The sequence below is a fragment of the Hemitrygon akajei genome, chromosome 27, assembly GCF_048418815.1.
Source record: "Hemitrygon akajei chromosome 27, sHemAka1.3, whole genome shotgun sequence".
NCBI lineage: Eukaryota > Metazoa > Chordata > Chondrichthyes > Myliobatiformes > Dasyatidae > Hemitrygon > Hemitrygon akajei.
In genome coordinates this window covers 21,704,777-22,858,209 of record NC_133150.1, presented here as the reverse complement: position 1 = coordinate 22,858,209, position 1,153,433 = coordinate 21,704,777, and the positions used below count along the sequence as shown (strand labels likewise).

The 1,153,433-nt window shown below is 40.4% G+C and overlaps 1 protein-coding gene across 1 annotated transcript; it reads left to right on the top strand.

The window, feature by feature from the left end:
* Positions 1 to 279,959: 279,959 nt before the first annotated feature.
* Positions 279,960 to 957,381, top strand: LOC140717184 (chemokine-like protein TAFA-5). Its single transcript, XM_073030476.1, has 4 exons — positions 279,960 to 280,487; positions 403,051 to 403,200; positions 520,949 to 521,076; positions 957,001 to 957,381. The coding sequence occupies exons 1-4, from the start codon at positions 280,394 to 280,396 to the stop codon at positions 957,070 to 957,072; spliced, it is 444 nt and encodes a 147-aa protein (XP_072886577.1). The 5' UTR covers positions 279,960 to 280,393; the 3' UTR covers positions 957,073 to 957,381.
* The last annotated feature ends 196,052 nt before the right edge of the window (positions 957,382 to 1,153,433 follow it).

Sequence of the window (1,153,433 nt, the reverse complement as noted above, 5' to 3'; positions counted from 1 at the left end):
AATTCCTTTCCTGTGTAAAATCATTGGAAAGACTTTTTGGATTTTTACTTTATTAAAACTTTTCTGCTACATTGCTATTAACATTTCTGTTTAAATGTTTGCCTGCAGCATCAATCAATTAACAGAAATTAACATTAAAAAACAGACTATTTTCTGCATTGGGGACTCCAATCTCTCTGGTCTAAGTTCAGATCTTCTTCCCATACCTCTGTTTTACAGCAGAATCAGTAAGTCAATAGTTAGATTTACACAGACGAAAACAAAAAAAAAACTTGTATCTGAATTAGAGCTAAAACTTTGCAAGAGCCTCGTTTATGTGCAAAAGTATCCCTAGATGCTCTGCAGGATCATAGAAAGAAATTCTGAAGCAAAGCCAAGGTTGAAACTATTGGGAGGGATAGCCAAACATATATAGGTTTAGGATACTCAGAGGATAAGAAGAAGGTTGGAGGAGTTAGCAGATGGAGGATTGGATAGCCACATGTGAGACATGTGGACCCAAGTTTGAAGTGAGCACATAATTGAAAGGAATTGGAGAACTGGAAGAGGGCACAAATAAATTGGGAAAGGTTTCAAAGCTAGGGATGGGTACTGCCACAGATGGATTCAAATAGAAGCAAGAGAATTTTAAATTCAAATAGCTAATTATCTGGGAGCAATTATACCTTAACGAGATTAGGGCAAGGTAATGCACAATTCTGAGTTGGACCTATAAATGTTGTTTCATATTAAAACAGAAAATTCTCGAGGATCAGGTAGCATCTTTAAAAATGAACAAACAGGCAACATTTTGGCTGAGAACCCTTTTCAAGGCTGGAAAAGAAAGAGGAAGGAGCCTGAATAAGAAGGTGGGTCATCAGGGGGTGTTCAAAGGTTCATTTTATTATCGAAGTGTGTATGTAGAATACCACTGTGAGATTCATCTTCCACAGATAGACATAAAATACAGAAAAACCATGGATGTTATTGAGGCCCTCCCTTCCCGCACGATAAAGAAAAAGAAATAGGACTCACCTACTCAAAACACCCCCAATCTCTCCCTCGCACAAAAACTAACAGATTGCCCACCCCGACCATTGACAGCCTCCTTCGCATTCACCTGGATGTTTCAATCATCCTTGACTTTTCGATTGGTGAGAAAAGGAGTCAATCAAGACCCTGTGTCCCATCTTTTTCCTGTTTGGGACAGCTTGTACTCGTGGTCCTCTCCTGAAATTTTCTCGGGGAACAGCAGAGCACGAGATCACTCAATTGAACTCCAAACTGTAAGCCACAGGCTCCGGCAGTTTCCAAAACACAACTAAGATTAAAAAAAAGTGTAAGTAAAGGCATAGAAAAAGTGTAGTAATTGATCACCTGGATGATGATACCTGATTAATTATTGTTCGTTCGCACCATCTTGACCAGTGGCTCCAAGATGAGGGGTAGTTTCCTGGTAGAAGAGAAGAGGTTGTTTGTCACCCTGGTCATTTGTCAGTTTCTGTTTATGTATCGCTTTTCACAAATTATATTGTTTTCTTTATTTTACTGTAAATGCCTGCAAGAAAATGAATGCCAAAGCAGTAGATGATAACACAAATGTACTTTGATGATAAATTTACTTTGACTTTTATTATTGGGTCCAATTCCATCAGCACTGCAGTTCTGCAGAAGTTCAAAAAGATATTTCACTACCATCTTCCCAAAGGCAAATAACAATAATCAATCTTTTCCAACTGTTCTTTAATTCTGCAAATATGTAATACAGAAAACAGATGTGGGACAGATATGAGAGAATAAATTTGGAAAAACCTGAAGCTGAAGGATGGACTGGAAGCTCAGCTCGAATCTCAATAGAACACCTTTGTGTAATTCAGGCCAAGGAATTGGCAAGAAGGGGACGGATTTGGTGGCTGAGAGGAAAAGCAAAAACAGAATTTTTAGTTCTCTCCTGAAAAGGGCTGTGATTCTTTTGCAAGTTATCTCGTGGGGCTCGAAGCAGTGCGGCAGCTATTTGGCCTATTATTTTCTTATTTTCAGTTGTACTCCTGGAGGCAGCTCAGGGCAGTAAATATTAAGTGTGAGTTGCATGGGAAGAGGCCTGTAGTCGCTACCTTTAGTACGGAGGCAAGGGAATTAATCTTGTACCATCAATACGGCAAATAAGAAAACTCAACCCTCTGTTTCCACTGGCAGCCTTCAGAAATCCCTTGTACATGTTGGTAGTTGATGGAACTGACCACAAGTTGTGTTTTTCCATCAAGTATAAGTCAGGTATTTGGGCCTTATTTTTCATTTCTGAAATGCTTGATGCCTGTTTAAGATTGTGCTTCAGATACCAGAGGCAAAAAATATCTGACCCATTATACAGGGGGTGCACTGAATGAGGATGCATTCTGACAATTACATACGATTCTTGAATCTAAAGTGACCATTGTGGAATTCACCATAGGCAAATTTTCTTCTGTGGGTATTTTACACATCTAAAGCATAGAATATATACCTAAATGGGTGTGCACTAATTAGATCCTTCCAATATCCAAAGTCCAAGTTCCTTCTGTCTCTTTTCCTAAATTATTTAGCCATTGCTTTCTTATATGTAGTTTTGACAATAGGATCTATCCGATTCCAGTCAGTACCCTTGTGTTTATCTTTAAGTATTAAAGAATTGTGAGGTTGAAGCAGGATTATTTGAACATAGAACATAGAACATGGCCCAGTACAGCACAACACAGGTCCTTTGACCAGTTGTGGTGGCCTTTAAACCTACTTCAAGATCAAAATAACCTTTCCTTCCCATGTAGCCCTTCATTTTCCTTTCATCCATATGCAACCAAGAGTCTGTTAAATGTCTGTAATCGATCTACCTTTACCATTGTATCTGGCAGTGTGTTCTATGTACCCATCATTCCTTGCATGAGAAATCTACTTCTGACATTTTCCTATTTGTTCCTCCACAAACCTTAAAGTTATGCCCTCTTATATTAGCCATTTCCACCCTGGGAAAATGCTTTTCAGCTTCTTACCTAACTCCCTATATTCACTGTTTAGGACCTCATACCTTTTCCTACCTATATTATTGGTATCTACATGTACCATGACTTCTGGCTGCTCAAACTCCCCCCTTAAGAATGCTGTGGACCCAGTCTAAGACATCTCTGACGTTGGTACCTGGAAAAGAACATATTATCTGGGAGTCATTTTCACTTCCACAAAATCTCCTGTCCATTCCACTAACTATTGAATCCCCTGTCACTACCACTCCCTTCCTCATATCCCCTTTCCCTCCTGAGTCACACAGCCAGACTCACCGCCAGAGACCTAGTTACTGCAACTTTCCCCGGTGGATTGCTCCCCCTAACAGTATCCAAAGCAGTATACTTGTTATTGAGTGGAATAGCCACAGGGGCACTCTGCACTTTCTGCCTATTCCCTTTCTCAATCCTACAGTCACATAGCTGCTTGCCTCCTGCAACTTAAATGAGGCTGCCTCCCTGTAGCTCCACTTAGGATCTCCCAAATGATCTGTAGGTCATCCAGCTCCAGTTCCCTAACATGGTCTGTAAGGCTCTACACCCAGATGTAGCAATGAGAGAGACTGGAGATATCCAGATGTGCCACATCTTGCAAGAAGAGCATGTCACATGCTCTGGGATCCACACTCACTACTCTAGCTAGGCACTAGTAAAGAAACAAATAGAAATTTGACGGAGAAGTGCACATAAAATGCTGGAGGAACTCAGCCCCAGCAGGCCAGACAGCATTTATGGGAAAAAGTAAACAGTCAACATTTGGGGCTGAGATCAGATCTGGAAAAGAAAGATGAGAAGTCAGAGTAAGAGAGGAGGAGGAAGTATAAGGTGGTAGGTGATAGGTGAAACTGGGAGGGGGAGGGGTGGAGTCAAGAGCCATGAAGTCGATAGGTGAAAGCAATAAAGAGCTGGAGAAGGGGGAACTTGATAGAAGAGGACAGAAGACCATGAAAGAAAGGGAAAGGGAAGGAGCACCAGAGGGAGGCGATGGGCAGGTAAGGAAATAAGGTGAGAGAGGGGAATGGGGAATGGTGAAAGGGCGGGGGGGGTGCAGTTACTGGAAGTTCGAGAAATTGATGTTCATGCCATTAGTTTGGAGGCTACCCTGACGGAATACAAGTTGTTACTCTTCCAACTTGAGTGTGGCTTCATCACAACAATAGAGGAAGCTGTGGACTGACATGTTGAAATGGGAATGGGAAGTAGAATTGAAATATATGGCCATGGGGCGATCCCAATTTTTCTGGAGAATGAAGCATAGGTGCTCAGTGAAGCACTCTCTCAATTTACTTTGGGTCTTACCGATTATACAGGAGGCCACACCGGGAGCAACAGATACAGTAGATGACCCCAACAGATACATAGGTGAAGTGTCGCCTCACCTGGAGGGACTGTTTGGGGCCTTGAATAGTGGTGAGAGTGGAGGTGTTAGGGGCAGGAGTGGCACTTGTTTTGCTTACAAGGATAAATACCATGAGGGAAATCAGAGGGGAGGGTTGAATGAACAAGTGAGTCACATAGGGAGTGATCCCTTCAGAAAGCGGAAAGTGGAGGGGGGTGGGAGAGGGAAAGATGTGCTTGGGTGGTGAGATCCCATTGGAGATGGCTGAAGTTATGGAGAATTATTTGATGGACACGGAGGCTGGTGGGTTGGTAGATGAGGACAAGAGGAACCCTTCCCTGGTGGGGTAGCGGGTAGATGTTGGATGAGGGCAGACTTGTGCACAACGGAAGAGATGAGACTGAGGGCAGCATGGTGGAGGAAGGAAAGCCCCTTTCTTTGAAGAAAGCTGACATCTCATTAGTTCTGGAATGAAACGCCTCATCCTGAGTGCAGATGTGGCAGAGACCGAGGAAATGAGAGAAGGGGATGGTATTGTTCCAAATTACAGTGTGGGAAGAAGTATAGTCCATGTAGCTGTGAGAATCAGTGGGTTTATAATAGACATCAGTAGATAAGCTGTTTCCAGAGATAGTGACAGAGAGATCAAGAAAGGGAAGGGGGATGTTGGAAATGGACGAAGTAAATTTGAGGGCAGGGTGGAAGTTGGAGTCAAAGTTGATGAAGTTGACAAATTACGCATGGGTGCAGGAAGGAGCACTAATGTAGTCGTCAATGTAACATAGGAAAAGTTGGGGATGGACACCAGTGTAGGTGTGGAATAGACTATTCCACATAGCCAACAGAAAGGCAGGCATAGCTGGGACCCATGTGAGTGCCTGTGGCTACACCTTTTGACCTAACCTCTGTCTCTATAACTGAAGCCTCGTGAGCCAAAGGTTCATTTATCCACTCTGATTCTGTCCGCTCACACTATGACCACTCTCATAAAGGCAGCACTGCTTAAACCAAACTTCTTTTTATTGGCCGTTGGTAAGTGCTTAATAACCCAAATGATCTCAAGCTCGACAGAAAGTCCCAAGAAGCCCCAATCACTTTTTAAATCCAGCCCCACTCACCACAATTAACCATCCCCATGATCTAAAGTTCTGCAATTGGTTCATCTATAAATGACTTCAGGAAGCGTATTTACTTTCCCATGTACTGTACATGCTGTTAGCAATGGCGATATTGATCCAGAGATTCTTCAGAAATCAAGAATGAGGCATAAAACTTGTTGCTTATGACCATTTATTGACTGTTACAAGAGCAAAGAAAAAACAGAGAAATAAACAGGAAGACTAAAGCAGTTGTGGTCATATACAAAAACTGCAAAAATAACAAAACATTCCAATGATAACAATTAACCTATAACATAGGCAAATTCAAGTGTCATGACACCTGCTATAGAAAAACTAGAAAGCTTCTAGAAAAATACAGAAGCAGTTCAATTACTGGAAAATTTACCAAATTATTACACATATATGGATGGTTATATAAAAGTGAAGTGAGCATAGGAAAGATTAAACCACAGAAAAATTGCAATTTGACACTCTTACCCAATGTTGCTGTCATCTATATCATCAGTTTTGCCCTCCTGGGTGCAGTCTTGCCACATTTCTTTGCTCTATGTTGCCAAGGCACTGCAACTGTGCATCTTATATCTGATGTTATACTGTACATAATAGTGTTATGATTGTGTAAATTGTGCAGTTCCTGTTTGATCTCCAGCCCAGAGCCTTCAAATCATTGATGTGGAACTGACAAAGCATAATCTAAGTGCCTCTTGAGCCACTTTACGAAATGCTGTGCACCCCACAGATATATCGACCAAGTTTTACAGTACTGAAACTGAGCTCCGTGTGTGAGGTATATTATGATCGGGTGAATTCTTCTTGTTCCTGCTACAAATAATGCAATTTCAGGACCAGTAGTTTTCTAAATTGCCCAAATCAGTGACTAATGGCTTGTAGATTTCAATGCAGTTTTACGTTAGGAACAAATATTTTTCCATCTTTCTTTCTAAGATAAAATGTAGCTGAAGATTTAAGTTCCTATCTCTAACAATGTTCTCTGATTATTGGACCAAGTCATTAACATTATAAAGCTGTGCTAGCTCTAGTGAATTCCCCAATTGCAGCATGACATGTAGCACAGAAATATTCAGGTCTAAGGTCAAGCAGTGCAGTAATGAGAGAGTATTTTTGTAATGATTAGTCCAGGGTTGGCAGTATTCTTACTGAATCAAAGGAATAGCAGTGAAACAGCTGGTGTAGTTGAATGGATCCACAGGAAGAAGAGAAATGAAACCATTTCAGTAACTTCTTTCTGATTTTTTGCTCAGAATGTTTGTCATACTTTATTCTGAAGAATCAATCTTTGTGGTGAAATATTTGATGGTAAAGTATATTCATACTTCTCTCATCAAGGGCACATTTATTACTCCACTGATAGTTAGAATTGTCCACAGTATCGCCACAGTGTGCTGATAATGTTGATTTGTTTCCAGCATGCTGCAGGTGACACTATCTACCCCCTTCCGATTTCAATAACAAACAGAAATCTTTCAAATTTAGGTCTGCCCCTGATTTCCCCCTTGCAATGGAGAAAGAAAGTTGCAATATTTGCATTCCTAGTCATCAACCATACTATGTGCCTTTGGTCATGCTTTGACCTTTCTCACCCAGGGTCTTCTCTCTTTCACAATTTAATTTTTCCCGAATCTAATAAAGGTGGGTTAACATTGAGGGAGCTAGACAATGACCTGATGTTTGAATACATATGTGGTGAAGAAAAAACTTTCAATGCAACGAGATAGATTATCAAGGGAGGTTGTAGAGGGTATGTCGGCAGAGAGATCCTACACAGATAGATTATCAAGGGAGAAATGTGCGAGGAATGCCCCCAGAAATTAAGGCCCAGTAAACAGTCCTCTTCTTATTTCTCATCTTCCTGCTGCACCTCAGCAGCATCAGCCAATTGTTCAGTGCTATTTGTAAACCCTTTGACTTCTACCCTTGTCTTAGAACTACTTAAAGATCAATATCTCAAAGATCAGCTGTGTTTGCAACATGTACATCGAAATATCAAAATATGCAGTGAAATGCATTGTTTGAATCAAATGAAATCAGCAACGATTGTGCTAAGCAGCCACATTTCTGCACCAACATAGCATGCCCACAACTCACTAACCCTAACTTGAATAAGTTTGCAATGTGGGAGGAAATCAGAGCAGCCGGAGGAAATGTATACAGTCACAGGGAGAATGTACAAACTCCTTATAGATAGTGATGGGAATTGAACCTCATTTACTAGAGATGTAGTAGTGTTATAGTAACCCCTGTTAGTCTCAGTGGAGGAGAGTGGAAGGACATCCATCACCCTCCACTCACTCCCATTGTTTTTACATCCAGTACTGATAAACAACAGTTTTTACCAACCAAGTAATAGTTCATTCTGAATTCCATTCCTACTTTATTAACATCACTTTCCTTGCAGGGAGCTGTATGAAGCTATCGTGTTATAAACGATATTGGTGTAACATCTGGACCAGGAATGAGCTTCCCATTATTAATCTATGGTTTTGTTGTAATTAGTCAGTTACACTTCAACATCACTGTACCAACTGCTGCTGAAATCCTGACCCACACCGTTTTCACTTCTGCACCTGAATACTCTATTGCCGGACCAGAATATTCTAACGTCAATCTCTCCGAGTCAAACAAGACTTCAGCTGTCTGTATTTTACCTCAGACCAAATCCCATTTTAGCCATCACTCCTTGTTCAGTGATGTAATCAGTCCCTCAGTTCAACAATTCTTACCCTCATTTCTAAATGCCTCCATCGACTTGATTTTTTCTGTCATCTTCTGTAGCCCTACAACCTTCCGAGTAGGCTGTGTTCCTCTTGAGCACCTTGGATTTTAATTGTTCCACTGTTTCCCACTTTGCCTTCAAGAGTCAAGGATCTGAACTCCAGAATGAGAGAGGTAAAAATCACCATCTCAGAATCAGAATCAGAATCAGGTTTAATATCTCCAGCACATGTCGCAAAATTTGTTGTTTTTGGGGCTGCAGTACAATTCAGTACATAATAATAAAAAAACTGTGAATTACAGTAAGTGTATGTGTATATATAGTTAATTTAAATAAGTAGTGCAACAACAGAAATTTAAAAAAAAGTTGTGAGGTAAAGTTCATGTGTTCAATGTCCATTAGTATCTCTGAGAGACTAACCTGGACCCAGCATCTCGATGTGTCTATAAAGAAGGCAAGACAGCAGCTATATTGCATCAGGAGTTTGAGGGGATTGGTGTGACAACTAAAACACTCACAAATTTCTACAGATGTATTGGGGAGAGCATTCTGACTGGCTGCATCGCTGTCTGGTATGGGGACACAACTGCACAGGATCACAGTAAGCTGCAGAGAGTTGTAAGATTAATCAGTTCCATCTTGAGCACTAGCCTCTGTAGTAACAAAGACATCTTCAAAGAGTGGTGCCTCAAAAAGGCAGCGTCCATTATTAAGAACTGCCAGCACCCAGGACATGTCTTCTTCGCATTATTAGCATCAGGAAGGAGGTATAGAGGCCTGAAGGCACACAATTCAGGAACAGCTTCTTCCCCTCTGCCAGCCAAGAACTAGGAACTGCTCACTCGCTCCACTTCTGATCCCTTCATGGGGACTGGTATGTGTTCTCTCATCTTAACCTTTCCAAAGTCCACAATTGTCATGAAATTTGTTAACTTTGCGGTAGAGGGGGTGGTGTGGCTCTGTGTATAATAAATAATATTAAATCACTGGAAAGAAATGACATAGGATTGGAAGGTGTAGAATCGCTATGGATTGAGTTAAGAAATGGTAAGGGTAAAATGACCCTAATGCAGTTGTACACAGGCCTCCAAACAGCAGCTGCAATGTATCTGCCTAAATGTTGTTTACATGTAGTAATTGTTATCACCTTTACCATTTGCTCCAGCAGCTCATTCTATTTATGTACCACCTTCTGTGTGGAAGAAGTTGCCCACCAGATCACTTTTAAATCTTCCACCTCTTACATTAACCCTATGCACTGTCCAGGATGCTGCCAATTAGTGTGTAAGTTCTGCCCTAGTTCAACCTACCAAAATTAAACACTTTGCACTTGTCTGAGTTAAATTCCATTTACTATTCTCTGGTCCGTTTCCCAAGGTGGTTCTTGAAACTTAGATGACCTTCTTCACTGTCCACTAACCACCGATTCATTCTCCCTCTCCCTCCCTCTCCCCTCTCCCCCTCTCTCTCCCTCTTCCCCTCCCTCTCCCTCTTTCTCTATGTCTCTCTCTCACTCACAGCAATGCAAATACACCAGTTAAAGCCATCTCCCCCATATGTGCTTTTACTTAGTTGATATATAGTTGTGCACACACACAATAAATTGGTAATGAGTATGAACCCGAATGTCAGAAAATATCACAAATGACACCGACAGTTACGGGACAAAACAGTGAGAGTTAAACAGCACGAGAAAGCTGAAGGACACCTGATTATTAGACCATAAGACTATGAGACATAGGAGCAGAAATAGGCCATCTGGCTAATCGAGTCTGCTCCGCCATTCGGTCATGGCTTATCCTTTTTTTTAATCTCCTCCTCAACCCCATTTCCTGGCCTTCTCCCCATAACCTTTGATGCCATGTCCAATCAAGAACCTATCAACCTCTGTCTTAATACGCCCAACATCCTGGCCTCCACAGCTGCATGTGGCAACAAATTCCACAAATTCACCACCCTTTGGCTGAAGAAATTTCTCCGCATCTCTGTTTTGAAAGGGCACCCCTCTAACCTGAGGCTGTGCCCTCTTGTCCTAGACTCTCCCACCATGGGAAACATCCTTTCCACATCTTCTCTGTCTAGGCCTTTCAACATTTGTAAGGTTTCAATAAGTGCCCCTTATCCTTCTGAATTCCAGCAAGTACAGAGCCAGAGCCATCAAGCGTTCCTCATATGATAACCCTTTCATTCCTGGAATCATCCTTGTGAACCTCCTCTGGACCCTCTCCAATGCCAGCACATCTTTTCTAAGATGAGGGGCCCAAAACTGTTCACAGTACTTAAGGTGAGGCATCACCACTGCCTTATTAAGCCTCAGCATCACATCCTTACTCTTGTATTCTAGACCTCTTGAAATGAATGCTAACATGACATTTGACTTCCTCACCACCAACTCAACCTGCAAGTTAACTTTCAGGGTGCTCTGCACAAGGGCTCCCAAGTCCCTCTGTATCTTAGATTTTTGGATTTTCTCCCCGTTTAGAAAACACAGTCCGCACATTTATTTCTACTACTGTAGTGCATGACCATGCATTTTCCAACATTGTATTTAATTTGCCACTTTCTTGCCCAATCTCCTAATCTAAGTCCTTCTGCATCCTACCTGCTTCCTCAACACTATCTACCCTCCACCAATCTTCATATTATCCGCAACTTGGCAACAAAGTGACAGATGCTCTGAATTTAAAGTGTAAACAAATGTGGCGATGGCTTCAGTCAGGAATTCGATAGTGCTAAAGAAGGCTGGGAGTTATATACTGAGAGAGTTGAACTGTATTGTGACGTGAACAATGTGAATGAGCAAAAGAAAGCCCCTACACTTCTTAGCTTAATGGACCCAAGAACATACAATCTCTTACACAACCTAGTAACCCTGGCAAAGCCAGCAAGCAAGGCGTTCCATTAAACTGTTAAAATTTTACAAATCACTTGAGCCTTAAACCATTGGTAATAGTTGAGATATTTAGATTTTACAAAAGGAACCAGTCAAAAGATGAAAGCAGTTCTGAATACATTGTGGAACTGTGCAAACGTCCCCAGTACTCTGACTTTAGAGAAGAAGGAATTTTCTGATGCATTAAGGGACAGACTTGTAATGTGACATGCAGAGTCAAAGCACTCAAACGAGGCGACTGGCAGAAAGACATATAACCTTAGAATGGGCTTTGGCCATTGTAATATAGTTAGAGACTGCAGCAAAACTACAGAAAAGGAGGTTGAAATGTGAAATGCACAAGGTGTCCCTGAATGGTTGTGGTGAACTACATATACCTGTCTGGACACGCCTCCCTGCTGACTGCTCCTGTGGCTCCTCCCACTGACCGTGGCTCCTCCCACAGACCCCAGTATAAAGGCGATTGAGGCCTGAGCCCTGCCCTCAGTCTCCAGGATGTAGCATGGTGGTCAATTGCTGCTTGTTCTTTCTTCCAGCCAATAAAAGCCGATATCTCGCCTCACGTCTCAGAGAGTTATTGATGGTGCATCAATGGTGCAAAAAGCCAAAGATGTTATCAATGTTATCAATGTGGCAAAACCTCCCATGATGCAAATGACTGTTGGTGCAACCAAAAGGCCCTTAGTCTAGTATGTGGAATAAAGAAGTTCCACCACTAATTCTACAGACAAAAGATGACATTCGTGACAGATCACCAGCCCCTTGTGTCCATTTTTAATTGTAAGAAGGGAATTCCAGTGATGACTAGTACCTGGTTACAATGTTGGACACTATTCCTAGGAGCCTACTCTTAAGATGTAGAGTTTAAGGGTATCAAACCACACAGCAATGCTGATGGCTTGTCATGTTTCCATTATTGGTAATTGAAGAAGAAAAGTCTTCATACTGTGACCCAGCAGAAGTGTACCACACCGCATTAGTGGAGCAGTTGTCAGTAACAAATTCTCAATTACAAGGTATGACCCAACATTGTCAAAAGTCTATGAAATCACCATGGAAGGATGGGCAGCTCATGGAAGCCCTATGTTTCCAGAGTTCTCAGTGAGACAAGAGCAACTGCCGGTATGTCAAAAAACACATGTGTGGATCTTGTGTCATGGTTCCCTCAAAACTGCACACCACAGAGTGTTATAGAATCTGCATGAAGGATACCTAGATACAGTCAAGATGAAGAGTCTTGCCTGGAGCTACATATGGTGGCCAGGAATAGATAAACAGATTGAACACTAGGCCTAAAGCTATTTGGGATGCCAAGAAACTCAAAATGCACCCCCACAGGCATTGTTACACCTGCAGGAGTGGCCGTTGTCACCATGGAATAGAGCACCTAGTGACTTTGCTGGGCCATTCATGGACTCCATGTTTCTGATTGCTGTGGATGCTCCTTTGAAGTGACTGGAAGTTATATGAATGAATTCAACCACATTGGCAAAGACTGTCTGCTCCCTAAGGTCTATCTTCACCAGAAATGACTTAATGGACCAGAATGCATATCAGAAGAATTCCAACTGTTCATTTCATTTTAAAAATCTTTTTTATTAATTATTATTGAAGATTAACAAAAATGGCCTTAGACATTTCAAGTCAACTTCTCACCACCCAGCAACGAATGGGTTAGCTGTAAAGTTTATCCAAACCTTCAAGAAGTCCATTAAAGTGATGGACAAGGAGGACATTTCTCTACAGCACAAGGTGGACAACTTCCTTTTGGTGTATCAGAACTCTGTTCCTACAGTGACAGATCAAACACCTGCAATCTTATTGATGAGCAGGGATCTGAGATCTCACATAGACCTCCTGAAACCAGATCTACTGAGGGAAGTGCAGAATAAACAGTTCAGCCAGTTGCAAAGTGAAGCAGTAAGGAGCTTCAAGGTTAGACAGAAGGTTCTAGTGTGATTAACGAGAAGACAAGTGGACATCTGGTAGGATAGCTACAAGAACTGGACCACTAATGTACACAGTGGATGTTGGAGATCAGAAATGGAGATGTTATGTGGACCAGGTACTGAATGCTCAACTGAAGAACGCACCTGAGTCGACTGCATCCATCAAGACGGACATAAGACCATAAGACAAAGGAGCAGAAGTCGGCCATTCGGCCCATCGAGTCTGCTCCGCTATTTCATCATGAGCTGATCCAATCTACCCTTTAATCCCACTCCCCCGCCTTCTCACCATAACCTTTGATGCCCTGACTACTCAGATACCTATCAATCTCTGCCTTAAATACACCCAATGACTTGGCCTCCACTGCCGCCTGTGGCAACAAATTCCATAGATTCATCAGCCTCTGGCTAAAAATTTTTTTCGCATCTCTGTTCTGATTGGGCACCCTGCAATCCTCAAATCATGTCCTCTTGTACTAGACTCCCCCACCAAACAACTTTGCCACATCCACTCTGTCCATGCCTTTCAACATTCGAAATGTTTTTATGAGGTACCCCCTCATTCTTCTAAACTCCAAGGAGTACAGACCAAGAGTGGTCAAACGTTCCTCATATCTTAACCCTCTTATTCCCGGAGTCATTCTAGTGAATCTTCTCTGAACCCTCTCCAACGTCAGCACGTCCTTTCTTAAATAAGGAGCCCAAAACTGCACACAGTATTCTAAGTGAGGTCTTACCAGTGCCTTATAGAGCCTCAACATCACATCCCTGCTTTTATATTCTGTTCCTCTAGAAATGAATGCCAACATTGCATTTGCCTTCTTCACTGCCGACTCAAACTGGAGGTTAACCTTAAGGGTATCCTGCAGGAGGACTCCCAAGTCTCGTTGCATCTCAGAGCTTTGAATTCTCTCCCTATTTAAATAATAGTCTGCCTGTTTATTTCTTCTACCAAAGTGCATGACCGTACACTTTCTGATATTGTAATTCATTTGCCACTTCTTTGCCCATTCCCCCAATCTATCCAAGTCTCTCTGCAGACTCTCTGTTTCCTCAGCACTACCGGCCCCTCCACCTATCTTTGTATTATTAGCAAACTTAACCACAAAGCCATCTATTCCATAATCCAAATCGTTGATATACAACGTAAACAGAAGCAGCCCCAACACAGAATCCTGTGGAACACCACTGGCAGCCAACCAGAATGGGATCCCTTTATTCCCACTCTCTGTTTCCTGCCAATCAACCAACGCTCTATCCACGTATGTAACTTTCCCGTAATTCCATGGGTTCTTATCTTATTTAGTAGCTTCATGTGCGGCACCTTGTCAAAGGCCTTTTGAAAATCCAAATACACAACATCCACTACATCTCCCTTGTCTAGCCTACTTGTAATTTCCTCAAAAAATTGCACTTATTACAGTCACTGGACTAACCTCTCAGTGACGATCGTGTCACTAACAGCAACGTGACACTGGAAACTGAGAACATTGTCTTAGACAAGACAGCTGCTCAACCCAATGCCATTCCACAGGCCCAGGGGCATGATGAGAATGTTAGCGTTGACAAGGCCCCTGCCAGACCTGATGCCACTGCACAGGTGCAGAGTGGCTATCCTTAACGAAACAGAGCAACACCCAAAAGACTGAACCTTTAGACCTGTGAAGTTAGTTACGGACTTCTATTGTGATAGCATGCTTATTTGGAATTTGAGTTGTGAAAGGGAAATTGAATGTTTTGTACAAATAGAGTTTTATGTTCCATTAATCTAAAGGGGGAGGAAGCGGAATGTATGGAACTATTGTTTTTAGAGCAATGACCCCCAACCCCCCTTAGCACTCAGTATTGATCTGTTGTCTATCCATGTGCCTTTCTCTCTCTCTCTCTCTCTCTCTCTCTCTCTCTCTCTCTCTCTCTCTCTCTCTCTCTCTCTCTCTCTCTCTCTCTCTCTCTCTCTCTCTCTCTCGCAACAATGTGAGTACACCAATTAAAGCCATCTCCCGTGGGTGTGCTTTTATTTAATTGGTATGTAGATGTGTACAGACACAACACCTGGCTTGTTTTTTTCAGCCTTTCTTGAATAAATTCATGACATTAGCCACCCACCAGTCTTCTAGTATCTCACCTGTGGCTATGGAAGATAAAAATAGCTCTCTCAGACACCCTGCAATTTCTTCCCTTGTTTCCCACAATGTCCTTGGATACACTAGGTCTGGCCCTGGAGGTTTGTCCATCTAAATATGCGTCATGACCACTCTTCCTCACTTCCTCTTTTATAGTGTGGATATCTTTCATGACATCACTATTTCTATTCCTTAATTTCTGAGTATACATAATCCTCTCCTCATAAATACAGAACAAGATATATATTTTTTAAGATGTCTCAAATTCCTTTGGACTTTATGCATAGGCAACCACATTAACCCTTAAGGGGACATTTTCTCTCCATGACTAGCCTTTTGATCTCCTATACTTGGCAAGTCTGTTAGGGTTTGCCTTTATCTGATTTGTCAGTGCTATCCCATATCTTCTTTATTCACTCCTGATGTTCCTCATATACAAGCTACAACATCTCTTCTCATGCTTATATTTTTATACAAAATACTCCTCTTACACTTCTTAATTTTTCATAATAAGTTTACCAATACCTGGAGTGTTGGTTGTCTGCCATTTCTGATGATGACATAACTGCACTGAGGAAAAGCTGTGGCAGAGGAGTTTTATAGTGAAAAAGCTGTTGCACTGTGGCAGCTCCATCCTCTGGGCCTCAAAAAATTTGATCCAATGGTACGAAAAATTGTCACCACTGGAGACTTCCTCGGCTGCAGTGGATAACCATGATGCCTTCTGTGCCTTATCAGGTCCTTCGCTCTCCGATGAAGCGTTGCAGCACCGCCTTTTTGGCTATTAGATCTCATCCACCCAATCCACCAGAACTGGCTTCACATGCCGGGGTAGGCAAATCCCTTTCTCACTGGGGATGGAGGTTCCCGGCTACCTCCACCTGGCTTAGCCCTGGCAATCTGGTGTTGTCGTTACAGAATCGAAGCTAATTAATTCAATATTTTAAATGTAACTTGTTACTTATTTTGATTGTAACTTGTAGATTAGGAATGAAGGTTTATGTGGAATGAGCTCAGAAGAAGAGCGGAGGCCAGTATATATCATCCGTCATTGTATTGAGCAGTGGAGCAGGCTGGCGGGGCATGAAGGCCTACTCTTGTTACCATTTCCTTGTGCTTTTGTGCTTAAGTAAGTGTAGCATTCAATGCTTTGGAACATTCAGATCAAGAGCTGAATTACTTCTACTTATTTCCTGGAGGAAGTGAAATCACATTAATTTTATTGGTTAAGGTCATCCACAAAATGCATGGATGTAATAAAAATAGAACATGCTGGATATACTCATTACCTGAAATTGTTAAGTTTAGAAGGCTCTTGAGTGTCCAGTCAGAAGGTGAGGTGCAGTTCTTTGAGCTAATCTTGAATTTGATTGTAATATTGCTGGAAACAAATGACAGAGAGATTAAATTGCTGCCAATCTGTTGCATAGTAATTACACTTCTTTATTCCATTTTGACATTCAGGACCAGCTATGATGTGGATCAAGGCACAAAATGTTCAATAAATGTACATGTTGGAACATTTCTGCATCACTTTATCTAATCAAATTACATACTAAATATATGGGAGTGTGAGTGGAATTAAGCAGGTGTGAAGAATCTTTATTTATGAAATGTGGATTGATTTTGCCATTCATCAAAACTCAGTCTTCGTGGCAAAAGTTTAATAAAGGGCAGATAGGAAATTCAAAATGTCTGAAGTACTTTGTGGAAAAAAATAAAGAATATTGAAATTAGAATATAAAGAAAAAGTACTCAGCAGGTGGAGATAGAAAAAAAGAGTTAATAATCTTTCAAGCTGCTATCTGTCAGAATTTGGAAATGGTGAATAAATAAAGATTCTTCATTTATGAAATGTGGATTGATTTTGCCATTCATCAAAACTCAGTCTTTGTGGCAAAAGTTTAATAAAGGGCAGATCTTCCGATATCCAGGCATTCTTTCTTTCTTTCTTTCTCTTTCTTTCTTTCTTTCTTTCTTTCTTTCTTTCTTTCTTTCTTTCTTTCTTTCTTTCTTTCTTTCTTTCTTTCTTTCTTTCTTTCTTTCTTTCTTTCTTTCTTTCTTTCTTTCTTTCTTTCTTTCTTTCTTTTTTCTTCACTTTTTTTTTCTATAGAGATATGTTAGGTGGGAGGGGGAAGGGCTGATAATTTCTTTTTTTCTTTCTGTAACCTATTTGAAAATTCAATATAAAAAATAAAAAATAAAGAATTTGGAAATGGTTAGCGATAAAGAGCTTTTAAGATGCAGATGGAGTGGAGAAGGTAGGAGAAACAAAAATGGAAGATCAGTGATTGAGCAGAAGAGCGATTAAATGATATAACAAAAAAGTAATAGTGAAAAAGGAAAGGTATTACCACAAATAAAAGATTAGTCTGGAGGAAGCATAAAGTAGAAATATCTAAAATTATGGAAAGACGATTACGTATCTGTCATGAAAATAGAAAATGCTGGAAATGGTCATTTATTGATTTATTGTTCATTGAAATAATATCATTAAGATAATTTTATGAATCTATGAGGTCACAACAATATTGCATGTTTTTCATTATGGCAGAAAGTAGCTTTGTCAATTGAAGACACGTACGCCACAGAATCAATGGCATTAAAGCAAAACAAAATGTAAACTGTGGAATTTGTACTTCAAATGAAAAGCTTATTTCAATATTATTTACTCACTACTGATTCAAATTACCAGAAGCTGTCATAAGTATATAAACATAACTGTTTCCTTTACTGCAGTACCAATATTAACATATATGCTATTCTACCTTGATCACCCTGCCAAAAAATCTGAATGAATATTGATATGCCCAGCATTATAAATGTCAGGATGTTCCATTCAGAATGGATTGTCAGGCATTCCCATTGAAGACCCTTTTAGGAGAACCACATACTTTGACTTATGAAACTGTTAGGAAACTCAATATGACACAAGTAAACAGAAGAGCAAGATTAAATTATTACTCACTTTATCATTGCAAATTTTGGATAATGGTTGCATTGAGAATGAGTGGATGAATAGTGGAAATCTGTACAATTTTATACACCATACATTGAATTTATTTATTTGTTTGTTTGTTTATTGAGGCCCTTCCGACGCTTTATGCCATGCTGACAAGCAATCCCCCAATTCAATCTTAGCCTAATCACCCGGACAATTTGCAATGACCAATTAACCTACCACCCAGTACGTCACTGAACTGTGGGGGAAAAGTGGGGCTCCTGGAGGAAACACACACGGTCACAGGGTGAATGTACAAACTCCTTACAGGCAGCAGTGGGAATTGAACCTGGATCGCCTGCACTATTAAGCGTTTGTAACACCCTGGGAAAGGTTTCGCTGCTAATGTAGAAGCAGTGTTTGAGTTATGGTTAGAGATAACAGATACTTTGGAATGTGAACTGGGTCTTTTGTTTGGCGTGAGATGAAGGGAGAAGACACTGCGGAGACCAGTCGTAGGATACGACCTGGTGGGGAGATCGTGATCCGAAGGAGCCAGGCACCAAGCTCGACTGAGGATCGATCAATTGAGCTCCAACTGGTTAATTAAATGGGCCCTTTTTGTTTTTTTCTTTCTTTTCTTTATTAACCCTTTAGTTAAGATTCATAAATATAATTCTTTTAATTGTACGCAGTATGCTGTCTGTTATTTCTTGGCATTGAGTGGTAACAGGGTTGCAAATTACACAGCATCTACACGAACTGGGGTTTGAGGTGGGAGAGCCGTTTCAATCTCACTGGCTTGGCGGGACCAGAGTGTGGCTTCCCTAGACTTATGCAGCCACGGAAACCAGGTGGTTTCATTGTGGGAGTATTGTTTGGGATCGATTTTGTTGGATGCTGTGTGATTGCCTTGAGCATTGATCCAGTGGGTTGTGTGCTTAAACCTGGAGACTGAGTCCTCATAAGGAATTTGGGGCTACCTGAGAAGCGTAAGTTGGCTGACCATTGGGCAGCCACACCCTATGTAGTGGAGAGTCAGATGCCAAACGTATCAGTTTTCCGGGTGAATCCAGAGGAGGGGAATGGGCCTGTCGAGATCCTCCATCGGAACCATCTTCTCCCTCTGGGACAAGAGGTACTTGTTGACCCAGAGCCCAACCTGTCCCCTACACCTAGTAAGAGGACTCTGCAGCGATGTGGGCAAGCTGAAGGACCAGTAGTAGGAAGGATTAGACTGGACCCCACTCCTGAATATGATACGGACTCGGAGGATATGCTGCCCCTCGCAATCTCCCCAATAACTGATGAAGAGATTCCCAATCTTTCTCACGCTGAGGCAGGTGAACATGGGGGTGGGAGGGAACTAGCAGTGGACAGGCAGGTTGCGGTTAGAAAACGATGGTCTAAAGTAACTGGGCACGAGGATGAGCTCGGACAAATGATGAGGGGCTCTGAGTTGTCTGGAGGCACGAGTAGTGGACAGGCAGGAGACTCCCCAGCGAGACAGGAAGGAGCACAGCTGAAGCTGAAGAAGTAGATGATGGAGTAAGGAGGTCCCAAAGAGTCAGGAGACCCCCAGACAGACTGGCCTATGTCATAGCCGGGGAACAGAGTGTGGCACCCATCCCCTTGGTGAGCTACGTCACTGCCATTTAAACCTGGGTTGGACTTTATGAAGGGGTGTCAAATAATCTCAATGTCATGAGGACATGACTAATTATGGTGGCCGGAGAGTGTAACACACTGGGAAAGGTTTTACTGCTAATGTAATGGTCTTTCTGTAAAAGTAGTGTTTGGGTTATGGTTAGAGATAATGGATGCTTTGGAATGTGAGCTGCATCTTTTGTTTGGCAGAAGATGAAGAGATAAGACGTGGAGAGAACCAGTCGCCGGATATGACCCGGTGTGGAGATCGTGATTCGATGAAGCCAGGCACCAAGCTCAACTGAAGATCAGTGAATTGGGCTCCAACTGGTGCACATTTGACTGTTTAATTATAATGAGCCCTTTTCATTTTTTTCTTTATTTTCTTTATAGACAATAGACAATAGGTGCAGAAGTAGACCATTTGGCCCTTCCAGCCTGCACCGCCATTTTGAGATCATGGCTGATCAACTACTATCAATACCCGGTTCCTGCCTTGTCCCCATATCTCTTGATTCCCCTATCCATAAGATACCTATCTAGCTCCTTCTTGAAAGCATCCAGAGAATTGGCCTCCACTACCTTCCGAGGCAGTGCATTCCAGACCCCCACAACTCTCTGGGAGAAGAAGTTTTTCCTTAACTCTGTCCTAAATGACCTACCCCTTATTCTCAAACCATGCCATCTGGTACTGGACTCTCCCAGCATCTGGAACATATTTCCTGCCTCTATCTTGTCCAATCCCTTAATAATCTTATATGTTTCAATCAGATCCCCTCTCAATCTCCTTAATTCCAGCGTGTACAAACCCAGTCTCTCTAACCTCTCTGCGTAAGACAGTCCAGACATCCCAGGAATTAACCTCGTGAATCTACGCTGCACTTCCTCTACAGCCAGGATGTCCTTCCTTAACCCTGGAGACCAAAACTGTACACAATACTCCAGGTGTGGTCTCACCAGGGCTCTGTACAAATGAAAGAGGATTTCCTTGCTCTTGTACTCAATTCCCTTTGTAATAAAGGCCAACATTCCATTAGCCTTCTTCACTGCCTGCTGCACTTGCTCATTCACCTTCAGTGACTGATGAACAAGGACTCCTAGATCTCTTTGTATTTCTCCCTTACCTAACTCTACACAGTTCAGATAATAATCTGCCTTCCTGTTCTTACTCCCAAAGTGGATAACCTCACATTTATTCACATTAAACGTCATCTGCCAAGTATCTGCCCACTCACCCAGCCTATCCAAGTCACCCTGAATTCTCCTAACATCCTCATCACATGTCACACTGCCACCCAGCTTAGTATCATCAGCAAATTTGCTGATGTTATTCTCAATGCCTTCATCTAAATTGTTGACGTAAATTGGAAACAGCTGTGGTCCCAATACCAAACCCTGTGGCACCCCACTAGTCACCACCTGCCATTCCGAGAAACCCCCATTCACCGCTACCCTTTGCCTTCTATCTGCCAACCAGTTTTCTATCCATGTCAATGTCTTCCCCTGATGCCCTGAGCTTTGATTTTACCCACCAATCTCCTATGTGGGACCTTATCAAATGCCTTTTGAAAATCGAGGTACACTACATCCACTGGATCTCCCTTGTCTAACTTCCTGGTTACATCCTTGAAAAACTCCAATAGATTAGTCAAGCATGATTTACCCTTGGTAAATCCATGCTGGCTTGGCCCAATCTTATCACTGCTATCTAGATATGCCACTATTTCATCCTTAATAATGGACTCTAGCATCTTCCCCACCACCGATGTCAGGCTGACAGGTCGATAGTTCTCTGTTTTCTCCCTCCCTCCTTTCTTAAAAAGTGGGATAACATTAGCCATTCTCCAATCCTCAGGAACTGATCCTGAATCTAAGGAACATTGGAAAATGATTACCAATGCATCCAAAATTTTGAGGGCCACCTTCTTTAGTACCCTAGGAGACCATCTGGACCTGGGGATTTGTCAGCCTTCAGTCCCATCAGTCTACTCATCACCGTTTCCTTCCTAATGTCAATCTGTTTCATTTCCTCTGTTACCCTATGTCCTTGGCCCATCCATACATCTGGGAGATTGCTTGTGTCTTCCTTAGTGAAAACAGATCTAAAGTACTCATTAAATTCTTCTGCCATTTCTCTGTTTCCCATAACAATTTCACCCAATTCATTCTTCAAGGGCCCAACATTGTTCTTAACTATCTTCTTTCTCTTCACATACCTAAAAAAGCTTTTGCTATCTTCCTTTATATTCCTGGCTAGCTTGCGTTCGTACCTCATTTTTTCTCCCCGTATTGCCTTTTTAGTTAAGTTCTGTTGTTCCTTAAAAACTTCCCAATCATCTGTCCTCCCATTCACCTTAGCTCTGTCATACTTCCTTTTTTTTTAATGCTATGCAATCTCTGACTTCCTTTGTCAACCACTGTGGCCCCCTTTCCCCCCTTTGAATCCTTCCTTCTCTGGGGGATGAACTGATTTTGCACCTTGTGCATTATTCCCAAGAATACCTGCCATTGCTGTTCCACTGTCTTTTCTGCTAGGATATCCGTCCAGTTAACTTTGGCCAGCTCCTCCCTCATGGCTCCATAGTTTCCCCTGTTCAACTGCAACACTGACACCTCCAAGCTGCCCTTATCCTTCTCAAATTGCAGATAAAAACTTATCATATTATGATCACTACCTCCTAATGGCTCCTTTACTGCAAGATCACTTATCAAATCCTGTTCATTACATAACACTAAATCCAGAATAGTCTTGTCCCTGGTCGGCTCTCGTACAAGCTGTTCCAAGAATGCATCCCGTAGGCACTCTACAAACTCCCTATCCTGGGGTCCAGCACCAACCTGATTCTCCCAGTTCACCTGCATGTTGAAATCCCCCATAACTACTGCGACATTACCTTTGCCACATGCCAATGTTAACTCCCTATTCAACTTGCACCCAATATCCTTGCTACTGTTTGGTGGCCTGTAGACAACACCCATTTGGGTCCTTTTGCCCTTACTGTTCCTCAGTTCTATCCACACAGACTTTACTTCTCCTGACCCTATGTCCCCCCTTGCAAAGGACTGAATCTCATTACTCACCAACAGGGCCACCCCACCCCCTCTGCCCACATTTCTGTCCCTACGATAGCACTTATACCCTTGTACATTCATTTCCCAGGTCTGATCTCCCTGCAGCCATGTCTCCGTTATCCCAACAACATCATAGTTACCCATTCGCACCTGGGCTTCAAGCTCATCTGCCTTATTCCTGACACTTCGTGCATTCAGATATAGAATTTTTAACCCATTTCTCCTCTCTCTGTTTGAATCGCTGCCTATTGTGCTTAACCCAGCTTCCTGAACTCCCATCGGGCTATACACCCCTAGAATTTTGTTGTCCTTCCTAAATTTACTTATTCTTTCAATACATTTAACTTCATGTTCCATCAGACCATCCCTCTGTACATGTGTCCTCCTTATCATTTGTTCCGCCTCACCTTTCTCTACTACACACTTAATATTCCGGAACCGTGTAGTCCCCTCCTGTCCTTTATTCTTCCTCTCGCTATCCTCTCTCACATTCTGGATCCCCGCCCCCTGCAAATTTAGTTTAAACCCCCCCAAGAAGCAGTAGCAAACTTCCCTGCAAGCATGTTAGTACTGCTCCAGTTCAGGTGCGGTAACCTTTTACTAACCTTTTAGTTAAGATTCAAAAATATAATTTCTTTAATCGTTTGCAGTGTGCTGCCTGTTGTGTCTTGGTACTGAGTTGTAACTTACACTGCATCCACACAAACTGGGGTTGGGGTGGGGCAGCCGTTTCACTCTCACAGGTTTGGCGGGACCAGAGTGTCTCCTCCCTGGAGTTACACAGTCAAGAAAACGCGGTGGGGGGGGGGGGGGTTGGTTTCACATTGTATTAACCACTGCACTACTGTGCTGCCCTTTTAGAAGTAGATTTCAGCACACAATGCAAGTAACATGCATAGAACACAATTCATGGATTTATAACCTGATCTGAAAGAAGACAACTTCTGTCACTGTAATTTATAAAATTTCACTTCCAGTCAGTCAAATGGTGGGCAAAACCAATGTCATATTTTCAGTTTTAATTGAACCAGTTAGGCCAAATTTTGTGTGGTGTTTTGCGAAATGGGAATGAACTGGGATAAAATATTACACTGAAGTGAGTTTAACAATCATACTTTTACAACATTGATCCATCTTGAATTGCAGAAATTCCAATTATATATTATATTAACTTTAAATAACTCTGAATGTTGTAGGTGGATTTATGTGTTACAATGTTCAAATCGCAAAGAGCATCATTTTTGTTTCAAATTCTTCTAGGTGGGCATACACAATACTATGCAAAAGTCTTAGGCATATATACATATGTAGGTAGAGTGCCTCAGACTTTTGTCAACTTGGATTGAAGAGCGAGTTTGCAAATCTGGTGGGAGCAAAGGATGTTAGGAATGGTGAGGGTAGAGCATGGTGGGAGTGGTGTGGGACCAGTGGCAGAGAAGGATTGCCAGGGCCAGGGCAGACACATTCAGCCCTGAGACATCAGGCAAGGTAATTTGATTCCAAGCAATTGGTGTATTGATCATTACAGAATGTCTCTCTGGTGATTCCTGCTCACTCCTTCTCACTTCTCCTTTTCCCAAACATGATTCCCCTCTCCCTGCTCCCTTCACACTCTCAGTCCACAATATAGACCCACATCAGAATCAGGTTTATCATCACTCACATATGTCATGAAGTTTGTTTCTTTTTGTGGCAGCAGTACAGTGCAATACATGAAGTTACTACAGTACTATGCAAAAATCTTAGACACCCTACCTAAGACTTTTGCACAGAACTGTCGAAATTTGACTTCCCGTAAATATTGCATCATAGATTATAAAAGGTTTATGGGCTATATAAAGTCTTTATTCTGTTTGATCTTACTCTGTTATGATAAAAATTGATACATAAATTAAATTGATATACCTTACAGACTTTCTTGTTGGTTTTTCGTATTAATCCCGTAAGTTCAAAGTTCAGAGAAATGAGAAGAAAGCTAATTGAAACTTACAAAATTCATAAAGGACTTAACATGCTGGATTCAAGGAGGATGTTCTCCCAAATGGTGAGGCTTGGACCAGATGATGTAGTTTAGAGTAATTGGTAGGTTGTTAAAGACTAAGATGAGAAGAGATTTCTTCTTTGCTTTCTGTAAACTTTTGGGATTCCTTATCCTAAACACCGTGGAGGTTCAGTCATTTATTTTGATGCATAGTGGAACAGGATGGCCTTTTCCTTCTGTTTCTTGTGTTTATCTGGTCTTATAAATGAACTTTCTTCCATTGACTAGGAGAATCTATTAATTGGAAAAATGAGAATTGTTCATCCTTCAACTCACTAAAATGAACTCCTACCAGGAGGTGGTAAAATGGTTAATAACACTGGGCATAACCTGTGAAGCATAGTTGATTTAGATTTTGCGGTTCAGTAGGTCCAATTAATATCTCCAGGAGTCAACAAGGACTCTTATGTGAAGAGAATATTAAAATCATTTAAATGTTCTAATAATGCAGCAGAGATCATCCGTTTCTCAAATATATTACAATCTCATAGTCTCGTTTACGGAACATTTCAGATATTGTTAAAATATATCCTAGCTACGTAATTGACTGCTGGATGATTAAGAAGGTTTGAATGTTTAAGGGTAATGTAGTTCTCATGTTACCAGTCCAAGGCCTGAATTAATAATCTGGAAACATGAGTTCAAGTTCCACTTTGTATATTCAAATGCAGTTAATTAAACAAAATTGAAATTAAAATGGTTGTATCAGTGATGGTGATCATGAAATTACCACGAGGTCCTTGTAAGGAAATCTGTCATCCTAAATACAGAGAGAAAAACACTGTGAATTTTATCAGAATCAGTAAAAGTTTTAAGTTCTAGAGAAGGGGAGGAGAGTGAGAACAAGGGGAAGTCTGCAATAGGTTGAAGAAAGTTCCAATGACAAAAGTGGAGAGAAACTGGCTGAGAATCAGTTGTGAAGGCTTTTTAATCACAGTTGGAAGGGGATGGAACTGGAAGGGACATAAAGGTAAAATTAAATCAATGCTCAAAATGTGAGATATAAGCCATTATAACAGCAATAAACTTGAAATAAAAGAGTTTGTTGGAACTTTTCAGTAGATTTGGCAGCACCTACAGAAAAGGTAAATTGTATTCTTTTTTATCTCTGCAATTTCAGACACATTTGATTTCAAACTCTTCTCAAATCTAATGAACATTCATTGATCTGAATGTCATTTCATTAACACTTTTTTTCTCATAAGTGTTACACACAAAATACTGGAGAAACTCAGCAAGTCAGGCAGCATCTATGGAGGGAAGTAAACAGTCAATGTTACAAGTCAAAACTTTTCATCTGTCTAGGCCTGAAGTGCCACCTGCTTTTTCTCCTGACCTGCTGAGTTCTTCCAGCATTCTGTGTATGTTGCTCAAGATTTCCAGCATCTACAGAATTTCTTGAGTTAATGATTTGTGGTCTCTAAGATGCTGACTGACCCAACTTTCAGATTTTCAGAATTACCATTCCTTTTTCTATTCATTCCAGTCTTCGTAACTGGTCTTAACACTTTAGATTCCAAGCAATATGAATCATTCAGTTTACAGGAATTTTGGATGAGTATTACATGCTGGTTGCTGGGAATATTCAAGTTCCAAGCTCAAATGAAAAAAGACTCTGAGAAAATAGAAATGTAGAAAGTGAAGAATTAAGTGGCTCTATAGGAGCATAAAGCAAACCCTTCACAAACAAAACCAAATAATATTCATATTCTCAGCTTGTATTGTTCTGATTTTCAAGAAAGACTATTATTTCCACACCATTCAATTGTGGGTGATATCCCTTTTAAGTTATTAGTGGGCAACATAGTAGTGTAGCGGTTAGCATAATGCTGTAATAGCACCAGTGACCTGAGCTCAATTCCATCACCATCTGAACACTCTCCACGTGACTGTGTGTGTTTACTGTAGAAGCTCCTGTTTACTCTCACATTCCAAACATGTCTGGATTTGTAGGTTAATTAGTCACATGGATGTAATTGGGAAGCATAGGCCAGAAGGGCCTATGCCCATGCTTTACCTCAAAAAATTATTCCTGAAAAACATCACTAGTTAAGTTTTGTTGGCATTCAGTTGACCCAAAATTTACATATTAAGTTCTAGATTTTTAAAAAAATGCTGCATGAGCAACCTGTAACGATATCTACGAAGTATAGCTTTGTTATTACAAGAGTCTGTATGGAGAGGCAATAATATCATGGTTTGATTCTTCCTTTTAATCATCTGATAAGAAAGCTATTAAGGTCATTTTCTTGAAGATTGTTCATGGGAAGGGAATACTTCATGGAAAATTGTTAAGAACTTAAATATAGGTTTGGGTCAAAACTCTCAAAGGAGTAGATTTTAAGAAAACGTTGCAGGATTTTGATGAAGTTACTTTATAACCGGCTATATTAATAAATAATTACTTAAGCTAATTATTAATGTTTATACTGAATCTGATCACCTTTATAAATGATAACTGACGAAAACATGTTTCACCTACTCTTAGTTAAATGTACCAAAATGAAAGCTGGAGATTGGCTTCCAGAAGTGAGTCAACAATCTACTGAAACATCTAGTTATAGAAGTCATTCACTTACCTTTCACTGTGAAAAATCGTGAGAGAAAATAGTGGGTTTTATTATGGGAATTGTATCTTCCTGAAATTAGTCTTAATATATTTTTCTAGACATCTTGTCACATATTGATTAAAAAAAGACAAATACAAAATTGTGTTCTATCTTGTTGTCAATCCAAGTCTAATTTGAATGCATAATATTACTGGATTTCATTTCTCAGGCACAGGAAAACTCATTCATTATTGTCACACTTAATTTCTAAACTAGATGTATAATATAACATGGATTTGTGAAAAAAATAAAATTCGAAACAGCAGAAAGAAAATAAATAAAGAAATCAAAGAAAACAGAGACAGATGGAGTTAATAAGTGAAAATAGAAAATTGTAAAAATTATTGAAGAGAGCTAAGAGGCTCGGTAATAAACTTAGAGAGCAGTGCAGAGATATCCATCTCCTTCCAGTTGTATTGCTCTGTGGACATCACTTTGAAATTGAACATCAAGATGAATCTGCTTAACAGCTCTCAAATGGTTCAAGTGGACCAGGATTCTCAAGGAAGTTTTGTTCTTCCATGTGCTAGTTTTGTTTGAGATCAGTTTGTGATATTGGCAGTTAGCAAATAGTTGGACCATTGGATATTGGTAGACATGTGTACAAGGGTATTAACTGCACTTCAACGTCAATGCGATCTGAGCCATGTTTAGAGGGCTTTCTAATAGAATTGGTACCTTATTCATTACCAGCACCTCCAAGAGGACCACAACCTTGTCATCGGGTTTGGAAGCATTCATGCCTCAATGGCCCAGAGAGCTTTGCTGGCTGAAGTCAGGGCCTTGTGCTTTAGCTCCTGATAGGATCACCTATGTGAAATAGGTCAAAGGATAGAGGCCAGCCCAAGAGTGGTCCATAGAATCATAGAACACTGCAGCACAGTACAGGCCCTTCAGCCCTTCATGTTGTGCCGACCCATATAATACTTTAAAAGAAGTACTAAACCCGCACTACCCCATAACCCTCCATTTTTCTTTCATCCATGTCACCTCTCCAAGAGGCTCTTAAATACCCCTAATGTTTTAGCCTCCACCACCATCTCTGGCAAGTCATTCCAGGCACTCACAACCCTTTGTATAAAAAAACTTACCCTGATGTCTCCCCTAAACTTCCCTCCCTTAATTTTGTACATATGCCCTCTGGTGTTTGCTATTGGTGCCCTGGGAAGCAGGTACTGACTATCTACCCTATCTATGCCTTTCATAATCTTGTAGACCTCTATCAAGTCCCCTCTCATTCTCATTCTTCATTCTTCTAAAAGTCCCAGCCATCGGTCCATCGGTCCACTAAAGTCCATCGGTCCTTTGGTCTTGGGGATTCTGCTCAGGGCTAACAACACTGACTGGTGAAAGAACAATTGTTACAGAAACAGCAATGACGAATCCTTCCATGAAGACGGAGATGAAGGACCTTCATTGCTGCCCTGAATGCCAGCTCCATAACATGCAGTAAGTAAATAAGTTATTATCAACTTATTATATTGTTTGACTAAGACTTATACTGAGAAGTCTTTAGGCAGTTTGTAAGAACATGGGGAGCCATGCTTGCTCAGTGTCAGTGACATTGCCTTTAGGTCATCCTTAGCTGAACACAACTCCGATCATGAGGCAATTCTTTAACCTGATCATGCAATACTATGCCACTGCTGAATATACAAAGATGAGTTAAGTTGTAAATGGTACGGCAGATTTGCTTCCATATAATGTACTTAGCAGTTTTCCAGAAAATACAACTCTATGCTTGACACTTGCTTCAAAATTCTGAAGACGTTGTTTGTAGGCTGTTGTAAACCTTGTGTGATCCGTTGGTATCTCAGCATCAAGCCACAGGCATTTTTTCTTCAGTTACTGATGTTGCTTAGTTGGAAAATGAAGACAGTTCCCTTGTTAGCAGTTGGGTCAACTCCCTAATTTAGGGAATAGACTTCAAGGGGACTGTAGATCCTAGGTTGCCACCAGTTTTATGCTGTACACATCTTTATAATGGAACCCTAAATCCTGATCAGAGATCATGGTGTTAATCTTGAAGGAGACTGAGACTGCTAAGTTTGAAGCCTAATGAAATTTTTACTAACAGCTGGTCCATCTGATACATCGATCTCTTTAATTATTGGCTAATCATAGTCCACACTGTACCAATGGGCAGCTAGTGGATCTGAAGAGTGCATACAGTAATACAACTGTGGTTTCATGCTCCTATGATACAAGGTAAAGGTTAAGAATGCAATGAAGGATACATCTGCATATGTCTGAGTTTTCCCTTTGTCCCTCGACTAATCATTAGGTAAAGGCACCTTGTTAAGTTGCTGTGCTGAGAGTGTGGAAACTCTTTGCACCTGAACCATCCACCATATGTCAGTCAAAGCTGGAGTATTTATCTGGACCATTTCTTTTCTTGTAATTTATTTTTTATTGAAGTTCATCATCAAACAAACATTTCCATAAGATGTATTTCAGACATTGTACATATATATCATATGATCATATATAGCACAAATCTCCACAAAGTATTTATCTGAGGTATACACTTATAAAAAAGAGTGGAAAGAAAAAACAAGCAAAAGGAAAGAACTATGTACAAGTAGGGAGTGCTCTTTTTTTTTACAACAGATTCATTGATTTGTGAGAATAAAATCAGGCCTATGAGGCATTATGTAGTTAAACCATTTTTCCCAGTATGAATCAAATTGTTCCAGCTTATGATTAACAGATGCTGTTATCTTCTCCATTTTGTAAATGTCCATTGTAATTTCCATCCATGCTCTCCTGTGATAACCATTTCCTAGTAAGAGTCTTTTTACCAACCACCAACAGTATATTCATTAAATATTAAAAAAAAATAAAAACACAAAATGCTGGCAGAACTCAGCAGGCCAGACAACATCTATGGGAGGAGGTAGTGACGCTGTTTCGGGCCGAAACCCTTCATCAGGAGTGAAGTAACATGGGATGGTCAAGGGGGGATAAGAAGTGGGGGGAGGGATAAAGTAGAGAGCTAGGAAGTGATAGGTTGGAGGGAAATGGGCTAGGGGGAAGGTGGAGAATTATGGGAAATAAAAGAGAAAGAAAGGTAGGGCTGGGGGGAGATTATAGTGAGGGGGGTAAGAGAGAGAAAGAGAACTAGACTGAAATAATAGATAGGGATGGGGGTAAGGGTGGGGGGGCAGGGGTATCAATGGAGGTCAGTGAGTTGGATGTTCATGCCAGCAGGTAGGAGGCTACCTGGGCAGGAGATAAGGTATTGCTCCATTGACCTGCGTGTGGCCTCATCTTGACGGTAGAGGAGGCCATGGACAGACATGTCGGAGTGGGAGTGGTCTGTGGAATTGAAGTGTGTGGCCACAGGGAGATCCCGCCACTGCTGGAGGACTGAGCGCCGGTGTTCGGCGAAACGGTCTCCCAGTCTGCGGCGAGTCTCCCCAATGTATAAACGGCCACATCGGGAGCACCGGATACAGTATATCACCCCAGTTGACTCGCAGGTGAAGTGGTGCCTCACCAGAAAGGACTGTCGGGGACCTGGGAGCACCAGTCCATTGTCTCCCAGACCATTTCCGATCTCATCAGCTCGGGAGATCTCCCATCCACGGCCACCAAACTTATAGTTCCCACACCCTGCACTTCCCACTTCTACCTCCTACCTAAGATTCACAAACCTGCCTGTCCAGGCAGACCCATTGTCTCTGCTTGCTCCTGCCCCACTGAACTCATTTCTGCCTATCTCAACTCTGTTTTATCTCCCCTTGTTCAATCCTTTCCCACCTATGTCCGTGATACTTCCCATGCTTTACATCTCTTCAAAGATTTCAAGTTCCCTGGCCCCCACCGCCTCATTTTCACCATGGACGTCCAGTCCCTATATACCTCTATTCCCCCACCAGGAAGGTCTCCAAGCTCTCCGTTTCTTTCTGGATTCCAGACCCAGCCAGTCACCCTCTATCACCACTCTTCTTCGCCTCACGGAATTAGTCCTCTCCCTTAACAATTTCTCCTTTGGCTCCTCCCACTTCCTCCAAACTATAGGTGTAGCCATGGGCACCCGCATGGGTCCTAGCTATGCCTGCCTTTTTGTTGGCCATGTGGAGCAATCTATGTTCTAAGCCTACACCGGTATCTGTCCTCCTCTTTTCTTGCGTTATATCGACAACTGCATCGGTGCTGCTTCTTGCACGCATGCTGAGCTCGTCGACTTCATTAACTTCGCCTCCAACTTTCACCCCGCCCTCAAATTCACCTGGTCTATTTCCGACACCTCCCACCCCTTTCTAGATCTTTCTGTTTCTATCTCTGGAGACAGCCTATCCACCGACGTCTACTACAACACTACAGACTCCCACAGCTACCTAGACAATTCCTCCTCCCACCCTGTCTCCTGCAAAAATGCTATCCCTTTCTCTCAATTCCTCCACCTCCGCCGCATCTGCTCTCAGGATGAGGCCTTTCATTCTAGGACAAAGGAGATGTCTTCCTTTTTTAAAGAAAGGGGCTTCCCTTTGTCCGCTATCAACTCTGCCCTCCATCGCGTCTCCCGTATTTCTACACTCACCCCATCCCCCTGCCAGCCCACCAGGGATAGAGTCCCCCTGGTCCTCATCTATCACCCTACCAGCCTACAGATCCAACGTATAATTCTCCGTAACTTCCACCACCTCCTACGTGATCCCACCACCAGCTACATCTTCCCTCACCCCCCCCCCCCCCCCCACTCTCGGCTTTCCGCAGGGATCGCTCCCTACGCGACTCCCTTGTCCATTCATCCCCGCCCATCCCTCCCCACCGCCCTCCCTCCGGGCACTCATCCCTGCAAACGGAAGAAGTGCTACACCTGCCCCCACACTTCTTCCCTCACCACCAACCCAGGCCCCAGACAGTCCTTTCAGGTGAGGCACCACTTCACCTGCGAGTCAGCTGGGGTGATACACTGTATCCGGTGCTCCCGATGTGGCCATTTATACATTGGGGAGACCCGTCGCAGACTGGGAGACCGTTTCGCCGAACACCGGCGCTCAGTCCTCCAGCAGTGGCAGGATCTCCCTGTGGCCACACACTTCAATTCCACAGACCACTCCCACTCTGACATGTCTGTTCATGGCCGCCTCTACCGTCAAGATGAGGCCACACGCAGGTCGATGGAGCAACACCTTATCTCCCGCCTAGGTAGCGTCCTACCTGCCGGCATGAACATCCAACTCACTGACCTCCGTTGATATCCCTGCCCTCCCCCTTACCCCCATCCCTATCTATTATTTCAGTCTCGTTCTATAATCTACCCCCAGCCCTACCTTTCTTTCTCTTTTATTTCCTATAATTCTCCACCTTCCCCCTAGCCCATTTCCCTCCAACCTATCACTTCCTAGCTCTCTATTTTATCCCTCCCCCCACTTCTTATCCCCCCTCGACCATCCCATGTTACTTCACTCCTGATGAAGGGTTTCGGCCCGAAACGTCGTCACTACCTTCTCCCATAGATGCTGTCTGGCCTGCTGAGTTCTGCCAGCAGTTTGTGTTTTTATTTATTTCCAGCATCTGCAGATTCACTCGTGTTGTCATTAAATATTTATCTCTTTTCAACCATTCTTGAGGTATATATCCAAAATATATGGTCTTACTCTCTAAGGGTATTTCACATTTAAAGATGTCTTGTAGGGCTTTGTGTATCCCCCTCCAATAGTTTTTGATAACAGGGCAGTCCCAAAAAATATGATAATGATTTACATTTTGATTTCCACAGTTTCTCCAGCAAACAGGGAGGTTACTATCATAATGGGATTTCTGAGAGGGTGTAATAAAATATCTTATCAAGTTTTTCCATCCAAACTCCCTCCATTTCTGTGAACTGGTACACTTCCATTGATACCTCCATATTGTTGTCCATTCTTCCTCAGATATAATTATCCCTCCTTCCTTCTCCCATTTTGTTTTAATGTATGAAGTCGAATGTGTTTTAAGATTTGACAACCCCTTATACATGCTTGAAATGATTCTACTACCATTATCCGAATTATATGCTTTTCTAAAGAGCTCTATCAAGCATGTATTTGCCTTGGTTACATTTTTAAACGTAGTGATCAAAAATATTTGGAAATTGTAAAAAGGCCTTTTGTCAGCAGGAGTGCAAAGACGGTCATTGGGGTAGTCCGTAGACAGGGCTTTAAGCTTACGCTGTCTGTAACCCAGATACCGCTCATGGCCCATCATGCTTTGTGGAAGGGCCATTGTGGAAATGCTGGCCTCGTTTTGGGATCCCTATACTCACCTAGTTCAAGCAATGGTCATGAGGTATGAACTGGGATCAGCATTGTCTGGTCCAGTGAGTTATCTGGCTAAGTCTAATTCACACTGAGTGTAAAGTTATGCCCCTCTTCACTAAACAGTTTCACTAAAGTAAATAAAACTTATTTAAGTGTTTTTTTTTCAATATACACTGACATTACAGGGGCAAATATTCATATCTGTGTAATTTATTTTGTTGTGTCATCACTGACGTGAGATTACTCAATTTGAATGAAAAGTCAGTGTTAGATATTTTATAATATGATTTTTTGAAGGTTTTCATGTAACAAATTTTATTTAGATTTAGAGATACAACTACAGGCCCTTCTGGCCCAATGAGACTGTTTACAATCATGTGACCAATTAACCTAAAATAAACTCTGATTGACAAAAAATGGCAAAACGCAGCACATATGGAAAGAGAAAGGAATAATATTTCAGGTTAAAGACTCTTCATCTGTGCCATGAGAAAGACTTTAGATCCAAAATATTAACTCATTTTCTCTTTCCACAGATGCTGCGTGACCTTCTGAGTGTGTCCAAAATCTTCTGTTTTTATTTTATTTTTCCTGATCTGCAGTTTTAAAATTTTTTCATAAGCTCTTCTTGGGAGTAAAGTCTGCTTCTCGTGAGAAATGAGTGTTTCTATGACACATTACTACCATGACCCTGTTTCAGACAGAATGGCTGTTGCTTGGTTTGAGAGCCTTCTGCAGTACCATCTCAGTAGACCCATTATAAATTGACAGGCTGCAGTCCAGTGACATGGAGTTTATCAGTTTGAAAAGGATAACGAGTTTCCAATAAGGGGGATATGTAGCTTGAGGACAGTGCTACAAATTAGTTTGAGATCCATATCAGATCAATATAAAGAGCAGGATGAAGTAAAGTGGCAGAAAATCTATTTCTGGGGAGTGGGGTCAGAATCTGAATCAGGTTTGTTATCACTGATATACAGTACATTGTGAAATTTGTTTGTTTTGTAGCAGCAGAACAGGACAATACATAAAGATATTGCCATAAGTTGCAATAAGAATGTAAACAAATAAGTGGTACAAGAAGAGGCAAAATAGTCAGTTAGTGTTCATTGGCTCAAGGGCTGATCAGAAATCTGATGACAGAGGGGAAGAAGCTGTTCCCACAACACTGAGTAACTGTCGTCACTCTTCCTCCGCCCTCTGAGGGGAGGGCATATCCTGGATGACGAGGGACCTGCGTGATGATTGCTGCCTTCTTGAAAGCAAGGAAAGATTTGCTTTAATTCTCATATGTACTTTGAAACATATAGTGAAATATCACGTCAAGTCACTTTTTATTGTCATTTCAACCATAACTGCTAGTGCAGTACATAGTAAAAATGAGACAACGTTTTTCAGGACCATGTTTACATGACACAGTACAAAAAACTAGCCTGAACTATGTAAAAGCAACACAGGAAAAAAAAATTACACTAGACTACAGATCTACCCAGGACTGCATAAAGTGCCATTTGCATGAAATCAAATCAGCAAAGATTGGCTGGGCAAGTGTTGCCACGTTTCCAGCACCAACATAGCCTGCCCACAACTCAATAACCCTAAATGTCCGTCTGTACTTACTAACCCTAAGGGTCTGTCTGAAGTGTGGGAGGAAACCGTGCAGTCACAGAGAGAATGTACAAACTCTTTACAGCTTATGAGGCATTCCCCTTTGAAGATGTCACTGATGATGTGGAGGCTCGTGCTCAGGATAGAGCTGGCTGCTTTCTATGATCCTCTGCATTGGCATCTCCATTGACAGTGTTACAACCAGTCAAAATCCTCTCCACGGTACATCTGTGGAAATTTGCCAGTGTTTGGTGACCTACCAAGTCAGTTATGCTGTTTGGACAATTGGAGAGAACCCACATTCATAGACAGTAAATACAAGGCGGAGGTATTTTTGGCTTCTGCTGATGGCGTTGGATTTATTCCACAAAAAAAAAGCAGGAGCCAGTCAGTTTTTTACCGAGGAAATGTTGTTCCATGTGTGGGTGGAGTTAATATTAACTGTTCCTCTGGATACTTATTTGGTTGGCTTGCACCAACATTTAACTTCACGGGAGGTTGAGTCAGAGATTATGCAAGTATAATCTGACTGATCAAATGTGTTAAATGATGAGCAATTTCTGAGACATTCTGAAATTGCACTGAATTATTTTTGTAAACTGGTATTAAATTATGATGGTGATAATGAGCCTCTTTTATTGTGATAACAGCATGTATAAAATATCAACAGCTGTTAGAGTGCATTGCTTTTCTAATTTATCATGTCTTGACCAGCAAAGAAAATGTGTTACTCAGTTCGTAAATTGACAATGATCAGGGTGATGTAGTAACAATGCAAAACTGCAGGGGGCAGTGTTTAATTTTATTTTGACGATCAACACTGGCGGTGAAATAACATGGCAGTAAATAGAAATGGCTGGATATACACGGTGGATGCATTAGTAACAAGAAAGTGGAATGAAAGACTTATGTTCTGGATCTGCTGACATTTTAGCCTTTAAAGACATACACATTAAAAAATTCATTTTATCCTTTAAAGAAATATACGTAAAAAATATCATTTTAGCCTTTAAGGAAATAACACATGCCTGCTGGAAAAATGGGGCAAGAGAGACTTCAGCTTGACATCCACTTGGGGTTTTAAAGCCAATTTCTGGGCAATATAAAAGCCTCTTGCAAACTGCAGAGGAAAAATACTTAATATTTTTCAGTGTGTGCAGGAATTAAATCTCGATTCCAGACTGGAATTGTAGTGTAGCAAAAGAACCTTCTCAGTTGAACAGGGAATACAGTGGTCGACCACTTTTGTTATTAAACAGCCTTTAAGTATTAATAGTGAAGCACAATGTTTCATACCATCCCTCACTTTTGATAGGTTTCACTTGCTGATGCATTGTTACTGGCAAAAAAAATTTCTAATTACCGTATTGCGAATCAGAAACAAAATCAGATTTATCATCAGCAACAAATGCGAAATCTGCTGTTTTGCGGCTGCAGTGTCATGCTATACATAAAAATGCTGTAAGTTACAATAAGAAATACATAATAAGTAGGGCAACAAGAGAGCAAAATCAGGAGGTAATTTTCATGGGCTCATGGACTGTTTGGAAATCTGATGGTAGAAGGGAAGAAGCTGTTCCTTAAGTGTTGAGCTTGATCTTCAGGTGTTAATGCAAACAAAAAAAAACAATGGTCCAATTATTGCACCAGGTTTGGAACATCGCTTGGTGTCCAGCAATAACTAGACTTGTCACATAGTCATAGAGAGTTTGAGCACAGAAAAAGGCCCTTCAGCCCACTAATTCCAATGCTGTCAATCAACAACCAATGTTCACTAATCCCGAATTCATCCCAAATTTTACCCCCGTTGAATTCTTGTTCACTTCTAAAAAGTCTTTAAACACAGCTCTTTGACTAAGATTATGATCATTTACCATAATATTTCTTTAATATGTCAAATTTTATTTAATATCATATCAGTGAAGCATCTTGGGATATTAAGGGTGATCACTAAGGAATTAGTAATAGGGAAGGGATTGTTGTAAAATTCTACTTCCCTTACCTCTTGTCCAGATGCTGGATAGAAGGGAGGCTGAATCAGGTGTTATCACTGACATATGTCAAAAAGTTTACTAACTTCAACCCTCAGAAATATCCTTTGGTTTCCAAGGACTGAGTGTTAATTGCTCAGACACTGCTACAGTCAGCCAAAGAAAATATTCAGAGCGTTATGAAAAAAATGTTCTTATTTGGTTTGTTTGTAAGTATTCGTTTATTAGCGAGCTATAACTATATAGGACTTGAGAAGAAGAACAGTTTGGCGCATTGGGATAGTTGGAAGCAAAGGATTTAATCTAAATTTGAATAATCACTTTGTTGCCTGGGTAATTTTGTTTGGATTGATGATCCACTGTTATCCATTGTGAGATTACTTGTGTCAAGTGTTGCAGATTCACATTATGTGGAGAAAGCTAATGGCGATGTGGACAACAAAATATTGGCTGGCCATTCCAACCGATGGGATGTTTCTCTGTAGGTCCTGAGTTTTTGCCTTGTCATGGGCTGGGAGTAGCATCTTTGCACTTAGCATCCAGGTCACTAGCTGTTTCTGTGTCCCATTGGTATCCATGAAGCCCAATGGGCCTATAAAAATTCAGATAATGAACCAGTTTATATTTGACATACCCAATTAACATGAGTGGGAGGAGCCTGCTGTCTGGAAAAAAGATAATATATTTAGTAATTTAATTAAAATATTTTGTGCATGATTTCTTCATTGTAATAAATGAGTTAAGTACTGTACTTTTGATGCCTTCATAATGTCTTAATATTTTGGCATTTCCCAACCATCCTTGAATATTTGTAACTGTCAGTGACATTCCAGAAACCTTTAACAAAAATCAAATCCTTGATAGTACTGAGGACAACACCAGCTGCCTGAGCCATCCTGTGAGTGTACCAAGCTACACTTGCACCAGTCATGGTCAAGTCCTGGAAATTGGGCTCTCAGTAGAAGACTGTGCCAGGGCTATAATGGAATAAACAGTGTGACCCAGGGAAAGGTGGTAACTAATTACAGGTTGGTGGAAGGTCTATACCACTTTTTCTTTAATTCAAATGAAGCAATTTGTTGTGGATTTAATATTTCAGTAATATTTGAGTAATATTATAATTATATTGTTTGATTAAGTATTTTGTTCATTTAAATAATTCATCATGGGTTCTATAATTGCATAAGTCAAGACAATGCCACGTGATACTTCCACACCTTGCTTTAAGATAAAACAAGTTAGTCTTACACTTCGGACTCTTTTATTTTCCTTCTAAGTTATTTTATGTTTTGGATTTACAAAACTTAACAGTGACAACAGGGTGTTTTTAAAATGAACCTGACTTGACTACCTACCTGTCGAATCGTAGTTAGGCGTTCAAGTTCTTTAAAAAAGCAGCACAGCCCATGTTCTTTGGAAAGGAATACATGACCGTTTAAAAAAAAGGCAGAAAATTCACAGATTCATAAACAGTGAGTACCAGGTGAAAATAATCATTAACAGAAACCAGAAATGGCTGGCTACATCGGAAAGATTGACACGTTTGATTGCACAAGAGAGAACTGGATATTGTATACTGAATGGATTGAGCAGTATTTTAATACCGGACTTTTAATACTTTAATAATAGAATAGCTGATGAGAAGCTAGTGGCAATTTTACTGAGTGCGTTGGATTTAAAGGCAATTTGCTTCGAAGTTGAACTGTTCCAACCAAACCAGCTGAAGTTATCTTTGCTGATATCATGAAAGTAATGCAAAAACATTTATAACAGAAATGATTGTTGATTGCAGAACCCTTTAGGTTTCAAATGTGGAATCTAAAGGAAGAGGAGTCTACTTCAGCGTACGTGGCTAAACTGAAGAAGATGTCTGAGCATTGTCAGTTCACCAATGCATACGAGAGATTGTTTAGTTTGTGGAACCTTGCCAGAAAGCATTCAGAAACAGCCCTTACCTGAAGCACAATTGTCATTTTAAAGAACAATTGAAATGGCTGTATTAATGGAAGAGCAGACAGAGAAGCAAACAAGAGAAAATCTGCAGATGCTGGAAATCCAAAGAACACACACAGTATTCTGGAGGAACTCAGCAGGCCCGGAAGCATCTTAGAAAAGAGTACAGCTGACGTTTTGGGCCAAGACCCTTTGGCCGGACTGAGAGAAAAAAAACTAAGAGAAAGATTTAAAAGGTGGGGGAGGGGAGAGAGAAACACAAGGTGACAGGTGAAACCTGAAGGGGGAGGGATGAAGCAAAGAGCTGGGGAATTGATTGGTGAAAGAGATACAGGGCTGGAGAAGGGGGAGTCCGATTGAAGAGGACGGAAGGTCATGGAAGAAAGACAGAGACTCAGTTGAGTTGTAGTCGGGAATGAAAGAGAATGTAAACAAAATGTTGTGCCAGGGGCTCACATAACACCAGACAAAAGCAGATTTAAATAGGAAACTTCCAGAAAATGCAAGAACAAAAAGGGCACATACAAAGAACATGTCAGGCAGACAAAAATACAAACGTAAATGGATTGCACAGGGAAGAGAAAAAGCTAAAAAGTCGAGCTGCAGTTTCAAAAAGAGCATTAATCTGCATGCCGCTGATGGCACATCTGATAATGATGAGAGTGACACAGGACTGAGTGGCCTTGGGATTTAGGTAATGAAAATTAACAATTGGCAAGCAACATACACAAATGCTGGAGGAACTCAGCAAGTCAGGAAGCATCTATGGAAATGAATAAACGGTTGACTTTTGGCCTGCAGCTCTTCTTCAGGACTGGAAAGGAAGAGGTAAGCTATCAGAATAAAAAGGTGTGGGGGGGTGGGGGGAGAGGGAAGGTGGATATTTGGAAAGTGATAGGTGAAACCAGGTGAGGAGGAAAGATAAAGGGCTGGAGAGGAAGGAATCTGATTGGAGAGGAGAGTGGACTATAAGAGAATGGGACGGAGGAGGGAATCTAGGAAGAGGTGATAGGCAGAATGGGGAATTTAAAAAAAAAGAGGGGGGGGGAGGGATTTCTTTTTAATCAGAAGGAGAAATCAATATTTATGCCATTAGTTTGATTGCTTTCCAGATAGAGTATGAGGTGTTACTCCTCTGCCCTGAAGCTGGTCTTATCTTGGCATAATAGATAAGCAATATGTCTTACACCAGAAGTGAACAACAAATTAAATAAAATGGAATTGGACACTGGCTCGGCTGTGTCAGTCATTCCACAAAATGAGACTGAATGGCATTTCAAAGATACTAAACTGAAGCCTGCAGATTTCCATATATGAGTTTATACTGGAGAAAAGATAACTCCTGTGGGAATAACAGCCGTAACAGCAAAGTACAACATCCATATCCTAAAAGCGGGAAGCCAGAATTTTGGGGAAGTGATTGGCTGAGATAACGACAACTTGATTGGAGATCCATCCATTTGCATGCCACATCCCCTGTAACAGACCCAACTGAAAACAAATCAAGAAAGGTGCCTGACGATGCCACAACTGTCTCCATCCTGTACACCATGAGCCATTGCCCAGCATAGGGCAAACAGGTACTGGTGCCAGCCCTTCTGCCTCTGGTTGGCAAGTGTATTGGACCAAGGAATGACCATTGTAAAGGTGATGAAAGCAGTGGTCCAACTACAAAGCTATTATAGGCAACATCTGAGAAAGCCGCTGATATGTTAATCAGGCAGTTACTTGTAAAATGTGACTTGGTTTTTAGCTGGAAAAGAGTTAAGGAAGTTCCAGCAAAGTCGCAAGCATCTGGTCAAGATGGTGTCTGTGATCAACATTCCTTTGGTCGACATCTTCTGGATAGAGCATGGAGACATATTTTTCCACTTCTTTTATGGCTTTTACTTGGCTTGGATTCTGGAACTGTTGGAGATGGTGTTTTGCTGTTTGGATGCTTCTGCGTCCTGCAGCCTCCGAGATCCTGGGAGACAGAGGCAGCGTGAATGAACCTTGTGGTGAGGAGCCTGCAGAAGTGTGTGCAAGCCAGCGAATGATCCCATTTTGTCAAGTATAGCTTCCACTGCTTGCCGATTAAGGTGACAAGGGCGATTGAAACACGAAGGTGTGAAATTTGGAGACTGTTTGGGTGCTCCAGCACTCTGCAGTCTCCGAGAGGATTCCAAGAGGCAGATGTAGCATGCACAAACATCATAGCGGGCCGGCTGCAGGATGGGGCACAAACCAATGTTTGGCTCCATTTTGCCAATTAAAGCTTCCATTGTTTGATGAGCGCAAATGGAGCATGGAAGTGAGGGCGGAGGATGAGATTCAACTTCCTTCCTTTTGATCACTCTGCTACACCATCAGAGAGAAGGGAGCCTGCCTATGTGGGGAGTGTTGTGCAGGTTTTTGCAGGGAGATGGGATTTGGGGGTTCATGATCGTTGTTGCCTTTCTTTTCTTTCTTGGTTTCACGGCTACCCAGATAATTGAAGAATATCAAAGTTGTATACTTTGATAATAAAATGAACCTTTAAACCTTTGGGAGCATAAAGAACCAAAATCTACTCTGCGTACATTAAGGTTATTGCATTAACTGCAAGGGGAGACTAAAAGCTGCTTGTAAAAGTAGATGCAAAAACCAAAGCCCAGCTAGATGAATGAAAGGCCAAAAAGAAAGGGGTCAAACGAGATATGAAAATGGAGGATTCGTCAGATGATGTTGTGAATGAAGAAACTAAGAGGTGAAATCAGATTGTAAAAGAAGCAATAGAGGGATTAATAAGAGAATATTCCAGTGAACTAAATACACCTTCCCAAGATCAAGATGCACAAATTATAGGAAAAAGGAAGGAGAAGAATGGTGCCCAAAGCTATTAGAACCCTTTCCTACAGTCTTGGTGTCAACTCCTACAACCTGGCAGAACCTGAGATTGTTTCACAGCACAAGTCCTCTCTGCCATAAAAGAAAGAAATCCTCCACAGGGATTAAATCATTAGGCTTGAATGGGACAATTTAAAAATTTACTATGCTGTCTATACAGTGTACTGTATATGGTTGAGATGCATTTTATATTGAGTTGGAGTTTATTGCTAACAAGTGAGGAGTGTTGTGTATTTAATATTTCAATAGTATTTGAGTAATACTGTAAATATATTACTCAAGATGTTTGGTTAAACATTCTTATTCATTTAAATAATTCATTATGGGTTATGTGTAAAAATAAGTGAACTGCATACATCACTACTACACTACCATGTGATATGTGCACATCTCATTTAAGGTAAAAACAAGTTAGACTCATTTCAGACCCCTTTGTTTTCCTTTCAGTTAATTTTATTATGTTTTGGAGTCACAAAACATAACACATTTCACGAGACAGAGCTTGGATATTTTTCCTGAATTGCACGCTTGTCTCTTGCCAAAATTTGCTGTATCTTTCATGGATAATCAATGATAGTATTCTTAGCATTGTGATTATTCTGACTGCAAATTCTCATTAAATATCGAGTATCTGAAAGTTTTCAATAAGGCAAAACTGATGTGGTTTTAAGCCAAGTGATTAATCAATTGTCTGAATTGAAGTAATTGGCTACAGAGACAAGTGTACCACATTGAGTATGTTTGAATAGATGATCGAGTTAGAAAACAAAAGATTGGTTCCATCCAGAGATAATAATGTATTCATAATGTGCCTTCTTTTGTTCAGCAAAGAGGAATTAGGGAAGGAGAGGAGATGTGAGACTAGGCGCTTCTCTCAAGCTCAGTGACAGTTGCAAATGACCTGGTCAGGTTTCCTAACATATCGGAGAAATGGGAAGATTTTAGTAACCAGTGCACAGAGGTAATATCAAGAAAAGTGATGATAATTTTCCATATAGAGTAAAATAAAGTATCTTCTTTTTTAACAATCATGATTATCCACTATTTGCAGTTGCAAAATGAATTAAAAATACATAGTAAGACATCTCATTCACTTTTGTATATGAATGTAACCTCTCCCCTGAATACCCAATAAAATGAAGCTTGGAACAAAAAGTTTGCTGAAGTTTTGAAATAAAAATGGAGACATGTTCAAAAGGTCAGGGGAATCTGTGGAGAGAGAAAAGGAAATAACATTTCAAGTTCTTTCCACAGAACCAGAAAGTAACTGTTTGCCCTCCATGGAGCCACTGAGCATTTAAAATGTTTGCTTCAAAGCAGCTTGTACTTCCTTTGAGCATAAAAGGAAAGGATATAATAGCTCAAAAGTAATAGGATCAAAGCTGACTCTTTTTAAGGAGTAGACAATTAAACCCCTTTTCCCTTTCTTATTCTTTCATGCATCTCTACAATTTTGTTCTCTTTCAAATGTTTATCTATTTCCATTTTGAAGGCTACCAAAGAGCTTTTATCTTCTATCCTGTTAGGGAATACATTCCAAAGCTTAACAACTACAAAAATAACCCTCATGTTGACTCTTAGTCCCTTTGCAATTATCATTATCTGTATTTTCCAGTTACCAAAGCTTGATCCAGAGCTCCTCCATGACTTGGTGCGTTCCAGATTCCAGCATTTGCAGCCTCTGATATTGACCAGAACGTAAAGTCATTGGAAACTGCTTATCTTTACTTACTCCCCAAAACCATGATGGGGTGGTACACTTACACAGAGACTAAAGTCATTACCTCAGCACCAGAGACATAGGTTCAATTCTATCCCTAGGTATGTCTATTAAGAGTTTGCAGGTGCTCTCTACTGCATGGGCTTCCTCCACATTCATGATCTACAGGTCAGTACATTAATATACATTTCACAGTGTAAAATTCCTGTGGTGTGTAGCTGTGTTATAGAATTTGGAGATGTTACGAATGTGGGGAGAATATAATGGGATTAATTCAAATGGGTGCTTGATAGTCAACATAGATGGTGGACCAAAAGGCCTATTTCCACATTGTAAACATTTGTATCCAGCACATTAAGGTTTCACATAGTCCTTCCAGGTGAGACTACACTTTACCTGTCAGTCATTTCGTATCATATATTGCTTTGTTAGGGCACTGAAGCAGGGACCCAATCACAGACCCAGAGCTATGCACACAGTGATATTAATTGAGTAACAAATCCCAAGGTGCAAACAAAGTCAGCGTCAAAGTTCAGGCAAAGATCAAAACAGCCAGAGAAATCCAAAAACCAGAATCAGGAAACAGGTAGAGTCAATATTCAGCCAGACACAGTATAGATACAAATACTGGAACAGCTCAGAAAAAATCATTGGCATAATCTGGCAACAAACAGGTGAAAACACAGGACTGAAATACACTGAGCAATAAACAGAGAGGCAGATGATAGGTGGAGCACAATGAGACACAGGTGGCAACAATACAGGTAATAATGAGAAGCAGATGAGAGGCGGAGTACTCAGTGATACAGGGGCCGGAGTAGAGTAGGAGTGGGGACAGGAGCACTTGGCAATTCAAAATGGCAGACTGACAGCTAGTGGGCAACATTCAGAAAGACTGAGCTCACCTGGAGGTACTGACATGCTTCTTCTACTTTGGTGAGACGTGCAGATTTGGGGATCACTTTGATGAGCACCTCTGCTCTGTCTGCCTCAAAAGTCAAGGTCTCCTGGAGGCTACCATTTCATTTCAACTTCCCATTCACATTATGATACATCTGATATGGCAGAGCATTGGGACAGGATGGTGAGAACCCCAGGGTCCTGAAGGAGTGTGCTCAGCAGCTGTGTGAAGTTCTCCAGCACATTTTCAATCTGAGTCTCAGCCTGGAAAGGGTCCCAGCTGTGTGGGAAACATCAGGTGTGGTCCCATTACCAAAGAAGGGCCAACTGAAAGTCCTGAATGACCTCTGACCAATACCCCGAAGAACCTAGGGAAGCTGCTCCTGGCTCAGCTCTGACCCCTGGTCAGATCAGACTTCAATCCCTTGCAATTTGCCTACCAAGAGCACATTGGAGTTGATGATCCTGTCATACATCTGCAGAACAGAACCTACTCCCATTTGGACAAGCAGGGCAGCACTGTGACAATCATGTTTTTTTGATTCATCAAGTGCCTTCAATACCATGCAGCCCTCATGGATGGGGAAAAAGCTCCATGCAATGCAGATTGTCACTTCCTTTGAATCCTGGATAATAGACTACCTGACTATTTGTCTGGCTTTAGAGCTGTCTGTCAGACATGGCTATATGCAGCACCAGGGCCCCACAGGGGGCTGTATTTTGCTCCCTTCCTGTTCATCCTTTTTACTTCAAACTTCAGATACAACACTGAATCATTTCATCTGCAGGAGCTCTCTGAGAACTCAGCAATAGATGGGTGTATAAAAGGTGGATGGGAGGATGAATACAGGACCCTGCTGGAGGACTTTGTCAAATGGTGCAAGCTGAATCACCTGCAGTTCAACATCAGTAAGACAAAGGAGATGGTGATGAACTTTAGGAAGACTAAGCCTGCACTGCTCCCTGTTACTATTGATAGTGAGGGTGTGAATGTGGTGAAGACCTGCAAGTACCTGGGGTTGCACCTGTATGTCAGACCTGAGTGGAGAATTAACACAGAGGCTGTGCACAAGAAGGGCCGGAGTCACCTCTATTTCCTGAGGAGGCTGAGGTCCTTTGGAGTATGCAGGCCTCTCTTTCACATGTTCTATCAGTCTGTTCTTGCCAGTACAATCTTCTGTGTGGTGGTGTGCTGGGACAATGACATCAACATGGGTGATGCCAACATGCTCAATAAACTGATTAGAAAGGTTGGCTCTGTCATAGGAGTCAAACTGGGCATATTAGAGGCTGTGGTAGAACAAGGGTCCCTACAAAAAATCCTGGCAATTCTGGAAAATGTTTCTCACCCTCTGCATGCCACCTTGGCTGAACAGTGGAGCACTTTCAGTAATAGACTAAGACAACTGCATTGCTCCAAAGAGCACTAAGTGAGGTCATTTTTACCCTCGGCCATTAGGCTCTATAATTAGTCAACCTATAGCTGGGGAAGTGATGACCCCCTCCTGTTAGACTGCTTGAAGTAAGTTTTTTTATTCTGTCTTACTTCTTTTCTAATATTTGTATATCTGTGCACTTGTAATGTTACTGTGACACTGTAATTTTCTTTGGGATCAATAAAGTACCTATCTATCTCTGTCCATGGCCTTCTCTACTGCAATAATGAGGCCAAACTCAGGTTGGAAGAGCAACACCTTATATTCTGCCCTGGTAATCTTCAATCTGATAGCAAGAATATCAACTTCTCTCATTTCTGGTAATTTCTTCCCCACCACTACCTCCCTCTCATCTTTTTTCCCAATCTACATTTGTGTTACCTGCTCACCCTTTCTCTTCTCCTCACCTGACATAATCTTCCTCTGGTTCTCCTCCTTCCCTTTCTTTCATGGTTCACTGTCTCTTATTAGATTCACTCTTCCTCTTATCATCTCCAAGATTCTTGCTTCATCCCCTCCCCCAATCACACACATTCCCCCTCACCTGGTTTCACCTATCACCTGCCAGTTTGTACTTCTTTCCCACCATCACCAGCTTACACTGGCTTCTTCCCCCTTCCTTTGTAGATGGGATGAATGGTCTTGGACTGAAATATTGACTGTTTATTCTCCTTCAAAGATGCTGCTTGAATTGTTGAGTTTTTCCCAGAATTTGTGCATGTTTCTAGGATTTGTTTATTTTTTTCTTTCTCTCTGATATGTAATACTAATTTTCAATATCTCTCTTCAAAAAATCTCACTTAGTTCCTTGGAGAATAATCCCTCCTTCTTCAGTTTCTCTTCCTGTAATTTTTCAGTCATGAAAATGTCCAGCAACTCTGTCTTATATTCTCATCAAAGAGAAGTGCAGATCACCTAAGGTTTTGCAAATAAAATTTAGTTGCTCTCATTAGATTCCCCATGTCTTTACAGCAATTAAATACCCAGGCAGCTTTTCCAGCTACAGATGCTAATTACCGCCCACTCGACTGCCAGAATTGGAAAATGCCAGATTGCATGTTTTAAAGGGAGAAAGTCTTTCAGATCCTTAATTCCATTGGGCCTACAGTTCATCAAGTTATTTTGGGGATTTGGATTGGTATTTCCAATTACTTTCTAAACATTTAACAGCAAGTGAAAATTTAGTGTGATTCATTTAATTGATTATATTAATGAGAATATTTGAAGCTCTGTTAAATATGTAGCTGGAATTACATTTGATAATATGTTGGATGACTGTGTTCATAGAACTGTACAGCACAGCAACAGGCCCTTTGGCCCACAGTGTTGTGCTGACCCAGCTAAAAAGCAAATCAAAAGCACCCAAACACCAATTCCTCCTACCTACATAATGTCCATATCTCTCTATCTTCCTCACATTCATGCACCTATCTAAATGTCTTTAAAAGCCTCTAATGTACTTGCTTCTACCACCATACCAGGAAGTGTATTCCAGGCATCCCTTACTCTCTGAGTTTAAAAAAAAATACCCCTCAGCATCCCCTTTGAAACCACCATCACTCACCTTCAATGGCATGCCCTCTGGTATTGGACAGTTGTTTCCTAAGAATGGGAAAGCATGTAGCATATCAAATGTAAAGATTCAGTTAAGTTGTGACTTCATTTCAGAGTAACTGAAGTATCTTCAGCAGCTCATTGCCCTTGACTTAAATTATATTGTGAGCAGAATGCCTTTTAAAGTCTGTAATGTTAAAGTGCTGTTATTCAAAATTTGCAACCAATCTTACGTGGTCAAAAGCAAATTTGAGAGAAATCAAATGGAAGTAACATTATTTAGAGCAGTTCTGTGGGCTTCTGTAGGAGAGCAAGATCACCGTTGCATGCTTCCCTTAAAATCAAATTAACAGGAGAGAATAGAATCAACAAGGATAACAGGATTCAACCTGCAAACATGAATTGAGGGTCAACGGCAATTATTTTTATTTTAGAAACATTGAAGTAAAGATATTTTCCTCAGCTATAATTTGCCAGACTTTTACAAATGGGTTCTCATTCATAAATTAACCAAGAAACAATAAATAAAAGTAAAGGATTTGGATAAATAAATGAAGTTGTAGATTATAAAGTTATTTCTAGTTTTATTGTCATGAAGGGGTGTATATTACAGTGGGATTTTGGATTTCAGCTGGGTTTTGCAGTTGGGGTATTTGTGAAGTTAACTAATGCTCATATGTATTAACATGAAATTTGGCAGTGTTTTTTTTCCCCCGGAGTCATGATTCTACCTTTGGAGAAAGAAATGTAGAAGTTTTTGTTTGAGTTGCCTGGCTCCTTCACAAGCCTCTCCTAGCAGTACCAAGATTTGGTGTGGGGTTGATATTTCTAAATGACAACTACCTCTAAAATGGTCTGAAAATGTTAAGACCTGTACATTCTAGTGTAGCTGGTATTTTTAAAGGAATTCTAAATTGCAATTATTATTATATGCACTCTGCCACTGAAAATTAACTTTTACAAGCATGGAACCTTATTGTTGGAGATCTAAAGAATTTTTAAAATATCACTTTTAAAAATACTTCTCTACTTACTTTTTGTATCTGGTTTTGCAAATAATTTTATTATTACAAAGTTACAAAGTCTATGGTGAGGTTCTGGCTATTAACAATTCATCAATCTAATTTATTGAAGCTGGTACGTATGAGATGACATCCAATTTAGCAGTCTAATTTGTTGTAAATTTCTGTGAGAAACCTCAAACTATGTATATGATAACAGACAGTCACATCTGATGTCACTAGTGAAATGCATCTTACTGCCTGTGAAAATGAATTTCAATGTACTAAGTGGCATGGTGATGTTCACAAGAGCCATGTCATAGCTGCTGTACCTTTGCTTCTTTAAGGCTGTTCTTCACCTGCCAGATACTCCCTGAATAACAAATAGCCATTGACTGAGATTTATCACTCAAAATGGACATGGCTACTAAACAGCAGCGATATTAGATGATGAAGGAGACAACATGCAAACCACTTGATTTCAGTCCACAATTAGCAGGTTTTTGTCTCACTGCATTTGGAACTATTTGATCTGACACACCATTTACTTCTTCATTGGATTAAGCAAAATGAACAACTCTGGTTCAATGGGAAAGACCAAAAGGAGGACATATACAGCAATGGTGAAAGACGAGAATGAAATATTAATCAACTGACACTGCTACATCATCTGCTAACATCAAAAATAGCCAGGATGATCAAAACATTCTTCCAGCTTGTGAATGGCAATGGGCAACCTAGTAATGGAGAGATGAAAGGGTGTTCCATGAATATACATAGCTTCAACTGCTGGAAACACATGTGAGCAACCAATCCAGCCTCAGGAAGTAGCATTGAGGTCTTACATGATCGCAGCGCAGAATCTGTTAATCCTCCAATTAAGCCTTTCAGTTGTGTTTATAACCCTGGCGTCTTCTCACCCCTGTGGAATATTGTCGAAATGACCAAATCAACAAGAGCCCATTTCCTCCAAATCAGCCTTCTTGCAATGATGTTAAACCTCATTAATAATACACTGAAACAACCTGAATTCATCAATCAAGTAAACTATCAATACGCAGTTTCCTTTTGGGAAAATCATTTCCTGACCTTGTTGCAGTTTTGGTCCAGACATCGATGTAAAGGCTGAATGTCAGACAAAGAGTACAAGTAGCTGTTCTCGATAACAAAGGACCGTTTGGCAAATAACAAGCAAGGAGGTTGTCAAACACATCGTTGTCAATAGAAGCCAGTCACCGCAGCCTCAGGATGTTGTTGCCAAAGTCTCACTAGAAAGCATGCTTGGCCCAATCAGTTCTCAGCTGCCTCATCAGTAATTTTCCTTTCATCATAAGGTTAGGTGTGCAGCTGTTAGCTGACAATTCCACAGTGTTAATCTCCATTCACAATGCCTATTTAAATAAAACAGCCAATGTCAGCCAGGTTCAGCACTTGGATGGTGTACAAGCTTGGCTGACAAATGGAGGATAATATTTTGTACCATGACCATCTTAATTAAGAGAAAACCAAATTATTTTCTGCAATAAAACCATCAACATTGTGCCACATGTTATTAACATACTGGATCTAACCATAGTCCAAGAAATGAGATGTATATGGCTTACCATGGTTACTTCACTGGACTTGTAATCTTGCAGCCTGGAGATATAATCCAGACATAGCTGGGGAATGTGATTTAAGTTAATGAAATAAAACCTTGGACTAGAAAGCAGGAAATTTAATTGAGGATGGAAATATCAGAAAGTCAAAAAAACCCTTCCAGTACCAAAATGTTCATTTGAGGTAGGAAATCTGCAAACCCTGCACTTTTCATCCTTTTGAACAACTCCAGATATAAAGCAACAGGCAAAGTCTGAGGTCTTCATTTTCCTCTATCCAGCAGAGGCTCGACTGGTGCAATGAAGGAGATGATGAATTTCATCTTTAGTTTTATCTTTATTGCAAGGTGGTCCATGGGAGCATGGTGCGGGGGGGGGGGGGGGCAGGGGAATTTTCAGTCTTCTAGCAGTGATCCTTCCTGACTTATGCTTCTGAGGCCTGGATTACTTACAGCAAGCACACCAAATTGCTGAAAGGCTACCACCGGTGCTGTTTCTGTGAAATCATCCAAATTCATTGCAAAGAAAAGCAAAACAACAATGTCCTTTCCTGGGCCAATATCCTTAATGTGAGGGGCACTCAGTCACTAGTGACTGGATGGGCTGTATCATTTGCATTCACAACAGTAGACTCCTGGAACAGACGTTCTGTTCCAAGCTCTGACACAGACAGTAAAGATGTACAACTGCTCCTCACTCCCCATCATTCTCAACACGGGTGCCCCCCATCCCCAGGGTTGTGATCTGAACCCATTGTTGTACACTCTGCTCACACCTGACTGCATTGCCAAACACCCAAGTAATCACGTAATCAAGTTCGGTGATGACATGACATGTGACAGTGGTGGGGCTCATCACCTACGGTGATGACAAGGCCTGTAGAGAGGAGGTGGAAGAGCTCTATGCCTGGTGCCTGGTAAATAGCCTGTTCCTCAATATCAACAAGGCATAGGAGATGGTTATCGACTTTAGAAGAACTCACACCATTCAGATGCCTCTTTATATCGGTGGCATGAGCAGCTTCAAACACTTGGGAGTGCACATCACACACAACCTCTCACAGTCCCAGAACACATCCTACACAATCAAGAATGTTCACCAGTGCCTCTATTTTCTGAGGAGGCTGGAGAGAGCTAGACTGTACACAGCCAAACTCACACCCTTCTACAGATGTGCTTCCTAACATGCTGCATCACTGTATGGGACAGGAACTGCACAACAGCGACAGGAATGCTCTGCAACAGGTAAGCAAAACTGCCCAATGCATCACCGGCACCAGCCTATCTGCCATAAAGAACCGATACACAGAAAGATGTCGGAAAACAGCAGCAACATCATAGATCCCAACCGCCTGCTCATGGACTGATTGTCCCAATCACATCAGGAAGGAGGCTACAAGGTGTCCATCCAAGGACCAGTAGGCTCAGAACAGTTATTTTCCCCTAGCAGTAAGACAGATCAATGCCTCCTCCCATTAATCCCTCCCCACCTCCACTCAACACATCCCAGCACCACTTCTTCATCATTTCCTCTCAGAGTCACCTTATGCACAAACATTCCTGTGCCTAGTGTCAGTTTATGGATATGCAACCAATCTTTGTATATAAGCTATCATATGTATTTATAGTTATTTTATTATTATTGTGTTTTTTTTTATTTTTCATGCACTGCATCGGATCTAGTAACAATTATTTTGTTCACCTTTACACTTGTGTACTGGAAATGGCATTAAGCAATCGTGAATCTTAAGTAGGAGGTTACTAGCCTAGACAAATCAAGTAATTCAAAGGTGTGATTAAAGTTTCCTTAAAGAAATAGAACATCTTTATTGGCTCTTGAATATCTCTTACTTCATGGTTGCTCAAATAGAGAAGGAGGAATTGGAATGATATTGAGAACCTCATGTCCATGCATCAGATGCACATGGAGACTACATAGAGTAAACAGCAGAAGGTGCAAACAGCATCACCAATTAACCCACCCACACCCCCCTGCCAACCCCCATCTTTCCACTCAGGCATACAGTCCGGTCTCATGTATGCCTTTTGTTAAACCAAGCATTGGGCCAGGTGAGAAGGTAGGGGCAGGGAGTGGTATGAATGTAGACAGTGATTGAGGTTAGGCAGACAATGAGTCTGGAAGAGAGAGTCAATAATTAATTAAAATTAAATCTGAAATTCATGAGGAAAGAACTAGTGAGGGTTTTTTTTCTTTTTTCTGTTTTAACCTCTCAACCCTACAATTTTATTTTTCAATCATCTTGAAAATCATTATTGAATTTCCTTCCTCTGTCCTTTTAGAGCTTTTGTTCTCCATCATAAATAACAATGTATAAAAACTAAGACTTCTCAATTCCTTCCTGGTTCTTTTGTCAAATATCATAAAAGTTTGTCACTGATTTACTGCCATGAAGGAATAATAGAATAGAGGACAAAGGAAATGGAAGTTAATTTGTGAAATAATATCATTATCCTTGTATTCTTGGTTCTTTCAAATGAAAGAGAATGTGCAATTTGGCCAAAATTATCACAGATTTACAATACAATGTACAGTCATTTAAATTTTTAAAGCCTTTCAGAGTTCTCTTTGTTCATTCAGTTACAAATTTTGATGGGAACCTACTTAAACATTATATTCTTCAGTAAAATTAAAGGTAAGGAAATGATATCATATGCTTTTATTTGTTATATAATGCAAGCTTTAAGGAAGTATGGATGTTCAATAGATCCCAGCAGTGCTGCATTTTCATTTTGGGTTCTTTTATGTATATTGGCGGGTTTAGGATATCACATTATTTTGACATATCTTGTGTAAATTTATACCATATAACAGTGAATACCTTGAACACTGAATATGTTGTAATTGATCTGAGGCTCTTTAAGGGATCCAACTCTATCTGTTGACTTTCCCAAGGACTTTGGGGCATTCAAACTCTTCCAGGAAGGTTATATCTTCAAACTTACATTATTAATGATTATTCCCTTCAACCCAACATTACTGATGTCATTGGGGCATCCTCCAAGGTGGGTTACATCTTTGAACAGTCATTATTAATAATCACACTCAAGCCCCCCACCACCCAATTCTGCCAACATCCTCAGGCATCTTGTGAATTTCGTAACACCAGTCACCCAGACTACAATCACCCAGGTGATTTCATCACATGTGATCTTCTCCCTGACTGACTTCAATCTTCCCAGCTGTTTCTAGAGTTTCCTGGCTTCCCCTCTACCACTTGCAATCTGTTGCCTGCATCATCTCTTCCATTACCTCCATTCTGCAGAAAAGCAGGAAATTATGGAGCAGATATCTTTATGAAGGCTGGTAAGGTACTTGAATCTTTTGTCCTCGCATTCCTCAGGTCCTCATATGGAGTCCACAGAGCCTCAACATATCTGGCACATGCCCCCTGCATCTTGCTGCTTTAATGATTACTGCAATATCTAAGCCAATGTTTCTTTGATGACATATGCAACCTTGTTAAAAGACAAAGCTGCAAAATTTGAAGTCTTGCCAAAATGTGTTCCAATTGTACTGATCTGTCCTCCTGAGCGTAGGGAATGGAATGCTCATATCAGCTAAAATTACAAGAATGCATTACGTTTTCAAGCTTGGGGACGAGTCTCTGTCAGTAGGACAGTAGCGAAGGAATAGAAGGGATCTGTGCTTGTTTATTGTGGTGCCAATCAAGCAGACTGCTGAATTTTGGATTGAACTAAGCTGTAAGTGTTCCTGCAGCTGCACCCATTCAGGCGAGTGGCGAGTATTCCATCATCATCCTAACTTAAATTTTCTGCGGCGGTTTGGAAGTTAGAAATTGCCCGTTTATCTTCTCAAGATAATTAAACATTTGGAGACCAGATGTTATTCAGCGTGATACCACTCCCACGACTATACTTGAATATGGGATACTTGAATGTGAAGCATCAGCTCACCTATGTGGTAGAGTATAAAGAGCTTTGTATATTTTTTAATGTTTATTCTCCTTTAACTTTAATCATGCACAGTTGTCGAAATTTTAGTGGTATAATAACTAGAGAAACATCCATTTGGATTCTAAAGATTGGCTTCTACTTCAGGGTTTACATCCCTTTCACAAATGTGAAAGCCAAAAACATGAGTTAATTCACTCATCAGAATTACAGATTACTCTTACAAGGGACTTATCTTAACTGGATAAAAACAAAAAAAGTAAGTTTAAGCAATTTACCCCCTGCTTCTCCATTAGTCAGTGACTCCTATTTGAAATTTGTACATTAGTTGCATGTATGGAACCAATAAAAAGTCATCTCAACACTGCAAATTGAATCATTTCATGTCAGATCATGAATCAGTCTGTTTGTATGAGCTAGCAGTGTCAGTTTAGATAGTAAAATATTGAATCTAAGTACTTCCAGCATTTTCTGACTTTTGCAATATTCCAGGGTTATTCTTGAGGTTTCAGATGAGTAAAATAGATGCCCAAATTCCATCCTCCCATTGCCCAAGAGGGTCACAAATGCCAAAATGGAATACAAGTCTCTTGCTGAACCCAAAACATGGCCAAATGCTTCTGGGCCATACCCTAGGGGAAGGCAGCAATGTAATGACATAGATTGCCTCTGTTTCTTCTTCGTGTTCTTCTAATTCAGTGGGTCCAAAGCAGTGTGTCTAAGTGTGGGAACTTGTAATATTTTACTGTTCACCCTGGTCCTCAGCAAATGGTAAATAGCTGTTTGCCCATAAATTTGTGATTTATGTTATTGTCATTTGTTGCTTTGTACATTGTAACATGGAGTTCCATAGTGACTTAATCACATAGAAAATCGAACAATTGCAAAGAATAGAAATCGGAAAAATAAATGCTGGTAATATTTAGCAGGTAAGGCAGCATCTGTGGAAAAAAATCTCGTTGTTCAGTTTGAGGATTGTTGGCCAAAAATGAAAAAGAAATGAGAAAACTAGTTGGTTTTAAGTTGCTGTGGATATGGATGATGGATTATAGACGGATTGGGCAAACTTTGATAGGATGAGATATAGGTTGCCATGGTGATGTTGGCGATGATGTCATTGAGTTAATGAGAGAAGTAAAAGCCTGAGCCTTAACCCTAATCTGAACCTGAACCCTGACCCTGTCTTTAAGTTTTACATTTTCTTCCCATTGTTATTGAATGCCTCTCCTGCATGGTCTGACTTTCAGCGATGGGCTGCTGCTTCGTTACACTTTTGGCATAGAAGCATAAGGATTTAGGCAGATGGCACTGATAAATCTGCAAGAAACTCTGCCCAGATAGAATGCAGCATCTTCCATGAATCAAAAAGGGGGGGGGGGGGGGCAGAATACAATTCACTTCATGTGGGCCTCTCTATTCTCCAGCTCACATTTTCTCCTATTTGCATCACTGACCTGGAACTCTGTGAGTACTTAGAGATCTGTAACCACCACTATTAGTTCTTCCATGTTCATCCACATTATGATCCAGCTTCAACTAAAATATAAATGCAACAATGTTGTACCTGCAAAGAGCAGGTCCCAGAGACCAGCAATAATTCTGTAATGCCCAAACCCTGGCTACACAGGTAGGTTATTTGGGTTCTTCCAATCCTGATGCCCATCATAGAGTCAAAGTCAGAGAACACTGCAGCACAGAAACAGGCCTTTTGGCCTATCCAGTCCATGCTGGACTATTATTCTGCATAGTCCCATTGACTTGCACCTGGACCATGGCACTTCATAACCCTCCCCATCCATATACTTATCCAAGTTCCTCGAACCCACATCCACCATTTCTGCTGGTAGCTGATTCCACACTCACACCACACTCAGTGAAGAAATTCCCCCTCATGTTCCCAAAAAATTTTCGCCTTAACCAATCACCTCTAGTTCTAGTCTCACCCAACCTCAGTGGAGAAAGCCTGCTCGCATTTAACCTACCCTTACCCTTCATACTCTTGTATGCCTGTGCCAGGTTACACCAGTCATGACTGTTGCCATTTGGTTAACATCAACCAGGTTATTGTGCGAACATTTCCAGACCACCTGGCTCATTTGCAGTCCTGTTTCGTGGATGAATTGTGCACAACTTGGTGAATTACAGCTTTTTCTGATTTCCCACATGGCTTTTGATCTACCTGTCACATTGCAAAGGAAACCAAATGGATAATATGCCATTCCAAGATGATACAGAGACACCATTGATGGTGTATTTAATGTTTCAGTGATATTTGTGAAATTTTGTAAATATATGGTTTGATTAAGCATTCTTTGTTGTTTACATAATTCATTACAAGTTACATGTAAAAGTACATGAATGACATACATTATTACCTCACCTCACCATAAGTGTACACCCCACTAGAGGTAAAAATAACACTAACCTTACATGTTATTCCCAGCTCTGTGTTTTCTTGCCATTAGTTATATGTTTTGGAGTTATGGAACATATCAGTGGTGATCAGTAAGTTTTAAAAGGAACCTGAGACAACGAACTACCTGTTGAAGCACTTAAAAGGAAGCACAACATATTTGTTTCTTTGCAAAGGGAAGTGAAAGACAGTTGAGCTAAAAAAAACCCAGATTAATTCACAAGTTCATTATCAATGATAATAACAATATTTTTTTTAAAAAGCAGACATGGTTGGCTATATTTGAAAGATAGACATATTTGATTATACAACAGATAACTGAATATTGTAAATAGAACAAATTGAGCAGTATCTTGAAACAAATGAAGTAGCCATTGCAAATCCAGGGGCAGCTTTACTGAATATATTTGGTGAAAGAGGATAGAGTTTGCTTAGAAATTTAACTGCTCCAACCAAACCAGCCAAAATGAGCTTTGCTGATAATGTGAAAGTAATGCAGGGACATTCAGAACTGAAATCATTGTTGATTGCAGAATGACACACACAAAATGCTGGAGGAGCTCAGCAGGCCAGGCTGCAGCTAGGGAAAAAAGTACAGTCGATGTTTAGGAGTAGATTTGAAAGGTAGTGGAGAGAGAAATGCCAGGCAATAGGTGAGACTTGGAGGGGGAGGGATGAAGCAAAGAGCTAGGATGTTGATTGGTGAAAGAGACAGAAGGCCATGGAAGAAAGAAAAAACTGGGGGTATGGTGTGTGGAGGAGCACCCGAGGGAGGCAATAGGTGGGCAAGGAGATAACATGAGAGTGGGTTAAGGGGATGGGAAATGGTGAAGTAGGGGTGGGAGATATTACTGGAAGTTTGAGAGATCAATGTTCATGCCATTAGGCTGGAGGCTACCCAAACAGAATACAAGGTGTTGTTCCTCCAACCTAAGACATTTCTTCGGTCTTGGAGTGGTGTTTCAAATTTTTGTGCCTAAATGGCTTGATTGAAACTTGAAGGATCAAGTGTGCCAGGAATGATTCAGAGAAGATGCCTACTGGAATGCAGAAGTATGCAAATCAGTATATTACATCTATTATGTATGAAGGAAGATGTACTGTATTCATATTTGTTTTTCTTGATTAATAGGTGACACTACAGGTGCCAACATTTTATGAAAACACTACATCAAATTATATCACTGCCCTCTTGAATTATTTATGCAAAATAACTTGGAGAATTTTGAAAACATTGAGATATCTATGTGTCATTAATGTAAAATAAGCTATATACAAGATTTTTTTTTCAGAATTTAAAGAAAAAGATGAATTCAAGATGTTTAGTCCAATATAAGTAATTGTGCATCTGCAACACAAAATAAGCAATAACGTTTTACAGTGATTTTCCGACTTTGAGTCTTTTGATTTTAAGTTATTTTTTGACATTTGCCTTACACAGTGCAGAGTATGTGTCTGTCAGAGGAAAATGCCCCTTTTAAATCACACCCCTCATTTTCTGAGTCCTGCTCTGCCTCATTCTAGGTGACAATCATTCTTACAGTTATTATTCACCCAGTAAGCATTACATACTCAGTGTTATTGGGTTACAAATGTCAATATGAAATTTAAAGGTCAGGTTCTTCATCTAAAATCACAATATTTCCAAAATTACAAAATTGGCTTAACCCATCATCCCTGTAAGAAAATGGTTGCTGAAAATGTGTTGCATGGTGAAGCTGAATTTAGATGTTGTGGTTTAATGTATCACTAGGTTTGTGGATCTAAAAATATGCAAGTACTCTTCAAACATATGTTTGCTTGAATAATCTTTAAGTTGCAATCTTGTGATTGTCCTATTGAATGAAACAAACTACAGTATTTTGCAGAACTGGGTAGAATAAAAATGCATCTCTTTATTTGAAATAACCCTCAGCAATCAACACAAACAATTGGTATTAATTTGCCCCTATTAAATCACTACCTTTGTGTTAACTATGGTGCCTTTACCTTTTCAGTTTAACTGTCTTCATGTCTTCTAATGCCATGAGTTTCTAGATAAATACTTCAATTGTTAATTCATCTACAGACTTCTATATTTTTGCAACCTCGTGTATGAAAATTCATGTATTTTTGATTCATTTTCTTCCTTCAAACATCTTGATTCCTCTATTATTAATTATATTTCTTTAAACATTCTTAATTCTTTGAACTGTACTATATAATATTTTTTCAGCATAGCTGAATTTCTTGAAATCAGATAAAACATTCTTGGATGTTTTTCAAACCAAAACATATTTCATGTGATGCCTAACCGGTAATCCACATGATTGCTGTAAAAAAGCAGCTCAGCATTTTTTTTTGCTGTTGGTGGACTGTATTTTCACAGGTCATCCTTATATTTAAAACATAAAACTTTACATTTTGTGTTAAAATGAGTCTAGAGCTTTATCTCCCACTCATCCTTTTCTACTGTCACTTTCTACACTCTCCATCACAATTCGCTACACTTTCTCGCTTAGTTTCATCTGCAAAAATGGATAAGTTCCTCTTTGCAAAAGTAGATTATTTAAATGCATTGATCCCAGGGGAACACCTTTTCCTGCTGGCCATCGATCTTAAAATATTCACTTTGCTGCCATCCTCTGCACATGCTATGCCACAGCTGCAACCAATTCTTTTTTTGAGAAACATCATGCATTTTGAGCATGACAAAATATAAAAACCCATTTTCTAAAGTCTAAGGATTTTCCATTTTATCTGAAATTACAACTCATATCGGATTTAAATAGTGTCATTTTAACTAATAGCAGTTTGGAAAATGACTTCCTTTGGAAGACTGAGGTATGAAATTAATAAATCAAAGTGATTGCTTAAGTCTTCAAGAGGGGAAATTCTGCAGATGCTAGATATCCAAGCAACACACACAAAATGCTGGAGGAACTCAGCAGGCCAGGCAGCATCTATGGAAGAGAGTAAAGAGTTGGCATTTTGGGCCGAGACCAACCCCCTCATCAGGGCTGTTTACTCATTTCCATAGATGCTGTCTGGCCTGCTGAGTTCCTCCAGCACTTTTTGTGTGTTGCATAATCTATAATTTCATGTACAATCTGTACAAAATGTTGATGTATTTGAACACCCAGTACACATACACACACCACTTAACTGAAGTGGGAATATTCTCTAATGACTGTATACTGTTCAATTCCATGTGCAGATATCCAGCAAATGAATTAGTCTATAACTGCATGCAGCAAGATTTAGACAATATTTAGGCATAGACTAACAAATGGCAAATAATATTTGTGCCTCGTGAGTACCAAGTGACAACTATATCCATGAAGAGAAAATCTAGTCACCTATGCTTGTCAACTGCATTACCACCACCATCTATGTGGTTGGGGTCAACATTAACTAGACATTCAGCTGGACCAGCTACAGATTTTGCTGTGAGTTACTTTTCTCTTGGTCTCAAAGCATTTCCAGCATCCAGAAGGTACAGATAAGAAATATACTGGAATAATCTACACTTACCTGAATATATTCGTCATCAACAATTCTGAAGAAACTTGATACCATTTAGAAGAAAATGGCCCACCATTAGCCTACTATTGCACTCATCTTTAATTTGCACCTTCCTTAGTACACAATGTCAGCACGTCTATAAAAGGCACTGTGGTTAGTGACATTGTTGCTTTTACAATTTTGCAAGCTGATAATGGCTTCTCCCCAAGCTATATAGGAACACCACTACATGCCTTTAACCATCCAGTTTGCACGTTGTCCTCAAATGGAAATTTAGTGTTCATTTCTGCTGATTGTAAATTCTTTAACTTCTTCCTTATGAACATTATGGAAGCATCTTTACTAGAAAGCTTGCAGTTAGTCAAGAAAACATCACTTACTCCAGGAAATTCTGGTCATTGTCTTCAAGAATCCTGGTTTGGCAATAATGCACAGCTCTTTGATTTCCTCAAACTAAACTAAAGAACATTTGTTAATGTGACTGATAATTCTGATGTACCCATTCTACCTTTACTTTATTAGAAGTTTAGTGGCAAGGTCATACTAGGTTTAGTACTACACAATGAACTTGTTCAGGTGACAGATCTCTCAGTTGGTATTTCAGAGACTGTGACCACAATTCCCTGACTTTTGCACAGCCTTGCACAGGGATAGGAAAAGATGATATGAGAATGTATTTAACTGGGAAAAGGTTTATTTTGATGCTATTAGGCAGGAAATTTGGAGCATAAATTGGGTACAGATGCTCTCAGAGGATGTGTTGGAACCTTTGAAAATCATCAATAAATACATCATTGGAGCTGATGGTATATACTCCAAGATAACATGGGAAGCAAGGGAAGAGATTGCTCAACCTTTGGTGATGTTCTTTGCATCCGATCTGGCCACAGGAGTAGTATCAGAAGATTGAAGGATGCCAAATGCTATTTCTTTGTTCAACAAGGTAATGGAGATAATCCTGGGGTTTATAGGCCAGTGAGTCTTACATCAATGGTGGGCAAACTATTGGAGAGGATTCTTAGAGACAGAATTTATGAGCATTTTGAGAAGTGTAGTCTAATTAGGGAGCATGACTCTGTGAAGGTCAGATACTGCCTTATAAGCCCCAATTGCCTTTTTTTTCCAAGGAATTGACAAAACAAATTAATGAAGATGAGCAGTGGAAGTTGTGTATATGGATTTTAATAAGGTGTTCAACAAAATTCCCCATGGAAGGCTCAGTCAGAAAGTCAGGAGACTTGGGATGCAGGAAAACCTCGGATGCAGGGAAACTTGGCTGCATGAATTTGTAATTGACTTGCCCACAGAAGGTAGAAGGTGGTAGCAGATGGAGCATATTGTGCCTGGAGATCGGCGATCTGTGGTGTTCCACAGGAATCTATCCTGGGACCCCTGCTGTTTATGATTTTTATAAATGAATTAGATGGGGAAGTGGAGGGGTGGGTTAGTAAGATTACAGATGATAAGAAAGGTGGTTTTGTGCTGGATAGTGTAGAAGGTTGCTGTAGCTCCGGAGACTGACAGAATGTTGAGCTGGACTGAGAAGTGGTGTGTGAAGCTCAAACCAGAGAAATTTGAGTAAGGTGCTCTTTAGAAGGTCGAACTGGAAGCAAGGATTCTTAATGGTGTAGAGGAATAGAAGTTTCTTGGCTCCCAGTCCATAGATCCTTCAAAGTTGTTTTGCAAATTAATAGAGTGGTCTAAAAGGCAGATGGTGTGTTGACCTTTATTAGTTGGACGACTGAGTTCAAGAACTGCAAGGTAATGTTGCTGGTCTATAAACTCTAGGACACATCAAAGGGCATGTTTCCATGGTGACTGGAGTAAAGTGTAGAGAGGACTTCAGAATTAGGTTTTGTACACAGAGAGTGGTAATTGCATGGAACACTCAGCCAGGGATAGTTGTCGAAATAGATGCATGAGGGACATGGATGAAAGAAAAATGAATGGCTACGTGGGAGGGCAGGGTTAGATTGACCTTGCGGTATTTTAAAATTCAACATATCATGATGGGATGAAGGACCTATATATTATTATTCTGTTCTATGTTAAAGAGGTTTGGTGTATCACCAAATACTAACAAATTTCTATGCGGGGTGTGGTGCCAGAGTAGCATGGTGCTATTATAGTATGGAGCGCTGGAGTTCAGAGTTCAATTCCAACGTGTTTGTAAGGAAGTTGTACGTCCTCCCTGTGAACACATGGGTTTCCTCCAGGGGCTCTGGTTTCCTCCCACATTCCAAAGATGAAGCAGTTAATAGGTTAATTGGCTATTGTAAATTGTCCTGTGATCAGACTAGGGTTAAATAGGTGAATTTTTGGATGGGGCAGCTCATTGGGCCAGTATCTCTAAATAGCTAAATAATGTATTGTTGAAAGTATCCCAACTGGTTGTATCACGCTCTAGTATGGTAACTTGAATGAAGGAGAATGTAGGAAGCTGCAGGGAACAGTGGATTCATCACAGGCACATCCCTCCCTACCACCATTGGTATCAACCAGAGGAAGGCAGCATCTGTTACCAAAGATTTCCAGCACCTATTTTCACACAGCTATCACTGGGTAAAAAGCAGAAAAGCCTGAAGCCAGGTTTAAGAACAATTACTTCCCATTAACCACTCAGTTCTTGAACCAGTTAGCTCAACCCATGTCACTACAGGTTAGCAACACAGTAAATATTTTGATCAAAATGGACTTTTTAATTCTAATTGTGCTCCTTCTTGTAAAAATTGTGTATAATTTATGTTCGTCCTGCGTCTGTTGCTTTCATTTCACCTCTGCATGTACATACTAGCGCATAAACTCGACTTTGACTTTAACTTTGCAGTAACATTCCTGTTCACTGAACACAAGGCTAATAGGAACCATCCAAATCTATGATTGATTATATTAATCTGGGAACTTTACAGGGGTTTAAGCAAGCCTGACAAGAACTCAGCTAAAGTGTTATATTGGTGTCCTGATGAACATTTCTGGATATTTATGGAAGTTGTCTGATCATAGTATCTTGAAGTAGCAAGGAGAACTATTCACAGTGTCTGGAGGAAACTAATAGAAGAGTTTTATACAGTGGAAGCTGATAGAATCAATACTCTCCCAAAATCTCATCTTTTTCTTCACTGTCATAACTAACTGCCTGGAATTTTCAGAGAGTGGCCAAATATAACAGGTATTAACAATATTGAAGAAACAGGTCCACATGTCTACAGTGGGGCCCAAGACATGGATTTTCTATTTACCCAAAATCATTCGTATTAGTGGCCTCTGGCTGTTCATCCAATCAGGTTGAAGGATTTTGACAGAAAGCAAAGCAGGACATTGAAATTAATAGAGACTGGCTATATTATTGAGAATATAAAAATCAAATCCAACAGATGGAAGTTTGAAATGTTATTCAGCTCTATTTGCAAATATAAAATTAGTTTCTAAGGGATAGGGAGGATGTTCATCAATAAATATGACTTGAGAGTAAAAATATTATTACTGAAAGACATAACATTTTCAATATTTTTTGTAAATATATTTTTCAAATATAAATAAAATGATTCTCTGTTGATTCCACTTCAGAGAGCAGAGTTCCCAGTGGAGGATCAAGGAATTGCTGACAACAGCTTTCAGATTTCCTCATTTTACGAAGCACATCAAATATTAGAGAGCATAATTTTAGCAGAGGAGGTTCAGAGAAGACCTGCGGGGCAAGTATTTTTACATGGAAGTAGTAGAAACAAGTAATATTGCAACATTTTGGAGACAGACACATGAACAAGGAATGAAGGAAAAATGATAATGGGCAGGCAGATGGGATTAGTTAAATTGGCATCGTGGTCAGCACAGATGTGGTGGGCTGAAGGGCCTGTTCCTGGGCTGTACTGTTCTATGTTTCCAAGGATAGATAAAAACTGATCTCAGTAGTTATTTATGCTATAATATTCTAGAAGTGCATTCCTATTTGACAAATTATGCATACGGTATGTTACGTTTATAAGCTCAGAATTGTCCTCTCTGTTTAGAGAAATAATGTATAACTCCATTCACATTCATATATTTTTTCTTTTTCCACACGGAAAAACCTGAAGAGAAAGTGTACATTACAATTGATACAGGACACACTATTCTGATTTCTCCAACAAAATCAGTTGTTGCCAATTTGTCAGAAATTAAGAAAAAAGAGAAAAAGCTGTTTGCTCTGAACATCCCAATGTTGTGCATTCTGTTACGTTTCACAAAAGGCTTTCAACCAGTTAAAATGCAGCATCTTAATAAATAACAAATCACTCTTTTGAATGCTTAAAATCTCAACCAATACAAATATATAGAGTTGAAATATAGGAGTCCCACAGAAAAAAGAGAATGTTTCATGAAAATATTGCCAGATGAAAATAATTCATTGATACTGTCATCTAAAATGTATTCTGTGTACTTCATTCTATGATCTACTGGAATGATTAACCATTTTCATTGGAAAATTAATTAATTAGCATTTTATATGGGAGAGTGAATGGATTGAATGAATGTTTATTCCATTTTATGTCAGAGTTCAACATTATATTTCAAAAATCTAAAACTAGGAATATTTTTGTACTTACCCAGGAGAAACCACTTTCAGTTTCAGATGTATTTGAAACTTGATTTCAAAATACTGAGGTGGGTTTAAATAACTGGGTTGTAATTTTCTGTGAAAGTTGTGCACATCATTTCTTCATGTGCTCTGTGATCAGCAAGGGGAGTGATTCTAACACCACACATTGAATGCTACCAATTTCTGTGTGGCCTTGAGAAAGATATACTTGACAATTTGGCCAAGAACATATATATCTGTAGTAACGCATCTTAACTGTACAGCTTTCTATGATATAGTGTAACTGTCTACAGATTATCAGTAATTAATATTATCATTGAAACTTTTCTAAGCAATCATGATTGACAGATCAAAGCATTTGTAATGACTTGCATCTGGCTACTGATCATATTCAAACTAAATTCTTCAACCGTTCAACAAATGCCAACAGATGGATGACACTACTCATTAACGTATAAAAGTCAAAACTTACAGCATTTGCCCTGTGGAAAATACCGTGCGGATTTTCCTCTGCTGCTAATTGTAGCCTGCAGAATGAAATTTAATATATTTTGACACAGCCCAAATCCCTTGGTGGTAGATGCTCTTTTAAAGATAGCAAGTTGGCATCTGCGAGTTCAGTGCTTGTGATGGTATGCTTGTCAGTCTTGACCCACTATTTGATCTTGTGCTGTGAGGCAGCACTGGCGAGTATCTGTCAATGTGTAGAATCTTAAGAGATATTCCTGAGACACATTGACTTTCTGGTATTGTAATGTTTTGCTTACCTAATACTTCCTTGTGAGAACACTTATGCTCCAGTGTTAGAGCTCATCTTGTTGATATGACTGAATAATTTAAAGAGACTGGCTTTATTTGTCACGTGTACATCGAAACATTGAAACATGCAGTGAAACGTATTGTTTGTGTCAATGATCAACACAGTATGAGGATGAGCTGGGAGCACCACGAAGTGTCACTGGGATTTTCGTGCCAACATAGAATCCCTGCAACTTATTAACCCTGACCCTAACCTGTAAGTCTTTGGAACGTGGGAGGAAACCAGAGCACCAGGAGGAAATCCACCTGGTTATGGGGAGAACGTACAAACTCCCGACAGAGAGCGGCAGGTATTGAACTTTGATCGTTGATCACCGCTGCTGTTAAGTGTTGTGCTAACAGCTACCCCGGTAGCAATTGATCTTTTTTTGCGATAATATTTTAGGATCCAACAAGACTTGCCTCCACTCCTGTATTGTGGGTTCGGAGGTGACAGGGAAGGGACATAAGACACTGACAAATTTAGTCCTTGGTGGGACAGGAGGTGCTCAGCATGGTAAGAAGTTAGGTAACTTCAAAGCTCCTCTGCTCTTTCTCCTCTTACAGTGGGCATCTGACGCCAGATGAAGGGACTCGGCCTGAAATGTTGACAGTTTACTCTTTTGCATAGATGCTGCCTGGCCTGCTGAGTTCCTCCAGCATTTTGTGTGTGTGACACCAGCCTGAATGGTCTCTCTCTACTTTGATAGAACTCTGTGGGGATGTTGCATGGAGGTTTAGAGAACATTTTTGAATCTTTTGTCTGTCCACCTGATGGATCAAAGTCAAAGTCAAGATTTTTGTCATATACACAGCTCCATATAAAGGTATGCATAGGTGCAGTAAAAAACTTGCAATGGCATCATGGACCCATAACATTTTGTAAATAGCATTCACTGGAAAAACATCAATCTATGTAAATTATACGCAATACTTACAAGAAAAACAATTAGAACAAAAAGGAACAAAGTCGATTTTAGTGCAAATTAGTCAAAAGTGATGCTAAATTGTAGTGTTTGGAAGGACTTGTACTGCAGTTTGGTGTTCAGTTTCAAATGACTTTGCCTGTTATCGCATCTGACTGAGTTTCATTATAACGTCAGTTTTTAAAAATATATTCATTCGAGGGATGGGGGCTTCACAGGCTGAGCCAGTATTTAATTGCCCATCTCTCGTTGTCTTTAAGAAGTGGCGGTAAGCTGCTTCTTGAAATGCTGTTGTCCTTGAAACAGACCCACAATGCTGCTCAAGAGTTTTACCCAACAACAGGGAAGAAAAGGTGATACATTTCTAAGACAGGATTATGTGTGGCAACTTCCAATTGGTGGTATTCCCATGGCTTTGTTGCCTTGGTCTTTCTAGCATTTGGAGGCCATGTTGTGAAGCTGTCCAAGTAGTCTTGGTGCATTCTGTGGATGATATAAACTGCAGCTACTGCATGTCAGCCATGGACTGAATGAATGGTTGTGAATGAGATGCCCATCAAGTGGGCTGCCATGTCCTAAATGGGTCATATTATTGAAGTTGTATTCATCCAGGCAAGTGGAGAGTATTCTGTCAGACTCCTTGAGCCTTGTAGATAGTGGATAGGCTATAGGAATTTAGGAAGTGAGTTACTCATCACAGGATTCTTAGTCTTTCACCTGCCCTTGTAACCAGTTCATTTGCTGGAGATGTTGACCTGAGAAAGGAAACTGACCTTAGACTGTTTGTCCTTCAAATAGATTTGGAGGTTTTTCTGAAGATAGCATTAGTGTTAACTCCCTAGTACCTTTAAGTGTTCCACTAAGCACATCCTGTCCCACCTATTACAAAATCCATTGGCCTCCACAGTCACCTGGGAACACATAGAAGTGGTGTGGAAGGAAATTATGATTGATCCTGCTGAACTTCCTACAACAAACGGGCTGCACTACAACCTTAGGTAGCATCCAAATACAAGTAGCTGCACGTCTCTTCAAGACAAAGTTAGAGACGCTTAGAAACTTCTGTCTCCGCTGAGATGTTCCACATATGTCATTGCTTCTCACCGCAAATTTTAAGAAAAGTCTCCGGCAGCAAAGTGATGAACCTTCCACTTGATAGATTAAACTGTTGCATCACTGCAGGAAGAGATACAGGACTGCACTGTATGCCTCCCAAAAGCACAGATGTTCATGGTGAGCTCTCATATGCCCTTGCATATACCTCCTCGGTTACTTCTTTTCTCGTCTGCTGTCTATCTCCACATCTTTGTTAATTTATGATCTGATGAACACAGGCTCCCTCCTCCCCGTCCTTTTACTTGCAAGATTTCTCCTGGCTCTTAGTTTTGAGGCTTTTAATTTTGAGGAGCAACCTGCTGACAGCATAAGGGGTTGTGATGACTGGGATTTCAGTTTGGGTCAGTCTGTCTGAGATCTGTTAGTTAGAAATATATCTCACACCTACCCTATGTCTCCAGGAAGGGAGGTGTTTAGCACTTTTAATTACATGCCGTACGAGTCCAGCTTTATTAAAGATTGGTTCTTCAGTGACTGAGCATTACTAGCCATGACTTGGAAGAGTATGTTTGAAAACCACTTTCTGGACTGTTGATGCCACTTGGATAAGCTCAGTGCTAGAGCCAGTGCTGGTGGACACAAAATCCTTACATTAATATGTCAATACTATGTCAATAACTGGTAGAGACTTACACAGTAAAACCATATCAGCTTGGATTTTCATGATAGAAAACCATTTCAATTTAGTTTTACTTGGTATGCTGCATTAGTTTTGTTGCCAATCATTGCCACTAATTTTGCATGTTACTGTGTTTATTAGTCTGTTGCCTTACAATATCGATATCTACTTTAAAGCGACTCATAGGAATCAATGCACTTCGTTGTTTTGGTATTCCATGTAAGTGAGATCACAAATATGCAGCAATTGTCGCTGCAATAACATTTGAGAGTTTGGGAAATTTGAGGATAATATTCCTTGCAAGTTATCAGGGTGGTGACCCAGATACATCTCCTCTATTATGTCCACACCAGCATCTGCATTTATGGGCTCAGCTTCTACCATCTGCATAATTCAGAAAAGAGCTTTCATCTTTGCCTCCATATCACTAGAAAGGCTGTCATTGTGTTATGTTTTCCTGCTGCTGGCTTTTGTGCTCGACATATTGAATAGGGACCTGACCTGCTATAACTAAGAAGATAAAAGAGCTGGGGAAAATAATACTGGAAAAAGGAAATATTAAAGAAAAACCTGGCTTGGAAATATTTTACACTGCTAATAGGGAGCCATTATGTGACAAGGCAACGTCAGTCTTGATTGTGGTCTGACAAAAGTTCAAAGCCTTAGGTGCCCTGATCACCCATTAGATACTATAATGTGCACAAATAGAACAAGGTGGGGACTGGGAGGCACGTGGTATTGGATAAAACAAGCGTCTATGTTTAAAAAGAATTAAAGGGATCTTCATAGGTTGAATTTGCCAAGGTTGGCGTAGAGCTTATTTTAAAATGTGCACATGCAGAGATAGCAGTTTGAAAGTCTAGTCTTTCCTCAGAACAATGTGACCTAATTTCTTGGGCAATGCTCCAAAGGAAAACACATTGTAGCGTAACTGAATTTCTGGGCCATAAAATTTTAAATTAAAAATAACTCCAGGAATAATTTACTGCCTTGTTGAAGCAACAAGACTCCACAGTTTGAAAAGTTCCCATCCAGGCCTTCAAGGTTGATTGACATGCCTGGGCTATTAATTATCTCATTAACAGTGTCTCCATACTAAGAAATCGCAGCCCCAAAAGTTCTGTGCTATGTTTACTTTGGATTCATTTCACAATTGAGAATGTGGATCAACTGAGTGCATAAAATTAATCTCAAGTTACTTACAATATTATAGACACCGTGATTGATTTGAGAGTTTGCCAATCCTCTCCAGATGGTTGGGAGTTGTGAGTGGGCTGGTGCAGGACACCACACTTTTTCTAAAAGCAATCAGGGCCCTGAGATTCTCTGTGACAAGAAGAAGAACCTCAAGGTAGTAGATGCTGACGTCTACATATTTTGATAATAAATTAACTTTGAATGTTGAACTTTGACTGTTCCTTAAAGGGGCAGTACCCATCTCCTGATAAGATAATAATTTACACTATGTTAGCAGTGTCTCTTTCTGCACTATTATTTCAATCCTGTGTCTTGTCAAATGAAAGGTTATTGAATTTAAACATCTCTCTCTGTAAATACTGCCAAATTTTGTTGTTGAGTATTTCCAGCAAATTCTGCTTCAGTGCAGAAAAGGAAGACTACAGTGTCCAATGGAGAATCTAAAACCTCATTAGCAAGCAAGTGGAGAGGATGTTCTTAGAACATCTCTCATTGTTAACTTCCAAGCACCATCTAATTGACCATGGCAACAGCATGCAATAAGATGGAAAGTTACTTAAGCAAGTGCAGACATCAGCTTCCTTTGTAGAACAAAGAAATAATCCACTAACAACACAGGCCTGCTGTAGATGTGTGAAATGGGTATTTTGACTGCTAACCCAATAGTGTACATTTAAAATCTATCTGTGTTTCCACCTTCTCAGTCTTTACCATTCCACCACAGATTTAGCTTAATGATATGGAGTATTTTCAAAAGCAAAACAAACCACTGAATAATAAAAGAAAATAGTTCTGCATGTTTACTCACGACCTGAACTCCTTCAGCACAAGATGAAACCAGCACAGATGAAAGATGGAAATGCTGAGCACTTAATGGTCCAAAAGGACAACCTTACATCATTCCTCCATTATGTAACTACACAAAGATACTGTCCTTGAAGGAGTTTGCTGGGATACACAGTCTGTGCTTGTCATTATGTCTCAGGTCAATCCAAACTTGCAGTCCTTTCAGCAATTATGGCCTAACTGGGTCACAAGTAGGATGTTAACCCTATTGATGCCAGTGAGCTCCTGTTTCTGCTAAAAATGTTGGGATACCTCAGCATTTCAGACAGCAATATAGATAGATAGATAGGATCTCCAACCTGAAATTGTATTTCTGCCTGACTCACTGATTGCTTCCAGCCTATCTGTTTCTATTTCAGATTCCCTGTCTATGCAGATTCTTTTTGATTTTCCTTTCCAGTTTTTGTAAGATTAATTCTGAAGAGGCACAAAGTATCCAGCATCTGACACTCTTTCTTACAAAAATTGCTGTTGGTTTTTACTTAGTATCATTGTGTAACCCTCAGGCTCACCCAGCTCGTGTTCATTCAGGGGAATCAGCCTTCAGGCCCACCAAACTGGGTAATCATGTTTGTTGTGTAACATACCCCCAGTTAAAAACCCCCAACGCAAGATACCAGACGGTACACCATACACAATTAAATGATAGACATTATGAATCTGAATCTGAATATAGGATTAGTAATGAAAATAAACAAAACAAAAAAAGGGCCAAGTCACAGTCAAAATTGCATTGGAGCTCACTCAGTAGTCATTCTTCCACCATTAGTCCCCTCTGAATGTGGCCAACCTTCAGACCCTCAGCTCCCAGTGCACTCTGTCCGGTGGTCTACCAGTTCTCACCACACGCGTCTTCCCTCTTCATCTCTCCTCGACAAAAGACCGCAAAAAACCCGGCTCCCAGACACACAAGAAAGAACAACATTCCTCCCATTGGTTAGCCACTGAATTCCAAAGTCCCGTTATCTCTAGTCATAATCCAAACATTGCTGCTTTACTAAACCATTACTTAACAGTGGAAAATTACATAGAAGCCATTACATTAGCCTTAGCAGTGAAACCGTAAGGCTTACAGTGTTACAATTGTTATTGTGAAGATGTTATCATTTTCCTGGAAAATTATTTGCATTTGTTTAATTTAACACTTTCAAAATACTCAAAGGAAGCTTTGTAGTTATCTCAAGGTCTCTGGAGCAGACTGTATTCCCACTGACAACACAAAACTTGCTGGTGAAGAGCCTCAGTCTCATGGTGTACATATAGGAAGAGATTAATAGATCAGTGAACCACAGAGATGTCATAATCATGACTATCTTGACCAATGGTGACCAAGTAGACAAGTCTGACAGAAGGATCTCCTGACTACCATAAAGACATAGGAGCAGAACTAGGCCATTCAGCCCATTGAGACTGCTCCACCATTCCATCATGGCCGATCCCAGATCTCACTCAACCCCGTACACCTGCCTTCTCGCCATGTCCTCTGAAGCGGTGACCGATCAGAAAATGATCAACTTTAGCCTTAAGTATACTGACAGACTTGGCCTCCACTGCGGTCTGTGGCAGAGCATTCCACAGATTCACTATTCTCTGGCTAAAAAATTTCCTTCTCACCTCTGTTCTAAAAGGTCGCCTCTCAATTTTGAGGCTGTGCCCTCTAGTTCTCAATATCCCCACCACAAGTAATATCCTCTCCACATCCATCCTATCTAGTCCTTTCAATATTAAGACACAAAGAGAAACACCTACAGATTCTTTCTTCACTATTTCCTTCCAAGGTTAAAAACCAGACCCTTGAGGTACATTGCAAATGTCGTCCATGTAGAAGCCTAGTGGATGATGTCACATTTTGGCTCCAAGAAACATCCCGTGGAGTATCTCACCTCTCAGAAATATGCCAGAAGAACTTATTGATCGATTGAGGAGAGGAATGGATGAAAATAAATGCACATAACTCACAGCCTAATTGTCAGCAATGATACGCACTCGCATTTGTGCTTCTGTGTCCTGGACCACGTACTTCAGGGAAGGCAAACTATATGAAAGATGCCACAAACACTCCCTCCATTAAACTTCTCCAGAATCACTGAGGGGATAAGAGAAGCAAAATCAGTGTCCTCTCTCTGGTCAACATCATCAATATTTACTCTCAGCACCACTGGAAAGGTCACATCGGTTGTATGCTCAACAGCAGACTTCCAAAAGAGGTGTTCTATTTTAGGTTCTATCAATGGGAAGAATTTACCAGGCAGGGGATAACATTAAAAGATGTGTTCAAATCTTCATTGAAGAAACAAAATTTTCACACCAACTTTTGGGAATCTCTGGTCCATGGTCTATCAGCACACGTGCACCACAACACAGTGTGCTGAGCCCTCTGCTTTACTCTCTTTACACTTATGACTGTGTGGCTAAGCACAGCTCCAATACCATGTTTAAGTTTGCTGATGGCACCACTGTCGTTGATCAAATCAAAGCTGGTGGCAAATCAGCATATGGGAGGGAGATTAAAAATCTGGCTAAGTGGTGCCACAATGGAGGGGAATGAGAGGTGAACAGGGTAAGTAACTTTAAGTTCCTCAGTGTGATCATTTCAGTGGATCTGTCCTAGGCCCAGCATGCAAGTGCCATGAAGAAGAAACCCTTACTTCTTTAGAAGTTTGTGAAGATTTGGCATGACATCTAAAACCTTGACAAACGTGTATATATGTGTGGTGGAGAGTGCATTGACTGGTTGCATCACAGCCTGGTATGGAAACACCAGTGCCCTTAAATATAAAATCCTACCGAAAGTAGTAGATATGCCCCAGTCCATCATGGGCAAAGCTCTCCCCACTATCGAGCACATCTACATAGAGTGCTGTCGCAACAAAGCCACGTCCATCATCAGGGACCCCCACCACCCAGGGCATGTTCTCCTCTTGCTGCTGTCATCAGTAAGAATGTACAGGAGCCATAGGACTCATACCACCAGGTTCAGGAACAGTTATTACCCCTCAACCATCAGGCTCTTCAACCACAGGAGATAACTTCACTCAACATCCCTTGCCCCTTCACTTAACAGTTCCCTCAACTTACAGACTCACTTTCAAGGACTCTAGGATTCTAGGGATGAATGGCTTATCATATGAAGATTGTTTGCAGGCTCTGGGCCTGTATACACTAGAATTCAGAAGGATTGGGGTGACCTCATTAAAATCTATAGAATGGTGAAAGACATTGATAAAGTGAATGTGGAAGGGATGTTTCCTATGGTGGGAGAGTCTAAGACCAGAGGACAATGCCTCAGAATAGAGGCATCCTTTAAGAATGGCGATGAGGAGGAATTTCGTTAGCCACGGAGAGGTGAATCTGTGGAATTCTTTGCCACAGGCAGCTGTGCAGACCAGATCTTTATGTATATTTTAAGACCGAGATTGATAGGATCTCGATCGATCAGGGCATGAAGGGATACAGGGAGAATGCAGGAGAACCCTAACCCTAACCCTAACCCTAACCCTAACCCTAACCCTAACCCTAACCCTGATGGGGAAAACTGGATCAACCATGATGAATTGGCAGAGTAGATTCGATGGGCCAAATGGCCTAATTCTGCTCCTATATCTTATGATCTTATGGACTCTTCATCTCATGTTCTTGATAGTAATTGCTTATTTATTTTTTATTATTATTTAATTTATTTGTATTTGTAGTCTTTTGCACTTCGGTTGGGAGTTTTCTGTCCTGTTGGGAGCAGTCTTTCATTGACTCTATCGTGTTTTCTGGATTTATTGCATATGCCCACGATCTCAGGGTTGTATATGGTGACATATACAATCATATGCTAAAGTCAGAGGCACATATATATATGTTTAAGACTTTTGCACGGTACTGTATATGTCAATGTGGAGCAGAGAGCGAGTTTGTAAACTCGGCCATAGCAAAGGATTTTGGGAATAGTGAGGGTGGAGAACTGCGGGAGGGGTGTGGGACAGGTGGCAGAGAAGGAGTGCTGGGGCAGGGGTGTTGCTGATGCAGACACACCCAGCCATAATACACCAGGCAAGGTAGTTTGATTCCTAACAATTGGTTTATTGATCATTGCAGAATATTTCTCTGGTTCTTCCCATTACTTTCCTTCTCCTTTTCCCTTTCCCAAACCATGACTCTCCTCTCCCTGTCCCCTTCCCACTCTCAGTCCACAATAGAGACCCATATCAGAAACAGGTTTATCATCACTCACACATGTCATGAAATTTGTTTTTTTTTGCTGGCAGCAGTGCAGTGTAATAGATAAAATAACTACAGTATATTTACTTTGAATTTTGCAAAGGAGGCATTAGAAGAACCCAATTGCCCAAAATAACCAGAGAAAGACGATACCATCTGATGAGTTGCATCTGCCTGCCCAGTCAGTACTTTGCCCGGGTTCTGATGGAGGGTTTCGACCTGACATGTTGACAACTTCTGTTCCCCCACAGATGCTGCTCAACCCATGGATTTCACCAACACCCATTTTAGACCTTGTGGTTCCCCGACGGCCACACAAGACACTAAAAGCTCATAACCTCAGAGTGGAAGCAGGGACTCGATCCCAAGGGACTGCACTAGATGTTGACATATACACATATCCATTTGGAAGCATTTGAAGTTGAAGGATCTTTTTAAATATTTCTGCTGTAGTGTATTCTCGTACACATAGTCCAGTCTTTTGAAGCAGCTTTTAACTCAACTAATCATCTCTGTTAGAATTAACTTTAATATTTCACAGGGTACAATGAACTCTTCAGCAGTTTCAATTCACACTTCTGAAAATGTGTAAACAATTGCTCTGAATGAATCAAGTTAACACCTCATTATCTCTCAGTAGTTGTATTTAGACAAGCCTTAAATAAAATTAATCAGCCTTGAATTGTGTTGGCTATCTAATATACAAAAAGTATTCATCCCCTTAGAAGTTTTCATGTTTTATTGTTTTACAGCATTGAATCACAATGGATTTAATTTGGCTTTTTTTGACAGTGGTCAACAGAAAAGACTCCTTTGTATCAAAGTGAAAACAGATCTCTACAACGTGATCTAAATTAATCACGAATGTAAAACATAAAATAATTGATTGTATTGTAGTGATGTACTACATACAGAGCTAGAAACAACGACACTCAGTTGGTAAGTCGTTTCGAGACTAGTTTATTCAAACTTCATGGCGCTGGCTTTTAATCCCTAGTTCCCGCCCTCTCCGGGTGGAAATGACATCAGAGGTGCATTACCAAAGTCTCTCCCCGCACGCGAGCTATTTGTGAGCTGGTTCGCCTGTGCAGAAAGTGGGTCGTCACAATATAAGTATTAAATCCTTTAATATGACACACCAAATCATCACTGGTGCAGCCAATTTGTTTTAGAAGTCACATAGTGTGACTATGTGACTAGTGAGATCACCCGTGTGCAGTCAAGGTGTTCCAATTGAATGTAGTAAAAATACAGTATTTTTAGTGAGTCAGTGAGTCAGTATTCTGGCAAAAGCTATATGGTGGTGACAAAAGAACACTCAGTGCACCTCTGCAAAAAGGCTACTGAAAGATACAAGTCAGGAGATGGATACAAGAACATTTCCAAGTCACTGATATCCCTTGGAGTACAGTTAAGTCAATCATCAAGAAATCGAAAGAATATGGCGCAGCTATAAACCTGCTTAGAGCAGGCTGTCTTCAAAAACTGAGTGACCGTGCAAGAAGGGGACTAGTGAGGTAGGCCACCAAGAGACCTATGACAACTCTGGAGGAGTTACGAACTTCAGTGGCTGAGATGGAAGAGATCTCGGAGTCCTTGTTCATCAGTCACTGAAGGTGAATGAGCAAGTGCAGCAGGCAGTGAAGAAGGCTAATGGAGTGTTGGCCTTTATTACAAAGGGAATTGAGTACAAGAGCAAGGAAATCCTCTTGCATTTGTACAGAGCCCTGGTGAGACCACACCTGGAGTATTGTGTACAGTTTTGGTCTCCAGGGTTAAGGAAGGACATCCTGGCTGTAGAGGAAGTGCAGCGTAGATTCACGAGGTTAATTCCTGGGATGTCTGGACTGTCTTACGCAGAGAGGTTAGAGAGACTGGGCTTGTACACGCTGGAATTAAGGAGATTGAGAGGGGATCTGATTGAAACATATAAGATTATTAAGAAATTGGACAAGATAGAGGCAGGAAATATGTTCCAGATGCTGGGAGAGTCCAGTACCAGAGGGCATGGTTTGAGAATAAGGGGTAGGTCATTTAGGACAGAGTTAAGGAAAAACTTCTTCTCCCGAGAGTTGTGGGGGTCTGGAATGCACTGTCTCAGAAGGTAGTGGAGGCCAATTCTCTGGATGCTTTCAAGAAGGAACTAGATAGGTATCTTATGGATAGGGGAATCAAGGGATATGGGGACAAGGCAGGAACTGGGTATTGATAAGGAATTGATCAGCCATGATCTCAAAATGGCGGTGCAGGCTCGAAGGGCCGAATGGTCTACTTCTGCACCTATTGTCTATTGTCTATTGTCCGGGGGCTTCACCAGTCACAGCTTTGTGGGACAGCGGCAAAGAGAAAGTCACTGTTGAAAAAACTCACACAAAATCTCAACTAGAGTTTGCCAGAAGGCATGTGGAAGACACTGAAGTCACTAATGATTCTATAGTGTGATGAAACCAAAATTGAGCTTTTTGGCCATCAGATTAAATGCTATGTTTGGCGTAAGCCAAACACTGCACATCATAAAAAACACATCATCCCTACTGTTAAGCAGTATCATGCTGTGGGGATGTTTCACTGCAGCAGGCCCTGGAAGGCTTGTTAATATAGAGGTTAAAATGAATGCAGCAAAATACAAGGGAATTCTGGGGGGGAAATCTGATGCAGTCTGCAAGAGATCTGCAACTTGGGAGAAGATTTGTTTTCCAGCAAGACAATGACACTAAGCATACAAACCAAGCTACACAGGAATGGCTTAAAAACAACAAAGTTAATCTCCTGGAATGGCCAAGTCAGAGTCCAAACCTCAATCCAATTGAGAATTTGTGGCTGGACATGAAAAGGGGTGTTCAATCACAATCCCCTTGCAATCTGTCAGAGCTTGAGCAGTTTTGTAAAGAGAAATAGGGAAATATTGCAGTGTTCAAATGTGCAAAGCTGATAGAGGCCTACCCACACAAACTGAAGGCTGTAATTGTTGCCAAAAGTGCATACTGGCTTGAAGAGGTTGAATACTTATGCAACCAATTATTTTCTGTTTTATATTTGTAGTTAATTGAGATCACTTTGTAGAGATGTTTTCACATTGACACAAAAGAATCTTTTTCTGTTCATCAGTGTCAAAAAGCCAAATTAAATCATCTGTGATTCTAAGTTGTCAATCAATAAAACATAAAAATTTCAAACAATAAAGTATGGAGACTTACAAGCAATAAAACACAAATACTTTTTATAGGCACTGTGGATTTATCATAAAGTATTGCATATGCATATATGTTTTAAATACCTTCTTTCAGACTGCAATCTATTTAAAATGCATTCCCCACATAAATTACTAAAATCTGAGAGATTTGTTACAAATACATATCCAAAATTGATTTATTTTTAATCACAAAAGATTTTAGACAGTCTTTAGTTGCTTAAATGCTTCTAACCAGAGGACACAAATTTAAAGGGATTAACAAAAGGATCAGATGATATGAAGAAAAGCATTTTATGCAATAAATGATTAAAATATGCAATGCATATCATGACAGGTGATGCATATAGATTAAGTAGTATTCCTGAAGAAGAAAATTGTTTATTAATTGAAGCAACAAAAATGTGTGCCTGACAAAGAGATGTTGTGTAAGTATTGGAGGGGGATGAGGGTTTTGAGGTGGAAAACCTATAATAGGTTGGGGTATGCTGCCTCGTGCTTATTGATCCCATTGCTCAGGTCATCTAAAGCCTGATTGACATTGGCCTGAGGTGGAATGTATACTGCTACCAAAATGATCCCCGAGATCTCCCATGGTCAGTAAAATGGACGGCACTCAACTGCGACATAGTCCAGGTCTGGTGAGCAGAATTATAACAGCACTGTTATATTTGTGCACCAAGAAGAGCTGTTCACAAGGAATACTACTCCATCTCTGCTTTTGAGAGATTCTATAGCTCTACCCTGACGGTGTATAGTAAACCCAAGGAACTAAATCGCTACATCCGGTACAGAAAGGGTTAACTAGGATTCTGTGAAACAAAGGACACACATGGTCCTAATGTTCTTCTGATTCCGCACCCTAGCTCTGAGATAATCGATTTAACTCATCAGAGACTGCACATTTGCCAGCAAGATAGTTGGTATTGGTAGTTTAAAACCCCGATTCCTCAAAATGCACTTCTATCCCTGATCCGCAGCCACTTTTTCTGCATGGAATCCGGCAAGGAGAGCGTCCACAATCGGCATTATTCCCATCAATTTTAATCAGTGGTAGTTCATTTAATCGCGTTAAGGTATCTTTGTTGACTGTGTTGACCTTGGAAGCAGTCGTGCTTTTTTAGCTGTATCAGACTAACGAAATATTTAATTGTATCCATTGAGAGTTCTGCTGCCACACGTGTTGCGTCGAGGCACCCCAGAATTTATTGGCCATTTTGACCATTTGTCCTAAAAATGTCAAATTGAAAATGTTTGTAAGATGCACTGAGATGTTTGTTTTATATTAGGGTTATAAATTACATGGAAGTTGTTGAAGGTTTTTGTTTTAGTGATTGCTAGTCACTGAGTAAGATAATGAGTATTTTCAACAAGATGAATTCCAGTCATAATCCCTTTCCAACCAATAGTGTTGTAGTCATTGACATTTTCACTCTGAACATCTAGAATGATCTGAAATTAAACAGGATCAGCTACATAAAAGGTCAGAGTATGAATGTTCAATTATAAATTATTGAATTCCTGACTACCATAGTTTCTCCATAATCTATAGATAATAAAGCCTGGTACAAATATAAGAAATAAGCAAGATTAAAAAAAAGCATTGACAAGGGTTCTAGAAAAACAAAGGTTAGTGAGTGGGTAAAATGTGTCAGAATATCACATGGAAAAATAATTTGATTTTGGCAGGAAGAGTAAGAAGCCTTCAGAACTACTTGTGAATGCAAGCATCTAATCAACCAATCAAGTGACAACTCAATGCATAACAGCATGCAGACATGGTCAAGTGTTTCAATTGTTGTTCAGAGCAAACATCAGAGTGGGGAAGAAGTGCGATCTCAGTGACTTTGACCATGGTCTGATTGTTGGTGCTACACAGGATAGTTTCAGTATCTCAGAAACTACTGACTTCCTTGGATTTTCATGTACAACAGTCTCCAGAGTTTATGGAGAATAGTCAAGAGACAAAAAAAAATTTATGTAGTAAGCGGCAGTTCTGTGGGCGAAAATGCCTTATTAATGAGAGGAGGATAGCCAGATTGGTTCAAGCTAACAGGAAGGTGACAGTAACTCAAATAACCATGCATTACAACAGTGGTATGTAGAAGAGCATCTCGAAATGAACAATACATTGAACCTTGAAGTGGATGGGCTACAGCAGCAGAAGACCATGAGCAAGCACACAGTGGCCACTTTGTTAGGTGCAGGAGGTCCCTAATAAAGAGGCCAGTGAGTGTAGGAATGTTTGGTTCAGCTTTCTGAATGATATAAAAGTCTTTGATATGTGAAGCACGGAAATATGGAGGTACAGCAAAGGGTTACTAGAAGGATTTTGTTGATAAAAGAAGAGAAGCTTTGTTACATTGCCATTGGGCTTTAGCAAAGTCACACTTTACATAGTATGTGCAGAGTTTGACCTTTGTTTCTAAGTCAAGTAATATCAGTCTTGGAGATGATGTGATATGGATTCACTAAGCTGATTCCTTGAATAACAGGTTGTTGTATGAGGAGAGATTAGGTACTGTGAGGTTTTATATTCATCAATGAGAAGAATTTGAGGTGATCTCATTGATTCATTTAAGATGCTGACAACTCTTGGCAGTTAAATGCTGAGAGGCAAGAGGTTAGACTATTGTTAACAAGATAGAATCATGGAAAATGGGAGCCAGATTAGAGAATGATGGGGTGGAAAATTGTTCGTGATCTCACTGACAGCGAGAGCAAGCTCTGTGAGTCATATGGCTTATTTCTGCTTCTATTTCTTATTTCTTTGTGAATCAATTGTGAGTTGGATGCAGTGATAACAACGGTTATAATTCTTTGACCCTTTTTGCAAGGTGATGGACTTCATCTTCAGCCTGAAATAGTTCTTCCCTTCACTTCTGTTCATACCAGAAATCTGAAATATCTTTAGCAGATAATGGAGCAAATATGCAATATTTCTTTGACAGAACCTCCCAAATACATGAATTCTAACAGTTAGAATAGGATTTACAAGGGAACATTATCAACATTGAGTTTGTTACATCAGTCTCTCCTCACCATTACTGATAAATGGTAGTTCACCTTGCACCAATATTTTTTTCTGAAGATCAACATAACAGATAGAAGGTAGAAATGCTGGTACACAGGTCCCCTGCTCCAGGTCTGACCCTGACCCTGGGTTCAGTCTGTGTGGAGTTATACTTTCTCCCCGTGAACTTTATCTGGGTGTACTGATTTTGTTTCATATCCTTAAGAGGTGTGTGTCAATAGGCTAAATATTGTTCCTGGTATGTAGGTGAGTGGTAGAATCTGGGAGCCAGGAGGGGGAAGAGTAGTCGAAGAGAAAATGGAGAGAATAAAATGGGAATAATACACAATACCCCCAGTATTTTTTTGTGTGTTGCCTGACCTGCTGATTTCCTCCAGCAACTCATTCCCACCTATCTTCCCCCTCTTACTCCTCCCCATCTCCCTGTCCATTTAATCTGGCTTCAGCTTTCTTTCTTATTGATGTGTCACCAGATTCCCTATGTCACCAAAGACACTCGCAAATTTCTACAGAGGTACAGTGGTGAGCATCCCAACTGGCTGCATCGCCGTCTGGTCTGGGTGGGCGGGTGGGGTGGGAGCCACTGCACAAGATCGAATGAAGCTGCGGAATGTTGTAAACTCAATCAGCTTCATTAAGGGCACAAGCCTCTGCAGCATCCTCAAGGAGCGATGCCTCGAAAAGGCGGCATCCATCATTAAGGACCCGCATCTCTTCTCATTGCTACCATCAGGGAGGAGGTACAGTTGTCTGAAGGCACACGCTCAATGGTTCAGGAACAGTTTCTTTTCCCCTACCATCAGACTTCTGTATTGACATTGAATCCATGAACATTACCTCACTACTTTTTTTGCAATATTTATTTAATTTAACACACACACACATATATATATATATATATATATACACACACACACACACACACACACATATATATATATATATATATATACATACACAGTATATACTTACTGTACTTCAGTTTTTATTATGTATTATAATGTACAGCTGCTGCATAATGACAAATTTCACAACATATGCCGGTGATATTAAACCTGATTCAGATTCTGATATTGATTTCTTTGTCAAGTCAAGTCAAGTCACTTTTTATTGTCATTTTGACCATAACTGCTGGTACAGTACACAGTAAAAATGAGACAACATTTTTTCAGGACCATGGTGCTACATGAAACAGTACAAAAACTACACTGAACTACGTAAAAACAACACAAAAAAAAACTACACAGGACTACAGACCTACCCAGGTCTGCATAAAATGCATAAAACAGTGCAGGCATTACAATAAATAATAAACAAGACAATAGGCACAGTAGAGGGCAGTAAGTTGGTGTCAGTCCAGGCTCTGGGTATTGAGGAATCTGATGGCTTGGTGGAAGAAACTGTTACATAGTCTGGTCGTGAGAGCCCAAATGCTTCGGTGCCTTTTCCAAGATGGCAGGAGGGAGAAGAGTTTGTATGAGGGGTGTGTGGGATCCTTCATAATGCTGTTTGCTTTGCGGATGCAGCATGTAGTGTAAGTGTCTGTAATGGCGGGAAGAGAGACCGCAATGATCTTCTCAGCTGACCTCCCTATCCGCTGCAGTGTCTTGCGATCCGAGATGGTGCAATTCCTGAACCAGGCAGTGATGCAGCTGCTCAGGGTGCTCTCAATACAACCCCTGTAGAAAGTGATGGGGATGGGGCGGGGGGTGGGAGATGGACTTTCCTCAGCCTTTGCAGAAAGTAGAGAAGCAGTTCCGATGAAGGGTGTCAGCCTGAAAACGTAAACTTTTATTTCCCTCCATCAAAGCTGCCTGATCTACTGATTTCCTTCAGCATTTTTGGTGGGTTGCTCCAGATTTCCAGCATCTACAGACTTCTGTGTGCCTCCCATATAACATGAGATTCTTGTGAGATTAGTGTAAATGAGTGCTTGATGGTCAGTGCAGACTTATTACTCTAAAGGGCCGTATGATGCTGACTCAGTGTGAGCTGATTCACAAAGCCAAGGTTTAAGTCACATTCCCTGATTATATTTTTGAAGAAGTTGCCAAGCTGATGAGAATTAGTAGCCTAGCCATCTAAGTTCATGTCAAAGAGTCATTGAAGGTAGTTACAACAGGCTGATAGGGAGGTAAAAGAAGTAATATGGCATACTTGATATATTAGTCTAGGAACTGAGTTCAGGAGAAGGGAAGTTATGTTGCAGCTTTATAAAAATTCTAGTTAGGCTGCATCTGAAGTATTGTATTTAGCTCTAGTCACCTCATTATAGGAAGGATGAAGAGGGTGCAGAAGTGGTTGACCAGGATCATTACGGAAGAAGTAATGAGAAATATGGTTAGAAATAGTTCCATCAGGCAGACACAGCATGGATTCATGAAGAGCTGATCTTATCTGACAAGCTTACTGGAGTTCTTTTGAGGATATAATGAGCACTGTGGATAGAGGTGTGGAAACGGTATATTTAGATTTCCAGAATGTGTTAAAGGCATATCCATAAGATAATGATGCTAGAGTTGGGGGTAACCTATTAATATTGATGGAGGCCTGGTTAACCAATAGTAAGCAGAGAGCTTGGATAAAAGGGTTCTTCCCTGGTTGGCAATCATTTGAGTGTGAGGTGCTGATGGGTTGGTGCTGGGCCCGCAATTATTCACAATATACACATCAATTTGGAAAAGGGGACCAAGCATATCTAAGTTTGATGATGACAATAAATAGAGTGGAAAAGTAAGTTTTGCAGAGGATGCGAGAGTCTGCAGAGAAATATAGATAAGTTAAATGAATGGGCAAGGATTTGGCAGATGGAGTACAGTGCTGGGAAGTGTGTGGTCATCTACTTTGGAAGGAAAAACAAATCTATTTTTAATAATCTAAATGTAGAAAGATTGTAGCATGCTGTTGTGCATTGGGACTTGGGAGGTATAGTGCATGAATCACAAAAGTTTGGATTGCAAGTGCAACAGGTTATCAGGAAGGCAAATGGAATGCTGGCTTTCATTGTTAGAGGAACTGAATTTAAGAGCAGTGAGATTATGATGCAACTCTACAGGGTACTGGTGAAGGCACACCTTTAGTACTGCCTGCAGTTTTGGTCTCCTTGAGGAAAGATACACCGGCTTTGAGGTGGTGCAGAGGAATTTCACCAGTTTGATTTCAGAGATGAAGGGGTTAGCCTATGAAGGGAGATTGAGTCACCTGGGACTGTACTCACTGGAATTCAGAAGAATGAGAGGGAATTTTAGAGTTGCATACTATAAAATTATGAAAGGGATAGATAACAGAGGCAGGAAAGTTGTTTCCACTAGTATATGATACCAGAACTTGGGGACATAACCTCAAGATTTGGGTGAGTAGATTTAGGTTGGCAATGAGGAGGAACTGCTTCTCCCAGAAAGTAGAGAATCAGTAAAATTCTCTTCCCCAGAAGGAAGTGGAGGTTACCTCTTTAAATGTATTTAAGATGCAGTTAGATAGATTTTTGCATAGTAGAGGAATTAAGGGTTATGGGAACAAGGCAGATAGTGGAAGCTGAGTCCATGGCCATGGCCTTCCCGAATGGTTGAGCAGACTATGTTCATGATGGCCTATTCCTACTCCGATTATTTACTGTTTTTTTTATGGAATGGAAAGAGCATTAGAGTTTGGTTCATTGATGTTCTATTGACAAACTGATAGATGACATCAGTCGAAGTGCCTATGTGAGGTGGGGGGTGTCTATGGGTTTCAGTGGGTGTTGAATGGTAGAAACATACTAGATTAATTTGTACTGGGGAGTGCAAGTGGTAATATAATACAATGCAGGTAAAAATATTATAAGAGCAACTCCACCCATGAGCTAATTTTTAATAGGCTCCTTAATAAAGGATGCTGGTTGGCAGAACGATCTGGATGTTGTAGGTCAAATACTCAAGATTATGTTTGGTGATCTGAGGCTAATATTTTAGGAGAAATTACTGAAAGATTAAATGAAAAACACAGTATATTATACTCCTTTTGTGGAGGGCATTGGAATCGATTCAATATATTTACCCCAAAATTCCCAGAACTCAGTGATTAATGTTTGCTCACTCACATTCATGCAACAATGGGCCTGGAAATTATTTGGATAGAATCCACTGGAGAGAGAACCCGGCGGGGTGGTTTGAATATCTCAGAAACCGCTGATCTCCTGGGGTTTTCATGCACAACTGTCTCTGGAGTTTACAGAGAATCATGCAAACAATTTTTTAAAAGCATTTAGTAAATGGCAGTTTTGTGGGTGAAAACAACTTGTTAATGAGCAAGGTTGGAGGAGAATGGCCAGACTGGTTCAAACTGATAGGAAAGTGATAGTAACTAAAATAACCATACAACGGTGGTGTGCAGAAGAGCATCTCTGAACATGTAGCACATCAAATGTTGAAGTGGATGGGCTACAACAGTTGAAGACTACAAATATAAAGCAGCCACTGTATTAGATATGGAAATCTTTATAAAACCCATTGTTCTATATTATAATAAATGTCTTTTAAGTTATTTCCTTAATTGTATAACAATTGATCTTGTGGTAATACTTCTTGGAAAGAGGAATAGAAAAGCAGAAGAAAGTGACACAGATCTTGTTTAAGTTCTGGCAGCTGGTCCTTAGCATAGAAGACTGAAGACTGCCCTGAGTCCTTCATTGATGTTTCTCTGACGACGTGATAAATATCCAGGCACTTGTGGTGCTCTTCCCTTTGGCAAAACTAGTCTCTGGACACAAATGGAATGAAAAGCTCAGATCTCGGAAATCCAAAGAATCAGATGGAAATTCCACAGAATATTCTCTTGACTGTCAACAGCCAAGTAAAATTCTAAATCCTATGGACATATTATTTAAATAAAATAGACTGGTAGCCTTGGGAATGCTATCACTGGCTTGCAGAAAATAAAATGAACATGTTACCAAATGAATCTGAAATGAAATAGTAAATGTTTCTTTTATTATTTTTCAGAAGAGAAAAGATAGAAATTAGCTTATCCCTTCCTTTTGAAAGTAATTTACCCAAGCAAGGGAGCTGGTATCTCTCTGCTGACTCCAGTTCTGTTAGGCTCAGGGAGGAATTACTAGGGTAAGCAAGGAACTGCAAGAAAGCACTGTAGATGTACATTTAGATAATGTGGATAGAAATCTTGCCCACTTCCAACACAAAATAGATCAGAGAATGAATGAAGCAAAGATATGAAAGATGTGAATGAATTGGAAATGAAAATTACTCGAACTGTCCCATTGTGCAAAAAATTGCAGGAACTGGATTTGTTACAACTGATTAAAAAAAGAGAGAAAAAAATAAAGTATTTGGCAGAAAAGAGAGTGAAGTTACAGAGTAAAGACAAGGTAACTATGCCTTACGCAGAATAGCTATATAGGATAGGCTGTGATTTATATTGATGCATCATGAGTTCACATAAACCATAGACCAGGTTTGTAGAGAAATTAGAAACATAGAAAACCTACTGCACAACACAGGCTCCTCAGCCCACAAAGCTGTGCCGAATATGTCCTTACCTTAGAACTACTTAGGCTTACCCATAGCCCTCTATTTTTCTAAGCTCCATGTATCCATACAGGAGTCTCTTAAAAGACCCTATCATTTCTGCCTCCATCACCACCGCTCTGCATAAAAAACTTACCCCTGACATCTCTTCTTCGTCAGGTGAATGGCTAAAGGATAAAGCCATTGTCGTCAAGGTTTTGCGCAACATTATCATTGTGTATTCAGTGATTTAACATGGATGTTGATCATTCTGACACCAAGTTAAAAAATGTTTTGGACTTTTCCCAATTTAAACTGCAAAACTTTGCCTGAGTGTCCAAGGCACCATCAAAGGTATCTTTAAGAGGCAGTGCCTCAAGAAGGCAGCATTCATCAGAAAGGACCCTCACCAGCTAGGACCCTTCTTGTTATAAAGGAGGAGATATAGGAAACTAATGCTCCACACTCAATGGTTCAGAAACAACTTCTCCTCCTCCACCAGATTTCAGAGTGGTCTGTGAACACTACCACATTATTCCCTCTATTTTTTTGCGCTGTTTATTTATTTTGTAATTTATTGGTAACTTTAATGTCTGCACTATATAGCCGTCACAAAACAACAAATTTCACATCATACAAGACCTGATTCTGATAATATTCCTTGTTTCTCTTATGCCAGCTGAAATACAGTGCATTATATTATTCTTATTTTCAGCTGACCAGAAATACTACTGCCAGTCTGATTAGATTCTATGTGAACTCCCATAGGTCAATCAAAATAAAATGGGAAATTAGTTAGGAGCCATGGGAGCAATTTCAGATAAGTAATTTTCTGACAATTTATAACTCATTATCTACTCACCACTTTGTTTGGAATTAGTACTTATAAATCAGAGAAATTCAGACTGATTTCTCATTTATTTAAAATTGCTATGACTTGAGACAGCTTTACACTGTAAGAAAACTACCAGAGATCTATCACTTACTGATTTTCAATTAATTTCTGATAGTTTCCAGACCACAGCCAAATCAGAGCAATATGGGATTCCTGTAATGAAATACTTAGTAGAAAGGAAATGGAAAATTACCCAGCGATTACAGTTAAACTTAATCATTGACATGCAGTGTAATTTCCACTACCAAAATATAGGGCTGACCAGCAAGACCTGAAGATAGTAACTTCTTGATTTGTGAAAGAATTAACTTTACTTCAGAGACCAGTTCTAAAATTTTGAATTGTGATCCTTTTAAAATTTATGATTATAGCAACTTTTATATTATTTAAATAAATATACAAAATTAACAGTGGGAAATTAGTCATTAGATTTCCATATATCTAGATCGTGCAGACTTATATCTGTATTTCATAAATATTGGCAAGTCATGTAGGCTTCTCATGAAGCCGTGAACATTATTTTTCAGCTGTGGTAGAACGTATGGAAGAAGTGATAAAAAGTAATACAACAAAGGTAGAGTAGGAGATAACAAAGCTTCTTTGGCAGAGAGAATTCAGCATGAAGGACTGCCCTAATTTGTAGTGTTATGACCCCAGCCCCCTCCTTTGTGAGAATCGCAAGAGAGAGAGAGCAGCCTTACGGTTTGGAATGGGGTCTGGTCTCTCAGCCAGACAAAAGCCAAGGACATGGCCATTGTCTTGGGAGACACCTTTGTGGAATAAGGGACTGGACTACGTGCAAACCCTCAGGGCAACGTGGGCTGGGTGATGGGGGGAAAGATTGCCTCACCCCCACTCTGATTGACATCTACAACCCTGCCAGTCCAGATAAAAGGTGGGCTGCCGAGGCGGGGCCTGAGACGCACCAAGGAGACACACGAAGAAGACACGATAGCGCTTCCTGTCGGAGCGGGAAGCCATTTTGAAGGAAGCCACGTGCGCTAGATTCCGGATCGGGAGTCTGTGGCTGAAACCAAAGGACAAACCGTTTCAACTAACAACTGGGATTTTCTTCGTAAAGACGATGGGCAAGTGTTCCTTCTTTCTCACCACTCTCTCTCTCTCCAACACGTGAAATGCCAGCGGTTCCCAAACGGAAAAGCCTGCAGATTTATGAGTGACTTTTATATTCCATTGGACTCAGTATTCCCCTAGACAACGATAGAGCTTATTTCTGATTGATTATTACTATACCTGTGCTTCAGATTGAGTTTTGACGATGTATATGATCTAAATGTTTTGTATTAACCATACGTTTGTGCCCCTTTATAAATAAAAACATTTGAAAATAGTACCATCAGACTTCAGCGGACCTCTCTATCTTTGCTGGTAAGTCACTCGGTTACTGGGAACGTAACAGTAGAAATTACCTGAATAAAGGGTCACAATGAACCAATGGTTACATACTACAGATGCTGGAAACCTGACGTAAAACTTAAAATGAAGGAAATACTTAGCCAATCAGGCAGTAGTTGATGTTAACAGAAACGCAGTGAATGATTTAGGTAGATAATCCTTCAAATTAATATATCAGGTCTATGACCATTCAATGATGCTTCATTTCCTATCAATGTCCTTCTTCCTCTTTGCCATGGTATATGAATAACCCTGTGTCAATATTTTTCTTTCAGAATGTAGGAAAGAGTATCCCTTTAGAGTTTCATAATGTAACTTTGATAGAAGCCCTGGAAAAATACACTTTGAAAATGGGATTTAATGGAACTTTGCAACCTGTTTCATCATGTTCAAAGTGCAAAATAAATTTATTGTCGAAGTACATATATGTCAACCCTTCAATGCAGAAATTTACCTCAGCTAACCCAACGGACTGCAGTGCAGCATTAAAAAAGGGGAGCTGATATAAAAAGTACCAATAACATTGGATTAACATTAAAGCGGCCCTGAGAATGCAGTGAAATAATCACGTGTGGCAAGAGATTGAAAAATGTTGATATTTAAAAGGACTGGGACACCTTTCTGTACAAGTTAAAGGAAGGCAAGAAGAGAAAAGGGACAACAGTTGTTAGAACCAGAAACAAAAAAAAACTGAATGCTGGAAGAACTCGGCAAGTCAAGAAGGAATAGAAAAGATTGCCAGTAGATAGCAGTCTGAGCGAGGAATGGGACAGATGTTGGTAGGTGTTAGTTGGAACTACATGGGGAAGTCATGATGGGTTGATGGAACAGGGTGGGGCGGGTGGTTGGATGAAGTGAATTGGAAAGGTGAACAAACACATGGTAAAATTCTGTCTTTGTTCGCTAGGTTTCTTTTCCCATTCTTCATCTCTCCTGTCTGCCACCTTTCAACTTACACTTTATGTTGCTTGACTTATTCCAGCATTCTGTTTCATGTCACAGGAGGCAACATGCAGATGCTGCAAGCAATTAGGAAGGCAAGCTATATCTGAATCTTCATCACAAAGTGATTTGAATAAGGAATAAAGATGCCCTGCTGCAATTATAAAAGCTTAGGTGTAACCACACCTAGGGTATCATGTACAATTTTGAACTCCTTATGTCAGAAAGGACATGCAGGCTTAGAGAGAGTGCAGTGAAGATTTATTAGATAGGTTGCAGAATGTGTCTTTTGAAAAGAGCTTGAACAGACTAGACCTGTATTTTTTAGACGAATAGTTAATAATCTCATTGAATCCCAAGAAGTTTTGACAGATTAGATTTAATGAGACTGTTTTCCCTGGTGAGGAGTCTAGAACCGGTGATCACAGAATCAGAATTAGCGTAGATCTAAGGAAGGTAATGAGGAGAACTATTTTTACTCAAGGAGTGGTGAGCCTTTGAAATTCTCTTCCACCAGCATGATGTGAAGACTCAGTTCTTGAGTTTATTCAAAACAGAGATTAACAGATTTATGGATAATGAGGGATTCAAGGATATGTGAATGGTGTTCACAAAATCTGGATAAAGTAATAGATCTTTGTGAATGGCAGAGCAACCTCGAAGGATCAAATGGCTGACTCTTGTGCTCAGTTTTTATGTTCCTATGTTAGGACATCCTGTAACATAATTTAAAGTCCAATATGCATGTTCTTGTGTAATTCTTTTGAAGGCAGCATTTTAAAGGTTCAAAGGTCAAGTTTAATGTCAGAGAAATGTACACAATAAAAATACATCCTGAAATGCTTTTTCTTCGGAAAACATCCAGGAAAACAGAGAAGTGCCCCAAAGAATGAACAACAATTAAACGTGAGAACCCCAAATCTCCCCCCAGCTCCCCTCTCCCACGTGTAAGCAGCAGCGAGCAGCGATCCCCTCCCCCCACCAGAAAAAACAAACGCGCATCGGTTCCATCACCGAGCCCAAGCGTGTGCTAAGCAATAGCAAAGACACAGACCAAAGTTACCCCAAAAACTTTGCATTTCATCTGAATTTGACAACCCACAGGTTCTCTCTCACCCTAGCAAGGGAGAGGGAGGTGTCCCCCGTTTTCACAGCAAGCGGGAGACATAACAACAACACACTGGTTTACGACCTTAAAAGTCCGTTTTGTCGCTTTTCTCGAGCTCGGTGTCTGAAGATCGCAAAGACCTCGGGCCTTTGGGCCCACAGCGAAAGATTTTCTGGCCATTTAATTTCTATTTGCCAACACACTCTGTATTGGGAATATCTTCAGCTACATTAAAAGAACATAAGAAAATTTGAAATACCCTGTAACAAATTTTCTTTCCCAATCCAGTATTGAAAACTAATAAACTATGATAGAACTCGATAAGGCAGTACTGCTTTAAATTTGTGATCTACTCACCTCTAAGAAACATCACACAGTACTTTATTTCCTTTTTCTAGGTGGTGTTTCAACCCTTTTATACTGGATTATCATCATCATTTGTTCCTCTCTTTTTAGGCTCCATCTCTTCTGACTTGTAGCACTGAAAGCTTTGTAGGTCCCAATATCTTATGATAGCATGATTCATGAATAGGATGGGTAGTTCTTTAATTTTAATTGGCAATTAGGATGGTTTGGATAGAAATAAACTGCATCAAGATGTTTCTGAAGAGCTGGTGTCAAGGCTTAATTGGGAATTATTGAAGTCAATTATGAGTCTGTTCCTCCAACAGTAATTTTCCTGACAAAGCTTTCACCTTCTTCATTTTCTTTTTATTATCCATTGCTAGCTTTACAGTGATTTTCGGATTTGAAGAACAAGTGAATTCTTGCTGCAATTTTTAATACTGCATACACGTGGACCAGTTGGAGTTATTCCATTTTTCATCAGAATGGTATTTTGATTCAGCAGTGACAATTTTGTTTTATTATTCAGAACTGTGATCTACAGTAAATTGGAGCAAGTGCTTCCGTGCTTTCTTCCATTTTCATTGTTTCAAACATCAAATTTCAAATTTATTACCTGAATATGTATATGTCACCACATACTACCCGAAGATTCATTTTCTTGCAGGAATTCACAGTAGGTACAAAGAAATGCAGTGGAATCAATGTCAAAGTTCAAAGTAAATTTTATTATCAGGTGCATATATGTCACCACGTACAAGCCTGAGATTCATTTTCCAGTAGGCATACTTAGCAGATTTATAGAATAGTAACAATAACAGGATTAACTAGAGTGCAGAAGACAACAAACTGTGCAAATGCAAATATAACTAAAGAACAATAGCTGACGAGAACCTGAAATAACAAGGTAAGGAGTCCTTAAAGTGAGATCATTGGTTGTAGGAACATTTCAATGATGGGGCAAGTGGCGTAATTATCCCCTTTTGTTCAGGAGCCTGATTGTTGTGGGTTGTAACTGTTTTTGAACCTGGTGGTGTGAGTCCTAACGCTCTTATGTCCTCCAGCTGATGGCAGCAGCAATAAAACAGCATGATCTGGGTGGTAAGGATCTCTGAAGATGGATGCTGCTTTCCTATGGCAGCGTTTCATGTGGATGTGCTCAATGGTTGGGAGAGCTCTATCCGGGATGTACTGGGCTGAATCCGCTAGCTTTTGTAGGATTTTCCATTCAAAGGCGTTGGTGTTCCCATACCAGGCTGTGATACAGCCAATCAATTTTCTCTCCGCTACACATCTGTACAAGTTTTTCAAAGTTTTGATGTCATGCCGAATCTCCACAGACTCCTAAGGAATTGGAGGCACCATCATGCATTTTCAATAATTTCACTTGTGTACTGGGTCCGGGAAATAGTAATACCCAGGAATTTAAAGTTGCTAACCCTTTCCACCTCTGATTCTCCAATGAGGACTGGCTCATGGGCCTCTGGGTTCCCTCTTTTAAAGTTTACAATCTGTTTGTTGGTGTTGGTGACTTTGAGTGGTAAGTTGTCATTACGACACGACTCAGCCAAATTTTCAATCTCCCTCCTGAATGCTGACTCATCACCACTTTTGATTCAGCCCACAACAGTGGTGTCATCAGCAAACTTGTATATTGTATTGGAGCTGTGCTAAGTTGCACAGCCATTGGTGTAAAGTAATTAGATTGGGGGCTAGGGACACTTCCCTGCGGTGCATTTATGCTGATGAAGATTGTGGAGGAGATATTCCTGACAATCTGAACTGACTGAGGTCTACAAGTGAGGAAATCCATGATGCCATTGCACATGGAGGCATTAAGGCCAAGGTCTTGGAGCTTATTGATTAGTTTTGAGGGGATGATGGTACTAAACGTTGAGCTGTAATCGATAAAGAGCATCCTGATGTATGTACCTTTGCTGTCCAGATATTCCAGGGTTGTGTGAAGAGCCGATGAGATGGCATCTGCTGTGGACTCGTTGCTCTGTTTGGCAAATTGGAGCGGATCCAAGTTGCTTCTCAGGCAGAAGCTGTTATGTTTCATCACCAGCTTCTCAAAACACTTCACCGCTGTGGATGTAAACGCAACTGGATGAAAGGAATTGAGGCAGTTCACCATGCATTTCTTGAGCACCGGTATAATTGATGTCTGCTTGAAGCATGTGCCGAAGTGGGAGGTTAAAGGTATCAGTGAACACCCCACCAGTTGATCAACACAGGTCTTCAGTTCCTGGACAGGCACCTCGTTTGGTCTGTATGCTTTCCTTGGTTTCATCTTTGATGCACCATCAATAACTCTCTGAGACATGAGTCGAGATAGGCTTTTATTAGCTGGAAGAAAGCACTGTCAGCAGCAAGAGACCACCACACAGCATCCTGGAGACTGAGGGAGGAGCAGTGCCCCCAATCGCCTTTATACAGGGGTCTGTGGGAGGAGCCACAGGAGCAGCCAGCAGAGGGGCGTGTCCAGACAGGTATATGTAGTTCATCACAATCCTACTGAAGGCAGCCCACACATCAGCTTTAGATACTGAGATCAAAGGATCATCAGGAGATGTTGAGGACATCTCATCAACAATAAGTATACTGTTTTGGATACTGTTGGTGGGGATGACCTACCAGGGACAAGTTGCAGTGGTTGTGTCTCTGGCACCGAGACTGGACCCTCAGCTCAGAAGGGAATGAGGGAAAAGAGGAGAGCAGTAGTGATAGGGGATTCGATAGTTAGGGGGACAGATAGAAGGTTCTGTGGAAGAGATCGAGAATCCTGGATGGTCTGTTGTCTCCCTGGTGCCAGGGTCCATGATATCTCGGATTGAGTTCTCAGTATTCTCAAGAGGGAGGGTGAGCAGCCAGATGTCATGGTCCATGTAGGGACCAATGACGTGGGTAGGAAGAGTGAGGAAGTCCTGAAAGGTGAGGTTAGGGAGCTAGGTGCCAAGTTAAAGGACAGGACCTCCAGGATAGCAATTTCAGGATTGCTGCCAGTGCCACGTGCAGGTGGGTTTAGAAATAGTAAGATAGTGCAGATCAATACATGGCTGAAGACATGGTGCAGGAGGGAGGGCTTCAGATTTATAGATAATTAGACAGTTTTCCAGGGAAGGTGGGACCTGTTCTGGTGCGACGGTATACATCTGAACTGGAGGGGGACAAGTATTCTTGCAGGTAGGTTTGCTAGAGAGGCTCCAGTGGATTTAAACTAGATACGAGGGGGGAGGGGAACCCAAGTGTAGGAACAGATGTATGGGAGAAGGAAGAAAAAGAAGACAGTAAAGTTTTTTGTACTGTTAGAGATAAACAGAGAGGAAGAGGTGGTAAATTTCTTAAATGCATTTATTTTAATGCTAGAAATATTGTAAGAAAGGTGGACGAGCTTAGAGCATAGATTGATACCTGGAAATATGATGTTGTAGCTATTAGTGAAACATGGTTGCAGGAGAGGTGTGATTGGCAACTAAATATTCCTGGATTTCAGGTGTGATAGAATCGGAGGGACAAGAGGAGGAGGAGGTGTTGCGTTGCTTGTCAGAGAAAATATCACAGCGGTGCTCTGGCAGGATAGATTAGAGGGCTCATCTAGGGAGGCTATTTGGGTGGAATTGAGGAATGGGAAAAGTGTAGTAACACTTATAGGGGTGTATTATAGACCACCTAATGAGGAGCGAGAATTGGAGAAGCAAATTTGCAAGGAGATAGCAGATATTTGTAGTAAGCACAGGGTTGTGATTGTGGGAGATTTTAATTTTCCACACATAGACTGGGAAGCCCATACTGTAAAAGGGATGGATGGGTTGGAGTTTGTAAAATGTCTGCAGGATAGTTTTTTGCAGCAATACATTGAGGTACCAACTAGAGAAGGGGCAGCGTTGGATCTTTTGTTAGGGAAAGAAATAGGTCAGGTGATGGAGGTATGTGTTGGGGAGCACTTCGGGTCTAGTGATCATAATGCCATTAGATTCAATATAATTATAGGACTGGACCCAGGGTTGAGATTTTTGATTGGGGAAAGCTTAACCTGGAGGCAATGCGAAAGGATTTAAAAGGAGTGGATTGGGACAATTTGTTTTATGTGAAGGATGCAATAGAGAAATGGAGGTCATTTAAAGGTGACATTTTGAGGGTTCTGAATCTTTATGTTCCTGTTAGGTTGAAAGGAAAGGTTAAAAGTTTGAGAGAGCCATGGTTTTCAACGGATATTGGAAACTTGGTTAGGAAAAAGAGAGATATCTATAATAAATATAGGCAGCATGGAGTAAATGAGGTGTTCAAGGAATATAAAGAATGTAAGAAGAATCTTAAGAAAGAAATTAGAAAAGCTAAAAGAAGATACGAGGTTGCTTTGGCAAGTAAGGTGAAAATAAATCCGAAGGGTTTCTACAGTTATATTAATAGCAAAAGGATAGTGAGGGATAAAATTGGTCCCTTAGAGAATCAGAGTGGACAGCTATATGTGGAGCCGAAAGAGATGGGGGAGATTTTGAACAATTTCTTTTCTTTGGTATTCACTAAGGAGAAGGATATTGAATTGTGTAAGGTAAGGGAAGCAAGTAGGGAAGTTATGGGAACTATGATGATTAAAGTGGAGGAAGTACTGGAGATTTTAAGGAATATAAAAGTAGATAAATCTCCAGATCCTGACAGGATATTCCCTAGGACCTTGAGGGAAGTTGGTGTAGAAATAGCAGGGGCTCTGACAGAAATATTTCAAATGTCATTAGAAACGGGGATGGTGCCAGAGGATTGGAGTATTGCTCATGTGGTTCCATTGTTTAAAATGGGTTCTAAGAGTAAACCTAGCAATTATAGGCCTGTCAGTTTGACGTCAGTGGTGGGTAAATTAATGGAAAGTATTCTTAGAGATAGTATATATAATTATCTGGATAGACAGGGTCTGATTAGGAACAGTCAACATGGATTTGTGCATGGAAGATCATGTTTGACAAATCTTATTGAATTCTTTGAAGCGGTTACGAGGAAAGTTGATGAGGGTAAAGCAGTGGATGTTGTCTATATGGACTTCAGTAAGGCCTTTGACAATGTTCCACATGGAAGGTTAGTTAGGAAGGTTCAATTGTTAGGTATTAATCTTGAAGTAGTAAAATGGATTCAACAGTGGCTGGATGGGAGATGCCAGAGAGTAGTGGTGGATAACTGTTTGTCAGGTTGGAAGCCGGTGACTAGTGGTGTGCCTTAGGGATCTGTACTGGGTCCAATGTTGTTTGTCATATACATTAATGATCTGGATGATGGGGTGGTAAATTGGATTAGTAAGTATGCAGATAATACTAGGGTGGGTGGCGTTGTGGATAATGAAGTAGGTTTTCAAAGCTTGCAGAGAGATTTAGGCCAGTTAGAAGAGTGGGCTGAATGATGGCCGATGGAATTTAATGCTGATAAATGTGAGGTGCTATATTTTGGTAGGAATAATCCAAATAAGACATACATGGTAAATGGTAGGGCATTGAAGAATGTGGTAGAACAGAGTGATCTAGGAATAATGGTGCATAGTTCCCTGAAGGTGGAATCTTCAGTGGTGGTGAAGGAAGCTTTTGGTATGTTGTCCTTTATAAATCAGAGCATTGAGTATAGGAGTTGGGATGTAATGTTAAAATTGTACAAGGCATTGGTAAGGCAGAATTTGGAGTATTGTGTACAGTTCTGGTCACCAAATTATAGGAAAGATGTCAACAAAATAGAGAGTGTACAGAGAAGATTTACTAGAATGTTACCTGGGTTTCAGCACCTAAGTTACAGGGAAAGATTGAACAAGTTAGGTCTTTATTCTTTGGAGCATAGAAGGTTGAAGGGGGGACTTGATAGAGGTATTTAAAATTATGATGGGGATAGATAGAGTTGACATGGATAGGCTTTTTTCCATTGAGAGTAGGGGAGATTCAAACAAGAAGACATGAGTTGAGAGTTAGGGTGCAAAAGTTTAAGGGTAACACGAGGGGGAATTTCTTTACTCAGAGAGTTGTAGCTGTGTGGAACGAGCTTCCAGTAGAAGTGGTAGAGGCATGTTTGGTATTGTCATTTAAAGTAAAATTGGATAGTTATATGGACAGGAAAGGAATGGAGGGTTATGGGCTGAGTGCAGGTCAGTGGGACTAGGTGAGAGTAAGCGTTCAGCACGGACTAGAAGGGCCGAGATGGCCTGTTTCCGTGCTGTAATTGTTATATGGTTATGTATGGTTATATGTTATGTTTTGTAATGGCTCCTTCATGTTCTGACAGTCAAAGCAAGCTATCCATAAAGGCAGGCATACAATGTGCAAAAGAAGACAAATATATAAATACAATAATAAATAAATAAATATTGAATAATATTGAGAACATAAGTTGTTGAGTCCTTGTATGTCTGTCCACAGGCTGTGGAATCAGTTCAGAGTTGAAGTGAGTGAAATTATCCATGTTGGTTCAGGAACTTTATGGTTGAAAGGTAATAACTTTCCTCAACCTGGCGATATGGGAACTAAGGCTCCTTTACCTCTTTCCCAGTGGCAACAGTGGGAAAAGACCATGGCTTGGATGGTGGGAGTCTTTGATAATGAAATCTGCTTTCCTGTGACAGTGCTACATGTAGATGTGCTCAGTGATAGGGAGGGTTATTTCTGTGATGGACTACTTTTGTCGGCTTTTCTGTTCAAGGGCATTGGTGTTTCGATACCACAACATGATGCAATAAGTCACAATACCCTCCACTGTGTATCTATAGAAGTTGTTCACAGTTTTAAATGACATACCAAGTCTTTGCAAACTTTTAAAGACGTAGAGGAACTTCCATACTTTCTTAAGTGCTGGTCCTAGGACAGATCCTCGGAAATGGTAAAACCAAGGAACTTAAAGTTACTGAACCTCTTCATCTCTGATCATCCAATGAGGAATGGCACATGGACCCCTGGTTTCCTCCTTTTGTAGTCAATAATTATTGCTGTTTGCTGATGTTGAGAGAGGAGTTGTTGCTATGACACCATTCAGCCAGATTTTCATTCTCCTTCCTATATGCCAATTCGTCACCACCTTTGATTCAGCCAACAACAGTGGTCAGCAAACTTGAATATGGCATTGCAACTGTACATAGCCTCACAGGCATAAGTATAAAGGGTGTAGAACAGGGACCTAAGCAAGCACCCTTCTGGGGCACCTGGGCTGTACTGTGTGTTGTTTTGGTACATGTCAGTCAAAGCCAATGAATTTAACATATTCATAAACACAATTTTGTTGTAAAATGTGTAATTAGCAAGACTATCCTTGAGACTCTCCATTGGCTGGGGAGACAACCATAGATGTTGCATCCCAGCTGTCAATGTGATACTTAATCCAGCATGCAAGACAGGACAGTACCATATGCAAAGTGTGTTGTTACACATTCAGCCGGCTCTCTCTCTCCACACAGCTGATGAATCCAATGGAACAGCAGAGGCTGAAGCAGTTTGGCACCTATAGTGTCGCATTGAACTCCAGCTCTGGATTTTCCCTCAGGGTTTACTCCTGAAGCCTGCCCCATGAGTGGGCAAAGCCTTAAGGCAATGGGCATTTGAGATCAGAGTTCTCCTTCTCCTAAGTGAGCTGCCAACCACAACTGATGAGCCCCATCTGCCCACACTGACTGGTTTTAAGGCACTAATAACCCACCTAATAACCTAATAACCACACTAATAACCCACGGTGCCAGGGTCCGGGTTGTCTCTGACTGGGTGCATGACATCCTGGTACGAGAGGGAAAGCAGGATACATGTTCAGAAGTCGTGATACATGTTGGGACCAACGACATAGGCAGGAAGAGGGATGAGGTCCTGAAGTGTGAGTTTCGGGAACTAGGGAGAAGGCTGAAGAACAGGACCTCAAGGGTGGTGTTCTCAGGATTGCTGCCAGTGCTACGTGATAGTGATGGTAAGAATTGGAGGAGATGGCAGTTGAATGCGTGGCTGAGGAGTTGGTGCAGGGGGCAGTCTTTTAGATTTTTGGATCATTGGGATCTCTTCTGGGGAAGGTGGGACCTGTACAGATTGGATGGGTTGCACCTGAACTCGAGGGGGAGCAATATCCTTGTTGGTAGGTTTGCTAGCATGTTTCGGGAGGGTTTAAACTAATTTGCAAGGGGGATGGGACCCGGAGCGATAGAGCAGTGAAAGAAGTGCATGGAGTAAAGCCAGATCTAACATATAGAGAGGCTTTGAGGAAAGAGAAGCAGAATAAAGGGTGTAAAGGGAATAAGGTAGAAGGGCTAAAGTGTGTGTACTTCAATGCAAGAAGCATCAGGAACAAAAGTGATGAACTGAGAGCTTGGATACATACATGGAATTATGATGCAGTGGCCATTACGGAGACTTGGCTGGCACCAGGGCAGGAATGGATTCTCAATATTCCTGGATTTCAGTGCTTTAAAAGGGATAGAGAGGCGGGGAAGGGGAGGGGGTGGCATTACTGGTCAGGGATACTATTACAGCTACAGAAAGGGTGGGTAATGCAGCAGGATCCTCTTTTGAATCAGTATGGGTGGAAGTCAGGAACAGGAAGGGAGCAGTTACTCTACTGGGGGTATTCTATAGGTCCCCGGTAGCAAGAGAGATACCGAGGAGCAGATTGGGAGGCAGATTTTGGAAAGGTGCAAAAATAACAGGGTTGTTATCATGGGTGACGTTAACTTCCCTAATATTGATTGGCACTTGATTAATTCCAAGGGTTTAGATGGGGCAGAGTTTGTTAAGTGTGTCCAGGATGGATTCCTGTCACAGTACCTTGACATGCCGACTAGGGGGAATGCCATACTAGATCTAGTATTAGGTAACAAACCGGGTCAGGTCACAGATCTCTCAGTGGGTGAGCATCTGGGGGACAGTGATCACCACTCCCTGACCTTTAGCATTATCATGGAAAAGGACAGAATCAGAGAGGACAGGAAAATCTTTAATTGGGGAAGGGCAAATTATGAGGCTATAAGGCTAGAACTTGCGGGTGTGATTTGGCGAGTAGGGTAAAGGAAAACCCCAAGGCGTTCTTCAATTATGTGAAGAACGAAAGGATGACAGGAGTGAAGATAGGACCGATTGGAGATAAAGTTGGGAAGATGTGCCTAGAGGCTGTGGAAGTGAGCGAGGTCCTCAATGAATACTTCTCTTCGGTATTCACCAATGAGAGGGAACGTGATGATGGTGAGGACAATATGAATGAGGTTGATGGTCTGGAGCATGTTGATATTAAGGGAGAGGAGGTGTTGGAGTTGTTAAAATAGATTAGGACGGATAAGTCCCCAGGGTCTGACGGAATATTACCCAGGCGGCTCCACGAGGCGAGGGAAGAGATTGCTGAACCTCTGGCTAGGATCTTTATGTCCTCATTGTCCACGGGAATGGTACCGGAGGATTGGAGGGAGGCAAATGTTGTCCCCTTGTTCAAAAAAGGTAGTAGGGATAGTCCAGGTAATTATAGACTAGTAAGCCTTACGTCTGTGGTGGGAAAGCTGTTGGAAAAGATTCTTAGAGATAGGATCTATGGGCATTTAGAGAATCATGGTCTGATCAGGGACAGTCAGCATGGCTTGGTGAAGGGCAGATCATGCCTAACAAGCCTGATAGAGTTCTTTGAGGAGGTGACCAGGCATATAGATGAGGGTAGTGCTCTGGATGTGATCTACATGGATTTTAGTAAGGCATTTGACAAGGTTCCACACGGTAGGCTTATTCAGAAAGTCAGAAGGCATGGGATCCAGCGAAGTTTGGCCAGGTGGATTCAGAATTGACTTGCCTGCAGAAGTCAGAGGGTCGTGGTGGAGGGAGTACATTCAGATTGGAGGGTTGTGATTAGTGGTGTCCCACAAGGATCTGTTCTGCGACCTCTACTTTTTATGATTTTTATTAACAACCTGGATGTGAGGGTAGAAGGGTGGGTTGGCAAGTTTGCAGATGACACAAAGGTTGGTGGTTTTGTAGATAGAGTAGAGGATTGTCAAAGATTGCAGAGAGACATTGATAGGATGCAGAAGTGGGCTGAGAAGTGGCAGATGGAGTTCAACCTGGAGAATGTGAGGTGGTACACTTTGGAAGGACAAACTTCAAGGCAGAGTACAAAGTAAATGGCAGGATACTTGGTAGTGTGGAGGAGCAGAGGGATCTGGGGTACATGTCCACAGATCCCTGAAAGTTGCCTCACAGGTAGATAGGGTAGTTAAGAAAGCTTATGGGATGTTAGCTTTCATAAGTCAAGGGATAGAGTTTAAGAGATGCAATGTAATGATGCAGCTCTATAAAACTCTAGTTAGGCCACACTTGGAGTACTGTGTCCAGATCTGGTCGCCTCACTATAGGAAGGATGTGGAAACATTGGAAAGGATACAGAGGAGATTTACCAGGATGCTGCCTGGTTTAGAGATTATGGATTATGATCAGAGATTAAGGCAGCTAGGGCTTTACTCTTTGGAGAGAAGAAGGATGAGAGGGGACATGATAGAGGTGTACAAGATATTAAGAGGAATAGACAGAGTGGACAGCCAGCGCCTCTTCCCCAGGGCACCAGTGCTCAGTACAAGAGGACATGGCTTTAAGGTAAGGGGAGGGAAGTTCAAGGGGGATATTAGAGGAAGGTTTTTCACTCAGAGAATGGTTGGTGCGTGGAATGCACTGCCTGAGTCAGTGGTGGAGGCAAATATACTAGTGAAGTTTAAGAGACTAATAGACAGGTATATGGAGGAATTTAAGGTGGAGGGGGGGGGGGGGTTATATGTGAGGCAGGGTTTGAGGGTCGGCACAACATTGTGGGCCGAAGGGTCTGTAATCTGCTGTACTGTTCTATGTTCTATGTACCTTTGCCCTTTCTGTCATTAGAAACAGCTTACCAGGCCTAGTGACTAAACCATACATAAAGGACAGGAGCTGGACTTGGTTGTCAAAGGTTATATGAGACATGCACCATGAAGAGCATTTAATAGATAGTGGGAGCTTATATCCACTACCTCCCCCAGCTATAACAACCTTAAGGAACTAAGACTATCCTTATTCCACAATTATTACATAAAGTCTGTCATCACAGTCCTGCCTAAAGCAATTAAAACATTGAAACAGTGTTTTTATGTACAATAACAAAATAGAGTCCTGTCAAAATAAAACCAACTCTTCCTTGAAACTGGAGCAGATATTCGATGATAAAATAGACGTAACACTCACTATATGCATCGGTGTAGAACATTAACGATCCACTGTGGAGTACAACAAATTTTATCATGGGAATGCCATTTGTCAAAAACAGCTGCTTGGCATTGAGCAGTGCAAATGAAAACTAAAATTTGATTAATCTCAAAATTTTTGCTCAATTAACTTTGAAACTTGGGAATACATTTCAGAATTTGCCCCGTTTGAGGATTTTGTGGCAATTCTCCTTCAGGAGAATATACTGTACAGGATGTCTCTGAGATGTTTTGAAAGCATAAATAGAATCCATCCTATTGAAAACATCAGATTGATAGAAAGAATATCTTTTTACCGTTGTGTATTTAGTCTGCAATGATTGCTCTGCTTATTTGATCATTATGATGCATGTAGCTGATGTTTTTCAATGGAAGTATCTACTTCCAATGCAGTACTCATCTGGGTTGTTCTCTTGCTTGCCACCAATCAAAGATTAATGAAGCACTTAGTAAACCAAACAAATCTCTCACAATTTGTCATATGTTGCTCACCAATCATAAATCCACTCAACCTTTCTATAAAATTAATTGTGGTAAATATAACAATTATTTTATTGCTAGAGTTAAAAACATCATCTTGCTGAACCATATGTTGTAGCTTAAAGATGAATGAAAATCCTAATTGATTATAATCCCAAAGCACAGTGAGTATCATTTCTGTTTAATTGATCAAAAGGAACACAAAATAATTTACAAAGGAACCAAACAGAAGCCTTTATTTATATATCAAATCTACCAGAATTTTTCTATTCTACACAGCTAAAATCTTCCATAATTGGAATAATGAGGAAAATTTGGTTAGGTGCAATGCTTAGATGGAGCCTACGCTTCATCATTTGGTTCTTTAAATGAAAATCTTTGAGCACTGCATCTAATTTAAGGCCTTTTGAGACATGTTCCACATTACATGCATACATATTCTTTTTTACTGGGAAAGTGAACAATGCTTTAACAAAGAGGTGCTTTTCAAATGAGAAATTTAAAGGGTGTTGATATTAATTCACTCCAGAACTTGGGCATGTGTTGAATGGAAGGAGGTTATGAAAGGTTATGAAATCTGGAATCAGTCGAGAGCTAGATCAGAGGCATTCGAGCCTGGAGATCAAGAATGCTACAAGAGGTATAGGTATGATCTACGGAAAGCCATCCCTCTGGTAAAGTGGAGATTCCGGTCTAGACTGGAATCAATGAGGGATTATCGACAGCTGTTGGAGGATTTGAATGCCATAATTTTCTACAAAGGTAAGTCTTACAACATAGGGAACAGCTTTGCTTCACTTTCAGATGAGCTCAATGCCTACAGTGCTCACTCTGATCACCAGAACAGGAAGAAACCATTGCGCACTCCCATGTCTCCCAAAGATGATGGGTGGATTGCCTTCACATGAGTGAATCTATGAAAGGCACCTGGTCCAGATGGAGTATCTGGCTGAGTACTGAAGACCTGTGCTGATCACCTGGCTGGTGCGTTCACAGATATCTTCAAACTCCCACTCTGGCAGTGTGTGATGCACATCTGCTTCAAGCAGGCTTCAGTCATACCAGTTGCCCAAGAAGAGCATAGTAACCTGCCTAAATGACTATCGCCCAGTGGCACCTGCGTCCACAGCGATGAAGTGTCTTGAGAGGCTGGTGTTGACGCATATCAGTTCCTGTCTGAGTGGTGACTTGGATCTGCTCCAATTTGCCTATTGATGCAATAATGCTATCTTGTTGACTCTTCACACAACCCTGGAACATCTGAACAGTGAAGATGCGTACATCGGGATGTTCTTTATGGACCACAGCTCAGCATCCCCTCTAAACTAATTAGTAAACTCCCAAGTCCTGGGCCTCAATACCTCCTTGTGCAATTGGATCCTGGGTTTCCTCACCTGTACACCCTAGTCAGTCTCGATTGACAGAAACATATTTTCCACAATTTCCATCAGCAAAGGAGCACTGCAGGGATGTGTACTTATCCCCCCGCTCTACTTGATTTACACCTATGTCTGTGTGGCTAAGTACAGCTCCAATACCATATACAAGTTTGCTGATGACACCCTTGTTGTGGACTGCATCGAAGGTGGTGATGAATCAGCACACAGGAGGGAGATTGAAAATGTGGCTGAGTGGTGTAATACCAACCTCTCACTCAATGTAAATAAGACCAAGGAACTGATAGTAGACTTCAGGAGAGGAAAACCAGAGGCCCATGAGCCTGTAATCATCGGGGGGATCAGCAGTGGAGAAGGTCACTTGAGTCCCTTTGAACATCAACAGTACTCAATCTTTGGCACTGACGTGGAGCTTTTATTCCATTTATCAGGACCACATAGATACTCAGCACAAATGGTGAAAGGTGCACAAGGGATCCATTACCTGCCCTGTCAGACATCTCCTACTCCATGTGAAGAAGGTCTCTAGTCCCACATTGGCTGACTGAGTTCCAACAGTACTCAGAAAACTGGAGTGCAAGCCAACTTGACCCTGGCAGCAATGAATATCATATTTGCCTTGCTGAAACAGTAATGTTCAGTTAACATCCCTGGTGCCAGAAAAATAATAAAATATTTTAAAAAGAGATAAAGAATAGGGCTGAAATGAGAGTGTGAAAGAGGAAAATAATGATCAAATCATTACACAGTGCATTGAGGTAGAACAAGGTAATACTTAATTTTGAAATTTTAAATTGGAAGTTAATTTTTAATCCCTGATAACATTATAGTAAAATATATTCCCAATTCAGTAGCACATTGCCAGCTGGTTTTACAAAACTATGAACTGCAGCTGGAGTTATTTTCTTGCTTGTTTGAAGGAAATTAATTTCCTTCAGGATATGTGTGATCCAAAAGCTCAAGGCGACTATGTTACTTATTTTAAAGGGTATTAACAATTCTAAAACTATTTAATGTATAATTCTTGGATTGACTTTTTGGCATACTGCATCAATGGTAATGATTTATTTTTGTCCTTTCAAGAATATGTAAGTTTTATAATTCTCCATTAATGCTGAGATATTCAAATCTTTTGTATAATTTGTTAAGTGCCTGGAAACAACAGAATTTGAATTAGCAGCATTACTTTAAAACAATTTCTTCAGTTAATTTGACAGAATTGTTTCAAGAAGTTGCTAGCAAAATGAAACAATAAAGAGGGAACTACTGAGAAAATCAATATTGCCCATATATGCATTCTGGAGGCAAAGGCCTGCTGTAAGCAGCTGCTAATTTTCCCCTCAATACAAGAAGACTGTTCTGTTTCGGTAATAATTTTGGTAATTTATGAAGAAGGATGTGGGTCCTAACACATTCAACGGTGTCATCACCATTACCACAACATGCTTAGCGCATGTTTCTCCACTTCAAAAATTCCAATATCATAAACTATCAGTGCAAAAATGCAGAGTTTTTATTGAATGATTGCCTTTGGAAAATATTACTAAACTTTTATGAGGTGATTAGTTTGCTGTGTGAATACATTTTGTTTGCTCACTGAGAGAGGAAGCTTGTGGAATTTTAGTACAGACATTAATTCTGGGATAACACAAATGACTACCAACTGTTAAATTTTAATTTACATGCAAGTAGTGTCACTTTTATTTTTCATGTGGATAAATTACATCTGTGTAATGGAAGTAATGTGTCCTCATAAAATAAATTGTAGCTTTGCCCTGTGAATAAAATACATGCATCTCACTGGTGGGTGATGCCAAAGCTTGAACACCAATAGTTTGATGAGTTTAAAGTTCTGGATGGAGCAATTAGATGAACCATCACTAAATACACAAACTAAATATTGCAAATGTAAATGCTGCGCCTGTGAACATGTTATAATTTTGAATTTGGTTTATTATTGTCACATAGACCAAGATACAGTGAAAGATTTGTCATACTGATCAAATCATTACACAGTGCATTGAGGTAGAACAAGGTAAAACAGTAACAGAATGTAAAATGAAGTGTAACAGCTGCAGATAAACAATAAATCAAAAGAATGCTGCAAAGTGTTTGATACTGAAAGATGAATATTACATCAGGTACAAAACTATATTCATACCAGAGCTATTTTTTTTCTCCTTGAGTCTGCTAGAAGAGAAATCATGTTATCTCACAGGTCACCCTTCTCTCACTTATACTTCCTCCCTATTTCAACCTACTGTCTCGCTGGAAGAAATATTTTATTTATTTTATCTTATTTTATGTAGCGATACTGTGTGGAGTAGGCCGTCCTGGCCCTTCGAGCCATATTACCCCAGTAAGCCCAGACAAACGCCTTTAACCCTAACCTTGACACGGGACAATTTGTAATGACCAATTAAACTACCCGGTACATTTTTGGATTGTGGGAGAAAACCAGAGCACCTGGAGAAAACCCACACATTCCACAGGGAGGATGTACAGAGACTCCTTACAGAACTTAACACTGAACAGTGGGACACGTTGAGGTGTAAGAGCATTGCGCCAACTGCTATGCTACCATTGTGCCCTCTAAGAGTGTTTCCAGTTAACAGCCTTACCCCTGAAGGAAGAAAATTTGCAATGTAGGTCTCTCTACTTTTTCAGAACAATTCATTTGCATTCTTATGTCTTCAAAATTCCCTAGTTGCCAAATGACGTACTTTCTATCTGTGCTGAAAGGACAGCCAGTCTCTTGAAATTTTCAGTACTTAAAACTCTTTACCAGCCTTAATCTTTCCATCCTTCTGTCATTTTTGAAGTTCAAGCACAGCATCAGCTTATTTTGATTTACCGCAGCTTCATTTTCTGTGTTTTTTGCCTTCGTACTCTCCTGTGTAATGAGTCTTGGTCATCAACACCTGATTTATGAATAAATCATCCATACAGGTAGACAATAAATAAAATAAAGAAATGTAGCAATAAATTCAAAATGAAATTGAAAATGGAGCCTCTCTTCACATCAGCAGACTGATGAGATGTGACAAGGCTGTTTTGACAGCTTGCAGCTCCGTCAGTTAAACTGACAAGCAGAACTGAAACTTCCACCATGACAGTGGCACTTCTGAGCTGTAAAATCACTCACTCTTCCCCACACTCCTCACCAACCCCCCCCCCCGCAGATAAACCAATCCACTGAGATCTGGTTTTCTAATTAAACCAGCCAATTTGACAAAACTCAAGGGAGGTTCTGATAAGTAGATCAACTAAGGAACATATTCCATCGTACCATCAACTTATTTTGAATAATAATAACTGAGTACAAAAATTAATGTAGCAGATTTTTAAAAATTGCTTCTGTTTGGCTGTACTTCAGCAGTTCAGGTGTTAAATTGTTTATATATACAGTGGTTTATGGTTAACTGGGACTCATCAGGACCAATACATTTTGGGCCAATTAAGCACCTGCCTTATTTAGCTGAAATAGTTAAAAATGTATAAAAAGGCAAACTAGTATTTAATTGAGTAACAAATTATATATTTTAATGAAATACAGAACGAAGTAGAACACTACCAATGCTGCTGATGGTTGCCCATCAGAAAATCAGTGCGGGTGAGGTCATAAAGTGGAAAGGCCATTGCACTGGGCAGTTCCACTCTGTCGACCTCGGAAGTCCAGGTCTGGTGGGATGAGTAGATGTCCAGCTATGATCTTCCCTGGCTGTAGTGGATAATCATGATTTCTTCTGTGCCTTGTTACGCCCTTTGTTCTTCACATAGTGTTGCACCACCACCTTCCCAGCCGTTGAACCTCCAAGTAGATCTCGCCCGTCAGAGCGGACTTCTCATGCTAGAGGGGCATGTCCCTATCTCATCGGGGTATGAGACCCACCAGCTACCCTCACTTGGTTTATCTCCCCCCTGTCCAAGTGGTGTTCCGGGGTGTGGCCACTGTCTCGTGCAAACAGCTACTTGGAGCCACAGACGAGAGTTAAGAGTCTGGTGGGGTGCAAAGGTAGCATTCAGGATGATGGTTGGTACCTTCAAGTTCTTCATAGTTACTAAATTGTTGAAGTAGAAAAATTCTTCCATTTTCCTTCCTGGCTGTTTCTGGCATTTCCAAGTCTGAATGCTTGAATCTGCAATGAGCAAAACAATTCTGGATCACCCAACTGCATATTTCTTGCCAGTTGTCAGAGACAAAAATCAACACACACACACACAAAATTCTGGAGGAACTTAGCAGGTCAGGTAGCTGCTGGAAATGAACAAACAGCTGGGGTTTCCGGTCAAGATTGGAAAGGAAAGAGGAAGACACCAGAATAAAAAGATAGGGGGATGGTAAGGCAGATAACTAGAGGGTGAAAGGTGAAGCCAGATTGGTGGAAAAGGTCAAGGACTAGAGAGGAAGGAAACCAATATGAGAGAAGAACTTTGGAGAAAGGAAAGAAGGAGGGGCACCAGGTAATAGGCAGGTGAGGAGAAGATGTAAGAGGGCAAAGTGGGGAATAGAAGAAGAGGGTAAGGAAGGGGAGGGGAAAAAAAATTACTGGAAAGTGAAATCAATGTTCATTTCATTAGGTCGGAGCCTACCTAGGTGGAATATGAGGTATTTCTTCTCCATCCTGAGAGTGGCCTTATCGTGGCACAAGAGGAGGTCATGTCAGAATGGGACTAGGAATTAAACCGGTTGGCCTCTGGGAAATTCCACCTTGGCGGATAAAGCAGAGGTGCTCGCCAAAGCAGTCATACTATTTACGACATCTCATCAATGTAGAAGAGGCCGTATCAGGAGCACCGAATATAATGGACGATCCGAACAGATCTGTAAGTGAACCATTGCCTCACTTATTATTTGGGGCCGTGAATGGAGGTGAATAGGCTGGTGTAGCACTTTGGCCACTTGCAGGGTTACACGCCAGGAGGGAGATTAGTAAGGAGGGAAAATTGGACAAGGGATTCATTCAGGGAATGACAGAAATCATTGCTTTCTGAACACAAACACACACAACTTGAAAGTGTACACAACTGACACTACTACTCAATGAATTCTATTTGAGATAGTGAAATCATTTGATTTTCACTCCCGGCTGTTTTTGGCATCGCCAAACATGAATACTCCAAACCATAGTGAACAAAATGATTTGAATTGTTTTATTGATTATTTCTCACCAACTAACAGTGACAAAAATCATTGTTTTTTAAACACAAACACACACAACTGATGCTATTTTAAAAACCGTTCACTTAAAGCATGGTGTAGCGTCTAATGGCCGCACAGTTTTACACAACTGACACTAGCTAGAAAATGTTCAGTAACAGTATTCTGTCCCAATTAAGCAGCATATTGTCCCAAATAAACAATGGGAATCCTGGCTATTTTCTCAGTACTTTTTGTTCTTTAAGACTTATCACAAATAAGCAGCTACCACAATTAACTGGAATCTGGTGTGTGTGTGTGTGTGTGTGTGTGTGTGTGTGTGTGTGTGTGTGTGTGTGTGTGTGTGTGTGTGTGTGTGTGTGTGTGTGTGTGTGTGTGTGTGTGTGTGTGTGTGTGTGTGTGTGTGTGTGTGTGTGTGTAGTAATTCATTTGTACTTCCAACTATTTTATTTAGTCAATCTTGAAATAAACTGGCATTTATGTTTTTTGTGGATGTCATTTCATTATATAAGAATTACATCACATTGATGACATCATCCAACAACACACACTATCACTAGCTGTTCCTTACAGTACAAAGTTGAATAAATTTTGCTTATAAATGCTCAGGAGTGCAAAATTTATTTTGTAAGATAATAGGATTTATCAGAAGTCAGCTTTATATAAACAAATTATATAAAATTTAACCCAGAAAGGAAATATTCTCCTAATATGTACAACAAAATTTAATGCAGTTTTCCCCTTGGGGAATTCTTGTGTTTCATTGTGTTATCTCAGCCTTATCAGCAAAATTCAACCTTACATCAAAAGTCAGAAGGTGCTAGTATACAGAAAATTATTTGATAAATATTTACAAGTTAATTCACTGAATTGAAGAAATTGCCTTATATGCTAATGCAAAGTTTTGTCTGTCTTTTCTTGCCATCATAGGGAGCAAATAGTTCTTCATCTGCTTTATAAATGGGTCTTTATCGACTTTCTTAGTAGATTTGTGGAAGGCAAGTGAACCAAACCCTGGGCTTCCACAATTTGTCTTAAGCCGCATAACCAACTAGATATGCAAGCCCCTGTTGCATGAGCGATTCAGTCTAGGCCATGAGAATATTATACCCATGTGGATAAGGTTAATACCCCATAATTTTTATGAAGTCCTTTGCAATCCAAGTTACAAAAATGTACCCAGATCATAGTCGGTCACAATTAACTCAGCTACCTTTGCTGCACCTGGATTTCTGAAGAATATTTACTCATGAACATTGTTCTATTGTTTCTTTAAAGACCAAATTATATCTCTTTCTTTTAGCTTCTTGACTAAATCCATAATCAGAGCAGATATTACTATAATGACAACAACATGGTCAATGCAGTAATGGATGAATTCACCAACATTTCATTGACTTTCGCCTTCTGATCTTGTTATGCTGATGGTCTATGATGGACATCAAACTAAAAGGCAAACTATAATTTACAAACATAGCAGCTGAGAGCCATGTTCATTTTGATATTAGATGTTATGACCATGCACATAATGCATAGCAGATTCTTTTTAAGCTGTGTTTATCTTGCCTTTGTCAGTCAATGAAAGTGATGTATACACTAGGGGTTGATGCTGATCTTGAAACTTTTCCAGCAGCCTGCTTGCTAATCCTCTTTGCACTGCTGTTTCATAGGTCATTCAGTTTCCTAGAATTGGTGAATTGATTTGCTTTGAGAAACCTTTACAGTATAAATATTTCCAAACTTTACTCTGCACAAAAATCTAGATTGGAATAGTGGCCTTTTGCAAAAAGTATAGATTTTCTATGCCAAATAATGTTGACATGAATTAACATTGGAAATTAAGTATTCTGAGAAGAGGCACTCAGTGGATCTTCATTGTATTTTGGTGTAAGTTATTTTATTGATATTGTCAAACTTACTGTTTTTAAAGTCCTAATTCTTATGTTACTTGGAGGCATGGCTGACAAAATAAACTGATTTCAATTGCACATCTACTTTGGTAACAGGTTCAAGTTCTTCTTAATTATATAAACATATCCCACTTTGAATGAAACTTGGATAATTATCACATATATCAAAAATATTGTAGGTTGGTTTATTCCTAAATAAAACAATGTCAAAAACCTATATCTCCATTCTACTCTGCAAAAAAATCTATTAATATATTATAATATCATACTGTGCCATTTTTTCTAAATAAAATTGAATGTTATAGTTTTTATTAGCACTCTTCAGGTATTAAGCAAATTTAAATTTACTATTTTTGATAATAATGATATGTTCACATAATTTATTAGTGCATCAATATGTGTTGTTTGCACTTAATTCTACTAGCTTTATCATATAATTTTACATTTTTGATTCTGCTTAACCAAAAGCCTTTATTATGTGCCTATTAGAGAGTTATGAAACAATCTTAAGCTAACATTTCCTTGGTATATAAACACATTTTCGCATTCTTGTGCAGTCACAATTTGTATTTCTAAACAGCATGTCCCAAGTGTCACATGTGCTGTCTGGTGTTGTTCAAATAATTACTGGAGGAATTTCCTGTGAAGACTCAAAGCTAAGTTGATTAGCACTCGTACTAATTGATCGCTGATAATATAATCTATATTTAAAAAGAATTATGTTTATATTTATGCTAACTAAAAACTAAAATTTCACTTGTTTTTGTGTGCTAAACTTTGTTATATTTTCCCATTTGCTAAATCATAGTTAACCAATTATTGTACATTGGTGGTCTTGGAAATTATTGCTTGTGTATATGTGGACAACTACTACTGCTTTCTTATCAATGTGCTGGCAATGTACAAGTAATCAGTGCTGTAGAAATGACCTTTTCATAACCTTAACACAGACCAGATCAGGCTCCATAATACCAGTGAATGCTCCTTGTCCATTTTACATTGGAAGCAAGGGGAGGGGGAGTGGGTACGGGACCATTAACCCCGTCTCCTACCCTGCTTCCTGCCTTGTTCCCCTCTCCTGACTTTCCTTCATTCTTGCCATGCTACAGCCACAAAGGAAGCTCTTTAAGAATAAACACAAGAAAGTCTGCAGATAACACACACAAAATGCTGGTGGAACACAGCAGGCCAGGCAGCATCTACAGGAAGAAGCACTGTCCACGTTTCGGGCCGAGACACTTCGTCAGGACCCCACAAAATGCTGGAGGAACTCAGCAGGTCATGCAATATCTATTGTCAATGCTTTAGGCAGAGATCCTTCTTCAGGACTGAGAAGGAAGGAGGAAGATGCCAGAATTAAAAGATGCTGGGAGGGGAAGGAGGCTAGCTGGAAGGTGATAGGTGAAGCCGGGGGGTGGGAAAGGTCAAGGACTGGAGAAGAAGGAATTTGATAGGAGAAGAGAGTGGACTATAGGAGAAAGGGAAGGAGGAGGGGACCCAGGGGGAAGTAGTAGGCAGGTGAGAAGATTTAAAAAGTCAGAGCGGGAAATAGAGGAAGGGGGGAATAAGTTACTTAACATAAGGAGAAATCAGTATTCCTGCCATCAGGTTGGAGGTTAACCAGATGGAATATAAGGTGTTGCTCCTCTACTTTGAGGATGGCCTCATCTTGGTCTTAACAATTCTGCAAATGCAGGTTTTGTCAAAGATTCGTTGAAAGATTAAAAGTCTATGGATCTTCAGGTGGAGACACCAGTGTCATCTGGAGGGACTGATCAAAGACAATACCCAGCTGCCCTTTGCTGCATCAGGGCCACAGTTCAAAGCATCTGTAATCTGGAGATGTCAGTGCATAGATGATTTGGTCTTTATTCTGTGCTGCCGCCAATAGAATGATAATACATAATAATGAACTAGTGACAATGTCCCATGCTTGGTTCATTCTTTCAGCACAATATTCAACTTTGAATTAATAACAACGTAGCCATCTTTTGACAAAATTCTGTCAGTAGTGATGGACTTAATCCGATTACATCATCAGATGTACAAAATAAAAAAGGACGTGAAACTTATGTTTTGAAGAAGGGTCTCGGCCCAAAACATCAACTATTTATCTATTACCATAGATGCTGCCTGACCTGCTGAGCTCCTCCAACATCTTGTGTGTGTTGCTCTGGATTTCCAGCAACTACAGAATTTCTCATGTTTAGGACATGATGCCTGCTTAGTGTGAATTACAACAGGAAATCCTTGGTTCAATTTTCCAAAGGATGGGATTTGGGTGGTTGTGGTAGCAACCAGTTTGAAATGCACAGAATGCATTTTCTGCATGGTGTGTGCGTGATAATCAAATTCCACTTTTCATGTTTCAGTTTTATAAGCTGTAGTCTCATATAATATAGTGAAGATATAATATTTAGGTTTACAGTAAAACTGCTGTGAATGTCAATTATTCAATGTCCTTCATTCTCTATAAATGGTGCATTAAGGAATAATAACACGGAGAATCTTTTACAAAAGATCTAGAGACTTGGACCAATGATTCAGTGACATTTTTCAATTTTATAGCAGCAAATTGGATGATTAAATTATGTTAATTTAAGTGATTTGTATCTAAAAATGATCTTTTCTTCCATAATATATATTTGTTTTTTATTTATATGAGCTATTTGTAATATCTTGTAGATGATCATATTCCCTACATTTTAGAAATGGTATATTGTATTGTCATTATAATAGTCTTCATTCAGATTTCTTTAAAAATTATTTTCATAATTTTCACTGATTCTATTTTCTTCACTATCTGTGGCTTTATCTTTGATAACTGTTCTTAGAATTCATATTGTTATATTTGTTATTTGTTATGATTGTTTCTTCCAATTTACTACATGGCTCACAAGGCAATGAATAAAAATTGCAGTTTGGGTAATGCTTTGTTGAACAATTTGCTCAGTCTGCAAGTGTTTTCACAACCTCTGGTTGCCATTAAAGCTCTGCCTCACTTCCCTTCTAAGCTCTACCCTTTGCCTGCTTTTCTGCCTCATGTCCCCTGACTCAAAATGGCGCCAAGTTGTGGTCCCCAGTGAGACTGTGACTCCGATGTAGTTGGTCTTTAAGTTTGTAGGGATGGTTTTGGGAATGGGGGTGACGGGTTGGGGGTCAGCTTAGGGTTTAGAAACAGTGATATTGGGGAGTTAGGGGTCAGATTAGAATTTAGAAGCAGGGATGAAGAAGAATTAGAGGTTAGGCCTCTGGTCTGTGCTTGAAGTCCAGCGATGTGTGTTGTGTAGTATGTGATGAATATTGTAAATGTATTGTTTGATTAAGCATTCTTGTTTGTTTAAATAATTCTTTACGGTTATATCTACAAAGTACGTGAATGGGAAACATCACCACTCCACCACATTTTACGCATGCACCTCTCTTAAAATAAAAGTGAACACACACACAAACTATCTCCTGGCTCCCTTGTTTTCCTTAAAATCAGTTTTTTGCTTTGGAATTATAAAACATAACAACGTGGATGGGTGACGAAGGACATCCACATTCTAGGCCTCCGCTCTGTGCCCGAAGGTTAGCAACATGGACGGATGACGAAGGGCGTACATGGATGTCAGGCTGTCCTAGGTGGGTGGGTCCGAGGATCTGATGTCCATACCAGCAGGAGGCACAAAGAGGCATAGGGTCTGGTGAGGTGATACACACAGAGTTCGAGCCTAGAGTTTGGGGTCCTATGATTGGCTATTTCAGAGGTCGGTACCTAAGATCAAAGCCCAAAGGTCAATTAAATGTCCTGAAGTTGGAGACTTGAAGCCCGGAAGCCTGTCCTGAAGTTGGAGGATGGTCTGTTGGTGTGGTTAGATGGGGCTTGTTTTGCTGTTGTTGTTTTGTTGCTTATTGAGAGCTGTGTTGTTTTGCTAGGCATTATGGGCCTGCTATGCTGGCACTGGAATGTGTGGCATCACTTGCGGGCTGCCCCCAGCCATGTTTGTGTTATCTGTTAACACAAAAGATGCATTTTACTGTATTCTTCAATATACCATATACGTGATACTAAAATCTGAATCTGTTTCAAAGTTCAAAGTAAATTTATTATCAAAGTACATATATGTCACCATATTCAACCCTGAGATTCATTTCCTTGTGGGCATACTCAATAAATCCATAATAGAATAATAACCATAATAGAATCAATGCATAACTGCATCAACTTGGGCATTCAACCAATGTGCAAAAGACACAAACTACAAATACAAAAATGAAGAAGATAATTAATAAATAAATAAACAAACAAACAAACAGATAAATAAATAAGCAAGCGATTAATATCGAGAACATGAGATGAAGAATCCTTGAAAGTGAGTCCATAGATTGTGGGAACATTTCAATGATGAAATGAAATTGAGTGAAGTTGCACACACAATGCTGGAGGAACTCAGCAGGCCTGACAGCATCTATGGAAAAAAAGTACAGTTGATGGTTCAGGCCGAGACCCTTCAGTAGGACCACCTGCGTGTGGTGTTGCTTGGAGTTCCAGCATCTGCAGATTTTCTCCTGTTTGCTGAGTGAAGTTATCCCCTTCGGTTCAAGTACCTGATGGTTTTGAGGTAATAACTGTTCCTGAATGTGGTAGTGTGAGTCCTAAGGCTCCTGTACCTTTTTCCTGACGGCAGCAGCATGAGAAAATGCATGTCCTGGATGGTGGAGGTCCCTGATGTTGTAGATCAATGAAGCTTGATGTAAGATCAAGTCAGAACAATGTCTCTTTCAAATGGGCAAATTACATCTTCCTAAACTTTGAAGTGAGTTCAAAACTTTCCCTCCTGAGCTCCCACCCGTGACTTGCTTGACTGATAGTAGTGGAAACCAAGAGGAAGTTACTGACATGATGAAGGAAGCTTTGAACACCATCAGGGATAGAGGAACTTCATCGCTGCCCTAAACCAGTGGCGTATCTAACATATGGCAAGTATGGCACGTGCCCTGGGCACCACTTGAAGGGGGTGACACTGAGCAGTTTCTATTAAAGTCAGACAAGCCATCCTCTGATAGTGAAAAAAGAATTTTCTTCAGATGTATGATCTGTCTTTGATTATCATGGGTGAGAGGCACTAGGATGGCCTTATTTCAGAGCATTGTGTAAGAAGACCATGAAATATTTTTTTCACAAAGAAGAAGGAAAGTGGAGTTGAAGGACGGAAGAGACAGAAGTTGGAGGCGGAAGAGGCCAAGAAGTCGAGCAAGTTCTTCGTGCCCTTCTTTGAAAAGCCCAGAACAAGTAGTTCAACACGTTCCATGGAGTCGCCTGCACCTGCTACAAGTTTGTTAGAATCCGAAGGTGGATCAAGTACAAATGCGTCACAAGCCGAGGAGGAAGTCAAGTCAGATAATCCGAGTATGACGAGATTAAGAGTGAGGCTGCCACAGAGAACGTGGACATGACAGGAGGGGAAGACGATGGTGGTGGTGGTGATGTTGAGTTTATTGATGGGATTTTACCTGACAAGATTGAACCTGACGACACTGAACCTAGTGAACTGGATGGTGTCAAAGAGCCTCAAACTGTCATACTAGAAGTGATTGAACAGCATGATATTGGACTTCTGAAGTTCAACAAGGATACTGGAAAAGCAATTCTGCCTGACGCATTGAGAACAGAAATAATAAAGCTGAGTTTGAAGTATTTCCAGAACAGTGAGGGGCCTTTCCTAAAAACAAATAACCGTTCAATGAACAAAACTTGGTTCAAGAGGAAATTGGGAAATGGTCGTAGTGAGGAAGTGACTCGCTCATGGCTGGTCTATTCCCCTTCTAAAAAGTCTGCATTTTGTATCTGTTGTCTTCTGTATTCCCCGTCAGACCATCAATCCTCATTGGAGCAGGAAAGTGGATTCAACCACTTGCACCTGAAAGCACCTGAAAGGATTAGTGTTCATGAAAATGCCAAGAATCACCGGGAATGCTTCACACAGTGGAAAGAAATGGAAAGAAATTTAGCTGGAAACAGAGGATTTGTTGACACGGTATTTCAGTCACAGATTGAGAAGAAAAAGCAGAAGTGGCGTGATATCTTGACGAGAATCCTTCACTCCATAAAATACCTTGTGACTCAGAATCTGGCTTTGCGAGGCCACAGGGAATCACTTCAGTTAGACGATGATTCCAATGTGGGAAATTTCCTTGGCTTACTGAAACTACTGGCCATCTTTGACCTTGTCATAAAAGAACACCTCACTCATTTGGAAAGTCATCCTGGATCCACGTCTTATCTTTCACCGGGTGTCCAGAATAATTCATCCACATGATGGCATCCACTGTTTGCCAGAGTTTACTGAGAAGCATTCATAAAGCCAAGAACTATCGTCTCATGTTCGACTCGACTCCTGATCAGGTACACCGTGAGCAGATGTCAGAAGTAGTGAGGTATGTGGAAGTTGACTTTGAGAGGAAAACAGTCCGTGTTAGAGAGTCCTTCCTTGATTTTATCGAGATAAGCCAGAAGGATGCTGAGAGCTTGGTTGAAGACATCTTGAAACAGCTAGAGAAGGACAAAATGGAGCTACAAGATTGTCGGTCACAGTGCTATGACAACGCTGTTGTGATGGCTGGACACAGAAGTGGTGTTCATCAAAGAATAAGTGAGAAAAACAACCTGGCAGTGTTTGTGAATTGTGACAATCACTCACTCAACTTGGTGGATGTACATGCAGCCAAGCAGGACACAATGATGGTCACGTTTTTTGGAACCATCGAAGCTCTCTATGTGTTTTTCTCTTGTTCAACACAGCGCTGGGAAAAACTCAAAGATGTCGTGCCTGTGGTTGTTAAGTCAGAGTCCAAAACCAGGTGGAGTGCAAGGACAGAAGAATGAAGCCATCAACAAGTACCTTGAGGAGGTACTTCAAGTTCTCCAGGACATGATAGACAATGAAAACGAGACCAGTGAAACAAGAAGTGGTGCAAGGCAGTTGTACAACCGCATATTGAGTTACAATTTTCAGATTTTGCTATGATTTTGGAACAAAGTACTCATTTGCATTGACCGTATTCAAAAGGGGCTGCAGGATCCTAGTATGAACTTCCACAATGTTGCCCTGGATTTGAAAGCTCTCTGAGATAATTTTTATGATGAATGAGAAGTGTTGGTCAGTGAGTCACTCGAAGAAGGAGTCGGTCTCTGTCAAGAATTAAATATTGAAGTTGAAAGACATCAGAGATGAAAGAAACGAATGGCTGATGAGAACTCAAGAGACGCTGGGTTAAGAGCTAAGGAGGAAATGGAAAGAGTCATGAAGGGAACACTCAACCATCTTCACAGAGAAATGGACAAAAGGTTCGCTCGTTTGCATGACACTGACGCCAAGTCTGGGTTGCTTCTCGATGTCGACGGACTGTGTTATGTCACCGATAGTAACGACCTAAAGAAGAAGTGCGAAAATTTGGGCAAATTGTACATCTCTGATGTTGATGGACAGCAGCTATATGAAGAAATTTTGGATTGCAGAATGTTGCTATCAAGGCGGGTCAACATGAAAATATCAAGACCTGAAGAGCTTCTTGAATTTATTGTTCAGTATGGAGATGAGAGCATCTTCCCCAATCTTCACATTGCTACTCAGATAATGCTAATCATCGCAGTTTCCATCGCCAGCTGTGAGAGAACATTCAGCAAGATAAAACTAATGCTTTCGTATTTGAGAGCTTCCATGGGTCAAGACAGACTCTGTGATCTTGCTCTGCTGAGTGTAGAAAGAGAAGAAACTGAAAATACTGACTTTGATCATATCATAGACCAATTTGCATCAGTGAAAGCAAAGAAGGTGCAGTATTAATTTTCATGTAGTGCCATAATTTGTTAATTAAAACATTAATGAGCTTGACTTGTATTTTTGAGCTGATATTATGGTAAAGTTATCTAAAAGATGGGTGTTAGATGTTTGGACAGGGGCGCAATTTCAGTGCTTGCCATAGGCGCTATTTTCCATAGATACTCCCCTGCCCTAAATGTCAGTGGTGTAATGGGCAGTAAGTAACTAAGTCAACAGTTTCAGATATCAGCTTTTCATTTGCCCTTGCATTGTACTTTTCCAGTTTTCAACTCCGGTAAATTCTGTTTCTCTCACTTACACCTTTTGCAGCCAGTCCCCTATTGATCACTGCTCTCCTATTTCGCTCTATTATACCTCCAAGCCCTCATTTCATGTAAGGGTTTTCCCCTTCCATGTAAATAAATTTTATGTTATTATATTTTCTAATTACTTTCTCTGCATTTTCAAACATGATTTTTATACAATTTTTCCCTCTTCTGAGGAAAGTGTATTGATTTGAATTGTTATCTGTGTTTCTCTACATATGCCGCCCGATCAGCTGAATATTTACAGCATTTAATGTTTTTATTTCTTTGAGCTAATTATAGGGCTTTCATAAATATTGCTCATGTGTTTTCTTTCTTTTTAACTTCACAATGCAAATACATTCCAATTAATTCTTCTCTTTTACTGCATAAGTTTAAATTTTATGCACAGGAATTATTTAAATGTTTCTTCACTTTAATTTTTACCAGCATTTTCTGCAACAGGCTTTTGAAAGATTTTATGTGATTTATTATAAATTAATTATTTTATTAAATGATTATATTAAATAATTTAAAGATAATCCCCAATTTTATTTGTTGGTCTGACTTCGCTGGCTGAGCTTTGACTTCAGCTAAAATGTCAAAACTAAACAGGGTGCACATTAAATCTCATGTTTTATTAAAATCTCACCAGAATTGTGGTATTACAGATTGGGATGTTGAAATAATTGACCTGACTGGAAATCCATCCACATGTAGAGTGCACCAATTGACAAAATGTTGGGTGACTAATTTAAAATGAGAACAAGCCCTTGGGAAAACATGGAAAAATGGGAAAACATACTCGCTCCATTTTCAAGGATCTGGAAGATGATGTTCTGAAATAAGCTTCAGGCAAACCTTCCAGGTGCTTATGAATCTCGGAGGCCATTTGATCCATCATTGTCATTAACACGAAAAATGCACAGAAAGACATTCTGTGATCCCATCAGAATAGCACAGTGAATGCTTCTTTCCATTTTCCTCAGTCTTTGGAATACTCAATAATTGCCCTTGTCAACATTTCCTACACTTCCTTTTAGCATCAGTCCTTCCACATACTCATTTCTTCCTTGTTCATTTCACACAAGCTGCCAGCAATGCTCTCTGTTCCAGAAGAAGTGTACATGATTCAGTTTGGAGCTGGGTTGTAATGTCATACCCACAGAACAGAAACAGGTCTATCAGCCTGCTGAGTCTGCACCAATCGTCAGCCTCCCCATTTACGGTAATCTGACATTAATATAGTTTTAATCTCTGACCCATCCCAAATTTAACTATTTATCTGCCCACTAGAGGCAATTTACAAAGGCCAATTAACCTACCAAGCCACAAGCAAGGTTAGTATTCAAACCTCATCTCTAGCACTTTGAGGTAGCAACTCTATGAGCTGCACCAGTGAGGGTTGTCTTGCATGCTCTACTGAAGCCACTGACAGCCAATGTCTTAGTAGAATAGCTTGTTAAAACTGTAGGTTTGTTGCTTGAATACCCTGAGTTATGGTTGAAAAACCTGCAAACAAAAGTCCTTTTCTTCACTTGGTAGATTATTATATGATATTGCTTCATTGCAACTAGTCAAATTGTCATATTATTATTGGCTTGGATGTTTAATAAATGTTTGACTTTTATAATGCAGAATGAAACATGTTGAACAAGACAAAAATGATAGTTAACAGAAAACTGTGCCATGGTTTCTAAATGCAAGATGCTGTATATCACTGACCCAACAATCATTTGTCTAGTTTTCCTTCATCTTCATACAATCCTTCTGTAAGGGTGTTTTTCGGGTTAGGACAAATTGCAAAATATTAACTATCAACTTCAGCAACTAACTTAAGCCACCAATCTTCAGATCTGAATATGGACTGTAGATTAAATTTAAAATGCAGCTCTGGACAATAGGTTTTGAAGAACGGTGAACCACTGTTAAATGGGAAATCATACAAGGCTGATTTAACATTCATTTGGGCATCTGTGGTGTTGGTGTGAAGAAGAAGGTGTGAAAGTTACATGTAATTAAAAGGAAGCATTGTAGATGTATTGTAAATATAGAATAGTCCTATGATCATCAGCATATAAAATGTCATGTAATGTTGGGTCAAGAAGGCCCCTTCCTCCAAAGAGTCTCAACAGGATGCCTGCAGGGTCTCATTTTCCAAATAAAGAGACTTCTTTATATCTACCAGCTGTGCGTCACTGGTGACTTTGTTTACGCGACAACATTTGCGACCTCGTTAGGGGATACCTGCTTGCAGCCCATCATGTGGTCAGTGATCTCAGCAGTCTATGCGGGTGAGTATTTTTAAAATTTTGAAATAATGAGGGTGGAGAGAAGTCAGCCCCAGGTACTTGAGATTGAGGGAGTGCAGCTTCCTCTAGATTTTCGGATGTTGCCAAACAATGAAGGTACTATCCTGGGGATAGACGCACGGAGTAAAGCAGATACTATCATTGACTTGGGGAAAAGGAGAAATAACATGGACAAGACAGGGACAGTGAGCGTGTGTGATCCACAAAACAGTTAGAATGGCCCACAGAGTAGACAGCAGACCCAAGCAGGGAAGAGAGAAAGGGAAAGTGTGGGAGGACCCAAGGGTAGGGGCACAGTCAGGAGCTGTTGGAAGTAGGTGCAGCTGCCTGAGGAGGTAGCAGTGATTAAAGTAAAGACTCAACAAGAAAGGGGATAGCAAGGAGCAGAAAGGGAAGGAGTGGGCAGATATCAGAGCAAAGAGGACAGTGGAATAACAAGAAGCAAAAGAAATATACAAGTTAACAGAAAGAAACTACAACTGCAAATTTAGTAAGATTGCATGGAGGTGTGAAGGACCATGGTAACCAGGAAACAAATTAAGGAATCGAGCAGAGTAGCAATGACACATTGCTGATCACAGAGTCGGAAGGAAAGGAGATAGTCCCCCCACAGCCCGGTGACCAAGTCACGGTGAGGGAGCAGTCTGAAAAGGTAGGATTTTCTCCCAGATGGATAGAACCATAGATGTAGTAGGACTTAGACAAATTGGAACAATTGGCAAAAATAAGGCAGATGGAACACAGTGTTGGAAACTGTATGATATGCATTTTGGTAAAAGCAAAGATAGTGTGGACAATTGTCTAAGTGGGGAGAAGGTTCAACATCAGAGGTGCGGAGGGATTTAGGAGTCCTCGTGCAAGTCTCCCAGATGGTTAATTTACAGGTTAAGTCTGTGGTAAAGAAAGTAAATGCAATGTTGGCATTTATTTGTAGGGCAATAGAATATAAAGGCAAGGAGATAATGCTGAGACTTTATAAGACACTAGTCAGGCCGCACTTGGAGTATGTCAACAGTTTTGGGCCCCATATCTGAGAAAGGATGTGTTGTCATTGGAGAGAGTTCAGAGGAGGTTCACGAGGGATTCTGGGAATGACGGAGTTAACATACGAGGAGTGTTTTGCAGCTTTGGACCTGTACTGACTGGAATTTAGAAGAATGCAGGGGGATTTCATTGAAATCTATGGAATGTTGAAAGGACTAGATAGGATGGATGTGGACTGAATGTTTCCTGTGGAGATGACGTTTCCTATGGTGATGGTATCCAGAATTAGAGGGAACAGCCTCAAAACTGAGGGGCAACCTTTTAGAATAGAGGTGAGGAGGAATATTTTAGCCAGAGAGTAGTGAATCTGTGGAATGTTCTGTCACAGACTGCAGTGGAGGCCAGGTCCATGGGCATATTTAAGGCAGAAGTTGATAGTTTCCTGATCAGTTGGGGCATCAAATGATGTGATGAAGCAGGAGTAGGGGGTTGACTGAGATCTGGGATCATCCATGATGGAATGGTGGAACAGACTCGATGGAGTGAATGGCCTAATTCTGCTCCTATGTCTTAAGGTCTTATGGTACTTTTCACAAATGGCAATTGTGTCTGTGTGCAGACTCAGTGAGGAAAGACTGGACTGGGGTTTAAGCATACGATCCACCTGCTGGTCATTCCCACAGACAGAGTGGGAGATCAGTAACAGTGTCATTGCAGAGAGCCCAAGCGATAAACGCCAGCTGGCTGCAGCAGACCTGACCACCGTTGATGGAAACACACTCACAGCGAACACAAAGGCAGAGGATACCCAGAGAGTGCAACAGAAAGCTGTGAATAGCATGTTACAGTGTAAAGGTAACACTACTCTCTAATGAAGCCTGGTTGCTGAAGTTAGATAATTAGTTGTATAGCATGGAATAGAAAAAAAATATTGGGGAAACTAGAAGGGAAGGGATCCGAGATCCAGCAGAGACCTCAGGTTCCACAACTTTGATTGCGTGGAAGACTGAGAAAGAAAAGAAATTGCACACGACATCTGAAGGCAGTTCACCCCCAGCCTGAATGGGGGGTGAATACAAATGAGCCGGGCACTTTTCAGTGGTTGGCCAGTGATCGACCGGACTGTCTGCCAAGTGCTGCCACAGGGAAGGGGTCCTGCAGTTGCTCACATAGAGACCAACCCAACTTTCCCTGTCCATCAAAGAGAGGTCCTGTGATCCTGATCTTCTTACTTTGCTGGTGCCCCTGGAAAGAGAGTAACCTCTGGTAGCCACTGCAGAGATTTAGCTATCAGAGAAGAAGGGGCGAAGATAAAGAATGTGATTAAGTTGCAATATGCCAGCAGTGAAGGGGGCAACAGGCATACGAATGACAAAACTGCATTTTAAAAACTATTGGTCAAATTTCTGAAACAATCCTTCTGCTAAGCGTCTTATAGGTAGCCATCTGGGATGATAGGGGTAGATGTAAATACATGTAGGGTAATTGGGAGGGATTCTGAAGTAGGGCATTTTTGTGCCCTATTTGAGTAGATTCTCCTTAAGGTTGGCCTTTGTCCTGATACAAATTAATTTTTGTCCAAGAGGGCCAAGAGAAGGGACTGTTAAGGCATTTCTGGGGTTAGGACAAATCACAAAATATTAACTATTAACTTCAGCATCTAACTTCAGCCACCAATCTTCAGATATAAATATGGACTGTAGATTAAGTTTAAAATGCAGCTCTGGACAATGGGTTCTGAAGAGCCTTGAATCGCAGTTAATTGGAGAACCAGACAATGCTGATTTAACATTCATTAGGGTGTTCATTAGTGTGCGAGCAAAGAAGGAGGTGTGAAAGTTATATGTAATTCAAAGGAAGCACTGTAAATATAGAATTGTCCTTTGATCATTATAATATAAAATGTCATGTAGTTTTGGGTCGAGCAGGCCTATTTCTCCAAGAGGGTCTCAGTATGATGACTGCTGTGTCTCATTTTGTTGAATAAAGAGACTATCTCACATCTACCAGCTGCTTCTCTCTGGTGACTTTGTTCATGTGACAGCACCTTCCTAACGGAGTTGGATGATGCACTGGCCAACTGCATTCTTCATTGCAATATGCAGTACATATTTTGATTCACTTTCTCCACATAACCCCAGACCGAATTGCTGCTTGAAGCTGTAAGTGCTTAGTTTAATATTATAGCTGGTACTCCTCTGGCAATCATTTGTCCTCTGATACACAGGTGTAGTGGGTGTAATGATCTGGTCCCATGTCTCCCCAGCGATCCTCTGAAATTCCAAGAAGAGTGATGTTATAGAGGAATGAATGAACACTGCAATGAATGGAGAAAGCACCATTGGTGCTCGCTGCCTGTGACATTGATACAGACTTGTGTATTCCTGCTTCAGTGATCACAGTGGCTCATCTTCTGGATTTACAACCACAAATGAACATTCAGTATTGTTACATACACAATAAAAGACAATAAATGTTGCAAATTAAGGAAGCTTCTGTCTAGTTAAACACAGCTTTTGATGCACTGCTTCTCTGAGACATACAGGGCAGTAGCTTTTGAGACCTTCTGCTGCATTTGGCTTTCTGCAAGCATCGTCAGCTGCACAGAATGAACAGAGTCATGTATTCATAGCGATACAGCAAGTGTTACCAGTAAAATTGGGTACTTGGCCTAACGTGACCATTGCGTGCAAGGAGCTCACCTGAGCTAGCCCCATTTGCCTGCATTTGCCACAAATCGCTCTAAATGTTTCCTATCCATGTACTTCCAGCTAACTGTTTTAAATGTTGTAAGCACACCTGCCTTTACCACTACTTCTGCTAGGTCGTTTCATATATTCACTACACCCTGTGTGATAAACTCATCCCTCAGGTTCACCTTAAATCTCTTCCCTTTAGGCTTGCTAGATTTAGACTCCCGTACCTTGGGAAAATGACTGTGATCCTCTAACCAGGTTCTGCCCTTCATGATTTTACCTCTATACTGTGAATGTCTATATGGTTACTCCTTAGCTTCCTACACTCCAAAGGGAAAAAGTTCCAGTCTATCCAGTCCCTTATTGTTCCAGCTCTCAGTGATAGCAACATCCTTATAGATCATTTTTGCACCTTCTCTAGCTTAATCACATCCTTCCTGTAGCATAATGACCAGAAAGGCACATAATACTCTTAATGTCACATACAGTTGTACCATGACAGCCCAGCTCGTGGAAGAAAAGCAAGTCATAGTCCCTTCTAGACTAGACTAGACTAGTCCAGTCTAGACTGGACTGCCAACACAGATGCCTTGTGCAGGAAGGCACAGAGTCGACTGTACTTCCTTAGAAGGTTGGCGTCATTCAATGTCTGTAGTGAGATGCTGAAGATGTTCTATAGGTCAGTTGTGGAGAGCGCCCTCTTCTTTGTGGTGGCGTGTTGGGGAGGAAGCATTAAGAAGAGGGACGCCTCACGTCTTAATAAGCTGGTAAGGAAGGTGGGCTCTGTCGTGGGCAAAGTACTGGAGAGTTTAACATCAGTAGCTGAGCGAAGGGCGCTGAGTAGGCTACGGTCAATTATGGAAAACTCTGAACATCCTCTACATAGCACCATCCAGAGACAGAGAAGCAGTTTCAGCGACAGGTTACTATCGATGCAATGCTCCTCGGACAGGATGAAGAGGTCAATACTCCCCAATGCCATTAGGCTTTACAATTCAACCGCCAGGACTTAAGAACTTTTTAAAAGCTATTATTAATGCTTTTTGAGATAGTGATTTAGATGCATATCATATTTTTTTTTTACTGAGTTAAGTATTGTATGTAATTAGTTTTGCTACAACAAGTGTATGGGACATTGGAAAAAAAGTTGAATTTCCCCATGGGGATGAATAAAGTATCTATCTATCTATCTATCTATCTATCTATCTATCTATCTATCTATCTATCTATCTATCTATCTATCTATCTATCTATCTTCACTACCCTATCTACCTCTGTCACCATGCTCAGGGAATTATGCACAGTGCTCTGTGGCAATTTTACATATTGCACTGCACTGCTGCTGCAAAAATAAATCAAATTTCATGATATCATGATGATAACCCTATTTCTGGTATGGGTCTCTATTGTGGACAGAGTGGGAAGGGGGCAGGGAGAGGAGAATCATAGTTGGGAAACGGGGAAGGGAGCGGTGATGGAGTGGGAAGAACCAGAGATACATTCCATAATGATCAATAAAGTATTTGGTATCAAATAAGCTTGCTTGGTGTCTCAGGGCTGGGTGGTGTCTGCACCCACACCATGCCACCCCCTCTCCCTGGCACTCCTTCTCTGCCACCTGTCCACACCCCTTCCGCGGCACTCCACCTTTGTCATTCCTAGCAGATGTACAAACTCGCTTCTGGTCCACGTTGGCAAATACAGTACCTTGCAAAAGTCTTAGCCACCCCAGCTACATACAAGTACCTACGACATTTGCACTGTACTGTGCTGGTACCCTGAGGTCACTTTGTTCTACAACACTCTTCAACATCTTGCTACTTAGAGTGTAAGTCCTGTCCTGGTTTAATTCATCAAAACACAACCTTCGCACTTGTCCAAGTTCAATTCATCTTCCATTTTTTGCCCACTTTTCCAGTTAATCTAGATCTTATTATAACCCTAGATAACCTTCTTTACTGATGAACCGTCTTGGTCCAAAATGTCAACACTTTATTCCTTATATGTACAGTGTACTGTGTTATATATACTCTGCTGTACATCTTGGTTCAGAGGAACATTGTTTTATTTGGTGGTACACGTGTGTGCGACTCAATGAATATAAACCTGAACTTGCAAACACCAGAGCGCATCTGTACAAAATTAAGGGAGGGAAGTTTAGGGGAGACATCAGGGGTAAGTTTTTTACACAGAGGGTTGTGAGTGCCTGGAACGACTTGCCAGGAATGGTGGTGGAGGCTAAAACATTAGGGGTATTTAAGAGCCTCTTGGCCAGGCGCATGGATGAAAGAAAAATGGAGGGTTATGGGGTAGTGTGGGTTTAGTACTTTTTTTAAGGATTATATGGGTCGGCACAACATGGAGGGCTGAAGGGCCTGTACTGTGCTGTAATTTTCTATGGCTCTATGTTCTATGGTTGAACAATTTTCATCTGGCCCTGCTGGTGTTACAAATGGTTGTTTAACTCAGAACGTTATTGGAAAAGAAAGAGATTCATACCATTTAACTTCAGTTTCTGTTGGAGTTGTAAATGCACGTATGGAAAGAAGTCAGTTTCAAGCTGGGAGAAGATATATTATGCGCAAAACATTTCAGATAATATATTGAATGTATTTTACATTTATGAGGTCTTGAAGGGTGCAGGCTGATGAAGGGGAGTCTTTACCTTCTCATAAGCTGAAAATTAAATTGAAGTCAAATCAACTTAGGAATAACTTTTAATAAAAACACAAAATGCTGGCAGAACTCAGCAGGTCAGACAGCATCTATGAGAGGAGGTAGTGATGACGTTTCAACCCGAAACCCTTCATCAGGAGTGAAGTAACAATGGATGGTTGGGGGGGGGGGGGGGAATAAGAAGTGGGGGGAGGGATAAAGTAGAGAGCCAGGAAGTGATAGGCTGGAGGGAAATGGGCTGGGGGAAGGTGGAGAATTATGGGAAATAAAAGAGAAAGAAAGGTAGGGCTGGAGAGAGATTATAGTGAGGGGGGAAAAAAGAGAGAGAAAGAGAACCAGACTAAAATAATAGATAGGGATGGGGGTAAGGGGGGGGGCAGAGGTATCAATGGAGGTCAGTGAGTTGGATGTTCATGCCGGCAGGTAGGAGGCTACCTAGGCGGGAGATAAGGTATTGCTCCATCGACCTGCGTGTGGCCTCATCTTGACGGTAGAGGAGGCCATGGACAGACATGTCGGAGTGGGAGTGGTCTGTGGAATTGAAGTGTGTGGCCGCGAAACGGTCTCCCAGTCTGCGGCGGGTCTCCCCAATGTATAAACGGCCACATCGGGAGCACCCGATACAGTATATCACCCCAGTTGACTCGCAGGTGAAGTGGTGCCTCACCTGAAAGGACTGTCTGGGGCCTAGGATGGTGGTGAGGAAAGAAGTGTAGGGGCAGGTGTAGCACTTCTTCCATTTGCAGGGATGAGTGCCCGGAGGAAGGTTGGTGGGGAGGGATGGGGGGGATGAATGGACAAGGGAGTCGCGTAGGGAGCGATCCCTGCGGAAAGCCGAGAGTGGGGGGGGGGGGGGGGTGAGGGAAGATGTGGCTGGTGGTGGGATCATGTAGGAGGTGGCGGAAGTTACGGAGGATTATACGTTGGATCTGTAGGCTGGTAGGGTGATAGGTGAGGACCAGGGGGACTCTATCCCTGGTGGGCTGGCGGGGGATGGGGTGAGGGCAGAGGTGAGTGAAATACGGAGATGTGATGGAGGGCAGAGTTGATAGTGGACGAAGGGAAGCCCCTTTCTTTAAAAAAGGAAGACATCTCCTTTGTCCTAGAATGAAAGGCCTCATCCTGAATAACTCTTCATAGGTTTTTATGACAGAACAATTGCTCTCACAACAATATGAAAGGAAGACATGTACACATCTTCAAAATGGAGAGACAAGGAAGTATGCAGATTCTGGAAATCTGAAGCAACTCATAAAAATGCAGGAGGAACTCAGCGGATCAGGCAACCTCAAAGGAGGAAAACAATTGCTCGATATTTCAGGTCCACATCCTTTGCAGAACTGGATATAAAGAGGGCAGAGGCCAGAATAAAAGGGTGGGGGAAGACGAGGAGCATGAGCTGATAAGACCATGAGATACAGGAACAGAATTAGCCTATATGGACTGTTGTGCTTGCTCCACCATTTCATCAGCACTGATCCATTTTCTCTCTTCCTCTCAGACCTTCTCCTTCTATCCCTTTATGTCCTGACCAATCAAGAACCTATTAACCTCTGCCTTAAATATACATAAAGGTGTGACCTCCACAGCCACCTGTGGCAATGAATTCCACAGATTCATCACTCTCTGCCTAAAGAATCTCCCCCTCTTCTCCATTCTAAAAGGACGCCACTCTATTCTGAGGCTGTGTTCTCAGGTCCCAGACTTTCCCACCAAAGAAAACATCCTCTCCACTCTACTGAGGCCTTTTAATATTCAATATATTTCAGTAAGGACACCCCTCATTCTTCTAAATTCCATTGAATACAGGTCCAGAGTTATCAAACGCTCTTCATATCACAAGCCATTCAATCCTGGAATCATTTTCATGAACCCTCTTTAACCTTCTCCAGTGTAAGCACGTTCTTTCTAAGATAGGGAGTCCAAAAATGCACACAATTCTCCAAGTGAAGCCTTACCAGTTCTTTATAAAGCCTCAACATTACATCTTAGCTTTTTTTATTCTAGTCCTCTTGAAATGAGTGCTAACATTGCATTCACCTTCCTTGCCACTGACTCAACCTGCAAATTAACTTTCAGGGAAACCTGCTCATAGACTCCCAATTCCCTTTGTGCTTCAGGTTTTTGAATTTTCTCTCCATTTAGAAAATAGTCTACCCTTTTATTTTTTTCTACCAAAGTGCATGACCGTACACTGCATAAAACTGTATTCCCAACTTCTTTGCCCATTCTTCTAATCCATCAAAGTCCTTCTTTAGGTCCACTACTAACTCAGAACTACATGCCCCTCCACCTATTTTTGTATTGCCCACAAACTTTGCAACAAAGTCTGCTGCCAACCAGAAAATTCTCCCTGTATTCCCACTCTTTGTCTCCTGCCAACCTGCTGCTGATTTATCCATGCTAGAATCTTTCCTGTAATACCATGGGCTCATATGTGGCACCTTGTCAAAGGCATTCTGAAAATCAAGTACACAGGATCAACCAATTCTCCTGTGTCTATCCTGCTTGTTATTTCTTCAAATAATTCCAAATGATCTGTCAGGCAAGCTTTTACTTTGAGAAAACCATGCTGACTACAGCCTACTTTATTATGTGCCTCTATGTACACTGAAACCACATCCTTAACAATTAATTTCAACACCTTCACAACCACTAAGGTCAGACTAACTGGCCTATAGTTTCCTGTCTTCTTCCTCTCTCCTTTCTATAAGAGTGGAGTAGCATTTGCAATTTTCCAGTCTTCCAGAATCTAGTGACTTTTGAAAGATCATCACTAATGCCTCCACAATTTCTTCAGCCTCTTTCTTCAGAATTCTGGGGTGTACGCCATCAGGTCCAGGTGACTTATCTACCTTCAGACCTTTCAGTTTCCCAAGAACCTTCTTCCTAGTAATGACAACTTAACACACTTTTGGCCCCTGACCCTCTTGAATTTCCAACATACAGCTAGAGTCTTCCACAGTGAAGACAGATGCAAAGACTTATTTGGTTCTTCCGCCATTTTCTTGTCCCACATTGCTACCTCTCCACATCATTTTACAGTGATCCACTGTGAATTCTCCTTTACACTTTATGTACCTGAATAAACTTTTGTATCCTCTTTAATGACTGTCTAGCTTACTTTTGTATTCCATCTTTTCCTTCTTAATGACTTTTTAATTGCCTTCTGTTGTTTATTAAAAGCCTCCCAATCCTCTAAATTCCCACTAATCTTTGTTCTTTTTTATGTCCCCTCTTTGGCTTTTATGTTGGTTTTGACTTGTCTTGTTAGGCACAGTTGTATCATCTTCTCTTTGGAATACTCCTTCCTCTTTGGGATGTATATATCCTGTCCAATTCAATTTTTTTCCCAGAAATTGCAGCCATTGCTGCTCTGCCATCATTCCTGTTCTTTCCCAATCAATTCTAGCCAACTTCTCTCTCATGCCTCTGTAATTCCCTTTCCTCCACTGTAATGCTGATACATCTGACTTTAGTCTCTCCTTCTTAAATTTCAAGGTGAATTCTATTATATTATGATGATTATCCCCTATGGGTTATTTTACCTTAAGCTCCCTAATCAATTCCAGTTTATTGCACAACACCCAATCAGAACAGTTGGTCCTTTAGTGGGCTCAATCACAAGCTGCTCTAAAAAGCCATCGTTTAGGCAATCTAGAAATATAGGTGAATTTAGATTAGAGGGGGAAGTCAGATAGATGCGAAGGAGGAAGGTGAAGTGGGAATAACATGAGAAGTGATAGGTGGATGAGACAAAGGGCTGAAGAAATTGGAATCTGGTAAGGGGGGCAGTGGACCATGGCATAAAGGAAAGGAAGTAGGGAACAGAGGGAGGAAAGTATGGATGATGGGCAATTCTTGAGAGCTAGGGACGGGAAAGAGAAGAGTTAATCAGGCTTGTGGGATAAGGGAAAGCAACGTGGGATGGGGAGAAAAAAGGGACATGGTTACCAGAATTTATAGAAGTAGATGTTGATGCAGTCCGTTTGGAGATTGCTGGATGGATTAAGAGCAGATTTTCCTCTAACCTGCATCAAGCCTTTGCCTCTCTTACCCAATACCTTACAGGTTCTTACATCATTCCTACTCCCTCCCTCCCCCGTCTATCTACCATTCATTCCCCCCACCCTCACCTAGTTCACCTTGTGCTATTCCCCCTTCACCCGGACCATTTAATTTTGGCTTCTGCCCTCCTCCTTTCTAGTCCTGATGAAGTGTCTAGGTCTGAAACATTGACAGTTCATTTCCTTCTATTGATGCTGCCTCATCTGCAGAGTTCCTCCAGCATTTTTTTCATGATTTCCTGCAGATCTGCAACGTTGCAATGAATACATTTAAACTTATTTCTTGCATTAGATCATGATAGGTGCAACAACTTTGTTAAAGTATCATGCCCCTGAGGTGTGTGGTAATCTAAATGCTGATTAATGTTATGACCCAAGAGCTTCCAATCTGCATTTGAGCATTTAGAAGATCCTCATATGAGGATTAATAAGCCACTCATGAGATGTCAATTTTTAGGATGAATGTTTTATCTGTGTATGTATTAAACTACGCTGGCTGGTACAATTACAGCATATTCATTAAAATGAATTCTGTACCATTGTATCTGAGAAGTAAATTCTGAGGGATTTCTTGCTTTGCATGATTGATGAATTTTCAGGATAGTTAGTGTTATTTGTAGAATGGGTGACCTTCTTCAACAGATTACATTTCTGTTCATTAAACAAATAAAACATATACCTTTTCTTTAAGCCATAATTTTATTGAGCCATGAACAAATGAGGTCAAGCTTAAAGTGCATATGTCATTTCCCTTACCTTTGGCAATTTCTGTCTGGATGGTGGTGACTGATCATATAGACATCCAAAGTTCCAAAAGGGCAAGGCACTTGTTTCATAGGTTGGGCTAACAATCACTGTTCTCAGCAGTTTGGATTGAATAAGCAAGTGCTGTGTGACGAGATAAGAGGATTTGCAGCATCATGCTAACACCAATTATGCCCTGACAGTGCGAGTAATGTTCTCCTTCTATGCCAGCATCACATCTCAGACTCCTGACAGAGCAGTTCTTGCCATTTGTTAATCAATATTGCCCACTGTCATTTGTCAAGTGGCAGCTACTTTGCTTGTGAATGCGTATCAGTTGTCAGCATCCCAGTACTGCCGTAGGGGAACTATAAACATGCTTTCATTGAAATTGCTGGTCTTCTCACTTTTTCTTACAAAATCTCTATACAGAAGTTTCCACTTGTGCAAGATAGTTATGGAATGTACTTGGTGTGCAACATCAGAAACACCAGAATGAATATACAAATACTGCATATTCTGAGATACCTGTAGATCGTTTCTAACCAATTTTAGACTCAATGATAAAAATCAACTGTTAAGTTCAAGTTTAGATGCACTGATTATTATATCTGATTTAATAAGGTCATTTTCTTTACAAGTGATTACTGTAAATATGATCTGGAGACAATGTTTATGTCCTAAAACCAAAAATCCCTTACAATTTGTTCTGAAGGCTATGTTGTGATTGCTATTTTGTTAATACCAATTATGCATTTTGAAAACATGATAGAGGTCAGCTTAAAGAGATTTGATAATTTTTCTTGTGTCTTTTGCACCTAGATAATTGACAACAGCGTATATTTATATAGGTGTTCTGATGAAGAACTGTAAGGACAAATGGACAATGGTGAAAACTAATCAAGAGACATACAGAAATGAACACACACAATTTCCAAGACCTTTAATATTACCATACTGAATTAAGCTTCCTCAGTGGAATCAGCCAGCAGTACCAAGTATCTACATTTTTAATTGGGATTATTAGAAGTATTGGACATATGTATAAAGTTCTCAATATTCAGCTTGTGAGAGGATAAATTTCATCAAAGTCCAATGACTTCAGTAAGGCACTTGACAAGGCCCCACATGGGAGGCAGGTCAAGGTAGTTCAGTCACTTGGATTTCAGGATGAGGTAATAAATTGAATTGGACAATGGCTTTATGGGAGAAGGCACAGAGTGGTGCTAGAGGGTTGCCTCTCTGACTGGAAGCCTGTGACTATTGGTGAGCTGCAGGGACTGATGCTGGGTCCATTGTTGTTTGCCATCTATATCAATGATCTGGATGATAATGTGATTAACTGGATCAACACATTTGTGGATGATACCAAGATTGGGGTTGTAGTGGACAATGAGGAAGACTATCATGGGTTTCAGAGGGATCTGCATCAGCTGGAAAAATGGGCTGAAAAATTGTAGTTGGAATTTAATGCAGACAAGTGCAAAGTTTTGCTCTTCAGTAAGACCAACCAGGGTTGGTCTTACACAGTGAAGGGTAGGGCACTGAAGGTTGTGGTAGAACAAAGAGATCTGGAAATACAGGTACATAATTTATTGAAAGTGGTAACCTACAAAGTACCCAGGACATCTTCAGGGAGCAGTGTCTCAGAAAGGCTGCATCCATTATTAAGGACCTTCAGCACCCAGAGCATGTTCTTTTCTCACTGTTACCATCAGGTACGAGGTACAGAAGCCTGAAGGCACACACTCAGTGATTCAGGAACAGCTTTTTCCCTTCTGCCATCTGATTCCTAAATTGACGTTGAATCTTTGGACACTACCTCACATTTTTAATATACTGTATTTTTGTTTCTGCACAGTTTTAAAAATCTATTCAATATACATAGTTGATTGACTTGTTTATTTATTATTATTTTTTTTTCTCTGTTATATTATGTATTGCATTGAACTGCTGCTGCTAAGTTAAAACATTTCATGTCGCATGCCAGTGATAATAAACATGATTCTGATCGATAGAAAGGATCATAAAGAAAGCTTTTGGCTCATTGGCCTTCATAAATCAATGTATTAAGTACAGAACATGGGATGTTATGTTGAAGTTATATAAGACATTGGTAAAGCCTAATTTGGAGTATTGTGTGCAGTTTTTGTCACCTACCTACAGGAAGGATGTAAACAGGGTTGGACGAGTGCTGAGAAAATTTACAAGGATGTTGGTGAGTCTGGAGGATGGGAGTTATAAGGGAAGATTGAATAGGTTAGGACTGTATTCTTTAGAATGTAGAAGTTTGAGAGGAGATTTGATAGAGGTATACAAAATTATGAGGGGTATAGATAGGGCAAATGCAAGCAGGCTTTTTCCACTAAGGTTGGGTAAGACTACAACCAGAAGCCATGGCTTAAGGGTGAAATGTGAAAAGTTTAAGGGGAACATGAGGGGACACTACTTCACTCAGAGGGTCTGAGAGGGTGGAATGATTTGCAGCACAAGTGGTCCATGTGAGCTCAATTTCAATGTTTAAGAGAAGTTTGGAAAGATACATGGTAGGGATATGGAGGGCTATGGTTCCGGTGGAAGTCGATGGGAGTAGGCAGTTTAAATGGTTTTGACATGGACTTAATGGGCCAAAGAGCCTGTTTCTGTGCTGTACTTCTCTCTGACTCTGATATGAAATTAATTGACTTGAGTGATATGAGGCTGAGACTGTCATATGTGTGAACTGAATAATGAGGAAACACTATACATAAAACTGAAGGTTAGTGGTACTTCAGGGAATGTTTATTAATGAGCTTCTTCAATATTCAAAGAAAGGGTAACATAGAAGCACATCTTAAATATAAAAGATGATCATGTGTTTTTAAGAAGGGTTCTCAAATGAGAAATGCCACAAAGTGCCTTAATAGAGTTTGTCTGCTGGACATTAGTCAATAAGTCTACCCATGTTGTTTCTGAGGACACAGAATAGATTCAGCTGGACAATAGAAGGGAGGCAGTGGCAAGTGCCAGAGGTTTTACCAGGCCAGATAAGGCTATGAAGAACAGTTGAAGTCAGCAATTATTTGAATCCATTGAATCTCACAATGTCAAAAGATTTCAGTTGTTTAATTTTGCTCAGTTGCTGAGTGCCGTTCCACATGAAATTGAGCACCTTCTTTACCTCATAACCTTAGATATGTTCAGTCACTTATATCCTAATTTGTCATATAATTCACTGCAGAGGAACACTTGCTATCAACCACCTTTGGGACTGCTTGCGTTTAATTAGGTTTTACTGTGACTCTGCAAAGTAAAGTTGTAAGGAAAGAGCTAATTATGATTTCTCATTGGTATAGTGGAAGTTCAAAGACAAAATGGTGTCAGTTTGAAATGTTGTGATAGTCTGGAGATCAGGACGAGGGCACAATTCCTGTGATTAGATATGAATGATGTTTTTTTCCTTACAGACGTGTTATCTGTTTTCCTAAATTGTGTGTCTGGGTTGAAGGTAAAGTGATAAGGTGGTGCAGCTGGTACTGTCAAGGGATAGAAAAGTACTGGAGTGATAATTACTGTACGTGCTTTGAAGCAGTCTTAAAGGATATAAAGAAGGGACACTTTCTTTGTGCAATGGGAGAATTGTTGTCTCAAACATGAGAAAGTCTGCAGTTGCTGGAAATCCAAAGCAATACACACAAAATGCTGGAGGAACTTAGCAGGCAGCATCAATGGAAATGAATAAACAGTTTCACGCTGAGACCCTTCTTCGGGACTAGAGAGGAAGGGAAAAGAGGCCAGAATAAACAGGTGGGGGATGGGAAGGAGGTTAGCTGGAAGGTGACAGGTGAAGCCGAGTGGATAGGAAAGATAAAGGGTAGAGAGGAAGAATTCTGATAGGAGAGGAGAGTGGGCCATAGAAGATAGGGAAGGAGGAGGGGACCCAAGGGGTGGTGTTAGGCAGATGAGAAGAGGTAAGAGGCCAGAGTGGGAATAGGAAAAGAGGGGAGGGGGGTAGGGAAATTATATTTACCAGAAGGGGAAATTGATATTCATGTCACTGGGTTGGAGGCTACCCCTCAGACTCTTCCATCCTGATGGTGGCCTCATCTTGGCACAAGTGGCATGTCAGAATGGGAACGGGAGTTATAATGTTTGGTCACCAGGAAGTTCTGCTTTTGGTGGATGGAGCTGAGGTGCTATTTTTTGGCTTAGGCTAGATCAGAACTGGTGCTGATGCTAAGAACAAGTATGCTGAGAGAGCATATGTTGAGTCAGAGTCAGAGTCAGAGTCAGAGTTAGAGAGAGAGTGAGAGTTAAAGAGACTGAGAATTAGAGAGAGAGTGAGAGAGTTAGGGAGAGAGAGAGTGCGAGAGAGTGAGAGGGTGAGAGAGAGAGAGAGAGGGTGAGAGAGAGATGATATATATATATAGATGAAGTTGGTTGGATCTGTGGCTCTTCTCTGACATGGCAGAGATTGGCTTGCTTAGTGGATGATTTGCTTTCTGCATTGCCACTATAAACTGCTTTCTTGCAGCCTTGAACACGTGCAGAATTACTGTTGTTTATGATTGTATATGAGAATACTCCGAGCTAAATCAGAAAAAATAATAAATTTTAAAATAAATTTTATTACAAAAGTTAATTTCATTTTGTGAACCTTCTGAAGAAGAGACATCAAACAACAGCAAGTGATTGGTGATGGCAGTAGGATACAAAATCATCCAAATCTTATTCCTACAATGAAGATGCTCTTTGATCTGATAGAGTCAGAAGTGATGAAAGAATATGGGAACTACATCAGACCTAAATGTCTAATTCCTCCTCCAACAGTCCTGTGACTAGCTGCTGCCTAACAACGACTGCCTATTTCTCTCTATGATGCTTCCTGACCCACTGAGTTCCTTTAGTATTTTATGTGTGTTGCTCTGGATTTCCAGCATATGAATAATCTCTTGTGTCTACCATCATCAGGAATTTTTGAGTCACCCAGATAATGATTGACTTGTGTAATCTTTTAATTGTCCTTTTAGTTTGCTTGAGAAATAGTTTGCTTTAGTTTGCTTGAGAAGGAGAAACAATGGACTCACATTCGTAATTTCTTTGACTAAGTTGCAGAGCACCTACTTGGGTAGACTTTGCCTTTATTGATTGGAGGGAGGAGAACTTGCGACGTACATTTCACTTTCCTTGCCGAGTCTGAGGATTTGTATTTCATTGACGTAAGCAGAAGAAAAAAACCTATAAGTGCTGATGTCAATCAGAAATATTTTTCTGCCAGACTTTCCTTTGCAAATGCCATCAAGGTGGAGGTTTAAAGCTAATCAGCAATGATTACAGTTGACTTCACAGACTCCCATGTTCATCCTGTGAAAATTGTCAGTAATTCTACACTGGATGAATTACAAAGCACCTGTCAGAAAGTGTGCCTGAGAAAGAACAATGAGTAGAAGGATACTAATATCCAAAGAATCCAGAGATGTCATAAATGAGTTTAAAAGCTGGGAAATCCAAAACTCATGGATTAGGCCTTCATAAGAAGGTTATTTCGCAGGATCCAATAAGCCAAAAGCTTAAGACCCACTTCAGCACATCACAGAAGTCTATCTCCAATTTTGTTCACGCTTCAGACTCCTAGATATTTTTGTAATGCAAATTGTATAATATACATTCTGCATTACAACCCGCTTTATTGAAAAAACAAAGTATTTTAGGCTAGAACAAAGTGTTCTTATGAACACTGTTTTGGGAGATCAATTACTCAGAGTGAATATTTTTGAACTGTTATCCTTCTGCTGTTGCTGTTGCTGAATCAAGTTAATGCATCAAGTGTACTTAAAAACATCCACAATCTTAAAAGCATTTTGAGGAATTGTGCCCATCCAAAATTTGGGATCACTTCTCTGTATTTAACTAGCTCTTGTTAACAGGTACACACCTTGAAATAATTTTCTTTCTCCGAAGACAGTGTGAAAAGCTTGTTTTGTATTCCCATGACAGGTGATCTAATCAATAGTAAATAGCTAAGTAGCACAGTAAACCTTGTTGCCACTTTTCTAGGCAAAATTCATTGACAAACTGTCATTTAGTTAATTTTCTTAATGCCTTTTTTATTTTAGCAACTCAGTTTCTAATTGGGGACTTAAATGAGTCTTTGAACCCTCACTAACACTGAGCGTTCTTCAAATGTTCAGCTGGAAAATAGCTGCAACAATGGCCAATTTCTGCATTTTGTTCTGAAATAAAAATATTTGTTCTGATTTTTTTTAAAACTCAGCATTCTTTCTAAATCTATTTTTAAAAGAAAAGACTGAAAAGAATATGAAGTAGTTTCAAATGTTTTGTGCAGAGCAAATAGAGGAATAAACCAAAAATATAGCGGTTACCAGCAAAAAAACAAAGGCCAAATTTACCATGAATTTACATGTATTTGCACACCATTTACATATTCATTACAAGTAAAATTGCAGTGATTAGTACTGATGCATGGCTTTGTATAATTAGCATAGATTATGTATAATTAATGACCAGAATTATATATTTAATACAGATGAGGGGAGTTTCTAGGGAGCTACTCTCTTTCTGGTAGTGGAATATTCAAGACAGGTTCTTTGGAAATGTTAAGGGATATTTCTCTTGAGTGGAACCAGAACCCACAACCTTTTGATTCATGAGCATCAGCACAACCCACTTATCCATGACTGACACTAATTTACATTTTGCTTCAATGTTTTCAAGCCCACTTCCACTTTGAGCACATCACATCACTGATTCCCTCAATCCCACAGCTTCACCAGGTTGCACAGACAGGTCTAGTAGTAGAGTCAAAGTCAAAGTCATTGTCGAGTTTATTGTTGTATATACAAATGCCTCAATGCACTGGTGCAATGAAAATCTTATTTGCAACAACATCCAGACACATGGCACCATTTAAGCAGCTTTCATAAGAAAAAAATATAAGTGAAACATAAAATAGAGAATACTTTTTACAAGAAATAATGCAATTAGATAAAGTCCATTTTAATGCAAAGTAGTCATAGTGTACTAAACTTTAGTGATTAGGGGTTTTCACATTGGTTAAAAACTGGATTATTGAAGGGAAGGAGCTGTTCTTGAACCTAGTGGTGAGGACTGCAGCCTTCTGTACTTCCTGCCCATTGGTAGCTGTGAAAAGATGGTATGGTCTGTGGGGATCTTTGATGATAGATGTTGCAATCTTGAAGCAGTGCTTCCTGTAGACACCACCAATGGTGGAGAAGAATGTGTCAGTGATTTATTGAGCAGAGTCCACAACACTCTTCAGCTTCTTACCTTCTGTCTACTTGAATTGCTGTACCAGACCATGATGCTCAGACAGAGCACTTACAACAATAAATCTGTAGAAGGTAGTTAGCGTGTTCAGTGACAAGCTAAACCTCCTTAATTTCCTAAGAAAGTAACAGCATCAGTGTGCTTTCCTTGTGTTGGCATCCACAGTATGTACTGGGCCCAGGAGAGCTCAACAGATTCGTTAATACTTAGGAACTTAAAGCTGCTCACTCTCTCAACTGCTAATTCCCTGGCGTAGAGTGGCATATGTCCACCATCCTTCCCCTTTCTCAAGTTAACAATCAGCTCTTTAGTTCTGCTGATGTAGAGCAAGACGTGTTGAGGCAAAACTCAGCCAGATGGCATAATTTGCTGACTCAGCACTACCTGTGACTTGTCCAGCAACCATGGTGCCATTGGCAAATTTGAAGATAGTATGGAAGCTGCACTTAGTCATACAACATGTGCACATAGAGACTAGATTAGAGGGCTAAGCATGCAGCCTTGAGGTACCCCTGTGTTGACAATCGTTCAGGAGGCAACTCAGCTTCCAATCCTCACTGACCGAGGTCTGCCAAGGAGGAAGTCAAATATCCGAAGATACGGATGCCAAAGTCTTGAAGCTTGCTGATAAGCTTGGATGGGATCACTGTGTTGAAAGCTGAGATTTAGTCAAGGAATATTCTTAACACTTTACTTTTTTTAAATTATTATTGATATATTGCTTAGCTTTGTTAATCAGTTATTTGCTAATTTAATTCCTTATTGCACATAATGACACATTGATTTAATGTATCTTTTTGTGTCAATCTTCAATAATAATTAACAAAAAGATTTTAAAATAAATAAATATATAGTCAAGGAATAGCAGTCTGGCATATGAGGTCCTGTTGTCGAGATGGTCCAGGGAGTGAAGAGCCAGAGAATCACATCTACTGTAAACCTATTGTAGAAGTAGGCAAATTGCAGTGGATTCAGGTCCCCTCTGAGGCTGAAAACATCTCTCCTCCTTTCCACTCACCGGTAATTAATACAGAGCAGCATCTTGGAACTAATGGCTTGTCCTCCTGTTCAGATTGTCATCTTCTGTACAAAGGTTCTACCATTAAGTCCTAAACCATTTCTTCTGCACCTGTGCTGTGTTTGGATGTATAGGCTTATTGGTACCAGTTTACTGAGATACTCATGTTTCTACACACCCTGGAATTCAAGGAAGACCAGTTGCTAAATGATGTCACAGTGCAAGCCTCCTATTTGTAATAAATCAGTTTTGCACTTCTTAAAATTGGGATACTAACATATTGTGAGTCATACGTCTATTGACCACTTTCTTCAAAAGTGTTTTAAGCTGATAAGTATATAAAGCCATTCAAGTAGAACAATTACTGACCAAACAAAAATCAAGAAATAATGAATTTGGAAAGGGTCTGAATTATTGATCTCTTCATATTTGCAGATTGATCAATATGTTTTGGAGGGATGTGGAAAAAAAAATTCTCTAGAGGAATTTACTTGCTGTAAAACCCAGTCCCATGCAGAACTATCATTTGTGTAACCGAAAAACATCAGCTAGCAAAATGGACGTTGCTTGCCTAACATTCTAGAGTTTATTACATTGACTTTGATGGAGCTGGATTTATGAAACCCAGAATTACTCACAATATTTCATCTGAAGATAAACTAATACTAGCAAAGATGTAGCATTATGTTCTGATTTTTTTCAATCTAGGCTTTTGTTTACAAAGCCATGTACTCATTACGCTTTATTAAACTGCATTGTTAACCTATGTGTCTCTCTCAAAATCTTGGACACAAACATCCCAAGTTTGTTCTCGCACCACTTTTAAAGGTGTGGATTGAGTTTATGTCTGTTAATTTTCTCTGCGGTTGCAATCACGGCAAAGCATTTTGAGTTTGCTGGCGATGGGAATATCGATCCTCAATTTATTTTAACAGAATAACGATGTTGACAATATCTGCAATATACATTTAAAAACAAGAAGTTTGCTATTAATGCACCTCAGTCCCCAGGACCTGACAGGTTTCCGATTGTGCTTTGACCCAAGAGAATAATGCAGTACTTTTCAGTTCCAGCTCTGCAAGCATTCTATGAGTCTGAGTAGCTTGTGACCTTTCCAAGCATCTTTTTGCCTTAAAGGGAAAATAGATCTATTCTTACACCAAAATGAAGATACTTATCTGTGGCTTCATTGTAATACATAGCTTGCAGGTCTGGCCGAGGTCACAAATGTAAGTGTTGGTCCAGCTTCTAATCTCTTAAGCCTTTCTCTTTGTGCTGCAAGCTTACCCAAGTACAGTAAATGCAAAAGCCAAATGCTTATCATCAGCTATGGTGCATGGTGTTTGGTGTTTTGCTTATTAGACTATTAAAAGATTACAAGTCTCTTTCTTGATCCATGTGTTTCCATTCTTTGCTATTATATTTCCAAACTGTTGAGGTTTTTGATATAGAGACCAGATTAAAATACTGTATGTCTTTCTGCCCTGCTCGCACAATAAACATGTGAAAAGAGAAAAAAAAGGGATGATCATCAAATTATGTTAAAAATCATGTAGCTGTAATATTGCCTCCATTTATCCCTGCCAGAATCCATTATTCCACACTTAGGAAAGACATAGTAGTGCTGGCAGAGGCTGCAGAGGAGAGTCACCAAGATGTAGCCTGAGACGGAGCATTTCAGTTATGAGGTAAATCCAAAAAGAGATTAAGAGGTGATGTGATTGAGATCTTTCAAAATTATGAGGGGCACAGACAGTATAGACTGCAGGAAACTTCTTATCATATCAGTGGAAGATAAAACATAAACTTGGGATAAGGAGATGGTGATACAGAAGGGATCTGAGGGAGACCACTTTCAGCACTGAATGGTGAGAACCTGGAGGACATAGCCAGAGAGATTGGTGGAAGCAGAAGTAATGAAGTAATATCAAGATGAGCACTTGAATTGAAAATGCATGGAAGTCACAGGCCAAGATGGGATTAATACAGATGGGTGTGCATGAGGCAGCATGGACATACTGAAAGGCCTACTTTTGTGCTTTATGGCTCTTTGACTCTATAAAATTCACATAACTGGAATTCCATCGATTAAAATGTACCCTTCCCACCAGCCTGGCTAGCCTTTGTTATGTTCATCACCAGTCTTTTTCTCACAGCCTATCTTTTTTTTGAGTCACAAACTTCAAAATTGTTCCCTGTCACACAACTCCAAGCTATTAATCTGTATCATGAACTGAACATCTGTGAGTATCACTAGTCCAAGAACAAAATGTTATTCGCCCATATTTTCTGTCTCTTTACAGATTTTATTTCCATCTCAGATCCCTTTGATTTGGCTGGTTGTTCTTCATTCTTTTCCATTCTCCTGTGTTTAAGAGGACTGGAATATTGCAGGCAAAGGCCCTCAAATGTTTTCTTTTTCCTCACTACCCCAGTGTCCACCCACCCACTTTCAGTACTGCTGTCTTTGTAAAATCTCCTCTTTATTTCATCTAGATTCTAATGATGTCCTTGTTCATTGCAAAGTCTTCTTTCTGACAAACACCAATACAAAGTACTCATTTGGTAACTCAGCCATACATCTAACAATAGGTTTCTAATTTGGTTCCTAATGTGTCTACTGTTCCTCTCATAGCCCTTGCATACACAGTACTAAGGGTCTAAAGTAATTTCAGTCACGTATCTTGGAGGTCAATTGAGCAGTCCTGATGAACTGGCTCAAATTTAGCGTATAATGAATTAATACCCTCATACGCTAATCTTAATTTTGTCTAGGATTACATTTAAAGGTCAAATCATTAGGCGTATATAAGAAAAAAGTGGGAAAAATATCCACATTTTCACTTCATTGATCAAGTTGTAATATTGAAACTTTCAGAAGACATTGATGCTGACAATTTTTTTACATTTGATTTATCATTACCATGGTGTGAAAGTTCAGATTTTTTTTTCTAATTGCGCTACCCTACGGATTAAAATGATCAATTCATTGAGTAATTTATATACCTTGAATGAGACTTAATATCTGGAACTACCCTGTGGGATGAAAAAGCACATTTTACAGGCACTGTAATATATATTTTACATACTTATTTTATTTCAGGCAAGATTTAATTATATTTCCACAGAGCACTGTCTATATTATAATTTTGTCACTTGCTGTTTTACCTGAATATTAAAACTTGCTGTAGATGTGTGATCCATTAATCACTTCTTTTGTTTTATATTCTGAAGAAGAGGAAATATATACAGCACCTCTACATCATTTTCAGAATGGTTCCAAGACGTCTGCATTCAATAAAATAGATTTTGAATGTAGCCATTATTGGAATGTTCGAAATGCAGGGAGGAATTTGTGTTCAGCAAGCTTCTGTGACTGGTGAAATGAGGACGACCAGCTGGATAGAATTTTAAACCGCTGGGTGAAGAATATATATAGGCTAGTAGACACAGATAACTCACTCATTCCTCTTTATTGGTATTTCCTATTCTTGTTTTATAATGAGTGCACACTTGCATCTGTCCAGATTCAACAATAAATGAGAAATTTTATGTCATTGCTATTACATTTGGGGAAAATCTAATGAAAATATGATACAGTAAAGTTTTTTGTTTCCAGTAATATTCAGATTAAACTTCCTCCAAATGGTTCAAATGAAAAATATTCATCTAGCAGCCCAATGAAATATATTTTGGCACCAGGTTGGTGGTTTGTCTTAAATTGCTCTGTATTATTGCTTCAACCTAGAGGCTCGAAATGGAGCTCATGAGAGACTCAACATTCAATTTGACCTCCAGCGTGAGAGTTGCCATTAGATGGAAAGCAGACACATGTACTACACAAAGAGTCTCATAACAAGCTGATTGCACAGGTGAGTAAACCACTGACGTGAACAGATGGTGCTAGTGTTGGCAACATGTTGTTCTTGGTTGGGGTAGCTGCCAGAGAGCAACTTGCATCTGTGAAATTAGATGTGAACTGTTGGAGGTAGAAGCACAATGGCAGCATGTACTGACTGCATTAAGAGTATGGCTTCCTGGTGATGTTATTTTTGAATTACAAGCTGCTGACTTGTAATTAAAAATAATAGGTCAGATTACTACAGGTATTAAAACCAAGTGATATTATACCACAATAAGTAAAATAAGTGAAATATGAAGTTCAGAAATAGTTATACAAATAATATTATGATTAAGAGGTGATAGTTCATTTTATAAATCGCCAGTTACCAGCTGTTTGATATAAAATATTTGTGTGGCTAATTCCTCGCTAAGGAGTGGGTGGAGAAAAGGAAGGACATGATTAATGTAATTGTCTCTCAAACTGAAGGGTGAAGCAGTGCATCTAATTAAATCCGGAAGACCGTCATCATTCAAGCACCATGTAGGCTGGATGACAACTGGAGTCCAAAGTTTGTGCATTCATGTCTGATGGTCCAAATGGAAAATTTGGCATTTGCGTAGGATGATCGTTTAAGTAAATATGTTTATATATATCTGAAAGTTACCGTCAATAGAAGCTGGTGATTTGTAATCTCATGAAATCTAAAGATTCTGGATTCATTAAAAGTAAACTAAGAATTGAGAATATTCTGATTCAGTCCATTTTGATGTTACGACAAATAAACTCTAAGTTCCAAAGTTTTGTTAGTAAGATGGAATTTGAGTTTTTGGATCTGTGTATATATGTTCTAAAGACTGAGGTGGCTGGGAAGGAGTCTGCTACATAACCACGCTGGAGTAAGGCTAGAGATTAATAAGGTATGTTTAAGTTTATAATGACAGCAGATTACCAAATGCCCTGGCATAGTGTGGGGTAATTGTAGTGACAGTGTGTCATGAGTTGCCAGTGGAAGTGGTGGATTCAGGTTCGATTTCAACACTTAAGAGAAATTTGCATAAGTACATGGATAGGAGGGGTATGGAGTGTAATGGTCCGGGTGCAGATCAATGGGACGAGGTAAAATAAAAGTTCGACACAATCTAGATGGGCCGAAGTGCCTGTTGCAGTGCAGTAGTGACACTTCTATGACTCTAAACATAACAGGTCTGTGCTTCAACAAAAAATATGTTTTGTGTCCATTAGGTGTAAATAAAAACAATATGCAAGAAAATGTGATAAGGTTGGCTGAAGAAAGGAAAGTATCAATGGAATACATGCAATAACTTTCACAAGTTGGGTCAAAAAATTCTATTTCTGTGCAGGGGGAATGTAAAAAATAATTTGGAGCCTGAGATCTAGAGTGATATTAAAGCCAGTAATTTTGCATATTTTTGTTAGTTTGATGGAGCAGAAGCATCAGAATCTGCTAATTGTGTATTGCATTTAAGGATTAAGTTGTACCTGGGGTTTTATCCAAATGTTAATTGTCAACAATGTTAAGTAGTTTGGCAGTACCTTTGTTGCAGATGTGCTTGATTAAATGGCATAAGTTTTCTCAGAACTGTGTAGCAAGCTGCAATAACTGGAATTTAGTTGATGCATGCGAGCAACTTAATTTCTCTCAATGAACATGTAATTGATCTTTTAGGAATCCAGAAAAAATCATCGGAAGTGGCAAGAAATGTTATTGCCTCAATGTTTGGCATATAATTAATAGGTATGAACAGAGCTAAGCACTAACAAATCTGACAATGGAAGGGAAGATGCAATGAATGAAAAGATGAGTAAATATTTGCACATCTTTTGGTTAATTGATATTTTAATTGCGTATGTTGTATTCCTAGTGCTATGTGCCTATGATCCGAGTGCAAATAAGATTTTAATTTCACTTGTGTACATACGTGTACTATACTTGTGCATGTGACAGTAAATTCAACTTTTTATTTTTTTTCCTTATCAAAGCACAACTTTATTTAGGGATAGAGTTAAGGGGGTGGCACAGGTAAGAGTTGAGTTTTAATCTTATGAGTGGTTGTGAGAGAAGCAGTTGGTGCTAAGGAATATGGGTGTTTTGATATGCAGGAAAAATGATAAGCACATTTTTAGAGTTATATAGCACAAGCAACAGGCCCTTCTGTCCACAGAATCTATAACAACCATATAGAACCCATTTACACCAGTCTTACACTGACCCCAATTTCATTCTTTCCAGTTTTCATCAACTCATCTCTGATTCTGCCACCAGTCAATTACAGTGGATAATTCCAACATTCACACCCAAATCATTGATGCAAATGGCAAACACAGAGATCCTAGTGAAATCCATGCCTCAGAGGCTTCCAATCAAAACAGTAACCTTCTATCATCACAGTCTCCTAAACCAAGCTGACTTTGCTTCCAATTTGCCAGCTTTCCTTGGATTCCATGCGCTCTGCCTTTTTGGACCAGCCTTCCATGTGTGACCTTGTCAAAGGCCAGACTGAACCCTATGTAGACTACATCAACCACACTGCCCCCATCATGAGATCTAGTTGTTTCCTCAAAAAACTCAATTAAATTAGTCAGGTAGTATTCTCTGCCAACAAAGCCATACTGATAATCCCAGATCAACCCTGGCTTTCTAAGTGTATTGTAGATGAAATTGGTCCCTCAGAATATTTTTCCAGTTATTCCTTCACCCCCCCCCCATGACATTAGACTCACGAGTATGCATTTATTCTGCTCATTCCTACTACACTTACTGAATAACACTTTCACATTTACTGTCCTCCAGTCATTTGGCAACTCACCTCTGGCCAGTGAAGATCTATAATTCTCTGTCAGCATCTCTCCCTTGCCACCAACTGCAGCCTGGGACACACTTCATCAGGTCTGGGTGATTTATCCATCTTTGTGCCATTTGAGACAGCTAATGCATTTTCTCTTTTAATGTCAATATGCTCTAGAATATCCTCATCTGAATCCACAACTACATTGTTGTTCTCCTTTGTCAATACAAATGAGAAATATTCATTTAAAACCTGAACTATGCCCTCTGGCTTCACACAAATTACCCTATTGGACATATTCTTACCTGGTTATCTCATGCTTTCATTGTATTTATGAGGTACCTTGGGATCTTCCATTACTCGTCTACCAGTGATATTTCATGACCCTTCTTTGCCCTCAGTTTTTCTGCAAGTCATCCCCTGCACATTACACATACTTGAAAGGCCTTCTCTGTTTTCAATGCTTTGTACTGACTATATGATTCCTTATTGTTCTTTAACAATCCCGAGCAAATTTCTACAGATCTGCTGTGTTGGCACGTGGCCAATTGGTTAAGGCATTCGTCTAGCTATCTGGAGGTTGCTAGTTCGAGCCTTGGCTGAGGCCTCCGTGTGTGTCCTTGAGCAGTTAACCACACATTGCTCTGCGACGACACCAGTGCCAAGCTGTATGGGTCCTAATCCCCTTCCCTTGGACACATTGGTGGCATGGAGAGGGGAGACTTGCAGCTTGGGCAACTGCCGGTCTTCCATAAAAAAAAACCTTGCCCAGGCTTGCGCCCTGGAAACTTTCCAGGTGCAAATCCATGGTCTATCAAGACTAACGGAGCCCTACTGTGCATCACCAGATACTCTGCCCGGTTGCATCACCACCTGCTATGGACTTTCCAATGTTCAGCATATTAAAAAAAAGCTACAAAAGGTTGTTAACTCAGCCAGCTCCAGCATCAGCACCAGCCTCCCCACCACTTAGGACATCTTCAAAAGACAGTGGCTCAAGAAGGTGGTCTCCATCATAAAGGATCCTCAACATCATGCCCTATTCTCATAACTACCATCACGGAGGAGGAACAGGATCCTGAAGACATCTTCCCCTCTGCCTGCCATATGACTTCTGAATGGTGCATGATCACTACCTCACAATTCTGCTCTCTTTTTGAACCATGTATACACTCAGTGGCCAATTTATTAGTACCTCCTGCACCGAATTCAGTGGCCACTGAGTATATGTATGTGGTCTTCTGCTGCTGTACCCCATCCACATTGAGGTTCGACGTGGTGTGCACTCACTGATACGCTACCATTGTTGTAATGTGTGGTTATTTGAGTTTTTGTCACCTTCCTATCAGCTTGAAACAGTCTGGCCATTCTCCCCAAACCTATCTCATTAACAAGGCATTTTTGCCCACAGATATCCCATTCATTGGATTGTTTTTTTTTGCTTTTCACACCATTCTCTTTAAATTTTAGAGACTGCTGTGCATGAAGATCCCAAGAGATCATCAAATTCTGAAATATTAAACCACCACATCTGGCACCAACAATCATTCCACGGTCAAAGTTCATTTATATCATATTTCCTCCCCATTCTGATGTTTGGTCTGAACAACAACTGAATCTCTTGACTATGTCTATGTATATGAAGTTCCATTCAATGCTACTTGACACTTCCATTGTATCCTGGATAATGGACTACCTGACTGGCAGACCACAGCTTGTCTGGCTTCAGAGCTGTGTGTCAGAGTGGCTATAAGCAGCAATGGGGTCCCACAGGAGACTGTATTTTTCTCCCTTCCTGTTTATCCTGTATACCTCAAACTTTAGATACAACACTGAGATCATCTGATGACTCAGCAATAGTTGGGAGTATAAAGGGAGGATGGGAGGATGAATACAGGGTCCTGGTGGAGGAATTTGTCAAATGGTGCAAGCTGAATCATCTGCAGCACGGAGGAGATGGTGATGGACTTTAGGAAGACTAAGCCTGAACTGCTCCCTGTTACTATTGAGGTGAGGATGTGGATGCGATGAGGACCTACAAGTATGTGGGGGTTCACCTGGATGGCAGGCTTGAGTGGAGCACCAACACAGAGGCTGTGTACAAGAAGGGCCAGAAATGCCTTTACTTCCTGAGGTCAATAGACAATAGACAATAGGTGCAGAAGTAGACCATTTGGCCTTTCGAGCCTGCACCGCCATTTTGAGATCATGGCTGATCAACTACTATCAATACCCGGTTCCTGCCTTGTCCCAATATCCCTTGATCCCCCTATCCATAAGATACCTATCTAGCTCCTTCTTGAAAGCATCCAGAGAATTGGATTCCACTGCCTTCCAAGGCAGTGCATTCCAGACCCCCACAACTCTCGGGAGAAGAAGTTTTTCCTTAACTCTGTCCTAAATGACCTACCCCTTATTCTCAAACCATGCCCTTTGGTACTGGACTCTCCCAGCATCTGGAACATATTTCCTGCCTCTATCTTGTCCAATCCCTTAATAATCTTATATGTTGCAATCAGATCCCCTCTCAATTTCCTTAATTCCAGCGTGTACAAGCCCAGTCTCTCTAACCTCTCTGCATAAGACAGTCCAGACATCCCAGGAATTAACCTCGTGAATCTACACTGCACTTCCTCTACTGCCAGGATGTCCTCCCTTAACCCTGGAGACCAAAACTGTACACAATAATCCAGGTGTGGTCTCACCAGGGCCCTGTACAAATGCAAGAGGATTTCCTTGATCTTGTACTCAATTCCCTTTGTAATAAAGGCCAACATTCCATTAGCCTTCTTCACTGCCTGCTGCACTTGCTCATTCACCTTCAGTGACTGATGAACAAGGACTCCTAGATCTCTTTGTATTTCTCCCTTACCTAACTCTACACCATTCAGATAATAATCTGCCTTCCTGTTCTTACTCCCAAAGTGGATAACCTCACACTTATTCACATTAAACGTCATCTGCCAAGTATCTGCCCATTCACCCAGCCTATCCAAGTCACCCTGAATTCTCCTAACATCCTCATCACATGTCACACTGCCACCCAGCTTAGTATCATCAGCAAATTTACTGATGTTATTCTCAATGCCTTCATCTAAATCGTTGACGTAAATTGTAAACAGCTGTGGTCCCAATACCGAGCCCTGTGGCACCCCACTAGTCACCACCTGCCTTTCTGAGAAACACCCATTCACCGCTACCCTTTGCCTTCTATCTGCCAACCAGTTCTCTATCCATGTCAATGTCTTCCCCCCAATGCCATGAGCTTTGATTTTACCCACCAATCTCCTATGTGGGACCTTATCAAATGCCTTCTGAAAATCGAGGTACACTACATCCACTGGATCTCCCCCACCTAACTTCCTGGTTACATCCTCGAAAAACTCCAACAGATTAGTCAAGCATGATTTACCCTTGGTAAATCCATGCTGGCTCGGCCCAATCCTATCACTGCTATCTAGATATGCCACTATTTCATCCTTAATAATGGACTCTAGCATCTTCCCCACCACCGATGTCAGGCTGACAGGTCGATAGTTCTCTGTTTTCTCCCTCCCTCCTTTCTTAAAAAGTGGGATAACATTAGCCATTCTCCAATCCTCAGGAACTGATCCTGAATCTAAGGAACATTGGAAAATGATTACCAATGCATCCGCAATTTCCAGGGCCACCTCCTTTAGTACCCTAGGATGCAGACCATCTGGACCTGGGGATTTGTCAGCTTTCAGTCCCATCAGTCTACTCATCACCGTTTCCTTCCTAATGTCAATCTGTTTCATTTCCTCTGTTACCCTATGTCCTTGGCCCATCCATACATCTGGGAGATTGCTTGTGTCTTCCTTAGTGAAAACAGATCTAAAGTACTCATTAAATTCTTCTGCCATTTCTCTGTTTCCCATAACAATTTCACCCAATTCATTCTTCAAGGGCCCAACATTGTTCTTAACTATCTTCTTTCTCTTCACATACCTAAAAAAGCTTTTGCTATCCTCCTTTATATTCCTGGCTAGCTTGCGTTCGTACCTCATTTTTTCTCCCTGTATTGCCTTTTTAGTTAAGTTCTGTTGTTCCTTAAAAACTTCCCAATCATCTGTCCTCCCACTCACCTTAGCTCTGTCATACTTCCTTTTTTTTTAATGCTATGTAATCTCTGACTTCCTTTGTCAACCACTGTGACCCCTTTCCCCCCTTTGAATCCTTCCTTCTCCGGGGATGAACTGATTTTGCACCTTGTGCATTATTCCCAAGAATACCTGCCATTGCTGTTCCACTGTCTTTTCTGCTAGGATATCTGTCCAGTCAACTTTGGCCAGCTCCTCCCTCATGGCTCCATAGTTTCCCCTGTTCAACTGCAACACTGACACCTCCAAGCTGCCCTTATCCTTCTCAAATTGCAGATAAAAACTTATCATATTATGATCACTACCTCCTAATGGCTCCTTTACTGCAAGATCGCTTATCAAATCCTGTTCATTACATAACACTAAATCCAGAATAGTCTTGTCCCTGGTCGGCTCTCGTACAAGCTGTTCCAAGAATGCATCCCGTAGGCACTCTACAAACTCCCTATCCTAGGGTCCAGCACCAACCTGATTCTCCCAGTTCACCTGCATATTGAAATCCCCCATAACTACTACGACATTACCTTTGCCACATGCCAATGTTAACTCCCTATTCAACTTGCACCCAATATCCATGCTACTGTTTGGTGGCCTGTAGACAACACCCCCGAACTCCCATTGGGCTATACGCCCCTAGAATTTTGTTGTCCTTCCTAAATTTACTTATTCTTTCAACACATTTAACTCCATGTTCCGTCAGACCATCTCTCTGTACATGTGTCCTCCTTATCACTTGTTCCGCCTCACCTTTCTCTACCACACACTTAATATTCTGGAACCGTGTAGTCCCCACTTGTCCTTTATTCTTCCTTTTGCTATCCTCTCTCACATTCTGGATCCCTGCCCCCTGCAAATTTAGTTAAAACTCCCCCAAGAAGCAAACTTCCCTGCAAGAATGTTAGTACCGCTCCAGTTCAGTTGTAAACCGTCCCTTTGGAACAGATCCCACCTTCCCTGGAACAAAGCCCAATTATCTAAAAACCTGATGCCCTCCCTCCTGCACCATCCTCTCAGCCATGTATTAATCTGTATAATCTTTCTGTTCCTTGCCTCACTCGCACGTGGCACAGGTAGCAATCCTGAGATTGTTACCCTGGAGGTCCTGCTCTTCAGCTTCGCACCTAACTCCCTGAACTCCCTACGCAGGACCACCTCACTCATCCTACCCACGTTGTTGGTCCCTACATGGACCACAACATCTGGATTCTTGCCCTCCCTCTTGAGAATAACCTGCACCCGATCTGAGATGTCTCGGACCACAGCACCAGGGAAGCAACATACCATCCGAGACTCCCGATCTTCCCCACAAAATCTCCTATCCGCCCCCCTGACTATAGAATCCCCTATCACTACCGCTCTCTTCTCTTCCCTCCTCCCCTTCCTAGTCTAGGGTCCAACCTCAGTGCCAGAGACAGGACCACTGCAACTTGTTCCTGGTAGGTTATCCCCACCAACAGTATCCAAAACGGTATACTTATTTTTGATGGGAATGGCCACAGGGGTGCTCTGCTCTCTCTGTCTGCTCCCCCTGCCTCTCTGGACTGTCACCCATTTGCCTACCTCCTGTCTTTTCGGTGTGACTACCTTTGGAGTGTGCAGACCTCTCCTTCACATGTTCCACCAGTCTGTTGTCACCCATATGATCTTCTATACAGTGATGTGCTGCGGCAATGGCAATGACACAGGTGATGCCAACAGGCTCAATAGACTGATTGGAAAGGCTGGCTCTGTTATAGGAGTCAAACTAGACACTCTGGAGGCTGTGGTGGAACAAAGGACTCTATGGAAAATCTTGGCAATTCTGGAAAATATTTTTCACCTCTTCACCTGTTAGGGTGTTTTTGGGGTTAGGACAAATTGCAAAATATTAACTATTAACTTCAGCAACTAACTTCAGCGACCAATCTTCAGATCTGAATATGAACTGTAGATTAAATTTAAAATGCAGCTCTGGACAGTAGGTTCTGAAGACTGGTGAACCACTGTTAAATCGAAAATCATACAAGGCTGATTTAACATTCATTTTGGTGTCTGTTGTGTAGGTGTGAAGAAGAAGGTGTGAAAGTTACATGTAATTCAAAGGAAGCATTGTAGATATATTGTAAATATAGAATAGTCCTATGATACTTAACGTATAAAATGTCGTGTAATGTTGGGTCAAGAAGCCCTCTTCCTCCAAGAGATTCTCAATATGATGCCTGTGGTGTCTCATTTTTCAAATAAAGAGACTTCTTTATATCTACTAGCTGCGTATCACTGGCGATTTTGTTCACATGACAACATTTGGGACCTCGTTAGGGGATACCTCCTTGCAGCCCATGATGTGGTCAGAGATCTCAGCAGTCTATGCGGGTGAGTATTTTTAAAATTAGCACTCACACCTGGAGCTGTTTGGGTCGGTGGTTACAGGATTGCGAGGTATCATGAACATGGTGGTGACTTGAACTGGTACATACTGTATATATTAGTGATAATAAATCAAATTTGGATTTTGTTTCTGAGTCTGCACAGCAGGATGAAATCATGAGTTTTTACTGGACTTTGCTTTGGCTCTATATCTAGGATGATGTGTTCATGTGTAGCTACTGTGCTTTAGAAAAGACGTGAAAGCATTAGAGTGGGTGAAGAAGAGATTCACTTAAGTGAAGAATAAATGATAAGAATGAGAAATTCCAGTAGTATAGTCAGACCAGAGGAATTGGGGGTTACTCTCTTTGAAACAGATGAGGTTAACTGGCAATCTGATAGAGGCATTTAAAATCCTGATGTACCTAGATAGATAGAAACTTTGCCCTTTGGAGGAAGAGTCAAGGACCAAAAAATAAACAAAGGAGATAATATCAAAAATATAACAATGGTGATAAAAGGAGATCTTTGTCCAACTGTAAATTAGGATTTGAAATAACTGTATCAGGTATCATGGGTGCAGATTAATTAATGGAATGCAAAAGGAATTGGTAAAGCATTTGAAAAGGGAAGAAATACTGTGCTGTAGGGAGAGGGCAGGATAATCTATATTTGTATCTGTATAGAGGCTTCAAGGACTTGACAGGCAGAATGCTGGAGCCGTTCTGTCATTATAATACCAATATTTAAATTTTACAGAAAAGAATGAAAATGCTCAACATGTCAAGCAGAATCTCTGGAGAACAATGGAGAAAAGCAGTTGAAGTTTCACATCAAACAGGATAAAAATATTTCTCTCTCCACAGATGCTGAGGACATGCTAGTATGTAAAATCAAGCCAGCCTATCATGCTAGCTCCACAAATTGTGTTGCTGAATCATGACACACAGGAGAGGACATCTTATAATTAAACAATTCTTCAGAGAGTGTTCATAAATATTTACATTGGCCTAACTGCTATTTCCTTCAACGTGCTAAAAGATACTGCTGATTAGTTTTATTGACAGCAGATCCATATAGTTCAGAAAGACCAGATAATTGGTTATGATGTGTTGTCACTTTGGAGGCAACAACTAATTAATTAGCAGCAGGTCTAGTCTCAAAACCTAATTAAGTTTTATGAAGAGCAAGAAAGGGAAACTGTACCTGTGTCTGCTCAATTAGTTTAATTGATAGCTTAAACAGATAGAATGATTTGCATTTTGAAACTGAATGGAAATGAGTAAGCTTTAAAATATTCAGAATTTTTGCACTATATTTTGTGGATGTTAACAATGACAATAAAAACAATTGAAATTGGTTGAAAGTTACCATTTCTCAAAAGAGGTGATATAATTATTACCAGAGTTAGAAATTCTAAATACAAACATTTGTACATTATTATGTAAACCTTCCTCCATATTATTAAGAGGAAATTTTAAAATTAAAGAATGGCACAGTTATAATTTATTGTGGAAGATCATTTTACCAGACAGTGCCTGAATTTTAAATTTTTTTACTGATTATGAAGACTGCAACAAAAGTTTCTTTGCTTTAATGAACATGTTGCAAGGCATTTTCATTTGATCAGTAAGTCAATAGCTAAGTTACTAACATCAGCATGCAGGTATGGTCCTCCTAGATTTGTTTGACTATCTCTGTGTTGAGCTAGCAAATCCCAGATGTGTAGCATTAGTGCTGCTGCAATTGGAATAGCATTCATGGATCTACCAGTGTAAAATTAGCCAGTTTGTTTATTCCAAGAATTAAACCAAAAACCTTCTGCTTGGAAGCACATGCACACAGACAATACTTAAAGGATCAGAACTGGCTGAGCTATCAAACAGACAGCCAATGCTTATTTTCAATAAGGAGACTGATTTGCACTTTGCTTTCTAAAGGATAGTGAAAGTCTGTGCACTGTTGACACAGGCAGAGTCAATACAGGCCACTTTCACCTCTACCATACAGGTGGGAAACTAAAGAAGAAGACTGTAGTCCTTAAAAATAGTGCTCAAAATTCACAATGGATTTTAATGAAATCCATTAGTGAAGCACATTGCCAGAATTAAGATCAGAATCAGGATTATTATCACTCATTGGCTTCTTCCCCTTTCCTTTCCAGTTCCGATGAAGGGTCCAGGAGCAAAACGTTGACTGTTTATTCCTCTCCATAGATGCTGCCTGACCTGTTGAGTTCCTCTAGTATTTTGTGTCTGTTACTTTGGATTTCAGATCAATTCAAGTTTAACCATCATTAAATCATACACGAATACTACAGCCAAATGAAACAGCGTTATCCTAGGGTCAAGGTGCAAAACATGGTACCAACAGTCACACACGGCACAAAGCACAGACAAAATAGCAAGCACAAATGGTATCGCAATCATGTAATAAAAGAGGCCCAAAACTCGCGCCATCAGTCCACAGTCGACCGCAATAGACCCTGTCTCTTGCCAAGCGAACACCGGGGGTGCTGACTCCAGCCTAGGGGTTTGGTGGTGGTGGCAGCACCAACTCTAGCCTGAACACTGCACCACACCATCCCCAGTTGAGTACTCCGGCTCAGATACCCCCCACCCCCGTGTCCGCCATGTGCCACCACAATCTACGGTCAACGGCAACAGATGTTGCCTCCTGCCGAGCGAAGCACTGGGAGGGCAGCACCAACTCCACCCTTTTGGATGTATGCCAGAAGTTCGATTCACTGATTTACCAGCTGAGAGCGGGGGCGGACGGCAAGGGGACCTGTGTGGCCTTGGTCGTTTCGACGACTGGACCTCCACCACAAGAGTCACCAGTTTGCAGCCGTCAGGAGAGCGACGTCGAAGCTGGTGCGCTCCATGGGGCCAGTGGGGCGCAGGGTCCAGGATGGAGCCGGTACTGCATTGCTGGTGTCTCGCTCGGCAGAAGGCAACATCTGTCGAAAGAGAAACGGTTAAAACTTCAGATCCAGGGCCCTTCATTACAACTCAATTATTCCTGTTCCAAGGTGTAATATCAATAGATGCTACAAGACATCTTTTTTCTCCTACTCAATCATCTTGCAATGAAGGGCAATTTGTTCGTTGTTTTGCCACTGATCACTGAGCTTGCATTTTATTGTATGGTGGTATGTGTATAAGGATGTTGATATCCAATATTGTTCCACCTCTCAATATTTGAAAACATAATTTGTTTCTATTATACTTTGCTATAATTATTTTTCATTTTTTTAATTATTCAAGTCCTGATAAGGGTCCTGGCCTGAAATGTTGACTCTTTATTGCTTTCTATAGATGTTGTCTGGCCTTCTGAATTCCTTCAGTATTTTATGTGTGTTACTCTGGATTTCCAGCATCTGTAGAAACTCGTGTGTTTTCATTTCTATTATTCTATCTTTCTGTAACATGCTGTCATGGCCTCTCTGTAATGTTTCACTACTAAGGTAATGGTTTCTCTGTAGCAGCAATGTTTGGGTTATGACTAGAGATAACAGGGGGTTTGGAATATATGCTAGCTAATGGAAGGCATGTTGTTCTTTCTTGTGCGTCTGGGAGCAGGGATTTTGCGGTCTTTTGTCAGCGAGAGATGAAGAGAGAAGATGCAAATGGAGGGAGTTAGTAGACCACCAGATGAAATGGACTAGGAGCGAGAGTCTGAAGGTCAGCGACGCACGAAGGAGGTCAATGGGGGATGTCGGGACATATCTGTGAGCTCCAACATATGCTCATTAGACTATTTCATTAATATGGACCCTTCGTCTTTTTATTTTCTTTATTAACCCTATAGTCAGCGTAAGATTTATAAAGTTCAATTGTTAAATTGCATATGCTGTACTGTCTGATTACAAATCAACCCCTGTGTTGATTGAACCAGTGGGTTGTGTGTTTAAGTCTGTGTAGGTATGGATGCTGGCGGGGTGGAGCGCTGGTGTGCCTCCAACGTGTTACCGGTAACGAATGCGTGAAAGTTAAGTCGGGTGGGTATTCGTACCCTGGATGAATTGTTAATTTGATTCTTGAGCGTGGTTAAAGTTGTTGGCAAAGTTGAGGTTGTGGCACAGAGGTCTGATAAATGGTGGGCTCAGAGCTTGTTTTAGTTCGGACTAGCTCTGACGTAATAGTAGTGGAACTGCCAGCATCTATCGGTGTACCAGGTGAGGCGGGGCCATTGGCCTGTCCATACTGTCAGGGAGGAGGAGAAGGTAGTCGAATGCTCCGAGTCCCAAGTCGAGCTTTCTGTAGCTGGGGCAGAGAATTCAAAGACAGGGTTCTATTGTTTCTAAGAGTGAGGGGAAACAGTGGTCGAATTTGGAATGCCTAATTAATCCCTGTCCCTCAGTGAAAAGTAAGAATTCTGAGGTAGTATCAACCCTTACCTCTCTGGCAATTAAATGGAAAAATGCCCAGGTTCAAAGTCCCTGCTACGGTGGGCTCCGCCTATTCTCTGAAATAACGCCCACCCCTAAAAGGGAAGAGCAGACCTCTCAGTTGTTAGATGAGTGGCAGAGTTCTGATGACGTAAAGCGACAGAGATTGGTTGAGAGTTTGAGAGTGGAGAGAGCTGTGAAACCATGGCAACCTGTAGCTAACCTTGCCGATGATCTGGGGCATTGGAGAGCACCTTTGATACAATAGGGAGCCCACTGGAGCTCACGGTGGGGTTTCAGAAATACTGCGTCAGGAGAAGGAGGAGAAGCTTTCTGCTTACATTCTTTGGCTAAAGAGGCAGCTAAATTGCTTGTGGTGCAGAGGGCTCATTCAAGCGGCTGAGTTGGATCAGTTAAGAATGGACCAGATAGCCAAGGGTGCCCAGTCCCAGGACCTGATTGATTGGGGTCTCCAGCAGTCCCGTAAGATGCGACCCCCTCTCTCTTTCGTTGAGCTGATCAGAGAGGTACGGGAGGAGGAGGACACGTCAGAGGCGCGGGAAAGCTCCATCAGCAGGGTACAGTCCTTGGTAGTAGCCCCTTGTGGTGAAGTGACCACGGGTAGCTTGCTCCGGGGAGCGGTAGAGGAGATTGTGACAGAGTTGAGAACGGAGATGTCTTGGCTGTTATCAGCAGGTGTGACCTCCCCCCCCATATGATGAAGCTGTTGTGGGGGGCAGATTCCCCAAGGGGACGAACAATGCAGAGGGCTGCTGGCAGCAGGTGTCATGCCAGAAGGAGAGTGAGCCCCCGGGTACCTCAGCAGGGAGTCGGGAAAACTTAGACGAGACCCAGTGAGGGAACGGCCTGGTGCCTCTGAGGGAATACGTTCCCAGCAATGTGCCAAGGAAATCCTGAAAGCCGGAGACCCTATTCCTGAAGGCTTAGTGGGACCATGCCCCAGTGCATCGCTACGGATAGAGGGTATTTATGCTGAAACCATACTCAACACAGGCGAGCAGGTCACATTGTTGTACTGATCATTTTACAACCTGTAGCTGAAGCATTTACCATTGACACCATTCAGTGCACTGGAGATCTGGGGTCTCAGTGCTGGTGATTATCCCTACGACAGTTATTTGTCAGTGAAGCTGGAGTTCTTGGAGGCTGATGTGGGAGTGTCTGAGGTCTTTGTTAAATTAGTGCTTGTTTGTCTGGACCTGGTTGAGAGGGTGCCATTTCAATGCTGGTGGGGACCAACACCCCTCTTGTGAGGAGGCTCATGGGAGCCTGCAAGGAGAAGGCTGGCGAGAGCTTTCTGCGATCATTGTCCATGCACCTGGTGTTTTGAGCTGCTTTTGAGGAAGAGTGTGCCTGTATTGGGCTGGATACAGAATTTAGACAAGGGACTGTGTGGTTCACCCAGTCAAAGCCAATAGTGGTACGGCCCGGGGAAGTGGTAAGAGTAATGAGGACCCCCAGATTTCCTGGAGTGCCTGAGGGCGAAGCCCTCTTAGTGGAAGCTCTGGAAGACCACGAGGGGGAGTCAGGATTTCCTGCTGGAGTACTGCTGAGGCCCAAACTGCAGACGCCCTTGGTTGTACAGGAGAGCAGGATGGCAGTGTTTGTCAGGAACACTGCGAAGACGGAGGTCACCTTCAAGTGAGAGATGTCCCTCGTACATTTGTTCCCAGTAACAGTGATGTCCAGTGTCCCTGTGAGACAATCTAGGGAGAAACTATTGATTAAAAGGGAGAAAGTTGGCAGCTGAGTCATTCAACTTCGGGGACTCCCTGGTGCTGCCAGGTTGGAAGAGGAGGTTGGTAGAGAAGATGTTGAAGCTGGAAGGTGTCTTTTCCACTGATGAGTTTGATGTGGGTTGTTCCAAGAGCACTCGTAACACTATCCGGGTGACCAAGGACACCCTGTTTAGAGAGCGGTCATGGAGACTGGCCCTTGCAGATGGGGAAGATGTTCGGCAGCATTTGTGTAAGTTGAAGGAAGCTGAGATCATCACCGAGTCCAGAAGCCCTATGCGTCCCCGTTAGAAGAATGGGAAGATACGAATGTGTGTGGGCTATAGAACTCTGAACAGGTGCACTGTCATTGACCAGTATACTGTCCCAAGTATTGAAGATGCACTGGCCTGCTCTGGGTGATGCAAAGTGATTCAATGTGCTGGATCTGAGGAGTGGATATTATCAGAACTCCATGAGGGAGGCTGACAAAGAGAAGACAAAATTTATATGTCCCTTGGGATTCTTCCAGTTTGAAATGATGCCCCAGGGCATATCGGGAGCCCCTACAACCTTCTAGTAGGTCATAGCGTTTGGATCTACCTTGAAGGAACATGAAGTGAGGCTACTGAAGGTGCTCGGCTGCCTGAAAGATGAAGGGTTGAAACTTTCCTTGGACAAGTGCTAGTTCTGTAAAACATCTGTTAGCTATGTTGGGCACATAGTCTTATGGAGGTAGTAGCTACAGATCCGACTAAGATCGAGGCCATGACCACTTGGCTAAGACCCCAGACTGCGAGCGCTCTGCGCTCATCCCTCGGGTTCTGTGGCTACTATCGAAGGTTCGTGAAGGGCTATGCAAAAGTAAGTCGCCCATTGAATCAGCTTCTATGTGGTTACCCTCCCTTGGGGAAGAAAGGGAGGGGGAGAAAAGGACAGGAGGGTGGAGAGTACCTTAGCCTGTTGGAGACCGTTGGACCAAAATGGGATGTAAAATGTGAAGAGGCCTTTCAGTCGTTGAAGGAGCTGCTGACCCAGGTGTGGTGCTGGCTTTTGTGGACCCCCAAATACCGAATGTACTGCACACGGATGCCAGCCAAGAGGGCTTGGTGGGGGGGGGGGGTGCATCCAGTATCAGGATCGGGGCATCACCATCTGAGAAAAACTATCCCACACACAAGTTGGAATTTCTGGCATTGAAATGAACGGTGGCGGATAGGCTGAGTGCCTACCTCTATGGGGCCAAATTTGAGGTGAGGATGGACAACAACTCCCTAATTTATATCTTGACCTCGGCGAAACCGGATGCCAAAGGCCATCAGTAGTTGGTGGCGTTGTCTGCCTATGATTTCAGCCTGAAGTGCCGGCCAGGAAGCCGGAACATTGATGTTGATGCTTTGTCCTGACGGGTGCATGAAGGAATGGACAGGGACGAGTAGTGGGAGACTGTTCCTGCCCCTGGGGTGAAGACCATGTGTCAGTTTGTCATCACCATGAAGGCAGAAGGAAAGGAGGGGCAGGATCGTGCGGTGGATCAATTGACAGCTTCTGATTACATCATCCCCTAAGTTTACTGTAACCTGACTGCTCTGAAGACAAATTAGCTACCGGAATTGAGTTCTAGGGAAGTGGCAGGTACTCAGCGAAATGATCTGGGTGTCAGTACCACTTGGTCGGCAGTCAAAAAGGGAGACATGGCTCAGACGGAGAAGATGAAACACAAGTCGGTGCCTCCATTACTGAAAGAATGGCCTCGGTTGGAGTTGCGGAGCCAGATCTTATACCGGCTCACGTCAGCCCCGGACCGACCTCGGCAGTGCCAGCTGGTTCTGCTGGAGATGTATTGAAGGATTGTGTTAAAGTCACTTCATGATGATTCTGGATATTTGGAGGCAGAAAAGACCTATGGATTGCTCAGATATCGGCTTCACTAGCCCCGGATGAAGTCGGAGGTCGAAGAATACTGCAAGTCGTGCAGTCGATGCATATGGCGGAAGACACTGCCTACACAGACAGCTCCCTTGTCCCACATGCAGAGTGTGAGGCCCCTGGACCTGGTACGTATGGATTTCCTGTCTATAGAACCCGATACCCGCAACACGGCGAATGTCTTAGCCATCACAGAAATGCACAGGCTTTTCCTACCAAGGACAAGAGGGCGTCTACAGTGGCCGAAGTGTTATGGGAGAAGTACTTCATTTATTATAGCCTTCCCAGGTGGACACATAGTGATCAAGGATGGGATTTCAAGAGCAGACTCATCCATGAAGTTACCGGGCGTGCTTAGAGTCGAGAAGTTGAGGACCATGCTCTATCATCTGCAGTGTGATCCCCAGCATGAGAGGTTTAATTGGAGCCTGCTAGATATGCTCAGGGCACTGGAGACCAGCAAGAAGAGCAGGTGGAGTCAACATATTGGACATCTGTTTCACAGTTATAACTGTACTCGAAATGAAGCTACTGCGTACTCGCCATATTATCTGATGCTTGGGCGCGAGGTGTGGTTGCCCATTGACCTTTGTTTTGGGACTGACAAAGGTGACTTACCACCGAGGACTTATCTGAAGCATGTGTCTGACATGAGAAGAGAGCTGGAAAGGGCTTATGAATTAGCTGGGGTCGCGGCTGCCAAGCAGAATCAAAGAAATAAGAGGAAGTCTGATCAAAAGGTGAGGTTCTCCCAACTCCTGCTCGGAGACCGGGTCTTCATAAGGAATTTGGAGCTACCTGGGAAACAGAAGTTGGCAGACCACTGGGTGACTAAGCCCTATGTGGTGTGGAGTCAAATTCCAAACCTACTAGATTTCTGGGTGAAACCAGAGGATGGGAATGGGCTGTCAAGATTCTCCATCAGAACCACCTGCTAACCCTGAGGCAAGAGGTGTAGGTAGACCCAGAGCCCGACTTGGAGCCTACACCTAGTAAGTGGACTCTGCGGAAACGCGGGGCGATGGCAGAGCCCAGAGCAGGAGAGGCTAGGCTGGCCACACCCCTGAGAGTACTCATTCAGAGGGTGAGGACGTGGATGTGTGGTATATGCTGCCTTTTGCTAACTCCCCATTGATTGAGGAAGAGACTTCCAGCCCTTCTCCCGCTGACTCAGGTGAAGTGTGGGTTGGGGGATGGTTGCTATCTGTGGACAGCCTGGGTTACAGCGGGACCCTGTGGGTGGGCACGAGTGATAGCTCAGGGTAGGAGGCGTTGCCATGTAGACCGGAAGTATCCCCAGTAGTGACTGAACCTGAAGAGTTAGGGGAGGGGATACGGAGGTCTCAGAGTATTAGGAGACCACCGGATAGGCTGGCCTACGTAGCACCACTGAAACAGAGTGTGACCCCTACCGTTTTGGGGAGCTATGTCACTGCCTTTTACACCTGGATTGGACTTGTGTTTTGCAGGAAGGGTTGGTAAATAATCTCAGTGTCATGAGGACGTGACTAAATTTGGTGGGGGGACAGTGTAACACGCTGTAAGGTTTCACTGCTTATGTAATGGCCTCTCTGTAATGTTCCACTGCTAAGGTAATGGTTTCTCTGTAGCAGCAATGTTTGGGTTATGACTAGAGATAACGGGGGCTTTGGAATGTATGCTAGCTAACGGGAGGCGTGTTGTTCTTTCTTGCAGGTCTGGGTGCAGGGATTTCATGGGTCTTTTGTCAGCGAGAGATGAAGAGTGAAGGTGCGAATGGAAAGAGTGGGTAGACCGCCGGACAGAGTGGACTAGCAGCGAGGGTCCAAAGGTCAGTGACGCACGGAGGAGGTCGATGGGGGGGGGGGGGGAGGGGTGGTGACGGGATGTATCCATGAGCTCCAACGTGCACATTAGACTGTTTCATTAAAATGGGTCCTTTTCCTTTTTATTTACTTTACTAATCCTATTGTCAGGGTAAGATTTATAAAGATCAGTCATTAAATTGCACATGCTGTACTGTCTGATGTTTTGCGGTTCGGATCTGTAAATGGGCACCACATCATGCAGCATCTACACAAAGGAGATTTCTCAGTTTGGCTGGGCCAGAGACCGGCTTCCCCCAGACAAACTCGCGCTGGCTGAACCTGAGGGTTACATTTATAAAAGACGTATATTAGAGAATGGAATACTTAAGGATAATTTGATACTTCTGTCTAACACCAATTCCAGATCCAGTGTGCTTTACTGAAATTGTAATGGCTGCTGGAAACATCCTTTCTTCACCTGTATTAAACAGGGTCTTTTCTCACTAATATAATGCTTAGAGCATGTGTGTCAGACAATTTTGCTCTGAAATGTGCCCTCACACAAAACTGGTACAGGTTCCCCAAACTTCTAATTCTGTACAGCAGATGCCTTTTCACTTGCGTTACAGAAAGAAAGGATGGATTTGGGGAAACTAAGAAGGAGCTGAGGAAAGTGGTTGAAAATTGTGCCACGCTTGTGTCTGTTACAGGTTTTGAGGATGATCTTAGATTATTTTTCCAGTATATATTATCCAAAGACAAGGTTATGAGGTGAAGAGGTGGAGACAGGTTTGAATCAATTAAACAACTAAGCTAGCATGTACATTGATGGGCTGAATGACCTGAGCTACAATAATTATTTGACTCTATTATACATCCAGATGAGCTCTTCCTTACCAGATATCAGGAAATATATTGTTGCCTGTGGTTGAACCAAAATCTTTGTTACTGTAATTAGTTGGCTGAATTTACAATGAGCTTCTTATGTCTTTCGCATTAGCTTTCTGATAGCAGAAGGATAAACATTCTTATTTTAATCTATAAATTACAAACAGATTTAGTAACGAGAAGTGAAAAATCATTTTGACAGGTTTCATTTGAATACAGGAGTTCTGAACTTCTGGTAGGTGTCTGTGAATCAACCGACAGATTCAAAGCATGGCGAGAGAGACAGAATTTACAATTTTATATGCCTTAAGAACATAAAACATTAAGAGCAGAATTAGGCCACTCAACCTATAAAGTCTGCTCCACCATTCCATCATGGGTGATTTATTACCCCTCTCAATCCCACTCCCTGCCTTCTCCCTGTGAATGTTGATGCCCAAATGACTTGTCAACCTCCATTTTAAATATGCTCAAAGGTCTTGGCCTCCAGAGCCGTCCTTGGCAATGAATTCCACAGATTCTCCACCGTCTGCTCTAAATGCACATCCTTCTATTCCGAGGCTGTGCCCTCTGGTCCTAGACACACCCACTATAAGAAATACTCTCTCCACACCCAGTCTATAAAGGCCTTTCAATATTCAATAATAGGCTTCAATGAGATTCTCTGTCCTCACCCTCGCCATTCTTCTAAACTCCAGCGATAGTTTAAGATTCAAGATTTCTTAATCTTCTTTCCAGTACACTGTGTAAAGAAAAGCAAAGTTATTGTTACCCAAATGTGGTGAACTAGATATACCTGTCTGACTGCTCCTGTGGCTCCTCCCACAGACCCCCGCTGACTGCTCCTGTGGCTCCTCCCACAGATCCCTGTATAAAGGCGACTGTGGCCTGCTGCTGTCCCTCATTTTCCCAGGATGTAGTGTTGTTCTTCAGTCAATAAAATTGATGCACCATCAATAACTCACGCTGAGACTTAGGAAGTGAGATATCGGCTCTGGAAGTCCAGCCCCAACAGCACAGGTGCGCACAGTCGAGGCATGACCAGGAACGCAAAGTTGGGCATGAAGGGCATACAGCTGGTCGAGCTGGGCACTAGCACACGTTCCCCGGGATAGGGCATCAGAGGGTTCATTGAGCCTGCCAGGCCGGTACAGGATATCATAATTGTAGGTGGAGAGTTCTATTCTCCATCGCAAAATTTTATCATTTTTGATTTTGCCCCACTGTTGGTTGCTGAACATGAACGCAACCGAGCGCTGGTCGGTCAGCAAGGTGAACCTTTTGCCGGCGAGATAGTGCCTCCAGTGCCTAATAGCTTCCACTATGGCTTGGGCTTCTTTCTCCACCGCGGAGTGCCGAAGTTCAGAGCCTTGAAGGGTACGAGAAAAAAACGCCACTGGTCTGCCTTCCTGATTGAGGGTAGCAGCCAGCGCGACGTCAGAGGCGTCACTCTCTACTTGGAAGGGAATGGTCTCATCTACCGCATGCATTGTTGACATCCGGGTGGGTTGTGTAGCGACATTGGTGGTGCAGGGCACAGAGTATCGGAACTTTGCGTTCCTGGTCATGCCTCGACTGTGCGCACCTGTGCTGTTGGGGCTGGACTTCCAGAGCCGATATCTCACTTCCTAAGTCTCAGCGTGAGTTATTGATGGTGCATCAATTTTATTGACTGAAATTACAACATGGAAACCGTTTTACGCCCAGAACGCCTGGATTTGGACCCCCAAGACCCTGAAGCTGCTCTTGCCTTTGAACACTGGCTTGTGTGCTTCCAATCGTACTTGGAGGAGGTTCGTGCCACCGACTCGGCTGTTCGGCACAGACTTCTCCTCTCGAGGGTCGCCCCAAAAGTTTATTCATTCATCAGGGACCTCACCACCTACGAGGGGGCACTTGCCGCCCTCAAAAGACAGTACCTGCGGCCGGTAAATCCAGTTTATGCCCGGCACCGCTTGGCAACACGAAAACAGCGGCCTACGGAGTCGACTGCTGAATTTCTCCGAGCTCTACAGGCACTCGTGCGGACTTGTGACTGCCAAGCGCTCACAGCGGAACAGTATACGGAACTCTTGGTCCGAGACGCTTTTGTGACTGGGGTCCGGTCAGTGTGTATCCGCCAGCGGCTGCTGGAAAAAGCTGATCTTACCTTACGCTCCGCGATAGAGACGGCCGATACGTTAGAGGCTGCGCAGCTGTACGCCGAAGCGGTCCAGCCGCGTGATTCCCCGGTTCCGAGCGAATTCGCCAACGCCGCTGCCAGTCGCGGTATCACGAACCCCTCGAATTCGCCAGGTATAAAACTCTGTTACTTTTGTGGGCTTCCGAAACATCCCAGAAACAGCTGCCCGGCCGTCGAAGCGACTTGTTCCAGCTGCGGGAAGAAGGGCCATTTCGCCAAGGTCTGTAAGTCTAAACCGCGCCCGGGGTCGAGCAGCGCTGCGTCTGAGACCTGGGGGCCGCCATTTTGCATGCCCGGATGTGGACAACCATCTTTGCCGGCGTCACCAGGCCCCGCCCCCGACTCGCCATCTTGCATGCCCAGATGTGAGCGGCCATCTTTGCCGGCGTCACCAGGCCCCGCCCCCGACTCGCCCCGTTCAACGCTGGCTTCCGTGACCCTCGACCAAAGCGCCCCGCACCAGCTCGCAAGGTCGATGATGGACATCCTGGTGGAGGGACACAGGACTAGCTGCCTGTTTGACACGGGCAGCACTGAGAGTTTTATTGACCCGGCCACAGTGAAACGCTGTGGACTCGTGACACGGCCGGTACGTCACAGGATCACCTTGGCTTCTGGGTCACATTCCACAGACATCCGGGTGGGTTGTGTAGCGACATTGGTGGTGCAGGGCACAGAGTATCGGAACTTTGCGTTCCTGGTCATGCCTCGACTGTGCGCACCTGTGCTATTGGGGCTGGACTTCCAGAGCCTATATCTCACTTCCTAAGTCTCAGCGTGAGTTATTGATGGTGCATCACCAAACAACACAAAAAGAAACACAAAGTGATAAAGAACACAACGATTTAAAAAAAAACACAATAAAAACTAACACACTGGCTTATATACATAGGTTGATTATATGTCCATAAAGTGATGCTAGGCACAGGAGTGTCTGTATATAAGGTGACTCTGATAGGAAATGATATGCAGTGGTAGTGTGGCGTGTGGTGGGGTGGGTTAGTGGGTGGAGGTGTTGCTCAGCCTTGTGGTGGTGGTGGTTGGCATCTGTCTGTTTCAAAGGATAATGGGTGATGATTATCATCATCACAAGCCTGGGCTGAAGGCATGGAGATCCTGAGATGCCCAGTCATCAAGATCCCCCTCTCAGCCTCATCAGTGTAGTCCAAAGGAAAGCTTATGAACCAATATATTTGGCACCAGCTTGGCAGGTTCAGCCTTACTGCCTAGGGAAAGGGACTGTTTTTGCATCTGGTAGTCCTGGTGTGGATCCTATGTGACCTCCCCCCTGATGGCAGTGGACTGTTTGTTCCAAGGACAGGGCGGGTGGGATCCTTCATGATGTTACTGGCCTATTTCCTGGCACCTTTCTGTATACAAGTCCTTGGTGGTGGATAGATTTGTGCTAGTGATGCATTGGGCAGTTTTGACTACCATATGTAGAGACTTCCTGTCCGCCACGGCGATGTTCTGTACCGTGCAATGACGCAGCATGTTAGGATTCCCTCTACTGCAAATCTGCAGATGGATGTGAGTATAGATGTGCATAGTCTAGTTACCTCCTTTACCCCGAGTACTCATCTAACAATGTTGTCTTGCCTAGCTGCCTTACAGGGGTTGACTCCCTACTGGGTCTTTGTCACATCTGCTGCTATTTCAGGCAGTGGCTGCTCATTTGGGAGGGGGATAAATTTCATGTCTGGTGTTGTGTTGCTTGCCTCAAAGCATGCATAAAATTTGTTTAGAGCATCAGGGATGGAGGTATCTCTGGTACAATTGACACTAAGCCAGAAGGCAAGCATTTACTTCCTTTCAGAGCCATACATAACACTTAAGACAAGATCTAACTATACAAATCTAGTAGTACTATATACTCTAAATGTTGTTACTAAGGGACTCGATAGCATATCTATGGCTTTTCTAATTACTTACATTTCCAGTATGTTAACCTAAAATTGAATTACAAAAAAAAGCTAGAACTCTGAAATAAAACAGAAATACTCAAAGAGATTTATTATTTCAGGTTCTGTAAGAACAGATGAAGTGTAACAGGTACATTAAGTTGCAGAAAGTAGGAAGGATGGAAAGAGGGAAAGGAGTCCTTGTGATGGAGATGACAATTATCCTGATAACAAAATGCTCCGTGGAGCCATCTGGTTAATCAGTAAAATAGAACAATTCGAGGGTGAAGGACAAAGAAAAGAGCTTGCTGAAATTGTGAAAAAGAGAACACGGCAGATGCTAGAAATCTGAAACAAAAGTGAATGCTGGATATATGCAGCAAATCATTGGTAGAAAGAGAAGAGCTGAGTTGAGCTGGATGATGTGACATTGGAAATGTTACCTGAATCATTACATATGTTCTCTCTGTCTCTCACTGCACTGCAGCTTAAAATATATTTTTTTTTCATTTCTCCGGTTCTGACTTAAAATGTTAACAATTTCTTTTTCCCAGAATGTTGCATGCCCTGAGGTGCATATCCAGTACCTACTATTTATATTTGTTAACACAATCATTTGTGCAATTGGTACCTCTGAAGACCCTAATGTTGCATTACTTTCTATCTTTCCTGCCAAGTGGAAAACTTCACACTTTTTTCCAAACTGTATTTTATTTGTTAATTATTTTTGTTTACTTTGCTGGTCTGGTTTCCTTTACAGAATATTTCACCCTCCTCACAGCTTCCTTTCCTACTGAGCTTTGTACAATTACTGAAAATACAGTTACTATCTTCATCTAAATCACCATTACTCTAAACAGCTGAGCCCTAAGCACGAATCCTCATGCTATCCTATAAGTTAAATCTTGTCATCCCAAACAGACTTGTCCTTCAGTTAAGTAGTTTTCATTGCCAATATATTAGTTCTAGCTAATAAGACCTAATTTTGGAGCCTTTTGAACAATTTATAATGGCACATGATAGAAAGCCTTTTGAAAACCAAGCATTCAGCAATCTAGAAGTTTCACTTTTAGCTATCAAGTTACTTAAAACCTTAAAAAAACATACTAAATACATTTTCTGATCCCACAGTTTTCTTTCCGTTAGGTCATAAGACATTGGAGCAGAATTAGTCTATTTGGCCCATCAAGTCTAGTCTGCCATTTCATCATGGCTCAGCCCCATTCTCCTGCTTTCTCCCCATTACCCTTCATGCCCTGACTAATCAAGAACTTATCAACCTCTGCTTTAAATGCACCCACTGACAGGCCTCCACAGCCACCTGTGGCAATGAATTCCACAGATATACCACTGTCTGGCTAAAGAAATTCCTCCTCACCTCTGCTCTAAATGGATATCACTCTATTTTGTGGCTCAGCCCTTTGGTTCTAGACTCCCCCACCAAAGGAAGCATCTTCTTCACATCCACTCCATCTTGTCCTTTCAACATTCAATAGGTTTCAATGAGATCTCCTATTCACTCTGCTAAATTCCAGCGACTACAGGCCCAGAGTCTGCAATTTCTACTCATATGAAAACCCTTTCAATTCCCAGAATCATGCTTGTGAACCTCCTCCGAACCCTCTCCAATGTCAGCATATCTTTTCTTAAATAAGGGGCCCGAAAGTGGGAACAATATTCCAAGTGAGGCCTCATCAATGCTTTATAAAGGCTCAGTATACATCCTTGCTTTTATATTCTAGTCCTCTTAAAATGAATGCTAATATTGCATTTGCCTTCCTCACCACGAATTCAACCTGCAAATTAACCTTTAGGAAATCCTGTACAAGGACTAGCAAACTTCTTTGCACTTTGGATTTTTGAATTTTCTCCCCATTTAGAAAATAGGCTTCACTTTTATTTCTTCTCTCACGGTGCATGACCATACAATTCCGGGCACTGTATTCCATCTACCATCTCTTTGTCCATTTTCCTAATCTGTGAAAGTCATTCTGCAGCCTCTCTGCTTTCTCAGCACTACTTGCCCTTCCATCTATCTTCATTTTATCTGCAATCTTGGCAACAAAGCCATCAATTTCATCATCCACACCATTGATACACTTTAAGAAAAGAACCAGTCACAAAACAGACCCCTGTGGAACGCCACTAGTCACCAGCAGCCAATCCAAAATGGATCCTTTTATTACCATTTGACCTCCTGCCAATCAGTTAATGCTCTGTCTATTCTGGTATATTTCCTATAATACCCTGGACTCTTATCTTGTTTAGTAGCCTTATGTGTGGCACCTTGTCAATGGTCTTCTGAAAATCCAAGTGCACAACATCCACCAATTCTCCTTTGTCTATCTTGCTTGTTATTTCTTCAATGAATTACAACAGGTTTGTCAGGCAAGACTTTCCCTTAAGGAAACCATGCTGACTTTGGCCCATTTTGTCATGTGCTTCCAAGTACCCCAAAACTACATTCTTAACAATTGACTCCAACATTTCGCTAACCAGTGAGGTCAGGCTAACTGGCCTATAATTTCCTTTTTTCTGTCTCCCTCCTTTCTTGAAGAGTGGAGTGACATTTGCAATTTTCCAGTCCTCTGGAACCATGCCAGAATCTATTGATTCTTGAAAGATGATTAAAAATGCCTCTACAATCTTCTCAGCTACCTCTTTTGTACCATCTCCCCAGTAATAGCAACTGCACTCACTTCTGCCCCTTGACACTGTCAAACAGCTGGCATACTGCTTGTGTCTTCCACAGTGAAGACTAATGCAAAATACTTATTCAGTTCGACTGCCATTTCCTTGTCTGCCATTACTACCTCTCCAGCATAACTCTCCAGCCATCCAATATCTATTCTCACTTCTCTTTTACTCTTCATAATATCTGGAAAAAAAATCGGTATAATTTTTAATATTATTGAGATATTATTGGGTAGCTCACCTTCATATTTCATCTTTTCTCCCCTTATTGTTTTTTTTAGTTGCTTCTGTTGGTTTTTAATAATTTACCAATTCTCTAACTTCCCACAAATTATGGTTGTGTCATTCTGTCTTTAGAATGCTTCCTCTTTTTTGGGATATGTCTATTCTGTGCCTTCCCTGAAACTCCAGCCATTGCTGTTCAGCCATCATCCCTGCTAGTGTCTCCATCCAATTAACTTTGGCCAGCTCCTCTCTCATGCCTCTGTGATTCCTTTTACTGCACTGTAATACTGATACATATGACTTTACCTTCTCTCTCAAATTTCAGGGTGAATACTATCATATTACAATCATTGCTTTCTAAGGGCTCCTTTGCCTTAAGCTCACTAATCATATCCAGTTTATTACACAATGCCCAATACAAAATTGATAATCCCCTAATGGGTTCAACCACAAGCTGCTCCAAAATACCATCTTGGAGGCTTTCCTCAAATTCTCTCTTTTGGGATCCAATAGCAACTTGACTTTCCCAATCTTTTTGCACATTGAAATCCCCCATGACTTTGTAACATTGCCTTTTTGACATGCTCTTTCTCTCTCCTGCTCTGATTTGTTGACCACACCACTGTTTGGAGGCCTGTAAATAACTCCCATCAAGGTCTTCTGACCCTTTCAGTTTTTTAACTCTATCCTCTATTCGTTGTCATCTCTTTCTAAATATTTTGTTTCATGTTTCCACCAGCAGATCAACTCCTCCTCCTCTGCCCACCTGCCTGCCCTTTTGACAGATTGGATATTATGCTCTCAACTACAATCATTTATCAGCTATGACTCTGTGACACCCATAGCATCTTACCTGCCAATCTCATATATTGTGTGCATTCAAATGTAACAGTCCTGTATTTCTCACCTTTTTCTATTCTGTCACCCTTTTACACTGCAACCCATCCCACTGATTGCAATTTTGCCCTATCATCTGCCTATCCTCGACCCCATCACTCTGCATCCTTTCCCCCTACTAAATGAGTTTAAACCCTTCCCAGCAGCTCTAGCAAATCTGTCCACAAAGAGATTGATCCCCCTTGGGTTCAGGTGTAGCCTGTCACTTTTGTACAGGTCATATCATCTCCAGAAGGAACCCCAATGATCCATAAATCTGAAACACTGCCCACTGCACCAGTTCCTCAGCCACGCATTCATCTGCCAAATCATCCTATTCTTGCCTTCACTTGCACATGGCACAGGCAGCAATCCAGAGGTTGCTCCCTAAATTCTCTTTTTAGGACCTCCTCTCTTTTCCTTCCTATGTCATTGGTACCAATATGAATGAAGATGTCTGGCTGCTCACCCTTCCCTTTTAGAATGTCATGGACACGACTCAAGATATCTCTGACCTTGGCTCCTGGGAGGCAACCTACCATCTGATTCTCTCTATCACATTTTCAAACTCTCCTATCACTCCTTTAACAATGAAATCTCCTATCACCACTTTGTTCCTCCTCTTGTCCCTTCCCTTCAAGACCCAGAGACCCAGTCACTGCAGCTCACCCCTGTAGGTCTCTCCCCCCTCCCCCCAATAGTATCCAAATTGTATACTTGTTATTGGGAGGTATGGTCACAGGTGTACTCTTTAATGGCTCTTTTTATCCCTTCTATCACCCAACAATCACACATATACTTGCCTCCTACAACCTAGGGCTGACCACCTCCCTGTAGCTCCTATCTATCATTTCCTCTTACGAGTTTCCCTTATGAATTGAAGGTCATTGAGTTGCAGCTCCTGTCCTTTAACATGTTCTCCGAGGAGCTGCAGCTCAATGCACCTGGTGAAGATGTGGTTATCCAGGAGGCTGGAGGTCTCCCAGAATTCCCACATCCCACACAAAGAACAAAACGCAACCAGTGGAGCCATTCTTACTGCCCGAACTATGAACACCTAGATGAAAAATGAGCAAGAAAAGAACTTACCAGACACTTACATCACCCACAGCTGCAGTCAATCAAGCCTGTAGAGCCAAAGCCAAAAGTCTCCTCACTCTAACACAGCCCCACTCCAACAACGGTGGATCTTCTTGCCCCTGCCTTATTTATATCTGACCTTGCTAAGGGTTTTTCCCAGGGCCGGAACAAGAGGGCTCAGTTTTAAGGTGCTTGGAAGTAGGTACAGGGGAGACGTCAGGGGTAAGTTTTTTTACGTAGAGAGTGGTGAGTGCGTGGGATGGGCTGCTGACAATGGTGGTGGAGGTGGATGTGATAGGCTCTTTAAAGAGACTCTTGGACAGGTTCATAGAAGAATAGAGGACTATGGGTAACCCTAGGTAATTTCTAAGGTAAGGACATGTTCAGCACAGCTTTGTGGGCCAAAGTGCCTGTATTGTGCCGTAGGTTTTCTATGTTTCTATGTTTTCTATGAATGATTAACTCCAATTGTTGATTGTTCAAGCTCCAAAAACAAAACAGTTACGAAATGCTGATATTTAAAGCTCTATCCTCAACCTGGATGAAGACACCGTTAGTTTCCACCTCCAAAAATCCGATTGGCCGCTGTTCAAGCTCCTTAAATAGTGTTTGCCAAATCATGATCCATCAAATTATCAAGATTGCAGCTTTGTAAATTATGTTTGGCCAGCATGACATTATGTTTTTCTTCCAAGAACTCCCAGTAACTGTGTGATCAGTGCTTACTGAAAGCTGATGCAGGAATTTTAAAAGTGAATGGCTGTATGTATGTGCTTCTGGTGTGGAGGAAAGAAATCTGTTCATAAACCACCCTACCACATAAAAATCCAAAAATAACATGTTCCTTTCCCTTAATAATGGTGAGAAGCATATCACAGAACATCTTTTTAATGGCCATTCTTCCATAAAATTAATCCAGAACAAGGACTTTCCAAATGAATGTTTAAGTTCACTCCAAGGTCAAATTACCCCGAGAAAATGCTGGATGCAAGTTCTTTCTATGCCCTTTAGGAAGCCCACATTTTAAAAAATGATCAAAAATGCTGCAATAAGATAAATAATTCAAAGTTGGGCTCTAACTATTCAAGATTCAAGATTGTGTAACGCCATTTCCAGTAAACTTGTGTAAAGAAGAATGAAATGTTACTCTGGATTTGATGCAGCACAAAAAAACACAATAAATATAAATACATAGATAACTTATATATACTGATTGACTACATGGTATGTCCATAAAGTGAAGTGAGGCATAGGAGTGTATGTACATAAGGTGACTGATAGGAAATGATAAAGTGGTGTTGGTTAGGGGTGTGGACAGGTGGGTTGGTGCATAGAGTGTTGATCAACTTAACTGTTTGGGGAAAGTAACTGTTTTTGAGTCTGGTGGTCCTGGTATGGATGCTCTGTAATCTCCTCCCTGATGTGAATGGGACAAGCAGTCCATGAGACAGACAGACAGACAGACAGACATCCTTTATTGATCCCGAGGGAAATTTGTTTCATTACAGTCGCACCAACCAAGAATAGCGTAGAAATATAGCAATATAAAACCATAAATAATTAAATAATAATAAGTAAATTATTACAAGTGGAAATAAGTCCAGGACCAGCCTATTGGCTCAGAGTGTCTGACACTCTGAGGGAGGAGTTGTAAAGTTTGATGGTCACAGGTAGGAATGACTTCCTATGATGCTCAGTGTTACATCTCGGTGGAATGAGTCTCCGGCTGAACGTACTCCTGTGCCTAACCAGTACATTACAGAGTGGATGGGATTCATTGTCCAAGATGGCATGCAACTTGGACAGCATCCTCTTTTCAGACACCACCGTCAGAGAGTCCAGTTCCACCCCCACAACATCACCGGCCTTACGAATGAGTTTGTTGATTCTGTTGGTGTCCGCTACCCTCAGCCTGCTGCCCCAGCACACAACAGCAAACATGATAGCACTGGCCACCACAGACTTATAGAACATCCTCAGCATCAGCCGGCAGATGTTAAAGGACCTCAGTCTCCTCAGGAAGTAGAGACGGCTCTGACCCTTCTTATAGGCAGCCTCAGTGTTCTTTGACCAGTCCAGTTTATTATCAATTCGTATCCCCAGGTATTTGTAATCCTCAGGGTGGTTGGGATTCTTCATTACGCTAATGGCTCTTTTCTGGCACCTTTCTGTATATATATGTCCTTGATGATGGGCAGGCAGGTGCCGATGATGGGCAGGCAGGTGCCGATGACGGGCAGGCAGGTGCCGATGACGGGCAGGCAGGTGCCGATGATGGGCAGGCAGGTGCCAATGATGCATTGGGCAGTTTTCACTACCCATTGCAGAGACTTCTTGTGTGCCACAGTGCCGTTTACATACCATGCAGTGATGCAGCATGTCAGGGTGCTCTCAACATGGCACAGCTCTCTTCAGCTTTCTCAGAAGGTAAAAGTGTTGGTGAGCTTTCCTGATTGTGTAGAATAAGTTCTGGAACCATGAGAGATTGTGTAAGCTTGCAGTGTGTTATCAGTTAAACACTCATAACTTTCGGTTTGTCTCTGGTACAATCTTGGAATTCACGTTGAAGAAACTGAACGTTGTGTTACTCCCATATAAGATAGCTTTGAGTTATGGAATTGACATCCCTGTGAACGTTTCCTCTTTATGACATAGATCTGGGGAAGCAGGAGCGCTGAAAAGCCAGGCAAAAAGTGAAATTTTACATGATATTCAGATACTCAGAGCTGTCTGGGCAGCAGCAGACCTTGTTTGAGCATGTTGTCAGAGTTACACATCATACCACTGCAGAGATGCTGGACGTGTGTTGTAGCATTCCACAGGGAAGACCAAAAAACATCATTAAAATGCAATGCAGCACTTACTGAGGCTCAGATAGTCCCAGCAGGCAGTTGATCATTCTAAGAGGCAACCAAACACTTCTGTCAAGTAGGTAAATTTACTGCCCAGTCTTCTAAAGCACAAGTAATTAGTGCCCTGTCTGCCAATAAAGCACATTCTATTACATTTTATGAACAATCCATTAATATTTATCTGACTGCAGAGATTCCATGAATTTTAGAAGCTATATCTAGTTCTCACATGACTATATAACTTTTCTCAGCTCCTACATTTATACAATCTTTATTTTATTTTATTTAGAGACACAGCATGAAACAGGCCCTTCCAGCACCACCCAGCAACCCACCAATTTAACCCTAGCCTAATCACAGGATAATTTACAATAACCAGTTGACCTACTGTCATGACCTCAGCCCCCTCCTTTGTGAGAATCGCAAGAGAGAGAGGGAGAGCCTTACGGTTTGGAATGTGGGCTGGTCGCCCAACAAGACAAAAGCCTTGGACATAGCCATTGTCTTGGGAGACACCTTTGTGGAATAAGGAACTGGCCTACGTGCAAACCCTCAGGGCAATGTGAGATGGGTGATGGGGGAAAGATTGCCTCGCCCCCCACCCTGATTGACATCTACAACCCTGCCAGTCCAGATAAAAGGTGGGCTGCCGAGGCGGGGCCTGAGACGCACCAAGGAGACACACGAAGAAGACACGATAGTGCTTCCCGTCGGAGTGGGAAGCCATTCTGAAGGAAGCCACGTGCGTTAGATTCCGGATCGGGAGTCTGTGGCTGGACCCAAAAGAAAAAAACGCTTTAACTAACAGCAGGGATTTGCTTCGCAAGGACGACGGGCAAGTGTTCCTTTTCTCTCTCTCCAACACGTGAAATGCCAGCGGTTCCCGAAACGGGGAAGCCTGCAGACTTTGAGTGACTCTTATATTCCATTGGACTCAGTATCCCCTAGACAACGATAGAGCTCATTTTTGATTGATTATTACTACACCTGTGCTTTAGATTGAGTTTTGATGATGTATATGATCTGAATGTTTTGTATTAACCATACGTTTGTGCCCCTTTATAAATAAAACGTTTGAAAATAGTAGCACCAGGCTTCAGCGGACTTCTCTATCTTTGCTGGTAAGTCACCCGGTTACTGGGGAACGTAACACTACTAACCGGTGTGTCTTTGGACTGTGAAAGGAAACACACAGGCACACAGGAAGAATGTACCAACTTTCTTACAGAGGACGCCAGAATTGAACTCCAAACTCTGATTCACTGAGTTGTAATGGCATTGCACAAATCACTATGCTATTGTGGTGCTCTAATATCCACCTTATTCGCTTAACATCCAATTAATATGTGACTACAACCACATCCTTCTGCAAGTCAATGTCAAACATGTAAACAACTGCCACAAAACCTTCAGCAGTCTTTTAGATAATGCCAACACATTGGTTTGCTTGTGGAGTCAAAAGATATTCAGTATCCTTGTGACTCTCCAACACAATACTCATTAAGTGAAGGAATACACCATGAGCTAAAATGCACACTCAGACATCAAGGATAAAATGATTTTTTAAACACTGAAACAGAGATTCAGATGACAAGTTAGAACTTCAAAAACCTTCATTAATAATTTGCAATTTCAATCATTGCAAAATAGCTATAGTTAAAAATGACAAAGATAATCACATGGAATAAATGAGGAATTCACAACAGCATTGATAACCTGGAGATCCCTGGCTACATCCTTTTAGAATACAGTAGCTGGGTTAACTCCAATGGTGCCACTGAGCAGAACCACCAGGGAGCTTGGGCTGTGGTGCTTAGGCAAGGTGTGAAACGGGTAGACACTGTAGATACAATACAGGTATCCAGAGAAACAAACAATCCACTGGAGGAACTCTGTGGGTAGACCTGCATCTGTAGGAGGAGAATTGTCAACATTTCCAGTTGTAAGACTGCATTCTGATGCAAGGCATGAAGCTAAATTTGTGGCATTCTCAATCTGACAAGATGTCCTGCTGCCACTATAAGAAGTCTGGCTGCTTATCCATCGAATTCGTTACCCTCACCATCTTCTAGTATCATTAACATTGAATTTTGTGCATCTCCTTTTGTCCTTCTCGATGTTGCTCAACTTTTACCTAATAGAAAAATGAAGAAGAAAGTTGACAGCATATTGTGAAATATAAAGGAAAGTTACAAAATAATGTAAACAGAGGATTTTTGCTGTAAAATAATGATCTTGGAATCAAGAATTCTTCACAACTATCTTTATGGTTAGCTTATAGGTAAGAGATAGTAAAAAGTGAACAAAAGGAAAGAGGAAAAATTGTATCAGCAGTTTTAGTTGAAACTTTTGAAAGAGAAATACAAGATTATTCCATATTCAAGGTTTTTTTTAAAATCCAGTAATTATAATAATAACGCAAAGTCATAAAATACACCATACTTTCCTAGAAATAGAAGGATGATCCAGTTTTAAAATCAATGTCCCACAAATTATATTCCGATTGATCCATTACTACAGACAGGACAATCCATAATAACTTCCCAAATATAACCTTACAGTATAAACAAGCAAGAACAACTTACTTAATAGATATAGCCATTCCAAACACACATAACTTACAGAAATAAATAAGTGAAAACAATGGAAATATGCTGAATTAAAAGAGGAAATTGAAAAATTACGGAAAGCGAACATTGTTGCAATAGTAATACCAACAACTGGTATCATCCCAAAGTCACTACACAATAGCATTAAACGGTTAGGCCCACATGGCAATATTTATGTAAATCTACAGAAAACCACAATATTAAACACAACTAGAATAGTCTGAAAGTTCCTCACAATTGAGAACTGAGTGTGCTTGGCTATGCTCATACCTCAGGTTTTCCCAAGAGCTGAGAAAAATAAAAATATAATAACAGAGGAAATTAAAGGACTATGGAACATGAACAGATGTACGTTTTCTCAATAGTAATATTTATGACAGCTGTCATCCCAAAGTTATTACAGAATAGCATCTAACAATTAGGACTACACAGCAATATTTTTGTAAATCTTCAGAAGGCCACAATATTAAACACCACTAGAATAGTCCAACAGTTTTAGCAACTGAGAAATGAATATGCTTGGCTATGCCCGTACTGCAGGTTTTACCTGCTTGAGCCGTGGAAAAATATAAATGCAATAATAATGATAATAAAGTTTGCATGCATTAGATAACCTCACAATAAATTGGGACTTCGTGTTGTTTCTACAAGTATTGGATTTCTTGAATGATGCAAATATAAGAGTGAACAAGTCTTTTCAGAATAGAGTTGGGTCCATGGCAAAGGCAGAAAAACAGAGGAAAAAAAACTGCTAGAATAACCCGCTATCCAAAGAGGAAATTGAGCATTGTCTTGAAGACAATGCAATCAGCAACGGTGTAATGGAAAAGAGCCACCTGTCCAGAATAATAATGTGAATTTGAAAAGTGACCAGAAGACTGCAGGAAATAAGGCACAGGTAAAAAATGCTAAAGCCAACTGTTAAGTCTGAATGCTGAAAGATCTGAAGAGAATGCTGACAAAAGAGCAAGGTAAGCTCAGACAGAAAATTGTGATATCTTTGGTAATCTAGTGACGATAACATGACACTATTGTCAGGAAGGTATTGAGGAAATGCTATATGTATGTTTGCAATGTAATTGCTTGGATATCATCAAAATACATTAATCACAAGCTGAACTTAACACACTTGCTTTTTTATAAGAAAGTGAGGAAATTGTTGAACTATTTTGTGGAGTCCATACTCCTTTAAGTGAAAAGTTCTCATGGCAACACAGAAATGATGTAGGAGAGGATGCACAGCAGAAGCTTTGAAAATTAATGATGCAGGAGGCAAGTATGGTATTTTGAATCAATACATCTATTTCTCTGTCCCACTGTGGCAATGATTTACAGCTAATGTAGCACTAGTGGTCTGGTTCAGTGAGAAACATGCTGGTCATGTTCCAAAATAGGCGTAGTGTGGGGATAGGTCTGTTTCCCTTTGTAGTCGTTATGGACTTACCACTGAAATATTTCCATGATAAATTTCTGGCAATGTAATCATTTTTGTTTTCCAAGGGACACAATTTTATCATTTATAGAACACTGCGATTGTATGGGACAGTTTTATGTAGTTGTGATTCTCTGCTGTATTACATGCTGTTATGAAGTATGCATTATTTCATCTTTTACAATTTTCTTTCACTTTTACCCAAGAAGCAGTTGTAATTTCATCGCACTGTCAAACATGAGTTCATTAAAGTCAGGCAGGGTTTCTAACAAATACATCTACCTTTTACGCCAATGATTCACTTACTTGAAGAAAAATATCCCCTTTTCTGCTTGTATTCATCAAATGTGCCAAATGAGGTGTGAGTTGTACAGTTGACCACAACTACAATTCTTCTCAGTTTTTCTTTCCAATTATGAAAGTCTGCACATCAAAAGATTCTTTTTGTCTGTAAATTAATAATCTCTGCTTTTGGGACAAAGAAACTAGCAAGGAAAGATAACTAGCTCATTAAAAACACATTGTCTTTGAACACTTTCAAATTTATTTTGTTAGTTATTTTGAATACATAATGATCTGATTCTATATCTAGGAAAAAACAACCAGCTCTTAACTTATGAGAGAGCCATTTACAACACATTATATAATAAACTTTGCCAAATGCAATAATCAGTCCCATGCATCACTTCATGTGTTGAATTGTGCTGATCTTTCAAGCAGAGGTGAAGCAATCCATTTTGGTTTTGCCCAGCTTCTGAAGGCACTGATTGCCCTTGGCTAACTGGTGAGCTGAGCAGTTTGCCATTTCATTCCAGATTGCATCACCGGCCCTTCTTGTGCGAGAACAAAGGAAAGGGAAACGAAATGAAACGCTGAAGAGAAAACAGAAGGTGCTGGAAATAATCAAAAAGGTCATGCAGAATTAATGGAAAGGCAAACAGGGTTTGCGATTTCCGCTGTTGTCGTTTCAGATATTTCACTTGGTCTGGAGTCACATGTAGACAAGGCCAAGGACTAGTGGCAATTTTTTCTTTAAAGGATACATTACTGTTACTTGGTCAGTAGACCTGGCAGCATCTATGGAAGTCTAAGCAGTCAATATTTCAGGCCAAGACCCTTCATTAGGACTGGAGACCTGCTGAGTTTCTACGGCATTTTGTGTGTGATGCTGCAATATGTAATGCTAACTGAATAGGAACATCTTGTCAGGGCAATGGGGAAAAGTCAGGGGAGTGAGACTAACTGGATTAGTCTTACATACATCTGGGACAACTTGGCAGGATGATTGGTTTCCTTTCTAGCTGTGTCCTTTCTTGTGATCTATTGCCATCACCTGATTATATTTATAGTTGTAAGAAACTAGAATTTTGAGGTTAGAGGTTCTTGCCAGGAAGGAGGGCAACAATACTATAGGATTAGGAGAAGCTCAGAAATAATCACAACATAATTTATCAGAAACATACAGAAGCTGACAAGGTGAGTTTTTCATTTAAAATTATAAAGTAGTAGGCCTCCGTTAGTCTTGATAGACCATGGATTTGCCCCTTGGAAAGTTTCCAGGGTGCAAGCCTGGGCAAGGTTTTTTTTAATGGAAGACCGGCAGTTGCCCAAGCTGCAAGTCTCCCCTCTCCACGCCACCGATGTTGTCCAAGCGAAGGGCATTAGGACCCATTCAGCTTGGCATTGGTGTCGTCGCAGAGCAATGTGTGGTTAAGTGTCTTGCTCAAGGACACCTACTTATACTGATCTTACATTAACCCATTTTATTTTCCCCAATTTCCCATCAGCTTCCTTCGGATTCTGCCACCCATTCCACACTAAAGCTGCATTACTGCAGCCAACTAACCTATCACCATACACATTTATCAGATGCTAGAGTGCAATGGAGCGTCCGGGCAAAACCCAACATCATCACAGGGAACACACACAAACTCCATCCAGGTAGCACCAGAGGTCAAGGTTGAAAGGTCTCTGATACAGTGGGGAAACAGCTCTACTACTTATGGCAATTTGCTGTGTCAAGAAAGAAATAGAACTGCAGAGAACATAACACACAGACCTAAATTTAGTTCAGATCTAAATTTAGTGTAACTCTAAAATCATACAACTCATGGTAGTTATTTTTATCGGTACCTGTTTAATGATGATTCTAGAGTGTTGTGCACCAGGTATCATAATCTGCTGATAAAGTTGATGTACATATCCAGGTGCTAGTTTTAATAGGAAATCCATAAATGCATCATGACTGATCTGCCTGTTGGTATATTTTCTTTTAAGGATAAAGATTAGATTAGCTTTATTTGTCACATGTAAACCAAAACATTCAATGAAACACTTCATTTGCATCAAATCAAATCAACAAAGATTTGTGCTGGACACCCCACAAGTTTTGCCATGCTCCCAGTGCCGACATAGGATACCCACAATTTAGTAAACCTAACCACACGCCTTTGGAATATGGGAGGAAACCAGAGCGCCTAGAAGAAAGCAATGTGGTCATGAGGAGAATGTATGAATTCCTTACAGAATTGAGTCCCAATATTACAGCTGGTGCTGTAAATCGTTGCGCTAATCCCTCTGCTGTCATGCTGCCCCCACCTTCTATTCTCAGGCTGAATACTCAATGCTTTTTTTTTGTAATTCAAATTTTTATTATTATTTATTCTTATTTTACAAAGCAGCACAGCATATCATAGAGCAGATACAGTACAGCATATTTATACAGCCATCCCATGACAGGAAAACATATAAAACTAAGAAACAGAAAAAAAAACTTCTAGTTTAAGTTTAAATTAACATACAACCAAAATTGATTCCACACATCTTGCACTTTTCCCTCACTGTTAACTCTTCCCAACATGTGTTCATATGATGAAATCTTAACCATTTCCTCAGTCCATTCCCTCACAGTGGGACATCTGGGTTTTTTCCAGTTTTGCAATATAATTCTTGCAGCTGTGATGAGACCCACCTTTAAAATAGTACCGTAGATGTCGGATTATAAGCCGCTACTTTTTTCCCACATTTTGAACAGCTTTGAACACTGCGGCCTTTACTACGGTGCGGCTAATGCATGATTTTTTTTCATGCCGCCAAAAACATTTTGCCTCGTAACAGTAGACCAATAAAATTGATGAGTAGTTCACAGAGGTCCAATGAAATTGTACGATAAATCAAGCGCACTTTCACAATTAAATTATTGTAAATCAGTCATTTGTACTCACCCTCATCAACATGGAAAACACTCGAAGAAAAGCATTGTGCTGCCTTTATGGCAGTTATTTAGTTTATAATATTTTCGCTTAGTAATTCATTTGTTAGTAATTTCTAGTTAAAGTTAGAAGTGTTTTAACTATATTTGTTTTCTGTACTACATCCCGGGATGCTATGACGTCACACCCGGTTTCGCCGCGTCTTGTGGGAAAATACCGGTTTGCGATAAACGGGAAGGTGGGGGCGAGCGGCATTAGATCTGAGCGAACGCTGCTTTTAAGTTAAAGGCGATCAATAACTTTTCCTGGTAGGCTGCAGTATATATATTTTTTACCAGTCGTTAGGAGATATTGGAATGTTGTTCAGTAAAAAAGTATACGCAACGTAATTTGTGTTACCGATACGTATGTATATTTAAAAGTAGCCGTGTTACAGGCACGGTTCGAAAAAAAGCATTTGCAATATGTATTTGTTTATGTTACCATATGGATTTAATTAAAAGTTAAAAAATCCTCACGTGTAATATCTTTCTGTGTAAATATCTCATATTACAACGTGGGACACCTGCGGCCGAAAATCCGGTGCGGCCTAAAATCCAGTGCGGCTTGTACAAGTACAAAATTGATTTTCTTTCTAAAATTAGAGCCAGCGGATTTTAATCAGGTGCGCTCTGTAGTGCGAAATCTACGGTAAATGTGTCATTGTTTACATTAGGTATCATTGTCCTATCACCCAGGAGACAAAGCCGTGGGCACAAGGGCAGTGTAGGACCCAACAAATTCCAATACTCAATGCTTTTTCAAAAATAGTAAAGTTTATGTGTATTAGGCAATTGTTCTGTAGATTTTAAATTTATAATTAAATATTCAAAGATATAGAGTGTTATGTTCGCTTCACTTTCTGCTATATAAATAGAGTGGACCAAAGTATACAAAGCTGAATTTTAGAACTTCAAAATGATGTGAAAGTTATAGAATGATAAGGAGAATAACAATAGGGTTAAGGAGGATAAATGACCTAGTGAGAAGGGCATACACCCAACAGAGGGATATGATGGAGCAAAATGCAAAATAGATCTTATTAGGAAGAATGAGGAGAGGAAATGTAAGCAAATTTTTAGGGATAAGTGGAACAGATAGAGCTTGGAACTAGTGTATCTGAATATTTGAAGGTGAAGAGATGACTGTTTAAAAATACTGTGTAAAGAGGGTCATGGATTACAAAGGAACTACACTCCATCTGTATAACATTGAGATTGATGCCAGCTGGAAAACAGTAAGCTCTAATTTATCTGAGCTTTATGCATCTGGAATTCTCATGCAACCTGCAAACATTTCTAAGAATATTAATGAATTTATTTTCATGAAAATAAGCACAAACAGTGAATTTTATTTCGAGTGCTTCACAAAATAAGTGTGAAAAAAATTAGTCCGTATGTATTTACACATAAGACCAATGCAGTCAGAGGCAATTAGCAGCAACACCTTTTTGAAAATAAGGCACTTTATTTAACACTGAATTCCGTTGCTTATTTGATATATTTAAACTTCAAATAAATTATAAATTTAAATCATTGAATTTTAAAGGTTTGTGCATAGGGCAGTATTTTGGGATGTACAGTTTTCTTTATAAATCAGTAATTCACATGCCACCTGCATGTTTATGCACCCAGCAGTCCCCATTTCCCTTGACTGGGATATACTAAGCATACTGAGGAAGAATATCAAATTCTTAGAGCACAGAGAAGATTAACAACATTATTGCCAAGGTTGAAACAGCTCCTTTGCATTGAGCAATTATATTTATTCTGCTTAGATCAAAGATGTTTTTTGCAGCAGAATTGTTTTGTTAAATTGGACGTTGTCTTCTCACTCCTCTACCCCAACATCTCACCAAGATGTGTATGTGTTTATTGTTTCCATGTGAATCTATATCTAACCGTCTGAATTTTCCGTAGAAATAAATTAACAGAACTGGAGATAAATCTTCATGACAGGCAGCACCTCCAGGATTTGCCACTTACCTGTTACTAACATGTCCAGACAGTTTAACACCAGAAGTTTATGAGAATTTATTTTCCAAGATTTTCTATTTTAGCTCTGTTATTAACCTATTTGTTGTCTGTCCATGATGCAACAATAGGAAACAAATGAAGCAGCAACGACCTATTCTATTATATCTGATAGATACTTGTAATTGTTTCTCCACAAGTGTTGTCATACATGACAGCAACAAGGAATGACAAGTTAAAGTGAAAGTGATGGTCATTATTAATTTCATCCTGATGGCCAATTTGTCTGATATCATTGGACTGGACTTAAAGGATTGAACTGGAAAGCAATAGCAGGAAAATAATTAAAGATGGCTAGAATTTCATTCATTGCGATCTCGATCATTTATTCAACTTCCTACCCTAACCAACTAGATTGGGGTTACTGCTGATGAATAATTCTTGGGCTTGTTCACTTACTTCTCATAATAGGGAGAAGAAAAGGTCTTCTGACTGGAAGAAGTGTCTTGGTTCAAAGCATCGACTGTTTATTTAATTCCATAGATTCTGCACAGCCGGCAGAGATCCTCCAGCATTCTGTGTGCGTTGCTCTGAATTTGGGAGCAACTAGGTGAAGGTGCTCTGGTTTGGGAGAATCAAAACTGGACTCAGTCAGACTGAGATGAATTACATTTAATGTATCATATGTTGAAGATGGATTCCTACATTTCTGCATCCCATTGTTATAAGATTATTGAAGAGGTTCCCAATATGATAAGATGGACTCTTGGCATCATAATGTACCTTGTTATGACCTTGTACCTCCACTACTCTCCTGTAACTGTAACTCTTTGTTCTGCACTATTTTGATTTTCCTTGTACTACCTCAATTCACTGTTCTAATGAATTGATCTGTATGAAAAGAATGCTAGGCGACTTTTTCACTGCATTTCACTGCATGACTTAAGGGTTATGGGGAAAAGGCAGGTAGGTGGAGATGAATCCATGGTCAGATCAGCCATGATCTTATTGAATGAAGGAACAGGCTCGACAGGCTAGATGGCCTAATCCTGCTCTTATTTCTTCTGTTCTTAAATTCTTATTTAATAGTGATAAATCAATTTACCAACTTAGACAATAGACTATCAGATATAGGAACAGAATAGGCCATTTGGCCCATCAATTCTGCTCCACCATTCTATTATGGCTGATGAATTATCCATCTCAACCCCATTCTCCAGCCTTCTCCCCCTAACCTGACTAATCAACAAACTATCAACTTCCCCTTTAGATATGCCCAATGACTTGGACTCCATAGCCATTTGTGGCAATGAATACCACAGATTTACTACCCTCGGGCTAAAGAAATTCCTCCTCATCTCTGTTTTAAATAGACATCCCTATATTCTGAGGTTGTGCCCTCTGGTCCTAGATTTCCCACTGTAGAAAACATCCACTCCACATCTACTCTATCTAGGCCTTTCGATATTTGATTGATTTCAATGAGATCCCCTCTCATTCTTCTAAACTTCGGCGAGTACAGGCGCAGAGCCATCAAATGCTCCTCATGTGTTAACCCTTTTGTACCTGAAAACATTCTTGTGATCTTTTCCTGGACCCTCTCCAATGCCAGCACATTGTTTCTTAGATAAGGGGCCCAAATGCTGCTCAAAATACTCCCAAGTGCGGTCTTACCAATGCCTTATAAAGCCTCAGCATTATGTCCTTGCTTTTTTATTCCAGTCCTCTTGAAATGAATGCTACCATTGCATTTGCCTTCCTTAACACCAACTCAACCTGAAAGTTAACCTCTGGGAATCCTGCACAAGCAATCCCAAATCCCATTGCACCTCTGAATTTTGAATCTTCTCCCTGTTTAGAAAATAGTCTATGCCCCTATTACAGCCAGTCTTCTATTCATGGTAATATCCTTCCAGTAATACTATGGGCTCATATGGTACCTTGACGAAGGCCTTCTGGAATTCCAAATAAATTACATTCACTGACTCTCCCTTGTCTGTTCTGCTTGTTATTTCATCAAAAAATTCCAACAGATTTGTCAGGGAATATTTCTCCTTAAGGAAAGCAGGTTGACTTTGGCCTCTTTCATCATGTGCTTCCAAGTACCCCAAGACCACAGGCTAAATGGCCTCTATTTTCCTTTCTTCTGCCTTCCTCCTTTCGTAAAGAGTGGATTGATATTTGCAGTTCTCCGGAACCATTCCTGAATCTAGTGATTCTTGAATGATCATTGATAACACCTCCACAATCTCTTCAGCTACCACTGTCAGAATCCTGGTGTGTAGTCTATCTGGTCCAGATAACTTATCTACCTTCAGACCTTTCAGCTTTGTAAGAACCATCTCCTTAGTAATAGCAACTATACTCACTTCTGACCCATAATACTCTCAAATTTCTGCAATACTGCTTGTCAGACAGACAGACATACTTTATTGATCCCGAGGGCAATTGGGTTTCGTTACAGTCGCACTAACCAAGAATAGTGTAGAAATATAGCAATATAAAACCATAAATAATTAAATAATAATAAGTAAATTATGCCAAGTGGAAATAAGTCCAGGACCAGCCTATTGGCTCAGGGTGTCTGACACTCTGAGGGAGGAGTTGTAAAGTTTGATGGCCACAGGCAGGAATGACTTCCTATGATGCTCAGTGTTGCATCTCAGTGGAATGAGTCTCTGGCTGAATGTACTCCTGTACCTAACCGGTACATTATGGAGTGGATGGGAGTCATTGTCCAAGATGGCATGCAACTTGGACAGCATCCTCTTTTCAGACACCACTGTCAGAGAGTCCAGTTCCACCCCCACAACATCACTGGCCTTACGAATGAATTTGTTGATTTTGTTGGTGTCTGCTACCCTCAGCCTGCTGCCCCAGCACACAACAGCAAACATGATAGCACTGGCCACCACAGACTCGTAGAACATCCTCAGCATCGTCCGGCAGATGTTAAAGGACCTCAGTCTCCTCAGGAAATAGAGACGGCTCTGACCCTTCTTGTAGACAGCCTCAGTGTTCTTTGACCAGTCCAGTTTATTGTCAATTTGTATCCCCAGGTATTTGTTATCCTCCACCATATCCACACTGACCCCTTGGATGGAAACAGGGGTCACCGGTGCCTTAGCCCTCCTCAGGTCCACCACCAGCTCCTTAGTCTTTTTCACATTAAGCTGCAGATGATTCTGCTCACACCATGTGACAAAGTTTCCCACCGTAGCCCTGTACTCCGCCTCATTTCCCTTGCTGATGCATCCAACTATGGCAGAGTCATCAGAAAACTTCTGAAGATGGCAAGCTTCTGTGTTGTAGTTGAAGTCCAAGGTGTAGATGGTGAAGATAAAGGGAGACAGGACAGTCCCCTGTGGAGCCCCAGTGCTGCTGACCACTCTGTCTGACACACAGTGTCTTCCACACTGAAGACTGATGCAAAACACTTAAGTTCATCTGCTCTTTCTTTGTCCCCTGTTACTACCACTTGTGTCATTTTCCAGCACTCTGATACTCTTGCCTCTCTTTTACTCTTTATTTATCAGAAAATAAATTTGTTGTCATTTTTTATATTATTGGCTAGCTTACCTGCATATTTCATATTTTCTCCCCTTATGGCTCTTTTAGTTTCCTTTTGTTATTTTTTACATGTTTCCCAATCTTCTAACTTTCCACTATCTTTTTCCATATTATATGCCCCCTCTTTGCTTTAATGTTGTTTTTGACTTCCCTTGACAGACACAAAGGTGCCATTCTCCCTTTAGAATTTGTCATTTTATTTGGGATGTATCTATCCTGTACCTTCCAAATTTCTCCCGGAAACTCCAGCCGTTGCTACTCTGCCATCGTCCCTGTTAGTAGCCTCCTCCAACTGACTTCGGCTAGCTCCTCTCTCATGCCACTGAAATTTCTTTTACTCCAATATAATACTGATAGATCTGACTTCAGCTTCTTCCTTTCAAACTGCAGAGTGATTTTTATATATATATTATGATCACTGTCTCCTAAGGGTTCCCTTACCTTAAGCTCCCTAATCAAACCTGGCTCATTACACTACACTCAACCCAGGAATATATTTCCCTCGTGGGCTCAACTGCAAACTGCTCTAAAAAGGCACCTCTTATGCATTCTATAAATACCCTTACTTGGGATCCTGCACCAACCTGATTTTCCCAATCTTCCTGCATATTGAAAACCCCCATAACTACAGTACATTCTGGGACAGATTTGTATAAAGGCTAATTGCAAGTCTCTTAAAAACTAGAGCCAGAGAATTCCCTGCACCCTTGATTACATGACTGCCAAAAACTCTACATACTGCAGGAGAGATATTCACAGAACCAGCCCATACCCAAACCTCACTAAAGCAGTTTTGGAACACATTCATCTCATTCTATTTTATATATTATGGTGTTTAAATATTTTTATAATTACTTTTTTCTGTAATATTTACATTTTAAAATATAATTTAAGTGCATCTGGTGACATACAATAAGAACTTTGCTCAGACATCTTTGAATCACCCTTACTCCTTCTCCTCATAATCCCTGGGTATGATAAAACTAAGAATTAAAATTCAAAATGTAAACTGTTTAAGTCAGCAGGCCCTTCTTTCCATGACTTTTATCTATAGATAAAAAGATGCATTTAGTAGAAACGAGCAGCAATTTTTATCAATCTCTATTGAGAGAATAGTAAACTTAATGGCTTGATTTTTGCTGTGGTATAATGCTTACTTGTGATTTTGAAGACACAAAAATCAGTAGGCTCTGGAAATCAATTTCTTCTAATCTAGTTATAGTTGATTGAGTATGCTCAGCAAAAATGAAATCACCCACAGATATATCAGCCAATCATATTTTAAAAATATGTGGGTCCATTTTTAATCATCCAGCTTGATAACAGTACATATTCTTAAAATGAATCATGAGCAAACTTCAAATTTATTGACAAATTATTTTCCTAAATCTCACCAAACTTAATCCATTTTAATATTATGAAAATGGAGAAACATTGCAGCTTACATTCAAGTTATTTCCTTTTAAGGACTTAATGTAAGAAATTTTCTAACTAATGCTCTTCATAAGCATGTAAACTTTTACTCTTCAGCTCAGCTTTATGACCAATTTCATCTGTATTGCAGTAGTACCATATATATGTTGTCATCTATATCTATTTCATCTATAATACAAGAAACTCGCTTGCATCTGAACTACGATGAACTCTTCCCTATTTCAATAACTGCTTTCCATATGTGTCTCAAAGGCAATTTAAAAGGACACCTGCTGTACAATAATTTATAACTATTTACTCTTAGCTGCTTGAGTCCCTGATTATTAGCTATCTAATTCACCACATAGGCTTCTATCTGGCATTGAGCTCCATACCTCTAGGGTAAGACAGTGTCAAATCATTTTAATTTTATATGTAAAAATTCTAGACATGAGTGCAATCAGTGAGAATGAAACAGATTGAATTATTTTCCTCAGGGTTTTGAACCAACATTTTAGCGTGCCTGCTGAGGGGCCATTTAATGAATATTGTCATATGTTAGAAGTCACTTGAGTTCTAGTTGAGGTAAAGCACAGAAGTGATAGCATTTCTGTGTATGTGATTTTAAATTCTGTGTGTTTGAGATTACATTCTGAAGATGTTGTAGTGGCCTCCCAAAGGAAACTTCAACCTAGAAATTAAACTTGTTCATGTGACTTGATGGAAAGATATCAACTTAATTGTCTCACACTTTGATGTTCTACATTCTAAATCAGGAAACTTGGGATTTAACTGTAAACTGCATGTCTAGCTGCTACTGACTTTCTACTTAGTAATGGCATTCAAAAATTCAATATAATTACACTCAATTGGCATATTGTTAATCTGTCCATTTCAATTTTCTTATTTAAAGAAAACAATAGAGTGGAGAATTTCTGTTAGAGTTCTCAATCAATGCAAGATACTGATCATTGAAAACCTTAGGGATACGCGTGTGTGTATGTATGTAATCATTCATGTCATTTCAAGCTGTTGCTAACCTTTCATCAATGCTATGATGAGTGATCTAGAAAACCCCTGTGCAAATTAAACTTGCCTATTTTTGAATGAGATGACTTTGCATATTGTAGAGAATGGATACTTGGTGCAATAATTATTTCCTATTATCTGTACCCAAATGAGATAACTATATGTCAACATGATGGTCCTCTTATTGAAGTTGTCATCTAATCCACTTAGTTCCTGTCCAGAGGAGTTACTGGTACAATAGTTGCTGTCTCAAAGTTTTGTCTCATCTTCTGATGATGATCAACCCACCACAAACATTGTGGCTAGACACACAAAGTGCTGGAGGAAATCAACGGGCCAGGCAGCATCTATGGAAAGGATGCTGATGAAGGGACTCAGCCTGAAACATTAACTACACTCTTTTCCACAGATGCTGCTGCTGAGGTCCTCCTGCATTTTGGGTGTGTTGCTTGGATGTCCAGCCTCTGCAGACTTTCTCTCGCTTGTGATTTGTCTACCTGGTTTTATGATTTACAAAACCCTAAGTCAGAAAAAAAATTAGGGTGGCAATTGAGGTTAATCTGTAGCATTTCTGGTCATTTTAATAACTTATAGTGCCACGGTAGCACAGCAGTTAGCATAATGCTATAACAACACCAGTAGTTACCAATCAGTGTTCAACGCCTATCGTTACTTGAAAAGAGTTTGTATGTTCTCCCCATGACAATGTGGGTTTCCTCTGGATGCTCTGGTTTCCTCCCACATTCCAAGATGTTTTGTTACTGTTAGTGAGTTGTGGGTATGCTATGCTGGTGCTCGAAGCATGGAGACACTTATGACCTTCCCAGCTCAACCCCCACTGGTTTGATTTCATGCGAGCGGCACATTTCATTGTATGGTTCGATGTGCATGTGACAGATAAAACTAATCTGTATCTTCTTTAATCTTTTGTAATAAAAGTGCACAGTCCTCTCTTTTATAACCCAGTGAGCTGAATTCCCAAAGCCGCCTCTGGCCTGCTTATTCAGCACTCAGCTGCAAATATGTTATCTGTTGGCAGTTTGCCATGACATACCTGCTGGCAACAAAATGAAAACATTAAACCAAATAGGGGGAAATTAGGAAATGGTCAGATGTCTCATGTATTGTGCAAAATGACAAACTCCAATGGTGTGGTCCAAGGTATTTTGAAACTGAAATGGCATTGATAAATCTGAGCTCAGTTCGTAATAATGTTCCAAACCCAAAAAAGCATTATGCCTTCAAATTCACTTCACATGAATGTCATAACTAAACCATAAATTTCAGGGAATGGGAGACTTCCAGTCAGACATGCAGGAAGTCATGTATTAACTATATTGTTATGTAAAGGAACTTGTGCCCATTAAAATAAATTAGTCCACTCTACTCTATCCAAAATATTAGTTGTTACATCACAATTGGGATGAAATCCATTGAATAGCTCTGAAAAACTGCACATAAACAAAGAACTATCCCCATCAAAACACCTAGCACGATAATGATCACTCTTTCAAAAGAATTTCATTTCCTTTGTGGCAATGGGCTAGGCAGTTCAGTGGCTCAGAGCAAGTGAACAGAAGTAGGACAGCAGAATCAATGGAATCTGATAGGAGTGTATCATTAAATTTAGTGGAAAAGCACAATTCACCTGATGTAGTTTCCAGCTGAAACCTATCTCAGCGGGGTAGCCTCCAACCTGATGGCATGACCATTGATTCTCTAACTTCCGTTAATGCCCCTCCTCCCTTTCTAACCCCATCCCTGATATATTTAGGTTTTTTCCACCTCCCTTTTTTTCTCTCTCTGCCCATCACTCTGCCTGTTCTCCATATCCCTCTGGTGCTCCCCTCCCACTTTCTTTCTCCTTAGGCCTCCCGTCCCATGATCCTTTCCCTTCTCTAGCTCTGTATCCCTTTTGCCAATCACCTTTCTGGCTCTCAGCTTCACCCCACCCCCTCCGGTCTTCTATCATTTTGCATTTTCCCTTCCCCCTCCTACTTTCAAATCTCTTACTATCTTTCCTTTCAGTTAGTCCTGACGAAGGGTCTCGGCCCGAAACATCGACAGCGCTTCTCTCTGTAGATGCTGCCTGGCCTGCTGCGTTCTGCCAGCATTTTGTGTGTGTGTCGCTTGAATTTCCCGCATCTGCAGATTTCCTCGTGTTTGTCCTACGTCAGTAGACTTGTAATTTATCAGAATTGTATCAAGGAAAATAAGTATCAAGAAAAAGACAAAAGTGAGATAGTTCAGGCTAATTCCCACATATACAGGATCATTGGGGGTGAGAGGATAGTGAGAAAATTAGTTGAATTAAAGAAGATTAAAAAGTTAGCTGATTACAGAGAAAGTATTTTGGGGAACAGTGATCATAACTCCGTAAGTTTTCATATTTGCTATGAATAAGCACAAAGCTGAAACTCAGACAAAAGTGCTAACTTGGGGGAAAGATATTTACAGCAGTATTAGACAGGAGTTGGGAGAATAGTTGAGAAGCAGCTCTTATTGGGAAAATCCTCATCTGACAATCATGGGATTTGCTGATAGAACTGCCGGTCAGAATTTGAGATCAATATGCTCCACTGAGGATGAAAGAAAATGAGGCCTTGAATGATGGGTGAGGTTGAACGTTTACTCAAAAAAGAAAATCAAAGCATCTGTAAGATTTTGGAAGCTGAAATTGAAAAGGGTCTTTGAGGAATATAAAGGAAGCAGGAAGGCCAAAAGGGATTATGAAATATTCTGGGTGAGTAGAATTAAAGGAAATCATTTGCTATTTACACATAAATTAAAAACAAAAGGGTAATTGGGGAGAGGGTAGAACCAGAGTGGAAGGAATATCTGCCTACAGCTTATGGAAGTGATAAGGTACTAAGCAAGTACTTCACCAAGAAGGACATGGAAGTCGGTGTGGTCAAGGATAGAATAAATTGAGGCTCTTGAAGAACATTAAAGTGGATAAGTTCTCAGGACCTGAGGGATCATGCTTATGTTACTGAGAGAGCAGAACAGGAGATTACTGGCATATTCACATTTAGGAGTCTAACATCCAATTATACACATTAGGGAGGATGGGGTGGCTTTGTTGGTAATAAATGAAATCAAATTCTTCGAAAGAAGTGGTTTAGGACCAGAAAATTTAAAATACTTGTGGGTAACGTTTAGACATTGTAAGGATAGACAGACCCTGATGAGAGAAACATGGAGGCCCCCAAACAGTAGGCAGGATGCGGAGTACAAATTATAAAGGGAGATGGGAAATGCACGTACAAAGTGCAAAATTATGATAGTCATGGTGATTTCAATATGCAGGTGGATTGGGGGGAATCAGGTTGGTACTGGATCTCCAGAGAAGAAATTTGCAGAATGCCCATGAGATGGCTTTTTTAGAGCAGCTTGTGTTTGAGCCCACTATAGAAAATGCTTTTCTGAATTGTATTAGAGCATGTTTAGCACAAATAGAGGATGAGTTTACCAATAATAAAAATTTTTCCCATTGCTCAGTAGATATAGGGCAATGCAATTCTTCCTGCCATTCCTTCTTAATTTTTTCTGATATATCCGGCTGTATCTTCATAATCATATTGTAAATGATAGCTACTAAACCCTTTTGATAAGGATTAAGAGTTAGAATTCTCTCTGTAATGTCCAGTGGACATTCTTTCGAAAAAGACTTTAATTCATTATATAAAAAATTTCTAATTTGTAAGTATCTAAAAAAATGGGTTTTAGGTAAATTGTACTTGTTAGATAGCTGTTCAAAGGACATAATGTTATCATCCAAATACAGGTCACGAAAACATTTTATACCTTTTGTTTTCCATAGGAAAAAAGCTTGATCTATAAATGATGGCCGAAAGAAATAATTAGATGTTATAGGACTTGACAGTATAAACTTATTCAAGCCAAAAGATTTACGAAATTGAAACCAGATTCGTAATGTATACTTAACTATAGGATTAGTTATCTGTTTATTAATTTTGAGTAACGAAAAAGGAAGTGAAGATCCTAAGATTGAGATCAATGAGAAATCTTGCACAGATTTACATTCCTAATACAATTCAAGGTTGTACATAGAGCCCATATGTCTAAAAATAAAATTGCTCGATTTTATTCTTATGTTAATCCAACCTGTGATAGATGTCATTCTGATATTGCTACATTGACTCATATGTTTTGGTCTTGTCCTTGTTTACAAAGCTATTGGAAGGATATTTTTAATATCATTTCAAGAGTTTTAAATATTAATCTTCAACCACATCCTTTTACTGCAATTTTTGGTCTACCTATGATAGATAATATGTGTTTATCTGCTTCTTCTCAGCGAATGATTGCATTTGCTACACTATTGGCTAGAAGATCTATTTTATTGAACTGGAAAGAAATTAATCCTCCAACTGTATTTCAGTGGCTCTCTCAAACCATTTCCTGTTTGAGTTTAGAAAAAATTAGAAGTGCGGTCTTTAACTCCTCAGTTAAATTTGAGGAAACTTGGAGACCATTTATTCAACATTTTCATGTGAGTTAAATGGTCTGATCCTGAACCTTATTGCTACCATCCTGAATTGTATAAATGGAGGTTCGGAGTCATTGGCACTGCTGTGTGTACTTAACATTATACAATTGCCCATGTTAGTTTTTTTTTATATATTGTTTTTTTTTCTTCTTCTTTTTGGGGGTTTTTTTTTTTTGTGCTTTTTGTCTTAAATTCTTCATATTAATATTATAAGTTTGGGAGACTTTTTACATTGATAATATATAATTGATTATTAATGAATCTATTGTGTACTCTCAAATGTTTTTTTTTTGTACTATATTTTACTTATGTTATGTTCTAAAAATCAATAAAAAGATTTAAAAAAGAAAATGCTTTTCTGGATTGGGCATTGTATAAAGAAACAGAATTGGATAGGGAGCTTAAGGTAAAGGAACACTAAGGAGACAATGATTATAATATAATAGAATTCACTACTTTTTGAGAGGGCAAAATTAAAATCAGATGTATCAGTATTACAGTGGAGTAAAGGGAATTTATAGAAGCATGAGAGAGGAACTGGATAAAGTTGATAGGAAGGATCATGAGCAGTGTAATGGTGGAGCAGCAATGGCTGGAGTTTCTGACAATAATTCGGAAGATGCAGGATCAGTACATCCCAAAGAAGAAGCATTTGAAAAGATGACGCAACTGTGGCTAACAGGCGAAGTCAAAGACAGTACAACAGCAAAATTGAGGGCATGCAATCCACTTGATCTATTAAGAAGCTAGAGGATTGGGAAATTTTTAGCAGAACAACAGAAGGCAGCTAAAAAAGAGCAATAAGGAGTGAAAAGGTGAAATATGAAGGTAAGCTACTCAATAATATAAAAAAGGATACCAAATGCTTTTTCAGACATGTAACGTGTAACAGAAAGGCAAGAGTGGACATCGGACCACTGAAAATTACACTGGAGAGGTAGCAATGGAAGACAAAGAAATAGTGGATGAATTATATAAATATAAATTGTGATAGAGGTGTATGAGATGTCGAGAGGCGTTGATCATGTGGATACTCAGAGGCTTTTTTCCCAGGGCTGAAATGGTTGCCACAAGGGGACACAAGTTTAAGGTGCTGGGGAGTAGGTACAGAGGAGTTGTCAGGGGTAAATTTTTTATTCAGAGAGTGCTGAGTGTGTGGAATGGGCTGCCAGCAACGGTGGCAGAGGCGGATACAATAGAGTCTTTTTAAGAGACTTTTGGATACGTACATGGAGCTTAGAAAAATAGAGGGCTATAGATAAGCCTAGGTAATTTCTAAAGTACTTACATGCTTGGCACAGCACCGTGGGCTGGAATGCCTGTATTGTGCTGTAGGCTTTCTGTGTTTCTATGTTTCTGTCTCCTATTCACTGTCACCATCAGTGCGTTAGAAATTCAAGAGCGTCAAGGGACAGAAGTGAATGTTTTCCAAGATAAGGTGCTTAGGATCTGAGAGGTCTGGACCTGATGCTCTACACTTCAGGGTTCTGAAGAAGGTAGCTGAAGAGATTGTAATAGTGATCTTTCAAGAGTCATTGAATTCTAGACCAGTTCTAGAGGATGAGAAAATGACAAAAATCACTCCACATTGTATGAAAAGTGGAAGGCTAAAGATAGGCTAATTACCCTAATCTCAGTGGTTAGCAGAATTTTAGAGTCCTTTATTAAAGGTGATGGCCCACCAGTGGTGTAGTGGCATTCGTACTGGACTTCGAGGGTAAGTGGTCCCGGGTTCAAATCCGGCCAGCTCATTGCATTCATTCCATTTGTGCTGGTTGAATGTTGGGTCAGCTACTCGGCCTTATTAACAAAAAACAGACAAATGCGAAATAAACAACAAGGTTGTTGCCCGATGCACCACAAGGCGTGGAGAGGAACAATCAATGATGAGGCTTCAGAGTACTTCGAGGCACGTGATATGCTAGGCTAAAATCGCAATGTCTCCTTCAGGGGAAATTTTGCTTGACATATCTGTTGGAATTCTTTAAGGGAATGAGACAGGCAAGCTAGTGTCAGTGGATGTTGTTTACTTAGATTTTCAGAAGGCCTTGGACAGTATGCCACACATGAGGCTGCTAAACAAGTTAAGAGCCATTGTATTACAGGAAAGGTATTAGATTAGACAGAAGGTTGGCTGACTGTCAGAAGGCAAAGTGTTGGAATAAAGGGTACCTTTTCTTTTGGCTGCCGGTAATGGAGGTGTCCTGTAGGGCTCAGTGTTGGGTCCACTACTTTTCACGTTATATATTAATGATCTGAGTGATAGAATTGATGTCTTTGTGGCCAGGTTTGTGGATGACATAATGATAGGTGGAGCAGCAGGTAATGTTGAGGAAGCACAGAGTCTGTGTAAGGACTTTTTCAGACTAGGAAAATGGACTAAGAAATGCCAAATTTCTTATGCAGTTTAGAATACAGTTTAGGGAAGTGTATGGACATGTACTTTGACAGAAGGAATAAAAGTGCAACCTATTTTATAGACAGGGAGCAAATTTAGAAATCAGATTGTGCAGAGGGACATGCAAGTCCTAATGCAGGATTCCCTGAAGATTAAATTGCAGGTTGAGTTAGTTCAAAGGAAAACAAATACAATGTTAGCATTCATTTCAAGAGAGCTAGAATATAGATGCTAGGATGTAATTTTGAGAATTTAAGATGCATTTTTCAGGCTGCAGTGGTTGTATTGTGTGCAGTTATAAGCCCTTTATTTGAGAAAGGATGTGCTAGCACTTGAGAGGGTCCAGAGGAGGTTCATGAGAATGATCTCAGAAATTAAGGGTTAACATATGAAGAGTATTTAGAATGAGGGGTGATCTTATTGAAACCACCTAAGATTGAAATACCTGGTCAGAGTGGACATGGAGATGATGTTTCCAATAGTGGGAGTGCCTGGATTCAAAGGGCACTGCCTCAGAATATGAGGTCATCCCTTTAAAACAGAGAATAAGAGGAATTTCTTTAGCCAGACGATAAACAGTGCAAATTAGTGCCATGGATGGCAATAAAGGCCACATCATTGGGTGTATTTAAAACAGAGATTGATTATTTCTTAATGAGAATCAGATATGCATAATCATGTATATCTAGGACATATTAAGTTAAGTAAGCAATGCAAAAACAGAGCAAAAATATTGAGGTAGGTGGAGAGGAAGAGCTGTTCCTAAAACATTGAGTGTATGCCTTCAGTCTCCTGTACCCCTCCTTGATGGTAACAAAGGGAAGAGGACATGTCCTAGGTGATGGAGATCCTTGAGGAAGGATGCTGCCTTTTTGAAGCATCACCTTTTGAAGGTGTCCTGGATGCTGTGGAGAATAGTGCCTGTAATGGAGCTGGCTGAATTTGCAGCTTTCTATAGCTTTTTCCAATCCTGTGCAATGGCCCTTCCATATCAGACAGTGATGCAACCAGTTAGAATGTCCTTCACAGTACATAAACAGAAGTTAGCTAGAGTCTTAGGTGACATACCAAATCTCCTCAAACTCCCAGTGAAGTATAGGCACTGTTGTGCCTTCTTTGTAATTACATCAATGCGTTAGGCTCAGGATAGATCTTTAGAGATGTTTACACCAAGGAACTTGAAACTGCTCAACCTTTTCATTGCTGACCACTTCCTGAAGTCCACAATCAATTTCTTTGTGATGAGAGATCTTGACAATGATCATTAGGACTCAAGTGTTGGAGTATCCAAGGCTAGGATTAAGACAAGTTCATTGATTTCCCAATGAATTGGCACTATCACCTTAGTTTAGGGCAAAATGGTGGTAGGTAGCTCCTCCTTGGGTTCATTGAACTGATGAGACAAGGCATCGGGTGTCTGGTTCTTTTACCCTGGTTGATAAGTCAGGTCAAAATTTAAATGGCTAAAGAGAAGAGACCATCTGGTCTGCATGGAATTCAGTCTCTTGGCCTCCTGAATATAAACCAGGATTTTGTAGTCTAGCCAGAAAATAAAAGGGTTCTTGGCCCCCTCAAGCCAGTGACACCAATCCTCCAAGGTCAACTTAACCGTGAGTAGCTCCCGATTCCTGATGGCATACTTATGAAGAGCATCCTGGAGCACGCCATTTATAAAGGCCTGAAAACCTGCTGGAGCATTCACCAGGCCGGAGAGCATAACCAGGCACCTGAAATGCTACATTGGTGTACTGAATGCAGTTTTTCACTCATTGCCCTCCTTTACATGGACCAGATTGTACACACTCCGCAAGTCTAGCTTCGCAATTACTCTTACCCCTTGAAGAAGCTCGAAGGCAGTATTTATGAGTGGGAGGGGGTAATGATTCTTGGCTGTTATGCTGTTCAACTCTCTATAATCAATGCTCGGCCTTAAGCTCCAATCCTTTTTTTTTGTACGAAAAAGAGGTCTGCACTAGTAGGTGAGCTGAGGGGCCAAGTGAAACCCATGGCAAGAGTCTCTTTTATATACTCTTCCATTGCGCCTCTCTCTGGGCCTGAGAGCACGTATAATTGACCGCAGGGAGGACAAGTACCAGGCAGTAGGTCTATAGCACAGTTGTAGGGCCTGTGCGATGGAAAAGTCAATGTCTTTCCCTTGCTGAAGCCCTCTTCCAAGTCCTTTTAGATGGAAGGGGTTCCGATCATTTGAGTGTTGCAATCTCCTCCAGACCTTCTTTCGGGGATAACTCTTGAGACTTCTTAGGTGTCAGAGTGAGTCGACCGACCTCAGAGTATTCTCCCCAAGTTCACTAGACTATTTCTTTAAAACAGTGGCCAAATCAGAGTCCAAATTTCAAAATCAGAGCTCAGTATTTAATACGATCATTCCCACAATCCTGATTGAGGAGTTGCAGAACCTGGGCCTCTGTACCTCCCTCTGGAATTGGATCCTCGACTTCCTAACTGGAAGACCAAGATCTGTACAGATTGGTGATAACATATCCTCCTCGCTGACGATCAACACTGGCACGCCTTAGGAGTGTGTAGATAGCCTATTGCAATACTCTCTATAGACACATGACTGTGTAGCTAGGCATAGCTCAAATACCATCTATAAACTTACTGATGATACAAGCATTGTTGGTAGAATCTTAGGTGGTGACAAGAGGGCGTACAGGAGTGAGATATGCCAACTAGTTGAGTGGTGTCACAGCAACAACTTGGCACTCAACGTCAGTAAAATGAAAGAGCTGATTGTGGACTTCAGGAAGGGTAAGACGAAGGAACCCATACCAATCCTCATAAAGGGATCAGAAGTGGAGAGAGTGAGCAGCTTCAAGTTCCTGGGTGTCAAGATCTCTGACAATCTAACCTAGCCCCAACATATTGATGTTGTTATGAAGAAGGCAAGCATGTGGTTATACTTTATTAGGAGTTTGAAGAGATTTGGCATGTCGACAAGTACACTCAAAAACTTCTATAGTTGTACCGTGGAGAGCATTCTAACAGGCTGCATCACTGTATGGACTGAAAGAAGCTGCAGAAGGTTGTAAATCTAGTCAGCTCCATCTTGGGTACTAGCCTACAAAGTACCCAGGACATCTTTAGGGAGCGGTGTCTCAGAAAGTCAGCATCCATTATTAAGGACCTCCAGCACTCAGGGCATTCCCTTTTGTCACTGATGCCATCAGGCAGGAGGTACAGAAGCCTGAGGGCACACACTCAGTGATTCAGGAACAGCTTCTTCCCCTACACCATCTGTTTCCTAAATGGACATTGAATCTTTGGACACTACCTCACTTTTTTAAAAATATGCAGTAGTTCTGTTTTTGCACATTTTAAAAAATCTATTCAATACTTGTTTATTTTTAAAATTTTTTTTTTTCTCTCTGCTAGATTATGTATTGCATTGAACTGCTGCCTCTAAGTTAAATTTCACGTCACATGCCAGTGATAATAAACCAAATTCTGATTCTGAAATCCCCATCTGTATCCTCAGGTGATGGCTGGGAAATTTAGAAATGGTCCTTGCACCCCCGGGAATGGGCTCCAAGGGTCTGTGTTTTGGAATCTTTCCTTTAGTCGGAACCCAGTGGCTAGATCCCTTTAGCTTAACTGTAAGAGTCCCAGACTGCTTGGGCCTCTCCTTGGTCTTCTCTTGAACTAAAGATTCCCTGTCTAACTCCAGCACGTCCCTGACTAGACAGGGTCAAAACTCGTACCATCCTGTTGGGCATTCAGCCAAGGGCTGCAGCTTTGGGCATTCAGCCTACTGGTGACCTGTCTCCTTGCAGTAAAGGCAGCAGCCTTATCTCTGATGCTGGGACCTCTAATCAGCGGAGAGCCCCCTGTAACTGATCTGCATGGGTTCAACAGCATCCCAAGCAGGAGTCAGGTCGGTCATGGTCCAAGATCAGAAGGTGGAACTGCAATAGGTGGAGGCCAGGCTCAGACAAGCCCTCTTCAACCTCTTGAGGTAGTCCCACCAATATTCCACAATTATCAAGGTGGATGGACAATTCCATAGGGACCTCTAAGTCACCTGCTGGCTCTCCCAAGCTGAGGGCAGCCTTTAGTTTGTCCCAGTGTCCATGGTCGTATGGAGTGGCCAAGGCATCCCCATTCCAGCCACTCTTTTAGGCCAAAGTCCAGAACTCAGCCACTGACCTACCACCCTAATGCACCTTCTTCAGAGGGTCCGAGGCTCGGCTTGTTCCGCTGGGATGGTGGTACATCTTCCTCCTGGTGGCCGTGAATTCCTCCGCTTCCAAATCCGTGCAAATCTACCACCTTCACTCCCAATGCACGGTGGCCCAAGTAAAGGCTCTCCCGGTCAGGAGAAAGATCAGGAAGGCCACTTTTCCATGTTTTGCAGGGAACTGGGATGACTGGAGTTTGAACACCAATGTGCACTGAATGAGGAAGCTGTGGCAAGAGCCCAGATCACTGTCAAATCTCTCTGGGGGGTCGGAAGATGTACTGGCCCCACAGAGCCACAGACAGCTTCACGCGGGTGACTCAGGCTTCCTGTTTGCCATAGCTGGCGTACGACGATCTGGAGGTCAATTATTTTCAGGCTTTATCTTGAAGTCCTCTGGCTGTGGCAGGCCACAGACTCTGACACCCGACTGGGTCCATGGTGGGTCAATCATACTGTGACGAGAGACCTTGACAAGGATGGTTAGGACTCAAGTGCTAGTACATCCAAGGTTAGGATTGAGACATGGTACGAGACTGAAACAAGAACTGAGCACTAAACAAAAAGTTAGACAATATCCAAGTTGAGCTGACTTTTCAGCACTGAACCTGTGTGCAGGTGCTCCTTAATACTGAAATCCTGGCGCCAAAACACGGCAGCCAGTTAGCGGGATGGTCCTGAATCCACGTTAAAGAGCTACATCTGCATTGTGTGTGCTTGTTTTCATTTGAGAGCGTATCTTGCAGAGCCTTTGCTTAATAAAGTTGAGAAGAGGCCTTATTTTGATTTACATTGATTGCACTTAAAACATTCAATTTTTGAGTCTGACACCAGGAAAATCTGAGAAAGGTACTAATGCCTATAGCTTTTGGACAAGTGCAGTTCAGTTTGCTACAAAACCGCTGTTCAGCAATTCTCCAGCTGTCTCCTCTTCATTATTCCTGATGCCAAGTTGAGCTTCTGCCGAAACAGCTGATTGATGGTTTAATTTGTCAGCCACAACTCCCTTGCACACCTGACCATTTCTCTCGATGCCTGATCAGAGAGAGGGAGAGACAGAGAGAGAAATTTAAAATTAGCATGGAGTGTATGCTTTAATGGTGTTTCAGGAAAAAAAAACAATACTGCTGAGATTTTAAAAAGGATGTGGGTGGATATTTTCAGCTCAATCTGTACCTCACCTCAATGAAAAGAGATGGAAATCAGTGAGAAAGATAATTGTATTTTTATAGAACAGAAAAACTGGACAGCATAGTGGCATAGCCTCTAGAGCAGGAGTTCCCAACCTGGGGTCCGTGGTGTCAAAGCTTAATGACAAGAAGCTAGAAGCACAACCACTACTGATGAAACAAAATTAGGTGAGTCTCAAAATGAAGGATGTAAAAGATTGGGATATCACAGAGTAAAGATATTGTTGAGTTCTTTTGGAGGGGGAGAGGGGAGTCCTGTGGAGAGAATGGGAATGGGAATGGGAATGGGGAATAAGAACGGGAATGAGAATCGGCCCAAGAAATAAGATGGAAATAATTAAAAATAGGGCAGATAATTGACTCATTTTCAGAAGAGGAAATTGTAATACATGAGTAAGAATTAGATTGGGTAAAGCTACGAGCAATATTGTTCAGAAATATATACCTTTATATAGAACAGCATATGGGAGGCCAGCCAGAGGAAGAGTGAAATGGCAAAGTCGAGAGTTAGCAAAAGTAAAGATGAAGGTTTCATCAGAAGCTGAGCTGAGACAGTTGGGAGCAGTGATGTTCCTGAGAAGAAATGAGGCCATATTTGTAAGGGAGAGCATACAGGTTAAAAACAAAAGCTTTCATATGATCTGTGGTGATCGTATAAGATCCACCACATGTAGTCCGGATTTCCTAGTGGGAAATTATCAGGAAACTCTTGGAAAGGATATGAGTGTCGTTATTGAATGTACTACATGAAAATTCAGGTCTGCTTCTCCTGCTGGGCTAAAGACCTCATTGTCTTAGTGTTTGGGAGATAAGTGACTTTCCATATGTAGTAGCATACAACAAACCATGCAATAAAGCCATGATCAACAGCAGCAGCCTGAAGTTAGGAAATTTAGAGTAGCAATGACCTTGACCTCTTTGGACAAAACAATAAAGCATACAACTGGGCCACGGCTTGAAGTCACATGATCTCAGTAAAGATATAAAGACAGTGAGTGTGTTGGTCATTTAAATAACCTGTTTTGAGGAGAGGCTGTGTTAATTAATAAAAACTAGCATTTATTTTAGATCAATAAAGTCAAAATTCTCACTGCAATCGAATGTGGCTTGCTGCATTGGAGGTGACATTATTAGGAAAGTTATAAGTCAGACACAGAATGATTAGACAATAGCAAAGATTCCCCCATTTATTTGGAAGAGTATGCCACTTAATTTGGACAAGAGACTGTTGCTAAACTATTTCTAACTAGTGTCAGCTGAGTGCACTTGCTTGACAATTAGGCAAAACACTGTGCTTGGAGTGAACAGTTTTTAAGTAGCATCAGTTGCTCATATTTGTGTTCAAAAGTCAGTGATTTTTGTCACTGATAGTTGGTGAGAAATAAGCAGTACGACAATTCAGAAAATGAAATGATTTCACTACTTCAACAAGTTGGGAACACCAATGAAATTGAAGGTATTGATCATCATCTTGAATATTACAATTAAATGAAGATACAGTCAACAAAAACATTGGATGAAGCAATCTATTATCTGCACTAGGGGTCTGTGCTGATTTTGTTAATTTACAATCAATCAAAAGAACACAGCAGTGTACACTTTATTAATTCCTCTGTTTATAATAACTGTTAGGAATCAATAAACTGTTTTATAGTACTGTAGTAAAATTGGTAATGTTCTAATTTGTTATGTATTTCATTTAAATACATAATTTGTTACTCAGTTAAATAATAGTGAGTTTTTTTTTATCCCTTTTAATCTATTTCCATGAAACTTTGGCTAATTGGGGCAGCTTCTTCATTGGACCAAGATATACTGGTCCCAATGTGTCCCAATTAACCAGAATCCACGGCACACATATCATCACAAGCCACTGCAACCTCATACTGGAGTTACCCAGCTGACTTATATATCCAAGTACCTGACCCATAGTCTGTAACTTTCAGAATATTGGCAAATATGGAGTTTAAAAAAACTGTCTAAATTCCTCTGTTCCCTTCACTTACGAGGAACGTGGTAAAAATTGACTGGAGCAGATAGCCAAGTTGAAACAGAAAGTGTGAAGCGGGAATGGCATGCCCTCTGAGTGGGAGACAAAAAACCTCATCAATAGGTACTAACTAATATTTGTACACCTGTATACCTGTATATGGCACGGGTCTAGCGCATACCTGGTTCCTGCATTACAGCAGTCATGTGAGCCTTCTTCCAGTTTATCTGGAGATTTAGGGTGCATCACTTCCATTGGGTTACACTGCATAAATATCTAAAGAAAGAGGAGAATAATATACCCAATGTTGTGTTCATGCTGAAGGCTGCTTTTGTATCAAGTTGTGCATCAACTTTATAGAAGTGATTGAAGTGATTCAGGAACAGCTTCTTCCACTCTACCATCTGATTAAACCCATGAACACTGCTACCTCACTACTTTTTAAAATTTATTTATGTTTTTGCACTACACTTTTAAATTTAACTATTTTAACATACATACTTACTCTAATTCTGTTTTTTTTCTATATTATCATGTAGCATCTATGCCCCCAATTTACCAATGGTGAACCGCTGTCGCCCTGCCAACAGTACAATACTTCAGTGTAAATAGCATGTAATTCCCCCCCAGTACACACTCGCAACACAAATATCAGACAATACACCAAAGATGAGTAAATAATTACTATTTTATAATTATTTTTTAGTGATGGGTTAGTAGAAACAGATAACCTAAAGGCGTCAAATCAGTAAGTTAATCAGTATGTGCACATAATATTTTAATACATGGGAGCTCACGCCTCCGATTCCATCCACAATGACCTTCCAAGCCTTCGGTCACTGTCTGAGCCGCCGAGGTCCAGTATCCGCTGCTGTGGAACTGCTGTCCGCTGCTCACACGTCCGTCCTCCTTGCTCGCCTCCCGAAAAAGACTGCAAACTCCTGCTCAGCTCACACATACAAGATAGCATAACAATTCTCCATTGGTTAGTTCCCCCCTTATCTGCAGTTATAACCCAAACATTCCGGCTACAGAAACCCATTACAGCATTAAGTAACATTACAGAGAAGCCATTTCGTTATAACAATACAGAAAAGCCATTTTGTTAGCCTGAACAATTAACACCACAGTTAATGGTACTGAGAGCCCTGCATCATGTATTGCATGCATCGTATTGCCCATGTTGTCTGTGATGAGCATAGTGATAAGCATAGTGCCTAATTAAGCTAATCACATCTGTCTGCACTTGATCCCTATTTCTCTGTTCCCTGCATATTTATTTGCCTACCTAAAAGCCTCCTGAATGCCAGCGTCATTGAATATTAGCTTCCTACACAACCACTGTCTCACACCCACACACACTGCTCTCAAGATGAATGGTCAGTGGACAAGACAATCAATCACCTCTTTGTGGTTTGTGTATTTACTGAAATGGTCTGGAAAAGGATGCAACATCCAGGTCTGCATTCGCCCAAACTGATCTGTGATGGCGGTTGCCAGGGATCTATACTGAGACAACCAGTTACTGCTGCTGGAAGAACATTGACTCGGTGAAAGCTACACTTTTGCTTGCCTGAAACTAGTAGTCTTCCAGTGTAAGGAAATGTATGCAAGATAATGCCGTTCACTGCTACGTTCCAGAGTTTGGGAATACATGTTGATGGATGAAATAATGGAGCAGGCTTGTTGGGCTAAATAGCCTAATTCTTCTCTGTCTTATGGACTTATGGGTGCACAGCAACAGCAAAGGCTCTATAAGGAAGGACCACAGTCCAAATCCTGTCATCACTGAACACTGAGGGGTTGGATTCCTTTAACATGAAATCTCTCCAATGTTTCATAGATGTATTGTTTAAGGAGGAAACATGAGTGCTCTTGACGCACCACATTAGAATGTATCGATTAGATTTTACAATGAATGAAGAGAAGGATATGCACCAATTCTATTTCCTCTATGTAATATTATGAACAATGTATATTTTTGAAATAGAGAAAGAAAGAAATTCCATCTGACCAGATTTTGTCAACGTTTCTTTTAAATATAACTTGATGCCTCAGGGTAAACATAATGAACTAATATTCATCGTCCCAGATCAGGGAAGGTTATGCATGTGCTGAACTGCTCCTCTCTTACATCTGGAATGCAAGCAATTTCGTCTTGAAAGTGGTGAACAGAAACTATTTTTAACATCATTAGCAAGCTCATTGTATCAACAATCTAGATAGGGTATGGGAAGGCTATACAGTATGTGGAAAGATTGAGAAACTAATGAAGGATTGTGATGTGTGATCATTTTGACCATGGTGTCAGAAGGTGTGCCGACACTCGCGGGTGCCCCCAGAGCACCTTTAGGTCGTGTTGCTTGTTAATGCGCCCAACACGTTTCACTGTATGTTTCAATGTACAGCACATGTGATACAGAAATAAATCCAAATCTGACCACTTTATACTACAATGTTCTAATTGTGTTCTTTCTTGTATAACTTCTTGTGTTTAATTTATGGTTGTGTACCTGATGCTATGTGCCTGTAATGTTGTTGCAAATCATTTTTTCGTTGCAACTCTGCATACTTGTGCATGTGACATTAAACTTTGATCCGTGCCTACTGCTTCCAACGTAAACTGCATCCTGACCTTGCACTAGCTACACTCGCCAGGAATACTGCAAGGCAGCCAGAGCTAACCTTGCAGGTAAGTGGCTACGAGTCTCTGTAGCTGAGCCCGTATGAGCTGACACCCCTTAAAGTTAATGTCTTTCTAAAAGTCAATCTGCACATCTGACTGGTGAGAACATCCATAATGGACCACATTATATTCCTGGCTGAATTCAGGTGGGAGAACAGCTCCCAAAGTATCCTTGACAGATATAGTCTTCTACTGAAAGTCTTCTTCTCCTCCTCTCTCATCTATTTGCCTGAATTAGTCCAAGTTGTTTTTATTCATTTTTCCCAATCATTCCGTTAGAGAAAGGTCTAACTAATCAACAACGTGGAAAATCTTAGAATCATACGACACATATGGGACTTCCAGCACACTAAATCCATGTCAACCATCAAATACCCATTTATAGGCCTCTTTACTGGGATCTCCTCTTCCTTTTCTGCTCTCTAAGTCTGGTAGACAAGATCTTATTCCTATTATTAAACTTACATAAAGAATTTGGTTTCAGTTTTGCAGATTTTTTGAATTAAATAATTTTCTCCTTTCTAGTAAAATATATCGCAACTATTTTTTTAAACCATCAATTTTAGATCAGGCTTTTTTAAATTTGGAAAACCAAAGGAATAATAACTTTTTTGGATTTGCTTATAGGGGATTGTTTAATGTCTTTTACTCAGCTAGCAGATACATTTGATTTATCCGATGTACACTTTTTTAGATATTTACAAATTAGGAATTTTTTACGTACTTTGCTTTCAAATTCCGCTTATCCATTTAATATAGTAGATACCATCTTCCAGGTTAAACCACTCCAAAAAGGATTAATAGCTACAATTTATAAATGGTTATTGAATTTACAAATGATATCTAATGATAAAATTAAAGCTGCCTGGGAATTGAAATTTCAAGAGTTACTTTCAGATAATCAATGGAGTAAAATTTTTCATTTGGTAAATACTTCACCTATTTGTGCCTGTCATTCCTTGATACAGTTCAGGGTAGTGCATCGGTCACATATGTAAAAGGACAAATTAGCCTGTATTTTTCCCAATATTAATCCTATTTGTGATCAATGTAATACGCAGTTGGCCACTTTAACTCACATGTTTTGGTCTTGCATAAAGTTGGAGAATACTTGGAAAGTTGTTTTTAAAAACTTATCAAAAGTGCTGGATCTGGATTTACAACCAAACTTATTTATAGCTATTTTTAGGATTATTCCATCAGAAGCAGGATATATTCCTGCTTCTGCTCAGCGGATGATAGCCTTTTCAACCTTATTGGCTGGGAAAACCATTTTCAGATTCAGATTCAGTTTATTGTCATTTAGAAACCACAAATGCAATGCAGTTAAAAAATGATACAACATTCCTCCACAATGATATCACAAAATCATATGACAAAACAGACTACACCAGAAAATCCACATAACGTTTGGCAATCCCCAATCCAGAGTCCAGAGAGGCTGCTGCATATTAATATCGCGCTACCATCTCAGCACGTTTCCCGGAAAGGAGCTCCAAACCCACCAGACAAAACAAGACCAAAAACTAAAGCTGCAAGACCTGCACAAAACCACATAGTTACAACACATAGTTACAACAGTGCAAACAATAGCATAATTGATGAAAAACAGACCATGGGCACAGTAAAAATAGTCCAAAGATGTTAAAGGCCTATAAGTTCAAAAGAAATCACCACACAGTTTCCACAAGTCCCCAGGGTCCTGACAGACTCGCCATCCCACGCCGGCGGCAGAAGGGAATACCCCCGCTATGGACTTCCACGGCGCCGCCCGACTCAGCCTCGCAGACCCAGCACACAATGAAAGTTCAGTCAAACCCAGCCTCGCAGACGCAGCACACACCGAAAGCGACTTGACCGCAGCGGACTCCGAGTCCGTCGAACCTCCGAGCCGACGACCATCCCCTCCAGCACAGCTTCTCCGAGCACCATCCTCTGCCGAGCGTATTAAGACGGCCCCGCCAACGGCCATCGACAACGCAACCCCGAGGACTGGGGGCCTGTTCTTCCCAGCAGAGTCCCGGACCTCACAGCAGCAGCAGCAATGAAGAAGGTCTTCCTGGAGATTTCACGATGTTCCTCCGTGATCCCACGTCCGTTTTCAATCGATTATGATTGCGCACAGCACCCCACTTCACAAATAACAGATAATCAGCTCTGGAGTGGCCGCTGCAAGCTGCGTTGCGCCGCCATCTTAGATTGCCTCCAATTTACTGAAATGGAAGGACCCTAACCCTCCTAGCGCCTTTTATTGGCTTTCCACTATCATGTCCTGTTTAAGTCTAGAGAAAATAAGAAGTTGACATTGGATACATCCTTTAAATTTGATAAAATCTGGCGACATTTTATTCAATATTTTCATATGATCTGATCTTTGTACTGATTCTCTTCCAGCTATTTTTTCAGAACCTTGGAATTGATCAGAGAGTATCTGTCTTCTTGGTTTTTCTCTCAGGATGGACTGCCCAGTCCTTTTTTTACTGTTTAGAATAGTGATTTTTCCTCTCTTTTCTTTTATATAAAAATTTCTAATAGTCCTTCCTTTCTTCATAAATTGATAACAGGAGAATTATACATTCTATATCAAATTTTTACTTTGTAGATCAACACTATGTGTGATTCTGATATTGTTTATTTTACCTTCTTAATGTATTGCTATTGACACATAAACCAGAGATATTCTCCTCCTGTCTGTATACATACTTTTAAAAAAATCAATAAAAAGTTTGAAAAAAGAAAAGAAAGAACAAATAGCCATTTATACTAATCTCACACTAATTTGCTCTCCCCACCTTTCAATCAACTCTCACCCGCCCATTACCCTCATGCTCGAGATTCTGCCACTGACCTGCTTATTAGGAGCAATTTAAAGTGTGAATCAAACCTACCAGCCTTTCATGTGTAAGGTCAATGATCTGTTTCTCACTTTGCAGATATACTGTAAGTACAGCACCATGCTTCTATTGCTGACCTGTTGTGGCACTTTGACCTTGTTTCCTAGATTATCATTACAATGTGACTTCTTCCTATTGCTAGGGAAGAGTACAGACCTCTAGGTCTTCATAGTATTCCAGCTACCCATTCAGAGAGTTATCAGCTAGCTGAAGCTCAAACTCTCCCCGAGTCCAGGATATCGTGAAGGGTTTTATAACCAATATGGCATCTTTTTCTTGGTGGTTTAGATACTGCAATGAAGTAGCAAAGCAAAACCAGCAGCCAATTTGAAAACAGCAAGATCCATCTTGCCCCCACCCCAAACAGCAATACAAACTGATGAAGATAGAGTGGTGATTGCGGTATGAACTTTAGTAAAGTGCTTACAAGCTTCCAGAATTCTGGCTAATCCAGAAATTAATCAGGCATAGAATCCATGGAAACTTGGCTAATGGATATGGAATCAGCATGCTCACTGAAGGTAGATTGTGGTTATAGATGAAGCATATTCTGCCTGGAGGTCCTTGATTAATGGTGTTCCACAGGGATCTGTTTCTGGTTTCCAGCTCTTTGTGATTTTTATAAGGAACTTGAATAAAGTAGGTTAAAGGTGCTGTGAAAGGTTTAGAAGGTTGTCAAAGGTTAAAACAGGATATGAACAGGATGCAAAGTTGGGTGGAGAAGAGGCAAAAGGAGTTAATCTAGGAAAGTGTGAGGTGATACAATACATTTTGGAAGATCAAGCTTCAAGATGGAATATGAGGTCAGAGGCAGGATTCTTAGCAGTGCAGAGAGACAGAGGGATCTTGGGCTGCAAGTCCATAGATTCCTTAAAGTTGCCATGCAAGTTGAGAGGGTGGTTAAGAAGGCATATATTGCACTGGGGAACACACACACACAAAATGCTGGAGAAACTTAGCAGGTCAAGCAGTGTCTATGGAGAGGAATAAACAGTCAATGTTTTGGGCTAAGACCTTTTTCTTTGGCCCAAACTGTCAACTGTTCATCTCTCTCCATAGATGCTGCCTGATCTGCTAAGTTCCCCGAGCATCTTGAGTGTGTTACTCTAGGTTTCAGGCATCTATGGGATGTCTTGTGTGTGTTGTGTACTGGCCTTCAATAGCCAGGGGATTCAATTCAAGAACCGTGTGGGAATGTTGCAGATCTACAAAACTCTGCTCAGCCTATACTTGTATCATGTTCCGTTCTGGTTGTCTCACTCAGATGCTGCCTGATCAGAGAACATTTCTCATGAGGAAAGGTTGTGTGAGCTAAGACTTGTCTCTTTAGAATGATGGAGAATGAGAGGCAACTTGATAGAGTTGTATAAGATTATGAGAGGCAGAAATGAAGTGGACAGTAAGTAACTTTTCCCCATGGCAGCAATGGCCAACACCAGTGAATATCCATTTAAGATGAGCGGCGGAAAGTTTAGTGAAGATGTCAGAGGTAGGATTTTTTTATTTTACACAGAAAGAGTTTGGTGCCTGGAATGCACTGCCAAGGAAATGGTAGAAGCTGATACAATACGGGCATTTTATACAGTCTCTTGCACAGGCACATAGATGTAAGAAACATGAAGGGTTATGATCTGTGCAGGGGGAATGGTTTGATTGATCATAGACTAGGTTTGTATTGGTTAGCATAACACTGAGGGCCAAAGGGCCTGTGCTGTGCTCTACTGTTCTAACAAAGCCGGACAGTCTATTTTAATATGGTTGTTTGATTAGAAAATATTGGACAGAAAAGAAATTCCCCTTCAGTTGTTTGAAACAGTTTTATATCCACCTGAAGAATACAGGTGGGACCTTCATTCAAATCCAAATCTCATTCAAAAGTCTGAATTCCACTAACACAATGCTCTCTCTGGGACCTGAAGCCACAATTTTGTGTCAGGAATAAGCATGCTGTCAAATGAGCCAAAAACTGAAATCTGAAAATAACATGACTTCCAACACATAATCTTTGTCCCTGTGGCTGGGTTCGAAGCCTCTGAAAGATACGCTCCACTGTCTGCCCGCTTTCCCACAAATCACATGTGAATATTCACGCTCCTAATGGGATAAAAATAAGCTCCGTGAAACTGGAATGTTCAGTGATTCAAATTGTCTGCCTGATCCATCTGCGTAATGAATTCTCCTGAAGTTGGATTTCATATTTAGATTTCTTTTGAATGAGTGTTAAATTGTTTACGTTCCACTAAACTTGCTTTTGAAAATATTCAGTCTGTCTCAACAGTGCATTTATTTAAACGGAGTGAAGTTTGGTGACAGTTACAACATGCCTCTAACCCTGGATAGCTATCTTAGTACCACGGTAACCAGGGAGGAAGTTCTAGACATTTGTGTTCGCGAGACTGAGTTCATTACTGCAACATTCAAGTTCAATAATTAAAGGGGAGGATCAAACATATGCCTGCTCCTAACAGGACTCAGATTTACTCTATTATGATGAAATTGATCTAATGATTTTCATTTCTGTCTCTCTTGCCTTGTGGAATAATCTGATAGTGTGATACACTCTCCTCACTTAGAGCTCCACCTCCTGAAGCTTGAGAACTTTCTACAAATGAACATTCAGATCTACCAGATGCTCGTGTGGGGAATTAAAAAATCTATCCCTGTGTGTATTTTCACTTCAAGGCTTTGATTTGAATTAACTAAAATAATGATTATCTCCTATCTGATGACTAATGAAGTGCAGACATAGAACCTGACCTTGATTCTAAGGCTACGTCCACACTAGACCGGATAATTTTGAAAACACTGGTTTCGGGTAAAAACGATAGGCGTCCACACCAGGCATCTTGGAAATACCTCCGTCCACATTATAACGGGTATTTGGGCGAATCTCCTCCTACTGGGCATGCGCAGGACACATCTACAGAAAACAAGCGACATGTTTGGTGTCGAATCACGCCGTGAGAAAAATGGAGTGCGTATGTCCAGTTACAGACTAGAAAAACTAAAAAGGAAATTGCCAAATGACAGGCAGCTGTTGGCTCTTACGCAGGAGGACTTAAGGCTGATTTATACTTCTGTGTCAAATGAACACTGTAGGTATGACATAGCTGCATAACCTACGCTGTACCCTACGCCCTATCCTATACCCTAGCCTGACGTGCACCTCTCCAAAAATGTAACTGCACATCGCGGCAACCCAGACCACAACAACTATGATTGGTCCGCTTGGTAGCATCGCATTTCCTCCTGTCTATAGGCATACTGTACGTACACTGATGCAAAATAAATGGTTGGAGACGATGAACCAAATCGTCAAATCTACCTGCCGACATCCGAAAATATTTGAAGTGCATTTCCTGGTCCATGTCTCTCGGTGGCCGGACAAGCACAGAAAGTTCACCCTCCTTCTACCTCAATCCACTCAATGGTTGTACACACCATCTCCTCCGACGTCTTCTCTCTTTTCTGCGTTGCAGTAATTTCAATAAAAGTAACCCTTGTTCAACATTCGTTAGCTCCAACTCCAACATGATGCGCTCAGTCACCATTGTTTGAAGTACACAAAGAAACTCTACACAGTGGCATAGAAACCCCACCGCCAACTAGCGTTTTTGCGGTGAATTGCAGAGTGACACAGACACACCAACGCACAGGTATAAATGCTCACAACAGCGCAGGCCACTTACAAAGGCTACGGCATAGGCTACTACGCAGAAGAGTAAATCAACCTTTAAAACTAAAAAAACAAATACTGGAGCATATGGAGGCAACTGACAGGGAGCTCACGGACAGTATTGGGAACACTTTCTACAGCCATAGTCTCTTCACTGATGAAAGGGACGACAGCTACAGCTAAATGCAATAAGGTTTGTTACTGGGCAAAAGTGAAATTTGCTGTTAGCTCATTTGTTTGCCTTTACTTTTGCCATGACTTTCTGTATTATTTTGCTGTATTTAACATGTGCAATAAAACGAGTTATTAGGCAAAAGCAATTTTATTTTTACCTAAGTAAAAGTGACACTTATAATTTTCCTTTTTCGGCCTTAACATTTTCACCTCTTTGCCAAACATAAGCTACTACCTAAAAATGACATTTTTGGAAGTAGTGACAATTGCGTCCATTGAATGTTTGCACAAACAATACATTAACAAAGTACCTCGTTAAATGTATAAAACATGTCTGCATCAGTGTTATCTGGTATTTTCATCCAATGTTACATTAGGCTGTAACACATCTATTGTCAGAGAAGTACTTGCATAAATAGGTAAACCACCTTCATACAAGCAAGGACAGTAAACGGCAAAGTGAGCATACTTATTTATTCATTAGGGTTATGGGTCAAAGTATTTGGTGAGTACATTTCTAACTCTTGTGGCTTCAGTCTCATTGCCGTCTGTTCTGAAATTGTTAGCTTGTGTGGGGGGAGGGGCTGAAATTCTCTGTCATACTGCAAAGCTGTAGTAATAGCTGTAGGGACAGACTCCTGAAGCCGTCCGCCATTGTTGCTGTGGTGTTAGAGGCTGCGTTCAAGATAACAATGAAGTGCCGCGCTGCCGCCACCATCTGTTCCAGCACGTCATGACAGCATTTTTTAAAAAGCTTTGGTTACCCTGTACACACTACACCGCCCAATCAGCGTTTTCAGATTTACACACTCTGGAGAGCATTTTAGAAAAGCTCCATTTTGGGAGGAGGAAAACACCATTTCAGTGTGGACGGAAGGTCAAAATGAAGAGAAAAAGCTTTGGTTATAGATTTATACGGTCTAGTGTGGACGTAGCTTCAAGCATACAGGTTCCCAGTAGAAAGTTGTCCTTAAATTGGTGTTAATTGGGCAATCTCAGAAAGATCAAACAAGATGGTGGCAACCAGTGCAGAAGAATATCAGATTTCTAAAGGGGTCTTATATCTTTTGTGGTTGGTTTAAAGGAAGATGTTACAAGGTTATTTATGTTGTAACTCTCAATTTCCCTTGCTTGGTCAATGTGCAGGAAAATAGCAAAGTTTTAGTGAGCTATATCACAATGTATCATCGAGTGCAAAAGGTAGGAAAGATGCTCTATGCCTTATCAAATGATTTTTGCAAGCTTCAAACAAAGTTTTCATAAGTTTTTTTATGTCCTGTTCAATGTTCCTATAAATTTAGAAGTTAGTAAAATTAAAATATCATTTCCAAAGCATTAACAATGGAAGATGTGTGATTATATGTAGCGAATGAAGTGAAATTTCAATTGCTCAGTCTATATTCAAATCCATGCTTTATAACTGTGCAAACAGCAATTCCACAATATGGATATGGAAGTATTATACACCTACTCATAAAGCTTTGTTCAAGTCAAGTCAAGTCAAGTCACTTTTATTGTCATTTCGACCATAACTGCTGGTACAGTACATAGAAAAGATGAAACAACATTTTTCAGGACCATGGTTTACATGACACAGTACAAAAACTAAACTATGTAAAAAAAAAACAACACAGAGAGGCAGCTACACTAGACTACAGACCTACACAGTACTACTTAAAGTGCACCAAAACAGTGCAGGCATTACAATAAATAATAAACAGGACAGTAGGGTAAGGTGTCAGTCCAGGCTTCAGGTATTGAGGAGTCTGATAGCTTGGGGGAAGAAACTGTTACATAGTCTGGCCGTGAGAGCCCGAATGCTTTGGAGCCTTTTCCCAGATAGCAGGAGGGAGAAGAGATTGTATGAGGGGTGCATGGGGTCCTTCATAATGCTGTTTCCTTTGCGGATGCAGTGTGTAGTGCAAATGTCCGTGATGGCGGGAAGAGAGACTCCAACGATCTTCTCAGCTGACCTCACCATCCGCTGTAGGGTCTTGCAATCTGAGATGGTGCAATTTCCGAACCAGGCAGTGATGCAACTGCTCAGGATGCTCTCAATACAACCCCTGTAGAATGTGATGAGGATGGGGAGTGGGAGATGGACTTTCCTCAGCCTTCCCAGTAAGTAGAGACGCTACTGGGCTTTCTTTGCTATGGAGCTGGTATTGAGGGACCAGGTGAGATTCTCCGTCAGGTGAACACCAAGAAATTTGGTGCTCTTTACGATCTCTACTGAGGAGCTGTCGATGTTCAGCGGGGAGTGGTCGCTCTGTGCCCTCCTGAAGTCAACAACCATCTCTTTTGTTTTGTTCACATTAAGAGACAGGTTGTTGGCACTGCACCAGTCCGTTAGCCGCTGCACCTCCTCTCTGTAAGTTGACTCGTTGTTCTTGCTGATGAGACCCACCACAGTCATGTCATCGGCGAACTTGATGATATGGTTTGAGCTGAGTGTTGCAGCACAGTCGTGAGTCAGCAGAGTGAACAGCAGTGGACTGAGCACGCAACCCTGGGGAGCCCCCGTGCTCAGTGTGATGGTGTTGAAGATGTTGCTCCTGATCCGGACTGACTGAGGTCTCCCAGTCAGGAAGTCTAGGATCCAGTTGCAGAGGGAGGTGTTCAGGCCCAGTAGGCTCAGCTTTCCAATCAGTTCCTGAGGGATGATTGTGTTGAATGCTGAACTGAAGTCTATGAACAGCATCCGAACGTATGTGTCTTTTTTGTCCAGGTGGGTTAGGGCCAGGTGGAGGGTGGTGGCAATGGCGTCATCTGTTGAGCAGTTGGGATGGTATGCAAACTGCAGGGGGTCCAGTGAGGGGGGCAGCAGGGTCTTGATATGCCTCATGATGAGCCTCTCGAAACACTTCATGACGATGGATGTAAGTGCAACTTACATGATGGTAGTCATTTAGGCAGGACACTGAAGACTTCTTCGGCACGGGGACGATGGTGACGGCCTTGAAGCATGTTGGAACAGTGGCGCTGCTCAGGGAGATGTTGAAGATGTCAGTGAGAACATCTGCTAGCTGGTCTGCACATCCTCTGAGCACTCTACCAGGGATGTTGTCTGGTCCAGCAGCCTTCCGTGGGTTGAGCCTGCACAGGGTTCTTCTCACATCAGCCACGGTGAGACACAGCACCTGGTCATTTGTAGGAGGGGTGGACTTCCTCGCTGCTACGTCATTTTCTGCCTCAAACCGGGCATAGAAGTTATTCAGCGCATTTAGGAGGGAGGCATCACCTGCACAGTCAGGTGATGTTGTCTTGTAATTGGTGATGTCCTGGATGCCCTTCCACATGCGCCTTGTGTCACCGCTGTCCTGGAAGTGGGTGTGGATTAGCTGGGCGGGTGCACACTTTGCCCCTCTGATGGCTCAGGACAGATTGGCCCTTGCTGTTGTTAAAGCTGCCTTGTCGCCGGCTCTGAAAGTGGAGTCGCGGGACCTCAGCAGCGCACACACCCCTGCGGTCATCCATGGCTTCTGGTTAGCGCATATAGTGGTGGTCTTGGACAGAGTAACATCATCAATGCACTTGCTGATGTAGCTGGTCACTGACGCTGTGTACTCCTCTAAGTTGGTGGAGTCGCTATCGGTTGCAGCCTCCCTGAACATGTGCCAGTCAGTGTGCTCAAAGTCTTGAAGAGCAGAGATGGCTCCTGCTGGCCAGGTTTTCACCTGCTTCTGAACTGGTCTGGAGCGCCTGACGAGCGGTCTGCATGCTGGGATTAGCACAACAGAGATGTGGCCTGAGTAACTGAGATGTGGGCGGGGCTCTGCCCAGTACGCATCAGGAATGTTTGTGTAAACCAGGTCCAACACGTTCTCCCTTGCATTGCAAAGTCCACATACTGATGGAATTTGGGGAGCACTGACTTAAGGTTCTTGTGGTTAAAATCACCGGCGATAATATAAACGGCTACAGTATAAACATGCAACAGCTCAGCCAGTACATGTCTAGAAATTAAATTATGTAATGTTGCTTATTTTGGTGCTCCACAACTGAGGGGTTGTTAGCAAGAAGTGAAATGTGATGGCTGTTATTTCCATGTCGTTTTGTATTACTCTGATATGAGTCACACTTGTGTGCCAACTCATTTTCTGCATCGACATCCATCACCTGTGTTTTTTTGTTTTTCCCTATGCAGTATTCCTCACAGAGTGCAGCAGGTAAAATTATACCATGTTCTCCCAGGCTAGTCATCATTTGGGACTGCATGGAGAGATGTCTTTACAGTGCGAAGGTACAAAAAGTCCAGGAGCCGTCTCTCAAATGTTTGCTTCAAATCAAGGCAAAGGTAAATTGTACAAAAAATAAAATGTGCCAATACACAAGTCAAATGATGAATTTTGTGACTTGAATTCTCAAGTGGAATGAAGTCCATTCTTGTCTTCATTAGGTTTCACACTGGCTTTGGTATCAGTGATGTTGAAATAGGAATTCAAGAGGCATTGGCCGATGGTAAAGTGGAGTCCCAGTAACCATTGGACTTAAATAATATCAGCATTGGGGAAAATTCAAGGTAACAGGGACTCAAGAGATTCTGCAGATCCTGGAAATCTTGAGCAACACACAAAATGTTGGAGGAACTCAGCAAGTCCATTATCCTCACTATAGACAGAAATAAACAGGTGGTGTTTTAGGCTGAGATCCTTCATCAGGACTGGAAAGGAAGGGGGCAAGAGCCAGTATAAAGTGGGGGGAGTGGAAGGTGATAGGTAAAACCAGGTGAGGGGGAAGGTGGGTTGGGGAGGAGGATGACAGAAGAAACCAGGAGGTGATTGTGTGAAAGAGATGAAGGGTTAAAGAAGAAGGAATCTGATAGGAGAAGACAGTGGACTATAGAAGAAAGGGAGGGAGAATAGGCACTAGAGTGAGATGATAGGCAGGTTAGAAGAGAAGGGGTGAGTGGGGAATCTGTCCTGTCCTGTCAGTAAGTTCCTTTTTCTGACTGGTTCATGACAAGTATCCTTTGTGATAGTTCAGAAATAGCCATCTAAAGTATGACTAGAATAGTCTCTATCAGTTGTTCTGTAAATGACAAGTATTCAGATATGTTTTATGATATAGAAACCAAGATTCACACTTCATTTTTTCAAAACAAATCAGTACTCATCTTGAACTGTTGAATAAAACAAGCTTTCAATTGAAATAATCAGTTTTGAGCATTTTCCTAGGAACAAATACTCCTAGATGTCATTTGCTCTCAAAATAAAATCTGCAGAGAGAGAGTATTTCAGCTATATTGTATACATTCTCTAATATTAAATGGAACTATTGAACCATTGAAAGCTTGATGGAGTTAAAGATTGTCTGAGAAGACTAAGAAGATATAAAAGGTGCACTTTGATGCTAAAAAGTAGAGGTGTAGTAGAGAGAAGGAAGTGTGCCTTTCCTGCATTAAAAAAATAATTAACCACTAATTTTAGTGGAGCACAAGATCAGAGTATTAGTAGGTGTAGCAATTCAAAGCAACCTGATGGAAGTTAAGGCAAAATAAGGGCTCCTCAGTTAATGTGGGCATTTCCTTTTCTTTCTAAGCAGAGCGCCAGAACCTCTACATGAGTTGCTATATCATGTGGGAAAATGGAAAAAAGCATAGAAACTGCAAGCTACATTCTGAGAGTCAAATCAGTTGTTTCCATAAGACCATAAGATATAGGAGCAGAGGTAGGCCATTCAGCCCATCGAGTCTGCTCCACCATTCAATCTTGGGCTCATCCAATTCTTCCAGTCATCCCCACTCCCCTGCTTTCACCCCATACCCTTTGATATCCTGGCTAATCAAGAACCTATCTATCTCTGCCTTAAATATACCAATGACTTGGCCTCCACAGCCGCTCATGGCAACAGATTCCACAGATTTACCACCCTCTGACTAAAGTAATTTCTCCACATCTCAGTTCAAAAAGGACGTCCTTCAATCCTGAAGTCATGCCCTCTTGTCCTAGAATACCCTACCATGGGAAATAACTTTGCCATATCTAATCTGTTCAGGCCTTTTAACATTCAGAATGTTTCTATGAGAACCCCCTCATTCTCCTGAACTCCAGGGAATACAGCCCAAGAGCTGCCAGACGTTCCTCATACGGTAACCCTTTCATTCCTGGAATCATTTTCCATTGTTCATTGGCCCATCTGATGGCAAACAACATGCCTATTGTTACTGATCTTACTTTCTTACATTTGTCCAATACATCTTTCTTCCTTTCCTCTCCATGCATCTTCCAAGTCAGGTCAAGTTTATTATCATTTTACTATATACATATATATCGTCAAATGAGACAATGTTTCTCCGAGCCAGGGTATAAAGTATAGTATTACATATAACACACAATAACCTATAAGAGTAAGGATAAAATCTACAATGAGTTATGCTTAAATAAACAAAGAAAAGTTCATAAATTAAATATTGTCAGGTATAGAACAGATTAATCGGTGACACTTCAAATGTGATGCAGCAGAGAGTTCAGAAGCCTGATGGCCTGAAGGAAGAAATTGTTTCCCATCCTGACCATTCTTGTTTTTATGCGTTGGAGTCTCCTGCCTGAAGGCAAAAAATCACAGAGGACGTAGGATGGATGGGTGGGATCCTTGATAATTCTAAGGGCCCTGCATACACAGCAATCCTGATAAATGTCCCTGATGGATGTTAGGGAGAACCCTATGATCCTCTCATCTGTTCTCACAGTCCTTTGTAGGGACTTCCAGTCCCATGCTCGGCTGCTCCCATACCAGATGGAAATGTACCTTGTCAGGACACTCTCAATGGCGCTCCGGTAAAATTAATTCAAGATGGGCTGTGGAGGGGTGCTTTTCTTGCATCAATCTCCTTTGGAAGTAGAGGCACTGTTGTGTCTCCATGCATAAAGCAATCTACCAAAACATTGATATATGAAACCATCTAGCAACTGATTGTGGACCAAAGGATGGATTATCCTGGTTAAATTATTATTGTCACTCAATATATATTATACCACACTTAATATTTAATACATTCCAAATGCAAAAATTTGACCTGCCTGGTGGTTTTCTCTTTTGTTGTTAGTCAACTATTCCTCTCCCCAAGCTTTAAACCTCACCTTTCATCAGCAAATTTATACCACTTTCATTCTGTAGTCAAAGTTTTCAGAAGCAGATCCCTGACCAAAGCTGTCACTGACACATTGCCAACACAACCAACAGGAGTACCCATTCTGGTGCATTTAAAATGCTTAGGTCACAGTGTAATGAGGTGCCTTAATCAATTCTGAAAGAGAGGTTGGCATATTAATAATGTTGATTATTTCAATAATCAAAGAAATAATTAACAAAATTAGATCAAATTAGTTTTTAAATGGCCTGTGATTATGTAAATTAGTTTACATCTGACCTTCTCACCAGTAAAATCTCTGACTTGCTTTGAAAGTCCAAATGATCTAAAATTACCTAGTGGGTAATGAAAAACAAATTAAACAGAAGATTTTAAAAGAAAATTATAAATGTGCTGCAATGCTGGAAAGTCAGATTATTTGGCACTGTGGCCTCGTCGTTTGGTATATGATACTATGACGTTTAAAAGCAAACTTCAAAATTTATGGTGATAATATCTATGGCAAGCTGCACTTCAATCAATGTTTACTGTTTTGTTTTGTGACCAAGAACATTAAATTTCAACAAAAGAGTGTAAAGATTAGTAGTAGATTGTATTAAGTTAGTTATTGAATGTATTTAGCATTAATTCAGTTCACAGAATAAAATCTCTTAATAAGGGCAACCAAAAAAGGCTTCTCATTGCTGATCAATAGCTTCCAAATGTTAGCACCGATTTCATTGGAACAAGTTATTTATAGATATCTTCCATATTCTTTTGGGATTCAAATGATTTCCTACAATTCATGAAAATAAATATTTTGTATTTAAACATGGTGAATGTGTCTGCTGGTAGCTCAGTACTCAACTGGAACCAAATCTTTGTGGTCACATTGGGAAAAAAATTGAAATCAAATTGCTAGAGACACACAGTTGAGCCGGCAGCATCTGTAGAAAGGCAAACGGGCCCAGAATCCTTCATCCTGACCTAAAATTTGATCGCCTTTCTTTCGAAGGATGTTGTTTAAATGCTGAGAATTTCCAGTATTTTCTATTTTAATTTCAGATTTCTGTCATCTGCATTTTGAAATTTTCATTTGCTTCTGCTTACAGGATAGTTACGCTTAACTAGAGGTGGCATGATAGCATGATGGTTAGCGTAGCACAATTACAGCTCCAGCAATCCGGGACCAATTCCCGCCACTGTGCGTAAAGAGCTTGTATACTCTCTTCATGACCACGTGTGTTTAAGGGTTTAAGGGGAATTAAGGGTTATGGAGAAAAGGCAGGTAGGTGGAGATGAGTCTATGGCCAGATCAGCCATGATGTTATTGAATGGTGAAGCAGCTCGACAGGCCAGATGGCCTATTCCTGCTCCCATTTCTTGTTTTTATTTTCCTCCAGGTACTCCGGGTAGTAGTAGTCATATGGATGTCTGAGTCAGGCTCATTGCACCAGAACAGCCTGTTACCATGCTGTATCTCTAAATAAAACAAAAATTCAAAAAAATATTTTTATTGCATTCAGCCACGTCAGCTGCTTTGGTCAATAGGTTTTCACTTGTGTATACCAGTTCAATACACTGATAGCTGAAGTGAAACTAGAATCATAATGAAAAGACCAAAATGATCCAAAATTCAATACCCTAAAGAATGGTGGAGGCAGATTTGACAGAAACTTGCAAATCAAAGTTGAATGGCTGTGAAGGGGACTGTGCCAAATGGCCTCACATTTTGATGTATTATTTAATGATTTCTATAAGCAAACTTTAACACTTTTTGGCAAAATCAGTAGCATGCCATATGTAAACAAATATTTTGTTAACATATCTATATTTTTCATCGTTCCAGAACATTAAATTGCTGTGAAGTATTTCTGGGTCACTAAAATAACCACCAGCCAATCACAGAGTTTTCAGCAGCCGGAAGAATCAACACACCAATGTCTCTTGTTTGATTGGTATAAGTACAAGACAAGTTTATCTGTTGAGCAGGTGAACATAGGCTAAAATCGGTATGATCATGCATCTCGTGAGGTTGGGAAGCAGGCTTGTGTGAAGCAGATTTGCCACTGTATAGGCTATATCTGGAGTATTGCATACAGTTCTGGTTGCCCCACTATAGAAAGGACATTGAGGCTTTGGAGAGGGTGCAGAAAAGGTTTACCAGGATGTTGACTGGTTTAGAGCATATCTGTTATCATGTGAGACTGGACAAACTTGTGTTGTTTTATCTGGAGCGGCGGAGGCTGAGGGGAGAACTAAGAGAGATTTACAAGATTCTGAGAGGCATAGATGGAGTGGACAGGGAGTATCTTTTTCCCAGGGCACAAATATCTAATATCAGAGACCATGCATTGAAGGTGGGAGGAGATGTGAGTGGTAAGGTTTTTACTCACAGAGTGGTGGATGCCTGGAATGTGCTGCCTAGTGGTAGAGGCAAATACATTAAGAGCCATTTAGATATGGACATTGTGTAGGTAAGCAGGATTAGTTTTAGGCATTTTTTGATTTACTTTTTGCCTAGTACAGCACAATGTTGTGGGCCGAAGGAACTGTTTCTGTGCTGTACGGTTCTACGTTCTATAACAGTTAAAATGACTGACTCAGATATGTGCTGGAGATGCTACTATGGGAATTTTGGTGTCCCAGAGATCATGGATATCAAAGGTAATGGTTGGAATGGAGTGGGCTGAGCTATAGTTATATCAATGAAAATTGTTAAGGTCAGGATGTTGGCTTCAACATATCAACTTTTGTGCTTCATCTAAGTGGATAATAGAATGGGAGCAAGCCCACTCCCCTCCTGACAGCTGCAGTCAAGCAAGGATAGGCCTTGATAGAAGGTAATTTCATGTATACCAGTTTAAAGTGGAAATGCCTCTCAAGTACCTCTTAATAACATCATCCCTTCACAAGACATCCTTCCATCACGTGCGATTCTCATTCAGCTCTCTCTGGTTTTAGACCAGGGTTTAGTGGGAAATTGTGTCTTCACAGGGCTTGACTGCCTTTCTTGCTTCTGGGCTCAGAATCCACTCCAGCTCAGGTCTGAGACTGTTGTTTATTGGCTTCAGTTTGGCGTTCAGGACCATCATTCCCCAGAAACTGTCCTCGCTGTGTCTCAACACCTCCCTCTGCAATGGGATACTGGACTTCTCAACAGTAAAGCCACTGTCAGGCTGCGTGGGCAGTCCCATTACGCTGAGCACTGACGCTTCACAAGGCTGTGAGCTCAGCCCACTGCTGTTCACTCTGCTGACGCATGACCGTGTCGTAGAATCCTGTTCAAACCGTTTGCAGATGATACAGCGGCGGTTGGCTTTATCAGGAATGATGATGAGATGGAGCATAGAGAGGAGGTGGAGTGGCTGTCGCATTGGCGTGAGGAGAGCAACACAAGCCTAAACATGGAGAAAACAAAGGAAATGATTGTGGACTTCAGGAAGGTGCAGATGAACCATCTCCCTCTGCGAAAACATGTCTCCTCCATAGAGAGAGTTAAGTGCACCAAGTTCCTGAGAGTTAAGATCATCGATGATCTTGTTAGGTCCCTTAATATCACCTCCCTGAGCGAGAAGGCAGAGCAACGCCTCCACTTCTTCAGAAGACTGAGGCAAGCAAGGCTGCCCCCTTCCTATCCTAACTGCATTTTACAGGAGCACCATTGAGAGCATCCCAACAAGTTGCATCTCCATCTGACCAGAAGTCCCTACAAAGGACTGTGAGGACAGTTGAGAGGATCATAGGGGTCTCTTTACCACCCATCAAGGATATTTATCAGGAGCTTTGTTTACGCAGAGCCTTTCGTATTATTTAGGATCCCACCCATCCATCTGGCATCCTCTTTGACTTTCTACCATCAGGCAGGAGACTGTGATCCATAAAAGCAAGAATGGTCAGGATGAGAAACAGTTTCTTCGCCCAGGCTATTAGGCATCTGAACTCCCTGCTGCAATGTATTTGAAGTGCCACCGGTTCATCTGTTTTGGACCTTAAAATATTTAATATTAATGCACTTCCATTTGTTATTTATGTGTGATTCATCTGTGGATTTAGTCCTTACCTTCATAAGTTATCGTGTGTTAGGTGTGTGATGTGTACTACTGCGCTTTACACCCAAGTTCAGAGAAACATTGTCTCGTTTCTATATACATTATACAGTTATATAAGTTATATACATGCATATAGTTAAGAGACAATAAACGACTTGACTTGACTTGACTTGAATCAGGCACACTACCATTCCAGCCCATTTGGGAATTACCGTTCTCTCTGATTTGGAGCAGCCATATTCAGTGTTAGGTATTGGTACATTGGGAGATGACTAACCACTCCACCCTGCACTGCCACCACTATTCCTGCAGTCAGAGAGCAGGAACGGTTGCTTTGTCATTAAATAACACCGCCCACTCTGCTGGAAGCAAACTGATCAACTGTCTCCAGAGTCTGGAAGTAGCAGGGCACTTACTCTATGATCCCACTTAAACTTCTTGAGTAGCTATTCATGTAATGCCCTGATTACGTTAAAAAATTATCAAATTTCTAAAGAATGCTGAGTCTCCACTCATTACGGCAACATAGCGTAGTGATTAGCACAACACTTTACAGTACTAGTGACCTGAGTTCAATTCCCACTGCTGTCTGTAAGGAGCTTGTACATTCTCCCCGTGACTGCCTGGCTTTCCTCCCACAATCCAAAGACATACCCATTGATAGGGTAATTGGTCATTGTAAATTGTCCCGTGATTAGGCTAGGGCTTAATTGGGGGTTGCTGGCTGATGCACCCTGAGGGGTCGTTAGGGCCAATTACACGCTGTGTCTCAATAAATAGGTATATAAATAAATAAATAAACAAACAAAAAAAAAGCAAGCAAGCAAAGCCAGCTCTTTCACCTCTCACATATCACAAGGTCTTGCATGACTTTCAGTTTCTGATTGACTATTGAATAAAATCAGGCCCAAATATATCATTTGGAATGCTCTAATGAAACAGTGAAACAGAAATGATTAAAATCCATTTCTCCTCTCCCCTCTCTCTCTTTCCCCTCCATCTTCATTCTCCCAATGCTTCACGCATTTCCCCTCCTCTTACCCTCTCTCACTCCTTCACTCTCCATCTCTCTCTCTCCCTCTCCCTCCATCTTCTCCCTCTCTGCCTCCCTCGTGCTCCTTCCCTCTGTGGAAAAGAGGACAGTCGACATTTGGGACCGAGAGCCTCAGCAGGACTTGAGAAAAAAGATGAGGAGTCGGATTTAGAGGGTGGGGGGTGGGGAGGGTGAAAGGCAAGGTTATAGGTGAGACCAGTGGGGGGGGGGGGGGTGGAACGGGTGAATTAAAGACCTGGGAAGTTGATTGGTGAAAGAGATACAGGGCTGGAGAAGGAAAGACGGTAGGAGAGGACAGAAGGCCATGGAAGGAGGAAAAGGGGGAGGGAAACCAAAGGGAGTGGATGAGCAGGCAAGGAGATAAGGTGGGAGAGGGAAAAGGGGATGAGGAATTTGAAGTGGGCGTGGAGGTGTGGGGAATTTACTGGATATTCAAGAAATTGATGTTCATGCCATCAGGTTGGAGGCTACCCAGATGGAATATAAGGTGCTGCCCCTCCAACCTGAGTGTGACCTCATCGCAACAGTAGAGGAGGCCATGGATTGACGTGTTGGAATGGGAGTGAGAAGTAGAATTAGAACAGGTGGCCACTAGGAGATCACGCTTTTTCTGGAGGATGGGGCATAGGTGTTCAGCGAAGCGGTCTCCCAATCTACGTCGGCTCTCACCGATATACAGGAGGCCACACTGGGAGCACCAGATGCAGTAGGTGACCCCAACAGACTCACAGGTGAAGTGTTGCCTCACCTGGAAGAACTGTTTGGTGGCCCTGAGTGGTAGTAAGAGAGAAGGCGTAGCACTTGTTCCACTGTCAAGGATAAGTGCCAGGAGGGAGATCCGTGGGGAGGGACAAATGGGCAAGGGAATTGCATAGGGAGCAATTCCTGCAGAAAGCGGAGGGAGGGAAAGGTGTGTTTGGTGGTGGGATCCAGCTGGAGATGGTGGAAGTCACAGAGAGTTATGTTCTGGATGTGGAGGCTGGTAAGGTGATAGGTGAGGACAAGAGGAACCCTATCCCTGGTGGGGTGGTGGGAGGATGGGGTGAGGGCAGACGTGTACAAAATGGAAGAGATGCATTTGAGGGCAGTATTGCTCCTCCCACCAACCCTCCAGCCCTGTATCTCTTTCACCAATCAACTTCCGAACTCTTTACTTCAGCCCTCCCCCTCCCCCACCAGTTTCACCTATCACCTTGTGTTTTTCCCTCCCCTCTGCCCACTTCCTTGCTCTAACTCCTCATCTTTATTTCTCTGGTCCCGCTGAAGGGTCTTGGCCCAAAACGTCGACTGTACTCTTCTGTAGATGCTGCCTGGCCTGTTGAATTCCTCCAGAACTTATGTGTGTGTTGCTTAATACTTCATCAAATCATTTATTGGGAAGAATTACTACATTTGCCAGGTGCTAGAGCATTAAAACCCCCTTTACTTGATCCATTATTTTATTTCGAGTATATTCCACAGCTTGAAATATACAGCAAACCAAAACTGATTTTAATTCTTCAACTACTAATAGAAGCAAATCCAGGAATGTGGAAATAAATTTCACCATGTTGATCTTGTAAATACAAGGGAATACTGAACAGAGATATGGCTCAAAGACAGCAGGCACTGAAGTTGTCATTGCATCTGACCCATTGCCACAAACAATAGTGGAAATAATCCCTTGATATGATACTCTACAGATGACACCTGAAGGAAGTGTTTGATACAGGCATTGGATATATTCAGTGACGAAAATATATCATTTTCGAGGACAGGCATTCTTCATTTGATGAATACAAAAGTTCACTAAAGAATAATTTCATCCATCTGCACTTCAAAGATGGAAAAACAATAAAACAATATTTTTTCTATTTGTTTAGATTGAACCAAGTGAATGGTCACTTCAGTTTGGACCACAGAATTAATATTGTAGGAAGAAAATATATAACTTAATCACAATGAATATGGCATGATAAATCTTTACAGGGGCAATTTTTAATTGCTCTGTGTTTGTTTTTCTGAGAGTTCAAAATGGAGGACACAAGAGGCATCTTGACTGCATCACTTGATGCAATTTTTCATGTTTCAATTAATTTTTGATTGATCTATAAATAGGTGAGCTCCAAGCTTGTCTGTTGCCAAAATGTTTAGTTAAATGTATAATTTGATCTAATATATTGGATTGTCATTTCCAGATAAAAATGGTAAAGTTACTGTACATACCATCCATTCAATCCAGGGTTTGATTGCCTAAAAATTAGTTCTTGAATCTCTCTACCCAAGAATTTAGTTTTGAGAATTTAAGTAACAGCAATACTATGGGGAGCACTGAGAGTTCATTGCTGACTTTGGCCTGGTTCCCATTCTCCTCAGAAATCTAACCTGGTGACTGGGCTCAACCTGGGATCCAGCCAATTTCCAGTTCCATCTCTCCCAATACAGCAAGCTGCAGATGCATACGCTCATTGGTATCCACTGTGCCCGTAGTTTACTGGTGCTAATTGTTCACTAGAAAGTGGCTTCAATCCAATCATGTTGGCTTGATGCGGGTATTCAGTAACTTTATGGCATTCTGGGCATTTTGAAAATTGCTTTGTCAAGTGCAGATAATGCAGTCCAATTTGCTTTCACAATTTTGACATTCAGTTAATGGTTAAAGATGCAGCCTTCACACTGACTGTTCACCTAATTAGTTACTTCAAAGATGACATTCACCTCACTGCTCTCCAATGATTGTTTTACCAATGAGTTCTGAGGTTTCCCTCATCACTGAAGTGTGATCATAAAGTAGAGGTCACAATGACAAATATCTGGTTAAATGACTAGCTCACTTAAAATAATGAAATATTAGTTCGTTAAATTTTTACTTATGATTTTCCAGATGATTTAAATTAATTAGTGTTAATGAATTACAATGCTCAGCTATCGTGAGCTATCACCAGCCCTTAACAGTTGGTTTGAAAGTATAAGGACTTGTTTCAGTAATGGCTGCAGTGTCATTACCATTAATAAGTTGCTTCTTGTCTGTGATTGCCCAGATACAATACTACTCCTTATAGCTATTTAAATACTAGGTTGGTCAAATTTTATTGGTGGCTGACAGCTGAGTTAATTTTGGAGTCATCAGCACTAAGCTATCGGCTCGGTTAGGTCTGTAGCACAAGTTTTCAAGTTCAGTATGTGAGCTGATGAAGCAATAAAACAAAATGGAGGGATATGCAATGTCAGGCAGAACCTGCAGTGAGAGAGTTTACTAACCTAAAACATCACCTCAAAAAGTCACCATTCCAAAATTATTACTTTGTATTTTTCTCCCCTTTTTTTGAGTTTCGATTTAAATTTCTAGCAGATTTTATTTTTCCAAGAAATCAAAAGAGCATGTTTGGATGATGACAAAGCTGTTGAACATTGAAATCACTGTTGCAAGTAAAGGTGAAGAGGGAATGACAAATAATTGAAGTGTAAAATGATTTCAATTATCAGTGCCTTTATGCAAACTCAAAATTTAATTCAGGTCTACAAGTTAGAGTGTTACAGTCTCGAACACTCAATAGTTTTCTGCCAGATTATTTTTTTTCCCACGTCTGTTGATTCCCTTCCTTATCTACTTGAATTCTTCTTGTTCTTTTTAAAAGACTTTGGTGCCATAGCGGCTATGATAAATAACCATTAACTCTTAGCCAGATTAATTATTTATTCAAGAAAATATGTACCGGCTCTATCAAAATTGGTTTCATTAAAATGGAATAAAATTGGAAATCAAAATGGCTTTTGAACCTTGTTTAATATAATTAGCAATTTATATTACTGTATGTGACAAAAACCCGGTGGACACTTTATTCTGTATACTTGTATACCTGCTTGATAATGCAAATATCTAATCAGCTAATCATCTGGCAGGAACTCAATGTATAAAAGCATGCAGACATCGTCAAGTGCAACAGGTCCACAGCAGATGTCATCTTATTAGCTCTTCAGTCAATTCTGGAAAATTTTGATATCAAAGATAAATATATCATCATGCTCTTTATTGATAACAGCTCATCCCTTCAAAACTAACTAAAAAGCTCCAAGACCTTGGCTTCAATACCTCCTTGTGCAATTGGATCCTGGATTTCATAATTTGTAGATCCCAGTCAGATCAGATTGGAAACAACATCTCCTCCTTGATCTCCATCAGCACGAGTGCGTACAAGGCTGTGTGCTTAGCCCCCTACTCTACTCACTTTACACCTATGACTATGTCACTAAACACACCACCAATGCCATGTTCAAGTTTGCTGATGACACCATTGTTGTGAGCCAAATAAAAGTGGTGATGGAGGGAGATTGAAAAGTTGGATGAGTGGTGTCATAATAACAACCTCTCACTCACTCAACCTGCTGATTGGAGGGTGGCTAATGTTGTCCCACTTTTCAAGAAAGGAGGGAGAGGGAAAACAGGGAATTATAGACTGGTTAGCCTGACGTCAGTGGTGGGAAAGATGCTGGAGTCAATTATAAAAGAGGAAATTACGACACATTTGGATAGCAGTAGAAGGATCAGTCCGAGTCAGCATGGATTTATGAAGGGAAAATCATGCTTGACTAATCTTCTGGAGTTTTTTGAGGATGTAACTATGAAAATGGACAAGGGAGAGCCAGTGGATGTAGCGTACCTGGACTTCCAGAAAGCTTTTGATAAAGTCCCACATAGGAGATTAGTGGGCAAAATTAGGGCACATGGTATTGGGGGCAGAGTACTGACATGGATTGAAAATTGGCTGGCTGACAGGAAACAAAGAGTAGCGATTAATGGGTCCCTTTCGGAATCGCAGGCTGTGACCAGTGGGGTACCGCAAGGTTCGGAGCTGGGACTGCAGCTGTTTACAATATACATTAATGATTTAGATGAAGGGATTAAAAGTAACATTAGCAAATTTGCCGATGACACAAAGCTGGGTGGCAGTGTGAAATGTCAGGAGGATGTTATGAGAATGCAGGGTGAATTGGACAGGTTGAGTGAGTGGGTAAATGTATGGCAGATGCAGTTTAATGTGGATAAATGTGAGGTTATCCACTTTGGTGGCAAGAACAGGAAGGCACATTACTATCTAAATGAAGTCAAGTTAGGAAAAGGGGAAGTACAATGAGATCTAGGTGTTCTTGTACATCAGTCAATGAAAGCAAGCATGCAGGTACAGCAGGCCGTGAAGAAAGCTAATGGCATGCTGGCTTTTATAACAAGAGGAATTGAGTATAGGAGTAAAGAGGTCCTTCTGCAGCTGTACAGGGCCCTGGTGAGACCCCACCTGGAGTATTGAGTGCAGTTTTGGTCTCCAAATTTGAGGAAGGACATTCTTGCTATTGAGGGAGTGCAGTGTAGGTTCACAAGGTTAATTCCCGGAATGGCGGGACTGTCATATGTTGAAAGATTGGAGCGACTGGGCTTATATACACTGGAATTTAGAAGAATGAGAGGGGATCTGATTGAAACATATAAGATTATTAAGGGATTGGACACACTGGAGGCAGGAAGCATGTTCCCGCTGATGGGTGAGTCCAGAACTAGAGGCCACAGTTTAAGAATAAGGGGTAGGCCATTTAGAACAGAGATGCGGAAAAACTTTTTCACCCAGAGAGCGGTGGATATGTGGAATGCTCTGCCCCAGAAGGCAGTGGAGGCCAAGTCTCTGGATGTATTCAAGAGAGAGTTAGATAGAGCTCTTATAGATAGCGGGGTCAAGGGATATGGGGAGAGAGCAGGAACGGGGTACTGATAGTGTATGATCAGACATGATCACAGTGAATGGCGGTGCTGGCTAGAAGGGCCAAATGGCCTACCCCTGCACCTACTGTCTATTGTCTATTGTCAATGTCAGCAAGACCAAGGAACTGATTGTAGACTTCAGGAGAGGGAAACCAGAGGTCCATGAGTCAGCCTTCATTGGAGGATCAGAGGTGGAAAAGGTTAGCATATTTAAATTCCTGGGTGTTACTATTTCAGAAGATCTTTCCTAGAACCAGCACATAATTGCAATTTTGAAGAAAGCATGGCAGTGCCTCTACTTCCTTAGGAGTCTGCAGAGATTTAGCATGACATCTAATACTTTGACAAACTTCTACAGATGTGTAGTGAAGAGTGTGTTATCTAGCTGCATCACAGCCTGGTATGGAATCACCAATGCCTTTGAAAGGAAAGTCCTGCAAAAGGTAGTGGATTTGGCTCAGTATATCACAGGCAAAGCACTCCTAATCATTGAGCACTTCCACATGAAATGCTGTCGTAGGAAAGCAGCATCCATCATCAGTAATCCCCACCACTGATGACATGCTCTCTTCTCACTGCTACCATCAGGTAGGAAGTACAAGACCCTCAGGGCTCGCACGACCAGGCTCAAGAACAATTACTACCTCTCAACCATCTCTTGAATAGAAGGGAATAACTATACTCACTTGCTCTGCTATTGAAATGTTCCTAAAACCAATTATCTGACACTAAAGGCTCTTTATCTCATTACTTATTGCTACTTATTTATATTTGCATTTGCACAGTTTGTTATCATCTATACTCTGGTTCATCTTCTATTGATCATACATAGTTACAATTCTATTGATTTGCTGAGTATTCCCACAAGAAAATGAATCTTAGGGTTGTATATGGTGTCATATATGTACTTTGCGAATAAAATTTACTTTGAACTTCAAAAAGGTTCAGTTGTTGTTCAGACCAGAAGTCAGAATGAGGAAAAATGTGATAATGTGATCTAAGTGACTTTGACAATGGAATGATTGTTGGTGTCAGAGTAGGTGGTTTGAGTATCTCAGAAACTTCTGATCCTTTGGGATTTTCATATATAACAGTCTCCAGAGTTTATAGAGAATGGGGCAAAATGCAAAAAAATATAAAAAAAATCCAGTGTACTGCAGTTCTTTGGTGAAAATTCCAAAGAAGGATTGGTCAAAGGAGAATTGGCAGGCTGGTTCATGCTGACAGGAAGGTGACAGTAACTGAAATAAACATGCATTACAACAGTGGTGTGCAGGAGAGCATCTCTGAATGCATAATACATCAAACCTTGAAGTGGATGGGCTACAGCAACCGAAGACCATAAGCATACACTCAGAGGCCACTTATCCATTGAGTATGGTAGCTATTAAGTTACTGAAGTTACCATAACTAGAGAAAAGGTTCTTAGGAAACTGAAAGGTCTGAAGGTGGATAAATCACCTGGACCAGATGGTATACATCCCAGAGTTCTGCAATGGTGGCTGAAGAGATTGTGGAGATATTAGCAATGATCTTTCAAGAATCACTAGATTCAGGAGTGGTTCCAGAAGTCTGGAAAATAGCAAATATCACTCCACTCTTCAAGAAGGGATAGAGGCAGAAGAAAGGATACTATAGGCCAGTTAGTCTGACCTCCGTGGTTGGGAAGATATTGTAGTCAATTATTAAGGATGAGTTCTCAGGATATTTGGAGACAGATGATAAAGTTAGCTGTAGTCAGCATGGTTTCCTCAAGGGAAAACCTTGCCTGACAAATCTGTTAGTATTCATTGAAATAACAAGCAGGATAGACAAGGGAAAATCAGTTGATGTTGTGTACTTAGATATTCAGAAGGCCTTTGACAAGGTTCCACACATGAGGCAGCTTAACAAGCTATGAGCCTTTGGTATTACAGGAAAGATTCTAGTGTAGATAAAACAGTGGTCAAATTTCAGGAGGCAAAGTCTGAGAATAAAGGGGGCCTTTTCTGGCTGGCTGCTGGTGATGTGGTGTTCCACTGGGTTCTGTGTTGGGATCAATTCTTTTTGCATTATATATCAGTGATTTGAATGATGGAATTGATGGCTTTGTTGCAAAATTTGCAGAGATACGAAGGTTGGTGGAGGGGCAGGTAGTTTTGAGGAAGCAGAGAGGCTACAGAAGAGCTTAGACAGATTAGGAGAATAGGCAAAGAAATGGCAGATGGAATACAGTATCATGAAGTGAATGGTCATGCACGTTGGTACCACAAATGAAAGAGTTGACTATTTTCTAAACGGAGAAAAAAAATACAGAAAAAAACTGAGCTGCAAAGATATTTGGGAGTCCTTGTGCAGGGTTCCATAAAGGTTAATTTGCAAGTTGAGTCTGTGGTGAGGAAGGCAAATTCGATGTTAGCGTCCCTTTCAAGAGGACTGGAATATAAAAACACTGGTGAGGCCTCAGTTGGAGTCTTTTGAACACAAAAGTGTCTTTTTCTGTTGATCAGTGTCAACAAAGCCGAACTAAATCTTCTGTGATGTAATTTGTAAAACAATAGAACATGAGAACTTCCAAGGGGGAGTGAATACACTTTATAGGCACTGTATATCGTGTGGTCTTTTCACTTCACCAGACTATTTAGCTGTTGAAGAAAATATGTATCACTTCTACCAAAATTGCTTTCAATTAAATGGAATAAAATTGGAAAACAAAATGACTTTTGAACTTTGTTTGATTTTAATATGATTAGCAATTGATATTACATGGCATATAGCTATATGGTAGCCAGGGTGCAATTTGTTATTCCTCAGTGCTACAGAAAAGCATTTTGATATTACCTTTAATTTTCAGGTGCTTCCCTGAATATGATTCACTGGATTGACTTAAATTCATCCCTAGAGTTTTTGAAATCTCTTTGGAAATTTCATGTATCATAATGACTTTGAAATACATCTGTGAAGCAAAAGGAATCTATTTTTGAAATGAGATTAATGTAGTAAGGACTTATTTTGGATTTAAGCATACAGCCGTATTCAGGAGATCTCTACTAGGGGACAAAATGGAATACCGTATGCCTCTTAAGCCTGTTATTGTCAATGATGGAAAGAATTATTTATACTTGATGTTGGGTACTTTCAGTTGTCTGCAATTCCTCGGCATAACAGATTGGAACTCTAATGGAAATCTGTTTGCAGATCATGGGTTTTGCACCTTTATTTTATTTAGAATATTCCTTTCATTATAAACCAAGACAAGTACCTGTAGTTAAGGTGAAATTTATACAGGACTTAATAGAACAAAGAAACAGGTGTAATGATTTGAAAGTTTGGCAATTCTTACTTCGACTATCCCTCAGTTTCAAAGAGTCCTGCTTTCATTCTGGTTCTGTGTGTGTTGGTGAAAGATGAGGGAATTGAGGGTTCTCCAATAGATGAAGACATAGGTGGGGTGGGAGGATAGGCAATACGTATGGCAATGCTTCCTTTTGCCACTTACACAGGGGTTCTCTGCACTTGCAATGTATGGACTCAAGATTATCAATGGCATTCTAAATGCTCCTTCTAAGTTTTGAGTGGTTTGAATTATCTTGGGGCATAAATTTATAGATACCGGGAATGTTTCATCTCTTCAAGAAAGCTTTGAGCATAGTTTCAATCCGAGCCTCAACTGCCTGGTAATGGTCAGCACAGAGACACAGCTAATAATGATGATGCTTCACAGCTCCAGTGACCTGAGTTCAATTCTGACCTCTGGTGTTATCTTTGTGCAGTTTGCATATTCTCCTGTGACCATGGGGTTTACTCCATATGCTTTAGTTTCCTTCTACGTCCCAGTTGGTAGTTTAATTGCTCACTGTACATTGCCCCATGTGTGAAGGTGAGTGATCCACACTGGGGCAGAAAGGAAGGAAGACTAATGACAATGCGAGTGGAATAAAATAGGATTAGTGCACTTCGAAGCTTATATTATCATTGTTAATATTCTCATCTCATTCTAACTTTTAAAACAGTCATGCTCAGTTAATGATAGATTAATTTTGTTTACCCACTCAGTGGGAACTGGTTGGGCAAGTGCCACAGTTGCCTACAGGAGGGCAAGGGGCCTGAACAATTTGCAGCCTATTTAGTTAAGGTTGCAACTGTGTGTGGTGAGCTGCATCAATCATTTTCCCTCATTTCACTTCATTATGTTACTCTTTTAAATCAGCAAGGTCGAAACAATCCTGAGGCAGAAAACATTCCCTTAGAGATTCAGTTACTGATCGAAAAAATTAAACCCTTTAATGTACTTTATAATTCTGGAAGTGACTATGTTTAAAATGTTCTGAACTCATGTTCTAAGATATATTCTTGGTTAGGCACAGCTTTCTGTTTAGCTCAACGTGGACATTGACAGTCAATTAAGAGACCCATGAAGTGCCACAGGGATGATTACAGTATACCTTTATCATTAGAACTACGCAAAGCAACTTTATTTACCTTTGTCTTTGCACCAGTAATATCACAAAGTTTCATATTGTGTCAGTGAAATTATACATTTGTCATATCAATAACATAATTATTTGGCAAAACAGCTTAAATAAATCTTGGCCATTATGAAAAAGGTTGATTTGGTCTAGCATAAATTCTCTAACATAAATAAAAAAATCAAGCCTATGGACAAAATTTTCCCAGCTCAAAGCTGGCTTTGAAGTATATTGCTTAACTGCTAGCTGCCTTCTCACTATTGCGTGACTTGCAATAAATACCCAACTGTGTCTCGGAAGTTTAAAGCACAATATAGGTATGTACACCAAGCAACAAAGTATAATTTAGTTTTGTGTTTTAACTGTAATGGTAAACATACAGGACAAGCTACTTGTTGGAGAGCACGCAGCTCTCTCCATCCAGCCAGTTCATTGGGAAATAACGAGTGAATGGCATGGGGTAAACAACTTAGTGTTGAAGAATACTCTGGACACAACGTTTTTCAAAGTACACTGCCCTATGAAGAAGAAAAAAATGCCCTATGGACCAGAAAAAAAATGCACATGGTAAAAATGGGTTAAATAATTACCTCTAATCTTTAAGCAACACATCTTGTTCACTTTCCTGGCTGCAAAATAGCCAGATTTTCTTGCCCTCGGTCTCCCATTTTGTTTCTACTGTAAAAACCAGCTGGCTATTGACTCAATAAATAACAAAACAAAATCTATTTCTCTTTAGTTGACTAATTTATATAGGTCCAGAAAAAGAATAATACCCATTTTTAATTAATTATGAAATTCTTTGTGATATATTTGATTAGCAGAAAACAAACAGCTAGAAAAAAATCCAATGCATCTTTTGAAGGAATTCTCCTTTTTAATAAAAATTAGGGAGCCACATTTTGTCTTGCATAAACTCAAACCTATTAAAAAATTTCTCAAGGATACGTTTCTATGTTGCCAATCTAAAAACTCTCCTTTCTCCTCTCTTCACAGCTTTGAGTGGGGTGAATTTTGAGTGATAAACGGTAATATTAGACATTAAGGGTTTCACAATCAGAAGTCAGGGTTTTGGATGGTGAATATAAAGGTTAGAAAGGAGGGTTTAAATAATGAGAAGTGCAATGGATTGGATGCCGCAAGGCGAGATTTTGGATGACAATGGGCAAGATTTTGAAAGAGCAGATTTGGGGTTTGAACTACAATGAACTAATGTGGAAAACAAGAATTTAGAAGAGGAAGAGTGAAGATTTGTGATAGCCGAAATTTTCAATGGTTGACAGTAATGGTGAGAATAGGGGCTTAAATGTTTAGGTGGTAAACAACTCAAATTGTTGAATTGTGCATTTACAAGGCACTTTCAAAAATGTAGCAGGAAGTTAAATCAAAAGCTATTTTACACTTAGGTTAAAGTTTTCCATCAAAGATGTAGTAAGTTGAACATTGCAAGCTATTACCCTGTCTAATGATGTTGAGGTTCTATCATGTAGACTCATTAAACAGCTGAATCCTGCTTGTTCTGTCCACTTGTATTTATATAGGAAGCAGTGTGCCACTTTGCTCTCGTTAAAGCAGCACTCTGATCAAGAATAATCAAGTCATTATGGAGGATTTTGAGTATTACTTAATGACCTATCTGTTTTTGCATGAGTTGCTGCTAGATATTTGAAGGGAGCTTTTAAAGCATGTTGCTATTCTTTCTGGGATGTTTTAAGATTGCACAATAACTGTGGCACTGGAAGAAAGGAATTGCCTTTCGCTGGGTCTGCTTAGATTTACAGAGAATTTGAGGCCAAATAGAACAAAACGTGCAATGGAGTCTGAATGTCACAAGGGTAAGTTGGACATTTTCCTTCTGCTCTGAATCCCCAGTACCATTTCTGAGAACTTAAATATTCTCTTTCTAGGACTAAACACCAATGCATATTAATTCTATCACCCCCTGCCAGGCAGCACTTCGATTCACTTTTTATGAATCTGGTAATTTTGTTCCCAGGTTCTTCAGAAGTCAAGAAAGAGGAATAAAACTTTGTGGCTTCAGCCATTTTATTAATTATTACAGGAACAAAGAACAAAGGAGCAGTATCATATTCAGACATGAGATAAATAATTCCAGTGATAACACTTAACCTATGAAATAGCCAGATTCAAGTGGGGTGTGACACCTGCTGCAGAAAAGCTGAGAAGCTTCCAAAAGCTACAGAATCAGCTGTGGTCTGATTCAGGTGCAGTGCTGCCTGGCTTCATGTCTTTCATTGACCTTTCATTCTGAATGCTGTTTGCTTACTTCAATTGTTTGCATGGTTTTTTATTTTCTCTCTGTGCATTGGGTGTTTAATGGTCTTTTATTTAGTTGGTTCTTTTCAGGCTTCTTTGTTTTGTGGCTGCCTGTAGGGAGCTGAATCTCAAGCTTGTATAACTCATACGTACTTTGATAATAAATGTACTTTGAAATTTGAACTTCAATTACTGGAAGATTTGCTGACCATGTATATCGGTGATGATATAAAAACACGAGCAAGCCTAGGAAAGTTAAACTATAAATGAAAACTTCAAAAAGGAAACAAATCTTCACCTTCATCTGACATGGGTGAGTCTAAACCACATGCATAAATCCAGGAAATTGCATCCAATGAGCACGTGAGAATTAAACATGCTATTATGTTTTTTTCCCAGTATCATGATCATCATGAGTTACCCATCCCCTTCACTACTCCCAACATCCACTGCTGAGACCCCTCTGCCTCTCACAACTTTGATTCAGGTGTTACTCAACATCAACACAGCATTTAATCCTTCATTTTGACCTCTGGCCAATGCTCCTACTGAGTTTAGTTACTGACAAGACTAGATTAAACCCAGAATAACCTGGTATTTTATTTTCATCTGTTCCTTTGGCTCCACTAATTTGTGCTTAATATAGATTGTTCTAGCTGCTAATTAATATAACCAATCAAACAAGCAAGGCTACTGTCAAACTTTACCCACTCAAGTAAATCACCATATTTAGTGACTTTGCACTACACATCCATACTTTAAGAGAGCTAATAAAATATGCATGATAACATATATATTCTATCACCATGTGCTTGTGAGGTTGCGGTTAAACTTAGATGCAAATAGATAGATAGATAGATAGATACTTTATTCATCCCCATGGGGAAATTCAACATTTTTTCCAATGTCCCATACACTTGTTGTAGCAAAAACTCATTACATACAATACTTAACTCAGTAATAATATGATATGCATCTAAATCACTAACTCAAAAAGCATTAATAATAGCTTTAAAAAAAAGTTCTTAAGTCCTGGCAGTTGAATTGTAAAGCCTAATGGCATTGGGGAGTATTGACCTCTTCATCCTGTCTGAGGAGCATTGCATCGACAGTAACCTGTCGCTGAAACTGCTTCTCTGTCTCTGGATGGTGCTATGTAGAGGATGTTCAGGGTTTTCCATAATTGACCGTAGCCTACTCAGCGCCCTTCGCTCAGCTACCGATGTTAAACTCTCCAGTACTTTGCCCACGACAGAGCCCGCCTTCCTTATCAGCTTATTAAGACGTGAGGCATCCTTCTTCTTAATGCTTCCTCCCCAACACGCCACCACAAAGAAGAGGGCGCTCTCAACAACTGACCTATAGAACATCTTCAGCATCTCACTGCAGACATTGAATGACGCCAACCTTCTAAGGAAGTACAGTCGACTCTGTGCCTTCCTGCACAAGGCATCTGTGTTGGCAGTCCAGTCTAGCTTCTCGTCCAACTGTACTCCCAGATACTTGTAGGTCTTAACCTGCTCCACACATTCTCCATTAATGATCACTGGCTCCATATGAGGCCTAGATCTCCTAAAGTCCACCACCATCTCCTTGGTCTTGGTGACATTGAGACGCAGGTAGTTTGAGTTGCACCATATCACAAAGTCCTGTATCAGTTTCCTATACTCCTCCTCCTGTCCATTCCTGACACACCCCACTATGGCCGTGTCATCAGCGAACTTCTGCACATGGCAGGACTCCGAGTTATATTGGAAGTCAGATGTGTACAGGGTGAACAGGACCGGAGAGAGTACGGTTCCCTGTGGCGCTCCTGTGCTGCTGACCACTGTGTCAGACCTACAGTCTCCCAACCGCACATACTGAGGTCTATCTGTCAAGTAGTCCACTATCCAATCCACCATGTGAGAGTCTACTCCCATCTCCGTTAGTTTGTGCTTTAAGATCTTGGGCTGGATGGTGTTAAAGGCACTAGAGAAGTCAAGGAATGTAATCCTCACAGCACAACTGACCCCATCTAGGTGAGAGAGTGATTTGTGCAGCAAATACGTGATAGCATCCTCCACTCCCACCTTCTCCTTATATGCAAACTGAAGCGGATCCCGGGCGTGCCTGGTTTGTGGCCTCAGATTCTGTATTATCAGATTGTTAATACAATCTGTTAATACAGATTGTTAATACAGATTGTATTATACAACGATCAGGGTAAAAAGGATAGAAATGGAAAGATGAAAGCTTATGATAATGGACACAGCAGAGTGAATTAGGGATTGGAGTTTGAGGTTTAACTGTCAGATGCTTCAAAAAATAACTTTGTGTCAAAATCTGTCCATGGCCAAAGAATTTGGACCTGGAGACCAGAGGATTAACTTGATATTAGGAAGTATTACAGAATTATTAATGTTAGTTGTGCAGGAACAACTCAGATAATTCCACCAAAATAGAAAGTAACTTGATTTCTTCCTGTTGTCTTAAATAACCTGATTTGTCAACACTGATTCTACTGAGATTATCTACAGAGGACAATCTATCAAACTATTGATACAAAATAGAACGATCAATAAGAAACTCTTTCACTTGTATAGCACTTTTTACATCACTTACAGCTTTCCAAAAGTCACTTGGTTGAAGTATCTCCGCATTGTAATGCAGGGGATCAAACAGTCAATTTATGTTTTACAAGCTGTCACAAATATACATACAAGATGATTTCATTTTTACTGATGATTACATGCCAAATCTTGGCCAAGCCACCAGGGATAATTTCTCTGCTTTGTTTTTCCCAGTTACTACACTAGGCTCTTACTTGGCTCTGAGGAAACTCAGATCATTCAGCATCAAGGCTCAACAGGTGATATCACAGTTTCTTTCCAATCATTTCATAGCTCTGTTCCACACTCTCTGTCAACTCAGTGTGGTCCATTTTCCTTTAAGCCTAACTAATTCTTTGGAGAATTTCTTGAACACTTGTGTAGAATCTAAGAAAAAAGTGAATTAGAGGATTGTCGGTGTATTAATAGGATCAACATCCAATACACTAAAAAAAATTGCCAATGCAGCACCACCAAGTATACGCAATGTGTCAGATCATTGGAGTTTTACTGTGAATGGGATCTTTTGGACAATATTTCAAGTTTATTGTCATTCAATCATATACATGTACATAGCCAAACAAGACAATGTTCCGTCATAGTCCTGACTGTACAGCAGCAGGCATTCAAGTTTCTACTCTCCACTTTCCCGGAGAATGGTTAGCTGCTGCTGGTTCTTTAAGATTCAGACTGTCTGTTATTGCCTGCCACATCCCATCATGGAAAGTCTGTACTTAAAAGCCATGTGCCGAACACTCAGTGCTCAATCATATGAGTTCCACTTCTCGTACTACTGTTTGTGATTTCACCTATGGATTCTATTTGTGTCATCCTGTTTATTTCAAGTCTGAGTCTGAGTTAATTCTAGAGCTTATTCTGTCTTGGATTCACCACCATCCATTGTTTAATGTTACTCCAAACCAAGGTGCACAACACATGCAGTGTAACTCACACACATAACACAAAAAGTAATATTACCACAAATAAATTAACAAATAATACAGTACATATGTGATACAAGTTACAAAATAAACAGTATAAAGCTATTGGTGCTTCATAGGTGATGAGACCTTGAGGTGGCAGGAAGTTCACTAGTCTAACAGCCTGGGAGAAGAAGTTGTTTCTCATCCTAACAGTTTTTGTCCTAATGTTATGGTACCTCCTACCTAATGGTAGGGGGTCAAAGAAACTGTTGGATGAATGGGATGGATCACTGACAACGCTAAGGGCTCGATGTATGCAGCACCCCTGATGAATATTTCCAATAGGAATAAATTATGAAGTATGCTAGTTTGTCATAATAACATTCAATTTTAAATGGCAGATATTGATATTTAAAATAATGCAAGACTCCAGATTACGAATGTTAGAATAATCTTTCTCCATCCTTTATATAGCAGCAATCGCCTCACATCTGCATGCTTAGTGTATTAATACAGTGAGATGCGGTGATGACAAACTATTTTTGCAACAGATCTTAATGGGCAGATTTATTTAATATGGCCCATGGTTTTGAATTCATGATGACATTTGCTGTTTGCGCCAACCCTTACCTTTCATTGTTGACCTTGCCATCCAAGAGCACTGAGTTAGATTTTGGGTTTAGCCATTGCATTTGAGGAAGGTTGAAGCCAGGGGCCACCAATGATGAAGTGCTTGTTCCCTCTATTGAGTATTTACAGTTCCTCTGGGTAATAAGTATGTGGCTGAATGTTGGCTGCTGTTTCCCAGAATGGTCAGAGAGATTATAAACTTCTTGGTGATGATTTTCAAGTTGTTTTATTGTCATTTCAACCATAACTGCTGATACAGTACACAGTAAAAACAAAACAACGTTCCTTCAGGACCATCGTGCTACATAAAACAACACAAAAACTACACTAGACTACCTGAAACAACACAAAACTACACTAGACTACATGAAACAACACAAAACTACATTAGACTACGTGAAACAACACAAAACTGATTAGACTTCAGACCTACCTGGGACAGGATTTTTCTAAATCTTTGTAAATGAGGAGATTGAAGTTGCCCCTTAGTTGGAATATTAAGTTCGTGAAGACCAGTACATGAAAATAGTGAACATTTAATGTTAAGCATGGGGAAACAAAATTGAACTTAGTTGTTGGGGAAACTCTTTATCACTTAATTGTGGACGTGCTCACACAGGGAGTGGTGCATACTGTATATGGGACAAGCTGCCAGAGGAAGTAGTGGAGGCAGGCAGATATACACTTTTATGCATAAGACATTTGCACAAGTACATGGATGGGAAAGGTTTAGAGGAATATGGGTGAAATGCTGGCAAAATTGGACTGGCTAAGATGATGGTCAGTATGGTTGAGTGTGGCTGAAGTAACTGCTTCTGTGGTGTATTAGTTTAGGACTCTGCTGAGATCCACAACCATTCTGGGTAAAATAAAGACATTGTTACAAAGCAATTCTAAAGATTGATATTAAAATAGCCAGTACATTTCATTTTTGTGAAAGATAAATGTTGTTTTGTGATGTTTATTTTCCCTCTAGTAATGTGTTTTCAGGATGTGGACATCACTGACAAGACCAGAATTTGTTGCCCATTCTAATTCCTTTTGAAAAGGTGATTGTGATCTGATTTCCCAAGCCTCTACACTAGTGAGAGCACTACCCGATTGTTGTTAGGGGCAGATCATTTGAGGATTTAGGCCCAGCTATGATGTAGAACATGTGAATAGTTTCAAATCAGGATGGTATGTAACTTAAAAGGGAACCAGCAGGTGATGGTATTTCTTTCAACCTGCTCCCATTGCTCATCTTGGTGGTAGACATCAGGGGTTTGAAAGGTGCTACTGGAGTAGCCAGCATGAGTAATTGAGTGCATTTTGAATTTGATGCACACTACAGCAGCTGTGTGCCCGTTCTGGAGGGAATGAATGCTTGGGATGGTTGTTGGGTCACAAATCAAGCAGGCTGTTTTGTTTCATTTGATGCTTATTCACTAGGGCATTTTGGTAGTACCAAATCGTTACTGTCTCCTCACCTCTGTAATTGAGCTCTTTTTAAAGTTGTGATGAGGTTTGGATCAGAGTGGTCCTGGTAAATCCCAAAGTAGGCATCAGTGAATAAGTTATTGGTCAGTTGCTGTTACTTGTAGAAAACACAGTGCAACACAAAAAATGGCGGATAAACTCAGCAGGTCAGGCAGCATCTGTGGAGAGGAATAAATAGTCAATGTTTTGGGCCAAGACCCTTCGTCAGGACTGGAAAGGAAGGTGGGAGAAGCCAAAATAAGAAGGTGGGTCAGAAGAGAAGATGTATAGGTGATAGGTGAATCCAGATGAGGGGGAAGAGGTGGATGCGGGAAGTGGATGAAGTGAGAAGCTGGGAGATGATAGATGGAAAATGTAAAGGGCTGAAGAAGAAGGAATCTGATGAAAGGGGATAGTGGACCATGGGAGAAAGGGAAGTAAGAAGGGGTACTAAAGGGAGGTGATGGGCAGGTGAGGAAAAGGTCTGAGACGGGAGCCAGAATGGGAAACGGGAAAATAAGAACAGAAGAGGAGTTTGGGGGAGGGGTGAGGAAATAAGAGAAATTACCAGATGTTAGAGAAATCAATTTTCATGCTGTTGGGTTGGAAGTTACACCGAAAGAATATGAGGTGTTGTAGAAAACACAGTACTGCTGATCCATCATGTATGGTCTGAACAGCAGTTAGCGGGATTGGATTCACCCTGCTTTTTTTGTAAACAGAACAGACCTCAGCAATTTTCCACTTCAAAAGTTCAAAGTATGTATGCTTTATACAATTTGAAACATGTCTTCTTACAGTCAAGTGGTTGCCCATTTTGTAACTACGTTGGAACAACTTAGAGGCACAGCTAAATCGTAACGACTGACATGATGTTATCTGGTCCCATTGCTTTTGCTGTGCACTCAGCCATTTCTTAGTATCACATGGAATAAATTGAAATGGATGGAAGCAGGCTTCTAGTTTAGCAGGGATCTCTAGAGGAAATGAAAGAATCATCTAAGTAGCAGTCCTGGTTTTAACATTTTTGCAAATGCTTCAACTTTGTGTTTTAGCATTCATATGCTGGGCTCTGCCGACATTGAGGACAAAAGTGTTCTTGGAGCATCTTTCCACTTGCTATTTAATTGTACGCCAACATTCACAATGAAATGTTAGTGAATTCTGGAGCTTTGATCTGGTCTGTTGGTTGAAAAATCGCTGATACGTTATATTTGCATCTATACTGGGCTAACATTTGTCATTTTTCAGTATGCCTGATGCTGCTCCTGTTTGCCCTCCCAATTGAACCTTGGTGCATCCTCCTGCTTTATTGTAAAGGAAATTGAGGAATATCTGTTTTTTTCCTTCTGCTGGTCATCCATAGTGCTTCATGGATGTCTAATTTTAAGCCAAAGGTTCTGCTCTGAATCTAACCAATTTAGCATATTTGAGGTACCACACAGCACAATAAAAGGCATCCATGGTTATGTGAACTATAAATGTACTAAATGCTATTGACCCAGAGCATGTTGGCAGATGAGACATTGTCACCACAAAGACTGCTACCGGTGCTTTCATAGACCTTGGGTGAAGAAGAAATCAGGGATGTTTTACGTTACTTCCTGTTGCTTCAACAGACTCAATCTGAAAAAAGTGTTCTTCAGGCTCAGATATCTTAGTCAATGTTATTGCTTTGTTGCCACTTGGTGCTGGGCATTTGAAGCTCCCACCCAGAGTATATTCTGTGGCCTTGATATTTTCAGTACTGCTTCAGTGTGATGTTCATTATGCTTGAGCAGTGGATTTTCTTGATGGCGTGAGACTTCATACAGTCAATGTTGAAGACTCCAAGAGCTGTTCACTCTTGTCTGAGTTGTACTGTGCCAATATTCCCTGGCAGGGTTGTCACATTAATGAACAAGGCATTCATTCCCAGAGAATATGATGGAGGTCCTGACACATTGTCTGGAAGATATGATTCTGTGAGTATGACATTGCCATCCTATTGCCTATAATAGTGATACCCTTGTGTCATCATAAAAGCACAGATTTAAGCTCTTTAATTTTAGAAACGCAGGGGTGAATTTTACTCTACTTGTCACATAGAACCTGCCTAGCTTTACTCTCCATTGAAGTCAGTAAGACGAAAATAAAACATAGTTTTTTTACAGCAATTCCAATCTCTTTGTGCTGAGCACATTGGGTTATGCATCCCTCCTGGGATTTGATGGACGTTTATTTTCCTGTCATCAACAATGTGGCTTCCCATTTTGAATTAAAAGAAGAAATCCTCTACAACACACCCAGGGAAGTACTTTTTTTTAAACTGCTTGCTTTGCTAATAAAAATTCTCCCTTTTAGTTTTGTAAATAATTAGAAAACTACACTTAGTTTCTTCCGGATCTATAAAAACCATCTTATTCATACAGAGAAATGCAAACAATAGCATACCTTGGGGATATTATTCTCATTGAATCAGGTAAAGAAAAATACACAAGAGGGTAGGTGTTATTTAGAAAGCTTTAGCTGACAACATATACTTACAAGATAAAAATAGTAAGCAATTAAAAGCATTATAGTTATATATTGTAATGTGATATTTAATCAGTTCAACAGCACTAAACTTAAACAGCAATACTGCAATGTTGTAGGTTGCAGCTCTGCTGGTAGCACCTCCGTTCCTGAGTTGGTAGGAACGTACAGAACATACTTGAAAGACTTGGGCTCAAAATTGCCAGTGCAGTTTCAAAATGGTAGATGATGTGGTGGTGGAGGGTGGGAGCAGAGTGCTTGATTTACCCCAACCTCAGAGATCTACTGGGCACTGCAATTGTGAAGACATTATTTCATCCATCATTTCAGTGAGGAACAGGACTTGCTGGCATCTTGCAAGTACAGGCAGCCTTTCACAGAAAGTCCATAAGGGCTCTAATTACTTACACCAAGCATTTCATCAATAGGAAATTGATTCTGGTGGTTGTGAATCATGAGCAATCAAATAATGGTCAACATGATGTTCCCAGTAGGACCTATGGTACCCTGTCCTCAGAAAGGCAGAATTGCCTTACATTTTTTCTGTTTAGCACTGCCCACAGGATGGACCTTAAAGCACGAGGGCTGTCCTGAGGAAGGGTCTCAGCCCGTAACGTCGACAGCGCTTCTCCCTATAGATGCTGCCTGGCCTGCTGTGTTCCACCAGCATTTTGTGTGTGTTGTTGTTCGAATTTCCAGCATCTGCTGATTTCCTCGTGTGAGGGCTGTTTTCTGTTTCTCTGCCTGCTTGCCCTTTTGGATTCTCCAACCAAAGAAGAGGATTCAAATAGCAAATGTGCAAATAAGATCAATGATATGAATGTCCAGGTCCCTTTCACTGAATTCATAAACTTTCCCTTCCACATGGCATGCACCATGTATGTTGTTGCTATTTGGCTGATGTGGAGAAGATGAACAACTTCCTTAGACTGGTGCACAGCGAGGTGTTGGAGGCTGTGTTCAACAGAGCGTGAACCTGTTGGAAAATACATCGGCCTCATTTTAGCACACTGTTCTGGGTGAAAACTACTTGGCAGACTTTGCATTGCTCTGTGGGAGAACCAAAGGAATGCCAGTGCTAGATACGATAATGCTTTAGCACACCGAACTAGACAAAAAAAAAACAATGGTTTTGATCCATAGCACATAAATTTCTTATTTTTAGAATAATTCCGACTTTAATGTTTGTGATTTATTGCTATTTTAGTGGAGTATTACCACAGCTGTGGAGATATAATTTCAGCTAATTATTTATAACAACTTCACAGTCTCAATATTTGCAATATAATAACAATTGATGATCCATTACACTACTAGTTTGCTTTGCATGAATTTTCAAGAACCCTTCTCTGGAAAGAAATTCCATTATACTGTTAAAATGATTAATGGTTTTCTTAAATAAATGCATCAACTTATACCTCAGAAAGCCATATACTACAGAGTTTTGTTCTATAAGTTAAATTAAAATAATCCACTTAAAATGCCCTGAATTAATATTACTTTTATTATTTATAAGGAACAAACTTTATCTTCACAGGGATTAAAGTCCATTTACCTCTTTAGTATAATAGAAGCACATTATCTATTAATATACTTTTTGAATTTAATTTATACCTCCTCATGCTAAAATGTAAATTGCCATCTGAAGTTAAATGTGAGTACTCAGGACGATATGGAAGGTAAACTTGTTACTGATCTCTGAATGATAACTATAATTCAGCTCTGGTCTTGGGTTCAATGTTTAAGATGACTTCTTCCACCTTGAAAACTGAAAGCACCAGTTAAACAACTGGGACAAAAATAAGAGCATAAGAATTGGATGATGGAGTAAATGTATAAATCTTTCAGCCTACTTTAAATTCAATAAGATCAGCAGATCTGACCTTTGGCTTCAGCTAAGATTGAGAAGCTTGACACACAGTTGTGCTTTGTATTATCGAAGGCTCCACAAACTCTGCTTGGAGATCTTTTATTGAGTCTGAGGAGACTGTTCAGTGAAAGATGGTACTACTCTGGTTTATCTGTGGAAAGAAACTTTATCTTTGTAGCATGCCGAGGACATGAATGCCTTTGTAAACATGTAAGAAATTAGTCCGGAGGTAATGGAGACAAATTGGTTGTAGAGATTTATTGGCTGCCAATGAAAGTTCTTTAAGGCAAGCCCAACTTTCCATTTTCCTTGCAGCAATCGCAGGGCAGCTGCAGTCTCTGCAGATATATGCTTATTGGGACTGGGTGACAGCTTTAAATGTGCAGCAGTCAGGGTGAAAACCACCCTAACATTTTAAAATAAACCCCCCATCTTTGTGATACTGGAAGGTCTCCCATTTGTGTTAGCAAAAACTTACCATACGAAACAAGGATGAAAACCAAATTCTAAGCATTTGTCTCCAATATAGCTAGACTTTCTGAAAATGTTTATCACAGGTGTTCAAAATTTTAAATGAAATACACACTTGCTGAAGATAAATCATAATTTATCTCCAGATGGATAATTATACAAGTGGAGATATGTTCCTATATATAGAACACAGAAAAATACTAGAGTCAGCAGCCAGACATAAATTTGGAGTTCTAGTTGACTCTGTCATAGAAATTTCTGATTTCCAATTTACTGATATCAATAGGAAATAAAATCTGGCAATTTCCTAAATGGAAATGAATGAAAATGTACTACATTCACAAATAATGTCCAAAATAATATGATGTGTCCAAAAGAATTGGCTGAATATTGCTACTTGTATATTCCCCTGACAGGAGAAGTGAATATTCCATGGTTAGTATAAATTTGCAAGCTTTACTGTACATGTTGGACTTGGAACTATCCCCTCACTTGATTATATTAATTACTTATTATTTCATTACAACAAATTAAATATATTATTTCTATTTCTGTTATAACGCACCTTCATCACTTCAGCTCATATTTTGCTGACTGTGAATTGTGCGACTGTTAGCAAATTCCTGCATTTGCAGCAAAATTTGGAAATCTAGGGGTGCTGTCAGCAGCATCTTTCTCCATGGGCTACAATATGGTAGGCTTTACTGTGGAGTCTCCATCGCGATCACTGTCATAACTTGAACCCAGGCTAATTACCGATTATTCTAGTTCTTAAAATGCAAGTTGAAGAAGTTAAGGCACTATCAAGAATAATTAATCTAACTGCCATATTAAGCTGTAATTACTGTTGAGCAAACACTCTGGCCCCATAAAATTAATCTGACAGGTGTGCAGTCGTATTCCCTTAAAATAAAGTTATAGATTATAGTAATAATATTGATATAGTTTTGTCCTTATCTTTCTTGCAACAACTGTCTTGATCTTTTCTTTAAGTACGGAGAAGGGGAAAGTTAATAGTCTCATTGTACAGCTATAGATTCTTCATATTTTTCTTGTTATATTGAAGGAAATAAATGAAGTAAAGCTTCCTGAATAATATTTCAAAGTGACAGCCAAATATTCTAAACTATTATTCAATGTGTTATCATGTTACTATTGAAATAGCGTGAACTTCAGGGCTGAAGTTCTGTAAATAAAAATACTGATTTTTTTTTCCTGGTTCATTATAAAGATTTTGTTCTCCCTCAGTAATCCTTTGATGATCATTCAGCTGAAGTAAACTCAGTGGCCATTTTACTAGAAACAACAGTTCACCTGCTCAGTAATGAAAATATTTAATCAGCCAATCATGTGGCAACAGATCAATGCATGAGAGCATGCAGTCATGGAAAAGAGGTTCAGCTGTTGTTCAGACCAAACATTAGAATAGGGAAAAAATGTGATCTAAGTGGCTTTGACTGTGTAATGATTGTTGGTGCCAGATCATGTGGTTTGAGTATCTCAGAAACTGCTGATCTCCTGGGATTTTCATGCAATCTGTAGAATTTACAGGGAATGGTGTGAAAAATAAAGCAACACCCAGTAAGTGGCAGCTCTGTGGGTGAAAATGTCTTGTTAATGACAGCGGTCAGAGGAGAATGACCAGACTGGCTCAAGTTGACAGTAAAGCAACAATAACACTAATAACCATGTGTTACAACAGTGGTGTGCAGAAGAGCATCTCTGAATGCACAACATGTCATGGTACCTACTGACTACTGAGTGAATGTTGGTCAAGTGGTCTTATTCTGAAATGGTAAGCAATATAAAACGGATGACAAACAAGATAGTAAGCTCTTTTCCTTTATAGCGGAACATATCTTTGTTCCATTATTAGGTAAATATTTGCTTTACTATGAATTCCAAATGAATAATTTTCTATATTCTAATGTGTAGCATGGCCATTATGAAAAGTGAAATAGGCACCAGAACATCCACTCACCAGCTGAGCACATGTGAAAAGACCATGCTTTTTAATCCTGTTATAGAATTTCATCCTTGTGCTTTGTGAACGATAAGTATGCAACTACGGGTTGTACACTGATTGTGGAATTTGATTTGTTCAACGGAACCAACTGTTGAAAATTGAGTAGAAAATGCAGTCACAGTGTTCTTGCCCCTAAGTTGAAGAACAGGATGTCACTGGATGTGTAATCAAGACAAGCTTTGCAGTGAGAGTCAAATGGGATTCCATCTACGGTATAACTATCGATCTGAGTAGTAACAAATAGAGACAGCAGTTGCCTTTCAGGGTTGTACCTCATACTGAAACAGGATTAGAAATGCTTGCTTTTGGAAGGGCATCTTCCACATGCATTCTGAGGTGAGTAAATCTGGACCCATCTTGCTGGCTGAACAACACATGGACTGACTTATCTGGACTAGCTATGGTGGTCCAATTTTGCTGGATGTCTGCACCCACAGTCAACCTTTGAGAGTCAGTCAGTGTCTGAACCATGTAGAGTCCAACTATCAACCAGAGGTACCATGTGTCACTCTGCAAGTGCTGAACTCATGGCACCTTATTTCACTTCAAATGGTCACTTAATAAAAATTTCCTTTGCTCTGGAACTGTTGGCCACAACTTCCATAATGTGGTGCTCATATGCATATATATGCATTCATTCATATGTTTTTAGTGATTATGGGGGGAGAGGTTGGGGTGTGTCTTAGTGCTTTCTTATCACTCCTCTCCTTCTCCCATCACCTTGTGCACATAGGCATTGTGGTTTTAAATGAACCAAAATGCCCAAGAGTATGCAAATCAAAGAAAAAGAGATGAACTGGATGAATCGGGGAAAATAATCTTTGTGAAAAGGCACAAAAATAAGTTAATCGACACAAACTCTTCTGAGTGATGGTGTCCGTACAGGGAAATGAACTAAAAAATGCTGGGATTACTGAAATTTGAGAGGAAGGAGTTAGCTCCCAATAACAAAAAGGGAATGTCAATCGGGAGGAAAAGGAACTCAGGAACAATTAAGCACCAAAAGACCTGAGGAAGTTTGCAAGAACTGTGCAGCAGTTTGAAAGGATGCAGCAGTAATGTATAAGATGTTGACAAATGCCGAACGTAACACTCACTGACACATTAAGAAGTTTAAGGAGATAGAAAAAGCTTGGTGCACAATTGAGAGGCCAGAGGGTGGTCATGGAAGAGAAAGTCTTGTGCAATGTCTGAGAAGATTAGAGTGAGACAGAAGAAAGGAAGAAACTGATTTGGAAAGAAAATTAAATAAGGGAAATGCAAATTCACTGGAATAAAGGAATCAGGAATTAATTGGAAACCACTAACAATTCAACCTGTATGCACAGTTCTACACTAAATATACAGATAACAGCATTGCTGTTTTTAATAACTGCAGTTCTTTTCCAAGCTTGAATGTAATCTGATCATTTTTCTAATCAGAGATAAGGGCCTAGGGTCAGTAAACTCCAGGATACAGCTGTCAGCCAGCATTTTAAAGATTTTGTTAACACAGTAACCAGCATGGAGAGAAACAATTAATGCAAGACAGATCTGAAGACTGTATCTAGCTCTAGGACTAGTGCAGGACTCTTAGATTAAACATTTCTCCAGCTTTTTTCTTTAAATATCAAAATACTTTCCAAAGATCATTATTCCTCAATAGAAGTATGTGTGAACAATTTGTGTCATGTGGTGCCAGCAACATAATAGAGTCCCTGGAAATTTCACAGGTGGAAAAAAGACTTGCTATTTCTACTTGACTATTTCTACAGCAATTCCAAGTCGCAGTAAAGCACTATATCCATCATTGCAGTGAATCTAATTAAATTAGGCTTTCTAGAATTGATTGATTATTTATTTATTTATTTATTTGTCTATCTATCTATTTATTGATACAGCATGGAACAGGCCTTTTTGGCCCATCGAGTTGCGCCACCCAGCAGCCCACCTACTTAGCCCCAGCCTAATCATAGGAAAATTTACAATCACCAATTTCCTACTAACCAGTATGAACTCGAACCGTGGGAGGAAACTGAAGCACCAGGGGAAACCCACACGGTCACGGGAAGAAAATACAGACGGCACTGGAATTTAACCCCGAACTCTGACACCTCCAGCTGTAATAGCATTGTGCCAAATGCTATGCTACCATAGGATTACCAAGGCAAAGGAAATAGCCTTATTCATGTTAGTTTTGATGGAAACAAAATGCAGAAGTTTATTTGGTCAGCCACAGAAGATGAGAGATTTAAGTGGAGTCTGAAAAATGCTGTTTTTTAATGAAAGAAATATTGAAAATATCTGCAAAGAATGAAGTCCAATAGCAATTTACTATGAGAGTAACTGAAGAGGAAAGTAAATTAGGGATGTGGAGGATTAGATTGAATCAAATAACTGACAATTAGATGAAAAAGTTCCAGAAAGTCTAAGAAGCATTTTATGCTGAATCATTATTTGATTTGGACAGAAGTTTAAATAAAGCATTTAATTATTGTCCACATCTATCATCCAATATGTTTTTTCTAACTGTGCTATGGCACTATCATTATAAACTAAAATGAACTGTGGTGTTGCTGCTATAAATACAGTGACACTAACAATTATTCATTGTAGCAGATAAATAAAAGTGAATTGTATTAACAAATTAATGTCTTGGGAGACAATAATAGTGCAGAGGTACAGTAAGTATGTAGAAACTAATTTCTCAGTAGTACTACAACATACAGTAAATAATGTCCCTTTTTGCCACTGATTTAGGTAGAGAAAATTGCATAAGAAATACAAGTCAGAAATTCAAATAGCCACAACACTGATGGATTTTATATAATACATTTGAAGTACCATGTTTATATCTTATTATCTTCAGTAGAGAGGTAGGCCATTTAACTCCAGATGTGCCTCCTCCCATATTCACTATAAATACCAATTAATATGTCCTTCTATTCAAATCTCCCTATGGTTTGTATCCAACATCCCTTTGAGTGTATTGACAGAATATGGATTAATTATGCATTCTGGATTATGATCTAACGTCGATCTGCCTCATCCAGTTTAAGTATTTAATGTACAGAATCCAAGTGGACATAACAATGGCTACTTAATATTTCTGGTCCCTAGTGCTGATTTTTGCTACAAGAGAATCATCATGTCAGAGTGGACTTACTTCCCCATTATCACCTCTCAGATGTCTCCATTTCCCTACACTTGCCACCAATAAGATCAAGTTGTCAAGGTGGGGGCATCCTAGACCCAATTCCTAAGGACCTGTGTGTCATCAATGGATTGTCAGTTGAGTTGAAGATGCTTTGACACAATAGCTTTGAAACAAGGAGAAAGCCTCTGACAAATGCTAAGGTCAGACCAACACTTATCAAAGTTGTCATTCTTTGGGAATGTCCCTAAAATTCAGAAGCATTCTAAAAGTCTTAAAAATAAAACAAGTAATCTTGAAGGAAGAATACTAATATTTATAATGAGAAAATAAAATCACCTGAGCATATCCAAGCTCACTTTTAAATATTTAAAATTGTTATTGCAAACACATGAGGTTTAGACAATTTAACTTTACAGATGCCATATCTTCCTTCCCTGCTGCTTTGAAATTATGCACAAACTGCATCTAATTAGGCACAGGATCCATAAGCAGATTATTTAGCATTAGGCTCAACAAAAGGTCTTGTATTGGATTGTACTGATGGACTTGCATGTAAGGATCCATTAGTAACCATTATTATTACTTTCTGCACCTTGTGGCACATCAGGCAACAACCTTGCCGTTTTTTTTTTAGCATTTTGTCTGATTTTTTACATGGCCAAGTTGCTAGCTCAATGCTCAACCAGCATGAATGGAAAGCGATCAAGGAGCAGGCCAGATTGAAACTCAGGACCACTCTCCTCAAAGTCCAGTGGTGATGCCACTGCAACCATGGGACTTCTATATTTGGCATCGAAATGCCAAACTTTCAGGCATCTGTAGGGTTAAAAATGCAGCCTAAATTCTGGCATAATTTGTTAATCTACCTTGGACAGTTAAAGGCCTCAATTATTTTCAAATTTCACTCAAAACCTCTTCCTATGATGATCACATCTCTTCAGTGGACCATTCACTATAAGGTAAGCAGATATTCTTCCTATACATTAACATAAGTACAATGGCTGTCTTGGTTAATTGATGCAACAACATGTGCTGTCAAAGCCTTCATAATATATAATAGTTATAGTGGCAAGTTTCCAGAGATTAATATTCAGGTGACTAGACACTGCAAGGGAATCATCATGGAAATTGTTGAGGAACTAATAAGAGAAAAAAATCTACCAATTTAAAATAATATTAACAATGGTAACCTGAAAATAAGAGACAAAATTTTGAAATAATTCTGCATTGGATTTTGTTTCCAGCCACTCAAAGTGTCTGAAGCAATTAGAACTTCCGAGCATTAGAAAGCTTTTCAGAAGAACAGGCCATTTAGCCTAACAAATCTTGCCAAATTTATATTCACATCATGTGTTGAAATAACTATCAAGTTTAGATTTGAAGTACTACTCTTACCTATACAACTAGGCAGTTTGTTCCATGTGTTCTCAACTCAGTGTGTAAAGAAATGCTTCCTGATGTTTGTTTGAAATCTCCCTTTAATCAGTCTCCACCTATGGCCCCGTGTCCTCGTTGATGGATTAGTTTTGAAGTAGCAGCTGACATCCACTTTACTTATACCCTTATGATTTCCAACACTTCTATCATGTTGCCTTCTCATTCAGCATCTACTTAGGCTAAAAATATTTAATTCTTTCAATCGTTCTTCATACCCCGCAGTGCTGGAATTGGTCCCATTGCCTTTATCTGAACTCTTTCCCAGTGCCTTCTCATCACTTACACAATATGGAGATTAACTTTGTACACAGTACTCAAGGTGTGGCCTAACAAGCGCATTACACAGCTTAAGGAAAACCCCTCTAGCCCTGAACTCCACTGAGGCCATTACATAGCTCAACATTCTATTGGCCTTCCTAATTGCTTCTGTGCATTTTCTAGATGTTGATAATGATGAGTCTACCAGGATGCCCAAGTCCTTCTCATACAGTGCACTTTCTAACTCAAGAACCCCATTTAATATTTCTACTTCCTATATGTAATATTTTACATTTACTTACATTAAATTTCATCTGCCATTTATCTGCCCACATGAGGATTTTGATTAGATCTAACTGTATGAATTTTGCTGCCTGAATATTATAAACCCTTCTCCCTAATTTTGTGTCATCTGCAAACTTTACTAGTTTATTTGATATGTGCATGTGCTTTCCAAATCATTAACTTAAATTAAAAACAACAGCCACAAAACTGATCCCTACACAACCCCACTTTTAACAAGTTCTAGGTGTGAAAATGATCCTCGCACCATAACTTGTTGTTCTCTGTTTTTGAGCCAATTCTGCACCCATTCATACTCCTTACCCTGAATCTCTACCTCCCCTGCAATTTGATTATTAACCTCTTATGGGGTACCTTGTCAAAAGCCATCTGAAAGTCCAAGTAAATGAAATCAACTGTTCTATTATTATCATAAACTTCAGTTGCATCTTCGTAAAACTCCAGCATATTAGTAAAACATGATTTCCCCTTTCTGAGCTCATGCTGGCTTTCTGTTAATGTGCCTGTTCTTATCGTTGCTTTTCCATCTCATTCTTTATTAATGTTTACTTTGCCTTACCTATGACACATGTTCAACTTACTAGTTTATAGTTACCAAGGGCAGTGCAGTCACCATTCTTATTGTATATACCGGGACAACATTAACCCATTTCCAGTCCTTTGGGATTTCACTAGTCTTTAATGACTTTTGAAAAATACATGTTAGGGGTTTGTATATATAATCACTGATCTTTTTAACCCCCCCCCCCCTTGGATATATGTTGTCCAGCTCTGGAGATTTATTAACTTTCAGCCTTTTCAGTTGAAGCAGGACCTCACTTTCTAAGATCTCTAAGTCACTTAAAACAACATTACTTTTCTCTACACTTACTGGTATATTTCTAACATCTTCTCTGGTAAATACTTTAGCAAAATATGAGCTATGTCCTTCTTTGTGTAACTTAACACCCCACTATTATTCCTAATCCACTTAATTTCCTCTTTGACTTTTCTTTTACTACTAAAGTATAGAAATTATCTCGTGGGGTCAATCTTAGTATTATCAGCAATTTTCTTCTCAACCTGCCTTTTGCAATCCAAAGTTCCCTGTTGACTATAGATCTCATATTTTCATATGCCCTATGGTTAACATCATTACTATTTTTTCTGTATTCCTTACATAGCTGTCTTTTCAATAATTTTATGCATATCTTTATATATCCATGTAGTTGATCTATTGTTTTTGTTTCTTCTCCCTACTTTGGGTATGATCATTTCCTGCAGTGTGTGTATTGACTTTTTAAATTGACCCCATTGCTCCTCAACTGACTCAACGTGAAGCAGTTCCTTCCATTTTACCTTCTGAAGTCTTTGTTGTATGCACAAACTTTCCCTTTCTGAAATTCAATGTAATGGCTTTGTTTTTTACTGGTATATTCTCCCAAGAAACTTTGAGACTAACAATTTTATGATCGCTCTTTCCTAAAGATTCAACAGCTTCCGTAATTAGAATTCTATCCTGATTGTTACAGAATATCAAATCTAGATAGGCCTCCTGTCTTGTTGGTGCATTTGCATACTGGGTCAAAAAACAATCATTCAACAACTCAATGAATTCAGTTTTCTGTAATCCATTAGTCACTGGGTTCTCCCATTCAATATTTTGGGAAAGTAAAATCTCCCATAACTATAACATTGCTCTCAGAAATTTTTTTCTAATATTCTGATACAGTTGTTTATTAAAATCACATTTAGCATTAAGAGGTCTATAATGTACTGTACACCCAATATTACTCCTTTATCCTTATAGTTTTCAATTCTCATCCAGATATCTTCAGTAAGTCTCGATTCATCTCCTATCATAAACAGCCTCATGTTTAAATTCTCTCTTGTGTATATGGCTGATGTTCTACCTTTATGATCTTGTCTATCTTTCCTAAGTAAAGTATGTCATTTAATATTACGTTCATCACCATCCTTTGAATTCAGCTAGGTTTTAGTTATTGCTATTATATCATAGTTATATGCACTTGCATATAATTTTAACTCATTTATTTTATTCTTAAGATGTCTTGCATTTATACAGTCCATTCTTAGTGTATTACTGATATTTTTCATTAAAAATAATACTCGACATCATATTAACATTATTTTGTACACCAGATTGCTTAGTAGTATTTTCAACCAAAATTGATTGTTTAAAGTCACGAACTTCCCTGAAAAATATTTTTCTTCATGCTTTAACTAGCCCAAAGAGATATTCCTTAATCCCTAAACAAGCATAGATTTTATGCATATCTCATTAAGGGAAAAGCTTTATTTTCAGAACTGTTGCTAATTATTTTGTGTCAATGTTTAAACAATAACGCATAAAACTACAGGAATCAAAAATTTACATATAAAATTTCTATGCTGTACCAGGTTCAGTTTACTATAACTCAAATTAAATGAAGACAATACATCAAATGGACTAGATGTACTTCAATAAAACTAATTAATAAGCTCATTCATTGCTTCAAATTAACTGGCTCTCAATTTCTATCTCTACACTGTGTTTGTTAAAGAATATAGAAAAAGGTTCAAGAGTAAACATTTGTTAAGATTGGGAATGCTGAAACTGGATTTCCGAGAACTAATCCCAAGTGATATTGAAGATGGTACAGTTGGGTGCTACAAAATTGTTTGTAGAACAAATTATGCCGGTCCCTGCACTTGTGAGGGCTATAGCAATGTGATCTGCAAAGACAACAGTAAAATGCATAGCGAGCAGTTTGTGATGACAATCTGCCTCCTACGAGGGGTGATTGATAAGTTTATGGCCTAAGGTAGAAGGAGTCAGCTTTAGAAAATCTAGCACACTTATTTTTCAACATAGTCCCTTCCTACATGTACACACTTAGTCCAGAGGTTGTGAAGGATATAGATCCCTTCTTTGTAGAAGTGGTCCACAGCAGGGGTGATTGAAAAGTTCATGGACTAAAGTAGAAGGAGATGAGTTATTAACTTCAAACTTTCTGCATTATCACTCAAAGAGTTGAACTGCGCAAGCATATAATGAGAGTGTTTTGGACCTCTAGGTGGTCCACAGCAGGGGTGATTGATAAGTTCATGGTCTAAGGTAGAAAGAGATGAGTTATACATCTCTCGTTACATGCACGTGCAGTTCAGCTCTTTGAGTGAAAATGCAGAAAGTTTGAAGTTAATTACTCATCTCCTTCTACCTTAGGCCATGAACTGATCAATCACCCCATGCTGTGGACCACTTCTGGGGGTCGAAGACACCGACTTCTACAAAGAAGGGATCCGTGTGCTCCACGACTGCTGGACTAAGTGTGTAAATGTAGGAAAAATAAATGTGCTAGGTTTTCTAAAATTGACTCCTTCTACCTTAGGCCACGGACTTACCAATCACCCCTTGTACATTGGCTCAGGTTTAGTTATTTATTTTACATCTGTGCAGCACTGGAATATATTTTTTACCCCTCCATAGTTTTCTGTTGAAAAGGTGGTGGAACTCCTCCAGCTGAATAACTTGCTGGACTGTTTCAGAAGGGGTTTAGAGTCACATATACACTCAATAACCTCCTTTAGGTACACCGGATTGTTAGAGCAAATATCTAATCAGCCAATCGTGAGGCAGCAACTCATTACATAAAAGCATGCAGACATGGTCAAGAGGTTTAGTTGTTGATCAGACCAAACATCAGAATGGGAAAGAAATGTGATCTAAATGACTTTGACTGTGGAATGATTATTGGTGCCAGGCAGAGTGGGTTGAGTATCTCAGAAACTGCTGATCTCCTGGGATTTTCACGCATGACATTCTCATAGAAAATGATGTGTAAAACAAAAAAAAAATCCAGTGAGCAGCAGTTCTGTGGATGAAAATGCCTTGGGTTAATGAGAGGGATCAGGGGAGAATGGTCACAATTGTTAAAGCTGACAGGAAGCAATAGTAACGCAAATAACAATTTTTACGACAGTGGTGTCCAGAAGAGCATCTCTGAATTCACAATATCTCGAACCTTGAAGTGAATGAGCTACAGCAGTAGAAGGCCATGAGCACAGAATCGGTGGCCATTTTATTAGTTGCAGGAGGTACTGTACATAGCATCATAGCTTACCAGCTAGTGCAGTCACTTTACAGCAACAGTGATCACCAATTGGGCTTTAATTCCTGTTGCTGCCTGTAAACAGTTGGTACGTTTTTCCTGCAACCGCATGGGTTTCCTCTTGGTACTCTAGTCTACTCCAACCCTCCTAAGATGTACAGTTGGGGTAGTAAGCTGTGAGCACGCTATGTTGGCACTGAAAGCATGGAAATTCTTAAGGGCACAAATGTTGTCATGCTTCCAGTGCCAACATAGCTTTAGCAAAATCCTGGCTGATTTCATTTGATGCAAATGACGTATTTTACTGTATGCTTCAAAGTTTCAATGTACATGTAACAAAAAAGCTAATCTTACATATATCTTAACCTTTAGTTTCAAGTTATACGGTTACTGAAGAAGTGATGGATAGAACGAAGGAAATACTTCTGGTAGGGTGAGGACAAGTTTGTTCTGGTGATGTACTATTCAAAAAGTCATCTGACTGATCAAGTGAAGAGGAAAATTGTAGGAAAGGACCCATAAATGATGTGAAAAACAGATCAGAGTTACTATAATGAACGGAAACAGACAAAAATAGAGAGGCTTGAGATTACTTTTTAAGAGTGCTTCTATTTGGCAGCGGAATAATACGTGATTTGCCAAAGGACCTCATTGTAATGTCCCCAATGGCAGTAAGGCTTGCAGATCAGTCCCTCACCCATTGATTGTGATCACAGTGGTCTGCTGCACCATCTGCTGTATGTATGAGACAACAGAGAATACCATATGACAGACCATCCAATGCTGATGATTATTGTGAGCAGTCCACACACACATCCAGCATGCATGCAGTGAAACACATGATGCCAGAAGAAATGAATAGATGAATGACTCACTGAGTCAATGTACCTGTTGCCAGAACCATTTTAGAAGATCTCTTCAGCACATATCAAAGTGAATGCTGAGACTTGAGATAGCCTGCTTTATTCTGCATGGTTTCAGAATTTTTCAGGCATAACTGCCAGCGAAGCAGCAGGTGAGATCAGAGGTCTGGCTAGGGACAATAAGCGATTCATCTTATGATTGTTGGCTTGCTGGCTGACAGGCAACAGCAAGGGTACTGGCAGACTGCAATTGGTGGAAGCATGGAAGTTGTCACCCTGTGAGACATTGCCAGCTTCTTGTTCCACAAACTCACTGTCATACTACTGAGGTGTTACCTCTGCAATCTTAGTTACATGTTAATAACAGCAAATAGAGGAATAGTAACAACTTTAATTGATTATTTTGCATTGCTTTTCACAGAGGAAAACATTCAGATCATTCAGTTACAAAAGATAATCTAAGGGCTATATGGTGGAAGAACTTAAAATAATTTCTCACAAGAGGAAAACATTCCAGGCAAATTAATGGAGCAAAAGACTGACTAGCTGGCTGGACCTGATAGAATGTACCCTAGAGATTTAATGGAAACTGAAGAGTTCACTAAAAAATTCACTAAATTTTTCTGGATTCTGGAGGGGTCCCTAACGATTGTAAAACAAATTTAAAACAGAAATAGGGAGGAAGTTCTCCCCACAGAGGGCTATGAATCTTTGGAATGCACTACCTTGGAGAACTGAGTCACTGGAACACAGTCAACACAGAATGGCAAACACAATCTACAAGGGTAATGGGGAGAGAGCAGGAAAGTGGTGTTGAGTCCACAGCCGAATCAATCACTCTGTTATTGAATTATGGAACTAGTTTAAGCAACCCATGAGACTATTCTGAGGACTGAATAGAGTTAATTTTTTTTAAAGTTACTTGATCTACAATTTGTTCCTCCAATATAGAAGGGACCATATTTTGAGCATCAGATCAGTACACTAGATCAGAAGAAATGCAGATATGAGCCTAATATCCCTATTGTCTCTCAGCTCAATTTTCTATCATATTCCCACTCTGGCATTACAGGCTTTGATCTCCTCCTACTGTGCTATTGAAGTCCAACCTAAGCTGAAGGAATAGTACCTCACCTTCCATTTGAGCATATTACAGACCTTCAATATCAATGTTGAATTCATCAATTTCAGATGGCTATCCTTTCCTGATCATGTCTTCCACCTGTTCCATTAACTATGATTTTCTTTCTTCACAGAAGTTACTTACTTTGTTGAGTATTTCCTGCATTCTCTTTTATTTTGCTGCAACTCACGTGTCCTAGAACATAGAACATAGAATAGTAGGGTACAATACATGCCCTTTGCTCCATGATATTTTGTGAGCTTTTAACCTACCTCAAGATCAATCTAATGCTCCCTCCCATATAAACCTTTATTTTTCTTTCTAAGTGTCTTTTAAATGTTTCTAATGTATTTCACATCCTACAATTTTTTCCAAATAGCTTAAAATTATTTTAGCATTTTTACCTGGGAAAAATGTGCTGACTTTCCACTCTATCTGTACCTCTTATCCTCTTATACACTTTTGTCAATTTGCTCCAAACAGAAAAGCCCTAGCTCGCTCAACCTATCTCCCTAAGACATGCTATCCAATCCAGGTTGCATCCTCCTAAGTCCTCTATACCTCACTTAAAGCTTCCACATCCTTCCTATAATGAAGTGATCAGAGCTGAATGCAATACCACATGTATAATCTAACCAGTGTTTTATAGTGCTGCAACATTATTTCATGGCTCTTGAACTCAACCCTTGACTAATAAAGGTCCACAGATGATTCACCTTCGTAACCGCCCTTTCAACTTGTGCAGCAAGTTGAGGGATCTATAGATGTATCATTCTGTTTCAACATTTTATTTCTACAAACTGCCCTATATTTTAACCACATTCAGATACATCAACTTTCATCAACCTCTCTTAGATGGCAACAATTTTGTCATGAGAATGTAATGTCCTGCTTATACCATTTCACAGGACAATCTTAAACCTCAACCTATCACAGCTCTGCTCTTTTTTAGTCTCCATCCCTCAACCTTTATTTTCTCACTTTTCCAATTCTGATGAAAAGCCAATGGTTTGAAATATGAATACAGATTCGCTCTCCACAAATGTTCCAGTGACTTCCTTTGGGGCTATAGCATTTGTATTTTTTTTTTATTCTAAGCCTCTATCATCTGAAATTTTGTTTTCTTTTTGACTTTAGAAAGCATTTGCTTTGGGTGCAATGGTAGCTGTAACATTATCATCATAGCTGGTTCATAAGTGTGTTGACTTACTTGGTCACTACCACCATGAAGTATGAGTTTAAACAATGTACAATGACTTGTGCTATGTTCATGCCTGACACTTCCATATCTTTTGAGATTATTTCTCTTCCCTTTGGCATGGATTTCAGAGTGCACTGGAATATATTATAGCTTTCTAACTTTTACACCATCAAAACCTTCTTACAAAACTTCTGCAGGAGAATTCATACACACAATCTGGCAACTGTGTCCTTCATGTCAGTGCTGATGGCTGTGAATGTGGAGTTGTGTGTTGGTGTTTCTTCAACATTGCAATCTTTCTGTTCCCCTTCAGCCAAGTCAGCTTGCATTTATTAAATACTTGAAATACAAATGACAGAAAAAGTGAATAAGCAGCAGAATAGTTTCTTTAAAAGTAATTTTAAATTCATGAAGTTTTATGAATGTTCATTTTTGCATACATCAATTTACTTTAGTTTCTCAGATTCGGTTAGAAAATTGATTATTTTTCTCTGCAAGATATCCTATTATGATGTTTCATTTCAAAATAATGTTATTTGACATTTTGGTATATGTACCTCTCTTCATATGCATGGGATGACATTTATTCTCCATTCCCAATTAGGCTTGGATAGCAGTCCCACTGTACTGAAAATTACTGCTTCTCAGTGATTTGTCAGTAATGATGGAGGAATATTTCCATAACTGGAAGTTAAGTTACTTGGATGTAGTGGCAATCTGATGTGTCTGCAGCCCCTGGTCCTTCCAGTTGTTGTCATGGCAAACTGCTAGAGTTCTCTCTGGCAAAGTTCTACATCTTGCAGCTGATTGTGGAAGAAGAAGAGACCACTAGATATAGTAAAGGGAAGATGGTTGCACAGTCAACCTAACATGACTGGGCATTGACTAATATGATTTATGAGCAGTTGTAATATAGGTGTGCAACCAGTAATGCACATCCTCACATCTGATATTTCAATGATGGTGATGTCGTTTTGAAGCAGTTGATCATAATTGTATCCACCATGTTGCCCTGTAAAATTCCTCAATGATATACTAAGGGTGAAATTAGTGGTTCCAGCAATCACAATCACTTCCTTTAAGAATGGCTTTTAAAAGTGAGAAGATTTCCTGATTCCTTTGACTTCAGTGTTGTTCAGATTTTTTGATGAAACTTGGTAAAATGCTAGCTTGATGTGAAGACAGTCACTCTTACTTCCCTACAGAAATTCAGCCTTCTCATCTGCATTTATAACATGGTCACAATAAAACCTCCAGGTTCTTGGCAAGGTTCAGAGTGTGCTCTGCTGATCAGATTGTTTGTGATAGAGCAAATGATCGCAAGTTCCAGCAGTTTTGTGATAATTGCCAATAGTTCCATGGTGGGGAGGAGGTGTTACTGAGCTGGATTTGTCAAGCTTTTTTTGGATTGAACATGTATGGATTTTTTTTTCACTTTGCAAGCTTATTCATTCTTCAAAATGAGATGGATATTGCTGGCAAGTACGGCATTTTCCCTCATCCCATATTACTGTTGAAATGAGTGGATTTCCAGTTGGGTCAACCACATTTTTGTAAATCTAGAATAATGAATAATAGTAAATTTCTTTCCTGTTATTGGAGACACAAGTAGAGGATGGATAGTTTTAAAACCATCTAGAAGTTTTATTACCACATCTCTAATTCTATCTTTGTATTGCAAATTTATTTAATTAAATGCCCCTTGCAGCAGTGAAAAGATTTGAACTAGTTTCCTAGTATCCAGACTTCTGCATTTTGGTCCTGCAATGTAACTACAAAACAACTAAACTCCTACATATTAATCTGTCTGTCTATCTATTCAAGAAAGTTGACCCAGAGCTTGAAGAAATAAAATAGAACCTTGTGTAATATATAGTGCAGTATTTTATTAAATTTTGTTCAGAATATATAACATTTCATAAACACACGAGATTCTGCAGATCCTGGAAATCCAGATGAACAAATGTAAAATACTGGATGAACTCAGCAGATCAGGCAGCATGTGGAGAGGAACGAACAGTTGATGTTTCAGACTGAGACCTTCATTTTCTGTCTCAAAATGTATAATTTCCATACATATTAAAAAGAACATAATTACAATTCTGATTCATTTTAATAGTTTGTTGGAAATAGTGAGAATTCATCCATTTATGTTGTTTGACAACAAAACCGTAAACCTCATCGTCATTGAGCCTTTGAACTGATATTACCTCTGGAACATTCACAGTGAAACAGAAAATCCAGAAGCTGCAGCCAGTTATTTCCTGCTCTTCCACAATTTATGCAGCACTTTTCCAGCTGCCTAATTGAGGGAAAGTCTGTGTGCTTACTGATGGATGTCTATTTGTGCAATACAAAAATTAGGCCTTTTTCCAGACTTACTCAGGCTCACTCCCTCAAGCCTGCAGTTATGTTGAATAACTATATTGATGTAATTTCTTGCACTTTTAAGAAGTCCATTATTCTTGCTGTGAGCTTTTAACCTGTTCTTATTTCTAAAGGCAGCATAGGACACAGAGCAGTACAGGACAGGGCAGGCTATTTGGCCCACAATGTCGTGCAAAATTAATTAAATTAGTAATCAAATGGCCAATTGAACTAATCACTTCTGCCTACACAATGTCCATATACTTTCATTTCTTCACATCATTTGCCATCTGAATGTCTCTTTAATGTATCTGCATCAACTAACACCCCAGGCAGCAGATGACAAGCACCCACTACTGTCCATGGACTACACTTCTCACCCTTCTATTCCTTCCTAAATTTCACCATATCTATCTCGATGTGTAGGCCAGCAACCAAAATCCATTACAAGTTTACAGACTCCAACTTTCCTGAAAGGATTTAATTCCATTCTTAAGCACATCTTCATTTCCTCCTCTTTTGCTCTCAACCCCTCTCCTTCCATCTGAGCAGAATAGGGTTCTATTTGTCCTCACCTTTCACTCCGCCAGACCACACATTCAACACATCATATTCAATACTTTACATCACAATCAACCCCATTTACTCCCTTCCCTTCCAGGATTCAAAACTTCTCCCTTCTACCTATTTTACTCTTCAGCCTCCAATAACCACCCCTTCTTATGGTACTTTACCATGTAAGAACAAGAGATGAAGCACCAGTTCTTTTGCCATGTCCCTCTGCATCATCCATGGACATGAAGAGATTTTCCAGCTCTAATCTGTTGTATCCTCTATTAATAGTGAAAAATGGCAGATGGAAGTTAATGCAGGCACGTGTGAGGTTTTGCATTTTGGGAGGACAAACCAGGGTAGAACATACACAGTGAATGGTAGGGTACTGAGGAGTGTGTAGAACAAAAGAATCTGGGAATATGAATCCATAATTCCTTGAAAGTGGATGACAGATAAATAGGACCATAAAGAGAGTTTTTTGGTGTATTGGCCTTCATAAATCAAAGTATTGACTACAGAAGTTAGGATCCTATGTAGAAGTTGTATAAGATTTAAGTGAAGTCAAATTTGGAGTATTCTCTGGTCACCTACCAACAGCAATGCAATCAATAAGATTGAAAGAGTATGGAGAAAATTTATAAGCTTGTTGCTGGTACTTGAGGACAAGAAATTTAGAGAAAGGTTAAATAGGTTAGGACTTTATACTCTGGAATGTGGGTATTTTGATAGAGGTAAACAAAATTATGAGGGGCATAGATTATAAAAGCAGGCTTTTTACACTGTGGTTGAGTGAGACTAGAACTGGAGGACATAGGTTAAGGGAGGAATGTGAAATATTTAAAGGGAATCTGAGGGGGGAGCTTCTTCACTCAGAGGATGGTATTAGTCTGAAATGTGCTGCCAATGAAAGTGATGGGGGTGGGTTCAATTGCACCAATAACAAGAAGGTTGGATAGGTACATGGCTGGGAGGGGTCTTGAAAAGCAATTGACCAAGCGTGGATCAATGGGAGGACTTGGCATAATAACATTTAGACATGGACTAGATGGGCCAAAGGGCCTGTTTCTGTGCTGTAGCATGCTATGACCCTATCCTGAAGAAAGTAAATTCTCCATTTAGTTAGTAATGCTGATCCGGAGTTTCTAGTCACCTATCATGAATTGCATCTCACTCCAACACTGACCTCTCTATCTTTGCCTACTTCATTGTTCTAATGGTAGAAAATACTCAAGGAATATCATCCCAACTTCTAACTAGGAGATTTACATGACTGGGATTTGGTATTTAATACAACATGAAATAAGCAGTCTTTATTGTGTACGTTAGAAATAGCCAGCTCTGATTTAAGATGATTCCCATGCAATATTGACTCAGTGCTTTCCTCTCCACAGATACAGCCTGCTATCTGGAATGATGACAGTGTTCTTTTTGTTTTGTTCAGTTTTGTTTCAGATTTCTAGCACTTACTGTCTCCTGCCTTTCACAGTTCCAACTTATTAAGGGAGCTAGGGCTTTACTCTTTGGAGAGAAGGAGGATGACAGGAGACATGATAGAAGTATACAAAATATTAGGAGGAATAGATAGAGTGGACAGCCAGCACCTCTTCTCCAGGGCACCACTGCTCAGTACAAGAAGACATGGCTTAAGGTAAGGGGAGGGAAGTTCAAGGGGGATATTAGAGGAAGGTTTTTCACTCAGAGAGTGGTTGGTGCGTGGAATGCACTGTCTGAGTCAGTGGTGGAGGCAGATACACTAGTGAAGTTTAAGAGACTACTAGACAGGTATATGGAGGAATTTAAGGTGCAGGGTTATATGGGAGACAGGGTTTGAGGGTCGGCACAACATTGTAGGCCAAAGGGCCTGTAATGTGCTGTACTATTCTATGTTCTCTATTATCTGTTTATATTTACTTTGAGTGGTCACTTTATTAAGTACATCTGCTCATTAATACTAATATCTAATCAGTCAAACATGTGGCAGAACTCAATGCATAAAAGCATACATAGTCAAGAGATGCAGTTGTTGATCAGGAAAAAAAAACATCAGAATAGGGAAGAATTATGATCTAAGTGAGTTTGCCTGTGGAATAATTGTGGTGCCAGATGGGATGGTTTGAGTATCTTAGAAACCACTAATCTCACACACAAGCCACTAGGGTTTCCAAAGAATGGTGAAAAAACAAAAAAAAAATCCAGTGCTTGGCAGTTTTGTGGGGGAGAAAAAACACACACTGTTAATGAGAGAAGTTAGAGGACAATGGCCAGACTGGTTCAAGCTGATGGATCGAGACTAACTCAAATAACTATATATTGCAACAGTGGTGTACAGGGAGCACTTCTGAATGCACAATACATCAAACCCTGAAGTGGATGGGCTACAGCAGCAAAGACCATGAACATACTGTGCACTCAGTGGTTATATTATTATGTACAGGAGATACCTAAGGAGCCACTTACTGTATTTCCCCCAATCTACCTCATTCATCTCTTACCTGGTCCATTGGTTAAAAACATCTATGCACACAAACACCACTGTTCTCCAACCTATCACTGTTATTTTTTGTTCTTTCTGCCCATTAATCTCAATGCAACAGGGGCACATTTGTTTTCTTGCTATTTTAGTTCTGATGGCAGGTTATTGACCTGTAATTCCTCTTCCCACAGATGCATCCTGTCTGCTTGAATATTTTCTAGCTCTTCCTGGTGTTATTTTACATTTCCAAGAAAGAATGGTCGCTGATGAAGTCAGCGTGCTGTACCTGTGCTCTGAATTTCAGAGGCAAGAACAATATACTGATATTGCTATATGCTGCTTTCCAGAAGCCAGGGTGATTTTCTGTTGCGAGAACTCTTCAACGTGAGTGGCTGCTCAGCCAGTTTGATTGTACCCTGTTTGCTCTAAATAGGTGATTGCATCAAATCAATGTCTGACAGCAACTGACATCTTAAAAATGCAGAAGTGGGAGCAGCTTTCTTTGAAGTGAGCACAAAGTAATATTGTTTCGCTATTGATCACAAAATCCATTATACTTGACTGAGATTGCTCAGGTACAGGAATGACAGACACAAAAGAGTAAATTTGGATGTTGGCTGATTCTCTCCGTTGAACGCTTGCGCCGGCGTTTCTTAGCTTTTCAGATCGTTTACTTGTTTTATGGAGATCAAAAACAAAATAAAACAGTCTATGCTGGAAATCTGAAATAAAAATAAATATTAAACTGAAAATGTGAGAACGCTGGAAATGCAAAGCAAGTCAGATAGCATCTGTGGAAAGAGACACGGTGCTAACGTTTCTTCAGAACTAGGGTTCGACTTCGCTTCACACTGATGAACCCAAGCTTTCACTGTTTTTACTTGTTTTATGCCGGATTATATGTGGAATCGGCACAGATCAACACAAGATTCCATCCCGTCATCTTTGTTTAAATTCCAAATGGTGGTGGAAATGTTTTTTTTTTGTGAAATGCTAATTGCGTTTATAGAAATCCTATCTCTGCTTTGTATTCAGTACAATATGTCTGTTTGAATTGAAGATAATACTTGAAATAAAATCTCTTTGCTAACAGTACAGAAGGAAGTAGCTTGCTACAATTTCAAGATTCGGTGTACACCCATTTAACAATGTTCGCACCCGCCTTACTGCGTGTAACAAAGGCTCGTTCTTACGTCGGTTGTTGCTGCTATTTTTGTGAGAATCTGACCTGGTGCTTGACACATCAGTGATTTGTAAGTCGTTAATTCGGCATCTTGACTTACGATGATGCTTTAATGCAATTGTGAATCCGCGAAAAAAACACAGGAAACATGGATATTCTTTTCCGTACTTATCAGCGTTGTTTTCTGAAGTGCCCACATAATTTAGAATGCAGGGAATGTGCCCGACCTGTGGAATTTACTTCACCGAGACCGTGCCTTTGTCGGGTACCAAGTCCTGAATATGGATTCCAGATAGATTCTGCCGGTAAACGTGTCTCCGTTAGTTTCGACTGGAACCATGTTCTGGAAAGGGTTGGTGATTTGTTACGTGCGGCCCCTTGAGGCATCTGTATTTTTCTTTTGCATTGTTAAAAGTTCATACATACCAGCTGCATATATCCGGCAGATATAGATGGCGCAATTGTCTTCTGACCTCGCCAAAATTTTCGATCATTTTCTTTATGCATTTGTTTTCTCTTCCGCCTTTCTTGTATATCTTCAACGCATGGATTGCCTTGTTGATTTCAGCTGTCTGTCCCAACCTCACTCCAACCCTTGGGAGGCTACCAGAGGGACACCCGTGAGTGAAATATAAACCAGTACAGATACACGTGATCCAGCATTACCCAGAGGCTGTGTTTAAATTAGTGCATTCTGTTTAAACTCTCCTTCTACTTTCGCCCCTCCCCGATCCCCACACTCATTTCTGATACTATTACAAAATAGATAACACTGCTCTTTGGAAACATGCGTCCAATTAAAGAACTTAAACCGATACTGACATCTACATCTCATATGCATCTACTTAACCCTGGAACTATAAGTTTATGAATAGCTCTGTTGGATGCGAGTGGCGGGTGCTGCGAGAGGTCGGTGGGGGCGGGGAGGGGGTGGTGGGGGAGGAAGCCTATAAATAGTATAGCTTTACTCTTGTAAGAGCTGACGTTTCCAGGTAGGTCCATTCACGGACATCTGCGCAAAACCTACGGATCGCGCGGTGTAATTTTTTTTGGAGATAACATTAACAATTTTCCTTTCAGTTTGATGAGTGTCTTTTACTTGTGCGGGATGTATGGTGCAATCCCATCTCGAGGCATGGTCTAATTTGGTTCATCCCGGGCGATCAGCGTTCAGGTTAGGGAAAAATCGGCAATTAAATCGGGCGCTGTCCAGAGTGCTGAAAGGAGATCTGTCTTTTGAAAAGCGAGCTTAATTCTGATCTTGAAACTGACTGAACAAACACCAAGAACTGGTACTAAATAGGCACGTGCATCACCGATACGTTTCCTGCTGGTTCCTGCCCTCTCTTTATCACAGTCTTCCAGTCTGGGCATTGTTGTTTTAAAGTAATCCTTCTGAACTCCTGGTTGTAGGAGTGTCGTCAGTTTATTTGTCCAAAACGTTACCGTTGAAAAGAAATATGACGACCTGGTTGTCTCTCAGTTCTATCGCTGAAGTTCACTTTTAAGGAAGGTTATGATATGACTACTTCAGATGGAAGGATACTGGCTGTAGCAGTAACATGCCATCAACTTTTTGGTTTCTAGCTATACTGTCAGCGCTTCTCATTGCCTTTTGTAGTAAGTATAAATTAATTATTTTTAGAGAGAATGTGGTTTGAATCTCAATAACATATAAATCTTGTGAATTGTGGATTATAATGACTGAATAACTTAATAGCCATTTCTATATTGAATTAATTTATTATAGTATCATAATTGATTTGCATGTGCATATTTCAAGGTTCCCCTTCAATTCAATAAAAGGTATAAAAAGGAACTCAAAGTAGAACATATATTTGCTGTTATTGAGAGGCTGCATTTTACATATAGGTTAAACATGTTTGAAATTGATTATATCATGTATGCTCTATTAGCAATAATGAAAATGTTGCTGAGAATTACAGGGTACATTCCAGCCTTATAATGGAATTCTAGGAATCCACTTTCTTCCTGTTTTCAAATTACAGGTAAAATCGTTCCAGATTTTACATACCTCTTGAAGATGAGTTATATTGCCAGCTTTAATACAACGCCTTTAAAATAAGTGTTGATAAGTCGAATCCGAGCATTGTCCCACTACTTCTCCCGCACTTGGCAGCCATTTCGAAATATCAGGAACTTAGACAAAATCGACTAGCCGCCTGGTGAGGGTCCGGGGTGGCGGGGGTGACTAGGTGGGCGGTGAGGGGTGTGGTGCTGTTAACACACGTCAACTGCTGCAGTTGCCTCTGTTCCATAGTTAATAGTCTGTCTTGTAACTCGAATTCCAATACACAGTGGTGCCACTAGTGGGACTCGAGATGATGAAAGACTTATAACAAGGACCAAAATGCTGGCTAGAATTGAATGTTGTGAAATGATCTGATGTTGGTCATTCATTGCACTAAGCTTTTGCATGACGCTTTAATAGTATCAGTATCAGTGTCGCCTTTGACTGATTTGACTGATCATAGAACAAAATTAGAAATACAGTAGTAGTAAAGGATAAAACTCACCACAGTGAAGCCATTAGTTCCATGAGTTATCAGAGATTATGTGGATATACAGCACTCTGAACAGCTGCACAAGGGGGAAAAAACTTACCAGTTATGTCTTTGAACGTAACAAATACTTTAAATGTGATATGCGAGGGGAGTAATACAATGACAAAAAATGAACACCGTGTGTTTATTTTTTTTTTAAATGAACAAAATTTCTCATTATGAATAGGAACACATTTGACCTTGTGATTTAGAAAATGTCACCACAAGTTGCAAATGTAGATCGGTTAAGTTCAGCTGCATGTTTCTAAACTAAATGAAAGAAAAATTCGTTTCCATGTATTCCTGTCTTTATAATAAACACAACAAAAATGAGTTCTTTTGGGACTTGGCCTGAAGATAATCAAATCAGTGTAATAGTTTTCGCATGCGTGTGGCATACAGTAAGTATTAGTTTCAGTACAAGTAATCATTCATAAGTGTTGAAACTTTCTCGATGGTAAAATGATTGGTCAAGGGCCAATTTCAATGCACTCTCAGTATATCTGGTTCACTGAGCAAAACATAGATGTTTCTTGTATGTGTTTTATGGGCTGTACTGTCCTTAAGAGTAGTGGGGGTACAAGCTGACGTGCTTCATTGTAGTTTTCTCCTATCCATTTGGTTTACACAGATAATAAAGTGCATGTGCCATCATACAATAAATCAAGACAACTACATATTTCTAAGAACATCAGCTGAATTAATGTTGCCATATAAGGAAGAATCCTACACTCACACCAATCATATCACTAGCATTATTAGAGGAAAATTCTGCAAACTCTATTTTAAAATGCAAAAGTATCAATTCTACTTATTTAGAAATAATATCTGTGTGCCAGGAGCTGAAGACAAGGTATCTGTAGGAAACTCTCAGCTTTCGCCCAATTCCTGTCCAGTTGAAAATGGGGAACATCAATGTTGTTGTCATTTTTTTGGTTTCATAGTTCAGTACAGCAGAGGAATGGGCCCTTCAGCCCATAATATCTGTTCTGACCCCTATCTCATATGGTCTAAATCCCTCATTCCCCTACCTCTTCATGTGTTTGTCTAAACACCACTTGAATGTTGCTACTGTATCTGCTTCCACCACCTTCCCTCGCAAGCATAGTTCAAGCACCTACCATTCTTCTGGTACATATATGGCATGAGCTGCCACCCAAAATGGTTGAGGAAAGTACAATGATTCTTAAAACCACACTTAAGTAAGTACTCGGGGCGTGGTGTTCAGGGAGATATAAACCAAATTAAAGCAAATGGGTCCAGCTTGATGTGCACTACTATCAGCATGGATGAGCTAGGCTGAAGGAACTATTTCATGCCATATTATTCTACGACTTTATATAAATCTCTCAAGTTAATCCCAGTCTCCATGCTCCAATAAAAAAATACAGTTTGTCCAGCCACTCATTTAGCTGATATTCTCTTATCCAAGCAACGTCCTGGTGAACATTTTCTGCATAAAGCCTGGACATCCTTTCTAAAATGGGTTGATCAGAATTGCGCACAATACTCCAAATGCAGCCAAGCCAAAGTCTTATATAGCTGCAAAATTGCTTACTGACTTGTGTGGCAGGTGGCTGCTGCTTTTCCATACTAAAATTGACATATTAGTGATTTGGAGATGAGGGTGAAGCTCTGTTGGTTAAGCCCCCTTTACTCTCATTGGTAGCAATTTCAAATTACAGCATAATAGAATGAGATGCCACTTCAGGGGACTTTCTGGAAGGCAAGGTAGAGGTTAGAATTCTTAGGCCCTCATGGGAATTTTGGTGCAATGGTCAGAGAATCTTCAATGACAGTTTAAACTATCAATATTAAATGTGCACCAAAGGTCTGAACTCAGGTCTTATGGTGACACTAATAACCTTGATGCCATTACATTGGTGTCAAAGAGGTCTGGTAAAAATGAATGGAAAGGGTTGTGGTTTTTAGGAATCTATATCTGCTTTTCAATGAACTTTATTCCACCAGAAGGTCATAAGTGGGATGTTCACAAATGATTGATTGCTGTTCGAATTCCATTGGTGACTCCTGGGAAACTGATGCAGTCCATGCCTGCAACATTAATAATGATACAACATTTAATGACACACACAAGTGAAGTGTAACATTTGCACTAGAATATAAGGGAATGGCCATCTTCAACATGCTGGGGGATCACAATTGACCAGAAACTCAACAGAGTCAGGTACCTAAACAAATTACCTTAGAAATTCAGCAAGGGATTCCATATCCTGAAGTGAACTAGTTCATCACCTACTATTCCAAGCCATTTCCCTAATCTAAAAAACACACACCAGGAGCAGAATGCACAGTTATCTGGATCATTACAGCTCCATCAACACTGAGTATACTTAACACCACCCACTAAATAAATAAATAAATAAATAAATAAATAAATAAATAGCTTCCCATGGGTCAGTTAGAAAATTATGTCCCTTCACCAATAATCAATCTGAATGTGCCCCATCTAAAAAATGCACTTCTCATGAGCTACTCCAAAAACACCTCCCAAACCTATGAATACACTTCTCAAATCTAAGGCTCACCCACGCTTCCATGTTCCTCTGGAAGTCACATATAATTCTGAACGTAAGTGATTCTGCAGATGCTGAAGATCCAGAGCAACATGGCCACAATACTGGAGGAACACAGAAGTTTAAGCAGTGGCCCTGGAGGGGAATAAGCTGCCAATGTTTCTGGCTGAGAACTTTTATCGGAGCCCTTCATCATTCCTAACGAAGTCTTGGTCCAAAACATCAGCTATTTATTTGTTTCCACAGATGTCGCTTGACCTGCTGAGTTCCTCCAAGATTTTGTGTGTGTTACATATGATTCTGGCTTGGATATATTTTGTTCTTCCTCCTTTGTTTTCAGGTGAATCTTCTGGAATTACCTACCCAGTAGTATCATAAAGTATCTTTAGTGCAGCAATTCAAACAGATGGCTCAGCCCAACCTTCTCAAAGACAACTAAGGTTAGATAATTCCCGGCAATACACGTAACTTACTTCCTACTTCGGTGGAGACATATCTGCATCAAGATCACATGCCAACACGATGACAATATGGGAAAAACAAATGCCACTTTTCTAGCACCTGAGCAGATTACCTTCCAAATAACAGGGATAAAACTAGATCATTTGTGGTCCATTAATCAGTGGAACGTGACAACAGTTTAGCTCCATGTAAGTGGCAATGTGACACTGAAACGTATTGCTATTGCACCATAATAAACGAATACAAACTATACAAATGTTGATTTAACATCGTGGTCACATATCACACGGAAAACTTCTCAATGTCTTTCAGATATTTTCTTTATCTCATATGTTTTGGAAGTTTTTCTAGTTTTACTTTCGGAGTATGATCCAAAATTGGGAACATACCAATTTTTTTTTGTGGATGGGGGGGGGGGGGGGGTGGGTTGGGGTTATTCCTGTGGCGCAACTTCCACCGTTCAAGTACTTGGATTTTACACGTATGAGTGTGGTAAGGCGCGATGCCAGAAATCTTATTGTCCTAATGTTGATACAGTTTCATGCAGGCAGGCAGCACTGAGGGCAAATCCCAGTCTTCCGGACTTTACTGGTGCTCTTTATGTTGCATCAAGCGGTTATTTACATCTGATGGGATGCAAATTTTGCTTTATCTCCACGAAGTCTTATCTTAAAAATGGAACAGGTAGAAAACACTCACCACCGCCACCTTGTGGCCAGTAGGTAATGGTTAAACGGAACACTTCGGCGTGCAGCTTTGTATCTTTGAAATAAAAGTTCAGATTATTATTCAGTCCATTTTTCCTAGCATACACGAGTACGATATCCAGTTTTGGTGGGCAATAATAGAAATATCGCAGAACGCGATTATGTAACAACCCGCATCCCTGGCGCATCAATTATTAGCTGATGTCTAGTGGCAGAACCCACAGTCGTATTCGAAAGTGGGTGAGAGCTCTATCCATTTCAGCACTATTTGTTTGAATGGAAAGTCGCTGTGGTGGCATTAATGACCATCTGATGTCCGATTAACTTTCAGATTGATGTTGCGCAAATTGGTGGAGGCAATAGCATCAGTCATAGCGACCAGGAGCTATCTGTCATTCTCCCTTTCAATGGCATTTCTTTGCAATGTGCGGGTCGGTTTCCATATTGATCTATACCTGCATTCATGATTGCACCATCGTTATATTCTAATTTTCCTAACATTTTATAAATATCCTCTTATCGGCGTAAACCCAATAGCAAGTCAATATTCTAAATCACTTCCTTTCTCATGTACAGCAGTTTCCGTATTTTGTTGGGATGCCGAGAATGGGGTTTTCAATTGGCTACATTGAAGACTAAAGGGGAATCTTAATTAAGTGCTTGATTTTATAAATAACAAAGATCAAACTCATGACGAATTTAAGGGAGTCCCTCTGGATATCTATCCATGCCCACTTTATGCAGTTCCTGGCTTCCAGACACCGCGATAAATGTAGCGTTACACGGAGCGACTACCCAGTGAAAGGTACTTAAAACTAAACAGGCTGATAATTAGAGTCGGTCGATAACAGTCTTAGTTCTGGGGAAATGTCTTGGCTACGCAGAGTACGAATGTGAGTGGTGCTTTTAGAGGGTTGATGCCGCTCAGAAATCGACTCGTTGTCACCTTTTAAATTAAAAACCTTGAAATATGTTCAGCCAGACTCTGCCACAGAGTCTACAAAGGAATGCTTTTTTAGTCTGCACTGTTCACTTCGGGCACTGTTTTTAGCATTATTTGTGTGCACTGTTGTGAAGGTATTTATACTCCGGAGCTGAACACTTCACCGCCTTGCTCCTTATATATACAGACAGAGAACACAAAGATTTCGCAAATTCCTCTCTGCTCTCTGATATCCTGGGTAGACTCAAACGTCGGAAGATAGGCATAATATTTTCACTGCATACAACTAAAGCACATATAAAAATACAGTCTTTCTGATCTACCTAATGTTCCATTACTCAATAAAGTTACTCCATTCAAAGAAAGACGTCGATAAAAGCATATAAATAGTTTTAACTGTGGTGCTATAGATCGGCGCCCCGTGATAATTGACGAGCGAGGTTGATATCTTAAAAGGGGTCAGTCCTAGCAACAAAAGAACGACTTCTGATGTAGTTGAAAAGATTGAAATTTATGGCAGAGAATGTGAACTGTGTAGTACGACACGATCTCAACACTTAATAGATGTAATTTTATCGAGTGTTTGTACTGAAGTTTAATGAAAAAGTCAAGTTATACATTATCCTTGTGAGGCCAATTTAAATGATTATGAAATTTACATCTTTCAGTTTAAAATGACCCTTTTCCGAGACCTCTTTAGAAAAAAAAACACACTTGGCAGTTCGTCGGAGGAAGTATTTGTTAAGTTTAACGTTATAAAAATAGCTGGACTGGTGTAACGTGATTCATGGCGGCTGTTAAGGAACAATATGCGAACGGGAGCACTTTGCTCGTCACGCCGCTGACTGGGCTACCTTAAAAACACAATCTGCAGCGGAGATGTATTTGTGCATCACGCGTTACACAAACTTTTCTCCCCGCTCCATAAAGAAAAAAAGCCAACCTCGCCAGCGTGAATATTTTAATGACACGCCAGTCAGTAAATTAAACACCCTTGACTTATTTATGTGCCGATCGCAGCACTAGCAGGGTTAATTACGCGCTGTTGCATATCTGGATAATTACAACAGGCGATCAATAGACGCTGCCAAGCAGTGACTAGCTGCAGTTGGAGACCTCATTGCTGCAGGGTTCAAGTAGAATGTGGTTCTTATAGCGTGGAAGAGGAGAAAGGGCAGCGATCGGGGCTTTTACAACCCAGATGCACATCGCGCCCCGTGGATCTCCTGGTGTGCGCTTAGTGGATTCGCGCGATCGGTGACAGTCCAGACTGGAGATTTACACAGGTGCCTTGTTTTTGGATTAGTGTTGTGTCTTTTTTTCCCTCTGAAATCGATAGCGACTTCTGGGGCTTGAATGTGGAGAGAGGATCTGCATGTGTGGTCTTGGTGCAGATGAGACGCACAGAAGCTGAGCTCTGAAGCCGGGAGATCCGAACATGCTGCCGGCCTGGAGGGGGCTCTGCACTGGGGCAGGAGCAGCCCTTTGCTGCCTCCTCGTCTGGATCATCTACTCGCACTTAGTCAAAGAAGGTAAATGGTTGCCTACCGTGATAAATAGCACTGCAATATTCTGTCACACCTTTCCTTAAAGCTAGCCCGATAAAGTTCAAGTGCTAGATACCGAGGAGGATTGCCGCCAATTACATTCTGTTCCTCATCTTTCTTCCAACAACCCTTGATTTCAGATGCCTTTACTTGTGTAATATTTGGGCACGGAACTGATATCACAACCATGCCAAACGGCTTTGATTATTGAGATGAATATACATCCTGCAGCGAAAAATATTTAGACACCTATACACGCCTGCGTAATTACAATAAATATGTACGCATTTTCTGGTGCGTACATGGGGACGGCGGCATCTATTCTGCACCGTGGTTACATGTCAGTAACTAAACACACTCGTGTACTCCAGCGGATTTAACCAGTGAAATAGGTGTGTTATGATAGGACACCAGTATGTTTAATTCCACACGGTTGCTGTCAGATGTTAAATTGGGGAATAAGAACTAGACATTGTTCCAGCAGAACTCTGTCTGCTTTTCGGGAATGCTTTGAGACTTTCAAAAGCAGCGGTGTTGAATCGTGGGCCTGGCGATTAAACCGTGGCACACAACTTGTGGGCCAGTATCTGAAAATGACTGGTATGTTAGACAGGTGAGCGAGAGGGCTGTGGGCGTTAGGCTGCCCCTGCACACGTGAGGACAGACCGAACGTTATTGTTCGCGTGTGTGACCACAAACGGACGGCAAAGTTTGACAGAATTGTCGCGAAAGCACCATTTACTGTGCGTCTCCCCCCACCCCCAACTTTCTAGCCGCTCAGGCACATAGATTATAAAGGCACGGTGCCGGGGCGCTGGACCTTTCGGCAGCAAACTTAGCATTGAACAGGAAATAAGAGCAATTTTGTCCTGTCAAGCCGATACAGAAACAAGCAACCACCTGTGTCCCGTGAACGTGTGCTAGGCTGTGCAAAGCGTGCCCATAGGTCTAATCTCGTTGCCTGATCCAGGTTTTCTGGTCCATTTGACAATTTGCTCTATATGATATGACTGCTGGGTACAACTTAATTCCAGTTTTTTTTTTGCAGACTCCTATTGCTGAAGCTTGGGGAAAGGGGGGTTTCCGTTCGAAACACTTTTTCTTAAAACACCCTGAAACTTTTCAGACTATATATAAATATAAACCAGGTATGCTCGATTAAATCAAATTATGTTTATTTGCTCTAGGGTGGACTTTTAAATTGAGTTCCACGATAATGCTCTTTACCCTTTGGGTTGGAGCAGATAAGTTTGCACTAGTGTGACAGAATGAATACCCATAACTATCCGTAACAAGGAAATGCTCGCGAAAACCTATTAATACATTCGGTAGAAGTATTTCGAAAAGGATTGGCGGTTCTGTCGTTAGAGCAAAGTAGTCAAATTGGCAGAAGGAATTTCTATTATAAATACTAGCCAACTCGGGATTCTCATCTAAATCCTATGGAGAATCCTTTACTTTCTCAACAGGATGCAGCTGTGTAAAAGGCTGAACGTGCTTATCATGTACGCATTATTATTGCTAAATGGGTCGAATATGAACAATGGCAGAAGGAAAATGAAAGTAATGACCGTTTCATAGTTTCTCCCTTCGCCACGCTCTCAGTTCTCCATGGAGAGCGCCTGCAGCAACCGTTTGGACTACTGTAATGCTATTTTGAACTGGTCAGTAGAGGGTGCACAAAGCAATGGGTTATCAGTCGAACCGTGTCTTCTCCAACCTAGATTATCCTCTAGTCAGTAGGTGCTGCGGTGATGGTATCAAATCGGAAATCTACTGAGTACTGAACTAATTAAGGCTGAAATATACAACATTTCCTCTGTCTCCTCTATCTTAGTTCTCTATGAACTGTAAAATAGTTGCCAATTAAGGAAATAACAAAGTCCTTTATTAATGGAAATGTTAAACTATACGACAGACTTTTCCAAATAAGCCACCTTAAACTTTCTGCAATTTGTCGTAGCGCAAAGCACGAGTCACGTGGTAAATCCTTAAATGGGTGACGGCATTCATCATCCAAAACTGTTCTGTATTAAAGTTGCATCCCTCTTTTAATAGTAAAAGCTGAAATATCCCCAAATCCAAAGGTGGTTCTCCAAACTGAAACTTTCTACTTTCAGACATGCTATTTCATCTTTTTGTAACGACTTTTCGTCATCATCTAGGGGAAAAAAAAGCGTGCGCTAGCTTGAAACAAAGCCACCCCTTGTCTGGACGAGTATCTCTGCCTTTCCAGAATGCGGCCCTTATTGGTTCTGATTCTCAGGAGCCTATCAGGCTGTGGCATTGGTGCTGTGTAGGGTTATAACAACTTCAGATTACTTCTGATGTCCTTTCTCATGTGGTATTTGCCCAATGAGAGATGCCCTCATTAATCATGACCTTGTACAATCAGGTATGTGTTGAGCCACTACTGCCTTCTGCCTCATCTGCTTTTACACTTTACCCTCGCTGTGCTTCAAGCATCTAGCAGTAGCAAGCAACCTTTGCTCTGGTGTTGTACCACTCTTTTGGCCATCTACAGTTCTTTTGTTTTCCCTGTAATTTTTTTTTGTGCTTCTGGTCTTGGCTGCCTTTCTTGTTGGCAGTTCTGGTTTCAGCTGTTTCATGTTCCTGTGCAGAGGTCCTTGTTATCTTTGATTAGAGCAGGGGTTCTCAACCTGTGTCCATGGACACCTTGGTAATGCTAAGGCTCCATGGCATAAAACAGGCTTGGGAATCCTTGGATTAGAGTACTGCAGAGGTAGGCTTTTCTAATTAAACGTCTCGCTGTAATGATGTCTTCTGCAAATCATTATCCACTGTCACATCGTTCTCAACCTTCCCAATTACCCTATGTTAAGTGAAGTGATCCGACTCTGTCTTTGAGGGGGAAAAACCTCAAATTCTCACTGGTCCTTGGTCTCTCTGTTCATTCATGGCCAGTTGATAATTTTATTCTGCAGAGCAAAACATTGCAGTTTGGGGGCAATAAACTTTGTGCTGCTGAAGATCAGGTCATTTTGAGTACATTGTTCAGATGTCACATGGAAGTGTGGTCAGGAACAGACTTAGCCGCAGGTTGTGTTTGTTTCCATTTTGGCTGAATTACTTAAGGTATTGAATTTTACCAATTTACCTAATATGCTCCTCATTCTCCAGTATCAATGGCTGAGAGAATGGATTTTCATCCTGCCAATTCCATTGTCTCAAACTCAGTGTTCTCATCATTTCTTGTTTCACTAGATAGGGTCACATAGGAGAATTGTTTGCCCAGCCATCATAAAAACTTTATATTTGTCTTTCTCCTCCCAGTTACCACTTACCTCCCAGCCTTTGTCATTAGATCCACTCCTCCATCCTCTATCAGTTCATCAAACTTCTTTACTTGGATTCACCTATTACTAATTTCACCCCTTGCCCTCATCTTTTTACACAGGATATCTGCCCCAGTCCTCTGAGTTCAGATGAAGAGATTCAATGAAACATTGCTCATTTCCTTCCACAGATCATTAAGCTCCTCCAGCATTTTTTTTATTTACTCCCTATTCCAGCATCTGTGTTTTGTATCTCCAATTTCTACAGCCTCTTTGTAACTTGGTGGTGCTGCAGCGATTATCTTGAGTGGCTGCGATTATTGTGCACGTATGGAGTTTTCCAATATGTTTATTGGTAAAATATGTGCAGAGCAAATATCACAGCCAGTAACTCCTTGCGCACAATGTGTCACTGGAACTGTCAGGGCTCTGCTTGAATTTTCTCTTCGCTGATCCTCCTGCTGTGAGGTTCTTTTCTGAGTCGTCTTCCTGCAGTGTCAGCTCCTTATCAGAGTACTCCATCATGCATTCCGCTGTGACTGATGCTTATGTTGGAGCAGTTGCTCACGAGTATTTAAGCAGGGCCACTTCACTATCGCATTGGTCAGTCGTTTAACTGGCTCACTCAATTGACTGAGATGGGACAGGAACATACTCATGCAATTGATAAAACCAAGTATTGTTCATCTATCAGGTTTGTTGAGCTCCATGTACTCTGCTGCCTTGATCATTGAAGGATATAACTTTGGACCATCTCTTGTGATTATGTGACCCATAATAGAGATTTTTTTTTCATATTGAACTTTTTTTTTCTTGTTCAACTTCATTTGCTTCTTTCTTTATCTGATCTCCAGGGTTCTCAGTTTGCAGCAATAGTCTAATTTTGCCTGTTCTGTTCATTTATTTTTGAAGGCCAATTTGTCATCAGCTACAGACTTTCCTGACTGAGACTTTTAATCACAGCATGCAGTATTTGTTGAGAAACCCTCCAGAGCTATGTTCATTCCAAGTGGCATTCTTTTGGAAAGGTAACGCATTAACGGTGAACTTCAAAGCATACTTGTCCTAGTTCTGATGAAGGTTCATTGACCGGAAACAATAGTTTTGATTCTTTTTCCACAGATACCCCCTGAATTGCTAAGTACTTCCATAATTTTTTTGCATTTGTATTAAATATTAACTCTTCATCAAATGTACATGTCAGAAATTATTAATCAGGTACAGTACAATAATAAAATGCTTCCTTTATGGGTAGCAAACATCTTTGCTCATCATAGGCTTAGGGTCCATTAAGGTCTCTTGGATCAAGGCAAGTTTAAGCTCTCCTCTTGATTTCTCAGCACATTCCAAGTTTATTCACAGGAAATAGGCCTCTCAACTGCGGCTAGAGAGACTGTCTTAGTCAGCCTGTCTATTCTGCTTTGATTCTACTTGAAAACCACTGGAACATTTCTTGGTGGATGATTTGTCTTGGCTTCAGCAAAGTATTATTTGCTTCCATTTTTCTGTTCCCTGAAAAACATTGCAAATGGATTTGTGAATTGTGTAGCTGAAGTGGATGCTGGTATTGAATCATCATTTATGATCTTCTCCTGTCTACTTTTGTTAGGCCCAACTGCTGTATGGAACTGCTTCTAAATATAGCTGTGACATTTTCTGCTCTCCTCCAATGAAAATCACATTGTATATTTTTTATTTCTCTCAGTTCATTCCCTTCAAAGATCATCTTCCAGTGAGCTTGTACACTGTCACCGCCTTGCGTGTTGAAATATATTACTCACTGGTTTCAGCTGAAACACCTAGTGTCTGGTGGCTTGGTTTGGGAGGACATTAAAAATTGTTGCAGAATGAATCTGTTTCCACTGTTAGCACTTGCACAGTTTGGTGTAAATATATCTGGTCTCTCGGATTCCACAAATATATCTGCTGTTGACAAAATAATTTTTGCTAAATCACAATCATCTACTCATAATCTTAGGCCTGATAAAGCTGCAAAGGATCTCCTCTGTTCTTGGTCACTCATAAATACTGGAAAAGCTCAGCTGTTTTATTTCTGGGGAGGATTCATTGAACTATTAATGCAACTAATGCATCCTCTAGAATTTCATTTGAGGGCTTTCTGCTGTAGTATGATTCTTCCTCCACATGACCAGCATTTATTGTCTGTTCTGATTTTTCTGCCATAGGCAACACAATAGGCAATCTGAACTCTTTCTTCCCTTCCATTCCTTAGAGAAGTTGCTTGCTTTATAAATTCAATTAATTGGACTGATTTATGTTCCTTTGTGATCTCACTCTGTCTGTGTGTGTGTGTGTGTGTGTGTGTGTGTGTGTGTGTGTGTGTGTGTGTGTGTGTGTGTGTGTGTCTCTCTCTCTCTCTCTCTCTCTCTCTCTCTGTCCTGTCAGTGTACCTCAATGTTTCTTAGTGCATATCCACACATAATCTCAATTGGGAGGCAGCATGATTAATGTTTGGTATTCAGAATCAGTTCCTGCATTTAAATATGACAGTATGCCTCAATTCTTTCTCATTTACTGTCCACAATACTGGAAAATAATTGGTAATTCAAACTAGATTAAAATCATCATATTAGATGGTGCAAAGCAAACTGCTGGAGGAGCTCCAGAGGTCATAGAATCTCAGCATAGAAAACTGGAGGGTTATGTAGGAGTGGGGGGTTGCATTAATCTTATTATAAGGTCAACACAACATCATGGGCTGAAGAGACTATACTGTGATGTAGTGTTCAATATTCTAAGTCAGGCAGCATCTATGGAGCAAAATGGAGGGTTGTGTTCCAGGATTCACATCCTTCATCTTGACTGAAAGGTAGAGGCAGAGCATACTTTCTGTGGTTTTCTTCCAAGCAGACAGACGTTAGAACTTTCTACACATTGTTACAGCTCTGGGATCAGTTAGTCATAACTAAGGAGACAGCAGTAGTGCCTGTTATTCTCCACAACTATTATTACAAATATAGTAGATCTCCCAGCTGTGTTTGTAAACAGTTCATCAATCTGTCATTAAGCCATGTTTGAAGAAGAGAATTGCTGTGAATCTATATTGTAAAATTGGCGTTCTAACTGAATTCTGTGAATTCCATTTTAATGTGGTCTTTATTAAAGTTGATTAGAAATATAACTTGTAGCACAGTCATCTATGATTAAATATCCCTTAGGTATGGAAATAGAAGGTAGCCCTTCAAAGACAGCTGATGTAAAACCTAGGAAATTATACTTGAGCTTGGTTTTCAGCTTTGTGTGTGTTTGGAGGAATTATGGAGTATTTTTGATGAAGCTATGAATTATTGCTGGTTTTCTGAGAGGTATTTGAAATCATGAAGGGTATACAGAGTGGATAAAATCTGTTGGTGGAAGGTCAGAAAGGAATGGAGATGATTGACAGAGAGATGAAAAATAATGAGAGAAGTCTTTTGTATGCTGACAAAAGTTAAGGTCTGGAATGCCATTGTGTCATAGAGTAATATGGCATGGAAGCAGGGCCCTTTGATCAACTCCTCCATGGCAACCATCAGGTTTGTCCTATTTACCCATGTTTGGCCTATATTCTAAACCTCTTCTGTGTACTAATGTCATTTAAGTGTTATTGATATACCTGCCTCTGCCAGAGTATTCCATGTGCTCAGCACCCTCTGCATGAAGTTGTTGCCCCTTTCAAATCTTTTACCTCACACCTTAAACTCTATGTGCTCCAATTTTTAGTTCTCCATCCTTGATCTCATGTTCACCCTATCTATACCCCTCATGATTTTATGTGCCTCTATATGATCACAAGATAACAAGACAAAGGAGCAGAAGTAGGCTATTCGGCCCATCGAGTCTGCTCTGCCACTCCACCATGGAGAAACTATTCTCCTGTCTAGTTCCAATTTCCGGCTTTTTTTCCCATATCCATTGATACCCTGACAAATTAGACACCTGTCAATCTCCGCCTTAAAAACCCTCAATGATTGGGCCTCCACAGCTTTATGTGGCAACGAATTCCATAAATCCACAACCCTCTGGCTAAAAAATATTTTCCTCATCACTGTTTTAAATGGGTACCCTCTAATTCTAAGACTATGACTTCTTGTCCTGGACTCGCCCACCAAGGGAAACAGCCTTTCGACATCTACTCTGTCCAACCCTTTCAACATTTGAAATACTTCTATGAGATCCCCCTCATTCTTCTATACTCTAATGAATACAGTCCAAGAGCCAACAAACGCTCCTCATATGTTAGTCCCTGCATTCCAGGAATCATCCTAGTGAATCTTCTCTGAACTCTCTCCAACATCAGCACATCCTTTCTAAGATAGGGGGCCCAAAACTGTACACAGTATTCCAAATGGGGTCTCACTAGTGCCCCATAGAGCCTCATCAACACCTCCTTACTCTTATACACTATTCCTCTTGAAATGAATGCCAACATAGCATTCACTTTCCTTACTGCTGATCCAACCTGGTGGTTAACCTTTAGAGTATCCTGCACTAGGGCCCTTAAGTCCGTTTGCACTTCTGATTTTTGTACTTTCTCCCCATCTAAATAATAATCTGCCCGATTGTTTCTTCTTCCAAAATGTACAACCGTACATTTCTCAACATTGTATCTCATCTGCCATTTCTTTGCCCACTCTCCTAAACTGACTAAGTCTCTCTGCAACCTTTCCGTTTCCTCAACACTTCCTGCTCCTCCACCTATCTTGGTGTTATCCGCAAACTTGGCCACAAAACCATTTAATCCATAATCTAAATCATTGATATACAGTGTAAAAAGAAGAGGCCCCAACACCGACCCCTGTGACAACCAGTCAGAATAGGATCCCTGTATTCCCACTCTTTGCTTTCTGCCTATTAGCCAATGTTCCACCCATTCCAATATCCTTCCTGTAATTCCATGGGCCCTCATCTTATTAAGCAGCCTTTTATGCAGCACCTTTTATGGTCAAGTACAAGAAAATTTCAACCCTTAAGTGTCTTAAGGGAGCTGCCCCTACAACGTGTAAAAGTAGCAGCAGATTCAATGGTAGCCTTCAGGAGAGTGGTCTACCTGAACTGCCATTAGATGAGTTAGTGAAGACTTGATTGGCTGAATATGCTTATTCAACTTAGTAACCAATCGGTGGTTCGCTGACAATCAAATAGTGATTAGATAATGCCTCAAAAGAACTCTTCAATCAAAGTAGGCACGAATCAACTGAGGGTTGTGGAACCTATTTGCAATTTTGACAGGACTTGTTTTAAGTGTTTCTTACTGTAGAAGAAGGGACGGGGTGGTTTATTTTCCTAGATCTACTGGAGGAGGACTAATTGTAATGACCCGCTGCTGAGGACTAGTGTTCAGACAACTTAAAAGTGGGAGACCAGTGTAGGTACGCTCAGGAGGGAGTGGTGGAACTGATCCACATTTTGTAAAATATTTTGTGCTGCTTGCTTGCTAGCTCTGATGTGAAAGAGAATTTTAATCAAACAGAAGTCCATGGCCATTCTATGCTCCGTGCGAGCAAAGTCTGGAATGAATAAAGCCATTGCTGTGCATTTCAGCAGATTAACTGAAGCAAGGCCAAAAACACAAGGTATTACAGAGGCAGTAATACTGTAGGTGTCCTTGATAATGGCGTAGATTCCATGGATGACATAGAAAACTTGGAATCTAATTGCATTCGTAAATACAAAATAGAAACTCACAAGAGAATTATTTTGCAATTGAATGGAAGCATACAGTAACTTCCCTGTAACAGTGTTTGAAATGTTGCACTTAAGTAGCAGAATGTATTTGTCAGAGTTCTGCTGTATTTTATTTATGTGTAGAGGAAATTTAAAAATATTATTTTAATACATTATTGTAAGAGTTTTAGGTCACAATTATAGAGTCATACAAATGGGAACAGTTCCTTCATCTATACTGACCAAGATGCGTATCTACACTAATACCATTTTCTTGCATTAAGCCCATATCCTTTTATTCCTTTCCTATTTCTGTACTTGACCAAATGCATTTGAAATGTTCTGATTGAACCTGCCTGTACAACTATCTCTGGCAACTTGTTCACAGACTTACTTGTCAGACCACAAAAAATCTCTCCATTTCACTATGCAAACAACAAAGTTCCTGGTAACAATCCCTGTGATTCAGATACTTAATTAATAGGTGCAAAGTTCACTCGAGGTTATGTGCTGTTTTCTAAGGAATGGATTGTGAGAAAATATCAGCAATCATTGTAGAATACTGAACAATATTGTGATTTACAGTATAAAATTTTAAGCCATTTGGAAACAAATATTTTGGTATTACTAACTTTTCAAGAAAGATGTGAACTTTTTTCACATTGGAGTAAATAGTTCCAGAGTCACAACTGAAATATCTTCACACTTTAAAGTGAAAGATGTTTGGAAAATTGAGAAATAGTGAATAGCTGAGGTAGGGGTTTGGGAAGAATGATAATCATGAGGTGTATCAATAAAACAAAGGTGTAAAATTTAAAGATCAGCCTTATTTTTCCCAAGTACATTAAATATACAGTGAAATGTGTTGTTTTGCATCAATGGCCAACACAGTCTGAAAATTACACTGGGGGCAGCACGCATGTGTCACCACTTTTCCGGTGCCAACACGTGCACACAACTTACTAACTCTAACCCATTTATCTTGGGAATGTGAGAGGAAACCAGAGCACCCAGAGGAATGCCACACAGTCATGGGGTGAAGGTACAAAATCTGTTCGGACAGTGGTGGGAATTGAACCCCAGTTGGTGGTGCTGAAATACTGTCAGACTGCAGATGTGCTACTGTGCCACGTGCATTGGAAGTAAGCGGTAGAACAACATATTAACAGCAATTGCAGACTGTTCTGCATTAACAGTCAAAAATGCATATTCAAATGGACATAAAAAAGAGGTTAATTAGACCTGCAAAGATAACAAGGCTGCATGATTTGTAAATTAATATAATTAAGTTCATGAGAGTTAAAATGCTTGTTGCAGTAAGTATTTATAATAACAATTTATTAACTGCATTTATTTCCTTAAATAAAATCAATATTTGGGTTCCCTTTTAATTCCTGCAATTATATTAGATGCATGAGGCTACAGATGCTGGAATCTGGAGCTACAAACAAAAAGCTGGACTTAGCTGAAGAATCTCAACCCAAAACATCAACTGTCCATTTCCCTCCACATATTGGACATTATTGATGAAACACATGGAAACCTGATTTTCAAAAACCATCTATTCCATAGACTCATTGTGATCTGGAAAAACCAAAGTAGAAATGCTATGTTAAAAATGTATGTCCATGGCTTTAAAAGTAACCTGACAAAGACAGAGCTTGCAGCACACACAAAATGCTGGAGGAACTCAGCAGGCCAGGCAGCATCAATAGAAAAGAGTATAGTCAACGTTTCAGGCTGAGACCTTTCATCAGAACTGGAGAAAAAAAGATGAGGAGTCAGAGTTAGAAGGTGGGGTGAAGAGTGAAACACAAAGTGATAGATAAAACCCAGAGTGGGGGGGAGGGAGGAAGTAAAAAGTTAGGAAATTAATTGGTTGAAGAGATACAGGACTGGAGAATGGGAAGCTGACAGGAGAGGATCGAAGGCCAGGGAAGAAAGAAAAGGGGGAGGTGATGGGGTAGGTAAGGAAATATGGTGAGAGAGGGAAGGGTTATGATCTCACTGTGGTGCTCCTCCCCCTTCTCTTTCTCCAGCACTGTATCTCTTTCACCAATCAACTTCTCAGCTCTTTATTTCACCCCATTTCATCTATCATCTTGTGTTTCTAACACCACCCCCCCCACCTTCTAACTGTGACTCCTCATATTTTTTTCCCCTTCAGTCCTGATGAAGGGTCTCAGCCCAAAATGTGGAGTATACTTTTTTCCATAGATGCTGCCTGGCCTGCTGAGTTCTTCCAGCATTTTGTGTGTGTTGCTTGGATTTCCAGCATCTGCGGATTTTCTCATGTTTGTGAATGATAGTTTGACCTTGGATGGCATTGAGCTGCAATAAGGATGGAAAAAGCACTCGGCATCCGCTGAATATTATGTCATTATTTCATCACATTCATTTGATGAAATAATAATTTTTAAGAATTGGTAATCTGCATTAGGACTTTCCATGAATATTATTTCCAGCTGTTGTTCTTCTGTGTTATCACCACAAAGAACAAACATCTCTTGTATTTGTCTGATTGACTGTTCATTGTAAGCATATTGTTTGGTGCCTTTTGAGATCAAGCTTTATAGGATAAAGTTAGCTGTAGAAGACTAACATGACTGCATTGTTTTAATAATTCATAGAAACAGTTCCTCCCTCCGGACATTGTTTTCTGAGCCCAATTGTATAGGTCACTTCCACAATGAGACTCCAATGATATTTGTGCAAAAAGTATTCCCCTTAACTATTCTAACCTTTTTCTTTGATTCATACACTAGTTTTTGAATTAATGGTAAAACAACATCTTGGTAGCAGCAAGCATCCACCTCTGACATCATCAAATCTGGAGACCTTTTGGTTTCCAGACAGTAAAGCATATTATATAGAATATAATATAGAATGTTATATAGCTGCTTCACAATATTATTTCCATCCATAGAAATTATGAAATGGCATTAAAAAGCATTGACCTGCTGTCAAATTTTTTAAAGGCGAATGAAAATTAACCACAATTAAAAACGTTACCAACTTCAAAACTAGTACATAAACTCAATTAATTAAAGTAAGTGTAAGCTGTTTAAAATGCACTCATATCCCCTGCCATCTCTATTCATTGAAACAAAAAAAGTACCGGTAGTTTGTTACTCCAGGTCTAACCTAGTACAGATTCAGAGTGGGTGCTGAGTCCAGCAGGGCAATGCAGTCAGCAAAACCTGACCGGGTGTTCCTTGTGAAGTTGCTGATATTTCTCAGGAGAATCCAGCCCCAAATTTATCCCCTTCTATTACAAATAACTTACGATCTTTTAAAGATTGTTAGTCAAACTGAAGAAAAAAAACTAAGGCCACTGAGATAAATCAGTGGGGGGAGTTTATTTTTTTATTTTGGTGTGCTTTTTCTTTAGTGGAACAAACTGCTTCAAGGATTGCTGTGGGGGACAAAAGAACGGAAGCTGTTACCTAAACCTGTACAAAGTCAAAAGGACTTTTGAGTCCTTTTGAATGAATATATATCTCTGCAAGCATACTTCACATTGATGTTAAAGAAATATAGATGCGGAAATCAAAAGCAAAAAAAAAAAACTTCAGTTGCTGGAAATCTGAAATATAAGCAAGAAATATAAGCAAATATAACCTGAAATGTCAACAATTCCTTTCCTCCCACAGCTGTTGCTCAAAATGTCAAGTTCTTCTAGCAGAATGTTGCTAGATATATTCCACAGTTCAGGTAGGATCTGAGGAGAAATGGTGTTAATATTTCAAGACTTTTCATCTACCTGCCCAGTTGATTTTTTTTTCCCCCAGCATTTTTTTGTTTGTATTCCAAGGAAAGCAAATTACATTAAGGTTTGCTGTATTTTTCTTCAAATGTCCACGGAAGTAACTTATTATATCGTGCTAAGAAATGTGGATCATATTAGAGTTCATTTTCAAAGTTCAATCCAAAGAAAGTTTGTCAAATTTTAGCCAGGATAGATCAGAAAATAGGGAAGTAGCTGCTATATATGTGCCTTTCTGTGTAAGTGCCTTTTTTCACATTTCTGTTGCTTTTGAATTTGTGTTGGCAATCAACAATTTAAGTCAAAAAGTTGCTCAGATTAGTATGCTTAATTCATCAAGCTCATAATGATTTAGTTGATAGACCAACTATTGCCATTATTATCATTTAATTACATTTATTGATTTGTTTTATTATAAATTAGAGGCAATTGCATGGAGTTAACAAATTTCATGACACATGTCTGATTCTGAATAGTAAACACCATAAATTTACTCCATGTATTTAATCTCTGTAATTTCTTGAGCCACTATATAAATAGACGGTTAACTGTTTTATGAAAGCCATGGGCAATATAGTCAGGTCCATAGAGGGGAAGCTGGTTTCCTTGATGTGCTGAGCTGTGTCCAATGCTCTCAGCAGTTTCTTGTGGTCTTAGGCAGAGCAGTTGCTATACTGAGCTGTGATACATCCCATAGGGATGCTTTCGATGATGCATCGATAAAATGTTATTTAATCAATGGTCATTTTAGTACTAATTTTGTTCTTGCAGAACACTTAGAACCCTAAAATTTTGTTTTGGATTGAATCAATGGATGAAAATTTGTAGTCTAACGGATTCATGAGCTGAAATAGAGCCGGGTTCCCCAACCTGGGGTCTGTAGACTCCTTGTTTAAAGGAATTGGCACATGGCATAAGAAATGTTGGGAACACTTGTCATAGAGCCCTAGAGGAATACCATGTGGATACAGGCCCTCAAGTCCAATGAGTCCATGCTGAATGTGGAGCCTACTCAGCTAGTCTCAATTTCCTGTGTTTGGCCCATATCTCCCTAATCCCTAAACTTCTCTGTACTTCTAAGTACTTCTGAAATGATACAGTTATACCTGCTTCAATCACAAGATCTATCCTGGCCAAACTATAACTCAGACTCTCTAGTCCTCGTATCATTCTCATAAGTATTTTCTGCACTCTTTCCAGTTTAACCACATCTGTCCTTAAAACAGGTGACCAAGACTGTGCACAGTACTCCTAATGCAGCTTCACCAACAACTTGTATGACGGCAACATAATGTCCTAACTCCTAAACTCAGTGACATGAGTGAAAACCAGAAATGCTAAATGCCTTTATCACCACCCTGTCAGGCTGTTAGTTTTAATGAACTATGCACGTGTATTCCTAAGTCTTAACTGTTTAATTACACTCTCTAGTGCCCCACCATCCATAGTGTCAGTCTTGCGTGAGTCTGACTTCACAAATATCACCTTGCACTTATCTGTGTTGAAATCCATTTACCCCTCCTTGAACCCACTTCCCTAACTGGTTAACAACAACAACCTTCACGATCAGCAACACCCTACTCTGCTGATCAAGCTCTTTGGATTTTCATTCAAATCATTTACACAGCAGTGTGCAAAAGTCTTGGGGCACATGTTAAAAAAAATTCTGTAAAGCTAAGATGCTTTCAGAGATGTTACATTTCATTATTTTTAAATCTCAAAAATATTCCAATAGAGAACAGTAAAGAACTAAATAAAATCAATACTTGGTGTGTCCGCCCTTTGCCTTTAAAACTGCATTAGGTACTCTGTCATACAGTTTTATTCGAAAGTTGGCTGGTAGTTTGTTCCAAGCATCTTGGAGAACTTGCCACAGTTCTTCTGCAGTCTTTGTCTGACTTGATTCTGTCTCTCCAGGTAATCCCAGACAAACTCAGTGGTGTTGAGATCAGGGCTCTGTGGAGGCTGTACCATCTGAAACAATATAAAATTCTAGGGTGCCTAAGACTTTTACATAGTGTTGCATAAATAACAAATAACAAGGGTCCTAACACTGACCCCTATGGCACACCTAGCTTCAGGCCTCCGTTTTAAGAAACCACCTACAACCTCCATCCTCAGCTTCCTATCTCTGATCCAATTTTGGATGCACAGAACTAGCCCTCCCTGGATTCCATGTGACCTAACCAAGACCAATCCATCATGTGGGACGTTGTTGCTGAAATCCAAATTGACAACATTCATCGAAAACTCTCATCATTTACCTATCATTGCAGACCAGTCTGACAAGTAGAACCCTTTTGATGGCCTTGCTAGAATCCAGATGGACAACATCCACTGAAAACTCTCATTTACCTTTTTTGGTTACCTCTTCAAAAGTCTCTAATGTATGACCTCCCATGCACAATGCCATGCTGACTCCACTTAATTAGATCAGGATTCTACCAATATTTGGACTGTTGTCTGTGCAAATGCTTGAGGATCCTGTCTCTCAGAATTCCCTCCAGTAACTTCCCCAGTACTGATGTCAGGCTGAGCAGCCTGTAGTTCCTTGGCTTGCCTTTGCTACACTTCTTAAACCAAAGAGCCTTGTTGATGGCTAACAATGAAACAAATACAGTACCTCTCGACAAAGGCCTCTGCAATTTCCGCTCTTGCCTCCTACAAATCCCAGGATGTACTTGGCCAGGCCCTGGGTATACATCTACTTTAATATACCGTAGTGCTGCAAACATCTTGCTGGTAATGTGCATGTCCTCCACAATATCTCCACAGTTCCCTTGTCCCTTGTGAACTGTTTTTATTTCAAATCTGAAGAATAATTGTAGCTTGACCAGACATAATTTCATGATGGGAGAGGCATTTTGAGAAAAAAGTTCTGAAAAGGCCACTGTTGCTAGGATACCACATGTAGCCACTGGTTATGAAATTGGCTGGGTATTCCCTTACATGGTTTCTGCCTATACTGAGCTCAGTGGACTTCAGCTTTGACTTGTTGAGAATGCAGCACTCCTCTACACATAATTAAAGATCATAACATTATTCAAAAGGTACTATTGTTCACAATATTCCAGCTAATTCTCTCCCCTCATGGCTGTACATGAGTCAGTCCCGTAAGCTTTGTTTTTGTGCTTTCATTTTTTTTGTTCCTTTTGAATTTTGTTGCACTTTCATATTACTGTTATTTTATTATATTCCGAAGTGTAGAATTTTGATTGCTGCAATCAAAATGTAAGATTTGGAAGGTATTTTATCTGGTCAATTCTCTCGGTATTTTGGAATATCTGACGAGGGTTGAGGGGCAGGCCTGTTGGCAACAAATGAGCTGCTAGGGCTCCAGCTCCTGCACCCATAAACCCAAATTCTGTACCTAGGGAATATATTAAGTTTTTCCATTGGCAGCTATGCATCAGTACTAGACAGTGTTGAAGACATGCCAAGACTTCGCGGGATAAGATCAAGTATATGGGTAGATTTGGCAGAACCATGAAGGTGAATTTATTGTTGAACTCCGAAGCATACAGAACTACTAATCCATCACCTGGTCACCATCCAATTACTAATTCAACAGAACCTGACAGCAGTGATAGAGAAATTAATGATGACAGGTGCTTAAAATTTACCTTTCCCAATGGGAATCTGGAATGGTATAAATTGCACTGTTCTTCTTTTACATGACAACATTCTACAAAGTGTAGAATTTAGTACAAATGGGTATCTGTTGATGGGTGAGGACTTGATTGGTGGAAGGATTTGTTTCCATGCTATATGCATCTAAGCCTTTGACTCTAAACATGTGTCCGCTCGTCCAATAAAGGACAATTTTTAAATACTTACTTGGACTTAAAGTTTGCACACTTGGCAAAGTCAAGGTTGTGGCAGAGAGTCTAGGTGGATTCTAAGGATCCTTGGCTGTTCTTTGCCATCCTGAACATGCTCCTCAATTACCTAATGTGCTTCCACTGGTTGGGGTCAACCATGGACGTTGTGCCCTAGCTGTCAAAGTCAACACACAAGCCAGTACATAAAGTCATAGAGGTGTACAGCAAGCCAGGACATTACAATATGGAGAGCAAGCTGTTGCCCCTCTCCATAAGACCATAAAACATAGGAGCAGAATCAAGCCATTCCATCATGTAGATCCCTGATCCCACTTAACCCCATAAACCTGCCTTCTTGCCATATCATATGATGCCCTGACCAATCAGGAAACTATTAACTTCCGCTTTAAATATACCCATGGACTTGGGTCAGAGCATTCTACAGATTCACCACTCTCTGGCTTAAAAAAAAATCCTTCTTGCCTCTGTTCTAAAAGGTCACCCCTCAATTTTGAGGTTGCGCCCTCTAATTCAGGATATTTCCACCATGGGGAAACATCCTCTCCACATCCACATTGTCTAGTTCATTCAATATTCGCTAGGTTTCAATGATGTCCTCCCGCATTCTTCTAAATTCCAGTGAGTATAGGCCCAAAGCTGCCAAATGTTCCTCATATGTTAACCCCTTCATTCCCAGAACCATCTCTGAGAACATCCTCTGGTCCCTTTCCAATGTCAACACATCTTTTCTGTGATACAGGGCCCAAAACTGTGGACAGTCCTCCAAGTGTGGCCTGACTACTGCCTTATAAAGCCTCCACATGATCTCTTTGCTTGTATATTCTATTCACCCTTGAAATTATCTCCAACATTGCCTTTGCCTTCTTAACACAGACTCAACATGTAAATTATTCTTCTGGGAGTCTTGCACGAGGACTCCTAAGTCCCTTTGCGCCTTTGATACTTGAATTTTCTCCCATTTAGATAATAGTCTGCACTATTGTTCCTTTTACCAAAATGAATATCATACATTTCCCAACACTGTATTCCATTTTTCCATTTCTTCCCATTTTTTTCCAACTTGTCTACGTCCTGCTGCAATCACCTTGCTTCCTCAGCACTACCTACCCCTATACCTAATTTTTGATCATCCACAAACTTTGTTACAGAGCCATAAGTTTGACAAACAATGTGAAAAGTAGCGGTCCCAATACTGACCCCTGAAGAACAGCACTATTCACTGGCAGCCAATCAGAAAAGGCACCCTTTATTTCCACTCACTGCCTCCTACCTGTAAGCCATTTCTCTATCCATTCCAGTATCTTTCCTGTAATGCCATAGGATTTTACCTTGTTAAGAAGCTTCAGGTGTGGCACCTTATCAAATGCTTTCTGAAAATCCAAGTCCAACCTGCTTGTTACTTCCTCGAAGAACTCTAATAGATTTGTCAGGCAAGGTTTCCCTTTACTGACTTTGACTTATTTTATAATTAGTCTCCAAGTACCCTGAAACTCCATTCTTAATAATAGACTCCAACACTTTCTCAGTCACTAAGGTTAGGCTAACTGGCCTATAATTTCCTTCCTTCTTAAAGAGTAAAGTGACATTTGCAATCTTCCAGTCCTCTGGGACCACGCCAGAATCAAGTGATTCTTGAAAGATCATGATCAATACACCAGTTATCTCTTCAGCAACCTCTCTCAGGGCCCCTGGATGTAGTCTATCTGGTCCAGGAGACCTAAGACCTTTGAATTTGCCTAGGACTTTTTCCTTTGTAATATCAATGGCACTCACTCCTGCTCCCTGACACTCATAGACCTCTAGCACACTGCTAGTGTCTTCAACTGTGAAGAATGATGCAAAGTACTCATTAAGTTCTTCTGTCATTTCTTTGTCCCTCATCTCTACCTCACCGGCATCATTTTCTAGTGGTCCAATTTCAACTCTCACCTCCCCTTGACTCTGTATATAACTGAAAATATTTTAGTATCCTGCTTTATATTATTATTGGCCATATTATTATTGACTAGTTTGCCTCCATATTTTATCTATTTTGCTAAAGTTATTTTTTTAGTTGCCTTTTGTTGGGTTTTAAAAGCTTCCTCAGCATCCAACTTCCCACACTTTTTACTACCTTGTATGCCCTTGATTTTATGCAGTCCTTAACTTCCCTTGTCAGCTATGGTCGCTTACTTTTACCATTTGAGAACTACTTCCATGGGACATATCTATTCTTCGCCTGGTGAACTATTCCCAGAAACTTCAGCCATCTCTGCTCTGCTGTCAACCCCGCCAGTGTCCTCCGTCAATCCACCTGGGCAAGCTCCTCTCTCATGCCTCTGTAATTCCCTTTATTCCCTACCTCCATACAGCAAATAATTCTGAAGGAATGGCAGAGACGTATACATTTAGCTACCAGTGGCATCATAGGAGTTTCCGGTCAGTGTTAAACTCAACATAGGACTACTTTAAGGACTCTAGCTTTGATTTTGTTTTTTTGTTGGCATTTACTCCCGAAGCCTTTCTGTGACAGGGTATCGCCACAAGGCAGCAGAGGCTCCAGTTCAGGGTTTTCCTTCTAGAGGAGCTGCCAACCATGGCTGACAAGCCTCATCTGACCAAAGCTATTGGTTTTAAGGGCCTTTTCCCCTTCTGTCAGTTGAAATGGTTCTGCCGGGCTAAGAAGCTAAGCTACACATGGCCAGGGTCTGGATTTGTTTGTCAGAGGCTATTTGAGACACATGGTGGTGGGAGCTAATCCCTACTACTACCTGCCCCTCCACCCCCCCAGCTATGACAACCTTAAGGAACTTTCAATTACCTAGTCATCTCTATTTAGATTGGAATCTCCAAAGATGGATGTGGCAGGATAGATTTCGAGGCTTGCCTTCCTTTCTTGTATGATTTAATAGTTTCTTCTGTATCCTCATGGGAATATGAGATGGGGAACAGAAGTCACTGCAGAGATAAGCACTTCTATAAAAATATTATGCACGCTAACATCTATTGTATCATGGTATTGTAATGTCTGTGTGTAGTCTGGCATCAGATGGTGAATTGAGTGACAAAGTCATATTTGAAAAATGATAAAAGTGCTGATAAGATATAAACTCAGGAATGTTATCAATGTATTCCTATTCCAATATTACAGCAGATTTTTATTTCCCACATCAAAAGAGATATCAACTTTTATAGCATTGTCTGTTCTGGCAATCAATAATTATGCCATCTACATGGCAAGCTGTCCATACTTGCTCCAGTCACAGTCAGATATTGAATCCAGCTATTGCTTGCATAGCCTTGTCCAAAGTGGAAGTGGCGTAGGTAAGAGTGTTATCTTCAGAAGGTGTGCGGATCAGCATGTGTTTTCACCCATTCATGTCGTTCTGATTTGCGACATGTTGATGTCACTGCCAAGCAAGCTCACCAATGCCTCTACATCCTCGGAAGGCTGAATAAATTTGTATTGTCCCTGTTGAGTGTTAACAATTTTTATCACTGCATCATAGTCTGGATACGTAATGACTTGGTATGACAACTTCTCTGCACGTGACGGCAAGAAACTGCAGGGAGCTGCAGTCTAGCGCACCACAGAGATCAGCCTCCCTTCTATGGACTCCAATGATACTTGCTGCCTCAGTAAAGAAGTCAGAATAGTCAAATACCACACTCACCTGGGGCATTCTTTCTTCGCCCCTCTCCCATCGGGCAAAGATACAAAAGCACATTCCACCGGGCTCAAGGACAGGCTCTATCCCCCTGTTATCAGACTCTTGAATGGGCATTTTGTATGATTAGATGGTCTCTTGTCCTCACTACCTACTTCGCCATGATCATGCATTTTATTGTTTATCTGCACTGTACCTTTTCATTAGGTTTTTTACTTTATTCTGTGTTGTTACCTTATTACTTGTGTGTTGTGTAATGATCTGTATAAATAGTATAGAAGACAAGCTTTTTACTATATCTTAATACATGTGACAATAAGATGCCAGTACCAATATCAATGCTGCATGGTAAAAGCTCCTGTTAGCCAGGTATAGTCTATTGACAATGGATCTCTCATGGAGGTTTATGGAATAAAACTGAAACTAGTAGTATTCCCTTGTGTTCCTGGCTACATAACAATTCTGCAGTCTATTTATTGGTGCCTTTTCTTATTTGATATAATCTAAAAGTAACAAAAAGAATTGTGTCCAGATGGCGAAGCAGATATGAAATTGCTTCTAATAGGCTAACTGGGTATTGAGTGAAACTTAACTTCAGGTGAAGCCAAGTTTTTAAGCATTTCTCAGATGATCAGTTGACTCTTATATACACTGAGTGACCACTTTATAACATAATGAAGTGGCCACTGAGAGAGAGATGTTCATGGACTTCTGCTGTTGTAGCCCATCCACTTCAAGGTTCACTGTGTTATGCTTTCAGAGATGCTCTTCTGCTCACCACAGTTGTAACACATGGTTATTTGAGTTACTGTTGCCTTCCTGTCAGCGTGGACTAGTTTGGCCATTAGCTGATTAGATATTTGCATTAATGAGCTGGTGTACCTATTAAAGTAGCCACTGAGTTTTAATTTTTTTGATTGTAATGTTCTAGATTTTCAGTCAGTTGTGAATGTCAAGCTAGTTCAATTAGACATTTAAGTTGTCACCTCTGTGGAACTGAACTACAAGGGGTGATTGATAAGTTTGTGGCCCTAAGGTAGAAGGAGTCAATTTTAGAAAACCTAGCACACTTATTTTTCAACATAGTCCCCTCCTACATGTACACACTTTGTCAAGTGGTCGTGGAGCATATGGATCTCTTCTTTGTAGAAGTGGTCCACAGCAGGGTGATTGATAAGTTCATGGCCTAAGGTAGAAGGAGATGAGTTATTAACTTCAAACTTTCTGCATTATCACTCAAAGAGCTGAACTGCACGTACATGTAACGAGAGCGTCTTGGACCTCCAGGTAGTCCCCTGCAAGGGTGATTGATAAGTTCGTGGCCTAAGGTAGAAGGAGATAGGTATTACAGCTCTCGTTACGTGCACGTACATTTCAAATCTTTCAGTGAAAATGCAGGAAGTTTGAAGTTAACAACGCCTACCTTAGGCCACAAACTTATCAATCACTACATGCTGTGGACCACTTCTGGAGGTCCAAGACGCCGACTTCTACAAAGAAGGGATCCATGTGTAAATGCAGGGAAAATAAATGTGCTAGGTTTTCTAAAATTGACTCCCTAGGCCACAAACTTATTAATCCTCTTATGGACATGTCTACTATCGCTTAGAGGTTCAAGATTCATCACTATTATTGAGAATACCCTATCTAGTCTTTACAGTGTTAAATAAACTTCACAGTAGAATATTACACTTACTGCTTTTGTTTCTAAAATTATGATGAAGATTTTTTCATTAGTAGGAAACCACATTCGTAATATACACATATTTTCATCTTGTAACATATACAGTATTTTCATCTTAAATTTGAGGCTAAGAATAACTAAACATGATGGTTCAAAACCAAGAGAGAAAATTTTCTTTTCTAATATTCACTGCCTGGTTATGAAAATTACTGGCGGAGGCTAGTATTTCCTGGCTCTTTTAAGCTACCTTTGGCATGATAGTAATGGACTGTTGTCTCAACATACTGCAAAAGTCCTCCACAGGCTATTCTACTCCTTAAAATGATATGGGAATGTATAAGGGAAGATGCAGCAGCTCAGGGCTTATCATCTTATAAGAAAGGTTTACATGGTTTGTGTACGGTTTAAAGATCCCGATGAAAATGGTTTGTATAGTTTTTGGTGTTATAAAGAGATAATAGTTAACAGCTTTTAAGCACTGCAGCTGTAACCACCTTCTCATGATATACCCTGCCAAGACTGTAATTGTGTCTGAGCCAGCTGGATCAAAGGTTCTTTGATATTTCCAAAGATGATCATTGAAATTAGATGCTTAATATTTTGAATGATGTTTTCCTGCCACTAATGCATTCTGATGACTCAAGCAGCCTTAAAAAAAAAAGTGAAATTATTATTTTAAGTCTTTGTGAATAAAACATATAATTGCACAATGATTCTCAGAAAAAAATTTCTCTTAGTGGAATTGTTCATGCTCAGCTGGATGTTGTAGCAATAAAGTACAGAGGTGATTCACCAAGTTTTTGCCTGGAATAGAAGGATATAGTTATAAGGCGATATTTATTCTCATTGGAAGTAAGGGGCTGAGGATTGACCTTGGAGGTTACCAGTATTTGAGATGCATACAGAAGATAGATGCTATGTTGAAGTTGTACAAGATGTTAATGAGGCCTAATTTGGAGTATTGCGTGCAGTTTTGGTCACCCACCTACAAGAAAGATATAAACAAGTTTGAAAGAGTACAGAGAAAATCTACAAGGATGTTGCTGGGTCTGGAGGTCCTGAGGTATAAGGAAAGATTGAATCCACTAGTATTCCTTAGAACATAGAAGATTGAGAGGCGATTTGACAGAGGCATACAAAATTAAGAGGGATATAGATAGGGTAAATGCAAGCAGGCTTTTTCCACTGATGTTGGATGGGACTACATCCAGAAGTTAAGGGTGAAAGGTGAAAAGCTTAAGAGAAACATGAGGGAAACTTTTTCTCTCAGAGGATCATGAGAGTGTGGAATGAGCTGCCAGCACATGCAGTGCACGTGAGCTCAATTTCAGCGTTTAAGAAAAATTTGGATAGGTACAAGCATGGTAGAGGAATGGAGGGCTATGGTACTGGTGCATGTCAATGGGAGTAGGCAGATTAAATTGCTTCAGCATGAACTAGATAGGCCAAAGGGCCTGTTACTATGCTCTACTTCTATATGACTCTACAGATGGTCAGAAACATTCTCCCAGGGTAGGAGAGTCTAGAACTAGAGGTTACTGGTTTCAGTTGAGATGGAAGAAATTTCAAGAATTTATGAGGAGTAAGTTTTTCATGGAGTGTGGTGGCTATCTGGAGTGAGCTATCGGAGAAGTAGTAAAGGCAGGTACAACTATATGTTGTTTAGAAGGCATTTGGACAGTATTTGGATTGCACAGATGGAAGGATTATGGGCCGTATCAATAATTCTACAATATAACAGAAACTTATGGAGCAGGCAGTCAAAAAGAAATCACAATGTAGCTGTGCCTGTCTACTGTACTATGCCTCTGACATCAATGGAATTAATTTGACTGAGACGGATCACATGCTGACGTGATGGCGTGGCATGTTCAGTGTTACTGACCACGTGGATTTCTCTGCAGTACTACATACAGCGGAAACACAGACCATGTAGTTCAACAGACTTCTTATTGGTATTTATAATAGATACCATTCCCCTCCATATCTATTCATTTATGCTGTCAACCTCAGCAATTTGAATCAACTCGTATTCCACTATAATGGGTTATTTCAAGGCCAATTTCAGCATAATCTCTGCCCCTTTCTGCCCTCTGTTCTTTAGCTTTCTCAAAAAAGTCCTTGCTTCTGGGTTCTCTATTTAATCTATTGGTGATTATTCTATATTTAAGCCACAGTTTCAGGTTTCCCAAAGTAGAAATATTTTCTCTGCATCTACTCTTCCCCAGCCCTTTCTAAATAGAAGAGCTCCTTTATAGCAAAAATGATGTCAGGCTGGAGATTTACCAGACCAAAGTCAAATACCTGGATATAAAAGTAACTGGGTGAATTAGGCTACATTTGCAGAATGTGCAGAACAATTGAGGAATAAAAGTTCCTTTTCTATTTAGTTTTTATGAACTCTCTTGAGCTTTTCTGATCATTATATTACTTTGGCTGTGTTAAGTCCTGAGTATATATTTTTCACCTTTAGAGAATTTGACTTCATGCAGCATATGACAAATAGCAAGCTTAACTTTTTAATACTTTAATGTTGTTGTATCTCAATAGATAAGCTTGTTTCAGTCAATATGATAAAAGTTGCTAATTTTCCAGCTGTCCTTTTGTTCTTCAAACCTCTTGGTATCCTTCATCAGTTCCAACTATCTACTGCGCATGACTCAGTGTGGTTCTTGCTTTCAGAGCCATCACCCCCCCAGTCAATTTTACAGGGATTTATTGCGGCTCAGAATGGCTTCTGACATAAGAGGAAAGTAACTGATTCTTTGATTCTGCACACGCACCACTCCCACTAGCTGTATCCTCACAAGATCCCTTGATTTCTCTGAGCATACAACATTAAACAGCTCTGATTGTTCCAAATCCCTCTTCTGTCACTCCCTTTATACATTTATTAAGTAAGTTTCAGGAAAGATAACTGCTTAGGGCAACCTATCCATTTCACTTTCTGCTGCCTGCTATTTGTACATATGCAGTGGGTAGAGAGAATGGATTATTTAATATTGCCAAAACGTGACATTTTTCTTTGTGAAAAGGAAACCTTATTATATTTTTGTTTGAAAACAGCTTGAGAGAGTTTTGCAGCATATCAGTTCTTCATCATATACAGATATGTATCATTTTAATTTTTTTTCCTCTATTAATGAACTATTAGGCTATGCACATCAGTAAATGCTCCCCACCCAACCTCTGCTGCAAATCACTATATAAAGCTTCTGACCGCCTTTCTAATGCATAAGAGAGGTGGGATTTATGGCTAACTATTCCTTATGCTGCTTGTCAGAGGACCTTTCTCACTCTGTGAAGATACCGGAGTGAACATTAGTATGAATTCTCCGGGTAGTTGTTGCAACAAGATGTTTCACTCTCATAGCGATAGGCTGTGCAAAGAATAGAAGTTTATTTTTATCAGTAAGTTCCCTAAACGATTATTTCATAAAATATTAGGTTGGACTCATTCATACATATTATTCAATATGTATAGCAGCCACTGAATGGATTTGATACATGTTGCTTGGTGAGTGTGTTTAGATAAATGGCTTCTCACCTCTGAAGGCTCCTTTCCCAATCACAGGAATAAATATGTGAAATGCTTTTAATGACCATTTCCTGAAAAGCTTTATCTTACAACAGAATGGGTTTCAATACATGAAATGGCCACTTCATTAGGTATACATTTTGTAGCTCATTAATGCAAATATCTAATCTGCCAATCATATGACAGCAACTCAGTTCAAAAAAAGCATGCAGGTATGTTCAACGGGTTTAGCTGTTGTTCAGAGCAAACATCAGAAAGGGAAGGAAATGTGATCTAAGTGACTTTGACCGTGGAAATGATTGTTGGTGCCAGACAGGATGGTTTGAGTATCTCAGAAGGTGCTGATCTCCTGGGATTTTCAATGCACATCAGTCTCTAGAGTATGATACACAAATATAAATGAATACATATATAAATCCAGTGAATGGCAGTTCTATGGTTTTAAAAATGCCTTGATAATGAGAGAAGGCAGAGAAGAACAACCAGACTGGTTCAAGCTGCCAGGAAGGAGACAGTAATTGAAATTAGCCACAAGTTACAACAGTGGTGTACAGAAGAACATCTTTGAATGCACAGCACATTGAACCATGAAGTGGGTGGGTTGCAGCAGAAGACTACTTAATTAGTTACATGAGGTACCTAATAAAGTGGCAGCTTAGTGTATGTGAAATCCTTTTAAATGACTGTCCACTGAAAAGCAGTATCACACAATGGAGTCTGTTTCAATTAAATGTCACTATTCCTGTTGGTCTTAATGAACTGTCAGATTAGGTTTGAACGTATTTCAGAATCAATTTCCAATCCAGCATTGAAATCATTAGCTTCTGATTCAGTAGAACGAAGACAGAAAACAATTTTCTGTTTTCCCATTAACTGCATATCCACATAGGCCACGAAGGCATAAAGAGTGTTGTTGTATATACCAGTTATTCCAATTGTATGGCAATGAAAATCAAGAGGAAGTCTATGATTTGGGTGGTTTTCCACTTAATGGCTTAAAATTGTACAGGCAAAATGAGGCATTTCTATTCAGTCAGCAAATCAAAAGCTCATATTGAACTATGTCTTTATCAGAGCATAGTACTTTCAAAAATATAACAGCATACATTTCCAAATGCCTTTCAAATTAGCTAAACATTTCACTGTGCTTCATTGTGTATCAATAAGCAAGTTTCACACTGAACCATGTAGAGCAGTACTTGGTCAATGAGTTTTATGGAGCACCTTGAAAGAAAGGAAATTGGGTCGCAGAGTTGTTTAAGGTGAACAGTCAAGAGAAGTAAGTCTTAATAATTAATTTTAGGGCTGATCAAGAGGTAAGAACCAGAAGAGCTTGGGTTTCTTGGTGCATAATGTTGATGGAGGATATGGAAGTAGGAAGAGGAAGGATGATGGGGACATTTGGATACAAGATGAAAAAAATTGAATTTTATCATTGCTTTACCTTGAGCCATTATCAATTAGCAAACTGCAAGGATGATGGGAGTGAGTTAGCACATAGAACTGAGGTTAAAGGAAGACACATTGGAATAAACAATAATGCTATTCTTTTTGCAACCAAGGGCATAATACTTTAAAGTATAAATTATCTGGATGCTTCATATCTGTGCTGAGTTAGACAGAACTTGTGTGTACCATTCTAACAGAGCCAAATATCAATATTGATGGATGAAAGTTTATACATATAATGAAACTCAATGTAAATACATTTGTAATGTATATTTTTATGTTACTAGAGTTTCCTTCACACAATAGAAGGTGAAAGCTTGACAGTTTAAACCATATGATGCAGTTGCAGACACCACTATTGCCAGCCATAAGCAGTACAGATCAACCTGTAAGCATCAAAAGAGCTTTTATCTGTAATTTCAGTATATAACAGTGAAATATTGCCTCATACAGACCATAAATCTGAGTTTAGATGCCATTAATATAGCAGCTGTGTTACTCCAATGGTTCCCAATACTGTCTGAATCTTTTAGAATGTTGCTGCCTTGAAGCATGTGCCAAGATGAACTCTCTTGAATTGGTCTGTACAATCATTTTGTATTTGAATTTGATTCGTGTCTGCATGGTAAATGTTTGATAAATCTGATTTCTAGTTTTAATCGATTTCCCATGCAATGGTGCATACTGGTTGGGTATTATTGGCAGGGTGTTAGGATTGCACAGGGTTGAGAGTTGTTGTGTTCAGGGAAAAGGAGCTCAATGGTTTGGGGCATTGGCCCAGGCAGTGGCTATCTTGCAGCTCATGAATATATTAACCAAAACCTTCAAAGTGGTGCGGAGTCATGTGTTGTATTCTGTTGGATACAGATCATTGTACAGCTTAAAATGTTGGCCCCTCTGCATATTTCAGTAATAACTGTATTTGTACAGGTTAAGTAATGAAATTTCCACGTAGGAAATAAAGGAAATAAGTGAATTAGATCACATAGTTTAAAGTATTACAATATGCCAGTATGGATAAACTGTAGCGGAATTAGTTCATCCAGGTTGTTATTGATAAAAGAATAATTATCTGAAACCTATTGTCATATCTGTGCCACTATTAACTTCAATACTAATCTAATGAGTACACAGAAAATACTGAATTGATCTATTTATGCCCACAACAGATTGCAACAATGAGATTTCTCACCCTAAGTTGCTGGAAGTAATGAAGTTAGAACTATAACAATTTTTGCACTGGCATTTTAGATGTCAATTCATGGCTGAATATTATGAGAGTCTTTATATTCAGTCTTTACCATGACCCATGAGACAGCCTTCATCAGGAGATCAGAGGAGGAGAGAATTGCAACTTTAAATTCCTCAATGTTACTTCGGAGGATCTGTTCAGGGTCTACGATGCAAGCACCTTTATGAAAGCACAGCAGTGCCTATCCTCTCTTAAGGTTTGCAAAGATTTGGCAAGTCCTCTTAAAGATTTGACAATCTTCTATGGACGTGTGGTGAAGAATATATTGACTGGTTGCATCATAGGTGTGGAAGCCTGCGAAAAGTAGTGGATACAGCCCATTCCATTATGGGTTTTTATGTTTGGTAACTCCAAAAACATTTTAAAAAAAACTAGTTGGAAGGAAAACATGGAGAGTCCAAAATTTGAGTCTAACTAATTTTTACTTGAGACTGGTTGTCATGGTATGGATGCTACATAGCCTCCCTGGTGGGATTGGGACAAACAGTCAATGAGCAGGGTGGGTGGTTTCCTTCATGATGTTACTGGCACTTTTCTGGCACTTTGCTCTGTGTGTGTGTGTGTATGTGTATATATATCTCCTGGGTGGCAGGTAGACTGTTGCCAGTAATGCATTAGGCAGTTTTGATTGCATGTTGTAGAGTTTCTGTGTGTGGCAGTGCATTTTCTGCACTATGCAATTTGTTCGGGTGCTCTCTATTGCACATCTGCAGAATGACTTGATTAAAGGTGTGTTTAGTCCTGCTCCCTTTGGCCTCTTCAGAAAGTAGAGGCATTGCTGAGTTTTCCTGATTGTGTAGAAAATAATGGATTACAAATTGTGTGTAGTCATAAACACCGGTCTCAACAATAAAATATTTTTTTCTTGTTATTTAGTATACAAGATTAAGATATAGGAGAAGAATAAGCTTGATTGGCCCATCAAGTGACGGCTGATCCATTTTCCCTTTCAGCACCAATCTGCAACCTTCCCCTTGCATCCCTTCATGTTCTGACCAGTCAAGAATCTATCAATCTCTGCCTTAAATATCTATAAAGACTTGGCCTCTACAGCTGCACGTGGCAAAGAAATTCCACAGATTCACCGCTCTCTGGCTAAAGAAATTCCTCCTCATCTCTATCCTCGAAGGACGCTCCTCTAATCTGAGGCTGTGACCTTTGGTCCAAGACTCTCCCACCACAGGAAACATCCTCTCCACATTCATTTTATCAAGGCTTTCACCATTTGATAAGTTTCAATTATGCCACCCCTCATGCCTCAGAATTCTGGTGAACACAGGCCCAGGACAATCAAAAGCATTTCGTATGATAAGCCATTCAATCCTGGAATTCTTTTCCTGAACCTCCTCTGAATCCCTTCAAGTTTCAGCAATCCTTTATAAGATAAAGAACCTAAAACTGCTCTCAATATTCCAAGTGTGGCCTCACTACTGCTTTATAAATCCTCAACTTACACCCTTGCTTCTATATTTTAGTCCTCTTGGAAATAAATGCTAACATTGCATTTGCCTTCCTCACCACAGACTCACCCTGAAATTAACATTTGGGGAATCCTGTACAAAGACTCCTAAGTCCCTTTGCACCTCAAAGTTTTGAATTTTCTTTCCATTTAGAAAATAGTCAACCCTTTCATTTCTTCTACCAAAGCGCATGGACTTAGACTTTCCAACACTATTCCATCTGCTACTTCTCTGGCCATTCTCCTAATCTGTCAAAGTCCTTCTGTAGGCTCTCTACTTCCTCAAAGCTACTTGTCCTTCCACTTACGTATCTTTGTATTGTCTGCAAACTTTGCAACAAAGCCATCCATTCCATCATCCAAATCAGTGACATACAATGTAAAATGAATGGTCCCAACACTGGCCCCTATGGAACACCACTGGTCACAGGCAGCCAACCAGAAAATACTCCCTTTATTCCCATTCTTTGCTTCCTGCCAATGAGCCTCTGCTTTATCCATGTTAGAATCTTTCCTGTAAAACCATGGGCTCTTAACTTGATAAGCAGCCTTGTGTGTGGCACCTTGTCAAAAGCCTACTGAAAATCCAATTACACAGCATCAACCAATTCTTCTTTGTTTATCCTGCTTGCTATTCAAATAATACTGACAAATTTGTCAGACAAAATTTTCCCTTAAGGAAATGATGATGAGTATGGCCTATTTTAATATTTTCTTCCAAATACCCTGAAACCACATCCATAACAATCAACTCCATCATCTTCCTAACCACTCATGTCAGAGTTTCTTCTCTATCACTACCTTCTTGAAGAGTGGAGTGACATTTATAATTTTCCAGTATTCTGGAACCATTCCAGAATCTAGTGATTCTTGAATCATCATTACAAATTCCTCAAATTTCTTCAGCCACTTCTTTCAGAACCCTGGGGTATACACAGACTTATCCACCTTCAGACCTTTCAGTTTCCCAAGAAGCATCTCCCTAGTATTTACACACTTCTGACCCCTGACACTCTGAAACTTCCACCATACTGCTAGGGTCTTCCACAATGAAGACTGATGCAAAATACTTATTAAGTTTATACGTCATTTCCTTGTCCCCCCCATTGCTATCTCTGCAGCATAATTTTCCAGCAGTCCAGTATCCCCTCTTACCTCTCTTGTATCTGAATAAGCTTTTGGTATCCTTTTCAATATTATTGGATAGCATACTTTTGTATTCTGCTTTTTCCTTAATGACTTTTTCATTTGCCTTCTGTTTATCTTTATAAGGTTCCCAATCCCCAAACTTCCCACTAATTTTTGCTCCACTTTATGCCCTCTCTTTAGCTTTTATGTTGGCTTTAACTTGGTTGTGTCATTTTTCTTTTAGAATACTTCTTGCTCTTTGAGATGTATATATTCTGTGCCTCCAAACTGCTTCCAGAAATTCCAGCCATTACTACTCTGCCATTAACCCTGCCAATGCTCTTTTCCAAACAATTCTAACCAACTCGTCTCTCATGCCTCTGTAATTCCCTTTACACCACTGTAATACTGATATATCTGACTTTAGCTTCTCCTTCTCAAATTTCAGGGTGAATTTGAGCATATTATGGTTACTTTCCCCTAAGGGTTCTTTTACCTTAAGCCCTCTAATCCATTCTGGTTCATACACAAAATCCAATTGAGAACAATGGGTTTAACCATGAGCTGCTCTAAAAAGCCATCCCACTGGTATTCTAGAAATTCCCCCTCTGGGGTTCCAGTACCAAGCTGATTTTCCCTAATCTACCTGCACATTGTAATTCCCCATGACCATTGTAACATTGCTCTTTTGGCATGCATTTTCTATCTCCCATTGTAACACATAGACCAAATCCTACTGTTTGAGGTCTAAGTACAGTTCCCATCAGGGTCTTTTTACCTTTGCAGTTCTACTCAAATTATTCAACACCTTCCAACCCTATGTCACCTCCTTTCTACTGATTTGATTTCATTTTTTAACCAACAGAGCCACAGCACCCCTTTGCCTTCCTGCCTATCCTTTCGATATAATGTGTATCCTTGGATGTTAATCTCCTATCTATAATCTTCTTATAGCCATGATTCAGTGATGCCTGCAGCATCATGTATGTCAATCTATAACAGTGCTGCAAATTCAGCTATCTTGTAAACTGCACGCATTCAAATATAACATCCTCAGTCCTGAATCCACCCTTCTTGTTTTTGTCCTTTTTTTTATATTGCAACTCAGCCCGCTGTCTGCAACTTCACCCTGTCATCAGCCTCTCCTTGCTAGGAGTCTCCCTACACATTGCCTTTGTTTGTAAACCAATTTCCTCATCCTCAGCACTCTCACTCCATTCCCATCTCCCTGCCAAATTAGTTTAAACTCTCCTGAACAGATTAAGCAAAACCCTGCAGAGATATTGGACCCCCTCAGGTTCAGGTGTAACCTTTTGTACAGGTCATCCCTTCCCCAGGAGAGATCCCAATGGCCCATAAATCTGAATCCCTCCACATGTAGATATTAAGAAAGAGGATGTGCTGGAGCTTTTGGAAAGCATCAAGTTGGATAAGTCGCCGGGACTGGATGAGATGTAACCCAGGCTACTCTGGGAGGTGAGGGAGGAGATTGCTGAGCCTCTGGCGATCATCAGAGAAGATGGGAGAGGTTCTGGAGGATTGGAGGGTTGCAAATATTGTTCCTTTATTCAAGAAAGGGAGTAGAGATAGCCGAAGAAATTATAGACCAGTGAGTCTTACTTCAGTGGTTGGTAAGATGAAGAAGAAGATCCTGAGAGGCAGAATTTATAAACATTTGGAGAGGTATTGTATGATTAGGAATAGTCAGCATGGCTTTGTCAAGGGCAGATCATGCCTTACGAGCCTGACTGAATTTTTTGAGGATGTGACTAAACACATTGATGAAGGAAGAGCAGTATATGTAGTGTATATAGATTTCAGCAAGGCATTTGATAGGTATCCCATGCAAGGCTTGTAGAGAAAGTAAGGAGGCATGGGATCCAAGGGGATCCCATTGCTTTGTGGATCCAGAATTGGCTTGCCCACAGAGGGTAAAGAGTGGTTGTAGATGGGTCATGTTGTGCATGGAGGTCGGTGACCAGTGGTGTGCCCCAGGGATCTGTTCTGGGACCCTTACTCTTCGTGATTTTTATAAATAATCTGTATGAGGAAGTGGAGGGATGGGTTAGTAAGTTTGCTGATGACACAAAGGTTGGAGGTGTTGTGGATAGTGTGGAGAGCTGTCAGAGGTTACAGCGGGACATTGATAGGATGCAAAACTGGGCTGAAAAGTGGCAGATGGAGTTCAACCCAGATAAATATGAAGTGGTTCATTTTGGTATGTCAAATATGATGGCAGAATATAGTATTAATGGTAAGACTCTTGGCAGTGTGGAGGATCAGTGGGATCTTGGGGTCCAAATCCATAGGAAGTTCAAAGCAGCTGCGCAGGTTCACTGTGGTTAAGAAGGCATATGGTGTATTGACCTTCATTAATCGTGGAATTGAATTTAGGAGCTGAGAGGTAATGTTGCAGCTATATAGGACCCTGGTCAGACCCCACTTGGAGTACTGTGCTTAGTTCTGGTCACCTTAATACAGGAAGGATGCGGAAACCATAGAAAGGGTGCAGAGGAGATTTACAGGAATGTTGACTGGATTGGGGAGCACGCCTTAATATAACAGGCTGAGTGAACTGAGTGACGGAGGATGAGAGGTGACCTGATAGATGTGTATAAGATGATGAGAGGCATTGATCATGTGGATAGTCAGAGGTTTTTTCCCAGGGCTGAAATGGTTGCCACAAGAGGACACAGGTTTAAGGTGCTGGGGAGTAGGTACAGAGGAGATGTCAGGGTTAATTTTTTTTACTCAGAGAGTGGTGAGTGCGTGGAATGGGCTGCCGGCAACGGTGGTGGAGGCGGATACGATAGGGTCTTTTTAGAGACTTTTGGATAGGTATGTGGAGCTTAGAAAAATAGAGGGCTTATGGGTAAGCCTAGTAATTTCTAAGGTTAGGGACATGTTCGGCAGAACTTTGTGGGCTGAAGGGCTTGTATTGTGCTGTAGGCTTTCTGTTTCTATATCATTATTGTATAAAGTGAAAAGCTGCAGTCTGAACACTGAACTCCTCGTGTCACTAGCAACCATCCTGAAAAGGAGCCCTTTATCCTCACACTCCAATTTTTGCCAGTCATCCAGTTTCAGTGTGTGCTGGTGCTTCTCCCCTAATACCATGGTTCTTTTCTTGTTCAGCAGCTCCTTGTCTGCACCTTGTCAAAGGACTTTTGAAAATCTAAATAAATAACATCCACTGATTCTACTTTGTCTAATCTGTTTGTTGGCTCCTCGAATAATTCCAACAGATTAGTAAGGCGAGACATCCCCTTAAAACTGTGCCAAAGTTGCCCTGTTTTGAAATATTTCCAGGTACTCTGAATTTTCATCATGAATAATGGATTGTAAATTTGTAACCATCAAGGTCAGGCTAACTAGCCTACAATTTCCTGTCTTTTTCCTTCCTCCCTTTTAAAATAATGGTGTCACATTTACGATTTTCCAGTTCTCTGGAGTCCTCCATGACTCCAGTGATTCCTGAAAGATTGCTATTAATTCCTTCTTAATCCCTGGCTTCTGTCCACATCTCAGACTGCAGTATATTGTGTTCTGTGTAGATGGGGAAAGGGCGGGTAAATTCAGGTGGAATTGATGGTCATGTGCAAGTATTGTTACTGGAAAATAAGTGAGGGAATGGGACTAATGAGATTGCAGTGAGAGTTGGCTGAGACTTGATGGGCCAAATGGTCTCTTTCCATGTGTAAGAATACTGTATATGAGAAATACACTTAGTGGTGACTTTATTAGTAACGTCTGCTTGTCGATGCAAAATATAATCAAATCATGTGGCGGCAATTTAATGCATAAAAACATGCAGACATGGTCAAGAAATTCAGCTGCTGTTTAGACGAAACATCAGAATGAGGAAGAAATGTGATCTAAGTCACTGACCGTAGAACGACTGTTAGTGCCAGACAGATTGAGGTACGTATCTTAGAAATTGCTGATTTCCTAGGATTTTCATGCAGAACAGTTTCTTGAGCTAACAGAGAATAGTGGGGAGAAAGAAAAAAAATCATATGAGTGGCAGTTCTGTGGTCAAAAATGCTTTGTAACCCCGGTAAAGTAAACCCAATATGTGATGTTAGAAAGCTCCACCTGTGGAGACACGGGTCTAAGACGAAGGAACACATACCAATCCTCACAGAGGGATCAGTAGTAGAGAGTGTGAGCCATTACAAGTTCCTGGGTGTCAAGATCTCTGAGGATCTAATGTGGTCCCAACATATTGATATAGTCATAAAGAAGCTAAGACAGTGGCTATACTTTATTAGGAGTTTGAAGAGATTTGACATGTCAACAAATACACTCAAAAACTTCTATAGTTGTACTGTGGAGAGCATTCTGACAGGCTGCATCACTGTCTGGTATGGAGGAGCTACTGCACAGGATCAAAAGAAGCTGCAGAAGGTTGTAAATCTAGTCAGCTTTATCTTGGGTACTAGCCTACAAAATACCCAGGACATCTGTAGGGAGCAGTGTCCCAGAAAGGCAGCATCCATTATTAAGGACCTCCAGCACCCAGGGCATGCCCTTTTCTCACTGTTACCATCAGGTAGGAGTTACAGAAGCCTGAAGGCATACACTCAGTGATTTAGGAACAGCTTTTTCCCTTCTGCCGTCTGATTCCTAAATGGACATTGAATCTTTCGACACTACCTCACTTTTTTTTTTAAATTTTTTAAATTAGTTTTTCAAAACATTTTACAAAATTAAAAACCCCAAATCCCAATGAAGAGCATTAATACAGTGCAAGATTAAGCATACAATAACAATATGCTACAAAGGAAGAGAGTTTAACAAAAAAGCACCTAAATTGAAGACAAGTGAGCTTAGTGTCCTCCCCAAGCCCCACAACATAAGAAAAAAACAACAACTCCAGACCAACCACCACACAGTATGAAGAGTATAAGTCCGGACAGACAAACTCCCAGACTGTAAATACACTTAGTAACAGAGGATAATAATGCCTACTACCAGAAAAAAAAAGGAGCTGAAAGCAAGGGACCGAAAAGAAGAAAAAAAAAGAAAAAAAAAACCCTAGTCAAGAGGAAGGTTATGAAAGTACTCGATAAAAGGTCCCCAGACCTTATGGAACTTTAGATCCGAATTAAGAACTGAATAATGAATTTTTTCGAGGTTCAAGCAGGCCATAATGTCGTTAAGCCATTGCGCATGAGTGGGCGGGGCAACATCTCTCCATCTAAGGAGGATCAAGCGTCTCGCCAGGAGAGAGGCAAAGGATAGTATTCGGCATTTGGTCGGACCCAGACATAAATCTGTCTCGCCCCAAAAACCGAACAGAGCAATTAAGGGGTTAGGTTCTAGGTGCTGATTCAGAATACCCGATAATGTAGTGAAGACATCTTTCCAGAATTTCTCCAAGCTAGGACAGAACCAGTACATATGGATGAGAGAGGCCATGCCCCTGTTGCATTTATCACAGAGCGGACTAATGCCAGGGTAGAATCGAGATAGTTTAGATTTAGACATATGGGCTCTATGAACAATCTTAAACTGTAAAAGGCAATGGCGAGCACAAAGGGAGGTTGAGTTAACCGACTTGAGAACTGAGTCCCAGCTCTCCTCGGATAAGGGGATATTTAAATCCTGCTCCCAGGCCATTTTAATTTTATCCACAGGGGCCCATCGTAAGGCTGCTAGTTTATCTCGGATAATTGAAATTAAACCTTTACCTAGTGGATTAATGGAAAGAAATAGGTCCATAGCATTTTTCGCAGGCATTTCAGGAAAGTTAGGAATTAAAGGAGCAGTAAAGTGTCGGATTTGGAGATATCTGAAAAAGTGAGCGTTAGGCAGGTTGAACAACGGAGAGCTGCTGAAAAGAAGCGAAGCGATTATCAATGAAGAGATCTTCAAAATGTCTAATGCCCTTCCTGTACCAAACATGGAATGCTGAATCGTACATAGTAGGTAAAAAAAGGTGATTATGTGCGACAGGGCTAGAAACGGAAAACCCCTGGAAACCATAGCATTTCCTGAACTGAGCCCATATACGCAAAGTGTGTCTAACCAGAGGATTAGCTATTGATCTGGGCAGACTGCTAGGGAGTGCAGAGCCGAGAAGTGCAGATATAGATAATTCTTTAGTGGAGCTCAACTCCATTGCCACCCAGTTAGGGCACTCGGGTTGACCGTGGAAGAAAGACCAGAAGGCAGCACAACGTATATTAGCTGCCCAGTAATATAAGCGAAAGTTAATTAAAGCCATGCCACCCTCTTTTTTAGATTTTTGGAGGTGGATTTTATTAATTCTAGAGCGCTTATTCTGCCACAGATATGACAAAATAATAGAGTCTAAGGAATCAAAAAAAGATTTAGGAATAAAAATTGGGATAGATTGAAATAAGTATAAAATTTGGGGAGAACATACATTTTAACAACATTAATATGACCTACCAAGGACATAGATAGAGGTGACCATTGTACCAGACTCTGTTTTATAGCATATGAAAGATTGACAAAGTTTTCACGAAAGAGATCTTTAAACTTCCTTGTGACTGTAATTCCAAGATAAGTAAATTGATTATGGACTACTTTAAAAGGGAGATCACAAAATATTAGTTCTTGTGCTTCTTTATTAATTGGGAAAAGTTCACTCTTATGTAAGTTGAGTTTATAGCCAGAGATCTGGCTAAACTGGTCAAGAAGTGAAAACATTAGAGGTAAGGATGTAGACGGATTTGAGAGAAAGAGTAATAAGTCATCAGCATAGAGAGAAACTTTATGCTCAACACCCCCTCTCCAAATCCCGGTCAATTCAGGACAGTCTCGAAATGCTATCGCCAGAGGTTCTATAGCCAAATCAAAGAGAAAGGGACTTAAGGGGCATCCCTGACGGGTGCCACGTTTGAGATTAAATACTTGGGATTTCTGAAAATTAGTTAGAACAGAAGCAGTAGGACACAGGTACAGCAATTGGATCCAAGAGATGAAACTTTGGCCGAGGTCAAATTTTTCTAAGACTGCAAAAAGGTAGTTCCACTTTATACGGTCAAATGCTTTCTCCGCATCAAGGGAGATAACACATTCAGGAGTCCCAGTTGGAACTGAGTATAAAATATTAAATAGACGCCGAATGTTAAAAAAAGGGAGACGGTTTTTAATAAAGCCTGTTTGGTCATCAGAGATAATGGAGGGAATAACGGTTTCTAATCTATGAGCCAACACTTTAGCTAAGATCTTTACATCAACATTGAGCAGAGAGATCAGCCTGTACGAGGAACACTCTGTTGGGTCTTTGCCCTTTTTTAAAAGAAGAATCTATCTATCTATCTATCTAATAATAGATGCCTCATTGAAAGAGGGTGGCAATTTGCCGTAGTTAAACGAGTCAGATAATACTGAAAGTAACTGAGGGGAAAGAAGTGAGGAGAATGATTTATAAAATTCCACAGGGAACCCATCAGGTCCAGGAGATTTCCCTGAGGACAGTGCAGAAATTGCAAAAGATATTTCTTCTGGTGATATAGGCGCATTGAGTTTGGCTTTGAAATCAGATGAAAGTGAGGGGATATTCAGATTCTGTAAAAATTGATCCACAGAGATATTGTCATTCAGGGATTCAGAGGAATAAAGCCGAGAATAAAAATTTTTAAATGCGTCATTAATTTCTAAATGATCCGATGTAAAGTCTCCGTTCTCCTTCCGGATCTTTGTAATATGTTGTTTGGCTTTGGAACGCCTCAGCTGATTGGCTAGGAATTTACCAGACTTATCCCCATGAATGTAAAAGCGGCTCTTGCTTTCAAGAAGTTGGCGTTCAACAGGTTGAGTGGACAGAAGGTTAAATTTAGTTTGGAGTTCAACGCGCTTCTTGTATAATTCAGGGTTCTTAGTTTGGGCATATATTTGATCCAAATCTTTAATCTGGTTAATGAGGTCTGCTCGATCTGCACGGGATCTTCTATTGAGATTTGCTGTGTAAGAGATTATTTGACCCCTCAGATATGCTTTCATGGCATCCCAGACAATCTGGGATGGCACTTCAGGTGATGTATTAGTGTTAAAATAAAAGGTTATCTGGTCCTTAATAAATTTTACGAAATCATCATCTGATAGTAAAGTTGAATTGAACCGCCAGTGTTTGTTCCTCTGAGGGAGACCAGGAAAGTTCAGAGAGAGGGTAATTGGGGCATGTTCAGAGATTAGTATACTCTGATAGTCACAAGAGTGGGCAAATGGGATAAGTTGGTTATCGAGTAAGAAATAGTCAATTCTGGTGAAGGTATGGTGAACATGTGAGAAAAAATAATAATCTCTCTCCGTAGGATGGAGGAAACGCCATATATCAGAGATACCAAAATTAGAGAGAAACGATTGAATAGCTAAGGCAGATTTAGTAGGTGATCTGGTAACAGAGGACGATCGGTCCAGTTTAGGATCCAACCAACAGTTGAAATCACCACCCAATATAAGAGAGTATGAGTTTAAGTCTGGTAGTGAGGAAAAAAAACATTCAAAAAAGTTAACATCATCAAAGTTGGGGGCATACAGGTTTGCTAGCGCAACTCTAGTGTTATATAGTTTACCAGAAACAATAATAAAATGGCCATTTGTATCAGATATTTTATTATGGAGTTCAAAAGGAATATTTGAGTTAATAAGAATGGAAACTCCCCTAGCTTTAGTGGCAAAGGATGAATGAAAATGCTGACCCGCCCACTTTGACAGAAGCCGGGAGTTATCAGAACAACGGATATGAGTTTCTTGAAGGAAAGCAATGTCAGCTTTGAGTTGTTTGATATGTGAGAATACCTTCCTCCTTTTAACAGGGTGATTCAATCCCTTTACATTCCAGCTCACGAACTTAAGTGCACTAGCCATTATCAAATACTAATGCATAAAAGGCAGCAGGCATATAAAAAATCAAGCAGTACAATAGCAGTCTGGAAGCAGAGATGTAAACATAGATTTGTAAGGTCAAAATATAAACATGTCCTAAGCAATAAAGAGATGTTGGAACTGGAAAACTCACCCCACCCGCCAACCCAAAACTAGACGGCTACCAAAACAAGTAGCTAGCTCTACCAAAAAAATTAACCCAAATACAACTTCCAGATCTGTGTCATTAACAACAGTTCCGTATAAATACTATAGCAAATAATAACTGGTTTATGCACTAGAAAACATAACTACAGATTAGAACACCTTCTGCAGAAATATACCACTTAATACAGAGAAAATCAGAAGAAAACCAAAACTAACCTACCCGCGAAAAATTATAGAAGAATAAAGTAAGAGAAAGGGAAAAAAAAGGTAAGAAGGAAAAAGAAAAAAGAAGAGGAAGGGGAAAATTATAAATTCAAGACAAGTATTTATCAACCATTTACAGAGAAGGGAGAGAAAAATTCAGAGATTAGAAAAAGGGTGAAGAAAAGAAAAAGATAAAATAAATAAATATTTAAAGCAAAGGAAAAATAAATCAGCAGTTGAACTGTGAACTGACAAACAGGGAGGCCTTCACTAAAGACTTCGAACCTCCAAAACAAGTTAGAGTTAGTTGTAGAACTCTGTAGGTAAAGTTATACAAGAATAAAAATAGGTTACACACACACCAAATCCCGGGAGAGATTGTCAACAGCCCTTAAAGTTTCAATGAATAATGTCTGAGTGATTCAAGTGAATTCCGAGTCCAGAGAAAGTAATTTTACTACGAGGAGTACTTATCCACCATTTTAGGAGGTCCGATCAGATTCCGAAGATGACTGGATAGCCGGAAGACTTGCCACAAACGCTTCAGCTTCCTTTGCTGATTTGAACCGCTTGAATTCCCCGGTATTAAGCTTGATTCGTAGATCAGCAGGATTACGAAGGGAAGGTTTGAAACCACGATCAAAAAGCACTTTCATTACGCCTTTAAACTCAGCGCGCATCTTTAAGGTCTGGGGTGCAAAATCTTCCACAAAGCGAATGGTTGTATCCTGGAAAGAAAAAGAACCTCTGCGACGTGCCTCCACAATCAGACTGTGTTTTACCTGGTATTGATGGAAACACAAGACTACTGGTCGCGGACGGGAGCCCAGAATTCCGGTGGGAACGTAAACTCTGTGTGCCCGTTCGAGCTTGGGCGGCTTCGGAAGCAAATCTTTCCCGAATAACTCACAGAGAAACTCGGCGAAAAACTTCATGGTTGATCCCTTTTCAGTCGCCTCTGGTAGTCCCAGAATTCTGAGGTTGCAGCGTCTGCTGCGATTTTCGAGATCCACCATTTTGGAAAGAAGTTTATTAGATTTTTCCTCCAAGCTGGAACAGAGTCTCCAAGTATCGAACACGACTTTCTAAATCTTCAGAAGTCGAATCGATGCGAGATAAGTGTTCAGCATGTTTGTCCACTTTATCGTTGATCCGATCCAGTTTGTCTTCTAACTGTTTGAAAGCAGTTTTAAATTCCTTTAAGATTTCGTCTCGGAGCTTTCCCAGCGCAACCAGCGTCTCGTCCGACGGGGTCATAGCTTCTTTTCTCCCGGATTTAGAACTCTTGCTAGACATTGTAAGTTAGATATATTCACAGGCAAGTAAGAGATACCGAGATAATTCCTAACTAAGGTTTAAAAAATGGAGACATTTAGTGCAAAGGTAGCGACAGTAACAGAACAAAAGTTCGGAGCAGCTAAACAATCGCCATCTTACCGGAAGTCCCTCACTTTTTAAAAATACACAGTATTTCTGTTTTTGCACGTTTAAAAAAAAAATCTATTCAATATACCTATACTGTAATTGATATTCTTGCTTATTTCTTATTATTTTTATTTTATTATTATTATTTTTAATTCTCTGCTAGATTATGTATTGCATTGAGCTGCTGCTGCTAAGTTAACAAATTTCATGTCACATGCCGGTGATAATAAACCTGATTCTGGAGGGATGAAAATGAGGCGTGGCTGATGCAGGCACAGACAAGCGATTAGAAGTGCAGCAAACTATTCAAAACTAAGGATGTAAACCATTAAAAGTGGAATTACAAATGAGTATCTCCACTCTACTTGAAAACCTCGGGGAAACCCCTGGAGGAGAGATGATGTAAAATATTTATTGAAGCCAAGGCTACAAGCAGCAGCCATAACAAAATGGTATCAGTAGAGATGAGGATCCAAGCTCTCTACCATGTAACTGGGAATTAGTTCTGATAAATTACACTAAGGAATTTGGTTAGTTTTTTTAAAGTAAGCGTTGTGAATAGACTTTTCATGGTTGACCAACTATTTCATCCAACAAACTAAGAAACAAGATGGCGAGCCACCCAAGATCAAAGAACCAGCACGGCTACGAAATGTTCCAAGACATAGATGATTGGTTAGATGTATAAATTTATTTTTCATTCGAGGGATCTGAATTTGATTTTCTACAAGAACTGGTTATTTTTGCAAAGACTTTGAGTTACTGAATGAAATTTACTTTGTTTAAAAGTTGTGACGTTGGACAATTGTCATATACATTATTTTTTGGTTTTGAATTTGTAGACATACTGATTTGAATTGAAACTGAAGTTAACCATAATACTTAAGAATAGGAATTCAATTATGGATAAATAACAAGGCAGATGTTAGTTTGTCAACCTCTAGGTCTAATTAGTTAGAGAAAGTGGAGTAATAAAGGTTATTCCAATGAATCTCACTGATTTCTAACTAAACTGGTGTTTGTTTTTTGTTTGATATGAGATTGGGAACCTTAGGCTGAATGTTGGAATTTTGAATTGTTCTTATTCACATAAATATTTTGTATATATTGCTACTTTCATAAACTTGACTTGATCAGGTTAGACTTCAATAATATGCAATAAACCTTTTGAAGACTCAAGCAAAAAAAATGAAGCTAGTGAAATTTTCAGTTTAATTTTCACTCCTCAAAGTATTAATAAATTGTATTTCAGTGAATTTGCAGTTTAACTGATTTTGTAATGTGTTATTTGGCTATTATCGGTATCAAATTGGTTCCAATGGAGCAGTGATTTGGTGATCAATGCCAAGTGCAGTGTGATATTGACAAACATTGAGGAGTTTCTCAAACATAACAATTAAAATATGTTTAAAATAAAAATTGCTCTATTTACACTTCTAATATATTTGGTGATGTTGCTGGCTTCAATTGGTCAGAGTTGACCATGTCTTAGCTGTCTAGGTACACAAGCCTGGGCAGTACGATATGCAGATCAAGCTGTTGCCCATGTAGCAAGCTTCCCCTCTCCATGCATCTGATGAACCCAAAGGAGTAGCAGAGACTATACAGTTTGGTACTAGAAGCGTCGCAGGAGTTGCCAGTCAGCATTGAACTCAATGTAGGACTGCCTTAGGGACTCCAGCTCCGGATTTTTCCCATGGGGGTTTACTCCCGAAGTCTTTCCCATGAATGGGTATAGCCACAAGGCAGCAGAGGTTTGAGATCAGTTTTCCTTCTAGATGAGCTGCCAACCACAGCTGACGAGCCCCATCTGCCTGAAGCGACTAGTATTAAGGTGCCAGTAACCCACCTTCTCCCTTTTTTCTGTCAGTAGAAACAGTTCAAACAGGCTTGGAAGCTAAACCACACATGAAGACCAGGAGCTGGACTTGATTGTCAGAGGCTATTTGAAGCACACACCAATGGGAGCCTTTAATGGGTAGTGGGAACTTATCTCCATTACCACCCTTTGATATAACCTTGTAGTATATGATATTAGCATGTTAGATTTAGTTAATGGTAGTTGTGAATGTGGATGCAAAGTCATATTGAGAATCACCAATATTAATTAAATCGATACTAGAAACTGACTGTCATATATCCCTCTCTCTCAGCAGCATCTCTCTAATTAAAATGAATGGTATCAGCAGAACAGTTCTCAGGTATAACAGATCAAGTTCCCACACACATGAAATTGGATTTTTAAGCTTCTAAGCAACTTTGAGGTAAAGTTTACAGAAGTCAATGAAGCATAGACTTCAGAGATATCCCCCCCCCCCCCACCCTCTCTATCCCTACCACCATTTTATTTTCATGACTTGTGATTTTGGTTGAATTTCATTCATTCCTTAATGAAGTCCCATAACAAGACAGAATCTCTCTCCCAAAGTATTCTGTATAACAGCTTCCTTTGTTAATGACATGTTTTGGTGCAGGTGGGCTTTTTTTTTGGCTGTCATTTTAGAAGATTTCCTCTTGCTTCCCATTCCAAAAAAAAGAGCAAAATTCTTCCTGTGTAATATTGAGTAATCTCTCTGAAGACCTACACAATTTAATAATTTGCTTACCATTAATTAAGCCACCATTCAGAGCCATGCCTTCCCCTGCCAAAATTTTAAGCTCTGAAAATTATTTAAATTGCTTTGTCTTGTTACCTTTGACATGTTTCTTAAAATATTTTAATTTGATCTAACCTCTGATTATTTAGCTTGAAGTTTCTTTAGGGAAGTATTAGGGAAGATTATGTGCAGTACTGCTATAAAATGGGGCATTCAAGGCAACGTTTAAAGAGTTTTCCACAATAAACTAAGGGAAGTAACTTCACATTAGTTTGAGGTAAACAAAAATTTAAAAGTTAAGACGCTAAAACATTTTTTAATCTTCAGAATGTCTCCATAACAGGCATTGATATTGTCAATTGTAATGTTGGCTGTAAAAAGTGTAAAAAGCTCACTTTGAAATTGATTTTGGTCAAGATAAGGGTATAAAAGCCAAAGCATTTTATAAACCTGATTCTTATTCCGGAATGATTTAAACATATGAAATTTTGTAATTAAAGTGAAAATTTGAACGATTATGGAAATTTGTTAACCAATGTCTCAGACTTGCATTACAACTTCACACTGTCTAATTAAAGCTTGTTTTTCTCCAGAATGGTTGAAACAGATTGCACCTAAGTTATTCTATCTTACTTTGTTTCTAAAAGCACTTATATAAGAATAATTTTTGAATAAGTGTTGTTATTTTCATTGGAATATAAATATCTTCCCAATGTCCAAATTGACATCAGTATAATTAAACTTGATTTTTTTTTCTTCTTTCTGATGCTGCTAGATATTCATTGCCTAACTGTTGTGTAAGCTTTCAACTAGGCCTTTGTAGATTGATATAGTAAATACCGTAGATTCCGGACTATAGAGCGCACCTGATTAAAAGCCGCTGGCTCTAATTTTAGAAATAAAATCAATTTTTTAATTGTAAAGGCCACATCGGATTTTAGGCCGCACCGGATTTTCGGCCGCAGGTGTCCCACGTTGTAATATGAGATATTTACACAGAAAGATATTACACGTGAGGATTTTTTTAACTTTTAATTAAATCCATATGGTAACAAAAACAAATACATATTGCAAATGCTTTTTTTCGAACCGTGTCCGTACGCGGCTACTTTTAAATATACGTTGCGTATACTTCTTTACTGAACAACATTCCAATATCTCCTAACGACTGGTAAAAAAATATATATATTGCAGCCTACCAGGAAAAGTTATTGATCACCTTTAACTTAAAAGCAGCGTTTTCGCTCAGATCCAAAGCCGCTCGCGTAATGCGCTCCCTCCCTCCGTCCCGTTTCATCGCAAACCGGCATTTTCCCACAAGACACCGCGAAACCGGGTGTGACGTCATAGCATCCCGCGATGTAGTACAGAAAACAAATATAGTTTAAACTAAGTAGGCAGCACAATGCTTCGAGTGTTTTCCATGTTGATGAGGGTGAGTACAAATGACTGATTTACAATAATTTAATTGTGAAAGTGCGCTTGATTTATCGTACAATTTCATTGGACCTCTGTGAACTACTCATCAATTTTATTGGTCTACTGTTATGAGGCAAAATGTTTACGAGGCGGCATGAAAAAAATCATGCATTAGCCACTTCGGATTATTGGCCGCAAAGTTCAAAGCTGTTCAAAATGTGGGAAAAAAGTAGCGGCTTAAAATCCGGAATCTACGGTAAACTAGGGATCTTTAGATTAGCTTGGGCATAGTTCAGTGATGAGACCTTTAAGATAATATGTTAAATTGATGAAATATTAAAATTTCCCTTAACAACTGAACTGTTAGAGCAAGTTCTTCTATCCAGTGTGCATAGTCCTTATGATTCTTTTAAAATAGTAATTCACAATAGTAATCAGCCACACCAGTTCTTTATGGTCTGATTAATCCTTTATCTCTTTAGCAGTACTTAATTGCATTGATAAGGAAGTAAAGGAGCATCGGTTTCTGACAGCATGCATGAAAATAATTGCATTACTGCAAAACTGGTTTAGTAAGTTGCATTCCACCAATTATTCAAAACATTTGCCCAATAAGTTATAATGTTCAGCCTGGCATCTGAATACAGTAAGACATTGGTTGTACTTTTATTTTATACTTTATTAAGCCACCATGATGAAGCATGAAGTCCAGGTAACACTAATGCTACACACAATGAGAGATGAAATGAGGAAAAGCAAGAAGCAAAGAGAAATTAATAGCAAGCTTGAGGTTTAAAGCATGAGGATTTGAGCAAGAAAAAACGGCTGAAGCAAATAGATTTAAAAAAAAAATCTATTGCATTGTAGGAACCACTTGCAGTGATGCTGATTGTAACAGGAACTTGTACATAAAAGTGATTTATTGAGTTAATTTTTTCTGCCTCTGATCTTCTAAAAAATGTAAATCTAATCCTAGTCTTTTGCCACTGCATATTCAGGAGGCTGTCAGGACAGAATCCTATGAATCCTGGACCCATGACTATGATTACCTACTCTGTCAATGTGACCACCTTTTCATCATGATAAAAATGGGTATTATTTGCTTAGTGTTTACTACCTTTACTCACTTTACTACCCCTTTAAATAATGATGCAAAATCTGTCCCTAGAAGATGGAGCCAGATCTTCCTGCAAAGGGGTGTGAGTATCTGGAATTCCTTATCCCAGAGAACAGTTTGAATTTGATGCAAAGTTAAGTTGATTTTTTGTTTTGTTTTATATAGTAATCCAGGTTTATAGGGATGAGGAAATAAAGAGGAATTGTGGTAAAGTCAGATTGTGATCTTTTTTAATAGCAGATTCGGCCCATGGAAGTGTGTGTCCTCTCCCGTTGTTGTGTTACAATGTTCAGTGTGCCAGCTGGAGCACAGCATTAATGTTGTGTGGGTCCCAGGTGTCCGTCATCTCCAGCATGTGAGACCTGGACCCTTAGCATTATCATTGGTAACTTCTCCCCCATTGACGAGTGTCGGGACCGGAGGAGAGGGTCGGGCTGATTACACTTGCTCCTCCATGATGTTCATTCCTCTCTCCAGCAGCTGTTGTCCCTGTGAGTTTCATGGCATTTTTGCCCTGCTGATATAATGAACTGAGATAGAGGCCTGGCCCTACTCCAGATGCTCCAGGGAATGGATCTAAGGACTCAATTTGGTTCAGAAGGCTGTCGTTTGCTTCTGTTGTTTGCGTGATGTGTATTTTTATCCACTATCTCTGTGCAGTGGTGATAATCTTTATTAGAATTTAGTTCTGTGGCTTTCTTGCTTTGTGGCTGATTATAAGCAAACAAATCTCAAGGTGTATAAATTATACGCTCTTTGATCATGTACTTTAAATCAACAACCTAGGAATGATCATTTCAAAGGACCACAACTGTTGAAGCAATTCTGTGGCCAATATGACATGTTAGCACTTGAAGGCCGTGTGGCAAACGATTTGTTTCATGACTCCCCCAAACTTTTCCGCCATCTGAAAGACACAAGTTTGTACATTTCTAGAGTTCGCTGCCTGCAAGGTTGAAGGAAGCAACGTAATAGTTACTTCCAAAAGTGAAAAATGTTGGCACAATGGCATAATAGTCAGTACAATACTGTTACAGCATCAGTGACCAAGGTTCAGTTAAAAGGAGTTTCTGTGTTCTCCATGTGACCTCCTGGTTTCTCCCAGGGGCATTGGTTTCTCCTACATTCCAAAGGTGTAAAGGTTAGTAGGTTAATTGGTCTTCTTGTGTAATTGGACAGTGTGAGTTCATTGGGCCTGAAAGGCTTATTACTGTGCTGTATTGCTGTGACAGAACAGGTTGGTGATGCTAATTCTCCCGCTAACCTTGCCCCATTGCCCAGTTAGTCACTCCTCCTCATTCTGTCCCTGGTCTAGTTTCCCTAGTAGTTCACATACTTTGCCCTCCTGTACCTGCAGTTCTTGGGAGTTCACCATTTACACATCACAACAGTGAAATTATCACTAGCTTAGTTAGTCAAAATAATCCCTTTGGTTAATGAGCTCTACTGGTTTATAACTCATTAAAAATAAGGATTCCAGACACAAGCATCCCAAACAGTTTCATTTATTTTCACTCGCACTGTTACATCTGTTTGTAGACAGCAGAATGGTCCCAAAAGACCCAAGGGACAGTTCGGGGCATCGTAAAATAATGCCTGGGTTAGTGGGAGTAGGTGCACTACACGCTACACGGGCAACAGCACTGGTGGACGTTCATCTGAGCATGTGGACGGTGATCTGTGGGTCTAACTGAGGCACTCGTTGTGGAGTAAAACTAGGATGTTAGAATCCCTGTTTAAAACATTCCATTTCTGCATCTGAAAATTGTTAAGGTCTGGCCACATGATTTGCCCCCTCCCTCCCAACCAACAGTAGAATTTCCTGGTCCTTCCAGGTGGAGACAGATTGAAACCCTCCACAACACACACAAAATGCTGGAGGAACTCAGCAGGCCAGGCAGCATCTATGGGAAAAAAAGTACAGTCGACATTTCAGGCCGAAACCCTTTAGCAGGACAGAAACCCTCAGTCATGGAGTGTATCATCGAGAAAGCCTCTGTATATTTATAAAGTTTTGTACATGTTTGTTTTCATTTGTCTATTTATAAATACTTGTTTTCTTCACAACTTTTGGGCCACTTCTGCATACTTTTCACCTGGTACAAAATAAAACCCCTTGCACTAATATGCTGTTGTGGCTTACCTACTGTGTTTTACCAACTGGTGACCCTCATCGGGCACGCTTACTCACACCCGGTAGTGAGGTGTGACAGATGGTAGTAGTGGTGGGATGGGAAGCCGAAAAGGGGTGAAGATGATGAAAAAGAGCTGGTCTGTGCTCACGGAAGATCAGAGTTGAGCGAGACGCTCCAGAGATGGAGTCTCCTGAGGAAGGATGGTGGGACATGATGGAGTCTGAGGAAGAGTATGTGGCCCAAGGTGCATTGCCCAAGTCGGGGTGCTTCTGAGGAACTGGGGAAGTCTGTGGAGATGTTGGAGCTGGCAGCTGTTCTTGGCCAGTCCATTGCCATGCAGCAGACTCAGGAAGAAATACTTCTGCAGGAGTTCTGAAAGCTATGAAGCAGCCTGAGCAGGGCTCCACCACCAGAGACGAGGGTTGACCCAGGAGCGCCCACTGCATCAGGGACTCCAAGGTTCATAGCGTTTCTAGACCCCTTGGAGAGCAGAAGCCATAGAATGCTGCTTCCACAACCAGCACCCTGGTGCTCTCTGTTATCTGGACCTCAGGTATGCAGGACCAGCCCTCACAGCTACCAGACACTTCACCTAAATCAAGTTGTGGAGACTTTGTCTTCCAGTTGGAACCCAAGCTGCCAGTCTTCCAAGAAGGAGAAGATTTTGAGTGTCATCTCCTGCGGTTTGAATGGCTGGCTCAGATGTGGGGATGGCACATGGAGGAGTGGGCGTGTTGACTTAGCCCCCTCCTGACTGGTAGAGTGTTGGAAACTTGCTCGGCCACGGTTGTGGAAAGGTCCAACTGTTACTCTGACCTGAAGGAGGCGCTCCTGGCGAAATCCCACCGCTCTCTGGCGATGTATCGACTGTGCCAGCTGGAGAGTCGCTGAAGGAGACTTACTGCCACATGAAAGAAGTTTCCCGGCACTGGATAAGGCCAGAGGTCTGTAGCAAGGAAGAGATCAGAAAATTTGTCCTCCTCGAGCAGCTGCTGCAGGTGTTGCTGGGGGATGTTTGTGCCTGGGTCCAAGAACACAAGCCCTCCAATGGACAGGTCATGGCACAGCTGGCCCAGTGGTACATCAACACCCGGAGAGGAGGAGGACTATCATCTCCTGCTCAGTCGTGGGAGCGGCTCCCACTCGGAAGCAACCCTAGTTCACAAATCAGACACTAAAATCAATATAGAACCCAAAACTCCCCTAACTTGCTATTACTGTTGACAAGTTGGTCACAAAACTTCTGTTTGTGCTGGTTTAAAAAAACAACACTAAGCTGTCTAGCTATAATGTCCTAAGGGAGGGGTATCTCTCATTGCTAGATTCAGGGACAGATGTTAACCTTGCAAGGAGGGAGAACCAGGTAAAATATTCTGCTGGAATAGCAGTTTGGTGACTGGTCAGAGGTTCCATGTTCTCTTGGATACAGGAAGCATGGTTACCTTGGTCAGGACAGAATTTGTTCCACCCCTTGTTGATTTCTGCACATATATGATTCAATGTGTTCATGGGGATTTTAAAAGGTATCCTGGCACTGTTGTTATTCTTGGGGTGGCGTGTAATGTATACCTACTATGGGTGGGAGTAGTCAATGATTTGACAAAAGATATGGATATTGGTAGAGGTTTACTGGTCCTGGTAGACTTAATGGATAATTTTGATTCTGCTGCAATCGTGTCTTGCCCTGTGTCCACATGGTCACAAACCGTAGCTGGGATGGAGCTGCTGCCAGCAGTGGCTGATAGCCTATTTGAGGGAGGTAAGAAAGGGCCACATAAGTCACATCAGAAACACTGCCTGGAGAAAGCATTGGGTACACATGACCACTCACCCGACACCAAAAAACTTCACCACAGCCCAATGGCAGGCCCCCACAAACATAGCTGCCGTACAGCGAGCAGATCTGTCCTTGGCTCCTCTATATACTCAGGTGAATGGGGAGGGTGGCAAGGGGTCCTTTAGCTGTAAAGATGGCTATGTGCTGGAAATGTATGTGGTAGGTACCCCTGACAACTGATTGGTAGTACTCACCTGTGGCAGGCCCCTCGTTTTTCATCTGCTCATTATCAACCACTGGGCTGGCCATTTGGGTCAGCAGAAAACCTACCTGAGGGTAAGCCACAAACTTTATTGGCCATCTATGTACATTGATGACAAGAAATATTCTACTCCCTACTCTGAGTGCCAAAAGACCAGCCACATCTGACACACTGACAGAGCCCCACTACAGACTTTGCCCAACCTAATCAGCCCATTCAAATGTATTGCTATGGGCATTCTAGGCCTCTAGAGAAAAGCAGATCTGGGTTCCCTTGTATTTTGAATTTGTGACTATGTGAGCCAGTTCCTTGAGGCCTTCCACTGCGTTTCATCACCACCCCTAAAATTATTGCTGCCCTAGTACAACTCTTGTGTGGGTTTCCCTTGAAGAAATTTAAACTGAGCAAGGCACGAATTTCACCTCATGCCTCGTGTCTCAATTACACCCTCAGCTGGTTAGTTCAGGTATCCACACCACACCCTACCACCCCCAAGATGACACCTCAGTGGAAAAGTTTCATCAAACCCTCAAGAACAAGTTTGTGTCTGACACTGGAAGAGGCTGGGATAAGCGGCTGCCCTTCCTCCTTTTTGATATCAGGAGGTTTCCCAGGCATCGACTGGCTTCTCCCCGTTTGAGCTCCTGTATGAGTGGGATGTCCAGGGACTCCTCGATTTGCTCCACCGCAGATGGGAGGACAAGTCCCAATGCAGCACTGGTGAGGGGCTTTGCCTCTTATGCCTTACAAATGAAGGATCACCTGGAGGTTTGGTACAATTGGGAGAAGGCCCAGCAGAACTACAAGATTTAGTATAACCCTAAGGCACGGCACAGGGATTTCACCCTTGGTCTGCACAAATGAATTGGAGATTGGAACGGAAATAATTTTTATAGGGGATATGGAGACCTGGCACATCTCTTGCTTATCACCAAGTAGATGAGGAATTCTGTTATATTCAAAACAAGACAAAGAAAGAGGCTATCTCAGTTCATCTCGGTTACTATGTTAAATGAGGCCATAGCTACTGAGTTTAAACCTAGAAAGAATAGAGACTGGAAGCATAATAGTCCCAGAACAGAAACTTCCCGGAGTACCTTGTGGATGTCCTGAAGAAGACTACAGCTGCTGGCTCAACATTGAACATCCAGAAATACAAGTGCACCCTCACTGAGACATGGTACCTGGGCTACCAGCTAGGGCGAGGACTAGTTCAGCCACTGGTCGACAAGGTTAAGGTCATCAGATCAAAGAGACAGATCCGGTCCTTCCTGGGGTTAATTGGGAGGTGTCGGTGTTTTATTCCTCAGTCTGCCACCTTGGCGTTCCCATTAACAGAACTAACACTGAAGTCTGTAAAGAATCCGGTCCGGTGGACTAAAGAATGTGAGGAAGCCTTTGTGTCTCTGAAGGAGGCTTTGTGTTCCCAGCCGGGTCTCATCAGCCCAGACTTCACCAAACCATTCACCATCCAAGTTGATGCCTCAGCAGCGGGGATTAGAGCAGTGCTGGCCCTGGGGAAAGGGGGAGAAGAACAGCTGGTATTGTACCTTAGTTGGAAGCTGCTACCATGGGATGCAAGGTATTCCACTGTTGAGAAGGAGATTCTGCCATAAAACGGGCCTTAGAGAGCCTCCGGTATTACCTGCTAGGCAGAGAATTCATTCTGGAGCTCAACCACAAAGCACTCAGCTGGATCCACTCTATGAAAGACCACAATACACACATCATGAGATGCTACCCGTCTCTGCAACTGTTCCATTTCAACATCCATCATCAGGCAGGTCAGCGCAACATCATGGCAGACTATCCCTCCTGATTGGCTACTTCGTGCAATCCAGAAGGGGTAGCGGGGGGAGGTGATGTGACAGAACAGGTTGGCAATTCTACCACTAACCTTGCCCCGTTAGTCACTCCTCGTTCTGACCCTGGTCTAGTTTCCCCAGTAGTTCACAAACTTTGCCCTCCCGTTCCGCAGTTCTTGGGAGTTCACCATTTACACACCCCAACAGTAAAACAATCACTAGTTTGACTAATCAAAACAATCCCTTCAGTTACAGTGCTATATTGGTTTATAATGCATAAAAATAAGGATTTAGACACAGGCATTCCAAACAGTTTCATTTATTTTCACTCACACTGTACATCTGTTTGCGGACAGCAGAACAGACTCAAAAGACCCCAGGGGCATTTTAGGGGCGTCCTGAAATAATGCCTGGGTTAGTGGGAGCAGGTGCACAACACCCTACACGGTCAACTCCACTGGTGGGGAGGCACTATTCTTTTATATTCATCTGAGCATGTGGACACTGATCTGTGAGTTTAACTAAGGCATTCGTTGTGGAATAAAACTGTAGAATGTTAGAATCCCTGTTTAATTCTGCATCTGAAATAATCGTTATGGTCTGGTCACATTATTCCCCCCCACCCCCAATCAAAACCAACAGTAGAATTTCCTGGCCCTTCTAGGCCAGGTGGAGGCAGATTTAAGCCCTCAGTTTGGCTTTGCTTGAGGAGTGTGGAGGTTGGTGAATAGTTATATTGAAACATTAAAGAGAAAGTGTTTCATGGCAAGATGCCTCTATATATTTGTAAGCTTTTGTATATGCATGTTTATTTTCATTTGTCTATTTGTAAATACTTTATTCCTTCACAACTTTTGGGCTGCTTTTGCATTTTTTTTTGCCTAGCCCTAAATAAAACCTCTTGCACTAATGTGCCGTTGTGGCTTAGTTGTTTTTTTTTCCAACAGCTAACCCTTGTTGGGCACACTTGCCCACACCTGTTTGTGAGGTGTGATAATCTTTAGCTAAAATAAATGAAGTAGAAATTAGAGAGAAAATAAGTTCAGGGCTGTGGAGAAATAGCCGATGAATTAAATGGTTTGCAATGCTCTTGCAGACTATCAACACGGGCTGGAAAGTTTCTGTCTATATCTTCCTTCTATTTTGTGATTCTTTATTTCTTTGGCAAAAGGATAAAGCTATAATACGGGAAATTCAAGACAAAAATTGCTGTCAGTAAGCACTGTAATAAACAATTTAGCAAGGCCCATTCAATAGCAGTTCTTAAAACATGACCTCCAGCATGCAGACATCAAGCAGGAATTCATACACCATGGAGTACTAAGAGTGAATTCAGCTCTGCTTCCAAAATGTTTTTTCATTGACCCACTAGATTGATGATTATTCATCAGAAATATTTTGATTAAGGGTCATCAGAAAATTTTGATAGTGGGAAATTAATCTGAAATTATAACAAGTTCTCTCTCCACAATTCCTATTGAAGCTTCTGAGTATTTCCAGCTTTTTCTGATATCTGGTATTATGCTAATTGTGATGTATTTGATACTTTGGTGAATTGTATAGTTTATTCACATTCCTCAATTCTGTATTCAGTATGTCTTTGTTATCGAAGTTGACTGAAAAGATTGAATGCTCTCTAATGCGGTATGAAGGGTGCAGTGAAAGATGAAACCAGATACATTATCCAGAGGGATTGGATGTAAATTCCAAAGGCATAAAATATCAAATCAGTGAGGAATAAGATAACCTTAAATATTTGTTACTAAAAAATGTTGAACATGGTCTTACTTTTCTGGTTTTCCACTCTTCTGATCTTTCTCAATTTAAATAGAATACAGGTGTGTGGACAACCCAATATGAAAAGCTGACACCAGTGGAAAATTTGATTGATAAGACTTGAGCAGCCTCCATTTTATGAAGAAGACAAAGTTGCATATTTACAATGAATTTTCTGCATGTTTGACATTATACTTGTGCTAAAAAAAATCAGATTCATAATTGTTCTAACAGCCCATGATTAGATAAGGAAACCTCCCATGAGGCTCTTATTGTCCACACAAGAAATGTGCTTGGCCATAAAGGCCCACCTCTTCCTCTGTCTATCTTGCCACAAACTGTTCTCCACAGCTGTGGTTAGAACAGATTGTGGTTGGTGCTCATTTGCTCCAAAACACACAAGAGCTGCATTTTCATCAGAACACTGAACTGATTTGTCGTCTTCTACTATTGTTGAAACTACAGGGGCTGTGTCCAATAGGAGTTCTAGAAAATTGTGTATATAATTGCACACAAATATACACAAAGTTTAGACTGTTAGTTCAGTCCTTTGAGTTTGCTTAAAAACACATTGAGTATTTTCCAATATGTTTGGTCATTGACAAATGGTGTTAACTTAATTGAATATTGGAGAATAGTTTGACACACAAGCAGAGAGATTGGAAAATATTTTCTTTTAGGCAGACCTTCAATTTGAATCCTTCTTTATTACTGATAAGACTGATTACTGCCCCCATTGAGCCAGCACAACTTTTGGCTTTTTGAGGGAAAAGGTATTCAATAATTGAGACCTTAAATTTGCTAAAAAACCCATGATTCACAACGCAGCAGTTATTCTTGTCTTATTCTTTGACAGCACACGTCAAAGAACTTAAGTGATGCCTCTTACACCATCTCTATAAAATCCTTTAGTCATTGGCAGGATAGGTAAGCCAATGTCTCCTAGATCAACATGCACATTATCAAGTTCACTTAGTTAGCTCCATTAGACAGACCACATTGTTTCCATACTTGACACCAGATTCCTGTTGCTTAACATCACGGCATGAGATTACAATGAGGCTTGAAGACTGTTGTCTAAGCAGTCTTGGGGGGAAAAAATCTAATATCCCCATTGACTCATGACATTCTTGAACTATGACCAATCAAAGTGGAAAAGGGGTATTTGGATTGGCAGTGAAAATTATGAGACTTTTTCATTCCAGGCCACGTGGATGTCTAGTGAAAGTTGTAGAAGGAGAATACTATCTCCATCATTACCCACTCAACCACTCCTACCCCACCTGAGGGGCAGGGTTTATGGAACACAAATTGGGAAAGTATGAAGTGCTGACACTCAGTAGGTCAGACAGCATCTGCAAGGGAAGTTTTTCTGACTTTTTCATCAGAGTTGGGGAAAGTTAGAAATCAAGTATTTGATGTTACAGAGCAGATGGATGGGTGAAGAAAATGCAGGGAATACCATGATATAATGCAAGCCAAAGGAAGTGGTTTTGCTGGCAGATACACTTATAAACCCAGGCGATCTGTCTGGAAGAAATCTATATGGAAGGAACTGAATGAGAACAGAACTATGGAAGCCTCAACACACTGATGGTGCATGGCTGATCCTTTGTGGAAGTGAACTTCAACCTAGTCCAGGTGTCTGTTGTACACTGTACAGTACTTCACAGGTTGAAGATCCAAGTCATTTTCATTTTTAACCAGAAACAGAAAAGTAACACACAGAAAATGCTTTTGGAATGCAGCAGGCCAGGCAGCATCTATAAGAACACGTACAACACGCTGGAGGAACTCAGCAGGTCGGGCAGCATCCACGGAGTTGAGTGTGGTGAATTTGTTACCACAGGCAGCTGTGGAGGCCAGGCCATTGGGTGTTTTTAAGGCAGAAAATTGATAGGATCTTGATTGGCCACAGCAGCAAATGTTCAGGGAGTAGGGCTCAGGAGGGAAAAAAGGATCAGCCATGATTGAATGGCAGAGCAGATTTGATTGGCCAAATAGCCTAATTCTGCTCCCATGTCTTGTGGTCTTCTAGCCTTGTGGTCTTTTTTTAAATAAGGACATGTTCATCATTAGGCTTTAGGCAATGCAGATGGAACTGTACTCTGCTGGAAAGTGGGAATGTTGCCACCTAAAAGTTGGACAGATGATTCATGGATTCAAGCTGATCTTTGCAGTGAGGAGGGTATCTTGGACATTATGGTGAGCATATGCACCACTGCTCATAAACTGCCTGTTTATTGTTCCTTGTAGCTTGCAACAGCTTTTGTTTATTTCCCAGCCCTGTGCAATCTTCTGAATGGGTATGTGTAGCATCCCAAATCAATGAAAGCATCTTTAGCATGTCTATGGCCTGCTCTTTGTGTTTTGTCCGTTACGGTTTGACAATTTTGCTGTGGTGAGAAGTTTCCTATCACCCACCCTTTGGGAAGCCAGCCAGAAGTACAAACCCAACTACACGCTCAATATGATTTGCTTCATGATTAATGTGATTGGCTGCCTTGGGTGGGGGGGGGGGGGGAGAGACTGTAATAAATTTCCTGATGTATTTGTATATGACCTACTGAATCCTGAATATGTCTCTGACAGATTTAACCAGAGAGCTCTGGAAGATCCCATGGAGATGATTACAGCCACTACCAAAGGCTGGACACAAGGTCCATCTGGCATTAGCATTTGCAGTAATCTGCTCTAAATATTTGCCACCACCTGTTATAATGCCCAGAGTTTCTTCTGATATAGAAACTCTGCCTCCAAATCTGCATCCTGTTGTGTGCTGATGCCACACTGTGTGTTGGCTACCTCTGCTCATTCTCTGTTCTGTGAAGCTAAGTGAAGAATGGCCTATAGTTTCTGATTGTTGTCATCACCCTCCTCGACGTTCCGCATGCTGACAACTATGCTGCCTTCATGAAGGTTTGACAATGGATTCTTTTAATGTTTATCAAGTCATCCCATTTTAAATAAACAGAAAAGTTTGCTATATTAGCAGTAATTTCAATAGCTTTGCTAAAGCAACAAACGTGATTTCTGTAATGAAAAGCCAATAATAGATGCGCAGTAAAACAGCTGCGAGACTGCAAAACTTAATGTATTTTTCTTATTGCCAGTTGCTGTTACAGTTTTCTTGATTTCTCCGTCAGATTAAAGATTAATTTTGTTTGCCATCTAAACCTGGGGAAACGTATCATTTTCATAAGCGATCAGCAGTCTGAAGATGTGCTGGGGGTAGCTTGCAAGCATCACTGTGCTTTGCAGAAATGTCAGTGCATTTTGGTGCAATGCGTTTAAACCCCCAACTCTGGTTATTGTTGCTCCCTGAATGATTAATGCATGGAGAGGGTGGAAGCCTGTTTTGCTTAAGGGATTTATTGCACACAGACTGATGAGATTAAACTGAGTTGGCACAAGGTTCCTGGGCACAGTTATTTTTTTTAGTGCAGTTAATGGCATTTAACCCTTCATATCCACCACTATGTCTGCTACCCATAGGAACTTTCCCATAAAGCTTGGGTTCCATCCTGGGGCTCCTGGACTCCTTGCTTAATGGTATTGGTCCATGGCATAGAAAAAAGTTTGGGAACCCCTGCCTTAAAAGCAGATGCCAGGAAATCAACTACTGGAGGAACTCAGTGGGTCAGGCAGCATCTTTGAAGGCAGTCGGATATTTGATGTTGTTGGCCCTGTAGATTTAAAAAATAAATGCAGTCTCTTGTGTCTTTAAATAGGCAATGCTAGGAAAACCACCCATTATAGAATACTGCATTGTGTGTTGTGCAGCATTTCCAACATCTCAGTCTAAATAAAAACTGTTCTGGCAGTTCAGTTCAGGAGTTTTTAAATCTACAGCTCCAGTTAAATCAAACTATAATCTTGACTGTATTACATTAACATTCTTTTAAAAGACAGGTGCACAAACGTGTGTTAGGAATGGAAGTCTTGCAGTTCCTTTTCAAAAATTACCTGTTCATTAGCCAATGGTTGCCACTGTCTCCATTTTCTGAGTGAATCTATTGGTGACGTGGATGAGCTTACCCAAAGTTGTAGTTGAGTGTATTCTTCAATTTGTATCAGCTACATTGGTATTTTAAGCTACCTTGTCTACTGGAGGCTTGAGGCCAGAGATGGCCTGTTAGGAGGACTATTTGTGTGTGCAATTGAGTAGGTGGAAGGGAGGAATGAGGCTTATTTTGTCGTTGTGGTTCTGTTGTTGCTGCTTGTGATATTCCGTGAACACGGTGGGTATGCTATCTTAGTGCCAGAATGTGCGGCTGCACTTGCAGAGTGCCCCAGCACATCCTTGGGTTGTGTTGGTTGTTACCACGCAGGGGCCTTAGTATTCTTAAGGATCCCACCCATCCATCCAGCATCCTCTTTGACTTACTACCACCAGGCAGGAGACTCTGATGCATAAAAGCAAGAACTGTCAGGATGAGAAACAGTTTCTTCCCCCAGGCCATTAGGCTTCTGAACTCCTAGCTACATCGTATTCAAAGTATTATCACTGGTTAACCTGTTTCATACCTTATGATATTTAATATTAATGTGTTTTAGTTTGCTATCTATGTGTAGATTTTGTCTTTACCTTCATAAGTTATTGTGTATTTTGTGTTTTACAGCCTTGTTTGAAGAAACATTATCTCGTTTCTATATACATTATATGCATGTATGTAGTTAAACAATAATAAACCTCACTTGTCACTTATGCAAACAACTAACTTCACTGTGTTTTGATGTACGTGTGGCAAATATAGGAATCTTAATCTGAAATCATTTTCCACCTGCTGTTAGAAAATAACATTTTCTGATTCTTTCTGGAGTTTTCTTGGTAGCTTATCTTTCTAAATAATATTGTTTGTATGAAGATTAAATTATTTGTTTCCTTTATCTGCCTCAACCTTAAATGCATAAACACGAAGTAGGAATGGTTTGGCAGGATGAAAAACCCATGGCTGTGTTTCAAGTTCAATTGACATTGCCTCGACATGGCAATGATGGAACTACTGGTGAGATTTTGTTAAATAATAGGAGCAGACAATAACATTTTGGGTGGAGTTACAAGCCATCAAATTTTGACAAATATTTCTTAGCTTTGACACACAATTCCACCAAGCTCGACTCTTCGCATAATCACATAAATGTTGGGTTTCAGCTTTTGGAACTGGGGGTTAATATGCTGTCTTTTGGCCCGATGATTCTATCATTTGTATACGATATCCTTCAATTTATAGAAAGTGAAACCAGCTTTTACCTAACTTTTGTATTTATCAAAGATTTTGGTTTAAGAAGGCTCTGGTGAAACACAGTGACTACTTGCTAGTAACAATCAAAAACAAACAGAACTATAAATTACTCAATTAATCACATTTTTTTCTTGGATATGATCACTGCACCCGATAGCCTGTAACTTCTCTTTCAGAGATGAGCTTTTGAACTGCCTATACTACCTGGCATTTTTACGATTTGAACTGAAATCTCGAAGGCGCAGGATGATTGCGGCGTGGTATGGATGGGCTACACTGAGGCTGTGGGGCCTAGTCATTGCTGGAATGGACTTAGAGGCAATTCAATGTGGCAGAATGGAGGCTGTATCAGGGTCCGAGAGTGACGTACTACCCTAGGTGTGGCTGATTTAAGCACCAGACCAGACTGAAAAGTCAGGTTGGTGGGTTTGGAGTCAAGGGACAGGCTGATTCAGCTCACTGCTCTGCAGGGCTTACTTGTCTCTGTGATGAACTGAGACCAGGCCTTGCCACTATTGGGCTCCTGAATCAGCTGCAGTGAAGACTGGCTTTGTGGCTGTAGACTCGCTTCTGTGAACTTTAGTTCTGAATGTTACTTACTTTTATTGTTAGCATGAATTGTCTTCCTCACACTGGGTGTTAGATGGTCTTTTCTCTAATGGGTTCTGTCGGGTTTCTTTGTGGCTGCCTGTGATGCACCATCAATAACTCGCTCTGAGACGTAAAAGCGAGGTATCGGCTTTTATTGACTGGAAGAAGGAACAAGCATTGAGTGACCACCATACTACATCCTGGAGACTGAGAGGCCGGGCTCAGACCTCCATCACCTTTATACAGGGGTCTGTGGGAGGAGCCACAGGAGCAGTCATCAGGGGCGTGTCCAGACAGGTATATGTAGTTCACCACAGCCTGTAAATAGACAACGCTCAAGTTTGTAGTTAGTATACATATTGTGATAATAAATGTACTTTGAATCCCAGAAAAATGGTACAAGAGTCAAGGATCAAGTTTATTCGCTATATACATTTCCATGTATTAGGAATTTGCTGAGCTGTGTTGGCTAGAGCACAAAATGCGAAAGAAAAGAACATATATGTAAACACGAGGAAATCTGCAGATGCTGGAAATTCAAACAACACACAAAATGCTGGCATATATGTATATTTCCACAAATGTACTTAAAAATAATGCTGATTCAGATTGGAGTCTCCCATACTTAGTAAGTAATGAGAACAGTCAATAAAATGTAGAGACAGAAACATAGAAAACCTACAGCACAATACAGGCCCTTCGGCCCATGAAGTTGTGCTGAACATGTCCCTACCTTAGAAATTACTAGGCTTACCTATAGCCCTCTATTTTTCTAAGCTCCATGTATCTATCCAGAAGCCTCTTAAAAGACCCTATCATATCTGCCTCCACCACTGTTGCCGGCAGCTCATTCCATGCACTCACCACTCTCTGAGTTTAAAAAAAACTTACCCCTGACATCTCCTCTGTACCTACTCCCCAGCACCTTAAACCTGTGTCCTCTTGTGGCAACCATTTCAGCCCTAGGAAAAAGCCTCTGACTATCCACATGATCAATGCCTCTCATCATCTTGTACACCTCTATCAGGTCACCTCTCATCCGCTGTCGCTCCAAGGAGAAAAGGCCAAGTTCACTCAACCTGTTTTTATAAGGCATGCTCCCCAATCCAAGCAACATCCTTGTAAATCTCCTCTGCACCCTTTCTATGGCTTCCACATCATCTGTCAAGAGTTTCTTTTTAATAAATTTCAATAAATCAGAATTCCTTTTTCCGCCATGGAATGTACTTATTAGAGCGATTATAATGAGAATAATTTCGCACAACTGTCAGTTCACTTCCCCAGTTACAGCTGTTTTCTGTGTTCTGTACATGTCTCATCTGCATTCTGTCTCTACTTGGAGAATAGATGACATTGCAAGGACTTCCTTAAAACTTGGTCAAGCGAATCTTAAAGGAGGAAACAAAAGTGAAATTGGGGCTAATAAAATGGTTAAGGAGGGAGCAAAGGAAGAAGGGGGGATGCACAAGCCCAAGGCTGAGAGAAGGCAGCTGAATAGAACAGTTTGAAGAGTTGGGCGGAGGCAGGAAATGATGGACACTGAAGGTTAGAAATACAATGAAAAGTTCAAATTGCTTGGATAATCCAGAATCAGGAGAAAATGTTGATTTTTTTAAAAATTAATTTATTTGGAAGCTTCTTTTATGGGAACCTTTTTGCCGAAGAGATAATGACACAGGCAGGAGCCAAAGAGAGACTGCTTCTCATTTTCTTCCAACACTCTCTGAGCAATGCAGTAAAGTGACATTTGGTGATGTCTGGAGCAAAATCCTGGTGCCTGATTCCTATTGATAGTTGTTCTGAGGGATTGCAAAAGGAAGGCAAATGCTTCATTGTCTTAATAGGATTTCCACCCACCATAAACTCCAAATGGACCTTCAGTTTGCTCATCTCCCACCATAACTGAAATGTAATAAACCTGAAGGCTTAAGCATAGCTGAAATATTGTCACATCATTCAAATTGCTTTTTAAGCCTTTTGGGACAAGGACTTTGTAGGAGTATTGAGGAGATGCTTGTTGATGGCCTGGACAGTATTTCCATATCCATGACTGGGATGGAAAGACTCAGGGAAAGCAACAAATATAAATGTTAATGGAATTTATATAAAATCATCTATTATTCTGGAGGAAGTCAGCAGGTCAGGCAGCATCTATGGAAAGGAATAAACATTCAACATTTCAGGCTAAGGCCCTTTATTATGACTCATGCTAAAGGGTCCTGAAGATGGGTCTTGGCCCAAAACAGCGGCTGTTCATTCCTTTCCATTGATGCTGCCTAACCTGCTGAGTTCCATTAGCGTTTTGTGTTTGCTGCTTTGGATTTCCAGCATCTGCAGAATCTCTTGTGTTTATTATTTAATACAGCATTTTTGAAATAATTAACTCTCAAACAACATTGCTAAGGACGATTTCTGTTTATAGCCTCTTACCATATGCAAATTAACAGCTATGTTTCCCAAAAGCAAACGATGATTACAATTCCACTGTTCATTTCTTTTTCTTTCTTGTTTCTGTTATTGCTCTTCATTGGAAATGAATATCTCCATAGAAACGGGGAAGGAGATGTTTAATTAGGACTAACTTCAGATCAGCATTTCTTTACTTCACTTGGCAATGTTGAAATGTACACTTCAAAGAAGATGCAGCAGTTTTGGCCATCTGGTAGAAATTGAGACATGAGAGAATGCAGATGCTGGAATCTGGACCTTAAGGCAATCTGCTGGATGAACTCAGTGAGTGAAGCAGCATCTGTGAATCCAAAGGGATTGTTGACATTTTAGGTTGAGACCCTGCATCTGAACCTAAGATTCAGGGACACAAAGAAAAAGTTTAACTTGTCTCAATTGGCTAGCCAACTGATCTCAAATCACTTAAAATGGCTTGGTTCTCATCCCTCCATACGAGCAGGTATGGAGGGGATACCATCCAAGCCATTTTAAGTGATGATCATCTACCTGTTTTAATAAAATCTTCCCATCTGAGTCAATTGTGGCATTTAATTTTGTGTCTTTTTAATTAGATATCCTCTGCTGGGTACTGGCAGGATTTGTAGGATGGTGTTGGTGAATAATCAGAAACTAGCTCTAATATTGTGAAATTCATAGAACTAATTTTTAACAGAATGTCATAGCATTAAACAACATGGAGATGGGCTCTCTGACCCGCCGAGACCACATTGACCATCCAACACCCATTTTTCAATGGATAATAAAAAACACTACTATTTCATTTAGTCTAGGCATATTATGAATGTTTCCTACCAATGAGAAAAGATTTTGGCCATACTTGCATCATACACTGGGGTGCTCTCTTCAGTTACCCAATGAGGTAACCATAGCCTTTGGCCAGGAGCAGATGTCGCCAGGTAGTGCCCAACCTTCTTAGAGAGTTTCATACCTTAACCACTACACTCTCCAGTTGGTGGGTCAGCAGTGCTGGTCAAATCACTGCCCATCTGCTATCAACTTCCAACTCCACACCTCTCACCTGCTCCATATCTAACAAGATATGGCTCCTTTTTCTTCCTCCCCCACCTTGTGAGCTGCTTATTTCATGTTCTTTCCATCAAAACCCAGTGCAGACAGCAACCTCCATGCAGACCTTACCGGGTACCCTCTACACTCTGCCATCCCTTGTCCCTGCGCTCCTAGACTAAGGATTGGCATGTCGGGGCCTTTCTCCCATGAGCCTCCTTGCTTCCTTCCTCCCATGATACTGTGAGTGCCACCAGGATGATTTTCTTGTCTTTGGTGGACCACAGTACAATATCTGGTCAAAGTGTAATTTGCATCACCTCCATAAATATAGAAAACAAAACATTAAGTGTAGTGTTCTACAGTGAAATTCATTGAATGCTGGATAGTAGAGCATTCTTGATAATTAAGTGAAAATTTAAGCCTTGTGAAAAAATCTTTATTACTTTTGATATGTATACTGAGTCCTCTTACACATGCCAAGCCGTTGCCATAATAAGAATTCATTGTCGTATTTAAGACTACTAGTGGGTTCCAATACCACTAGGTTTCAAAGCACTGGCTAGCAGCAATCCCAAATGTAAGCCTTTTCAGCAGATAATCTTGACAGTGCTCAAATCCGTCTTGCCTACCTTTTGGAATGTTGTTGTCAAGAAACGTGGTTTAAAATATACATCAGCCTAAGTCATATTCCTTGGTTCACGGCTGATGTGACACAGGTCAGCGATGAGAGAAAGAACACAAGGTAAGGAGCTGTGTGATTTAGGTAAAGTGATGTAGCATTTTGTTTATTGTATGTTCCTCATGCTCGTAGCAGCAATATGAAGTGACCCCCAAACGCCAAGGGACCTAAAGTCTATGTAAACAACATCTACTATTCTACACTCATCAACCATCTTCACTTCATCAAAAACCACAATTAAATTTGTGTGATAGGGCCTCTCTTGCACAAATCATCCCTAATAAATCCAGTTTTTTTTCAAATGCAAGTACATCACGGCCATAATAACTTTTCCAATAATTCCCTTGCCATTGATGTAAGGCTCATTGGACTCACTAAAATTAGTTGCTAAGAAAGATATTTGTTCAGACCTTGAGGATGCCATGGCATTAGAATGTATGTTGTGCCTGAAGATGTATCGTGCAGCTGTCCTCTAACATGCCCATGAGCAGTCAATTTGCAAGCAGCTCAAGGTTTAAGAGAGCTCATATTTCACGACAATCTAAATGTCAAGCAAAGACAAGCAAAATAAGCTTTTCCAGCCAGGTATCAGATCTACACAAACAAGTAAATATGTTGACTGTTGATTTAAAAGTTAGAAACTCTCTGAACTTGTTCCTAAATTTAGCAAGATAGTAAGCAAGTACTCACTGTCCGTTACACCTCTTGTATTTGAGGCAGCAGTGAAGGTTCTCCATCTGTTCACACACAGATCCAGACAGATTGTACATTGCTGTTTCCGTAGCAATTTTCTTTCACCCGTCAGGGTTGTTAGCCTTGAGCTGAACCTCCAAATGTGGAGGACCGGTGGACCACCTTTAGTCTGGCAACTCCCCTTTGGCCTGTTTAGCATAGGTGCCCCTACCAAGAGCCAAAGCACTTCGGCCCTGACTCCAGCCAACATAGCTCTTTGGGTCATTGAGGTATGCAAGCCACCAAGCCCTGCAACAAGGTTGCGGTTCTCTTGGAGGGAAGTACAAGGGTTATAAGGAAAGGGAGGAAAAAAATCTGATAGGCTCTACAATCAGCAGTTTCCAGTTTGTCTTACAGGTAAAAATAAGCCATGCCACCCATACCCCAACTCCTCAAATCAATTTCCTGCTATTTTAACAATTTGTTGTTTTTATCAAATCAAAGTTTCTAATGTTAAATCATCAGTTAATATATTAATTTGGCTGTACAGATGTGATGACGGCCTGACAAATTCAGTACTCCGCCCTTGCTTATTTTATTCTGTTTTATAATTTTATTGTTGAATTTCTGGGCTCAGCATATTTATAACAACAAGTAATGGAATTACCTCTGGGTGTTTACCTGCTGAGAATTGGAATTAACATCTTGCTTCAGCATTCAAAGTCTAACAGTGTAATGGACAAAGCGTCTTTAAAATCATCCTTAAGAAGATGCCACAAAGAATGATGCTTATTAGGGGGAGCTTCTCAAGTGGATGGAAAGTGGTAGCAACCTCAGACAATGCTGGATCCAAAAGAAACATTAAGTTATTTTGAGTCAGATAAAGAGTGATAACCATCACATTGCTATGTTGTAACAAGGACAAGGCGTTCTGCAATTTTGCCTTAATCTGGGAATTCTAGTTAAACGTAGACCTTTGAAATTTAACTTCAATCTGTCAACAGTGTGATCAATGGCTTCCAGCATATTATCCCTTTACGCAGCTTCGATTCTAATATATGTAAATCAGTATTACTTCTTGTCTTAATGTATAGAACAGTTGGTAAAGCTCAGTTTATTGTCTCCTCTAGGTTAGGGTACTAAATGTGATTGGACCCTGAATTAAGTTGGGGTACCAATGGTCATCAGCCACTCTGAAACATGCTTTTCTAAACTTTGCTAGTGATCTGTGGACTTGAAGTGGTGTGTCGCAGCAGTTCTGTGCTGAAGTGGGTGAAGGACATCAAAAGCAAGTTGCACAGTGAAGCAGTGAGTTCCAGCCTATTCGTGAATGCTGCTGCATAACGTAATAGAAATTTAGGCCACATTGCTGGCACCATGACCTTCAGAAAGCATTGCACACGAAATTTGCATACTTTTCTCATGCAGCTATGGCTTGACCCTCAGAAAGGAAAGGAGCTGTGAGATTTAGGTAAAAGTCATGCAGCATTTTGTTTGTTTTATGTTCCTCGTACTCCGAGCAGTGATATGAGGAGACCACCGTTCCATGAGGGACCCACATTTAGTGTAAACAACTTCCACTGCCCTTCCCTCATCAGTCATCTTCAGCACTTCATCAAAATTTACAATTAAATTTGTGTGACAGGGCCTTCTGCAGTAATCATACTGAATATCCATCATAAATCTATGTTTTTTTTCAAATACATATCATGTCCCTAATATTTTTTCTGATAATTTCCCTACCACTGATGTAATGCTTATTGGTCTATAATTTCTTGGTTTGTCCCTGTTGCCCTTCTTAAACAAAGGTGTTCTCCAGTCTCCTGCCACCTTACCCATGGACAAAAGGATACAAAGGTCTCTATCAAAACACCAGACAATCTCCCTTGTTTCCCTCAATATCCTGCAAAAGATCTTATAGGTCTTGGATACTTGACGATCTTAATGTTTTTCAGGACCTTTTCCCTGATATTGATGTGGCCTAAAGGCCCAAAATATCAGAGTACTTCTCCCTAATCTCACCTTCATCTACAGCCTTATTTGTGAATACCAATGTGAAGTATTCATTAAGGATCTCACCCACCTCCCTCCATCACTTGCATAAATTCCTCCATTGTCATTAAGTGGACTTGCATTTTCTCTAGCTATTGCCTCGCTGGCATCTCTTGGGATTCTCCTTAATCCAGTTTGTCAAGGACATTTCACCCTCTATAAGCCATCTTTCCTGCTTCCTTAATATTTCTTAAGACCCTTCTGTTGCATATTTAATATTTGAGTAATATTGTAAATGTCATTTGATTAAGCATTCTTTATTGTTTACATAATGCATTGTGGGTTATATGTAAAAGTACGTTAAATGCAATGTCTCATTATGCACCAAGCCATACGTGTGTGTCTCGCTTAAAGTTAGACTCACAATCTGGACTCTCCAAGTTTACAATCCTTTTAATTAGTTTTTTTTTATGTTCTGGAGTTACAAAACATAACTGTGGCAACAAGGATGGGATTGGAAAACACATACATATCAAAGGTGAAACAGTGTTAAATGAAATTGCCACACTTAAGTTTTACGAATTCTGTCCAGCTTCTTGTACCATCCGTGATAAAGATGTCAATGAGCTAGATTGTCTGGAGGCCAAAGGATTTCTTTCTAAAGGCTGATTTATACTTGTGCGTCACACCTATGCCGTAGGTACTGCGTACCCTACACTGTAGAGTGACGTGCACCTCCCCAATAAACTCACTTACACGTCGCGGCAACGCAGACCGCAGCAACTGTGATAGGTCCGCTTGGTAGCATCGCATTTCCTCCTATGCATTTCTGGTGGCTTCTTCTCCGCCATGTCTGTACACCGATGCGAAATAGATGAACCAGATTGTCAAATCTAACTGCTGACATGTGAAAATGTTTGAAATGCATTTCCTCGTCCATGTCTCTCACGAAGAAACTCAACACAGTGGTATTGAAACCTAACCGCCAACTAGCGTTTTGGCACACACCAACGCATGCTCGCTACGGCATAGAGCGACACAGAAGTGAAAATCAGGGCTACGGCGTAGGCTGCAGCGTAGCCCGTATGCACAAGTATAAATCAGCATCAAGGCTGAGTAGAGTCCAAGGACAGTGGTCCCAATAGCTAAGGAGAATTGGTCTGTCAGGATCTGTGGTGATTTTAATGTTACTATCAATGTAGTACTGAAAGTAGATCAAACCCTTTGCCTAGGATTGGGAATATCTTTACAAACCCTTCTGAAGGGAAATACTTCAATGAAGTGGACTTAGCTGAGGCCAACCTACAGGTGGAGATAGAGGAAGAGTCCAACGTGTTTCTCAGTATAAACACTCATAAAGGGCTCGTTCACTATAATAGGCTTATTTTTGGAGTAGCATCTGCACCTGCACTCTGGCAGAAAGGTATAGACCACATGCTGCAATTCTACCTAAGGCTCGCAATGTTACCTGGATGGTATCATTGCTACTGGTAAGGATGACAAGCAATATCTCCAAAATGTCAAGATAGTGTTAAGTAGATTAGAAGATTAAGGGCTCAAAGCATGATGCGCATCAAGTGTGAATTTTTTAAACCAACCATCACCTATTGTGGTCACACTATTGTCACACAAGGATTACACAGTTGTGTTCAGAGAATTCAAGCAGTAGTGAATGCTCTAAGGCCCAAGGATGTGTCTCAGTTACGGTCATTTTTAGGATTTGTTAATCAGTATAACAAGTTCCAGCCAAACTCATTCCTACAGAGCAGGAAGAAATGCCAGACAAATCATTGTGAGATGGCTTTCAAAAGGGTAAAGGAAATGGTGATGTCAGATATAGTACTCACACATTATGATCCATATAGTCCAGTGAAGCTTGTCTGTAGCACCTTGTCTTACGGTAGAGATGCAGTCACGTCACATGCTATGAGTGATGGAAGTAAATGGCCCATAGCCTTTGTGTCAGGTTCTCTTACTGCCACAGAGCAAACTAACACAAATTGACAGAAAAGCCTTGAGCAAACATGAGGAAATCTGCAGATGCTGGAAATTCAAACAACACACACAAAATGCTGGTGGAACACAGCAGGCCAGGCAGCATCTATAGGAAGAAGCACTGTCAACGTTTCGGGCCAAGACCCTTCATCAGGACTAACTGAAAGGAAAGATACTAAGAGATTTGAAAGTAGTGGGTGAGGGGGAAATGCAAAATGATAGGAGAAGACCGGAGGGGGTGGGATGAAGCTAAGAGCTGGAAAGGTGATTGGCGAAAGTGATACAGAGCTGGAGGAGGGAAAGGATCATGGGACGGGAGGCCTCGGGAGAAAGAAAGGGGGAGGGGGAAGAACCAGAAGGAGTTGGAGAACAGGTAGAGTGATGGGTAGAGAGAGAGAGAGAAAAAAACAAACAACTAAATATGTCAGGGATGGGGTAAGAAGGGGAGGAGGGGCATTAACAGAAGTTAGAGAAGTCAATGTTCATGCCATCAGGTTGGAGGCTACCCAGCCGGTATATAAGGTGTTGTTCCTCCAACCTGAGTGTGGCTTCATCTTGACAGTAGAGGAGGCCATGGATAGACATATCAGAATGGGAATGGGATGTGGAATTAAAATGTGTGGCCACTGGGAGATCCTGCTTTTTCTGGCGGACCGAGCATAGGTGTCTAGCGAAACGGTCTCCCAGTCTGCGTCGGGTCTCACCAATATATAAAAGGCCACACCGGGAGCACCAGACGCAGTATACCACACCAGCCGACTCACAGGTGAAGTGTCGCCTCACTTGGAAGGACTGTCTGGGGCCCTGAATGGTGGTGAGGGAGGAAGTGTAAGGGCAGGTGTAGCACTTGTTCCGCTTACAAGGACTAAGTGCCAGGAGGGAGATCGGATGGGAAGGGGTGGGGGGGGGGGGGGGGGGGGACAATGGACCATGGTTTGTTGCGGAAGAGTTTCACTCCTTCCTGAAAATGAATTGAGTAGGACATATTAGATCTGCACTGTAGCACATAGCCACAAATGACTTGGCAGAACGGTTTGTCCAGTCTAAAGAATGCACTGCTGGCAACGTCAGCAGAACACACTGCACTGACACTGAGTCAGAAGCTCAGCAATTTCTTCCTTGTGTATCGTAATGCAGCACACTGCACAATCAGCAACTCATGAGCTATGCTGTTCCTGGGTCGTCCCTTGTGTTTACACTTGGATCTCCTCAAACCCAGTCTCAGTAGGAGTATACAGGACGAACAGCTGAGACAAGTTGAATACTCCTCAAGGATAGAGTTTCGATATTTCACTCCTGGCCAAGTAGTTCTGGCAAGGGGCTACAGAGGTGATAAGAACTTAGATAGTCAGAAAGATTAAGGACAAAACTTGACTACATGTACTCTCCTACACAATGGAGATTATGTCTGATATCATCTGGAGGTAACACATCAATCGGTTGAGGAGAGCAGAGTCAACTGTAAGAGAAGAAAGGCATCCAGGGTTGTCAGAATCACTTTCTGCAGTCCCAGAGTCAACTCCTACAACCACCATGGAGGAGGTTCCAGGATCCCAGGTTTCATAGCCACAAGTCTCACCTGCCAAACTGAGTGATCCCTCTTGTCAAGAAAGACATTATCCCACACAAGTAAGAAGGCCTCAACAGCGATTAAATCTTTAGGCTTGAATGGAACAAATTAAAATTTATTATACTCTGGATGTTTGTATAGTAGTTATATTATTTAGTATACTGTGTATATAGTTGAGATGCATCCTATATTGAGTTGGAGTTTATAGCTAAGCAGGAAGGAGTGTTGTGTATTTAATATTTCAGTAATATTGTAAATGTTTTATTAAGCATTCTTTATTGTTTGCATACTGCATTGTGTGTTATATGTAAAAGTACGTCAATGGCATATGTCTTTACACTGACATGTCATAAGTGCACTCTTTGTTTAAAGTAAAGACAAAGTTAGACTTGCATTCTGCATTCCTTGTAGTTTTTCTTTCAATTAGTTATTTATATTTTGGAGTTAGAAAATGTAACACCTTGTTTGATTTCAGTTTCTGAATCGTTGATATTCTTGCTTTCTCTCTTTGACCAAATGTGAAATCTGCTGTCATCAAGTTTCTCAAAACTTGCTATCTGTGTCTTTCATTTGCACAGGAACTAGTAATCTAAACTCCAATTAATTGGCTTTTAAAACTCCCAAATGTTGAATGTGAAATTACCATCAGATCTATGCTATTCCCTTTTACCCACCTTTGGCCTGTATCCTTTTCTTTCCTATTCGAGTACCTGATCAAATGCTTTTTAAATATTGTAACATTATCTGCCTCCACTATTTAGTTTGGCAGTTTGTTCCAAATATTCACCATTATCTGTGTGAATATATTATCTCCTTTAAATAACCTGTACCTTCTCATTTTGTACTCCCCTGCACTAGGAAAATTATTCTGGCTCTTGAACCTGTCTATGCCCCTCATAATTTTGGAAACCCCTGTAGGGTTACCCCCCTTGGCCTCCTACATTCCCATGAGAATAAACCATTGGACAAGTTGGGTCAAAGGGCCTTTTTCCCTACTGTATGACTCTCTGATTCTGAAATTGGAGTTAAACTATATATATATGTGTGTGTGTGTGTGTGTGTATATGTGTATGTGTGTATATATATATATGTATGTGTGTATATATATATATCACGCAAAATCAATTTGGGAGGGTTAATCTGCAAGAGGGTTTGAAAAGGTAGGGAAATAAATGGGAGAAACGGAATCAATATTTAAAATTAGCAAAATAAATACATGATGGACAACAAAAAAACTACATCAAGCTTTTATGCTGATGTATATTTGAAGGCAAAAATGCAGAAGTGATGCTTTCAATCTAAATTATCAAAGGTAAGGAATAGGCATAACACAGATGGATTTATAATACTTACAATTTGATGGTTCCTTCATCTTACTAAAATTCATGGAGCAGTAACTTCAACATTACCAACATTAATGCTGATTTATAAGGAGCATATACACCTCTCAATGTCACATAAAGCTAAATTTGCTTTACACTGAAATATAAATTACGTGCCAAATACTGCCTCCCAAGTGAAGTGCAATGAAACTACTTCCTCTAGAGAGCAGTTCTCAGATTCGCTGTAGTGTTTGGTCAGGTCCTAAGGCCAGACTGCGGCTATAATTACTCTGCAACAGCAAGATATGTATCAATCCAAACTACTTTGTTCTGACACAGTTGTGTGCATAGTCCTCTGACAGAAGATGCAATTTGTGAATCAAACCTGTTAACTTGTGAACATTTTCATACCCTGAGAAAAGTGCGATACATGGTTTGGCTTGGAACTGTGCAAAGGATATTGCTGAGCTGAAATATTGGCTGTATAACTAGATGTTTTGAAATGGAGATGCAGTGCTCAGCTCAACATAAATTGAGCATATTTTGTTGCCTTCGGTGTGTTTCCCACATCTAGAGGAAGAAAATTGTTCCCTCCTGTAGATATTGTGCACTACAGCTTAGTGAGTGATGGGAGCCAGCTTCTGTGCTGGAAGATACACAGTAGCATTATGGTGAGCACAAGGCTTTACAGTACCAGCGACCCAGGTTCAATTCCTGCTGCTGTGTGTAAGATGTTTGTACCTTCTCCCCCATGACTGAGTCTAACTCCAAATTCCAAAGATATACAGGTTAGTAGGTTAATTGGTTGTTGTAAATTGTCCTGTGATTAGGCTAGGGTAAAATTGGGGCTTGTTGGACGACGTGGCTCATAGAAGCCATTATGTTTCTTAAAAATAACATACTTCTTTCAGTTTTTTCAACAGAATGGCATATTCATTCAGATTTAAAATTAATATTGATAGGCAGCCAGGACTGAATAAAGAATTCATTAAACTGCTGTAGTTGAATTTTTCTCTGTGACAAATAGGGTTGAGGAAAGTTCAGCACTTAGTTAAAAGCAATGTGATTGGTAGCATTGCATAGTGATTGGCGGGTATTCACTCTTTACATTTACGAACAAGAATGCAGCAGGTGATCAAATGTGCAACTAAAATTAAAAGAAAAGTGGCTCAATTCTTGATGCTAATCAGATTGCAAGCAAATGGAAAGCTGGTTTTGAGTTACTGAGATTGTAATGAGGGAGAGGGAGGGAGAGGAGGAGGGAGGGAGGAGAGAGATGTATCTGAAATAAATCACTCCTTCCCAGAGTATGGCAGACCCAGCTGAGTATGTCACCTCTTTCAATTCACCTCAGGCCATGCAAGTCAAAGATGACAGAAAGTTTCTTCACCTAGAGGTGAGAGAGTCTTTGGACTTCTCTATTAAAGAGGGCACTGGAACCTAAGTCTATTTAAGACAAGAGTATCAATCTGTTCAAGGAGCATCTCTGGGAGGAAAGGAGATGCTAACATTTTGCTTAAAACCTTGCTGTTCCTTTCCCACACCCAACAGATGCTGTTCCTCCAGTAGCTTATTCAAGATAATTGATGGAAATTCAGGGAGTAGTGCACAATAGTGGTATCAGGTGTGAATTCTGAGATTTGAGTGATTGGACTGCACTTTATATTGGTTATTGGTCTCCTTCAGTTTTTCTTGTGGCCAATTGACGGGTGTGTGATCTGTGTGTGAGTGAGTGAGGGAGGGCTTTTTTGATGCTACTGTCGCTGTACTCTTTGGCGAGTGAGGGGGTTGGGGATTGTTATGGTCAATATTTTTTCTGCAGGGAGAGGTTGGGGATGTGTTATCGTTGTTACTGTTTATTTTCTGCAGGTGAAGTTGCCAGGGATTGTTACTGTCGCTGTTTTTTTTTCCTTGTGGGGAGGGGGTAAAGATTTGTTGCTGTTGTGGCTGATTCTTACTGTGGGGGTTGGGGATTCTATGGTCTTTGAGTTTTGCTTCTTTTCCTGTGTATTTCATGGCTGCCTTGAAGAAGACAAATATCAGAGTTGTGTTATACACGTATACTTTGACAATAAAATGAACCTTGGAACCTTTGTACAAAAACAAAAAAGAAATCCGTGTTATTGAATAGAAGAACAGGCAGAATGTTCCGACTTTTATTTCTTGTGTTGGTTATTTGCCTGGCTTCAATCATCTACTGATGTTTCATACCATGGGGAAATTTGTTAAGGGCTGACTCTCATCACTTAAGTGATGTATTGAAGTGAGCTCTGCAAATAGGAAACACACAGGAGCAGGCCATCTAAATGCATGACTGTGTGCTAAACTTCACTGCATAAAACTTAAGTTCCACTTTATTCGACTGTATAAGGAGATCTAAATGCATGTAAGTACTAAGATATCAGGGTCTGAATTCTAATTTCAAAGCAAAAAGCTTACTTCTGCAACAGATACAAAATGCTGCAGGAACTCAACAAGTCAGACAGCTTCTGTGCAAGCGAAACAGTCACTGTTTTGGGTTCGGATCCTTCATCAGAACTCCAGGATTGTTGCACAAGATTTCCAGCATCTGCAAAAATATCTTGAGATTTTAGATTACTTTTTCAGGTATTTACACTAATGCCACAGATTGTACGTTCATGGTCTTCTGCTGCTGTAGCCCATCCACTTTAGAGATGCACTTCTGCACATCACTGTTGTAATGTGTGGTTATTTGATTACTGTTGCCTTCCTGTCAGCTTGAAACAGTCTTGTCACTTCCCTCTGACCTCACTCATTTAAAAAGGCATTTTTGCCCAGAGAACTTCGGTGCACTGGATGCTATTTTCTTTGTTTCTTGTACCATTCTCTGTAAACTCTCGAGACGTGTGCATGAAAATCCCTGGAGATCAGCAGTTTCTGAGATACTCGAACTACCTGTGAGACACCAACAATCATTTCATGGTCAAAGTCACTTAGGTCTCATTTCTTCCCTGTCCTGATGCTTGGTCTGAACAACAAATGAACATCCTGACCACGTCTGTGTGATTTTATGCATTGAGTTGCTGCTACTTGATTGGATGATTATATATTTGCATCAACAAGCAGGTGTGCAGGTGCACCTAATAAAGTGGCCAATGATTGTATGTCTTATTTGTCAAAAGAATACCAATAGACTGTTTGTTTGATTTTTACTCTGTACTCTTAAATTAGGTTTTTATTTATTTAATTTCTGATTAACATGCATCTAGATCAGTGATTTCCAACCATTTTTATGCCATGGACCAATACCATTATGCAAGAAGTTTGTTGACCCCTGGTTGGGTACAACTAACTCAAAGATTTTAAAAGTACTTTTAATGTCAGAGAAATGTATACAATATACATCTTGAAATGCTTTTTCTTCACAACCATCCACAAAAACAGAGGAGTGTTCCAAAGAATGGACGACAGTTAAATGTTAGAACTCCAAAGTAGGCCCCCAGCTCCCCTCCCTCCCACGCGTAAGTGGAAGCAAGCAACAATACCCCCCATCACCGGCAAAAAGAGCATCAGCACCCCCACTGAAAGCGTAAGCAAGGCTACAGCAAAGACTCAGAATTCCAGTACTCCAAAGACTACATTGTTCACCCGGCATTCAACATACCACAGGCTCTCTCTCTCCTTAATAAAGGAGTAAGAGATGTCTCTGTTTCACCGTGAGAGGAGACATAAAAAAAAATTTGCTGGTTTATGATGTTAAAAGTCAGTTGCATGGCTTTTTCCAAGCTCTGTGCCCAAAGATCTCAGGTCTCTGGGCACACAGCCAGAGATCTTCCATCTCCAGCAACACACCAGTCTCCCGTAGAGGCACCGACCTCCGATTCTCCCATTCTCCACAGCCATGAGATCCCGGGCCTTTAAGGCCGAGCCTTTGGGGTGCCGAACAAGAGACAGTTGTGAAAACTGGAGAACGGTTCCCATTCCCGCAAGCAACCGAAAGTCAGCATGTAACTCCAAGTCAGGGTCTTAAAAAGAACCCTGAAAGGGAAAAACAGAGATATTAAAGATGGAAATAGAGCTGTTTCCGAAGATGTAAGCAAAGGAGTCACCGTTAGGCGCCAATAACCCTCCTAAGCTCCACCTTCTGCAATCTCAATTATTTTACTTTGCTTATCTTGAGTATGTTCATTAATATTCAGCAGTTGCTTGGTTAAATATCCACTTTTGGTGCATGCAATATAATTGATTGCAGTTTTCATCTATTTTGTACATTAATCATCCCCGGTGCTGCACACACACACTTTCAAATTTCTGGTGTTAATGATAATTAGAAATTAAAGGCAAAAGGTTATAGGCAGTTTATCTGATCCTTGCTGCTCTGGATTCAATGCATTTCTTTATAAAGACTTTGTCCATTTGGCTCTAGCTGTTCTCTATCCATTTTATACCCTACATAGCTATATTACTGAAAATTGAAAGGCTATTTTGGACCCACAAACTCAAACCACATCTAATTTATTTATTTAATAATGCGGCTCCCTAACCTGCCTTTCTGGCTCAACGAGCCCATGCCACCCAATTACACCCCTCTGACCAATTAACTCCTAACCCGTGTGTCTTTAGAAAATTCAGTCTACTACTTAATGAGATATGAGACCTTGATAGGGCAACCGGTTTCACTACCATAGAGACAATGGTTATTTGAATGAGTTCACCAACATAATTGCAAGAGTTGGATCACTTCATCATTCAACTACATAGTCCTACATAATCCACAAATGAGAATCCTGACATTAAATCCATTCAGGATTAAATCCAGTATTATTAATCAGTTCAATTTTTACTGTAACTGATGTTTCACACATTAAAAGACCATTAGACGTAGACCCAACAATTCTGCTCTGCCGTTCCATCGTGGCTGATTTATAGTCTTTCCGAACCCCTTACTCCTGCCTTCTCCCCTTATTAGTCAAGATCCTGTCAACTTCGGCTGTAAATATACGCAATGACTTAGCTTCCATTGCTGTCTGTGGCAATGAATTCCACAGTTCCACCACCCTATGACAAAATAAATTCCTCTTCATCTCTGTTCTAAAGGGAGGTGTTTATATTCTGAAGCTGTGCCCTTTGGTTCTAGATTTTTCCACTATTGGAAACATTCTCTCTACATCCACTCCATCTAGGCCTAATGATACACCTCAACTTGAATTTATTTTGCTATAAACTGTAGCATCGCAGAATATTACCTGGCCTTTACAGATGGCTTAAATAATTAATTTGGATTTATATTTAAGTTTTATTCACAATGATTGCAATCGATTATCTGTAAGAGCCACTATCCATTGTAATTAAAAATTAGTTGCTCATACAATCTTTGGGAGTATTTCCTTCTTCTTTGGCATTCTCTCAGAATGAAGAACGACTTGCGTCTCTCTGGTCCTGTAACGTCTAAAGTGGTTAAAAAGTCCATTGTGGGAGTCACGTATTGTGCCACAAAAGATTATTAGAGCTTAAGATATAGGAGAAGAATTAGGCCATTTGGCCCATCATGATTCAATTTTCCTCTCAGCTCTAATCTCCTGCCCTATATCCCTTCATGCCCTTTATCAATCAAGTACCTGTCAACCTCTGCCTTAAATATACATTTAAGGGGACTTGGGGGGCCCCCACAGCTGCCTGTGGTGAAGAATTCCACAGGTTCACCACTCTCTGGCTAAAGAAATTTCTCCTCATCTCTATTCTAAAAAGACATTCCTTTATTCTGAGGTGGTGTCCTCTGGTCTTAGACTCTCCCATCACAGGAATCTTCCTCTCCACGTATAAAGGCCCTTCATAATTTGGTAGGTTTCAATTACGTTTTAGCACATACTTCCTAAAATAAGGGACCCATAACTGCTCACAATACTCCAAGTGAGGTCTCACCAGTACTTTATAAAGTCTCAACATTACATTCTTGCTTTTATATGCTAGCCTTCCTGAAATGAATACTAACATCACACTTGCCTTCCTCACCACCAACTCAGCTTGCAAATTAACTCTTAGGGAATCCTGCACAAGGATTCCCAACTTCCTTTGCACCCCGCAGATTTTTGTATTTTTTCTCAATTTAGAAAATAATCTACCCTTTCAATTCTACTACCAATAGAAATGACCATACACTTCATGAAACTGTATTCCATCTGCCTCTTTGCCCATTCTTCTAATCTGTCTGTCTTTCTGTAGTCTCTCTACTTCCTAAAAACTACCTGCCCCTCCACCTGTCTTTGTATCAAGTCCAAACTTTGCAACAAAACCATCAATTCCATCATTCACTCTTTATTCCCACTCTTTGCTTCCTGCCGATCAGCCAAAGTTCTATCCATGCGAGTATCTTTCCTATAAAACCATGGGCTTCTTAACCTGTTAAGCAGCCTTATGTGTGGCACCTTGTCAAAGGCCTTCTGAACATGTAAGTGCACAACATCAACCAATTCTCCTTTGTCTATCCTGCTTGTTATTTCTTCAAAGAAATCCAGGCAGGAATTTTCCTTGAGAAAACCATGCTGACAATGGCCTATTTGATAATGTGCCTCCTTGAGATCTCAAAACCTTAGTAATAGACTCTGACATCTTCCTAAGCAGTAGGTCAGACTAACTGGCCTATACTTTCCTTTCTTCTGCCTCTCTCCCTTCTTGAAGAGTGAAGTGATATTTTCAATTTTCCAGTCTTCCAGAACCATTCCAGAATATAGTGATTTTTGAAAGATAGTTACTAATGGCTGCACAATCCCTTCAGCCACCTCATGAAGAACTCTAGGTTGTACACCATCTGGTCCAGGTGACTTGCCTACCTTCAGGTCTTTCACTTTCCCAAGAACCTTCTCTCTAGTAATAACTTCATGACCCTGGCACCTGGAACTTTTGCCATTCTGCTAGTGTTTTCCACAATGAAGCCTGATGCAAAATGCTTATTCAGTTTGTCCTCAATTTCCTTGTCTCTCATTACTACCTCTCCAGCATTGTTTTCCACTCTTGTCTCTCTTTTACACTTCAGTATCCTCTCTAATATTATCGTTCATCTTAACTTCGTATTCCCAATCCTTTAACTTCTCACTAAATTTTGCTCTATTATATGCCTTCTCTTTAGCTTTTTTGTTGGCTTTGACTTCCCTCGTTAGCCATGGTTGTGTCACCTTTGCTTTAGAATACTTCCAGAAATTCCAGCCATTGCTGCTCTGCTGTCATCCCTGCCAGTGTTCTTTTCCAATCAATTCTGGCCAACTGCTCTCTCATGCCTCTGCAACAACCTTAACCCCACTGTAGTACTGATGTATCTGACTTTAGCTTCTCCTTCTCTAATTTCAGGGTGAATTCAATTATATTATGATTAGTCTCTCCTGAGGATTCTTTTTCCTTAAGCTCTCTAATCAACTCAGGTTTTTTCACGACACCCAATCCAGAATAGCTGATCTCTTAGTGGGCTCAAACAAGAGCTGCTCCAAAAGACCAGCTCATAGACATTCTAGAAATTCCCCCTCTTGGAATCCAGAACTGACCTGATTTACCCAATCTCCATATTGAAATCCCCAATGACTATTGTAACACTGTCCTTTTGGGATGCATCTTCTGTCTCCCATTGTGATTTGTAGGCCCCATCCTTACTACTGTTTTGGTTTGTCTACAACTCCCACCAGTGTCTTTTTACCCTGTGGTTCCTTATTTCCATCCACAATGATTCAACACATTCCAACTCTGTCACCTCTTTCTAAAGGAAAATGACACTTGGCATGATAGACAAGTGGTTTGTTTGGGATGTTGTGCATTCTTCCACTGTTTGTGCTTGACTTCCAGATGTTTCTAGTTGTAGAGACTCAAGATGCTCAGTTCCTCTATTTGCTGTTGTGTACTTACGTGTTCAGAAGGCCTATGATAAGATGCCACACATAAGGCTGCTTAACAGGTTAAGAAGCCCATGGTTTTATAGGAAAGATACTCGCATGGATAGAGCTTTGGCTGATTAGCAAGAAGCAAAGAGTGGGAATAAAAAGTTCCTCCATTTTGAGGTGTCTTGGGTTGGGAATTCCCATGAGTTGGTGAAGGAGATGGATTATTTCAGGGAGATTTTGACTGCATCCTTGAAGCATTTACGCTAGCCTTCAAATCTTGACAGAGCTTGATGCCAAGTGTTTCTTTCCAGAATCCAATGTCAGCCACATGGAGAATGAAGCTGGTTGAGTGTAAACAGAGTCTCAATCCTGGGAGTATTGGCTTAGGAGATGATCTTTACATTGGTTCACCAATAATACCAATAGATTGGGGATTATCTTGCAATGAAAATGTCAAAATTGTATGCATTTTTTCATGAGTAATTGCCGCATTTACAGCTCTTAAGTTTATTTTGCTAAAAAGGATTCATTACTATAATTGGTTCTATTAGATTTTCACTAATTTAGTTTGCTAATTATCATGAAATCTATTCACTGTTAATAGTTGTAGCATTTATAAAGCTCATCATTTACAATTCATTTGGGTCAAAGTTACCGAAAACAAACATGACTTGTAAAATGCAAAAGATTCCAAGTTTACTGTCAGTTTTGTTAGAAGGACTCTATATGGGGAATCATGGGTTCAGATTAGAAAAGCTATAAACAATGGTAAAGAAGTCCATAACTTTTTAGACAAAACAATATACAAGAATTGAATCTAACAGATAAAAACTCTATGACGTGTTGTCATTGTTTTTTGAGTAATTTGCTTTTATCTCAAAAATAGAAATGGGTGAAATGCTGGTAACTGACATTTAGGTATGTTCATGAATTCCCTCAGTTTATCTCTCTCTGGCTCACTGACATTGGCTCTCCCACTTTTGTCTGTTGTCCTTTCCACTGTTTACACTCAGATTAACCTTATTCACATACATTGGCCCTCTGCTGCTAGTTCTCATACTTCTTGCTGCTGTACACACATTATTTTGCTCATGTTGCTCTCCCTGCTCATTTCATCTGCTCTGGCAGTTTTCTTTAGAGGAAGCAAAAAGAATCAGAGGTAGGATAGCACTTTTTAAGAGATTGAGTATCAAATTTTAATGCTGTCAGATTTGGAAAGAGCAATCACTAAACTTGAGGGGAGGTAACTGTTAGGTGCCAAAATGTAAAGAAAAAGCATGGATTTTCCTGCATTACAGTTCCAATATACTGTACATGTCTGCAGAATGATTGTTACTGAACTCAGTTGTTTGGAAAGCTATTTTTGTTTTGGAGGAGAAGTTATTTATCCTTTGCTACTCAGTTTGCCAAGGTACAGTAACTAAAATTCTGTATGATGAGAAGGTCATCTATGCTTTGCAGAAATTTGAAAGCTAATGTTATGTTAATATGTTTTTGGCAGAATGAGTTTCAAAGGTCCCAAGATTTAATGGTTCAAAAAGGTTCAAAGGTTCATTTTATTATCAAAGTATGTATGCAGAATAGAACTCTGAGATTTGTCTTCTCCAGATAGCCACAAAATACATAATAACCATGAAATTTCTTGAAAGAAAAGACATCAACCCCTCCCTCCCCCACACAAATGAAAAAGAAACAAAACTGATAAACCCCAACCTGTCCTTCACAAAATATTATGAACAGATCACCCACCCAGACACAGACACATCAAACCCGTAACCCCCAAGCCACTCCCACACAAAAACTAACAGCGATTAAAGCATCAAACCCCCAACCTCTCTTGCATACAAAAATCTAACAGGTTGCTCTCACGGAATAACACCAACAGGTATGTCAGACCTTAAATCCCCAACTCATCCCTCGTCCAAAAAGAAAATGATAACATATCACCCACCTGCCAATCCGCTGCAAGAAAGAAAACACAGAGAAGCTGAAGGAGACCAGTACAAATTACAGTCCACACCAATAATCACATATGACTCAGAATTTTGAAAACAACCTCCGTCAGCATTGAGGAGAGCAACAGCTCGAACTCAGTTCTTCTGTGAAAAGTCTCAATAAGTGTTGATGCAGGACAAGAGATGGGGTTGGCAAGCTAGTGATTTTGAACACAAAGCAAACCAGTAATTTGGAACAGAAATCAAAAATGATGTGATTATCATGATGTACTTCTTAAGATTAATACAATGTTTAAAGTGTTTATGTAAATCCTTGAATGTCCTTTCTTCATGAACACTGCTAACAGACTTACAGTAATTTTTAGCAGCACGTAAGTGCAGTATGAACTGGAGTCACATTTAACTGATTCTGACCTTTTGTTCATGATTTTTATTTTCATTGATTTCATTAATTCTGTAGAATTTCTCTGTCTGACTGTAAATTCCTGCAAGAAAATGAATCTCAGGGTAGTATATGGTGCCATATAAGTACTTTGATCATAAATTTCCCTTGAATTTTGAACTTTAATGTTGGACAGAGTCTGAGGCAGTGGTGACTGATTGAGCTGATGAGCAGTACTTAATGTCTGATCCCTCATCTTTACTTATTCTAGCCCTAACCACAAAAACTTGCTGCTGTCTCTCATTAAAGTGATCTATGGTTTGATTATTTCACTTTATTTCAATTAATAGTAATAATTAAATGGTTTTATCACTTTTACAAAATTAATTTTAATTTATTTAAATTCTGTTCCTAAATTTGTGGATCTTTATGCAGGGTGTCAGTTTAGATGCTTTTGGCTTGGACCCCGATGGCTGTCCACCGTGTTGTTGAACAATTGTAACAGAGAGGCTGGCAAGTGATGGGAGCTGTGCAGTCATAAAAGATAAGCACAACATCCCCCGAGCACTAATCAAGGCCTGGGCTGGGTTGTTCTTGCTCTAGCCTATGCTGTTTAAAGCACGCTTTTGGATTGCCTAGATTACAAGAATAAACTTTTCAACAGTGCCACCTTATAATTTGCAGAGTTAACATTATTGATAATGCATCTGCTTTTTATCCATGTGGTGGTTCCATTTTTTCTATCCTGGAATACCTTTACTTCACAAAGGCAATGACTACCAAGCTATATTGCTGGATGAAGGCCATTTTGCATGCACATTGCTCTGTAGGGCAAATAATTCCCAAAGCTGTGCATTAAATGTTATTGATAGCAGTGTATTATACCAAGATGCCTCTAGTCAAATATGTGTACGCATTGCAGGCAACAAAAATCACAATGGAAACTATTTCAAAGGGCAACTATTTTAACTCTGGAGCACGAACCTTGGCTCTTCAGGGGAGAAAGGAATGATGCAGATGGGTGAGAGGTGGGGGTTACGGATGTTGGGGAAAAATATAGTAGATAAAGTTGTCTTGATATATGTAACAAAATACTCCATAAGATCTTATATGTAAACATAAGAGTTGGCATTTCAATTGACTTTTACCATGTTAATTTTGTTTTCTTTCCACTGACACTATCTGACCTTCTAAATATTTCCAGCTTATTCAGTTTTTATTCCAGATTATTTATATTTGCAGTATTTTCTGATAATTAGGCAGTACTGAGTGCACAAGAGATTTTAGAAGGTGGAAGAAACAATGACTGATGCTGATTGATCAGAGTGATTCAAATGATTGATCACAGTAACCTAATTGATGAAATGGATTATGAAAGAGAGATGGCTAGTTAAAGGAAGGTCCAGCCAAATGTGTGAAAGAATTTACCTGAAACTAGATGTTTTGGAACTGTAACAGGACTATGAATTTAGAAGGTATTAGATGAGAAAAACAATCAAGTCTACCAAAATAACTGAAGATCTGGAAGTCATTTTGCAGATGGTGGGGCTCCGAATAAGAGATGCCACTAGAAAAATATTAAAAGCTGAGGAACATTAGTGAATAGGAATTCTTTAAAATGAGTTGATTAGGAAGGAGGGGATGAAAACAGGAAGAACTCAAAGATTAACAGGCATGATGGTTCAGATGTTCCTTAGAATGGTGACCAATTCACATCCACCCACCTTGCCTATCCACTAAATGTGTTCTAACCATCAGCTGATCCCTGATGAGAACTTCATTAGTGAAACTGACTCAAATCTGATCTGAGACATGCTCTATTGCATTAGGGTTATGATTATAAATTAGAGCAAGTTGCATTAATAGACCTTTAAGTTTAGTTCTCCAGGCTCCAGAGGTTGTCGAAGCTGTTAAGCAACTTCATCCTCAGAGCTGAAAATATTCCAAGTCACTGATGACCACACTAACATTATGATAATTTGTGGTAACAAGTGGTGAAATTGGTGGATAGTATAGTCAAGTGTGAAAGCTTTGTCAATTAGGGAAAAAGGTGTTTCATTCCTGAGCCAATTTTCAGTCAAAGCCAAGAAGTTAATGAAGTCATCCACAATTGAGTAATGGAAGTAAAACACTTTGTTCCTGACTAAGAGTCAACCAGGAAAATAAAAATGCCATGTGCAGTGAATAATGTTGACTTGACACAGAAAAAGGGGGCTTACTGACAAATTTACTATGCAGGACAGGGAAAAGGACAGTGAAATTAGTACACATCAGGATAGAAAGGTTGTTAAAAATGGGGCCATTATAATTGTTGCTTATATGTGTGCTGGGACCTCTGCTGTTTGTAATGTATATAAATGTCCTGGATGAAAATGTAACTGGGTGGGTTAGTAAATTTTCAGATGATTCTAAGATTGATGGAGTTGTGGATGGTGTAGAAGACTGATAAAGAACACAGCACAGTATAGATCAGTTGCAGATATGGGCTGAGAAATGGCAGGTGGAGTTTAATGTGAGGTGTTGCACCTTGGTAGGGCAAATGCAAGAAGAGAGTACTCTGTTAAGGGCAAGGTCCTTAACAGTGTTGTTGAGCAGAGAGATCTTGGATTCCAAGTTCATAGCTCATTTAAAATGGCTGCACAGGTTGATAAGGTGGTTAAGAAGGCTTATGGGAATGCTTGATTTTATTAGTTGAGTTCAAAAGTCAGGAAGTTATGTTACAACTTTATTAAACTCTGGTTAGGTCACATCTGGAGTATTGTGTACAGTCCTGGTCACCCCACTATAGGAAGGATATTGAGGCTTTGGGGAGGCTGGATAAACTTGGAACAAGAAAAAAAAACCTACAGATGCTGGAAATCCGAGCAACACACACAAAATGCTGGAGGAACTCAGCATGCCAGGCAGCATCGATGGAAAAGAGTACAGTTGACTCTTGGGCCGAAACCCTTCGGCAGATGGATGTATGTTGCTGGATAAAACTGGGCTGTTTCCTCTGGAACAGCGGAGGTTGAGGGGAGATCAGATAGAAGTTTACAAGAGTCTCGGCCCGAAACGTTGACTGCTCATTTCAACGGATGCTGCCTGACCTGTTGAGTTCATCCAGCTTGTTTGTACGTGTTGATCTGACCACAGCATCTGCAGTGTACTTTGTGTTTAGTAGAAGTTTACAGGATTCTGAGAGGCATAGAGTGAACAGAGAGTATTTCTCTCTCAGGGTTGAAATTTCTAATACCAGAGGGCATGCATTGAAGCTGAGAGGCAATAGGTTCAAAGAGGATGTGAAAGGTAAGTTTTTTACTCAGAATCGTGGATGCCTGGAATACACTGCTTGATCTAGTGCTAGCAGCAAATACATTGAAGCTTTTCAGAGACATTTGGATAGGCACACGGATGTAAGGAAGCTAGAAGGATATGGACATGGTGTAGGTGGGAGGGATTAGTGTTTGGATCTTTTTGATATGCTTTTTAGCTGGTTCGGCCAACATTGTGGGCTGAATGGCCTGTTCCTGGGCTGTACTCTTCTATATTCTATGCTCAGCGAACAAAGATAAATAAATCAATCAGAACTAAGAAAGGAACAGAAGGTAGCATGGGTTAATTGAAAATGATTTCCTAGCCAGGAAAGCGGTAGGAAAGAAGGAAGATGTAGAGGAAGTGATATATTGAAGGAGGAAGCTGGTGGTAACATATTGCTGAAAGGAGAACATGGCCTGCAGATGGTCTACTTGAAAGATGATCTCTTTTTCTTTCCCCACAGAAAATATCTGATCTGCCTGTGATCTCGAGCATATTCATTTGAAGGTAATGGACTTAGAACCCGAACAGCGGCAAAATGAGTACGCAATTTGATAGAGCGAATTTGAGTAACAGAAGCATTTCACAAATGAAAAGGGATTTGAACTTAATGCAAACAAAGGAAAAAAAAACATTGTGCAAACCATATGGAACTCTTTACCTCCGGACATCAGTGGGTATTCAGTTTCTGAGTAACTCTACCGAGCAAGTGCCACTGTGTGTATGTTTGTGCTGTTCTGCTGCTGTGGTCCGTCCACTTCAAGGGCAAAAAACTTGTTCATTCAGAGATGCTCTTCTGCACAACACTGTTGTAATGTGTGGTTATTTCTGTTAATATCATCTTCCTGTCAAGTTGAAATATTCTGGCCGTTCTCCACTGATTGACAAGGCATTTTTGCCCATACAGCTGCCACTCAATGGATGATTTTTTTTTTGATTTTTGCACCATTCTCTGTTAAACACTGGAAACTATTGTGTCTGAAAATTCCAACAGTTTCTGAGGTACTCAAACCATCCTATTGGGGAACCAACAATCATTACATGGTCAAATTCAATTAGATCACATTTCTTCCCCATTCTGATGTTTAGTTGTTGTTCAGACCAAACTTCTTGCCGTGTCTGAATGCTTTCATGAATTGTGTTGCTGCCTCATGATTGACTGATTAGGTATTTTCATTAACGAGAAGGTTTGCTGGTACACCTAACAAAATGCCCACAGAGTATATACTTAAAGCCAAGGCTGATGAATTATTAAATACTAGAGAATATGAGAATCTGATGGGAACATGGACTTGAGACACAGAATCAACTGTCATACTTAATATGCGAGATCACTCAAGGAAATAGGACTCAGCACCTCAAGCCTACGGCACCATTCAATATCATCCTGGCTCATCTATGATGGCCTCAAAGCTCATTTTCAATCTGGGGATTAATTAGAATACATGAGCTTGAAAACATAAATTTGTTGTATATTTTCTTCTCGATAGAAGAGCAGCATTGATTCTGAACATAATATATTTATTAAAATTATAACCATGCATTGGATTTGTTCTGCCAGGGGATTGCACTTTTGCACCATATCAAATAAAGTGAGTGGTGCATTCACATTGTTAATTAAAGCAACTGATGTAGAACCTTCAGTATAACAAAAAGCGGCAAAAGAAATGATAGAAAATCTTGGATTTCACATTCCCTTTTAAAACATCCTGTTTAATAGTTAGTAGCGTTCTTTAGAAATGTTTTTACAAGTGCAGCTTAGGATAGCTGACAGCCAGTTTGAAAACAAAGCTTCTTAAACAGCAAAGTCATAGAAATGTTGATTAAGAACTAGGATATTAAATATAACTGCTCCAGTCTCTCTTGAAATTATATACCCACCTGAGAAATCAGGTTAAGTGTCTCGACTGAAAGATCACCGCTTAAAGTACTTACACACTCCTAGAAGGAAAGACACAGTGCACTTGAAAATTAACTTATCTCTGGTTAGATCAAGAATAATGCTCACTTCAGGGATTCTTTCCACCCAGAATGAAATTTGACCCTTTTTATTTGTGAATCCTGTACCTTTTTATCTGCATAAAATTGTGTTAAATTAAGTAACATTAACAACAATTTGTTTCTAGCAAACCTCCTAGTTTGAGAAATAACAATTCTTGCTCACAGAACAGCCAGATTTTACTAAGTCCATTTCTGTGGAAACTATGTTATTTAAAGCATCACAAAAAAAAATGTTGGAGTAACTCAGCATTTCAGGCAGCATCTATGGAAAGGAATAAACTCTTTCCCCTTTATCCTCCTTATTCTGGCTCTTCTACCCCTCTTTCCCGCCTTTTTATTCTGGCTGCATTGTCCTTCCGACCTGCCACTGGCTTCTTTCCACTTTCCCATCCTGTTGATGGGTCATGGCCCGAAAGGAAGACTGTGTATTTCCCTCCATGGATGCTGAGTTTCTCCAGCATTTTGCGTGCATTGCTTTTGATTTCCAGCATTTGCAGAATCTATTGTGTTTTTATCACTTAAGGCAGCGAGCTGCATTCTCTGGAGAAACAAGAACTACGCAGGTTGGAATCTGGAGCAATAAACAATCTGCTGGAAGAGCTCAGTGGGTGAAGCAACATCTGTGGAAGGAAAGGAATTATTGACCGACGTTGCTCGACCCGCAGAATTCTTCAAGCAGATTGTTTGAAGTTGCATTCCTTGTCCTTTCTGAGAATAGTAGTACACTGCAACATTAAACAGATGCTCCTGGATTACTTTGCCCATTGAAATCAGAGTCATGATCACAAATGGATTCCTAGCCTCAGGGTTATTCAAGGCCACTAAGACTGATCTGAATCCCACCTCACATTTTGTTCTCCCTGCTGCAACAGGAAGTCACCTAAATTCTAAAATCAAGGAGAGAAGATTTGAACACACAAGGACATGTCGAACAGACAATGGGTACAGGTAATGTAGGCTTCCCTGCCCAGTACTCCCTCCCTTACAGAGAATTCCATGGCAGTTTTAGCTAGAAGGTTTCCATGGCCACCCCATACAAAGAACATGCACAGAGGAATACAACAAGCCATTCTGAGAAAATTGAAATTGAATGTTATACATTTAATAGGACTTTTACAGATAGCAATAGGGTGACACACAGCATTATGTAACTGCCAGTGCGATCGTTCAAGTCATCTTTGATGTTCTCCAAATGGTTTGTCTATTGTTGAGTCTTCAAGTAGCTATGGAGACTGATCATGAATCCACATAACTGGGATGTTGGGGGTAAATTCCCTTCAGGGAGAGTGCCTGTGTGTGGCTTTGTTTACCGTGGGGAGGCTGATGCATGGGCAGCCACCAGGTTGTTCTTGACAAATCAGGGTCAGGATCCAGTGACGTGGAATGCAAGATGACTGGGGGCCCTTCACTCCAGCAGCCTTCCTCCAGCTTCACTGTGATGTGTTGTCATCTTCCACCAGCTCCACCACTGAGGCCTTGGTTGGATTGATCTTTGTCTGGGACCTCCTCCTTCTCCTTAATGCTGTGGGTGACTCTACCAGGAAATAAGCGTTGGATGGCTCAACTCCAGGTAGCATCACTCTTGGGACCTCAGGAACTCACGAGCCTCTCCACCACGACAAGATGACGATTCTCAGAAGAAGATCTGGTAAAACTGGAGAATTGCCAGCAAAGTATATTTAAATATTTTCTGTTCCAACATCTTCCAGAGTGCAGCACTTGCTCAATACTGGTCTGGAATATCAGGCCTAGAATGGGTCTTACATCAAAGAAGCTGTTGAATAATTCACGAGTATGATAAGGTAGATTCTTGACCCCACAAGCTACTTCATTATGAACTTACACCTTATTGTTTACCTGCACTTTTCTGTAGCTGTTTTACTTTATTCTGCATTGTTACTGTTTTACCTTGTTCTACCTCAATGCACTGTGTAATGATTTGATCAACATCAACTGTATCCAAGACAAGCTTGTTATTCCACTCTTCAAGAAGGGAGAGAGGCAGAAGAAAAGAAACTGTAGGCTATTAAGTCTGACCTCAGTGGCGGGGAAGATGTTGGAGTTGATTATTAAGGATGAAGTCTCAGGTTACTTGGAGGCGTATGATAAATAGGTCATTGTCAGCATGGTTTCCTCAAGTGAAAATCTTGCCTGACAAATATGTTGCAATTCTTGAAGAAATAACAAGCAGGATAGACAAAGGAGAATAGGTTGATGTTGTGTACTTGGATTTTCAGAAGCCTTTGACAAGGTGCTGCACATGACGCTACTTAGCAAGCTACAAGCCCATGGTATTACAGGAAAGATTCTAGCATGGATTAAGCAGTGGTTGATTGGCAGGAGGTAAAGAGTGGGAATAAAGGGAGCCTTTTCTGGCTGGCTGCTGGTGACTAGTGGTGTTCCACAGGGGTCTGTGTTGGGACCAATTCTTTTTACATTGTATGTCAATGATTTGGATGATAGAATTGATGGCTTTGTTTCAAAGTTTGCAGATGATATGAAGAAAGGTGGAGGGGCAGGTATTCTTGAGAAAGTAGAGAGGCTACAGAAGACTAAGACAGAGTAGGAGAATGGGCAAAGAAATTGCAGATGAAATACAGTGTTGGAAAATGTATGGCCATGCACTTTGGTAGAAAAAAATGAAAGGCTTGACTATTTCCTAAATGGAGAGAAAATACAAAAAACCCAACTGCAAATGGACTTGTCATATGAAGAATGTTTGATAGCTCTGGACCTGTATTCACTGGAATTCAGAAGAATGAGGGGTTACCTCAATGAACCTATCAAATGGTGAAAGGCCTTGATAGAGTGGATGTGAAGAGGATGTTTCTTATGGTTAATTCTGGGGAAGACAGGGGATTGGGGCTGAGAGAAAAATTGGATCCTCCTTGATGAAATAGTGGAGCAGACTTGATGGGCCAAATAATCTAATTCTGCTCCTATATCTTATAGTCTCTCAGTACATGTAACTATAATAAACCAATTGCAAATCCAAAGATCATGATGTGAATATGTTATCAATTGAGACAAAGCATAGAAGTTGCTCCTACAACTCACATCTGTAGATATATAAGTTTAGGCACTTCTAAAATGGAAATAAGGTACTTCAGTGCTTGTTTGATGCCACATTTGCCTAAATGTTGTTTTAGCAGTTCTATGTAGCCCAGTACCAGTTCCCTTATGTGACCTAACTTGTAATTTTTGAAATTGCTTACAAAATGTGGAATTTAGGGTCATAAAGCTGCATCTTTTGCTTCTTTATCGGATTGGTAGGAAGCCTCAGGCAACCTTAGGCCACTGTAGCTTCCAGTTTGTCTGGTTCTTACTCCTGTCTTGCAAGAACTAATTGAGGAGCTGCAATTAAGATCTTTCACAGCGAGTGTTTGGTGAGGGCCTGCAGGCACCTGGTTCTCCGGATGGATACAGACAAGACCCACGGCCCATGTCGGCTTAGGCCTGCACATTCCACCATGGGGATCTAATCAATTTCTCTATTGCATCATAATGAAACCTTTTGCATAGACGTTACCTCTATGATAATAGGTTGTGTAATAACAAGTAGTGCAACAGCATAGAAAATTACAATTTGTTTTAATAAGTCAGTGAAATTTGTCCTTGGATTTCTTTTCTGTCAGGGAAAGTATCCCAGGGTCAGCATTTTATTTTAATTACTGCTGTAGCAATTTGGAGAGAGCATTATAAATGTCAAAGCCAATTATTACCAGATAAGACAATTCATTTTGAGCTTGTAAGATAATTGAAGTGTATAATAAACTGCTAAAGTTCCTGGCTGTTATTTAAAAATATCTGTAATTATTTTCATATTTTGCTTCCTTTTGCTTCTTTTCCCTTTCTTTGCCATTCCAGTACATCTGAGAAGGAAAAATATTTATTTTATTCAGATTAGGCACAGGGTGGGCCCATCAGGCAGTGCCGCCCAGCAATTCCTCAATTTCATCCTAGCCTAAACAAGGGCAATTTACAATGACCAATTAATCTGCCAGCTGGTACATTTTTGGAATGTGGGAGGAAGCCGGAGCACCCGGAGAAAACTCGCGTGGTCACGGGTGGCAGTGGCGGGAATTGAACCTGGGTCGCTGGTACTGTAAAGTGTTGTGCTAGCCACAATGCACCATGGCACCCTTTGGGTTGTGCCTTTTACTGTTACTGATGCCTGTCAGGCTGGGAGATTGGAAACATTATTAATTTGAATGTAACTCCCCACGCACTTTTTTTGTTTCCTTTCCCACGGTGGAAAGCACCATGTCAGAGGATTTTCAAAAGCATTTTTACCCATTAGTGATCACTGGGGAAGACAATGAACTCGCTGGTGGTCTCGGCCCATTAATTTAACTTGTCAAGAAGCCAATGAGACCTACTAATTTGAAAGGGCACAGTGGAGCAAAATCTCTACTCTAGAGGTGGACATGTAATTCATTCAATGCTGTGAATTACTTCCACGTTTGATATCTTCAAGAGATTTTCTGAGTTTGGGGGCTGTGGACTGAATCCATTGAATGAATCAATATAGTTTTGTGGTAACTTCTACTTTACAAAGAGACCACTCGACAACTTGATGGCCAAAAGAACATCTTTATCTGGGATGGCAAATGATATTTACAATACAGAGACTTCCAGGTACCTCGTGCGGCATGGGTGGAGGAACCATATACAATGCATACTGGGAGTGAAAAGAGCCAAAGTAAAGACCCCGCCAACCCCAGATCCTGCTTTGTGCTACCAACAACTCCCTGATTAGTATTAACTTTCTTTTAATAATACTCACATTGCAAGACTTCTCCCCCTTTAAAATCCAACATTCCCCAAATATAGAAGAACTGGGAAATAAAAACAGTGTTATCGTTAGCAACAGGTTACCAATACAAAAAACACTTTAAAAAAACATGGCAAATTCAACGTTCAATCTAACAATAAAAGAAACTATTCAATCAGAGATTCACTCTGTCAGGAGGTTTGCAAGGGCGCTGCGATCTATGCACTACCACCCAGTGACCCAGCAGTCACCGCTAGTGAGGATGTTTTGGGTGGATCTAGTGTTGGGGACACGAGAGGGGTCTGTGTGTCCGCGTGAGAATGTCCATCCTCTTCAGGGGACTCTGCCCCCTCTGCCAGTGTCTCTCCCTCAAGCAAAGTCACTGGTGGACATGCTTCCCCAGTAGTCCATCTCATCATTGGAAACTCCATGGAACTGTCTACCTCTGAGCCGGAATCATGACACAGGCGCACGTGGTCCTGATGTCTGTGGAAAACACGCCCATCAGTCAGCTTAACAACATAGGAGACAGGACCACTCTGCTTAAGAATAACACCAGGTAGCCATTGCTGATTGTTTCTCACATAGACATTGTCATCTGGTTCTAACTGTCTGTCTCACGCATGTTGATCATGTCCCTCCTTCTGCTTTTCCTGCTTTCTCTCCACTTTTGCCTTCATGTCCGTGCACAGCAGGTCCAATTTTGACTTAGGCCTATGCCCCATCAGTATCTCTGCTGGAGTGCGTGCAGTCGTAGTCTGTGGAGTGAGGCGGTATTTAAACAGGAAACGTGAAAGCCGGGTGCTAAGAGAGTCCCTGTCATTGCTTCAGGCCTTCCTTCACTGTCTGAACAGCCCGCTCAGCCAAACCATTTGAGGCTGGGTGGAAAGGGGCCGTCCGAATGTGACGAATGCCATTCTGCCGCATGAACTCACCGAACAGCTCACTGGTGAATGTCGGGCCATTATCAGTGACCAGAGTGTCAGGCAACCCGTGGACTGCAAACACTTGCCTGGTTGAGGGGGCTGTGATGTTGCTCATGATGTGAGCTTTGATCCATTTGGAATGCGCATCTACCATTACAAGAAACATCTGTCCCATAAAGTGGCCAGTGAAGTCCAAATGTAGCCTAGACCAGTGGTAGACTGGCCACTCCCATGGGTGCAAAGGAGCTGGTGGTGGCACGTTCTGATTGGTCTGACATTGCGTGCATGATTTTACCTTGTTCTCCAGATCCTGATCCATTCTTGGCCACCAGACGTAGGAATTTTCAAGGCTTTTCATTCGAGACACCCCTGGGTGAGTCTCATGAATTTCCTCCACAATCTGTGAACGGCCAGGGGGAGGCACGATGACCCTCGACCCCTGGAAAATGTAACCATCCTGCAGACTCAGTTTGGTCTTGCGTTTGGCATAAGGCTTCAGTTCCTCTCCTTCCACAACTCCGGGCCAACCTAGTAAAAGAAAAGTCTTGACTTGAGACAGTGCTGGGTCCCACTCTGTCCATTGCTTGATCTGGGTCGCCTTTACAGGTGTCGCAGACAGCCTGTCCAATGAAAACACTGTCTCTGGAGGCACATATGTAGTAACAGGCGTCTCAGGTAAAGGGAGTCGACTCAGCGCATCGGCGTTTGCATTATCCCCACCCACTCTGTACTCTATAGTATACTGGTAGGCTGACAATGTGAGAGCCCAACGCTGTATCGTGGCTGAGGCTAACGGTGGGATACATCTGGTCTCCTTAAAAAGGCTCATCAGTGGTTTATGGTCCATATAAATTCTGAATACATGTCCATAGAGGTACTGATGAAAACGTTTGACCGCAAAAACAACGGCCAGACCTTCTTTGTCTAGCTGTGAATATCCCTTCTCAGCAGCCATCAGGGTACGTGAAGCAAAACCAATAGGCTTCTCTGAACGGTCCTCCATTACGTGTGAGAGAACTGCCCCGACTCCATAGGGCGAAACGTCGCACTAAAGGGTGATCTCCTTGTCTGGATCATAGTGAACGAGCAGCTTCGCTGAGTGCAGGAGTTCCTTCACTTTCTTGAAAGCTTCCTCCTGCTCTTCACCCCACCGCCAATTAGTGTCATTGTGACGCAGCTTATACAGTGGGGCCTAAACCTTTGAGAGGTCAGGAAGAAACTAGCCATAATAATTCACCATGCCCAAAAATGATCTGAGTTCAGTGACGCTCCTGGGGCTTGGGGCCTCCTTAATAGCTCTCACTTTGTCCTCCACTGGGCAAAGCCCCTCAGCTGTAATCTTGTGTCCCAGGTAGGTCACACTCAGAGCCAGGAACACACATTTTCCATGTCTCAACCGCAGCCCTGCATCTGAGAGTCTCTTCAGCACCTGTTCTAAGTTAGCCAGATGCTCCCCCTCCGTGGCTCCCATGATCAAAATATCATCAAGATACACTGCTACATGCAGAATCCCCTGCAGAGTCCATTGTCCTTTGGAAAATGGCTGGGCTAGACGCCACTCCAAACACCAGGCGATTGTATTTGAATAATCCCTTGTGCGTATTGATTGTGACAAACTCCTTTGAATCCTCGTCGAGCGGCAGCTGTTGGTAGGCGTGGCTCATGTCCAGCTTTGTGAACAGCTTACCCCCTGACAGGGTCACATACAGGTCATTCACCCATGGCAATGGGTACTCCTCCAGCTGAGAGACCTGATTCACTGTAAGCTTGTAGTCCCCACATATCCTCACCGTTTTATCTGCCTTCAAAACTGGAACAATAGGAGCCGCCCACCTTGAAAACTGGACGGGCTCAATGATGCCCAGCCCCTGTAAACATTCCAGCTCCACCTCGACTTTGCCTTTCATGGCAAAGGGCACCGACCTGGGCTTAAAAAAATGTGGTGTGACCTCAGGGTCGACGCCCTTCACGGTCACGCCCTTCAGTGCGCCCAGCTCATCCCTGAAAATGTCACTATGCCGCTGCAGAATGTCCTCCATTGTGTGTGCATTCTTAATTTCATGCCAGTTGAGCTGGATTTTGTGAAGCCAATTGCGGCCCAAAAGACTGGGCCCATTGCCCTTAGCTATCACCAGCCTGGCTTCAGCCTTCTGGCCTCCGGCTGAAATATCCACATATAACACCCCTAAATGAGGTGTGCGCTGCCCCGTATAGGTCCTGAGTTTGAGCTTAGATGGTCTGATGGGAGACAGGTTGGATCCCCATGTCCTCCTGTAGGTCTCTTCACTAATGACTGATGCAGTAGCCCCTGAATCAAACTTAATGTCCTTTCCCTTGACAGTGACTGTGGCATAATGTGGTTCAGGTGGTCCCACATCCGTTTCCACCCCAAACATGTTGTAGACACACGCTACCTCCTCGTCTGCTTCTCCTAGGTGGTGTGTGGTTGCCTGAGTCTGTTGAGCTTTCCCCTGCCCAGGCTTAACCTTACCTTTTATGCTCCTGCACTTTTTAACTAAATATCCCTTTTTGCTACAAGCATGGCAGACTGTATCTTTGAATTTACAAACATTTGCATAGTGAGTCCCTCCAAACCGAAAGCATTTCACCCGCTTTGCCTGTTTACCAGACTCCCTCCTGACTTGGAGCACTGCCACCGACTGCGACCCCCCATATCCTTTCTGTATATCTTTGGCATTATTAGCAACCATCTCCATGCCTTGGGCAATTTCTAGGGCTATCCTGAAAGTCAACGGTGGTATTTCCCCCAGCAAGCGGCGTTGTACGGTGTCATTATTAATGCCGCATACTAATCTATCATGGAGCACGTCATCCAACACGGCTCCAAAATCGCAATGCCCCGACAGCTGCCGAAGCTCAGCCACAAAATCGGCCACAGACTGACCTGACTTCTGGACATGGCTGTGAAACTTGAACTGTTGGACTATCACCGAAGGTTTCGGATTGTGGTGGTTCCCCACGAGCTTGACCAGTTCGTCGTATGGAATTTCTCCCAGTCTCCGCAGTGTGGCTAAGTTCCTTATCAACTTGTAAGTCTTTGCCCCACACACACTCAGAAGAATAGAGCACTTCTTAGCCTCCTCAATAATTCCATTAGCACAGAAAAAGTGGCCCAACCTTTCCTCATACTCCAGCCAGTCCTCGAACCGCTCCTCGAACTCACCGATATTTCCGAATGTAGCCATCCGAACGTGAGGCCCCTTGTCCACTCACAGCTCCTGATGGAAAATGGGCCAACGCATCCACAAAACCAGTTTACCTCGTCGCCAAAAATATGTGGTAACTTCTACTTCACAAAGAGACCACTCGACAACTTGATGGCCAAAGGAGCATCTTTATCTGGGATGGCAAATGATATTTAAAATACAGAGGCTTCCAGGTACCTCGTGCGGCATGGGTGGAGGAACCATATACAATGCATACTGGGAGTAAAAAGAGCGGAAGTAAAAACCCCACCAACCCTGGATCCTGCATCTCATTACTAACAGCTTCCCGATTAGTATTAACTTACTTTCAATAATACTCACATTACAACAGTTTTGTTTGCAACTTTTTATCACAACACTCAGATTGTTTTCTCTTGAATGAATATTTCAGGATGTCAGGAGAAGGAAAACTGTTGGGGGCATGTGACTGGTGGTGTGCTGTAGGGATTACTGGTGTTCATCATACATTTTAATAATTTGCATGCAAATTTGGATGACATAATTAGGAAGTTTGCGAAGGGAAACAAAGTTGGTTATATAGTGGCTTGTGAAGAGGGTTTTCCAAAATTACAGTAGTATGTAGATCAACTGGGAAAGTGGCAACAGGAATGTCAGATGCATTTTGGGAAGTTAACTCAGACCCAGGTAGAACAGTGCCTTTGGAGGGTATTGTAGACCACAGAGACATAGAGTTACAAGTACACAGCTCCCTGAAAATGGAAACATGGGTAAACAGGATGGTGAAGAGGGCATGAAACATGCTTGGCTTCGTTGGCAAATCAAATGAGTACAAGAGTTGGGACATCAGGTTACAGTTGTGTGAAATGTTCATTAGGCAGCACTTGAAGATTACCAAGGACATTGCCTGGAATGGAGGGCTTGAGCTTTAAGGAGAGATTAGATAAAATGGGTCTGTTTTCCCTGGAACAATGAAGGTTGAGAGGTGATGTTATAAAAGTATGAGAGGCCTAGACAGCCTAGATAGCCAGCACAGCACACACACACAATGCTGGAGGAACTCAGCAGGTCAGGCAGCATTTATGGAAATGAATAGATAATCGATGTTTTGGGCCGAGACCCTCTTCAGAGATAACCAGTCTCTGTTTCCTATGGTAAGGATTCAAAAACTAAAGGCTGGAAATTTAAGTTGTGAGGAAGGAGATTAAAGGGGATTTGAGGGGGAGATTTTTCACACAAAGAACAGTTGATATTTGGAATGGGCTGCCAGAGCAGATGGTGGAGGTAGAAAGGATAACAGCATTTATGAAGAATCTGGACAGGGACTTGAAGAAGCAAGGCATAGAAGGGTATGTATTTAATGCAGGTAAGTGAGATTAGTATTGAGACACATGATGGTTGGCATTGACTGATGCACCAAAGGGCCTGTTCCTATGCCGTAAAATTTTATGTTATTATTAAAGAAATTGTAACAGGGCACTAAGAAAATAATAGGATTGAGCAAAGATAGCATGGATTTATGAAACAGAAATAATGTTGGACAAATTTGTTCAATATTTTAAATTTTGGTTGATCAGGTTGATGTGGAATATTTGGACTTTTAATTAGGTGCAGTCCAAATGGAATCAGAGCACTGAGTGTTGAAGTAAACATACCTTTGGTTCACTGACAGAAAACAGAGCAGGGACAAATGGGTCAGTTTTAGATTAGGAGTTCAGAGATTAATGGTATGCTGTTCACAATCTGCAACACAATCTGTCGCAATCTATACTTGAAGGGATCAAGTGTAGCATATCTAAGTTTGCTTATGATGCAAAGTGGGGTTGAAATGTGGGTTATGAGGAGGAAAAGATGCTTCAGGGGATGTAGGAAAGTTAAGAAAATATGGAGGGACATGGCAGACAAAATATAATGTGGAAAATTAAAGCCTTCCACTTTGGTGGGAAAACAAATAAGAGAGGCAGAGCATTTTTGAAATGGTGCAAGATTGAAAGGTGACAGTATTCAGAGCGACCTGGGTGTCATTGTACATGAATAATAGAAGTTAACATACTGAACATGCAACATAAAGCAATACAGCATGGAAGGATGCCCACTGATCCACTATGTGTGTGCACCCATGATGCCAATTTAAACTGCATATCTGCCTGCACATGATCCATATCTCTTCAATCCCTCTTTGTTCATGTGTCTGTCTAAATGCCTCTTAAGGATTGCTGTAGTATCTATTTCCACCACTGCCCATGGCAATGCAGTTCAGGCCCTTATTACCCTATGTTAATAAAAAGCTTGCCATGTAAATTTAATTTAACCTTACCCCCTCTCACGTGAAAGTTATGCACTGTAGTATTTGACGTCTCCAACCAGGAAATATACTCTATCTACCCTGGGTCTGTCTCTGATAACTTTATATACCTCAGCATTTATGAGCTCCATTCATACAGTCCAACTTCCCCTAATAGAAGGGGTTCTCAACCTTGGGTCCATGGACCCCTTGCATAATGGTATTAGTATGTGGCATAAAAAAGGGTTGGGAGCCCCTGCCTTATATCTAATTCTCTCTAAGCCAGGCAACAATCTGGAGATCCTTTTCTGCACCCTTTCCACTCTGCACTGGTACACCTCATAATTAAAAAAAAGTCAAATGAGATGCTTGATTTTATTCCAAGATATTCAGATCATAGGAGTAGAGATGATATATTCTAATTATATAGGATCCTGCTAAGAACATATCTTGAATATTGTACACTGGTCTAACCTTGCTCCTCAAAGCAGAATATAGTGCACCTCCAACAGATGGACTGTAGCCTTTGTTCTCCAGACTGATCCATAAATGGTGGATTTGTCATATGAGAAGCGATTAAGCAGAAAGGGCCCATTTTCTCATGACCTCATTGAAATGTATAAAATTAGTACATTTCTTGATTAAATGATGATGTTTCCTGGTCAAATTGAGGCCTATAACTATTGGCCATGGATTTGATCCAAGGGCTCAGCTCTTCAAAGGAGAAATTTCCTTCCCTGGAGGATAGCAAATCTTTGAAATGCTCTTCTGAAGAGAGCCTTGGGAGTTCAATTCCTGAATATATGCACAACAAAGTCTGCTGAGAGCCAAGGGATGCGGGGTTAGTATGGGAATGCGATGCTGATAAACTGTGGCTTTATTGAACTAGCACAGATAGTAAGGACAGAATGGACTCTTCTACTTCTATTGTCACATCATGTGAAGTCAAACATAGTTTTCAAGTATTGTTTTCCTAGTGCATTTAAAATAATTTGTAAACATGCATTTATTCTTATCTTTATAGGAGTTTCATAAAGAAAGCCACATTAAAAATCAATTGTTCCTTGATAATCTGATTTGGTCCTGTTCAGTGGGTAAATGAGCCACTGGGGAGCAACATGTCCTTGGAAGATCTAATTCCTATGCTATTGAACTGGGCATCCAGTTAGATCACTGATTAAATCATAGAATGCAAGATACCAATTTTGGACTGTGTTATCAGACAGGACCTAGGGCAAAGGGGAAAAAAAACAAAGGGAAGCTGACTAAGAAAAATAATTTTACAGTCACAGGATACTGGGGAAAAAAGAAATTTGTTGTATTGCGTTTGGAGCATTATTGTCTGGTTGCCAACTACTTTCATTATACATTCAGTTTAACTCGGAGTAAATAATGCCACTAATTGGATCAGATGGTACTATTTTCTAACATGTCCCCTGTTCCTTAGTGCTTACTGCAGTTGCATTCCTCTCTGAAGTTGCTGCACAAAACACTCATCTGTTATTGCCTCAGGATATTGTAACAGAATTTGAAATAGTTGTCTTTCTCCCCAGGTCAGTGCTATATTTAAAACTATTTTTAACTATTACCAACTTCCAATCAAATTACTAGGAACCCTATCCAGAAAAATATTGAATAGACAGCACTTCCAACTGTGATGAAAGTGTTTTATTGTAAAGAAATGCATTGTGTGAAGTGCATTCTTGCTATGATTTCTATCTTTTAGTTTAATATTGAACAATATGACTTTTGAGAAGGATTCAGCTAATGTTCGAAGTGGTGAAATTCAATTTAAATTACTTTTATAATGTTTCTTTAGTCCTTCATAGCTACTGTCTATTGATTATTTTTGGCACTCATCTTCCTTCGCATTGGTTGAGGGTCTTTATGGTATATTTTGCATTCTGCATGGGTGAGCAGGAGAGAGGCATTGGGCAGATATCAATCGGTTGGATTGCTGCCTAGTCTCTTGACCTTTTAGGTGTGTTTAAAGGAACTGATTCTGTAAGAGCTCCTCTGAATTAGCAAAATATAACTCTAATCAGTAGATGTGTAACTTTATAATATTTGGACAGTTTGCTGTTAAATAACTGCATCAGGCTGCAACAACGATGAGGCCAGAGGGCAACAGATGGCATAAGGAGGAGTCATTGCAATGGGTTTCTACACTAAGTTCCCGAGAGCTTGATTCATCAAGCATGCTTTTGCTCGAAGAGTTGGAAGCAGTATAATTATAAAAATGATATTCGCTATTTCTCCATCTCTGTGTAATTTTGTTATGAAATTAAAGATGCTATGTTTGCTTCATTGAACACAGGTAAATTTCATAGCTATGGCAATATTGCTGATCTAGGTGCGCCTGTCTATGGAAACTTCCTTTCAGATGGGAGCCAATAATGATGATGCATTATTTGTTAAATGTTAATTAGCTGATAAAGTTTGAACTTTTAAAAAAAATGCATTGATTTAAAAAATCCAGTAACTGAAAAGCAAAATGAAGACAGAAGCTGAAAATCTGAAACAAAAACTGAGAATTCTGAAAACACGCAGCAGGTCCGGCAGCACTCGTGCAGAGAATCAAAGAGCCAACATTTAAGGAAACCAGATCATATTGATTTGAAATTTTGGTTGTGTGTTTTCAGCATCTATCACTGAAACCTCTATATCTGTGACATGTCCAGTAGCCATACATTCTATAAGATGCTTTCATTCCTCCAATTCAGCTCTCTTGATCCTTTCTGAATATAATTATTCCTTTGTTGAAGATGGTGGATACAGCTGGCATCATGGTAATCTCTGGAATACCTGTCTAATTCTCTCTATCACTCTCTCATTCATCAACACCTCTTTGACCAAGTAAATGGTCAAGTGTGGTTCAATGGCAAATTTTGTTTTCTGATGCTTCTGTGATATACTTTGGGAAATTTTCTAATATATTCTATTCCTCCAAGCTGTTTCTTCAACATAATTGATTTGCAAAAGACTAAATGGTAGCCATGATGTCTTTTATTGCAATTAAGACAATGCTGGGAACTTGAAGGTACTTTGGGTTGTGTTTTGCCTTCACTCTAATCATGCAATCAATTATGTCATTTGAACACAGTGTTCCTTTTGGTACACTGTGTAGGAAATTGAATTATGGTGTTCTGAGTGTTGTTGTTGACTGGCAGTCAGCAGTCACTCTGGAACAGCAACGTTTCATTAAAGCTACTCTGAAAAATCCCATCATAAGATGTACTTACCTTGAACATAACTGCATCAGCCATTCCCTCGGAAGCTGACTGCAAATCTATTCATGTGGAGAAGGCATTCTGAAGTCCCAAATTAAGCCACGATCTTTTCCCATATTACTTGCAGAAGTAACTCAGGATGCAGAAGTGCAGGCCCAAGGTTTGCTCTGGAGTTAGCAACAGGTGAAGGACCCATTCTATGGCAGCTTCTTAAGCACTGTGGCTGAGCAACAATCTCACATTTGGCACCTACTGTGGTCCACAGAGTACAGATCAAATGACGAACAGTGAGTTCATTGTAAATATGTAGTTGAGCTGGTTTCAGGACAACAAAGAGGATTGAAAAAGTGAAATGCTCTGTGAGCTATTGTGCTCATGAGCAGATAGTATTCTCTTCCTGTATTGTTTCAAAGGTACATTTAATGTCAGCGAAATATATACAATCCTGAAATTCCTTTTCTTCGCAACCATCTACAAAAACAGAGCAGTGTCCCAAAGAATAAATGACAGTTAAATGTTAGAACCCCAAAGCCCCACCCACTTCCCCCGTCCCATGCATAAGCAGCAATAAAGGAATGATCCCCTTCCCCCACCAAGCATGCAGCAAATCATCAATGACACAGACTTGCAATACCTCAAAAACTATTCGTTCCACCAGTAATTCGACTTACCACAGGCTCTCTCTCTCCCTAATAAAGGAAAAAGAGGCATCCCCGTTTCACAGCGAGAGGGGAGACATAACACTGATTTATGATGTTAAAAGTCTGTTGCGTCGCTTTTTCCAAGCTCTGCACCCAGAGAACTCAGGTTCCTGAGCGCATGGCCAGCAGCTAGCTCACTGCTTTCAATCTTCCGTGTACTCCCATGACCCACCAGATTCCTGCGGAGGCGCGACCTCGAGTCCGCCCTCCTCCAGAGCCACGAAATTCGAAAACTCCAAAGGTGCGCGAGTCTTCTGGGTATTTAATATTTCAGTAATATTATAAATATATTGTTTAATTAAGCATTCTTTGTTGTTAACATACTTCATTTATGGGTTATATGTAAGAAGTAAGTGAATGGCATAAATCATTATGCCACCATGTCATATGCGCATGCCTCACTAAAAAAAAGGAAAGGTAAACTAGCTAGACAAGTTCCAGCTCTTGTGCTTTTCTCTCTGTTAGTTTCTGGAGTTACAAAATGTAACAATGGTGATGAGAGTGTTTTAAAACAAACCCATGATGACTACCTAGTATTCAAGCATAGCATATTCTTCTTTGAAAGGGGAAGAGAAACGTTCGAGTTATTTTTTTAAAAAGCACAATGCATTTTCTTTTTGGAAGGATTGAGAGATGTTAGAGTTTTTTTTAAAAAAGGGAGAAAATGGTTGAAATTAAGAAGTGACAAGTGTGCCCATGAGTTCATAAACAGTGATTACCAGGTTATGATAATACTAATAAATAAATAAGCAGAAATAGCTGACTACAGTGGAAAGATAGACACATTTAATTGCACATAAGATAACTGGATGATGTATACTGAACCAATTGACCAGTATTTTGAAGCAAATAAAGTAGCCAATAAAAGTCAAGTGCCAGTGTTGTTGAGTGCAATGGGTGAAAAAGCATACAGTTTACTTAGAGGTTTTGCTTAGTAGCTTAACCAGTCAAAATGAGCTTTGCTGATATTGTGAACATAATTCAGGAACTGAAGTCATTTGAAGTTTGCAGAACACTTTATGTTTCATAAGCAGAATCAACACAAAGGGGAGTATATTTTAGCTTTCGTAGTCAAATTGAAGAAATTGCACAAGCATTGTCAGTTCAGTGATGGGCTTATTGATGCACTGAAAGATCATTTATTTTGTGGAATCTTACAAGAAAACATTAAAAAAACAGCTCTGAAGTGAAACATATCTCACAATTAAAAGAGCAGTTGAAAACGCTGCATCAATAGAAACAGTCGCTAGAGATGCATTTAAATTGCAGTCAGGAATGAAACTGAGCATGACATAAAATTGTAACAATTAAACAGAAACCTGACTGGCCAAGTAAATTGTGTTACAGTTGTGGCAGAGACTCACATACATTAGACTAATGCAGGTTTAAAGGTAAAACTTGCAGAAAATGCAACAAAGGGAAATGTTGGGAACACAAAAATCAATGGACTGCAAAGGGAAGAGAAAAGATAAAACATTAAGCTAAAATCTCAAAAAAATGCACTACTCTGCATGCCGATGATGAAAAATCTGACACTGGTGAGAGGTCACAGGACTGAGTAGCCTTGAGATTTACCATGTGAAAACTAACAAGAAATGAGCAATATATTGTACACCAGAAGACAATGGCAAATTAATAAAAATGGAACTGGACACTGGCTCAGCTGTTTCAATCATTCCACAAGATGGAGAACTGAAATTTAAAGATACTGAACTGAAGGTTGCAGATAGCCAACTAAGAACTTATATGGGAGAAGAGAGTACTCCAGTGGGAATGGCATTCATAAGAGTGAAGTACAACAACCATCAAGCCGCATTGAGCTTGTATATGGTTAAAAATTAGAATGTCAGCTTTGTGGGGCCACGATTGGCTGAGACAGTTGCAACTTGATTGGAGATCCATCCAACATTTGCATGCCACGTCCCCTGCAATATTCAACAGAAAGTGAATTAAGAAAGCACTAATTAATGCTGCAGCAGTGTTCAAGGATGGCATCGGAAAACTCAAACATTGACAGTAAAATATTGTTAAATCTAAGTGCTACAACCAAGTTTTACAAAGCCCATCCAGTTCTTTATACAATCCATGATAAAGTTGCTAATGTGTTAGATTACGTGGAGGCTGACGGATTTCTTTCGAAGGTTGAGTGGAGCCCATGGGCAACCCCAGTGGTCCCAGTAGCCAAGAAAAATGGGTCTGTCAGGATTTGTGGTGATTATAAAGTCAGCGTCAACCCAGTACTGAAAGTGGATCAATACCGTCTGCCCAGGACAGAGAATATCTTTACAAACCTTTTCAGAAGGGAAACATTTCAGTAAAATGGACTTAGCTGTGGCCTATTTACAAATGGACATGGAAGAAGAGTCCAAAGTGTTTCTCACCATAAATACTCACAAAGGGCTTTATTGCAATAATAGGCTTGTTTCTGGAGCGGCTTCTGCACCTGCATTCTAGCAAAAAGCTATGGACCAGGTGCTGCAAAGCTGCCCAGGAAATCAGTGTTACCTGGATGATATTTTAATGGTGAGGATGACAGAGAACATCTCTACAAACACAAGACTATTTAAAAAAAAACTAGAAGATTATGGGATCAGAGCATGACACAACAATTGTGAATTTTTCAAACCAAGCATCACTTACTGTGGTCACACCAGTGATGTACAAGTTTTATACAAGAGTACTGAGAAAATCCAAGCAAGGGTGAATACCCCAAGGCCAAAGTTGTCACAGGTGCGGCCCCTTTGTATGATTTATCAATTACTATAATAGGTTCCTGCCCAATCTGGCTACTAGGCTCCACGCTTAAAATCATTACTATAGATTGAGAAGAAATGTCAATGGACAAAGCAGTTTGAGGTGGCTTTCCAACAGGCAAAGGAAAGATTGACATCAGACACTATACTCGTACTTTATGATCCATATCATTCAGTGAAGCTTGCCTGTGATTCCTGGCCTTATGTTATGTAGGTGTAGTCATGTCACATGTCACAAGTGAAGGAAGAGAATGTCTCACAGCATTTGCATCATGTTCCCTTACCTCTGGAAAGAAAATTTTGCCTAGACTGACAGAGAGGCCTTGAGTCTGGTTTGTGCTGTAAAATATTTCAACCAGTACCTGTCTGGGAGAGAGATTACCCTAGTGTCCATTTTCAGTCCACAGAGGGTGGTCCACTAATTGCAGCAGTGTGAATGCAGCGATGAAAATCACAATTACAAGATTCAATTCAAGAAGACAGTAATCATGGGAATGTTGATGGATTGTTCCATTTACCCTTCGAAAAGAATATACCTGAAAAATTTACAAAAGATGACACTCTTCTTGATGTATTCTCCCTAATGCAAATTGATAGTCTTCTTATTACGGCAGAAATGATCCAAAGGGAAATCAGAAAAGACACCACGCTGTCTCAGGTCTACAGGCCAACCCTAAATAGCTGGAATAGTAGGAGAAATTCCTGTTCTCCCATTTTTACCAGTGCCAGGTTGAACTTTCCCTTGATGGGGGTTGCCTTAGTTGAAAGCATTAGCTCAAAGCTTTGTCTGGTAGCCTGGGATGGATCACAAGATTGAGTAGCTTGCTATGCACTGTTTGGGATGCCCACACATCCAGAAGATGCCAAGAACAACACCTCCCTATCCCTGAGAATGGCTCCTGTTGCCCTGGCAGAAGGTTCGCATGGGTTTTTTTCAAATGATAATGGGGACAAATTTCTTTGTAGTAGTAGCCAGAGAGTGGCCAGCAGTGTTTTCAATAGCCTCCACTGCAGCCTTGCACAGTGTTGGTGTGATGAGAAGCCTCTTCTCAATGACTGGTGTTCCAGAAGACTTGGTTTGTAACAATAGACCACAGTTTGTGGTGAAACAGTTTCAGTCATTCTTTTTTTTAAACATTTTTAAAGAGTTTTCAAATAATTACAGAAATAAAAGAAAATATATGAAAAAAATGTATACCCTTCCCCCCTCCCCCCTAACATCCCTATAGAAAAAAAAGAAAGAAAAAAAAAGAAAGCGTGCCTGGATATCGGAAGATCCCCACATGCTCCATGGAGTTCATAATAACTTTAGTATATATATTTATTTTTTTCCCCAAATAACCAATTATTTCATCTTCAGCGCACCTATATATTTAATCCTGTCTTTTGTAAATAAGGGCGCCAAATTTTCAAAAATGTTTCATATTTATCTCTTAAATTATAAGTAATTTTTTCAAGTGGAATACAGCCATAAATTTCCTTCTTCCAACGATCTATACTTAAGTATGTATCCAATTTCCAAGTAACTGCAATAGCCTTTTTGGCTACTGCCAGTGCAATTTTTATAAATTCTTTCTGATATTTATTCAATTTGGGTTTCAGTTTTATCCCTTCAATATCGCCTAGTAAAAATAATATTGGATTATGTGGAAGTTGTGTTCCAATAATTTCTTCCAATAAAACTCTTAAATTTGTCCAAAAAGGTTGAATTTTAGAACAAGACTAAGTAGAATGTAAAAAAGTACCGATTTCTTGGTTACATCAGAAACACTGATCGGATAAATTTGGGTTTAATTTATTTATTTTTTGTGGTGTAATATATAATTGATGTAAAAAATTATATTGCACTAATCTTAACCGGACATTTATTGTATTTGTCATACTATCAATACATAGTCTTGACCAATTTGATTCTTCAATTTTAATATTCAAGTCACTTTCCCATTTTTGTCTTGACTTATGGACTCCTTGTTTAATTGCCTGTTTTTGAATCAAGTTATACATACAAGAAATAAATTTTTTAATCTTTCCTTTTTGAATTAAAGTTTCTATTTCATTAGATTTCGGCAATAACATTGTTTGACCTAATTTTTCTCTTAAATAAGCCCTTAGTTGGAAGTAACAAAAAAGAGTGTTGTTTGATACTTTATATTTATTCTTTAATTGATCAAATGACATTAGTATACTTCATTCAAAACAATCTCCTATATATCTAATCCCTTTTTGAAACCAATTATATAAAAGTTGATTATCCATTGTAAAAGGAATAAGTCTATTTTGAATTAAAGATCTCTTTGCTAATAAAGATTTCTTTGTCTCATCATCAACATTTATCTTATTCCAAAAGTCAATCAAATGTTTTAATATAGGAGATTCTTTATTTTCCCGTATCCATTTAGATTCCCATTTATATATAAAATCTTCTGGTGTATTTTCTCCTATTTTATCTAGTTCTATTCTAATCCATGCCGGTCTATCTTTCTCAAAAAAAGATGCAATAAATCTAAGTTGATTTGCTTTATAATAATTCTTAAAATTTGGAAGTTGTAACCCTCCTAGATCAAATTTCCATGTCAATTTTTCCAACGATATTCTTGACATCTTACCTTTCCAAAGAAACTTCCTCACATATTTGTTTAACTCTTGAAAAAACTTCTGGGGTAGTTGTATTGGTAGTGATTGAAATAAGTATTGTAGTCTAGGGAATATATTCATTTTTATGGTATTTACTCTACCTACTAATGTTATTGGTAATACCATCCATTTATCAAGATCTTCTTGAATTTTTTTTCAATAATGGTAAGTAATTTAATTTATATAAGTTCTTTATATCATTATCAACTCTTATACCTAAATATTTTATACCATTTGCCGGCCATCTAAATTGAGTTATTAATCGACATTGACTATAATCTCCTTTAGTAAGAGGTAGAATTTCACTTTTATCCCAATTTATTTTATAACCTGATATTTTCCCATATTCTTCTGATCTACAGGATAATTTACGCAACGAGTGCAATGGGTTTGTTAAATAAAGCAGAACATCATCAGCAAATAAGTTAATCTTGTATTCTTCCTGATTAACTCTGAAACCCTTAATATCTGGGTCCATTCTAATTAATTCAGCTAATGGTTCTATCGCCAACACAAATAAAGCAGGTGATAATGGACAACCTTGCCTAGTTGACCTTGTTAACTGAAATGTTGTTGAAATTTGACCATTTGTCACTACTTTAGCTTTGGGATTAGTATTTAAGGTTTTAATCCATTTTATAAAAGATACTCCTAATCCATATTTTTCCAATACCTTAAATAAAAAATCCCATTCCAATCTATCAAATGCTTTTTCTGCATCTAAAGCAACTGCCACACTCATTTCCTCCCTCTTTTGCGCCAAATGAATTATACTAAATAACCGAGTTACATTATCTGCCGATTGTCTATTTTTAATAAATCCTGTTTGATCCATATGTACTAATTTTGGTAAGTATTTAGATAATCTGTTAGATAAGATTTTTGCTATTATTTTATAATCAGTGTTTAATAAAGAAATAGGTCTATATGATGCTGGCTTTAAAAGATCTCTATCTTTTTTTGGCAATACTACCGTATTAAAATAGCTGTCGAAAAAGATTCTGGAAGTTTATGCGTTCTTTCCGCTTGATGTATTAACTCCATAAAAGGAGGAATTAATAAATCTTTAAACTTTTTATAAAATTCAGGCGGAAAACCATCTTCTCCTGGAGATTTATTACTTTGAAATGATCCTAGGGCTTCTTCGACCTCTTTCAATGTAAAAGGCATATCTAATCCCTTCTGTTCTTCCGTATTTAATTTTGGAAGAGTTATTTGTGATAAAAACCTTTCTATCTTGACATTATCATTTTGTGATTCTGATTTATACAACTCAGAATAAAAATTCTTAAAAGTTTCATTAATTTCTAAAGGTTTATAAGTAATTTTATTTACTCTTGTTCGAATTGCATTTATTGTTTTAGAAGTCTGGTCTGTTTTTAACTGCCATGCAAGGACCTTATGTGATCTATCACCTAGTTCATAATATCTCTGTTTAGTTCTCATAATTGCTTTTTCTGTTCGATATGTCTGGAGTGTATTATATTGTAACTTCTTATTAATAAGTTGTCTTCGTTTTTCTTTGAGATTCTTTTTCTAATTTTGTAATCGCTTTTTCCAATTGATCTATTTCTATCATATATTCCTTCTTAAGTTTAGAAGTATAACTTATTATCTGACCTCTCAAATATGCCTTCATTGCTTCCCACAATATAAATTTATCATCAACTGAATGTGAATTTGTATCTAAAAAGAACTGAATCTGCTTTTTCATAAAATCACAAAAATCTTGATGTTTTAGTAATATTGAATTAAATCTCCATCTATAAATTGATTCCTCTTTATCTATCATTATCATTGTCATTATCAAAGGAGAATGATCTGACAATATTCTCGCTTTATATTCCACATTTTTCACTCTATCTTGAATATTCGTTGATAATAGGAAAAAATCTATCCTTGAATATGTTTTATGTCTATTTGAATAAAATGAATACTCTCTTTTGGATTAATTCTTCTCCATATATCAATCAAATTTAAGCCTTTCATCAATGATAGAGTTAATTTTACTACTTTTGATTTTGTGACAACCTTTGTTGATCTATCTAAAACTGGACAAAAGTTAAAATCTCCACCTGTTAATATTTTGTCATGTGCGTTAGCCAAATTCAAAAAGACGTCTTGTATAAATTTTACATCATTTTCATTCGGTGCATAAATATTCATAAGAGTCATTAGTTCTGAAAAAATTTGACAATGTATAATTACATATCTTCCCGCCAAATCAATTAATATGTTTTGTATTTTAATTGGTAAATTTTTATTAACCAAAATTGCAACTCCTCTCGCCTTTGAATTAAATGAAGCTGCAATAACATTTCCAACCCAGTCTCTTTTTAATTTCTGATGTTCTATGTCTGTTAAATGTGTTTTTGTAAAAAAGCTATATCTGTTTTCATTTTTTTTTAATGTATGTTAAAATTCTTTTTCTTTTTACCGGTCCATTAAGCCTATTAACATTAAAACTTTAACAATTCAGTAAATTAGTCATTATTTTTAATTATGTTACTCCAATCTATAATAATACCTAATCTTTCAACTTTCGTGGTATCTTGGGAAATCTTTTTAAAATTCTCCATGTTGCTATGTGTGTCCCCACCGATCATCCAGGCAGAAAGATAGAAGAAAAATAGAGTATAAAGAAAAAAACAAAATACCCCCCTACTAATGTTGTGAAAAAAAAGAACACAACATTACCCCCCTCTGTTGTATGGGTCATGGCGATCGCCATGATTACACACGTGAATCCCGCAGTAACCGATCCAAAGCTCCCCAGCCCCCCCGCAACATAAAAAAGTATATATATATATATGAAGAAAAAAAAAACTATTCTCAATTAGTATTTCTGAAATTTTGCTTTTCTCCCCTGTATCATCCTTAAATGTCCATCACTTCCATTCACTGTCTCTATCTTCATCTTTAATCCATTACGCTTGGAAGTCTCTATGTGTAATTAGTGAATAAATGGAAGTTTTTGTGCGAACTCCTCCGCTTCTCGATAATAGGTAAAAAATCTTCTTTTTCCCTCCTCCAAAAAAATTATCAGTGTTGCTGGGTGACGCATTATAAATTTATAACCCTTTTCCCATAAGACTTTTTTCGCTGGGTTAAATTCCTTCTTTCTCTTCAAAAGGTTATAACTTATATCAGGATAAAAAAGAACTGCCTTCCCTGCTATCATCAATGGCCCGTTTCTCTTTTTGGCACATTGGGCAGCCGCCTTCAGGATCTTTTCTTTATCTTGGTATCTTAAGCATTTTATCAAAATTGATCATGGATTTTGATCAGCTTGAGGTCTTGACCTTAAGGCTCTATGAGCCCTTTCAATCTTAATTAGAGTTTCTCCTTCCATTTCCAACTTTTCAGGGATCTATTTTTGAAAAAAAATTATTGGATCTTCTCCTTCTATATCTTCTTTAAGTCCAACAATTTTAATATTGTTTCGTCTACTAAAATTTTCAAGCTTATTAATTTTTTCCATAAATTGTTTTCTTTCTGATGTCCAGGCAGTAATATCATCTTCCATTTTATTCATTCTTTCAACCATGTCTTCCGTTGTAGTTTCCAAATCTATAATTCTCTTTTCCATTTTTTCCTGTCTTTTTGTCATTTTATCAAACATAATCTCCATATTTGTCATTTTTCTTTTGATTACTTTTAATGCGCCTAATTTACGCATTATTTGCATCAAAGTCTTTTCTATATTTCCAGAAAAACTTTTACCTCCATCTTTGTCTGATTTTTCCAGAGAATCTGACTCTCCCTCAGATTCACTTTCACTTTTGGTTTCAGTCGTAACTGGGATTTGTAGTTCTGGTTGCTCTCGTTTGCGCATGCTCCTTCCTTCACGTTTGCGCAGTTCTCGTTGGTCTTTTTCTTTAGGATTGATCGATGTTGCCGTAGTTTCCTGTTCTGTATCGCCGGAGGTGAAATGTACCTGAGCCTGCAGTTCTTTGGCAGAAGTGGGCCTTGATTCTGTTCCAACTTGCGTTGTCTTCACGGTAGTAGTTTTCTTCATCTTCTGTTTGTGAGGCATAACTTGATACAATCCGGAGTAGTTTATAAGTAACTTTTAGAAAGCATTGACTAACTTTTCTTCACTTAAACATTAATTTATTGATTTTTTACGGGAGAGCTGGGTTCCAGCGTCTCGATCCTACGTCATCACGTGACGTCCCCCAGTTTCAGTCATTCTTGAAAGTGATTGGTATAAGATATATTACATCTGCACTGTACTACCCAGCTATAAATGGCTTGGTGGAAAGGTTTGTCCAAAGTCCAAAGAACACACTGTGACCAAGGTGAGCAGAACACGCTACTCGGACACTAAATCAGAAGCTCATCAATTTCCTCTTGCATATTGCAGTGCAGCACGCTTCATGACCAACAACTCAGCAGCTATGCTGTCCCGGTGTTCTCACTTGTGCTCACCCTTGGATCTCCTCAAACCCAATCTCAGAAGGAGTATGCCAGAACAAAGATCTGAAACAAATGGAGGACTCCTTGAACAATGAGGTTTGACGTTTCACGCCTGGGCAAGCAGTCCTGGTGAGGGGCTACAGAGATGATCAGAAGTGAGTACAAGGAAAGATTAAGGGCAGAACTGGACCACTCTCCTTCACTGTGCATCTGATATCATCTGGAGAAGATATTGTTCAGTTGAGAGCAGAATCAACTTTTAGGGAAGAAAGGTGTCCATTGCTGTCAGAACCACTTCCTGCTGTTCCAGAGCCGTCAACTACAACCAGCACAGAGGAAGCCCCAGAGCCTGAGAATGTTTCATAACCACAAGCCTCACCTGTCAAGTAGAATTACCCCCTTTGTCAGGAAAGTTGTTATCCCATAAGAGTAACAAATCCTCCACAGTGATTACAATTTCAGGCCTGAATAGAACAATTTAAAATTTACTCTGTTGTGGATGTCTATTAATAGTATTACTACTGTTAGCAGTGGTAATAGTAGTCTATTACGATTATTCAGTGGAATAAAGGAAATTGCAATGGCATGAGAGGGAACTGGCCAAAGTTGACTGGAAAGGGATACCAGCAGGAAGGACAACAGCACAGCAATGGCTGGAGTTTCTGTGAAAAATTAGGGTTTGACAGATATATTCCAAATGAGAAGACATTTTTAAATGGAAGAAGGACACTACTGTAGCTGACAAGTGAACTCAGAGCCAAAATAAAAGCAAAAGTACAAGGAAGCCAAAGCTAGTGGGAAGATAGAGGATCAGGAAGCTTTTAAAAGCTTGCAGAAGGAAACTAAGAAGGATGTTAGGAAGGAAAAGATGAATTATGAAAGGAAGCTTTCAACTTATATCATAGAAGATACTAAAAGCTTTTTTAAGTATATAAAGAGTAAAAGAGAGCTGAGGGGAGATATAGGACCAATAGAAAATGATGCTGGAGATATTGTTAATGAGAGACGCAGAGATGGCAGAGGAACTGAATGTGTATTTTGCATCGAGCTGGTGGTGGACCTGAGGAGGGCTAAGGCACCGGTGACCCTTGTTTCCATCCAAGGGGTCAGTGTGGACATGGTGGAGGATTACAAATACCTGGGGATATGAATTGACAATAAACTGGACTGGTCAAAGAACACTGAGGCTGTCTACAAGAAGGGTCAGAGCTGTCTCTATTTCCTGAGGAGACTGAGGACCATTAACATCTGCCAGAAGATGCTGAGGATGTTCTATGAGTCTGTGGTTGCCAGTGCTATCATGTTTGCTGTTGTGTGCTGGGGCAGCAGGCTGAGAGTAGCAGACACCAACAGAATCAACAAACTCATTCGTAAGGCCAGTGATGTTGTTGGGGTAGAACTGGACTCTCTGACAGTGGTGTCTGAAAAGAGGATGCTGTCCAAGTTGCATGCCATTTTGGACAATGACTCCCATCCACTCCATAATGTACTGGTTAGGCACAGGAGTACATTCAGCCAGAGACTCATTTCACCGAGATGAAACACTGAGCATCATAGGAAGTCATTCCTACCTGTGGGCAACAAACTTTACAACTCCACCCTTGGAGTGTCAGACACCCTGAGCCAATAGGCTGGTCCTGGACTTATTTCGACTTGGCATGATTAACTTATTATTATTTAATTATTTATGGTTTTATATTGCTATATTTCTTCACTAGTCTTGATTGGTGTGGCGTAACAAAACCCAATTTCCCCTCGGAATCAATAAAATATGTCTGTCCGTCTGTCTGTCTGTCAGTATACTGGACATTCAAGAGTGTCAGGGAAGTGAAGTATGTGTACTGAAAATTACAACCGAGAAGGTGCTCAGGAAGCTTAATAGTTTGATGGTGGATAAATCTCCTGGACCTGATGGAATGCACCCTTGGATTCTGAAGGAAGTAGCTGGAGAGATTGCAGAGGCATTAACAATGATCTTTCAAGAATCGATAGACTGGAAAATTGCAAATATTACTCCGCTATTTAAGAAGGGTGGGAGGCAAGAGAAAGGAAGCTATAGAGCTGTTATCCTGCCATCAGTGATTGGGAAGTTGTTGGAATCGATTGTTAGAGATGAGGTTATGGAGTACCTGAAAGCACGTGACAAGATAGACCAAAGCCAGTATGGTTTCCTGAAAGGAAAATCCTGTCTGACTAACCTAGTGCAATTTTTTGAGGAAATTACAAGTAGGGTAGACACAAGAGATACAGTAGATGTGGTGTACTTGGATTAGCAGAAGGCTTTTGACAAGGTGCCTCACATGAGGCTGCTTAGCAAGATAAGAGCTCATGGAATTACATGAAAGTTAAGAGTATGGGTGGGGCATTGGCTGATCGGCAGAAAACAGAGAGTAGGAATAAAGGGATCCTATTCTGGCTGGCTGCCGGATACCAGTGGAGTTCCATATGGGTCGGTGTTGAGACTGCTGCTTTTCACGATGTATGTCACTGATGTGGACTATGGGATTAATAGATTTGTGGCTAAATTTACCAATGATACAAAGATAGGTGGAGGAGCAGGTAGTGTTAAGGAAACTGAGAGCCTGCAGAGAGACTTAGATAGTTTAGGGGAATGGGCAAAGAAATGGCAAATGAAATACAATGTTGGAAAGTGTGTGGTCATGCACTTTAAAAGAAATTATCAGGCAGACTATTACTTAGATGGGGAGAGAAGTCAAAATGCAGAGATACAAAGGGACTTGGGTGACCTTGAGCAAGTTACCCTGAAGGTTAGCCTCTAGGTTGAGTCTGTGGTACAGAAGGCGAATGCAATGTTGGCATTAATTTCTAGAGCTGTGGAATACAAGAGCAGGGATGTGATGTTGAGGCTGTATAAGGCACTCATGAGACCACACTTAAAGTATTGTGTGCAGTTTTGGGCTCCTTATTTTAGAGAGGAAATACTGATATTGGAGAGGGTTCAGAGAAGATTCATTAGAATGATTCCAGAAATGAAAGGGTTACTGTATGAGGAACATCTGGCAGCTCTTGGGCTGTATTCCCTGGAGTTCAGGAGAATGAGGGGGGGGGGGATCTCATAGAAACATTCTGAATGTTAAAAGGCCTGAACAGATTAGATATGGCAAAGTAATTTCCCATGGTTGTGGAATCTAGGACAAGAGGGCACAACTTCAGGACTGAAGGACATCCATTTAGAACAGAGTTGCGGAGAAATTACTTTAGTCAGATGGTGGTAAATCTGTGGAAGTTGTTGTCACAAGTGGCTGTAGAGGCCAAGTCATTGGGTGCATTTAAGGCAGAGATAGATAGGTTCTTGATTAGCCAAGGCATCAAAGGGTATGGGGAGAAAGCAGGGGAGTGGAGATGACTGGAAGAATTGGATCAGCCCATAATTGAGCGGCGGAGCAGGCTCAATGGGCCAAATGGCCTGCTTCTGCTCCTATATTTTATGGTCTTGTGGTCTTATTACTGTAGTTACAGTCTACAGTATTACTATATAATACTGTATTTGTACACAACGACAATGCGAGCAGATCCTTAGGTGAAGTGTTGCCTCACCTGGAATGACTGTTTGGGGCCCTGAATGAAGGTGAGGGAGGCAGTGAATGGGTAGGTGTAGCACTTTGGCCTCTTGTAGAGGTAAGTGCAAGGATGGAGATTAGTGGGTAGATAAATGGTCAAGGGTCACAGAAGGAGCAACCCTTGCAGAAAGTAGAGAGAAAGGGAAAGGTAATTATGTATTTGGTGGTAGGGTCCCTTTGGAGATGGTGAAAATTGCGGAGAATGATGTTTTGGATGCCGATGCTCTTGGGGTTGGAGGTAAGGACAAGAGGATCTCTATGACTTTAAAGGCAGTGGGAAGATGGGGTGTTCCGGAAATGAAAGAGATGCATCACTAGTGGAGAAAGAGAAAGCCTGTTCTTTGAAAGAGGAAATTTACAATGCCATGGGTGTGTATATAGTCATTGTATTATATAGAACTCTGTGTGTGTGTGTGTGTGTGTGTGTGTGTGTGTGTGTGTGTGAGAGACTAATAAGCAATATGTTACACATTTGAGTTGCGATGCATTCTATATTAAGTTGGCATTTATAGCTAAACTGCAAGGAGTGCAGTATTTAATATTTCAGTAATATTTGAGCAATATTGTAAATATATGGCTTGATTAAGCATTCATTGTTTATATAATTCATTATGGGTTATATGTAGCAAATACGTGAATGCCATAAACAAGAGAAAATCTGCAGATGCTGGAAATCTGAGCAACACACACAAAACACTGGAGGAACTCAGCAGGCCAGGCATCATCAATGGAAAAAAGCACAGTTGACATTTCAGGCCGAAACCCTCCGGTAGGCCTGATTAATGCCATATGTCATAATGCCACCACATGATATGTGAGTGCTTGACTAGAAATAGGAAGGAAAAACTAAGTGGACAAGTTCCTGTCTCCTGTATTTTTTTTTCTCAATTAGTTTCTGGTGTTTCACAACATAATGCTCCTGTTTCTTTCTTTTTAATTATTTTACATTTGGTTCCCTACCTATTTATTTGCAACTAATTGCATTGCAGAGAAAACCTTTCAGCCAATGTTCACATTTTTGTCCCATCACTTTCAATGAAAACATTTTTCACAGTGCTTTACTTCAATTACCTGCGATATAATTCCAAACCAAGGTTTGTCCTCTAGGACACAAGGTGCTGATATTTCTTTAAAGCGTGACAACATAATATAAAACTACGTTATAACAAATTATTTTCATCCTCTTTTTGTGACAAATAATATGGGCATTGTAATTGGTCCTTGACTTTACCATACTCAGGAGGCAATCAGAGATTGATTGATTGATTTAAATAGAACACATTCTGATTTCTTTGCAATTGAGATCACAAGAATAGGTTATGGTTTGCATTTCCCATTCCCCAGACTGTGAATTTGTAGCATTGCCAATGAGGACTGGCTCATGGACCTCTGGTTTACTCCTCCTGAAGTTAATGATCAGCTCCTGGGTCTTGCTGATATTACGTGAGAGGTTGTTCTGGCACCATTCAGCCAGATGTTCAATCTCCTTTCTATATGTTGATTCAGTTAATGACAGCAGTGTTGTCAGCAATCTTAATTATGGTATTAGAACTGTACTTAACCACACAGTCATAAGTATAAAGCAAGTAGAGCAGGGGGCTAAGCACACAGCCTTGTGGTGCACCTGCGTTGATGAAGATTGTGGAGTAGATGTTTTTTACCAATCCAAACTGTCTGGTGTCTGTGAGTGAGGAAATTGAGGATCCAGTTGGACAAGGAGATACTATAGCCTAGGTCTTGAAGCTTATTGATTAGTTTTGAGGGGATGATATTATTGAACGCCAAGCTGTAATCAATGAAGAGAATCCTGAGGTATGCGTCTTTGCTGTCCAGATGTTCCAAGATTGAGTCAATACCTAATAGAATGGCATCTGCTCCAGATCTGTTGTAATGGGAGGCATATTGGAGTGGATCCCAGTCGGTTCTCAACCAGAAGTGTATATATTTCATCATCAACCTCTCAAAGCACTTCATCCCAGTGGATGTTCGTGCTACTGGACAATAGTCAAGGAGGCAGGTTACCACATTCTTCTGAAGCACAGGTATAATTGAAGCCTGCTTGAAGCATGTTACCATATCAATGAAAGACCGCACCAACTGAACGTATAACTAGTGTGCAAAAGACAACAAATTGTGCAAATAAAAAAGAAATAATGCTGAAAAATAAGTAAGCAATAAATGTCAATAACCTGAGATGAAGTGTGTCCATAGGTTGTCACTTGGTTGTCAAGTGTGAATGCCACTGGTCTGCCCCTCAGTAGACTGGATCACATAGTTCATTCAGGACGTCTGTTTGGGAAAGGCTCTGAATGACTTTGTGGGGACAAACTCTTTAATGACTACTATTATACACCATGACAACTGTGGTGCATCATTCAGATCCTCTGATGAGTCATTGAACACAGCCCAGTTCACCAATATGAAGCAGTCCCATAATCACAATTTAGAGTTGAATCATAAGTTAGAGTTGAGTGAACTTGGCCTTTTCTCCTTGGAGCGACGGAGAATGAGAGCTGACCTGATAGAGGTGTACAAGATGATGAAAGGAGGGGTGTGTGTGTGTGTGTATAACTCTCTAAGGTGACTAAGACATTTGCACAGTACTGTATGTTGATGGTAATTGAGCAGAGATTTCTTCAAGCCTGAAATGTGCCAGGTTAGCCTGTTTCTTGTTTACTGATGGCAACACTTAATCTCTTGAGTGCCTGTTTAATGTCAGTCTTTGGTGGTAGGTAAATTATAGTCAGGATTACGGAGAACTCTCTTGGTAAGTAGAACAGTTGGTACTTAACTGATAGATGTTCCAGGTCAGAAGAACAAGAAAGCAACGAGACCACTGTATCCGAGCACCACAAATAGCTTATCATGAAACATAGACCCCATCTTTTATCTTCTCCAAATCAGCAGTCCTTTCCATCCAGTTTATAGAGAAGCCCCCATGTCTTTTTGACATATCTGGCATATCCAGGGTGAGCCATGTCTTCATGAAACATGGAACACAGCAGTTCCTCAATTCCCTACATACAGAAATCTTGCCCTTAGGTCCACAATCTTGTTCTTCAGTGACTGTACATTTGCTAGCAGGATGCTGGGTGGAGTTTTGTTGTCCGGGGTTTCAGTCTGGCATGGAGCTCTTCCTCCTCCTGCACTTGTGGCTGTGGTGATGTACCATCTTAAAGGTGCCTTACCTGCACGCTTGAGAGTTAAATCTGCTGAGTCCTTCAGAAGATTGTGAAATTGCTAATTCATTAAGATAGTTTGAAGGTGTGTTACTTAAGGGGAAATTATAGGCTTCAGTAAGAGCAGTTCAGAAGAAGGGTCTTTAGAAGTTTTGTAAGCTGCCTGCAATGCATCCCCATGGTTTGCCACCACCATCTTGACATCAAAATGGGGATGAAGAAGTGGTGAAGAAGGCATGTGGCAACTTCCCTTCATTGGTCAGGAAATGGGGTATATGGGTTGGAATATTATGTTGCAGCTTTACAAAACAATTGTTAGGTTTCATTTGGAATGTTGAGTGCATTTCTGGTTGCCAAACTATAAGGAGGATGTGATTGTGTTGTAGACGATGCAGAGGATATTGACCAGAGTGTTAGCTCAATGGGAAGAAATTAGTTGTGGGGAGAGACTGGATAAACTATGTTCGTCTTAACTGAAACAATGGTATTAGAAGGGTGATTCAATGATTCTATATAAGATTATGTGAAGAATAGGTAGTCAGAATGTACTTCATTTCCATGATAAGAGTATTAGAAGCACAAGGACATAGTTTGAAGGTGAGAGGTATTAGTTGTAAAGGGGATTTGAGGGATAAGTTTATCATATATAGAGATGCATGATATCTGGAACATGCTGCCCAAGGATGTGGTGGAATTATTACTGCATTTTGATACACTTAAACAGGCTAGGCAGAGAAGGACATGGTCCTAAGGTGGACAGATGGGATCAGTGTGCATTGATTAGAAGGTAGGCATGGACATGATGAGCCAAAGAGTTGATTTCTGTATGGTATAACTCTGTGAATTTATGACACTGTGCTGCAAAGTGCAATACAAAGGATTAGACTTGATACAGGAATAAAATCCCACTTGGTTGAGGTTACAATTAGAGTTATTTAACCCATTCTGGCAGCCGATTGGTAATTCCAACTTAGTTTTTAAGCTCTTGGTAGTTCATTGAGGACAGAAATGTCTAAAATAGAAGGATTACTTAAAAAGAGAAAAGACTGACTCCACTGATGAGAATTGATTGCTGACTGTTAATAAGATCATCATTATCTTCTTGTAGACTCTTCTAACCTCCAACATCATGATAGCTTAGAACCATAGAACCCTACGGCACAGTACAGGCCCTTCAGCCCTCCATGTCGTGCCAACCCATATAATCCTTAAAAAAAAGTACTAAACCCACACTACCCCATAACCCTCCATTTTTCTTTCATCCATGTGCCTGTCCAAGAGGCTGTTAAATACCCCTAATGTTTTAACCTCCATCGCCATCCCTGGCAAGTCATTCCAGGCACTCACAACTCTCTGTTTAAAAAAACTTACCCCTGATGTCTCTCCTAAACTTCCCTCTCTTAATTTTGTACCTGTGCCCTCTGGTGTTTGCTATTGGTGCCCTGGGAAGCAGGTACCGACTATCCATCCTATCTATGCCTCTCATAATCTTGTAGACCTCTATCAAGTCCCCTCTCATTCTTCTATGCTCCAAAGAGAAAATTCCCAGCTCTGCTAACCTTGCTTCATATGACTTGTTCTCCAATCCGGGCACCATCCTGGTAAATCTCCTCTGCACCCTCTCCATAGCTTCCACATCCTTCCTATAATGAGGTGAGGTTTGTGGAGTTGCAACATGACCTCTCTACTCTTGAACTCAATCCCCCTGTTAATGAAGCCTAGCAACCCATAGGCCTTCTTAACTACCCTATCAACCTGTGCAGTGACCTTGAGGGACATATGGATTTGAACCCCAAGGTCCCTTTGTTCATCCACGCTCTTAAGTAACTGACCATTAATCCTGTACTCAGTTTTCTGGTTTGTCTTTCCAAAATGCATCACCTCACACTTGTCCAGATTGAACTCTATCTGCCATTTTTCTGCCCAACTCTGCAGCCTGTCTATATCCTCTTGTAACCTTCGACCACCTACAGCTTCATCCACAACTCCTCCAATCTTCGTGTCATCCGCAAACTTACTCACCTATCCTTCCACCTCTACATCCAGGTCATTTATAAAAATCACGAATAGCAGGGGTCCCAAATCAGATCCCTGCAGCACTCCACTAGTCACCGACCTCCAGGCAGAATACTTTCCTTCCACAACTACCCTCTGCTTTCTTCCTTTAAGCCAATTTTTTGTCCAAACAGCCAAGGTTCCACTTATCCCATGCCTCATGACTTTCTGGATGAGCCTCTCATGAGGGACCTTGTCAAATGTTTTGCTAAAGTCCATGTAGACCACATCCACTGCCCTACCCTCATCAATTTATTTTGTTACCTCCTCAAAAAACTCAATCAGGCTTGTGAGGCACGATCTTCCCTTCACAAAGCCATGTTGACTATCCATGAAAACACAAAATGCTGGCAGAACTCGGCAGACCAGACAGCATCTATGGGAAGAGGTAGTGACGATGTTTCGGGCCGAAACCCCTAATCAGGAGTCATCCATGACTATCCATGAGTAGACTGTACTTCTCCAAATACAGGTGAAACTCTAATGTCTTGTCGGTGGAACTCTAATATCAATCAAGGACACCGAATTGATCATAGAAAGGCAGTAAAAACTTATCAAGTATCTGTTGAAGTTTCAACCTGCCTTATCGAGACTATGATCTGAACAAAACAAAATGACTTTAAATGGTTGGAAGCTGTCACCAACGATAGTGGCAACATGTTCTTGCAATTGATTTTGCTGCTGATTTGCGGCATGTCACATTAAATTGATGTGGGAGCGTAAATAACAGATCTGTTGATGAAAGGAGGATGTTCTGTTTAGTGGCACCAAGAGAGTTCTTTTGAGATTGAGCAAACAGGGGCTTCTCTGGATTCCCTTGAAAGTGGAGGAGGGGGAGCTATAGCAAGGTTAGGAGACCATTATTTTACGCCATTGTATTCGGAGTTTAACTAAAGAGTCAGAAGAAATATTAGTATCTTTCAAGATGCTTTGTCCTTATTATCCACTGATTAGTTATTTCTATATTCAAGAGGTCAGCCTTAAGCCCTACCTTGAATTTTTTGAAAAAATATGTTTGTATATGTGTATATAGTGAGGAACTAACCATTGTGTGTATATAAATATGGTAATTAATTTCCTGACCACTTGTGTGCCACTTTAATAGAGAGAAGAGCTACACCTACAGTTACACCTTGTGATTCCAAAACTGATCACTGCTTGTCAATTTCAATTGGAGTAATTTGTTAGCTAATAGTATTTTCTTTCAGGTATTTAAATGTTCTATGTGTTTATTAATGTGTTCAATGATTTTAGACTATCATAAGGTGTATTTATGTTTAATTGGAGAGTATATTGAGTACAAAGGAGATGATCATGGTGGTATACATGTATTTTGTAATCAATAGGAGGTCCATGCCACTATTCCTATCAGAATTAATTTAAGAAATGTTACATTCCGGTTTACTGCAGTTAGGCTCCTAGTGAGGAACCGTGAGCTGAAATTCTAAACTTGACTAACAATACAACTCCAGCTTCCCCCAAAGTGACTGTTTTGTCATTTTATGTTGAGTCTTCAGGGGTAAACTGAGAGGTAAACATTGATCCCTATGTTGTCTGTTTTGTTCTAGGTCAGCTGGCTGTGGGTACATGTGAAATAGTTACCTTGGACAGAGATAGCAGTCAACCACGGAGAACAATAGCCAGACAAACAGCACGATGTGCTTGTAGGAGAGGACAGATTGCTGGTACGACAAGAGCCAAGCCAGCTTGTGTGGATGGTAAGTGATAGAAAGTTGCAAATGGAAAAGCAGGAATTCATTTGAAATGTAATTACTTCTGAGCACTTCATAATAACTTTAGGTGCCAGATGCTGAAAACCATTGTCTTGGTAATTAAATAATAATTGTTGAACACCTTGGATTTTAAATTTCTGGACCTGAGGGGCACCAGGATCAAACTGCAAAAAGAATTGAAATTCACAAGATGACACTGTCCTCTATTTTTGCTTCCTCTTTGACAACTAATCCTCCAAATCAAAGAGTAATATAAACGATAATTGCAGGGAAGTCAAAAATCTTTTACTTTTTGAAAGAAAGATTAATTAAAGGACATGGAATACCTTCTTACCCTGCAACATATTTCTTTGTGAGTAATAATTAGATCCCTGAGTTTTAGCTTCTTTGATTCATTTGTGTCAACCAATCAGCAACTCAATTTTATCGTTAGAGATTACAGATTCTCTTTTAGCTGACCTTTGTGTACGGATTTGCTGCCACATCTGCTGATTACCTCATGGTATTCAGTGTTTTCACATGATGCTGTTTTGTTCCTTAGCTGTTATTGCCAGGTCTGCAGAATCCTAAAGATACATCACACAGCTATGAGAAGTTGGCATTTTTATGAAGCTAAAGGAAGTGGATCACTCTTTGCACCAGGTCATTAACTGAATAGCTCAGTAAGGTGTTATTTGGCTAATTGGACAGATACCCCGTGTAAGTTGAAGCTCTTTCCCGCAACTCTCTATTATTTCTTGGAATCAATTTTCTTTTGTAACCCCCTGGGTCGCCTTAGGCTCGCTCAGCTCGTTCTCGTCTAGGGGGAGCAGCCTTCGGCCCCGCCAAGCTGGGTAATCAGCTGGTGTGGATGCTGTGTCATGTCCCCGCCTCGCCAAAAACAGACAGTACACCATATGCGATTAAATGAGAACAATTTATAAAGGTTACTATAACTAAGTGATTAATAATGATACAGTATATATGAAGGAAAAAAAAATAAAGAAAAGGCGCCAAACTTATCAAAGTCCAAACCACTTCGTGCACAACCGTTGGAGCTCAATTACTGAAGTCTTCTGGCCACCATTCGATCCCCTCTGAACTCCTCGACTCGCAGCTCAGGACCACCCGAAGTGGTCAACCAAGCACATCTATCTTCTTCTCCTCTCCTCGGGGTACCTCCTGGCCTTGGACCCCCGCTTGGGGTCAGTTGCTCGCCCAGTTTACAGCAACTCTCTCTCTCACCCCTTCACGCCAATCTCCCCAAAAGCCCGCCAACAATAGCTTACAGGATCAGAAGAAAGAACAACATTAATCCCAATTGGTTTACAAAGGAGTACAATTCTCGTTATCAGTAAATTTTAACCCAAAGAAGCTTCCAGCACTCTCTCACAACAAAGAAACATTCCTACTTTTAACAAAACAAAGAAGCCATTTTGATTAACATATGCAGTAACAAAGAAAAAGAAGAAACCCCCTTTACACTTTATTAAATCATAAAAATAAAGACTCAACGGAATAGAGAGCAAAATGGTATTTGGCAGATTTTTGAAGAATTTTTCTGAGTAATTTCATATATCTGTCTGCCTTCCATTCTACTCTCTTCATTTGCCTATCAGAACCATAGTTCTTTGTACTCCTCTCCTAACTTCAGCTTTCCATGCCTTATCCAGTTCTTCACTTTGCCCTCATGACTTTGCTTTCCTCTTCCATCGCCAGCTACCAATGTTCCTTGTGCTTCCCACTCTTGTCTCATCGTTCAAGTTCTCTGTGCTTTCCTAATAAATACAGTTCTCCATGCCTGGTTGTCAGTGTATCTCTGTATGCTCCAGTTCTTCGTGTCTTTCCATCTAATCCAATTCCCTAACTACTCTAGTTCCCTAGGTCCTTCTGTCTGTCCCATTCCACATGTCCCTTCATAATTTCACAATTTCCCCTGCTATACGCTTCATTTCCCCATATCCTTCATTCTGCCTCATTTCCCCATGCCCTCAGTCATTTCCAATTTCCTCTGTCTTTCTACCTGCTCCACTTTCTCCATCCAACTTTAACTGCTGCAGTCACCATGACTGTCTGTTTGCACTGCTTGTGGTTCACACATCTATCCAATTCTGTTTGTTTCTGTCAAGTTCAGTTCTCTTTATTTCCAGAATCTCCACTGAAAGTCAGTAACTCTTCCTCCTCGGTCAATTTTTATTAAAATATAATTTTTGGATGCTAATCCAGTTACCTTTCTCCTCCTGTTTCATTATTTACTGGAATTGGTAAGGCTGCCTGAGCTTGTTTGTTGCTTCCCTTACTGTTAGAATGAATGACATTGACTGATAGTTTGATGACTGTGTGTTGGAGCTGAAAGTTGGATCTATTCCTTCCCTGCTGCATGTACGGCAATTGCCTTGGGTCATGGTGCAGAACTGTCTGATCAGAACTACCATTCAGAAATGCTTTTATAAACCATCAAATGACCAATTACGTTCTTATCAATACATTCCTTTTCCACATCCATTATTTTGTGTGGATCATAGAAATAAGAGAGAGAGCATTAGCTGAAGTCCATTGATGTTTACTGCCTTAATTTTCATGCTGTCTTCTTCAAATAAATCACACCAAGTAGTGCAGGAAATCAATGAGTTGGGCAGCATCAATGGAAGGAAAAAGATAGCATTTTTGGCTGAGATATCATTTGTCCATTTCCTTGACCTGCTACATTCTTTCAGTTTTTTGTGTGTTGCTTCCTATTCCAGCATCTGCAGACTCTTGTGTCTTCTTAAAACCTGTGTAGAAGGTTAACCTTCCATATTGAAGTTTACCCAAAACAAATACTTTACCATTTTGTGGTGAGATATGATTAGCCTAGCTCAGGTGTTCATTCAGTTCCGATCAGCTTGGACTGAAGGCCCTGTCCTAAAATTTGAGCTTTAAATATATGCAAACACTTTTGAGTAAGATTGAATATATGCTGCACTGTTTGATATGAAGGCATTTGGGCATAGTGAAAATGTAGTATTTAGATCTAGGGACCCCCTGCTTAATGGTATTAACCCATGATATAAAAAAGGTTGAGAACTGATTTAGATAGATGATCATCCAGGATCATTTTGAATATGGAGCATCTGTAAGGACAGAACAGCTTACTGCTCCTATTGTTTAATGTTTCTATTGAAACAAAGACTCCACCTGCTCACTTGGGTGAACATAATACTGTAGAGCTAAACAGAAAATTTTTCCTTGGAAACTGGCCAGTATTTATATATGAATATGTGCAACTTGTCTACGTTATCTCCTGCATTAAACAAGCAAACAACTTGAAAGCATTTTATTGAGTTTGAACACTTTAGGAAATGTTGGATTTTATGTATAATGTCCTACATAAATGCAAGCTTTATATTTTTTTGTCATTGTTTTACCTTTATCGATCGGCATCAACTCTGCTCTGGTGTTAAATTCACCCACCTTTCCAAAATGACACAAAATTTCCCTGAGTACTGCTCGGAAAGTGATAATATCCAATAGATATTTTTCTAAGATGTGCATTCAATTCTGATCACCGCATTATAGGAAGCATACAGAGGCTTTAGAGGTGGTGAAAGAGATGTTTACCAGGATGTTGTATACAATTGAGAGCTGGTGTTATAAAGAGAGATGTTAAAAAAGAACAGGGTGGTTCATTATTGAGTTTTGGAAGCTGAAGGGAGAGCTGGCAATAGCTTATAATCTTAAGAGAAGCAAAGGTGGAGTAGACCGCTGGTATATATTTTTTCCATGGTCCAAGTATCTGATACCAAAGGGGATGAGTTTAGGTTGTGAAGGAAAAGTGATTGAATGGCAGAGAAGACTCTGAGCTGAATGACTTAATTCTGTTCCAGTGTCTTCTTTTTACACAGAGATTGATAGGTCCCTGGAAAACATTGCCAGAGGTGGTTGTGGACTTAGAAACAGAAAAGGTGTTTAAGAAGTCTCTTGGATATGCAGAGAATGGAGGGGTAATGGACCAGGCGTAGACAGAAGTGATTAGTGCAACTAGGCATAATTAGATTGTGGACTGAGCTGGACTGTTCTATATGTATGTTTCTAGGCTAAACAGATTTTCACAAACAAACACAAGACAATGAGATTAATATTTTGTCCATGAACCCAATTTGCATTCATTTCCTGTTGATTTGCTTTGCCTTAATATAATAGGTTAAACTCCAACATAGCACATATATATCATTATATGCTGCATTATGCCATATTAAATGAAAAGATGATTTAGTGTAAATTCAATGTTATTAAAATAATAAACTGTTAACTCTGAATTGCTTGCATCTCTAGCATGCTTCTCCTGAACATTGGAGCACAGTAAATAAAAATAAATCAGTGAAAACGCATCATTTCAAGACATGTTATGAAGTGACCTCAGGCAAGAAGATAGAATTCCCTTTAATGAGTTCATTTACCAAAGCTTTATGAATAAAATAATAGTTAAACAATATTTAGATATCAGAGGGCATTTAATTCCACGCATCCAATAATGAGCAAGAAGAGTCTAAATTTATATAAAAATAAGCTGGAGCAACATTGCTGTTGGGTTGGATTGCTGAAATCAGCTGGAAATGATTTAGGTATTTATATCCATTATGCAATATGTGTCTCTCAGTATCATGTTAAGAAAGCCGATTGTAAACTTTGAGATGTATAAAGGGCAGTTCTGTTATCATCCACAGTGGAATTGAATGGATGCTGAAACACATTTAAGGATAGTCTGAGACATAGATAGATAGATAGATAGATAGATAGATAGATACTTTATTCATCCCCATGGGGAAATTCAACACTTTTTCCAATGTCCCATACACTTGTTGTAGCAAAACTAATTACATACAATACTTAACTCTGTAAAAATATGATATGCATCTAAATCACTCTCTCAAAAAGCATTAATAATAGCTTTTAAAAAGTTCTTAAGTAGTTTACTTAAATACATTAATACAATCAACCCCGGCACTTTAACATATCTTACTCCTGGCAGTTGAATTGTAAAGCCTAATGGCATTGGGGAGTATTGACCTCTTCATCCTGTCTGAGGAGCATTGCATCGATAGCAACCTGTCGCTGAAACTGCTTCTCTGTCTCTGGATGGTGCTATGTAGAGGATGTTCAGGGTTTTCCATAATTGACCGTAGCCTACTCAGCGCCCTTCGCTCAGCTACCGATGTTATACTCTCCAGTACTTTGCCCACGACAGAGCCCGCCTTCCTTACCAGCTTATTAAGACGTGAGGCGTCCCTCTTCTTAATGCATCATCAGTTGATGTATCCCGGGGTCATCAGGTGTTTCGGGTCCTTCAGCTTCAGACTTGCTAGCCCAGTCAACCCAGCCAGGGTTGATCAGGCCCTGGGTTATGACCCAGAAGCATTGGTCTACCAGTCACACCTCTTGATTTATAGCCATCTAGAGGCTCGCTCAGCAGCCTCCGTGACAGTCCTGATGGCTTTTTTCTTTGCAGCCCCCTTAATAAGGAGACAGTATGTTCTGCAGAGTGAGCAGCCAGCAAAACCTCTACATCTCACCTCTATAGGCTCGCATCGTGCCCTCCACCCCTGTCTCTGGCACTGTTCTACTAGCTCCTGGTGTTTGGCTTTCTTACCTCAAGCATGTCCTCACTCCAGTCTTCCCAAGGAACTGTCAGTTCTGCTATGACCACCTGCTTCGAGGTTTATGGCAGAATGACCAGGTCAGGCCTCAGGGAAGATGAGGCATTGAAGTCAGGGAACTTTAATTCCTTGCCCAGATCGACTTTCAGTTGCCAGTCAGATGCTGTGGCGAGCAAGCCTGAGGTGATCTGGGCTGAGGTTGTGCTTGGTCTCCAGCTTTGACAAAGGCTATGGACTTTCTGGGTTGGCAGAGACGCCACTTTGTTAATGGCCAAGGAGATACTTTCTGCCACTGCACTCAGCACCTGGTCATGGTGGCAGCAGTAACGTCCTTCTGATTTCCTTGATTCTTATGTCTGAAGACCACAATGCTTATAACTTATACTAGTAAATAACTTAGAGTAATTTTAACCAAACTATTTATATTTATAATCTTTCACATGGTAAAAGTTTCTGCAGAACTTGCCTTTCCATTGTTTTTAAATAGTTTATTTAATGAGTAAGTTTACTTCGTTTGCTTCATAATAGAGAGGATTTTGTGGATCATGAAACAAAACCAGCAAATGTTTGAAGTACTCAGTACATCCGGCTGTATCTGTGGAAAGAGAAACTGAGTTAACATTTGAGGTAAAGGCCTTACCTCAGTATCCTAGGGACTGTTCTCTGACCTGAAAGGTTAACTCTGTTTCTCATTTCACAGAATCCGTCCAACCATTTGAATGTTTCAGCGTATTCTGCTTTTGTTTCTGATTTTTGGCATCTATAGTATTTTTGAGTTTCAATTACTTGCCTAATGTTTGACTTATTGCTGCTGCAAAGCTCCCAAAAAGTACTCTGTTATTATTATTATTATTATTATTATTTTTAGTTCTTATTATGACTTCAGAACAAAACAAGAGCAAAGGTTTAAAAAGTCATTTTCCGCAAAATCAGCAAAAGTTTGAACAACATTAGGATTTTACCATGAAGACAGAATTCTCTCTCACTAGACAATATCTTTGGAAGTTTGTATTTAAATGTTGGCTTTTTATGTTCTGTTCTGAGACAGAGAAATATAAAGTTATACTATTGTTAGCATTCAATATCTTAATGTGAACATTTCAATGGTATAAATTCCTTGCTACTGCAGATTGAGACACATCAGCCCTAGGAAAATTAGAGAGTAAGTCTACTTATATGGATTTCTTTGTATTAAAAGGCTTTTTTATGCAAGGCTTGTTAATTCCAAAAATAGTTGAATCATTTCCAGTGTAATTTTCTCATTAATAAGCATGTCTTTTACACGCTAATCCTATTTTTATGCAAGCAAACAATGTATTTTTCTCTCTGATTCTGTTTGCTGTGGCACTGATCCCAGGACCCTGCAAAAAAAAATGGATATGGAAATAGTTAATATTCAAAGTAGAAAAGTCAAATTTTCCCATGATGGCTGAGCTTAGTTATTTGTTTGAGCACTGTAAGTCAAGATCTGTTGGATGCTGTTCTTAAGTCACTATAAATTTGTTTGGACTGATTGCCAACATTGCATGTATATAAGCAAACCAGCACAATTTAACCATCTTGATATTTTGTGAGATTTAAGACAAGAGGAATCCCAGAGGAATACATTAGAGAAAAAATTGGTGGAATGCAAATGAGCTGGGTTCCTCTGACTCCTTTTCTAATGCACGGTTTATAATTCTCCAATTGTCTGCTGCCTCTTCATTCCTTTGTTCTGTTTCAGAAAGCAAGAGATTACAATTAAGCTGCACTTTTGCATTATGCACAAAGTTAAAAAAAAACAAATCCTATCAAAATTATACTGCTTCAATTAAGGACGCTTTGCAGTTTGTCCTTTGTGATTTTAGTTTTTCAAAATCTATTGTGTTCTGGAATATGCAATTGAACATCAAGTTAACAGGCCATGCAGTTTTTCCACCGCTACCGGATGCAATAGTCTTTGACTTGGATGAGAATAAAAAAATGAATTGTAAAACAGGGTGGTGACTCAACATTACAGATTCTACCAGCATTTTGTATGTGTTGTTGTTTACAGATTTACTGCTGTTTACCTAAGGTCAAAATTAACTCCACTGAATAAATATATGCTCATCTTTAAAGTATGTTTAATTTCTGCCCCGTGGGAATATTGGTGAGAAAGACAAAGTAGATTAAGGACAGACTGAGATGATGATGACTGTAGTAGCTGAAGTGAATGATGTATTGTCCAGTAAGATAGGAGCTTTAAGAACAAATTCAATTATAACGGTTGTGGATTTGAATTGCAAATTGCCACTACCATGGCCTTTACATCTACTCATTTATGGATCTATTTACTTAGATGCAGCACGGAATAGGCCTTTCCGGCCCTTCAACCCGCGCCACCCACCAACCCTCGATTAACCTTAGCCTAAGCACAGGACAATTTCCAATGACCAATTAACCTACTAGCTGGTACATCTTTGGACTGTGGGAGGAAACTGGAGGACCTGGAGAAAACCCATGCACGCATGGGGACTCCTTACAGACGATGCCAGATTTGAACTCCAAACTCCGACATCCTGAGCTGTAATAGTGTCGCACTAACTGCTATGCTACTGCGGTGCCCACATTGGTTTGGTTGGCATCATTAAAAACCTAGTGCTTTTTTACAAGCAACAGTGATTTTAATCATATTTTTTAATTAAATTAGAACATAGCAATGACTTACAAAGCTCATGGACCTGAATTCAAAGCTGGAATTCAAGGTTACTTGTGTTCTCATCTGATTAATACCAATGAGGCTGTACACATATTCATTAAGCTAAAACTGTGTAGTGTTATTTTATACAGCTTGCTTGTATAAAACTCCAGTGTGTATTAGTTTAATGATGGTATTAATATATTTATTATCATTGTTTTCTGTTAAATTAGCTTAAACAGATTAGTGTATCCATTTTATTTATGAAATAAAAATAAAATTGCTGAAAAATCAGCAGGCTGAGCAGGGCCTTTAAAAGGAGAAACAAAAATAATGTGCAAAGTTGGAGGCCATGGTGATATAATGGTTAGCATTATGCTATTGCAGCTCAGAGTATCAGAGTTCAGTGTTCAATTCTGGTGCCATTTGTAAGGAGTGTTTATGTTTTCTCCGTGACTGTTCCATTTGTAGGATAATTTATCATTGTGATTCAGCCAATGCTAGGTGGAAAGGCTTGTTGAACCAGCAGGGCCTGTTCCACATTGTACCTCTAAACTGAAATAAGATACTTTTTTTCCCAGATCTGATGAAGCATTTTGTGTTGAGTTGGGGTATTAATTGGCTTCCTCAGAGTCCCAGCAGAGTTCAGTTCAGATCTCTGGTACTCCTTGTATGGAGCTTTTGACCACATTAATTTCCAAAAGATACTCAAGTTTCCTCCCACATCCCAAAGACAAGGTAAATTATCCCTATTGTGTAAGTGCCTGGTGGAATCTGTGAGGAGCTGATGGGAATGTAGGATAATAAAATGGAACCAAAGGAAATGGGTTCTTGATTGATATGAACTCAATTGGCTGCAGGGTATGTTTCTGTGCTGTGAGTTTCTAAATGGTGATTTACCTGCCTGGTTCCAAAATGTTCTATTGTTACTCCAGACTTCCAGTTTCTTCGGTTATTTTATATTTTTATTAACACAATGAATTTTGTATCAAAGATTTGAGCCTTCATTTATCAGTTTCATGGCTAATACAAGAGCAAGTCAGAGACTTGGTGTATGGAATAAGATAGATGAACTTGTCGCATAGTTACACGTTCGTGTATGATATTGTGGGGGTATCACTGAATCATGGATAAAAAAGATTATAACTGGAAACTTAATGTCCAAGAATATACATTGTATCAAAAGGATCAGCAGGTAGGCAGAGGGATGGCATAGCTCTGGTGATTAAAAAATGAAATCAAATCATGAAAAAGAGGTGACATAGAATTGGAAGGTGTAGAAGCATTGTGGGTAGAGCTAAGGGATTGCAAGGATAAAAAGACTCTGGTGATAGTTATATACAGACCCAAAATAGTAGTAAAAATGTGGTCTACAAATTACAACAAAAGAGAAAATTCACGTCAAAAGGGCAATATGATAGTCATGGGAGATTTCCTAAGTAGGAAGGAGAACAGCCATAGGTTGTGGTACATATTGATACCAATTACATAGGTAGGAAAAGGGAGAAGGTCCTGAAAGCAGACTACAGGGAGTTAGGAAGGAAGTTGAGAAGCAGGACCACAAAGGTAGTAATCTCAAGATTACTGCCTGCGGCACTTGACAGTGAGTATAGGAATAGAATGAGGTGGAGGGTAAATGTGTGGCTGAGGGATTGGAGCAGGGGGCAGTGATTCAGATTTCCATATCATTGGGACCTCTTTTGGGGCGGGTGTGATCCATACAACAAGGACGGGTTGCATTTGAATCCCAGAGTGAACCAATATCCTGGTGGAGAGGTTTGCTAAGGCTATTGAGGAGATCCTGGAGCTCCCTGAAATACTATGGGGTTACCTTTGTTAGAATCCCTCAGCAGCTCAAATAGGTGGATGGTCAATCCCTTCTCAAGGTCTGTTTGAAATAAATGACTTGCCAGCAGTACCCAAGTCCTGAAGAATGAATACATTAGAAAAGGATAACTTACACACAAGAGTAAAGCTGTAGCAGCAAAAGAGAGAAAACAGTAGAGATTCATCAGGATACAGGCAAATTGGATTGGTATAAATAGGCATTAAAGTTGCCATGGCTAAGATGGGCAAAAAGGACCAATTTCTATGTTGAATGATTTTATGATTCCAGCCTATTATATCTAATGTAGGATTACTTTGTATATTTCTGACATGATATACAAGTTGACATCCAGCTAAGTAAATTTGACACAAATGTTAGCAATTCCACAAAAAAAGGAAAGAATAATAAGACACAGAGACACAAGAGACTACAGATGGTAGAATCTGGAATAACACACAAAGAACTATGGGAACTCAACATGTCAGGGTATCTGTGGAGGGAAATGTACAGTCGGCATTAAGATGACGGGTCTTGACCCAAGATGCCAACTATCTAAATAATATAATAACATTGTGTTCAGTTCAAGGGGACAAGAAATCCCGTGATATTACATCATTGGGTCTTCTGTGGAAATATCTTTACTAGAAGGCCTCAGTAAAATTTAGTCTCTGGTGCTCCATGTATGGAACCTTTGACCACCTGGATTTCTCAAAATTGCTCTGGTTTCCCCAAGCTCTTCCCAATTTTCATGAGTTTATGTCTTAATACTAAACTGATGGGGTGCTATTTTGAGCTATCCAAACCAAATGTTATAATGGATGTTAAATTCTTAAATTAGAATATGTGACCTTTTGTAGGATTCCATGCAAAAGCTTGCATGAGAGAATAGCGGCCATTATTTTGTGCCTTCCCTGATCAAGAATCTTTGACAACCACAGAAGCTATCAAGTTAATTTAATTCTGCACCACCATATCCTGCTGTTAACCCGGTCCCTCGCTGATGACAGCAGTAACATGAAACTGAAGTTATTACTCCTGTGGAATAACAAACCATGTAATCAATTTGCATTGAGTGTGGGGATATTAATTTCCATCCCATTTTTTTGCCTTTTGTTTGGTTACCCAGTGCTGAACTTTGACTGCAAAGCAGACTTAATCTCAGGATTACTGCCTGTGCCACCCAACAGTGATAATGGGAATAGAATGAGGTTTAGGATAAATGCGTGGCTGAGGGATTGGAGCAGGGGGCAGGGATTCAGAAATCTGGATCATTGGGACCTCTTTTGGGGAAGGTGTAACCTGTACTAAAAGGATGGGTTGCACTTGAATCCCAGTGGGACCAATATCCTGGCAGGGAGGTTTGCTAAGGCTACTGGGGAGAGTTTAGACTAGAATTGTTGGGGGGTGGGAACGGAACTGAAGAGACTGGGGAAGAGGAGGTTGGCTCACGTATAGGGAAAGCTTGTAGACAGTGTGAGAGGGAGGATAGATAGATGATAGAGAAGTGATGCACTCAGACCGAAGGTTTGAGGTGCGTCTATTTTAATGCAAGGAGTGTTGTGAGCAAAGCGGATGAGCTTAGAGCATGGATCAGTACTTGAAGAAATGATATAGTGGCCATTTTAGCGACTTGGATGGCTCAGGGACAGGAATGGTTACTTCAAGTGCTGGGTTTTAGATGTTTCAGAAAGGACAGGAAGGGAGGCAAAAGAGGTCGGGACATGGCACTGTTGATCAGAGATAGTGTCACTGCTGCAGAAAAGTGAACGGCATGGAGGTATTGTCTATGGAGTCTGTGGGTGGAGGTTAGGAAAAGGAAGGGGTCAATAACTTTACTGGGTGTCTTTTATAGGCTGCCGAATAGTAACAGGGATATCGAGGAGCAGATAGGGAAACAGATACTGGAAAGATGTAATAATAACAGAGTTGTCATGATGGGAGATTTTAATTTCCCAAATATCGATTGGCATCTCCCTAGAGCAAAGTGTTTAGATGGGGTGGAGCTTGTTAGGTGTGTTCAAGGAAGGGTTCTTGACACAATATGTAGATACAATATGTAGCTACAAGAGGGGAGGCTGTACTTGATTTGGTATTGGGAAATGAACCTGGTCAGGTGTGAGATCTCTCAGTGGGAGAGCATTTTGGAGATAGTGATCATAATTCTATCTCCTTTACAATAGCATTGGAGAGAGATAGGAACAGACAAGTGAGAAAAGCATTTAATTGGAGTAAGGGGAATTATGAGGCTATCAGGCAGGAAATTGGAAGCTTAAATTGGAAACAGATGTTCTCAGGGAAAAGTACAGAAGAAATGTGGGAAATGTTCAGGGGATATTTGTCTGGAGTTCTGCATGGGTACCTTCCAATGAGACAGGGAAGTTATGGTAGGGTAAAGGAACCGTGGTGTACAAAGGCTGTAATAAATCTAGTCAAGAAGAAAAGAAAAGCTTACAAAAGGTTCAGAGAGCTAGGTAATGTTAGAGATCTAGAAGATTATCAGGCTAATAGGAAAGAGTTTAAGAAGGAAATTAGGAGAAGGCTGTGAGAAGGCCTTGGTGGGCAGAATTAAGGAAAGCCCCAAGGTATTCTACAACTATGTGAAGAGCAAGAGGATAAGATGTGAAAGAATAGGACCTATCAAGTGTGACAGTGGGGAAATGTGTATGGAACTGGAGGAAATAGCAGAGGTACTTCATGAATACTTTACTTCAGTATTCATTATGGAAATGAATCTTGGTGACTGTAGTGATGACTTGCAGTAAACTGAAAAGGTTGAGCATGTCGATATTAAGATAGAGGATGTGCTGGAGCTTTTGGAAAGCATCAAGTTGGAGGCGAGAGAGGAGATTGCTGAACCTCTGGCGATGATCTTTGCATCATCAATGGAGATGGGTGTTTTGGAGGGTTGCGGATGTTGTTTCTTTATTCAAGAAAGTGAGTAGAGATACTTACTCTTACTCTTCGTGATTTTTATAAATGACCTGGATGAAGAAGTTAAGGGAAGGGTTAGTAAGTTTGTTCATGACACAAGTGTTGGAGTTGTTGTGGATAGTGTGGAGGGTTGTCAGAGGTTACAGAGGGACATTGATAGGATGCAAATCTAGGCTGAGAAGTGGCAGATGGAGTTCAACTCAGATAAGTGTGAAATGATTTATTTTGGTAGGTCAAATGTGATGGCAGAATATAGTATTAATGTTAAGACTCTTGGCTGTGTGGAGAATCAGAGAGATCTTGGGATACGAGTCCATAGGATGCTCAAAGCAGCTGCGCAGGTTGACTCTGTGGTTAAGAAGGCATACGGTGCATTGACCTTCATTAGTCATGGAATTGAAATTAGGAGCCGAGAGGTAATGTTGCAGCTATATAGGACCCTGTTCAGACCCCACTTGGAGTACTGTGCTCAGTTCTGGTCGCCTCACTACAGGAAGGATGTGGAAGCCATAAAGAGGGCACAGAGGAGATTTACAAGGATGTTGCCTGGATTGGGGAGCATGCCTTATGAAAACAGGTTGAGTGAACTCGGCCTTCTCTCCTTGGAGCGACGGAAGATGAGAGGTGACCTGATAGAAGAGTATAAGATGATGAGAGGCATTGATCGTGTGGATAGTCAGAGGCTTTTTCCCAGGGCTGAAATGGTTGCCACACGAGGACACAGGTTTAAGGTGCTGGGGAGTGGATACAGAGGAGATGTCAAGGGTAAGTTTTCTACTCAGAGAGTGGTGAGTGCGTGGAATGGGCTGCCAGCAATGGTGGTGGAGGCAGATACAATAGGGTCTTTTAAGAGACTTTTAGATAGGTATATGGAGCTTAGGAAAATAAAGGGCTATAGGTAAGCCTAGTAATTTCTAAGGTAGGGACATGTTTGGCACAACTTCATGGGCTAAAGGGTCTGTATTCTGCTGTAGGTTTTCTATGTTTCTAAAAAATCAGCTTTAGACTCAAATGTAATGATTGCTTTCAAATTATTTTGTGTAGGTGCGCTAATTAAAAACATGGGAAAATTAAAAATGTTGCAGATAACTTTTCATAATTCATTTTAACAACTATTTGCAATTTGCAACCATTTTATGACAATGTTAGTGCTTTACTGATGCTACATTCTAGCTTCACTGACTAAGCAGCAATCTGACTCTGTAGTATCAGGCTGGCGGAGTTATAAAATTCAACGATCATTTCTGCAAGCTTACTTACATCCAAAGTGCAAGGTAGCACTTTCTGTTTTAAGCTACTGGACAATTACCAATATTATTTAAAAATAAACTAGGCATCCAGGAGTGGTAACAGCTTGGTCTAACCTTGGAAGAGAAAGCTTTCTGGCAAATTGAGTGCTTTTATTGTAGGTTGGATGGAACTATGGCTGAGGCTGACTTCACTTGTGCTGTGTAGGCAGTGGGAAGGTGTAACATAATATCACAAAGCTATAAAATAGCTCATTATTTTTCTTTGCATATTTCAGTTCTAAGCAGTAAAGCATCACAGAAAAAGTGATTGGATAGACATTCAGACTTAGTTGATATTGCTACTCATGACAAAGTTGAGTTAGTAATTGTGCTATTCCTCTGAAATGCTTTTCATTCACTCTGAATTTAATTCCTTAGTCTTCAAATTACAATAAACTGATGATCTCATAACATTTTGCACCCATGGTCTACAAATTTTTTGGCATATCTCTTTCTTCAGGTACTCATTAATGAATGAAAACAGAGTGTTGGTCATGAAATTGGCTCTGCGGCACTTTGTGCTATGATTTGTCTCGGAGTTTCTGTGTGACATATGGATCCATATATCATGCTGAGAAAATCGGTTGTTGTTGTAAAGCAAATTAAGTAGAAGTTGATGGCTAGGCAAAGCTCAAACACCATCTATAAATTTGCCTATGACACCACTCTTGGCAGAGTCCCAGATAGAAATGAGGAGGCATCTAGGTGCTGTTCAAGTGGTGTTGCAATGATAACCTTGCACTCAATGTCAGCAAGATCAAGGAATTGATTGTGGACTTCAGGAAGTGGAAGTTGAGTGAACACTCACTAAACCTTATTGAAGGGACATCAGTGGAAAGGGTGAGTAGTTTCACATTACTGGCTGTCAACATCTCAGTAGTTCTATTCTGGGCCCCACGTAATAAAGGGATGCCAGTAGCGACATGTCTGCATATTGTTACGCATTGAGTTGCTGCCAGATGATTGGCTGATTAGATATTTGTATTAACGAGCATGTGTACAGGTGTACCTAATAAAGTGTCTACTGAGTATATACTTCATTAGGAGTTTGAGGAGATTTGATATGTCACTAAAGACTCAAGTAAATTCCTTTGGCAGTACCATTCTGACTGGTCAAATCTGGTATGGAGGCACCAGTCAAAAGACTGTAAGAGACTTGAGAGAGTTGTGGCTCAGCCACCTCCATTAAGGGTACAAGCTTTCCACTATTGAGGACATCTACCAAAGATGGTGCCTCAAGAAGGTGGCATCCGCCATTCGGGCCTCTCACCATCCGGGACATGCAGTCCTCTCGTTAGTAAAATGAGAGAATTGGTACAGGAGCCTCAAGACCCACAATTAATGTTTCAGGACCAGCTTCTTCCCCTCTATCATCAAATTTCTGAACAGCCTGGGAACACTACCTCGCTCTTTTGCTGTACACTATTTGTTTATTTAATCTTTCTTGTAACTTATAGTAGCTTGTTATGCCTGTACTTTAGTGTTGCTCCAAAGTAACTCTTACAACCAAAAAAATCACGGGCTTACATAACTCCAAAAGAAAAGATGTTTTGTAGCTGAAGTAGAGTAACATAGAGAGGATGTTTCCAATAGAAGACGAATCTAGGACTCACGGGCACAGCCTCAATAGGATATTTCTTTTGAACAGAGATGATGAGCAATTTCTTTAGCCAAAGGCTAGTGAGTCTGTGAAATTCATGGCTGTAGACAGCTATGGAGTCCAAGTCATTGGGTGTATTTAAATTGGAGCTTGATAGGTTTTGTTTAGTGGGGGTATTAAAGGCTATGGACAGAAGGCAGGAGAATGAGGTTCAAAGGAAAAATAAATTTGCCATGATTGAATAATGGAACAGACCCAACGGGTTGAGTTGGCCAATTCTGTTCCTAAGTTTTATGATCTTGTGAAAATGTGAAATTTGGGATTTGTGATAATGGTGGGATTTTGTTTCCCCTTATGATCCTCACCGGCAGAAAAATTGGTCTTTAGTCAGTTGGATTCACTCCACTTGATATCCAGAAGTGGCTAAGAGCACCTATTACATTAAAGGCAATCGTTTCACTATTCTGGCTTTGGTATGAAAGACCTGTATTCCAGAATTAGTTAAATGTTCATCTCCTGACATCTCAAAGCCTTTCCCATTATCAAGGCAAAGATGATATCACATGGATGTTCTCTGTCCAGTAGTGACTCTAACTGACAGATTAATCATGTTACCCATTTTCCAGTGCTGTCCGAAAAATCCCTTAATAGTTCCTCCATACTACAAGTTGAACATTTTAAGTTTTAAGAAATTAACAACTTTTGAGCAAGCTGCTCATATTTCACCCAAATTTTTAGTGGTCTCCTGGTAAATTCAAACTGCTCTATGCAATATATGTACATGATTAAACTGTATGCTTCATAGATGGAACATGAACTCAGATCTGCTACTAAGTAACTTGCCTGTTTGGATGAAATGGCAAAGACCTAAATAAATATCAAAGTGAGAGATAATTCTGATTGCAAGTTTAGGAAAAGTGGTTTCGCTATAACACCAAAGAAGTCTTTTCATTTTGTATTGTTTTATGTCTATATTATAGCACGGCAGCAGCTAAATTATTTATTAAGAATATTTGTATAATATGAGATCCTTAATCATTTTCAGATGGATGTACAGCAAAAGTTGTAAAAGTAGGTTTCTGATGAAAAAACATTAAAAATAAAAATGGGCTCTATTTTTCACAGATGCATTGAAATATACAGAGAAGTTTGTTGCGTGTATCAAATCAAATCAGTGAGGATTGTGTTGGATGTCAACGTAACATGCCCACAGCTCACTTTCCCCAACTGTTCATCTCTGGAATGTGCAAGGAAACTGGAAACTAGAGGACCCAGAGGAAACCTACACAATTACAGGGAGGACATGCAGACTCCTTATAGACAGTGATGGGAGTTGAACCCCTAATCACTACTCAAAACTTACCTCAAATATACACCTGTATACCATTCTCATGGTTACTCATACATTATATATTTACATGGTTTCCAATGTCTTCAAGGCCTCTCTACTTTAACAATGCTAAGCATAGCATTTCATAAGCAGTTACAGGCCTTGGTTGGCACATTGCTTGGACTACCTTGTTGGCCTTCCAATAGATCATACTACCAAAGACTTTTTCAACAGTTTCAAAATGTATCTGACATATATTTGATAAAAATCATATATTTAAAATCAATTTAAATTTTAAAAAATCATTTAAGAATTTATTAAATTATCAAGAAATAATTTGGATTATAAACATAAACTGAAATAAGGAAAAAGAAACAGTAGACTTGTCCTTCACTTTTCATTCTTATGAAGGTTAGTGACTCAATTCCGTTGAATGGGGGTGCACTCAATGCACTTAACGGTAACTGATATAAAGCTAAGTAACTGGATACAAGTTGTGTCTGACCTGTCAGCTCAACAGGATTTATAACCAGCTGTGGACAAGTAGTGAGTCCAGCAGCACAGCAAGTCATCAAACGAACTAGCAACTGACCTGAAGCATACGTGGACAAAGAAATTATGAGCAGGCTGATGACAGTCCCTTAATGAATGGCTGGCAAAATTAATTACAAACTGGCTCAGTAGCTTCCCTCTTTTTTCATTCCAGCATTATTTTTGACATTTATTCATAGTTTTCATTTTAGTTTTACCATAGTACCACCCCATTATTGGGCTCACTGTGGTCAGTGGTCCATATGAAACATATTTAATTGTACATTTTTTTAGTTTTAATTTTTAGCTCCCTTCAAAAACATGCACTGACATTGTGCTATCTTTGTAATGGCCCATCCAGTAAACTTCTCCATCCATTTATTGCCCCAGTTTCCAATTTAATGCTGCAGATGATAACACTCCTAATGAACATTAAACATTCCCTTTGACAATGTTAAGCTAATATTGATACTCAAGACAAAATGAAAATGTTGTTAGCTTAAGCACTTTCAAATTTCATTTAGTATGAAGTCATTATAAATTTTACATTCTCATTAGCTTCATCTAAATAGTTCTCTCCATTTTACTGTGGGTTTCTGTTATAAATATGCATAAAATGCAAGTAATATGGCAATATTTGTTACATGAGGTGTGGCTCCTATTTTAGCTCATAAGCACAAATACGATCAGTTCCAGGTTGCTAAAAAATCCAACTGGGCATTCATTTCCCATTCTTAGACACCGTTCGATGGCAGGGTCAGTATGGATGACTTCATTTCCTTTGCATTGTTCCTTTTGGAGAGTTGAAAGGAAACTTCAACTGTGTTATTCTAGGGGCACACATTGTTGGGCATTTTCAGGAGAACATGGTCTTATACACACAATGCCTGCTTGCAGAATAACTACTTATCTTGTCAGCATAGCTCAACAATTTTCATTCCCTGCATCCAGTGATCTGCAATTCTGCCCTCTTCTCTTCATATTGCCACTAATGAAATTCCATCCATCTCTCTCCCCTCCTTTGCTGAGCGGTAGTGCAGGAGAATCTTAATTCAGTACTTCTTCACTACAGATGGATGTTAAATTGCGCAAGCTTCATTTGGGTGCATCTGAACTTTAATGTCATAGGAGAACAACCCAATTATTGTTATCTGATTCCTTTTGTTTTGTTCCAGTTGTGTGCAGCACAGTTCCTGATTGCCTCACCTTCAGTTCCCAGTCCCATTATCATTCATCATAGCTTTTCCGACAGTTCCTTCAACTAGATAAACGTTGAACGGTAAGCACAGGACAGGACCAATGGCAAACAATATTGTGTCAAACTAATTACTTCAGTAATCAAATGTCCAACTAAACTACTCCATGTTGCCTACACAATGTCCATATTCTTCCATTTTCTGCACATTCATGTACCATTCTAAGAACCTCTTAAAAACCTATCTGATTTCAACAATTCCCCAAGCACTAAATTCTGGGCACATAGAACTCTCTTAGTAAAATAAAAACTTGTCTTTCACAATTCCTTTGAATTTACCACCTCTCAACTTAGATCCATGCCCTTTGGTAATAGACATTTCAACCCTGAGTAAAAGAAATTGGCTGTCTCATCTCTTTAAGCTTCTCATATCTTATATACCTATGTCAGATTGTACCCCAGCTTCTACCACTCCGGAGAAAACAATTCAAGTTTTCCCAGCTTTTCCTCATAGCACATGCTGCCTAATCCAAGCAGCATCCCGGTAAGCCTCTCCAAAATCCCACAATCCTCCTACTATAGGATGACCAGAATTGAGTGAAATACTCCAGATGCAGTCTTTAACTATAATTTTATAAAGTAGCAGCATAAGTTCCCAACTCTTTAACTCAATTCCTTGGTTACTAAAGGCGAGCATGTTGTATTTCTTCTTTACCACCCTTTCTGTCTGTGTAGCCACTTTCAGGGAGCTTGGACACCAAGACCCTTCTGCACATCAACACGGTTAAGGATTTTGTCATTAGGATTTTACTGGCCCTTTACATTTGATCTCCCAAAGGGCAGCAGTTCACATTTAACCAAGTTAAATGCTGTCTCTCAATATCTGTAACTGATCTATATCCCACTGTATCCTTTGCCATTCCTCCTTGCTATCTGCAATACCACCAATTTTTGTACCTTTTGCAAATTACTTACCCACCCATCTATTTTTACATTCAGGTTACATACCCTTAGTGGTCACTTTATTAGGTACCTCCTGCACATAATAAAGTGGCCACTGCGTGCATGCTCATGGTCTTCTGCCGCTGTCACCAATCCACTTCAAGGTTTGATGTGTTGTGCATTTAGAGACGCTCTTCTGCACACTGCAATTATAAAGTGTGGTTATTTGAGTTACTGTTGCCTTCCTGTCAGCTTGAACCAGTCTGACCATTTTCCTCTGACCTCTCTCATTAACAAGGCATTTTCACCCATAGAACTGCCACTCACTGGATTTTTTTTTTGTTTCTCACACCATTCTCTGGAAACTGTGGAGACTGTTGTGTGTGAAAATCCCTGATGATCAGCAGTTTCTGAGATACTCAAACCACCCTGTCTGACTGTAACAGTCATTCCATGGTCTTCCCCATTCTGATGTTTGGCCTGAACAACAACCGAACCACATGACCATCTCTGCATACTTTTATGGGTTGTGTTGCTGTCATATGATTGGCTGATGAGATATTTCTATTAAGGAGCCAGTGTACCTAATAAAGTGGCCACTGATTGTTGTGTTTTACACACGCACACGCACACACGCACACACACCTCTAACACCAGTAGTCTCACGCCGCCAGTCAGAATAAGCCCCGTTGACCACTATCCTCAGCTTTCTATGTATCAGCTAATTTCTGAAACTGAATAGCTAATCCATTGTGCAGCCTATGCATCTTAATCTTCTGGGTGAGCCTTCCATTAGGGATCTCGTCAGTGCCTTAATAAAATCCATGCAGACAACATCCACAACCCTACCTTCATCAATCACCTTTGTCACCACCTCAAAAAACTTTATCAAATTAATTATACAGGATTTGCACAAAGCCATGATTACTCTCCTAAATAGGCTATGGTTTCCCAAGTTCTCAAAAATTATATATCTAGAACTCTTTATTAACTTCCCTACCACTATGTGGGACTCATCAACCATAGTTTCTAGTATCATCCATATATCTTTTTTAGAATAATGGAACAACATTGGCTACCCACCAGTCCTCTGAGACCTTGCCCGTTGCTACAGAGGACATAGAGATATTGGTCAAGGCACCAACAATCTCATATCTTGCCTCTTTCAATGACCTAGGGTATATACATTAGGCTCTGGGTATATCCCATCAGGCTCTATGGACATCTACCAAAATGTTCTTTAAGAGACCCAACACTATTGCCTATTTGGTTACCTCGAAATTCCCTAGCAAATTATCATGTTCCACACCAATCCTTTTCCTCCTCATCCTTCTCCTTGGTAAGTACTGATGCAGAGTACTTATTTAGGACCACACCCACATCCTCCATCTCCAAGCATATGTTCCTTTCTTTACTCTTTAGTGATTCTACTTAAGCTCCCTGGTTCTCTTCTTGCTCTTGATGCATGTACCTATAGAATGCCTTGGGATTCTCTTCAATCTGACTTTTCAAGGCCCGTCCTCACTTATTAATTCTCTTGAGTTCTTTTATGCATTATTTATAATTCACAAGGGCTCTGTTCAATTTTAGCTTCCTAAGCTTCACATATGTTTTCTTTTTCTTGACTAAATTCACCACCTCCCTTAACAGCCCAAGTTCCCATACCTTGTGATACTTGTGTTCCTTCTATCCTGCACTCTGTGCAGTTTACCTTTGAACACCCTTTACTTGTCAGATATGGAACTGCCCAAAACAGTGGCTACTAGTTAATTCTCCTTAGTTCCTGCCTAATACCCTAATAATTTTCCCTCCTCTAGTTTAACTCTCTCAATACAAGCTCCATACTTATCTTATAGCTACTCTAAAACTTAAGGAATTGTGATTACTGTTCCTAAGTGTTTCTCACTGAAAGTTCAGTCACTTGGCCAGGCTCATTACCCAATACCAGGTCCAGTATGGCCTCTTCTCGTGCTAGGCTGTCTACATATTGATAAAACCCTCCTGGATAAAGATGAAACTCTGAAGCTCTCCTCCACTAATTGTCTCCATATTATCATCTCCTTGAATGCTATCTTCACGCTATGCATGGTTTAAGCTTTTAATAAGTTACATATATATAAAGAGGAACATAGAAAACATGTAATGAGATGGGAAAGAGCAGTGGCTGATAAAATATTGATATAGATTTGCCTTTGATTTGCTGCATTATCACAAGCAGTTGAAAGGCTAACTAGCATGTAATTTCTCTCCCTCCTCCACCCTTTACCACTGGTAAAGCTTTCCTATAAATTCTATTTTATAGGATTATTTAATACCACAGGGATTTTAGTTTTCTAGATTATTTTCTTTTATTCTCCATTCCATCCTGCCAAACATTTAGGGGGTTTATATTACAAATGTTCTTGCATAAAAGCACCTGCTCCCTAGACTCAGCTGAGTTTAATGTCTTGGGAAGTCTTTTAGTTGCAAGTTTCACAATACCTTTCTAGATGTTCCCAACCTTTTTTATGGCATGGACACTACCATTAACCGAGGGGTCTGTGGACCCCAGGTCGAGAAACCCTGCTTGACATTTTACAGGTGGATATTATTAGACTTGATCATTATCCGTTTGTCATTAATTATTCTGAAGCTAGTTTATCAGTTACATCTGCCACCTTACCTTTCTTTCTACGTTTATGGACTTTCCCTTCAACGTTATTACTTTCAAGGTCTGTGAGTTAATTCCTTGCCATACTTATCACCACTAAAACTGCCTGTGTGCCTTCTGTGTGTGTGTGTTTTTGTACATTAGAACTGACATGCTCAGATTCTGTTATTAGATGAAAGACTTATTTACCATTGGATGATCTACTGGTATCTCCTTTTTATAGCTGATTTTTGTCCAAACTACTATGATCTTTCGACATTTCAGAGGAATGAATGTTTAAGCTTAATATTATTATTGTTCCTTCCTTGACCATAATTACTTCTGTACAATCATTGTTGTGCACTTAGCCCATTCCTCTTTGCATTTATATTATTAATTACATCTAAATTTCACCTTGTATACCTATTTAACTTAATAGATTTCTTTCAGATTAATTCTCCCATTATTTAAATTTAAAAGAATCCCCTTCAAAACCCACACCAATCTAATCACAACTTGGATCCACTTCTGATCACAACACTTTCAGGCTTTCCAGCATTTCACAGAACACTTTTCTGAATGCATTGTGAGATTCAGGCTTAATGACACAAACATACTTTTGAGCTCTCTCTCTACTGGCTTATTGTATTTCAAAGCTGCTTTTGACTATAGTTTCATTTTATCCTTCATCAAATTCAGTCTTTTAGGATGTTTCTGGGGGACTGTGTATATGTATTGGTGGACGGAAGGAATGGGGCTTGTTTAACTGTTTTTGTTTTGTTGTTTCTGTGTTCTGCCAAGCTTTGTGGGCATACTATGCTGGCACCAGAATGTGCCAGCACCTCCTTGGGTGTGTTGGTTGTTAACACAAATGGCACATTTCACTGTATGACACAAATGGCACATTTCATTGTATGTTCCAATATACACATGATAAATAAACCTGGATCTTAAATGTTCTGCATATTCATATTTGCTTCTTAAACCCACAAGTACTTTTAAGAATTAACTTCCATGCTGGCTCAAAATGGCTGAATCCTAATCTAAGTGCTAGCTTCTTGTCCCATTCCCTTTAAAATTTACTTAAGCTCATCACATGTTTATTGTGGAAACTGATTATCTGCACCAATAAATCTTGCGGGCATGCCATCCAGAGATATGTCACAAACTCTTAGGTGTCACTTTATATGTCCAGGGCTTTTTTGCATGAGACTACCATACAAATGGAAGATCAAACACTGTTTGGTATCATTCATCAAAGGCTTAGTAAGTATGGTTTTTCTGATTAAATTATAGTATAGTTCATATAATCTTTGCACAAGGTGATAACATTTCAAGCCCACGTCTCTTCATTTGACAGGGACTGTTTCTGTTGAGGTCTCCTACTTTGTCACCTTACCAATTGCTCTTGTTAGAAATAATTACCATCCCTCCAAGTGAAATCTTTAATTATAAGTCAGTCTTTGCTTCTGTATCATTTGATTCTAGTTTTTCTCCTTATCCCACTGAAAACCCAAATTAAAAAAATGATTAATCTCTGACTGCTAGCAGTAAGCAGCTAAAACAGGTCTTCCACTAAATTAAATGGAGTCAGATGCTGGGAGATGAGAAGATCCAATGGCTGATACTCTTGTCTGCATTTGAAACAAGTTGCCAAAGGCAAATTTCTCCTTTAATGTATACTCAATGCTTAACTGATTGTATGCCACCTCATAGTAATGAATAAAGCTCAGAAAACATACTAGAAAAGTTTACAATCACGAACAAGAGAAGATCTACAGGTGCTGGAGATCCAAGCAGCGCAGATAAAATGCTGGAGGACCTCAGCAGGCCAGGCAGCATCTATGGAAAAGAGTACAGTCGATGCTTCAGAGAAAAAAAAGATGAGGAGTCTGAATAAGAAAGTGATGGGATGGAGGAAGAACTATGAGGTGAGACTGGGAGGGGAGAAGGGGTGAAGTAACGAGCTTGGAATTTGATTGGTTGAAGAAATACAGGGCTAGAGAAGAGTGAATCTGGTAGGAGAAGACAGAAGGCTATAGAAGAAAAAAAGGAGGAGCACCAGATGGAGAGAGGTGATAGGCTGGTATGGAGATGAGGTGGGAGGAAAATTGGAATTTAATTAAGCTCTCTAAGTCCACTGATTTGTTCTTCATTCTGAATTAGCCACTGTTCAAAGTTTCATTGCCTGCTAGCTTAAAATGGAAGCCTTTTCAGCTTTATACCTGTGTGCTCTGTTTAGGGATAGAGACCACTAGGTTATTATATTCTTTCAGAATAAAGATAGCAATAGGAAATTGTGATAGAAGAGTTATAGAGGGTTGCAGATCTAAATCGGGTAAATGGGACTATGATTGATATGGAAAAAGTGGGTCGCAAGGACCCATTTCTGTGCATTTTATGAATTTTTGTATTCTTTGAAGAGCAAACAGGAAGTATAGGTGAGGGCAGAGTGCTTGAATTGGAGCACATGGATAGGGAAGACCATGACTGATTTTCTAGGTGTATAATAATTCGTCAGGTAGCAGCGGATTGAAAGTTAGCCAGGAAATAATGATAAGAGCTAAGGCTAATTTTACCAAAGTAGTTTCCGCAGGAATCCAAACAGCAAGAGCCTTGGAATGATTAGCCACGTATTTTAATTAACACTGTCAGAAGGGAGGGGGTGGGCAACAGGAATGAGCTCTCAGATCTGAAACTGCAGACGGGTCTCATTCACATATTTGTACTCGGTGTTGTTGGGTTCTCATGCTTTTGTGATTCAAAGGTTCTTCAGAAGTGAAGAATGAGCCATAAAGCGTATTACTTGAAGATGTTTTATTAAGTGTTACAAGAGTGTAAAACAAAGGAAGAAAGAGGAGCTGAGAGATGAAAGAAAAGAGAAAGGAATAAGCAATCATGGTTGTCAGATACTCAGACTAGAGAAAACCAAATACCAGTGCTGACAATTAACCTATAAAATAGCCAGATTCAAGTAACTGTGCGACTGAAAACTAAGAAGTTTCTGGAAGAAATACAAATGCAACTGTACTATAATTACGGAAAAATTCAACAAACAATTACATGTGTATTATATGGGTGATTATATAGAAGTACAAGAGAGCATAGGGAGAGGTAAACTACAAGAAAAATATAATTCTACACCCAATCCAACAGTGAATGCTCAGGAAACTAGAGCTGCACGTGGAAGAAAATACTCGTGGTGCTGAGTACTTAGCTTGACCGCTGGCAATCCAGAGGAGCAGAGGGAGAGAGTACAGAAATCTGAAGGGCTATTGGTTGGTGACTGGTGACGGGTTGTCCTTCATTCAGTGCTGGGAATATCAGAGACTTCCACAAACTTTGTACAGGGTAGGCTGGTTGCATTCCAGTTCCTTTTGACGCACGAGCATTACTGATGAGCCAGCATTGCTGTGGTGTGATTAATATTAAGTCTGTGATGTTACTTTTCATCCAGGCCCCTATGCAGCTGATATGGTGACATATGAAGAAGCTTAGGCAGTGGGTGGTGTCCAATGGCATTTAGCACATGCCTAGCTGCCACTTCTAGGATTTTCCTTTCTGCTTGCATAGCCTGCTCCATATGTTAGCACTCACTGCAGAAGCAGGCCTTCATTGCACTTGAGTATGATTCAGCACTGCTTAAAAGTGGCCCTGCCTGAACAACTTCCAGCCTGGGTTTGCAAATGTATTTTTAAGTAGATGTCATCAAGTGCTGAACTTACCCAGCCCATTATCCAGCTTGTGAACCTTACACCCAATCCCTCAATCCAGTAATCTGTTTACCCAGATAAATCATCTTTTAGCTACCAACTGTGGACTGTAACCACAGGAATTCCAGTGGAGACTCGAGAGATACTGAGAATCTTGTGCAACGCAAAATGATGGAATAACTCAGCAAGTCAGGTAGCATCTATGGAGGAAAATGAACTGTTCCGAATAAAGTTCTTGGCCCTGCTAAGTTCCTCCAGCATTTTGTGTGTGCTGCACAGGATCCTCAACACCTTGATGACAAAGGGTCATTACCCCTTCCCTTGAACTTTCCGCCTATTACTTTCAGCCATGAAATAGCAACACATCTGGCAGGAATCTTCAGGAATGCAAACACATGTGATCTTGTTTCTGGGGAAAATGCACTAACAGGTTGGCAGTGGTAGATTTACTTGTCCAAACCACAGCAAGATGATTATGGACCGTTTTGGCCTCTATAATGCAATGAATGTGCTGAAGCAGTGTACAAGTTGCTGACACAGTTTAACAGGAAGGAAAAGAGGCAGTAAGCACAAAGGATGGAGAAGGTTGCAGCTCATTACACTGGAAAGGGGACTAAAAGGAGATGTGAAAAATAATGATATTCAATAGAATGGGTGTTTTAAAAAGGTTTTTTTTTTCACTTGTGGGTGAATCCAGAATGAGGAAATATAAAAATAAGATAGCCACTTGCAAACTGCGTTTCAAAGATATTTCATTACATTGAGCTCAGAGAGAATGTGGAATTCAATGCCACATGGACTGGTTGAAGCAGATAACGCTAGTGCATTAAAGGAATGTTCAGTGCTTTTGTAACAGAGAAATGAGCATAAAGATACAGGAAGATGATGAGAAGAACTAATTGAAATGGATAGAGATTCTTGTTGAGTGCAGGATGATGCACAAAATACTGGAGGAACTTGACAACTCAGACAGCACCCATGGAAGGAAATAAACAGTTGATGTTTCAGGCTGACACTCTTCTTTAGAGCTCGTTGAGTATACTTAAGTCTGGCCATTGATCATTCTGTTTCTCAGCTGAAGATTCTATGCAATTTCATGTGAAACAGGTTTGAGGCAAGCTACTTGTATATCCTTTTGGAGAATATACAATGTATACAGTATGGTGCAAAAATGATATGCACATATATGTAGCTAGGTGCCTAAGATTTTTGCATAGTACTGTATTTGTCAATGTGGAGTGGAAAATGAGTTTGTAAATCTGGTTGGAACAAAGGATATTGGGAATGGCGAGGGTGGAGTGCCCTGGGAGGTGTGAGGGACATGTGGCAGAGAAAAAGTGCCAGGAGTGGTGAGTGGCACAGGCGCAGACATACACCACCCTGAGACAACAGGCAAGGTAATTTCTTTTCTTTATTGATTTTTTTATGCATTTCTACAATAACTACAGCAAAAACCCAATAGCAAAATGAAGATTAATACAGTGCAAAATAAACATAACAACAATATAGCTCTAAACAATGATGTAAGATCACCCAAAATAAAATCGTATAAAGTTAGGATCCTCCCCCACCCACAGAAAAAAAAAACTCCAGGCCAACCATTGCAAAATGTAAAGATTATTAATCGGAGCATTCAAACCCTCAAAACTGTAAATGAAAATAAAAACAAAGAATAATAATGCCTACTACCAAAGAAAGAAAAAAAGCTGAAAGTAAGGGATTGGAAAAAAAATAGACTTACCGGAATATTCAAGAAAAGGTCCCCACACCTTGTGAAACTTTATGTCTGAGTTGAGAAGTGAGTAGTGAATTTTTCAAGGTCTAAACAGAACATAATATTGAGCCATTGAGCATGCGTGGGTGGGGCAATATCTCTCCACCTAAGAAGAATTAAGCGTCTAGCCAAAAGAGAAGCAAAAGATAATGTTTGACGTTTAGTCAGACTCAAATGTATATCTGCCTCACCCAAGGTACCAAAAAAAAAGTAATCAGAGGATTAGGTTCTAAGTGGCAATTAAGAATAAGGGATAAGGTTAGGTAATTTCATTCCAAATAATTGGTTTATTGATCATTACAGAATGTCCCCCTGGTGTTCTCCACTCCCTCCATTCTCCCTTCCCCTTTACCCCAAACATGATTCCTATCTCCCTGCCCCTTCCCCACTCTCAGTCCACTCTATGGACCCATGTCAAAATCGGTTTTATTATCACTGGCGTATGTCATGGAATTTGGTTTTTATTGTGGCAGCAGCACAGTGCAATTCATAAAATTACAAAGCAATCTGTATAAGTTTGAGGTACCATATCTATATTTATGTACTTAAGATGTTTGTACAGTACTGTAAGTTAATTGCATATAAACAGTAAATCAACACATTGGTACACTTGACTAGTATAATAAACTTAATGACTATTTGTGAAATTTTGTTACAATAATGAACACTATTTTGTAAAATTGCTGTATAAAGTCCATGGTCATTTTGTAACTGTATCCTATTTTGAAGTGTACATGCCTTTAATACTTTTGATAAGATTTATATTTTCAGTTTCAGGGTGTTAAATGATAGCTCACACAAAAGTGAAGATTAATAAGAGCATTGTGTTCTGTAAATTTTATTTTGCAAGTCACAATACTTGCAGGCTAATCAATTCCTTTCTTATATGTATGGAAACCAGAACCAAGTGCATTTCATTTCTTTTTACTGAGACAATTTACAGCACCGAAAGAAACTGTGTAAGAGAAGCTAGAATGCAATTATTCTTCTTGGGTTATTTTGCAGAGGCTGTATTTCATCTCCTAGCTGAAACAAGTATTTATAGTGTTCATAATTTTTTTATTTGAAGTATTTTTTACTGATTTACTCGCTGTCTTGCTGTGATAATTCTTTGAAATGCATTTATTGTTTGAAATGACCTTGGTGTTTTAAAGTCAGTATGGGTAATTTTCTTTATGCACATCAGATATTGCAAGTGGCAGGTATACATCATTTGTTTTTGTGGTATGAGTAAGTAAACTGCTGCTGCATGTAGCTTACAGATTGATGAGACTCAATTTACTTAACAAAAATCTGACATGAACATAAAACTTCTTGATGAATTGAATAATCTCATCGAGCATAATAATTACTTACTCTATGCTGATAATATACAAAAGTATTAATACATTTGTATATAGCATGCCCAATATTTCCTTGAAAATGAAAACACTTTTATTGGATATAATAATATTAAGACTATTTAAATCTGCTGCATAAATGTATGCTTCTGTGCCCAAGCTATGCAATTCATTTGAGTTTTGATGCTTTAATAGCTATTAGGCAGAATTAAAAATGCATGCACTCATTAGTTATATTTCAGCATTGTAACAAGCCCATTTAATACTCCATAAGCAATGTTAATCTAGCTATATTCCCTTTGCTGTGATATTCTTCATGTTCTAATAATACGGTTCTTTTGAGTAATGAAATATGCAGTGACTGTCCTGATGCACAGTACGATATACTCATGAAACAGCTATTGATGTATTTTAACACAATGTATTGTGCTATAATATTGTATCTGCAGTCAGTAACTGTCCTAAACATCCAATGAGGTTTCTCACCAGTTTCATTGCACAATGTGATGCATTGTTTTACTATGTAACATTGATTTGAGCAATTGTAAAAACTTGAGACGTTGGGCTTCAAATAACATTTGCAACTGTCAATATCTGAACGTGTAACATTTATAATGAGCATGACTTTTTATTTAATGAAGTGCCAACGCTTCACTATGTGCATTTCCCTGTCTGTTAAACAGCAAACATCTAAATCTGATATAAGCATATTACATATGAATTTAAGGATCTTTTCCCAATATCTAGGTTTTGGTTATATGAAGAATTTATAATCCTTTCTCTGACTCTTCTGAGCAACAATACATCCCAATATGCAAAATCCAGTTTATATGGTTCCAGAACAGCACAATAACATTGTTGGGTTCTGCATACAGCTTTAAACCTGAAGCTGACCACTCCTAGAGCAATACAAAAGGGTAAGTACTATAGTCTTTGGTCTAGAAACAAAGACTTATAGTAGTAAAGATTTGAGAACAGGTAAACTAAATTAAAATAACCAGCATACACTCAGTGGTCACTTTATTAGACACCCCTGTATACCTGCTGATTAATGCAAATTATCCAATCAACCAATTGTAATGGCAACTCAATGCATAGAAGCATGTAGACATGGTCAAGAGGCTCAATTATTGTTCAGACCAATATATATCAGAATGGGGAAGAAGTGGGATCTAAATGATTTTGTCTTTGGAATGATTGTTGGTGCCAGACAGGGCAGTGTGAGTATTTCAAAAACTGCTGATCTTCTAGAATTTTCATGCACAACGGTCCTTAGGGTTTCCAGAGAATTGTGCAAGAAACAAGTAACATCTAGTGAGAGGCTGTTCCGTGGGCAAAAAATGCTTTGTTAATAAGAGAGGTCAGTGAAGAATGTCCAGACTAGTTCAAGCTGACAGGAAAGAGAAGGCAACTCAGATAACCATGTTTTACAACAGCGATGTGCAGAAGAACATCTCTGCATGCACAACACATTGAAGCAGCAGAAGACAGAAGTTATCTAATAAAGCGGCGCTGAATGTATTTTGTAGGTTCCTTATAGGCAGGAGGATTGGGGGTGTTTTAAGTTCTTGAATGAGGCAGAAACATCATGAGATAAAACCAAATAGTAAACAATTTTAAAGTTAGTGCATTATATAACTGCTGTATAAAACAAGACAGCTAATTATGCGAGGCACTTCACAACAAACTCTTTCTGCTTTGTGCTTTAAGTCTCCATTTGTAGAGAACTAGAAACTGAGCTAGAAGACCCCTTTGGACAAGTATGACACCCAGCAGCTAAAATATTTTTGGGTTGAGGCATTTAAATATCATCTTGGGAGATCAGATATTTTCCTGTTGAATTGTGGAAGACAATTCTGTATGGGGTAAATAGTACGGTAAAATCCAAGGGTGTAAACTTTGTAGACACTGAAAGTAAGCCAGTGGATGGAGGTTTCTGATTAACTGTGCCAAATGACTGCAGTGCAGGTGACATGCCCACTCTCTAGCTGTGTACTGATTTCAATGGTGTCTTTGTCTACACAGTGTTAACTGCTGGCTGACATTCTGTGCCTTTATGATAAGCCTGATCAGTATACTCACAGACTGTGCCCAAAATAGAAAGAAACTGCTGGCAAAATCCATCAGGTCATGCAGCATCAGAGAAGAGGAAAAAATATATATATATAGTTAATGGCACGACAAGATTCTGTTGGATTGGCTTGAGAATTTTGAGTATTTGAAAACAACAAAAAGAAACTGCTACAGATGCTGGAAATCTTAAATAAATTCAGAAAGGAGCCTTCACCCGGAGTTATTAACTCTGTTTTTCTCCCACAAATCCTCTTAAAGGACCACAACGTTGTTGTAGTGTTTGGAGGCTTGCGTGCCTCAATGGCCCAGAGATCTATGTTGGCTGGAGTCAGGGCCTTGTGCTTTGACTCTTGGTAGGGTCATCCATGCCAAACAGGTCAAAGGGTAGAGGCCAGACTGAGAGTTGTCCTCCAACCCTCCAGGTTCTGGGGTTCAGCTCAGGGCTAACAATCCCGACTGGTCAAAAAAAATTGTTATGCAAACAGCAATGAAGAAAATCTTCACTGATGCCCTAAATGCCAGCGGCATAACTGGCAGTATGTTTTCCTACGGATGTAGCTTGATCTGCTAGGTATTTCCAATATTTTCTGTTTTAATCTCTCTCGTCTCTTTTTTTATTTCAGACTTCCAAAATTTGCAGGTTTTTGTATTTTTGCTCTTCATTCACAGTGCCTACATTAACATCTCATCACATGGCAGGATGATACCTGGCATGATTCATACTGCAGACAGCCATATGTACTGCAAACACCATCTTGGAGCTCTAGGCCACTCATGGCTTCCAGTTTACAGTCACTAATCATCTCACTGATACCCAGTAGGATCTGCAGCACCAGCACAAAGTGAGTAGGATCAGGATAACTTTGTTCATTTTATTGTCGTAGACTTAATTGTGGATTGAGGGAAAAGAGGAAAAATATCTTTAGAATGTGCAATAAGAGAAGAAATAATTAAGGCCAATGGCAATTCAATGACAGTTAAAAACTTAGTAGAATGCAATGGTCTCGTGTTGTGGAGAAATACACCATGTCACAGTACATTGTATGCTCGGAATTCTCAGTCAATGAACTACAATGTAATTGCCAAGAAATGGTGCTAAATTCTTCCAGTAAATCAATAAAATCAATCAACATACTCAAACTTTTCTCTGGTGCCTATGAAACTGAGAAAAATGTATCACAATTAAAACAAATTGAATATTGATGAAATAAATCAATCAAAGTAACTTCTGGCATCCATCACCGTTTCCCTCAGCTTTCCAGCTTGGTGTAAGTTTAAATGCAGTCATTTACATAATTGATATTAAAAAAGGTAGTTGTAATAAAAGTGCTCAATGAATTCAAGATTTGGGGAATTAGGTCTTGATTTACAGGATCTACCTTGTTCTGTTCAACGTTAACTCTTGTCATTGTTAGTTCCTGAACTCAGCCCACTCTGATCTCATTATGTCCTTTAGGTGTTATCATTATGTCTGACCCATCGTCCTGTCTTCATCTTAACCTACTCATGCCCACTGAGGAGGCAGTTGGTCTAAAGCCAGTTTGTATCTGCCTGCTTTATACTGACATAAGTTAAGTTGTAAACACAAAGCTGTTGTGTCCTCGAACATGTTGTGGATATGTCTGTAAAACAGATTTATCCAAAATGAAGATTTACCTACAAGCCCAGCAGAAGTGGTGGATGCAAGTTTGATTTCAACATAGAAGAGAAATTTGGATAGGAACACGGATGGAGGGTGTGTGGAGGACTATGGTCCCAGTGGAGGAGGTTAATGAGACTTGACAGTCTCGCAGAGACTAGATGGGCTGAAGGGCCTGTTTCTGTGCTGTATTGTTTTATTACTCTAGGACTCTTTGACTCTATTTGATTCTTCAAGCTGTACATTGCAGTCAAATCGCAAAACTCATAGATGTACAGAAGCAGCATTTTCTCCAGAATAGATATACAACTGACCGGCAGCATATACTTGAGTTGACAAATGTGGCTGATATAAAATTGGGCATGTTGTGCGACCGCAACACCAACTGCTTTGCATGTAAGCATTGTTGCACTGTGAATGTTGAACTTACTCAAACTATTTGCCTGGTGGGAAGAAAATGCAATAAAAATGAGATGTTATGTTCATCTGTGTAAGTTTTTGTTATGAAGTATTCTGCTTATCTGGTATCTTAGAGACGTTGATGTGCTAAAGCCAAGAAATATTCTTGGGGGTAGAACAATAGATTCTGAGGAATGACTTTCACCCAAACTGCACATACTCCTGTCTCCAAACCATGAGGTTAGTGTACTGCATTCACTTTTCATTCTTCATGACTGTCCTCTACCTACTAAATATGCTCTTGATCCTAACCAGTCAATTCCCCAATGAGCAGTTTATGGATTCATATTCAAATCAACAATAGAAAATCATTTATTGTTGAAAGTTGATTAAGGCCGGCCTGGACCTTTTTTGTGACCATCTTAACAATGTTCACACTTTCGAACTGGCTGTAATTATCTGGAAATGCTTAATAAGAGCAGAAAGCTTAATGACAGAGGCGAGATTGCCATCTAATCAACACTTAATGCTCTGCAAATCATCCAATCAGCGGACGCAGATACGGGATACTAGAATAAAACTATAAACACTTTTGGGACAAGCAGTTTATAAATAAATATCAAAGTAGGGGGAAAGGTTAAAGAAATTGATGATATTTCAAACCTAATGTTGATCAGTTTTGGGAAATGTTTTAAAGGATCGAAGCATCTCTGATTTAACAGGATTTTCTTTAAGCTCATGTGGCTGAGTTTCCTGGGATCAGGGAATCATAGCAATTAACCAGGCTCTGTCCATGAGGTGAATAGCAAGAGAAAGGCTGTGATTTTTTTTCTCCCCAAGTCCAATAAACTTATGGCCTTAGATATGCTTTAATCCCCGATTTCCCCATCTCATCATAGAATTCCCATCTTCCAATCCTTTACTTAAAATCAGAGATATTTGTTGGATGGATGGAGGTCAATTGTCTCAGTTAGGTTCACACTGTTCAAAAATGAAGCTTTTTTTTTACACTAGGATTGTGATAGATGTGGCTCGTGTGTTGTCAAGAATAGGAGCATAGGCTCTAAGCCAAATGCATCAAGATTCTTCCTTTGATGTGAAATGACGTTTACCTCTCAAACGTGGCTTGGTCTGTTTACTTCTTCCAGAATTCTTTTTATTTAAGAAGTAAAAATTTGAAACCCACTGAATATTAAAAGAGTGGATGTAGAGAAGATGTTTTCAATAGTAGGGCTTGGGGGTATCTAGAGCAAGAATAAAGACATCCCTTTAGAACAGAGATGAAGAGGAATTTCTTTACCCAGGGGCTGGTGAATTGGTGAAAGCCATTGCCACAGGAAGCTGTGGAGGCCAAGTCATTGGGTATATTTAAAGCCGAGATTGATCCGTTCTTGATTAGTAAAGGTGTCAAGGGTTACAGGGAGAAGGGCAGAGAATGAGTTTGAGAGGGAATAATAAATCAGCCATGATTGAATGGTGAACAGACTTGATAGGATAAGTGGTCCAATTCGGCTCTTGTCTTATGGTGTAAAGCAGTGTTTCCCAAAGTGGGTGATATCCTATCCCCCCTCCCCAGGGGGTGGTGGGAGATTCTAGAGGCGATAAAAGATAAAGGGAGTTGTGGGGTGGGAGGCTCAGTAGGAAGAGGGACAGGTGAAGGACTACAGACTTAATTTAAGAAATGAATTACTTATAAGCATTTAAATCCCAGTGCCTCGTAATTGATTGATTACATAATCACTTCATCTCCTGCCAAGTGACCATTCTCTTATACTCCTCTGTATTTGGCATATCATGGGAAATTTGAACTGTAGAAATTGTGTTATTTCTGAGCGCAGTCTGCACATTATTGCAGTTTATTACTATAGTGCAGTGTTAGCTAGTATAATTCCTGTAAATTAGGGTATGACATTCAATGGGGTAACGTTCAGAATCTTCTCTTTTCAATGGTCTTTACTGCATTTCACTAAGCCATGACCCAATATCCTCTCACGAATATTCTGGCTTGTTCAACAAATAGGGCACTGTCAATTACAGGACACCGTGGGTCTGTTACTTTCTCAATAAAAGCTGCTCCTAATTTATTTGCCATTCACTGTGTAATTCACAGACAGCGCTTTGTCACAGAAAATAGGTAAATAGCTGCACAAGTCATTAAATACTGTTATCACAGTGGTAAATTAAATCAAGTCCCTTGCTCTCAATTCTTGACTATTTTGAGTGCGTTGTATTAAAAATGTTGAACAGTTTGAACTTGTTGTTTCACATGGAAGTCAGATAACTCTCAAAAGCAAACTGCCTGAGAATCTTTTATGTAATTTTTGAAACTCTGATAAAATCCTTTGAAGATTCGAATGTTTCATTCAGACATCAACTCAAGAATATAAGGCATGACATTACTTGTCAGAATTATTTGCAAAGTTTATTGAAATCAATCTTCAATGGCAAAGAAATGATGTAAACCTTAATCAAAGTCAAATCTGTCCTCTCTACTTTTCTGTTCAGGTTAATCCTATTTAAGTGCAACATTGGGCATTGCAGATTTTTCCAATTTCTGAGCTTCTCTGAGTTGGAAGTGAATGAATACCACATATTGATCTTTAAGTATACAGTGCCCACCCGGGTGAGCTGATAAGGACATGTCAGAAAGATTTCAGGATCTTCTCCTGATCCAAATTCCAGATCAGGTAACAAAGCCATTCTCAAGCACTTGTAATGACATACTAACAGTAAGACTGGAGGGAGAACTGATCTCGCTAGAAAAGAACTTTGAGCTGAGGCCAAGGTTCAAAAAAACTTTTGCTTGCAGAAAGAATTCTTTGAATGTTATCCTGCAATGAAAAGAAAAGTCAAGATATTCTTTATTGCCTTTCCAACATGAAATTTGGTAGAGCCTGCTGTTTGTGTAGTCACCCAACTTCTTTCAAAATAATAAAACATACTGCAAATTGCTGAATGTGGGGATCTGAGACTCCTGAGTGGCATTCAGTCTGCTGTTGAGAAGCCAATAATACAACACCAAGCCCATCCATCTCATTGAAAGGTGTAAAAACAGTGAAATAGTGGGTAGTTAGACCACTGATGTATGCTCTAAAATTGTTGATGAATATTGTTTTTACTGTAGTTAATTAAAGTAATAATTTTATTTGTGGCTTCAAATAGATTTGAATAATTTTTTTTGCAATTATTTGTCACTGCTTTGAATTTGCAGTTCCTATTTTCTTTCACTGTGCATTGTGAATCAAATTTCTTTATAGTTTCATTGTAATAGCAAGAAAGAGAGAAGGGGCAATGGGGATGTGGTCGGAGGAGCCAAGAGGGCTGTAACCCAAAAAAATTTGGGAACCGTTGGTCTAAAGTAATTGCTTTCTTTCATAAAAAAAGTCTTACAAATTTGAAGCAACAGAAGCAAATGACTTCTCAAGACAGTAGGACATTTTGGTAGAATAACTCTTTTGCCAGCAGTTGGAGAACAGAGAGAATTAATAGATTAAAATGATGCAAAGAAAGTATAGAGGAGAGATGAAGATAATCACTCAAGTTGCTGGGGTTGAGTTGAAAATAGGATTTTAAAATAATTTTGTAAATAATCTTGAACCTGTACTTGAAATAGAAGAATCTACAGGAATCATGCAAAGAAGTGCAATGAAGTGGGATGAAGCATGGATGCTCTTTTTAACCAAGAGCTCCAGCATGATAGAGCAAATAACCTTCCTTCTGTGCTGTGAGCTTTTATGAAGACATAGGGATTATTTTTGAACTGCTGAAAATGAGTGCAGGGATCTCAAAGCAGAATTAACGTGCCCATTGCTTTCAATGCAGGCACCATGCCAGAATGATTGTTGGATTCTGCCAAATTTAACTGTGCTATTGCATGGCTGCCCTCTGAAGTTGATTTCCAAAGTTGTGATTGATAAACACCATCAGGGATGTTAGTGGTGAATTTAAAAAGTACCTGTTGAGCAACATCTTGCAGAGCGACTAACACTAGCCCTGGCCCTAAAGCAAGGAAACAATTGACTATCAACTGAGTCATACCCCGGATTTAGCTACATCAATGTGTTCTATCATTCTTAAGCGTCTGAAGATTTCTGAAAGTTTCTAATATATTCAAAGGTATTTACCTTTTCTTAAAACTAGTTTAGAGTGAAAAGAGAGGACTAGACATGTTAAACATAAAAAATATTAATAATCATATTTGAACACCATTGAGTACTCAAAAACTCCAGCATCTGAGCTTTTAGAGAGATAATTGGAAAGACTGTAGAAAACATTAAAATTAATAAATTTCTGCCTGTTTATTGAACTCTGAGTTCTCTCACTTGAGGTTCTCTCATCCATTTCCTTATTGCAGTTTAACCTCTGTGAACCTTGACAGGTGCAGCAGGCAATGCTCAGGCAATTGCAAATGGATGGGTGTTACATTTAACCTCAGTTCCCTCTCCTACGGGGAACTTAAGCGTTTACGTACCTACGTGCCAAAATCACAAGTTTAATTGCAGCAGGATTGCTAGGCAATGTTTTGAGGCACATAGTGTGATAAACTGATGAAATTGATACACCACCAAGAAGCAATGAAACCACCTTTATGATATGTGTAGTGAAGGTGACTTTATTTAGCAATGAATCATAAATTTCCACATATGGGCTTGCTGCTGATGAAGACAGTTACAAATTTCTTTAGCAATAATATGTAACTTGCACAGAAACATACCACTGATTACATACCTACAATCTTACTACTTTTTCATTCTTGATAGTAGAGGTCATGGCTTTGGGGGACACTGTCAAAGGTGCTTTGTCATTTCACTGTAGTGCCTTAAGAAATATCAATCTTTGCAAAACTATTGAGATCAACTTGCTTAACTCTAATATTCTCAACCAAGACATCATTCTACCGATATTTTCACTGTTTATCTTAGAATATAGGGTTCAGGTTGATAATGTTTTTCTTCACCATAACGAAAAGTAATTTTTCTCTTGGTGCTTGACCTTCTTTCTTCTGCAATGCTTTCATTTCTTAATGCAGTTAGGCTGAGATAAATGATCAATTTATATCTGTCAATATTACTGAAGATTCTGTCAAGCATTTTATCGAAGAATCATAGCACCTCCTCCTTCACTAATGTCCCAAAGGATGCAATTTTGTGCGAGTATTAGAATTAATACTTCTACCTTTGCACTGGCCTGACATTAATGATCAAAAATCTAAAATGAATTTGAAGGGTAACAAGGATGAAAAACTAGATATCATGGATGGTTGTTAAGGTAGACAGCATCAATGTTGATGTTAGGAATTTTAACATATGAATGAAAAAGTAAGACAAAGTGAGCAAAGTCAAGTTTATTGTCATACGCACATACATTTAGGGGTAGGTGTGAACAACCTACTTACAGCAACATCGCAGTCACACGGAAATAAAACAATTTGTCATAAGTTTTGAATAGGAAAGGTGGAAAGAAGTTCCAGGAGGAGGATGAATAAAAATGGGAGAGGTTTTTGTTTTGAAACATAAACCTGTCCAACTGCTGTCCAGCACATTTTCTCTCGGTGAACCTTTGAAAGGTAGGAAAGTGAGAAACTACTGTTCCTAGTCCCCAGAAGGAGATCGCTGGGCCGTGGTGCCTTCATGGTTGTGTCGCATCTCACTGCAAGTGACGAGAATGAGAATTGTTTGGATGAGTTCCTGAAGAACTTCTGAGTTTTGCAAAGCCACATATCAGCGCAGTTCACCAGCTCCACAGGTGGGACATAACCAAGTGGAGAGGAGGAGGAGAACACATATCTGAAAGGAAGTTTAATGTGATCACCTCTTTTATACATTTCTTGAGATAAGTTTGGCCTTCAGCATTAATCTTAATAAGATATTATGTCGGCACAGTGGCAATGGATACACCTTGTTGAGTAACTGAAGACCAATTAGGAAATGATCCAATCATATATCTCCTTTCTTAATTTCCCAGACATTGAACAACTAGGATTTATGTAATTATAGCAAAACATTCTAGAATGAAACATCTTAAAGTGCCTTTCTAGTTAGCATTCAAACAGATTTTGACACAGAGCCATGTATTAAGACTGGTAGTAAATTTGAAGGAGGATTTCAAAGGGGAAGAGTGTGAAATGGGAAGGGTAAAGGAGGGAATCCAAAGTGTTGATATTTGTTAGCTGAGGGCATAGCCCTGAATTATACAATAATAAAAAATGAGAACTGTATAATAAGGAAAAAATTGAAAAGATATAGTAATATTGTTGATGTGCTCATAAAATGTTATAGCATTTCATATCTTCCCATGCCAGTACTAAATTCTGTGATGAGCAAATGGAAATAATACAGTAAAATATTGGACGACGTTGGGAACAGTTGTTCACCTAGTTTGAAATGGTTGCACTGAATGCCAAGGGAATTCAAGTTTTTTTTTGAACAGTTCAACCTGTTGTTGATTTTGTTTAATAATTCTGTTAATTAGTTGCTCACTTCTCAATGTATTCAATCTGTTTCTAATCATAATTAAGTATTTCTCTTACTCTTCCAGAAAAAGTTTACAATCAAATTATACGTCTTTTAAATACTTCCTTCAGACTTCATAGATTCAATGAATTAGGCCCTTTCCTCTGACTGCCACTGACTTTCCATCTCATTCCACACTTGAATAATGTGCAGGGCTATGCCCTGATGTTTATGGCTTCTGTCAGGAGGGTCCATAAAGACCATAAAACACAGGAGAAGAATTAGGCCATTCAGCCCATCAAGTCTGCTCTGCTATTCAATCATGGCTGATTTCTCATCCCTCTCAACCCCGTTCTCCTGCCTTCCCACCATGACACCCTGATGAATCAAGAGCCTAACAAACCCTGCTTTACATATATCCAATGACTTAGTCTCTACAGCTATCAGGAAGAATGAAATCCACAGATTTAGCACCCCCTGATGAAAGAAACACCTGCTCATCTATGTTGTAAAAAATGCCCTTCTGTTCTGAGGCTATACCTATGGTCCTAGACTCCTCTGCTCTAGGAAATATCCTCTCCATGTCTACTCTATCTAGGCCTTTCAATAGTTTATAGGTTTCAATGTGATTCCAGCACCTCCCCCAGCATTCATCTAAACTCCATTTTGTACAGACCCAGAGCCACATCCACACCATCACTCATTCCTAGAAGCATTGGTAACATCAAACGCACTCTATTTCAAGAGGAAAAATTTTTTTTAAAACTTTTCAACAGTTCTGAACAAGTTAAACCAGTGAGGCTCCTTTCCATTAACCTTTTCAGGTGAATCTATGCAATAAATGTCAACGGCATGAAGGCAAAGTTGTTAGCACAATGCTTTACAGTACCAATGACCCAGGTTTATTTCCTGCTGCTACCTCTAAGGAGTTTGTACATTCTCCCTGTGACTGCGTAGGTATCTTCTGGGTGGTCCAGTTTCTTCCCACAGTCTAAAGATGTACTGGTTGCTAGATTAATTGATCATGGTAATTTGTCCCGTGATTAGGTAGGATTAAATCAGAAGATTGCTGAGCAGCATGGCTCAAAGAAGTTGAAGGCCTATTCCTCGCTGTATCTCAATAAATAAAAGCAAAATAAAATTATTTTCCCATTTCACAGATCTAGGCTTGGCTTAAAATGAAGGTTGGGAAGTTATTGATTTTCCCTGGGTAGTATCTACCCTGATTTTTCTTCTTCCTTGCATTTTTGGCACTAAATCCACTGAACATTTTAAATGATTGACACATTCCTAATTTAATGGTTGTTATTGGAAAAATGCTTTGGAGTGAATCAATGAACCTGGATTTATGGAGAATGCATTAGAACGGTAGCAATTAATTTGTAGAACCTTTGCCATCAGGTTAGAAAGTAAATTAGATGCTGGGTGCGGAATTATTTACATCTCAGGACCCTGAACCTTCTTGGTTGAAGGAATTGCAAAGGAAATTAAAGAAAAGGTGAATGAAAACATGATTTGCACCTCCGCACAGCTTGCAACAAGCAGGAGTTCCTGGTGGCCGAACATTTTAATTCTGATTCCTATTCTTGTTCCAATGTGTCAATCCGTGGCTTCCTCTTGTGCAAGATGAGGCCACCTTAAGCATAAAGTAGCAGCACCTTGTATTCTATCTGGGTAGTCTCCAACCTGATGGCATGAATATGTATTTATCTATTTCTCCTTCTGGTAAACAAATAACACTCCCCCCATTCTTCACTCTGACCGTTTACTTCTTCTCACCTAGCTATTACTTCCCTCTAGGCTCCCCCCACCCCTTCGCTTTTTTCTATTGTGCACTGTCCTGTCCTACCAGATTTCTTCTTCTCCAGCCCTTGACCTTTCCCACCCACCTTGCTTCACCTATCACTTTCCAGCTAGACTCTTTCTTCCACACCCATCTTTTTATTCTGGTGTCTTTCCCCTTCCCTCTTAGTTCTGAAGGTGGGTCTTGGCCTGAAACGTTGACTGCTTATTTATGCAAGACTTTGAGGGAAAATCAATATTATGTTGCGCTGAAAAATAATCAAGTCAACATACAATCATATAAAGCACTGGTACACATAAGGCAGTTTTGAAGCTGCATTATTGATATTTTGCTGATATCAGCTTTTATTTCACTTTATATTTTCAAAATGATTCTGGTTTAATTCTGCAAGGCAATCCATTTTCTTGAAATGAAATTAGTAGGAATGTTAGTGACTACATTGAAACCCAGTCAATCTTACAATTTTCAAGGCTCAATGTGATCGTGGACCTTTTAATTTGAAAACTGCTTTTGTTGAGAAAAAATCAACAAATCATGTTACACACACAAAATGCTGGAATACCTCAGCAGACCAGGCAGAATCATTTTGAAAATATAAAGTGAAATAAAAGCTGATATCAGCAAAATATCAATAATGCAGCTTCAAAACTGCCTTATGTGTACCAGTGCTTTATATGATTGTATGTTGACTTGATTATTTTTCAGTGCAACATAATATTGATTTTCCCTCAAAGTCTTGCATAAATTCCTTTTGTTGTTGATCCAGATGCTGTGTGTTGTTGCATACAAGATGCATGAAATATTCTCCAGACAATAGATTGCTGTTTGGAAAATATATTGAATAGTCTGCAGTTTTATAGGCATTGTTCATGAAAATTTTGAATTTATCCAAGAAAAAATTTGGCTTGCAATTGTTTCTGGGTAAAGTCTCAACCAAGAGAAAATCTGCAGATGCTGGCAATCAAAGCAACACACAAAATGCTGGAGAAACTCAGCAGGCCAGGCAGCATCTATGGAAAAAAAATGTACAGCCGACGCTTCAGGCTGAGTCCCTTCCCTGTCACCTGGGCCACTGCACAGGATGAGAAATAATTGCAGGTGGTTGTAAACTCAGCTAGTTCCATCATAGGCACTAGCCTCCTCAACATCAAGGAGATCTTCAAAAGGCAGCATCCATCATTAAGGACCTGCATCACCCAGAACATGCTCGCTTCTTGTTACTACCATCAGAAAGGAGGTGAAGGAGCCTGAAGACATACACTCAACATTTCAGGAGGAACTTCTTCCTCTCCATCAATATATTTCTAAGTGGACATTGAACCAACCCATGAAAACTACCTCACTATTTTTGTTCTCCTTTTACCCTCTAATTTCTTTTAAATGCATATTTCTGATTGTAATGATAGTGTTTTTTGTGTATTGCACAACACTGCTGCCACAAAGCAACACATTTCATGGCATATGTCAGTGATATTCAACCCGATTCTGTTCGATGAGATGGAAGCTGTCCTTGAGCCTGGGCATGTGTGCTTTCAAGCTTTTGTATCTTCTGCCTGATGGAAAGCAGTCTGGGGTGGGCGTGGTCTTTGATTTTGCTAACTACTTTTCAGACAGCAAGATGTGTAGGCGGAGCCCGTGGAGGGAAGCCTAGTCTTTTTGTATTCGTCAGAACTGTACCCACAACTCTCCAGGATTTCTTGTGGTCTTGGGCAGAGCAGCTACCATATAAAGTTGTGATTAATCCAGATCTATATATGAAACTCAATGAAGGTGAAAGGGAACATGCCAAATTTCTTCAGCATTCTGAGTAAGTCCAAGAATGGCTGAGCCTTCTTGGACTAGGACAGCCTTTTGGAAACTTGAAGCAGCTTTGATAGTGACGTTACAGAGTCATGAACAAGCAGGGAATAGATGATGTGGACCATGTTTGGCAAAGTTCAAAGTACAATGTACATACAGGTCACCACATCCAACCCTGAGGTTCTTTTTCAACGGGTATACTTCGCAAATCTATAGAACAGTAACTGTAAGCAGGAACTGTAATCTGTAAACAAACTGTGCAAATGCAGATAATAAATAAATAGAAATAAGTAACAAGCATGAAATAACAAGATAGAGTTCTTAAATGAGTGTAGCTATCCATGTTTGTTCAAGAGCCTGATGGTTGAAGAGTAATAAATGTTCTTGAACCCATTGATGCAAGTTCTGAGGTACCTGTACCTTCTACGTGATGGCAGCAGGGAGAAAAGAGCATGACCTGTGTGGTGAGGATCTTTGATAGATGCTGCTTTTCTACAGCGATTGTTTTATGCAGATGGATTTAATTTAGACTGGACAAACATGAAGAGTTGAAGAACCTGTTCCTGCAATGCGCTATCCTGATTTCTCTTTCTATGTAAGGCAGCACGCACATCCTAGCTAGCTGGATGCAACAGTCAAAGCTGGAGAAGGAAGGTGGCCAAAGGGAAGTCACAGATGAACATTATCCTCCTACATCTCCTAGCAATGAAAGGGATAGAGGCATAGTCCACATGAATTACCAGGGACTCTACCACAGGGAACTGCTTTCTCAAAGATCCTGCCAAATCATGTAGCATATCTATCCTCAGTAATTGTCTAGGAAAGGTCAGATGACACAGAATTCCTTCTATGTTGCATGTCCACAGAATGATTGACTCCCTAATCTTATAACTTAAATGGTTTGTTTAATAATTTTTCTTTCCTGAGGAGTAGCACCTAATTTTAACTCTTCTAAACCCGCTATAAAATGCACTTTCCTCAAGTCAGTTCTAAAGATTGAAATCTTGGACCCTTTGGACCGCTGCTCTTCATTGTTGCCAATTGAATCAATATGTTTTGGACATAAAAACATTTTGATTCATTTGGCACTTGATGTGCTGAGAAGCTAATGTTTGAATGTTTTAGTCCCATGTTATCTCTCAATGATTGCATTCTGCCTGCCAGGGAGTGTGACTTAGCTCGCTGTCAAAAATATTTTAAATCGCAGCAAAGGAAGGATCTGTACTACTCATGATATATGCACTCAGTGGCCACTTTGTTAGGTACACCTGTACACCTGCTTGTTATTGCAAGTATCTAATCATCCAATCATGTGGCAGCAACTCAATGCATAAAAGCATGCAGACATGTTCAAGAGGTTCACACCCTGACACAGTAGTGCCAAGATAACAACCTCTCCCTCAATATCCAAAAATACAAGAGCTGATTGTGGATTATGGGGGAATGGAGCCAAGCTCAGTTGAGAGGGTGAGTAGCTTCAAGTGCCTTGGTATATACGTCATCGAAGATCTCACCTGGACTGTGCACACCAGCTGTGTGGCAAAAAAAAAAAGCACGACAGCATTTCTTCCACCTCAGGCGACTGAAGAAGTTTGCCATGAGCCCCAAATCCTCAAGACCTTCTACAGGGGGCATCACTGAGAGCATCCTGACTGGTTGTATCACCGCCTGGTACTGGAAATGCACCAACTTTGATCGCTGGGCACCGCAGAGAGTGACGGACAGCCCAGCACGTCTGTGGATAGGAACTTCCCTCCACTGAGGACATTTACAGATGCAGGTGTGGAAAGAAGGCCTGGAAGTTCAATGGGGACACCAGTCACCCCAACCATAAACTGTTTCAGCTGCTTCTGTCTGGCAAATGGTATGACAGTATTAAAGCCAGGACCAACAGGCTACAGGTCAGCTTCTTTCTACAAGCTCTTAGACTTATAAATCCACATGTCTGTACATTGCAATGGAATCATAATGCAAAGATTTTTAACTCTCTCACATTGTAGGATAAATGTAAGATTTAAATTAATTAATTTCAATAAGAGGTTTGTTCTCCAGACCAAACATCAGAATGGGACAAATAATGTGATATTTGTGCCATGTTTATAGCACAAATAAGTGACTTTGACCATGTTCTCCTGGGATGTTCACACACAACAGTCTCCAGTGTTTACAAAGAATAGTGCAAAACAACATCCAATGAGTGGTAGTTCTACGGATAAAAGCACTTTGTTAATGGGAGTGGTCAGAGCAGAATTTCCGAACTGATTGAAACTGACAGAAAGTAACTCAAGTAGCTACGTGTTACAACAATGGTGTGCAGAAGAGCATCTCTGAATGCACAACATGTCGAACCTTGAAATTGATGGCTACAGCAACCAAAGACCATGATCATACTCTCAGTGTATACTTCAAAGTATATGCTTGTAATGTACGCCAGCTCAACAAGTATTAGCAATTTACAATCAGGATGTATTCAGAGCACAAGTTCTCAATCACTGGGGACAGAAAAAATAAAGATTTTGATTTGTGATTTGGTAACAAGTACAGAATATGATGTACATCCTTCAGCAAGGTCTGGCCCACTCTTTTATTTATTAAGTTTCGTTCAGAAAGAGTGCTACAATAAGATGATTCCTTAGATTTCAAGACAAGAAATGTGGATATTGAACTTCTTGGGTTGAAAGAATCCAGCCAGTTGAATTCTACACATGCGGCTCAGAACATGATCTGGAAACTCTCCTACTGAGAGTTTGTTCTGTTCAGATCTACAACTGCAAGTCAGCCAAAGTGTAATCTAATTCTGCTTAATCCTGTGAAACTACATAATCGGTTGCAACATTAATAAATATTTCCTCAGACTTCTCTCTGCCTGGAAAAGAAGTTGTAACTGAGGTCCACTTAGTAAACAACTCCTACACAACACAACTATATTTAAGGGATTGTTTCAGTGTCTTTGATCAATAAAGAGGAAAGGTCACTATTGTTATAATGATTTGTGTCCTGCTGAGCATGTCTGATGGTTCTGTGTCTCAGTTGGAAGAATAACTTAAAAAGGAAGGTTATTGCTTTCAGAGTAGATTAGAAATTACTTTGCGGTAATAAAATGTCAATGTCCATTATCATTTAAAGTAGGAAAAATGCTTTGAGCATGCCTTAACTTTCAACATCTTTCTGCTATGCTTTAATCACAACAGAGAATCAAAATTATTTGTAGATGACAGGGGTTGTCCATCAGTACTTTAAGCCCGCTCTGACATTTCACTAAATCACTGCTCAACTGTTTTGTGCTAGTTTTGTGTTTTTGTTCCATATCTTTTGATATTTTGGTGGACTGCAATTGTAACGATCTATTTGGCACTTGGCAAAGGTCAATAACAGGAAGGAACGTGTAAGTGGAACAGATATCGTAAGAGCAGCCATTGTTAGTGTGGACAGTGTTAGAATGGTCAGGCTTTGGCTCACAGGCCAGAGGTTCGAAGTTAGTTTTTTTTTTCTCTGTCTACTAGTAAGCCAGTGTGGTAAGAATTGGCCCAGGATTATTGGTATGTTCTTAGTGTGAGGTGAGGGAACTTTAGGAGACCTCCAGTCTCCTTGATAACTATGTTTGCATGAAATGCATCAAGCTGCAGCTCCTTAGAGATGGTGTTAAAGAACTGGAACTGCAACTTGATGACCAGCTCGTTCCCTCAATCAGTACTTAGTAGTCCCAACTAGAGAGGGTGTGATACTAGATCTCCTATTAGGAAATGAGACAGGGCAAGTAACAGAAGTTTGTGTAGGGGAACACTTTGCATCTGGTGATCATAATGCCTTTAGTTACAAGGTAATTATGGGAAAGGATAATTAAATTTGGCTGTGTGCATGATAAGTTGTGTCTAACCAATCTTGTAGAATTTTTCAAGACATTACTATTATGTCTTGTAACTCCAGGAATGAATCAAAAGAAAACATGGAAGCTGGGGAGACTCGTGAAATTAGTTTTCTTTTCTTTCTGAGGTGCTCACGAATGAAGTGGTGCTGTAAAGATGTATGTATTTCACATACTTCTTAAATATAACTCATAATAAATTATAAACAAAGAATGCTTCATCAACAGTATATTTATAATATTATTTAAATAATACTGGAATATTAAATACACCAAAATATATATGTGTTTATATGTGTGTGTGTGTGTATTTATGTATGTCTGTATATATTCAGTATATTCAGGCCTGTGGAAGATGTCCTACTCTTGTGGTTTAATGCCTTGCCTGACAAAGGGGTCACCCTGCTTAGCAGATTTGTGACTGTGAAACTATCTCAGGCTCTGGGACCTCCTCCTTGGTGGTTGTAAGAGTTGACTCTGGGTTGCAGGAAGTGGTTCTAACAGCCCTGGACATCTTTCTTCTGGAGTTGTTGGCATCCCGAACAGTGTGTGGCAAGCTGATCGATCTGCTGATCTATCCCGGGCCACCAGGCGTATCTTTGAGACAACTCTTTCATTTTCACCATGCCTAGATGGACTGCATGTAGCTCCTCCAGCACTCTAGCTCTCAGCTTGGATGGTACAGCAACTCTCAATCCACATTTAAGGCAGCCCCCATTAAGGGCAAGCTCATCCTGGTGCTGGTAAAAAAGGGAGAACTGGGATTTCTGCTGCACATTCCAGTCATTTTGGGTTGTACTGTAGACCTGAGATAGTGTGGGGTATGTTCGGGTTTCTCTGTGCATCACCTAAGGCATAATAAAGAGACTTTCAATTTGCATTCGGGAGAATACATCAAGGGTACATCAAGAATACATCAATACATCCGCTGTTGTAAATTTTTCAGGTATTTCCTTTTCCAAGGGTAAACAGGACAATCCATCAGCATTTCCATGATTAATCATCCTCTTAAAATCAATCTCCTAATTGTGTCCTACATAAAGCACAACCCATCTCTGCATTTGTGCTGCTACCGTTGTTACATCCATCTGTGGATTGAAAATGGACACCAGTGGTTGATGATCAGCAATGAGGGTAAACTCTCTCCCAAACAGGTACTGGTTGAAATATCTTACACCCCAAGCCAAACGCATGACCTCTCTGTCAATCTGGACGTAATTTTTCTCTTCAGCAGCAAGGGAAAAAGATGCAAAGTCGATGTGGTGTTCACTTCCACCGCTCATAACATGTGACATGACTGGACATCACAGGCAAGTTTGACTGGACAGTGTGGATCATAATGTGTGAGTACAGTGGTTGACATTTCCTTTGTCCTTTGAAAAGCCACCACACATTGCTCTGTCCATTGAAATTCCTTCACAGTATTTAGTAATGAGTTAAAAAGGTAGAGCACAGTAGCCACGTTTGGTAAACCTGTTGTAGTAATTGACAAATCCTAAGAAGGACTGCTACTGTGACATGTCCTTTGGCCCCAGGGCATCCACTACTGCTTGGGGTGACCACAGTAAGTGATGCTTGGTTTAAAAAAAATCACACTTGATGCTTCGTGCTCATAATCTTCTAAACTTTTTAACACTGGTTTGAAATTTTAGAGATGTTCCTTGTCATCCTCACCAGTAGCAATGATGTCATCCAGGTAACACTGAGTGCCTGCACAGCTTTGCAACATCTGGTCCATAGCTTTCTGTCAGAGTGCAGGTGCAGATGCTACTCCAAAAATAAACATATTGCAGCAATAAAGCCCTTTATGAGTGTTTATGGTGAGAACAACTTTGGATTCTTCTTGCATCTCCATCTGCAGGAAGGCCTCAGCTAAGTCCATTTTGCTGAACTGATTCCCTCCAGAAATGTTTGCAAAGATATCCTCTCTCTGTCTTTCTGGTATAGCCAGCCATTTCTACTCTTTAAAAATTTGTCACTATTATCACCAGGTACTCACTGTTGGTGAACCTGTGAATCTTATCTGTTTTCTTCCTTTTTTTTTTAACTCAAATGTCTCTCTCCACTTCTGAAGAGAAAAAAATGCTGTGCTTTTTTTTAATCTCGAACTTCACGCTGCGCTTCAAAAGGTAGGTAGTCCTCTAAAGTTTGTTTCAACACTTTCTCGTTGCCATTGTTGTTTTGTAACTCCAGTAACTAATCAAAAGAAATACGAGAGAGTTGGGGGATACTCATGTAGTGAGGCTCTCACATATGATGTGGTGGCATAATGATGTATGCCTTTCATGTATTTCATATATACAACCCATAATAAATTATGTAAACATAGAATACTTAATCAAACAATATATTTACAATATTGTCCAAGTATCACTGAAATATTAAATACACTACAGTTACCAGGAAAATTAATGAAAGCAACATAGAGGATGTTGTCTACGTGGACTTTAGCAAGGACTTTGACAAGGTCCCACATGGGAGGGTGGTCAGGAAGGTTAAATCATTTAGCATTTAAGATGACGTTGTAAATTGGATTAGACAGTGGCTTCACAGAAGAAGCCAGAGAATAGATGTAGATGGTTGCCTCTCTGACTGGAGGCATGTGACCAATGGTGTTCCACAGGAGTTAGTGCTGGGTTCATTGTTGTTTGTCATCTACAGTATTTCAACAATCTGAATGATAATGTGGTAAACTGGATCAGCGAGTTTGCAGATGACACCAAGATTAGGGTGTAGTGGACAGAAAAAGACTATTAAAGCTTGCAATGGAATCTGGACCAGTTTACTGAAATGGGCTGAAAAATGGCAGACTTTAATGCAGACAAGTATTGCATTTTGGGAAGGTCAACCAGGGCAGGTCTTACATGGTGAGCAGTAGGGCACTGAAGAGTGCGGTACAACTGAGAGATCTGGGAATACAGATCCATAATTCCTTGAAAGTGGTGTCACAGGTAGATAAGGTCATAAAGAAAGTTTTTGGCACATTGGCCTTCATAAATCAATGTATTGAGTGCAGGAGTTGAGATGTTATGTTGAAATTGTTTACGACATTGGTGAGGCCTAATTTGGAGTATTGTATGTAGTTTTAGTATTTACAGGAAAGATGTAAATAAGATTGAAAGAGAGCAGAAAAAAATTCTAAGTATGTTGCCAGGACTTGAGGACATGAGCTATAGGGAAAGGTTGAAAAGGTTAGGGCTTTAATCCCAAGAACATAAAAGATTGAAGGGTATGAATAGGGTAAATGCAAGCAAGGTTTTTCCACTGAGATTGAGTGAGACTAGAACTAGAGGTCATGTTGAAATGGTTAAGAGGATGTTGAGGCACTGCCAGTGCAAATGGTGGATACAGGGTTGATTTCAACATTTAAGAGAAATATGTAGAGGTAGGTGGATGGGAGGGGTTTGGAACGCTATGGACCGGATGCATTTTGATGGGACTAGGGAGATTAATGGTTCGAAGTGCCTGTGAGGTGGCTTTTTAGAGCAGTTTGTGGTTGAGCCCAATAGGGGAAAGGTAATTCTGGATTGGGTGTTATGCAATTAACCAGATTTAATTAGAGAGTTTAAGATAAAGGAACCCTAAGGAGAGAGTGATCATAATTTGATAGAATTCACCCTGCAGTTTGAGATGGAGAAGCTGAAGTTGAATGTATCAGTATTACAAGGGAGAAAAGAGAAATACAGAGGCATGAGAAAGGAGCTGGCCAAAATTGATTGGAAGGAGACACAGGCACGAATTATGGCAAAACAGCTGGAGTTTCCGGAAGTTTCTGGAGTGGCTGGAGTTTCTGGAAGCAATTCGACAGGCATAGGATACATCCTGAAGATGAAGAAGTATTCCAAAGGGAGTATGAGGCAATCGTGGCTGACAAGGAAAGTCAAAGACAGCATAAAAACAAAGGAGAAGGCATATACTATAACAAAAATTAGTGGGAGCTAGAGGATTGGGAATCTTTTAAAAACACTAGAAGGCAACTAAAAAGCCATAAAGAAAGAAAAGATGACGTGTAATATTAAGCTAACCAATAATATAAAGGAAAATACAAAAAGGTCCGATACGCAAAGAGTAAAAGAGAGGTGAGAATGGATGTCTAACCATGGAAAATGACACTGGAGAGGTAGTAATGGGGGAACAAAGAATTGCGGGATGAAGTTACTAAGTACTTTGCATTAGTGCTAAGGAAAGCAAACACAATTTTAGCATTTTGTTTTGAGAGGATTGGAATGTAAAAGCAAACACATAATACTGAGGCTCTGTGAGGCATTGGTTAGACTGCACTGAGACTATTGTGAGCAGTTCTGGGCCTTTTATCTAAGAAAAGACATGCTGGGCCTGGAGAGGGTCCAAATGAGGTTCACAAGAATGATTCTGGGTTTTTGAAAGGATGAAAATATTAAGAGTGTTTGATGGCTCTGGGCCTGTACTAGCTAGAGTTATAAGAATAATGGGGGATCTCATTGAAACCTATGGAATATTGAAAGGCCTAGACAAATTGGATATGGAGAGGATGTTTCCTGTAGTGGAGAATTCTAGGACCAGAGAGTACAGCCTCAGAATAGAGGGATATTCACTTAAAACAGAGATGAGGAGGAATTTCTTTAGCCAGAATTCAGCGTAGTTAAAACAGAGGTTGATAGGTTCTTGATTCCACAGGGTACTAAAGAATATAGGGAAAAGGCAGGAGAATGGGAGTGAGAGGGATAATAAATCAGCCATGATGGAATGGCGGTGCAGACTCATTGGCTGAATGGCCTAATGCTGTTTCTAGGCCTTATGATTTTGTTTCTTGACAAAAAAATACTTTTGATTCTGGTCTGGGTCATTTCAAGTCATTCAGCATCCATTGCCATTTCAGGACATTAAGCAAGTTATTCATAGATTTGTTTCAAATGGTTCTAGTTTCATGCTGTTATTAGTAAGGGTTTATTATTGTCACACGTACCAAGACACAGTGAAATGCTTGCCTTGCATATTGTTCAGACAGAGCAAAGCACCATACAATGCATTGAGCTAGAATAAGGTAAAACAATGATGATTGCATCTGTCTGACTTGACAGACGATGGATAGCGGCACTGAAGTGACCCCTCCGGGGCACCAGCCTGGGTAGAATATATGGAGGTCCTGGAATGCTCAGTTGTCAAGATACCCATCTTGGGCTCGCTGGTGTAGTCCAAAGGAAAACGAGGCAGTACGTTTGGCACCAGCGTGGCTGCGGGAGCTGCCGGAAGGATGTTTAATGACATCCATCCACTTTAGGAGATCCCTTCCGGATTTTGTGTATGAGATTACTCCCGTAACCCTTCGTCTCTCCCGAGGCTGTCCACAAGACAGTGGGGCTATTTACCTATAGCTGGGGATCTGGTACATGAGCACCAGGACGTGTCCAAACACCAGTGGGCCTGTATGCTGCACGTTCGGGGGTCAAATATCTTCCACATTCTCTGTAGTTCAACCAGAGTCCAAGAGGAACTCAGTTTCTGAGTGTCACCAGCAAGGAGACACTACGTGAGGCTTGTTGTTGGAGAGGCTATGTACTGGATGGAGGAGACTTCTGCATTCAGCTGTCCTTTTCACAAGGCTGCTAGCCAGCGGTGGAAGCGCTACCTACGACATTACCACACTAGATGCATCACAACAGCCATTCGACACACAGTAAAACAATACCAATGCAGAATAAAGTGTAAAAGCTGCCAAAAAAGTACAGTGCAGATAAACAATAAAGCGCAAGATCATAACGAGGTAGACTGTGAGGACAAGAGTCTAGCTTGCTGTACTGAGGCCCTTTCAAGAGCCTGATAACAGTAGGATACAAGCTGTTCTTGAGTATGGTGGCACATGCTTGCGGGCTTTTGCATTTTTACCCGATGGGAAGGGGGAGAAGACAGAATGGCTGAGTAGGGGTATCTTTGATTATGCTGGCTCCTTTACTGGGGCAGCAAGAAGTATCTATAGTGGGGATGTGCTGAGGTGTACTCTGCAGTTTCTCGCAGTCATGTGCAGAGCTGTTGCCATATCAAGCCATTATGCATTCAGGCAGCATGTTTTCTATGGTGCAGTTGGTAAGAGTCAATGGAGACATGCGGAATTTCTTTAACCTAATGTAGCAGAGGTATTACTGTGTTTCCTTGGCAGTGACATCAACATGGTTGACCAAGACAGGCTATTGCTGATGTTCACACCTAGGACCTTGAAGCCTTTCAACTCTTTCAATCTCTATACCATTGATATAGGGGGCACAGTAGCATAAGACATAGGAATAGAATTAGGCAATATTACCCATCGATTCTGCTCCACCATTCAGCCATGGCTGGTCCTTTTCTCCCCTCTTCAGCCCCACTTCCCAGCTTTCTCCCTGTAGCTTTTGATGCCATGTCATAGAAACATAGAAACATAGAAAATAGGTGCAGGAGTAGGCCATTCGGCCCTTCGAGCCTGCACCGCCATTCAGTATGGTCATGGCTGATCATCCAACTCAGAACCCTGTACCTGCTTTCTCTCCCTACCCCCGATCCCTTTAGCCACAAGGGCTATATCTAACTTCCTCTTAAATATAGCTAACGAACCAGCCTCAACTGTTTCTTGTGGCAGAGAATTCCACAGATTCACCACTCTCTGTGTGAAGAAGTTTTCACTCATCTCAGTCCTAAAAGGCTTCCCCTTAATCCATAAACTGTGACCCCTCGTTCTGGACTTCCCCAGCATCAGAAACAATCTTCCTGCATCTAGCCTGTCCAATCCCTTTAGAATTTTATACGTTTCAATAAGATCCCCCCTCAATCTTCTAAATTCCAGTAAGTATAAGCCTAGTCGATCCAGTCTTTCTTCATATGAAAGTCCTGCCATCCCAGGAATCAATCTGGTGAACCTTCTCTGTACTCCCTCTATGGCAAGAATGTCTTTCCTCAGATTAGGGGACCAAAACTGCACACAATATTCTAGGTGCGGTCTCACCATGTCCAATCAAGGACCTATCCATCTCTGTCTTAAATACACTCAACAACCTGGCTTCCACAGCTGCCTGTGGTAACAAATCCCACAAATTCACCACCATCTGGCTAAAGAAATTTCTCTGCCTCTCTGTTTTAAATGGATGCCCCTCTATCCCGAGGCTGTGCCCTCTTGACCTAGACTCCCCCATCATGGGAAACATCCTTCACACGCCTACTCTGTCTAGGTCTTTCAACATTTGAAAGGTTTCAATGAGATCCCCCTCTCAACCTTCTCAATGGCCATTAGTGCATCAGTTTACATCTCCAGGGCTTAATTCCTGCTGCTGTCTGTACATTCTCCCTATGGGTTTCCAGCAGATGCTCCTACTTCCCCTACATTATAAAGACCAATGGTTAGGGCTAGTAAGTGGTGGACATGGTATAATGGTGCCAGAGACTTGGCAATGCTTGTGGGCTGCCCCCAACACAATCCTCAGACTGTGTTGGCCATTGATGCAAAATGATTCATTACACTGCATATTTCAATACTTTGACTTCCATGTGACAAACAAAATTAATCTCTTTAGCATGTGCACCATCCCCTTTCTGAAGTCCATGACCAGTTCTTCTGGTTAACTTTTATTAATCATTTGCATGGAGTTCACACAAATTGCACTGCTATCTTCTGAGTGCCAAAATCGATAATTTTTCATTAATTTGGACTAATTCAAGGGCTGTAATTTCCTGTGCCAATAGGAGAAACAATATGGTCCAAGGGTAGGTGGCTGGCAAACTCAGATAGCTTGACAGGTCTGAAGATACAGCCCATTAAGCTGGTAGCCAGCCAAGCCCATAAAGTTGACCGTGCCCTAAATCAAATTAATCACCCTTGTGAGTTTCCATAATTTTCCTCATTTGAAATACGTTGATGAAGCTGTAAAAATGTTTTTTTTTAAAGGAGAGTCTTTGGGAAGTGAATGCAAGTTAATATGATCCTATGTCATGTTATCTTTTAATTTATTAAAATTGGACAGCCAATCACCAATGTAACAAGGGGTTTTTAAAATCAATTTCAGTTAACTTAAATGGAATTAAGTACAGATGGTAACTAGACACAAAATGCTCTTTTTTCAAATTGTGATTAAGCTATTTTAAGTTATAATACTGGCACCAGCTAACCGTTTCTAACTTGATCATGGACTACTTTGACGCAAACTTGTTTTATATACTGCTTAAGATGCCACTTAAAATAATGCTAAATTTTATGATGAAAAAAAGGCAAATGATTTAGATGAAAATAAATCGAGGAAACACAGGCGTGAACACAATGTGTGTGCAAATGATTTCTGCTCAGTTTGATCAGCCCTCAGCCATTTCACCTTAAGGCGTACAAATCAAATTTTGCAGTTGATCTCATAATTATACCCTTTTTAGCATTTGTGCATGATTCTCATTTATCAGCATGGCATTACATCTCTTGTGTGGCTTTATACTAAAGCTAAATATATTATAATAAATAAAATATTTCATTACGTCAGGTATTTTTCACATGGAAGCTACTTACGAATGTTTTCAGTAATTATGTCCATTTGTCAAGTTTTGTCCATTCTTACATTATGCCACTAATATATGCTCTGATTTTCTCACACTAAGGCCAAAGAAATATATATGGCCTTTATTGTTTTTTTTTGACTATCCTCAGTCACTGTTATGCAATGGCATTTCACCAGCTGAGTCTCTCTGTATCATTCATATTTTTTTCACTTTGTGTCTTTCTGCTTTCAGGTTCCCTTGTTTCAAATCTTATATCTGTAAAATTCCACAGATCTGCACTGTGCTAAATCCATTTTCTTCACAAGTTATTCTTTATTGGTTGCATTTAGTGGATTAATTGATTTAGTAGTATGGAGATATATCATTTTGACAGAGGTAACTGAGCGATAGATATAAAGAATCTGATATTTCACCATAATGGGAATGGTTTTGCTTAATGAATTGATGACATGTTCAACATGAGTTGAAGGTTTCTGCCTTCTAATAGGTTGTAGTAATGTGATCTCAAAAGCTTCAATGGATTCATGTGTACTAAACAATACAAATAAATAACCTTCAACTGTATCAATAGGTTACACAGATTGATGGGTTGGTTAAGAAGGCATATGGCAGTCTTGACTTTATTAGTCGAGGTATTGAGTTCAATAGTCAGGAAGTTATGTTGCAGTTTTATAGAACTCTCTTTAGGTCATATCTGGAGTATTGCATACATTTCTGGTTGCCCCGTAATAAATAGGTTGTCGAGGCTTTGGAAAGTGCACAGAAGACATTTACCATGATGCTGCATGCTCGATTAGAGGGCATGAGCTGTAATGAGAGGTTGTTTTCTCTGGAGCAGCAGTGGCTGAGGGGAGATCTGATAGAGGCTTATAAGATTATGAGAGGCATAGGTAGCATAAAGAGATAGTATATTTTTCTCAAGATTGAAGGGACTGTCCCTGTGCTGGATTGGTGCATGTTCTCTGTTTTATGTTCTACGTATCATTGACATATTGGTGTGTTGTTATTTGCTCGGTGTCTATTAGAGATAGAAGATTAGAAGATACAAAGAGTAGATTAGTTAAGAAATATTGCAAATAACATGAAAAAAAATCAGCATTGCACTTCAGAGTATTTGGTTCAGCAGGCAGACAGCATGTTGCAAAAGGCAACTAAGAAGCCCATATATGTACCACAAATTGTGCTAGTTGAAATACTGCATGTGCACTGCTCAAGTTCTCCTCAAGTATTCAGTGTAGACAGATTAACATCAATCAGCATGCAATGCTGAAGTCTCGTAAGCTGATTCTTTTTTTAAATGTCACAAGAAGGCTTCCCATCCGTAGTAATTAAAGGATGGTATATAATGCTGAAAAAACTCCACAGGTTGGGTGACATTTGTAGAGAGAGAGAGAGCAAGAGAGTTGATGCTTTTGATCATTGACCCTTCATCCATGTGATTATTAGAAGTATCTTCATCCTGAATCATTCTTTTCTTATGCCTTAGATGCCGAGTACTTTAGAGTTTCTTTGTTTTTTAGTCTGGATTTTAGACAGCTGCTTAATCTTACTTTTCTACAATTGCTTGCAGGTTAGATCCTACTGGATTTCTGCTGATAGCAGGTTTGATTATATAGGGATAGATGCTTCCACAAATGCTAATTAGGAACTTCCTGCTAAATACTTTCTTAATTATAAGGTTTTAATGAAACTTGTTACTCCAAGATAAGACTGTAGGAACAGGTATTTCATGTGGGAGGTAGCTTGGCTGAGATTCTGAACATTGAGCAAGCAGGGCAAGATGAGCTGTTAGAAGAAGGATGAGGGGGAGAAGAAATATCACCGACACGTTAACTATCAACACAGGATATTCAAGGAGTAAGTATCCTATCTGAATATCAGTGAAAGCAAGGCATTCATGCTTCAGAAAGTCTGTCCTGACTGAGAGTTTTTTTCACCTGTTTGTTAGAATGTTAACTTAGTTTCATTTTGCTCGTAGCTCTCATTTTCGTTAGGGTCATGAATAGTCATGAATAATGTTTCTTCCAGGTTAAATTTGGAGTTACTTGTAACATCATGTTGTTTGAGGACCATTATTACATAAAGGAAGTCATTGTTACTTTCTGTTCCAAGAGGTGAGTGCACTTTATTTACTGCCATCAGAAAGAAACAGGTGAAGAGAGTACATGTTTTCTTGAGGACTGCAAAATTTCCTATTCAAAAGGGAATTCCCAGTGCCAAAATGCCCTTACTATATGCACTTTGCTTAATGCCAGCCAATATCATCAAAGTTCAAATTCATTTATTATCAAAGTGTACATTGTACAACCCTTGAGGTTCTGCTTCTTACAGGCAGCCATAAAACAAAGAAACCTCAAAAGAACCAATTTTTAAAAAGACCATCAATTACCCAGAGTTCCTCCAGCATTTTGTGTGTGTTGCTTGGATTTCCAGCATCTGCAGATTTTTTTTCTTATTAGAACCATTTATTTGCATTCTGAATTCATTAAACTGATGAATCAGTGCTCCACCACGTTGAGCAGTACTTATCATAACAAGAGCACAGAATGTGCTTGATGAAGAGGACAAAAAACTATTTCTCAAAGACCATCATTAAGAGCATCCTGATAGCGCCATCATTTAACTTATATGGGTGAGTGTTGAAGGACAGACATAGCTGCCAGATTAGCTCTGCAGCAAATAGTGATTTACAAATTTAAGGGATGATTTCTGAAAGTCCAAAAGAACTGTAAGCTTGGATTAAGCATTGATATATAGAGTTAATATTTCAGATTGAAGAAACTTTGCCCTCTTTTCCATTCCTAATTTTCCTCCAAAAGTGGCAGAATACTGTCTGTCTGATCCACTGCAACCCTTGAAGTGTGCATATATCACAGTACTGTTGGGAGGAAAGTTTAGACATTGTGATAATGAAAAAACGTGACCTTTTCCCACATTAGTGTGTTGTACTATTTGTTTGGGAACCTACAGGTGGTGGTATTCAAGATTGAAGATTCAGGGTTGTTTAATGTCATTTCTAACACACAAATGTAAAGGAGAATGAAATACAGTACTGTGCAAGAGTCTTAGGCACTTGTATCTAGCTAGGGTGCCTAAGACTTTTGCACAGTGCTGTATTTATCTACATGGAACAGAGAGCAAGTTTGTAAATCTGGTGGGAGCAAAGATGTTGGGAATGGGAAGGGAGGAATGATGTGTGAAATGTGCCGGAGAAGGACTGCCAGGTGCGGTAGGCAGAGGGGGTGTGGCGCAGGTGCAGACACCAGGCAAGGTCATTTGATACCAAACAAATGGATTACTGATTACTACAAAATGTCTCTTTGGTGCATCCTGCTCCCTCCACTCTCCCTTCCCCTTTTCCTAACTATGATTCCCCTCTCCCTGCCCCCTTCCCACTGTCCGTTGTTATGCCGTTGGCCCCCTCCTTTGTGAAAATCGCAAGAACTCTAGTTAAGGGGGGTCAACTGACCCAAGAGAGAGAGACGTGCGAAAGACCACGTTCTTCCAAGAAGCAGAATAAAAGTGACTTTGACTATTGTCTCATGGAGACCACCTGAAAAGCCCTCGGGCAAAGTGGGCTGGTTGAGAGAGAGATCGCATTACCTGCAACTTGATTGACACCTGCGATCCCGTGAAGAAGTATAAAGGCGGGTCTGAGGGGAGGACCCTCAGATGCACCAAGGAAACACACGAAGGAGAAACGCTAGAAATCCTGCGACAGCGTTTTAATAGCTACAGCCGGTGGTGGGGTTCGTGTGCGTCCTTCCCTTGCCTGGGATTGGCGACTTCACCACAGAAGACGGCCTAGCTACAGGGGAAGCCACAGATGAGAGTCCATTCCCCCAACGAGACTTCCGACTACCTCCTACAGGTTGGAAAACCTGTCGGGTAAATGCTTCATGTTCTCTGTCTTTCTAACTAAAAGTGCACCAACGTGACACTTCCGCCGGCAACTAAGTGAAACTGCCGTGATCTAAAAGACTTTTAGATATCCAGTGAACGATATAAAATCTACATTACCCCTAGACGACGATCGAGCTTGTGTTTTGAATGATTATTATTACACCGGTGTTTTAGATTGAGTTTTGATGATCTGAATGTTTTGTATTAACCATACGTTTGTGCCCTTGTTGAATAAAACGGTTGAAAATAGTAGCATCCGACTCAGCTGATCCATCTATCTTTGCTGGTAAGTTACCTGGTTACGGGGTTTTCGTAACAAGTGGGGTTCTCGTCCCGGATTTGAAACCAAACGGGAGGGTCAGTGAATCGGGCTGTAAGTCCAAACTTAAATCTGGTTACGCAGGTAGCCAGACGAGAAACCAGCAAAGATGGATGTGCAGGAATTTAGGAGAAACCCGACGGTAGAGGCGCTATGGAAAGCTACAAAATCAGACTTGGTAAGTTTGGCGCAGGCATTAGACCTCACAGCGGTGAAGCCAGCAATGAAAAAGCAGGAAGTGCGAAGGGTCATACAACAGCATTACGTTGGGAAGAAGGTGTTTGCAGCTGAGGAGTTGGAAAATATTCCCGAAAGGAGATTAGTGAGTGGGACAAATCAGGCAGAGTTGGAGAAAGCAAGGCTGGAACATGAGTTAAAAATAAAGCAGCTAGAAGTAGAAGCAGCTGAGAAAGCTGCAGAGAGAGAGAGAGAGAGAGAGAGAGAGAGAGAGAGAGCCGAGAGAGCCGCAAAGGAAAGGGCTGTGGAAAGAGAGCATGTGTTCAAACTAAAGCAGCTAGAAGCAGAAGAGAAAGAGAAACAAAGGAACCATGAATTGGAGCTGGACAGGCGAAAGCAAGAGCGAAGAACTCAAGGGGAAGAGAGAGAGGAGGGGTTTGATATTAGTCGGGCGTTGAGGTTGGTCCCCCCGTTCGAGGAGACGGATGTTGATAGTTATTTCTTGCTTTTTGAAAAGGTGGCCGAGAATCAGCAGTGGCCCAGAGAGCAATGGGTGGCGTTGTTACAAAGTGTGTTACGAGGAAAAGCACAGCGGGTATATACCGCGCTGCCCACAGAAAGGGACGGGAATTATGATCAAGTAAAGGAGGCCATTCTCCGAGGTTACGAGTTAGTACCTGAGGCGTATAGACAAAGGTTCCGAAATTTAAAAAGAGGGTGGAATCAAACATATACCGAGCTAGCCCATGAGAAGGGTGTGCTCTTGGACCGTTGGTGCACAGCTGAAAAGGTGGCCGAGAACTATGGGCGTCTCAGGGAGTTAGTTTTGATTGAGGAATTTAAAGGTTGCGTTCCGGAAGAGATCCGAATGTATTTAAATGAGAGGACGAATCAGTCCATCTCAGAGATGGCTAGGCTCGCAGATGAATATGCCCTAACCCACAAGACAAAGTTTTCCTCGCCAAAAAGTTACCCGAGAGACCGTCGGAATGGTAGGGAAAGTCCGCCGGCTAAGGGAGAAACTCCGCCGGGAGCTAGCACAAAAAGTGAGGATAACAGACAGGAAACCTGGAGATCTCCTGGTTTAAACTGTTTTAATTGTGGAAAGGTGGGACATATTGCATCAAAATGCTTTGCTCCGAGAAAGGAGCCAGAGAGGGAGAGAGCAGCGACCTCTATCGGGCGTGCAGTGGTAATCAGGAAATGGATAAGAGGGCCCCAGGTAGATGGAGTACCGGAGGGGCGGGAGACATTTAGTTCCGAAGGAACCGTGTCTTTGAGGGAAGGGGACCCCCCCATCCCCGTACGAATTTGGAGAGACACGGGGGCGGAACTATCGTTAATTAGCCGTAATGTGTTAAATTTCGGCCCTCGGACGGGGGAGGTTGCCCTGAGAGGAATCGGGAACCAGACCGCGGTCGTGCCTCTGCATAGGGTCTTTCTCGATTGCGAGTTGGTGTCGGGACCTGTGGAGCTAGGAGTCCTGCCGGAGTTACCGGGGGAGGGCGTGGACCTCCTGTTGGGTAATGACCTCGCGGGTGGGAAGATCGGAACCGCCCTGATAGTTGAGGCCCCGCCCATGGAGTCCCCGAGCTATCGCGCATGCGCGGTCACTCGCAGCCTGTCGAGAGCGGCGGCTGGGACAGCGCGCAGTTTGAAATTGGCCCAGACGTTTTTACCGACCCTACACCACGAGGGTTCAGAGGGTGGTAAAATGGAAGGTAGTAAAGTAAAAGGGGGTAAGGGCGAGGAGATAGCTCCCCCCTTAGTGAAGAGAAAGGTCCTAGAGGTAGGAAATAAAGATGAGAAACGGATAAAGCTGTTAAAACGTCCAGAGTTGGACGTGGTTGATCTGTCTGGTTTGGCAGAATTGTTTGGAGAAGTTGAGAGTTCTAAAGATGTTCTCGATGGTCCCGAGAGTGAAATGAGGGCAGTCTTAGAGGAGAAGGGTATCCTTGCTGTGGAGAAGTCAGCTGACATGGCCGAGGAGGTTGTTTCAGCTCGCAGGGTTGCGCCTTCCCCAACAGGGGGCTGCCTGGAGAGTTACTGGAAGGAGGGGGGGATGTTAGAATTTGAAAAAGGTACGGGTGTTGAAAACCTGGAAGAGGCCAATGTCCCGTTTGAGTGTGTCCAAGATGGGGATACACATGGTGCTGAACCTAGTCACGGAACTTAAGGGAAAGGGGGATGTGTAGTTCCCAAATTGAATGAAGAAAATTTAAAGGCTGGACTGATATCAAAAGCAGCAACCAGGCTACAGAGACAATGGCTTGGTACCACAAAGCCTGTGAATCAATTACAGGTTGAGTTGGAAGGTAAAGGGGCCCCGCACGCTATTGTTATTCAAGAGGGTGCTGTGAAAAGGCAGAATTTGAAATGCTGTCTGACCAAAGCGAGATCGCTTGCGGATCTTAAATTGGAAACTAATAGCATGACGGGTCCTGAAGAGAAAAACGACAAATTGCCTAAAATTAAGGAATTGGGTGGTCTAAGTTTGGAACACGCTGATAAAATAACTCCTATGAAAGGAGCGGGCGAAAGCCTATTTCGCCAGGGTGCCCAAGATCGCCACGAGGGAATTAACCGGAAAAAAGGCGAGGGTTAATGGGGACGCGATTTTAAAATAGCAGAAGCCGGTTTTAAGGGATTTTGACAAAGTATGTGAATAATAAAGACAACACCCATGGAAGCTTGACTGTTAAGTTTGAAAGTAGCATAAAAATTTGTCTTTTGCATGAACCTTTGTAGATGTATGTAAGCTAAGATCACACCTCCTTAGTTATGTTGCTGAAGAAAGCAAATAAATAAGGTGGTTATTGAGCTGAAGTTTGATGCTACCAGGCGTTAGTAGGGCACATGAGGTTAAGGTATTAAAGAAAAGGGGCACTGTACTTGTTACCTGTTTAGATACTGACTTGAATGTATAACAGTAGTACTCTGTGAAGAGAAAAGCTTGTGTAGTATGTAGATTCAAAAAAAAACCAAAAAAATAAATTCCTGTGTCAACCTGTTTTTAACCGCTGGTTAAAAACCCATTATGGGGGGAGGTGTTATGCCGTTGGCCCCCTCCTTTGTGAAAATCGCAAGAACTCTAGTTAAGGGGGGTCAACTGACCCAAGAGAGAGAGACGTGCGAAAGACCACGTTCTTCCAAGAAGCAGAATAAAAGTGACTTTGACTATTGTCTCATGGAGACCACCTGAAAAGCCCTCGGGCAAAGTGGGCTGGTTGAGAGAGAGATCGCATTACCTGCAACTTGATTGACACCTGCGATCCCGTGAAGAAGTATAAAGGCGGGTCTGAGGGGAGGACCCTCAGATGCACCAAGGAAACATACGAAGGAGAAACGCTAGAAATCCTGCGACAGCGTTTTAATAGCTACAGCTGGTGGTGGGGTTCGTGTGCGTCCTTCCCTTGCCTGGGATTGGCGACTTCACCACGGAAGACGGCCTAGCTACAGGGGAAGCCACAGATGAGAGTCCATTCCCCCAACGAGACTTCCGACTACCTCCTACAGGTTGGAAAACCTGTCGGGTAAATGCTTCATGTTCTCTGTCTTTCTAACTAAAAGTGCACCAACGCGACACTTCCGCCGGCAACTAAGTGAAACTGCCGTGATCTAAAAGACTTTTAGATATCCAGTGAATGATATAAAATCTACATTACCCCTAGACGACGATCGAGCTTGTGTTTTGAATGATTATTATTACACCGGTGTTTTAGATTGAGTTTTGATGATCTGAATGTTTTGTATTAACCATACGTTTGTGCCCTTGTTGAATAAAACGGTTGAAAATAGTAGCATCCGACTCAGCTGATCCATCTATCTTTGCTGGTAAGTTACCTGGTTACGGGGTTTTCGTAACACCGTCCACCATAGAGACTCATATCAGTCAGGTGTATCATCTCTCATATATGTCGTGAAATGAGTTTTTTTGTGGCAGCAGTACAGTGCAACACATAAAACTTACTCCAGTACTGTGTAAGAAGTCTTAGGCATCCTAGCTACATATATAGGCTTAAGACTTCTGCACAGTACTGCAATTGTTACTCCAGATCTGATGCAGCATTAAAAAACACAATAAGGTACAGAATACAATAATAAAAACACGATAAATATATATACATGAAATAGCTTGCATACATACATTGATTGCATGTCCATAAAGTGATGGTAGGCACAGGAATATCTATATGTATATAATGTGACTGTGACAGAAAATGATAAACTAATAGTGTAAATGTGTGTGGTGCAGTGGTTAGTGAGTCAAGGTGTGGATCAGCCTTGGGGAAAGTAACTGGTGGTCCTTCCGTGGATGCTAAATGGTTTCCTCCCTGATGGGAGTGGGTCAAGCTGTCCATCAGCCGGCTGGGTGGGTTCCCTCATGAAGTTATTGACCCTTTCCTGGCACCCCTCTCTATATACTTTATGCCTTTGATGGTGGGTAGGCCTGTGCCGAGGATGTGTTGGGAAGTTTTGACTATCCGTTGTAGAGCCTTCCTGTCTGTTGCAGTGCAGTTTCTGTACTTCAGTGATGCAGCATGTTAAGATGCTCCCTACTGCACATCTGTAAAAGGACGTGAATATAGAAGTGCATAGTCCAGCTCTCTTAAGCCTCCTCAGAAAACAGAGGCATTGTTAAGCTTTCCTCATTGTGTAGGATCTGCTCTGAGACTATGAGAGTTTGTGCAAGGTATGCTATCGCAAGAGTTTGAAACTGCTTGCAGTTTTCACTGATGTGCTGCTGATGTGTTGTAAGTTTTCTTGAAGTCAATAAACACCTCCTTTGTCTTGTTGACATTGAGAAAGAGGTTATTTGCCTGGCACCTGGCCTCGAGATCTTCCACCTCCACTCTGTAAGCTGTTTCTTGATGGTTGGTGATGAGCCCCACCACTGTCTTGTTGTTGGCGAACTTCACAATGTGATTACTCAGGTGTTTGGCCGTGCAGTCATGTGCGAACAGAGTGTACAGCAATGGGCTCAGCACACAGCCCTGAAGTGTGGTTATGCATCCTGATTATCTGAGGTCTGTTCATTAGGAAGTCCAACACTCTGTTGCAAGGTGTTGTATTTAGACCGAGGAGTAGGAATTTGTTCACCAAAGTCTGAGGAACAATAGTGTTGAATGCTGAACTGATATCCGGAAACAACATAAGTGTCCTTGTTTCTAGATGGGTCAGTGCCAGGTGCATAACAGATGCAATGGCATCTGTCATGGAGCAGTTTCATCGGTAAGCATATTGCTGAATGTCCAATGTGGCAGGAATGGAGTTTTTGATATGTGCCATTACCTGATTTCCCCTGTATTTCTGTATCCTTGGTGGAGATGCCATAGGTTTTTGAAATGCTGTTGAAATAGCTTGAGTGTATTTTGTAGGTGGTGCACATCACAGGCACGGAGCATTTATGGTGGAAGAAATGATTGCCAATCAAGTGCAATATGCTCAAAATGTTGGAGGAACTCAGCAGGTCAGGCAGCATCGATGAAAATGAAATAAACAGTTGATGTTTTGGGCCGAGACCCTTCTTCAAGACTGAAAAGAAAGGGAAAATTTTCCAGAATATAAAGGCAGGTGGGAGGGGAAAGAGGATAGCTAGAAGGTGCCAAGTGGGTGGAAAGGTAAAGGGCTGGAGAAGGATGAACTTGATAGGAGAGGAGGGTGAACCACGAGAGAAAGGGAAAATGGGAAATAGTAGAAGACAGACGGGCAGGAGAAAAATAATTACCATGATGAGAAAATCGATATGCATGCCATCAGGTTGGAGAGTACCCAGATGGAATATGAGGTGTTGCTTTTCCACCCTGAGAGTGGCCTGATCGTGGCACAAAAGGAGGCCATGGACCGACATGTTGGAACAGGAATGGGAGTAGGAAATTTCTCCTTTGGCAGAGGAAGCAGAGATGCTCGACAAAGCGATAACCCAATTTACAACAGGTCTCACTAATGTAGGGAAGACCACATCAGAAGCTCTGTTTACAATGGATGACCCCAACAATTTCACAGGTGAAGAGATGCCTCACGTGGAAGGACTGTTTAGGAAGCTGCATGGATGTGAGAGCAGAGGTGAATGGGCAGGTGTAGCACTTCAGCCACTTGCAGGGGTAATTGCTGGGAGAGAGATTATTGGGGAGGAACAAGTGGAGGGAGCAATCCCTGAAGAAAGCAGAGAATGGTGGAGGGGTGGAAGGTAAGATGTGTTTGTGGTAGGATCCCTTTGGAGGTGGCAGAAGTTGTAGAGAATGATGTGGTGAATGTGAAGGCTCCTGGAGTAGTAGGAAAGGACAAGAGGAACTCTATCCTTGTTAAGGCAGTGAGAAGATGGAGTGAGGATGATGGAGGTGGGGAAACCCCCATTCTTTGAAAAAGGAGGACATCTCTGATGTTCTGGAAATGATGATGATGATGACGTCGACTCAGGCCTGAAAGGCCAGCGTCAGGAATTTTTTTTTCTTTCATGCCTTACAAGGCACGGAACGAAAGACTGTGTGGCGCGCCACTCCTCACACAGACATTTTGCAGTACTTTTCTTTACCTTACAAAGTCGAGTTGCGAGCTCAATATTCAACCCGGCATGGATGGAAAGCATACTCGGGATTCGAACCCTGGAGTCTCTGTTCTGGAGTCCAGTGCTGATGTCACTGCGCCGCCAGGAGGCCTGGAAAGATATACCTCATCCTGGATACATATGCAATGGAAACAAAGAAGCTGAGGGAAAGAATGAGATTTTTACAGGAGTTAGGGTGGAAAGAGGTATAGTCAAGATAGTTGTGGGAATCAGTAGGTTCATAAAGGATGTTGGTAGACAGTTTGTCTCCAGAAACAGAGTTAGAGAGATCGAAAAAGGGGAGGGAGGTGTCAAAGTGCAGGGTGGAAATTGACTGCAAAGTCGATGGAATTGACATGCTTGGCTTGGAAGAGTTGGGGAACATTACTAAGGGTGGCTTGGAGCATGGACTGTTATACGTAGCCAAGAAAAAGGCACACATACCTGGGGTCCATGTGGATGCCCATGGCTACCCCTTGGGAATGGAGAAAGTGGGAGGAGCTGAAGAAGAAATCGTTGCCAAACAAGTGAATTTCTTTGTCTTGGATGTGGCTGGGCTTCTTGAGGATTATTGTTTTTTCAGTTGCTTTCAGATTTCCTGCATTTACAGTTGTCTTTTTTTTATTTTCATAAGCAATAAATGTTTACCTAGCTAGTGACATTCAGATCGTGAAAATGAATGATAAAAGAATCCTATTATAATTGCCAGAAACACAGCTAGAAGATTACTGCCTGTGACTGCAACACATATATGATTACTTGTCTCTGCGGCATTTTGTTGTCAGGTGACACACAAGCTGATCTGTATGTGTAGCAAAGAACCTCTGCACCTATTCTTTCCAGTAATCCGTCATTTTGGGGAAACAGTCAACATCAGCATTTTTAAACAAAATATGACATCACAGAAGGTAGCCCCACAGCACACTGAACTTATGCAAGGGTTAAAAACTCCCTAGCACCAACCCCATGTTCCTGAACATCCTTTCCTGCTTCTAGCTCCTTTTCTAAGTGCCAAATTGCTCTAAAGTATGTCCCAGAATGAAGTCACAGTGCATAAAATTCACAGTCTTTTTGCCATTATTCTATTTATTCATTCTATGTTTTGGTTCTTTATTCTCCTAACAAAAATCTCTCTGTATTTGTTCTGCCTATACCCGCTGATGGTTTTTTAAAATGCATTTCATAGCCTTTCACAACTTCCTCAGTATTATCAGATTATGAGAGCCATAGACAGAATAGACAAGTAGTACCTTATTCCCAGGTGAAAAGGGGCTAAGTTCAAAGGTGATGTGTGGGACAAGCCCCTTTCTCACAGAGAGTTGTGGGTCCTGGGAATGCACTGCCGGGGTGGTGGTGGATGTAAAGAAATTAGAGGCTCTTTAGATAGACAAATGAATATGCCGAGAATAGGGAGATATGGTATTGTGTAGGTGGAAGAAACGTCTTTAGTTAGGAATTTAATTAGTTTAATAACTTAAGCAATTAATATTTTTTGTTTCTTTGTATTTATTATGAATGTCCACAAGGAGAGGAATCTCAGGGATGTATTCTGACATATATGTACTTTGATTATAACATTACTTTTGTTACGTAACCCCGTAACCAGGTAACTTACCAGCAAAGATAGATGGATCAGCTGAGTCGGATGCTACTATTTTCAAACGTTTTATTCGAAAAGGGCACAAACGTATGGTTAATACAAAACATTCAGATCATATACATCGTCAAACTCAATCTAAAACACCGGTGTAACCATAATCAATCAGAAATAAGCTCTACAGTTGTCTAGGGGTTAATACTGAGTCCAATTGAAATATAAAGAGTCACTCAGAAGTTTGCAGGCTTTTCCCTTTTGGGAACCGCTGGGGTTTTCACGTTGTAGAGAGAAAGAGGTGATTTGGAAAAGATAAACACTTGCCCGTCGTCTTGGCAGAGCAAATCCTTGGAATCAGGGGAGCAGACTTCCCCGTTGTTAGCTAAAAGCAGTCTTTCGTTGGTTCTAGCCACAGATTCAAAAGTTGGAATCTAACGCACGTGGCTTCCTTCAGAATGGCGTCCCGCTCCCACGGGAATCGATATCGTGCTTCCTTCGTCTCCTGGGTGCATCTGAGGGTTCCCCCCCCCTCAGACCCTCCTTTATACTTCTTCACGGGATCGCAGGTGTCAATCAGGTTGCAGGTGATGCGATCTCTCTCTCAACCAGCCCACTTTGCCCGAGGGCTTTTCACGTGGTCTCCATGAGACAATAGTCAAGGTCACCTTTATTCTGCTTCTTGGGAGAACGTGGTCTCTCTCTCTCTCTCCCATTTCCCTGGGTCTATTCAGCACGTCCCTTCCTCTTTTGGGTCAGCTGACCCCCCTCTTGACTCGGGTTCTTGAGATTCTCACAAAGGAGGGGGCCGATGGCATAACACTTTGAACTTTAAGCTTTCAACTTTGAACATTATTGTGGGCCAAAGGTCCTGTTCTTGCACTGAACTGTTTTAAATATTCTGCTCTTATAAAGAACTGTCCCAGTTTCTCCAACCATTCTGGATAAGTAAAGTCTCCATTCTTGGATTCATTTTCATAAATTGCTTAATTGATCTATTATTGTCAATTGTATTGCGGTATAGTGAAAAATTCTTTCTGCGTGCCGTCCATACAGATAATTTCCTTACAGATTATTCAGTTCATACAAGGAAAATCTGTAACAGAATTGTGAATAAAGTATTACAGTTACAGATAATGTGCTGTTCAGGTAAACAATCAGATCCAAGGCCACAATGATTGTGAGGTCAAAACTCCATCTTTTTTTCTACCAGAAGACAATTCATTAGTGTTATAACAGTGAGATAGAAGTTCTTCTTGAGACTGATGATAGGTGCTGTCAAGCTTTTGTATCTTCTGCCTGACAGGAGGGTTAATTGACGAAGTAGGTGAATTTTCTTGTCTTTGGCATCTCATGGTTTTTTTGCCTTGGCACCTTCAATCGCAGAGACTATTGGTAACCTTCATTCCTAGGAACTTGAAGTTTTCAACTGTCAACATCAGCATCATTGCTATGAACTGAAGCATGTGCACCCCACCCCCTTCCTGAAGTTAATAACTAGCTCTTTTTCTGGAAAGCTCTTCTACATGCTCTCTAATGCCATTAATTCTTTCCAGATGTTTGGAATCCAGCACTAGACGCAGTTCCCTGTTATGGCTGAACTACCGTTCATCATGACTTCTTTTCCTTGTGTTCTGTGCTTCTATTTACAAAGCCCAGGATGCCAGTTTCTGAATATGCCACACCAATTTCAGCAAACTATATACATGTCCTCTGGGTCTTTTTTTTTGTGCACTTTTAAGAAACTAGTTTATATTGTCTCTTTCTATTCGTCCTGATAAAATATAACTTTCAATTTCCCAGCATTAATTATCATCTGTCACTTATCTTATGGTTTTCTTCAGCCTCTCCGTAACATTGACATCTATTGCAATGCTCCTAGTGTGTCACTCAGCAGTTCAGCCCTTTTTACTTTTTTATGTTTACTATCATTGATGTTTGTCTTGAAATTTGTTTTGCAATGGCAGTACAATGCAATACTTACTGAAATGCAAGAATTACTGAAAGTTACAGTAAGAGATACTAAATATATACATATATTATATATATTTTAAATCTTTCAAAGATTCTTAGGGATTCATTGAGTTATACAACATGGAAAGAGGTCTTTGAGGCCAATTTGTCAATGACAAAACAAGTTGCCTATCTATGTTAATCTATTTGCTTGCATTTGATCCATATTCCTCTCAACTATTCCTATCTAGTCTTTTAGCGTTCGTTATTAAACCTGCCTCCATCACTTTCTCTAACAGCTCGATACATCTATTCATCACCTTCTGTGTGGAAAATCTTGCCCTGAGATTCCCTTTAATTCTCTCCTCGTACACATTAAAGCTCTGCCCTCTTGTTTTCATTCCCCTACCCCTGGAAAAAGACTGTGACTATCTATCCAATCTTCCCTCATAATGTTATGAATCCCTGTAACTCAACTCTCAATCTTCAACACAGTATCGGCCTATCTCATCTCTCAACCCATCTCTTAATAACTCCCAATCACTATTCCAGGCAACATTCCTGTGAATCTTTTTTTTTTAGCTTGATTAGCAATATGGTGAAATGTTACAGGGGGAAGGTAGGAGATAGGGATGAGAGGGAAAATAAATCAGCCATGATGTATTGGGGGAGATGGCCTGATGGGTTGAATATCATAATTCTGCTACTACTCTATGTCTTAAGGTCTTAATCATATCCTTCTATTTGTGTGTTGATCAGACTTACACAAAAAAAAACTCCAGGAGAGGCTTTGCCAATAAGCTGTATATCTGTAATATAACATTCCAAATCCTATATGCCTCAGCTGGAGAAAGCAAGCTCATCACTTTCAGAAAATTATATATTTAAAAGCAAAGGCCTCCAAATATCACTCTCCAGATTTTCAGTTTTAAACCTATTGAGGATTTCAACTCCATATGTCCTTGCTGACACTACAGAAGCAACTTCCTGCTCAGTAAAGACTGATGGAAAGTTTTCATTTAGCACCAGAGTCTTCATGAATAGATATCCTCCTTGGTGTCCCATTGTTTCTACCACTCCTCTTCCAACCCATTTTCAGGTCACTTCTGTATACAATAGTTTTGAATTTGCTTTTAGTTTTTTTTCTCTTTGTCAGTGCTATGCTCTACCTTTGCCTCTCTATTGTTTTAGCATCCCATTTGAACTTCCCTGGTTCAACCTGATTTTAACTAAAATTGACAACCTGGAATCCAACATCAACATTCTTTTCCTACTCTTATCTTTGTCTATCCTCTTTGCCATCTGTTATGCCCGCAGCCCCCTTCTTTGTGAGAATCGCAAGAGCACTACTGGGTTGGGTCAGGGGACCCAGGAAATGAGAGAGAGACGTGCAGTATGCCTTGTTCCCCGGCGATGCAAAGTAACGAGACATTGGCCATTGTCTCTTGGAGACACATTTGTGGATTGAGATCCTATGCTACGAGAGAGCCCTCGGGCAAAGTGGGCTGGGTGAAGGGGAGAGATTGCATCATCCCCCAACCTGATTGACATCTATGACCCTGCAAGTAAGGATAAAAGAGGGGCTGTAGGAACGGCCCCTCAGACGCTCCAGAAAAAACGCTAGTGATCCCATAATAGCGGGAAGCCATTTGAAGGAAGCCACGTGCATTCGGTTCCTTTGCCGGGAACTGGTGGCTGGTACCACGGAAAACGACTTTGAACTAACAACGGGGACCCAACTCCCCCGACTCAACGGATTGGCCTCATAAAAGACACGGGCAAGTTTAAAACCGTCTCTCTTAAACCCAAAGAGCTGCAGCTTGAATGACAGTGACTTTTATATTTCCATCGGACAATACATTATCCCCTAGACAACGATAGAGCTATTTCTTATTGATCAGTATTATATCCGCGCTTTTAGATTTAGTACTGACGACGTATATTATCTGTATGTTTGCATTAATCTTATTTTTGTGCCCCTTTATTAATAAATACTTAAAAAAATAGTACCATCAGACTTCAACGGACCTCTCTATCTTTGCTGGTAAGTGACCCAGTTATGGGGTTCGTAACACATCAAATAAGCTCTGGCTTTGCTACCCTTATCCATCAGAGGATCTACCTGGACTGTAGCTGAAAAAACACTAGCTAAATCAAGTTTGATTTTTTGATGTAGTTGTTGCAGAAAAACATGGCAAGCCATGGTCAAAGCTAGTAACTAAGCCATCAGTTCCTGGAACGAGGGAGTCTGTGATTATTCTGAGATGTAGGTTCCTTCTCTACTTTTAAAATAATATACTCAAAGGCCGAATGAAATGGCTGTGGATTTGTACTGCTACGATGTTCATTAGTTGCTGATCAATGTCATGATGTAATTTAAAGTGAATTGTATGACCCTATGCATCCTGAAAGTGATTTCCTGCAGTAGTTGTGAAATGATAAAACATTTGAAATAGTTCTGTTTGATCTCTACATTCCTGTCTCAAGTAGGCGTTGAATGTAATTACTAGTCTGTTCTCCATGATAATGCTGCAGCTTAATGCAAAGTGATTGATCCTTCTGCTGCTAGCTGGAAGGAGTCCATGGTCCATTGTTGTTTTCTATCAGCAAGTTTCATAATTCCTAACAACCATTTACTACTATTAGATACAGGAGATTCTGCAGAGCATCTGCAAAGGCTGGATCTCCCATTCCCATATCGTCGAGTCTGTCTGTGGCCTCCTCTACTGCCACAATGAGGCCAAACTCATACCTCATATCCTGTTGCTTTCAACAGGTAAATATCTGTAACTTCTAGAAATTACTCCCCCACGCACTTCTCCTTTCTCTCTTTTTCCATTCCCCATTCTGGTTACCCTCTCACTCCCCCTGTTCTCCCCACCTTCCCATCACCTCCCTCCAATTCCTCTCCTCCTTCCTTTTATTGTATGGTTCACTGTCCTCTCCTAATAAGTTCCATCTTCTTCAGCCTTCTACCTCTTTCATCTACCATCTCATAGCTTCTCAATTTGTCAAGCCTGCCCCCCCACACCCAGTTTCCCCTCACCTAGTCTCATCTCTCACCAACCACCTTGTCAATATCTCCCTCCATGTCACTTTCTTATTCTGACTTTGGTTCCCTTTTAACAGCCCCGATGAAGGATTCTGCCTGGGGCATTGGTGCTGCCTGAATTATTGAGTTCCACCTACATTTTACAGTATGTGTGGTGCTCATTTACTAATATTGTTTTTCTTATTTGCAATTCTAATTCATGCAAAACATGGATTCAGTGCAAGAGGAGATTTCCCTTGATTTCTGTAAGTTGGAAGTTTTTGAGGTTAGCTGTGAAATATGAGAGTGTCCTTCCCAAAGGCTAATTGGCTCTCCGGCTTTCTTCTTCTGTTTTAGATCTTTTTCATCCTCCAAGGCATCGAGCAAATTGGTACATATTGTTGCATGTTATTGTCTATTTGGCAATTATTGAGCTGAATTTTATAATATCTCCAGCTGTGCGTCTGTAAATTTATTTAAATACGAGCCAGGTAAAATGTAAAAGCGGGATAACACTGAGGAGAAAGTGTAGTATTCACACATTGTTTATAAGGAAAGATAATTTAGAAACAAAAACCACAAAATTTGTTCCAGAGGGAATTTTTTTGCCTAAAGTTCATATCTATCACTAATGCTATTTGCTTCCATCATCATCCCCTTAAAAGTTCAACAGATAGAAAGGACAGAGAAGCTTTAGAGAGCATACAGAGTAGATTCATCAGAATGCTGCCTCGACTAGAGAGCATCTCATATGAACATAGGTTGATCAAGCTTTTCTCTGACTTGATAGAGAGTGTACAAAATGCATTAATCTAATGGATTGCCAGAGATTTTATCCCACGGCAGAAATGGCGAATACCAGGCACATAATGTTAAGGTGATTGGAGGAAAATATTTGGGGGCAGGCAGCAGCGTAAGTATTTTTACAAAGAGAATGATGAGTGAGTGGAGCATACTGCCAGGGGTGGGGGTAGAAGCAGATACATTAAGGGAAATTAAGAAACTCTTGGATTGACATGTGGATGACAGAAAAATGGAGGGCAATGTAGGAGAGAAGGGATGGAGTAGGTTAAAAAAATCGGCGCAACATTGTGGGTCAAGGGGCCTGTACTGTGCTTTAGTGTTCTATATACTAGATATAATAATATAAAATCACTGTTTCTCTTAAGTCCAGCAGGTTGATGAATAAAATAGAATGTAACATTTAAAAAAGAGAACTATGAAATGGTCTGAATGGACAGAACTACAAACACAAACAGCAGATATTCAGCTTATTGTGAAAATATACTGTATTTAACAAATTTAGGCAATGCTGATCTTTTTGATATTAATAGAATGCTTCCAGCATCTTTCATGTCGAAATAAAGAACCTAATGCGAATTAATACTTTTTATCAGCTTGTGTCTGTTACATTAGCATTAGCAACTTGCATCATTTGTTAATGTATTTGCATTAGGAATGAACCAATCAATAACCTTTAGTTTATTTTACCAATTAAAAAGCTTGACTATTAGCCAAAATGACTATTCTACCTTTAATATTTCTTACCATAAGTCATGTATTCCCCTCAACTTGAGGTTCATGGTAGGAGGTCAACTTTATTAAATGGATTGAATCACGTCTGGGATAGAGGGTCTATCTACTCTGGCCAGATTCAACAAAAAGCTGTTGTAAATCATTAGCAGAAAGTACCTTATGTTCCATATGACTGCAGTAGATAGAAAAATGACTCACTGCTAGAACTTTTGTGTAAAGACCAAGTGACTTTGTTAAGCTTTGCTTGCAAATTCCGTGGGGTGTTGAAACACAAAAAAAGACACAGCAGGGATCTTACATTTATGTAGACACTTTAATGTAGTATGCCCCAAGGAAAATTTACAAAGAGAAAAAGAAAGGCTATGAATTTTCATTGAGATAATCAAGGCATCAGGTCATCACAAAGCATATTCCAGCTAATTAAGCATTCTGAAGAACTCTCTCCCACATTGTGAGATACACAACAGCCAATTTGCCCCCACAGCAATGTAATAATAAGCAGATATATAGATAAAGGGAAAAATATGGACAAGGATACTGAGAATAACTTTGTACTTCAAATTTGCCATGAAAACTTTTGGGTTCTATTGAGGTGGATGAAGAAACTTCAATCACATCCAAAAGACAACAACAATAACAATGTAGAATTGTATTTAACTTTAAAACTAAAGTTTTACATCAACGAACTAGAGGAAGATATATTAGACAAATATAATCAAATAAACATAATGTATAGACAAATCTAACTGATTAAGATAAGGATACATCTAAGATGGGGAATTACTATTTGCAGACATGAGATACCGTGGATGCTGGAGCAATGCACAAAAAGTCATGGAAACTGAACAGGTCAAGTAACATCTATAGAGGCAAATGGACAATCCATGTTTTGGGTGAAGACCTGAAATTTCATCTGTCCATTTCCCCCCACTGATGCTGCCTAATCTGCTGAGTTCTTATAGCATTTTGTGAATTACACTTGCATTCATGCAAGATAGAAAATAGAAAGGAAAGAGCAGTATTACACTCAATAAAAAATGGGTAGGGTTTTGCTGAGAGGATCCAATCCTTTCTCTCCTGAGTCCCAATGACTTCAGATTCTCATACAAGTGTGCATGAATGCTGGAGTTCCACATCTTGGCAGTTGTTTGTCACTAATTTAATAAAAGCACCCCACTACTAGTCTCTATGCAGTTATGATGTGGGCACTTCTCAAACAATCTAATCCAATTTTACTTGATGCAGAAAATTCTTCATTGATTTCAAATTAAGCGAATGGCTGCAATTAGTTAAGTGTTGCTGGTTTAAAATAATTTTTAAAATGAGCTTATTTGATTATATATAATCACTTCTATATTTCAATCCAACCTTTTTAATAGCATGTTTTTTTATATTTTTGAATGTTTATAAATGCGTCTGAATATCAGAGACTACTGATTCTTTCATGGCTATTATACACAACTACTGAAGACCAATGTTGAGAAGATTGTATTTCAGTAATCTGTTCTCAGTGAATCCTTGGCAACACTGCCTTTGAAGTTGCATTATCTTAATGGCTTATTATTAGGCTCCTACTTCACGCTCTCCATTAATGGCAAGATCAATAGAAGACTGAAGATCATGTGTTCATCACTGGATCATTCAGGTGTTTATCTTGTCATGAAGAAGGTCATCAACCTTGATTGAATTAACCACTGGAGCAGAATTATTTCTTTCTCATGTGGTGAAACTTACCGAGCCTAAATTTTTGTTTTCAATACATTTGTATAGTAATAAATTAAATCAAGGCTATTTGCATCCCAGGCAAGAAAATGCTACATATTTTAATATTGGATCTTATTCTAGGCATTAAAATAGGTTTTAGCTCAGATAAAATGTTGAATGATGGACAGAATCTTATTGCTATTCTAACTGAACATATGAGTTGTAAATAATGGAGTCTTCAGGGAAATGTTACCTATAATTATCACACATAATTTTCTTATCCTTTAAAGAAGCTGTAATTCAACACATCTGAAAAAAAATTATAAGGGCTGAAGAGAATCAATTGTCTTTGCACAGCTGATTCAGTCTCCCAAGGCAAGTCTGGACAAAAATAAATTGCTGGAAATCTTAAAGGAGAAGAGAAAATGCTGGAAGCACTTACACACCATTGGTGGAAAAGGAGTGTATGACCCGTTTTATCGGCCACATTATCAACCTTACTTTGGATTGATGTGTTTAACCTGCAGATTTTTGAGGGCTGTTTGTCATGCACAAGATACCAAATGGTGTATAGTGCAGATTTTAACATCACCTGTGCAGAATTGTTCTGCATAGGTCAGATTCACAAACAATGAAAGACATCTACACTGAATTGGACCATCATTAGGTGTCTGAGACTTGCTTCAACACTGGTTAGAGGTCCCAATCTTAACTAGGTTGCTAATGTGGAGACTAAGACGTCCAACTCTTTGTGCATAGATTCTGTTTTAACTCTTAATGTGAATTTTAGTGATCATTCCTCTGCATCGCCCTTTCACAGCCTAATTTTTCAAGCTTGGTAGTCTCCCTAATAACTCTGTCAATCACTTCTGTGACAGCCTACCCTAACTCACACTGATCATTTCCCCAATTGACTCCTTCTATTATCTTTCCCTTGATCAGTACTCACTCCTGACTGACGTACCCCAACATTCACTTCCCCCAACTAACTATATCTGTCCCCATCATCATATCAATCCCACCCCTCCCAGACGTGATATTTGCTTTATCTTTCCCCGTGGAGCCATCTTTCCATTGAACTTCTCACCCCTTATCGCTAATCTGCTTTTGAATTTACTAGCTCTATAACTTTCACCTTCACATAGAATAAATGTCATGGTTAATATACACTTTAAAATAATAATTATGAATATAGAATCTTACAGGCTGCCCATTTCTAGTCAATATAATCTTGTTTCCTTGAATGTATTTACAATAAGAGCTGCCACTGTAAAGCTCTGTATAAATCTTAGGGAAAATTAGAGATCTGTCTGTAAACTTTAACATGACCCAACCTACTTGGTGGGCTTCAGTTACTTAATCTGGGTGCAACTTTATATTTTTTACCAGATTTAAGATAAACTTTGTAAACAGAGTTGTTCTTAATACATTATGAATTTTTGTAGCATAATTTCACAATGTTCCCCCATGAAATGGGTCTAAATTGGCTAATGTAAAGATAAACTCTGAGAATAATTTTAAGTATTTTGTACCCTGATTGTAATTCTTTGTTCTGTTACGTACCCCGTAACTGGGTCACTTACCAGCAAAGATAGAGAGGTCCGTTGAAGTCTGATGGTACTATTTTTAAAAGTCTTTATTTATAAGGGGGCACAAAAATAAGGTTAATACAAACATTCAGATAACATACGTTGTCAATACTCAATCTAAAAGCGCGGGTGTAGTAATAATCATCAATAAGAAATAGCTCTATCGTTGTCTAGGGGATAATATATTGTCTGAGGGAAATATAAAAGTCACTCAGTTCCTGCAGGCTTCAGCCTTTGGGGACCGCTGGGTTTTCACTTGTTGGAGAGAGAGAGATTTGTGAGAAAATAAACTTGCCCGGGTCTTTTGATGAGGCCAAACCGCTGAGATGGGGGAGTTGGTTCCCCGTTGTTAGTTCAAGAAAATCGTTTCTGTGGTACCCGCCACCGGCTCCCAGGCAAGGGAACCGAACGCACGTGGCTTCCTTCAAATGGCTGCCCGCTATTACGGGATCGCTAGCGTGTCTTCTGGTGCGTCTGAGGGGCTGTCTCTACAGCCCCTCTTTTATCTTGACTCGCAGGGCAGTAGATGTCAATCAGGTTGGGGGTGATGCAATCTCTCTCTCAACCAGCCCACTTTGCCCGAGGGCTTGCATGTAGCCCAGTCCCCAATCCACAAATGTGTCTCCAAGAGACAATGGCCAATGTCGCGTTGTTTTGCATCGCCGGGGAACGAGGCATCCGGCACGTCTCTCTCCCATTTCCTAGGTCCACTGACCCCCCCCCCCCCCCAGTGCTCTTGCGATTCTCGCAAAGGAGGGGGCTGCGGGCATAACACCTGCGATTCTCACAAAGGAGGGGGTTGCGGTCATAACAGTTCCTAAAATATTAAAATGCTTAAAGCATCAGATGATCACTCTACAGACAGAATGAGCTAGAATGCCGCCTAGTTGAAAGCAAATCTGTTAAATATTGAAGTGTTAAGTGTACCTTTTCCATATGCAATCATTTCTTGTGATATCAAAACGCCACTGGGAAATTAATTCATTTGATCCATTTTTGTAATGTATTTTTCCTGGGATTTAAGTATAGTTAGTGAGGCCAGCATTTATTGCTCATCCCAGATAGCCTGAGGAAGTGGTCGTGAGCCAACCTCTTGAACCTCTGGTGAAGGTGCTTTTGCAATGCTGTTTGATAGGGAGTTCCAGGTTTCCAACCCAATGTCAATGATGGAATAACAATATCCTTCCAAACCAGGGTGCTTTGTGCCTTGCAGGTGTCCCTGCTGATTTTATTCTCCTGGGAGGTAGAAATCATTGATTTCTCAAGTGTTGTTGAAGGAGAATATATATATATCTGTACTGTCTTTGTAGATAGTGCACACTGAAGTCGTAGCGTACTGATAGCAGAGAGAATGTATGTTTTGAGTGACAGATGGGGTGCCTTTGTTCTGAATGGTGTTAAGCTGATTGATTCTTTTTTTGGAGCTGCATATTCCATGTCACTCCTCACCTGTACCTAGTAGATAGCAGCAAGGCTTACAGCTATCAGAACCTAAGTGACTTGCTGCAGAGTACCCAGCATCTGACTTGTTCTTGTAGCCACCTTATGTATGTGACTGATGCAGTCTGGTTAATCATCGTCTCCAGGACATAGATGGTGGAGAATTTGGCAATGAGAATGCCATCTACATTACCTTTTAGGAGGGAAGAACTTGATTAAGCAAATAATAAATAGGAAAAAGTAACAGTATTTCTTAGAGGACAGTGAAGAACATTTTGCTGTGCCACTTGATAAATGTAATCTTTATTTCTATCTTTAATCAGCACAGCAGCTCACATGCAGTGGTGGTAATCTCACAACAATGCAGTGCAGGATGATACATTGCCAGCTGTCTGTTCCAAATCTGGAACTAAAAGAAGTAACCGTGGCTGATAGGAAAGGTTATCAGCTATTTTCCAAGTAAATTCTTCAAACATCTTTTTCTCTGTCCTACTCTCCTTTCATCCTGCTGCCCTTGTCTAATTCATCAGTATAATTCTTTTTTGACTTTCATCACTCTCTTTCTTCTATTTTCTTTTTGATTTGTCTGCATTTCATCTTGTGCCCAGAGGCACAAATGAAGGCTATTCTTCACTGCAATAGATTAACTAATAGTAAAGTTGCAGTATTAATGAGCTGTGGCTAAGTTTCCCTTTGCTGGGGCAATCCTTGACATTTTTGATATTAGTATCATTGCAGTATTAAATTCCTAACTGATTTACATTTTTAAAGTGTTGGGATAATTATATGCAGCACATTTAATGTTACATGACAAGCAAATACTTTTCAACATTGAACTATTTTCATGCAGGTTTATAAACCACATGTGGTAACAATGTGATCTTCCAAAAAGTCAGTGGTTGAAAATTTAATTCCTAATCAGTGTTCCTGAGTTTTCAGCCTACTTTCAAGTGACCTTCATTTTAAAAATACTCAGTGAAATGAACACGTATCATTACTTCTGGTTTGGCCTATTGATAGGATAGCAATATTGGTTGGAAGTATGTAAGAATGTATTAAATGAAAAGCCATTCTACACTTGTTATCAAATTATCACTAGGAACCTTCAGAAAGGTCAGTGATAAAATATTCTCAACATTACTAATTTGTTTTAAGTTATTACCAATGTGCAGAAGATAACTTTTACAAATGTAATGGTTTTGATTACTTTACCTGATTTTGATGTTAGGTTGCAATGTGCTGGGAATCTAATCGTTTGAGACTCTACTTATCAATTAATATTTGGTAAAATTATAAAGCGATAGAACACAGGAAGGGGGCCTTTCTTCCCACCATGTCCAAGCCAAATGTGATGCCTATATACAATATTGCATTTTCCTGCATTAGGCTCATATCCCTCCATGTGGAATGGCATGTTAGCATAGCAGTCAAGTTAACACTGTTACAGCACTAGCGATCATCGATCAGGTTTCGACTCCCGCTGCCATCTGTAAGGAGTTTTTACATTCTTCCTGTGAACACATGGGTTTCCTCTGGTGGCTCTGGGTTTCTCCTATATTCCAAAAGACACATGGGTTAGGGTTAGCGAGTCATGACCATGGTGTGTTGACCCTGGTAGCATGTCGAAACCTACGGGCTGCCCAACGCAATTCTCGCTGATTTGATTTGATGCAAACGACACATTTCATTGTACGTTTTGCTGCCTTTGACAAATAAACCTAATCTTTCTAATCTTATTTTTTCCTTATCCAAGTAACTGTCCAAATGTCTTTTAAATGTTATAATTGTATTTGTCTTTACCACCTTTTCTGTCAGCTCGTTCCAAATAACCATAACTATCTTTGTGAAAAACTTACCCTTCAGATTGCCTCTAAGTTTTTATCCACTCACCTTAAATATGTGACCTCTAGCTCCAGGCTTCCCTGCCCTTGGGGAAAAAAGAAAGATTATTTATGCTTTAATCACTCACCAGTCTTCTAAATTCTATTGAGAATAAACACAACTTATCCAATACCCCTTACAACTACAGACCTATATTCCAGGCAACATCCTGTTTAATGTCTTCTGTACTCTCTCTATTGCTACTACATCGGTTGATATGGAAGAATGAGGAGGTGATAGACAAGAGCTGCAGGGAGGTAGTTACCCCTAGGTTGCAGGAGACAGGTAACTGGGTGACTGACAGGAGGAAGAGGGGAAATGCATAACCAGTGCAGAATAAACCTGTGGCTGTTACCCTCAATAATAAGTATATAATTTTAGAAACTATTAAGGAGGACAAACTACTGGGGGGGCCACAGTGATCGGGTCTGGTGCTGTGGTTCAGAAGGACAGAGAGGTGAAGAGGACTGCAATATTGTTAGGAGATTCACTAGTCAGAGGAACAGAGACAATGTCTTGTGGACATGATAGAGAAACTCAGATGGTAGGTTGCCTGCCTGCCTGCCTGCCTGGTGCCAGGATCAGGGATGTCTTGGATCATTTCCATGCAATTCACAAGGGTGACAGTGAGCAGCCAGTAGTCTTGGTACATATTGGCACCAAAGACATAGGTAGACAAGGTGAGGAGGTCCTGAAGAGAGATTTTAGGGAGCTAGGTAGAAAGCTTAGAAACAAGACTTCCAAAGAAGTAATCTCTGGATTGCTGCCTGTGCAACACACCAGTAAGAGTAAGAATAGGATTATTTGGCAGGTGAATACATGGCTGAGGAATGTTCAGGGGGAGGGGGTTCAGATTTATGGATAATCGGGATCTCTTCTGGGGGAAGTATCACCTGTACAAAAGCAACAGGTTACACCTGAACCCGAGGGGGTTCAATATCCTCGCTGACAGGTTGGCTAGTGTTGTTCGGGTGAGTTTAAACTAATTTGGCAGTGGGGTGGGAACCAGAGTGATGGTGCTGAAGATGGGATAGTTGGTTTACAAACAGAGACAGTGTGTAGTGAGACTCCTAGTAAGGAGAGGCTGATGCTAGGGCAAAATTGCAGTCAACAGAATGAGCTGCAACGTAAAAGGCGGACAAAATGTGGAAGGGTGAATACAGGACTGAAGGCATTTTACTTGAATGTACACAGTGTAAGGTGAATAACGTAGTACAGTCACAGATTGGCAAGTACGATGTTGTAGGCTTTACTGATTCACGGCTGAAAGACTATAGATGGGAGCTTAGTGTCAAGGATACACACTGTATCAAAAGGATAGTCAGGAAGGAAGAGGGGGTGGCCTGGCTCTGTCAATAAAAAACACTACCTCACTTTTTTTAAATGTATAGTATTTCTGCTCTTGAACATATTTTAATCTATTCAATATACCTATATGTATAAAGTATACTGAAGAAAATTGATATATTTATTATTTTTTTCTTCTATGTAATGTATTTCATTGAACTGCTGCTACTAATTTAACAAATTTCACATCACATGCTGATGATAATAAACCTGATTCTGAATTAGATCATTAGGAACAGGTGACCTAGGTCTAGAAGGTGCTGAATCGTTGTGGATAGAACTGAGGAACTACAAGGATTAAAAGATCCTGATGGAAGTTATATACAGACCCCCAAACAGTAGTAAGTTACAACGGGGATAGAAAATGAATGCCAAAAGGGCAATGTTACAATTGTCACGGGGAACTGAATATGAAGGTAGATTGGGAAAATTGGGTTGGTGTGGGATTCCAAGAGGGGGAATTTGGAGAATACCTATGAGATGGCTTTTTAGAGCAGCTCATGTTTGAGCCCACTCGGGGATCAGCTATTCTGGATTGGGTATTATGAAATGAACTGGAATTGATTAGAGAGATTAAGGTAATATAGCCCTTAGGGGCAAATGATCATAATATGAGTGAATTCACAATGCAATTTGAGAAAGAGAAGCTGAAGTCAGATGTATCAGTACTACAGTGGATTTAAGGAAATTACAGAGGCATGAGAAAGGAGTTGGTTAGAATTGATTGGAAAGGAACACTGGCAGGAATGACACCAGAGCAGCAATTGTTGGAGTTTCTAGAAGCACTTTAGAAGGTACAGGATGTACATCCCAGAGACGATGAAGTATTTTAAAGTCAAGACGACACAACTTTGGCTAACAAGGTGAGTCAAATACAACATAAAAGCCAAAGAGAGGACATATAATAGAGCAAAAATTAATGGGGTTATATGTTAATTATATGTTAATGATATGGATGACAGAACTGATGGCTTTGTTGTAAAGCTTGCAGACGATACAAAGATAGGTGGAGAGCAGGTAGCTTTAAGGAAGTAGAGAGGCTACAGAAGGACTTGGACAGATTAGGAGAATGGGCAAAGAAGTGGCAGATGGAATGCAGTGTTGGAAAGGGTATGGCTATGCACTTTGGTAGAAGAAATGAAAAGAGGAAGAAAATGGAGAAAAAGTATAATAATCTGAGGTGCAAAGGGAGTCCTTGTGCAGGATTCACTAAAGGTTAATTTGCAGGTTGAGTCTGTGGTGAGGAGGACAAATGTGATGTTAACATTCATTTCAAGAGATCTAGAATATAAAAGCAAAGATGCAATGCTGAAAATTTATAAAGTGCTGGTGAAGCCTCACTTAAAGCATTGTGAGCAGTTTGGGCCCACTTATCTTAAAATGAATGTGCTGAAACTGGAGAGCGTTCAAAGGAGGTTTATGAAAATGATTCCAGGATTAAACAGCTTATCACGTGAAGAGCATTTGATGGCTCTGGGCCTGTATTCACTGGAATTTCAAAGAATGAGGGGTGACCAAATTGAAACTTATTGAAAAGCCTTCATAGAGTGGATGTGGACAGAATATTTCCAATGGTGAAACTGTCTAAGATCAGAGCACATAACCTCAAAATAGACAGGCTTCCTTTTAATAATGGAGATGAGGAGGAATTTCTTTAACCAGAGAGGTGTGTACTTATGGAATTTGTGATACAGGCAGCTGTGGAGGCCAAGTCTTTATGTATATTTAAGGCAAACTTGGATAGATTCTTGATTGGTCAGGACATTAAGGGATACGGGGAGAAGGCAGGAGATTGGGGCTGAGAGGAAAACTGATCAGCCATGATGAAATGGCAGAGCAAACTCAAAGGGCAAAATGGCCTAATTCTCATTCTATGAATTTTATGGTCTTATCCTTTCTGCTATTTGGTGACAACTGAACACAATACTACAAGATGAATCTAACCAATATTTGCTACAGCTGTAGCATGATGTCTTAACACTTATACTCAATGCCTCAGCTTATGAAAACAAATATAGCAAATACCAAATTTTGTTCTTAAGGTGAGCCTTTCCATTCTAAGACATCTAAAATGTTATGTATTTTTGGGAAACGTGGCTTCTCCATTACCATTGTTGATGGAGCCTTCATTTTCATTGACAAAACAGAGATAGCAAAAAATCATCTCTTACCATCAGCCTTCATGTGCAGCGCATCATTCTTCATCATTTCCTCCAGCTACAATGAGATCATACCACCAGTTTCATTTTCCCCTCCCATCCTTCTCTTCTCTCCATGGTTTCCTGCTCTTCCCTGTCATCCACCACTCCCGTACCTCTTTTAATTCTACATTATCATCCTCCATATTTACTGCATTCCAGCAGAAACAGTCTCTTATCACCTTCTAGCTTCTACCTTTATCTCCACCTCTTCCCTTCCCTCACTTGCTTCCATGGTGCATTATCCCCTTCCTCGTCTAGATTGACATGATGTCTTCAGGTCCTGACTCACTACTCCCTCTCATCTCTTTACACTGTTGATCTCCCCTCTAAATCTGATGCACTGTCTTGACTTGTAATGCCAATGGTGAAGAACAGTGACAACTTGCTGGCAGCAAACAAAACAAAAAATACTGTATTAATCACACTTCTTGAATATAATCACTGCATTCAATAGCCTGTAACTTCCATTTTGGAGTCGAGCCTGTATGACCTGGCATTATTGGGTTATGAACTGAAGTCTTGGAGGTGCAGGACAGTTGCAGTGTGGTATGTAGTGGCTAAATCAAGGGGGAAGGGCCTATGCCAGAGAGCAGTGAGTGAGCCAGTGTTTGGCCATTGCTGTAGCGGACTTGGGAGCAATTAGGTGTGGCATAACCAGGGCGATGCAGAGTCGAGTCGGCGGGGCCTGGGCCTGGATCCAGACTCATGCGTGAGGAGAGACCAGAAGTTTGATCAATTTAAACGCCAGGCCAAATTGGAAAGGTTGGGTCCAGACTGAATCGAGGTGTCAGGGTCCAAGCCCGAGAGCAAGGAACAGCCTGAGGTCTGGGCGATTTATGTGCTAGGCCAGATTGAATAGGTCAGGGTGTTGGGGCTGGAGGCAAGGGATAGGCTGGTTCAGCTCACTGCTCTGTGAGCTTTACTTGTCTCTGCACTGAACTGAGGCTGTGGCCTGCAGCTAATGTGCTTTTGAAATGACTGGCTTCGTGACTCTGGACTCACTTTTGTGAATTTCAGTTTTGAATGTTATTTACTTTTATTGTATGGATTTTTTTTCTAGATGTTGGTATTTAACAGTCTTTTTTTTTTAAAGGGCCAAGACCCTTTGTCAGGACGTCCTGACGAAGGGTCTCGGCCCGAAACGTTGACTGCTCTTTTCCTTGGATGCTGCCTGACCTGCTGAGTTCCTCCAGCTTGTTTGTAGGTGTTGATTTGACCACAGCATCTGCAGTGTACTTTGAGTTTTCACTTTTTTAATGTGTTTTATTGGCTTTCATTGTTTTTGACTGCCTGTAAGGAGACGAATCTCAAGGTTGTATATAGTAATCATACTTCAATAGTAAATGTACTTCAAACAACGTTCCTCTTGCCTGCACAGCACAGATGCAGCTCAACCTACTGAGTTCCCCCAGCAGCTTGCTTTTGCTTAGATGAAAATTCATGAAAACCCTACCATTTACTTCATATGACAGATCACAATTTGACGAAATTTCATTAACTCTGGATTAAATTCCGGTTGCCACTTTCCACCAAAGTTTTCAGCTAATCTATGTTGTGCTGCATCTTTTGACAAATTTTGTTGCTCTCTGCAATCTTATTAATCTTCATTTGTCTGTAAGCTTACTAATGAGATCTATTAAATTCTTATGCAAGTCATTTATAAGCACTCATCCCACTGGCACACCATTTCTGACCATCTCCCAGTCAGAAAGAAAAACACCATCCAGCCTCTGCCTCTGACTGAAAGCAAATTTTAGATCCAGTTTGCCAACATGTCTTGATCCTTTGTCCCTTCATCTTTTGGACTAGCCTACAAAGTGAGACTTCATTTTAAAAGCCTTAATAATGTCCAGTCAAAACCATGTCTGCCACTCTGGATTCATCAATTTTCTTAGTTACCCTCTCAGATCTTTGAGGTCTAATCTCCTGCACAAAGCTACTTGGCTTCTCCTCATTGGGTTCTGGCCTCCCAAGAGAACATCCTGTCTCTCAGAATCTTCTCCAACATCTTCATACCATTGATGTAAGGATCACCAGCCTGTGGTTTCCAGACATCCCTACTGTTCTCTAGTATCCTGGTATACCACTTGCAACGTATACACAGTAAATGCCAAGCCCCTAGGAAAGGTTACCCTAAAAGTGGTGACACAGTTAGATAGTGATTTGAAGAAGGCATATTATTTGCTTGTCTTTATTGACTGAGGCATTGAGTATAGTGCTTGGGACATCATGTCACAGTTGTACAGACCATTGATAAATCTATATTTGGAGTATTGCGTGCAGTTTTGTATTAAACTGAAAGTGTAGAAAAAATTCACAGGAATGTGGCCTGGACTGGAGGCTTCAGTTACAAGGAGAGATTGGATACTTGTTTATAAAATCATGAGGCCATGCATAGAGTTAGAGAGTCACAGTCTGGACTGCCAACACAGATGCCTTGTGCAGGAAGGCACAGAGTCGACTGTACTTCCTAAGAAGGTTGGCGTCATTCAATGTCTGTAGTGAGATGCTGAAGATGTTCTATAGGTCAGTTGTGGAGAGCGCCCTCTTCTTTGTGGTGGCGTGTTGGGGAGGAAGCATTAAGAAGAGGGACGCCTCATGTCTTAATAAGCTGGTAAGGAAGGCGGGCTCTGTCGTGGGCAAAGTACTGGAGAGTTTAACATCGGTAGCTGAGCGAAGGGCGCTGAGTAGGCTACGGTCAATTATGGATAACTCTGAACATCCTCTACATAGCACCATCCAGAGACAGAGAAGCAGTTTCAGCGACAGGTTACTATCGATGCAATGCTCCTCAGACAGGATGAAGAGGTCAATACTCCCCAATGCCATTAGGCTTTACAATTCTACTGCCAGGACTTAAGAACTTTTTAAAAGCTATTATTAATTCTTTTTGAGATAGTGATTTAGATGTATATCATATTTTTTTTTACTGAGTTAAGTATTGTATGTAATTAGTTTTGCTACAACAAGTGTATGGGACATTGGAAAAAAGTTGAATTTCCCCATGGGGATGAATAAAGTATCTATCTATCTATCTATCTTTTTTTCTCATGTTAGGGGAATCTAAGACTAGAAGGCATAGACAGTCAATGTGAGAGGGGAACTATTTAAAGGGCATCTGAGGGGAAAGTTTTTCACACAGAAGATGGTAGGATTAGGAATAGGTTGCTAGAAGAGATGATAGTGGCAGGTTGGGATTAACATAGGTAAGCATATTGGTTAGCAAAGTGAGCTGGGCAAATGGCCTGTTTCCTTGCTGAATATCTCTATAAACCCATATTTCTTAAATTCCACATAATTGACAAGCTTGTATGTGAGGGTAATACATTTGGTGTAAAAAAAAATAAAAAAAAAATAATCCAATATAATTGGATGTTTGCTTGGAGATATAAAGAAAAGATGTTACTCAGTATTAATTGACTTCTTTTGAATTATTTCTCTTAATTTGGATTAATGTTAGCACTGTTCATTTGCAGGCATTCTGGCATCTGGATCAAAAGATATTGGAGCTTGGAGCCCACTTCCTGATTTGAGCATGTGAGGCCAGAAGAGCAATTACTTGACTCATACAGTGGAGAATCTTTGAAGTTCTTTATTACAGAGGGCTGCTGAGGCTTGTGTCTGAGTTCATTCCAAACAGGGAATGTGAGATTTCTGGATGTTAAGGGAGGATGAGGAGAGCACAAAGGTAGAAGATCAGCCATGATTATGATGAATGGGAAATCAGTTCAGCTTGGGCTAGATGATTCGAAGGACCCGTTTCTGTGCTGTAGTGCTTGATGACTCTATGACTCATCAGCACTATAACACATAAATCAAGCTCAATGAGTCAGATACACTGCTTCTGTACCTAATTCTTATGTTTTTATTTACTGTTCTTAAGTATGCGACCATGGGGGGAAAAATGTGTGTGCTGTGTCATTCTGTAGAGTTATGGGTGAACATGTGTGTCTGTACCATATTCCCACTTTCTGCTCCTGCCCCTTGAACTCTGCTGTATCAATATTTTCCCTGAACGTGAACATAATAATGCAATCAGGACAGCTAGGCATCCAGGACCTTGGACAGCAATGTGATAAACAGTCTTGATTAATAGGTTCAATCCCAATTTCTTTTCCTATCTTTCTGACAGTAAATAATAAAGGACATAAAACTAATTGAAACAATGCCAGATATTTTATAGCTGTTACAGAGACATTCTCAGTCCAGTAGACAACTTTGTCTAGAGTCCCGATTCGTCAGAATGGATGACTTTATGGTTCTCTTCTGCAGCCATATTTTTCATGTCTGGAACCAATGAGGCAGTCAACAGCAATAACTTCCGAGTCAATATTAAAATGACAGCAGCCCAATATTGTGTGTAGTCAGTAAAGAACACCTGAATTTAACGGGTACCTCTGCAGTCTGTTGTGCTCATGTATATTGATTGCATGGTGATAATACGATTAAAAATTATATGCCTCAAAAATGCTTTTCAATAACATGTTAAATAATTAACTTGCAGCCTTCAGTTTACTTCCAGTCAATTCGTGTCCACTAATAACATCATTTGCTTTCAATTGCGCCTTCACCATCATTTCATCCAGAACACCAATATTAAATTGATTGGAGTAACTAAAATCATTGTAAAATGTGTGATAAGAATTTTGGAATGTAAGACAGGGAAGCAGAAATAAGCCATTTTCCATTTCTGCTTACTTCACCATTCAGTAAGCTCATAACTTTCTTTTACCTTTGTGTCACTTTCTTGTACTTACAACTCATTCATTGGTTCCTTTAACACCCCAAAATCCATCATCTTCTCTCTCTGTGCTCAACAACTAAGTCTTCTCCGCTTTCTTGGGGCGAGGATTCCAATATTTCACTACCTTTAGAGTGAAGAAATTCCTCAATTATGTGAATGGGTCCTTATTAGGAGATTGTGGCTCTCAGGTCCACCCGGAGAGACTTCATTCCTGCATCTATCCTTTCAAGCCACGTGAGAATTTTGCATGTTTCCACTTCCAGTAGCTATTGGTCTGGGTGTTTACTACTCACAAGACAACCGACTCCCCAAACCCCCCCCCCCCCGTAAAGCATGAAAAACTAAAAACTGAAAAACTGAAATGTCAGTAGTTCAAAAGTATTCATCTCCCTTTGCTAGGTACTTAGTTGAACAACTTCTTGCAGCTATTACAGCCAGTAGACTTTTGGATAAGTCACTATTAACTAAGCACAATGTGACGGAGCAAGAATTTCCCTTTCCTTCCTGCAAAATTGCTCAGGTTGTACCAGGTTAATTAGGAGTGGTGTTGGACAGCAACCTTAAGGCCTTGCCAAGGATGTTCGATTGGGTTATGGTCAGGACTCTTAACTGGGCCTCTCAGAGATATCAATTTTCTTCATCCTAAGTCATACCATGATAGCTCTGGCATTGTGTTTTGGGCAATTGTCCTACTGAAAGTCGAAGTTTAAGCTTTCAGGAAGACATTGTGTATATATCACTAATATTAGTAATATTGTAAATAAGTTATTGATTAAGCATTATTTGTTTATATGTGAAGTGTGATTAGGGAGCTTAAGGTAAAAGAACCCTTAGGAACCAGTGATCACAATATGATTGAGTTCAACTTGAAAGTAAAGTCTGATGTAGCAGTATTTCAGTGGAGTAAGAGAAATTACAGTGGTATGAGAGAGGAGATGGCCAAAGTAAATTGGAAGGAGCTGCTGGCAGGGATGACAGCAGCGCATCAATGGGATGAGTTTCTGGGAAAAATGATGGAGGTGCAGGACCAAAAATGAAGAAAAACTCAAATGGTAAAACAGTACAACCGTGGCTGACAAGGAAAGTCAAAGCTACTCTGAAAGTAAAGAAAGGGCATACAACAAAGCAAAAATTAGTGGGAAGTTAGTGGATTGGGAAGTTATTAAAAACCTGCAGAGAACAACTAAAAAATCATTAGAAGGGGAAGATGAAATATGAAAGCAAGCTAGCAAATAATATCAAAGTGGATAGTAAAAGTCTTTTCTTTTTTTTGTAATTTATTTTTTTAATTGAAGTTCATCAAACAAAAATTTCCATAAGATGTATTTCAGACATTATACATATATATCATATAATCATATATATCACAAAATCTCCACAAAGTATTTATCTGGGGTATACACTTATAGAAAAGAGTGGAAAGAAAAAACAAGCAAAAGGAAAGAACTATGTACAAGTAGGGAGTGATCTTTTTTTTTACAACAGATTCATTGATTTGTGAGAATAAAATCAGGCCTATGAGGCATTATGTCAATGAGAGTTGATATAGGACTGCTAGAAAATGAGGCAGAAGAAATAATAACGGGGACAAGGAGATGGCTGATGAGCTAAATGAGTATTTCACATCAGTCTTCACTGTGGAAGACACTAGCAGTATGCCTGATGTTGTAGTGTGTGAAGGAAGAGAAGTGGGTGCAGTTACTATTAGAAGGGAGAAGGTGCTCAAAAAGCTGAAAGACCTAAAGGTACACAAGTCACCCAGACCAGATGAAATGCACCCTAGTGTAGTGTTAGAGATTGTGGTGACATTAGAAATTATCTTTCAAAAACCACTGGATTCTGGCATGGTGCCAGGGGACTGGAAAATTGCAAATGTCACTCCAATCTTTAAGAAAGGAGGAAAGCAGCAGAAAGGAAATTATAGAGCAGTTATATGACTGGGAAGATGTTGGAGTCAATTGTTAAAGGATGAAGTGAAGTGGTGGAGTACTTGGTGACACAGGACAAAATAGGTCAAAGTCAGCATGGTTTCCTTCAGAGAAAATCCTGCCTGATGAGCCTGTAGGAATTCTTTGAGGAGATTACAAGTAGGATAGATAAAAGGAATGCGATGGATGTTGTATATTTGGACTTTCAGAAGGCCTTTGACAAGGCGCCACAATGATTTAGATGATGGAATAGATGGCTTTGTTGCAAAGTTTGCAAATGATACAAAGATTGGTGGAGGGACAGGTAGTGTTGAGAAAACAGGTAGGGTGCAGAAGGACTTAGACAGATTAGGAGAATGAGCAAGAAAATGGCAAGTGAAATACAATGTTGGAAAATGCATGGTCATGCACTTTGGTAGTAGAAATAAATGTGCAGACTATTTTCTAAACAGGGAGAAAACCTAAAAATCTGAGATGCAAAGGGACTTGGGAGTTCTTGTACAGAACACCCTATAGGTTAGCTTGCAGGTTGAGTCAGTGGTGAGGAAGCCAAATGCCATGTTAGCATTCATTTCAAGAGCTCTAGAATACAAGAGCAAGGATGTGATGCTGAGGTTTTATAAGGCACTGGTGAGGCCTCACCTTGAGTATTGTGAACATTTTTGGGCTCCTCATCTTAGAAAAGATGTTCTGGCTTTGAAGAGGCTCCAGAGGAAGTTCAGAAGGATGATTCCAGGAATGAAATGATTATCATTTGAGGAACGTTTGATGGCTCTGGGTCTGTACTTGCTGAAGTTCAGAAGGATCAGGGAGGAATCTCATTGAGACCTTTCAAATGTTGAAAGGCCTAAACAGAGTAGATGTGGAAAGGATGTTTCCCATGGTGGGAGAGTCTAGGACAAGAGGGCACAGCCTCAGGATAGAGGAGTGTCCTTTCAAAACAAATGCAGAAAAATTTATTTAACCAAATGGCGGTGAATTTGTGGAATTTGTTGCCACATGCAGCTGTGGAGGCCCAGGTAATTGGGTGTATTTAAGGCAGCGATTGATAGGTTCTTGATTGGACATGGCATCAAAGGTTACGGGGAGAAGGCCGGGAGCTGGGGTTGAGGAAGAGAGAAAAGAAAATCAGCCATGATTGAATGGCAGAGCAGACTCGATGGGCCAGATGGCCTAATTCTGCTCCTATGTCTTATGGCCTTATAATTACGTGAATTGTATATGTCATGATGCTTCCATGTGACATGCACATGCCTTGCTTAAAGTAAAGAATGAAATTAGACTCACATCTTTCAGCTCTCTTATTTTCCCTTGAGTTACTTTAATGTTTTGTAGTTATAAAACATAACAGTGGTGATAAGGTATTTTTTAAATGAACCCAAGATGGCTACTGACCTGTTAAAGCATAGTGAGACATTCAAGTTTAAAAAAAACACACTGAGGAGTGGTCGAGTAAAAAAATGCAGTACAGCACGTGGTCTTTGTAAGGAAAGACTTGATTGAGTTTTTAAAAAAGGCAGAAAGCAGAAGAATTCATGGGTTCATAAACAGTTACTACTTTGTGATAATCATAACTACAAAAAAGAACAGAAATGTCTACCTTCATTGAAAAGATAGAGGTGTTTGATTGCTCAATGGGTAACTGGCTCATATATACTGAGCTAATTGAATAATATTTTGGAGAAAATGAAATAGCCAATTTTACTGAAAACATTGGGTTTAAAGGCATACAGTTTACTTCTAAGTTTAACTGCTCCAACCAAACCAGCAGAAATGAGCTTTGCCGCAACTGTGAAAGTAATGCAGAAACATTTAGAACCAAAACCATTGTAGATTACAGTATTCTTTGGACTCAAAAGGAAGGTGAGTCCATTTCAGCCATTTCAGCATACATGGCTGAATTGAAGAGATTGTCTGAGCATTGTCAGTTCAATAATGGGCTTAATGATGCAAAGACATTCTGTTTCATTTGTGGAATCTTACAAGAACACATTCAAAAACAGCTCCTAACTGAAGTATTACATACATTTAAAAGAATAGTTCAAGATGGTGTATCAATGGAAACAGCAGACAGAGATGCAATTGAGTTGCAGTCAAGAATGAAAATGAGTGTAAACAAAATAAAGAAGTCTAAACAGAAATCAGCCTTGCCAAACAAATTGCGTCATCATTGTGGCGGGGGCTCACATACACCAGACTAATGTAAATTTAATTACAAAACTTGTAGAAAATGCAAGGATGTAGGATGCCTACAAAGATTATGTCAGGCAGACAAAAATAAATACACTGCACAGAGAACAGAAAAAGTTAGAAAGTCGAGTTGCATTTTCAAAAACTAATCTGCATACTGTTGATGAAAAATCTGATAGTGATGATGAGAGTGACACAGGAGTGGCTGGCCTTGCGATTTACAATGTAGAAACTAACATTAGCCAGTCAATATGGCTTACTCCAGAAGAGAATGACAAATTATTTACAATAGAATTGGACACTGGTTTGGCTGTTTCAGACATTCCACAAATTCAGTTTGAATGGCAACATCTTCCAGATAGTCAATCAATTCAGTTTTTCTGCATCTTCTACTTATTCTTTCATCTTAATTTTCTTTTTCAAAACTGTTGGAGCCTGTGACTTACAGTCTATAGTTTGATCGCGTGAGCTAGTGTTCCGCTGTCCTGAGAAGGGTTAAGGAAAGAAATGCGAGCACAAGCTACCACAAAGAGAATCTCAGAGATGAGTTGAGAGCCCATAATTGACTACATTTCTCACTGATTAGAGCATTGAGCAGTTCTCAGAGAGACCATCATGTTTGAGTCTGTGCCCTTGGAGGGGCAGCTGCTCCTGGGGGCAGGGGGATCATGCTGATTTTGAGTCACAGCCCTTGGAGTGGCCATTGGTTCAAGTAGCTTCCCTCAGAGGAGCCACTGGTTCGAGTTACTGCCCTCGGAGGAGCAGCTGGGTTTGAGTCGCTGCCCTTGCAGGGTCCACGGGTTTGAGTCGCTGCCCTTGCAGGGTCCACAGGTTTGAGTCGCTTCCCTTGGAAGGGCCATTGGTTTCAGTTGCTGCCTTTGGAGGGATCGCTAGTTTGAGTCGCTGCCTGAGGATGGGACACCAGTTTGAGTCACTCCCCTCGAAGGGCCCACTGGTTTGAGTCACTTCCCGTGGAGAGGCTGTTGGTTTCGAGTCAATGCTCTTGGAGATGTTATCGAAATTCTGAGATTTATTGATTGGACTGAAGGTCAAACTAACTGTAGCTCATATTGGCCTCTTTCAGTCCTCTGGCTTTTCTTAGTGTTCTTTCTTGTTGACAATTGGTGGGCTGGGGGGGGGGGTTTGAGGTTTGATGTTCCTGTTGTTGTTTCCCCGTGTTGGTGATCTGTTAGTTTTTGTGCAAAGGGAGGTGTTGGAGGGCAGGAAAATTTGGGGTTTGCAAGTTTTTGTTTCTTTTTTTATGTGGGAGGGATTGCTATCTGGAGAGGACAAATCTCAGAGTTGTATTCTGCATGCATACATTGATAATAAAATGAACCTTTGAAACTTTCATTTCAATGATACTAAACTGAATCCTGCAGATATCTAACTAAGAACTTGTACTGAAGAAAAAAATAAATCCTGTGGGAATGATGTTTATGACAGTGAAATCTAAGAACCAACAAACCACATTGATCTTGTATGTGGTTAAAAGCATTGTGAGGGCATGATTGGCTGAGGCAACTACAACATGATTGGAGGTCCATTCAACATTTGTATATCACATCCCCTGTAATAGTGCAATCTGAAAGTGAATTAGAAAGATACTGCATGAGGCCACAGCAGTGTTCAAGGATGACTTTGGAAAACTGAAACATATCAAAGGTAAACAGGTATTGGTCCAGCCTATGTAACTGGTTGGACAGCATATTGGACCAAGGAAGGACCATGTTGTTCAGAAGAATCACGAAAGTGATGAAAGCAGTGGTCCGACTACAACAGTTTTTGCCGGCATCATATCTGAGAAAGCTTCTGATACGTTAATCATGTAGTTGCTTACGAACTGTGGCTTGGTTTTAACTTGAAAGAGAGTTCAAGGAGCTTCAGGAAAGTTGCAAGCATTTGAGCACAAAGAATCAGAATTTGCTCTGTGTGCCTTGAGGTTATTGCAAGTGGGAGACAAAACACTACTTACAAAGACCAAAGCCTAGCTGGATAAATGGAGGGCCAAATAGAATGGAAACAACAGAAGTGCAAAAACAGAGGATTCTTCAGATGATGTTGTGGATGCAGAAACCAAGAGGAGAGATCAGATCACAAATAGGATTAATAAGAGAATATTCCAGTGAACTGAATGCACCCTCCCAAGATCAAGACACAATAACTAGAAGAAGAAAAAGGAAGAAAAAAGGTGTTAAGAGCTGTCAGAATTACTTCTTGCAGTCTCCGAATCAACTCCAGAACTTGTTATTGTTTTCCCAGCCACAAGTCTCGCCTGCCAAGCAGAGCGATCGCCCTTGTTAGAAGATATTACCCACAAGAGTAAAAAAAAGCCTTCACAGTGATAAAATCTATAGGTCTAAATGGGACAATTTAATAATTGACTATGCTGTGAATGCCTGTATAGTATTTGTATTACATAGTATATCATGTGTATAGTTGAAATCCATTCTATATTGAGTTGGAGTTTATAGCTAAGCAGGGAGGAGTGTTGTGCATTTAGTATTTTAGTAATGTGAATAATATTCTAAATATGTTGATTACACATTCTTTATTTAAATAATTAATTATGGGCTATATGTAAAATATGTGAATCGCATACATCATGATGCTACCATGTGATAAATTAAGTTAGACTTGCATCTCTTGGCTTTCTTGTTTTCCTTTGAATTAGTTCAATGTTTTGAAGTTACAAAACGTAACAGCAGAGGTTAGCAGTTTTTTTTTTATAGAAGATCTCTCTGTATTTAGCAGTATTCATCTTCCCATCAATCCTGACCAGATTTCCAGTTCTAGATTTCTTGCTGAAAAGCATCTTCATAGCACGATAATACATCCACCATACTTTACAGTAGGGATAATGTTAAACGGCTGATATGCAGTATCAAATTTGTGACCCAAATACCGCTTAGTGTTGAGGCCAATAAGTTCCACTTTAGTCTCATCTGACCACAAGACATTCTTCCACATCTTTACAGTGTATTCTAAGCAATGCTTTGCAAAGTCTTCATGGGCAAGTATATGGTTTTTTTTCTGCCAAGGCTTCCTTGCCAGTCTTCCATAAATACCCCTCTTGTGCAAGCCTTAGTGATTGTGGAGACATGATCTTCATCTCCAGTTGCAGCCACTGACATCTGCAGCATACTCAGAGTGTTGGCATCACAATAGGCTCTCTTACAAGTGCCATCCTTCTATGGTGGCTAGGTTTAAAGGGACAGTCTGCCCAGGCAATGTGGCTTTGGTTTCGTATTTTTTCCACTTGTTCATGATGGACTGCACTGACCTTTGAAGTATGTTCAGTACCTTTGAGGTATGTTCAGTGCCTTTGAGATAGTCATGTACCCTTCCCCAGATTTGTGCTTCTCTATTATCATTTCCCTCACGTTGAATGTTCTTTTGTCTTCATTTTGGTTTGATCTGAGAAAATGTACCATACTGTTGGACCTTACGAGGGGGGAGGTGTATTTATTTGTATGAGTTCATTGAAAACAGGTGATCCTCCAATTTTCTACATCAACACATTGGGGGATTTAGTAATATACAGTGCTGCACCTGAGGAAAGTTAATGTAGTAATTGCAAAGGGGAAGAATACTTTTTGAGACTCTCAATTTTGTTTTTTAATTTTTAGGAAATTGTTGACAGGTTTGGGAATTTTTCTTTTGATTTGACACAATGTTTTATAGATTAATTCAAAACATCCTACTTCAAAATATTTTAAATTTAGAAGATAAGACAGTAAATTGTGAAAATAGTTGTGGAGGCTGAATACCTTTCAAGCCACTGGATAGCTATCATTAGGTAGGGATGTACACATTATTTCAGCATCATATTCTAAAAGATACGATATAATTGCAGTCAGATGCTTTTAATCATGCAATCAAACCTTTTTATGTAAATATCAACATATCGTTTGCCTTCTTAGTTGCTTTCTGCATCTTCATATAAACCAATGATTCATGAATGACACTCAACACCATTGTTTCCCTAAATACCATTGTCTTTCAGCTGCTTACCATTTAAAAAAAAATCCACTTCTCTTTTTTTTCTACAAAAGTAGATAACTATAAAAATTCTGCATTATTATTCAGCTGCCATGTCTCTGACTATTCATTTAGTCTTTCTATATCTCCTTGAAGTTCATCTGCAATCTCCAGACAACCAGGATAAACCTGACGAAGGGTCTCGGCCCGAAATGTCGACAGTGCTTCTTCCTATAGATGCTGACTGGCCTGCTGCGTTCCAGCAGCATTGTGTGTGTTGCTAGAATAAAAATCTTTTCATTTTAAGATCTGCAATCCATGTCTGTCCTGTTGAACTTTATAATGTAAGGAAAGTTAAATACATTATATTTAATTAAGAAAAACAATTAATCCAAATCATTTTCAAAAGAATTAAGGTTGTCTGCCTTATTTTATGATTCAGCTTTAATAAAGTTTAAACCCAGTTAGTTGATCAATCTTTCCTTTGATTAAATAGACAATGAAGATCATTTTCCATTTCTGTTAGGTTATAGCAGTATCATGCTACTCTAAAGATATACTTAATTCAGCAAAAATATATTAATAAAAAAGAATGATTATCTCAAAGGCAAAATTATGCAACTCAAACTTTACAATATTCCCTCAAGAAATGGGACTAAATTGTCCATTGTAAAGATATATTCCAAGAATAATGGTAAGTACTTTGCACTTTGATTATAATTCTTTGTTCCAATTGAATGAAAATGCTATAAATAATAGCTCCATTAAATGCATTCCTCCAGCATACTCAATGTGCTCAGGCTTTGCTATTGTGCAGTGTCTTGTTTCGACGCAATCAGCAAGATGAAGGAACAACATGATGTCTAAAAGGTATTGACAGATTTTTGATTTTCGGGATTGTTTTGTTTTTCTGAAGTTGCCAGATGCCAATTGTTTTTTGGACATTTTGAGGTGTTGGTTGGTTAGCCTTGCACCACAGCTGACTTGTATTTTTTGAACTATTAATGTTTAAATAAATCAACAGAGTGAATCTATTATGTAATAGTTACTTGATGCATCAAGGTCCAAATATGATTGTACAAGCTTTCAAATGTGGCAGTTTTCAGATGTGTTCAAGTTTGATGCTGAACTATTACTGACATGTAGTAGATGAATCATTTTTAACAATACTGATGTTTTCTATAGATGCTAAATACATATTATGGTATAAGAGCAGAAAAAATGTTATCACGTGGTATGTTGAGGGATCAAGGGCAGAGAATGTAGCTAATATTGAACTGGATTGACCAATTGAAAGCTAGAGCAGGAATGTGAAATCTAGGTGAAGAGCTGGTTGATTTTTTTTATTATCTGATGGCTTTGGGCTGTAAAGTATAAGCTCTGACATTCTAGGGTGAAGATAGTTGGTTCACTGACCAGAAATTCCTAAACTCAAAAAGAGGATTTAAGCTCTCTGATATAAGTATTTATGGGTACCTTTACTATAGGAAAAGAATATTGTATCAACCTTCTCTTCAAAGACTAGATGACTTCCTTGTCTGGTCTCTGTGGCAAGGGCTAGCTGCCAAAACATGTTATTTGAATGGTAGTTCCCGCTCCCTACCAAGGAGGAGGTACTTCCAGCTAACAAAGTAGTTTAAAGACAGTTTATTTTATTTTGAGTATAAGCATTTATTTTTAGATGAATAGTTCTTAACACACATTTAACATTCAGAGGATTTCTGATTTTAAAAAATTTGCAAATTATACAAAATTTATAATCTACAAAGGATTTCTAAACATTGAAAAAGATAGACTGTTTGGTATTTAATTAGTCACTGTAAATTGTCCTGTGATTAAACTATGGTTAAAATTGCGGGTTGATAGGTGTGCTAACTGGAAGGGCTTATTCTGCACTAGATCTCAATAAATAAAGAAAGAGCATTCAACGAGTTGCAGATAGTAGAGTTGTCTGTCACAGAAACCAGAGATTGAGGAATGAATTCTAATTCTTTCTCTCACCCCCCCACCCATCTTTTTATCATTCCCCTTGTTATTCCTAACAATCTTCAATGATGTCTAACATATTTTACTGTTTTGCTACTGGTTAACATTATTTGTATATGATGTTTTTCAAATACCTTCGCTGGGACAAAGTAATTCACACAGATAGTCTAAAAGTTTCTGGAAGGAAAGATATCCTAGATACCCAAAATTAATGTTGTTAGAGCTGACTCTGTGTATGCAAATATCCCAACTATTGATTGATCAACTCTATCTGTGATCGTGTGTGATGTGCTAAATGACAAAATCAGTCTGGTCTGCAAACTTCCTTTAACTTAATCACAATGGTGCAAGTAACTTAGCTAGTTTTCTCTGAATTGATGCAGGGCAATTAACGTAATCCCACTGTTTTATGACTGATTACAAAACAGGCCTACAACACCTCAAGAATATGAGCAAGGATTATTGGTCAGAAGTTTAATTTTGTCAAAAACAACTCTGACTCTTTGGGAAGGTAATGCTACTATGCTAGACAGCTGAGGTCAGAAATAAATCTCTTGGAACCCAAAAAATGAATATCTATCATATCACTTGAGCGTGAGGACACTTGTGGTCATGAGGGCTAATATCCGGTAATCTTGCTTACAGTTACAATGCCTTCATACTGCTTCAGTCTGCTGTGCTTTAAATATCTGAGTTATTATGAGCAACAGGTCAAATATGGACTAATCATTGCTCATCTCCCTGAAGACTGGTATGCAGTCAATGCAGACATTGGCAGTATATGTACAATGAGATCCATTTTGCCACACTTATTGTGGTAAAACAGGTCATTGACGTAATGAAGTAATCATCTGCAACCTTGAATGGCCTGAAGGAATCTTCAGACCACTTGTTTATTGGGTCGCCTCGGGAATATCGTGTGCAGTTCTAGTCGCCGTGCTATGAAAGGATGAGAATAAGCTAGAAAGGATATAGAAAAGATACACAGCAATGTTTCCAAGATTGAAGGGCTTGAGTTATTAAAAGAGATTACATGGACAGAACTGTCTTCCTTGGAGTGAAGGAGATTGATAAGTTTACAGGTTTATAAACTTATGAGGGACATAGGTATGGTAGGTAGTCACAGTCTTTCTCTCACAGTGAGGAAGTCTAAAACTGGAGTGTGTAAACTTAAGATGAAAGGAGAAAGTTCTGAGGGGGAAACCTTTCACACAGATGGTTAAGGAAACAAGTTCCCAGAGGAGGTGAGAGACACAGATACAGTATAATTACAATATTTTAAAACATGTATTCAGGCAAATGAATAGAAAAATGGAATTGGCATCAATTAACGTTCTGATAGTCATGAACGACTTGAGCCTAAGAGCATGATTCCATGCTTTGCAATGCTATGGATCTATGGGTCTACAGTGGAGCTGTGTTTAAGCTACACAAATATGAGCGCATACCCCTTTCTACCAGTTACAAAGTGAACAGCAGATGGATGACAAAGTGTAGCAGTAACCTGCTCTTTCCTATCTATGATGTTCTTCAACAGCTTACTCAATTATAAATGAAGTTCACTTCTCCATTCACCAATAGTTCCATTCCGACCTTTCCCCTATTGGTGTTTGTGTAACATCCAAATAAAGACAATGCAAAGGTTAAAATAAATATTTGGCAAATTTATAAATCAAACTATACCATTTCCCAATTAATCACCCTAAATGAACTCTTAATGGTTGTCTTCTGTCCCTCGTTGATGACCTCATACAAATGTGGGCATTTATCACTGGTCATTCTCATCTGGAGTCAGCAGTATTATGCTTTCCTTTCCCTGCATGTGTCAGAATCTTAGCACATGCAGATCATAACTATAAGCTAACCTTGAAATAATGTGTAGTATTTGCTCCTGGACAGGTAGCTATGGATGTTAAATCAATTAATCAAATATCTTCATTTATCTTCCACTGCTTTCTTTTACCTGTTTCGACTATGTTTCAGAAATTCAGTCACGATTCATTTTTCTATCTGTTTAGTACATGAGAAGAATTAGACTATTCAGCCCATGAAGTCTTCTCTGATATTCAGTCATAAATGATTATTTTTTTCAAAATCTTTCTCCTGTTCTCCTTTCATCATCCTTAACCCTTTTACCAATCAAAGCCTTTCATTCTCAGCCTTAAATGCACTCTTCTGACCTCCTCAGCCTTCTGTAGCAGCAGATTCACCAACCACTGGCTGAAGAAATTCTTCCTCATCTCCATTTTAAAGGGATGTTCCTTTATTCTGAAGTGGTGCCGTTACAAATGGAAACATCCCCATTCATCTTTCTGAGCTCCTTCAAGTACAAACCCAGAGATATTAAACCATCCTCATACATTAAAACTTTTATTTCTTTAATCATTCTTATGAACCTCCTCAGTCCTACTCCAGAGTTAACACACCTTTCCTGAGATTTAGGGTTCAAAATTTCTGATAAACACAAGCACGTGCTAGAAATCCAAAGTAACATGTACAGTATAAATGCAGGAGGAACTTGGCAGGATAGGCAGCATCTATGGAAAGCAATAAGCAGTTGATATTATGGCCCATGACCTTTCATCAGGACTAGAAATGAAGAGGGAACAAGACAGAATGAAAAGGTGAGGTGAAGGGAAAGTGAAAGGTAAAGCCAGGTGTGGGGGGAAGGTAGGTGAGTGGGGGAGGGGGGTAAAGTGAGAAGCTGGGAGGTGGTACCTGTTAAAGGTGGTAAAAACTGAAGAAGTAGGAATCTGATAGGAGAGGAGAATAAATCATGAGATAAAGGGAAGGAACAGGGGCATAAAGGAGAGGTGATGGGCAGGTGAGGAGAAGAGAAGGGGTAGGAGAAGAGCCAGAATAGAGAATGGGAGTAGAGGGAGGGGAAAAATTAAGGAATTTAGAGAGATCGATGTTCATGCAATCAGATTAGAGGCTACCCTGACAGAATATGAGGTGTTTCTCCTTCAACCCAAGGGTGGCCTCATGGATCGACATGTTGGAATGGGAATGGGGCTGGATTTAAAATGGTCAGCTCCATGGAAACTCTGATTGTTGCAGACAGAGCAAAGGTGCACAACAAAGTGGTTTATATCATGTCTCACTGATATAGAGGAGGCCACATCGTGATCACTGGATCCGGGAGGTGACCCTGACAAATTTGCAGGTGAAGTACTGCCTCACCTGGAAGGACATTTCAGGGGCCTGAATGGAGGTGAGGAAGGAGGTAAATGAGTTTACCTACCACCCCAGGACCTCTGCATCCAGCACATCATTCTCCACAACTTCCCCCATCTTCAATGGGATCTTAACAGCAAACACATCCTTACACTCTTCGTCCCAGCTTTCCCCAGGGATCGCTTTATCCATGAATACCTTGTGCATGCATCCCTCCTCACTAATCTCACTCCTGGAACTTGTACTTGCAATTGAAAGAAGTGCTACATCTTCCCATTTACTTCCTCCCTCACATCCATTCAGGAGGACGAATTAGTATTTCATATCTGGGACCCATTAAAGGGACTAAGACAAAATTTTAGCTATTTATCTTTACAAATATGGTGACAAAAACTAAGCAGCAGAAATTTCTTCAAATCTGTATGTTCTTGAGACTTGGTGTTACCTATAGCAGACATGTTAAGGCATGTCTGAATTACCATCTGCAATATTTCTACAAATTCCTTAAATCCACTGCAAAGGTGAGTCAATTATTGTCTGTGCCCTTTCCCAGGTAATCGTCCCTAGCACTGATTATATTATTGCCTCATTATATTTAGATAGTTTCACTGGGTAGAGCTTAGCATTTACTGTACATGTCCAGTACTCGAATCAAGAAATAGATACAGTTTCCAAAAGTCTGTCTTGGAGAGACATCAGTAGGTAGACTGAGCAAATACTTTACTGAGCAAAGTGTGAAATGTCCCTACTGACTCCTGATGTATGATTCTGCAAAGTGGGGAAAGAGTGTCTTAATGGAACTGATGACTTCAGCTACATGTGTCAGGAGCACATGGAAGCCCTGGGTAAACAGCAGAATCAGCAGTCCGTTCTCAAACTACCCAGCTGTGCCACCTGCAGAGAAGTCTTTGGTTCCATTCGGAACACCTTTATATCGAATAGGCTAGCAATCTATTGACAAAGTTCAACTCATTCAGAACATGGCTAACTAAAACCAGAATGAAAAAAAAAGTTTCACTCTCATCCTACCAACTGTGCATTGGCATTCTGTATCTTTTAGAATTTATTTTAAAGCTTTCTGACTTGTTTTTCAAAGTCTCAATGGTCTGTGCCTAGAGTACATTATATAATCACTTTTGTTTTATAACTCTGCCTAAGCTTTCATGTCTTTTTCTGCTGGTCTCTTAAATTGAAACAATTTCCCTCAAAAAGAAATTGGCAGGTCAGTCTATTGAGTCAACCTAACATTCCCAATAACATTTTGGAACAATAACATTGTCCCAAGAGGTTTTAGGTTGTGGGACACTTGTTCATCATGGAGATCCAGTAGGGTGTTACAAACAGCTGGAAGAGCACTAGGGAGGGAGGGAGGGAGGGAGGGAGGGAGAGAGGGAGAGAGGGAGGGAGGGAGGGAGAGAGAGAGAGAGAGAGAGAGAGAGAGAGAGAGAGAGAGAGAGAGAGAGAGAGAGAGAGAGAGAGAGAGAGAGAGACAATGCCATGAGGTACAAGAAGTTCTAGTTAAATATAATAAAACTGGAGGTTGAGGAATACACCAAAATGTAGTATCGCAGAAGCATTGGCTTAGAATGAAACAATCAATAAACTTTGTGGCAAGCAGAGTATAACAGAAAGCTTGAGAAAGGCAGAAGAGAATAGATTTAGTAAGCAGTCACAAAGCTTCCGTCGTCAGATTTCATAGTTTTGGGGTTTAGTATTGTGTCTTTTTGGAGATTGACCTAAATCTTGCTGTGTAGGCCTAATTGTGCAGTAACTTTGAGATGATTCCAGTTGTAGATATTACTATTGGGACAATGTACATCTTGTTCATGTTCCATAGTCTTTCAATCTCCTCTTTTAATTCAGCATATTTCATATGTTACTCATTTACTGATTTGTGTATGTTATGTGTGTTTGGAATGGTTGAATCTATTAAGTAAGTTGTTCTTGTTCATTGTGTAATATTATAGCCAGACAATTATTATGGATTGTCCTATCTGTAATAATGGATTAATCGTAATACAATTTGTAGGGCCCTTGACTCTAAAGCTGGATCAGACTTGTATTTATAGTAAGGAATGGTACCTTTTATGAGTTTATATTTTAAAGTAACATTTTGGTGAACGATATTTGCCACTTGATTGTGCTGGTGTAGATAATTAGATTACGTCAAATTGCTGCAGGGTCCTGTAATGTGTTGGATTACTTCTGGTTTCTCTTGGCATTTTCTGTATTTATTGTCTCAAATTTGTTGGGTTTTTTTATTATATATTTTTTGATCATTTTTGTGTTAACCACCTGGTCCTGTTTTGCCACAAGAAACACCTGTCTCTGGGAAGAAGTTTCCAACTCTGAGCTAGGCTTTCAATGCTTTTCTGTCCACGTCTAGTCCAGTCAGATCCTGGGAATGTCTTCCATGGAGGGTCACGCTCTACCATTAGTTAACTTTTCCTGCTGCAGTGATAATTTCTTCATTTTTTTGGGTTGTACTTTCATTTAAGTTTAGTGGTGTGTACTTCTTATCAGAATTGTATATGCTCGTATGGAGTGCTGAATCCGGTTTTCAGTGATGAAAATATTTCCTTAGATGTTTTATCTGACTGTTGTGTAAATTTTTAATATTTGTTATTCCTCTTCCTCCTTCTGTCCTAAGTAGTGTTAATATAAATGCATTTGAGTGTACATAGTGTCTTCTAAAATTTTTCATTTCAGTTTTATTATTCTTTGTATTTTCCTAATCAGTTTCAGACCAAGATATTATGCCAGAAGTATACATTAATATGGGTGTAGTGAAAGTGTTTATTACCTTTGCTATATTAGTAATAATATTTAGCTCAGTTTGGCAGAATTTCTTGAGCTTTAAGGTAACTTCCATTGAAAGTTTTTCCTTTATCTCGCAATGATTTATTCAACAAGTTAATGTCCCTGATACTTCTAAATTTCATTTCATCCATCAGTTGTATTGTACCCTTCTGCTCTATTTTATATTCCACTAGCTCTCTTGTACCTTTCTTTAGTTAAATGTTTTGCTCTTACCCAATCCAAAGTTTATGTTTATGTCTTTAGAAAATAGTTCTACTATTTAAATTAATTGCTTTAGCCGTACTGATGAAGGAGTGTATAATTTCAAATTGTTCGTGTTTGGAAGGTGTATCAAGGTATAATAAATTTGGTTGTTTTTGATTAATACCCTATTTTCATCCAATTCATTAAATTAGAGATTGGATTTAAAGCTAGACAAAACTATAATGGGCTTAGAGAGTCACCGTAGAATTATTATTATGAGTTATCTTGAAATCCATGAAGCTGGAATGGAAGCGTGCCATCCCCAATCCTAAGGGACTATTTAAAAAGGGAATTGTGGAGTTTAGCATGGATTGCATTTCTAATCCGATTGACTACATTTGCAAAAATAATATCCTGGCCAATAGTTTATCTCTGTCTGCAGCAGTTGCTGTCATCCCAGTCTACGCATCATCTTCTTGTTCTAAGTGTCCAGCTCATAATATTGTTTAGTTATATGCTGGTTCTTTCACCACTGATGGTAAACATATACTTTGTAATTCAACAAGTAAAATTTTATGGCAGTTCAACCACTTCTTAAATGCCTCTGTTGAAGCAACGGGCCAGATCTTCCAACCAACCACCCACAGTTAAAGCTGCGGCAATTTATGTTATTTTAATAGACTGGTGATTTGGCAGAGGGGGTACTTGCTTGCCAAAGTGCAGAGCTCTGGAGTTTTTTTGTACGTTGGTAATTTGCGCCAATGCTGAGTTCCAATGGAACTTTGAATCTCTCAGCAATTTGTTGTCAGGCACTCTGTTACCGTCAAGCCAGCCAGTTTTGAGAATTTCTTGGCGCACTGGGTTGTTGAATGGTGGGAGATATCTGGACTGAGAGAGACCCTTAGAAGCAACAGGATCTCTGATCAAGTAGCCAGTATTCGCGGCCTTTACGTGTGATACAAGAGCTCAGTTGCATTTGACCAATGTTCTTGCCATAAATATTCAGTGCGACAGTTGTTTGCTGTTATATTTTGTAACTTCAAAACGTCAAAAAACTAATTTACAGGAAAACAAGTGAGTCGGGAGATATCTTGTGTATGTTTGATTTTACTTTAGCATGTCTGATGTGCAAGCATCATGACGTATGCAATTCATGTACATATAACCCGTAGTGAATTATTTAAACAAACAAGAGTGTTTAATTAAATGATATACTGCATTTGCAAATTACATAATTATTACTGAAATATAAAATACACAACAGTGGCTGATTAATCTGTATCTTTCATATTCATATTGAATACTCGTGACATTTATTTATATATATCATGAAGTATTAACAGTATTTTCCTGTGATAGCAATTAAGAGTCATCTATTCAATTTTTTTTGGAAAAATTATGTGATCCTTGTCTTTTTAACTAATTAACATCTAATTCAGATGTACTTTGTTACCTACTATATTTCAACTGTCAATTTGGTTTGGTACGTAGGACTAAGTCTTAACAAAAACTGTTGCAAAACATTTCCCAATGCTTCTCTTACCCCAGTTCTCTATAAAAAATTAGCCAATGAAAATTATGAAATCAGTGGAAGTGAAAGCTGGTCATCTGGTCTCCAGTACATGCCAGTGAAAGGTGCACCATACCAGAATCCGAGACAATCTGATAGCTGAACTCTATCGGGTGTTCATCAAGGTCAGGTAGAGGGGCCACTCAATTCTGACCATAGACACAACTGCACAGAGAAGAAACTGTTTGCCATCAGACTTTTACAAATGAACTCAATTGAAATGCAAGGTCACTAGAGGTTTTCCATTGAAAAGGATCTGTTGAACCCCTTGTTGGATCAAACAGATGAGGTCATGTAGGATAAATTATCCACCTGAATAGCCACAAAGCAAAGGGAATAGTTATCCAGTTCTTTGTGATCTGGACTAAACGTAAGTAAATATCAAAATGACCCTTTATAGCCAACGTATTTTCCTTGCAAGAATACAAGAGTGAAATATCTATTCACTTTCTAAAAATGCAGCCAAAGTTAACTTTTGCTTTAACTCATGCAGGTGAGCTTTAACTGGGACTAGCTAGTCATGATGTTGGCCTCCTGTTGGGATGTGCAACTAATCAACACATAGTTAGTTCTGGCTGGGTACAGCCATCATGTAAATGAGCAGGCAGCATGAAGTTGGCATCCTCCTTGTATTGAGGTAATGTTTGGAGTTTCACTGAAGTCCCAATGCTCATTTTCAGGGGCTATTGAATTAGCCACCTTGATGATTTCCCCACAGAAAGAGAAGACCAGAGACCAAGGTTGTCTGGCAAAGCACATCATTTCATAGCAGGTTTCAAAAATATAAAATGATTTCTGATGCTTTCACAACTCGATTATGCTGGATAACAATAAACATTAAATATAGAATTTATATATTATGTACTGTATGTGATAGCCATTAAAGCCTACTGCACTTTACTACTGAGTTTGAAAATTCCTACTTACAACTTGTACAAAGCATAATTAGTAAACACTAGTAGACTGAAATAAGGATTTAAGTAGGGAACTGGCAGGCATATATTATTACTTTACGCGTCCAGGAATATTCGACAGTGCAAGTGCAAAACAATTTACAGTTGATGTATTTGATTTAGTTGATGCTACTGTAATGGAGAGAAAATTATACAGAGTGAGGATTATTCAATATAAATTCCTGATGGAATTTTCACCAAATAATAAATGCCAGCAGAAGTAGAGTTTTACTAATAAGAGAGGATTAGATAAATAAATGAAGCCTTGAGATTATTTTATCCCACACAACCGCATGCATGTTGAAGAAGTGAAGAGCTTTTTAAGAAAAATGTAAAAAAATTATTACTGAAAGTGTTGAACATGGTAGTTGGTTTTGAGAAATACACACTTCTCAAATGTGTATTCAAGAAATGTCAAAAGGTATTAACTGAAATGCAAAGCTAATTGATATTTTAGCCTGCTGCCTATAAACACTAACTAGGTTTTTGAATGTGAGTACAAAATTGAGATGCTTTTACTCACAGCTTTAGCACATATTGAGCTCTTCTAATACCAATATATAAGTTTGGTATTATTGTTTGCATTGCCTGGCTATAAGTGTTATTTTCTATAACACTAGCCAATTTTTTTTACTGTTTCAGTGCCTCCTATTGTATGATTTTTCCATTGATTCATTTTAATAGGGCATAGTCTGACTGACTTGTGGTATTTTTGTTGTCATTTAGAATTGAACACCAATTTTGAGAAAGTTGCAAACAATCATTTTCAGCTATTGGTTGTCAACAAACTTATTGGAATATTGAATATGTTAGTCAACCCTGAAAACAATCTCTGAAAACCAGACCAATTTCAAAAAGTTTTCTTTATGTTTCCATTCAAACAACCTTTGTATTGCCAAATATAAAATCTACCAAGAATCTAACATCTGGCAAATTTATAATATGAAATCAAAAAAAGTAATTTATAATTATTCTTAATATATTTAATTAGAAAAGCCTGAAGCAGTCCGATTAATACAACTGTTAAAAGAGTTTATTACAAAATATAAGGAATGTGTAGAACATTTGAGAATAAGTCAAATTAAATTATTAGAAATTAATATTAACACGATCTGCAAAATCATTTACTCGTTATATTCAGTTAGAGTAATCAGTAATGAGTGAGAAAGGAATAGAAGACTATATCAGAAGAAAAGGAATGAGAGGAATTTCCTGTGGCATACAAAGAAACTGTTGGACAGATTGGCCCTTTTCCATGTGCAAATTCACTGTAATAGCCTGTGTTCAGAGTTGTTATGCTGTATGCTTCCCTCAATACTAGCTGGTCTCTGAAAATAGCCATTTCTTCCTGTTTGTCCTTGCCAATGCTCTATTTAGATTTTTCCTAAATTCTTCTGAAACTTGTCTGTGCACTCCCCCTTTCTTAGGCTTTTACTGTCTACTTCCATAGATTCCCCTTTATTCTCAATGTATTCTTTCCTTTATTCTCGATACTTCCTTTCATTTCTAATAGTCCCAAGTGCTGAGATATCCCTCTTAACCCTCACTATTCATTTGCCCCACTATTCTTCAAATTTCTCTTTTCACTTTTTTAGAACTCTGAAATCCTATCAACAAACCCATTACCCAATAATATTCCCAATTCTTATACAATATCTTCCTCACTATGAACGATACAGAGGGAGTTTTGCTTTACAATAGTCTTGTGATTTGAGGTTTGTACCTGCCACAACTATCATGATTGAAAATTTGCTTTAGAGACATCTCGACATGAGCGCCTAATCTCAACAGTACTCCGCCACCAAACTGACATATGTCATTACAATAAAAAAGGTCAAATTTTACTTAAATATATTGTTAATGGATGAGAAGAGGAGTGGATACCACATTTGACATGCATTCTTCCAAGGTGATTTTGTTGAATGCTCATTTTATAGAAGATTCCCCAAAATGTCCAGTCTAATAACAGGAAAAGCTGCACCATAAAGAGAATGGAAAAAGTAGATTGAGTCACATTGTCATCACATCCTGATGGTGTGGTAGCATAGTGGTTAACACAATGTTTTACAGTACATGGACTAGGGTTCAATTCCTGCCGCTGCCTGTAAGGAGTTTGTACGTTATCCCCATGGCCATGTAGGTTTCCTCTGGTGCTCTAGTTTCCTCCACCAGTCCAAAGATGTACTGGTTGGTAGGTTAGTTGGTCATTGTAAATTGTCCTGTGATCAGGCGAGGATTAATTCAGGGGCTCAAAGACAGGACGGGCCAATTCCACACTGAACCCCAATATATATAAAAAATGTAAAACATGCATTCTTGTGCTTCTTTGCATCACCACTGTGTACAAATACATCAATGACCATGAAAAAGACAGTACTATGTAGGTTTTGATATGCAGAGAGCTGATAATTAAATAGATTAGTAGAGAAACTAGATTAAATGTGTCTATAGAAGGAGTAAAGTAGAAAAACAACAATGGAATTATGCATTCAGTCAATGAGTATACAAGCCAAGAAAATCAGGTTTTGTCCCAGTTTGTATTGAATTCCCTGATCTTGGGCAATGTGCCATGCAAAGCAATAATATTGGCGCTGCTCCTCACAAGTTAGGAAAGGGAAGTTTGGTCAAGGGTTTTAGTTGTTGGATGTGTTGAGTTGAGCACACAATTGGGACTGACAGGTTGGCCTCTGGAGAACTATAGCCTGCCAACAATCAATGTCGAGACAAACAAATGAATGTGCAAAGCTCAGGAGAGGAATAGACACATGAGGAAATTTGCCTTAGTGAAAAATCAACACTTTCAGAAAGTGTGATGAGTGAGGTGAGAGAAATTAACTAGGATAGCGAAAAGATTATCCCTTATAAAAATAAAGAATTTGGCTGACGCGTCAGTGACTTTACAGGATTTATTTTATTCTACATTTATTTTGGATAATAGGTACAATAACTATACTGGAAGTTGACTCTTGCTGAGGTAGTTTAGATGTTTGGAAATAATGATGGCAAGAGTATGGCTGTTATAGTTTCCAAGTGAATACTTGCATATTATAAACCGTGTGTTTCGCAATTTTGGATTTCTGAACACCAACACAGACTACATGGGCTGAATGATCTGTTTTGTGTTGATAATAATGGAATGATAAATTTTAGCAGTGAATTAACTTTGATTTCTACCACTGAATTTCAATGTTTTAGTTAGACTGCAATTGCAGACACAATATGTAGTCACCTCACTGCAGAAGTTTGTTCGAACAATATGACAGCTCGGTCTTTCTTCAAAGCGGTTTACTTCTGAAAAGTTGTTTTGAATTCAAGGTCAGAATACTCCAGATATACTCTAGTTATGCTTCCTCTGTGGAATGTGTTGTACTCAGCACATAAGGCACTCAATAGTTGCGAGCAAGAATACTGTGGCTTATATTCACAGCGGCATCATACAACTTCAAGTAGAGGTTGGATCTGCAGGACAGTTATTTGCAATGAATTTGTTAAAATAAATGAATTCATTCATAATCATATGCTTAGGATTAAGGGGGCCTCTCACTAAGTTCCATTTGGCATTGTGATTTAATGCATGTTTCAGAGATGTTATGGACAAGTTTTGAGGTAAAATATGGTTCTAAATTCAGGTCCCATTGATTTTCAGTAAGATTTCCTATTTTTCTTAAAGAAAAGAAACAATTTAGCGGATCCTTTTGTTCCTCTGAAGATTGCTCTGCATAGTGAACATATGCAGGACATTTCTTTGAAATGTTGTTAGCAGTGAGCGAAATGTAAACCAAAACTGAAATAAAAAATGTTTGCTGTACCATTGCAAAAAAAAAGAAATGTTGTTAGTAGACTTTAAGCTATTTTATAGATAATTTGTACTAAAGAATGAAAAATATATTTGCTTATGGTACATTAAATGTTACAGCTTTATATAATGAAAGTTTGCATTAAAAATAGAACAACCATGAAGAAGCAATATAAGTGATAGCTTCAGGAAAGCTTCTCAGTTTAACAATCTACAGAAAGAATGCCTCTGGCATTTGCTTGAATGATTTTGGTCCTGAGATAGCATTAGCAGCAAATTTTCAACCAGGATTAAACAAACAACTCTGGTGTCAAACAAAAGCTGCATCAGTATGTTTTGTCAATGATTACAGTAATTACATTCAGACATATATTTAAAGCTCTTTCACTCTATTCACATTTCATTTTGCAAGCAGATTCTTTGTTCTGCCAGCTGTGAATCTTTAGGTAATGCACTTGCTGAGTTGGAATATTTTCACTTTAAGTTCCCCTATAATGAATTCAGTAATTGTAAATAGCCACAGCAAGACAAGTCTTTTTCTATTATCAAAGGTGAACGCAAAAGGTCCAATAAAACAATTTTGAAAGAAAGATATTGAGTTTCCTTGAGCCCTGGCCCAATGTTTTTCCCTCAATCAATATCTCTAAAATTGTGAATATAAGGAAAAGTGCAGATACTGGAATTTCAAAATATAAACCTAAAGCATTAGAAACACTCAGCAGGTTGGGTGGCATCCGTGGAAAGAGAAACAGTTAATGATTCAAGTCTTATACCCTTTGTAATATTTGTGATCTTCTATGCTTTATATTTGTTGCCGTCTGCCTCACTTCCTATAAAATAACAATATGCAGATACTTATTGGATAATAGTGATCTGCCTTAATGGAGATGCAATTTTTTATACCCTAATTCCTGCTCATACTTCTGCATGACCCACAGAGCTTGATCAATGACAAACCCCTCTACTGTTTCTATTAGATCTGCTTATCCCATCTTCTCCATTTCTTCAATGTAGATTTCAGCTCCATATCTGTTTATTCCACTGTCACCAGTTGACACTTCTAGCACCTCCCCATATAATCTACAATTTTCTTCCTCCATCTCATAGATTTGGATCTACTTCAATAAAAGGTCTTTAACACTTCCTTGGTTTTGATGCCTTCCAAAATTATTTTGTTTTGGTGCCTCTCATTGTACTTACAGAACAAAAAAAAAGCAACAGCTGCTTTGTTCTAAACATGTTGCTTTTGACAGATTTGAAGCCCTGAAATGAGCTGTGGTGAAGCTTTGTCATACTGTAATAAGCTAGTCATGGTCTCATTTGCAATAATCACTCTCCACGGTGCTATAGAACCTAGAAGCTCTAGGAATTTTGGTGCTGTAAATAATTGGTACCCAGAAGACTTTGATGAACCCTGGCTTGCCCTTGCTGAGGCACAGAAAGAGGACATTCAGCCCATTTACTCTCTACTGAGTTATCCAATCAGTTCTAACTCCCTTCTCTTCTGTGGCCCTACAGCCTTTTGTTATTAGATTGACTTTATATTGGCTCTCTTTTCTTTTGCCACCTATAAATGATGATGAACAGTGATTAATTAATAACTGGGACAATTGTAGGCTGTGGATAGAAACCTGAGAACCCAGCGCAAACCCATAATCGTAGAGTTGACATCAAAAGTCTTCGGGGTCAGAATCAAATCCATGTCCCTGTGGCTATGAAGAGTAGCAGTAGCTACTGCAGTAATATACATCAAAGTTTTTGCTAGAATTCTTTTTAGTTCTTAGTTGTTCTGGAAGATTTTATTATCAACGCATGATTTACAAAAGAATATTTAATAAATGACCAGACTTGATTAACGTGGAGGAAAGAGTGACTTGGAAACAGCAAATCCTTAAAGGGAATTTGACACGTCAATGGTATGGTTACAAAGGCACTCAGCATTATTTTTTTTATTAGTCAAGGCATCAGATTATGCTACAACTGTATGAAACGCAATTTAGATCACAGCTTGAGGATTATGCACAGTCTGGATCACCACATTAGAGGAAAAATGCACTGGAAAATTTTCAAATGAGATTTGTGATGATGCTGGCAGTACTGGAATATTGTACCTTTGGGGAAAGACCGGCTAAGGTTATTTTCTTTATAAAAAGGACACAGCAAGGACCCTGAACTGAACTGTGTAACATAAAGAGAGGCCTCGATAAAATAAATAGGTAGGACCTGTTACTCCTAGTCATGAGGTTGAAGGCCAGGAAGAATTGATTTAAAACAATTAATAGAAAGAGTAAAAGACAGATAAAGAGACATGTTTCACCCAGATCTGGAGTTCACTATTAAAAGAAATGGTACAGGTAGAAACCATCATCTAAAGTAAAAGGATGTGCACTTGGGCTATGGAACTAATGCTGCTATGTGGGATTTGACTGCATTGTTTTTTTTCAATTGGGTGAATACAGCATGTTGAATATCTTCCTTTGGCATTAGAAATGTTGTTTGATTCTGTGATCTAAAGTTCTTCCTTTATTAATAGAATTTTATTAATAGAGGGAGTCTAACTGGGTATATTATGAGAAGTTGAATTGATTTCCCATAACTACTGATCAGTCACTTTAGATACTTGTCAAGTTCTGATTTATATAGTGCTACACTGTATTTCAAATGAGATGTTAAAATGAGGCTGATTCAGCCCTTAAAAGGATCTTAAAAGTTCCCATGCCAAAATCCACCCACTAACTAACATCGCTAATAAAGAATATGTGGCCCTGAGCGAAACTTTCTTTTATGAAAGTTTCATCTTTTACAATAGTTGCAGTTGGATATCTTGAAGGATGCTCCTTATACATTTTTGTTTCAATAAATTGTTTAGGTTAACCAATCCAACTAATATACAAAACTGAGGAAAAGAAAAATGGAACAGAAAACTCCCAAACATAATTGAAACAAGTATTCCTGTCTTCGGTGACTGTTTGCATGCTCATTTGAGCAGTTAGCAAACAGAATAGCCCAATTTTATTTCCGATTGCTTGATATCTGGTGGATTATTCAATAAGCCTCATTCCTGGAAATTTCAAGGCAATCCAGGATGATCTGAATATTAATGATAACTTATGTTTGGAAGTAGGTACCGAGGAGATGTCAGGGCTAAGTTTTTTATGCAGAGAGTGGTGAGTGAGTGGAATGGGCTACTGGCGACGATGGTGGAGGCGGATACAATAAAGTCCTTTAAGACGCTCCTGGATAGGTACATGGAGCTTAGAAAAATATAGGGCTATGAGTAACCTGAGGTAATTTCTAAAGTAAGTACATGTTCGGCACAACATTGTGGGCTGAAGGGCCTGTATTGTGCTGTAGGTTTTCTATGTTCTTGTCTTGTCTTGTCCATACTGCACCAACTGCCGCCACTGGGCTATAAACGTGCAGGAGCAGAGTGTGGTTCAGTGCCTTTCTCAAGGACACACACCCCGCTTCAAACTAACGACCTTCAGATTGCCAGCCCAAAGCCTTAACCATTTGGCCACGTACCAATGTTCTATAACATTAATGAATGAAATAAAGACCAGGAAAGAATTTGCCAGAAAGCTCATCATGTAGACAGAAATCGATGCTCATAATTTGTAAAATAAGTCTTGATTTTCTTGTTTTGACCACAATTTTTTCTACAATACCAATTCCCTATTGTTTGCTTTCTTCTCATGGACCTCATATTGGTGTTCAAATGTTGTGCTGTCTTTTTGCTTTTTGTTGTGAAAATCACAATGAAGTTAATGTAAATATAGAAATCATGGAATTGATTACTGTCTGGTTTGCTCCTTCTTTGGCATGAATGTGAAAGTGAACAAATGCAGAACTTTGCCATTTAATTCTTAGAAGAGAATTTATTTCTTTGTTCCTCAAAGCAGTAAGACCAATTAACATATCAGTGCCCTGGGCAGACTATGTTTTGGTTTACTGTTGTTACATGTACTGAGGTATGGTCCAAAACTTTTTTTGCATACTGTCCGTACAGATCAATTCATTACAACATTGCATTGCAGTAGTACAAGGTAGACAGTAGCAAAATGTAGAATCAAGTATACAAATATAGAGAAAGAGCAGTGCAGTGAGACAAGAAGGTGCAAGGTCAGAAGATCATAGAGTGTCAAGACAGTCTATCTTATCATACTAGGAAACCATTTAATAGTCTTAGAACAGTGGGGTAAAATTTTCCTCGAGCCTGGCTTTTGTATCTTCGGCCCAATGAGAGATGGGGGGGGCGGAGAGAAAAAGTCTGGGATGAGTAAGGGTCATTGATTATGTTGGCTGCATTACTGAGGCAGTGAGAAGAATAGACAGAAGGGAGGCTTGTTTCCATGATGTGCTGTTGTTTCCACAACTTCGTAGTTTCTTGTGGTCATATGCAGAGTAGTTGCCATGCCAAGCAGATAGGATGCTTTTTATCGTATGAAATATCAGATTTGTTTCTTGAGGAGTAAAGTTTCTTTATCTTTTGTCCTCTAGTTCCTCTTTACTCTGTGTTATTCTGCTTCACTTGCTGAAGGATTGGACAGGCACTTTGATAAAGTCCCTACAGAGTCAGCTTTTCTCGACAAGAAGGAACATAGTTGCAAAGAATTCATTTGTGTTCTGTCAGGGTCTGTCTATTTTGAACTTCCCATTTTCTTTCACTAAAGCAAACTTATATTTCATGCACTCATTAATATTGAGATCTGGCTTTGTGACTGAATGAAGCCTTTTTTTATTTTGCCGTCCAATCTTGGCATCAAACATTTTCAGTTCATGTATAACCTAGTTAAATGCAACTGAAGCCATCATCTATATTAGCCTGATAATGTACATGTACATTTAAGTCAATCTCGGAAGACTAGTGCATACTGTACTACTGTGACTTTGTCCACTTTGCATTGTTACAATCCTTTTAGCTAGCTAATGAGATTGTCAATCCAGTGACAAATTATGTCCAGCTTTTTGCAGTGCCCGCTCTACCAAGATTGCATTTACAATGCCTAAACTCATTTCATTTGGGACACTGAAAAGCAACAGAGAAGGCTTTCATCGTTTTGTATTTGAACTCAAGCAGTGTTTCTGGGTGGCAGAATGCTGCAATGCAGAAGCAATGTTGGTTGCTTTTACATGGATGAATCACATAGACCGAATAACCTTTCTTGTGTATTGTTTGGTGACCTGATGAACTCACTGACTCGTGCAGTTTCATTTTGCATTCATGACAGAATGTTTCACCTATTCATTTTTCAATGTGGTCTAACCATATACCCTTTTTGCATTTACAGTTCGAGTTGTAAAGAGCAAGCAGTGGTGTGAAATGATTCCATGTTCAGAAGGAGAAATCTGTGGTTTATTAATGAACAAGTCAGGCTGGACCTGCACGCAGCCAGGTGGTCGAATAAAAACAATAACGGTAGGCAGCTCCAAAGTTTCATATCATTAATGATGTTCAATGAATTGATTATTTGATTAGAATCTTAAAAAACATTTAAGGATTTAACCAACATATACTTTCATGCAACTTCAAAATCAAAAAGAATTAAACCTGACAAATTGTATAACAATGTTAGCATGCATTTATTCCACAGAAAATATTGAAAATATGCAAGAGAGAGGCATAGGCTGAAACATTCAATGTTAAATGAAGTACATGTTAATAATCAACAGAGGATATTTGCATATTTATCATGTCCATGGACAACTATCCAATGTAAATGCAGATGACCAGTCTTTGTTGCTCTATGAAGAATGTTGTAATACACTGAAGAATAGTGGTGGACTTGCAAATACGTTCAAAGTAAATTTATTATTTAAGTACATATATGTCAGCATGTACAGTACCACCCTGAGATTCATTTCTTGCAGACATTCACAGTAGAACAAAGAAATACAATAGAGTCAATGAAAATACAACACATAAAGAATACAATCAAAGTGCACAAGAAGACAATTTGTGCAATTACAAAAAAAAAGTTAATTAAAATATATATAATACTGAGAACATGAAGTGTATTACATATTTTGTCTGTAAATGGATGAAGGGATATTGAACCTCATTTTATCAACAGTATTGTATTGAATTTTATGCAGTATGCAGTATCTTAACTATATATTAATTACGTATTTGGTAATAATGCATTCTCTTCTGTGAGAGAGGGAAAGGATGGTGTAAACTGAAAAATAATGTATCATAAGAGGATTCAATAAAGGTCAGACAGCATTAGAAAAAGCACTGTAGAAATTTATCCATGACTTTACTGGGTTGTTGCATGGGACGTGGACCTATGTCGTCAACAGATGTCTCTTTAGCTGAACCACATCTTCTGCAAGCAGCTGACAATACCTCCAGGTCTTTCATACATGGAAATCCCAAAGTTTCTGTCACTCCAGAGGAAAATATCAGCAGTTATATGGGTAACTCTCGGTATTTTAGGAAGGAGAAGTTGAGGGAACACACACCAGTCCTCATAGAGGGATCAGCAGTGGAAAGGATGAGCAGCTTCAAGTTCCTGGGTGTCAATATCTTTCAAGGTCTGCTCTGGGCCCAACATATCGAGGCAATTACAGAGAAGGCATGACAGTGGATATATTTCATTCAGAATTTGAGGAGACTCGATATGATGGCAAAGGCATTCGCAAATATAGATATACCATGGGGAGCATTCTAATTGGTTGCAGCACCATCTAGTATGAAGGGGCCACCGTACAGGACTGGAAAAAGCTGCAGCAATTTGTAAGCTCAGCCAGCTCCATCATAGGCACTAGCCTCTCCAGCATCTAGGCCACTTTCAAAAGGCAATGCCTCAAAAAAGGTGACATCCATCGTTACGCCCACCCCTCCCCACCATCACCAAGGATATGTCCTCTTTTCCTTGTTACCATCAAAGAGGAGGTAGAGGGGCCTGAAGGCATGTATTCAATGTCTCAGGAGCAGGTTCTTCTCCACCACCATCAAATTTCTAAATGGACAATGAACCCATGTACACTACCTCATTATTATTTTTTTTCTCTTTTGCTATTTTTTGCAATACTTAATTTTATATATACATTTACCGTAAATTAGAGGTTTTTTAATTATTATGCATTGTAATGCAAAACAACAAATTTCATGTACATATCACATTATTAAATGTGATTCTGATTCTGTTGAGAACCTGGGCAATGCACAAAGCAGAATGTTGAGAAAATAAAGCTTTCGGTTAGAAGTCATTTGTGATCTGTCATGACAAGGTAATGGCATATCTGCAATTATAATCCTCAAACACAAGGGTTCCCAACTATGTGTCTATAGACCCCTTGCTTTACGGTATTGATCCACGGCATAAAAGGTTGGGGACCCCTGCTCTAACATGTTTCAAACAATGGTAAAAGCTCCTAACATCAAAGCTTTAAGAATTCAGCTGCAGAATGCTCTGTTATTGGACAAGATGTTTGATGTCAGCAGTTTATCAATGAACTTCATTTAATGCGGGTAAACAGAGTAATGAAGCAAAATAAATCACATATTTGGTGGTGGCTGGAGCGGGGTTGGGGGAGCAAAGGAAAGCGGTTACCAGAATTAGCGGAATTGATACTCATGTCAGGTTGGAGACCACCAAGGCAGAACATGAAGTGTTGCCCATTAATTTGCATTTAGCCTCAACTTGGCAGTAGAGGAGGTTGTAGACAAGTATGTTCGTGTGGTAGTGGGAATTGGATTTAAAATGGCTGGCCAACAGACCATGACTGATGCTGACAGAGCTGAGGTGCAGGATGAACTGCTTCCCCCCCCCACGCTCTGCATCAGGTCTCAACAATGTTGAGGTGGCCGCAACGGTTACAATAAATGACACCAATAAAATCGATATGAAGTGAAGTACTGCTGCACCTGGACTGTAAAGTGCCCTCAGTGGTGGTGAGTAAGGAGGTGTAGGGGCCAGATGTAATATTTGGCATGGCTGAAGGGATGACTGCCTGGAGGAGGACCAGTGCGGAGAGACAGGGAGACAAAATATGTTGGATGTATAGTCTCATGGGGTAGGAGGTAAGGATAAGGGAACTATGTTCTTGTTATGTCTGGGGGTGATGAGGTGAGAATACTTCAAGTGAATAATTAAACATACATGTATGGATATCTGTACGTTTGTTGTTTCTTTTTCCCTTCATCCTTCCTAGCATACAGAAAATAATAATTTTATTATATGGTTATCATTGGCAACTCCTTCATAATTTTGGATAATGTCCTGACACTATTTTTGTGCTTCAGTGATAATTGACAAACTTCCTCTGACAACTGGTACTGATCTGTTTATTTTCTAGATGCATTACCTTCGGCTAATTTTTTTTCTCTCCACATTTTCTGATATTGCAAGAAAAGCTACTGAATTGGAACCAGGTAGCCATAGGAACAACATCAGATGAAAGGCAGGAGAAACAAGAATGAAATCCTGCAATAAGTGCGTGGGGAGAGCAAAAAGCATCTGTCATCTTATGATGGTATCACTTCTGAAAATCTTGATCTTACCAGCCAAGCCTTTGAGATTGCAGGTTATTGTTGAAGACATTGCTAGCCAGAAAGCCAAAAATGGGGAGGGTTTTACCCCAATCCTTATATCATAAAAAAAATATGTTCACTCCATGCAAAGTCAATCAATAAGAAAAAAATCATAAAAGATTGGTGTGATAGAGCTGTGTTTCATATGTTTCCAGTACAGGTTTGCCTCAAGAACCAGATGGTTTGGGAGCATTTCTGTAATGTAGTGAGGAGTGTGGAGAGGGGAAAGCAACTCTATTTATCTGATCTGATCTGACCTAACCTAACCTGAAACCTAAATCCCTGCACTGTCCACAGAATCCACAGTGAAGTTTGTTGATACTGTGACTCAGTCTTAGTTTTCTTTTGGTCTGTAGGTAAGGTTTTGGGTACAAGGTGGAGAGCTAGGTATTAGGTTAGGGTTTACGGTGGAAGGGATGAGGGGGAGTTAGAGGTCAGGGACTGTAAATCAAGAGGCAGGGGCAAGAGTCAGTGTTCTGGGTTTGGGGATGAGTGGTCTATGGTCGAAGGCCAGCGATTCCAGAGGTCAGGTCAACAGGCACTGAGGACTGGGACCCGCGATCCCGCGATCAGTGAGTCCCAGGATGGAGGGCCATGTGAGCAGGAGACACAAGAGCAGTAACTCCTCAGGTCAGTGAATCCCACCATTGGAGGTGCATGCGAGTCTGGAGGATGAAGCCTGAAGGTCAAAGCCCAGTATGTGGCAAGTCCAGAAGTCAAGGCCCGAAGGTTCAAAGCCCTGTGATCAGTGAGTCCATGGGTAGTCAGAAGGTAGTCTGTTAGTCCGGGCTGCTGGATGGAGGTTTAAGACTGTTGTTGTAGCTTCTTGTGTTGTTCTGCTGAACTCTTCTGGGATTATGGACTTAATCAGCACAGAAATGGGCCTTTTAGCTGCCCATGTCAATGTACATATCAGCCATTCTCTGTGCGAAAACCCCCTTTATATTTTCTTTCTCTCAATTTAAAGCTGTCTCCTCTTGCTTTTGTTAACCTAACCACGGGAAAAAAGATTTTGTCCGTTTTCTGTATATCTATGCCTCATAACTTTATATGTCTTTAGTCTGGCCCTAATTCTTCATCACCATGATGGTATAGTGGTCACTGTTGCACTTTGCACCAGCGTCCCAGGTTCAATTCTGCTGCTGTCTGTAAGGGGTTTGTACATTCTCTCCATGACTGCATAGGTTTCCTCTGGGTGCTCTAGTGTCCTCCCATAGTCCAATGACGTCCAGGTTGGGGTTAGTGAGTTGTGATCACACTATGTTGGAGGCAGGAGCATGGCAACACTTGTGGGCTGCCCAGCCCAATCCCAGCACTGTGTTGGTCAATGACGTAGGCAACGCATTCACTCTTTGTCTTGATGTTCCAATATACATGGGACAAGTAAAGCTAATCTTTCAAATCTTCTTTTCTCCTTTACTCCAGAAAAAAAAAACAAGCCCATAGTAACCAATGTCCTCTAATCAAGATAACAGCTTAATAAATATGTTCTGCAATCTCTCCATTGCAACCATATCTTTCCTATAGTTTGGTGAGCAGAACTGTACACATTCATTCAGGCATGGTCTATCCAGTGTTTAATAAAGTAGTAGCATAATGTCCCAACTTTTATTTTGTTTACCCAACAAGCGAGCCATTTGTCCTATCTTCCTGTGTTACCACTCTCAGGGAATAATGGACTTGAACCCCAAGATCCCTCTGATCATCAGTGTTCCTTAGCATCCTACCATTTACTGGATATGCCTTGCATCATTCACACTGTCACGGTTCTTTCCCATATGATCTGTACCCTCCTGTAGCCTTTCATAAATGTCCTCACTGTCTACAAACCACCAACTCTCATGTCATCTGTGTCCTTACTAATTAGATCTCGTAAATGCTTTTCTAGGTAGTTAATATAAGTCACAAACTACCAGTGTCCTAGCACCAATCCCTGCAGTACACCACAGAATCAATCAGGAAAGAATCCTTCAACCACCATCCTGTCTCCTCTCACCAAAACAACTTTGGAAGTAATTAGCCACCTTAAACTGGATGCCACGTGTGTTAAAAGTCTGGACCAAACTACCACGCAGGACCTTATCACAATAATCAGACAGGAGTTCCCTACACCGAGTCAAGTTCTCCATCCCTGTGCAGAGCCTGTCTTTTCAAAAGTACACCGTCCTCATCACTCTGGGCTTTCTTCAATAATTTCCCTCCTACTGATGCACGGCTCACTGGCCTATAGTCGCATATGTGACTTACCCCTGCTCCCTGACTGAAGAAACAACATTAGCTATCCTCAGATCTTTTGGAAGCTGAGTTGTGGATTTATCAACCCTTATGCATCCTATTACAACTAACACCTTATCCTTTTTAGTAATGACTTGTCCCAGGTTATTCATGTACCTCTCCCTGATCAGTATCTTGTGCATTATTGTCCTTGGTGAATACTTATGACTATTATTTATTAAAGGGCACACCCATATTCCTATTCCTCTTTGTCACATCTGACATTCAGCTCCATTACTGCCATTCCCTCGACCATATTTACACGATTGCAATAATATCACAATTCCAGGTACTGATTCAGTTTATCTGACTTACCTGTGAGGCTCCTGGCATAAAAGTAAATGGATTTGAGCCTTCCAGCCTTCCTCGTGTTCCACTACCTGTCCACTGGACTTGCTTGATTTATTCTCTACATTTTTCTCTCCATCTGCCGTGCTGCTGATTTGCTTCTCATTTCCCTTCCAAATTAGTTTTAATTCGTCCTGTGTCAGGTGAGCAAACGTCCCTGCAAGATACCAGTCCCTTTCCAGTTCAGGTGCAACCTGTCCTTCTTGGCATGGATCCCATCTACACCAGGAGCAATCCCAGTGATCGAAGTATCTAAACCCCTTCCTCCTGCACCTCCATGCATTCATTTGCCCCATTCTCCCATTTCTATTCTCACTAGCACACAGTTTAGGGAGTAATCCTCGATAAGGACCCTAAAGGCCCTGCTTATAATCTACCGCCTAACTCCCTAAAATCAATTTGCACATCCTCATCATATTTTCTTACTCATGTTATTTTTACCATGGTATCTGGCTGTTCTCTTCTCTGTACTCAATCTGGGACTTGCTTGGGGCTGGCATCCGACTAGCAGCACACCATCCTCGAGTCTCACAGAAGCTCGTTGCCCTCATGAACGAATTCCCCATCAGTATGTTTCACGAGACTTTTCCTTGAACTGCTTGCATCTGAAACAGCTGTGGTGCCACAAACTTGGCAGCTGCTGCCTCTTTTCCTCCGAGAGGCCACCTCCCCAACAATATCGAAAGCAGTACACCTGTTTGAGAGATGAATGACCTTGGGGATTCCTGTACTATCTGCCTGTGCTTACTGTCCTTTCTGATAGTCGCCCATCTTGTTTGTTTCTGTACCTCTGGCGTGAGTAACTCACTAAACATGCTGTCTACAACGTTTTCCACATCCCCAAAAGCTCTCTAGTGAGTCTGACTATTCTACATGATCTGACGGGAGCTGCAGTTGAACACACTTTCCACATCAATGTATGATCATCAGGACCATTGTTAGTATCCCTTATCTCCCATATCCTGCTGGAGGAAGCCCCAGCTTCCAGAACCTTTAGCCCCTGTCCCTTCCCAGGAAAAATACATCTTACCTGATCAGCACTTCCCTTCTTTATGAAACTCCAATTTGATGTTTAACAGCAGTGCTTTGACCTCGCAGCCCTTCACAAAAATGGCTTCTCCCAAGATGGTCACTTCTGTCATAGTTGTCTCTCCTTTTATATCTCACAATCAACACCGATCTCGTGTGCTACCTGTCCTACCTCTTTCTGAACCTGATGAACTCAATGACTTCTATGCCCACTTTGACAGGGAGAATATTACGACAGCTATGATGGATCCCTGCTGTACCCGGTGAAACTGTGATCTCTGTCTCGGAGGCCGATGTTAGGCTCGTTAAAGAGGGAGAACCCTTGCAAGGTGGAAGGTCCCGATGGAGCACCTTGTAAGGCTCTGAAAACTTGTGCCAACCAACTGGCGGGAGCATTCAAGGACATTTTCAATCTCTCCCTGCTATGGGTGGATCACTTGCTTCAAAAAGGCAACAATTATACCAATGGCAAAGAAGAGTCATGTGAGCTGCCTTAATGACTATCGCCCAGTAGCACTCACATCGACAGTGATGAAATGCTTTGAGAGGTTGGTCATGACTAGACTGAACTCCTGCCTCAGCAAGGACCTGGACCACTGCCATTTGCCTATTACCACAATCTCAATGGTTCTCCACATGGCTTTAGACCACTTGGACAACACAAATACCTACGTCAGGATGCTGTTCATTGACTCTAGCTCAGCATTTAATACCATCATTCCCACATTCTTGATTGAGATGTTGCAAAACCTGAGCCTCTGTACCTCCCTCTGCAATAGGATCCTTGACTTTCTAACCAGAAGACCACTATCTGTTCAGATTGGTGTTAATATACCCTCCTTCCTGACGATCAACACTGGTGCACCTCAGGAGTGTGTGCGCACTGCTCTACTCTGTCTATACCCATGACTATGTGGCTAGGCATAGCTCAAATACTATTTATAAATTTACTGATGATACAACCATTGTTAGTAGAATCTCAGATGGAGATGAGAGGGCGTACCAGAGCGAGATATGTCAACTAGTGGAGTGCTGTTGCAGCAACAACATTGCACTTAACATCAGAAAGACAAAAGAGCTGATCGTGGACTTCAAGAAGGGTAAGATGAAGGAACACATACCAATCCTCATCGAGGAATCAGAAGTGGAGAGACTGAGCAGTTTCAAGTACCTGGGTGTCAAGATCTCTGAGGACCCAATATATCAATACAGCTATAAAGAAAGGCAAGACAGCATCTATACTTTATTAGGAGTTTGAAGAGATTTGGTATGTAAACAAAAACACTCAAAAACTTCTATAGATGTACTGTGGAGAGCATTTTAACAGGCTGTATCACTGTCTGAGGGGCTGGGGGGTGGGCTGAAAGAAGCTGCAGAGGGTCGTAAATTTATTTGGTTTCACCTTGGTTATTAGCCTACATAGTACCCAGGACGTCTTCAAGGAGCAGTATCACACAAAGGCAGTATCCATTATTAAGGACCCCCAGCACCCAGGGCATGCCCTTTTCTCAATGTTACCATCAGGTAGGAGGTATGGAAGCCTGAAGGCACACACTCAGCGATTCAGGAACAGCCTCTTGTCCTCTACCATCTGATTCCTAAATGGACATTGAATCTGTGAGCACTTCCTCACTTTTCAATATATATTATTTCTGTTTTTGCATGATTTTTATTCTATATACACACACAGTAGATTATTTATTTATTTTTCTTCTAAATTATGTATTGCATTGTACCGCTGCTGCTGAGTTGACAAATTTCACGACATATGCCAGTGATAATAAACCTAATTCTAATTCTGACTTTTCCCCTCTTATCTAATCTCTGCAATTTTCCACAATCTTCCCTATTTGCCTGGGATTATCTTCCACTTTGCTCGAAGGTTACAATTTTCTTTTGCTGTCTTTCATACTCAGAACCTGACCAACCTCTCGATCTACCCAACTGTGGGTTGGGATACCACTGTTAAATTCACTTGGGCCCTCTGTGTTTCTAACAGCAAGCTGAATCCCCAGTCTTTCCCTAGCTCCCTGCAAATATCAGGGTCACATCTTTTGCTTTATATGATATCTGATCAAAACTCCCTTTCCACAATTAATATAATTTTTGGTCAGCCCTGCTAAAATCAAAATGACACTGTATATTTGAGGATTTAACCTTGCTAATGGAGTGTATATGTGCACCTTACATTTTAAGGTTGTGTGCTATTAATATAGATTACTCTCAGGAACTCAAAAGAGAAGCAATTTGTCTTCACTTGAAGGATGTCATAAAGGTCACAAGTTTATATTCTCCAGTGCAGATTCACTGCAGACAAATATGAAGCACACACTGAAGAAGGCGAGCATAAACAGAAAGCAACTAAAAACAAATTCAGACGTCAGCTGATTTTGGTAATGGTTTCAAATTTTAAGAAAAAGTAAATTAATTGTTACTACTTTTCTGGATTTTGAGAGTAACTAGAGTAGACACAACACTTCTGATAATATGAAGACTTTATTATCTTAGCGATTTCAGGACTTCCAAGGACAATAAGAAATATCACTGAGATAGTCAGGGGTGACAGAATAAAAGTACCACATTCCAGCAAAGGTACCAATGTGATACTGAGTATTACTCTTAATAGGGATTTATAACACCCACTATTTTAACTCATGCCATTTTCTTCCTTTGAATATGATCTTAATTTTTCCTGAAGAATATATACCTTTTTTCCATTTACACCTTTTCCTTCTCTTCAGTCAAAAAACTCAAATATCTGGCTTAAGAGGGAACTGACCAAGAAGAGGCAAGTTGTTTGACTCTGGATAATTGTTGCCCATGATGGGAAGTCATCAGTAGATAAACCGGCAACTGAAACAACTTTCCAATATGAACAATAACCTTCTACACAAAAGTGATTCTCCCACTCTGCCAGTATGCAAGTGGCATTCTCAGGACTATGTATTTTCAAAACTTCTCCTCACATTTTAACAGAACATTATTAATAAATATGAACAATTCTGCAGATGCTTGGAATCCAAAACAAGACACCAAAGATGCTGGAGGAACTCAGCAGGGTAGGCAGCATCTATGGAAATGAATAAATAGTCGGCGTTTCAGGCCAAGACCACTGCCTGCTTCTGAAGAATACTTCTTAGGGTGAGGGCATTCAGACCATTGTCCCTTTGCTCTCTGAAATGAATAATATTGCCTTTGCTTTGCAGTCTAACAAATAGGCCATAAACTGCGACATTCATTCCTCTTTGAACTTGCAGCAGGGACCAGAGTGTTGCCTTTATCATTCCCACCACATTTGAAGAATACTAAGACAAGTATCATTCAATGGACGTACATAAATGGCAACCTAATTTATAAATGGAATGATATCTCTAACACAGAAGAATGACTATTCTGACATTGACCCCAATATTTGCCATACTTTGGAGAAATTTGTCAGCTCACATGTCGGACAAAGGATTATAGAAGCATCATGTACATTAGCTTTTATAACATCCCAGAGGGTTTTTACTGTCAACTCCTGTCAATTATCTTAAGTTCCTTTTCTGCAATTTGCAGACATCAAAGAGTTCAGGACACAGCTAAGGTGTTAAAAAATACTCTATTTTCAATCTGATCATAGAGAAAATAATTTATTGTATATTATCATAGATAACTCCCTAATAATTTTGTATGATATCCTAAATCTACTTGTGCTCATTTGGTTAATCTCCAAAACCAGTGTTACCAAAACCTCAGTTGATGAGCTTCAGCATGCAGATGGCACTTGTGTTAATGCATGTTGAAAGCTCCAAGGCATCATTGATCCTTCCACTGAAGCATTCGAGACGATTGGTCTTCCATCAACATTTACATGACCAGCATCGTCTGTGAACCTGCTGCACATCGTCACTCTTTGAAAACAGACTTTCACAGTGAGTCCCTGGAAAATATGGAACCACTTCCCATACATGTGGTACAGCCTCCTGGTTAGTGATGATACTACCACATGGAATATTTGAACATTATCACCTCAAGCATGGCACAAAATTGATGGTGTGCTGGGCAGTGTTAATACTTGCACGTCGGAGACTGGGGTTACAAACAGGAAGCATTTCAAGACGCAGGAGAAATGTCATCTAATTTGTCTTGGGAAAATCCTCCAAATTCACTGGGACAAGAAGCCAACCAATGGCAGGGTCCTCTTTCAGGCCAACATTGCCAGAACTTGCAACCACTATTATACCCAATGAACAGGCAGGTCATGTCGTTCCCAATCTGACACTCTGTTACAAGCTCCACCTCTGGAAGTGATGAATAGAGAGACACAGGGAAAAAAGAACCAAAGAATTTCTCATAGCCCTTTTGAAGAAAGGCAACAGCCTCACTGACTCTTGGGAGTCTTTGTTCCATGACTGCTCAAAGTGGAAAAGGAACATTCAAGATAGTATTGCATACCACAAGGTGATGTATCAGGAGCTTGTTCTTTTGGTTTGCTTTGGGCCTCACCTTGACAGAGGAGAAGACTGAAGACAGTCAAGTCATTGTTGTAACAGGCTTGACTGTTGAAATGACATACAACTTGATCTTGAATGCTCTTGAGCTGTTTGCTGTGCCAGTATCATAGAAAGGGATACAGTTCAGGACTGACTTAAAGTAGAAGATTTGGGATAAAGGATTGCTGTTGGGATTTCAGTGAGATATGATGTAAGTAAACATAGGTTTACTTGGTAGTTAGCAGTAGTCATGATTTGTAGTGAGGTTGCCTTGGTAATTCTGATAGTCATTGTGAAGTGGACCTAGACTTTTAGTGTTGCTTAGGTTGGTGATTAAAGATTAGCTTCATTTGTTACAGTTACGTCAAAACTTAAAGTGAAATGAATTTTTTTTTGTCAAATCAAATCAGAAAGGGTTGTTCTAAGCAGTCTACAAATGTCATCATGTTTCTGGTGTTGGCTAAGCATGCCACAAATCCCTAACACTAACCATGTGTCTTTGAAATGTAGGAGGAGACCAGAGCACCCGGAGGAAGCTCACATGATTACAGAAAGAATGTGCATGTTCCTTACCAAGAGTGGAACGAACTGAACCCTAATCTGACAGCTGGCACTATAGAGCATTGTGCTAACCACTACAGTGTCGTCCCTGTAGGTGGAGGATGGTGGCTTATGAGGTTTGGGCAGGTAGCATGTTGGTGGTGGGGATGCAGTGATCTGCAGGTGTTTATGGATGGGGATTGTGCACTCGTGATCAATAGTGTGGTTGGTTCAGTCGATCAGTGAGCCGGTTCAAGTCTAACAAAAATAGCAAGCTTGAATGTTGGTGTTACTCTGCGATTTTCTGCACGGGTTGTGTAATCAATGTAAAGCCAGACAGCTACCGTATCTAGCTTAGAGAGAACTGACCTGAATTGGGAAACAGCATTATACTGGAATCTATTCAGGCCATATCAGGTCGTATGGAATGGTTTATTGGGTGCTGAGAGCCCTGTTTGTGGATAGATTAGAGGCTTTGGCCTAAGTGGCCTGTATGGACTGCACTGCACATTTCAATATTTGGAAGTGGTAACTGGTTATGCTTTATGCTCTGCTGAAAGCCACTATGCATATATGAGATCCCCTATGCATTTACATATAGGATCCTAAATGAAAAATATGGATTTGATTCAGTTAACAATGTTTTACCTTTTATTTAAATTGGATTACAGTACATCGTGCACAAAGCATGGTGCTGTCCAATCTAGTGATAGTGATGTTATCCCTTCGTATTATAAATTGTCATACTGCAATTTTTCACCTAACTAAATTTGATTGATTCACCTACATTTCTATTCACATATAACTGAATTGGTACTCCATAACTTAAACTATGTAACATTGGAAATATTCATCAATGTGAAGTGATTTAAAGACAAACTTTCAAATATTGGGAGAGATTTTCTAATAGAATTCAGGCTGATTAAACTGGTGACTTAAGGTATCTTATGGATAGGGGAATCAAGGGATGTGGGGACAAGGCAGGAACCGGGTATTGATAGTAGATGATCAGCCATGATCTCAAAATGGTGGTGCAGGCTCGAAGGGCCGAATGGTCTACTTCTGCACCTATTGTCTATTGTCTATTGACTAGAAAATGGGTGATATGATTTACTGTCAGTTTTGTGCATGTGCCAAAGTTGAAATTTACTTCTGTACTTGGCAGTTCAGTGCACTAAAACCAGCAGAAATTGTAAACTCCTGTAAGATGCTATTTGGATTTGTCTTTAACTTACTCCTGTTTTGTATGTAAGAGCTGATGGAAGGGAGGCACATTTCCAGTGAAGTGACTTGCTGACCAATCAAATATATTGTGAAAGCAGGGCTTTTTGATCATGTTTCTTTTTAATACATTATAACCAGTGATTGGAAAATTAGGATTGTTCTGTATACAATGCCATTATATACAAATGCTGGCTGGACATATCGTGCACTTATGGTGGACATTCATAGAATTCATCTGGAGATAAAGTCTGGCAGACCAGGCCAGAGACAGGAGGTTGGAGGCCCGTTTTCTGCAAGTCTGGCAGACCAGGCCAGAGAGTGGTGGTAGAAAGTCCACTATCAGTGAGATTGAGATTCCAGGGCCAAGGACTGAAGGCCCTGAGGTGATCTGTCCTGAGGCTGGAAGTCTGGCTGCGTTAGTGGGTGAGATGATGGGATAAAGTTTTGTTTTACTGTTGTTTTCTTGTTGTTGCTGCTGTTGCTTGCGCTGTTCTGTGTTCTGTATTGTCTTGTTGCTGTGTTGAACATTGTGGGCATGCTGTACTGATGCCAGAATGTGTGGGGTCACTTGCAGGTTCTCCCAAAACATCCTTGGTCGTGTTGGTTGTTAATGCAAGTGACACATCTCTCTGTTATAGCTTTCGATGTACAACTGATAAATAAATCTCAATCAGAATTGGTCCAATATGTCCCAGAGTATCTTAAATGTATCTATTTTAATACTAGGAGCATTGTAAGAAAGGTGGATGAGCTTAAAGTGTGGATTGATACCTGGAATTATGATGTTGTAGCTATTAGTGAAACATGGTTGCAGGAAGGGTGTGATTGGCAACTAAATATTCCTGGATTTAGTTGCTTCAGGTGTGATAGAGTAGGAGGGGCCAGAGGAGGAGGTGTTGCATTGCTTGTCCGAGAAAATCTTATGGCGGTGCTTTGGAAGGATAGATTACAGAGCTCCTCTAGGGAGGTTATTTGGTTGGAATTGAGGAATGGGAAAGGTGTAGTAACACTGATAGGAGTGTATTATAGGCCACCTAATGGGGAGCGTGAGTTGGAAGAGCAAATAAGGAGATAGCAGATATTTGTAGTAAACACAAGGTGGTGATTGTGGGAGACTTTAATTTTCCACACATAGATTGGGAAGCTCATTCTGTAAAAGGGCTGGATGGTTTAGAGTTTGTGAAATGTGTGCAGGATAGTTTTTTGCAACAATACATAGAAGTACCGACTAGAGATGGGGCAGTGTTGGATCTCCTGTTAGGGAATGCGATAGATCAGCTGACAGATGTATGTGTTGGGGAGCACTTCGGGTCCAGTGATCACAATAGCATTAGCTTCAATATAATTATGGAGAAGGACAGGACTAGACCAAGAGTTGAGATTTTTGATTGGAGAAAGGCTAACTTTGAGGAGATGCGCAGGGATTTAGAGAGAGTGGATTGGGTCAAGTTGTTTTATGGGAAGGATGTAATAGAGAAATGGAGGTCATTTAAGGGTGAAATTATGAGGGTACAGAATCTTTATGTTCCTGTTCGGTTGAAAGGAAAGTTTAAAGGTTTGAAAGCGCCATGGTTTTAAAGGGATATTAGAAACTTGGTTCGAAAAAAGAGGGATGTCTACAATAGATATAGGCAGCATGGAGTAAAGGAATTACTCGAGGAATATAAAGAATGTAAAAGGCAACTTAAGAAAGAGATTAGAAAAGCTAAAAGAAGTTACGAGTTTGGTTTGGCAAATAAGGTGGAAGTAAATCCGAAAGGCTTCTACAGTTATATTAAAAGCAAGAGGATAGTGAGGGATAAAATTGGTCCCTTAGAGAATCAGGGTGGTCAGCTATGTGTGGAGCCGAGGGAGATGGGAGAGATTTTGAATGATTTCTTCTCTTCGGTATTCACTAAGGAGAAGGATATTGAATGGTGTAAGGTGTGGGAAACAAGTAAGGAAGTTATGGAACCTATGACAATTAAAGAGGTGGAAGTACTGGCGCTTTTAAGAAATTTAAATGTGGATAAATCTCCGGGTCCTGACCGGATATTCCCCAGGACCTTGAGGGAAGTTTGTGTAGAGATAGCAGGAGCTCTGACAGAGATCTTTCAGATGTCATTAGAAACGGGAATTGTGCCGGAGGATTGGCGTATTGCTCATGTGGTTCCATTGTTTAAAAAGGGTTCTAGAAGTAAGCCTGGCAATTATAGACCTGTCAGTTTGACATCAGTGGTGGGTAAATTAATGGAAAGTATTCTTAGGGATAGTATTTATAATTATCTGGATAGACAGGATCTGATTAGGAGTAGCCAGCATGGATTTGTGCGTGGAAGGTCATGTTTGACAAACCTTATTGAATTTTTTGAAGTAGTTATGAGGAATGTTGACGAGGGTAAGGCAGTGGATGTAGTCTATATGGTCTTCAGCAAGGCCTTTGACAAAGTTCCACATGGAAGGTTAGTTAAGAAGGTTCAGTTGTTAGGTATTAATGCTGGAGTAATAAAATGGATTCAACAGTGGCTAGATGGGAGTTGCCAGAGAGTAGTGGTGGATAATTGTTTATCGGGATGGAGGCCGGTGACTAGCGGGGTGCCTCAGGGATCTGTTTTGGGCCCAATGTTGTTTGTAATATACATAAATGATCTGGATGATGGGGTGGTAAATTGGATTAGTAAGTATGCTGATGATACTAAGGTAGGAGGTGCTGTGGATAATGAGGTGGGTTTTCAAAGCTTGCAGGGAGATTTATGCCGGTTAGAAGAATGGGCTGAACGTTGGCAGATGGAGTTTAATGCTGAGAAGTGTGAGGTTCTACATTTTGGCAGGAATAATCCAAATAGAACATACAGGGTAAATGGTAGGGCATTGAGGAATGCAGTGGAACAGAGAGATCTAGGAATAACAGTGCATAGTTCCCTGAAGGTGGAGTCTCATGTAGATAGGGTGGTGAAGAAGGCTTTTGGAATGCTGGCCTTTATAAATCAGAGCATTGAGTACAGAAGTTGGGATGTAATGTTAAAATTGTACAAGGCATTGGTAAGGCCAAATTTGGAATATTGTGTACAGTTCTGGTCACCGAATTATAGGAAAGATATCAATAAATTAGAGAGAGTGCAGAAACGATTTACTAGGATGTTACCTGGGTTTCAGCACTTAAGTTACAGAGAAAGGTTGAACAAGTTAGGTCTCTATTCATTGGAGTGTAGAAGGTTGAGGGGGGATTTGATCGAGGTATTTAAAATGTTGAGAGGGATAGATAGAGTTGACGTGAATAGGCTGTTTCCATTGAGAGTAGGGGAGATTCAAACGAGAGGACATGATTTGAGAGTTAGGGGGCAAAAGTTTAAGGGAAACACGAGGGGGTATTTCTTTACTCAGAGAGTCATAGCTGTGTGGAATGAGCTTCCTGTAGAAGTAGTAGAGGCCAGTTCAGTTGTGTCATTTAAGGTAAAATTGGGTAGGTATATAGACAGGAAAGGAGTGGAGGGTTATGGGCTGAGTGCGGGTAGGTGGGACTAGGTGAGATTAAGAGTTCGGCACGGACTAGGAGGGCCGGAATGGCCTGTTTCCGTGCTGTGATTGTTATATGTTATATAATATTATATGACTCATAATCAAAAGAGATTCATATATATCAATACCAGAAAAATAAATATTTGTTGAATATTCTGATTATTTATAAATATAACCATGCATTATTTAGTAACCCGCTTCCAGCTTTATTTTTCCCTTGATGTATGTTTTTCTGATAGCACCATTTGTACATCAGCCCTTCTACTCAGTTTACAATTGCTTCTAAAGCTTTCTTTCAGTTCAATTCTACTATCTGGAGCTCTTTCCTAACAATCTGCACCTTGATTTTCATCTCCCTTTCTGGAGGAATGTTTGACTGTTAGGTTTTCTATATAAAAGGTGTCTTAGACCATTGCTTTATGTTAATGGTGTAGTTTTTTGATGGTTGTTTTGTTCTCTGGATGTAGAACTATCAGAAGCTGACAGACCCAGGACCTTAAATCGACTCAAAGGCTGTCATTTATTTACTCATTTATTTTTACTTATTGAGATACAGCATGGGATAGGCCCTTCTGGTTCTTCGAGCCACGCTGCCCAGTAATACCCCAACTTAACCCAAGCCTCATCATGGGATAATTTACAATGACCATTTAACTTACCAACCAGTGCGTCTTTGGACTGTGGGAGGAAACTGGAGCACCTGCAGGAAATCCACATGGTCATGGGGAGAACCCTTCCTTACAGGCAGCAGTGGGAAATGAACCCGGGTCCCCCGTACTGCAAAGTGCTGTGTTAACCACTACGCTACCATGCCACCTGACACTTGAAAGGCGATCCACAAAGTTGAACGAGCTGCAAACTAGAACTATGTCTGAATTGCCAAAATCATTTCCCGTTAGTTCTGATGCCGTCAGAATTGCTGGAGTAAATGGAAGGTGTCTTTAGTATCATTAGCAATTGACCAGTAGAGTCTACGCTATGGGCATGTATTAAGAGGATCTATGTAATTGTGTCACTGCTAAAGATTTTAGCACAAGCAGTCATGGCAGGGTTTATGCAAAATTCTGGAGCCTTTCAGAAAGTCCATGTGAACTCCCCCTAACCCCAACTAAGGCTTGGAATGAAAAAGGAAAGAAGATTAAACATTGGCTCACCAAGTTCCTTTCTTATTATTCTTTTGTGGTACAGGAGCATTAACTACAGATAACTTTGTATTCAGAACATTTTAATAAATTGCCTCTTCATGGATCAGAATTTATTGGTTTATCTCATTGTTTTTGGGAGCATGCTGTGCCTACAGAACATCAATGCAAATGATACGCAACTGGGTCATTGATTCTTTTGGTTTTTCATTAGCATATTAATGACACACTGCTTGCAATGGGAAATTTCAGACTTTTGTTGTAGTCTATTCTTGTAACATTAATCGTGTTTCCACTGGAAAGCTTTGACAATCTGTCTCAAGCCAGGAAAAGAAAAATGGGTAAGGAATGGTGTAAATGGATTGTGATAGAGAGAAAGATGATAAATATCCACAGGTTTACCAAAATATGAAAGGAATTATCTTCACATTTCAATTGGATAAACTTAATCAAATATGATAAAAGGCAGACAGCCATGTCCCTTTATAAGACCAAACTTGCAGATGACCAGGTAAAATCAAAATAATCTGCTTTTCATAGCCATTTTCCTTAATTGAAGTTTACCATTCATTTTCTGCAGAGGCCAATTGGGTGTTTATTTTAAAAGTATTATCCACTTGTGTATGAAGTCCCCAAAACTGACTTTCAAAATATGTTGCTGAAGAGCTATTGGAAAAGTCCATTATGTCATTTTTGAGTGAAAGATATGTATAAACCTCAGGGAATGGTAGTAATTCTAGTAAGGTGGGATTATTATTACCATTAGGTTATTGAAAATTCGAATGAGTCTTGGTGTGGAATTTTTCATTTTTGAGCTATCGGGTACTAAATTTGGGGTTGTAACTCGAGCTGTGATCATCGCAAAAACCTAAAATGCTCCTGTAACATGTGTATCCATAAAGAAGCGCATGTTAATTTCTGTATCCACTATTTCATTTATAGCTTTGAATAATATTAACATAGAAATTACTCAGAGGTTCGAGGGTTCATTTTATTATAAATTTATATGCGCAGAATGCAACTCTGAGATTTGCCTTCTCCAGATAGTCATGAAATACAAAAAAACCATGGAGTCATTGGAATACATGACATCCACATCATCCTGCATGAAAAAGAAAAAAGAAACGAAACTTGCAAACCCCAAGACCCCAACCCTTCCCTCACACAAAAGCTAACAGATCGCCCACCCGGACATGGTAGCTAAATCATCAAACCCCTAACAAAAAACAGTGACAATAAAAGCAAAACCCCGTCCCCACTCTTGCACACAAAAGAAACTAACAGATCGCTCACCAACACCAACAAGAACACCAGAACCCCAAATCTTGAACCCCTTCCTCATCCAAGAAAGTACCACAACACCCATCCACTAATCGGTGTCAAGAAAGAAAACAGAAAAACTGAATTTAAGCTACAGTCCAGATAAAGACAACATGACCATTTATCATTTCTCTTTTCATGATTTCAAGATATGCATTTAACTGAAAAATATTTAACAACTTTTGGCCAAAATAACAGGCAGAATATTTTATGAACATATTATAACTTTGATGATATTACTAACTATGCCTTTTTAGGTTATTATGAGGTCAGTTGTGGTTTCAGCTACCACACAACAACTGCAAATTTATTTTTACCATTTGGTTTCTTATACAGTAGGTTAGCTTGATCTTAAGAGTGTAAGAAGATAAATTGATTGTATTTTGGTGAAGACCAAGTAAATGCAGTAATAAGATACTATATAATTCTTTCTGGAAATCATTGTAGGAATAGAAACTCTTAAATAAGCATTGAAAATTTTACTTTTAATGTGATTCATGGATTTGTGTCCATTTTCATTCATTTAAATTTCTATCCAATGCAAGATTCTTTTAGCTAACAGGTAAATGATTAAATATCCTAAATCAAAGGAACAAATCGTGTCAGTTTCAGTGATGTTATTTTTACATGGATTTCGCCCTCAGATTGGTGCATCTTTCATTGATTGTAAAATACAGTTTTATATTCTGTTACCTGTTAGCTGCACCAGTTTTGAAAGACGTTTTCTTATGGAAAGCTTGTTCATGTTGTACGAGAAGTGCAAAGCACAAGGGACACAATTACCAGGGTGTTTGGTTGCTGTTCTTTTTTGGTACAGATTCTTGGACCGAGATTTTCATCTGCAGCTGATTTTTCTAAGGAAGCAGAAAATAGGTTTCAGTTTGCTCCAGAAATTGCAGGACCACAGAACCAAAAAGGAGGTTTTCAATGCAGCATTAAGAAATACATGGATACATAAAATAAGAGTCCTTGTTGAATTTCCAAATTGAAGCACTTGCTTCAGCAGTAAGAATTGCTTGCGAAGTAAATTGTAGTCATTATAGTGCTGTGAATAAAGTCTACATCTGTTCCTGGCATTGCTCGGGCACTGATCTACATTATTTCTAGAATCTGCTTATTTCTTACATTTTGTGTGCATAGTACGAAAGTGAGATGTGTGTGCATTATCTCCTCCCCTACAAAAAAAATAACTGTTCTAGAATTACAGGAAGACATATTTCTGATTCCAGCCTTTGTCATTCTTGAAGTCAGTGAAGCAATTGTCAGATGAGTGCTTTTCTCCTCTTCACAGCAAAGCACCCGTACCCCTACGGTAATGTAACAGATTGGTTGGCACTGTGCCCAATTTCCACAGCACTGACCAAACCTCCATGGCGCAGTGCCCAACTCCCTGGAAAATTACCAGCTCTTCACAGCGCCACACTAACTCTTCAAGCTCCACAGTACCCGCACTCCTCAGAGGTATACCAGCCCCAACATTATCCCCTCTCTAAAATGAAGACCTGTCCTTCACGGTACAATACCATCTCCATGGTACAGTAGATGATCCCAAACCTACAGCTCCTGCTGTTGACAGCTCAGCAAGAATAAGCAGATTTTTAAATTAATGCTTGCTTCAGTGGAGAGCCAAATTTCAATTTGTGCTTAAACATTGATTGATAGATAAAGGGAATGTAGTAGAAGCTATCCAATAACATTATATGCAATGCTTCACAAAACATTTGCTTGAAAAGTTTGCTTAGAATAAAATAAAAGTGCAGCAGAATTAATAGAAATCTGGTTTGACAGTAAAAAGATTTTTAAAAAAACTATTGTTTTTAATTGAATTGTTTTAAGGGATGTTGGCAAGACTAGCATTTATGGCTTATCCTAATTTAGACGTGATCTGAGTGCATTTCTAGACTATTTCTGACAGAATTAACCTTTCTGGTAAGTGTGAAGTCACATAATGGCCAAACTAGATAAGTGCAGTGGATTTCATTTCCTGAAGGATGTTAGGAAACTAGTTAGCTTTTTACATTTCTTTGTCTCTATTACTATGGCTAACATTTTAAAATTTAATCGCAGACTATTTAATTAACTAAACTTTAATTTCCCATGCTGTTGTGATAGGTTTTGAACTCAGATCTCCAGGTCATGATTATCAGCGCAGTAATTTAATAACTATACCACCATCCACTAATGCCCAGCATTACAGTTAGATCTTGAGCAGATAGTTTTAACCTCAAATCATATTAAATACATTTCTAAGATATAAACTGATTTTAATAATAATGAACAATTTTTCAGATTAGTTTAGTAAACATTTCTGATTTTCATCGTGTCTTACCATAGATGAAGTCAAAGCCTGACAACTATTGATTAAAAAGGCATAATTATACTCTCTACCCTTTTCTTGTTTCTAGACTTGATAATGACAGACTTCTTGATGAATCCACATGTGTCAAAGTAGTTATGAAATCTGGGAAGTGTTAAACACTCACATTGTCCTTAGTTTCATTTTAGTTTCACTTTTCAATGTATAAAATGGAACCACAAATTATGTTTGGATTCCTGAAGAGGTACAGAATTAAACTAAATCAAAACTAAAGATCATTTAGACTAAGTACTTGCTTACTACAAGAGTATTTTACGGAAAAATATGTCTCATGAAATTAACCCTAATATACTGATTGTACTGCAAAGCACAGTAATCTTGTGCTGTCTATTATAAGATTTGTAGTGACTCGTCATCACTATCTATCTTCTTAGTCAGGTGGAACAGCATAGTAATATTATACAATAATATCATGAGTGATAAGCAGCAGTTAAAGCTAACCAGTGTTGTTTGAAGTGGAAAAGGTATTCTAGCAGAACCTGGCTGGACAGTAATGCCCAAGGTAAATTGGGTAGAAGAAACAATGAAGATTGGTGCAACATTATTGAAAGCCCTAAGGTCTTGAGGTGATGTTGGGTTTGAGAAGTAAATGTTTTCTGCTGAGTCCGGTTAATATCTGGAATGGACTACCAGAAGAGGGGGTGGAATCAGCTGTAAGTACTGTATTTAAGATCCAGTTAAATAGACAAGACAGAGAAGGACATGGGAAATAAGATTTGTGTAGATGGATTTAAAATGTCAGTTTGTACATTGTAGGCCAAACGAGTAATTTTTGTGCTGTGTATCTCTGGGATACAGTGCAGACCTTAGGTGGAAAAGATGTGAAGAGACAGAAATTTCTGCAAGCCACAAGAGAAATTCTTCCAGGTGCACACTCCAAACTGAGTAGATACAGTCATGTGAAACAGTTCCAGGCATCAAGCCCTGAGTATGTGGATGCAGTGCCACAAGTTCAATGATATCCTTAACAGCAATTGTTAAACGTTTAACAAGATCAACCATGATCATGTTAAAGGATGGACCAGGTTTGAAAGGCCAAGTGGTCTACCCTTGCTCCTATTTTGTATGGTCAGACTTGTGTATAGGTTGCTCACCGCCAACATCAATTTTCTCATCAGTGGACAATATTTTGTCTCATTTTCCGTCTATAGGTTTTCTGCAGATACTCGGATACAGCTGGAGCAGTGGACTGCTACAGAATGAAGCATCAGAAATGCAGCCAGCATAACAGGGCTTTTCCTAAATGATTTGTTCCCTTTGAGCCACTAGACCAAGTCATAGAATTGGGTACAATTACAATGGTTAGACAACATTTTGCCTCTTCAATTCAAGAATCTTTATCTTGTTGTGTTGGAAAGGTTTGTGAGTTCGTGAGATCCTGAGAGACAGAGTTAGCCATCTGGTGCTTAGCTCCTGGTTGTTTCACCCATAGTCAAGAGGATGGTTCCAGTTAAAGAGCAATCCAGCCAGAGTCTCAACAGTGGAGCTGGCATGAGATGATGACAGATCATAACAAAAGTGAAGGTGGAGGAAGGCTGCAGCAGTGAGGGCTCCCCAGTCATCCTGCATTCCACGCCACTGGACTCTAACATCAACCTGCAAGGACTGTGTGGTAGCTACCTATGCAACAGCCTTCAAACAAACGTCAATCAAGGTCACACACAGGCATTCTCCATTAAGGGAATCTGCTCTAATATCCAGAATGTGGATCCCAGACCAACCTCCACAGCTACCCGAGGACTTACCAATAGACAACCCCTTTGAGAAGGGGTACTTTGCTTGAATGATCACAGAAAGAAGGAAAAATTGCAAGATTAGAGGAATATAGGCTAATGCACAGAAATGGGAATAGCTCAAGAATACAGCTTGGCTGGCGTGGACAAGTTGGGCTGAACGGCTTATTCTTGCACTGTACAACTCTAGGAAGATATTCATCAGAGCTCAGCCTGATGTTGAAAGGGTGGAATGTCATCTGGTTGTGACTAAGGGTGCATTTAGCACATAGCACTTGTGAAGTTCTGTATGTGGAGTCAATGGCATTCCGAACCTCGGGGACCCATGAATTCTACCAGCTTTCTGTATCTTTTGATCTGTGACAAGAGTGAACAGAATTCAGTTAGCTCTCAATGAAGGCACGCCTTTCTTCATGCTACAATTATGGCAAACTGTGTGATGTGGATATTTCCAGCTCACGTCTCGAAGGAGCAAGACACTGAGAAGTTGCCATATTCACCTTGACAATTTGTGCCTTTCCCTTCCTCTAATCCTGCATCAGCTAGTATATTTGAGTGAATATGCCCTTACTGAAGCACAGTTACAGCACTCATTTCACACCTTGTCTGATTAGCCTTGCCCTTGTTTTCCCATGACTGGTTTGCACAGGTGGCTTGAAGTCGACAAACATTTCTTTGGCATCTGGCACACCACTCCACATAGACTTCTGCAACTGTAGAGGCCAACAGAAAACCCCAAAACTCTGTGGAAATATACCAGCAGAAAGCAAAAAAAAAACTAAGAACCAGTGTGAAAGTAATTTGATAGATCCCTTTGAATACCCCTGGCTGTGGGGAGGAGGTAGCTGGGGGCATGACCTTCATGCTGTAAAATGCAACTAATCCATAGACGTGCAAGAAAACATTCACTTCCAAAGTAGCAGCATGAGTCAAATCAGTATTTAACAATTGTTCACTGCATTCCATACCTCCACTAGGATGACAGCAGGTAACCCACAGCTCCCGTGTTCTTTTTTTTCTTCCTTCCTATTCATCCAGGATCTCTCACTCCTCTTTCTCTAGCTCCCATCCAATTTTGTTTCCTTCCCTCATCTGAGCTGATCTGCCTTTCACTCACACTACTTAACCTGCTAAGTCCCCCGTCCCCTTCCCTTACTGGTTCCATCTGCCCATTAGTCCTCCCGTAACTGGTTCTACTTATCACCTTCCTTGTCAGATTCTAGCATCTGTAACTCTTTTGTCTACCCTTCATTTCTCCATCTAGCTCCTTCTGCCCTTCCATCCCAACTTCTTTTTCTCTCTCGTTTTAATTTTCTATCTACCATCCACCCAACTGCTACCTCCCAACTCCGCCATCCCTCCCCTCCTCTAGCTGGCTACATCTGTGCATCATCGCCTCCTCAGCTGGTTCCACCCATCACCTGCCTGCCCCGCTCACCCCTCCCTCTCATCTCTTTATACTGACAACCTTCCTTTTATACTTTCACTCCGGATGCAAGGTCTTGATCTGAAATGGCAATCATCCCCCTGCTTTCTCAGATGCTTTATGAACTGCTGAGTTCCAGCTTTAAGTACAAGTTCATTATTTACTTCTTCCATTTCCTGTCATTAAAATTTCCACATTCATGGCATCAACATTGATTTATCTGACTTCCAGTAACTACACCCCTCTGTACTCACCCCCCTCTCATTTGTATTCCCTTATCCATCTGGCCCTTCCATCCCTTTTCTTTCCCCTCGCCTATCCTCACAAACTGATCATCACCTACAGTACACCTTCCTCCCTCTGGTTTCCCACCTCCTTCCCAATTCTTCTATGATCTAACACAATCTACTGCCCTCTCCTGTCAGATCCCTCCTTCTTCAACCCTTTGCCTCTTCCACCTATCATCTCCCTTGCCTCTTCCACCTATCATCTCCCAGCTTCTCACATCATTCACTTTCTCCCCACCCACCCACATTTCTACCATCCCCCTCCCCACCAGTATGACCAATCACCTGCCAGCTCTTGCTCCTCTCCTACCCCATTCTTTTATTCTGGCCTCTGCTCTCTTTCTTTCTAGTTGTAATGAAGGGTCTTGGCTCAAGACATTGATTGTCTATTTCCTGTCATAGATGCTGCCTGACCTTTTCAGTTCCTTCAGCATTTAAAATCTGTTGTTCCATCTTCTCACCATTGCTAGGGTCAAGAGGTTTTCTTTCATTTCCTAAGCATTTTTCTAGCCGACTGTTTCTCACTGATGGCTGATATTTATGGTCTTTTTCATAATTAGACACACTTTCTCTGCATTTTTTCATTTAAAACTTTGTAAAATTGTAAATGCTTCTAATTAGTTATCCATTTTTCTAATTAGTTATCCATTTTTCTAATTAGTTATCCATTTTTTGGCCTTTTTTGAATGCTGTTACATAACTATAATTATTTTTGCAAATCTTCTCTGCACCTTCTCAAGTACCTTAATTTGTTGCAATCGTTCTCAATTTTGATTATCTACAAACCACTTACAAATTCATAAATTATCTTTTTAATTCTATAGTCTAAACCATTCCATGAATTCTGAGAAACAAAGGTCTAAAGGCCGATCTTTGTTGAACGCCACTGTGCAACTCTCTCTGTAAAGTGCTTCTATGTTCTGCTTTCTGTCTTGAAGCTAGGTTTTTACATGTATCCGTCCATGTGTATACTCAATTCACTTCTTGGTTATATTTTCCTTGCTGAAAGTTGTTTGAAATTTAAGATAAATTAATTCTTCATGGCTAATGTCTATTCTCTTTGTTACATTTTCAAAACAAATCATTAACTTCGAACAAGTAAGCTTAACTGTGTGAAAGCCATCCTGATGATTCAATACTATTATTTTGTTGTTGCATTTTCTCTATTCCTTCCTTCAGTAAAGACTGCATTATTTCTCCTACCACTTAATATAAGCTGACTTTTCTATAATTCCATGGAAATGCTCTATTCTTCTGTGTAAATGTAGGTATTACATTATCTACTGATCAGTCCTCTAGCACTACAGCTTTTCAACAAGTTATTAAATAAGTGCAGAAATGCTTCTGCCATCTTACCTCCAGATATTTTTTAAAAATGTCAATGCTTTCAATCTGGACTGGGATTTTATCTTCTATTATTATACAGTGTATCCTTTGTTTTCCTGCTGTAAATCTGTTGATCTCATCATTCACCCCTTCATCTAATACCATGCTTGCCTGTTCTAACAACCCCTTAATTCCAGTAAGATGATGGTGAACCAGGATACAGTGGCCTCTCCAGGGTCAACCAAAGGTATTTTTTAAAATCTTTTTTTTAGGTAGCTTTTTTATGATGACAAGACACTGCTGGACATTAAGAACTTCAACTACTGCTGGTCTACAGCAAGTTGCTTGCTGTGTGGATGAGCTGGACTAGGTGTGGACCTGTCACTTAGGGACTTGAGTTATATATGTTTTTAAAGTAACTATGTTTACTGCTAGCTTATATGTGCTATATTGTATGTGCCTTGTGGAGTGTATGGCTTTTGGTACTTGGCCCCAGAGGAACACTTTTTGTTTTGGCTGTATTTTGGGGTATTTGTTTATGGTTGAGTGATAATTAAACTTGAAATTTTGGTGAAATATGATGGAATTTTTGTCTCTGTCCATCTGCTTATCTGTCTATTTTTAATATTCCCAGTACATGAACACTATTTTAATTTGTGATAATTATCTTGGGTCCTGGAATAGGTTTGGGATTGAGTATATTAAAACACTCTATAGTTTTGATCCTACTTCAAGAGATTTTAATTCTGAATCAATTTTATTTTGTTGTCTAAAGTTTGATTCAACTAAATACAATAGGCAGTAATACGCAAGTGCTAAATGGGGAGCATAATTATCTTAGTGACACATGATCCTTGATAAATATCACTTATGGAAAAGTATTCTCTAGTCATCCTCCGGTTCCAAGTAACATCCAGATTAAATCCAATGTGGCCTTTCATTAATGGTTGCTGTTTTAACGTCATACGTTGCCTTTATTTCACTCTTTGTGGAATAGTCTCTGAAAATATAATATTTAACGAAGGAGGAGATCCAAAACTTCAAAGAAAAGATTAGATTTATTTGTCACGTGCACATCAAAACATAGAGTGCAAAGTGCCACTTGTGTCAACAACATCGTACAAGTACTGCAATATGATTGTTCCCATTGGGCCGAAGCTTCTAATGTTATATACAACATATCATAATGTACTCCCAAATTGTGGTGGCCACTGTTTCCACCACAGTACTGACAGATTGTTCAATTCGCCTGTCATCAACAGGTTTATTAAACAGCATCTTTGTTTTGCCACTACAGAACACTCAACAATGGCAGGCACTTCACTGCTTGGAGCAGAGAAAGCTGTACATCTCTGCAGCTGTGCACTAGTCTGCTGATGGTTGATCGAAGCAAACACATTAATCCAAGAAAGAACACTTAGAGTTGTATCTTGAATCATCAAACAGAGAAATATGTTCTCCACTGAATTATTATGAGATGAATCAATTACTTATTTCTGCTATAGATAAAAGGCATGTCTTTTGTCTTAGCTAATTAGCTCTAAATATCTTGCCATTGCAGGCTACTCTTGTTAATAGTCATATAAAAACTTGGCTATCACCTTCAAAACATGTTTAAATGTTAATGCAATAATATGCAATTAAAATGCATATTTGATCCCTAAGCATATGACAGATACAGTTGTAGCTAAATCTGGTCTATATGTTCACCATCACAATATACGATCATGTCAATGGTTGCAAGATCCCATTAAATTAGTCTGTAAATGTTATAGGAGCAGAGTTACATCTTTTCATAAGTAATAGTTGGAAATATTAGTAGAAATTGGAAGGAAGACAGTCATGAATGTAAAGCAGAAAAAATAGCACAAAATTCATTGGTATATTGTACAAGGCGTTGGTGAGGCCAAATTTGGAGTACTGTGTACAGTTCTGGTCACCGAATTATAGGAAAGATGTCAACAAAATGGAGAGAGTACAGGGGAGATTTACTAGAATGTTATCTGGGTTACAGAGAAAGACTGAACAAGTTAGGTCTTTATTCTTTAGAGCGTAGAAGGTTGAGGGGGGATTTGATAGAGGTATTTAAAATTATGAGGGGGATAGATAGAGTTGACGTGCATAGGCTTTTTCCATTGAGAGTAGGGGAGATTCAAACAAGAGGACATGAGTTGAGAGTTAAGGGGCAAAACTTTAGGGATAACACGAGGGGTAACTTCTTTACTCAGAGAGTGGTAGCTGTGTGGAACGAGCTTCCAGTAGAAGTGGTAGAGGCAGTTTCAATTTTGTCATTAAAAAAAAAATTGGATAGGTATATGGACAGGAAAGGAATGGAGGGTTATGGGCTGAGTGCAGGTCGGTGGGACTAGGTGAGAGTAAGTGTTCAGCACGGACTAGAAGGGCCGAGATGGCCTGTTTCCATGCTGTAATTGTTATATGGTTATATTGACATTAGTTCCACTTCATAGTAGCATGGAGTCTCTCACATTGTTGGGAAGAAAGTTGATTAGAAACCCAAGAATTATTAAGTTTTCTTTGTTTGACTTTTTCTAGGTTCCATGAAAACAGCTAAAGTGCTGATACTGTGTGTCCCTATCATTCCCTAGCAATAGGATAAAGTACATTAAAATGCATTGTACTTACACTTCTTTCATTTTAGTATTGTACAGCATTCAGTGCATGCACAGTGGTCTTACAGATATGTATAGAATACAGGATCAACTCTGAGCTTCCAGATACTTATTGCTTTAATTCTCAGTCCCACTACCATTGTCTGTGGCTTCCTGCCCTTCTTAAATGAGACACAACATACCTTAAAGCCACAGCACCTTCATGAACAGACCTTCACAGATCCAGAGACCCAGGTTTGATCCTGACCTTTGGTGATATCTTTGTTGAATTTGTTTGTTCTCCCAGGTATGGCCTCCAATCCACTGTCAAAAAAAAGCATAGCTGGATGTAGTCAACAGGTCAGACAAAGAGGCAAAGGGATAATCATCATTTCAGGCTGAGACCTTGTATCTCTACTGAATGAGATTTCATGGTGCTTATGAGAAATAATACACAGTTTCTTGTTGCAGTTGCTTTCAAGATTTGTTTTCTGCCCTCTAAATCTTGATTCAGTTAGGAACTGACCTGCTCTGTGCTCCTCAGCCTTATAAGTGTCCAAAGCCAGGAAATCCGAGTCTATAGTCTCATCGACAGGCACAGTGCACCATGGTGTATTGTAACTGCACTGTGTCCAGTGGTTACGGCAGTAGGCGTCAATAATAGTCAGTCCTTCAGCGTGCGAAAATAACAGCCAGATGTGCAAACTATAAGCTGTCTCTTGTTGATCACTGATACAAAGACTACCATAACATTTTCAAAACCATCAATCAGTGCAACTAATCTGTTTACTTAATTATTTATATCTATATTGTCACTTGGTCATAAATTAACACATCAGTATATGCGGTTATATTCTGCTGACTGAACTCAGGTTAGATAGATATACAGTATGAAGATTGATTCCTACAGTGTAGGAGGTTATCACTTTTTTTTGAATGAAAACATCAATTTTAAATTCACTTTCTTCCCATTTCTTATATTTTTAAAAAATCCATTCCTTTCCAGTATGCGTATTAACATCAGTCACATGGAAATCTGTTCCCAATCAAATTATATCAATTAAGGTTTAAGCTGTAAGATAATTTTTTGTGAAAACTATTCTAATGATATGAGTATCTAAGGGAAGTTAATTGAAATCTACATTGTTCCATATGCTAATAGGCATGATTTGTGCATGGCACAAATGAGTTTTGACTTGAAATGTTGAAAAAATACTTAATAGTATTCAAGATGTACTGCATATAATTGAATAGAACTCTAGTTCGCTTCATCATGATGTGTTGCATGACTACTGATACTTCTAAGCAAGTTTCTAGATTGTACAATACAATGGGAATCATGTCATTAGCTGGCAGTTTGTGAACAATTTGCACTGATTTCAGTTCTTCGACTTTCATTCAGTTGTATATCATCAGTTTTCCCATGAACTACTGCAAATAAGAGATTACAGATTTTTAAAATTATTTGTTAAAATAAATCCATGTGCTTGTAAAAAAAAGATGTACTTTAATTATTACACCTAAAATGTATTTATCTCAAAATATGCTTTAAATCAATTTCAGCATTTTAACCCAAAATAAATTTCAAATCGTTGTATCAACCTATGAGTTATAAAATAGATGTAAATTCTGTAGACTTCCCTAAAATGCTTTGTTTTAGATATTGTCATGCCTCTAATCTGATAACATTTTATATAGGGTCATGTTATCAGTTTGTTATAGTAATTGTGCTGCATTCCTGTTGTAGTATTAAAATGATCTGTCTCCATATTATAGTACAGTCACTATCACAAAACAGCACAAATCAACACAGTATTTGAACAATAGAAGCATTTTTAACTCAATCAATTCAGCAAATATATCACTTCCCATTATCAATTTTTATTGATTCTGATGTGCTAATATTGAACTAATTTATTTGTTCATTAAATTCCCTTAACAGTGGATCAAATAATATTGTAGCAATTGGACAATTTAAGTGCCTTATAAAGTTTACAGTTTCAATAAATATGTTTTTATATTTACTTCTATAAAAGTAAGTTTGGGTGTGAGGCAAGGTCGAAGCACATCGAGGTGAGGTCGAGGCATATTTGAGACACAGTAAGGGCAAATGGAGTGGAGTTGAGGCAGATTCAAGGCCTATCCACCTAAATCTACGAGTGAGGTTTGATCAATCTAAGTGCAGGCCTATTTGGAAAGGTTGGGTATGGGCTGAAATGCGGCAGCAAAGTCCATGCCCGAAGTGTATCCATGCAAGAGGGCCCAGGTCCTAGTGTGAGAAACGGCACAATGTTTGGATGATTTAAACACTGGGCCAGATGGATTGAAAAGGCAGGGTGCCGAGATGAGAGCTGAGGGTCAGGCCTGTTCTGCTCACTGCTCTGGGCTCCTTTTTTGAGGGCTCCACAACAACAGCTCGTCTCCACGTTGAACTGCACCTGAGGCTGTGGCCTGCTCCCGCTGTTCTGGGCTTCGTGCCTATGGACTCACTTTTGTTCTGGATGCTGTTTACTTGCTTTTATTGTTTGCACAATGTGTTTTTCTTCTCTCTGCACATCAGCTGTTTGACAGCCTTCCATCTGATATGGGTTCTGTTGGGTTTCTTTGTTTTGTGGCTGCCTGTAAGAGGACAAATTGCAATGTTGTATAATGTACACATACTTTGACAATAAATGTAGTTTGAACTTTAAATGATTTTGAGGAGAAACTTCATTCGGTTGTGCTACCAATGGGTCTCAGCCCAGAATGTCAACTGTACTTTTTTCCATAGATGCGGCCCGGCCTGCCGAGATCCTCCTGCATTTTGTGTCTGTTGGTTGGATTTGCAGCACCTGCTCTTGTTTGTGATTCAGTTGTCTAGTGTGGTTAGAATTTCACTCATGATCACCAGTGAAGCATGAAACACTCAACCCTAAAGGCACTAACCACTGCTTTTTCTAATATAGTATTGCTGCTATATACTGTAGTTTGTATATAGTGAATGACCAGGCTGGGTTAATTTCTTGGCATCTATAGTCTTTCTAGCAACCTGGGATCTTTGAGCCTATTTATTGTCCCTTCAGCTAAGACTCATAAAGATGATCAAAATAATCAAGAGTATTTAGAGCAGCACTGTATGTGGGCACCAAGTAAGTTTCTTGAAAATTACTCAATGTTCACAAAGTATTACCCTTCATCTGCATTAAGGAAATCAATAAAAATGCTGAAGCAGAGACTTTGAAATGAAAATAGAAATTTTCAGGCTGATAAAATATTCTTGGTTCAGGTTAAAGGTTCTTATAAAAACCAGGAGAGGAGAGGAGAGGGGAGGGGAGGGGAGGGGAGGTTTTACTTTGCTAAGAAGGTGGGAATATCTGTGACATGGTTAGGTCATTGCTGGCCAGGGTTTGCTGGGGGAATATGTGGTGGTTGATGCAGAATTATCATTTTGCAGCCCCCTTTTCTGTATTATTGCTCTGTAACTGGCACTATTAATCTGCAGACCACTACATCCCCACAGCAGTCCTCACACAGAAAATCTGTAGAAACTGTTTATCCCTCCCCCACCTTCTGATCTGCATAAAATGCATATTAGTATGTATTCCAATGCCTAGTACTGATTGAAGTCTTATGACAGTCAGCTGATAGAAATGAATGTAAACAGATTGAAGGTAATCTTGGCTCAGTAACAAGCTATAGTACTTTAATGCATACTCAAGAGTGCTGAATGTCTGTTTCAGCCAGGCACCCTGTACATTTGACTGTTAACCAGCAGGCCCGGTGTTGGAGAGTGATAAGACATGAGAAACAAACCTGAAATTCAGTTTTTTCTTTACCCTACAAATAAGTGCCGCAGGATTCAATTCCTTTTTAGTGTACTTTGCTTCGACTTCGTTATATCATATAAACACAAGGATAAGTATTAAATTCTGTATAATTAATTTCCATAGTTCAAAAAGAAATTCAAATCATTATATTACTGAAATGTGTTATTCTCAAGAATAGGCACTGGTGATAAACTAAAGTATCGAATATTGACTGCTCTATCTTGAGTTTATTCAAATTTATTTGACAGTGTGAAATGATTGAAATTCCGAACATTCTAAAGGTAGTCATATTTAGCTTTACACAAAAAAGCTGTTATGTGCAGATGTCCAGATTATACCTCTTTACGGCTTTGACTTGAGGCTTCTGTTGGTTGGGATTGGCCATGGATGGGCATCTGATCTGTTTGCAACTCAAGACAGTACGATACAAGGAGCAAGCTGTTTCCCATGCCGCAGGCTCCACTCCGTGCAGCTGAAGAATACGAAGGAACGGCAGAGACCGATAGTGTTCAGCACCAACGGCATCGCAGGAGTTGCCAGTCAGCATTAATTTCAATGTTGGAATAACTTAGGGCCTCCAGCTTTGGATCCTTCCTGGGAGATTACGACCAAAGCTTTCCCTAAGAGCTAGCCACAAGCAGTGGAGGTTTGAAGTTAGAGTTTTTCTCCAAGCTGCTAACCATGGCTGATGAGCCCCATCTGCCTAGACAACTTTGATATAAATTTACATTTTTATACTAAAGGTTTGACTCAATTATAGCTGGTAATAGTGGCTAAATGGAAATTTATGTGGTACATTAATAAAAATTAGGGCTTCCAATTTCTTACTTTCTGAAACGCGAATTTTGTTTTACAGGGAACCATAGCAACCAATTTGTACTCAGTAATGTGATCAAAAAATAAATGAAGGACGAATAACGTTTAATGATAGTTACTTTGGCACAACATCATGGGCCAAAGGGCCAGTTCCAATGCTGTATTGTTGTTCTGTGCTCTATTTGGTACTGATTTATTGAAAAATATTTCATCAAAACTTCATAATTTTTATAGTTATTTTTATTTAGGTGATAAATATCAAATTGTTGCAGTTTTATCCATCCTCCTGATGTTCTAGATACGTTGAAGAGGTTCTTCTTTAGTCTAAAACAAACATAAATTATCTTTATAAATGTCAGAAGAAGTAGTGCAGTACAGGGAGACTGCACTAGTTCTGATTGAATTCGCACAAATTTGCATGCTAAGCAATGTATTGTGTGTGTCAGAATCCTAAATCTCAGGTCTTTAGGTTGTAATTGCACAAAAAGTGATTTGCAAAAACAAATTCATACAAGAATGCCTTCAGGAGAATTTAGAGTAGATGGTTTTCAGTGCTGTTAGGACAGGTATCATACATCACTGGCTAATGGAGGATAATGAGGGTGGATCCAACATAACAACCTTGGAATGAATCACGCAGTCACTTTAACCTAGATAGCAATTAGGCCTTTAACTTGTTGTGAATGGGCTTTCATCCCCTGGTGAAGAGTTACTCCTGCACCCCATGCCCATACTGTTTGCAAAGCAAGTATTCATATTGAGAGCTTACAAATTTGATGTGTGCTTTGCAGGCGAAACGTCATCATGCCTTCTACCCTCCAATCATCAATATGCGGAGGACTACATTGTTAATTCCAAGGGTATGCTGACTTCTAATTTTCAGGTACATTCAACTGTGCAAAAAAATCTCTTCACATTCATTGATTTGGTGAGCAAGAGCAACATCGTTGCATGATGGGAGCCATTTGAAGGAAAAGCAAATCTCACCGGGAGTGAGGTTCATTTGAGCGTCAGAGTGGTAAGGCTTTGGTGAGAACGGGTGGAGGCTAAGGGTGCTAAGTCATTTGTTATCACTGGTTTTGATTGTGGAACTTGGGTTTAAGAAGTTGGAGCCCAGGGTGTAACAAGCTCAGCAAAAAAAGGCTGAGTAAGTGACCTGGGTAAGTCAGAAGGTTTCAGAGAGTAAGATAAGAACAAGTAAGGTTTTTTTTATTATTGTCTGTAAATCCTTATTCTTTATTTCAGTGTAAACAGGATGGTTAAGGTGATGGAATACTTCTCCTGTGAGATGTGGGAGTTCTGGGTACCTAATAGTCGCCATGATGACTACGTCTTCAGGAAGTGCGCCCAACTTCAGCTCCTAACTGACAAAAGTCGAGGAACTGGAGCTGGAGCTGGTTGTGTTCAGGACCATCCAGGAGGCTACAGAGACCGAACATTTACTGAGGTGGTCACACCCAGAGTGCAGGCTTCAGATGGTAGATGGGTGACCATTAGCAGAAGTAAGAGGAATAAGCAGTCGGTGGCTATTCCCCTCAGCAACAAGTATACCCATTTGGATACAGCGAGGGGAGGATGAATAATTAGGGCACAGCAGCAGTAGCCAGGCCAGTAGCACAGTGGCCAGCTCTGAGGCTCAGCAGGGAAAGGTAAGATCAGGCAAGAGCATTAGACAGGAACTAGGGAGAGTTAATTGGAAAAAACTGCAGTTTTGTGCAAGTCAATGTCTGTACGTTGAAAGACCAACTGCACAGAGTGCAGGACAGGTATGTTCCAGTCAGAAGGAAGGAGAAGGATGGCAAGGTAAGATTACTTTGGATGTCAAGTGTGATGAGAAGCTAGAATCAAACAGAGCCCTTGAGTATTATAAATAAGCAATAAAAGAACTCGAGGGAAATTAGGAAAGCCAGAAGGGTCCATGAAACGTCCTAGGCAAGAAAGATTAAAGAGAAACCCCACAAGGCATTCTATGCAGATATCAAGAGCAAGATGATAACTAGGGTGAGGGTGAGACCGCTCAAGGATAAAGGAGGGAACGTTTGCTTGTATGCGAAGGATGTGGGTGAGGTCTTTAATGAGTACTTTATGTCAGCATTCACCAAGGAGAAGGATGTGAATGATCAGTGGCAAGAGACATTGATATGTTCAGGCATTTCAAAGTAAAGTAGGAGTTAGTGTTAAAACTCTTAAAAAGCATTAAGGTGGATAAGTCCCCAGGTTCTGATGGGATTTTCTCCAAGTTATTGAGGGAGGCTAGTGAGGAGATTGCTGTATCCTCTCCAAGGTCCTGGAGGACTGGTGAGTAGCTAATTTGGTTCTATTGTTCAAAAAGGGAAGCAGGGATAATCCAGGAAATCAGCTTGGCCAAATGTGAAGTATTGCACCTTGGTAGGTCAAATGTAGAGACAGTACGTTGTTAAGCGCAAGCCCCTTAACAGTGTTGATGAACAGAGGGACCTTGGGGTCCAAGTTCATACCTCCCTGAAAGTGGCTACACAGGTTGATAGGCTTATTATAAAAGGTGTATGTCATGCTTACCTTTGTTAGTCGAGGCATTGAGTTCAAATGTCAAAGTTATATATGGCAGCTTTACAAAACTCCTGTTAGGCTGCAACTGGAGTATTGCATATACAGTAGTACTGGTCGATCATTAAAGGAAGCATGTCGAGGTTTTGGAGAAGGTGCAGAAGATGTTTACCAGAATGCTCCCTTGATTAGAGGCATATGCTCTAATGAGAGGTTGTTTTCTATGGAGTGGCGGAGGCTAAGAAAAGATCTGATAGAGGTTTATAACATTATGAAAGGCATAGATACTGTAGACAGGCAGGATCATTTCCCCAGGCTTGGAATATCTAATACCCGAGGGAACGAATTTAAGGTGATGGGTAATTTCAGAGAAGATGTGAGGGGCAAGCTTTTTTTACACAGAGAGTGGTGGGTACCTGGAATATATTGTCCAGAGTGGAGTTAAAGTTGAGAGATGTTTAGATAGGCACAAAAATGTGAGGAAAATTGAGGGATATGGACATGTAGGCAAAAGGGGTTAGATTAGATGGCCATTTGATGATTAAATTAATTGGCTTGGCACAATATCGTGGGCTGAAGGGCCTGTTCCTGTGCTGACTGTTCTATATTTTAAAGAAGCTTTAGGAATGTAATGAATTTTCCTGCCTGATATATTAAACCATCTAGTCTCAGCCATATGTTGGATTCCAAACTGTTTATTGGAAATTGGATTTTCCCTTTCAATATTTTTGTTTCTGCTTTGGATATATGGGAAGATCTAAATGTCTAGGTCTTCCAAATTTAAAATCACATCTCATTTCAATTGTAAATCGAGATACCTGCACTGAAAATTTAAATTCACATGCACAAAGCAAGAGTACGATAAAGATAAATCAGTGATAAATATTAACTTGTATTCAAGATCTGATATAAGGAGCAATGAGCTTTATATCGATATCCTTTTTCTTTCACTGCCTGTCAGACTGAATTGGTGGCAACATACATGCTTGCTCTCAGCCATTACATAGCCCCCATACAAGTGATACACAAGACAATCTATCACATATTTAATCTCATGGAGCACAAAAATGCCTTATGGTGCAAACTCAATACATTGAAACATGATGATGATATATATGGGCCATAAAATGATTTTGTTGGCACATAGAAGAGAGCTTGTAGCTAATTGCTTTTATTTTTAACATATTACTAGATCTCACAAAGTTGCACTAAGGATGTGGTAGTTTTTGGTAATGGAGGATCAATTTATTGTACTTACAGATTAATTTATCCATCTTGAATGAGGACAGTATTGTGGAATATTGCTTCATTCAGGCTGGTGTCCCACAGGTGTAACTTGTCTAATTGCATTTGTGGGACATTTTATGTCGCTGTTGTCAACTCTGACTGAGGTAATTCAATGGTACAATGGTTCCATTTAATGTCAAGGAATCTATACAGTATACAACTTGAAACTCTTACTCTTCGCAGACATCTTCGAAACAGAAGAAAACCCAAAGAATGAATGCCAGAGAAATGTTAGAACCCCGAAGCCCCCCCATCCCCCCAAAACACAAGCAGCAGGAAAGCATCAACCCTCCCCCCCCCGCCCCCTTCTAACAGGAAACATCAACCCCCCCCCCCCACACCACCATTCTAGCAGGAACACCCACCACCCACCAAGCAAGCAAGAGCAAGCTTCCAGAGAGCCTGCGATCTGACATCAAACAAAAAACTACGTAGGATGATTCAGCAGAATGTAACATCAAGTCTCACTGTAAATGGTTAAGCATAATATTTTAGGTTGACACAGTAGAGAAAGGCTGCACTGTAGGTAGTACTGAGACATTAGACTGAGGTGTCATCTACTCTCCCAGGAATGCATGAAATATTTTGTGGGGAGTTACTGAGGATATATATACATATATCCTTTTCAGCAAGAATCAGATTTCCTTGTCATTACCATGGAAGCTTGCTAAGTTGTTTGTGGTGTCTCTCATGTTACAATGGTGACTATAATTCAATTTTTTATTAATTAACCTATAAACACTAATGCCCAGAAATTGTCCCCATTTGGCAGTGCTAAGTATGCCTCTGGCCACATTGGCGGATTGTCCTTGTCCTCTGGAATTCAGTCCATTGGTTTGATAGGGATGAAATTTTGAGCAGTAGAACATCACTCTGATGTACTGGACCAATCGAGGATGAAATACTTGACATAAATACTTTTCCTTTTTGAGTTTCAACTTCCATCCTGGTTATTCCATTTATAGTTCCTTCTTTCTCAGTAGAATATATTTGCCTCTCATCTCTCCATATACTTTTTCCATTCCAGCATGGTAATGCAGTGGTTAGCATAATACTAATACACCGCCTGTGATCAGCAATCAGGGTTCAATTCCCACCACTGTCTGTAAGGAGTTTGCACGTTTTCCCACTATGTAGATTTCTTCCAGGCCCTTAATTTCCTCGCACATTCCAAAGTCATGTGGGTTAGGGTTAGTAAGTTGTGGGCATGCTATATAAATGTTGGAAGCAGGGCGACACGCAGGCTGTGTTGGTCATTGACACAAATGACACATTTCACTTTGTATTTCAATATACCTGTGACAAGCAAAGCTAATCTTCATTTTGCTGATTTACAGTTCTCTATGAAAATTTCTTCCTTGTATATCTAAGTCTTATAAGATTTATTTTCATCATTTCGGATGTTCTCAATTTTACTTTTATGGCTCTATGATGATTCTGTTTGACATCATCAGTATGAAAGCAGATTTTGCACATCTGCCGTACTGTTATGCATGGAACCTTTGCTGGCCCTGAGTGAACTGATTTACCCCACATTGTTCCACGTCATTTTTTTGTATGGATTGCACAGCATTGGGAGTGACTCTAAATCTAGTTGTGAAATCAGATAGAGTGTGGGGCTTACTGAACAGTGTTGGCAAGCTTCCCTGTGCAGAGATCTAGACTATCATCCTTATCTGTGTGCTTGAAATAGATGTAAGCTTCCCGAGGAGAGACCATGCCGAAGTTGTCAGGTCGCATCTGATATTTTAGGTTCTTGGAGGTTATAGTAGGTCACAAGTAGCAAAGAGGAGAAAAGTAAATGCAGTTTGAATATTGCCCCTTTAATTTGCACAATATTGTGGAAATTGGGTTAGTAAAAATCTGACTGATTTGTGAATAAAGGTTGAGATCTCGCAACTGACGAATTTTGTGTGACATGCTAAATGCTGTCAGTTTGAGCAAAAAATGTGTTTGGTTAACAAAATAAAGAAAAAATGCCCAATGTTGCTCTAGACTTACATAAAATTGCCAGCTCTTTAGTTTCCTGGCAAAATTACCTAGGGTAAGCTTGTGTGAATGCTTTGGGAATGCAGTGTGTCTCAAGTTTTGAGGGAATACTCTGTGGGAATAGCTGTAGCTGGTATTTTGTATTAGAATTCTTGTCTGTGGCCTTGCCTTGTCAGCTTTCTTCAAACCACATTCTTCATTCTGACTTTTATAAGACTCCCAGGGTCACACAGATAACAATGATTCTGTCTGCGGCCATCTTCCAGATCTGTTATACTGATTGCTTTTGAGAAAGGGATTTTACTGTTTCATCCAAGGTAGTCTGCCTTACCTACACTTTATATACACTTTGCCATTGAAGTGACAACTTGACTCATAAGATTCCATCCCATTTAAATTCAAAATTCCTTCCACTACACTGTCTCCCCCCCACCCCCACCAACTGTTTAGTTCATTGATCTGGTCAGCGCTTAGCAACTTTAAAAATGAAAAGACCATCCTCTTCAATGCTGTATTATTTTAGATATTCATAAAACAACAACATTTGCCATTCATTGCCTTGATAGATTTTATCAAAAAATCATCTGGAAAACCTTGACATTTACAAATGTGGATTACCTTGTTTATAAAGATGACAGTTTATTGGCTTGCTTAACACAATAAGGCAATTGATAATGTAACTCTTCCTCTGAGCATTAAAGGTGGCATTGTTGTATAAGTCACTCACATTTCAATGGTTGCTAGAAAGTTATAAAGAGAGGTCTTTGTAATTTCAAAATAATGTTCTGGAATGAATGTGATGTAATTTCCCATTGAATTCCTGGCACAGGAGAAACAAAGTCCATCAATCTATGACATTTGAGCCCAGTCATTTGAAGTTTAAAACAGATCCTCAGCAGATATAATATTATGGTATCAGTAAAAAGTAATTAGATCAAATGTCATATAGTTCAATCAATTGTACTGTGTCAATAGAATTGGTAAAGAAATATAAAATATTCAACGGCAACATTTTCCATCTTGCTATTTTAGTCCTTTCAGAGTGACATTGATAATTTAGACCCAACAACAGTAACAAAATTGCAGCAGATACTTATATTGTGATGGTTTGTGCTAGATGAAAGACTCAGAGACGATGATTCAATGATATTGCTACTTTCATCTATCAAACTCAAAGTTACAATCCATGTCAGTCTCAGGCGAATGAGTTCTCCCGGTGAATCCTGTATAAAGAATGTATTATGGCACCAGTAGCGGAGGTGGGGTAGATTGGGAATGCTTTGCAACTATTCTGATGCTTCTCAAGCTTTGGAAAGTTGAGGATTAACAGCAGAGACAAAGCCTGCGTGGAAATGTATTGGTTCTGTTGCTCTGAAGGTATCTGGTGTAGTCTTGCTCATTTCCATGGATGCTGCCCGACCTGCTGAGATCCTCCAGCTTGTTGTACGTGTTGCTGGTGTAGTCTTGAGTGATATTGTTGTAAATATCTGATCTGTTTTGCCTTGTCACACATTTGGGGCTGGCGAGGTGAATGGCCTTGCCTGGTGGAGTAGACCCTCCAATACCCTTTGTGTTGCTCAGCTACAGTTGTGTCCTAACCACCATTTAAACTCTTGCTCAGTTTCAGTTTTTAATGCACATTTTAAAGTTATTTGGTGAGCATTGTAATGGGGCCATTATTGAACAATGGGCACAGAGTTGATCAAACTGACATTAAAATTATCTCAGCATTTAAGCTGGCAAGGTCAGTCAGCTAGTAGAGCTAATACTTTGCAGTTCCAGCATCTTAGGCTCACTCCAGAACCATGGTGCTGTCTGCACTCAGTTTGCACCCTCTCTCTGTGACTGCTTCAGTTTCCTCTGCACTGTTCTGAATTTCTTCCACATCCTAAAGCCCCGTTGATAGGTTAATTGATATATGCAAGTTTGCTGCCGAATTAGGATTTCAATGATATGTGACAGAAAATAGACTGCAAGGAGATAATTTGGGAAAGAAGACTGATGGTGTGCTGTGAGAGCTAGGCTGCAATTAATGGGCTGAGTGGCTCCTTTCTACCATAAAGAAGTATGAGAAAATTGGTGAAAGCAAAGGGCAAGCTTGTTTGACAGTCTGCTCCATTTTCTACTCCATTGATTTCAATAGAAAAGAACATCAGGCAGGCTGTGAAAATAACTGCTGATTTATGATCTGCCATTTTGTATTACAACATGTGGGAACATAACCACCAGTGGCAACTGCTTGGAGCTCGAATTCTTGTCACTTTTCTTAAAATACAATATATTTATAATTGCTGCAGATTTTAGTTTGTGAATAGTTTTAAATCTTCCTATTCTCTAAGGTCATTAATGCCATGACTGAGGGACTAAAGTACATTTTTATTTAAACTAACAATAGCTGACATGTAAATATTTTATTAATTTAATCAGGATCACATTTTATAGTCATACTTTTTACTTTTGTTCCATTGACATAGAAGGTGAATATATTGGCTCAAGAGTTCCTAATTCCTCTGCACCCTGCATTTGTTCTGTAAGGAAGACCTTTCTTGAGGGAGAAAAATGTAGATCATGCCATTTTTCTGCCCTTGGGATCTTTTGCTGCCTGAAAATAATCTCCCAACCTCAAGGAGATATGTTGGGGAAAAAATGCATCATTTTGAAGGGGCAGGTCTTTGTGATTGCCTGTGAATGCAGAGTACCACAAAATGCTATCAATGTTTACAAAATAAAAACATTTATACATGTGCATACTTTGTCAGTGGTTGTAAAAGCTCCATTTTCCATGGAATCTCTTACATATCTTGCTGCTGGCCATTGAACACTGTAAGCAGCTGACCCTTGAATCCTGCATTCAAACAACTAAACTCAGAAACTTTATTGAAGGAGATGTACAGCAGATACAATGGGGTAATACTGGTGATGAAGTATTACTTCATCCTTGGGCAACTCATATCCATTGAGATATTAATGGAATGGATGGAAAAAGGTGAGCTTATTATCTTATCCCTTCCTGCTGACGTTGCATCTACTGTTGTCTTCTACTTACATTTGCGGTATGGAAATGAATGCACGAATGCTGTATCATCAGAAAATAGAGCGGACATGAATGGGCACATAAAGCAAATCTTGTTTTTTCTTTCTTTCAATGACCCAGGAATGTTTATATGGATTAAGTGTCCCATTTTAGACTGCTGTTCTGAACCCAGCTTTGACTATATTTGGAGCTCAGAAATTGGATCTTAGCAGTTATAGAGTCATAGAAATATCAGAGAGTTGTCTGTAAGTATCAGAAATGTCCAGTTTAAAGATCAGAAGATAACCTCAGGCAGTTAATTCGACCCCCCAAAAAAGTATGGCTTTCAGTAGGTGATAATTACTAGGTCTGATGCCAATCTCTGGAGAAGGTGATTTACAAAAATGAAACGTATAGCAGCTCAAAATGCTAACAGACAGTAATTATAATGTTAACATAATTTCTCAGATTCTATTCCTATTTCCCCTTGCTTTGTTATTAATGTTGGGTTCTTCATTGTACAGATGGCAAATGCACTAAGAAATAGTTTCTTATTGGCAACCTACAGCTGATACTGCAAAGTTTTGCAGTCACACAATATATTACTTTATTCAACTATTTCTGATATCACGCACATCCGTTTTATTTGAAGTTTTAGGAGTGTTTGCTTGCCAAGGTGTTACATAGCTGTCAATGCCACACATCTGCTGCCAGGTAAAACTCAGTGCAGCAGCAGAATGTTTGCAATTACTTCTAATAAAATTGACAATAACTTACACATCGATTTCATGCATATGAACTCAAGCAACTGAAATATGAATGACCAGCTGGCATTGTTGGCATTGTTATTTGCTCATTTTCCTAATAGATTCTAAACAAATGGATAGTCCGTACAAAAATTGCACACTGCAGCATTTAGAATTCAAGAAGGTTCAGATTGAGCAACCATAAAACAAAATAAAACAGATACTATGCTAAGGGTTAAGTTCAAGGTCAGAAGCAGTGGTCATAGAGATATCCTGATGTAATAGAAGATGTTATTGGAAGGGACAGAAATGGAGAGGGGATGCAAAGGAAGATGGATATTTTCAGAGTAATATGCACAAAATGCTGGAGGAAGTCAGCAGGTCAAACAGCATTTTTGAAGAAGAATAAAGATATTTTCAGTGCAGATAGCTTGTGTGAGAGAACATTTAGAAAAGATACATCCTTTAACCCAGGGAACAGGCAAGAAGGAGGATTTATTTAGAAGTAGTAGAGGCCAGTTCAGTTGTGTAATTTAAGGTAAAATTGGATAGGTATATGGACAGGAAAGGAGTGGAGGGTTATGGGCTGAGTGCGGGTAGGTGGGACTAGGTGAGATTAAGAGTACGGCATGGACTAGGAGGGCCAGAATGGCCTGTTTCCGTGCTGTGATTGTTATATGGTTATTGCATATGTTTAAGTGCCGGGGTTAAGAGTTCTCTCTTACTAGAGGGAGAAGTGAAATGCAAGGCAAACTTATAGTCATTGGCTATTGTAGTGCATTGATTGTGTTGTTGAACTAATAATCCTGAGGGCTGGATTAATGAATGATCTGGAGACATACATTCCAATACGAGCATGACGGGGTTTGAATTTGGTTATTTACAGTATGTAATCTGGAATGGACTTCTGTTATTAGTAACAGCAAGTGTTAAACTGTTGGATTGTTGAAAAAGCCCACCTGGTTGCTTTAGGAGAACAAATGTGTTGTCCTTAGCAGCACTGGCAAATAACCCCACATCCATAGTAACACAGTTAACTTATAAATGTACTTTGATGTGGTGTAATAAACCAGTCAGTTCAAGTTCTATTAAGTATTGATAATAACTATTGGTCTTGAAATCCTATGAAAGAATAAACAAAAAAGATCAGCAGAAGTTAAAAGCACCACCAAGCTGTGCTTCTAGAATTAATGTGAGAAGAAAACCTACACGGCTACAACTCCAGCCAGTTTGAGTTATCAGTACTTCTGTAGACTACAGCATTTGGCCTTCAAGTTGAAGAACAGAAGACGTAATAATCAATTGAATTTCATTGTTCCTATGTTGATGTTAGGGACTAAACCAGCCTGTGATTTCATTGTTACAACGACATCACAGGCTTATTTAGTTTCTGTAAGCAAGTAGTTAATTATCATTCTTCCTTGCACTTTCAACATTCTGTATTGCATTGACTAAGAGCTACAAGAAATACATGAATAATAGTAGGTGTACTGCTGTTGCAAGATTTACTTCGCTTGCAGTTTTATTCTGCTTTAGCAGTTCTCCTCCGTTTTGACCATAAAACGTAGGGATAGAATTGGGCTATTTGGCTCATTAAGTCGACTTCACCATTCGATCATGGCTGATTTATTATCCTCTCAACCCCAATCTCCTGTCTTTTCCAATAACCTTTGAAGCCCTTACTAATCAAGAACCTATCAAACTCTGCTTTAAATCTACCCAATGTATAGGCCTCAGTAGCTGTCTGTGGCAATGGATTCCACAGATTAACCACTCTCTGGCTAAAGAAATTCCTACTTATTTCTTTTGCATAGGGACGTACTCGTTCAATGACCTTAGCTTCAGTAAGGATCATTAGAACAAATTTGACTCCTGTGTATCAAGAGTCCTGAAGAAGATTTGGGGTGCTTGCAACTGCAGTCTCTCTTCTTCACAGTAGAACATCCAAAATCTTGTTGACATGACCTGATCACCTCAGCTGTGATTTCATCTGAACAGCACCTTACTCTACAACCAGTTTCCTCTGAGAAAAGTAGGTAATAAATTAGAACACAGAAACAAAATATAGTACAACATGATGTTTTAATTAACAGTAATAAAGAGAAGTGGAATAAAAATTATCTTCAATTGCACACTGAAAATGTGAAGAAAGGTAAAAGGCTGTGGAGTGGCCTGATGGTGGTACATAAATTATGAGAGACATAAATAAGACAGGTAGGCCTCATCTTTATATAATGTTTGGTGTAGGTTTCAATTAAGAGAAATGTATTTTAAAGAAAATCTTAAAAAAAAAGTTCTGCAGAGAAAATGGTTCAAATCTGGAATTTGCTGTCAGAGAAAGTAAGGATATCAGATACAATCACTACATTTAAGATGCATTTTATTCAGGTACTTAAGTAAGGTAAGGCATGCAAGTTTATGGACCTGATGCAGGCAAATGGAAATTGTGTAGGTGGACTCTAGGTTTGGCATGGGTTTGGTGGATTAACAGGTCTGTTTTTAAGCCGAGGAACTCTATTATAATGCCTCTAATAACAAATGCATATCGAACTCTACTTTTGAAACTCACTTTTGTTAATTTCATTCAAACTTTACCAGCTAGATTTCAAAGTTCTGGGTACTGTAATTGGCACAGTCAAGCTACAGTGTTATCTTTATGTGGAAGGAGGAGGAACAGTAAGTGACACAGTGATACAGTGATGAAGACAATAAGTTTACAATACAGAGGGCGCCAGCCTACCAGGTGCTTATAGGAGGATCAGATCTTTTAAATAAGTTTTATGTTGATATGGTATAATCCAAAGTTCAATTACACTTTGGCGTAATCTTTTCAAGAATCTTCAGCTTTCCTTCAAAAGTTGAATAGCTCTGTCAGTCAGTATCTAAGTGAACACTGGTCCTAATCCACGTAGTTCCGCTCTTCCAAGGTTCCACAGATGTGTTGGGATCAGTCCAGAAATTTATCTCCATATAAATAGAGAAGTTGGACCGATGTTAAAAAAAAATATACCATTATAGTATTTCTTAAAATTTCTAATGATATTTCATTATATGCCTTTCTGTATAATGGGAAATTATTTTAAGGTCTGTGTTCACATTAATGGAGATAAAGGAATATGGGGAGATAAACTAGTCAAGTCTAAAAATGGAGATTATGATGGAATTAACCTGCATCCATTTGAGACAGTGCAAGATGCATATACACTTGACTTCAGCCAGCAGCTTGTGTTGGTTGAATTTATTACATTCATGTACCTTAGTTGGTCCAATTTCATTGTTAACTAATACTAGTTCAAACTAGCTAGTACTGATTATGTTCAAGCTTAGTGCTTTGTAGTTGGAAGGATTGGGGATTGTCATTGCCAGATTCTTTGGCATTTCCCTGAAGCCATTAGCAGGCAAGGGTGTTTCAGCACTTCCTTAGAATTGTGGACTCTCATAATGCATTACTCCTTGCTGCTAATCTTGAATATAGAAGATAGGCTGTCTATACATATTTAGAGAATGGAGCCATTTTCTTTCTCTTCCTTCTTCCTCTTTTGGAAGGTTTCACTGCTCTCCTGCCCATTCCCTCACTATTCTCCTAGCAATGCCATCCACCAAGAGGAACAGTCATCCAATCTTCTGGACAACAAGGTCTGGTTGAAGCCTTGAGACCAAAGGTATTATCCTTCTGGCAAAACTTCTTGTACACCATAGAAATAGTGGCAAGTTCAATAAACGTGAATCAGTACTTCTCACCAGTCATCAGCCTCCATATCTCAATCAACTGGAAACCTGCAAGCACTTGATGACTCCTTCAAATATAACAGATGAGATTGGCCCTTATTTCTGTGGAATGCAGGGTTCAAAATAGAGTTAAGCATGTGGTGGTGTCTGCATTGCTGAGCTTTAATTGAATTGTCAGTCTTTGTGTGCAGTTTTTCATTGATTCTATTGTATTTCTTTGTTCTACCGTGAATGTTTGCCACAGAATGAATCTCAGGGTAGTAGATGGTGACAAATGCATTCTTTGATAATAATTTTACTTTGAAATTTGATCAATGAAAACAAAAATCAGCATTCCATGAAAACTGAAATCAGAAGCTGTCTATTTTGCATACTGATGGTATTCAAGAATATTTTGCCCACTATCGCCTTTTCTAATGTAGTTTGCAGAGCAAATCGCTCTTCAAGTGGGCAGCCCAAAATCTTGGCTGTTTATTTCCTCCATAGAAGTTGCCTGACCTGCTGAGCTCCTCAAGCATCTGAAGAATATTCTGTGTTTATGAATTGACATATGCAGCCCACAAACATTAGCTAACGTTCACACCGGTGGGCTTCCTCTGCCAAAATAAGGTTGCCACCCTCTTAAAGCTGTTCATCTCCCTTTCAAACATCTGTCTTCTTTTACTCACATATTTCATCGATAACTAGCAATGAGGTGAAATAATTAACTGGGGTCAAAATTCAATGCTTTTGCCACACCAAAAGTGTAAATTGTGTTAAAATTAATGGGGTTAGTTAAAATAATGCCTGTTTAAAATATTCTAAATGCTTATATGAAATAAAACCTTACAGTGCTAGGTATATTCAACAAATCTGGTGGCATCTGTGGAGAGAGAAACAGAATTAAGATTTCGGGTCATTAATGTTCTGACTTGACTGACTTAGAAATGATACCGCACTTTGTTACTATTATGTCTTCCATAATAGTCACTAATAATAGAGCACGTCACTAATTCCCATAATCAATATTTGGGTAAAAGAGTCATCTAAAGTTCTAAGTACCTTTATTATCTAAGTGTGTATACTTTATACAGTCTTGAGATTAATCTCCTTACAAGCAGCCACAAAACAAAGAAACCCAAATGAGCCCATTCAAATAGAAAAAGACCATCAAACACCCAATGTTTTATTGGCCACCATCAAGTCATCGTGAGCTTCACCAGCACCATCTTAAAGCAGAAAATAAAATTGGTTTAATATAAAGCATTAATAAAAATTGATTTCTCATCTGCAATAAAATAATAAACCATGGAGGAAACAAAATATGAACAAATAAGAAAGGCTGCATTCTAATAGGCAAACCAACAGCTCACACAGCCCAGAGTTCAACAATTACTTTATTTAATTTCTTTGTTAGAATATTAGTTTTCATGAAATCAAAATGCTGATATTTTCATCAATTGGAGAGACTTTTGTGAGTTCACTTTGAACATTAAATATGCAGTGTATAATTATTCTAGTCAACTTCATTTCCTTTGTCTTTGGATATATGCACATTCTTTATTACTTTGATACTTAAAGAAAAAAATCCTGAATATACCACCATTCCAGGTTTTTTTTTCCATATATGCACATATTAAATAAATTTGCAAACTATTAATGATTATAGAAATGTTAAAAAGAATATATTTTTTTTAAAAAAAGGAAAATTGGTTTGGCAAATTTTAATGAAGAATTCTTATCAAGTTCTGCAAATTGCTCAGAATCATATAATGGTCGGGCCCTTGGTGGCTCAGCAGAATATTCTTTTGTTCATTATTTATAGCAAAATCATTAAGGCATTTTCACACATGATTTTCCTGGTTAAAATGTGAGAAAAAATATGCTGATGAGACTTCAAGCTTTCCCATGGGTTCCAGATTTTAAACTGATGATAAAAGCTAAAGCCAAGATTAAATCACCCTGTAACTTAAAGAATAGGATGATGTAAAGCAAAGTCAACAATAAAACAAATTCATGCCTACTAGAGTTGATTAATCCATATACAGCAGAAACAGGCAGAAGCATTAGATTGGACTGATTCAATACATCGCCATAAATGATACTGCAAAAAAGAAGGGTAAGTGCCTAAAACCATTCTGCGAGATTTGGTTGAGAAGTATGCTGCCAGTGGTTTAATTGGAAACCTCTTTATCTGCAGATCTCCTGTAATGGATTTGGAATGCAGGGTCACTGTGTTCTGTGCAAGGAATAGTGTTTTTTTTTATTATTTAGAAGTACAGCACAGAACAGGCTATTCCAGCCCAAGAGCACCCAGCACCCACCTATTTAACACCAGCCTAATCACAGGACAATTTACAATGATCAATTAACCTACTAATTAGTAGGTCTTTGGACTGTGGAAGTAAACTGGAGCACCCAGTAGAAACCCATATAGCTTATGGGAAGAACATACAAACTCCTTACAGATGGCACCAACTCGAGTATGCCCCAAGCTGTAATATTATTAAGTTAACTGCTATGCTTCCATTGTGTTTAGAACTTTACACCTGCTAGCATTTGATTTCAACGCACTTGCCACTGATATAGTTGTGAATGAAGCAACATGCCTATCATTCTCTAAATCTTATTTTATCCTAACAGCATTTTATGTTAATGATTACAATTCTGGTACATTTTCATGTAAATATGATAACCATCACAGCAATTGAGAAATATGGATGTCGTACTGCAGCATATTACTTTTAAGGAGTACTTATGTTATTATAGTCATTATGGTCTAAAATTTCTTATTTCCTTTGATGTCCAGGAAAAGAAAAAAGAAATTGCTGCTGGTGTTTGTTCAAACAGCTATCTTGTGTATTAAGCTCTGTAATTTTGGGACAACAGAAAAGATGCCCTTCAATTTTCCGTAATCTCACTTTTCAAGTTAATGGCAAGAAAGAGCCTATTCTTGATTTGATGGCATGAGATTTCAGAGTTCGAAGTGACTGACATGGACTCCGAAATACTTGGGCTCTAAGCTGGTATCTATTATATTTTATAGCAGGTTTGTACAGCTAGATATAACAAATGGCGAGATGCCTATCACATTCTAGGTCTGGAGTCTCACGTAATGCTAACTAAATGAAAGTGGCTAATCTTTTAAATATTATTCTAGGACCTTATCACCAATCCAGTACATAATCATATTCTACTTTCTGGGTTTGATGCTGGAACTGATATAGGAACCAATATACAATACCTGTGTAATATTGTTATTTGAATGAATGCAACAAGTAATTATTTTATTAACAGTATAATACAATATAGAGAGGATTCATTGTCAGTGGAGTATGCTAAAAGATAAATTCATAGTTCATTGTGTTTTATAATTCATGAATATAGCAGATATCAATTTCAATCAATGTATGTGTGTAGAGATGCATTGCATTATTTTGATATAGTATTCAATAAAGTGTTTTTTTAATGAAAGTATGATTATTTTTGCCTCCAGGGAGCTGCTATCAGTTAAATATGGATGTGTCAATTTGTAAGATTAACACAAATAAAATAAAAGAGATTACTTGTACCCTTTTAAAAATTGGAATGTAATTTAAGTGTATGCTTCAAATTGACCCAAGTCAATTATATTACAATATAATGGTTATTTTCCATGCATAATTAAGCATTTTATAAAATATGTTAACTTTGTTTTCCTTATAACAACAAATTGTGTTAAGACAAATATTTGTGCATGTATCTGCAGTGTTACTGTGCCTCATCTTAGTTTCAATTAAATAATTAATCTAGCAAGTACTTCCGGATATTAAACTGCCATAGTAAAATACCCAGATAATGCACAGTCCGTTTTTCAACCTAGTTCACTATGCTTCATTTGCATATTGTTAGAAACTCTGAGTCTGATTGTTCCATGATAATAAAATTCTAAACTATCACTGATTAAATTTTATGATGAAAAAATTATTCATAATATCCTATATTGTTAGATCCTATTTGAGTTTGATGACTTAATTAAAGTGCAGATCTTTCCATGCTGAAAACAAATGTGTCAAGTTCAAATTGTTAGTCAGAAACATAAGTGAAAATTATTTTTATATTTTAAGGGAAGAATTAAAAAAATTCAATGTGACATCTAATAACTTTGGTATAGCTTGTGACAAAATAATAATTATTTTTACTAAATTTTATGAAAAATATAATGAATTTCCTACTTATCTGATATAATTAATCCAAGACCTTGTACTATGTAGTTAATCATTCATCTTGTAACATATGGATCTTAAAGAATTCTGAGGGAGATTGTGACAAGCGTGACGTTGGCTGATTGGAAGGCAGAAGCATTAACAGCTTATGTGGGGGCCAGGAAGAGAAGTTTGGTCAGCATTTTATGAGAATATGTTCAATGAAAGCAGAAAAGCAGTTTCATAAGACAAAATAAAATTAGATAGAACTTGAGGAGAGGTAGGAAGGAAACTTGAATCCAGTTTAAGTGTAAACTCATCACTAAAATAATCCCAGAACCATTGGATTGCCATGGATGTCTTGATCCTCCTTGGAACCTCATTGCTGCTGCAATGTGAAACTGAATCAAAGTGTACAAACCAATATCAAAACTAATGAAGTTGCAATCTCTTGGACACAAAAAGAACTTCATGGCTTGCACAATTAGTTGATCTATTTACTTGCACAGTGGCATTTTATAACATCACTTGCCAGGCCCACTTAATCCCACAAAATTATATTGTATTGACCAGATGCTTTTTAGAAACTTGCAATTGTTTCATTAGCAGAAAATTTGGCAAGATGGTGAAAATAATCATTGTAGTGCACGGTGTTTGGTGCGAGAGAAAAATGAAATGGTCCCCAAGCTGATTTGTCATTTGTCTTGTTTGATTTGCTCTTTGATAAGATGTAGTTTCATGAAGCATTGATTGAACAAAAAAAAAAGCACAGAGCCTGAAATTTGTTTGTATGCAGACAGAATTTTATTCCATCAGGGATTTCTGCAGGAGAAATTAATTTGAAAAATCATTTGCCTTTACCATATTCAGTGGACTATTGTGAGTTTAAAGTGTGGGTGGATTAGAGTATAGCCTTGTGCAATCTAAAGTTTATTTCCACTGCTGGATGGTGGCAGCTGAAACAGCTTTGGTTGTTACAGGCATGAATAAGGCTATTTAATATGTCAAATAATATTCAGTTTTATCAGTATTCAATATCCAATATCGATTTTGAAACAAATTGGATTACAAAGGACAATTTTTAAATAACATTTTTAATATATGTGTAGTTGTAATCATGTGTATTGCTATACTGTAATTCCCAGTAATCTTTAATAACCACTGCTACCATTAAAATGCCTTCCAAAATCATTGCCTTGTTTATTAATCTTGTGCATAGAGTAGATGGGCTAAAATGCCACAGAACAAGCAGTGAATATTTGTTTGTATTATATGCTGAAAAAAATATTTGGGGTCCTCAATTTTTTAACCAAAAGAAAAGAAAGTGTTTTGCTATTAGACAAGATAATTCAGTTAACACTGCAATTTGTGGTTAAATGCAAATTCATAGAGAAGCTAAAATAAAACCTTATGTACTTAGTAACAAAGTACTTACCTCAGTACCCAAAAGTGGAGACATTTGTTTCCCTTCATAAATACTGTTTGACCTGTTAAGTTTCTCTTACATGTTGTGTTTGTTGCTCAAGATTTTTAGCACCTGCCATATCTCTTGTATCAGCCAAAAATACTTCTTAGAATCAAAATAAGAACATTATGTAATACTCACCTTCAGAATCCATTGACTGGATATTGCACATGCAGTATATAAGTATGGAATTTAACTGCTTCCATATTTGGCAGAAACTATATTGGAACATATAATGATTACTCACATCCTTCTCAAATTGTCTCCAATGGCAACTAGCTTGTTTGAGCAATGTACTAAGATGCCTGTGTGATTGAAGATTCTATACTAAATATGCAGGTTGTGTTTAATGGCGTCATCAGGACATAATCATGGTCATTGACATTGTGGTGAACTACATATAACTGTCTGGACATGCCCCCCCGACCCCTGCTGACTGCTCCTGTGGCTCCTCCCACAGACCCCTGTATATAGGCGATTGGAGGCACTGCTCCTCCCTCAGTCTCCAGGATGTTGTATGATGGTCTCTGGCTGCTGACGGTGCTTTCTTCCAGCTAATAAAAGCCTATCTCTCGCCTCACATCTCCGAGAGTTATTGATGGTGCATCAGACATGTAGTAAGGGATGAGGACATGGTCATCATTCCCCTTCAGATGAGGATTTAGATTTTGGGCCACAAAAGGCCCAGCAGCTAAGATTAAAAAAAAAGATATATCTCAGTTTTTCCTGTGGCTTGGGATTGTGAGGTGGGATACAGAGAGTATTTGGAGAAAATTTCTAAACCTGACATAGAAAATATGAGCCTCCCATAAATTGTCTTTCCCTGAATTACTAATGGCAAGATCTCTGTGGCAACAAACCTCACTGTTCAAACTCATCCACTGAAATCCCAATAATGTTCTTTTCACAGCTATTCTCCCCCCACCACCCTCCTGATAATGGACTTGATTGAGCCTTGATCCAGGAACCTTATTTTCCCGATTTTCACTTCTTGCTGCATTCTTACATTTCACATTGCTCATCTTCTAGGCGTTGGGCAAGAATTTACATTGTTTTCTTTAAGTGATACCCTTCCACTTAAATGTATAAGACATCCATGTCCTCCCTCCATTAGACTCTACATCTTATATATCAGAAACTTTAACTTCCATTAGTTTTTCTGCCTTATCTCCAGAATATACTCTAATTTTTCAAAACAGATATGGCAACGTTGTTGAAATAAAGATATTGAATGCAGGAAGTTTCATCCGTCTTAATTGAATTGAGATTTTTAAAAAACGTTTTCAGAGATGGATTGCTAGATACAGAATGAAACCGCTGTTACTTTAGCCATGGGATTAGAATCTCAGTTAAGAGTTTATAGTGAATGTAGGCAATGGAAGAGAGGATACATAGAATCCTATCTCATTCATTGTGTCATATGATAAGATTATGGTTCATCTTTTACTCATGATAATTCCATATATAATGCTCTAGACATGTTTATCTTAATAATCTATAAACCCTGTCTTGGATATACTTAGCAACTTTGCCCTCCTAGGGAAGAAATTCCCAATGTTTAGTATCTTTTATATGAAGAAATTTATATTAATCTTTATCCTAAATAGCCAGCCTTTGTTTTCAGAGTGTTATCTCTGCTTTTAGGTACGGCAGCAAAGGGAAAGTTCAGTTGCACATACACCCTACCAATCCCTGTACAGTTTCTTATATGTTCATGAGACGTTTCTCATTTTTCTAAACTCAAGAACTCTGACCCATTCTGCTTAATCACCCCTCATTCATTAATCCTGCATTCCCAGAAACTGGTCTGACAAACAATTGCTACTTCTGATACATACGTTATGCATTATATAAGGTAACCAGATTTACACACAATCTTATTAATGAGGTCTCAACTAAACATGTTAATTGAAGGAAGACATCTCAAACCATCTTTCATTTAAGGTTCACATATCATCTACATTCCAAACCTCATGTTGTACCTACACATTAATTTATAGTGGTTCCTGTGCAGGAACACTCAGATCCTGCTGAACATTAATGCCTTTTAATCACTTAACATTTAAAAACAATACTTCCTTTTTCGATTTTGTTATCAAAGTGCATTTCTGCTATGTCAATGCCTATTCCATTCACCTGTCTATATCTCTCTAAAGCCTCTCCACATCCTCCTCACAACCTACAGTTCCATGTAATGTATTAATAGCAAACTTACAGTAGTTGTATTACACTTAATCCTTTGATCCAAATTTTTGCTAATTATTTTTAAAAGCTGAGGACTCAGCAATGAGTTCTGTGGTACAGCACTTTAAAACAGCCTCCCAAATTGAAAATAACCCTTTTGTTCTTTCTTGTTTCTTAAACAATCCTCAGTTCATACCTGTATATTATCCCTAGAAGTTGTAATTGCATTTACTACTTTCCTGTGCAGTGCTTTGTTGAAGATCTTCTGGAAGTTTTGATAGACCACACCAATCTGTCTTTCCTTCCCTATTCTGCCAACTGTAGCTACAAAAAAAATTCTTATTAGATTTGTCAGACATAGTTTTCCTTTTGTAAATTGATGGTGGTGTACGTTAGTTAGGTTTCAGATGACATGAAAGTCGGTGAAGTTGTGGATGGTGTGGAAGGTTGTTACAGGTTGCGTGAAGATATTGATAGGGTGCAGAGCTGGGCTGAGAAATGTCGGCTGGAGGTCAAACCGGAAAAACGTGAATCGGTTAATTTTGAAGGTTGAATTTGAAGGCAGAAAACAGGTGTTACGTACACTCAACAGTTTAAATAAACCAGCAGCAACAGACCACACCTGGAGACTGGCTTTGATGCTAAAAGCCATTATTTATTAGTAACTATTTTATATAGTAACTTAACACAGGTAAATCACAAGTTTAGCAGTGTTATGCATATATATGTGTGTGTAAATATAATTCCCAAACTTGTTTAAGCTCGGGTGGGAAGGTTTAAAGTCTTACGATGGTAATGTAAGGAAGTTCAGTTCAATGGACGGAGTTGGTGGGGGGAGAGAGGTATTTGTAAGCCAAGGTGAAATCCACCATAAGAGAAAAATGAATAAACAAGTGTCGTTGGTCTTCCGTCGTTGGACTCCAAATCCACTCTTGAGTTAACCAAACGTAGCTTATCACAAAGGGTACCGCCTTCAAGGTAAAACTACAACCCAGGCAAGGGTTAGCACACCAGTAGCCTCCACAGGGTCAGCCCTTCTACACACCGTGATAGCTACTGATTGATACTCCTGAGCGATCCTCAACCCACCCTTGTGGGCACTCGAACGTTCGATCCAGTGACTTTTCTGTCACTAGTGACCTTCCATGGTCTGTTCCAGCTACTACTCTGACTGTGTGCAGAAGTGTCCTTGTATAAGTCCAAACATGCTGTAAGCTTATGTAAACAATAACTGTCCATCATATAACTCCACCTCTCTCTCCATAGCAACCTAGAAGCAGGCAGCAGTACTGTAGTCATTTTCTTTCTCTCTCTCTCTCTCTCTCTCTCTCTTAAAGGCACAGTCCGTGTTCATCATACAGGGTTCATGGCAAGATACGTGCCAGAGTGGATGATTAGAGGGATCTTGGAATCCACATCCATAGGTTCCTCAAAGTTGCCTCACAAGTTGTTAGGGTGCTAAAAAGGCCTGTAGTGTGTGGACTTTATTCGTTAGGGGATTGCGTTCAAGGACCATGAGGTAATGTTCTCTAAAACTCTGGTTAGACCACACTAAGAATATTAGGTTGAATTCTGGTTGCCTCATTAAAGGAAAGATGTGGAAGCTTAAGAAAGGGTGCACAGGAGATTTACCAGGTTACTGTTTGGATTGGAGGGCATATCTTATGAAGAAAGGTTGAGTGAGTGAGGGCTTTTCTCTTTAGAACAAAAGAGGATAAGGAGTGATTTGATTGAAATGTACAAGACAATAAGAGGCATAGATTAAGTAGACAGCCAGGACAGAAATGGTTAACATCACAGGCATAATTTTAAGATGATTGGAAGAAAGCATAATTACATATTTTGCTACATATTATACAAGAAGTACTGCATCATGTTTCTGTTGGTATGTTTCTGAACTGTTCAAGGATAGCTTTATTAAATTTCCTTGAACTAAGGTAGCATATAACAGCTTACAGAATTGCCTGCCATGTCATCCATTCAGAACTTGCATTATCTGTTTTAGGCTTCTTACTCTTGTAGTAAAGAATGTATTATGAAATAAGTAGTTGGGATGAAAAATGTAAATTGGAAAAACTGCATTGAAAGTAGTAATCTTTTTCAGAATTTGGTAGAATCAGATAAGATCTCAGAGAATCTATAGATTACAATGGTTTTGCCATTTAATAACCTCATGAATAAAATTGAATTTTACAATGTATCTATTTATTACTCACTGGCAGTATTTCACAGTTGCTGACTGGTTCACTGCCTGTGCAAGATGTCCTCCCAGATATTGAGTTCTACCACTTAGAAAGACAAGGGCACCATCTCCTCCAAGAGACTCTCTGAGGCATATATCATTTCTATATGGTACCATGGTAGTCTTGCGGTTAGCATGGCGCTATCATAGCTCTGGGTGTCAGAGTTCAGAGTTCAATGCCAGCGCCGTCTGTAAGGGGTTTGTACATTCTCCCCATATCTGCAAGGGTTTCCTTCACCAGTCTAAAGACTTACCGGTTTGTAGGTTAATTGGTCATTGTAAGTTGTCCTGTGATTAGGCTAGGGTTAAAGAGTTGGGTTGCTGTGCAGGGTGACTCATTGGGCCAGAGGAGCGTGGTCCATGTTGTATCTCAAAAAAAAAGGAGAGAAATATAAATAAATAAATTATTGGCTTGGAGATCTATAGATCAAAATCTTTGAACTCTTTTACCTACTAGTATCATGTCAAAATCCTCATCGCCCTTTTTACAACAGTCTGAGAAGCTCATTCACTGGTCTCAGTAGTCATACTTACAATGCATGGTAAAAGGGAAAACTGTGTAGAGTTGTAGAGGCTATAGTATAGGTATGGGATCCTGATGTGTCGTATCATTTAAAATAGTTTGCTCATGTAGCAGTATGACTTAATATTAGACAACTTATAGGAATGCTGATACTGCTTATATTAAAGATATTTACAAATTACTATAGATATACTGTAGAGAGCATTCTAACCAGGTGCATCAGGATCTGGTATGTGGTGGGGGGGTGGTGCTACTGCACAGCATCGAAAGAAGCTCTGAACTCAGTCAGCTCCATCATGGGCACTGGCCTCCATAGTATTTCAGATGTCTTCAAGGAGTGATGCCTCAAAATGTCCATCCTATTCTCATTGCTACCATCAGGTAGGAGGTACAGGAGTCTAAAGGCACACACTCAACGTTTCAGGAACAGCTTCTTCCTCTCTGCCATTAGAATTCTGATCGGACATTGAACCCATGAAAAGTACCTCATTATTTTTTGCACTACTTATTTACAGTAATTTAAGTCTTGGACCTCCAGAAGTGGTCCGCAGCATGGGGTGATTGATAAGTTTGTGGCCTAAGGTAGAAGGAGATGAGTTATTAACTTCAAACATTCTGTATTTCACTCAGAGTTGAACTGCACGTGCATGTAACGAGAGCTGTATAACTCATCTCCTTCTACCTTAGGCCATGAACTTATCAATCACCCCTTCCGTGGACCACTTCTACAAAGAAGGGATCCGTATGCTCCACGACTGCTGGTCTAAGTGTGTACATGCAGGAAAAATAAATGTGCTAGGTTTTCTAAAACTGACTCCTACCTTAGTCTACAAACTTATCAATCACCACTCGTGTGTGTGTGTGTGTGTGTGTGTGTGTGTGTATACATACACACACATATAGTCAACATTTCTGTTACTGTGAATAGCTAAGTGAGTAAAAGATGACCTTATTTCCAAAAGCCATAATGTTCAACGATGGCACATTCCTTTAATATTTTAAGCAAAATTACTTTTTTTATTTCCATCTTTTACAGTTTCAAAATAACAAAAAAAAGAAAAGGACCCGAAGCAAAAGTTTGGGCACCCAGCATGGTCAGTACTTAGTAATACCCCCTTTGGCAACTATCGCAGCTTGTAAACACTTCAGTAGCCAGCTAAGAGTCTTTCAATTCTTGTTTGGGAGATTTTTGCCCATTCTTCCTTGCAAAAGGCTTCTAGTTCTGTGAGATTCTTGGGCCGTCTTGCATACACTGCTCTTTTGAGGTCTATCCACAGATTTTCAATGATGTTTGGGTCGGGTGACTGTGAGAGCCATGGCAAAACCTTCAGCTTGCGCCTCTTGAGGTAGTCCATTGGGGATTTTGAGGTGTGTTTAGGATCATTATCCTTTTGTAGAAGCCATCCTTTTTCTGGTATTTAATTGAATTCATTCTTCCCTTTACCACTGAAATGTTCCCCATGCCACTGGCTGCAACGCAAGCCCAAAGCATGATCGATCCACCCCCGTGCTTAACAGTTGGAGAGGTGTTCTTTTCATGAAATTCTGCACCCTTTTTTCTCCAAACATACCTTTGCTCATTGCAGCCACAAAGTTCTATTTTGACTTTATCAGTCCATAGGACTTGTTTTCAAAATGCATCAGGCTTGCTTAGATTTTCCTTTGCAAACTTCTGACACTGAATTTTGTGGTGAGGATGCAGGAAAGGTTTTCTTCTGATGACTCTTCCATGAAGGTCATATTTGTGCAGGTGTCGCTGCACAGTAGAACAGTGCCCCACCACTCCAGAGTCTGCTAAATCTTCCTGAAGGTCTTTTGCAGTCAAATGGGGGTTTTGATTTGCCTTTCTAGCAATCCTATGAGCAGTACTATTGGAAAGTTTCCTTGGTCTTCCAGACCTCAACTTGACCTCCACCATTAAATGCCATTTCTTAATTACATTACGAACTGAGGAAATGGCTACCTGAAAATGCTTTGCTATCTTCTTATAGCCTTCTCCTGCTTTGTGGGCATCATTTATTTTAATTGTCAGAGTGCTAGGCAGCTGTTTAGAGGAGCCCACGGCAGTTGATTTTTGAGACAAGGCTTGAGGATTCAGGGTATTTATAAAGGTTTGAAATTTGCATCATCTGGCCTTTCCTAATGATGACTGTGAACAAGCCATAGCCTGAACAAGCTAATTAAAGTCTGAGACCTTGGTAAAAGTTATCTGAGAGCTCAAATCTCTTGGGGTGCCCAAACCTTTGCATGGTGCTCCTTTCCTTTTTTTCACTCTAAAATTATACAAAACAGAAATAATATACTACTCTTGTTTAAAATGTTGAAAAAATGTTTCATCTTTAACTTTGTCTTTTGGAGATCAGTTCATCTACTACTCACTTAACTATTCACAGTAACAGAAATTTTGACCAGTGGTGCCCAAACTTTTGCATACCGCTGTATATATACACACACATACTATAATTTATGGTTTTATTATGTATTGCAATGTACTGCTGCCACAAAAAATTAACACATTTCATGATATATGCTGGTGATATTAAATCTGATTCTGATTCTGATTGCTTGGTGCAACTATTTATTTCCTAGGTTGATGGACTAATATCTAAGTCATGACCCTTGGCAGTAAACCTCAGCAGTCAAAGAAAGTGTTTCAGTTGGTACCTGTATTCCAATACACAACACTAAATAGGAAATGGAGGTGGAGATTACTTTGAAGAGATTACCTCATTTTACTGAGGCATAATAAAAAATACTTCAGTTCAACAATTCAGAAAACTAAAACTTTTGGCTGAAGGTAAAATTGGTCAAAGTTCACTAGATAACAGATGCATAAACTATGATTAGAATATTGGATAGGTTTTCCATAAGTGTACAGTGCTACTAAATTTGTAGCTTTTAGTTGGTGGAGTTGAAAAGAAATAATGGAAAAAGTGAATGTCTCACATTCAACACTCTGGTAATAGAAACAAACTAGCTGTGTACCTAATTTCCAAGCTGTTCTATTTACTCAATGAAGAAAAAAGTGATTTCTCAGAATCTCAACAGTTTAGCACATAGGTAATACAAAATGTGTTTGAGCACTCATTCGTATGGAATAAGTAGAATGATGTGACTATCCACAAGAGATTAAATAATAAACATCATTATCAAGGTGAAAATCTTAACTTATTTAAAAAAAACACTAATGGAATGGTATCCTTAGTATCTCCAACATCTTTGTCTAATTCTTTTGTATCCATTGCTGATGCAGTAGCAATCTTAAAGGAAGTGATTAAGCGTAATGGCGGTCAAATCCTACGTGATGAGGAAATTCAATGTCATCCATCAAAAGAAAAGTACATACATACGATCAAACTTGAAACGACTCTTCACCTCATACCAGCTGCTTCAGACTTAATGAAGCAGATGGATTACAGAGTCAGTCTAGTCCTAAAAATATATTTCCTGATCAATAATGGTGGACGCTCCTGCATATAATCAGCATTGCCAATCATAAGATGTCTGGAGGGCCTTATATGGAAAACAGAATATGCAGTGATATCAATAGCTCTCACATGAAACATAAAAAGAGCTTCTTTGCAATGTTACAGTAATGTTCTTTGTCAACAGTTATTTTGAAACACAGTTTTTTTTTGAACAGATACTACCTTGCCCAGGTTCATGTTACATTAGAAATCATGCTCCTAGATTGATAGATGGAGGCTTTTGTGAATGTGGCTTACAGAGTTTCCTCGGCATATTTGCAAGCCAAAGTCCAAACTTTGTTTGTATTTACCGGTGTCCTGATTTAGGTGATGCAGGCAGTTACTTTGTCAGTGACAAAAGGAATGGTAATTCTCCAGGCTTGAGCAGCCAAAGGACAAACCCTAAATAGATCCAGTTTTACTAGAAATCTTCTCCACACCCTCACCTACGTGCTTTGTAAGGCTTTGTCAGGGTGTTAATTGTATTCCCAAGAGTCCACATTCCAAGGAAGATGCAACATAGCCAACAGGGGTACATGAAGTATGTCATGATGTGACATAATGCTAGATGATCCTCTGGAAACAAGGCAATTGCAAATTTTAATGCAGTAAATGAATCAAGTAGTAAGTATGCCAAAACCAAGATGAGCCAGGGTGAAACTGAAGTGACACATCCACTGAGACATCTATATTGTAGTTTCCAATAGAGTTCCCAACCTGGGGGTCAATGGACCACTTTCTTAATGGTACTAGTCTATAGCATATAAAAGGTTGGGAACCTCTGATACAGTTTACATGTGCTGAACAAAGATGTGATATTAATACTTAAGAGTGGCCTGAATCTTTTTTTCAAATACATCTTATGCAGGGTACTTAAGACACTGAGAAAACAAAACATATAAACTGACTGAAAAGTAAATACTAAGGAAACTAAAAGAATTGTTTTAACCTGGGATCTCATCGCAGTCACATAAAATTTTTGAAAAGGCATTTTTTTCCCCAAAGAAGCCTGTCCTGATCTCTTTGAAGATTATTGTTTATGTTACTGGATTCTGAATATTAGTAAGCAGATTGTGTATCATTACTACCTAAAGATTATGTGGAACCTATTTACATCGTGGGATCAATGGGCATATTTAAAAGAAGCCACGGCTTAAAATTTTGGGGAAGATGGTGGTGAATTATGAGTCAGTGGTAAGGAAAGCAAAGGTAATGTTCACATTCATTTCAACAGGACGAGAATTTAAAAGCAAAGCTGTAATGCTGAGGCATTATAACGCTTTGGTCAGATGACACCTGAACATGTGGGGAATTTTGAGTTCCTTACTTAAGAAAGAATGTGCTAGCATTGGAGTGTGTACAGAGGTTCACGAGAATTATCCTGGGAATGAAAGGGTTAACGTATGAGCACTTGATGGCTCTGGGACTGTACTCTCTGGAGTTTAGTAGAATGAGGGGGCAACTCATTGAAACTTATCAAATATTGAAAGGCCTAGAAAGAGTGAATGTGGAAAGGATGTTTCCTATAGTGGAGGAGTCCAAGACCAGAGGGCACAGCCTCAGGATGCAAAACCGTCCCTTCAGAGCAGAGATGAGGAGGAATTTCTCCAGTCAGAGGGTGCTGAATCTGTAGAATTCATTGCCACAGATGGCTGTGGAGGCCAAGTCATTGGGTATATTAATAGTGAGGTTGATAGGTTCTTGATTAGTATGGGTGTTAAAGGTTATGGGTAGAGGCAGGAGAATAGGGTTGAGAAAGAAAATAAATCAACCATGATGGAATGGTGGAGCAGACTTAATGGGCCAAATACCGGTAACCTGATTCTGCTCCTGTGTCTTATGGTCTCTTATTTGAACAGGACAGGATCAGTAAAGTAAGAACTTACTTATTTAAGTCCATAACCCCCTACTGGGGCATAGGCCACCAACAGCAGCTTGCCTGAGTCCTTTGTCCTAGGTCAGTCTTTCAAGTTACCCCAAGTGTATCCCCTCTTCTCCTTCCTCTCCAAGAGACAGGGTCTTTGGAGCTTCTGTAGCACTGTGTTTTTATAGGATGGCGTTGCTAGCCCCATGCCCAGCCCTCTTCCTTTTGCAGTCAAGCTTGGGATCTTCAAAGCAGAGTTAGGGTCGGAACAAGAGAATGAGTTTTGTACCGTTACCAATTTGTTTCCCAGCAGCTGTAGCAGATTAGCACTGCCCCTAAGAGAGAGAAAGAAATTAATAGCATGGAGACCCGCTAGAGGAGGAGGATGGGAGATACACGCTTGCAGGTCCTTATGTGCTCTCTGTAATTGTGCTTAATAGATATTGATCTCTTCAACCCCCCCCCCTCAACCCCGCAGTAATATTTTATAAGGTGGACAGAAAAGCACCTGAGAAACAAACAATGTCACAAAGGCACACCAAAACAAAAATTTAAAAAATTTAAAACATTTTAAGTATTGTGAGCAATTTGTATTCGATGGATTTGATATATAAGGTTGTTATGATATATTAGGTTCTTAAAGTTATATATCAGAAACTGAAAATAGAAAAAGCATTGCATTAGAGGAAGTTTCATAAAACAGTTGTTATTGTGTATAGCAATCGACTGACATCTTGGGAGTAATCATAAATCAATGTGTCATCTGCAGAGCCTTTTAAAATATCATTCATGGAAACTGTGTGCAATCTTTTCCACACTGACAGTTTACTATCCCAATGGAAAATATATGTTCACATCATTGAATTTGGTTTCTTTTCAAACTGAAATATTTAAAGAATAAGTGAATTTACAAATCTCATTTTTCTTGCATCAATCAATAAAATTAAAAAAAAACAAAGTACATTTATCAGAGTATGTAGATTTTATACATCCTTGGGATGTGTCTCCTTACCTGTTGCCAGTAAACAAAGACACTCAAATAGAACCCATTAAAAGAAAAGAAGACCATTGAACACCCAGTGTGCAGAGAGAGAAAACACAAATTGGGCAAACAAGAGTTAACAAATAGCATTCAGAACAAAAGTGGGTCCACAGCCAGGCAGATTCAGTTGCAGGCCACAGCCTCAGTTTAGTACAGAGATGAGTAAATAGTGGTGCAGTGAGCTGAAACTCAGTGTAAAGGCACGTCAGCCTCACGGAGCAGCAAGCTGAACCCTTGCCTCCAGCCCCGACATCCTGACCCTATGGTCCTATGGCCCAGCACTTAAATCGTGCAAACCTCGCGTCATTCCTTGCTCTCTTACAGGACCTGGGCCCTGTGGCTTTGTTTATGTTAAGATTAGAGCATCAAATGAAAATAATAACTCCACTGGTCTCCAACATCTCAATAATATCCTCCATTATTTTAATTGTCTGAATTGTTCATATTACTTGAAGTGAAGGTGGAAACATATGCAACAGGCCAGTCAAGAAGTGAATGCTCCTGTTCTATAATTGTGAGTTATTTCCTCTTATTAATTATATTTTCTGTAAGCAAACTGAATATATAAAATCTGATAAATATTAGAGATCTGAAATTAAGACAGAATATTTTACTAACACTTAGCAGGTCAAGCAGTATCTAGGGAAAGATGAGCAGGGCCAGCAGTTCAGCTTACAGACCCTTCTTCTCAACTATAGGGCTGATAAAACAAGCTGGTTTTAAGTTGCAGAAAATGTGATTGAGGCATAGATAAGAGAAAAGTATGAGGCCAGGGTGCTGTGTTCTCTGCTACAGCTCAGATTTGTATGTTACAGTTTTTACATGTCATGGCAATCTAAACTTCAAAATTAATTTAATCAGTTTTAAAGATACAGCACGCTAACAGGCCCTTCTGGCCCAATGAGACTGTCTCACCCAGTTATATAATATCAGTCAACCTACTAACCACGCCACGGTAGTGTATCGGTTAGCGTGCTGCTTGGTGCATCGGAGATCAGAGTTCAATTCCAACATCTTCTGTAAGGAATCTATCCATCCTCGTTGAATGTGTGGGTTTTTTCTGGGTGCTCCGCTTTCCTCCCACAGACCAAAGGCGTACCAGTTAGCAGGTTAATTGGTCATTGTAAATTGTCCCATAATTAGTCTAGTGTTAAATCGCAGGTCACTGGGTGGTACTCAAAGGGCCAGACAGGTCTATTCCTGCTGTATCACAACAAAAAGGATAAATAAGTAAACAGCCCATACGTCTTTTGGAAAGTGGGAGAAAACCTGGGCACCCAGAGGAAACCCACACCATCAGGGGGAGAATGTACAGAAATTTCTCTCCTGTATATCCCACCTCATCCACCCTGGCTTAACTGTAAACCTCAAGGCATTATTATAATATCCTGGTGTCAATTTTCTAGTAACTTTTCCTGTGTTGTGGGGCAGAATTGCATTTCAGAATCTTCCACTTTAGATATTTAATTAAGATATTCTAAGTTCATTCATGTAATGAATTCCATAATTAGAAAAGCAATAAATATTTATTCTTTGCTAAATGTTGCGAAATTAAGCTCTGTCATCAGAAGTAAATAGCTAATGATTTGTAAAATGATACATACATGGTCTTGGAAAAATTGCCCCAGGAGAGCCTCTTTGCACATTCAAACCTACAGGTTTCAGGGGTGAAACACAATATAGAATAGTATTTGATTAAAAGGAATAATGCTAAAATTTGGTGAAAAATTGGAAAGGTTTTCTTAAGTAGCCCTGAAATGGAATTAAAAGTAATCAAATGGATAGTCTCAAAACTCAAGTTAAGTGGTACCGATAGGAGGATCATTATATATAGGATAAGGACATGGATCATTAATATTACTTTAGCAGTAAAACCTCTCATTGCACTAAGAAACTTTCAACCTAGTGTTTTCATAGAAGTGACTCTTTAGCTTTAGTTGGAGCTAATTAAGGAGAACTGTGGGGCTTACAAAGGCAGCCAAGATCAATGAAGGTTCAATACAAAATCTGTCCATATTTAGCAGCTAGCTAAATAAAGGTGCTGACAGTTAAAATAATGTGGCTTGTATCTGACCGCATGGAATAGAAATTCCTAAAGGCAAAGATGAAATAGCCCAAGGAATGTTGATTTGTTGGTTCAGTACATGCAAGGTACCAATGAATATTAAGAAGTAACATTGGATTATTTGCTCAATCACTTTAATTTGGATTTACAGACTAGTGGATATCATCATGAAAGTAAACAATAATACTTAATTGCTATATTATGTATAATTCAGGTTGTCTTGCAATAGCGACTGTAGTAATTTCATTGTGTAGGTGTGGAAGATGATGTGAGGTTCTAATGTGAAATATATATTAATTCATCATATAGAAATCCTCGTCTTAGATACATTAATCTGAAAAGCAATGTTAATTGTGAGATAGACAGTTGTTAGGAAATGGGTCATAGTTTGATGTATAAATGTACTACTGATGCATTAGAGCAATAAAATTGAGCTTTATGGCAAGTAATGTTTATAAAAATACATCCATCCAGATGTCTGAGAATTCCTAACTCTATCCCTGACTCTTGAATCCCATAAACACAATCCTCAAATGACCCAATGTGCAATAAAATGTATAATTAATTTTCTGAAACTGGCATCATTTGTGTCAATAATCAAATAAAACATAGGCAATTCTGGAAAAAGATTAGAATTCTAACTCATTTTCAGCTGGTTGACTTTGCTGCCACTTTAAGTAGAGGGTTCAGCTGTTGTCAAGAAAAGTAATACCCGGGTCCAACAGATGTAGGTTACTTAGAGTTGATGGACAGATACTTATTTCACATTTTCATATTTACACCCAACAATACATTGTCTTTTCAAAAGAAAACAAATAGCTCTGTAATACCGATGTATATAGTGTAGGTTATTGTTAATTACTTAATGGCACAAAATTTTCAGTAATTTCAATTAAACTTGAGCATTTTTAGTCTTTTTAAGGTTCGAAGATTTTTTTTTCATTTGGGCTCTTTATCGTAAAAAGGATATGCTGGCATTGAAGATGGTGCAGAGGAGATTCACAAAAATAATCCTGGAAATGAAAGGGTTCCATGTGAGGAATATATGAAGGCTCTGGGCCTGAATCTCATTGAAGTCTATCTAATACCGAAAGGCCTAGTTAGAGTGGATATGGAGGAGATGTTTCCTATAGTTATAGAGAAGTACAGCACAGAAACAGGCCCTTTGGCCCAACTAGTCTAAGAAGAAACCATTTAAACTGCCTACTCCCAAAGGCAAGCACCTGGATCATAGCCCTCCATATCCTTATGTACCTATCCAAATTTCTCTTCGATGTTGAAATCAAGCTTCCATAGGCAGAGTGGAGGAGTCTAGGACCAGAGGACACAACCTCAATATAAGGACATCCATTGGGGTGCCAATGTACCACCCAGTATTGTCTAACACATATTGAAAGGTCGTTCACTGAAGACATTAACTTTGTTCCTTTCTCTGCAGATGTTGCCTTATTGGCATTTTCTGCTTCTATTGCAAATTTATAGCATACTGGTTTGCAGTCTGACTTTCACCATTGTCGAATTACTGTATAATACTTGTTTATGTTATTGCATGATTTGCTCATCAGTCTGTGGAGAAAATATTACCTTTTATCTTTGACTAGAGGTCATTATCTAAAGAAGAGGAACTACCCATCTATAATAGAGTCGAGCTGATGTTTTTGTTTCCTCATTTGGCGATCTTGAATCTTTGGAACTCTGTTCCTCAAAATTTGGGGGAAGCATCTTTGAATAATTTTATGACAGAAATGGTTTCTTGTAAAAAAAAAAGTAGTGATAAAATATTGCTAGTGGTAGGTGAGAACATGAAATTAAGATTACTATCAACTCAGCCATGATCTTATAAAAAATGGAAGGGCAAGGTTCATGGCATGAGTGATCCATTCCTGCGTTGTATGTACATATGTACCTATCTGAGCTATCTGCTCTAAATATACAGTGCCTTAAGTTCACCCCCTTTGGAAGTTTTCATGTTTTTTTACAACATTGAATCACAGTGGATTTACTTTGGCTTTTTTGACACTGATCAACAGAAAAAGACTCTCTTAGGTCAAGGTGAAAACAGAAATCAACAAAAGTAATCTAAATTAATTACAAATATAAAACACAAAATAATTACCGTAGATGTCGGATTATAAGCCGCTACTTTTTTCCCACATTTTGAACAGCTTTGAACACTGCGGCCTTTACTACGGTGCGGCTAATGCATGATTTTTTTTCATGCCGCCAAAAACATTTTGCCTCGTAACAGTAGACCAATAAAATTGATGAGTAGTTCATAGAGGTCCAATGAAATTGTACGATAAATCAAACGCACTTTCACAATTAAATTATTGTAAATCAGTCATTTGTACTCACCCTCATCAACATGGAAAACACTCGAAGAAAAGCATTGTGCTGCCTTTATGGCAGTTATTTAGTTTATAATATTTTTGCTTAGTAATTCATTTGTTAGTTAAAGTTAGAAGTGTTTTAAGTATATTTGTTTTCTGTACTACATCCCGGGATGCTATGACGTCACACCCGGTTTCGCCGCGTCTTGTGGGAAATACCGGTTTGCGATAAACGGGAAGGCGGGGGGCGAGCGGCGGAGTGGCGGAGCCAAAACGCTGCTTTTAAGTTAAAGGCGATCAATAACTTTTCCTGGTAGGCTGCAGTATATATATTTTTTACCAGTCGTTAGGAGATATTGGAATGTTGTTCAGTAAAAAAGTATACGCAACGTATATTTAAAAGTAGCCGCATTACAGGCACGGTTCGAAAAAAAGCATTTGCAATATGTATTTGTTTATGTTACCATATGGATTTAATTAAAAGTTAAAAAATCCTCACGTGTAATATCTTTCTGTGTAAATATCTCATATTACAACGTGGGACACCTGCGGCCGAAAATCCGGTGCGGCTTGTACAAGTACAAAATTGATTTTATTCCTAAAATTAGAGCCAGCGGCTTTTAATCAGGTGCGCTCTGTAGTGCGAAATCTACGGTAATTGCATAAGTATTTACCCCTTTAATATGGCACAACAAATCATCACTGGTGCAGCCAATTGGTTTTTGAAGTCGCATATTTAGTTAAATGCAGATTGTTTTTGGAGAGCTGTGTGCACTCAATGTGCTTCAATCGTTTATAGTAAAAATACACCTGTATCTGGAAAGTCCAACTGCTGGTGAGTCAGTATCCTGACAAAAACTACACCATGAAGACAAAAGAACACTCCAAGCAACTCCACAAAGGGTTATTGAAAAGCATAGGACAGGAGATGGATACAAGAAAATTTCCAAGTCACTGAATATCCCTTGGAGTACAGTTAATTCAATCGTCAAGAAATGGAATGAATATGGCATAGCTGCAAATCTGCCTAGGGCAGGCCATCCTCAAAAACTGAGTGACCGTGCAAGATGGGGACTAGTCGGGGAGGCCACCAAGAGATCTATGACTGAAGCCACTTAGCTTCAGTGGCTAAGATAGGAGATACTTTGCATACAATGTCTGTTGCCTGGGTGCTTCAGCAGTCATAGCTTTGTGGAAAAGAGAAAGCCACTGCTGAAAAAAATTCACATGAAATTTCAGCTAGAGCTTGCCAGAAGGCATGTGGGGTACTCTGAAGTCAGCCGGAGGAGGGTTCTATGTGCTGATGAAGCCAAAGTTGAGCTTTTTGGCCATCAAGCTAAAAGCTATGTTTGGTGTAAGCCAAGCACTGCACATCATCAAAAACATATCATGTCCACTGTGAGGCATAGTAGCGGCTGCATTATGCTGTGGGGATGCTTCACTGCAGCAGGCCCTGGAAAGCTTGTGGGGGTAGAAGGTAAAATGAATGCAGTAAAATACAGGGAAATCCTGGAGGAAAAGCTGATGCAGTCTGCAAGGTAACTGCAACTTGGGAGCAGATTTGTTTTCACCAACTAAGTATAAAGCCAAAGATACACAGGAATGTCTTAAAAACAAGATTAATGTCCTGGAGTGGTCATATCAGAGTCTAGACCTCAATCCAATTGAGAATTTGTGGTTGGACTTGAAAAGAGCTGTGCAGTCCCGATCCCCATGCAATCTGACAGAGCTTGAGCAGTTTTGTAAAGAAGGATGGAGAAAAATAGCAGGGTCCAGATATGCAAAGCTGATAGAGGCCTCTCCACACAGACTCAAGGCTGTAATTGCTGCCAAAGATGCATCTCCTAAATACTGACTTGAAGGGGTGAATACTTATGCAAACGATTATGTTGTGTTGTTTATATTTGTAATAAATTTAGACACTTTGTAGAGATCTATTTTCACTTTGATACAAATGAGTCATTTTCTGTTGACCTGTGTCAAAAAAAAACAAGTTAAATCCACTGTGATCCAAAGACATAAAATAAAATATGAGACCTGCCAGGGAGTGGGGGGTGGGTGGGGGGGTGAATACTTTTTATAGGCACTTAGTTCCTTCCTAAACTTTTAAGTGCTTCCTCTGGTGTTCCCTTCATGAACGTATTTACCTCTGTACCTCTTCTTTAACAATGATGATGCTCCCAACTGACCAATTTTATGACCCAAGCATCTGATCGATATCTTCCTTTGTACAGTATGTCAATCTTTTATTGGTAATGCTCTTCTGGAATATCTTGCAGTATTCTACAACAAAATTTGTGCTTTAGAAATGAACCCTTTGCAATGCATAAAATTCCTGAATACACAATTAAGATCTGAAGCGACCTTGTATTATTCCATCAATAATTTGATTTTGTGGTCATTGTAGATTAATCTGTTACATAATTTATGGTATTCAATTTCCTTCCATATAAAACCCCCAATTTTCTGATTTACCATGACTAATTTGCTAGGAGGTGCATTAGGATATGTTATACTGTATATTAAATACACCTTGTTACCAATCTAAATTTACAATTGATTGATTGTGTGACATATTCAGAAAGCAACAATAAATCAGTAAATGAAATAATGAATATCATAAGCATGTAGTCAATGTGAGCAAAATTTGTCAGTCAGAAAGTGCCAGTGGATATTTCTAAGGCTGACTATGTACAACAGCAGAAGTCTATAAATGTTCTACAGAAGATAGCAGATGAAATGTGTAGTTGTTATCTGTAATCACACAAAAACACATCTTTTGCAAATGTTTTTCCAGCTCTCACTTACATCATTTTCAGTGCAAGTACCCAATTCTTCCACTGCATCAATTATTTTGACACAACATCATTAACAGATTGAGAAATAAGGAAAATTATTTGTATGCAGAATACTGGAAGACGGAGAAAGAGAGAAAGAAAGAAAAGGGGAAGAAAAGTGTTATTTGCTTAGCCTCATGATCAATTTGTATTCACAACTGGGCAATCATTTTGGTTTTCATGCTCCTCTGTTGGTTACAGATTCAAAGTTCTAAGTACATTGATTATCAAAGGATTCGTACATTACGACTTTGAGCAGCCACAAAGAAACCCAAAAGAACCCATAAAAAAGGCCATCAAACACCCAGTGTGCAGAGCGACAAAAAAGCAACAAAAAGTAATCTACAAAAGAGCAACACTCTGCAAAACAAATACTGACCAACTCTACTGAGTCTTATACCCATCTTTCCCTACTGATCCTCACTCCGACTTCAGCATTAAAATCCCTCCCCCCATTTTGCTCACTATCTGCCAAACTGTCCTCTCCCATTCTCTGATCAGAGCTCCCTCACTTGTCTAACTTTATTCACTAAGGAACACTGTTGTGCCATTTAGTCTTTGGTCATTTATACGCAGCACCTTAAGACTCATAGACCACATAATTTTTCAATGGCAATCCCTTCATCAAAATCTTCATTCCATGCCCACTCTTCCTTTAATCTTCTTATGTATGCAGTATTCATTTTCCAGTGACTGATATATACTTTGCAATGTATATATAAAGGAAAGTAGCTCATGTCTGTGTGTATCATTATCATTGAAATTATAAATACAAGCCTGAATTCTACTCAAGATGGCTCATACCTTAAATAGGACTCCAGTGTTGACCTTGGAATTGCACCACATCTTGCAGCTGCACAACTCCCAGCTGCCAAGTAGCTTCAGTACAGCAGCTAACCCATGTGGAAGGTGCATTCCATGGGTGGTAACCAGACTGCAGGCTATGGAAGGCAAGGCCCTACCTGTGGACCACCTTGTCAAACTCCTGATAAAGTGTGCCTCAAAGGGCTTTTCAACCTTTACTAAGTATTTCCTAGGATTATAAATATTTAAAAATAGTTAATGTCAGTAATGGGGCTATCAATTTTATTTAGATGATAGCATTGTTATGCAATGCTTAATTTTATTTGCAATGAGCACGTGCCATGTTAACCAATGGCAGCAGCAAATCCAAGTTATAATTCTTTATGTTTCCATATTCAAGGTGCACTGGAGGAGGATCATTTTGCTCACTTTTTTGGGTGCAGCATATCAGGGTGAGCTGCCATTTCAAAGGTTCAAAAGTTCATTTATTATCAAAGTATACAACTCCAAAATTCTTCTCTTCCAGATAGCCACAAAACCAAGAAAGAAAAGAATGGTAGCACAGTCATCAACCCCCAAAATCCCTCCTCTCTGCACACAAAAAATTGGAATAGGCACATCGAGCCCCACATTCCCCTTCCCTGCACACAAAAAAACGAGAAAAATCAGGCTTCCTTTGGGAGCTCTTGCACCCAATATCCAATTAAAGTATGTTAGCTTACCATGATATATGCCACTAACTACAGAGAAACGTGATCTGACCTAAAATAGTTGCTTGAAAAGCTGTGTAAGGGGATTAGCATCCTAGCCCTGGTAATATGAACCTGAGCAAAGGTTATCTAAAAATTGTCATGGCTAATGCACCTGTACTCCATGAAGCTATGACCGAGAGATTTTCTGAGGTACATTAAAAAAAAATTCAAGTGTCTTAATGGTCACAAAAGATTCAGACAAAGCTAGAGTTCTCTGCCAAGGTCCTCATTACAATTATATGCTATTGATTTCTACTTCACTGGCCCTCCTCCCCTACCACTCTCCAAACACTATTTTTAACCACTCTAGTAGACAGGCTCAGCCATCAAGTCTGTCAGAATTCTTATAAAGTGTATCTGAACAGCTATCATCATGTCTAGTGAACAAAAATGAAATCTGAGCCCCAATCTTCTGGAAACTAGTTGCAAAGATATCACTTTGGTAACTTACAGAAAATCTAAAATCCATGGTAATAATAATCAATCTGGAAAAAAAATTACAAAATCTCAGAAATTTTCTTGGAATGATCTTGGAAATCAGGATCAATGATAAAAAAAAATTGGGTTTAACATGTTGGGTTGATGAATGTATGTGTTAGGATCAAGACAAAGTTACTCAGTGCCTTGAGCTTAAAATTCTTACCAATTCTCAGTATCCTTTTACTCCCTTTCTCACCAAGAATCTAGCCACTTTGAATTAATAATTATCTTTTGCTACTCAGAAAAATCCTGTGTTTTCTATAAGAGGTTTGGATGAGGAAGTGGTAGGTTGCAGATGATGCTTATGTTGGTGGTGTTGTGGATATCGTGTAAGGTTGTCATAGGTTACAAAGTGATACAAGCAGGATGTAGAGGTGGGTCGAGAAATAGCAGATGTACTTGAATTCAGGAAAGTGTGAAGGGATACATTTTAAAAGATCGAATTTGAGTGCAAGATTACTGTCAAGATTTTTAACAGTATGGAGGAACAGAAGGGTCTTAGGGTCCAAGTCCATAAATCCCTCAGAGTTGCCATGCAAGTTGATTGGTGGTTGAGAAGTCATATAGTGTGCCAGACTTCATTAGTCAGGGGATTAAGTTTGACAGCTGTGAGATAGTCTGGCAGCTCTACAAAAACTCTCGGTCTATAGAGCAGTTGTCCTTTCTACATTACTGTCTGGAGCTGGATGATGGACCACCTACAGTAGACATCTGAAAGCCCTGGAACAATACCACCAAAGAAAGATTATGAGGATCAGCTGGAAGGACAGATACATTAACAGCATCTCCACCATGAAAAAGCAACACCAAATCCAATGGATAGGTCATGTCTTTCAGATGCCTAACTCGCATCTCCCCAAACAGATTCTTCACTCCCAGGTGAAGTAAAGTCTGTGAGCCACTGGTGGGCAAAGGGAACATTTTAAGGATAACATCAAAATTAGCCTGAAGAAATTCAACATTGCGTCTAAAAACTGGAAAGACATTGCATGCAATAGATGCACCTGGAGGAAATCTGTTCAAGACTGAGCCATGTATCATGAGAGGTGACCTCCCACTCTGCTGCAGGGAAGAAGCAGTAGATGCAAAAGGAGAGACTGAATAACCAAAGAACCCAGCCATTAATCGCAGCCACCATTTGCTGGTGCCCACAGTCCACTAGAATATGTGGATCCTGGATCAGCCTCTACAACCACCTGAGGATCCACCAATAGACAGCACCTTAGGACAGGGGTTACCAACCTGGGGTCCATGGAACCCTTGCTTGGCATTGGTCCATAGCATAAAAAAAATATTGGGAACCTCGGTCGTAGGAGAACATCATATTTGATTCATGTGATCAAGCTACTACTAAAACTCAGGTTGGATCACACTTGTGTTCAGTTTTCATTGCCTCATTTTAGGAAAGATGTGGAAGCTTCAGAGAGGGTGCAGAGGAGATTTACAGGGTTAATTCCTGGAGAGAAGTGTATAAGATTATGAGAGACATACACAGAGTGCACAGCCAGCACCTTTTTCCCAGGGTAATAATGGCCAATACTAGAGAATATCTGTTTAAGTAGAGTTCAGGAATGTTTAGAGATAGATATTTTGTACACAGAGAATGATATGTGCCTGGAATGCACTACTGGGAGTGTGGTAGAAGTTAATACTATAGGGACATTTAAGAAACTCTTAGACTTTGACACATAGATGTAAGAAAAAGTGGAGGGTTATGGGTTGTGTGGGAGGGAAGGGTTAGATTGATTGTGGAGTAGCTTATGTAGGTTGAAACAACATTGTGTGCTGTACTGATTTATGTTTTATATTTTATGTTCCATGTTCCACTATGTCTGAGGAGAAGATTTCCAATAACTCATGACCCTCTGAGAGAAGAAAAACTTAGCTAATCCCTTCTTTAAAATGTTCCTTCTTATATTGGACACTGGCCACTGGATCTTGGTTCTCTCATATTCGCAAACACTTCTTCATCTCAGTTTGTCAATTGCTACAAACCTAGCCTATGCAATCATATAAGACCCCATCCATTCCATGTATCATTCAATTACGCTTTTTTAATGCTTCCAATGAATTAACGTCCTTCCTTAAGTAAAAAGTAGCATCATCAGTCTCCTGTATAAATGCAGAATTATCTTCTTATTCCATAATAAAAAATGACTTTCTGTTAAGTTTCCTAATTTTTTATTATACCTTTATACCTGCTCTGTAATCATTCACCATTCAGATAATGTTTTTTATTATTTCTTCAGCCAAAATGGACAATTTCACATTATACTCCATTTGCTAGACCTTTCTATGTATGTCCAGCAGTCTTCATAAGTCCTCTTCATAGTTTAACCTTTCTATGTATGTCCAGCAGTCTTCATAAGTCCTCTTCATAGTTTAGTTTCCTGCATATATTGCAGCGTGTTTTAACTGTGACTTCAATGCCCTCATAAAATTCAGTTATATAAATTATTTATTTTATTTATTTCTGGTTGTTCCTGGTCAGCCAATGTTATATCAATGCCAATAATTTACTGCAACACCATGAACTTTTATTTTCCACAATGATCTTTGATTTGACCTTTTGGAGTACAGTACAACCCAATCAGCTCCTCGATGTTCACTACACTTGTTACTTCTTGAAAGAACTCTAAGGAATTCATGAAATATGATTTCTCTTTCACAAAATCAACTTGAACTGCATAGCTACCTTGATGTTTTCAAAGTTACCTTCTATAATGTCTTTAATGGTAACTTCTAACATTTTACCGATGATGAATGTTAAACTAGCTGGTCTGTACTTTCCTATTTAGTTGCCCCCCAATTTCAAATGAATGATTTGCATTTGTTATTTTCTAATTTAGACAGTTCCTCAAATTGAGGGAAAATTATTATCAGTGCATCAATTTACTGTATCTCAGTTGTGATTTTGTTTGAGACCTTGGAATTATGTACATCAGGACTTTACATCAGAAATGGAAAAAGATGAGGCACAGAAAAGAAGAATGGAGCTTAGAATGAAAACAATATCGGATATTTGAAGGCTGGTGTTATTAAAGAACTAAATAGACAATAGACAATAGGTGCAGAAGTAGACCATTCGGCCCTTCGAGCCTGCACCGCCATTTTGAGATCATGGCTGATCAACTACTATCAATACCCTGTTCCTGCCTTGTCCCCATATCCCTTGATTCCCCTATCCATAAGATACCTATCTAGCTCCTTCTTGAAAGCATCCAGAGAATTGGCCTCCACTACCTTCCGAGGCAGTGCATTCCAGACCCCCACAACTCTCTGGGAGAAGAAGTTTTTCCTTAACTCTGTCCTAAATGACCTACCCCTTATTCTCAAACCATGCCCTCTGGTACTGGACTCTTCCAGCATCTGGAACATATTTCCTGCCTCTATCTTGTCCAATCTCTTAATAATCTTATATGTTTCAATCAGTTCCCCTCTCAATCTCCTTAATTCCAGTGTATACAATTCCAGTCTCTCTTACCTCTCTGCGTAAGACAGTCCAGACATCCCAGGAATTAACCTCGTGAATCTACGCTGCACTTCCTCTGCAGCCAGGATGTCCTTCCTTAACCCTGGAGACCAAAACTGTACACAATACTCCAGGTGTAGTCTCACCAGGGCTCTGTACAAATGCAAGAGGATTTCCTTGCTCTTGTACTCAATTCCCTTTGTAATAAAGGCCAACATTCCATTAGCCTTCTTCACTGCCTGCTGCACTTGCTCATTCACCTTCAGTGACTGATGAACAAGGACTCCTAGATCTCTTTGTATTTCTCCCTTACCTAACTCTACACTGTTCAGATAATAATCTGCCTTCCTGTTCTTACTCCCAAAGTGGATAACCTCACACTTATTCACATTAAACGTCATCTGCCAAGTATCTGCCCACTCACCCAGCCTATCCAAGTCACCCTGAATTCTCCTAACATCGTCACCATAATGTGTGATGGTTCATAATTAAAAAGAATGTTTAGAGAACAGAAAATTTCCCACAGTACATAGAAATTCAGAACCACAATTTGAAGCTACCTGAAGAGGGTAGAAATGATTTTGGAATTCCGAAATAGAAATATTAGAATTGCTAATTACCTCAAATTGCTATATTCAGTTTTATGAAAGGAAAGCTATACTGTCCCAAGCCAGAAGATGAGCTTCTCCTTAAACTTGGGAAAATACAGGAGGACAAGTAGACTAAAGTTTACTTGGAGCTTGTTGAGAGTGGAGCCCAAGTTTTGTTGCGATAACTGGATGATGAAGAGATGATAGGGTGTGGCTTTACTTATTTCTGTAATAAAAGTCATTGGTCTTTAAATTACCAACTATTCACACTTTTTCTAAAATTTGAAAGGAATTCGTAACCCTGTGATTTTAAGGCCTTAAAATTAAGAAAATTATGCTACTGAACTGTATTTGACTGTTTATGTTAATATGGGGCCAAAGGATTACAAGATACTTCTGTACCAGGATTAGATCATAATGCCTGCAATATCATCTTTACAAACATTTTGTGTAATCTTGCCTTGCAGCAATAGTTACTTTTCAAGAAAGGGATTAATTTAATGGAATTTCTGGTGAATCTGTAACTCCAATGTTATGTAATTAAGGTTTACTTTTATTATACTTGTCAAATGCATAGACAGTGAAATTGTTGAACATCCTTTGTGTAGCTGTTAGTTGTTAGAGAAGCAAAATAAAATTTCTCTGAAATAAAATAAAAGATGTCTTAAATGTAATTGAAAACATGATCAATTTTACTCTGAATTATCTCCCAATCTGCATCACCTGAAGGTTCGTATCTGATTCAAGAATGAAGAAGGTGTTCTCAATTTCATTTTGTTTTTTGTCAATTCATTTGTTTTAGAACATTGGGAGTTCTTATTAATTCAGCTCTCTGTTCAGGTATGTTTAATCCAATAGTTATATGAACACTAATATCAGAAATACAATACAACATTTAATTAATTTTGTTCTTCTATACTGTTTCTCTGTGAAATGGCTTTGCTATGTATGGTTGATATTTTCAGCTTTCTGTACTGCTGCTTTTGTTGCCTAGTCCCTCTATCTTTCTTTCCATTATATCATTTTTATTACCTTGGTGACCAGTTACTAATGTCACTGTGGCAGAGTTAGATCTCTCAACAAAGCATATGTTATAAAATAGAGTTGCACAGTTGTGTTTATTGTATAAAGTAGAGCAGAGTTGTACCAGATGATTACGAATTCTGATATCTCAGCAACCTCTGCTTGGTTTGAGCACTATTTTCAATATCATTTATCAAAACTTAGTAAGACTCTGCAAAAAAACTCATAAGAATCCATGGAGTATCCATGAACAATAAGATATAACTGTTGATTCCTGTTTGACTAAATCTTTCTAATTTTTAGCAGGTGTGGCCAAATTTGCTTGTTGGTAAAGTATAAGGTTATGAATTAACTATATTTAAAACTTAATGAAATTTGTCCATGCCTGCTTTAGAGCCATACAATGGAGATGCAGTATGAACCCCAGCTGTGTGGTTCAATGTTGGCTTAAAATTACTTGCGTCCCATTTCAGTGAGTAACCAGATGCCAGCTTTTGGCTGCCAAAACTGATTGTTTCTAGAGACAGCTCACCCATCTCAAGTAATTATCTTTTATAGTAATGAGTTAGCCCTAACATCAGTGCTGTGGGTATTGGAATTAACAGAGTCCATCGGGAGTAATGCAGAAAATAGGCGGTACATCTGCTCTGTTCAAGAGAGCATAATTAGGTCATTTCCTGAGGGGTCCTGAAACAAGGAGAGGCTCCTTACTGACACAAAAATTACCGTGCTGCCTCAAAAGACTGAAACCGATAGACAACTTTCAGCATTTCAAAAGCACAAACCCAGTTAAACTACTTACCTCTCATCCCATTTTTACAGAGATGAACATTTTCTACCTCACTGCCTATTTTTTTGTAAGATATGATAATAGCACGAATCTTTCAAAGCTGTATCTAAAGGCATAATTCACAAATATTTGTGAGAGAAGTTTGATTGATTTTTAACAAATTTACATGGAAGGAAGAGTATATTGCCATAAATCACAAAATCTAAGCAAAATTTATGTAGTCTCATTCATATTCATTAACAGCCTGTTACATTTATGGAATGCTGTTCTGATTTACAAAATCATATTTTGATTTATTAAATATTTATATAAACAAATCAAAATGTCAAACATCAAATTTTACATGAATCATTTATTATCAAATGTAGATGATTCACAACTGTGCAAGACACATGGAAAGTTAAATATTATTTATGAAGTGGAAATGTGTGATTGTTTCTTCTTCGCTGCCGTTCTCTTTCCTGTTGTTTGATCTACTTTGGCACTGGTTTCCACACAACTTCCTCCAGTTTTGATGTCAGTGCCCAGCACCTCCCTTGAAATTTGTATTTCATTTAGTCTGTTTCTGTTTAGTAGTGACTACAGAATAGAATAGCAGGAGTTCATTTTAGTTCTCCCTTGGCGTAAAAAGTTCTAGCAAGTATTGAATCTTATGCTGGGATGTGTGTGTTAAGATCAGTTTTAGATTGTATATGTATGATACATAAATACATCGAAGTTATGATGAGAAGAATAATGTATTAATTAATCCATGTCACAATTGATGATGGCTTCTTTCCACCACATTGAATTCTATTGGGCTAAAAAAAATTGACAGTGATTGTGAATTTTCTAAATTCTACTTCACTGGACTAAGTAGCAGCAAATATGAAATTATTTAATAGCTTGTTTGGATGTTCTATATCTGAGATAAATCTTTTATTATTTTGTGCTGTGATTGTGGTTTGGAGCATAGGCCATACTATTACTGTAAAATGAGGAAGAGTTCCATTACATAGTTTAAAGAATTCACAACTTTGAAACTAATCATAGAGAGCTGTGTTATATATCTGTATGTATTATATATCATAGAGATAATATTGCTCCCTAATCTATGATTGATATATTATCATTTCTAGCGCATATTAATCAAAGCACATTCAGCTGAACTTTTGATGTTGCAAGGATGTGAATTGTTCGTGTTACATGTTGAAACTGGCAGTGATGGGTGACATTTATACTTCAGTAATTCAACGTGGAAACTCTAGAACTTGCTATTGGGAATACCACTGAATGCATGATTAAAAACCTCACTAAACTTGCTAAAAAATATACAAGAACAAACCGATTCCTGAGGAACAAATCACTGGAGATGTTACTGCTGATCCAACTCAGAGATGGGCCTATCAAAGAATTTATCCTAATAAACATCTAAATATAAAGGTGATAATTTTAAATAAATGTTTGGTGTTAACAACACACAAGCATAATGACAAATTATATCCTAGGCTGTTAACATCTTTATGTGCTATGTAGTGAATTTTATCAAAAATCCTACAGATAAAATGTGATGGTACACTTTACATTTGGTCTATGTCAAAGAATTGCAGTTCTGTTCATCATTTATATAGCCTACTTACACAGGGAGACCATTGAATTACACAGTGAAGTCAATCAGTGTGTGTACAAAACATATTTGGTATCATTATAGCAGTTTTTGGAAATATATGGCTTGCACATGACATGGGATTCTTCAGGAGCTTTAGTTAAAGGTCTCAGTTCTGCTTGGATTTCTGCCAGAAAGTAAAAAGTTAAAGACAAAACTTTACTGATAGGCATTTCCAAAATCTTTCAGATTCAGGTTTGTATATTTATCACATGTCAATCAAAATGTACAGCACAATGTGCTGCTTGCATTAACTACCAACACTACCTAAGGTTGTACTGGGGGCAGCACACAAGTGTCACCACACTTATAAACCATATAACAATTACAGCACAGAAACAGGCCATCTCAGCCCTTCTAGTCTGTGCCGAATGCTTACTCTCACCTGGTCCCCACCTACCTGCACTCAGCCCATAACCCTCCATTCCTTTCCTGTCCATTTCTGGTGCTATCATAGCATGTCCACAGTGTGCTAGGCAGAACAACACAGAACACAAAGCAACAAAAAGAAAATAACACACACACACACACACACACACACACACACCACACACACACACACACACACACACACACACACAGAGCTATCTGCAGTCTTCAGTGGATTCACAGACTTGCAGTCACTGGGCCTTCAAAGTTGAAAGTAAATTTATTACCAACGAACATATATATCACCATATACAAACCTGAAATTCTTTTTCTTGTGATCATACTTAATAAATCTATAGAATATTAGAGCACCCACACCTACACTCTATCTGCCAGAAAAAGTGTGATCTTTTGGTGGCCATTCATTTTAATTCCACTTTCCATTCTCATTCTGACATATCAGTCCATGGCCACCTCTACTGTCACAATGAGACCACACTCAGGATGGAAGAGCAATACCTTATATTCTGTCTGGTTAGCTACCAACCTAATAGCATGAACATCAATTTCCCAGACTTCTGGTAATGCCCCCCCCCCCTCACCTTTTCTCTCTCTCTCTCTCTCTCTCTCTCTCTCTCTCTCATCCTCTCTCTCTCTCTCACTCTCTCTCTCTCCTTCTCTCTCTCTCTCGTCTCTCCTCTCTCTCTCTCTCTCTCTCTCTCTCTCTCTCTCTCTCTCTCTCTCTCTCTCTCTCTCTCTCTCTCTCTCTCCGTCTCTCCTCTCTCTCTCTCCTCTCTCTCTCTCTCTCTCTCTCCTCTCTCTCTCTCCTCTCTCTCTCTCTCTCTCTCTCTCTCTCTCTCTCTCTCTCTCACTCTCTCACTCTCTCACTCTCTCCACTCCCACTTTTCTTCCTTCCATGGCCTTCTGGCCTATTAGATTCATCCTCCTCCAGCCCTGTACCTGTTTCACCAATCAATTTCCCAGCTCTTCATTCCAGTCTCACCGATCGCCGTGTGTTTCTTCCACCCCACCCCCACCTTCTTACCTTGACTCCTCACCTTTTTTATTTCCAGTCCTGCTGAAGGGTCCCAGCCTGAAACTTCGACTGTTTGCTCTTCTCCATAAATGCTGACTAGGCAGCTGAATTATTTTGTGTGGGTTGCTTGGATTTGCAGCGTCTGTAAATTTTCTCTTGTTTGTGATGGGTAATAACAGTTCCTGAAACAGGTGATATGAGTCCTGAGGCTCCAGTATCTTCTTCCTGTTGGCAGAAATGAGAAGAGAACATGACTATCATGATCCAGAGCAAATGCCCTTGGCGCCCAACTCTGCTGGCCTCTTATCCCATTGACACTCAAAGATGAGGTGTTTACCTACAGGCTTCCTCCATACCATGAGTCCCACTAGTTCAAGAAGATCATGGAGGCAAGGTCTTATTATAAACACAAGAAATTCTGCTGATGCTGGAAATCCAGAGCAACATGCACAAAATGCTGGAGGAACACAACAGGTCAGACAGTATCTGTGTAAATCTTGTTTTTTTTCTTCTGAATAAAAATACTGTAAATGGAAGTGAATAAACAGTTTTGGGCTGAAACGCTTCTTCAGGACTGGAGAGGAAGGGTGAAGACGCCAGAATAAAAAAGTGTGGGAAGGGGAAGGAGGACAGCTCGAAGGTGATCGGTGAAGCCAGGTGGGCAGGAAAGGTAAAGGGATGGAGAGGATATGCAACTTCAGGCCTACCACAGGTTTTAATTGCTGTTATGCAAGCAGCGGAAAGGATTTGGCACAGTAACGTTTAAGCAGGTCTATGAATTGAAAAGATTTGGAGAGAGACAGATCAAGCACAACATATGAGAATAACAGATGAGAATCGTGGTCAGCCTGGACAAGTTGGGATGAGAGCCCTGTTTCTGAGGTATATCAGTTTATGACCTTACGGTGGTAAAACTGGGGTTCCCAACCTTTGTTATGTCCTGGACCCCTACCATTAACCGACGGGCTCTAAAATATGCTTGATGCATTTGGAAACAGTAGCATCTCAGTCCGAATCAAAATCAGTAGGCTGAAGGCCAGTTTAAAAATAGAATGCAAGAGTGATGCTAAATGCTGCAGCTTCTCTGAAGGCAGTGAAGAACCAGAAGTCCAAGCCTCGAGTTTAATATATTCTTGTAGAAATATTGAGAATAAATTTTGAACTCCAATAGCTGTATTCTAACATGGTGATCCGTCAAGCAGCATAATCATGGAGTGGATACAAATCAGATAAAGTTCTACTTGTTTAACTAACAGGCAAAAAATTGCAATGTTCTGATGTGCGTTTTGATGCATGCTGCTTTGCACTCAGAGTGCAAAATGGAAAATTTTCCCCGAATTTGTTTACTTTGTATCACAGCAGAACAAAGGAAGCGCTTTTGGCAGCTGAAAATTATGAGGTGTGAAACAGCCCTTAATCAGCAGAATGTTTAACTAAATCTCCTGTATCTGGAAGGATGTTAACTCTCAAATGGATCCTTTTAGCTTGTAAGGTTGATAAATACATGGGGCTGGATCAAACTGGCTGCTGGCTGGCAGTTCCATACAGAAACGCTGGCTAGCTCCAGCACATGCATCATCACAACCCTTCTGTATCTGCATTGTGAGACAAGAATGTGCAGAAGCCATCAATGTTTTGATAGGTGTGTTATACAACTGCCCCACGTTGAGTCCAGGAATGACCTTTTGCTACATGCCTGGGCTTAACATGGGGCCAATTCTATAACACACTGAGTTCAGAGCTGAATACAGTTCATATCCAGCTCCTTAATTCCAGTCAATATTTGCTCTTACATTTAGCCAAAGGGTTGCTAACTTTCATTGAAGTGCTAAGGAAAAGTTAGTCACTTACTATTTTTGCACGTGTTAAATGAATTGAATTTTAATGAGGGTCTTCAATCTGAATCTGAAATCTGAAATCTCAATCTGAAATTAATTTTGTTCCTCTCTTCCAAGGCAGTATTTGCCCTGCTGAGTGTTTCCAGCATTTTCCATTTTATTTCAGATTTCTAACATCTGCAGTTTTCTTTTTACTTTGGACTTTTACCAGCTTAGAGTCATAGAAAAGTACAGCATAGAAACAGGCCCTTCAGCCCATTTAGTCCATGCTGAAACATTTAAATTGTCTAATCCCATTGATTTGCACCAGGACCATAGCCCTCCATATCCCTACCTTCCATGTCCCTCTCCAAACTTCTCTTAAACGATAAAATCAAGCTTGCATGCTCCACCTGTGCTGGCAGCTCATTCCACTCTCTCACGACCCTCTGAGTAAAGACGTTTCTCCTCATGTTCCCCTTCAACTTTTCACCTTTAACCCATGACCTCTAGTTGCAATCCCACCCAATCTCAGTGGAAAAAAGCTTGCTCGCATTCATCCTATCTGTACCCCTCATTATTTTGTATATCTTTATTAAATCTCCCCTCAGTCTTCTATGTTCCAAAGAATAAAGTCCTCACCTCTTCAATCTTTCTTGATCACTCAGGTTCTCAAGATCAGGCACAACCTTGTAAATTTTCTCTTCACTCTTTCAACCTTATTTACATCTTTCCTGTAGGCAGGTGACTTAAGCTGTGCACAATACCCCAAATTAGGCCTCACCATTGTCTTATACAATGTTGACATAACAGCCCATCTCCTGTACTCAATACTTGGATTTATGAAGGCTGATGCGCTAAAAACATTCTTTATGACCCTATCTACCCATGACACCACTTTCAATGAATTATGGACCTATATTCCCAGATCCCTTTATTCTACAGCACTCCTCAGTGTCTAACCCTGGTTGGTCCTACTGAAGGGTAACACCTCACATTTGTCTGCATTAAATTTCATCCGCCATTTTTCAGCCCATTGTATCAGTTACTCCAGATCCCACTGCAAGACATCACAGTGTTCCTTGCTGTCAACTATACTCCAGTCTTGGTGTAATCTGAAAATTTACTGATCTAGTGAACCACATTATCGTCCAAATCATTGATACAAGTACAATTGATACATATAACAACCAATTCCAGTGGCACTCCATTAGTCACAGGCCGCCAGTCAGAGAGGCAACCATCTACTACCAGACTCTGGCTTCTCCAACAAAGCCAATGTCTAATCAAATTTACTACCTCATTTTGAACGCCAAGCAACTGAACCTTCTTAACCAGCCTCTCATGCAGGCCCTTGTCAAGTGCCTTGCTTATGTCCATGTAGACAACATCCACTGCCTTGCCTTCATTAAATTTCCTGGTAACTTCCTCAAAAAAACTCTCTGAAATTAGTAAGGCATGACCGACCATGCACAAAGCCATGCTGACTATCCATAATCAGTCCATGTCTATTCAAGTACTCATATATCCAGTCCCTTAGAATACCTTCCAATAACTTTCCCACTTCTGGTCAATCAGGCTAACTGGCCAATAACTTCCTGTTGTATTTTTAGAGCCTTTCTTAAACAGCGGGCCAACATTAGCTGGTATCCAGTCCTCTGGTACCTCACCTGTTGCTAAGGATGATTTAAATATCTCTGCTAGGGCCCCCGCTAGTTTTGCACTTGCCTCCTGCAGGGTCCAAGGGAACACCTTGTCAGGCCTGGGGATTTGTCCACCCTAATATACTTCAAGACAGCAATCGCTGCCTCCTCTGCACTCTGTATAGGGTTCATGAAGTTGATGCACACTTGACCTGTGTCCATCTTCTGTGTAAATAAAGATGCAAAAAATATTTAAGATCTCTCCCATCTCTTTTGGCTCAATCCCTGGATTGCCATTCTGATCCAGGGGACCAATTTTGTCCATTACGATTCTTCTTTTTTTCACATATCTGTAGAATCCCTTAGGATTCTCCTTCACCTTGTTGCTAGAGCAACCTCATGCCTTCTTTGAGCCCTCCTGATTTAATAAATTAATTTAAATTATTTTAGTTTATTAGTATTTATCAGTTGCAACTATGGTGATAATTTTTGAAGTTACCTATGTTAATTGTTTTGAATATGAAATTAAGATTTAAAATGTTAGTAAAATATTGGTCAAATTTAATCCAATGCTTACATTTCTGCTTTGCTGATGTGATGATTTAACCTTAGAATGAAAATATTTGGGTGTTTAATTTGTTTCATTGGATTTATTGGCCATCTCTGGAAGCCTCAATCAATATTAGCTGTGGCAAGTTTCATTGCAAGTGTTTCCAAATTAGAATATTGATGATGAGATGTTCCTCTAGCTGAATTGACAATATAGGAACATTCAATATAGAGTCGACAGCAGGGGTTCCCAATCTCTTTATGCCATGGACCCCTACCATTAACTAAATGGTCCATCGACCCCAGGTTGGGAACTACAGTGATTCAGGAACATAGCCTTCTACCACCTTCTTCAGGTTAATTAGTGGGTGAGTACTAAGCTCGTTTTTAAAAGAAATAAACAGTGAAATGCGCCATTTGTGCCTTCGACCAAGTTTGTGCTGGGATCAGTACGCAAGAGCCACCTTGCTTCCGGAGCCGATGTAGCATTCCAACAACCCACTAACCCTAACCCACACTGAATAGTAGAATGGGGGGGGGGGGACTGGAGCCCCTAGAAGATACCCATGCAGTCACAGGGAGGATAGACAAACCCCTTACAGACATGGTGGGTGTTGAACCCCGATCGGTGATCGCTGGCGTTGTAAAGCACTGCACCAACCACTATGCTACCAAGCCGCCAGGTAAATGCTGGTAAGACCTGGCCTTGTGAGGGTTGCTGGCATCCAGTAAAAGATTTTGAACTCAGTGTCAGTGGCATGCTGAGAGAATGCCAAGTCAGAGGTGAGTTCCTTCTACAATTACGTTGCAATGCTGCTCAGCTGTTAAAATGGAAATAAAGGATCCTTTGCCTTGTTCAATAAAAGGCGAAATCTCCGAACAAACACTCTGGTCTCAATCTCCACCAGCAAAATGATTAACTGATAATTCATCTCATTTGTGATTTTGGCAAATCTGCCAGGTGCAATTGAAGCTGTTTGACTGCTGTTGTAATTGTTTTGCTTCATATTCCTCCTGTTGCTATTTTCATGAATATGTGAGCTTCTTTAAAATCTGGACAAAAGAAACATGCATCAAGGTTATAATTGATTGCTGTTGTTGGCAACAGCCTTACCAATCTTGTTTTCATACTAAAAGTCATAGGCTCCAAAGGGGATATTAAACCATCATTTTGTGTGGAGAACCGCGTGTTTTGTTTTGTGCAGAGTTTCTTTATAATTTATTTTTCTCTCAGGAGCTCCAAAGCATTATAACCAGCAAGTGAAACCAAGTAAAGAGATCTCTTGCTACAAAGGATGCAGCCATGGGGGAGGAGGTGCAGGAGGTGTGTGGAGAGGTGGTGGGGAATCAGTTGGGACAGTAATAATCATAGGCGCAAAGGATGCTGGAACCTCAATAGTGAGACATACAAATGGTGAAAAAACTATAGGTTGCTGAAATGTAATTGCCAATACTGTCTACATCACAGGACAACAATTAATAAGTAAAGTTGTTCAGTACGATTTGTTTAATCCTTTCATACTAGTCCTAAAATCTTGTCGGTCAAGCATCTAATTGCCTCCTAATCAATATAGTCCAGCAACACTATGACAACTTCGATCACTTTGCACTAAAATGGACTTTTTAAAATATTTGTCTTTTTAACATAGAACATAGAATAGTACAGCACATTACAGGCCCTTCGGCACACAATGTTGTGCCGACCCTCAAACCCTGCCTCCCATATAACCCCCCACCTGACTAAGATTTTTTGTGTATTTTATTGCAAACATTGGGCATAATTGAAATCATATTTATGTTTTCCTCGTGAGTGCTGCTTATAAGATGCTTTGTGATGTGATGCTGCTGCAAGTAAGTTTTTCATTGTTCCTGGGCATATGACTATAAATTTGACTTTGACTTTATCATTTATGACTTTTATTCCAATATTTAATTTTAGAAGCCGACCCAATTTTTGCCTATCGGTATTCTTTATTCTGAAGAATAGCATCGTTTGTCCAATATATTAGTTTAAAATTTGCATTTAATCATAAATTTGTAGAGCCATTTCATATTCCCAAATAAGAGAAAATCTGCAATTGACATTTCGGGCCGAGACCTTTGAGCAGGACCTGCTGAAGGGCCTCAGCTCAAAATGTTGACTGTACTCCTTTTCATAGATGCTGCCTGGCCTGCTGCGTTCCTCTATCATTTTGTGTCCATTTCATATTCCCTGTTGTTTCATGTTTGAGAAAGTCAATAAACTGCACTTGCTAATTTAATGCCCTGGTTAAGATTTCTGCTTCTATGCTATGAGGTATTTTATTTTAACAGTTTTCTGTAAAAGCATTGTGTCCTGCTGGTAAGAGTATTTTAGCTTCAGTTAAAGATAAGGAGACATGTTGTCCAACTTAAGAATGTTTTGTCAGCCAGTTGTGACTTTTTGCCCAGTGGAAGATTCAGAGAGCTGGGCTGGATCAGATTTCTGAAGGACAGTAGTCTGTTTTGGGGTCTTTTGGTGAGAGTGGCAGATTGGAGCACAGGAGAAGATGCCGCAGAATGCCATTGGAAGACGACTCTCCATTGCAAGAAGTGCTTTGTGCAGATGAATGGCGTCATGGAGGAAGGGCAAATACTCCCGAGAGAGCCAGTTCATTTGAGATGGTCTTGGAGGGGTTCGTAATGTGGTAGATGATTTCATGCAGATCATGTCTCCAGCACATGAGTAAAGTGATACAACCCCAACAAATCCAGAAATGAGCTCCAACGTTTGTGTACACATTGGCCTGGTTTAACTGTAATGGGCCCTATTTATTTTTTTCTATTTTTTTTTGTAACTGATTGTTGAAGTTGAAAATTAGATAAATATACTTCCTTTATAATTTTATGCTGGCTGCGATCTGTCATTTCTGGGCTGCCGATAATGGTATATGGGCAGTATTTACACACCTATGTTCCTTAGTCAGAACATCCTAAATTTTCTGTTTGGTTGAACTCCAAATCATATTGACCCTAGACATATACTGTTTATGGAAGTTGGCCTTCTTGCTGCTGAGTCATGTGGCTGTTAGCTAACAAGCCAGGTTTGTCTACGAGCCCCGGTGAGAGGGCTACACTCGAAATCTAAAATAAAAACAATAACGCTGGAAATAGTCGGCAGGTCGAGCCATATTTGCAGGAGGAGAAACAGGCTAATGTTTTGGATTGAAATCTCTTCATCGGAACTGGGAAGGAAACAAATGAAGATTGTTAAAGCATAGTCTCTCTTTTATCTCTGTGCTTTTTCTCGGGTTCATCCTTTTTCAGATACAGTACCTAAACTTCTCCCAGCTTCACAATGTTCTTTTGGAGGCGCTGGAGAAGTAGTTTGTAAGGATAAAGAAATCAAGTGTTGCTTTTTCGGTGCTAAGTGTTAGCAATAGTTTTGAAAGGAAGAGTAGACAGTACCTGTAATGAAGGAACGACAAGCTTCTTCCGTATGCAGAAAGTGTAAAAGGAATATCACACAACATCAATCATTACTGAACAACAGAGCAAAGTGATTGTTTTCCTGAAAAAAATGATGATGTAGTGATAAAAATGCTGCACTGCTACCCTTGGCAATAAATGTGTTCTGTGTTTTGAATATTCAAAGGGCTCATGAATCATTGGAAGGAGGAGAAATTGAACGAGAATGTATTGTATGCCCCTCCAACACCAAGGTTGACTTTATGCTCTTCAAGCTTTATCGTTGATGAAATATGCATATGTCGATGCATATGCATTGCTTGCTTCTAGCCCGAGAAGCTCAGACGGACATGAAGAGTCATAGAGACCTGCCAGAGCAAGTGTGGTTGGTTTAATCAACCAAGAAATTGCACTTAGTATATTTAAATATGCATTATTTAAATACGTTATCTGTGCATGTCATTAATTTAGATGCATAACAGTTAAATAAAATGGCCATATCACCAATTAACAATTGCTCTTCTGTTCCAAATTATTTTATTTTTATTTATTTCTTGAGCTCTATAGACAGGTCTGAGATCTGATTTGCCTCTTGTCATTTTTATGTATCTGTACCAGAAGATGTGCCAACCACATGTGAAAAGAAGCCACCACTGTTCAGTCAAAATAATAGCTGAGTAATCAATAAAAACAGAAGAAGGAGACAGTAATTGACTGCTTCTTATAACACATTAAGAAACTTAATGGAAGGTTTTCAAGCTAATCTTTTATTTTTGTAATTTATTTTTTTATTGAAGTTCATCATCAAACAAACATTTCCATAAGACGTATTTCAGACATTGTACATACCGGGGTACATATCATATAATCATATATGTCACAAATCTCCACATAGTATTTATCTGAGGTATACACTTATAGAAAAGAGTGGAAAGAAAAAACACGCAAAAGGAAAAAACTATGTACAAGTAGGGAGTGATCTTTTTTTTACAACATATTAATTGATTTGTGAGAATAAAGTCAAGCCTATGAGGCATTATGTAATAATACAATTTTTTCCCAGTATGAATCAACTTGTTCCAGCTTATGATTAACAGATGCTGTTATCTTCTCCATTTTGTAAATGTCCATTGTAATTTCCATCCATGCATCTAAAGTTGGGCTCTCCTGTGATAACCATTTCCTAGTAAGAGTCTTTTTACCAGCCACCAACAGTATATTCATTAAATATTTATCTCTTTTCAACCATTCTTAAGGTATATATACAAAATATATGGTCTTACTCTCTAAGGGTATTTCACATTTAAAGATGTCTTGTAGGGCATTGTGTATCCCCCTCCAATAGTTTTTGATAACAGGGCAGTCCCAAAAAATATGATAATGATTTGCATTTTGATTTCCACAATTTCTCCAGCAAACAGGGAGGTTACTATCATAATGGGATTTCTGAGAGGGTGTAATAAAATATCTTATCAAGTTTTTCCATCCAAACTCTCTCTTTTCATTCACTTTTCATTTTTTCATACGCTTTTCATTCTTGAGATCTTCATCACATCATCAAAATCCTTCACGTTTTTTAAAGCAACATTTTCATGTTTTAAGATAAGTTATGTTGATTGAAAATGATGATTCAGTGATTTGTGATTTTTTAAAAATCATTAATTATGGTATATGAAGGTATATGGAGGAATTTAAGGTGGAGGGTTATTTGGAGGCAGGGTTTAAGGATCGGCACAACATTGTGGGCCGAAGGGCCTGTACAGTGCTGTATTGTTCTATGTTCTATTAAGATAAAAAAAAAATGAAGATGGCATAAGTTCTTTAATTTCCTTCCCCCCCCCCCCCCCTCAGTTCAGCTGTTAATATAATCAAACATTTCAGGTGTTGATGATTGGTCATGAAGAATCTTGCAGCATTACATGATGACGAGAACAAGATTCCAGTTCATGATTTTGAGCAGCACTGAGTTAGGATCACCAAAGAAAAAACAAAATTAGCTTAAGATCTGTGTAATCAACAAAAACCTCGACTTCCAATTGATTATTTGTTCATCCTGAATTCGTTTCTCACCATATAACAAAGTTCACAATTGAATGAGATCCATGCAATTATAGCTTTGTCCTTAAATGTTGATCCACATGTGTATATACTCCATATCAGACATCGTGGATACGGAGTTCTGCAAAACTGGTTTGCTGCCAACCTTTGCACTATATATTAATTATTGCTCTTATAACCTGTGGGCTTTGTAAATTAAAATTGTATACAATTTTGTAACTAAATCTCCATTCACCTTTTTAATTATTTCATTTCATTTTATTCTCCGTTTCTAACAAATAATAACACTGGATAAAATTTTTTTGAAAGTTGCTTACTCAGAATTTCTATTTTGTTGATGATAGAACACGTGAAGCTGAACAAAAATATAATTTCTGACTACTTTTATCATGTGGGAATTTGGAGAAACAAGAAATTAGCTTCTATTGAATATAATGTGTTTAATCGCACAATTGTGCTAATGCTTTGCAGTAGTTCAACTGAGCTAAAAGTATTTTATTGATTATTTTTGTTTGTACTCAGTATCTGAGGCTTCTTGCTTAAGAATCCAACAATAATCAGCAAGCATTGATGGATTCCATTTGCCCTGATACTGTTTTTCCATGACTACAATGCCGTGGTGAAACCTTTCACCATGCTCATCACTGACAGCACCAAGATTGGCAAAGAAGAAATCTAAATGGGAATACAGAAAATAAATCTTTTGTGGCATGTTGCACTTCATGGTTTTGTATGCTTGAAGAATGTTGTCAACCAGCTGCACGTAGTCCGGTGCGCTGTAGTTGCAAAGAAAATTTTCAACAATATCCTTGAATGCCTTCCATGTGATTTTCTCATAGAAGTTCTTTGAATTGCCTGTCATTGATGACCTGTTTGATTTGAGGACCAATAAAGATGCCTTCCTTAATCTTAGCATCAGTTATTCTGGGAAATATCTTTCTCGAAGATCGAAATCCTTCATGGAAATTTTTGTGCCTGAGGACAGCAGATTCCATCCTTGCAGGCTTTAACTCAATAATTCTGCTTTTGCCTTTGATAAACTGAACTCTCTCTGACCAGGTTATTTAACTCAGACTGAGTTATAAGAGGAGGTTCACTCAGCATAAAGGGTTTCAGATCTGTTTCAGTGTCATCTTCCATTCCTGGCTCGTGCCTCATGGTATCTTTGTCTGCCTCCTCTAGACTCCATGTCTCTGGTGGCTTTGGTACTGGAGGACTATCATCATGTGGTACAGGTTTCATGGCTGAAGGGATATTGGGGTATTCAGCAGATTCCTTGGTTGTAGCAGAGAAACCAGACACACTGGTCAGACAGAGGTAGCAGTCTGTCTCTTGATCTTTCTGCTCTCACCAAACCATTGGGACAGCGAAAAGCATTGATTTCAGAGTACCTCTGAGCCAAGCTCTAATGTTGACAGTGCATGTTGCACAACAAACTTGAGGAGCTCAGGCTTTGTCTTGGTCACCAATTTTACAACCAAAGTAGAGCTCAGGGGCTTTGTTAATAAGAGGATTCATGCTCTGTCTTTGAGATTTAAGTGTGCACTTGCCACAAATATGAAATAAAGTAATGCAGTTGTTGCAACATTGGTGAGACAGTTTTCTATAAAAAATACTCCTGAAAATGCAATTATTTTATTATAATGAGTACACACAATATGCTATGCACATAAAGCATGTGCATTAATGTGATCATAAATGCATGTTAATACAATGCATAGAACGCTGTATGCATGATGATTTTATAGCCTTTCTAAAACCTGTCCTGCCATGTAACATCTGTTCTGCCTAAGCATACGCAGGCATGCCTGGACAAGACAGAAAACTTTTCAGCATACATTGTGGGCAACATCTTAACTGACGTGAATTATTAATTGAAGTAAATAGGCAATTGAGAAAAAGGTGATTTTCATGATCAGCAGCCCAAAATCCATAAGGCACACACAAAAGTATTCAGGAAGCTAAATCTTTGTTGTAGCTTAAATAGATGTGACATTGGGAGAAGACAGGGCTCCAAAACTCCAACCAAACAATAGCATTTGCTTCTGATGTGAAAGTATAAACAAAAAAGATAACCTGCTGAATATATACTTGCCGATAAAAACACTTAACTGGGACTTCCTTAGGAATGGCAGTTCAAGTTTCAACAGATCAGTTAAAATTCTAGATACATCATATACAGTAGTTTCTGGTTTCTAGTGGAAATGACCTGGTAGACTGGAAATGGCCTTTAAAAGAGATCTATTTTGTTTTGGAACTGCAAGAGTATCAAAAACACAGAGGTTTCCATGATTTATTTTATGGTTGAGAGTCATTTAATTATTCCAACAGATCTAAAGGTATCTGACTTCTGAAAATGTATCTGACAAATTTGTTAGCTACTGCATTTATTTCTCTTCCAATCAAAAAAAAACCTCATACTAACATTCTTCGAAACTCTTGTGAAAATTTTACCTGAGCTGTAATGTATCGGGCTGTGTTTTGGTTTCATGTTTCAATGAGCGTGAAGTGTATTATATCTCGCAGTGCTTGAAGATACAGCTTTAACACTTCTGTTCAGCAATATAAAGTGTCAAAAACTAAAGGCTGAAGTGCAGGAACAAAGTCATCAGACATTCCGTTATAGAAGCAGGATGGTTCCTTTGTCGTGTATATGCTACAGACTTGCTTGGCAGACAGCAATGAATTTCCATCCGTGATTTCAATGATTTGGAGTCATTAAGAAAAGATGAGTCAGTGTGAGGATTGTGGTGTCACCAATATGATACTTGTTGCTTTTGAATTTGTTTCAAATCAGGCAGAAGAGTTCCCAGCTGAAGTAGATGTGATCTGTTTATGGCCTTTATTAGACCCAGTAATGCCTGGAGATTTGGGTAAAGTAATTCATGGCTCACAAGAGCTGCTCTCATTACAAAACCTGAAGCCACCTTTCATTTACTGGCCAACAGTGACGTATTAAGAATTTAGTGAATGCAAGTTGTAAAGGGACCTCCAGTTCAGCTTACAGATGCGGCAGCTTTGCAACATTACCTTATCTTGTGCTTTCAGCTGTAAAAGAGCATGACGCAGTGTGAACAATTGATAATAATTTATCATTTTTAGTCTCCTCTATGCAGCCTCAGACTGCCCCTTATAACATATATGTTATTGAATTTCTTTTAGTTGTCAATTTTGGGGAGATGTAATTATATAGATTCCACTAAATGATCAATATATATATAAAGGATCTTATTGTACTTAAGCCCCAAGTCACAAATAATGAATTTACAACTCATAATGACTGACAATTCTGTGAATGTGCTGCATTGTCAATAATGATAACTTCAATGTGAAATATACAATTGAGTCTCCACTTAGTCATTTGAGTAGACTTATTTGAAGAAACTTTGGTCAAAATTATCACAACACTTTCATCACCAGCGATTCTGAAGATGTTGGAATTCCAGAGCAACACACAGAAAATGGTGGAAGACTTCAGCAAATCAGGCAGCATCTACAAAAGGAATGAAGAGTTGATGTTTTAGGCTGAGGCGATTCATCAGAATTACTTGTCTCATTGGAAGTTTCAAGACTCGGAACTGTGTGAGTTGGCTGCTGTGTTTGCCTACTAAACAATAGTGATGAATCTACAAGAATGAGTTAATTAGTTGTGAAGAGCTTCCTGATGTTCTAAAAATGGAAATAAAACACTTTGTTCTTTTCCTTTCAATCAACATGCTCTGAATCAAGATTCAAGATTGTTTAATGTCATTTCCTGTACACAAGTGTAAAGGAAAACAAAATGATTGTTACTCTGGATCAGATGCAGAATAAAAATTTAAAAAACATGTTAATAATGATAAAAAAACACAATAAATATAAATAACACACACAAAATGCTGGAGGAACTCAGCAGGCCAGGCATCATCTATGGAAAAGACTACAGTCGACATTTCGGACCGAGACACTTTAACAGGGCTTGGACTTCAAGCATCTGCAGACTTTCTCTTGTTTGTGATAAATATAAATACTTAAGATAGCTTAGATACATAGATTGATTGTATGTCTATAATGTGATGCTAGGCACAGAAGTATCTGTGACTAACAGGAAATACTAAAATGGTTGTGGTTGGGGTTAGAACTGATGTGAGAATCAGGAATCTATGGACACGAGAGATTCTGAAGATTGCTGGAACTCCAGAGTAACACACACAAAATGCTGGAAGAACTCAGTGGATCAGGGGTCATCTATGGAAAGGAATAAAGAATCAACATTTCGAGCCGAGACCCCTCATCAGGACTCGCCCCGAAAGGTCGACTATTTGTTTCTATAGATGCTGCATGACCTGTTGAGTTTCTCCAAGAAACTATGGATGCTGGATATGTAAATACAGGAAATGTTGGAAGGCTAAGCAGACCTGTGGAGGGAGAAATAACATTAATATTTCAAGTCAGTGACCTTTCTACAGAAGTAATGAAGTGTCATTGATCCAGAACGTTAACTCTGTTTCCCTCTCTTCAGAATGCTGCCTTTTCTCTTGAGCATTTCCAACACTTTCTGCTTTAGCATTAAATGCCTGTGCATTAATGGGTTTCTAACGTTGTCCTTATCCTTTCTAACTTTCTGTTGTAACAGCAGGTAAAATGTAAATTTCAGTTGGAAATACTGGCTGTATAAAGAGCTATCTTTGAACTAAAAGCTGTGAATGTCTCTAGGCAATATGCTGGTTGAAATTATGTTGACTTAGTAATTAGTAATTAGATTGAGTTCAAAAAGAAATGGAAGTCGCATACAGAATAATTGGGCTATTTTTTACAGGATAATTTTATAAAAGCTGGACACCTATCGGATTCCCTGAGCTATTAAAAGTTATGATATTTTGTAAATTGCAAATATGAAATAAAAAGAGAGAATGTCTTTGAGTTGTTTTGTACACAATCATTAGGTGTTGGAAATGCCAATAGAAAATTGGGGTTTAATTGTATGACAGCCTGGGTTAGAGTCTGAATCAAACCTTTTAAAACCATAAAACAAGACCATAAGATTGAGGAACATATTTAGGCCATTCAGCCCATCAAGTTTGCTCTGCCATTCCATCATGCTGATTTATTATCCCTCTCAATCCCATTCTCCTGCCTTCTTCCGACAACCTTTTACTAATCAAAAAACCATCAATGTCCATTTGAAATATACCCAATGACTTGGCCTCCACAGCTGCCTGTAGCAATGAATTCCACAGATTCACCATCCTCATCTTTGTTCTAAAGGGACACCCCTCTCTTCTGAGGTTGTTTCCTCTGATCCCAGACTTCCCCACTATAAGAAACATCCTTTCCACATCCTCTCTGGGCCTTTCATTATTCAATCAATTTTAATCAACCTCCCCACCCCCCGTCCACCTCCATTCTTTTAAACCAGTGAGTACAGGCCCAGAGCCTTCATTTGCATTTGTTGGCAATAGAAGCTCAACTTATCACGTTGTGGGTCACAGGGAAATAATACATACTAAAAAGTCACATCCCAAAGAACGGTCTATTTTCACAGATGGTAGCTTAATTCAAACATTGTGATAACCATGAATAATATGGTTCAGAATTTCATCATTACACGATCGGCATTTTGATGAGAAATGGCAGCAAGATCGCTTGCACTTTCTACTTGTAATTTTGGCAGTTCAATTAAAATAAATGTTAAGTTTATTCAAATTGAAAATCTAAACACTCATGAAGTCTGGGCGTAAAATTATATTGCATGCAGAAATGTGCACAAAAATAGCAACAGGCCATGAACAGTTGCCAGTTTTTTTTTCCCAAACCCACTAAGGGGCGAGGTTCTTAGCTGCAGTGTGTGGAGGGAGTGATGCCTGCTAGCAGCACAGATTATGAATCTCCAGCATGGTCAGGCAAAATCACCATGCATCATTCGCAACTTAGCCATGAGGCTAAGTGGCATGGGAATTCCCCTCAATGCAGTGTTTCTCACACAAACTTTAGATTCGTGTAGTGGATTGCTGAAACTGGGGTGGTAGGCAAGTGTTGCCAGCCACTATGTGTCTCCAGTAGACAGTCAGGCAATCTGGCTATTGAGGTGATTGTTTCTTCTCCTGCCCCACAGTTTTGTAGAATCTAAATGTGAGTCAATATTGCGGAACACATAGCATCTTACATGCTTTCGTAGTCACAAAGTATGACTATTCCAGGTATGACTGTCCTCAAGTGCTGACTTCCAGAATGTGTTTGATCGATGTTCAAAGTAATTTTTTTTGTCAAAGTACATATACGTCACCATATACGACTCTTGCGGGCATTCACAGTAACTACAAAGAAACATAATAGAATCACCGAGAATCACATCACTGAGGATCTAATGTGGTCTGTACATACCTGCTGTGTGGTGAAAAAGGCACAACAGTACCTCTTTCACCTCAGGCAGATGAAGAAGTTTGGTATGGGCCCCCAAATCCTAAGGACTTTCTATAGGGCCATGATTGAGAGCATCATGGCTGGCTGCATCACCACTTGGTATGGGAACTGTACTTCCCTCAATTGCAGGACTCTGCAGAGAGTGATGCAGACAGCCCAGTGCACCCGTAGATGTGAACTTTCCACTATTCAGGACATTTTTACAAAGACAGGTGTGTAAAAAGGCCTGAAGGATCATTGAAGACCCAAGTCAGCCCATCTACAAACTGTTCCAGCTGCTAACATCCGGGAAATGGTACCACAGCATAAAAGCCAGGACCAACAGCTTCTTCCACCTGCTCATCAGTCTGATTAATTCATGCTGATACATGAATTAATTGTATTTCTATATTATATTGATTGTCCTGTTGTATATACCCTTTATTACAAATTACTATAAATTGCACATTTAGACGGAGACATAGCGTAAAGATTTTTACTCATCATATTGATGAAGAATGTAAGGAATAAAGTCAATTCAATTCAATGAAAAACTGAAAAAAATGAAAAAGCGTTCAAGGGCACTTGAGTTTCCATAGCAGGCCACGATTTTGTCAGTGGATACTACCATGTATTGAATGACAATAAAATAATAGAATTCTAAGGACTGACGATTAGGGTTCCTCTTGCTGAAGCTGGTCATAGTCACTGCCATGAATGATTCTTGCCAGTACCCACCCAAATCCGAACATTATCCTGATCTTGCCGATTGGCACAGAGAATACTTCATTAGCTGTGGAACAAACATCACTTTTTTCTTGTGGTGGCGGATCTGTCATTGATGCAGCAGCTGAAACAGATGGTTAGGTTTAGTACATTATCCTAGGGAAATCCTACAGTGATGTACTGTAGCAGAGATAATTAGCCTAAAACTGAATTACCTTTGTGTTGGATTTTACTGTGGCTAGTGGAGCAATTTTCTCTTATTTCCCATTAAGCTGAATAATACCAGGGCTACATGATACTGCATTCCACTCAATGCTGTGTGAATGCCGAAGGCTATCACTCTCACCTCGTCTACTGTATAATTCAGCACATTTGAAACTGTATTATAATAATGTCCTGTGCTGTCATCCTGGCAATGGCCAACCAGTATCAGAGACGAAGTTAATGATAAGTAATACCTGCTGTTTGTGGTATTTTTGAAACACTGGTGATGATTGAGAGCTGGGTAGTCACTAGTCAAGTTGGACTTTTCCTGCGTTTTGTAGGCAGGTCGCAGCTGAGTGAAACTTTCCATGGCTGGGCAGGTTCCAATATGCTGTATTGAAATAACCTGGCATGTGGTGTAACTAGCATGCAATCTGCTGGAGGAACTCAGTAGGACAGGCAGCAAACGTGGTGGCAAAGGGGATAGTCCGCATTTTGGAATGAAGTTCTACATTACCATCCAGAGACTCAACTTGAAATGTCGACTCTCGCTTTGCCATCGAAGTATCTGCCTGACCCACTTAGTTCTTCCAGCAGATTGAGTTTTGCTCCAGATTTAAGCATCTGCAATCTCTTATGTCTCTAGTAACATGACTAGTTTTTGGAAGTTAAGTCCCCACCACCACAATATGGATATGGTCTGATCCCATAGCCTTTGTGCTTGTTTATTTCTTGATATTGTGTGGAGTGAATGGAGTTGTTTGAAAGTTTGCTCGGTTATGGAAACAGACCATCAAGATGGTCATGTCTTCTCTACTTACATGCTAGACATGCTAGCAGATATACTAGGAGCATCCATATTCTGTAGATTATTTAGTTGAACATACCAAGATTGTAGAGCATTTGCCTGATCTGCATTTTGTGGAATCAGTTTGCTTTGATAATACCATATGGCATCTGCTGTCTAGCACGCCGGTTGTCATTTGTCGCACCTTGTTTCTTTGGGTGCCCCTAGTGCTACTTCTGGCAATCTCTCCTACACGTATAAATGGAGCATGATTTCCTCTCTAATTTGATGATAATTTAAGAGTGAAGAAAAGGCTGTGTAATAAATTTTGCAAGTTATGATGACATAAAGTTCTGTTGCTGCTAATGGTTTTCATTGATGTCTAAGTTTAAAACTGTTGGCTCTCTTTTGAACCCATTCTTCTCAGCATTTAGTGAAGCATTCTGTATTGGAAGGTGTCCTTAACATAAAGATGAGATTCTATTATCACAGAATACTTTGCAGCTAATTTCAATTTAATGACTCAATTTAGTAATTACATATATTATTTAAGTAAAACAATTTAATTGCTAACTAGATTATAATTGTTTATAATTTATGTAGTAACTAAGTTCTATATCGTAAGATATAATTATTATATTTCCTTATATTTTAAAAACATTAATATTTAAAACATTAATATCTTACCAACAATGCCATACAAATACAGCTGTAACACACAGATTAAGGATGACAATGTCAACTAGATTTTACCTTGACTTTAGTTCAGTGTCCATATGAGAGAAACCATCACTGGAATGAGTGCCTTTCAGGCTCAGCCAGAGTAGTAAATTATCTCTGGATTCTAAGTGCCTGAAGAACAGCTTTCCCAACTTTGATATAACAATCCTTATATTTAGCATGTAGGACTTTGCAGGATTTTTTGCATTTCCTATGTCCAGAATGGGTAGGTGAGGATAAATGATGACGTAGGAGTTAGGTGAAGAAGACATGTTCAGGCATAGGTTGATGTAAGAGGTGAGAAGTTGTTCTGCATTGTTGATATCTTAATGGATATTTAGACCCTGAATTGTGAATGTTTGCTATCTTAAGGATTGGGTAGAGAAGGTTCTATTAATTGTCCAAGTGCACTTCTCTATGGATGGAGCCTAATAAATGCAAAATTATGTTTTGTGCTTATAAACTAAGTAATAGTATATTTATAAACTTATATTACATGCTTATAGTCTTTCAACTCTGGCAGGAACTAGATGGGTTGTCCCTGTACCCATGTTCCCTTGGGAGTTCCAAATTTTAATTTTTGGGAAAGGCTGAAGAAAACTCATTGTATAACCCTCCCAGGAGATGAGTAGAAAATTTTAAAATTATATCTACAACATCAATATTAAAAGGGTAAAGTACTAATTAGTTTAATTCTATATTTATGCTTATATTAAGATATGAAATCTCTACAAAGATTCATCAGCATATTTCATCACTGTTAATGGCAGTATAGGAATGTTCTCAACATTGACAGCTGGCATATAACAATATATGTGATAATTTTAAGTTGAGAACAAGATGTTTACAATTCTTGCAATTACATTTTGACTTATTAAATTTTAAAGAGTATGTTTGTGTACATTAATATTGGCTGTTAAATTTGGTAATGTTCTTTAAACAACCTGAGTAAATGTTGATGGAAAATATCTGCAAATTAAAATACTAGTTAGACCTTTAAAGATGGGACAGTAAAGAATAGGTCAGATGCCTGACTTCTCATTCATTCCTGTTATCATTCTATAAATTTAACTTTCCACTGTGGACCTCCTAACACAAGATTATTTTTTAAAAATTATAAAGCCTGAGCTGTGCTTGTCGTTTGATCTTATCTACTTGGCAACTCTGTGGAATTTATTGCCACAGACATCTGTAGAATCCAAGTCATTGGATATATTTGAAAGAAGGGTTGACGGATTCTTGATTAGTGCGCGTGCCCCTTTTCGAGAGATGTGTCTTGCCATGCTGTTTGCGCCCCACAACACCACCCTGCCCGTTGAACCAGCTGTTGGTTTCTTCCATGCAGTTCACCAAATCCAATCTTCACATGCTTTGGGTTGACAGGCCCAAAGTCACCAAGGGTTCAAAAACCCTGCAGACCATTCTCACCTGATTTGGCTGGACTGATAAAGCTGTTGCCCGGGGTGTGGTGACTGTCACATGCAAGCAGCTTACTTGGAGCCACAGGTGACAGCTGAGTACCAGGTGAGGACCAAAAGTTAAAGACCTACCAAGGAAGTTAGGACAGGTCTTCACACCAGAGATTCTACCCCTCCCTAACACACCATTGATTAGTAGGGTTGAGAGGCAGGAGAATGGGGTTGAGAGGGAAAATAAGTCAGCCATTAATGAATAGCAGAGTAGAATTGATGGGCCTAATTCTGCTCATACATCTTGTGGTCTAATCCAAGCGTTTCCTTCCTTGAGATAATTATTGCAGGACTTCAAAATGGAGAGGTAAAACACTCCAAAAACATGTGGACTTAAAATAAAGTCTTAAATAATCCTTTCAGCAATACAATAGAAAGTACATTAAAGCATACCGTTGGTGTTTCTGTTTCCCTTAAATCTAGGGAAAAATACAGAGAGAAAATGAAATCTTAGAAGTTCAATGAGCCTGCATTACTGGTCAGGGTAGAAGTGGACGGATCATTTGGCAGTGATAAACATTCGATGTATGCAGTGACTGTGTTCTTTATTGGACTGTCTATGACATGCCAAAAAGTCACTGAGACTCAAAATGCCAACGGTTCATCTCAATAGCTCCTTTACACTGACCCAAAGAATTTCTACTGACAACATTGCCAGCCAGAAAGCAGGCGCCACATGACACTCTACTTCAAAAAGTTCAGAAGTGCAAAATTCAAAGTATATTTATTATCAAAATATATATGTCTCACAATATGCTACCCTGTAATTAATTTTCTTGCAGGCATTCACAGTAAAACAGGGAAATAGAAAAGAATCAATGAAAAACTACACAGAAACAAAGACTGGCAAACAACCAATGTGCAAAAGAAGGCAAACTGTGCAAATAAATAACACTGGGAACATGAGTTGTAGTGTTGTAGGTAATTAAGCGACAATTCCCTTTTACAACCAACAATACAATGAACATTCTGTTTCAGTCATTATTCAGGGTACAAATCAAATTCTTGCAAGTTATCATTTATAGAATTCCTTTGGCTGTGCTATCTCAAGGGAAAACACACCTCTCTGGACTCAGAAATGCAGCTCATGGAGGAAAGAAGAATAAAGCTATTTAAGAATAGGATAAGGATATTGAATCCAGTTGTGGGTCTGTTTTTATGTCTTGAGTATCGTGCAATTCTACTTCAAGATTCAAGATTGTTTAATGTCATTTGCAGTACACAAGTGTGAAGAAGAACTAAATAATTGTTAGTCCAAATCTGGTGCTGTACAAAAAAAGCATGATAACATAAAGACACGATAATTAAAAAAAACACACAATAAATATAAATACCTGAAATTGCTGGTATGTGCAGATTGATTGTATGTCTATAAAGTGCCACTAGGCACAGGAATGTCTATACAGAATTAGACTCAGTTTTAATAGCACTGGCATATGTCATGAAATTTGTTGTCTTCATGACAACAGTGCATTTCTATACATAATAGAAAAAAAGCTGTGAATTACAGTAAATACATATGTGTGTGTATGTGTATATATATATATAAAATATATATGTTTGTGTGTGTATATATTGCTATGAATGTGCCACAACTCTGAGGGGCCGAAGGGTACAAAGTAGCCCCCTCCTTTTTGAGAGTCGCAAGATCACTATTAATTCGGGTCTGGGACCCAGGAAATGAGAGACACGCAGAATCCACAAGGGTTTGAAATGTGTCCTGGCCTCAGCAAGGCGGAACCATTGATAACGGCTATTGTCTCTTGGAGACGGAATTGTGTATTGAGTACTGTACTATTCATTGAAGCCCTCAGGGGGTGACCAGAGTGGGCTGGTTGAGGGATTGCATCATCCCAACCTGATTGACATCTGAGACCCCGTGAGTAAGGATAAAAGAGGGTCTGGGGAACAACCCCTTCAGACGCACCAGGAGAAACGCTAGAAATCCCGTGACAGTGTTTAATAGCGACAGCCGGTGGGGGTCTCGCGTGGATCCTTTTCCCTTGCCTGGGAATTGGCGGGCTTACCATGGAAGAACGGCTTAGCTAAAGAAGAGGCCACACCAACGAAATTCCGAAGGATCGAAATCATAAAAAGGAAAGCCGGCAAGTTTTCTAAAAACCTCTCTTGACTCCAACCAAAGGCTGCAGCCTGAATGAACTCAGTGACTTTTATATTTCCATCGGACAATACATTATCCCCTAGACAACGATAGAGCTATTTCTTATTGATTATTATTATACCCGCACTTTTAGATTTAGTATTGACGACGTATAGTATCTGTATGTTTGCATTGATATTATTTTTGTGTATTTTTACCAATAAATACTGTTAAAAATAGTACCATCAGACTTCAACGGACCTCTTATCTTTGCTGGTAAGTGACCCAGTTACGGGGTTCATAACACTATATAGTGGTTGTATTAAATAAGTAGCACAAAAAAAGTAGTGAGGTAGTGTCCGTTCAGAAATTGGATGGCACAGGGGAAGAAGCTGTTCCTGAATCGGTGAGTATGTGCTTTCAGGCTCCAGTACCTCCTTCCTGATGGTAACAATGAGAAAAGTGTACGTACTGGGTGATGGTGGTCCTTGGTGATGGATGCCTCTTTTTTGAGGCATCGTTCCTTGAAGATTTCCTGGATGCTACAGAGACTAGTGCCTATGATAGAATCGACTAGGTCTGCAACTCTCTGCAGTTTATTTCAATCCAGTGCAGTAGCAACATGCCCCATACCAGACAGTGATGCAGCAGTTAGATAGAAATTTGCAAGTAAGGCGACTCTGACAGGAAGTGTTAAAATAACGGTGATGTGGAATGTGGAGGGGTAGGTTGGTGGGTGTAGTTGTTGATCAGCCTTACTGCTTGGGGAAAGTAACTGATTTAAGTCTAGTAGTCTTGGTACGGATACTACGCAGCATCTGACCTGATGGGAGTGGAGCAAACAGTCCATGAGCAAGGCAGGAAAAACATAATTTTTCCTTTGTGATGTTACTGGCCCTTTTCCAGCACCTTTCTGTACATATATCCATGATGATGTGTAGGCTATTGCTGTTGATGTGTTAGGCAGTTTGGACAACCGTTGTGGCACATTCTTGTCTGCCGCAGTGCAGTTTTCATACTATTCTGTGATACAACACGTTAGGATGTTCTCTACTGTGTATCTCCATCATGACTTGAGTATAGATGTGCACAGTTCAGCTCTCTTCAACCTCTTCAGAAATTCGAGGTATTGGTGAGCTTTCCTGATTCTGTAGGATGTGTTCTGGGTCCGTGAGAGGTTGTGTGAAATGTATACTCCCAGGAGTTTGAAACTGCTCACAGTTTCCACCGCTGTCCTGCCGATGTTAAGAGAAGCGTGAGTGATTAGAGTTCTCCTGAAGTCAATAACCATCTCCTTTGTCCTGTTGACATTGAGGTTACTTGGAACTCAGCCTCAAGCTCTTCCACCTCCCCTCTGTACACCATCTCATGATTATTGGTGATGAGCCCCACCACTGTCGTGTCATCACTGAACTTGACAATGTGATTACTCAGGTATCTGGCCATGCAGTCATGTGTGAGAATGCTGCTGCCCAATGAGCTTGGCAGTCAGCCCTGGGGTGGGGGGGCACTCATGCTGAGATTGATGGAGAGGGAGGAGCGGTTGTGCATCCTGAGTATCTGGGGTCTTTTGTTTAGGGAGTCAAACACCCAATTGCACAGTGGTGTATTTTGACTGAGGAGTAGGAGTTTATTCACCATGGTCTGTGGGAGAAAAGTGTCAATTGACAAACTGAAATCCAGAAACAGCATTCTGACGTAGAGTCATAGACACAGACAGACACAGGTCCTTCATTCTATCTCATCTGTGCTGAACCGTTAATCTACTTAGTCCCATCAATCTGCACCCAGACCAGAGGTCTCCATACCCCTCCTATCCATGTACCTTGCCAAATTACTCTTAAATGTTAAAATCAACCCTACATCCACCACTCTCACTGGCAGCTTGTTCTGCACTCTCACCACACTCTGAGTTAAGAAGTCCACCATCATGTTCCCCTTAAATATTTATCTTTCTCTCTTAACTCATGAGCTGTAGGTGTAGTCTCTCCCGACCTTGATGGAAAAAGCATGTTTGCATTTACATTATCTATACCCCCCTCATAACTTTGTATACCTCTGTCAAATCTCCCTTCAATCTTCTAGAGAACAAAATCCTAACCTACTCAACCTTTCCCTATGACTCAGGTCCTCCAATCCTATCAACAACCTTTTAAATTTTCTCTGCACTCTTTCAATCTTATTTACACCTTTGCTGTAGGCAAGTGACCAAAACTGGGCACAGTACTCCAAATTAGGCCTCATCAATGTCTTATACAATTACAACATAACATCCCAACTTCTGTACTAAACACACAACCTTATGAAGGCCAATGTACCAAAAGCTTGCTTTATAACCCTTTCTACATGCAATGCCACTTTGAAGGAATCATGGATCTGTATTCCTAGATCTCTCAGTTCTACTCTATTCCTCAGGTCTCTATCACTCACAGTGTAAGATTTACCCTGATTGGTTCTCCCAAATTGCAACACATCACACTTGTCTGCACTAAATTCCGGTTGGTCCAGATCCCATCACAAGCTTTGATTATCTTCCTTGCTGTCCCCTACATCCTCAGTCATGTTGTCATCTGCAATTATGCTGATCCAGTTAACCACATTATCACTCAGATCATTGATATAGATGACAAACAACAATGGACCCAGCACCAGTCCCTACGGCACACCACTATTCACAAGATTCCAGTCAGAGAAGCAACCATTTACTACCACTCTCTTGCTTCTTTCATGAACCTAATGCCTAATTCAATTTATTACCTCATCCTGAATGTCAACCGACTGAACCTTCTTGACTAATTGCCAATGCTGGTCAAAGACTTTGATAAAATCCAAGTAGGCAACGTCTACTGCCTTTCCTGGTAACTTAGTAAACATCAACTTTCCTGGTAACTACCTCAAAAAATTCTGTAAGATTGGTTAGGCATGACAGTCCATGCATAAAACCATGCTGAATATTCCTAATCAGTCCCTTAGAACACCTTCCAATAACTTTCCCACTACTGATTCAGACTCACAGGCCAATAACTCCCTGGTTTATTTTTAGAGCCTTAGTTAAACAATGGGACAATATTAGCTATTCCCCAATCCTTCGGCACCTCTCCTGTGGAGAAGGATATTTCAAATATCTCCGCTAGGGTCTCTGCAAATTCTGTGCAAACCCACAGGGTTTGAGGGAACTCCTTGCCAGGCCCTGGAAACTTGTTCATCCTAATTTTACTCAAGACAGCAAACACCCCCTCCTCTGTAATCTGTATAGGGTCCATGACCTTGCTGATGCTTTGCCACACTTCTATAGAATCTGTGTCCTTCTCCTGAATAAATACAGATGCAAAAATCCATTCAAGATTTTCCCCATCTCTTTCAGCTCCATGCATAGATTACTATTCTGATCTTCCAAAGGACCGATTTTGTCCCTTGCTATCCTTTTGCTCTTAGTAGATCAGTAGATGCCTTTAAGATTCTCCTTCTCTTTGTTTTCTAGCATATCTTCATGCATTCTTTTCTCCTGATTTCCTTAAGTGTTCTCTTGCATTTCTTATTCTCCTCAAGTACCACATTTGTTCCTACCTGCCTATACCTGCTATGCACCTCCTTTGTTTTTAACCAGGATTTCAATATCTCTTGAAAGGAAAGGTGCTTAAACCTGTTATCCTTGCCTTTTATTCTGAAGGGAACATACAAACTCTACTCTCAAAATTTCACTTTTGAAGACCTTCCACCTACCAAGTATACCTTTGCCAGAGAACAACCTGTCCCAATCCACACTTCCCAGATCCTTTCTGATAACATCAAAATAGGCCTTTCTCCAATTTGGAATCTCAATCCAAGGACCCAACCTATCCTTTTCCATAATTACCTTGAAACTAACGGCACTATAATCACTAGATGTAAAGTGTTTCCCTATACAAACTTTTATCACCTGTCCTGTCTCATTCCCTAATACTGTAGGAGATCTAGTATCACACTCTCTCTAGCTGGGACTTCTATGTACTGATTAAGGAAACCTTCCCGAACACATATGACAAACTCTTTCCCATCCAGCCCTTTTACAGTGTGGGAGTCCCAGTCAATATGTGGAAAGTTAAAATCACCTGTATCACACTTTACATTTCTTGTAACAGTCAGTGATCTCTCTATAAATTTGCTCCTTTAAATCCTCTAGACTGTTGGGTGGTTTATACTATAATCCCGTAATGTGGTCATACCTTTCTTATTCCTCATTTCTACCCAGAGAGCATCACTAGACAAGCTCTTCAATCTGTCCAGACTCAGCACTGCCTTGATATTTTCCTGCACTAGTAATGCCTCCCCTCCCCCTTTAATCCCTCTTGCGCTATTATGTCTAAAGCAGCATTTTTTCAGATATATGTGTTCTTGTTTTCTAGGTATGTCATAGTAATTGCCATTGAACCGGTGTCAGTGCCGCCAAGTGAAGTTGTTCAGTTCTGACGGTATAGAGTCCTTTGGAACAGAGATGATGGTGCCTGATTTGAAGCATGTGGGGTCAGCAGCTTGGATGAGTGAAGTGTTGAAGATGTCGGTGAAGGCATGAGTGAGCTAGAGTGCATGACTTCTGGGCCTGGGATGTTTGTCTTAACTGTCACCACTTCAATCTTCCTGATTCCTATGAAAAACCTCATAACTTTACCAAGCAAAGATAATTTATCTAACTGTTAATGGGTCATTATCCCTTTGCTTTGACCTTGCAAAGACTTTTAGAGTGTTGGCTTGTCCATACCAGGCAACTGACTCTATCCCCATGGTTTCAGAGCCCTTACACAATCCCAAGCAAGTTAACATGCAATTCAAGTAGCACAAAAGCCCTGAATATTCTGTAGACCTTGGAGTAGGACCACTTAATTAATAAAAGAGTTGAAAAAATTATTAAATTCTGCTCTCTGATGGGGATTTCCAATTAACTTCCAAGATGTTATTGTGCAGAAGTCTCTGAAGGGTTACAACAAATGCAAAGAAGCTACACAAATCAAACAGTGTGTTGAGCTACAGTAATAGAATACTGAGTACTCATGAAAGCTCAGAAGACACAGGAGCTGAATTAGGCCATTCACTCCACCAAGCCTGCCCCACCATTCCATCATGGCTGATTTATTATTCCTCTCAACCGCATTCTCCTGTTTTCTCTCCATTGCCTTTGAAACCCTGAATAATTGAGAACCTATCGACCTCCACTTTAAGTATTCAGTATCAGAATCAGGTTTAAGATCACCGGCATATGTTGTGAAATTTGTTATGCGGCAGCAGCAGTTTGCAGGACATAATAATAAAATCTGTAAATTACAATATGAAGATTACGGTATTAAAATATATTAAAAAGGTTGAATTAAATAAGTAATGCAAAAAGAGGAAAAAAAAGAGAAAGTAGTGAAGTAGTGTTCATGGGTTCAATGTCCATTCAGAAATCTTATGGTAGATGGGAAGAAGCTACTCCTGAATCATTGAGTGTGTGCCATTAGGCTCCCATACCTCGTCCCTGATGATAGCAATGAAAAGGGGGCATATCCTGGGTGATGAAGGTCCTTAATGATAGATGTTGCCTTTTTGAGGAATTGCTTCTTGAAGATGTCCTGGATGCTGGGGAGGCAATACCCATAGTGGAGCTGACTGAGTTTACAGTTTTCTGCAGCCTGTTTCCATCCTGTGCAGTGGCCCCTCCATACCAGACATTGATGCAGCCAATTAGAATGCATTACGTTACATTACATTAGAATGCCAATTAGAATACACAGTACATCTGTAGAAATTTTGCAAAGGTCATGCCAAATCTCCACAAACTCATAATGAAATATAGCCACTGCCATGGCTTCATTGTATTTGCATCAATATGTTGTGACCAGAATAGATCCTCAGAGATATTGAAACCTAGGTACTTGAAATTACTCACCCTTTCCACTGCTGATCCCACATTGAGTCTGGTGTGTGTTCCCTCATTTTACCCTTTCTGAAATCCACAATCAATTCTTTGGTTGTACTGACATTGAGTGTGGGGTTGTTGCTGCAACACCACTCAACCAGCTGATATATCTTGCTTTTTTATTCCTTCTTGTCATCATCTGAAATTCAATAATTATGCTGTCAGCAAATTTACAGATGGCTTTTGATCTGTGCCTAGCCACACAGTCATGGGTATATAGCGAGTAGAGCAGTGGGCTAAGCATGCACCCTGAGGTGCGCCAGCGTTGATTATCAGTGAGGTAGAGATGTTATTTCCGATCCGCACAGACTGGTCTTCCAGTGAGGAAGTCGAGGATCCAGTTGCAGAGGAATGTACAGAGACCCATGTTTTGGAGCTTTTTGATCAAAACTTTAGGAAAGATTGTGTTAAATGTTGAGCTGTCGTCAATAAACAGGAGACTGACATAAGTATTAGTATTGTCCAGGTGGCCCAAGGCCCTGTGAAGAGCCAATGAGATCGCAACTACTGTAGGCCTATTGTGCTGATAGGCAAATCGCAATTGGTCTAAGTCCTTGCTAAGGAAAGAGTTGATTCTCTCAAAGTACACATCACCGTAGATGTGAGTGCTACTGGATGATAGTCGTTAAGGCAACTCACACTGCTCTTCTTGGGCCCTGGTATAACTGTTGCCTTTTTGAAGCAGGCGAGATCTTCCAGTAGCAATGAGAGATTAAAAATGTCTTTGAACACACCCGCCAGTTGGTTGGCACTAACAGGTACACCATTGGGGCCTGTCTTCTTGTAAGGGTTCTTCCTCTTGAAGGATGTTCTGACATGTGCCTCCAAGACAGAGATCACAGGGTTACCAAATGCTGCAGGAATCCTCATAGCTGAAGTTTTATTCTCTCTTTTAAAGTGTGCATAAAAAGCATTGAGCTCAGCTGGCAGTGAAGCATCAGAGCCATTCATGGGAGACCTATAGTGATAGGGGATTTGATTGTAAGGGGAATAGATAGGCGTTTCTGCGGCCGCAGACAAGACTCCAGGATGGTATGTTGTCTCCCTGGTGCAAGGGTCAAGGATGTCTCTGAGTGGCTGCAGGACATTCTGGAATGGGAGGGTGAACAGCCAGTGGTCGTGGTGCACATAGGTACCAACAATATAGGTAAAAAACGGGATGAGGTCCTACAAGGTGAATTTAGGGAATTAGGAGATAAACTAAAAAGTAGGACCACAAAGGTAATAATCTCTGGATTACTACCAGTGCCACATGCTAGTCAGAGTAGAAATAGGAGGATATTTCAGATGGTGCAAGGGGGAGGGATTCAAATTTTTGGGGCATTGGAACCAGTTCTGGGGGAGGTGGGACCGGTATAATCAGGACGGTCTGCACCTGGGCTGGACTGGAACCAATGTCCTAGGGGGAGCATTTGCTACTGCTGTTCAGGAGGCTTTAAACTAATGTGGCAGGGGGATGGGAACAAGTGCAGAGAGACAAAGGGGTGTAAAATGAGGGTAGAAGCAAAAAGTAGTAAGGTGAAAAGTAAAAGTGGCAGGCAGGCAAATCCAGGGCAAAAAGCAAAAAGGGCCACTTTTCAACATAATTGTATAAGGGCTAAGAGTGTTGTAAAAACAAGCCTGAAGGCTTTGTGTGTCAATGTGAGGAGCATTCGTAACAAGGTGGATGAATTGAATGTGCAGATAGTAATTAATGAATATGATATAGTTGGGATCACAGAGACATGGCTCCAGGGTGACCAAGGATGGGAGCTCAACATCCAGGGATATTCAATATTCAGGAGGGATAGACAGGAAAGAAAAGGAGGTGGGGTAGCATTGCTGGTTAGAGAGGAGATTAACGCAATAGAAAGGAAGGACATTAGCCTGGAGGATGTGGAATCGATATGGGTAGAGCTGCATAACACTAAGGGGCAGAAAACGCTGGTGGGAGTTGTGTACAGGCCACCTAACAGTAATAGTGAGGTTGGGGATGGCATTAAACAGGAAATTAGAAATGCGTGCAATAAAGGAACAGTAGTTATAATGGGTGACTTCAATCTACCTATAGATTGGGTGAACCAAATTGGTAAGGGTGCAGAGGAAGAGGATTTCTTGGAATGTATGTGGGATGGTTTTCTGAATCAACATGTCGAGGAACCAACTAGAGAGCAGGCCATTCTAGATTGGGTATTGAGCAATGAGGAAGGGTTAGTTAGCAATCTTGTCGTGCGAGGCCCCTTGGGTAAGAGTGACCATAATATGGTGGAATTCTTCATTAAGATGGAGAGTGACATAGTTAATTCAGAAACAAAGGTTCTGAACTTAAAGAAGGGTAACTTTGAAGGTATGAGACGTGAATTAGCTAAGATAGACTGGCAAATGATACTTAAAGGGTTGACGGTGGATATGCAATGGCAAGCAATTAAAGACCGCATGGATAAACTACAACAATTGTTCATCCCAGTTTGGCAAAAGAATAAACCAGGGAAGGTAGTGCACTTGTGGCTGAAAAGGGAAATTAGGGATAGTATCAAGTCCAAAGAAGAAACATATAAATTAGCAAAAAAAAGCGGCACACCTGAGGACTGGGAGAAATTCAGAGACCAGCTGAGGAGGACAAAGGGCTTAAATAGGAAAGGGAAAAAAGATTATGAGAGAAAGCTGGCAGGGAACATAAAAACTGACTGTAAAAGCTTTTATAGATATGTGAAAAGAAAAAGATTGGTCAAGACAAATGTAGGTCCCTTACAGTCAGAAATAGGTGAATTGATCATAGGGAACAAAGACATGGCAGACCAATTGAATAACTACTTTGATTCTGTCTTCACTAAGGAGGACATAAATAGTCTTCCGGAAATAGTAAGGGACCGAGGGTCTAGTGAGATGGAGGAACTGAGGGAAATACATGTTAGTAGGGAAGTGGTGTTAGGTAAATTGAAGGGATTAAAGGCAGATAAATCCCCAGGGCCAGATGGTCTGCATCCCAGAGTGCTTAAGGAAGTAGCCCAAGAAATAGTGGATGCATTAGTGATAATTTTTCAAAACTCCTTAGATTCTGGATTAGTTCTTGAGGATTGGAGGGTGGCTAATGTAACCCCACTTTTTAAAAAAGGAGGGAGAGAGAAACCGGGGAATTATAGACCGGTTAGTCTGACATCGGTGGTGGGGAAAATGCTAGAGTTGGTTATCAAAGATGTGATAACAGCACATTTGGAAAGAGGAGAAATCATCGGACAAAGTCAGCATGGATTTGTGAAAGGAAAATCATGTCTAACGAACCTTATAGAATTTTTTGAAGATGTAACTAGTAGAGTGGATAGGGGAGAGCCAGTGGATGTGGTATATTTAGATTTTCAAAAGGCTTTTGACAAGGTCCCACACAGGAGATTAGTGTGCAAACTTAAAGCACACGGTATTGGGGGTATGGTATTGATGTGGATAGAAAATTGGTTGGCAGACAGGAAGCAAAGAATGGGAGTGTGACAAGCAGTGAATGGCAAGCAGTGACTAGTGGGGTACCACAAGGCTCAGTGCTAGGACCCCAGTTGTTTACAATATATATTAATGATTTAGACGAGGGAATTAAATGCAGCATCTCCAAGTTTGCGGATGACACAAAGCTGGGCGGCGGTGTTAGCTGTGAGGAGGATGCTAAGAGGATGCAGGGTGACTTGGCTAGGTTAGGTGAGTGGGCAAATTCATGGCAGATGCAATTTAATGTGGATAAATGTGAGGTTATCCACTTTGGTTGCAAGAACAGGAAAACAGATTATTATCTGAACAATGGCCGATTAGGAAAAGGGGAGATGCAACGAGACCTGGATGTCATTGTACACCAGTCATTGAAGGTGGGTATGCAGGTACAGCAGGCAGTGAAAAAGGCAAATGGTATGTTGGCATTCATAGCAAAAGGATTTGAGTACAGGAGCAGGGAGGTTCTACTGCAGTTGTACAAGGCCTTGGTGAGACCGTACCGAGAATATTGTGTGCAGTTTTGGTCCCCTAATCTGAGGAAAGACATTCTTGTCATAGAGGGAGTACAGAGAAGGTTCACCAGATTGATTCCTGGGATGGCAGGACTTTCATATGAAGAAAGACTGGATCGACTAGGCTTATACTCACTGGAATTTAGAAGATTGAGGGGGGATCTTATTGAAGCATATAAAATTCTAAAGGGATTGGGCAGGCTAGATGCAGGAAGGTTGTTTCCGATGTTGGGAAAGTCCAGAACGAGGGGTCACAGTTTAAGGATAAAGGGGAAGCCTTTTAGGACCAAGATGAGGCAAAACTTCTTCACACAGAGAGTGGTGAATCTGTGGAATTCTCTGCCACAGGAAACAGTTGAGGCCAGTTCACTGGCTATATTTAAGAGGAAGTTAGATATGGCCCTTGTGGCTAAAGGGATCAGTGGGGTATGGAGAGAAAGCAGGTACAGGGTTCTGAGTTGGATGATCAGCCATGATCATACTGAATGGTGGTGCAGGTTTGAAGGTCCAAATGGCCTACTCCTGCGCCTATTTTCTATTTTTCTATGATGTTAAGTTCCATTTTAGGAAGTAATGGCCTGCAAACCCTACCAGAATTGAAGTGCATCTGATTCCACCTCTAACCTCAATTGGAATTGTTCTTTTGCACTTGAGATAGCCCTCCACAAGTTGTACCTGGCCTTCTTGCATAGTTCTGGTTTACCAGACTTGAATGGCACAGATCTAGCCCTTAGCAGATTACGAATCTCCTGGTTCACCCATGTCTTTTGATTTGGGTATGTATGGTATGTGTTCGTATGCAGACACTCATCTACACAGGTTTTAATGAAATCAGTGATAATTGTGACGTATTGATTCAGACTAGAAGAAGAAGCACTGAGTACTGTCCAGTTCACTGACTCAATGGTTCATTTGTTATCAAAGTACATAAGCAGTATACAACTCTGAGATTCGTCTTCTCCAGATAGCCATGAAACAAAAAAACTATATAAATGTTGTTCAAAAAATACATCAAACCCACCCCTACATACATAAAAGAACAGTAACACAATCACCCACCCCCAAAGCCCTCTCCCCCCCACACAAAAAAATAACAAATGCACCGATGAGGAAGAACAGGTGAAAAGACAGAATATAAAAACCATAAGAATGAATAAGTCCACCATCTATAGTCAATCCATAAACTCAGAACCTCAGTAACATCCTCCAACAGCATCAATCGAAAGAGATACTACTCGAACACAGAGGCCTACCCTTCAGCAACAGGAGTAACAGGCTGTCCCACAGAGACCTTCTCCAGCAGTGATCAAAAGCAGGCAGTCAGCGCTGAACCCTCGCTCCCCTTCGACATCTGCCCCAGTGTTTCAATCTTCCTCGATGCTTTAATCAGCAAAATGGAGTCAATAGTTGTCTCACACCCCATATCTAAGTTGCTTTATTTCGAGGGCACTCGAGCACGTGCTTGCTCCCTGGAATCTTCCTGGAGAAAGCAAAGTGCTGGATCACTCAATCAATCTCTAAAATGTAAATCACTGGCTCTAACAATTCCAAAAACACATTTAGGATGAAAAGCAGATGTAAAAAAAGTGAAGTAAACAGTTCCGTAAACTATTCGGGAGATGTCAACCGAGGGGGTGTTGTGCACTGACACTGTCATGACCGGAGTCCTATCATCGCTCCTCTGCCTCTTGAATCCATACTTTCTTGGCGCTGTCTGCTGGTGCTGAGGTCTTTTGTCTCTGTCTGTACTCAGGGAGTAGAAGTACACCCAGATGATCTGATTTTCCAATGTGTGGGGCACGGTAAGCATTCTTAATGGTAGTTTTGTGTGTTGGCTCCTTTGGTTCCACAAGTGATAAGCTTGTGATATTATTTACCGTAGTTCTGCCATTTATGGATGGGACTGGACTCTCTTTGGTTTTTATGTCTGTTATATTCTGTGTTTTCATCCATTCTTTCTTCTTGTCATCTGAGCAATTTAACTTTGGCATGATCTGTAAGTTTGTTTTGTGGGGAGGCGTTGGGGTATGATGTTCTCACAGTTTGCTCGATTTGTTTTGCTGCGGGCGGAAGGGGTTGGTTGATTTTATTGCTGCTGGGATTTAAATTTGGAGTGATTTGGGTTGGGATTTGATGTTCTCACAGTTTGCCTGATTTGTTTTTCTTCATTGGTTGGGGGGGGGAGGGGTGGTTGATGCTCTTGTTGCACAATGTAACTTGGGGCGATTTGTAAATGCTGTTTGTGTGGGGTCGGGGGCGTTGATGTTTTTCTTTGAACTTCATTGGTTTTCTTTGTTTTGTGGCTATCTTGAGAAGACAAATTTCAGAGTTGCATATTATGTGCATACTTTGATAATAAATGAACCTTTGAAACTCTGTAAAACTTTGCTTGCTTGACAGTATGTGCCAACTCCACATGCTTTCAAGGGAGAACTGTTCTGGTATGTGGAAATGGCAGTGATTAAAAAGGAAAATATAAACCAGAAAGGATTAACAGTTAACAAATGCAGGGTCAATGTGTGTTGAATTGACTTTAAATTTTATATCACGTATGTGAGGAGTAAAAATCTTTAAGTTACTTTAAATGTGCAATGTGCAAATTATAGTAATTTGTAATGTACAGTAAGATATAAAACAGAACAGTCAATATAGCTTAGAAAAAAGTGTGAATTAATCAGTCTGATGGCCTGGTAGAAGAAGCTGTCCCAGAGACTGTTGGTCCTGGCTTTAATGCTACAGTACTGTTTCCCGGATGGTAGCAGCTGGAACAGTTTGTGGTTGGGGTGACCTGAATAGTGGAAAGCTCACATTTACAGACTGGATTAACTGAGGGAGTTGGAGAGGAATTTTCCAGAGTTCTTTTTTTTTATATGATTGACCTTTATTTCTTAATATTTTTATTCTTATAAAACAGATTATGTTACTCTGAAGTTAGGAGGATGTGCATTGTCAAACTAACCCTACACTAATGAGGGCACCACAGTAGCGTAGAGGTTATCGTGACACCATTACAGCTTGGGGTGTTGAGTTTGGAGTTCAGTTCTAATTCCATCTGTAAAGAGTTTGTACATCCCTTGCCATGGACGTGTAGGTTTCCTCCCACATTCCCAAGATGTACCAGTTAGGAGGTTAATTGGTCATCATAAAATTGCCCTGTGATTTGCTAGCGTTCAGTAGGTGGGTTGTTGGGTGATGCGGCTCATTGGGCAGTGAGGACCTGTTCCACGCTGTATCTCTAAATAAATAAATAATCCATGAATAAAACCGGCACATCCAACAATTGTAGGCCACGCAAATCCTCAAGTCCATTTTTAACATTATTGTAATAATTTAACCAAACTCTTCCTTCCCATCCTATTCCTAAATCACTTGCTAATTTTACTGTTAGGAAGTCCATCATCCTTGATCTACATCCCAGCCTGGGGTTCACGGGCCCTTTGCTTAATGATATTGGTCCATGGCTTAAAAATGTTTGGGAACCCCTGATCTAAAATGTTCTCAGTAACAGAAGAATCACAGCTATTTGTGGTCAAGAATCTCAAACATATGCAACACCATAAGTGAAGAGATTTCACCGTATCTTTCACTTGGATGGCCTACCCCTTTACATGTCTCCAGATTTAGGCTCACCAGCCTGAAGAACCTCATCTCATAAAATTACACAGTCTTCCCTCTCTGTAAATTGAGTTGCCCCTAATTAGGCATCTCAAATCTTAGGCCAGTGAACATTTCATTTGAGCTACCAGGGGTTTTGTCACTGGAACTATGGTCAATCTGGGGCTCGATTGTAGGGAAGGAGAGTGGTCATCACATGGAAAGAATTGTCTGGAAGTAAGAGATCAGAGTGATGGCTATTAAGTGAACAGTGGAAAGGTACAGGTTGGTTACGAGTGTAGGAACGTTCAGAATGAGATTGAAAAAGGTGGAACAATGGCACATCTAGAAGAGGTGCTTCCTCACAAGTCCAGTGATCCGTATTCAATATTGACCCACGTTTCTCCCATGACTGCATGGATTTCTTCCATGGGTGCCACTTTCTAGAAACAGCCTAAAACATGAAGGTGACAGGTTCACTGGCCTTGTAAATGATTCCTAGTTACTAGGTGAGCTTTGTAGTCAGAGTAGGGACCGGATGGAGTTTGGGTTATTGATGGAAATGAGGGAGAGAAGAAAAATAGAATTGGGTAGGATTACTGTAGGTGGATGCTTAGCAGGAAATGTTGGCTCATTTGGTAAAGGGCTCTACTATGAAAAAAGGAGCATGTCATTCACAAATAAAAATTCTCAGTTAAGTTGATCAAAGTCCCAGGATATAAAACTAATTGATGTGAACAGATTGTTGAGGGCTAAATACTTCTACAAAGCAATGTATATCAGTCCTTTCCACTTTGTCCTCACTTGTCAATAATCACAGGAGTCAATCCAGTGTACCTGCGTAGCTTTGCTTTCAAGACAAATATATCTTTCCCCAGCAATGGAATTCAAAATTCCTCATGGTATCCCAGATGCAAAACTCCACAGAATTGCAATAAGATTGTGCAAGACAAGAGCATGGGAGCAGTGTCATGATCAAGTTCACCTTCTAGTCACACCCTGTCCTGACTTGGAAATAAATCATAATTGTCACTGGATCTAAAACCTGGAGCTCCCTACACAAGACTTCGTAGGAGTACCTTCATCAAATAGATTGCAGTAGGTCAAAAGGTATATGAAGATTTAGGATGAGCAATAAATTATGGAGTTATACAGCACTGAAATATACCTGCTGTTACAACATGTCCACAGTACCTTCCTAAGCTGCTCCTACTTGCCTGCCTTTGACCTGTCCTGAAAATTAAATGGAAACTATTGTTTTCTGTTGAAAAAATAATCCACTTCCAATTTCAACTAATGTTGGAAAAATAAAAGCATGAAATTAACCTCCTAGCTGTATTAATATTAAAATACAGTTAATGTAGTTTTATCAAATACATTTTTGTCTTTATTAAATATCAAATAATGCATCCCATTGACTGAATGCATAATTTAAAACTACTTCCCATTACATTTTGTTATCAAGCTTTCTTTTTGCAATTAATTCTTTCAAACACAATTATATTTAAATTGTCTTATCGTTTTCATTAATAAACATTTATATTTAATTTTTTTATTATTCAAAATGAAAGTTTAATATGAAATGCTTGTCTGAACAATAAATACCCTACTCCCAGTAGATACTTTCCAGCTATAATTTGTTTCTGTACCAATTTTGTTTCATACATTTTTCATTATAGTTTCACTTGCTATTATATAGCTGCACGTAGCTGAGGAAAAGAAACGACTAGTCCTTGCCCCGCAAGACATCATAGGCTGGTCTGAATGCTGAATGTGAACAATTAATATGCTACGGTGCCTCAAGCCTGTCTGCACCATTGTTACAGCAGAACTTTTGAAAAATAATACTGAAGAGACATCAGTTAAAGAGAATGAATCCTCTGGATTCATAAAAAGCTTTAATGGCATTGTGTTGGAGGACATTGCTACTTATCATACATTGTGACAAAGTGCACGGTGGCAGGAATTTATTCCCTACTGGTTTTGGACGTCGGGCAGTATATGGCCTAAATATGTAGGTTTCATATAGATATCACTATAAATATATTAAATACGACTGATGAATCACTTGAATGTTAAACTGTATTTTTTAGTATGGTGGAACCCAAGGTGAAAGGATTCATGAATGTGTCGTGTCAAGGCTTCAAGAAATCCCTATTACATGACCATAGTGAGTAAGTGAGCTGGAATCAGAATTGGGTTGCTCATAGAAAACAATATCTTTGTGGAGGGATGTTTTTTCCCCGACTGCGGGTCTGTGACTTAAGAGTTTTCCACAAGCATCAGTGCTAGGACTTCCATTCTGTGTAATATTCTGTATATGTTAATAATTTGGATAAAAATGTAGATGGTCTGATTATTAAGCCTTCAGCGGGCGAGGAGATTGGTCGAGTAATGGATAATGAGGAAGGTTGTCAAAGGATACAACAGGATATAGATCAATTGGAACTTTGGACAGAGGAATGACAGATTAAGTTTAATCCAAACAAGTATGAGGTGGTGCATTCTTGTTTGGATGCATAGGGAAAATATACAGAGAATTGTAAAACCTATTGGAGCGCTGAGGAACAGAGAGATTTTTGGGTGCAAATCCATGGTTCCCTAACAATGTCAACATAAGCTGAAAGGTTGTTAATAAGATGCTCAGCATGCTTGTCTTCATTGGCTGTAGCTCTGAGTATAAAAGTTGGGAAGTCATTTTGCAGCTGTGTTAGATTTTTAGTTAGGCTGCATTTAGAGTGAAGTATTGGTGGATTTTGAGGCTTACAGATGGTGCAGGAAAGCTTCTGTATGTTATTGCCTGGACTGGAGTGTATTTGGATATCAGCTTAGATTATTGTATTTGGAATATTGGAGGCTGAAGAGACGACCTCATAAGAGTATATACAATTATGGGAGGACTTAATAGGGTGGATAGTCAGACTCCTTAAGTGAAAATGTCAAATACTGGAGGGCATAGATTTGAGGTGAGGGAAAAAAAGTTTCAAGGAGATTTGCAAGTCAAGTTATTTTTTTGCACACAGAGTGGTGGGTGACTGGAATATGCTACTGGGGAGACAGTAGAAGCAGATATGATGGCAATGTTTAAGAGGCATCTAGAAAGGCACTTGAACAAGCAGAGAATAGAAAGGATGTACTGTGCCCGTGAAAATGCGATTGGTTAGATTGGCATCAGCGTTGAAGCAGTCCTAGTGGACCAAAGGGCCTGTATCTGTGTTAAACTGTTCCATACCCCATCTTCTTGACTTGTGGCTTTCACATGAAATGTGGTTAGTAGAAACATCTATCTCTACAAGACAATGGCATGAAATTTGTAACAGCATATGGTCTTTTCAGTCTCTATGGAAATTAAGATGTGAGCCCTCACCTTTTCAATCTGTAAATAAATTATGACAGACTTTCCTTTTCTTAATTGCTCCCAGCACACACATTAAGAATACCTGTATATTCATTCATGCTCTAAGCAATTTTGTTCAGTCAGACATTTCCATTTGAATTGTGCTGTATAATAAAACATGTATAGTAGTACTAGGCATTCATACTGCTATACTAGTTAGTGCCCATGTTGCACATTAATGACCATAAACTTCCTTACTTTTATTCAACAATTTTGTTGTACAGAAAGCTTTAAGACTTTGTACACATTGTCACCTTTATGAGGATATCTAATTGTCTATACAGAAAAACTATTGCAGAAATTAAGTTATTTTATTTATCTGTCAACATTGCTGCACCAGCTTGTATCTTGTCTGATGCTCAAACAAGTGGCAGGGGTGTTTATTTTCTATTTTCAGAATTATATATAGTATATCATGACAATAAATGTATTAGAAAAGAAAATGGTTTGGATTCATGGGATGTTTTAACTTAAATATTTCAGAACCAATGTTTTACTTTAAATATTAACATTTATTATGTATTTAAATGGCTGTATTTGTTCAAGTTCAAGTTTATTATCATTCAATTGTACATGTGTATATAGCTCAATGAAACAACGTTCCTCAAGGACTAAAGTGCAGTATGTATATCACGTACAGCACATAAAATAATGTTAGCACAAAATAATATAATATAGCATAATCTTTACAGATTAAAAGCTATTCTACAGATATACAAGTTGAAATAAAGTGCATATGTGATATATACAGAACTGAGTAAAACTGTTATTCATTTGTATATAACTAGGGTGGCTAAGACTTTTGCACGGTGTTTGTTAACGTGGAGCAGAGAGTGAGCTTGTAAATCTGGCGGGAACCAAGGATGTTGGGAATGGCAAGGGTGGTGTGCTGAGGGAGGGATGTGGGACAGGTGATAGGGAAGGAGTGCCAGGGTGGAGGGTGGTGTGGGTGCCGACACACCCCATCCTGAATCATTAGGCAAAGGTATTTGATTCCAAACAATTGGTTTATTGATCATTACAGAATATCTCTTTGGTGCTTCCTGCTCCCTTCCCTCTCCTTTCCTCCTTTCCCAACCATGATACCCCTCTCCATGCCTCCTTCTCACTCTCAAGTCAACAATAGAGACCCATATCAGAATCAGATTTATCATCATTGACATATGTCATGTTTTTTTTGCGGCTGCAGTATAGTGCAATACATAGAATTATTACAGTACTGTGCAAGGGTCTTAGGCACCCTAATGTGGATCACTGCAATGCAACTCTACAGTATACATGTGCCTAAGACTTTTGCACAGTCTTTTGTAGTTAAATATCCAACAATATTGCTGCTAGTGGTGCTGTCATAAATAATGTATATTGGTCGTAGCAGAATGAGCATGAAGTCCTAATATTTATGGAGTTCCTGAGAAAAAAATATCAACGAGGTCATTGGTCAGTATTCTTTCATTAACTCTATTCTACATTTCTAATCAGTTTCAATTTGATTTGAAGTTAACTAAGTTGACTTGAAACTTACTATGGAGTAAAATATACAAAATATAGTTTGGTTCTACAGAGTAATCTAAACTGAGAGAGGAAATTATCCACATAATTATAAAAAATACAATTTATTTCCAACCTTGCTTGATACCTGGAGAGGTTTGTTTGTCAGCTTTGTGCAGAGGGTCAACAAATCTTTATTTTGAGGGCTTCACATGCCTTTCCTTCCAGAAGAGCAGGATATGAGTATCAGGTAAGTTGCAAGTTTGATTTGCAGGTCACTTTCTTGTTGGCAAGGAAGCCCAAGGATCAGAATCAGAATTAAGTTTAATATCACTAGCGTAAATCGTCAATATGTTGTTTTGTGGCTGCAGTACTTCATAATGCATGATGAAAAGCTATAAATTACAATAAGGAATTTATATAAATTAAGTAAGTAATGCAAAAAGAGAGTAAAAATAGTGAGGTAGTGTTCATGGGTTCATTGTCCATTCAGAAATATGATGGTGGAGGTGAAGAATCTGTTCCTAGAACATTGAGTGTGTGCCTTCAGGCTCCTGTACCTCCTTCTTGATGGTAGCAATGAGAAGAGAGCATGTCCTCAGTGATGGGGCTCTCTAATGACAGATGCCACCTTTTTGAGGCTTTGCCTTTTGAAAATGTCCTCTATACTGGAGAAGTCAAATGCCCATGATGGAGCTGGCTGAGCAGGGAAGCAACCAGTTGGCATGCTCTCCACAGTACATCTGTAGAAATTTATGAGAGTCGTTGGTGACATACCAAGTTTTCTCAGTCAGCAAATGAAGTATAGCTGCTGTCATGCCTACTTTGTAATGGGGTTCCTGTTGAGGTTAAAGTATGGAAATTTACATCTTGTGACACAAATCAGGAATTGGAGAGGATAGTTCTTCACTCAGCAGGTGATGTATCTCTGGAACTCAGCAATTCAGGAACAGCTTCTTCCTTTCTGCCATCCAATTTCTAAATGGACATTGAACCCACAAACACAACCTCACTATTTTTTTTATTTCTGTTTTTTTTTCACTACTTATTTTAACTTAACTATTTAATATTTACTTACTGTAATTCAGGTTTTCTTTCACTATATTTATTTATCATGTATTTCATTGTACGGCAGCCATAACAGAAACAAATTTCATAATGTATACCAGTGATATTAAACCTGATTCTGATTCGGAACTCTGTACTTGGGGGATGGGGTATGGATGCTAGGTCAGTGGGGTTTTTAGAGGAGAAGTAGATCATGGAATCCAGGGCAATATGAACTGGTACAGAAATATAGACGACCTATGATGTAAATCAACCATTCAAATCATTATATTGAATGACAGGGCAGGCTTGAGGAATCAAGTAGAATACGCTTGACCCTATTTTCTTATGCTCTTATGGCCACACTTATCTCGAGGCTGTAGGTTATACTCAAGATCAAATTGCAGGGGTTGGGCTGGAACCACTTTGGGAGGGATGGGAGTTAGGGTGCGATGGAGGAACAGGTGCAGAAGCTTGCATGTCTGAACTATAAACAAAGAAAAGGCATCTTGATTGTGCCTCATTTGCTTATGGTTGTCATTATGCATGCCCAGGTACTTTTGTATGTTAACATGGCTGATCTATAGAGGGCCTAGGAGGAACAAAGCACACTTAGCAATCTGTGCAATATATCAAGATGTGACTTCATGGAGCATTATATCAAACAAGGTCAATCACAAATTGACTGTAAGCAGTGCGGCAAGCATTTCAAACTCCAGGCTTAAACGTCTTCAATATAACAATTGCAAATTAATTACAGAGAAGAAATGTAGTATTCTAATTAACTACACTCATCAAGCTAAAGAATAAAAACAGAAGGTGCCACATTAATAGTTAGAGATTAAAACTTTCACTCAAATATGCATTGAGAAAGGTGAAAATAATTCCAGCTGTGTTCAAAATGCAAATTGTTGGATGATATTGGTAAGAATCTGAAAAGTGCTGTCTCTTAACTCAGTAACTCATGGGGAATTGCTGCAGTGTAACCCTTAGGTCACGTAGTATGACCATTTGTCACCACATTCGTCACTCTGTATTACCGACTGATGGAATAATGAGCAAGGATGATTGTGATTGTAGCAACTGCCTTATTTTAATATTTTAGATATTGGTGACTCTTCCAGAATGGATCATGTTTTACTTCAACAGCTGAGTCACAAAGTTAGCCAACCACTGAGCACCATTGAATTGCTAATTGTATTGCGTTATTGATTTGCAAATGATGAAGCCCGAGATAGTTTGCATCAGCTCTGTGAATGAAAACACAGATAGACTTTCTTTGATATCATATGCAATGTATAATGAACTACTAATGCCATTAGTCCATTGTGGACTGTAATTCAGGATTGGCTGGTTTTATTACAGATATCCAGCTTCTGTAATTCTTTTGATTTTCAGCTCAGATATGGAACTTGATGTGACATTCCGATTAATATTAGAATTTTCCTACAAGATAATCAGAGGGTCAAAAAATCTGTAGAGTAGAGCAATGTGAGAAATCTGAAATAGAAACAGATAATGCTGGAGATACTTAGCTAGTTAGGTAACTGTATACATAACAAATGGTGGAGAAACAAAGTCCATCTGGAGAAGCAAACACAGTGATCTTATTAAGTTTAGGAGCAGGCCTACTCTTAGGGTCAAATGGCCTAGTCTTAGACCATTAGACCATAAGACATAGAAGCAGAATTAGGTCATTTAGCCTGTCGAGTCTGCTCCACCATTCAATCATGATCCTTTGCTCCCCTCCTCAACCGCATTTCCCAGCCTTCTCCCCGTAACCTTTGATGCCATGCCCAATCAAGAACCTGTCAATCTCTGCCTTAAATATACCCTACAACCTGGGTTCCACAGCTGCCCGTGGTAACAAATTCCACAACTTCACCGCTCCCTGGCTAAAGAAAATTCTCCGCATCTCTGTTTTAAATGGATGGCTCTCTATCCTGAGGCTGTGCCTTCTTGGTCTAGACTCCACCACCATGGGAAACATCCTTTCCACATCTACTCTGTCTAGGCCTTTCAACATTCAAAAGATTTCAGTGAGATCCCCCTTCATCCTTCTAAATTCCAGAGAGAACAAACCCAGAGCCATCAGACATTCCTTATATGATAACCTTTTCATTCCCAGAGTCGTCCTTGTGAACCACCTCTGGACCGACTCCAATAACAGCACATCTTTTCTTAGATGAGGAGCCCAAAACTGTTCACAATACTCAAGGTGAGGCCTCACCCAGTGTCTTATAAAGACTCAGAATCACATCCTTGCTCTTATATTCTAGACTTCCTGAAATAAATGCTAACATTGCATTTGCCTTCCTCACCCCCAATTCAACCTGCAAGTTAATCTTTAAGGTGTTCTGCACAAGGACTCCCAAGTCCCTTTGCATCTCAGATTTTTTGATTTTCTCCCCACTTTGAATTAGTCTACATATTTATTTCTACTACCAGAATGCATGGCCTCGTATTTTCCAGCATTGTATTTCATGTGCTACTTTCTTGCCCATTCTCCTAATCTGTTTAAGTCCTTCTGCAGCCTACCTGTTTCCTGATCACTACCTGCCCTACGACCAATCTTTGTATCATCTGCAAACTTTTCAACAAAGCCATCTATTTCATTATCCAAATCATTGATACACAACATAAAAAGAAGCGGTCCCAACACGGACCTCTGCGGAACACCATTAGTCATTTGCAGCCAACCAGATATGGATCCTTTTATTCCCACTCGCTGTCTCCTAGCAATCAGCCAATGCTCTAACCATGCTAGTAACTTCCCTATAATACCATGGGCTCTTTATTTAGTAAGAATCCTCATGTGTAGCACTTTGTCAAAGGCCTTCTGAAAGTCCAAATATACAACATCTACTACATCCCCTTTATCTATCCTACTTGTAATCTCCTCAAAGAATTCCAACTGGTTCATCAGGCAAGATTTTCCTTTAAGGAACCATGCTGACTTTGTCCTATCTTCTCCTGTGTCATCAAGTACTCCATAACCTCATGCTTAACAATTAAGTCCAACATCTCCCAACCACTGAAATCAGGCTAATTGATCTGTAATTTCCTTTCTGCTGCGTTCCTCCTTTCTTAAAGAGTGAAGTGACATTTGCAGTTTTCCAGTCCTCTGGCACCATGCAAGATTCCAATGATTTTTTTAAAGATCATTTCTAATACCACCACAATCTCTAATGCTACCTCTTTCAGAACCCTAGGGTGAAGTTTGTCTGGTCCTGGTGACTTATGTACTTTTAGGTCTTTCAGCTTTTTGAACACCTTCTCTCTTGTAATAATAGTAACTGCACTTACTTCTTTTCCTTCACACACTACAACATCCGGCACACTGCTAGTGTCTTCAACAGTGAAGACTGATGCAAAATACACATTTAGTTCATCTGCCATCTCCTTGACCCTCGTTATTATTTCTCCGGCCTCATTTTCTAGCAGTCCTATATCCAAATATCCACTCACATTTCTCTTTTATTTTTAACATACTTGAAAAAGCTTTTACTATCCACCTTGATATTGTTTGATAGCTTGCTTTCATATTTCATCTTTTCCCTTCTAATGATTCTTCTAGTTGCTCCCTGTAGGTTTTTAAAAGCTTCCCAGTCGTTTATCTCCCCTCTAATTTTTGCTTTGTTGTATACTCTCTCTTTTGTTTTTACATCAGCTTTGACCTCCCTTGTCAGTCACAGTTGTATTATTTTGTCATTTGAACGTTTCTTTGTTTTTGGAATACAACTGCTCTGCACCTTCCTCATTTTCCTAGAAACTCACGCCATTGCTGCTCGGTTGTCATCCCTGCCAGCAGCTACTTCCAACTTACTATGGCCAAATCCTCTCTCATCCCACTGTAATTTCTAAGAATCCACTGAAATACTGCTACATCAGACTTTACTTTCTGCCTATCAAATTTCAAGTTGAACTAAATCAAATTGTGAGCTCTGTCTCTTAAGGGCTCTTTTACCTTAAGCTCCCTAATCGTCTCCAGTTCCTTACATGGCACCCAAGCCAGTATAGCTGATCCCCTAGTAGTCTCAACGACAAACTGCTCTAAAAAGACATCTTATAGGCATTCAACAAATTCACTCTTGAAATCCATTACCAAGCTGATTTTTCCAATTAACCTGCATGTTAAAATCTCCCATGACTATCATAACATTGCCCTTTTAATTTGCCTTTTCTATTTCCTGTTATAATCTGTGGTCTACATCCCAGCTACTGCTGAGAGGACTGTATATAACTGCCATCAATGTCCTTTCACCCTTGCAGTTTCTTAACTCAACCCACAGGGATTTAAAATCATCCGATCCTATGTCACATATTTCTACTAATTTGATGCTGTTCTTTATCAGTAGAGCTATGCCTCCCCCTCTGCCTACCTTCCTATCCCTCCAATACAACATGTAACTTTGGGCATTTGACTCCCAACTACAACCATCCTTCAGCCATGATTCAGTGATGCCCACAACATCAGACCTGACAATCTGTAATAATGCAAAAACATCATCCACCTTACTTCTTATACTCTGGGCATTGAGTTATAACACTTTGAGTGCTGTATTTGCTACCCGTTTTGATTCTGCATCCCTAATGCACTGACACTCACCTTACTGGCTACAATTTTGTTTTATCATCTGCCTGCTCTTCCTAACAGTCTGACTGCACATTATCTTTGCTTTTTTACAATCGCCCTATCCTGAGTCCCTTCATTGTGGTTCCCACCTTCCCCAACAAACCTGCCCGCAAGAATATTGGTCCCCCTACGGTTCAGGTGTAACCCGTCCCTTTTTTTTTACAGATAATACCTCCCCCAGAAGAGATTCCAATGATCCAAGAACCTGAAGCCCTGCCCCCTGGCACCAGCTTCTCAGCCAGATCATTCTGTTTCTACTCTCACTAGCAAATGGCACAGGTAGCAATCCAGCAAGCCAGAAGTTACTATCCTGGAGCTCCTGCTTCTCAGCTTTCTAGTTAGATCTCTAAATTCTCTCTTCAGGACCTCATTGCTTTTCTTTCCTATGTCATTGGTACCAATATGTACCAAGATATCTGGCTGCTGTCCCTCCTTCTCTAACGTGCTGTGGACGCAATTGAGATGTCCCTGACCCTGGTATCTGGGAGGCAACAAACCGTTTGGGTATCCCAATCACATCCACAGAATCCCCTATCTGTTCATTTCCCTACCACTATCGCTCCCCTCTTCTCACTCTTTACCTTCTGCACCATGGACCCATGCTCAGTGCCAGTAGTTCAGTCTTTGTGGCATTCCACTGGGAGGTCATCCCCCACAACAGTGTCCAGAACAGTATACATATTTTTGAGGGGAATGGCCACGGGGTGCTCTGCGCTAACTGCCTATTCGTTAATTGGTTTGTGTGTTCATACTTAACATTTCAGGATGGTAGCCTTTCAGCACAGCAGTTCCAATGATTAATCATCAAGACCATAACACCATAAGACATTAATAGGAGAATTAAGCCATTTGGCCCATCAAGACTGCTCCGTCATTCCAACCTGCAAAATTAACCTCTGTTTCTTTTGTTTGATTTGCTGAATATTTAGAATGCTTGTTTTATTAATCTAATTTGCCAAAAATGTCCACTTGGAACACAGTTATCTATCTTGTATCTTTTGTTTAATATTCTGTTTTAACTCATTCTGATAACATCAAATGAAAAAGCTCTTTTTCATAAGCAGAATAATGCAGTGCATCAGGATCTTTCCTATTAAAAATATTCCTTATTTGTTTTCATAGCATGAGCCTGTTCCTATAACATTAATGCATTTAGTAGTGGGCTTATAAAACATTTTTAATTGGAGTACAGTACCAGTTCATATCCTCCAAATAATCTGATTCCAAGTGACTGAAAATGGCTGGAAAAACTATCAAGAGTTACCTAAATGTAACATTGATGTTGCCAATTGTACAGCTTTTTTTCCCCAAAAGTAAACCAATGTAAGGCTTTTAAACTGTATTTGTGCCTAAGTACCTGAAAAAGACCTGATTTTAAGAACCACTTTGCATGAATGAAACATTGTTCAATAAGTAGAAAATGGGAGTTGTTGCATTAGCAATCAATTCAAGGGCCACGTGTGGTAGAGTGGTGCAGGGAGGAAAGTCACTGTCTCAGAGCACCATTAAATCGAGTTCAGTCTTGCCTCGAGTCTGTACATTCTCCCTGTGCTCCTGTGGGATTCCACAGGGTGCTTCGATCCCTAAGTATATGGATTGGTAGGTTATTCGGCCACTGTAAATAACTCCTAGTGCACAGGTGAATGGCAGAGCTAGAGACTAAAAATAATGGGGTTAATATAGGATTAGTGTAAATGGGTCATTAATAGTCATACTTGAGGCTGAAGGACATGATTCCAGTACAAACTCAGATTTTCTCTGGAATACCAAAGGGATTAGAAATTTATAAAATGCTGAGAGACGTAGAAAGAGTAAACAGACAGAACCATTTTTCCCAGAACAGAACTGTCGAGGTCATACCTTTCTTGTGATCAAGGGCATGTTTAAAGGGAATGTGCATTACACTGAGTATGCTAGATGCCTGCAACATGCAGCCAGGGGTGAGGGTAAAAGTAGATATGATAGTGGAATTGAAGAAGTTTTCAGTAGGTGCAGGAATATGCAAGGAATGGTGGGATAATGATCATATGGAGGCAGAAGGGTTGAGTTCAATTTGGCATCATGATCTAAAGAAGCTGTTCTATGTCTATTTGGTATCTCTCTATGACTCTAGGAGGAGAGGTGTGAGTTCAAGAAAAACGGACATGTGTGAGTGGGATAGCGTTAAAGTGGCAAGTTTGTGACTTTGGCTCAAGAATCTTCAGTGAAACCAGGTGAAGGCTAGGTTGAGGTTTCAATTAGGTTTCTCTTTCTTTGTCCATTAGTGCATAATTAGAATAGTGAGCATTGATCACCAGTCAGAGATGTGTTCCTCATGCAAGATTGAAGATCTGGGGACCTCAAAACTTTGCACATGTAACAGAATCCTAGATGGTCTCCCAAGTGCCAGGGTCAAGGATGTCTCAGATTGGGTCCATAGTATTCTTAACGGGGAGAGTGAGCAGCTCTAAGCTGCAGTGTATATTAGTATCAACAACATAGGCAGGAAGAGGTATGAGGTCCGGAAGAGAGAATATAGGGAGCTAGATAGGAAGCTTAAAAAGTAGAACCTCAATGGTGATAATCTCCAGATTGCTGACTGTGCCATGTGTCAGCGAAAGTAAGAATAGAATGATTTGACAGATGAACGTGTGGCTGAAGAATTGGTGTAAAGGGAAAGATTTCAAATATTTGGTTAATTAGGAACTCTTTTGGGGAAGATAAGACCTGTACGAAAGGGACGGGTTACACCTGACCTCAAGGGGGACTAATGTCCATGCAGGCAGGTTTGCTAGAGCTGTTGGGGAGAGTTTAAATTAGTGATTGGAGTAAAGTATAGGGGGGATGTCAGAGGTAATCTTTTTACACAAAGAGTGGTGGATGCCTGGAACACGCTATCAGCGGTTATGGTAGAAGCAGATATATTGAGGACATTTAAAAGGCTCTTGGATACCCACATGGATGAGTGAAAAATGGAGGTCTATGTGGGAAGGAAGTGTTAGATTGACCTAGGAGTGGTTAATGGATTGGCACAACATTGTGGGCCAAAGGCCTGCACTGTTCTATGTTCTATTCCTAGGTGATTGGTGGCAAAGCAAGCACATAACACCGGTGGTGGAGGGAATGAATATTTATGTTGGTGGATAGGATGCCAAAGACGTAGGCTGTTTAATCCTCTAGGGTATTGAGGTGCCTGATTGTTGTTGGAGTTGCCCTCATCTAGGCAAATGGGATCCATTCACCACAATCCTGACTGATGTATAGCTTGTTGATGTGGAAGGACTTCGAGGAGTTTAAAGGTGAGCCACACCATTTAATATACTCTGATACAGACCTGCTCTTGAACCCTCAGTGTTTGTGTGGGTGATTCAGTCAGTTATGTAGGTCAGCACTGTCACGCCTTGTCTATGTCGTGCTGCAGGCTGGTGAAGTTTGCTCCCTTCTCTGAGAAGTTGCTAATTAAGCATTGTGCTATTGCTAATGAGTTTCTCCACTTCTAACCTTATGATGCAGCTAAGGACATTGATGAAACAGCTGAAATTGTTGCCATAACAGCTCAACTCCTGTAGCAAAGTCTTGGTTTGCAATGATTGACCGCCAATAAACACTTCATTGTGTCATGAATAGCTCCAACTAATGAAAATCTTCTCCATTGATTTCAAAGTGTTTTATGACAAAGAGTAATCACTTTCACCTCATCTCTAGAACTCAGCTGGGACAACACCATGGAGTTTAATTGTTAATTGTTGGATTTATTATCTCTGTTTAGTATTCACTTTTTTTTACTAGGTGGCACATATAGGGTCCTGTCATACAATTTCCATATGTTTCCTTAAGTTTCAGTTAATAAGCCATTATTGCCACCAAGCAGGGTAGAACCAGTGAGGACTGCCGAGCGCATCATTGGAGCCTCCCTGCCTTCTATTGTGGACCTGTACTCTTCCAAATTGAAGAAGGGGGCGGGGAACATCATAAAGGACTCCTCCCATCCTGCGCACGGACTGTTTGATCTGCTTCCATCTGGTAGGCGCTTCAGATCCCTCCAGACTAAGACTAATAGGCACTGGAGAAGTTTTTTCCCTACTGCGGTCACTTTGCTGAACAGTTAACTGCCGGTTAACTGTCGGCTAACTATTACTTGGATTGCACTACCTGTATGTATAATCTATATTTTCATTTATATTTATCATTATTATTGTTTTGAGCAGAGAGACAACATCTGCCGGAAGTAAATTCCTTGTATGTGCATAGGTACTTGGCGATTAAAGTCTGATTCTGATTCTGATTCTGATTCTGATCTGCAAACTAGTGGTGTGTAAGAAGTTTGGGAGAAGTTCAAAGATGGTTCCTCATGGGCCAAAGGGCCAGTACTGTGGTGTACTGTTCAATGTCCTATACTGTTGAAAGAAGAGATTTTTGTTCCAGTTCACTGAGAGATTCATGTCTTAGGCAGAGACAATGGTAGGAAGGAGGACACTAACTTAAAATGATCCATGTGACTTTCATGTTGAGTGGAATTGTGTAGTGGATGAGGTGGTGCAATGGAAAGGGAAAACAATGGAAGATGAACAGTGTGGTCAGGAGGGATGGGTGGAGAAACTTCTACAACCTGAATCTGTTGTTTTGGCTGTTGGGCCTCCTTCTCACAGAAAACATTGTGCGTTTATGAAAAAGAGTGTGAGAGAGTTTATTTCCTCAAAGTCAGTCTCAAGAGGCCTAAAAACCAAAATGTGACTGTTTCTTTCTATGTTAGGTTGCATAACGACAGGGTGAAGCTGAAGGCAACTGTAGCAAGAATAGATGTCTCACGATTTGAACCCGGTGGTTGCTGGGAGCACAGGAAATCTTGGGGGACAACAGGCAAGTCTCAGATTTCCCTTAGCCTAATGAATCCTCTGCATTATAACAAATGATGGTTAAATCTCAGTAGGAAACATTCATGAAAAGCGTAATATAAATGATAGGAAAAGCTTCACTGATTATTCTGGTTGGACATGGACAATTCAACCATTATCATAAAAGCTCCTGAATTCTTCTCATGGATTATAATATTCAGTATGTTCACTATATCAATATTCACTATATCAGTATGGGGAAAATTATCTGCACACAATTTCAGTTTCTATTATCTAGAAACCTTCCTGCTACCATTTGGCAGTCTCTTCATCAAATTCAAGCTCTCCCTCTCCATAAATGAATATAAGAGAGCTAAATCACTCTGGCCATTAGGTACAAAATAATATACATTGTGCATCAAAATGTGCATCTGACCTGTGGTTCCACTGTTAGCTTTACCACTGAGTCCAGAAGTGGGACACTAATATGCCAGGCTGAACTTATGTATTTGAATGAGTTTGCTAAGCATAAATACAAAGTTAAGTGCAGGTTAATAGTTTATTTTTCTTTATTTTAATGTTTTAATTAATTTCTTATACTTTAAAGCATTTGTGATTAGTTTTTAATATATTTAATTAGAAATCTTTATTTTTAGTGACTGATGTCTGAACAGTTTTTAAATATCTGTGTTTATTGGAGACTTCTAGAAACAATTAAGAACGGTGAAACTGTCAGAAGGCAATCCAGGGTCTTCTACCAAAAAGGCGAGTCACCACTCATAGCTCACTGCACTTCAGAGGAGAACTTGAGGGAATGAAGGGTCAGTCTGGTCAGCCCTATGGATCTGAACAGGCAGCCACTGTGGATGAAGTGACTGAGATATGGTCCAAATCCAATGCAAACTGGCCCAATTGCATCAATTCTCAAAACTGCTCCTATTGCTGTCAATGGGATCCACTTTACTAAGCAGAGTTTAATACATAAAGTATACACCCGGTTTAATCAGGTTTAACTTACCAGATAGAGTTGCTACTACCATAATAATACCTCATCATTTAAGAATTTAAAACCATAGATGTTTTCCAATAATTTGCTATGGAATTTCTGTTATCAGACTTGCTTAATAAGTGCACATTATGTTCATTTGAATCATACAAATATTGCATTTCATATTTATGAGTTTTGAACATTTAAAGTTTATAATAAAGCAGATTTTGACTTAAACTATTTCAAGCTAACAGATCAGAAGGTAAAGGCATTTATTTACAGGATAGACTGAATTCTAATGGAGAGCTACCTCATACTGAGCATCCAGTAGTTGGTCACTGTGAGTAATCTGAAGGAAAAGGAGACTGTCATTTCCATGAGTGCTCCACTCCAATACAAGTGGCAAAAAATTTAACGTCATACTCTGTAGATAATCACCATCAAAAATTGATCAAATTGTTACTTAACTATGATAAGCGGATCCAAGTAGCATGGAGTGCCAACTTGAATAGATGCTAATCTAGATTATAGATAGGCACCATGAAGCTATGACTAATTCTTTGCCCTCAAATGATATTTTAAGACATTTATAAACTGTACATTGGCTTGCTGGACAAATATATTTATATTTTAAAATATTTGTGCCATGTATTACAGTTGCCTTAATCTTGAATGCTTTTGTATCACAATGACTTTTATTTACAGCACCCTCAGCAGGTGGGGACTTCTTTACTGTATATCATTGTGTTTAAATTACTGGTGTGACATAGCTGTAACATAGACTGTCCTGATTTTAGAGACACCAGAATTTAGTTGGTGAAACAGAATGAAACTCAAACTTCCACTAGCACATTATGGAGGGCAGGAACATGCTGACCGATTCAGACAGCTGTACTCATTAATTTGCCCCTTTGCACAACACACAACCCATTCCCGCAGTACTTCACCAAAACAACTTCGGGGAATTGCCATTCACATCCTGGACCAAGTTTGACAGGATCCCAAATCCCTTTGATGTTAATTGTGGTTATAGTACAAGATCTTAGGAGACAAAGGAAATAAAAGCTATTTATTTCAATTACCTTGCTTTAATGTTCTAATTATCTGCAATAGTTTATGTTCATTAACATTATTAAAATGTAAGAGTAAAATAAAATCATTGATATACTTCAATTTTAATAACTTTTTCTATATGTACAAGACATTCAAAATTACATAGAACAGTACAGTCTATTATGGCCCATGATTTGTGCTGACCTTCTAATCTACTCCGCAATCAATCTAACCCATCCCACCTACATAGCCAATAACCCTTCATTTTTCTTTCATTCATGTGCCTGTCTAAGAGGCTCTTAAATGTCCCTAATGTACCACCCTCCACCACAACATGTAGCAGTGCATTCCAAACACTTAACATTTACTGTGTAAAAAAAACTATATCTCTGACATCTTCCATAAACTTTCCTCCATTCACCTTAGATGGATGTTGTCCGGCATTAATTGCTACCCTAAGAATAAAGGTGCTGGCTGTCCACTCTATCTATGTCTCTGTTAAATTAATCATTTTTTAAAATTATAAATCAAGTTTATTTTGATATATAAAAAATCTGGAAGATGATTTTATGAAATGTAATAGAACACTTCATAAGTCATTGACTATGAATGTAAAAATGAAAATTCATGGCACAGTTTAAATATTTTTGTTATTTTGTTTATTTTGATATAAAATTTCCAATTGATTGTATAAATTAACCATAGTTTTTATTGCTGACAAGGACTTTGATGGATGGGGACCCTGCTCTAAACCATCTGAAGTCAAGTTGCCATTCAGTCCTGGCATTGATCTCTCAGATGTAGTGCGAGTGAGATGCGCCTTTCCAGTTTGGCTCAAGAAGATATGGGATGACAAACCAATGTGAGACTAACAGGTCTACACAATGTGGTCTATTCTATTTTGGAGGCCAGAAGGAGAAAAGATCTATTTTATAATCATCTGAGCTGTTGTGGCAACTTAATAGATTGCAAAATATTTCTGTATAGTTTATGGAAACTAAAAATTCTTGGAAAAGTTTAATCGATGTAGGTGCTAGAAAACATTTGGGGAATATGACAGAAAAATGTTGTTCAATTCTGCTTCTCCTTATGCTTAACAGCTGGATGCACCTTATACAGAATTCAGCAAATTCCGTTTTGACAGGCAAAAAGGGACAACATATTTACTTTCTCGTGCTGTGGCCTGAAATTAAAATTATGTTCTTGAGGGATATTTAATGTGCTATTTACTCACAAGCCGTTTCTCATTGGTTCACAGGTTTCCTGACACATGTATCAAAGGAGAGATCCTTACCAAGGCAGCTTATCCTGTGTGTGCCACTTACCTCAAAAAATGATTTCGCTGCTGTGAGTCCCCATCTGTTGTCTGTCACTCTGTACGTTCAAGCTACACTGTGGGATCAATGTTTTCTCCAGCATGGTACTAACCCTGACATGTCCAGCTGTTAAATGCACAAGCCTAGGAGATGCAGATGCTAGAGCCCCACAGGAACTGAGGCAACTTCTCCCTATATGGACCTATTGCTGTTGAATGACTATTCCTCTCCAGTGAAAAATGCATTGCGAATGGTCTGATTATTTTCACTTGTTATCCCTTGATAAACACTGAACTTTTTACGAGTCGAAGAGCAGGGAAAATAAAACTCTAGTGGAGAAAAAAAACAATATAACAACATGATGGGAATTCATCTGCCTTTTCCTTCAAGGCTTCAAACTAAAGACCAAAGAATGAAAGATCTGTGCAGCAGATGAAGAGAATGGGATTGTTCAACGATCCTTTAATAATTACAATTGCTTGCAGTTTTCTGTACAAGGTCTGCAGTGCTTCTAGAAGAAGAAGCTTTTCAAATAATGGGGACACATCACACAGGTGTGGCTAATACAACATTCTTCATGGAGAAGTTGCAGCTGGGATTTGCAATGGCTTAATTACTCTGAAGAACTAAAGAGCACGTGCACATAAACAACGAGGACGGATTTACACTGGCATAGAAGGACCTCCCATGCTCTGAGGCACAAGCTCACGCAGTTTTGTAACATCCTGCAGTTTTCGTGCTCTATCTTATCATTTCATACAATTGCAGAGCATTAGGCAAGCTCTTGTCCGTTTGTCCATGCCTGTGATCTACTAGACCTATTGCAGAATCTGATTACCTGAACGCATTTCAAAAACGGCATTTTTTTTTTCAATTTTGAATGTGGCATTCAAGACAAGTTTATCATTCAGTGTGTTTAGAGAAAAAAAAAATCCTAATTTGTAAACCTCTAACAGATTTTGTATGTTGTATCTTTGTAGGAAACCTATTTAACTGTGTCTGTGCTCATCATGTAAGGCCTGCAACGCCATGATGGAAAGCTGTGATGTGGATAGAGTACATCTCATGCTGCCAAATAAAGCTGTTACTTTACTGAACAAACATCGACAAGAGAAATTATTGCCTCTTTGTTAAAATGAAAGCACTGCAGAATGGAATCTTACCATGAAAATGAACTTTCCTTTATACTTGCTCTGATCCTGCTTGTTCAAGTGAAAAATAAAAGTGTCAGTATTAACAAGATAAGAATGATTTTCCACCTTCTGCGCATAAATGCAAATTTCATGAAAATAAGCAATTCTTTAAAGTCATCTTTAACATTTTATGAAAATCATTTACACTTATAATCACCAATATATTCTATGGCTCAGTGCCTTGTGCATGAACATATTCATAATTTTATTCTGATTTTGCATGCACAGTCACATCTATTTGAGAGACACGTTGAATAATTTTTGACTTATTTCTACTGTTTTATGATCATTTTTATAACTGTTCATAAATATAGCTTTCCACTACATTCCATTAAAGCCTAACTATTAAATATGTATCTGTAAAAAAATTACCTTCAAACTTCAGTAATTATGGTGGGAAAGTTATTCTTGCTTGACCAACCTATTTTGACTTGACCTGACAAGCATATTTCCTGTTTATGTATAAGTAATCTTCTCTAAGCAATACAAAGGACCTTAAGTTGGAGAGCTGGATGAAAATCATCTATGGACAACTGTAAACTGAGGTTAAAAAAAATGGATGAATATTCTACAATTTGGTTTGATTGCAATTAGTACAGTATAATAGAAACTTCAGGAGATTGAATGAGTTAGATAGAATTGTGTTCCATGAAAACAGTTGTGCTCCCTCAGCCCATCCTTACATTCTACTGAAGCTGAGATAGAAAAAGTCATTGAGATGGGTAAATATATTAGATCACTTCAATACAGTACATTTTTCTCAAATGTATAATGCAAGTACAACTAAAAGTCCTGAGATTAATGCATTGGACAGTTAAGAGTGGGAGACACAAATGCATGAGAGAAATCTTAAATTTTGGGCCTACAGTTCTTGTGCTCAAATCCCCATTGACATGTACTTAATTTCAAAATTGAAAACAATTTTTATGCATCCAGAGATCACTAGAATCAGTCTATCCATGCTTAGGTGAGGAAACTTGTTGTACTTCCATTTCTAGGGAAAAGGAATTGCTCCTCCTTCTATTAGAACAATCCTGGTGATCATTCAAACAGGGCTCCTTCTCTATTCATAAGGCCATAAAGACACAGGAACAGAATTAGGCCATCGATTCTGCTCTGCCATTCCATCATGGCTGATTTAGTATCCCCTATAACCCCATTTTTCCGCTTTCTCCCCATAAACTTTGACATCCTTGCAAATCAAAAAACTATCTCGCTCTGCTTTAAATATACTCTATGACTTGGCCTCCACAGCCATCTGTAGCAATGATATCCATTGATGCAGTACACTCTGGATAAAGAAGTTCCTCCTCATCTCTGTTCCAAATTGACATCCCTCTATTCTGAAGCTATGCCCTCTGGTCCTAGAAGACACTGCCTAGAGTTTCCCATCCACTGCAGGAAACATTCTTTTCACATCTATTCTATCTAGCCCTTCCAATGTTTGATAGGTTTCAATGAGATCCCCTCTTATTCTTCTAAACACCATTGAGTACAGGCCCAGCCAGAGCCACCAAATATTCCTCATACACTAACCCTTTCATTCCAGGAATAATTTGTGTGAACCTCCTCTGAATTTTCTCCAATGCCAGCACATCATCTTTTGGATAAGGTGCTCAGAGCTGCTCACAGTACTCCAAGTGTGATCTGACCAATGGCTTAAAAAGTCTCAGCTTTTCGTCCCTGCTTTTATATTATAGTCCTCTTGAAATGAATGCAAACATTGCATTAGTCTTCCTTACCACCAATTCAACTTGCAAGTTAACCTTTAAAAAATCCAGTATTAGGACTCCCAAGTCCCTTGCACCTCTGATTTTTGAAGTTTCTGCCTGTTTAGAAAATAGTCTAGGCCTTTATTCCTTCTACCAAAGTGCATGACCATACACTTCCCTACACTATATTTCATCTGCCACTTTGCCCATTCTCCCAATCTGTCTAAGTCTTTCTGCATGCTCCCTGCTTCCTCAGCACTACCTGCTCCTCCACCTATTTTTGTACTGTCTGCAATCTTGGCCACAAAGCCATCAATTCTCCCCTCTCAATAATTGACGTATAATCTGAAAAGGAACAGTCCCATCACCGACTCCACAATATTAGTACTTGGCAGCCCACCGGGAATGGTCACAGGATACGTGGAAGCTCTTTGGTCACATTTTGGAAATACCTTGCCCACTTAGTAGGCAGAACATACGGTATTCCTATTTTGACTCTGTGACTTAATTGCAATAATGCCCATGCATGTCATTGGGGATTAATAATAGCCCGGAGATTGGTTAAGAACATGTAAATTCTATGTAAGCAAATTAAATTGAATTTAGCTTCCAAATGAGCTGGTGTATCATTGACTATTTATCATTACAAATTAAAAGTATATGACCAGAAGGTAGATTTCATCCTGTTTTTTGGAGAATTGTGCTGATTGTGCCTCAAAGACGCAAATGAATCCCCCCCCAAAAATTGATGAAAATTGCCAAAGACTGGTTTATGTACAGAATTACAGCATGCTTTTTATTTGTTATTGAAGTTCATCATCAAACAAACATTTCCATAAGATGTATTTCAGATACTGTATATATATATATATATCTCATATATTCATATTTGCCACAAATCTCCACATAATATTTATCTGAGGTATACACTCATAGAGAAAAGAGGAAAGAAAGAACAAGCAAAAGGAGAAAACTATGTACAAGTAGGGAGTGATCTTTTTTTTACAGCATATTCATTGATTTGTGAGAATAAAATCAGGCCTATGAGGTGTTATGTAGTTAAACCATTTTTCCCAGTATGAATCAAATTGTTCCAGCTTATGATTAACAGATGCGGTTATCTTCTCCATTTTCTAAATGTCCATTGTAATTTCCATCCATGCGTTTAAGGTTGGGCTCTCCTGTGATAACCATTTTCTAGTAAGAGACTTTTTACCAGCCACCAGCAGTATATTCATTAAATATTTATCTCTCTTCAACCATTCTTGAGGTATATACCCAAAATATATGGTCTTAATTTCTAAGGGTATTTCACATTTAAAAATGTCTTGTAGGGCATTGTGTATCCCCCTCCAATGGTCCTCAATAACGGGGCAATCCCAGAAAATATGGTAATAGTTTGCATTTTGATTTCCACAATTTCACAATATCTGAGGAAGAATGGACAATAATATGGAGGTATCAATGGAAGTGTACCAGTTCACAGAAATGGAAGGAGTTTGGACGCAAAAACTTGATAAGATATTTTATTACACCCTCTCAGAAATCCCATTATGATAGTAACCTCCCTGTTTGCAGGAGAAATTGTAGAATTACAGCATGCTTGATTCGCGTGGCCTAGTGGGCAAGGCATCAGACTAGTAACCTGAAGGTCACTGGTTCGAGCCTCAGGTGAGGCAGCGTGTTTGTGTCCTTGAGCAAGGCACTTAACAACACATTGCTCTGCGATGTCATCGGTGCCAAGCTGCATGGGTCCTAGTGCCCTTCCCTTGGACAACATCGGTGGTGTGGAGAGGGGAAGGCCTGAAGCTTGGGCAACTGCTGGTCTCCCATACAACCCTGCCCAGGCCTGCGCCCTGGAAACTCCAGGCGCAGATTCATGGTCTCTTGAGACCGACGGATGCCACCACTGATTCCCAATTGAACCAAACTCAGCTGACATCAAAATACTGCTAAATAGCAATCACAGAAGTCCAATAGGTTACACCCGCCCTTACACTTCCTCCCTCACGACCATTCAGGGCCCCAGACAGTCCTTCCGGGTGAGGCGACACTTCACCTGTGAGTCGGCTGGTGTGGTATACTGCGTCCGGTGCTCCCGGTGTGGCCTTTTATATATTGGTGAGACCCGACGCAGACTGGGAGACCGTTTCGCTGAACACCTACGCTCAGTCCGCTAGAGAAAGCAGGATCTCTCAGTGGCCACACATTTTACTTCCACGTCCCATTGGCACTCTGATATGTCTATCCATGGCCTCCTCTACTGTCAAAATGAATCCACACTCAGGTTGGAGGAACAACACCTTATATACCGGCTGGGTAGCCTCCAACCTGATGGCATGAACATTGACTTCTCTAACTTCTGTTAATGCCCCTCCTCCCCTTCTTACCCCATCCCTGACATATTTAGTTGTTTGCCTGTTCTCCATCTCCCTCTGGTGCTCCCCCCCTTTCTTTTTCCCGAGGCCTCCCGTCCCATGATCCTTTCCCTTCTCCAGCTCTGTATCACTTTCACCAATCACCTTTCCAGCTCTTAGCTTCATTCCACCCCTTCCGGTCTTCTCCTATCATTTCGCATTTCCCCCTCCCCCCACTACTTTCAAATCTCTTACTATCTTTCCTTTCAGTTAGTCCTGATGAAGGGTCTCGGCCCAAAATGTCGACACTGCTTCTCCTTATAGATGCTGCCTGGCCTGCTGTGTTCCACCAGCATTTTGTGTGTGTTGTTTGAATTTCCAGCATCTGCAGATTTCCTCGTGTTTGCTCTTTAAATTCACTACTGTGAAGCCCCTGCCAGTGATGCCTACACTAAAGAAGTTTAAATCTTCTCTTTGACGGGAGTTCAGTGAAACCCTCTCTCGCTGCTCCCCATCTATAATTCTTTCGGCCCTTCAACTTTTCGATCATATTTTGACCCAGAACCACTATTACAGCCATATATCCTTCCTTGGAACGTGTCTCCGCCGCCAACTGACTCCAGTTGGCTTCAGGATCCGTTTTCGAGCTTCTCAATTTGGACCTTCTGAGGATCCCAGGTACTCACATTTAATTGACTCTGCCTCCCGTTGTTTCGCTCGTCGAGCTCTGAGGGCGACACTCTCTGCCATGAGAAGGTACCTGGCGTCCCTATCACAATCCCTTCCTCGCATCTGGGACACCGTTTTCTCCGTTTGCAATGGACCTGTCCGTTATTTCATCCTCCATCAGATCCATGCGTGCAATCGCCGTTTCTTTGACTTTATCACATCCTGCAAGGATCGAAAGATCTTTGTTCTGCAGACCCCAGAGCATGGACTTCGTATCGCGTCCCCAGGCCTGGCCGTCGATATCGGCTGCCCCAGCTACCCAGGGCATATTGAAAACCTGGACTCCTGCACCATCAACATGGGTTCCAATGACCATGGATTGGCCTCGGCCATCGATCTCAGCTACCCCAGCAACACTGGGCATATTGAAAACCCGGATTCCAGCACCATCACCGCGTGTTCCAACGGCCATGGATTCACCCCAGCCGTCGATCTTGGCTGCCCCAGCGACCCAGGGCATATTGAAAACCCGGACTCCAGCACCATCAACGCAGGTTCCAACGACCATGGATTGTCCTCGGCCGTCGATCTCAGCTGCCCCAGCAACGCTGGGCATATTGAAAACCCGGACTCCTGCACCATCAACGCAGGTTCCAACGACCATGGACAGCTTCAAAGCGATTGCGCAACCACCGACTGCGACTCCAGCCTTGAACTCCAGGCCGGGTCTTCACATGTTGCGATTGTGACTCCCGTCTCCCCTTCCCCCACCACCACTCTGCAATCCCCTCTCCCTAAGATCCCATCGTCAGCTCCTGGGCCCTCAGAGGCTCCATCTTCCTCTCACCCCAACCCTTCCCTCTCCACTGATACTACCAGCCTCCATCCCCCCTCTGATCCCAACTCTCATCCCTGCCGAGTCTTTACCATTCCCTCCGTCTTTCAACTCTCTGAGGCAGAGCGCTCTGTCCTCATTAAGGGCCTCAGCTTTGTCCCCCTTTGCTCACACCTCAGTGAGTTCTGCATACGCCATGACGCTGAACTCTTCTTCCACCGGCTCCGTCTCGGAGCTTACTTCTTTGACAAGGACTATCATACCCCCACCGATGACCCCTTCTCCCGTCTTCAACTCTCCTCCTCTTCATGAACACCCCGCTCTGGTCTTCTGCCTGCTCTGGATCTCTTTATTGCTAATTGCCGACGGGACATCAACCGTCTCAACTTCACAACACTCTGTTCCAATTCCAACCTAACTCCTTCCAAATGCTCTGCTCTCCGCTCCCTCTGCACCAATCCCAACCTCACTATAAAACCTGCTGATAAGTGGGGAGCTGTTGTTGTCTGGCATACTGACCTCTCCCTGGCCGAGGCACAGCAACAACTCTCTGATACCTCCTCTTATTTACCCCTTGATCATGACCCCACTAAGGAGCACCAGGCCATTGTCTCCTATACCATCACCAACCTTATCAGCTCTGGGGATCTCCCATCCACTGCCACCAACCTCATAGTTCCCACACCCTGCACTTCCCGTTTCTACCTCCTACCCAAGATCCACAAACCTGCCTGTCCAGATAGACCTATTGTCTCAGCTTGCTCCTGCCCCACCGAACTCATTTCTGCATAACTTGACACTGTCTTATCCCCCCTTGTTCAATCTCTTCCCACCTATGTTTGTGACACTTCTCATGCTTTGAATTTTTTCAATGATTTTAAGTTCCCTGGCCCCGACCGCCCTATTTTCACCATGGACGTCCAGTCCCTATATAGCTCCATCCCCCACCCAGACAGTATCGAAGCTCTTCGCTTCTTTTTGGATTCCAGAGCTAACCAATCCCCCTCTACCACTACTCTCCTCCGTCTAGCGGAATTAGTTCTTACTCTCAATAATTTTTCCTTTGGCTCCTCCCACTTCCTCCAAACCAAGGGTGTAGCCATGGGCACCTGAATGGGTCCCAGTTATGCCTGCCTTTTTGTTGGCTTTGTGGAACAGTCCATGTTCCAAGCCTATATGGGTATCCATCCCCCTCTTTTCCTTCGCTACATCGATGACTGCATTGCCGCTGCCTCCTGCACGCATGCTGAGCTCATTGATTTCATTAACTTTGCCTCCAACTTTCACCCTGCACTCAAATTTACCTGGTCCATTTCCGACACCTCCCTCCCCTTTCTTGATCTTTCTGTCTCCATCTCTTGAGGCGGCTTATCTACTGATATCTACTATAAGCCTACAGACTCTCACACCTACCTGGACTATTCCTCTTCCCACCCTGTCTCTTGCAAAAATGCTATCCCCTTCTCACAATTCCTCCGTCTCCGCCGCATCTGCTCTCAGGATGAGGCTTTTCATTCCAGGACGAAGGAGATGTCTTCCTTTTTTAAACAAAGGGGCTTCCCTTCTTCCACCATCAACTCTGCTCTCAAACGCATCTCTCCTATTTCCCGCACATCTGCCCTCACCCCATCCGCCCACCACCCCACTCGGGATAGGGTTCCCCTTGTCCTCACCTACCACCCCACCAGCCTCCAGGTCCAACGTATAATTCTCCGTAACTTCCGCCACCTCCAACGGGATCCCACTACCAAGCACCTTTCCCTCTCCCCCTCTTTCTGCTTTCCACAGGGATCGCTCCCTACGCGACTCCCTTGTCCACTCATCCCCCCCCATCCCTTCTCACCGATCTCCCTCCTGGCACTTATCCTTGCAAGCGAAACAAGTGCTACACCTACCCTTACACTTCCTTCCTCACCACCATTCAGGGCCCCAGACAGTCCTTCCAGGTGAGGCGACACTTCACTTGTGAGTCGGCTGGAGTGGTATACTGCGTCCGGTGCTCCCGGTGTGGCCTTTTATATATTGGTGAGACCCGACGCAGACTGGGACACTGTTTCGCTGAACACCTACACTCGGTCCGCCAGAGAAAGCAGGATTTCCCAGTGGCCACACATTTTACTTCCACGTCCCATTGGTACTCTGATATGTCTATCCATGGCCTCCTCTACTGTCAAAATGAATCCAAACTCAGGTTGGAGGAACAACACCTTATATACCGGCTGGGTAGCCTCCAACCGGATGGCATGAACATTGATTTCTCCACCTTCTGTTAATACCCCTCCTCCCCTTCTTACCCCATCCCTGACATATTTAGTTGTTTGCCTGTTCTCCATCTCCCTCTGGTGCTCCCCCCCCCCTTTCTTTTTCCTGAGGCCTCCTGTCCCATGATCCTTTCCCTTCTCCAGCTCTGTATCACTTTCGCCAATCACCTTTCCAGCTCTTGGCTTCATCCCACCCCCTCCGGTCTTCTCCTATCATTTCGCATTTCCACCTCCCCCCACTACTTTTAAATCTCTTACTATCTTTCCTTTCAGTTAGTCCTGACCAAGGGTCTCGGCCCAAAACATCGACAGTGTTGTGCTGTGACAGGCCTGCTGTGTTCCACCAGCATTTTGTGTGTGTTGTTTGAATTTCCAGCATCTGCAGATTTCCTCATGTTTAGTCCAATAGACTTTGATGGCACATTTCACATGGTGCCAGACAGTAGCAACACAGTCTACAACTGCCAAGAAGAAAAGAGAGGGTCCAAAGAACTAAAAGTGAGTTCTCAGTAATGTACAGTTGTTTCCTCCAGGTGGGAGAACCTGACACCAAGAAGCAATGCTGGGAAGATTCTAATCTTCTCATGTGGTATTTCAAGGCAAGCTTTGCATCAGCAGAAATACTGCTCTTTAATTCTTCTAAACATATCCACCCTCACCCCACCATTCTCATAAAGGTTCATCCTTCAAGGGATGATTAAAAAATATTCTCAATATCCTACACATTTGGAAGAGACAGAAAGGAATAGGAAGGAGATCAACCAACAAGGGAAGAAAGCATTTATACAGTGTCTTTTAGAAGTATTCACCTTCCCTGGAAGTTTTCATGTTTTATTGTTTTACAACATAGAATCACAGTAGATTTAATTTGACTCTTGACATGGATCAACAGAAAAGTCTCTTTTGTGTCAAAGTGAAAACAGATCTCTGCAATTACTGCCTCAAGTTTGTGCAGATAGGTCTCTATCGGCTTTGCACATCTGGACACAGCAATTTATACCCATTCTTCTTTACAAAACTGCTCAAGCTCTGTCAGTTTGCATGGGGATTGTGAGTGAACAGCCCTTTTCAAGTCCAGCCACAAATTCTCAGTTGGATTGAGGTCTGGATTCTGACTTGGCCACTCCAGGACATTAACTTTGTGGTTTTTAAGCCGTTCCTTGTAGCTTTGGCTTGATGCTTGTGGCATTTGTCTTGCTGGAAAATAAATCTCCCAAGTCACAGTTCTCTTGCGGACTGTATCAGGTTTTCCTCCAGAATTTCCCTGTAATTTACTGCATTCATTTTACCAACTATCTTCACAAGCTTTCCAGGGCCTGCTTCAGTGAAGCATCCCCCACAGCATGACATAGCCACCACTATGCTTCATGGTAGGGATGGTGTGTTTTTGATGATGTGCAGTGTTTGGCTTACGCAAAACATAGCGTTTAGTCTGATGGCAATAATCTCAAAATCTGTGTCATCAGACCTTAGAACATTCTTCCAGCTGACTTCAGAGTCTCCCACATGTAAACTCCAGCCAAGATTTTATGTCAGTTTTTTCAGCAGTGGCTTTCTCTTTGCCACTCTCCCATAAAGCTGTGACTGGTGAAGCACCCGGGCAACAGTTGTTGTATACACAGTCTCCCTTCCTAGCCACTGAAACTTGTAACACCTCCAGAGTTGTCATAGGTCTCTAGGTGGTCTCCCTCACTAGTCCCCTTCTTGCACGGTCACTCAGTTTTTGAGGACAGCCTGCTCTAGGCAGATTTACAGCTGTGCCATATTCTTTTCATTTCTCAATGACTGAATTAACTGTACTCCAAGGGATATTCATCTCCTGATTTGTGCTTTGTGCGGAGTTGCTTGGAGTGACTGCACTCCAAGGGATATTCAGCGACTTGGAAATTTTCTTGAGTTCATCTCCTGATTTGTGCTTTGCGCAGAGTTGCTTAGAGTGTTCTATCTTGTTTTCATGATGTTGTTTTTGCCAGGATACTGACTTACCTGCAGTTGGACCTTCCTGATATAGATGCATTTTTACCACAATCAATTGAAACACCTTAACTGCACACAGGTGATCTCCATTTAACTAGTTATGTGACTTCTAAAACCAACTGGCTGCACCAGTGATGATTTGTTGTGTCATATTAAAGGGGGTGAATACTTATGCAATTAATTATTTCGTGTTTTATATTTGTAGTTAACTTAGATCACTTTGTAGAGATCTGTTTTCACTTTGACAATACAGTTTTTTTTCCTCCTGATCAGTGTTAAAAATCCCACATTTCATCCACTGTGATTTAATGCTGTAAAATAATAAAACATGAAAATTTCCAAGGGGAGTGAATATTTTTGTAGGCAGTGTAAATATAGCACTTGATGCATATTTTTGGGGACACCATGTCACACAGGCGGAGGGTCAATAAAACCCTAAGTTACCTCAGGAGCAGGTACAATTCATATTTGTCAGGAACACATCCTGACAGTGATGCATTGTGATCACTAAAACCTCTTTGATTTGCATTAGACATCCTCCTCACCATCTGAATGTTACATCATCATTCGAGAATTTTGTTCATTTCCTACAAGTGCACCCATCTTTTGTTTTGTATTTGTGGGGATGCTAAAAAGGCCTCATACTTTGCCCTAGCCAGAAGAGGAATAGCCAGAGAAGACAGCAAGGAGAGATGGGGGCGGGTAGAGATGACATTCCTCTTGATATTCCACAAAGCTGCCTCAGAGTCTGGCAACATCGGAGTGAGACTCAGCTGACGAGCTGCAGTCTACCTGGAATCAGAGACAATCTAGAGCAAGGTGTTGCCAAAAGTGGATTGCTGGCATCAGTAACACCCAAATAATTCAGATGAGGAACATGATTAGGATTGGTTTGTAACAAAGTTGGCATGAGCATAACAGCTAGTGAGCTGTTGGATCTATTTCAGTAAAAACTAGGGGAAAATAGAGGGATCCATGTCCAAGCTTTAGTGGGGAGTTAGTAGAACTAGGATACACTGATGTTAGCTCTGCACATCATTCAGAATTTTTTGTGATGTTGGCAACAATCCCACAGTTTATCCTTGTTCTGGTGATAGCTGCTGCGAATGCCAGGTAGACTCCATACAGTCCATCTAATTCTATACAGTTGCTGCATGGTACAGCTTAGGGTTTGGTTTCTGCCACACAGGGGCAGCTTGATGTCCTCACTGAATTATAAGATGCCATTTCTGAGCAGAAAATGCCGCTCTTAGATATACAACATACCAACAGCTCCCCATTCTACAGAAACAATGAGATGCTTTTTGACTATGGATTTGACACTGAATATATTCATCTGACTCGTCAGAAGAAGAGAGATGCTGCACATCAGCAGATCACTCTTCAGTAGGAACACAGGAAAAGAGTATGAGTATGTTTTCTGGGTCCTCAACTCTGCCCTGACTTCCAATATGATCACAGATGATTTGCCCAGCATCTCTTTCTCTAATCCTCAAACCTTTGATCTTTCAAAAATGTATCTACTTCCTCCTTCAATAACTCCTGAATCACCCATATATATTGGTTAAAAAATTTCAAAGAGATGAAATTCCTACACAGCTCAATTCTAAAAGGTTGGTCCATTATCTTGTTATAGTGTCTCGTCTTTGAGATTCTTCCACTGTGGAACTATCTCAATACATAACTTGTCATGCTCTCTTAGGACCTGATATATTTAAATCTTCTAAATCCCAAAGAGCGTAGAACTAATCCTTTTAGTCTTCATGGCAGGATAACTTTATTGTTCCAATAATTAGGCTAATGAATTTCATCTCACTGCCCCCAATACAGCTACTCTGGAATCTGGTTAACTTTGCCATTGGATCATCGGGGCAGCTGCTTATTTGGGACAATGCTTAAAGAACAAAACAAAATGAAGAAAATAGCCAGGATTCCCTTTGATTTCTTGGGATATTATGCCACTTAATTCGGACAGGAGACTGTTGCCGAAGAGTTTCTAAATAGCATCACTGGTGTGCATTTGTGTGGCCATTCGATACTACAACATTCTTGGAGTGAACAGTTTTAAATAGCATTAGTTGTGTCTGCTTGTTTTCAAAAAAACAATGATTTTTGTCGTTGATAGTTGGCAAGAAATAAGCAGTAAGACAGTTTAGAACTGTTTTTTCTCATTGCTGTTTCAAAGATTCAAGCTTGGAGATACCAGAAACAGCCAGGAGTGAAAATGAAACTATTTCACTACTTCAACAATTTTGGAACTATGAAAAACTTGAAGGTATTGACAATTATCTCGAATGTTAAATTAAAATGAAGACTTGTAGGATGCAATTGTCAAAAACATTGTATGAAGTTAGTCCAGTATCTGCATTAGGTATCTGTGCTAATTCTGATCATTTACTGTGAATAAAAAGAACACACAGTGTACACTGGATAAATTCCATCATTGATAACAATTAGGAATGAATACATATTTTACAGTACTGTAGTAATATTGGTAGTGTTCTAATATGTTTTATATTTCATTTTCATATATATTTTTACTCACTGAAAATGCAGTTTGTCTTTCTTTTATACCTTTTTAAACTATTTCCATGAAACTTCAGCTAATTGGGGCAGGTGCTTACTTAGGCCAAGTGTACTGATCCCGATGTGTCCCAGTTAACTGGAATCCACTGTATACTGTTTCTTAAAGATCTACAGGGAACAGATTTCCAGGTATGGTCTCTGCAATCGCAACAACACTTCTCTATCTTTTTAAACTCTAAACCTCCCTCCAATAAAGACCATTTATCTTTTTAGTTATTTGCTGCATCTGCACACTAATATTCTGTGTAAAATGCATGAGAATACCTAGATCCCTTTGCACTTCCCTCATTCACAGCCTCTCACCTTCAGACGTTCCCTCCACTCTTCATCACTTCCACCGTAGAAAAAACTGAACCTGCAGAGAGTAATGAAGACATTGAAGAAAAGAATGAAGAAAGTGGGAACCAGTTATCTGTCACCTGGCTCAGGTCTTGGTGTAGTGGTTGGAATAATGGCAAAATGGTCTGAGTACCTTTAGGTCATTGCGTCTAAACTCTCTGGTTGCCTGGGGAGTGATGTCATCTTGGTGTCTGGGGTAAGGATGAGGATAACAACTATTTCCCATCAGGGAGTAATATTACCAGAGTTCCAAGATTGCTCTGTCAATGGGCCATGGGCAACAGTGTGAGGGAGACCACTCTAGGGAAAAATCTTTCCAAGGGTCATCTATGGTATCTATGCAATGAAAGAGTGGTATGTTCACAGAGGCGGGCTGCTGTCATATTGTGATGTAGCATTAGATTTGTCACCCACTTTCATAGTAGTGGAATAAAAGGCAGAATGATTTGTTATGATATTCACTGAAAAAAATGTCATGATATGAAATTTTGGATTCTGTTTGTGCTTGAAATGATTTTGTACTGACCAGCAATATTAAAACGTTATCAAGAGAAAATAATATAATCTATTATGCATAGTAAAATGTGCAGGTGGTGTGGTTGCCGGTTTTGCTGTAGATTTTCCCAGGTGTCAGCTAGCAAGACTACTACTGGTGGTATCACCACTGAAGCACTCATTGGATAATTATCTCAATAATTAACTACTGAATCATTGATCTTCCTGTTAGCTTAAGTATGAATTTTCAAGAGCACTTCTACCGCCTGTGATGACTTCTGGAGGCAAGAAGCTAGGTTTCTCCATATTGTCAGCATTCAACAAAGAACATTGGTTGCATTCAAAAGCTCTAAGTTATGTTATGTCAGTAAGGAGGGAAAAGAACATTGGCTTATTTGTGATAAGTGCTACCAGTGCAGCAAGAAAATTTCAAAGTTCAAAATGAATTTACTATCAAGTTACACAAATGCCACCATATACTACCTTGATGTTCGTTTTTGCAGGCAATAATAGAACAGAGGAACACAATAGAATCAATGAAAAACTACACACAATGTCTGACCAACAATCAGTATACAAAAGAAAGACAAACTATGCAAAGTAAATAAATAATACTGAAAACCTGAGTTGTAGAGTACATAGGTCATGGCATCAGTTCAGAATTGTGGAAAGTGAAGACCTCCATGCAGGTTGAGGAGATTGATAGTTGAAGAGTAATAATTGTTCCCAAACCTGATGGTATAGGACCTAAGGCTCCTGTACCTCTTTCCTGATGGCAGCGATGAGAAGAGAGAATGGCCTAATTGTTTATTAGGCCTAATTTCTAGACTCTAAGCCAATTTCCTAATGGATGAAATTTCACTCAGAATTAATCACTGCCATAAACGAAACCAGGCCGATTTAATTTTAAATACAATTTGTGTATAGTGAAACAGTCTCGGATGAAACAGTGGTTAGGCTATATAATCAGCCCTATTAGAATGTAAGTATTGGATTTCAGGTGACAGCTTGGCTGAGTAAAAAACACAGATTCAAAGGCTAATAAGGTTTTAGCTTCAGGACCTCAGATCTGGATTCAGGATTGGGCACTTGGTAAACCAGCACTCATGATCAGCTGACATAAATAGCTGCTGTACATTGTCTGATTTCCACCAGGCCAGAGAGAATCTAGAAACTATCATGCAAAGCCCAAATCACCACAGTTTACCAACACTTGCACTAAAATGGATTTTGTTTTTCTCTTTGTTTTAATTATGCTTTTTCTTATAAAAATTACGTATAATTGTTTTTCTTTATATGAATGTTACTTATGGCTATTTGCCTGTGATGCTGCTGCAAGTAAGCTTTTCAGTGTACTCGGGTATATGAAAATAAACCTTGACTTTCAGTTCTGTAGACACAGGCTTAATTCACTAATGCTAAGTACTTATTTTATATGTTGAACATCTAATCCACTGGTCAAGGACATGTATATCATGGTTGGTGAGAAATTGAACTCTTGTACCTAGTGAATGGGGTTTTTGATTCATTAATGGAGTTATATGTTTATTGGATCAATTCCAATTTTTCCATGGGATATATAGCCAATAAAAAAAAGCAGCATCTGTTCTTCACTTTTCTTTAAAGGATTAAATTACTTATTTTATTCATTCTCATTTATGGGAATGAGAATTGTTAGCAAGGTCATTGTTTATTGGCCATTGTTAATTGTCTCTGAAAGGAATGGTTTGACAAGGTATTACTAGAATAGAACATTAAAAATAAAACAAGATAACTTACTTAGGGGAAATCTGAATGACCAGAAACATTAACACTGCTTCCCTCCCACAAATGCTAACTTGTTAACTGAACTGCTGAGGTTTTTCAGTATTTTCTTTTTTTTTTAAATTCAGATTGCTAGCACCAGCAGCTTTTTGTTTTTGTGCTACTAACCAAGAGCGTGATTGACTGAGAGAAGTAGTCCTGTACCTTTATTCCCTTTCTCCTCATTTCCAATAACTTTTGTTGTTTTTGATTGAGAATTTTTTTATTGATTCCGTAAAAAAAAACCCATGGTAGACTTGCACCACTAGTATATTAGTGAATATACTAATAGGAAGTAAAACCTTACTATTGTTCTGTTCTCATCAAGATGGAATAAATATCAAAGTTTAATTCCTTGCAGAATTTAAATGCCAATTTTAAAAAGCAAGCTGTGCCTGTCAGGACTTATCCACAGAGCAGAAGTTCAATTGGGTTATTAGTAACTAAGCAAGGGACAATAAAAAGAAATTAGGTTTAAGTATATTGGCCATTGTGGGAGTGGCCATTGTTTGAGTGGGCCCATGTTAGAGTGGTCAGGCTTTGGATCAACAGGCTTCGGGAGAACACATATGGCTAAGGATGATCAGGCTTTTGGAATCATTCATTTAATTGTAGAACTTAAGCTTGAGAAGTTAGAGACAAAGGAAAACTTTTAGGCAGGAGGGTAGTTAATTAAGGCAGAGGAATACTCTTCCTGTAAGATGTGAGATTGCAGAGTACTTCACAATCTCACTAATGAGCACATCTGCAGGTCAAGGAACTGGAGCTGGAGATGAATCTATTCAGACCACCCGAGAGGCTGAAAACCTCAAAGATTAAACTTTTACCAGGACGGTCACACTCAGGGTGACCATCAGGAGAAGTTGTGGGAGAAAGCAGGATTTGTGCAGGGTTCCCCTGTGGCCATTCCCATCAGCAACTAGTATACTCCTATCAGGTATACAGGGGAGGACCCATCAGGTGCAACTGGGCCTGAGTGGGTTAGTAAATTTGCAGATGATACCAAGAGTGGGGGAGTTGGGGATAGTGTAGAAGACTGGCACTATTGCAGATATGGGCTGACAAATAGCAGATGGAGTTTAACCCAGATAAATATGAGGTCTTGCATCTCGGTGGGGCAAACGTAAGGAGGCAGTACAGTGTTAAGTACAAGATTCTTAAGGGTGTTGCTGAACAGAGAGATTTTGGGATCCAAGTCCATAGCTCCTTGAAAGTGGCTACACAGGTCAATAAGATGGTTAAAAAGGTTTATGGAATGCTTGTTTTTATTAGTTGAGGTATTGAGTTCAAGAGTCTGGAGATTATGTTGCAATTTTATAAAATTCTAATTAGGCCAAATCTGGAGTATAGCATACAGTTCTGGCTGGCCCAATATAGGACAAATGTTGAGGCTTTGGAGAGAGTGCAGAAGAGGTTTACTAGGATGCTGCTTGGTTTAGAGGCCACGTGCTATCACAAGAGACTGGATAAACTTGAGATGTTTTGTGCGGAGCAACAGAGGCTGGAGTTAAAGGTTTACAAGTGTTACGTACCCCGTAACTGGGTCACTTACCAGCAAAGATAGAGAGGTGCGTTGAAGTCTGATGGTACTATTTTTAACAGTATTTATTGATAAAAATACACAAAAATAACATTGATGCAAACATACAGATAATATACGTCATCAATACTAAATCTAAAAGCGCGGGTATAATAATAATCAATAAGAAATAGCTCTATCATTGTCTAGGGGATAATGTATTGTCCGATGGAAATATAAAAGTCACTCAAGTTCATTCAAGCTGCAGCTTTTGGTTGGAGAGAGAGACGGATTTAAAACTTGCCCATTCCTTTTATGATGTCAATCCTTCGTGAGTCGTTAGGGCTGATTTCTCCTTTGTGTTAGCTAAAGCCGTTCTTCCGTGGCAAGGCCCACCAATTCCGAGGCAAATGGAAAAGGACGCACGTGGACTTTCCACCGGCTTTCGCTATTTCACTGTTACAGGATTTCTAGTGTTTCTTCTGGTGCGTCTGAAGGGGCCATTCCCCAGACCCTCTTTTATCCCCACTCACGGGGTCTCAGATGTCAATCAGGGTGGAATGATGCCATCCCCCAACCAGCCCACATTGCCTGAGGGCTTCCACGAAGCACAGTACTCAATACACAATTCTGTCTCCAAGAGACAATGGCCACTTCCCGTTGCTTTGTATCGCTGAGGGCCAGGACATTTCAAACCCCTTTGTGGATTCTGCATGTTTTTCTCCCATTTCCTGGGTCTCCTGACCCGAATCAATAGCGATCTTGTGATTCTCACAAAGGAGGGGGCTACTTTCAACCCTTCGGCCCCTCAGAGTTGGGGTGCAGATGTAACACAAGATTATGTGAGCTAAAGATAGAGTTGATAGAGAGTACATGTTTTCCAGGGTTGAAATGCCCTATACCAAAGAGCATGCATTGAAGGTGAGGGGGGACCGTTGAAAGGGGATGTGAGGGTAATTTTCTTTACTCAGAGCGTCTTGGATTCCTGGAATGCTCTGCCTACTGTGGTGGTAAAGGCAAATACATTAGAGGATTTTAAGATGCGTATGGATAGACACATAGATGTGAGGAGGATGCAGGAGTACGGACATCATGTAGGTAGGAGCGATTAGTGTTTGGGTGTTTTTGATTTGCTTGTTAGCTGATTCGCCACAAGACTGTGGGCCAGATAGCCTGTTCCTATGGGGTAGTGTTCTATATTCTATGTTCTATAAATAACCACATCCTGATAGGATATACTCCAGGCAAGAGAAGAGATTGCTGCAGCCTTGACCAATGTCTTTAGGTCCTTTCCAGTATCCCAGAGGACTGGTGAGCAACTAGAGTTGTTCCACTGTTCAAGAAGGGAACTAGGGATAATCCTGGAATCTATGGACCAGTGAGTCTCACATCAGTAGTATGAAAGTTAATCAAGAGAATGCTTAGGGACAGGATTTATGGGCATTTGGAAAAACATGGCCTAATTAAGGAGAACCAGCATGTCTTTGTGCAGGGCATGTCATGTCTTACCAACTTGATTGAGTTTCTTGACAAGTTAACAAGGGTGATTAATGAATGTAGAGCTGTGTATGTTGTCTACATTGATTTTAGTAAGGTGTTTGACAAGTTCCCTCATGGGAGATACCTACAGAAGATTAAGATGAATGGGATCCACGATGAATAGGCCACTTGGATTCAAAACTGGCTTGCCCATCGAAGACAGAGTGTAATAGTCAAAGGGACTTATTCTAACCGGAAGCCTGCCATTAGTGGTGTTGTGCAGGTTTCTTTACACTAATTTTATTATGTTTCTTGGATTTTCTGAGTATGCCTGCAAAAAAATCTCAAGGTTATGCAGTATAGGTTCCAGCATGTATCTACATTGATAATAAATTTCTTTGAACTTTGAACTTATAAAACTCTAGTTAGGCCACATCTGGAGTATTGCATACAGTTCTGGTCTCCCATTATAGGACGAATGTTGGGGCTTTGCAGAAGAGGTTTACCAGGATGTTGCCTGGATTAGAAGGCATGGGTTATGACGAGAGGTTAGACAAACTTGAAAGGTTTTCTTTTAAGTGGCGGAGGCTGAGGGAGATCTGATAGAAATTTATAAGATTATGTGAGGCATGGATAGTGTAAACCAACAGTATCTTTTTCCCAGAGTTGAAATGTCTAATACCAGAGGTGAGAGGGATCATTTCAAAGATGTGAGAGGCAAGTTGTTTTTTCATAGAGAGTGGTCAGTGCCTGGAATGCGCTGCCTGGGGTGGTAGAGGCAGAAACGTGAAGGACGTTTAAAAGAAGTTTAGACAGGCATATGAATGAGAAAAAGTGGAAGGATATGGACATTGTGTAGGCAGAAGAGATTAGTTTAGTTATCCATTTGAGTACTAATTTAAGGGGTTTAGCACATCATTGTGGCCTGCGTGGCCTGTTCCTGTTCTGTACTGCTTTATATTTAGTGTAATTAAGATGATCACTAAGCATGAAGTAAAGAGTTCTCAGCTGAACTTAGAACAAAACAGATGACAAGAAGAACAAAGTTAAATTTTAGTTCATTTGGTTTAATGGAATTAATCGATTCCAGGAGCGATATTAACTGACAAACTCAAAGAACTATAAGCCTCTTTTTTTCTACTCAGGCACAAAGCTGCTTTACCTTAGGAAAGGTGATATTGTCTGAAATGATTCTCTTTGTAAGCATGATTATTAAAGAGCATTTTAACATTTTGAACAATCATGCTGAACTTCTTTCCTTGATGTCCACTGAAAGAAGTCCCTCAGATTGCAGCAGACAGACATACTGCTGGCATTGGTTAGTAAAGTGAAAACCAGAACAAATGATTGGGTTTGCATCTTAGAAATAACAACAAGAAAATTTAATATGCTTGAAATGAAAATTATTTTTCATTTTGTTATTAATAGTTTTTCCGCTATATCATATTTCTGTGTTTGCTGGTAATGTGTGCACGCATGTAAAAATCCATTGCTACCTGTAGGCCTTTGAATCCAAGGCTCCAATAATCCCGAAATAACTTATATGAGCTGTTATCCACATTATAGACTCTAGCTAACCATTAGATCATAAGGCATAGGAACAGAATTAGGCCATTCTGCCATCGAATCTAATTCGTCATTCCATCATGGCTGGTTCCGGATCCCACAAATCCCATACCCCTAGCTTCTTGCCATATCCGTTGATGCCCTGACTGATTAGGAAATGATCAACTGCCGCCTTAAATATACCACAGACGTGGCCTCCACACCTCCACCGCAGTCTATGGCAATGCATTCCACAGATTCACTACTCTCTAGATAAAAAAAAAATCCTCCTTACCTCTGTTCTAAAAGGTTTATAGTTACTTATGTTTCCCTTGAAATGATAAACCCCAACCACTCACTAAGAAGTTCGGGGCATGGTTAAGTCCACGGTGTTTAATCCTAAAGCTATCAATGTCACGTGTCTTTTCCTTTTCTACTTTAATATTTATGAACCAAATAATTTCGATATTGTCAAACTGCCAGGACAACTGCAAAACAATTTTGTTCCTACTTTCATCTTTTATAATTTTAAAGGTAGGAACCTACTCCTGCAGGACTAGAGGATTAAACATCGCCATATCAGTTCAAAATACAGCTTAGAGATTCCAGCAGGACAAATTTCCCCATAAGTGATAGTAAAATGGAAGAAAAGATCTGGCTGATCAAACAATAAAAATTATACACAAATATATGAAACTAAGTACAGCTGCTATAACTAGATAAAGGAATATGGTAAGCAGTACTTGGGGAAATTAAAATTAAGAACATGAAACAGATCCTCCCATTTCCAAAGTACGTATATATCACATATGCTACTCAGAGATTAACTTTCTTGCAAGCATTTACAGTAGAGCAAATAACTACAAGAGGATCAATGGAAAAACTACACACAAATGAAGACTGACAACCAGTGTGCAAAAGAAGCCAAAATGTGCAAATACAAAATAACACGTAATATTGTTATTAATAATAATAATAATAATAATAATAATAATAACACATCAAGTGGCAAACATCATTCACCAAAATCTTGCTTTTTTTAGAATAGAAACTCATAAAAGAAATCATACGTTATTATAAATACAGGGCTGATCCAGTGTTAGAATCAGAATACCGCAATTATATTACAACTAATCCATTATTACAGATATTACAGATATAATCCATTATAACTGTCTGGATATAATAATACAGGATAAGCAAGCAAAACCAACTTACTGAATAAATATCGCCATTCAAACCGCACATAACTTATAGAAATCAATAAATGAAAAGCACCAGAAAAATGCTGAATTAAAAGGTGAAATTGAAAGACTTTGTGATATGAACAGAGTATACATTGTCCCGATAATAATATCTACAACTGGTATCACCACATGGAACTACACAATAGCATTAAGTAATCAGGGTTACACAGCAATATCTACGTGCATAAATCTTCATAAAGAAACAATATTAAAACACAACTAGAATAGTCTGAAAGTTCCTAGCAATTGAGAAATGAGTGTGCTTGGCTATGCTCAGGTTTTACCAGCTTGAGGTAAGAAAATAATTGGATAATAATAATAATAATAACCCAAAAAAGATACAGCGAGCATTCAAAGTAGCCCTCCAACATCACAAACTGTGATTTCTGCAGGTATTTCTCAAGGGAGTAGTCCACGTACAACTGAGACCACTCAAGCAGTTAAGAGAAGAAAGGCACAAATGAAATGGTCATAAGAAGTAAACACATTCATAATGCATGTATATTATTGAGTAATGGAACTTCAGACTGGCATGACAGCAGACAGGGATGAGCTTTATCAACAATCTGTAGCACAATATCACTTCATGCAAATTAATTGCTAAGAAATAGCCGAACCACGTAGAGTGATAATAAAAAATAACTTAATCCCTATAGGCATGTTAAACCAAATAAAACATGAAGTTGCACAAAAGCTAGAAAGAAACCAAACTAAAGACCACAACAATGTTATACAAGAAAATAATGAAGATGCCAACCACCACCCCCTCCCCAAAGCACTGATGAAAATAAAGTTGCTTCAACAACTGCTCCACAACCTGACAGCAATAGCAACAACACAAATGTAGAGGATCCACAGAATGCTGCTGATAATGTAGTTATCCTAACATTTAACACCATGCTAACAGAATACATAAGGCACTGAGCCAACAAAAAGACCCTATATACCAAAACAAAACAAGTCATCAAAATTTGCATAGTTTGTTAATACTCTCAAGAATATTTAGGAAAACTTGAAATATTTGAAGAACTACACATAATAATGTACAGCATAACATTAAGAATAGTGCAGTGCAGTGGCTCTAAAATAGAGGCATTCATTAATAAAAACACAAAACTGTATAATGAAATTAGAATACTGAAATGGCAGAAGAGATTAAGAAACAAAATTGAAACCTTCAGAGCAGAAATACCCCACCAATGGATAACCTGAGTAAGAAAGTTAAGAAAAATGCTAAGGAGATACAAGGTCCATATAAAATATGAACAACCTAATGAAAGCATTGTGGACTTTATGGAGATAGTAAAACAAAAGCTTGATGCGTACAAAGCCAGACTAAATAGATACATGAAATGAGCCAGACAAAGAAAACAGAATTATCAGTTAAATGAAAAAGATTTATACAGGACATTGAAACTAAATTCAATGCACCAAAATGTCAGCAACGCTAGCACAGAATTACCAACAAACAAAAAGGTAATAAAATTTTGGTCTAATATCTGGTTATATAGGATATTGCACAATCAACAAGAAGATGGATTAGTGAGGAAAAAGAACTCACTCACATGATTGAAGAAATGCAAACACCTGAAGTTACAATGGATATGCTAAAAGCAGTTATACATATAACCACAACTGGAAAAGTACTGGCAGTGATAATATTTATAATTATTAGTATAAAAATTTACTTGCCTTCATCTGTACCTATTAATGCTACCAACAATTTTCTTAAAAATCCTGAATTTTGACAGAAGTTAAAACATATCTTTTACTTTAAGGAGAAATCACAAATGACTCATGAAAATATTGTCCTATTGCTTGTTTACAAGTAATATATAAGATTGTAACATCATGCATCTCATAAATAATCACATCTCACTTGGATAACAACAACATACTTACAGACGAGCAGAAAAGATGCCATAAAGGTATGAGAGGATGTAAAGAACAACAGATAATAGATTTGATAATTCTAAATCAAGCCCGGCATAAAAGCAAAAATCTTTCATATTGCAATATTGACTACCAAAATGCATTTAATTCTGCCCCACTCTCATGGTTAAAAGAAGCTCCTAATATATATAAACTACACAAAATAATTGTGAAATTCCTGTAACATATAGTGAAGTACTGGTGTAATATAATCACCCTATCCATGAACAAACAAAAACACAACAATCACCATTATCAAAATAAAATGAGGCATTTTCCAGGATGACTCTATAAGCCCGTTAGAATTTGTCTAACTTTAAAGCAACTCTCTGATTCACTGAATCTGACAAAAATAGGTTATCAAGACAAAAACAACCACACAAATTATACCTTGAAACACCTATACATGGATGGTTTAAAGCTATGCTCTCCTTCATCAGTAAAGTAAAGCAATTAATTCAAATAGTACAACCATTTTCTAAAAATATAAACATGAAGTTTGGGCTAGAGAAGTTCAGAACATTAAACATGAAGAAAGAGGGCAGCAGGATGCAATACAACTCACGGATGACTATGAAACGTGGGTTTCTGTGATATCAACAAGTAAAGAAAATAGATCATAGTGCAATAAGACAAAAATTATTGACAGAATTTACTTCAAGGCTTAAGGAAATCTTCCAAACAGAGCTCAGAAGAAAAAATATAACCAAGTCAATAAACACATTTGCCAGCCGCATACTGATGTATTCTTTTGGCATAGTATCTTGGTCCGAAACCAATCTGGAAAATTTACAAAGAAAAACACAAATTGAAATGACAAATTTTAGAAAACACTATGTACACTCGAATGTACTTAGATTAACCCTACCTAGGACAAAAAGAGGAAGAGGAGAATAGACATTAAAAATGTGCACAACAGTTGGGAATGAAAGTGAACATGAATGAAATTGCAACATCTAAAAAGAAAATGACCTGGCCAATCAAATTGTGTTACCATTGTGACAGGGCTCACATACACTAGAGCAATGCAGATTTAAAGAAAAAATTTGTATAAAATGTAACCAAGCAGGACACATACAAAGAGCATGTTAGGCAGAGAAAAATAAATGGACTGCCCAGGGAAGAGAAAAAGATAAAAAGTTAAATTGCAGTTTCAAAAAGACCACTGATCCACATGCTATTGATAAAAAATCTAATAATGATGAGAGTGACACGGATCTGTGTGGCCTTGAGATTTACAATGTGAAAACTTACAATAGACAAGCAACATGGCTTACACCAGAAGTGAACAGCAAATTAATTAAAATGAAATTGCACACTGGCTCAGCTGTTTCAGTTATTCCTCAAAATGGCTTTGAACAGTATTTCAAAGATCCTGTATTGAAGCCTTTAGATATGCAACTAAGAACCTATACAGGAGCAAAGATGACTCCTCTGGGAAGGACATTTGTAACATTGAAATATAACAGCCAACAAGCCACGTTCGACCTGTCTGTGGTAAAAACACGAGGACCAGCATTATGAGTGGTTGAGACAACTAGAACTTGATAGAAGATCCATCCACCATTTGCATGCCACATCCCCTGCAATAGATCAACTGAAAGCGAATTAAGAAAGGTGCTAGATGATGCCATAGCAATGTTCAGGATGGCACTGGGAAACTCAAACATCTTAAGGGTAAAATAGTATTAAATGAAAATGCCACAGCCAATAACTACAAAGCCTGGCCAGTCCCTTATATCATCTGTGATAAGATAGTTAATAAGCTAGATTGCAGAGATGCTGAAGTAATTCTATCCAAGGCTGATTGAAGCTCATGAACAATGCCAGTGGTCTCAGTAGCCAAGAAGAAGGGAGCTGTCAGGACCTGTAGTGATTTTAAGGTCACCATCAACCCAGTGCTAAAACTAAATCAAGTGCCTCTGTCCAGGGTAGATGATATTGTTGCAAGCCATTCTGGAGGAAAGCACTTCAGTAAAGTGGGCTAAGTAAAGGCCTACCTACAAATGGAGATGGAACAAGAGTCCACAGTGTTTCTCACCATAAACACTCACAAGGGTGTTATTGTTATAATAGTTTTAGTTTTGGCAGGAAGCTATGGTGCTACAGCTGCCCAAGCACCTAATGTTACCTTGTTGACATCATTGCTAACAGTGAGGATAAGAAGGATATTCTCCAAAATATCAAGACAGTGTAAAAAAGATTAGACGATCATGGACACAGAGCACAATGTGCCAATTGTGAATTCTTTAAACCAAGAATCACTTACTGTGGTCACACTATTGATGCACAAGGATTACACAAGTGTGCTGAGAAAAATCTAGCAGTGGTGGATGCCTCAAGGTCAAAGGATAAATCACAGTTGTAGTCCTTTTTAAGATTTGTCAATTACTATAACAGGTTCCTTCCAAACCTGGCAACTGTGCTCCACCCCTTGAACTCATTCCAACAGACCAGGAAGAAATGGTGAGGGAAAAGCAGTGTGAGGTGGTTTTCCAAAAGACAAAGGAAATGGTGACATCAGACACTGTACTCAGGTATTATGATCCACACCGTCCATTGAGGCTTGCCTGTGGTGCTTTGCTTTCTGGTATAGTTGCAGTCATGTTAAACGTTGTGAGTGACAGAAGTGAGCCACTGTGGAGAAAAGCTACACACAGATTGACAGAGAGACTTTGAGTTTAGTTTAGGATGTAAAACGTTTACTTGTATGGGTGAGAGTTTACCCTCATTACTAATCATCAACCACTGGTGTCCGTTTTCCATCCACAGAAGCAATGCAGAGATGGGTTCTGTTTCTTGGATGATGCAATTACAAGATCAAATTCAGGAGGATGTCTAATGATGGAAATGCAGATGGATTGTCCTATTAACACTTGGAAAAGGAAATACCTGAAAATCTTAAGGAAGAGGACACTCCTCTTGATTTATTCTCCGTGATGCAAATTGGAAGTTTCCCTGTTGTTGCAGAGATAATCCAAAGAGAAACTAGAAAAGATCCCATACTCTCTCAGTCCACATGACAAACTAAAATGGATAGAATGTGCAGCAGAAATCCCTGTTCCCCCTTTTTACCAGTGCCTGGGTGAACTTGTGAGAGAGAGCGAGAGCGAAAGAGATATATGAGTGTGTGTATATATATAAAATTAAATGAGTAGTGCAAAAATAGAAATAAAAATGTAGCAAGGTAGAATTCATGGGTTCCGTGGCCATTCAGAGATCGGATGGCAGAGGGGAACAAGCTGTTCCTGAATCACTGAGTGTGTGCTTTCAGGCTTCTGTCCCTCCTTGCTGATGGTAACAATGAGTACAAGCCATGACCTGGATGATGGGAGTCCTTAATGATGGATGCTGCATTTTTGAGGCATCACTCCTTGAAAATGTCCTAGATACTACGGAGGATAGTTCTCATGATGGAGCTGACTGAGTTTACAACTCTCTGCAGCTTACTTCAATCCTGTGCAGTAGCCCCCACCTGCCCCCCATACCAGTCAGTGATGCAGCCTGTTAGAATACTCTCCAGGGTACATATGAAAAAATTTTTGAGTGATTTTGGAGACAAACTAAATCTTCTTAAACACCTAATGGAATATAGCTGCTGTCATACTTTATAGTGTTCGGTCCAGATTTGATCCTCAGATATACTGACAATTTGAAATTGCTCACTCTTTCCAGAAGATTCCAAAAGCAGTGCCCCTGCTTTCCTGAGAATTGCCTGCATTGCCCTGGCAAAGGATTCATGTAGACTTGACCGGACTATTCATGGGCACAAATTTCTTGGTAGTAGTGGACACAACTACAAAGTGACCAGAAGTGTTCCCAGTGGCCTGAACTACAGCCTTGCACTCTGCTGATGTGTTGAGAAGCCTCTTCGGAATGATTGGTCTTTCAGAACACTGAGTCAGTGACAATGGATCACAGTTTGCTGTGGAAAATTTTCAGTCATTCCGAAAATGAATGGAATAAGGTGTATTGCATCTGCACCGTACCACCCAGCTGCAAGTGGATTGGAGGAAAGAGCAAGAGTCCAAAAATGCACTGTGAGCAATATCAACCGAACACTCTACACTGCACTGGTTCAGAATGATTCTAATTTCCTCCTTACATATTACAAAGCAGCACACTCCACACCAACAACCGACCAGCTACGTGGTCCCTGGGTTGTTCCTTGTGCTCACTGTGGTGAGATCACGTACAATGATGAGCCAGTATGTGATTGGGCAGGACACTGAGTGTGTGCAGGATTGCCAGAATGTTCCAGCACACGGCTGGTTTAAGACGTGTTTGTTTATTACTGTAAATGAAAGTTCTCTAATTCTTCCAGAATATGATTCTTCATTGTTAACCCATGGTACGTTTAAACAGAGGTAACTTAACACTCACTCTTGGATCTCTTCAAGCCAAATCTCAGAAGGAATATGAAGGGCAATCAGCTGAGACAAATTGAAGGTTACTCAAACAAGGAGGTTTGATGTTTCATTCCTGGGCAAGCAGTGCTGGTGAGAAACTACAGAGGTGATCAAATGCGGGTACTTGGAATAATTGAGGGCAGAACTGGACCACTCTCATTCACAGCAGAGATTGCACCTGAGGTCATCTGAAGATGGCATATCGATTGGTTGAGGGGAGCAGTCAATTGTCAGAGGAGAAAGGTGTCCAGTGCCGTCAGATTCACTTCCAACAGCCCCAGAGTCAACTCCTACAACCGTCACAGAGGAGAACCTGAGATTAACAAACATAACATTAACAAACATAAACATTAACAAAGCATAACAAACACAGTTGCAAAGACAGTGTCGTGCAGCGGACAATAGGTGCAAGGCCCTGACAAGTTGGATTGTAAGGTCAAGAGTCAAACTTATCATATAAAAGGTCTGTTTATTAGTATTTTATTTCTATATTACAAGGGATAATTTGGGAAGATCTGGTTCATACAGATGCCCCAAAACACATTCAAAACATTTGCTACTTGCCAGACTATACCTGGGAGAATTCTGCCTCATAATGCATGTCAAATATGCATCAGACATTTGCCAGAGGTCAACCAGCAGCTAAGACTTAATTGTTTAATGATCCTTTAAATAACTCAGCTAGTGAAAGAAGCTAATTAAAGGACCATCAAACAATTAATTTAAAAGAAAATGGTGTGATAGTCCTTCTTATTGTGGAACAAGTGTTCAACCCTAGTAGACTGAGAGAGAGTGTTAACTAGTGTGGTGATCCCCAGCACCAATATCCAATTAGAATGAGCAGTATGGCATCCAGTACAGCACAGGACTTAAGTGTGGTCGACTGCTGCTGCTGTGTTTTAAATCGGTTGTGTCGTATTTTCAAAGTTCAAAGTAAATTTATTATCAAGGTACATATAAGCCACCCTGAGATACTTCTTCTTGCAGGCATTCACGGTAGAACAGAAACACGATTGAATGAATGAAAAACTACATACAAAGACTGACAACCAACCAATGTGCAAGAGTAGACAAAATGTATAAATGCAAAAAAACCCACAAATAATAATAAATATAAAAATAAGTAAATAAATATACTGAGACACAAGTTATAGCATCCTTGAAAGTGAGTCAATAGATGTAGAAACAGTTCAGTATTGAGGTGAGTGAAGTTATCCACACTGGTTCAGGAGCTTGATACTTTAAGGGTATTAACTGTTCCTGTACTCTGTGGTGTGGGAGCTTAGGCTGTTGGACCTCCTTCCCAATGGTAGCAGTGAGAGAGAGAGCACCCATTTGTTTTGTTTTATATATCTCTATTCAATAACATCTTAGAAACATAGAAAACTTACAGCACCGTACAGACCCTTTAGCCCATAATGCTGTGCTGAACATGTACTTACTTTAGAAATTACCTTGGGTTACCAATAGTCCTCTATTTTTCTAAGCTCCATGTACCTATTCAAGAGTCCCTTAAAGACCCTATTGTATCCAAAAAACCCTAATGTATTCAATAGTCTTGGCTTTGTGAATGAGTGTCCATTCTATTGCAATACACTATACACAGCAAAGAGCTTTCTTTTTAAAATTGCAGATAACAATCACACTCATAGAGCAGGTGGGATCTGGATTTCTCAAATGTCAGGCGATGCCTTGGTGAGCCTACCCATTTCACTGCATAAGCTGCCAGGCATTAATCATATTTCATTTCCTGATGTTTAAAATGTGTAAAGGAGGTCATATGACCTCTTTCATGTTATGAAGTCAAACTTACATACATTGCATAAATTAAATACTGGCAGGTAGTGGCATTGCAATTAGCTTTCCAGTATGACAGCTGTTGTTTTTCATGTAACCTTTGAAAGAGCAGCTGGTACAATGCCTCCTCTTTTCAAGGTTAACCTGAAAGCTTGACTAAACAATGCAATGCTGTCATTGCGCAAATAATGATGGTTGCAGAACAGAGATTCAGAAAACCAAGCAAGAAGTTTAATCTTTCCCACAATCAATGCTGAATGACCTGCTGCAGCAACTTCAATAGCACGAGGGCTTTCAGGGGAATGTAAGCGTCACCCTGTAACATCTTCCATAGAAATAATAATCATTAAAAATGAATGAATTAGATCGCATTATAATATGTGAAGTAAATTTCAAAGCACCTTATTGACAACTCATCAGAGATTAAAACTGCAGCAACATTTTTAATGACAGTCCTCAGCAAGTTTCATATTAATTCCATGGGTGTAGTTTCATTATCTAGGTTGCCTCACTCTTTCATGGTATTTCTGGAGGTTTATGGTATGTATTTAATATTTCAATAATATTGGAGTAATCTTGTAAGTATATTGTTGATTAAGCATTCACATTTGTTTAAATAATTAATTATGGGTTATATGAGAAAACATTAATTGCCAACGTCATCACGCTACCACGTGATATACGTATGCCTTGCTAAAAGTAAACTAGAAGTTACACTCATTTATCAGACTCTTTACATCTTCACTGGAATTAATTTAACGTTTTGAAGTTACAAAACATAATATTGGCAACAAGGTATTTTTAAAGCAAACCCAAGACGGCTGCCACCTATTAAAGCCGAATAAAACAATCAAACTAAAGATAATGCTGTGAGGAAGGTCAGATTGAAAAGAACTAGCCCACTACGTGTGGAGTTGTAGAGTTAAAATAAAAGGCCATAAACAGAAGAATTCAGGGTTCATAAAGAGTGAGTACAGGGAGATAATAATCGTTAAAAAAAAGCAGAAGTGTTTGCCTACATCGGAGAGATTGACGAGTTTGATTACACAACCAGTAATTGGCTCTTGTATACTGAGCTATTGGAGCAGTATTTTGCAGTAAATGAAATAGCAATGTGAAGCAAGTACCAGTTTTGCTAAGTGCATTAAATTTAAAGGCATGCAGTTTGCTTCAAAGTTTGACTGCTCCAACCAGATCATCAGAAATGAACTTTCCTACAATTGTCAAAGTGATGCAGGAGCATTTAGAACCAGATCTATTATTGATAGTGGAGAGATTTAGGTTTCATAATGGGAAAAAAAGGGAGTCTGCTTCAGCATATGTGGCTGAATTGAAGAATTTGTCTGAGCATTGTTAGTTTGATAATGGTCTTAATGATATATTAAGAGATCATTTATTATGAGAAATCTTAAAACATAAATTAAAAAATGGCTCCTCACTAAAGAACAGCTTGCATTCGAACTAGCAATGGAAATTGCTGTTTCAGTGGAAACTGCAGACTGAAACACAATTGAGTTGCGGCCAGGATCAAACGTGAGCATGAACAAAACTGCATCGTCTAAACAGAAACTGGCCTGGACGAATAAATGTGCTACCATTGTGGTAAATTTAAAGGCAAACCTTGCAGAAAATGCAACAAAGTAGGACACTTACAAAGAGCATGACAGGCAGACAGAAAAGTAATGGACTGCACAGAGAAGAGTAAAAGATAAAATGACAAATTGGCATTTCAAAAAGAGCACTGACCTGCATGCTGTTAATGAAATGTCTGATAATGATGCAAGTGACACAGGATTGTGTAGACTTGAGATTTACAGTGTGAATAGACAATAAACAATAACAATAGACAAGCAATATGACTTTTGCCAAAAGTGAACGGCAAATTAATTAAAATGCATTTGGACACTGATTCAGCTCTTTCAGTCATTCCACAAAATGACTTTGAATGGCATTTAAAGATACCGAACTGCGCCCTGCAGATATCCAACTAAGAACTGGTACCGAACTTGTGGGAATGAAATCAATAACAGTGAAATACAACAACCAACAAGCCACACTGAGCTTGTACGTGGTAAAAACAGAAGGACCAGCATTGAGGGAATGTGAATGGCTGAGACAACTGCAACGTGATTGGAGTTACATCCACCATTTGCATGTCATAACCCGTGCAATGAAGCCAATTGAAAGTGAATTAAGAAAGATACTGGATGATGCCACAACTGGTTCCATGCTGAACACCATGAGGACAAACAGGTGTTGGTATCACCCTCTGTGCCTCTGGAGGTCGGAAAGCATATTGGACCAATGAAGGACCATGCTGCTCAGGGGAAGCATGCAGCTGATGAAAGCAGTGGTCCAAATGCAAAAGGTTTTGTTGGCAACATATCTGAGAAAGCTTCTGATATGTTGATCAGGCAGTTACTTGCAAAATGTGGCTTTGTTTAAGCTGGAAGAGAGCTCAAGGAGCTTCAGAAAAGTTGCAAGCATTTGGTTTTTGTGAGGATAAAGAACTAGAATCTACTGTGTGTGCATTAAGGCAGGGGTGTCAAACTCATTTTAAGTCACGGGCCGGATTGAGCAAAATGCAGCTTCATGCAGGCCGGATCAGTCGGGCGCGTGCGAACGCAGCTTTCATTGCCTCCGTTTTTTCAGCCTGCTCTCATGTGTCTCAGTCTCTGCTATAACTACAAAGTGTTTCACTTTACAAATTCCGTTTCTTATGAAGAAGACTGCCGAATAAACACTAAAAACCCTGAAAACCTGGTACCTGAATAAACTCAGCATTAGCCATATCATACGCCATAGGCGCTTTGATTACTGGGGCCAGCTTTAATAGTAATTAGATATTATCTCGCGGGCCAAAGATAATTCCACCGCGGGCCGGATTTGGCCCGCGGGTCTTGAGTTTGACATATATGCATTAAGGTAATTGCATGAACTTGAAGTGGGAGACAAAAAGCTTCTTGTAAAAGTATATGCAAAGACCAAAGCCCCGCTGAATGGATAGGAGACAAAAAGGAAAGGATTCAATGGAAATACAAAAACAGAGGATTCGTGAGAAGATGTTGTTGATGTGGAAACCAAAAGGAGCAATTAGTTTGTAAAGAGAGCAATAGAAGGATTAATAAGAGAATATTCCGGTAAATTAAATGCATTTTTCCAAAATCAAGATGCACAAACTAAAAGAAGAATAAGGAAGGAGATGAAAGATGCCCAGAGCTGTCAGAGCCACTTCCTCCAGTCTCAGTTTCATCTCCTACAACAACCATGGAGGAGGCCCCAGAAGCTGAGTTTGTTTTACACCCATAAGTCCTCACCTACCAAGCAGAATGATCCCTCTTGTCAGGAAAGAGGTTATCCTACAAGAGTAAGAAAGCCTCCAAAGCAATTAAAACATTAGGCCTAAATTGGACAATTTAGAATTTACTATGCTGTGGATGTCTGTACTTAGTAGTTGTATTATGTACTATACTGTGTATATAGTTGAGATGCATTTTATATTTAGTTGGAATTTATAGTTAAGCAGTAAGGAGTGTTGTACATTTAATATTTCAGTAATATTGGAGTAATTTCAGTACCACCTGTTGAACTCTGTCTTTTTGTGTGTTTCCCCCTAGGCATCAGTGTGTGATTTTGTATTGCCATGTGCTCCAGCCCCTGTATTACCGAGTACTCCATCTCTCATCTGTTTCTCATTATTACCTGTATTGCTGCCACCTATGTCTCATTGTGCTCCACCTATCATCTGCCTCTCTGTTTATTGCTCAGTGTATTTCATTTGTCTGTTGCCAGATTGTGCCAGTGAATTTTCCTGAGCATTTCCAGTATCTAGATCTGTACTCTGTCCATCTGAATATCGACTGTGCCTGTTTCCTGATTTTGGATTTCTCTGGATGTTTTGATCTTTGCCTGAACTTTGACACCAACTTTGTTACCAACTTTGTTTGCAACTTGGGATTTGTTACTCAATTAATATCACTGTGTGCACAGTACTGGGTCCTGCGATTGGACCCCTGCTCCAGCGTCCTGACAGTACAATCTGGCCAGAATAGATCCAGCAGACCCTGGTTGTCTGGAACCCTCGTTCCAAGCTGTCTTGGAACAACAGCAAGTAATGTTGAGAAGACACCAGAACCAGCTGGACTCTGTGTTCAGGGCAGTAGAGTTGCTTTCTGCCAATGTAGCCGAACTTGTGGCCCAGACTCAGTCACTCCAGCTGTCCCAGAACGCCCATCAACATTCTACGACTGCATCTTCTGCCCTGCCCTCCACGTCATCACATACTCCTCCTGTCCAAGAGTCCCGTCTGCCTCCTCCAGAAAAGTACTCAGGTGAGCCTGGTACCTGCTGCTCTTTCCCAGTGCAGCCTCATTTTTGAATTGCAACCAACAACATTTCCAACTGATCAAGCCAAGGTAGCCTACGTCATCACCCAACTGTCCAGTCAGGCGAGAGACTGAGGAATAGCCGTCTGGGAGGCAAGTTCCCCTTTCTGCAGTAGTTTTTAGTTATTTTCGGAGGAGATGAGAAAAGTGTTTGATCGCTATAAACATGGGAGAGAGGCTGCCCATGAAATGTTGCACATGCACCGGGGCGCAGATCTGTGTCAGATTACGCCAGAGAGTTCCGGACCCTAGCCCCCTCCAGCGGCTGGAACTCAGAGGCACAGTATGACACCTTCCTGAACGGTGTCTCTGATGACATCAAAGATGAGCTGGTCACCCAGGACCTTCCTGCCACCTTTGAAGCTCTGGTGGATTTGGCCATCTGTATTAATGTTTGCCTTCAGTAGTGCTGCAGATGGAGGGGTTGCATGGGGTCCCTGGGGGCATTGGGTGAGTTCCAAGCTCCTTGTCAGTCTACATTGTCCTGCTGTTTGCCTCCATCAACATTTCTTGTTCCAGAGCCCAAGGCTGTGAAGGTTGACCATACCCATCTGATGCCAACTGAAAGACAAAGGAGAATCAGCACCCGCTCCTATCTGTACTGTGGTCACTTCATCTCCACCTGCCCAGTAAAAGCCAAGCACTCACCAGTAGATGAGGAGTACTGATGAGCATGACCCCTGTCCGGCCCTCCTCGACACTGCTCACTCTCAGTCCTGCCTCTCTGGAATGGGGTGTCCAATGCCAAACAGTCTCCACCTTGGTCAATTTTGGTGCGGAGGGATGTTTTATTGACTCCAGCTTGGCTGCCCAGTGGGGATTACCCACGTCTGCTCTCCAGTCACCATTAGTGGCCAATGCCTTCAACGGTCAGAGACTGGCCAACATCACCCATGGCCTGGCCCAGGTGAGTCTCTGTTTATCTGGCAACCATCATGAACAGTCAACCTTTTATGTTATTGACTCTTCTCAAGCTCTTATTGTCCTGGGCCATCCCTGGTTAGTCAGACACAACCCCCACATTGACTGGCTCAGTTGCAAGATTGTAGATGGAACCCATTCTGTCACTCCCACTGTCTCTGCCATGCTCAGATCCTCTTGTTTCCAAGCCCAGATCCCCCCGAGGAATTTCCCAACCTTAGTGCTGTTCCTCCTGAATACAATGACCTCAAGGCTGTGCTCAGCAAGTCCCGGGCGACTTCCCTGCTGCCTCGTTGTCCATATGATTGTGCCATTGACCTCTTGCCTGGCACATCTCCCCCCGAGTGGCCGCCTGTATTCCCTGTCCGTACCTGAAACAGAAGCCATGAATAAGTACATTCAAGAGTCTCTGGCTGAAGGCATCATCCGGCCGTCTTCCTCCCCTGCTGGTGCCATTTTTTTTCTTTGTTGAAAGAAGGATGGCTCCTTGCGTCCATGCATTGATTAGCTGGGACTGAATGAAGTCACTGTTAAGAACTGTTACCCTCTTCCGCTCATGACCTCGGCATTTGAAGTACTGCAAGGAGCCTCAGTTTTCACCAAGCTTGATCTATGTATGCCTACCATCTTGACCATATCCACAAAGGGGACGAGTGGAAGACATCCTTCAACACCACCTCAGGCCATTACGAGTATCTTGTCATGCCATTCAGTCTCACCAATGCCTCCGCCATCTTCCAAGCCCTGGTATATGAAGTTCTCAGGGACATGCTGAACCAAGTTGCTTTTTTGTATCTCGACGACATTTTGTTTTTTTCTAAAACCTTTGCTGAACACACAGGTCATGTCCGCAGAGTTCTTCAGCGCCTTCTGGAGAACCAGCTCTTTGTGAAGGCTGTAAAATGTGATTTTCATCGCAATACTGTCTCCTTCCTGGGGTATATAATTTCAGGTGATTCCATTGAGATGGACCAACAGAAAGTCAAGGCGGTGGTCAAATGGCCCCAACCTTCGACTCGTTGGGAGTTGCAATGCTTCTTGGACTTCGCTAACTTCTATCGCCGCTTCATCAGAAATTACAGTACACTAGCTGCACCATTGGCTGTCAGATTCTCCTGGTCCCCCTGCTGCTGAAAAAACATTCTCTGACCTGAAGGAACGTTTCACCTCTGTCCTCATCCTGATTCAACCCAACACCGACCAGCAGATCATTGTGGAGGTGGATGAGTCTCACACTGGTTTAGCAGTTGTTCTCTCTCAGTGCTCGGTCAAGGATGAGAAGGTACACCCCTGTGCCGCTTTCTCTCATCGCCTCACACCCATGGAGTGGAGCTACAATGTCAGAAACTAGGAGCTGCTGGCTGTGAAGCTAGCTCTGGAGGTGTGGAGGCATTGGCTGGAGGGAGCCAAGGTGCCATTCTTAGTCTGGACTGATCACAGGAATCTGGAATATATCCGTACAGCCAAGTGTCTCAACTCCGTCAAGCTCGTTGGTCCCTGTTTTTCTCAAGATTCAAATTTACTCTGTCCTTGCGCCCCGGTTCCAAGAATGGGAAGCCTAATGCCCTCTCCCAAAGATTTCCTTCCTCTGAGACCCCTGAGGTACCCAAAGTGGGCAGGCAGGATGACTGTCTCCTGGGTGCAGTGCAATGGGACATTGAAGCCATGGTGCAAACTGCTCAACAGAGCAGGGCAGCCCCTAGTCAATGCCCCACTAACCATGTTTATGTTCCCAGCTCTGTCCACTCACAGGTATTTCAGTGGGGTCATTCTTCCCGGTTATCCAGTCACCCTGGAACCAAGCGTACTCAGGTCATCATCAGTCAGCGGTTCTGGTGGCCCTCCATGGGAGATGACATCCACAACTTTGTCTCAGCCTGCTCGGTCTGTGCTCAAGGCAAGAACTCTAACTGTTCACCCAGTGGTCTGTTACAACCCTTGTCTATTCCTAAGAGACCCTGGTCCCACGTTGCCCTGGATTTTGTCACTGGTCTTCCCACATCAGATGGTAACACGACCATTCTCACAGTAGTTGATCATTTCTCCAAGTCCGTACACTTCATTCCTTTACCTAAACTCCCCTTGGCCAAAGAAATAGCCAAATTACCAGTACTGCATGTTTTTAAATTACATGGTTTACCTGTAGATGTTGTGCTAAACAGGGGCTCTTAATTCACATCCAACTTCTGGAGGGCAATTTGTAATCTTCTGTGTGCTTCTGAGAGTCTGTCTTCAGGATTCCTCCCACAGCCCAATGGCCAGAATGAATGGGCCAACCAACAGCTAGAGAGAGTTTTGCGGTGTCTGGTCTCCAGAACCCCTCCGCGTGGAGTCAGCAGCTACCCTGGGTGGAGTACACCATAAACTCTCATCCGTCCTCATCCACTGGTCTGTCCACTTTCGAGTGCTGCCTCAGCTACCAACCTCCTCTGTTTCCTGCCCAGGAGGAGGAGGTCGGCGTTCCATCTGCCGAGGCATTCAACCACCATTGTCAGCGGATGTGGAGGTGCACTTGCTCTGCCCTTCTCTATGCCTCTGCTAGGATCAAGTATCAAGGACTCCAAGGCCCCGCGTTACCGCCAGGGACTGCGTGTGTGGCTTTCAACCCAAGACCTGCCCCTCAAGGTGGATTCCTGCAAGCTCACACCCCGCTTCATTGGCCTCTTTCCCATTGCTAAATTCATCAGCCCTGCTGCCACCCGTCTCAATCTCCCCTCCATTCTCCACCGCATTCATCCCACCTTCCGTGTGTCCCGCATCAAGCCTTTCATGAGCTACACCTGTGTCCTGTCCCCAAACCGCCCCCTCCCCCACAGCTCATTGATGGGTTAGAGGCCTTCACGGTGTGTCAATTGCTGGACGTTCGTCACCGGGGCATGACCTCCAGAACCTTCTGGACAGGGAGGGCTACGTTTCTGAGGAGAGGTACTGGGTCCCCGCCTGTAACATCCTGGACCCGTCTCTCATCAGGGACTTCCATCGCCAGCACCCAGCTCTACCTGTCGTGATGCCAGGAGGTGTCCATGGGGGGTGGGGGGGGGGGTGGTACTGTCAGTGCCTCCAGTTGAACTCTCTTTTTGGGTGTTTTTCCCCCTAGCTGTCAGTCTGTGGTTTTGTATCGCCATGTGCTCCTGTCCCCTCTCCTGCTCTACTCCGGCCCCTGTATTACTGAGTACTTCGTCTCTCACCAGTTTCTCATTATTACCTGTGTTGCTGACACCTGTGCTCCACCTATCATCTTAAATTTTCCTGAGCCTTTCCAGCATCTGCATCTGTACTCTGTCTGTCTGAATATCGACTTTGTCTCCAGATTCTGGTTTTTGGATTTCTCTGGATGTTTTGATCTCTGCCTGAACTTTGACACTGATTTTGTTTGCACCTTGGGACTATTACTCAATTAACATCACTGTGTGCACAGTACTGGATCTGCGATTGGATCCCTACTACAGCGCCCTGACAGGTAATCTGCTGTTTATAGCCTTCATTTTGCTGTTTTATACCATCATACCCCAGAAGAGGGAATTTGTCCTCGCTGGGTCTCAACACTGGATACTGTAAGGCAACAGTCAGTCTGTGTGGGCAATAATGTGTCTTGTCCCATTACACTGAGCACTGGCGCTCCCCAAGGCTGTGTGCTCAGCCCGCTGTTGTTCAAACAGTGTTATTGATTTTGCAGATGACACAGCAGGGGCTGGCCTTATCAAGAATGATGATGAAGTGGAGCGGCTGGTGAATTGGTGTGAGAAGAACAGCCCAAGTTCTGAACATGGAGAAGACAAAGGAAATCATTGTGGACTTTGGGAATGTGTAGACAATCCATCCTCCTCTGAGTACATGGCTCCTCCAAAGAGAGAATTAAGTACAACAAGTTCCTGGGAATTCACATCATGGATGATCTCACCTGGTCCCTTAATATTTCCTCTTTGAACAAGAAGGCACAGGAGTGCCTTTACTTCCTAAGAAGATTGAGGCAAGCAAGACTCCCAACCCCATCTTAACTGCATCTTACAGGAGCACCATTGAGAGCATCCTGACGGGTTGTATCTCCATCTGGTATGGGAGAAAACGAGCATCACGCCTAAAGCCCCTACAAAGGACTGTGAGAACAGCTGAGAGGATCATAGGGGTCTCCCTACCATCCATACACAGGGCCCTCAGTATTATCGAGAATCGCACCCATCCATCCAGCATCTTCTTTGACTTTCTCCCATCATGCAGGACAGTCAGGGTAAGAAACAGTTTTTTCCTCCCAGTCCATTAGGCTTCTGAACTCCTGGCCACATTGTATTTGAAATGCCACTGGTTAATCTGTTTTGTACCTTACAATATTTAATATTAATGCACTTTAATTTGTCATTTATGTGTGATTCATCTGTAGATAACTGACCTTCATAAGTTATCGTGTGTTTGTGTTTTACACCCTGATTCAAAGAAACATTTTCAGTTCTACATACATTATATGTTATATACATGTATGTAGTTAAATGGCAATAAACTTCACCTGTCAGTTGTCTTGTAATCCTGTAAATATCTTGCTGACTAAGCATTCTTGTGTTTAGATGATTTCTGACAGATTATATGTAAATTGCCTACATAATCACGCTGCCATGTGATACGTGTGTGCCTCGCTTAAAGTGAAGACAGAGTTATACCTATATTTTGGACTCCCTACATTTTCTTTTGAATTAGTTTTATGTTTTGAAGTTATAAAGCATCACAGTTTGGACACGTGACTTTCTGCCTATTTCACTGCAGAACCTGAGAATGGCCAAAGGTTTCAATTCCATTCATGGTCCTCCGAGAATATAGTCTCAGTGCAGCACTTAGTGATACCAACCACACACACAGGATTGGTAACCTTTGATTTTCAACTCCTCTCCTATCAGAGAAATCCCTTTTGTTTCCCACCTTCCGCGTTACCTGAGCTGTTCTTCCTCTCTTTTACAGTTTTAATGAAACTTCCTGGAATTTTTAAATAAATTTTCCTCCCACCAATACTATCGAAGCTGCTCAGCTTTACCAACATTTTGCTTTTATTCCTGATTTCTAGCAACTCAAACGTTCAAAGGTACAAATTTAATGTTAGAGAAATTTATACAATATATATATATCCTGAAATGCTTTATCTATGCAGTTTTATTGAATTTTTATCAGGTAAGCATTGATTTTACCAAACACCTGCATACAGAGATTGATTAAAAATATATATATTTTGTTGTTAATGATCATTATTGTTTGCATAAGTAGCAAATCTCTCAAACAGGGAAGCTGCAGGTTAAGAGATACTCAATCAAAGCAGTGAATGAAGTTGCATGAGGGGTTCAGTTACCCCGTTGGATGGTCAAGGGCAACACATACGGAGAGCTGGGCCTTGAGAAAATGTTTAACCCAGTCCATGATGACAGTGGTGTCATGCAGTAAGAAGATCCACTTGAAGCGTTTCCTGGCAAAATCTGGGTTCATCAGATTCAGATTCATATGCACTTATTTGTTACATGTACATTGAAACACAGTGAAATGTCTTGTTTGCATTAACAACCAGCACAACCGAAGGATGAGCCGGGGCAGCCCACAAGTGTCACCGCACATTTCAGTGCAAAGTTAGCATGCCCCCAACGGTCAGCAGAGCAGCACAAGCAGCCACAGCACAACAGCAAAACAAGCCCCTTTACCCCCCACCCACCCATCCACCCACCCACTTACTCACACACACACACAGACAGGCCTCAACTCCAGAACAGGACGTCTCCAACCTCCAGTTCCTGGCCTAGACTCTTGGACATTGGGCCTCTGATTTCTGGTCACGCTGACCCAGTGGCCCCAACCATCAGCCCTCAACTTCCATACTCATTGACTTCAGTCTTCGGACTTTGGTATTGATCTCAGGACTCGATGATCATGAGACTTTGAACTCAGAGCTTTGAATTCCAATTCAGTGAGTCCTGTGCAAGTCTGGAGTGGTGGGAGGGGACTTTTCTGGTCTGGACTGACAGAGATTGGGCTTCTGACTTCCAGACATACCAATCTGAAGATTTCAGCCATTAGAATCAACCCCAGGACTTGCTGATGATGGGACTTTTAAATCTCGACTCTCACACATACCTCTCACTAACGTGGAGCTGGGTGGGGATGGTGGGGGGGGGGAAGGGTTGGTGGTCACCAGTAGTCCTACCTATGGCCTACATGGACCTCAGATCCTGGGACTTGCCAAATTGGGAAGTCATCAGCCCTCTCCACTGGGCCTGCTGAACTCAGTCATTAACCATGATAATCACTGGTCTCCATCTCAGCACCTACTGACCTGACATGCTTCCAAGGGGATCATTGGCTATCTAATGTGGAGAGTTCCAACCTGGAATCTGCTGCTGCTCTGAATGTTCATTTACAGCCCCTCAACCCAAACCCTTTCCCTATCGCCACACACTTCCCTGATAAGCAAAGGCTCCACAAAGGCATTGATAAATAAATGCAATTGATAGAACTCTTCTTAACATAAAATAAAGGATTTCATTTCAGGCATTTATTCCAAGTCTGTTTAATGTGACTTTTCAGAAACTCACAAAATTAGTGGTGGGGGATAAGGAATTTATCAGGGCATCAGCTTTTGAGAACTCAGGGCTTGCCACGAAACGGTGATGCTGCACTGGTCCCTGTCGACATTCAGCTTCACCACTTCAGGTTTGGGACAGCACTCTTTCACATTGGGCCATCTGTAAATTTTTCAAGTCAGTCGTAAAAGTGGGCAGCTCACAGTGAGCAGAAACGTCTGTCCATAGCATTGATTTAAAGACTGGTCTTCATGATCATATGAGTATTTTTGCTTAACAGTCGGTACAATAATTACAGATTAATCATCCCTTAACAGAACAGATGAGGCAAAGACAGGCTATAAAATTGAACACTTTGTTGAGAACATTTTCTCCCTCTGCCTATATTCTGTTTCTTCAGTGTGCTTTTGATAATGCCACAGGCTGAATGAGCAGGCAGTGTGGGCAGTCTCACTGGACTAACTCTTGTGAACCTTGCCAAAAGGCATCTGTAGGTCTGACAAAGCTGTCACTAAGTTTTGTGTAACCTTTATTTGCAGCCACAGGTTCAGAATGAAATTGCACATTAATCACCGTGATGTATATCCTTAATATCTGAAAGTTTGGTACCTGTTACACCCAGCAGCCAGTAAAATGAACCAAATAATTTCTGTGGCACTTGTATTATAAACACAAGATTCTGCAGATGCTGCAAATTTCGAGCAACACACACAAAACACTGGAGAAGCTCCGCAAATCAGGCAGCATCTACAGAGGGGAATAAACAGTCGATGTTTCAGGCTGAGACCCTTCATCAGGACACGAAAGGAAGAAAGAAAAAGCTAGCAAAAAGGTGGGGGAGGAGAAAGAGTTCAAGCTGGCAGATGCTCCTCTGGTCCAATCACATTGGCAGCTTGTACCTCTTCTCCACCCCACACCTTTTACTGCCCCTTTCCAATCCTGATGAAGGGTCTCAGCTCAAAAGGTCAAGTTATTCCCCTCCCGTTTGCTGAGTTCTTCCAGCATCTTGCATGTGTTGTGAAACGTTTTTCATTCTTTGTACAAATATTTCATGTTCAATCTTTTTCTTGTATCTGTGTACCAGAAACAACAATACTACATTTTACCAAAACTAAGTGATCAGGCTGATGAACCGTTAAACACGAGGTCAATGTTGAAAATTGTGGAAATGCAATCAGCTTCCGCTCACAACTTTTTAATCCACGTTAGAAATGCAAATCGAGGCTCTGCCATTGTGAAAAATTGAAATTACTATGGGGTTAGGGTTTAGAATTGACAATTAACTTTGGTCAGTTTAATGCTATTTGTGGGAAAGTTGATACACTCCGTAGCCTGGGATAAAATTAGTGGGAGCGTTGAAATAAATCAAGAAATGAGAACTGAGTTTGACAAATTTAACAAGAACTTTTTAAAAGAATTGTTAATTGATGTGGCAGATAAAGTGAATGTAAAGGGTGATACATTTTGGAAGATATTTAATAATTTATCTCACAGGAAAACTGTGATAAGAATTATAAAATGGATTAAGGCAGGATAGAAAGACATTAAGGGGGAACAGTAAACATAGTTAATGTTAACACAGGTGATACTGAAATTTTATAAAGAAAGACAACATGGCATCTAAAAATATTTAAATCACTTTTAAAATCACTATATGGAGTTGATTTCTCTTGTGCATCTTGACAAAAGGAACAATATTGAAGATTGATGACAGCTTAACTAAGAGAATGATAAAGGGTAAAAAGGATTTCAAGTACATCATATGTAATTTAACATGAAAAGTAAGTTAGTATTTTTTTTTTGCAAACTAAGAACAAATAAATGGTGGGTAATACATTCAGTCAGAAGATGTCAAAGGGTATGAATGGATATGGATATTCGGGAGTCCATGAAATATCACAGACTGGAAATGCAAGTGTTAGCAGGTAAAATCACAAAGTAAAAAGTTCAACCAGATTGTTTAGGTTCCATCAGTAAAGACAAAATAGTATAAAAACAGACATATACTAACAATGCCTACAGTTAGGCACACTACTGTTGATAGGCATGAACATTAAACTATAAAGGGAACACTGCATTGTTTTATCAGGAATGCACACGAGTTGAGCAATTGTACTTCAGGAGAGATAATAGAGGAGCTTGAACTACTTCAACAGAAGAGGAAACATTAAATGATGGATTTTAAACTCATGAATGACCGGCTGGTGGCGCAATGCAAAGGCTCCTGAGTTCGAATCCAAGTCGGGCCGCCCCCAAACACGCTTTCCATCCATGCCGGGTTGAGCGTCGAGCTAGCCACTCGGCCTCATTTAAAAAAAAATGGTCAAGTCAAGAACGTTCATATCGTGACCTGGTTAATCCGAAAGGAGAACAATCCTGACACCACGCGCCAGACAAGAATGACTGGTGCCACAGGCTAAGAAAAAAAATTATGAATGTTTTCAATGCAAGAAAAATGCAACGATCATTTGGTTCTGAATGAGGTTGGACAACTGGTGGTGAAATACCTTCAGTTTATAAAAGAATATAAGGACGATAAGAAGAGATGGAAGAAATATATGTATTTACTTACAAGTTTATTGGAGTGTGAAACACCTGGCACACAAGTTGACTGTTATAACAATAGATTAATTTGAAGAGAAAATGCATGAGTAGTTAATCCAGGGTGAGACACAAGGTGATGAGCTGTGGGATTAGACTTGGATTACTTTAGTAAAGTATTGATACAAATATGATCAAACAAACTAATGATTTACTGAAACAAAGCCTGTGAATGATAAGCTATGTTAAAATCCTTCATGATCTTGCCTCTTTTTGTCGATGTGCCCATCCATATGAGCATTCTCATTTCGGATTGCTCCATCATTAGTAAATGTGTCGTGAACTCTCCAGTTCACTCTCATTAACATAAACCTCTCAACCTCTTGCCTTCCTTTCCATCTTTCAGCTGCTCATCTTTCCTATTATCTCTTCATACGTCTTGCTGTATTTATTTTATTGAAAGAGCTACAGGAAAGCAATTTTTGTGCTTAGAGCCTTAGCAACTGAAAGCATTAGCTGCTGAAAGTGGAGCAATTAAAGTCAAGATGATCAAAAAGATAATAAATGAAAGCAAATATAGAACTTCCAGGGTTATAAGACTAGAAGAGATTACTTTGGTTGAGATAAAAAAAAATATGCCATATTGGATTAAAAAAAAGAGAATTGTAAAATTAAAAGCTTTACCTCAATAGAAATATTTTCAAACAGTGTGTGCATACACTGAATTAGCCAAAGAATCAGAATCAGAAAAACGTTTATTATCACTAACATATGCCATGAAATTTGTTGTTTTGTGGCAGCAGTGCAGTGCATGATATAAAAATACTATGGGTTGCAATAAAAAATGAAATAAACAAATTGTGTAAAAGAGGAATCTGAAATCTGAAACATGATGGCAGAGGAGAAAAAACAGTTCCTAAAACACTGAGTTTGCATCTTCAGGCTCCTGTACCTCCTCCCTGATGGTAGTAATGAAGGCACATGAGGGCACACCCTGGATTAAAGATGGATGCTGCCCTATTGAGGCATCACCTTTTGAGGGATGTTTTTGATAATGGAAGGGCTTATGCCACGATGGTACTGTCTGAATCTATGTCTCTCTTGTGATCCTACATATTGGAACCTCCTTACCAGGCAGTGATGCAACTGGTCAGAGTATTGTCCACAGAACATCCATAGAAATTTGTTGGACTTTTTGGTGTCATACCAATTATCTCAAGCTCCTAATGAAGTATAGCTGCTAGCTTGCCTTCTTCATGATTGCATCATTATGTTCAGCCTGGGATAGATCCTCTGAGATGTTGATGCCCAAGGACTTGAAGCTACACACTATTTCTGCTACTGACCCCTCAATGAGGACTATTTTTTGTTCTGCTGACTTCCCCTTCCTGAAGTCCACAATCAGTTCCTTGGTCTTGCTGGCATTGAGTACAAGGTTGTAGTTGTGACACCACTCAGCCAGTTGATCTAACTCACTTGGGTATACCTCTTCGTTGCCATCGGGGATTCTGCCAATAACAGTGGAGTCATCAGCAAATTTATAGAGGGCATTTGAGCTGTGCCTAGACACATAGTCATGAGTGTAGAGAGAGTAGGGCTAAGTACACATCCTTGAAGTGTGCCTTTGTTGATTATTAGTGAGGAAAAAATCTTATTACTGATCTGCTCCAACTGTGCTCTCCCGATGAGGAAGTCAAGAATCCAGATGCAGAGGAGGTAAAGAAAGCACAGGTTTTGAAGCTTGCTGATTAGTACTGAGGGGGTGTTGCTGTTGAGCATGATGTAGGTACTGCTGCTGTCCAGAAGATCCAAGTCCAAATGGAATGCCAGTCAGACTGTGTCTGCTGAAGACCTACTGTGGTGGTAGGCAAATTGCAGTGAGTCCAGTTCCTTTCTCAGGAGGGAGTTAATTCTAGTCATGATCAACCTCTCAAAGCACTTCATTACATGTCGGTGCTACCAGGCGATAGTTATTGAGGCAGCCCACTTTGAAGCAGGCAGAAAATTCTGACTGCAGCAGTAAAAGGTTGAAGATGTTCTTAAAGACTCCAACCAGCTGGTTGGGAGAAGTTGTCAGAGCCCTACCAGGTACACCATCAGAGCTGATGCCTTGTGAGGGTTTACTTTCTTGAAGGATGTTCTGATGTCGGCCTCTGAGAAAGAGATCAGAGGGATGCCAGATGCTGTGAAGATTGAGAGGTGTAGTTGTATTTTCCCTTTGAAAGAGTGCATGAAAAGATCTTGAGCTCATGGGGTAGTGAAGCATCACAGCCATTTGTATTGTGTGATTTCACCTCATAGGAAACAACGTAAAGCCTGTTACAGCTGTCTTACATCTAATTCTGTCTTTAACTTCATATAAAATTGCATTTTTGCTCTTATGATGGCCTTAAAACATAAGAAGTAGGATCATAAGTAGGCCACCTGGCCTGTCGAGCCTGCTCAGCCATTCAATAAGATCATGGCTGATCTCTACCTACTAATCTCTACCCAATACCCTTAACTCCCCTACTATGCCAAAATCTATCCAACCTTGTCTTAAATATATTTATTAAGGTATCCTAATGGCCTTGCGTAGGTTGTACCTGGACTTCTTGTAGGGTTCTGGAACACTAGTCTTGAACGCCACTTACCTAGTCCTCAACAGACTGCAAATCTCCTCATTCATCTATGGCTTCTGGTTCAGGTGTGTCCAGTGTCTTCTCAAAGGTATGCACTCATCCACACAGGTCTAGAGGAAGTCGGTGACAACTGTTATATGTTCATTCAAATCCGAGGATGAATTCCTCAATGTAAATGCTTCTTCGCCTCCCTTGGTCATACTTTCATGGTCCTCACCACAGGTGTTGTGATCTTCAGTCTCTGCCTATATGCTGGGAGCAGAAGTACTGCCAGATGATCAGATTTGCCAAAGTGCGGATATGGGATGGCACAGTAAGCATTTTTAATGGCGGTACAGCAGTGATCCAGTGCGTTGGCTTCTCTGTTTCTGCAGGAGACATTTTGGAGGTAGATTGTCAGAGACTTCTTCAAGTTGGCCTAGTTGATGTCCTCTGCAATGATTTGGTAGGCATCAGGGTGTGCTATCTCATTACTGTTTATCACAGTGTTCAACTCTTCCAGTGATCTATTAACATTTGGCAGAGGTGGAATGGACGTTGCAACCAGGAAGATGGCCAAGATCCCCCTCAGCAGACAGGATGGATGACACTTGACCACAAACTGTTCCAGGTCAGGGGGAGAAAAAGAACAAAAGAGCAAAAGAGTCTGACCTGACAAGTGGTGGAATTAACAAATCTGTAAGCGAATGATGCATGAATAGATTTCAACAGTACATGACCTGAAGTGGGTGTAGAGTTGGAATCAGCCATTTTGGTGAAGGCATTGATACTCTGACAAAGCTCATCTCCAAAATCAAAAATAACAGGAGGTTTATGATCACTACTAGACAGGCACCATGGAATAGAATTGGTGTGCAGACATCTATGACAGATACCAGAAACTGTTGTGTCAGGTTCCAGAATATTATGTGGAAGAAATTTCAGCTCATCCAGTGCTCTATTCTGCACAAATAGACTTAAGATTTCCAGACAGCAGTGACATGGAGGCAGAACTGGGTATCGTCATCAAACATGGCAACCAATACCATGTTTTTTAAATGATCTTGCTGAGGAACAGAATGTCCATTAGAAACAGAAGATGGAGTTGAGAGGCAGACTCGATGGGACGATTCGCATAATTCTGTTCCTATATCTTATGGCCTTATGGAAATTCAGCTCTTTGATCTATGTTTGGACTAAGGCTGTGATAACACTTGGAACTGAATGGTCCTGGTGATACTTAAAGTGGATAGCGTGAGCAGGTACTTGGTGTCTAAGCAACATTTAATCACACTGTCAAAGACATGGCCCTTTGTTCAGTGAGGAATTATACTGGGAGTAACAGACTGGCTTGTCCTTTTACTGTTGACTACATGGGCAATATTCCATACTTCCATACTGTCAGGTAAGGCCCACATTGGAGTATCATTGGGTAGAAGTACAACTGTTTCTGAGGTGTATGTGTTTATTACTGCAGATAGGACATTGTTGTTTCTTATACCCCAGGCTGTATTTGGCATTCTCAAATATTTCTTGATATCAGGTGGAGTGATTTGAATTGGTTGAAGAGTGCCTTCTGTGTTGGTGGCTATTGCAAAAGAGCAAGATGATTTCAGAGTGTTCACCCCCAGATGGTCATGGTTGTCAGTGTGTTACCAGTGTGGGCCCTATCACTGCTGAGGATCAGGTTGTTATTTACTTCCCCTATTTGCTGCTTAGTTATCCATCACAGATGTAAACGCCGCAACATTTTCCGATCCATGAAGGAAGATTAAAAAGTAACTAATGTGACTTAAGGCATTAATAACTGCTACAGAAACTTTGGAGTAATAATTTTTCTCTTTTGCTCCTGCCAAGCCTTCAAGCATGCAGATAATGAATGTGTATTGGCATGCTCCTGGAAATTTCAGTGCTTAGTCAAGGATTTAATGGCTGCCATGCATTAAGAAACCACGAAGTGAGAGTAATTTTGTACATTGAGTGGGGTGATGAATTGCATCAATATGACATTTCTCATTAGTTTGACTTTTTTCCAGACAGCTTAGAACCAGTTACATAAAATGGTTAATTACATGATTTCAGGTTTGACATCGATTAGAGAAATGACTGCAGTTGGGAACCTAGGTAAACATTATTTATTCAGTGTGTGTTTGATAAATGCCACTGGTAAGAAGAACTCTCACACATCAGAGTAATATGAAATATAGCTCAAAAGGATAATGGCTGGAACCACTTTTTCCATAAAGATTATTGACTTAAATCCACCCGTTTCATGTATTTTACACAGCAGTATCACACTGATCAAAGATCTGCACTGTGGATATTAAGCAGGTGAGTACCATGTACTGAAAGGGCACTCAGTGCTCAGTCCGATATACTCTTTAGCTTACTGATTCCATCTTGCACATAAACAGCGGAACTAGATCTTAAGAACTAGATCCCAATTGGAGCAAGAAAGTTGTGATAAATTTTAAACTTGGCCTTCTTGAAAATAGGAGCTCAATAATAAGGAAGATAAGATCTGGCTCAGTCCACAAAATTCAAATCAGTGCTAATAATGACCCACATTAAAATAATGGTCGTAAACTTTTTATGAAACAGCGACAGTTTCATACAAAACTCCCAGGATTCCACACCATACCCTGTCCCCACTCATTCGCCAGCAGATACCAGGAGACATGGGACTAGTATATGAACACAGACTTGCTCATCATCAAGCTGTTTGCTCTCTGACTTTGAACTACTTAGGAATAATCAAAACTCAGAAACGTGGGAACTCTGACCAGAGAACTTTACAGGGAAGTTGAGTCCATTCACTTGAATGAATACAGATGGCAATGAGGAGAAGAGATTTTCATTTTAAGAAATAAAATAATTTACATCAACTTAACTTGTTCACCATGTTTTTTGAGTTGTTTAAATGTGCTTTCAAGTGACTTAACATTTTTAAAGCTGATAAATGGTTTTTCAAATCTCTGGAGCAGTCAAATGCATTTAAAGCCCATGATAGCTTTTTGAACCTGGAACAGACGTATCAATAAGATGACATCAGAAGATCTGAAATGTGTGTTTGTAGGTGGTATCAGATCTGATACAATTACAGGCAGTTTTTGTAGGTTTGTATCAGATCTGATACAATTACAGGCAGTTTTGCAGGAGAGCTATTTGATTTTAATGATTGTGCTTTTACTGAATAAAATTTCCAAGCTATTATCAACAAATATGAGATGTCAAGATGTTCGCCAACTGGGAAAGGGCCAGGAGAGAAATGAATGGAAAGTATGAGCTATTCCTCGATGGAAATATGCCAGCAGGGAGAACTGAGAGAGGAGGGAACTGATTAGAGTGGTAACAAATGAGCAAGATGATATTGTTGTGTTATTAGTACTAATGCTAATTTATTTGTCCAACACAAACAAATAAATAAAAAATATCATCATGTTTTCCCAGCAAATTCCTGCAGATGTAACATCACTCTGCCTTCATCTCCACTGGTGGAAAAAGAGAAGCCTATGTTTCATCCTTTGAAAGTCCAAAGTTACATCATTGGTGCAAAAGTTTCCTGCTATTTCCTGAAAAGTCAAACTCCCGTCACCCCAATTAGTGAACAGTTTAAAAATTACTGTGAGACCCTGAAGCAAAAATTCAGTGGCAAACTGTGGTGAACTACATATACCTGTCTGGACACGCCCCCCTGCTGACTGCTCTTGTGGCTCCTCCCACCGACTGTGGCTCCTCCCACAGACCCCGGCATAAAGGCGATTGAGGCTTGAGCCCTGCCCTCGGTCCCCAGGATGTAGTATGGTGGTCAATTGCTGCTTGTTCTTTCTTCCAGTCAATAAAAGCCAATATCTTGCCTCACGTCTCAGAGAGTTATTGATGGTGCATCACAAACATCTCTAATTTTAAGTCCACCACCACTGCCTATCCATTACTGAATAATGGCATCAGTGTACAAGATAATGCTTCCAATATCACAGACTGTATCAAATGAAAACGATTTAGGAAACTGTAAAATCATGATGGTTGCCATTTAGAATAACATTTTAGATATTTAAATACATTTACAGTTTTTAAAATGCACTTTTTAAAAAATAACTGTCTTTCATTTCATCTGTGGAATATCTTTACTTCCTTTGCATAGTTACCAAAGGTTAATGTTTCGGTATGTGGCATATAGACGTGTAGACAATATGGACTCAGACTGGTGATGTTCTCCTGATCTTAACTGTTCTCATCCTGTGTTAGTCTATCATAAGGTATTTCTGTTCATAAATATTTAGGTGCTGTGATTTTAACACATTTACAATGCTGTCATCCTGAATAAACTGTGAGATGTTTCCTTGATTGTTGAAAATATGTAGAGCTGCCAAAGCTTTTAAATGAATGACATTAAAACAATTTGTGCCAGTGTTGAATTATTGCAATCGAGCAGAAGGCTAGCAGAAACTAGACAATTCCTAATTCCTCTAAACACGAATTTGGATTTCCTATATGTGTGTGTGTGTGTGTATGTATGTATATATGTGTGTGTGTGTGTATATATATATATAAAATTCACTTCCTCTGTCGAATATTCATAGGAAATAATTATTTTTCTGCTTTAAAGAGCAGCCTTATTAGAGAACTCTCACAAATTGATACAAAAACAATTTCACCAAAATGAAGAAAGCCTAACTGTAAGCTTCGTCCTTATTGTGTCATCCGTTACCCACTAGCAGAAAATGTAAACAAAGAACAACAAATTAGGGTACCATTTTAGCTATTGTACATTTAGTAACATGAAGATGCCTGTTTACATGCCATCATTACAATTTTCATACTAACAACTGTAATTTAGTCTTGGATTTCTGAGTAAATCACATGTTTATCAGATCAATGCTGGGAAATATACATTTTGTATCAGTGTTAACACTAGCCAAGGATGATTAGACTTTTCTGTAGAAAATCTCTGTTTTGAAGGATCAACACAACTTAAGACATAACAGCATAGTAAAGGCCTTTTGGCCCACAGTGTTGTGCCAACAGTTTAAACCACTCTAAGATCAATCAACCCCCTTCCTCCTCCATTACCCTCCATTTTTCTATCATCACTGTGCCTATCTAAGAGGTTCTTAAATACCTCCATGTATTTACCTCTATCACCAGCCCTGGCAGGGCATTCCATGCATGCACTATGCCACTTACCTCTGATATCTCCCCTATAATATCCTTTAATCAACTTAAAATTATGCTCATTTGTATTAGTCATTTTCCATCTGGGGAAGCAGTCTCTGAATATCCAGTCTATCTGCATCTGTTATCATCTTATACACCTCTATCAGGTCAACTTTTATCCTCCTTCATGGCAAAGAGAAAAGCTCTAGCTCATTCAACCTATCCACACAAGACATTTCCTCTAGTCTAGGCAGCATTCTGGTAAATCTTCTTTGCGCCCTTTCTAAAGCTTCCACATTCTTCCTTTAATGAAGCAACTAGAACTGAACACAATATTGCAATTGCAAGGTGTTTTGTTTGTTGATTAAATTGTAAATGGTAAGATTTATGCATCCTATGCACAACTTAATCATGTTTTGCAAAAAATTATATTCACCAGCATATATTGTGGCATCTCCAGTAAATAATTTAGAACTTCTCAAACTTATTTCATTGGGGAATAGAGTTCTATTCCAGAGTAAAGGTAACTGCAGACATAAAAGTGAGGATCTTCAGCCCCCAAGAGTCCCACTTTTAAGAAGAAAACCCAATTTTGTTTCAGTAGAACTATGAAAAGTCAGCAGTTAATCTGCCTGCTCTGACAAAATGGCTTGATCACTGAAATATTTAAAGGAAGCTGCTTCCCTCTAGAATCAGAATCAGATTTATTACCATTGACATATACTGTGAAATTTGCTGTTTTGCAGCAGCAGAATTGTGCAAATGAATAAAATTGCTATAGATTACAATAATAAATAAACAGTGCAAAAATAACAAGGTAGTGTTCATGCATTAGGTTCATGGACCATTCAGAACCCTGATGGCACAATGGAAGAAGCTGTTTTTGAATCACTATACGTGGGTCTCCACTTCCTGCAGTTTAAGCTTTGTGGCAAATGAACAGTGGCATGCTAGTTCAAATTTTTGTATTTCATGCCACCAAGATAGTCATTCTTCTGATCATAACCTTACAATCCAAGGTTCAAATTCCCCACAAACCATCCAGCTGCTTTCTCACCTAACAGAAAATCAGCTTATTTATTGGTGTGCTTACAGGCATGAAATGTGCAAAAATATGTGAACAGTTTTTCTGTTAAATTTAGCAGAACCCACAGGAAATCTAAACAGCATCTCTAAATCCCTGTGTGCCATTCTCTTTCTCACCTCAAAGGTCAAAGAATAAGTCAAAGGGAGCATATTAGTTGCATGCAGACTCATCGGTCTAGTGCACAGTCCGAAAAATGTCTGTGCCGAATGCAAGGAACACTCTTATTGTTGAGTTTTTCCTCGAAGTTGACAAGAGCTTGGGAAATAAGACTGAACTTCTACGTGGAGAAGTGGCATACCTAGCCGATTTGTGTGTCAAAATGAACAGTCTAAATATGAAACTGTAGTGTGAGAATTTTAATTTAATCCAGGCAAAGAAGTGCAGTGTCCTTTTATCAGAGAATTGGAAATATACAAGCAAATCATTGGAAGAAGGATATTCTCACATTTACCCTGCATGGAAAGTATGGCACGCTCTTTCGTTGACAGTGATTTCCAAGAGAACTGCTTACACCTGAAGTCATTGGAGAAGGATTTTTAGAATTAGTTCGAGGATTTGAACAATCATGAAATTCCAGACTAGGTAAATAACCCATTTCTTTGCAAGATGGAAGAACAGGAAGAGAGTTTGCATGAAGAAATTATCAAAATTCAGAATGATGAAGGAGCAATAACGCTTTTCAAAAATGTTGGCTTTTGTGGTATGTGGCTACTTTGCTATACCAAGTTTCCTGATCCTTAGAGAAGAGCCAAACTGCTCTTCATTGCAATTCCATCCTCCTACCTTGTTGACAGAGGTTTCAGTGCAATGAACCATATATTACCAAAAAACAGAAATTGCTTGCACATTGTTATGTGTGGGGGTCAAATGCTTTTGCTGTCACAACTTGAACTAGATATTTCAAGTCTTGGTGAAACTATCAAGCTCAAGGATCACATTGATATTGAAACTGCTTAACAGTGCGCAGGTTTTGTGCAAGCTAGGTTTAAAGACAAATAAAATTTTAAAGCAGTATAATTTTCTTATGTTAGCAATATTAGATATGTTTTTACACTACAGGGGTGCCAGAAAGTACATTGTGTCTAAAAGGGGTATTGGCAAGTATGAAAGTGCTTTAGGGTAGAGTTGGGCTAAAAAAGGTTGGGAAACACTCTTCTAGAGCATATGATGTAACATATTGGGTGTAATGAAAAATGTAGGAAAAAAAGTGCAGTTGGAATAACTTCTGGAATTTTGGCAGCACGTTGTACAGAATTGAAGAATGCAATTATCACCCATTGTGAGGTAACATCAATAGAAAAGAATTTTGATATTTTTATGGTTATACTGAGGTAATTTTATTAAATTGCCTTAAGTTATAGCTCAGTTGTACATGTTCCACTTCAGGCCTAAAGGTAGATGTAACAGTTCTCACAACCGTAAGAGAAGGATTTATTATATGCATTATACACATCTGCTGGAACTTACCAGAGTGAGTAATTGAAGGGGGGTGCTTTGTGGCCATTGGAAAAATTTCACTGGCAGTGCGCCAGCATGGCAGGTTAGCAGATCACACAATTTTACCGTGCCAGCAATCACCAGTCGGAGTTTGATTCCTGCCACTTCATCTCCCCACGACTGTGCGAGTTTCCTCTTGGTGCTCTGGCTCCCTCCCACATGCCAAAGATTTACAGTTAGGGCTAGTGGGTGTGCTAGGTTGGTGCTGGAAGCATGGCGATACTTGTGTACTGCTCCAGCCCAATCCTCAGACTGTGTTGGTTGTCGAAAAAAAATGATACATTTCACTCTATGTTTCGATGTGTATGTGACAAATAAAGCTAATCTTTAATTGGACTCATTTAAAAAGGTTGGAAAGTGAGAAAAGGATAATTTTGCATATAGAGTAGTTCAAACTTCAAATTGAAGTAGATATATGTCAACATATACTACCCTGAGATTAATTTTCTTGTGGGCATTCACAGTTGCGTGAAGAGCCTATTTTACTCCTTCAATATTTATCTATCACAATATAATTAGACAATAGACAATAGACAATAGGTGCAGAAGTAGACCATTCGGTCCTTCGAGCCTGCACCACCATTTTGAGATCATGGCTGATCAACTACTATCAATACCCGGTTCCTGCCTTGTCCCATATCCCTTGATTCTCCTATGACATGCATTTTTCTACCAAGGTGGTTAATTAAGGAAGATCAGCACTATTTTCAAAATGCCCTGGGAAGTTTCAAAGATTTCTAACTCATCACAAACAAGGGAAAATCTGCAGATGCTGGAAATCCAAGCAACACACACAGAATGCTGGAGGAACTCAGCAGGCCAGGGAGCAGCAATGGAAAAGAGAACGTTCGAGGTTTCGGGCTGAGACCCTTCATCAGGGCTGGAGAAAACGAAGATGAGGAGTCAGAGATAGAGGGTAGGGGAAGGGAAAGAGAAACACAAGGTCTCATCACTCCCTTTTCATCTAAGCATCCTGTGGGAATGGTCTCCTTAAACACAGTCAAAGATTGGATGTGCAGTATGTTTCACCCATGTAAATCTGCTGCTTTTGGTTATGTGCCATCTTCTCCTGAAGGCAGAGAAGCAATATTGAAAGTGTCAAAGAAAAATAAAGAGACACCCAGGTGCTATTTCTACAGTTCCCCAAGGGTGTGAACACTTGCATAAGCATCACGCATCTCTGGTTATTTTAGCTATAACTTTGGATGAAACTCTTCTATGAAGTTTGCATATCAAAGCTTTGTAAATCTGTGCTCTGCATCAAAATGGACATGTTTTGTAACTAACCTGAAGAAGATATTTTTTTCCAGGCATACTTATGCGTACAGTAAAGTTTGGATAACCGAGCTTGGCTGATTTTGTCTAGTTTTCAATGTTATGCTTTACATTTAAAAACTTTTTTTTTAATCTAAGGGGTGAATAGAACATGGGAAATGTGAAATATCCCTCCCAGGCATTCCTAAGTGAGTCAGCTAATGAAGCAAGTACTTCACTTCCCCACTTTTACTTTTTCACAGGGTTGTTCTCATTTTCACTTTGCAATGCACTCAATATATATAAAATTATTTTTGGATTCAAAGCAAATTAAATTCTACTGCATATCTAAAGATTACTGCAATCTCGTGAGCATTTACAATCACACTAGTATCCCTCATTCCAGGAACAATGCGTTACTTATTTTCTTCAGGAGCAAATTTGCCATTTATTATTATTGGGTTTAGCCTTTACGTGACCCCAAATCCAAAAGAAGGCTGCCGACACCTAACTGCACCCTAACTTTGCCTAGTAAGTCACCCATTGTCACCCGTATCTAATCATGAGCAAATAAGCATGGGCAATAAATGTTGATTTTGTTGGCAGTCTTAACCCAGAATGAATATTGTTTCCATCCTCATCTTTTCTACCCCTTTCTTCCTTTTCTCCCTTATCCTTCCTGCTTATTCTCTCCTCATCTGGAACGTAGATCAATACAGCACAGAAACAGGTTCTTCACCCCACCATGTCTACACTAACCATAATGCCAATCTAAACTAATTCCATTTGTATGCACTTGGCATATATCACTCTGTATCCTGCCTGTCCATGCATCTGCCTAAATGTTCCTTTGCTTTTTGTAATTTACTTTTTTTTAATTAAAGTTCATCATCAAACAAACATTTCCATAAGATGTATTTCAGACATTGTACATATATATCATATAATCATATATGTCACAAATCTCCACATAGTATTTATCTGAGGAATACACTTACAGAAAAGCGTGGAGAGAAAAAACCAGCAAAAGGAAAAAAACTATGTACAAGTAGGGAGTGATCTTTTTTTACAACATATTCATTGATTTGTGAGAATAAAATCAGGCCTATGAGGCATTATGTAGTTAAACCATTTTTTCCCAGTATGAATCAAATTGTTCCAACTTATGATTAACAGATGCTGTTATCTTCTCCATTTTGTAGATGTCCATTAAATGTTTCTTAACATTATTATCACATCTACTTCTACTACTGTGGTGAACTACATATACCTGTCTGGACACACCCCCCCCCCCCCCCACCAGCTGACTGCTCCTGTGGCTCCTCCCACAGACCCCTGTATAAAGGCGATTGGAGGCACTGCTCCTCCCTCAGTCTCCAGGATGTTGTGTGATGGTCTCTTGCTGCTGATAGTGCTCTCTTCTAGCTAATAAAAGCTTATCTCTCGCCTCACGTCTACGAGAGTTATTGATGGTGCATCAACTACCACTCCTAGAAAGGCATTCCAGGCATTTACTACTCACTGTGTTAAAAAGAGCCTCACAAAAGTCTATTTAGCTTTCTCCCTCTCACCTTAAACCTATAGGTTGTAGTATTTGACATGTCCACCTTGGGAAGAAGATTTCATCAGGGCCTGTTTTTGCCTCTGTCACTCCAAAGAAAGCAATCCAAGTTTGTCCAATATCTCTTTATTTCTCATATACTCCGATCCAGGAAATTGACTGAGGAACCTCTTCTGCATCATTTTCAAAACTTCTAACTCTTTCTTTCAGTGTAATGACAAGAACTGCACAAAATGTGGCCTAACTGAAGTTTTATACAGTTCTATCATAACTACCAACTTCTATACTTAATGCCCCTACCAATGATATTACCATTAAACTCTACATGCCCTACATGTTTTTAACACCCTTTATTTATATTGCCTCTCGCAGGGAGCTATAGATTTGCACTCTGTCCTGCCATTTACTGCATATATTCCTCTTGTATTTGACCTCCCAAGCTCATTAGCTCCTTCAATCACTTTCTCTTCCATTCTCCTACATTCATTTTCGTGTTTACATGTCCTGCCACTCCACTGTAATTGAAGTAAAGTAGATACTCTCCATTAATTTTGATGAGTCAAAGTTTGAGAAAATATCAGCTGCACCGTTCTAATCCTGTTATAATTCTTTTTCACATTTTTCCCCACTGAAAGTTCACCTGCCTGCTCCCTGCTAAGAGCTCAGAATTAATCGGGTGGAATTCTGACAAGGTACTAGCAGAGAAAGCTTTCAGCAAGCCAGGCAACAAATTCAGTTGATGGTCTCACAACTATTCTTGAACCCAATAAGATAATACCAGTGCAAAAACGGGTACTCAAACCGTCCCTTTTAGAGGCCATCGACAGATTTAACATTTCCATCAAACAAACAATACATGAGCACTGGAGAAACATTTTAACCGCAACACTCTGATCCACGGGTTAACTACAATAAAAGAAAGAGAAGTCTGAAGTTGCAAACAAGGCCATTTGCCCAATATCTCAATGCTTCATGCACAGCTTATTCTGTCATAGATTTTTCGCAGGAATCAAATAACCATAAATAAAGCTGTCAAGAGAAAATTCAATAATACACTCTGGGATATCAATCTAACATTATTCAGCTAAATTCTGCACAAACTTCAACACAGCCTCAACACTCAGCAATAATTATTTACTGTATATCCTGCAAACCGTTATCCATTTTAATGTAACTGTATTTCTGAAGAAATTAATTTGCTAGTGCCACATTTGCTTATTCTTCTTACTGCCCATTCCATTGGGGAAAAGTGACTTCTAGTCATTCATTTTGGTTGAAAACTGAAAATTCAGACGGAAAATTGGAGAACAAGAGAGGATGGAATTTCCCAAGGTTGTGAAGCACTTCACTGATGCCTTCCTTGATGTACCGCTTCTAAGTTATCTTCTTCTCATTCCTAACAATGGGAAGAAGAGGCTTGTAGCAGAAATAAAGTAGGTTTCTTTGGACAATGCCCAGGAGTTGAGCAGCAAAAAACAAGTATGATGGTTCTGAAGAGAATGCAACAAGTGGTTTAGCAATCAAAGCCACGTGAATTCAGTTGACATTTCAGGCCGAGACCCTTCATCAGGACCATGTCTCCTGATGAAGGGTCTTGGCCTGAAATATCAACTATTTCTTCATTTCCATATCTGTTCTGAGAATAAGGGAAGAAGTTTGCTGCTCTGAATTTCTAGCATCTGCAGAATCTATTGTGTTTGTGAATTCAGTTGTGTATTTTATATGCATAGCCTGCCTTACACATTACACAGCCTGCATTACATCGTCCCCTTACACCGAGCACAGGACCTCCTTGAACAACAATCCCACGTCCCCACATTCATTTTCATGACTTCTTCAGACTCTAAATTGAAAAAGTGCCAGCACTCTTACTCACAGCTCTCTTCTTTGTCTTGATAAATGGACTCCTGGAAAAGGAGAAGATCCAGAGTTCAATCTCAGGTCTTATTGAAGCCAACAATTAGAGAGGACCAAAAACTGGAGATTAGTAAAGTATCAGTATGCCTGCTGAAGACAAGGGACACCCATTTAATTATCAGTTATTGCACGCAATTCTGCATCTTGTCATATTGTCATACCATCAAAAGCCAATTTATTGTGATGATGCTCCTAATCTAAGCTAATTTTGAAGCCACTTGTCACTATCTTTTATCTCTGATAGACGTTCATCAGGAGTTGCTGAAGGTCATGGATAAGAATTCTTCAAAGGACATTCTGAGAATATTAATGAAAGGTCTTGGCTCAATGTGTTTACTTATTTTTTCACTGAGATTAAATTCTTTGGAGCAAAGTTGTGAAATCCTACCACCAAACACATCTTTCCCTATCTCCTCCACTAACTCTCCACTTTCTGCAGGCATTATTCTCTCCATGACTCCCTTGTCCATTCATCCCTCGCCAATGATCTCTCTCCTGGCGCTTATCCCTGCAACCACAGCCAGTGCCACACCTGCCAAATCTCCTTCTCCCTCAATCAGGACGCCAAACAGTCCTTCCAGGTGAGGCAACACTTTGTATCTGGTGCTCCAGTATGCCCTCCTTTACGTTGACAAGACTTGACATAGATGGGGGGGGGGGGGGTGGGAGCACATCTGCTTCATCCACAACAGGCAGGATTTCCTACTGGCCAGCCATTTTTGTTCTACTTCCCATTCCCATTCTGATATATTGGTCCATGGTCTCCTCTGCTACCACCATGAAGCCACTCACAGTTTGGAGGAGCAACACCTCATATTCCATTTGGACAACCTCCAACATGACGGCATGAAAATCGAATGCTTTAAGCTGGTAATTTCTGCTTCCTTCCCCTTCTCTCTTTTCCATTCCCCATTCTGACTCCCCTCTTACTCTTTCTCTTCTCCTCACCTATCTATCATCTTTCTCTAGTCCATTTTCCCAATGGTCCTCTCTCCTCTCCTATAAGATTCCTTCTTCATCAGCCCTTTACCTTTTCCACCTATCACCTCTCAGATTCTCAATTCTTCCTCTCACCTGGCTTCACCTATCACCTGCTAGCTTCTACACCTTGCCCTGTCCTCAGCTTCTTATTTTGACATTTTCCCCCTTCTTTTTGAGTCCTGATGAAAGGCCTTGGCTCTACTCCTCCCCAAAAATGCTGGCTAACCTGATAAATTCCTCCAGTATTTTGTGTGTGTTACTCTGCGGAATCTGCAGAATCTCTTGGATTAACACAAGGGAGTGGCTTTCCATAGTCCCAGTTTTAATTTAACCTTTGCTATCCACTCTAGCTGATTTTTTCACATGCTTGGAGCATGCACAAGGTAGAACATAGAACATAGAACAGTACAGCACAGTACAGGCCCTTCGGCCCACAATGTTGTGCCGACCCTTAAACCCTGACTTCCATATAACCCCCCACCTTAAATTCCTCCATATACCTGTCCAGTAGTTTCTTAAACTTCACTAGTGTATCTGCCTCCACCACTGACTCAGGCAGTGCACTCCACACACCAACCACTCTCTGAGTAAAAAACCTTCCTCTAATATCCCCCTTGAACTTCCCACCCCTTATGTTAAAGCCATGTCCTCTTGTACTGAGCAGTGGTGCCCTGGGGAAGAGGCGCTGGCTGTCCACTCTATCTATTCCTCTTAATATCTTGTATACCTCTATCTTGTAGACTTGTCCCAAACAGAACTCCAAAGCTTGGCTATGGACCACAGCCTGGAATGTAAAAAAGTAGTAATATTATGATTCTATATTAATGGCTATACCATCTGTACTCCGAAGATAAAATAATTGGTTATTTGGGGAAAGAAATAAATATATATACTAAAGTTATTATGAACTCCGTGGAGCATGTGGGGATCTTCCGATATCCAGGCATTCTTTCTTTCTTTCTTTTTTCTTCTTTTTCTTTTTCTTCTCTTCTATAGGGATGTTAGGCGGGAGGGGTTAAGGGGAGGGGGGAAGGGTAGATTTTTTTTTTCTTCTTTCTGTAATGGCTATACCATCTGTTGGCCAGAATATTTGATATAATTGAACATATCCATGTATTTCCAAATGTTAGTGTAGCAGATGACTCAATGTGTTCACTTATTTTTTTCACATTAATTTCTCGAGAGCAATTTTTATTCCATATCCCAAAATTCAGAGAGAGATTTGTGAGCTCTCTTAGAGAAAATTTCCATAACTGAATGGTTGTAACAGGGGGTCAGCCTGTATTCATTAATGTTGAGCTTTAAACTGAAATTCAATTACTTTATGTATATGGATTGCATTGTGCGGCATTTCTAAACCAGGATTCCATAAGACCTTCTTCCACCAGATGTCGAAGTAGAAATCTGTTTATTGCTTCAGAGCACACTCCTAATTTCTCTTTCTACTTAGAGCAACCACTCTGTAATGCAGATTATATCCACAACTGAAACAGTGGCAGGCTTTATTCGCCCTAGCTCTAAATCAGTGTTTTCCTTACAGATTTTCCATAGCGACTTGCACAAAACAATAACTTTCCATTAACTTCATAATTGAACACAAATGCAAATTTGGAAAAGAATTGCCTGTTCTCCTGCTCTACATTGCAGAAGGTGAGTTGGATACAAAAGCTGAGATGTACCAAAGGAATGCATCTCTGTTCTTTAATCATATTCAAATTTCATTATGTCTTAAAAAAAGTCATGGAGAACTGGGCTACTGCAGTTGTCATATAAATTCAATACAATTCTATTGCAAGTTTCTCTTCCGGTTCTCTCCATCATCTTATTTATAGGGAGTGATCATATTAATTGCTTTTCTTATGATGACAAGACTGTGTTGGACATTGTAAATGTGGAAAGCTTCAATCCGATTCACTGATTTATTGGTAGGAGGCAGGGGCGGGCAGCAGGGAAGCTGAGTGACCTCAGTCATAGCAAGAACGAGGACTCAAGCTGCTGTGTCACCTGTTTAGAGTTGCCCCAGAGAGGGCCGTTGGAGTCAGTGCACTCCACCAAAGGAGGTGTAGCACAGCGTCCAAGCTGGAGTTAGTGCTGCCCCCAGTGTTCACTCAACAGAAGACCATAAGATCATAAGAAATAGCAAGAAAGCCTAGCAGTGTCTCTACTTTCTGCGAAGGCTGAGGAAAGTCCATCTCCCACCCCCCATCCTCATCACATTCTACAGGGGTTGTATTGAGAGCATCCTGAGCAGCTGCATCACTGCCTGGTTCGGAAATTGCACCATCTCGGATCGCAAGACCCTGCAGCGGATAGTGAGATCAGCTGAGAAGATCATCGGGGTCTCTCTTCCCGCCATCACAGACAGTTACACTACATGCTGCAACCACAAAGCAAACAGCATTATGAAGGACCCCGCGCACCCCTCATACAAACTCTTCTCCCTCCTGCCATCTGGGAAAAGGCACCGAAGCATTTGGGCTCTTACGACCAGACTATGTAACAGTTTCTTCCCCCAAGCCATCAGACTCCTTAATACCCAGAACCTGGACTGACACCAACTTACTGCCCTCTACTGTGCCTGTAGTCTTGTTTATTATGTATTGTAATGCCTGAACTGTTTTGTGCACTTTATGCAGTCCTGGGTAGGTCTGTAGACTAGTGTAGATTTTTTTTTGTCTGTGTTGTTTTTATTAAGTTCAGTTTTTGTACTGTTTCATGTAGCACCATGGTCCTGAAAAACATCTCCTTTTTACTATGTACTGTACCAGCAGTTATGGTCGAAATGACAATAAAAGTGGCTTGACTTGACTTGACAGAATGAGGCCATTTGGCACATCGAGTCTGCTCCACTATTGAATCATAGCTGATCCATTTTTTCCTCTCAGCCCAAACTCCTGCTTTTCCTCCATATCCTTACATGTCCTAACCAATCAAGGATCTATCAACCACTGATTTAAATATACATAAAGACTTGGCCTCCATAGCTGCCTGTGGCAATGAATTCCACAGAATAACCACTCTCTTGCTGAAGAAATTCCTCCTCATCTCTATTATAAAAGGATGCTCCTTTATTCTGAGGCTATGTCCTCTGGTCTTAGACTCTCCTATCAGAGGAAACATCCTCTGCACATCCACTCTATCATAGCCTTTCACTAATTCAGATATACCACCCTCAGTCTTGTATTCACTCTTTTCAATTTTGTCCACCTTTCACATTGCAGCTCATCCTGTTGACTGCAATTTTGCCCTTTCAACAACCTCTCCTCACTACACATTGCCTCTGTTTGTAAACCAGCTACCTCATCTTCAGGAGTATCACTCTGGATCCCCTCCACCTTCCAAAATTAGTTTAAAACCTCCTGATCAATTCTGGCCAATCTGCCCGCAATGGTATTGGACCCCCGCAGGTTCAGGTGTCCCATTCCTTTTGTACAAGTCATACCTTCCCCAGAGGAGATCCCAATGATCCATAAATCTGAACTGCTACCCCTGCACCAGTTCCTCAGACACTCATCCACCTGCCAAATTACCCTATTCTTACCCTCACTGGCATGGGACACAGGCAGCAATCCAGCAATCCAGAGATTACTACTTTGGAGGTCCTGTTTGTCAGCTTCCCTCCTAGCTCCCTAAAATCTCTCTTCAGGGCTTCCACAGCTTGTCCATGTAAATCATTGGTGCCAATGTGTACCATGGCTTCTGACTGCTCACCCTCATCCTTCGGAATGTCATGGACCCAACCTGAGACATCCCTGATAATGGCACCAGGGAGGCAACTTACCATCCAGGTGTCTTGAACCTTCATTGAATCCTCTCCAGTTTCAGCACATCCTTTCTAAGATAAAGGACCCAAAACTGCTCACAACACTCCAAGTGAAGCCTCACTAGTGCTTTATAAAGTCTCAGCATTACATCCTTGCTTTTATATTCTAGTCCACTTGAAATCAATGCTAACATCGCATTCACTTTCCTCAACATAAACTCAAGCTGACAATGAACCTTAAAGGAATCCTGCACAAGGACTTCCAAGTCCTTTAACACCTCAGTTTTTTTTTGTATTCCCTCTCCATTTAGAAAATAATCAACCCCTTCATTTCTTCTACCAAAGTGCATGGCCATACACTTCCCAAAACCGTATTCCATCTGCCATTTCTTTGCCCATTCTCCTAATCTGTCTAAATCCCTCTGTAGCCTCTCAACAGCCTCAATACTACCTGCCCCACCAGTATCTTTAAAGGTTTAAAGATCCAATTTAGTGTCAGAGTAATGTATATAATATACATCCTGAAATGATTTTTCTTTGCAAACATCCACAAAAACAGAGAAGTGCCCCAAAGAATGAACGACAGTTAAACATGAGAACTCCAGAAAGTCCCCCTCCAGCTTCCCCCCTGCACGTAAGCGGTAGTGAGCAACATTCCCCCCCCCCAACAAAAAAAAAGCAAGCATCAGCACAATCACTGAGCACTCAAGCATGAGCAAAGCAACAGCAAAGACGGAGACTTGCAGTTACCCCAAAGACTTCGCATTTCATCCAACATTTGAGATACCACAGACTCTATCACCCTAATAAGGGAGAAGGAGGAGTCTCCATTTTCCCGGCAAGTGGGGAGACATAACAAACAACTCGCTGGTTTATGATGTTAAAAATCCATTACATCGATTTTCTTCGAGCTCTGTGCCCGAAGATCGCAAAGATCCCGGGTCTTCGGGCACACAGCAACAGTAGATTTTCTGGCTCTCCTGATGACACACAGCTCTCTTGCAATGACACCGACCCTCAATCCACCCGTCTCCAGAGCCCTGAGATCTTAGGCTTCCAAATACGAGCCAAACTCTCAGGCCGAACCCTTGGCGTGCCGAACAACGGCCAGTCGTGAAACCCCAAGAACGGCTCCTATTCCCGCAAAGAACAGAAGTCAGCATGTAACTCCAGGTCAGGGTCTTCAGAAGAACCCTGAAAAAGAAAAAGAAAAATATTAAAGATAGAAATAGAGCTGTTTCTGAAGCAAGCAAAGGAGTCGCCATTTAGCACCATCTTAACTACGCTTCCGTCTTCATATCGTATGCAAACTTAGCAAAAAAGCCATCAATTCTATCATCTAAATTCTTGACATATAACATAAAAGGAATTAGTTCCAACACAGACCCCCCCGTTGAACACCACTAGTGACTGTCAGCCATCTAGAAAAGGCTCCCTTTATTCCCACTCTTTGCACGTTCCATTAGCCAGTACTTTATCCACTCTAGAATCTTTCCTGTAATACCATAGACTCATAGCTTGTTAAGGAGCCTCCTGTGTGGAACCTTGTCGAAGATCCAAGTACACAACATCAACCAATTTTCCTTTGTCTATACTGCTTGTTATTTCTTCAAAGAATTCCAATTCCAATTCCAGTCAGGCAGGATTTTCCCTTGAGGAATCCATGCTGACTGCCTCCTATTTTATCATGTGCCTGTTATATAGCCAGAGAGTGCTAAAGGAACAAAGACGTAAGTGAAGTTATGAGATAGATTAAATATAGTGAATACATTTCCAATGAATTTGAAATTACTTTTGTGAATTGCAGGACTTTCTGTCTCATGAGGGTTGGAAGGGAGAGTTGAATCATTGTGGCTGTAGTTGGCTATATATATGGTATCCAATAAGAAAGGAAGGTGAAGAGTGGAACTATTTAAGCGAGGTATGGTAGGTAGAGGGAAACATTAGGAGGAAGCGATCAGGGATCCAGTACAGTAAGTGTATGGGTGATAGGCAGATGGAACCAAGTGGGGGAGAGGAACAAAGCTGGGTATCAGAATGGAGAGGTGGGCTGGAAAAAAGGGCTGTGAGAGGACTTGGGTAGTTCAGTAGGAGAGACGAGGGAACAGAGCATGTTTTGCTTGAAACTGGATAATTAAATGAAAAAGGATCTAGTGCTTTCCTGGTGCATATAGAAACACAGAAAACCTACAGCACAATATAGGTCCTTATCCCCACCATGCTGTTCCGGACATGTACTGACTTTAGAAATTACCTAGGGTTACTCATAGTCCTCTATTTTTCTAAGCTCCATGTACCTATCCAGGAGGATTTTAAAAGACCCTATCGTACCCACCTCCACCACTGTTGCCAGCAGTCCATTCTACGCACTCACTACCCTCTGTGTAAAAAAACTTACCTCAATATCTCCTCTGTACCTCCTTTCAAGCACCTTAAAACTGTTTTCTCTCGTGTTAGCCATTTCAGCCCTGGAGAAAAAAAACCTTTGACTCTCCACATGATCATTGCCTCTCATTATCTTATACACCTCTCAGGTCACCTTTCATCCACCGTCGCTCCAAGGAGAAAAGGCCAAGTTCACTCAAAAGGCATGCTCCCCAAACCAGGCAACATCCTTGTAAACCTCCTCTGCACCCTTTCTATGCTTTCCACATCCTTCCTGCAGTGAGGTGACCAGAACTGAGCACAGTACTCCAAGTGGGGTCTGACCAGGGTCCTATAAGACTGTAACATTACCTCTCGGCTCTTAAACTCACAGTCGATGAAGGCCAATGCCGCATATGCCTTCTGAACCACAGAGTCAATCTGCACAGCAGCTTTGAATGTCATATGGACTCAGTCCCCAAGATCCCTCTGATCCTCCACACTGCCAAGAGTATATGATCAATAAATCCTTCTTGGGCTTCCACTCAGGAACAGGTATCAACTTTAACTGACAGTTCAATGATAAACTCTGACATCTTCATCAGGGATGATGCCTGGGTATGTCTAGTCTGGCGGTATTTATTACTCATCCCTCCTGATTAGTTAGTCCTCATCCCATCAGGTTTTCATTGTCCCACCTTATAGAATATAGAGCAGTTCTTTGTACTTTGATTAACCATATGAAAACTATTTCGGACCCGGGTCTTCACAGGAAAACAGGACAATTATGCACGAAGTTCCTACAGAATGTCTACAAGGTGAAGGAAATCAATCAAGGCCTTAAAATGGCTGATGGGAAAACCAGGAAACCAAACAATGAGGAGGAATCCATCGCTATCGCCTATCTTCCCTGTATATCCACGGTTTCTGGAAGGATCCTGAAGAAATACTAGATTAATACCATCCTCAAACCCACAAGGAAGCTCAAGTTGCAGCTTATGCAGGTCAAAGGTGACCTGGGACTCAGGATTCCCTGTGACTGCAGAATGCACAGTGGAAACCCACATCAAGGAGCACAGAAGGTGTATCCATTTGAGTTACTCAGAGAAATCGACGGTAGCAGAACATTGCATTTGTAATGACCATAGGATTGACAGCATAAAACTACTGTGCCACGCCAATTGCTTCTGGGACCGCCTGGTGAAGAAAACCATTGAAATAAAACTAGAGGAAAAGAATTTTAACAAAGACGAAGGTCTCACTCTAAGTAAAAGCTGTAAATCAATAGTAAACAAGATGGGTTAGTGGAAACTTGATTGGATGAGGACTAACAAATCAGGAGGGAAGGATGATGGGGATATAAATACCACCAGACTAGACATGCCAGGGCATCATCCCTAACACAGGTGGCAGAATTTGTCATTGAAACGTCAGTTAAAATCAATACCTGTACCCATCTGGAAGCCCAGAAAGAGTTTATTCATGAATAATTTAATGTTCATGGTTTTTTTTTTGTGGGGATGCGGACTAAATAGGCTGCTAAGCAGTCATAATCTACCTCTGAAAAAGGATAGTTGATTAGAGTTATGGCAGCATTTAAATTACAGGAAGTACAAATTCACAGGTACAGTTGTTGCAAGATAGCTTAGTTGCTTGCAAATGCATGGCACGACAGAAACCCTTGTGAGATGTTATAATTGGACCCATAACTTTACCACTGTCCATAATTAGATGGTCTGTTTGAGCAAACATTTGCTCTATTTATCAAATTGATATTTATTTTCTGGATACTATTGAATTAATTTTGGCTGGATTTCCGTACAACTTGTTTTGTCAAGTTTTTATTGATATTTCTAAGAAAAGCGTTAGCAAAGTGAGTGTTGATCCTGCAGAAAGTGAGCCTGAAAAATTAATATTGTAAAACCAGGAGGCAGAAGATGAATTAAATGGATAGTTTGCATCAGTCTTCACTTTATGTGATACAAGTAACACACCTGAAACAGTTGTAAATCAGGAACTGGAAGGACGGTGGGAACTCAATAAATTTATAACCACTAGGGAACAGATATTGAACAAGCAGAAGAACATTTTGATTAACAAGTCTCTGGGTCCTGGATTTCAACTTATCATCTTAACAGTGGCTGGGGAGATAATTGAGGCATTGTGAGATGCCCCATTCTATAGCAAATGTAATTCCTTCATTTAAAATGGGATAGAAACAGAAAGTTGGAAATATAAGAAAGAGAGAACATTGTGAAGAGTGCTCAAAGAAAAACTGTAAAGACATTCAGATCAGGTTAAGTGTGGGAACAAAGATCTGGCAAGTGAAGTATAATCTGAGAAATGTTCCACTTTAACAGGAAAAAATAAATCATACAAGAAAAAAAAAATTCTGTAATTTGCCAAGCTCAGAGATGCAAAGGAAGCTGAATATCCTTGGGCTTGATGTGAAAAATTGTAAGTAAATAGGAGAAGTACTAATGGGTGTAGTTGAATACAATAATATGGAGATATAGCATTGTCCTCGCTATAGGACAATGGTGAGATCACATTTCAAATACGTGGTACAACATCGGTCTCCTTAATTAAGGAAGGATGTAATATATTGCAAGCAGCTCAGAGGAATGGTGGGGGGATGTGGATTTCTTGATGTAAGGTCAGACAAGCTGTGTTAGAATTAGTAGAGTTAAGGGAGATTTGATTGAAACATATCTTGAGGGGTCTTGACGGGATGGATGTGGAGAAGATCTTTCTTCTTGTGGGAGATTCTAGAACAGGGCACCAATTAAAAATAAGAGATAACCAATTTAAGACAAAAATTGAGATGAATTATAAACTCAGTTGTGACTGTTTGGAAATGTCATATCTGTCTACATGCTTAGTTATTTCCTTATGACTATTAGACCATAAGACATAGGAGTAAAATTAGTCCATTCAGCCCAATGAGTCTGCTCTGCCATTTCTTCATGACTGATCTATTCTCCCCTCAGCCCAATTTCCTTCCTTCTGCCTGTACTCCTTTATGCCTTGACTAATTAAGAATTTATCAGCCTCTGCCTTAAATACACCCAATGAATTGGTCTCCACAGCTGCCAGTGGCAATGAATTCTACAGATTCACCACCCTCTGCCTAAAGAAATTCCTCCTCATCTTTGTTCTAAATGGACATCCCTGTTTTCTGAGGCTGTCCTCTCAGGTGCTCGATTCCCCCACTATAGAATACATCCGCTGCACATCCAGTCTATCTAGTCCTTTCAGTATTTGATAGGTTTCATTAAGAACCCACCTATTTCTTTTAAACTTAAGCAAGTACAGGCCCAGAGCCATCAAATATACCTCATACATTAACCCTTACATTCCTGGAATCATTTTCCTGAACCTCCTCTGGACCCTCTGCAATGCCAACACATCAGATGGAGACAAGAGGTATAGAGGAGTGAGATAGTTGAGTGGTGTTGTAGTAACAGCCTTGCCAACAGCTGATTGTGGACTTCAGGAAGGGTAAGATGAGGGAACATGAACCAATCCTCATAGAGGGATCTGAAGAGAGAGAGAGAGAGTGAGAGTGGTGGGGGTGAGAGTGAGTGAGGGAGAGAGCAGGGGAGAGAGAGAGTGGGAGAGAGAGTAAGTGAGTGAGAGAGAGAGAGAGAGTTTGAAGAGATTTGTCACCTTAGACACTCAAAAACTTCTACTTATTTATTTTTCTTCTTTATTCTCTATACTTTCATGGATTGCATTGTACTGCTACTCTTAAGTTAACAAATTTCACAATATAAGTCGGTGATATTAAACTTGATTCTGATCTTCAGCTCTTTTCTTAGACAAGGGGTCCAAAGCTGCTCACGATGTTCCAAGTGCAGTCAGACCAATGCCTTATAAAAAGCAACATTATATTTTTGCTTTTATATTCTAGTCCTCTCGAAATGCATTCTTTACCAATAACTAAACCTGCAAGTTATTCTTTAGGGAATCCTGAACAAGGACTCTCAATTCCCTTTGCACTCCTAATTTTTGAATTTTCTCCCTGCTTAGAAAATAGTCTATGCCTTTATTCCTTTCACCAAAGTGCATGACCATACCCTTCCCTGCACTATATTCGATCTTATACTTTTTTTGTCTGCTCTCCCAATCTGTCCAAGTCTTCCTACAGATTCTCTGCTTCCTCAATACCTCCACCTATCTTCATATCTTCTGCAAACCTGGCAACAAAGTCATCAATTCAGTCATCCAAATTGTTGACAGATGATGTAAAAAGAAGTGATCCCAATACTGACCCCTGTGTAACACAACTAGTCACCCACAGCCAACCAGGGTATAGCCCTGCCTTTATTCCAATGTTAGTATCTTTCTTGTAATACCACAGGCTCTTATCTTGTTAAGCAGCCTCATATGTGGCATTCTAAAAATTCAAGCAAACAACTTCCACTAGCTCTCCTATGTCAATATTGTCTGTTATTTCCTCAAAGAATTCCAACAGATGTATCAGACAAGATCCCTCCTTAAGGAAACTATGCTGACTTTGTCCTGGTTTATTAAGTGCCTCCAAATACCCCGAAAGGTCATCCTTAATAATGGACTCCAAAATCTTCCCAACCTCTTCAGTCAGACCTTTAATTTCCTTTCTTCTACTCCCTCCCTTCTTAAAGAACGGAGTGACATTCACAATTCTTAAGTGCTTCCAAACCATTCCAGAATCTAGTGATTCTTGAAAGATCATTACTGAAGATAATATTTATATTTTCCTCTAAAATGTTATTTTACTGAAAGAGGTTTGGACCATTATTTTTATTTTATCTATTGCTTCAGTTTGATTCTGACCTTGATCATTTCAAAATATGCATTATTCCTGTCACTCCTCCACAAGCTGTACCTCAGCTGTATTGTTTCTTGGCTCTCTGGACTTCAGGTCCTGTCCTGACTGTGAAAATCCGTAGAGATTTGAATGCCTCTTTAGAAAGTTGTTATTTTTGTTTCAGGGCTCTAAGTTATTTCATTAGATTCCATTGCTCTATTGTTGAACAGTTTTTATAAATACAGATTCCACTGAAATTATTAACATGTTAAAAATAAAGGGACGTTGTTAAAATTATTAAAACAATTAAAATATTTCTAACCTCAAGGTATGACTAAGTGCTAGAATAAACCCATTTTCAGACAGAGATTTAGTATGCATGGTAAATGATGTCAGGGACTGAAATAGTGAGCATCTATAACACTGTAATTTGAAATAGGCCTCACATATGTTGGCTTCATTTGTAAATATATTATATAATAGCAAAATAGCAAAAAAAAATCAATTGTCATTATGACCTAAATATTTAAAGTCTTTTTCAAATTGTGCTTTCATATAAATCCTGGAAGCACAGTGACGAAAACATTTTCAATTTCAAGGTCACTTCAGAGACACAACTCCAGTGGTTGTTTTTTATTAAGGTAGGGAATTCCAGGCAGTCATGCCCTTCATACATTAGCATTACAAAAACATTAGAAAGAACTGATTAAGAAAATATGAATCTTCTCTTAATTGAGGCACTAAAGAGAAAAAAATATCAACTATTATTTATTTACCGAGTCTGGTTCTAAAGCTATTCTATGGACTATTTTTGCTATTTATTATGGATCAGATCATTTTAACATTTATAAAGGGTTCATTGAAATGTCCCATTAGGTTTACAACTTCTTTTCCTTCTGCTTAAAATGGACTATTTAAGGAAAAACATCATTGTGGTTTAGAAGCTGCCAGGGCACAGTAGGTATTTACATAAATATCATAGAAAGTATCAAAGGGCCTTATTGAAGCTGGAGCAAACAGCAAGTAAATGCCCATTCCAATGGAAAGTTGCATGCCCTGGGAATAACTACAGTGAATTCAGAAATGTACCATTTTTCTTCTTAATTTTCACTGTTCAGTTGAATTACTGCCATCAAAAATTGTTGCCAAGAAAAACTGAACCCAAACAAAGCCAAAAACTACTCCATTTTATTCCCTAAATTCTCATCACCTATTTTGCAGATTATTACAAGTTTGAAGCCCTATCTGAATTTATTTTCCACTGATTGTAAGTGTCCTATGGTGAATTTGCAATCAAAATCAACAGTCTTCTTATCATAAATTCACTACAAAAAATACCAGATTCAAAGGACATCAGCAGATATCATTTGATGACATATTATGATGTACGGAAGTTATTCACATGTTAAGTTTTAAAATGGTTTACTTAGCATACATTTAAGGAGTTCTTATACTTCATTGTCAGAGTCCACCAAGTCTAATTCATTCTCTGCTACTCTTGGAGCTGCAAAAGTTCTTTTGGACTAATTTTGCTTCTACCTAAAACTAACTTTCTATAATTCACTTAACTCTTCTAATACAGTATACGCCTTACATCTACATTTAAGTTATACATACAACAAGCTGGAGGAACTCAGCAGGCCGGACAGCATCCGTGGAAATGAGCAGTCAATGTTTCGGGCCGAGAACTTTCGTCAGGACTGAAGAGGGAGGGGGCAGGGGCCCCTATAAAGAAGGTGGGGGGAGGGTGGGAAGGAGAAGGCTGGTAGGTGCCAGGTGAAAAACCAGTAAGAGGAAAGATCAAGGGGTGGGATAGGGGAAGTGGGGAGGGGATAGACAGGAAAGGTGAAGAAGGAATGTAAGGGGAAAACTCTATGGGTAGTAAAAGAAGGCAGAATCATGAGAGAGGTGATAGGCAGCTAGAGGAGGAGGCAGAGTGAAACTAGGATAGGGGAAGGGAGGGGTGAGGGAATTACAGGAAGTTAGAGAATTCAATGTTCATGCCAAGGGGCTGGAGACTACCCAGATGGTATATGAGGTACATTTAAGTTATTGTTTCTGTAAAAAATTCCTTGTGTCTGTTTATCCTAACAATTTTGTACTCACTCTGGGCTCTGAGCTTATGAGTCATTAACCTCCATCATGAACCGTTCAGCAGAGCACCATTCATACTTCAGGTTTGTCCATGATCACAAGCAACCTATTTGATACATCAGTATTAAATTTGCCAGCCCAATTGACACTACTGGGTGAAATCATCATTCATTTATTGTAACGTATTTCCATTATTAGAAAATAAAGCTTTAAATTTAGGTATTTATTTCCTCTTGTGTCTTGGTTTGTTATTGGCTATATAATGTAATATCAGCCTGTCAATTAATTACTCAAATATCCAATGGGAAAAATGAATCAGAATCAGGTTTCATCACTGTCTATGTGAAATTTTCTCTTTTGTAGCAGCAGTACATTGCAATACATAAAAATCTGTAAATTCCTATATAAATGTATGTCTTTCTTATAGATAAATAGTTCAAAAAGAGGGCAAATATACTGAGGTAGTGTTCATAGGTTGAGTCAGGAATCTGATGGTGGAACAGAAGAAGCTGTAGCTAAAATGTCCAGTGTGTATCTTCAATCATTTCTGATGTTAAGTATTTTTATGCAGTAGTAGTCATTGGGCAGATATCCAAACTGGGATTCTTTCAGACTTCAAATATTTCTTATTCTACAATGATAATGAAATTACTTTAGGTTAAAAGTTTCCCTATTTACTTAATATTAATCTACCTTCTTCCATAGTCTGTCAATTTAGAATATAATTGCATTCAAGAGAACTATTTTGATCAAAGCGTTCCTTCAATGTTATTATTGAGTAGAGTTGCATGCAGGGATGAGGACTGACTTGAGTGGAGAGATGGAGCCAAGGAGCCACAGAGTTATGAAGTCATACAACACAAGCTTTTCTGTTCATCATGTACATATTGGCCATAAAGTGATAACCCTTACTACCCCATTTCTCAACACTCAGCCTGCAAACCTCCATAACATAGCTTTTCAACGGCTCATCTTATTACATACATGTTGTAAAAGTTTCTGTATCTGCCTCAAATAAGTGCATTCCAATTTCAACCACTTTCTGGATGAAAGAACTTTTCAACAAATCCTCTTTAAATCTTCCACTGCTAACGTTAAATATATATCTTGTGTTCAAAAATACCTCTGCTCAGGGGAAAAGCTTCTTACAACTGGACTACCTATGCCATTATTCTGTATACCTCAATCAGCACAGCCTCAAATGTCTTTGTTATGAAGAAAACAACCCCAGCATATTGAATCTGTCTCTGTAGCTGAAACACTATTCCAAGCAATATCTTGGTGAATCTTCTCTGCGCTCTTCTTGATTGTTGGCTCTGTCAATAAATTCATAAACGAGCCTTGTGATGAAGGAGCAAAAACTGCAATGCTGGTATCGGCATTTGTGAAGGGACATCGAATGCCAATGTTTCAGAAGGAAGCCATTTATCTAGGCTGAAATAATAGAAGGGAGGTAGCCAGTTATAAAGAGGCAAGGAGAAGGTTAGAACAAGAACTGGCAAGTGACAGGTGGAAGAGTGATTGGCAGATAGAGAAGCAAAGTGTGACAGAGACTGGGATGTGATTGATGGAGGCAACAAAGAGCTACAGCTGATGGAATCTGATGGGAAAAGAAGTTGGAGCATAGAACTTAAAAAGGGAGGCGAAGTGGGCAGACAGGAACATTGAGTGGAGGGGAAACAGTGGGTGGGTGATACGCAGATGGAACTGCGTAATGGATGTTTCTTTTCTTTAAATTTTTTTTATTGAAGTTCATCATCAAACAAACATTTCCATAAGATGTATTTCAGACATTGTACATATATATCATATAATCATATATGTCACAAATCTCCACAAAGTATTTATCAGAGGTATACACTTATAGAAACGAGTGGAAAGAAAAAAACAAGCGAAAGGAAAGAACTATGTACAAGTAGGGAGTGCTCTTTTTTTTTACAACAAACATAGTCACACAATGACAGTAAGACATGTATGCCCTCAGAAAGCTGCCAAATTCCAAATCATGCCCTTGATGGTGAGGGTTTAATTATCACCATGGAATCAAAGCAAATTTGAATATTGAAAGAACTACTTGCCATTTTGATGAGGAGAACTGCAGGAATATATTCTGTTAAATATGATACTGTGGGCGAAGTGCGAGTGTGGTTGATAATCATTTGAAATAAGTCAATGTTTCATTTCTTACATAAACAAATCCAGCAAGAAAATAAAAGAGTGAAAACAAGATCCAAATTCCATAACTGCATATATTTTTAAAAATTTATTGCAAATGAAAATTAACACAACATAGTTGCAATACCCAGAAATGTTTATAGGCTCTAATTATAATTAAAAGCTTTGATATAATGGTCTGGTAAAATGTGATCTGCAAATATCACTAATAACCTTGTAGATCTCCGACCCATCAAAAATATCTTACAATCAATGAACAATTATCACAATTACAGCTGTAAACATCCTCCCACACGTTGTCATCAGATGTGTGCTGAACCTGAAGTGACAAGGAAATAGTAACAGATTACATAAACTCAAAGATGGAAATGATTAGTTGTACTGTAATTATAGATAGTCCTGGAATAATAACTCATGACAGAATTATTAAAATATTTAGTTTGCTACCTCGACCACATAATAAATAAAAGGAACTGTCATCCATTTATATAGCAAATTTGTAATTTTTTTTTCTTTGTTCAGAAATAGTACAATAAATGACCAATCCAGAAAGTTACAGATTGTGGTAAGGCAATCATTTTCCACTAGCAGTTAATTTATAAATTCTAAGTCCTACACATAATAATTGACAGAAATCACCTTCTGGTGTCATTTAGTATAAGAACATTGTCAAGGCACTGGATGAATACTACTACACAGTGACAGTAAAACTTAGTTCAACATCTCATTCCAAATACAGTAAAACTCTGATCTTGATGACATGCGCCACTTAAAGTACTCAGCAAACCAGTCAGCATCTATGGAGAGAGGCATAGAGCTAATATTTCAGATAATTATCAGAAATGTGAAGAGTAACAAACAAACCACATTTTAAAGTGCAGTGAAAGAGGAGGGGGAAGAGATGATAAAGGAAAGCCAGTGATTGGGTGGAAGGAAAGAGGGAATGTGTATCTCAAGTAACAAAAGAGGAGACTAAAGGATGGTGATAAACAGTAATGAAGAACAAGGGCTGATGGAGGTGCAGATCAAACATAAAGAGATTAATAGAAGAAACAAATGAAATGATGAACACTTGAAATGTACCTACCACAAAGAGTAATTAAGATGAATATTACAACAGTTTTAAGAGAAAGGTAAATAAATGCATGAAAATATAAGGAATATAATTTTGAGCTCCTGTTTTAGAAGATTGTTAAAGGCTTGTTTATTTGGAATATCAACCAGGTGGACAGACTGGTCTAATATTGTGCTGCATGTTTAATATAATTATGTAATTCTCCATACAAGTAAGAGGGAATAATTAAGTCAAGAAAATATATTTTAATGCCAACCAATCTGACAGCTCAGCCATATCATATTTTTTGCACATTACAGCTGAACTAAACTCAGACAAATGTATTAAGCATAGCAGTTCTGGCCTCTAGAGGCACCATTCATTTTGTCTGGACATCAGCTCCTGTACATAATCTGTTTTTGTACCATTTCCTGCGTGTTTTATTTTATTTGAAACTTCTGGTGGGAAAACATTCATCTCCATCCATTAAACATGAGGAAATCTGCAGATGCTGGAAATTCAAACAACACACACAAAATGCTGGTGGAACACAGCAGGCCAGGCAGCATCTATAGGGAGAAGCACTGTCGATGTTTCGGGCTGAGACCCTTCATCAGGACTAACTGAAAGGAAAGATAGTAAGAGATTTGAAAGTAGTGGGGGGGAGGGGGAAATGCGAAATGATAGGAGAAGACCGGAGGGGGTGGGATGAAGCCAAGAGCTGGAAAGGTGATTGGCGAAAGTGATACAGAGCTGGAGAAGGGAAAGGGTCATGGGACGGGAGGCCTCGGGAGAAAGAAAGGGAAAGGGGGGAGCACCAGAGGAGGTGGAGTACAGGCAGGGTGATGGGCAGAGAGAGAGAAAAAAAAAAGAAACAACTAAATATGTCAGGGATGGGGGTAAGAAGGGGAGGAGGGGCATTAACGGAATTTGGAGAAGTCAATGTTCATGCCATCAGGTTGGAGGCTACCCAGCCGGATTATAAGGTGCTGTTCCTCCAACCTGAGTGTGGATTCATCTTGACAGTAGAGGAGGCCATGGATAGACATATCAGAATGGGAATGGGATGTGGAATTAAAATTTGTGGCCACTGGGAGATCCTGCTTTCTCTGGCAGACGGAGCATAGGTGTTTAGCGAAACGGTCTTCGAGTCTGCGTCGGGTCTCACCACATACATAAAAGACCACACTGGGAGCACTGGACGCAGTATACCACACCAGCTGACTCACAGGTGAAGTGTCGCCTCACCTGGAAGGACTGTCTGGGGCCCTGAATGGTGGTGAGGGAGGAAGTGTAAGGGTAGGTGTAGCACTTGTTTCGCTTACAAGGATAAGTGCCAGGAGGGAGATCGGTGGGAAGGGATGGGGGGGACGAGTGGACAAGGGAGTCGCGTAGGGAGCGATCCCTGCGGAAAGCAGAATGAGGGGGGGAGGGGGGAAGATGTGCTTGGTAGTGGGATCCCGTTGGAGGTGTCGGAAGTTACGGAGAATTATATGTTGGACCTGGAGGCTGGATTGACCCCGACCGTTGATCTCAGCTGCCCCAGCAACCCTGGGCATATTGAAAACCCGGACTCCAGCACCAACAACACGGGTTCCAACGACCATGGACAGCTTCAAAGCGATTGCGCAACCACCGACTGCGACTCCAGCCTTGAACTCCAGGCCGGGTCTTCACATGCTGCGATTGCAACTCTCGTCTCCCCTTCCCCCACCACCACTCTGCAATCCCCTCTCCCTCAGATCCCATCGTCAGCACCTGGGCCCTCAGAGGCTCCATCTTCCTCTCACCCCAACCCTTCCCTCTCCACTGATGCTACCAGCCTCCCTCCCCCCTCTGATCCCATCTCTCATCCGTGCCGGGTCTTTACCATTCCCTCCGACCTTCAACTCTCTGAGGCAGAGCGCTCTGTTCTCAGTAAGGGCCTCAGCTTTGTTCCCCTTCGCCCACATCTCGGCGAGTTCCGCGTACGCCATGACTCTTCCTCTGCCGGCTCCGTCTCCAAGCTTACTTCTTTGGCAAGGACTCTCCTACCCCCACCGATGACCTCTTCTCCCGTCTTCAACCCTCCTCCTCTTCATGGACACCCCGCTCTGGTCTTCTGCCTGCTCTGGATCTCTTTATTGCTAATTGCCGACGGGACATCAACCGTCTTGACTTCACAACACCCTGTTCCAATTCCAACCTAACTCCTTCCAAATGCTCTGCTCTCCGCTCCCTCCGCACCAATCCCAACCTCACTATAAATCCTGCTGATAAGGGGGGAGCTGTTGTTGTCTGGCGTACTGACCTCTCTCTGGCCGAGGCACAGCGACAACTCTCTGATACCTCCTCTTATTTACCCCTTGATCATGACCCCACTAAGGAGCACCAGGCCATTGTCTCCTATACCATCACCAACCTTATCTGCTCTGGGGATCTCCCATCCACTGCCACCAACCTCATAGTTCCCACACCCTGCACTTCCCGTTTCTACCTCCTACCCAAGATCCACAAACCTGCCTGTCCAGGTAGACCTAATGTCTCATCTTGCTCCTGCCCCACCGAACTCATTTCTGCATACCTTGACACTGTTCAATCTCTTCCCACCTATGTTCGTGACACTTGTCACGCTTTGAATTTTTTCAATGATTTTAAGTTCCTTGGCCCCCACCGCCTTATTTTCACCATGGATGTCCAGTCCCTATATAGCTCCATCCCCCACCCGGACGGTCTTAAAGCTCTTCGCTTCTTTTTGGATTCCAGACCTAACCAATTCTCCTCTACCACCACTCTCCTCCGTCTAGCAGAATTAGTTCTTACTCTCAATAATTTCTCCTTTGGCTCCTCCCACTTCCTCCAAACCAAGGGTGTAGCCATGGGCACCCGCATGGGTCCCAGTTATGCCTGCCTTTTTGTTGGCTTTGTGGAACAGTCCATGTTCCAAGTCTATACAGGTATCCATCCCCCTCTTTTCCTTCGCTACATCGACGACTGCATTGGCGCTGCCTCCTGCACGCATGCTGAGCTCGTTGACTTCATTAACTTTGCCTCCAGCTTTCACCCTCCCTTCAAATTTACCTGGTCCATTTCCGACACCTCCCTCCTCTTTCTTGATTTTTCTGTCTCCATCTCTGGAGACGGCTTATCTACTGATATCTACTATAAGCCTACAGACTCTCACAGCTACCTGGACTATTCCTCTTCCCACCCTGTCTCTTGCAAAAATGCTACCCCCCTTCTCACAATTCCTCCGTCTCCGCCGCATCTGCTCTCAGGATGAGGCTTTTCATTCCAGGATGAAGGAGATGTCTTCCTTTTTTAAACAAAGGGGCTTCCCTTCTTCCACCATCAACTTTGCTCTCAAAGGCATCTCTCCCATTTCCCGCACATCTGCCCTTACCCCCTCCGCCCGCCACCCCACTCGGGATAGGGTTCCCCTTGTCCTCACCTACCACCCCACCAGCCTCCAGGTCCAACATATAATTCTCCGTAACTTCTGAAACATCCAAAGGGATTCCACTACCAAGCACATTTTTCCCTCCCCCCCCCCCACTGCTTTCCGCAGGGATCGCTCCCTACGCGACTCCCTTGTCCACTCGCCCCCCCCCCCCCATCGCTTCCCACTGATCTCCCTCCTGGCACTTATCCTTGTAAGCGAAACAAGTGCTACACCTAGCCTTACACTTCCTCCCTCACCATCATTCAGGGCCCCAGACAGTCCTTCCAGGTGAGGCGACACTTCACCTGTGAGTCGACTTGTGTGGTATACTGTGTCCAGTGCTCCCAGTGTGGTCTTTTATATATTGGTGAGACCCGACGCAGACTCGGAGACCATTTTGCTAAACAGCTACGCTCGGTCCACCAGAGAAAGCAGGATCTCCCAGTGGCCACACATTTTAATTCCACGTCCCATTCCCATTCTGATATGTCTATCCATGGCCTCCTCTACTGTCAAGATGAATCCACACTCAGGTTGGAGGAACAACACCTTATATACTGGCTGTGTAGCCTCCAACCTGATGGCACGAACATTGACTTCTCTAACTTCTGTTAATGCCCCTCCTCCCCTTCTTACCCAATCCCTGACATATTTAGTTGTTTCTTTTTTTCTCTCTCTCTCTGCCCATCACCCTGCCTGTTCTCCATCTCCCTCTGGTGCTCCCTCACTCCCCCTTTCTTTCTCCCGAGGCTTCCCGTCCCGTGATCCTTTCCCTTCTCCAGCTCTGTATCACTTTCGCCAATCACCTTTCCAGCTCTTAGCTTCATCCCACCCCCTCCGGTCTTCTCCTATCATTTCTCATTTCCCCCTCCCCCCACTACTTTCAAATCTCTTATTATCTCTCCTTTCAGTTAGACCTGACAAAGGGTCTCGGCCCGAAACGTCGACAGTGCTTCTCCCTATAGATGCTGCCAGGCCTGCTGTGTTCCACCAGCATTTTGTGTGTGTTGTTTGAATCTCCATCCATTATTTTATTGCTGTTGAAACAGCAATATCTGTGAGTCTTGAGTTCGGTAATATTGATAAACATTTATTAGATGTATTTGAAGGAAGTATTATGTTTATTATTACATATTAAGTTTAATCTTGTTTATGCTCTGTTGTTACAGAATGTTGCATATGTGTATTAACTACCGTTTTTGACACTGGTTGAGAGATTAATTGACGTTATTACTATATTCAGGCATATGGAAATGCTATATTGAACTTAATACGTACTTTACTGAACTTTGTGCAGCTTCACGGAAAAAAGATCTCATTAAAAACCCTGGAGTAAGCTTCCATCTTGGGTAGTTTTTAAGAAATTGGTTTAGCTCACTGCTGTTATGCCCGCAGCCCCCCTCCTTTGTGAGAATCGCAAGATCGCTATTAATTCGGGTCTTGGACCCAGGAAATGAGAGAGAATCCTCAAGGTTTTGAAATGTGTCCTGGCCCCTCAGCAAGACAAAGCCACGGATAATGGCCATTGTCTCTTGGAGACACCTTTGTGGATTGGGGACAGGGCTACGTGCAAGCCCTCAGGGCAACGTGGGCTGGGTGACAGGGAGAGATTGCATCATCCCAACCTGATTGACATCTGAGACCCCGTGAGTCCAGATAAAAGAGGGGCTGTAGAGACGCACCAGAAGAAACGCTAGCGATCCCGTAATAGCGGGAAGCCATTTGAAGAAAGCCACGTGCGTTCGGTTCCCTCGCCTGGAAGCCGGTGGCTGGTACCACAGAGACGATTTTCTTGAACTAACAATGGGGGACCAACTCCCCCGACACATCGGATCGGCCTCATCAAAAGACCCGGGCAAGTTTCTCTTCTCACAAATCTCTCTCTCTCCAACAAGTGAAAACCCAGCGGTCCCCAAAGGCTAAAACCTGCATGAACTGAGAGACTTTTATATTTCCATCGGACAATATATTATACCCTAAACGAACGATAGAGCCATTTCTTATTGATGATTATTACTATACCCGCGCTTTAGATTGAGTATTGATGACGTATATTATCTGAATGTTTGTATTAACCTTATTTTTGTGCCCCTTTATAAATAAAGACTTTTAAAAATAGTACCATCAGACTTCAACGGACCTCTCTATCTTTGCTGGTAAGTGACCCAGTTACGGGGTACGCAACACTGCATAGCTATGTATGTACACTTAGTGAGGGCAGTGGAGTGAAAAGATAGCTGGTCTTTAGAGACATTGCTCACAGACTGGAGCTGTGCCTGAACGCTATAGAAAATACTGTAATGTCAGGTTCTGATCTGATCAACGTCAATTGCCTGGAGGTCAGGTCAGAATGTGCTTCATCTATCATGTCTTTGTGCTGCTTATGTGAAACTGCAATTAGCATAGCGGCAGCACAAACCTGGACCAAAGCTGAAGCAGCAGCAATGAGAGCAGCTTGTGTGAGGTTGAGGTGCAGAGTGGATAAAGCACGTATGGTCATAGAGAGAGCACATATAGAGACTACACTAAATAAAATAATCAAATGCACTCAAGGAAGAGCATGAACCTAAGATTCAGCAGAGTTAAAAGTGTATGAAGCAGCAGCTGTCTTAAACAGCTGTGAGTCTATAAATGGAACCAGCCATGCTTTTCTGTCACAACAACCAATGCATCTTACTAAAGAATACTGTATGTCCAAAAGTACTCCAGCTCAACAAGGAGAAGTTGTCCACACCACTCAGCCAACATTTCTTTCACATAGTCCTGGTATTAACAGTCAAGGCTTACAGCAACAAAGACCCGTAATACCCCTTCTGTAGTTCCATGAAAGCGAAGACCTCAGTCAGGAGTTGCTACCAATGCCAATCCCCATCTGTAGAATGACTGAACTTCCAACCATCCCAGGACGCACATTTGGCAAACTGGTCTCTATAATGCTCCCATTAAGGAGCAGCAGGTGCATTAGATTTGGCTTGGAATCTGGCTCGTCGAGACCCAGTCACAGCAGGATTAAAGGTGTTCAACAACCAGTCTTCCAGTTATCTGTCCTGGAAATCAAACTTTCACAATGCCTGGAAGGACTAAGTGTCAAACCTAATGAAGAGCTTGATCTTCTCTCTAAGTGGCTTGATTGGGAGACACTGCAACATGTAAGAATGGTTAGAGCAGTTCACATCCAGCTATGTGTTTATGAATGCTGTGGCAGAAGCTGAAAAAATGCTATGGCTCTTCAGCAGACTCAATAACTTTCCAAAGCTCTCACATAAACAACTACAGAAGCTACCAGATCTGCTGTCATAACTGCAAGCCACAAAAAAAAAAACGAGGCTTACCTACTAAGTCTGAGTTTCTTGGGCACAACAAAAGGAATAAACCCTATAGTGAAGAATGCAAATGTCACCTGCAGAATACTATCCAAGAACAGTGGATAACTGAAGTGTTCAAGTATAAAATAAAGCATCATGCCCCCATCCACCATTTTCTTTCTTTGTGGACTTTGTCTGCCACTATGCAGAAATGCAAAATGCCCCTAGTTTTATGTTGTCAGGTAACGCATTACTCAAAGAGAGGCACCAGCAAACTCATGGAAAACCAAAACCCCTATCACGGTCAGCAAAACTGAAGTAGAAAACTCTATGTGAACCTTGATAGACAGTGCTCTGTTCATTAGAAACCTCTCCCCTTAAGGAAATGATGAAGATTCAGAGAATAAAACCTTGCAGGCTGAAGATGCTCTGTAAAAGAGCACTCAATATGTTTTAAGTTGTCATACACTGCACTGAGCACTATGTATCAGCACTTCATTCAGGACCAGCGTAATAGGCTATTGCTGGTTCCAGCACACCTGCAGCAGAGCATGGCTGGCAGACATCTGAGCATCTATCAGATGTAGCTACTTCCTTATGTCAGAGGTACGAGGGAAAATCCTGCTATAAAATATATCTGGCCAACTTCTACACAAAAGTACACTCAGCAAAAAATAAAGGCACATATGATATTAGAAGACCAGAGCAATGTGTCTTTGGAAAAGTCAATATTCTTTGACATATTCAATGTTCAAAGTTCTGTTCTACCATACACTCTAAAGACATGTTCTTGAACATCAGAGGTTACTGGAGAAAGAATTAGTGGATATGTCTTGGAATCAATAGAAGGGGAGGGCTACTTACCCTTGCCAAGCCTCATTGAGTGTGACCATATTCCTAACAACTGCCATGAAATCCCAACTCCTGACCTGCATGCGGTCATTCACATCCTAAGCCCATTGCTGACAAGATCTCCCTGCTTGAATCTTCTGCTGAGATTCTTCTGTTGCAGTGGTTCCCAACATTTTCTATGCCCCACACCCCTAGGAAATGTTTGATTAATGTTTGCACCCCCTACAAAAGTAATATCACATTTGAAGTGGAAGAAGTCTGATTTCTAATTTTTGAACCACAAATTGAACCACATACAATACTGCGGGGTGAACAAATTGAACTTAAAAAAAAAACCAAGCTTTTAACTCAGTGCATAAAATGCAAATATAAATTGAGCGATTAGATTCTAATTTATTCAGAAAAAATTGTCAACAGTAAAATCAATCCCAATTGTGAACATAAAATTCAATGACTTCTTTGCTCCTGCTTCTCATTCATGATTTTGTCAAAATGTGGAACTTTCTTGCTAACTGTGATCCATAGGTCTGCTTGTGGATTCAGGTGATTCCTAGATTTTGTCTTGATTGACAAAAGAGAACCGAATCCAGATTCACACAAACATGTTGTTGCAAATGGAATGCAGACACAGAGTGCTTTTCCACCAAGTCTTGGGAACATATCCAGTGCTGCACACCAAAACTCCTCCAAAGCCTTGCTTTCAAATTGCATTTCAAGAGCTCGATTTGTCCACAAATCAATAAGATCTTCCTTCAGCTCTTCATCATCTGACTTTTTCCTCCAAATTGTAGGAATATGGATTCATGATCCGTTCTTCTGAAATCTTCAGGTCTCCAGCAATAATTTCTTCACGTACAGTAGGAGTTATGGATCTGGCATCATCAACCATCTCTTCTAGTGAAGGAAAATTTGAGAGACTGCCTTTTTCCATCCTTTGACACCAAAGACCTAACTTTTCTTTGAAGGCATTCAACTTTTCACAAGCCTTCAATATGTTTATCCCTTTTCCTTGAAGAGAAACACTCAGGTCATTCATACGAGTGAAAATGTCAGCTAAGTAAGCCAGCATTTGGGCGAATTCCTGTGATTCCATTGCCCCAACCAGATCACATTCACGCTCCTCCAGAAAAACTTTGATTTCTTCCTGCAGTTCAAAGAAGCAGGTTAAAGCTTGTTCTCATGACAACCAACAGACTTCTGTGTGGAAAAGCAAAACTGAATGCTCACTTCCCAGATCCTCACAAAATTATTTGAAGATGTGATGGTTCAAAGCACACCCCCTGATCCAGTTGATGATCTTCATACAAGTATCAAGGACTTTCTTCAAATTTGGAGGCAATGTTTTTGATGCCAAAGCATGCCGATGAAGAAAACAATGGGTAACTTACAGGTCTGGAATCTCCTTTTTCATCAATGCAGAAAAGCCAGATTTATTTCCAAGCATTGCAGGTGCCCCGTCAGTGCACACAGAACCAATGACTTTGATATCTAAATCATATTTGGCAAAGAAGTCTTTCACCAGCTGCATCACATCCTTTGCAGTTGTATTTTTTTTCAGATCTTTACAAAACAGGAAATCTTCCTTCACAGCACCATCATTGACATACTTCACTAATGTGATGAGTTGACTACAACTGGAGACATCAGTTGACTCATCCAACTGAATAGAGATTTTAAGAGTTCCAGCTCTGACATCTGAGATGACTTGGTCCAAATTATCTTCACTTAAATCACTAATTCGGTTGTGAATGACATTATTTGATAGGAGCACCTGTTCAAATTTTTTTCTTGCTTCTTTGCCCAAGATAATTGTTGCCATTTCCAGTGCACATGGCTTGATGAGATCTTCTGCAATTGTATGGGGCTTCTTGGATTAGGCCACTTTATATGCCACTTGGTATGAAGCAAGAAGTAATCATTTTTCAACAGAAATGAAACCTAATTTTGGAAGAGTTCCTTGTGAATCAGAACAAGCTCTTTTGATTTTCAATGACCCAACATCATGTCCTTCATCATCAGCTCCGCCATGCTTGTTCTTGAAGTGCTCTTGAAGCTTGGATGGCTTCAGATTTGAGTTGGAAAACACAACGGTACAAAGAATGCACTGGGGTTTTTGCAAGCCATCATTTCCTGTTGTGCAAGTGAAACGAAAGCACACATAGTCGTCATTCCATTTCCTTTTTTTTGACATGATGAAGGGTTAAGGGTAAAGAGAAAAATATGAGCTAATATGAGAAAATCTTTCTGACTAAGTCAGGGATGACCGCTTTACTCAACCAGATACGCCTATAGCAAAGTATCGCGAGAAATATGCTTTCAAATATTATATTACAATATTATCTGCGGTTAAGCCAAGATAAATCATCAGGTGGAAATGCTACGGGGATGTGATGCGATTTATTAGGCTACTCTCTACTGAATTTACACAGCTATTTCCGATGATTACCAGAGATATGAACTCCCATCACACAATTCAAAGTCCTCGGTGCTAACCATCATACCTCCTCAACTAACACAATTCAAAATTATCAACAATTCAAGAACAAAACATTTTAAGAGAAAAAAAAACCTTTGTAATTCAAAAAGCTCTTTAATGCATTGAGACAAATATGAATGAATGACTTCAGCTGCTTTTTATCAAAATGCGTCTTTTTAAAATTTTATAATTGAATAATTTACCTGCTGTCTGTGGGTTTGGTTTTAACGCGAAGTCGTTCGATGGTTGATTCGGGATGCATAAAGATTTTGGCATTATGAGATGACTTTTGACTCTGAGATGTAAACTTCTAGCTAACATTGATGAGACTCCTCAACTCTGAGGTGTAACTTCCCAGGTAACACTGATGAGAATCCTCAACACTGACTCGGGCAGCGGGAGACTGGAGTGTGCTTGGGACAAACGTTACTACCACTTCTCAAGGCACACTGGCAGCTGGCTGAGTGATGACTCGTGACTCGTCACTCAAGGACACAAGCCACTCTTTGTTGCACCCCCTGAAATTCCATCTCGCAACCCCCGGGGGTGCAGGCACCCCAGGTTGGGGTGGGAACCCCTGTTTTATTGCTTGGCATAGACACCATGCATGCACATAAGGTACATGAACAGCACAATGGTTGGCATAATGCATTGGACCTGGGTTGGTTTAATGGGTGAAGTCTGCCTCTATGGTGCTCATGAGCTCACTGTTAGCACATTTAAGACTAATGTCCTGAAGAACAGGCGACCAAGTAATTTCAGAGCCTGAGAGAGTAGGATCTGTATGAAGAGACGTTTGGTTGTACATAGCTTAGCAAAGCAACCGCCCTGATGTATTTACCTCTGCTCAACCAGATTTAGGAAAGCTGATCTTCTGTCACTCTGAACACCATAATACCATAAGATACAGGAGCAGAATTAGGCCATTCAACCCATCAAATCTGCTCCAACATTACACCATGGTTGATCCTGGATCCCACTCAACTTCACACACCCACTTTCTCACCATAACTTTTGATGCCCTGACCAATCAGGAAGTGATCAATTTTTGCTTTATATATACCCACGGTCTTGGTCTCCACCGCTGTCTGTTGCAGAACATTCCACAGATTCACTACTCTCTGGCTAAAAAAAATGCTTCCCTAATACTGTTCTAAAGGGTCACCCCTCAATTTTGAGGCTGTGCCCTCTAGTTCTGGACACCCTCACCATAGGAAACATCCGCTCCACATCCACCCTATCTAGTCCTTTCAACATTCAATAGGGTTTCAATGAGATCCCCCTGCATTCTTCTAAATTCTAGTGATTACAAGCCCAAAGCTGCCAACCGCTCCTCATATGTTAACCCCTTCATTTCTGGAATCATCCTCATGACCCTCCTCTTGACTCTCTCCAATGACAACACATTCTGTCTGAGATATGGAGTCCAAAACTGTTGACAATTCTTCAAGTGCAGCCTGACGAGTGTCTCATAAAGCCTCAGCATTATCTCCTTGGTTTTGTATTCTATTCCTCTCGAAATGAATGCCAACATTGCATTTACCTCCTTTACCACAGGCTCAGCCTATAAATTAATCTTCTGGTAGTCTTGTACAAGGACTCCTAAGCCCCTTTGCACTTCTGATGATTGAATTTTCTTTCCATTTAAATAGTCTGCACTCTTGTTTCTTTTTACCAAAACGCATTGTCATACATCTGTGTTCCATCTGCCACTTTTTTGCCCATTCTTCCAATTTGCCTAAGTCTGTCTGCAATTGCATTGCTTCCTCAGCACCACCTACCCCTCCACCTTTCTTCATATCATCTGCAAACTTTGCCACAAAGTCATCAATTCCATTATCTAAGTAATTGACAAACAATGTGAAAAGTAGCGGTTCCAATACTGACCCATGAGAAACAACACTAGTCACTGGCAGCCAACCAGAAAAGGTCCCCTTTATTCCCAGTTGCTACCTCCTGCCTGTCTGCCATTCCTCTATCGATATCAGTATCTTTCCTCTAACCGCCATGGAATTTTATCTTGATATGCAGCCTCATGTCTAGCACCTTATCAAATGCCTTCTGAAAATACAATTAAATGACATCCACTGCCTCTCCTTTGTCCACCCTGCCTGTTACTTCCTCAAAGAACTCTAATAGATTTACCAGGCAAGATTTCCCTTCAGAGAAACCATGCTGATTTTGCTTATTTTGTTATTAGTCTCCAAGTACCCTGAAACCTCATTCCTGATAATGGACTCCAACACTTCCCCAACCATTGAAGTATGCTAACTGGCCTGTAAATTTCTTTCTTTTGCTTTCCTTCCTTCTTAAAAAGTGAGGAGATATCTGCAATCTTCCAATCCTCTGGGACCACGCCAGAATCAAGTTATTCTTGAAAGATCATAACCAATGCATCTGCTATCACTTCAGCATCCTCTTTCAAAACTCTGGGATGTAGTCCATCTGGTCCAGGTGACTTATCCATTGTAAGACATTTAAGTTTGCCTAGCACATTTTCCTTTGTAATGGCACTGACATTCACTCCTGCTCCCTGACACTCACCGACCTCTGGCACACTGCTAGTGAAGACTGATGCAAAGTATTTATTAAGTTCGTCCACCAGCAACATTTTCCAATGGTCTAATATCAACTCTCACCTTGCTTTCATTTTTTATGTAACTCAAAAAACTCTTAGTATCCTGCTTTATACTATTAGCTAGTTTGTCCTCATATTTCATCTTTTCCCTTTTTATAGCTTTTTAGTTGCCTTTTGTGAATTTTTAAAACTTTCCAATCATCCAACTTTCCACACACTTTTGCTACATTATATGCCTTTCCTTAGCTTTGATGCAGTCCTTAACTTCCCTTGTCAGCCACGGTTGCTTACCTCTGCCATTTGAGAACTTCTTCTGTGGGACCTACCAATTCTGCGCCTTGTGAACTATTCTTAGAAACCTCAGCCACCTCTGCCTGACATCATCCCCACCAGTATCCCCTTCCAATCCACATAGGCAAGCTCCTCTCTCATGCCTCTGTAATCCCCTTTATCCCATTGCAATACTAATACATGTGACTTATGTTTGTCCCTCTCAAATTGTAGTATGAATTCAATCATATTATGATTGCATTCTCCTAAGAGTTCCTAAGGTCCCTAATAAAATCTGGATTATTACTCAACAACTAATCTAACATAGCCTTTCCCTGAACAGGCTGAAGTAAAAATTGCTCTAAAAAGCCATCTCGTAGGCATTCAACAAATTCCATCTCTCGTGCTCTGACACCAACCTGATATTCCTAATTTCCTAGCATATTGAAGTCCCCCATTACAATTATGTTATTACCCTTACTACATGCCAATTGCAATCTCAATGCCACATTTTGGCTACTATTTTGAGGCCCATATATGATCTCCATTATGGTTTTTTTTTACCCTTGCAGTTTCTTAACTCCACGTAATTCCATCTCTTACCAACAGAGCCACACTACCGTCTCTGTCTTCCTGTCTGTCTTTTTGATACACAGGAGTACCTTGCCCAGCCCGGTGCTGGGATTCCCTCATCCTGTGCTGAGGTTCCCTTGTCCCATCCAGGAGTCTCATGTCCAGCCCTGTGCCTCTCCTCGTCCTGTAGCCTCGTCTTGTCCTCGCCGGGTTCTGGAGTCCCAGCCCGAGTCAAGATCTAGGTTCTGGGTCCTTGTCCAGTCTCTGACTCAGAGTCCAAGTCCAGGCTCCTAGTTCCTAGTTCCTAGTTCCATGTCCTGGTTCCGCTATCCTCATCAAGTCCTAGCCCAGGCCCGGAACCCTTGTCTCATCCGGGGCCTTTGTCATGTCCAATGTCCTTTCTTCCTCACTTCCCTTGCTTCCTTCTCATGCCCAGTCCTGTTCTTGGTAGTTCAGTGTCTGTGTCTTGCACTTGGGTCCACTCCTAGTGCCCCCCATTATGGCAATACCGACCTATCTCTATTTCTGTCATGAGTTCATCCACCTTATTCTGAATACTACAAGCATTTAAATACAGCACCTTCAGTCCTGAATTCTTCACTCTTTTGAATGTTGCCCCTGTGGTACAATTTAACTCTTTGCACTGTCTGCATTTGTACCCAATCATTGGCTAGTCCTTCCTTACATTCATGTTACATCCATCATCTACTTGTAAACCTGCCGGCTCACCCCCAGGTCTATTGTACTAGTTCCCATCCCTCTGCCATATTCATTTAAACCACACCCAACAGCTCTACAAACCTGTCCACAAGGATATTGGCCCCCCTCAGATTCAAATGCAACCCGTCCCTTTTGTACAGGTCACACCTGCCCCAGAAGAAGTCCCAATGATTCAGAAATCTGAATCCCTGCACCCTGCTCCAATTCTTCAGCCATGAATTTATCTGCCACCTCATTCTATTCCTATCCGCACTGTCCCATGGGACAGGTGGCAATCCCGAGGTTACTACTTTTGAGGTTCTGCTTCTCAACTTCGTTTTGAACTCCCTGTATTCTGTTTTCAGGGCCTCCTCCCTTTTTCTACCCAACAGTTTTCTCAACCTCTACACTGAACCTGTGTGTGGAAAGCTTCTACTTCGAAGCCTATCAAAGATGATTAGTAGCTGGCACTTTCTATCGAAGATGAGGTCCTTCTTTGAATCATGAATAACGAGTTTATCAAAGATGAGTCAAACAGTTGGGTCACTCCCCTTCCTTTCTGCTCTCCATGACAACTCCTACCAAGTTGACTACCAATTGTTGACTCTTGTCCCTCAGTCACACATTGAGAAGGAAACTGGAAATAAAATATCATTATGTGGAGTTTATGGAGAGACTTTTCAGGAACAATCATATTGAGTTCACTCCTGCACCAGATCCCAATAAAGAAAACTGGCATTTGCCCAACGTTGGTGTCTACCAGCCCCAGGAGCCTGAACAAATACAAACGATCTTTTATTCAAGTGCACAGTTCAAAGACATATCACTGAACAATCTGCTCTTGCAGGATCCAGTAACAGTCTGCTCGGGGTTTGTATGTGTTTCAGAACTGAGTCCGTTGCAGTGATGTCGGACACTGGCCAAACCTTTCACAGCTCCCTAATGAAAGAGGATCATTAAAACTACCTCAATTTCTGGTGGTTTTGTGACCACTAACTGGACAATGAGACCCTGGAGTTCTGTGTGTGAGTTCATGTATTTGGTAGCTGTCCCTTGCCGGCTGTGTCAATCTATATGGCCTTAAGTGGATGGCTATCAAGGGAGAGAAGGAACTCTGGAATGAAGCACAGAGCTACACGTAGAAAGGTATTTCTATGTTGATAATGGTTTTAAATCATTTTCTAATGAGAAAGAAGCAAGCTCAAAGCAGTGCAAGGCACGTTGGCTCAGTCTAATCGCAAACTGCTTAAGATCACATCCAACAGTGCTGAGGTCTTGCAATATATCCCATCTGAAGATCTTGCCAAAGGTCCTCAGAATCTTGATCTTGAACAGAACCTCAGTGATATATTGAATAAAACAAGGAGATTCTGTATTTACATGCATGATAGGATCCAATTTATCAGGCTATCACGACCATAAGATCATTAGATATAGGAGCAGAATTAGGCCATTTGGCCCATCAAGTCTGCTCCACTTTTTTAACATGGCTGATCCAATTTTCCTCTCAGTTCTGATCTACCACCTTCTCCCCATATCCTTTCATGCCCTGACTAATCAAGAATTTATCAACCTCTGCCTTAATTATACATAAAGTCCTCCACAGCTGACTGTGGTGAAAAATTCCACAGATTCACCAACCCAGAAGATCAAATGGATCTATGGTCCTACTGAAGAGGGCAGCAAATTAACCAGCTCACCCTCTCCTCATGGTTAACTGGTCCAACATTTCTTGCTAATCCTCAACAGGAACATAGTTAGCAGGAAGCTTTCAACTTAGCCTACCCTGAGGCTGATGTAGAAATACGCCCTCAACTGTCGACCAACTTCATTCATTTATCACTTCTCTAACTTGGCAGTGCACACTTTGTGCAGTTTTCAAGCTGGAGGTCACTTATCAAAGCAATTGCCCGGCTCTGACATATTGTTCATTCCTTTAAAGGAGTAGCCAAAGGCAACTTTTGCAATGGTTCGCACAAACCTAAGCAACTTTTCAATGAAGAGCAACTGAATTGGGCAAAGGTTAGAATCTTCTTGTTCTTCAAAGACAGCTTCATGCAGAGGAAGCGCAATGCTTCACAAAGCAGGAATCCCTCCCAAAACTAAGTCCCTTTAGTTAACTCATTCCCTTTTGTGATTCTGATGGGCTACTGCAAGGTGGAGGACTTGTTAAGAAGGCACAACACACTTCGGAGGTAACTCCCAGTTATCATTCTGGTTGAGCTCCACATCACCTCTTGGCTCATAAAACATTCCCATGAGCAGGAATATCATCAAAACCAACATTTTCAAAGAGAAGACAGTGTAGTGGAACTGTTTCTGAGACTATCCTTCTTTTACTAAATACTTAGTGAGTGGTCACTTGACTTATAGTTCCATTAGTTAAATTTGACATCCTATGAATGCCTGGCAAGAAGTATTCTGGCCTCTTGAGGCATAGTTCAGTTTGGATGCTCATCATTTCCTATAAGCAAGCTGTTTATTATACTATATCCTGTGCATATTAATGTTGTATTTCATTTGAAGCATACAGTGGGAAGACGTTATTCTCCATTCATTCTTTATTTCCCCTTGAAACACCAATATCTGTAAGTCTTAAGCTTGGTCATATTGTTAAACAATAGATATATTTGAAGGAAGTATAATATTTAAGTTTATCATTGTACCATGAGTTTACTTTTGTTTACACATTGTCATTATGAAGTGTTGCATAAGTGTACTATCTTGGATAATGGTGGTTGTGAGAGTATTAACAGTACATTCAGGCACATGACAATTCTGTCTTGAAAATGCATATTTTACTTAACTCTGCAGTTTCACAGAAAATAAATCTCATTAAAAACACTGAAGAAAACTTCCGTGGCAGGTGATTCTTGGGAAGTTATTTGACTCGCTGAATAACTATGTACACAGTAAGGGCAGTAGAATAGCTTTTAAAACTATAATGGCATCAATAGAAAAGTGTCTCGTCACTCTAAACATCAGTTAATTTAGCAATATTTTTTTTTTAAACCTGTAGTGAAAATTAATGCAGCTGGCCTAGCTATCTGGTAATGAAGACTTGGGAGTAGATTTATTAAAATAAAATAATTCCGCTAAGGCTCAGACAAGATTTAATAATATACACATTCATCTTCTGAAAATGGTGTGCCTATGACAAGGGTATGTGCTCATTTAATCAATCAAGTATGTTCCCTTTTGTCTATTTGCTATGTATTTTTTTCCTAATCACTCTTAAATTCCTTCTTAGATCTAAATTATTTTCTAATGAGCACATTACACTTGGCATTACATTTTGCTTTCCATGGTATTTATTTACCTGTGAGGACATTCTGTTTATTTGTTGTGTCTGATGAACTAACTATTTAGGGACAGATGATGATTGTAACAACAAAATGGCAGTTATTCTTTATTTTATTGCACAGTGCAGCAAATGAGAAGGTAAACTTCAAGCCACAGAATATCGTTTTATCAAAAGTGAACAGATTATGAGTATTAGCAGTTAGAGTATCAATCATAAATGTTTAACGTCTTTCCACAAGTGGCCAATGCTCAGGAAGATAGAATACTATGTAAAAAAAAATCCCCTACCAGCATCACAGGAACAACCTAAATACAATTCATCAGATATACTAATGTTTCTCTTCTTTCATGAATAATTCTCAAAGTCTGTAATAGTAGGGAAATTCTTTGAATCTACAGATGGAAGACAATGGAAATGTTACAGATGGTATGCAGTTATATTTCAAAAGAACAGTTAACTGGTTGTAAAGTGTTTTCACATGTCCCAAACGGTATATGAAATTCACAATAAAAATACTTTCCTTCATTACACATGCAATTTATACTAATAATATCCAGTACTAGTTCAATGTGGAATATCTGGACATGAGGCAAGACATTACTTGCTAAACAGTCTACCAATGAGCTGGCCATCTGATCCTTCAGTATTTGTCCTGTCTGCTTTGTATTATTGCCGTATCTACAGGTGACAGTCTATGGGGTGAAGCTGTGCCCCATATTCCCCAAACTATCTGTAAACAAGCTTTAAAGATGCTCCCAATGCTGTCACTGAAACCAAGAAGTGCACACTTGACATTTTTTAAAAAATGAGGTTCTGATATTTAGATTGCGTAACAACGGCCCCAAAACATCTGTGACAACTTTATTTCCTGTTGTGCTGTGTTCCTACATGAGTAGACCTGCTGGAAGGCAGCAACAACAGATGGGAAGTAGAAATGGACAACCTAACGGGAATGCAAAATGCAGATTTTGTGATCTGTTGGGAAGTCTGGGATGTCATCAACCATAATTACTTTTTTTTTGCTGAGACAGACTAAACACCATTGTTACATGGTTTCATGTAAAGGTCTGCAATCAAAGAAGTTGCTTTTATCTCAGTGCAACACGTTTATATCCAGGGACGTTAACAGTAGAATATAAGGGAAGTAAGGAAATTGGGTTAGAAATATGAGAAGAGCAGATACAAAAATTATAAAAAATTATAAAGTTACAATTATAAAATAAAAAAGACGTAAAAGAATGATTCAAGGAGTAACAAAGCAGATTTACCATGGGTGTAAACGTACACTTTCATTTGGAAGTAGGCAAATCTATTTTAAAGAAACATAATAATAAAATATATTTTCACCTTCTATGAAGCAGTTCCAATAGATACACACAACAGGGATAAAGGACAATAAGGTGAATATAATTTGAGATAAAAGTGGGTTGTAATAATTTTTGGGTGGATTAAAATGGAATTATGTTCTTTCTGCCTTCCTTTAATGCTGCCATTTGTGTCATGTGTGGAGATATGGCTTTGCAGCTGTGATTGGGCTGAATTAGAACACTACTGGGGAAAGTCACTTTCTTAACTTTTCAAAGGCTGAAACATCAGTCAGGAATTTTCTTTCAGTAACTTCAGGAATTCTGGGGTAAACCACGGGAAGGCACACCCTGGTGAGTTAGGGGTTTGATCTCACCACCAGTCGGCAATCTTCTCCCAAGTTTTGTCTTTGTTTGCTTCCAATGTGGTTGACATTTAATTTTTGTCAGTGAAATAAAATACAATTAAAACTGGAAGGACATGAAGCCGTCTGCAAGATGAAGTTGAATTCCCACCACCACTTCCTTAGGGGAATCAGAAGTACATGACAGTAATGCCAACAACCTGTGAATAAATTAAAACAAGTCTCACTCTGAGCATCAGTTTGTCAAAAATATATCAGCAAGATCACACTGCATTATGATCTTGCCTATCACAGCACCTGGTATGAATAAAGGATATGGCTACAACCCAATAAAGTAATCTTTTTACCAAAGCATCCTGTAGTGCCATTCTGTTCTGGTCCATATGACATTCATACCATCTCAACAACTAGGACCTGGGAGCTATCATCATAACATAGACAGAGTAGTTCACACTATCTTAGGAAGAACTATTAGTGATCAATTGATTAGACTGACAGGAAAAACTGATGTTTATTTGATTGTCTGGGCTAATTTAACTTTAATATTTTAACTGGACATATTGGTGTCAGATGCTATTATGCTAGTAAAAAGACTATTCAAGTTTTTGAAATGAATGTCTTAATCGCTGTCAAGAGCATGTGAGTATCTAAATATGATTGAAAGAGCCCGTCACACTTAAAAATATTTATTTTGAATATTCAGGGATGTCCTGCCATTACAGTCTCATTGGGAATCTATTGATTACCAATTCATATATTTCTGGATAACCTTTAAGGATCTTTCAATGTCGCTTTGAAAAGGAATAAGTAAACTAATGCTTCGAACGTTATTCATACCCTGTGCACAATCGGGAACATATTGCAAGCAATCCAAAATTTTAATTTATCTCTGTCATGAATCTTGCTGTATCTCATTTAGCACTTCAAATTGGTTCCATAAATCAAACTGCTTAACAGATAGTTTCTGTTTTTTAAGATAGGAATTCCAACTTGGTTTGCCTATTCAGTGCATTTAAATTGCTTTGTACTGTTGGGTTCTTGGGTCTGTGATGAGAAGCTCGGTCCCCTCTATCTACTCAATGCAAATGATTAAGGTGTAACTATAGCTAAGTGTCACAATAAATCAAAGTGGTAATTTACACTGCATATAATGATTTATTCAGAAAATGTTGGACTCAGTCCAACGTGCCCTATTTCAGAGTCACCCTCACAATACTCATGGGATCCAAGAGTATTCTCAGAGGCCACTTTATTAGGTACACTTGTTCTTCTGCTCACAAATGCAAATATCTGATCAGCCAATCATGTGGCAGCAACTCAATGCTTAAAGCATACAGACATGGTCAAGAGATTCAGGTTTTGTTCAGACCAAAACATCAGAGTGGGGAAGAAATGTGATGTAAGTGACATTGACCATGGAATGGTTGTTGGTGCGTGATAGGATGGTTTGTGTATTTAAGAAACTGCTGATCTGGGATTTTCATGTACAACAGTCTCTAGCATAGAAACATAGAAAATAGGTGCAGGAGTAGGCCATTCAGCCCTCCGAGCCTGCATCGCCTGTAATGTTTACAGAGAATGGTGTGAAAAAACAAACAAAGCACCCAGTAATGTTTGTCTGTGGGTGGTAATGTGTTGTTAATGAGAGAGGTCTGAGGAGAATGGCCAGACTGCTTCAAGCTGACATGAAGACAGCAGTACCTCAAATAATTATGCATTACAACAGCGGTGTACAGAAGAGCATCTCTGAATGCACAACACGTTGAACCTCGAAGTGAATGGGCTACAGCAGCGGAAGACCACGAACATACACTCATGAGCCACTTCATTAGGAGGTACGGAATTAAGTGGTCAATGAACAGGGAGAGGAAGAGAGAGTTGCCTTTGATGTGGAAGTGGGATTTGGGATTTAGGGGGAATAAAATGTCAATCCTCTAATGGAGGGAGGAAGGGGCAAGGGGTGGGTTGTGAAACTGAAAAGAAGTAATCAGCAGGAGAAATTGAAAACCGGAGTACATCTTAGATGGTGGAAGATTAAAATATAACCGGCTGTCCTTGTATACAAATCAGTGAGAACCAATGTCTAGGTACAATAAGCAATTAGGTGGATAAAAAATGTTGACCTTTACTGCAAGACAATATCAGCAGAAGAGTAAAGGCATTTTACTGCATTTGTGAAACCGAACCTGTAGTATTATGTACAAATTTCATCTCGCTACCTAAAGAAAGATGCACTTGCAGTAAGGGAGTGCAACAGTTCACCAGTTTGATTCTTGAGAGGTGTGATGGATGAGTTTAAGTTTTGTCATACAAGGAAAGATTAAGCACGTTAGGCCACATTCCCAAGAGAACAGAAAAATGAGAAGTGATCTCATTGGAACATATTACATTCTTACTGAACTTGACAGGGTATATACAGGGATATTGTATTCCCTTGGGGTGTCTAGAACCATGCGTTGCAGTCTCATGAGGTCAGTCATTCTTAACTGACGAGAAGAAATCTCTTTACTCAGATGGTAGTAAATCTTTGGCAGGCTTTATCTAAGGCATTGAGGAGTCTTAGAACACTGAATGTATTCTGTTCAAATATCAAAATATTTATTCACTAAGTGCAGCAGGAATAGACCAGGTTACCACAGGACACTGGGTCTAATTCTAGTGGTAGGGAAATTATTGAAAACAATTCTGAGGAACGGGATTAATCTACACATGGAAAGACAGGGATTAATCAAAGTTACTCAGCATAGCTTTAATGGCAGAAAATCCCATCAAACTAAATTGATGGTACTTTTATTTAATGAAGTAACAAAATAGATTGATCAGGACATCTAATAATATCTATTTGGAGTCAATAAGGCCTTCGACAATATAGGACCAAAAAGATAGAGCTCATGGGATCCAAGACAAGTTAGCAGTTGGAATCAAAGGTTGGTGCGGTAATAAGAGGTAAAGAAGAATGGTGGATCATTGCTTTAATGATCGGATGTCTATGACAAGTGGTCATGGGCTTCTGTCACTCCACCAGCATAGCCAACCAAACCATCCACCATCATACTACCTGCCATCACCAATAATCACAACATCATAACTAGGAGCCAAACTGTTTATTATGTGCGTTTGCATATGAGTGTAGAGATATATGTGATTAGTAAATGTGAAGATGACATGCTAATTGGTGATGTTGTTGATAGTTGGGAGAACATTCTTAAGCTACAGACTAAGGCTACATCCACATTACGCCAGATAAACCCGTAACTGAAGCTTTTTCTCTTCGTTTTTGCCCTCCGTCCACACTAAAACGGCGTTTTCATCCCCAGAAGCCGGAGCTTTTCAGAAACGCTTTCCAGGGTGGGTATTTTTGAAAACGATGCTTGGGCAGATCAGTGTGGACGGGGTAACCAGAGACTTTTGAAAATGTTATCAGACGGCAGCGCGACATTTCATTGTTTTCTTGAACGCAACCTAACAATTTCAGAACAGACAGCAAAGAGAATGAAGCTAGAAAAGTTAGAAATGTACTCACCAAATACTTTGACCCATAACTTACTGAATAAATAAGTATACTCACTCTGCCCGTTTTCTGTACTTGCTTGCATGAAGGTGGTTTACCTATTTAAGCAAGTACTTCTCTGACAATAGATGTGTAACAGCCTAATGTAACATTGTATGGAGATACAAGATAGCACTGATGCAGACATGTTTTGTACATTTAACAAGGTGCTTTATTAAAGCAACAGAGTTAGTCAGTTTTTCAATGTTCGTCGTCAGCCGGGTCAATCTGTCCGTGAACTCTCTGTTGGTTCCCTTCGTACGCTCCAGTATTTGTTATTTTACTTTTAAGTTCTCCTGCGCGAAAGCCAACAGCTGTCCGTCGTTTTAAGTTTTTCTAGTCTGTAACTACACAAACGTGCACTTTTATGGCGAGATTTGACACTAAAAACATTTTGCTTGTTTTCGGTAGATGTGTCCTACGCATGCACTGGAGGAGAAGATTTGCCGAAATCTCTGTTTCAATGGGGATAGAGATATTTTCAAAAATGCATAGTGTGGACACCTATTGTTTTTACGCGAAACTGGGGTTTTCAAAATTATAGGGTCTAGTGTGGATGTAGCCTAATATTGATCAACTAGAATGGACAGTTATGGTGGTAAAGAAAGCAAATGGGGCACAGAATACAAGAGTATGATGGTGATGGTAGAACAGAATGAAATTTCGGTTTGGGTTTTGTGTGAAATTCTGGCCACTACAAGATAGGAATGACATAGCTTTGCAGGAGTGGATGCAGAGGGGATTAACCTGGGAGGTAATGTTGGTTATGAGGAAAATTGGATAGGCTGAGTTGGTTTTCCTTGGTGCAAAAAAGGACGGTCAAGGAACATAATAGACGTATACAAGACAGATGGTTAGTTCTCTCCATAAAGATGTCTAACAGGTTTAAAGTGGGGACTAAGAGAATTTGGGGAACCTGAGGAAAATAAGGTAAATCAAAAAACAGGAGTTACAACCTAGAACATACAGCCTGACAATATTAGTGGAGGCAGCATCTGACATTCTATTTATTTATTTGGAGGTACAGCTCAATGACTGGCCCTTCTGACCCAACAAGCCCACACTTTCCAATTATATCCATGTGACCAATTAAGCCAGTAATCTGTATATTTTTGAAATGTAGGGGAAACCAGAGCACTTGGAGAAAGCCCACATGATCACAGAGAAAACATGCAAACTCCTTAGGACACAAAAATACAACTGCAGATGCTGTGGATCAAAGAATATGTACACAACGCTGGAAGATCTCAGCAAGTCAGGCAGCATCCGTGAAAAAAGAGTAGCCAATGTTTCAGCCGAGACCCTTCATCAGGAATCGGGGGGAAGAGAGGGCCGAAGCCCAGTAATAGAGATAGGGGAGGCGGTAGGGCCTAGAGGCGCCAGGTGGAAAACCAATCAGAGGAAAGATAAAGGGGGAGGAGGAGGGGTTAAGCATGAAAGAACTGTAGAGATAAAGACGCAGAAAGTTGAAAGGGGAGAGAGGCAGAGAGGGACCTGGGATAGGGGAAGGGGTCAGTGGATAGTCTGTCTCCAGAGATGGAGACCGAGAGATCAAGAAAGGGGAGAGAAGTGTCCGAGGTGGACCAAGTGAACTTAAGGGCTGGGTGAAAGTTAGAGGCAAAGTTGATGAAATTGACAAACTCAGCATGGGTGCAGGAAGCAGCACCAATGTAGTCGTCAATGTAGCGGAGGAAAAGTTGGGGAGCGGTGCCAGTGGTGCCAGGAGCAACCCCTCATCTACCATCTGGTAGCCTCCATCCGGGTGGTATGAACATTGAATTCTCCAGTTTCGGGTAATTCCCTCCCCCTCTCCCCTCCCCTATCCAAGATCCCTCTCTGCCTCTCTCCCCTTTCAACTTTCTGCGTCTTTATCTCTACAGTTCTTTCATGCTTATCCCCTCCCCTCCCCCTTTATCTTTCTTCTGATTGGTTTTCCACCTGGCGCCTCTAGACCCTACCCCCTCCCCTATCTCTATTACTGGGCTTTGGCCTTCTCCTCCCCCCCATTCCTGATGAAGGGTCTTGGCCCGAAACGTTGGCTACTCTTTTCTCATGGATGCTGCCTGACCTGCTGAGTTCTTCCAGCGTTGTGTATGTAAACTCCTTAGAATACGGCAGGGAAATGATACTGAGGTAAACAATCAATTCTGATTTTATTGAGTGCCAGAGCAGGTATGAATATATAAATTACCCCTTCTTGATTCTACTTCTGTTGCTCCTTAATGCACGTGGGTTCTTGAGTGAGAGCTGCAATGTGAGGTAGGGACAGTGTCAGATTATGTTCAGTTCATGTTGCTGATATCAACTGAAATACGGTTTGTCAGTATTTTACAGCTGGTCAGAATCAGCCAGCCAGCAGCTAGAAACCACAGGTGGTTTGTGTAGACAGACGTTTACAGCTGCATATCCCCAGTAAGCCCACAAGTTTGTTTTGCCTTCGGAACATCCAGCCTCTGACACTGAGGAGGAGTGCAGCTGGTCACACTTTCGGCGTCCGAGACAGCAATGGATCTCGCAGAGCTGGTGATTATTTGTGGGAGGAACATAAGGAGGGAGAAGTGACATCTGTAAAAAATACAAGCTGCTTCAGCATTTCGATTGAGATATTTCTGGGGGAGGAACTGAAGTCACAGAGCTTAATGTCAGAACTAGAGCTTAATTTCTAAATATCACCCGCCGCACCCACTATTGCCAAAACCATAAACCATAAATGCATCAGACAGCATCATGGACAATAAACTTTAAGACATCCAGATCACCTGTCAGGAAAATAAATATCAGGCGCAATGCTACTGTACTTGCATAATAAATGTTGGAATCAGGTCTAATCTTAAAGTGACTATTGGAGCCCACTCAAAAAATGGCACCTGGAAACTGCAAGGTGCTGGTTAAGCACATCAACTTAAAAACAGTCCTGCCCATGTTCCACTAGCATGTTGATTTTGCTACCAGAGGTGAAAACACACTGGACTTGATTTATACTAACATATCAGGTGCATATACAGCTGATCCCAAGCCCCACATTGGGCTCTCAGATCACTTATCTATAATGCTAATTCTAGCTTACGAACTACTAATTAAGTGGGCCAAACCGGTTATAAAGGTGGTAAAAACCTGGCCTGAGGGGGCTATCTCAGCATAGCAGGTTTGCTTTTAAAGCACGAACTGGAGAATGTTCAAGGAGGCTTCCACCTATTGCAACCACATTAACATTGAGGAATATGTGGAATCTGTGACCAGCTACATAGAGAAGTGCATTGAGGAAGTTACCGTCATTAAACATCTGGCTGAGGGCAGGTGAGAAGCCATGGCTTACTGCAGAGGTCCATGCACAGCTGAGGGATTGTGGTGCTGCCTTTAGATAGGGGATGTGGCAGCTCTCAGAGAAGCAAGAACGGTGCTTTCCTGCTCCATCAGGAAGGAGAAACAGGGGCGCTCTCGGAGAACGTACAGCCCCTTCTGCAATAGCAAGGACATGAGGCATGTGTGTCAGGGAATTCAGAGGATTACAGACTACAAGTCTACTCTGCTGGTCAGTGACCAGGATGCCTCATGTGCTGACAGGCAGAATGTCTTTTACATCTGGTGTGATACAGGCGAGGAAGACACCCTTCCCCAAGGGGAGCAGACACTCTGAATGGCTGACTATAAGGTGAGGAAGACCCTGGCCAGAGTCAAACCACGAAAGACTGCTCAGCCCAGCAAACTGAGGTACTGGCAGATATATTCAATATCTCTCTGGAACAGTCCATTATCCACTCCGTTTTCAAGTTGGCAACCATCATTCCAGTGCCAAAGAAGGTGACGGTAACCTGTCTCAATGACTTTTGCCTGGTGTTTTGAGGGGCTGGTCGTAGAGTGCATTAAAGCCTTACTTCTGGCTACACTGGACCCTTTCCAGTTAATTTATCGCTTGAATCGATCCACTGATGATGCAATAGCCTCTGTCCTCCACTCCGTCCTGTCCCACCTGGAAAATGTCTCATATGTCAGGCTGCTGTTTATAGACTTCATTTTGGTCTTTAACACCATACCCCAGAAGCTGGTGGAGAAACTGTCCTCACTGGGTCTCAGCACCTCTCTCTGCAACCAGGTTCTGGAATTCTTAACAGAAAGGCCATAGTCAGTCCGTGTGGGCAGTGATATCTCTAGTCTTATTATGCTGAGCATGGCACTCCCTAAGGCTGTGTGCTGTTCACACTCTGACATATGGCTATGCCACAGGATTCAGCTCACTAAGTTTGTGGCCGACACAACAGTAGTTGGCCTTATCGACAGCGATGATGAGACAGCATCCAGACTGGAAGTGGAGTGGCTGGTGTGAGGAGAACAACCTAAGTCTGAAAGTGGAGAAGACCAAAGAAATCATTGTGGACTTCAGGAAGGTGCAGATGAACCATTCCCCTCTATGAATACGTGGCTCCTCCGTAGAGAGAGTTAAGTGCACCAGGTTCCTGGGAGTTCACATCATGGATGACCTCATCTGATCCCTCAACAGCACCTACCTGGTCAAGAAAACACAGCCGAGCATTGGTCCGGAAGTCCTTGCCGAGAACTATGAAAATGGTTGAGAGCATCAGAGGGATCTCCCTTCCATCCATCAAGGATACTTATCAGGAGTGTTATCTACACAGTGCCTTAGTATTATTAAGGATCCCACCATTCCATCCTGAATCCTCTTTGACTTTCTACTATCAGACAAGAAACTCCATTGCATAAAAACAAGATTGGTCAGGATGGATGAGAAACAACTCCTTCCCTCAGGCCATTAAGTTTCTGAACTCGCTGCCACATTACATTCAAAGTGTCAACAGTTAATCTGTTGTGTATCTAACAATGTTTAATTTATGCACTTTATTTTGCTTATTTATGAGTACCGTAGATTTCGCACTACAGAGCGCACCTGATTAAAAGCCACTGGCTCTAATTTTAGAAAGAAAATCAATTTTGTACTTGTACAGGCCGCACCGGATTTTAGGCCGCACCGGATTTTCGGCCGCACCGGATTTTCGGCCGCAGGTGTCCCACGTTGTAATATGAGATATTTACACAGAAAGATATTACACGTGAGGATTTTTTAACTTTTAATTAAATCCATATGGTAACATAAACAAATACATATTGCAAATGCTTTTTTTCAAACCGTGCCTGTAACGCGGCTACTTTTAAATATACATACGTATCGGTAACACAAATTACGTTGCGTATACTTTTTTACTGAACAACATTCCAATATCTCCTAACGACTGGTAAAAAATATATATACTGCAGCCTACCAGGAAAAGTTATTGATCGCCTTTAACTTAAAAGCAGCGTTCGCTCAGATCCAATGCCGCTCGCGTAATGAGCTCGCCCCCCTCCTTCCCGTTTATCGCAAACCGATATTTCCCACAAGACGCGGCGAAACCGGGTGTGACGTCATAGCATCCCGCGATGTAGTACAGAAAACAAATATAGTTAAAACACTTCTAACTTAGAAATTACTAACAAATGAATTACTAAGCGAAAATATTATAAACTAAATAACTGCCATAAAGGCAGCACAATGCTTTTCTTCGAGTGTTTTCCATGTTGATGAGGGTGAGTACAAATGACTGATTTACAATAATTTAATTGTGAAAGTGCGCTTGATTTATCGTACAATTTCATTGGACCTCTGTGAACTACTCATCAATTTTATTGGTCTACTGTTACGAGGCAAAATGTTTTTGGCGGCATGAAAAAAAATCATGCATTAGCCGCACCGTAGTAAAGGCCGCAGTGTTCAAAGCTGTTCAAAATGTGGGAAAAAAGTAGCGGCTTATAATCCGACATCTACGGTAGTTGATTAGTAGATTTTATCCTTACTCTCTTAAGTTATTGTATGTTATATGTGTGTTACGTGCTTTACACTCTGGTTCAGAGAGACGTTGTCTTATTTAGTAGTGTACTTGTATACTTGTAGTTAAATGACAATAAATTGGCAGAGTATTGGGAGTAGGGCAGAGCACTTAAATTACAATTCAGAGGACCACTTGTGTTGAGGGGCAGGGTAAATGAACTGTTATGACCAATCCTAGTTGACTGAGGCATGCTGGTCAGCATGTGTAGAAGCCAGTTGCAGATGGGGGTCTCAAAGTACAAGGTCCAGAAGTTTAGAGATGATGGCAATAGATGCATTCTCATGGTTGAGCTGATCCACATTTGAATATGGTGCAAGCAAGTTGGCAAGCAATATTTTCCTTTATGAAAATTGCCAGGGGTCGAGATCACCTAGCAATATCTCAAACTACTTCATCATGGTCAATGTTAGAGCTACTGGTCAGTAGCCATTGCAGCAGGACACTTTACTTTTCCTGGGGACAGAATAATGGAGGTTTCCTTGAAGCAGAATAGGGATAGGAAACTGTTGAAGTTATAGGTTGAAGATGTCAGTGAAGGCAATGCCCTACAAATTGGTGCATTGTTTCAAATCCTGTCCAGGAACTCCATATGAGCCCTCTCAGTTCGTCGTTGTGAGAGCTGATCTGAACTGCCACCAAAATGAAAGAGACAGAGCTAACAGGGGAAAGGCAGATGAACTTCGCTGGAACTTGTTTGCCTGCTCAAGGCAGGATTAAATGCATTGAGCTCATTTGCTTATGAATTGGCAAAGGACTTTTGTTGCAATTTCTGCATTTGTGAAGTGTTAAAATAAAAATTAAAACAAGATTGGGGGGGGGGGGGTAGTCAACATCAAGAAAGGTAATCAAAACTTGCAGATAAGTGTGATGTGTTGTGTTTTGGGAGGGTGAACCAGGGTAGGATTTACATATTTAATGGTAGGGTACTGAGGTATGTGGTGGGACAAAAGCACCTGGGATTAGAGATCCATAATTCCATGTAAGTGGTATTACAAGTAGATAGGGTCATAAAGAATGTTTTGGGCACATTGACCTTCATAAATCAGGGTATTGAGTACAAGAGTTGGGATGTTATGTTGAAGTTGTATAAAATACTATTGAGACCACACTTGGAGTATTGTGTGCAGTTCTGGTCACCTACCTAGTTGAAATACATAATAAAATTGATAGAGTGAAGAGAAAGTTTACAAGGATTTACTGAGACTTGAGGATCTGAGTTATAGAGAAACATTGAATAGGTTAGAATTTCATTCACTGGAGCACAGGAAATTGAGGGGAGTTGTTATGGAGGTATGTAAAATTAAGAGGGTGAATGGAAATAGGCTTTTTCCCTTACAGGTTGTGTGAGATTAGTGTTAGAGGCCATAGGTTTAAGTTGAAAAGTGAAATATTTAAGGGAAATTTTAGGGTGACCTTCACTCAGAGGAGTGCAAGTGTGGAACTTGTTGCCAGTGGAGGTGGTTGATATGAGGTCATTTGTAACATTTAAGAGATGAATGAGTAGCCACATGGAAAGGAGAAGTATAAAGGGCTATGGTCCGAGTCAAGATAGATGGGACCAGGCAGAACACCATGCTGGCATGCTCTAGATGGGCCAAAGGGCCTATTTCTGCGCTGTGGTGCTCTATGATTCCATGTTCAGCTGAATATTAGATCAGTGCAAAGAGGTGGTGGCACAGAGAGGAACACAGTGCAGAGAAGATAGCACAGTAAGGGTGATAGAACTCTGAGAATGACAGAGTGCAATGGGGATTCAAAATGTAGACAAATACAGTGTTGTGCAGAAGGACAAAATAGTGTAGAGAAGAAAGCTAGGTTTGATAGGTTGAGCAAGCTAGAGTTTTTCACACTGGAGTGAAGGAGGATGAGAGGTGACGATAGAGGTGTATCCAAAGAGACCAGCACAGTGCAAAGAATCTCTGGATGCTGGTATTGTCCAAGGCAGTGAACACAGTCCACAAAGAGTCCAAATAAGTCATTGTATATTATGAGAGCTGACACAGTCTAAACAGCCTGAACAGATGAAGAAGCTTTGACATGAAGGTGTGAATCAAGGAGGTTAGACCTTTAACATATTTGCAAAAAAACAATCATGGTAGCTGACACAGTGTGTGTTTGTGAGAAAAGGGTCAGCAGGTACGGCAGATACAGCAGAGTGAATAGGGATTGGAGACATAATGGGACCACAGTTTGGTGGTTAAGTGAGAGAGAGAGAGTGTTGGGGAGAGGCAGTTCAGTGTGGACTTGGCCATGACTCAAGGATGTCTCTCCAATTCCCTCTTATCTACAACTGTTCTTGTCTGGTGCTGCAGGAGTTAAAGTTCACTGGCTGAGGTTTGTCCAGCAACATGCCCCCCCAAAATATGGTCAAATGTCACTGCAATTGTTTACTGGAACTACTATAATCATGAGTAATTCTGATAGAAAATTCTTCTTGAGATTGCTGGAGTGACTCAGAATGAGAAGAGATCAGTTAAGTCCATGAGCCAGGGGATCAGAGGTGGAGAGGGTCAGCAACTTTATAGTCCTCAGCATTATCATTTCAGTGGATCTGTCCTTGGTACAGCACATAAGTGCCATTACAAAGAAGGCACTGCAGTACCCCTACTTCCATAGAAGTTTGTGAAAATTCAGCATATTATCTAAAACTTAGACAAACTTCTGTAGATGTGGAGTGGAGAATATACTGGTTGCCTCACGGACTGGTATAGAACAGCAATGCCCTTGAGTGGAAACGCCTACAAAAATGTAACATGCACAAAATCTGGAAGAACTCAACAGGTCAGGCAACATCAATGGAAATAAATAGATGGTCAACATTTTGGGCTAAGACCCTTCTCCGGGAATGAGAAGGCAGGGGAAAAATGCCAAAATGAAAAGGTGGGGGAGGGAAAGGGGGCTAACTGAAAGGTGGGAGGTGAAGCCAAGTGGGTAGGAAGTGCCTACAAAAGGTAGTGAATGCAGCCCAATCCATCATGGGTAAAGCCCTCCCGACCATTGAGTATATCTACAAGGAGCACTGTTGCAGGAAAGCAGCATCCATCATCAAAGGCTCCCACTATCCAGGACATGCTCTCTACTTACTGCTGCTATCAGGAGCCTCAGAACCCACACTACCAGGTTCAGGAACGGTTATTAACTCTCAACCATCAGGCTCTTGATCCAGAGGGTATAACTTCACTCAGTTTCACTCTCCCAACACTAAACTTCTCCCACAACCTATGTATTCATTTTTAAGAACTCTTTATCACAAGTTGTCAATACTTTTGTTTATTTATTATTATTACTATTTATTTTTTCTGTGTTTTTGCAGAATTTTCTGTCTTTTGCATATTGGTTATTTGTCCGTCTTGTGTGCAGTTTTTTTATTCATTCCATTGTTTTTCTTTGCCTTTATTGTGAATGCCAGCAAGAAAATGAATATCAGGTTGCATATGGTGACATGTATGTACTTTGATAATAAATTTACTTTGAACTTCGGAGTTTTCAAATTCTGATGAAGTTCAAAGTCTTGATGAAAAGTCTTCATCTGAAACGTTGACTGTACATTTCTCTCCATATATAAGCCTAACATTTTGGGTTCATCCAGCATTTCGTGTCTGTTGCTCAAAGTTTCCAGCATCTGCAGGATCTCTTGTGTTTAATTTCTGTAATTGTTGTGAATTCACTCAGAAATCATAGACATGATTTACCCCGAATGGAAATGATCTTCAATCACATCATAATGTGAGAAGCCCTTTTCCCCATATGTAATTATAAAGCACCAAAGATTTCCAGCGTGTTTCTTACTGGGAAAAAAATATAATATTTTCTCCTTTGTGTAATGTTAGAAAGATATTCATGTTTTATGTACGGGAAAAATGCAGATGCTGGGAATCTGAATATAAAATACAGTACTAGAAACACAGCAGTTCTGGCAGCTTCTGTAACAAAAAAGAGTAACAGAACTTTAAGTCATAGACCTAATACGTTAACACTTGATTGCCCACTACTTCAGTTTTACTTAGGCAGTTTGACATTACACACTATCAAATATCATGGCAAACTCAAGTAGGGTCTTGCAGACAAGTTATTTTACTGAAGAATAAATACCACTTAATGATATTTTTGATAAACATTTCATCACTTAGCCAATTCTACTGCTAAAATGTTACTCACCCTGTAACCTTTGCAGTATCTAATGTTCTCATCAGATTGTTTGAAGACTGTCTTTTTAATTATGTGGTGTACAGGAAGAAATTTGAAAACTTCTGCAAACAGTTTTCAACCACCTGATACTGTATTTAAAGAGCAAATCAGCTTAAAACAATAATTTTCCTTCCTATAACCTTACTATATCAATTCATCATTGTTTTTAGTAAATATTTGATTTAAATATTTGCCATTACTTTTTTTCTGATTCTCTCTGCAGTTTTCTTTCTATTTTTCATAAGGTTCTTTGTCTATCATTAACATCTACACTCAGAGGACATTTTATTAGATTTAACCGCATACTTGTTCATTAATGGAAATATCTAATCAGCCAGTCATGTGGAAGTAATTCCATATATAAAAGCATCCAGACATTGTCAAGAAATTCAATTGTTCAAATCAAACATCAAAATGGGGAAAAATGTGATCTAATTGACTTTTAGTGCCCGGTGGAGTGGTTTGAGTATCTCAGATACTGTTGACCCCCTGGGATTTTCACGCACCATGGTCACTCGAGGTTGCAGAGAAAGGCGCAAGAAATAAAAATATATTCAATGGAGTGGTGGTTCTGTGGGTGAGAATGCCTAATTAATGAGAGAGGTCAGAGGAGAATGGTTAAACTGGTTAAGGCTGACAGGAAGGAAACAGTAACTCAAGTAACCACGTGTTACAACAGTGGTGTGCAGAAGAGCATCTCTGAACGCACAACATGTTGAACCTTGAACCATCAGCAGAAGACCACAAACATATACTCAGGGGTCATTTTATTAGCTACAGGAGGCACCTAATAAAGAGGCCCCTGAGTATATACTTCCACCTTACAATTTTATTTCTACTTCCCTGTTTGTGACAATAAAGAAAGTTTTATATTCTATTCCTGCCATTGCAGTGTATTACATAACAACTGTTTAACTGGAATTTGCATCAGGAGATAATTGCAAAGAGATACTGACATAAAACATTTTGCATCCATTAAGAAATGAAATATCATGGATATCATAACACTCATGGACATCTAAACCTAAATTCCTGATAAGCACCAGTCTTGTGTCACTCTGCATCAATTTTAAATTGAATGCCTTCCTTTCCATTTTATTTGGTTATCTAGTTGGAGAGGAGTATCAGCACTTTACCATCTACTGGAACAATTGGATCCTTTTCAAGTTCTGAACAGTTTACTTCTTTGAATATTCCAAGTAAATATATTTAGTCCCTGTAGATAGGTGAGTATTTACGTATCTGCTGCTTAGCTATGTGATCAGTAGATGTAGTGTATTTGTTCACTTTGTAGAGTAAACTCAAGTAAATCAAGCTGGGAACCTGATATCAAAATTCATTGGAATTTGATTTCTTATGAAACAGTGGTGGGAGTCAATTAATGAAGGCATGTATTTGAAAAATTAGTCATACCAATCTTTTGTTCTTATTTTAATGAGCGTTCAGATTCTGAAGGTCCAAAAGCTGATCTCAGGAACCAACCTTATTGTAGATTAATGCAGTTAGAGAAAACAGACTGTAATTCTATTCTGCACGCCAAGAATTAAATTTGTCAGCATAACATTACCCATTATAGAATTTACCTTCCAGCTGGATGAATCCAGTTATCAACCAGATACTTTACAGATATCCTAATACTTTAATGACAAAAAGGAATTAGGTTACTACAGGACAGTTTGGAATAAGAAGTTGTATTTAGTGGCATGCAGAAGTTTTAACCACTCTTTGGATTCACATCCTGAGCATGTCGTTCCATTGAAGTTTCTTAATATAGGAATTTGTACAACTAATGGCCAATATTTATTTATTTAGTTAGTTAGTTCGTTAGTTAGTTAGTAATACAGCACCCAGCAGGCCCTTCAGGCCCTCTGAACTGTGCCACCTGACAAACCACCAATTTAACTCCAACCTAATTACTGGACAGTTTACAATAACCAATTAACCTACTAACCAGTAAGTCTCTGGACTGTGGGAGGAAACCAGAGCACCTGGAGGAAACCCACGCGGACACAGGAAGGAACATACAAACTTGCTTACCAAGGATGCTGGAATTGAAATTCGATCTCTGATGCTCCGAGCTGTAAAATCATCACACTAACTGCTGTGCCACTGGGGTACAGTTGTTTTGGCATTTAGTGTGCGTGACCAAAAAGGACCTTCCTCTTCTCACTTCCTTAATAAAGGCCCTCCCTGTGTTATAAATGCCTGACTTATTAACACCTGAAGCATACAAATGAGTTTCAAAGCTCATTTATTATCAAAGAATGTATAAATTATTCACATTTAGATTTGTTGGCTTACAGGCAGCCAGAAACCAAGAAACTCGAAGAACCAAATTAAATAAATGAAAGATCGTAACCACTGTGCAGAGAAAGAGAGAAAAAAACCCAAATCATGCAAACAATAGAAGCAAGCAACAGCATTCCAAACCATATTGAGTCCTTGGATCCATTCCCCAGAGCAGCTGGAGTAGGCCCAATATTAATAATTTAATGTTACTAAATTCTGACCAAATTGCCTAACTGAGTTAGCCTGCTTTGTCTCTATTTGGCCCATTTCCCTCTAAACCTTTCCTATCCATGTACCCCTCCAAATATCTTTGAAACATTGCAATTTTACTTACTTCTTGCAGCCCCTCCCACATTCCCATTACTTCCTGTGCTAAAAGCATCCCAGACAGACAGACAGACAGACAGACAGACATACTTTATTGATCCCGAGGGAAATTGGGTTTCATTACAGCCGCACCAAGAATAGTGAAGAAAAATAGCAATATAAAACCATAAATATTAAATCATGCCAAGTGGAAATAAGTCCAGGACCAGCCTATTGGCTAAGGGTGTCTGACACTCCGAGGGAGGAGTTGCAAAGTTTGATGGCCACAGGTAGGAATGACTTCCTATGCTGCTCAGTGTTACATCTCGGTGGAATGAGTCTCTGGCTGAATGTACTCCTGTGCCTAACCATTATATTATGGAGTGGATAGGAGTCATTGTCCAAGATGGCATGCAACTTGGACAGCATCCTCCTTTCAGACAGCACCGTCAGAGAGTCCAGTTCCACTCCCACAACATCACTGGCCTTACAAATGAGTTTGTTGATTCTGTTGGTGTCTGCTACCCTCAGCCTGCTGCCCCAGCACACAACAGCAAACATGATAGCACTGGCCACCACAGACTGGTAGAACATCCTCAGCATCGTCCGGCAGATGTTAAAGGACCTCAGTCTCCTCAGGAAATAGAGACGGCTCTGCCCCTTCTTGTAGACAGCCTCAGTGTTCTCTGACCAGTTATTTATTGTCAATTCATATCCCCAGGTATTTGTAATCCTTCACCATGTCCACACTGACCCCTTGGATGGAAACAGGGGTCACTGGTGCCTTAGCCCTCCTCAGGTCCACCACCAGCTGCTTAGTCTTTTTCACATTAAGCTGCAGATGATTCTGCTCACACCATGTGACAAAGTTTCCCACCGTAGCTCTGTACTCAGCCTCATCTCCCTTGCTGATGCATCCAATTATGGCAGAGTCATCAGAAAACTTCTGAAGATGGCAAGACTCTGTGTTGTAGTTGAAGTCCTAGGTGTCTTTCAGGAGTCCCTCAGGTCTCCTTCAAATTATTCCCCTTTTACCTTAGATCTTTGGCGAGAGAACACTCTAGGAAAGCATCTGCGACCATTCACCTTATCTATGCTCCTCATTATTTTATATAGCTCTGTTAGGTCCCAACTCAGCCTCTAATCTCCAAGGAAAAATGTCCCATCCCATAAGCCTCTCCTCATAGTTCAAACTTTCCAGTTACAGTAACATCCTTGGAATAACATTCTTCCAATGGCTAGGTAACCAGCACCACACCCAGTGCATCAGGTATAGCCTCACCAATGTCTTGTACTGTTGCAACATGGTGTCTCAATTCCTATAGTTCATGCCCTGACTAATGATGCGGCAATTCAAGAAGATTTTCCTCAACTATAAACTGACTATTCTACCTTGTCCAAAACTATAATGTCCTCAGTCAAACATCTGCCACAAAATATGAGGAAATTTGCAATATTTTTTATCAGCAAAATTACTTCTATTAGGGAAAGTATAGCTACAGATACTGGTAACCTGTACACCCAACCTCTTAAAAAGACAGCAACCATGTCAAAATTTAGAAGTATTTCTGATTCATAGCTCGCTAAGGTTGTAACTAAGAGTGAATTGTCTACTTGCTGTCTCAACTCTGTCCCTACCACTCTTTTTAAGGACTCTTCTAATAGTGTTTTTAATTCTGATAAAAAATTCTGAACACATCCCTATGAAAATGGAATTTTTCCAGATGCCTTCAAAACTGCAGCAGTCAAACCCTTATAAACACCAAACCTTGATAGTGCGGTACGAGCTAACTATAGGCCTATATCTAATCTTCTCTTCTTGGGCAAGATTCTTGAGAAAGTCATTTTCAACTAACTCAACTTTCTAAATAATATTCTAGAAAAGTTTCAATTAGGCTTGAGAACAAACCACAGCATGGAGAAAGCCCTTACCAAAATTATCAGCAATCTAAGGCTGAGCACAGATGCCAACAGAGTATCAATTCTAATTCTTCTAGATCTAAGTGCTGCCTTCAACACAACTGACCACACCATTCTCCTAGCTTGTCTTGTCAATTGGGCTGGCCTCTCTGGTAGAGTCCTTAATTGGTTTTGTTCATTTATCTTAAAGATTTTTTTTGTCTTTTCTGGAGACTAACTTTCTAAAAGATACAATGTAACTTCTGGTTTTTCGCAAGGAAGACGACTTGATTCTTATACTCTTCTCCTTATACATGCTCCCCTTAGGAGACACATTAAAGAGTATAAACTTAACTTACGCAGTTATGCAAATGATACACAATTGTATGTCTTGGGTGAGCCAGACAATGATAACACCCTATCTTCTCAGACTTCTGTTATGGCTGCAATACACAAAAAGATGACCAATAATTTCCTAAAGCTAAATGAAGATAAAACTGCAATACTTTTGGTTGGTTCGAAAGCCAAAAGGGATACTTGGGGATTTGGCTCCAGATGTAAAATCAGAAGTAATTAGCCCAGTTTTTATCCTTGATTCAGATTTAAAATTTAAATTGCACATAAAGAAAGTGACCAGAGCAGCATTTCTACACTTAAGAAATATTGCAAAGGTATGTTAACTTCTGTCGTGTAATGATGCTGAAAAACTAATTCATTCCTTTATATTGAATAGACCAGGTTACTGCAGTGCACTTTTTATTGACCTTCCAAAGCAATCTATAGACAAACTTATTCAGAACGTGGCTACTAGAATTTTAACCAAAACGAGGATGAGGAAACACGTCACTCCCATACTAGCTGCTCTGCATCAGTTTCCTGTATCTTTTAGCATTGATAGCAAAATTCTCTCACTTATTTTTAAAGTCTATGACTGGAGTACATCACAGAATCATTTTCTTTTTATAATCCTGCTCGAGCTCTCCGGTCTCCTCTCGTCGGTCTCTTAAATTTAAATAATCTCCCTCAAAAGATAATTGGCAGGTCAGTTTTTTTGAACTACTCTCCTAAACTGAGGAACTCAATACCCAAAACTATAAAGGATACAGACTCTGTTGACACTTTTAAACGCCAGCTCAAAATGTATTTATGTAACCTTGCTTTTAGCTAATATCTTTTTGTCTTTTATTTTCATGCTTATATTAATTGTAATTTTTTTTTTTAATTTTTATGTTTGTACTTTTATCCCATTGTAAAGCACTGCATCATCTGTGTGAAAAATTGCTATTATTTATGATTAATGAAGGCAAGCATGGCAAACAGCTTCTTCACCATCCTGTTGCCACTTTTGCAGAACAATGTCCATGCTTCCCAAGGTCCACCGGTTTTACAATGCTCTTTTGAACCCTGCCATTTATTGTGTAAGTCTTGTCCTGGTTTAGCTTGCCAAAATGCAACACGTCATACTTGTCAGTGTTAATTTCTATCTGCATTCCTCAGCCTCCATTCCTGGTGGTTTTTCGAAGTTGAAAAAATTTGCTTCTATTGAACCATGTGCAAAGATATTCTATTAAGCAATATAACATTAACTGATACTTTAAGCCCATTGAGAACAGCTACTGAACAGGAGACATGCTAATTCAGCATCATTACAACTTAGCGGGGGAGACAATAAATGCTTATTTAATTGGCTCTCATCTATACCGTTCTTTACAGAACTCTGAAGGTATAGTTACAGTATTAGTGATTTTGTATATTTTCTGACTTACAGACAAAATCAACTGATGGGAGGCTTGCAACCAAAAACAAAAATGTTTGCTTCGATTTTCTAGGGAGAAGTTAAAAGTTCCAAACAGAAGTACCAGCAATTTCCCATGCAAATGTCCCAGTGCAAAAACCCCGCAGAAAATATCCAGCAAGAGAAGGTGATGTTACAGCAGTCCCTGAGCATATAAATGATGGAATCTGGCAAAAACAAAAACATAATTTTATTAGAAAAGAGCTACTACAAGATATAAGACAAATCATGGGTAGCTAGGATGTTTTTAACAATAATTTTAGCTAAATGTTATTGTTATTTTTTTCAATTTTTAATGTTTTAAATGGTTGTTTGTTAACTGACTTTAAATATTACAGCATTACCAAGATAAATTCAAATTTTCAACATGTGTGACAATCAGGTATGTTAGTTCTATTTCCTTTCTTATTTGATAGTTATTCTTCTGTATTTTTACTGGCACTCCCAGACCATGGTATTTGGAAGAAAGGATCTGGTTGTCACCACTGTGTAGTTACTTTTTGGGTAAATCTACAAAACATAAATTTCAGCCATGTGTAGGAAAACCAGGTGACCTGAAACTAGTAAGAAATTCTGGAATATTATACTTCTTTCTATCACCATTTAATATAAGAAAACCTGGGATAGAAACACGTTACAATAACCACATGTATAAACTTTTAGCCATTATATAAGGTTTATTATTGTCTGCAAATTGCAGGCCTTATTAAATAGAACTAAAATAGAATTTTTAAACTTGTCTCAACATTTATGATTTATTGCCAACATGAAATAATTACTCATTGACAGGAAAGCCACGTCCCAGAGATTTACTCCTCAAGCAGTGACATGTTTCTGTGTTATGAAATATGACACAGAAGTATAAATAATTAGCCGTAAATGTGCATTTTCATATCCTTTTTAGCCTCTTTATATTTACCTTTAAAGCAAGAGCAGTTGGAAATAAGTCAGGCTAAATATTTATAGCTTATAAAGAAAACTAAAGAACTCTGCAAGCTGCTATTATTTGCCATTCTGTCAGAAAACAATATTAAATTTCTGATTTCCAATTTAAACAGAAGTAAAATTCTTGTCCTCAGTGATCAAAATAAATAAATGATCAAAAATATACTCATTAACTGCAGATGTAAGACAAAATGTTAAAGTATTATTTGCTACAGGCGATATACAAAATAAAATCAAATAACATTCCTTTAGGAACTGGAACTCTGTGTGGTACCGTAAAGGGACTCGTATAGTTGTCCTAAAACACAGATCAGTCTAGGAGATGTTTCTTTGCATTGCATAATATTGATATGCATAGGAAACATACAGTAATGGTTCTACATATATACAGAGCAATGAAAAAAGTATTGGATAGATACTGTGTGTTAAATCCTGACACATTGAAGATCTTTTAAGTCATGCTTGTTTGCCAATCTGCTCCTGGGTTTGTTTCTTTATTTTGTGATTGATAAACAAAGGTTGTGTGTCAATTTCTGGAATACACCAATGAATACACGATGACATCATTAGTGTGTGACTGGGGGGAATCTTCAGATATGTGGAGGTGAATCTTGCATAGAACCAGTGCCCATCTCCCAATAAACACTATTTGAACCAAAACTGTTTTCCAGTGTAATTTAATCAAGGGAACTATTTATGTCTATGTTTTGTGCAGACGAAAGTATATAAAAAGGGTTCAATTTCTAAGCAACTATGTCTGATGACATGTTTGGGTTACACGTGGTTGGAATATAAAGTGAAAACAAGTGTTTGAGAAAAGCTTGACTTTGTAATATCAATAATTTTGCAAGATCCCTGCAGTCAAATCTGTCCCTTATGCAACACTTTCGCCTCCTGTGTGATGAATGAGTAGCTTTTGGCACCGTCAAAATTTTTTCCAGCACATTAAAATGTATAAAGTATTCTGTATAAATTACTATGAATTCTATTAACTGTTTATTCGACCTTCAATGAGTTTGCAGGGCCATGATAACCTTGTTGCTCTTCATCCCTTCATGCTATTTAACTTTTAATTATTTTGTATTATTGTAGCTTTTTTAGTCTCCCAGCTCAATCATTTATATGTAAGGGTATATTTTTAACCTCAAAATGTTAGGTCATTATGTTTCTTTAAACGGTTTTACTGTAAAATGAACAGTAGGTTTAATTTATATGACCTAGATATAGGAACACACAGTCTTCCAGTTTCACCACAAGCCAAGCAGTTAGACATAACTGAAAATAATATAGATTCTGTGTTTTCTTCCTTTGTGCATCATACATAGCAGAAAGTGAAATAACATTATAGATGTCTGCACTTTTCAAAAAGAGACTTCATTTGACCAATAAATATAATTTTGAAAAAGTAGAATAAAGAAATTCAAGAAAAGGTAAATAACTATTAGCAGCCGCAGACAGGTTTTTTGTTCTGTAGCTCCAATCAGATTCTCTGTTATCGTGGTCCTCATCTTAATTACCACCTCTTATTTAAAAATGCTAGTGTTTTACCTCTTTCAAATTAACTATGTGCTGAGGATATACCCAACAGAGATGTAAAAGAGGACAATGCATGTAGCAAATAATTAACTCATCAACAATGTTGAAGACATACTTAAGAGGTGGTAAACTAATTATATACTGAGACTGTTGTGTTGTATTAAATTTTGTAGAACATTGACCAAATGTTTGACCAGTTTAAAACAACAATTTAACTCTTTCTGAGCTTGCAGCATGAAGAGTGTCTGTGAAAGGTAAACACGGAGGCTTGTTAATATTTAATGTTCAATAGTTCAATAGTTCCATTTTTATATCAGAGAATGTATACAATATGCAACCTGAAATTCTCATTTGTCGCATAATGTTTGCTGATAACAGCTCGTTTCTTTCTTAGTCTCGGTCAGCATTAATGTGAGGATGTCTATTAACCACTAGATATCTGTCTGTCTCCCTGAGAGCTAGGTTGATAGGTTCTTTCTTAGTGTCTGTCAAATGGCTTGATGGATTCCTTTTTGGAATTGGTCTTATTGTTTATATGGAAAATTAATGCCCTTCTGTAAGTCCAACAAACATTGTGTCCAAAACATTGGTGGATTAATGAATGAGGAGTGACTATTAAAGTGTCACATTGATTTACAAGGGTATACTGAACACTGTGTTAATGAACACATGTTGTTTGAATGAAAGAAATCAGACTGGCAGGAGAGCAAAAGATCAAAGAGTTTGTCAGTTTCTATGTGTCTCTCTACACTTGTGGAACTCATATTTATTAGGGTACCTTCCCTAGGATCATTGAACTTCAACCAAGGACCAGAAATTGCGATCAGTGCCTGGCACCCAGGAGTGGTTTCATGAGTAAGTTTCCCTGCAACAACAGGAAACAAGTGGTGACTACGAATTATGAGCCCTGAAATAATTGTGACTTACTACGTAGTATTTGTACTTTCTATTTTATGATAATAAATTAGGCTTACTTTAATTTGTTGTGCTTGTACGCTTATTACCACATCTCCCGGACACTCGAATTGTTTGGGTCGGATCAACCCAGCCTATTACAAATGTTTAACCTGATGGTTACTAGAAAAGCTATGTTTTCAGTCAGTCTGCACACTAATCTATTCAGTATTATCAACAGCATGGCTGTGCTCCCAGCTGCTGTAACCCACTATTATGGGACATTTTGTTCAGCTCTGGGTTCGGATTGACACTGAACATTATTACTGAATATGCACTGGCAATTTATTGCCCTGGGAAAAGGAACTGTCTAGGGAAGTTGGGCCATTCACTGAAAATTACCGGTAAGTAATATGCTCTGGAGTTACAGCAGATTAAGTTACTAAGTCTCCAATGATGAGACTTTCTATACAGGTGCCTCTGAAATGTCTTTCTCTTCCCTGAACCAATTTCTCTTATACCATGCTTACAAAGGTCGTTGACCACATGTTATCTGTTTTCTACACCTCTGCTCTCTTCCTCTCTTCTCCATGTCAAAGCAATGATAGATTTCTCAGGACCTCACCTTCAACCTCTTTAAATGGATCATTCTCCCCAATTTCTGCCATCTGCAATGAAATTCACCCACCAGTAACATTATCTACTCTCCTCCATTTTCAGCATTACACAGGGACTGTTGCCTTCATGGCTCCCTGGCCTGCTCTTCTGATACCACCAAGTATTTTTCTTTCTAAAGCACTTTCCCTTGGCAACACAGATGATGGAAAACTTGTTCTTGTGCCTCTTCCCTTTTCACCATCCAGGAACCCGAACAATCATTTCAGATGAATCAGTGATTCATTTGCACTTCTTCCAATCTAATGTCCAGTATTCAGCGTCCGCAATGCCGTGTCCTCTAGTCTAGAGAAACCAAAATCAGTTTGGCTGATCAAAGTGAAAAATATTTGCATTCAGTAAAGAAGTGAACAGGAACACTGAGCCACCTATTGCCTGCTGCTTTAGTTCCTCATCACACTCCCACCCTGAACTATCAATCCGTGGCCTCCAGTGAGGCCCAACGTAAGTTTGAGGAAAAGCACCTTCTATTCTGTCTGGACATTTAGCAGCCTTCTGGACTCAACATTGAATTCTAATTCATGCTTGAAATCTGATTTCTCAGTCTGTATCAATCATGCTTCATAATATTAGCTCAGCTTGTTTTTTTTTTCTCTCTCTGGGAGTGGCGGTCTTGCTCAACCTGGCCAGCTGGGCTTGTCCTCCTTCTCTGCAGCGAACAGCTCTAATATTCTTTTGTCGATGTTCATTCATTTATGCTCTCCAATTGCATTCATTCACTTCCTAACACAAAAGATTCTGCACATTGATCAAGGCAGAGCAGTAGATGTAGTGTATATGGATTTCAGCAAGGCATTTGATAAGGTACCTCATGCAAGGCTTATTGAGAAAGTAAGGAGGCATGAGATCCAAGGGGACATTACTCTGTTAGTCCAAAACTGGCTTGCCCACAGAAGGCAAAGAGTGGTTGCAGACAGGTCATATTCTGCATGGAGGTTGGTGACCAGTGGTGTGCCTCAGGGATCTGTTCTGGGACCCTTACTCCATGATTTTTATAACTGACCTGGATGAGGAAGTGGAGGGATGGGTTAATAAGTTTTCTGATGACACGAGGGTTGGGGGTGGTATGGATAGTGTGGAGGGCTGTCAGAGGTTACAGAGGGACATTGATAAGATGCAAAACTGGGTTGAGAATTTGCAGATGGGCTTCAACCCAGGTAAGTGTGAAGTGGTTCATTTTGATAGGTCAAATATGATGACAGAATATAGTATTAATGGAAAGAGTTTTGGCAGTGTGGAGGATCAGAAGGATCTTGGCGTTCAAGTCCATAGGACACACAAAGCAGCTGCGCAGGTTGACTCTGTGGTTAAGAAGGCATACGGTGTATTGGCCTTCATCAATTATGGAATTGAATTTAGGAGCAGAGAAGTAATGTTGCAGTTATATAGGACCCTAGTCAATCCCCACTTGGAATACTGTGCTCAGTTCTGGTCGCCTCACTATAGTAAGAATGTGGAAACCATAGAAAGGCTGCAGAGGAGATTTACAAGGATGTTGCCTGGAGTGAACTCAGCCTTTTCTCCTTGGAGCAATGGAGTATGAGAGGTGACCTGATAGAGGTTTACAAGATGATGAGAGGCATTGGTCATGTGGATAGTCTGAGGCTTTTTCCCAGGGCTGAAATGGTTGCCACAAGAGGACACAGATTTAAGGTGCTTGGGAGTAGGTACAAAGAAGATGTCAGGGGTAAGTTTTTTACACAGAGACTGGTGAGTGCGTGGATTAGGCTGCCAGCAATGGTGGTGGAGGCGGATACAATGGTGTCTTTTAAGGACTTTTGGATAGGTACATAGAGCTTAGAAAAATAGAGGGCTATAGGTAACGCTAGTAATTTCTGAGGTAGGGACATGTTCAGCACAACTTTGTGGGACGAAGGGCCTGGATTGTGCTGTAGGTTTTCCATGTTTCTATGTTTCTAGGTGCTGGAAATCCAGAGCAATATGCACAAAGTGCTGGAGGAACTCAGCAGGTCAGGTAGAATCTTTGGAGAAGAATAAGCATTCAATGTTTCAGGCCAGGACCCTTCAACAGGACTGAAAAGGAAGGGGAGAATGCCAAAATAAGAAGATGGTGAGAGGGGAAGTAGGACAAACTAGAAGGTGATAGCTGAAGTCAGATAGGTAGGAGATGGGGGATGAAGGGAGGTGATAGGTGGAAATGGCAAAGGGGTAAAGAAGGGGATTAGAGAGGAGAGTGGACCATGGGAGAAAGGGACAGAGGACCGGCTGTGGGGGAAGAGTGAGAGGCAGGTGAGGAGAAGAGGTAAGAGGCCAGAGTGGGGAAGTGAAGAAGAGGGAAGAGTGAGGAAAAAAGTATCAGAAGCTGAAGAAATTGACATTCATGCCATTAGGTCGGAGGCTATCTAGACTGAATATGAGGGGTTGCTCCTCCAACCTGAGAGAGGCCTCATTGAGGCAGCAGAGAAGGACAAGAATGGGGATAGGAATTAAACTTTTTGGCCACAAGGAAATTCAGCTTTTCATGGATGGAGCGGAAGTGCTCGACAAAGTGGTCTCTCAATTTATGTCAGGTCTCCTTCCAGTGTAGAGGAGGCCACAACAAGAACCCCAGTGGACTTGCAGATGAAGTGTTGCCTCACCTGGAAGAACTGAGGAAGAATTGAGGTTCTGAATGGAGGTGAAGCAGGAGGTGAATGGGCAGGTGTAGCACTTTGGCTGCTTGCAGGAGTAAATGCTAGGATGGAGATTAGTAGGAGGGACAAATGAACAGGGGAATTACGGAGGGAGTGACTCCTCTGGATAGCGGAGGAGTGAGGAAGGTAAAGTTGTGTTTGGTGGTATGTCCTTCACACATTGACATTTAGAGCTTATCCCCATTGTTTTACCCCAGTGCAGCCACCACCCAACAATTTTATACCCACTTCTGAAGCTTTACAAGATACTCTTATCGCATTTTTATTTCTAGTGAAGGGTCTCCCATCTGAAACAGTCATCTGCTTCTCTTCCCAAGGTGTGGCCCAACCTGCTGAATATTCCCAGCATTTTCTCTTTTTGTTCATCTGCCACCTTTATCTTTGTTTTTGTGACTTTTTAACTTTCACCTACTCTCTTCACTCATGTACTAGATCATTTCAAAAGCCAAGTGCTGAAAAAGTACACTATGGGGAGTTACTACTTTTGGTTAGGATCCATGTAAAATTTCAATCGATTCAACTGAATCAAAGATACAACTGCACAACGCATTTATTTTGCTTTCTGAAACTCTTGTAGGCCTCTACAAGATCTCTAATTTGTTTTCAGATGTATTATTCTACGTATTCTTTTAAGTTTTAAAAAAGAAGAAACTTTATTTAACAGAAACACATAATGAGTTACTTAATATAAGTTATTATTATATTTAAATTTCAAGTGGTTAAGTAACTTAACAAGTTATAAAATCATTCCAATGTTTCAAAATATCTTTTTATAGTTGTTGCTGATATATTCCTTTCTGTGAAACAAGCTGTTTCTGAAAAAATTTCAAAATGCAGTATTTCTATCTTTAGAAACTTCAAATAGATCACTTCTATTTTTAATTAACTATTTGATTGAAGCTGATATGTTCTTGTTACATTCTACAAGTCAGATAAGCACATCTTCTTTGATCTTAAGCATTTTAAATTTGCTATCAATCATTTACAAACTGACAATTAAACCTGGGTTATTGTAGTTTACATCCGTTTACTTGTAGTACAGTATGGTCACATAATGATTATGTCAATGGGTTATCCAGGGATGCCTCCGAATGGTAGACTAGATATCTGGTTCACTTTTCAAAATGTACAATTTTAGAAACTGATATCAGAAACAAACTTTGATGAATTGGAGAATTGTTTAAAATCTCATTTGGTCCATGAATATCATACTGCTTTGTCTTGGCCTCAGGGTAAAATGGTTAACTCTTAACTGGCCTTTGAATGGCTGGGGAGCCAGTCTGTTGTATTAAAATTACTGTAACCTCATTGAAAGGAGGATGTACCACAGATCTCTGAGGGAAATCAAGTTTGACCAATGAATATTAGCCTCACCCCGATCTCCACATTCTGAGAATGAAAACAAGTATATGATCTCTTGAATGACTGTGAGTCATGACTGGATTATAGAAGACTAGCATCATAACACACCTGCAAAAAATAAATCAATTTTTATTACTTTATCCCATTCTGAGCCACATCTTGAATGGGTAATTTTGGCATTCAGATATCATTAATCATGCAATAGTTGACTTCTCATGCAACAGTTCCACCAATGCTGTTCACTACTATATAACAATGCCCAAACAACTCCGCTCCTCTAGACCTTATCTGCTTGATAATTGCTACAACAAAAAACGCATCAGCCAGCTCTATATTAAATAATTGTACTTCTGTTTATGTTCATATTCCAACTGCTTAACTGCACTAGAAATTAAAAACAATAATTATCGTGTCAGCAGTGGCATCATAGATGGTACTGTTGAGTGTGTATTATTTGTAAAAGCAAACATTATGATTCTGAGCATAAGTGCTGGTTTAAAACACTACTGTTAACCTCCTGACAAAATGCTCAGTTAGTAGATCTTGACACATGACTTTTGATACTATCGATAAGCATTACTAAATTTTCTTTAAATTTCACCCCCCATTCCTCGCATATAATGGAATATGAGACAATGCATCTTCATAGTCAGAACTGAACAAAATTATGTTTAAAATGCTGAAACCTATAAACTTACCTGAAAGCTTATAGACCTGAGAGTTTAGGGCAGGTCCTTTAAGGCCAACCAACTTTGGTGATCAACAGGGCAAAAATAAAAAAAATAAAGGTTATCATTAGGTAATGTAAACAAAATTTAACTGCGAACATTCAAAATCTGAAATAAAACCAGAAAATGATTTAAAAAATCAGCAGAGCAAGCAGCATCAGTGAAAATAATTTTAGAAAAACAGAATTAATGTTTCATACCTGCTATCTTACTTAATTATGATATTGTCCAGCTGGCATATTTTGTATTACAATAGGTCACAGCAAATACAATCTCAATGGCTCCATTCAGCCTAGTACCACATGGACCCATCAGTTCTAATCAACAAGCTTCAAAACCTGTGCCTCTGCAAATGGATCCTTGACTTTCTCATCAGGAGACTAGAATTAGTGTGGATCAGAAATACCATCTCCTCCTCACTGACAATCAACACCAGCGCATCTCACGGATAGCTACTTAACCTGATGCTCTACTCTCTCTGCACCCATGATTGTGTGGCATACGGAGACCTCAAACATCATCTATAGATTTGCCGATGACACAACTGCTGTTGGCAGAACTTTAAATGGTGATGAGGAGGTGTACGGGAGTATGATAGAATGGCTGGATGACTCATGTTGCACCAAGGAATTGATTGTGGACTTCAGGATGGGTGAGTGAGAAACACAAATCATTCCTCATTGAGGGATCAGCAGTGGAAATGGTGAGCAGTTCTTGGGTGTCAACATCTCTGAGGATCTACCCAGGGCCCAGTGTATTGATGCAATTCGAAGAAAGCACATCAGCGACAATATTAGGAGCTTGAGAAGATTTGGTATGTCACCAAAGACCTTAGCAAATTTCTATAGATGTACTGTGGAGATCATTCTAATTGGTTGCAACACTGTCTGGTATGGAGGGGCTACTGCACAGAATTAGGAAAAGCTGAAGATGTTTGCACCCTCAGCCTGCTCAGGCATGGGCACTAGCCTCCCGAACATTGAGGACATCTTCAAAAGGTGGTGCCTCAAGAAGGCATTATCGATCAATAAGAACCACTATCATCAAGGACATGCTTTCCTTTTACTACTGCTATCAGAGAGGAGGTACAGGTGCCTGACGACACACTCTCAATGTTTTTGGAATAGTTTCTTCCCCTCTGTAATCAAATTTCTGAATGGACAATGAGCCACCCATGAATACCACCTCACTCTTTTTTTGCACAGCTTATTTAATTATTTAAATATATTTCTTATTGTAATTTATAGTTTTTTTTGATGTGCTGCACCTGATTCTGATAGTTTGCCACACTTCATTTTCTAGGTCTGGAACTGAACTTTGCAATTACAGTTCACATTTATTAGGAAATACCTCTAAGCCAGGGGTGTCAAACTCATTTTAGGTCACAATTGAGCAAAATGCAGCTTCATGCGGGCCGGATCAGTCAGACGCGTGCGAACGCAGCTTTTGTTGCCTCCGTTTTTTTCAGCCTGCTCTCATGTGTCTCAGTCTCTGCTATAACTACAAAGTGTTTCACTTTACAAATTCCGTTTCTTATGAAGAAGACTGCCGAGCAAGACTGCCGAATAAACACTAAAAACCCTGAAAACCTGGTACCTGAATAAATTCAGCATTAGCCATAACATACGCCATAGGCACTTCGATTACTGGGGCCAGCTTTAATAGTAATTAGATATTATCTCGCGGGCCAAAGATAATTCCACCGCGGGCCGGATTTGGCCCGCGGGCCTTGAGTTTGACATATATGCTCTAAGCTCTATTATTATAGTGATTTACAATTATAGTCATACAACAAACAGAAATAGGTCCTGTGGCCTACCACATCCATTGTCATCTTTTCCCCATCTGCAGTAATACTATTACCTACATTACCCACATTGGAAACTTATCCTTCCATGTCATCTCTTATCAATTACCTGTATAAACATTTCTTAAACTTATTTATTATACATGATTCCACCGTCTCCTTTGACAGTGAATTTTAGATATCAATGATTCATGACTTTGCAGCTAGGCGCAGCCCAAACACCATCTATAAATTTGCTAATGACAACAATATTGTTGACAGAATCTCAGAAGGCGACCAGGAGGAGTACAGGGTTGAAATAGCTCAGCTGATCAAGTAGTGTTGAAGAAACAACATTGTAATGAATGATAGTAAGACCAAAGAATTGTTTGTAGATTTCAGGAAAGGAAAGTGAGGAGAACACACACCGATCCTCATTGGGCATGGGGAGGGGTGTCAGCGGTGTCAGTGGTGGAAAGGGTGAACAGTTTCAAGTTCCTGGATGTTTATATCTCAGAGGATCCATGCTGGGTCTAACATATTGATGCAAACACAATGAAGGCACTCTAGTAGTTATGCTTCATTAGGAGCTTGAGGACATTTTTAGCATGTTGGCCTCCATGCACTAAAGGATTGAGTACAGGAATTGGGGTGTTATGTTGAGGTTGTTTGAGATGTTGGTGAGGCCCAATTGAGAGTATTGTGTGCAGTTTTGGTTACCTACCTATTGGAGAGTTGTAAATAAGATTAAAAGAGTACAGAAACAAATTGCAAGGAGTTACAGGTGTCCCCCGCTTTGCCAATGTTGGCTTTACGCCACTTTGCTTTAACAGAAGACCTACATTAGTAACCTGTTTTCACATTACAAAGAGGATTTTCGCTTTTAAGAACATTTTTCCCATATAAATTAATGGTTCTTCACTTTACACCATTTCGGCTTAAGAAAGGTTTCATAGGAATGCTCCAACTTTGTAAAGGGGGGGGGGGGACACCTGTACAAGAAAGTCTGAATAGGTTAGAACTTTATTTTCTAGACCACAGAAGCCTGAGGGGAGATTTGATAGAAATATACAAAATTATGAAGGGTACAGATAGGATAAATACAAGCAAGCTTTTTCTACTAAGTTTGGGTGAGATTACAACTAGAGGTCACGGGTTAAAGGTAAAAGGTGAAATGTTTAAAAGTATTCATGAACTTCTTCACTAAGAGAGCGGAGAGAGTATTGACCGAGCTACCAGCAGAAGTGATGGATATGATTTCAATTTCAACGTTTAAGAGAAGTTTGGATAGATACATGGAAGGAGTGGTATGGAGGGCTATGATCCAGGTGCAGGTTGATGGGACTTGGCAGTTTAAATGTTTTGGCATGCACTAGATGGGCTGAATGGCTTCTGTGCTATAGTTTTCTATGACTCTATGACTCTAAATTTGGTATAAGATCATAAAGCATAGGGGCAGGATTGGGCCATTTGGCCGATCAAGTCTGCTCCACAGATTTCAGTTGACTCTGCTTTGCTGATTTACTAGACCTCTTAATCCAATTCTCCTGGCTTCTCCTGGCCATAGTTGGGTGGTCTTTCATTGAATCTGTTATATTTATTATTACATAAATTTATTGAGTATGCCCACAAGAAAACGAATCTCAAGGTTGTAAATGGTGTCATGTATGTATGATAATAAAACTTACTTTGAACTTTGAACTTTCTTCTCATAACCTTTGGCACCCTGATTAATCAAGAACCTATTAACCTCCAGCTTAAATATACCCAATGAACAGGCCTGCACAGCTGTCTGTGGCAATGGATTCCATAGATTTACCACATTCTGGTAAAGAAATTTTGCCTCATCTCTGTTTCAAATTGACATCCCTCTATTCTCAGTCTATGCCCTCTGGTCCTACATTCTCTGCACATCTGCTCTATCCAGACCTTTCAATATTTAATAGGTTTTAATGAGATCCCCCATCATTCTTCTAAACTTCAGCGAGTACAAGCCCAGAGCATCTAAGCACTCAAATGTTAACCCTTTCATCCCTGTGAACATTCTCATGAACTTCATGTGATCTATCCAAAGACAGCACATAATTTCTTAGATAAGGAGTCCATATCTTCTCACAATATTTCAGGTGCAATGTGCCCGATGCCTTATAAAGCCGCAGCATTATATCCTTGCCTTGTATTCGCGTCCTCTTGAAATGAATGTTAACATTGCATTTTCCTTCCTTACTACTGATTCTACCAGCAAATTAATCTTTAGGTGATCCTGCACAAGGAATCCCAAATGCCTTTGCACCTCTGACTTTGGATTTTCTCCCCATGTAGAAAATAGTCCATGTTTTTATTCCTTCTACCAAAGTGCATGACTATGCACTTCCCTGCGCTGTATTCCATCTGCCACTTCTTTGCCCATTTCTACCAAACTGTTTAGGTCCTTCTGCAGATATGTTGCTTCCACAACCAAACATTCCACAATGTTGCCTCCACCTACCAAAACAAAGGTGTGGAGAAATTTCTTTAGCTAAAGGGTGGTGAATTTGTGGATTTTTTTTTTTGTCACATGCAGCTGTGCAGGCCAAGTTGTTGAGCGTATGTAAGGCAGGAATTGGTAAGTTCTTGATTGGACATGGAATCAAAGGTTACGGGAGAAGGCTGGGAACTGCGGTTGAGGAGGAGATAGAAAAAAGGATCAGCCATGATTGAATAGCGGAGCAGACTCAATGGGCCAGATGGCTTAATTCTGCTCCTATGTCTTATGGTCTGATAGTCTTATGGTTGTAGACTCAGCTAGATTTATTGTGGGTGCAAGCCATGGAGGACATCCTCAAATGCGGTGCCTCAAGAATGCTCTCACTATCCAGAGTATATTCTCATCTTAGTACTACTACTAGGAAGGGAGTACAGGAACCTGAAGATCTACATTGAACATTTTAGGAAAAAGTTTCTTCCCCACTGCCATCAGATTTCTAAATGGTCTATAAACTCATCAACACTACTTCACTACTTCTCTTTTGCGATACTTATTTAATTATAATTTTGCTTGTATTGTATTGCTGCCACAAAACAACAAATTTCATGATTTACTGTGTCTCAGTGACAATAAACTTGATTCTGATCCTGATTCTGACTGTCAGTGTAAGCATCTTCTCTTCAGATCCTTGGTTATAGCTTTAGATTATTCATGCATATTTTCAATATACTATATTGCTGCCACATTGACAGCTAAGTTCCCAACAAATAATTTTGCTGAGGGGCTCTAAGCCATGCAGAAATTGAAAAAAACTAGAAAATCGGATCTATTAAAGTCTCCATAATTGACTTAAGTTATTCTAATGTTCTTCAATGCACAATAGCATAAATTGTAATTTTCAGATCAATCATCGCTTAATAGATAAAGGGATTCCAAATATCTTACACTTCAGGCAGAGATTTTCTGGTTAAATAGGATCTCCTTATGAAATAAACTCTATGTGTTTCATTATCCCTAAGACTGGGATTTACTGATGTAGGTTTAAGTTTACTTATCTGATCAAATTGCTGGTTTTCTTCTGTGGGTATGAACCTCCGTACCGAAATATAATGTTAGATCTAAAAAATTGAACAATGTCTACATTTCTGATAACTCTGCAGAGAAAAATCCATCATCTGACAGTATTTCAAGAGAAAGGACCTCCCCTAGAATGTCTGCTAGGTAGCCAAGAGGTACAAACATTAAGTTCAAGTTCAAGTTTATTGTCACCCGACTATACATTCTGTATATACAACCAAACGAAACAACATCCCTCTGGACCATAATATAACCACAAAACATATATCACATACAGCACAGGTAAACAGTAAACAGTAGAGTGAACAGGAAGCACCCCACTGTCCTAGTGACGAGACCTCAGTGGTGGCAGGGTATTCATTAGCCTCACAGTCTGAAGAACAAGCTGTTAACCAGTCTGGCAGTCCTAGTTCTGATGTTGCTGTGCATCCTTTCTGAAGGTCATGGGTCAATGGCATTGTGAGATGGATGGTAGGGATTCTCAACAGTTCTTCAGGTCCTCAGTCAATGTCACAAATGGGGAGTGGGGGAGAGATCCTCTATGTGGTTTTTACTATTCTCTGTAGGATCTTGTGATAAGATGTCTTCCAACTTCCATACCACGCAATGACCCAGCCAAATAGGATACTCTTGATGGTGATCCTGCAGAAAGTTAAAAAGCGAGAGGGGAAACTTGCACACCTCAGCCTCCTCAGCAAATAAAGACACTGCTCTGCCTTCTTGACTATTGAGAAGGTGTTGTGGGTCCAGGTTAGATCATCCATTATGTGCACACCAAGGAACCAAGGTGCTTTCTCTCAGTGACAGAACCATTGGTGTACAATGGACTATGGTCAACCTGCGTTTTCCTCAATCCACAATCATCTCTTCTGTCTTGTCCACGTTGAGACTCAGTTTGTTCTCACACAATCTGACAAGCCTCTCAAACTCCTCTCTGTGTGCCAACTCACCATTGTTGCTAATGAGGCCTATCACTGTTGTTTCATTAGTGAACTTGATGATACAGTTTGGGGTGGATCTAGCAGTAAAGTCGAGAGTCAGCATCATAAACAGCAGCGGGCTGAGTACACGGTCATGGGGGGGGGGGTGTGCGATGGGGATTCATCAATGCACAGCATAATAGAGCTTCAGGTATTATTGCCAACTCGGGAAAACTGGGGTCTTTACATCTAAAAATCCAAGATCCAGTTGTAGAAAGAGGTACTGAGTCCCAATAAGAACTGCTGCCAGCCTTTGAGGGATAATCAAGTTAAATGCTGAGTTGAAGTCAATGAACAACATCATGGAGTATGAAGCATCGTTTTCTAGGTGGAGCAGGACGGGAGGAAGCTATGGCATCAGTGGACTGGTTTGAGCCATAGAACTTTCCAGCTCACTTGCTGCTCAAACCAGTTCTCTGACGATGCCATAGCCTCAGCCCTTCCTGTCCAACCTACAAAATGATGCCAATGTAGCTGGAAGGTGTGATTTTACATGATCTATTACCAGCCAGTCAAAGCACTTTATGTTTGTTGAGGTCAGTTACCTTCGCTCTCTTGGGCACCGGAATGATGGTGGCTGACTTGAAGCTTGCAGGGTCAGTGGACAGTTGCAAAGAGGTATTAATTATGTCTGTAAAGACCTCAGCTAGCTGGGTCAAACAACCCCTCAGCACCCAACTAGTTATATTAACTGGTCCCAGAGCCTTGGGTGGGTTTACTTCCCCTGGCTAGGATCCTCCTCACCTTGGCAGTGCTAGGCAGGGTGCCTGTTTTTCAAGGAGAGAGGAGGTTTTGCTTGATGACACATCATTCAATTGGTCAAATCATGCATAGAAAGCATTCAGCCTATCAGGAAGGAAGGTGTGGCTGTTGTTGACATAGAGGCAGGACCTGGAATCTGGTATGGCTTGTACCTTGCCACATGGACTGCATGTTCCTGGTGTAACAAAGATGTCAGTGAATTTTCTGTGAGCACACACTCACTTTGCCTTCCTGACGGCACAACGCACACAAAATGCTGGAGGAACTTAGCAGAACAGGCAGCATCTATGGAAGTGAATAGATAGTCAATGTTTGGACCAAGACCTTTCTTCAGGACTGAGAAGAAAGGGAGAGATGCCAGAGTAAAAAGGTTAAGGAGGGGTAGGTTAAGAAGGCTAGATGAAAGATGATAGGTTAATCCAGGTATGTGGGAAAGGGCTGGAGAAGAGGAATCTGAACTGAGAGGAGAGTGGACCATAGGTGATAGGTGAAAGGGAAAGAGGAGGTGAACCGGGCGGAGGTAATAGGAGGGTGAGAAGAGATGAAATTTAGAGTAGGTGATAGAGGAAGGGGTGGCGGGGATTTGTTTACTGAAAGCAGAAATTAATGTTCATGCCACTAGGTTGGAGGCTACCCAAATGGAATATAAGGCATTGTTCCTCCACCCTGACGGTGGCCTTATCTTGGTACAAGAGGAGGCCATGGACCAACCTAATCCCGAAGCAAAGCATGAACCTTGGCACTCAGCCATGGTTTCTGGTTTGCCTTGGCAGTGTAGTGTTTAATCACAGTAACATCCTCGATGCACCTTCTCATGTAGCCAATCACCGATCCCACTTATTCATTAACGTTGACGTGATAATCATAGATAGATACCTCCGTGAATATGTCCCAGTCCATGTTTTCAAAACTGTGCTGAATTGCTGATGTGGCCCTTTTGGCCAGGTCCTGATCTTCTTGCAAACTGGTTTGATTTATTTAACCAGTGGTCTGGCTGCAGGGATTAGCAAAATGGATACGTAGTCTGAATATCTGAGGCAAAGTGAGGGCAGGTGGGGGGAGATGTGGGGGGGGCTGCCTTGTATGCTTTCTGAACGTTTATATGGACCAGATCTAATATATTCTCTCCTCTGAACTATGGTTGTGAGCTTATATTTTTCCATAATGTAGACATAAATGCTGTATTGGAGATGTATGAATTGCAAATTCTATCCACTGTTAATGCTGATGTGCATTCTGGGTTATGCTGAGAAATCACTCCTTGATTTTTCAATTGGTATAAGAAATTCTGTGAATGTCAGATATGCAGATAAGTTTATTTATATATTTTTTTATTATTATTATGCCCTTTATCTTTTTGTGATTTTTTTTTGTGCTGCATCAGATTCAGAGTAACAATTATTTCATTCTTCTTTGAGGTGAGGGCCTCTGTCGGTCAGAGCTGATCATGGATTTTGCATCCCAGCTTTCCAGTTATACAAGCTTGGGCAGAACAATATGGAGAGCAAACTGTTGCCCATGTAGCAAGCTCCCCCTCTGCATGCAAATGATGAACCCAAAGGGACAGCAGAGACTGACACAATTTGGTACCAGCAGCATCACAGGAGTTGCCAGTCAGCTTTGAACCCAATGTAGGACTCCCTTAGAGACTCCAGCTCTGAATTTTTCCCTCTGGGTTTACTCCCGAAGTCTCCTCTATGATTAGGTATAGCCGCGAGGCAGCAGTTTGAGATCAGAGTTTTCCTTCTAGATGAGCTGCCAACCACAGCTGATGAGCCCCATCTGCCCAAAGCAACTGGTTTTAAGGCATCAGTAACCTGCCTTTGCCCCTTCTCCTATCAATAGAAATGGTTCTGCCAGGCTCAGTTGCTAAGCCGCACGTGAAGGCCAGGAGCTAGGCTTGGCTGTCAGAGGTTATTTGAGGTGCACATCACTGGGAGAATTTAATAGTTAGTGGGAGCTTTTCCTCACTACTACCTCCGACCATAACAACCTTAAGGAACACTCATGTAAAGGAAATGACATAAAACAATCTTGAATCTTACAGAGTATTTTGAAAAAGTGGAACTAATATTTAAAGCTGTATTGTACCCGTTAGGCTTGATAAGTATCTGTGTAGGTCTCATGGAACTGGGCTGGTAGCTTTTCTATGCAGTTGTTTTTAATTTCAGAAATAAATAGCCTACTTCATGTTAAACCTTTTTAATATGAACAATAGGCTATCTGTATTTCCAATAAGAGTGTAAACTTACATAAAGGCAGAGGAATAACTAAGTCAGTTAATTTTAAGAACAACCATATAAGGTTACAACACTAATTGTGATAGTAGGGTGAGGCTAGTCATCCATGAGTGAAGAAGTTACTGGAAGTGATACAGGAAAAGGACATGAAAGTAATACTGATAAATATCGACAATGATTGTGATGTCAATGGCTGATCGAATGCTGAAACTAATCTGAAGTATAGGATAGGTAGATGTTAGTTGCCACATCACTTACAAATATGGACTACAAATCTGTAACTAAGGGTACAAAGACTGAGGAAAATCAGCGTATCAGCCAATGTGGTGCCACAGTAGTATAGCGGTTAGCTATAGGGATATTCTGGCGTTTGGAGTTCAATTCCTGCACTGTTTGCAAGGAATTAGTACATTTTCGCTACAACCATGTGGGTTTCCTCTGGGTGCTCCAGTTTCTTCCTACAGTCCAAAGACTTACCAGTTAGTAGGTTAATTGGTCATTGTAAACTGTCCTGTGATTTGGCCAGTGTTAATAGGTGGGTTGAGGGGCGGTTGTTCATTGAGTCAAAAGGGCCTGTTCTGCGCTGCATCTTTAAATAAATAAAAACATACAGAATGACACTTGAGATATGGGAAGCAAGAACAAGAAGTAAACAGAACTGTAATAAAGTGAACTGGTGGAAGAGTGCCTACAGGGAGTGCCTAGAAGCTAATGCTTCACTGATAACTTACTGCTTTGTAAAGCATTTATTCACAGAGAACACAATAAACAATTTAATAAAAATCTTGAGTCTTTACCTGTAAGATCTAAGTTGACAAGAATTCAGAAATTTACAATTGCTGATACATTGCAGTGGATTACTAGCTTTCTATTCTGTACATAAAGAATCACTCAAAGGAAGAGGGGAGACAAATCAAATTGAAGATGAGTACATGCTTGAAGCAAGATCTGCCCAATTTCATTTTTACTTAAAGTAAAATCACAAATGCTGAATTTTAGAAAATTAAAGACATTCCTGCAACTGTTCAAGTATATTTTGTCCTTCTACTACCACGGGTCATATTAAAGTTCTGTAGTCTACCATTTATGGAAGTGAACTCGTTGTGGACAGTCAAACACATGAAGAAAGAGGAGGCTTTAAGAACATCCCATCCTCCAAGGTACCACACTCACTTAAATGCTGCCTTGATGTCAAAGGCAATCACTCTCACCTTATTTTGCAAACGTAGCTCTCTGGTTTGTGGTTGGAGCAATGCTTTGATGGTCCTGCCAAAACTCAAAGTGGGAAGTGGTGAATGGGATATTAGTGAGTACCTTGGTGGTACCACTAGCAACAGCTTCTGTTGCTTTGCTTTCCCTGGGATTGCAACAATCATTGAAACCATGTTCCAGCCATTTCTTCAGTTCATTTCTAGGAAATGGGTGTGGGCACTGGAGACCAGGCTAGGGGAACAGACATGAGGTCTCTATCCATTTATATCTCCAACCAAACTATTTCAGTAGAGTTAGAAGTTGGACATCTATTCAAAAATGAAGGAAGTGCCAAGGTATGTCTTTTGCACGGTCAAGGCAAATCCAATCTGGCTAAATATTGCCTTATCTGATATAAATCAACAAAGACTCCATGGCAGTGGAGCACACTGACCAATGTATCATTTTAAGTCTGTCAGCGGGTACAGACAATCTTATTGAGCTGAATTTTCCTTGTTTCTATCATCACCTTTTACCAATTGTATCTTCAATGATGGCAGGTGAATGCCAATTTCTAGAACTAGACTCTTTCCTTTCCTTTGCTCTTTTAGCATGCCAGAGGTACATCATCTCTACTAGACAATAAAGGTAACAATATACAACTTCTCTTGTATCACACACAAAATGCCAGAGCAACTGGGCAGGCCAGGCAGCATCCATAGAAAAGAGTAAATAGTCAGCGTTTCAGACGGAGACCCTTCATCAGGCCACATGATGATGGGTCTCAGACCAAAACGTTGACTGCGTACTCTTTTCCATAGAGGCTGCATGGCCTACTGAGTTAGAAACATAGAAACATAGAAAACTGACAGCACAGTACAGGGTCTTCGGCCCACAAAGCTGTGCCCAACATGTCCTGACCTTACAAATTACCTAGAGTTACCCATAGCCCTCTATTTTTATAAACTCCATGTACCTATCCAGGAATCTATTAAAAGACCCTATCATATCCGCCCCCACCAACATCACTGGCAGCCCATTCTACCATTCTCTGCATAAAAAATTTACCCCTGACATCTTCTCTGTACCTACTTCCAAGCACCTTAAAACTCTGTCATCTCGTGCTAGCAATTTCAGCCCTAGGAAAAAGACTCTGACTATCCACAATCTCAATGCCTCTCATGATCTTCTACATCTCTATCACGTCACCGCTCATCCTCCGTCAGTCCAAGGAGAAAAGGCCGATTTCACTCAACCTATTCTCATAAGGCATGCTCCCCAATCCAGGTAACATCCTTGTAAATCTGGTCTGCACCCTTTCTATGGTTTCTATATCCTTCCTGTAATGAGGCGACCAGAACTGAGCACAGTACTCCAAGCAGGGTCTGACCAGGGTCCTATTGAGCTCCAACATTACTCCTCAGCTCCTAAACTCAATCCCACGGTTGATGAAAGCCAATGCACCATATGACTTCTTAACCACAGAATCAACCTGTGCAGCAGCTTTGAGTGTCCTATGGTCTCAGACCCCAAAATCCCTCTGATCCTCCACACTGCCCAGAGTCCTACCATTAATACTATATTCTGCCATCACATTTGACCTACTAAAATGAGCCTCTTCACACTTATCTGGGCTGAACTCTATCTGCCACTTCTCAGTCTAGCTGTGCATCCTATCAATGCCCCACTGTAACCTCTGACAGCCCTCCGCACTATCCACAACACCCCCCCAACCTTTGTGTCATCAGCAAATTTACTAACCCATCCCTTCACTTCCTCATCCAGGTCATTTATAAAAATCACAAAGAGTAGGGGTCACAGAACAGATCCCTGAGGCACACCACTGGTCACCAATCTCCATGCAGTATATGACCTGTCTGCAACCACTCTTTGCCTTCTGTGGGCAAACCAGTTCTGGATTCACAAAGCAATGTCCCTTTCTGTGCCATGCCTCCTTATCTTCTCAATAAGCCTTGCATGGGGTACCTTAACAAATGTCTTGCTGAAATCCATATACACTACAACTACTGCTCTGTCTTCATCAATGTGTTTAATCACATCCTCAAAAAATTCAATCAGGGTCGTAAGGCATGGCCTGGCTTTGACAAAGCCATGCTGACTATTCCGAATCATGTTATGCCTCTCCAAATGTTCATAAATTCTGCCTCTCAAGATCTTCTCCAGCAGCTTAACAACCAATGAAGTAAGACTCACTGGTCTATAATTTCCTGGGCTATCTCTTCTCCCTTTGTTGAATAAGGGAACAACATCCACAGCCCTCCAATCCTCCAGAAGCTCTCTCATCCACATTGATGATGCAAAGATCATCACCAGAGGCTCAGCAATCTCCTCCCTTGCCTCCCACAGTAACCTGGGGTACATCTCGTCCAGTCCCAGAGACTTATCCAACGTGATGGTTTCCAAAAGCTCCAGCATATCCTCTTTCTTAATATGTATATGCTCAAACGTTTCAGTCTGCTTAAGTCATCCTTACAATTGCCTATATCCTTTTCTGTAGTGAATACTAAAGCAAAGTATTCATTAAGTACCTCTGCTATCTCCTCAGGTTTCAAACATACTTTTCCACTGTCACACTTGATTGCTTCTATTCTCTCACATCTTATCCTTTTGCACTTCACATACTTGTAGAATGACTTGGGGTTTTCCTGAATCCTGTCCGCCAAGGCCTTCTCATGGCCCCTTCTGGCTCTCCTAATTTCATTCTTAAGCTCCTTCCTACTAGCCTTATAATCTTCTAGATCTCTATCATTACCTAGATTTTTGAACTTCTTGTAAGCTGTTCTTTTCTTCTTGACTAGATTTTCAACAGCCTTTGTACACCATGGTTCCTGTACCCTACCACCCTTTCCGTCTCATTGGAATGTACCTATGAAGAACTCCACGTAAATATCAACTGAACATTTGCCAAATTTCTTCCATACATTTCCCGAGAACATATTTTCCCAATTTATGCTTCCAAGTTCCTGCCTGATAGCCTCATATTTCCCCTTCCTCCAATTAAACACTTTTCTAACTTGTCTGTTGCTATCTCTCTCCAATGCTATTGTAAAGGAAGTAGAATTATGATCACTATCTCCACAATGCTCTCCCACTGAGAGATCTGACACCTGACCAGGTTCCTTTCTCAATAACAGATCAAGTACGGCTTCTCCTCTTGTAGGCTTATCTACATATTGTGTCAAGAAACCTACCTGAACACACCTAACAAACACCACCCCATCTAAACCCCTCACTCTAGGGAGATGCCAATCAACACATGGGAAATTAAAATCTCTCATCACGCCAACCCTGTTATTATTACGCCTTTCCAGAATTTGTCTCCCTATCTGCTCCTCAATGTCCCTATTACTACTGGGTGGTCTATTAAAAAACGCTCAGTAGAGTTATTGTCCCCTTCCTGTTCTGAGCTTCCACCCACAGAGACTCCGTAGACAATCCCTCCATGATTTCCTCCTTTTCTGCAGCCATGACACTATCTCTGATCAACAGTGCCACGCCCCCACCTCTTTTGCCTCCCTCCCTGTCCTTTCTGAAAAAAGCGTGGCACTCAAAGTAACCATTCCTGCCCCTGAGCCATCCAAGTCTCTGTAATGGCCACAACATCATAGCTCCAAGTATTGATCCATGCTCTAAGCTCATCCGCTTTGTTCATAATACTCCTTTCATTAAAAAAGTCACATCTCAAACCATCGGTCTGAGCACATCCCTTCGCTATCACCTGCCAGACCTCCCTCTTGCACTGTTTCCATGCTTTCTCTATTTGTGAGACAACTGCTTCTTCCTCCGTCTCCTCAGTTCGGTTCCGACCCCCCAGCAATTCTAGTTTAAACTCTCTCCAATAGACTTAGCAAATCTCCCTGCCAGGATATCAGTCCCCCTGTGATTCAAGTGCAACCCATCCTTTTTGTACAGGTCACACCTGCCCCAAAAGAGGTCCCAATGATCCATAAATCTGAATCCCTGCCACCTGCTCCAATCCCTTGGCCACACATTTATCCTCCACCTCACTCTATTCCTATACTCACTGTCGCGTAGCACAGGCAGTAATCCCGAGATTACTACCTTTGCGGTTCTGCTTCTCAGCTTCCTTCCTACTCCCTGTAGTCTGCTTCCAGGACCTCCTCCCTTTTCCTACTTATGTTGTTGGTACCAATATGTACCACGGCCTCTGGCTGTTCTCACTCCCACTTCAGGATATCGTGGATGTGATCAGAAACATCCTGGACCCTGGCACCCACGTTTCTTTCCTGCGTCCACAGTATCGCCTGTCTGACCACCTAACTATAAAGTCCCCTATTACTGCTGCCTTCTTCCTTTTCCTTCCCTTCTGAGCCACAGGGCCGGACTCTGTGCCAGAGACGTGGCCACTGTTGCTTCTCCCAGGTAGGCTGCCCACATCCTCCAACAGTACTCAAACAGGAATACTTATTGTTAAGGGGGACAGCCACATGGGTGCTAGCATCTGACTCCTGCCCTTTCCTCTCCTGACTGTTACCCACTTATCTATCTCCCGAAGCCCCGGTGTGACTACCTGCCTATAGCTCCTATCTCTCACCTCCTCACTCTCCCTGACCAGACGAAGGTCATCGAGCTGCATCTGCAGTTCCCTAACGTGGCCCCTAAAGAGCTGCAGCTCGATGCACCTGGCACAGATGTGGCCATCCGGGAGGCTGGGAGTCTCCAGGACTTCCCACATCTGACACCGAGCACAGAACACTGGCCTCACACACAAACTTCCTGTCTGTATTCTACACAGGCAACCTACTTCACCTCAACCCATTATCGCCGGAACCCTGTTCAGCCAAAGCCCTGCTACTCTGTCTCCCACTCCCTGTCAGCCACTCTATAAAGCTGCATCCTTTTAAACTCTTCTCGCTGTTCTAACTGGCTGACGTCCACGCGCTTGCGCATTCATGCCTCGATCAAACCGCTGAAGAAATAACCGTCTCCTTTTAAACTTCTCACTTTTAAACTCTTCTCGCTGTTCTAACTGGCTGACGTCCACGCGCTTGCGCAGTCGTGCTTCGATGAAACTGCTGAAGAGTTCCTCCAGCATTTTGTGTGTGTTGCACTGGATTTCCAGAGTCTGCAGAGTTCCACGTTGTTCAACTTCTCATGCCTTTGCTACATTAGCGAGCACTGATCATTTTTAGGTAAGATACAGAGCTAGGTCAGATCTTACCACAATATGTCTCAACGTCATCTGCTGTGATAGACAAATAATGATGGTGTGGGGATATGGAGGGCAATGGATCAAAAATTTTAAAGATTAAAGAATAGATTTATTTGTCACATTCACGTCAAATCCCTGAAACACACAGTGAAATATGTTTACGTTCACAGCAGTTCAAAAATGCGTTGGGGACAACCCTGAAGGATGGTAATGCTTCTGGTGTGAACTGAGTATGCCCACAACACACTAACCCTAAACCGTACATCTTTGGAATATGAAAGGAAACCAGAGCACACAGTGGAAACCCGCATGGTCATGGCGAGAATGTACAAATACCTTACAGACAACGGTGGGAATTAGACTCATACTGATGGCGCTGACATCTGTCATTCTAAATGTGCTGCTTAGTACAAAGAGAGTACAACTTGTGCAAGAAAATACTAGGCAGTGAGTCCTTTTTGGTGCATTACAATATTATACTAAAAATTGCTTGTGATGTTACTGAAAACAGACATGGGCAACGATCTTTCATTCAGTGAATAGTAGCCAGGGCAAGGCCATTGTTAATGCATCACACATCTGAACAGAACTGAAGGACAGTCAGCAGCCAGTGAGTACAGGGCTGGTGACGCAGCAGTGGCAAGGGAGTGACAAGACTCTGCGGAGCCCGGAATCCAGGACAATTTTTTTTTTTTGCTTTTATGCCAAGGGAGTGACTGGCTGATGCCACTGACTGGCCACCCTGAGAAATCAGCCAGGCTGAAGGACAGGCAACATGAGTGAATATTTGATTGACTGACACCCATCAAATGATAGATAACAGAACTTCTCCTATACAATGTTGCACCATTTTTTTTTACTTAAAGAAGACATTCACTCTGCTTACTGACCACTTTTTGAGGATTAACATTTGCTTGATTAAAGTTTGCTTGTCTCACTCCACTGGTTATTTCCAGGTTATAAGTTTATATTCCTATTCCACTGTTAAATTTATATCGAGATTTTATTGTCTCGGTATGATAATGGCAGGATATCCATTCTATATTGTACAAATAAATTTGAATTGTAATTTACCATAAAATGACTGGAATTGAAGTAGCTATTTGAAACAATTTGATTTAGGGCAAGTGTAAACACACAAATTAAGCAGTTTGACTGACTCTAACATGGGTGTGAATGCAGACAGGTTGCCTTCCGTTCGAGCAGAATTGGTCTCCTAAGTATGTTTAGATAAAATGTAGACAAACTGCAAAAGAAGAACCCCATGCAGAGGTCTCGGGTGCAGTGAATATGAAGATGGAGTCTTGGCAGTTTCTCTCCTAACATATTATAGATAACAATTCATAAGATTCAAACTATGGATATGCAAGGTGTCAGATGAACATAACATCTTTAAGAAACAGTCTAGAAGAAGTAATTACCTATAAAGCCATTTCAGCAAACCCACATAGATTATTGTGAGAATTCTGAACAACCACAATGGATGATGAAAAAAGTATTAAGATATTCACTGTATGCAGTCTTCCAGAAAAAAGTCACAATGGATAATACTCCATGGTTTTAATCATTTCAATTTGAACCATGAATCAATTTGTGAACAATGGAATAAAATGTAATTGCGGGTCACTTCTCCTGACCAGCTGGCTTCAAATGGAGGTGTCAGTTTGCACGGTGAAGGTATTGTTGATGAAATCAGTCATGGAAGATCTTTCAACATCACAATGAAACAGTGACTTGTAACGTTCCTTTTAAGCAACATCACACTCCATTGCTAGAACTCTTGGATATTTGAATGACTTCGAAAGCTCAAGAAGAAATGCTGATTGTTGGAAATTCAAAAAAGCATCATGACAGAAGCAATGAAGATGTTCTGTGTGCTTGTGTAGAGAGATATTCATAAAGGTTGCAAATGAGAATCAGATTGGGTTTATCATCACCAGCATGTGTTGTGCAGTTTGTTAACTTAGCAGAGGCAGTATAATGCAACACATGATAATATAGAAAGAATAAAACGTAAATCAATTACAGTAGTATATATGCATATATATTTTTAATAGATTAAAATAGTGTAAAAGCAGAAGTAATACTTATTTTAAAGAAATGAGGTGGTGTTCATGGGTTCAATGTCCATTTAGGAATCATATAGCAGAAGGGAAGAAGCTCTTCCTGAATCACTGAAGATGGGGTATGAAGAAAATATTGAAATTTTATGTTCTTGTGAGGATTAATGAGGAAGCCAAAGTATTCCATGTAGACCACTTGACGATGCTTGATATTCATAAGAATAATGAAGAGAACAGTGAGGCTGAAGATGTTTCTGAAATAAATCTGTCAATCGCTCACAAAAAGCCAACATGTAAGTCTGTAGGTGCTGCCAATCTTTTTCAATACATGATATTAGGGTGCATTACAGCTTAGAATGGCTACTCTTTTGCTGATGACTGTACAAAACTGCTGGGTCATGGACTTGGTTCAGTTGATCACAGAAACCAGCCTTCCATCCATGGAAGAACAACAGAAAATTTGCAGATGCTGGAAGTCCAAGTGTCCACCCATGGTGTTGGTCTATAATTGTCTCTACCTCAGTAGAGCAGCCAGCATAATCATAGAATGTCCATCCTGGATATTCTCTCTTCTCCCCCTCCCATCAGGCAGAAGATACAAAAGCCTGAAAGCATGTACCACAAGGCTCAAGGATGGCTCATATCCCACTGTTATAAAACCATTGAATGGTCACCTAGTCTGATAAAATGTAGTCGTCACCCCACAATCAGCCTTGTTAAGGCCTCCCACCTTATTCCCTGCACTGCACTTCCTCTGTATCTATAACACTTTATTCTGTATGTTTCCATTGTTTCCCATTGTATTATCTCCATTCACCAATACCAATATCACCAAGACCAAGGAGATGGTGGTGGACTTTAGGAGATCTAGGCCTCATATGGAGCCAGTGATCATTAATGGAGAATGTGTGGAGCAGGTTAAGACCTACAAGTATCTGGGAGTACAGTTAGACGAGAAGCTAGACTGGACTGCCAACACAGATGCCTTGTGCAGGAAGGCACAGAGTCGACTGTACTTCCTTAGAAGGTTGGCGTCATTCAATGTCTGTAGTGAGATGCTGAAGATGTTCTATAGGTCAGTTGTGGAGAGCGCCCTCTTCTTTGTGGTGGCGTGCTGGGGAGGAAGCATTAAGAAGAGGGACGCCGCACGTCTTAATAAGCTGTTAAGGAAGGCGGGCTCTGTCGTGGGCAAAGTACTGGAGAGTTTAACATCGGTAGCTGAGCGAAGGGCGCTGAGTAGGCTACGGTCAATTATGGAAAACTCTGAACATCCTCTACATAGCACCATCCAGAGACAGAGAAGCAGTTTCAGCGACAGGTTACTATCGATGCAATGCTCCTCAGACAGGATGAAGAGGTCAATACTCCCCAATGCCATTAGGCTTTACAATTCAACCGCCAGGACTTAAGAACTTTTTAAAAGCTATTATTAATGCTTTTTGAGATAGTGATTTAGATGCATATCATATTTTTTACTGAGTTAAGTATTGTATGTAATTAGTTTTGCTACAACAAGTGTATGGGACATTGGAAAAAAAAGTTGAATTTCCCCATGGGGATGAATAAAGTATCTATCTATCTATTCACTGATGTGATGAATGATCTATATGGAAGACATACAAATCAGTGTCTTTCACTGTACCTCACAGAGGTCATAGTGGTTAGTGAATTTGTTGATTTTACCAATTGATGAGAGCCAAGATGAAAAAAGAATATTACTGAGTTCAGAGGTGGATGTTGTTCCAATAACATTTTCTGAATCTTTGAGTTCAAAAGTGATCCTGCTGCAGTTATCACAAAATGTGGAAAAAATGATCATCTGGTTAAAACTGTAAAAACTAAATATATTAAATAATCTTTATAAATTATATTTTTAAGAAGTGTCAGAAACTATTATATGTAATATCAGTAATAAACAATAATTATTGTTTTAAGCTTGAAACATCTTCAAGGATTGTGTATGTGACTTAATACTCTATGGGCTCCAACAAACTGTATAAGAAGTTCCAGAGACAGGTTGTGAGGAGCCGTTCAATAAACTAGATGGACCTTGTTTGAGTCCCTGTATCCATATGTTTCAGTCCATGCATTCTGCAATGGACTTTGTTAGCTACAATTTAGAAGATCACTATGATACTCAATTAAAACATACATTTCTCAGAGCATACCACAGGCACAACTATGCATATGATGTTACGCAGAGGACCTTAAACAGCATGCAGCAAACACCAGCTTAATATGCGTTTTCGTAAGCAGATCCTGAAAAGATTCCTAAGGGATATATTTTGACATCATTTTATGTCATCTATTCTTAAGTTTGTATTCAGAAAGACTCAAATATACAGAACACATCATTTTTGCACTTTTCATGTCAATGAGTTTCAGATTTAAATGCAGAAATTTGAGGCATGATCTTTCCAAGCCAAAATATCAAAGCCATTATAATGTCAAATTGAAACTATTTATTTGCATATTACAAATTGTGGTAAGATGTAACAAACATACTCAATTCTCTGTATATTAAAATTAATTTTGTTTGACCTCGAGTATAGTTACTATTCTCAATGTGACAAAAGGAATTCTAAGCCCCTGGACCATTCAATAGAGTAATGTCCTGGGGACAGCACACTACTAATTACTGCTGACTTAAAACCTGCATGAATTAAGTACAGAAGCAAAAAGGCTTCAGAGGTTAAAATTCCTGTTATAGAACAACAAAAACTAATATGTTTTTAAGGCATAGTTTAGTCTGATCTAGTCTCTTTGAATTGTTTAAATTAATGATGATCATAATTTGCTGTGACCTCTAATTTAGTTGAGTATTAAGCAGTAACACAGTAATTAAATATGGAATTGTTTGATATGTACTTATATGCACTCATTCATTCACAAGTATCTTTTTGTCTGTAAATACTGCAGATATATTTGCTTAGATGGATTATGATGATCATTTTTGTTGACTTTCAATTTCCAAATGGATTATTTATGAAAAGGGAGAGCTGATGCAGAGCAAAATATATCAGTCATTAGTCAGGCATGGTGAAAGTAGGGACAGGTCTTGACATTACTTTGATGCCTATCTGAAACATTGTTTAAGAAATTCATGTAAATAATTAGATAATTATGGCATTAAGCTCAGTATTTTTGATTTAGTAAATATTGCCACTTTCATGCAGGTGGGGGAAAATTAAATAGAAAGTAAAAATAATTATAAAAGAGAGATCTTTCATCTCCTACACTTCTAGTTATGTAGATAATTTTCCAACTACAGAATTAGAGTAAGTTCATATCAGAAACCATGAATTAGAGAGAATAAAGCAGGGAGGATTTCTGTGCTGGTGGGAGATGGTTTCTTGTAATAGACACAAAGTTAAAAAGTCATCTTCTACATACATTCTGCCATCAGGCAGGAGACTCAGATGAATAAAGACAGGAACAGTCGATAGGAAATAACTTCTTCCCTCAGGTCATTAGGCTTCTGAACTCCCTACCGTATCGTATTTGAAGTGTCACCAAATAATTTGTACCGTAACCTATAATATTTAATTTACGCTGTTCACTTTCTTTATCTATGCGTAATTCTTTGTAAATTTAATTCTTACTCTCCTAAGTTATTGGGTGTTATGTGTACTACTGTGCTTTACACCCTGGTCCGGAGAAACTTTGTCTCATTTGGCAGTGTCCATGTATAGATTTAAATGACAATAAACTTGACTTGATATATTTCCTTTCATATTTCTTATATTATCATATTCAGTGGTTATGAATATCAATACAAATCAAAAACCAGGAATAGAGACCTTGATTGCCATTATGTATTTATTGAGAGAGAGAATAGAAACTATATTATTTTGCTTTAAATATATGAACTTCCTTAATATGATAATGGTAATGGCAGATAGACTAGTGAAATATACAGTGTATGCTTACCTTAATTTTTAATCCATATTCACTTACACACTACTGCACTATTAAGCTGATCCAATCTCCTTAAGTCTTTTAATTTCCTCTACCCTCTAATTTAGTTGAGCAATAAGTAACAACAATGGTGTTAGAGCCATTCAACACGTATTTATTCCTCTAAGTACTTGTTTTCCTGCCTGAATATATCTTTTGATTAAATAAACCACTGGGGTAATTCTCTTCAGGTCTTCCAATTTCCCAATAGGTATTTTTGGTTAAATAAGTATATTGTATGAAGTCTGATGATAGTGAGCTCTGCATGGAATTTAATATCTCCCAGTAGAAACAACGAGTAAGTAAGCAAAAAGACAGTGAGGAGGAGTAAGTTATTTCTGATCTCTATGCCAGATCTACAGCAGAACTAACACAAAAATCAACCAAGTTGTAGACGGCTTAGTAGAAGTTAATTAAAGTAACCACAGATTCAATTAGGGTATGAAATAGCCATTTCAACGTGTTGTCACCATTGGTCTCAACAGCAATCAATATTTCCCCTGTAGTGTGGGGTAACTGTGCTGTGCATCAAATATCTGTTCTTCACATGGCATGGAATTCCAAATGTCTTCCAAGCCTCCTCGTGTTTAAAATATTCCCTGCTGTGTTCTACTTCATGTGATAGAACACAAAAGCTAGCTTCCAATTCACACTACGGGAGTCATCTATAATAAATCATGACATATAAATTGGAATTTTGTGTACTTCATAACTTTACTGTTACTTTTACATATACAGTAAATTTTAATATTTTATCAATAGAACATAGAGCATAGAACGTTACAGCACAGTACAGCTTTCTGACCCGTGAGGTGTGCTGACATTCTAACCCACAGCAAGAACAATCTGACCCTTCCATCTCACATTGCTCCATTTTTCTTTCATCTATGTGCCCATCTAAGAGACTCTTAAATGTGCTAAATGCATCTGCCTCCACCATTACTCATGGTAACACGTTCCTTACACCCACCACTCTCTGCGTAAAAACTTGCTTCTGATGTCCTTCCTATACTTTCCTCCAATCACCATAAAATTTTGTCCTCTCGTAATAGCTACTTCTACCCTGGGAAAAAGGTATTGGCCATCTAACTATGCCTCTTATCATCCAATATACCTCTATCAGGCCACCTCTCTTCCTTCAGTGCTCCAAACTGTTTCTCCAAATGGCTTGCTCAGCTATCCCTTATACTGTAAGACATGCTCTCTAATTGAGGCATCATCCTGGTAAATCTCCTCTGCACCCTCTTTAAACCTTCCCACATCCTCCCTGTGATGAGGTGAAAAGAAGAGAATACTACACTTCAAGTGTGGTCTAACCAGAGTTTTATAGAGCTGTAACATTACTTTGCTGCTTTTGACATCGATCCTCTGATGTCTGAAGGCCAACACAAAGGCCAAGTATCTGCAGGTATGTACCTCAAGATCCCTCTGTTTCTCCACACTACTAAGAATTTTTCTATGAATACTGAATTCTGCCCTGAAGTTTGACCTTCCAAAGTGCATCATTTGATATTTCTCCATATTTAACTCCACGTGCCATTTTTTAGCCCATCTCTTACATGAAGCACAAATTTTAAAACCAGCTCCCTGCGCCAATTCTTAAGCCATACATTCATCTACCATATCACCCTATTAGACCATAAGACGTACAATAGGAACAGAATTAGTCCATTTGGCCTATCGTGTCTGCTCCACCATTTCAGCATGGCTGATTTATTATTTCCCGAAAACCCATTCTACTGCCTTCTCCACGTAATCTTTGACACCCTTACTAATCAAAAACCTATCAAACTCTGCTTTAAATATACTCAATGATTTTGCCTTCACAGCCAGCTGAGGCAATGAATTCCACAGATTTACCATCCTCTGGCTAAACAAATCCTTCTTCATTTCTAAAAAGACGTTGTTCTATTCTGAGGCTGTGCTCTCTGGTACTGGACTCCACCATTATTCAGTAGGAAACATTCTCTTCGCATTCACTCTGTCTAGGCTTTTCAATATATGACAGGTTTCAGTGAAATCCTCCCTCATTGTTCTAAACTCTAGCACGTACAGACCCAGAACCTTCAAACGTTCTTCATACGTTAACTCTTTCATTCCCAGAATCATTCTCATAAACCTTCTCTGGTCCCTCTCCAATGTACATCACTTGTTAGACAAGGGGCCCAAAACTTCTCACAGTACTCCAAGTCCTGCCTGCTTAATGGCCTATGATGCATTAGCATTACATTTTTTTTACTATTCTAGTCCACTGGAAATGAATGTTAACTTTGCATTTGTCTTTCTTGTCATTGACTCAACCTATAAGTTAAACTTCAGGAATCTTGCATGAAGAGTCCCAAGTCCCTTTGTGTTATGCTTTGTAACCCCAAGACATAAAATTAATTGAAAGAAAAACAACAGAATCCGAGTAATGCATCTAAAATTTGTTTTTACTTTTAGCGAGGCATGTACATATTATATATGATGTGGTGGCCTACTGAAGTATGCCATTTGCATACTTTTACATATAGCCTATAATGAATTATTTAAACAACAAAGAATGCTTAATCAAACAAAATGTTTGCAAGATAACTAAAATATTAAATATATAACACCCTTCCCTGCTTATCTATAAACTCCAACTCAATATAGAATGTACCTCAACTATATATACACCGTTTACTACATAATTCAACTACTATATCGACATCCACAGCTCCACGGCATAGTCAATTTAAATTCTTCCATTCAGGCCTAAAGATGTAATCACTCTGAAGGATTTCTTACTCTTGTGGGATAAAGGTTGTCCCGACAAGGGGGATTACTTTGCTTAGCAGGAGAGCTTGTGGCTGTGAAATAATCTCAGGTTCTGAGGCCTACTCTGCTGTGGTTGTAGGAGCTGACTCTGACTGAGACTGCAGAAAGTGATTCTGACAATTCTGGACATATTTCTTCTCTAGCAATTGACTCCGCTCTCCTCAACTGATCAACGATCATTTCCACATCGAAGTTCCACAAACTTCACTATGTAGGAAAGAGGTCGAGTACTGTCCTTAATTTTTCCAAGTACCCACTTCTGATCCCTTGCCAGGACTGCTTGCCCAGGAGTGAAACATTGATTGTCCCTCTTTGAGGAGCCTTCAGTTTATCTCAGCTGTTTGTCCTGCGTACTTCTGAGATTCGGTTTGAAGAGATCCAAGCGTGAATGCAATGCACAACCCAAGATCAGCATAGTTGGTGAGTTCTTGGTTGTGGTCTGTACTGCATTGCAATATGCAAGGAGAAAATCGGCTAGCTTCTGATTCGTTGTCGATATTGCTCACAGTGTGTGCTTTATTATCTGGACAAACCTTTCCACCAAGTGATTTGTACCTAGGTGCTATGGTGCCAATGTAATATGTCTTATTTCTTTCATTTTCAGGAATGACTTGAAACTATTCCGCAACAAACTGTGGTGTATTGTCACTGACTAAGTGTTCTCGAACACCAGTCCTTGAGAAGAGGCTTCTCAACACATCAACAGTATGCGAAGCTGTAGTCGAAGCTACAGGGAACACTCTGGCCCTGTTGTAGCTGCAACCACTGCTACCAAAAAATTTGTGCCAATGAATGGTCCGGTGAAATCCACGTGGATCCTCTGCTGTGGCAATGCAAGCCACTCCCAGGGATGAGGAGTCACTGCTCTTGGCATCTTCTGGACGTGGTGGACTCCTAAACAGTGCATGGCAAGCTGTGCGATCTGCTGATCTACGCAGGCCACCAGATAAAGCTTTAAGCTAATGCTTTCATTTTAACTACACCTAGATGTATCTCATCCAAAACTTTAGTTCTCAACTTGGATGGAACAACTTTCAATCCCCATATAAGGCATTCAAGGGAAAGTTCATCTCGGTGCTGGTATAAATGTGGGAACTAGAACTTCTGCTGCACATTCCAGCCATCTTGAGTTGCCATATAGCTATGAAAGACTGTGGGGTCTTTTCTGGTTTCCCTTTGGATCATCTCTGCTATATTAGGAAGACTTTTGATTTGCGTTGGGAAGAATATGTCAAGGAGAATGTCCTCTCTTGTAAATTTTTCAGGTATTTCCTTTTTCTAGGGTAAGCAGGACAATCCATCAGCATTTGCTTAATTAGTATCCTCTTGAATTCAATCATATATTTGTGTCCTCCAAGACAAAGAGCCAATCTTTGCATTCATGCGTCTGCTGTTAGTGAAACACCTTTCTGTGGATTAAAAATGGACACCAATGGTTGATGGCCAGTAATGAACATAAGCTCTCGTCAATACAGCTATTGGTTGAAACGGCTTTGATACTCAAGGCCTCTCTGTCAATTTGTGCGTAATTTGTCTCTGCCACAGTAAGGGAATGTGATGCAAAGGCTACGGGATGTTCACTTCCACCACTCATAACATGTGACATGATTGCGCCTATACCATGAGGTAAGTTTCACTGGTTGCTGTGGATTATAATGTGTGCATACAGTGTCTGATGTCACCATTTCCTTTGTCTTTTGGAAAGCCACCTCACCCTGCCTTGTCCATTGCCATTTCTTCCCAATTTGTAGTAACGAGTTCAAGGGGTGGAGCCCCGTAGCCAGGTTTTTCAGGAACCTATCATAGTAATTGACAAATCATAAAAAGGACCATAACTGTGACACGTTTGGCCTTGGGGCACCAACCACAACATGAATTTTATCAATACACTTGTGTAAATCTCGTGTGCAATGGTGTGACACAGGAAGTGATGCTTGGCTTAAAGAATTCACAGTTGCCACGTTGTGCTCTGAGCCCATAATCTTCTAATCATTTTAACACTGTCTTGAGATTTTGAAGATGTTCCTTGTCATCCTCACCAGCAGAAATGATGTCATGCAGGTGACACTGAGTGTCGGGCAGCCCGGCGGAACCTGGTCCATAGCTTCCTGTTGGAGAGCAGGTGTAGATGCTACTCTAAAAGTAAACCTATTATAGTGCCACCATTGTTATATTTTGTAACTCTGAAGTATAAAAATTATCAAAAGAAAAATGAGGGAGCCTGAGGATGAGTGTAAACTTTGTTTTAACTTTTAGTGAGGTGCACACATATATGACGTAGAGGCATAATGACAGATGCCATTTATGAACTTTTACATTTACCCTGTAATGAATTATTTAAACAATATACTTACAGTATTACTCAAATATTCCTGAAATATTAAATAAACAACACTTTGCACCTCTGTTTTTTGAATTTTATTCCTATTTAGAAAATAGGTCTATACCTTTACTCTTACCCTCACTGGTACATGGCGCAGACAGCAATTCAGAGATTACTGTACTTGAGTTCCTGCTTTTTTTTGCTTCCTACCTATCTCCCTACATTTTCTCTTCAGGATCTCATCCTTCTTCCTGCCTATGTCGTTGGTACCAATGTGTAGCATGACCTTGCTATTCACCCACATCCTGAGTTGTCCCTGAACCTGGCACATGAAAAGTAACATACCAATCGGGTGTCTCTTTCATGTCCACAGAATATGCTCTCTGTACCCCTAAGTATTGAATCCCCTATCACTAATTGTTACGTACCCCGTAACTGGGTCACTTACCAGCAAAGATAGAGAGGTCCGTTAAAGTCTGATGGTACTATTTTTAACAGTATTTATTGATAAAAATACACAAAAATAATATCAATGCAAACATACAGATAATATACGTCGTCAATACTAAATCTAAAAGCGCAGGTATAATAATAATCAATAAGAAATAGCTCTATCGTTGTCTAGGGGATAATGTATTGTCCGATGGAAATATAAAAGTCACTCAAGTTCATTCAGGCTGCAGCTTTTGGTTGGAGAGAGAGGCGGGGTTTAGAACTTGCCCGTTTTCCTTTTTATGATGTCGATCCTTCGAAATGTCGTTGGTGTCCTTTTCCTTTTAGCTAAGCCATCTTCCGTGGTCAGTCCCACCAATTCCGAGGCAAATGGAAAAGGACGCACGTGGGCTTTCCACCGGCTGTCGCTATTACACTGTCACGGGATTTCTAGCATTTCTCCTGGTGCGTCTAAAGGGGTTGTTCCCCAGACCTTCTTTTATCCTTACTCACGGGGTCTCAGATGTCAATCAGGTTGGGATGATGCCATCCCCCCCCCAACCAGCCCACGTTGCTCATTCCTTGAGGACGTCAATGAATAGCACAGCGCTCAATACATAATTCCGTCTCCAAGAGACAATGGCCGTTTCCCGTGGCTTTGTATCATTGAGGGGCCAGGACATTCCAAACCCCCTGTGGATTCTGTATCTCTCTCTCATTTCCTGGGTCTCCTGACCTGAATTAATAGCGATCTTGCGATTCTCAAAAAGGACGGGGCTACTTTGTACCCTTCGGCCCCTCAGAGTTGGGGCACAGGCATAATACTAATGCTCTCCTTTCCACTTTCCTTCTGGGCCTCAGAGCCTGACTCAGTGCCAGAGACCTGGTCCTTGTGACCACCCCTCCTTACACAGTATCCAAGTGGTATACCTATTACTGACAGGAACAACCAGATGGGTACTCTGCACTGTCTTTGTATTTCCTTTCTTTCTCCTGACGATCACCCTTCTACCTGCCTCCTGCAACTCTGGTGTGACTGACTCCCTGTAGCTCCTATCTACCAACTCATTCTCCCAAATGTTCTGCAGGTCTTACATTTCTGGCTCCAGTTACCTAACATGCTCTGTAAGGACACATTTCTTACAAATGTCACAATCAGGAACACTGGAGGTCTCCCACATCTCCCACATCATGCAAGAAGACTACACCACTGCCTTAGGATTCATTCTTGCTGCTCTTGCTAGACACTAATATAAAAAAGAGAAATTGAATCTTGACAGAATATCAACCTAGCCTCCACCTCTTCTTGCCAAAGCCTCAGTTACCACTCCAACTCTAGCCACTCTCGCTACGACCATTCACACAATCATCACTCCGTTTAAACCTCCCTTTTACTTTTTGGCCTTTGTCAATTCTGACAACCGAAATGATCCCAAGATCAGTAGGAGTTCCCAAGAGGCGCCAATGTCTTTTTTGTAAGCTGGTGGCGCTCCCCACCAGTAACAGAATTAAAAAGAATAAGCTATCAACATATACATTGTATCAAAAATTGAAAAAGCAAATAATAGATTGAACCATTCCATTAATGTTATTTTATTTCCAACTCTTCCCTGGTTTGCATTTTACCTATGCCAAATCTATAAATTTAGAAAACTGGTGTGTCAATCAATGAACATAGGCATTAGCATTTACCTCATTAAATTATTCTAGAACAATTTGTACTTGGAGTAAAACCCACCAAGTTGTATGTCAATCAGTGTAATAAAAGCCTCTAAATGTCTCCATCCCTTAAATTTTTCATTGTCTCACAGACAGCAAATAAGGAATATGAAAACAGCAATGAATTCCTATAAATAAAAGGAAAATATTACCTGAATAACAACTAACGAGTGTGAACTTAATTCTACATATAATCATATTGCTATTTAAATGACATTGGAGTTAAGCCCTGCCATGAAATTCAGGTTGTATTATTGATCATCTATGAATTATAGCTAGCCTTAGAGAACAGTATGGCTTAGATGATTTTCACTGAAGGGATCTACTGTATCAATCTAACAAAGTCAGTAGAAGTCAGTATCCGTACACCTAGAGCACAAGTTTTGGAAGAATGAAGCATCAATTTTTTTTCATGTAAGAATGGTATATTTTAAATACTCCACCTCATTCAGGTTTGAACATGCAAATTTAAAGTTTAGAATATTTTATCTGTTCATTCTGGGTAAGACCACATCCAGCAAGTCTAGATTTTAGAAATTTTATACTTTCTATATATAGAAATTCAAGTTGAATTTTCATGCCTAGTCTTCAAAGTTATTGGTATAAAATTTTTCATTGGGATTTGCTTTTAGAAAGTATGCCATATACTTCACGTAACACATTCAGTTGTAAGATAGCTAAAGAGCCAAAAATATAGCTCTAATCAATGTTACTGATTTTCTGGTACTCGTACACAAGTTGTACCAAGAAGGAGTCACAATTCTATTTAAATAAAATGATAGACAAATGATTTTCTTCTGTTAGTTTTCTATTGGTTTTTTGTAATAAGTCAAAGCAAAATTACACATGCAGTAAAACTCCAAAATATCAGTGTGTTCTCTCACTAAATCCTTCCAGACTGACAGCATTGGATTTCATTATTGATTTATGTTCCTTTTTTGTTATTATGATTTATTTATAACTATCTTTTCTTTGAATCGTTTTGAAAGTTGTTTTGCTGGAACTAACCAAGCAGAGAGTTAAGTGTAGACACTAGAAGATGCAGATGCTGAAACTTGGACAAGCACACAGGATGGAGTCCAATAGTTCTAACAGCATCACAGGAGGGAAATAGTTAAAATGATGTTTAGTTCGAGACCATTCATCTGGATTCATGAATCTGCTGAGTTCCTTCAGCTCCTTTGTGCATTGCAAGAGGGTTAAGTATTATGGAAGTAACATTGAGATTTGCACAGAGCAAAGTGACATGGATATAATAGAACTAGCCCTTGAAACATTATTTGCTCGAAATTGCTCCTCAGTTGCTAAAGATTGGCACACTGGATGAAGAAGTTAGCGTGGAGTTCTCCAAAACTCACTCCATTGATCTTAACACAACTGAAGTGCAAAGTGTTGTCTCAAAGTTTAGCACATGCAGTACTTTTGATTAGGATTGTACTTCTACAGAAAAGAGCATTGGATGATAATTTGAGCAAAAGTTCAAGTTAAGATTCAAGATTGTTTAATGCTATTTCCTGTACACAAGTATAATGAGAACGAAATAATTGTTACTCCAGGTCCAATGCAGCACTAAAAAAATTAAGGTGAAGAACACAATTGTAAAAAGCGCAATCAATATAAATACATAAGATAGCTTATATACATAAGTTGATTGTATGTCTTTAACCTTTTTCCTTTATTAGGGAGAGAGAGCGCCTGCAGTATGTCAAGTAGTCTTTGGGGTACTGCAAGTCTGTGTCTTTATTGATGCTTTGCTGCACGCTTGGTGAAGGGAGCCAATGCTTTTTTGCTGGAGGGGAAGAAGGGGAGGATTATTGCTTTGCTGCTACTTATGCATGGGAGGGTGAGTTGGGAGGGTTTGGGTTTCTAACATTTAACTGTCATTCATTCTTTCGGGCACTCCTGTTTTCATGGATGTTTGCGAAGAGAAAGAACTTCAGGATGTATATTGTATACATTTCTCTGACATTAAATATACCTATTGAAATCTATTGAAACCTATTGAAGTGATGCTAGGCATGGGAGTGTCTCTATATAAGGTGATTCTGATAGGAAATGATAAAATAGTGAGGTTGGGGGATGTGATTGGGTAGGTTAATGAGAGGTTGTATTGATCAGCCTTACTGATTAGGGACAGTAACCAGTTTTTAGTCTGGTGGTCCTGATGAGGATGCCAAAGTAGCCTCCTCGCTGATGGGAGTGGGGCAAACTGTCCATGAGCAGAGTGGGTGGGATCCTTCATGATGTTACTGACCTTTTCCGGCACCCTTCTGTAATTAGGTCCACGATGGCAGGTTGGGTCGTGCTGGTGATGCATTGGACAGTTTTGCCGACCCGTTATAGAGCCTACCTGTCCGTTGTCATGCAGTTTCCGTACCATGCAGTGATGCAGCATGTTAGGAGGTTCTCCACTGTGCTTCTGTAGAAGGTTGTGAATATAGACGTGCATAGTCCAGCTCTCTTCAGCCACCTCAGAAAGTAGAGGTGTTAGCGTGCTTTCCTGATTGTGTGGAATGTGTTCTGAGACCATGAGAGAGATGTGCACTCCCAGAAGTTTGAAACTATGTTTAGAAATTATGTCATAGTTAAATAAATTGACACCAGGAAAAAGAAGAAATGGGTATAAAATGAACATTATGCTCCTATACATATCTGCAGAATCCATTACGCTTTTTTATACACTCAGTCACTACTTTATTGATACCTGCTCACTAATGCAAACATCTAATCATTTAATCATGTTGCAGCAACTCAAGGCAAAAAAGTATGCAGTTGAGGTCAAGAGGTTCAGTTGTCATTTGGACCAACCTTCAGAATGGGGAAGAAATCTGATCTAAGTGAACTTAACCCTGTAACTTGTCAGATGGGGTGGTTTGAGAATCTCAGAAACTGCTGGTTTCTTGGGATAATTATCTCCAGAATTTACAGAGAAACGTGAGAAAAACAAAACATAAAAAAAATTCTGTGAGCCCCAGTTCTGTGTGTTGTTGTTTTGTACAGCTTTGTTAATAAGAGACGTTAGAGGAGATTGGCCAGATTGGCACAAGTAAACAGGAAGGCGACAATAACTCAAATAACTACGAGTTACAACAGTGTTGAACAGAAGAGCATCTCTGAGCACACAACACTTCGAACATTGAAATGAATGTGCAAGCAGCAGAAGACCATGAATGTATACTCAGTGGCCATTTTATTAGTTACAGGAGGCACCTAATTAAACGGCCACTGAGAGTGTAATTATGAAAGAGAAACAAATCATTGGAAGTTTCATAAACACAAGAGATTCTGCAGATGCTGGGAATCCAGAGCAACACACACAAAATGCTGGGGTACAAAGCAGGTCAGGAAGCATCAATGAAAATGAACTGTCCTGATGAACTGTCTCGGCCCTGAAAGGTCAACTGCTTAATCATTTCCATAGATGCTGCCTGACCTCCTGATTTTCTCCAGCATTTTGAGTGTGTTCCATTCGAAGTTTCATGTCAAGAAAGAATCAGGTATAAATCTCAGCCATCAATTCTAAGGGCACACAAATTAACACAGCATTAGAAATGGCATTTCAAGGTCACTTTCTCCTTCAATGTTTTTGCATCCCATTCCATGAAATAGGGTCAAAGTTTAAGGTGATGAATCAGGTAAATTTTAAGTCATATTAGGTGCAGAATTGATGCACGAGTTGCCATGGTAAATAACTTTTTTCTGTCTTTCGAGCTTTACATCATAGTTTTCATCTCTGCAAAGCTACATCTGTTAAATTTGAGATATTGAACAGCAACCATAATGATTACTTTTTGCTCACCATAAAGTAACAGTATTCTAAGAGCTTGGCGGATTCACAGCAATGTTATAGTAAATGTGAAGCCCTTTGTATATGTATGAAGTTCTGCTTGACCTGATTCTATAACATAAAAACAGAGGAATACCTCATAATCAAAATCATATTTATTACCACTGAGGTGAAATTTGTTGTTTTGCAGCAGTACTACTATGGAAAGACATAAAAGTACTATAAATTACAAAGTAAAGATCTAATGAGGTGTTAGCAACACACACAAAATGCTGGAGGAACTCAGCAGGCCAGGCAACATCGGGCCGAAACGTCGACTGTACTATTTTCCTAGATGCTGCCTGGCCTGCTGAGTTCCTCCAACATTTTGTGTGTGTTGCTCAGATTTCCAGCACCTGCAGATTTTCTCTTGTTTGTGATTGCAATTATGAGGTTTTCTTGGGTTCATGGCCAATTTGGAAATCTGATGGTGAAGGGAAAGAAGCCATTCCTGAATCACCAAGTGTGGGCCTTCCATTTTCAGTACCTCCTCTCTGAAGGCAAATGCGATTTTAAGAGTACAAAAGAAACGCTAGCAGTAACTGGAAAATAAACAGAATGTTAAAATAATGAAAGGGAGATAAGCCCCATATTAAGTGGAAAGAAATATGGACAAATGGGGCCGTATGGAATATGTTGTATTTAAACATTGATATGACGGAGAAGATACATTGTACCCGTAATCAACTTGAGAAAAAAGAGGGCACTGAAGTCTATGCAAACAAGACTATGAGCAAGGAAACCAGAATGAGAGTCAGGTTTATTATCAATGATGTACAGTGTGACATGAAATTTGTAGTTTTGTGGCAGTAGTGCAGTGGTTGACATCAAAATTACTCCAAGTTACAATAAATAAACAAGCCATCCAAAAGCAGAATAGTGAGGTAGCATTCATAGGTTCAGGGACTGTATAAAATAAGAATGCTGAACAATACAATGAAAACGTTGCTGGCACTGTAAAGTGATCTGCTAGATGCTGAGCATAAGGGTAATGGGACTGTGACTACAAACCTAACGCTGGAGTGCGTCCAGATGGAACGCCGTGAATCAGAATGGGGCTGTGGAATGTATTTTGGAAGAATCCGTTGGTCCTTTTCTTTAAATAACACTCAGGCAAAAATACAACCTCGGTAAAATTCAAGGCACCAGAGTTGTGAGAATTACAAACCATTAAGCAGGCAGTGCTCTGAATGCTGTCTAACCACATCCACTATAGTTGAAGGGGTTGTCATCAGAGAAAGATTAACATCGCTGTGAATGGAGAGCATTCAGCAGCCAGCGCACTTCAGAATGTTGCCAAAGGCAAAGTTCATCCATGCTGGCATGAGGGCAGAACACAATTTGCAGCATTGATTGGCATTGATTCTGTACTTGAATATCATTTCCAGCATGAAACATATACTGAAAAGACAGGAAGAGCTCCTTGGAGCCAATATGCTCAGAAAAGAAAACAGAATGAGTTGAGCCAACAGGGGAATTATGCCTTGATAGCTAGAAAAGAAATGCAGGCCTTGATCATCACAGTTTTACCGGACGGAATTTAGGTAGATGGAATCAGGAAAATATAAGATCTGAAGAGAATTGGCTTCTATTTGTCTCATGGATTTGTGTATCGACACAATAAATAGCACACCAATACTGAAGAAGGAAGGTAGTGGTAGATTAAGTGAAGTTGAGATGGACTTTCAGCTTGAAACAGGTAAGCTTCCCAGTTTGTTTTGTTAGCTTAAGTACCTCATTTGTGCCATAATCAATGCTCTAATAAGATCCCCTATCTGGGGCTGGAATTCTATTCACAGATCATGCTTGTCTTTCTTGGGAAGAGGTCGTCAGCTTGTTTCATTGTATATAAATCCTTTGTCAGCGTCTGTGGGGTTATTTCATCAGTTTAATTAGCTGATATTGTCACCTTATTTAAAGTTGTTTTATTACTTTTTGGTATTGTTTTCCCTCCTTTATGAAAGCTCAAGATGATCTGATAAGAAATCTAAATTAGAGAATGTTATTTATGTCTTACTAATTTTCAAATAATTGAAGTAACACACAGCCTGACATAGGATAAGATGACATTGCTACAAATAAGTGGATAAATGCCTCACCACATTGTCTGCTTATGATAAAAAATACAGCAAGCTAACCAGGCATTAGCAACTAGACTTAAACCATGTTACAATTCCTTTTGAATTATATCTGAGAATTAACCAAACAAGAAAGACACTAAATTAAAGGAATGTTAAATGAATAAGGAGAAAAAGTATAAAATATGTGGAAATGTGAATCGTAATATTGGAGAAAAGAGCCCAAGAATGAAATTACGAATCAGAGGAAGTTTTGTGAAGAAAATTCTTTTTGAAAAAAGGACAAAAAAGTAATAGAGAAAAGCAGAAATATAAAACAAGTATTTGCTAATTTAGAACAGACACAGAAAATGCTGGACAATTTCAGCAGATCAAGCCTGAAATAGTACCTATTTCTCATTCTACATTTACTGCCCAAGTTACTGAGTACGTCCAGCAATGCCAGGCTTTGTTTTCGATTTTTATCATGTGAACTGTTTGTTTTACTCTCATTGTCTGTTTAAGTTATTCTAAAAATTATTCTAATATCTAATTATGAAGTCAAGAAAATGTAGAAGCAAGGCAATTTTGTTGGCTGTGGATGGATTGTAATATTGGTTCATAAAGTGCAATAGCCTTCCCCGTTCAACGTTTAAGCTGGATATGCAATTTGGAAATGTTTACTTATTACTTCTACTTAAAATATACAAAGCAGACAGTCAGATAATATTTAGTTTATGTGGTTTAGAAATTATGTATAAGCACAGTATGACATATCACTTGGAATAGTTTCCACTTTGGATGTAACATAAGGGCAGATGTAGTTGATTATTTCTATTCCTTGCTTTAATAAATGAAATGCTCAGGAAATCAGCATCCATCCATGATATAATGATATAATCTTTCTTTGATACACATGACTTGAATTTCAGATGACTGTCCAAAGACAACAAAGCCCTCCTTGAGAGCCAGCCTTAGTATTTCAATAATCATTTACAGCTTGTTAATATTGCATCCAATAAAAATTACCTTTGGCTAATGATGGAAACATGCTGCCCCTTGTCACATAATGGGTTTCCTTCTTGTGTTAAGATTTCTGCTGAAGATTTATAGTAGTTCTTTTTTTTTCATCTATCAGCAGTACTGAGCACGCACTGACGTCAGGTTTGGGAGGCTCTCTCTCAATGTTTAAGCATAGCCTCTAGCTAAATCTCCAAGTGCAGCTTCTTTTGCATTGTCAATTTATACATATATAGTCATTCCTACTATTTAGTATCTGAGAGCAGAAATTGATAAATTAGATTATGTATGTCACCTGCAGATGGTGTTAAGTTTCAACAGCAGCTTCACTTGCACAAAACAACAGTCATTCATCAGCAGGAAATTCTCATTGCTCAGCTCCAGACAAAGAACAAGATGGAATAATCTATCACGTTGATGTTCATTAATTACCAGAGATTCTGCAGATGCTGTAAATCCAGAGCAATGCACACAAAATGCTGGGGGAGCTCAGCAAGTCAGGAAGCATCTATGGAGAGGACTAAGCAGTTGATGCTTCGATAAATGCTGATGGAGGGTCTTGACCTGACTTACTGAGTCTCTCCAGCACTTTGTGTGTGATGTCCATTCATTTGTTGGGCTTGTGTGGCATTTATTAATATTTCGGATTTCACTGTGCTTTTGATGTAATTGTAGGTTTTTACTGCTATGCTGTAGGTATTTCATTTTCGCAGTTCTGTAACAGTAGTTGGTTCTGCTTTCAGACTGTTTGGGTTTGAGCTGAGATAAGAGGCTTGTTCTTCAACTTAGGAATGTGGTGTCAGCCAATCAGGGTGGTAGAATTGGGAGAAGGTTCCAGAAAATGTTTGTCTTTGTTGGCAAGAGCTGGGAGAAGACAAGAGGGAAGATGGTGGAGGGTGCTGTCCCTGTTGTTTTGTGCATTGTGCAGATGAATGGCTTTGAGGAGGAAGGATCAATCCTCCCATGGCAGAGCCTGTTTGTCCAAGATGGTTTCTGAGCAAACTTTGGAAGGTGGTGTGTACTTTCACACATACTGAAGGCCCAGCTCGTGAATTACACACATGTTCAAGATTTGAGCTCCAGCGTGCACATGTGACTGTTGAAGTACAACAGGCCCCTTTTGTGTTTTTCTTTCTTTCCTTTAATAACTGTTTCTTTAAGTTAACATTCTTAAATATACTTCTGATTAATTGTGTGCAGTGCACGATCTGTTATTTCTTCTCGACAGTCAATTGCTGGGGGGGAGGGAGGGCAGTAAGTCATGCAGCATTCCCACAAGCCAGGGTTTGGGTGGGTGGGACATCCCAGTCTCATGGATTTGCTGGGACCAAAGTCATATACACCCTAGATGTACGAAGCCTGAGAAAAGTGGGATTCTTGCTGCAGAATCCAGTGGGTGTCAGCAAAGGACTAACAAGCTGCATTTCCAGGGACACCCAGTAAAAAGGGGGTTTCATAATCAAACTCATCAATCAAAAAATTACAATGCATACAGTTCTGTTTCACTGTTCATTTCAGAAAGATCACGAGATGCCCATAGTTATAGTTCATAGCAAATCAGAAGATAGCAATGAACCATTTGTTCCTTCTAAAGCACAAAGAATTGTGACCAAGTTCAAATTAAAAACGTGATACAAGAAACAAGATTTATGTGGAAACAAACTGAGGAACAACATACACAAACATTTTCTCGATCTTTAGATGGTTGACCATTGCATTAGATTTTTGAATGCCAAGTGGCACTTTTACTCGTTTCTCAATGTGACAGTAGATGATTTGCACATTTAAATAATGTCCTTCCTCAGCTGAAGGAGTGCAGATTTGTGATTAATTCAGAGAAGGAATGGAAAACAAGGGGAAAACCTGAAGTTATTTTCCTGAAAAAAGGAAAGCATAATTATGATTTGTCATTGTGGTGAACTACATACCCCTGTCTGGACACATCACCCCCCCCCCCCCCCCCCCCCCCCCGCTGACTGCTCCTGTGGCTCCTCCCACAGACCCCTGTATAAAGGCGATTGGGGACTCCGCTCCGGCCTCAGTCTCCAGGATGCAGTGTGGTGGTCAATTGCTGCTTGTTCTTTCTTCCAGCCAATAAAAGCCTATATCTCGCCTCACGTCTCCAAGAGTTATTGATGGTGCATCAGTCATGCTTGTGCATTTTGAGTAGACTGCATTACTTTATCTCAGCGCTTGCTCTCATAGATTTTCTGTCTTCACTGTGGCCTCTATTTAGGATTATTCCAGCCTTTTCTATAAGGTCTCAAAACTAGGCATGACTAACAATTCCTGTAGGTCATATCCTTCTTCTCAATTACCTCTTCCTCTAATCTCCTAGAACCAGAAGGATCGGGGTAATTGTAGGTTTAGGATAATGACCTTCTGATCTTCTTCTCACAAAGTCTACAATCTTTCACATTCAATGTGTCACCCTCTGGAATTTATAGTACTTGCAGCATGATACCACCTTCTCCGCTCCACAGAGGCATGAGAGAGGAGCTTGCCCAGGTGGATTGGAGGAAGATTCTGGTGGAGATGATGGGAGAGCAGAGAAGGCAGAAGTTTCTGGAAATAGTTCATAAGGCACAGGATAGAAATATCCCACAGAGGAAGAAGTTCTCAACTGGCAGGGGTAGGTAAACGTGGTGGAAATAAGAAGTTAAGCACCGCATAAAAGTCAAGGAAAGGGCATATAAGGTAGCAAAAGTGAATGGGAAGTTGGATGATTGGGAAGCTTTTAAAAACCAATAAAAGGCAACAAAAAATGCTTTAAGAAGGGAAATGGTGAAAGTTGATAAGTCACCTGGACCTGATGGAGTTCTGAGAGAGGTTGCTGAAGAGATAACAGATGCACTGGTCATGATCTTTCAACAATCAATTGATTCTGACATGGTCCTGGAGGACTGGAAGATTGCAAATATCACTCTACTCTTTAAGAAGGGAGGAAGGCAAAAGAAAGGAAATTATAGGCCAGTTAGCCTAACCTCAGTGGTTGGGAAAGTGTTAGAGTCCATGATAAAGGAAGGCTAATGATAAAATAAATCAAAGCCAGTGAGGCTTCTGTTAAGGAAAATCTTGCCTGACAAATCTGTTAGAGTTCTTTCAGGAAATAGAATCAGAATCAGGTTTATTATCGCTGTCATGTGTCGTGAAATTTGTTACAAGCAGGGTGGACAAAGGAGAGGCAGTGGATGTCATTTTCTTGGATTTTCAGAAGTTATTTGATAAGGTGTCACACATGAGGCTGCTTAACAAGATAAATTCCCATGGCATTACAGGAAAGATACTGACATGGATAGAGGAATGGATGACAGACAGAAGGCAATGAGTGGGAATAAAGGGGGACTTTTCTGGTTGACTGCTAGTGAATAGTGGTACCGCTACTTTTCACATTGTTTGTCAATGATTTAGATAATTGAATTGATGGTTTTGTGGCAAAATTTGCAGATGAATGAAGATAAGTGGAGATGTAGATAGTGCTGAGAAAGCAGCAGGACTTGGACAAATTGGAAAAATGGGCACCAAAGTGGCAGATGGAATTCATTGTTCAGAGATGTACGAAAATACATTTTGGTCAAAGGAACAATAGTGCGGACTATTATTTAAATGGGGATAAGGTTCAAACAGCAGAGGTGCAGAGGGACTTAGGAGTCCTCTTGCAAGACTTCCAGAAGGTTAATTTACAGGTTGATTTACAGGTTAACTTATATCTGTGGTAAAGAAGGCAGATGTAATGTCGGCAATTATTTCAAGAGGAATAAAATATAAAAGCAAGGAGATAATGCTGAGCATTTATAAGACACTAGTCGGGCTGCACGTGAAGTATTATCAACAGTTTTGGGCCCAATATCTCAGAAAAGATGTGTTGTCATTAGAGAGAGTCCAGAGGAGGTTCATGAAAATGATTCGGGGAATGAAGGAGTTAATATATGAGGAGCTTTTGGCAGCTTTGGGCTTGTACTGACTGGAATTTAAAAGAATGTGGGGGGATCTCATTGTAACCTACCGAATGTTGAAAGGACTAGATAGAGTGGATGTCTAGAGGATGCTTCCTCTGGTGGGGGTATCCAGAACTAGAGGGCACAACCTCAGATTTGAAGGACAACCTTTCAGGACAGAGATAAGGAGGATTTTTTTTAGCCACACACTGCAGTGGAGACAAATTCCATGGGTATATTTAAGGCAGAGGCTGATAGTTTCCTGTTCAATCAGGGCATTAAAGGATATAGCAAGAAGGCAGGTGTATGGGATTGAATGAGATCCGGGATCAGCCATGATGGAATGGCAGAGCAGATTCGATGGGCTGAATGGCCTAACTCTACTTCTATGTCTTATGGTCTTATGGTGTTTTAACATTAAAGACACCATTCAGATTGAGACTCCTAGGTTTACTTTGGCATTTCCATTGATAAACACCTGCTCTTGTCACAACCATGGACTCTAGGGTCTACACACCCTGAGAAAGAGTGTCTCAAGTTCTCTCATCTTCAGATTATCATCTGTCATCATCCAGTACTCAGCCCAAAGAGCAGCCAATACAATAACCAATATGTCAGGAGGAACAAGACCAGTGAAGGGAGGACAGGTTCCTGCCTCTGTTGTGATCCTGGACATTTCCAGAGTTCATGTAAAAGAGAATATCCATCAGCATAGTGGGGTGTACTGAAGGATCAGTCCTCTCTGCATTCGTCTTCCTCTCATTGTGTGATACTCTCAGCTTCCTTGTCATGGGGGTCTCAGAACCATGAACATTAAGCATTTATTGACTCCAGGATAGCTGGGAATCTCATGGACATCTCTCTGTTTCAAAATTCGGGAGCTCCAATTCAGAGATGGAGAGGAAACATTGACGTCAAGACCCTGGATGATTGATCTCACGCAAGATACTCCTTTCCACTGAATCTCTCTGAATTGCGCTTGAAGGCAACCAATAGGGAACAACTCTGCTTTTATCTGGTTGATTTGCCTAAACTGCCACTGGTGTTGGTCTCCCCTAGTTATCCCGACATAACCACAGATTGGCTGGTCCCTGAAAGAGTGGGAACCAGCATGCCCGTCTGCTATCTGGTTCCCGCTCAATCTCCAGTCCGCAGATCCCTTTTGGTATCAATGACAGTTGTGGACCTGTCTGGCATTATGGCTGAATATGCTGATCTTCTTAAGGTCTTCAGTAAAAAGGAGGTTACCTCCCTGCCTCCTCATCAACCACATTACTGCACATTGACCTCTTACCTGGTCTAGTCCTCCCTGGGGCTAGTTCTTTTCTCTCTCTCTCATTCTGAAATGACAGCCATGGAAGAGTACATCAAGGAGATGTTAGTCTTGGCGATTATCCATCCGTCAACCTCACTAGTAGGGGTGGGATTCTTTTTTGTGAACAAGAAAGATAGCAAACTCTATCTCTGCGTTGACTATGGGACCCCTAAACAATATCACCATTAAAACCCACTATTCTTTTCTCTTGTCTCCCTCTGCATTTGAACATCTCCAGGGAGTAATCATACTTTCCAAGGGAGGTCTGCACAATGCTTATAATCTTATTCATATCAGAGAAGGGGTAAGTGGAAGGCAGTCTTCAACACCTCCATGGGCCACTATGTGTACCTTGTGGTACCCTTTGGTCTGGCTAATATCCCTGGTGTTTTTGAGCCCTAGTCCACAACGTGCTCAGACACATGTTGAATCAGTTAGTTTTGTGCATTTGGATGACATTCTAATCTATTTCAACTCTCACCTGGAATACGTCCAGCATATCGGAAGGGTTCTCAGATGGCTCCTTGAGAATAACCGTTACACCAAGCCAGTAATGTGACTTCCATAAATGCCAGGTGTTGTTTTTGGGCTACATACTTACTCTTTCCAGGGTTTAAATGGGCCCAGGTAAAGTTCAGGTAGTCATGGGATGGCCCAGATCATCTACAGTCAAACAGGTGAGGTGCTTCATGCAGTTTGCAAACTTTTATTGCCGCTTCCTCCAAAATTTCAGCTCTAAGTGCACTCACCAGGAAGATGTCTGCAGGTTTCCAATGGACAGACAAAGTGGACCAAGCATTCTCAGAACTAAAATAATGCTTCCCCACTGCCCTGCTGCTGCAAAACTCAGACCCATTCCGGCCATTCTCAGCGCTCTTCTGCGGATAGGCAGCTGCACCTTGTTGCCTTTCTTTCCCGTCACTTGATTCTGGCCGAGAGTAACTATGATGTCAGGAACCAAGAACTTCTGGCTGTCAAGGAGGCCCTGGAGGAATGGCAACATTGACTGGAGGAGGCAGAGCATCCGTTTTTTGCTTGGACAGATCTCAAGAGCCACTCAAACATTTGGGATGCTAAGAGATTCAGCTCCTATCAAGTCGGTTGGACTTCCTTCTTCACATGGGTTAATTTCATCGTCACCTATCCAGGGAGCAAGGATATCATGGTTAACATTCTCTCCTGGAAGTCTGACATGTCAGAGGATCACGCCAGTCCAGAGCCCATTCGTCCTTGCTCATGCATTCTTACACCAATAATTTGGAGAATGGAGGTGGAGGTGAGGGCATTCCTACAATTGGATCCAGATCCAGGGATCCAGGTGGGACCTTTCAACCGGCTGTTTGTCCCAAAGTGCTGGAATGGGGTTCACTCCTCCCATCTGGTTGGCTATCCAAGATTTCACCAAACCCAGAAATTTATCTAGAGACAATTATGGTGGTCATCTACGTCCCAGGATGTCCAGACTTTGTCTCTGCATGTCCCACTTACGCTCAGAATGAGACATCACAGCAGCACCCCATGGGGCTACTTTGACTGCTGCCTCTGCCCCACCCCTCAGTGGATTTCAAAGTTGATCCCCCCCTTTCCAATGGAAACACTGCCATTCTGCTCAATGTGCATCAATTCTCTAAGGCTGCCCACTTCATTGTTCTCCATAAGCTCTCATCAGCTCATAAGACAGCCACACTAATGGTTCAGCATGTGATCAGGCTGCATGGCTTTGCTCAGGACATAGTGAGGCTCACAGTTCACATCCCGTTTCAGGAAGGAGCCATAGCCAGCCTCTCATGAGATTTCCACCCCCAATCTGATGGCCAGACTGAGGGAGCGAATCAGGAATTGGAGACAACCCTCCACTGCCTTTCCTCTCCCAACCCGACATCTGCAGCTCACAATTGGCTTGGGCAGAGATTGCCCACTATAACCTCCATTCATCCCCCTTTGAATGCCAGGAGGAATTCCAGCTACCAAGAGGTTGACAGTTAATCCAATGCTACAAGCACACATAGAGATGAGCCAGGACTTCTCTGCTGTGCGCTCAGAAACAACATGCCTGGCAGGCTGATCAGCTCCACCAGTAGGTGAGGCCTCTCAAGCCAAGAAAGAAAGTCCAGCTGGCTTTGAGAAATCCTCCCCTGAAAGTTGAGACTCACAAGTTGGTCTCAAGTTACATGGGAACATTCATAAGAGGCAAAGGTCATCAATCAGGTCTCATATAGATTACACCTATTAACACCAATGAAAATCCAGCCGGTGTTTCATGTTTCCCAGCTTAAGCCAGTTATCACCTCCCCCTCCTCACTGCCTGGTGGGCAATACACTGGTCTATACTGTGTGGTGCCTCTGGGCATCTTGGCAGGTAAGGATCAAGGTCCAGTGGATTGGGAAGGATATAGTCCTGAGAAATGTTCGATGGTCCAAGACGATGATGTCCTGGACTCATCTCTCATCCAGGACTACCAGCGGGCATAGATCAGTGGTGCTTTAGGAACTGCGCCTGGGGGGGGTGGGGGGGGGGGGGGCGGGGGAGGGCCTGGACCATAGAGCCTGCAGCAAAGTCGACAATCGCACTCGTGAGTCTGCAGATTACCACTAATTAGTGTTCCATTATGGTGGTATCTAACTCCCTTCTTTTCATTCTAATCTTGTCAAGACTTGACCAAAAGCATCACAACATTTAAGCTCACTGCTTACACTCATCCTTGTCTCAGAAAGAGGACTACCATTTCAACTGACACTGTAAAAGAGTGGTGTTCATTCAGTATTAGTTATTGCTTCCAGCATTAATGTTCAGTTTCAGTATTGTTGGCCTAGTGCTTATACCTTTTCTTTCTTTTTAAATTCTCTAGCAGTTCTCATTAAAGTCAGTGAACCATTAACCCACTTCAGTATTTCTCTCTCTGCACTTGGGCCATATCAGAACATTTTGACAACTTTCCCTTGGCAGTTTTTCTATGTCTCTATAGTCAACTGTAGTCCCTTGTATCTCCTCACCATTGTACCATTGTTCGGTCTGAAACCTTTTCAGGTGAAGCAGAGATTTATTTTCATCTTATTATATTTGGATTTCTGTATGTATGGATTCAACTATCTCCAAACTGAGAACATATTTTGTGTGTGATGCACGGTATGGTTTCCTCTACTTTGCAAAAACAAAATGCAGATAGGGTGATTGCTTATGGAACACCTTCATTCAGCTTGAAAATGTGACTCTGACTTTCAAGTTGCTTGTTACCTTAATTCATCATCCCACTTCAATTCTTATCTCTGTGTCATCTGTCTTTTCGATAAACCCATGCAGATCAGTGCAATCAAAGAAAAACATCTAGTCTTCTGAGTAGATACAATTCAGCTTTCTTAATTTAATGATAAGGTCAACAATTTCAGGCAATAAGATATCTGATCCTGAAAAGTTTTGAGAAAGTGGATGTTTCCTTGCTCAAGTTCAAGTTTATTTTCATCTGGCGACATATATACTACCCAATGAAACAAAGTCCCTCTGGACCATGGTGCACTCACAAAACATATATCACACACAGCTCATAAAGCAAAATATTACCATTAATAAGTTAATAAAATATAATTCAAAATGCATGTTGTACGCAGCACAGGTAAACAGTAAGCAGTACAGTAAACTATAAACAGTTTGCTGTCCTAGTGACAAGGCCTCGGTTGTGGCAGGGTATTCGTTCGTCTCACAGCATGACAGAAGAAGCTGTACCCAGTCTGACAGTCCTAGTTAAATGCTGTTGTACCTCCTTTACTGATGGCAGTGGGTCAAAGAGATTGTGGGATGGGTGGTAGGGATTTATCAGGCCCTTCATTGCCAACACACCCAATAAATGTCTCAAATAAGGGGGAGCAGGACGCCAGTGATCTGCTTGGCAGTTTTTACTATCCTCTGTAGGGTCTTGAGGTCATTCCTTTCACTCCTCTTCTCTCTTAATTATGGAATTGGTTTATCTGTTCCCCATTCTGATAAAAGACCTTAAGCATGAAATTGTCTTTTATTCTCTCTCCACAGGTGCAACCTGTCCTATGGAGAATTTTATCTCATCTTTCTATCATCAACAGTATTTCACTTCTGTGTGATTGAGGGCTGTGAGAAGAATTTATGACTTCAGAATTAGTTTTAGAGTTTTGGACTTCTCTGGCAAACCACTGAAAAAAAGAACACTCCAGACATCTGTTATATAAAATTCAATGGTTCATTGATTAAATGTTTTTCATATTTATATTTACTTTTGAAGATATTGAGCAAAACCTGACAATATACAGTAATTTTTGGGATAAGGAGCAGAGTCATTAGTATAGTCCAAATATTCTACTTGCATTTATATAACCAACACATAGTGCGCCAGTTACAGTTTTGGGGCACATTTTGCAATTTTCTCTGTTGTCTTTTAGCTTACTATTATCACACTGCACAATTTAATTTACATTCCCCATGGACATGGATAATGTCACAAAATTGACATTAATTTTAAAAGCTATAAATAAACTAGTTTACAACATTATTGAAATTATGTAGCTTGCTTACAAGCTTATAATTGCAACATGAGACAAATGTAAAGATAATGGTCTGTTAATAGAAACTTATATTGAACCGTCGAAAAACAAGACCTGTAAAAGTGCGGATGAACCCTCTTGTAGGGTCAACGGCCATCTAACAAATATGTGCCATGAAGTGCGGAAAGGGCATCCATTGCATCGAAGCTTAGTCTGGCCATTCACTGCAACAGAACTTCCCCCAGCCCTCTTGGACCCCACCACGCCGCTGAATCCAGGAGGGGATGTTGAGAGGGTGGGTCTGGACCTGTGCAACCCCCTATTCACCTAAAATCCACTCATGCTCACGCCGTTCCTTTCTGAGGAGTGGGGTTCCCACTAACTGACTGAAAGAATCCATCATCACCCTATGGGATGGATAGCGAGAGAGAGAGAGAGAGAGAGAGAGATTGAACTGTGAATATACTTCATTATTTTTTACATTCTGTTTGAACTGTTTGTCAGGATAATTATTCTAAGCAGAATTTGCCAACATCTTCAGTCATGTTCTGTGGGAATAGCAAAATGCAGAGTAATTGGGGTACATATGAACAATTCCCAGGAATGTATGAAAAGGTTTTATTTTTATATTTTTGTACTAAGCATCGAATAATTGCAATAGACTAGCTTGGAATGGAGACAAGAAAATATTTTCTTTGTTTCAGTATTCAGAGGTGACATTCATCCATGTGTAATTCTTTTTAAAATATTTTTATTAATTTCTACATAGAAGAACACAGAGTACAAGAAGATATGTATTATAAGTCAAAAAAGATAAAATAATACCAAATACATTATATTTGAATCACACTTGCAATCTCATTACCCTATATTCATATAAATTAAATTAAAATGTAATATTGAAATGTGATAATTTTATTGTACAAAAAAAAAGAATCTAAGCCCACCTCCAAGATTGAAGCCATTTGGTAAAGAAAGAAAAAAGGGAAAAAAATCCTTATCATATAGTGAAATATGTTATTAGCCAGCATCTGTACTTTAACAGCAAGTCAAATGTTTTGAAAATAGTTCAAAAATGGTCCCCACAATGTTTGAAAGTCTTGACTAGATACAAAAATTGAACAACGGATCTCCTATAAATTTAAGCATGACATAACATCATGTAACCATTGAGCGTGAGTAGGTAGAATGGCATGCTTCCATTTAAGCAAGAGCTCCCTCCTAGCTATATGAGAAATAAAAGCCAAAATTTGCAAATCAGATGTCTCCAAAATAATATATTTTCCTCCAACAATATCGAATAAGGCAGTCAAAGGGTAAGGCTTAAAATTTACTTTGAAAAGTACAGAGAAAGTTTAGAATACTTCCTTCCAGTATTTTTCAAGACTCGGACATGTCCAAAACATATGAATTAGTGAATCTTCTCCATTGTTACATCTATCACAATAAGGAGATATATCCGAATAAAAATGAGATAGATTATCCTTGGTCATGTGGGCCCTGTGGACCATTTTAAATTGTAGGAGGGAGTGGCGGGTACATAACGATGAAGTGTTAACCAATTTAAAAATTTAATTCTAAGTTTCCTCAGAAATTGGAGTCTGTAAATCTTGTTCACAAAGATTTTTAATTTTGTCTAAAGGAGCATTTCTCATTCCCAGCAACAGGCCATAAATATTGGATATTGAACCATTATAAAAATGTTTCCAATTAGAAATTACATCTTATAAGTTCTTAATCAGGACTTTTAGGAACTGTATATAATAGAGATCGCAGAAAGTCTCTAATTTGTAGATATTCAAAAAAGTGGGTTTTTGGTAAGCTATATCTAGCTGACAATTGCTGAAACGAAAAGAGACTTCCTCTAACAAACAAATCCTGGAAGCATTTAATACCCAAACTTACCCATTATTTAAAAACTAGATTGGTCATAGAAGGTTTAAAAAAATTAGAAAAAATGGGACTTGAAAGAGAAAATCTCAATAAACCAAAGTATTTTCTAAATTGTACCCAGATCCTCAAAGTATGTTTAACTACCAAATTGTCAGATAGTTTATTTAAAGATAAAGGAAGTGAGGATCCAAGAAGAGAAATGATAGAAAATTTATTGACAGAATTAGCTTCTAAAGAATCCCATACCGGACAGTCCTCATGGTTAATATAATATGACCAAACTGTAAGATTTCATATATTGACTGCCCAGTAATAAAACCTAAAATTTGGTAAAGCTAAATAAAGCCTCCATTCCTTTTAGCTTTTTGAAGATGAACTTTATTTAGTCGAGAATGCTTGTTTTTCCATATATAAGAAGATAGAATAGAATCAAGAGAATCAAAAAAGGATTTAGGAATAAAAACAGGTAAGGCCTGATAAAGGTATATATTCCCACTTTAATACTCATCGTTTATTAAATGTTATCTATTCTCCTTCTAAGGCGATATCAGAACGTGTGATATCCTTAGATGCTGAGAAGGCTTTTGATCGGGTCGAATGGAATTATTTATTTAAAACCTTAGAAAGATTTAATCTGGGGCCCAATTTCATTCAATGTATCAAATTAATTTATTTATCTCCCTCTGCTTGGGTTCCTACTAATTTTCAGAATTCCAAACCATTTAAACTTCAGCGTGGAACCAGACAAGGCTCTCCTTTGAACCCTTTGCTCTTTGATCTGGCCTTAGAACCCTTAACCATTGCTTTTTGAGAATCTAGTGATATCACTGGTATTTTAAGGAGAGATACTACCCACAAACTTTCGCTCGGTGCTGATGACCTATTGCTTTTTATTTCTAATGTCGAGACTTTGTTATTGCCTGTGCTTTCTTTCCTCTCCTGTTTCAGCCAGTTTTCAGGATATAAACTGAATTTACATAAGAGTGAACCTTTTCCTTTGAATAATTTGGTATCATTTAATACTAACCTTCCTTTTAAAATTGTAAGAAATCAATTTACCTATTTGGGTTTAACTATTACTAAGAATTATTAACACCTACTTAAAGAAAATTTTCTTACCCTACTGAATTATGTAAAAAAGGCATTATCAAACTGGTTGCCTCTCTCGTTATTGTTGATTGGCTGAACTAATTCCATTAAAATGAATATCTTACCTAAATTTATATACCTTTTTCATGTGTAATTCTAAGTATCTACATATTCATAGATGCAGCAAAGCAGCTCATCTAAAATGACTTACCCTTAATTTCAAAGTACATTTATTGTCAAAGAATGTATGAATTATGCAACCTTGGAATTTGTTTGCTTACTAGCAGCCACAAAGCAAGAAACCGGAAAGACCAACAGCTGAAGTACAGTGAAATGGGGGGAAAAAAATGCAAATCATGCAAACAATAAAAACAACATTCCAAACCAAAGTGAGTCCTTAGATCTGAACCCCAGAGCAGCCCAGAATAGGCCCAAAGCATCAGTATCAGTCCATCGTATTAGCGAGCACAAAGGGCAGTCTTCATATCATCTGTGCCATGGAGAGAGGAGAGAACATTGTGGAAGGGTGAGTGAAATTGGCTCTCGCCCCTGATCTTGATGCCCTGTCTTCTCGTGTATTGTTTAAATTGTTCAAATAGCATATCATACGTCACTTTAGGACCTGGGCACCACTGAAGTGAAAAGGGTCTAGGCTTAGAACACACCGTCAGTGTCTTCCTCTGGGCCCAGACTTCATCACCCAGTGACTTTCTCCAGGCCCAGATTTCTCCGCCCAACCCAAAGCCACTTTGTTTCTTCCAATCAATTCGACCCCCAGACCAATCCAATCTCGAACCCAGGCCATTGTACTAATGTTGGAACTCCTGTGCCCTGACTTCCTTCTGAAGGCTCACTCCATCTGCGTTGGTTCTGCAACGTGCCAGCACAGTTCATCCCTCGAATTTGCCTCACCTTCACTCGCCTCTTCATTGTTTGTGCTGATAATTTGCCACAATTTACTTCAGAAAAGGTGTTATTAGTAATGTTTTTAGTCGAATTCCTTGGCTTTTAAACTACCAATGAGCTGCCACATGCATTCAGTAGCTCCATTATAAACTGGAAGTTGCGCTCCCTCCAACAAGAAGTAATTATCATACAAAACAAAAATAATTTGTTTTAAATAACTGTTTTGTTGAATGATTGCGTCTTTTTCTTTATTTTGAATGATACTTAGGAAGCAGTCTAAGAGGGAGTTCGTCAGATTTAAATTTGGACAATAGCATTTTCATCTGCTTACCGGTGCAGTGACAGAGGGAGTATGTTTACTCAGAACTTCACACCGTACCTGAAGGTTAAACTCTGTCAAAATGAGAGCTGGTAAATGATTTTATTTTCTGTCACCTGAACACTGTTCCACTGACACATTATCCCAGGAGAAAACAAGTGATCTGTTCTCATCATCACCCTCATCCTTCCGGTCATCCTTTTTGTAGGGCAGATAGATGTTTTAAAATGCTTGCATTCAGAGGCTACGTTATTGGGTACAACAGTACACCACTTGTAAATGCAAATATCTAATCAGCCAATCTTATGGCAGCAACTCAAAATGCATAAAAAGCATGCAGCCACGGTCAGGAGGTTTAGTTGTTATTCAGAACAAACATTAGGATGGGGAAGAAATATAGTCGAAGTGACTTTGACTGTGAAATGATTGTTGGTGCCAGGAGGGATTGTTTTTGAATACCTCAGAAAAAAAATTGATCTCCTGTCTATTTTTCACACACAATGTTCTCCACAGTTCATAGAAAATGATGTGAAAATAAATAAAAAGTTAAGTGTGTAACAGTTCTGTGGGTGAAAATCAAGTCAAGTCAAGTCAAATCACTTTTATTGTCATTTCGACAATAACTGCTGGTACAGTGCATAGTAAAAATGAGACAACGTTTTTCATGACCATGGTGTTACATGACACAGTACAAAAACTAGACTGAACTACGTAAAAATCAACACAGAAAAAAAACTACACCAGACTACAGACCTACCCAGGACTGCATAAAGTGCACAAAACAGCAGGCATTACAATAAATAATAAACAAGACAACAGGGCAGTAAGGTGTCAGTCCAGGCTCTGGGTATTGAAGATTCTGATAGCTTGGGGGAAGAAACTGTTACATAGTCTGGTCGTGAGAGCCTGAATGCTTCGGTGCCTTTTCCCAGATGGCAGGAGGGAGAAGAGTTTGTATGAGGGGTGTGTGGGGTCCTTTATAATGCTGTTTGCTTTGCGGATGCAGCATGTAGTGTAAATGTCCGTAATGGTGGGAAGAGAGACCCCAAAGATCTTCTCAACTGACCTCACGATCCGCTACAGGGTCTTGCGATCCGAGATGGTGCAATTTCCGAACCAAGCAGTGATGCAGCTGCTCAGGATGCTCTCAATAAATTCTAACCCTGTAGAATGTGATGAGGATGGGTGGGTGGGAGATGGACTTCCCTCAGACTTCGCAGAAAGTAGAGACGCTGCTGGGCTTTCTTTGCTATGGAGCTAGTGTTGAGGGACCAGGTGAGATTCTCTACCAGATGAACACCAAGAAATTTGGTGCTCCTAACGATCCTTTTTAATAAGGGAGGTCAGAAAAGAATGGCCAGAATGGTTCAAGCTAACAGGAAGGTGATAGTAACTCAGGTGACCATACATTATGAGTGGTGTGCAGAAGTTCAAAGCTCTAAGTAAAATCCCCACAAAATCATTTAAAGTCTTTCCCAACCAGAAGTCCTGAATGAACTATGAGATTCACAGTCTGCTGAGGGTCATATCAGAGGCATTCAACACTGCAGTCATTGAATCTGTCCTGTGCACCTCCATCATTGTGTGGTTTGGAGCCGCCACCAAGCAGGATAGAACCAGACTACAGCGCACAGTGAGGACTGCCGAGCGCATCATTGGAGCCTCCCTGCCCTCTATTGTGGACCTGTACTCTTCCAGGTTGAAGAAGAGGGCGGGGAACATCATAAAGGACTCCTCCCATCCTGCGCACGGACTGTTTGATCTGCTTCCGTCTGGTAGGCGCTTCAGATCCCTCCAGACTAAGACTAATAGGCACTGGAGAAGTTTTTTCCCTACTGCGGTCACTTTGCTGAACAGTTAACTGCCGGTTAACTGTCGGCTAACTATTACTTGGATTGCACTACCTGTATGTATAATCTATATTTTCATTTATATTTATCATTATTATTGTTATGAGTAGAGAGACAACATCTGCCGGAAGTAAATTCCTTGTATGTGCATAGGTACTTGGCGATTAAAGTCTGATTCTGATTCTGAAAAGTCGAGGTCAAAAAGTCAAAGTAAAATTTATTAGCACAGTGCATACATGTCACATCATACATAAGATTCTTTATCTTATGGGAACACTAAGAAGATTTATAGTAACTGTAAACAGGACCACTGGACAACAAACTCTGCAAATGCAGATATAAATAAATAGCAAGCATGAAATAACAAGATAAATGAGTCCTTAAATGAGTGTAGTTATCCCCTTTTGTTCAAGGCCCTGATGGCTGAAGGGTAGTAACTGTTCTTGAACTTGGTGGTCAGAGTCCTGAGGCATTTGTACCTTCCACCTGATGGCAGCAGTGAAAAAAGAGCATGACCTGGGTGGTGAGGATCTTTGATAATAGATGTTGTTTTCCTACAGCAATGATTCCTGTAGATGTGTTCAATGGTTGGGAGAGTTTTACCCTTGAATAATGGACTGTATCCATTACCTTTTGCAGGTTTTTATAATCCAGTAATCAAAAATGTCGTAAGAGCTCTAGGTATGATCTCTGGAAAGCCACCTCACAGGTAAAATGGCAATTCCTAACTAAATTTGAATCAATGAAGGAAGAATTCTTGATAGTTGTGGCAACGCTTGCTTGATGCCATCATCACTTATAAAATTAAATCAAGTGTCACAGGGCTTCTCTTCAAGATAAGCTCAAGGCCTTCTATGATAGTAAATTGGATTACTTTTTGGCTTTGTGGGAGAAGCCAGAGAGTGGTAGTAAAGGGTTGCTGTGTGCTTAGTCCCCTGCTCTACTTGTTTTACACTTATAACTGTGTGGCTAAACACAGCTTCAATGCCATATTCAAGTTTGCTGATGACCCCACAGTGATGGGCTGACTATGATGGTGAGGAATCAGCATATTGAAAATCCGGCTTAGTGGCACCATAACAACAACCTCTCACTCAATGTCAGCAAGAACAGCAATGTCAGCAAGTTAGTGTAGAGGATTGTCGAAGATTGCAGAGAGACATTGATAGGATGCAGAAGTGGGCTGAGAAGTGGCAGATGGAGTTCAACCTGGAGATGTGTGAGGTGGTACACTTTGGAAGGACAAACTCCAAGGCAGAGGGCAAAGTAAATGGTAGGATACTTGGTAGTGTGGGGGAGCAAAGGGATCTGGGGGTACATGTCCACAGATCCCTGAAAGTTGCCTCACAGGTAGATAGGGTAGTTAAGAAAGCTTATGGGGTGTTAGCTTTCATAAGTCGAGGGATAGAGTTTAAGAAATGTGATGTAATGATGCAGCTCCTTAAAACTCTAGTTAGGCCACACTTTGGAGTACTGTGTCCAGTTCTGGTCACCTCACTATAGGAAGGATGTGGAAGCATTGGAAAGGGTACAGAGGAGATTCACCAGGATGCTGTCTGGTTCAGAGAGTATGGATTATGATCAGAGATTAAGGGAGCTGGGGCTTTACTCTTTGGAGAGAAGGAGGATGAGAGGAGGCATGATAGAGGTGTACAAGATATTAAGAGGAATAGACAGAGTGGACAGCCAGAGCCTCTTCCCCAGGGCACCACTGCTCAGTACAAGAGGACATGGCTTTAAGGTAAGGGGAGGGAAATTCAAGGGGGATATTAGAGGAAGGTTTTTTACTCAGAGAGTGGTTGGTGCGTGGAATGCACTGCATGAGTCAGTGGTGGAGGCAGATACACTAGTGAAGTTTAAGAGACTACTAGACAGGTATATGGAGGAATTTAAGGTGGGGAGTTATATGGGAGGCAGGGTTTGAGGGTCAACACAACATTGTGGGTCGAAGGGCCTGTAATGCGCTGTACTATTCTATGTTCTATGTTCTATAAAGCTGATAATGACTTCAGGAAAAGGAAACTAGAGGTCCATGAGCTAGTCCTCATCAGAGGATCAGAGGTCGAGAGTGTCAGGAGCTTTAAGTTCCTTGGTGTTACCATTTCAGCGGACCTCTTCTGGGCCCAGCACGTACGGGCAATTACGAAGAAAGAATGCAGCACCTCTACTTCCTTAGGAGTTTGAGAAGATTCCGTATGACATTTAAAAATTTGGCAAACTTCTATAGTTGTGTAGTGGAGAGCATATTGACTGGCTGTATCACAGCCTATAATAGAAACACCAATACCCTTGAACAGAAAATCTGTCAAAAGGTAATGGATTCATCACAGTCCATCACAGGTAAAGCTTTCTCCCCTTTGAGCACAACTATATGAAGTATTTTCACAGGAAAGCAGCATCTGTCATCGGTGTCCCCAAGCACCCAGGTCATGCTCTCTTCTCACTGCTGCCACCTGGAGGAAGGTACAGAAGCCTCAGGGCTCACACTTCTAGGTTCGATATCAGTTATTACCCCTCAACCATCAGGCTGCTGAACCAAATTCACCAGACTTCACTTGGCCCATCATCAAAATATACCCACAACCAATGGACTCATTTTCAATGACTCTTCATCTCACATTCTCGATAGCTATTACTTAGATATTTATTTATTTATTTATTTATTATTTATTTCTTTGTGTATTTGCACAATTTGTTGCCTTTTGCATACTAGCTGAACACCTAAGTAAGTGCAGTCTTTCATTGATTCAATTGTGGTTATTAGTATGTCTGCAAGAAAATCTCAGTGTTGTTTATGGTGATATATATGTACTTTGATAATAAATTTATTTTGAACTTTGAACTTTTACTTGATTATCAACGTATGTATGTCACCATATACAATCCTGAGATTCATTTGCTTCTGAGCATTCACAGTAAATACAAAGAAACAATGGAATCAATGAAAGGTCACTCCCAATAATATAGACAAACCAGCCAATGTGGAAAAGACACCAAATTGTGAAAAATGAAAATAAAGTAATAATAATAATAAATAAGCAATAAATTTTGGAAACATGAGATGAAGAGTCTTTGAAAGTGAGTCCATATGTATGGGAACAGTTTAGTGATGGGGTGAGTGAAGTTATCTCCTCTGGTTCAAGAGCCTGATGGTTGAAGGGTAACTGGTCCTGAACCTGGTTCTGTAGGTTCTGAGGCTCCTGCCTATCCCTTCCTAAAGACAGCAGTGAGACAAAAGCATGGCCTGAACGGCACTCCACATAGATGTGCTCAATGGTTTGGAGGGCTTTAACCGTGATGGACTGGGCTGTAGACTTTCCCATTCAAGGGCATTGGTGTTCCCATCCCGTGAATATTACAACCAGTCAATATGCTTTCCACTGCACATCTATAGACAATTGTCAAAATTTTACATGACATGCTGAATCTTTCCAAACTTCTCAGAAACTGGAAGTGTTGCTGTGCTTTCTTTGTAATGGCACTTACATGCTGGACCCAGTATATATCCTCCGAAATGATAACATTGCTGACCCTCTTCACCTCTCATCCCCCAGTGAGGACTGGCTCATGGACTTGTGGTTTTCTCCTCCTGAAGCCAATAAACAGCTCATTGGTCTTGCTGACATTGAGTAAGATTTTGCCGTGGCACCACTCAGCCAAATTTTCAGACTCCCTTTTACACTATATGTTGATTCGTCACCACTTTTGATTTGGCCAATGAGAGTGGTGTAGTCAGAAAACTCAAATTGGGCACTGGAGCTAGGGTTAATCTTTGACTCATAAGTATAAAGTCTAAGCACACAGTTTTGTGGTGCATCTGTGCCGATAGAGATTGTGTAGGAGATTTTGTTGACAATTTGAACTAAAATAGGTCTGCAAGTGAGGAAATTGAGGATCCAGTTGCACAAGGAGGTATTGAAACCAAAGTCTTGAAGCTTATTGATTAGTTTTGAGGGGATGATGGTATTGAATGCTGAGCTGTAGTCAATCAAGGACATCTTGCTGTGTGCACCTTCACTGTCTGGAAACTCCAGAATTGAATTAAGAGCCAATGAAATGGAATCTGCTGAGGACGTATTGTGCCAGTAGGCAAGTTGGAGTGGATCCAAGTTGTTTCTCAGGCAGAAGTTGATATGTTCATCACCAATCTCTTATGCACTTCATCACAGTGGATGTAAGTGCTACTGGACAATAGTCACTGAGGCAGATTACCATATCCTTCTTTGGCACAGGTATAACTGAACATCTCTGAATATACAACACATTGAAACTTGAAGTGTGTGGGCTACAGCAGCAGAAGACCACAAACTTACACTCAGTGGCCACTTTGTTAGATACAGGACACACCTAATAATGTGGCCACTGGGTGTATTTGTGTATGGCACACACAGTCAACATTTTAAAGGGACAGCTATAGAGAATCTTCAAGTGGAACATCAAGAAACAGTTTTAGCATTGTACAATGTAAAGTCCTATTAGCTTGTTTCACAATGATCCTGTTCACTAATAGTTTTTTTAAAATTGGAATTTGTTACATTATTTAGAATTACATAAATCATTCGGTTAGATTCTATGAAAGAAAGAAAGAGGCATTATCTACAAAGTGTACTTTATCTACCTTCCAAGACTTCTTGCCTGCAACCACTGTTCCTTCTATCACCTAGAAGAAAAATGACATCAGCCATTTGGAAATGGTAAGTATCTATCTACAAGTTTGTCTTGAAAACACTCAACCACCTCATTTGGAAAAAAAATTAATATTCCTTCCTCATCTTGACTTTAAATCTTAGAAGTGTGATGCAATAGCTTTATGGGAATGGCAAAGTTGACTCCAGATACCAAAATTTGGGAGGGACGATTAAACAGCTTGGGTCTATCCTCCATGGAGTTCAGAGAGGTAGTCAGAAGATTATGAGATTATGAGAGAGCTTGAGAAAGTAAATCATGAGAGCTTTTTCCTTCTGTTGAGGAAGAAAATAATTAACTTTATTTGTCACATGTATATCAAAATATACCGTGAAATGTGGCATCTGTGTCAAATCAAATCAGGGAGATTGTGCTGAGGCAGCCTGCAAGTGTAACCATGCTTCTGATGCCAATATGGCATGCACACAACTTACCGGTCCTACCCATCTTTGGAATGTGTGAACAAACCGGAGCACATGATGGAAACCCATGTGGTCACAGGGAAAAGATACACACTCCATACAGACAGGTGGGAATTGAATCCAATCAGTGATCACAGGCAATAGTACTCCACTAACCACTGCAGCACCATGGCATCCCCTACTGTTGAGGAGAATGAAGGTTTACAACTTCAGAGTGTCATCTCCTATCTAATACTGAAATAAAGATTTTCTTTTTATTTTCAAAAGGCTGTGAATCTTAGAAATTCTCAACATGATGAAAGGCATCAATCATGTGGTTAGCCAGAGGCTTTTCCCCAGGGCTGAAATAGCTAACATGAGGGGACATAATTTTAAGGTGCTTGGAAGTAGGTACAGGGTAGAGGTTAGAGGTAAGGTTTTCACACAGAGTGCGGATACAATAGGGTCTTTTAAGAGACTCTTAGATAGGTACATGGAGCTTAGGAAGATAGAGGGCTATGCGGTAAGGAAATTCTAGGCAGTTTCTGGAGTAGGTTACATGGTTGGCACAAAATTGTGGGCCGAAGGGCCTGTAACGTACAGTAGATTTCTATGTTCTAGACCTAAGCACCATGGAATCAGCATCAATCCAGGTTGATATACGGAGAAATTTATAGTTTAGTGAGATCAAAGGCTACGGAGATCAAGCAGGATGGTGGAGTTAAAGCCACGATCAAATCACCCATGAAATATTGAGTACTGAAGCAAACAAGGTGTTTTATTCTATGTTTATAGTGCATTTATGCTTTTAAAAGCAGTGTAATTGGAATGTGTACAAAAAATACTGGTGTATACATGGGTGGAGGAGTTATAACTTGCCTGACTAAGGAAAGATGTGAACTGTTATATTAAAGAAGCAACTCAGTACAGTCTTTTTCAAATGGCGGTTGACCTTGACAGTGATGAATTTCAGAAATTGAATCACTAAAAATAAGATGTTACAGGACCTCCAGATGTAACAAAGAGTATTGCAGTAAGCGTATTTTTGAAATGTTGTCATTGTTGTATCTAGGATTTGTTCAAGCCTTTGTGACCTTGATTTTTCTCATTGGCTCCAATTGATTCTTGCTTTTGCTCTGGTGAAAGAAGCCGGCAACAACACTGATATGGATGTCAAAGGAGTACCCGGATGGTTTTACTAAGGGAAGCTTTCAACCATTTCTTACAATCTAAGGAAGCCAAGGAAATCTGGGCTAATTATGTTGATGGATTCAGCTTCCCCGGATCGGGAAGGAACCAATGCAAAACTCCACTCTAACTTACCCAGGGAGATGAGTCACTGCCTTCGAATATATTACATAGACCCAAAGGAACATGATAGGTCCAGTGTACTCAAGTTTCAGTTTCAAGTTTAACTATCATCCAACTATACATGAATATAGCCAAAAATGAAAGTGTTCCTCCATGGCCAAGATGTAAAACGCATTGCCAACAGCACACGACAGAAATAGCATGATTTCAGAAAAGCATATAATCACAAAGAGAAAAAAATCAAAATATTTCCCATGTCCCTGAGTTGCTGTTATGAGGAAACAGGTTTATGGGTTTGGTAAGTGACACAGAAGACACTGATTATGAATAAGCACATTAATAATTTATTTACAGACAAACAGTAAAACATCTGCCCAAACATCCCAGTTTACACAAACTCCAATACTGTTATGCTCTGGAAGAAGTGTGGCTGGCAGCCCACCCAAGCATTCCTGATGACTAACACTATTCATTGTTCTTGTTTCAAAAGCTTTCGTGGGATCATGGTGGGATGTTCAAGTTCATTTATTGTTACATTTTAGCTCGAGTTATACAGTTATTCACTTGTGTGTTTGTGGGTCACCCTGACTGTGACCAGGGGGTGAGGGAAATGTTGAGAAATGCTGCCATGGTTGCCATCACTATCACCACCACTACCACATATACATGTCCCACCTGCAATGGAACCTGTGGGTCCAGGATAGGACTGTATAGTCATCAGAGATCTCACCGTTAAAGGAGTGGATGTCATCATCAGATTCCGATGGACAACCAAAGAAGAAGAAGTAACAATCATCTTCCCCGTCAGTATGTGACTCTCTCCTCGGGTCTTAGCGCCTAGTCTGTTTTTGTGCTTGCTGCAATAAAACTGTCAGTTGAGCTAAGTGAGCTTCTCTCAGCCGTCACCATGGACTGAATGCTTACCACATTGGTGTGTTATGATCCCAGCCCCCTCCTTTGTGAGAATCACAAGAGCCCTAGTGAAGGGGGGGTCAATGACCCAAGAGAAGAGAGAGACGTGCTGAATAGACACAGGAAATGGGAGAGAGAGAGAGAGAGACATGCTGAATACCGCGTTCCACCGGGATGCAGAATAAAGGCAACATTGACTACTGTCTCATAGAGACCACGTGTAAAGCCCTCGGGCAAAGTGGGCTGGTTGAGAGAGAGATTGACACCTGCAACCTGATTGACACCTGCGATCCCATGAGGAAGTATAAAGGAGGGTCTGGGGGGGACTACCCCTTTAGACGCACCAAGGAGACATGATAGCAATCCCGTTGTAGCGGGAAACCATTTTGAAGGAAGCCACGTGCGTTAGATTCCGAATCTGGAGTCTGTGGCTGGAATCACGGAAAACCGCTTTTAACTAACAACAGGGAAGCCTGCTCCCCTGATTCCACGGCTTTGCTTCGTAAAGACCCGGGCAAGTGTTCCTTTTCTCACCAATCTCTCTCTCTCTCTCTCTCTCTCCAACACGGGAAACCCAGCGGTTCCCAAAAGGCTGAAGCCTGCAGACTTCTGAATGACTTTTATATTTCCAATGGACAATATATTATCCCCTAGACAACGATAGAGCTTATTTCTGATTGATTATTACTATACCTGTGCTTTAGATTGAGTATTGACGACGTATGTTATCTAAATGTTTGTATTAACCTTACCTTTGTGCCCCTTTATAAATAAAAACGTTTAAAAATGGTACCATCAGACTTCAGCGGACCTCTCTATCTTTGCTGGTAAGTGATCCAGTTACGGGATACGTAACAGGTGTCAGCAGTGGGATTAGAAATTGACGGCGAGATTGAAGAGTTATGATATCAGATGGAGTGCCTTAAGACTCAGGGTTGAGTTAAGGAACCAACGGTATACTTCCCCTGCTTCCCGAAAACAGGACGCTGACCAAGAGGGTGGACCGGGGAACCGAGCATTCTGTCTTCACTGGGAACCCCAACAGAGCAAACATACCCAGGCTCCCCAACCCAGGGGACAAGGCAGGCTATATCACCCACCTCCCTCGTGGCCCACACTGGGTAACCCAAGATAGCACAGCCTTGGGAGGACGGGCAACGTGGCAGGAACCACTGACGCCGCTGAAACAAAAGGAGGACCAACAGGCTTCAGCAATTTACACTACAAGGTCTACCCTGATGCTCGCCAGGTACAATAGTACCAGCCACCTGGAGCCTTACCTGGAACAAGTCAAACTTGCCCATGGCACAACATGTAGAGCCCCACCGAGACGGTGGTGCTGGAGTGTGATGCCCTGCAGGTCCTTCTCGACCTAACACCGGCTGAGTAGTATGATTATAGAGCCCTCACATCAGTGTTTCGGACAGAGGCCATCGGAGGAAGCAAGGAGGGAAGGACTAGGCAGCAGGCGACTCTATGTGGGAGCCTGGAGGAGTTTGTAGCAGATCTCTGTCACCGTGCCTGGCATGGCTAACCCCAGTTTTCTCCCATAGCCCAGGAAGAGTTTGCAGCTCCACGCCTTTGTAAAGGCGCTGATGCTGGATCACCTTCAGCAGCACGCACACCTGATATCAACATCATTGCTGGACAAGGTGCTGGCAGAGGGCAGAAGCAATTTTAGCCCCCAACGGCATTCCAGCACCGCCCTGCATGCCATGAGTCTGGGCTTGTGTCACTAACAAGGAGAAGGAGCTCATGAGACAGGTCCGTCCAGCACTGTGCGGGCCCTGCTGCATGCCGCTGAGTGATCTCTGCTGCCTATGTGGCGAGGCAGGCCATGTCGCTCACGGCTGCCCTGCACCAGCGCCATGCCTCAGCCCATACGGAAATGCTGAGTGAGTGGCAGCACCTGAGACCTCCAGCAGAATCCAGTGAACCAGTGAACTGGACCTGCACTATTCAACAGGGTCTTGAGATCACAATAAAAACTTCAAGACAATCACTCATTCCGTTTGTTGGACCATGCACTTTCTTGGCATGATGGCATGCAACAACTCCAGGTCCATCGCCGTTGAGCAACCCGTTGGTGGGATAATCCTGCAGTACTTGACACTCTTAGTATCCAGCAATGACCTGCAATTGTGAAAGAGATGTACAAGATAAACAAATACACCTTTGAATCATCCTGGAGTGGTTGCTGCAGCCAAGCACACTGCTATTTCACCAGAAGTACCAGGTCTTCAGTTGTTTACTCTTTAATGATATTATGGCTGATCTGTGAGCTAGGACAATATATTCATCTGTTTCCCTTACTTTTTCATCGCCTGCCCATCACTTCCCTCTGGTGCCCTCCTCCTTCCTTGTCTCCCATGGTTCACTCTCCTCTCTTATAAGATTCCTTCATCTTCAGCTCTTTACCTTTTCCACCTATCACTTCCCAGCTTCTCACGTGATCCCCTCCCCCATCTACTGATATTTTCCCTCACTTAATTTCACATGTCATCAGCCACGTTGTGCTCCCTCCCCTCCTCCCATTTTCTTGTTCTGGCTTCTTCTACCTCCCTTTCGACTCTCGCTGAAGGGTTTTGGACCGAAATGCTGACTATTTACTCTTCTTCACAGATGCTGCATAACCTGCTGAGTTCTATAGAATTTTGTGTGTTTCTCTAGAGTTCCAGCATCTGCAGAATCTCTTGTGTTTCCAACCATTTCCATGTCACTTTTAAAATCCTTGTAGAACAATATATTCACAGTACTGTGCAAAAGTCCAAGACACATGAAAAAAAAATTCGGTAAAACAAAGATGCTTTTAAAATCATGAAATGAAAAGTTTCTAAATATAAAGAAATACTGTAAAGAGCAGTAGACAGTAAAAGAAATCAAATCAATATTTGGTGTAACTACCTTTAGTGTTTAAAACTGCTTCATTTCTCATATGTACACTATCATGCAGTTTATAAGAAAATTGGCTGGCAGGTTGTTCCAAGTGTCTTGGAGAGCTTACTAGAAATTCCTGACGACTACAACTGCGAGAAGTGCAACCAGCTGCAGCTTCAAGCAAACTGCATTAAGGAGTTGAGCTGGAACTGGATGAACTCCAGATCATTCTGGAGGCTGAAGGGGTGACAGATAGGGCATATAGAGAGGTAGTTACAACCAAGCTGCAGGACACAGGAAACTGGATGACACCCGGAAGCCGAATGGGGTTAAGGAGCCAGTACAGAGTGCCCTTGTGGCCATCCCCCTCAACAACAGATACATCACTTTGGATACTGTTGGGGTTGACCTAATAGTACAGAGTCACAATGGTTGGATCTGAGTCTGCCTCTGAGACTCAGAAGGGAAAGGGGTGGAAGAGGCATGCTGTGGTGATATGGGATTCATTAGTTGGGGGAACAGGCAGAATGCTCTGTGGACGAGACCAAGATTCCTGGATAGTACATTGCCTCCCAGGTGCCAGGGTTTGGGATATCTTGGATTGAGTCCTCAGCATCCTTAAGCGGGAGGGTGAATAGCCAGAAGTTGTGGTCCATGTAGGTAGCAATGACATGAGTAGGATAAGTGATGAGATTCTGCATAGGGAGTTCAGCCTCTAAGTTAAAGTGCAGGACCTCCAGGTTTGTGATCTCAGGATTGCTACTCATGCCTTGTGCTAGCGAGGCTAGAACTAGGAAGCTTATGCAGTTTAATACATTGCTAGGTTGTTGGTGTAAGAGGGAGGGTATAAGAATTTTGGATTATTGGGCTCTCTTCAAGGAAGGTAGGCCCTGCACAGAAGAGATGGTTTGCATCTGAACTAAGGAGATTAATCTTAGCAGGAAGCTTTGCTAGAGCTGTATGGTGGGGTTTTAACTAGAGTTGCAGGGAGATTGGAACCGGAGTGCCAGAATAGTTAGTGGAGAGGTTGTGGAGGTAGATGTTGATAAAACCTCAGGCAAAGTTAGAATCCAAAGTTTGAGCATGGTGCAACAAAATCGAAAAGGGTGAATTCAGGACTGAAAGTGTTGCATCTGAATTCATGCAATATACCGAATAATATAGATGAACTTGCAGCACAGTAGCAAGTTGGCAGGTATGATGTCATAGGCATCACTAAACCATGGCTGAAAGATTATAGCTGCAGGCTTAACGACCGGGGGTACACATTGTATCAAAAGGATAGGCAGGATGGCAGAAGGGATGGTGTTGCTCTATTTGTAAAAAAGTAAAATAAAATCATTAGAAAGAGGTGACATACCGTAGGAAGGTGTTGAATCATTGTGGATAGAGCTAAGGGACTGCAAGGGTGAAAATACTATGATGGGAGTTGTATACAGATCCCCAAACAGTAGTAAGCATGTAGCCTACAATCTACAACGGGAGATAGAAAATGCATGCTGAAAGAGCAATGTTACAATAGTCATGGGGGACTTCATTTTGCAGGTAGATTGGGAAAATCAGATTGGTGCTGGATTACAGGATGGGAATTTCTAGAGTGCCAATGAGATGACTTTTTTGGGCCACTCATGGCTGAGCCCAGTAGAGGACCATACATTTTGGATTGGGTGTTATGCAATGGCCAGAATTGATTAGAGAGCTTAAGGTAAAAGAACCATTAAGGGAGAAAGAGATCATAATATGAGTGAATTCACCCTGAAACTTGAGAAGGAGAAGCTGAAGTCAGATATGTCAGTACTACAGTGGAGTAAAGGGAATTAGAGGCTTGAGAGAGGAATTGGTCAGAATTGATTGGAAAGGAACACTGGCAGGGATGATGGCAGAGCAGCAATGGCAGAGTTACTGGAAACAATTCGGAAGGCACAGGATATATACATCCCAAAGAGGAAGGATTACAGTATTGTAAAGGAAAGATGACATAACCGTGGCTGACAAGAGAAGTCAAAGCCAATATAAAAGCCATAGTGAGGCATATAATAGAGCAAAAATTAGTGGAGGTTAGAGGATTGGGAAGCCTTTAAAAACCAACAGAAGGCAACTAATAAGTTATTAACAAGGTAAAGATGGAATATGAAAGGAAGCTAGCCAATAGTATTAAAGAGGATACTGAAAGTTTCTTCAGATACATAAAGTGGAAAAGAGAGGAGAGAGTGGATATTGTACCAGAGGAAAATGATGCTGGAGAGGTAGTGATGGGGTCAATGAAATGGCAGATGAACTGAATAAGTATTTTGCATCAGTCTTCACTGTGGAAGACATTAGCTGTACGGTGGAAGTTCCAGGTGTCAGGGGTCATGAAGCGCGTGAGGTTACCATAACTAGACAGAAGCTTTTTGGGAAGCTGAAAGGGCTGAAGGTAGATAAGTCACCTAGGCCAGATGGTGTACATCCCTGGGTTGTGAAAGAGGTGGCTGATGAGATTGTGGAGGCATTAGTAATGATCTTTCAAGAATCACTAGATTCTGAAATGGTTCTGGAAGACTGGAGAATTGCAAATGTCACCCAACTCTTCAAGAAGAGAGAGAGGCAGAAAAAGGAAACTATAGGCCAGAGAGTCTGACCTCAGTGGTTGGGAAGATGTTGGAGTCAATTATTAAGGATGAGGTCTCAGGGTACTTGGAGGCACATGATAAAATAGGCCATAGTCAGCATGGGATTCCCTTCAAGGGAAAATCCTGCCTGACAAATCTGTTGGAATTCTTTGAAGAAATAACAAGCAGGATGGACAAAGGAGAATCACTTGATGTTGTTTACTTGGATTTATTGAAAGCCTTTGATAAGGTGCCTCACATGAGGCTGCTTAATAAGCTACGGGCCTATGGTATTACAGGAAAGATTCTGGCTTGGATAAAGCAGTGGCTAATTGCAGATGGCAAAGAGTGGGAATAAAGGGAATCTTTTCTGGCTGGCTGCCAGTGACTAGTGATGTTCCACTGGGGTCTGTGTTGGGACTGATTCTGTTTGCTTTATATGTCAATGATTTGGATGATGGAAGTGATAGCTTTGTTGCAAAGTTTATAGAAGATATAAAAATAGGTAGAGGGGCAGGTAGTTTTGAGGAAGTAGAGAGGCTACAGATGGGCTTAGACAGATTCAGAGAATGGGCAAAGTAATGGCAGATGGAATACAGTGCTGGGGAGTGTATGGTCAATCACTTTGGGGGAAGAAGTGAAAGGGTTGATTGTTTTCTAAATGGAGAGAAAATACAAAAACTGAGATGCAAAGGGTCTTGGGAGTCCTTGTGCAGGATTCCCTAAAGGTTAACTTGCAGGTTGAATCTGTGGTGAGAAAGACAAATTCAATGTTAGCATTAATTTCTAGAGGACCAGAATTAAAAGCAAAGATGTAATGTTGAGACTTTATAAAGCACTGGTGAGGCCTCACTTGGAGTATTGTGGGCAGGTTTGGGCCCCTTATCTTACGAAATATGTGCTGAAACTGGAGAGGGTTCAAAGGAGGTTTACAAAAATGATTCTAGGATTGAATGGTTTGTCATTAAAAAAGCATTTGATGTCTCTGGGCCTGATTTAATTAGAATTCAGAAGAATAAGTGGTGACTTTATTGATCCCTATCGAATGGTTAAAGGCCTTGAATGAATGGATATGGAGAGGATGTTTCCTATGGTGGGAAAGTCTAAGATCAGAAAACACAACCTCAGAATACAGGGGCGTCCTTTTAGATTGAAAATGAGGAGGAATTTCTTTAGCCAGAGAGTCTGTGGAATTCTTTGTCACAGGCAGCTGTGGAGGCCAAGTCTTCATGTATATTTCAGGCAAAGGTTGATGGGTTCTTGATTGGTGAGTGCATGAAGGCATATGGAGAGAAGGCAGGAGATTAGGGCTGAGAACAACTTGGATCAGCCATGATGAAATGGCAGAACAGACATGATGGGCCAAGTGGCCTAATTCTGCTCCTATATCTTATGGTCTTATGGTCAACAGAGCTCCTGTTCCTGCTTTGTATATAGACTCACCGGGGTATTATTTCCCACAATTTTGTTGGGCTCACTGGGTCCTGGTGAGTTTAAAGGGAACATAAGAAAAATGGTGAAGCAATTACTGTGCACATCAAGATTTCTGAACAATGATACAATGGCTAATCAGAGCTCCACTATATTTTTGGAAAGTAATGCATTTAAGTCATGCTTGTCTTTCTAAATTCCAGTAAATTTAAAGCCACGTTGCATATTCTCACTTGGAGAAAAAATTGATCTGATAAGATTGCGACTTTAAGCTACTTTGGCTTAACCTTCCTTGCACTCCAATCCTTTGCATATCCAATAATACATTATCTCCTGCCATCTGGTAGGAGATACACAAACATCTTAGTAAGGCTGCAAAGCAATTTCTTCCTGAAAGCTGTTGTGCAGTTGAATAAAGCTACACCTCAGCTTGCCAACGGCCTTTGAGTGTTGTGGACTATCAAAGACACTTGTTACTTGCAAATATGAGGTTTAAAAAAAAATTAAGCCATACTCCATACATTGTAAATATCTGTGTTTTGCACGGAGTGCAGTAGCACCACAATCTTGCTGTCTTGAGCAATGACAATAAATTTCTATCCTATTCTGTAGCAGTGCAATAGTTACTTCTGTTTTCCAAGATTTAATTATCAACGAACATGGATCATCAAGAATTCGTATCTCCAGAAATTCTGGTTATTTTTCATTTCTGTTCCATGCTTTTTGGAACCAAAGTTGTTAAGCTCAGATTGGATTTGAAATTGGAATTGGAATTGGAATTGGAGCTGAAATTGGAAAGTTTGTTATTATCATGTGTATCAAGATACAGTGAAAAACTTGTCATGCATCTTTTTCATACGGATTAATTGAGCCTGGTGGTATAAGCTTTCAGGCTTTTGTATCTTCTGCCCAGTGGAAAAGAAGAGAAGAGAAAATGTTCAGACTGGGTGGGTCTTCAATTATGCTGACTGCTTTACTGAAAGATTCCCTGGAGGATGGTTTCCATGATGTGCTGAGCTGTGTTCACAATTGTTTGCTGATTTCTGACCAGCTACATAGGGAAGTGTACTGAGGATGTTACCAACACTAAACACGTCCGGGTGAGGGCAAATCAGAAGTCATGGCTTAATGCAAAGGTCTGTGCATGTGCTGAGGGATCGTGAAGCCGCCTTTAGATTGGGGGACGTGACTGTTCTCAGGGAAGCAAGAACTGTGCTTTCCCGCTCCATCAGTGAAACATGAGCACTCTCAGAGAATGCACAAACACATCTGTGATTCCAGATCCACAAGGTGCAAGCGGCAGGAAATTCAGAGGATTGCAGACTACAGGTCTGCTTTGTGCGTCAGTGACCAGAATGCCTCACACACACACACGTTCCAGTGAGACAGGGAGATTTTGGAGGGGTACAGTTTCAGGGCATATTTGTGTGGAGTTCTGCATTGGTACGTTCCAGTGAGACAGGGAGGTTATCGAGGGGTACAGAATCAGAATCAGGCTGGAAGTCTGTTATTTCCAGTTTGGTGCACCGAACAATGTGCTAATGAGGAAGGCTCCCCTCCCCTCAGGGGAGCAGACACTCCATCCGGCTGAAGCTGTGGTGAGGAAGACCCTGATTAGGGTTAACTCACACAAAGTTGTGGGGCTCAATAGTATACCAGGTCGGGTTCTGAAAGACTGCACAGCTCAGCCATCTGAGGTGCTGATGGATATATTCAACATCTGTTTGGTATAGAACTTTGTCCCCTCAGTTTTCAAGGCAGCAACCATCATTCCAGTGTCAAAGAAGGTGATAGTAATCTGGCTAAATGAATATTGACCTGTGGCATTAACATTAACCATTGTAAAAATGCTTTGAGTTGCTGGTCATGGAGCTTATTAAAGCCTTACTCCTATCTACACCGGACCCCTTCCAGTTCACTTATCACTTGAATCAATTCAGTCATGATGCTATAGCCTCTGCCCTCCACTCTATTTTGTTCTACCTGAAAAATGTGGTCTCATGTGCCAGGCTGCTGTTTATAGATTTCAGTTTTAGCGTTGACCACCACACCCCAGAAAATGGTGGGGAAACTGTCCTCGATAGGCCTCAAACTCTCCCTCTGTGACTAGATCCTGGATTTCTTAACAGAAAGGCTACAGTCAGTTTGTGTGGGAGGCAACGTCTCTAGTCCTATTACACGAAGCACTGGTGCTCCCCAGGGCTGGGTGCTCAGACCGCTGCTGTTCACACTGTTGACGCGTGACTGTGTCGTAGGATTCAGCTCAAACGGAATCATCAGATTTACAGATGACACAACAGCTGTTGGCCTCCTCAGCAATGATGACGAGTCGGAGTACAGCGAGGATGTGAAGCAGCAGGTGGACTGGAATGAGAAGAACAACCTAAGTCTGAGCATGGAGAAGACCAAGGAAATCATCATTAAATTACATTTGCAATCATTTCTCCCATCATTTTAGTTAACTTTTCAAACTTTTCCAGGTTCTTGGATATTAAATATATCTTATATTTCTATACCAACTCCTTGTTTATTGGAAAATTTCAAAATGCAGTTTCTTATAGTGGAGTATCTGAAATTCTTTGTTTTCCTATTAATTATTTTCAGTAGTGTTAATCAAGAATGCTAATAATACCCAGACAACATATGCTAGGTTAGCTGGTCTATAACCTTTGGTTTCCTTCTTGAAATAAAGACAACACACACAATTTTCCAAAGTTGAGCTATCATTTCTGAAGCAGAAGAAATTTGGAAATTACCGTTGAGGCATCCTTGATGCTTTTTTATATGTAGTTAAAATCCAGTGAAGAAAGCCACCTGGTGCTGGGGACTATTCACTTCCTCATGCAAATAATTTCTGTATTACCTCTATTGTGTTTCTGTAAGTTTTGGTGAGTTTAATGTTAGCTTCTTTGGGATTTGTGGGTTGTTATCCTCTGATGAAAATACTGAGCAAAAGTTATAATTCCACATGTTCTCATTTTTAACACATCAATAGACAATAGACAATAGATGCAGAAGTAGACCATTCGGCCCTTCGAGCCTGCACCGCCATTTTGAGATCATGGCTGATCAATTACTATCAATACCCGGTTCCTGCCTTGTCCCCATATCCCTTGATTCCCCTATCCATAAGATACCTATCTAGCTCCTTCTTGAAAGCATCCAGAGAATTGGCCTCCACTACCTTCCGAGGCAGTGCATTCCAGACCCCCACAACTCTCTGGGAGAAGAAGTTTTTCCTTAACTCTGTCCTAAATGACCTACCCCTTATTCTCAAACCATGCCCTCTGGTACTGGACTCTCCCAGCATCTGGAACATATTTCCTGCCTCTATCTTGTCCAATCCCTTAATAATCTTATATATTTCAATCAGATCCCCTCTCAAACTCCTTAATTCCAGCATGTACAAGCCCAGTCTCTCTAACCTCTCTGCGTAAGACAGTCCAGACATCCCAAGAATTAACCTCGTGAATCTACGCTGCACTTGCTCTACAGCCAGGATGTCCTTCCTTAACCCTGGAGACCAAAACTGTACACAATACTCCAGGTGTGGTCTCACCAGGGCTCTGTACAAATGCAAGAGGATTTCCTTGCTCTTGTACTCAATTCCCTTTGTAATAAAGGCCAACATTCCATTAGCCTTCTTCACTGCCTGCTGCACTTGCTCATTCACCTTCAGTGACTGATGAACAAGGACTCCGAGATCTCTTTGTATTACTCCCTTACCCAACTCTATACCGTTCAGATGATAATCTGCCTTCCTGTTCTTACTCCCAAAGTGGATAACCTCACACTTATTCACATTAAATGCCATCTGCCAAGTATCTGCCCACTCACCCAGCCTATCCAAGTCACCCTGAATTCTCCTAACATCCTCAACACATGTCACACTGCCACCCAGCTTAGTATCATCAGCAAATTTGCTGATGTTATTTTCTATGCCTTCATCCAAATCGTTAACGTAAATGGTAAACAGCTGTGGTCCCAATACCGAGCCCTGTGGCACCCCACTAGTCACCACCTGCCATTCCGAGAAACACCCATTCACCGCTACCCTTTGCTTTCTATCTGCCAACCAGTTTTCTATCCATGTCAATGCCTTCCCCCCGATGCCCTGAGCTTTGATTTTACCCACCAATCTTCTATGTGGGACCTTATCAAATGCCTTCTGAAAATCGAGGTACACTACATCCACTGGATCTCCCCCATCTAACTTCCTGGTTACATCCTCGAAAAACTCCAACAGATTAGTCAAGCATGATTTACCCTTGGTAAATCCATGCTGACTCGGCCCAATCCTATCACTGCTATCTAGATATGCCACTATTTCATCCTTAATAATGGACTCTAGCATCTTTCCCACCACCGATGTCAGGCTGACAGGTCGATAGTTCTCTGTTTTCTCCCTCCCTCCTTTCTTAAAAAGTGGGATAACATTAGCCATTCTCCAATTCTCAAGAACTGATCCTGAATCTAAGGAACATTGGAAAATGATTACCAATGCATCCGCAATTTCCAGGGCCACCTCCTTTAGTACCCTAGGGTGCAGACCATCTGGACCTGGGGATTTGTCAGCCTTCAGTCCCATCAGTCTTCTCATCACCGTTTCCTTCCGAATGTCAATCTGTTTCATTTCCTCTGTTACCCTATGTCCTTGGCCCATCCATACATCTGGGAGATTGCTTGCGTCTTCCTTAGTGAAAACAGGTCTAAAGTACTCATTAAATTCTTCTGCCATTTCTCTGTTTCCCATAACAATTTCACCCAATTCATTCTTCAAGGGCTCAACATTGTTCTTAACTATCTTCTTTCTCCTCACATACCTAAAAAAGCTTTTGCTATCTTCCTTTATATTCCTGGCTAGCTTGCGTTCATACCTCATTTTTTCTCCCCGTATTGTCTTTTTAGTTAAGTTCTGTTGTTCCTTAAAAACTTCCCAATCATCTGTCCTCCCACTCACCTTAGCTCTGTCATATTTCCTTTTTTTTTAAGCTATGCAGTCTCTGACTTCTTTTGTCAACCACTGAGGCCCCTTTCCCCCCTTTGAATCCTTCCTTCTCTGGGGGATGAACTGATTTTGCACCTTGTGCATTATTCCCAAGAATACCTGCCATTGCTGTTCCACTGTCTTTTCTGCTAGGCTATCCGTCCAGTCAACTTTGGCCAGCTCCTCCCTCATGGCTCCATAGTTTCCCCTGTTCAACTGCAACACTGACACCTCCGAGCTGCCCTTATCCTTCTTAAATTGCAGATAAAAGCTTATCATATTGTGATCACTACCTCCTAATGGCCCCTTTACTGCAAGATCGCTTATCAAATCCTATTCATTACATAACACTAAATCCAGAATAGTCTTGTCCCTGGTCGGCTCTCGTACAAGCTGTTCCAAGAATGCATCCCATAGGCACTCTACAAACTCCCTATCCTGTGGTCCAGCACCAACCTGATTCTCCCAGTTCACCTGCATGTTGAAATCCCCCATAACTACTGCGACATTACCTTTGCCACATGCCAATGTTAACTCCCTATTCAACTTGCACCCAATATCCATGCTACTGTTTGGTGGCCTGTAGACAACACCCATTTGGGTCCTTTTGCCCTTACTGTTCCTCAGTTCTATCCACACAGACTCTACTTCTCCTGACCCTATGTCCCCCCTTGCAAAGGACTGAATCTCATTTCTCACCAACAGGGCCACCCCACCCCCTCTGCCCACATTTCTGTCCCTACGATAGCACGTATACCCTTGTACATTCATTTCCCAGGTCTGATCTCCCTGCAGCCATGTCTCCGTTATCCCAACAACATCATAGTTACCCATTCGCACCTGGGTTTCAAGTTCATCCGCCTTATTCCTGACACTTTGTGCATTCAGATATAGAATTTTTAACCCATTTCTCCTCTCTCTGTTTGAATCGCTGCCTATTGTGCTTAACCCAGCTCCCCGAACTCCCATCGGGCTATACGCCCCTAGAATTTTGTTGTCCTTCCTACATTTACTTATTCTTTCAACACATTTAACTCCATGTTCCGTCAGACCATCCCTCTGTACATGAGTCCTCCTTATCACTTGTTCCGCCCCACCTTCCTCTACTACACACTTACTATTCCGGAACCGTGTAGTCCCCACCTGTCCTTTATTCTTCCTCTTGCTATCCTCTCTCACATTCTGGATCCCCACCCCCTGCAAATTTAGTTTAAACCCCCCCAAGAAGCACTAGCAAACTTCCCTGCAAGAATGTTAGTACCGCTCCAGTTCAGGTGTAAACCATCCCTTCGGAACAGATCCCACCTTCCCTGGAACAAGGCCCAATTATCTACAAACCTGAAGCCCTCCCTCCTGCACCATCCTCTCAGCCACATATTAATCTTTATAATCCTCCTGTTCCTTGCCTCACTCGCACGTGGCACAGGTAACAATCCTGAGATTGTTACCCTGGAGGTCCTGCTCATCAGCTTCGCACCTAACTCCCTGAACTCCCTACGCAGGACCCCCTCACTCATCCTACCCACGTCATTGGTCCCTACATGGACCACAACATCTGGATTCTTGCTCTCCCTCTCGAGAATAACCTGCACCCGATCTGAGATGTCTCAGACCCCGGCACCAGGAAAGCAACATACCATCCGAGACTCCCGATCTTCCCCACAAAATCTCCTATCCGCCCCCCTGACTATAGAATCCCCTATCACTACCGCTCTCTTCTCTTCCCTCCTCCCCTTCCTAGTCGCGGGTCCAACCTCAGTGCCAGAGACAGGACCACTGCAGCTTGTTCCTGGTAGGTCATCCCCACCAACAGTATCCAAAACGGTATACTTATGTTTGATGGGAACGGCCACAGGGGTGCTCTGCTCTCTCTGTCTGCTGCCTCTCTTGACTGTCACCCATTTGCCTACCTCCTGACTTTTGGGTGTGACTGCCTCCCGATAACTCTTATCTATCTCTGCCTCTGCCTCCCGAATGATCCATAATTCATCCAGCTCCTGCTCCAATTCCCTAACTCGGTCTGATAGGAGCTGCAGCTGGATGCACCTATTGCAGGTGTGGTCATCAGGGACAACTGTGTTGACCCTGACCTCCCACATACTGCATATGGAGTACACCACTGCTCTAACCGTCTCCCCCATTACCTGATCCCAGATTAGTCAGAATAAATGAAAAGCAGGCTTCTTGCCGAAGTCCTCTTGCGCCGAAGCCCGCTGAGCCAAAGCCCAGCACTCTGCTCCCGCTCACTCCGCTGCCCGCACCAACACTGCCCGCTCCTGAAAGTGGGACGCTTTTTAAAGCCCGCGCTCGCCGCTGACGTCACCCGCGCTTGCGCAGCTTTACCTTCCTCCTCAGGTACTCTCCAGGTAGGTCCGAGGGTCTCGGCCTACCTACAACGGCTGATCCTCCGATCTCCAGTTGTATGTCGATCACGAGCACTCCTTACTGCCGCTCCACTGCTTGCACCGACACTGTATCAACTGTATTATCAATTTTTAATCGGCCTACACTGCTCCCGGCCATATTGCATTTCTTAATATAATTGCAGATTTTTTGTGATGAATTTTGTATCTCTCTCAAACTTTCTTTTTGTGATGTTTCTTTTTGGTTTTGCTATCGATTTTGTTAACTTTTGCTGCACCTTGCATTTTTTCTATTTACCACAATCCACATTAATTTCTTTTCAATTGTGTGTGCCTTTTCTTCTGGTTTTCAGAATCAGAGTCAGAATTGGGTTTATTTTCTCTGATTACTGTTGTGAAAATTGTTGTTTTATTGCAGCAGTATAGTGCAATGAATAAAAAATACTATAAGTTACAATCCAGGGATGAAGGGGTTAACCCGTGAGGAGAGATTGAGTCGCCTGGGACTATACTCTCTGGAGTTCAGAAGAATGAGTGGGGATCTTATAGAAACATACAAAATTTTGAAAGGGATAGATAAGATAGAAGTAGGAAAGTTGTTTCCATTGGTAGGTGAGACTAGAACTAGGAGACATTGCCTTAAGATTCAGGGGAGAAGATTTAGGACAGAGATGAGGAGAAACTGTTTTTCCCAGAGAGTGGGGAATCTGTGGAATTCTCTGCCCAGGGAAGCAGTTCAGGCTTCTTCACTAAATATACTGAAGATACAGTTAGATAAGTTTTTACATAGTAATGGAATTAAGGGTTATGGGGAAGATGCAGGTAGATGGAGCTGAGTTTACGAACATATCAGCCATAATCTTATTGAATGGTGGGGCAGGCTTGATGGGCCGGATGGCCTACTTCTGCTCCTATTTCTTATGTACTTATGTTCTCTCTCTCTCACACACACACACACACACACATATATATGTGAGAGAGAGAGTAAAAAGATAGCAAAATAGTGAAATAGTGTTCATGGATTCATGGAATATTCAGAAATCTGATGGTGAAGGGGAAAAAGCTTATCCTAAAAAGTTGAATGTGTGTCTTCAGGCTTCTATACATCCTCCCTTCATGCTCGTAATGAGATGCAAATGTTTCTTTACTGTTTTTCAGTTGCCTGTCATCTTCTTTATCATTTTGATAAGTGGAACTTCGCATTAGAGTATAAACTGATTTTGTGTCACATTAAATTCTCCCATGAATACCTCCTACTAATCTTTTGTCGGCTTACCTATTCACAGACTTGTATAGTTTGCCGTGCTCAATGAAAGTTAGCCTCAGCAAAACTTAGAAATTTAGTAACATTTCATGCTATGCCCTTACAGATATTGTGTTGTAATTCATTGTATCCATTGTAATCAATGAATAGATGTTCACAGAGATTTAATGAAATCTGACTTGTTACTCACTACGAAGTTTAATAGGGTGGGTGCCTGAGTTAGCTCCAGTACATATTCTCTCGAATGCATTCCATAAATTGTTTAGAAATAAAGTAACCTGCTTACCAGTGTTCCCTCTAATTTCTTTACAGCAATGCAGACCAACGATTGCTCTGAGCAGGAGATTTTTACAGAGCCTGAAAAGCTACATGGCACTTTAAATGATTTATTTCTGTAATATGCACATCAAAAAAAACACAAGCCTCAACTCACAACACAAGGAAGCAATGTCAGGCAATCAAAACAATTGACAGGCACAACGGGGAAAGTAAAACGTTTTGACTAGACAGCATTGGTCTTCAACAGGCTGGTGATTTATTAACAATGAGCTACTGACTTCCATTCTGTGTTTATTGTTACAATTTGTAAGGGTGGTGTAGCTTGAAACACTGACAATGTAAATACGTCAAAGCTCTAAAATGTTTCAAAGTAAAGATCGTAGAATGTTTATTATTTAGAAAATGTATGGATTATATTCATTAACACATAATTAATAACAGGGTATTTTACAATTATATTAGATTTTAAAATTATATTAGCATAATTTCTAAATTATATTAACATTATGTAAAAGAAAATTCCAGCTGCACAGTAACAAAGGTGATGTGGATGGGAGTATTTCAGTCACCGCATGACCACACACCCATGCAGCTTAGAGGGAACAGCGTTGCTTACACCAATCATTAGGAATATTAATTTTCCCATTAAAAATACGTCTTTGCCACCCAGCATGCCTGCACACTGCCAGATCATAACAACTAGCAAAGCAAAGAACACATGAGGGTGTTAAATCTTTTTCTATTTCTCATTTCTACTCAGGAAGGTCTCACTGCCTGCTTGCCTCCTATTATGTCCTCACTCATTATTGAACTAAGTTCAATTACAAGAGAGGATCTCAATCACCAAAGGTTTCTCATCTTTCACCATTGTTTCTCCAGTCTTTTCTGAGGGCCTTAAACTCTGACATATTTAGATGGTAGAGCCTTCTGCCATATCTGGCTAATAGCCACAGTGTCATAGCCTGCAAGGTAAATTTGTATCTAGAATGTATCCAATTTGTTCCAGGTGCTTTATCCTGCATGTTTATATTTTAAAAAAACACTAATGTGTGTGTGTTCTTTACACAAATAATGGGCGGTGGGGTGGAGATATATCTCCAGCAAAGGAGGTGTAAGGTGCTCCTTCCCTTCACTAGCCTACAGGTCACCCTTGGGTAAGGTGTAGCATCTGCTTAGCTCCCGATCATGGTCACATGAAGCCATGAGAGCAGGTGGTGGATGGCCGTATGAGCAGCTGGAGCATATCTCAAGTCCTGGTTATGCGATCAGTAACACCAGGCAAGCAATCTCTGAAGAGTATTGATGATAGCTGGGGTCACTCTTCTTGTAAAGACACTGCCCAGAAGAAGGCAATAGCAAACCACTTCTCTGGAAACATCTGCCAAGTATCTGAAGATGCTGGAAATCTAAGCAGCACACACAAAATACTGGAAGAACTCAGCAGGCCAGGCAGCATCTATGGAGAAAAAGTAAATTGTTGACGTTTTGGACAGAGAATCAGGACCCTTTCCCTTCATCATGGAAGACCACAATCACCTATATCACACGATACTGCACATAACAAACAAAGAAATGTATGTGACATTCCCTAACTTGCCCTGCATTCCTGTTTTCACTAACACCTTCCTTTTTTCCTCACTTAGTTCAATTATTCCACACCTTTTAGCTTTCCCTTCATTCACCACACAATTTATGGCTGAGTCTGTTTCATTTGTTTTGGAGCTATCGGTGACCCTACTTTTTCTCAAGAGCCTCGCAGGAGGTCTAGGTCAGAAATTAGTTTGCCCTTGTAAAACAAGGCAGCAACTTTTAAAAAATCTATTCCTAACACTTGCCCACGTATGCATAGTTACGACTGAGACAGTGTGTTTTGGAGAGTCATGAGTCTTCAGAATTCACTTCCACTGAAGGGCACTGAAAGCAGACTCTTGAATATTTTTAAGGCAGATGTAGATGCATTTTTGATGAGCAAGGGGATGGATGATTACTAGAAGACAGAAATGTAGAGTTGAGGTACAGTATAATCAGATCAGACTTGATTTCATTAATTGGCACAGCAGGTACAATGAGTTGTGTGACTTACTCTTGATGTAAATTTGTATATTTTTATGTTCATTTTAAACACAAAGGTATGTTCATGAATAGCAATTAGCAGTAATAGCGTTTGTAATGTATTGCATAGTACGGCTGCCACAAAGCAACAAACTTTACAAGCTATACAGCCCTCCAATCCAGTTGGCAGCCTTGTGAATCTTTTCTGCATCCTCCCTAGCTTATTCACATTCTTCCTACAGAGTAACATCTAGAACTGCACATAGTACTCCAAACCAATCCTTTGTACAAATGTAACGTGATCCCTTTTCTTATGATCAATGTGCCAGCTGACAAAAGCAGCCACCCTGTGAAGACCGAATGTACTGTTGACCTGCAGTATATCGCCATTTTCAGAGAAATATGTCATTATACCTTTAGGTCTGTCTGTTCAGAATTAACCCCCAGTGCCTATTATGACCTGTTCCAAATTTAATTCCCAAAACAAATCAGTTCACACTTGATGACTTTAAATTCCATCTCCCATTCCTTCGCCCATTTCCCAACTTGATCTGTATCCTGCTTGGGCACCCACCATCACTCTCCACTATACCACCAATTTTAATCCATCTGCCAATTTATTGATCCAAGTAAATATAAATCCAAATTATTAGTTTATGTAATTCCAGAGATCACCAATACAGGAACACCAAGAGCTGTAGAACCCTTAAAATATTTACTAAGATGGATACTTGAGTTGTTTGTATAAGGCTATGGCCCAAGTAAATGGGAATATTATAGATGAGTTCTTGAAGGCTAGCATAGGCATACTGGGCTGAAAGATCTATTTCTGTATTATATAGCTCTATAACACACCAAATAAAGGCTCTGCTTGCCTTCTCGGGTAGAAGATACAATAGAACTTCCTTGAAGAAGAAAAGGCAGACTCTCCCCATGTCCTATTTTTATGCTTCAGCTAACAACACTAAATAAAACAGATTATCTGGCTGTTAACTTGCCACTATTTGTGGAACCTCATTATGTATAAATCGGCTGCAGTATTTCCTATATTTCACTGGTGATTATAACTCCAAAAATACTTCATTGGTTATAAAAGTATTTTGGGACATCCTGAACCCATAGGAAGTAGCAGGCCAAAATTAGAAGAGATATTTTTCAATTGGTTCTTGCTCATCTTACTCATAGGAAAACAAATGTAATGCGGGATTTCAGAACGTCTGAAGAGATGAGGGGAATTAAAACTGTGTTAACCTTCCTAATTCTTCTAATTCTATCAACAGGGTAGCACAGCGGTGCACTGGTTCTGCTGTAGGGCTCTCTGTCTCAGATTTGCATCTTCTCCCTGTGTTCTCATAGCTTTCCTTTGGGGGTGCTCTGGATCTCAAAGTTCAGAATCAGAATCAGGGTTAATATCACTGGAATCTGACATGAAATCTGTTGCTTTGTGGCAGAGTACATTGCAATACATAATAATAAATAATACAAATAACAATTATCTATTTAATAAGCAGAACCAACCTGATTTTCACAATCCCCCGCTTATTGAAATCCCCCATGACTATTGCGACATTGCCCTTTTAACATGCATTTTCTATCTCCCATTGTAATTTGTAGACCATATCCTTGCTACCCCTGTACTTGAGGGTCTGTATGCAACTCCCAATGGGGCATTTTAACCCTTGCCATTCCATAGCTCTGTCCACAATGATTCAACACCTTCTGACTCTATGTCACCTCAATCTAATAATGTAATTTCATGTTTTACCAACAGAGGAGCTCTGCCCCATCTCTCTTCCTGCCTATCGTTTCATTACAATGTGTGTCCTACGACATTAAGCTCTCAGCTATAATCTTGCATCCATGCCTACATCAGTGATGCCTATGACATCATACCTGCTAATCTGTAACTGTGCTGCAATTTCATCTACCTTATTCTGTATACTGCACACATTCAGGTACAACTCCTTCAGTCCTGTATTCACCCTTCTCGATTTTGCACCTTTTACATTGCAGCTTATCCTGTTGACTGTTATTTTGCCCTATCAACAACCTCTCCTCACTACACATTGCCTGTATTTGTAAACCAGCTACCTGATCTTCAGCACTACTATCCGCCTACCAAAGGCGAATACCTGAATATTGCCCAGTCCATTGACTCAAAGCAATCCCACACTTCCCTTCACCATACACTGGTGCTGTGGTCTTCCGCCTCTGGCTATATGCTGGGAGTAGAATTATAGCCAGTTGATCGGACTTTTCAAAGTGTGGGTGTGGGATAGAACAGTAAGTGGTCTTAATGGCGGTATAACAGTGATCAGGTGTGTTGCCTCCTCTGGTTCCACAGGCGATATGTTGGTTGTACTGGTTCAGAGACTTCTCCACTCTGGCCTGGTTGAAATCCCCTGCAATAGTACTGAAAGCATCAGGGTGCACTGTTTCGTGGCTACTGATCACAATTCTCAGCTCCTCCAGTGTCTTCCTGATGTTGGCCTCAGCCAGACTGTGTACCACTACTAGGATGATGGCAAAAAAACTCCCTCAGCTGATAAAATGGAAGACGTTTGACTGCTAGATGTACCAGGTCGAGTGAGCAGAATTGGAGCGCATCTGTGCACCAAGGTGAGTTAGTCATAAAGGATTCTCCCAGAAGGCTGAGATGTCCTGTCTTTACAGAGAATGGTGAAACCACTGAACTGCAGTGCTGTATCCAAAACGGCAGAGGTTAGTCATGTTTCCATAAAGCAATGTACATAGCAGTCCCTGATATCCCTCTGGTACTGGATCTTGCTCTGAACTCTTCAATTTTATTTTCCAGATGCTGTACATTTACCAGTAGGATGGTCGTGAGTGGGGTGTAAAGCCTTTGCATTTCAATCGAATCTATAGACCTGAGTGCTTGCCATACTTCTGTTTCCATACAGGGGAGTGTGCTAATAGATTAACTGGCTACTGTAAGTTACTATGATGCAGCTGGGTGGCAGGGGAGTGAGGGACAGTTGAGGACATGTGTGAAAGAATGAGTTGATAGAAATCACTGAATGGGTGGGATTGATCTGAGGGCTAGCACCGGACTGAATAGTCTCCTTTTATACTGGTATGGAAATCTGGCTGTACTCCCTAATTCACATTTCCCTTGTAGCTTGTTTTAGCCTTAGCTTTAATACATTGCTATTATTTTTCTCCATCAATTCCTGTAGTAGTAGGTTACGGATTCTCATCGGCACGGAGGTGAAGAGTGCTTCTTTTGTTATCTTGCTTAACAGATGACTTTTAGCTTTACTTTTTCCCGCAAGTATGTAATGTGTTAGGTTCTTCTTCTATTTCTACTATTGAGTATTAACAACTCACTGAGAGCATGAAGCAAACATCGATTTATAAGGCAATAATTGAAGTGGAGAACTGAATGCAAACTGCTGCAACAATTAACCATGGAATGCAGTTACTCAAGGTAACAACCACCACGATAAACCTAATGTAATACTTGCACTTTCACAACTAATATACATATGCTGCAAATCAGCATAGATGCACCATTGGGTAAAAACATAAAGTTGTGCTAAGTCAATCAACATATGGTACTTCACTGTTTTAAAGACCATAATTAGATCTTATGTCATTTCTTGTGACTTAGTATAGATTCCCAAAACTATCACTTCCAGCGTTTTTGCTTATTGTTTTGCCTCTTCTAAATTCTCCTCCATTATTGTTATTATAGCTATCACTTCTCTGTTACAAGTATTCTGCCTCCTAAATCCTTACTTAATCCTGCAGTCTCCCCCCCCCCCCCATCCACCTCACAATCTTCCGACTCCTCCACCACTAAACCACTATGTCAGGTTTAATTATTTCATAGGTTTCTTCTTAAGTATATTCTATGCCTTGGCCTTCATAACCTCTGTAGCAGAGATTTCTCCTGTTTCATATCTCTTTCAGTGAAGAACAAGAAAATGAATCTCAGTGTTGTATATGGTGACATATATGCACTTTGATAACAAATTTACTTTGGACTTTGAGCTTTATATGCTTCCATAAGGTACAAACCTAATCAACCTAATTTCCTCTTGTACATTTCTTTCTCTCTTCAAAGGAACAATAAAGTGAGTTGTCACAGCCTCCTAAAGAGCTGCAGCATCAGTTTCTTAATTTAGTCCCTTGCCAGCCTTCACAAGGATATGGAAAAAAAGGTGATTCAATAGGACTGATGGGGTTGCTCTGCTAGGAGCTGGTGTAGACACAATGAGCTGAATGATCTCCTTAAACAAGTAGTGTAGCAATTTAGTTTCCTTGTTTCCATGGAGATGATGATACAGGACCCCTTGGTACATCCATGATAAATGGAGCCACCAATCAGATGCAGCATGCAGACGTAGAATCCTGTGTTTCTCCTCCCAACACCTCATGCCTACAGAATTCTGCAATGATGACACTGCATAAAAGTCAATTGAGTTCTAGGCTTTCTGAGTCGTTTTCTCTGCACTGAAGATCTTTGAAGTTAATGATCAATGCAGTTTGAGCATGCTTCATACCCTTTCCTTCATTGACTGCTTCATCTGTAAAATAAACCCAAAACAACAATGTGCCAACTGTAAAACCAATCTTCAAAATATGGATGTGGCAGGTAATAAAGTGACAGCCAAAATTCTTAGGCTACGGCTTCAAAAATCGGTATGCCACAACCAGCACTTGCAAATGTCACTAACCAGACACAGGTAGGCCCACGGCATCCTCTGTTTTCCCCCACAATAGATCCCCATTTTAGTTCTAGCTTTCTGTCAGCCAAGAATTAGCCATAGTGTCTACAGTCTAACAATGTTTTTTTGTGCAATTGACAGCTGGCACAGATCTCAGGGAGCTTTAAAATTATCTTGCAACTTGGAAGCATCAATATACAATAGGTCATAATATTAAAATTAGGCATTGATAATTTCAGCCAGAAAATCATTGGCCTACCTTGAGTTTTGGCTGCTTACACAAAATTGGAATTGGAATTTGTTTATTGTTACATGTACCAAGATGTAATGGAAAGCTTTTCTCGCATACTATCCATAAAGATCAGATCATTGTAAAGTACGTTGAGGTAGAACAAAATAAAACCATAACAATGCAGAATACAATAACAGCTACAGAGAAAGTATATTGCAGGTAAGCAATAGTGTGCAAGCTCATAATGAGGTAGATTGAGAGGTCCACGTCCATCTAATCTACTTAGAGAACCATTTACCAGACTTAAAACAGGGAGTAGAAGCTGTCCTCCAGCCTGGTGGCACATGCTTTCAGACTTCTGTATACTCTGCTCTATTGAAGAGGGCATAAGTGAGAATGTCGAGCTTAGGTGGTATCTTTAACTATACCAGCTGCTTTATTGAGGCCATGAAAAGCATAGCCAAAACTCCACGGAGGGGAGGTTGGTTTACAAATTGTGCTGAGCTGTGTCCAGAACTCTCCACATTTTCTCATGATCACATGCAGGGCAGTTGCTATACCAAGCAAGTATGCATTCAGGCGGATAATATTAGTGAGGGTTGATGAGACCAAATTTCTTTAGTCTCCTGAGGAAGTAAAGATGTTGATGAGCTTCCTTGTCCTAATGTCAGTGTGTTGGACTGAGGAGTAGAGTAAGGGGCTGAGGATACAACCTTGTGGAGCACCAGTGTTTAGAATCATTATGGCAGATACAGTATGTTGCTGCTTCTCCTTACTGATTGTGCTTTATTGATCAGGATATCAGGAATCCAGTTTCAAAGGGAGGCGTTGACCCCTCCCTATGAGGGGCCCAGAGCTCGGTGATCATTTTGCTTGGAGTTGTAGTACTGAAGGCAGGGTTGTGTGTTCAGTAAACAATAGTTTGACATAGGTGTTTTTAATGTCCAGATTCTGTAGAGATATGCATGGGATTAGGGATAAGGCATCTATTGTAAACCTGTACAGTGGTAGGCGAATTGCAATGGGTTAAGATTGTCTGAAAAGCTGCAGAATCTGGATTAATGTTGTTACGTATGGGCAGAGAAAGAATGACAACAGAGTAGTAGGATTAAACGCTTTTACTGATTCATGTTAGGCACAGTAAACTCCTGTGACTTTGTGAGGGAGCAAGGAACTGGGCCCACCGAGATGAAAATCATGTGCTCTCGAAAGGCCGTGTAAAAAGAGAGTGCCTCCCGTACATAGATGGTTGAATCGATTCACCGTGTGATCAATCGGCTGCATGCAACATCCTGGCGATCGATCCGACACAGTTCAGAGGTCGTCTGGAAAAGGGAAAAGCGATGTGGATTCTCTTTTGATTGATGCCCATTCAATTCGCAATTACTGTTTTGCAAGACCAGCTGCACTGACTTGATTATTGCGTCCAGAATTCAGGTTGACATGATATATTTTGATGTTATGTATTCCAATTACCCTAAAAAAAACAAAATGCAAGTGAAAATCAGGCAGTTCCAGGTTCCAATTTGATCGATGCAAAATGCACAGAAAAATCTAAATGTCCAACAACTTTCAAAGCATGTTCACGTGCCATTACGGGAACTTTCATTTATATTAAGAGTGATTGTTTCATTCCAGACCATTCCTACCAGAAGTAGTCTCTTACGGTGCCTATTTCTCCATATCTTCAAGGAAGTCTCCGTGAACTGCTACAACATGGCAATAGGAACCCAGCTCAAATAGATTTATTTTGAAATTTCCCTTACAGCCTCACCTTCAGCACCCTGCTTCTGCAAACAGCCCGACCCCAACTAACCCCGATAGCATCAGTTTCCACTTCTCCACCCACCATCCCCGTACCTTTGCCCCACCAGATTATGCTATATGCTTGCATCCGAATAACTGGCCCAAATACCAGTCACCAGTGCTAAACTCTCCTATCAATAATAATTGCTGGCACCCTCCCCTGCCTTTCCAAATTGCAACCTCTTCTGACACCACCAGGCCTCTCATCCTGTCACTGATTGTTTAACAAAGATTATTTTTCATAGGTATTGGATCATGTAACACCTTTACAGCTCCAGGGAAATTCTACTTTTCACTTATTTTTTCAAACTGCATAGTTAATGTAATTTTAAGCACTTGATAAAAGAATATTTGCAGTTGCTAGTGACATCTTAACTGTATGACTGGACTCCCAAAAGGCCCAGCTTCAAAACCCTCGTCATGCCTGACTATTATGCAGTCTTATCCAAGACATCAAACTTTGCTGGTCTCACTTTGCTAATTTATAAGGAAGAGAAAAAACTTGTTGAGAGGAACGTCAACTTGCATTGCTCATGTGGCATCCTTCTGCCAGTGAAACGGAAATGTTATTTAAACCAGACATGAGAACAGATGAGGCGGATCCACTCTTCAGATGTAGCATCAGCTATTTTTAGTGATTCTTTGTTGATGTTTTCAATCTCCAGAGCCTTATTCATTTTTTGTAAGTTATTCATGCATGATCTCAGACAATTTGACAGTCCCTTAATAATTCTGTTGTCAGTGTTTGTTTACTGGACGAGTTTCAATTCAATAGCTCTCCAAAAAGCTCCACCCTATATTCACATATCTTCGGCTCTGATGTGAAAAAAAGTTCCATTTTCTGTCCTACTTACTGGCAAGCCAATTGGTAAACTTGATTCCATTAACTGCTTTGAAAAGGTTGTGTTGATTATTATGTTTCACATTCCAACTTCACAGTCATTTTTCTTCTATCAGATATTGAAAGATGCTAATGGTTGAGAAAACTAGTTTTTTTTTAGAAAATCAATGCAGCTGAAGGTATTTTTTTTAATGAACGTTAAAAAGCATTAGACTGGAGTGAGGAGGCATGCAGTAATACATTTCCGATTAAATTATTGAATTATTGCATCTCCATTAGCACTTCCATTCGGAGAAGAGCAGAGAGTCTACCTATTCTCAGCACACATTAACACTGTGAACTGGTCATTCAGGGGATAAAGGAGCTTGGAACAACATTGCTGGATCTCTGCCACTCCAGTAAGTTGCTCTGCTCAGTGGCGAGCACATCAATAAACTGGCTGAAGCTTATAGCAACCAACTGAGGTAGTCGAGGCAATGGTAGCCCAGGCAGAGCTGGAACAAGATATCCCTTTCTGCATTTTTCAGTCTTCTTTCCTGGAAAATATATCAGACTTTTTTTTAACAAAATGTAATATTGATCACCTGATTAAATTATCATCTGATAATTTAAGCTGATTTTTTTTTGCATATTAACAATATGTAGGGGCATAGAGTTATAGAGCATTATCACACAGAAACAGGTTCTTTGGCCCATCTAGTCCATGCAAACCTTGTATTCTGCCTTGTCCCATCTATCTTTACCTGGGCCATAGCCCTCCATACCTCTCTCATCTACAGTATGTACCAATCAATACTTCTCCTGAATATTATAATAGAACTCACACCTACCACTTTCGCTGGCAGCTCGTTCCACACTTACACCACCTTCTTAGTGAAGAAATTTCCTCTCAGATTACATAGAACATAGAACATAGAATAGAACAGCACAGTACAGGCCCTTTGGCCCTCAATGTTGTGCCGACCCTTAAACCCTGCCTCCCATATAACCCCCCACCTTAAATTCCTCCATATACCTGTCTAGTAGTCTCTCAAATTTCACTAGTGTATCCTACAACCTCCAGTTCTAGTCTCTCCCCAACCAGAAGGGAAAATCCTACAACATTCACCATCATAATTTTATATACCTCTATAAGATCTAAATTTTCCTGCTCTTCGATGAATGAACTCTTAACTTATTCATCCTCGCCATATAACTCAGGTCTTCAAGATCCAGTGTCCTTCTTGTATATTTTCTCTGTACTTTTTCAAGCTTATTAATATCTTTCTTATAGGTAGATAGCCAGAACTGTACAGAATACTCCAAATTTGGCCTTACCACCATCCTATACAACTTCAGCATAACATCCCAACTACTGTACTCAATGTCCCAATGTGATGCCATAACGAGGAATTAAGAATCTGTATTCACAGGCTCCCTTGATTCACTTCACACCTGTGTCCAAGAATCCACTGTGTAGGTTTTACCCTGGTTTGCTGTCCCAAGATGCAATGCCTCCCCCTTGTATGTATTAAATTCCATTGACCATTCATTGGCCAGTTTTCCAATTTGTCCAGATCCTGCTGCAAGCTTTGACAATCTTCCTTGCTGTCCGACATTTTTATTTTATGATATTCATGGATGATTGCATTCATTTGAAAGTTCTTGTCAGTGTTTGTTTGTCGGATGTACAGTATTTCACTTCAGCAGTCTTCAGAAGAATGCTGCCCACTATTCACAAATCCTTTGGTCTAATGTGAACTTGTTTCAAATTTTCCCTACAGCTTGCCCTTTAGCAATAGTTCTGTCTCTAACATTTTGAAAACCCCCAGTGTTGCTTATTATGTCTCACATTCCAATTTAACAATCGATCCATTTCCTTTGTAATGTCCAGGAAAATCTCTTCAGGTGATTAAGGCATCAGAACTTTAAAAAAATAATCAAAATTATGGAAGACAAGACTTCAAAGAAGTAAGAAGTACTGGCAAAAATTGTCAGATTTTTCAGTTTGTCCACTGAGAGGTTAAATTATTAAGACCAACAAAAGCTGAGATGTAGACTCCATTTTCCACTACAAGGATACAAGATGCAAGATAAAAGGAACAGGGCTGGGCCACCAGGGCTTTCAAGCCTGTTCTACCATCCAATATAATAATGGTTGATCTATGCTAGCTTTCATTCCACTTCTTTGCCAGTTCCCATAGCTCTCATTTCCTTAATCTTTCAAATACTTGTCTATCTCCACCTTAACTGTTTCTAATGATCTGTCCTCTACATCCCTTCAGAGCAGAAAATTACTGAGTTTCATGACTGCCTGAAAGACGTATTTTCTAAACTCCTCACTTCAAATGAGCAGCTCCCTATTTGTAACTTTGGCCACCTTGTTTGAGACTCTTGCCCTGGTAGTGTTACGTACCCCGTAACTGGGTCACTTACCAGCAAAGATAGGGAGGTCCGTTGAAGTCTGATGGTACTAGTTTTAACAGTATTTATTGATAAAAATACACAAAAATAATATCAGTGCAACCATACAAATAATATACGTCATCAATACTAAATCTAAAAGCGCGGGTATAATAATAATCAATAAGAAATAACTCTATCGTTGTCTAGGGGATAATGTATTGTCCGATAGAAATATAAAAGTCACTCAAGTTCATTCAAGCTGCAGCTTTTGGTTGGAGAGAGAGACGGATTTAAAACTTGCCCATTCCTTTTATGATGTCAATCCTTCGAGAGTCGTTGGGGGCTGATTTCTCCTTTGTTGTTAGCTAAAGCCATTCTTCTGTGGCAAGGCCCACCAATTCCGAGGCAAATGGAAAAGGACGCATGTGGCTTTCCATTGGCTTTTGCTATTACGCTGTTACAGGATTTCTAGCGTTTCTTCTGGTGCGTCTAAGGGGCCATTCCCACAGACCCTCTTTTATCCCCACTCACGGGGTCTCAGATGTCAATCAGGGTGGAATGATGCTATCCCCCAACCAGCCCATGTTGCCTGAGGGCTTCCACGAAGTACAGTACTCAATACACAATTCCGTCTCCAAGAGACAATGGCCGTTTCCCGTAGCTTTGTATCGCCGAGGGGCCAAGACATTCCAAACGTCTCTCTCTCATTTCCTGGGTCTCCTGACCTGAATTAATAGCGATCTTGCGATTCTCAAAAAGGAGGGGGCTACTTTGGGACCCTTCGACCCCTCAGAATTGGGTACAGGCGTAACACCCCCTTTCTTCAACGCGTTTTTACCATTGGTAAAAACGAAGTAATACAGAGTCTTACAGGATTTTAGAATCTAACACAATACACAAGGTTTTTTTCTTTCACTACCGAGTAATACAGTTATACATTCAATTCAGCATCTAAACAGTTAATGATTACATTGTCACTTCCTTTAATATCTTAACATCTTGTACCTTACTAAAGTCTTGTAGCATCAGATTTCAATTTAATAACCACCTATTTTTAGTTCTTATTTTTCTTTAACAAGCAAAAACTAAAGAGTTGTGATCTTAGCTTACGGGTATACTACAAAGTTCATGCAAATACTAATCTTTATGTTACTTTCAAACTTAACAGGCAGGCTTCCATGGGGGTTGTCTCTTATTATTCACATGCTTTGTCGAAATCCCTTAAAATCGGCTTCTGCTATTTAAAAATGATGTCCCCATTAACCCTCGCCTCTTTTCCGGTTAATTCCCACATGGGGAGCTTGTGCACCCTGGCGAAATAGGCTTTCGTCCGCTCCTTTCATAGGAGTTAGTTTATCAACAATGTGTTCCAGACTTAGACCATTTCCCGAATTTCCACCCAATTCTTTAATTTTACGCAAGTTGCTAGTTTTCTCTTCAGGGCCCTTCAGGCTATTAGTTTTCAGTTTAAACTCTTTGCTCAAACAGCATTTTAAATTCTGCCTTTTTACACCACACTCTGGAATAACAATAGCGTGTGGGGCCCCTTTACCTTCCAACTCAACCTGTAATTGATTCACAGGGTTTGTGGTACCGAGCCATTGTCACTGTAGCCTGGTTGCTGCTTCTGGTATCAGTCCAGCCTTTAAATTTTCTTCATTCAATTTGGGAACTACACAGTCCCCTTTTCCTTCTATAATAATATTCACCCCACCACCTTTGATTTCCTCACTAACTTTTAACACACCTTCGAGCACAAACACCTGGGAACTCTCACTTCCCACTATTACCAAGGTTAACCCTTTTTCCACTGAACCAAGTCCATCTGACCCACAAGGACTGCAATCCTTTTCAACTGAATCAAATACCTCAGACTTTTTCTGAGCTCCATTACTAGGTTCAGTACCACATGCATCCACATCTTGGACACACTCAAACGGGACATTTGCCTCTTCCAGGCTTTCAATACCCGTACCCAGTCCAAATTCTAAATTCCCCTGATCCTCCCAGCTACTCTCTGGGCAACTCCCTTCTGGAGTTAACTCACCCCTGCGGGCTGAAACAACCTCATCTGCCAACCCAGCAGACTTCTTCAAGGTAAGGGCACCCTTTTCATCTAGGACTGCCCTCATTTCATTATCGGGGACACCTTTAGAATTTTCCACTTCTTCAAACAGTTCTGCCAAACCAGACAGATCATCCATGTCCAACCCTAGACCTTTTAACAGCTTTATCTGCTTCTCATCTTTATTTCGTGCCTCTAGAACTTTTCTCCTCGCTAAGGGTAGGTCTACCTCCTCTCCCTTACCCTCTTTCACTTTACTACTCTTAGTTTCACCACCCTCTAAACCCTCGTGGTACAGGGTCGGTAAAAACGTCTCGGCCAACTCGATACCGGCTGGATTTAAACTGCTCTCATTCTCAGCTGCCTTTCTCGACAGGCTACGAGTGATCGCGCATGTGGGATAGATCTTTGAATCTCGGGGCGGGGCCTCAACACTCACAGGCGGTCGCGTCAGCGTCATTGCTGACCAAACCTTACCACCGACTAAATCATTACCTAGAAGGACGTCCGCATCAGTTCTTGGGAATTCTGATCGCACCCCCATTTCAACTGGTCCAGAGACTAGCTCACAATTCATAACGACCCTATGCAAGGGCACCATTTCCGTTCCTTTTCCTATTCCTCTCACAGCTACCATTCCCGTCTCGCGACCAAAATCTAGTACCTTACTGCTAATCAATGACAGTTCAGCGCCCGTGTCTCCAGATCCGCACGGGAACTGATGGATCTCCCTCTCTCACAGACACGGTTCCGTTTGACATACAAGTCTCAGACCCTTCTCGTATTCTGTCTACCCGGGGATCTCTTGTTGATTTACTGATTACCACAGCACATCCAATAGGGACCACTGCTTTCCCTTTTCCTGTCTCCTTCCTCGGAGCAAAGCACCTAGATGCAATATGTCCCCCCTTTCCACAATTAAAATAGGTCAAGCCCAGAAATCTCTGTCCGTCTTGCCTCTCCTCCCCAACCTTACCACTAGCTCCCGGCAGGACCTCTGCCTCAGCCGGTGGGCTTTCTCTATCATTCCCATGGTCTCTCTGGGAACTTTTATTCGAGGAAAACTTTGTCTTGTGGGTTAGGGCATATTCATCTGCGAACCTAGCAAATTCAGAGATGGACTTATTCGGCTTCTCATTCAAATACGTCCGGATATCCTCCGAAACACCACTTTTAAATTCCTCAAGCTGAATTAACTCCCTGAGACGCCAAAAATCCTCTCCCACTATTTCTGCTGTGCACCAGCGATCCAAGAGCACACCCTTCTCATAGGCAAACTCGGTATATGTCTGATTCCACCCTTTCTTTAAATTTCTGAACTTTTGTCTATACGCCTCAGATACCAATTCGTAACTCCGGAGAATGGCCTCCTTTATTTCGGCATAATTCTCTGCTTCTCCCTCCTCCATGGACAATGCCGCATATGCTCGTTGCGCCTTCCCTTTTAACACACTTTGTAACAACGCCACCCATTGCTCTTTGGGCCACTTCTGATTCACTGCCACCTTTTCAAAAAGCAAAAAATAACTATCAACATCCGTCTCCTCGAACTGAGGTACTAACCTCAACTCCTGACTAACATTAAACCACTCCTCTCGGTCTGACCCTTGATCTCTTCGCTCTTGCCTTAACTTCTCCATCTCCAAGTCATGTTTCCTCTGTTTCTCTGCCTCCCTCTCCTTCTCGGCTCTTTCCCTCTCTTTTTCAGCTGCTTCCAGCTGTTTTAACTGAATTTCATGCTCCCTTTCTTTTTCAGCTCTGTCCTGCTCCAACTCTTTTAGCTGGAGCTCATGCTCCCATTGCTTCTAGGCTCTTGCTCTCTCTTTTTCAGCTGCTTCCAGCTGCTTTAATTTAATTTCATGTTCCAACCTTAATTTCTCCAACTCTAACTGAGCCGTCCCACTGGCTGGTACCTTCTCAGGGATATTTTCCAATACCTCAGCAGCAAACACATTCTTCTCAATATAATACTGAGTTATGGCCCTTCGCACCTCCCGCTTTTTCATTGACAACCTCACCTCTGCGAGGTTTAACCCCTTCGCCATATTTATCAAGTCTGATTTGGTGGCCGCCTCTAGCGCCTCCGGAGTCGGGTTTTCTATAAATTCACCCACGTCCATCTTTGCTGGTTTCCCACCTGGCTACCCGCGTAACCAGATCCAAGTTTGGACTTACAAGCCCGATTCACTGGCCTCCCAATTTGGTGTCAAATCCCGAGACGAGAACCCCAACTGTTACGTACCCCGTAACTGGGTCACTTACCAGCAAAGATAGAGAGGTCCGTTGAAGCCTGATGGTACTAGTTTTAACAGTATTTATGGATAAAAATACACAAAAATAATATCAGTGCAACCATACAAATAATATACGTCATCAATACTAAAACTAAAAGCGCGGGTATAATAATAATCAATAAGAAATAACTCTATCGTTGTCTAGGGGATAATGTATTGTCCGATAGAAATATAAAAGTCACTCAAGTTCATTCAAGCTGCAGCTTTTGGTTGGAGAGAGAGACGGATTTAAAATTGCCCATTCCTTTTATGATGTCAATCCTTCGAGAGTCGTTGGGGCTGATTTCTCCTTTGTTGTTAGCTAAAGCCATTCTTCTGTGGCAAGGCCCACCAATTCCGAGGCAAAAGGAAAAGGACGCATGTGGCTTTCCATCGGCTTTCGCTATTACGCTGTTACAGGATTTCTAGCGTTTCTTCTGGTGTGTCTAAGAGGCCGTTCCCCAGACCCTCTTTTATCCCCACTCACGGGGTCTCAGATGTCAATCAGGGTGGAATGATGCCATCCCCCAACCAGCCCACGTTGCCTGAGGGCTTCCATGAAGTACAGTACTCAATACACAATTCCGTCTCCAAGAGACAATGGCCGTTTCCCGTAGCTTTGTATCGCCGAGGGGCCAAGACATTCCAAACGTCTCTCTCTTATTTCCTGGGTCTCCTGACCTGAATTAATAGCGATCTTGTGATTCTCAAAAAGGAGGGGGCTACTTTGGAACCCTTCGACTCCTCAGAGTTGGATACAGGCGTAACAGTAGAAACATCTCAACAACTGTCCTGATGAATGCTCATAGAATCTTAAAAGTTTGAATAAAATCACACCTTTCTAAACCCCAAGGAATGCAGACCTAAACTGTCTTACGTCCCCTGGAAGGACAATCCTCTCATTTCAAGAACTTGCCAACTCAACCTTCTTCAAGCTGCCTCCAAATTAATAAATGTCTCCTCTGGCATAGTTGATCACATCCACAAAATTCAAAGTTCAAACTTCATAAGTACATTTATTATCAAAGTATGTATAAATTATACAACTGAAAGTTGTCTGCTTAGAGGCAGCCACGAGGCAAGAAACCTGAAAAAACTCAATTTTTAAAAAAACGCCAACATCCATTACCCAGAGAGAGAAAAAAATCTCAAATCATGCAAACAATTAAAGCAAGCAACAGCATCTTGAACCAAATTGATTCCATAGATATGGAGTCAGATCTATGGCCATGAAACCAATATCACTACAAAGCTTGCAGACATGAAGCACGTAACAGCCGGGATGGTCTTACAATATCACCGCCGTGGAGAGAGGAGTAAACATCAAAGAAGAGCGAGTGGAATTGACGTGATCCTCACCTCCGGTCCCAACACCCTGCCTTATCTTGGAAATATCTTCTTCTCTCAGTCACTCACTTGTGTATTACAGCCCTGCTGCATTGATCAGAGCTCCAAAATCGAGTACAGCTCTCCATTTGGAACAACATAGTGATATGGCTGCCTCACAGATGTAGGGATATGGATTTAATCCTGATACTGTAGGCCTTCTGTTTGGAGTGGCTGTTTTCCCTGTGACTGCATAGAATTCCACTGGGTGTTGTGGTTTCCTGCCGCATCTCAAAGATGTGTTGGTGGCTTAATTATCTAACTATAAATTACCTCTTTATATAGGTCTAATTGCCTGGGTCAAATTACAACCTTCTATGTGATAATAAGTAAGTACTGAGAGAAGGCTATACTATGGAATTGGTATTGTTTCGTACATTCAAGTCCTGCACAAGAATCCTGAGGACAAAAATGAAGGCTGATACTTCAAAGCAGCATTATACAACTAGTAGGCGCCTTTGCACTAATTTATAAAATGGAAGAATTCCCTGAAAACTTTTGGCCTATAGTTATTGCACAATATATATTAACAAAACCAATTACAGTACCTGATTATTAACACATTGCTATTAGTGGAAGCTTATTGGGAATAAATTGATTGTATACACTTCCCCTATCACAGGAAAAGTATCTCAATGGTTGGACAACCCTTTGGGAGGCCAGGAATGTCAGGAAATATTGTGGAGACTTGACGCAAATGCAGAGGAGTGGAGATGATTTAACAGACAGCAATCACTTTAATAATTTTCTGCCACAATGGGCCACAAAACAAGAGAGAACAAACACTTGACAAGGTAACAAGGTAACTGAAGTCTGGACGTAACTGGTTGAGGATGGTTGGTTTGATGGGTGAACAAGGACTGTGGATGAGAGTTGGGTTTAAATAGGCTGCAGGTGATGAATTGGAAACTAGTGACAGGTGAATTCTGTTAGCCGGGTGGAGACTGGGAGATGCCTGCCTTTGCAGGACTAACAGGGACCTCCTCCCCACCCCTCCTACAGCTGGCACTGAATAGCTCAGGGAATTCCAAGTGGGTTAGGTGGAACTCCTCAATGGCACTGGATTCAAGATGAAATCAGATGGCATAAGATCAAACAGGTAATGCACACCCCGACCATGATGAGGTGAATCCATCAACCAGTGAACCTTATACAATGGGCCGCTTTCCAATATTCTAGATTCCAGAGGTATAGGCTCAGGTGGATTAAGTGGTCCATGGACAACGGGCTTGAGGAAGGACATGTGGAATGTAGACATGATCCTAAGGAACGGTGGCTGCTGGAGACAGTAAGTGACTGATTGTTACGATGGGTGATTTGGAAGGTATCAATGAACTGGGGTGAGAGCTAGTGAGAATCACTGCTCAGGGGCAGATCTTGGGTGGACAGCCAGAGATAATCCCCAGGCTGGTGTAGTCTGGCTTGGCACTCCTGGTGGCACTAGGCACGGCTGGGAGCTAGGATGGCTTTCTGCAAAGCATTTTGGCAGCAGTGTGCCAGGGCAATGGTGAATGAGTCCTCCATCGCTGGCTCTTCCTCAAGTACTTTCAAATTCATTGAGGTGCAGAGGAGGAAGCAAAAGGCTCATCAGAAGAGGGAAATGGAATTGTGGACCCTGGTCTGACACAAGGTCATTAGGGAAACCATGGGGGGTGAACAACATGTGAATAACCAGATTTGCTGTCTCAAGTTAGACATTGCCGTCCCGTGACAGAAGTTAGGGGATGGCAATGAAGTGGGCTGCCTTGGAGAAACTAGTCCACCACTATCATTATCACCATGACCCCACTGGAAGGTGGCAAACCCATGATGAAATCCATGGTGATGTGGGACCATGGGCACTGAGGGACAGGTAGGGGCTGCAGGAGCCTAGAGGACCACTGGTTGAAGATTGGGAACATTGAGGTTAGGCAGTGATGAATTGACGTATGTTGTTGACCATGGTGGGACACCCGAACAGGCATTGCAGAACATCCAGGATCTATTGAGTGCCCGGGTGGCATGAGAAAGGCCACTGGAGTGCTTTAGAGCACAGAGCTGCCAGTACATACGATTGTCAGGCATGTCAGCCTGAGCAACTTAGCCCTGTAGGGACTGCCAGACGTGGTTCTCAAAATCCCAGGCAAGCAATGCGGGGATCTGAATGGATAGAATTATGGGCTGATGGCCAATCTCCAATTCAGCTGGGTTGAACTGTTGTAGCAGGGCATCTGCTTTAGCATTCTTGGAGATGGGTTGGTCGGAGATGCTGAAGTTGAATTACTGGAAGAAGAAGGCCCAGTGAGCCTGGAATGGTTTGTGGAATGGATAGGAGATTCTGGTGATCAGTCCAGATCAGGTGATCCTGATTGGTGCTCCCCATCAGCCACTCCTCCAAGGCCCATTTAATGGAAAATAGCTTCCTGTCTCCTACTTTATAATGGCATTACATGAAGTTGAACTTGAATGATAAGAAGGAACAAGGGTGTGTCTTTCCATCCATTCTCACTGGGAGAGGATCACCTTGGCCCCCACATCAGATGTGAGCAGCTCTACCACAAAAGGTCCAGAGGGGTTTGTAGAACATAGAAATTTTCAGCACATTACAGGCCCTTCGGCCCACAATGTTGTGCCGACCATGTAACCTACTCTAGAAACTGACTAGAATTTCTGTCGTGCATAGCCCTCCAGTTCTCTATTCTCCATGTACCTATCTAAGAGGCTCCTAAAAGATCCTATTGAATCTGCTTCCACCACCACCGCCAGCAGTACAGCACCGTCTGTGTGAAAAACTTACCCCTGACATCCCCTCGGTACCTATTTCCAAGCACCAGAAAACTATTCCCATTTGTGTTAGCCATTTCGGCTCTGGGAGAAGGCCTCTGACTATCCACATGATCAATGCCCCCTCATCATCTTATACACCTCTATCAGGTCACTTTTCATCCTCCTTAGTTCCAAGGAGAAAAGGCCAAGTACACGCAACCTATTCTCATAAGGTACACCTTCCAATCCAGGCAACAACTTTGTAAATCTCTGCACTCTCTCTATAGTATCCACATCCTTCCTGTAGTGAGGCGACCAGAACTGAACACAGTACTCCAAATAGGGTCTGACTAAGGTCTTATATAGCTGTAACATTGCTCTTGAACTCAATTCCATGGTTGATGAATGCCAACACATCATACACCTTCATAGCAACACTGTCAACCCGCGTAGCAGCTTTGAGTGTCCTATGGACACGGGTCCCAAGATCTCTCTGATCATCCACACTGCCAAAAGTCTTAACATTTATGTTATATTTTGTATTCAAATTGGATCTATCAAATTGAACCACTTCACATTTATCTGCCACTTCTCAGCCCAGTTCTGCATCCTAGTGATGTCCCACTGTAACCTCTGACAGCCCTCTACACTATCCGCAACACCCCAAACCTTTGTGTCATCAGCTAACTTACTAACCCACCCTTCTACTTCTTCATCCAGGTCATTTATAAAAATCACAAAGAGATGGGGTCCCAGAACAGATCCCTGCAGAACACCACTGGTCACTGACCTCCATACAGAGAATGAACCATCTATAACTACCCTTTGCCTTATATGGGCAAGCTAATTTTGGATCCACAAAGCAAGTCCCCTTGGATCCCATGCTTCCTTACTTTCTAAAAGAGACTTGCATAGGGGAACCTTAACAAATGCTTACTGAAATCCATATACACTACATCCACTGCTCTACCTTCATCAATGTGTTTTGTTACATCCTCAAAGAATTCAATCAGGCTCATAAGGCATGACTTGCCCTTGACAAAGGCATGCTGACTATCCCTAATCAGATAATGTCTCTCCAAATGCTTATAAATCCTGCCTCTCAGGCTCTTCTCCAACAACTTGCTCACCACTGAAGATAGACTCACTGGTCTAAAATTTCCTGTGTTAACTCTACTCCCTTTCTTGAACAAGTGAACAACATTTGCAACCCTCCAATCCTCCAGTATTTCTCCCATCCCTATTGATGATGCAAAGATCATTGCAAGAGGCTCAGAAATCTCCTCCCTCACTTCCCACAGTAGCCTGGGGTACTGTCATCTGGTCCCCGTGACTAATCTAACTTAATGCTTTTCAAAAGCTCCAGCATATCCTCTTTCTTAATGCCTATATGCTCAAGTGTTTCAGTCTGCTGTAAAGTTTGGATGGCAGAAGATGGGAGCTGTATTGAACCATCTCCTCAAAAGCATGGTACTTGGCAACAAACAAGGTTATCCATGAGATAGATGATTTGGTGATGAAGGTGAGAGGAGGTTTCTTGGTTTCTGGCAAGATGGTGTTACATACCACGTGGGTATCTTGTGACTGTCACATGACCATGATGTAATTGAGTCTCTGCTGGGCATGATGTAATGGTCTTGTGATGGTGGAGTGATGTAATTTTCCCACCAGTGAGAAGTCATGTGATGGCCTGTTTCGACAGGTATAAAAGGAGAACGCCTTGCTGTGACGTAGGTCAGTTCATGGCTTAATTCATCAGTGACTCTGTTATGTTGCGTGTTCGTCTCATGACGCAGTTTTGTTTTAAGGTGGCGTTTTACATTCTATTTTAAGTTGTGCCGGCAGATTTTTAAACCACTGCCGGTTTTGATTCCCACCTTTGCAGTCCAGTTGGAGAGTGAGGAATTTATTGAAGTATGCAAAACCCGAAGGACCGAGAAAAGTTGGTGTTGTCGGCGGTGAAGCAGGTTCGGCCTTATTTGATCCTCGTTCGGAAGGAATTAGTAACCTGCATCCGAGGTAGTCCCTGCTAAAGAGCAGAAAGGACTGGAGCAGGGTTTCGCCAAGGAAAGGTCAGTGCCTTTAAGCCGTTTTATTTCCTGCATCGTAAATCCTTCGGGCAAGGCATATTTTGGCTGGGATCAGCAGTAACGTCACGTCGTCGAGGAATTCATTACTTCTAGGAAAATCTCTCCTAATTGACTGTGTAAATCATTTGGACTTTTGCATTTACTACTTTTAAGAACCGTGTTCGCATTTATCGCTTTAAGAACTTTTTGAGTTTCCATATAGCAGTTAACTTCTGGTTAAGTTAGTCATTTGTTTACTTTTGGTTTTTTATTGAACAGTGTTTAATAAATGTCTTATTTGTTTATAAAAACCTGTCACAATTCTGTATTCATTGTTGCCGCATCGTAACAATGGCTGCATGACAGGTCACAGCAGCTCTGGAGGGTCAACAAAATGTGCTACCGTTCTACTTAAATGTACATCTAATTATCGCAAGATCCTGCTATTCATTAAGAACACAAAGTACTTCAGGTCTACACCATTAGTGAGTTGCTTGCTGGCAGAGATAATGAAGGAACTATGCAAAGTGCTGCTGCCCAAGTCGATGGAGCCTTACAGTCAAATAGTGAGTGGTCGTCATGGTCCTTTTCCTTGTGATCACACGACATTATTTGGACATTATTAATTTGGTATACCGCATGTTCAATTTGCTGATTTATTGGATGCGAGCTTGGGTGGATGGATGGCACCTAGTTCTTGGTTGTAGATGGGACTAGGCCTGAACCCACGGTGTTGCCTGCTTGCAACCACTCTGAGTGAGAGGACAAAGCTATTGTACTTCACTGGAGGCGGTGCGACACCGTGTCCAGAACGGAGTTGGTGCTGACCTCCTAGAGTTTCACTTAGCAGAAGCCAAGCTCTGATGTGGCCAAATGTAAATCTTTTTCAGCGCACTCAATGGACTGGGGCCTCAAGCTGTGGGGTCGCCTGCTCTTCAGCCATCAGAGGTGAGGTGGCTGAGTCATCACATTCAACCGGGAGCAGCGCAGTGCAGTTGTGGCAACTGAAGATTTAAAATGGACTGAGGGGTTTTGGACTGTATACGCATATGTTTGTCTGGTTATGTTTTTTACTAATCTATTGTTATGCCTTGGGGTGAAAGTGCGTAACCTGGGAAAGAAAATGACTGGGATGACAAACTCGCATTTTTTTAACTTGCAGTACAGTGGTTGTCGAGGAGCAGCCGACGGACTGAAGGGATATGATAGAATGGTCCCTGTGGTCCTTGAAGAAGACGATGTTGCTGTTGTAGACAAGCAAGTACCTGCGTAGCACATCTCAGAGGATCTCGTGAATGAAGGCTTGGAAAATGGCTGGATTGTTGGAAAGTCCAAAAAGCATCACCAAGTGGGTGATTGGTGTCATATTGGTCAGTGGGTGACATGAATGCTGTCTTCCACTCATCTTCATGGTGGATGCAGATCAGGTTGTATGTTCTTCTTAAATCTAGTTTGGTGAAGATCTGGGCCCTGCAAAGTGCTTTGAATGTGCTATTTATCAAGGGAAGATCTCTTAATGCAGATTTTCTTGAGTCCACAGTAGTTGATACAAGGTCAGAGGCTTCCATCGTTCTTTTTAACGAAAAAGAACCTTGCACCTCTGTGGACTGGGATTGTTGAATGAAGTGATGCTGTAGTGCTTCAATGATGTAGTCTTTCATGGCTTGGGTCTCAGGAGGAGTGATGCCCGAGAGGAGTTTGATCATGCATCATGTGGTCTGTGAGGTGGCAGGGTGCTGGCTTCCCTTTTGCTGAAGGCAAGGGCTAAGTTTGAGTATTCCTGTGAGAGTTTGGTTAGATAAAGGGTTTCCTTTGTCTCCAAGGATTTATAGGGTGAAGTCAACTGAGGATGCAGACAGGTTAGTCCCCAACTAAGCAGGGGACCAGGAGAGATGACCAGGCGAAGTAAAGATTGTGAGTGGAAAGCCAAGAATAACTCAAGATGAGAGGAGCGTTGGGTGAGTCGATAATGAGGAACTGTGCGCACCAACACTTACGTGCACATGCTGTATGCGCCCTCCAACCCCAAAGGATGTCCTTTAATGGCCATGATGCAGAAGTGGTATGAGGTAGGCTCAGTAGGAAGTCCATGCTGCAAGGGTAGGGTCCAGTCCAGAAAGTTGCCTGCTCTGCCAGAAATCCACATAATCTGTGTGCATAGAGTTGTCGGGGTGTGGAGGAGGACAGACAGAGTGAGTTGCGGCATCATGCTGGACTGAGGGGCTGGGGGATCTTACCAGATATATCTCTATCTGGTGGCGATGAGGTCTCAGGCACGGTGGGCATTTGATGCGTGGGTGATCAGTTGCTCTGCAGTAGGCGCTCAAGTTGTTTCACCACCAATGCTCAAACTTTCAGAGGTGATGGGAGCTCTTCTTACCTACCTGGGCTCTACAGGCATTGATGATGAAGGTCCTGCAGCATGAAATGGCTCTGGGAACGGAACTGAGCTTCTGGCTGGTGATCTGGATGGCCCTTCTATAAGATGCTTGCCAACACAGAGGGCCAGAGTGATGAGGCTTTTGAGGTCAATGGGCATCTCTCAGGTAGATAGCTCGTCTTTCAAGCACTCTGAGGGGCCATAATGGTAATGGGCCAGCAGTGCTTCTGCATTCCAAAGGGGTTCTCAATTCCAAGGTGTTATCCAGCACCATGTGTGAGTCGTGATGCAGGTGAAATATTCAATCCGTTATTTCCCTTCCACTTTCTGGGTGGTCAAAAATCCAGCATTGAGTTTCTCAATTTTATTGTGTTATGAATGTACCACAGCTCTGAGGGGCCGAAGGGTGCGGGACCAGCCCCCTCCTTCCGGAGAATCGCAAGATCGCTATTAATTCGGGTCTTGGACCCAGGAAATGAGAGACAATGCAACGGATTTGACCATTGTTCTTAGAGACACCTGTGTGAATTGTCACTCTATAGTACGTGCCAGCTATCAGGGACATGGACACTCTCGGGCAACGTGGGGTGGGGATTGTATCACCCTACCTTGATTGACATCTACAAATCTGCCAGTCACGATAAAAAGGGGACTGCAGGAGGCAGTAAGCCAGCGACGCACCAGACGGAGACACCATCGCTCATCGCTCCCGGGAGGACGGGAAGCTGTTTGGGAGCCACGTGTGATTCGGTTCCCCTAGCTTGGGGAACGAGTGGCTGATAACCCCGAAAAGGAGTTCGAACTGACAACGGGGAACCCACGTTCCTGATTCAACGAGTTGAGTCCAAAAGGCTGGCAAGTTTATTTTCTCTCTCCAACACGTGAGACCCAAGTGGTCCCCGAAAGGCTAAAAGCCTGTAGGAACTTCAGAGACTTTGATATTTCCATCGGACAATAGTTTTACCCCTAGACAAACGATAGAGCTACTTCTTATTGTTGATTATTACTATACCCGCGCTTTAGATTGAGTATTGACGACGTATATTATCTGAACGTTCGTATTAACCTTACTTTTGTGCCCCTTTATAAATAAAAACGTTTAAAAATAGTACCATCAGACTTCAGCGGACCTCTCTATCTTTGCTGGTAAGTGACCCAGTTACGGGGTTCGTAACAATTGCAGATGCTGGTCTTATTGTCCCAGTTAGCACAACTCAGGTCAGAGCTCAGCCAATCAAGAAGGAGATGACAAAGGCAATTTTGGCTCAGTCCAGAGAACACAGAGTTGACAGTAGCTTGAAGTGCAAAACGCACTGGGATAGGAAGATGCGTCATCAGGTTTGAGATCCATCGAAGTGTTTGGGCACCAGAATCCAAGACTCCAAGAAAGGAGGTTGACTGGACCAGGTTTGCTGTAATAAGTAAGAGAGTTGGCTGATTGTAACAAGCAGGTGGTCTGTGGTTTCCTACTGCTTCTAGATCATGCACTTGTTAAGGCAGAAGACTTCCTTTAGGTGAGCAAATTCTGTTGGGTCAATCATTGGTTCACCCACCCCATTAGGAAATGTAGGGGAGGCTTTACGTTTTGCCATATGTAGAGCAGCACAGACAATATAGCAGTGAGTGATTAGTTTAATAATAAATGACAAAATAACAAGCCATAAGAGGCTACAAAATAAGTTGCGTGCTGGGTTTAAATAGGCTGCAGGTGATGAATTGGAAATGAATGGCAGGTGATTTGTTAGCTGGATAGAGACTGGGAGGTGCCTTCCTGTGTAGGCATGACACTGAAAGACACTATAGGAGAACTCTTGCTATATTAGCAAATCTCAAGTAAGTTAGTGATACCTTTTAGAATTATTCCCAGTGGAGAAAAGACGATTAAGAAAATCTGCAATTACATATTATGCAGATTTGTAGATCTTCCGCCAGTTTTCCTGTATAACAAAATGTGCAAATTGGCATCATATTGAAATATCTATACGTTGCACTTATCTGGATTTTCTTCAAACTATTTTTCCGCAGAGTAGAATGTCAAATGAGAGTGTTGAGAACTTAAGTATTCATATTTTAATATTTCTTGGCATGATTACAAATTTCAAAAGCCTACTGGAAGGGAGGATTTTATGCAAGCTCATTTGCAAAAGCCTTTGTCTGAAAAAGTGACAGCTGTTAGAATGATACAGCTCTAGAAAATTAATAGCTCTACTTTAATTAGTTAAATGTTGAAAATGTATATTCTTTTAGTAGTTCCTCCCTCATTCAAAAGGATATTTCACATCACTCTGTTTGTCAATAAACAGAAACCTGGAGCACAATATTACTATTTTGGAAATTAACAGAATGGAAATGTTTAATAATAAATATAATAGTTAATATTATTATTTTATTATTTCTCAGCTCAAGTTGGTAAAATCTGAGGTACGGTATAGCCAAGCACACACATTTCTCAATTGCCAGGAACTTTCGGACTATTATAGTGGTGTTTTGTATTGTGCCTTTCTGAAGGTTTACATAGATATTGCCGTAGAGCCCTAATTGTTTAATCCTATTTTGCACTGCTTTTGGGAAGATGCCAGTTGTAGATATTACTATCTGGATATGTATACCCTGTTCATGTTCCATAGTCTTTCAATTTCCACTTTTAATTCAGCGTATCTCTCATGTTTTTCACTTATTGATTTCTGTATGTTATATGTGTTTGGAATAGATATTAAGTAAGTTGTTCTTGTTTGTTTATCTTGTAGTATTATATCCAGGCGGTTAATATGGATTGTCCTATCTGCAATAACAAATCAGTCATAATAATATAATTTGTGGGGCTCTGACTCTTAAACTGGATCAGGCTTGTACTGATAATAGGGTGTGGCTTCTTTTACGAGTTTGTATTTTAGAGCAAGATTTTGGTGAATGATGTTTGCCACACGATTGTGCGTGTGTAAGTAATCAGATGGAGTTAAACTGCCGCAGGATCCTGTTTCTAGCTTCTCTTGGCATTTTCTGCATTTACCCTCTTGAATTTGTTGGTCTTTTGTTATGTATTTTTGATAATTTTTTTGTGTTAATCATCTGGTCCTGTATGCCCACAAGGAACCCTTCTGTTTCAGGGAAGATGTCAACAACTCTGAGCCAGGCATTTGATGCTTCATTGTCAACATCTAGTCTGCTCACATCATGGGGATGTCTTCCATGGATGGTCATGCCCTTCCATTGGTTCTTTTACTTCAATAGTGATAATTTCCTCATTTTTCTAGGGTGTGCTGTCATCTAGGTTTAGCGGAACGTACTTCTTATCAGAGTTGCATATGCTTGTGTGGAGTGCTCAATCCTATTTTCATTAATGAAAATATATCTTTTGAAGTTTTAGTGCCTGTTATTCCTCGTCCTGTTTCTGTCCTAGATGATGTTAATCTAAGCATGTTCGAGTGTACATAGTGTTTTCTGAAATTTGGCATTTCAGTTCTTAATTTTCATTGTAAATTTTCCAGATCAGTTTCAGACCAAGATATTATGCCAAAGAATATGTTAATACGGGTATTGAGAAAGTGTTTATTGCCTTTGCTATACTCTTCTGTTTGGCAGATTTTCTTAAGCTTTGAAGTAAATTCTGTCAAAGGATTTCCCTTTATGGCACTATGATCTGTTTCTTTGCTTGTTGATATCCCAGATACTTACATGTTTTATACTCATCCATTAGTTTTACTGTATCCTGCTGTTCTGTTTTGTATTCTACTAGCTCTATTGCTCATTTCTTTATGTTTAACGTTCTGTACTTATCTACTCCAAAGTTCACGTTTATATCTTTAGAACATAGTTATACTATTTGAATTAATTGCTCTAGCTTTGCTGATGAAGGAGGGTATAATTCTAAATTATCCATATACAGAATGTGTGTCAGGATATAATTCATTTTCTTGTTTCCGAAGATGATTCTTTTTGTTATTGTTATTGCTGAATTAAAAGAGGAAATTGAAAGACTATGAACATGGATGAGATAGACATTGTCCCAATAGTAATATCTACAACTAGTATCATCCCAAAGTCACTACACAATAGCATTAAACAATTAGGGCTACACAGCAATATTTATGTAAATCTATAGAAAACCACAATACTAAACCCCACTAGAATAGTTCGAAAGTTCCTAAGAATTGAGATATGAGTGTGCTTGGCTATGTCCAAGGTCAGTTATGGTCAAAATGACAATAAAGTGACTTGACTTGACTTGACTTGATATAACGGCATGAATTAGTTTTCCAGCATCACTACATGACAGAAATTAACATACCTTTGCAATATTTCTTTCTTGTAAAAATGCTGCTCTGGTCACTTTCTTTAGGTGGGAGTTAAAATTCAAATCTGAATCAAGGATAACACCCAGGCTTGTTATTTTTGATTTTACAAGAGGAGCCAGGTTCCCAAGTTCATCAAGAGGTTTATCTCTTTTGACTTTGGGACCAACAAAAAATATTTCATTTAGCTGCAGCAAATTATTGATCATCGATTTGTTTATGCAGCCATACCAGAAGTCAGAGAAGATTGGGCATTGTCATCAGCCAATATACAATTGTCTATAATCTGTACAAATGTAGAAACCAGTTTTATTCTCTAGTAACATCTCCCAAGGAGGAGTATGCGTAAGGAGAAGAGTAGGAGATCAGGACAGCTTCCCTGAGCAAAACCAAAAGGTACATCTTGTCCCTTAGAAAAATGGTCTCCAAAACAGACAAAAAATTTCCCAGCAAAATATATGAACAAATTCAATGAAGGACTAGCAGAGAAGCCAAGCCAGTTCTCAAGGCAATCTACAAGAATGTTGTGATCAACTGTGTCCAAAACAACACATGGATAGAGGAGATTTAGAACAGAGACCCTGTTGGCATCAGTGCCGATCCTAAGGTTGCTGACAATTTTAGTAAGGGCCATTTCCATGCTGTGATTTGCTCTAAAACCTGACTGAAACTTTTCTAGAATATAGTTCTCATTCAGAAAGTTGATAAGTTGGTTAAGAATGACTTTCTCAGGAATCGTACCCAGGAAGGGAAGATTTGATAAAGGCTTGTAGTTAACTAATACCTCCCTATCAAGATTTGTCTTAGTAAATAGGGGCTTGACAGCAGCAATTTTGAAGGCATCTATTAAAACTCCAGTTTCAAGGGATGTTTTAATAATTTTTCTAACAGAATTTAAAACACCATTAAAAGAGTCCTTAAAACATTTGGTAGGGACAAGCAAGTAGATGGTTACTATCTTATCTTTCCCAAGGCTGAAAAGGCTGCCACAAGAGGGCACAGGTTTAAAGTGGTTGGGTGTAGATACAGAGGAGATGTCAGGGGGATGGTTTTTATGCAGAGTGGTGAGTGCGTGGAATGGGCTGCCAGCAACAGTGGTGGAGGCGGATACGATAGGGTCTTTTAAGAGACTTTTGGATAGGTACGTGGACCTTAGTAAAATAGAGGGCTATGAGTAACCCTAGTAATTTCTAAGGTAAGGATACATTCGACATGACTGTGGGCCGAAGGGCCTATATTGTGCTGTAGGTTTTCTATGTTTCTATGTTTATAGAATTCTGAATCAGAAATACTTGTAACTTTATTGACAAACATAAATAAAATGCAAAAACATTACAGAATTAAGAGATCTATAAATAATTGAGTTTGTCAATCTGATTTCACTGGAAGCACTAAAAAGGTGGAAGCAATCAAGTGATCTTCTCTAATGAGATTGTAAAGATCTCACATTGTCCGTGTGTTCGTACTTGCTACTTGTCAGAAATAATCTAGCTGTGATACGCTAATCTTTGGTAATCTGATTTGGCAGTTCTGGAAAAGAAAAACAGAGTTAAAAATATCCAATCCCAAAGCAGAGAGCAACATTGCAAGAATAGTAGAATGTCTGATTCTAATATTACTACAGCTTCAATAGACAGATTGTAATTAGTTGTAAAGGCAAATTGGCAGTTGTCATAAATGACAATGCCCAATTAGAGCAGATAAGGTTCATCCAGATGATCTAGTAAAATGGTCAATGTACTTAAACCTCGAGCGAGAGATACATCACACTTCAGTACAAGATTGCTATAAATTACATAAAAACAGCTGTGTCTTGAGTTGGTGAACAATTAGCCTCAGGCCAGACAATGGATCTATTAAAATATAAGGCTGAATAGTCTATAAAATTAGACTGTTTAAATTCACAGCATTCCCAGAATTCCTTGAGAATTTACTGAATGTCTTTGTATTTCTGAAGCTGATTTCTTTGACAGATAAAAAAATGAGACACAGTTTACTGTGACAAACAAAGGTAGAACAAGTTTATACAAAACATGTGTATACATAAGGAAAGCATGTGACATGATACATCAGTCACCTGAAAGTCACAGCCATCTACAATGAAAGATTAAGGGACCACTTGGTAGCTCCATGGGTATCCTGAAACTCCAGCATACACTGACGAGCTCACATGGATATAGTACAATGAAGTATAATATTGTGACGCTCTGGGGGGTGTGAGGTCGACAGCCTGCCCCTGCATTTCTAAAGTCCAGTACTGTTTATTGTTCTTGTGTTAAAATGCTTTTATGGGATTATGGTGGGAAATTCCAGTTTCTTTACTGTTACATTTTAGCTTGGGTTATACAGTCATTTGCTTGTGTATTTGTAGGTCACCCTAACTGTAACCGAGGTGTGTGATGGTCACCTTCCCCCATCTGTGTGCGACTGGTTGGGTTCACTCTCTGGGTCATGGTGCCGGATTTGTTTGTGTCAATCACAATAAAACTGTTGTTGAGTTAACGAGCTTCCTCTCCTATCATTATGGACCAAATGCTCGCCACAATATTTTGCTTTGCATGTGGTCTGTGATTGGACGAAGAAACTGGAAAATATTTAGAGGTTAAAAGCCTACTTGTATTTCTAAATTTGCGGAATCGTGGAATTCATTGCCACAGGCAGCTGAGGTGGCCAAGTCATTGGATATAATTAAAGCAGAGGTTCATAGGTTCTTGGGGGGCGGGGTTAATGGTTACAGGGAGAAGAAAGGAGAATGGGTTTGAGAGGGTTAATAAATCAGCCATGATGGAATGGTGCAGCAGGCTCAATGAGATGAATGGATTAATTCTGGTCCTATGTCTTTTGGTCTTATGGTCTAATGATCTTACAGTTGTTTAGAGAGCAGGACTGTGACTTGCAAGTGAACTGTTGTCAGCCATAATCACTTTTGCTCACGAAATGCTAATTTGCCCTGCGGATCACAAAGGTGAGGAAAGTTTAAGTTTAGTAGTATAATAGTTAGAGCCTTTTGTTTTCCGTAAGACTTTATGGAGAATAAATCAACAGTGTCATTGTATTATTGTATAGTTATCCTGATTTATCCAATTCATTAACCATGAGGTAATAGGGCTTACTTCTTATTTAATCGGAAAAAAGTACATTTCAATCAGTTATGGTTTAAAGCTGTCAAGGATCATTTTATTTCTATAGTGGTCAGAGTAAGCTGACAATCAATATTTTAAACCATTGGTAAGGGGAAGATTAAACTTAACTTCATCCACATTGAGAACCTGAGAGGATTAGTTCCATTTTGCTCCATGAGGAGCAAAGCCAAACAGGGTGTAAAAAGGACAGCAAATCTGATTCACTCTGCTTCCTACCAAGTAGGTTAGCAGAAAAAATTGGGGCAGTGGTTTTAAACACTGGGCTGGACTTCCTAGTTTGACTCAGTAGACCATGTGAATGGGTTTGGGCTCCACTGGTGTGAAAGGAGATTAGAAGAAGGTTTTCTCTGAATCAGCCTGTATTATTATCTGATCAGGCTGAATTTATGGCATTCATATCCTTTATTTCACGTGCAACACTTGTTGAATTTTGAGTGGGCAAAACCAAAGTTTGAACCTTTACTTCTCTTTCATGGTATGTACTCAGGAAAGAATTCTATCATTGAACCTTAACTCTGTTCTATATTTGCCCTATCAATTAAAGAATGGAATTCCTTATTGAGAGTCTCAGCTCTGTGCAATTGCTCAGTTGCTTTTAGTTGTTTTGTATCTCTAAGTTCATCTTTCCACTATAACTAATTGAAAATATACCATGCCAGGTCAGCTCCTTTGTAGAGAATACCGATGTCTGAATGAAGTTTTGTTCACCTGTTATTTATTTGCTTTCATCATTGCAAGAGACAGGAAACAAATCTAACATTAAATTGATAACAACCAGAATGTTTTAATTTTGAACAGAATTTTACCCACTAAAGGACTGAAGCAAAACCAATAACAATTCTAGAAAATAATAATATTATAAAATATGAATAATATATAAAATAATAATACTGTATATGAAATACTAGGACAGTAGAAATTAAAAGCAAACTGCTACAGATGCTGGTAATCTGAATCAAAACAGAAAACATTTGAAGTTCTCAGTACAGAAAGAATCTGTAAAAAGAAAAAGCAGAGTTAATGTTGCAAGTTCACAAACTTTCATTAGAACTTGAAGGTATAAAAATAAAACAGGCTTAAGATCCAGAGGAAAGGGAACAGGAGGGCAGATGGACAAGCAGAGTTTGCATTAGAATTAAGACCAGAAAAGATTAAATGACATAAGTGAGGAACCCGGGAATAAGAGCACGGCATCACAAAAGTGGCACGATGGCACCTCTACTTTCTTAGTAGTTTGTGTAGATTTGTCATGTCACCATAATCTTTGATAAATGTTTATTGTTGTGGTTGCAAGCATCATGGCCTGGAATTCCCAGGCAATGGCAAGGCTACAGAAATTTACACCCCAGTCCATCACAGGCAAAGCCCTCCCCACCATTGAGCACGTTTCTATGGAGCACTGCCACAAGCAAGTAGCATCCATCATCAATGACCCCCACCATCCAGGCCATGCCTTACTTTATTATTATATTAGACAGGAGATACAGAAGCCTTAGGTTCCAAACAACCATCTTCAGGAACAGTTTACAACCATCGGGCTTCAGAACCAGAGTGGATAACTTCACTCTGAACTTTACTCTGAACTGATTCTTCGGCCTGCAGACTCATTTTCATGTTTTCAGTTTTATATTTACTTCCATAGTTCTCCATCTTTTGCACACTGGTCGTTTGTCAGTCATTGTCTGTTTATTTACTTTATTTTATTTAGAGAAACAGCATGGAACAAGCCCTTCTGGCCCAACGAGCTGCACTGTCCAGCAACCCACATTGTTGACCATAGCCCAAGCACAGGACAATTTACAATGAACAACTAACCTACTAACTGGTACATTTTTGGACTGTGGGAGGAAACCAGAGCCTGGAGGAAACCCACCTGGTCACGGGCTGAACTCCTTACACTTAGCACCGGAATTGAACCCCAAACTCCAATGCCCTGAACTGTAATAGTGTTGCACTAACTACGATTCCACTGCGGCATAGATTTTCAAAATTTTTTTATTGTATTACCTTTTATTTCAGTAAATGCCTTCAAAAGTGAATCTCAATGTGATATATAGTAACATATACACACTCTGATAATGATTACTTTGAATTTTAACTTTGAACTTTGAAAATGAGGATAGTGAAGATATTAGTGAAATTAAAAGGTGGCAATGGAGGAGGTTTGAACCGGAGAAAAAGAATAAAGTCCCACATAATCAGTAAAGTACTGCTTGGAACTAAGTTGTTTAATTGATTATTGAGAATGATGTTACAACAAAATAAGTAGCTTCCAGATGAAGATAGAGCTCATTTTCCATCATGATGATTGTTGGCTAGGGTTGCCTGACCCACCTACACCCATCATTTTGACAGTCATGGAAGAGAAGCTGAAGTTTCTTTGCAGTAGTATTCTTGGCACAGCACGACCAGCAATTATCAAGGCAGCTGAAGTAATATAATTGCTTCCTCCTTTACATTCATTTCTGCTTTCACATTCTAAACTTGGGTCATTAACAGGCACTGAGAAACGATCCATAAACAGAAGTCAACTGCAGTTACTGTAAGGCTGTGTATCCCAGCTGAACATAATCTCAACAGGCAAAGCTATTGGAGCTGAGTCAGCAAGTCCAGAAGTTGAGGCCTAGAGGTCAAGGGGATCTGGATGTTAGAGGCCCAGTATCTGTGAGCCTGGAAGCCTGGGCCAGGGATGGGAGACTTAGGGCTGGAGGTGTCCTTTGCTGCTGTTGTTATTGTTGCTTGTATTGTTCTGCTGATCATTGTAGGTGTGCTATTTTGGGACCAGTATGTGTGGCAACACTTGCAGGCACATCCTTAGGTTTTGTTGGTTGTTAACGCAAACAACGCACTTCACAGTATGTTTCAATGTAAATGTGATAAATAAGTGAATCTAAATCTGAATCTCAGAATGGAAATCTAGCCCATTGTCAAAGAAAATATTCTGTCAGTTAAAGTAAGCATTATGAAGAAATTAGGTACTTTGTTGTTGAAATATTATTACACTCTATGGTTCAAAGAAGCCATCAAATTAGAGATCAATGGGATTGTACAATATTACAAGAGAGAAACAGACCACACGTTCATCTGAAAGTGCTAAAAAGTTAATTGCAAAACCTTAATTGAAAACAAAAGTTTCGGGAACTCATCAGTGCGATTACATTTTTCTATTGAATAATTAGATGCCGCTACAATTCAATTTCATTGTTTTTTTAACATTCCTAATGTGATTACAGATTTCATTTTTATTTCCCATGTGGCACATGTAAGATACTGATGGTACTGTGGATGATCTTCAGCTTTTCATTAGAGAGGGTTCATGGTCCATTTAGTAGTTAAATGCTGTGGAATTAATGGCAATATTTAGCCCAATGCTTTTGGTTAGAAAAAAAAGAACATCAGTCTGAGATGTAAAATTAACAATTGACCCATCATTTACAGAAGAGTCCCAGAATTCTTCTGCTGGCTTACCATACTTCATTCCTAATAGACTGAGCACTAATTTTTGGAGCATGCCGCTAATCATAGTCTTCACAACCAGCAGAAGCAGCTTTTCTCTAACTACCCTGTTATTCCTCTTAAGATCTTGAGAACTTCAATCAAATTATTCCCTATTAGTCCAGATCCTAGAGAATATCCCCATTGTCTCTTGAAGATGACCTTGTAATTTACTTCTTAGATACTGGGGATCATTCTGTTAGACTTCCTACAGAGCAAGGGTTGTAGTGCTCTGAATATCTCATGATACTCCTGGTCGAGTCCAACCAGAACCTTGCATAGCTGTATCATAATTTCTGTTCCCTTTACTTCTGTGCTCCAGTTAGAACTATCAATATTGTTAATATGTTAATATGCTTGATTATTTTCTGGAACTGTGAATAAGCTATTGACATGTTTCCCTTGTCCTTTTCAATATTTAGTATATACTGTACTTTTCTCTATCTTTTTTATATTTCAAATACTTGACACCACATTTCTCTCCATTAAAATTCACGAATATTTCTTTGGCCCTTAACAATTTTATCTACAATGTCTACAACCGTCCTTTGCTATCCTGTTGCTCCTCAGACAGCCCATAATTTTAGTGACTTATTGATATTGGAAATATATCCAGCCACAGCACAAATCATTGTGGGACTTCATTTGTCACATTCTGCTAAATGGTGTATCTATTACATCAACATTTTGCCTCTTGAGTTCACTCAGTCTCATAGATCAATAATTTATCTTCAATTTCATTAACTTCAAATTTTACTCCCAGTCTTTTAAAAAGGGCTTAGTCAGATGTTTTTGTATGTTCCTATAAATATCATACATAAACTCTCCCTGAATATTGGTTGGCTCTTCAGAAAATTTAGTCAGGTTCATTGGGCATGATTTAACCAATACAAATCCATGTTGGTACTGTCTGTTCAAGTTTACTGTCATTTGCCTTAATTACAGACTCTAATAACTTCCCAACAAATTCCAGCCCTAAGTGCCATTGGAGAAAAGGCATGACAGCGCCTTTATTTCTTAGAAGTTTGGAAAGAATTGGCATGCCATCTGAAACTTTGACAGATTATAGATGTGCAGTGGAAAGTATACTGACTGGTTGCACCATTGCCAACGCTTTTGACAGAAAGGCCTAGTAGAAAAATAATTGATACAGCCCAGTCCTTCACAGTGATGCACCATCAATAACTCACTCTGAGATGTAAAAATGAGGTATCGGCTTTTATTGACTGGAAGAAGGAACAAGCAGTGAGTGACCACCATACTACATCCTGGAGACTGAGAGGCCGGGCTCAGACCTCCATCACCTTTATACAGGGGTCTGTGGGAGGAGCCACAGGAGCAGTCAGCAGAGGGGTATGTCCAGACAGGTATATGTAGTTCACCACATTCACCCCACCTTTGTTTTAAAAAGAGTCCCCATATGGCGAAGTTTCTTACAAGTATATTTACGGGTTAAGTCTATCAGGTGGTCGAATCTGTCGCTGCGATCTACGTAGCACCGGCTGTGATTGCACAGGTGCCGGTGGTGGTGATTGCACAGGTGCCGGTGGTGCTTGCACCGGAGACGGAGGTTGTGCTGGTTCCGGCCTAACTGGAGGTGTCAGCCCACTAGGTCACTCAGTCGCTCAAAAGGGCGGGTGGCCTTGACAAGTTGCACCGTTTCAGGACGGTAGAAGTGCGGTTTGCACTCAGCGCAGACTTGACAGTCCCTGGTCATCGTCCTGATGTCCTCCAGGGAGTATGGCAGGTTCCGGGCTTTCACGAAATGGTAAAATCGGGTGACCCCCGGATGGCAAAGATGTGCATGAAGGGCGTATAGCTGGTCGAGCTGTGCACTAGCACACGTTCCCCGAGATAGGGCATCAGGGGGCTCATTGAGTCTGCCAGGCTGGTACAGGACATCATAGTTGTAGGTGGAGAGTTCTATTCTCCACCGCAAAATTTTATCATTTTTGATTTTGCCCCGCTGTTGGTTGCTGAACATGAACGCAACCGAGTGCTGGTCGGTCAGCAAGGTGAACCTTTTGCCGGCGAGATAGTGCCTCCAGTGCCTAATAGCTTCCACTATGGCCTGGGCTTCTTTCTCCACCGCGGAGTGCCGAGTTTCAGGGCCTTGAAGGGTACGAGAAAAGAATGCTACTGGCCTGCCTTCCTGATTGAGGGTAGCGGCAAGCACGAAATCGGAGGCGTCACTCTCTACTTGGAAGGGAATGGTCTCGTCCACCGCATGCATCGTTGCTTTGGCAATGTCCCCTTTAATGCAGCTGAAGGCCGCGCAGGCCTCAGCAGAGAGGGGAAAAGTGGTAGACTTGACCAGGGGGCAGGACTTGTCTGCGTAATGGGGGACCCATTGGGCGCAATAGGAAAAAAAACCAAGGCACCATCTGAGGGCTTTGAGAGTGGTGGGAAGAGGGAGTTCTAACGGGGGCGCATACGGTCGGGATCAGGGCCAATGATCCCGTTCTCCACGACATACCCAAGGATAGCGAGTTGGGTGATTCCGAACACACACTTGTCCCTGTTATAAGTAAGGTTCAGAGCTTCGGCCACTTGGAAAAATCGTTGGAGGTTGGCGTCGTGATCCGACCAGTCGCGACCACAGATGGTGATGTTATCCAGATAGGGAAATGTGACCTTCAGTTGGTACTGGTCCACCATCCGGTCCATTTCCCTCTGGAAGACAGAGACACCATTTGTGACACCAAATGGGACGCGCAGGAAGTGATAGAGCCTGCCGCCCGCCTCGAAGGCGGTGTAGGGGCAGTCCTCTGGGCGGATGGGGAAGTGGTGATAAGCGGATTTCAGATCTATGGTCGAGTATACCTTGTACTGAGCTATCTGGTTGACCATATCCGCGATGCGGGGTAGGGGGTACGCGTCAAGCTGCGTGAACCTATTGATGGTCTGGCTATAGTCCACTACCATCCTATTTTTCTGCCCAGTCCGAACAACAACCACCTGGGACCGCCAAGTGCTTGTGCTTGGCTCGATGATCCCCTCCCCGAGCAGCTGCTGCACCTCTGATTGAATGAAGGCCCTGTCCCCCGCGCTGTACCTCCTGCTTTTAGTTGCCACCAGTTTACAGTCGGGGGTCAGGTTGGCAAACAGCGGTGGGGGAGGGATCTTGAGAGTGGAGAGGCTGCAAGTGGTGTCGGTAGCGCAGCTGTCGGCATGGTGCTGGGTGGGATGTGTGGGTCGGTGTGTGTGTGTGTGTGTGCAGTAACGGGGTATATGGCGAAGTCCCACCAAACTGAGGATTCCTGACAGTGAGTGGTGGGAGGGGCCCGTCATATGCCATAGTCACTCTTTCGAGATGGCTCTGGAAGCCCAGCCCCAATAGCACAGGTGCGCACAGTTTAAGCATGACCAGTAGCACAAAGTTCCGATATTCTGTGCCCTGCACCACCAATGTTGCTACACAACCCACCCGGATGTCTGTGGAATGCGACCCAGAAGCCAAGGTGATCCTCTGACTTACCGGCCGTGTCATGAGTCCACAGCGTTGCACTGTGTCCGGGTCAATAAAACTCTCAGTGCTGCCTGTGTCAAACAGGCAGCTAGTCCTGTGCCCCTCCACCAGGATGTCCATCATTGACCATGCAAGCTGGTGTGGGGCACTTTGGTCGAGGGTTACGGTGGCCAGAGTTGAGCCGGCTTGGCGCCCGGTAAACACCGGCAGGTCGGGGGCGGGGCATGCTGACGCCGACAAAGATGGCCGCCCACATCCGGGCATGCAAGATGGCGGCCCCCATGACTCACACGGGTCGGGGGCGGGGCATGTTGACGCCGACAAAGATGGCTGCCCACATCCGGGCATGCAAGATGGCGGCCCCCATGTCTCACACGCCACACTGCCCGACCCCGCTCGTAGTTTAGACTTACAGACCTTGGCGAAATGGCCCTTCTTTCCGCAGCTGGAGCAGGTCACTTCTCAAGCTGGGCAACATTTTTGGGGGTGCTTTTTGAGCCCGCAGAAATAACACAGCTCAGGCTTTCGCCTGGCCGCAGCCGTGGTCAGGTTCGGGAAGTTCGTGGAATTGCGACTGGCAGCGGCGTTGGCGAATTCACTCGCGGGAACCGGCAGCAGCAGAGTCTGAGGTGTCCACGGAACCGGCGGGGAATCGAGCGACTGGACAGCATCAGTGTTGTACAGAGCAGCCTCCAGCATGTTGGCCGTCTCGATCGCTGAGCGTAAGGTAAGATCGGCATTTTCCAGCAGCCGTTGCCATACGTACACTGACTTCATTCCTGTCACAAAGGCGTCTCGTACTAGCAGCTCCGCATGCTGTTCCGTCATGAGTGTTTTGCAATCACAAGTTCGGACGAGTGTCTGTAGGGCTCGGAGAAATTGGGCGCTCGATTCTCCAGGCCACTGTCGTCGGGTAGCTAAACTAAGTCTTGCGTAGACGGCGTTCACCAGCCGCTGGTACTGTCTTTTGAGGGCATCCAGTGCCCCTTCATAGGTCCACAGGTCCCTGATAAGTGAATAAACTTTTGGGGTGACCCTCAAGAGGAGAATTCGATGCATAACAGCGGGTTCAGTTGCACTAACCTCCTCCAAGTATGATTGGAAGCATGCAAGCCAGAGTTCAAAGGCAAGAGCTGCTTCAGGGACTTGGGGGTCCAAATCCAATCTTTCCAGACGTAAAACGCTTTCCATGTTTTAAAACTTCCAGTCAATTGTTATGACCTCGGCCCCCTCCTTTGTGAGAATCGCAAGAGCCCTAGTCAAGGGGGGGTCAACTGACCCAAGAGAGGGAGACGTGCGGAAGACCACGTTCTCCCGAGAAGCAGAATAAAGGCGACATTGACTATTGTCTCATGGAGACCACGTGAAAAGCCCTCGGGCAAAGTGGGCTGGTTGAGAGAGAGATCGCATCACCTGCAACCTGATTGACACCTGCGATCCCGTGAAGAAGTATAAAGGAGGGTCTGAGGGGGGGACAACCCTCAGACGCACCAAGGAGACACCAAGGAAGCACGATACCGATTCCCGTGGGAGCGGGAAGCCATTTTGAAGGAAGCCACGTGCGTTAGATTCCAAATTTTGAATCTGTGGCTGGAACCATCGGAAGACCGCTTTTACCTAACAACGGGGAACCCTGCTCCCCTGATTCCAAGGATTTGCTCTGTAAAGACAACAGGCAAGTGTTTATCCTTTCTCAACCATCTCTCTCTCTCCACAACGTGAAACCCCAGCGGTTCCCAAAAGGGAAAAGCCTGCAAACCTCTGAGTGACTCAATTTCAATTGGACTCAGTATTATCCCCTAGACAACTATAGAGCTCATTTCTGATTGATTATTATTACACCGGTGTTTTAGATTGAGTTTTGACGATGTATATGATCTGAATGTTTTGTATTAACCATCCGTTTGTGCCCCTTTTTGAATAAAACGTTTGAAAATAGTAGCATCCGACTCAGCTGATCTCGCTATCTTTGTTGGTAAGTTACCTGGTTACGAGGTTACGTAACACAATAAAATTGATGCACCATCAATAACTCACTCTGAGATGTAAAAGCGAGGTATCGGCTTTTATTGACTGGAAGAAAGAACAAGCAGTGAGTGACCACCATACTACATCCTGGAGACAGAGAGGCCGGGCTCAGACCTCCATCACCTTTATACAGGGGTCTGTGGGAGGAGCCATCAGGGGGCGTGTCCAGACAGGTATATGTAGTTCACCACACACAGTTAAAACTCTCCCCACCTTTGAGCACATCTACAAGGAGCACTGCCACAAGACAGCAGCATTCATCATCAACAACCCCCACTATCCAGGCCATGCTCTCTTCTCACTGCTGTGTCAGGAAGGAAGTAAAGGAGACTTTGGTCCCACACCACCAGGTTCAAGAACAGTTATTAACCCTCAACCAATAGGTTAAACCAGGGTGGATAGCTTCACTCACCCCAACACTGAACTTATTTCACAACCTATGAATTAACTTTCAAGGACTTTACTACTCATGTTCTCAAAATTTACTACTTATGTATATATTATTGTTTTGACTTTTTCCTTTTTGTATTTGTCATCATTTGTACTTTGCACTGTAATTTTATTTAAATCCTTCCCTATTTCAGTGATAATTTTCTTAGGATGTTAGAAATGTTTCTCACTTCATTGTAAATACTGTCATATGGTTATGTACAATATTCCTGATATTTTAAAAGCACGCAGGACTTGTCTGGATTTGTCTGTAGTGGGAGATATCGTGGAGTCATTTGGAGACTGTCACTTGTGGACTTTACACACATTTTTAAAAGGTGACCATGGCCTGTCTGTGGAGTGGGAGATTCCTTGAGTTAAGAGTAATTAGGGTTAATTACCAAGGGCCAATAAAAAGAAGTGGAGTTTGAGCAGAATGACCATTTTCTGAGTAGAGTGAGTGGACAGTGTTAGAGTGGAATTCACTTCTGTGGAAGCTAAGTCATTGAGTTCATTTAAAGCGGAGGTAGATAAATTCTTGGTTAGTCAGAGCACCAAAGATTATTGGAAGAAGACAGGAGAATGGGTTCAGAGGGATAATAAATCAGCCATGATAGAATGCTGGAGCAGTCTCAGTGGGCCAAGTAGCCTAATTCTGCTCTGATGTCATATAATCTTTATTTTTGATGGATTCAGAATGTTATTGACCACATTTTTCCATAATATACTTTCTGGTTTTAATATTCCCACAAATTTCAATCCATACCCCCCTTTTTCAGATTTATCTTCTTGTTTTAACTTTTTTTCTGCTCCTTGAGTGATTTTTTTGGGGGTGTTGTCTATTACCTCTTTAGATTTCCATGTTTTTTGTCCACAACTGGAGCTGTTACTCCTTTGGTTTATAAACTGGTCATGTCATGTGATTTTCTTCTTTAAACACCTGCTGCTTCTTCAGCTTATCATCTGCCATCTCATTATTTGATAATCATCCCAAATCTAGTACATATTTCATCTTGAATACTTTCCCCAGTATATTTTTGCAGGTACTCAACCTTAATATTTACCCTTATGCTACAAAATGACCAGTCAAATTCTCACAAATCATGTGATCATAATAATTGATCTTCCCCTTATTCTGATGTCCACTTGTGACTTGAGCATCTGATATATTTCAGACACATGAAGTTGATCTCCTAACATGGTCCTCTAATCAAAAGCCCTCCAAACTGTCTTACCGTTCCAGAAGCCTCTGCTACCAAGTAGGAATTGTTTGGCATGTGATATTCCTCAGGAGTTGTGGAGATACCAAATGAAACAGCCAGTTTTCAATTTAGGACAAGGATATTTGCATGAACAAACTTTATTTTCCATAGGAAGAATCATCTCCCATCGCAATAATAAAAGAATGCATTTTTTTCGGTGTTTGGATTCTTAACAAATTTGCTTGAATAAAAATGTACTCTTGTCATTTGAGATGTAGTCCTACTTTAATATGTCATTCTACATGGCCAATTGTCCATACTCAAAATATTGGAGTGAACTTTGTAATTGTAACTCGCAAAACTGTATTAAATTTAAAATTGTATTTCGGTGTGTGCTGCGTCTGCGAGGCTCGGTTCGACGGAGCTTTCTTTGTGTGCTGCATCTGCGAGGCTGAGTCGGGTGGCGCCGTGGAAGTCCATAGCGGGGGTATTCCCTTCTGCCGCCGGCGTGGGATGGTGAATCTGTCGGGACCCTGGGGACTTGTGGAAACTGTGTAGTGATTTCTTTTGAACTTACAGTCCTTTAACATCTTTGGACTATTTTTACTGTGCCCATAGTCAGTTTTTTTTTAATCAATTATGCTATTGTTTGCACTGTTGTAACTATACGTTGTAACTGTATGGTTTTGTGCAGGTCTTGTAGCTTTAGTTTTTGGTCTTGTTTGTCTGGTGGATTTGGAGCTCCTTTCGTGCTAAGACGGTAGCGCGATATTAATATGTAGCAGCCTCTCCGGACTCTGGATTGGGGATTGCTAAATATTATGTGAATTTTCTAGTGTAGTCTGCTTTGTTATATGCTTTTGTGATATCATTCTGGAGGAACATTGTCTCATTTTTTAACTGCATTGCATTTGTGGTTTCTAAATGACAATAAACTGAATCTGAAATGCCTGCTGTTATCTTTATACTAAAAGGGTCAATATACCTTGCATTCAGGAAATTTTTCCCAAGAGATTCTACTGTGAAAGTCTCCCCAGACATTCCTCCATCAGGTCTACTGCATGTTTACTTGTGCAAAGTAAAAATGTTTTACCACCTATAGCTCTAGTCTCCATGTGAATTCGAAGTAACAAGGAAGTGACATCCATGCATATCTGAAGGTTATGGTGAGACTTGTAAGGTGAAGACAAGCTCCTTGAGATTGTGGAAACTACATTGTGGAGACTTGGGGAACTTTAACAATGCTTAGAAACCATTAAACCCAAGTTCAGTTAAAACAGTGGTCAGTAAAAGTCAGACAGCAGCTATCTTCCCAAAAAAAAGTGTTTCCTTTTAAAATCACACATGATGAAGGGGTTGGTGGGAGAAATTATCCTGGATGCAAAGGAGTTTATTGTCAGTTGAGCAGAATTGCTTCATGTGAGAGCTGGCATCATATCAGTATTTAATGGTCTTCCTTCTCCACAGACTGCTGGAAAGCTGAGGTATCATGTGTGCAAACATCCTTTCTAAGCTAGGATCCAGCATCATTAAAAATGGTTGTACATTTGTCACCTAAATTAGATCCAATGGTTGCCAAAAATCCACATTATATGCCCATGATCCCTCAAGTATTTATTTTAATTTCTTCAATATTTCTGCATCGTTTGCTTATAAAAATAGAATACCATCAAATCACAGGGAGAAATGGCATTTAATGTTTATTCTCTCAATGGTGCTACAGTCAATAATCACTCTGTTTGCATCTAGTTGGCCACGACAACCGAGATATCGGATCTAAGATCTAGTTTATGAGAAAAATAGGATTGTTAAGAAAATCTACATATCACCAGTAGAATAAGGTTTCCAAGTTCAGGCCATGCTGATGAGATCACAGCTTCCCAAATGAAATGAATTGAGGCAGCATCAAACAGTTACTGTTGGGCTCAGTGGAGAAATGTAAATAACCCAATACTAATTGGTGCTACTCTGGCAATTTCTCTCAGGGAGACAGCTCCATGATTTTATTTGAGAGGAGCAAAACAATGTGAATTATTCAAAGATGATACAAACTAGAATGAATTAAGTAGGTACTTGTAATCAACTGCTGTCTATTTTCTGTATACCACTTTACGGACTGAGAAAATAACCTGCATCTTGAGAAGAATGTAAATAGGTGCAAGTCTGAAGTATTACAAATAAATTTGGAAATATGCAAATATGGTTAGATGATCCCCAACAAGGCACAGATATATGATACAAACCTGGCTAATCATGTGACATTAAATCAGCAATGTCATCTAGGCAAGTTAATAAGGTTGCTGGTATATATATGTGAGAAGTTAATAGTTTGAACTCCAGAGAGTCATTTAGGTTAACAATGAAGAGGTTATCAACTCATAGTCCATTAATATTTTAAAAATATCACCATGAATATTTCTATTTAGAACAGATTGTGCATTTGATACTAGTAGTTAGCTTCTAATCATAGTGTTGTGGGTTCAATTCACCTCCAGATTCTTCTGGAGCTCAATCTAATCTGCGAGACAGATTAGTGCCTTACAGAGAGGATTCTTCATTGTGTTTTCTTTCAAATGAGACAGTAACTAAAGTTTCTATCTACTCTCTCAGGTAGAATTAGCCATTGTGGGAGGAGAATTTTCTCCCCTCTTCTTAGCAATGTTTATCTCTCACTCAGCATTACTGAAACAGATGACATGTCTGTTCTTCTGCAGGTACTGTATAAATGAAACTTGTATATAATGTCATTGAGTTTCTGATCAAATGCAATTTGCTATATTTCCAGTTCTTTAGCAGTAAAAACTTGTGAAACATCCTGAAAAAGACACTATATAAATGCAAATCTTTCTTATAATTGGAGATCCAGCAACACACTGTATTCAAAGCTCACATTGTTCCCCATTCTCAGTTAGAATCACGACACCATTCCAGTAATTATCCAGACCTTTCCCTGATGGCCAATATCCCTGATATAAATTCTTAACATCAGTTGCATTCTTTTCATTAGTATAGACTGATTTAATTGACCAGCTTGTAGAATTCATTTCAACATTAAATGAGTGATTTTCTTTGCAGGCAATACCCTGCTCATATCTCATGTTGGATGTGCTTAATCTTGAGAATTTAGATAGCTGGATAATAAAGAAGTAAGAAGATTACCCTCTCTCTGGGATTTTGCTAAATTAGTAGCTCATAGCAGAGTAGAAGTCAAAGTGTTTCTCATTCAAGTCTGCTTTAAAGTGACTCCAAGTTTGAATAGTCTGGTGATGCAGCTGGTACCCTTGGGACCAGGTGTTGCTGTGTTAATTGGTTCTGGCATCAATGTTCTTTTATAGCTATTGTAATAAAACTGATTGGCGTGAGTCAGTTCCCGTTGTTGAGGACTAGGGTTATCAACTCCCCTTGGATATTTCCCTGAAGGTTTGATCTATTGATTTTCTGACTCATCCCCACAGGTCAGCATTTCATACCTATCCACATTGGTTTTAGGACTAATAAATGAAGATCTATGGGAAAAAAACTGTTCTGTTTTAACTTGACTATATACCTGTTTTTTTTTCCTGTTTCTGGAAGGTCAGCACTATTTCCAATATCCATAAACCTGAACTTGTCACAAACTCTGCCACATCCTAACTTGCTCCAAGTTATGTTCACATTTCACTCCTGTATTTGCTATCGTGTATCAACTCACGAATTGTTCCTGTGCATTGACTTTTAGTTAGGCAACTATTTGTTTTTATAGTCCACAAATCCACCTATAGGTTGCAACCAAGATCACCTATATCTTTATATCTTCTCCAAGACTTTATCCCTCCGGAATGAACCCTAGTTTTCTTATTCAAGATTTAATTAAATCATTATTAGCTATTAAGTCTTCTGCTGATATGGCCTTCAACTCCTGAATTCCCTCCCTGAGCCTTTATAACTCTTTACCTCTTGTTCCTCCATAACTAGAATTCAAAATTTACCTCTTGGATCACAGTTATGGTTATTTGATTTCATAGAATAAATTTTCACCTTGAAGATGTCAGGCCTGCTCCTGTTAATACCTCCCAGCCTCAGCCTCATTGATTGGATTAATTTGCTGCTCATTCTAAACTCATTACCTGCAGCCTATTTAACCCCAGTTCTCATCCACAGTCCTTGCTCACTCATCGAACCAATCTGTCTCAACCTTTGTCTCCTAGCTTTCACTGTCCCCACTTTACATTTATCTTGTTGCCTGTTGTGTTTAGTTTATGCTCTCCTTTGCTTTGTGGTCCCTGGTGGTTGTTATTTTGCAGTCTATGATAAAAATTATCACTCGTACTTGCATCGTCTCTGCTGCTGAGCTTCTGGGTCAAGTCTCCTCTACATGTCCTGACAGGATGAGTGAACCCTCGATTGACTTAGCAGAGTCTGCTCACCTAACGAAGGTCGTCCACCGACTCGAGTTCACGATCCAGAAGCAGCAAGAGACCACTGACCATCTGCTCGCCACTCTCTTCCAACCCTCCACCTTGGTGCAGAAACTCTGCTTCAGTCCACCTACTCCCTCTGAGCCCCAGCTTCCCATGCCTGAATACTTCGGTGGTTCCCCAACCCAGTGCCACCACTTCCTGTCCCAGTGTGTCTTACACTCCGAGCTCCAGCTGTTTCTGTACTTTACGGAGTGGGCCAAGATCGCTTTCCTCATCTCTTTCCAAAGGCATAACCATGGACTAAGAGAAAGTGTGTGCCATCATTGAGTGGCCCCATCCATGCACCCTCAAACAGTTACAGTGCTTCTTAAGCTTCTCCAACCTCTATCAAATCAATACTCCTCTCACCTCCCTCACCAAGTCAATTACCTCATGGATAACCTGGTCTCCCACTGTGGACCACAATTTTGAGGTGCTCACAAGACATTTCACCACCACCCCTATTCACCGTGTTTCGAATCCCTCTAATACATATGTGGCAGAGGTGGATGCTGCTTCCTCTCTCTATCAGCAAGGACTGGATAGGAAGACACATTCTAGTGTCCTTTTCTCACGCAAGTTCAACTCTACCCAGTGCTGTTATTGAGTAGGAGACAAGGAGCTACTCACCATCAAATGGACTTTGGAGGGATGGACACATTGGGTGATGAGATACACCACACCCTTCTTGATTTGGACTGACCACCAGAACCTCATGTCCATACAACAGACACACCAACTCAATCCACATTAGTCTCGCTGGACCCGCTTCTTTGAACAATTCAACTTCACCATCTCCTAATGAAGGAATTAAAGGGGTTAAAGAGTAATTTCGATGTTGCTGACACACCAGAGGACGTGGTGTTAATTATACACTGTTTTCTGAACATACTAGACATTGTTCTCAACATTTTTAGACCATGGTTTAAATAAAGAACCGCCTGATGAGACAATGTCCTAACACAGGTTCTTAGAAGTAAAGGAGAACTATCCATGCTAAGCAGGTTCTTAGAAGAATGATTCACTAAATGATCAATTACCTTATGTTACTGTTGCTGGGCAAGTAAAGAAGAAATTACACAATTGCTTAACAAGTGTACGCGACTACATGTGTATAAAAGAGCCATGCTTGTACAAGTAATTGGAGACTCCAAGAGAGTGCTGAAGGAAGGTTCTCCCTAGTAGTGAGCTACTAATAAAAAAAGCCATTGCTTTATCTTCCGTAGTACTGTGTGTTCTTGCAGTAACGGGTAATAATTAGAAGTAAGTTTTAACACTACCAGCCCAGTTCCACGAATACAGAGTGAAAGCTCTGCCACAACAGTTCAACCCAGAGACTGACACTCAGCCCATTATTCCTTCCCCTCAGATCTTCGCCCTGATCATCTAGGACCTTGAGAGCCACATCTGCCAGGACCTACAGCATGAGCCTGCTTCGGCCGACACACTAAACAACCTCATGTACAAGTCAGCAGTTATGCACTCTGAGGCACTCCAATGGCCCTCTCCTCCCCCCTCTCCAGCCATCCAGGCACATAACAGACTCTGGATTTTCTGCGAGGCCTGTTCTGATGGCCCACTATACATTGATTTGTTGCTGCCTACGAGCAGTGTGCCATTCCTCCAAACAGCAGCCCTCTGGGTTCCATGAGCCCCTACTAGTCCCTTAATGCCCGTGGTCCCACATTGCCATAGATTTCATCAAGGCTTTGCCATCTTCTGATGTGACCACAGTGATGATGATTGTGCTGGACCGGTTCTCCAAGGCAGCCCACTTCATTGTCACTCTCTCAGGTGTTTCATGGCTACCAACACCCGTTGTTCACCATGGAAGAGCACACGTTGGAGTCTCCATCCACCAGGACCCTGGTTTGCCAATCACTGGAAGCTTGGTGGAGGGCATGGAGGGACATCTTAGCCATCATCCATGCCTACTGCTGCCAGTCTAACTGCTATCAGCATCCAGCCAGACTAATCTGGCCTCGGGCACATGTCTGGATCTCCATCTGCCCCTACACACTGACTTCCATAAGCTCCGTTCATTAGCCCCTTCAAGATCACCAGATGCCTAATCCAGACACTTACTGCCTCCAGCTGCCACCATCCCTCAGGATCACTCCTACTATTGATGGTTCCTAAAGCCCATGGTCTATGGACCACCAACCCCACCTGAGCCTGCACTTCCAGACCCTAGGATGGTGGAAGGTGGTCCAGTCCACACCGTTTACCAGTTGATGGATTCACATCTCCCTGGGTGGTGTGTGCAGAACCTCGTCGAGTTGGAAAGATGCAGCCCAGACGAAAGGTCTTGGGTGCTGTCCAATTACATCTTGAATTTATTGCTTAATTATGAGGTCCAGCAGAACCATGGGGCCATCCTGGGCTGTCAAGTGCAGCTTTGAGTGGCAGGATGGTCCTCTCAGGCCTGCCCCCTCTGACACCTTTCACCCTGTACATTCAGGCACCTCCCAGTCACTACTCTGCCAGAGCACGTACCATCAGCATCCAGACAGACTAATCAGATCTGCGGAACATGTCTAGCTCTCCATCCGAGATCTGTCCCAGCATACTGACTTCTATAAGCTCACCTCTAATATCTAGTAATCTCCCATCTCAATAATTTCTTACTGTGGTGCTCAGCCCTGTCAGAATGATCTCATGAAAACCTTCTACAGATGAATCAGTGAGATATCACTGAAATATGCATATTCTCCTCAAAAAAAGCACTACAGCTACAAAGCCTCAATGGTGCAATCAAAGCTGAATTTGAATTGATTTTAATGATTGGCAATAAAGATATTTTCCTAAAACCTATCAGAGCACGACAAGCATCTGGAATGGACAAACAGGTGAGAACAATTATCATCTTCCTCTCATTCTCGATTTTACTTTATTTATTCATTTTCTAGGATGTGGACATCATTGGAAATACTGATGTATATTACTCATCATCAATGATAGCTAAAGAGGCTAACAATTCATTGCAGTTCTTCTGTTGAAGGTACTTCCAAAAAGCTGTTGAATAGAGACTGCCAGAATATTAACCCACTAAGGATGCAGTAATATTTCCAAAAGTTGTGGAACTTGGAGGGGAACCAGCTGGTGATGATATTCCCATATACCATAAGACCATAAGACATAGGAGCAGAATTAGGCCATTCAGCCCATTGAGTCTGCTCCACCATTCCATCATGGCTGATCCTGGATCCCACTCAACCCCATATACCTGCCTTCTCACCATATCCTTTGAAGTCCTGTCCCCCTCTCCATGTAGGGAGCTGGGAACCAGTGTGATAGAGCTGAGGGTGAGCCGGCAGGTTTACAAATAGATGACGGATGTAACATGAATGTAAGGAAGGACAAGCCAATGATTGGGTACAAATGCTAACAGAGAAAAGGGTTAAATTATACCTCAGAGGCAAAATTAAAAATGGTGAAGAATGCAGGACTGAATGTGCTGTATTTAAATGCATGTAGCATTCGGAATAAGGTGAACAAACTCATGGCAAAATTAGAGATTGGTTGGCATGACTGAATGGTGGATGAGAAGGCCATAGTTGGGAGCATAAGTCACATGTATCAGTATCACAATGGAATAAAGAGAATTATAGAGACATGAGAGAGGAGCTTTCCCTGGTTGATTAGAGGAGGATACCGGTGGGGATGACAGAGATAGCTGAAGTTTCTGGGAATAGGTCACAAGGCTCAGTATAGGTATGTCCCACAGAGGAAGTTCTCAAATGGCAGGGATAGGCAACTGTGGCTAACAGAGGAAGTTAAGGACTGCATAAAAGTCAAGGAAAGGGCATATAAGGTAGCAAAAATGAGTGGGAAGGTAGATGATTGGGAAGCTTTTAAAATCTAACAAAAAGCAAATAAAAAAGCTATAAGAAGGGAAAAGATGAAATATGAGGGCAAAATATCCAATAATATAAAGCAGGATACAAAAAGTTTTTTTCAGATCTATAAAGAGTAAAAGGGAGATGAAAGTTGATATTGAACTACTGGAAAATGATGCTGGTGAGGTAGTATTGGAGAACAAAGGAATGGCAGACAAACTTAATGGGTACTTTGCATCAGTCTTCACTGTGGAAGACACTAGCAGTATGCCAGATGTCAGGGAGCAGAAGTGAATGCCATTATTATTACAAAGGAAAAAGTGTGAGGCAAACTAGGTGGAGGGGTAGGTAGTTCTGAGGAAGCAATACCATTGCAGCAGGACTTAGACAAATTGGAAAAATGGGCAAAATTGTAGCAGATGGGATACAGTGCTTTGAAATGTATGATAGAGCATTTTGGTAAAAGGAACAATAGTACAGACTATTATCTAAATGGGGAGAAGATTCAAACATCAGAAGTGCAGAGGGGCTTAGGAGTCCTTATGCAATACTCCCAAAAGATTAATTTACAGGTTGAGACTGTGGTAAAGAAGGAAAATACAATGCTGGTATTTATTTTGAGGGGATTAGAATATAATAGCAAGGAGATAATGCTGAGGTTTTATAGGACATTTCTCAGACTTGGAGCATTGTCAACAGTTTTGGGCTCCATATGGATGGGTTGTCATTGGACAGAATCCAAAGGAGGTTCATGAGGGTGATTCCAGGAGTGATGGGGTTAACATATGAGGAATGTTTGTCAGCTTTGGGCCTGTACTCACTGGAATTTAGAAGAATATGGGGGGGGGGGGTGATCTCATTGAAACCTACTGAATGTTGAAAGGATAGATAGGGTGGATGTACAGAGGATGATTGCTATTGTGGGGGTATCTAGAACTAGAGGGCATGGACTCAAAATTGAGGTTAACCCTTTAGAGCTGAGGTAAGGCAGAATGTTTTTAGCCAGAGAGTGGTGAATCTGTGGAGTGCACTGCCATAGACAATGGTGGAAGCCAAGTCCGTGGGTATTTTTATGGCAGAAGTTGATAGTTTCCTGATCAGTCAGGACATCAAAGGATTTGGTGTGAAGGCTGATGTATGGGGTTGGGTGGGATCCGGGATCAGCCATGATAGAACGGTGGAGAAAACTCGATGAGCTGAATAATCTAATTCTGCTCCTATGTCTTATGGTCTTATGCATCTGATGGACCCAAAGGAATGACAGAGACTGTTACAGTTTGGTTCTAGCAGCATTACAGAAGTTACAAGTGAACATTGAACTCAGTGTGGGACTGCTTTAGGGACTCCAGCTTTCCCTTAGGAGGGCTTACTCCCAAAGCCTTCCCCATGAGTGCATATAGCCACAAGGCAGCTGAGATCAGAGTTATCCTTCATCTTGATGAGCTGCCAACCTCAGTGAACAAATCCCATCTGCCTGAAGTGACTGATTTTAAGGCGTCAGTAACCCATCTTTACCCCTTCTCCTGTCAGTGGAAATTGTTCCGCCAGGCTTAGTAGCTAATGCAGATGTGAATGTCAGGAGCTGGACTTGTTTATCAGAGGCTATTTGAGGGGCATACCATTGAGAGCATTTAATAGATAGTGGGAGCTTATCCCCATTACCACACCTGGCTATAACAACCTTGAGGAACTTGTATAAAAGGGATGGGTTATACCTAAACTCCACTGGGACCAATATCCTTGCAGGCAGGTTTGTGGGGCTTTTTGCGGGGTGGGGGGGGGGTGGGATTTAAGCTAATTTGGCAAGGGGACCAGAATACAGGACTGAAGGTGTTATATTGGAATGTGCAAAGTTTACGGAATAAGGTAGATGCACTTGTAGCACAGTTACATATTGGCATGTATGACATTGTGGGCATCACTGAATTATGGCCGAAAGAAGATTGTAACTGGGAGCTATACACATTGTATTGAAATTACAGGCAGGAAGGCAATAGGGTTGGGGTGGCTCTGTTGGTAAAAATGAAATTAAGTCATTAGAAAGAGTTGACATAGGGTCAGAAGCTGTTGAATCATTGTGGGTAGAACTAAGGAACTGCAGGGGTAAAATAACCTGAAGGGAGTTACTGTAGATACAGACCCCCCCAAACAATAGCAAAGGTGAAAAAGGATCCACTGTTTCTCTGACATTTTGTGACAAATAAACTATTCTTGGGCTTCCAGCCGGGTACAGGTATTAATTTTAACCAACGTTTCAATGACAAATTCTGCCATCTTCATCAGTGATGATGTTTGGGCATGTCTAGTTCAGTGGTGTTTATAACCCCGTCATCCATTCCTTCTGAGTGGTTAATCCTCATCCAATCAGGTTTCCACTGTCCCACCCTACCTACAATCAAATTCCAGTTCTTACTTAGAGCGAGACCTTCATCTTTGCTAAAATTCTTTCCCTCTAGTCTTTTTCAAAGGTTTCCTTCACTAAGCAGTCCCAAAAGCCATTGGCAGAGCACAGTACTTTTGTGTCATGAAAGTCAATCCTATGGCCATGTTATGCTGCCCAATTTCTCTGGGTAGCCTAGACAGATACACCTCCTGCACTCCTTGATGTGGGTTTCCACTGTGCATCCCATCTGGCCAATATATGCTCCTGATATAGGGAATCCTGTAAACGCCAGCCGTCCTGAATTCCAGGTTGTGATTTGAGCTTCCTTATGGGTTTGTGCATGGCATTAATCTGGTATTTATTCAGGATTCTGGCAATCCTTCAAAAAAAACATGGAATTATAGGGAAGACAGGCAGTAGCAATGGGTTCTCCATTGTTGTTAGGTTTCCTGGTTTTTCCATCAACCATTTTAAGTGCCCAATTGATTTCTTTCACCTTCTAGCCATTCTGTAGGAATGTCATACATAATTGTCTCATGCCCATTCACCAGATAAATACAATCATTTAGCAAATCAATAAATGGCCTATTAATGTTGGAAGTTTTATGTACTCAAGTAAGTTAGAATCAAAGCATTAAGCGTAGGTAGCTGAGAATTATGTCTCCAAAAATGGTTTATCATTTGGAAATGTTTATGATAGAAATCTTCTGAGCTTTAAATTTGGTTTAAGAATGTTAATAAATTTAATGAGTATCAGTGGAAATAAATGAACTCTGTTTTAAACGATGTTTTTTGCTAGTTGGAACTATCTTTCCCTTGGTAGGAAATGGTACTGGCCACTCAAATTGTGGATATTTTAAGCTAAATTCACTATGGAGACTAACAGTGAAGTGAGCTAGTTCAAAGTACAAAGTAAATTTATTACCGAAGTACATTAATGTTGTCATATACAACCCTGAGATTTATCACCTTGTGGACATTCACAGCAAATACAAGAAACACAATATAATCAATAGAAAACTGCACCCAACAGGACTGACAGACAACCAACGTGCAAAGGGCAACAAACTGTGCGAATAAATAATACAAAAAAGAAATAATATTAATAAATAAGGAATAAATATCGACAGCATGAGATGAGTAGTTCTTGAAAGTCGATCTATGAGTAATGGGACCATTTTAATTATTGGGCAAGTGAAGTTGAGTGAAATTATCTCATTTGGTTCAAGAGCCTGATGGCTATGAGGTAATAATTGTTCCTGAACCTGTTTGTACAGGTCCTGAAGCTCCTGTACCTCCTTCCTGATGGTAGCAGTGAGAAAAAGAAACATGGCTTGGATGGTAGGGGGGAGGGGGTAAATGGTGGGGTGGTCCCTGATAATGGAAGCTGCTTTCCTGGAACAGCACTGCATGGAGATGTGGTCAATCGTAGGGAGGGATTTACCTGTGATGGACTAGGCTATATCCAATAATTTTTGTAGAATTTTCCATTCAAAGACATTGATGTTTCTGTACTAGCCCATGATGCAACCAATCAATATACTCTCCACTGCCCATCTATAGAAGTTTGGCAAAACTTTAGTTGACATGCTGAATCTTTGCATACTTCTAAGAAAGCAGAGGCACTGCAATGCTTTCTTCATAATAGCACCTATGTGCTGGATCCAGAAGGGTTTCCCTGAAATGAAAACATAGAGGAATTTGAAGTTCCTGATCCTCTTCACCTCTGAGTCTCCCATTGAGGACAGTCACATGGACCTCAGGTTTCCTCCTTCTGAAGTCAATTATCAGCTCCTTGTCTTGCTGACATTGAGTGAGAGGTAGTTGTTGTGGAACCACTCAGACAGATTGCCATCTTTGATTCAGTTAACGACAATGGTGTCTTCAGCAAACTTACACTTATACTAGCCTTTGAAGATTGTGTAGTTATAATGTCTCTTTCGTGAGAGTATGTGTGGCTAATTATATCCAAAAGGGTTTAAAATCTTCATTTCAGTTTAGAATTGCACAGTCAGCAAACCCAATACCATCACACTCATGTGTTAACCCTTTCATTTCTGGGATAATTATTGTGAGTTCTCTGGACCCTCACTAACGGCAACTCTCCTTTCTTAGACATGGGGCCCAAAACTGCTTGCAATACCCAAAATGATTCAGACCAAAGCCTTATAAAGCCTCAGCATTACATCCTTGCCTTGATCTTCCAGTCTTCCGGAAATGCACTTGCCTTCCTTACAATTGACTCAACCTGCAAGTTTACCTTTAGGAAATCCTACACTAGAGCTTTACTCCCCATTTAGAAAGTAGTCTGCACCTTTATTCTTTCTGCCAAAGTCATGGGCAAACACTTCACTGCACTGTATTCCATCTGACACTTCTTTGCCCATTTTTCTGATGAAAGTAAAGTGAATAATGAAGATGATGGACTCTTAGACATAGGTCTACAAAGACTCTGCAATAAAGATGTGCAGCTGGGGCTATCTCAAAGAATGACAATCAGCTTCCTTTCATAAGACATATGACTTCAAACGTTGAGGCTATTTTACTCGCTGCCATTGAAGCTAGTTTCACCAGGATTTGATGCTGCACACAGTCAAATGCTCAATTGAATTCCAGAGGAATTTAATGCTTTGGTCCATATTAAGACAAGGCTGTAATGAGGTCTGGAGTGAGTAGTCCAGAGGAAATACAAGTGATGCATTGGTGAACAAGTTATTGAACAGCATATTGCACTTGACATGTTGATGGCACGTTCCATTACTCTGCAGATGATGGAGAGTAGAATGAGTGGAAAATAACTAGTTGGTTCATATTTGTCTTGTTTCGTTGTAGACAGCACACAACCAGACAATTTGTCACATTGCTGGACAGAGGCCAGTTTTATAGCTGCTCTGGAATAATTTGGATGAAGGAGTGGCTAACTCTGGAATGTGTCTTCAGATCCCAAAGCACCTGCTGCTTCCAGTGTTCCCTGCTGTTTCTGGATGCCACGTGGAGTGAAATGCAACCTGACTAAACTGAAGCCTTGTTGGAGGAGGTGTCAGGAGGAAGCCAAAATAAATTGTCCACTTCAAACCTCTGGGTAAACTTATTTGCATGTTTCGGCTTGTCTTTAGAAGACACATGCTGTTCGCCACCTTTGCTGAAAGTGCTCTTTCCTCTCGTTATTTGATTAATTATTCACTGTTCGGGATTGTTAAGCAAGTGTAATCAGGAGATCTGAGGGCAACAGTCAGCAACACAAACAGCAACCAGCCTTCAAACTGTTGACATATAATTGAAGCAGTAATCAAACAGATACTGTTTCCTGCAAGGAGAGTACTCTAAATGCTCATAGCAGGAGGCCACCTAAGAGATGTGGTTTGGAAGCTAACATAATTATAAGATTTTCTCATGTGCAATGGCCAAATATACTGACTGTGTTAATTAGCATACATCAAACCAAGTTTCAGATGTCTTCAGCTAAGATATTTTGCATCTTTGTTATAGAAATCAAGGGAAGTTTCAGATTGCTCTTTTGCTATCTAGCGCATGATTATTAGCATATTTGTTTCGCCAATCAGTAACTGAGGATGTTAGTGTATCCAAAGAGCTATCTCTCCATATTGTGATAAATAAGGTTTATTTTAAAAATCCGGGGATTTGTGTTCAGAAGTTTTAGACCATCCTTGCAAATTTCATTGTCCTAACAGTGTCATTTGCTAGCCTTGTCGTAGTAAATAAGTAATTCTATGGAACCATGTTTCCAGACCCAAAGTATTGAAATAAACTTATGAAGTTGAGACTTTAGCAATTACATTAAATTATCTAAGCCAGCTGGTGGTGTAGTGGCATCAGAGCTGGACTTTGGGGCGAGAGGTCCAGGGTTCGAATCCGGCCGGCTCCTTTGCACACTCTCCATCCGTGCCTGGGTTGAGTGACGAGCTAGTAACCCAACTTCGTAAAAAAAAAACCTGTAGCGGGATGGGCTCTGCCAGGTGTCAGATGCCCAAGACATGCCGTACGATGAGAAATCACCAAAAATATCGGTGCAAAAAGCTTGTCATGACGGCGCCCCTACGACTCCGCCAGGAGTTAATGCTGACACGCCCGCACACACACTCACACACACACACACACACACACAAAATTATCTACAGTAATTTTTTTTAACCTGGATGAATACTCAAAATACTTTGAGTTCCAGGAGAATCTACCCAGAGATTCCCTGAAGTGATTCTTTCACACGTGTGCTCTGTGTGCCTGCTTGTTGTGCTGAACAAAGGCCTTTTACATCTACAGCCCCAGTCTACAACCATTAATAACTTGATATGGCAGGACTGCATAGCTTGATTTCGCCATTAGGTTGTGGATTATTTAACTTTCTTTCAGGCTGTTTAGCACTTAAGTAATACTGAGTTATATTTCACCATATAAGCACCTTATTTTAGCTGTATCTGCTGCTGCTGTTGACATACCCTTTCATTCTTCTCATTGACCTAGATCTGAGGGGCATCATGGGGAGGTGATAGGTAGGCGAGGAGAAGTGGGAAGAAGCCAAAGTGGGTAATAGAAGAAGAAAGAAGGGAGAGTGTGTGGTGAACTAGATATACCTGTCTGACTGCTCCTGTGGCTCCTCCCACAGACCCCTGTATAAAGGCGACTGTGGGCTGCTGCTCTCCCTCATTTTCCCCAGGATGTAGTGCTGTTTATTCTTCCAGTCAATAAAAGCCGATATCTCACTTCCTAAGTCTCAGCGTGAGTTATTGATGGTGCATCAGAGTGAAAAATATAACCATATAACAATTACAGCACGGAAACAGGCCATCTTGGCCCTTCTAGTCCATGCCGAACGCTTACTCTCACCTAGTCCCACTGACTTGCACTCAGCCCATAACCCTCCATTCCTTTCCTGTCCATATACCTATCCAATTTTTTTTTTTTAAATGACAATATCGAACCTGCCTCTACCACTTCTACTGGAAGCTCGTTCCACACAGCTACCACTCTCTGAGTAAAGAAGTTCCCCCTCGTGTTACCCCTAAACCTTTGCCCCTTAACTCTCAACTCATGTCCTCTTGTTTGCATCTCCCCTACTCTCAATGGAAAAAGCCTATCCACGTCAACTCTATCTATCCCCCTCATAATTTTAAATACCTCTATCAAGTCCCCCCTCAAACTTCTACGCTCCAAAGAATGAAGACCTAACTTGTTCAACCTTTCTCTGTAACTTAGGTGCTGAAACCCAGGTAACATTCTAGTAAATCTCCTCTGTACTCTCTCTATTTTGTTGACATCTTCCCTATAATTTGGTGACCAGAACTGTACACAATACTCCAAATTTGGCCTCACCAATGCCTTGTACAATTTTAACATTAAATCCCAACTCCTATACTCAGTGCTCTGATTTATAAAGGCCAGCATATCAAAAGCTTTCTTCACCACCCTATCCACTTGAGATTCCACCTTCAGGGAACTATGCACCAATATTCCTAGGTCACTCTGTTCTACTGCATTCCTCAATGTCCTACCATTTACCATGAAGTTCAGGAAACCGCTGTTTAGGCCAACAGGTTGGAGGCTACTCAGATGGAATACGAGGTGTTGCTCCTTCACAAGTTGTAAGTTAGTTGAGGCTTGGACACACTGCATTAATTTTTCTAAGAACTCTGAAGCGGCAATGATAACTCCCACATATTGACACCAAATTTCTGTATAGATCAAAACCCTATTGAGTAGTTAGAGTCTCTGCTTGTATCAGGTTCACAATGCAGCTAAGAAAATTGTCTTTCTTTCACTAATATCTATTCGCAAATGAGACAAATGTAGGAATCTCTTGCTGTGTTTGAATAACTGGTTGTAATCTTTGGTAAGGCAGCTAATCACAGGCTGTCAAAACCTGATGTCTATAATAAGATATAAATTTTTGTGAAAGGCAGTAAGTTTCAATGTCACATCATCTGTTTTCTGTCCAATTTAAAATAAACAAATCTTTTGAAGATAATTGCATTGAAGATTCTCAGCTCTTTGACATTATAATTTTAACCCTACTCTCATTGAACAGCCAGGATCTCTGAAATTGGTGCAGAGGTGTCTTGGAAAGTCTTTCATTTAAATTTACAAACATGACAATACAAGGGAATTCAGCTGAGTCTGTAGAATTAAATTAATCCTAGATCTAATTACAAGCACAATTGCCTAGAAATTGGACCTGAATTCATATGTATACGCCATATAGTGAAGGCGTTTAAAATAATAAAATGGATGAGAACCTGCAGGACAGTTTTGAAGAGTCAGAAAGGAGAATGAGAAGCTGGACAGTAAATCTAATAATCACCACACTAATCCAGTGCCACGTACTAGCGAGTATAGAAGTACAATAATAGTACAGATGAGTGTAAGTTGGGGAGATGGTGCGGGAAGGAGGGCTTTTATTACCAGGGTATTATGATCAGGTTTTGAGAAACATGAGTTCTGCAAAGGGCTCAAATAGTAGATTACAATAGTAGAAGTTCATAAGATCAAAACTAAAGTGGCAAATAAAATCCGAAATTCAGTGTGCAAGGGAAGATAGCTGATAGTGTTTTAATGACTGGAAAGCTGTGTTGAGCACATTTCTGCTACATCTTATAACAAACAATTATCTCAGGGCGAATCAATCATAAGCACATATATTTTACTTGCTGCAAGGGAAGATAATCTCTACACAAGAACCAGTGATAGCTTAAAAAAAACAGACAGCATAATCACTCCTTTATACGCAATTATCTACCCATACCAGTTCAAGGACAGGGTGCATTCAGTTACTCTGCTTAGTTAGTGTACCTGACATTCGACCAGTAATGCCCGGAGTCATGCCTGGCAGCCAGGAGTACGCCCAGTAACCACCTACCCAATAAGTGCTTTTCAGCAGACAGAGAGGACTGAGATTCTGCACATCTTCCTTTACAGCTCCCCAGATAGGTGCCCTTGCTCTTCCAATGGCAGTGAAATGTTACCCGATCAACACCCTTGGCCACTGCACCAGACAGCTTCATGTGGGGTATCTAGTCCCATACTTCCGGGGGAAAGGGAGAACATACCATCTATTAAATCACTCGTAATGGCAATTGGTGTCTATCCTGTAACCATTCAGGGCTTTTAGTTCAACTCCACTGGTCTCTGAGTTATTCCTGAATGTGTATGACAAACCCCATTTAGTGGAATTAAAGGCAACCGCCCATAGCGGGATTCCTCCTTCACCATGGAAGTTGCAGCATCACCAATACGAGCAGGGCAATTGGTGCGGTGTTGAGTGCTCCCGTGATTTTATTGGCTCTGAAGTCTTTTTTCAGTGAGAGGCATGTATCCACAATAGTTTCTTTCTTACCTTGATAACTGTATTAGTCACCAACAGTACCCGGAGCTGTCCTTCAAACAGAGGTTTCAACATTTTTTTCTCTTAAATGTCCAGACAACCATGCAATCTCCAGGCTCTATGTCATGACACTTAAGGCTCATTTATACTTCTGTGTCGCATCTACACCATAGGTATCGCATACCCTATGCCGTAGGGTGACCTACAACTCCCCCAAAAAAATCACTTATACGTCGCGGCGACGCAGACCGCAACAACTGTGATTGGTCCACTTGGTAGCATCGCATTTCCTCCTACGCATTTCTGGTTGCTTCTTCTCCACCACGTCTGTACACCGATGCAAAATAGATTAACCAAATCCTCAAATCTACCTGCTGACATGCAAAATGTTTGAAATGCATTTCCTCGTCCATGTCTCTCACGAAGAAACTCAACACAATGGCATAGCAACCCCACCGCCAACTAGTGTTTTGGCGCTCACCGATGCATGCTCACTACGGCGTAGAGTGACACAGAAGTGAAAATCAGGGCTACAGCATAGGTTGCAGTGGCGCCTGTGCACGCAAGTATAAATCAGCCTTTATACTGATTTGAGGAAGGATACACAATAGACCAACATGCTTTCACCCAAGTTATGTACTAACTCCAAGAAATGCATCGAATGGCAGGCATAATGACTGGCCCATTATAATTTTGTGGGGAGACAATCCAGCAGTCCTATTGGCTGTGCCCTAATGGTTATAAGGACCAAAGGTAATACTTGTTTCTATCCCAATCCAGTTTCCTCACACATTTTACTAAGCTTGTTTTTAATTGTTACATTTATCTACTAAGTCTGCCAACTGAGGATCGTGTGTACAATGGAAATGTTGGTCAATCTGTAATGCCCTACCTACTTAACTAGAATTCGGGTAAAGTAGGTACTATTGTTGATAGACAGTTTCCAAGGGATCCCAAACCTCAGGATGATTTCGTTCAATAAACATTTAACCTACAGTAACTGCATCATTCTTTCTACAAGGAAATGCTTCAACCAATTGTGAAAAAGCATCAATAATCGCCAATATATTTTTATATCCTTCACACAGAGGTAATTCTATAAAATCCATTTGTAAATGCACGAATGGTCCATCAGAGGGTGGTATATAAGATCCTTCCATCTTTACTAGTTTTCCTGGGTTATGTAAAATACATATCACACATAAAAACATGATTTACAGCTTGCAATAAACCAGGAGCATACCATGTTTGATTTATACAGTCTATCTGTCTCCTCTTCAGACTCCGGGAAGGAGGGTACTGTGCCCCGTAGGACAGTGGAACATTTGGGTTGATGGTCATTTTATGTGGCTTAGCTGTGAGCATGTTACTTGTTTCATTTGGCTGGAGTACCCAAAGTTTCGGTGGGACTTTGGGAAGTAAAGGTTCCACGTCAACATTCAACGACAAACTTCCTACACCTTCTTGTTCAAAGGTTTCCTCTGGTCCTAATGCACTAGTGAGTGACAAAAGAAAACTTTTGCCTCCTTATAATTGCCACAGACTCCATGCAGTTATTCCCTGGACCTTCTGTCGTGGCAATTCTTGCAGACCTTGACCATTGGTCCAAAGTCCTTTGCTGCCTTACCTCTGAAAACTGCTGAAGTTTGGTGGGGCTCCCAGTTCTCCTGATCTTGTATCGGCCACTGAACCTCATGGGGCAGTGGTGCTGATGCTGCAAAACTGGAATCACCCGCATATATTTCAGAAGGGTACAGGACAATTTCCTTATATATATATAGAGGTCCAATTTCTGCAGCATAAAATGGTCATTTCTAGCAGAGTCATAATAATCCTTGCGGTAAAGATAACAGTACCACTTACTGAGTCGTACGTCTAAATGGAATCTAAAGAAATCACCAGAGGCTTTCAAGGCACATTCGTATAAATGTTCTAAACTCCTTGATAAGTGGGAAGAGAGTAACTGCCAGTTATACAAAATAGGTTTAACTACTACTGAAATAGTATAGTCCACAACTGCTCTCTGGTATACACACATTAAGTCCCTTAGGAATGCAGGTAATAGTAGCTTGCATTTTACACAATAAATCTCTTCTATATCATTTTATAGGCACAGGAACCTGGTCTCTGATGCTAACCTCTACCGGGTCTGGTGTGGGGCATTAATAGGCTGTCCTCTGTTTGGGAAGGACAGAATGCAATTCAGGTCAAAGGCTATTTGCAATAATAATTATTGTAGGTACCATAGCCTGCTTTTATGTTGTCCTGAATATTGGTCCACTTTCTGTACTATCTTCTGTATATATTCTTCTACGGACTCAACTCTATTTTTTATGTCTCTGTAATCTTAGACCAATCAGCTTTTTTTTGAAAGACAGCATGTAACGTTTCATGCATATTTTTATAAAAATGTTCATTTGGCCTGGCATCGTTACCGAGTTCTTGAAGCCCCAAAATTAAAACTCATAAAATTTGAATTTGGGGACTAACACTGCCCTCATTAAGGTTTCCAGATCCATAATACTAAGTTTATGACACAAAACAATAGTTTTAAGTTTCTGAATCACTTTTTTCCAAACCAGTCTCTAGATTGGGTCGTTCTTCTACTATGGCCCAAGGTCTGTATACACTCCTTGGTTCCCCATCCATAATTCTTCCACTGATCTCTTCCCATAATTACTAAATACATGCTGGTGTCCCCTTAATTGGGACAGGGAAAGATTCCCCTTGTCCCATTATGAGCTCAGTTTCCACAAATTGTACACCTACTTACTAACTTTACCGGTACAGGTGTGTCCCTGATGCCAGATCTGCTGTGGTCCTGTCGTCAGATCTCAGGTGTCCCTGATACTCATGCCATATGGATTTGGTGTTTAGGTGTCCCTGACACTCTTACTGTTCAAATTCAATGTGTTCCTGACACCAATGGTGTCCCTAACACTCTTACCCGTCAACTCTAATCATTGATATCCATATGTTTCTGGGTGCTGTGCCAAAAGCGTCGGAATCACAGAGAGACAAACTGACCTACTTATTAGATAGTAGCTCAGATTGCGGTGTTTTGAACAGGAGCAGGGAAGATCTCAATATTTACAACCGACCTGGAAAGGCCACACAGAGAGAAAAGCAAATTTAACTTGTTGGTTGATAACTCCTTCACCAGAGTTTACCCAGGAGCAGGTGGTCACTGGAAACTCCCTTGGCCTTCTCCTGCACCTAAAAATGTGATCTTGGTGGAACCTCCAAGTTCTGTCGAGCACACTTTTGCTCTGTCTTATAACAAACTCAGAGTAGATCAATTGTAAGCACATTTACATTATTTGCTGCAAGGGCCATCATCGCAGAAGGGCCAGTGATTGCATCGAAAAAATAGACAGCATAATCTCTCCTTTATACACAATTATCCACCCACACCAGTTCAAGGACAGGGTGCATTCTGTTAGTCTGCTTAATAAGTGTACCTGGCATTCTTCCAGTAACTGAATCCACTTGTCTTTCTGCAGTTTGTCATATACTCAAAGACCATCGGCATGATATTGCATGGACGCTATTAAGGAAGCACTCTGGTACAATAAAGGTTCCATTTTGTCGGAGACAAAAATGCATTTTGTTACTACAAGTAAAGTACATTTCCACAGCTGATACCCTTGCTCTCAGTACACAGTCCATTGATTACTGTGATTTAAACCTTAGTACAATGAACATGATGAAGAAGATTCAGGTGATACAAGAACTAGTTTTCTGGTTGATAAAAGAAAAGCAAAATTTAGACTGCGTGAATATATAGATGGACAGAAAAATGGCAAATTGAATTTAATCCCGAGAAGTGTGGGATAACACATTTAGCAAGATGTAATAGATCAAGAGAATATACAATAGATGGTAGGATGTTGAGTGTTGTTAAGGAAGAGTATAGCAACAGTTGTCTTCCCTTATAGCATTTTGACTTTATGATTCACGAGACAACTGACTAATATCTCTATCAAAATTTTCATTAGAAGATACACCATTTATATCTTGTGTGATTATTTCTATCTCGTCAAGAAGGCCCATGCTATTAAATTTGCAATAGTTTTGACTTCAATAAATGCATGAAGTGCAACTTACCTGTTTGTACTGTTCTTCATAAAATGGAAGTTGTTCCTTCCTATAACATATACCCATACAATTAAAGCGACTCACACAAAATGATGGAGGTACTAAGCAGGTCAGGCAGCATCTATGGAAATGAATAGATAGTCAAAATTTTGAGCCAAGACACTTTCTCAGGACTGATAAAGAAGGGGGAAGATGCCAGAATGAAAAGATGGGGAGGGGAGGCTAGATGGAAGGTGATGGGTAAAACCAGGTGGCCGGGAATGTCAAGGGCAGGAGAAGAAGGAATCTGATAGGAGAGGAGAGTGGACTACAGGAGAAAGGGAAGGAGGATGGGACCTGAGGGGAAGTTGTAGGCAGGTGAGAAGAGATAAAAAGTCAGAGTGGAGAACAGAGGAAAGGGAGGGGGTGAAATTTAGTTGCTTTTCATTTCCTCAGTTGCATATTTCTGTACTTTATACTGAAAGATTTAGTCTTCTATCTAACCATTTATGTCTTAGAGGACAATGCTCCAATAGTGACCTTGGAATATACATCCACAGATTATTATACTGAAGATATCACTTTACCAGTTTAGGCCAATAAGGTGATGAAAAGACTATATAGGATAATTTATTAGCTAAGACATTGACTATAAGACCAGGAACATTAGGTTGAATATATATACACTATTAGTGGGACCACGGCATGTGTACTCTATATCACATTACAGGACAGGAATGTTTACACTGGAGAGGCTGCAAAGCAGATTTATAAGGATGTTATGAGATTGGAAATTTGCAGCAATTGGAAAGGATTTGTCAGGCTGATGTTGTTTTCATTGAAACAAGGGTAGCTGAGAGAGGAGATAAATAATATTTTGTGGACCTAAACAGAGCAATTAGGATGGGCCTATTTTCTGCAATAGAGGGGCCAAATGCCAGGGGAAGTAAATTTAACGTAATGGGCAGTTTTTTGTTGCAATGTGAAGATAAAGCTTTGCGCTCATCCAATTTCTGAGCTAGTACATTCACTAGTTGTATAATCTAGAAATGTATTAATAGGTCAAAAGATTAGCACAGTACCAAGGGCCAAAGAGCCTGCACTGTGCCATAGTGTTCTATATTCTATGTCCAATGTTCTATGTTCTATGAAATACCATAGCAGTTTTGGAGCTTATGGTAGAAGCACCATAATTGACACTGTACAATACCAGAACACATTTGCCAATTTCCCCAACCTGTGGGGAAGTTGTAGTCAGAACTATGTATTGGATGGCAGTGAGGTAATACACCTCATCTGAGTTACCAGTCATAAAGGGTTAACGTGAATACATGCTTTGTGAGCAAGATGCATGATAAATCTACTCCCACTCAGTCTTGACTAGGCCACATATGAAATTTGTGCCACCTCCTCGTTATCCAAACAGCATTAACTGTGCAATTGATTGCCTTATTACATCACCACAGTGTGCGATTTCGTGAATGACTAGCAGCAGTTCAAGTTAGTTAGCAATGATTAAAGCCAGCCTGTCAATTTTAAAAGGGGAGGTGGACAAGCTGATGAAGTTCACTCGAGAGGTCTTTGCAATATGATGCGAGAGATAACGAGACACAGGCAAGCGCATTAAAGCTAACCCTATCTCTAATGCATTTGATTGGTTTTAATTCAGCAATGGAACACTTGTTTAATGCAGTGGAGAGGACAGGGTAGATCCTCTACCCACAGAAGGCAAAGATGTCCTACAAGCATGTACCACTGTGGTGTTGGAGTTAACTATGGAAGTCATTGCCAGGAGCTTTTCCCTAACTATGCTACAGCAGACAACCAATCTGTCCTCCAAGAGATTATTAATTTTGCTCAGGTGCTGCCCTATGAGCGCAGCGGAATGCAAATCTGTTGCCTTCTCTTGGGATAATCCCTGGCAGGTAGCCCTGACTGTTCCTGCTGATGAGAGAAGCAGGTAATCTGAAGCTGGGCTTTCCAGTCCCAGAGCCACTTTAGGTTACACTTGAAGGCCATCTGAAAAATGTTGCAATGGATGTTGCCAGCCTTCGACCAGCTGCCTGCAACTTTTGTGTTAATGCAGTGTGGAAGCAGATGGAAGGGGAACAGGAAGCCGAAAGTTGGCATAAATGGAGTGCTCAAGTGTGCTGGGGATACTTGCATCATTTCTGCTCCAGATGATTTATAAATCTGGTTTGAAATGTTCATTGCTACTGGCCTTTTATTTCCGTGCGGACGAGCTGAAGATTTGTTTTCAAAGATTAGCTTTATTTGTCGCATGTACATTGAAAAGTACAGTGAAGTGTGTTGTTTGCATCTAATCAAATCAGCGTGAATTGTGCTGGGCAGCCCACAAGTGTCGCCACGCTTCTGATGCCTGATGCACCATCAATAACTCTCTGAGACGTGAAGGCGAGATATCGGCTTTTATTGACTGGAAGAAAGAACAAGCAGTAGTTGACCACCATACTACATCCTGGAGACTGAGGGCCGGGCTCAGGCCTCAATCGCCTTTATACAGGGGTCTGTGGGAGGAGCCACAGGAGCAGTCAGCAGGGGGGCGTGTCCAGACAGGTATATGTAGTTCACCACAATGCCAATATGGAATGGGCACATGTTACTGACCCGAACCCATACGTCTTTGGAATGTGGGAGGAAATAACGGGAGCAACCAAGGTAAACCCACGCAGTCACAGGGAGAACGTGCATACTTCTTACAGACGGTGGTAGGAATTGAACCTTGGTTGTTGACACTGTAATGCATTACACTAGTCGCTATGCAACCATGCCACCTAATAATATAACAGAATCCCAGTGGATGTACTGCTAGCAGGGGTTTCAAAACAGATCCTTTGATAATGGTATTGGTCCATGGCATAAAAAAGGTTGGGAATCCCGGTGTAACGAGAGTCATTTAAAACTGAACACTGGCACTTAAGCCGACTGAGACTATAAGGCATAGGAGCAGAATTAGACCATGCAGCCCACTGAGTCTGCTCTGTTGACCATTAAGCACCCATCTACACCAGACCTGTACTAATCCCATTTTGCTCTTCCCACATTCCCATCAATTTTCCTCAGATTCTACCACTCACCCACACATTAGGGGCAATTTACAGTGGCCCCTCATGTACCAGTTAACCTACATGTCTTTGGGATGTGGGAAAAAGCCCAGAGGACCCGACAGGTCCTACAGCACAGTGCAAACTTCAAATGCAGGATGTGAGATTAGGATGGAATCTGTGAAACTGGCCAGTGAACTAGCAGTGTCATTCAGCTTCTATACTGCTCAGCAACGAAGGGAAAATCAGATGGGCTGTTTTGTGGAGTAGGGAATTTGGACTGCATTCATTGGAAAAAAAAAGAGCAGCGTGCACTAAGTCGTGATGTGTCCTGAAGCGCACTCTGCTGTGTACAGCATAGGGTGAAAGAGGAGGCAGCAACTTTGCTGAAGGCACTGGCTGTTTGGTCTCTGCAGCTTGGCTTGTGCTTTATTGTGCTTGGTGTGTGAACTGCATCAAGAGCTCTGAAGTCAAAGGGCAAGCCTCGTCTCCCAGCAGCCTCTCTTTGGTTTGATGTGCTATCTCAAAAATGAAGGACATAGCAAGATTGCACACTGTGACTGCTTCCTGGATACAGTACAGCTGTCTCCACAACATGGAGGCCCGTGCCAGGAGCGTATCTCCACTTGTGTTGCAGCAGTCTAGCAATCTGTACTCCAAGAAACAGTTCATGAATGTGGGACATCTTGTTAGGATAGATTTCGGACCATATCTGGCCTCCTTAGTGGGTAGGGAGTCCCATTGTGAAGACCTCAGGCATCTTTACTCTTGCTGAGAGTTGTTGAATGACAAAGGAAAATGAGATGAGCAAAATAGGAACTATTGCAGGTATCCATTGCTCCTGCCTGGAAAAAGAAGAAATATATATAAAAGTTGATAGTCACAGTGATGTTAGCAGCTAATGGTAATATAGTTGCAGAATCAGAATCAGTTTTATTATCACCAGCCTGTGTCATGAAATTTGTTAACTTAGCAGCAGCAGTACAATGCGTTACTGTTCCTGAATCACTGAGTGTGTGTGTTCAAGCTACTGTATCTCCTTCCTGATGGTAACAATGTGAAAGAGGTATGCCCTGGGTGATGGGGGTGCTTAATGATGAACTGCAGTCCAGTTCTGTGCCAGGAGTTGTGGCTCCAACCGGTTTTATACAGGTCTCTTTGCTGAAGGAAATTATTCAAACATTTCTTTTTGCTGAAGTATACTATCTGAAATCTTTGACTACTCATTAACCAATTAAGGATTCTTTCCCCTTCACTTTTTTTTATTGGATTGCCCTATTCTGAAATCTCTTCCTCACTCTCCCCGTTCTAATTCACCCTCAGGGAAATTAGATCTAAGGTATCCATATCTGAGGAGAAAAAGACATAATCCTTAACTGTCATTTCCCTTCTTTAATGAGTCCATGAACTGTATCAAGATCAGTAATTTCAAACAGTAGCTTGCCATTTAAGAAAGACTTTATGAATCAACTATAAAATGTAGTAGTGCATAACCAAATTGGAAGCAAATTGTAGCATCCGATCATTTTGCAGCCAGTCTTATCTGAATACATAAAATTTATATATCAGCACCTTTTACTCAACCCATGGTCCCAGTATTTGTATTAGCTCTTATCCTGAAATAAACTGTAGTCTTCAACAATCACTAGAAGATTGATTCTCAGCTTTATGGAAACAAAATCCAGTGTCAGTCTTCATTTAGCTTTTGTGTCATTTTGCACTGTTTAGTGTCATGTTTCTTCAGAATTTATGGATATGTCAGAACAGCCAATATGTATATTAATTTACAATTCTGCATATTCAAGCTCCTATAGACATAGTCATTCTTAATGAAAAATTTTGTCAGTGTCTTTCAGACTTTAATGGTCATGAAACCTACAAATACCCTACACACTAGCTTCAAAAGACCGCAAAGCTCTTGTAAACATATGGCAACCAATACAATTACCTGATCATAAACTGCGAGAACTCCTGGTCATCCAAGATCCCAAGGATATTTTCACAGGCCTTCCAACGTTCAAAAGCCTTAGACTAAAATATTAAGGGACCAGAACTTCTTCTGCACAACACAGCAATTTTAGGTACAGTGCAAAGAGTTCTAATCTGAAATCTGAAGGCTAAATATAATTGGATCATTTGCGAGCTCTAAACTTGTGGAAATTCAGGGTAGTTTCTCCGTGTATTTGACAAGCATTTGCACAGGAGCTGCAAATTGCAGCTGTTAAGTGGCATGCAGCACATATCTTAACAATCCTAGTTGTTCATTCAAGGTCCCTAAAATGTTGCGACCTGTACTGAAGCAGATTTTAACTGGATGGTTAAAGCATGTCCAGATGTTTGAAAAGGGGGTCAGGCCTAGCTGATCTGCTGCAAGCAACTATCCAGCAGATCATCTCCTTGTGCATTCTCTCTAATTCAGGGGTTCCCATCTGCTTTTATGTCATGGACCAATACCATTAAGCAAGGAGTCTGTGGATCTCAAGTTGGAAACCCTTGCTCTAATTTCACTGTTCCACTCCATAGGCCAGAAGATATAGGAGCATAATTAAACCATTCAGTCCATTGAGCGTGCTTTTCAACCCCATTCTTTTCACATCTCCCCGTAAATTGTAACCCCTTACCAGTCAAGGAGCTATCAATTTCAGCTTTAAATACATTCAATGACTTGGTCTACACAGCCCTCTATGGCAAAAATATCCAGAGATTCACCACCTTCTGACTGAAGAAATTCCTTCCCATCTTAGTTTTAAAATTTTAAATTCCTTCCTATCCCTTTGGTCCAAAGCTGTGGCTTCAGATTCTAGACTTTTCTATGAATATAAACATCCTCTTCATATCCATTTAATCCAGGCCTTTCAGTATTGGTGAAGTTCCCTCATCTTTCTGAACTCAATTGAGCATAGGCCCAGAGATATCAAGCACTCCTTATATGTTAATCCTTTCATTCTGGTATCATTCTCGTGAACCTTTGGACTCTCTCCAGATCAAGCACACCTTTTCTGAACATATCTTTGCTGTGTATCAAATTACCACATTTGATTTGTTATAAAGCCTTTCCCTAAAACTAGTCAGAACTGCCGAACTGATTAATTTCTGCCATGAATATATATTTTATTAGACAAATATTTCATTTTAATTACAAAATGGCCTAATGGAATAACATAGGGTTTTTTTCTCATTTTAAAGTGATTCTAAGTAATTCTTCTTATTGTTATAAATATAAAAGTAATTTTGATATACAGTAATATGGTTATGTTACTGTTGCATGCTTCTTTGTTGACTAAATTGTTTCATCAAGAACGATTGTGGCCATTTTCCATTACAAAGCAGGGAAGAAAAATAATGGTGATTTGAAATCAGCTTTATTGCTTTTTAAATTATCTATCTGTCACAATCTTTCTTGGGGTAGTGAATATTTTAGACTCTCATCACTTTATTGCCTATTAAGCTGCTCGTTGACAGTCGATTTTATCTCATACTAGGAACTGAATGCAAAGTAATTGGACTGCAGGGCGAGTGACTACAACAGGGTGGGACTTTGAGAGACTGCTATCAAAATATTTATTTATCTGAAGATACACTAGGATATTTGGTTAACTTCAAGGAGCTGGAATTATTAATGGTTCAGCACTTGTGCTTCTTGAGTCACGACTGTTGGGTAAACATTGCCAATTTCCATTTCCATTGCTTGGATGACAGGAAGATAAAAAATTATGTTGCATACTGATTAGATATACTTATTTATTGGATACAGATGGTATTTTGACATTTAAATGTGTGCATCTTGGCTAAAATGAATGCCCAACCAATGATACCAGATGTTAAATTCATTTTCACTTGGGTGTAAGCAATCTATGCTAATATTGGTTGCCATATTTGTTAACATAAAACAAAGGCAACAGCAAATATAAGTAACCAGCATCAAGTACATAAAATGTAATTGAAATTTCTTGTTTACCATAACATGTCCAGAAGAAAGTACCAAGTGGCTATTCTCTACACTGCCCTTACAATTTTAAATTATTATCTTAATTGTCAAATTCTATTATGGTCTCTTTCCGTTGAACATCCACCAATCCTCCAAATGAACAGAACTTTTACAGGGCCATGCTCTTAAATGGTAAAGTGCCACGTGTACGAGGCTAGTGCCAGTTTCTACAGAGATAATCTGTTGCACATGAAATCTCAAGTGTAGAATCTGCAGAAGAGAAATCAAATGGGGCAGGGACTGTGGAAGAGGAAAGGGTCAGTAATGGTGAGGGGGCAGAGGGGGAGTAGCGAGAGACATGATACATCAAGGAAGGGATCAAGGTCAAGGGAAGAAGTAACATCAAAAAAAGGGTCACCATGAAAAGGGCAGCATCGAGGCAATGGACAGCATTGATGGAATGCAACCATGGAAAAAAGGCGCAGCATTGAAAAGTTAACATTGCAGGATAGTAGCATTGAGCAAATGCATTGCATCAAGGTGGCATCATCAAGGAAAAAGAAGAGAAGAAGAAGAATAGCTCTTAATTGGGCAGTGGAGTTATCGGGGCACCGTCATGATGGTGTTTCCATAGCAAGCTATTCTTGTTTTTACGAGGCCGAGTTGCTAGCTTGACACTCAACCCGACTTGGATTCGAACTCGGGAACCTTCGCTCCGGAGTCTGGCGCTGATGTTGTTGAGCCACCAAGCAGGACCATCATCGAGGAAAGCATAGCCTCAAAGATAAGGGTAGTTTTAAGGGATGGGCAATATTGAGAGATGTGAGGTGATATGGAACAAAGTACTTAAAGCATTAGATCGGGAAAAAGGAATTTACTCTGAGGTTTCTTGACCCTTGGTGTGAGAAGGTCAAGACCTTGGCTGAGTTTGATGATAATTCAAAGATTCAAAGTACATTTATTATCAAAGTGTACATACAGTTTTCAACTCAGAGCTTCATCCTCCCACAGGCAACACAAAACAAAGGAACACCATGGAACCTGGTCAAGAAAACATCAAACACCCAACGTGCGAAACAAGAACAAATTGTGTAAATTGTGCATAAAGCAAGTATGCAACACATGGAATATCAAACATCAAACCAGAGCCCAGTAAGATAGAACTTAAAACTGTCAGCAATAGTGTAAAGAACAGCCACTCATTCACCAAGAGGAGGAGAAGCATTGAGGAGAGTACAGGAACAGGGGAAGGGACAGTTTTGGGGTAGTCATTCTCAGGGACTGTATAAATGATTACGATAGGGTCCACTGGATGTACGCATGAATGCACTGGGGCCAGAGAGAGGACTTATCATATTTCTGGATCTAAGTGTGGTATAGAAAGGATAAAAACACACAATCAACTGCCAAAGTGATATGGACTGTGTGGTGGGACAGAGTGGAGTTATCATTCATTTCAAGAGGGCTAGAATATAAATTCAAGAGTTTATGACCAGTAATGACACGGCTCCCTCTTTAATCCCTCACATTCTATCACATCTAAAACAACGGAACCCGGTAACACTGGGCTTTATAAGGTAGTGGTCTTGGAATATTGTGAACAATTTTAGGCTTTGTATCCCAGAACATGTAATCTGCATATCAGTCATGTGTGAAAACTGCCCCGGAGAGAAAAGACTGGATGTTAAGTGAAGGTGTAGGGTAATGTAATTGGTGGAAACGTACATAATTCACACCATCACCATTGAGTTGGGGTTCACTTCAAGAGTCTGGTCTGATGTGATGATGTAATTATGTGGGTTTCTGTTATCACACTCTATGTTCAGTGTTTGGGGTACAATAAATGATTTGTTATGGTTTTCGTTTAAACATAAAATGCCTTACGTCATCTTACTTGTGAAAATGTAGAAATATAGCAATCAAATCAAAATCAGATTTATTATCACTGACACTTGTCGTGAAATTTCTTTTGCAGCTGCAGTACAGTGCAAGGCAAAAAATATTTTAAGAGCATGAGTCAGCACATGGGATTATGTTATTGTAGCCATTAGTGAGACTTGTTTACAGAAGGGGCAGAGTTGGCAGCCCAATGTTACCGGGTTCCATTGTTTTAGATGTGATAGAGCAGGAGGGAACCGTGGCATTACTGGTCATGGAAAAAGTCACAGAAGTGCTAAGACAGGACAGAGAGGAGGACTCATCTCGTGAGGCTTTATGGGTAGAAATGAGGAATAAGAAAGGTGCAATCATGTTAATGGGACTAGATTACAAACCATTCAACAGTCCCCCCTGATTTAGAGGAACAAATTGGTAAAGAGATCACAGACTGTTGCAAGAAACATAAGGTTGTCATAGTAGGTGATTTTAACTTTACACATATTGATTGGGACTCCCATTTTGTAAAAGGATTAGATGGGATAGATTTGTCAAATGTGTTCAGAAAAGTTTCCTTAATAAGTACATGGAAGTCCCAACAAGAGAATGTGCAATATGTGATCTCCTATTAGAGACTGAGACAGGGCAGGAGATAAAAGTTTTTGTGGAGGAACACTTTGCATCTGGTGATCATAATGCCATTAGTTTCAAGGTAAATTTGGAAAAAGATTGGGCTGGCCCACAGGTTGAGATTCTAAATTGGAGAAAGGTCAATTTTGACGGTATTAGAAAGCGTCTGGCAAGTATGGATCGGGACAGGTAGCTTTTTGGCAAATGTGCACTGGTAAATGGTAGGTGTTCAAAAGTGAATTTTGAGAGTACAAAGCTTGTACGTGCCCGTCAGAATAAAAGGTAAAAATAGCAGTTTTAAGGAACATTGGTTTTTAAAAGATACTGAGGCCCTGGTTAAGCAAAAAAGGAGGTGCGTAGTAGGATAGACATGCACTGATTAGGGATAGTCAAATAGGGACTGACAGGTATAGCATGGCTTTCTGCATGTTAGGTCATATCTACCCAACCTTATAGAGCTTTTCAAGGACATTATCAGGAAAGTTGAGAAAGACAAGGCAGTAGATATTGCCTACATGGACTTTAGCAAGGCTTTTGACAAGGTCCAGCATGGAAGGTTGGTCAACAAGGTTCAGTTACTTGGCATTTAAGATGAGCTAGTAAATTGGATTAGATATTGGCTTTGTGGGAGAAGCTAGAAAGCGGTAGTAGATGGTTGCCTCTCTGACAGGAAGCCTGAGCTGATTAGAGTGCCACACGTGGATTGGTGCTGGGTCTGTTGTTGTTTGTCATCTAAATCAATGATAATGTGGTTAACTGGATCAGCAAATTTATGGAAGACACCAAGATTGGGGGCATTGTTGACAGCAAGGAAGGTTATCAGAGGTGGCAGCAGGATTTGGAGCAGCTGGAAAAATGGGATTGAAAATGGCAGATGGAATTTAATGCGGACAAATGTGAGGTGTTGCACTTTGGTAGGACAACCAGCCTTAAATCAGTTGAAGTAGACATCAGTAGAAAGATAAATTGATGCAAATACACATTAATGACAGGATCCTCCGTGGAAGGAGGTAAAGGGAGAGATCAGTGGAAGGAAACAACATTATCCAATAAGGATTTATTGGCACAAGAATATACTATTAGAGGTATGGATGATGGAATTTTCATCAGTGAAAGTAACCAACAACAGAAGGTATTATTTAATCAGTTCTCTTTGAATCTATACTAATGCTTTCACTCCCAAGCTAGTAAATAAGAGATGCTGAAAGAAAACAACATCAAAACTGTCATAATTTTTCCCTAGTTGGCATCAAGAAATCACAGGGATCTTTGTTTATATAACCATGCTGGCTTAAGAAAGAAAATCTTCAAAATTGCATAAGTGAATTGCACCATATTGAACATCAGAACATTAACTTTATATTGTACCTATCAAACAACAGCATTCAGAACTTGAATTCTAACAATGTACTGTGCTACTACTAGGGGAAGATATAATTGTATTGAAAGCCAGAATACAACAGCTTGAGTCACTTCAGAGACATAACAGTAACACTTGGCTTACATAAGTGAAGCCACATTAATAAGATTCTTTCATTACATAAGGATTATACAAAATCTAAAAGAAGTACGCATTGTTGCTTATATTATTATATATTTTGCAGTGCTTGGACAATATTTTGGAAATTGCTCCTGAAACTCAGTTTATGAAAAAGAAAGCACGTTTAGCAGCTGGTCATCTGAGCAAAAGTCCCCAACAGCATTGGTAAGAACAGAAGAGTATTATTGGTGCGGCCAAGCTTGTAGTTTAATCTCCATAAAATTAACTATAAATGTGCATTGTATTTCTTAAAACTAGATTTACCAACTATTTTTAGTTTGGGAATGTCCAAAATAAAACAATGAAGCTGTGATTCAACGCATAGCCTATACCCTGACTCAAGCCTGTGAAGTAGGTAGTTCTGCCCAGCACATTTTGAAGAGCACCAAGCCATTCTGCCACTCTGTAACCTATTTCAGTCTGGAACAAAAACTGGTCACAGCCTCAGAATACAAGGACATCCCTTTAGAACAGAGGTGAAGAGGTGCATCTGTGGACAGCTCCGGAGGGCAAGCCATTGGGTATACTTCAGGCAAAGTTTGATAGGCTCTTCATAATTGAAGATGTAAAAAGTTATGGAGAGAAGGCAAAAGAATGGGGTTGAGAGAGATAACAAATCAGCTATGATGGAATGGCAGAACAGATGTAACGACCTGAATGGTCTAACTGTGCTCCTATGCCTTATGGTCTTATGGGTACCCAAAGCCAGCACATAGAGACACAGGTTCTGTAGAGTTCCAGAACTTCTCTACCTCCAAATTGTTTTACAAAGAAGAAGACATCTGCAGATGCTGAAAATCCGAATAACACACGCAAAATGCTGGAAGGAACTCAGCAGGCCAGGCGGCATCCATGGAAAAAAAGTACAGTCAATGTTTCGGGCCGCAACCCTTCGGCAGGACTGGAGGGAAAAAGCTGGGGAGTAGATTTAAAAGGTGGGGGGAGGGGAGAGAGAACCACCAGGCGATAGGTGAAACCAGGTGGGGGAGGGATGAAGTAAAGAGCTGGGAAGTTGATTGATGGAAGAGACAGAAGGCCATGGAAGAAAGAAAAAGGGGAAGGAGCACCAGAGGAAGATGACAGGTTGGCAAAGAGATGAAGTGAGGGAGGGAAAAGGGGATGGGAAATGAGGAAGGGGCGGGGGGGTTTGGGGGTCATTACCAGGCAGGTTACATACTATCTCCTCTGATAAAGTTAAATTAAGTGATATGAGTGGTATAGCCGCAAGGTAGTGGAGGTTTGAGATCAGAGTTTTCCTTCTCCTGGATGAGCTGCCAGCCACAACTGATGAGCCCCATCTACCTGAAGCAAGCACCAAGAACCGCCTTTGCCGCTTCTCCTATCAGTAGAAGCGGTTTTGCTGAGCTCAGTTGCTAAGCCATACACGAAGCCCAGGAGCTGCACTTGGTCATCAGGGGAGGAGTGTGAGCTTACCCCCACTAGCAACCCCAGCTTTGGCGACCTGAAACAACCAGGATATGAGGAGTTGCTCCTCCACATGCGTGCGAATTCATCGTGGCGGTTGACAAGGCCACACGTAGATGCTGCCTGACTTGCTAAGCTCCTCAAGCATTGTGGATGTATTGCTCGAGATTACCAGCATCTGCAGAATCTCCAGTGTTCAAAATCATTTCTGTTCTTTATACTTCTGATATGTTTTGTTTACTTGCACTATTGGCCACAGTTTGATTTGTTATTCAACAATTGTAGTCTGTTACTTAAAGTACATTCTCATACTTAATGAAACTTGTCAACTCTTTCCCCATTCACTGGAGTATAAGAGAAGCCAAAATAATTGCATTACACTACAATCAGTCTATCCTTTTGAAAGGAGCCTGACCTTGCTTACATGAAGTAGGGACTCAGACTTCATAACTGAATGAGCTAACATTTGCTCTGATCAGTGGACAGAATGAAGAGGATTGTTAGCAGTTCCTGTATTGTTTAATTTCTGCAACACAATCAAGTAGGTGAAAGTGATTTTAATCTTTAAATTGTGTAAATTATAACATGATTTGTTTGGAAAATTAGATTAATATATTGCACATCTTCAGAAAGCATTACAAATGTTTTCCATTGATCTCTACAAACAAGAGAAAATCTGCAGATGCTGGAAATCAAAGTAATACACACAAAATGCTGGCAGAACTCAGCAGGCCAGGCAGCATCAACGGAAATGAGTGAACAGTAGACATTTTGGTCAGAGACCCTTCATCAGGATGCATGAAAGATCCTGATGAAGGGTCTTGGCCTGAGATGTTGACTGTTTACTCTTTTCCATTGATGCCGCCTGGCCTGTTGAGTTCCTCCAGCATTTTCTGTGTATTACTTCCATTGATCTAAGTGTCTTTTGCATTCTCTGAATGTCTTTAAGAATTTCACCATTAGTAAATAGTTTTTTTTTAATAGCAGAGTGCCTCAACCAAATTAACTGGTAATTTTGCTTATAGTGTCTAATGTGGCGACCCACTTTCTGCGCAGGCGAACCGGCTCACAGATAGCCAGTGCATGGGAAGAGACTTTGTTAATGCACCTCTGATGTCATTTCCACCCGGAGAGGGTGGGCGCTAGGGATTAAATCCCAGCGCCGCGAAGTTTGAATAAACTAGTCTCGAAATGACTTACCGACTGCATGTTGTTATTTCAGCGCTGTGTGTAGCACATCGCTACATTGGTGACCCCGACGGTCCAAACGGGATTTGGACCAAAGATGACCAACTCTTCATCTGTTCACGCAGTTTCGCTAAAACTGCCAACTTTTTGGACGCTGCGACCACGCGTGTGGTTTAGCCAAGCAGAAAACAGCAGAAGCCCAGTTCCAGATTCGGCAGATATCCTCTGATTTCACGCGTTACTACCACGTGGTGAGCGTCCTTGACCAGCAGACGGCCACCCAGGTTGCGGATTTCATACAGTCGCCCCCAGAAGAAGGCAAATATGAAGCATTCAAAGCGCCGCTCATTGGGACTTTTGGCCTCTCACGGCGTGAGCGGGGTGCCCGCCTGCTTCACCTGGATGTTTTGGGAGACAGACTGCCGTCAGCATTGATGAACGAGATGCTGGCCCTGGCTGATGGACACAAGCCCTGCCTCATGTTAGAGCAAGCGTTCCTGGAGCAACTGCCCGAGGGCCGACGCAGATTTCAGCGACCCCCTGAAGGTGGTGGCCTGGGCAGACATGCTGTGGAAAGCCAAGAGGGAGAGCATGGCGTCCGTCAGTCAGATTACCAGGCCACGCGCCCAACAGCGGACCAGACCAGGCCCAGCATGGGAGCGCACACAACACAGAGGCAGGAGTGAGGAGGACAGTGAACAGTGGTGTTTCTACCACCAGCGGTGGGGCACAAAAGCCCGCCATTGTCGCCCGCCCTGCAAGGGCCAGGGCCAGGGCCAGCTGCTGCTAATGACTATGGCGGCACGCCACCAGGACAGCCTCTTGTACGTCTGGGACAAACAGTCGGGACGCTGCTTCTTGGTCAACACCGGAGCGGAGATCATTGTCTTGCCCCCGACAGGGTACGACACCCACAACAAGAAGCCAGGACCCACCCTGAGGGCTGCAAACGGCAGCACGATACGGACCTACGGCACCCGCACAGTGCAGCTGCAGTTCGGCGCCAGCCGGTTCACGTGGGACTTCACACTGGCCGCCTTGGCCCAACCACTCCTGGGGGCGGACTTCTTGCGAGCTCACAGCCTGCTGGTCGACTTGCAAGGGAAAAGACTGGTACATGCCGAGACTTTCCAGACATTCTCCCTGGGTGAAGCCAAGTTGCCGGCCCCACACCTGGACTCCATCACGCTGTCGGACAATGAATTCACCAGAATCCTGGCGGACTTTCCATCGATTCTGGCACCACAGTTCACGGCAGCCATGTCCAGACACGGGGTACAGCACCACATCCTGACCCAGGGATCACCTTTCCACGCCTGCGCATGAAGGCTCCCCCCAGAAAAGCTCCGCCTGGCGAAGGAGGAGTTCAAGAGGATGGAGGAATTGGGGATCGTACGGAGGTCCAACAGCCCATGGGCCTCCCCCCTGCACATGGTGTCCAAAGCAGCCGGGGGTTGGAGACAATGCGGCGACTACCGCAGACTGAACGAGGCTACAACTCCAGACCGCTACCCCGTGCCGCACATACAGGACTTTGCAGCAAACCTGCACAGGGCAAGAACCTTTTCCAAAGTAGACCTCATCTGGGGATACCATCAAATCCCGGTGCACCCTGAAGACATCCCCAAAACAGCACTCATCACCCCGTTTGGCCTGTTCGAGTTCCTCCGAATGCCGTTCGGCCTGAAGAATGCCGCACAGACATTCCAGTGGCTAATGGACACAGTGGGACACGACCTGGACTTTGCGTTCATCTACTTGGACGACATCCTTATAGCCAGCAGTTGTCGTCAGGAACATCTGTCCCACCTCCGCCAGCTCTACTCCCGCCTGAGTGATTTCAGCCTCACGATCAACCCGGCCAAATGCCAGTTCGGTCTCAATACCATCGACTTCCTGGGCCACAGGATTACCGAAGACCGGGCAACATTTCTGCCTGCCAAGGTAGACGCGATCCGCCACTTCGCCCGGCCCAACACGGTCAAAGGCCTGCAGGAGTTCGTTGGTATGGTGAACTTCTACCACTGTTTCCTCCCCTCAGCAGCCCGTATCATGCGCCCTTTGTACACCCTGATGTTGGGTAAAGGCAAGGACATTACTTGGGATGAGGAGGCCTCGGCCACTTTCGTTAAAGCCAAGGAAGCCTTGGTAGATGCTGCAATGTTGGTGCACCCCAGAACGGATGTTCCGACCACCCTCACGGTGGACGCATCCAACACAGCAGTTGGTGGGGTGCTGGAGCAGCTTATCGAGGGGCGCTGGCAACCCCTGGCGTTCTTCAGCAAGCACCTACGACCACCCGAACTCAAGTACAGTGCTTTCAACCGGGAGCTGTCGGCACTGTATCTGGCAATCCGGCATTTCAGGTACTTCTTGGAAGGCAGGCCGTTCACCGCATTCACGGACCACAAACCGTTGACCTTTGCGTTCATGGAAGTGTTTGATCCCTGGTCAGCTCGCCAGCAGCGACATCTGTCCTACATCTCCGAGTACACGGCGGACATCCAGCCTGTCTCAGGAAAGGACAATGTCGTGGCGGACGCACCTCCAGACCAGCTGTCCAGGCACTGTCCCTGGGGGTGGACTATGCAGCACTGGCGGAGGCGCAGCAGGCAGACGACGAGATGCCCAGCTACAGGACCACAGTCTCGGGTTTGTAGCTGCAAGACTTTCTCGTAGGCCCAGGTGATAGGACCCTCCTGTGCAACGTGGACAACCTTGCCCCATCATCCCGGCAGCCTGCAGGTGGCGAGTTTTCGATTCCATACACAGTTTGGCGCACCCATCTATCAGGACAACCGTCCAGCTGGTCTCCAGCAAGTTCACGTGGCACGGACTTTGCAAGCAGGTCAGTGAATGGGCCAGAACGTGCGTGCAGTGCCAAACAGCCAAGGTGCAGCGGCACACTAAAGCCCCGCCGCAGCAGTTCGAACCCACCCACCGGAGGTTCGACCACATTCATGTGGATATCGTGGGCCCCCTACCAGTGTCCTGAGGAGCACGGTACCTCCTAACTATGGTAGACCGGTTCACGAGGTGGCCAGAGGCGGTCCCGCTCACCGACACATCTGCCGATTCCTGCGCCCGAGCACTGATCGCAACCTGGGTAGCACGCTTCGGGGTACCGGCCCACAGTACCTCCGACAGAGGCACCCAGTTCACCTCCAGCCTGTGGTCAGCTGTGGCCAGCCTGTTGGGAACGCAGCTACACCACACTACTGCCTACCACCCACAGTCGAACGGACTAGTGGAACGCTTCCACCGTCACTTGAAGTCGGCTCTCATGGCCCACCTGAGAGGACCTAACTGGGTGGACGAGCTTCCCTGGGTCCTGCTTGGAATTCGTACAGTGCCCAAAGAGGATCTGCACACCTCGTCAGCCGAGTTGGTGTACGGCGCACCCCTGGCCGTCCCGGGAGAGTTCATACCAGCCCCAAGGGGGCAAGAGGAAGAACCCGCAGCAGTCCTGGACAGGCTACGTGAAAGGCTTGGCAACCTGGCCCCCATACCAACTTCACAGCACGGACGGATCCCGACCCATGTACCCAAAGACCTGCAGAACTGTAAGTTTGTGTTTGTTCGAAGGGGCAGACACCAGGCACTGCTACAGCGGCCGTATGAGGGGCCATTCAAGGTGATCAACAACAACGGGTCCACGTACGTTCTGGACATTGGGGGGAGAGAGGAGGTTTTCACGGTGGACCGACTCAAACCAGCCCATGTGGACTTGGCGCAGCTGGTCGAGGTTCAGGCACCGCGGCGCAGAGGCAGACCTCCCAAACAGAGGCTGATCCAGACTGTGGACATTGGGGGGCTGTATCGCCGGTTCTGGGGGGGGGGGGGGGGTTATGTGGCGACCCACTTTCTGCGCAGGTGAACCGGCTCACAAATAGCCAGCGCGCGGGGAGGGACTTTGGTAATGCACCTCTGACGTTATTTCCGCCCGGAGAGGGTGGGCATTAGGGATTAAATACCAGCACCGCGAAGTTTGAATAAACTAGTTTCAAAATGACTTACCGACTGCGTGTCATTATTTCAGCGCTGTGTGTAGCACATCGCTACACTAAACCATTTGTTCATTGCGAATGTTGATTACAAGCTAAATTTTGGCTAGAATACTAGCAAAGTCCACTGCTCTTCTTTAAATCTGAATATGTAGCATTTTTGGAGTGGCCTTTTTTGAGAATATGGAAAGCATGAACTTAAGTTGTCCTCACCATCATCATGCCAGCTGCTCCCAGATAATAGATTCCACCTGATGTCCAAAGTGGGATTTTCCTATCAATCCAGTCATTGAACATATTCCAAAGATTGTGGTATATCGTTGGAATTCTTAAACACATATCCCATGGGACCTTTATTATCCGTGGAGGAAACTTGAAAATTTAAAAGATACTTATTGAAGTCTGGCCTTTCTGCCTCATGTAAAATACATACTTATTGAACATTGAACTACTAATTTCAATCACAAAAAGAAGTTTTATTTTCTGAATACAGCAGCAGAACAACGCTGCCAGCTTTTTAGGATTTATCTCAATGTTCAGCATGGTTTGTTACTCCACCAAGAAACTGTTCCAATTCTGTCTTGATAACACAATGAAATGCTGGAGGATCTCAGCAGATCATCAGGATCTGTGGAAAGGATTAAAAGTCAATGCCTTGGACTGAGACCCTCATCAGGACAGACCCTTCATCCTGATCGCAGCCTGAAACATTGTCTTTTTATTCCTTTCCATAGATGCTGCCTAACCTGCCAAATTCCTCCATCATTTTGTGTTACTTTGAGTTACCAACATCTGCAGAACCTTGTATGTTTGTCTTTATAAATCATTTTTAGCACATTCCTTCTGGGAAGAAAATGAACAGTATGCTGGCCTCTCTTGCCTAAGGTAACTCCAGAGCTAATTTCTCTGAAACAAGAGAGTAGATTGTGCACTCACACTGTGAATACTGCAGAGGCCCTGGCAAAGATGCTTAAAACTTCCCTTGCCATGGTGTGGTGCTGGAGGATTGGAGGATAGCTAAAACTGTTCCATACATTAAGAAACTTGCAAAAATAAGACAGGAAGTTATAGGCTGGTGAGCCTGTCATCAGTAGTGGGAAGGTTATTGGAAGTTATCCTGAAGGGACCGGGTATATAATTATATGGATAGAGGGGCATTGATTAAGGTTAGTCAAAATGGCTTTGTGTGTGGTAAGTCATGTGTAACCAATCTTATAGAGTTTTTCAAGGAAGTTATAAGGAAAGTTAATGAAGGCAAGGCAGTGGATGTTGTCTACATGGCCTTTAGCAAGGCATTTGATAAGGTCTCACATGGGAGTTTGGTCAAAAAAGTTTAAGAAAGAAGTTAAGGTAGTAGATTGGATTAGACATTAGCATGGATTCGCGGAAGTTGCTGGAGTGTGGATGTAGATGCTTACCTCTCTGCTTGGAGGCCTGTGACTTGTGGTGTGCCGCAGCAATTGGTGCTGGGTTTGTTGTTGTTTTTCATCTATACCAGCAATCTGTATGATAATGTGGTAAACTGGATTAACAATTTTATATGACACCAATATGGGATGTAGTGAATAGTGAGAAAGACTATCAAAACTTGCAATGGGATCTGGAGCATCTGGAAAAATGGGTTAAAAATGGCAGATGGAATTTAATGCAGACAAGGTGTTGTACTTTGGGAGGACTAACCAGGGTAAGTCTTACATGGTAAGCAGTAGGGCACTAAGGTATGTGGTATACAATGGGATTTGGGAATACAGATGAATAATTTCTTGAAAGTGGTGTCACAGATGGATAGGGTCTTAAAGAAAACTTGGCATATTGGCCTTCATAAATCAAGTAAAAGAATTGGGATGTTATGTTGAAATTGCATAAAATGTTAAAGAGGCCTAATTTGGAGTATTGTGTGCAGTTTTGGTCACCTACTTGCAGGAAAGATATAGATAAGTCAGAAAGAGTGCAGAGAAAGTTGAAGACCTGAGTTATAGTGAAAGGTTGAATGGGTTAGAACTTTGTTTCCTAGTATGTAGAAGATTGAGGGGAGATTTGGTGGAAGCATACAAAATTCTCACAGCTATAGATAGGGTAATTGCAAGCAGTCTTTTTCCATTGAGGTTGGATGAGACTGCAGCTAGAGGTCATGGGTTAAGGATGAAAGGTGAAATGTTTAAGGGGAACATGGAGGGACGTTTTTTCTTGCAGAAGGTGGTGAGAGTGTGGAACGAGCTACCAGCACAAGTCATGGATTTCAATATTTAAGAGAAATTCGGATAGGTACATGGATGGGAGAGGTATGGAGGCCTATGGTCCGTATGCATGTCGATGGGTTAAGTTAGATTAATAGCTCAATACAGACTAGATGGGCTGAAGGGCCTTACCTGTGCTGTAGCATGCTAAGACTCTAAAACTGAAATAATCTCTGCTTGATGTTCTGTGGACGACTGTTCGTTCTCCACAATTCGCTCCAGGTTTAGACTGGAAGAGGTTTAACCAATCTGAAAATAGGGAAGCCATGTGAAACATACACTGACATTTTGGATTCCCTGGGGGGGGGGGGGGGGTCTACTGGCACATCATTGGGTAGCCACATTACCAGTGGCACTGAATGATTTGGAATTACTCAGAAGAATTATGGGTACATCTGGGAAGATGTTCTGCTACCCAGGCAGAAGATATGCACCAATATTTTATCAAATGTATCAATGTTTTCAAGAGAACAGAACCCTCCCTCTGACCATGTACATCCAATAGAACCTTTGGCATCTCTAAATAAGTCAATACAATTGAAATGCTGAGGCTTTAGACCCCCACTGCCAACTATCCTGGGGCAATTGTACAGTCTCTGGAAAATAAAACTGATGATTTCAGAGCAAGATTACTGCACCAGAGACGCATCAGGGACTGCTGTGTATCTTGCTTCATGGAAACACAGCTTACTCCTGGCACCTCAAATGCAGTGCTACAGCCCAATGGCTTCAGCATTCTCCACAATAACAGGACAATGCAGTCTTTTAAAAGTTTGATGAGGTGGAGTATGCATCATGATTAGCTCATCATGGTGCACTGACGTGGCAGTTCTGACACAATCCTGCGCAACCAACCTGGAACATCTAGTGATCAAGTATCATCTACTTTATCTGCCGAGGGAGCTTACAGCCATCACCCTGGCAGCAGTGTACATTCCACCTCAGACCAATCTCAGCAGGCACTGGAGGAGATGATCAGCAGTCATGAAATAACATACCTTGATGCCTTCCTTATCACTGAGAGCTTGAAGAGGTCTCTGACTGTCTACAGCCAAATATCACCTGTGGAACCAGAGGAGCCAACAAACTTGACCACTGTTATACCAGCTACGTGAATGCTACTGTGCTATCCCATGCCCACACTTTGGGAAGTCTAATTACCTGACTGTATTTCTGCTCCTGGTGTATTATCAGGGGCCAAAGACCACGTCTCCAGTGGTGAGGACCAGAGAAGTTACAGTCAAGGGAAGTTACAGAACTGTTTTGTCTTGATGGACTAGACAATATTCATAGATTCATCTTTGAATCTGAACGAATGTGCCGCAGCTGTCACTGTCTTCATCAAGATGTGTGGATGAACATGTGCCTTCAAGAACTTACCAGACATATCCAAACTAAAAGCTGGATGAACCAGGAGATTTGTAGTCTGCTGAGTGCTAGAGCTGTGGCATTCACGACCAGTTATCCAGACCTGTACAAAAAAGTCCAGTTATGACCGATGAAAGGGTACTTTAAGAGTAAGGAACAAAATTCTGATTGAGGTTAGAGATGGAATTGGATGGATGTCAGCTCTGGCAGGGTTAGCAGGCCATTACTTCCTACAAGGTGAAATCCAACATCATGAACATCTATGATGCTTCAGTTCCAGATGAACTCACTGCCTCTTATGCATGCTTTAAAAGGGAGAATAAAGCTATACCTCTGCAAATTCTCGGAGGCTGATGCCAGGATATCTTTCTTGATGGTGAACTCTCGCAATGCAACAGGACCTGGTAGTGTACCTGGCAGGGCAGTGAAAACCTGCACCAACCAACTGATGGGAATATTTAAGTACATCCCCAATCTCTCACCGGTGCAATCAGAGTTTCCTACCTGCTTCAAAAGTACAACAATCATACCAATGCCCAAGAAGAGGGAGGAGCTGCCTTATTAACTATTGTCCAGTTGCTCTCATGTTTACTGTGATGAAGTGCTTTGAGAGGTTGGTCATGGTCATAATCTACTCCTGCCTATGCAAGGATCTTGACCCACTGCAATTTGCTTATCACCACAATAGGTCTAAGGCAGATGCAATCTTATTGGCTCTCTACTTGACCTTGGATCATCTGGACAATAGCAATACCTATGTCATGCTGCTGTTTATTGATTACAGCGCAGTGTTCAACACCATCAGACCCTTATTAGTGATCAACAAGCCCCAAAACCTGGCCCTCTGCAAATGGATTCTTCACTTCATCATTGGGAGACCAGAGTCTGTGTGAATCAGAAATAACATCTCCTCCTTTCGGACAAACAACTCTGGCATACCTAAAGGAAGTGTGCTTCCTTCTACTATCTCTACCTATGACTGTGTGGCTAGGCACAGCTCAAATGCCATCTATAAAATTGCCAATGACACAACTATTGCTGGTAGAATTTCAGAAGGTGTCGAGGAGACATATAGAAGTGAGATAGATTAGCAAGTGTCACAACAACCTTGTACTCAGCGTCAGTAAGACCAAGGAACTGATTGTGGACCAGGAAGGGGACGTTGAGGGAACACATGCCAGTCCTCATCGAGGGATCAGCAGTGCAAAGGGTGAGCAGTTTCAAGTTCCTGAGTCTCAACATCTCTGAAGATCTATCCTGGGCCCAACATATTGATGCAATTAGAAAGAAGGCACAACAGCGGCTATATGTCATTAGGAGTTTGAGGTAACTTTGTTTGTCACCAAAGACTCTCACAAATGTAAAGTGGAGAGCATTCTAACTTGTTTCATCACTGTCTGGTATAGAGGGACCACTGCATAGGATTTGGAAAAACAGCAGAAGGTTATAAACTCAGCCAGCTCCATCATAGGCACTCGCTTGCTCAGCTTCAAAAGGAGATGCCTCAAAAGGGCTATATCCACCATTAACCCAGGACATGCCCTCTTCTCATTGTTACCATCAAAAGTGGGGTATAGGAGGCAGAAAGCATACACTTTAGGAACAGCTATTTCCCCACTGCCATCAGATTTCTGAATGGATAATGAACCCACGTACACTCCCTTACAATTTCTTTTCTTTGTTGCTCAGTTTTTGCACTACTTATTTAATTTATTTTTATGTACATTTCCTGTTGTAATTTATAGTTTTATTATTTTGTAATGCAATGTACTACTGCCACAAACAACATATTTCACAGCATTTTCCAGAAATATTAAACCTGATTCTGAATTTCTTGTTCTGTCACACAGTGTGGAAGCTAGTCATGCAGCACGTCTATTATTTTCTAACAGAACCTGTCCACAATATAGTTCAAGTCACTCTGTCATTATATTGATTTGTTGGTTTAGTCAATACAGCCCTCTACTTCAACATCTACCCCACCTACCCCATTCTAACCAAACATCTTAGATTAAAAAATACTCTGTTATTCATTATCTGGCAATTATTTCAAAAGGGAAAAGGTTAATTCCTCTGCTATATTCCTAGATATCCCTTCTCTGAACTTGCATTCACATGTTTGTGTCCCACTTCAGTTAAAGCTTATAACTGCCCATGAGTAATTCATTTTCAGTTTATTGCCATTTTGAACTCAAAAGTCAAGAATGAAGAATCTGTCTTTCTCTCTAACTCTCCAATGAGTTCAGAGATCCCATCAATCTTGACCTTTATTGATATCTGATTCTGGAAGTGCACGTGCAGATTTTGTATCAGCTACATGCTGTGTAGACATGAGATTTTTCACACTCCATTGACATTCTAGAGGTGAATTGGGTCCACAGATGGAGAAGTGAAGAATATGTAATGCAACAAAAGTTTTAGCGAGGTCTAGCAGCTCTTTGAAATGCAAGTATTAATTTGGGCAATGTCAGTTTAACGGCAACCTTTTATACATTAAAACTGGCAATAGAAGGAGAGAAGACTGAAATAAGAGCAGGAAATATTGGAGATTCCAGCAGATTAGGCAGCATCTGTTGGTAAAGAAGCAGCATTGATTTTGTAGATAATGAAGAAAGATCATCAGTTTGAAGTATTAACTCTGTTTCAGTCTGCTTTGATGACACATATTTTCCCGAGCATTGGCAACATTTCTTCCTTTAACCTCAGATCTCAAATGTCTGTAGTTGTTGTCTTTCCAAGGAGAGAAGATCTGCATCTTTACAATGAGGTCTCCAGCAGAGAGAGTCAACGCATTTTCAGAATAGGGAGGTTTACACCTTTCGCCCAAGGTGTATTCAAAGAAGCCTTTTACAGTATGCATTGCTGCCCTAGAACCCTCTGACCTTCTGTCACTCATGTGCTCATAAGAGATGATCCCTGACTTGGTGAATATTCCCAAAATTTCCTCTTTTCATGTAAATCATGTCTTTATTCATCAGCAGCTCTCCTGTCACTGCTTTTTCATTCATCATATTTCAGACACCAAATTGAGGAATATAATAGATCAGATTTACAATTCTAATGCTTGCAATAAAGAAAGCCACCAACTGAATGGTCTGTACTAATTATCATGAGAAAATTATCTGCAAGTCATTGAGATGAAAAAAACACAACTCATTTTCCTTGCTCTTTCTTCGCTTTTATATAATGGTTATCAGCAGCACAACTATGTTGCTTTATGGGATCTGTGCTGATGAGAGACAGAGCTCAGTAAGGGAGAGGGCATGTGTTGAGTTAAAACTGTATGGCTCTTGTGTCCAGGGATCAGGACCACAGCATCAGGTGGTAATTATTTCCAAATAGCCCAACATGAGCAGAATATTGACTTAGTTAAGACATTTTCAGGCCAGCTGGTGGTGTAGTAGCATCAGCACTGGACTTTAAGGCAGATGGTCCAGAATTCAAACCCAGCCAGGTCCCAACCTGGGCAGCAGCAGTACCAGTGCGGAAGAAAGGCCTGGCAATCTACTTCAGTATCTTCCCATGAAAACTCTATGGTCCATGAGGTCACAAAGAGCTGGACTCGGCTAAACAACTGAACAACAACCTTTTCACCAGCACTCAGTAATATTTGTGACCAGTTTTCCTTAAACCCTCACAAACACATATTATCTGTTGTCAAGAGGAACAAGGGCTTCAAGCACATGGGGTACCATCTACTGGATTCCCTCAGTATGCTAACTTAGAAAAATATCGGTTTTCCCTCATTGTTGTTGTGTTAAATTCTAGAAATCCCATTGCAATGACAAGAATGGAAGAAGATGGCTCACTGTCACATTCACAAGTATGATTAGTCACAGGCAACAAATGCGGACCTCTCGATCAACACCTACATACTGGAAAATGAACTATATATAAACAAAAGGGGAGTCCACAAGCTGCACTCATGCAACACTGAATCAAGACTGAACACCTTCAGTATGAAAGGTTCTGAGATCAAAGTTTACGTACTCACTCAAGTGATTTCACCAGGGGCACAAGTGACCTGAATTCTATTCCACTACATTTGTAAGATTCACTGAAATGGATTGAATTTTCATTATGCACAAATTCGTCAAACTACAGGGAAGTTCTTAAGTGGAAGCACAAGAGCTCATGCAATGCTGGCAATGCCTCCAAGGTAATATCAAGTCATCATCTAAAAACAGGAGATTCTGCAAATGTTGGAAATCCTGATGCCCTCCATTGGTCAGGGTCAGCCATGGATTACGCATCCTTGCTGTCTACGTGATATACAAGCCAGGGCAATACGATACGGGGAGCAAGTTGTTGCCCATGCATCAGGCTCCCTTCTCAATGCAGCTGATAAATCTAAAGTAATGGCAGATAAAGTTTGGCACCAATGCAGGAGTTGTCAGTCAGCGATGAACTCAACCTTGGATTGCCTTCGGGACTCCAGCTCTGGATTTTTCCTTGAGATTTTCTCCCAATGCTTTCCCAGAGAGTGGATATAGCCGCAAGGCAGTGGAAGTTTGAGGTCAGAGCTCTCCTTCTCCTAGTTGAGCTGCCAACCGTAGCTGAACAGCCCCGTTTGCCTGAAGTGATTGGTTTTAAGGTGCCAGTAACCTACCTTTGCCTCTTCTCCTGTCAGTAGTAATGTTTCTATCGGACTTAGTAGCTAAGCCATATGTGAAAGCCAGGAGCTGGACTTAGTTGTCAGGGGCTATTTGTGACACATGTCATAGGGAGCATTTAATAGGTAGTGGGGACTTAGGCCATAAGACATAGGAGCAGAATTATGCCATTTGGCCCACTGAGTCTGCTCCGCTGTTCAATCACAGCTGATCCTTTTTATTTCTCCTCCTCCTCAACCCCATGTCTTGGCCTTCTCCCTGTAACTTTTGATGCCATGTCCAATCAAGAACCTATCAATGTCGACCTTAAATACACTCAACGTCCTGACCCCCACAGCTGCACATGGCAACAAATTCCACAAATTCACTACCCTCTGGCTAAAGAAATTTCTCTGCATCTCTGTTTTGAATGGACACCCCTCTATCGTGAGACTGTGTCCTATTGTCCTAGACTTTCCCACCATGGGAAACATCCTTTCCATATCTACTTTGGCCCAGGCTTTACAACATTTGAAAGGTTTCAAAGAGATCCCCCTCATCCTTCTAAATTCCAGCCAGTACAGACCCAGAGCCATCAAACATTTCTCGTATGATAACCCTTTCATTCCTGGAATCATCCTTGTGAACCTCCTCTTACCCTCTCCAAAGCCAGCACACCTTTTCTATGATGAGGAGCCCAAAACAGTACACAATACTCATGGTGAGGCCTCACCGGTGCCTTATAAAACCTCAGCATCACATCCCTGCTCTTGTATTCTAGACCTTTTGCAAATGCAATACTAATATTGCATTTGTCTTGCTCTCCACAGATTCAACATGCAAGTTAACCTTTGGGGTGTTCTGAACAAGGACACTCAAGTCCCTCTGCATCTCAGATTTTTGGATTTTCTCCCCATTTAGAAAATAGTTGGTACATTAATTTCTACTACTAAAGTGCATGACCATGCATTTTCCAACATTATATTTCATTTGCCACTTTCTTGCCCATTCTCTTAATGTGTCTAATTCCTTCTGTAGCCTTCCTGTTTCCTCAACACTACCTGCCCCTCCACCAACCTTCACATCATCTGCAAACTTGGCAACAAAGCCATCTATTCTATCATCTAAATCATTTATATACAGCATAAAAAAGTGGTCCCAAAACCTATCCCTTTGGAACACCACTAGTCACTGGCAGCCAACCAGACAAGAATCCTTTTACACCCACTCACTGCTTCTTCTAATCAGCCAATGCTCTAACTATCTAAGTACATTTCCTGTAATATCATGGGCTCTTAACTTAGTAAGCAGCCTCATGTGTGGCACCTTGTCAAAAGCCTTCTTGAAAGACCAAATATACAACATCCACTTCATCCCCTTTATCTATCCTGCTTGTAATCTCCTCAAAGAATTACAGCAAATTCGTCGGGCAGGATTTTTCCTTAAGGAAACCATGCTGATTTTGTCCTACCTTGTCCTGTTTCACCAAATACTCCATCACCTCATCCTTAACATTTGACTCTAACATCTTTCCAACCACAGAGGTCAGGATAACTGGTCTATAATTTCCTTTCTGCTGCCTTCCTCCTTTCTTAAAGGCAATGCCAGTGTCCAATGATTTTTGAAAGATCATTTCTAATGCCACCACAATCTCTAAGGCTACCTCTTTCAGAACCCTTGGGTGCAGTTCATCTAGTCCAGATGACTTATGTACTTTTAGATCTTTGATATTATTTGCTAGCTTGCTTTCATACTTCATCTTTTTCCTTCTAATGATTCTTTTAGTTGCTTTCTATAGGTTTTTAAAAACTGCCCAATCCTCTATCTTCCCACTAATTTTTGCTTTGTTGTATGCCCTCTCTTTTGTTTTTACAATAGCTTTGACTTCCCTTGTCAGCCACAGTTGTACTATTTTGCCATTTGAGTATTTCTTCACTTTTGGAATACACGTGTCATGAACCTTCCTCATTTTTTCCAGAAAGGAATGCTATTGATGCTCTGCTGACATCCCTGCCAGTAATTCCTTCCAATTTTCTTTGGCCACCCCTCTCTCATACCTCTGTAATTTTCCTTACCCCACTGAAATACCGCTATGTCAAACTTTACTTTCTCCCTATAAAATTTCAAGTTGACCTCAGTCATATTATGATCACTGGTTCCTAAGGGTTATTTTAACTTAAGCTCCCTAATCGCCTCTGGTTCATTACATAACACCCAATCCAGTATATCTGATCCCCTAGTAGGCTCAATGACAAACTACTCTTTAAAAAAAACATCTCTTAGGCATTCAACAAACTCACTCTCTTGAGATCAATTACCAACCTGATTTTCCCAATCAACCTGCATGTTAAAATCTCCCATGACTATCATAACTTTGACTTTTTGGTATGCCTCTTCTATTTTCTGTTGTAATCTGTGGTCCACCTCCCAGCCACTGTTGGGAGGCCTGTATATAACTGTCATCGGGGTCCTTTTACCCTTGCAGTTCCTTAACTCAACCCACAAGGATTCAACATCTTCCGATCCAATGTCACATCTTTCTACTGATTTGATGCCATTCTCTACTGGTTAAGCCATGTCTCCCTCCTCTGCCTACCTTCCTATCCCTCTGACACAACATGTAACCTTGGACATTCAGTTCCCAACTTCAGCCACGATTCAGTGATGGCCACAACATCATACCTGTCAATCTGTATCCCCACTATCTCCCTTAGTTATGATAACCTTAAGGAACCAAGCAACATACATACACAAAGTTCATCCAGCATTTTTTGTGTCAAATACATTACCCTGCTATCCCATTCAGATAACAACTGAGTCAAGAACTGTTTAAATTCAAGTAGCTGCCTTATCATTGTTCACATGCCCTGAATATCAAGGCTATCTTAACTGTGTAAGAAGGGTATAGATCATCCCATTCAATCCTCCCAACTTCAACACCAAGTACTATCTACATCTGCTACTACATCTAAAGAATATTCAGAAACAACTCAGTTTCGGACACCAGGTAATAAATTAAATTTTAAAAAATCAAAGTAATATATAATTATAAAAGCAATACCATACATTGCAATGATTAGAGAAATTTATATTGACTGATACTGAATAGGCCTGTCAGTTCTTTTATCACAAGCCTGATTCAGGTTGAACTCTCGGGTGCTGAAATACAGCTGCGAGTAATTGAAAGCAAGTTCGAATCCACTGCTGAGTACACATTAAGAAAGGTTTAGGAGATTAGATTCTAAATGAAATTGCAAAGGACTGAACTACTTGTTCTGTTGATAATTCTGTGTCTTTGTGCTCAACATTGACCTCTTCAGTATCTTGCTGCCTTTGTTCTCCTGGTTAGATGATCACTGGACCTTCACATCGCAGGATATTGAGGAAGATACCGCAAGCAATGAGAATTATATAACCTTCAGCTGATTCCAATTATGAAATTCCTTCTGTAAGGAATAATGAGGGGAATTTGAATTGCCAATGATGGAGGGACTTGAGCATGTATGGTTTTTAAATCTGAAAACTGATCCCAACTGAATCTGCAGTTTATTAAGAGTGTCAGGGTAAGAGACAAGCAACTAACCTGCCCCTAACAAATGGTCACTTGTCTAATTATTTTAATAAGGATGAGCACAACAGCTTGCTTCTTTCTTTCTGATTTAACTTATCCAAGAGGTTATATCTGGCAGCTAAAAGGAGATGAGGTTTTGCATGGATGATGTATATCTTTCTAGGTATAAAGGTAGGATTGTCAGGTAGTATTGCTCCCCAACTTCACCTGTTTTTCTCCTGATTACCAGGTTGTCTTTTGTATTCACCAACTCCCTTCTATAATCACAGCAACCCCTTCATTTTCCTTAGACCATGCCTCTCCTAGTTGCACTGACAATCCTTGTTGATCTACTCTTCTATAATTCTGAATGTTGGACCACATAATAGTACAACAGTTGCCTTGGCCGCAGTACTTGTGGTATTTTCACATTCTCCCTATGACCATGTGGGTGCTATATTTTATTCTCACACCCCAAAGACATGCTGGGAGTTAATTATTTGCCATAGTGTACTTAAGTGGCAAAATACTCAATGTGAGCTGGTAGGCATACATGAGTGAAGGACTACAGGAAACTAAGAAGAGGAAGGGAACATGGGAGGAATTTCTTTGTTGGAAGCCAACAAGGACTCAATGGGCCAAATAGCCTCATTTTGAGTCAACATTAGGAAGATCATTAGCAAAGTCTTAACTTCATCCGCCTAAGTCCCAACATATAAGGTCAAGATGATATTGAAATGTCCCTGCTTCCATTCCCATTTCTTTACCTAGTGTTTTGGAAAACTGATGATTTGTTACCCTTTGTGGATGCATGAACAACATCATACATCTGCACAGACCTTTGCCAAAGCATGCAATGAACCACAGTTATTTGGGCATATTCTTGAAAAATAAAAAAAAATTTGGAAGTATTAGCCTATTGAATAAAATAGACACTAATTAGTAATGTTATGATCATCATAGCCTGAGAGCTGCAACTCTGATGTGCATACACTTGAGTAAACCCACTCCTGTCATTGCATTCTAGTTATATGTTGATAAAATAATAACCCTGTCTGTTTATAAATGCTTTTCAATTCTCCCTGAGGCCTTTAGACACAACTTACATTATTGGCTTGAATGCCCTTTACAGTAAATTTGTGTACAGGTGGTCTGTACCATCTTTCTCCCACCCGTCTGAGATATTTATCAGGAGTGCTGGGTACGCAGGGCCCTTAGAATCTCTCCCATCCAACCCAAAATCTCTATGACCCCCCCCCCCCCCACCACCCCACCATTGTGAAGGATATTGGTTTCCTTCTTAGGACAGGGGGCATCAAGTTTTTGCCAAGTTTGGCTTTCTAAGCACAGCAGCTGCCACCTGTAAGATCAAACAGTATAAATTAAGTTTCCAACAATATCTTTTGTTTAGCTTCTGGTCATAAATGGGAACCAGCCTTCGGTTCTTAAAATGTAAATGGAAAGCAGTGATCAGTTTGAAGTTAAAACAAACCACAAGCAACTTTGCAAACAAGTTCTGTATATAGCAGACACATTGCCTGAATAAAGTAAAATGTTGGACACTGCATCTGGCTCATTGCTTCTCAAGAGGTGCAGTATAAGATAACATGTTATTTAATTTGACTTGTTTCAAAACAGACAAAGTTGACTAAGTTGCTTAGTTCAAGGAAATTTGCAGAACAGATGCATGCTGGTATTCTGTGCATATTGGTTGTCTATTGGGTCATAGGAATACAAGATAATGCATTGAGGGACATTTAGCATGCCTGCTTGCTGTTATATTTCATGGCCCACTACCAAGATAAACTCCAGATTTAATTCATGTTTACAATGAATGAATAAATGACAACATTTAAATTCCACGATTTCACAGGTGTAATCATTTCACATGATTATATCTATAAAAATAAATAGATGGATTGCACTGGACAATCTTCTTCACTTAAAATGCAATATGCTACTCAAAGTGCATCTTAATCAAATATCCATCAAAAGCCAATGAATAAATTCAACTAAAACTTTATTGTGCAAACAAAGTTTAAAGACCATGTTAAGAAGAAATGGTTTCTGTGATGAATGTTTCTCTATGACATTACAAATAATTTCCTATCAAAGATCCGGAGGACAACATAACTGTTTTGGAATTAAATTAACACTCCTATGTAAATGCCTTTGTTGTTTATATTGGTACATGTATTCTCTATAAGTGAACAAATTAAAGGAAAAATAAATAAAGGCTGCAAATTTGTTATAGTGGCATTTTTAATCTTTTTACTTTATCTTCTTTGCCTTCTTGATAGATAGGAAATAATTATCTATAATCAGATCTGCTAAAATACATTAACTTAATGGGCTGGAACTGCTGTGAACTGCCAACAGTTCCATGAGTAACAGCTGGCATTTACTTTCTTGACGGCCGGTAATTTTGGGACTCCTACACACATGGAGACATCTTGAGCTCACTGGACAAATTTCACCAGCAATATCCTGGTTGCTGCCGGATTCTATTTAACCCCAAATTTGGCACTTGAACTAAGAGATAATTCTCAAGCAGTATGCTGGGCAAGGTTACATTCCAAGCTGGGCTTCATGGAGGAAAAATTGCTGAGGTAACTGACAGATTCATCCTTCCAAATTACATAACGACTTCCAAGTTTCAATGATTGAACACTATCTATTTCAGCTACCAGTAATAGCCAGTAAAATTTGGTCTTTTTTAACTGTTTATCTCTCTATAGTCCCCAAGTGATCTACCTATTATTTTTGATTTTTTTTCTTGTAATGACAGATTCCCAATAGTGAGTATGGTCTCATAAAAAAAAGTTTTGATAATTAACCAGTACTTCTGATAAATTTCAAAAATAATGAAGCCACATGGGGAGAAATTTAAATATAAAATTCTTTAACAAAATTAACTTGCCAGCTTTTGGGGAGTCTGTAATTTATATTTTACCAGAGAAAAAAATAGATTGGAAGTATTCAAATATGACAAGGTTCAATCTATATTCCCTTATTTCATTTACATTCCAATTAAGTTTGCTACATTTACTTTAGATGACTATATTTTTCACTGGAATGCCCCTGCTTGGTCAACCATTATAATGCAAAATCATAATTTTGCTAAGTCATATATAATTTATTCAAAACTAATTATACTCTCATAAAGGAGATAGCAAAATAAAGACCTTGAAGTGATGATTGTATGTAATAGTGCCTTATTATTTTAGTTTTCAAAGTGAAGACAGTACCAGACTGCAACTTAAGTAATAATGTTTGGCATGATGTGAATATATCGACAATAGTTTTTGACATGGATTGAATTCTAATTACAAAACTTGTAATGGTATCTAATATTAGGTATAAGTTCACTATACGAAACATCTGTGATTAGCAAGTATTACACTGAATAACCATAATTAAAATTGACTATTAACATATTCCTCTAAAGTGCTAATACAGATATTTATTATATTGTAATACTATATTTTAGAGGAAGAGGTGACTGTAATATTAATTAGCATCTCATTTCTTTCCCTTTCTGGTAGCAAAGCAAACAATAATTAATGCCACCACGTGGAGGAACATTCATTTTTCACTGAATTTGATAACCTGTTGAGGCATGCCTTGTCTGAGCACCACAAAATAAGGCCAAGCACACCTTCGACAATTGGAGGATGAATTCCCCAGAACATTTTTTCATATCTGTTAAGATATTGTCTAAATCTGGCACCAGGTCTTCTTGTAGACCTAGGTGGCTTCTTCCAAATCATCCATGAAACAGCTTATCCTTCCTTTCTTCTTTTCTTTACGAGGTGGCTGGGATTCTGTCACAATCCATGAGCTACAGCTACAGCTCAAACTATGGTTCTCTGCAAGCAGTGGGTTTTCACATTCGGCCATGTGGCCTGATATTTTGACATCTCCAGGTGTGGCCTGGAAGATGTGTGCCTTCGGGGGGCAGCCCTGTGGATGACCCGGTTCTCGCCAATTTCACCGACTGAAGCATCGGGACATCGGGACAGTTCCCTCTAAGGAACTAGCGCACAAAGGAATTTAAACTGCTCACAAAAGATTGTCACCCTCTACCTCGTTGGCATGTTAAGTATATTTCACGATCGTACACAATCTCATTTTCCATTATGAATGTATGATTTTATTTCTTTTAAACAATGAACAGCAAATTGGGCTTGGTAGTTCATCATCCTTAGAATAGTTTCAGGTTTACTTCCACTTAAGGATTCAGTGCGCACATGCTGTTGTCACTGGGCAAAAAAATTGGACAGCACAAGATTTTTGTCCCCACTGATTAGAGGGAAAATTGGACAGTGGCATAATGTGCTGCTGTCAGAAGAAGGCCCCAGTAATTGAGCGAACCCCCGCTCTCTCTCTCAATGGAGTGTGACAACCTGTCAGTCCCCAAGTCAGGGGGCCTAGAGAAATGACGTGGAAGATTGTCTCCCGCTCTTGTTGTTGCAGGAGCGATCTCTCTATCTCCTCGCTGGTGAGAGAGATCCTGTCTGAGATACCAAAGTGCTGGGTTATGGACTATAGTTTTTGATGAACTTTAAATCAAGGTCTCTTTGGGGGCTTTTGCTATTACTTGCATGGTCTAGGGGGTCATATGCATACATCCTCTGATTGTTTCTCCTACATTGGGAGAACTAGGAAATTTTCAGTCCCTATAAAAGTGGTAACTGTTAGTTGGAAGTTCACATGCAATTGTTTGTGATCTTACAAGTGGCAGCCTCTGTGTTTAGAACATAAGTCTAGCAAACAACCAAGAGGCCTACTGACCAGGAGTGAATATCCATCACAGCAGCATCCATCATCAAGGACCCTCACCATCTAGGCCATGCTCTCTTCTCGCTACTGCCATTGTAAAGGAAGTATAAGAGCCTCAGGTCCCACACTACCTAATTCAGGAATAGTTATTACCCTTCAACCATCAGGCACCCGAACCAGTGTGAAAATTCACCTCAAAACTGAACTGATTCCACAACCTATAGACACACTTTCAAAGATTCTACAACTCATGTTTTCAATACTATTTATTACTTACTGATTTATTATTATTATTATTATTATTATTATTATTATTATTATTATTTGTATTCTTAGTATTTTACAGAATTTCTGAGTAATAATTTTGGTTTAGCCCTCACAATAGAAAACATCAAAAAATCTCTATAATATTCAACAATCAAAGGGCTATAGGGAGAGAGGAAGTAGAAATTACAGTACTTCTTTAGCTAAGTAAAAAAAATAGAATAAAAGGCTTACAAGTCCATAGACGTGCTACACAGAGTTTTAAAAGAAGCAATTGTGAAAATAAAGGTAAAGGATATTCTGGTTGTTATCCACAAAATTCCTTGGATACCGAACAGTTCCTAGTGCAAATGTTATATTGCTATTGGATCTTATCCTATTATCCATTATTTCTTTCCCAGTCTTATCTACCTGAAGTTTTATATACTTTACAGACAGTTCACGTTTATGACCCATCTTCCTTCTTTTCATAATTTGTCTGGTCATCCTTTACTGATTTCTAACAATTTAGTAATCCTCTTCCTCATTCTTCATAACATTGTATTTCTTCCCTTTTAGGTTAACACCATCCTAATTTTCAGCAGGCAGAAGCAGATAATCTTAATTAGCTACAGATGGTACATCCTTCTTCTCAAATCTGTTCTCACATCCCTGGAAGAAACCTTCAGTTTTATGTCTGCCACAGTTAGCCAACATCCTTATTTTTTCACAGTCCACTTTTGACAATTCTGTCCTCATACCATTGCAATTGCCTTTATTTACATTTAGGGCATGAGTTTCAGACACAAGATCTGACACTGAATTTGAAATTCTGCCAACTGTGTTACTCTTCCCATAGTGATCTTCTATCACGAGATCAACAAAAAATCTGTGTCATCAGAGACTCCAGATCTAGAATAGTCTGCTCACAGATTCAGTAAAATGTTGTCCAGTTTATTTTAATCAATTTAAATCAATGAAATTAATTTAATCAATTTGAGCCTTAACAATCTTAATTTTCTTTATATTGCAGATATTTTTATTGATGAGGGCACATAAGGTCAAGGATTTTTCATCATCAAACTGGACATACGGGAGGCTGTAAGAGAACAGAGGACTCTACAGCAAAATCCTGGAAAGTCTGGACAATGTGTCTCACCTTCTGCATGCCATCTTGGCTGAACAGATGAGCACTTTTAGTAATAGACCTAGACAACTACACTGCTCCAAAGAACGCCACAGGAGGTCATTCTTACCCTCGGCCATTAGGCTCGAAAATGAGTCAACCAATAGCCAGGGAAGTGACAACCCCCCGCCCCCCGATAGATTGTTTGAGGTAACATTTTTTATTCTTTCTTACTTCCCTCATAATATTTATGTATTTGCATATCTGTGCACTTCTCATGCTACTGTGACACTGTAATTTACTTTGGGATCAATAAAATATCTATCTATTACAAGGCTCAATTTGCTGGTTATATTCTTGCAATAATGTTGAAAAATAGCTAATTTGATAATGTGTTGAATTAATAACGTTAAAGTGATTTTAAAAGTGCTGAAATTGTAGACAGGATTTGCTGGAAGGTCTGGGTATCTCTTGGTGGTGTCTGTGAAGAAGATATGGTTAACAATTTATTCTAATGTCCTTCTTGTTCAACTGAATGAACAAAGTTGAAGGACATTGTTAAACCTGCAATCAGCAATATTGCTCAGTCACAGTACTGAACAATGACATTTTCAAATACTAACCAGGAACACTATCGTCTGACAGAATTATTTGGCAATTCATGACAAACCACAAATAGCTAAAAATTTCCAGCCAGGCTCTTGCTAGGCATTCAAAATTCTATTGAATACTATTTCCACTGAGTGCTGATGCCTGCCAGGTGCATAAATCTAATACTGTCTAACCTCCTCTTTATTGGATTAGAAGTCTTGTCTAATTAGCTGGCATTTCTCAAATCACAGTCTTGAATTTTATATGATTCGACCTTTAGCTTGGAATGCAATATATTACCAAGTGTGCCTTTTCATCTGACATATAAAAAAGTATGACGATCTCTAGTGCCTTGACTTTGTCAGGATCCAGTCTGTCTTACACACCAGTAAGTATCTCCATTCTGTGTCCCAGATTATTATTTAACATTGATAGGAAAATAATGACTGTTTGACAATTATGTAATACCAAAACTGAATTTTCATATAATAAGTATATAATAAAACAATGATTTTGTTTCTTTGCTATTTATTAATGAAATATTTGGTATCTGGAAATGAAAGGTTGCTTATTCCAGGATTTTTTAAAGGTACATGAACCTCTTAAACACAGAATTAAATCTCTTTACCTTGAAATGTTAAAGCTTTATTTAGCATTCCATATGTAATTGTTTTTCTCCGTTTAAGCAGCAGAAACATTAGCATCTTGAGGAGTAGGAGTATCCATTGGATTAATCCAAAAAACCTCATTGGCAAGTTTCATTGTGCCATTGACCACTTATTTAAATATATTTATCAGGTCCCTCACGATCAGGCATAGTGAATACCTTCACTGAGGACAACCCGATATTAAATGACAGAGGCGCTTTAATTCAAATCCTGATTTCTGCATTCTTATTTGAAGTAGCATAAGACACTCCAGAGCAAGGAGACATACATTCTTATGATTCTATTAATCATTTTGGCATTCCCACTAATGTGTTTGTTCTCGTGGAAGTCCCAAACTTGGAATGCAGTCCAAAAAAGTTTAATAAGAGGTCAAATGTGACTTAACCAGCTGCTGTGCTTTTTGTCAGCTGTTTTGTGTGAAAAATGAAATCTGCTTTCTCCTGCGAGGGATAGTATTTAAAAGTCAAGGACCAGTCGCCTTGGTGTCATGGTCTGGGCTGGCATTTTCTCGGAATTTGGTACCAGATCCTCAAAGGTAAATAAAGACTTACTGCGGAAGTCAGTGCAGGTGTCTCACTCATTTTACTAGCATTTAATGAGTGTTACAACTATGGGTTATAAGGATTAACCTTCAGTGTGCAGCATATGGCTGCTAAGTTAATTACAAAATCATGCAAAATTTGACCAATGACCATGGATATATAATCTGTGTGTTATCAGGAATTTTTAGAAAGTGAAATACAGTATTATACTTATTGCTATTCTACCAAATGTGATGACAGAGTAATAGATCAGAGGCAAGAGTGTTGGAGAGAAGATGGAGAAAATCAGAAAGCTAATAAAGGTTTTCATTTCATATACATCATGGACTGCAGTTTACAGTTAATGTATTGTAATGGTGAATTAAGTTCCAATGAAGTGATCCAAGCACAGAAAATAAAAGGTTGGCAAATGCCTCCTTGCGTATTTGTATCAAACAAGTGATCATACTTAGAGGACAACCTCGAGTTATATGCACTTGATCCAGTTCCCGACCTTACTGACCTGAAAGAAGAAATTTTAATTTAATACACTTGACAAGAAACTGTCAGGATTTCATTCGATGTCTGCATTATGGCGTATTTTTGGCATCCCTTAATGTAAGGTAAAATTGAGCAGCATGTAAATTAGAAGCCTACTCTCATCCTGTCAATTTCTCGGTCTCATCCTGTCAATTTAATGCTGGAAGAATTAGGTTAAAATTAGCCTCTGGCTGCCTAAGGCAAGGTACTAGAATGCTGCTGCCATCTCAGCAATGGAAGGGCAGAATCAAAACTGTAATTAGGTGTTAAATGGAAAATACACGTGTAAAATATGATAAAAATAATCATTACCAAATAGATTGATACGGTTACCATGAACTTTGCCAGCTTATACCTTTCTTTCACAGAAAGTCCTATTCTGCACGCCCCCACTGCTGGTGCCCATCTTCTTTCTTCACATATTATATCAATCTTAATGACATTCCAGTTTCTGTCCCAGTAGCAGCTTCCATTTGTCCTTTACATAAACTTTACTGTATGTATAAAGCTTTAAGGGAATTGTTCCCCTTTTTTTACTGAAGTAACATGATGGCAGTGCTGCAATTTGTATCTGCATGTACCAGTTGCACTATCGCCCAGTACATTCTTAATGGAGGCAATTGTTATTCAGCAATGTTAATCTAGTCACCATGAATCTATTCATTCTTAGGAACCTGTCAACTTTCAAGTCAGCCTGTGCAATCCTGCAATGCCATATTTCATTGAAAAGACATACTGTATTTGTTTTCCTAACCTCAACATCCTTATCACTAACCACAGATTCCATTTCTTTACTCATTTATCAAAATAACATTTCCTTACCCATAACAATTACATTCTCTCTATCCACTGATTGGCTGTTTTAGACATTGCGGCTTAAGCGTAGTATTATTTCTAACAAATAAAAAAGTTTACACATACATAAAACAAATCACAGCCAGCAAATATTCTCATTAATCAAGAGAATCTCAGCTGCCTTGCTGTTGACCTGATTAACGCTTTCCACGCCAGACCTTTAGGCTCTCCCCATCTGCTCTATTGAAAACTGTGAGAAGTGCGTTATTCCTCAAATAAATGATCAATAGATGTGGTGGTGATGGAAAATTCATCTTCATTTAAGGTGGAATTGCTCATTTCTAAATCACCAAAGGCCACATTTTCATGGTCACGTAGGATCAGAAAGAGATAGCACGCTACATACACCTCTAATATAGTTTTCATAAGCGAGATGAGAGAGAAGTTTGGAGTTATTAATTTGAGTTCGGTTAATGTACACAAAAGAAAAGTATTTAATTTACTCCATTTCATTAATATATTAGCTATCTGTTACACATTACTGGTTTTACAATGAATTTTTCTGCAAAATTTACTATAGATTATTTTCCATGGAAAATTTTGTGGGACTTGAAATAATCTAGGAACTCTAATATTTCTCATAGTATACCTGAGGAGAAAGCAATAGGAACTTATTCTTCCCAACTTTATATCAATTTCTGTATTATTAGTGTTCACTTCTTAGACAGCATCAAGAAATCATACATGCGTACTGTAGATGTTCCCTTACTTGTCAAGCAGATAGGATTTGTAAAGGGAAGATTGTGAGTCACACCTTGAAATGATATGATCATCACATTTATCAAAATTGTTGCTTCTTCGATAGAAATAATTACTGATCAGTTTTTTTTTGCTTCTGTCTGAATCAGTAATAATCATTTTCCAGAAAACAGTAGGAATGTTTCTCCTCTTATCATTCTTCATTACTCTATTCGTTCCACATTAGGTCGTTGTGGTAACAAATAAACCACATTACGATATTGTGCTGTGTATTGATGATATATTTTCAATAATTGAATTTAAATAAAGTACTTGCTGTAAAATAGCTAAATGGAGAGCCTAGTAGAGCTCATTTGAACACATTGCAGTTTCTCCACTGGAAAGCTGTCATTTAAATAACTTGAAATGCATGAAACTTATTAAAATCTAACCAATTTGGCATGATAGATTAGATTTACGCTCCAGTGATCACAGTGCAGCTGTGGCCTTTTATGAGGTAATTCCAATACAACCATTTTATTAGCATAATGACTTACTTTTATAATTAATAAACTAATACCTATTGGCAAATGTTGTTTAATACTTCAGTGTTTGGAACAATATTAGATTTCATCTTTGTTTAACCCTCTATTGATAACCTGTCCAATGTTTCAAGTATCCCAAAACATCCACTAAAATTAATTGATGTCCTGAATAAGGGTTTCAGGCTGAAATGTCATTTCTATAGATGCTGCCTGACCTATTGTGTTCCTTCAGCATTTTGTGTGTATTGTTCTGGATTTCCAACATCCGCAGAATCTCTCAGGCTTATAATGTACTTGAATGCATTTTTGAAGTGTAAGGATCTAGAAGTATGGGCATCTAGAAGTTGATTGATCATATCCATCATAAAAGAATGCTAGCTGAGGCTGGAGCTCATTGAATTGAAAGCAATTTAAAACCCTGGCTTGAAATTCATTCAGCAATAGGGCTCTGAGAGTAATTACTAGAGCTTATTGAACTGCAAATCCTGCTGAAGGATTTGGGTCCGAAATGTCGACTGTACTCTTTTCCTAGATGCTGCCTGGCCTACTGAGTTCCTCCAGCACGTTGTGTGTGTTGAGTAGTTGCAATAGGCAGGTTAACTAGTTGACAGGATCCACAGAAAGGACCCAACTCTAGTTGTTTATTAACAATGTAGATGATAGAATAGAGGGTTCATATCCAGGTTTTCCAGCACTGGCACATAGATACAAGATTAAGCAAATGGGCAAAACTGTGTGTAAACAGAGCAACAAATATGATACTGGAGGAGCTCAGAGGGGTCAAGCAGAAACTTTGAAGGTAAATGGACATTTGACATTTCAGGCTGTGAACTTTCATCTGCATTACTTGAGGGGCCACTACCCAAGTGATGCTGTCTATTCCCCTCCCAGTTGCTACCGGACTACCGAGCTCCTTCAGCATCGCGTTTGTTGCCCCAGACCCAGCATCTGCAGTCTCTTGTGTGTCCATAATGTGAAAATGGAATTCAATATCGATCAGTGAGAATTTTGAGGCTAACGATGATAGATTGGGTCATTTTATATAAGTGCTAGAAGTAATGGCACTGCAGACATATGGGACTCCGTGCACGTAGATTCTAAAATCTCATAGGTAGAAACAAAAAATGTCAAAATGGCGATTGAAATGTTGATATTTATCTCCAGTGGACCAGACTAAATGGAGGCAGAGCAGCATAACTAGTAGAGCTGCTGTTTTAAAATCCATCAACCGAAGTCTAGGGATGTTGATGAAAGTGTGGAAAGAATAAAGCAGGATCTGTGCAAATGGATTCATGACAACCACTACAGCTATTAAAAGTCCCAGTTAAACCCTACCAGGAATAGTATAAACAAATATTATAGATGATGCCGACTAAAAATAAAAACAGGAAATGCAAGAATGCTCAACTGATTCAGCTGTGGTGAAAAAGAACAGATCAGTAACTTTATAGAATTTAATTCTGGTGATATGCCAACAAAATGAAATGTTGCCTGATCCACAGATTCTAACTGACCTCCTGCGCATTTCATAATTTTCTGATTTTATTTTTTCTTCTGGAAAACTATGATTAGTTTTAGTCACAGCATCTGAAGAATAGAGGAAAGTCAGTACAGATTTTCTAAAATAATAATTATATTCTCAAGGTTATACAAGTAAGAGAAAACATACAGACCAGGAGTCTGTTAATCAACACCTTGTAGATTTAGCATGGTAATAAAATGTTTGGTCATAGATCGTATATAATCTTTCTGGAATTCAGGGCTGATTAGTCAAAGTTGAGTTTATTGTCATATGCTCGAGTACATGTATGCTTAGGTGCATCACAGGTGCATAGCATCATGTAAATAGGATTCAGAGAAAAACATAAATCAAACACAAATTATATGCAATCTTTACAATAGAAAATAATTTGAACAAAGAAAATCTCTTCTGGTGGCAAGTGGTCATAGTGTTGCTAAACTGTAGTGATTAGCGTTTTGCCAGTTGACCAGTGTGGACTTGGAGCTTCTGTATCTCATACCCAACTGTAGATGAGAAAAGATGACATGGCTTGGGTGGTAGGGATCTTTGATGTTAGATGTTGCCTTCTTGAAGCAGTGCTTCCTGGAAGTACTACTCATGGTGGGGAGGGGTCAGCCATAATATACTGGACAGAGCCCACTACTCTCTGTGATTTATATTCCTGTTCATTTGAGCTGCAGTACAAGACCATGATGCAAACAGGTAAGGTACTTCTGATAGTGTATCTGTAGAAGTTTGTTAGAATGCTCAGTGACAAGCTGAACCTCTCTAACCTTCTAAAGTAGATATTGCTGCTCTTTCCTTATCATCACATCTATGTGCTGAACCCAGAACAGCTCATTCATTTTGTTAAAGCTGAGGCATTTAAAACAGCTGACTGTCTCCACCACCAACCTCCCCCCCCACCCCGTGAAGACTGGCACATCTTTCTCCTCCTTCCACTTCCTGAAGTCAACAATTACCTCTTTAGTTTTGCTTTCATTGAGTGAGAGGTTGACTTTGGAGGAGGTAGACAGGGTATATTCTATATTATCGCAAAAAGGTTGTTCAAAAGAAGGTATAACCAGGTAGTAAAATACAAAGCTGTGAAAAGATCACAGGTAGCTGAATTAACTTTTCATTAACTTTTTTCTTCTCAATTAAAAAAATCATTTTCAGTATGTTTTAGAAGGAAATAGTGTAAAAGTGATCCTAGAGATACATAGGGAATTGAATCAGTAAAGCATACAAGCAAGGTTCATTACTAAGCTGTCAGAGAGTAAAAGATCCTATTCCCCCTCTAAATTGGCTGGGCTTGATTGTGCATATATCTAACCATCCAACCAAAAACACCTTTGACATGATTTTCTACATAGATTAAGTTATATTTTAAGTATTCACAAATTAACATTCTGGTCACTTGGATTCTCATTAATTGTGATGCTACATCCATCCATTGAATACTTTAAAAATTAATAAGTATCAGCTTGGAAGTTGCATCCCAATCTTTATAAATTATAACATCATCGTCACTATGATTTATAGTTTTCAAACCTGCATGATGTTGAAAGTACTGGCTTTTAAAATCTTGCAATGGAAATTGTTATGGTATTAACTATAAAATGCCATCATCAGTTATTGATGTTTTTTGGGTATATTTTGTTTTTACTTGTAACTTGTAAAGTTTCTGAATATCAGACAGAGGCATTCATCAATAGTTTACATAAGATCTTCCCAGATTATGCTCTTCTAGTAATGGTGCTTTGGTTGAATGTAATCATTTCAAAATTCGAAGTAAATTTGTTATCAAAGTATGCACATGTCACTATATACTATCACAATGTTCATTTTTTTGTGGGTATTTACCATAGATACAAACAATAAAATAGAATCAATGATAAACTACACACAAACGAAGGCAAAAGCATGCAAAAGGCAATAGATAAATAAATAATATTGAAAACATGAATTGTAGAGTCCTTGAAAATGAGTTCATAGTTCAAGGAGTCAGTTCAATATTGTGATGAGTGAAGCTCTACATGATGGTTCATGAGCCGGACAGTTGAAAGGTGATAATTGTTCCTGATTTTTTTTTGTGTGTGTGTGCATGTGCGTACACACACACACAAACACAAAGGAATTTAAACTGCACACAAAAGGTTGTCGTCCCCCCACCCCCCACCTCGTTGGTATGTTAGGCATATTTCACAATCATACACAATCACATTTCCTTTTCTGGTTTCTGAATCAGATGGTGTTGACAACGTGGAGTTTGCAATGATTTGTCAGCAGATTTTAGAAATACCTTACTTACACTGTTTTTATTATTCAGTGTGCACTTGTTGTCATCTGGGCAAAAAATTGCACAGCACAAGATTATTGCGCTGATGATTATTAATAGTCATTAAAAATTGGAGGGAATATTGCCTGGTAATGTGGGACCCAAGACTCCCTTACCTCTTTCTCAGTGGCAGCAGTGAGAAGAGGGTATGGACACCACCAGAAGACTGCAATTTTTGCTCATTTCTAAATGACTTGGATTGAAATAGTTATGTGTTTTAAATAGTTTATGTTTTATATTTTTAAATGTATTGAGAGAATTTTTAAATTATTGTATTGGTGTAAATTATATATAAAAGCTTTTGAATACCTTGGAATCACATGAATATTTATAAACATTAGTAAAAATTGGCACGTATGACAGCTGACAAAGCTGCAGCTTTTTCTTTGCTGACTACAATAGTTAGAGGTCAATATTGTCTTGTTAGCAATGGAAGTAATCTTAGTGAAGGTGAGTCAACTTTAAATACTCCACCCTACTACTGACAACACACCCTCCCCCATGTCTTATTTCTTTCCCTTGCTCCACCTGCCCATCACCAATACACTTCTCCCATTGGATCGCATTTCACTGTCATTCCCATCTGCTCATCTAACTCACTTTATTTGGTTCTGTACTCCACAGGATCAATGTATTTGCACTGTTTGTTGTCCATTGATCCTGTTTACAGTTACTGTTCTATAAATTTGCTACATATGCCAGCAGAAAAAAGAATTAAATTTTATGTTGAAATTAATGTTAAACAATGAAATGACCATGTAGGAATGGTTCCCCAATTTACCAGTCCACTTACATAAAAATGATTCCGATGAGACAGAGGGATATGGGCTCATATCCCAGCCCAGAAGTTTAAATCAAGCCTAAGAGTTGATTGCAGCATTGGGGAAGAATTGAATCATTATAGGTGATCTTTCTCAGGTGAATACAAAATATTGTGCAGCATTATTTGAGGGACCAGACACTTTGTGCATTGCTTAATTTGAGGACATAACATATAGGGTAGATAAAGGGGAACCAGTGGATGTGGTGTATTTGGACTTCCAAAAGGCATTTGACAAGGTGCCACACCAAAGATTATTACTTAAAGTAAAAAATCATGGGATTGGAAATAATATTCTGGCATGGGTGGAGGATTGGCTTTCTAACAGAAAACAGAGAGTTGGGATAAATGGTTTATTCTCAGACTGGCAGTTGGTGACTAGTGGTGTTCTGCAGGGGTCGGTGTTGGGACCCCAACTCTTTACAATCTATATTAATGATTTGGAGAAAGGGACTAAGTGCAACGTATCGAAGTTTGCTAATGACACAAAGATGGGAGGGAGTGTAATGAGTGCGGAGGACATTGAAACCCTGCAGGGGGACATAGATAGGCTGAGTGATTGGGCAGACATTTGGCAGATGAAATATAATACTGACAAGTGTGAGGTCTTGCACTTTGACAGGAAAAATAATAGAGCAAGTTATTATCTAAATGGAGAGAAACTGGAAAGTGCTTCTGTGCAAAGGGATCTGGGGGTCCTGGTGCAGGAAACACAAAAAGTTAGTATGCAAGTGCAGCAGGTGGTCAAGAAGGCCAATGGAATGCTGGCTTTTATTGCTAGGGGGATGGAGTATAAGAACAGGGAGGTCTTACTGCAGTTGTACCGGGTATTGGTGAGACCACACCTGGAGTACTGCGTGCAGTTCTGGTGTCCATATTTAAGAAAGGACATACTGGCTCTCGAGGCAGTGCAGAGAAGGCTCACTAGGTTAATTCCGGGGATGGGTGGGTTGATGTATGATGAGAGGTTGAGTAGATTGGGACTCTACTCATTGGAGTTCCGAAGAATGAGAGGCGATCTTATTGAAACATATAAGATTGTGAAGGGGCTTGATCAGGTGGATGCAGGGAGAATGTTCCCAATGATGGGTGAAACTAGGACTAGGGGGCATAATCTTAAAATAAGGGGATGCCATTCCAGGACTGAGATGCGGAGAAATTTCTTCACTCAGAGGGTAGTGGGGCTATGGAATTTACTGCCCCAGAGAGCTGTGGAAGCTATTACACTCAATAAATTCAAAATGGAGATAGACATTTTCCTAGATAAAAATGGCATTAGGGGATACGGTGAGCGAGCAAGTAAGTGGACATGAGGCTAGGTTTAGATCAGCCATGTGATCTCCTGGACCAGTTTTCAATAGCCTGGATGGGTCGGAGAAGAATTTTCCAAATTTTTTCTCCTTAATTGGCAACTCGGTTTTTTTCCCCCGGGTGATCACATGGGTTTGGGCGGGATGAATAATAAAATAAAATGGGCGGCATGGTGGCCTGTTGGTTGGCACTGTTGCCTTGTGGGATTCGGTGAAAACTGGAGTTAAGATTGGATCAGCCATGATCTTGTTGAATGGCGGAGCAGGCTTGAGGGGCCGATTGGCCTACTCCTGCTCCTATGTCTTATGTTCTTATGTTATGTTCTTAATGCTTAACCATCAACCAACTTCATAGAAAATGTTTTCTCAATTATGGGACTGTGCTATGTGTGCATTGGCTTTTGTACTTCCCTTCATGAAAAAGATACCAAACTTCATTGTATTAATTCATACAGTATGTAACTTTTTTTTTCAAATCTGGAAGTCACAGGAGATGCAATGTAAATGCAAGTTCTTTCCTTTATTGCAAGATTTATATACTACAAATTTAGATGCTTCCCTGTAACGTCAAAGTAATTCAAAGGCATCCCAGATAATACCATCTGACAACAGATGTATATAATTGCTAATTTGTTTTCTGCTTCAAATTTACTTCAGAGATCAACTTTGTCAAAGTGCCAGGTGTTCAGTTATTTTCCAGATTTTGTTAATGTTTAGACATAATGCTTAAACAATTACAAACCATTTGATTGTCTGCACCAACCTGAACCTGAAAGCAATCAAACTAATATAAAATTAAATTTAAATCTTTCGTATCAGATTGATTTGCTGTAGAAATTCATTCTCAGTCACATATGCTAAACAGGTGATAGGGTAATATCTTCTCTTGGAATTCTGATTCTGAGAATTGCTTAAATTGAAGCCAATGGGGACACATTCTTGGAAGTGAAGTTCAAAGCATGTGTGCTACTTTATTGAGGTTTGAGCACTATGGCTGAGGAAGTACTCACATTAACTGATATTTTGAACAATATGGCAAACCCTGTGCAAATATTCATGGTCCCCTAATGCTCTAACTACACAGCAAGAACATCGATTTTCTGAAACATTGACCTGAATTGGATGCTTGTACTTCAAATGATGTCATTTAACGCAAAACACCTGAAACAAAAATAAACATACATTTTCACTCTAGGCTTCACTGTGAGCTTCTATGATAGAAATGAAATTATCAAGAGAATACCAATAGCAGCCAATAAAAACACATCACGGAACATAATTCTGCAACATTGCATACTTTTAAACCTGATTCTCTGACAATATTTGTCAGCTGCACTATACTTGCATTGTGCCACATCATTTAAAAAACTGCACCCTGCCACTGGCTAAGCTGTTGGGTTCTGTGCTGCAAGTTTTCTCTGTTAATGCAGTTTCCAAATAGATTGAAAGCTGTTGGCCAATTTTCTTGCATATGATTTGTGGAACAAGTTGCAACCAATGTCATATTGTTCAAAAAGTTAACACAATAAGCACTGGAAGTATGCAGCGTAGTGAGATCATCGTGGCAGTTAGCTTGTCATGGCGCTTGCAAAGCTATTCCACGCCCTCATCGTGCTTACAAAGTCATCACGTGCCTTCATCTTGGCCTCTTTGCCACTCTCTATATTATTAGTCCCAGCATACTGACCACTGCTGAAAATGGAGAAACCCATCAAGAGGACCATCACTGTATGGCTTAATATGAAAATCTCCATGCTTCAGTACTGTTTTGAATGACTAACAGACAGATGATTAAGGAGGCCTCCACAAGCAAAGAAAACACAGACCTTGAGGAACGTGCCTCTTCTGTCATCAGCTACATCTGTCAGTGTCTAGATGATATTAGTACATCAAGAATGGGCAACTCATGGCCCAACCAGAAGCTCTGGCTGAACGTCGAGGTGCACTCCCTAGTAAAAGCCAGCAAGGCTGCCTCCATCTCTGGAGGCAGAACAGGCTCTCAGAGGAGCCAGGGGAAACCTCACCTTAGGCATCAAGAGGGCATAGGCCGCGTATGCGCAAAAAATTCAGGAACAGCTGTCCGATAACAATGTGGCTAGGCATCAATTGCATTATTGACTACGCCAAGAAAAACAGAGACGACTGTACCAGTGACATTTCCCTCCCTGATGCTCTAAACAACATGCTTCAAGGCATGCATCAAAACCAAAGTCATGAAAAACAACCCATACCAGGTGAGTAACCACTATCTGTAACAGAAGCAAATGGGGGGAAGGACTCTGGAGAACGTCAATCCTCGTAAGGCAACATTCCAGGCCTAGTAACCAGGGAGTGCGCACACCAGCTTACTGAGGTATTCACGGACATCGTCAGCACAATGTGCTTTCCAGGCTGCTGTCCCCACATGCTTCAAATCAGCCCCCATCATCCCTGTACGAAAGGCCATAAGACATAGGAGCAGAATTAGGCCATTCATCCCATTGAGTCTGCATCACCATTCCATCATGGCTGATCCTGGATCCCACTCAACCCCATACCCTTTGATGCCCTGACCAATCAGGAAACTATCAGCTTCTGCCTTAAATATACACAAGGACTTGGCCTCCACCGCAGTCTGTGGCAGAGCATTCCACAGATTCACCACTCTCTGGCTAAAAAAATTCCTCCTTACCTCTGTTCTAAAAGGTAGCCCCTCAATTTTGAGCCTGTGCCCCCTAGTTCTGGATATCTCCATTATAAGAATCATCTTCTCTACATCGAGCCCATTTACTCCTTTCAACATTCTGTAGGTTTCAAAAAGATCCTCCCACATTCTTCTAAATTCCAGTCAGTACAGGACCAAAGTTGCCAAATGGTCCTCTTATGTTATCCCCTTCATTCTCAGAATCCACCTCATGAACTTCCTCTGGACTCTCCCATGAGATATGGGGCCCAAAACTGTTGACAATACTCCAGGTGTGGCCTGATCTGTGTCCTACAAAGCCTCAGGATTATCTCCTTGCTTTTATATTCTATTCCCCTTGAAATAAATGCGAACATTTGCCTCCTTTAACACAGACTCAACCTGTAAATTAACATCTGGGAGTTTTGCAAGAAGACTCCTAAGTCCCTCCGCACCTCTGATGTTTGAACCTTCTCCTGGTTTAGATAAGAGTCTGCATTATTGTTCCTTTTATGAAAATATATTATCATGCATTTCCTAACACTGAATCTATCTGCTACTTTTTTACCCAATCTTCCAATTTGTCTGACTCCTGCTGCAATCTCATTGCTTCCTCAGAACTACTTGACCCTCCACGTATCTTCATATCATCCGCAACTTTTGCCACAAAACCATCAAATCCATTATCCAAATCTCTGACAAACAATGCCGGAAGTAGAAGTCCCAATAATGACTGCAGGTGAACACCACTACTCACTGGGAGCCAGCCAGAAAAAGCCCCCTTGATTCCCACTCGCTGCCTCCTGCCCATCAACCATTCCTCTGTCCATATCAGTATCTTTCCTGTAAATTCATAGGATTTTATCTTTTTAAGTGGCCTCGTGTGTGGCACCTTATCAAGTGCCTTCTGAAAATCACACTAAAAGACATCCAGTGTCTCTGCTTTGTCCACCTGTTTGTTACTTCCTTGAAGAACTAACAGATTTCTCAGGCAAGATTTCCATTTATAGAAACCATGCTGACTTTGACATAGTTTATCATTAGTCTCCAAGTACCCTGAAACCTCATTCTTATTAATAGGGTTCAACACTTTCCCAACCACTGAGGTTAGGCTAACTGGCTTACAATTTCCTTTCTTTTGCCTTCCTCCCTTCTTAAAGAGTGGAGTGACATTTACAGTCCTCCACTCCTCTGGGACAAGACCAGAATCAAGTGATTTTTGAAAGATTATGACCAATGCATCCATTATCTCTGCAGCAACCTCTCTCAGGACTCTGGGGTGTAGTCCATCTGGTCCAACTGACTAATCCACCTTAAGACCGTTGAGTTTGCTTAGCACTTTTTCCTTTGTAATAGCAATGTCACTCACTCCCTGCTCCCTGATGCTCACAGACCTCTGGCACACTGCTAGTGCATTCTACAGTGAAGACTGATGCAATGTACTTATTAAGTTCATCTGCCACTTCTTTGTCCTCCATTACTACCTCACCAGCATCATTTTCCAGTGGTCCAATATCAACTCTTACATCTTCATTACTATTTATATAACTGAAAAAACTTTTAGCATCCTGCTTTATATTATTGGCTAGTTTGCCCTCATATTTCATCTATTCCCTTCTTATAGCTTGTTTAGTTGCCTTCTGTTGGATTTTAAAAGCTTCCAGTTATTCAACTTCCCACTCCCTTTACTAGATCATATGCCCTTTCCTTGGCCTTAATGCAGTCCTTAACCTCCCTTGTAAGCCGACATTGCCTACCCCTACTAATTCGGAACAACTTCTTCTGTGTGATATATTTATCCTCTGCCTTGTGAACTATTCTCAGAAACTTCAGCCTGATCTCTGTTCGGTTGTGATCTCCACCAGTATACTCCTTCAATTCACCTGGGCAAGCACCTCTCTCATGCCTCTGTACTTCCCTTTTTTCCCATTGCAATACTGATACACGTGATTTATGCCCTTCCCTTTCAAATTTCAGTATGAATTCAATCATATTATGATCGCTACCTTCTAAGAGTTCCTTTACGTTAAGCTCCCTAATAAGATCTGGGTTATTACACAATACTCAATCCAAAACACCTTTCCCCAAGTAGGCTCAATCACAAGCTGCTCTAAAAAGCCATCTCTGAGGCATTCAACAAATTCCATCTCTTGATATCCAACACCATCTGTTTTCCCCATCCCCTTTCCATATTGAAGTCCCCAATTAGAATTGTGACATACCCTTATTGCATGCCTTTTTCAGCTCCCTTTGCAACTTCAACCCCACATCTTGGCTACCATTTGGAGGCCTATACATATATGATACCCATAATGATATTTTACCCTTACAGTTTCTTAACTGCACTCACAAAGATCCAACATTTTCTGACGATGTCACCTCTTTCTAAAGATGTAATTTCATCTTTTACCAACAGAGACACACCACCACCTATGCCTTCCTGCCTGATCTTTTGATACAAAGCATATCCTTTGATTCTAAGCTCCCAACTATGGCCTTGTTTCAGCCATGACTCAGTGATGCCCACAACGTCATACCATCCAATCTGAAATTGCGCCACAGGTTTGTCCACCTTATTCCAAGTGCTACGCACACTTACATACAGCACCTTCATTACTGCATTCTTCACCCTTTTTGAAGTTTGCCTCTGTGGTACAATTCAACTTTTTTCTCTGTCTGCATTTGTATCCAATTATTGGCTTGTCCGTCCAAAGAACTCTACAGCATCAGAACTAAATAACTATCACCGGGTGGCACTGATGACAATTATCATGAAGCACTTTGAACGGCTGGTAATGGTACTCATCAAAATCTCCTTTCCTGCCGCCCCGAACACTCATCCATATGCATACTGACAGAACCACTTCATCAACTACTATTATGTTAGTGCCTAGTTAATTTCTACTGGTGGTTATTGCAATTCCATCTAGGTTTGCTACTTTTCTTTCAAATAAGTTGCTGAAGTCCATAGGTGCAGAAGTAGGTTCTGGAAGAATTTGTCCTCAGTTCAAGGCTTCTTGTTGTTCAAGTTGTTCCTACTCATCTGTGAAGTCAATTTTCCCCAGAACGCAGCATGGCAGGAAGAAGGAACACTGTGCACAGTACTTGAAAATTGAAATAAAAAACCTGCAGGTTCTGGAGTTCTGTATTAACAATCAGAAAATGCTGGAATTCCTCAGCAGGTAAGACACTACTGAACAAAAGAGGAGCAGTTAATGTTTCCAGGCTTAAAATGTTCATCAGAACTGACTAACTCTGATAAAAGTGTCCCAGATGTGAAACTTTCTCTTTCCACAAATGATGCCTGACTATGAGTATTTCCAGCACTTTATGCCTTTTTACTTACATAACTGTTGAGAAAAGAGAGGAGGAAGGGAAAGCAGGGTTGGAGTGGGGGAGGGGGATGTAATCAGATATCCAATGTGTTTGGGAGTTAAATCCACTATCAGTGCTTCAGTATGAACTATGACCTTTTAGAAATGTATCGTCTGTGGTAGCTGAGTACAACCACGGAATAGGGCATGAATCGTATTGCCACAGCTGTCAAGATGAGCTTTTATGGATGCAAGTCCCTCTGTTTAAGAGCTGGAGACATTTGTTGCATTAAGTACTGAGGTCTATACATAAAAAAAGACGATATTTCACTCTGCCTTGGTAGACTGTACACATGGCTTTGAGAGTATAGTTGGCTTCTCCATGGGTTCGGACGCTCCTGACCGAAGATGTAATGGCTGCACGTGCAGCATGTCTGCTGTGAGATGTACAACAGCTTGAAAGGATTCCACTTCAGCAGCGTCAAGTGTGACCAAAAGCAGTGAATAGCGCATGATCCTGACGAGAGATGTAGTGCCTTCAATCTGTGGCAAATTATGCCAACCAGCAGCAAGAGCTAGGACAACTCATTGGCATGTTAAAACAAGGCTTCCATCGCCTGGAGTTTATAAAGCAGCACTGCAGTACCACTACAGCGGGAAGGGAAAATGCCATCCCAGTTTAAAATGCCGCCGCTGAAACCCAGCGACTACTTACTGGCAACCACTAAATGCTTCATTAATAGAACTTTTTCTATTATAAATTACGGTAAATGATCACTGCAGACAATGAAGAGGCAAGGCTGAGTCAAAATTCGAAGCGTGCGAGTGCAAGGCAAAGTAGGAGCAAGTTTGAGGCATGTTCAAGGTCAAGTTGAGGCGAGCGGAGGAGGGGCAAATTTGAGGCCTGTCCGCATAAACTGAGAACAAGGCTTGGTCAATCCAAGCGCCGAGCCAATTCGGAAAGGTCAGGTACGGGCTGAAACATTGTGGTAGGGTCCAGGCTCAGCATATAGATGAAACAGGGCCCAGAGTAGAGTGAGGAATGACCGAATGTTTGAACAATTTGAATGCTGGGCCAGATGGCTTGAAAACGCAGGGAGTCAGGACCAGAGGTTGTGTTGTTTCTGGTTGCTACTCCACGATGTTTATTCCACTCCGCACTACACGGAGGCTGAGGCTATGGCCCACTCCAGGCTTCATGTCTGAGGACATACTTTTACTTTTAAAGTGATATTTGCTTATTTTTATTGATTGCACAATTTATTTCTTCTTCTCTGCACACTGGGTGTTTGGCAGTCTTCGTTTGCTTTGCTGTAGTTACAAAATAAGCAGCTGTGAAACAAGAGAAGCTGCTCAGTGGAAGAGAGAACCCGAACTTTCCTTGATGAACTGTCTGTAAACGTCTGATGGTGACAGGAGTGTACATAAAGCTCGTTCTCTGTTTGCCAACAACCTGGCATCTTGCCGTTTGTCGATTATCCCAATCTCTGCTTGGCCACAATGTGGAAGCTAAGACAAAATAAACATTCTTGGGCAGATTTATAAATTATGGTGCGGCCTACTGAAAGAAATGTTATAACAAAGGTCAACCTTGAAGAAATTTATTACCTGCCATATCTGAAAGTACAACCTCTGAAGATAGCAAGAGCCATATTGCCAAATGCTGTTGAGATAACTGTAAATGAGCTCCCATGGTTATAACTCACTCTGTATAACAGCAGCAGATATTTGCACCATCTCATAGTCTGCTGTCCAACGATGAAAGTCAAGGTTGCTTCTTCTGTTGAAAGCCTTCCCTTTCTATTCCTCAGCTGCATTCTGTATGTAGCTGCGGCAATGCTGGGCTGTTGTGAAGGTGAGAATCTGAAACAATGGGCCATCACACATTTTGACAGCCTTCTACCTGAGCTCTGGCAGAAAATCCACACCTCTGAAGCATTGCTTTACCACACCATTGAATTGTTCTAGATAGTGTGAAAAGCAGTCAGTTTCCCTAGGACTGAAGGCACTACAGCTGTTGCCAGGATACCAAGCATGATTCGCTGTCTTTGGTCACTTCATCAGCATCCAATTAGTGTATCTTCAAGCTATAGGTCACCCCATGTCTGACGTGCAGCTACAGCAATGCATAATATCTGAAGTCAGACTTGTCATCCATTTACTTCTGCATTTCCTCATGTTTACATAGTGCTACTCAAATGCTTAAGGTGTAGTTATGCTAAACTTCAGTGGGAGATGACCTTCAGTAGCTCTGGACTTGGCAGTGCAGCATCTGGGCATGAGCAGCAGCTGACTGAGCTAGCTAGTTGATAGAAAATGCTGCAATCACTGGTGGAGTGGCCAAGGCAGAAGGATTAATGTTGACAATTGAAGAGATGCAGTTCTTCATTAGTGCGTTGCCTTCACAATCTGATTATGGACAGATTGATCCATTGCTAACACACCCTGCAAGCTTTCTTCACAGTGGTGCCAAAACCACAGAGAGCAGGGTGAGGTTATATAGACTTGTGGCTGAAGGCTAACATGCATATTAGTAAGCTGTGTCTGCACCACAGTACCTAAATGTTCAATGGCTTCGGCATGTGCTGTGAGGGCAACTGAGTTACTAGTCAACTGTTAGAGTGCCTGAGCGTTCTTGGCTCTACAGGTGCTGAAACAGCACAAGCCATCATTTCCATGCTGGAAATAATGGACCCTGCAAAACGATGTCTGTGTCAGATTTCACCCGGTCCTCTTAGAAAATCTAATAGTCTTTTGACAGAACTGGCAATGCACCAAGTGTTTCACAATGGAAACCCAGCAGCCTCACGCATCTGGACTGCCCAGTCTCAGAACTTGTGTGTGACCTCTGCTGGGGAGCTGGGAAAAGATCTGCTGCCACTACTGCAGGTCCTTTCCCATGTCCTCTTTGAAGCCTATAATCTAAATTACCATTGTTTTAGTTCCTGTGAGTGTTGAATAAGTATTAGTTTTTCTTACTTAATTTTCACCTTTTTAGTGCTTGTTGACAGTGGATTGATGTTTTGAATATGGAAAATGAGGACGATAAATGCTAAAAAAAATTCTTCACAGATCTAATATCTGAGGGAGGGAAAGTATGATGAGGAAAAAGTCGGAATTATCAAACCAGCTTGCACAATCCTTTCATCTTCATTCACACACACGTAAACACCTACAACTGACTACTCACTGGAGGCTCAAGGTGGAATATGGGGTGCTGCTCACCTTGGTTGTGGAGGAGGCCATGGATGGGCAGCATGATGAGAGACTGGGAAGGGGAAACCATCCGCCAAAACCATCTGGAGCTCTTGGTTGCAAGTCACTTTAAGTTGCCTTCCCATTCAAAATTCAAAAATATATTTATTATCAAAGTACACAAGTAGTATACAATGCTGAGTTTCAATTTCTCCACAAGCAACCATGAAACAAAGAAAACCATGGAACCCTTTCAAAGAAAAACATCAACCCCACCTCCTATGTGCAAAAAAAAAATGGCAACAAGAACATCAATCCTATGTTGACCTGTCTATCCTCAGCCTCCTCCACTACAAGGATGAGGCCAAACACATGCTGGACGATAGCACCTCGTATTCTATCCTCGTAGCCTGGACATTGACTTCTCCAATTTCAGTTAACCTGCTTCTCTCTTTCTCCCTCCAATCTATCCAGCTCCTCTCAGACACCCACCTACCCCTCTCTCAGACTTTCTCGTGCTCCACTTGCTTTTGTTTGTACATCACCCACACACTACTCGCACTGAGTCCTGCTCCCATTCTGCCCATCATACCTCCCTTGTGTTGTTCTATAGGATCGATCTTTCTCTTGCCAGATCTTGCTTCACCTTTTCCCTTCACCTCTTTATACTGGCTGACCCTCTGCCTCTTTTTCAATCCCGATAAAGAGTTTCAATCCAAAACATTATCTATTTCCCACCCAGATACTGCCTTACTCATTGAGTTATTCCAGCAGTTTGCTTGCAGTAATTGATGTTGAGTGTTGTGTAACATGACAAGACCAAATTCCCTTTAGCATTACATAGGTGTACACTTAGTAACGTGGGTGTAGAGCTTCCTTATTACCGAAAACTGCGGTGAACTGATAGTGTCAGATATGAATTCTCCAGTCACAAGAGACTGCAGATGCTGGAGGTAAGAATAGAAGCCATTGGGGGAGGTGGAAATAAGATGTTGGGGGAGTTGCACTCTATGTGTGAAGAATGGGGATAGAACCAGAAGACGGAAGGGGATGAAGATAGGTAAAGGAGGGCTGGGGTATGTGTGGAAAAGGGAACAAAAATGAGAGGTCCAGTTGATCAGAAAAAAGAGGGGTGGGCAAGGAAATGGGGGTGAGAGGAGGAAATGGAGGTTTATTAAAATGGGTTATAGTTTACTCAGGCAGAATACAAGGTTGTTGGTCTTACAGTTTAGTTTGGACTTCAACCTAGCCAGAGAAAATGCCAAGGATGGACAGGCCGGTGTGGGAATGTGAAGAGGAGTTAAAATGGTCTGCAACTGAGGGGTTGGGATGGCCATTATGGAGTAGGCATAGGAGTTGTGTTAAATTATTGCCAGTCTCGCAGCTGTTGAGGGAGCCACATCAGGAGCTCTGAATGCAGCAGATGGGGCTTCCATTCTTACCTCCTTTACTTATCATTGTAAATGTAAATGTTCCTGCTTATCTCCCTCCATCAGCTGTCTCACATCTTCACACACCCTTCTCACCACTTTGCTGCATCTACAGGATTTACTTTTTTCCTTTTTCTGTTTTTGCCTGCCTCCATCTATAATTCACCTGTCACTGTCTTCTGACTCCACCCGCATTCACATTCCCTCGCCGCTTGGCACTGCCCTCCTCAGTCCACTAATCACTTCAGAGTGTTTTCTCGCCACTCCCCTTCTCCTCTTTATTCGGGCCATCTCACCTTTCTTGAATCCAAAATACCAGCAATTTCTTTCCTCCCACAGTTGCTGCTGTTTGACGGCTGTGTTCCGCCAGAGATCGTCTTCTGCTCCACGAATCCTGGTTGTCGTTTTCTCGTGCGGGTAAACTTATTGAACTGGTGCCGCTGCGTCTACGTCCTCAAGGTTTGACTCCTGTCGTTGACCTTGACCAGGATTTCGGCTGCCCTTGGCTCTACCTGGCCACAGTCAGATAGAACACATCTGTTAATGACCTATTCCATCGCTACCTCCAGGCTCAGTGCCAACACTCTTTGGGGCTTCCAGTGTCTCATCAGAAAACTGCGGCTGCCATTCCCTCCCACTTGGTACTATTTTCTGGAGCTGAATGTCTACTACAATGAAATTCACCACCTTCTCCAATCACAACATACTCAGCTTCATGAGCTGCAGGTTGACTTTAACTGGTATTGGCTGGCTTTAATTCTCGATCGCTGATCGTGTTATTAATGCCTGTGGAGGCAGGCACCCTTTCAGCTGCCAAGCACACTTCCGATAAATTAACAGGCAACTCAACGATGGGATGTGTCATCAATTTGTAACATTCCATTATACATTTTAGTCCTCACAACCATTTCTGGGAATGGTCCAGTGGTGCTTTTCCCTTCCCTGGGTGTGCAGCCACTATTGCGAAGAAGCGAATGCTTTTTGAGTGAATGTGCATTGGTTACAGGGATCGCATGACGCACAGTTTGACTCCCTTGTGGAACAGCAAGGTTCACTTTCATCAACGAGTTCAGAGAGAATACTGTGCATAATTAAATATAACAAGTCTGTATATTAAAGCACAAAACCAAACTAGTTGTCAGTACAAAAAGCTACAACATAAATTATACCCAGCAAAAGATGTAACTAGGTCAATTAGTAAATTTTCCTTCCACGTACAGCCTAACAAGACTTAAGTCAATTGATCAACTGAAATAAAATTCTCCTCTTCTTGTTTGGTAACATATTCACCTATTAAGGGGCAGATTGTTTGTTTCAGGGCAACACATCATTATAATATATGGAATATGCGTGGCTACCAAGCTCAGAAGAGTACACAATTCAAAGCTCAATTAAAGAAATATGACTAAGAGTTTTTGCTGCAAGGTGTTCATCAAATTCTGCCTTGATGACTAACACAATTCGCTTTCTGCATATACTATTTTCAGAAATTCATTCCCCAGGCAGTTGGAAATAAAACTCACCATGCAGAACACAATAGAGCAGATCTCTCCCAGATGGCAGTATTTCTGCTGCGAGTCCCTTTCAATGGAAGTCTACCACTGGATAATCAAAGTAAATTTATTATCAAAGTACGTATATGTCACCATAAACTACCATGAGATTCATTTTCTTGCAGGAAGTCATGTTAGAACAAAGAAATACAATAGAGTCAATGAAAAAAACTATATACAGATCAATAAGCTCCATGACCTCCTTGTGCAACTGGATCCTGGATTTCCTCACTTGTAGACCCCAGTGATGGCGCGTGGTCCTAGTGGATAAAGGCATCGGTCTGGTGATCTGAAGGTCACTGGTTCAAGCCTCAGCTGAGACAGCGTGTTGTGTCCTTGAGCAAGGCACTTAACAACACATTGCTGTATGACGACACCAGTACCAAGCTGCTTGGGTCCTAGGGCCTTGGGCAACATCGGTGGTGTGGAGAGGGGAAGGCTTGCAGCTTGGGCAACTGCCGGTCTCCCTTACAACCCTGCCCAGGCCTGCGCCCTGAAAACTTTCCAAGGTGCAAATCCATGGTCTCACGAGACTAACGAATGCCAATAGACCCCAGTCAAACTGGAGTGGCAGAAACATCTCCTCCACACTTTCCATCAGCACAGGTTCACCACAGGCTGTGTACTTAGCCCCTGCTCTACTCACTTTGCACCTATGATTGTGTGGCTAAGACCAGCTCCAATACCATATTCAAGTTTGCTTATGACACCAGTGTTGTGGGCCATATCAAAGGTAATGATAAATCAGCATACAAAAGGGAGACTGAAATAACTATAATAACAGCAAACTCTCACCCTTTGTCAGAAAGACCAATGAACTGACTGTAGACTTCAGGAGAAGCAAACAAGAGGTCCATGAGCCAGTCCAGAGGATTAGAGGTAAAGAGGGTTAGTAACTTTAAATTCCTGGGTATTCCTATTTCAGAGGACCTGTCCTAGACGCAGCATGTAAATACAATTGCGAAGAAAGCACAACAGCGTCTCTACTTCCTTAGAATTCTGTGGAGATTCAGAATGACATCAAAAACTCTGACAAACTTCTATAGATGTGTAGTGGAAAGTGTGTTGACTGGATGCATCATGTCCTGGTATGGAAACACCAAGGAATGAAAAATCCTAATAAAGGAAATGGATTCAGCCCCGTACATCATGGGTAAATCCCTCCCAACCATCGACACATCCACATGAAATGCTGTCGTAGGAAAGCAGCATCTACCATCAGAGATCCTCACCGCTCAGGTCATGCTCATTTCTTGTTGCTGTCATCAGGCAGATTGTACAAGTGCTTCAGGAGTCACACCACCAGGTTCAAGAGAAGTTACTACCCCTCAACCATTAGGGTCTTGAACAAAAGGGGATAACTACACTCATTTGCCCATCCATTGAGATATTCCCACAACCAATGGTCTCACTTTAAGGACTCCTTACCTTGCTATTTCATCTTCTCATTATTTATTGCTATGTATTTATATCTGCATTTGCACAGTTTGTTGTCTTCTGCCCTCTGGTTGATCTTTCATTGATCCTGTTGTAGTGAGTATTCTATAGATTGGCTGAGTATGCCCGCGGGCAAGCAAATCTCTGGGTTGAACGTGATGACATAGATGCACTCTGATAATAAAATTTACTTTGATCTTTGAACAAAGCCTGACAAACAACCGATACGGAGAAAACAAGCTCTGCAAATACAAAATCTAATAATAAATATATAAATAATATTGAGTTTGAGTTGTAGTGTTCTTAAAAGTGACTCCAAAGGTTGTGACTTAGCTGCATGTTGCACCTTCGCTAGTAGGGCCAGGCCCTGCCACCAGCTCATTGGCACTCAGATAAAGAGAATGAAAAAAGGGGAATAATAAAAGGGATGTAACACTTTCTGACCAGGCACTCCACAAGTAACTAACTGGAACGTGATACCTAAAAACACAAGCCTGATTATCCATTCTCCAACACTCCCTTCCTCACATTTTCTCTGTCAGAATGCAGAAATCAAAAACCAACTACTCTTTGTACTGCCCAGAGCCCTGTTGCCTTTGAGGTATCAGTGTACCAAGTATCTAATCACCGATGGTCATCACTTCTCTTCTGTAGACTGTCCACTGAACTTCACAGTCTGTTTTTTGTCTGTAGCCTCTTCCATAAGCATACTTGTGGCTATCCTCCATTGGCCTTTGTCTTGCCTCAGGCACCTTTTACCAGATTTATTGGGACATCTACATGATGCTTTTAATATTTATATAAGGTATCGATGTTATCTATTGAGCTGTGTAAAAGCAAATAATGACTCACTCTACATTCACTATGTTCTTGCTGTTGCTCAATTCCAGGGTTAGGTTATCTAATGTCAAGAAAGAAAATGCTGTAAGAGGAAGGTTATAGAGACAGTAACATGGTGTACAGTACGTGCTTACACACAAGTCAGTAGTGATTATAGACTGTGCGGTTTCAGAACGTGAGGAGATTAGTTATGAAGGCATCACCATCTTTGACAGAGTCAGTTCTGCCTTCGGACAAAGCAGCAACAATCTCCACACTATTGAAGGCTGTTGTCATCTTCTCTTCCTCTCAAAGATAAAAGATTGTTCCTACCCCAAATAAGTAGCCTCTCCAACCCATATCTGAACTCTGCCTGATCCTGGAAGAGAAAAATAATTGTGTAAAATTGTTTGGTGATATGGCTACCATTGCTAACTAGGCAGTACATTGCAAAATTTATGAGATGCAGTTGTGAGGCTTAATGTGGCCTGAACATAAATGAAAGATATGTTACTTTAAATCCAGATAGATTGAATTTATTTGTAATTGAGTAATGGCAGCATTGTAGTGGCAAAGCCCAGTGGTGCATTTGGTCACATATAGGAATTGAAAATTCATTCACTGATTTTAATTACTTATGTGCATTCATTGAACTTTTTGTGGCACCACATCTAGGTTACTTACTCCCTGCATTGATCTTCATGGCCAGCTGCTCTGGTCGGCTTTTCAGAAAGTGTCCAGGGCTGCTCCAGTCTCCTTGCAATCCAGGACATCTGTTTCTCACTTTTGCTTCTGGCTTTCCAATGCAATATTCAAAACCACTGGAAGTGGCTCTTCCCCATCTTGTGCTACTTGTTAGTCGGTCACATTTTCTTGCTGCACATCCAGTAGTGCCATGCTCTTCACTCCTAAAGGGTACTGACCAGCTTTAAGAAATGTGAACTATGACACAAAATTATGATATTGCATCAGCCTAGAAGGTGAAGCTACTCAGAGACGGAATACAAAAATCATTGTAAAGAGCATGCAGGAGCAGTTCTGATTGTTATCTGAGAAAAACAATGTTGCTCTCACCAAACAGAAGTTATTCAAGAGAATCTCATTAGGGACTGGCACTCAACTGGAAGAAATAAGGCTAGCTGATCCTCATATCTGCTCCAGTGTTTAATAAAATCGTAGCTGACCTTAAACCTGAGTGCCTCTCTCCTGCATCTAAAACCCCATAATTGCCTTAATACCCACAAAATTATTGATTTCTTCATATCAGTCATGTCCTTCTGATAGGGTAGTGACCAGAACGGCTTACAGTACCGCACCCCTTGTACCGCAACCTTCCTGCAATTACATTTTCTCCGGCTCATAAAAGCAAGCATCCCCTGCCTTATTTACCACCAGAATCCCTGCACTGGCAGCTTTGAAGTCCTTGTTCCCTAATATTCCCATAGCTCTACCACTTATTGTCTCTGTTCCACCCTTATTATCCCTCCCAGAGTATACTCTACATCATAATTATCAAGATTAATTCCATCTATCAATCTGAATATCAGGTTAGTCCTGCCCTCTCTAGCCAACATCTACCTTCTTCACTAATTTTCATATTATCTGCAAACATGCAAATCTTAACTCTTCATATCCAAATAGTTAACATACCTAACAAGCATTAATAGTCTCAGCACAGGTGCTTGTAATACACTACTGCTCACAGCTTCTAATCACAAAAACAATCTTCTACCATTACAGTCTATCTCCAGGTATCATGACAATTCTGGATCCAATATCAAAGGTTGGCTGAAATCCACACATACTACCTCAAACACACTTCCCTTATGAATACATTATGCTTATTCCACAGCAAACAAAATCACATTGAATATCTTTTACTAATTCCTACTTTTCCCAACTGATTATTAAACCCGTCTCTCAGAGCATTTTGCCCAATAACTTCCCTCTTGCATACATACGTGTCTGTAATAACCTGACTTAGCTCTTTTTGAATAAAAGAACTGCATTTGCTAACCTTCAGTGAACATCATCTGATACTCAGCTGTGACCAGCAAAGATTCAGAATACTCTGTCAAGGTCTCAGCTTTCACCTCCCTTACTCCCATAACAGCCTGTGATACCTCATCTGACCATACAACTTTTAAACAGCAAAGGTATCTGGTACCTGTTCTTTTTAATGAGTACATATTCTAGAATTTCAAACACACACTCTCTCTCCCCCCCCCCCCCCCCCAACCACCTGAACTGGGTACCTGCAGGTTCCTTCTATTTATTGAAGAGTGACGAGAAGAATTTAGTTAAAGCCTCACCTATGTTCCCTGTGTTACGAACCCCGTAACTGGGTGTCTTACCAGCAAAGATAGGAGTATCCGTTGAAGTCTGATGATACTATTTTTAACAGTATTTATTAGTAAAAATACACAAAAATAATATCAATGCAAATATACAGATAATATGTCATCAATACTAAACCTAAAAGTGCAGGTATAATAATAATCAATAAGAAATAAGCTCTATTGTTGTCTAGGGGATAATGAATTGTCCGATGGAAATATAAAGTTCAGTTCATACGGGCTGCAGTAGTTGTTGTTCACTGTGTTGCAATTGTTGGGGCGAGGGCGAGGGGGAGGGCGAGGGCGAGGGCGAGGGCGAGGGCGAGGGCGAGGGCGAGGGCGAGGGCGAGGGCGAGGGCGAGGGCGAGGGCGAGGGCGAGGGGGAGGGGGAGGGGGAGGGGGAGGGGGAGGGGGAGAGACTTGCCAACTTTTCTTTTACGATCTTGATCTGTCTCCGTCCTTTAGCTAGACCGTTCCGTGGAGGACTCATCACCCAGGCAAGGGTGGACACACACACAAGCCCCCACCGGTCTCGTAGCGTCTCTCCTGGTGCAGCTGAGGGGTGGTCCCCAGACCCTACTTTTATCCCCACTCACGGGGTCTCAGGTGTCAATCAGGTTGGGATGATGCAATCCCTCAACTAGACCACTCTGGTTGCCCCCGGAGGGGTTTCAATGAATAGAACAGTACTCAATACACAATTCCTTCTCCAAGAGACAATAGCAGTAATCTTTTTGTCAATAGGAGACGTTCCAACCTGTGCTGTGCCCCTCTCTCATAAATTTGTATGAGCTGTTTATCTCTCTCTCATTTCCTTTGATAACAGCATTGGAATAGTAGCGATTTGCGATTCTCCAAGGGGGGGGGGCATTGGCAATTCTGTACCCTTCTGCCCATCAGAGTTGCTCCTCATTCGTAACACCTGGCTCCATGCAAAGATTGACAATTTCATCCCAAGTGGTTTCTATTGATTGGGTACCTCTTGCCCATAAACATACATAAAATGCTTTGGAGTTTTCTTTAACCCTGTTCTCCCTCTTTGCCCTCAGTTTATTGCTCATTTTCTGTGCTGGTGAAGTGTGCTCTCCAAGTTCAGTGTTCTGTATCTACCATGAGTCAACATTTATTTCTTTCATTTCACAATATCCTTTGACATCCAGGATTCCCTGGGCTTGCTACCTGTTCCTTTCATCCAATGGAAAAATGTTGGCCTTCAGCTCCCATTATTTCACTCCTGGGTGTCTTCTACTTGTCCTGACACAGTATGCAGTGATGGCCCAAGCGGAAAGGGAGAGACACTGAGTGGATTGAACTGTTCACTGAATTTTAATAAGAACCATCCCAAACAAAAGAAAAATAATAAATCTTTAGACAACAGGGCAATTAATTAAACTCTCAAACAAACAGCTAATACTGACACTGTGGCACAGAAGCAGTGCAAAGTTCAACTTAAGACGTAATTAATTCCACTACCTTATTGCATCAATCGAAACAGTAGCTTTCTCTCTCAGACAGGAATAAGGTAAGCAAGGAGCATCATCATCACCACTGTGATTCAGTCAAGCCTCAACAAGATTGAAATGAGTGGAAGGGAATTAAATGCAACCACAAATAAACTCTAATTGGCTGGAATGTGGATTCTCATGTGTATAATCACTAAATATAATCCCTTTCAGCTGCCTGCCTGCGAGGGTGCTCAGACTCCACAGCAGAGTCTGTGGTTGTGACAGTCCAATGTGGATGTACCTGCAAATAGTTATTCCCTATTCTCTTCTCCTTTCTCCTGCCTGATGATAATGAAATCAGCTCTTCCTTAGTTCAAGACCTTAATTTCAGACACACTCATATTCTTTCTATAACTGTTGTGAAGCTTACTAAGTTATGATGACCATCTCCTAAATCCTTTCCCACTGATACTTCAACCAGATTAGACCTGGTACTTCTCTTTCTCTACAAGAATGTTTAGATCAATATTACATGTCCATTCGGCACCAATTGACATCATTGTTGCTGCTGCCCTGCACTTGGTGCACCATGCTTAATGAGGGTAGTCATGCCTTCAAAGGAGTCAAGTTTGGAAGAAGAGTACAACATGTGTTTTGCACATGTGACTTTCTGCTCCTGCGTAAATACTTAGCACTCTCCTGTCCTGGTTTAAAGTTTAATCATCAAAATTCACTTTAATTTGGTTATAGACAGGGGCTGCATCTGATTCTTTTTTTGAGATGATTAGATTCCTTCAAAGTTCAAAGTAAATTTATTATCAAGTACATACATGTCACCATATACAACCCTGTGATTTGCTTTCTTGTGGGCATACACAGTAAATCCAAGAAACTCAATAGAATTGATCAAAACCACACCAAATATGTTGAGCAAACAACCAATGTGCAAAAGACAACAAATTTACAAATACAGAAGAAAAATCAAAATAATGTAACCAGGTGACCATTGAATATTATTTTTTTATGGTCAAAGTGCACTTAAGTATTCACCCTGGTAATGCTAAAATAGCTGATTGTGCCTTTAAGAGAAAACGGTGACGTTATTATGCATGTGCGGAGTAGACCGAAGAGTTACATAGTTAAAGAAAGAACATCAAGACTAGGAATACTGGTCACAGAGTGAGGAAAGGTGAACAATATTTGATAATATCCATGTAAATTCCATTGTACGTTTGTAAATCTAGAATATCGGTAATCTGACATGTTTTACATGTGGGTGCTTTAGAGTTTTGCGAGTCGCATTGGAAAGCGTGGCTGTACGAAGTTCCTTATTAGCCTAGTAGGTTAGTCTTTCTCATAATTTAACTACAAGATAATATATTGTAAAAGTTGATATTTGTTTTTCTTTATTGTTTCGTGACCGAATGTGAATGTAACGGAGTAATGTGAATGTGTTGATCTCCGTTCACGTAGTGTGAACAAGAAGAATTTGTTTCAGGGCCAAACCTACTGTATACATGTTTGGAAGTATACATGTATACATGTGTGCCAAAGTGTTTCTCTTAGTAAAGATGAGATGTATTCATTCATATTTTGATGTCATGTATAAGGTACGGTTTTGGTGGGATTCTAATATTGTTTGTATTGTTTTTATTAGAATTGCCACTACCGTATTGGTTTTGTATATTTTGTTTTATTTATTTTGATACTGTATATGTAACTTGTTGATACACAAGCGTGTGGACTGAAGTTAATCTGAGATTGAACTTTTTTTAAAATTCATTGCGTTGTTTTTATTTTGATACCTTCTTTCTGCATTAAACTATCTAAAACAGATGAAAGAATTAAAGACCTGAAAAAATATTTGTTGCCCCGAGTGCGTATTTTTGTATGCAGTACAATATACAATACCTGATACAATAGAGGTGAAGAATGGAACAGCCGTTCCCATGGGACGGAGGAGAACCTGTTGTCATGTGGAGACCGTGGTAGAGCCTTGAGACGGGGCTGAGACATCCGGGACTGACGCCAGATCGTGGAACTGTGACCGTGATCCAAAGCAGCTGCGACCGGGAAATCATTGTGTTTTCTGCAAGAGACGTCAGCAACCCGCTTTTCCAGGCTTGTTGCAGAGACTTTAAAGACTTGAGGTTTCATAATGTTACATTCAGAGGACGAGCAAACTGAACCTGATTAGAATGAACGAATTAGAGAGTTGCATAGTGGGTATGAGGAAGGCCAGGCTGATGACTTGTTCACCTATCTCAGGGAAGCTTTTGGAGACTAGCGTAGCACACCCTAGCTGTTGTATAGTGTCTATAGTTGCAAACAGCGTGAGGGTGAGGACATGAGAGTTCTCCCATGCCCTTGCCCAAGCTCTTCACTTGCTACTGAAGCGTTCCCCTGATGCTGTGGCCAATAAGAGGGTGGCGCTCGGAGATCAATTTATAGAGGGGATCAGGGATCCTTCCCTTAGAAGGTTCGTGCAGAATAATCCTGAGTCCTCAGTGATAGAGTGCGGGAGGAGGCTCGTCTGCGGTTTTTAGGAGAGTCCTCATGAAATACACAGTCTGTAGAGTCAAAGTGTAGCAGTAGCCAGGCACAATCCTCAACTCTTAAGGCTCAAGAATCTCAAACCGTTACTTCAGATGATGTCCTTAAAGTAGTTGCAGAGCCATTAGTAGGTTGGCTCAAGCAGTGGAAGATCTTGCTGTACAGAGAGCTGTTGCACATGCTACTAGCCTTAGACCTAAGCTATAGCCTAGGTACTTAGAGGTTGGGCAACCAATAATTTTCAAGTGCCAGGTGGAGGGAGGTGGCACGTGGCCAAGAATTGCCCACAGAAGCGAAGGGCAAGGAATGTAGAGCCTGCGTCCTCCCGCTTCAGATTGTTGTGAATTGGGGCAATTTGGGGGAACCTCATAACGTACAGCCATCCCATGACCAGTTGCTGCAATGTGCCAGAGAGTTATGTCCGGTTATTGAGCTGAAGATATCAGGTGTCGCTGTCCATTGTGTGTTGGACACAGGTAGTCAAATGAGCACCATGACTGAGCAGTTCTTTCAAGAACACTTGAATGAAGAGGATGAGGATGTGTTGCCCACTGACTTAGGTTAACAGCCGCTAACAGTCTTGATATTCCTTACCTTGGGTGTCTAGAGCTAGAGGTTCAAGCGATGGGCATGAAGATACCAAATTGTTGCTTTCAAGAAGTTAGAGATCCTGATAACACTGAACAGCAACAGGTAGAGGCAAAGCGGGTTATTGCATATGTAAGCCGGTGATTGAGGAATGCTGAAAAGAACAATAGGAATTATAGCAGCATGAAATTAAAGCTGTTTGCACTTAAGTGTGCTATAGTAGAGAAGTTTTGTGGTTACTTATTTGGTTCCAAATTCATTGTAGTTACTGACAATAATCTGTTATCCCACTTGAAAACTGCCAAGTTGGGAGCAATTGAGCAGAGATGGATCTCACAACTGTTAATGTTTGGCTTTGATGTTCAGTATCGTCCAGGTTGGGGCAATACTGTGGCTGATGCTCTCACTAGGCAGCCATTTGCAGGGGAGCCTGAGCCTATCCCAGAGGATGCCGAGTTTGACGGGTCTATGGCGATCTGTAGTCCGATCAATTGTGGCACTGCTCTTGGCCCGCCACTGGTTACAGCTGGTCTTAAAGGCTGTAAGGTTAAGCACATTCAAGCTCTTGAAGCTGGTACTAGTGATGTAAGTGATCTGATGCAAGGAAACACCCCAACCTTGCCAAGTTATTCTACTGGGGACCTGCACACTTTTCAGCAGCAAGAGTCTGCGTTAAGTATCTCCAGAAACTTATGGGACAAAAAAGAAAGCTGAACGGCAAGGATCGTAAAGTTCGGTCTAAACCTGTTTTGTCTCTGTTAAACCACCGGGACAGGATCAGAGAGTGTAAGGGGTTACTGTATCATGTAGTTGAAGATGAGAATCACAGGGAGGATTACCAGTTTGTGTACGTACCAGCTTTAGGAGTGAAGTGTTAGGGTATGTTCATGACTGTATGGGTCGTCAAGGCATCGAGCATACTCTGCACTTGTTGAGAAGCAGATACTTTTGGGTGGGCATGCACGAGGATGTGGCACGGTGGGTCAAAAATTGTCTACACTGTGTGTTAACTAAAATGCCATGCCCTAAGATCCATCCACCCATAAAATCATTTCTTGCTTCCAGGCCGCTCAAATTTGTTGCTGTAGATTTCACGGTGTTTGAGTCAACAACTGATGGGTGTGAGAATGTCATAGTAGCCACAGAAGGTTTTACAAAAGTCACCCAAGCTTTTCCAACTCGGGATCAAAATGGGGATACTACAGCAAAGGGAACAGTTTATGAGGCACTGTGTTCCTGAGAGGTTGCATTCTGACCAGGGCCATAACTTTGAAAGTGAGGTCAGGACTGAGCTTTGCAAACTGTATAGGCTAAAGAAAAGTCGTACTGCACCCCATCGTCCTACTGACAATGCCCAGTGTGAGCGTTTCAACAGACGATGCATGATTTGTTGCATGCGTTATCAGAAAAGAAACGCAGGTAGCCAGAACACCTACCTGAGTTAGTGTAGGCATACGATGTGACGGCTCACGCAACCACCGGAGTTTTCCCTTATTGCCTACTGTTCGGTGTTGATCCCCACTTGTCAGTGGATGCTCTGCTGAGATGAGAACAGTCCGTAGACAGGAAATACGACTGGTTAGACAAACACCAGAAATGACTGAGTGATGCTCATGCCAGAGAGAAAGAATACTCTGAACAGAAGGCTGCAGAATGTATTGCCTCACAGGAGGATAAAGCTCATTGACCTAAGATTGACGTAGATGCACTAGTTTATCTCAGGAACAGGCCATTAGACTGTAATAAGATCCATGTGCTTGGAAATCAATTGTCTTCAGGGCGGTAGAGTACTAGAAAACACATACTCGGTGAAACTTTTGGACAGATAGCTCGTCAAGAGGGTGGACAGAGTAAATATTAGGTACTGTGAGAACCTTCCCACCCAACTACTCAAAGGAGACTGCAAACTCCTGGCCCCCACCCCCACCCTGGGGTATAAATCGGGTTCTGAGGATTCAGAGAATGTTGTGGTATAAGGGGATGAGTCAGAACAGGGTGTACATACTCTCGACCCTAGACTTGACAGTATATCTCCTGAAACTGAGCCTATGATGCCTGTGACAGGTGACGCAGGGTCAGATGTTGGTAGTCCTGCTGTTGCAGTAGCCCGCAGAAGTAGAAGTTTAAGTGCTGACAGCACTCTAACCCACATCATGAACCAAGTTGAGTCCTAGATGTGGCCTCCATAAGTCCTGCAGTAGTTTCATGGATATTAGCTAGCCTAAGTTCAGTTCTAGTCAGAGAAGCAGTTAGAGGTTAAAAGTACTTTTTCAGTGAGTGAGTAATCGAGCACGCTTACCTGTATGCAGGGGAGATTGCAAACAGGTGGCCATTGGATATCATTTGTTTTTATTGTTAAAGTGCACTTGTGTATTTACTCTACTAATGCTAAAATAACTGCCTGTGTCTTTAAGAGAGAACTGTGATGTCATTACGCATGTGCAGAGTAGAACGAAGAGTTGCAATGTTCTAGGAAGAACATCAAGACAAGGAATACTGGTCACATGGTGAGGAAAGGTGAATAATATTTGATAATATCCATGTAAATTCCTTTATATTTGTAAATCTAGAATAACGGTAATTTCACATGTTTTACATGTGAATGCTTTAGATTTTTGCAAGTCAGTGCTGGATAGCATGATTGTACGAAGTTCCTTATTGGCCGGGTAGGTTAGCCTTTCTAATAGTTTAAGTACAAGGCAATATACTGTAAAAGTTTTGTACAAGTTTATTTTTGTCTTACTTTTGTTTTGTGACCGATTATGAATGTAATGGGAGTAATGTGAATGTGTTAATTTCTGTTCATGTAGCGTGAGCAAGAAGGATTGTTTCAGGGTCTAACTCGTACATGTTTGGAAGTTAAGCACGCGTGTGCCAAAGTGTACCTCTTAGTAAAGATGAGATGTATTTATTCATATTTCTGATGTATATAAGGTACAGGGTTGGTGGGATTCTAATGTTTGTATTGTTTTTTTTAGAATTGCCACTACTGTATTGGTTATTGCATACTTAGTTTTGTGTATCTATATACTGTATACATAACTAGGTGATACACCAGTGTGTGGACAAAAATTAAGCTGAGATTGTAACAGCAGGAGCTGTGTTATTTTTAATTCATTGTATTTTTTATATTTTGAATCCCTCTTTCTGCACTTAAACATTTAAAACAGATAAATGAATTAAAAAGTCAAATAAGTACTTGCTGTCCTGAGAATGTGTTTTTCCCAGGTTACAATAATAATAAATAAACAATAAATATTGGGAACAAGAGATGGGTCCTTGAAAGTGAGTCCATAGATTGTGGGAATAGTTCAGTGATGGGGCAAGTGAAGTAGAGTGATGTTAACCCCTCTGGCTGAAGTGCCTGATGGTTGAGGGAAAATAACTTCCTGAAACTTCACAGTAAACATTAAGAATTTAGTGTAATTTCTTGAATTATCAAGTGCATTGCCATTGTGCCATTATTCAAGAAGGGAACCAGAGATAATCCTGGAATCTATAGATGGGTGAGTTTCATGTCAGTGGAGGTAAGTTACTGGAAAGAGTTATTAGGGATGGTATATATGAGCATTTGAAAAACCATGGCCTAATTAGGGAAAGCCAGCAGGGTTCTGTGCAGGGCAGGTCATGTCTTACTAACTTGATCGAATTTTCTTATGAAGTGATTTGGGTGATTGATGAAAGTAGAGCTGTGGATGTTGTTTACGTGGATTTTAATAAGGCATTTGACAAGGTCACTCATGAGAGGCTTCTATAGTAGATTGAGGTGCATAGGATCAATGGAGAATTGGACATTTGGATACAGAACTTTCTTGTCCATAAAAGACAAAGGGTAGTTGTCAAAGGGATTTACTCTAGCTGGAGGTGTGTGATTAGTGGTATTCCACAGGGATCTTTGGACCTCTGCTATTTCTCGTTTGTATATAAATAACCAAAATGAAAACGTGGATGAGTGGGTTGGCAAGTCTGCAAATGATACAAAGATTGGTGTTGTGGATAGTGTAGAAGACTAGCAAAAGTAACAGTAGAATATAGATCAGTTGCAGATACGGGTGGAAAAATGGCAGATGAAATTTAACCCAGCCAAATATGAAGTATTGCACCTTGTTAGGTCAAATGTCAAGAGACAGTACACTTAAGTGCAAGATCTGTAACAGTGCTGATGAGCAAAGGGATCTTGGAGTCTAAGTTCATAGCTCCCTGAGTTGAGGCATTGAATTCAAAAGTCAGGAAGTTATGATGCAGGTTTATAAGACTGTGGTTAAGCTGCATCTGGAGTATAGTATACAATTGTGGTTACCCAGTTAGAGGAAGGATGCCAAGGCATTGGAGAGGGCGCAGAAGAGGTTTACCAGGGTGCTGCCTGGATAAGAGAGCTGTGCTGTAATGAGAGGGTGGACAAACTTGGCTTGCTTTCTATGGAGCAGTGGAAGCTGAAGGACATTCTGGTAGAAGTTTATAAGATTTTTGAGAGGCACAGACAGAGTAAACAGACAGCAACTTTTTCTCAGGATTGAAATGTTAAGGACGTGCATTTAAGGTCAGAGGGGGTAATTTTAAAGGAGATGTCAAAATCAGATCAACGCAAGTTGAATTGTCATGCAAACCATACACAGATACAGCTGAATGAGACGGCGTTCCTCTGGGACAAGGTACAAAACCATACCCACATATTCAAAATGATGAGAAAGGGAAAAAAAGGGAACATTGTCGCATAAGAAAGCAAAATTTTTAGTCCAGGTCCCTGAGCCACAGGTCCCAGAATTGATGGTTCTCAGCAGTCTAGCCTGTAATTCCACTCATCCAACACTGGAGGCCACCCCCAACCGAGGCTGATGCCACAATGTTCTGAGCCTGGGGGTTTAGGACCAGTCCTCCCTACAACTGAGGTGACACTGTTGCCTCACCGTCTGTCTCTTCCAACAAACAAGGGGAGCAGGCCTGCGGCCATCAGTGTCCAATAGGGTCTTGTGATGGCAAAAGAAATGTCCAAGGCAGTCACTCACTGCTTCATTGCCCGTAGCCTTCGTGCCAACTAGAAGGCACCAACTCCGGTGCCTTTGAGTGGCACACAGCAGCATGGCCTGCACCCAGGTTTACATCCAGGGTGTACAAAACCCAATCCAGGTTCTCCTGCGGCCCGGCTCGAATCCCTCGGCCCGACAGCCCGACTCACCTTCTCTGAACCGCCGGCCGGCTACTCCGAGCAATAAGCAGCTCACTGATGCAGTGGACCTTCTGTACACGTAGTTATTAGAGTCAAGAATAGTCTTCCTGTGTATAAAAACATATTTAACTAAGGGAAAAAACTGCCTTTGTTGCCCCAAGTTTTTTTTACACAGATTGGTGGGTGCTTGGTATGCGTTGCCTGAGGTGGTGGTAGAGACAGACACATTTGGACTTTAAAGAGATGTTTAGATAGGCACATGAATGTAAGGAAAATGGAAGGATATAGACATTGTGTAGGCAGAGGGGATTAGTTAGGTTGCCCATTTGACTACTAGTTTAATTAGACCGGCACATCATTGTTGTCCGAAGGGCCTGTTCCTGTGCTGTACTGTTTCATGTTTTATGCTTTACCTCAAATCAACCCAAATGCCTATTCAGGCTTCTATAGAATTTCAAGTTATTGTGCTGCAGACACATGACTTCACATTTTGAGCTTGTAAGAGTTATTACTAATGCTGTCTTGCTCCAGGTCATCCAGTAGAATGCTCAGTGACATCAATAGAGTAACTTTGTTATGTCGACATTGATGTATGTAGTCAACGTGCTACTCTCTGTCTTTCCTTTTCCTCAGAACAATCATGAATGCTGAAACTACAAATTTTCTTCTCAAATATGTTCCTTACTGCTCTGTATCAAAATAAACAGTTTTCTCCTGAAAGCAATGATTCCAAAAATAGAGCCCTAGGATCTGTGTTAGTGGAAAGAACTGAAGGAACACTGTAGGAGTTAGCCTTTACAGCTTGAAGGAATGAAAATGCAAAAGTAACAATCCTGCTAAAAGTCTTCTTGTATCTGAGCTCAATAGAAGATGTATAAAATTAAATTATTAATTGATGTTAATTTAAAATATATGCACAGAAAACAGGTTGAATAATTTTCTTGCAGAAACAGGAAGTTTAGTCTAATCTGTTTCTCAATTAACATTGGTTTCTAGCATGTTTTTAGAACTGAGAATAAACACACTGCGCCATATTCTTAAAAACAGGAGGATGTGGTATTTGAAAATAATTCTGAGAGATTATCATAATAAGGAATAAACATTACACTATTTCAGGGCATCTCTCAAACGTTATATGTTTGGTACGATAACGAAGACTCCAATAGCAGCGCACTTATTGAGCAGTATTTCCTTAATGATGTATTCTTCATTTGTAGTCTATCAAGGGGCCCTGTAGTTCAAACCAATGTTTAACACTTACAATGATAAATGGATCCAATTAGAATTACACAGCTATGAATTACAGGAGCATTATATGGTTGCATTAAGATATTATTGTGAGCATATAAACATAGTCCCTTAATTGTCATAATGTCCTCCAAATCCCCATAACCTCCATTTTGCAAGGTTCCTCACACTAAACTAGAATTGGGGACCGTCATTAATTTCCCATGTTGAGATTCAGTTATCAATCACAGCTGATTTATTGATAGAAATTGTTTCAGTTCATTCATGCATGATACTTTTGGAATTTGCTTAGTAATAAGACACAAAGACTTTTGAATAGGCAAGTAATTTATATTACAGTCCTATTAACCCCAATTTGTTTTCTGGCAAGTAGCAGAGTGGGATTTACCTCAACAAACAAAATAATTATTTCCAAGCCATAAGTAATGGAAATATATTTATCCATATTGTTTAATAGTCATGAAAATAAGCAAAAATGTGGAAATGCAGGAAAACAGGCCATCAGCTATAAACCGTTTTTTTTTACTATATTTTCAATTTTAAATTGATGCTTCTTTACTATTTTTAGTTTAGACACTGACATATATTCGTGACAAAATTGCAGGCATTAATAAGTAACTATTATTTTGCTATAAAATGGCTTCCTTAATTGTGTGCAAAGATGTCAGGTATGAACAATACCTGACATGTTTCTCAAGAGAAGATCAAAATAGACCCAAACATGAAAAGACATGAACTATGAAATAATGTAAGTTCCTCTTGTTTCAGTGAAATGTGCTTTATTTAACTTTGCCCCATTAAAAATTGGTGATACAGCAGGTAAACATATGCCTAAGCCGTGTAATGTTAAAGTGCAGCCAAAATGTTCAATACAACTGTGAATTCTTGGATTGGTTGCCTATTGGAAGTGCAAAATAATCTGAGCAATATACAGCTTCTTATAAAATGATAACTAATAAGCTGTTTTGTAACAAATACAATAACTTAGTTTCATTTCATGCAAGCTTAAGTCCAAATGGGCTCAATGGAATAGGTCAGATGTCAGTCATGAGCTTAGAAATTGGATTTCATCCTCTTTTGTGTATAACACAAATTTCCATTTGGTTTCTACTACAAAAAAAAATGTAAAATTGAACAAAATTACATTAAATAAAATGTATTTAGAATTATTCACAAAACTGGACCTGTGCATATCGTATAGAAGTTGTATGTCAATTCCATAACTGCAGTGTCATTACCACGCTAACTGTTAGAAAGTACATCAAAGATTAAAGCTGCAGGAAAGCTGAGTAAAAAGATGTCACACAGATCAGGACATGCTTTAATGAAAATCCAATGTGACTGTGACCATGTCAGGAGCAAGGTCTGTTCTGTTCTGATCCAATCCTATGCTGTATGTGGACCGTCGCCACGGTGAGGTGTAGGGTGATCAGTGGGCCAGAGACCCCAGCATGGACCTCCGATACTGAACAGTGAAGAACCACTTCCTAAACAGTTTCCATTATCATGAACATTGAAACTCACATGCTAACATTGATGTCACAAAATGAACCCTTTAATTGATGCCACATTACTGATCTTTACATGATGAGAACATTCAGTGAAGGTATAGGATTACCCTTGAAGTCAGTAAAGGAGAGTGTTCAACCTGTAACAATGTTAGCCACGCAACTGTGCACTCTGAGAGTACTTGCTGCACTAAAGTGAATCCAACTTGGATGTGCCCAAGTTAATCTCCTTTGACGCATCTTCACCCAGAAATGATCACTGTTATGCATGATTTGCACAGGAAGTACATGCACAAACGAATCGAAGTCCTAAGATAGATTGTTTAATTGATAAATGGAGCAGGACAAAATCCCAGCTGTCACTTTCCCATTTATTGTCTTTAGAAATAATGTAGCAAATGAGATGTTGGAGAATAATTAAGCTGTAATTATACAGTGATATGGGTAATTTCACTGAGTAGAAGCAGCTGAAACTGCATTTGCAGATAAAACAAGCTGCTTCGAGTAATAACTCATGTAAAATGCAGGATCTTCAAACTGAGAGAAGGAAGAAAACAAGCAAAGAAAAATCCAAAGAGCAGAGTTTAACTACTGATTAGATTTCATTGAAAAGTGCCTGATATAGTTACAGCAAGGATGAATGACAGTTTTTAAAAAGCTCCAAAAATCAAGCGTTGATTCATTCCTACCACCCCCGAAGATGACAGTAGTAAAGATCTATCTGCTCATTTGTTTTCAATTAGAATTACTTCATATCTTTTGATCACATTCAGAGCAACATCTAATTATGTTCTTAGTAAGAAATGAAGTTTGTATAGAAATTGATTTCACATTTATTTCAACTGGCAGTTACAGAAATTTCACTCTTGATCTATTTATTTAAACTTGTTTTCAGTTAACTACCTATCACTTTACTCCTTAAATAAAGATGAAGCTGCAGTATCTATGAAACTGCAGGAATTCCAAGTGAATTTCTATAGTGTGTTGAGAATTTTGCTAGGTAATTAAATAGGTTGGAGTAGACATAACCACGGACCAATTTAAAAGATCAGGAAGATCTTTGAGCAAGCATTCAATTTACCATCTAGATGAGAAGCTGTGGGTTGGGGTGGGGGGGGGGAAGGAGTGTTTTGTGGATTTGAATAAAGACATGTTCATAGAAATATTTAGCAGGATCTTACTCTGCTGCAAATTTTCTGTCATCTGTCTTATCCTTCAGATATACAGATACAGATTAACATTAACATCGCATTTTAATCTGAGGAGCAATTTACTAATCAAAACTTAAGAGATGTCTCCCTTTGATGTGAGAAAAGTTACCGAGAAATTCGTCACCGATTGGCGGAGTCAGAACATAACACTGATGCAATTGTGAAGGGTTTAGACAATGCTGACTGGTACAAATTTCTTGGAATGGGCTTCCAGAAATCTCTGTGTGGAAATCATTCTAGTGATCTTAGGAAACCAGCATTGTATCAGGATTAGGAAGCCTGTAAAATTAACATGGACAAAATGAAAGCTAAGAATATACTAAGGCATATCAATTTCATGGTACCAGATGATCCCCCATTTCAGTGTTTTAAGGAAAATAGTTGTAAACTTGCAAATGCCCTAATTATAACTTCCCAGATATATTTTGATTAGGGTACTATTCCATTACATTCAAAATAGTGGTATTGGAAGTAAGAAGGAAATCCAAGGAATTATATACCAGTTGGTTTTAGATCTTTTACTTAAAACATATAATAATAAAGTGATTAAATTAATAAGGTCAGTAAATTTTTATCAGGACCTATAGGAAAAGTAGTTAATTGGGAACATAAGAAATCTCTAATTTAAAGGTATCTGAAAAAATGTGTTTTTGGCAGTGCAAATTTAGTTGATGATCTTTTAAATTTAAAACCTTTTGTTAATGGTTCTATTACCGGTATCTATAACTTGTTGATTGATTCTAGACAAGACTTTTTAGATAAAATAAAAAAAGCTTGGAAGGATGACCTAAGTTGTCAGATTTCTGATGAAAGATGGAATAAAATTCTTAAATGGGTTAATAAATCATCTTTCTGTGCCCATCATTCTCTTCTACAATTTAAAGTGGTTCATAGAGCTTACATTTCTAAACAGAAGCTGTCCAGTTTTTACCCAAATGTTTCTCCACTTTGTAATAAATGCAACTCTGCTGATGCCTCTTTAATTCATATGTTTTGGTTTTGCCCTAAAATTGAAAAGTTTTGGCGGGAAGTATTCCATACCTTCTCACAACTTTTTAGGGTCCAATTTGACCCAAATTCCCTTACTGCCTTGTTTGGTATTATTGCAAATGAAGATATAACTTTAAATGCTCCTAACCTACAGGTTTTAGTTTTTACCTCTCTTTTAGCAAGGAGAGCAATCTTGCTTAAATGGAAGGAGTCTACCCCTCCTACACATCTTCAATGGCTACGTGATATTATGTCTTATTTAAATTTAGAGAAGATCCGCTGCTCAGTCTTAAATTCAAAACAATCTTTTTATGATATCTGGGCACCTTTCCTAAATTACTTTTCCAATTTATAAAGTTTAACAGTCACAGACTTTTATGTATATTTCTATCTTCTCTTCTTAAGTGAATATGTTTTTTATCTAATTATCCATTATCATCCATCAGCTTTTTTCTTTGGTAGTTAGTAGGGAGTTGACTTTTTTATATAAAAAAATTATTTTATGAAGTATGACCTATCTTTAAATTTTTGATTTACATGATATGTGATATGCTATAACATTTTGATCAATTTTATTACAATATATGAATGTACACAATTTATGTTGAGATGTATCTGTTTTGTACTCTGTAAATCTTGTTTTTTCTTCTGAATAAAAATATTGTAAAAAGAAAAGAAGTTAATAAGGTCAAGATGGCGCCTGTGTACAACATGGTGAACCTTGTGGTGAGAGGGTTGCCGGATGGGGTACGAGGCGATTTTGCTGATTAAAGCGATGAGCAAGATAAAAGCATTGAAGCAAATGCAGAAGGTGAGTGCAGGCTGGGGGGGAGGGGGGCGCTCTGCTGTCAGAGTGGGGAGATTGCCTTTTGAATGCTGGTGTGATTGCTCTGCTACCGGAGAAGGGAGACCGCCTTTCGATCACTCTGCTGCCAGAGAAGAGAGAGCCTGCTGCTACGCAGAGGCTGATGATTGCATTGTCCAACTTTCCTTTCCTGGTTTCGTGGCTATCTGGAGAAAAATTATTTCAGAGTTGTATACTTTGATAATAAATGAACCTTTTGAAATTCCTAAACAAATTACAGCTGATCTGAAAGAACTAATAAGGGTCTACTATAAACTAGCAAACCTGAATTGATTCTTTGAAGATGTGACCAAAGCAATGTATATTGAGCTATTGAAGGATGTAGTTAATCTGAATGCGAGAAGGCATGTAATAAAGCTCAATGTAAGTTAAAATTTGAACTTGTGGAAGCAAAGCTAAATTACTAGATTGTGAAATATGATAAGGAGGGAACAGAAATTAGAATTAATGCCACATAATTGGAAAAGGAAGCTTGCCCCTTAGGATACTGTATACCAAAGTAGTTTGGGCCACTAATGTAACATATTAATAAATGTCAAGTAATGTTTAATAAATTCAGAAGAATCAAGATTTCCATATCATAAATAAAACATCTATATCCTTGTTGAATGCTTCTAATGAGCTCACCTTCACAATACTTTTAAAGAGAGAATTCCTGAGATTCACCACATTCTGCCTGAAGAAATATCCACATAACTTATTTTAAAATGTCCAGCCCCTTATCTTGAAACTAGGTTCTCTCATTCAAGACCTTGTTAATAGTGAAAACATCTCATCCAATCATCTTCCTTAGGATTATATATGCTTCAATAAGATCACCACCTGTTCTTCTAAACTCCAGTGAATACAGATCTAACTTGTTAATAGAGCAATCCTCTCATCCCAAGGTGGGAACTCAACAACTCTAATGCACAATTGCAACAAAACTTCTCTAATTCTAAACTCCAATGCCTTTACAATAAGCACCAATATGGTGTTTTCTTTCTTAAGTAGTTAATAGGCTCCCCTGCTAACTTACGGTGAATACATTTATCAATCTGTACATCACTCATTTGCAGTTCCACCTTCCATACACACTGGTCAATCTATGGTACAAAGTACAAAGTAAATTATTTTCAAAGTAAATATGTCACCTTATATGACAGTAAGATTCACAGTAGTTTCAAAGAAACACCATAGAATCAATGAAAAATTGCACACAACATCCTGCTTCATAGACAAAACTTCTTCATTACACATACCATTCCATCTATTTTCATGTCATTGGCAAATTTCAGTGAATTAACACATCTTGCTCTCTCCTCCAGGTCATTAATGTTAATAAACTTTCTGTTTAAGATGGCACTACTGATGATGAGTGACAACTTACTGGTGGTTCCCAAAGCAAGAAATACAAATAAATCAATCAATCAATCAATCAATCCTTTATTAATAACACTTTCTTTGTTTAATGTACAGTAAGCAACCACCACAAACAATGAAGAGGCGAGCAAAGACGAGGCTGACTTGAGAGTGTGATGCAAAGTTGGATTGCGGTTGAGGCATATTCGAGTAGAAGTGGTTGGAGCGAGGTCAAGACATGGTTGAGATGGAGTCGGGGCATGAGAAGTGGAGAAAGGTCTGAGTGGAGGAGTTTCGGAGTTGTCCATCTAAACTGAGAGTGAGGTCCGATCAATCTAAGGGCTGGGCCAATTTGGAAAGGTCAGGTACAGGCCAAACTGTGGCAGCAGGGTCCAGGTCCTAGAGCAAGGAATGGCCCGATGTTTGGATGATTTAAACGCTGGGCCGGATGGTTTGAAAAGGCAAGGTGTTGGGACCAGAGGCGAGGGTTGGGCTGTTCTGCTCACTGCTCTCCAACGTTTGCTCTGCTCTTCACTGCAGTAAGTCTGAGGCTGACATGCTTCTATTAGAGCCCTCAGTCTATTACAAATAATGCTGTCAATCAGGATTACAATCAGAAGTTTCATTTTGATTGTCTTTTGTATATGATTGACATCATAATGGATAACTGGTTAGACACCTTGCAATGCAAATCATAAGATTTTTCACAAAGAGAGACAACAAAGGGGAAAAATGTAGTCTGTTTTAGAATAATCATTATCACTCATTTAAATGTAATTAGCAAAACAACTGCAGTTAGTGTCCACACATAATGCTTTAAGTATTTTGATTTTGGGACATGAATGCTTTTACACAATAGGTAATGGAAAGAATTACCTGTATGAGTTGGAAGGAATGGAAGATCACAGGAATATTACAATCACTAGGACAGTGTTATGGAACAGATTGTCGGAGATAACCACTGACAAGTCTTCAAGTTCTGATGGACTCCTGTGGTGAACTACATATACCTGTCTGGACACGCCCCCTGCTGACTGCTCCTGTGGCTCCTCCCACAGACCCCTGTATAAAGGCGATTGAGGTCTGAGCCCGGCCTCTCTGTCTCCAGGATGTAGTATGGTGGTCAACCACTGCTTGTTCCTTCTTCCAGTCAATAAAAGCCGATATCTCGCCTTTACGTCTCAGAGTGAGTTATTGATGGTGCATCAACTCCATCCAAGGGTGCTAAAAGAAAGTGCTGGTAAGGTAGTTGATAACTTTAGTTTTATTGTAACAAAATTCAAACGTCAGGAGAAGTTCCAATCACAATCAGGAGAAAATCTGCAGATGCTGGAAATCCAAGCAACACACTCAAAATGCTGGAGGAACTCAGCAGGCCAGGCAGCATCTATGGAAAAAAACTAGTTCCTCCAGCATTTTGTGTGTGTTAGGTAAAGCTCCAGTCAGTTAGAACTAGTAGTTTTTACCTCTTTATTCAAAAGGAGAGGTCAAGAGGACACAGGAAACTTAAAGTCAATCACTTTAACATTTATCACAAGGAAAACAGATTCAGATTCATTTATTTATCACATGTACATCAAAACATACAGTGAAATGTATCATTTGTATTAACAACCAACACAACCTAAGGATGTGCTGCAGGCAACATGTTTTCGAATGAAATAGTATTAGAAGACTTTACTAAAGATATTATAGAAGAACCCTTGGAAAGGTTCATGTTAAACAGACAAAATCATCATGATTTTGTGAAACTGAAGACATGTTTGATGAACTCATTAGAGGTTTCTGAAGAAGTAACATGCTGTGAAGATAGTAGAACTGGTAGACATTCTACAGTTAGATGGGTTTAGTTGCATTATTGCAGAAAGTCAAAGCTCATGGCAGAGGAGGTCACAAATTTGGATAGAAGATTGGCTAGTTAACAAGAAGCAGAGTACAAGCATAAATAGATCTTTCTCTGGTTATCAGTGGTGTGCCACAAGAACCAATGCTGGGGCCTTTACAATTTGTATGAATGACTTTGATGAAGGTGCTTAATTTATTGTTGCTAAGATCCTTTATTTCACAAAGAGAAGCAAGAAAGTATGTTGCAAAGAAGACATAAGGAGGCTACAAAGGTTTATAGAAAGGTTATGTGAACGGTCAAAGATCTGCTAAATGGGTTTTAGGAGGAAAACAAAACAAAATAAATTAATTTTATTGTATATATGTTGAGAAACTGCAGTGAAGTGAGATACAGATGTAATGGATATTCTGGTGTATTTTTTGCAAAAGATTGCTATGCAGCTTCTGCAAGTAATTAGGAAGTCTAACAAATGTTATTGTTGCAAACGTAATGGATTTCTAAAAGTGGGAGATTACCCTTCATGATAAAGAAAAAGATTTTGATGTGAATATTGAGCATCTTGGCACATGCATGATGGAAAAATGGAGGGCTATGGTAAGGGAAGGGTTAGATTGATCTTAGAGTAGGTTAAAAGGTCATGGGCTGGAAGGGCCATACTCTGCTGTAGTGTTCTATGTTACGTAACCATATAACAATTACAGCATGGAAACAGGCCATCTCGGCCCTTCTAGTCCATGCCAAACGCATACTCTCACCTAGTCCCATCAACCTGCACTCAGCACTAACCTTCCATTCCTTTCCTGTGCATAAACCTATCCAATTTTACTTTAAATGACAATATTGAACCTGCCTCTACCACTTCTACTGGAAGCTCGTTCCACACAGCTACCACTCTCTGAGTAAAGAAGTTCCCCCTCGTGTTACCCCTAAACTTTTGCCCCTTAACTCTCAACTCATGTCCTCTTGTTTGAATCTCCCCTACTCTCAATGGAAAAAGTCTATCTACGTCAACTCCACGTTATATGATAAATGTGAAGAGGATATTTATCCTGTGTTCAAAAAAAAACAATCTAGACTAGTGGCCACTATTTAAAATTTGGGGATTATCCATTTAAGACAAGAGGTGAGCTGAATTTTTTTTTACTTTCAGAGAATTGTGAGTCCTTGGAAGCTTCTTCATCGAAAGTGGTGGAAAGAGAATTTGAGTAATTTTAAAGCAGAGCTGGATAGGCACTTAATGTTTAATGGCCTGAAAATTTAACAAAAATATGGAGTTCACATTACAATTAGATCAATCAGTATTTCATTGAATGGTAGAGGAAGTTGAGGTGTTCATTAGCCTACACCTACTCCTGATTCATGTATTTGAAAATCATTAAATAATCAGTTAAAAATGCAGGTAAAAGGTTGGGTTCTATTGATTTAAGCTATTCATATGAATTAAACTATTCGTGTGGGGTAATATTTGTGTGATCAATCACCACATGCAGACCTAAAAGTAGAAAATGATAGAAATTCTCAACAAGCTATGGAGCATGTGTGATGACAGAAACAGACTGATGATTTGTCATCAGAATTCTTTCCTTCAGGTTCCCTCTGAATGCAGATGACTGTTCTTCATTTTCAATTTAAAACCATATATGAATCATTTCATCAACCTGTCATATCTAGTCTAGTCCAGATGAGCTCAATGCCTTCTAAGCTCACTTTAACTGGCAAAATATGGAGGAAACATTGTATCCGCCCCCAGCTACTGATGACACTGTGATTTCAGACTCTGAGCCGACATGATAAGCAGAGACTGAAGACTGCAGCACCAGTAGCGAGGACCAAGAAGGTATGGACAAGGGAGGCGCAGGAGTGTTTACTGGACTGCTTTGAATTGGTGGACTGGACAGTATTCAAGGATTCATCTTCAGGTCTGAATGTTGACGCCTTCATTAAAACCTGCGTGGATGAATGTGTGCCTGTGAGTACATACTGTACATACCCAATTGAAAAGCCATGGATGAACCAGGAGTTTTGTAGTCTGCTGTCGGCTAGATCTCTGGCAATCAAGTTGGACGATCCAGGTCTGTAAAAGAAAACCAGGTACGACATGTGGAGGGCTACCTCAAAAGTAAAGGTACAATTCCAAAAGAGGTTGGAGGTGGAATTGGATGCACGTCAACTCTGGCAGGGTGTGCAGGCCATTACTTACTACAAAACTAAAGCTAACATCATGAATGGCTATGGTGCTTCACTCCCAGTTGAGCTGAATGCCTTTTATGCTTACTTTGAAAGGGAGAATATATCTACAGCTGTGAAGATTCCTGCTGCACCCGGTGACCCTGTAATCTCTCTCTCAAAGGCCAACAACCCTCACAAAGCAACAGGCCTCGACGGAGTACTGGATTGGGCTCTGAAAACCTGTGCCAACCAACTGGCAGGTGTGTTCAAATGTCAGGATGCAGTTTATTCCTGATTCAAATACAGTTCAGCATTTAATGCAATTATACCTACGGTTCTGATCGAAATGCTCCAGAACCTGGGCCTCCATATCTCCCTCTGCAACTGAATTCTCTATTTCCTAATCAGAAGACCAGAATCTGTGCGGATCAGAAATAACATCTCCAGCTCACTGACAATTACTGGTGCACTTCAGGAATGTCTGCATAGCCCACTGCTCTGCCCTCTCTATACCCATGACTGTGTGTCTAGGCACAGCTCAAGTGCCAATCTATGTATTTGCTGATGATACAACTATTGATGGCAGAATTTCAGATGGTGATGAGAGCGTACAGGAGCAAGATATATCAGCTAGTTGAGTGGTGTCACAGCAACAATCTTGCACTCAACATCAGTAAGAATGAAAGAACTGATTGTGGACTTCAGAATGGGTAAGATGAGGGAACACACGCCAGTCCTCATAGAGGGATCAGTGCGCAAAGAGTGAGCAATTTCAAGTTCCTGGGTGTCAATATCGCTGAGGATCTATCTTGGACCCAACATATCTATGTAGCTACAAAGAAGGCACAACAGCGGCTATATTTTATTAGTCTGAGGAAATTTGGTATGTCACCGAAGACACTTGCTAATTTATACAGATGTACCTTGGAGAGTATTCTAACCGACTACATCACAGTCTGGTATGCATGGAGTCTATTGCACTGGATCGAAATAAGCTGCAGAAAGTTGAAAGCTTAGTCAGTTCCATCATGGGCACTAGCCTCCGAGTATCCAGGACCTCTTCAAGGAGAAGTACTTGAAAAAGAGATTATCTGACAATAAGGACCCCCAGCACCAAGCTCATGCCTTGTTCTCATTGACGCCATCAGGAAGAAGATGCAGAAACATAAAGGCACACACTCAGTGAATCAGGGACAGCTTCTTTCTCTCTGTCATTTGATTTCTGAATGGATATTGAACCCATAAACACTACCTCACAACTTTTTATTGCCATTTTTACACTACTAATTTAACTATTATATACTGTTACTCACAGTTTTTTCTATTATTATGTATTCATTCCACTGCAGCTGCCAAGTGAACAAATTTTACAATGCGCGCTGGTGATGTTAAATCTGACTCTGATCCTTCAGGAGGGTAAACCCATGGAAAGCATCCGGCCCAGATGGAGTACCTGGCCAAGTACTAAAGACCTGTACTGATCAACTGGCTGGAGCGTTCACTGAGATCATTAACCTCTTGCTTCAGCAGTCTAGGGTACCTCCTTGTTTCAAGTAGGCTTTAATTTTACCAAAGCCTAAGAAGAAGCTGATTACCTTCCTCAAGGACTATTGTTCAGTAGCACCTAAATCCACAGTGATGAAGTGTTTTCAAAGGGTGGTGATGAAACTTAGTTACTCGTGCGACTTGAATCTGCTGCCATTTGCCAACCTGCACAACAGGTCTACAGCAGATGTCACTTCATTGGTTCTTTATTCAATCCTGGAACATCTAAACAGCAAAGGTTCATACATCAGGATGCTTTTCATTGACTACAGCTTGGCATTCAATACTATCAATCTCCCAAATCTAATCAATAAGTATAAAGAACTTGGCCCCAATATCTCTTTGTGTAATTGGTTGTTACCTTGCTGCTGCTTGAGTGTGGGAGTGGGGAGTTGGGGGGGGGGGGGGTTTGAAGAAAAAGAATTTGAGAATATATATTGTATACATTTCTCTGACATTAAATGTACCCATTGAAACCTGCAGAACCCAGTCAGTTAGGATTGGCAACATCTCTTCTATAATCTCCATCAGCACAGATGCACAACAAGGCTGTATGCTTGGCCCCCTGCTCCACTCGCTTTACACTTATGACTGTACACTTACGCACAGCTCAAATGCCATGTTTCAGTTTGCTGACGTCACTGTCGTTGGCCGAATCCAAGGTAGTGATTAACTTCAGCATATAGAAGGGAGATTGAAAATCTGGCTGAGTGGTGCCACAGCAATTACCTCTTACCCAATGTCAGCAAGAACAAGGAGCTGATTATTGACTTCAGGAAAAAGTCTATGAGTCAGGGGATCAGAGGAGGAGAGAGTCAGCAACTTTAATTTCTTTGGCATTATCATTTCAGAGGACCTGTTCTTGGTCAAGTGAAATTACTAAGAAAACACAACAGCACCTCTCCTTCCTTAGAAGTTTGTCAAGATTCAGCAAAACCATCTAAAACTTTGACAAACTTCTATAGACGTATGGTGGAGAGTATAATGACTGGCTGCTTCACAGCCTGGTATGAAAATACCAATGCCCTTGAACAGAAAATTCAACAAAAATTAGTCTACCATGGCTAAAGCCACCCACCCCCCACCGTCTCCACAAAACACTGTTGCATGAAAGACGTATCCATGATCAGAGACCCTCATTGCCCAGGTCATGCTCTGTTCTCACTGCTACCATCAGGAAGAAGGTACAGGAGCTTGAGGACTCTCACCATCAGGTTCAGGAACAGTTATTACCCATCAACCATCAGGCTCTTGAACCAGAGGGGATAACTTCATTAAACTTCACTTGCCCCATCACTGACATGTTCCCACAACCAATGGACTCAGTTTCAAGGATTTTTCATCTCATGTTCTCAATATTTATTATTTATTTATTGTTATATTTTTCTTTTATATTTGCACATTGTATTGTCTTTTGTGTACTGGTTGAACACCTAAGTTGGTGCAGTCTTTCATTGATTCTTTTATGGTTATTATTCTATTATGGATTTATTGAGTATGCCCACAAGAAAATGAATCTCAGGGTTGTATATGGTGACATATATGCACTTTGATAATAAATTTACTTTGAAATTTGAACTTTGAACTTTATTTTTGGCAACATACATACCCGAAAGAGGACAAAATAAAGTTGATTTATACAACATAGCTGACTTCTAGATTAATGCCAAAATAGAATTTGTAGATCTTTCCTCAGAATTTAATACAGTAAGTGTTATATTGAACCCTGAAAATGTCCCATTTTTATGAAATACAGGGTGACTGTGCAAAAATTGAAAAGAAGCACATCTGTTCACTAGTTTTAAAACACACATTGTATGAAGGCAAAGTTCAAAGTAGAGGTGTTACCGTGTTTTCTTCACAATTGCAATTACGTGCTCGGTCTAGGACAGGTCCTTGGAAATAATAACACAAGGAATTTAAAGTTGCTGACCCTCTCCAGCTCTGATGAGGACTGGCTCATGGGCCTCTGGCTTCCTGCTTCCTGAAGTCAATAATCATCTCCTTGGTCTTGCAGACATGGAGTAAAAGTTGTTGTTTTGGCACCGCTCAGCCAGATTTTTAATCTGTGCCTTTGAACTTAAGAAGTGCGAATTGTGATCAATAAATGAATCAGTTTTATTCATTGCAAGTAAGATTATTATTTCAGAAGACGGTCTTCAGCTTAAGCATATATATGGCTGAAACACAGAAGCTTATAGTGTTTGGTGGAAAGTATAGCAGGGATGTCGGAGGAGAGCATTTTGCACAGAGAGTGCTGGGTGCATGAAATGGGCTTCCAGGGGTGCTGGTAGAGGCAGACACAGTAGTGACAGTTAAGAGACTTGTAGGTAGGCATATAGATGAAAGACATGGAAGGGAAGGGTTAGAGTGATCTTAAAGTGGGTTAGAGAGTTAGCACATGATGGGCCAAATGGCCTGTGTTGTGCTGTAATGCTCTATGTTCATATATAGAAGGTACCGTGCATCCCACAGTTTATTAGCTTCTCTAATGTTACATTCAATAAAGCTGGGCAGGTGATCTGTTATCTATATGTTGTAGACCTTCCCTTTTCTGACATTCCTTCACATCAGGCCCAGCTGAAGGAACTCTGGACTGATGTCTTCAACCCAGGGGAATGGCCATTGAGATTAGCGCTTCCTCATTGGCAGGTAAGAGCACAATTTTAAAACTGTAAACAAAGCACAGAGCAATACATGCAATTAAGGTAAAATTTGATATGTCATAACCAGCTGTTTAAAAATAAAATAAAACTGATGATATTTTGTTTTCAGCCAACTTACAACTTTTCTAGTGATTTAAAAAAAAGCCACAACATCACATAGAAAATAAAATTAAGAACTCTGGAATACAGTAAATGAAATTGCTTATTCTTTTGACATAAACAATTGAAATATCGAAACCTGAATAGTAAATAGCAGGCAGCATTTGGATCACATTACTTCCATGTAATGATCAATATCTAATAGGAATTCACTGTAACTACTGATATGTGATCCATAAAACACACTGCGGCAACTTTCCACTCCTAATTCAGGAACACTTGTGCAGAAAAATCATCATCAAGATGGTTAAGTACCAACGCAACTTTGGGAAATAATTCAGCTTCTTCACTGTTCCTGACTAAGTACCCAATGATTAGCAACTTAGCTTTATTATGGAGATATCATTGCCATATGTTGCTATTGCTCCCCATGCACTCAAAACAAGTCATAAGACATATGGTCCTTTTGATTCTACTGTGAAACCATCTTTCCATTTATAATATTTGTCAAATAATCAGTTTGTAGTAGAGGAATCATTAGAATGATTTTGACACCATATTCAGAGCAGTTACTTAAGAATGCTGATTAAAGGATGCAAAGCCACATTAAAAGATCCTTTATTCACTGGGACCAAAATCATTTCCTTCTGTTACTGGATACAAATGCATGTGTGGTGGAAATCCCAAACTGGTTAATGATTTTTTAACAGCCCAGTGGCAGAGGCTTAGTTTCCTGCAATTCCCTAAACATTATGTCTGGAAATTACTTTGAATATGCATTATTCTGGAAGAGAACGAGAGAGACTAAGGGAGGAAGGGGGGGGGGGGGGGGTCAGGAAGAGAGTGAGAGAGAGGAAGAAATAAAGGAAGAGAAAATTAGAGAGATTGAGGGCGAGAGAGAGGGAGAGAGAAAATGAGAAGATTAAGGGAGAGAGGGAGATTGAGGGAGAGAGAAAGTTGCTTCAAGTAACTTGCATTTTAATTTAGAAAGGTGATTTCAGTTTCACTAGACACAGTGAGTCCTTTGAGAATTGTCTCTCCAAGAGCTCCACCTAAGTGACAGGTTGTACAGCAAAGTTGATATTTCCTTTACAACTACTGAAATGATGGTAATGTACAACTATGCCATATTTCCAAACAAGTGCTTGAGTCTTCGTATACTCAGAAATCACTCTCCTGCATTTCTGAAGGAAAAAGCATGTATGCACTTCAAAACAACATTTTAGCCTGTGCTTCCATGAGCTGTAAAATTTCCATACCAGTTCTTCTCACAGGAGAAGGTAAGATGCTGACTTAGAAATGAAGGGATATATTGATTATTAATCCGTATATTGGGTCAGATTGCACCACACCAAGTGGCGAATTTTAAATAGTTAACTAAATACATCTGAAATAAAAAGATATTGCTAGTAATCGTGACCATGAAACTAATGCTGAAGTAATGATTATGAGGGAATTCTGGCGCCCATCCCCAAAGACCTCTGTCCAATTCTGTAGTTTAAGATTAACTTCCTTCTGAAATGGCACAGCAAGTGACTTAACGATATCAAACAGCAATGAAGAATAATAATAGTAATGACAAGGAAGCGTCAAATGCTTGGCTCAGAGTTGGAGATCTCTTCCCAGAAACAGGCAATACAGGACCAAGTGGTTACCACAAAAAAATAACAGAAATACATAATAAAATACCAACAAATTGAACATAATAAATGTAGAAAATGTCAAGAAAAATTAGAAACAATCCAATACATTACAGGATCCTGCAGTAGTTTAATTCAATCTGAATACTTATACAGTCACACTCAAGTGGCAAACATCATTCACCATAATCTTGCTTCAAAGTACAAACTCATAAAAAACACCATACTTTATGACAACTACAAGCTTATTCCAGTTTTAGAATCAGAGTTCTACAAATTTTATTATGACTGATCCATTATTATAGATGGGGCATTCCATAATAACTGCCCGGATATAATATTACATGATAAACAAGCAAGAACAACTTACTTAAAAGATAGTCATTCCAAACATATGTGATATAATTAAACAAATAAGTGAAAAACACCAGAAATGTGCTGAGCTAAAAGAGGAAATTGAAAGACTATGGAATATGAATAGCATATGCATTCTCCCAATAGTAATACCTACAACTGGTATCATCCCTAAGTCACCACACAATAGTTTTGAACAATTAGGTCTACATGGCAATATTTATACAAATCTTCAGAAAGCCATTGAGCTAAGCACCACTTGTGTCTGAAAGTTTGTAGCAATTGAGAACTGAGTGTTCTTGGTATTGCCTGTGCTGCCTCACATTTTACCAGCTTGAGCTGAGAAAAAAAATAAACAATAATAATAATAGCAGCAACAATAAAATTAATAATAAAATTGGATGATATAATAGGACTTGGAAAGGAAATTCAGCCTAGTCAATTCTTCAATGCTCTCCTCTCTATTCTCCTTGAACTTATCCCTTTTTTTTTGGTGCTAAAAAACAGCTGACACATTTGACCTTGTAGAAGTGGTAGATGTAACCACTACGCAGCCATCTAGATGTAAAGTTTAATGCACAGTCTAAGGATAGCTGCAATTATATCAGGGATACACCTTGATAAATGGGAGTGACGCTGTGCAGAGACAGCAGAACATCATTGGTGACAAATCTGTTACTTCATAGTACAGCACGTTCTTCCCTCCAGCATTATCATTGGTCAAAGGGAAAAAGATGGTTGAATGAGGATTACCTGCTAAGCCTAAAAATTAGGTCCCAGGGTGGTGAAAGCATAAATACTGTGCATACTTGTTAAAAGTATGGAAACATGAGGGCAGTGTTCTCAAAAGGAATCAATCATAGGAAAACTCTGCAATCCTAGCACATACAGCTATGAACAATGGTGTACATTTAGACAATTAATGGAGGAATGGTATTCTTGAACATCCCCATCCTAATTGTAGTGGGGGAAAAAACAAAGTTAAAGCACTTGGAATCATAGTCTGTAAAAGTATTGAGATGTTCATTGATTTCAGCCTCTTCCTGAGGTCCAAAGCCAGTGGGATTCATTCCTCATGATAGTAAAGATCCAGTGAGTGTACTGAATACTGCAAAGGCAATGGGCAATGAGAATGTCTTGTCTGTCGTGTTGAAAGCTTGCATCTCTGGTCAAATTATTTCTGTACAGCTGACAACTTGCCAATGAAATGGAACATTTTCCAACTTTATCATGTCTGCAAGAGGCAGGTCCAGTCCTAGCAAATCAAATCCATTACCCACCAGGCAGCCCACTACCCTCTAGCATCCATTATCTTTCCATTCTCAGTCACCAGGAAAATAATGTGAGTATTACTGCCAGGGCATTGAGGCAATACTTATTGTTTGGCATTTCATACTTTTTTTTTTCCTGTCAGGACCATTTACCTGTAGACATCATCATTAATGATGCAAAAATAGGGAAAGGGGTTGTATTGTAGAGGTAATATGAAAGTGACTGACCTTGGTAGCTTTTGAATAAATCAGCAAAGCCTAATTAAACTAAATTCAATGGAGATCAAAAGAAAAACCTCTCAACTGGATGGAATGCATGCCTAACGCAAAAGAAAATACTTACTGCTGTTAGGCATCAATCATTTCAGCACAGGAAATCTCTACAGAACTGTGCCCTAGGACTAGCTGTCTTTAGCTGTTCCTCTGGTGAGCTTTTGCCTGCCATTTGGGGATGGTTGCTGGTGTTATATACTGCTTTGTTCCAAATGTAATTCTCAGATCACAGAGGTGTCCATAGTCACATCCATCAGGAAATGGATGACTTACAGACATGCACAGAGCCTTGGAACTACCAGTGTCAGGCAATGACAGTCTAATCACCTTTCCTCAACATGCACTAACATTATCATAAACTCACACAACAAAATTCTGTGAGTCTTCTAACCTAATTAGACTTGTCCTATAAATATAGTAACAACAAAAGCAGCGGAACAGCTGGGTATTCTGCAGTGAAGGCTCTCTTCCAAACTCCTTGGAGCCTTCGCACTAATGATAAGACATGTCCTAGGAGGGTCCCAAAATAATTCCACCTTATCTGGATAAAATACTCACAAAATGTTGCTCAAACAGTCTATTTGATTGAAATCCAAGCACCACCCTAGGCATCTACTCAACCGCCTGGTTGATAAAAGTGCATTTTGACTGGGTTTGCCTTTTTAAAAATTTATTCATCTACAGGATGTGGGCGTCGACAACTAAGCCAGCCTTTATTGCCCATCCCTAGTTGCCCTTGAGAAGGTGTTGATGAGCTGCCTCTTGAACCGTTGCAATCCCTGAGGCGTAGGAACACCCACAGCTGCCTGCTTACCAACGTTTCTTCAACAGCATTTCTCAAAACCGTGACCTCCACCACTAAGAAGGATGAAGACAACAAAGACATGAGAATGTCACTACCATGCAAATTCAACCAAGTTACATTATTATTCTGCTTCTCCCTCATCCTCACTGTTAAAATTCTGGTTGTCCTTTCTGAGTAGTGGTGCAGGAGAACATTTACCACATGGACTGCAATGTTACCTCAAAACTCCAGTAATAGCCCAGACTCATCATTAAGACAAAATCATCACATTAAATAAGTAGAAGTATATTTGAGGTTTGAGAAATCAGATGCAGAATGTATCTTCAATTTAACAAAACAAAATGATATCTCTTAAATAATTCAAATAATTGGCATAAGTTTGTCGCCCATGTAGAATATGTAGCTTGTCAGGTTAATTTATTGATTTCAATTGTGCATTAAAATAATCATGAGGCTTTTAGTACTGCTGTTACTCATGTAAACCATACAAGAAATTCCAGCAGCTAAACACAAAAATCGGAAACGCGATCTCCTGTTGACCTATTCCTCTAAAGGCTATACTTCATTTTGTTATTATTTTTTACATCATATACAGCCAGTAAGTTCACCAGACAGATAGGGACATGTTCATTCCAATATAAATACATTTTTAATGGCTTGACAAGTTTTAAATGATACCAATTTCTCCGCTGGCTTAGGGGCATTAATTTTTTAAAGTATGGAGTTTCATTCACTTAGATTTTATTTTTTTGGATATTTGAGTGGATTCTTCCATTTTCTCTAACTGCTGTCATGGAGTCCAGCAGTAAAATACAACTTTACTTGCATTCTCCACTGGAATCTGCAGTATAAGCAGTAAGTCTAATTATTCCAATGGAGAGAAATGGCTAATGTGGAACAGGGTAATTACTGGATAATTTAGTAACTCAACGTTCAAAGTTCAAAGAAAATTTATTTTCTAAGTACATATATGTCATCATATACAACCCTGAGATTAATTTTCTTGCAGGCATACTTAATAAATCCATATAGAATCAATGAAAAACTGCACCAGCTGGGGGTTCAAATAGTTTACAAACAACACCAAACTGCGCCAATACAAAAAGGAAGAAATAATAATACTAAATCAACAAGCAATAAATCTCGAGAACATGAGATGAAAAGACCTTGAAAATATGTCCATAGATTGTGGGAATATTTCAATCTTTGGACAAGTGAAGTCGAGTGAAGCTTTGGTTCAAAAGCCTGATGGTTGAGGGGTAATAACTGTCCCTCAACAAGGTGGTATGAGTCCTGAGGCTCCTGTGCTTTCTTCCTGATGGCAACAGTGAGAAGCGAGCATGACCCTGGGTGGTGAGGGTCCCTGATGATGGATGCTGCTTTCCTGAGAGAACAATCCATCGGTTTATTATTGTCACATGTACTGCGATACAGTGAAATGTACTTACTTACATGCCATCCAGAGAATTCATTACATTGAGTTAGTACTAAAGGAAAACCAAACAAGGTATGGTGTCTGTGTTTATAGTGTTTATGGCCAGACATCTTAAGTTTAAGGTAGAGGGTAGGAAATATAAAGAGAATTTGAGGAAGAATTTTTTCACCTGGAGTGTGCTTTAGATCTGGAATGCACTACCCAAAGCAGTGGTGGAGAATGGCGCTGTCATGACCTCTCAGAAGTATTTAGATGAATGCTTGAAATGCTGTGGTATAAACAGATATGGATAGAATGCTAGAAGATGGGATTGATCTAGATAGGCACTTATTGATCCCACTGACTCTAAGCTGGGCTGAATGTTCTGTTTCCAAGCAGTTCAATATTTTAACTCTATGACCATCACCAAGAAAGTAGAGGATTAAGGAGCAACTCTAATCAAGATGCTCCAAAACAAAGTTGCAGTGCTAAGGGAGTGATCCCCTGTCTGAAGTAATGTGTTTTTGAGCCTCTAGACCAGGGGTTCCCAGTTTTTTTATTATTGCCATGGACTCCTGCCATTAACTGAGCAGTCTGTGGACCCCAGGTTGGGAAACACTGCTCTAGAAGATATAAAGAGTCTTACATTGTTACTTAATGCAAGTTAGTTGTGGATTGACAGTCGCATTCCCTATATCACGTCAGTGACCACACTTCAAATAAAGTTCTTCATGGTTGCAAAATAAATAAAGCTTACAGCTGGGAAAGATAATCTATAATGCATGGAAATTATGCAAATTTTAACATTACAAGTATAAGGTATTAAAATCAAATGTACAAAGGAGCATTCTTGTTATTAAAATAGTAAGCATTTGGTAGACAAATTGGGGCCTTTCAATGCAACTTGATTGTCAATGGTTCATTAAGCTGTCATTTCAAAATGATGCAGATGACAATAGTTCACATTAAATGAGAAGGAAGGCTTGTTCCTAAATTTAATAAAAAAATGTTCCAGTCAGGAATTTAGTAGAAATCATTGATCCATAGGCAGAATTATTCCCTAGTTATTATTTCCAAAAATCCGTTCTTGTTATCATTGTTATAAATGTAGCAGCTTGTAAATCATAGGTTAATGAAGAGTATTCTATTCCTTTCGGAGATGATGATTAAATAAAAGAATTTGTCATTTCAAGGGTCGCACAGACCAAACTTAGTCACTATAAAAGTACTCTGTGGTGATTGTCTGGCAATGTCAATACAATATCAATTCTTAAGCTTGCTTGGTAATAATAACCCAATCAAGTGCAGTATCTATCTGAGAAAGCTTTATAACTATGTCAATTTCTTGCAGGCATCAGCATTCTGGAAGTTTAGAAGCAGTGTGGTAGCGTAGGCATTAACATAATTCTACTACAGTGTCAGTGACACAGACTTGATTCCCAACACTGTCTGTAAGCAGTTTATACGTTTTCCCCTTGACGGTGTGTGTTTCTTCCAGGTTCTCCAGTTTCCCCCCACATTCCAAAGACCTGTGGGCTGGTAGTTTAATTGTTCACTTGGGTGTAATGGGTGGTGAGGACTCACTGAGCTGGAAGTGGATATTACTGCGCTGTATCCTTTTGTTGTGGTATGGAGGCTAGCGGTTGACCTAATGCCATTACAGTACCAGTGACCCTTATTCAGTTCTGCTACTGGCTGTAAGGAGTTTGTACGTTCACCCTGTGACTGCATGGGTTTCTTCCAGCTGCTCCAGTTTCCTCCCACAGTCCAAAGACGTATGGGTTAGTAGGTTAATTGGATGCATGGGTGTAACCGGGCAGCAGTAGACTTGTTGGGCCGGAAGGGGCCGCGATTTACTGTACCCCTAAACAAACAAACAAATAAATAAATAAATGAAAAATGCACTTTCCGTTAATGTGCATGTCACATTTACCAACGCCAAAAATACAGTAAACCATCTTCTAGTGGCTTGTGATCTCATCCAAATTCAGCAGCTCCTGTATCTCTCCTTACTAACATTATCTATGTAGCCCTGAATAAATTAAGCTGGTGGCATGCTGATGTCCAGGTATGACCGCAGGCAGTCTGTTAATGCATAGGATTTTATTTTATTTAACATAAAATTCTGCTGTCCTGCAGAATTTTGAGATGAGAGGGCAATTTTTAAAATTACTCAATGGAGAGGCTGGGAATGCAGACACAACCTCAATCGTGCCACCTTACGTTAATGTTGACCACAACTACATATGAGAAGCATAGCTGTAGTTACAGATCAAAGGGGAGAGAATTCCTGGATTCTTTAATTATTATTATTATTATTATTAATATATCTGGAAAGCCAAGAATTAATGGGGAAAGTAGAAAAAAAACCTGCATTTAAGAATAGTTTAGTAGCATATAGCTAAATCTCTATAAATAAATGTGTTGTGGACACTGATAGACATACAGTATGGTTGTATGACATTATAGCTATGATGTTACAAAAATGTAGCAGGACTGGAAATTTAACAATCTTGGTTACAAGTTTTTCAGATAAACTGAAGAGAATAATAAAAGGAAAGCTGGGCTGATAATAGTTAAAGAAACAATCCTAGTGTGTGAAGGGTTGATAGGTTAGAAAGACCATTAAATAGGTCTGAAAAGAACAAAATAAAGGTGCGATCACACTCTTAAAAATGTACTTTAGATCCCCGAACAGGTGAAGAGAAATTGGAGAATAAGTGTCAAAGCACTAACACAAGACTGCTAAATGGGATACCGTCAATTTGAAAAATATGGAAGGTATAAAATTCTTAAATTGTAGGGAAGTTTTATAGATATAAAGTTGCAAACCCAACAAATGAAGGAGGGTGGCTACAATTCATCATATTCTTACAGTAACCCCATATCCTATGATTACCTTAACATTTAAAAATTCAGTCTTCACTGCCTTGAATATGCTCAGTAATTAAGCATCTACACCCCTTTGGAAAGTGAATTGCAAAGATTTTCTATTCTCAGGATGAAGAAATGTCTTCTTAATTCTGTATTGAGTGGTTACTTCCTTATTCTGAGATTATGACTCCCACAGTAGTTACCCCAGCCAGGGGAAATATTATTTTCACATCTCTACTGTCAAACAACTAAAGAATTTTACATGTATCAATGAGATCACAGCCCATTCATCTAAACTCAAGTTAATACAAACCTGCTATTTTAAGAATCAACATGGTGAACTTTCAGTCAAGAGACTACATTTTTGCACAGTACTGCAGATGCAGTCTCACCAGGACTCTCAATAACTGGAGCAAGGCAGAAGAAGATAGCACCAGTGAACAACACAACCAAAGGTGACATCCTCCAAACAGTTACAAAACGATTTCTTGCACTTCTTTTACATCTTGTTTATTTCTTTCAAATGTGGTTCTGCCACTGTTGGAGCCTGTGATCTACATTTTGGTGCGGTGTCTTCAGGCTTATTGAGCGTCCTGGCAATTTGCTGTCTCTGAGGAGGTTTCGTGAGGTATGCAGCCTCAAGGCCAAGAAGCCTGTAGCCGGGGCGTGAGCCTATGGTCGGTTCCATTTCACACCAATCTTGCTGATTAAACCACCGAGGAAGATTGAAATCATTAAGGCAAGTGCAGAAAGTTAGTGGGTATTCAGCCCCGTCTCATTTGCTGCTGCTGGAGGAAGGTAAATGATGGTCTTTCTCTCCCTTTCTCTCACTACTCCTGAAAGAAGGTTCACTTGATCATTCATTTGAATGATCTCTCTCTCCCTTGAATTTGTCAGAGATGGTACAGGAGTTCTGGGTCTTGGGCAAGGTCTAATTGACTGGGTTTGTGGATTGGACTGTAGTTCACGTTATACTGTGTTTCTGGTTTCTGTTCACTCCTATTTTGTTGCTATTTTGGGAGATTTTGAATTGGGGCAGCCTGCAGATAATGAACACTAAGCTAAACTGAATATCCCTGGGCCCTCTTGATTTTGTGTTTTATATTCTATGTTCTTCGCTTATTTTCTTCTTTGCTGCTTGTGCCTATTGTTTTTTCTGCACGTGGGGTGTTTGATGTTCTTCTTGAACAGATTCCATGGTTTTCTTTGTTTCATGATTATCTGTGGCATATCTCAGAATTGTACACTGCATACATATTTTTATAACATTGGACCACAAATTTCTTGAAAAGTGTTGCTTTCTCAGAAATCGTCTGTGGTTATGATAGATCACTTGAGGCTGCATAGAAATATTATTTCAAACCACTTGCATCACAAAGAAATTTGAAGAAACAAGAGATTGAGTTTCATTGAATATAATGTGCATAATTGCATAACGGTGCTGACACTTTGCAATAGTTCAACTAAGCTAAAAATGTTTTGTTGATGTTTTCATTTGTACTCAGAGCCTGAAGCTTCTTGCTTAAGTGTCCAACAATAATCAGCCAGCATTGATGGATTCCAGTTGCCCTGATACCATTCTCTCCGGTCCTGCTTGAAGTTCCTCAAATTCATTGATGATCTGTTTGATTTGTGGACAAACAAAAATGCCTTCCTTGATCATGGCATCATTTATTCTGTGAAACATCTATCTCAAATATCGAAATACTTCACAGAAATATTTGTGGCTGGTGACAGCAGATTCCCTCCTTGCAACTTGAACCCAGTAATTCTGCTCTTACCTTTGACAAACCCGGGTCTCTGAACAGATCAATTAACTCAGATTGAGTTACCAGATGAGGTCCCCCTAGGCCTGCGTCGACATAGTTGATGTAGTAGTGGTTCACTCGACACAGAGGGTTCAAAATCAGTGTCAGTGTCGTTTTCCATTACTGGCTCATACATCATGGCACCTTCATCTGTCTCCCCTAGACTCCATGTCTCTGGTGGCTTTCATATTGGAAGACTATAGCCACGTGGTACAGGTTTCATGGCTGAAGGTAGATTGGGGTATTCAATGGATTCCTTGTTTTTAGCAGAGGAGAAACAGACACACCTGTCGGACAAAAACAGCAGTCTGTCACATGATCTTTCTGCTCTCTACATATCATCGGGACAGTGAACAGAATTGAATTCTGAGTACCTCTGAGCCAAGCTCTAAGATCGACAGTGCATGTTGCTCAACTAATGGGAGGAGTTCAGGCTTTGTCTTGGTCGCCAATTTTACAACCAAAGTAGAGATCATGGGTTTTGTTAATAAGAGGAGTCATGCTCCGTCCTTGAGATTTAAGCAAATATTCACCACAAAACATATTGCGGCTATTGCAACAATGCCAAGACACTTTGCTATCAAAAATACTCCTAAAAGTACAATTACTTTATGATAATGAGTACACACAATATGCTATGCGTGTAGAGCACGTGCATCAATGTGATCGTAAAGTGATATACATGTAAATACAATGCATAGAACGGTGTGTGAGTGATGCTTTTACAGCCTTCCTAAAACCTGTCCTGCCATGCGGCATCTGTTCTGTTTTCAAAGGATAGGGCTTCCCTTCCTCCACCATCAACACTGCCCTCGACTGCATCTCTTCCATTTCATGCACGTCTGCTTTTACCCTATCCTCCCACCATGCTACCAGGGCTAGGGTTCCTCTGGTCCTCACCTACCACCCCACCAGGCTCTGCATCCAGCGCATAATTTTCCGAAACTTCCACTGCCTCCAACTGGAACCCACCACCAAACACATCTTTCCCTTCCCCCACTTTCTGCTTTCCGCAGGGACCCCTCCCTATGCGACTCCCTTGTCCATTTGTCCCTCCCCACTGATCTCCCTCTTGGCACTTATCCTTGCAAGCAGAACAAGTGCTTCACCTGTCCCTACACCTCCTCCCTCACCACCATTCAGGGCTCCAAACAGTCTTTCAGGTGAGGTCATATACTGTGTTCGGTGCTCCTGGTGTGGCCTCTTGTATATCAGTGAGGGCATCTAAGCTCCGTCCGCCAGAACAAGCGGGATCTCCCAGTGGCCACCCATTTTAATTCCACTTTCCATTCCTATTCTGATATGTCCATCCATGGCCTCCTCCACTGTCGGGGTAAGGCCACACTGAGGTTGGAGGAACAACAGCTTATATTCCGTCTGGGTATCCTCCAAACTGATGGCATGAACATCGATTTCTCAAACTTCCAGTAACGCCTCCACTCCAACTTCACCTTTTCCCACCTCCTTTCCCTCTCTCATGCTATATCCTTGCCCACCCATCGCCTCCCTCTAGTGCTCCTTCCCACCCCCCTTCTTCTTTCTTCCATGGCTTTCTGTCTCTTTCACCAATGAACTTCCTAGCTCTTTGCTTCATCCCTCTCCTTCCAAGTTTCACCTATCGCCTGGCGTTTCTCTCTCCCATCTTCCCACCTTCTAAATCTACTCCTCAGCATTTTCAGCTTTCTCCAGTCCTACTGAAGGGTTTCAGCCCAAAATGTAAACTGTACGTTTTTTTGGCCATTGAAGCTGCCTGGCCTGCTGAGTTCTTCCAGCATTTTGTGTGTGTTGCTCGGATTTCCAGCATTTGCAGATTTTCTCTTGTTTGAAACTTTTCAGCTTACCTTGTGGGCAACATTTTAATTGACTTGAGTAATGAATTGTAATAACAAATGTAGGCGATTTCAAAAGCAATGGTGCATGATAAAAAAATTTATAGTGCATTTCATGATTAGCATCCCAAAATCCATAAGATACACCCAAAAGTATTCAGGAAGCAAAATATTTGTCGTACAGTGTAATAATTGTAATTTGCTTTGTACTTTGTACTTGATCATAAAGGTGTAGAGAGTGTTTTGGGTGGCCCAGCTGCATAAAGGCTAACTTAACACTTTACAGCACCACCTGCAAGATTAGGGTTTAATTCCTGATGCTGTCCGTGAGAAGCTTGTATGTTCTTCTTATGATCGAGTAAATTTCCTCTGAGTGCTTCGGTTTCCTCTCACATTCCAAAAACGTGCAGAATGGGTTAGGTCTAGTAAGTTGTGGGCATGCCACATTTGGGCAGAAGCATGCCAACACTTGCACATTCTCTGATTGCGTTGGTCATTGAAATGTTGGTACTGTATGTTTCAATGTACATGCACAATAAAGCTAGTCTTTAATCTTCATTTATCTTTATTACAAGAGGATTTTAATGCTAGAATTGGGAATGCATTTGAAGAAAATAGTTAAGATGTTTAGAAAACAGATTACAGCCGTCTTGAAAATGGGGATGATGCCGAAATGAACGACTCTGAAATGTTGCATGGAATAAGCATTGCCAAAGAACAAAAAGGGTTTTAATATTTTTTGAAAGATTAAATTCCTAAGCTTAGATGGAATATAGCTCAGACTGTTAAAAGAAGCAAAGGAGGAAATTCCAAAAACTGCGACTTCTGGAGAGGAAAACTTTGGAGAGTAGGAAGATATAGATGATTTGGGTAATTGGGCAGAAATTGACTAATGGACTTGTAGCCCCCTGGTAAGCCTCAGGCTCGCTCAGCTCGCTTCTGTCTAGGAGCAGCCTTCGGTTCCGCCAAACTGAGTAATCAGCTTGTGTAGACGTTGTGTGATGTCCCCACCAAGCCCAATAACAGACAGTACACCATATGCGATTAAATGATTACACTTTATTGATCTCACCGGAACTATGTACTTAATAGAGATACAATATAAAAGGAAAAGTAAAAGGCGCCAGACTTATCAAAGTTCAACCTCTTCGTACACAACCATTGGAGCTCAGTTAACAAAGTCTTCTGGCCACCATTCGATCCTCTCCGACCTCCTCGACCCGCCGCCTGGGACCAACAACGGTGGTCAACCAGACGCTCCACACGAATCTGTCCTCGTCTCCTCTCTTTGCCAAAAACCCTGGGCCTCAGACCCCCACTCGGGGTCCGTTCCGTCGCCCAGCTTACAACATTGCGTCTTCTCCCTCTGACCCCTTCGTCCCGTCTCCCCAAAAGTCCGCACAACACCGGTTTACAGACCCACAAGAAAGAATAACATCTATCCCAATTGGTTAACAAATGAATACAATTCTCGTTCTCAGTAATTATAACCCAAATAAACTGCGAGAGAAAGCACTCTCTCACCAGTTAACATAACAAAGAAGCCATTTTATTAGCCTTAGCAGTAACATAAAAGAAGAAACCCCTTTACAGACTAATAAAATTGAATAATTCCACAGACAATGAAACAATGCATTTTAGGAGGTGCAACAAGGCAAGTAAAAATACAATAAATGAGAGTATATTGATTGGTTGGGAGAAATAGATCGTAGGCCCATAGATCACAAAAGGTAGCAAGATCTGAGACATTCAAGACCCTACAAGATGTCCAGGTGTGACCTACAGAAGGCCATTGTAAAAGCAAAAAGGCAATTCTGTGTGAAGTTAGAGACACAAGTGGATGGATAACAGCTGCAGCAGGGTTGCATGCCATTAATTCATATAAGGGGAAACATAAGAGAACAAATTGCTGTGATGCTTCACTCTTCAATGAGTTCAATGTCTTTTATGTGCACTTTAAAAAGGAGAATAAAACTACACCCGTGTGAATCCCACATCATCATGCTATCTTGTCATCTCTGTCTTGGAGCCTAATGTCAGACCATTTTTCAAAGGCCCCGTCAGGCCCCAAGTGTGTATCTGGCAGGGCACAGAAAAGCAGTGGTTTCAGTGTTCAAGGACATCTTCAATGTTCCACTGCTGCAGTCAGAGGTTTCCACCTGCTTTAAATGGGCATCAATCATACAAGAGCCCAAAAAGAGCAGGGTGAGCTGTCTGATTGACTATCGCCCAATAACACTAACTGTGATGAAGTGCTTTGAGAGGCTGGTCATTAGCTCCTGCCTGAGCAAGGACCTGGACCCACTACAATTTGCCTACCCCCACAACACATCTACAAGGGACACAATCTAACTGACTCTCCACTCAGCCTTAGATCAGGTGGACAACAGCAATGCTTACGTTGGCCTGCTGTGTAGTGATTACAGCTCAACTTTCAACATCATCATCCCCTCAAGTACTAATCAACAAGCTTCAAAACCAGAGCCTCTGTACGTCCCTCTGCAACTGGATTCTGTGTGGATTACTAACATGTCCTCACTGACAAACAGTGGAGGTGCACCTTAAAGATTTATGCTTAGCCCAACACTGCTTTAATCTCTCTACTCTCATGTCAGTGAGGCTAGGCACCGCTCAAACACCATCCATAATCTTGCCGATGGCATGTTGGCAGAAACTCCAATGAAAAGAGGAGGCCTACAGGAGTGAGATAGATCAGCTGTTTGAGTGGTGTCGCAATGCTGTACTCAGTATCAGTAAGACCAAGAATTTATTGTTGACTTCAGGAAGGGAAAATCGGTGGAACACACACAAATTCTCATCAAGGGGTCAGCAGTGGAAAGGGGAGCAGCTTTAGATTGCTGGTAATTAGCATCTCAGAGGATCTCTCCTGGGCCCAATATATTGATGCAATCACGGTGAAGGCATGTCCGCAGCTGTACTTCATTAGGAGTTTGAGGAGATCTGACAACACATACCAGGGAGAGCATCCTGACTGGCTGCATCACGGCCCGGTATGGAGGCTCCAGAACACAAGATCAAAAGAGTCTGCAGAGTGTTGTAGGCTCGGCCAGCTCCATCATTAATAGAAGGACATCAGCAAGAGGTGATGCCTCAAGAAGGCAGCATCAATCATTATCCAGGTCATGCCCTCTTTTATTTACCACCATCAAGAGGAGGTACAGGGCCTGAACTGAAGACAAACATTCAATGCTTTACAAACGGTTGCTTCTCCTCTATTATCAGATTCTGAAGTAGTCCTGTACTCATGAACACCACCTCACTTTTCCTCTTTTGAACTATTTATTTATTTCATTTTTTAATTGTAATTTATTGTTCAGAGGATTCTGGTTAAATTGGGCCACCAGTTTATCAAGGCAACAGCTCATTTGTGATAACTTTTAGAGAATAAAAATTAATTGAGAAAATAGCTCCCTTTGTTTATTTGGGACACTATCCCGCTTAACTGGGATAGGAGACTGTTGCCGAACATTTCTAAGTTGTGTCAGTCACGTGCACTTGTGTTGCCATTAGAAACTGCACTGTGCTTTGAGAGAACAGCATTAGTTGCATGTGCTTGTGGGCCAACTTGGGCCAATGAAAGCCAATTCCAAAAGCAGCATTTTTTAAGACCCTTGCCAAAATGCCATGAAATGCAAGTTCTTCTGTTTGTTGACAATTGAGCAACACACCCTAATTTAGAAATTTTGAGAAACATCCAACTGGAATTTCTCTGCCTGCCTCTACAACAGCCTTGGTGGGAATCATAAAAAAAATTAAAACATGTACTGAGGGAAGTTGGTGAGCCACATTTTCAAAATAATTGAAGAACATATACTAACGTCTTCTTCAACAGCCAAGGAAGGGAGTGCAAGGGTTAACCTTTTGCAGGTAGTATAGTTTGTCAGTGATAGTTTGTGAGAAATAAGCAGCAAGACAATTCAATCTGTTTTGCTCACTGTGGTTTCAAACATTCAGGGTTGGAGATGCTACAAATGGCTGGGAGTGAAAATGAAATGATTTCACTATTTCAACAAGTTAAGAACTATGAAGAACTTGAAGGTATCGGCACTAATCTTGAATGTTACAATAAAAATAAAGATTTAGAGGATGCAAACTTTGAAAGCATTGTATTAACAACCAAGGTGGGAAATACAAAGACAAGGAAAGTGATGAAGATGATACATCTGAAATTGCGCTAGTGACTACACAGGATGCCAGGAAAGTTAATGTTGAATTACGAAACTACTTCATGCAGGAAGGCAATAAAGGCAATCCATTATCTGCGTGAGGTGTCTGCACTGAATTTCTTCATTCATAGACAATCAAGGTCAAGCAGCATTTGCTGGATGAATTTCTCCATCCATAACTGTTAGAAAAACTAATACACAGATTTATAGTACTGTAGCAGTATTGGTAGTTTTCTAATTTGATATATATTGCATTTAAATACATACTTTGTTGCTCAGTTAAATGGTAGTTTGTCTTCTTTATACCTTTATAATTATCTGGCTAATTGAGCCAAAATGAACTGGCCACGATGTGTCCCAATTAACCAGAACCACTGTATTTTTATTTACGTCTTGCACTGGACTGTTGCCACAAAACAACAAATTTCGTAACATATGTCTGTGATAATAAACTTGATTCTTCTTCTGATTCTGATAGACCAATAGAGTAGCTGAGGGACATTCCAAACACAATGGTTCCTATCTACAGTGAGTCTCTGAGTTACACAATGATGAAATGCTGGCAATATCAGTTAAATCTCCTCAGCACCCCCTCCAGCACTATTCCATCTTTTTTATAGTTTTGTGACTTGAACAAAATACAGTACTCCAGGTATAAACTAACTAATATTTTAGAAACACACACAAATTGCTGGTGGAACGCAGCGGCCAGGCAGCATCTATAGGAAAAAGTACAGTTGACATTTTGGGCCAAGACCCTTTGTCGGACCATCCTGACGAAGGGTCTCAGCCTGAAGTGTTGACTGTACTTCTTCCTATAGATGCTGCTTTGTCTGTTGCCTTCCACCAGCAATTTGTGTGTGTTGCTTGAATTTCCAGCATCTGCAGATTTCCTTGTGTTTGCATTAATATTTTAGAAAGTTGTGAAGTCATGTCCCAGCCCTGTGGCTGATGAAGGCAAAAACCCATTTGTTCTTTTCATCACTATGCCACTTTTAGGAACCAATGGACTTATATGTCTAGATTCCTCTGTTCATCAAGATCCCCTAAGGCTCTACCATTAACTTGTAATAATGTATTACACTTATTTCACCTTCCAAAATATATTGCTTTGCACTTGCCAGGTTTAAATTTTATATGTCATTGTTTTGCCAAACTGGCTAGCTGATCAATATCAAACAAAAGAAATCTGCAGATGCTGAATATCCAAGTAACACACACAAAATGCTGGAGGAACTCAGCAGAACAGGCAGCATATTGTCGTCAACAATATTCTTTTCCGTAGCTGCTGCCTGGCCTGCTGAGTTCCTCAAGCATTTCGTGTGTGTTAGCTGATCGTTACCATGTTATAGGCTAAGACAATCCTCCTTACTATCTACAACTCCACAAATTTCATGTCATCTGCAAATTTACTAAGCGTTATTTTTTATTCACATTCAGGTCATTAACATAAGTCACAAATATCAATGATCCTAGCACTAACAGTGCTGGAGGAACTCAGCAGGCCAGGCTACATCTATGGAAAAAAGTGAAGTCGACATTTCAAGTCAAAACCTTTCGGTAGGATATCTTTTTTCCACAGACGTTTCCTGGCCTGCTGAGTTCCTCCGGCATTTTGTGTGTGTTGCTGGGATTTCCAGCATCTGCAGATTTTCTCTTGTTTGATCCTAACATCAGTCCTTTTTTTTTAGCAATTTCATGTGTGGGGTTTGTTATGGCTTTACCCAAGTGACTGAGGATCTCAACAGCGAAGAGTAAATAGCTCCTAATATGAAGATCCTAATTCGCAGCAGGTAAATATGCTGATCAGTAGCAACTCTCAATTGACCTCGTTTTCCTGGCTGTAACTTTAGCAACTAAAGAGACCAATATCTACAGCTGCCTGACTGCAGCTAAACCTGAAAGGATCAAACCACCCTCTAAGATTTTCCACTAGCTGTAAGTTTGCATTTGTACAGAACAAAAAAATGGCCCATATTTCACCATTATAGTAACAGCCAAACTGTGAGCAATCACTTCAAGATCACCAGGAAATGAGAACAACTTTGAGTTTTTATGGTGGTGGTGGTGGCATCTGTCGGTCTCGAGAGACCATGGATCTGCGCCTGGAGTTTCCAGGGTGCAGGCCTGGGCAGGGTTGTATGGGAGACCGGCAGTTGCCCAAGCTGCAGGCCTTCCCCTCTCCACGCCACCGATGTTGTCCAAGGGAAGGGCACTAGGACCCATGCAGCTTGGCACCGGTGACGTCGCAGAGCAATGTGTTGTTAAGTGCCTTGCTCAAGGAGACAACATGCTGCCTCAGCTGAGGCTCGAACCAGTGACCTTCAGGTTACTAGTCTGATGCCTTGCCCACTAGGCCACGTGCCAACACCGAGCTTTTATGCATACGTAGAATAATATGGAGGTCTCAGAACAGAATCAGAATCGGGTTTAATATCACTGGCATATGTTATAATATCATAAAATTTGCTGTCTTGGGGAAGTAGTACATTGCAATATATAAGAAAAAAACTATAAATTACAATAAGTTGTAAAGTTAAATAATAGTGCAAAGGAAGAGAAAAAATAAAAAAAAGTAGTCAGGTAGTATACATGGGTTCATTATTCATCAGAGATTTGATGGCAAAGGGGAAGAAGCAGTCCGCAAAATGTTGAGCTTGTGTCCTTAGGCTTCTGTACTTCCTTCTTGATGGTAACAACGAGAAGAGGGTATGTCCTGGTGATGGGAGTCCTTAATGATGGATGCTGTCTTTTTGAGGCTTCCCTTTTTGAAGATGTCCTTGATGTTGTGGAGGACAGTGCCCATGATGGAGCTGCTTTCAGTGATTCAGCACTCCTCCGCAGTCTATGCTATTTTGCAGCCTTCTCCAATATAATCAAGGGAAATCAGTGATCTGAAAAGACATGTACGTATTTATGAACTATTCTATCTGTAAAATATCCTGAAAATATTCTGCATCATAAGTGAGCTGCTAATTGCATACTGAGCCATAATTGCTACTTAGAAAATTCTTTGGTTATAAAACATAATTCTATGCATTTGTATTGTAATTCCCTCAGATAAGAAAAATACGATGGATTAAAATTTCCATAAAACAACAGCAGTTCCCTGTGGAACTGCTGGCATTTACATGTTTTACTGTCATGAACTTCATGATTCTGGTGCAACTATCTACAAATGTGTGTGAGTTCTGATTGCTGCTGTCATTCGCATTATGGTTCATAATGGAATATGAATTCCCAGTGGTTTCCCAGAGATTATAGTGGGAAATCTAAATGGTGACCGTCAGATTATTCCTAATGCATAACAGTGATCTCATTCATTTCAAAAACTGAAAAACAGCAATGGATTAAACAGGTAGGTTTCAAATATCCTACTTTTTTTTACATTCACTTGGTAATATAGTTAATTCAAATAAATGTAAGTGTTTAAATACTTCTAGTCTTTTAATTTATTTTATTTATTTTGGCAAAATATTTAATGATCCAACTGATTCAGTCTTGAAGTGAGGCTTAGCCAGCAATCAAAGCATTTCTAAAGAAATTATCATTGGAAGCCCAACATGACTTAAGGGACAAGTTGGCTGAGGAAGTCCTCCAAGGGAATCTCCTTATGGTAAGAATGTGGTAAATGGGCAAGCTGAGAGTGCAGATAGCCAGCTTTCCTAGTCAACACTTTAAAAGTATAAATACAATTTTAATTTTAAAAGGGTTGTTTCAATTCTAAATATGAATAATCTTTAATGCTATAAAATGATAACAATATTTGCTAAACTTTGTGCTTTCAATCTGTTTTCTTGGCAGTGAGAAAGCTTGCTGGATGACATCATTGGCTGAATGCCATAAATCCCTTTGAACTAAGACACAACTGCCATTTGAAATCATCAATTGGAATGTCTCATCATAGAGCTAACAAAACATTGTCTTTAGCAGTAAATATCATCTCTTCAATATCCCAGAAAAACACAACAAAAATCTAACATAAATTTAGACAAATCATAGATCTCTTTAATAACTAAAGGCTACCAAGGATCAACAACTCTTTTGTTTTTAAATGTACACAGAAAAAGTATAATTTTGCTTTGATAATAACTTGAATTTGGTACTTCAGTCTAAATGAATTGGATGACAAATACTCTGGCAAAGAGCTGGAGTAATTTAATATACAGAACCATGTTTATAATCAACATACGCATAAAAGGGTTGTCAATACTAATCCTCAATGTATTAATCAGCAAGAATCCCAACTGCGCAAAGCTTCCATTTTGAAGCTGTGCTTTTGAACAAAATAGAGGCAGAGGTTCAAAATTTGCCAAAGCATCAGTTATATTAATATTTATCATTATTAATGTGTTAATCATGTAACAACTTATTGTGAAGAAGAAAAACCCTATCAATTGTGAATTACCATTAGATGCTAAATACTTTGCCTCCCTGGACACTTAGTCAATTGAAGATGGAAGCTCGTCTTTAATCTCCCTACAAGTTTCATGATTTTGCAGTCTGTGTGCATTAATTGTCAATTAAACTCACTACAGGAAACGACGAATGCCATTTAACAATGCAATTACCTTTCTCGTAAGATTTATGTCATTGCAATGTCAATCACCCTCCAGCTGTCAAAAGGAGGTAACTATAGAATCTTATTCTTTCTACAAGCAAACCTTAAAAGACTTTACAGATATAATTTGTTCTATTTTTCCACTCCTTTTATGAAACAATTTTTTTTCTTAATACTATATTTTTTCTTCTAGGATAATTATGAAGAAATTTACTGAGAAAATTAAGAAGCAAATTATGGAAGGACAGGTGGTAGACTGGCATACATGGACTTCATCAAGATCCCACACGATCGCTTGTCCGGAGAGTTAGGACACATGGGGTCCAAAGCATTTTGACAGATTGGATCCGAAATTGAAGGCAGAAGGTTTTTGTGGAGGTTTGTTTTTCTGTCTGCAGCCAATGGTATACCACAGGGATTGGTATTGATACCCTTGATGTTAGTCATATAAATGACTTAGATGGGAATGTCTGTGATTTGCTATGTTATTTTGCTGACTGCATGCAGATTTCTGAAGTTTTTGAAAGCAAGGGCAGTTCCCTAAGGATACAGAGGGAGGTCGGGCATCTGTAAGTTTGGCTGGTGCAGTGGCAAATGGAATTTCGTCCAAACAGGTGTGAGGCACTGCATTTTGTATCATCTAATACAAAATGGACATATTCAACAAAAAGCAGTGACTTCAGGAGTATTGATGTACCAAGGGATCTTGCAAAGCAAGTACATAATGATCAGGGAACAGTGGTATAGGTGAATAGCGTAGTGAAGAAGGCCTTTAGTTTAATTTTCTTCATTGGCAAGGGTACTGAATATCACATTTAGACTGTCATCTTGCAGCTGTACAAGATATTTGTTAGGTTCAATTTAGATTATTGTTTTCATTCTGATCATCACACTGTGAAAAGGGTGTTATGGCACTATATTAATTTTTGTGTGGATGCGGTTGTTCCTGTTAGAACTGTTCGCTGCTATCCCAATAATAAGCCCTGGATCACTAGTCACATCAAAGGCCTCCTAAACCAGAAGAAGAGGGCCTTTAAAGATGGTGATCGGTTGGAGCTTAAAAGAGTTCAGAAGGAACTCAGAGTACAGATAAGGGGGGGCAAAGGAGCAGTATAGGAGAAAGTTAGAACAAAAGCTGCAGGAAAAAAGCATGAAGGAGGTGTGGGATGGGATGAAGATCATCACCGGATGTGGTGCAAAGCGGGGGGCAAACATAAGTGGAGATGTGGAGAAAGCGAACCAGCTGAACAACTTCTTCAATAGGTTCGACAGCACAATCTCACCCTCACTGCAGAACTCCACACCAGGCTTACTTCCCTCACAGGAAAATATCCACTCACAGGAGACCTGGCCCACGCCCAGGTTTACGGCTGCACAGGTGGAAGGTCAACTGAGGAAGATCTGTACCAGCAAGGCGGCTGGACCGGATGGAGTTTCCCCACGATTACTGAGGGCCTGTGCGACTGAACTGGGAGAACCACTACAGCGCATCTTCAACATGAGTCTAGATCAGAGAAGAGTACCCAGACAGTGGAAAACATCTTGTATTGTCCCGGTACCGAAGAAACCACAACCAAAGGAGTTGAATGACTTCAGACCTGTTGCCTTGACGTCGCACGTGATGAAGACCATGGAGCGGCTGATAATACAGAATCTGAGGCCACAAACCAGGCACGCCCGGGATCCGCTTCAGTTTGCGTATAAGGAGAAGGTGGGAGTGGAGGATGCTATCACGTATTTGCTGCACAAATCACTCTCTCACCTAGATGGGGTCAGTTGTGCTGTGAGGATTACATTCCTTGACTTCTCTAGTGCCTTTAACACCATCCAGCCCAAGATCTTAAAGCACAAACTAACGGAGATGGGAGTAGACTCTCACATGGTGGATTGGATAGTGGACTACTTGACAGATAGACCTCAGTATGTGCGGTTGGGAGACTGTAGGTCTGACACAGTGGTCAGCAGCACAGGAGCGCCACAGGGAACCGTACTCTCTCCGGTCCTGTTCACCCTGTACACATCTGACTTCCAATATAACTCGGAGTCCTGCAATGTGCAGAAGTTCGCTGATGACACGGCCATAGTGGGGTGTGTCAGGAATGGACAGGAGGAGGAGTATAGGAAACTGATACAGGACTTTGTGATATGGTGCAACTCAAACTACCTGCGTCTCAATGTCACCAAGACCAAGGAGATGGTGGTGGACTTTAGGAGATCTAGGCCTCATATGGAGCCAGTGATCATTAATGGAGAATGTGTGGAGCAGGTTAAGACCTACAAGTATCTGGGAGTACAGTTGGACGAGAAGCTAGACTGGACTGCCAACACAGATGCCTTGTGCAGGAAGGCACAGAGTCGACTGTACTTCCTTAGAAGGTTGGCGTCATTCAATGTCTGCAGTGAGATGCTGAAGATGTTCTATAGGTCAGTTGTTGAGAGCGCCCTCTTCTTTGTGGTGGCGTGTTGGGGAGGAAGCATTAAGAAGAAGGACGCCTCACGTCTTAATAAGCTGATAAGGAAGGCGGGCTCTGTCGTGGGCAAAGTACTGGAGAGTTTAACATCGGTAGCTGAGCGAAGGGCGCTGAGTAGGCTACGGTCAATTATGGAAAACCCTGAACATCCTCTACATAGCACCATCCAGAGACAGAGAAGCAGTTTCAGCGACAGGTTACTGTCGATGCAATGCTCCTCAGACAGGATGAAGAGGTCAATACTCCCCAATGCCATTAGGCTTTACAATTCAACTGCCAGGACTTAAGAACTTTTTTTAAAGCTATTATTAATGCTTTTTGAGTTAGTGATTTAGATGCATATCATATTATTACTGAGTTAAGTATTGTATGTAATGAGTTTTTGCTACAACAAGTGTATGGGACATTGGAAAAAATGTTGAATTTCCCCATGGGGATGAATAAAGTATCTATCTATCTATCTATCTATCTATCTATCTATCTATCTAAACAGAGTGCAGGAGAGATTCACTAGGATGCTTGGAATGGAGGTTTTAGTTGCAAGAAGTGATTGAATAAGCTGGGATCATTATCACTGGAGCAGGAGGCTGACAGGTGGCCTGATTGAGGTTTAGAAAATTGTGAGGGACATAGATAATCGCTGTCTCATTCCAAGAGTAAGGGGAACATAAAACTACAGGGCAGATGTTTCACGTGACAGTGGAAACATTTAAAGAAATTCTGAGGGGCGGCATTCTTACACAGAGGGTGGTGGGTATACAGAACAAGCTGCCAGAGGAGGTGATAGAGACAGGCACAATCACAGGGTTTATAAAGTATTTGGACAGATATTCAAATAAAAAAAAAGAAATAGAAGGATAGGAGCCAAATGCAGGACAATGGAATTAGCATAGGTAATAAAAATTGTTGAGAAATGGACAAGTTAGGCTGATGGGCTTGTTCCATGCTGTATGACTCTACCACTCTATGACTCACTGTGACTCTAATTCTCTTTTTGCACCGGAAACTAATTGAAACTCTTCCCTTCTTTATGGCTGTTCTGTTGCTTTCTGGTCCCTAAAGATCCTTGCTGTCCCATGGATGCTGTCGCCAGGATAGAGCATCAACTTGTATCTACAGAACAAACAGAATAAAACCTCTTGAAGCTGGACGGGGAGAAATTAGGATTGGCAAGAGTTATCTCTCTCTCTACCTCTCTATCCCTTTCCCTTCCTACTTCCTGCATTTCCATTTTTACTTGCAAGCACTTTGCTCCTTCATGTCAGCTGTTGTTCTGGCTTGTCTGAAAAGAAGAATAATAGGTTTAATTCAGTGAAGTCATTAATCTTCCACAAAAGAATTTTTTTCCAAAAAAAAATTGGAATAAATCGAATGAGACTTTAATGAGCCATACTTTGGTACAACTACATACATGAGCAATATGCACATTATATATATATATAAAACCACCTAGCAGGCTACCCTTACAGTCCAGATCTTCCTTCTCATTTGCTACATTTTTAATTAGACTACACTGCAGCAAAAATGGCATATTTTGAAGACACCTTCATTTCCAATGATTTAATACACTAGAATTTTGTATATTGGATAGGAAGAGATTAACTGCTTGGATTAGGGACTGTGTTCTCCCAGAGCATCCTTTAAGTTCAAAGTAAAAGACTGGGAGAGGAACTAAAATCTAGTTGGCAATCCAATTAATTCTAAGCCCTGTCTAATGATGAGTAAAAAATTTGAAAAATTCATTAATTGACAGATCTGCAAATGATCTTTGTTAATGGAGGAAACCATACAGAAGCCAGTGTCATCTACTTTTTTTCCCATAATATTCCTCACAGCAGTATTTATAAGAACCTCAAGTCCTGTTTACTTGTGAAATTCCTACCACAGTTTCAATAACATTGCTAGTCAGGTGTCAGATCTCTCAGTGGGAGAGCATTTTGGAGATAGTGATCATAATTCTATCTCCTTTACAATAGCATTGTAGAGAGATAGGAACAGACAAGTTAGAAAAGCATTTAATTGGAGTAAGGGGAATTATGAGGCTATCAGGCAGGAAATTGGAAGCTTAAATTGGAAACAGATGTTCTCAAGGAAAAGTATGGAGGAAATGTGGCAAATGTTCAGGGAATATCTGTGTGAAGTCCTGCATAGGTACGTTCCAATGAGACAGGGAAGTTATGGTAGGGTGGAGGAACCGTGGTGTGCAAAGGCTGTAATAAATCTGGTCAAGAAGAAAAGAAAAGCTTACAAAAGGTTCAGAGAGCAAGGTAATTTTAGAAATCTAGAAGATTATAAGGCTAACAGGAATGAGATTAAGAAGGAAATTAGGAGAGACAGAAGGGGCCATGAGAAGGCCTTGGCGGGCAGGATTAAAGAAAACCCCATGATGTTCTACAAGTATGTGAAGAGCAAGAGGATAAGACATGAAAGAATAGGATCTAGCAAATGTGACAGTGGGAAAGTGTGTATGGAACCAGAGGAAATAGCAGAGGTATTTAGTGAATACTTTACTTCAGTATTCACTATGGAAAAGGATCTTGGTGATAATAGTGACAAATGCAGCAGATTGAAAAGCCTGAGCATGTAGATATTAAGAAAGAGGATGTGCTGGAGCTTTTGGAAAGCATCAAGTTGGATAAGTCTGCGGGCCCGGATGAGATGTACCCCAAGCTACTGTGGGAGGTGAGGGAGGAGATTGCTGAGCCTCTGGCAATTACCTTTGCATCATCAATAGGGACAGGAGAGGTTCCAGAGGATTGGAGGGTTGTGAATGTTGTTCCTTTATTCAAGAAAGGGAGTAGAGATAGACCAGGAAATTATAGACCAGTGAGTCTTACCTCAGTGGTTGGTAAGCTAATGGAGAATATCCTGAGAGGCAGGATTTATGAACATTTGGAGAGGTATAATATGATTAGGAATAGTCAGCACAGCTTTGTCAAGGGCAGGTCGTGCCTTACAAGCCTGATTGAATTTTTTGAGGATGTGACTAAACATATTGATGAAGGAAGAGTAATAGATGTAGTGTATATGGATTTCCGCAAGGCATTTGATAAGGTACCCCATGCAAGGCTTATTGAGAAAGTAAGGAGGCATGGGATCCAAGGGGACCTTCCTTTCTGGATCCAGAACTGGCTTGCCCACAGAAGGCAAAGTGTGGTTGTAGACGGGTCATGTTCTGCATGGAGGTCGGTCATCAGTGGTGTGCCTCAGGGCTTTTTCCCAGGGCTGAAATGTTTGCCACAAGAGGGCACAGGTTTAAGGTGCTGGGGGGTAGGTACAGAGGAGATGTCAGGGGTAAGTTTTTCACTCAGAGAGTGGTGAATGCATGGAATGGGCTGCTGGCAAATGTGGTGGAGTTGGATATGATAGGGTCTTTTAAAGGACTTTTGGATATGTACATGGAGCTTAGAAAAATAGAGGGCTATAGGTAAGCCTAGTAATTTATAAGGTAAGGTCATGTTCGGCACAACCTTGTGGGCAGAAGAGCCTGTATTGTGCTGTAGGTTCTCTATGTTTCTATGATATTGACAACATGAAAAGAGAATGGTTTTTGAACTTACCTTTCAACCAGTCTTAACTAATAAACAGAATGGGTTGGCATTTTACAGTGAAAGGCTGATATTTTAAACAGAACTTACAGTCTTGATCCTGTATGTCAGCAAGTCAGCATACTCACATTGGCACACAGGTACTCTAAAATCCTCTGCTCACTGTTCATTTTCCTCGAGTAGTCATTAAATTTAAGAGTCACAGAGACAAACGTAACAGCAGTACCACACATTAACAGAGATGATTAATCTTTCTTATAATCTTTGAGTGAAAGGGGCAGCAATAGAGAAAATATATCAATATTTGGGAAGATTTGAGATCAGGGATAGCTATGCATGTAAAAAAGGTGCATCATGTCATCATTAGGCCACGAAAAAGTTTATTATGAAATGATCGTGACATGAAAACATTAGCTTATATTTAACAATTACAATTGCTCTTTACTTCTATATAAATATTGCCATGGTACTCATTAATGGTAGGCTATCTGGTTTGCTTCAGTAATCTTGTCCAACTACAGATAGAATTTGCATTATTTAGAACTTAACCCCAATAAAGATGCACATTGCTTTACAGTACTTCATTGCTAATTTCACTTAAATGTTTCAATATTCATTTCATTGGCATGAATAAAATAGGTAACTGTTGTCAGCAGTTTATACTTTATGAAGTATTAAAATATGAAATAATACAGCACCGAAAGAGGCTTCTCAGGTTATTTTGTTTAGAAAGATCTACCTTATACTGATGCAGTGACATGTTTGGTACTTCACACCTGCATCAACCCAGGTTCAATCCTGATCTCTGGTTCTTTTTGTGTGCAGTTTCCTTGCATATGCCAAGGACATAATAGTTAGTGTCCACTGTAACTTTGACAAGCTTGCCACTCGTGTGTAGGTGAGGTTAAAATCTAGTCAGGGTGGGGTGGGGGGGAGACATGGCATTGAAGGACCTATTAAAAGAATAACAAAAGAATTAGTGTAAATTGGTGGAGTGGAGTTAATAGCCAAAGACATGACTTCTATACTGCATAACAAGTCCCACTCTAAGGAGTCCCACTCCCTTGCTTTTTTCAGAGAATTTACTTATCTTTTCCTTTTCAAGAACTTATCCACTTCTCTTTTGAATCTTGTTTCACCACACTTTAAGGCAGTGCTTTCCATTTAATCCAAGTACTTGGCACATTTTTTCCCCTTCTTGTCTCAGAATATTTACCCCCTTGCACTACTCGTTTTATGCCTGTAACGGTGTGGGGAAGTGCAGCTCCAACAGCATGTACAAGTTCGCTGATAGGTCTGCTGTTGTGGGCCGTATCAAAGGTGGTGATGATCGGCATACAGAAGGGAGATTGAAAGTTTGGCTGAGAGGTGTAATAATAACAACCACTCATTCAATGTCAGCAAGACCAAGGACTGATTGTGGACTTCAGGAAAGGTCCATTGGAGATTTAGAGGTGGAGAGGGGCAGTAACTTTAAATTTCTGTCAGTCACTTTCTCAGAGGACTTGTCCAGGACACATCATATAATCATAATTGCAACACAATGCCTCTATTTCCTTAGGAGTCTGTGGAGATTCGGCATGTCTTCAAAAATTTTGACAAATTTCAATAGATGTGTGGTAGATAGTGTTTTGACTGCCTGCATCTTGGCCCGGTATGGGAACACCAATGCCCTTCGGTGGAAACTCCTACAAAAGATAATGGATTCACGGGTAAAGCCCTCCCAACCATTGAGCACATCTACATGAAACATTGACATAGAAAAGCAGCATCCATCATCAAAGATGCTCACCAGCCAGACCTTGTCCTTTTCTCTCTGCAGCCATCAGGTAGAAGGTACAAGTGCTTCAGGACTCCACCACCAGGTTCAAGAACAGTTACTATCCCTCAACCATCAAGCTCTTGAACAAAAAGGGATAACTACACTCATCCTGTTTCTGGTGTTCACACAGCCAATGTTCTCACTTTAAGGACCCCTTATCTTGTTATTTCATGCTCTTGTTATTTATTACTATTTATTTATATTTGCATTTGCACAGTCTGTTGTTCATTGATCCTGTTCAAATCTCCAGATTTGCTAGGTATGCCCACAAGAAAAAGCATCTCAGGATTGTATGTGGTGAAATGGAGGTACTCTAAAAATAAATTTTCCTTTGAACTTTGAATCCATCTAATCTCATATTAGTTATCAAACCTCTAAAGAGAACAGGCCCAGCTTCTCTCAGTCTTCCACGTAACTATAACCTTTTCTCTCTGGTAACACTCCCATGAATCTCTGCTTTTATTACAAAATTTTGGTATTCTACTTGAACTTTTGACAAAAAGTGTTAATGGATATGTTCCTTCATTACAGTATTATCAACAGGAAATGAAGGATGATGAATTTTAACTTGTTTGCTGCTTGTGTTTTTATAAGCGATGTGCTAGAGCTCAGTTATGGTGACTCATTCATAAGGATCTATTTGAAGTTTGAAGCATTATAAAAGGTACTCAGGATGCAAGGAAGCTGTTGGATGAATCATTAAGTGACCATGCTATTAATTCTATGTCATGATAGATAAAACCATGGTCAACAAAATCATTACTGAACATTTGTTCTAAATCATAATTGCAAGTGATTAACATGTGATGAATCTGACATAGTCTGACTTAGTTTGGGTTTGGATTAATAGGCTTGGGTTCAAATCATTGCACAAATTAGACGTTGTTTCTCCCACATGACATTCATGTCCACTGCTCAGAATTAATTTATTGGCATTAGAGCCTTTGACATATACTGAAGTTTCAGAAGATTTTGCATCTATTCCCTTTTTATTGACAATTGCATGCTAGTCCATGTCAAAGATAGTCATTTGCATTACTCTTCATTAAGTTATCTGTTTTATCATGTTTCGACCGAGGTTGCAGTGAGGAGTGGAAGTGGAAAGGCTCAGGCCAAACGCAAAGTGATTAACACTTACCACAACAATTGAATCTAAAGTGAGATATTCCAAGTTGTTTCATCATGTGTCATTTATGGATGGTTTAATCTTCATTTCACAAGATTTACCATAACACTGATCAAATCTGTTTTAACAACATCTTTGCTTGCAACGTATGTACAACATTTTCACAATGAACAATCGTCGGCGTCTCTGGGAAAAGAAAAGGCTTCTCAGCCCTTCAAACTTATTTCACTGAGTGGAAAGGACAGTAGATTCAGAATGAATCAGTTCAGCTTCTGTCAAATGTCCACAGCTATTCTATGTTACATTAATGTTATTCTAGAATTCATTAAAATGAACTCCCTAAATATGATTCAATGCCTGATCATGCAATGTGAATAATTTCAAGCAACAAATTGTGATCTTTCTAAATGCTTTAGGCTTTGTAAAAGTTAACAAAGTGTGAAAACATCAATTACTCTCTTTGAATTTTATCCTTCTTAACATTTTAAGAGAATCACTGGGCTTTGCTTTTTTTTCTCTGCCCTCAAGTTTCAAATACTGTATAAAAAATTCTGTATTTTGAAAACATAATCTTGTTACATTCGGTTGGTCATTTTTAAATCAGACAGCTACAATATCGGAACATCAATTTTCTGTTTTGCAACATTCCTAATGAGTCAGTGCACCAAACTTTAATGCTTTTGTATTATCAGCTGCACCATTCAGAAAGTTAATGTAAGTTTTGATTATATTTGTATGATAAATTATGTCACTTAAAATCATTGTTACTGGTGTGAAAAAATTGCTTTGTAAGATCATCAATATAGCACATCTAATCAGCCATTAATTATATTTTTTCTGGGAGGGGTCCCTAACTTCCTATTTTATTGTCAATGAAATCACAAGACTGTATCCTTAGGTCCTGAAGCAATATCTAATATAAATATAATTCAGTTAAATCATCACTTTGATAACAGTAAGCTCTGTCACAATCAGTGGAAGCACTGGTATTATGAACCTATCATTTTACAAAGTTCACGTGTGGCAGTGCACGAGGTGAATTCATAAGTTAATCCAGAAGTTTACTTACAGTGAATGAAAAACTGAAAAAAAAACTCCAGGCAGCGAAAATCTGAAACAAAAACAGGGAGTGCTGGAAGTACCGTAGATTCCGGACTACAGAGCGCACCTGATTAAAAGCCGCTGGCTCTAATTTTAGAAAGAAAATCAATTTTTTACTTGTACAGGCCGCACCGGATTTTAGGCTGCACCGGATTTTCGGCCACACCAGATTTTCGGCCGCAGGTGTCCCACGTTGTAATATGAGATATTTACACAGAAAGATATTACACGTGAGGATTTTTTAACTTTTAATTAAATCCATATGGTAACATAAACAAATACATATTGCAAATGCTTTTTTTCGAACCGTGCCTGTAACGCGGCTACTTTTAAATATACGTTGCGTATACTTTTTTACTGAACAACATTCCAATATCTCCTAACGACTGGTAAAAAATATATATACTGCAGCCTACCAGGAAAAGTTATTGATCGCCTTTAACTTAAAAGCAGCGTTCGCTCAGATCCAATGCCGCTCGCGTAATGCCGCTCGCCCCACGCCTTCCCGTTTATCGCAAACCGGCATTTTCCCACAAGACGCGGCGAAACCGGGTGTGACGTCATAGCATCACATTTCTGTAGTACAGAAAACAAATATAGTTAAAACACTTCTAACTTTAACTAGAAAATGAATTACTAAGCGAAAATATTATAAACTAAATAACTGCCATAAAGGCAGCACAATGCTTTTCTTCGAGTGTTTTCCATGTTGATGAGGGTGAGTACAAATGACTGATTTACAATAATTTAATTGTGAAAGTGCGCTTGATTTATCGTACAATTTCATTGGACCTCTGTGAACTACTCATCAATTTTATTGGTCTACTGTTATGAGGCAAAATGTTTTTGGCGGCATGAAAAAAATCATGCATTAGCCGCACCGTATTAAAGGCCGCAGAGTTCAAAGCTGTTCAAAATGTGGGAAAAAAGTAGCGGCTTATAATCCGACATCTACGGTATTCAGTGGGTCAGGTAGAGAGAAAGAGAGTTAAGACTTCAAGTTAAAAGCCTCTGTCAGTCTTTTGTGGAAATCCTTTCTTTTTGCAGTAGACAGATTAGAACTGCTTCATTTTCTGAAAAGCTGTTTTTTTTAGGAGAATTGAATGTTGTACAATCATTAGCAATAACCTGCAGATTTGACCTCATCATTATAATTGGAATTACCGTAGTTTATTATTGTGTCATATGTACCAAGATATAGTGACAAGCTCCACTTGCATTCTGCTCATACAGACCAAATTGTAACAGAGTTGCTGAGGAAGAGGAAGGTAAAATAAATTGTAACAACAATTAACAATAAGGTTCAAAGTCATTAATGAGATAGATTGTGTGGTCAAGAGTCCATCTTATAGGCTAGAAGCTATCCAAACTCTGGTGGTATCCGTTTTCAGGCTTTTGTACCTTCTGTCCAAACTAAAACATCTGAATATTGCCCAGACCAAGACACTGCCCTGAGAAAACAATGTCATGTAATAGCATTGAGGCGAATGGCCTTCAAGTCCTTTGTGTGAGGTATAATTCCAGTAACTCGAATATTCCACTTGATCCCCAGTTTTATCAGTGCTCCTTGATACCACACCTGACTGCATGAGGCCTTGATGTTATGGGGAGTCAGCCTTTAAAATTCAGGTCTTCTATCCATGCTTGGTTTAACATTATAGCCAGGATGTTTTTTCGCTCAATAGCCTTGCGGTATTCAATGGCAATAAGACATAGGAGTGGAATTAAGCTGTTTAGCCCATTGAACATGCCTTGCAATTCAATCTTTGCTGATTTATTTTACCTCAACACCATTCTCCACCCTAACCTTTGGCATTGTAATAAATCAAAAACCTGCTAACCTCAGCTTTAAATATTCTGAAGCTGTGGCTCCTAGTCCTGGACTCCTCCTAATATGAGTGAGTCATATTAGTTATAGAATTTTGGTTGAAGCTTAATTTGAACCCCCTATGGATAATTTCTGGCTGTATGTGTGCATTGCTGATTGAGAACACTTGCATTTTATTTCAACCATGTCATTAGCACTGATATTCAAATCAACCCTCTTTGAGGATCGGAATATAGGGAACCTCCCCCCTCCCATTAACAATCAGATTATCAACCAGTATCTATGAATATAGAGGACAACACAGCTTTGATCTGATTTATTGTTTGTAGAATCACTTATTTTTGAGCTGTCTTATCTTTGTTGTAGTTTAACCAGGTTGTCACTACATGTTTATGTACAATCAGGGTAATTCCTGCCATTACTGACCATTGGCCCCATCTAACGAGGCTCGTTTTCTTGGCTGGAGAGTATTTGTAGAGGAAAGGATATGTCACACATTGGGGCTGCAGAATGTGGTGGAACACAGTTCTTCTGCTGGAGCATCGGAAATCATTGATACACAGATCTGAGCTGCTCGGTTTGTTCTTTGCCAACAATTGGTTGAGCCATCTAACATAATCTTGTTAGATTCAAATCTGCATTTGATTGTACCTCTACAAGGATGATAAGTTGTGCAATTCACTCTTAAATATCCCATGACATGGTCAAGTAAACCATATGTTTCAAATGTAATTAGAAACTGGCCTCACCACCATCATCCACATTCCATGTCTCAGTAAGATTAAAAATAGCTTCAATTAGACCATAGAACATCACAGTACAGGTCCTTTGGCCCATGATGTTGCACTGACCTTTTTAAACCACTCTAAGATCCTATATAACCCTCCTTTTTTTTTAACATTCATGTGCCTACATAGTGGTTCACTAATTATGCACTTATTTGTCTTTCTACCCAGAAAGGCTCAAAAGCTTTTAAAGTCATTACCAGTCACATACTAGCTATTAATGATAACAAACTCAGTGGACTAGTATTTGCTCAATGCATAAGTATTCTTGCTGTCCTAATATTGCCATGTATTGTTAGAATCTGATAACTTCCAATAGCTCTTGTAGTTGCTAATTACAATCTGCCTGTGGCAAAGGCTTTGTCCTTTACCAGAAGTCATTAATTAGAAGTCATAGTCATTCAGGAGATTAGAATTAATCTGTGGATGTTTTCCAGAAAATAAAAATAATCATGCTTACTCATATGAAGTTTTTCAAACATTCTCAGTTAAAACTTGAGCTTCATGACACTTTCCCTTTATGGTGATTGCCAAAGTGGTAAGAAGATTGTTAATGAGGGATAGAAAAGAAACAGGGCCACAAAAGCAAAGAGAATAACAAAACAATTTCAGCAGCTAAAGAATTGTCTGAAATTGACCAGAGTAATAATAATGCAATAGTAATAGGGTATTAAAGGATGTGCAGAAGGCAACTACATTCCCAATGATTTCCATTGACTTTGATATAAATAAAAAAGCTCAAAATTAGTAAAACCCCAGGAATAAATTTTACTTACCCTAAGAAGCCTTTGTGATAAATATTGGTAATCATTATTGAAGAGCAATCGGATATTGTACAGACACCAGCTGATTTTAAATAGACCAAAGAGAATACAAATTATTAAGGAGAGTGACTGGAAAAAAAAGGTAAAACCAACAACAATCTTACATTAATATTGTGTAAAGCAACAACATTGAGAATAAAAATAAATCTGAGTATTGTCTATACAGTAATAAGCTATCAAACATAGCCAAAGTGACAGTAAGTTGTTCATTTTCCAAGCGAAAAGGATTCCTGTGAATACTGTTTCATAATCTTTCACATTATGAAAGAACTTGAAAGAAGACATGCTGTACTGAACTTGCCCTCAGTGATACAGTCTTGTACTTCTGTGGTGACCATTAATATTTCAATGTACTTCTTTCAATGCTTATATGCATTATTTCTACAATATGGCAATTAGGATTGCACACAGGATTCCAGTTGTGTTCTGTTTGATTTTATATATTTAGCATATGAACTATTTCAACTCCACCCCTCTGGAAACAATCACTGATATAATGGTTTACTTTTTGTAGCTTTGCTAAGTTCCCTCATGTTTTAGTGTCTTCATGTACTGATAGTTCAAGATCCTTCTATTTCATAAATTTCTCTTGAGAAATGGCATCAGCTAACAAGCATTCTTTTTGTTGTTGTTGTTTCTGCAATTATCTCATTTGGGAGGGATTCTCTCGCTGAGTTAAGTTGGCTGGTCCCCAGTCATCTTCCATCTTCTTTTTAAATGTAGGCATTATGTCATTGCGTAAGCTGCCTGTCAATATAAGGTTCAAAGTTCAAGGTACATTTATTATCAAAGTATGTATGTAGTATACAACTCTGAGATTGGTCTTCTCCAGACAGCCCTGTAACAAAGAAAACCATGGAAGCCATTCAAAGAAAAACTTCACACCCCCACAATAAAAAAATGATTCGAGGGAACGGCAACAAGAACATCAACACCCCGCCCACAAACCCACAAGCATAAACAAACAAATCATGCAAACCACAACAAGAAAGAATGGGGAAAAAAACAGAGTATAAAAACATAAAACTGAGCTACAGTTCAATACTTGAACTTCAGTACTTGAAAGAATCCAAGTGAACTACAGTCCAATTCATAAATTGTAGACCTAAAACTTCAATACCAGCCTCTGAGGGCATTAAGGGAGAGAGTGACCATTCAAATGGCGAGGCCTTCCCCTGGGAGCAGCGAGTGAAAGACTGTCACTCACAGACACCTCCCTCTGGCAACAGCGTGTAAGAGGCTGGTGGTCGTTGCTGATCACTCGCTCACATTCTGTACTCACCTCAATGTTTCAACCTTCCTCGATGCTTTGATCAGTGAGAAATGGAGTCGATCATGGGCTCTACTCGTCTCTAAGCTTCCAGGCCTCAAGGCTGCTCTCTTCCTGGAATCTTCCTGGAGACAGAAAAGCACCAGCTCGTTCAATAGATCTTCAAACTGTAGATCACAGCTCTACCGGTACCAGAAACATATTTAAAATTAAAAGAAGATGTAACTGAAGTGGCAGAAATAGTATAGCTATTTCCTATGCATTATTATATGTATTGAATAGCCCCTTTGCCAACTCTTCCATAGATTCATTTAAAAGGTGATGAAGCAATTCATCTGAACAAGGAGTCATATTTTTTGTTTGATTAGCTAATTTGAATTTCTCTTTGGTTTAATTTAAATAAGGCTAAATGATATCCAATCATATCATCAGATGTCATGCCTACCTGATCTGACTCCCTTGTAGATACTGAAGCTAAATACTACCATTGCATTACTGTTAAAATACAATTAAATTGAAACTAAATACTATGTGAAAAAATTATATTACAGTATTCATTATTTCATCTTCTGGGTTTCTTCTTATCCACCAATGGCCTCTTCTGTTCTCAATTATTGTTTTAAATTTACTTTCCAGTTGAGTGTTTTTCTATTTTGTTTTAGATTCTTCAATATCTTGAATGCACAGCTCCTTTTGCCTTCCTACTGTTTTTATACTTCTCTTCTGATCTCATTACCTCTCATTGTTATGCTCTCCCCTGCTGCCTCAGTACTTAGAATATGCCTTTGTCCTTACTCTAATGTTTCTTTGTGTCTGTATTCATCAGCAGAGTGTCAGTAGTGTTTAGTTTCAGCAGGATATGTGGCCTTAAATGTTTTCCATTGACGTTCACCATTCATTTATGGCTTTATTTTTCAGCAGTTTCATTCTCGGCCTCAAAAATTTTTCATTCATTATTATGTAGTCTCTATCATACTTCGTTCCTTCTAAATTATTAAACATTATATTGTAATCATTTATTGCCTAAATGCTCTCATTAATTTGTGCCACAGGGAATGAACATCTGCAAAAAGAGAAGTTCTAACCATCAATTTTTGACATTTACAATCACCAAGCCCTTCACCCACATGAGTCCTTGGGGATTGTCAATGATCTGAATTAGCCACATAGGCACTGGTTACACTGTAGTCACTGACTCAACTCCTGTTACCCCTCACATTACCTACATGGCACAAGGCATGAACAAGATAGAATACTTACCTGGATCCGGAGCTCCAAGAATACTCAGGAAGCCTAATAAATACCATGCAAAACATTTGATTGACAACAAATTCTCCTCCACCCCCATCAAAATATCTGTTTCTTCTGTTCCTGCATTGTAATTCATTTACAAAATGCCCTTTGGCTGAAAGCCTAGTCCCTCCTGTAGCACCTCCCAAGCCCAGGGGTTTTAAAATCAAAAACTATAAAGAGCACATAAATGCACAACCATTTAGAAGACCCTCTCCAAGACATACACTATCTTGACATGGAAACACACTACAGTTCTGTCAACATGATTAGAGCCTATAAATCCTAGAATCTGCAGACCAAAGCAGGGCTGTGGTAGTTCAAGAGGTGACTCATCACCATCTTCTCAAAGACAGTTAGATGTGAGTAATTAATGCTTTATCAGTGATGTTTGCATCCAAAAAAATGAATACATTTTTTAAAAGTGCTGTAGTTTATTTCACATGGTTGGATCCATTGGGTGAAGTAATTTGAACCTTTGAGGTATACACTCAGTTATAACATTAGCCCTTGCTTGTATTCCTCCTGAATGTCTTAGAGAAGAGTCCTGCATACATTATACAAACTCCATTAAATTGTCCTATTCACTTGCTTCTTAGCTCAATACATTTTTTGAAGATAGAGAAACAGCCTCTTTGAGAATATACCATGATTTAAATTAGAGAAAACCTGTATCCAGACTGCTAAATGGCATTTTACAAAATGCTTTGTTATAGCTGTGGCTGTTCTGGGTAAATGATCAAAATAATTAAGGTACGGGATGAAGTTTAGGAAACAATTAAAATCTACATCAGGGTTAAGGAGCTGTCATGGAATTTGTCTTGTAGGATGCTTCAAAGATGTACTTTCATCAATGGTTTGAATTCAGAAACTGAATGAATGATGATTATTATATTTACCAGGAATACCAAAATAGAAGTGGGGAAGGGTAGGAGGTGGGAAACCCAGGAACCAGCACAATGCACATGAAAGGAATGGTGAAAATCAGTGGTAGGTAGACAGCAGATAACATCTAATGCAGAAGTATAAGAGGCTATTAGAAGCAAAAATATGACTGACTTTTTTATTTGACGAAAAATCTGGAATCAGCAGAGAAAAAATGTCTTTTTTTTCTTGAGTATCTTCAAATATGCGTAAGAGAACGTAATCCAGAATAGTATTTTGAACTAGTTGCTGTATTTTGGGTAAAATTAATAAAGAGAATGAAATTTAGATAAAATTAATTAAGACAAACGTAACGTTGGGGCCAAGGAGTTCTTCACACAAGGCACAATCAACAAAATGGAAGAGGTTATGCATAAAATAGAAGAGATGAAAACTTTACCATGATTTAAAAACTAATTAGGAACTGTGAAGGAAAGGGTGTTGCTTAGGCCATCATCCAACAGAATGCTACAGAAATCTAACTGGACTACCTGATCTGCAGGTATTTATTGATCTTTGTTTCACAATGAGGGACAACATCATAATCTTCTGCTGTGAATTCAGTAATTTAAACACCATAAGACTCTAGCCTGGGTAATGACCATACTGCATTTCTCATGGATGTGCATTTAGTTTTGTAAATTTACAATGTAAATTTAGTTTTGCATTTGACCTTGATACATTATGCAATTTTTTCCTATTTTCTGTTTCATCTGTAAAGGTCATTGCTTATCTATCTATTTCAATGCATCAACTTTCTTTGCTTTGTTTTTATTATTGCATGTTTCTTTGCTGCAAAACAGAGACTTCAGCATGGGGCCTTGCTGTGTTGGAGCTTATATTTTGTATATAGAAAATTTGATTTCATATTTACTTCTTATTAACTCATTAAGTTTAAATGCGAGTTGTGGCTTTGGATTCCTCAATCATTCCTAATGATATTCTGATCATTTAGAAATTAGATCTAATCAAACTGTAACTTTATCTCTGAAGTTTTCCACCTCTAGTTACTCAATGATAACCTCAAAGAAACTTTTAAATAGACTGATAACACAGTAGATACCACAATCTAGAACTGAGAAGGCAGCTTAATTACCCCAACCATTGGGCTGAACATTCACTGTGTACAACACTCCATTGGTCAACATCTTGTGGATAAACGAAGAAAGCCTTTTACTTCACTTCTTTTACTTCTTTTAGATCTGCTTTTCATCTTCAATGTGTTTCTGGAACTGCTAGAGCCTGCAATTTCCAACTTGGAAATCGATTGAGCGATCCAGCACTTGCTGTCTCTGAGAAGATTCCGCGTAGCAGTGAGCGCGAGCTTTGAGGCGAAGAAACTAGAGACGGGGCACAAGCTGATGTTCGACTCTATTTCACTGATTAAGGCTTCTATTGTTCACCAATTAAAGCAATGAGGAAGATTGAAATATTGACGCGAATTCAGAGGGCAAGCGCTGATGGCCTTCTGATCACTAGTGGGATCACTCTGCTGCCAAAGAGGAAGCCTGTGTGGTTTATCGTTGTGCCCAAAGGCTCTTGTTTTCTATAAAGGTGGTGAATGTTACTGAAATTTCTGTGTATGATTTTGCATATGGGCTATGCACTTCTTTTCAGTCTTATTGTTTTCATACTCTGTGTTTTCACCGTTCTTTCTCATTGTTTTTGTGTAGGGTAAGGGAGATTTAGGGGTCAATGTTTTTGTTGTGTTTCATGCAGGGGAAGGGAGGGTGTTGTGGATCAATGTTCTTGTTGCTGACTTCCATGCTTTGCTTTGTTTCGTGGCTATCTGGAGAAGAAGAATCTCAGAGATGTATACTGTATACACACTTTGATAATAAGTGCCTTTGAACCTTTGAACTCACTCCACCAACACGTGTGCAATGTGCGCTATCTACTGTTATGAATGTACCATAGCTCTGAGGGGCCGAAGGGTGCGGGACCAGCCCCCTCCTTCCGGAGAATTGCAAGATCGCTATTAATTCGGGTCTTGGACCCAGGAAATGAGAGACAATGCAACGGATTTGACCATTGTTCTTAGAGGCACCTGTGTGAATTGCAACTCTATAGTACGTGCCAGCTATCAGGGACATCGACACCCTCGGGCAATGTGGGGGTGGGGATTGTATCACCCTACCTTGATTGACATTTACAAATCTGCCAGCCATGATAAAACGGAGACTGCAGGAGGCGGTACTCCAGCGACGCACCAGACGGAGACATCATCGCTCATCGCTCCCGTAAGGACGGGAAGCTGTTCGGGAGCCACGTGTGATTTGGTTCCCCTAGCTAGGGAATCGAGTGGCTGATAACCCCGAAAAGGATTCCGAACTGCCAACGAGGAACTCACGTTCCCGATTCCACGATTTGAGTCCAACAGGCTGGCAAGTTTATTTTCTCTCTCCAACCCGTGAACACCCAGCGGTCCCTCAAACGGCTAAAAGCCTTCATGAACTGGCGAGACTTTTTATATTTCTATCGGACAATAGTTTTACCCCCAGACAAACGATAGAGCTACTTCAAATTGTTGATTATTACTATACCCGTGCTTTAGATTGAGTATTGATGACGTATATTATCTGAATGTTTGTATTAACCTTACTTTTGTGCCCCTTCATAAATAAAAACGTTTAAAAATGGTACCATCAGACTTCAGCGGACCTCTCTATCTTTGCTGGTAAGTGACCCAGTTATGGGGTTCATAACACTACTAAAAACACTGCAATTATTCATCAATATTACTTTGATTGCTTCTCCCCAATCTGGTTCACAGGACAGAATTACCATATATAACGGAACTCCTCCACCTTCTATTTTTCCAAAGGCTGTCATTAAGCAAAACACCATTGATGTTTAAAAAAAAACTGAAATAAAGTCGATGGTACCATAAATACTCACAAATTACGCAGCATCTGTGAAGAAAGAAACTACATTAAAGATTCATTCTTATGATCTTCCAGCTGAACAGCCTGAGATGAAAGAACGTTGACCTGAAATATTTCCTCTGCTTCTTTCTCTATAGGTTGCTGTTCTACCTGCTGAGTATTCCCAGCACTTCCTATTTTATTCTTAAAATACTTTGCTTTTTTTTCCCACCTTTGTTGGGTCTAAGCCTTGAAACTCCCTACTGAACAAGATCATGTTACTAATTCACCAGCATACCTGTAGTGGCTCAAGAAATCAACACTACCACCTACTCAAGGGCAAGTAAGGGTGGAGCAATAAAACAACTGTGATTCCACAATCCAGAACTGATTAGCAAAATATGACGGATTTTGAACAGGAAATTGTTAAATCTACAAAAGGATATAATAATTTACATAGAGTTCAACTTTTTTCTGAAATAAAAACATGCACTTTCTGAAACTGTTTTTCACAAAGATGTGTCCAGTGGTATGCATGACTAAATATACCACTTTACTGCATCCTTTGATGCATTCTGCCCCATATTGTGAGTTCTGCTAGACAACATTCTGTTTTCTTCTCGCATGACAATATATGGCTTTAATGTTGAAGGCTGCTGTTGTTTTGATATACTACAGTGAAAAAAAAAGGTGAGTATGGGAGTACTTTTGATGTAAAATGGACAATTTTACAAACTCCTTTTTAAAGGACTGGATGGAATCAAAAGATGACCTGCATTTTTCATTGCTACTTGACAAGATACCATAGATTATTGCTCAAATGTATCACCTGTGGCATAACATCTCCAGTTTCAAGCAGTTCTTTCATTGTAATGAAGCTTAGCTTTTCGAGACATCTGCCTTATCAGACAGTTTGAGGTCAGCTTATGGATCAAGAGGGCAACAAGTTCTATGCAATAACTTTAAAGCCTGCTGTTGAGAAAAGGGGACATCAGATGGATGAAATGTAAGACTTCATTGATTAACATTATTCCTTTGAATGGGAAGTATTACTTGTGTGCATATATGAGATCTCTTGCCTTTTGCTCCAGGGAATCAATGTGAATTGAATGGTCTGGGGAAAATCTGTGGTTAAAAGCAGATGAATAAAACTCAGGTTTCCCAGAATCAGGTTTATTATCACCAGCATGTGACATGAAATTTATTAACTTAGCAGCAGCAGTTCAATGCAATACATAATCTAGAAGAGAAAAAAATAATAAATAACATAAACTAATAATAATAAATAAACAAGTTAATCAATTACAGTATACGTATATTGGATAGATTTTTTTAAAAATGCAAAAGATAGAAATACTGTATATTTTAAAGAAGTGAGGTAGTGTCCAAGGATTCAATGTCCATTTAGGAATCAGATGGCAGAGGGGTAGAAGCTGTTCCTGAATCACTGAGTGTCTGCCTTCAGGCTTCTGTACCTCCTACCTGATGGTAACAGTGAGAAAAGGGTGTGCCCTGGGTGCTGGAGGCCCTTAATAATGGACACTGCCCTTCTGAGACACCGCTCCCTGAAGATGTCCTGGGTACTTTGTAGGCTAGTGCCCAAGATGGAGCTGACTAGATTTATAACCTTCTGCAGCTTCTTTCAGTCCAGACAGTGATGCAGCCTGCCACAATGCTCTCCATGGTACAAATATAGTGTATTTATTGACATGCCAAATCTCTTCAAACTCCTAATAAAGTATAGCCGCTGTCTTGTCTTCTTTATAACTACATCGATATGTTGGGACCAGATTAGATCCTCAGAGATCTTGACACACAGAAACTTCAAACTGCTCACTCTCTCCACTTCTGTGAGGATTCTCCCTCTGTGAGGATTGGCATGCATTCCTTTGTCTCACCCTTTCTGAAGTCCACAATCAGCTATTTTGTCTTACTAACGTTGAATGCCAGGTCGTTTGCTGTGTCACCATTCCACCAGCTAGCATATCTCACTTAGTCTTTTAGTGTGACTCAGGGTTAGCAATGTCCCTGGGCTATTCCATGATCCCCTAAACTCATTCTTGACTAGCTGTAGTGCCTGGAGATAGAAAGAAAATTTCATTTTGAAAGACATAACGGGCATGGTTTATTTAAATTTAGGATTACTTGTTCTAATACACATAAAATGCTGGAGGAACTCAGCAGGCCAGGGAGCATCTATGGAAAAAAGTACAGTCGATGATTCGGACTGAAACCTTTTGGCAGGACTGAAGCAAAAAAGCTGAGGAGTAGATTTAAAAGGTGGGGATAGGGAAGAGAGAACCACCAGGTGATAGGTGAAACCTGGATGGGGAGGGATGAAGTAATGAGCAAGAAAGTTGATTGGTGAGATGAGGTAGGAGAGGGAAAAGGGGATGGGAAATGGAGATGATGGGGAGGGGGTGGGGTGAGGAAGGAAGCATTACCGGAAGTTGGAGAAATCGATGTTCATGCCATCAGGTGGAGTCTACCCAAATGGAATATAAGGTGTTCCTCCAACCTAGGTGTGGCTTCATCAAGACAGTGGAGAAGGCCATGGATGGACATATCAGAATGGGAATGGAAAGTGGAATTAAAATGGGCAGCCACTGGGAGATCCCGTTTGTTCTGGTGGACAGAGAGTAGGTGCTCAGTGAAGCAGTCTCCCAATCTCCATCAGGTCTCACCGATGAACAAGAGGCCACAGTAGGTGATACAGTAGGTGACCCCAACAGACTCACAGGTGAAGTGTTGCCTCACCTGTTAGGACTGTTTGGGGCCCTGAATAATAGTGAGGGAGGAGGTGTAGGGGCAGGTATAACACCTGTTCCACTTGCAGGGGTAAGTACCAGGAGGGAGATCAGTGGGGAGGGATGAATGAACAAAGGAATCACATAGGGAGCGATCCCTGTGGAAAGCAGAAAGAGAGGGAGGGAAGGATGTGCTTGGTGGAGGGATCCTGTTGGAGGTGGTGGAAGTTTCAGAGAATTATGTGCTGGTCTACTAAATTTTTCCAGCATTTTGTTTGTGTTGTTCACATCTCCAGCATTTTCTCTTGTTTGTGGTTTGATTAAGAAACATAGAAAGCCTACAGCACCATACAGGCCCTACGGACCACAAAGTTGCACTAAAAATATCTCTACCCTAGAAATTACTAGGCTTACCTGTAGCCCTCTATTTTCCTAAGCTCCATGTCCCTATCCAAAAGTCTCTTAAAAGACCCTATTGTATCTGCCTCCGCTGCAGTTGCCAGCAGCCCATTCCACACACTCACCACTCTCTGAGTAAAAGACTTACCCCTGACATCTCCTCTGTACCTACTCCCCAGCATTTTAAACCTGTGTCCTCTTGTGGCAACAATTTCAGCCCTGGGAAAAAGCCTCTGACTATCCACATTATCAATGCCTCTCATTATCTTATACAGCTCTATCAGGTCACCCCTCATCCTCCGTCACTCCAAGGAGAAATAAGAGAAAACCTATTCTCATAAGGCATGCTCCCCAATCCAGGCAACATCCTTGTAAATCTCCCCTGTACCCTTTCTATGGCTTCCACATCCTTCCTATAGTGAGGCAACCAGAAATGAGCACAGTACTCCAAGTGGGGTCTGACCAGGGTCCTATATAGCTGTAACATTACCTCTTGGCTCTTGAACTCAAACTGACTAATGAAGGCCAATGCACTGTATGCCTTCTTAACCATAGAGTCAACCTGCGCAGCAGCTTTGAGTGTCCTATGGACTCGGATCCCAAGATACCTCTGATCCTCCACACTGCCAAGAGTCCTACTATTATTACTATACTCTGCCATCATATTTGACCTACCAAGATGAACTATCTCACACTTATCTGGGTTGAACTCCATCTACCACTTCTCAGCCCAGTTTTGCATCCTATCAACATCCTGCTGTAACCTCTGATGGCCCTCCACACTATCCACAACACCCCCAACCTTTGTGTCATCAGCAAATTTACTAACCCATCCCTCCACTTCCTCATCCAGGTCATTTATAAAAATAACGAAGAGTAGGGGTCCCAGAACAGACCCCTGAGGCACACCACTTATCACCGACCTGCATGCAGAATATGGCCCGTCTACAATCACTCTTTGCGTTTTGTGGGCAAGCCAGTTCTGGATCCACAAAGCAATGTACCCTTGGATCCCCCTTACTTTCTCAATGAGCCTTGCATGCGGTACCTTGTCAAATGCCTTGCTGAAATCCATATACACTACATCCACTGTTCTACCTTCATCAATTAGTTTAGTCACATCCTCAAAAATTTCAGTCAGGGTCGTAAGGCATGAATTGCTTTCAAGAAGCCATGCTGACTATTCCTAATCATGTTATGCCTCTCCAAATGTTCATAAATCCTGCCTCTCTGGATCTTGCCCAATGTCCACTCCATTACATCCCATATCCATTTAGTTTCTTTTGCCATTTATTTCAAAGTTCAAAATAAATTTATTATCAAAGTGCATATATGTCACCATATACAACCCTGAGATTTATTTTCTTTTAGGCATAATCAATAAACCCATCATAGAATATTAACCACAGTAAAATCAATGAAAGAGCACACTAATTTGGGCATTCAATCGGTGTGCAATAAACTTCTACTTCTGCTGTCAGGAGAAAGATGATACTAAGATTACTATGTCAGTGATCTGGTCCAGTGCTTTAAATCATTTTTCAAAAAAGGATGGACATTCCCTGTTGAGTTTTAAACCCTGGCTGACAGTCCTGCAAGAAGTGTGAAGTTAAGTAGAGAATGTCCCTGCCTGTGTTGTGCTCTGAGCAATGATTATTCTATAATGACCTGCACAACTCTCCCTCTCTTTAACCAAACTCGCATGCAGGTCATATCTACGAAACCTACTGCTGTGGATCTAAATGGTATTAGCAATTTGATTGGCATCCTCACCCAAGCAACTCTCAGATCCCATTGAGAATTCCATTATATAGTGAGGGCCACTAATTTCTCTGCAATCAGTGATATCTACATATCTTCTCTGGAATATTATGAACAACCGGACCTCTTTTTTAGTATCAACTGAACTCTCTATTCATCAACAATACAAATTGCTACCCTTTTGAATTGCAGGCACATTTAGTTTGAAATACTTCTTTTCTAGATCAACCTCTCTGGGAACTTTTGTTCTAGGGTAGTTGGCTATTCAAGTTAATATGTAAGATCATTGTAGCCCCATGTGATATGGCTCACTCTGAGTAAGAGGTCACCCTTTGTATTCTCATTTAGCCTACCAGTGAAAGTCTGTAATGGACTTGAAATTGGAATTAGAATTAGAATTGGTTTATTATTGTCACAAGTAGCAAGTTACAGTGAAAAGCACGTGTTGCACATTGTCCCCACAGATCAGATCATTATGCAATGCATTGAGGTAGAGCAGTGTAAAACAATGACGATGCAGAATAACATTCCACAGTTACAGAGAGAGTGCAGTGCAAGTAAACAATAAGGTGCAAGATCTTAATGAGATAGAATGTGAGGTCAAGAGTAATTTATCGTACTATTGATCTACTTAATAGTCTTGTAACAGCAGGGTAGAATTTGTCCTTGAGGCCTGTAGTACATGCTTTCAGACTTTTGCATGCTCTGCCTGATGGAAGAGAAGAAAGAGAAAATGTCCAGAGTGAATATTAACATGATAAAGATACATAATTTCTGTAGAAAAAAAAATCAGAAGCATGTGCTTTTCTTCATGGAAATCAATGATATTCTAAATTGCAAAGTATTTGCTGCACAACTATTGCCAATAGAAATTCTAGGCTGACTTGTAAGATTGGCACTACCACTCATAACAATAAAACAGCAGTCAGAACCATCACTATAGCAATGATCTGTACTGATGTGTTGTTTTCCATACGAACTGTATCATCTTTTGCTGATATGCTGGCACTCGTGCCTCAAGGCATTGGATTCAAATCCTTCTCCAGAGTACAGAGATCTTGTATGATGCTGCAGTGCAGTCTGGAGGCAAGCTATGCTGCTGTGGCTTTTAGATGAGATGTTAAGCCTCGTCCTTGGCTGGATGCAAATCAATACATGTGATGAAAAAAGAAGCTGTCAACAAATATTTATACCTCAACCAACACCACTAAAACTTAACTAGGCATTGGCACATATTTGTTTACAAGAGTGGGTTTGGTACAATTATCTTTTGGTTTCCTGCAGGTTGAGTTGATTTGCAAAGTTGGTACAGATATATACATACATTGGAAAATATTATTATTTAAAGTTTTCATTGAGTAAAAATGTGCAGGATTTTTGCATTGGTCATTATACAGTAATATTCATATGTTCAGTTGCAGTATGATCACTTGAGTCGAGTTTGATGTTCTCCCAAGTGATTATTCCTTTAATGGAGAACACCTTTGCATGGATAGTCACCACTCAGTCCTTGACAGATCAAGGTCAGGATGCAGTTGCATGCAAGATGACTGGGGATGTTTCACTGCTGCAGACTTCCTCTCTCTGCATTGCCATTGTGATGTGTCATAATCTTCCAACAGTTCCACCACTGAGGACTTGTTTGAATTGCTCTTTGCAGACTCCCTCTTGACCTTACCATCATGGTTGACCCTATCAGAAGGTAATGTCACAAACAGGGGATGTTTTTAAAAGAGGTGTTTTTTTTTTTGTCAGTATTTCAACCATATTGTCTCTTTTTCTCAGTGTCATATTGTGCGTATGCTTTGTCCTTGGATTGTTTAACAGTTTATGTCTAATTGTTTGTCTTCGCACTACCTCTGATTTTTTGCAAAGTTTTGCAGATGTCTCATTTTGGATCAAGGGGATTGTTGAACTTTGTTTTTATCACTTGTAATCGATTTGGGATAATTTAATTAGCATGGTAATGACAACATCCAGAATCACTGTGCTCCAGGGTGTATTTCAGGGAGGATTCCAACTCTTCTTTGTCGGATCATTGTGGTTCCTTGTCGGGTGAAACTCAGACTAAGTTCTTCTTTGATTCACAAGTAATTTTAGTTTGTCAAGATTTTATCTGGTTTGCCTGAGCTCTTGTTAGAGTTTCTAGTTATTTTTTTGTAATAAATCTGTAGTTTTGCTTGAATCACAAAATTCTCTGATTCCTGCACATGAGTTTGTGGTAGTGATCCTCACAGCTAAACCCCAGACGGCATCGTGCTTGGTGTCCTAGGAACTCACAAGCCATTCCACGTCAGTAAATCCTATCAGCAGCATAACATTTTGCTATGTTTGACCTCAGCACTACTTAGTTTTGTGGCAAGGCTATCCATTTCCCATCAGCTCATCGCTCATAAACTTTAAAAATCAAGAGAATGAAAAGAAGGGCCATCCTGATCTAAAGATGAAGTTTCAGCAGAATTAGGATTAACGATAATATCTCAGATTTTTTTTATTGGGATTGGTGTTTCAGGTCTGTATGGAGCAGGTGGAAATCTCAATCCATGAACTGAAATAGCCAAGGTAAGATCCTAAGCTAATTCTTCAAACTGTTTGATCATGTTGTGACCATAAAAAATTCTGAAATGTAATTATTTTAATTCGACCACAAATAGAAAGAGAACTGAAGGTTCCTGCACATGAGGGTTCCTGAGGGTCAAGCTAGACAACATGAAACCTGTCCTAATCTCAAATAATAAAAAATGATCATAATGCTCATTGTAGTGTTTTGTATTTTTATAGTATGATGATCTGAAGCACATTTAAAACATTTTATGACTTCCAAGTGACTTTATTTTTTATCTTTAATTTCCTTTGGCTGTTTCCTCGGCTCTCATCAAGGTAAATATGAATTGTTCAAAGTTCAGAGTAGATTTATTATCAAAGTACATCTATGTTACCATATAGAACCCTGAGATTCAGTATTTTTGGGCACACTCAGTACATCCACAATGGAATAATAACCGTAGTAGAATCAATGAAAGAGCATGCCAACTTGGATGTTCAACCAGTGTGTAAAAGACAACAAAGTATGCATATACAAAAAGAAAGAAATAATAATAATAGATAAATAAGCAATAAGTATCAAGAACATGAGATGAAGAGTCCTTGAAGGTGAGTCCATTGGTTATGGGAACATTTCACAGATGGGGCACATTTAGTTTAGTGTAGTTATCCTCTTTGGTTTAGAGCTTGATGTTTGAGGGGTAATAACTGTTCCTGAATCTGGGGGTGTGAGTCTTGAGGCTCCTGTACCTTCTCCATTATGACAGCAGCGAGAAGAGAGCATCAGATAGGTTCCCTGATGATGGATGCTGCTTTCTTGCAACAATCCTTCATGTAGATGTGCTCAATGGTGGGGAGAGCTTTATCCATGATTACATTTTTGTAGGACTTTCCATTCAAGGGCACTGGTATTTCCATACCAAGCTGTGATGCAGCCGGTCAATATACTTTCCACTACACATCTATATAAGTCAGTTAAAATTTTAGATGTCATGACAAATCTTCATAAACTCCTAAGGAAGTAGAGGCACTTCATAACTCCACATACATGGTGGGTCCAGTACAGGTCCACTAAAATTATAACACCACGGAATATAACATTCTGACCCTCTCCTCCTCTGATCCCCCATTGAGGACTGGGGCATGCACCTTCAGTTTTTTTTAAGTCAATAATCAGCTGTTTGTTCTTGATGACGTTGAATAAGTGATTGTTGTTGTTAATGCACCACTCAGCCATATTTTCAATCCCACTCCTGCATGCTGATTCATTGCCACCTTTGATTCGGCCTGTGACGGTGATGTTGTCAGCAAATTTGAACATAGCATTGGAGTTGTGCTTAGCCACACAGTCATAAGTGTGAAGTGAGTAGAGCAGAGGGCTAAGTTCATAGCCTTATTGGTGCACCAGTACTAATGGAGATTGTGGAGGAGATGTTTTTACCAATCTGAACTGGCTGGAATCTGCGAGTGAGGAAATCAAGGATCCAATTGCACAAGGATGTATAGAGGCCAAGGTGTTGAAGCTTATAGGTTAGTTTTGAGGTGATGATGGGACAGAACGATGAGTTGTAATTGATAAAGAGCATCTGGATGTTTGCACCTTTGCTGTCCAGATATTCCAGGGTTGAGTGAAGAGCCAATGAGATGGCACCTGAATCAGAATCAGAATTAGATTTAATATCACCAGCATATGTCGTGAAATTTGTTGACTTTGCTGCAGCAGCACGATGCAATACAATAATAGAGAAAAAGCAATGTATTACAATAAGTATATACAGTACAATAAGTATGTTTTTATTTCCACTTGGCCCCAGTCTCCTGCCTTCTCCCCATGCCGCTTTAAATATACATAAAGCCTTGGCCTCCACAGCTGCCTATGGCAAAGAATTCCACAGATTCACGACTCTCTGGCTAAGGAAATTCCTACTCATCTCTGTTCTAAAAGGACACCCCTCTATTCTGAGACTGTGGCCTTTGGTCTTAGACTCTCCCACCATAGAAAACATCTTCTCCACATCCACTCTATCAAGGGCATTCGACAGGTTTTGATGAGGATACCCCTTATTATTCTGAATTCTGATGAATACAAGCCCTGAACCATCAAATGCTCTTCATATGTCAAGCCATCAATCCTGGAATTATTTTTGTGAACTTCCTTTGAACCCTCTGCAGTGTCAGCACATCCTTTCTATGGTAAGAGGCCCAAAACTGCTCACAATACTCCAAGTGGGGCCTCAACAGTGCTTTATGAAGTCTCAACATTACATCTTTGTTTTTATATTCTAGTCCTCTTGAAATGAATGCTGACATTGCATTTGCCTTCCTCACCACAGACTCAACTTTTGAATTAACCTTTAGGGAATCCTGCACAAGGACTCCCAAGTCCCTTTGTACCTCAGTTTTTTGTGTTTTCTCTCCATTTAGAAAATAGTCAACCTTTTCACTTCTAACAAAATGCATGACGATACACTTCCCGACACTGTATTCCATTATCCATGTCTTTACCCATTCTCCTAATCTGCCTAAGTCCTTCTGTAGCGTCTCTGCTTCCTCAAAACTACCTGACCCTCCACCTACCTTCATATCACCTGAAAACTTTACAACAAAACCATCAATTCCATCATCCATATCATTGACATATAACGTGAAAAGGACTAGTCACAACACAGACTTCGGTGAAATACCACTAGTCACCGGCAGCCAGCCAGAAAAAATTCTCTTTATTCCCACTTTTAGCCACTGCTTTATCTATGCTAGAATCTTCTCTGTAATACCATGGGTTCATAGATTGTTAAGCAGCCTCAGGTGTGGCACCTTGTTAAAGGCCTTCCGAAAATCCAAATGCACAACACCAACTGATTGTCCTTTGTCTATCCTGCTTGTTATTTCTTCAAGGAATTCCAACAGATATGTCAGACAGGATTTTCCCTTGAGGAAACCATGATGACTATGGCCTATTTTAACATGTACCTCCAAGTACCTGTGACCTCATCCTTAATAATCGAGTCCAACATCTTCCTGCCCACTGAGGTCAGACTAACAGGTTTATAACTTCCTTTCTTCTGCTTCTCTCCCTTCTTGCTATTTTTCATTCTTCCATAACGTAGTGATTGTTGAAAGACCAGTACTAATGCCTCCACAATCTCTTCAGCCACGTCTTTCAGAACACTGGGGTGTGCACAATCTGGTCCTGGTGACTTATCTATCCAACTTCCCAAGAACCTTCTCTCTAGTGATGGTAACTTCACACCCTTCATGACCCCCTGACACCTGGAACCTCCACCATACTGCTAGTGTCTTCCACAATGAAGACTGATGCAAAGTACTCATTCAGCTCATCCGCCATTTCATCATTCCCCATTACTACCTCTCCAGCATCATTTCCTAGTGGTTCAAAATCCACTCTTGCACTCTTTTACACTCTCTTTTACACTTTACGTATCTAACAAAACTTTTGGTATTCTCTTTAGAACCATAGAGCCATAGAACATTACAGCACAAAAACAGGCCTTTTGGCCCTTCTTGGCTGTGCCGAACCATTTTTCTGCCTTGTCCCACTGACCTGCACCTAGACCATATCCCTCCATATACCTCTCATCCACGTACCTATCCAAGTTGTTCTTAAACGTTAGAAGTGAGCCTACATTTACCACTTCATCTGGCAGCTCATTCCACACTCCCACCACTCTCTGTGTGAAGAAGCCCCCCCCCAATGTTCCCTTTAAACTTTTCCCCCTTCACCCTTAACCCATGTTCTCTGTTTTTTTTTCTCCCCTAGCCTCAGTGGAAAAAGCCTACTTGCATTCACTTTATCTATACCCATCATAATTTTACATACTTCTATCAAATCTCCCCTCATTCCTCTACGCTCGAGGGAATAAATTCCTAATGTATTCAACCTTTCTCTGTAACTCAGTTTCTCAAGTCTGGGCGATATCCTTATAAACCTTCTCTGCACTCTTTCAACTGTATTCATATCCCTCCTGGAATTCGGTGACCAAACCTGCACAGAATACTCCAAATTCGGCCTCACCAATGCCTTATACAACCTCACCAAACCTTTTCAACTCTTATACTCAATACTTTGATTTATAAAGGCCAATATACCAAAAGCTCTCTTTACTACCCTATCTACCTGTGATGCCACTTTTAGGGAATTTTGTATCTGTATTCCCAGATCCCTCTGTTCTACTGCACTCCTCAGTGCCCTACCATTTACCTTGTATGTTCCACCTTGGTTTTTCCTTCTCAAGTGCAATACCTCACACTTGTCTGTATTAAACTCCATCTGCCATTTTTCAGCCCATTTTTCCAGCTGGTCCAAATCCCTCTGTAAGCTTTGAAAATCTTCCTTACTGTCCACTACACCTCCAATCTTTGTATCATCAGCAAATTTGCTGATCCAATTTACCACATTATCATCCAATATTATTGGCTAGCATACTTCTGTATTCCATCTTTAAAGACTTTTTAGATGCCTTCTATTGGTACTTAAAAGCTCCCAGTCCTCTAACTTTCCACTAATTAGTCCCCCTTCAGTTCAGGTACAAACTGTCCCTTTTATACAGGTCCCACTTTCACTGAAAGAGAGACCAATGATCCAAACGTCTTAAGCCCTCCCATCTATCTAAGATTATACTCCTTAGCCTGTATAATCTTCCTAGTTCTGGACTCACTAGCATAAGGCACAGGTAGCAAACCTGGAGGTCCTACTCTTTAACTTCACATCTATCTCCTGAACTCACTACGCAGAACCTCGTCACTCACCCTACCCATGTCATTGGTACCTACACGGGCCACAACTTCTGGCAGTTCACCCTCCTGCTTAAGAATGTTGAGGACTCGATCCAAGATATCCCAGAGCTATTTTGGCGATAGGCAGATTTCAAAGGGTCCAGGAGTTAATTCTAGCCATAACCAATCTCTAAAAGCATTTCATCACCATAGACTTGAGTGCTACTGGATGATAACTATTAGGGCAGCTCAGCCTACTCTTCTTGGTATAATTGTTGCCCTTTTAAAGCAGGTGGGATCTTCCAACTGTAGCAAGGAGAGATTGAATATATCTTTGAATACCCTTGCCAGTTGGTTGGCACAGGTATTCAGAGCCCTACCATGTACACCAGTGGGGCCTGTCACCTTTTTGGTGTTCACCCTCCTGAAAGACAGCCTGAAGTCAGCCTCTGAGACAGAAATCACAGGGTCACCAGGTGCTGCTGAGAACCACATAGTTGTATTTTTATTCTCCCTGCCAAAGCGAGCTTAAAAAAGTGTTGAGCTCATCTGGGACTGAAGCATCGCTGCCATTCATGATGTTAAGTTTCACTTTGTGGGATGTAATTGCCTGCAAACCCTGCCAAAGTTGACTTGCATCAGAGTTTGCCTCCAGCCTCATTCGGAATTTTTCCTTGACTCTTGAAATAGCCCTCTGCAAGTCATACCTTTTTTTCTCCTGGTTCGCAGACTCGAATGCCACAGATCTAGCCCTCAGCAAACTTCAGACCTCCTGGTTCAACCTTGGCTTTTGAATTGGGCATGTACAGTAAGTTCTTGCGTGCACTTACTCCTATTAATGAAGTCAGCGACAGCTGTGGTGTACTCATTCAGACTTGAAGATGAATCCCTGCATACAGCCCAGTCCACCAATTCAAAGCAATTCTATAAGCGGCCCTGGACCTCCCTTGTCCATACCTTCTTGGTCCTCACTACTGGTGCTGCAGTCTTCAGTCTCTACCTGTACTCAGGGAGAAGTACAGCCAACTGATGAAACTTTCCTAAGTGTGGGTATGGAACAACACACTGAGCTCTCTTGATGGTGGTGTAACAATAGACCTACATTTTTTTTTCCTCTGGTACTACAATTTATTTATTGGTAATAATTATTTAGAGACTTTTTCAAGCTGGTCTGGTTAAAATCCCCCATAATGATGGGGAAGGGACCAGGAAATCATGTAATCATGTAACTATGTAATCATGCCTCTTGATAACATCCCAAGGTGGGATGTACAGTGCAACCAAGATGATGGCTGAAATCTCCTGTGGCAGATCTACTGTGGACCTATTGCTCCAGTAGGCAAACTTGAGTGGATCTAAGTAGCTTCTCAGGCAAGAGTCGATGTTACATCACCATCCTCCCAAAACACTTCATTACAGTGGATATAAGTGCTACTGGATGATAGCCATTGAGACAGATTGCTACGCTCGTCCTAGGCACTGGTATAAGTAAGTCTGCTTGAAGCAGGTTGCAGAATGTATGTGACCACAGCTCTGACACAGGACTGAAAAGACTTAAAAGGTCATGCTTCTAATACGAGGATCATGTTTATAACATTTTATCAATTCAACCATATCAATTAGCAACTTTGGGTGTGTCTTTTCATTTAGAGAAGAAGTGAGAAAGTGGAAAGTGTGTGAGAAAAGGAAAGAGAGTGAGAGTGTGAGAGAGAGAGAGAGAGTGAGTGTGAGAGAGTGGGAGAGAGTGACAGTGTGAGAGAGAGAGTGAGAGAGAGTGAGAGTGTGAGAGAGAGAGTGAGAGAGTGAGAGAGATTGAGAGAGTGAGAGTGTGAGAGGGAGAGAGAGTGAGAGTGTGAGAGAGTGAGAGAGAGTGAGAGTGTGAGAGAGAGTGAGAGAGTGAGAGAGAGAGTGAGAGAGAGATTGAGAGAGTGAGAGAGAGAGAGTGTGAGAGAGTGTGAGAGAGAGTGATTGAGAAGAGAGAGTGAGAGTGAAGGGGAGAGAGGGAGAGAGAGAAAGAGGGAGAGAGGGAGAGAGAATGAGAACTCACACTTGCTGCTAAGGCTCCAGCTTAGTATTTGCATCTTAGCAGACTTAATTGTAATTGTAAATTTTGTGCAAAAAATTGAACCAGCTTGCAAACAGTTGATTTTTAAGTGTCCTTCAACCTCATTATTTATCTATTCTGCCTGATGGGATCAGTTCATTAAAATAAACAGAACCTATTATTCCCATTCAGTGACATTTTATTTTTACCAGTTTCAAATGATTGTTTCAATACTATTGGATCCATTTAATCTTAAACCTTTGGCCTCAAAAATCAAATATTTCAAAGTAGCAAAGTCCCTTTGTGGTTTTAATCATGTCATTTTGAATGATAAAACCTAGAAAATGAATCTCAATTGTATATGTAGCAATGTACTGTCTGTTACTGTTATGAGTGATGAACAGACCTGATGGACAATGGGGTACAGAGTTAACCATCCTCCCCCCGAGAACCACAAACTATTACTGTTGCTATGCTGACCATGAGAAAGAGACGAAAAACAGGCAAGAACATCTGCGACAGATAAGAGAGAGAGGGAGTTTGCTGATTAACTGTATTGTGACTCCTTTTTGAATTATTTACTGTTTCGCTGCAAGGACAATAATTAACATTCGTTAACATTCCTCAGTGGACTGCAGGAGTGGCCTGATTTGATAGACACAGTCATTCAGAATTGATGGATAGCTGAGACCCCGTGAATAGGGATAAAAAGACAGGTCTGGAGAGACACCCTCCAGACACACCAGTGGACACTGATTTGAGTGTTCGGAACCCACAGAAAGGTGGGGGCTTCGAAGACCGAACCAGGAGATCGGTCAGTAAAGCTCACAGTGTTATAGTAGGGCCGGTGGGGACTTGTGTGTGTGTCCACTCATGCCAGAGTGATGAGTCCACCACAGAAGAACGGTCTAGCTGAAGACCAGAGGGGTCATAATTGAATGACCACAATGATACGATGGATTAAGAAAGCAAAGGAAGGTTTGGCTGCTGTAGCTGTTACCTCTCGCTCTCTCTCTCTCTCTCTCTCCAACGATTACAACATAACGAGCATAACTACCTCAGCACTCATGAACTGAACTGAACTTTATATTCAATGACAATTCATTTACCCCTAGACATCGATAGAGCTTGTTTATTATTGCTTATTATTATTATTCCTACACTTTTAGGTTTATTACTGCTACCTTGTGTTATATGTATATTTGCATTATTGATATGGTTTTGCTTATTTTTATTAATAAACACCTTTAAATATAGTACCACCAGACTCTAACAGATTCTTCTGTCTTTGCTGGTCTGACACCCAGTTACGGGGTACGTAACATTACTAAATTAATCAGATCAGGTAAATGAGTACACAGAACTGTGCTAAGAGAAATTGAAAAACTCTCATTTCTCATAACATATATTTGCCGAGATATAATGCTTACTGAGTATCATCTGCAAAACAAATCCATTCCAATTTTTCAAAGCTTTGACATCAGAAGATTTGTCTGAATGCTCAAGTGTTAATGTAATGTTAAAAAAGTGAATACAATGTTGTACTTATCAATGGAAAGACAGGGCACAATATATTTAGCAGCATCCGAAGTAATGACAACCCAGTTGAATGGGTTTCATGTAAAAAATATCTCATGGATCACAAAGAACAAGACATTTCCTAGTGCTGTTAATTCTGGGGCATGCAGAGGAATGATGAATGATATTTATGCCTGTTAGAGCTTCTATTGATACTCCAGCTAGCATTTCATCCATTGAAACAAGTCAACATTATATACCATGTTTGTGAATCTTCTCCACTGTCCTAACATCTTTTCAAATAGATACTGAAATGTATACTGAATGCTGAAATGAAATTAAAGGTTTAATGTATGCTGAAATGATAAACATGAGAAAGCCTGCAGAAGCTGGAAAGCCAAAGAACACACACAAACTCATCAAGGAACTCAGCACATCAGACAGCATCTATGGAGAGAAACGGGTGGTTGATGTTTCGGGCCGAGTCCCTTCTTCAGGTCTGAGAAGGAAGTGGGAAGATGCCAGAAGACCATCTATTCCCCTCCATAGATGTAACTTGACCTGCTGAGTTCCTCCAGCATTTTCTGTGTGTTGTTTTGCTAATGAGTTCAAATCCTTTTTTGGATTCATGATTTGGAAGAGGGAATCAAGGGCGGCATACAGTATCGAAGTTTTCTGATGACACTAAGTAGAGTCGAAAAGCAAATTGTGCAGAGGACGTAATGAGTCCACAGAAAGATGAAAATAGGTTAAGCGAGTGGGCAAGGCTCTGGCAGATAAGGTAGAGCATTGGTGAATGTGAGGCCATCTGCTTTGTAAGGAAAAATAGAATATTAGATTATTTTTAAATGGTGAATGATTGCAGCATACAGTTGTGTCAAGGGCCTTGGGAGTACTTGCACGTGAATTGCAAAAGATTTGTTTGCAGGTACAACAGATTATCATGAAGGCAAACTAAAGATTGCTAGAGATGGAATTTAAGAACAGGATGGGTATACTGTAACTGTACAGGGTACTGGTGAGGTCACACCTGGAGTACTGCGTGCCATTCTGGTGTATTTATTTGAGGAAAGATAAACGAGCTGTCAAGGCATTGCAGAGGAGTTTCACCAGGTTGATTCTGGAGATGAGGGGATTAGCCTGTGAGGAAAGCTGGAATCCCGAAGAATGTGACTGGAAATATTGTATGACATTAGAAGGAGAAGGAAACATATTGTATAACATTATGAAAGGGGTGCATAAGATAGAGACAGCAAAGTTGTTTCCAATGAAAGTGTGTAAGTGAGACTAGAATTAGGGAACACGCCCTCAATGTTTGGGGGAATAAATTTAGGATGGAGAAGAGGATAAGCTGCTTTTCCCCAGACAGTAGGGAATCTGTGGAATTCTTTGCCCAAGGAAGCAGTACAGGGTGCAGCATTAAATACTTTTAAGAGACAGATAGATTTTTACATAGCAGAGGAATTAAGGGTTATGGGGTAAAGGCATGTAGGTGGAGCTGAGTCAATGACAAGATAAACCATGAATTGCAGAGGAAGCTCAAAGGCCTGAAGGCCTACTCCTACTCCTGTTTCTTATCTTCTTATCTTACGATACTGGAATACTACCTCATTAGCCTTGAATTGAAAGCACTCTACTGTAAGTTATAAAGCTGAATAAATAAACGTAGCCAGATGATGTTAAGACATTGGGCTAAAAAGTATACCTCACAACAATGGATAACTAAGTCGTTGTTGCACCTTGTGCTGAAATAAAAAGTTCCCAGTCTCCAGTCACTAATTTCTGCAGCACGTCTAAACAAAGGCTTTCACATCAGAAGCATCAGTGTCTTGTGATTGAACAAGGGAATGAGAGCAGGTCATTCAATAGGGAAGATTGAGGCTAAAGTGAGTGTTGGTTGCTCAGCCAGTAGAGGATTGAGGCTGGAGGGGAGAGGGAAGAGGTTTGACAGTCACCTAAGGACTGGGCAAGGGAGTTAGGAGTCAATTCACCCAGCTTTCACAATTTTTTGAGTGAAGTACTTCTGGCTGGACTGTCAGTTAATGCAGAGGTTGTGAACCAAAAACTTCTGATCAAATTTTCAATTGTGTGCAATTATGTGTGGTTTGCACATTAATAATACTCATGCATCATACAGAGGAAATGACATTTGCTTCAGGGTTCAATTACAACAGGAATTTCCCATTAAATCACCCGACAGATGGAAATTCCGCAGCAAATGTATCTGAGCACCCAAAATCACATCACATCAAAAAATTCACATTTTATCTGTTTCTGAAGAGTAATTTTCTTTTCTTGGTCCAATTTTTGGCTGAAATTTTCAATTCAGCTGAACAGGGGAATAGATCACTTCAGTGATAACACAATGGCATAAATTGCCCTTGAATTCTAGTTGTTGCTGTTGCTCTCCTCCCCTTGCCGGGCACCAACCTTGCCGTTTGTCTGTTCTTTATGAGGCCAGTTTGCCAGCTCGATGCTCAACCCAGCGTGGATGTAGAGCATGCAAGCAGCCGGCTGGATTTGAACCCGGGACCACTTGGATTAAAGTCCACTGTGGATGCCACTGAACCACTAGCCAGCTTGAATTCTAGTCAGTAACTGATTTTTCTGAGTCCTTCCTTACACTACTCAATGCTAAATGCTAAAACTTCAGAGTTTTAATTAATGCTCTAAATTTTTATCATTAAATACTCCCCTTCAAAACTGTTTAGTTATCCTCTTATAAAGGAACATAGACTAATAGGCTAATGGACCAGCACTGTTGTTTGACTCAGCAAATTAGAATCACCAAGTCAATATTTATTTTGCTAGTCAATCTGGAGTATTCATGTCATGAACCTACCTTTTAGCTCAATAACACATCAGCTACATCCATTAAATGCCTTCCTGTTAGAAGAATAGTAGAATTTTTGTTGAGATTTTGGTCATTTCTGCTTGAGAGATCAGGAACTATTATGGAATGGAACATTAATTCTCAACTTATCTTTATTTCATGCCTCATGAGGAATAACCTAAGAATAAAAAAATCATTCACTTTAAGTGGATCAATGCTTCCATTCATCATCAGCAGACGTTCTGTCTAGAACATATAAAATCGCACAGGAATTTATTCAGAAACTTTTGTTAAAACAATACTTAAATTTAACAGATGAAGTAGAATCAAACTCTTAAAATTGAAACAGTCAAGAAATTTAATTTTATCAAAGCAGAAGTCAGTCATGCACCAGGTATTTATGGAGATATCCTCTGTACAGGCAGGCCCATGAATGGCTTGGGATATTTTCAATGAGGCAGATGAACTAAGGTCTCTTTTAATATCATTTGAAGGGGATCTCATTATATATCAATTCCAGGAGGCCCTTCAAACATCTTGCCCTGCAATTGCAAGTCCACTGAAGCCCTTCATTAGTTTCACCACTGTAGAGTCAATAGAGGAAAGAGCTCAGTACAAACAAGAGAAACATCACCCCTTCTATTACAAATAATGCCCTGAGCATATGCACAAATGGATTCAGATGCAAAGGTGGACTTTATTCCACCCTTCTGGATGCTAAATCATATTACTCATTATAACTGAAGTAATTATATATTCCAACATTTTACAGAGAATATCTAGCACAGAAATGGATCATTTTGTGGAGAATCAGAATCAGATTCAGATATAATATCTCTGAATTATATGGTATAAAATTTGTTGTTTTGTGGCAGCAATACAGCATAATGATATAAAATAATGTCAAATTGCAAGAAAATAGATTAAGAGACCAAATAAAAATACCAAGGTAGAATTTATGGACCGTTTTGTCTATACATACAGTTCAGCCGATGCAACCAGTCAGAATGCCCTCCATTGTTGATCAACAGAAATTTGTTAGATTCTTCCATGACTATCTCTCTCCTGGTGATTATACACCACATAATCTTCTCTTGAGCTACTTGCCTCACCTTTGATTTGAAGCATTTCTTTCTGTAACTTGGCTATGTAATTTGATGTTGAAAACATCTACAATTTTTGCCTCATAAAAAATTCCATATTCTAGTAACTTTCTCTTAAAAAAAATTCTTCTTATTTCCCTATTGGATTCATTAGAGGCTGCCTGATATTTATTGCCTCTAGATTTGGCTTATCCCACAAGCGGAAAGATTTCATGCATACCTAGCCAATCCAAATTCACTTTGAATTTACAATTTTATTTGACCACCTCTTGAGTCTTTTCTAAAAGATAATGCAAGCTGGTCAGTGTTTTCCTGTCATTCAATATCTCTGATTCGCTAACATTGTGACACGGTGTTACCTGCATTTTGTTCAAAGATTTTATATGCCTTTTCATATACTTTAATAACAATTTTAGTACATTCCTATGCATTATTTCACTACTTTTGTATTCTGTATCCCTAAAACTAGTCTGTATTTGTTAAGGCTGGTGAGCATTTTAATTGACTGGCCATATGGTGATATTGCTTTTGCAGTTAATTGTTCCCCTATATTACTAAACTTCTTTGCTCTTCTAACTTAACAAATTTCACGTCACATGTTGGTGATAATAAACCTGATTTTGATACTACTTTAATCATCCAACGTATATTTGATGTATTTTTTTTCTATCAATGTTTATTTGCCACTTAGTTGTCTATTCTTCAAGTTTTCTTGGTGTTAAGTGTTGGTCAGCCTTACTGCTTGGGGAAAGCATCTGTTTCTGAGTCTGGAGGTCCTGGTGTAGATGATATTTATCCTCCTTCCTGATGGCAGTGGGACAAAGAGTCCATGAGCCAGTAACATTCTTTACGATGTTATTGGCCCTTTTCCAGCACCTTTCTGTATACATATGTCCTTGATAGTGGGTAGGCTGGTGCCAGTGATGCATTGGGCAGATTAGACTGCCTGTTGTAGAGTCTTTCCATCCACTGCAGTGCAATTTCTGGCCCATGCAGTGATGCAGCATGTTAGGATGCTATCTACTGAGCATCTGTAGAAGGACCTGAGTATAGATGTGCACAGTCCAGTAGAGGCATTGATGAACTTCCCTGATTTTGTCAGATGTGCTCTGGAACCATGAGAGGTAGTGTGTGATGTGCACTCCAAGGAGTTTGAAACTGCTCACAGTTTCCACTGGTGTGCCACCAATGTAAAAAGGTGTGGGAGTGTTACGAGTTCTCCTGAAGTCGATAACCATCTCCTATGTCTTGTTGACATTGAGGAAGAAGTTATTTGCCTGGAACCAGGCCTCGAAATCTTCCACCTCCTCTCTGTTGTTGGTGAGCCTCACCACTGTTGTGTCATTGGCAAACTTGACAATGTGATTACTTGGGGGTTTGGGCTGTGAAGTCATGTATGAGCATAGAGTCCAGCAAAAGGCTCAGCACGCAGCCCTGTGGGGCACTCAAGTTGAGGACGATCAGGAAGGAAGTGCAGATGTGCATCCTGAATATCTGAGATCTGTTTATTAGGAAGTCCAACACCCAGTTACACAGTGGCATATTTAGCCTGAGGAGTAGGAGTTTGTTCACTAAAGTATGTGGGACAATAGTATTGAAAGCCAAACTAAAATCCAGAACCAGCATTCTGACATAAGCTTCCTTGTTTTCTAGGTGTGTTAGGACCAGGTGCATGACAGATGTTCATGGACAGACAGCAGTTCTACTGGTAAGCGTGTTGGTGAGTATCCTTTGTGGCAGGAATGTACTATAGTTTTTGATATCTGCCATTCACTGTATTTCATGATGATTGGCATCAGTGCCACCGGGCGGTAGTCATTTATTTCTGAAGTTGCAGTACTCTTTGGTACAGGGATTACGATGGCTGATTTGAAGCATGTGGGGTCAGCAGTCTGGATGAATGAAGTGTTGAAGATGTCTGGGAGCTGGTGTGCACACCCTGAGTACTCAGCCTGGAATGTTGTCTTGCCCGTCTGCCTTGTGGGGTTGTCTCTCTGCAGGGATCTTCTCATGTCTACTGGTGTTATAGGCAGTGGCTTCTCACCTGGGAGAGGGTTTAGTGTTTGAGACTTGCATGTTTCGAAGCATGCATAAAAGTTGCTTAAAGCGTTAGGGAGAGAGGTATCCCTGGTACAATTGATGTTTTTTTTCCCTTACATAGTCAATAATGCCCTTGATGCTCAACTACATATGCCAGAGGTCATTATCAGACAGGTGTCCCTGAATTTTTTTGTGCGTAGGTGGTCTTTGCCCTCTTGATGCCTAAGATGAGGATTCTCCTGGCTGTTCTGAGAGCTGTTCCGTCTCCAGACTTGAAGGTCTGGGGGCTTTTAGTAGGGAGCGCACCTCTGCATTCACACAGGGCTTCTGGTTGGCCCATGACATATATCATTGAGTTACCGTCATCTACACACTTACAGATATAATGAGTGAAAGATGAAACATCTTCCTTGAGGTCTGTGTCTTCCCCATTTGTGTCGGCTTCCTTGAACATCTGCCAGTTAGTCTATTCAAAACGGTCCTGAAGCATGTTTTGCCTCATTAGGCCATACACTGAAGGTCCTCTTGACTGGTTTCTCCAGTTTCAGCAGCAGTGGGTATACTGGAGTTTACTTTATGGAGATGTGGTCAAAGAGGCCAAGGTGAGGGCATGGGATGGCTTTGTAAGTATCATTTCAATTTATGTAAGCATAGTCCAGTCTACTAGTTTGCCTAGTAGCCCTGGTGACGTGTTGTTAGAATTTAGGTAAAATGTCCTGCTGGTTGACATGATTGAAGTCTCCTGCGATTATGAGGAGACCATCCGGATGCCTGTATTGTAGAGAGCTGATGATACTATAAAGCTTTCCCAGTGTGTCCTTGGTGTTCATACTTGGGGGTGGGGGGGGATGTAGACAGTGGTTAAGAACACAGCAGTAAACTCTTTAAGCATGTAATGTGGCCGGCGTTTAATTGTAAGATGTTCAATTATGCCAGACAGTGAATGCCAATGACAGATGAGTTGTGCACCAGCCTTTGTTAATATACACACAGATTCCACCTCCCTTGAATTTCCCCGACAGAGAGCTTCTGTCTGTGTGGAACAGAGTCATCTCGTCAAGTTGAAACACCTAGTCATGTTTTTGGTTTACCTATAATTTGTTATTATTATGACCACATTATCTGTACTTTTGGGTCAAATTTATTAAGTTTTTTTAAGTACCTTAGAATCAGCAATTCCACATTGGCTTTGAAATAGCATTTCATTAATTTTGCACAGAATGTACATCAGAGCAACAGGTTTATTAGTCAATTAGCTCTGATTAAAAGCTCCATTTAGACCTTTCCATCTACCATTATGTGCATACCCTCTATTCTATTCATCTCCATAACTTCCCTCTAAGTACTACTATGCGGCTTTCCTAAACTACTCTATGTGTTAACAATTGCACAATCTGACCACTCTCCAGGTGAGGATGCTTCTGTTAATAATCAACTTCAATTTGTGCTTTGATATGTGGTCCCTCTGTTTGATCTCCTTGAATGCAAGTAGAAATATATTCTCTATATATCTTCTATGAAGCCTTCACATAATGTTAAAGACCTTTATCAGTGCATACAGACATCTAGAGCTACAGACTCTTTAATATCTCCTGAAAGGAATAGTCTCTTAGTTTTGGATTATCTTTACACAGGCTTTAAACATTTAACCAATAATACAATGTAGTTACGTTGACTGGCACTGGCACAGCATTCCAAATGTGATCTATCTAGTAACCAAGTTCAACTAGAAATGATGTTCCACTCACATGGAATTAACGTACAACATAAAATAGCTTGTTAGCATTTAACTCTGCAACAAAACAAAGTTTCAAAGTAGTTAGACAAAAGCAGATTTTGGCTGTAACAAAAAATCAAATCAAAGCTCAACATGAAAGTTCTACTAAATAGTGTGGAGTTATGTTCGCCCCATGATGTAGGTGACTTGGAAAGGATGCAGAAGAACTTCATAATGATGTTGCCTGGATTAGAGAGTTTGTGTGATAAGGAGACATTGGATAAACTAGAATTGCTTCTTCTAGAGAGCAATGGAACCTGAGGGGAGACCTGATGAAGGTTTTAAAAAAATTATATTAGGCATATAAAGGGTAAATCCATTTTTGCAAGAATGAAAATATAAAATAATAAAGGACATAGTTTAAAGGTGAGAGTGGGGAAGTTTATAAAAGATGTGTGGAGTAACTGAATTGGTCACCGAATTATAGAATTATAGGAAAGATGTCAACAAAATAGAGCAAGTTCAGAGAAAAATTACTAGAATGTTACCAGGGTTTCAGCACCAAAGTTACAGAGAAAGGTTGAACAAGTTAGGTCTTTATTCTTTGAAGCGTAGGAGATTGAGGGGGGACTTGATAGAGGTATTTAAAATTATGAGGGGGATAGATAGAGTTGACGTGGATAGGCTTTTTCCATTGAGAGTAGGGGAGATGCAAACAGGAGGACATGAGTTGAGAGTTTAGGGGGCAAAAGTTTAGGGGTAACACGAGGAGGAACTTCTTTACTCAGAGAGTGGTAGCTGTGTGGAACGAGTTTCCAGTAGAAGTGGTAGAGGCAGGTTCAATATTGTCATTTAAAGTAAAATTGGATAGGTATATGGACAGCAAAGGAATGGAGGGTTATGGGCTGAGTGCAGGTCGGTGGGACTAGGTGAGAGTAAGCATTCGGCATGGACTAGAAGGGCTGAGATGGCCTGTTTCTGTGCTGTAATTGTTATATGGTTATATATGGTTATACGGTTAATATTTTTATATAGAGATTGGTAGGTGTCTGGAACATGCTGTGAAGTGTGATGGTGGAAGCAGACACAATATTGGCATTTAAGAAGCATTTGGACAGACAACTGAGCATGCAGTGAAAAAAGTGATATGCATTATGTGTAGGTGGATACGTTTAGATTAATTTGGCATCATAATTGCTTGTACCAGTGCTGTACTATTTTATAAATGTCCTATATAGCACATTTAGCATATAAAATAGAAAGCAATTTTGACCCAACTTCTTTCTTTTAATGATGAATTCTAAAAACCAGAAGTTTATAAACATTTGAATTCCAGTGAATTTAATATAACAAACGTTAAGTGGTAAGTATATGGGGGACCTGTATGCATGCATGCATCTTGTACTATTAACTAAAGATGAATTTCTCCTCTACTGGAGGTAAAACATATTCACATATAAAAGCCAGACATTAACAGAAGATTGTCAGGGAACTTTTGAATGCAGTTCTCAAACATTGATGGCCAAGAAGGACACCATGTATTGCTTGTGGAAATATCAGACACTGCACTTAACTGGGGCCAGATGTTGGTGGAAAATGTTACTAGATCTACACGAAACGCTGCCAGAAGCAAGCAGCATCTATCATCAGAGATCCTCATCACCCAGCCCAGGCTCTTCTCTTGCAGCTGCCTTCAGGTAGGAGGTACAAGAGTCTCACATTCACCAGGTTCAAGAACAGTTACTACTCCACAACTATCAGGCCATTGAACAAAAGGGGATAACTACACTCACTGCCCACCTCTTGAGATGGTAACCGATGATAACCAATGATAACAATCATAACCAATGATCTCACTTTAAGGACTCTTTATCTTGTTATCTTATGTTCTCATTACTTTTCGCTATTTATTTAAATTTGCATCTGCACAGTTTGTTGTCTTCTGCACTCTAGTTGATCCCTCATTGATCCTGTTATAGTTATAATTCTATAGATTTGCTGAGTATACCCGCATGAAAATGAATCTCAGGGTTGTATGTAGTGACGTATATGTACTCTGATAATAAAAATTACTTTGAACTTTGACAGTCTCAGGCAGAACTGATGCACTGGACAGCATAAGTGTCAATATGTCCTGGTTCCTGTACCTGCATGGAAATATCATCTTTACTGTCCCATCTTTGCTGCTGAGTTCCTGACTGTGTTCTACCAATAGAATTGGATCTGGTAACTTTGTGGCTGAGAGAAAGACAACAATGTTTGATGCTTTTAAAATTAATTGGATTTGTTGCCATTTTGAAGTTTAACTCTCTTTTTGGATAATTTCATTTTAATACTCTTTTAAAAGTTTTCTCAGCCAATTCGTAGGCGAAGCTTGTACTGTTCCACCCAACTTTTCCCCTTCCCTCCCAACTTGTCTAGATTATGCCACGCAAAGACCTAACACCATACAGGGCTCTCCTGATTCGAACATTTATCTTTACACATGAGATAACTGCATCTTGGCTAAGAGTGGCGTTAGTGAACTCCACAGTTTTACAGACGCAACTTAGTATGCCATTGTTTCAAAACTAAATAGTGTTAATTCTTCATTAGATGTTCATGGCCATTTTGGAATCAAAGGTGTGATTATGATTAACAATATTTTAGTAAATGGCAATATTTTAAATGATAGTATTACCTTTGTGCTGCCTTTATGGCAGTTATTTAGTTTATAATATTTTCGCGTAGTAATTTGTTAACATTTTTTTAGTTAAAGTTAGGATTGTTTAAATCAATTGATTTGTCTGTAATACATCGCGGCTGCGATGATGTCACATCCGGGTTCGCTGCGTCTTGTGGGGAATTACCGGCTTGAGATTCACGCAAGGGTGGGGGTCACTCACATGTGCCACCATAACGCCGGCTAGGGTTTCTCTATGCACCAAAGACACAGTGAAAGCAACGCTGTAAGTCATTAGATAATCGGTATTTTGAGTTAAAATGTTAACGCCGATTCTGTTAAAAGTAACGACGGTCGGTAAGGTTTACCTTTTCGTCAGTTAAAGAGTCGGGATAGTTTGTATTGAAGTGTATCTAAAGCAGCCAATGGAGCAGCTAGATTCTGACTGTATGCTGCACTTTAATGTAATGTAGTTATTGTAGTTTTACCTTTGCAAGTATTCACAATGTAAATGTGATATTTAGAAGGAAACAAACACTGTACCAATCTTGTATTGTTTTTCAACAGTTTTCACCATGCGTTAATGTGAAGAGTGAACAGTAAATGGTTAATCTTACTGCGGTCTCGTTTGCATTGATTCTGGTTTATCTCGACGTTTACCTCAGCGTTACGTCACACCCGAGCGAGAATGTTACAACCTTCCCTGCTTGGTTTTGTCAGTATTTTTACATCTTATCCTCTAGTTTTTTTTAGTGTGTTGCACCAGTCAGTCATTCTTGTCTGGCACGTAGTGTCAGAATTGATCTGCTTTCGGATTAACCGGGTCATGATACGAATGTTCCTGACTCGACCCTTGCTTTTTTTTAATGAGGCCAAGTGTCTAGCTCAACACTCAACCTGGCATGGATAGACAACGTGCTCGGGGGTAGCCCGACTTGGATTCGAACTCAGGAGCCTTCGCTCCGGAGTCCAGCACTGATGCCATTGTGCCACCAGCCGGCCTAGCAACAACAATGTTTATCTTGCTGGACATTTCGCTCTCAACATTGATAAAATTGCAGTGTTTGTCATTTGCTTTGGTTGGTATAGCTTCTAACTAAGATTCAGGTTGTATAATGTCAGGTACCAGGTATCATAGTGAAAGTCATATGATTTCTCATAGTGAAACAATGGCAGGGATTAATAACAGAAGTGTTATTTGCAGCATATTATTAGGATATTTAGTTATGTGGAAAAATCATAGAAATTCTCCTTTGCATAGTGTATTAATTTTTGCAATGGTGTGTAATATTCAAATGTAAATGTTACTAAACTGTATTATACTAGCAATCACAGCACAAGGCATTTGGAGTTTTTTTTAAAATACTTCATGGTAACAGATCTTCCTGTCCCATGAGCCCATACTACCCAATTACACCCATATGACCAATTAACCTACTAAACTGTGCGTCTTTGGATCATGGGAGGAATCCCAGAACACCCGGAGAAACCCACCTGGTCACGGAGAGAAGGTACAAACTCCTTACAGAGAGATTGCTAGTCACTGGCACTGTAATTGCATTATGCTAACTGTTCTGCTACCACACTGCCCGTGATAAATGTAGATAGATGATTTACGTGGTTAAGATCATTTGCTGATAAGTTCGTGATCAGAAAATGCTTGTTGTATTGGCATCTGATAAAATAGGAAATTTTAGTGTTAAAATACAGCTTAATTTGCAACTATTCTTAGTATGCTCTGAAAACGCATAAAAGGCAAAAGACAAAATCTGTGGTATCATATTCTAAATATAATCATATAATTTTTGAAAACTAGATTAATGAGAAGATCATGCCGAATGGTTTTGGCCTGAAACATCGACTGTACTTGTTTTCCATAGACGCTGCCTGCCCGACTGAGTTCCTCCAGCATTCCTGTGTGTTGCTCAGATTTCCAGCACCTGTAGATTTTCTCTTGTTTGTAATGAGAAGATCCAATGATCTTGTATCTGAAATGCATCTAATTTAACAACTCATATTGTCTGTTCCATGATAAACACTACATATAGACCAGTGGGCTGATGTATATAAATGCCTTCAGTAGGCAGGTACTGACATTGCATTATCTATCATTGCAATTACATTCTATTAGTGTCTGCTGATGACAAATATCAGTATTTATTCTGGGGAATTTTGTGAGTCATTTAACCAGCAAACTGAGTTTTCCTGATGAAACTCTCCTCTGTTTACACTCATTTTGTACTTCCTATCCTAGTATTAAACTGACATCGCCTTACATCGAAGCTAGATAGCATTAGACCAATGATGGGATCAACAAAAGATAAATGTGTTACTCCCACAGCTCCTCAGGTAGCAGTTTCTGCAGCTTCTGAGTTCAGACCCAGATTAGAGATTAGGCAGATAATGTAAGTTAACACTACAGTGATACATCAATGTAGGTGTCATGTAAGAACTCTTGTCTAAATGTTATGGCAATACTAGTGGATGTTAAAGCTATTGTGTTAAAGATGTCATGGAAGACCAGGGAGTTGTTGTCTCAGAATCTGGATGAATATTCAAGCTGATGCACTGGAAAACAGGTTGCGTGTTAATTCATTTAATCACTTTTAAGGTCATTGTCTCTTTAAGATGAAACTTTTATTTATGGAGGGTTGAGCTTAGGATGATGGTGCCTAACAAGTCAAGTCACTTTTTATTGTCACTTCGACCATAACTGCTGGTACAGTACACAATAAAAACGAGACAATGTTTTTCAGGACCATGGTGCTGCATAAACAATACAAAAACTACACTGAAGTACGTAAACCAACACAAAAACTACACTAGACTACAGACCTACCCAGAACTGCATAAAGTACACAGAACAGTGCAGGCATTACAATAAATAATAAACAAGACAATAGGCCCAGCAGAGGGCAGTAAGTTGGTAGTTGTGGACGGTGACTCCTTTGCTTGCATCTTAGGAAACAGCTCTATTTCTACCTTTAATATCTCTTCTTTTTTTCCTTTTCAGGGTTCTTTTGAAGACCCTGACCTGGACTTACATGCTGACTTTGGTTCTTTGCAGAATGGGGCCCGCTCTTGGGGCCTCACGACTGGCCACTTTTCAATATGCTAAGGATGTGGCCTGGAAGACTAGTGCACCTTCAGGGTGCCGTATTTTCATTGCTCTGAAGGCGGGCGAATTCAAGCTCGCTGCCACCGCAGAAAACTGGTGTGTCATGGAAGTACACAGAAGATCAAAACCAGCAAGCTAGCTGCTGGCTGTGCGCCTAGAGGCACAGAGCTTGGAGAAAGTGACACAACGGACTTTTAGCACCATAAATCAGCGAGTTGTTTGGTTATGTCTCCCCTCTTGCTGTGAAACGAGGACACCTCTTTTTCCCTTATTAGGGAGAGAGAGAGCCTGTGGTATGTCGAATTACCGGACGAACGAGTAGTCTTTGGGGTACGGCAAGTCTGTGTCTTTATTGATGCTTTGTTGCACACTTAAGTGCTCAGTGGGGGGGTGCCGAAGTGCTTTTGCTGGTGGGGGGAGGGGGCTCATCGCTTTGCTGCTGCTTATGCGTGGGAGGAGGGAACTTGGGGGGGGCTTCAGGGTTCTTACATTTAACTGTCATTCATTCTATTTGACACTCCTCTGTTTCTGTGGATGATTGCAAAGGAAAAGAATTTCAGGATGTATATTGTATACATTTCTCTGACATTAAATTGAGCCTATTAAACCTACTGAAATATTTAAGTGCCATTCAGTTACTTCAGCATGACTGCTCATAATTGCGTTTTTATATCGTGTGCACTTAATGATCTAAGCTGGTGCTCTTTGATAATGGTTAGACAGGGTAGGATTGTATTAGGGTTCTTGAGAACACAACCTGTAAAACAGTGACAACAAATACAGATAGGCTCTCAATGTTATAAACACAAGAGATTCTTCAGATGCTCAAAATCCAGAGTAACGGACACAAAATACTGGAGGAACTCAACAGGTCAAGCAGCATCTATTGAGAGGAAAAATTGGTCAATGTTTCAGGCCAAGACCTTTCATAGGATCTCGGACATTTTGTGGGGGTCGCTCTGGCCTCTCAATATATAATATTTAATACCCGTCCATCCACCATCCTCTTTGCCTTTCTACCATCTGGCAGGGACTCTGATACACAAGAACAAGAACGGTCAGGATGGGAAACAGCTTCTTCCCTCAGGTTATTCAACTTCTGAACTCCCTGCCGCATCGCACTGGAAGTGCCATTGGTTACTCTGTTCCGTGCCTTACAATATTTAATTTAGACACTTCAGTTTGTTTATTTATGTGAAATTCATTTGTAGATTTCATCCCTACTTTCATTAAGTTATTATGTACTACAGTGCTGTACGTCCTGGTTCGGAGAAGCGTTGTCTTGTTAGATGGTATACAGTATGTGTATATCGTTAAATGACAATAAACTTGACTAGACTTGATATTACATATCACATTTTCTCCAAGCATGGAAACATGAGGAATAATGCTGTCTGTGTGATTTCTTTAAGCCAAAAAGAACCACTCAGAATGGAGGCTTAGTTAGCAAATGCGTGCCAAACTGATTACGTGCAAGCGTACAGATCCAGAGTAGGAGTAGGCCACCAAGCACCTTGAGTTTACATTGTCATTCACTTTATTCGTGGCTGTTCTGATAGAAACCTCATCTCGTCATCGTCAAGGTAACCTTTCACCGCCTATCTGAATCTACCTCTTCGCTAAAGATAGTCAAAGAATCAGAGTCAGAAACAGAGTCTGAGAGTTATGTAGTAGGGAAATAGACCCTTTAGTGGTTAATTAACTTACCAACCTTCTCGCCTTTGAGATGTGGGAGGATACAAGAGGAATTCAGATGAAACTCATATAATTACAGGGAGAATGTGCAAAATCTTCACAAAGTATTTGAGGTTAGCATTGAATTTATGTTTCCAGTGTTACAAGTCTGCAGATCTACTTGCTGAGCTACTGTATACCAGTTACTCCAACTAAACTGCTGCTTCTGGAGTTGGCAGGGCTTGACTTCACTAATCTTTGAAGGCATAAAAACAAGAACGGTCAGGATGACGCTCTGGAGCAAAATATACATCTCCTCTCTGTCTAAAACAAGTAGCCTATTTCTGCTCCTATTTCTTATGATCATACAATGAGTTACTGCAGCCATTTGGCCTATTGAGTCTGCTCTGTCATTACTTCATGACTGATCCATTCTCCCTCTCAGCCCCAATTTCCTGCCTTCAGCCCGTATTCCTTTATGCCTTGACTAATCAAGAATCTCTCAACCATTGCCTTAAATGCACCCAATGACTTGGTCTCCACAGCTGCCTGTGGCAATGAATTCCATAGATCCACCACTCTCTGTCTAAACAAATTCTTCCATATCTCCATTCTAAACGGATGTCCCTCTATTCAGAGGCTGTGTCCTCTGGTCTTAGACTCCCCCACTATAGGAAACATTCTCTCCATATCCACTCAATTGAGGCCTTTCGACATTTGATAGTTTTCAATGAGGACACCCCTCCTCCTTCTGGAATTTCAGTGAGTAGATGCCCAGAACCATCACTCTTCATATGACAGGTCTTTCAATCCCAGAATCATTTTTGTGAGCCTCCTTTGAAACCTCTCCAATTTCCGCACATCCTGTCTTAGATAAGAAGCCCGAAACTGCTCACAATATTCCATGAGGCCTCATCAGTATTACATCCTTGCTTTTTATTTATAGTCACCCCTATTTTTTTTCTCCCACAAGAGGAAATATCTTCTCCATTTCCATTACGTGAGAAAACCTCAAGGTCATATAAATTCAATGATTACACTCTGGTTCAAAGAACTAAATATCATGTCTTGATTTTTACAATTTATGTACAAAATTAAATGCTTATCAAATATATGACATTTAAGAACACCTTTTAAGATTGAAAGATTGAGATTGGAGTTTTACATGGTTCACCTACAACTATTTGGCCACAACATCCTAAAGATATTGATCAAGTATTTGAGATTTTTATGAGGTGATGATATAGACAGCTAAGGCTGATCTGTCAAACAAAATTTCTTTGAATTTGTGCTAATGATTAGTCTTCCACATGAACTGTTGTTGACCTTTAGCTACCAAAAATTCTATAATGCTGTTGGAAAGGTTATTTTAGGATTTTGGCCCAGAAATCATAAAGGATATTTTTAAGTTATGAGGGTAATTAATAAGTCAGTTATCATATCCAAGTATGGAGATTCGGCATATCATCAAGAACCTTGGCAACTTCTATAGATGTGTGCTGACTGGCTGAATTATGGATTGATAAGGGGACACTGATACCTTTGAGCAGAAAATCCTACAAAAGGCAGTGGATTCAGCCAAGTACATCACAGGTAAAACCTTCCAAACAATTGAGTACATCTACATGAAAAGTTGTCATAGAAAAGCAGCACCCATCATCAAATATGCTCACTATCCAGGCCATGCTCTTTTCTCACTGTTGCCATCAGGTAGAAGGTACAAATGCTTCAGTACTCACACCACCAGATTCAAGAACATTTACTACCTCTCAACAATCAGCTTGCAAACAAAAGGAGATAACTATACTCTTCTGCTTCTAGTCTTCCCACAACTGATGATCTCACTTTCAGGACTCATTATCTTGTTATTTCATGCTCGTTATTTATTGCTATTTATTTATATTTGCATTTGTACAGCTTGTTGTCCACTGATCCTGTTTACAGCTACTGTTCTATAGATTTTCTATGTATGCATGCAGAAAAAGAATCCCGCGGTTGTGTGTGGTGGCGTGTACGCACACTGATAATAAATTGAACTTTGAACTTTGACTTTGAGATTGTGAGCTGTGGTGTGGAATGTGAATTGGAAGATCTTACAGGATTTTGATTGGTCCACCTTGGCAGTTGTGGTCCCTGGGTTAGAAGTCCTGTTGAGGTGATCTTGATGACTTTCTGCAGTGCTTCCAACAGACACAGTCACAGTACATTACTGATGAGGGTCATTATCCTGATCAAATGAAATGATTTATCCTGGACATTGTCAACTTCCTTGGGTGTTGGTCTAGTTAAGACATTCAGGCCAGTGTTCAATATCCTTTTACATTCCTAACATAAGCAATATATAAATATATTTAACAGAAAGTTCTGTGGGATCAGGATGTGGCCACTCAGTAGTCTGTTTCTAACATACTCCAGCAGTAGTATTGTTAAAAATTATTACAGAGGCTGAGGAAAACTGTTGAAATGCTGTGTTGAAGTGTGTGCTAATTTCATGTGAAGTATCTGGGTATTCAAATTCTATTGCACTTATTACCAAAGGCTTTCTATACAACAAGACAGGTCTTGCACACTATCTGCACAGAAAGACCATTTATCTGCTCATTCTATTAGCTGGGGTGTAAATTAGGAACAAGTTGAGGTGTTGAAAGCATTTGTGAATTGTTCTGATTAAAGGTTATTGACCTGATGTTTTAACTCTGTTTCTTTCTCTACAGATGCCGTCTGTCATTTAAAACTGAGGTGCCTAGAAATGTCTTCTGTCAGATTCAGAACCCCTGGAATATGGAATTCTCTATCCCCAACAGTGGTGTAGGCTGATTTATTGGATATACTGAGGGTGGAGAGCAATAAGTATTTGAAAGATCGAGAAATTAAGGGTTTAATTAAGAATTAATTAAGAAATTAAGGGTGGAACTAGCACAGAAAAAGAATGGAGGCCAGCATAGATCAGCCACGATCATATTGAATCAGCCATGAGCCTATTCCTGCTCCTGTTTCTTACGGTACTTGTTATCTGCTGAGTATTTCAGGCATCTGTATTTCTTTATTTCAGATTTTCAGCACCTGGACTATTTTGTTTCTGTATATAGGATTCCAATTTCCATTTTTCATTATGAAGTTTCAGACAATAGCCAATAGGTGCAGGAGTAGGCCATTCGGCCCTTTGAGCCAACACCACCATTCAATGTGATCATGGCTGATCACCCACAATCAGTACTCCGTTCCTGCCCTCTCCCCATATCCCTTGACTCCGCTATCTTTAAGAGCTCTATCTAACTCTTTCTTGAAAGCATCCAGAGAATTGGCCTCCACTGCCTTCTGAGGCAGAGCATTCCATAGATCCACAACTCTCTGGGTGAAAAAGATTTTCCTGACCTTTGTTCTAAATGGCCTACCCCTTATTCTTAAACTGCGTCCTCTGGTTCTGCACTCCCCCAACATCAGGAACATGTTTCCTGCCTCTAGCGTGTCCAATCCCTTAATAATCTTATATGTTTCAATCAGATCCCCTCTGAATCAGGTTCAGCTTTTAAACCTTCTTGAAACTTTCTCAGCGTGTGGTATGCTCAGCTGGGGAGCACCTACTGGTCTTTGGAGAGAGATTCACATCCCTTGAGTGAAGAAATTTTCATTCATTTCAGTTCAAAACAATTGAGCCCTTAGCCTAAGAGCCATGTCCTTCAAAATTTAAAAAAAAACTCCTCATCCTGAGATCCTGCAAACAGAGGAGACGACCTTTTCGTATCCACATTGTCAAGTTTTCTACAGCCTACAAGTGTATACTCAATAAGGTCCTGTTCTATGGTACTCCACCTTATTCTAATAAAGTCCACTTATATAGAAAGTATGTTCATTGTCATTCCTACATATTAGGTTACTTTGCTACTGCTTCTAGAAGACTATCCGTTCTTCTGAGCCTACAAGTTTACTAGTTCAAAAAAATATCCAGGATGAAGCAAAAAATAAAAACCCAGCAATTACTCGTAACATATTCCTTCTAATGTTTTCTTGTCCATTGACTAAATTTGCCATATTAATCACAGTTTTTCTGTTTGCATAGACCAATGCTCATGAACCATTATAGTGAACTGACCAGTAAATCTAGCAAGAGTAGAATTTGGAGTTTTATGAATATAAATTGGCAAACTGATACTCATTAAGTGTAGCAATGAATCAGAAATTTTTCTCCTGTCCTTCATGTTTTATATCTCCAGGAAACCAAGTAATGATTGTGATAATTATTTAAAGCTAAACCTTAAAATGAATTGACATGTTTGAACCCAGCTTGCCATATCAATGCCTGATTGAAGTGGTTTCATTAAAGAGCAAAAAGGAATCTATAAAGCTGTAACTCTTAATTACCGAGCAGCTTCAGAGATAGATGGTTCAGATGGTTGCATGAAAACAAGTACCATTGGTGACAATAACCTCTTCTGACAAAGCCAGTATCAAACTGTGAGCCACCCATGTATGTACCTAGCATCATCAGTTGAATTTTTAAACAGATGGCATTCAATATGAGAGTTTGTTCAGGACTTACAGCTGAGGTGAACAATGTCCAAAAATTCTTGCTTTTAGAAGCAATGGAAACGTTCAAACCTAAGTACAGAAGGATATTTGACAATGAAAGTATATCAAAGCACGCCAGGGAGGTGTGCTTCCTTGCCTGAAAGAGGCTGGAGAGGTACGGTACTTATGCCAAGCACAATAGCCCAGGTATATTAGTAAGTAACTTCAGATTAGATCAGAAACTTTCAGAGGCAGTTTTGAAATTGGGTCCTCATTTATTAGCCTATTTAAATCCCTTAATAAAAATCTGCGTAACAGAATTAATTGTACTTGGGCATTTGCATGGTGCCGTCCTATTTTAGGTTAAAATCCTTTTGTATGAATTAATCCATCAATATGTAAAACAACAATTAAACATTTTGGAATTACAGTGCATTATATGATTAATGTAAACAAACAAAACGAAATTCCACAGAAAATGCACTGTGTTGCCATTCTATTTGTACTTAAAATTCTTTTGAAATGGAGTTGGCCATTGCTTTTTCACTTCAGCAGATTAGTGAAAATACTTAGAAGTCGATGATTTGAACCTCTTTGATGAGGAGACTGATGGTCTACTTCACTTCAGAAATCAATGTGGCATGATTCCAAAGCAGGATGTGAAGGGATTACTTACTTTGCTCATTTGGGAACTTTCTTCTTTTTATAATCTGTCTAGGGTCACACCAGCCAACCAGAAATTGAACATATCTCATGCCAGAAATCATCCTTTGATCCAAAGGTTTAATACAGTTCTGAAAGGCCAGCAACAAACACAACTACCAAGATCATGATTGATATTTTTAGAGATTTAGCATAAATTCCTTGCCTTGTTGCCTCTATTTATAATGTCAACAGTTCTGTGGTGATTATTTTAACAGATGTACATATCTACTCCTTATCTCAACAAATCCACCAGCAAGTCAACCTCTGTGAAACGGGCAAAACATAAGTTTCATGGAGAGAATTGGTACAGATTAATAATGCCTCCAAACCCCCTAAAAACAGAGATATGAAAAGAAAGAGAGACTCTGTAAATCCTACATATAACGAGCATCTACTACCACCTTCTGGCAAGCAGCAGAGAGTATGAACTGGTGAAAATGGAATCAATGCAAACTCTATACTACCAGCAGGATTGAATGATGTGAAATTATCTTCCCTGTTCTCGTAACTGGCAGCTGAAATGATTGATTAACAATATGTGAAAGTTAAATTGGAAATGAGTAGACAGGGGACAAGTATTTGGAGGCTATCTACAACCAAAATTAGTTGACTTAAAATCCATAAGAAATTGTATGTATCCATGTCCATTATGGGGAACCACTAGCCCCAAGTCATCTGTAACCACTTAAGCTGAAGCTGGATTGTGATGAATGACATAGAACTCAAGGCTTTTTCAGTTGAAATCCTTCAGCTGACACTGATGCCTAAGTAACTGGAAACAAGAAGACAAATGCTCATAAAATCTTATTGTGCCCCTCAAGTCTGCCATAGATTTGTCTGCTCTGGGTCAGTGGTTCCAGTCACTTTTCCAATGTACTGGAATTGACTCTTACTTAAATGATCAAGTAATTCAAAGACTGAAACGATATTCAAGTTAATGGAATGGAATTGCAGAAACAGAACAACATGCTTGGGCTACTATTGTGCACTTTGCATGTAGAATGCAATTGTACTCCAGGTATTAGGGTATAGACACCACTCTCATGAATATTTATCCCATTACCATCAGAAAGCTGTGAAATCATAAGCTGTGAAATCATAAGCTGTAAAGCTAATTTCCAGAGATGTTTTGGCCCTTAACATCAAGGCATGCATTTCTTTGAGTATAATTTGGAGCAGTAAATGAATCTGAGTGACTAATTAACCTGAAAGCAGAAACTTGGCTCACTCACATTCATATTCTTGGAATATTTTGGTTTAGAATAAGTCTTCCAATTTAGACCAGTCCTCTCACAACTTGTAAACAGGAGGAGATATCAAAAAGATCTCAAAGACATTGGTTATGAGATGAACAAACACGAGGAAATCTGCAAATGCTGGAAATTCAAACGACACACACAAAATGCTGGTGGAACACAGCAAGCCAGGCAGCAACTATAAGGAGAAGCACTGTCAACGTTTCATTAGTTCTAACGAAGGGTCTCAGCCCAAAACGTCGATAGTGCTTCTCCTTATAGATGCTGCCTGGTCTGCTGTGTTCCACCAGCATTTTGTGTGTTTATGAGATTAACTCAATGTTCCAATTAGACTTTGGAAGTTAGTTTGCAGGGGGTTACTTATTTTTTTGTTTAAAACAAGCAAAGGAACTCTGTAATGTGAGGTATTGCAGTATGTAATTATCACATGAAGATGCATTGGCCAGATTGATTTAAATTCCTTTCCTGTTTGAGTAAACGATCTTGCGTTTCCCTCCGATCTTGGTGTTCCAACTACCAGAAGATCTATTTTAACCAGGTAGCACCAGCAACGTCCCAACACATAGGATGTGAATGGGGTGAAAACCTACCTTGAGAATGACCAGTGGTCCAGGTGGAACCTGGGCACAATATCACAAATGGACAACATCTCCCTTAGTCATGGTTCATCACTCTCAATTCCTCCTGGAATTCAGTTGTTAGAATGCAGAACATGGAGTAGTATGGGCTCTTAGTGCTGTAGTGCTCTCAGTATGTGCTGTAGTGCCATCAACACTGGACTTCAAGGGCCATGGTCCTGAGTTCAAATCCAGCTGGGCAGCAGCAGTATCTGCATGGAAGAGAGGCCTGGCAATTTACTTCCGTATGGACAACTACACTACCCGTAGGGTCGCCATGAGTCGACGACAACTCAACAGCACTCAACAACAACATATACATACTATACAATCATTCTAACCTGTCCCTCCTACATAGCCCATAACTCTCCATTTTTGCTTACAACCATGCGCCTATCCAATAGTCTCTGAAATGTCCCTATTATATCAGCCTCCACCACTATCCCCAGCAAATGCATTCCAAACACCTAACGCTCATTTGTGTAAAAGAACTACCTCTGATTATCTTCACTAAACCATCTTCTACACACGTTTAATAGTATGTCCTCCTTAGTTGGCCGCTGCAATCCCTGGAAGAAGATGCTGGCTATGCATTCTGTCCATGCCTCTCAGAATCTTATACACTCCAATCAAGTAGACTCTCATCCTCCTTCACTCCACAGAAAAAAAGCTCTATCTCGCTCAGCCTTTCTTCATAGGTCATTAACACTTGTTCATAATTTGGTCAAACCTGCAACAAGCTATGCAAGCACATGGTCCTGGAAACAGATGGAGGGTCTTTCAGCTGGAAGAACTTTAGTTCTCTTTCTACAGAAGTTGCCTGAGTGGCTGAGTGGCATTAGTTTTTTTGTTTTAGACTTTTGCTTTAGGTCTCCAGCATTTGCAGTTTTGCTGGTTTTCTAACTGAACACAGGCGAACTAATTATTGGTGATAAAGTGGTAAATGATAGAACTGTCACCAACATTTACCATCACCTTGGTGATGACTGAAGGTGGACTAATAGAATAATTATTAACTGGATTGGATATCTCCTGCATTTTGTGGGCACGCCATAACTGGGGTGCAGTGTCAACATGTTCAATAATCATTGATTTTAGGGATCTGAGAAATGAGTATCAAATGGCAATCTTATGGGATGATGCTGCAATTATGTAAAAGGAAAAGAATTTAAAACATAAACTTCAGTGATGAAATGTGAAGCAACATTCTTTATTCTCGAATGACAATGGATGACTATTGGGAGACAAAAATAAAACAAGATGCTAGGACAAATCATAAAATGAAGAAACGAGCTGCCAGTGACCAATGAGAGCAAAGTGGCTGTCTCTGGGAAGGAAGACCAAGAAAAGGATGACTACATCAGAATCAGTAGCGACTTCCTTAGATTTTGGACTAAATCAATAATGTCTGGGAGAGAATGTATATAAGGGAGGTATATTAAAAACAAGTCGGCATTTCTTGAACTTTGAAAGGATTTTTTTAAATCTGCCTTAGTCAAGGTTCACCACTCTAAACTCCCCCTGGAATTCAGCTGTTAAATTTTTAAAATAGATTCAAAATTTTGTGCAGAGAGATAGATTTATATCTTTTTCACATTCAGTTACCTCAGGTGCAGCACTGTGCAAAAGTCTTAGGCACACATATGGTGCATCTATTATTGGAGAATCTACACAGTATACAACCTGAAGTACTTGTCTTCGCAGACATCCCCAAAAAACAGAAGAACCCCAAAAGAATGATCCCCAAAAGACAGAAAAATGTCAGAACCCAAATGTCCCCTTCCCCTCCCAAGCACAAGCAGCAGGAAGCATCAACATCCCCCTCCACCCCTGCCTGTTTCAGCAAAACTGAGCCAGCACCCACCACCCATCTAGCAACGGCAAAGGAGAGACCATGATCTGCGGTCAATAAAGAATAAAATACTACCTGCAGTTCGACATGGCACAGGCTCTCTCTCTCTCTCTCTCTCCCTCTCTCACGCTAACAAGGACAGAGAGATATCACCCATTCTTCACAGTGAATGGGGAATGTTGTCGCTGTTTTGGTGTTACGGTCTGCGACGCTGCTTTTTTATTCGGAGATTCCCTGCATGAAATTTTGCAGTAGACTCTCCCCCCATTGAGAGAAAGAGGGAGAAAATGCATTCGTTCAGCTACATTGACCTCCATCCGTACATCCATCGCAGCAAAATCCTAATGTTCCTTCTCCCGCAATGCCTCGGTTTAGCAACACCGGCCTAGAATCGGTCTTCCACAGGGCCACACCCCGGAGATGCCATCTTCCAAACTTTGCCTGGAGAATGTTGGAAAACAGTCGGCCAGTGAGCTCCAGGAACAGGAGAACATCCACCATTAAAAAAAGCACAGTTTGGATGTCAATATATATATATACACCTACCTTAAAACTTATTTTTTAAATTAGGAGGAAACATTTATCCATAAGGAATTAAGTAGGTTAGGGAGGTATCAGTTTATTTCCAGTGTATGGGATTGATCCTAGAGTTTGCACATTCTCCCTGTTGCACCATGGGTTTTTTCAAGGCATTTCCTTCCATATTGTAAAGGCCTATGGTTTGGTATGTTAATTAGCCATTAGTGTGTAGCTGAGTGGTAGGATTTCGGAGGAGTTGCTGGTAATGAGAGTAGAATAAAATGGTATTACTGTAAATGGATTCTTGATAGTAGGCAAAGTCTTAATGGGCTGAAGCTTGTTTCTGCACTGGTTGACTTTATAACAATCTTTGATATGCTGAAATTCAGTTAATGCATTTATCTTGAAATCAAGTCACACTACAGGCTGGGATCCCATGAATGCTTGAAAAATTAATTTGCCAGCCTAATCTGTAATTTTGCTTGGGAGTATAAAGTTAATGGAGTGAACCTCTGCTAAAGTGGTAGAAAGGAATTTCAAATGAAGACATCAAGCACTATTTAGAAATAATGGCACACAATACAGATGCTGCAATTTGGGCTCTTTATTGTCCAACATGACATTGTGCTAATATATTCAATTAGCCTCTGTTGAATATGGAACATAAAATATCCCAGAAATTGGTTCCATTTGGCAACCGATGGACAAACCAAACTGTAACATCATGGGTAGAGGAACAATATTTTCTGTTTGTCCCAATTTGGGCTTATTGGGGAAAAGTTTCATATATAGAAGTTGCCCATATATGAATGAAACTTTGAGCAGTCAAGTGTACTGTATATCAGAAGTTCAAGTGCTCACAGTGCATGATTTTCCAATCATTAAGTTTAGATGATCAAAAGCAAAATCACATGTAGTTTATGTGCTTGAAATCCTTGTTTTCTGTCTTGGGAATTTACATGAAACTCCCAACACAGTGCATTAAATGTACACTTGCATTTTTTTGTGATTTATAAAGTCTTCCATCACTGCCCTTTCCTGCACACTCCATTGTAGTTTGACTACAGATGGAGCTTTAATATATATTTTTATGGAGACTAGATTACTGTACAAGACACTAAAGAAGTTTTTCTTTCGGTTTTGAAAGACAAAATTTTCAGAAGTGAATACCAAGTAATTGGATTCATGGACTCCTTTCCAACTGTATTTTTATGTTGCAACTCAGTTTAACAATTTACAATTTTTTACTGGAAATCTATCAACACAAGCATGGTAAAATGACTAACAGCTTCCTATAGTACCAATAAAATATGAAATAACCCCATTGGGAGCATACAATTGGAATCACTTGCAGCTCAAAGCTCCCATCAAAATTGAGAAAATATCAACAAATATAATGTTTCTTCTCTGAAAATTAATACTTTAACCCAAGACCAATTCATGATGAAACCTTAAGTTGCTGCTAAACTCCTCAAGGCAGAGTCTTCAAGCTAATTTATTCCTCTCTACTGAATTATTTATATCTACACCAAGGGTAGATTCTATTGAACAAATTGTGTTGGGAATCTGTTTCTCAGCATTAGCATTTTTCTGTTATCAAAAGTTTGTTTTTCATAATTTTCCATATATCCCAATGTGCTTTATAACCAATGAAGCTCGTTGGAAAGATCAATACTGTCATAATTCAGAAAGCACGAGTTAAATAGAGACGTAAGAGATAGTAGATGCTGAAATCTAGAGCAATAACCAATCTGCTGAACTGAATGGGTCAAGCTGCATTGCCGTATCAAGCTGCATTGGTGGAAGGGAGGAAAGAAAATGGTGTTGGTGCATGGCTTCGACCTGAAGCATCAACAGTTCCTTTCCTTGCACATACACTAAATCACCTGCAAAATCCTTCCAGCAGATTTCTTGCTGGACATCAGTCTATTTTGAACATTAAGCTCACTTAAACAACAACTTGATGTAAATCACGTCATCTGTTTTGAAGTGACGAGGAAGGGATAAATTTTGACGATGACATTGGTGATAAATCTCCTTCTCTTGGAAATAGCACGGTATGATTTTTCACCACCCTGGGAGAGTAGATGGAGTTTTGAGCAACTCATATGGATGACAGAACCTTCAGACAGTGCAGCAATCATTCAATACAACAGTGGTTTAGGCTACGTGCTACTTAGTAGCAAGTCTTTAAAGTAAGTAACCATCTACTTTAGCTACAAAAGTTATACCAAAAAATGACAACTGATCAATCCTCAACCCTCCTGTTCACCCCACCATCCCTAATACCCCAAAACATACACTCTCACTCTCACACACAAAATGCTGGAGGAACTCAGCAGGCCAAGCAGCATTAATGGAAAAAAACTACAATCAATGTTTTGGGCCGAAAGCCCTCATCAGTACAGGAGGAAACAAAAGATGAGGAATCAGAGCAAGAAGGTGGGGGGAGGAGAGGAAGAAACACAAAGCGATAGGTGAAACTGGGATGTGGGGGGGAGGGGTGAAGTAAAGAGCTGGGAAGTTGATTGGTGAAAGAGATACAGGGCTGGAGAAGGGGAAATCTGAGTGGAGTGAATAGAAGGAAATGGAAGAAAGAAGAAGGGGGAGGAGTACAAGTGGGAGGTGATGGGCAGGTAAGTAAATAAGGTAAGAGAGGGAAATGGGAATGAGCAATGGTGAAGGAGAGGAGGAAGCATTACCGGAAATTCAAGAAATCGATGTTCATGCCATCAGGTTGGAGGCTACCCAGAATGAATATAAGGTGTTGCTCCTCCAACCTGAGTGTGGCCTCATCATGACAGTGGAGGCGGCCATGGACTGACATGTCGGAATGGGAATGGGAAGTGGAATTAAAATTGATGGCCACTGGGAGATTCTGCTTCTTCTGGCAGACAGAGCCTAGGTGCTTGGATTTCCAGTATCTACAGGTTTTCTCTTGTTTGTAATTGGACACCCACTCGCCTTTCCTACACAAAATTGTTTATGGACAATTATTTGATTTAGGTTTTTTGAACTAATTCACTGTAGTAAATATTATGATGGACAGATGTGTGTCTGCTAAGTAAAGAGCATTATCTAGAATGAAATATTATTACCCTCAGATTTCCATTTACTTGAACTTCAAATGAATGCTAACCCTGAATATGATGACTTTTCCCTGGATCACTGGAGAGGAATTGGTTTAACTAACTGCACAATTGTCAGAAAATTGAGCGTACTGTATGTTTAAAACCAGTCCAGATAATTTACTTAACTGAATTTTAATTCCCAAATAATCATGATAGGACCTGAAGTTATCATCTGCATGAGATTAGTTCAGTGTTACAAATTCAGTAACATAGCCATTGTTCAAAATGTTTTTGAACTGCCAAATGAAAGACTGCTGCTTAAAGATCGCAGAGCTGGAGGGAAGGTAATCATAAGTTTTAGTTAGCAAGAGACAGAACATTAAAATATTCCCCACCCACTTAAACAATAGAATTTGTCAAGCAGGGTCCCAAAAGGATCGAGTCAGAGCCACAGCAACTCATCCAATTTATAAACAAGATAGGGGATAGGATAGAAATTATATATTCAAGTTTTGGATGCCATAAAGATAGGTGGCATGGAAAGCTACATTAATGTACCATAAGCATAATGTAAATATGGCAGTTTTAAACAGTGAGTAGGGACATGTGGAATTTATCTGTGGGGCAGGAGATTGCAGAGAGCTGGAGGACAATTCCTTGTGGAGTTTATGTGCCTTTTAAAAAAAGTGAGCAGAGCCTATCAGGACTTGACTACAGAGCGGGAGATCACAGAGACTTGGAGTCTGTTCCTTGTGAAGTTTACAAACGGAGGCAGGACTTCTCAGGATTTGTCTTCAGAACTGGAGACAGATTGGGTTACGAGTAACTTAGCAAGGGCCAATAAAAAGAAGCGAGGTGTAAGTGGAGTGACCATTGTTTGAGTGTGCCAGGGTTAGAGTGGGAGGCTTTGGCAAGAACAGGTGGAGGCTCTAAGTAAGTTTTGAGCAAGGTCTCTTTCTTTGACTATTAGTAGACAGCTAGTACATTGAAAATGAATCAAGGGTTAGCAATGTGTTCTTTATATGAGATGTGGGAACTCTGGGAGAACTCTAGTCTCCCTAATAACTACATCTATATGAAGTGCATCAAGCTGCAGGCCTTGAAAGACTGCATTAAGCAACTGGGTGATCTTCAGCTCATATGGGAGAATTCAGTGATAGATGGGAGCTTTAGGGAGGTAGTCCTCCCCAGGTTGCAGGAAACAGGTACTCAGATGACTATCAGGAGAGGGAAAGGGAATAACCAGACAGAGCTATTGAGGGGGCAGTTCCCCTCAATAATAGGCATACTACTTTGGATACTGTTGAGAGGACTATCAGGAAAGCCAAAGCGACTAGGTCCCGGAACTAAGTGTGGTTCTATGGCCCAGAAGGAAAGGGGAGAGAAGAGGAGTGCAGTAGTGATTGAGGATTCCGTAGTTAGAGGAGCAGACAGTAGATTCTGTGGGTGTAAAAGAGACATCTGGATGATATGTTGCTTCCCAGGTGCCAGGGTCACAGATGTCTTGGATTGGGTCCACAGCACTCTAAGGAAAATTAATGAACATCCTGAAGTCATGGCAATATTGGTACCAATGACGCAGGTAGGAAAAAGGGTGAGGTCTTAAAGAAGGAATATAGGGAATTAGGTAGAAAGCTGAACCTCATGGGTAGTAACCTCTGGAGAATCATGTGACAGTGAAGGTAAGAATAGGATTGTTTAGCAGGCGAATGTGTAGCAGAGGAATTGGTGCAACGGCAGGAACTTCAGATTTCTGGATCATTGGGATATCAACTGGTGAAGGTACGACCTGTACAAAAAAGACAGGTTACACCTAAACTTGAAGGGGACCAATATCCTTGCAGGCAGGTTTTCTAGACATGTTGGGGAAGGTTTAAACTAATTTGTCAGGGGGAATGGAACCTGAGTGATAGGGCTGGTAAGATGGCAGTTGGCACACAAGTAGATGCAGTATGTAGAGAGACTGTGAGGAAGGACAGGCAGATGATAAAGCAAAATTGCAGACAATGGGATGAGTTGAAGTGTAAGATGGAGACAAAATCACAAAAGGTGATGAAAATAGGACTGATGATGTAATATTTGAGAGCAAACACTATACTGAATGAGGTAGATAATCTTGTAGTACAGTTAGAGATGATTGGCAGATATGATATTGTGAGCTTTTCTGAGTTATGGCTGAAAGAAGATGATAGCTGAGAGCTTAACAGCTAAGGATACACATGGAATTGAATGGACAGGCAGAAAGAGTGGATTGGCAGAAAATGAAATCAAACCTTAGAAAGAAATGAAATAGGATCAGAAGGTGTAAAATACTTGCGGGTTAAGTTAAGAAGCTACAAGGGTAAAAGGACTGAAGGGAGTCAGGCCTCTGAACAGTAGCCAGGATGAGAGGTACAAATTACAATGGGAGATAGAAAAGGCATGTAACAAGGGCAATATTATGATAGATTATGGGATATTTCAAAATGCAGATAGATTGGAAAAGCTATGTTGGTGCTGGATTCCAAGAGTGGGAATTTGTAGAATGTCTATGAGATTTTTAGATCAGTTTCTGGTTGAGTCCACGAGGGGAAAGGCTATTCTGGATTGGCACCGCTAGGTTAGGTGTTGTGTAATGAGCCAGATTTGATTAGGAAGATAAAGGTAAAGGAGCCCTTAGAAGGCAGTGATCATAATATGATAGATTTCACCCTGCAGAAGGAGAGGAAAGTCAGATATATCAATATTATAGTGGAGTATAGGGAAGGACAGAGGCATGAGAGAGAAGCTGACCAAAGTTAATTGGAAGGGGACCCTAGCAGGGATGACAGCAGAACACCAATGGATGGAATTCCTCAGACCATTTCAGAAACACAGGATAGATTCATCACAAAAAAGTAATAGTCTAAAGGAAGGGTGATGCAACTGTGGCTGATAAGGGGAGTCAAAGACAGCATAAAAGGAAAAGAGAGGGCAAATAATAATGCAAAAATTAGTGGGATGTTAGAGGATTTGAAAACTCTAACATCCAACAGAAATGAATTAAAAAAGCCATAAGGAGAGTAAAGATGAAACATGAAGGTAAGCTAGCCAATGATATTAAAGAGGAAACAAAAGCTTTTTTCAGATACATAACAAGAAAATGATAGGCCAGAGTGGATATTGGAGTGCTGGAAAATGACACTGGAGTGGTATTAATGAGGATCAAAGAAATGGAGGACAGACTCAATAAGTACTTTGTACTGATATTCACTGTGGAAGACATAAGCAGTATGCCAGAATGCCAGAAATTTGAGAGTGTCAGGGGGCAGAAATGAGTGTACCTGCTAACACTAAGGAGAAAGTGTTCGGGAAGCTGAAAGGTCTGAAGGTCGATAAGGTAGGTAATTCACCTGGACGAGATGGACCACACACCAGGGTTCTGAAAGAGGTAACTGAAGAGATTGTGGAGGTATTAGTCGTGATCTTTCAAGAAGCACAAATTTCTGGAATGGTTACAGAGGACAGAAAAACTGCAAATGTCACTCCACTCTTTAGGAAGGGAAGGAGACAAAAGACAGAAAATTACAGGCCAGTTAGCCTGACTTCATTATTTGGTAAGACGTTGGAGTCAATTATTAAGGATGAGTTTTCAGGGTACTCGGAGGCACATGATAAAATCAGCCAAAATCAGCATCTTTTCCTGAAAAGGAAATACTGTCTGATAAATCTGTTAGAATTTTTGAACAAATAATAGGCAGGATAGACAAAGGAGAGGGAGTGGACATTGTTTACTTGGATTTTTAGAAGACCTTAGACAAGGTGCCACCAATGAGAATGCTTAACAAGAAAAGAGCCCACAGTATTACAGGAAAGATACTAGCATGGATGGAAAACTGGCTGTCTGGCAGGTGGCAAAGCGTGCCAATAAAGGGGGCTTGTTCTGCTTCACCACCAGTGACTATAGGGGTGTTTCAAGGGACGATGCTGGGACCATGTCTTTTCACGTTGTATGTCAGTGATTTGGATGAAGGAATTGATAGCTTTGTGGTCAAGTCTGCAGACGATACAAACATAGATGAGTGGCAGGTAATATCGAGGAAGCAGAGAATCTGCAGAAAGGCTTAAACAGATTACAAGAATGTACAAAGAAGTGGTAGATGGAATATACTGTAGGAAATGTATGGTCATGCATTATGACAGAATGAATAAAAGCATAGACCATTTTCTAAATGGGGAGAAGATTCAAAAATTAGAGTTGCAATGGGATTTAGGAGTCCTTGTGCAGGGTTCCCTAAAGTTTAACTTGCGGGTTGAGTCAGTGGCAAGGAAGGCAAATGCGACATTAGCGTTCATTTAGAGCGGACTAGAATGTGAAAGCAAGGATGTAATGCTGAAGCTTTATAAGGCATTGGTCAGACAGCACTTGCAGTATTGTGAACAGGTTTGGGCTCTCTGATCTAAGAAAACATGCTATGGCTTTGGAGTGGATTCAGAGGAGGTTCATGAGAATGATCCTTGGAATAAAACATTTAAAGTTCATGGGGTGTTTGATGGCTCTGATTCTGTACTTGCTGGAGTCTTGAAGAACCGGGGGGAAATCTCATTGAAACCTATAAAATATTGAAAGGCCTTGATAGAGTGGATGTGGAGAAGATGTTGCCTGTAGTGAGGGTGTCTAGGACCAGAGGGCATAGCGTCACCATAGAAGGATGTCCATTTAGAACAGGGATGAGGAGGACAGTGAATCTGTGAAATCCATTGCCACAGATAGCTGTGGAGGCAAATCACTGGATATTTAAAGGGGAGGCTGTATGTTCTGGATTAGTAAGTACATCAAATGTTACAGGGAGAAGGCAGGAGAATGTGGTTGAGAGGGATAATAAATCAGTTGAATAGCCTAATTTGCTCCTTTGTCTTTTGGTCTTAATTGTGAAAAGCAGTATGTTTCACAGACACCTGGCATAGATAACTAAAATGCAATAGAGTTGACAACACCATATTCAAAAGAGGGAAAAATTATGATTTTCATTGAGAGGAGGTGATGATTCAGTCTGATCACTGAGAAAAGTTCGTAGGTATTTGCTGCTGTTCCCCAGGGAACTGTTAGTGTTCAGGCCTCAGCAAATCCTTTGTAGCGAGCCTTGCATAGCAACCGAAATACAACATGTGAAAGCTATGGTGCTGTTCCACAAACAACTAATACAGAATCGATGAATGGAATCATCAGGCTCAACAAAAGTGTTGTATAGATATTTCACCATGAGATCCAGGCTCTTAGAGGTTGATTACAAAGAGATATTCAATGCAGTAAACAATTTGATTGATGCTTTCAAGATATTAAAGAGAATCAGTGGGATAAATAAAACATAATAGTTTCAGTGTGAAAAGTAGCATACACAATGATAATATGAAGCTAAGAATAATGAACTAAGCTGAACTGTAGGTATTGCATTAGTATACCCACTGTACGTGATTTATATAATAAAACACTTATTCAGTGTATGTACAATTTTTTATCCATTATGGCATAAAAGTCACAAGACAGAATCAAGCTCTTTGATTTAACTAGTCTATGCTGATACTTAGTTCCATGTTGGAAGTTGGTTTATACCTTATTTATCCTTTGTTTTTTTCAGTCACCTGATTACCCTTTCTCTCAAGAGCTAACGTGAAATAGAAATCTTCCTGAGGGCTGCAATTTCTCTGCTACAACTTACATTGATGTCAATCGGTTCATTGCTGGAAACAATATACGGAGGGTGGAGCTTCGGATGACAGCGCCTAACAGCGACTTCTTTGCTTGCATCTTCGGAAACAGCTCAATTTCTATCTTTAATATCTATTTTTTTTTCCTTTTCAGGGTTCTTTTGAAGACCCTGACCGGGAGTTACACGCTGACTTTGGTTCTTTGCAGAAACGGGACCCGCTCTTGGGGCCTCAGGACCAGCCGCTTTTCGGTACGCCAAGGACGCGGTCTGGAAGACTAGCACGCATTCAGGGTGCCGGATTTTTGTGGCTCTGGAGGTGGGCAGATTCGAGGTTGGTGTCGCTGCAGAAAACTGGTGAGTTGTAGAAGAACACGGAAAATCGAAAGCAGAGAGCGGGCTGCTGGCTGCGTGCCCAGATGCCCAATTTCTTTGGGCACAGAACTCAGAAAAATCGACGCGGCAGACTTCTAACAGAATAAGTCAGCAACTTGCTTTTGTTATGTCTCCCCTCTCACATTTTCCCTTATTAGGGAGAGAGAGAGAGAGAGAGAGAGAGAGAGAGAGCCTGTGGTATGTGGAATTATCGGGTGAACGAGTAGTCTTTGGGGTACTGCAAGTCTGTGTCTTTATTGATGCTTTGCTGCACGCTGGAGTGCTCAGTGGAGTGTGTCGATGCTTTTTTGATGGTGGGGGGGGTCGTTGCTTTGCTGCTGCTTGTGAGTGGGAGGGCAAATCTGCGGGCACTTGGGAGTTCTAAACATTTAACCGTCATTCATTCTTTGGGGCACTCCTCTGTTCTCATGGATGTTTGCGAAGAAAAGGAATTTCGGGATGTATATTGTACACATTTCTCTGACATTAGATGAACCTATTGAAACAATCAGTTTCCACTTATTTTGATCAATTACTTCACAAAAATAAAATGTTATGCATGGTACTGAATGACATCTTTGAGCATCAGGTTGCAATTATAGTAAAAATATGGGGCAAACCTTTGTTTCCAAACTTAAATGGAAGAAAATCTTAATTTTGGACAGACTGCCTGCTGAATTCCGAACAGAGTCCCATTAGAAAATATGAGAAATTTGAGCCAAATGGTATCCTCTTGAAACATTACTTTCTCTCTTTGCCTCCAAAATGCAACTGCAGAATTATGGTACAATTCCCCTGAATTATGATATTTCTGTATTTATGTTATTTATATAATTGCCATCAATCAGGCATTCATTGTTATCTGATTAAAACTTTTAGTGTAGTTAGGCTTTTGGCTTTGAGATGAGCATCCTGTCCAGATACTAATTACAAAACTCTCTGCTCTATACCTCAGATATAATTTTCCAGCTCCATTCTGCTTCCGTTTATCTGCTCCAGAAATCCTTATTCCTCCCACTCCAAACTTGATTATTCAGACATCATTTTTTCTGCTTTTACAATCAACAACACCAGAAATTCTGCAGATGATGGAAATCTAAAGCAACATACACAAAATGCTGTTGTAACTCAGCAGGTCAGGCAGCATCTGTGGAAATGAATAAACAGTCGACATTTCTTCTGGACTTAGTCTCCATGTGTGAATAATAACACGTGTGAATATCATGTGTGTTTTAACAATCTCCATGTGTGAATATTAACTCATGAAAAATTATGTTACAGCAGACCAAGTACAGATCAATTAAGATTATAGTCTATTTTCTCCCCCGGTCTTCCAGTGCCTGAGATTTAAGCTTCCAGTTCTCTCTCTGAAGATTATATGGTCATGTTAGATATTTCCATCCCTCTTACCCTGGTGGAGGGTCAAATGCTGCAAGCTGAATCATCTGCAGCTCAACATCAGCAAGACAAAGGAGATGGTGATGGACTTAGGAAGACTAAGCCTGCACTGCTCTGTTACTATTGATGGTGAGGACGTGGATGTGGTGAAGAACCACAAGTATCTGGGGGGTGCACCTGGATGACAGACTTGAGTGGAGCACCAACACGGAGACTGTGTACAAGAAGAACTAGAGTCGCCTTTACTTCCTGAGGAGGCTGGGGTCCTTTGGTGTATGCAGGCCTCTCCTTCACAGGTTCTACCAGTCCGTCGTTGCCAGTTCAGTCTTCTATGTGGTTGTGTGCTGGGGCAATGGCAGTAACATGAGTGATGCTAACAGGCTCAATAAACTGATTGGAAAGGCTGGCTCTGTTACAAGAGTCAAACTAGACGCAATGGAGGCTGTGGTAGAACAAAGGGCCCTACGAAAAATCCTAGCAATCCTGGTGAATGTTTCTCACCCTCTGCATGCCACATTGGCTGAATAGAGGAGCACTTGCAGTAATAGACTAAGACAACTGTCCTGCTCCAAAGAGTGCTATATGAGGTCATTCTTACCCTTGGCCATTAGGCTCTAAAATGAGTCCACCTATAGCTGGGGAAGTGATGACACCCTCCTGTTAGCTTATTTAAGGTAACATTTTTTATTTCCTACTTCTCTTCTAATATTTGTGTATCTGTTCACTTGTAATGCTACTGTGACACAGTAATTTCCTTTAGGATCAATAAAGTATCTACCTAGCTTTCTATCTTCCTTTATTTACAACTTCACCGCTCTGTTCTCCAGCTTTTTTTTTTAACCTCTTCTCATCACTGTTGCCCTTCCCTGAATCTCTCCTAATCAATTTTTTCCATTCTGCAATTCCTTAAAACCTACATCCCTGTCTTTAACTCAGTTTAAAAAGCCCTGATTACATCTCCACCTTGAGGTATCTTCCACATTAAACACACCCATTTCAAACAGAAGTATTAGTTAGGCTTCTGATAACCAGGCAACATATATGGAGCTGACCTTAGAAAATATTATTGAAATTATATTAACTTCTCCATCCTCATTCCAATTGTGCCTTGCCATATTATTGGACAAAAATAGACAAGATCACATTCGAAGAATTGCCTTGGCCAACACAAGGTGAAATGAACAAATGGAATGAATTCTTTCCTTTTGATAGATATTTGCCTGATGTCAGAAGTAAATGTCTAAATTTGAACAACTTAGAATTCTATTTAAATGTAAGACAGCAGTGTAGGTCCTATAGAACAAAAATACATAAATTTACCATTTTTGTAAAATCTTTATTTTTAAATGATATATTCAATAAAGTAAAGCAAAACCTGAAATGTGCGCAGCTTAAGCTGAATCTGTTGAGAGCATTTTTTTATGTGTAGACTTCCTCTAGCATGCAAAGATGCTGATCTGAGTCAACAGTTGCAAATGGATCAAAATAGACAAGAAATTCACAGTTACAAAAATGTTAAATCTTTTGGGAATCAGTTTTGAAATGTCTTAAATAAAAGCCAGTTATCCATATTGTGAACTTACCTAATTGATGAGTGTTGCTCTTCAGCAATTTTCCTACTCATAGATTATGATCTGTATTATAGCTGTAGGCTAACTAAGTTGTTCACTGCTCTGCCTTATCAGTCCAATGCTTTCCACTAACTCCATGGTTCATCTCATTTTAAGTCACTAATTAGACATTTACCATACTCTCTGGTAATTTCAGTCAGGTTGTGAAGAATTTCAGTCTGTCTGTAAATGCACTGAAACTCATTGGCTTTACTCAGATTACCGTGGAAAAGGGAAAAAAAAACACTACCTTCAGGATATAAAGATAATTCCATTTTATATTTACAATTCTGGATCAGATGGCTTTTAACCTAATGGGCTGAAAGATGGCTATGAACAAATAAGTTAGCTACTCCTATAGAATATGAAAATATGCATCACCTCCTCAGTACTAACACCTGATCACCAAAGTCAGAAACTGGAATTCTGTACCTCCTCTGCAACTGGATCCTTCACTTCCATTTCAGAATAGTACAGTAAGTGTGAATTGGTAATAGCATCTTCTTCTAGTTCATAGTCCATCTCAGATATGCACTGGAGGGAGGGGGCTGGGAGGGACTTCGGTGTTCTAACATTTAACTGTCATTCATTCTTTGGGGGCACTCCTCTGTTTCCATGGAGGGTTGTGAAGAAAAAGCATTTCAGGATGTGCATTGTATACATTTCTCTGACATTCAGTGTACGTGTGTTATGTGTGCTTAACCCACTGCTCTACTCTTTCTGTACTCATGGCTGGCTGCTTCACAGTCTTGTATGGAAACACCAATGCCCTTGAACAGAAAATTCTTCAAAAGGTGGTGGAAATGGCCCAGCCCATCATGAGTAAAGACCACCGAACCATTGAGCACATCTACATGAAACACTGTCAGAAGAAAGTAGCATCTATCATCAGGGACCTCCACCACAGAGGACATGCTCTCTTCTTGCTGCTGCCATCTGGAAGAAGGTACAAGAGCCTTAGGACACACATCATCAGGTTTTGGAACAGTTACTACCGTTCAACCATCAGGCTCTTGAACAGTGGAGACAACTGCACTCAGCTTCACTTGCCCCATCATTGAACTGTTCGCAAAACCAATGGACTCACTTTCAAGGACACTTTATCTCATGTTCTTGATATTTTTTGCTGTCTTAGTTATACTATTGTTTCTTTTTGTATTTGTGTAGTTTGCTGTCTTCTGCACTCTAGCTGAAAGCCCTGATTTGGTGGTCAGTCACTCATTCTGATATGGTTACTATTCTATAGATTTGTTGCAATTGCCCACAAGAAAATTAATCTCAGCATTGTATATGATGACATATAGGTACTTTGAAAATAAAACTTACTTTGAACTTTGACTGTATGGCTAGAGACAGCTCAAACTCCATCTAAGTATTCAGTAATGACACCAATGCTGTTGGTAGAATCTCATTTGGCAATGTGGTGTACAGGTGAGAGACAGATGGGCTGGTTGATTGGTGTCACAACAAAAACCTCACACTCATTGTCAGCAAGACTAAGGAATCGATTGTGGACTTCAGGAAGGGAAAGTTCTGGAGAACACACACCAGTACTCATTGAGGGGTCTACATTGGAATGGATGAGCAACTGCAAGCTTAAGGATCTCAAAACTTCGGAGGATCTAACCTGGGACAAACATATTAACCCAATCACAAAGAAGGCACACCAGTAGTTCTACTTCATTAGGAGTTTGGGGAGATATCAACAAGCATGCTTGTAAATTTCTATAACTGTATGGTAGACAGCATACTGACTGGTTGCATCACTGTCTGGTATAGGGGTTCCAATATATAGGATTGCAAGAGACTGAAGAGGGTCGCAGACATGTCAGCATGATCACAGGCACAACAGTTTCCACCTTCAAGAACATCTTCATGTGGTGGTGCCTGAAGAAGTATACATCCGTCTCTGTGGAATCTCACCATTCAGGAAGTGCCCTCTTCTCATAATACTATCAGTACAAGAACATGAAGATCCATACTCTTGATTCAGAAACAGCTGCATCCCCTCCACTATCAGACTTCAGAATGTTCCATGAATCCATGGATTATTAATTTTATACACTATTTATTTTGTCATATATGGTAATTGTATGTCTTTGCACTGTGTTGTTACTGCAAAGCATCAAATTTTGCAACATATAATTTAGTGATAATAAATTAGATTCTGATTCTGGAAAAATAGGTCAACCTTTTCTTCATTTTTTTCACATCTTAACTCTTCATAAAACATGTAGCTAATTACCTGACATGCAAATTAAAATTATTTCAGCATGACATTAAAATTGTAAAATCAATTGAGAGTGGAAAGGCAAAAGTTCATTTGGGGTAATGCTAAGAAAGGGCAGGACAGGAATGTGTGAGAACAATTAGACTCCAGGTAAAACTATTGTATCTGGTGGTAGGATTTCACCTTAAAATTAGGACCTCCCATCCACAAAGTTGTTTCAGTCAAAAATTGAGGAGTCGTGGAAATGCTACTGCATTTTTTGTTTGCAAAGTGCAAGTTGTAACGATCACAGTGAGTTTGGAAAGTTTCTAAATTTTGCTCCAGGTTAAAAGATTTGTTACAATTTTAAGCAATTGTTTGATAGACCTCTTCTGTGCATAGTCTTCCCTCCAAAAAGCTGCCGAGACATTGCAGTGTTTGTTGACAGATCTTCAGCTCCTTCCAATGATACTAATCTCCTACCTTGTTTTCACTGGAAAGCTCCAAGATGACCTGGAACCCCAAGTGCATGGAGTTAAAAGTTCCAGCTCTTCATGAGCTTTTAACATATTGAAATTGGCAGCATACTCTTGTTAAGGATTGCTCAGATGCAGTTCTGTGAGTTCAGGTTACATGTTGGGCAAAAGTCAAATGGATTGAAGATGCTAATATTCCTATTGCATTTAACCACTGGTTTGAAACTCAACCATCCACAGAAATTAAAAACCAGGTGATAGTTATTCCTTTTCAAATATTTTACAGAGATCTGACAGCATTTTATCTCAATTCTGCAATATTCAATCGAGAAGTAAATACACAGGAGAACAACACATTTTTAGTCAGGTGACCTTCAAATTTTCAGAGTTGACATGCATTCATAGCATATGATTTTGTGAGTTTTAGATCTGATACAAAAATAGAACAGCTTGCTTCCACAAATGTGAAGGGCTAGCCATCTGGATTGACAAAGAACAGAGATTTTAGATCATGAAACTCACAGCTTTTCTGTTCAAATTTATGGTTGAATAAACAAGTTTAAATTAAACTTGAAGATCTGCGCTGTATTTAACTAGACTCATGTTTTGATTTTCTTTGTCGATGACTTTAACCTCCTGTTCCTAAAATTAGAGAAACACCATTTTAACGACATTGATAGCACAGAACGTGGAGACCTTAAACACAAGAGGTTCTGCAGATGCTGGAAATCCAGAGCAACACACACAAAATGCTGGAGGAACTCAGCATTTCCGACAACATTCATGGAGGATTGAACAGTCAGTGCTTCAGGCTGAGACCTTTTATCAGGTCCTAACATAATCCCAAGCTTATTTGAAGTGTTTTCATAAGTTTCTGAGTGACATCCAGCCCACTGGAAAACTGGACTAAGGTTTTTTTTTCTGGTGCAATTCACTCCAATACCAATATCATATCCTGTCAAGATGCTGCGCCCCTAATGATGTTATTGGTGTGTGTGGTTTGTTCTACTGCTTAATGGTGGAAATTAACATTAAAAGTCAAGATTAATGGCCTTTATTATTAGCACAAAATTTAACATAGGATAAGTTGTACTGAAAATTGTGCATCGTGTGTGATTTAAATAAACTTTGCCAGGGTATTGCCATTTTGCTTAATATAGCAGTCACGGCTTCAACCAAATATTATGTCAATAAACGTATCGGTTTACCCACAGCCTGGTGTGGCATGGCAGTCCCTGACTTAACCCTCATAACTAATCATAGTTCTCTGGTGTTCTCTTGGTTTATCAGCCCTGATTGCAATATTCCAGTGCCTCTTACTGATTGTCACACATACCACCTGATCTTATTTATGGCTCCTCCATAACTCAGGTGATGTACCACTGAAACAATCCACTCTGAACACTCCAAACCTTCACAATCCCCCCTGCTGCCTCCTCTTTAACGACCAAGAGCTGACCACTGGGTGATTGTACGGATATCATTGCTGGAATCTGTCCAGAAAACTGTAATCTCTGTAAAACACTAGGGTCAAGTTGTAATATATCTTATTCTCTGTAAATCATCCCATTTTTGACATTTTTTTTTGGTGATTTATGAGCTGGAAATGGTGCTAAATTTATTACAACCAAAGTGTGAGTCAGACAATTTCCACGCATTGTGACAATATAGATAAATAAATATGCAAAAGGTGTATTAGGAAGCAAAGATAATTTATCCTTAAATGTCACATAATTAAGGATTTATCCACATGATCACTCAGCTTGCTCTAGGATAATCATGAAAATTCACAAAGGATAATCTTACTAATGTTTGCATCATGACCTCTCTCCTAGGGAGGGCAAAATCACATCACATGAAAGATTGGAGGGCAACAGCTGCTCTTTTGTGGATCCTCTGATTTTGCTCATGGAGTCCCTCCTAATCCTTACAAGTTCAAAGTTAGTAAGTGACTCACTAGTGGAAGAATTGTACCATCTTTCTAGACCACATGATTTACACATGACAACATCATCAACTCTTCCTCTCTCATGCACTGTGATTGATCCAAGTGTCATGTTATCAATTATATTTTATAGATAATTTTGCAGTTTCTTCAGATGCTTGGTAACCACTGTTTAATCCTTTGATCACATTACAATTATTGTTAGGGTACTATATTCTTTTCTCCAGACATAAACAGAAAAGTTTGCTAGAAAGCTTTACGAATCCATATTAATTCTCAAAATGGAAATGCGTACAATACCTAAATAATGCTGTTCTAGGCAATATGACGACTGATAATTTTTTAATCACTCTGGGTCAATTTATTAGCAGCAGATATGTGTGACTAACACACCAAATGCTCACCAAAACAGTGTGATAAAGATTTCTTGAGCTAACTGCAATTTTCCCGAATTCCCAACAATAACTCCAAGCCATATGATTTTAAATCATAGTGAGATCTTTTGTGAGATGATGAACTCCGCAAGTCAGGCAGAACCTATGGAGGAGAATAATTAGTTTGGGACAAGATCCTTCATCAGCCATAGAAGGAGAATGCGGCCATTTGGGCCATTGTGTCTGCTCCGCCATTCAATCATGGCTGATTTAGGACTCTCAACCCCCATGTCCTTGACATTTTTACAAATCAAGAACCGATAAGCTCTTCTTTAATGACTTGGCTTCCAGGCATTTGTGCTCATGAATTCCACAGTTTCTCCCTCTGGCTAAAGAAATTCCTCCTCATCTCAGTTCTAAAGGGACATTCATCTATTCTGAAGCTGTGCCCTCTGGTCCTAGACACCTCCACTATAGGAAACAAAGTTCAAAGTAGAATTGTCTGCAACTCACAGAATGTTGCTGTGGTTCACCAGCATCATTGTGATGTTTGCTCTCCACATCCACCCTATTTAGGCTTTTCAAAATTCTATAAGTTTCAATGAGATTCCCCCCCCCCCCCCCATTCTCCCATTCTTTCAAATTCCAGTGAGTACAGGCTCAGAGCTATCAAATACTCTTCATACATTAACATTTTCTTTCCTGGAGTCATTCTGGTGGACCTCCTCTGGACCCTCACCAGATAGTGATGATAAAGTGTTTAAAAACTGCCTATAGTGTTGAATGATAGCTAGAATGTTGTGCTGCAAATTAGAAAGAGATTGTTAATAACTAATGGAAAGCATTCAGTAACAGATCCCCAAATGTGGAAAGAAGAAAGACTAGAAATAACTAATAAGCAAACACGAGGAAATCTGCAGATGCTGGAAATTCAAGCAACACACACAAAATGCTGGTGGAACGCAGCAGGCCAGGCAGCATCTATAGGGAGAAGCGCTGTCGACATTTCAGGATGAAGGGTCCTGATAAAGGGTCTCGGCCCAAAACGTCGACAGTGCTTCTCCCTATAGATGCTGCCTGGTCTGCTGCGTTCCACCAGCATTGTGTGTGTGCTGCCAGAAATAACTAATGTTGACTACCATGAACTGATCTAGGTTAGGCAATACAACTCTTGCTTAATGAAAACCTGCACTTTATTGTCTCTGCACAAATATCAACATAACTATGTTGACTCCAGATCAACAACAAGGCATGAATTCTACTGTTCCCACTGTACCAAATCTCACTCAGACCACTTCTCTAATTTACAACACAAAAATAGGGATCTCACTTTGGACTGTTATGAATGTACCATAGCTCTGAGGGGCCGAAGGGTGCGGGACCAGCCCCCTCCTTCCTGAGAATCGCAAGATCACTATTAATACGGGTCTTGGACCCAGGAAATGAGAGACAATGCAACGGATTTGACCATTGTTCTTAGAGACACCTGTGTGAATTGCGACTCTTTACTACGTGCCAGCTCTCAGGGACATGGACACCCTCGGGCAATGTGGGGTGGGGATTGTATCAACCTACCTTGATTGACATCTACAAATCTGCCAGTCACGATAAAAGGGGACAGCAGGAGGCAGTACCCCAGCGACGCACCAGACGGAGACACCATCGTTCATCGCTCCCGGGAGGACGGGAAGCTGTTCGGGAGCCACGTGTGATTCGGTTCCCCTAGCTTGGGGAACGAGTGGCTGATAACCCCGAAAAGGAGTTCGAACTGACAACGGGGAACCCACGTTCCCGATTCAACGAGTTGAGTCCAAGAGGCTGGCAAGTTTATTCTCTCTCTCCAACACGCGAGACCCCAGCGGTCCCCGAAAGGCTAAAAGCCTGCATGAACTTCAGAGACTTTGATATTTCCATCGGACAATAGTTTTACCCCTAGACAAACGATAGAGCTACTTCTTATTGTTGATTATTACTATACCCGCGCTTTAGATTGAGTATTGACGACGTATATTATCTGAATGTTTGTATTAACCTTACTTTTGTGCCCCTTTATAAATAAAAACGTTTAAAAATAGTACCATCAGACTTCAGCGGACCTCTCTATCTTTGCTGGTAAGTGACCCAGTTATGGGGTTCTTAACAACATTGGGGTACTCGTCTCAGGATTTGACACCAAATTGGAGGGCCAGTGAATCGGGCTTAAGTCAAAAAATTTGGATCTGGTAATGGGTAGCCAGATGGGAAACCAGCAAAGATGGACGTGGATGAATTTATGGGAAACCCGACTCTGGGGGCGCTAGAGGCGGCTACCAAATTAGACTTGGTAAATCTGGCGAAGGGGTTAAGCCTCACAGAGGTGAGGTCATCAATGAAAAAGCGGGAAGTGCGAAGGGTCATAACTCAGTATTATATTGGGAAGAAGGTGTTTGCAGCTGAGGATTTGGAAAATATCCCTGAAAAGGTACTAGCGAGTGGGACGGATCAGTTAGAGTTGGAGAAATTAAGATTGGAACATGAATTTAAAGTAAAGCAGCTGGAAGCAGCTGAGAGAGAGAAAGAAAGGGCTGAGAAGGAGAAGGAAAGGGCTGAGAAAGAAAGGGAGCAGACGTTCCAACTAAAGGAATTAGAGGTGAAACGGGTTCATGAGCTCCAGCTAAAGGAGCTGGAAGCAGCTGAAAAAGAGAAACAGAGGAAACATGACTTGGAGATGGAGAAGTTAAGGCAAGAGCGAAGAGATCAAGGGTCAGACCGAGAGGAGCGGTTTAATGTTAGTCGGGAGTTAAGGTTAGTACCTCCATTCGAAGAGTCGGATGTTGATAGTTATTTCTTGCTTTTCGAAAAGGTGGCAGTAAATCAGAAGTGGCCCAAAGAGCAGTGGGTGGCGTTGTTACAAAGTGTGTTAAAAGGGATGGCACAATGAGCATATGCGCCATTGTCCGTCGAGGAGGGGGAAGCGGAGAATTATGCCAAAGTAAAGGAGGCCATTCTCCGGAGTTACGAGCTAGTACCTAAAGCTTATAGACAAAGGTTCAGAAATTTACGAAAAGGGTGGAATCAGACGTATACCGAGTTTGCCTATGAGAAGGGTGTGCACTTGGACCATTGGTGCACCGCAGAAACGGTGGGCGAGGATCATGGGCGTCTCAGGGAGTTATTTTTGATTGAGGAATTTAAAGGGTGTGTTCCGGAGGAGATCCAGATGTATTTGAATGAGAAGCCGAATAAGTCCATCTCAGAAATTGCTAGGTTCGCAGATGAATATGCCCTAACCCACAAGACAAAGTTTCCCTCGAATAAAAGTACCCCGAGAGACCGTGGGAACGATCAAGAAAGTCCGCCGGCTGAGGCAGAGGTCCCGCCGGGAGCTAGTGGTAAGGTTGAGGGGGAAAGGCCAGGCGGCCCGAGATTTCCGGGCTTGACCTTTTCTAATTGTGGAAAGGGAGGACATATTGCATCTAGGTGCTTTGCTCCGAGAAAGGAGCCAGAAAAAGGGAAAGCAGCGGTCCCTATCGGGTGTGCAGTGGTAATCAGAAAATCGGCAAGAGGGTCCCGGGTAAGCAAAGAGCGAGAGGGGTCTGAGATTTATCTGTCACACGGAACCGTGTCTTTGAGGGAGGGGGACCAACCAATTCCCGTAAGGATTTGGAAAGACACGGGGCGGAGCTATCATTAATTAGCGGTAACGTGTTAAAATTCGGACCTCAGACGGGAGAGGTAGCCCTGAGAGGAATAGGAAAATGGACAGAAATGGTGTCCTTACGTAAGGTCATTTTGGATTGTGAGCTGGTGTATGGATCAGTTGAAATAGAGGTGCCATCAGAATTCCCGAGAACCGACGTGGACGTCCTTCTTGGGAACGATTTAGCAGGGGGTAAGGTTTGGTCAGTCATGACTATGACCCGCCGACCGGTGCGTGTTGAGGCCCCGCCCCTAGCATCCCCGAGCTATACCGCATGCGCGGTCACTCGCAGCCTGTCGAGAGTGGCAGCTGAGAACGGGAGCAGTTTAAAATTGGCTAGTTTTGATTTGGCCGAGACGTCTTTACCGACCCTGTGCCACGAGGGTGGTAAAATGAGGAATAGTAAAGTGAAAGGGGGTAAGGGAGAGGAGATAGATCTGCCCTTAGTGAAGAGAAAGGTCTTAGAGGTAGGAAATAAAGATAAGAAACAGATAAAGCTGTTAAAAGGTCCAGAGTTGGACATGGATGATCTGTCTGGGGTGGCAGCCCTGTTTGAAGAAGTTGAGAGTTATAAAGGTGTTCCCGATAATGAGATGAGGGCAGTCCTAGATGAAAAGGATGCCACTACCTTGGAGGGGTCTGCTGGGTTGGCAGATGAGGTTGTTTCAGCCCGCGGGGTTGAGTTTACTCCAGAAGGGAGTTGCCCAGAGAGTAGCTAGGAGGAGCAAGGGAATTTGGAATTTGAAAAAGGTACGGGTATTGAAAGCCTGGAAGAGGTCAATGTCCCGTTTGAGAGTGTCCAAGATGGGGATGCACGTGTTTCCGAACCTAGTCACGGAGCTCAGACAAGTTCTGAGGTATCTGATTCAGCTGAACGAGACGGCCGTCCTTTTGGGTCAGATAGACTGGGTTCAGTGAAGACAGGGTTAACCCTGGTAATTGGGGGAAGTGAGGGTTCCCAGGTGTTTGTACACAAAGGGGTGGTGAAACTTAAAGTGGAACTCGACCATGGGGGGATAAATATTATTATTGAAGGGAACGGAAAGTTTGTAGTTCCCAAATTGAATGAAAAAATTTTAAACCCTGCAGCTCCCTTACAGAGTAAGCCAGGAGCTGCCGGGGCCCCACACACTATTGTTATTCAAGGGTGTAGGGTGAACAGGCAGCACTTGACATGCTGTCTGGACAAAGCGGGATCGCTTGCAGATCTTAAATTGGAAACTAATAGCATGACGGGTCCTGAAGAGAAAAATAGCAACTTGCTTAAAACTAAAGAATTGGGTAGAAATGAACTAGGTCTGGGATCCGGTGTTGATAAGATAACTCCTATGAATAAGGCGGACGGGAGTTTACCCCGCCAAACTACTCGAGTTCCTCCCGTAGAAACTCACCGGAAAAAAGGTGATGGTTAATGGGGGCGCCATTTTTAAATAGGAAAACTGGCTGTATGGGATTTTGACAAAGCATGTTAATAACAAAAACAACCCCCTTGGAACCTGCCTGTTAAGTTGAAATCTGATGTTACCAGCCTTTAGTCAGGTACAAGAGAAAAAAATATTAAAGGAAGTGCCACTGTACTCGTTACCTGTTTAGATGCTGAATTAAATGTATAACTGTATAGCTCTGTAGTGAAAAGAAAAGCTTGTGTATTGTGTTAGATTCTAAAATCCTGTAAGACTCTGTACTACTTCGTTTTCACCGCTGGTGAAAATGCTTTGAAGAAAGGGGGTGTTATGAATGTACCACAGCTCTGAGGGGACCAGCCCCCTCCTTCCTGAGAATCGCAAGATCACTATTAATATGGGTCTTGGACCCAGGAAATGAGAGACAATGCAATGGATTTGACCATTGTTCTTAGAGACACCTGTGTGAATTGCGACTCTTTACTACGTGCCAGCTCTCAGGGACATGGACACCATCAGGCAATGTGGGGTGGGGATTGTATCACCTTACCTTGATTGACATCTACAAATCTGCCAGTCACGATAAAAGGGGACAGCAGGAGGCAGTACCCCAGCGATGCACCTGATGCACCATCAATAACTCACGCTGAGACTTAGGAAGCGAGTTATCGGCTTTTATTAACTGGAAGAATAAACAGCACTACATCCTGGGGAAAATGAGGGAGAGCAGCAGCCCACAGTCGCCTTTATACAGGGGGTCTGTGGGAGGAGCCACAGGAGCAGTCAGACAGGTATATCTAGTTCACCACAGCACCAGAAGGAGACCCCATCGCTCATCGCTCCCAGGAGGACGGGAAGCTGTTTGGGAGCCACGTGTGATTCGGTTCCCCTAGCTTGAGGAACGAGTGGCTGATAACCCCGAAAAGGAGTTCGAACTGACAACGGGGAACCCACTTCCCCGATTCAACGAGTTGAGTCCAAAAGGCTGGCAAGTTTATTCTCTCTCTCCAACACGTGAGACCCCAGCGGTCCCCGAAAGGCTAAAAGCCTGTAGGAACTTCAGAGACTTTGATATTTCCATCGGACAATAGTTTTACCCCTAGACAAACGATAGAGCTACTTCTTATTGTTGATTATTACTATACCCGCGCTTTAGATTGAGTATTGACGACGTATATTATCTGAATGTTTGTATTAACCTTACTTTTGTGCCCCTTTATAAATAAAAACGTTTAAAAATAGTACCATCAGACTTCAGCGGACCTCTCTATCTTTGCTGGTAAGTGACCCAGTTACGGGGTTCGTAACAGGACAAATGATTTATTCACCTTCTCCTAGCCCCTAGCTTGGGAATCTTCCTAGTGATAGGGTTCGCACTGCTTTTGCATTCAAATCCCCTCCTCCTTGCACTCTTTTCTTATCAGTTCAAATGTGTTTTTTTTGAGTTGGCTCTGGCCTAATTGGCTAACGTGAGTCAGTTTTCCATTGGTTCTGGTCCAAGCCAGAATCATTTTATTCCCTTTCTCGCAAGTGACAACTCGTAACTAAAGTTTCTTTGTTCTGAATCAGAGACCAGCAGTTACTAGGTTCAGGTTATTCAGGTCAGACAGACTTGCCTATTCATAAACCTGCTTGTTCTAGAGTACAAAAGAACACTCACAAATAACTTCTTATTTGGAAATGATCTCAAGTTCAGCAGAATATCAGGAGCATCATTGTATCCACTTTAAAGTACTTTGATTCCTGAGCAAAACCAGTTCACAGGAGAGCTCACAAAATGGAGGTTACAGAGCAGCTTTACAAAATGGCAGCGTCGATTCCTTCAAGCACATGGCAAGAACAAAGACGATTGATTTATCCACATCCACGGTCCTTGACTCATTCAAGTTCAATGTTTCCTTCCATATCTTGATTCTGTCATGGCCAGCAATAAGTTAATCCATGAAAGTGAAGTAAAAAACCTGCGCACCTCAGCTTAATACTGGCTCAGTATAAAAACTAATTCCATTTTCACTGATGTGCAATCTGGCATAAGGAGCAGGCCCATTGGCCATTAACCTAGATACAAATTATAATTAATCCTTGTTAGTCACTGGAAAACGTCAGGTATAAGGTAGTGAATGGATATCACTTACCTGCAACATGTGAGCGTTGATTGGCACTTTTACTTATAGTTCTGAGATGGCAGGCATGGAATTATCAAAGATCGATGTTGACTGGACTGACGGAGCTACTTATTTGGTCCTTTGCCTCATCTCTGGAACAGCTGCAGTTCCTGATAGTGCTTTATGCAAGGATAAAAATTCCCTCTGAGTGTGCATTATAGAAGGCAACTTGGCAAAGAGAGTTGTTCCCTGTACAAAGGGAGCATTCTGAACCAATATTTATCAGTGTCTGCCTTAAATACAATACAAAATTGGAGGATGGAATATATATAGCTTTGAATGGAAGATAAGAATATTCCCATTAAAAAGCTTACCAGTTCAGCTAATGCAATAATTCTTTTTGCTCTTGAACAGTTTCTACTCGACATTCTGAGGCAAAATTAAAGTCGTTGCTTTTGCCGGAGTCACAAGCCGAACGTGTCAGCCGTTCTATATAATCAACATCGCAAACTCTCTAAAACAAAAGCTACCTCTATTTGTAATTTTAATTGTGATACGTTTCATTTGGATTAATAACAGCAACAAATTGAAAAGTGTTGTTAGGAATGAGTCTCACTTTAAAGGTCAAGGAATAAAAGTCTTAAGCAAGTGAATCAAAATAAACATTAACAGAAAATAGGAAAAAAAATGAAACATGTCACATCTGGATGTGAAACTTGTGGGTTTGTTTGATCATATTATCAAATACAAAATACAATTTGTAGGAAAGTGAACATGGTTAGTTACTCAGTTCAGAGAGCGTAAGAATAAAAGCATTAGTTTCATTGACAGCTATTTGCATTAATAATTTAGAAAATAACTCAAATTATGCAAAGCTTGATGCATATTAATGAAATCCTTAAGAAAAAATAGCTACTGCTATTGAAAGTTCAAACAGTTTGCAATGCATGTTCATGATAAGAACATGGAAAAGTAATTTGAAGGAAAAGAGATGTAAAGCAAGCCAATCATTTGCGGTTTATTCGTGGTAAGCTTGCTTGAAGCAGATATATCGCTAATTGGCAAGCTTTCCCTTCTTCAGAAAATGAGTAATTTCTATAAGTTGTTGCGCACTTGTGAATCACATGCTAGTCACAGATTCAAAATCATGCTTAAACTAGTAAAGGAAAGAAATCTCATGCCTGAGAGAGGTTAACATTTGGGTGAAATCCCGGCAGAACTGATATGTTGAGTTAGAAAAGCTCTTTATTAGCATCATTCAGAAAAAAGAAAGCATTTTTACTAAGACAACTTATAGACTGATCTCTTTATCTCTCCTTCGTACTTTAAAGATGTTCTTTAAGGTGTCTGGTTATTTATCCCAACATTTCCTTTAATATGAATTTCTGATTAATAATGTTTCTGCAAAGCGCTTTAGGATACATCCACTACATAATTGAAAGCAATTGTTTTTGTTACTTATTTATTTAATTAGCGATAAAGAGCAGAATGGGATCTTTCATCCTTCAAGCCAAGCCACCAGTGTGGGAGGATCTAAAGATGGCGCCAGAGGTCTTCGCGGGACTCGGCGACTTCTTCCAGTTCATCTGCGAAACAGTTTAATTCTCTTTTCCTCATGGTTCTTTTCTTTCATTTACAAGGTAGCTGGATTCCTAACAGAGTCTGTGATCTACAGCTGCACTCAAACTATGTTCTTCATAGGCAATGGCATTCTCGCTTTCAAAACTCGCCAAATAACCTGCGTTTTTGGATCTCCAGGAGCGGTGTGGAAGACGTGCACCATTGGGGTGCACCCTGTGGACTGTGGATTCCTCGCCAATGCTGTCGAGTGAAGCTTCGTGGGAGATTGAAACATTGAGACACCAGACACGTCTGTCGGAGAGGAAGTTTGTTGCTGATCTCAAGTCGGGAGAACTCGAATAAGCGACGCTGCTGACCGTAACATCGAAACAGCGAGCTGTTGGCCTCCCCTCTCACTGTAGCAGGACCGATATATCTCTCTCTCCCTCGCTAGAGAGGGAGAGAGCCTATGGAGTTGTTGAAGTGTTGGGATGGACAGTAGTTTTTGATGGACTCTAATTCATGATCTCGAGGGGGGGGTGCTTGCTATTTCTTGCATGCTGGATGGTGGGGAGTTGTTGTTTCGCTGAAGCAAGCTGGGGGAGGAGGAGGATTGATATTTTTGCTGCTGTATATATTCTCTGATATTAAATTGATCTACTGAACTCATCAACATAACCCCAGGCTAATCACAGGACAATTTACAATGACCCGTTAACCTACTAACGGTAACATCTTTTGACTGTGAATGAATCTGAAGCACCCAAAGGAAGCCCACCATTTCACGGAGAGGATGTACAGATAACGTAGGAATTGAACTCCGATCTCTGACACCCTGAGCTGTAATATCGTCACGCTAACAGCTACACTACCGTGGCGCAGCATTGTGAAAACTTCATTTTCAGCTTTTTTGCTTTTCGTTTTGAGGCAGCTCATTAGTACAATTATTTCTGAATGCCTAATGCTACCTATAATCTTCAGCTCAGTTTCAAACATTAACTTCACATATTATAAACCCAGATCCAAGAGCTTAGAATATTTACATGGAGAAAACGGAATGAACAGAGTCAGACACATAAAAAACGCAAAGTCCATTATTCAAGCATTATTTAAAGTGTCCCTAACCTGTCATTTAATGGAACCCTGCTCTCATTTCATTTCTTTATTCTCCCCTTTCCCTCACTGATGCCCACTATCAGATTCTACCACTCTCTCACACACTAGACAATCGTCAGAGGCAAATTAACCTACATAATCACACGTAGCCCAAGCAGAAAACGCTCACAGTCACAATGAGAACATGCAAACTCCACATAGATAGCACAGGATTTAACCTGGGCTTCTGAAACTGGGAAGCAGCAGCTCCACAAGCACTGCAAACTGTTGATCTAACTTAGATAGCACAGGATTTAACCTGGGCTTCTGAAACTGGGAAGCAGCAGCTCCACAAGCACTGCAAACTGTTGATCTAACTTAGATAGCACAGGATTTAACCTGGGCTTCTGAAACTGGGAAGCAGCAGCTCCACAAGCACTGCAAACTGTTGATCTAACTTATTATATAAATGCACTGAGAGACAAACCCCCAGACAAACATGTTCAATTAGAGTTGTTCCGTGCGCAAAGGAAAATTTCCTAAACAATGTTGATAAATGTATTCCTTCAATATCATGTAGAATTGGCAGATGGAATATATAGATTCAAAATTTTATAGCAAGTCTACTAATGCAACTTTACGATAATTGCTCCTAGTCCCATATATTCAACACAAATTTATGAAAAATGTCACTGAACACTCTGATTATGAATATAATCTAATTTTCTTTTGAAACATTGCCATTAACTCAAACAAAATTGGAGTATAGGAAAGAAAATCCTAGATAAACATTTTCATTAGGTTTAAATCCTTCAGTATTGAATCCATGTCACACTTAGTTATGGATTTAAGCTTAGTTTAATTTGTTTGCAATACTGCAATGGATAGGACTTTCTATGTTTCATAACAGCAGAACTGTTAGGGTTTTCTGTTTTTAACCTATAAGTCTGGCAGAATATTACAGAAGCTGCTCATACAAAATTAATCGTTGAAATCCAGAACAGACAGTCAGAGGTAACAGGCATCTGCACAAATTTGTATTTTACAATGAGGAAAGCTTGCAGAATTGAAGAACTAATGAGAACTTCAGAGACTCACGAGATTTTGCAGATACTGGAAGTTTTGCACAACACACAAGGTGCTGGAGGAACTCAGCAGGTCCTGAGTTGGGGAACAAACAATCGATGTTTCAGCTGAGATCCTCCATCTGGACTGGAGAGGAAGAGAGAAGAAGCCAGAGTAAGAATCTGGGTGGAGGGGAAGGAATACAAGCTGGCAGATGACAGGTGAGACAAGGTTGGGGGGGAAGGTGGATGGAAGAAAGATAATGTAAGAAGCTGGGAGCTGATAGATGGAAGAGGTAAAGAATGAATAAGATCGGAGAGGACAGTTGAATGTAGAATAAAGAGAATTAGCTGGGAAACCAGAAGGGGGTGACTACCTATTTCAATTCAACTTCCCGTTCCTACATCGACGTATCTGTGATTCAAGATTGTTCAATGTAATTTCCCGTACACAAGTATAAGGAGAACAAAATAACTGCTACTCTGAATTTGATGCAGCAAAAAGAATACAAAAGATAAAGAATACAACAATAAAAATTAAAGACACAGTAAATATAAATACATAAGATAGCTTCTATGTATAGATTGATTGTACATCCATAAAGCGATGCTAGGTTGATCTTAAGATGACTGATGGGATATAATAAAGTAGTAGTGGAGTTAGTGGGTGGAGATGTTGATCTGTCTTACTGCTTGGGGAAAGTACCGTAGATTTCGCACTACAGAGCGCACCTGATTAAAAGCCGCTGGCTCTAATTTTAGAAAGAAAATCAATTTTGTACTTGTACAAGCCGCACCGGATTTTAGGCCGCAGGTGTCCCACGTTGTAATATGAGATATTTACACAGAAAGATATTACACGTGAGGATTTTTTAACTTTTAATTAAATCCATATGGTAACATAAACAAATACATATTGCAAATGCTTTTTTTCGAACCGTGCCTGTAACGCGGCTACTTTTAAATATACATACGTATCGGTAACACACAAATTACGTTGCGTATACTTTTTTACTGAACAACATTCCAATATCTCCTAACGACTGGTAAAAAATATATATACTGCAGCCTACCAGGAAAAGTTGTTGATCGCCTTTAACTTAAAAGCAGCGTTTTCGCTCGGCTAATGTGCTCCCCCCCACCTTCCCGTTTATCGCAAACCGGTATTTCCCAAAAGACGCGGCGAAATCAGATGTGACGTCATAGCATCCCGGGATGTAGTACAGAAAACAAATATAGTTAAAACACTTCTAACTTTAAATAGAAAATACTAACAAATGAATTACTAAGCGAAAATATTATAAACTAAATAACTGCCATAAAGGCAGCACAATGCTTTTCTTCGAGTGTTTTCCATGTTGATGAGGGTGAGTACAAATGACTGATTTACAATAATTTAATTGTGAAAGTGCGCTTGATTGATCATACAATTTCATTGGACCTCTGTGAACTACTCATCAATTTTATTGGTCTATTGTTACGAGGCAAAATGTTTTTGGCGGCATGAAAAAAAATCATGCATTAGCCGCACCGTAGTAAAGGCCGCAGTGTTCAAAGCTGTTCAAAATGTGGGAAAAAAGTAGCGGCTTATAATCCAACATCTACGGTAGTTGTTTTTGAGTCCACTAGACTTGGCCTGGGTGCTACGTAGCCTCCTGTTTGATGGGAGTGAGCAGAGTGTGTGGACTCATTCATGATGCTACTGGCTCTTTGCTGGCAACTTTCTGTATATATGTCCTTGGTGGCAACTAGCCTGGTGACGGTGATGCGCTGGGCCATTTTGATTCCCTGTTGTCGAGCCTTCTTTGGCCTTCTTTACTGCTGCAATGAAGCTACCCATTTCCCAGATGAGCAGCCACTGTCTCTACCAGCAGCAGATGTGAGGACTCCGCAGAGACACCCTGTAAGGATGCTGGCTAGTTACTCAGTGAGTATGCACACTAGATCACTGACGTCTCCTACACTTCACTCTATCCCACGTCACCATCTTTTTTTTAATCAGGCACCATCAGCCCTGTTCCAAGGAAGTCTACACTGTCAGAACTAAATGATTAATGCCCAAGGACACTAACAACAATCATCATGAAGTATTATAAACAGCTGGTGATGGCACTCATCAAAATCGCTGTTCCTGCCACACTGAACACCTACAGAACCTCTGTATGACAGGTGCAATAGTATCCGTCATACACCTGGCCCTGACACAGCTAGGAAACTAGGACATTCATGTCAGACATCCAGAACATTTCTGGATTTCTGTTTGGCTTTCAACACAGATCTTGGTGAACAAACCCCAACTTGGACTAACTACACTATTGTGCAACCTGGTGCTGGATGTGCTAATGAAGAGATCTCAGATATTCAGGACGCACTCCACTCCTCCTTCCTCATCATCTTCAACACAGACTCCCCCTCAGGACCATGTGGGGAGCCCATTGCTGTACAGTCTGCTCACAAATACCTGAGAAATCACGTTGTCAAGTTCGCCCATGACACAACAGGGCAGTGGCTCGTGACCATCAATGATGAGACAGCCTACAGAGGGGAACTGGAAGACTCGGGGACTGTTGACAAGCAAGTAATCTCTTTGTCAGTGTTAACAAGACAGAAAAGACGGCGATCGACTTCAGGAGAACTCTCACCACTCACACCCCTCTTCGCATTGGTGACACAGCTGTGAAAACTGAGAGCAGCGTCAAACTCCTGGGAGTGCACATCTCACACAAGCTCTCACGGTCCCAGAACACATTCTGCATGATGAGGAAAACTCACCAATACCTTTACTTTCTGAGAAGGCTGAAGAGAGTTGGTCAACGCAGATCATTACTCATGACCTTCTGTAGATGCACGTTAGAGAGCATCCTAACATGCTATATCATTACACGGTATGGAAACTGCACTGCGGCCGACAGGAAGGCTTTACAAAGGGTAGTCAAAGCTGCCCAATCCATTACTGGCACGAGTCTACATGCCGTCAAGGACCTTTATATAGAAAGGTGCTGTGTTTGGGAAAAAAATCTGCTGGTCATAAAGATTGCTAAAATCTGCAAGTCTATCTTGCTAGCAAGTGGGATAATGAAGGCTGCTACACAGTTACGACCTAATGTGTGGAGCAGGCCCTCCCTCCGCACTGTGGCCTACTACAGCTACACGGGGAAGTGGACATTGAAAGTTGTGTGTGAGGACACAGAGGTGTGATAAGAGCACTGGTATTTGAGAGAGGCTTTAAGCGGATCCCTGCAGGCCCAACCCCAGTGATTCTACTCACTGACATCCCATCACTAGGAAATAAACTGGATTATCTGCATTTGAACCAGTGGGAAATGAGGGACTGACAGAAATGTGGCTCCAGGAGAACACTCCAGACTTGATCATCCAGCTCGAAGGCCTAATCTCCTTTCGGGCGCACAGAAATGCTGTTATTGCCCGTAAGACCCGGAGAGGAGGTCTGTGTGTCTATGTCAATAAGAACTCACGTGCGAATGCCTCAGTAGTAACAGTCCACTTCTCACAACAGAAGGAATTTTTAACAGTGTAGGGCAGGCTCTTCTACTTACTGAGGGAGTTCACTGCCAGTGTGATTGGTAATGTTTACATTCCCACTCCCACCTGTACTACTATTGGAAAAGCACTGTGGGAGCTCTAGATTGTCACCTGTGACCTCGAAGTCAATGGTTCCTTCATTGTTCAATAGTGCCAATTTATAAACTATCCCGCCAAAGTTCTGCTAGCATGTCAACTTTGCGACCAGAGGAGAGAATACATTAGACCTGGTCTATATTAAAGTTTATGGAGCCTATAAGGCTGCCTGCCACCTTCACCTCAGATATTCAGACCACATATCCACTTTGCTAATCCCTGTTTACGGACCACTGGTTAGCCAAGTCAAACAAGTTGACAGGGTGATCAGGACCTCAGCTCTGCCGGACTGCTTTGAAAGCACAGACTGGAGCATATTCGTGGGGGAGGGGGTGGCTATCTACGCTCATCACACCAACACGGACGAATATGCAGGATCAGTGATTGACTACAGAGGACAGTGCATTGAGGATGTTACCATGATTAAACAATACACTGCCAGTGCACACCAGAAACCACGGCTGACTGCAGAGTTCCATGCACTGCTCAGGGAACTTCAGCAAGAGTCACACTTGCATGTGCCATCTAGAAGACAAAGTGAGAATATGCAGAAAATTCACTGACACCCCTTGTGATACTTTGGACACGCAACACATATGGCAAGGCATATAAACCATGACAGATTACAAGTCCACCCTGTGTGTCAACAACAACGACACCTCCTTTCATGACAGGCTGAGCACCTTCTATGCATGATGTGACGATGTGAATGGTGCGCATCTGAGGAAATCGGCCTCTGTCCCAGGGAACAGACCCTGAGGACCCGAACCAGGGTAAACCTACACAAAGCTGTGGGTCAGGCAACATACTGGGTCATGGGCTGAGGGATTGTGCGGCCCAGTTAAAAGAGGTCTTAATTGGACATCATGAACATCTCTTTGCAACAGTCCATTGCCCCTGCAGGCTTCAAAGCGGCCACCATCATTCTGGTGCCCAAGGGAGTTATGGTATCTGGCATAAATGACTTCCGCCCAGTGGGATTGACCTCAACAATCATGAAGTTCTATGAGCAGCTAGTACTGCATCATAAAATCCCATCTACAAGAGAAAATCTGCAGATGCTGAAAACCCAAGCAACACACACAAAATGCTGGAGGAACTCAGCAGGCCAGGCAGCATCTATGGAAAAAACTACGGTCTACGTTTCGGGCCAAGACTCTTCGGCAGGAATGGAGGAAAAAAGATGAGGGGTAGACTTAAAAGGTGGGGAGAGGGAGGGAGAAACACAAGGTAAGAGGTGAAAATGAGAGGAGTTGGGTTGAAATAAATAGCTGGGAAGTTGATTGGTGAAAGAGATACGGGGCTGGAGAAGTGGAGTCTGATAGGTGAAGATGGAAGGCCATGGAAGAAAGAAAAGGGGGAAGGGGCACTAGAGGGAGGCAATGGGCAGGCAAGAAGATAAGGTGAGAGAGGGAAAGGGGATGGGGAATGGTGGAACTGAGGGCAGAGATGGGGTCATTACTGGAAGTTGGAGAAATTGATGTTTATGCCATTAGGTTGGAGGTTACCCAGATGGAATATAAGTTGTTGATCCTCCGACCTAAGCGTGGCCTCATCGCGACAGTAGAGGATTGACATGTCAGAATGGGAATGGGAGGTGGTATTAATTTGGGTGGCCACTGGGAGATCCCATTACTTCTGGAGGATGAAGCATAGGTGCTCAGTGAAATGGTCTCCCGATTTACATTGGGTCTCACTGATATACAAGAGGCTACACCAGGAGTACCGGACACAGTATATGACCCCAACAGACTCACAGGTGAAGTGTTGCCTCAGCTGTAAGGATGGTTTTGGGCCCTGAATGGTAGTGAAGGAGGAGGTATAGGGGCAGGTGTAGTACTTGTTCTGATTGCAAGGGTAAGTGCCAGGAGAGAAATCAGTGGGAAGGGACGAATGGACAAGGGAGTCACATAGGGAGCGATCCCTGTGGAAAGTGAAGGGGGGAGGGAAAGGTGTGCTTGGATGTAGGATCCTGTTGGAGATGGCGGATGTTCCGGAGAATTATCTGCTGGATGCAGAGGTTGGTGGAGTGGTAGGTGATGAGGAGAAGAGGAACCCTATTCCTGCTAGGATGATGGGAGGAAGGGGTAAGAACAGATGTGTGTGAAATGGAAGAGATGCAGTGCTGATGGTGGAGGAAGGAAAGCCCACCTTCATTCTGGAATGAAAAGCCTCATCCTGAAAGCAAATGTCATGACGATGGAGGAATTGAGAGAAGGGGATGGTGTTTTACAAGTAACAGGATGGGAAGAGGTATAGTCCAGGTAGCTGGGAGAGTCCGTTGATTTATAATAGATATCAGTGGATAAGCTGACTCCAGGGTTAGAGGCAGTGATATCGAGAAAGGGAAGGGAGGTGTCAGAGATGAACTAGGTAAATTTGAGGGCAGGATGGAAGTCGAAGGCAAAGTTGTTGGAGTCAATGAGCTCGGCATGGGTGCAAGAAGCAGCAGCAATGCGCATCGATATAGCGTAGGAAAAGTTGGAGAATGATCACGATGTAGGCTTGGAACATGGACTGTTCCACACAGCCAACAAAAAGGCAGTTATAGCTGGGACCCATGCAAGTGCCCAAGGCTACACTGTTTATTTGAGGGAAGTGGTAGGAGCTAAAGGCGGAATCAATAAGAGTGAGGATAAATTCCATGGGACGGAGGAGAGTGGTGGTGCAGGAGAATTGGTTTGGTCTGGTGTCCAGAAAGAAACAGAGATCTTTGAGGCCATCCTAGTGGGGGATCGAGGTGCATAGCTTCGACAAAATTGCTGGCATAGCTTACATTGGACCCTTTCCAGTTCACCTACTGCTCTAATCAGTGCACTGATGATGCCATAGTCTTGGCCATCCATTCCATCCTGTCCTACCTGGAAAACGATACCTCATATGCCAGGTTGCTGTTGTTCCCCACCTTCAACTTGGCATTTAACACAATCGTCCCACAGAGGCTGGTGGGTAAACTGTCTTTATTGTATCTGGATGTTGGACTTCTTGACAGGGAGATCCCAGTCAGTCTGAATTGGCAGCAACATTTCAGGCTCCATCATGCTGAGCACTGTGTGTTCAGCCCACTGCTCTTCATGCTGGTGACTCATAACTGCACTACCAGATCCAGCTCAAAGCGTATCAGCAAGTTTGCTGCTGATACAACAGTGACTGGCCTCATTAGCAAGAATAACAAGGGGAGAGAGAGATAGAGAGAGAGATAGATAGATAGAGAGAGAGAGAGAGAGTTCAAAGTTCAAAGTAAAATTCATTATCAGAGTACATACATGTGTAGCCCCCTGGCACACCTCAGGCTCGCTCAGCTCGCTTCCGTCTAGGGGGAGCAGCCTTCGGCCCCGCCAAACTGGGTAATCAGCTTGTGTGAATGTTGTGTGATGTCCCCGCCTCGCCAAATAACAGACAGTACACCATATGCGATTAAATGATTACTCTTTATAGATATTACTAGAAATAAGTGATTAATAATGATACAGTATATATGAAGGAAAAGAAAATAAAGAGAAGTCGCCAGAACTTATCAAAGTCCAAACCACTTTGTGCACAACCTGTTGGAGCTCAATTAACGAAGTCTTCTGGCCACCATTCGATCCCCTCAGACCTCCTGTCCTCATAGCTCAGGACCACCCGAAGTGATCAACCAAGCACCCCCGTCACGTCTGTCTTCATCTCCTCTCCTCACTGACAATTCTGGCCTCGGACTCCCGCTCGGGGTTCATTCCATCACCCAGCTCACAGCATCGCGTACTCTCTCTCTCACCCCCTCGTGCCGACTCCCCAATTCCCCAACAATAGTTTACAGACCCAGAAGAGAGAATAACATTAATCCCAATTGCTTAACAAACGAATACATTTCTCATTATCAGTAATTTTTTTTTATTTTTTTTTTTTTTTTTTTAATTTTACTATCTATTTTTTTTTTTTTTTTAAACTTTTTTTATTGTTTTCAAATAGTTACAAAAAACAACTGTGAGAGAAAGCACTTATCATAACAAAGAAGCATTCCTACTTTTAACAAAACAAAGAAGCCATTTTGATTAACATACGCAGTAACAAAGAGAAAGGAAAAAAACCCTCACAAAAGAGGAAACTCCCTTACACATGTCACCACATACAACCCTGAGATTCTTTTTCTGTGGGCATACTTGGCAAATCTACAGAACAGTAAATGAAAATATTCAACTGCCAGCATCAGGGACTGTAAACTGTAAACAAACTATGCAAATACAGATAATAAATAAACATAGTAGTAGGCCTCCATTAGTCTCAATAGACCATGGATTTGCACCTTGGAAAGTTCCCAGGGTGCAAGCCTGGGCAGGGTTTTTATTTTATGCAAGACTGACAGTTGCCCAAACTGCAAGTCTCCCCTCTCCACGCCACCGATGTTGTCCAAGGGAAGGGCATTAGAATAAATAAATAAAAAGTGTTACGAAAACCCCGTAACCAGGTAACTTACCAGCAAAGATAGATGGATCAGCTGAGTCGGATGCTACTATTTTCAAACGTTTTATTCAACAAGGGCACAAACGTATGGTTAATACAAAACATTCAAATCGTCAAAACTCAATCTAAAACACCGGTGTAACCATAATCAATCAGAAATAAGCTCTACAGTTGTCTAGGGGGGGTAATACTGAGTCCAACGGAAGTCTTAAGAGTCACTCAGAAGTTTGCAGGCTTTTTCCTTTATAATTTAGAAAAGATGCATACTTGCCCGTCGTCTTGGCAGAGCAAATCCTTGGAATCAGGGGAGCAGACTTCCCCGTTGTTATTTTAAAAGCAGTCTTTCGTCGGTTTTAGCCACAGATTCAAAGTCGGAATCTAGCGTACGTGGCTTCCTTCAAAATGGCGTCCCGCTCCCACGGGAATCGATCTCGTGTCTGCTGGGTGCATCTGCTGGGTGCATCTGAGGGTCCTCCCCTCAGACCCGCCTTTATACTTCTTCACGGGATCGCAGGTATCAATCAAGTTGCAGGTAATGCGATCTCTCTCTCAACCAGCCCACTTTGCCCGAGGGCTTTTCAGGTGGTCTCCATGAGACAATAGTCAAAGTCACTTTTATTCTGCTTCTTGGAAGAACGTGGTCTTTCGCACGTCTCTCTCTCGTGGGTCAGTTGACCCCCCCTTAACTAGAGTTCTTGCGATTTTCACAAAGGAGGGGGCCAACGGCATAACACCTCCCCCCATAATGGGTTTTTAACCAGCGGTTAAAACCAGGTTGACACAGGAATTTTTTTTTTGAATCTACATACTACACAAGCTTTTCTCTTCACAGAGTACTACTGTTATACATTCAAGTCAGTATCTAAACAGGTAACAAGTACAGTGCCCCTTTTCTTTAATACCTTACCCTACCGTGCCATACATCGTATACTTAATTCAGCACCTGGATAAACAATCCGCTAGCACATTATCACTCCCCTTTATGTGCTGGATCTTAATATCAAATTCTTGTAGCATCAGACTCCAGCTTAATAACCTTCTGTTTTTGTTTTTCATATTGTTCAAGAATACCAGCGGGTTGTGATCGGTATAGACCACTAGGGGTCTTTGCGCCGGACAAATGTACACTTCGAAATGTTGTATCGCTAACACAAGCGCTAACAATTCCTTTTCCACGGTAGAGTAATTCCTCTGGTGTCTATTGAACTTCCGAGAGAAATATGCTACCGGGTGCTCCACTCCATCCCCCGCTTGCTGCAATAGGACTGCTCCTGCCGCCTCATCGCTGGCGTCCGTGGCCAAGGAGAAGGGGGTTAACAGATCGGGCGCTTTCAACACCGGGTCATGGCACAATACGGCTTTTAACTTTTCAAAGGCATTCTGACAAGAATGACCCCACTCAAATTTTTCCTCCTTCTGCAGTAATTTTGTAAGGGGGAGCGCAATGTCCACAAAATTTTTACAGAATTTCCGATAGTATCCCACCATGCCCAGAAACCTCCTCAGGGCCCTTTTATTGGAGGGTACCGGGACCTCGGAAATAGCCCGGACCTTCGCCTGCACAGGGGCCAACTGCCCGTCTCCCACCACATACCCCAGATAGGTGATCGTGGCATGACCAAACTCACTCTTGGCGAGGTTTACAGTAAGGTGGGCTGCCGACATTCGGGTAAACAAACTTTCTACAGCCCCCAGATGCTCCTCCCAGGTGTCATTCCAAACTACCACATCGTCAAGATAAGCCTTGGTGTGGGTTAACCCCTTTATCACAGCGTCTATCATCCGCTGAAATGTCCCTGGGGCATTTTTCATCCCAAACGGCATAACGTTGTACTCGTACAACCCAGACGGGGTGACAAAGGCTGAAATCTCTCGAGCCCTGTCCGTTAAAGGAACGCACCAGTACCCCTTTAGCAAGTCAATTTTTGTGATGTACCTTGCCTTCCCCAGTTGATCAATGCAATCATCCACCCAGGGAAGAGGGTAAGCATCGGTCTGGGTAACCGCGTTGACCTTCCGATAATCGGTACAGAATCTTATGGTCCCGTCCGGCTTTGGGACAACCACGCAAGGAGAAGCCCACGCGGATGAGGATTCGCGGATTATCCCAGCAGCTAGCATATGTTCAATCTCCTTCTCTACCAGCTGGCTTTTCTCAGGATTCATCCGATAAGGGGCTTGTTTAATAGGTTGGGTTGAGGTAGCTATCACATCATGTTGCGTCCCATTACACCTTCAGGGAACATCTGGGCATAAGTCTGCATGCCGGTTAACGAGCTGTATTACCTGCTCCCGCTGTTCAGGCTTTAAGTGGCCAACTTTACCCGCAAGATTCGCCAATACGACAGAGTTCTCTAATCTGGTAGGGACTATACCTATCTTGTCGAACCGTTCTGGTTCCTCCTTACCGTCCCCCCCAACTTCATCGGCTTTCATGGTCGCGCCAACAACCGGGGGGGATGGGTTCGTGATACCCTTTTATCATGTTCACGTGAACTAACTGGGTCGGCTTTCGTCGGTCGAGGGTTTCGATCACGTAATTCAGCAAGTCTATTTTCTTACGCACTGTATATGGTCCTTGAAACCTCGCCCCCAGGGGGTGAGTAGCTACCGGGAATAGGACCAGGACCCGGTCGCCCACGTGAAACTCTCGTTCTCTCGCTCTCTTGTTATACCACTGACCCATTTTTTCCTGAGAGGCTTTAAGGTTTTCGTTTGCCAAGGCGCATACTTGACGCAGTCTTTCCCGGAATTTCAGCACATAGTCGACCACACTGACTTGGGCGGTCGGGTTAGACCATTTTTCTTTCAGTAGGGTTAGGGGTCCCCTGGGCCTGTGACCGAAAACCAGCTCGAACGGACTGAACCCCAGGGAGCACTGGACTGTATCCCTTACGGCAAATAACAAAAGGGGTAAAGCCTCATCCCAGTCTCGAACGTTCTCCTGGCAATAAGCTTTAAGCATGGTCTTTAGGGTAGCGTGGAACCTTTCCAACGCTCCCTGTGACTCCGGGTGGTACGCAGAGGCCATAATCTGCCTCACCCCGAGCTGGGTCATCATCTGCCGAAATGCGTTCGACGTGAATGTACTTCCCTGGTCTGATTGTATCTCCTTGGGTAGCCCCACGGTGGTAAAGAATTTGATAAGGGCCTTCACCACCGCAGAGGTCCTAATACTACCCAGAGGCACGGCCTCGGGAAATCGTGTAGCGGCACACATCAGGGTCATGATATACTGCCGCCCACTCGCAGTTTTAGGTAAGGGTCCCACAAAATCCACAATGACTCGGGAGAAAGGCTCCTCACATGCGGGAATAGGTCAGAGGGGGGCCTTAGGGATAACTTGATTCGGCTTACCCACCACCTGGCAGGTATGACATCTTTTACAATACTCAGTAACATCTTTCCTCAGATTGGGCCAATAGAATTCCCTCTGAACCTGCTCCACGGTCTTCTTTATTCCTAAATGCCCACCTAAAGGTCCCTTATGGGCTAAGTCAAGAATGTCGTCCCGATATACTTTCGGGACTACTATCTGATGTAGCACCGCCCAGTCCTCATCGGCCTGCACCGCAGGGGGTCTCCACTTCCTCATCAACACCCCCTCCTGGAGATAATAACCCTCTGGCTCTGCCTCCAGTTCAGTCTCGGAGAGAACCGACTCTCTCAAGGCTACCAGCTCCTCGTCACCATTCTGTTCCCGTACAAACTCTCTTCTGGCTAAGGACCGGTCTACCTCCTCCCGATTTCCCACTCGTTCCTCCCTACTCTCCGTTTTCCTTTCCTCGGACTCTCGTTGGTACAGAGGCGGTAAAAAAGTTTCGGCCAAATCAAAACTGGCCAGATTCCACCCGCTCTCGGTCTCAGCGGCCCTTTTCGACATGCTGCGAGTGACCGCACATGCGGGATAGAATTTTTTTTCTGAGGGAAGGTCTTCAACTCTCACGGGCTGGGTGGTCAGCTTCATGGCGGCACCCATCTTCCCACCCGCTAGGTCGTTACCCAGAAGGACGTCCACTCCTTCTCCTGGCAATTCCGGCAGGACCCCCAGATCTACTGGTCCCGACACCAACTCACAATCTAGAAAGACCCTATGCAAAGGCACGACCTCGGTTCGGTTCCCGATACCTCTAAGGGCTACCTCCCCCGTGCGAGGGCCGAATTTTAACACATTACGGCTAATTAACGATAGTTCCGCCCCCGTGTCTCTCCAAATTCGTACGAGAATTGGGGGGTCCCCTTCCTTCAAAGCCACGGTTCCTTCGGACCTAAATGTCTCCCGCCCCTCCTGTATTCCATCTGTCTGGGGCCTGCTTGTCGATTTTCGGATCGACGCAACACAGCCTATGGAAATAGCTGCTTTCCCTCGTTCCGACTCCTTCCTCGGAGCAGTGCATTTTGATGCAATATGTCCCACCTTTCCACAATTAAAACAGTTGAAACCAGGAGATCTCCAGGTTTCCTGTCTGTTATCCTCACTTTTTGTGCTCGCTCCCGGTGGAGTTTCTCCCTTAGCCGGCGGACTGTCCCTACCATTCCGACGGTCTCTCGGGTAACTTTTTGGCGAGGAAAACTTTGTCTTGTGGGTTAGGGCATATTCATCTGCGAGCCTAGCCATCTCTGAGATGGACTGATTCGTCCTCTCATTTAAATACATTCGGATCTCTTCCGGAACGCAACTTTTAAATTCCTCAATCAAAACTAGCTCCCTGAGATGCCCATAGTTCTCGGCCACCTTTTCAGCTGTGCACCAACGGTCCAAGAGCACACCCTTCTCATGGGCTAGCTCGGTATACGTTTGATTCCACCCCCTTTTTAAATTTCGGAACCTTTGTCTATACGCCTCAGGTACTAACTCGTAACCTCGGAGAATGGCCTCCTTTACTTGATCATAATTCCCGTCCCTTTCTGTGGGCAGCGCGGCATATACCCGCTGTGCTTTTCCTCGTAACACACTTTGTAACAACGCCACCCATTGCTCTCTGGGCCACTGCTGATTCCCTGCCACCTTTTCAAAGAGCAAGAAATAACTATCAACATCCGTCTCCTCGAACGGGGGGACCAACCTCAACGCCCGACTAATATCAAACCCCTCCTCTCTCTCTCCCCCTTGAGTTCTTCGCTCTTGCTTTCGCCTGTCCAGCTCCAATTCATGGTTCCTTTGTTTCTCTTTCTCTTCTGCTTCTAGCTGCTTTAGTTTGAACACCTGCTCTCTTTCCCTCTCGGCTCTCTCGGCTTCTCTTTCGGCTCTCTCGGCTTCTCTTTCGGCTCTCTCGGCTTCTCTTGCCCTCTCGGCTTCTCTTGCCCTCTCGGCTCTCTCGGCTTCTCTTGCCCTCTCGGCTCTCTCGGCTTCTCTTGCCCTCTCGGCTCTCTCGGCTTCTCTCGCCCTCGCGGCTCTCTCGGCTTCTTTTTCCCTCTCAGCTCTCTCTCTCTCTGCAGCCTTCTGAGCTGCTTCTACTTCTAGCTGCTTTATTTTAAACTCATGTTCCAGCCTTGCTTTCTCCAACTCTGCCTGATTTGTCCCACTCACTAATCTCCTTTCGGGAATATTTTCCAAATCCTCAGCTGTAAACACCTTCTTCCCAACGTAATGCTGTTGTATGACCCTTCGCACTTCCTGCTTTTTCATTGCTGGCTTCACCGCTGTGAGGTCTAATGCCTGCGCCAAACTTACTAAGTCTGATTTTGTAGCTTTCCATAGCGCCCCTACCGTCGGATTTCTCCTAAATTCCTGCACATCCATCTTTGCTGGTTTCTCGTCTGGCTACCTGCGTAACCAGATTTAAGTTTGGACTTACAGCCCGATTCACTGACCCTCCCGTTTGGTTTCAAATCCGGGACGAGAACCCCACTTGTTACGAAAACCCCATAACCAGGTAACTTACCAGCAAAGATAGATGGATCAGCTGAGTCGGATGCTACTATTTTCAAACGTTTTATTCAACAAGGGCACAAACGTATGGTTAATACAAAACATTCAAATCGTCAAAACTCAATCTAAAACACCGGTGTAACCATAATCAATCAGAAATAAGCTCTACAGTTGTCTAGGGGGGGTAATACTGAGTCCAACGGAAGTCTTAAGAGTCACTCAGAAGTTTGCAGGCTTTTTCCTTTATAATTTAGAAAAGATGCACACTTGCCCGTCGTCTTGGCAGAGCAAATCCTTGGAATCAGGGGAGCAGACTTCCCCGTTGTTATTTTAAAAGCAGTCTTTCGTCGGTTTTAGCCACAGATTCAAAGTCGGAATCTAGCGTACGTGGCTTCCTTCAAAATGGCGTCCCGCTCCCACGGGAATCGATCTCGTGTCTGCTGGGTGCATCTGCTGGGTGCATCTGAGGGTCCTCCCCTCAGACCCGCCTTTATACTTCTTCACGGGATCGCAGGTATCAATCAAGTTGCAGGTAATGCGATCTCTCTCTCAACCAGCCCACTTTGCCCGAGGGCTTTTCAGGTGGTCTCCATGAGACAATAGTCAAAGTCACTTTTATTCTGCTTCTTGGAAGAACGTGGTCTTTCGCACGTCTCTCTCTCGTGGGTCAGTTGACCCCCCCTTAACTAGAGTTCTTGCGATTTTCACAAAGGAGGGGGCCAACGGCATAACAAAAGCAAGAAATAAAGAGCATGAAATAACAAGATAAAGAGTCCTTAAATGAGTGTAGTTATCCCCTTTTATTCAAGACCCTAATGGTTGATTGGTAGTAACTGTTCTTGAGCCTGCTGGTGTGAGTCCTGAAGCACCTGTACTTTCTATCTGATGGCAGCAATGAGAAAAGAGCCTGCCCTGGGTGGTGTTGATCTTCGATGATGGATGTGGCTTTTCTCTGACATGGAGATGTGCTCAATATTCTTGTCCAATGCTGTGAGAATAACCCAAGCCTCAGGTGGAGTTTCTTCAGATACACAGGTGTAAAAGGGAGGCAACAGTGGATATTGGACTGCTGGGAAACGATGCTGGAGAGGTAGTAATGGGGGACAATGAAATGGCGGACAAATTGACTAAGTATTTTGCATCAGTTTTCACTGTGGAAGACACTAGCAGTATGGTGGAAGTTTCGGGTGTCAGAGGGCATGAAGGGTGTGGTTACCATAACTCTGGAGAAGTTTCTTAGGAAACTGGAAGGTCTGAAGGCCGATAAGTCACCTAGATCAGATGGTATACACCCCAGGTTTCTGAAAGAGTTGGCTGAAGAGACTGAGGAGGCATTAGTAATTATCTTTCAAGAATAACTAGTTTCTGGAAGACTGGAAAATTCAAAATGTCGCTCCACCCTTCGTCAAGGGAGAGAGGCAGAAGAAAGTAAACTATAGGCCAGTTAGTCTGAGTTCTGTGGATGGGAAAATGTAGAAGTCGATTATTAAGAATGAGGTATCAGGTACTTGGAGGCACATGATAAATTAAGCTGTACTCAGCATGGTTTCCTCAAGGGAAAATCTTGCCTGACGAATTCTGTGAAGAAATGACAAGCAGGATAGACCTCTGACAAGGTGCCACACATGAGGCTGCTTAACAAGCTACAAGCCCACTGTATTACAGGAAAGATTCTAACATGGATAAAGCAGTGGCTGATTGGCAGGAGGCAAAGAGTGGGAATAAAGGAAGACTTTTCTGGCTGGCTGCTGGTATTCCACAAGAGTCTATGTTGGGACCGATTCTTTTTACATTATATGTCAATGATTTGAATGATGGAATTGATTTTTTGTTGCAAAGTTTGCAGATGATATGAAGATAGGTGAGGGGGGAGGTAGTTTTGAGGAAGTAGGGAAGCTACAGAAGGACTTAAACAGATTAGGAAAATGGGCAAAGAAGTGGCAGATGGAATATAGTGCTGGTAAGGGTATGGCCATACACATTGGTAACAGAAATAAAAGAAGATAGAAAATACAAGAAACTGAGGTTTAAAGGGACTTTGGAGTCCTTGTGCAGGATTCCCTAAAGGTTAATTTGCAGGTTGGGTCTGTGGTGAGGAAAGCAAATGCAATGATACCATTCATTTCAAGAGGACTGGAACATAAAAGCGAAGATGTAATGTTGGAAGCTTATAAAGCACTGGTGAGACTGCACTTGAAGTATTGAGAGCAGCTTTGGGTCCTTTATCTTAGAAAGGATGTGCTGAAACTGAAGAGGGTTCAAAGGAGGTTCATAAAAAAGATTCTAGGATTGAATGGCTTGTCATATGAAGAGCATTTGATGGCCCTGGGCCCGTATTCACTGGAATTCTGAAGAATAAGGGGTGACCTCATTGAAACCTATCGAATAGTGAAAGGCCTTGATAGAGTGGATGTGGAGAGAATGTTTCCTATGGTCTTAGACCAGAGGACACAACCTCAGAATAGAGGAGATGAGGAGGAATTTCTTTAGCCGGAGAGTGGTGAATCTGTGGAGTTCTTTGCCTCAGCTGTTGTGGAGGTCCAGTCAATATATCTATTTAAGGCAGAGATTGATAGATTCTTGACCGGTCAAGACATGAAGGGAGACGGGAAGAAGTCATGAAATTGAGGCTGAGAGGAAATCTGGATCAGACATGATGAAATGCTGGAGTGGACTTGATGAGCCAAATGGCCTAGTTCTTCTCCTATATTTTCTGGTCTCGTGATCATCATCAACAAGACAAAAGAGATGATTGTGGACTTCAGTAAGGCACAGATCGACCACTCTCCATTGCACATCAATGGCTCTGCCGTGGAGAGAATGAAGAGCACAACTTCCTTGTGTGCAAATAATGGACAATCTAACCTGGACCCACAACACCTCATTAGTAAGGAAAGCACAACCAGCACCTACACGTTGAGGAAATTGAGGTGTGCGAGGCTCCTTGCCGCCATTCTAACAACTTTCTACAGGCACACCATGAAGAGTATCCTGTCTGGCTGCATCATTGCGTGGTATGGAAGCTGCAAGGAATTGGAGCAAAGACCCTATCAAGAATAGTAAAAACCCCTGAGGTGATTGCTGGAGACCCCCTCCCTCCTATTTGTACATTCACCGGGATCATTGCATACAAAGCATTGTTGAGTGTCGCTAGCACGCATCCCACAATCCCTATGACCCACTACCATCAGGAAGGAGGTACTGGAACATCAGGACTAGGACTGCCTGACTGGGTAACAGCTTCTTCCCCCCAGGCTGAGAGACTAATGAACGTGCTGCCACCACCGAGATCTTGTCACTAAAAAAGCAGCCTTTCTATTGCTTACCCGTGTTGTACACATCATGCACTTTGAATCACATTTTACTGACTTATTTGTGGTAATATTGTGTAACTCTCTCACCAGAGCTCGTATACGAACTCAACTTGTTAGCTAACTCTGCTAACAGCCATGTGACTCCGAGGTGAGAAGGCCACTTTTCCTAAACAATATATATCTGGGTGATGCACCATCAATAACTCACTCTGAGACGTAAGAAGCGAGATATCAGCTTTTATTGACTGGAAGAATGAACAACACTACATCCTGGAGACAGAGAGGCCGGGCTCAGGCCTCAATCGCCTTTATACAGGGGTCTTTGGGAGGAGCCACAGGAGCAGTCAGCAGCGGTCTGTGGGAGGAGCCATAGGAGCAGTCCAGACAGGTATATCTAGTTCACTACACTGGGAGTGGTAATGATTTGGGGTTCAACCAAACAGGAAGGTCATGAGGTTCCGATTAAAGAAGACTTGATTTGAGCAAATGATGTGTGAATACTGCCCATACACAATTACCAGTGGGCAAGAAATAACAGATGGTACACCACATAAAATGATAAAGAATGTATATTTACTAATTTCAGCTTTATCAAACACTTATTAAGAGAAAGAAAAGTAAAAGGGCCCATTACAGTTAAACTAGTCTAAATGTGTACATGACTGTTGGAGCTCGTCTTTTCTCAAAGCTGGGTATAACCATTACTCACGGTCTGTGTGAAAGCACTCACCACAGTCCGAACTTCCTTCGAGGTCCATCTCAAACAAACTGCTCTCTCTCTCTCTCTCTCTAGTACTGGCCCTCCTCCTTGGAGCCATTCATCTGCACAAAGCACTTCTGGCAACAGGAAAACTCTCCTTCCATCCTGCAGCATCTTCCCTCCCATCCCGTTCTGCAGCTCCAGCCAAAACACCCCAAAGCAGCCTACTGTCTGTCACAAATCTCTCTCCACCATCCTGATTGGCTGACACCACATTCCTACCCAAGTTGAACAATAGGCTTCTTCATCTTTAGCCAAAACCAAAACATTCTACCAGCAGGACACACTTCTTTGCAGAAAACTGCTAAAATGAAATAACTACTGCATAGCAGTAGAAATGTTAACCAGGACATTACACTTATATTTTATGTGCTGGTTTATATGTGTTTTTAAAATTTTAAAAATCTAAGTAACCCAAAAACTTTAACATGAATAAGCAGCTTCACTTACTTTTCCTTCCCAGAGATTTCTCCTTTTAAATCTAATCCTCAGCTTTCTTTCGCCAGTCGTGCCGAAGGGCCTCAGTCCGAAACGTCAACTATACTCTTTTCCATAGATGCTGCCTGGCCTGTTGAGTTCCTCCACCATTTTGTGTGTGTTGCTTCAATTTCTAGCATCTGCAGATTTTCTCTTGTCAGAGATTTCTCCTGTCAGAGATTTCTCCTGCATGTTTGAAAGCAGCTTCGGTACTTGCTTCAGGTTTAATGTGGCATAGTTTAGTACTTCGATCTCCAAGCCCGCAAGATGGGAAGTCCTTTGAAGCACATATTCCCCAGTTAGGTTCCATGAGGACTTCATCAATACAGCAGCAGAAGGAGAGCTGGCACACACTTGCAGGGCAACTGATTTGTGTTCAAATGGCCACTGAGTACAAGCTCGTGGTAACTTCAATTTCAACAGTGGAAATGTATTAACGCTGCCTTTGGGGTGCAAGCTCTGTCCTGACTCTTTATCAGAATTAGATTTTCAATATCTTAAGTATTTTTTTTACTGATTATTTTCAACATTGCTCCTTTCAAATGATTTCCATGGAAAGTTAAACTGCTTTTCTCTGATGAGTGAGAAGAGGAAATATAATGAGATGTTCGTAATCACCTTCACAGAGCTACAGGCACTTTGCCTGACTACACTAACACCTGAAGTGTGAGGAAACACGGGAATGATGGGAAACAATGCATTGAAGACCAGCCTGCAAATTGGCACACCATTTCACACTCTTGCAATCACAGCCTGGAAATGCTCAGTGGCCACTTTATTAGGTACACCTGCTTGTTAATCCAAATATCTAATGAGCCAATTCTGTAGTGGCAACTCAATGCATAAAAGGGGAAGACATGATCAAGCTGGTCAGTCAGTGCCTGTTCAGACCAAACATCAGAATGCGGAGGAAATCTGATCTAAGTGACTTTGACCATGGAATGATTGTTGGTGTCAGACAGGGCGGTTTGAGTATTGCAGTAACTGCTGATCTCCTGGGATTTTGACACATGACAGTTTCTAGAGCTTACCAAGATTAGTGTGAAAAACAAAAAAAAAATCCAGTAAGTGGCAGCTCTATAGATAAAAATGCTTTGTCAATGAAAGAAATCAGAGAAGAATGGCCAGACTGGTTCAAGTTGACAGGAAGCCGACAGGAGCTCAAGTAAACACGAGTTACAACAGTACTGTGCAGAAGGTCATCTTTGAATGCACAAACATCAAACCTTGAACTGGATGGTCTACAGCAGCAGAAGACCAACGAGCTTACACTCAGTGGCCATTTTATTAGATGCAGTAGGTACCTAATAAAGTGGCCACTGAGTGTATATTTCATTAACCAACTTGTCAGCTCAGTATTATTATCAAGATAAATTCAAAGCTCACTCTGTAATAATGAGGTTAGCTGCATGCAATTCTTTCAGTGATTTAGTGAAATACAATTGGAGATTTTGCAGCTGTTAATGGACAATAAGGTCCCTATTAAGAGGATAGTGTGCTTTGTATTAAAAACTTCTTGAATATTATACAATTTTTAGCCTACATTATTGTATCTTCTAGACAGTGACATGGGAAATAGAGGTTATTAACACTTTCACTTTAGATATGAGAATACGAAGGCTTCCAAAATGTCATTTCAAAGGCTTTGCACATGTGTGCCATGGGTCACAACAGATGGCAAGTCAGTGAGGGCAGTGAATGAACACGAAGTACATAGAGCAAGCAGGTCAGGGCATCAGTCAATGTAAAGTATTGATGTGATTCTCCTGCTGTTGTATTGGAGCTCACTGCCTAGTCCTCTCTGAAGAGACGTATTGGTTTGCAACACAGGTGTGAAGATTTGTGACGGTCAGCTGCACATTCTTGTTTTATGCAAATGCAAAGCTTTATTGCCCAAGGGATGAATTTATACAAGTCCATAAAATTATGAAGGACGTAGATAGGGAGGATAGTCACAATAATTTTTCCTAACTAAAATCAAAGACTGAAGTGCTTTGATTTAAGATGGGAGATGCAAAGATTTAAAGGGGATGTGTGGTAATTTTTTTTTTACACAGAACGTGGTGAATATGTGGACTGGGCTGCCAGAGGAAGTGGTTAATATGGGTACAATTGCGACATTGAAAAGGCATTTAGCCCGTATAATGATAGTGAAGGGTTAGAGAGAAATAGGCCAATTGTAGGCAAATAGGACTAGCTCATGTAGGCAACTTGGTCAGCATTTCTGAGATGGGCCATTAGGTCTGTTTCCATGCATCATTAATCCATACCTCGATGTGCAATAAATAATCTATTGGACCATAGCTTCAAACACCTATGGAGTTACATCTTCCCCATCCTGCCTCAAGTGAGAAATCCCATGGCCTAAAGAACAGAAGGAGCAACCTAGCACCTCATTGATAACCATGGAGTGAGCAGATTTTTCAATGTTGTCAAAATCATCTACAACCCACAAAAGGCCTCATTACACTGAAAGCCAAGAACATGATGGGCTTATGAAGGGCAGACGGCCAAGCAAATCCACAAGAACAGAAAAAGATATGTCAATTCTGGTTCTTTTCTTGATATGAATACCCATGTTCCAACTTCTTCAGCAATCTAAATGAGGGCAAACCTGCCATTGCTCTTAACTAATGAGATGACCGAAGTATCTTGGAACAGAATGTATCCCTACTAAAGTTCTAAACTCTGGTAGAGTCACAGGTTAACTGCCACATCTGGGAAGAGGAAGACATGCCATATAATCTCAGATATAGTAATCATAACTAACTGCAAGAAGGAAAACAAATACTAATCGAGGAGGGGACTTTCTGTTGCCTACCACAGGGACGGTTGTCATCAGCTTCATCCTCAGCTACCTCCTCTCAGAGGCTGAGGAGCTGCTGCCGGAATAACACTGTGAACTCAGTCTAAACAAAGACATAAGGGGCGTGACCTTCAGCATCTCAACTTTATGAAAAATTTAACTGTAGCATCAACAAATTTACTTGACTTTTTTTCACCTGACTGAAGTTTTTGGCTCTAGGAATTCTTCTTAGTCTTGGCTATCCACATATGGCATGCAAACCATAACTTTAGCCAGTGAATCTGTAGCAGACCCAATCTTAACTTTGCACTACCTTTCAATTACTATCTTGTTGTAATGGAATGAGCTAACTGAGTGAATGGGAAACGGTTCAGCTTGTATCATCTTCAGAAACAAAGCCACTCAAACATCAGCAGTCAAGCTGCAGAATACAGATAATGTCTGCATGTAAGTATGCCTAGAGGCCAAGCTCCAAGTCACTGTTGAAGGGACCAAAAGATAAAATAAGTTGTGGCTAAGGCTAATGGTACACTTATTGGTAAATCGTATCTGAAGAGCCCATTCACGGCCCTCGAGCACCTGTGTGAGGTTGTTGAAATTGTGACTTTGTATTCAGCTTCTCGATCAGAAAGGATTCCTATCCACATGGCTTGAGGAGTTTGGAGTGAGTTCTTCATCCCTATGGCTGTAGGATATCGTTCCTACCCTGCAGCTTCCGCACCAGAAATATTTGAATGCTTTTGGAGTCTGCTGTGTCCTCTATTATGCCATTCTTTACAATTTCACAGCTCAGAATGAATTTCTGTGCAAGTTCCAACATCTTGCTTCAGCTCAATATATTTTCAGCAGGGAAGCTCACTTTAAGTCTGCCCTGCTGGTGTGCCCAGTCAATAAGCACTCAGTTGGTACTGGTTGGATGAACCAAGTAATGAAAAGAACAGGCCAATCCTCTACTATAATTTTTTTTATGATTATTTTCAGGAGCTATTAAATTAGACCTCCCTAATACTTCAGTGGAAATCTGGCATTTTTTATATTGCATCTCACTAACAAATGAGCTACTAGCATTCTAGGATCCTTTCATAATTTAGGCATGTATAAAATCAAATATAAATAAATACTGAAGTCAGGGAATGGAGGAAGCAAGTATCTGCCCCTTCGACAGCACAGGCAGCCAGAAATATTTCACTGAAATTAAAAATCTGACTTTGCACCAGAGCATTCTTGCTCAAGGCCAACCAGTGCACCTTCATGAATGAAGCACCTTCATTACGAGCTCCCCTGCAGTGTGATGCCATCATTAAATATGAAGTAGCTGTTGGATAACATAACAAGCTCATTTATAGAAGCTGGTTTTGTATTTCTTTAAAACTAAACAGTCAGACGCAAAAAAGGTAACACCGCCATCATGATTTCTTAGATTCTTGGAGTAACTGATTCAAGAACAGGAGGAAGAAACTAATCTGATTAAGATAATCAAGCTTTGTTGGTGTGGTTCCATTTTTCACCCTATGTCTTAACTGGGAATCAATTTACATAGGTGCCAGCTAACAACATTTCATTCTGACAATCAGTCTGCTATGAGCAAGGGACACCAGAGAATATCACTGTCGGCTGATAATAATCCAGGTTGGAATGGCATCCCACTCTTGAGACTGCTACTAGTCCCATACATTGTATTTGATCTGCAATATAGTTGCAGTAAGGACTGGGGGGCAGCATTTAAAATATGTGGCTGAAAAGAAGTATAGTATTGTAGAGGAACATATGTTGGAAGGAGGTCATTTGGGCCATTGTTCTATTATTTAAGTGATGGGAACTGGAACAGTGTGGATGGGGTGAAATTATACCCATCAAAGAAACATTTATAATTAGAGGGGGGGAAAAGAGACAAAAAGCACATTGGCAAAAGTTAAATGTCATTTAGATTTCAGTCTTTAAGTGAATGGTTAAACATTTGCATGCAATGTCATCTGGAAGGCATTATTCTCAATGAACCATCCATTATTTTGCCTCAAGTGTTTGGATATTTTTATAAGTAGAAAAAAATGTTTGCCATATGTCACATTATAAACCACGTACAGAATAGATCCTTTATTAAGAAGTTTATCAGAGTTTTGCTGCTTTTCTCAGCTCCATCTTTGAATTATGCAATTTTAGTCAAAGAGTCAAGGTTAGTGAATAAATTGCCCAGTTCTCATTCTTTTTTCAGAGCAACTGCAAATTCAGTAACATTGGCAGCCCAACTCCGAGAACTTCATAAACCAAATGTCCACGATTTGTTCACAAATCTTAATAATGGGTGATGGATCAGACAGAGGTATATGTTTTGCTTATTCTGATGTCAAACTTGGCCCATAATGCTAAAAGGTTGAATGATTTGTGAATATCTATACCCAAGTCCATTACCTAAAGGCATCATTAACTTGTTCATATGGTTAGAAAGGGTAGTGATAGGTTAGAATATTAGTAGAGATATTGAGAAAAGAGAGATGTAACAAGGCAGATGTGTTGCTGTGCAATTGGGTTCTCTACTCCATCTCTGCATCCTCTGCAGAACTGTCCTCCACATGCCTTGGGAGATATACTGGACTGCAATTCTACTACAACATTGAAAGCATATTTTTAACTTACTGTAAAATTATACAAAATTAAAATAGGCTCTATTTTGAAAACTAGTAACACTTTTGGCGTTTGATCTTAGAAAGTAGCTTGGCACAGTTCTAAAGTCTAGGTGAATAATCTCAAGGCTATGGTATGTACATTCAAGTCTTCTCCTTTACTTCCTTTATACCCATGACTGTGTCGCCACCCACAGCTCTAATCTGCTAACTAAATTTGCCGACGACGCCACATTGATTGGCCTAATCTCAAACAATAATGAGGTGGCCTACAGGGAAGAGATCATCTCTCTGACTCAGTGGAGTTAAGAAAACAACCTCTCCCTCAATGTCACAAAAACAAAGGAGCTGGTTGTGAATTACAGGAGGAATGGAGACGGGCTAACTCCTATTGACATCAAGAGATCTAGGGTTGAGAGGGTAAACAGCTTTAAGTTCCTTGGCATCCACATCACCGAGGACCTCATGTGTGTCCTTACACACCAGCTGTGTGGTGGAAAGGGCTCAACTGTGCTTCTTTCACCTCAGACGGTTGAGGAAGTTTGGTGTGGGCCCCCAAATCCTAAGATTGTGCCTACAGGGGCACAATTGAGAGCATCCTGACTGGCTGCATCACTGCCTCGTATGGGAACTGTACCTCCCTTAATCGCAGGAGTGGTGTGGACGGTCCAGCGCATCTGTAGTTGTGAACTTCCCATGATTCAGGACATTTACAAAGACTGATGAAAGAAAAATCCTGTAGGATAATTGGGGACATGAGTCACCCCAACCACAATCTATTCCAGCTGCTATCATCTGGGAGACGGTACCACAGTATAAAAGTCAGGACCAAAAGGCTCCTGGACAGCTTCTTCCACTAGACCATCAGACTGATTAACTCACGCTGATTTGAGTGCATTTCTATGTTACATTGACTGTTCTATTTATTATAAATTGCTATGATTGCACATTGCACATTTAAACGGAGATGTAACGTAAAGATTTTTACTCCTCATGTACGTGAAGGATGTAAGAAATAAAGTCAATTCAATTCACTAAGGGCTGAACTGTTTACAGCTGCCATCAGGATGGTTTTCAGCCGTGTCTTTAAAAACTGGCACATATATCATGCTGAGCACCCACATATTGCTGTTCGTGAGGTGTGTAGTATCACAGGTATCAACATGATGCTTATTTTAGCACACTTAAGCTGGGCCGGCTCTGTTTATAGGATGTGCATATTCCGAAGATCCTACTCAAGCAAGGGGAGCAGTCCACAAGAGCATTGAGAAATAGTTACTAGTCATGCCAGAAAGATTATGGAATTATCTTCAGGATATGGGGAATAGCTGCAAACTATAGTTATGTAGCAAACAATCTGTACAATTGTAGAAGTGAAAGAAGAATTAACAAATGGCCTACAATGTTGAGTAGCAACTGACCTGTCAGAGTGACATTTTTGGGTATACTTTCAAATTGCCAATCAATCTTACATAATCCAAGAAAATTCTGCTCTAAATACATTTTCACTATGTTAACATGAGGAAATCTCACTCTAGTGCTCTCCTCCCTCCCCCTTTCTTTCTCCTGAGGCCTCCCGTCCCATGATCCTTTCCCTTCTCCAGCTCTGTATCACTTTCGCCAATCACCTTTCCAGTTCTTAGCTTCATCCCACCCCCTCCGGTCTTCTCCTATCATTTCGCATTTCCCCCTCCCCCCCACTACTTTCAAATCTCTTACTATCTTTCCTTTCGGTTAGTCCTGACGAAGGGTCTCGGCCCGTAACGTCGACAGCGCTTCTCCCTATAGATGCTGCCTGGCCTGCTGTGTTCCACCAGCATTTTGTGTGTGTTGTTGTTCACTATGTTAACACTGAAATAGAAAGGTACACTGAAAGAAGGGAGGACAGATGTGATATCCTTGGAGCAATAGCACCTACATTAACCATTTGGGTGATTGCTTATGCTTAAGTTGAATTTACTCTCCATAAAAGCATCAATATAGTCAGTGCTTTAAAGCTCAAACCATGTGTTTATGATAACATAAATTGACATTGTATAAGTATCTTCTACTTGTTAAGTTGGAACATGGAGACATCTGCACATTATGAATTTCAGTTTTATTACTGATTCTATAAATAGATGAAAACAGTAAAATATAAAACATTCCATGCTAGAAGCAAGACAAATCCACATTAAAATTATAAATGCTTGGAGGCTCTCAAAGCAACAGAAGGAGCATTAGGACTGGCAGAAACATTTATATTGTTTAACGTTCAGTTTAACATTTAATTAATGAAGCAACTGATTGGGAGCTTTATCAAAATCATTCAAAAGAATCTAAATACAGTTGGGCAAATTCCAAGAAACAAGAAAAGCAGCTAGATGGTACCTTCAAAGTCCTGTTGAGAAAACAGGCACAAGAGAATGCAGATGCTAAAATCTGGAGCAGCAGATGATGTGCTGGATGAGCGCACCAGACCGAGTAGCATCTGTGGGAAGAGGAGAACTGCCAATATTTCAAGTCTTAAATGTCAAATATATAGTTACTGAGATTAACAGACCTGAAGACTTAAGGTTGAAATAATCTGACAATTTCTTCAACTCAAAAATAGAACTGTTTACCAAGCTACAATTTTAGGAAGGGAATATAGAAAGGAAGAGCTGTTGAGTCAGAAATGAATGTAATACTTAATCATTCAGGATGCGCAGTTTCAAACAAATATGTCACATAATTGACAGTGTAAAAGCCTCTGACGATCGTCAAGATGAAACATCAATGACATAAGAATTTAGTGCACAATTATATCTAACCTTTACTTTACTGTCACCAAACAATTGATACTAGAGCGTACAATCATCACAGTGATATTTGTTTCTGCGCTTTGCGCTCCCTGAAGTACAAATCAAAGTAAATATAATAAATATTTAAATTATAAATCATAATTAGAAAATAGAAAAGGGAAAGTAAGGTAGTGCAAGTCAGGTCCAGATATTTGGAAGGTACGGCCCAGATCCGGGTCAGGATCTGTTCAGCAGTCTTATCACAGTTGGAAAGAAGTTGTTCCCAAATCTGGCCGTACGAATCTTCTGTTTGCATTTAAGAGAAGGTTGCATGACAGGAGTTAAATTCGTTAACCTATTCAGTGTTAGGGTTATAAAATCTTGGAGTTCATTGTAAAGATGTTATTGAACAAATATCTGAAACACAGTTGGCATGGGCCAGATACATTAAGAGCCATCAGGTCATACAAGATAGTTTTAGGTTACTGCAGCCATGCTGATCACCCATCTACACTAATCCAGCTTTGTTACTCTCACGCCTCAATTATTTCTGTAATCAACCATTTTTCTGCCAGACATCACCACAATAATTTGCAGGAACAAATTAACTTACTGGCCAGCACCAGCTCTCAGATGTTGGAGAAAAGTGAGACAAGCAGGGGAGACCCATGCCATTACATCGATAATGTGCAAAATCCACATAAGCTGCACTCAAGATCAGGTTTAAACATGAGTCTCTGAAGTTATGAAGCAGCAGCACTAACCACTGCACTGTCTGCTTTATTCTTGTCATGTTCTCTTGTACAATTGTTATTAGGTTCCTACAGAAATTAAGGTGTGACCCATTTTGAACCTAGACTCGTGTGCGATGTGGTACCACTTGGTTTTACTGCCTGCTGGGCTGTAAGTTTGGTCAGATGTTTAGGGAGCTTGCCCGAGGTAAAGTCTTGCTGTAAAGATTGGTCTAGTTTTAAGAACCCTGAGTTTGTTACTCAAGTTCACAAAGATCTCTTTTCATTAAACAAATGTGCTCAAGATATTTAAATTTTATTCCACAGCCAGTTAAAATTCAGCACAGCAGCAGGCACTGTGAGAATGATAGATTATTAGTGAGCAGATGTTTAAGTACATTTTAAGGAATACCCACCTGTAGTGTAGAAGTACTCTGCTTTAATACAGTCAGTTCTTCCCTTGCTAGAGTGTATGTTATTGCTTATCAATAAATCTCTAATTAGTTTCTGATTAAATTAGCAGTTTCTTCACATCTGAATCCCATTCCCAATGCTCTCATTTTATTTATACTGTGTATAAAAGCTTAAAATTGCCTTTTGAACATTTGAACCAAATAATAGCATAATGTCTCCATATCCTTATCACATCTGAAATGATCTGTGCTTCAGAAGTTATTTAATAAACCACTCCTTACAAAGGCAAAGCAATGCTGGACTCCTGTCATCCACATTGCATATTTGAATGTGAATAACTAATGGAAGATTTCTTTGCACTAATGCACATTATAACATCTCTGGTTAAACATCTTTTATAATGAACATAGAATACTGAACAGGAACAGCCCCATTAGCCCACAATGTTGTGCCAAAGCAATTAATAATCAAATGGACAACTAAGCTATCGTTTATGCCTCCAAAACACCCATATATTTCCATTTTCCTCACATTCATGTGCCTGTCTAAATGTTCCCAATATATCTGCCTCTACCATCACCCCAGGCAGGATGTTGCAGGCACCCACCATTTTGTAAAATATCTGCTCCTTATATCTCCTCTGAACTTACCCCCTCTCACCTTAGATACATGTCCTCCACTATTAGATATTTCAACACTGGGAAAAAGATACTGTCTGTCTATCTATGCCTCTCCTAATCTAATAAAGCTCTATCGTATCTCCCCTCAGCCTTCGCCGCTCCAGTGAAAACGCCTGTAGTTTGTCTAACCTCTTGTTATAGCACGTCCTCTAATCCAGTCAGCATCCTGGTAAACCTCCTCTACACCCTCTCTAAAGCCTGAACATTATTCTTTCTTATAATAGGCAGCTGCAAAACAACTTCCTGACTTTTGAACTCTGCCTCAACTAATAAAGGCCAACATGCCATATGCCTTCTTAACCATCCTATCAACCTTTCAGCAGGCTATGAATTTGGATTCATCTGCTCTTCAACACTCAAAAAATGCTGGAGGAACTCAGCAGGCCAGGCAGCATCTATAGAAAATAGTACAGTTGACGTTTCATAGAAACATAGAAAACCTACTGCACAATACAGGCCCTTTGGTCCACAAAGCTGTGCCAAACATGTCCTTACCTTAGAAATTACCTGGGGTTACCCATAGCCCTCTACGTTTCTAAGTTCCATGTACCCATCCTGGAGTCTCTTAAAAGACCCTATCGTATCTGCCTCCACCACCATCACTGGCAGCCCATTCCACACACTCACCACTCTCTGCATAAAAACCTTACCCCTGACATCTCCTCTGTACCTGCCTCCAAGCACCTTAAAACTGTGTCCTCTCACACTAGCCATCTCAGCCCTGGTAAAAAGCCTCTGATTATCCACACGATCAATACCTCTCATCATCTTATACACCTCTATCAGGTCACTCTCATCCTCTGTCGCTTCAAGGAAAAAAGGCCGAGTTCGCTCAACCTATTCTCATAAGACATGCTCCCCAATCCAGGCAACATCCTTGTAAATCTCCTCTGCAGCCTTTCTATAGTTTCCTTCATGTAGTGAGGTGACCAGAACTGAGCACAGTACTCCAAGTGGGGTCTGACCAGGGTCCTATATAGCTGCATCATTACCTCTTGGCCCTTAAACTCAATCCCACAATTGATGAAGGCCAATGCACTATATGACTTCTTAACCCCACAGTCAACCTGCAAAGCAGCTTTGAGTATCCTATGGACTCGGACCCCAAGATCCTTCTGATCCTCCACACTGTCAAGAGTCTTACCATTAATACTATATTCTGCCATCATATTTGACCTACCAGAATGAACCACCTCACATTTATCTGGGTTGAATTCCATCTGCCACTTCTCAGCCCAGTTTTACGTCCTATCAATGTACCACTGTAACCTCTGACAGCCCTCTACACTATCCACAACACCCCCAACCTTTGTGTCATCAGTAAATTTGCTAACCCAGCCCTCCACTTCCTCATCCAGGTCATTTATAAAAATCACGAAGAGTAGGGGTCCTAGCACAGATCCCTGAGGCACACCACTGGTCACCGACCTCCATGCAGAACATAGCCCATCTACAACTACTCTTTGCCTTCTGTGGGCAAGCCAGTTCTGGATCCACAAAGCAATATCCCTTTGGAAACAATATCTCCTTACTTTCTCAATAAGCCTTGCATGGGGTACCTTATCAAATGCTTCACTGAAATCCATATACACTACATCTACTGCTCTGCCTTCATCAGTGTGTTTAGTCACATCCTCAAAAAATTCAGTCAGACTCGTAAGGGATGACCTGCCTTACTGACTGTTCCTAATCATATTATGCCTCTCCAAATGTTTATAAATCCTGCCTCTCAGAATCTTCTCCATCAACTTACCAACCACAGAAGTAAGACTCACTGGTCTATAATTTCTTGGGCTATCTCTACTCCCTTTCTTGAATAATGGAACAGCATCCGCATCCGCAAATCTCCAATCCTCTGGAACCATTGATGATGCAATGATGCAAAGATCATTGCTAGAGGATCAGCAATCTCCTCCCTCACCTCCCACAGTAGCTGGGGTACATCTTGTCCGGTCCTGGTGACTTATCCAACTTGAAGCTTTCCAAAAGATCCAGCACATCTTCTTAATGTCTAAATGCTCAAACTTTTCAGTCTGCTGTAAGTCATCCCTACAATTGCCAAGGTCCTTTTCTGTAGTGAATACTGAAGTAAAGTATTCAGTAAGTAACCCTGCTATCTCCTCCGGTTCCATACACTCTTTTCCACTATCACACTTGATTGGTCTTATTTTCTCATGTCTTATCCTCTTGCCTTCACATACTTGTAGAACATCTTGGGGTTTTCCTTAATCCTGCCCACCAAGGCCTTTTCGTGGCCCCTTCTGGATTTCCTAATTTCATTCTTAAGCTCCTTCCTGCTAGCCTTATAATCTTCTAGATCTCTATCATTACCTAGTTTTTTGAACCTTTCGTAAGCTCTTCTTTTCTTCTTGACTAGATTTACAACAGCCTTTGTACACCACAGTTCCTGTACCTTACCATCCTTTCCCTATCTTATTGGAACGTACCTATGCAGAACTTCACGCAAATAACCCCTGAACATTTGTCACATTTCTTCTGTCTGTTTCCCTGAGAACATCTGTTTCCAATTTATGCTTCCAAGTTCCTGCTTGATAGCCTCATATTTCCCCTTACTCCAATTAAATGCTTTTCTAACTAGTCTGCTCCCAACCCTCTCCAATGCTATGGTAAGGGAGATATAAAGCTAATGTTGTCCTATTGTTTAAGGGTCTAAGAATAAGCTAGGAAATTATAGACCGATGAGCCTGACATCAGTAGTGGGAATGTTATTGGATGGTATTCTAAAGGGCTGGATATATATTTAGATAGACGAGGACTAAATAGGGATAGTCAACATGGCTTTGTGCATGGTAAGTCATGTCTAACCAATCTTACAGTGCTTCAAGGAAGTTACCAGGCAAATTGGTGCAGACATGGCAGTGGGTGTTGGCGACATGAACTTTAGCAGGGAATTTGACAAGGACCCACATGGGAGGTTGGTCATGAATGTTCAGTCAATCGGCATTCAAGATGAGGTAGTAAATTGGATTAGGCATTGGCTTTGCAGAGGAAGCCAGAAAGTGGTAACAGGTGGTTGCCTCTAACTGGAGGCCTGTGACTAGGAGTGTGCCACATAGGTTGGTGTTTGGTCCATTGTTGTTAGTCATCTGTATCAACAATTTGGATGATAATGTGGTAAAGTGGATCAGCAAATTTGTGACACCAAATCAGGAGTATATTGGACAGGAAGGAAAACTATCGAACTTGCAGTGGAATCTGGACCAACTGGAAAAAAGGGCTGAAAAATAATAAGTGGAATTTAACACAAACAAGTGTGAGGTGTTGCACCTTGGGAGGACCAACCAGGTTAGGTCATACATGGTGAATGGCAGGGCAGTGAGGAGTGCAGTAGAACAGAGGGAATGGGAATACAAGGTCTATGATTTGTCACATGTAGATAGGCTTGTCAAGGAAGCTTATAGCACAATGGCCTTCTTAAATCAAAGTACTGAGTGAAGATCTGGGATGTTATGTTGAAATTGTATAAGACGTTGGTGAGACCTATTTTGGAATATTGTGAACCACTTGTTCAAGCTCATCGGTCTATAGTTTCTAGGAATATCCCTGTCCCTTTCTTGAACAATGAAAAAACATTAGCAACTTGCCAGTATTCTTGAACCTTGCCTGCATCTAGAAATTGGTCAAGACCCCAGAAATCTATCCACTTCCTCTCTAAATAACTTGGGGCATATCCATCAGGCCCTGGAGACTTATCCACAATAAAGCTCTTTAAAACACTCAGCACTGCTTCCTTCTTTACTTTGAAATGCCCTAGCAGATCAATAATTTCATCACTGATCTCCCTATCTACCACATCATTCTCCTTGTTAAGTGCTGATGTAAAGTACTCATTAATGACCAAGTCATACCAGTGAAAGATATTATTGTAGAACACCATTACGTACTGAGGCTAGTGATGCTCAAGTTAGAAAGGATTATTGGTGGCTGTGACACTTGGACTTGAGAGGGTCCACAGTAGGAGAAATGTCCTCCACAGACTGATCACAACCCTCTAAAAGTGCGTGAAGAATCTCCACCAAGTTCTGAGGTAGCTTCGGAGACTGATTCTTCACCTACAACAACCTAGATGATGCACAGATTATCTACTACCCTGGCAGCAAGATGAACATCACAGACACACTGCAGAAAAAGGACATATTGCAGAGCAGAGAACTAAAATAAATAAAAATGTTGAATGATTTACCTACAACATAACTACTACTACAGGAAATGTAAAAAACTAATAAATGCATTAAGTTGTTATGAGGAGAGGCTCAAAAAAAAGAACAGTAATGCCTTGGATTCTAGCCCTATACTTTCTGTGTTTCAAATCATAGAACATTACAGCACAGAAACAGGCCTTTTGGCTTCTTGGCTGTGCGGAACCATTTTTCTGCCTAGTCCCACTGATCTGCACCTGGCCCATATCCCTCCATACACCTCTCATCCATGTACCTGTCCAAGTTTTTCTTAAATATTAGAAGTGAGCTCGCATTTACCACTTCATCTGGCAGCTCATTCCACACTCCCCTGCTCTGTGTGAAGAAGCCCCCCCCCTCGATGTTCCCTTTAAACTTTTCCCCCTTCACACTTAACCCATGTCCTCGTTTTTTTTCTCCTCTAGCCTCAGTGGAAAAAGACTGCTTACATTCACTCTATCTATACCCACCATAATTTTATATACCTCTATCAAATCTCCCCTCATTCTTCTATGCTCCAGGGAATAAAGTCCTAACCTATTCAACCTTTCTCTGTAACTCAGTTTCTCAAGTCCCGGCAACGTCAGTTCAGCATTTCAATGGGTTTGCTTTTCAGAAAGGTGTTATACGAATGTAATGCCCTGGTTCACATTTTCACTGCTATGCTGTAGGTATTTCGTTTTAGCAGTTCTGTAAGAGCGGTCTGTTCAGCCTGTTTGGGTTACTGTTAAAGATAAGGGATGCTTAGGAGTGTGTGTCATCCAATTAGGATGGTGGAACTGGGAGAAGGTTCCAGAGAATACGGGGGTGGGGGACATTTTGTGGGGGACACTAAGTCTGGTCTTTGTCCTTGTTCGGCAGGAAATGAAGAGAGAGGAAGCTGGAGAGAACTGGCAGTAGGATTCGATCCGGTGGGAATGGGCAATACGATAGAGCCCAAGTGTGGAGCTCTACCAAAGATCGCTGAGTATGGCTGATGGAAGAGTTGAGCTCCAACCTGTGCACGTTTGACTGTTTAATTATAACAGGCCCTTTTTGATCTTTTCTTTCTTTTCTTTACTAACTCATTAACGGTCATAAATATACGTCCTTTATAATTGTATGCCATGTGTGATTTGTTCTTTCCTGCCGACAGGCCCACTACTGGGGGGCAGTAAGACACACAGCATTCACACAAACCAGGGTTTGGGTGGGTGAGACCTCATGGGTTTGTGGGGAACAACATCTCATGCACCCTAGATGTACAAAGCCTGAGAAAGGTGTCTTTTTTCGCCGTGGATTCAAGTGGCTGTAAGTGAGAGGCTAACAAGTCACATTTCTAAAGAGGCGCAGTAAAAGGGGCTTTCGCTAACAGCTCAGCAGCAGATAATGCTAGAATATATGCATTTGCACGCATCTGGGCGAGAACAGCTTCAGGGAGACGATGCGGAAGTTGCTGCACCGGACACAGATTTTCAAAGGTACATTAAATGCCAAATGTATCCAGTGTTCATCCTGAAATGCCGTTTCTTTGCAACCATCCACGTAAAGAGGAGTGCCCCCAAAGAATGTTAGAACCCCAAAGCCCCCCCAGATCCCCCCTCCCATGCATAAACAGCAGATAAGCAGCAATCCCCCCCCACCAGCAAAAAAGAAGCATCAGCACCCACCACCTAGCACTCAAGCGTGCAGCAAAGCAACAGTAAAGACACAGACTTGCTCATTCACCCCAAAGACTACTCGTTCACTTTTTATTTGACATACTACAGGCTCTCTCTCTCCCTAATAAGGGAGAAAGAGATGTCTCTATTTCACAGCGAGAGGGGAGACATAACAAACAACTCGCAGACTGACAATGTTAAAAGTCTGTTCCTTCGCTTTTTCCAAGCTCTGTCCCCAAAGATAGATAGATAGATAGATAGATAGATACTTTATTCATCCCCATGGGGAAATTCAACTTTTTTTTTTCCAATGTCCCATACACTTGTTGTAGCAAAACTAATTACATACAATACTTAACTCAGTAAAAAAAATA

Bases quoted from the DNA above. Each gene is read 5' to 3' on its own strand.
- LOC140717184 (XM_073030476.1), top strand. From the start codon at position 280,394: ATGCTGCCGGCCTGGAGGGGGCTCTGCACTGGGGCAGGAGCAGCCCTT. The intron at 280,488-403,050 runs GTAAATGGTTGC...GTTTTGTTCTAG, and splicing joins CTCGCACTTAGTCAAAGAAG to GTCAGCTGGCTGTGGGTACA. The intron at 403,201-520,948 runs GTAAGTGATAGA...TTGCATTTACAG, and splicing joins CAAGCCAGCTTGTGTGGATG to TTCGAGTTGTAAAGAGCAAG.